Genomic DNA, 1,130,564 nt, shown 5'->3' with positions numbered 1-1,130,564 from the left:
CCCGGAACACACTTGACTTGTTTTTGCAAGTCTCAGTGAAATACTGTCCCAGCAGACCCAGTGCTTTTCCTGAGAAGGATTTTGAAGTATTGGTTTTGGCATGTTCCTACCACAACTATCTTACTATCATTTTATTTGTTGGAGGCAACACATTTGCAACAGAAATACTGTCTCAGCTGTTTTGTGACATGCTTAATTAGTTATATTGCGTGGAGCCCACAGCAAGGAGCCCTGCCAAATGCCCGCTGAATGCATGTGCCTGTCCTGGTCTCTGTGGGAAGCAGAGACCACAGCTGGATGCCAGGGCCAAGTATCTTCTATCCACCTTATTGCTTCCCTGTGAAATATCTTCCTGGGGAAAGAAAGGAGAACTGCAAGCAGGTTTCTGTCATTTTCCATCTGACCCTCATCATCTCCTCTCTCTTTTGCTGGAGGAACCGGCTTCCCATGCTGCAGGAGCTGGTTTTGCGTCTGGGGAGAAGGCCACGTGCTCCCTCTGCTGTCCCTAGAGCAGGAGTGTGGAGGATCACACAGGCACTGCTTCTCTGATGGAGGGGACCTAGGGACACTGTTTGTCCACCCTCCTGGGGTGGCAGTGGTTTGGCTCAGCAGAGCCCCCAGGATGGTGACAGCCCGCTTCCCATGACTGCTCCCCACTTTGGGGGACGAAGGGTTCCTCACCTCCACTCTGAACCCTCCCGGGCTGCAGTTTGAGGCCAGAACCCGCTCATCACATTGCCTGTTGCTCCTGACATCCCCCCTGTGCAGCGGGGTTCTCTTTCCCCAGGGGAAGGCAGTGGAGGGATCATTCCTGGGACGCTCCTGAGGAGCACGCGGGTCTCCGGGACACACAGACAGAGGTGGGAGGCACAGCAAGGAGAGCCGCCATGCACACTCAACACAGCCCTCCTGCAGCTGCCTGGCTCCAGACAGCCCTGGTCTTGTAACCTTTAAGACTAAGCCTTTCAGCAAAGCAGACACAGAAAGCATTTTTGTGGCATAACATCACGAGAACAGCATGCAAATTCAGGGGGAAGAGCCTTGCCTGGGATGGCCTTTTCCTCCCAATAGCCAACCTGCAAAAAATATTCCTTTTGTGAAGGGTCCCTCAGCTCAGCAGACCTTGAGAGCTCTCGGTGACCTCCGAAAGGTGCAGCAGGGCGAAACCTCTTCCACCAGCAGCACGGTCCTGATGCCTGAGTGCTCCCACTGCAGCTCCTGTGAGCAGAAACGACTTCTGTTCAGACCCAGGACTCCTGGGGAAACCCTGCCCTTCCATCCGCAGGGCTCTTCAACTACCTACAGCTTTCTCCTGCTGTCCCCTGGGATGGCCTCTGCTGGCAGCCTGTGCAAGGAGGAAGGATTACCCGTTGCGGTCCAGGGGGCTGCAGCAGAAGAGGCGTGGGTGCCTTTCTTCCCAAGGTACTCCACACAGGAGGTCCCCGCCGCCCGAGCACGCCACTCTCGCCCACCACGCGTCAGGCTATTATTCCCTCTGCTCCACGCATTTGGGAGTGTCACAGGTCGCCACTCCCTCTAATCCTTCTCCTGCAAACATGTAATTTACCTGAGGGCTGGAGCCTGCGCTGAAAGGAGACACCCTTTCTACCCTAGGCTTGCTTGGGAATATTTTTGTGTCTCCGTGGAAGAGTTGAGAGCTGTAACAAATTGGTTATTTACACTTGATGCAGCACAGCATCACCTGACGTCACCCGTGACCCCTGTGGACTGGAGGACGTGCAGACCACTCTCCACCTGCACTGGGGCGCAAGGGGCTGGTGTTGGTGCAAGGGGCTGGTGTTGGTTCATGGGGCTGGTCTTGGTGCATGGGGCTGGTGTTGATACAAGGGGTTGGTGTTGGTGCAAGGGGCTGGTGTTGGTTCATGGGGCTGGTCTTGGTGCATGGGGCTGGTGTTGATACAAGGGGCTGGTGTTGGTGCAAGGGGCTGGCACTGGTGCAAGGAGCTGCCGTTGGTACAGGGGCTGGTGTTGGTGCACGGGGCTGGTGTTGGTACAAGGGGCTGGTTTTGGTGCATGGGGCTGCTGTTGGTGCACGGGGTGTAGCACGATGTGTGGGGCTGGCTGTGTTGCATGGGGGCTGGTGCTGGTGCTCAGGGTGCTGCGGGGCTCATGGTGCACAGCAGGGTGCATGGGGCCAGCCTAGCTCATCCCAGCAAGCTCCTGTGGGAAACCCACCCAGCTCTGTTTGGCTCTCTGTGGCCTCCTGGTGTGTAACAATCCACTGCCTGGAAATGCAAAACCTCCCAGTCCCCCTAACGACTGCTGGGAGTGCTCTTTAAAAAATGAAAATGAAATCCATCCCCGGAGAGGGAAGAAGCTGGTGCTGAAGGTACCTTTTGCTCTCACCAGCCACGGGGTGCAGATTTGGTGGGAGGACATGTCTTTTCTTACTGAGCCAAAGGATGCTCATCTGGACCACAGCGAGAGGTGACTTTCTCTGCTGGGTGTCTGTGTCCACCCAATTTTCAGTTACCTCCAGCTGGTCGATTATCTCTGTGTGTGCTTATTAGGTGTTTTTTGCCCATCCTGCACTTCTCCCACAGACTTCATCTCTTCCCAGCCTTTGGCCAGCCACTGACCGATGGCTGATGAGCTCCCTGCGGGGACGACGAGGGGTGGCACGGGCCGTGGGTGTCATTTTTGGCAGCGCTGCCTTGAAGGCTGCCTCTCCGCTCCTTGCCAACGTGCCCACGCACTGGCACTCTGCAGCGACCCTGCACTGGCTTTGCACTGTGCGGGCTCCTGTCTCCTCTCCCGGTCTCAATACCTACCAGGTCTGGCCAAGCCGCACTTGCTGAAATGCATTCTTTGGAAAGAAATGCATTGAATGCATTTGAAATACATTCTTTGGAAAGCCTAAATAATTCCACCTTGATTTGAAGCTGTAATGACTGGCCTTTACCAAAGACTAGCTGGAGGCAGCGCCAGAAGCCCTCCCAGCCTGGCTCACCCTCACGTGAGCGGTGACTCACACCAGAGTCTGATTTTTCCCCTGCAAGGAAAGGAGGAAAGGTGGAAAAACAGGATCAAGTATGCTGAAACAAGAAATCACTCCCCCTTCCCCCCATCATATATTAACGCCAACGTAACTTGTGTTCCTTTTGGGGACAGGAGTGCAGAGAGGCTCCTGGTGGAACTCCTGGTCCTTGCATCAAATCTGGGGCCACGTTACTTCCCTTATTACTTGAGTCTGAGAGAGAAAGAGAGAGCAAAGCAGGAGCTGAGCCTTCAGCAAGGTGCTCCCAGAGATTTCCAGCATGCAGACCATGGCACGGGTCTTGCTGTGGGGCGGACACTCTCCAGACGGGTTTCCACACATCTGCTGAGGCTTTGTGCGCTGCTGGGAGGCAGACCTGCCTCTCTCCTCCTGTGTCCCCTCACCCCTCTCTGCACCAGTTGCAGATGGTATCTGACATTGCCAGTGCAAGCCAGGGATGCTACCCACCTCTCCCCCAGCACTGATAAAATCAGGCTGGGAAGCCCCGAGAATGACCTCATTTTGGGATGAATTACTACACAGACCATTAAGGCATGAGCGAGTCAGGAAAAAAAGCCACGATCAGGTCTTAAAGCGTCAGCATTTTCTTGCTGGCAGGCTTATCTGCCGTCTGCTGAAAGGCAGACCTGTGCGTGCTGCAGCCTGCAGCTTATGGGTCACCTGGACGTCATTGGCATCCCCAGCCAGGCGGAAGGTTGCAGAAGGAATTTATACCAGGCAGCCGCAAGCTCAGCCCAGCATCGGACCCTGAATGGGAAAGGGATGCAGCATGCAATGCATACCAAGGACCAGCTAACAAGAGAGACGGCATAGGGGGCTCATTGGGCTCAGCACCACAGCACAATCCATCTTCCCTAGTCTTCCTTTTATCACTGACATACCTACAGAAGCTTTTCTTGGTGCCCTTGATGTCCCTAGCCAGATTTAATTTTATCTAGGCTTTAGCTTGCCTAACCTGATCTCTGGCTGCTCGGACAATTTCTCTGTATTCCTCCCAGGCTACCTGTCCTTCCTTCCACCCTCTGTAGGTTTCCTTTTTCCATTGGAGTTTCTCCAGGAGCGCCTTGCTCATCCGTGCAGGCCTCCTGGTGTTTTTGCCTGACTTCCTCTCAGTAGGGATGCATTGCTCCTGAGCTTGGAGGCCTTGAATATTAACCAGCTTTCTTGGGCCCCTCTTCCCTCCAGTGCTTTATCTCACAGTACTCTATCAAGCGGATCCCTCAAGAGGCCCAGGTCTGGCCTCCTGAAGTCCAGGGTAGTGAGCTTGCTGTGCGCCCCCCTCGCTGCCTTCAGGATCTCGAACTCCACCATCTTGTGGTCACTGCAGGCAAGGCTGCCTTTGAGCTTCACATTCCCCACCAGCCCCTCCTTGCTGCTGAGAATAAGGTCCACAATAGCACCTCTCCTCACTGGCTCCTCTTTCACTCGGAGAAGGAAGTTCAGAGGGCTGGAGCACCTATGCTGAAGCACCTCTCTCACAGGCTGAGAGAGCAGGGGTTGTTCAGCCTGGAGAAGAAAAGGCTCCATGGAGACCTTATAGCCCCTTCCAGTACCTAAAGGGGCTTCAGGAAAGATGGGGAGGGACTCTGCATCAGGGAAGGGAGCCATGGGACGAGGGGGAACAGTTTTAAACTGAAAGAGGGGATATTTAGATTAGATATCAGAAGAAATTCTTTGCTGTGAGGGTGGTGAGCCCCTGGCCCAGGGTGCCCAGAGAAGCTGTGGCTGCCCCATCCCTGAGGGCTTCAAGGCCAGGTTGGATGGGGCTTGGAGCAACCTGGTCTGGTGGGAGGTGTCCCTGCCCAGGGCAGGGGGCTGGAACTAGATGATCTTTAATGTCCCTTCCAACCTGAACCGTGCTGTGATTTGATGATTCTATGATCATCAGCACTTTCCAGGAACCTCCCGGATTGCTTATGCCCTGCTGTGTTGTCCCTGCAACAGATATTGGTTGAAGTTGCTACGAGGACCAGGGCTTGTGAACGTGAGGGTTCTCCTATCTGTCTATAGAGGGCCTCATTGTCTCGGTCTTCCTGGTCAGGTGGCCTGTAGCAAGACCCCCCCACTGTAATGTCACCTGTCCCTGCCCTCCCTTTAATTCTGATCCATAATCTCTTGGTCGGCTCCTCGTCCATCCCCAGGCAGAGCTCCATGCAGTCCAGCTGGTCACTGACATAGAGGGCAACACCCCGTCCTCATCTCCCCTGCCCGTCCTTCCTAAAGAGCCTGTATCCTTCCATTGCAACACTCCAGCCATAGGAGCCATCCCACCATGTCTCTGTGATGCCAATAAGATTATAGCCCTGCACATGCCTCTAACTCCTCCTGTTTATTCCCCATGCTTCATGCATTTGCATAGAGGCATTTAAGTTGGGCCCCCGATGAAGCTGGCTTACTGGCTGGAGTAGATGGAATTCCTTTGCGCTGCACTCCAGTTTAGCTGGGACCCTTCTCCAGGCTGTGGGCACCTGTTGCTGGCACTGGCATCAAACTGATAGGCGTGGGATGGACTGCGGTTCCCCTCTGCCAGCAACTCTAGTTTAAAGCCCTCTTCAAGAGCTTGGCAAACCTCTGACCAAAGATGCTCTTCCCCTTTTCTGACAAGTGGACCCCATCCGGCCCCAGTAGACCAGGTTTCTCAAAGTGAGTCCCATGGTCTAAGTAGCCGAACCCTTGGCTGTGGCACCAGTCCTGTAGCCTTTTGTTGACTTGACAGGTTCAATTGTCCCTATCAACCCCCTTCCCTTTGTCTGGGAGGACCGATGAAAAAAGTATCTGTACCCCAGAGTCCCCGACTGCTGCTTCCAGGGCTCTATAATCCTTCTTGATAGTCTTCAGGCTGCTCTTGGCTGTATCACTGGTGCTCACTCGAAACAATAGAGGACTGTATGAGCTTTGGTATTTTTGTGGCTCTTGGAAGAGAATTGCCCACAGCTGTCACCCATCACCTTTTCTTAGTTGTGCTGGTTGTTACACAAGCAAATTGGGCTGCCTTATCCAGCTGCAGCGCCTCTCCTGATGCAGTGGGTCTGCCCTCTTCAGCCTGCAGAGCAGCGAAGCAGTTGTGCAAGGGCACCTCAGTCTTCGGGCAGTCTCTTCCTCCTGCTGGTCCTAACCGGCTGCATATCTCCTTCTCAGCCTCCCTGATGCTATGCAACCTCCTCGCTGCTTCCTTCATCTCAGCCATCTGCTGCAGGAGGTCCTCCACCTGGGCACACCTTTTGCAGAAACTTAAGGCTGCCCCAGGAGAAAGGTCCAGACACCTCCTGCAGTTGGACTAGATGATCATTGTAGCTGCCTTCCAACTGAAATAGTCTGCTCTGTTTACATAAATTTGACAGCAACGTTTACAAAGCCTCCTGCTCCTGGAGGGGCTTCCTGTGGAGATATCAGCACTTCTGGGAAGACCCTGAGGTGGGTCCACAGACTCGGGGTGGCTCATGGACACTGCATCCTGGTGACTCTGCCCTCCCCTCTCTGCAGTCTTCCATCCCCTCAGTGCCATGACTCTGTCTCTGAGGAGACCACCTGCCCAAAGCTGCTTTAATCTCATGTACTATTTCGTAAATTTCTCAGTGCTACCTGCTCTTCAGCTAGCTGCTGTGTAGTCACGTAAGCATTGATGTCTTGGATTGGTTGTCATCCATGGGATCGTGCTGTCTGAAGGAAAAAAGAAAGCCTGGGCAGCAGAGGGTGCTGTGAAAGCACTGGCGAGGGAGATGATCTCCTGCACAAACCCTCACAGGAAGTGTAGCATTTTGGTATGTTTAAAAAACCACCACAACAGTCATCCAACCTTCCTTGAGTATGAGGTGCCACCTCATGAGGTGGTTCTACAGCTGGCTATGGCCACCCAGGGCTCTGCGGGAATGGAGCCCTCTCTGCTGGAAGGATGGGAAGGGGCAGTCTGGCCGGGTCCAACCCTCTCACCATCTGTGTTATGAACTGTAACGCCACTGGCCATGCTTGTGCTGCCTCAGGTGGGTGAGAGGTGTGTTTTTGTTACATTCCTTATGATGCATTGATAAGTCATGCTGCTATTTCAGGACCTCAACAACCTGTTGTAGCTGTGAAGTTGACCCTGACGGGGGCTGAGGTTGGATCACAGACCCCCAGAGGCTGCTGCCAGCCAGCATCACCACGATGCCCTGGTTGGCTCTGCATTTCTTCACTCTGCAGCTGTGGAGGAGCAGAAGGGGGAGAAATTAGCTCCTCTGTAAGTTCTCTGTGTTTTTCAACTGCTTATAAAGCTTTTTGGTGTTCTTTCTGATGCAGAGCAGGTGAGATGTTTCTTCTAGTGTTTGCGCACCTGTGCTGTTGAGTTTAACTTAGCAAAAAAACCGAACTCGGGTTTTTCGGGTTTGTCAGCAGCAGAGTGTAAAGTCTGTTAATGCAAAAAAAACACCCAACCCCAAAGCCCCAGGGCATGTCTTCCACGGTTTGCTTTGCTCCTTTGTCACTAGGGGGAGAAGCAGGGTTTTGTGCAGTCTGTGCTGATCCCCATTGCTACCTCACCATTTTACTGCTCGCATGTCCAAGCCCTCCCTCCCCTCCCTCTGAAGCTATTTTTCAAACCACTGCAGGTCAGCAACAGGGTGGGAAGATGGCATTGACTTCAAGGAGAGGCAGTTGTCCCCTGGACGCTGGGCTGTGAGTGGTAGCGCAGCCCCCTTCCAGGGTCCTGCATGGGCAGTGGGGTGTGCGGACGTGGTTGTGCTGCTTGGCCAAGGGGCAGGTCCAGCCCTGGAGATGCATCTTCCCAGGCTCCGTCCCTTCCCACCAGAGTGTCCCCAGGCCCCTCATTATCTCTAAGCTTCTGCTTAGTTGGGGAAAGCTCATCCTGACTCCAGCTGTGATTTTGCTGCTTATTGGCCACGCACATGCCGGTTGTGCTGAAGGCACTGGGCACCATTTAAATTGTGCCAGTGGACACACAGTGGTGGCTGAGCAGATGCTGCCAAAGCAACCTCCTCAGATGCTCTTTGAGCCTCTTGATGAGGTGCACATTTTTGGGACCCCACCTTTGCATGGACAGACAAAGCCCCAGGGAGGTGTCATCCTTCGCACATGTGCTGGGTGTTCTCAAGGGAATGTGCAGTAGCTTTTCACCACAGATAACAAAGCAAAGGTTGCGAGGTGTTCACAAGTAGGAGGATGTGCCAAGAGGGACTTGTGCTGACATGTGGCTGCCCTGGCTGAGAGGAAAAGCCGAGAGCTTGATTCTGTGAGCGATCTTCAGGATCTGCCAGGCAACTCACTGAAATGCATCTGAGCCTGTTCAGCTGAGAGAACCCCCACCACTCGGGGCCCTGTCCCAGGGATGCCCCTCTTATTTTGGGGCTGTTTCCTTGGGGCTGGCTGGGGTTCCCCGTGCTGCAGCTTTTGCAGGTGCCTCTGGGGCTCTCGCTGTGCCCCTCTGAGCAGAGTACAGCCCCAGTGCCTCTGGGACCCCTTTGGGCAGGGGGAGATGCTGTTTGGTCCGCCTTCACCTCCTCGTCTCCAGCTGAGCAAGCGCAGCTCCCCCAGCCCCTCCTCGCACACCCTGGCCTCCACCCACTGTTGCCAGGGTGTCTCCAGGCTCACTCTGATTTGGGGGGTGTCTCACTAGCCCCTGGGAACCCCAAACTGGGTACAGCATCGTGATTTGGCCTCCCCAGTTCCAAGCAGAGGGAATAACCCCCCGCCAGGGCTTGCATCTATGCATGCATCTCCTCTGGCTTGAGGGGAGCGGGAGGGCCAGGCAAGGACTCATCCTTCCCATGGAGCAGCTGCGCCTGTCCGGGAGGGGAGGTTAAGGAGGTGGGGCAGGGGCTGGAGAAATAGAGGAGGTAGGTGTAGGGAGAGCCATGGGCTCACAGCTTGTGCAGAGAAGCACGGAGGGGAGCAGGCATTTCTGGAGAGGGTGTGAAAGGAAGGACTTCTGAAGGACCAAGGAAGACTCATCGGGCTTTGCTGCAAGCCACTGAGGTAGACGAAGGTGAGCCTGGAGGCCAGAAGCTGCCTGTGAGGACACAGGGAACACGGGCAGAGCTAAGCCTAACTCCTTTCTACCTGCTGCCCTTGGTGGGGAGTGTCCATACCCACATCCTTGTAGGAGCTGGTTTTGTTGCACCTATGGGCTTTCTGAAGAGCTCCTGCAAGGAGGTCTGTGCAGATCTGCCTGCAGAGCTCTGCGCATCTCAGGAGTCTCCTCTGTCTGAGCCTGCTCTGGTGCCAAGGGAGACAGCTCTCATGTCATATCTACTGCTGGAGACTGTCCCTGATGCTGCAGGTGGTGGGGGAAAGGCAGCTTTGGGCTGGGACAAGGCTGGGATACAGGTTTTACAGGGTGCCTTGGTCTTTGAACAATGACGAAATACAAGGGCTCTTTCCAGCCTATCTTTATGCAGTGGGGAAGGTAATTCCTAAACCTGGTCTCTTCTCCTCTCGTTGATTCTGCCATCTGCCTTAGAGGGAGCCATGTAACAGTTGGTCCTGATGGTCCTGAGATGGTCCTGACGGTCCTGATGGTCCTGAGGTGTAGTCTTCCCCCATACCCTGGCCACATCCCCACATCTCTGAGCGATGCACGGTGGTCTGAGTCCAGCCCGTGTGTGCTGGGGATGAGCTGGCGTCAGCCCAGCTCTGCAGCCTGTCTACCCTGTGACGTCTTTCCTCTATTTTCAGCTGAAAACAGCACACAGTGCAATCCTTCTCACAACCTGTTGTGTGGCACACAGGTGTTAACAAGCGTGTCCCTAAATGAAAGGACGCCGAACGCGCTTTAGCCTCAGGACTTAAGAGCAAGCCATGACCTGCTGGTTTGATAAGGAGCCAAGCTGCTGAGGTTGCATGCTGGAAGCCTGAAGGTCCCCAGGGAAGCAGCAGAGGGCTGTGAAGGACTCTGAGGGCAGGATGGAGAGACACAAGTCTCACGAGAGGGCCAGCCTCAGCATGTTCTTAGCTGTGCCATGACCATGGGCTGAGCTGCCCGGAGCAGCCCAGGAGCTGGGGACAGCTTTCCAGTGCTTGGAGGTGCCCGACCAGTTTGGGTACCCCAGGATCTGGGGTGCTGGGAAAGCTGGCACTGCCACCCCAGACTGAGCTGGCCCCGCTGTGGTTCCTGGAGTCTGTCTTACCCTTGCCCTCTTCCCTCCAAGGTGAATTTTATCACTTCTGCTCTGCCCACCAGAAAAGCGAGGGCTCTCCACCATGTCTGCACACAGGAGCCAGGGCAGTGGAAGAAACAGCTCCTTCAGGAAGGACGGAGGCATCACCTCTATTTGATCACAACTTCTGCTCTACAGGAAACAGGTCCAGGGTTCCCCAAGGCTTCTCCTTAGGTCCCTGAAGGTGGGAGTTGCCAGTTATGCCTCACCAGCATCTCACGCAGAGACTTAATTGTTGATCTGTTGTAGGTGGCAAGCCAACATGATCTGCTCTTTCTCGGGTGCCACTTTTTGTTCCTGGAACAAAAGAAGCACCAGCCTTTAAACCTTGTGGTCAACATCTTACTGAGACAGATGCCTTGTAATGGTCTGTCACTGGACCAGTGTTGCTGGACTGAAAGGAGCATCTCTGCCCTGCACAGGCTCCTGGAGTTACCTGAAGGTTGAGCTTTGGACCAAAGCATGGCCAGCATCGCTGTCTCTATCTGCAGGAAGGCTATGGCATCGGCAATGTACTGGAGGGGAGAATACCACAGAGGTCTCGGCATTGCTGCTGAGGCTCTGTGCTGAGATGAGCTCTTGCAAAACTTCCTCACAAGTCAGTATGGGAGCTGTGCCGTGGGCAGAAGGCATGGCATTCAGGAGTGATGCTGTCAATGATTCCAAACGTAGGTCTCAGCAGTCACAGCCACCTGAATGCAGCTACTGGGCAGATGTGGCTCCACTGTAGGTTTTGGAGAGCTGTAAGGAACAGTCACCACTCTTGTTCCACCTAAGACACCACCAGACACCTACCACTCATCAGAACGTTTGCAGAGCCCCATGCAGACATACTCAGCATTAGTCATGCTGCATATTTGATGGGAGAAACGCTTGCAACTTATGGAGCAAGTAGCTTGTAACCTCAGAAGGTGTCCAGAGAAGAGGCTGTCACGTGTGAGGATGATGTCTGGATAGGGAATGGCTGGTCTAGAGGACAGCTGGACACTCCCAAGCAGGAGGATCTTGGGGAGCTCGGGCACACTGATGCTTGCTTAACTCCTGGGATGGGTGCCTTCAGACACACGCACCCATGTGTCCTGTTTCGTAGTTTCAACAGCCTCTGTTGCACTTGAGCTGCCACAGGACCCTGCTTTATGGAGCTGGGTGGCTCAGCAGAGCAGTCCTGGCTATCCCCACTTTGCAAAGCTCCTGATCGACTCCTCTGTGGTGTTAGTCCCGCTGAAGCCTCTGCTCAGTAGACTTCCTCATCTGTCTAGCAGTCCTCTGGTCCAACAGTGTGTGTATGTGTCAATCAACAGTTGGAGCATCTCTCCTGCTGAGCTACTGCTCTTCCTTAGACAGCTTACTGTCTTCCTCAGACAGGCACATAGTTTAGGTCGGACAGAACCTTGGAGGTCTCCAGTCTAGCAAGTCTCAAAGCAGGGTGATTTTCCAAGTAGATTGGACTTTTTAAGGCTACATCCTTTTCAGTTTTGAGGGAGCTTTGGACCCTCTGCGCACCAACACTGCACACCTCTTCCAGTGCTTGATTACATCTGCTGAGAATTTTTTCCCCCTAAAATCTGGGTGTATTTCTGGACCTTTCACCAGCTGTTCATCTTGTTCTGCAGGGCACTGGACAAGAGATATTTTATTATATTGACCTTTCCTGGAACAACATTTTAGGAATGCTGGTACAGGAAATACCATTCCTGTAATGCTTGAGGGATTGGTAGAGCACAAAAGTATCTTGCCCCAAATGGGAGACTGTTGTGAAATCTTCCCCTTCTTGGCAGCCAGTAATATCTTGCATGTCTTCTGCTCTAGGTATTGCATGCTGGTGGCTTTCCCTGCCACTTCTTAACCATATACTTGTGCTTACGTTCTTCATGTTGTACCTGTGGTTAAGGCTTTCAGTGCAAGGTACAACATCTTGCATAAAAGGAGCCTTGGGTCTTTTCCTTGCTCAAGTTGATGATTAAAAGACTACTTTGTTCTATGACACTTCTCAGCATGGTTTTCACTCTCTTTTCTTGTAGGAATGCCCACCTTTGCCCCATTAGGTCCATGCCTCATGCTGCCTGAAATGTCACTTAGGGCAGGGCATTCTTAGCCTGGTATTTTGCCATCTCTAAGTAGCTGTTTTCAAGGCAGGAGAAGCTGCAAACTTGGCCATCCAGTCCAAGTAGGAGTGCAGTGAGCAGCAAGGTCACTGGCAGAGATGTTTTTAGGTGCTTGAGTCAGTGGAAGTGTTCCTGCAAGTCTTCTATACTTATGCTTCCTTTGGGTTTCATTGCATTGCAATATCCCGGGTGACTCAACACCACCACCACCACCACACTCCCCCCCCCAGACTGGTTTTGTACTGTGTCCTCTCACATTTTTCAAAACACTAAACCTCCTCTGCTGAACGTGCTATATCCACCAGAAGTTCTGGAGATACATGCTCTGGTTTGCACAAGCCACTGCAAAAGAGTCTAGAAAAAGGCTACAGGACAAGTTTGCAGGTAAATACAGGCTGCCTTTTGGATTGCTTGGACTGTGCTATCAGTACCCTGAGCCCTGTATTTGAGTCATGACATTTGTGCTCAAAGAAATGTCGTGCGAGCGGTTACAGCCTTGTACAGTTACCGAACCAGCCCACTTCCTCCAGGACCTTGGCTGGGTGTGGGAAACGGCACCCAAAGGCCCCATAATTAAACAAAGTTCTTGCAAAGTGCCACATCCTGCTCTTTCATGTGAGCATTTAAACTTAGGAAAACAAACAAACAATAATTCTGTTGGTGAAAACCACAGTAAGCGTGGGTCCATCCAAGCCAGAGATATTTTGCACTGACAGAGGAAATATTCTGCTCACTGATGATATCCCCCCAAAAAAGTCATGAGCACTTTGTGACCCATTCTGTCTTCTACTGGGCTGATTCTGCACCTGGACACTCATTCGTTGAGCTCCTTCAGCCAAGGTGACACTGTCCTTCCGGCGCTGTGGATAAGCTTGGTCCGTGGAAAACAGGGCAGGACATCTCCATGGCCTGCAGTCACCACCTCAGAGCAATCTAGTGCAAAAGCAAAACCTACTTGCTTTGGTAGCACTGAACAAACATATCAGTCAGTAAGATGGAGATCCTCCCACTGCATGGGAACAGGTTGCTCCTTTTCTCAGTGCAGATGGTGATATTTGTGCTGGTGGCCTGATTCAAGAAGAGCTAAGCACTCATGGAATAGATGCTGCCGCTGTGTATGAAACGGGTCTTCTCCAGTCAGGCTGGTTTGGCCCTGGAAATGATGCAGACTGACTTGAGTATTGAATGGTTGTGATGTGAAAGAAGTGGGTTCCAATTTGGTCCTGCTCTGAGCTTTCTTCTGACCCAGACGACCTGTTGTATCACAGGCTTTGGACTTGAAGCTGCCTGCAAAGAGCCTGAGAAGCTGGTTGTCCTGCAGAGACCTGCTGCTGGCAAAATACATTTGTTGCTTGTTCACATCAAGGAACCAACCGGGAGTCCCCTGTCAGACTTGTGGTTCCTGGGACGTGCATGACCCCCAGGCAGGAGGAACCTTTCTTACTTAGTGTCTTTGCTGCCGTGAAAATTGCAGCCAAAAGCATCTCAAAACCAAGGGCACAACAGCATGGCCAGGGCAGACACGTCTCCAGAGGTGGCTGGCAGTAAATGCCCAAGGAAGGTATGAGCAGAGCTGTGGCATGGGGAGAGGACTTTCAAAACAAAGTTTACAGCCAATTATTCAGATCTCGTTATCTTACATGCAGGGACCATCGTCAAAGGCAATACACTGGGGCGTGTGAACTGTGAGACTGCTGTCCCAGGGCTCCACTGGCCCTGGCTTGGCAACAGGTGCCACTGTGCTTTGGTGTGTGCATCAATACCCACATGCCACCAGGAGAAGAGGGGGTCACAGCTTCCCAGTAAGCTCTTGAGAGTCCACGGGGTGGTGCAAGGAAAGGAGGATCTGGGCTGTGACCTTGTGCAGCTCCCATGCTGACTGTCCTGTTCTCCCCAGCTGGCAGAAAGTAGAGAGGTCCAATGCCTCAACTGTGAGAGCTGTGGGAGAAGTGCACCCAGGTGGGACCCCAGCCTCTTGTTCTCAGTGAGCGCTGCATGGGGGCTGGGGAATACAGCATAGGCCAGAAACTGTTAATACATTAACTGCTGTCTCAGGGATGACTGTCCCATACGCCAGGCTGGTTAATTCGTGTTTTCCTCCTCCTGGCTTTTTCCTGGATGCTGCTTTGCAGTCATATGAGTCCACCTTGGCTAGACAGAGACACAGCTGCTGGTGATAGTTCTGCTGTGAGTGAGAGGCTGGGATACAGACCCCAGAGGTCCCTTCCCACCACCATTGCTCTCCTGGCAGGAGAGGTGATGGGGCTGGAAGACATGTGTTTGAAGGGGTCTATGGACACAGAGGAGGGCTGGTTGTTATACCTGCCCCAGTGAGGTTTACTTTGCACCCTCTGGACTTTGAGTCTTGGGATCTCCACGTGGATAAAAGTCAGACCGCCAGTGTCATGTGAACCTGGTATTTCTTTTTCCTTTCCTGGGTGAGCTTTGCCTCTTCCCTTTCAACCCAGGCATGGTTGTGCCACCTTCTCTAGGCAGCATGGTCGTGCCACCTTCTCTAGGCAGCATGGTCATCCCTGTTCCTGCTGCTGACATACAGAGTTGTCATGCATTGCCAATGGGTACCTACACTGGGAAAGCCAAGCGTGACCAGCCGGTGACCTGTCTGGCAACCCCAGAGCACGTTGCCCTTCATATTACAGATGAGGCGGCTGGAATCCCTCTGCAGAGATATGCCAAAAATGCAACTCCCAATTGCAGGATGCCACAAGGCCTGGGTGTTCCCACTGGTGGCGACGTTGCCCAACAGCTCATTATCTGCCTTCAAGATGTGGTGCTTTGCTGCTGCGCTCTCTGGGGTTTGGGATACCACATCTGAATCATCAGGCTGGAGAAGAAGAGCGGGTGGTGGGATTGGAGAGGGACTGGGCTTTCAGATGTTGACAGATGAGTCCCAACCTCTCCATGTGTCTTTATAAGCCAAGAGGACATGTTCACTCAGTGCCGCCGATGCTCCTGACTGCGTGGACGGGCCTGGAGCACAGGTCAGGTTGATGTGCAATGCGTGCCCTTCTTCTAGTCCAGGCTGTTGCTGGAAGAAAGGATCCCAACCGAGCCAAGGGGCTTTATTATCCCTTCAGTTGTTCATTTTATGCTTGGAGAACTTGGGCATTTTGATCACCATCGGAGTTAAACTGTCCTCTGAAGGGTCTGCTTTGCAGTTCTGCATCTGAGCTCCTTGTTTTTTGCAAGCGTGAGCTCTGGTGCTTCCCAGTGAGCTGAGGCAGTGCTGTGAGTCTTCCTGGCTGTGGTTAGACATTTTCCTGGGTCTCCATCCATTTTGGCTTTGTGGGGCATGGGGTGTCCCTGCACCTCTAGCTTTGGCTTGGTTGGATTACCCAGGGCTGATATGTGAGGAATGGCACCTCTGAGAAGGAGCAGAGACCATCTCTGCTCTCCTCCGTGCTACTTGCCTGTGCCCAGGGACTCACAGTTGAGCAGCAGTTTGCCAATTGCATTAATGGTTCTGAGTTTGGATGATGGGACACGTTGCATTCCCTCTTCTGAGGAAGGCACTGTTGGGCTCTTCTCAAGTTTGTTGATGTCTCTGCTTCATACTTTGTCTTGGTGCTGGAGTCAAGTGGTGGGAGGACCCACCGCTGAACTCAGTGATCCAAAGCACTCAGGGTCTGAGCCTTGGGGTGCCATCAAGCGGTGCTGGAGCTCTGAAGCATGGCAGCATGCAGCGGTGCCAGCTGGAGATGGGCAGTTGGGGGCTGGAGGAGACGGCCCTGCTGTGGCTGAGCTCTGTGGAGGCAAGCCTTGCTGGGCAATGCAGGTGGGTCCCTTGCGAAGCAGTGAGCTGGCATCTCCTCTGCCAAGTCCTCCCCTGCTGGGGCAGCAACAGGGGATGCACCACCACAGGCTGGCTCCATTCAGTGCTGGGTACCTGAGGAGGGACACAATTCTGATGACTTGTGTGACCCCAAGGCTTGGGTGCAGGAGGTGAGGACTGTAATTTTGGCTGGTCTTCGTGTGTTCCTACCATGTTTTTACATCTAAACTTGAGTCTATTAGTGCTTGCTGAATGCCGTAGGTATGTGCAGTGACTAATCCTTCCTCCTTTGCCACAAAGGCTTTAATCTCTTGGGATACCAGAAGCAGTTGCTTCTGTAAGTGGCTGAATGCTTGTCAGTGCTCTCACTAGCATCTGTGGGCTTTGTGGCACAGCTTGTCACAGGTCATGGCCACTGTGTTGTGCCACCATGACACTGCGACAACGCCCAAGACATATGGGAAACCTTAGTGCCACTGCTCAGGAGCTGGGTGAGGGGCGTTGGGTGGAGGAAATCCTCATCACAAAATGTGCAGGGTTGTGAGCCAGGCGTGAGTCACAGAAACCACGGACCTGTTGCCACTCATGGGGCAGTGGAAGGTTCTCTTGCATATGATGATGTGCAGGGCTGGATGCAGATGTAGGGGAGGTGGACTGTGGGGACCGAGCTCAGCAGGGATGGAAACCTCTCTGCCCAGGCAACGGGGAAAGGCCACTGCGTCTGCATCCAGTCCAGCTGTGGCTTTTGGAAGAGGACTCCTACAGACCTCTGGTTCAAACCCCTACTCAGAACAGGATCATCCCTGGTGCTAGCTCAGGCCAGCCCTGGTTTTGTCCAGCCAAGTCCTGAAAGCCAAGGTGCAGACCCAAGGGAAGGAAGCTGTTTCCTAAGTGACATACTCATCGAGAAAATACCATTGGTATGAAAACTCGGGGTGGGTTTTGCAACAGGAAAATGGCACTGGGAAGCATATTGTTACATCTGGCATGGGAAGGGCCCCTATGGCGTCTCCTAATTTCTACGCAGGCTTGGCTTCTTGATCCCTTGTAATCCACACTGCTTGCTGAAGTGGCTATTTCAGTAATTTGCTCTGTCTCTGATGTCCCCAGGCATGACCTGCAACCTCTTGCCTGTGTCTGTGTGCAACTGAGCCTGGCGAGAAGGTGGCTGCTGTAATTCCTTCCTTCCTGCTGTCCTTAGTGTCCTTCCACAAGCAGTTTGGAGGGGCTACAGACTAAAAGCCCCTTAAAATATATCTGGCCTGCAGTTGTGGCCACTGGTGTTTGGCATCTGGAAAGGACGAGTGCCAGTAGGGGAGAGGGGGTTTAGCAATGTTGTTTGTCTACAGAATCATAGGACAATCTGACCTCTCCTTCGTTCAACAACCACAGCAATTTAATCCCAAGACATCCTCACCTGCACGGGGAGACATAGGCACCAAGATGTTGCTGGTGGACTTGAACACAGAGCAAGACTTGAGTTGACACTTTTTTTTTAATGTGTGATAGTGAGGGTTTTTTTGTTGCCCCCATGATGGTGCGCGGTGGGTAGGTGTTCCCATTTTCCTGAGCAGCCCAGGAAGACTTTTCCATGCTGTAAGGATGCTGGGAAAATGCACCCAGACGCCTCCTCTGGGAGGCAGAGTCCTTTCTAGCTCTTGCAACAGGGTCACCAGGCAAATGGTCTTTCCTGGACCTGTCCTGAAGTCTGGATCCCAGGCCAGATGTGGTATCTTTTCAATTCAACCCCTGCATCCCCTGGGGCCCTAAGGACACCCACTATGTGCTCTTGATCAGCTGGCTGCAGCCAGAGCTGCAGGATGCTGCTGAGTGCCCAGTGCCAAACAGAGAGTCCCATGTGGTGCTGCAGCTGGCATGGTTGGGGTTCAAAACACCCAAAGCGTGTTGCAGGTATTGGCAGCACTGCCAGCAATGCTGGAACTTCACAGCATTTCCTCGTAACTCAGTGCAGTCACCATCATGCTCATGTCAATCCCTTTATCTCCCAGGCACTGCAGAGAGGCAAGATGTGGCTGCTGCTGGTGGCCCTGTGCCTGGCCCAGGGGCTGGGCAACGCCATCCCACGCACTGGAGCAAGCCATGACAACCCCGAGCAGTTCATGAACATCGTAAGTGCAAAGGGGTCAAACCCACCCCTCATGAGGCCTGGGCTTCCCCAGGTGGTGTGCCCAAAGTCCTCCCCGAGGGACCAGCTAGGCTCTCCCCATCCCTTCCCCTGGCATCTGCACCTGGGGTCAGCTGGGAGGCTTGGGGCACCAAGTTTCCTATTTTTGCATGGGTGCCATTCACTTCATGCCCTCAGCTTGAGGTTGCCCTCTCCCTAGACTTCCTCTAATGTAGATGGACCTTCAGGTCTCGTGTGTGCAGGCAGAGATGACACCAGAGAGGGTGGGTGGCAGGAGTGGCTATAATTGGGCCAGGTGTGGAGTGATGGACACCAGTGTGTCACTCTCTTCCTTGGACTGTTGTCCCTGCAGAGCCAGAAGATCCGTTTCCATGGGTATCCTAGTGAGGAGTACGATGTACTGACGGAGGATGGGTACTTCCTCAGCCTCAACCGGATTCCCCACGGCACAGGGGACGCTGGGAACTCAGGTGGGCTCGATTTCATCGAGGGTGAGGCAGCTGTGACCTTGGTTAGAGATGAGGCAGTGTGCAAGGGGAAGCCAGTGTGAACACCTGTGCCTTCAGACACAGTTTTGGCAGCTGGAAGGGGGATGAAAAGCTTTTGTCCAGCTGCCTTGAGCCCTGGGAATGCAGGAGCTCAGCATAGTTTTTCACTGCACCTGGGACAGGGTGGCACGAGCCAGCGAGCCCCAGCTCGTTCCCTGGAGCAAACCCCTTGCCCTGGTCCAAGGTTTCCTGATAACTCAGGGCCAGGTGTGGCAAAAGTCCTTCAAACAATAAAGCACCAGCAAAGCCAGGGAAATCATTGGAGAAAGGAACATTTAATGTGCAGCCTGCAGAAAATAATACTGATATACACAGGGCCATTTTATTTCTATATGGAAAGGGGCTTTCTTGTGTGAAGTACTCGATTTTTCGTCTTTTAGGATCCAGGTCACCCGTGTTGATAGTGCACGGTTTCAGTTTAGATGGTGGCAACTGGGTGGACAACATCCCCAACAGCAGCCTGGGCTTCATCCTCGCAGACGCGGGGTACGACGTCTGGATTGGAAACAGCCGGGGCAACAGCTGGTCCCGCCGCCATCTGAACCTTTCTGTTGACCAAGAGGAGTTTTGGGATTTCAGGTGAGAAGGCCACCAAGGATTGGGGGCTGCCAGCACCCACCACCCAATGCCCATGGGAGGCTGGGAAGTGGGCATCTCCTCTAGCTTCTCCCCTTGCTCTCCAGCTTCCATGAGATGGCTGTGTACGACCTCCCTGCCATGGTGGGCTTCATCCTAAGGCAAACTGGGCAGGACAAACTGTTCTATGTCGGCCACGCTCAGGGCAACTCTCTGGGTGAGTGAGGAGGAGGAGCAGGGTGATGGGAGATGTGATGGGAGACGGGCAGCAACATCTGTCCCAAACTGGAGACTGCTGGGGACAGGAATGTGTTGGCTCATGCAGCCACTTTTCCTACCTGCCTTCTCAGCCCTTCTGCATGGGAGAGGATTGCCACGTCTTGCCCAGCCACCCAGGATCGTTTCGTTTTGTTTAGACCCCGTGTCCCAGACAGGAGGCCTGACACGAGTGTTGTTGCTTTTGGGGTTACCGTTGTGATCTCTTGCTGCTTTTCAGGTTTCATAGCATTTTCGAGCATGCCGAAGCTGGCTGAGAAAATCAAACTCTTCTTTGCACTGGCTCCTCTCTACACCTTTCATCACGTCAAAGGCCCCGTGTTAAAGATAGCATTTTTACCAGATGTGGTGCTGAAGGTACGTGAAGTGTTTGTGTGTTGTCACTACTGAAACCCAGGAGCTTTCAGCAACTCACATCCCCTGTGTCTTGCCACTGTGCACTCAGGCCATGCCTGTAGCAGACGCTGGGGACATGTGTGGGTAGATGGGCCATCCCAAACAGCAGGGATGTCCCTCTCTGTCCAGTTGAGCACAAACAGATTTCACTGTTTAAAATATACATACCTCTCTATCATTGCTATTTATGCTTTTGCTTATTGACCTCACCACATCCCAGTTCCGTAGCCCGGGAGGTGCTCAGGGCAGCCCCACATCACCTCCCTTCCACCCGTTGCTCCAGCAGCTGGAGAAGGGCTGGAAGGGGAGCTGGCACTCTCCCTGGACACGCTGCTCCTGAGGAGCATCTGTCAACAGAGGTATGAGTCTGGCCATCCCGGGCTGAACTTTGGAAGCTGGTACCTTAGAGATGACGCATCAGGATGATGGGGGCAACACCATGGCACGGAAAGGATGGTGATGGTTTCATGTCGCTCCGAGAGTTGGGTGTGGCCATGGGTCAACCTCCTCAGAAAGCAGGCTAGCCCAAATGTGTCAACAACCATACTGAGGAGTTGCCTGTCAGCGCTATCTGGAGGCAAGTGGTTCTCATGGAGAGGGGATGTGGATTGCAGGACCCACCATGACCTGTTTCCTTGCGCTCTTGCAGGCAATGTTTGGAATAAAAGAGCTGACTCTGGTGGGGAGGAAGGAGAGAGCCACCCTGGCCAAGACATGCAGCAACCTGCTAACAGCTGAAGTCTGTGAAAATGAGATCTTCCTTATCGGCGGGTACAACAAGAACAACTTGAACGTGGTAGGTGCATCAGCCTCTCTAGGTCACAGCCATCTCCAGTTTTCCTAGACACCCGGAGATAGCTAATGAGACACAAAAATGAGTATAAAAAAACCAAAATAAGTGCGAAAAGTGCTGTTCAAGGCAACGGTTATTTGGAGACTTCATTCAGTTGATGTTAAACCTAATGGAGACTTTGGTAGGAAAGAATCACCTGTGGTCTTGTCTGCAAAGGAAAGGTAACTCCTGCCTTATTTTCTGCTGATGGGAAAAAAAAAAAAAAAGACTGGGACAGTTGTATTCCCGTTTTAAAGTGGTGGTTAACTGGTTTGCCTTTAAAAGCTACTCCTAGCTCTAAACAGAATACGATACTGCTGGAGAATACAAAATCTACGTTACAGTTACAAGACAGAATGATTTTTTTTCCTAGACAGATTTTCATCATTCCCTGCTCACTCAGAAAATACTTTCTTTTTCCCGTAGAGCCGACTGGATGTATACCTAGCTCATTTTCCAGACTATACATCAGTAAAAACTCTTCTCCACTGGGGACAGGTAGAGATTCTGATTTTATAATGACTGTAACCAAAGCTTTTTCTTTTCATCTGTGAAAATGATATTTTACAATGCCGCTTCGTTTACCCTGGAGACAGGTAAGGAGGTGGCATCAGGCAAAGCCAATGGTGACGGTGCGCTCCCCCTCTCCAGGTGCCAACCTGACCTTTCTCTCCTGTAACTCTGCCCAAGCGACAACCACCTGTGGTGGCCACCATGGGCGCATCTAGTCGTGATGGCAGCACCGGGCTCAGTGTGGTTTCGGTGAGACAGATAAGAACACAATAGGCAAGGGCTAACTTGAGCAACCCTGGTACTGTGGTCAACATGCAAATATGACTATAGGTCAATCATCTTACCTCCGTAAATAGTGAACAGCCCAAGAGCCCTTTGAGCCCTCCTGCACGGCAGTGGGCTGCATGCCAGGAACTCCCTTTAAGCAGGGATGCCCGCTCAAGGTTACGTTTATTTCTTGAGATTGAGAGATTCCTTGCCGCAACAGATCCTCGGTAAGTGACTAGCAGCACGCTAAACTTTGAAATCTTAGCGAAGTGATATAAAAGATTGATTGTGCACATATAATCCTTTAGGTATAAACCGTTGACCAAGTCTGGGACTAGGATTAGATCCAGCTGCACCCAGACTCCTCTCTGAGAAGGAGTTTAGAAAGCAAGGGTGTCCTTTCTGAGCCTCGTGACTCAATGGGAGGGTTTCCATGACAGCTCTGTCTGACCCTGACCTCTGTGCAGTAAATAACCAAGTGTGCCTTGCCATCTCGAATCTTGTCGCATTTACCATCAAACCTTGTTAAACCCCTGTTTTATATCAATAAAGGTATTGCTGCTTCTCTCTGTAAGTGAAGTGCATCGCTTCCATCTGTCACACCAATAAAAGTTATTTTGAAGTGCCTAGACCAAAGTGTCTCAAATGCCACAGCTGCTACCTAGCGCTTCTGGCTGGCCAAGGCAGAGCCACCCAGATGCCTGCCGCCATCCCAGGTAGGGACACCACGTAGGTGTTTTTTGGACTCTCTCTCCGCTCTGGCCCACAGGACAGGCACCAGCAAGTGCCAGCCTAGACACCAGGGCTGTGCTGGGCAGAGAGCACACACCTGGACCGTGCTGCTGCCCTGTACTCGTGGTAGGGCTGATCCAGGGCATTACTCACACGGGGTTAACATTTTGTTTCCGCCTTTCAGACTGCCAAAACCGGGGAGTTCAAGCAGTTTGACTATGGGGAGAAGAACCAAGAGAAGTACAACCAGGTAAATAGGCACTTGTGGAAGGAGGAGCAGAGGATGAGGCTGGCTAGAGCCAGGTTGGGGGTAGCCCCTCCAGTGGTCAGCATGAAGCGAGTCCTCTGGGATGCCAGGAGCATGACACCCCACCTATTAGTGTCAGAACCCACGAATAACTGAAGTGTTTCTCCCCTCCCAGACCACTCCCCCCTTGTACAGGATAGAAGACATGATGGTGCCGACCGCCCTGTGGAGCGGTGGGAAGGACTGGGTGAATCCCCCTCTGGAGACCCAGCGCTTGCTCCCCCGCATCACCAACCTTGTTCATCACGAGCACTTTCCTGACTGGAACCATTTCGACCACCATTGGGGTCAGGACGCCCCTCAGCGGATGTACAGGCAGATTATCACTCTGATGGAGCAAAATCTATGAATGGTCCATGTGCTGTCCCAGGATGGAGGAGCCACCCATTCCCACATGCCTGGGGGCACGGGTTTTATGTGAGGGCTGCCACTCTGCTCTTCCCATCTTAAAAATGTCTCCTATCACCCTAACCCACACCGATTTAATGCCTTAAACATAACAGTGTAATTTCTGCCTGACCTCTGTGACTAGAGATTGCAATAAACTCTTGTTATCACAGCCAAAGTCCAACCCTTTGTTTGGTGGGCATCACCGGGGTTGTGTTTGGACCCCATTGCTGGGGCGCGGTGTGCAGGAGATCCTGTTTTGGTTGGTTTTATTTTTTTTCGTAGCTCTTCCTGGCTCAGGGCATTGCAAACACATTTTACTCCAGAAATTGAGCGTGTGCTTTGGGTCATGGGTTTAGGTGAAGGAAAGGTGGAAAGCGACCTTGTCTGTGGCCCTGGAAAGGCTGGAGAGGGTGAGCACTGACTGCAGGAGAGAAATGTTCCTCCCAGTAGAATGAGTCTGGAGATGCTGATGCGCACCACACATCTGAGGGGTGGTGAAAGGGAAACATCTGGGCCTTGGAGTTAGGCTAGGTCTATCTGTCTGTCTGTCTGTCTGTCTATCTATCTGTCTGCCCATCCATCTATTTGTCTTACCATCTATTTCTCTCTCTCTTTCTCTCACCCTCTCTCTCTCTCTCCCTCCCTCTCTCCCTCCCTCCCTCCCTCCCTCCCTCCATCCATCCATCCATCCATCCATCCATCCATCCATCCATCCATCCATCCTAACTTCCAAAAGATGTGTTGATGCTCACCTGTGAGGTTTATCTAAGTTTAAGATGCATGGAAAGAGCACTGTGAACAAAAGGCAGGGGTTGAAAAGAGAATTTCACGGGGTTCAGGGCAAGGGATCACACCCAAAGCACTGATGATTTTGGTGGGACATTCCCAAACTGCCTGCCCAACCCTCCAACACTGCACAATAGGTGCCCACACAGAGATGGGACAAGAGGTGTAAAGATGTGGTCTGAGTTCATGCTTTAGGTAAATAGCCCAGAATTGTCCTGCATGACCCCTGCCCCATGTACGCATGAGGACAAAGTGGCTTTGCTGACGTAGCAATCAGCACAGAGGCACTGGGTTTCATGGGGAATTGATGAGACGGGTGTTGACAGCCTCACCCTGCCCTCTTGCTCCACTGTCCCATCTCCTTGGGACCGTTCAGCCCCAGGAGCAGGATGCATTGTGGAAGGAACAGCTGTGGGATCAGATCAAAGGTCCATCAGTTTGGAGCCTCTGCTGGAGCCTCCTGCATTAAGGCCACAGGAGCCAAGCTGGTGATAGTGGGAGACACTCTCGGCTCCCATCCCAGCAGACCTCCTTCTTTCCACCCAAAAACTACCTTCTATGGGGCATGGACACCGCGGGTCCCTGCTGGAGTAGCCAGCCTGGCACCTCAAGAGGATCGGTGGGTTTTCCTGTCCCCTTGAGTGGGGAGAGCCAGGCATATTAAACCCCCCCACATGCACTGGATGCCTCCCCATTTCCCTGTGGATCCTGGCAGCACGGGTACAGCAGTGGGGTCAGAGCTCAGGGGGAGCTTTGCTGCAGCGGCACATGTAACTCTGCTTCCTGATTTTGGCTGGCAATTATTAACCTCATGATTAATTAGGATGAGAAAACCAGAACCCAACACTTACCTTAATTACTGCATCAGGAAGGTAGAAAAGACTTAATACTGGACCTTTACCTTTACGTAAAGTGTAGGCAGCAGCCACCACAAAGAACATTCTCTCAGCCAGCTGCAGCATGTTCAAAAATTGGAAAGAAAAGGCCACAGGAGACTGCAGAGATCCTGCACGCAACTGCCGTGTGGACCCAACTGCATGAATCCCCTCCTTGCATCCAAGATTTCCTATTTGAGACACAGGGTCTGAAAAAAATGAAGATGCAGTGCTCCTGCACGTGAGCACAGCCCAGATTGGCTGGGCAAGACGTGGCAATCGTCTCCCATGCAGAAGGGCTGAGAAGGCAGGTAGGAAAAGTGGCTGCATGAGCCAACACATTCCCGTCCCCAGCAGTCTCCAGTTTGGGACAGATGTTGCTGCCCATCTCCCATCACATCTCCCATCACCCTGCTCCTCCTCCTCACTCACCCAGAGAGTTGCCCTGAGCGTGGCCGACATAGAACAGTTTGTCCTGCCCAGTTTGCCTTAGGATGAAGCCCACCATGGCGGGGAGGCATGAGCAAACGCCGTGTAGGTCCAGCACTGCTGGCAGCGCTGCCAATGACACGATGTGGCATGGGCATTTCCATCCCAAACCACGTCAGCTGCAGCCCCGTACAGGACGCTCTACCCAGCATCGAGTGCTTGACATCATCCTGCAGCCCTGGCCAAAGCCAGCTGAAGAGGAGCGCCCAGCAGCACGTGAGCGGTGAGAGCCAGGGGTCCCTGGGGGATGCAGGGGATGAGCAATGGCAAGCGGCAGGGAATGAAATGGAAAGATGGCTTTGAGCTGGGCACAGCTGGCAAAGGTCAAAGTCACAGGAGACAGTACTCACCAGAGCCTCCTCCCTGCGCCTAATAAATTTAAAAGCTTTTGTGATTTTCTGCTGATAAAATGTGCAAGAGGAGCTTGGAGGGGTTGAGCCCTTCCTCACCTCACAAATCCACCTATCTATCCCTCTCCGATCACACAATATCTTGCCAAGCTTTTCTTGCTCGTCCCGTTTAGCTTCTTAGTGTTTAAGCGAAAAAAACCCAACCAAACAAACTATATTTGTGCAGCATTATACAGGGCAGGAATTTGTAGCCTCACAACTTTGTTTCAGAATTTCAGCCCATACTCATCCAGCGTGGCTAACGTGGAACAGAGCTGCCTGGCTGCTGAGCCTCACAGCATCTGCAGAGGACTACCTGCAGAAGGCGTTTCTCCTTCTTTGAGTATGTGTGTGGGTGCATGCACAGAAATAGGTCCAAGAGCACGTGCAAATTTGCCACAAATTCTGCAATAAGAAAAGGAGAAAGAAGCTTCAGAAACAGAAGAACCAGCTAGATGGTGTTTAATAATTAGGTGGAAACAAGGGATCTTGAACAACGTCACTAGCCAAAAGCAGTGCTGAGACATCTTTCCAGAGCCCACCAAAAACCAGTAGAATAGCATCTCATTTTCTCGGTTCTACTTTACCCACAGGGCTATTCGGAGCTAAATCCTGCACTGTGCCAAAGGTGTGAGAGCTCCACCTTTTATGCCGGGATTGGGAATGGCAGAGTACGGCAATTTGAATAGGTGAAGCTAACACCAAGGAGAAGACGACCTGGGTCAACAGGAAGTCCCTCTTGGTGTTGCCCAGTGACCAGAACGGAGTTGTTTCTATCCTGTCAGCAACTCCAGGACTCAGGAGAAAAATCTCGCCTTGAAAACCTGACTGAGGAGGTGGACAATCAGAAACAGCAACTCAGGGCGATCGAAGTTTTCCAAGGAACAGACACCAGCACCTCCCCACCTCATTGATAATTGCCCGGCCAGCAGAGCCACTCATTAGTGCCTCCATTGGGTGTGATGAGCATATTCGTGCTTAGCCTAACAGCGTGCTAGCCCCATCTATTTATTACATGTGCTCGCCAGTAGGTAAAATAGTTGTTTGCCTGTAGAGTTGTGCACGATTCTGCCTGCAAGTCTCTGCACACAAGATGATCGCAGTGATCCAAAGAGCAGAAGGTTTTAGGACCTCCAATCCAAAGAAAATAAAAATGCCGACAATCTGGGTGGATTAAGACTCAGTGAGATTAATTTGCAACCTCTGCATCCCTCGCCTTTTAGCAGAGAGAAAAATATGTTTAAAGGATAAAGCATTGCTCTCTAGCCCAAACTGACGTCAGCTGAGCAGCTTGTGGGACCGGAAAGCTGGTCTCAAAGCACTGATTGCTGTGACGCATCTGGTGGTACTGCCACCACCACCGCCACCACCACCAGCATCGTAGAACTCTGCAAGGCACAGTGCTTAATTTAGAGCGTGCAGCTCAGTGTTTGCAAAGCTATACCAACCCCTGACCTGTATCTGAATAGTAAAAGGAGAAGAAGCCACTTCAGGGAGCATCAATTTGTCATTAGACTGCCTAATAAAAGGTTGATAAGAGTAAGAAATTGATATGCAGGATTGGAGGCTGTTCGCAACATAATGCTGAGGCTAATGAGGACAAATCACATATATACTTAAGACTGCACCTTCAAACAGCACACTTCAGGTTCCTCTTTCAAATGAAACAAAGTCAGGCTCGGGTTATTTCACCCACAAAATGATGAGAACTCAGAGAAAGTGCTAACCACCATTTTACGTTGCTTCCCAAATTGGGATCTTTCACAAAGAATGAATTTGCTGCACCAAACTAGAGAAGCTCAGGTGTCAGGGACCAGCAGGTCTGGCTGTTGCCAGTGCCATGTCAAACCCAGCCATAAACTTGCTAAGTCCCACCCAAAAAAACACAGCCAGGAGATTTTTGCCCCACTGCTCCTATAGAGCCTGCAGCAGGACCTGCCTTTTCAGATGGGAGATGGGATTTCCAGCCCAAACCTGAAAATGGACAATTTCTACTCACATGCTTATGGGCCCATTTGGGGCTTCCACCTCTATTGTGGTTTGACCTCTTTAGTTATTTAAAATTTTAAAAAATAGGGCAAGGGTATATTTCTTCCAAAGCGGATCCTGATCACGGAATGTATGGACAGATGTCAAAAACAGTGGGCAGTTCATAGTCCAGGTGAGCAGGTAAAAATATCAGGTAAAAATGTATTGGCCTTATAATAGATCAATACAGATTTATGATTTAAGTTACTAGTTAGGAGGAAGAGGGGAAAACGAGGGGATTAAGGAGTTCTTAACCTGTGCACCAGCAGACCTGCTCAACAGACCCTCCAGGCTGATTAATTAACTGCTTAAATGAGCAAAACCCAATCCATCATTAATACGTAGGAGACAGAAAACGATCTACAACCAGTATCGATTGCTATTTCCCTCTCGCCCTCTTGATGACAAGAACATTTTTGCTTTAGGAAAATGTCTCCACAGCAGTTGTGGGTTTGCAGGACATGAAGGGTTGAGTACAGATCCCTCAGATGCTGCTGAAGTTACCTCCACCTCAAGAGGAAGCTCTTCACCATCACTTGACATGTATCGTGAAGGACATCTCATTTGCCTGAACAAAGATTTCACTCACCTTTTAACTGGTATGATTTTAAAGGGATTTACATCCAGGATCTCGTCTTCAGACAGATCTGTCTTCAGACCATCACCTGTTTTGCCCAGTTTCGCCCAGTTTCGCCAAAGCCCAGCTGTTCTTTTATGGGAGAACAATTCTATGGCACGAGACACGTCTGATTATTTCAGAGCGCTGAATGCTCATGAAAAGAGCAATACCTTCCTCAATTTCTCCGTTAGTCTGCTTTGATCAAGTACAAATAGTGAAGCTTCTGATTGCTCCTCGGGTGAACGCTCCAAAGCACGGTTCATTTCTTTTTCTTGCCCAGTATGTTTCCAGGGAAAGTTTATTGCATCTATATGCAACAAAATACAGCAAGGAAAGGCTGCTTCAATCAATATGCTTTAACTGACAACCAGGACTTGTCCTGGTGGCTGTATCTGAGACGAGGTGATTTGCCTGTGCACCCGTATCTCTAAAGTATTTGCTGTTAAGGGAAGTAAGGAAAAAAACCCCACACCATTGTCCATAAAGTCAGAGATTTCCAGGCCATCCCAAAAAGGCTGTTTTTTTCCAGGCCATGAGAAATCTGGGGAGATACAGAAATGACAACAGCAATGGGATGAAATACCAATTTCCCTCCTCATTTCTCCCCTGCCTCCAGCTGTTGTCTGGTTCTTTCCAACATATCTTTTGAATACTGGGACATTGTTTTCGAGACACAATTTTGTTTCCCCAACTTCTTTGGTGTTTCTGAATAAAAAAAGTAAGTGGAAATACAAATGTATTTCACACCTACAAATATCTGCTTTCTCAAGTGCACGTTCTGTCTACGGTAAAAAAATGAATAAATGAAAAACCAGCCAGCCATTGCTTCTGTTCATAGCTGAGGTTTCACCTCTCATAACACGATTTTCTCTCTCCCCTTCAGAATTCAGACTTCAACCCTGCCTTTTGTCTTCTGGCTGTTTCATTCCTGATACTGATATAATTTCAGTGCGTAAAGGGTGGAGTGGGCACAGGAGCATCTTTGCTCCTCTTTAATTTCTGGTTTGGGTATGCCATGGCTAAAACCACGTTCAGCACAAGGAATTTTGCATATGAGAATACATGCCTCTATGTCGCCTTTTGCATGAAACCGCTGAATTACCTGCTGCATGCCCTCAAAGAGGGTGTCCCAGCCCTGCGCTGCCTGGCCCTGGGGCTCCTTCTCCATCAGTCACACTGTCCTCGTCCCAGGGATGGGAGCACCCTGCCCTGCAGCCCATGACTGTGCCCCCGCAGGCGCTGCACACACTGGTCCCGGCGCCAACTGTCACGGCAACAGTTGATTGTAAGAGGGTGTTGGCTGGTGAACACGACAGCGGTTGAACAAGATCAACTGGTTTGTGTAAGATTTCACAGCCTGTCTTAACCCCCAGCGTGTGTCTCAGGTTGGAGCTGGCGGCTCCTAGGAGGAGAAGGACAGCAAGAGGTGGCACTGCTTCTTCTCCCTGAGGAGATGCCAAGAGGACATCCTGGGCAGGGTCTGGAGACGTGACATGGTGTTTGACATGGAAACAGACCACTGCTTTCCCGAACCTTTGTGTGAGGCATCACAGGGTGGAACAAGTGGCAGCCCTTGAGGGTTAAGACCATGATGGGTATCCTTCAGTGATTGGGTTAGTGTGACCTGTCCTCCAGGACGAATGATGGGGAAGCAAACGACAAAGAGCAACGCAAGGACCCAAACTCACTGGGTGCCTCCAGGCACTGGAAAGCTGCCCCTGGCACCCATCCAACTTCTCTGTGCTGGGAGAGAGACCCAACGCTGTGGGTCCAGCAGGGTTGGGCCAGGACCACCCCGACCACCCCACCAGCTGGTGTCAACAAGAGACTGGTGCTGAGACTATCCCTCTCGTGACACCTGTGGCTCTCTCCCCCTACCTTCAGAGCGCTTCACAACCCTTCGCTGCTGCCCTGGGGACCTCACGATTTCAGCTGGTGCAGCAGCAGCTTGGCTCCTCCCCAGGCTGGCCAGCCGAGTCTTGCCTTTCAATGGCCTGTGACCCCTGTGGCAGAAGCCTGTTTGACATCTCTTTATTCTGGGATGTGTTCATTGGTCAGCTGAGAGACAATCTGCTGACTCGGCAGGTGATGGAGTCTGGCATGCAGCCTTGTCTGCTTCAATTACGCTTTCCCACCAAAACAGCATGGATTAAAAGAGGTTTTCTCCTCCCACAGAGTGGTGGTGGCCTCATGGCAGTGCTGATGCGCGTTGAGGACCTGGGTTCCATCCCAGTGGTTCCAGCAAGGGGGACCGTGTTTCCCAGCTCCCTGGGTGTCCACCAGGAGCACCCCACTGGGAGGAGATGTGGGGGACGGCACAGCAGCAGGTCGCTGGGGGCTGTGTCCGGGTGAGTTGGGGCATCCCCGACTCCTGGCCAAGGGGCCGTGCCCGGGGTCTCCAGTCCCCTCTGTAGAGCTGCTGCCCCTGGGGAAGGATTTGGGGTTTGTTTGTTTATTTATTTATAAAGAACCCCCCCTAGCATATTTATTTATAAATAAAACCCCACAGCCGTGTCCCACGTGTCTCATCTGCAAACATCGCCTGCTGCTGGGAGCTGATTTATTTTTGTTTCAGCAAGAATTTGGGTCACGGCTTTGTTTCAGGGTTTTAAAAGAGAAAGAAAATGTTGAGACACAACAAAGGAGACATAGCAATCAGGGAAAAGCCCTTTTGCACCTAGGGCAAAGTACCAAGTCAAAGTTCCTTTTTTTTTTATTTGGGCAAATTGTTTCTGCAGAACTGAAAGAGAATTAAAAAAAATAAATATGTGTTTAAACAGGGTTAACTTAAGCAAGAATTTGTACTACAGAAAGATGCTTACAGAATTTCTTAAAGATAGAAAAGTAAACAATTGTCTAATCTGATAACCTGATCATCCGATAAAGTTTACAAGCCATTTTTTTAGAAGGGACAAAAGTATTTGCTGTAAACAGACTGTCTTGAACAAACTGAAAAACCTGATTAGGTAAAGAGCATTACCTCAAAAGACAATTTTACAGAAAGCTTCCTGGAATGAGGCAGAAGGAGAGGCAACATATTTAGGGAGAAAACAGCGGGGGAAACAGAATTAAGCCATGAATTATTTACTGCAACCAACATGGCTTTGTGATACACCAGGAAACTGTAAGGAATGCAAGCTTCTCTTCATAAATAACTCTAATTAAATTTTCATTTCCGCTTGCTGACTTTGTTCTTCAGAGAAGAAAGGCTTAGGATAGGACCTGTAAAGAAACCAGCAGAGGATAAAGCACAGGGCATCACCCCTGGGCCATGGCCATGGTGTGCTCTTGTGCCTTTCACTAGGACTCACTCCACGAAGCTTCTCGCCAAAGGATGCTGCCGATGCCAAAAGTTTACATGGACTGATAGAGCAAGCAATATCCACCACAAAGCATTCAGTAGCATCACGGCTGGCTTGGGAGGACAGGAGGTTGTTTGCAGGAAGGCTCCCAACCGACTTGCTCTGCTCTGCTGGAGGCACGCTACAGGGTAAGATGAGTGTTTCAGCTGGCACAAGAGTAGCACCCTGCAGTGTTCAGCAAGGCCAGCACAGGGACATCCAGCATCAGAGAGGAATCTCTGTCTTTCACTTCTACCAAGCAAATTCTAGTAACGAATGCCGTTATCAAAAATAACCCACAACAGCATTTGGAAAGACTGTTCTCCATCCACCCAAAATTATTTTCTGTGTTCCCCCCACCCCGCACCTCTCATCAATCTGCTTTGTCTTTCATGGCTACTTTTAGGTGATGCTGAAAATTTGGCAGTACCCCAGTGCACCACTTTGAGTAATTTGTCCTTGAAATGTTGCTTCTCCTCACAACTAGATTCTTCCTCCCTGAAACACGCCGAGTCTTCTGATGGTCACATCACTAACATGTTTATCGAGTTTTTCTGATAAGCCTCCGAATTTTGGCTGAGAGAAACAAGGATGTTGTTATAAAATAACTGTTCTTCCTTCAGGCTAAAGAAAAAGGCATCAACACATCATGGCATTTCTGAGATCAACACGTTCTCTGTAAATGCCATGGCACAAGGGAGGCAGCACAATGCCGCATGTGGGTCTTCTCACTTGGATTCCCACCCATTTGGTTGGTCTACAGATGCACGTTGAATTGAAGAAAGAAGCGAGACCTCCTGACCACTGCGGGTAAATGAAATGGCCAGATCTGCAAGTGCAACCAAAAGTAATACAGCTCACATCCATTCCAAAAGGGACTGGCTGGAACAAAAGTCAGAGAGAAATTTTCAAGTCTTCCTAAAAGGGAACTATAACCTTCCTCAAGGAGCTTTCCACACCACAACAGACCCTCTTCTCTCTCTTCTTCAAGGGAAAGTCAAGCCAAGACCTGCAACGCATCGTAAGAGGTGCTGTATTGGGGCGATCAGCTAGGTTAAAGGATGACGTCTTTCGGCATTGGAGGTTTAAAAACATTTCCTATACTACAGCACAGGAAAAACAGCTATTTTTAAACAACAGCTAGTCAATGTGATACCAGCCCACATGCCTTGAATAATCTAAAGTATTGTTAAAAATGGTAAAAATGGTCATCACCATGTTTAACACTGAAATTCAAGCTAACTCTTCTTCAATTTCTAACTAAAGGTCAATGTACTGAGTTGGGTTTTGGAGAGGATCTGCAAATTTTGTTTCATGTGAACTCCAGTGTAACAGTTCATCCTCTATTTTCCATGTACGTAGGGAGTCTGGTATGAAGAAACGTCTTCTTACATGCTTGCCCATGCAAAGAAATGCTGCTGTGGTTTTGTTCAGAGCAAATGCTTAGAACCTGGCCATCTTTAACACACTTTGTCCCTAATGTGTAAAGACATGAATGTGTAGAAGTCTTATTTCTCAAAGTAGCCAGACTTCATCTTATTTCTTTGTGAAGTGCTGATATTGATAGTAACATTCAGCCGAGAGTAGACTGAACCCTCCGTGGTTAGCAGCTACCTGCATGTCTGGTCTGCTGCATAAACGACGCATGGCCAGGGATGATTTTTGCAGCGCTCCTTGGTCACGTGTATACGCACGGAACTGGAAGAAAGCACTTTAGTCAGGAAATCCGCAACACAAAATGAATGACTCAGTCTTATCATCAAAACATCTCAGATCAGTCCTGAGACCCAGGCGCTTCGTACATTCCCTAAGCCTCTTCTTTATTTGGATTTTTATTTGGCTTGCATATCAGAATCACGTGCTGGACTGCCTCTCTTGCAATTACTTTTCAGGATTTACTTCTTTCTTGAGTCTCCCTTTTTGGCTTCTCAGTTGTCGAAAGAAAAATCCCCCACCCACATTAAAAATACGATTAATTACAATTTTTAATGAATTTCAACAACACTAGCGCTCGATTTCCTCTAAGGAGATGTATTTCTGCTGTGGTTTTTCACCACAGGCCTGTAAAATCCCTTTCTCAGCCACCTGGGGAGTTGTAAAGATCCAGGGGTAACAGTGACAGCTCCGAGGGAACAACAGTGATTTTTGTGTCTCTGATGAAGCCAGGAATCAACTGAGTTACAAGGGGGTCCAGAGCCCCAGCTGTCAGGGAAATTGCAGGCACTGTAGAGCTAACTACGTGGGAAAGGCTACATGGGATCCATTGTGTCTCAGAGAACAGATCACTGTGATATCAGTCTTAACGAAACATCCAAAAACCCAGTTTCCTCATCTATGTTTCCTGTACTTTGTAAATAAACATGGCTGATGAAGGGAAAAAAAAAAGAGGGGGGAAAACAGAGAAAGAAAAAGAAAAAAGGGAGGAAAAAAGGAGAAGGAAAGGAAATGAAGGGCCAGTCAGGAAGTGTCCCACCCTGTCATTGCTCTAGTTAAAAGCAGAACATTTTGGTCAGCTACGTTCAGGTGGTCCAAATAGTGACAAATTTCAAAATCCTTTAAGGACAGCATTACTATTACAAGACATATCAGCAAAACACGTAAGAAATCAGAACAGCAGCTTCACGGACGCCTCTTCATCATGTTAATGATTTCCTGGTACAAAACCTCGGTTGCATCAAGCCCCAGTAGGAAATCCAGGTGGTTCCACTGGGGAATCACCTTGTGGTAGACCAGGTTCCTGGCCTGGGGGAGCAGGGAGGCAACCTCCCGGGGATCAGACGGGCAGTCTACTCCACCGCTCCAAATGGCCGTCAGCACTTTCACGTCTTTCAGGTCATAGTGTGGTGGACACATCGGAAGGGACAGAAAATGAGGGTTTCACAATGGAAAGACATCGCTGCAACACAATAAAACATGTGCGGTGCAGGAGTAATGGCTGTTCTTTGGGAATTAAGGAAAACGAACGACTAGAAAGGTTTTCTTCTAGAAAGAAGAGAAATTTTATTAAAAGTCATGGTGTAATATTATGTGCTACAATTTAATGAGCAAATTAAATTAGTAAATTTAATTTAAAGTAATTACCAAATTAGTTCTGCCTTGTTAGAAATTCTGGTTCTGATACTGCAGACAATTCGACCAACTTTGATAAGGAAAATTTTAGCTGCCTTGACCTAATGCTGGTGGATCGTCCTGCTTCAAGCAGGAGGTTGGACTGAAGACCTCAGAGGTCCCTTCCAGCCAGCTCTAGTGTGGTTTGCGCTTACACTTTGTGCAAGCAACTATCCTTTCCTTTAGCTTCGTAATAGCTGGAAAGTGGAAGCAAGTTCTTGAAAATAAGACGCATCTGGAGAGTTGATTTGGCTCAACACCACCAGGACTTGCCTTCAGGTGATTTGTCAGCATCATATCTCCTTACCTGCAGTGTCATTATTCCAGTTAAAGCACATGCCACTTTCTGAATTTGACTTTTCTTGCTGAAGGAAGGAAGAAACTTTTTTCTAAGCCATGCTATGACTCTGGTACTCTTCTTGCCATGGAACAGAATTGTTCTAAGCTCCCCAGGGATGCAGAGTTAACTGCTCATCATTCACCTTGTGGCTTCAGGTCTGGGTGGCAGAAGGGCTTCGCAACTTGCTTTCCATCGTGGCTAGACAATTAACAACCAGCACGGAGACTTCAGTTTTATAGGTTTCAGACAGTAACTGGTCCCACAGTCATTACTGTTGCTTTTCTATGGCAGCTTATGGACTCTAACAAAAACACTGGTTAAGTGGAAAGCTTATACTTTATTCCACTTCGAAGGTATTTGTAAAATACAGTTCAGAATAGAAAATACTGTTGTTGCAAGCGGAGGTCCTGCTGACTTGCTATTTGCAGGCCCAATTTGTGAAGGGAGGACAATAAATTCAAAGGAATTGCACCAGACTAATGCAAGCAAGCACAAATGGGAACATTTTGTGTCTAAATGAAAAGGAAGACCACAACTTTGGCCATTTGAAACATCTTACCTGTCTATAGCTAAGACTGTTATACATGCCTCCCCCATCATAAGCTCTCAGTGCACCGCTTTGAACTCCCTGCAGCAAATTCAGAAATGAAATGGTCTAAATTAAATCATAGTTCTGGGGGTGTGCCATCAGTTTAAAAGACGAACCTCAGAAGCTGGTTTTCATCCATTGAACTGGCAAGATTTTTAAAGTGTATCTCACATGTCTGCCATAGGCCCAGTACAACTAATTATTGTCATTAATTTGGGTAAATTAACAGAGATTATGTTTTATATGGTTTGTAGATGGGAGGAAACCAGAATGGGAGGAATTTAAAATGTTGTAGAAGATGGGATTAGAATTCAAAGTATTCCTTGTAGACTGAAGAATTGGCCTCAAATGTTATGATCAAAGATGTGTTGGTTGGAAGGAGCCTCTGAACATCTCTAGTCTTAACTGGAGCAGGACCATCAGCAATACAATGGTCAGGGTGGTCATGGCATGGCCCTGCCAGGACCTGAACCCCCCCACAATGGAGACCCCCTGCCTTGCAGGGGACTTCTCCTAGGGTTGCTCCCTGCTCCAGCGGAAGAAGGATTCCCCACCTCAAACCTGATTACAGAATCACAAAATCGTAGGGGTTGGAAGGGACCTCTGGAGATACCTAGTCCAACCCCCCTGCCAAAGCAGGGTCACCCAGAGCAGTTGGACAGAAACACATCCAGGCGGCTTTGAATATTTCTAGAGAAGGAGACTCCACAGCCTCTCTGGGCCACCTGTTCCAGTGCTCTGCCACCTTCAAAAGAAAAAAGTTTTTGCTCATGATGAGGTGGAATTTCCTGTATTCCTTTGTGCCTGTTGCCCCTTGTCCTGTCACTGGGCACCACTGAAAAGAGTCTGGCCCCATCCTCTTGACACCCACCCTTTAGATATTGATAAGCATTGATGAGATCTCCTTTCAGTCTTCTCTTCTCCAGGCTAAACAGACCCGGGTCTCTCAGCCTTTCCTCATCAGAGAGCTGCTCCAGTCCCTTGATCATCTCGTAGCCCTTCACTGGACTCTCTCCTGTCCTTCTTGAACCAGGGAGCCCAGAACTGGACACAGCACTGCAGATGTGGCCTCACCAGGGCAGAGCAGAGGGGGAGGGTGACCTCCCTCCACCTGCTGGCCACGCTCTTTTTAATGCCCCCCAGGAGACCACTGGCCTTCTTGGCCACAAGGGCACATTACATATGCTAACTATGATGTAGTCACCATCATGGAAATTCATGGGATGACTTGCACGACTGGAGTGCTGCATTAGATGGCTAGAAACTCTTCAGAAGGGACAGGCAAGGAAGGAGAGGAGGTGGGGTAGCTCTGCATGTTAGGGAATGTTATGAATGTCAAGAGCTCAATGATGGTGACAATAGGGCTGAGTATTTATGGGTAAGAATCGTGGGGAGGGCCAACAAAGCAGATATCATGGTGGGAGTCTGTTATAGACTGCCCAACCAGGATGTAGAGGTAGATAAAATATTCTACAAGCAGATGGGAGAAATCTCAAGATCACTGGCCCTTGTGCTGGTGGCAGACTTCAACCTACCAGATATCAGCTGGGAACACCATGCAGCTGAGAGGGAACAGTCCAGGAGACTCCTGGAGTGTGTTGGGGACAACTGCCTGACACAGCTGGTGAGGGAACCAACTAGGGAAGGAGCCCTGCTGGACCTGCTGTTTGTAAATAGAGAAGAACTTGTGCGGGATGTGACAGTTGGAGGCCGTCTTGGGCATAGTGATCACGAAATGGTAGTTTTTGATTCTCAGAGAAGCAAGGAGGGGGGTCAGCAGAACTGGACTTCTGGAGGGCAGATTTTGGTCTTCTCAGGAGCCTGCTTGACAGGGGCAAAGTCCTGAAGGGCAAAGGAGTCCAGGAAGGCTAGACATTTTCCAAGAAGGAAGTCTTAAAGGTGAAGGAGCAGGCTGTCCCCATGTGCCGTAAAATGAGCCGTTGTGAGAAAAGACCAGCCTGGCTGAACAGAGAGATATGGATACAACTCAGGGAAAAAAAGGAGAGTTTATGGCCTTTGGAAAAAGGGGCAGGCCACTCAGTTATTTCGGGGTCTCTGAGGAGGAGTGCCACACTAGGAAGAAGCTGTGCTCTGCATCCAGCCTGTGGCACACAGAGAAGATGCATGAACTGGTGAGGGTCCAGGAGAGGTCAATAAGAGGTTTGCATCCATGATCTACAAAGAAACATGCAAACAGCCAGGTACATTCAGCCTAGGGAAGGGAGAATGAGGGCAGCATAGCGCAATTTCTGTGTCAGAGGGGCTCTGGTAGTGACTGTTCTCCATGCCCACAATGGGAAGAATTAATTGGTAATATGCTTAATTGGATGCTGTCCGGGAGAATTTCTGCCACGGTCCGACCGCTAACAGCACTCAGGCTGCAGGGAAAGACTGGAGCTCTGAAATAAGACTCCTGAAATGTCCTTGCTGTGGATGCAGGGTCCCCAGCTCCAAGTGTTTCTCTTTGCAGGCCCACTCCTTTGAGGCCGTTCTACTTGAAAACATACAGGCAGCTCAAGAAGCTGCAGAGCATTTTATGAAGGAGTAAAAAAAAAAACAAACCACCACAAAGATACCATTGATGTGCTGCAGCAACCAACACAAGAGACGGACCGTAAAGGACCATTAAAATAATCCACACTCTGTTTTGCATAGAAAAGTAGCTGGGAAGGTTTATCTGCAACCCGTGGATTACGTTTTGCACTGAAGTCCCCGCTGGGGAGTGTGCCGCGTACACATCGACTCGGCTCCGAAAGAAAATGAGGGCATTTCACAACAGGTTTCACTGGGCTCCAGGAAATGGGGCAGTCAAGGCTTTGTCCTTCAGAAGGACACTGAGGGCCCTCTGCAGGTTTACTCCTACATACCATGTTTATGTTCTTCCAGTTAAATCCAAAGAGCATAGAACAAGAAGCTTTTGCAGGTCTTTGAGCAGGCACAGAACTTCGAAAGGACCAGCTCACCCAAGGCAGTGTGTGGCAGGAACTCTTTGGTGCCAAACATCTCCTGCAAAATTGCAAATGTACTCATAAAATACGAAGACTGATCATGCTTTTCCTCAAAGTGCCACCACTTCACAGCTTCTGTTTTAGCCCCATATTGACATTGCCCACAAGTGGACCCCTCCTTGCACCCTGTTAAATGTTTCTGTTCCATGTTTTTTACACACGCGACCTCTTACATTCATTGCACGCTTGCATTAAATGGCAGGGCTCAATTCACAGACTCCGCATCAGTTTTATTCACCAACGTTTTGCCACCTTCTGTGTGCACGTCTGCCCACACCACTCTTGGCTCTAATTCTGCCAGAATATTCTGGGGAGTGAATTCAGGACAGGACAGAAAGACTCTGGACTGAGATGTGTGATTCCCTTTGTTATGAAAACAGATGGAACACGGAGTTCCTCTCTCTGTAAATGATTTTCAATACGTTAGGTGAGTAATTTCACAATCTCTATAGAAAACTGTATTAATTTTGACTATGTGTAATATAGTCCCGACCAACGTACCTTAAGCCCATAGTCAGAAAAGAATACAAGCTTTTTAAATGGACTTTGAACAAATATAACTGTGGCCACAGGTGCCAAATCAAAGTACATCTTGATTTTCTGAGCCAGCTGAGGCATAGTGGAAAATGCTATAAAAGCTGGGAAAAAAAAAAAAAAGAAAAAAACAGCTTACTCTTTCAAGACATTCACATATACATTTTAACTTTAGTAAGAGCTGTTTTACAAATCCCAAAGATAACAAAAACATCCTGTCACCAAGATCAGCCAAAAAGACCCACTTACCTATAGTGGTGCCTTGTGAATGACCAACGTAATATAACTGTATCTCTCCTGTTTTCTGTTCAGTAAAGTTTATAATTGCTGGGAGGTCATATTTAGCCATTTCATCAAAGCTGCAGAAGGAAGAGTAGCCTCTTACCAAGAGGTGTAGCATCTACATCTGAACAACCATCACCAACAAGCCACAAAACCAGTGGAGAGGGCAGGACAACACCACAGGCTGCTTCATCATACTGACTGTGTCCTTGGGTAAGCACATGGGGGTTTCACCTAAACTTGGATGTGCTTCAGTTCAGCCTGTTCTGTTCCTTGCCATCACCTTTTGAAGATGAAAGAAGTCAGTTTTTTCTGAAATCCTCCAGCTACCCCCGTTTACCTGAAAGCCCGGAATTCCTCCCATCTGGGAGAGAGGACCAGATGTCACTTGGACCAAGTGTTCCCTCTGCTGTTGCCTATCCAAACATTGTAGCCAGCATCTGCGAAAATGAAGCCCAGGCTGTTGTTGGCCAAACTGGTAGCCCATATGCTGCCTTCTCCAAATAAACCGTGCTGCAGAAACGCGACAGGCCTTGGACCTGGAACACAGGCATCATGATGACTTCTTTTTTTTTTTTTTGTTCCAATGCTGTCTGTCATAATTTGAGACACCTTAGGGACTCTTTTCTTCCTTAGTTATGGCAGCTGCAGTGTATGGACGTTTGTGTCAGGTAGGTCTGTTCCCCTTGATTTCAGTAAAACACGGTTGCTACGTAGCAGCTGCACCATATCTCAGTGCACCATGGTGCGGGTGCACCATATCTCAGAGCCTTTTATCCCCAACACCCCTTCTCACCTTCTTTGCAGGTGACTATGTATCATTAAAAAAGTGAATATCTACAGTTCAGGGACAGTATAAAAACCCACCAAATCTTCCCATGCTCCTTATTTTCTCAAACCCCTGAACAATGTGGGAAGTTCTTCCCCACCACTGGCCGTGTCCCACCAAGATGTGCTTGCACTTCTTTGCTGGAGTGACAGATTTCCCCAAGAGGCAGAATAAATTTTTCCACATGGTCTAGTATTACTTTGGACACAGTCTCAGGGTTGGGAGGGAAAAGGCTTGAACATGCAGAGGTGGGGAAGAGGATTGAAGCCCCTGTCTCCCACACCCTGCAGCAGGTCCTTCATTACTGTCGTAAATATGTATAATATGTAATGTGATATTACTACTTCAGAGACATCTCAAGGCATCTGCTTTTGTCTTCAGGGACACTGCCTGCCTGGGTATTTTCAGAGACACAAGCACAGCAGTACCTATGTTCTGCATCTCAGCAGGCTTTTGTTGGAGAGGCTTCGCTGAGAGCATTAGCAGAACTTGGGCTTCCCAGCCAGCTCTGTAGGCAAACATGGAGGTGTCTGGAGAGGTGAGAGGATGCACCTTTTTACGGATCTAGAGCCTCACAGTTGTCACTCCTCACAGGACCTGGAAGCTTCTCAAGGAGTAGCAAACCAGTCTGCTGATCTGCCACATGGCTGTGGGACCACGTACTACAGGCGAGGCTCCCAGGGGAAATCCAAGGTGTGCATGGGGCACCCATGGGTAGGACGGATGGGCTGCTTCTCATTGATGCAGCCTGCTGTGCGCATGGGGCACCACCCACACTCAGGTTTCCACGCAGGGCGAGAAAACATCACAAGGGATCGGCCTTCTCCACAAATTCTGATTGATCAAAACAGATGCTACAGATACCAAAGCCATGGGGGACTTTTAAAAGCCTCCTTCACAAGCCCTGTTATTGCAATCAGAAGATAGCATAAGGCATGGGTTTCCTATATAGCACAGATACCACTTTTACCTTGGCTTCCAACATTTCCTCTCCCGTAAGGAATTCTGTTTAGCTGAAGGATATAGCCATCTTCTGTTACCACATCATACTCCTCGCTGGGGTATCCTGAGAAGGACACCATTTCACTCTGCAAGAAATAAAAAGCAAATAATAATATTTTCAAGGCTCTATGATGCTTGCCTTCAGGGTAATCCATAAACATAGTATTTAATTATCAGTATTTTATACTGACTGTTTCCCAGACCTCTGCTCCAATGCCATCATACTTACGATGTTCATCTGCACTTCTGGATTCTTGGAATAATGAAAATTAAAGAGACACTGCCCGGATACCATCCCATGGACCACGGACATCAGAGCTAGCACCAGCCACATCCTCGCTTTGCCTAGAACACCACCTCCATGGTGTCAGTGCCATTGGAAGCAAGGGAGCCTCAAACCGTATCTGCCCTTACCAGGGTTTGATTTCACATCACTTAGATGCTCACTTGATACCCAGAGAGAAACACTGCTCACTGATCAAAGCTCAGGGGACACAGCAGCACATGGGGAAGAACAACTTGTGCTTTCACTGTAGGCTAACCCGGGGTGACTTGCAGCAGCAAAAGGAGAGACATGGGCAGGAAAACACACAAATAGCGCTCAGACTTAGTCTGGTGGCCTAGATGACCACTCAATACATGTTTAGCAGCTCAGGAAACACATCTCAACTTGGGTATTTTCAGGGACGTGGAAGAGACTTTCAGGAATTCCAGTAAGGGGCAAGGCGGCAATCCTCGCAATGCTCTACAGACCACTGGAAATTGCAAGTGTGTTAAAATATAGCATCACATGCATGATCTGGGGTTTTTTTGTTATTTTTGTCTAATATATCTGCTTCTGTCCAAAAGAAAACACCTTTGTCCCCTAGTCTGTAGTGCAAGTAGCTGCTGGAGCTCAAGGGCAACTTGACGCTTTCTACAGGAATTGCAGGACTGCAAGGCAAGGCACGTCAAACAGAAAATCACTGAGCATTTAATTACGGCCTTAAAAAAAAATCCATTACACTACTGCGGGCTCCCATTTTAAATGATAATTTCCAGTGTTCACCACGTGGTCCCCCTGCAGACTGACAGCTGTGCAAACACTCTCTCCCACATCACCTTTGGTAAATAGCTACAGGTTTCAAGTCTCAGCAAGACATACAAGGCAGAGAACCGTCTAGGTTAGAAGGGACCTTTCAGATCACCGAGTCCAACCATCAACCTGACACTGCCAAAACCACCACTAAACCATGTCCCCAAGCATCATGTCTACCCGCCTTTTAAATACCTCCAGGGATGGCGACTCCACCACTTCCCTGGGCAGCCTGTTCCAATGCTTGATAATGCTTTCATTGAAGGCATTTTTCTTAATATCCATCCTAAACCTCCCCTGGTGCAACTTGAGGCCGTTTTCTCTTGTCCCATTGCCTCTTACTTAGGAGAAGAGACCGACCCCGACCTCTCTACGCCCTCATTTCAGGTAGTTGTAGGGAGCGATAAGGTTCCCTTTTCTCCCGGCTGAGCACCCCCAGCTCCCTCAGCCGCTCCTCACAGGACTTGTGCTCCAGACCCCTCACCAGCTCCGTTGCCCTTCTCTGGACTCGCTCCAGCCCCTCAGTGTCTTTTTTGTGGTGAGGGGCCCAAAACTGGACACAGCCCTCGAGGTGGGGCCTCGCCAGTGCCCAGCACAGGGGGACAATCGCTGCCCCAGTCCTGCTGGCCACACTGTTCCTGATACAGGCCAGAATGCTGTTGGCCTTCTTGGCCACCTGGGCACGCTGCTGGCTCATATTCAGCTGGCAGTCAACCAATACCCAGAGAAATGTGAAGTCCTCCACATGAGAGGAAAAAAAAAAACCCATGCTACAGAACCAGGTGGGTAGACTGGGTAAAAAGAAACATGCCAGACAAAAATCAGCTTGAGGAGAAGGAGGTGGGAACTGCAGGGGACGGTAAGATTACCAAGACTGCAACCTGGCAGTGATGAAGGCTGTGCTGGCCAGAGTGCAGGCAGCAGGTCTAGGGAGGAGGCCATTGCCTCTGTTGGGCCACTGGAGAGGCCACAGCTGCATACTGGGACTTTTAGGGGCCGCTCAACACAAGACCTCTGTCACAAACTGGATCGAGTTGCATGCAGGGCCACTGCATCGGTGGGGTGGAGACCAGGAGAGACTGGGGGAGCCGGGCTTGCTCCGCTGGAGCCCAGGAGGTGAAGGGGATACAATTGCATCTCCACCTGCCCAAAGGGGTCCCGGAGGCTCTGGGACCGGACTCTGCTCAGACAGGCGCAGCAGGAGCCCCCGAGGCACCAGCACAAGCTGCAGGTCCCAAGCCAGACTTTCTCTTACCGATACACAAAGGACATAGGGTGTTACTTGTCATATCAGTTATGACAGAGTGCAAGCCACTTCTCCCGTAGCTCTTCCCAGCTGCATCACAGGATGCAGGGACCTATGACCAAGAGGGAGAGCTTTGTAACATTGCTATGCTATTTGCATCACCCATTAAGAGAACTGTACAAGTCTACCCAGGAGGCAGAGGGAGGATAAGAGGTTGATTTTGATCAGTCGAGTACGAGGAAACACTGCATTCACTCCCTAAATAGAAATAAAATAATGAAAAGAAAATCTCTAATGGCTTGATCATAGTAAAAAAGACAAGAATTGATTACATTTCGTTCAGAGAAAGACATTTATAAGTGCAAATCTATGTGTGAATTGTATCACCTTACTTGGGAGCAATGTATCTCCCAGCAGATCTAGACGTCACTTAATGATACTGAGTTTAACGCAGTTTAAAAACCTACTTTGTGCACTGACAAGTGCACCTGCCACAAGAGGTGGTGAAGGCAAATGGGAACAGCAGGAGGTTTTACACAAAGTTATGGCAATAGGTCCATAAACAGGTGGACCTAGGAAAGGACTAGGCGGTGTTGGTCCCTCCAACATCAGCTGCAGATGTTTGTGACTACAAGGTGATGGACCACCGGGCACAAAAAACTGGGCTGGACCAACCTCTAGTTCTGACCCAGCAGATCAGATTTTGGTCCCCTGTTCTCAGAGAAACACGGGCAGTTGGTTTGGTGTTATTCTCCTTTAGTTGGAGCCATAAACACCATCCACATCCACACTCAGAAACTGACACCCAGCTGTACTGATGTTTTTCCCACACTCACCTTTATAAAAGCAGAGGCTACCAGCCCAGCCGAGGGATGGCACAGCTCCTGCAGAAGGAGATGGGGAGACGTCAGCCCCTTGGATGGATAAACAATATGGGGAAGTGATGCCCGGTGTGCGAGGAGATAGAGATGGGGCACATGGCAGCGGCAGAGGACTGATCATCACCTCTCCCTGGTGCGTGGCGCAGAACTCTTCATCTCTCTTAAGACAACCCTATTTGAACTGTCTGGAGCGTGGGGTAGCAAGAACAGAGAAGTCTAAAAGTAAACATGCTGAGATATTAAACATATAAATCATTAGGCAATGCCACAGTTTAGAAAGTACGGTTGCCCAGAATTTGTTTGTGCTGGCCAGTTAAATACCGTTTACGCAGAGTGAAATAACTATGGACATTTAAAGGTGATTTCAATCAATAAAGTGATTTAATTGATAACTGAAGAAAGTTTCCAGCTTCATGTTTCAATGTCATTTTTTTTTATTTATTACAAGAGAAATAATTAAGTTATTGCAAGGGAAAATTGAAGTCTAAAAAGGATTTCCAATGGCAGATCTTGTGTCTTAGAAATGGGGATGTGCTAGACAGAGCTCTACAATCCCTTTTTACACGATATTATAAACAGAGCTATCAAATGTGAGCTGGAGATTAAATCCCAGGCAACAGTCTAAAAGCATCCGTACCAGGTCTGGCTGGGATGAAATTAACTTTCTTCACAGCATGGGGACGGGGCACAGTCAACTGGCCAAAGCAATACTCCATACCATACAATGTCACGGTCAGCAATAAAAACTGGGGAGGGGGATGTTGTCTTCCAAGGTAGCCGTTGCTCGGACACTGGCTGGGCATCGGTTTGCTTGTGGGAGGTGGCAAGTGATTGTCTTTGCGTCACTTGTTTTTATTCTCTTTCCTTCACTTAGTAAACTCTCCTTCTCTTGACACAGTTTTCTCACTTTTGCTCTTCCTATTCCCTCCACCTGTCCCACTTGGGGATGGGTGGTGGAGTGAGTGAGCAGCTGTGTGGGTGCTTAGCTGTTGGCTGGGGTCAACCGACCACAACATCCCTGATCTTCACACCCTTACGGGAGAGTATGAAGAGTGCCTAAGCACTCTATTCTACATACAAACTGCGAGCAGGGATAGTTATCAGTCTCCATCAGCCATGTCAGGGCCGTGGCCGTTTTCTGTCTTGCCTTCCTGGATTGTTTTGCTTTGGAAATCACAGCGCAGGCTCTGGATTGCACTTGTCTTCTGGCTGTCAACCTGGGGTGGACCTGAGATCTGTCCAAGGCAGGCACCTAGATTTGGCAATTGGTCCCATTCTTTAAACATAACTGTAGTAGAACATTGGTTCATCATTTAGAGATTTGGAGGTTAAGAGAGTCTTGCTTTTAGGGTACAGAAGCCACACTTCACTGGGTAAGACACCTTTGACTTTCACCTTCTGAGGAAACACATAATAGAAGTCTGTATTCCAGGGAAAACGCAGGGCAACTCTGGTCACACTAATCTGGAGGCACCGTCCTCCCTGAAAGATGCACGACTAAGTTGCACTCATAGTCATAAGAGTCCCACAGCACTTGAAGAGTGGGACATCATCACAGGTCTTAAAACATGTTCAGGCCTCTCAAAGGTCATACTGAAGCATCATCACAGAGGCCAAATGGGATCAAGGAGAAGCCCTTGAGCTTCATTACATAGCCATGGCATCAAAGACATGTTGGTGGAAAAGGTTCTCCAGAGATTCTTATCCACTCTTCCACTAGAAGCTAGACTATTACCAGTACTGGATCAGATTGGCGCTGGCTTTCAGTTGTCAAAGTTTTGGAAATCACCCAGGATGGAGATCCCCCACCTCTGCAGTCAGAGAGGCATTTTGCTCTATCACCTTTTGCCCTCCAAGGAGTCACAGGCCGCTCTCAGACCACTCTCAGCCTCCCCATGGCCAGACCAAATAAAATGAGCTCCATCCACCTCCTGCTGTAGGGTTGCTGTCGATTTGTCAGTCTCTACAAGGCTTCATTGGTGTCTCCACATCCCTTGCACCAGGCAGACCAAAACTGGGCCTAGCATCCAGATGTGGCCTCCCTTACGCCTAACAGCGGGGGTGATAACTAATGGAGACCAGGCAGCCACCTGTCTGCTCTTGTAGCCCACACTGCAGTTCTCCATCTTCGTAGTGAGAGAACATCGTTGGCTTGTGTTGTGCTTGGCATGTGCCACCCCTCCTGGGTCCCTTCCAGTAAGGCTGCTACGCCACAGCTCCTAATCAGAGCGTTATCATGCCCTGGCCTCATCCAGGGCTGCCTGCCACTGGCACACACTTCAAGTAGGTGTGTGGCCCCAAAGCAGAAACACGTCATACATCCAGGAGTTCTCGCGCAATTCCCGCAGCCCTTTCTTGCAGCACTCTTGCTTTCTTTGCTAGCGGTCCACACACCGTGTTCACCAGTGAGCACAGAGCTTTTTCCACGGCAATGTATTGTTCTTCTTTAGGTGCTTTCACTACCCATTGTGCTCGAGTTTAATAATCATGTTTTCTATAAAATTACTGCCAAAGAGTCTGTCTTAATTCTTGATATTTCTCTTTTGGCCTCAATTCTTTGACTGTCTTAATACTCTTCTATGACTGGCATCCTACCTGCTTTTACCGGGCCACAGTTTGGCAAGAAAATGCACATTTAAGAAACTCTACTGAACTCTCTTGCAAATTAAGCTGGCAGTGAGAATCCAGATAACCATCCAGTACAATAAACCATTCCCAAGCACATTTAGCAGCCAGACCATTTTGTCATAGGCCAAACATTTATGAGGTTTGAGAAAGCCCCTTTTCATGAATAAACAAGTAAATTGTAGTGACAAACCACTGCCCAGCCCACTGGCAGATGTACAACTGTGCAGTCCGGCGGGTCTTTTAGAAGACAGCAGCTACAGCTGAATTCCATTCAGGACCTCCCATGTCCCTGAGCAAGGCTGAATGCAAAGCCAGAGATGCCCCGAGCCCTAGGACCACAGTGGACTTCAGCTTTGACACATCTGTGTCCTACTGCCTGAGCCATCATCACGGTGCACGGAGAGAGGGGGCATCAGAGGGGGTCCACAGCAAACAGGGTGCAGAGCAGAGGGCCAACTGTTACTCTCCGTAGGAGGTGCTGAGGAGGGGGTCGTAACCTCCTGACACTTCTTCCCAGGGCAGTGGGGCCAAGAAGAGAAAACCTCCCACCAAATCTGAATTCACAGCTCTTAAACTCTTACATGTTGGAGAGTCAGTTACACGGTCAATCTTTAAAAAAAAATAAATAAATGAGGAAGCCCCAGAACACCTCTTCTCCTTCATGACTGCCCCACAACACACATCTCTTCAACGCAGCTTCTCTATGGGGATCTTATAGGACACAGTGCCAAAGGCCTTAGTGTTGTCCAGGTAGACAATATCCACTGCTCTCCCTTCATCTACCAGGTCAGTCACGTCATCACAGAAGTTTACTAGAATCATAGAATGTGTTGGGTTGGAAGGGACCTTTAAAGGCCATCTAGTCCAACCCCCCTGCAGTCAGCAGGGACATCTTCAACTAGATCAGGTTGTTCAGAGCCTCATCAAGCCTGGCCTTGAATGTCTCCAGGGATGGGGCCTCCACCACCTCTCTGGGCAACCTTGGCCAGTGTCTCACTACTTGAGTTGGTCAAGCATTGTTACTCAACACCCCATGCCACTCAAAACTCAACACATGCCAGGTAAATGCACACCACTTAAGACTTGCTGGGGGCAGAGGTCTTTTGGCAAGACATCAATTCTTCAGGTACATGTTTCACTGCCCACAACTGATCATCCTGAGAGATGAGCAACAGACCAAGAACACAATAGTGTGCTTAGTCCCCATGGCTCCTACCACGTGGAGATAATAACTATAATCGATCACTCCTGACACCATACGAATCGTGGCCAGAGGTGGGAATACTAGGACCCCACGATCTAGCAAGCTCTGGGGTTGCCTAGCTATCGTCTGAGCTGGACCAGAGTGGAAAAGTACCTCGTGAAAGTCAATTGTCTTGTATCCTCTAAGTAGTGATTCTAGTAAGGACCCTTTGAGCTCTCCTGGATTGCAGCGGGCTGTGGCCAGTAACCCCCAGGTTGAGATACCTCTCAGGCTGACACCTCAAGGCCAGGGCGGGAGAAGACCCTTCTCAATCCTCAACTATCACCCACTGAGGAACACCGATGAATCGTGAGTATTTACCCTAAATCTGAGAACGGGAAATTTTAACTATAGGCTAGTCTCTCTCTGCCTCTCATCCACCTGTATGTTCTGAGATACACCTTATTTTTACGGATGTGGATGCTCTTCTGTCCATCCGTTAACGTGTAGGACCTAAAAGCAGCACCTTTTGGCTCGCTAGCCAAAAGCCAATTCAACCTTTCAATCTGCCTTACAGCATTAATAAATTTTGAATAGCTGTTAAATCATAACAATGTCAAATATTTTCATCTGTGACAATTATCAGTTGGGTTTTCACAATTAACAGTGTCTGATCTGTCATTTTAACAGCTCTATTTACTCCTTGCAGCTCCTCGCTTGTCCCCTCTCTTGGAAAGGGGGAGCACCATCTATCACAGGCTTCTTTATCTCTGGTGGCTTTGGCTCTTGGCATCTGACAGTCCTTGAGAAGAGGAGCACAGAAGGGATTGGCCTCTCCACAAAGCTGGTTGCTGCGCCATAAAGCCTGGAGGTGTCCCTTAGATGACTCCATAGATGGCACCAGTCGCTTCTTTGGTGTCATTCCAAGCAGCTGCTGACACTGTGGCTGGGCTGGACTTTTCTCTCTGCAGGGGGTCCCAGTGCTACCGTGCCCACCTCCACCTCAGCCCTCTGGAACTTGCGTCCCTCACTGGGAGGACGAGGTTGGGGCTGGGACTGAGTGGAGCGAGGGGCATTTCGGAGACAGGAGGAGGAGTGCCAAGGCCGCAGCAGTGTGAGACCAGCAGAGGCCATCAAAGTGGCAGGGGCGGCAGCAGCCCCTGCTCCAGGGAGCGCCTCGGGGTGTACAGAAGGGTGTGAGCACAGCTGTGCATGCAGAGGTGCGTGTGAGCACGGCTGTGCGTGCAGGGGTGTGTCTGTGAGCACGGCTGTGAACACAGAGGTGTGTGTGTGTGTGTGTGAGCACGGCTGTGCGTGCAGCTGGGTGTGTGTGTGTAACTCCAGCTGTGCATGCAGAGGCACGTGTAACCCCAGCTGTGCATGCAGGGGTGTGTGTGATCACGGCTGTGCATGCAGGGGTGTAACTCCAGCTGTGCATGCAGGGGTGTGTGTGTAACCCCAGCTGTACATGCAGGGGTGTAACCCCAGCTGTGCATGCAGGGGTGCGTGTGTAACCCCAGCTGTGCATGCAGGGGTGTGTGTGTAACCCCAGCTGTGCATGCAGGGGTGTAACCCCAGCTGTGCATGCAGGGGTGCGTGTGTAACCCCAGCTGTGCATGCAGGGGTGTAACTCCAGCTGTGCATGCAGGGGTGTGTGTGTAACCCCAGCTGTGCACGCAGGGGTGTAACTCCAGCTGTGCATGCAGAGGTGTGTGTGTAACCCCAGCTGTGCACGCAGGGGTGCGTGTGTGACCACGGCTGTGCATGCGGGGGGAGTGTGTGATCACGGCTGCCCATGCACAGGGGTGTCCCCGCACACGCGGGCGGGTTCGGGCGCGCCCTCCCGCCTCCCTCTCGCGTCCCCCGCGCTCCTGGGCGTGGCGTGTCGCGGCCCGCCTCCGTGGGGCCGTGCGTCGCCGCGCCGTGCCGTGTCGCGGCCATGTCGCGGGTGCTGGTGGTGGGCGCGGGGCTGTCGGGCGGTGCCTGCGCGTGGCTGCTGCGTGGGGCGGCCCCGGGCCGCGTCACCGTCTGGGACAAGGCTCGCGGCGCAGGTATGGGGGGCGCGGCATGGGGGGGGGGGGGGTAAGGGGGGAGCGTGGCGTGGCGGTCTCTGATTGGCTGGCTGGTTGTCGCGCAGGGGGCCGCATGAGCACGAGCCGCGCCGCCTGGGACGCCGCCTGCACCGCCGACCTGGGCGCGCAGTACGTCACGCGCGAGACGAAGCGCGCGGGGCGGTGCTGCAGGTGAGCCCCGCCCCCTCGCCGTGCCCCGCTCCCCCCCCCCCCCCCCCCTTTGCCGCTAGCCCCGCCCCCCGCCCCGCCAGCCCGAGGGGAGTCGCCGTGGGCTCGTCGGGGGGCGGGGTTGGTCGCCGCGCTGCGGTGCCGGCCCGCCCTCGGTCCGCCTCCCACTGCCTTCCCCCCCCCCCCCATCCCCACGCTTCTTCCCGCCCATCGCCTGCGCCTCAGGTGGGAGGCGAGGGGGTGGGCTGGGGCAGGTGGTGGCGCGGGGCCGAGGGGGTTTGGCGACTCAGCGGCCGGGCGAGCCGAGCCTCCGGCTCTCGACGCTGGATGGTTTTCAGTCGTGGCGCAAGTCTGCCCATCGTAGGGAATCGTAGATGGGTGTTTAAATCCGCGGAGGTCTCTGCTGTCCAGAGTTGAGTCGCCCCAGAGTCGCCCAAACGCCAGGAAGGTTGATGGGGATGGGGGAGGGTGTCCGTGGTGGGCCTGCTTGGGCTCGCTGGGTACGCAGGGCGGTTTGCCATACGCTGGGGATGATGAGGTAAGCGATGTAAAACCGCAAAATTTGTGTGGCAATCGGGGAAAAGGCAGGTTTGTTCCAGGCCCTCGCTCGTGTCCAGCTGCGGGAATGCTCCTGCGCTCCACGGCGGCGATGCGGTTTGTACTGATATTCAGAGTTTGAAGTACCTGTCGTATATGCCCCTGACACAGTTAGTCCTGAAACCTTCAGGTCAAACCGCCGGCGGCACAGCCTTGGTCTCGTAAAAAAGGCCAGCGCCTGATAAAATAGCAACGTAGTTTGTTGTTTGGTACCTATGATTCTTGTTCATGCATAGCCTGGCTTGAAACAGCGGTTGAATCTCATGCAGTTGTTAAAAACCGTTCTCTAAGTTTGAAAGTTAGGCTAGTCTTAACTTTGCGAAAGATAACAACAGTTGCTGTTGGTTTTCATGCAGTGTATTTTCATCTCTGTGTTTCTTGCTGCCTTTAAGCTTCTATGAGGAGCTCTTGTGTCATGGCATCTTGAAACCGCTGATGGCACCTGTTGAAGGAATGGTAGCGAAAGAAGGCTCGTGCAATTACATGGCACCCCAGGGCATCTCCTCCGTTGTCAAGTATTATTTAAACCAGTCAGGTAATTTTTTAGATGCCTTTGTATGAAATGAAAGGTTTTAATGATTGTGTTTTTGATCGTGTTCTTGAAGTGTCTTTCAACTTTAAATCTCCAGTGAGAATGTTCAAGTTCCTTGTTTGTTTATGTATGTCTTGAAGTTGCTTAGGTGGATAAACATGTCCAGGAGCTCTATAAATTTCCAAGTCCTGCAAGCGCTTCACTGACTTTATCTGCACTGCTGGCATATGAAAATCTCTATACAAATATAATGTCTGTAGGATCAGGGGCTAAGCTTGTATTTACACCGTTGGCTTTAGCATATGGAAGTGAGACATAACACAATTAGGACAAAAATAACTTGGTGGGAGTGGGATCACGGTTGAGAAGAGACTTGAGCTGCAGCTTGAATGAAGTGAGTGTTCAGGTGTTTTTTCATGCATGCGTACTTAACAGTGCTGTTTAACTGAGCAACTGGGAACGTAGTGGTGAGCTATATCCTGTATTTTGTAGAAAGGAGTGCTTATGCGGTATGTGAGCCTACCATGTTGAAAGTCCTTTAGAAAAGGCTGAAAGAGAACATCATTTGCTAGTTTAAACTGTGTAACTTGCATTAGGTGTAATGTGGCAGAACCACTTGTACAGTTTGGTGGCTAATTTAACTCGGGTTTGAAAAATGTTAGCTTTATGAGCAGTCAAGCTTTGCTCCTTTCATGTGATTGTTTTTGTCTTTTTTTTTTTTTAATTAGCTGGTTTTTAGACTCTAATCTTGCAAATAATTAACTACCTTCCTGTCTTGTGATCTATGAGAGCAGGAGCAACGCTCTCTTTTTCAGCTCCTGGGGGTGTGCTTTGATTGCTTACCCTGTGCTACCTCCTGCACTCATCAGATTTCAGTCTGAATTGGTTCAACTCACTAAAGCCACAGTAAACTAACCTGACAAAGAGAGCAGCTGGTAGTTTTACATCTGTTCACTGAGTTGAATCATGTCAGAGAGGAATCAGATGTGTACCAGCCCTAGCACAGGGGAGTGATGGGATCTTTTCAGCTGATGAGGATCCACTCTTTTCATGTCATATGCTGGCTGTTAAATTAATTTGTGAAACTTTTCCCTGAGACTGTCTGTGTGCTTCACTGTTTGCAAGTCATCCAGTTACTAAGGGAAGCTACTCTGCATTTTCTCTGTGGAATTCTCTGTTACATGTATTTAACTTCTTTTTCCAAGCAGGTGCAGATGTCTTCTATGAGCAGCATGTGACTTGCATCTCTCTCCGAGATGGGAAATGGGAAGTCTCTAGAAAAACGGGACCGCCAGAACAGTTTGATATAGTTATTCTCACAATGCCTGTTCCACAAATTCTTCAGCTGCAAGGTGACATTGTAAACAGTAAGTTCATACCTTGAAGTCTCAGGTATCTAGCCTAAAATGGCAATTGAGCATCTTCTATAGCAAAAGAACCACTCGACAGTCTGAGCTGTCTGTTAATTTCCGCCAGAATACGGTGAATCTGAAAATGATATGAGGTGGGTAATTTCAAGGCCGTATGTGTGGCGCATGAGCGGTAATACCTTGATAGCAAAAATATCTAAATAGATGAGTCAATTTTGAATCTGATCTTTAATTTTTTTCCCAACTTCTAAACCAGGATTTGTCTTTCCGTAACTTGAAAATAGTTATTGTATCGGAAAAAAAGCCTCAGCTGGTCCCCACGTGGTGGTTTCCTCGTTGCTATCTCTTTGTCGACGTGTCGTGCTGATTTTTCAGTGATGCCCTTGGTATGTCTGCAGCAGGGATGACCCAGAGATTAAGACTTGGATAGCAGCTGTGCTACGGGGAAAATCCCTCAGGCATTTCAGTGAGCCTAAAATCAGATGAAATGCAGGGAGGAGAAAGTCCAGATCAGAACTCTTTGGTCTCTAGTTTATAAACTAGATGAAGGCCTCTCAGACCCTCCAGCTTGTTTGCTGTTTCTGGCTGCCCCCTGGGGGTTGTATTCCCCAAACATGAGTAAATCTCATTTATGCTTTGGTGAGTTGTTGGGGTGAGTGTGTTAACAGTGCCGTGGAGGCTTAGAAAGAGCAGCTCAGTGCTAAGAGTGCCCCACCTCGAGTACTGCGTTCAGTTTTGGGCCCCTCGCTACAAGAGGGACATTGAGGTGTTGGAGCGTGTCCAGAGAAGGGCTACAAAGCTGGTGAGGGGCCTGGAGGACAAACCTTATGAAGAACGACTGAGGGAGCTGGGGTTGTTTAGCCTGGAGAAGAGGAGGCTGAGGGGAGACCTCATCACCCTCTACAACTACCTGAAAGGAGGTTGTAGAGAGATGGGGGCTGACCTCTTCTCCCTGGTGACAAGTGATAGGACGAGGGGAAACGGGTTCAAGTTACGTCAGGGGAGGTTTAGATTGGATATTAGGAAACATTTTTTTCACTGAAAGGGTTATTAAACTTTGGAATAGGCTGCCCAGGGAGGTGGTGAATTCACCATCCCTGGAGGTGTTTAAAAAAGGGTAGATGGGGCACTTAGGGACATGGTTTAGAAGTGGCTTTTGTCAGGGTAGGTTAAAGGTTGGACTTGATGATCTTAAAGGTCCCTTCTAACCTCAGCAATTCTATGATTCTAAGAAAGAAGTGCAAGTCCAGGTTTGGGCAAGTTTACTCATTTAGGTAATTTGTCTCAGGTGTGAGGCTTCCAGGGCCAGCTTTTCTCTGAAGTCAGGCTGGTGAATCCTGCTCACCCATGCTAGCTCTGCACGCAGTCAGCGTCTGTCTACAGTGGGCTCCTGGCAGCATGGTTTCTGGGGGATCTTGTTAGCTGAGGTGCTGCTGAGCCTTTGAGCAGACTTGATGTATTTGCCGGGAGCCTTGATCCTTGCGGAACAGCCACCGTGAGGATTTACAGGGCAGAGATCTTGATGCAGCTCTATGGGAGATGGCTCTGAGGGCTGATGCTGAGCAGAAGCCAGGAAGCCTGGGCAGGCCTGTGCTGACCCTGGCAGAGCCATTTCGAAGTGCACTGGGCTGTGGATTTATCACCCCAGCTGCAGTGTTGTACCAAAGACATGCCACGTCTGGCTGACAACCTCTCTTTGAACCTAGCATGCTGGCAGCAGTGCAGGGGCATCCATGTGGCTCAAGTCGGGTCTGGTCAGACAGGGCTTGTTGCCTCTCTGCTGCCAGCTCCTGAAGTAGGCCCTTTAGAATTTGTGGGGTTTCTGCTTGCTGGTTTGTAGAAAAACCACCAGTGCTTGAAAGATGAAGAGCTGACTTCAATGCTTGGCTCCTTGTGCTCTGCTGTATCTTGGATTTCAACGTGCTTAAATACGTGAGTGTGATTTGGAAGCTGTTAAAAGATACTGGAGCAATAGATGGAGGTGGTTGGAGCTGCCAGGGTCTAACTGAAGTTGCTTCACAGTAACCAGGATGTGTAGGAGGAAAAAGAAGAGGATGGTGGGGGGGGGGAGAGAAGGATAGATGGCAGCAGGATGTTGAACTGCAGCTTAGTGTCTTACGGTAGCAAAAGGAAAATTAATGTCTGATCACGGTAAAGAAGAGAAGTATTTTCATTACAACTTCTTATTTTAAGCTTCGTGCCTACAGAGATAAATATTCTGTGAGAACAGGACTTCTCTGCTATTCGTTGTTTTATGAGCACTCACGTTTCCCCGTCCCTTTACCATGCAAAGTAATGGTATCCCCACTAAATTTTCTTGGTCACTGAGTGTGCTTTTTCACTTCATACTGTGAATCATATGAGCAGGGTAAATGTATAGACAGTCTTTTGATGATTATATATTTTCCTTTTAATAGCCACATGTGTACTGTTCTGCTATATAAAGATACAATAAACTGTTAAAAACATTGACTGGTCACTAACTGAAGCATGACGCCGCAAGCATTAGAAAGTAAGGGGAGAGCAATGTATAACAACTACAGTGGATTGGGACGTTCCCCTGCAAGGAGAAACATCATCTTGTTTATTTTTTGTTTTGTTTTGGTTTGGGGTTTTTTTGTTAGGCTTATTATGACAATGTAATATGGAATATTGCTCGGAGATGTTTGTAGCTGTGGCTGACTCTCAAGCTACTTCAGTTTCCTTAGCTTAGCTCACAGCAGATGGGAAACCTCAACAGCCCGAGCTGTACAAGCATGTGGGGACAGGCATAGCGAGGTGGCTTTTTGATTGCTCAATGGTGTCATTACTGGGGTAAATGACTGGGGGTGAGGTCTGGCCCATCTTGTCCTTTCTAGCAGTCATCGATAGTGAGTATCCTGGGAACAGAAGAAAAGTAGAGGTAGTGTGTAGTACTGTGTTCTCAGAGTCTTCTTGAGGTTCCTCTAGTCTGCATCTCAAGGCCTTCCTCAGTCTGAGTTGATGTCTTTGCAAATTGTTTTTCTTGGGGTAATTAAATCCTTTCATGTCCAAAAAGTGAGCAGGTCCCCTTCAGAAGATGTAGTTAAGGCCAACAGATCGCTTCACCTGCTTTTAGAGTGAGGGAACTGTCAGATGCTTTCCGCAACATTCTTTACTTAATCTTCTGTATAACTTCTGTATAACTGTAGGACCAACTTTTATCTGAGGGAACCCAGCAAGTTTTGTCTTCTCCTCCCTTTACCCACATTTCTCTTCCTCTCTCTGCCTGTGCCCTGTGTGAGACTGGCTTTCAGGTTTCCAACCAATTATTAATTCTTCATCTTCAGCAGCAGGACTGACTCACCATATCCTGGAGTTCCTTAGCATCGGAGCTACTGTCATCTTTACTACTGTTTCTTGGGGCTAAGAGGTGAGAAGAATATAGGTGAGGGGAATATAAGAAAGGTGTTTCAGAGCCTGAACAGCTGTAGATTTCGGATCCTTTTTGACTTACGGAGGGTCAGGGCACATTACTGTATCTCTAAATCTCAGTCTCATTGATTGCATGTAAAAGAACTGAGTTTTGCTGGACAGAGAAGGGGTGTTTCCTGGATCCACCTCTCTTGGGATTTTAAGGTGCAATTTCGTGTTAAGCTTAACTGTGGACAGCTGCTGAAAAGAATAGTTGTCCTCTCCCCTCCACGCCGACACTGTCCCACTTTTCCCTCCTCTGTCAGCACTAGCGAGCAGGTACCACACGGCAAGTTGGATCCGCTCCCTGTTTTGACCCAAAACAGACTCTGATGGTGCAAATGAATACATGAGTTTTCACTTGTCTGTGCAGGCTGATCTGACTTGTTGAGCAACTGCCTGGTCACTGGCGTTAGCTTGCACATATACCAAGGCTGCTTCCTTACCCGTAAAGCAGTTTAGTCATCTGTATGTTCTGGTCTTCCAAATCCAGAGACAAAATTTGGTCATTCTAATGGAAAACATATTTGTGCATTCCCAGTATACAAACTAGCGGTTCTAGCTGCTCCTGGGAGGGGAATTTCCTGCTCCTTGTTGCACACTTCCACCTTGCTGTCACTTAGGGTGGGAGGAATCATTTTGCGGCCATGCTCACGCTGCAGCCAAAATGAGGGATGTGCAGAGATGGAGGAAGGGGAGGGCTTTCTACTTCCAGCAGCAGCAGCCTGTGCAGCCAGCTCAAAGCTCACGTGTGACTACTCTGAGACTGCAGGCAAGGGGCTTAAAGCAAAGCGGGGCAGAATTTAGGAGTACGGCTACCTTAATTGCTGGTCTTGAAGGCCTTTATTGTATAGAAGACAAACACTGAAGCTAAACGAAAGATGTGGCTTGAGGCCTTGTGGTAATATTAATCTCGGTCACTGTTGTCATTTGTGGTGAGCAGCGTCAAGGGAGTGAGATTTGGCCATTTCCCCAACAGCCCTGTTTTTGATTGTAACTAGTCTTTACTGCACACCCTCCTTTCCTTCAGTGTATCATCCCTCTTAATTAGAGGCAGCTAGTTTAAAGATCTTCGGTATCCTTCATAATTTTCCTCTGTTTTTCCTGTCTGGGGTTGCTCTCTGACATGCCTTTTCATGTCAGTTTTACTGCACGCTGGAGATTGAACTGCTAACTGTGGAACTGTGCCATGTTCCATTTTAGCCTTTTAGGTATAAGTGGATCTATCAGTTCAAAGCTAAATGAAGTTTTAATTGGAACTTGATGAGGGATTGTTAACATTCATGTATAGATAAAGGCTGTAAAATAAGTGAAATGCAAAGAACAACTGCGTGGAGTAGGTGACACTTTGATCCATTAGTAAACATTGGAATTAGCCTTTGATATTTGTGCTTAGAAGAATGTGAGTTGGAGAGTTCAAATGACTAGCCAGAACTGGTAATTCACCCCTTGCAGGAATTCACCGTTTTCCTGTTTGAGCCTTGAGACTGACTCTGTCACATCAGTATTTTCCCCTTGCTTGAGAATATTTAACTGTCTGAATATCGTATTTTTAAGCAGTGGTCCCATAGATGATTGCCATAAACATGCAGTATGTTTCTTTAATAACAAAACAGTTTTGACACCTATGCCTGCGTTTTCAGAGACGCGTCCTGAAATTAGGCTCCTGCATTTGTAGTTATGTGCTGCAACAAAAGCATCCCACACGGGGGTGTGTTGTGAGTTCCTCTTCATTGCAGAGCTGGTGTGTGTAGCCTACACTGGACTGACTACACGAATGGCCAGTACCTGGCAATCGCATTACCTTATCAGGACATCTTTATTTAGACACCTTTAATATCCTGTTGCAGAAAGCAAATGAGATGAAGCTTATCGATTTGAAGCAGACCAAAATTTTACCTTCAGTGAGATGACTTGCTAGTTCTTGGCTTTGTTTGAGAATGAAGACTACTGACAGGGGAAATCACAACCTACTCGAGGGAGGTCGTCTTTCGCCTCACAGGTTTTCTGAAAATCATTTTAATTTATTTACAGGGCATTCAGAGAATTAAGATTTTTGAAATAATGACCCTCCCAAACTTTATGTTCCATGGCAAAGTTTCCATTTAATACTCAAAGCTCTGCAGACTAAAGTTTCTGTTAGGCTCTGTTATGAGTTTGTGTCTTTTTCCTGTTCTTTAACCTTTTAGATGAGCCTGAACATGATGTCATGGTGAAGGTGTATACATCTAGGAGGGCACAGAATTAAGTGGCCTCTGGCAACCTAGAATTATCATTTTAAATGGGCTGTGTGAGAAATCGCTGTTCCAGAATTACTTCTCTTCTGAGTGTAAAGCCAAAACTTAGATTAATGGAGAATTTAGTGTGTATACTAATTTATTTATTTATATATTTTTATTTTTTTTATTTATACATTTTTATTTATTATTATATTGTTATATTAATATAATATTATTTTTATATATATATAAAGTGAATCTTTTGTTCGGTTTGTTTGTATTACCAGCCTTTTCTTTTTTTTTTTTTTTTTTTTTTTTTTTTTTAACCAGCCCTTAACTGAAAGGGGGCAGGAGAGGAAGTGACTTGCCTAGATTTATTCATCTTTATTTTCAACCTTTATTCAGTCCTTCTACAGCTATCATGCTCAAATAGATTTATCATTTTAACATTTAGCCGTTAGCAGAGACAGAAGCAGTAATAATGCTGCTGGAAGTCATAAGTTGTGAAATCTCTTAAACTAGCGAAGTTGTTGAATCGGTAGCCTGTGAAACAGGCATTCTTAAGGCTCTTTGATACTGGTGTCTGATGAAATTACTCTGACGTGATTTGGTTGGTTTCAGAAATTCTGTGTCCTGTGTTTACTTGAGGTTACAGTAGAATTACCAAACAAAATTAATCAAAAGGGGGGAAAAAAAAATATCTTTTTGAAATGTCTTCACTTTTCCCTTGCTTTCCTTTCTTTACATAGCATGCGGCACGTGAAGAGTTGGTAACTTTCTAAGCTTTTAAAATAGCTGAGTACTAGTATGGGGTTGGGGCAGAAGGGGAAAAGGGTTATAGCTCCTTGCAACATGTTTGGAACAACAATAGGTGGCAGCAACCAAATGGTGTTTAGGACATTCAGCTTGAATAACTAAATTTAGTGCGCTTACTTGTGTTTGGGCTTTACATATTTTGGTAGTAAATACTGTGGTTATGCAGAAGGTAAAAGGAAAATGAATAAATGTTTCTGAGTTTTGTACTGTAAATTCAGTTTCAGAAAAGGAATAAATTTGCTTAAAAGCAGGATCTTTGCAAATGACAGGGATAGATTTTTGCAAATGTCCATCATCTAATAGTATTTCAGAAATGCTGAACTGTTATATTGGCTGCTGATGTTAGAAAAATCCTGGATTTATATACTAGATTTGATACGATCACCAAACAATATAGTCCTTTTCTGTGCGTTTTCAAATCAGATTGACAGACTTTTTCATCAGTTCTGTTTTTAGTAAGACATTTGGCACCATGGCCATTAAAGATTGCAACAATTTGCAGTAGTTTTTATTTGTGTGTTCAGAATGTTTTCATTAAGTTGCTTTACTTGGAATTTAAAATCATGGTTCCGCCTGTTTAATCTGCTAATAAAATGGAATGGCTTGGCTTTTGTTTCAAGCCTGACCTATTTTTTTTGCATCTGTGTGAATGTCCCACATGTTTTAAATAATACAAGCTGATGCGAAGATGGAAGTAAAATAGGACTGTATTTACGCAGGGAGGCTTTATAATGTGAACTAGGAAAGCACAACTCTGAAAATTTTTCATGACTCCCAAGTTCTTACTGAGTGAACGTGTTTATTTTTGGATAGCACAATGATAAATTCTGAATTTTGTAATTCCAGTTCCAAGCAATCTTAGCAGGGCTTATCCAGGCTTTGAGTTTGCTCTCATTACCTAACGTATCTAAAATGTCTAGTGTAAACATGTATGCTGATTTGTTAGTTACTTATCAGACCTTAGGAGCTGAGGTCACACCGTGCAAATATTTGTGCTTTCTGGAAATACAAGTAGCATGAGACTAGCTGTTGATACTGATGTGGTCCTTTAAAAACCTGTCGCTCGTTTGACATGGAAGCATCCCGGTACTGACAGAGGTTCTGATAGTGGGGGGATCCGTGTTAGTAAAATTAGGCAAGACACTCTGATAGAAGTGCGAGAGGCTGCTGTCTGGGTTATCGGTGCTGCAGCAGAAACACAGGGTATCCTACTCTGTAGTGGAACCCTCTGTCCTTGCCCGTGGGAGATCTGTTTGCATGATGCAGCTGGACAGAATACAGCTCTTCGTAGCTGTAACCTAACCGTTACGATGAGCTGTTCTCTGTTTCGCTTCTGGCTGTGAATCTCACCTGTGATTCAGTGTACGGCATCCCGTCCCTACCTCCCACTGCTGGTGCCAGCTCCACCTCTTGCCTTCCACTGCAGCATTTTGTACCCTCCTGTGAGTTGATCTGACTCCCCGGTCCAGTGAGGAGAGAGATACGTAAGCATGGGGTTGTCTTTGCTTGGTCAAGGAGTTGGAATGGTGGAATGGCCTGACGAGCATGAGAAAGCAGGCAGAAAGGAAAGGGTGGGACTACACATCTGGGAGCAGGGAAGGGTCTAAGGAGGAGCGGCACACACTTCTCAGTTCAGCCGCCACCGAAACCACGACGTCAGCCTTTAAAGCGAGCAAAGCTGTTAGGTGTTCTCTGCCTTCTGCAGCTCAGGTATAGCCTCCCTTCTCACAGAGTACTTTTTAAAAAGGCTACTGCAGCTGGAATTGCGCATCAGGGGAGTAAAAAAAATTGAAGTAGGCCATGTGTGTTCTTAAGTGTGTGTTTGACTTAGCCTGTTTATAGGTGTTTCTTTGAATCTAGAGTGCTTATAATGGACTTGTTCTGCAGTTACTAGTTGAACACCTTGAAAGCCTATCGAAAGTCAAATACGCTGGGACACTGGTTGCAGTGACCCTCTTTGTCTGAGAAGTGTGAGGATTAAACCCTACGTGTTGTGAGCATGAGAGGTTCGAAAAGGAAAATGAAATAGAAAATATATTAGATAAAGGGTTACTTTGCATTTTATTGCTGTCAGTCAGCACTGCCTGCCTTTGTTAGAAAGCTGAAACTCTGATTTAACAGATTTCAGAATAAAATGAAGGGAAAAAAGCAAGATACAATGCTGGAAGAGGAAAGTATGCTGCCTGTTGTCCTCAGACTTGGAGGTAGGGGGGCAGCTGCTTCCCACTCCAGGGGAACCAGTATTAGATGCTTTGGCCAGACCAGTATGACAGCTCTTAAACAGAAACCCTGCAGAGGGAGGATCCCGCTCCGTCACAGCGTCTCTTTTCAGTGCCTGGTAACATTGCACATTTCTTCCATCAGTCCCTATTACTTGTTCTACCCTACCTCCAGCAAGTCAGCTGTATCAGCTCAACTGTCTGTGGGACCACAATAATGCAGTCCCGTCCCCCCCCCCGGCTGTCTCCTCCCCATCCCCAAAAGGCGGGGGAGTTATTTTTAGCAGGATCAGTGGTGTGATCTTTGGTGTACCATGTGGCCCACAGACTTACTGGCACATTCTGTGCTTTCAGCAAGGGTAGGAGAGCAGCACAGGGGCTGTGCAAGTGATTGAGTGGTACGAGCAAAGAAATGCTCATGAATCTGTGGTTTGAATTCTAAGCTTAGGTTTCCTCTGTAGTCCCAGGAGAGATTCAGAGCACCTGCAGATTGAACTGGCAACAGATTGTGCTGATTTGGCTCGACTGTTTTTAGAAAAACATTACTTCTGACATAGAAGGCACTGCTGCTTTTGTATGTTGACGCATTTAATTCACCCTGATCTGGCTATCTGTAACTACTGTAACCTGGACGTGCTTCTCTTCCTGTCCCTACTGCCTGCACTGGTTGGCAGAGTGCTTCAATACCAGGGCCTTGATCGCAGAACTTTATTTAATGCTTGTTTCACCTTTTTATGTCATTCTAGTAATGTATCCCAAATTAGAGAATGGGACCCCAGGAATGTGCTTATGCACACGTTAGGTTTTTTTCTAAATAATAAAGGTGATGGTATTTGAACACAGGACATACTTGGAACAGAACAAATAAATGCTCTAAAACTTGTTTATCTCAACAATAAACACGAATACCTCTCAGATTTTCCCAACAGCAGGCAGTCTTTGGTACTGTCCAGGGGTTGTGTTTAGATAGAGAAATCTTTCCAAAGCTGCTCTTTGCCATAAGCCTAAAGGAAAAAAAAAATCCCTGCCAAAAAATGTGACCAAACTGAGCAATTCTGAAACTTCTTTATTTGTGTCTCGTGGGACGTGTGTTTAATGAGCTGATGGTTTCTGTGTTGTAAGAAGCTTGGATGTGCTACTAAGAACTTATTCTTCACTAAGTCTAGTTGAGGCGTTTATATCGGACTTGCATTTTTAGATCCTGAGCCTAAAACGGTTTGATTTTGGGAAACAGTGATAACGCACATCTCGCCTCTCCCTTTGAGTAAAGTCACTTTTTGTTTGAAGTATTTTGGTGAGGAATGGGGGAAACATGTTTAGAAAAGCTCTCCCTCCTTTCCTGTGACTGCACTTGCTCAGCGTACTTGGGAGAGAAATGTGCGAAGGTGACCATCGGCTGACTTTGATGACTTTATAGCCTTCATTTTGATGTGAAACCTACAACTCAAACTGTTGCTTTTATAGAGTTGAAAACCTTTGAAAAGTCTGGTGGAGGTTTGCAAGCAGTCTTGACATTTAATTGCTTGCTTTGGGATATTATTATTTTTTTTAATTAGTCCTGCAATCAAATAGGCAGACAGAAGTCTTCACTGGAACATGTTTTTTTTTAAATGCTATATGCATTTTAATATATTCTCATAGCTTAGGCAGTGCCTCTAGACTGCATGGGTTTTTGTGGATTTCTAGGGTTTTTTTTAAATAGTTGCTGGCCGCTCAGACCACTGTAATTGAGACTGTTCTTTATAAAGATTATCTTTACCTCCCACGGATATGTCTGCAAACTTTTAAGTTATTTTTGCAATCCACATCTGGATTAGAGCAGGAAAAAACTAATACTAATTTTAAACTTAATGAGATTTTGGCTCCATTGAGTCAAACATAAAATTTGCATGGAGCTTGCAGTCAGCTTTTCACATTTGGCATCATGATACAGGAGCATACCGTGCATTTTTGGAACGTAAACCCTCAGGGATAACTTACCCTCAGATGCTTTTTGTAGAAACTAAGTTCCGTTCCTTTTCCTGTGCCATCAGGTGAGATGATGTCGATGGTCGAGATTTTTATTTTGTATAAGCACTGCAGTGCTCACCGTCAGCCTTAACGGTGTCAGATGGGTCAGGTCAGCTCACTGATGTGGCTGAAAACTAACACTAGAGGGGAAAAAAATCCCACAACCGAAAAGGTTTGCGTTAGTGTCAGCAGGTTGTTCTGGTTGAGTCTGTGGTTGTGGGGGCTCTAGAGCTAAGCAAACCTGAGAGAGGTGAACCTCCCAGATTAAAACCTGGGTCAGCAGGCAGCCGTGTCAACCCAACTGAACTTAGGTTGGGGGGGAGAATAGCAGGGAAGACCAGACGGCGCTGTCAGTGGCTTATATTGTCAGAGAAGCTGAGAACGGTGGCCTTTTTCTTCTATAATTTCCATCCGGAGTACTATTGTATCCTGTTAGTATTTTAGCTGTATTGGATTTACCTGCATTGCCCTAGAAGCCTGCATTTACTGTTGGCTGCCTTGCTTTTCCTTAGGATTTGAATTCGCTGCTGAATCCACCTTCCCAGAGATACTCAAAGCACTCTATGGGTCTCCTGTGACATTATTCTTTTTTTTTTTTTTTTTTTTTAAAAAAAAAAAAGCCCTGATGAACTTTGTTCAGTGACTAGTATAGTTCTCGCCTCACTTCAAGACAGAATCTGTCTCTGTAACCCAGTATTTCAGAAGTTACTGATAATACGGCTTTCTCGAGGTCTACTGTTATTTCCAGTATTTCGTAACATGAGTTGTCTTTGAGAGTTGATAGGCATTGGTGGTATGTTTGACAGAATTAACTCCGTGCCAAGACTCGCTCTGTCAAATAGCATGCCTGGAGGTAAGGTCTTGCATTTGCCGTGTACCTTAATAGTTTGTTTGAAAACTGTAAATATTGCCTGAGCTTTGTAATAAAACTCAGATGTGAGGCTTTCCCAGAGCTCTTTGGGTCTTGAGTTCATTCATCTGAATTTCTGCTTTCTTTAGCAGCTGTTTTAATATCTAACATCAGGTCTTCTTCTAGTGATGTTTTGAGGGGTTGAGAACTTTTTCACTTGTGGTTTGCAGACAACTTTAAGAACTGCTTCACTACTTTGTTACTTTTTTAAAATTATTTTTTATTTTTTTATTCTTTTATTACTAATTTTGTCTCATTTGTAACAGATGGACTGACGTAGTAAACTTCAAAGATCTCCTTTTTGTCCCAGAGGTGTTTTGGGCTTTGCTCTTGCACCTTATTTTATTGGCTGAGTACTGAAATTTTAATCTTTGAAATGATGAATTATCTCACTCTGGATGAGAATCCCTCACATACGTAAGTAAAACTTGATGGAAAGATGATTTAAAACACTAGTTCTTAGCGGTTGTCAGGTGGGTGTAAGTTTTTGGATCTCGCTGATCAGGATTTGCTGTTAGGGTGATCAGGGTGGGCCTGAACGTTGGTTATGGTTCAGGAAGCACTACATGTATAGTTATTTTCCTATTCCACTGCTGGCCAACAGGGTAGGCAGGCAGCCTCACACTCCTAAAGCTTATTTAATTTAGGAAATGAAATAGGCTAGGTGAGAAATGAAGGTGTGGTTGGTCGACTTTATTGATTTAGTTGATGAAGTACCCTATGTTATAGCAATGGACTTGGTTGCTACAAGTTACTGAAAATGTAAAGAACGTATTGCCTTATTTAAAGGGATTAAAGCTATCCTTCCACTTGACCTATTCAAAAGAACAAGGGACATGCAAATAAGGCTTTCCAGAGTCAGTCCCGTTGAACCAGTAGCCTCCGAGTCTATTCCCAGAAGTAATGCTTTAACAATACAACTGTACGGAAACGTGGCTGATCGGTGCTCCTCTGTAAAGACAGGCATGAGAGTGTTAGTGCGTACCTGTACATAAAGAAGGATTTATTAATCCCTTCTCGTTGGATTTATACTTTAAGGAGAAAGGGGTAGCTGCCTATGGAAATTTCGGAAAGTAGATTTTATTAAACGAACTATGTGCAGACAGCAAGTCATTTAAGTGTCTTGCAAACTATTAAGTGATTGCAGAACAAGAAAGTGATGTACGACTTTGTAAAGCACAAAATAAATAGATTTGCTGGGTGTTTGCATATCCTTTTTCTCACCGGCACAGTAGGAACTATATTTTGGAATGTTGATCAAAACCCCTTTCCTCTATTCTGAATTAAGCACTTTTGCTTGTTGCAAAAGTAAGCTTGAAACTAACATTCACATTTTATAATGTATATTATGCTCAAAGGCAGCTTAGAAGCGGGCAAAAAAAATAACTTTGAAATGATCACTTTTTTCAAATAACTGAATTGCTTTTAGAATTTATGCCCAACTGTATTGAAAAGGTTAGTTATTTCTGTAAGATAGAATTGTCTAAGTACTAGTTTAACTTTCTACTCTGAAGAAAATGCTGTGTAATTCTTACTGAAACAAGTAAAGTTGCCTTGAATTTAGGTTTTGAATATTTTTAATTTATCTGCAAAGGATCATTGGAAGAATTAAATACTGACTGAACTGAAATTCCTAGGGCCTCAGTGTCTTTTCCCATGCTTGCATTTCAGCTGGCATAATTTACCAAGTAAATCCTTGCTTACATTTCAGAAATACAAATCTATTGTAACATCTCATATTTCACATGTCAATATTCTTTTGCATTTACAGGAGCTTATCATCTCTTTGTGGTGCAGTGTGGAATCTTAAACTTTTAAAAGTTTATCTCGTGTTTGAGAGAGAGTGAGAATTTGTCTCCTGGGTATAAGAATTAACGTTTCTTCATCTCTGTATTGTTAGCACTTCGTTCTTTAGAAGTATGTGTGGTTTTTCTAGCGCTCTCCTCTCTGGTGATAAGCCACAATGCCATGTTTTCCGCTTCGGATACTTTGGAAGAAGTAACACCTCACCATCAGATCTGTTTACCATCAGATGGTAAACACCATCAGATATCTGGAAAATAAGTTTAACACATCAGTTCAGTGTGTTTGTTTTGGTTTTGTTTGGTGTTTTGTTTTTTTTTTTTTTTTTTTTTTTAAGCCCTTAGGAGGAGGTAAAATGCTGTAGTAATCCCATGGGGAAGAGCTCCGATGGTTCCTTGTGAACAGCTTCAGTTGAGGATTCGTTGTGGAGAATGGTTAGCTTTCAGGTCTCGTAGGAGCTCAAAAACGTTGTGGTAGCCTGGGGATTTGGAACCAATCTAAGCAGGATTTTTGGGTGGCTTGCTTGCCTGAACTGGGGTTTATATCCATACCAGTCTTAAGGCTTTTGGCTTTGCGTTTTTTTGTTGTTTTTTTTTTTTAAAGCAGTGAAACTGTGCTGCTAGTATGTGTGTGTTTGTAGGCAATGAGATACATACTTACTTTGTTTCTTTTAAAGTAGCCTTTGTCCTTTTCTGTCATGTTGCCTTTAGCCATAAACATTGTCTCCTTACTTTTTTTTTTTTTTTTTTTTGGTGTCACCCTGGTAGTACTTGCATTTTGCTGTAAAGTCAAATGTCAAGGTACTAGGTATTATAACAGTTTGTGGGGTTTAAGGTTCAATTTTCAGTGAGTACCTGCATTTTCTTTTTTAATGGGATTTGCAAGGCAGATAAATGTGGGTATTGTTTTATGAGATCAGTATTTCTGCCTTTTTTTTTTTTTTTTTTTTGCTATGTCAGATTTAGCTATTAGAATCAATAGTCACCATCAATTGTTGAAAAAGTTTTCCAAGAAACGGTTTGTTGTGTCAGGAGGAGGGGAGAGTTTGGCTTTGGAATACAGCATTTGGTATGATGTACTAATGGCAGTATTTTTTCTTTCCCCATCTGTTTTGTTTTTGTTTTGGTTTGGTGTTTTTTTTTTTTTTCCCCTGTCATCCTCTGGTAGGTTACAACTGATCTGTCGATGACTTTCAAGGAACCAATTATTTTTTTTTTTTTTCCCCACTGTGTTACAGTTTGAGCACTAATATTTTGTGGCAGTGGCTTATTTTGTTGCAAGTAAAAATGGAGACTGGGGAACCAGGTTCTTAAGTTGTATGCTTGATTGTGTGTCTAAAATTGCGTACATGATATGCACATTCTAATTTATGAAAGTTGGATAAATTAAGACAGAGAGAGAGGCTGTTTGCAATCAGGCACAGCTTCCTAAATTTATCTGTGCTTTCAGAACGCGTGCTATGCGTACTTGGTTGCGTATCTAAGTCCTTTGGAAAGTCTGAGATGAGAGGCAGGATACAAAATGAAAGAATGCGTGATAAAACAAAAGAAATAAAACAGGTAAGACATCTAAAACATGTGATGCAGTTGAAGCCACATGAAACAACGTACCGACTGTGGGTGAAGCGTTACAAATGCACGCAGCTTTAATTTATTTTTTTTTTAAGGCATGCTGTTTTCTGTTAGTGAGTATATTTTAGGCATATCTGAATACCAGGCAAGGAAGTTGCTCAAAAAACAAGCAAAAAACCCCTTTTATTAATGGAACAGTCGTCTAACAACAAACGTTGTTGGAACATGGGACCTGTGAACTCCGTAGTGTAAATGTGGTTTTTATGCCAGTGCCGTTTTCGGCTTTGAGGAAAGCTTAACTTCTCTTTATCAGTATCTCAACCTGTGCAAATGGAGGTTAGTGCTTACCACACAGATAAATGCTGAGGGTGGAAGGTTCGATTAGGACTCCATTTTTGAGACAAGGAAGCGTGTCTGGTGCTTTTCCGCTCTCTGGCTCTGCAAACAAGCTCGGTTATAGATAGTAAAGAACACGGAGATGTAGCATAATGTTTAGTAAAATATACAGCGTTTGCTAAATATATTTGTATTAATCTACAGAAGCACTTTTCCCTATATAATGCTATGACTGTTGTCAGACTCTGAGGTGTTTTCTACCACCCTTCTCACACATTTGAATAACCTGACTTTTTAGGCTTGCTGATTTGCTTTCCCAATATTTTTTTCCATCGTTAGAGAACTTCAGCATTTAGAAAGCATTGCTTTAGTTGTTGCCCCTTTTATTGAGGGCAACCTTAGTAGCAGGTGACGTACAAAAAGGTGGGAGAAACATACCGCGATGGTGACACGCAGTCAGCTTTGTATGTCTGCACATTACCCAATACTAGCCAAAGAAAGAAAACTGCTCACTGGAGAGATCGTTGCGTAACTCAGAACTGAAAATTAAATAGTTTTGTGTTACACTGAGAGCAGTTATGGCACTTCCCTTTGGTATGTTTTAGATCACTAAAAGAAGTCATGACACAAGAGAGAAATGAGGTAGTTTATCTTTGTTCACCACATTCTGCATCCAACAAAGCACATATTTTAAAAGAAAATACGGAAGGAAAAAGAAGAACATGGTTTCAGTAAAAGAAACTATTACCGTGGCATATGAGAGACATATTTTACAAAATGTTACAATGAATTAATAAAATGGCTTGTTTGGTTTCCTCGCTTTTCTGAGGAGTACTGCACAGTACACCATCAATGTTTTTACTGGTGGATCAATCTACAGAACGTTCTAAACAACTCTAGATTAAATCTGTTATTAATTCAGTTATTTTTTACCAGAACAGTGTATTGATGCTTTTTTTTCTCCCCATCATCATGAGGTATGTGCTCTGAAAATCATTGAAGTATTAGACGGACGCTAAAATGTCAGACGTCTGTCACAGCTACCAGCGAACACCGTTTCACAACTGTTTCGAGGGAGAAAATACCAGAGGAAATGAAATCTTATCATTCTTGTTAAAATGAAGTGTCTTTTGCATTCACTCAGCAGAAGAAGTAAAGAAATTAATCTGTTATGTATTGGTTTCTCTACAAACCTTAACGTGCAAGTGTTTGTAGGCTCTCACTCCTGCACCAAGGTCTACCCCAGCACCTCCTTCAGCGTGCGGCAAAAGGGGAGAGATGACAATTTCTTCTACGAGCATACGGTTTTATTTATAATGTGTTTCACAACTGTGACATTCATAGACAGAGCTCACTTGTGTACTACACTCCCACTCACTCCCTCGGCAAGCAAGCAAAAGCTTCTGATACGTGTGCTCACGTTTGTAAGAAAAACAAACAAAAAAAAAACCCCATGCATGGAAGTCAGTGGACCTTTATTTTATCAAACTAAGAATAAATATTGCTTCACTAAGATAAAGAAAATTAACTTGTATATAGCAGAAAAAACACAAACGTCTTAACTGAAAGTATGCTTCTTTGCATGATAGCAGGTAATTGTGTGACGTACAATAACGCTGTATTTGCATCAGATCATTCACTGATGATGTTGGAATGCTGGGAGAAGAAGGGAGAGTGACAGAAACGAGTCCAAACACAGATGTTGTGGTGTGTGCATGAACAGAAAAATCTGGCCTTAAATGAACACGTTGCTTGCTTGTTTTTTCTACTACATGATGTTTAACTTAAATGCTAATAAACTACAGCCTCTTGGTCTGGTCACATCCAAGTGATTAATAGCATCTCTTGGTACTGTTAAAACAAGATTTATTTTTTTAAAAAAAATCGATGATTTAAAAACTGTTTAATGTTCATCTTCCCCTGTTAGCCTTCTTGTAACATTTATGTCTGTGACAGGTATGATATAAAAAGGGAAGTACAAATATTTCAAATGTAGATGTTAGTCTTAAACCTGCTGGCATATCTTTATGGTGACTGTTACACAGTGTTGGATTGTAGTGGTAGTACAGACTTTGTCATGTCCTTCTCAGGAGTGTTCTTTCTATTTTAATATATAAATACAGGTATTTTGCAGATTCATTAAATGCAAGTAAAAAATTGAATGCTCTTAGCTATGGCCATCTCCCTCATCTTTTTCCGACAAATTTCTATTTTTCCATTGACTGCTTCTCCATGCTTACAGGAAAACTGGAGTCTTATCCTGGTCTCATCTGCTCCTGTGGAACAGGGTCATGATTTACTGTCTCTATAAAGCTAGGGACTTTTCTGTGGTACGTCCCCATGAAAACAAATGGAACTACGGTCACATTCCAGACAGCGGATTTTTGCCACTTCCTGTGCAATATGGACTCTATTTCTAAATGAAGACAAAAGCCTTTGTTCTGCTGAGTCACAGTCCAGAACAATAGACAGCTACAGAAAAGTCGGTACGCTTTGTTTCTAGTTCCAGTTTTGACTTTGAAGTTCTCCCCTGTACTCGCTTCTCCCTTTTTTGTCCTTTTTTTTTTTTTTTTTTTTTTTTAAAAATGCTAGAGTTGCAGTATGATTTAGCATGCATGTTCCTGCGCGTATTTTCTCTGAGCTCTGGTATTACAGTTCTCCCTTTCGGTTGCAGCAATCCCCTTGACTGTCACCAGTCTGCAGGTTCGGTCTTCTTTGCATAAAGCTGCTTTATGGAAGAGGGAAGTGGAAGACAATGATCAGCATTCATGAGTCCAAAGTATATAATCTCCCAAGGTGATGAGTAATAATAAATTGTTATTTCGGAGGTGCCTAAATTCACTGTTTGATTGCTCTGAAGTGCAACCAACAACTCATTGAAACATATTTGAGGGATGCAGATTTGCAGCCAGTAGGGTGTTATGGTAATAACAGGATATGATCCATGAAAAAGGCAGTATAACATAGATGTTATAATATGCCTGGAGCCATCATGAGCAAATACCGTTAGAATCTTTTGCAACACCGCTAAAAATTGCGATATAGCCTAGCGTTATGGACAGTGAAAATTACCGTGGATTAGAAAAGTGTGTAAATGTGGTATTGTGAAAAGGAGTGGAAAGGAAAGAAGGGGAAAAAGAAGGGGCCTGTGGCTGTCATCTCGCTTTTGCACCAAATACCAGTGGGATAGGAGAACCTGCCGTCTGTTAAAAGCTGCAGAGTCCAAACTTTGGGTTTAGAGAGCATAGTGCTGACTGATGCTAGCAACAGGATTGCAGGCTTACGTGAAACTTGCGTGATGCTGTGATCAGGTAAATCCTCCCTTATGGGGCTGCTGGTAGCGTGGAGAAAGCGCGCCTGCTGAATGACTTGAAATGGGGGGAGGGGAGGGAAGGCAACCCATAGTGAAATAAAACCCTAGATTAAGTTTTGCACTCGGATACTTAATCCAATGTCTGCCTGAAGTAAAGCAGATTGCAAATTAGTCCCAGGGGAGATTTTAATGGGGTCTTGAAGGCTTTATCAGCTTCTTCTTGAAACTTCTGGCACCTCACCTTTTGTTACAATCGCTGCTTGCAGCTTTCTAATATTATATGTTTAGCTCTAGGCACCATTAACATTATTAGTGCATTTTAATATGAATTATTGCTAGCTTTCCACGATACTGATGGGCTAAGCTGACTGAAGCTCTTTGAATCGAAAGACAAAGGGTATTTTGGACTGCAATAAAGAATTCAGATTTGTGTTCCTGTGGGGAAGGTATTTTGAGTCTCTGCCTTTTTATCACTTCTTCACACTTAATGGCACGCCCTTCACTGAAAAAGTGCACTGCAAGGTTTGGTATGTGTTTAGCTGCAATTCAGGTATGTGTACGTATTTATGTTTTTTTACTCCGTTTTAAATTGAGTTGCCTTAACTTCACAGGGAACGCTTGAGAAAAAGTTGGTAGGTGACAATACTGACTGAGTAACTATGAATTCCTAGTTTTAGGTAATTATCTTGGGAGAACTTTGGTAAATTAAAAAAATAATAGAGAATTCAGGAACTGTCCACACACGCAAAAAAGTCTCCACAGCAAGAAAAAGAGGAAATAAAATGTGGCATCCCTGAAATCAGGAATAGAAGGAAGAAGTGAGAAGCGGTCAGCAGAAGAAATGCGGGTTATTAAAACTGATGGAAAATCTGAGCATGTGAAAAAACCCAGAAGGATTTACCAGCACATGCTGGATATTTACATGAATATGCAGTAACGTGTGCCTTCTCAGAACCATGTTAAAGCAGGGGTAAAAGAGTCTTGGAAAAATATATAGGAAAAACTAAATTTGCTTTTAAAATAGTACTGTCACAAATTAATCGCCAGCAAAGAAACAGGATACTGGATCCAACAGTTTGTTCAACTCGCCCTGCTCAAAGTTGGTAGCAGAATTTCTGTTGACTCTTCATAGAGTATTATATACCAGATTTTACCTTGGTTGCATTCTTCAACCATATTGACTACTGAAGGATGCAATTGCCTCTTTATCTAAGAAAACCAAAAAAAAATGAAGGAAATGAGTTTTGCAGAGTTACTGCGACCAGAAAGGGGATAAAGAAAGCTGGCTGAAGGTGGGGATGAAAAAAGGTGTTGATTTTTCCTAGGAAACAAGTGGCTAAATTACAGTCCAGAGGCTGTGTCCTCCCATTCAGATTCAGATGTGGGTGAGGCTCTCGGTGCTGTTTACAGCATTAATGCGCCTCTGGCTGTGGTAAGTATGTCTGAAATCCCCAGCCTGCCCTGAAGAACTCGGTTGTGTTTGTTACGGGCAGAACACTAGCAAAATTAAAAGCAAACCTGAATGTCTCCCGTGGAACATCCTGCCTGTGGAGGCACAGCCGTATTTCAGTCAAACAATTTGAAAGGAAAGGTAGCGTAAGCCTGTGGAGTAAAAGGATGTTAGCGGAGAGGAAGACAATGCATGCATTAGTCTTGCAGAAGAGAAAGATAATGACTATCAACCACCATCTTTTTTTTTTTTTTCTTTTATTTCTTTTTTCCCCAAACTGTTGCTTGATTAACATAATCAAGTTACAGTCAGAGCAATTGCTCTCAATTAGTTTGACAATTACTGCTTCTATTTCAGGCTTGATAAAGGCAGACAAGATTAGTGAGTCCGAAAGTGTCTGGTTTTTCTATGCTGTTATCTGCTGAACTTACAGAGGGAATGACTCCTCTCAGTAGCATCTGCCAAACTTATGCCCTTAAATGATCAAAGGCACAGTGACACAGTTATTCAAGATACCTTCATGTCTAAGAAGATTTAGCACCCTTATTTCTTGGCACAGTTTTAAATCTTCCCTAAAAAGACACTCCAGAGTAAATAAAAAAGCTAATTTAGTAGCCCTGACAAAACTGGTACAAAAGATGACACAGCTGTGAACTGATTTTGAAAAATCCCTTAAAGAAAGAAAAGGTACACACCACGATTCTGAATATTTACTAGAACGAGCAAGTCCCTTCTGTCTTTCCACATATGAAAACTCCTAGCGTGTCAGCTGCTGCTGATTTGGCTTTTTCATTTTTCACATTGGTGAGGGAAGAACTCCCCGTCCACTTCATAATCTCAGCTTCTGTCCTCGTTCCCTCCTTAGATTTCCAGTGCAGCCTACCCTGGGGAAGACTGACTAAAACATCTCCAGCGGGATGGCTGTCTTCTTGCCTTTATGGAGTGTCGTAGTTGACGGAGAATTCCCAGGCTTGTGAAGCTACCCTGGGGACTCCTCTGGTCAGTCTGGCTTTCTCGGGCACTGCTCTGGTCAGGTCTAAAGTAGAGCCCTGCAAGATTGAGACATCTGCCTTTCTTCCGGGAGTCATCTGCTGCTGGGTGGTTGTCGTTGTTAAAGCACCCTCCTTTCCAGGGTTATTTTGATGCTGTCAGTGCTGAGCAACCATGACTTTCTGTTTGCAAAATGGTCTGAGATTTTCACCTCCTCTTCTGCCTGCTCCTGGCAATGTTGGAAGCGCAGCGTGGCACTTGACAGGTCTTGCCACCACAGCACAATGCTTGTTCTGCTGATCTTCATCTTTGCCACCGTTGCCTTGGCACCAAGAGATGGGGTTGCTGTGTGCTCTGAGTTGTCTCTTGCAAAGCCAAGGAATGAGAAGATGCATCTCGTGCACTTAGGTTTCCGTAAAGATAGAGAGAGATGGCGCTTTTTTTCCTTCAACCTTGCCTTAGCGTTTTCAGTCACAGGCCTTGTTTTTCTCTCCATGCAGAAACCCCTTCAGCTTACTTTCAGTAAAGCTTTTTGTGTCCTCTGGTAGCTTTTACACCACCACCAAAGGAAGACAAATAATAATTCCATGACTAGAAAGTTTAATCAACTTTTGCTGCTAATGCTTTGTTGCTCAGTGTCAAAATCATGGTTCATTTTTCTGTCTCTGTGCTGAATGTGTTTCTCCTAAATGCTAGCTTTTAGCAAAACTGCTTTCTCTTTCCAGTCATTGAGCAGTCTCCAGCACCAGTCTTTCAACTTGACCATGGTGCTTTTGTCTCTGTGCCTCCTCATGTGCCTCGCTTACCCAGCTGTACTTCTGATTGTACATACCCTGTGACTTCAGAAGCGGTATTCTTTGTCTCAGTTATTATTTGCCTTCATAGTAATGTGATTGGCAGAAGCTTACGAGATTTAATCAGAAGTTTAGAATACCTCATTTGCCTGGCTTGGCACTACAGAGGAAATGTTTGTTGTTCTGTAAACAGTTGTCTTTGCAACATGAACCTGGAACTGAGATCTTTTAGTCAAATGGGCCTGAAGTAAAAATTCTGCAAAATCTGAGGGACTGAGATTTTTTTTTTTTTTTTTCAATTACAATACCTACTGTTTAGTGAAATGCCTGTGCCAAGATACTGCCAGTAGCACTTATCTGTCCTCAACAGCAAACAAAAAGGGGAGGCGGAAGAGTGAAATAAAAAAAAAAAAATATATTGTTCAGTCAAGATAGATTAATAGCGTTACACACAAGCCACACTTCCTTGATGGTTATATCAGTTCTTTGTATTTTTGTATGATCTAAAAATGTCTTTCCTTGCTTTTTTTTTCCGTTTGGGGAAATCGGAGTGAGTGTTCCTTTTCTGTGGGAACAGTTGGTACCAAAAATGCTTCATTTTGCTATGTAAAAATGTTGATTTTGGGGTGGTGCAAATACTGCTTTCTGTGGCTTTACTATGTTTTAGCCCTTTGTGAGAATTTTTTTCAAATTTTTATTTTATGCTGTAGAGAACAGTGGTCTTTAAGGAAACGTTGAATCAAATGACTCTATGAGGTTTGGAGTACCTGAAAAACTTTGCGAGTTTTGCACAGTGGCTGCTGTAACAAGTACATTTAGGAAAGGAAAGATTTTGCTGTTCCCTTATTGTGTCCACTGTCTGCATATAAAACAAAGCTGTGCATACAGGTGTCTGCAGGATGAGCGCCAGGCGGTTTATCAGACGTTTCTTCTTAAATAGGAGCTGCATTTCTGAAAGGGGCAGTGCTCTCGAAGGCTGTCATGCTGACTAACAGCTTTTACTCCTCTCAGCTTCATAATTTTCATAGTTTGTTGGGGAAATGAACTGCATAGCTTCCAGACCGCTTCCTTAGACTCTCACTTGCTGTTGTATGTGGACGTTCTGTTTCCATCAACATGTGAAACAAAATCTGAACATCACATGAGTCAGTGATGGATTTATGTATGGACATGAGCATTACCAGAATTTAGGAAAGGAAGTTGCAGGTAGATTGGTGAGTAGGACACGCTGAATATACTTTGGCTTTGTTACATCAGTTTCATCAACCTTGCAGTAAAATATCGTGTTCGGTTTTGGGCCCCTCATGACGAGAAAGACATTGAGGTGCTGGAGCAAGTCCAGAGAAGTGCTGGTGAAGGGTCTGGAGCACAAGTCTTGTGAGGAGCGGCTGAGGGAGCTGGGGGTGTTCAGCCTGGAGAAAAGGGGGCTGAGGGGAGACCTTAGCGCTCTCTACAACTCCCTGAAAGGAGGGAGTAGCAAGGGGGGGTCGGGCTCTTCTCCCAAATATCAAGTGATACAGCAAGAATAAACGGTCTCAAGTTCTGCCGGGGGAGGTTTAGGATGGATATTAGGAAAAATGTCTTCACCAAAAGCATTATCAAACATTGGAAGAAGCTGCCCAGGGAAGTGGTGGAGTCGCCATCCCTGGAGGTATTTAAAAGATGGGTAGACATGGTGCTGAGGGACATGGTTTAGTGGTGGTTTTGGCAGTGTTAGGTTGATGGTTGGACTTGATGATCTGAAAGGTCCCTTCCAACCTAGGCGATTCTATGAAAATGAAGTGTGGCCATGGTATTACTCTTTAGGAGAAATCTGGGATCCTTTCTCATCTTAAAATGTTGTGCGGTGTGGACCCATCTATCACTTCTTGCATGTAAATGTACAGCAGGGGCTGGGGGGAGGGAGAACCTCCAGTAAATGTAAACAGCATTGATTCTCCTGTATGAAGCCAGACTTTATTCTGTATCCCAGGTACTTGCCAGGCTTTCATGCCTCTCTTATCCCCAGTGCCGTGCCTTGCTTCTGGGTGATGTCTCAAAGTCCTTTCACTGTATCCTGCTTCATGGGAAGTATGGTGGGAGAATTGACAGGAAGGTGGGAGAAGTTCAGAGAAATAAGCATGATGGGAATATGGGATACGGAGCATGGGGGTAGCATCAGCAGTGTGGGACTATGGACGTAGAACAAGGAGACCACAGGAGACCACAAAGAGATGGACCAAAGCTCTGAGTCAGGCGGCCATTGTCCTGCTTGGACGGCAACATCTCATCTAGAGCACAAAGTTGAAGCTGGTCTCCTTAATGCTGTATCCCAGCCTGCGACTCATCCTCAAGCATCCTGAGATGCTACAATAAGCACTGAAAATGACAGGTTATGTTCAGTTCATTGTGAGCCCATGTTAATTATTTGCCCAAATCAGAAAGGCAATAGCAGAAGGGACGTGGACTTTCGGCGACAGGAGCCCTAGGGATGTAGGAAAATTAGGGACATTAAATTCAGCATCTTTAATGTGGAACACTCCAAAGCAGAGGTGCCAGACGGGGTCCTTGCTGAAGGAGTTAGCTTGGACTTGTGTTGACGTCCAGGATTCATCAAGGTATGGGCTCTGATTTCGCATACAACTGTGCACTTTCTCAGGGTGCTTTCTAATAATGTAGGAAGTGAACCAGTACTGCACAGAATGTGGATGGTTATATGTAATCTGACCAGCCCTAAATTTTAAATGTTTTTACTAGTGCACACTAATTAATTGTTCATTTCCAGTTGAGGCTTACACTGGGTTGTATGTCAAAAACTCTCAATGCAGTTTACAGCACGGATCTTCTCTTTACACGTGTCTGTCGGTTGTGATCCTTTGTGAGATGTGCTTTAGTTGCAGTGCGCCTAAAACATCTTTTCATAAAAACTAAGGAGCGAGCTGTGAATCGTCTATTCTGAACAAAGGACAAAACCGCCAGGTAGGAAGTTTCTCATGGGCCAGTCATTTAATTGGAGTTTTAATACTCTGAATACCGCAGAGAGAATATTTTACTAGAATGCTTGTAATAGAATGGAAGCCTTCTGCTGAGTTCTCATCAATAAGGTATTTTTCAATATAGGAAGCCTGGTAATTCAGACGCCCCTAATTAGACCTCTTATCTCTGGTGCTATTTTTGGGAGGCAGTTGGCTAGCTGACAGTAAGTGGGCACGATTACCCTGACAGCTCACCGTTGGCAATGATTTTGGTGTCAGCAGTTTCACTTGCTGAGGCTACAAATTGTGAATCATCAGTTGTGTTAGGATTAGAAATCTTGTGCAAGATTTTAAGAGGTTCGCTAGACGATTTGTAACTCCCTTTAAGTGTTTTCAGAATGATGGAGTGAGCGTTGCATGTTCTTTGTGTGCACAACCATAACAGGAGATGACACGCTCTGGAAGCTAGAGCAAAACCCAAATTTCTGGTTCTTTTTTTTTTTTTTTTCTGGCTTTTTTTTTTTTCATGGATCGTTTGCATGTACTTAATTCCAGGCAGCAGTGCGTTGGGACTTAACATCTGGATTGGATGGCTGATGGGACAGCTCACGTCCAGCGCAGGAACGGAGAAAATGCTCTGGCAGGCTTTATTTGTCAGCATGGGAGCAGACACCTCCAGTGTCTCTCGACCTCCTCAGACATTCCTTGAGCCTTGGTAAGAGTTGTGCAGTTCCGCAATCTAGTGGGAAAGCTGCCCGCCGAGGTTTGCTGTTTAGGCTGTTGGAAACCGCAGACGGAGCATTAGGAATGACGCCTGCAAAATGGAGCGTACCGGGCATTTCAGAGAGAACCTCAGTTGCACTGATCAGTCTGCGTCTACACCAAGTGATCTGATCTAGCTCAGCAGGCTCCTTCTGTAAACCCTTTCTCTGACAGCACCTAAGCCACGATGACTGTACGTGGAAAGACTTGAAGCCAGCTGTTACGCCTGGTTGATTTGCGCTGGTTTCAGGGATGCTTTAGGTTTGCACAGCTTTAGAAGAGCGTATGCGTTGAAGGTGTGTGTGTGCAGGTGTATGTATGTGTATGTATATACAGATATTGTGTGTGTGTATATATACACACACAAATGCACATTGTGCTTTATGTATGATATTCTTTAAAAAGGTAAAAGTTCACTGGTTTTTGGTGATTTTTTGAGAATTGCATGTTATCACAGTTTTACACTTTTGAATGGAAAAAGCTGGAATGTCGGTAGTTTCTCCTAGGACAGCTGTCCCTGATGTGATTCCTCACTAATGGTATATACGTAGCATCCTTCCTCCTTTGTCTCGTTTGTTTCAATCTCTTCTTTGCATGAATTCCAAGGAGAACAGAAGCGATTGAACCCTGTCTAGGAGGGGATTTAAGGTTGCCAGTGGGACATATTTTCAGGATATAAGCTAGAGGGTAACAAGGAGAAGTTCAGGTTCATGGCAGCCAAATTAAAGCAAGTCAGGACTCTGCCCTGCAAACCAAAATCTCTTCTGTAAAGTTTTCTGTTGTTTTAATTTGCATGGTGTTATTTTTCATAATTGATGGGGAATAGCAAGGGGAAATCCTGTATACTCTTGGATAAATTGTGTTCTGCCCATCCCAAAACATGGAGCATGCTAGAAGTGATTTTTGTTTTTGTTTTTCGTGGTTTGATATGAGAACTAATACTACCTTCTTGCAGCTGGGGCTTGGAATGTCTTTAACCTTCAAATGAGATAGCTGTTTTGTCTATGGCGCTTTGATTTTTTTTCTGTTCAGCAGATCAGATAGATACTAATTGGCTATCGCTTATCACTTGCAGACCATTTTAAAAGAAGTCCTGCCTTAAGGTCCACCCTTATTACAATGATCAACGTTAGTGACTTTTCCTGGGTAGCGCAAGAATGATGAGAGGGGAGAAGCTGGCTCAGTATTTTAAAGATGAGGTCTACCTGTGGCTTCAGTTTTCACTGGGGCTTTGTTTTCATTCTTTTAATTGAGTCGGTAAAATACAGCTGTAGGCTAAACCAGATGTGATTGTAGAGCAAGCTTTAACTTGGGTAATTTTGAACAGACTGCCTGAAATTTTGGAATGAACCCAGCATGACTGGATAAAACAATAGAGCAATCAGGTCACATTGGGATGGAGGTTTCATTTTAGAAGCAGCTAACTGCAGTTCATAGATCCGCATCAGATTTATTCGTGTACCCTTTAAATACGGGCCTGTTTGGGCAAGTAAGGAGAACCTTGAGCTGTCTTACTGTTCCCTCCATTATGTATATGCAACTTGGTATTAACTTGAAAATTGTCTGCGATGTGCATGGTCTTTCAGATGAGATGTTGCCAGCCTGCACGCTCGGTGTCAAAGTGATGGTGCCAAAGCTGCGGCGCAGCAATGTTACCTGTGAGTGCAGGCCTTAAACTTAATTTTCAGATGATGATAGCACCATTGGTTGCATGCAAAGAACTGTTTGGGGAAGCCCGTGGTGTTTCAGGTAGTCTGAATCACCTTCCTACTTGTCAGCTTTCGTGCTTTTGTAGTCTTGTTCATGGTCAGTCATGAATATTAGTCATGATACAGTCATGAAAACTGTATCTTAAATTCCTCCCCTTTAAAGTAAATGGAATTCTGTAAGTGTTCATATTTGTGTTATGGGTTGATATGAACGCATATTTGTGACTTTCTCCCCCTGTTTTCCTCTATGTGAAAGTACAATTTACAAATCAGGAGGCAGATTGACTCTTTTTCTCAAATTTAAGCCCAGTGGAAGTTTTACTAAAAACCTTAAAATCAGGTTTTTAACGTAATTTGCAGCTCTTTAAATGCTTTTTATATACCTTTTGTGTTTCATAGCAACTAGGAAAAGGTAGCCTGCTTTAGTTTGGAGGCTTGTTGAATTAAAACCTTAGGCAGGTGTTCTGTACAGCGTGGAAAATCAGGGGGCATGCGAAAATACTCGATTGCTGGGTCCATTTGAACCAGTTAATCAGAAAACGCATGCACCCACCACGTTTTAAGCGAGCAGTGAAGTCGTGGCCTCCAGGTGACAGGGAGGTTTGCAGTTCGGCTTGACAGACAGCTTCTCTGTCTGGCAAACATCCTGGAGCTGCTGGAGGCTTGTTCAGACAGGCCTTTGCACGCCCACGGGGCTGAAATGGCTGACGGAGGGGACTCGAGACATCGCCGACCATCTGCACAGGAGCCTAGTGGTGGCGGGAACGCGCCAGAATAAGTAGACACACTGGTTTTATGACTGACGCTGTCCTGCTCTGAGGGGTGTCACCAGCTAAAAGTTACGCAATGAAGCAGACAGGGGACAGCACATTTAGGTTTAGTTACAGATGAGGTCCCTTGGAAATTATATTCCCTGTGATTCCAACTGGTGAAGTGAAGGATGCAACACAGGGTTTTAAGAGGTTCCTCTGCTGCCACAGCTTAACTGTGTCTCTTACAGAGGCATCACTGGGTGTTTCTCGGAATGGTTTTATAAAATTCAGCAGTTATTTTGTTTTCTTTGGCGATCTAATAACTTTGATTTGGATGCTGGTAACTATATCAGTTTAAAACCAGTGAGCTGTCTTTGTAACCTTGTTCATTAGAGGTACTTAGTTCAATTGGGAGCACTTTCCCCTTGTTGTGGAGCTGGTACCAGGGACTTTTTTGGGCCTTTTCCATCTCGACGACTCTGATCATCCAGAGAAGGTACTGCTGTAGCTGCCTTTGTGCCCAAGTCTGTAGAGCTGTGAGTGTGCTCCCAGAGATGGCACAAAAGGAATTATCTTCCACTTTTCCCCATTTGCTTCCATCGTGAAGTCCCGGATGAAGTGATGTACGGTGTTTTGATGGTCTTTCGCTTTGCAAATGTAGGGAAAAGAGGTTTTTTTGGTTTTTTTTTAGGCTTCCTCCTCCACTGAAAAAATCCAGGCACCTACCCATCGGGAGGGCTTTAGTGGGTCAGCTTCTGGGGTCTGTACAAGAGATGTGGCTGCACATGGCAGGGTGAGGCCACTAGCAAGATTGTGCTGGGAGGCTTTTCTCAGATATCCCAGAAAGGTGAAGCCTGTGAGACGGAGGGACAAAATAATGCCTGGCCCAGTGACCAGCTGGGTTTCCCCTGGGAGGCCGTTCAATGCTTTAGTGTAGCCTGGCAGTGAAATCCTCCTCCAGGGCCTTTCCCAAATCCTACAATCCAACAACAACAACAACAAAAATTCCTTTGCCAGTCAGGCTTCTAGGAAGCTGGGGACAGGAGGACCCACCCCTGTGTGGTGCACAGGGCCAGGCCCTCCCCAGCTGAGCCAGGTCCTGGGTTTCAGGGGCGCAAATAACCAGAGTTCTCTCCAGGGGCTGCCAACACCGCGTGGTTTTCGTGTTGACGTGCTCCCCACACGCAGCACTCTGGAGGAAGTGTGGTAGGGGTGATGCTGACATTTTTACTTCCTTTCCTTACTTAACGAACTGGATTTATTTTAAACAGGGTTTTAGGGTGGTTAAACAGCTACATTTGCCCTTCTCTGTTTTAAGGAGTTGTTAATTTTTTTTTTTTTTGAAAACTGTGGAATTTCTAATTTAATACAAACAGAGCTCATGAGCCTTAAGTCTACTGTAGGGACCATGGAAATTTGCTAAATGCATTGCGACTTAACCACAAAGCAGTCAGACTGTTTCTGTTTCTCTTGTGCTAACTGAAGTGAGAAAATAATAATGCAGAATTTAAACTACAGTAGTCTAATTATTTTCATTTTCCTTTTCTGAGACAGACAGATATATGTTTGGGGGAGAGATTTGCATAATTTTTGTTTTTAATTTCTCTTCGTTCTGGTGGAGGAAGTGTGTAGTGCACGGGAATCCCAGGTTGAATGAGTAAAGGGTTGGAATTGCTGTCTGGTTACAGAGCTGCATGGGCCTTAAATCTAACATGCAGAAAAAGACATGGGACATCATAAACTTCAACTTGGGTTATTATTCCAGTCTGCTAAGCTATTGCTCTGAAGACTCAACAGTGATAAACTCATAATGTGTTTTTGGTTTGTTAAAAATGTATGTGACTTTTTGAACTTTTAAATAACACGCAGACATGCTATACAAGTCCTTGCTGTAATATCACAATCTGATCTCATTGAGCTATGTATTGCTCGTCTGGCTGTGAATATGCTCTTTATGTCTGTATAGTTCTTTCATGTTAATTTTAAAGGACCTCCCACTCCTAAGCTCATGAAGTACAAACATCAACGGATTAAAAGAATGACTGTCTGTCCAGAACACTGCAGTGCTGCCTTCCAGAAAAACTTAAAGTAATTGTACATACAGCTCTTGTGGAATGAAAATTGTCCACTTGATATTTCATAAACAGAGCTCTGCTTATCATAGAAGAAGTAGAAGACTGCTCATTTCAGAGCAGTGCTGAGTGTTTTCATTTATATTCAAACGATGAGTTGCTCAAGATTTGGACTTAATTTTTTTTACATACGGTTTTTATCTAGGCTGTGAACTGTACTATTAAAATGTTCTTTAATGTTTCTTTTCTGGAGCACCATTAGATAAACGTGAGCATTTTTTGTCTGTTGATCATGTGGAGAACTGGAGAGAGACTAGGGCATCCCTGAAAAAAAAAAAATGCATTCCCAGGCCAGCTAGATTTATTATTATTTGTTATAAAAATCTACCCAAGACTTTGGCAGACCTGGCCCCTGCTCTGCCAAGTGTCAAGTGTGTTGAAATCACGAGCAGCACAGCAGTGTTAGGCAGGTAGAAGAGCCGCTTGGCCACCTCCACTCTGGCAAATCCACAGAGAATTAAAAGTGATCAGAAGCAAGCTGGAGCTGGTTAAACGCTGAACGAAGAGGCCGTGCTCAGACATGTTTATTTTTCAGTTCTGTCCCCATTTTACACACCAGAATTTGTCAGCGGGACAGAGAGACCCAGTATGTTCTTAGAATCATAGACAATTCTGTGGTTCTATTCTAGGTTGGAAGGGACCTTTCAGATCACCGAGTCCAACCATCAACCTGACACTGCCAAAACCACCACTAAACCATGTCCCCAAGCATCATGTCTACCCGCCTTTTAAATACCTCCAGGGATGGCGACTCCACCACTTCCCTGGGCAGCCTGTTCCAATGCTTGATAATGCTTTCATTGAAGGCATTTTTCTTAATATCCATCCTAAACCTCCCCTGGTGCAACTTGAGGCCGTTTTCTCTTGTCCCATTGCCTCTTACTTAGGAGAAGAGACCGACCCCGACCTCTCTATGCCCTCATTTCAGGTAGTTGTAGGGAGCGATAAGGTTCCCTTTTCTCCCGGCTGAGCACCCCCAGCTCCCTCAGCCGCTCCTCACAGGACTTGTGCTCCAGACCCCTCACCAGCTCCGTTGCCCTTCTCTGGACTCGCTCCAGCCCCTCAGTGTCTTTTTTGTGGTGAGGGGCCCAAAACTGGACACAGCCCTCGAGGTGGGGCCTCGCCAGTGCCCAGCACAGGGGGACGATCGCTGCCCCAGTCCTGCTGGCCACACTGCTCCTGATACAGGCCAGAATGCTGTTGGCCTTCTTGGCCACCTGGGCACACTGCTGGCTCATATTCAGCCACTGTCGACCAACACCCCCAGGTCCTTTTCTGCTGGGCAGCTCTCCAGCCGCTCTGCCCCAGGCCTGTAGCGTTCATGGGGTTGTTGTGACCCAAGTGCAGGACCCAGCACTTGGCCTTGTTGAACCTCACGCCATTGGCCTCGGCCCATCAATCCAGCCTGTCCATCGTAAATATGATGTCACTAAATCCAGTGCAAGTGGGTGTGTATTTCACTTCCAGGCTTTGAGGGGAAACTGATGAATGGAAAAGGAAAATCTAGTAGCTGGCAGAGGACCAGGCCGTCTTTACTGCCTCCAAACAAGTAGAATTACTGCATTTTCTCGGTAGATCTTAATTGTTTGATCCTTGCTATGCACCTCTTGCTGTGTCATCTGTTGAATGCCATGAATTAAATATAGTATGTTCATTTCAACCACCCACAAATAGTTTTTCCTCCCTATCTCGTCCCAGCCAGCTTTAAAAATAAGTGCTATGTGCTTTTATTTACCACATCCTGCACTGCATGACGCTTCCATGGATGGAACCAAGGAGAGTACATAGCAGTGCCAGTCTGTGATTGAAAATTAGATTACAGATTAGAAATCCCAGAGGGACCACTATGACCAGATAAAACAGTCCCCTGCCAGCCGTAAGACTGTTTTAATTGGGGCCAATCTAGAAAGAAACATCCAATTTTGGCATAAACACTTTCAGTGATGGATGATCCAAATGATGCTTGGTATGTTTTAGTGGGGTTTGCTGTGGCTTGTGATTTTTCGGCTTTTGGGAAGAGCAAGAAGTCTTTCATTCCTTTCCTTTTGATTACTTTATTTCTCCCTTTATGTCATGCCTTGAAATGAATCTAGATTTAGCTATCCATTAGGTCTTATTAGCCTGCCAAAGTGAAAAGTCCCCTATCAAATGTTTGTTTCCTGTACTTACGCAATCGCAGTGAGATTAAGTTATTCCTTGGCCTTCCCTTTGTGGGCTGGATGGAGCACAATCTGCGAGCATTTCCTTAGCAGACATCTTTTTCAATCCTGTGTCTTCATGCATTCCCAAACAAAGCTCCTTGCATGTGCTAGCGCTGCGTTTCTTTCGCTGAATGAACCTGCATGTCAAGGCACACTTTTCATGGCTTGTTTTCGTGTTGCAAAATATCTGGCGTCCGATATGTTCCGAACATTTTTTTTAGGGAACATGGTATGCAAAGGGAAGTTGGCAGTGAGGATGTTTGCTGATGCCCAGGTGGCATTGGCGAAAATTGAGGGGAGGCCGCGCCTACATTGTGCCCTGAAAAAAGCCCACAAAAAACCCACCTTAAAACTGTCTGTGTCCGGGAACGCTGTCTGTTTAGACAACCTTCAGCATCCTGCTCAAAGCAGTCTGCGTGCACAGCTGACAGCCTGCGTTAAACCTGGAGGCAAAAGCCCCTTTTTCTCAGTCCTCCCCTGCAGTTTTTGCAGTGGCATTGAGGATGTGGCCAGAATCCCTGGCGTGGTGATGCAGTGATCTTCCCACAGTTTCCCTAGGGACAGACAAGTTCTTTTGCAATTAACATAATTGACTGGGAAAGAATCCTGTTTGCCTGAGGATAAGGAACTGTGGGATTAAACCTAGACACATGGCGCGCATGCCGAAATGAAGGCTGTAGGGAGATGGGAGTCGCTGTGCTCTGGGAACATTCCTGCTTGGGATGGGCACGCCGAGTGCATTTTACATGCAGACTCTGATTATTTTTTTTTTGATAGAAGGATACTAAGGTTATTTTTGCGTTTACCAGACTCTCCGTCTTGATCTGTTTCAGTAGCGTATCATGAATTCCTGTCATAAAGCATCATTTTTCTAAAAGCCTTGATTTTTCTAACGAGCAGGTGATTCTCTGATTCACTTTGGGTGAAACTTGGGCTCTGGAGCCATTGGCAGAATTTCCTGTGACTTCACTGAGGGCAGGATTTCGCCCTTTATGAAGATTTAATAAGAGAGAAATATTGTTGGCGTGGGAGCATTGTGATCTATGCAGCAGGTTTGAGCCCAAGTTGAATTAATTCTCAGCCCTGAAAGTCTGGTTTAAAGGTGCTTTTTCATTTCCCGGGTGGCAGCTATTCCTTGGTCTGGTGTAAGAGACGTATGCGCGCTCGTGATTTCAAACTTGCTGCTGGTGACGTTAGCTGCTGTTTCATCTCTCTCGCGTCCGCCCGGCGCTCGGCAGGCTGTGCCGCGGGATGTAGGAGTGATCTCGTTCAGATGACTTGTCGACCGTGCCATTTGAAAGGGCGGGCTGAAATAAAAGCACTCACTGCAGAGGTTAGCGAGTGCCTGGTGTTCTTTGCGGAATCCATTTGTTGTGTAAGCAGCCGTACTGTTGTGGCGCCTACTTTAATTAAGGCTCTGACAGTATTTCCATAATAAACCATATTTTAAAAGGGTTTATTACTCAACTGCAAAATCTGCTGCAGGCTGAGACTTGGACAAGGAAAGCTTCAACCTTAAAAGTGTTTTCTTAATGTAAAAAGCTATTTTTTTTAAAGCATGGCTGCAGGGAAATCTTTCTCCAATCCTATAGGTAAAATCTTTATGAAGACAGTTTTCAGTCTTGCAGACAACACATATTTAAGTGGCTAGTATTGGTTATGCTGCTTAGGATATTTTTAACCATGAAATATCCATTATGGTCATTCCGTAATTCGATGTAATTTGAACACTGAAGGATCTTTTATTGTTTGTGTGACAATATAAAAAGCCTCATTTAGGACAGGGACCTTGTGTGCTAGATTGATTTCAAACACAAGAAGAGAGAGTTCCTGCACTTCAATACCCTTCCCATAAATCAGAGCAGAACAAGGGTAGGAAGGGGCATGTGTTAATGTCAAGCAAATGGAGGTAAAATTGCAATTTTTACACGTGTTTAGAATGCGCTTGCTCCACTTTGGTTTTAGCCAAAGGTGTAAGTAGGAGAATTAAAATAACACGTTTCAATGAGGTAGGTCCATTATGTATGAACTAACAGAGCAGACCATCTGTTAAGGTCCAGGACATGATTTTTGAAAATAATTGTTTCCAGATAACTGGATGGGTCTTCTTTGTTTTGTTGTGCTGGTTGGTTTTTGTTTGGTGTTTGGTTGTTTTCTTTTTCTGACTTCTTGTTAGCCAGGTGAGAAAATATCAAATCAGTTTCCCGCAGAAGGGACTGAGTTGTAATTGATTTTCCCTTCAGCACCTGGTTGTTCCGAAATTCTTGTAGGACGAGAACCTGTGCCAGTAGGTTTTCAGCAGAATGCCCTGAAATAGAACAAGGTTTTCCTGGTGTTTTTATTCCTCCAAAAGAAGATTCCTATTTTGGGTTGCCCGTTTAAGTTGAAAAGCACTGCTGTTATTTACTATTAATGTGATAACATTTAGCTGCTTATTCTGGATTATATTTAAATATACACGAGTTGATCCAGGCAAGAGACATAATACTCTGCAAAGCCTGGACCACTCACTTAATGGGTTTCTGTTGCCTTTGCGACAAGTCCGAGTTCCACAGAATGAAGGGATTTGTCGAAAATAAGTCATTTCCAATCCTAGTGAGTGAGAGTGAACCTTCTGAACGGTAGCCTGAAGATGTAGTGGCGGTTTTCTTCAGCTTAAAGTGTGTTAATTGAAGACCTTTTGAATCTTTGTTGCTTACTAGATATGAATTAGCAATGATGCAACACATAATAAAAGGGCAGAGTTAAAACGCTGCCCAGGAAATGATGAGGATTCTCTCTTCCAAGCAAGTAGCGTTTATTGCCACGGTTACGTTGCAACCTAGATGTTTTTTCAGTAATCAGTTCAGCCCATGGGCGTCGATGGGATTTATGCTGTGAATCAAGATATTTGGTCCCAAATTTGTAGTGCTTGCTCAAGAACTTGGTCTTTTTTTAAATGTGATTCTGTTCCACAGGAGGGTTTTTTATCTGCCAACATAATTCTATTAGTCTGTACTTCCCCCCACCCCGTCATGAGTTTGTTATGGGGGGGGATGGAGGGGCTGCAGGAGGTTTTTTCCTCTCGTAGTTTTTGGCAGAGAGCTTTGATTATATCATACAGCTGTTCAGAAATAGAAATACTGTTTTTGCAGCTATCATGATAGTTTTTTTCATGTGGTTACAGCGGTATCAGTTTTATTCTGCAGCACACAGTGGGTTTGGGTTTAGTTTGTTTTTTTAAATCCAGAGATAGAGTCACCTTAAATTCTAAGCTTCTTTGACCACGTCTGAAAAATTCATTTTATACTTTGTATAACTAGGGAGAGAAGTTTTAAATAGGAAAAGAAAAATAATCAGTAACTCGGAAGGCAAACAGACGGGAGACCGACCTATGCTTGCTTTCGAAGCTGGAAATGCTGAGGTTTGGTGTTTGTATAGCAACGTAATGCTTCACGCAGCAAAGGCAGTTGTCTTGAATACCTTTATACGAGACCATCCATGCCCAAGACCTGAGGTGGTCTGTCCCGCTGCATTCCAGCAGTGCCCTCGGCTGCCGTTCGGCTCTTTTGCAGCAGGTGGCAATGCTCCCAGCGCCTTGGGCGCTGCTGGAGGGACAGATCCTGCCTTCTGCTTCCTGAGCTCAAACGCTGGGTTCCTTGGGGGCTCCTGTCTTTCCCGTAGCTGCTCATCCAAGTCGCAGGTGGTGAGGCAGAAGGGCTGTGGGAAATCGGAGGAGAAACGTGCTGTCGGGGTTTCACGGCTGCAGTAGTGCCAGAGGGGCCGTGTTGAAGCAAGTGGCAGCGCCACGACGGGTTGAGGCCAACAACCATTCGCCTCCTCTTTTCACAGCCTGAGGCTTGTTCCTGACACGTTTTCTTACCAAGCAGGCAACCTGGGATACACTTGAGCGGTTTGGTTTGGTTTTGGTTCGTTTGGCTTTTTAAATTAAAGGTATTTCTCCCGTGCCTTCTTAGGAAGTTTGCATAAAATCTGAGATTTCTTTTTAACTAAGGCTTCACTGCCAAAATGGGAAGTTTCCTTGGCCTGCCCATTCCTTAAGAATTATTCACTAATGCCAGACGGTTACTCTCTTGAAACGAGAGGCTGTTTGATAGCTGTTCTTGACGGCTGTTTTGTTAAATAATAGCAGCTTTTATCTGTGTGGCCTCGTGTCTAGTCAGTAATTGAGGGACTGTGTTTCCTCTGTCAGACTGCAGAGACTATGAAGAACCGGAATAATTGATAGCCATATAATAGAGTATCACTTTTCTGTCTTAGATACAAGGTCACTTGTTATACGTGGGGAAGTCGCGTTTTGATCTTGACTTAAATGAGTCATATGGGCTGATGCAGTAGGGCAAGGGAGAGAGGGAGCATCACTCGTTCCTTCAGAACTCCTGTCTAAAGGTGCGGTTGAAAAGTCTCTGTGTGAGTTCCCTTTCCTTAGGAGAGCGCAGTCCGTATGCTCACCGTGCATGAATCCACCAAGCCTTTGGAAGGAAAGCCAAGCCTTGAATGTTTGCCCCTCCCATAACTCATTCCCTGCTTTGATGAGGGGCAGGTTAAGCCTTGGCAGGTAAGCATGAGATTGTCTCAAACTCATCGAAATCTGTGGATTGATTGCAAAGGTCAGAGTTTGCATGGGTCCTCACAAATTGCGTGAAGTTTGAAAGGATCGAGCAGATCATTCGGTCGGTGTCTATTTGCTGGTGTATCACCTCTCATCCAGCTACGCTCCGTATTAAGCCCAGTAACCTAGATGACAGTAAAGCTTTCTTAGGTTTCCCTCTGGCACTTCAGTAGAGAAATTTATTCTGGGTTTGCAGAAACCATCAAAGATGAAGCACCTGCTAGTTAACCCACTGTGCTTTTGAAAACTTTTCTTTCTAGTTGTTGCCTCTTGAAGTGTTTTTCTGGGGCTGGCTGCAAGATCCTCCTGGTGACAGGAGTCCTCTGCCTAGAGAAGTGCTGAGCTGCTTTAATTATCCCAACTCTCAGACATCTTTTTTCTTCCAGCTCCTTTTTAAGATCAAAACTGGACAGAGCATGTCAGTATGCGTCTGATAAGTGTTGTACACAAATCTGAGTTCTCCTCCTGCTTGCTGCTCTAGCTTCCTGCCCGGTGATAGAGATCATGACCGCCCGCCCAGACAGACTTTGTGCTATTAGTAAATTTCATTAATTTTTCAGCACTTAAATTGTTTGCATACTTTTAAGCTTCTTACCAGTCTCTGCTAGAAATACCCACTGACAGCTGCTCCTCGAGGCCGGTTAGCCCACCGGTTCCTAACCCATTTAGCGTGTGCTTTATTGTCATAGTGTGAAGCTCTCTTTCAAGCATTATGCTGTCCAGGGCCGCGTTGTACACCGGACAAAGATTCGTGTGTGGCCCGTATATATTTACTTTAATCAACCAAATGGGCAGTCCCTCTGAAGAGAGATTATATTTGTTCAGGAAGGACCTATTTTGGAGTCACATTGCCATTAATTCTGTCATTTTTATTAAGGGAGCTCCTCATCATATTCCACTCACTGTGCTTGGGGACCGATGTCAGCTTTTTTCCCCATACCTGAGTCGCTTCTGTTTGTCCTTTTGGCACAATATTCAAACCCTTCGACATCTCTGTGATTTCCCTAGAATTCCAGAATATGTTAAAAATCTGCATCAAAGAGGCCACAGGGAGATCAGCCAGCTGTTTTTGTACTTTTGAGAGGAAACTATCTATTATTTGTTACTAGTCAAGTCTTTATAAATAGTAACAGCTTTCTCAGTACTGTATTTCAGTATTTGAAGATGCTTTCTCACCCATACTTGTGTGATGTAAGTCCTCTTTTGTTCTGTATTTGGACAATAGTACGTAGGAACATTTCTGTATTCGTTGTATTGTTAGTGTATTTTACCATTACATCTACTGGTGGGCCTGAGTCATTATTCAGGTTTATTTGTTTATTGTCCTAGCATTTTGGTTTGTTTTCTGAAAATGTAAAGTGAACTCGCAACTTGTTTGGGACTGGTAGTGGTGCTGCGCATTCAATTGTAAAATATAATCATTTCTTAAGGTACTCTATGAAAGAGAGGTCTGTTCTGGCATGGTTCTACAGTTCAGAAAAGTAAATCACAACTCGCATAGCATATTTGGGAGTAGAAAAGCAGCTCCTTAGATTATTCTTTTGAGCAGTTACAGTGGAAATCTTTAAAGAGATTTTTAAGTTCTGACAACGTCTCCTAGAGCCTGTGGTATTCCCTGTTGGGGGTGGGTGGGTGGAAACATTAATTTATATTTTCTAACCAAATGCTAAAGTTATGGAAAGTAATTACAAAAAATCTTAAATTTCAAAATATTTTTAAAAAACTTAAACTGGTAACTGTTTTAGCTTCAGTAAAGTTGGTAACAGCAGACTGCAGGTTTCCTATGAAGTTTACATCAGTAAGCAGAGACGTTTAATTTGTTAAGGTGGTCACCGGTTTTAACCCTGAACTGTAAAGATGACGACGACAACTGCTCCACTAACCTCTGGTTGGTAGGAGGCATCCACTACCGAGCCCCGTGAACTTATTTCCCTTTTGAGCTCTAAAATGTGGAGCAACACATGCAAAGGCTGTCTGTAGAACAAGCCTGTATCTTGAGTTAAATCTTGAGTCCGTTGTGGTCAACTGAACTTGCTTGAGGTATGTGAGACATTTTAAAAGCAAAGATGATGGGTTTTTTAGACTAACTTCACTGCGGAAGCAAAATAAATTCCAATCATCTTTTTTTTTTTTTTTAAGGAGCCAGTGACATCTGTGAACCTCACTTAAATGTCTCCACTTGGAGGGACTCTGGTCGGTAACAATCTCAGCAGTGTTCAACAAAATAGATTTATTCCACCAGTGCATCTTTTGGGTCTCTTATTTCAACATTAAACATTTGTTTAAATTTTAGTATGAAAACATCAGGACCTGAAGAGCCTGCCTGTTTACGTGGCTAAGGTCTGGACCTGAAGAAAGAGGACAGACCCTCAAACTGGCATGTGCTCCAAAACACTGGGAGGAAGGAGAAGGAGAAAATAGAAAAGGAGAAAGGAGTTGAAGGCGAAAATAGAAAAATGATTTTAGCATAAGCAATATCTACAAAACCCACATTGCCCGTAGTGAAGGTACCGGAATATGGTCAAGGCTTTCAGACATTTAGCGCTGGCCAAGGCAACTTTAATTCGTAAACCACATAATTGAAAATAAAGTACCCTGCCAATTCAGTAAAAGGATTCATCCCATTGTCTCTTCTAAATTCAGGGAGACAGAACATCTGCCGTGGAGATGCACACGAGTGTCTGTTAATCTCGGTTGTGAACCTTCACTCGGGTCTGCCTCTCTCTTAGCTTCAGTTCTATGTTTTCCTCACTTAGTTCACATTTCTCTTCGTTCATCCCTCACTTTCTTTTTAAAAAGTGATTTTCCTTAAACTTTTTTTGTTTGTAAATCTGTTACCTCCGCTGTGTTTTCCGTTGTCTTTTCCTCCTGCCCTATTACCTTGTATTTCATGTTGTCTTTCTTCCGTACATACCGCCTCGTACCTTAATTCTCACCTGCCCTTCTGCTTATCCCCTTGCATTTCTTTTTTCAGTCCTGGTTTCTTCCCTTTTCTCTCCTTCCTATCCCTTTCTATCCACTGCATCAGATTCTTCTATTTGCAATGCTGGAATACGTCAGAAATGATGTTTTCCCTTCTCGTCTGCCCTTTTAGTTACTGAAATATGCACATTAAGAATTCAAATACGCTTCTAAAAATAGCGAAAGGATAAAATTGTTTGTTTCAGCTTTTCGGTCTTTGCTTTATTGTAACCTCTGGGAGGAAAGCCCCATGAAGTCTATAACTAATTCAGCTGCAGGGAAAAAAATGAAAGCAAAATAAAACCCAGAAAGAAATATAGCCACAACCTATTTGATTAAAAAAAAAAAGGCAGCAAACCTCATATGTGCTCAACCTATGGACAGTGTCAGTGTGGCGTGTGTAGTTCTAAGTGGCATTTTATATCCTGGGTCTTTTTGCTTTCTGCGAGGGAGATTATTGTGCATTTCACAATTCTGGTGATCAGTATTAAAACTACCATAACTTGGTGTGAGATGAAAAGACAGTGGCTTATTTGAGCATTTTTAGAGAAGATGAGAGTCACGTAAGTTCTAAAAGATATGGTGGATGAAAATTTCTTCCTGCAGGAAGCGTCTGTCCAGGCAGGTAGTTGTGAAGTCCTGGCATTTCCCGTTGTCCATTAGACTCTTCTTCCCCAGCAAGTGGGGATTTGCTTCGTCTTTCAAGACAGCTTAGATAGTTCTCAAATGGAAATAAATGGATTTGATTGGGTTGTTTGTTTGTTTTTTTTTTTACATTTTGTACACAACATTGCGAAAATTAAACTTTAAATTCTGTCCAAATTTGGATCTGTGGATGCTCGTGACACATTTATAAAGATCATCAGCCCTGTGATGCTCCAGTGTGGTGCAGCTTTGTCTCAGGATATGGATCCCTGAAACTGCGTGTCCCAAATTCTGGTTGAACTAATTACTACAGTGCAGACAGCTTCTAAAAATAAACTTTCCCATTAGATAGTATATTCCATAATAAATTTTCTTTTCAGAAAAGTTTCATTTTCTTGAACGAATCAAGTTGATGGGTTTACTTCCTTCCCCACAGCCCCCTAAAATACTGATAAGGCAGGCAGGTGCATTTACTGGCTGCTTTTAAAAAAGTGTTATTTGGGATGAATTAAAGGCTTTATAAAAATCCTCTGAGGCAGGGAGCAGTTAGATGTGATTAGGCAAAACACTGATAATCAAAAAGCGACTTGGTGCTCAGTAGTGTAGGCCCTGGCATGGGCATTGTGTTGTTTACACGTGCCTGTTTGCAGTGGGTTGCATTTAGCAAGTATTTGTTTTCTGTGACAACGAGGTGAGAAACAAGTGTCTTTGCCGTGTGTCATCTCTCTGGATGTCTCTCGCTTTCTACCTTACATCTTCTTCGCTTCCCTTGAAACCTATTGCACCTTCCTGCTGCTTGTCTTATAGCTGAGTGTATCGACAAACCAGGCACCGTTCTCTCCGTCGAGATGGAATACAAGCCCATCCTCTGAAATAATTTGTATGCCTTTGAAAAACATCGACTTGAAAGCCTCCTTGGGAGTTTAAATTTCATTTAAATGAATTCAGTGTTTAAGCTTGTGATGAGGAGATTTCTCACAACAGTAGAAAATCACAGACTTCCTCTGAATATTACTTAGTCCTTTTTTCTGCAAATATTTGTGTGTGATTTGCCATGAATTTTCTAGCACCTCGGTACTGGCATGTCTCTGTGCCAGTGCTGTTCCTCCACTTCTCACTGGTGGTTTCTGATCGTGATCCTTTTGCCTTTTAATTAGTGGATGCTTTCCTCAGCATATGGTAACACGAACAGTAGGATTCGATATTTCTTGGGTTTTCAGCTCACCAGTCCAAGGGAGAGGACAGAGCTTTATCAAACGGGGAAAACCATCTCCTTGCAGCAGCTCTACCTCCGGAGTGGTTTCAGGACTTGTCGTACTAGGCTGACTTCGCTTTGACTCACTGACTTTTGGCTCACTTCACCCTTTTCACTTGTTTGTGTGATTGTTCTATGCTACTTATCGTTTGTTTCTTCGCTTTAATACCGGTCCCAGCTTTGCTATGCTGGAAGCAGAATAGAGTAGACAGCTGTGATTCCCCTCCCCTCCGTAAGGGCGTCATTCTTTGCGGATTTTAAAAAAAACCCAAGATACTAAATGACATTCTTATCCGTGTACGTGTTTGACTGTACCATCATGGCTTATATCTCTTAGAGAAGTCAGGTGTCCAACTTAATTCAAGATATTGCAAAATCAGTAAATACAGTGCAGTTTACGTTTCTTCAGTGGTGTGACCACACAAGGCCAGTGTGATTGGAGATGTGCCTAGCCGTGCATCAGGAGAGTAATCTTGGGAGAACACCATTCTTGCTAGGTCCAAGAGATGTATCAGTAGTCAGCGAGGTCCTGGACAATAGGTCCAGGTTTACTCCAGTAGAAGAAGGTGGAAATTAGCAGATCTGTTAGATGACCCATCTGAGGATGAAAAAAACTTCAGACCAAGCTAATGAACTGAAGAGAAGCGGCTTGGAAACTTTTAAGCTAAATTATGTGTCAGATGGAAATTCATGGTGTTTAATAATATCAAAGCAAGGAGACTGTTTGTGATGAATTGAGAAAACAAAACTTAATATTGAGAATTAACACTAGAATAGGTGTCCAAAAATTCCCTACAGATGTGTAAGGTCATTTAATTCCCCAGTAACCATTTTTTCTTAAATAGTTAAAGCAGCAGACAGCTCCTCCAGTGTTTAACACAATCTTTCCTTACCAGTAAAAAAACATATGGAAACTATAGCTGTACTATCACAGGAGGAGGGGATGTCAGTAAACCACGTTTTGGCTCCATCTTCTACTACATCTACTGCTTAGGAAGGAATTTGATTGATTAATTCCCATCCAACATTATGAGAAAAATCATTATAATTTCTTTTGTGTTAGCGCTAGAAAACCTGTGTATAGGAAGGTTACATGACTCGCCCAAGGCCGTGTTGCAGGTCAGTGACAAAGGTGAAGAGGTAGACCAGAAGTGGCCACTCAGGCTCCTGTTCAGGATTTCATTAGGCCGAGCTCCTCCTGTTTGTGTGCTCCTTACCTGGAAAACATGTGGAAATACAAAGTCTTGCTAAATTTGCAGTACAAGAGTAATGGCTGGCAAAAGTGCTAACGGCGTGCTGTGACAGGCTCAGAGCTAACACCGGGTCTTCCTTGTGACAGAAAGCCAGGTAAGCATTAGCAGAAGGTTTGGGGACGGGGACGCCTCTCTTTCTCTAGTGTTGTTCTCTCGATTGTGCGGTTGTGTAGTTGGCCTACTCGAGTAAGATGCTGTATGTATTCTTCCACTCGGTTCCAAAATTTATGTCAGCCCCATGCTTCCAACACAGCCGCCTCTCACCATGATTCACCAGTTCCATTCAGATAACGTTTTAAATGAGTACAGACATGTTCTGTTTCTCTTCACAAAGGGCAATGGTTTCTTCTGTCCCCCTTTCATTTTGTGATTGGAAATGTAAATATGTAAAGCATTTGAAAAAAACAGCCCTAGGTTTATATATCAGATGCAGAGACCTGATCTGACCAACTTCATTGAGAGCTGGAGGCTGATAAAAATATAAGCTCATCTCTTCCTAGGACTGTGAAAGAGAATTGAGTGTTAAACATGAATTAAATAGAGAACAGTACAGGGGATATCACGATCCTGCTAGATGCATCCTTTCTGCGCCTGCAACTTCGATATTGCATGTGGTTGTGTTTCCATCGTGCAAAAAGCTTCAGGGGTGCCCACAGGGATGGATGGCCAGAGGCATGGAGTGGCTTCTCGGCAAGGGATGACTAACTAGCCTAGGATTCTTCAGCCTGGAAGAGACAGCTGCGTTGTATTATCAGCCTCTGGAAGTATAAACCTCTCTCCCAGCACAAGAACTGGAAAGCCCAATAAAGCTGTTCTGACTGATTCAGAAAATGAAAAGAGAAGAAGTCCACATAGAGGTAATACTGAAACTTGCTAACAAGTGTGACCTCAATGGGGGAAAAATTCCCCTAAAAATCACCCCAAGGGGGTTCTTGTAATAGTTGAGTCCAGTTCTTGTATCTTTTTGGTGTGCGGAGCTCTACCCTGTATTCTTTCCTTTTGCATCCTCCTGGTAGTGAACGCGACGTGCGTCTACTATAAAAAGAGAGGAAAGGATGTTATTTTTTTTGTGTAGATTTCCAGCAGCCAGCTGAATCCTTCCTCAATAATTGATGCTTGAAAGCATTTTCTCCAGTACTTACTTAAATTGAAATAACTTCGTTGGCCATTATTGTAAAGCTGCATTTTGATTCTGTGAGCGTGCATGACCGCTCTCCGGTATTGCGTTACAGGTATTGACTTGAGTTCCGTAATAGGGAAGCATTGCAAGGAGCCCGCCTGTACTGAGACCTTCCAGATGAGCCTCCAGTTGCCGCGCTTCGGCTTTGCGCGCCGTGAGGGTCTCCCACCGTAGTCAGTGGGGAGCTGCAGCCCAGAAGCCAGAAACACCAGGCAGATCTAATTCGATTTATTTATGTGTTTATTCTGCTCAAGTCAAAACACAGAGCGGTAAGCCAACATCTTTCTCTGTTGCCTTGAAAAGCTTTTAATGCTATTTCGGCAACTGGTGTCATACTTCAAGAAAATAAATCCTCTCAGCTTTATTATTCAGCTCAATGCTGTGTGCCATAGGTGCATAACTTATTTGCTAAATGTTTAATGATGAAGATTATGTAAATAATGAGCTTTTACATTTTGGCACCAGCGAGTAACCGAACTGTGTGTGGTACTTTGTAACTTGGTGGAGGAAGGAAGCTCTTCTAAGTCCTCTGTAATGACACGGCACAGCAGGAAGATGAATCTGGATTAATTTGCAAATTAATCCAGAGAAAACGTGATGATGAGCTTTATTTACTTTTTAGCTAAACTTTTCCAAGTCTCTTAGCTCAAAGATAAGATCTTAAATGTATAGAGAGGTCTCTGAATAAAATCAGATTTGCTCAAAGATGTCTTCAGCTTCTGTCGACTTTAATGACAGTCACAAAAACTAGTGGGCTTTGCCAGAATAACACACAATAAATGCTGCTCTGCCTATAGCATGGAAACCATATTTGCAGTTGCACTAATAAGAGTTACATGATGCCATGTGTATATTCTATGTCGTTACCTAAAATGATTACAAAGTAGAACTGGAGTGCATATATATATTATATTTTTTATTTGGACTTTATTGACTGATTTCCTGGGGTTCTTCCTAAGTGACTCTTGATTTCCAAGCATGTCCAAAACCTCCTGGAAAATCCTAGCTATCTTTTGTTCCTTGCCGGAAGGAGTCAGTCTGTCCTGCCGGTTCCACAGAGGTATTTATCACGGCTCCCTCCCAGGCAAAACGGGCAGAAACGCCCCAGCTAAAATATGGGCACTTTGAACCATTACAAGACTAGCTTTCTTTCCCCAGGCAGGTGATGACGTAGCTGTAGGAAGAGTCTGGATTGTAAAAAATCAGTTATTGTCTTCCCCTTTATTTTTACTTGCTTATAAATGTCATAACCTGTTCTTCCCAGGGTGGAAGCTTAGCAGGGGTTCGTATTTTAAATGAAGATGTCATTAATCTTGAAGCAAAACCGTAGACACAATAAACTGCAGTGAGCGGCATTCCCGTGGTGTGTTGTGTGTGGGCATCCCATATGCTGCAGGTCCAGGAGACTAAAATGCCGTGTGCTGTCATTGTACACATCTTCAGGGGCTGCCTTGCTTCCAGCGGCATCACTGAGGAAATGACTCGATTTTTGGTTAGAGTCAGCTTCTGCTCTCACAACACAGTCATCCACGTAACGAGGGTGAAAAGTTATTATCCCCGTTAATACAGATGCAAAAACTGTGAATCTGATGTAAAGATCCACATTAAATCCACCTGCAAATTAGGCGCTGAGCCTACAGGCTGAAGAGAACAGCGTGGAGCTCCTCAGCTCTGCGTAGTACAGCGTACAGGTCACAAATCGGCTATGGAAGTGGAGAAGGAGGCTAGGGGGTTGTTACATTTAAAAATGGAATTATATAATAAAAGCAACAAAAAAGATCATTGCTTTGGGTCAGGGATTTTTTTTGGTAAAAAGTATGACCCGAGTGTATAAGTAGGTATACCAGGGATCAATTGAAAGGGAGAGAAAGCAAAGATAGTTTTGCAGCGTGCTCCCATACCAGTCTCCTGCAGCAAAAACACAAGATCTCTGCCAGTTTGGGCTGGAGGAGGCAGGCACCGGGCTTGGCCTTTGGGACGGCGCCAGGGTGCACGGACCCGAATGCATCAGCGCTCTGAGTCCAGCCCTTGCCGTAGCATGAAATGAATGTTCGCGCAGCAGCTCCAGCATGGTCTGCATGTTTGGCAACGATCCCGTGGAGCATCTCCCCTGGTTCCTCATTCCTCCTCTCTTCTCACCTGCCCTTCCTACCGGAGACAGCAGCTGGTGGTACTCTGCCCTTGGGCCGGCTTTGTCCTAGGAACAGCACAGTTCTCGTTTCTCTGCTGATAGCAAGAGTTGCCTTGAACACAGTGTGTGGCGCTGTAGGAGATTAACGTAAATGTTTCTGGTGAAAATTGATGGAGGTTTTAGTTTAATAGTGAGTGGATTGCTGATCATCTTGTCAAGAGCAGCTGGTAGACAGGTGCTCAAGCTTAGTTCTCAAAATCATTAGGAGCTTCATAAAAACTTACTTGTGCTGTCTTTTTTTCCCCCAGCATCTTTTTTTTTCCACTCTAATCGTCTGCATTTCTAAATATGCCTTTCCTTCACGTGCCACAGACTCTATCTAAAGAAGCTTTCTGCCAAGTCAGCCAGGACCGCAGGGATTTGAAGTAGTTATTTAAGTTGTTGTGGACGTTGCATACACACAGGAGTGAGCATTGCGCGGGACCCAAACAGCATTATTCAAACAAAAGCCGAGCATAATAAGAAAATGAAATATAGGCGTGGTTGCATTTCAGTGCTGCCTTTTTGAAAAAAAACCTCGAGCTGTTTGATAAGGGAGCTGAACTTAAAAACGAAGCCTTTCTCATAACCTCTGCTCCCTCCTACGCAAAGGCAGAAAAGCAGGAACAGCCTGCATCTTGAAACGGTCAGCGCGGTGGCAGAGGGCCAGCGTCATGGCATGGTGTCAGCGTTGAAGACTCTGCAGGGTCAGGTTGCCTGAAACGTCTGTCCTTTGTCACCGCTCAACTAGAGAGCTCGGGGCAGCAGCTTCTTGCTCCGGAGTGCAGTAGGAAAGGTTTCTGCAAGCTTGCCGAGGAAGAAGCAGTTGCTATGCAAGGAGGCTTCGTTGTGTGAAGGTTCTGATAATTTGCCGTCCTGACAATTCATCTCCCGAACAAACCTATGGCAGCACTCTGTTAGCTGTGACAATAAACTGTACTTCCAGGTACTTAGCTGAGCTGCTTATTCTGATGGGTGAGCATCTTATTAAAATCTCTTAACTTGATACCCGGGCTAAAAATACCTTTGTTGCCGTTTGACCACAGAGTTTCCTTTTTAACTTTTAAAACGGTGGTGATCGCGAACGTCTTAAAATTACTGTGTCACTGACAACCTCTGATTGACGCCATTTAGATTTGCTGCCAGTGTATCAGTAAGTCAGATGCTGCAAGTAAAATCGTAAGCAAAGCAATTCAAAGGAAATAACAAAACCTTTTGGGGGATAGTGTCAGTGTCAGGGTTATTGAGGGCACAGCTGTGGAAGAAGCACATGGACACAGAAATAAAGTATGGAAAAAATGAAGAGAGTGGAGAGAGACCTTCCTAGTCAAAGGCTGAGTTGAGTGCAAGGGAATTATGGTGGGGCTTGTGCACCGGCTTATCCATCTGCTGGAAAATAAGCCACACCTGCCAAGATCCTCTGTAAATTCGTCAGGTTTTCTTAAATCCATACGTCTGACAAAATTTTCTGGAAGGTGGGAGAGAGAACAACAGGAAACGGGCAGGACATTTTATTTCTCTTTGTGCCACCCCGTGGCAGGTGGGGACTAGGAGCTGGTCAGGACTGGTTTTGTTTCCAGGAGAGGAGGCTAAGGTCCTGAAAACTGGGGGTGGCTGGGCAGTGGCAAACGATAGCCGTTTTCCTCCTGGGCTGCGGGAGCATCTCGCTGTTCAACCTTGCTGCTGAGCCTTTCAAGAGATGAAGGGGATATTTTCTTTGCAAACACGTCAGAGCAGGAGCTGGTACTCAGGCACTGCATGAGACACGGTCGCTGGCAAAGCTTCAGCTGCAGTTTTTGCTTGCTAAAACTCGGGCAGAGGGTACCTGTAGAAGCACCTTTTCCTTCCTGTAGTCCTTGTGGATGGATACAGGGGGCTGTTTCATCCCTTGATACAAATCACAGCATCCTTCAGAGTATTTTCCTTTTTCCCGGTTTCTTACAGCCCCAGCAGGACTGTTGCGCTGAGCAGAAACCACTAGTCCCATCAGACACACCTGGGTCTGACCTGCTGACTGCGAATGGCTTAAGAAAGTGCTGAAAGCAGGCCCACACTGAGCAGGGGTTAACGCTGAATCGGGAGGATACTCTGGAAAACTCACAAAGCTCAAGCCAGACTATTCCCACCAAAACTCAAGCTGTTGGATTATTAGGAGAATAAGGAGTTTCGAGTAAAAGAAGTGAAGACTAAAGAGAGCGATCTTTTCCTAAAAGGAAAAAACTAGAAGTCCAGCATCCTTGTATTTTGCTGCTTTAGTTGCACTGTCATTCCTTAAAAGTACTGCTGTAGTTTTTTTCTTAGTGCTGGTAATGTCTCTAGATTTGATTTCTAGATTTTTCGATGGCTGGTAATGTCTCTAGATTTACAATTACCTTGGCCATACCTAGTAAGCGATTTCGAACGTACCCGGCAATAGCTGTGTGTGATATCACAAACTGTATCTGTTTGTTATCTTCTTCGGAGCTTCTCATTGTCAGAACGCAACATCCTCTGTGCCACCCAGCAAGGCTGGGTGGTGAAACAAAATAAGAGTGTTTTCCCTCTCATCCCTGAAGGTCTTCCAAACTAGGATCTCACTTCGTTTACCCAAGTTTGCCCACACATCCTTGTGTGCATGCAAGAGCTGGATACAAGCATCCCAGCCGAGCTTTGAAATCATGTGTTGACTTGATAGGGAGGTAAGTATCCACAAGCTTTTAGAAGTACTGAATTAGGAATAGCAAAACTTTCCAAAAGAGGTATTATTTTAAATGCATCTCACGTTGTAGCGTCTGCTTTTCCCTGCAGTTCTGAATGTGGTTTCTCCCTGCCCCAGCAGCTGCGACCTGGGACTTTGTGTGAAGTTACGGGTAACCTATCTGCTTCAGTTACCACAGAATCGTAGGAAGGGTTCGGGTTGGAAGGGACCTTAAAGCTCATCCAGTGCCACCCCCTGCCCTGGGCAGGGACACCTCCCACCAGACCAGGCTGCTCCAAGCCCCATCCAACCTGGCCTTGAACACCTCCAGGGACGGGGCAGCCACAGCTTCTCTGGGCACCCTGGGCCAGGGGCTCACCACTTGCACAGTGAAAAATTTCTGCCTAATATCTCATCTGCCAAACTGACCTGTGTCTCTCTGTCATCTCGGCTTGCTCAAAATTGCAGTTGCAAGTCCAGTCCTCACCAGAGCCTCTGACAACTGCCACAAGCTGGTGGTGAATGATCCGGGTCTTCCTGCCGTGCCGTTCTGCAGACTGGCAAATGACTAAACAGCCAGGGTTAAACCTCGATTGTCCTCGTCGGTTCTTGGCCGTCAGAGCAGCTGGGTTTATTTTTGCCTCCCTGGCCTCTGCGATGGTAGGCTGGGCTCGGTCCTGGACTCCTGCATGGCGTGGTGCCTGTGCTCCTAGCCTGCCAGCCGAAGCCTTGGCTCTCCTCTCTCTTGCTGGCCCTAATGGTATCTCTGGGTCCTCTCCTTCCCACAGCGTGAGTGAGGCAGCGAGGTGACATTAAAGTCCTGGAACAGTAGATAAAAGGCCCTTACTATATTTATTGAGTGTTGCAGATAAGTAATCCGCTCCGCTGTCAGTGTCTAGAGAAACAGCAAATAAAGTATACATGCCCCTTGCTTTGATGTGATGAAATCTCCAGAGGACGTTTACTTCAGCAGCGTTCACAGCGCAGCTGTAGCTGAGTTTTTGAGTGGAAAATGCAAGGTTTTCATGTCTTCGTGCGTCGCTTTAAAAATATCGCTATGGCTGCTTCTTGTACGCTGGACAATTCCATGGTCTGAAAGCTGGGGTTTTTTTTCCAAAATGTTATTAAAATCAGCTTAACCGTTTTTGTTGGAAGGGGAAAAATTAATAGTTATTTTGTGGTTTCATACACAACATTAAAACAACAGTCTGGTTTTCATTTAAACCAATAAGAGTATGGAAATTCAAAATGAAGGCTCTCTTCATGTCCTTAGATCAACTTGTTGGCCTCGCTAAAACACATAATGGATGGAGCAGGGGAAAAACCTCAGTCTTACAACTCCTAGCATTGTTTTTGCATACAGTTCAGCTTTTTTATTGCTGGAGTTCAAACTTGACATTGCTTTATTGCCTGTCTTCTCAAGCTATAAAAACCTCCTTGGTTTTGTAAATTTGCAGCAGTTTGGAATCCAGTGAACCCTAGACATTGTTTTTAAAAAACCTAAGCAGTAATTAAGCAAATTGGTTAGCAAACGTGTATCAGTAATTGAATTAATAGACTTTTAAATTTTGAGCTGTAGACCTGAGTGTTTGGGACAATGGGTATTAGTCATTTCTGGTTTATGTTATGGTCACAAAGAGACCAGAGGCACCGGTACAGCTGCAGTGCGGGGAAACTCCGGCCAGCCCCAAGGAAACAACATCCCTGGGAGGGGACCCCGAGTGGTGGGGGATGCTCTGACTCGCCCGGACGCGGCCCCCAGTGACCTGTTGCAGCTGCCTCAAGCCTTGAGGCCGGCCACCGGTCCGGTGCGTTTGCATGTGGGGTGGCTAGCGTGGCCGCGCTGCCCCTCTGCTTCCACCCTGCGGGTTCCCTTCCAGCCCTGGTTTTTCCCCAAGGGCAAATGAGTTGCCAAAGTAACCTGGACAGAGAGTAGCGGTTGGGATGGGATATTCCAGCTTCGTATTTATTTGCATGTTTACAGGCCTTTTATATTCTTTTGAAGCACAGCAGGAATGTATAATACATTGTGATGATTTATCATAGCTGTAAGAAGGGGGTCTGGTGGTGACGGGCATCTCACAAAACAGCTGTGCAGAGCCCTTACCTGAAAGAGCAGAGGGAGGTTTCTGGATGAGATCTGTCCCCTCTGCCGTGCGGCGTGCGTTTAGCAGCAGCTCTGTTCCCTGTCTGGGCTCTTGTGGTCTGCCAGGAGGAGGAACTGGGACAAGCACTGCTGACTGAAATCGCTAATGTCGCTGTTTCAACTTGGCAGTAAAGAACCCCCGAGGCAGTTCCTGAATGCTGGCACCGTGTGCCTGTGCTGTTAAATTCACGGCTTGAGCAGGGAGTTAGCACGGGCCAGGGAACATTTCCAGCAGGGTGGGATGCGCGAGGTCCTCTCATGCTGGCATCCTTTCCTCTGGAGCAGTCCTCCAGCCTGCCCCGTGGCCCTGCTTAATCCCCTCCCTCCCCCTCCTTGTTGTAGGCTTTGCCAAGCTGTCGTGCCACACCGCTGAAATCTGCCAGTCCTGGGGGCTGCAGAAGCTGGAGAGAAGCTGTGGAAGAGGGGAAGGATGGAGGAGGATGGAGATGACAGCCTGCGGGAGACTCACGGAGATGAGAGAGCGTTGCCAGTGCCCAGGTCAACGCAAAACCTTTCAACAGCACGAAAAGCTGGGATGAAAGCGAGCGCCCTGCCGCAGCCTGGGGCAGCCACCCTGCCAGGCTGTGATGGAGGTTTGGCACAGAGGCCTGTGCACCCAGGAGCCCCGGGCCCCAGGGGAGCAGCCTGGCCCGGAGGAAGGCAGAGTGACCCTAGGCAAGGTCTGTGCGCACTGTGGCTTTTGGAGTCAGCTGGCCAGGCGGCATACGCGCAGACAGGTGCTCTGCACCACGTCTGGAGTCCTGGGGCAAGATGGGAGCCACCGGTTCCTCAGCTGGTATGTGCTCAGCGTGAAGCAAGAAGAAATGACCTTGAAGAGCAGCTCTTGTAACCACTGCTGTCTGGTTTTCTTGGAGCACGTTGTATGGGTTGTTCTTCCATAGACATCTTCCATGTTCTTCCATGTATGTGTGCTGCAGAAGCCCATTCAAGGCAGTAGCATACCAACAGCCTTCTTCATTACAGGGTCTTGGTCACAGACCAGCTGTATAAGGAAGGGGAACCCTAAAGCGCCATAACTTACATGGAGGCAGCTTTGCCAAGGAAGGTGACAGCAGAGGGTCGAGGGGTCTTTTACCCATCACTTAGAGAAGTTGCTGAGGTCCATGGAGAGCGAGTGGATCCTCCTTGGAAAGATCTAGGTGGAGGGGCAAGGTGAGAGGCAGGTGGGCCCCCTCAACACGTTCTCAGAGGGAGCATTGGACTGCATAGGGAAAGGGACCTTCTTCAAACCTCATTGTGCTCAGCCAGACCTACCCTCCTGGGCAGCTCTGTCCTCTGGCTTCCTCTGTCAGGCAGCTCCCCCACTACCACCCAAGTGCCAGATGCCTTATTTCTCCTCCTTTCCTTTCCCCAGTTTTCGTGGGTTGATCAGTGTTTCTTTCTGCCCTCCATATTTCTCTGTTCCCCAGCATATTTGCGTTAAAATTTTTGAGGATTTTTCTCGGGGGCATTTCAAGGTTTATCTGATGTGATTTGAGATGGAATCTGACTTGTGATCCTCTGGTGTGCTGGTGGTTAGGGAAGGTTGGTGTGGGTGTGGAGGTCATGGTGGGGTGGTGGAGACCAGCCAGGAACTTCACTTAGGAGAGCACTGAATAGGAACATAAATTAAGGGGGCCTACAAGAAAGTTGGTGAGGGACTTTTTAGGATGTCGGGTAATGGTAGGACTAGAGGGAATGGATTAAAGCTAGAGATGGAACGATTCAGACTGGACGTTAGAAAGAAGTTCTTCATCATGAGGGTGGTGAGACAGTGGCACAGGTTGCCCAGAGAGGTGGTGGAAGCCCCATCCCTGGAAGTTTTTAAGGCCAGGCTGGATGGGGCTCTGAGCAACCTGAGCTAGTGGGAGGTGTCCCTGCCCAGGGCAGGGGGGTTGGAACTAGATGATCTTTAAGGTCCTTTCCAACCCGAACCGTTCTATGATTCTATGAAATTGTGTCCCTGCACATTTTGGGAGGCCACATGGAAATGTTGCCAGAATGGACAAGTCATGACAAGGAGTTTGAACTTGGCATCTGTAGACCTGCACAGACTTGCTGAAATAGTCGCCCACAGGTTGGTAAGAGCTGGGGTGACACCAGGATTGGCTCAAGAATGACATTCTTCCCTGCTCATTGTCCTCTGCATGTAAATAGACTCCGAACACAGGTAGTCTTGATGCCGTTTGAGAGGGGAGTATGTCAGTAGTGGTGGTGGGAATGGACCTTGATGCAGACCAGTGGTATGTAGGCTCTACAGGTTTAGTGGCAGCTGTTGCAAGGACTTCTCAGCATGGCTGGATATGCTCTCAAATGTGCATCCTGCTGGAAAACGCTCTGCCAGTGCTGCTGGACCCCTGCCCCTGGCCGGCTCTGTGTGACTCAGGAGTGCCTGCATCATGGCACCATGCACGGAGGTTTGATTTATAGCCCTGGTTCCTAGAGTCTTGCGTTGGCACAGTAGGAAATATTGGCTCCTGGGGAGGGAACATGTGCTGGTGGAGTGGGTGTGTGATGAAGCCGTCCTGCTTGCAAGTTCTGAGCATTAGTCATGACAGCGAGGTCAATCACACCAGCGTTTTTCTTTGAAGCATGTTACTTGTAGTTGCATGGAGTTGGCTGTGGCGTGGGTATGGCACGCAGAATTGCCCAGTCCCACCAACTCCATCTGGAGGCACCAGGGTGGGGGTCTGTAGCCTAACACTGCTCCCAGCAGGTCCAACACTGCAGCTGCAGCAAGTTCTTCGAGGCTGTGTCCGGGTCAGTCAGGGCAGTCACCGGGAATGGAGACCCCCCTTTAGTTGACCATGTTAGTGACACTGCACAGGACTTTATCCCGTTTGTTGTTGTCATCTCTCTTGCACTGGGGGGACACGATAAACTGCACAAAGTGTCCAGACATGGCCTCACTCAAGGGGAATAATACCTTCTTTTGACCTGCTGGATGCTCTCATGACGGGCTGGTTGGCTTTCATTGCTATGATGCCCGGCCTCTTACCTACATGGAGAGCTGTCCCCGCCTGCCCCATGCATAGGGCTGGTCTGTGTTGGGACAGGACTTCTACAGAAGTCCTGAAGATACCACTCGACACCTGGCCTGCTGCCTGTGGGAAGTGCCATGGTGGACATCAGCTGCTCCTTTCTTCATACAAGACGTTCATCGTGCTGGCTGAATCTTGCATAAGATGAAGCAACTCGATTGTCGTTCTGTGCCTTGCAATATCAGATCTCCAAACAAGCTCAACAGAGCGTGCGGTTTCACATACAGGCGGGAGACTGCTGTGATTTTGTCTTTGCACATCCTTCTCCAACTCACAGAAGTGTTGGCCATCCATTCGGTAGCAGAGTGATGTGGTGCCTAACTCCACGATGAGTCAAACTGTCGAAATTCTCTTGGGCATGAGATGAATTAGTATTTGAATGCATAGTGGGGCTAATGCTACTTTGTGCAGCTTTTCATGAAGATTATAGAATCGAGGCAAAAAGCAGATCTCACTGTAATGAGAAGATAGAAGAGTTAATCATAGGGCGGAATGGATTCATATTTGCTCTGAAATTTTCTAAACTGCTTTGGAATACCTTCAGCTGGAGGAGGTGAACTTCACTACAAACCCTTTGTGTGCCAGAGTGCAGAGTTTTCTTCACCCACTTGAATTGCAATACGAAAGCTGCAGGGCTATTTTCCCCAGAGAGTCTGGAGTCCCTACGTTCATTTTGTTGATACGTGAAGTCATTCGGGGTTTCATTTTGGAGTCGTACATTCATTTAATTGATGTATTAGAGGCAACCCAAGCCTCTTATTCCCGTTTATTCACCCTTTGAGAAAAGATTCGGAAAAAAGTCACCAGTCATCGAAGTTACAAGTCAGAGGCAACTAGCGGAGAACTGGGAGATAAACCAAGATGGGGGAGGGTTGCATGTGAAGGACGTACTCTACATAACGCACCATTAAAACTTCATGAAGAGGTGTCCCAGAAAAAAATATTACAAAGCACGAGGCTCAATATTAAATTTTTAGTTTTAGCAGTCCGGTCATTTTCTGGAAGGAATAATCAGCTTAACCATAACATTCACACATTTAATGTTCTGAGAGAAGAGGGATTGTCTGATTTTTCTTTTTCTTTTCTTTTCTTTTCTTTTTATTTTTTTTTCTGCAGTAATTAATGAAAGTCAAAAGCAGCAACTGGAATCTGTGAGCTACTCCTCCCGCTACGCTCTGGGACTTTTCTATGAAGCTGGTACACGGATTGATGTCCCCTGGGCTGCACAGTACATCACCGATAATCCCTGCATACGCTTCATCTCCATCGATAATAAGAAACGCAATATAGGTCAGTGCTCCCATTATTTCCCTTAAACACAGTGACAATAGAGGGTGTAGATCATGAAAAATGCTGTTTAATTGAGTGTTGCTATTCTGAACAGAGCAAGTATTTAACTCCAAGCCGCAGCGGATAGCATTTAATGTCACATTTGGCCTGTAATAAAATACACAATGAAAGCAGAACGGTCCTCAGAAAATCACCACCCAGCACATGGTTTATGTTACTGCATTTATGAAACCGGTGTCAGGGGATTTCAGACATCAAAATGTTGCTATTCCAAGAAAGAGCTGGAGTTCCTTTGTTTAAACATTGATTCATACACATGCCAATTTATCTCCCATCATCCATTACTTTACAACTCCTGTTCTTTCCACTAAGCATGCTTGGAAGTAGTAATGAGTTATATAATTGAGGCTGTTCGGTCTAATTCAAAGTTAGCCAATGTGCTTTTATAATCGTGGAAAATCCTTGAAATGGCTGCACATAGTACGGCTGCTCAGTAAAGATTGGAGAACATCCCGCAAGGCAGACACTTCTCATCTGTTTCTGGAAGATGGCAGTCGAGTAAGGAGATGTTTTATTTATTAAATGTATTTCATATACCAAGAGTGCGTTGGCATAGAAAAGCTCAAGAAAAACTGCTCACATTTGAGTTTAATCAAGTGCGTTAGGGGCTGAAAATGCTTCCTGATTCTGTTACTTGCTCACGTCGCAACGATGGCCAGGTTTAACCACATCCATGAAGCGGGGGTAAAAACCTACCCACCTTTGTGGTGACCTACAAAGCTCTATGACTCACTGTCACAAAAGAAGGAAGGATTTTCGTAATCAGCCACTGCCTAATACATAATTATAAAGCAATACCAAATTCACTGCGCTAAAGCACGTTCAGATTTAGACCTGGGAGACTTCTGTTTCTAGTCTTCCTTGTTCCGTTGGGGTTCATTGTGTCCTGCCTGCAGTCTGCAGAAACCAGTGATGTTAGTACCTGCCGGGCAGGGCATTGCAAACCTTGCCCTTATATCTACGTGCCATCACCATGCTAGAAAACAGCCGTAAGGTTGGGCGTGCCTTCCCTCCCTTACACCACGAACGTGCAGTTTAATCTAATAAGCTATCGTGAGGGACTGTCCCAGTGTAACAGTGGCACTGGTGGCCGGGACCTCTGAAGATCTCTGCTCCAGCTCCCGCTCACGGCAGGCTGTGCTAACACAAGTCGGGGGCAGCCGGGCCTTGTCTAGCTGAGCTTTTTAAAAAAACAGGATGGAGAACCCCCACATCGCTGGTGACCTGTCCGAGGGCTGCACCTCCACTGGGGGAAGCAGCGTTTCTTCATCTATGGTCTGAACTTCCCAAAGCTCAGCCTGTGGACGTTGCCTCCTGTTCCATTGTCTGCCTTCACCAATTAGGTTCACAGTCATTCCGGTTGGAAGGGACCACTGGAGGTCATCTGGTCCTACCCCCATGCAAGGTTTGACATTAGATCCAGCTGCAACATTAGATCATGTTCTCAAGACCCCGATGTGATGTGAGACACCTTTGCACTGCTGGCTTATATTCAATGGTGGATCCACCATAACCCAGCGGCATCTTTTCGGAAAGGTATGTTGCTCTGCCAGACTGAAGCATCGGGTCGTCCTGTGTCAGACACAGGACCTTGAGCTCTTCCTCGTTGTGGTGATAGTACAGTTCAAGTCAGCTCTTTCAAATATACCCTTCTTTGCTACAAAAGCCGGCTGGGTAGCAACGGTTCTTGAATTGCCTCCAGAAACAGCAGTTTATGCTGTGAGCAAAGGAGCAGAAGAGATGAATCAACTCACCACTGTGGAAGCCAAATTTTGTTATTCCTCCTAAGTATTTAGCCTGTTGGTCTGAAAAGAGGGAAAATAAAACAAAAGAATGACCGCACTGGCCAAAACAAAGATGCATCCACCCTGATATGCTTCCTCCAGCAGGGACCAATAGTGAACATGTAAAAAAAAGAGTGTAAGGAAAGCCAAATACAGAGTGATTTTTTTTTTTTTTTCTCTGGCATTGTCTCCTCATTACTGACAATATGCAGCTGGAGATTTTCTTGCATCTAAGATAGCACCGCTGTCATTGTGTTTAATGGTAAGTACTTGACAGTTAATAGCACCTACTGGTATTGTCCACCCCAGCTGCCTGATTCTAGCTGTGCAGAAGAGGACGTAGCCCGAGGGAGAAGTTCACCCATCCTTTCCTCGCCTGCTTGCGTGTGTGCTCTCAAAGCGCCAGCACTGAGAACCATGAATATGGACTTATCGTTGAATTATCAAATAACAAAGCATGGTGTCTTTGCTGTCTCCAAATGCAATTTAACCAAATGGAAGGCATATAATTTGGGGCATATTGTTAACAAATACATAGAAACTACCAGAGCATCAATGTTGACACATACCTTTCTCACTGTAATTCCCCTCATATTGTGAGAGAGATCTGTTTATATGAGCAGATTTTTCCAAGGAGAACAAATTGTATACCTTCCTAGGGCTGGAACAAGCAGCGGGCCAGGCGACTGAAGATGATTTCTCTCTGGTAGGGCCTTCCTTGTGACACATAAACGGTCAACCAGCCGCCTTGACTGCGCCGTCTTTCCTGGTGAACTTGCATTTTGTGGATTTGCGCTTTGTTCCAGGAAAAGCAGCGCTAGGGAGAAAGCAGTATGCGTTAGCTGGAGCAGTGTTTCTGGCTGCGAGTGCTCGAGCTGAGCACAGCAGGGTTGGAAAGCACGCCTGTGTCGTGTTCAGTAATGCTGGCGTGCAGAAGTATAAAAATCAAAAGTGGCCACCAAGTAATTCACCTTTCTTCAAGGACGTGGATGGCTCTGCTGATAACAGAGACACGTGCACAGAAATACTTCAAGACAACATAGGCAAGGGGGCTGGAGTGTGAAATTTATTTGTGCGTATACGGTACTGTGGCCAAAATACTCAAATGTAAAGTTCCTTTTTGTTTGTTTTAGCATGTATGTAAGTATTTTGCATTTGTATTTTCCTTTCTGTGCTTCTGACTGACCTCCAGAACATTTCAGTGGGAGGCACAGCAGCACACCTCGTTGTCCCTTGTTTGCTGTCTGCTTTTTTGGGGTGCCACTGCTGGTATTTTAACGCCATGCTCTGCTCACTCCTCATTCTTCCATTCTTCCACCTGGACTGATCCCGATTCCTCTGAAGAAAATGCTAAGCATCCAGAGAGAGAAAGCAGAAATGCTCAGGCTAAGGCTTATGTTGGGCCTCCTGAGTGAAGCAACTGACATCTTTCAGGACAGTCATCCTTCCCCAAAAGCCATCACCTTCTCCAGTTAATACCTGAACGGTCCTGCTACCACCGTTCCTCCTCTATGCCATTTATTTTTCTGGTGTTTCTACACCTACTTTTATATATCCACGATTAATGGAGGTTTATCTAACCCTTGTTACCACCTCAGATGGTAACGTTTTAGTAAACAGCACTGAACTATAGAGATCCAATGGAAATAACTCTGGCTTTCTGATAAGGGGCTGTTTGTCAAACACGTCATTATACAAAGAATAGCTACATCTATATAAAAAAAGGAAGTAGTCGAGCTCTCAAAGGCCAAAAGGTAAAGTCTTGAAAGTCCAAACTGTCCTTTCCTTCTGTATGAGAGGTAGTAATCCCTGCTTTGACTCATTTAAAACTCATGTAAAACTCTCTTTCTTATGCAATTTTCACATTTTACCAGTGAAATACCTGGAACGGCCTGGTTGTATTATTTGTTATTATTTATTGTTTGTTATAATAGTATATATACCTATATATAAAATACTGTATGAGTAATATCGTTATTATGTATTGTTTGTTAGCAGAGCCAGTGAGTTGCAGTCTGCAATTCCCAGAAATCCCAGCCTTTGCTTGCTCTCGGAGCCGCACGCTTCCCGAATGGCCGCTTGCGCTTCGCTGTGGCGGGACAAGCTTTGCAGCGCGCTTGCCACACGGCACGTGCGAACTCGTAAAGCCTCTTCTTGCTAGGAGGTATGGCAGCGTCCTCTCTCCTTTTGTTTTCCCTTTATGCAGACTGCTCAAGGGTCGCTGGTTCTTCAGACATTATAGTGTAATGATATTCTTTAGATCATAAGTTTGTATTCGACGTAACTCTCATCGGCATGTCCCGTGTGCTTCTGTAACGGGGAACAAGCCAGGTGACCGTGCCATCTTTCTGGTGGTCCAGGTGGGTGAGACAGCATGACTTCTCAGAGTTTTGTCTTTGTTTACGCTGCTAGAGAGGAATACGTTATTCTGCGATGGACTAACCCTCACTGTGGTGGCGAGGAGGTCGCAAGCCTGAGCCACGCACGGCTGAGCCTGCTGGGGAAGGCACCAGCACCCAGGGAGTCCCTGGCAGCTCTTCTCTGTGGCACAACGTGCCACCATTAGCTGGCTTCATCATGACACAGCCTAGTTCCTTACCAGTAACTATGGACGATGGCTGTTTCCCTGCTGCTTTGTGCAGAAGAATCAGTAATAAAGCTGTTTCTTTGATACTGCCGTTACCAATGTAATCTGGAGGATGGTGGGCCTCTGAGAAGGAAGGCTTTTTGCAGCAGCTGAGGATCTCAACTGCCGTTCATAAAGTTGCATCTCTGTCCGTGGAGGTAATGCGCTTGAACGTTACGTAAGGAAGAGCCCCCAAGAAGTGTATGTTGAATTCCCTGCACAGTATGTCTGAATATTAAATATTTGTGTGATTGGCTGCCTTAAACACCCCATCCATATTTATGACTGGTCGGGGGGATGGTGGGAATTCTTCAGTATAAATTATTTCAAGCCTCATTTCTGTAACGCTGCTTTCTTTGCCTCTCTTTGCATTCTGGAGGACTAAAGATAGATGACACGCAAAAATGGACGTGGTTCCCTTCTTTTGCTTCAGGATTGCAAGGTTACATAATTTAAAGAGAAGATTCGTTTTACAGGTTTTCAGGGTCAGTTTAATGCCTGAGGATCCTTTTTAATTTTAAAATATAGGTTCCTTTACCTGCTCGGTATCGAAATAAGAATTTTTAGGAAGATGAAAGTGTTAAAGAGTTATTTAGGTTTTCGCCTTATTACGTGGCCAGTTGCTTTGTGATACCCTACCTGCCCTGCCTGCCTTGTAGAAGACTGATCAGAAACTGTCTGTAAGACTAATGAAATGCTGAGTTTCTGAATATAAAAAAAGTTAGTGCTGTTCTTTACACAGACGCTTCCAAAATGTGCCTTTTGACGTAGAGCAGATTTTATTCCAGGGAGAATACGGGACCTTACGAACCATGGGAACTTCTGAGGATAACCGCTAAATAGCAGCGTGGCATTTTGAAAGCGAGCCTCCATCTCTCTTGCTCATTTGCTAGGTGTAGTAAAGTGAATCACTCTTCATTGTAGGTACAGTTTTATGAGACTTGCGTGTTGACTTCTCTTTCGGCAGCCTTTGTGGGCCCTTCGTGTACGTATCTATGGAGCCTGCAAACCGATCTGCGGGTCTTGGCGACTTACTTTGGTGTCTTTATCAAAGTAGATCTCATTCTCCCAAGGGCTGGTGGATTTACAGGCTTGGCAGAGCCTGTGATCTGCAGGGCACTTCCAGGGTGTGCAGATTGCAGCCGATGCTTCTCCACAAATGTGCCTCAGTCTTAGACCAGCGCAACCACTTCTAAGGCCGAGGCTGATCCGCCTCTCTGAACACCCTGTCCTTGGCGCCTCAGTGGGCACCGTGTCCCTCACAGTACAGAGTTTCTTGCTTCAAAGCCTTTCAACTGAGCAACTGGAAGGTGTGCTCCATGATGGCCCTCAGACATGTTTTTCTCTCCTAGAGTATTATTGTTTGGGCAAATCCGGTTGGCTTCTGCTTTCTCAAGGGTAGTAGGAGAAGCTATAGCTGCTTCTGACCACCTCTGCCAAGTCTCCGCTGCCAGCCGCATGGGCAGTGTTGAAGGGTGGATGGGTCCTTGTTAGGGTACCTTCTGTCATTAGTATAGTCCCAGGAGCACTGTACTCTGTCCCCTTCCTGGCACCTTGAAATCCACGTTACCTGCCAGTTCCTCCCACAGTTACTTTTCAACTTGTCACACTCCCGGAACGTGATAGATACCGTCCTGAACATTTGTCAAACGAATCCCATGACTTTTAGGCTCCGATGGTGTTCTCGCTCCTCAGGAAACTTCAGACCTCCGTGGATCCCAGGGTTTGCAGCTACTCTGTAAAATTTCTTTTGAGTTAGGGACTCTGAACCCCGACCTTGGCAGAGAATCACTAGAGAAAAATAGCATTTGCATTTTGCAAGGGAGAAGATTTTGGTGGACAGATAATCCGCTGTGGGCTTTCTCTGAGAAGTTATATTTTGTTTTATTGAGATGTTTATACTTTAGTAATCTCTCTGTCCCCTTCCTTCCCTGAGGCTGATGGTAAGGAGGACATGGCCACCACAGGATCTGGCTTTACAGCCTTAATATCAAATGAGAACTTCTCAGGGCAGAAGGAGGACTTGACGCCATGGGCTGTTCATGTTGTCACTGTCCTGCAGTACAGAGTGTGTCAAGGACTTTCCCCTCAAGTCTTCTTATCCGACCATAATAGTGACGGCTGCCTGAGCAGCTTTGCTGAGTAGCTTCACCCAGGACACCCTGCTCTTCCATCTTATCATTCCACACTCAATGTGTTAGTCAAAGCTAGGAGCCACCTTTCTGATGCCAGATGCTCTTGAGCCACAAGCCACTGTGCTGGGGAACAGGCCCTGGTCTCTGTTCTCCGTGTTCTTCTCTGGAGCATCTTTTATTAGCCCCATCCTTTTTCTGGAAGATAATACTCCTAAGAGGCTTAATCCCGCACAAATTCTCACTGACGGCAGTCTGTCCTTCTTTTTCTTTACACAGTCTGTGTGATTCCTCCAGCTGGGCATTAACGATGAGTGTTGAGACAGTCCTGAAACATTACGGAACTGATGGCTGCCTTCTCCTGCTCACAATCTAAACGCCTTTCCCCCCATTCCCAGATTGTAGGTCCAGATCCAGTTTCCCCAGAGAATTCAACATGAGGAGACTTTGCTAGTGCTTAATTTATGGTTACAACTGGCCAAAGTGCAGGGTATGGTGAGCTCTGATTGCTTTCATGCTTTCTGTCCTTGACGGCCCTTCCGGACAGCTGATGTGTCCTCTGCCTGTGACAGCTTGTACTTCACACTGCTCAGTGTTGGAGGTCTTCCTCGTCTGTTTTCATGGGTTTATACAAACCTACCAGGCTCCAGCTGGAGGCACTGGGGTGGGGGTCTCTGGCCTGACCCAGCTCCCAGCAGAGCAAATGTCGCAGCTACAGCAGGTGTCCAGGCGAGTCGGGGCAGTCCCCAAGAATGGAGAACCCCCACCACTCAGGGCCCCGTTCTAGGGACACCCCGCTGACATGGGAAGGGGCTGTATCCTCGTGTCCAACTGGAATTTTCTCTCATTGCAGTTGTACCCATTGGCTCTTGTCCTGTTGCTTTGAACTTCTAAGAAAGATTCTGGGTCTGTCATCTCTGTCGCCTTCCCTGTAGGATGTGGAAAATGCAGTTAGATCCTCACTTTTCAATTTCCCACTTACGTAATTCCGCAGTTATTTAATCGCCTGTGTTTTCAATTCATCCATTTTCTTTTTCCGCGTGTGGTTTCAGACTCGCTAAGAGGGGAAGACACTACTGATCAGACTGACAGCGCAGCCAGACTTTGGTCTGAAGCGCTTCAGCGTTTCCCATAATGTCTTTATGGAGTAGACTTGTCTCCGGGGAACTGGTGGAACTTTGTACTTTGTCTTTGAGGCAAAAAAACCTGGGATTTGTTCATCTTGCAGGCTGCTCAGAACAGCTGCGTGTAGATAGTGATGCTAGTCGAGACATCCCAAGGAGGGTGGTCTGCAGAGTCCGCGCGGCCCCAGCCGCTGCTGCCAAGCCAGGCAGGGATGTCGCGGCTCCTGCGACACCATCCCTGTCACGGACGGGACACTGGGCTGGATGGGGCGGTACACCAAAGATCACGCAGTTCTTTTCTGTTTACGTGGAAGCAAAACAAGTCTTGAAAGGAGTGTGTTTATCCTCATATTCATCACTTTGCATCAGCTATCTGCCTGTGTTGGCCCTGTGTGGGTCCTGTGGGATGCAGCAGAGCAAAAGAAATAAACAGTAAAGCAAGGAAAAACTTAACACAGGCGCAAAGGAAACCTGCAGTTACAGTATTGCATCTTCCCTGTGCCATGGGGAAGAGGAGAGCCTGAACCTCGCACACAAACCGCCTCCGCCAAACTGCCTTTGCTGCACAAGGTGATGCTGGCGCTTCCCTCCCTGGCTGCAGCCTCAAACGAGTCTCAGCACAAAAAGCTGCCCTTCCTCCTGGTGCGAATGAACGGAGGCAGACCGGAGGGGACGGGGGGCAAGCACCAAGCCCCTGCAGCCCACGTCGCTGCTCCAGCGCTGCGGCACGGGCTGGCCAGAGGAGTGAGAGCCAGGCACAAGCTCACTGCTCGTAGGTTTTCAGCGGGGTCCCTCAGCGACTGTGGATGCCGAGGACGCTGCCAACCCTGGCAGGGCGGCCCCTTGCTCATTAAGTAGGTATAAGCTACAGCCAACTCTGCCTTCCCATTCCAGCTCTGATCTACCCAGCATCTTATGCCTTCCACCACATCAACTGATCGGATTAATTGCCGTGCAGCTGGGATTAGAGGTGGGGGAGGGGGGGGAACTGGGAGCGGATGAAAGCTTTTATGCTGCTTCCATTCACCCTCAGATCGTTACCCCTTTGCATTGCTGAGCATTCCCGGGCTCGCCACATCTCCCGTGCTACTTCGTCATCTGCTAGCACAGCCGTGGATGGCTTGCGTCCTTGCCACAAATAAAGGAAATTAAAATCTCAGGAGAAGCCCTGCCAGAAGCCCTCATTTTTAAGATAGCTGTTGCAGCCTGATCTAAACGTGTTGGGAGGAAAATGACGGTTTTACTCCTGTCGTTCATCCACTGCACGTCAAGGCTGAGATACCCCCATTGCTTTCAGGGAAAAATCTATTTTAAGCTCCTCTCTTAGCCAGTATTTTTGCAGAAGAAAGAAAAGGGCTTGAGGCTAAACTTGATCCTTGCAGGCTGCATATTTCAGTACTGGAAGGCTGTGACTCAGTGGCCTCTGGAAGCTCTCCAAGCTATCAGTAGGTCAAAGGAGGAATTAAAAACTCAACAAACTGCCTGTTCTCCTGAAACTTGTTTTGTACATGCTATGGAAGAGATGAGAGATTTGAAAGAAGGCGCCCCTGTCTAAGAATCATTCGCTATAACAAGTCAGAGCAAGCAATGAATATTTATTTTATTAAAATGCTTAGATGTGTTTTAATGAGCCTTTTTGCTGAGTTTAGGTGGAAGAATTTGCCAAAATACCACATAAACTGTAGTAAATCCCAAGGTACCTAATAGGCTTCCCCACTTGGTCTTCTGTCCCTAGCGGTCTTTAAGTAGAGATGTCAGAATACCTGGTTTCTCCCCCAAAATGGGAAGGAGAGACTGAGTAGCGTTTCTGACATTTTTCCAGACGGTTGGGAAAGCTGATGTGAACAGAGATACGTCCTGCGCTAGCCTTTGAAACCAGGCTTGGGGGTGGCAGGAGGAATCTCAGGAAGATGGGGCTGAGGCTGGATGTTAGACTCAGGCAATGAGTTCATCAGAGCTCAGGGAAGAAGACAGCCCCTTTGGCTGAGCCTCTGCTTCTAGACAAGAGTGGTCGTTGTTTCACTCTACAGTCTTCATCCCCAGATCTGCCTTGCCCTAATCCCAGATCGACGTCAGATGGATATCTTGGACCTGTCCATCCCTGATGGCTAAGGTTTACTTTCAAGTCCAAGACACAAGAAAGCAAAATCAGCACCTCAGATGGAAATAGGAACTGAACTCAAGGTTTCTGGACCCTTCAGGAAATCACCCGGGAAAAGCGCTGAAAACAGAGCTTGCGAGCCCAGCCCAGGGACTGAAGTGAGCGATCTTCTGCTCTTAGGAATGCCTTACTTAGAAAAGGAGAACTTGAAGAAAAGGCAGCAGCCTTCAGATGTGGCCTGTCAGGGTGTGTTCCTTATCACAAGCAGGAAACATCTTCCCACCCTTTTTGCCACATTTTCCCAGTTCTCGAGAGCAAGGGTTGACTGAGCTGGCCTACCCAAGAAAGAGACTCAGTGAAGGCATCCTTCCTACTAAAGTTAAAGCCATTGCTTTCATGCTTGCTGTGGGTGTGAGGACTTGGTATTGCTGTACCTCAGTAGCGTATTCTGAAGTGATCATCCCAGGACAGAAAGCTTATCAAAGAAAGGCATTTTGGTGGTCTTTGGAAAGCTGGAATTTGTCATCTTCTCAAAGGGTATCTCCATCTGGAGGAGCTGGAGCTAGAGATCTCTTCACCAGCACAGCAGAGAGAAAGATTTCTATCAAGCTTGGTACCTAACAGCCAGAACTGGTCACAAAGTGTTCAGCTCCCTCTTTCTTTTTGGATTCCTTGGTCGTAAACTGCTCATTTGCTAAAACAAAAATATTTTTCTAGAAATGTGCTAATTCAAACAAGAGTTTACCCAGAAAGGGCTTTCTTCCTCCAAAAGAGGGAATTTCTAGTTAATGGAGAGAGAGGGAATAGCTTAATTTAACGACCAGCTTGGTGAGTTTGAGCGCTCAGCTGAAATATAGCAGTACCCAGGTTGCGTTCTTGCATCTTGCATCCTGCTCGTTCTGGAACAGCCCTAGCAGGACCAACTCACACAAGGATCTGCTGGGTCCTCATTGCGCCTTGGCACAGGGCAGTCACTGAGCCTGAAAATTCTCTATTCTAGGCTAATTCTCTGGCTGCTGGTTGTTGGCTGTCCAGACCAAGTCTGTAAGGTGACAAGCCAACATGCCATCGGGGACAGAAGTCCCTTGCTGTAGAGTACCTCCAACCAGCCCTAGCTGTAACGAAGCTTGGCCATTTCCAAATCTGCTGGCATGAACATCAGCACTTGAGCTGCCTTCAGTTCTTCCCCTGGCACTGCAGCCTAGTTGATTTTTAAGGGACAAACTCTTTTTTTGAGTTTTGCTCACTCACACATGTTTGCCTGAGGACAGAAGTTGTACTGAAGGTTCACGCTCCCCAAAACATGCATGTAGGCAACTGCACATCGATTTCCTGGAAGTTGCTAGAGCAGCAAAATTTAAGTTGAGTTCACTTGTGCAGACCAAAAGGAAGTGGTGATTTCTCAAGCTAACCTGCCCTGGCTTCTGTTCCCCTTCTTCCCCTCCAGAAATGTAAAGTATTAGTTTTGTTCTAGCCTTTCAACTATGTAAACGCTGTTGCATGGCCAATATGCAACCAATTATAGAGGGAGCAGATGTTTTTCACAGTAATGCAACAAGCACTCTTCTTTTTTTGTCCTTCGCCTTAAAGATGATTTTTATCTCCTGATGATTTCATGTCCCAAGTCTTTCATATTTCTGTGTTGCAGAGATGGTCCCCTTAAGGGGCCACATATTTCGAATGCGCAGGGGAGAAAGAATATAAATTAGTGTGATGTAGGTGGGTGAGCAAATTGGCTGTGGTGACCCGGCTGCCCGTGCTCCTCTGGCTGCTCAGACAGAGGAGGTGGCTTGCTGGCAAAGCCGTGCCATTGTCGGTGTGGTGGCTTGCATGCATCAGGCTTGTGGTGTCTGTGACTGCAATTTCTTTGTTTTACATCTGGCGTCTGCCCTCAGAAGGACTTCACATGCCTTCGTCTGTGAGTGGAGCACCGAGCCCCTGGGGATCAGTCCCTGCCAGCAGGGACAGAGCCGTTCCATTGCCAAGAATAGTCTTCCATCCCAAAAAAATAAATGTGCATCATCCAATACCTTAATCTTACCACGGGGCTGGGTGAACTTCAGCCTTTGGTAAAGGGTTTCCCCTTCACCAATGTCGGTGGTAATAACATGAGTCCCAGCTGCAAGCATAGCCCTTTTGGAATCCTCACTTCCACAACCACCACCCAAGCAAGACCTTGCAGGTGGGTGGCTGTGACCACATGCCTCCGAGTGCCCTGTGGTTGTAGGGACACCAATTGTTACTACTTGTAGACCTGTCTGGAAAAATGCCTACAAAGCAGTTTGACGTGTTTCTTCTTGTTCTCTTTTGCCAGTTGGCCGCAATTGCCAGGTGGTTGCCTGTCAAAATTTATGGGAGGAAAAAGGGGAAGAGTTTGCTTCCAGTATATTCCCTGGTCCTTCCAGCTGCTTCTTATGGGGTGTGGGAATGCCTTGAGGTTCCTTTAGGAGACATGTGTGGAGCTAGGATTATTGCAATGGGAAAACTGTCACGAATTTTGCAAAAAGCCTGGATTTCTTCACTGTGCCTCTTGTGAACAACTTGTGTTGTTACTCCTTGTGTTTTTTCCAGCTGGAAGAACAGGGTGGTGCCACAGATATTTTCGTTCTTAGTGACTCCTAGGCTAGAGGCACAATTGTCAGTATGCAGGGAAGGCAAGTAATAATGAGTAATCTTTCAGAAGCATCTCTCTTCTTTATTTCAGAGTCTCCTGAAATTGGGCCCTCAGTTGTAGTTCACACGACAGTGGCGTTTGGAAGCGAGTACCTGGATTCAGACCCCGCAGAGGTGCAGCAGTTAATTCTCAGTCACCTGGAGAGGATTGTGCCATCCCTACCTACACCAGCCAGCATCAAGTGTCAGAAATGGAGATACTCTCAGGTAGGTAGTCTGCGGTGGGAGGGTGCTGCTGGGGCAATGCCGTAGTACAGGCTTGCGATGTATCACAAGAAACAAGGCATCATATGGCCCAGTGGTTTTCATCCTCAGGCAGCAAGAGGAAAGAGGATAGTTGCTCAATATCCCTAATACGTTCCTCCACGTAGCCGTGAGCAGCATCCAAGGCTGGTCAACCGCAGCCAGATTATTTCTAGTCATCTTTTTACATAGCGGACCTGTCTCAGTGGTGAGTTATGCAGCACTCTTGGTAAGTAGGGACAGGAGCAGCGCACAGGAAGGAAGTAAATCCCACATTCAGTGAGATTTGCACTGGTATTTAAAAATGTGACTCAATCTGTCTCTTCTGTGTCCAAAACTCTGTGATATTATTAGCAAAATTCCCACCCTACCACAGAGTAGCAGAAGTCCTTGCACTCAGACGTATTAATTGTTATTATTTGATTTGCCCCAGTTCTATTTAACGGTATATTATGCGAAAAATATTTTGAAGTAAACTGCCTAAGGGTAATAATAGCACAATGTGTATATTTTACAGACTTCTTTTAAAAACCCAAGGAAATTGTTGGCAATTTCCTAAAGTATTGGAGTGTATCTACATGTTTACCCAAAGCCTCTTAAGTGAAATCACATTGGTGAAATTGAATGTGGAAGTTGATGCAAAATATTTACTTGAACCAGTCCCCTAAAAATTTTTCCTTCTATGAAGTCTGGAAAAGTTACTGGCGATGACTGTTGTGAAGTCTGCTTCTACCCCTTGATCTGCATCCAGTTGAGGAACCTGGTCTCATTAGCAGGAAGTTTATTTGTCTGCGAGTTAGGTATTGGTAGTTTGCAAATCACTTCCCGGGGCACAGTCTTTGTTCTCAGTTGTTGTATATAAAATGACTTTGACATAGGTTTTAATGTTTCTGATGACTTGTACAAAAATCGTGGTATGTTTTATATGTTCCTCTTTATCAGTTCAGGGTTTTTTTTTCGCTGGTAACGCTGTCTCTGTACGGTTATCACTGTTAAGGCATCCTTTTCTGGTTGTGACTTCTGGTCTTTGCATTATCTGGTCGTCTGCATTATCTGTTACCTTTCTGCTTCAAACTGCTTGCGAGCAGAAGAGCTGCAGGTTGTAGGGAGGAGAAGAACTGGATCTGTCTCCAACAGACAGTCACCTGGTTGGCCAGCTCTGGAAAGGGCTCCCAAAACAAAGGAAGAAGTGTTTTTAAACAGAATTAATACACCCTAGATACTGCTGCTATCACAGAGCTTTATCATCAAATTTGTCAAATTCAGCTGCTTTGTTTATGTGTGCAAGAAAAGGGCTTAGTATGCCTTTTCCTTGCACTACTCACACTTTTAGCATAGTGCCGAAGGTGACGTTTAACTATGTGCATCGTATATGGCCCATTCTGATTTATTTCACCAAGAAAACGTGAATAAAGGAAAAGACAAGAACAGCAGTTAATTTCTTACTACTGAAAAAAAAAAAGTCTCAATTGCATTCAACCGAACAACTATGCTTTTTGAATCCTGGCAAAATTATGGCCATACAGGATTTCATATAACCTTGTACTTATTGCTTCCTCTTTCAGAGGTAGCCGGAACAGTGACTGCAGGAATGAACTCTTATTTTCCACAATTGCTTCGAAATGGTTGTCTTCCTAAATCACTAGGTGTGCCTCCTGTTTCCCCCTATTTAAAAATTACATTCAGACATCATACTGCTGGATGATGCTCTGTTATTTTCTTAAACCACTGTACGATTTACAGCTCTCCCTGCTTTCTTCTCCTGCCTCCGTTGCCTGCTATCAACCGTGCTGCTACTAACCAAAACTGCTGACTTCAGCAGCCGCTTGTGCTTCATGGCTGTGTCACAGGAGGAATTATCACCAGTCTTTAATTTGGCGGATGAATGTCAATATGCCTTAGATTACAAATAAGTCAGTGTAGGTCAGATCCGTTATCTCAATAGAGAGATCTCTATTGCCACCCTATAAAATAATCACTACCTAAATTAAATATCTGGGACAGAGCTCCCTCTTTCTCTTAAAGCTATCTTTACTTTCAATTCTAACAAGCTGTTGCGGCAGAAGCAAAGGGAACTGATAAGATGGGCGCATCCTTTCCCTGACTCTTTTAGACGGGGTTTATCCTACTTGTTAATTAAATCTGCCTGTAACATCCTTCACATGGCCAAACACAATCCTGGGATTAAAATGCAGACATTACAATTATCCATGGCGGATGAGGGATTAGGACTTCCAAACTTCTACTGATACTACTTAGCAGCAGGGCTGCAATTCTGGATCCTCTGCTTTAATTACGATAAGACACTATTAGCATTCGGGGCCAACAGCTTCACAACCCATCACGTCTCTCTCTCAGAGTCACTCCATATGTATAAGGGATACGGGGAAAAGACAGGATGATAGAAATTGGACCTCTTCAGAGGGGACCTCAGAGAGGACCCCTTCAGGTCTCTAGTCCAACCTGTTGCTCAAAGCAGAATTGTTGCCAGCATTAGGTGACCTCAGCCACGGCTTTGTCTAGCTGAGTCTTGAAGCCTTCATGGATGGAGATCCAACAGGCAGCGCCATATAGCCAAGGGTAATTTGGAATTTATGGTGGGCGGCCCCTTCAGAAGAACTTTGAAGAAGGGGCAGGATCATTCCTTTCCTCAGTCACTATGTCTAGAGCGAGGGCCTTTACTACGCTGAGCACGCAGTCTTGACACAGGCGAAAAGATGCAGGCTGAGGTGTGAGATTACTGATCCCGCCATCAGTAGGACAAACCAGAAGCCGTTTGGTACAGCCAGCATCAAATAAACATGGGGTGGTCAAGAAGGAGGGACACTCAAAAAGCCTCGTTCTGCTAAACATTTCTTCATTGTTTTATGCTCAGTGACCTTGATCTGTAAGAAAAAATTAGGAATAAATTAAGTACTGACCTAAAATTAGTCTGAGAAAGATGATCTCTGTCTGGACTTACCATACTTGGCTAGACTGCTCTTAAGTTGAATAACAGAGAATGGGTGGCAACTGGCTTCAAATTAATTTCAGATAATTACCTCCTTTAAAGAGATGCTAACGTGCCAGTAACACAAAATGCAGCCAGAAACATAAATGTGGGTGTTTTGCAGCTGATCCATACTTAAAAATGGCAGATAATGGCATAGCGGTGGCTAGCTGAATGTGCATTTGAGTCCATGGAAAAATCCCCTGGACTGAACAAGGTGCCTTGAACTTCAGGTCTCGTTCTCTGAAGCTGACAGTCGCACAGTGGGATGCAGTAACCGTTTACTGCACAGGAATCCGAAACATATCTTTGGACCAAAGGCAGAAAGTCAAGAAATGATCGAAAGAAAATTGTCCTCTCGGTATCCTGCTTTATGATCTTTTTGGTGTGATCTCGATTACTGCTCTACTGCTGTGCTTCTGCTTTTCTTTTCTCTTCTCTCTCTCTCTCTCTCTCTGGCTTCCTAGATATTTTTTTCCTCGTTTTCAACATTTCATCCTTACGGGTCTTGTTTTATCATTCCTTTTCTCAGACTATTTCTTCCCACCTTCCCCCTCCGATCACTTCATCATTGAGCTGTCCTGCATCTTCTTGTCTTTTTGATGCCTTCTGCCTGAGTCTGCCTTGCCCTCGTGTTTACCTTTAGGCCAGGGCTGCTGCTGCTGCCTTATCTCTGTTCTGAGATTCACCGGCGCTGCTCTGGGATGCACTGATTTAGTACCACATGGACACTCAGCCTTTGTACGTAGGGTTTAAACCGGCTAGAAGAACACGTGACCCAGCCAAGCGTGTTGAAAACACAAACGCTGTGTGCTTTTACTCTGCTGTTTGTCTTGTCTTGTTTGCCTTTGTCAAGCTAACCAGGTAGCTTCAGGTTAACAGGCACTGTCCAAAGCAAAGTCCATTCACTCTTAAAAATGTTACACACAACTGCTCAAGAGCTGCCACTCCACAGATACAAGTTTAATTGAGGGTATAGTGCTAGGAAAACTGCATTTAAAATTAGTACAATGCGTACATTGAGAATGACATTAAATATTTATCAAAGCAACCTTATTCAGAACTTGTCCCATGCTACTCTACAGAGAAAGTGTTGATTGTATCTCTAGCAGTGTCTAAAACCTGTTGTGCTATTCAGATGAAAAAGGAGAGCAGCATAGCAGAACTGGAGACAGGGTGGATTGTCCCAAGGCCTGCACAGCAGCATGAAGCATGGGCAGGTCATCATAGAATCATAGAATCACAGAATCTTCATGGTTGGAAAGGACCTTTGAGATCATCGAGTCCAACCAGACACACACAAAAAAAACAATGCCTACAATCTCTGCCACTAGAGCATGCCCTGAAGCGCCACATCTAGACGTTTCTTAAACACCTCTAGGGATGGTGACACAACCACCTCCCTGGGCAGGCTGTTCCAGTGCCTGACCACTCTTTCAGTAAAGTAATTCTTCCTAATGTCTAATCTAAACCTCCCCTGCCGCAACTTCAGACCATTTCCTCTGGTCCTGTCATTATTCATCTGGGAGAAGAGGCCAGTAGTTACTCTGAAGTCTACCTCCCTTCCCATCCAGGAAGGTCACCTGGTCAACTCAATCATGTCGCAGGTTCTTGGAAACGGCAAGCTCCCTTTCCTTTGTTGAACGGTTGCATATCTGGGGGGGTTTTTGCAAGCCCGCCTTTGCTGATGTGAGATCGTGTATCTTCATACCTTTTGGCTTAGAGATCTCCGTGCCTCATCTATCCAGGGTCAGCCCTGCTGAGGCGGGCTGAGAATGAGACAAGATGGGGCTGTAAAGTTTCTAAATTTCCACATATAGGAAAGGTTTATTCTAATTATTTTACTCCAGAAGACCTTTGATCATTAATGCTTGGACCTACAATTTGGGATGGGAGGGGTGCTTCGTATGAAGGCATGTTTGTCAGGAATGCGGACCTTTCTGGTGTGAGATTGAGGTAAATAAAACACGTTCTTTGCCATCTGCCCCTATGCTTTTTTTTTTTCAGGTTACAAAAGCTGTACCCAGTTCTCCAGGACAAATGATTCTTCATACTCAACCTCTCCTGATTTGTGGGGGCGATGGATTTACTTGTTCCAACTTTGATGGCTGCATAGATTCTGCTCTAAGTCTTGCAGAGGCTGTGAAGTCTCATTTATAGCAATTTCTAAGTCAGCTGCTAAACATAGTTGAGATTTATGATGAATTTTACTATGATGGATTGAATTCTAGTTTAGTGTTATCCTCACTGGCCTCTATCTTGCAAAAATAAATAAAGGAAGATCTACTGGTGTGCTGTAATAATTTTTGGGATGGGATTGAATTGAATTTTCCAGGATCTGTGCTGTGAGTGGTTACTTTGCTTGAAGTAAAGCTTTTTCTGGCTCTAGTCGGAGGCACTGAGCTCCAGCAGTCTTGCCAGGTCTCCTGATACTTTTACAGCCCATGAAAATTATGTCAACGAGAGGAGCCTGACTTGAAGCCACACAAAACCCCACGGAGCTGCAGAGTTTACCCCTTGGCTGAGCATTTGGAGCTCTGGAAGTGACAGAAGGGACATGCACAATTGATCCCAGCGCTTTCATGCATACATGTGGTCATTTCTTCTGGTGCAGATCCGCCCTGGTCATGGTTATTGTGTTGGCCATGGGGAATCAGTGATGGGGCATACCTTGCTATGCTTCTCAAGTTGATGGCCTATGCGAGGTCTAACCATATCGACTCAAGGCCTAACCGTGTCTCCAGTCACGGACAACTTTTAAGTGACAGATAGTAGTTGTCTGCCAATCAGCTTTCTTAGCCCACAGTTTTCTGGAGCCCTGGTTGCACATTGCTGGAAGAGCTCATTTAAGAGCTTGATATTACTGGCAGTAACGTGCCACTGAAACATGGTGCCTGTCCTGGGTGTGGTCTAAGCAGCATCATCCCAGCTGTGCTCATGAAAGAATGGAGAGAAGGTGAAAGAGAAGGCGTGTGTGTTTCTCATAGCTATAGGGCTGCTATCCCAAAGTCATCTTGGGAGTAGACATCGCCATCTGGGCCGTAACATGAGTTTAACACAGTAAAGTGGATTCGCAAGGAAAGTGGATGCACTTGAAATAGTTCATTATTTGCCAGGTTAGGGAGTCACCGGTGCATTATGGCTCTCTGCTCGTCCAGGGCCTCCTGAACAAGGAGCAGCCCTTTCCTCCTTCCAGGTGGTGGAGGAATTGGGGTAGGAGCAGCCAATACGGAAGGTGGTTTAGCTGCTTTGCCTGGCAAATGCCAAGATGAAGGAGGGAAAAGAATTTCTTGAAGTGTGGTCCATGGCAGTGTGTTAGTAAGAAAACTGTGCTGACATTTCAGGCTTAGGGTTACATCACCACCACCATAAAAACTCATTTAAAGTAAACAGCCAGTCTGAAAGTGAGGTGAGTTCTAGACAGCTGTATATTTTGGCAAAACAGGTTTAGCAATAGAGGGGCGGGTCCAGGGAAGGATATAAACACAAGTGTGAGTGAATCATAGAATCACAGAATGGTTCGGGTTGGAAGGGACCTTAAAGATCAGCCAGAGCCACCCCCTGCCCTGGGCAGGGACACCTCCCACCAGACCAGGTTGCTCCAAGCCCCGTCCAACCTGGCCTTGAACCCCTCCAGGGATGGGGCAGCCACAGCTTCTCTGGGCAACCTGGGCCAGGGGCTCACCACCTTCACAGCAAAGAATTTCTTCCTAATATCCAATCTAAATCTCCCCTCTTTCAGTTTAAAACCGTTCCCCCTCGTCCTATGGCTCCACTCCCTGATCCAGAGTCCCTCCTCAGCTTTTCTGTAGCCCTTTTAGGGACTGGAAGGGGCTCTAAGGTCTCCCCGGAGCCTTCTCTTCTCCAGGCTGAACAACCCCAACTCTCTCAGCCTGTCCTCGCAGCAGAGGGGCTCCAGCCCTCGGATCGTCTTTGTTGGCTTCCGCTGGTCCCGCTCCAACATGTCCATGTCCTTCTTGTGCTGAGGACTCCAGAGCTGGACGCAGGACTCCAGGTGGGGTCTCACCAGAGCGGAGTAGAGGGACAGAATCACCTCCCTCGACCTGCTGGCCACGCTTCTTTTGATGCAGCCCAGGATGTGGTTGGCTTTCTGGGCTGCAAGCGCACATTGCCTGCTCATGTTGACCTTCTCATCCACCAGCACCCCCAAGTCCTTCTCCTCAGGGCTGCTCTCAAGCCTTTCTCCACCCAACCTGTATTTGTGCCTGGGATTGCCATGACCTGGTTGAACTTCGTGAGGATCGCGCGGGCGCACCTCTCGAGCCTGTCCCGGTCCCTCTGGATGGCATCCCTTCCCTCCAGCGTGTCAACCGTTCCACGCAGCTTGGTGTCATCGGCAAACTTGCTGAGGGTGCACTCAATCCCACTGCCCATGAAAAAGGAATTTGATTTGAAATACTAAAAAAAATAAACAGCAAGTCTAATTGTGTTGAAAATACTACCTGTCACAGTTTCAAGTGTTTCTAACCTAGTAAACAGTATTTCTGTGAAGTCAATTTTGAAATTACTCAGAAATTAACTGGGAAATCATTTATTTATTCTAAATTTGATTTTAGCTTGCCCTTCCTCTTAAATCACATGTCACAAGTTTAGTACCTCTCTCTACTAGAGCACTAAAAATAAAAAAATTGCTGGTTTTAGCACACAGAATTTTAACCATTAGAGAAGTACAGTTCAGTCTCTTTTTCTTATACCCCTACATTTCACAAAAATCTGACACCTTGTATTCGCAGCAACTGAATGCTGTAATTTACTGTTGTGTTTCTAATGCAGTATTGTAAGCGAGACTAAGAACTTCAGAACTTAAGTTAATTTTAAAAAACATCTTTGAAGGATATTTCATGATACCATGGGACTTTGTTGGTTAATTTTTTCTTCTTTCCATGAGGTCCTTGAGTTTAATACGAGGTGTTGTTATTGTGTTTGAACCAACCATCTCCCAGCCCTCGGGTTTCAATCCCTCTGTGTTGTACAGAAACAGGGAAGATTGGTGGTCATGTACGTGCGCGCATCTTTTGCGAGGTCTTCCATGGATCAAGGTAGCCATGAAGAGCCGCACAGTCATGGAATAAATCAAGCAAATATTGGCTTGATTTAGCCCGAGCTCAAGAGCAAGCAAAGAGACAGCTGAAAGAAGGTTTTACGTCGCAGTGTTGGAAAACCTTGATCCAAGAGCTGTACCCCGTGGAGGATGGCATACAAAACCAAGCAAGCCTCATTTTGTCCTATGCACTCCTCAGCTTCCATCCAGGCTTGGCTGTCCTGTGGGGGTCAGTCCCCAAGGGACTGCTGAAGCGTACACAAGAGTTTCCTGCTGGGTTTTCGGTTCCCCTGGAAGATGTCACCATGGCAGGTGGGTCAACAGGTGCTGCACCTGTGGTGATGGTTTCCAGGGACCCATCCCTGCCTTCATCCAAGCTCGGCCTTAGCGCACAGAGAAGGATGTGGGTCCTTTTCCCGCAAGGGTGAAGGAGCAGGCTGTGACTTTAAGGGATCTTTCCAGATTCTTTGCTTGCGCTGTTTTCGTCATCTTTACTCTTTGCGCTCTGCTCCTTTCTTCAAAGAGGGATTTTGAATTAAAACATGCTAAAATTTGCATTTCCTCCCCTTCCTTCAATTTTGAATGGAAGCAAGCCAAACCACTAAACATCCAAATAAAGGTAAATCCTGAAACTGTGTGACAGACTGAAAATGAGGCATTTTTGACTTAATGCTGTGTCATTCCTCTCACCACCTTGGAAACAAGCGTGCTCCGAAGAGTCTTGATACTCTCACAGGGGCCTTAGATCAGCAGCAACCTTCAGTACCACAAGTGACAGATAAATGGAGATGTCTCTGACCCCGTCCTCTCAGCAATCTTACAGCTTTGGTCATTATGAGACCTCAAAATACTCAATCATAAGGAAATCACAGATTCAGAGATTTCTCGAATCCTGAGATTTTTGATTCAGAGGTTTTCAAACATACACCACAGTGAGCCTCCAGTTGCTCCTGTCCTTCCCCATTTTGTAGAATCACAGAATGGTTCCGGTTGGAAGGGACCTGAAAGTTCAGCCAGTGCCAACCCCCTGCCCTGGGCAGGGACACCTCCCACCGGACCAGGTTGCTCCAAGCCCCGTCCAACCCGGCCTTGAACACCTCCAGGGATGGGGCATCCGTGTATCATGAAAGTCTATCAAAATGCCTCTTTCCTATAGCTTCCTCCCAGATTAAGACAATACAAACAAAAAAGACTTCATTTTTTAAGGTGGAATAGAAAAGTTCGTGTTCCTCTGGACGTGCTCCAGACAGTGGGCACTTAAGGGTCTCTGTGGTGATATCTGATTTTCTGGACGTGAGCCTGGAGATGATGGTTTTAACTTTCCCACGCAAAGCGAGTAATGAGTGGTGATATTTCAGAGAGGCCACTATATCCAAGAGAATGGCAACAGAAGATATTTGTCTGGTTGATTTCCGATTTCCTGGGTTTTTCCCTGGGTGGACATAATTTTCAATTGAGTCGCAGATCCATCAGTTACAACCCATATCTCCTTGTTCCCAGACAGGGGTGACAGCTGCATTTGATCTCCTATATGTCACGAGCCACAGCTAATGCCCAAAGTTGAATTAAAGCATTTCAGCACTCCGATGGTGATAGTATTGTCTTCCTCATCGCACAGAAAGACAAAGCCATAAACGCACAAGGCCTTTTGACTCACGGTTGTGCTAACTTCCACCCAGTGGACATCACTCTGCAGGGCTGGCTGATGGCGTCTAGTAGAGTCACGGCTTTTACAATAGATGCAGCTGCATGAGATGCATTTCGCTGATCTCTGAGCATTTAACTGTACCTTCAAGTCTCTAACAGCAATTCTTCCTTGTTAGTTACTGTCCCACCAACAACTGGCATCAGCTGCCTGTTTCACCAGGAAGAATTTTATATTATCGACCAAATAGCAGGCCAGGTGTTGGCAGGAAGGAAGGCTTGGTGGTCACGACTGCACTTTGACATCTCCCGCTAACAGAAGTGTTGTGAGACCTGTGGCTCAGCCAGGTGTGATCCACCCAACATTTGCCTCAGTAGCACCATGCAAGGCCATTTTCATCTCACAGCTGTCATGTGATGCATTTGAGAAAGTCAAGCTTGCTGTACCGAGCTGTCGGACCCGTACTCTGCCACCCCTTCCCCTCGCAGACCGTCCTTGGTGATCTTTGCAGCCCTTTATTCCTTCTTCTAGGAGATGCCTGAACTGACCACCGTGTGCATCCACGTGCTGCTCTTGCCAGAGGTGTTTTTGAATGCAGTACCAACTGAAATCTTGGCATAAGCAAGGAGGTGTTTGGTGCTTTTCCACCCAGCAGGTGGGATGTGTCTGTGCTGTTGCCACCATGCCACGGGTTCTAAGACAGACCTATCATATCCTATCCCATTACAAATTTTGGAGGAGGCCCTGGCGGAGATGGGCTTGAAGTCATGGCGCACCCTCTCCTCCTGAGGGGCATCCCTTTGGCATGGGGTTAGAGCCCTGTGAGTGAGGATCCGATCCTGGCTGCTCTCTGTCCACTCCTGGCATCTGACCCTGTTTGCAGATCCCTGAGATGGAGTAAAAGTGCTGTAAAGTGGAGAAAAGCCTTTTAGAAACCAAGTGCCATAGGAAGCCACAGGACTCTGCTGGGAGCCCCTCAGAGCCGCAAAGCTTGGCTCCAAAAGGTGCTATTAATGACGTGCTAAAATAGCTCTCATCACCCCCAGTGTGACATCTGCAGCCCCAACAAGGACAGATCTGCTGGTCTTGTGTCCCAGGGGCTTCAGAGACTGCTCCCTTCCCAAGGCAAGGAAGGCGTTGGGAGCAGATGCTCACCGCACGAGTTGTGGTGCCATGTGGGAAAACGTTCAGCTCTAGGCTGAACTACCTCTAGGTGAGCTCCGGGGTGAGAAGCTGTGGCCGTCCTTTGTAGCTGAAGGCCAGGACTCTGCTGTGTCCAATGGATGTGTCCCCATGTCATACTTGCTGCAGGGGAGGCAACCCCTTCTGAACCTCTCCATCCACAGCAGGGCTGTGTCTGCCCCTGGGCCAGGCTGCAGAGAGGATGTCTTGTTATGGCCCAGCCTGCACACGACATATTGTGGCGGTTGGCTGGAATAACTCTGCCGGACCTATAAAATCACCTGCACACCTCTTGGTGAGTTTAGTGCCGTTTGGAGGAATTTCAGCCCATTTGCAGAAAGCGCTAGGGAGAGGAGACAGGTGTCCAGCTCCTCATCTGACATCGATTCACAAGCCACATGTCTCCCCAGGATCTGGGACATGTTTTTGTGCACGTGTATGAAGATAAATTAAGAGGTTATTTTAGTTTCGGGTTGTTTTTTTTTTTTAAAAACAAAACAAAACAAAACTGTAAAAGTCAGCTGCAGATGGGAGGTGCTGCCCAGCTGAAAATACATGGTGGGTTTCCATAGCACCAAGCTGTGAAACGTCCCTGCGGCCAAAGACATGGGAGCAAGATGTGGTTTCCCAGAGGGCAGGATTTGCTGGAGATCTTGCTGCCCTTGGGATGTGCTGGCATCGTTGTATTTTGCTCTTCTAGAAGGCACGAGTGACTGAGGAGGAGGGCGTGGAGGTCTCTGGTCCAACCTTGCTCCCAGCAGGGCCAATGCACAGCTACAGCCGGTTGCTCGAGGCTGTGTCTGGGCCAGTTGGGGCATCCCCATCCTCCACTGTGACTGCGCTTCTTGACAGAGGGACGACGTTATGCTGGTACAGCACCAGCTGAAACGCAGACTTTGGCTGAGCAGCAGCACCAGCGTGGCATGCGATACTGACCCTGAGATGCGTTCCTCTCTGAAATAGCGCAAAGAAGAGGAACCTGACCACGCACTACTCAAATTGCGCAGTCGTGTCTGGGCCATCGCTGACGACCTCGCCTGCAGACCGAGCCCTGGCACCGAAGGGCTCTGCAAGTACCTGGGCAAATGCAGCATTTGCTCGGCCGCTCCACGCTGCAAAATTCAACATCACAAACTCCAAATGGCTGGTGACGTGCCATTGGGAGGCTGGTCCTGGGATCAGAAGCCGGAGTGCTTTCGTGGGGGGGGGCGAGGGCACTCCCTGAGCTGCCCAGCGAGCGCCTTGAGCTGCTGTGTGGAGATTTCCCTGGGGCCAGAGCCCATTTTGCCTCTAGTCCAGGCTCTGGCTTGGACGTGCCGTCTGTAAACCACTTTGTGTGGCAGAGCTGAAGCCCTGAAATCCCAGAGCCTTCTGCTGCCGCCCTGCCTGTCTCACTGCGCTGCCTCACTATTAGCCTCCTTAGGGTTTTTGCTTCATTCTCACATTCAGGTGGCACCTTCAGGATCAGCCGGCGGTGACACCGCTGTGGTGCTGCAAAGCATGGCCGACGCTTGCAGATGCTGTAGGAGAAGCAGCCCCCACACGGCGGTGAAACAGCCTTCACCAAGGAGAGAGTGAGAGGGACTGGCTTTCTTTTCGGGAAGAGCCGCGCAAAGTGTCATAGAATCATAAACCATAGGGTTGGAAGGGACCTCTGGAGATCATCCAGTCCAGCCCCCTGCCAGAGCAGGGTCACCCAGAGCAGGTGGCACAGGAACGCGTCCAGGTGGGTTTGGAATATCTCCAGAGACGGAGACTCCACCACCTCTCTGGGCAGCCTGTGCCAGGGCTCTGCCACCCTCAAGGTAAAGAAGTTCCTCCTCATGATTAGGTGGAACTTCCTATGCTCAAGTTTGTGCCCGTTACCTCTTGTCCTGTCCCTGGGCACCACTGAAAAGAGCCTGGCCCCATCCTCCTGACACCCACCCTTTCAGTATTTATAAGTGTTGATAAGGTCCCCCCTCAGCCGTCTTTTTTTCTAGACTGAAAAGACCCAAATCCCTCAGCCTTTCTTCATAAGAGAGGTGTTCCAGTCCCCTAGTCATCTTGGTAGCCCTTTGCTGCACCCTCTCCAGCAGTTCCCTGTCCTTGAACCGGGGAGCCCAGAACTGGATGCAGTACTCCAGGTACGGCCTCACCAGGGCAGAGCAGAGGGGGAGGATGACCTCCCTCCACCTGCTGGCCACACTCTTGATGCACACCAGGATGCCATTGGCCTTCTTGGCCGCAAGGGCACATTGCTGGCTCATGGTCATCCTGTTGTCCACCACGACTCCCAGGTCTCTTTCCACAGAGCTGCTCTCCAGCAGGTCAGCACCCAACCTGTACTGGTGCAGGGGGTTATTCCTCCCCAGGTGCAGCACCCTACACTTGTCCTTGTTGAATTTCATAAGGTTCCTCTCCGCCCAACTCTCCAGCCTGTCCAGGCCTCTCTGTATGGTGGCACAGCCTTCCGGTGTGTCAGCCACCCCTCCCAGCTTTGTGTCACCAGCAAACGTGCTGAGGGGGCACTCTGTGCCCTCACCCAGGTCACTGATGAATATATTGAAGTTTCTCCTCTGGAAGTAAATGAATGGGAAACTGTGAGAAACAATCCTGGCAGAGCTATTGGCAAATCGCAAGTGGAGAGATTTAGCGCTGAGCAAAGAGGGTGTGCGGCAGATCGCTGGTGTCTCGGAGGTCATGGCGTTGAAACCTGCAGAGAAGGACAGGCCTTGTGATTCTTCCCGTTCCACAGTTTTCATCCCATAACAGCTGAGAAGGGCTATAACCAGGTGCTTCAGGCATCGTCCCAGCGGGGGGGGGGGGGGGGGGGGGGAAACAGGTCTTTGTGCAGCCCTGCGAGCGCAGGCTGTCACCCTTCTCCCTGATTGCTCTGAAAATCTGGGGAAGGGTTTTAATGCAAGGGAGTTTAGTGCAGGGGGGTTTAATGCCAGCCAGGGCCACGGGGGTGAGCAGAAAGCCGCTGCTTTGCCCCAGCCGAGCCCTGGCACGCCTGCGCAGGCCCTGGCTGTGGGAAAAGGAGCCCGTTCCCTGTCGCCCCACCACTCAGCCAGTCACGAGGACGCTGCGGTAAACCACAGCTCAGCTTGAAATTATCTTTTCGGCACAGGGTTCCTGTCAAGCCGAATGGCACCTCCTCCCTCACCTGTGCCGGTGCCGAAACATCCTTCCTTTCTCAGCACTATCGCCCGTTCAGATCTCTCCTCCAGGATGATCACGCACATCAAGATCTTTAAAGCGAAGCACGCCCTGCAGCAAGGACTGAGGTCTCGTTTCCCCCTGCAGGTTTTGGGGCATGGAAGTGATGCTGGCACCATGCACAGATTTGGCCGTCCTCTGCCGTTTATCAGCCCAGATTGAGGTGAAAAAAAGAAGAAAAAAAAGTAGTGGTCAGTAAGGCACTGCTCAGCGCTGGAATATAGGTCGGCCTCTGTCCTGGCAGCTGCTTTCCTCACCCAGAGCAGAGGAAAAGGGGACAAGCTGGCAAGGGAGGAGTGGCTCAGCCACTCTCCTTGGCCACCTTTGCGGTGCACAGAAAATCCCAGCTCAGCGCCTTAAAGCTTCGTGCAAAACAGCCGGCATTTTATTAGCAGCCACCGAGTGGTGAGCACCGCACGTGGCCGTTCCCCGTCACGGCAGAAATGGAGTCTCGGAAACACTCCCAGTATGAAGACATTTTTGCTCTCAAGCTGCTCACAAATGTGTTGTAGCAATAGCCGTTGGCTCTGCAGGATTATTGCTCTTGATAGGGAGATGCCGGAGCAATTCCCATCCAAAACCCGGACTATCAGCAGCCTGCACCCCCGTCATTTTGGATTTGCTGCCTCTCTCAGTGCACCTGCGCAGTGCAAATCCCACTCTCCTTTTATTTAAAAGGCAGTTTTGGAAATTTTGCTTGGAAGTGTGAACCACAAACAGGGCGGGATTGGAGCAAGTATAAGTAAAGCACTTAACGTACCACAGTCCAGCATTTAAGCCAGTCCCCTGGTCCTTGCCAAAGGACTTGCCAAAGGATTTCTGAGCAGGACACAACAGCTCTGGGTTAGGGAGAAAACTGAGTTTTCCACCCCAAATGTGGATGGAGACTGTTTCTGGCTGTTTTGCCAGGGAAAAGAGCTTGTCACATTTGCATCCCCAGGACCTCGTGCTGGAAACAGGGAGCGAAACAGCAAATGAAAGGGACCCATCTGTTCCTTTGCTGCTCTGCAAGGGGGGGCTGACCCCCTTTGTGTGGCAGATGCTCACGAGGAGGCTACAAGGGATGGTTTACAGGTCAGCTCCCACCCCTGAGAACCACGTGTTCTGCTTCCCGTGTGTCCCCACTATGGCGATGGACACAGGTGCCATCCGCTGACTCCCTCATGGAGTATCCACCATCCCGGTTCAAGGCAGACAAGCCTGACACCCTCCTGGCAGAGCCACACCAATGCGACTAGCATCCCAGGCCTTTTCTGGCATCAGTGACAGCATCTCGAGGCGGCTGTCCCCCCTGCTCCGTCCACACCACCCAGAGCCATGCCAGGACCAGGAATGGTCCCTCCCAGGGACAGGGGAGCAAGGCAGGTCCCCACAGGGAAGGAAATGCCCCCATAAGAGGATCCAGTTCTGCATTTGCAGCGCTGTGGGATGATTTTCCCCACTGCTGGTTGCAGCTGGCACATCCAATGTGCCCTGGAGGACTCCGATGGTTGGGGCAGGCTCAGAGAGTGATCTGCCCCGTGGAGAGGCCCAGCAGCAGTGCTCACCTTGCAGACCTGCTCGGAGAGAGCCGACTGGCACCGCTGCACGCGGGGAGCACTGTGGGGCTTGCAAAAGGGGTCGTGGAAAAGGCATGCTGCTCCGTGCGCACATTTGGGACGCGACGCCTTCCTCCAACATACCTAAGGGCTGTTGAAATACCACCATGGAGACCAAAAGGCTGGGGCACAAGCCCTCAGCCCCCTCTGATGAGGAGACTAGAGGTCATTCTGCTCCAGACTCAGTGCTGCTGGGGAGGCGAAGGCTGCTAACCACTAACTAGCTCAAAGCAAGGTGGCATTCATTCCCATCTGCTCACCAGGGGGTGACCTGTGCCTTGCCAGCCAGGCTCCACTTGCAAACACGGACGTTGCGTACCAGCAGCCTGCTGAAGCTGTTGGCAAGTGGGGCAACGAACCACGAGCATGAACAAGCAGCCAGACTGATGTCTCCTGTGGCAAGTCAGCAAGGAGAGGGTCTAGAAGCTCATCGTGTCTGAGATCATTTCAGCATGGGAATGGGAAACAAGGAGCTTAGAGGTGGTGTATACGGTGGAATCTTACAGGGCCCCAGTGATGGTGGGTGGGGGCCAGGGCATATGAAGAGAGTCTGGAGGAGCTGGGCTTGCTCAGATGGAGACCAGGAGGTGAAGGGGCATCCAACTGCATCTCCCCCTGCTCAAAGGGGTCTTGGAGGCTCCGGGGCCAGACTGTGATCTGTGGGGCACAGCGAGAGCCCCAGAGGCACTATTACAAGCTGCAGCACGGAAAACCGTGGCCAGCCCCAAGGAAACGGCCTGTCCCTGTGCAAGCGGGGGCGTCTGTGGGGTGCCTGAGTTGACTTCACCCAGAGAAGAAGATGTTTGTCAGGGTTGGGGGTTAACTCTCTTTCCGTAGAGGATCACTGCGGGGAGTACGTTTGTGAGAATAAAGGAAACCTCTAGTAGACGATGTACCCCCTTGTCCTCTTCATTGAGAAATTTGGACCGGGCAGCAGATTTCCACCAAACCCCTCCACGCACGTGCATCTTTGCAGATCCGTGGGATAAAAGCTACAGCTGGTCTTTGACACACCCCCATTATTACCTGTCTGACCTGGGATGGCTGTTTCTTCAGGTGTGAAATGCTCCTGAGGTTTTCCATCAGGGCTAAAATCGCAGAAAGGGCTCATGCTGAGCGAGCAGTTTCACTCCAGAGAGAGGAACTTGGTTGGGAGGGAGAATTTCAGGAAAAATTCATGCACCAGCCAAGCGGCCAAGCAATGAATGGTGGTGTACAGGGGAGGACACGATTTGCCCTTGTTGTTGCTGGCGGTGCATTACCACGGCTAGAGAGTAAGGTGAAACCAGATGAACCTCGTCCTGCAAAGCCTATGGAGATGGAGAAACACCAGGAGCTGAACCTCCCTCTTCCCAGTCATTGGCATGTTGCTGGAGCATGGCTGCAGGAAAAGCTGAGACACAGGGTTCATTATTGCATTTATTACAAATTACAAGGGCCGGGGTCAGCTTTTGGTCAGAATCTGGTCATGCTGAACTAGAGGGAACCATACCAGGCTAAAATCAACGTGGCAGTGAGGGATTGCATTCACCTCTTCCTCTGAACAAATAAATAGCATAGGCAAAGGTCCACCAGTTAAAGTGGTTTTATCATAGAATCCTAGAACCATAGAATGGTTCGGGTTGGAAGGGACCTTAAACATCATCCAGTTCCAACCCCCCTGCCATGGGCAGGGACACCTCCCACCAGACCGGGTTGCTCAGAGCCCCATCCAGCCTGGCCTTGAACACCTCCAGGGATGGGGCTTCCACCACCTCTCTGGGCAACCTGTTCCAGTGTCTCACCACCCTCATGGTGAAGAACTTCTTCCTAACGTCCAGTCTGAATCATCCCATCTCTAGTTTTAATCCGTTCCCTCTAGTCCTACCATTACCCAATATCCTAAAAAGTCCCTCACCAGCTTTCTTGTAGGCCCCCTTAAGATACTGGTACTCCAGGTGGGGTATCATGAGAGTGGAGTAGAGGGGGAGAATCACCTCCCTCGACCTGCTGGCCACACTTCTCCCGATGCAGCCAGGAGTGTACTTTTGTTTGCTCAAATCTACCTAAAATACCCAGGTGAAGTTTTCTTGCGGGACTTGTCTACTCCTTTTTCCCCTTCTGGCCTGCAAGTATTATTTTTTAATTTGGTCAGTAAGAAAACGATCTATTTCTGTATGGATAATTTTAAACAAAATGCATGAGTTGTTGCTTTTGATTTTCCCTGGAGGGGAGCCATATTCACTGATGCAATGTGCACACAGAGGACTTCATGTGGGGGTGCTCCACCTGGCCTTGGTCCAACTGGTAATTTTTGAAGGAATACGATATTCAACTCCTAAACTAGTGAGAAAAACAGACACACAGGACACTGTATGACAGATTTTTCTGCATGCATCTGTGAGCACAGGCGTTTAACTCACGCGTGTTAAAGAAATCCCTGCGTCCAGGGAGTGACCAGAGGGTTAATTTTGGCTCGCTCTTGCTCACTTACTTTATTCTTTGAATAATGAAATTAGTTGTTCCGTAGTCTTTTGAAGGGCTGAGCTTAGCCTTCTTGCAGAACAATACACGCTGTGCTCTCGATGTGAGTGCACTTATGGTGAACTTTGAGCTACACATCTGCTATAAAGAAGTAGCTCTTATTCCCAGTTGGCCGTTGCTAGCAAAAGATTCAGGCTCCATCTATGCCTCGGCATAGTTTTGCTTGCTGCATGTAAGCCTGACATGCACAGCGGACGGGTAGAAACTATTTACAAACCTCGTTAAAACACACCAGGAGGCTTAGCGCTTTCACTGGGTGAATGAGAGCTGGAGATGAGCCCTGCAGAGGGTGAGCACACGACTAACCTGCAGTCCGTTACCAGCAAAGCCCCTCAAATCTGTGCATTCACTGACTTCCCATGCAGCGTTGGGAGGCTGCATGAGGAATTTCCTTGGGATGTTTTCGGTTGGTGTTTTTGAACCGAAACATGCGCTCCGGGCTGATTCTATGCGATTTATGGCAAAGTCGGTCCGGCAGGCTTCCCTTGGGACACTGGAACTGCACGCTTTCTTAATACTGTACTGCCGGGGATGAAGAATGCCCAGGATGTGGCGGGGGGAGGTATTTTCACCTCCCTACACTGATATCTCTGAACACTGACAGAAAAGTGAGCACGCATAGGGCTGGCAAAGCCCGTAGGCGTTTCATTGCGTTGCAAAGAGCCGCAGAAGGGCAATTTGGGAAATTTGTGGTCTAATCCTTCTGTGTACGAATTGTTCCTAATCTCACTATTAGGCCCGGGATCACTGGATGAAACCCTTCGCAGGGAGCGGTGCAACGAAAATAACTTTCCCGACGCTCCCTGTGAGGGTGCAACTGTGGTAAGAGTTAGCCCGGCCCTACGCACTTGCTGACGTGGCGGACCTCTGATTGCATCCATCGCTTTGACTCCCCTGCTCTCCGGCTGCAGTGTGGAGGGACGCTCAGAGCGCCCTGGCCCAACCCACGGCACGGGTCCTGCCCCACTGCACGCTGGCAGGGCGGGCAGTGGAGCCCCTGCAAACTCACAGGGCCCACAGCCCATGGCCCAGATGGCCAGCCCAGACCCAGAGGTGACGGAGGAGAGGGGGGTCTCCCTTTTCATTTCTTTTATTGCAGCAGTTTGTCTCCTCCCTCCCCGGTAGCGGTCACGTTGACAGCTGGCTGCGCAGGCTGCTGAAATGAAACCATGGGAGCAGTGTCCACCTCTCGGGCATAGTTGAGGCTTCAGATGCTGTGTTTCTTTCCTCAATTGGTGGTTAAAAAAAAAAAAAAGGGGGAAAGACATTGACACCAGGGAAAGGCACGACACGGCCTCCAGATGCATTGGCCAATGTGTGTGGTGGGCAGGGTGGTTACAGGGGCAGTCCCATGCTTAATAAGGGCATCCGACCGGATGAGAGCCCATCTCCTAAGCAGTAGAAAGGAGCTGGGGTGGTGGTCGTGGTGGGTGAGTTGTGTTTCGTGTTTCCAGTAGTTTCCCTGAGCCCAAAGCCGCTTTCTCTTTATAGATCAGAAGAGGTAGGACAAAGTTGTAGGAAGGAGATTGAAACAGCAAAAGCAGAAGGTGATTTGGGTGGTGGCATCTCACTGGAGACCCTAGTTCCCAAATTGATGTAATTTGTTAATTATTGTAGGCAGCATTGGTGGCATAATTTAAAACCACCACCAATCTTTTACCCTTGGTGGCAAAGCCAGAGGAGTGACACGTTGTGGGTGTCACGGTGCCACAGGAGGGTATGCATGGCACAGCCGGTGCAGCTTGTCCTCACACCAATTGGTGTGGCATTTTTTGGCTTGTACATATATTCAGTACCTCCCTCCCCCTCCTTCTGGAGCATTAAAGTACCACCCAGTCTGGCAGTCTGGGGTAAGACCACGCTAAAATTTGTCATCAAGAAAGCAAATCCCACTTGTGTGCTTCTGCAGGACAATTCATGTACACCGTGTGTGTGTACCTGGAGAGAAGACCGTACAGCAAAAATCCTTCAACATGGTGGTACCGTACATGCCAGTTTAAATCCCTTTCTTCCAGACATCTTGGTTGCCGGTACATGCGGAGCTGAGATTTTCCTTTTGGAAGCCGGCTGTATTATACTCTTTACATTGTCCATTGTTGGGTAAAACCGATGCCCTTGCTCCAGCCCAGAGGTCTCTCAGGAGGTAAATGTGCAACAACCACAAAGGTGCTATTGCTAAATGCAGTGCGCTGTTATTATTACTAGCGCTATTATTGCTGCTGTTATCATGGAATCATAGAATCGCCTAGGTTGGAAGGGAACTTTAAGACCATCAAGTCCAACCATCAACCTAACACTGCCAAAACCACCACTAAACCATGTCCCTAAACACCACATCTCCCCATCTTTTAGATACCTCCAGTGATGGCGATTCCACCACTTCCCTGGGCAGTCTTTTCCAATGTTGTTGTTGTGGTTATTATTATTACTACTACTACTGGTAATAGGAGTGGAATAATTGCTATTAATAATAGCGTCATGGCCAGTGGGTCAGTGTGATTGACTCAACAGACGGATGGTCCACAGCCAACGAAGAGCTAACATCAGTGTGTCCTCTGACAGGTTTTCAGTGAGGACCTTATTGCACACCTTTAGCAGCATCATGGAGATTGGGATGGTTCGTCTCACCTGAAGTAGCCCAGCTCGTAGCCCTTGGCTATGTTGGCTTCTGTCATATGAAGCTTCACCAGAAGATGTGCCTGGTGCTGCCCCAGGGCAGCCCATGATCTGGGCAGACACTGGAAGGGCTGATGGTGGAGCCACATCCTGGGCTGTGCAAGAGGGTGGTGGGGACCTTGCCACGGCCCCATAGAGGCTGCCTACAGCACTCAACTGAGGAGGAGACAGGAGGGACCCGAGACGTGGTGAACCCCTCCCTGATAACTTTGTTGGTTTAGGCCCACTGCGGAGAAACAAGAAGGGTTGAAACCTTCCCTGCCCTGCTGAACCAGGCTCCTGCTGACCCATACGCCTCTCAGGTTACTTGTGTTGCTGGAGTAACAACAGAGGTTTGGAGCAGCACGGTTGCGCTTGGGTGGGATCTAGCTGTAGGTTTAACCAAAAAGCTTTCACACTGTAGCTGCGCTGCCAGGTGAAATGTTCACAACCAAAAGAAAAGGAGCATCTTCAATAGCTAGCATAACAGAAAGCCCTCCAGGGACTTCAGTAGCCTTGCGGTAGTTCTTCAAAAAGAGCCAGTGACTCCTCCTGTGCCAAATAGAGCTCAGAAGTGCTACCCATGTCCTCCAGCCACTAGAAGATCTGTGGCTTTTGCTTTGGTTTTAGACAAGATCAGATGTTTCTTTCAGTAAACTAATTCCTTGGAAGACTATGTTATTTGCCATCTTCTCCCTCTTGACTTGCAGTTCCCAAACCTATGTGCTGCTGCTGAGCTGATGACCAAACTGTTATACCTATGAAACCTGTCATTTTTCTGCACCCTGACCTCAAATCCACCACCTGATGTGTATGCAGAGGACATGTAGCCATGGTAACTTGGACATCTGGCGTGGTCCAGCTCTCAGAGTTTACCTAAATGTGAATTTTGCCTTGAACAGCATTTCTCTGACCCAAGCAAGTTACTGCCGGCATATTGAGTGCTATATAAATTAGCTGTTTCAGGAGCGTGTTGAAATTATAGTTAGCTATGCTAAGCCGCAGCCATACTAATTAGCTATGCTAAGCTAAGCTGAGGTGTTTCAAGCCAAGCAGGACCATTAGGTCATACAGTTTCTCACACCATCTCATGAAGTTTAACATGAAAACAGACAAATTCTGTTTCTTTTTCCTCCTTCTTTGCTTTTGGGGTTGCTGTTGGCCATGGATCAGGCAGGCATTGTGTCCAATGTAGAGTTTGTCTCATCAGAAACCTTTTTCTCCTCACAAGCCTCATTTTTGACCCTCATCCTCTCAATTTCTCTTCTTCATGTTGGTGGCACCTCCATCCACATCAACATCCGCCAATGCCTGTGGTGGTATGTGTGCACAAAATGAGGTCTTCTTTCCAAAACCAATCTGTGACCACATACTTCTTACCCAAGGACCTAAGTTTGACCTTGTTGAGTAGAAGTCACAGTGAAGAGAATAGAAAGACAGGGTTTGCAGCACAGTGCCAGAAGGAACCGTCAGTTCAGTCCTCCGAAGTCAAGATGAGCAGCTTGCGTTCGTCCCAGAGAGGCTGCCAGGCTTGACCTGAACATGTCGAGGACCTCATTCAGTTGCCTGCTTCAATGCTTGATTTGCTCCTGGGGCTTTTTTCCTAACGTGACTGTCTGCAGCTTGAAGCACCGGGAGTTGATAGGCCTTTTCTCATTGCCCTAAAGAGCCCATTGGTATGTAATAATTCCCTCTTTAACACATGGCAAGGAAACCTCTGCATGGTCTTCTTTTGAGAAGCAAAATAGGCCAACTGTCTTGATCCTTTCCTTTTTGGCCTGGATCATTACTGAGATGCTGGACATGGCAGCAGGGTCCTGTAATCCCCTGGGTGCGTGCACGCTCTGCTTTGTGGGACTTGGCTCCATGCACAAAGTCAGGAGCTGCAGCACATGCCCCCAGGGGGACAGACATTTGAGAGGAAGAGAGTTTGAAAGTCAGGATCTGAAGGGGGTCCAGGATCTGAGCTGCTCCAGTTAAAGCAGAGCTACTGAGTGGGTCTTTTTCTCTAGTGGAAAAACCACTGGAGGTTGATGCTATGGAAAAGCGGAGTTATCGCCAAACACGGAAATGTTTCCTGATGTGTTTACTAATATTTGGTGCTCCTTTCTGGACGGTGTTCAAACTGAAATCCAACTACACGCGTCAGCAACTTCCTGCCCTCCTCCCTACCCTCTGCTCCTGCACCCGGGGGAAAATCAGGGGTGGGAAGAGCTGGTGAGAGGCGAAGAGGGAATAGGATTGCTATTTTCTTCTCACAGAAGAGGTCCTAGAGATGTCAGGGCCAGACTCTGCTCAGAGGGGCATAGTGAGAGGACAATTTCTCGACGTGCAACAGTCGCTGGTGCTCTCACGGGTGCAAGGGCGAGCAGTGGCCGGGTCACGGCAGGAGGGCATGGATGGGCTTTGCTTGGCCAGCCCCTCAGGCCACCTAAGCCCTCGCCAGCCTGATTCTTAATGGAAAATAAACAAAATATTACAATTGTCTCATTATTACGGGGATGTTTACAGCTGTCCCAGTGTGTGGGGGAGGAATGGGAGAGCCAGCCAGTTCACAACTACTGAAAGGTCAGTGCAGCGCATGCGGCTACCGTAACCCTTCGACTATAGCAGGCATTGAATTGTCTACTTAACTACAGAATCACAGAATGGTGGGGTTGGAAGGGACCTCTGGAGATCATCTCGTCCAACCCCCTGCCAGAGCAGGGTCACCCAGAGCAGGTGGCATGGGAACGCGTCCAGGCAGGTTTGGAATGTCTCCAGAGGCAGCCCTCCCCAGTTCAGATTTAAGAACATTAAACTGAGACATGCATATAATTCTTTGCTGATAGCAGTGATTATACTAAAAACAGGGCTTTTTCCACAGTCTTCAAAGACATTCACTCTTGTTGCATGTTCTTTGGTGTTTGATGTTTCTTTGCATTAGTTGTGAATTATTAACATTACCCTATATGGCTATAAAGCAATGGGATTTGTGGCTTTACTTCACTGCTCTGCATGAAATCACAGAGCTGTGTTTTAAGGAGAGATGGGTTGGGTGGGAGTGCTCAAGGGGCATCAACTCAGAAAGAGGTGTATGTGCAGTGTGCAACAAATCAGCCTTAACAGTGACTCTTTAAAAACCAATATTGATTATTTCATCTCAAAAAAAAACAACAAAAAAAACCCAACCAACCAAAAAAAACAACAAAAAAAAAAAAGAGACCAGATAGGGCTTGCTCCAATGCCATGAGTGAAAATCAACGACTTTGTCTCAACCAAAACAAGGGCTGTTTTTCAGAGAGCTCACAGAGATCACAGGGCATCTCTGACCGTATCTGGGGCACACACTTGAGCGCTGCAGACCAAGTGTGTGGTCTACCAGATGCTAGGGCATCCCTCTTTTTAGCCGAGGGAGGAGTGGATCCCCCACAGGAATCAGAGAATGGTTTGGGGAAGGGAAGGAAGGGACCTTCAAACGTCACCTAATCCAACACCCCTGCAATGCAATCTTCAACTAGATCAGGTTGCTCAGAGTCCTGTCCAACCTGGTCTTGAATGTTTTCAGGGATGGGCCATCGACCACCTTTCTGGGCAACCTTCTCTGGTCTTTCATCACCCTCACCATAAAAAAAATTTCTTCTTTTTATCTAGTCTGAATGTACTTTATTTAAAACCATTACCTTTTGTCCTGACGTGACCATCAGGAGGAGCTTGCATCATTGCACATTGAAGGTCTCCCTACCAGGAAATCTGTGTAATGCCACTTGAACGAGGTGCTTTTGGAGAGGCCACTCTGAGGCTGGAGCAAGGATCCAACTTGCTCCTTGCTAATCCCACTTCAATTTGTTACTATTTGGACCACTTAGTCTAGAGGATGAGGGTTCACAGGGACTGGGATCTCCATGGGTGGTGTTGGCAGATGAGCTCTGGGCTTCCAAACTTCACCTCCCACAAACCTTTTTTCTCATTCCAGCGTTAGAGGCGTCTGTTTATTGTAGCAAAACTGTGAAGTATTGCAAACATTTTTGTCTTGGGATGGCAGAAAAATTAAACAAGTCCCACAGCAAAGACTCAAATTATAAACTGGGAAGTCCCGCCAAAGATCAAAAAGTGGACCGCCACAACTGGCCAGCAAAAGGACGGTGGCTTCCTCAGTGTTTTAACAAGCACTTTGCACTTATCTGCTGAAGGATCTGAACTTTAGAGCAGGGGTTTCTTCAACACAACCTCCAGAGGCAGCTCTCTCCCCGACAAGACTTCTCATACAAGCTGAAAGCTGGCTTTGCATAGGTGTGTGTATATATATATCTTTGCATAGATATAGGTTGCCACTCTTGTGTCGACACGAGTAATTTGGGCTGTCACCTTGCAAATTTACATACATGTGCAGTTCAGGTAAGTTTTTGGAGTATAGCAGACATGTAAGTCTCTCAAGAATGTAGACCTTGGGGTTTTCTGTTTTGTTTTTAAGATTTAAATTTAAAATAGTTATTTGATTATGTCAAGTGTTGACCTTCAGTCATGCCAAATGCTTTCTAGTTTGGAAGAACACTTTACAGGTATGAGCATGCTCTGATTTGCTCCTCCTAACAAGGCATTTATAGACTCACTTTTATATGTCAAGAAGGACATCCTTCTCTAAGACTTGGCTTGCACGGCTCTGTATTACAGTCATCATTCAGCTTCTATGACCAAAACACGCCGAGCTGGGCTTGGTGGGAGGGTCTGGTGGGTTGCAGAAATGCACAGCAAACACAGCCAGTTTGGATGGGAGGCCAAGGACCCACTCCAAGATCCCAGCTGAGCCCCTCCATGAATTTGAAATGGCCTAAGAGACACCAAAGTCCAACAGGGATCCTCCAGAAAGAAGCTATTGAGAAAGCTTTCCTTGCACTTTCTGTTTTCCAGTGTTAGAGGCCCTCTGGTCATTAGCTAGGATGTGTCCTCAGTGCATCTGCCAGTGTTACCTTGCCCTAAGAGCTTGTAGGTGACAGCCTCAGAAACATGGAGAGCTGCTGGGGCGGGGGCAAGTTTTCAGATGAAGATACCCAACTATGCAAATACCCACAAGGTACTTTCACCGGTTTCCCAGAAACTTCATTTCCCATTTATACTCCTAAAAGGAACTGCTGTCTCCAGGGCTCATCTGAAAACCTGACGTGAGTGATGGTCAGGAGGCAAGATGGCCTGTCTCAATTTAACTGTGTCTCGAGTCTATACCGCTGGGCAGATCCATGCTAATCAAACCCATCCCTGCCTGCAAGATGAGCAAAGAGTAGCATTTGGCAAGGGAGAATCATTGTTCCATTGGCATCAATATTTTTAGTGCAGCTGCCAGTTTTGATGGCTTTAGATCTCTGGTTTAATAACTTATAGCTCACTGTGTGCATCTCATGTTCTTGTTTATTCCTGGTTGAAATCAGCATCAAGTCACTACAGAAAATGTTTACTTTGCTGTTGTCAATAGAAACTAAAGGTCAAATAATCAGAACTGAGCCTGTGGATATGACTCGGTATCTGTTTATATTTTTGCTGACAAGTATTAATAAAAATATTTGTTTGTCCAAGGGGGGGTCCATGGAGGAAATAAAGGTGGACATGTAGTTGAAAAGCGGAGAAAAATAAGCCACGTCTCCCCCCAGCAAAAAACAGAGGAACTAGGGAGGCTGGCACTGGTGGTCCTAAACAGGACAAAGCCAGGGCTCTTGGAGAAACCCTCGATTCTTGCGGGAGTTGCTCTTCTTCCTCCAATACCCACCAAGGGACGGCTCCAATGCTGACAGGAGCAATCTGTAGTGAAGATGAGCCTCACGCTGCCGTGGCTTAGCCTGGAGAGCTGTGGCCGGATCTGCCCAGGAGGCACCATACATGAAGATGGCACGGAAAGCATCTGTAACATCCATGCTCTGACCTGGAAGCTGTGGCCCGCAGTATCTCAGAGATGGCAGGTTCAGGGGAGCAGCAGACTTGTTCAATCCACCCCTGAGCCTCACATTCACTGCTGGTGAAGCACGAAGCGTTTGGAGGAAACCTGCATGAGCCTCCTTTGCTGTCATCACGCCTCCCACATCAGGAGAGAAGCACCAGGCTGGTGCATTCCTGCAATACACCTTGGGGCTCAGCCTGCACCCCTAGAAGCAGAATTGTCTTGGCAGGGAAGGCTCATGTGGCTCTGTAGTCACAGTCACCTTGTAGACCCATCTACACTGAACTAGACGTCACAATTTTCTACTACAGCTCCCAGTCCTGCAAGGCTGAGGCATCTGTTGCAACAGAATCCCCACTACAGTGCAAGCAGTATCTCCTGTGGCCCCTCCAGCTTCTGGTGGAGCATTTGCTGGGCAAAGGCTTCACACCTTTAGAAAAATGTCTATGTGCATTGTAGCTTTTTAGTGACATAGCCATGAAAGGAAAAGGAATATATTTGGGGGCTTTAAAAATAACCGTATCTGGCACAACAACAAATAATTTTGTCTGGCTTCCAAACTTTCCCTTTACAAGTGTTTTGGATATATGGCTTGAGCGAGGGCTTGGGCTTTTTTCTTTTGTATTCTCATGTCATTTTTCAGGTTCGGCAAAGACACTGTGCTTTCGCACATGTAAATGCGACTCCAAAACCAAACGTGCACTGAGCTGCTGTTGGAAATGACAAAGATCACAGAAATCTAGCACTGATTAGGATGGCTCTAAGTGTTTCAGGATGGTAAAAGTCATAACTGGATAGGTACATAGGAAGAAGACAAACTGAAAACACACTGAGGAAAAAAAATTCTGTGCAATTAGAGCAATTTAAACTCAGTGGTTTTCACTATTTTACTCCACTGTAACCGTACTTCATCAACGAGGTTGCAACGCTGAGCTTTGACTGCTCAGGCACAGCAGGGAGCTGGGTGTCGGCTCTCTGGTTCAGGGTTTCCTAGCCTTGCAGCGCTGAACAGACACTCCCACGTATCCTCTTAGTGCAAGATCTCTTAGAAAGGTGTTTCTAATACTCTTGGGTTTGACCAGCAACCAATATTCATGGGTTTGACCTCTGCAGCAAGGCAGTGAGAAGTTTCTAGCTGCAAGTATTCACACCACTGGGGCAACAGCAGTTGAGCTCCTCCAGGACATGACTATCACTTTTTCCGATCTGCCACAAATAAATACATGTCCTTCTCATTTAGCACCACTCTTCCTTGGGGAAGAAGACAAGGTAGGGGAGGGAAAAGCATCTATGGATTCAAAAAAGATTCGCACCTGTTAGAAGTTTAAGCCCTCTCACTCCACCTTGTCCCATCTCTGCCAGACCATGCCCCATGGGCCAAACACTCTGCACCAAAGCCTCTTCCTTCCTTGTATGAGTTGGATTAGAAAAGAGAGGCTCTGGTATTATGGAAAAGTGTGATGCTGGAGTAATGACTAAGAACACTGTATCATCAATAATTAAAGCCCACTTGTCTCTTTGCAGTGAAGCACTGAGATTTGTCAAGTCTTCATTAGTATCAGCCATGAGCAAACCAGGTATGTCTAAAGGACTCACACAAAACCGGAATGAAACTTCCATCAAGCTGGGGAAAAAAAAGAGCGGCGAGGCCTCATTTTTGAAGTCAGCGCCTCTTGTGAGTTCAAAGGGGGCAAAGCTGCAAGGTACTTCAATAGCATTACACGACTTCCGATTCGTTAGCATGGGGCTGTGAGTAATTCTGAAACCTTCACCCCTGAAGGGGAACCAAATGGTAGCAAGTGAATCACCCAGAAGACTGAGACCCTTTTCTGCTGGCAAAATAAGCCGCGAATACATTGTAAATTGCATAGGTTTCTTTGCTTATTCAGCATTTTTGTGCAAGCAGCTTTTATCTTGTCAATAATGCTTGCCAGTTCAGTTCATGAATGATTGGATTGTGAGCTATCCTGTAGTTCTTTTACTCAGAAACCTAAGACAGGTTTTCTGAAACAGAATGCATTTTTACACTTCCACACAAGGTTGGGATTTTTATATTTCCATCCTTCAATCTCTGAGCACTGGGCTTCACCATTCAGTGTTTAGCTTGAATCAGGATGTAAAGCAGAAATCGCTCATGCATGATACCTTGCTCATTACATCCGTCTTCACAAGGGAACGTCTCTTTGATTTCCTGTGTCAGAAGAATATGAAAATGGCTCTATTGGCGCAAATCCACTAAGCCCAGGATCCTGTCTTAAACTCTGGCCAAAAACCTGGGGAAGGGCGGAAGAATAAGAAAAACACGGAGGGAAAGTTTACCTGGGTGCCCTTACAGCTTCTGGTACTTTTTGTGAAATAGGTCATTTTGGAAGCAATCAGTATCCTTGAACAAATTCCTTATTCATGAACTTGTTCATCACCCTTTTAAACTCACAAAAACTCCCCACATCTCCAAACCCATGTACCAGGGGACCAACCCTGCAGGGGAAACAAGTCTTGAAAGCAACACCCTCCGGGTCCAACCTGAACCTGCCTCTAGCTGAAGTTAGCGCCATCTGATACACTCTGATTTTTTTTGAGCGGGAGAGGTCGTGTACAAAGATACAGATCTGGCTTACGCAGTCCCTCCTATAGAAGCCATTCCAGATCTTCCATTCTCCCCAAAGCTTTCCCAGCTCTATTGTATCCCTCCTGAGATGGGAAAACTGAAACTGCACCCAGCATCCAAGACAGGGGAGCATGGTGGATTTGTGCTGCAGCATCGTGCTGCTCTCTTTCCTTTCCTGATAATGTCCTGTGGTCTTTTGTATTTTTTGATGCTCCTGAGGAATGGACTGATGCTTTCTTGGGGCCATCAAAATGCTGGGGTCTTATTCTGGAGTGCTCATCATCAAGCAGGGTCCATCATCTCATATGTGGCATTTGGGTTATTTTTCCTTTTTGCATCACTTTGCAACCAGTTATTTCTTTACCGTTGTCCCTCAGCTTTAACATTCTGAAAAAACTGAGCTGCATCAGCCAAATTTCTCTTTTCCAGGTTGTTAACGAATGTGTTGAAAAGCCTGGATCTCAATAATGGGAGGTTTCCCGTGCTGCAGCTTTTGTCAGTGCCTCTGGGGATCTCACTGTGTTCATCTGAGCAGAGTCCAGCCCCAAATACTAGATCTCTCTAGAAATACCTATGTCCTCACTGAGCTACATCCTCGCTGACACCAGGAGCTCCTGGTGTCCCTGGGCACGGCGTGGTCTTTCCACACCTAGGGGTGGAAATGGGGATGGGGGCACCTCCAGCTGTCTTTCAAACGCTGCCTAAGTCCTGAGGAATGAGTCTGGCGCTCCAAAAATCTGCAATGTCAAGAAAATAATTTGGTTTGCCTTTTCATGGGGGCAGCGAGCCAGGGTTTTGCCCTAGTTAATGAGCTAAAATGCAAATAAAGTAAATATCCTCATTTGTGTAGGATTCCTTCTATTTCACATCAGGGGCAATTTGGTCTCTGTCCCTCAGACAACTATAAACCTGATAAGACAAAAATAACCGAGGCAACATCAATCCAGGGAGAGTAAGCCAGCATTTTATAGCTAGCGTGCTAAAGCGGATATGTCCTCATATCCAATATTGGACAGTGAGACATTTGTGGTAGCGTCTCTGGGTTTAACCGCTCTATTATTGTGCTTTTCTGGAAGCGTGCCTGGGAAGATGCTGAAGTTCAGCAAATGGAAACTGAAATCCTAGTACTTTTTCATTTATTAGCCACCGCTCCATGCTCAAGGAAAGGCATTTTTGCAGAGATCCTTTCTGAAAACCCAAGAAAAAGCAAATGCAACACAGGGAAAACCTGTTCAGCTTGCGCTCTGCTGGAAATTTTTGAGGTCCCAGGGGGTCCTGACGTCTCCAGCAGCTTCATCATCGATTCACCTGCCTCCTCTGGCAGGACAACTGCCAGACATGGGTGCCAGCCCAGGAAACCCTGTCCCCTTTGGGGAGGCTCCCATCCATTTTGCAACATCCTGTTTCCTCAGCCATAAAGTCCTGCCTCCTGTCCCACCTGCCCTGCTGTGGGGGCTTGGACAGCTGGAGGAAGAGGAAGGATTCAGCTCGGCTGCCCCTACTTTAAAGACCTGTTACAGGGATTTCTTAATTAACCTTACACCCTACTTAAAAAATGTAGAACAATGCGAACGAGCCAAGGCTGTTCCCTGTTGAGGGACAGCTGGTTTGCATAAGATATTGTTTCTTTTTCACGTATGGACATATGGGTCGCATTAGCATTTTGGCACGTGGCAAGAAGTGGATGAACATTTCTTTCTACCGCCTCCTTCTACTGGCGCCGATGATGAGGCTCATTTCTATGGATCCGCTGGCTTGGATGGGAACTAGCCAAAGGTTTAATAGGGCAAGTTGGAGACCTTGGTCCAGTGACGTGAGTTTTGCAGTCCCTCACTGCCATGGGGGCACCCACCCAGGGACCGATGTCTTGCCTGAGACTTTAGCCCTGGGGATGTGCTGGGAGGCCACAACCCCCCAGGAGGGAGGGAGGGATGTACGTGGAAATGGGCACAAAGCTGCAGTAGGACCTGACTCTTCTTCAGCCTGTGGATTGAACCTCCTCCTCAGGACAGCTGAGTTACTTTTTTCCAAGTAATGTCACTTACACTATTGATTATGTTATTTATAAGTGAGCTCTAATTCAATGATAACCACAGATTCTTGGATTGAACACCGCTCTATGAAATTATTTAAAGAGAGCGCACTCTGAAACATTGGCCTAAATGGATCTGCAAATCTGCAAAGTTACATGTATTTATTGTTATTTTTTTAAGTTGCAGAAGCTGTTTCATCTGTCCAGAAATTCTGATCTTGTGGCAGATGTGGACTGAGTCTGAGAAGACAATTTACTATCACACATGCTTTCTCACCAGGTCTTCACTGGAAGATGCACAGTACCCTGCCCATCCTGCAGAGCGACTCCATCTTCTACATCTCATATCGGAACAATTCAAGCACAACCATACTGCAGCTCAAGGTTTAGAAGCTTCATACAGGGGACAATACTAGGTACAATAAATTTAGAAAATGCATACAAGAATACTTTTTAGAATTTTAAAAATGTAATTAAATTCACATTTAAAAAAAAAAAAGAAGAAGAAAGGTTGTCTTCTTATTTGCCTCTGGACTTTTTAGGCTCTGTGATTTGACCTGCCCCATCCCTGGAGGTGTTCAAGGCCAGGTTGGACGGGCTCTGAGCAGCCTGATCTGGTGGGAGGTGTCCGGGCCCAGGGCAGGGGGGATGAAACTAGATGGTCCTTAAGGTCCCTTCCAACCTAAACCTTTCTATGATTCTACGGTTCTATGACCTGGTCCAAGTCCTTTGCAGCCAGCAGGAAAAGATATTCCATAAGTAGGATCCAAAAGGCTTTTACATTTTACCAATTTTTGTCACCTTATCAAACAACAAAGGGTTTGTAAATTGCAATTAACAAGGAAGACGTTTCCAAGATGTCTGAAGGTGGGAAGGATCAAGGGGAATTTATTGCTCCTATATTTCCCAATACTTATTAATTGTCTTGTCTTCTCCGTTTCAAATACTGTTATTTTGTTAAGGAAAAACAAACAAACAAACAAACAAAAACCCAAAACAAAACACAGACACACAAACCCCCCAAAACCTTTCCATATATCCGTGATCCAACACCCCAGCTGGTCCCATGCCATTGTCCTTAAGCACTACCAGTACCACACACCCACCTGGATGGGTGGGTGGACGCTCCTGCCCAGGATGGAGGAGCTGACCCTTACCCACACGGAGCTCACCTTGCCTGCCTACCTGAAAAAAACAAACCAAACCAACCCAAACATGCAGTGCTATGCCTAAGGGCGAGTGAAGAACAATATAGGGGCTGCAAAACTCTTCCTGTGTGCTGGGGTAACTGTGTCCTAAGCCGTCTTTCACTTGGGCTGGTTTCCACCCAGGTCTCCATGGACAGAAGCTGCAGCAAAAGCCCTCACCGCAATATACCTTCCGCTAGCAGCAAGAAGTTGGTTTGTAGCCCCAGTCCGCGTATCCTTCTATTTGTCTCTTGAGGAAAGTTTCTAGGAGAATTGCAAAGGAGTGTAAATAAAGAGAAAGTTATCTTTGAAGGAAAGTGCAGAAGAAAGAATAGTCTTATTCTTTAATAGCCTGCTCACCCAAACATTTCATAGAGAGTACAATACAAGATCTGAATTACACAATCAAAGAAAAGAATAGAATTTGGTGAAGAAGCAACTGATTGAGGAACAGGAAGAACCTAAACTGATATTAGCTTACCTAAGACTAAACAGAAAACCTCCCCTTGTGTCAGTAATACATCTCCCAAAGCTTGTATAGAGGCCATAGAGGAATAAACAACTATTAAGTCAGTAACATAACAAGTTTTCTGTGTCAATCTACACCTAGGAAGATGATGAGTATGCATCCTGTATTTCCACTCCATCTCCCTGTGTCATGGGAATGGATGCATTCATACCTGCATGATGTTGTCACATGAGCACTACAGGTTTTGGGGAACTCACCCAGGAAAATTCTCACCATGTTGAGCTGTAATGGGAGCAGCAGGATTTGAGGACCTCTGAGAAACTGGTGTCTAGAGGATTTTGAAGACAAGTGGACTTGGCCTCAATTTTAAGACAGCAGCACCATTCTCTCTCAGACCAAGAGCCATCCTTTCGTAGAAACCGGTGATTCCTCCTGAGACCTCTGTCAGTCTCGCAAGAATGAGATGAAGAAGACAGTGAGCATTGTCCAGTTGCCCAAAATTCCTCAGTCTTGCATGGTCCTGCCAACTCACCAGTCATCGAGATAAGGAAACAGCAAAATGCTGTATCCAAGACAGTTACAGCCTATTGCCATCATCTTCAGGACGCCCGTGAGCCTGCAGGCAAGTTAGATGGGAACATGAACAGTCAGCTGGGAAAAAGCCAGCGATGACACTGATGGCCATAGCTGGTGGCCAGGTGGATATCAGTCCTGCAGCCTCAGGGGCACAAAACAGTCTCTTGTGAACAAGCTGCACCCCAAGGACCACAGAGACAAAACGAACTTGGAATATTGAGTATGAGCTGCAGCACTGCCACCATGAAAGGAAGGCAGGAGATCTTTGGCAAACAGCCATAGAGGCTAACAAAGAGGGAAGGAAGGGTTAGAGACATTGCTTCCCTCTGCGGCATTAGGGGATGGCGGTGCTGAAGTAGTGCTGGAGGAGCTTGGCAGAGCTAAGTCCACCATAACCCACGCTCACACAGAAGCCAACAGGTGCAGAAGGTGCCATCTCCCAGGACTTTGCCGCAGGTTTGGACAGAGAGATAGGCACCAGAGAGAACTTCTTTGTACTTAAAAAAAACCCCAGCCTGTGGTGAGACTCTATGGCAGGTACTGGAGATACTGGCTTTAAAGAACCCTGCAAAGACAAATGCACCAATGCTCCAAGGTACAGCCGCACCAGAAGTTTCAAGAGGGGGACCAAGGCAACATGGTCATAATCTGCTCCAGGGTAAGAGGATAGCTTCACCAGCTGCTTGACCAAGAAAACCCGAAGCTCAGGTCTCACAATTCATCCAAAGTTTGGAGAAGAGGCAGCAGCATCAGGATCTCTCAAGTCCTCTGCAAGGCAGTAGCCAAGACTGGGTCAGAAGTTGACACATCATGCATAAGAACAGCACAAAGTCTTTGGGGAGCGCAAAAGAGTGAGCTCAGCAGAGAAAGGCACTACTTAGCACGGAGGACCATGTGGCAGATCATCCTGACTCAACAAGGGAAGAGAGGACCTGCAACTATGGAGATGGCTTTGTGGTCTTCACTCCACCCAGTAAGCAGGAGGAGAGGGGCTGACTGCAGCCGTTACCGATAGAGCAAGGGAAAAGACTCCAGCCTTTCCTGGTGAGATGGGCCACGAGGCATCTCTTTGGTAAGACTTCCTTGCTCTTTAAGTGTGACAGACAGGGGCTGCTATGAACTTTTGAAACTCAAAGCCTAAACAAAATTTCAATCTTTATGCTATTTACCATGGCCCTTTTGCATAATAAACTAGAGGCAGGCATAACGCATGGCCAACCTACGTCAATGAGGCAGGGAAATGTAGAAAAGTTTCTGGCACATATGCTCAGCTGCTACACGCTGACATAAAACTGTTGACTCCCATTGAGCCCCAGGGATTCACACAGGGTGGTGCTTTGGCCTCCTCCACGCAACTGCTTGGTTTTTATTTTTTCAACAAGATTTTTTTTTACACAAAATGAAAACAGAATCGGACCCATAACATTTGAATATCAATGACAGGAGTTCAGACGTTACCTCCATGGAAAGAAACATCCCTTAATGCTTGTTGTAATGTCAGGCATTCCCCTGGCCAGGTGGATGTTCCTCTCACTGCAGCCCAGAGGAAGACACTCATTTAGAAGTGAATAGTTTTGCTTCTAGTTGTGCAATTATCTCATGATTATATTCTTGCATTTCATTGGCTGAGGGCTCTGCATCACACCTCGGGTTGTCTGCAGTGCTTTGCAGGTTGTGGTTTGTTCTGTTCCTATGCTAACGGGGCTGAAAAGCAGAACCTCCCCATAGCTGCTTCTTTCTCTCTGTGAAAACTATTTCTTTAATCAGACTGATATTATCAAAATTGAGGTCATGACGCAGATATGTTTGAGAAACTATTTTGTGTGATTGGGGGTAGGGAAAAGAAAAATCAGGGCTTGCTAAGATCAGCAAGCTGTGACCTTGCCTACAAGGTGAGCGGGCCACAGAAAGAAATTAGGTCTATCGCACAACGTTAAACAGAAGACTGCTCCCTTTAGGCAAGAAAAATGACCATGTAAACCTAAAACAATGGGTAATGGAAACTAAACTTAAGCTTTTTGTGTTCCCACACTTCATAAAATACATATGCGGGGGTAACAGTTTGTGAGAATGAAGAAACACTTTCCATCACCTGCTACTTATCGTGGACAATTTTCAATATCAGTTATTAATACACACCTTGAAGTCAGCAGGCTCAGGTCCAGTTCCTCCAGAAGCCTGCAGAGAATGATGGAGGTCTCCAGCTGGCCGATGGCTGCCTCCCGGCTGCCCTGCTGGCACTGCAGAAGCTGATGCCATTTTGCAGCCTGGCGCCATAAGCAGTGGGGTTTTTTTTTATCATTTAGAGATGGATCTCACAGACTGGACCTCTCACCGGTTTACTCTGCAGTAAGTACCTCCGGTCTCAGAACATGTTTTCTTCCCCTGGGTTTTCCTCAGATGATGCTAAACAGGGTTCTGCCTCATTAAAACAAGAACCCCCTGGGCTTACGGCCATGTAGTCTTCCTGACAGGGATTTTTGTCTTCCCCATATTCCCTTTACACGTGGTATCTGCATTGAGACATGCAAAGGATCGGATAGGCACCATTGTGTTGGTGGGGATGTTGTCCACACTCAGTTTCTATTAGGCCATTTTTAATAAAAAAAAAAAAAAATCCTTCTGGATGTTTCCAGAGTAGAAAGCAGACCTACTGAAAACAGGATAATATTCAACACTTCACCAACTCAGATAAGCAACAGAAAAAAAAATGTTAGTGGGTATTTTGAAATGGACCCTTGAAACAGGCAAATGGACCACTTCCGACGGTCAAGGGAATCGAATAGTCTCGTTTCTGTAGACAAAACCAGACCATCCACTTTACACCTAACAGCAGAAGAAATGCAACACATGTGAAACAGCAGTGGCATCTTACTGTTGATGTATGCACCAAGAAGAGGGCAAAAGGGACAGAAAAGATGGCAACTGGTTGTGGCTCTTGCTGGCTGGGCTGATGCACCTACAGAGAAGTATGGGACAGGAGGTTGATCATCTCATGACATAATTTATCTGTATCCATAGTGACCACACCAGTCAAAGTCACGCAGATACCTTGGACCTGACCTGTTAGTAGATTTGGTGAGAGATGGTGAAGGTTGGCAACCCCCAGGTCACAGGATTAAGACAACCCTGGTTTGTGCTGTAAACCTCTTTCCCTGGGTGCAACTGGGCCTTTCCTTTGGAAAACAAATCCTTTTAGCTGGTTGCAATAGCATCTCCAGTTGTAGCTTAAATCCAGTTTTGCAGGCAAAGCCTCAGTGCTCCCGGCAAGATAAATTACCCAGGCATGGACATCCGGGATCTTCTCCCACCCTAAGCTGGAAGGGACAGTTAATACAGATCCATCAGCAAGATTCATCCTTTCATCCCTGTGCTTTTGCTTCTCTCCTGTCACCAAAATGGCACATGTTTTTCTGTAATTTCTAAAGGAGGTGAAATGTGAGATCACGTACATGGACCTGGATACATGTCCACACGTCTGATGCATCGAGCTTCACTCCAGCCAGCAGAGCTGATGTTAACATTGATGACACATTTCCAGCTGTTGTTCTGTTTTTATTCTTGTATCAAACAGTCACTTTTAATAAAAAGCTGAGCCTTTTTTATCCCTTACAGAATCTGTGAATGCCTCATATGGTCAATAAACTGAGATTCTTCATAACCATAAACACTATGTTTAATTTTTGGTTGTTATAACTCTGTCCAGATGCTGGTACTCTGTGTGCCCATGGAAATTAGGCATTTTCCTTTTTCCAGCCTCTCCAAGAACCTCAGCACTCTGACTCACAATGAAGAAAAAAAAAAAAAAAGAATGGAAAGAATGCAAAGCAACTGCATACAGCTCATAGTATTTTGTTTGTCCTGGATCTAGCGAAAGGGAAATAGAGCTTTGATACTGAAAAAAATAGAGGTCTAATAGTGATGCTGAAGTGTTATTTTTCCTTGAACAACATTGAGACTTTTCTGCTCCTCCTTCTCCTTTCAGCGAGCAGTAGTTTCTGCATTTGGTCCAAGCAACACTTGTCTCGTGGGAGGAGCCCTGAAAGTCAAACAAGTAAAGGTGGAAATAAAGGGCAAAGATGAAGACTTATTTGGAAACAAAAGAGGTCTTTCTCTAGATATCAGTTCTCAATATTTTGCAAGAGCTAAAACCACAAGAGGCAGGTTGGTTTCAGCAAGGGTGTGTCCACAAATAGCCCTAACACACACATCTCTGAAAGTACAGATATTCCCATTGGCACCTCTCCGTTGCTGTCAGGAAGCAGTGAGCCTACCCTACACACACAAAAAGGTTCTCAGAGTTTAGCTTGTGTTCTCTTGGTAAAACTCTGGCATCCAGCCCTCTTCTGCCAGCTAGGGCCAACTTCAAAACCAACATCACACCTACAATGGGGAAGAGCTCCAGATGCAAACCGTCATCCCCAAGTTTGCACATACAGCTGGACTCCAAGCCTGATTTATCGTGGTTACCCAACCCGTATGATAAGTATCCACTGGATGAGGGACAGAAGAGTCTATCTGGCCTTCCCCTGAGTTGAGGGACGATTGCTCGTGGTGAGCTAGAGTCAAACTTACATCCATGCTCTGATTAAGTTTTAGGAAAGTAGAAAGGGCCAATTTTCATGCACTGAAGTCGAAGCACACAAGGAGAGGAGGAGGAGGAATCCTTATTGGGGGAAGACGGTTGGAGGAAGGAAAGGAGATGTTCTCATCTTTCCCTAAAAGTCATCTGTGTCTCTATGAAGTTGAGTACCATTCTTTCCACTACCCCTCCACTAAACCTTTCTACAAACTGGATGTTTGGCAGGATACACAAGCAGTAAATGCAGTTAATGGGGAAGAAGGCTGACTGATATTCGGAGAACCAAACCCCAGGTGGTTCGCTTCTGCCAGGGAAAGCAAGCAGAGGTTGCTGTGTTTGGGATGTGAATTTTTGCAGTAGTTGACATCTTTAGCTTTTACCTTTTTCAGAGCACCATGTGAAATGCTTCCACTGTAACTTAAGATCCAGTACTCATGATGGCACTGGCAATTTTTCCTCCCAGCCCAGTGTACTTAGTGTCAGGAGCCCATCCATGTTCACTTTGACTCAACACCACCTCCAATCCTTTCTCCTATACCTCAACATCTCTTACCCAGAAATCTGGAGGCGCTAGTGTGAAGGCCCCAAGAACATGACAGCACATGGAAATGTCTCACAGACATCCAAGTTACTTGGACGTCTGCCGGGAAGTGAAAAAGCAAGTTACAACAGCAGACCTCAAACCCGCAGTCTGTTCTTCTCTTTAATACCATCTCAGGCTTACTTATGCAGAGTAAATAGGAACTCTCTGGGGCTAAATGAAGAACTAGCCTGCCTGCACTGATAACATACCACACCAGGCTTCCAAATAAAGAGAAGTCAATGGACACTTGGCTGAAGTACAGGTCAGCATCTTCTCTGTTCGTCAAAAGACAGAAAAAAGCTTTGAGACCTCAATGTAAAGTACAAACCAGACACTGGGGATGCCACGGGGACAAAACTATGGGCCTGAAAAATCGTGTCAGTCTCACTGCCTCGGACACGTTCTTGGAAGTTAAGCCGTGGCTCCCAAGTTTGATGAGGCCCTAGGTTCATACTCAACTGTTTCTTGTGTATTTGGGGTGGTTTGGGTTTATTTTTAATCTCTTGGGCAGGAAAGGGGTAGTGCCTGGAGTCCAGTCAAACACACGTGTATAACTCCTTCAAACCAGTTTAGAACTAAAGAAGGAAAACAGATTAACATCAGTTCTTCATTCAGGGAGCCCCAGTGAAAGGAGAGGGGCCAGGGGCTTGTCAGAGGTAAGTGAAGCACCTGTAAGGATACACTTAAGTAGGATGCACTTAAAACAGAAAGAGAGAGAAGCAGACAAGTCCAGCAGTGATCATCAACTGCAACTCATGAAGCACAGCAGCTAACGTTGTGTCTGTTAGGCAGAGTGAAGGGCGCAATCAAAAGGGGGTTCCAAGAACCACAAATCAGAAGATGAGCAAGACTTGGCCAATTTCAAAATACGGTGTCTTTCTCCACAACACAATTGGCTGAAACACCACCTAGACAGGCAGAAACCACAATTATCTGGAAATGCTTGAAATCTCACTTGTGATAAACGGTAAATTAGAGAGACAACACTGTGTTTCTGTGCAACTAACCACATTTAACGTGGCTGGAAAACGCCAAAGCTCAAGCATGCACAAATGAGGTGCCAGCCTGAGAGCTCATCACAGCTGGTGCACGGGGCGTTGCTGAAACAATACAGAGAGATTTGCACGACTATAACCAGAAGCCTACCCTGCCCACAGGGTGACAAATATTTCAGTTCCCAAACTGCAGGGAGTACCTGGCGAGCATGGTCTCCATTACAAGGGGAGATTCTTCTTTGCACCCAAGAAAAATCAAGCAACCAAATGCACATGCATGTCATGGATGTCTTTGCTGGTAGGCCTGGAGCTAGTAAAGTGGTGGCATAATGAAATGTGTATCTTTGCATTAAGTGAGTCCTGTATCAATTCTTGTGGAGCAGAAACAGAGGTGGGAGAAAGATTGCTGAAGACAATCTTCTACCAAACTGCTTAGGGACTTGAAGCACCCAACCCACAAGCTGGTGAGAGGGAGCTTGGCTTGTTGGGTATGGCCATCGGGAGTCTCGGGAGAACTGAGAAAAGCCCCTGACCGTGGCACAGGCAGGAACAGAGAAGAGGCACCCAGGCAGGGGAGTAACGCCTCAGGGAGGTGAGGGGGATCCTCATTCCCCTTGGATGAACTTTGCTGCATGCACTGACAAGCTAAAAAGCTAAACTGAATTTTGATTTTTGTTTTACAGGACAATGCTTCGAAACAAAGCAGTATCAATGCCCTTACATTTCAGAAAAACAGTACTGTTGACCTGGAAATGTCTTTGCTAAGCTTTTCTCATCAGCAGAGGGTATTTTCCTAGATTCAGCTTTTCCACGGTTTCTATGGTCTTTTATACCCACATCATTCATATCAAGATTCTGCCCTGTTTTAGTCATGTCTTCCATATGTTCATTCTCGAGCATGCCTACAGTGAGAAACCTGATGTTACAAGTGAACTTGAAGCTCTCCGCCTGTGCATGCTCCCACTGGTTGATATTCAGCATCTACTGTAAAAGACAGCCTCCTCTCTAGGTTCTATGTACATGGAAGGACTGTGCACACTGGTGTGCTAAGGGACCAACGTGGGGCCTAGCATAAGTGCGTATGTTTTGTCTCTTGACAAAACGGTACCTAGAATAACTTCTTCCCAGCTACTTAAAAACTGAATGCACAGGTAATTCAGACAGCACAAACAAAACACGATATGATTTGCAAATGCCACTATTGTCTCCTTCCACCCGGTAGGGACCCAGATTGTCTAATTACGTGCCCTTTAGCTTCATGCAAATGTCACGATGGACTGTAAGTCATGTCTGTTGTATCACTAGGTTGTCACCTGTGAGTCACTGTGAGTCTAGACTAGAACTAATCTTAATGCCAGACACAGCCTCCATGGAAAAATATGTAGTAGAAAAGTAGGATGCCAGGTTGGGAAGCTGGAAGAAGTTCACAACCAAAATCTGAAGCCCGTATGATCTTCTCCAACAAATGATTGTGCTTCTTCTCTACTAATACTGCCTGAGTTCAAGGCAAGGGTGTGCTTTGATTTCCTGTAGAGAGTGACTCCCTTGGGAAAAAACAGATGTTGTGTGGTCTTTACTCCAGACATCCCAAACCACAAGCTGATCCTTCATCACAGGTGTAACTTATATTGGCACAAATCGCTAGTGCAGGTATGCTAATAACTCACCAGCTCCAGCAAACTTTGCAAGCATCAGCACTCTGCTGATAGGGAATTTTGGATCAGAGAGTCCAAATCTAGAAGTTAAAAGTTGAAAAAAAAATCTCTGTGAATAAAATACGGGTTAGCACACAAGGGGCATTTGGCACTGCCACAGAGTAACTCAGCATGTGTGTTCGTTCATCAGACTATGCCTGCTAATGGAAACTTGTGGCTCCATCTCTTACTTTCAGGCCCCAAACTTCCAAATATTTGATAACACAGACTTGTGGTTTGCTTTTTCCTCCCGTTCCTTTTTTTTTTTTTTTAAACAAGAATTCTCTAAATAAATAAGCTGTGTTTATCTTTGAGACCCACCACTCGCTACCAAAAGGGAAAAATAAAAGGTCGATGGGCAGGAAAGCACCCGATGCTTTTTCTCTGAGGCCTGCAGACGAGCCCCTCCTGCTGTTTGGTCCTCTCACCTCTGGTCACAAGATCAGATTGCAGAGTCAGTGCCAACATCTCCGAAGCAAATTCAGATGGGTGAAAGATCTGTACAGCGAGACTGCGGTAACAGAGACCTCCCAGTAAAGTCAACATTCATGTCTTGCTGATTTCAGTCACATTGAGATGTCTCCCAAAACCTTTTTCCTGAGCATGTTAATTTAAGGGGCATCGGTGGCAAGCCTCCAGCTCGGGTTAGGAAGAAAATTTTGTGAAAGAGCACTGGGTTTGTTTTGCAAAAGAAAAATGTTGTCCCTGTCACATTTATACCAGTGATAGTTGATGCCATTGCAGAAAAGAAACACAAGGTATTGGGAGGACAGGGTTGGGGGGGAGGGACAAGAAGAAGGAACCTGGCTCTGGAATCCAAAGAGAAAGAGCTTCCCCAGAGAAAGGGTGATGCTCCAGGAAGGCTGCTTGTGCATTTTGCACTCAGGCATCTTTGAGGGAAAAGCACAAAAGGCTGTAGGTTTGACCAAAACAGGGCCACAAGAGAACAGGCAATGACGCCAACTCAAGGATGCCTACAGACACAGGGCCATGCTGGTCTCTACTGAGGCAGGAGACCAGGAGGAAGAAAATCACATTCACACACACCAAATTAGAGTTTGACTTCCAAGGAGATCCAAGGGGGGAGAAATCTTGAAGGAAGTCCTTCAAAGCAGCTCTTCTCCCAGCCCTGACAAGTGTGATGTCTGGCCATGGGGCAAAAAATCCTCTATGGTAATTTTCCAGCACGATATCCCAAGCTCCACCTCCAACAGCTCCTCTGAGTTTTCTCCACACCTGGGCACATTTCTATCCATCTGCCAACCTTCTCACTGAAGAAGGACTTCCCAGGAAGATGCAGAAGAACAAAACAATTGCTGCAGCTCAAACCTGTATCCTTATCATGCCTTCAGCAGCAGTCACTGGCAGGTACTTATTGCTGAAGAACAGTGCAAGCATGTAGCTATACATCCCCAGAAAGCTCTATGAGCAATTTGGAGGTCAGATCCTTCACCAATTAGAGATGGTATCAATATAATTAGTGGTTTTTCATGCAGACTTTTCTTCCAATTAATGTATGCCAAGCAGATCTGTCTTCTATGATTGCATCCTCTCTCTTTTTGAGCCTATGGGAACCGTCATCACCCTCAACATCTTCTGGCAGAGAGCTCCGCAGATTTACTCCATACACCATCTCTGTGGGTGATGCCCAAGACTGGGCACAGTATCCAGACATGACCTCCCCAGCACTGAATAGAAGGGGTAACAACATCCTTTGATCTCCTGACCCTGCTGTGCCTAAGGTAGCCCAGGATGCAATTTACCTTCTTTGTGCAGTGAGAGCACACCTTGGGTCATATTCAACACAGCATCCGCTGTAACTGCTATGTCCTTTCCAGGAGAGCGGCTCAGCCAGTTGGTTTCCAGTCTGGATCTCTGCAATGGGGTTTTCCTGCCTCCAGTGCAGGACTTTGCACGTCTCGCTGCTGAGCTTCAGGAAGTTTCTGTTGGCCAAATCCCCAAGTTTCTCCAGGTCCCTCTGGACCGACTCTCTGCTCTTCAGCAGGTCAGCCACTCCCCCTAGCCCTGCATTGTCCGCAAAGTTGCTGAGGGTGCACTCTGTCCAAGGGCATGCGTGGGAGGTGGGGAGAAAAGGCACAGGGAACAAGGAAGGGCCAGGAAATATTCAACAGCGAAATTTTACAGTAGAAAAATGAGAAGTCTGGGTAATGTTCCCCAAGGTGGCTGAAAGGGAAGGAAGCAGCAACAGGCATTGCAAACTGAACAGATGAAAGCGGAGTCGTGCAAAGACAGGTCCAGAGCACCATGAAGGCTTGTAACGAGGGCTTGGAGATCCCACTGGGCACCCCCCGTCAGTGGTACACATGAGCAAAGCTACCAGCTCTGCACGAGCGGCAGGAGACAGGACACATGCACGAACACACTCACCCATGAGCAGGAGGCTGCGCATCTGAGACGTCCCTCCTGCCATTGCTTAAGGACTTCAAGGGGAGAAACTCTCACATCAGTCTCTGAATCTCAGTAGTTTTCACCCACAGCTCTGCCAGGTGGCATGCAACTGTGCTATACTGGAGTGGTGTCTGCCGTACGCTGTGTACAGGGCTGTCAGCAGCCATAATCAGACACAGTGTACTCAAGAAAAGCTTCTGAACAACAGCCAAGCAGGATTTATTCCAAGCTCCTCGCGCACCGCTTGTAACCCTTCAATATACGTTGCTGCTGGGAAAAGTAGCTTGCTTTCTCTGAACCAAAAATGGAAAGGATTAACACTTTTTTTTATCCCCCAAAGGAAACACGAGACCATTTTACCTTTGGAAAATGGGCCATAGTCACTGCCTGCTTCCTAGGGGATTACATGGCTTGCCTTGCCCAGTTTCAAGAAGTCCTTATAAGTTTTTTTTCGGTAAGGATCCCCATGCTAGCAGCAGCAGTTTTAATGGGAATCTAAGCACTCTATGAGTTTCCCAAATCCGGAGAGCTGGCATAGCAATCCTACCCCTAGCTTATTTGGAAAAGGTAATGCTTGGGATGCTTCTCATTTGGCTTGGGCACTCCACGGCTCCCAAAAGAGGGGCCTCTAGCAATGCAGCAGTGCAACGACTGCCGAGACCCCAGAGATGCAGCTGGCACAGGGTATCAGACCAATGTGGCCCCTGCTCCCAAGGGGGTTTCCAGGGCTCGTTTCCTTGCTTCTTCTTCACCCGTGCTTTTTATGCCACTGCAGGATGACAGCTCCCATGGTTAGGTTGGGAGCCGCATCAAAGTTCGATGGCAGAAGTAACCTTTGCAACCAGAAGTGAGGTTGCGAGTCCAACAGCAAAACCAGGAATGGGGCAGGCAATGAATATTTTTCCCTTTCCATAGCTTGCTCTCTGTCCCACAGCTTTTGTTGTTGTTTTTTTTATTATTGTTATTATTTATTTTAAAGATCAGCTGTTTCAAAGCATAACACAAAAGAACTTTTCCCCTGTTTAAAAGCCATCTATGCCCCACCTCAAGTGAGGAAAGCTGAAACTTGGCAGGGAAACCAAGAGAAGTTCCTTGGAGTAGCTTTCTGTGAAAGATTTGGGACCTTGAAGTTGCATACCAAGGTTTCCCAGCACGTTTTTGTACCTATTTTGTTTTAATATGCCTGTAAAGCAAAAGGCTCAGGAAGATTTCTCAGCACATATCGGGCCAAATTAACGACCTGTTGAGAGACCTAAGGCTTATGAATATGGGCACCATTCGGGCAGAGAAACCTGGGCTCGCCAAATCACTCTGGAAAGCATTGTGGCCATACATAAGTATCTGCACCAAGCAAGCTTGCACTGATATTTTACATCTCATGTCCATGGTCATACCGACAGAAGCAGATACAAACTGTAATTCCCGTAAGCAGAAAATACCCAAAAAAGAAGCTGTAACCAATAGTCCTCAGAGATCCTGAAGGCTTGAGTGTGCTTTCGACTGCAAAGAGAAGAGGGTCTGGGGTCTTTTCTGCTTTGTGTTGGGTTTGGGGGATTTTTACTGTTTTTATGCTTGCCTGTAGATCTTGCATAATCAAAAATAGAACTGTAAATTCATCAGCTGCTTTGTTCTGTGCAAGTAATTCACTCAGCTCTATTCACAGCTCAGCCTCATCCTGCAGTGAAACTCACATGCTTTGGTTTGTTACGCCAGCATAGTCTAATTCCAGAGATCACAAAAATAATATTCCAAGTTTAATCCCAAAGAAAGGATTACTGGGGATCAAATTCATTATTTCACAATAAATCGCTTTTATGTCTTTTTTTTTTTTTTTCCCATCAGCGATCAAAGCAAGTGGCTTTCATCTCTAAAATGCTGTTGCTGTACAGCAGAAGAGATCCTTGCTCAAGGCACAGGGCTCGACATTTACTTTCTTTTTTTTCACAGTATCAAAGGAGATTTATTTTTCCCCCTTGCCAAAAATAAAGTCTGGTCTAGATTCTCAGCTGCAGCCGAGAGCGCTGGGAGAGAAAGTAGCTGCAGCTCATTTTTGCAGCTTCCTAATCTTGCAGGACAGTTTGTAATGTTACCGGCTGTCCGCAGCCCACCGCCACTGTTTCTTCATTTGAGAGCTTGAAGCGAAGAGCGAAGCTCCGGCTTCAGCAAGGGGAGATTCAGAGAAAAAACCCCACCAAAGGGTGGGGGTTTTTTTCCTCTAAATACAAGGCCAGACTCAGCTCACCAGTTCCAGCTTTTTTCTTCATTGATATTCCCGTAATTTGCTGTACGAAGCTAGGCAGATGATACGAGAGCCTTTAGCATCCCGCTGTCGAGGGATGGGATATTGCGGCTCTAATCCCTTCCATAGTCACCCACCACAGAGTCCTAAACCTGCCAGCCTTGCTGGAGTGAACAACAATGTTAGTATGGACAGAGGCACCAACTTGCTCCCCCCGTATCACATCTTATGGAAGAAACAAAACTGGTGGCAGCCTTTGTCACGTACTACGTGTAAATAGCACAAACTGGACTGAGCAAAACAGATTATGCATCATCATTACTGTGAAGTCAGGCTCTTCATGGTTCTTCTCCTAACCAGACTATATTTTTAGTCCAAATCTCAATCTGTTTGAATTAGCTCTGCTAAAGTGAACAGAATGATACAGGTCAGATCAATTATTATGAAAAATTCAATTATGATAGTGCCATATGCGGCACTATAAAAAGAACGCAGCTGTACATATGGCTGATGAAAGCAACAGCAGTTAACGGCACAAATGTCCATGACATTGTGATGCCCTTTAGTCCTTCAACCCTTTCTGCATAGGCCACATTGAGAGGAATAAAAGTGCCTACACTTGTCCTTTTCAACAAACTGCAGCAGCTTTCAAATGCCCCTCTCTGCCACCATCCAAGAACCCAAGAATCATCTCCTCATGGAGGTTAGATGGAGCATTGAGTGCTTCTTTTAGGAGGTGGAGTTGGTCTTGCTTGTGTCATGAAAATTTCCACCAAAAAAACCCAAAAGAGCTACCTTTTTTCCCTACAGATGCTTGTGACTAAAAGCCTCTAAATCCTTATGCCTGAGCAGTCCTTTAATCGTGAGCGACAGAGCACCTCGCATGGGCTAAGTCAAATGTGCGGGCTAAGTCAAATACGCGTCACCATGTACAGGGCTGGGACTGGAACATCGGAGCACAAAACCTAAGAAGAGGGGTGCTGCACGATGCAACCCTTTTCCCAGGAACGGTGGCGAATCTCTGCTCATCTCAGAAGCAGCATTGAAACAAAGCCTGCTGAGTAATGCGTTAAGTCCTGAAAAATCCAACAAAATGGAAAAATCGCCAGTCACAGGAGCCAGGCCTCTCAAAAAAAAAAAAAAAGGGAAGAGGAGGAAGACCTTACTGTGCCCTGGTAAGAGCAGATCTGGCCAAGCTTGTGCCACCAGCCTCCTGGCTCTCCTTGTGCTTTCATTGCCTAGAGCACTGATCTCCAAAGTGGGATGCGCAAGATGATTCATGGGATTGCAGGAAGAAATGTTAGAATTTCAGCATCACGTGTATGTAGTTTATAAATAACTATATACACATACATGGGAGGTAGGGGTGCATGATAATAAAAGCTTGGAGACCACTGACCCAGCAGTCAATACCCACTTCTGGCAGCAGTTTCAGCCCAAAAGCTCAGGAAAAGCAGACGCTACGGCAGTGCCCACCACCACCCCTGCAAAGCTGAGGGAAGGGAAGTCAAGGGCAAGACTGTCCATCACCCCTGTATGGGAGAAGATACGCAACTGGTGCTCATCACAACAGTGAAACCAGCTACGCAAAGCGCTGTCCTGGTTACGGAGGAAACCAGACAGGGACACAACACCAAAATAAAACCCCCAAACCCAAGAGAAAATGCATTTTCTTCACCCTTCATTCTCCACAGAGATTTTTTTTGTGGAAGTCACATCAGGAGGAGGTAAGCTGCTTCGAGGGAGAAATACCATGTCCCAGCTTTCCCTTTCAGCCTGTTGTGAAATAGGAAGGAAGCGACCAGGACTAGAACACGAAGCAAATGCCTCTGAGAAGTTGCCATCAACTCAACACAATAAATAATTTAAAAAAAAAATAATAAAAAAGCGCTCTCAGTGGATCGACCAGATTCAAAAATACATCCAAAGGACAGCCCTCCATGTCAAACTGCACAGGCATGCTCCTTCTACACAGGCTTCCAGATGGTCCACCTTTTTAGCCCTTCCTTTATTTTAAGTGGACAGCCTGAGGCACAGCAGGACTATATCATTGCTTTGTTATAGAGCAGAGAAAATAAAAGTTCTCCTAGCAAAAACAAATTATTTTTCTAAAAATAAACCCCCCCGAAATTTCTCAGATTTCCTTTTATTCTTCTTATTCCTCCGCACACAAACACACAGTTTTTAGAGTGCACAGCTCAGCAGAGATTGAAAGGAGGGTCTTGATGGTTGATAGCCCCTGTATTGCAATCACTGATTCACAGATTAATTTTTTTTTCAAGTCTAAGTCGTTCACTCCACGCTGGACAAAGTCAAGTGTAACAGAACAGAGCCTATGTATTATAAACCTATTTCTTAAGCAGTTTTGAGGGTTTTCAAAAAGAAACCCATTAAAATGATTTCACACTCTGTTTCAGTAAAAAAAAATATTAATTTGTCAGGGTCTGCTATGGAACCAATTGACTTCAGGAGGAAAACCTTAAGTCTTGATAATTACGTACTGCTCAAGTGCGATACTAGAGCAGATCTTAACACTAAGGGAAAACCCCGGCCTTGCGTCTCCAGGGGTTTCAGGGCTGTGAATTGAACAAGTTGCTTTTCCCGACACCATGTTCTGAAAAAGGAAGGGCGACAAACAGGAGGAGTTGGAAGCTACCGTGCTGCTGGAACGCTACGACATAGTGGCCATTACTGAAACCCGGTGGGACGAATCCTGTGACTGAAGTGTGGCTGTCGATGGCTACAGGCTGGTCAGAAGGGACAGGGAAGGAAGGAGGGGCAGAGGCATTGCCCTCTATGTTAAGGAATGGATAGAGTGTGAAGAGGTGTCCCTAAACAATAGCCAAGAATGTGTCTACTCCAGGCCGCCTGATCAAGGGCAGCCTGCTGACGAAGCATTCTTACTGCAGCTACGGGAGGCATCACACTCAAGGGCTCTCTACCTGATGGGGGATTCTTCTACATCTGCTGGAAAAGTAACATGGCGAGCTGTAGACAATCCAGGAGGTTCCTGGAGTGCCTCGACCATAATTTCCTGAGAAAGTAAACAGACAGCCCTACCCGAGGGGATGTGATACTGGACGAGATAGTCACCAATGCAAGTGAGCTCATCAGGGATGTCAAGATTGGAAGCAACCTGGGCTGCAGTGATGACGCAGTGGTGGAGTTCACAGTCCTAAGGGATATGTGTCAGACAAGGAGTGTAGTCAGGACCCTGAATTTTAGGAAAGTAAACCTCCAGCTCTTCAAGGAGTTAGTCAATAGAACCCCCTGGGAAATGGTCCTCAGGGACAAGGGGGCAGAACAGAGCTGGCAGATCTTCAAGGACGCTTTCCATAGAGCACAAGAGCTCTCGATCCCCAGGTGTAAGATTTCAAGCAAGAAAGGGAAGAGACCAGCATGGCTGAGTTGGGACCTGCTGGTCAAACTAAAAGGCAAGAAGGAAGTGCACAGGCAGTTCAAGCAGGATCAGGTATCCTGGGAAGAGTACAGGGACGCTGACTGGTTATGTAGGGATGAGGTCAGGAAGGCCAAGGCATGGCTGGAGCTGAACTTGTCAAGGGACGCTAAGAATAACAAGAAGGGCTTCTACAGGTACATCAACCAGAAAAGGAAGGTTAAAGAAAGCGTGGCCTCCCTGATGAGCAAGAATGGCAAACTGGTAACTACAGATGAGGAGAAGGCTGAGGTTCTCAACAACATTTTTGTCTCAGTCTCCACTGCCAACCTCTCTCCTCACACCTCTCGAGTTGAAGGATCGCAAGACAGGAACCTGGGGGACAAAGTTGTGACCACCTGAGGAATCTAAACATATACAAGTCTATGGGACCTGATGAGATGCACCGGAGTCCTGAGGGAATTGGCTGATGTAGTTGCCAAGCCACTCTCCATGATATTTGAAAAGTCATGGCAGTCAGGTGAAGTCCCCAGTGACTGGAAAAACAGAAACATTACATCCATTTTTAAAAAGGGTAGAAAGGAGGACCCTAGGAACTACCGACCTATCAGCCTCACCTCTGTGCCTGGGAAGATAGGCACCTAGAGGCGAGGATCTCCTAGATCCTCCTAGAAGCTATGCTAAGGCACATGGAGGACAGGGAGGTGATTTGAGACAGCCAGCATGGCTTCACCAAGGGCAAGTCCTGTCTGACCAACCTGGTGGCTTTCTACAGCAGAGTGACTGCAGCAGTGGACAAGGGGAGAGCTAAGGATATCATCTATCTGGACTTCTGCAAGGCCTTTGACACAGTCCCCCACAACATCCTTCTAAGTTGGAGAGATACGAATTTGATGGGTGGACTGTTTGGTGGATAAGGAACTGGCTGGGTGGTCACAGCCAGAGGGTAGAGGTCAATGGCTCTATGTCCAGATGGAGAGGTGTGACAAGTGGTGTCCCTCAGGGATCCGTACTGGGACAGGTGTTTTTTAATATCTTCATCAAAGACACAGACAGTGGGATCAAGTGCACCCTCAGCAAGTTTGGAGACGACACCAAGCTGAGTGGTGTGGTCAACATGCCAGAGGAATGGGATGTCACCCAGAGGGACCTGGACGAGCTAGAGAAGTGGACCTATGCAAACCTCATGAAGTTCAACACGGCCAAGTGCAAGGTCCTACACTTGGTTCGGGACAATCCTCGTTACCAATACAGGTGGTGAGATGATGAGATAGAGAGCAGCCCTGCGGAAAAGGACGTGGGGGTACTGGTGGATCAAAAGCTGGACATGAGCCAACAATGTGTGCCTGCATCCCAGAAGGCCAATCGCATCCCGGGCTGCATCAAAAGAAGCCCGGACAGCAGGGCAAGGGAGGTGATTCTCCTTCCTCTACTCTGCTCTGGTGAGACCCCACCTGGAGTCCTGTGTCCAGCTCTGGAGTCCTCAGCACAAGGAGAACACGGACCTGTTGAAGCAGGTCCAGAGGAGGCCACGAGGATGATCAGAGGGCTGGAGCACCTTTCCTACGAAGACAGGCTGAGAGAGTTTGGGGTGTTCAGCCTGAAGAAGAGAAGGCTCCAGGAGACCTTAGAGCCCCTTCCAGTACCTGAAGGGGGCCTACAGGAAAGGTGGGGAGGGTCTGTTTGCAAGGGCATGTAGCGATAGGACGAGGGGCAATGGTTTAAACTAGAGCAGGGCAGGTTTAGATCAGACATTAGGAAGAAATTCTTCACAATGAGGGTGGTGAGACACTGGAACAGGTTGCCCAGAGAGAGGGTGGAGGCCCCATCCCTGGAGACATTCAAGGCCAGGCTTGATGAGGCTCTGAGCAACCTGATCTAGTTGAAGATGTCCCTGCTTACTGCAGGGGGGTTGGACTAGATGACCTTTAAAAGTCCCTTCACATCCAACACATTCTATGGTTCTATGAGTCATTCCATGAAAATAGTCAAGAAGAGCATGCACATGCAGTAGGATTCAAAATGCTTTTTACCATTTCTCTTTTCCTCTTTCAAAAAGTTCCTTGACAGGACATCTGCAGAAGGGAGGGAAGGATCTACCAAAGATGCCACACTCCAGATCCTGGCCATGACCACGGTGTGGCTCTCTCACATGCTAGGTCTCCAAGGCTCATCTCCCACCAAAAATATTCAGCTTAAGCAGACACGCAAGATGTTCTTATGCTCACACCATTAAAGAAGCTGTTGATTTAGAAACCTGGCAGCAGGCTTGTTCACATCTGATCCTCCCTTGCGCTTGTACCTTCATTGAGAGCTCACCCCTGGAAGATGCTAAGGGGAGCAATTTGAGTCATTCAGAAACACAAAGCCACTCAGTCTCAAAAAACCACTTGGATGCGAGTCAAACAATACAAGTTTTGAAAATTATTTTAGGCTAAATTCATTCTCAGGACATGATCTCCAAGGGTGAAAGCCTGGCCCCACCGAGGCCAAGAGCAAAACTCCTGCAGACCTCAGCAGGACCTGGCTCACACCCAAAGCAAACTTTTCAAGTCTCAGTCAAGCTCTTCAGCTGCAGATGTTCATTTCTATTATTTTTGTAGCCTTTTTGTCTCACCAAAGGGATCCTTCTGCAGTGGCCATCCAAGAGCCGTTGACAAGATGGAAGAATTTTAATTTGCAATTGAAAAAGAAGTCTATAAATTTTTTTTTTCATTTAAAAACAATACATCTGTGACGTGGTCTCCAAGCACGTCAGTGTCAATCTGGCCAGTGGAGGAGTCCCACATAGCTCAAACCCTTTGGGGACTGGGATTATGCTCTGTTCTATTTCTGCATAGCACCTAACCCTACAGGACCCTGCATCTGCAACGGGAGCCTTCCAGGGACCATGGTAAAAGCAATTATAAATACAAGCATTTTGATTTTAGCCTTGTTGACTTTCCTTTTGCCAGCATTGTTTGTCATTCCCAGCAGACCGAAGGCATTTTTTCCTCATGGGGAAGAGCACTGTGACAATGATGTTGAAGCACTCTCCGTTTTCACATGTGGAACAACAGTAACAAGTAAAACATGAACTCTCAGTTTTACAACAAGTTTTGTAACTTCTGATGATTTGTTCTAAAGCCTTTGCTCCTGAAAACCAGTAGTTACAGCAGTCTCAATTCTTGCCGTCAGAAGGAAACATCTAGTTTACATGGCCACAGGGTACGGCTCAAAAACACGACCCTAAGTGTGTCAAAAAGCTGGAAAACAAAGAACAGTCCATGCTGGGCTAGTTTTGTTCTTTGAGATCACCATGGGCCGGTCAGGTCATCATGCGGCTGGCAGTGATGAACACCCATTGCATACCAGCTCCATGGCTCCCAACCACAAAAGCCGAAGTGACCAACTGTGTCTGCCAGTGGAAAGGTTGGGACAAATTCACTCAAGAAATCAGCAACACCAATAACCATAACCAACATCTATTCACGTTGCTCCTTGTGTTAAAATGTCACGAAATGTTGCCACAAGAAGGCTTTCTCCCCTGAACGCCACAGGTTCAGACCTCAACTCTCTACCGATACCCAGAAATTTTCAGCATATGCTTGCAATTAAGAAATCATTCTCGGCAACAAGAAATACAATACACTTTGAAGGAAAGAAAATAAACGAGGTCTTCCTTCTACCTTCATCTACTGTCCACACATTGACATTTTTATGCAACTGGAGCAGGGACGCACCCTTCTCGTTTCTATACGCCAGGTTGGTTTGCTGCCCACAAATCTCTGGCTCCATCCAAGGAAGGAAGTCAGGCTCCAGCAAACGCAAGCCACATTGAACTTGCTCAAACATGCACATTTCAAGCGCTGTCTTCTCCCACAACCCAAAGGACGTTGCAACACCGTCCAGATAGAGCCTTAGTGTAACAAGCCAAAGCGGTTGCTTACTTTAAAATTAGGTGCAAGCCACTAAAGGCAGATGTGAATTTTAAACCTCAAGAAACGGCAGGGCTACTTGAACCTTTGGCATATCCAAAGCTTTTGCCCCAGGACACAGGGGAATCTCGAGCTTTTGTGTCATTTTCTTTGCTTGCATTTTTCGAATGTACACATATTGCTCATTGACAGCTTAGCATTGCTGACACCAGGTTAAAGTAATTCCACCAATGTCATCTTAAGCCTTTGTCTTGTCTGTTGTAGCACCCATGTGATTACAACCATGCTTATGTGTCTGGACTGGTGACGAGCATTAAGGGCTGAAAATTATGTTTGATATCATCATTTTGGAATTTCTTGAATCCATCCACCCTTTCTGATGGCACCAAGGCAGGAGAATGGGCAAGCTGCACTTCTGAAACAAGATGGAAATAACACTAACAACTACAGGAAGCACAGACAGCTCTTCTGAAGCTCTTCTCTTCTCTTCCTCCAAAATAGATATGGGCGACAGAGGACAGGGCAAGCTTGAAGGCAGGGGTGCCATAGACCTAAATAAGTTCCTGTAGTAGTAGCTGTAGGGTGGCCTGGATGCACAAGCTTAATTCTAGTTTTGGAGGAGTTGTCACAGCAGTTTGGCACATTAAATAAAGTCTTTGGTTGCATTCAAACACACATCAGGAAATGCCCAGTTTGCTGCATGTGTTGATCATCTTGGCTTTAGAAGTTTAGAAGAAGTCCTGAGAATATTTTGCTGTAAGGCTAAGCTTTGCTAGAGGGAGAGCTTTACAGGCAAATGACTTCTACCGTGACCCTCAAAGAACCAGTCCACAGAGTCACGTAAGATCTCTCCTTCCTCTCTTTCCCTTCACCTTACCCCTTGTAAGAAATCTTAAGTATTGCAGTCATCTGTGAGTCATTCGTGTCACCTGTGCCATGCATGTAGGCACCTGAATTGAGCACCACCAGAGCCAAGCTTTATGCCGCAGGAAAGACGCAGTGTTCCCTCAGCTGCACGTCTCGCTCCTTTGGCAGCTGCCATAAAGGCTGTTCTTTCTGCTATGAACACCAAAGGAAGTTGAAAAAAACCCAAAAAAACTCTATCAAACAAAAAGAAAAAGATGGGGGGGGGGATGTTAAAAATCAATAAGTGTACCAAATAAATATGGAAGTTTTGTAGAGCTGATTACCTCAAAGCTGATTTACCCTGGGACCAAAACTCAGTTTCTAACACCACCCAACCCCATGCAGACCAAATTCTGAAAATCCCTATTCTTCACGCACAAGGAAAACGGGCAGCTCCCTCTAATTTCTAAGTAACGTGCTTTCCTTTCTAGCTATTTAGGTCCTTTGCATTTTAAACTCCTGCCCCAAGTTGGTGGCAGTTCAGAAGGAGGTGATGTCTGTGGTGTACCAAAACCCAGATGCCTTGATGCACACTTGCACAGGACCACAAAATGAGCTTGAGATATGACAACAACATCAAAACGCTAGATAGCATCACCAAGAGTCAGGATTTCTTTGGAGGCAACAGTCATTCCCACCCAACACCGCCCCCCCCCCCGCAAAAAAAAAAAGTTGAAAGTATGAGCACTGGGAGAACACATGGGTCATTTATTAAATCCTCATGGTGAGGAGGACAAGAGCATCTCATAAATCTCCACGCTACCCAGAAGACCAGCCTATCTGCAGGAATAAGGGCCCAGAAGACCTGTGTGGTTAGAGCACGGCGACAGGCTAACAAACTCCCACACCAAAACAACCCACTCAATTCTTGTAGGAATCCCATCACGCTGGAAATAATACAGGCCCTTTCTTAGCAAGCCAATGTTTCAGGTTCTTTTGAGGATTTTTTTCACAATAAAATTATGTTCTTGGAAAAGTTTAGATGTACTAAAACTGAAGCTTTTCATAGAAGCCTGTAGGAATAAGCGACAGCCTGGTGCTTAGAAGCCTTCTGGGAGGACACACAGACTTTAATTCCCATTATAATTCAGCTCATGGACTTAAACCTACATTTTCCACCTTTTGTTCCCTACCTGATATGGGATATAACTCTCTCCTCTTCTTCCCAGCCTGAGATCCCACTTCTCACGCCTTGTGGTTACATCTAAGTTATTGAGCTTAGCAAGGGAAACGTGACCTGGCGGTTGAGACATCCCCTTTGAGAGATTTGCACATTGTGAGGGCTCCAACCACCGCCGCCAATCGCAGAGCAGAAACTCCCAAACCCTTTTCGCTGGTGATTCTACTTCCAGTTTCACTTCCAAGCTTGCGACCCCGCTTCCACAATCCCTTAGGCTCCGCTATCATCTGCAGAGCACCACCGATACCACCAGGCTCTAAATCTTCTGCTCGGGAAACCACTTAACACCAAATTGTTTTCTCACTGGTCATCTCACTGGTTTGGGGCACATTTTTCCCCAGTGACGGAGAAGCTTTGCCCACCACCAGTAACTAATTCTCACCCAGCATTGGTTATAAACTGTGTTTCTGATTCTGCTGCTGAACCTTTTTGTTGCTTCACATTGTGGCATTTATGCAGCAAACATAGCGTGGCACCCTGAACATCCTAAGCGAAGATCTGAAGAGCTCTTATTTCCACATTTTTGGCCAGGGCACAATTTTTTTTTTTTCAGAGCTGCTCTGTTCTGTGGTTTCAGATAAGGTTTTGAGCATGCTGCAGGCGCAGGCAACACTCGCACTGTTCTCTAAGCTCTCAGTGTCTCCTGATATTGACCTATCTAGGATGTATTATTGCAAATTTAGAACCATGATTCATCACAATTCAGTGTTCAGGGGTCATTCCAGAGCATCACACCGTTTTCTAAAGCTGAGGCAGTGAGAGTGTGTGTGATCGTGTAGTAGATGCAGCACTGCAGGATTTTGTTAGAGCAGCTTTGCCTGTCGAAAAGGAGGGCTCTTGCAAGTCAGTGTTTCTCTTTGGGGAAAGATGTATCGGTACAACTCCTAAATACAGAAGCCAGTAAAGTCCGTGTAACGCTCTCATCACTGCACGTGTTTCAACACCTCGCTAGATCGCAATCTTAACACGTCTCACCTCATATCTTTATATGCATCTATTCTTTTGAGATTGCAATCCACCAAAAAAGCAATGAACTGCGTGCTCTAAATAATGCCTCGGATATTTATGCTTAATCTGGAAATAATTTTGCTCTTACAGTGTCCAAGAACTGTAACTGTCTCAAAATGAGTTAGGCCCACAGTGGAGCATCTGCTATGCTCCGTGGATTAGAGAGGATTCAGTAGGAAAACACACTGTCAGTCTTGTAGCAGATGGTGACAGCAGCGTTCAAACAGCCTCTCCCTCCCCATACACTGCCCAAGACAATGCAGCATCAGATCTCCATAAGACGAACAAGTGATGCTCCCCATGCTGACTCTGGAGCAGAGGTTGTCCTGCCTGGTGGCTCTCTGTAGCTCCCACCGTGTGTTCATACTGGCCTAGACAATGGGGTATTTCTTCTTTCCCGAAATTCACAGGCAAATGACACCTTCCCCTACAACTTGTTAATCCTACTTGGACAGGCAACAGCAAACTCCAGCCTGGGAGCCCCAAGGTGGACTGGGGCAACCTCCCCATCAGCACGAGTCTACTCCTGCCAAAGGACTAGGACAGCCATTGCACTTTCTAGCCCAGCAGCAAATGGGGACAAAGATCCCCCTTGGTCAGAACTCTGAGGTCTGTGCCCACCTTTTCCCCTTCTCCGTGGGCAGCCCGAGGTCTCCAGGTGAGCATATGCTCGACTGGGTGCTCTGGCTCCGTGGCTGTTCTCCCTCTTCACCAAGAGGTGGAAGCAGAGCCCCCTTACCCTCGGGCATACAGGGTTAGCACAAAACCCCTACATTTATTAGCTCAAAATTAGGGTCTCCTCACTTACATATAATTATAAGTAATGTTTGTCTTGAGTCAAAATGCTCAGAGAAGACCCTTCACGTCCCGATGTCTGCACAGGCAATGCTGAGGGTTTTCCCTCAGTGCTGGGGTAGGTGATACTCCAGCAAATCAAAAAATAAGTGGTGCAGCACCATCACCGCAGTCATCATCTCCCAAGACCCAGTATCTTGGCTGGTGGCACGGGGCAGGTCACTTGTGCGAACGTACCGTACATCTTGGCCCTGCTGCAGAGCCCACGCTTGAGATCTTGCAGCGTGAGGAGCTGGGAGAGCACGGAGCAAGGCTGGGAGCGGGGGGACTAGGTCCCTGCACGCAGGAGCAAGTCGTGCCCTGGGAAACGCTAGCTGCAAATTAAAAATCAAAACCAGCCATGCTTTGACAGGATGCGATGCATGTTCCTTCTATCCTTGCACCCTCCAACCAATGAAACCCTCATACTGAAGTTAGGGCAAGAGTATCAATAAAAATATAGAGCTAATCATTATTTTTTTTTCTAGTATGTTGTGCCATAAGTGATCTTGAAATGAGCATTTAGCTACCACAGGTATTTAGCTGTTGTACTTAGACAGTGCTGATCACCCAAATAAAACAAGCGAATTCAAGAACCAAAACGGGAGCAGACCTGGCTCTTACGTGTGCAGCCCGGCTTCCCGTTTTCACTCGAAGTGCTTTGTTTGCCCACCAACCCCTCAGAAACAAAAAAAAAATTTTAAAAAAAATCAGCCAATTCCCATGCTATACAGAGCTGTTTTTCAGTAGTTTTATGACCTGTCGGAGGAAGACAGTGGGTTTGTTTTACTCAGCCTAGGAATTAACAGTATGCTATTACTATAGATCTGCACGCACAGCCGAGGCTGCAAAGCACAATTTAAAAATAAAAAAAAAAACAAAACCAAAAAAAAACCCAGCTAGAAGCCGAAGTTACCACTGAACATTCAAGTTGCAAAAGTTTCAGTTATGCAAGCACACATTTCCTGGGTGTGAACATCTGACACACAGTAAATTAGGTGGAGAAGGAAGTCAATAAATGAGCACAGGCAGCACAGTTGGAAAGTAAGTGTATTTGAAACTTTTTAAATAAAATTGGTCATTCAAACCTCTGTGCTTTGAGTCAGCCCGCCTGCAGCATCTCAACTTTGCAGCTACGCACCGGTGCTCGCAATCACCTCCGGCAGACACAGACACACACGCAAAAAGCATTTACAGGTTCCCTGGATTTTGTGGAAGAGAAATGGGTATTGCAGGGAGGATTTCCTTCCACTCATTTCAAAATACTCCGCCTGTTACCTTAAAAAGAAAAAAGATTACAGTTTACTCTTCCCCTGAAAGAAAACCCTGGGCTACTTTCCCCACCCCAGTCTCCATGGGGCCCAATGCTGGACTCGCTCCAGTTTGCAGATGCCTCTCTGGTGCTGGGGGCACCAAACTGTTCCCGGTGTCCAGACGTGGATCCCCAGTGCCAAGCAGAGAGAACTATGCCTTCCGCAAGACCTGCTGCACGTGCTTTGGCCAGTGCCGCCCTGCAGAGGTCTGACTTTCACTGCTGCCTCTGGACCAGCCCACCACCCCTTGGGACCCCAGGTCCCCTCCAGCATCACACTCCTTCCACCAGCTGCCCATCCCTTTTTTCCCATCCAACACCTCCCATGTAGATCCCATGCCTCAAATTTGTCATATGAGCATATTCCGTCTTTGTCGTCTCTCCTCTGGGCTATCTGGATCATCACAATGTGTCTTTATGAAGTGGCATCGGCTTTTCCTGTTAAGGACAAACTCATTTAGAAGCATCTCGGTTGGGTTTAGACCTGCTAGCCTCCTGGAGACTGCGTCCAGTCTGCACCCGCGGTGCCAAAACCAAACAAGAGGGCTGAGTTGCTCTGGATTTTAGCAAGTAAGGAAATAATTCTGCAGCCAGCCCATGATTTAGTACAAATTTTCTGTATATTTGGGTTGGGTTTTTTCTGTGTTCTTGCTTCATTGCTTTTCATACCCTATCACAACTACATTTGAAAGGCAAGCCCTTACCTTCCCCCAAATTCCCTCTGTGAGAAAATTTTTCAGAAGTCTGTTGAATCAAGTAGCAAACCACAGTGATGTCTTAATTTGGTCCCTGTTATCAAATCCAGAAAAAAAAACCCCATAGATCTCCACGGCCAAACTCGCTCAAGAAAAACTGAAAACAAACCAAGTAGTAGGAACTCCCCGTCCAAAGATAGCCACATGTCCATCCTTAGTGGTTTGGTTGCTCCTAAGGAATCACAGTTCAACAAGGTCATACTCTGTTGGTCTATGAGCAGGATTTGATTTTTCAAAGGAAGACCAAGTTTAAGCAAGACTTTTAGACTCTCTATGCAATATAAACCACAAATTCAAGTGTTGACAATTGTGCTGCTAGGTTTATTACCTGGGTGCATTAAGCACCGCATAGGAAAGAGCGATCTTCCCTGTGTGAGTGGAGCACCCCTAGAATGGGTCCCCAGGAGGTGGGCGATCTCCATCCGCAGGGATGCCTCAACTCACCTGGACATGGCCCCCAGCAACCTGCTGTGGCGGCAGTGTTGGAACAAGGGTGCCTCCCTACCTAAGGTTTTCCACCATTAAACTTTATCCAGGTTGATGCCATGGCAGATCCTGCTTTTTTTTTTTCCTCAGAACAGTCATCAAGGTCTTGGTCTATCCAAAAATGCCCATTCAGTGTCCATTTAAAGTTGACATACGAGTGGGACTTTGGCGTAAACAACCACCATTTAGAAGTTCAGCTGAGGCCATCCATCCCGCTACGCAGGCTTTTTTCTTTTAATTCCCCGTCATCAGTACTGAGTTACAATCCCAGAAGGAATGACCCAGCACACTCCTGCCATCTACGACATCCCTCCCTCCGTAGGTGGCAGGAGGACACCAGGGTTTGCCACACAAGAGGTTTCTCAAGGGCTTTCTGGCAGCTGAGGTGGTACCTGCGGGCAGCGGAGAGCTGCGTCCACTGCTTTAGTTGCCACCATGCCTCAGCTTGTGACACCAAGGCCACTAGCAGATGTTGGATGCTGGCGTGCCTGCTTTTTTTTTTTTGCTTTTGACTTTAAGAATAGCATCTGGTTGGCTTGCTCCCAAGGCTGTTATTCAGCTCTGCAGACAGCCTCAGCAGCGTCAGCAGACAAACCAGCAACTGCAGCAAGATTTATCCAAATTCTGCATTACTTGGCTTTTTGAGTGCTATCTTCATGTTATTCGCATGCAACCTCTTATTTACGTGACCACTTCCATAAAGGTGTTGGTGGTTTTCTTTTTTCTAATTGGTCCTTCCGAAATAAGCCTTTGCCAGGGCAAGGTAAAAAAGAAGCAATAACAACAACCACCAGTGTGAGGACACGGGAAGAAGTTGTGCGTCGGGACGGGGAGCCCGAGCAGCAGTGGAGGACCTGGGTCCGTTGTGGAACGCAGGGCTGGATGCAGCCCGGCCAGCCCCAGTGCTGTGACCAAACAACACTTCTGCCATGGGACTGGGGCCAGTGCTGGAAAAAGCTCATCAGCATGAAAGTTCACAAAAACACGAAAATTATGCTGGCAGGCCTTCTTCCCCCACAGAGCAGTGGGGGAAATACAACCAAAAATTTTTAATTTTTTTTTTTAATGTAAAATAGCACATGCCCAAGAACCAAACCCATCCAGACCCTGGCTATGGGAATCACACCCTCCAATTATTTTCAATTAGAGGAATGTCCAGACCAGCCAGTTTTAATCCCATTAATGCATTTGATGTACATGTTTAGATGTCTCCCATTCGGCCTGTCTTGCAGGACAGACATAATGCCTTTATGGGAGCCAAAAGTATCTCATCTGCGTGAGATTCAATGTTTAAAACTTGCCAGTTGTGAGCAGAAAAGGCCAGACCAGGTGTTTTCCCATGATTGCCCACCAAGCAGTACTAATTACGTTATCCCCCACCTCGCTGCCACCAGGGCTTAGATCAACCTGCATCTTTGCAATGTCTTGAGTTGCCTTCCTGCAGCCTCTCTGGCAGCTGCCACCATCTCAATAGTGGGTTCTGGTAACTCTCAGAGCTCCTCAGACTTCTTCAAAGCTGTCAGGAGCTACTTATCTGAAAGCCAATAGCATTCTCATTGCTGTTTTTCATTCAAATAGTGACATGGAAGGGCATTAAGTGTTTGCCCACCATGCCTCTTCCCCACCAGCTTGGGGTCCCAAGGGAGACTGGAGATTTTTCTGACTTTAAGAACCTCTCACACCTTCCTGGTCGATTTATCCCAATGTAATTTATCTTCTAAGGTCTAACCCCAACCATTTAACATCATCAACCATGAACTAACTCTATCTACCTGAAGGTTCAGATGTCCTGATGGTGACATTGGCAGCAGGAAGAGGAAATGGTGGCATTTGTCTTCTCCTTTTAATCCCACTAGCCCAAAATTTCTTCTCATTTACTTTTACCTCCTTGTCAGTTTTGAACAACTCTTAACATTTCATTGATATCCATGGCGCTCTGTTTGCCATTTCAATCTCTTGCAGACTGTTTGGTTGGGTTTGCTTTCCACTTTGAATGGAAGTCAAGTTGCCTCGACTTCCCTTCTACGCCAACCTGTCTTTTTTGTCAGCGCAGCCTTCCTTACCAGGTTACAGGCTTTGGAGCATCTGGTAAAACGTCCTTGAGCAAGTCCCCATAAACTGGGACCAAACAGCAGCTAATTCCTACGCCGATGCCCAGTTTCATTTTGTGTTGAGACCGTGTTTAACAGATTTCATTTGCACTGGGAGACTTTCCGAGGTGGAATTACCATCTATAACATTTAGCAATTCCAAGAATATTTTATAATTCTGACAGCCTGCATCACCCTCAAGCCTGCCATGATAAACACGCTCTTCCCTTTCCCTCTATTACAGATGGCAATTCAGGCAGTCAGGGAGGTTTTGTATTTGTTCTCTAGTGTGAGCCAAATCCTATTATTCCCTCTTTTTTTTTTTTTCCTGGAAGGACACTGACCTGCAGGCATTCAAGAGAAATTTTCCCCCTCCCTCTCCACATTTTCAGTGGCTTGGTGACAGACACCCTTTGCAAGAGGAAGGATCTTGGAGGCCAAGTGCCTTTCTAAGCAGTCTTCGAAATCAGCGGTCTGATATCCCAGGAGAGCCATCCCACCCAATTTCAGTAACGCCATTTATAAGCCGAAGCCAGCAGCATTGGTACAAAGTAACTTAACAGCTGGCATGGCACTGGGTTGGACTAGAGACCGCCCAGACGGCTCTTCTGACCTCAATTATTCTCTGATCCTAAGCCCCATCCTCTCTCATTCACTAGACACTTCAACAGATTATTCTTTCGTGTACTCAGGTGCTTCAGTTTGCCTCCATGTCATGACGTTGTGCTACACGGAGGCATGGCTTCCCCTTAGTCTCCTCTTTTGGAGATAGTTTGATGCAGCCACATCCTGCATTAAACCAACTGACCACGTCCATTCAGTAGGAGAGCAGCTGTTGTGCCACAAACCCAGGCTCTCCCAGGTACATCACTTCCCTTCTTTGATGAGCTATGTCTTCCCCATGAGACCGTGTATCCCCACCTGCGTATTCGTTCTGTAGTGATGGACAATGTGCCAACATCTTCGCATTGTTGGCACTCGAGGACAGGGAACTACAAGATGCTGATGTGGCTGCTGCATCCCTCCCACCCCATCAGTCACACACAGGTTCTCAGCTGCAGATGACGAGAAATGCAGTGATGACCGACAGCGTGTCTGCTTTAGGGAGAGATGGGAGTTGACAGCCCCAGGCAGGAGAGAGGGGTAAATCTCAGAGAGGTGGGAAATGCCCATCCACCCGCACTCCAGCCCTCACGGGGAGCACGCCAGGACTCCTTGCTAAGCGAAAAAAACGTTTGAATAGAACTGATTTTCTAGAGATTTAAAGGGTCATACATCTGGGAAACAGGATGAAAAAATATCTGTAAAGGTGCAAGAGATCATTTATGTAAAAGAAACCCCCACAGTTACACTTTAACAACTTCCCTTTCTTTCCAGAAAGACAAGGAAGCATTTCATGGACCGTAACAGACATTAGTTTTCCATGTCAAGAGAAACCAGTGAAGAGTCCTGCAAAATACAAACGGCACAACAAGTATAATTAATAATTAATAGTATTAAATAGCAAGTTCAAAGATTGCAGAAGCAGTGGTGACTTTTACCAGGTGATCAGCTACCAGGCATTTAATCTTCTTGCCCTTTTCCCCCCATACCCTGTAGTCCATTAGCTGGAGCCCATCCAGCCAGAGTCGCTCGTAGCAGGCTCCACCGACTCTTGCAAGAAAAAGAAAAGCATCGATTTTCACCCCAAAAAGAAGCATCTGTTCCAAGAGTAGCCCTTCTATCAGACAGCATAGAAAGATACCACGTTCCTCCCAAAAACCTTGCCCAGTCATCCATTTGGTTACTGCATCTAACCAAATCATAGAATCATAGCGTTGGAAGGGACCTCTGGAGATCATCTAGTCCAACCCCAACTTCAGTCCAACTTCAGCACACTTTAAATCAGGTGCAAGTACTTATGGCTTCAGGAATAACTGCAGTCTGCATCCAGCGACCAGCTGGGGAGATCTTCCGGGGGGGGTTTGCACAGCGATGGGATAGCTCCAGGGAAGCGAAAGTCACCTGCTGAGCGACCTGTAGCGCTATGGCTGCTGAACCAAACCAGGGGAAAGCAAGGAGAGAACTGGATTTAGGAGTCAAAGACGGAGAGGCATGAAACGAGTTATATGCAAAAGGGAAGCGGCTGAAAGGCAATCCCAACTTCAGAGGGAGCAGATGGCCCAGATGCCCAGCAGGGCAACAAGTCCACGCTATTTACGAGTCCATGCTATTTGCACACCCGTGCGTGCCCAGCCCGATGCTTCGAGACGGCAGTCCCATTCAGCGTGTGCTTTCAGGTTGGGGAAGGAAATTGCTGTTAATCAATGGCAGCAAAGGCGTGGGCTGGAGGCCAGGAGAGGAGAGTCACTAATGGGCAAAGCAGATGTTGCTCAAGTCATTGCAGAAGGCAGGCGGGCCTGGGGCCAAGGGTTAGCAGGAGCAATGCTGATCCAGTTGGAGAGAGCAGAGACGCTCAGGAGGTGAAACCGGGCTTTGGTGCAACTTGTCCTCCAGCTTGCTTCACCTTGGGCCGCACCTCCAGAAGAAAGGTGCCGAGGCCGCTCGTCCTTCCCAGGGATGAACGCACGCTTCGGTCCTGTGCATCACTAATTCCTCAAAGGCCAATCCTCCCATTGCTGTTAATTGGACTAACTTCAGCAGAGCCCTGCAGATTCACAGCCTCCGCTGACCTCCCCCTGTGTTTACAGCTCAGCCCTGGCCGGACGTTTTCCTAAAAGCTCACACAAAGCCAAAAGAGGAGGAGCAAAGAGCAATGAAAAAGCCCGGATCTCTCTCCCCCCTCTGTCCCGATTAGGCTAGTCATTGCTTTCAGTCCTATTGTGTGACCAATATATGTGTTCCCACCACATTTTAGGTACACGCACATTAAGCTAAAAGAGGTAGTTCGCAGGTATGCAAGCTGGAAACCTTCCCTCCTTTTTCTTAGTTTTGTTTATTTTACTCTCCACAGTCACCAAAATTTTTTATTATTTTTTTTTTTAAAACTCTATATGCAGACTTTGACCTTGCTTAAGATCAACCCAATGCGGGCAGAAGGCAGAATATGACCAAGGGAACCATGGGTAAAAGCAGTGCCAGAGCTTCGCTTGGGCCGGAGCCACTCTTGCGAGCCTGAACTCCCACACCAGGGCAAAATGCTACCTCCGAGCAATTGCTGTTCTAGGAAAAGGTGCAGCCCTTTGCATTATGTTTACGACAAAGACTGTCACGCTGCCCAGAAGGATGGAGTCATAGCGAGAAGCCGCCTCGTCGGGCAGAAGGGCCAACCTGGGACTTTTTGCCTAAGGCTGCTTCTCCAGCCTTACCGCTGCATTCTCCTTTCACCTTAAAAACCACAGGACGGGAAGAAGCACAATGGAGAGGCGAAGCGAGAATTTGCACATGCACAACACGTAATACGTGTGGCTTCTCCAGTTCTTCCTTCTCACGTGACATGGAGACGGGCTTCAAGGAATAAGACTAAGAGTAGGACTTGATGTGCAGCATCCATCTCCAAAGCGCCACTCATTCAATCAAAATTGCAAAAAAATAACAACAAAATATCAAGTCATAAGATTAAAGGTCAGTCAAAAAGACAAGAAAGAAGGATAAAAGTTATAGCTGCAGTGAGGGAAAACTTCAGAAGAGTCAATTATTTTCCACGACAGAACACATTGCCCAAATCCAACCATTAATCACCATGGTAAAAGACTTCAATTCATGTTTGCCAGCAAAAAGAGGGGGTTTCCTCCAAGAGGGTGGACCAAGAGGGCCTTTGCTTTTGGGCTACATAGAGGTTCTTCACCAAGAAGAGACAGCTCAAACTTCTGCACCGCAATGATTTAATTTTAAAATATCCAGGGAAGTCATTTAAGTGCAAACAAGCCATGGAAAATGTTAGCATGCTGAAGAAGTTGGGAGAAAGACAACTGAAAACAGAAGTGAGAAACAGGGAAATTTTAGACCGTGGCTGCAACACCACAGCATCAAGGGATTTTTTTTTAATTCTTATTACTTAAAAAAAAAAATGACAAAAAGCAGCAGTCCAATGAGGTTTGGCGATTTTGTTTTCCCACGTCACTGTGCAAGCGAGTTTGAGCTCTTAGGAAAGAAAACAACTGGCCGCAGCCGTGACACGCAGAGGCATTTTGGTAGGGGCAACGCCGACTCTCAGGATCGTGCACTAAACCACGCTAGCTCTTACTGTTTGAGCGGCCTCCGAAGCAGCTGTTAAAACACGCTGTAAGATATCAAAGCAGCCATAATTAACTTCCTGCTTCGGTATGACTTCAAAGTATTTCGGAGAGATCTCAAACCAGAATTTTTGCAGGGCAGTTTGTGAAGGAAAGCAGTTTGGGGCTCATTCATTGCTGACTCCAAACACATTTGAGATTCTCCAGTTGCTGTTTTCGTCTAAAAAGGAGGTAAAAAAGGTTACATCCATAAAACACTTCTAACACACGGTATCGCCTCTGGCGGGAGAAGGAACGAGCAAAAAATCAAGTCAATCAAATCCTTTGCTAAGCCATCACCTAGAAGCAGATGAGCTTGTCCAGTCCTTCCTAGTAATGACACCTTTGGTGTCTAACTCCGTTTTACCTGCAAAGGTTAAAGCTGTGTAAGCGCAGGTGCAATTTGGGGTTTGCAATGAAAACGGGCTTGTTGGGTCTGGCCATGGGGACACTGGGGGCATCTGCCAGCAGCTCCCAGCTGCACCATGGGCAGGGATGGAGGGGACGGATGGGGGCAAACCCTTCCTGGAAGCAACAGGTGATACAAGGGGATGCAGCCCCAGGTCACCATCCACAGGTTCAGGTTGGACACGCGGAAACACTTCTTCACCAGAGAAAATCACACGTGGAGCTGCGCACGACCAACCTTTTGAGCAACAACCCACGATGAGAACAAACTGTTCGCCGTTTTGGAAGGACGCAACACCCCTCTGCCGCCTCAGAGCGGGTCACGTCTCCCAGTGAAACGCCACAGGCTGGGTGGGATGGCACCTGGAAGCCTACCACCAGCCACCACCACCACCACCAGGAACTGCACCGATGGCTGGAGCCTTCAGCCGCCACCCCAAAATGGCTTTTTTCAGTGATAGCCCCGTTGCTGGCTCTTTGCTCATCCGGGGCTTCCTCAAGGTGCCGAATGACGCCGGGTTATGACGCACCACGTACCTCGGGTTTTTTCAGTCTTGAGACATCTGCTTCTGTGTTTATTTACCCATTTGTTTTGCTATTTTTCTGGTCAGAGAGACATTTTCCCACATATCCAAGTCTGTCTCCACTCCAACACGCCAGGGCCTCCACCATCATCCACTTAACGACACATTTTCTTAGCCTTAAATTGCAAGTAGAGCATTAATAGCTTCCTCATGTATCTGCCTGAAGCTTATTTGCAAAGCCTCACTCCCTCCCCATTACACACTATTAAGACCTACACACACATGAACCCTTGCCATGCTTTGTTTAAAATCCTTTTTTTCCCAGGAAAACAAAAAAAAAAAAAAGCTGTCACAGCCAAAAATAGAACATTTTTCCGCTCTGAAGAACAAGCAGCATTCCTGGGAATTCATACACATAGCGTTGGTCAGGAGACGTCCAACAGACACCAGCAACAGTCTGCGACATCCCAAAGCTGCTCCGACGTCTTCTGATGCGGGAACGCGTTTGGTATCCCTCTTCCACCCACTGTGCAGAATAAAATCAGAAGCGACGAGCCTGTTTCCGCATCTTGCTCCATGAGAAAGTGTTGCTGCTCTCCAGAGGGACCTCTTTAACTTTTTTTTTTTTTAAAAGAGGAAATGTCTCCTGAATAAAATCTGATGCCATTTAGAGCACGAGCCTTATCCTGCCATCACTATGCACAATAATCAACACTGATATTTTTAGCAAGGTCTACATTTTTGACTTCCTATTAGAAAATAATGCAGTATTTCACATGACTGTACGCATAAAAGTGACATATAATAGTGATTATATATAAAACAGTGAATAAAACTATACATATATATTCACTATATAGTAGTGAATCCATGTTCAATTGAAGAAAAGTTTGCACAGAGGGGAAATTCAGGGACATTTTCAGGGAGCCTAATACCAAATTTGATCATTGTAGGTCCCTTCCAGCTGAAAATATTCTATTCTGTTCTAATTAGTCACAGATCACCAGATTTTCATTTCCCTGGGAGGTGGTCTCAGTTCAGTTGAATCTGTTTAGCATCACGGGTTTTGGTTACAGGAAGGCAAACGGGGAGCTCCGTTTTCAGAAGCATCTGGAGTATTTTGGGAGACTTCAGGCTCTTTTCTGAGAGCAAAAGGAAGGGCAACCCCGCGTTTCATCGACCTTCAGCTTAAATCCCCTACCAGAGGGGCTTAGATGCTTGGAAATTCCACTGGTGACTTCGTTAATCAAACACGGGTCAGAAAACCTGAGCCAGCAGCACGTAGCACACCGACAACTAAATGATTTGCACCCGAAGCTAAAACACTCAGGTCCTGCGACAGAGCAGCGTGAACACATAGCCCAAATAACGTGTCTTTGAGAAAGCAAAAGCTTTCTTGACAGCTGTGTGGGAAACGAGGATAACCCTCTAACCCAGACCAGGGCGCCTTTGAGAGGTCCCTGATGCCCAGTTTTGGTGGCCGTCACATCCCCAGAGAGCGAGCAGCTACGGCAAACCAGCAACCTTTAACGCGAGACCTCAGCGTTGGTCACGCAGATGTGCGTGGATAAGCCCCTGTGATTTCAAGCAGCCCCAGCTCCCTTCTGGCCACTCAATTTAATTCCTGGATAATCTCCTACCGCATCAGATTCCGGCTCTTTGGCCACGGAGATGTTGCTCTGCATGCCTGTGCATCCTGGCCCCTCCAGGGAGGGGGATGTGTTTTGGAATAAAACCAGTATTAGCAGCCCTCTGCCTAGGGTCTTTTGGAGGTGAAAATACCCTCTCGATCCATTTACGGGCTGGGTGGTGGAGGGAATTTCCTATTCTATTAAATAGGCTCGCGGGCAGATTTTACAGCACAGCCTGGAGGCTCGTTGCTATTAAATTGAACGGCTGAGAAATCTTTCCAGCCCGTGACGGGAGGTTTTTTTGGAAAAAAAAAGAAAAAAAATAATCACTGACTTGGCAACGCTTTTTCATGGGAAAACATCCATTCAAATGGGTGACGCGCTGCGCAAGCAGCAGGGCCCATGAGGAGGTGTCGTGGGTAGAGGAGGGCAGAAATGGAGGAGGAGCTCTGCGCCAGGCTATGGTGGGAAGACAGTCTTGATTACACCCAAGAGACAGCGAGAGACCACAGATTAAGATAAAAAATCAACTTTCGGCAGCAAATGGAACCAAAAAACCTGCAGTCCTGGCAAGACAGAAGCGCCCAACAAGACCGAGAGTTGAACCCAAGGCACCAGCATCCCCATGCAATTGCACGCAAGATGCTCCACCTGTGGCACCCACGAGAGGATGCCAAACCCTGAACAACATCACATGTTCTCTTTGATCGTCCCGGTATAGAAAAGGGCTGGGAATTTTTAATCCTCTAGTTTTTCATAGGAGTGAGAAACCGTCAGCCCCTCCAGCCCTTCGAGCAACTCTGACAGCCTGGAGGGGGAAGACACCACCTAGATAAGGTAGTAAACATCTGCTGTTTTGACCCATATCCCACCCCTCACGGAGCTGCAAGAAAGGTATTTCCATCTATGGGGCATACAAGGGTTAGGTTATCCCTCATTTAATTCGAAAAGCCAAAAGACCCCCGTGCAACAATGGGCAAAGCCCAAACACACACAAGTCCAGTGCAAAGCTGGTGGGTTCCAGACTTCGCTGTTCCCTGCGCTGCTGGCGAGTGTCAGGGATGCACCGGTGAAGACACTCACCTGTCAGATGAAAAAGAAAAAAAAAAATTCAGTTCAGGCTCCATATTGAGGAACCAACTCAATAATTATGCGTTACCAGGAATCCAGCTAAATCAGAAAAGAAGGAAAAGCTGCAAGGAGGAAGATGAGAAGGTCAAGAGGAAACCACCCCTTGGGAGGTTCCGCCCCGTGCCGGGAGATCAGCACCTCGTAACAGCAGGAGCTGGAAGCGGTTTCGTTATTTGGCCTCTGCTGTCACACCAAGAAGGACAAACTCTGTGCTGAAAGGCCACGTCCACGAAGGAGAGAGCCAGGCTGCTGGCGCTCACCATGGATTTACGATTCGCTATGGACTGGCACGCAGTTTACACCGGTTGAGGGCCACAGGTGCTGGACATGGCCTCAAGCTTTGGTAGAGGCTCCTGCGATAAAAGCGCTTAGATGGAGGCCAGGTATCTGCTGCCTCCAGGCTGAAATGGTCCAACATCGGCATATTTTGCATCAGGGGAAAAAAAAAAGTCTTTAAGAAGATGCCATTCCTCAACTTGAGGACGCGGCTCCAACTGAGGGAGTCTGAGGAGGTCAGATCACAGCATTACGGTTGCTTTTTCCAACCTTGAGGAGATAAATACCAACATAAGGAAATCAAGAGCAGCAGCTAGTGCATTCATCGCACAAAGAGCTTCTACTTCTAATTATTTCCGCAAGGAAGGAGGGAGAAAGGCTAAAGGAAAACAGACTTTCTGAGATCAGAGCTGTTCTGCAGCAGCCCTGCAACCCACGCCCAGCACGGTGGGTCCGAAGCACCAACACGGCGCAGCAGAAATCACAGCGGGGACCACATCAGCTCGCGGTGAGAGACCACAGATTAAGATAAAAAGTCAACTTTCGGCAGCAAATGGAACAAAAAAAAAACCCCTGCAGTCCTGGCGAGACAGAAGCGCCCAGAGGCCGCAGCCGGGTGATGCTCGTGCACGCCATGTCTGCACGGGCACCGGGCACCCGTACGGACACCGAGCAGCCGAGAGGCTGTAAAACTCCCTCTGGGGCTTCGACTGAGCCCTGACAGCTGGGAGTAGAGCACAACCACCACTCTTATTTCAGCGGGCATTGGGGAGACGGCCCTGCGGGGAGGATTAACCCTTTCCCAGCCGCCCGCACAGCGCTGAAGGGGGTAGGTAGGAGGGCAGCGGCGTCCCGTGGCCCTGAGCAAGCAAAGACTTACTGGGAATGAAAGCCTGGGTCATCGCACAAATGCAGCAAAGAAAGAGAAAACAGGTGAGGACCGACTCTCACGTGAGATAAAAAAAAGCGTTATTAGGCACGAGCAGGGCTAAACCAGCTTATTAATTCAAAACACTTATTCAAGAGCAACTGTCTCCCAATTAAACTACTTAACGGGCTTCAATTAAAAAAAACCAAACAAACAAACAAGAAAACACAAAACACACGCTTGCAATAGAAACTGCTGACTTTGATCTTACGAATTTAAATTCCACATGCAGACCAGACAGAAAAAGCGTTTTAGCAATAACGGCACGTCGCCGGCGTTGACAGGCAGCCAGGGCACATGCAACAGCCCATGGACCTACGGCAACTGCACAGGCAGGACTTCAGCCACACAAACCCCCTGGGGAAAACCATCCGCACCCGTCTCCCCGCCAAACTGCCACCGCGCTGCCCCTAACCATATCCCCCCGCTGCCGGGTCACAAAGGGGATGATGCAAAACCGCGTGATCTCTTGGGAAATGCAAACTCTGCACAAGTCCAGTAGTCACAGCTGCACCTTACGCGACAAGGCAGAATACAGTTGCCACGCAAATTGCTCTGAAAAGGCTGACTTTTGCCACGGCATAAAACTCTGGAGGTGTCTTTCTTCTGGAAGTGTTGTGTGAAGTTCAGACTAGAAGTCTTCAGCCTGGGGGTGTCTTTGCCAGAGATCTACAGATCGGCAAGTGGCACAAAATGGAGGAGGAAGGACTGACCTTCCACTCTCTCTTCCACCACGAGGACGAGGAGTGATCAAGTGAAGTTAAGGAGATGCTTCCTCGCTTCAACCAAAAGGTCATAGGACCTGTGAAACCCCTTGTCCGAAGATGCAGTGGATGCAAAGGCTTTATACATCAATTTGAGGGGGAACAGGACCTGGGCTTTGAAGGCGAATGTTATCGAAGGTTGCTAAATAGACAAACCACTTCAGGCTCAGGAAGTCCCTGGCCACCAACTGTCTTTGGTTACGGGCCGGTCTCGTATGTGCGTACCCTGTTCTTACTCATCCCTGAACAGTCAGCTCCAGCCACAGAGGCAGGACACCCATTTCAATAAGCCAGAAACCCAAACGGTTGTACGGTTACACAGATGTACCCTCAAAACTGTTATTCTTATATTTTAAGGCTTTACGGAAAGATGCTGAGCTAAAAAAAAAAAAAAAAAAAAAAAAAACCAAACCAACCCCAGCCATCCAAAGCAAGTAGTCAGCAATGGGCTATTCAATTCTTCTATTTCAGGTTTTCCTTCAAATATTAAGTTCTATGGGCATTCAGCATCGTTTATCTCCCTTCCACCTCCTTGGCCACACATCTCACCTTGCCTCTCCCTCTCCTCTTGCCTTCCCATTCTCCCTGCGGTTAAGCCAAGCTTGCTTTCGTCTGAAGGACTTCAACTTTTTGGGAAAGTCAGAAGGCATTCATCAAACGCGCTCTTGTGCAACTATTTCCACCATCAAGCTGCATCTGGTCCCTAAGGTCTTTTAATTCTTCATTAAGGGAGTGCTCCACGGGGAAAGAGGCAGGAGAGGAACTGGACAGCACTTCACAAGCTTTGCTGTACACGAATATGCACCATTTGAACTAAATCATTCCAGCCCGACAAACAGATGCGCAAATGAGCCAAATGCCAATGGTTTTGTCAAAAGGAAGCGACAAGTAGCGGCTGGCCCACTTCTGCCATGAGTCATCTTACTAGCAGCGTTATTGAGAGAAATCGCCCGAAGCTGCAGGTATCAAGCGAGAACGGAGCATCAAACTCAAGGCACAGGAGAAACAGCCGACCCGTTGACTACCGTTCTGGGTCTGAAACCGTGCGAGACCAAACCAGCTCCTACGCAACTGCTGCAGGAAGTGGGCTGGTTTATAAAAAGTTCAGTTATAGACATGCACCAGATCAACCGGGCACAACGTTTCATCCGGAAAAAAAAAAAAAAAAAAAAAAAGGTCATGAACTTCTTTAGAAAAACGCGCTCTTCCAAAGGCAAACAAGTATCAAAGCAAGAACACCAGGCTGCGGCCACCAATATGTCAAAACCACGCCTTGAACATCTTAACACTAACAGGTCATTTGGGTTTTGGAAAATACGACTTTGCCAGCTCATGCCACAGCATCTCGATGAAGGTGCAGTTACTGCTGCAGGGTCCCAGACTGCTCTCAGAAGACTGTCTTAAGCTTAATGGATCCCAAACCGATTTCCTTTCCCAGCTGTGTTGCTTTACACAGCCCCTCTCTGGCCAACGAAAAGTGGCTCCAGGGCACATCCACCTCCTCGTGCCGCATCCTCCCACCTCCTCAGCAAGACCCAGCTGCAAGTGCTGGAGGGCACACGCACAAAACAGCACCCACCCATCCGTCTCCTGGTGTTGCAAATCCTTAACAAACGAGTCTTACCTCCCCAGAGGAGCCTGAAGCTGTGCTCTTGCACTGCTCTGAACCAAAGTAATCAAAATTTCCTACTCTAAAGTTGGGTTTTTTTGCTATGAGGACAGGGAATAAGAGGGACGAGAGCAAGTGGGGAGGGAAAAATCTCTGCAAAGCACGCGACCCGAGCCAACAAGCCCAGCTAAGCTTATCATCACAGGTTGGGACCTTCACCGAAGACACAAATGCAGAGGTCCTGACTTCTTGCTGCGCTGCAATCTTGCTGTCCTCCAGAGGAACAGCAGAGCAGCCAGGCAAATTAACTGCAGAGAAGCCGATCATGTTGTCAACATCTGGCATCCCTGATTTCAGTCCTTTGCAGCAAAGCCGGGAGGATCTGCTTCTCCCTGCTTGGTTAATACAGCAACTGGGCACCCAGGGGCAACATTAACAACAGGCTGCCATACAGTAATTCATACTTCCACCAGCAGCAGCAAATCGCCTTCCAGATACTGGTCAAGACACGCTCTGCCAAAGCTAAGATTTTTATCAAACAGGTAGGGTAGCTATTTGAACATAGAAGTTTGACAGATCCTATCTTATTTCCCTACAATAAGATCTCCAGATCTTATTCTCCCGGACTCTTAAGTTTGCCAGATGGAGCTGCAGAGATGAAGGCAGCAAAGCTTGTTCCCTGCAGCATCTTCCTTCTTTGCTTCAACCTCCAGGGGAAGCGAGGGCATCCCCTGGAGTGCTGCAGCACAGACTCAGCCAGAAAAGGACACGTGGACTTCACCCTTGGGTGCCACCCCTTCACCTGCTTCGAGGGAGGTTGAGTCAAGAAGCCGGCAACCAGCAAACAGTCTCTGATGGGCAAAGAGACCAACGGACTCAAAGTGGGAGACTATTCACTGAACTTAGGAAGAAAGCAGGAGTCAGAGGAATGGTTCACAGCACCTTATCTCCCAGTCCCAAAGCTTGGTGCCTGCAGCGCGAGAAGGAGAAGTGAAGGCAATGTTGGAGGCAAAACCCCCATGAGAAAACCAGTACGGGGTGTGCCACGCTCAGGAGCAAGCTTTCATCAGAGGACTACAGAGCCACCTCAGGGGCCCAAGACCCTACATTGTGGTGGACGCATGCCAACTGTCCCACCAGAACAGCAGATACCTCCCAAGGAACGTGTTTGCCCAAGGTAAATCAGCACAAGGGATGCCCAGGGTTGACTCCGCAGCACCTGTCACAGAGTGTCTTCTCAGAGCGCTCAAGCAACAACATTCAGAGCTTAAGCTCTCATCGAAGGCTTGGGAAATGGCCATCCTTCTGGGGTATGGAGGAGCCTCCAGGGCATGAAGAAATGTCAGAGTGCCACTGGTGAGAGGATGAAACTCTCGCACATGGTTCAAAAGGAGGCCTTTTGAAGAAGACATCAGCAGCTAAACAGTGAGAGAAAACTAGCAGTACATCAAGAAATAACCAACACACAAAATACTTTCTACTCATATAAAGCAACCTGTATGGCACCAGGTGTCACCCCTCTGCACTCAACAGGAAGATGCAAGGGCACCATCCTGGAGACATGCTGCAAGCAGCAGCTCTGCAGGTTCACAAAGCAAGGCAAAAATAAACGAGCTGCAAGCTTGGGATCTTGTACAAAGCTTTTCCTTCCTTTCCATGCAAAAGAGCCAAGTTGAGAGCCAAGGGGATGGACAGCCCTCTGGGATAAAAATAATCCCAACCTGGCAGAAGGTCCTCCTTCCTCTTCTGCTTTTTATTATTACCCTGTATCTCTCAGTTCAGGGGTTCCCACCTGCTTCCAGCCCTTTCCTCTTCCAGTGGGGCTGCAGTTTATCCAGGATGCCATCGGGTCCTCGGCCCTCTCCAACGTGTCTCAGCCGCTAGTTGGTTTGGCCCAGTAGCCCATCTGTAAGTCAGATCCAAGCAACACGGAACCTTCAGACGGTCAAAAATCATATACTTTACTGTATATCCAGATTTTGAGAAGCCTTGTGAAAAAGCCACGTCCTTCCCAAGTGCTAATATTCAGAGAAGGAAATAACTCTCCTTTTCGCTTGTGAGTGGATGTCATCAGTCTGCTTTCACTGCTGCATGATCTTTACCATCTCTTCTATGATCTCTTCACCATCCTCCCACGTGAACGCCAACATTTTCCTAAGCTGTTTGCAGTCCTAGCTCAGCCTATAGCTGCCAGCCATCCCGTTTCCATAGTTTCAAACACTTTTAAAGCAAATGATCCCCAAGCCGACCTCTCAAATTCATCTCCCGCCTAAACTCAGCCCTCCAGATGCCTCTCAGACACCTCTCGTGAGCTGTTTTATACCATCTTTGCAAAACCTCAGCAAATCTGTCTAAACATGTGCCATCACCCCTTTTCTCGCAAGTTCCATGCCTCCACCCAGGAGGTTTCTCTCTCCCATTACCAAACCCTGCTTTACATCAAAGACTTCGCCTTCTTATCCTTGAAACTCCGTCATTTCCATTTAAAATGTTCATTCGTGCACACATTTCCATTACAGAATCCTTCCCGTTTTCTTCTGCCATTTGCCTTCCACTACACAAACATCGCGGAGGACAGGGGGGCACCCCTGATGTCTGTCCAGCCTGCTCAAATTTCCTGATCCACCACCTCCCGCCTGCTTTTAAGCCCCTTCATCTTCCGAACCCCACGTAATCAAAATACTATCGCCAAGTATAGGCCAAAAGGACAAAAAAGGCCAAAAAAGGCCAAAGGCCAAAAAAAAGCAGAGCCGAAAGCAGCGTCAGTTATACTTAAAGTACAAGCTTCAGCCTCTAAAACATTATCAACTCAAAACTCTCACATGGACAAGCTCTGAAGCAGGAAATGGATGCTTCATGAAGGCAAAGTGCCACCTATTTTCACCACCTGGAGTCAGCTATGGGACACAAGGTAAGTTATCAAGCGCAAGAGTCCTCCAAAAATAAAAATAACCCCCGCTAAGACCTTCTACTTTCCCATAGTCAATACAACCCACCCGTACAGAAATATTTGCAGCTGGAAAACACAGGCCAGCAGTTAATTAACGAGGGGTTTTTAATGCAGGTTGCTCATCGCAAGTCAAGTACATGTGCTCATCGTTCCCATTAGGCTGAATAAACACGCGCGGGTTCGTACAGTGCATCAGCAGCTCACCCAGGCAAACACATTTGCTGAACCTGCACAACCCTGACGTTTTTCAGAACTAATTCTTTTAAGAAAAGCAGCCTAAAAGCCTTTCCCCTTACTATGCCTTCAGACTAAAGCTTTGTATAAAAAAAAGAAAGATGAAATAAGAAACAGGCAGAAAAGAATTACCTGCCCTATATCGCAACAAAGACACCGGTGGCTAGAAAGTTTGAAGGCACAGAAGAAAAGCAGAAAATGAGAAGAAACACACAGGGAAATAATGAAACACCATAAAAAAGCCCAACCAGGAAAAGTCTCAAAAGCGCAGGGAGCAAGAGATACCAAAAAGGCAAAAAAACCCAAGTATGGATTTTTATTCTAGTAGACACATCAGTTCAGAATAAATGGATTTTCTCGTCTGCCGAGCACAAGGCGCTTTCAATTGTACAAAAAAAGGACCGTAACTACCAAGGGCAGATGTGGAAAGAGGGGGTTTAAGATACCAAAGAATACGGTTGAGAAGAAACCAAAGAAGTAGAAGTAGCAGGCAATCCGTACGTTTTTCAGAAGACGTCTTCCAAAAATTGAGCCAGCTCGTTAGACGACCTGGCCCCCGCCTTGTATCAATGGCCTCAGCCTGTGGAGCTGGTTTTTTTGAGCCCACCCCTCCCGGGGGTCCAACTGCACCTGGCCGTGCCTCCTGGCTCCCACTGCAGCCCAACGCGGACACCCGCCGGGGGATCGCGACAGCGCGGCATCTCAGGGAATGGGGTTAGACTAATATAGAAAACACCGGCACCAGCAGATGTCATCACTCGTTTCACAACCAAAACGCTAACCAACCGCGAAAAAAAAAAACCCAAAAAAGTGCTTTAAAAGAGCCTGCTACCAATACAATTCCTTCTTAAAATTTCCAAGTCTGGCTGCAGTTTTTAAAAAAAAAAAAAAGATGCAATTAATTATTAACGATCACTCCACGGCTGTCTAAAAAGAGACCCGCATAAACCATAAACCAAGTCGCTGTTTGCTGCCCACGCCGGAGACAGCAAAAGCTCACCAGGGCGCTCGCGCCGAAGCTTTCGGCAGGAGAGAGTCAGAGGACACGGAAAGCCCAGGTGCGGGGATGGAGCACGCGGGAGCATCCCCCGTACAGGCACCCAGCACCACCCTGGTCCTGGGAAGCGCAATCGTCAATGGCACTTGCCAGAGCACTCATACGCGTAGCCGTATACGTGAAAAACGAACTTCTTTTTTACAGAAGCGGCTTTTAGCTGCTAAGGAATGGAGCACGGGACTTTTAGTCAACAGGACAAGAGTGTAAGTCAAATAAGAAACACTCGATCCACATCCCAACAGAACTTTTCGCCTGTCTTCAGACTAGAATCCCTTTGTATATATAGATCTATATATTTATAGAAGCTCAACCTACTGAACACAGTCCAGACTACTTTCCTTAAAGCTTCCCATCCTTCCTTTCTACACCTTCCCCCTCTACTTGCATTTTCTGGATGAAAAACAAGCTTACCCAAAAAAAAAAAAGGAACACGCGTTAACAGACTGGGTAGTACCACCTGCTGTTTTACTAAAATGGTGTAAAGCCCTTAACTGTGCCATCCCCTAACGGTGTTGTTCACCTGGAAGGGCCAGACAGAGCTGGCAAACGCTCCACCCCCGCAAAGCACCCAAACTACTTCCCACTTCTCTCGCCACCGAAGGGCAGAACTGGCCACGCAGCACAAAACTTCTACTTGAGGGACACGTTTCTTTGGAGGCGCTCAGCCAGACGCAACACGGGGCTAGAGGCGTTAAGAGCAGCGCAAAGGAAGGAGGAAAAACCGAGAGTTACCTAAAGTAACCTAATTCAGCGTCCCCAGGACTCAACAGGGCGCGGAACAGTGCCCTGGCTCCTCGCCATCACCGGGAACGCGGAGGCTATGCACCAAGCCACCAGTCTTTCTTTCCCAGAGGCTTGAAGGGTAACCCTAACAGAAACGGAGAACACTACTACGTTTTAAGTAAAGTGCCGGTTTAAAGTCTAGTTTGAAAACGGATGAGCAACAAGACAGAAGGAACCCCAGGCTACGTGCTCAGTATACCTGTTGAGCATGCTTTTTCCACTGGGAAGAAAAAAAAACAAATGCATCTCATTGCCAGTTTAAAGCCACTTTAGGAAAAGACTTTTCAGGTTTGACTTGCAATTTTGACTTATTTTGCTGGAGACGCATCGGTCAGCGCTAAAAATAAGGTAACGCACATTTTGGAGAGAGTTCTCTTACTCGGGAGACTAAAAATGGCTTGGTTCCCCAAGAAAGCGGTGATGCATCTCACCGGGGCAGCACCACAGTAAAGGGTTTGATCTCCCTGGGCACAATCTGCACTACCAATGCCTACACTTGTTTACAGCTTCTGAACGTAAAAGGGTTTTAAGCTGCAGTTCCCTTAAAAATCCCCTGACGCACGAGGAGCATCCTTTGGCTCTACCATCATGCTCAAAATTTCAGGGCTTACAAGCAAAATGTTTTAGATGACCGTTTCCATACTCAAAATGCTTCAATGAAACACCCACACAGTGACAAGAATGAGACTTTAATCAGTTTTAAGTGGAGTTTTAACACTAAGAGATAAAGGGTTGTTAAACACAATAACAAACGGACATCTGATTTGTATGAGGCATTATCCTGTACATGTCATACTTGGGTTTTGTGTATTCTCAGTGCATAGCATTACACACAGAGCCACTGTTGCACAGCACAATAGTATTTGAAGAGGCTGAATCAGAATAAGGCTGCTTAACAGACTGATTTTTTTTTTTTTTTTCCTTTTAGTATCTCTATATATATATGCTATGTGAAAACAGACTGAAAATTTGAACCGGCAGAGAAAGGCAGCTCTGCCAAACACTGCAGTTGGAGCCCCTTTTAGTGCACAGTTCCACCCCATCCATCTGCATGCATGACACTTTCTAACAGTATTTAAAAGGTAAACGAGGCACTTTGTGGCAACCACAGGCATCGTTAAAGATATTGCACACGTTTGCTATGACTAAACATGGAACTTGCACACCAGCATCTTTTTTTTTTTTTTTTTGGAAAGCTGAAACATTTGATGCTGCATGTAAACTCCACTTCAGTTTACAATGTGTGCCGCAGGAACGAATGCGGCTGCTGTTTAGACAACCGCCCTTTAATAGCCGTGGCAAATAGTTTGAGTGGGGCTACCAATGACTAGGGGATGCTTCTTCAGGGCCTAACAGTAAGCTCTTACCGAAGTGATGCCTTCAAGTAGTTTCAGACATGTAAGCTGTTGCGCATCCGAAAAGGTTTAAGCATACAGTCCAGAAACTCAAGGAAAGATTACCTACAGAATGCAGTTCAAGCTAATTATGAATACTGTCATAAATAAAGTTTTAATAAGGACTCAAAAACCTTTCAGTCATAGTAATTCTTGTCAACTTCTATGGGGGTGGTAACTGAAATAAAGTATAGGAGAGTATGTATAATATATATTTATATATATAATATATATATATATAATGCCATTTTTCCATTTCCAATGACTACACCATAAAATGTAAGCAAGGCTTCTCAAAGACATCGAAACATTTTAAAAAAAAAAAAAAAAAAAAAGAGTAATCAAAACCCTCATTCCAACCTTCACATTCCAAAGGAAAAATAACAGTGCAAAAGCCCATCGCATCATGATTTCCAATCCAGCCCTCAGCGTTACATACCGGAACCGCGCCAATCCAATTTTTATTATCCAAAGTGGGACACGGAGCAGTGTCAATATCCAAATACTTTTAAAGCATGAACATTTTTGTTTATTAGCCAACACAACTTTCGACTGTTAAAAAACAGACAAGGTGAAACACGATTCGAAGGGTAAGAGTTAAACGTCACGTCCCAAGGTAACCACCTCCTGCTCGTCAATAACAGTGGGAATAATGAGCGCTGGAACCAGCAATCTTGATCCATTAAGCTATTAAAGTCTAATTAAACCTAGAAGTCAGAAAATATTTATCAGCTTTGTTAGAAGTTAAAATCATGAATCCGATGAGTAAAACTGACCAACAGATACCAAAAAAAAAAAAAAAAAAAAAAAAAAAGCATTTTATACCTTCGTTTACCAATAGTAATTACTGGAAATCCTGCCTTGTCTCATTCAAATTCTTACCATTAATGCTGTTGTACAGGGCCCTTACAGATTCCATACACAGTTGTTATCTAGGCGAGAACACAGCTACTGAACTTCAACGTCAGCACCAATAAGTTAATTAAAAGGTGGGGGGGTGTGGTGTGTGTATTACATCCTAAAAAAAAGTGTCAATTTGGGGACAGCTATTCATGGCGTACTTTAGAGAGAAGAATTTTGTCAGCGACTTCACATTTGTATGCAACAGTAATTGTACTCTTAAGTCATCTGCAGTCTGGGCAATTATATACCGAAAGTGAATCTCAATCCCTACTCCTGGCTATATCCCTACAAACAAATAATACAACACTGCCAGTTTAGAAATCCAATTCGTTGGGTGGTTTGTTGTTTTTCATTTGTTTGTTTTAATAGCAAACCATGTATTTAGGACACGCTTTGCTTTTTAAAAGTACACGTCTTCATACACACACAGTGTTCAGAATTTACTGCAACACTGGTTTCCTCTATAGCACAGAATGGTTTGGGTTGGAAGGGACCTTAAAGACCATCTAGTTCCTGCCCTGGGCAGGGACACCTCCCACCAGACCAGGCTGCTCCAAGCCCCGTCCAACCTGGCCTTGAACCCCTCCAGGGATGGGGCAGCCACAGCTTCTCTGGGCAACCTGGGCCAGGGGCTCACCACCCTCACAATTAAAAATTTTTTCCTGATATCTCATCTAAATCTCCCCTCTTCCAGTTTGAAGCTATTACCCCTTGTCCTATCACTACAGGCCCTTGTAAAAAGTCCCTCCCCATCTTTCCTGTAGCCCCTTTAGGGACTGGAAGGGGCTCCAGGGTCTCCCCCGAGCCTTCTCTTCTCCAGGCTGGACAACCCCAACTCTCTCAGCCTGTCCTCACAGCAGAGGGGCTCCAGCCCTCGGAGCATCATGTGTAATGTCTGTTTTCAAAACATTGTAGGTACTGAGTATTCAAGTAAAATTCCCTAACAGTTAATGACTTTTTTTTTCTTTTTTTTTTAAAAAGTGTGCAAAACTGCAAAACTCATTGTAATAGAATGTGTAAGGTCAAAGGGGTGGAACGACTGACAGAGGTTTGATTGAATAAATGCATCATAAATCTTCAAAACAAACACTAACCCGGAGAATCTCCAATTGAAATTGAATTTCCTGTGCACCATTACAAAATATTTTTATATTAATGAGGAAAAAAAAGCTTGCAAGGCAGCATATGAAGTATTCACAGCAGGAATATGATTGAAAAACTAATATAATAAATGTAAGATGCCGACTTGATGTATGCACTAATAGCATCTGACTTTTAGCACTGGCCTTGATTACACAGGAGATGGAGCAGCCATTACAATTCAGAAAAAAAAAATAATTAATAATTCATTGTCAAATTTGGTAACAATTTGTTTCAAGCCCACATTTGAGTTGATAGCCTCCACATTTGTATGGTTAAGTCATTGTTGCTGTGTTTCCTTTCTGTGACCCCAGTAATTTTTCTCCCTTCATTTGTGGGTCTTTAGGATGTTGTGAAGGTTCATTCCTGTACCCCTTTACAGAATCACTCCCTCTAGCTGCCTTTTCTAGCACCATTACACTTAAAAAAATAAAATGCACAAACAACAAGCAGTGACAGCGGCGACTCTTCACTTGTCCAGGATGAATTACGGTAGCATGCTAAAGAAAGGTGCATGTAAATAGCCGGATATGGTACACAGGCCAAGCTCCAGCAGACTATATTCCTTTCTGAGCATTACTTTCCATCCCCATCCAAAATACATGCATTAGAATGTAGTAAAACCTTCTGGAGACATCTCTTAGCCAACTGCAGACTTTTCTGTTGCCACACAAGTGCAAAAAAAGGGGCAGGATGTGAACCTGTATATTTCTGAAACTTCGTTTGGTGACAGAACACAAAAGGAAAAATTCCTACGTATACACATTAGGTCTGTCTCCACTTTTATAAAACTGGAATAAAATGGGAAAGTGCCATGTTTATAGTTCCTAATTGAAGTTTTAATGTCCTTTTGACACAAAAAGGTATATACATATCAGAGCTAAGTAACCTTTTTTTTCTCCTCCAACTGGACAAGTGTCAAACCCTGTAGATTTATAGGGCAAAACAAGATTGGTCAGGAAAGAATTGTTCTCCTATAATTGGTAATCTGACACTACGTCCTTTTGCCATTTAAAAAGGTCCTTTTTTCAGTTTATTCAAGTTTGTCACTCTTCGTGGTTGGTTTTTTTTTTGTGTGGTTTTTTTTTTTATCTCCGATAAAAAAAATATTCAGACTTTTGTAATCTGTGTATGCTGATCTTCATCAAAAGGTTCATTCTCTGGATCAGAGTCAGTGGTGTCAGAGTATCTATAATGATCAGGTTCATTGTCACTAACATCTGGTGTTACAGAAGTTGAACTGCTAGCCTCTGGATTTGATGGCTCTTCTACTGTTTTTGTGAAAAATAGCTTCACCTGGGAAAGGAAAAAACAACATTTAAAAAGGGAACCTGGACTTTTAACCGAGCACAGGTAACAATGCAATTTTTAACAGCGTGGCTTCTTTTGCTACACTGAATCACAGGAGCGCTCCTCTCTCTACTCTGGAAAGGAGGAAATAAAGAGCTCTTCTGAGGTTAGCCAGCCTCTCACTACCACCTCTGACAAAATAAAGAACGGACAAAGCAGCAGTTTGTCAAGTCCAGCTGAAGGAGTTCCGCATATCTGCGCCAACCCCTGGTACTCCTTCGTTACAGCAGCGGGCCGTGCCACTGCAGGGTGGTCAAAAAGCTTAGCGTGGCATGGCCGCTACCTTCTAGATGCCTGCAAGCACACAGAGAGATCGTAATAAGAGTGCACAGGATTGAACAAAACACTAACTGATGACACGCGTGCGTGTTTTAAAAGTCCGATCCAAGCAACGTTCCAACAATGCCCATTACCTTCAAACGAGCACTGCTGGGGTGTAACTGATATTTTATGAGCAAGTTAGAAAGCACTAAAATTCTTAAAAATGCCTTTTTCATTTTTAAAAACAGTGCTGGCAATGGCTTGCATTCCTCAAAGCTGAACTCGTAGGTCTGAGGTTATTCCCGGGAAACGGGCACCTCTGCAAATCAACTCAGGAATTAGTGTGTAAAGCTCAGTGCTCATGGCAATGCAGCTGGTACAGGAAAGATGCTACCTGGGTCTCCTACTACTCATCTCTCACAGCTCTGATAAATACCTGAAACAACCCAAAGCTTTTACTCCCAGTCTCTCAACATCTACCGACTTCCCAAAAAGCAGATATATTTCGCAAAGCTTCTAGCTTCGGAAGTGGTGGCAATACTAACACACGAATTCAATTCCCACAGACAGCAGTTTCAAATGGTTCCTCCATAAGGCAAGACAGACAAATCAGATAACGTCATGCAGCTTTTCAGTTTTGTTTACACATAATATATACTGACCTTGAAGTTTGGAGAGAAATATCTGTTGGCTTTGTCTTTATTTGCTTTGTCTAGATCGTTTTTTGTTAATGTAAGGATTAAATATTCCTTATCATTATCTGAGCGCTCTGTACTGAAAATACCATCAAGTTCCTGATCTGCAACTAGACTTCCATTTTCTACTTTGTCTGAATTTTCATCCAGTCCTATGAAGAATGTATTTACCCAAAAGTGAAACATTTTGTCCTGGGGAAGGAAGAACACAAAGAACAAGCTTGCTTTAATATTCACTAGTAGCACATTAGTTAGACTAATATCATCATCTGGTCAAAAACAAATCAGTAATATCAAACAAAACTTGTTTGCACAACGGTACATCATTGGTTACATTGCAAAGACATTTTCACCAGTTCTCCCACACAATACACAAAACTCTGTACTAATCAAACTCAGTTTTAAGTCACTCCTTATCGAAAGTTGGTTTTAAAACAATCATACCTACAAAAAAGCAGATGACACATAAATTAAACAAGTTTTAAACCTGTAATCACAAGGCATAAAGAGACCTTTTTTGCACATTGCCAAGCAGTAGCCAAACCTAACGGACATCCTGTGCAACGCAGCTTAGGTGAGTAATATTTATCAACTGAGGACATCTTCCCCCACAGCTTCCCGCGTAACAGAATGCTTTTCTTTATTTGCATACAGAAATAGCTGTAATTGAGCAAAACCACCCTACGAGTACAGGACTCCTATCGTAGTGGATTCATTACTGCTGTATAGAGATGGTTTCTACCAGTCAGATGCTTGCTGACCAGTACTAAGATAAAGTCAGACTCTGAAGGTCTCTGCTGTCCTTCCACGCAACAGGAAGCTTTTAGTGAGAAGATGAGGCGTTGACAGCTTAAGTATATTCAACTTAAGCAGATCTTGACAGATGATGATCCAACAGCTGGAAAGGTACAAGTTAGATTATTCACTACAACAGGTACACCTGTACAAAGAGGCAAAATATAAATCTATCGGTGATTTTTAAAAGTCATGGGAGAACTAGCTGCTATCAGCCACTACATTACGTGCTTATCACTATGACTAACAAGGTCGCTTTGAGTGTCTGTCTCCATATGTGCTACTAAACAAGCAGCGATGTTTTGCTCTTGGTTAGACAATCTCTGAAGATGACATGCCCAAGAACTTCGCCTTTAAGCTCTCAGCTACATAGCTCCATAGGATGCACTAAACACTCTTGTTTTAGTTCTCCATCGCTTGCCATACCTTTGTCACTCAAGAGTTGATGTTTCCAAGATCAGCTACCATTAGCAGGTTGGTCCTGACTAGCACATTTAGCACTTCTCCACCTGAAACCGAGATACATTTACTTCCTCTTTACAAATGATACTTTCTATTTGACTCCAGTTTGAGTTTTCGGGCAAAAGATCCAAAACACGAGTGGCCAGTCTTCCCACAATAGTCAGTACTTCTGCATTTCGGTTAAAGCGGCAGGGGTGACAAAGCTAGCACATACTAGAATCTAACGCTCCTTGATATTATAACAGACCAGAACATGAACCGACTCCTTCTGAGCTAATTTACGTATTTTGATTTACCAGAGAGACCTAATTCCAATTTCGTATTGGAAAACCTAGGTCTTGCCCCATCTTCCCAGCTACTCACCTCTGCTGGTAAGCATGGGTGGAAATGGTTCTAGTGTGTATCGTATGAGCATGTCTCCCCACTGAAAGCAATCTGGCACCAGCAAAATACAACATTTTCCTGGGCCATTGAGAATGGGGCAGGGAAGAGCTAGACTACTGCTTAACTTAAATTTTTCTTCCTCACAAATTAATAAAAACACATAAGCACACAAATACTGGGAATTGAGAAGTGTCCGATGAAGCAACTTCTACCTGCCTTCTCTACCAAAGCTCAGTAGTCCCATTTTCAGTGTTTTAGGTAAAGCACACAAACACCCATCCAGCTCATGTGCGTTTCTGTAAGCACCTATGAGACCCCCAACCTGTAAGAAAGTGCAACGGCAAAGGCAAAAGTTAAATAATTCAGTCAAAGACACTTCTGGTAGTTAAGCAGTTATTCACTTCAATGCACGCCTCTCCAGTACCTTTGGGAATCAAGTTAATCTACTAGATTAACATGCTGTGATTACAGTTATCTTGGGAGACTAACAGGTGTTTGCCACTGCCACCAAGTCCCTTTATGCTATCACATCTATGAAGAAGCCTTGTTGGAGCCCATCCATGCAAGGCAGCAGTCAGTAGCTTCTTCCCAGGCCCAACTGGCTCATACACCTAGCACCCTCTTCTTCTTCACTACCGCTACTTCAGGAACAGTCTTAAAAATGCCCACCCCGGGATCTGCAAGTAGAGGATGAACATCCTAGGCAAGAGGGTTTATTCTTCTGTAATGCTCCAGTAAGTCATCAGCCTGCCTGCTGATGTCTCATGAAGAAAGCAGGAGTAGGCAAAATCCCCATGAAGGCATCTTCAGAGCAACCTGGTCCAGGCTCCTCCTATTCCCAGATGATGAGTCCCTCAAAGTCCTCCAAGGAGATGAGATGGCTACTCCTGCTCAAACCAAAACATCAGTTCAGGTCAAAACAGAAACCACCAATGGTACCGGCTTTCAGACCACAAAACAAGAGGGATTTGGAGTCCAGGTGCTGTCTGCAATAAACAGTGGGTAAAAACAAGCCTGAGCTGATGTTTCCAGCACCCAACAGCTCTGTAGGCAGGTGGATACACCACCTGCAGTCTCACCAGTAGTGAAGAGGCCATCCTTCCAGTGAGGATTCACAGAAAAAAAGTGCATTTCCACACCATGACCACAGTTAAGAGAGATCCCAACTCTTGTACATGGGGTGATGGTACTACTACGTTTCATCCTTCTTCAGGACCACAAGGCAGAAACAGCAATGCACTTTGGTGCTGGTCCTCAGTGCCACTCGTGACACCTCCAAGGAGGTCAGCAGAGGAGAGGACAAAGCTGATGAACACGCTGTGGTAGATGGATGGAAAATGGCTTATACCAATAGTGCTGAAGCAGCTTTGGAGGAAAGCAGTGCCAAAGCAAATAAGGCCACTGGATGTAAACCAATGCCAGCAGAGGGCATGGTCTCATTATGCCTCACCTTAAACTTCATCAGGTGGAGCATAACCAGAAAGGATTTCCTTGGCACTTAAGGGCCTGCCTGAACAAGCAACTGCAGGGACTCAGCTTTACCAATAGAGCCTGGAGAAGACAAGACAGACGACAAACTTCTCACTAGACATCTTTTAATTTGTTTTCCTTGGGATAAATTTGCAGGTGTCTTCAGGGACTCAAACTAAACAATACAACTTGGCCAAGCTGGTCATTTATCCTTTTATCTCCCTCCAGCTTTTTACAGCATCACCTTATTTCCCTTCCTTTCCCACTACACTGACTTAATTAGCTTAATAAACTAAGTTCATGGGTACTGGAACATGGCATAGCCATTCAAACTGAGGAAAGACACGGTCATGTTTTCTGGAATTAGCTCTTAAGGCTGATAACTATGTCATCGCTTTCACTGAAAAAGAAAACTCATTATTCGAAGTGAGGATTCAGCCAGTTCCAGCTAAAGCATCAGGCTCCAAGATATTTCATGGGAGACAATGAAGCAAGTTGATGTAATATGGGCCAAAGATAGGAATTTTACAGATTAAGGCATGAACTGAACTTGGACTTTATACAGCAAATCAGAATACCAGATCAAGTGCTCACAGTAATGCAGTTTTTAATGAATAGGCTTCGGAAAATGAGTATTAGCTAGAGGCTTTTTTTAAAATGTGTTTTGCTTCACTTCCAGTTACATCACAGGCATCTGCCTTAAAAAAAAAAAAAAAAACAAACCACGCAGATGCATTTCTTCCCATAACCAAATCTGTATCACAAAATCTACAGTACAGTATCAGACACTTGAGACAGAAGCTGATTTAATCACACTATTTTGACACAGAATACTTATCTCTACCTTGTGCAGTTTTTCAGTTCTCAGACTGTCAGAAAAACACACTTCACTAGAGAGCCAATCTCCACATCTAACTGCGGACTGAGATCCAAATCCAAGATCATTTAAACCATCAGGCAGGAGTTCCCATATCCTCCTGAGAGTTTAATTTTGCAGAGATCTACAGGCTCTTACAATCACTTTGCAGCGCCAGCTAAGGGTTTTGGAGATGCTATCCCAGCAATCAGAATCTGGAGATCATGTTTCAACCTTTTCCACACTGGCCTCACAGTCTTCCCGTAGTCACGGCTAGTAGGAGCTTCTTGTACCATTTTCACAACACCTGTTGAAGTCTTCTGACATTTTCAGAGTTCATTCTTCAGTGTTTGCTAAACAGCAATCGCCCATCCTCTTGAACTGTGTAGCAGAACTTCTCATCTATACAGACTCAAGAGACGAAATGGCATACCCAACAGCACAAACAATGCCATCAGTCCTGCCTACGCCAAAGTCTGGGCATAAAACAGCAGTGACTCTTACCAAAAAAACCCACACCAATGCCTCCCTCTCATCTATACTGGGAGGACTCCTGAGAAAGGTCTCCTTTATCCCCAGGCTCTGCAGGCAGGAAGTTTACAAGATCTTCCCTATTATTTTAAAACAGACTCTCGCTGAACCAAATAATACAAGGATACTCTGAAATACCTTAAGATTATCATGTCAACATCAGTAACTGGAAGAAAAAAGGCTCCACAGATACATGGAAGCAAACGCAGACTACAGTGGCAGTCTAAGATGGAAGAATAGCCAAGCTACAACTCAGAAAAACAAAAAATCATGCTCAAAACCCACCCCCAAATTACTAACATCTATCCATCAGAAATTCATACATAATATCTGTACTCAAGCCTCAATCCATTTTGTTCTTGTATGAGCATGCACTTCATTCTTGAAAGGAAGTGGCTGCATCATACTGAAGAACTGGTCCCAGAATAAAGTAAACAACTTTATTAGACAAGAAAAGACCAAAAGTTGTGGACTTACTAACTGTTGCCAGGTGGCTCAGATTACAGAAGAGCTGAAACAGGATTACTTTTTCAAAGCAGTCATCCTCTTACCAACATCTTCTCACCAGCACCAATAATCCTTTGGCTGAGGCCAGCTCTCAACAGCCACTGGATTTGCTTAATTTAAGTTTTGCCACTAAAAAAACAGGACACTTGACCACTCTAAATTTCACATGGGCACTGCAACGCTAGGTGCTTAAAGCCACTTGATCTTGCAAGTTTGTTTTGTTTCATGCACAATAATTTTATCCAAGAAGAGCTTGATCAAAGTTGATGAGGACCCTCCATACTACAGAAGCTCTGCAGATAACGCTATTGTTCTTCAGAGGATTAAGAAATTTGAAAGCAAGCACAGGTGAGTGAATCTGGAGCGCTTCAGCTGAGATGAGTGGGTTTTTTAATTAGGTTTCTTATGGAAAGTTAAAATGCAGACTGGTACATGTGTGACACCTTTATGTGTGTGCAAGAAGACTTCTTTAGCAACTACCTATACATCTGCCAAAAGGAAACCTTGGAAGAGCAAGCACCAGTGACAAGCAACAGACCTGTAATTCCAGCCTTCATAAACATACGCGAATAAACCAGAATCTCTGAAACATAAAATCCTGTTACTCCTAATTATGCTGTTCCTCATTAATTAGGTGATCACTGTATAGAGGTGATCTTCAAAATGCAACACGTCTCCACAGCGGGAGACCCTCCTCTATGTGGTTTTGAGTGAAAACTGTGTAGAGTCAGTTTATCTGGAAAATGAACAGGCACAGATGGTAAACACTTGCAGAGAAACGTGTTCAACTTTGTGCCAAGGCAGGTTTTCTGCCACGAATATTCGCCTTTGCCCTATTCCCATCTTAGCCACTTTACGTAACAAGTTGTCAAAAGGACCATGTGGAAGGATCTCCTCTAGTGCCAAAGCATTCCACTAACTCTCAAGATGAAGACCTCAGCAGTGGCTTCCTAAAACAGGCTAACGTGCTTACATCCGAGGAGATCCACAGACCCAGTCCCAGCTGCCCTCAATTTGTGTCTGCGTTTACAGTAGGGCTAACAGAGGCAGTCTTACCAGAACTGTGTAACACCATATACCTACCTTCTTTTGACCTCCAGCCTTACACAAGGTTGAGGACAACTGGACACTAGATTCAACAGATCTTTGAGGCAGATTATCAAGGTGGTTTCTTTACAAGAGACTTCCACCTAGTGAAGGGACAGTTTTTAACTCTCAAAAAAGCTTGCAGATGTGGAAAGATGAGGTTTCACCACCTCAGCACTTCTGGGTTCTAGCCATCCAAAAAACACAGAGAAAAGGAGCACCTCTGCACTATCTGCACAAAGCCTGAATAGTCAGGGTACTTGATAAGAACAGGCAAAAAGAAAATGAAAAAAAAAAAATCAACCAGCTACTCAGAAACTACAAAGAGATTCTTAAGAAACGAAACCGTGGTTGATATGACACTCTGAAATGAAACTACAGCACAGTAACACGCTTGCTGCGTTTCTGAAGACAATTTTACACACTCTTGAAGACTGAATTTATACTACAGAAATTGTATGTGATAACGAGGCGCTCTAGTCTATATCATCACCGGACCTCAGTGCAAAAAACAAATACAGGAGTTCGTTCCTGGTGCTACAGAGCCAAGTTCCGACATCTGAGCTGTGCACCGGTATTTCAGGAGCTCACTCAGGGAGGGGCAGTGCAGCACAATGGCCCCTAAAAGTCCCTTCACAATCCATGCGTTACTGAAGATGGTAAAGGAACGACAAATTTCACGGTAAAGATAGGACAGAGACTGGACGAAACAGGCCCTTGTCTCTCTGCTTGGGTTTTGCTTCATCTCCCCCCTGCACCCCTCACGTCTAGCCCACATCTAGGTGCTCCATTAAAAGTCCCTTCTCAAAACTGGCTCCTATGCATTGCAGTTTTACACGTCAATAAATTTTAACCTTGACTTAAAGTAGAATTTCTACTTTTAAAATGCTTTGTTCTACAGTTCTCTGTGTTGCATATGGCCGCATTGATCACATAAAACGTCTCATTAAACCGGCAGAAGAAAATATTCCCATTAAGAACCTGTTTAAAAAACTTTTTCAGACATCAGCCCACAGCAAACAACAGAACATGGTATTTCCAGCTAGTGAAATTACACCATTAAACTAGTTAACAATACCTCGTAACTGAACAAGGCCACAAAGTAGCATGCGTGCGTATTTACACGCACATCTAGTAGGTACAATCTGCTACTGTAAGAGACTGTTTATCTCATCACTTACGTTTATCTCCCAATCCACTCCACTATTTTCTTATTTTTATGCTTTGCCTGTACACAGGATTCACTCAATGAATGCTCTTAAGGTTTTATAACGTCTGTTAAACGGTGAACAACTACTCATAAAGAATTTTAAGTAGTAAATACAAAGGTAGCCTTTAATCAACATGGTCTCATCCTCACCTTTCACTTTAGTAGCCGCAAACTAGCTCCACAAGCACCAGAATTAATGAAACCCAGTGATGATGCATTCATCTTTAAGAACTCGCTGACTTTGGTGTCAAAATAAATTCTAGATTAAGTTTTTTTCCCCACAACTGAAGACACTGAAAATTCTCAGTTCTGTGTGCATTCTCTAAATGGCTAATGTCAAGGCACTGCAGCCGGGAACCGAGAGATGGCTGAATACATTGCAGAGATACTTTTACAAAGTGTGTAGGAACTCAATTATCTTGGAAATTCAACCAAATTTGACAGACGGGTAGAAATCAGCAAACAGCAGACAGACAGGATCTTCTGTGGCTGCTCAAATCTTAGGAAAATTTAGTGAAGAAAACAGCTGGAGTTAACTCACTCAGTATGCGAGTCTATTTTTAGAATGAGAATGTTTCTTCCTCAATTAGATTACTCACTAATACCCAAACGACTGCAATACATATCCAGTATGATTTTTATCCAACCTTTGTACTTAATCTCACCAGCTCTCAAAATAGCCAGCTTTCATTTTGTAGTAGATCCTCTCCTTGGGAAAACCAGACATTGAAGAATTAAATACTGTGATTACGCATCACTGAAGAATAACCAACATGCCAGCCCTGCATCAGGATTAGCTCGACAACATTTTTCAGAAAAGTTCCAGAGAAAACCAACCTTTTTCAACATCTTGTTCTGTTTGTGGAAAAATTCCACTTTGATATCACCGCATACCGGCAAAGGTTGAGGAAATTCAAAGTACATATACTTGTCTTCACGTCTTGAGGGTCCTGAAGGGGAGGTGAATATCTTTACCTTTAGCTGGTACACCACAAACTGAGGATCTGCATGGCAAAACAGAGCATCACTTCGTAAGAAATGCCTTAAAGCATCAAAAAGTACAATATTAGTATCAGAATCACGATCATGAGCTATGGTATTTTGAAAGTTAAGTAACTGTCTATTAAAAGCAAAACCCTGCGGGGCATCAAACTTTGCTAGATGTTACAGGAAACAACCTAACAGATTTCTGTCCTTTGTAGCACTACTCTAAGGCAACCATAGGGTTCCTAGAAAGTTGCTGTTTCTTTTTAATACGATAAGAAATTACTATATGAAGTGCCAACTTCTTGGCTTTTCCTTGCATGTTGCCTCTCATCTCCACATTATATGGACATAACTATCATCTCTTCTTTGAATTGCAGAGCAGGTGGTTGTGTCAGCACAAACTGATTTCTGCTCTTACACAAACAGAACCGTTACACAAACAAAAACAAGGACAATTTAACATGTAATACACAAGCCAACCAGCACTGACAGACTATACAGATCATGTAAATTTGGCCTGTAAATCACCGTGACCAAAAAAGTGCCAGCCATGGTGCAACTTTACAAATTAAATCTGCAGGGGTAATAGCTGAAATTATGAGGGCTTTTTGGTGCAGCCTAAGCAGATTTTCTTTGGAAATTACCAGACACCAGCATGAAAGCCAGAAATATTAAATGAGACTTATTCAAAGAAGTCTTTCTGCATTTGCTCCCAACTTCTCCATTAGAATCGGATGCAGACTGCTCTCTAGACAATACACACTGAACCATATCCTGCTGTAGAGTGTGTGGCCACCCTGAAACCACCCCTGCAGAGCTGCAGAAGTCCCTGCTGAGCACACGCACATTATCTTGCTGAATGGTCTAGCTATAAAACTGCTACTTATCTCGCTCAAATCCTCAGAGCCGTGAAACCCTGTCATCTCTTCATTTTACCTGAGAGACAGGACTCTGCTCCGTCAGTGACTTTAAAACACAAGTAAGATAACAAGGAAGTCAGATTTAAAGTTATCGTCTGTTGGTAAAATTACTGCAGCCGCAGCTGATAACATAACCAAAGTAGTAACATAGATCATTGGTTTCACACTCTGAAAAATCCCTGAAAACTCCACAGAAATATAAAATATCGCAGTAGACAAAGATGCTGAAGTTGATAGTCACTCCTATCACCTTCTTTCGTTTATCCCAACATCCTACTGCAAAAATAGCATGCTAGTAGCCTGGTACGGACAAACAAGTTGATGTTCACGTGAGCAGTTCATACTTGCAGCTTGATTTCACAAGTATAGCGTAGTTTATTTGAGACGTTAAATAAATGGTAATGGCAGAAATCTGTAACTTCCACACCTCAACCCTACAGGCAGGGCTTCCTGTAAATACAGCTGGCCTGACAAGTTGCTTGATCGTTTCTTATGTGCATTCCATGTTCAGGTACTGCCTTATAACAATATTAATAGTGCAATTTTAATCAAAGTCACAGGAGGAACTGGAATTAATTACCCATTGCAGTAATCCCCACAGCAAAACCATTAGAAAAAACTTTTTCCACTAACAAAAAAAATGAACACGCAACACTAGGCAGTTACTGCCCTGTAATGCAGCCAACAGAAGGACAGAAGTGAATTCGTACTTATACTTCAAAATTTCAAGGAATCTGCTCTTCCTTACTAACACACTGTGTATCGGCAAGCCAGATTAATTGTTTACAGGTGTATTAATACTTTATAAGCCCCCATATAAAGAAAAGTTTACTCCAGAGTTAATCAGATATCTGCCCCGTTGAAGTCATTTATTTTTTTTTTAAACATCAGGGGAAGAGTAATGTTGCTACATTTGAAGCCACAACATGCCATTAAGCAAATGTTTTTCAGCAATTCATGTTTCCCAAGAGTTGCTACATTACAAAGAAAAAATATACATATATGGCATCACTTATCTTCAAACTGTTAAATACTTCCCAATTTAAAACTGTAGTAAAACAACCATATGAGTCCTTCACAGACCTAAACTTACTATACCTGGGAGGATGCTAGCGGATAGACCACACTAACCCAGCAGACTTTGGAACGCTAAGTGTTTGAGTATGATCTTCTCCATCAAGATGAGCAGCTCTTAGTGTCACATAACAGAATGGTAACAGTCACATAACCAAACCAAGTTCAAAGGCCAACGTGTTTCCTTACGAGAGGTAATGGAGGTTAACGGGGCGCTGGGTACTTACTGCAAGTTCCGCTGCTGAACATGGGAATTGTTTCAAACATCATCTTGTGAAACAGCAGTGCCACTGGTCTGTAATCCAGGTGATTCTTTAACAGGTAGCTATAGTAGTACACGTAGCGTCTCTGACTGGGAATTGTCACTCCCTAAAGAGAGGGAAAACAAATGTCAAAAACCATCAAGACCATTTATTACTAACAGAGCTCCTCCCATGACCTCTGAATGTAACTAAGGGCAAATAAATCACGAATGAAGAGGTAGCTAAAGCACCTGGAATAGACCATTGTGATTTATGCCGAGTACACCTCCGCAGCAGCTACACTGGAGACCGGCACACCAAGTAAAGCATCTAAGTCAGCGGTACCTAGGAAGCAGGGGAGTGCCGCATGACTTTCTACACCGCACCGAAACCCAGCCGTGCACGTTTAGCACAGTCATTCATGAGGACCCTCTGCGATTTCTTTAATGTGGACCATCCCGGGCACCTCAAGGACTAACAAAGACGTAATCCACCTCCAAACCATTCCCAAAGACAGCCTCTGTACATGTTCCTTTTTCCCCAGACACGCGTCCACATCTCTTGTACTCCTCCTGCAGAGCACTTAAGAGGAAGCTGTTTGCACGCATTATCTAATGCCAGGCAATTAATTACCAACCAGTCCCCATCACGGAACAAGCAGGACACTGGCCTTCCAGTTACTTTATCCCCAAACATCCATCTTGAGCAGTAAGGCAAAGAATGCAGACTTTTCAATATCTTAAAAACACACACCTCAGACACCCTGAGGTCACGTAAAAGACAGTTTCATGCTGCTGCTTTTTTTTGGGGTAGGGAAGTTAAGCAGGAGGCACCTTGAACATACACTAATTTTAAAGCACCAATACAGGAATTACATTTTGACAGCAGTTTAAGTCAAAAGATTCTGTTTGCTAATATCACTGTACTCAAGGCTGATGCTACCTTCTATTACAAAATGCCCTTCTGAAACGTTCTTCCCTACAGCACTTGTACAATGACTTTGTTACATAGCCTTCTACACTGACCATGGTTTTGGTTCAGATATCATCTCAGCAGTTATCAGACCCACGACTTCGCAGAGCTTTAAAGTCTGCTTTCCTAGGATCTGAGCTTCATGACTGACCAAATCCCAGCCTCAGAACAAACTGCCAGTAATTTGCCAGTGCTGCCAATCAGAATGAAACTATGCAGGTAAGGAAAACGCAGCCTTCTCTGCTCATGGCTTCTTCATGCCATAAAGGATGTGTCCCACAGAGAAACCCCAGCACACCTTACCAAGGCAACCAGGGCTCGGACCAGAAGGAAAGGAACACAGTCACTTTTGCAGCTATATAAAGTGACCCCTGGTCTCAAAGCAAAACCAGTTCTCAGCCAAGAGGGCAGTTTTATCCCTGCAGCCAGAGAATTTAACTCCCCAGAGACATAGCCTTTACCCTGAGATCCTAAGAACCAGCCACACTGAAGCGGAACGGAAAGTTCTCCATTTTCCAAAGGCCTGATTTCAAAGCAGAACACTTTCATAACAAGCTAATATTCCGAGAGGTGCAATCAACCCCCTGCTTACTTTTATAGTCAAGAAGAATAAAGAACTGGGAAGCAGCTGAAGTATTTTCTCCCCGAGAAGCTTACATTTCCCATTTATCATCATCATTTTTAAAATGGACATTAGATAAGCTCCTCTAGTCCTTACACCAGAGTTTCACAGGGCACTGCTGAGCTGTGTAGACATCACAAAGCTTGGCAGGTGCTACTCCTGCTTCTCCTCTCAATGTAGCACAGGCAGTATTATGAATAACAAACATTTTTAGAAGGCATATTCCCCCATATTCACTTTAATAACGTGCCCTACCATGAGCGTAAAGCTAAAGCTGCAGCCTCAGACCAGGCTCATGGCATCAGGTTTAGCAGAGGTTGTCACCTGAGTACTTCGAACAAACAAGCGTTACAACTCACCAGCTCCAATACATCATACATTGAACATCTACCCTGCTCAAAGAGTCATCCTCAGGCTTCCTCGCACAAAATAATTGGTTTCCATTTCCTGGAAAATGTTCTACTATTAGGAGCCATTCCTAAAAATACGGTAAAAGAATGCTCCTGAATGGATCATCTCCAGCTCAAGCACTTGAATAGCTGTTCCCAGTTGATACCTATCTGTTGCGTAATTATACCCTGCTTCTTTCTGAGTCTAGTCCCCACCATAAAGCCCCTCAAGAGTAGGCTGTAGGAAGGTAAGTTGTCAGTCTTTGTCATCACAGTAGTATTTCAGCATCCATCTTAAGGAAAAAACAGGCGATAAGCTAATCATTTCAAACAGTGGGCGCAGCAGCTCTCTCAGAAGATTTGAAGGCGGGGGTGATGGTGGTGGGTGTTTACTTCTCCTCCAGCTCTGAGAATAGGCTGGACAATTACAGTTCTTTATCTAATTTCAGAAAACAGTTTGTCTCCCTGGGTTCAAAGGGAAAAGAGAAATCAGTCCTGTTCTACTACAGTGGCGGTGACTGACAGACAACCATTTAGCCAATACTTTCTGATCTTCATCATTCCCTTCTTCTGAAAGAGTTCTCCCCACTATGAGGCATTAGAGAAGTCAAAAGAGGCAGCTTACAGAGAAGAAAAAAACCAAAACCCAAAACCCAGAAGTTTTTGGTCAGAGACAGACTTTTAGACTCAGTTCTGCAACATCTTATTCCCCGCTACCTTTCCCAGGACAACAGTACATTAACAGACTATCTAGCAACTGTCAGCCTTATTTACAGCAACTCTCACTTCATGTCGCAAAGGCCTCCGTGAAGCTGCTTCTCCCAGCACACACTTGGGAAAAGCTTGCTACAGAAGCACTTGAGGTTGTTCTCTTGACCAATTAGTCATACTTCCTCTTGCAATTAGACACATACTTCCTGCCGGCATGGACTAAACTCTCTTGAGAATCACTTCGCCAGGCACATTGATGGCAACAGCGATTTTAGCTAGGCTATTCTGAGCAGCCGTATACAAAATGCACACCCTGCGCTTGTTTAAACAAAGAAAATTCAGTACCTAATTAAAGCCATTTTGCCTTCATCATGCGTATGTTGGTCCAACCAAAAAAAAAATAAATGCACGTTCTCTTGTCCCTAGGTGCAAACAGCTCTTCCGATGCCTCATTTACTTTGAGTCCAGGAAGTCAGTTATATAAAGGTGTGATGAAGTGTCTGAGTCCAGGAAGTCAGTTATATAAAGGTGTGATGAAGTGTCAAATCAGAGAGCAGCACTTGACATATAACACTGAAATACGTGCCACAAGGGAAGAAGCAGCTCCCAGAACCTGCACTGGAATACCTGCTTATAAATTCTACTTTAATGACTACGTGAATCACACGCTGCCCACCGTCCGCATAAAGATAATCCTGCTGAAGTGGAGCTGGTGGGGGGGGCGGGAAATCAACTCTTCCAGTTGAGACACGAAAACCAAAACAAAGTTGCTGGTTACAGACAATATTTACAGCGAAGCTAAACAAGGCTCTCACTATTCCTGTTTGCTAAGTTCTCCATTACCCCAAACATGCCAGAGGTACCACCGGGGTACTGATGAACGCTTAACTGACCTTAACGCAGAAAACATGACCCTCTTTTTACAGCTGGGAAACTGAGATACAACATGCTTCACTGTGGATTTGTTAAGTTTTATACTTCTCACGATCCGGCTCTTTAGATAATCTTTGCCAGCAGCAGTGATCTACACTGTTTATTCATCACGCAGCTCACTCCTATTCACTATTGTGCAGTCTTACCAAAAGCCACAAAGTTTCGATGGGAAACCTTGACACCGTCTCTGCTCTAGTGTCACACCACCACTACCTTCTCAGCAGTACGTGGAATAACAGCTCCAGCTTGTAAAGAGAGCAAACTAAGAAGTTATTTGCTCCTTCCCGTGAATTAACAGGCAAATTCTAAAAATCCTTATGTGACACTTCAGCTCTCAAGAGCCTTCAAACATGAAGCTCTGCTTGTAAGAGGTCTACACACTGTGAAATTAATACTTTATGCAAATATTACAGGAACAGAGAGAACTCTGTACTTGAGCAGGGTGAAACTGGCCTGCTGGGATCATCCCCCTGGGCTGCTCCACCAACATACACAAGGAAACGATGGAAGATGAGCGGGGAAGCTCGCTAAAGTGACCTTGCAAGTCACACCTCATTACAGTTGGAGAAATTTCAAATAAGGAGGTTAAATTCCCATTCATGAGGTGCAACCATACCAGAAAGGTCCAACATACAGTTACTGCTGTCTGTACCACTGACAAGGTCTTAACAGAAAGCTCCTGCAGCTGTGAACATCGTTTCTCTGAAATGACATGCCCCTCATTTCTCCTCAGGAGAAGTACAAGAAACTAAATGGCAGCACCTCCTGAAGCAGGCTCTGAGGCTGCCTCAGCTCCGACGATTAACTACCCTTTTACTGAAAAGGGGCATCCAACAACAGACTCTTCCAGTCGGGATATTCAACTGTAACACGCACTGTAATGACTACGCATCTCCAACCACCACCACAGAAGCTAAGCGAACCTGAGGAGATGAACAACTCATCCATTCAGGCAAAACAAGCTAGAATAATCCTCTTATTTGGGTTAAAAACGCTGAACAAGAAAGTTCACTCATCAACTGCCTATTTGATGCAATACACAGCAGAATGCTATTTAAAAGGCTATTTAAAATAAACTGTGCAGATCGTCTTGAACAGGAGATGGAAGAAAACAGACTGTTTTAGTGTTGTGACTAATTGCTGCTGCTGTTTAGGAAAGCTTTTTCATTGGGAACAATTGCACTGATCCAATAAGTGTTAAAGCTGAATCAAACCAGATATCACACTGATGGCAAGTATTTCTTAAAAGGCTTGACTATTCAAATTGACCTCATGCAGGAAAAGCATAAAGATACAGGTTGGAGAACAGAAGAACAGAAAGTAACTCACCTTCTTGTCTCTGGTCCTTACTTCCCCATAGAAATCTAAGGCTTCTTGAGCCTTTAAAAACTTGCCTCGATGCAACAAATATGCACATATCATTACACCAGTTCGTCCCTTTCCAGCTTTACAGTGGATTGCTGCAACATGATTGTCATCTTCACTTAGCCATTGGTCAAGATCTTCACAAAAAGGTTTGATAAGCTCTAGCTGTGGTGGGTTATGGTCTTCAAAAGGGTACTGTGCAACTGCAATGAGAAGCAGTAGTTTATCAAAATCTCAAAAGGAAGTAACAGCAGGCTCAGTTAGACAGGTCAACTGTGCGATAAGCATGCAAAAAATTAACTTTCCAAACACCCCCCCATCTTATAGATAAGTACATTTTTTTATTCCAGTATTATTCAGTAATGTACTGCATACTATATGCACTGCAGACATTTCTCTGGTAATACATAAACAGGCATCCTGCTACATGAAGAGACTATTTCACACCACCACTGAAAAGTGGCACCGACTCTATATCTTATATCCTGAATTCTCTAGAATTTAAGAGTATGCTGACACAAAGAATAACCTTGTGAAAACCCATTACTCCAGCAATAATTAGACTACCTGCTGAGAGAAAACAGGGCCAGACCTCAGTCACTAATCACACAACAGGAATTTTGCTGAAAAATTCTGAGCACAGTTGGGTCTACATTGGGAAAAAAAACTCTCAGACCTTGCTCAAAGGGGTTGTGAAACAAAAAAATGGCAACTTCCATATTAGAAAGTGGTAATTGAAAAAGAAATCTCATGTAAGGCACTCGCGATACTTCTGGGTTTTAAAGTCAAACCACCAAAGTTGTCCTTTTTCTTACATGGATACACACAAGCACTTCTTCCATCTAGAGATGGAAAGAATTTCAAGTGAGAATACAAGAGATGAAAGAAAACTCAAGAGAAAAAAAAATAAGCAATAAGCAGAGAGAAGCACCCAAACCTCTAATGCCTCGGATAAGATCACAGACAATGCCATGCTGACTGGCAGATTACATAGGGCTGTCCTACTTTCATCAGGAGAACAGCACTTTATGAAGTGCACCCCAATTCTCAATTGACAGACTAGGGATCTTATAAATGCCAGTCTGGTTCACTTAAACGTTCTCAGCTAGAACCACCATATCCTTTGCTGGTCTAAAAAAAAAAAAAAAAAACAACTACATCTCATTTTTTGGCGAGTGTTTGTATTCATTCCATAAGCACTATTTCTCTTGTCATACATGCAAGAGTCCTTTTGATGAAGCCCCAAGGACTTGAAGAGCAGAAGTGAGGGATGAAGTAATGGACTGCACTGCAGCCCAAGTCCAAAGTCTTCTGGAGGGATCCACAAGGACAATTTACAGAATCACAGAATGGTAGGGGCTGGAAGGGACCTTTAGAGATCATCTACTCCAATCCCCCCGCCAAAGCAGGGTCACGCAGAGCAGGTTGCACAGGAACTCATCCAGGTGGGTTTTGATATCTCCAGATAAGGAGACTCCACAGCCTCTCCAGGCAGCCTGTGCCAGTGCTCCATCACCCTCAAAGGAAAGAAATTTTTCCTCAAGTTCAGATGGAATTCCCTGTGTTCCAGTTTGTGCCCCTTGTCCTGTCACCGGGCACCACTGAAAAGAGTCTGGCCCCATCCTCCTGACACTCGCCCTTTAGATATTGATAAGCATTGGTGAGGTCCCCTCTCAGTCTTCTCTTCTCCAAGCTAGACAGCCCCAGGTCTCTCAGCCTTTCCTCATCAGAGAGCTGCTCCAGTCCCTTGATCATCTTTGTAGCCTTCACTGGACTCTCTCCAGCAGTTCCCTGTCCTTCTTGAACTGGGGGGCCCAGAACTGGACACAGCACTGCAGATGCGGCCTCACCAAGGCAGAGCAGAGGGGGAGGATGACCTCCCTCCACCTGCTGGCCACGCTCTTTTTAATGCCCCCCAGGAGACCATTGGCCTTCTTGGCCAGAAGGGCACGTTGCTGGCTCAATATTCAGTCACAACACAGACCACCCCTTTGGTCTCCCAGGAGACCAAATAGGTAGGCTCAATAAAGTGAATAATCTTTGTTAAAGAAGCAGCAAAGGTTAACGAATGTAAACGTACACTAATAAGTTCTTCCACATGAAAGATCCAAAGACTGCCCAAATTACAGTTTTATGTGAACTTACAGAGATGCCGCTTTCTGAAGCAGATGTAAATGTAAGGAGGATTTTATTTAGAAATCCCCAAGAAAAGCAGCTGTTAGGAGATGCTGCAAATTTGTCCATACAGTTTTGAGTCTATCTTAACTACATCCAATAAGGTTGTACTACTATCCAAAGCAGTCCTGAAAGAACGGCCTGAAAAATCCCAAGTAGTAACAGCATCCCAAAGCTGCTCTCTGAGATTTGGGATCACAGGCAAACCTGGCAGTATTTTCTTCAAAGTTGGAATGAGAAGCAGATGAAATGCATGCCCTGCAATGGTTCAGAGGGATTAAGGAAACATTAGGGTGCACAACCTTGAGCTCAGAGGGTCCAGGGTCCTCTATGGATTTTTGGTTCCTAACACCGGAGCACACAGCATGGAGAACGGTTCCGATTACTCTCTCCAAGCCCCTAGACATTGCAAGAAAAAACCCATAGCAAAAAAAAAAATAATATCTCTATATATAAAGGAAAGCCCGGGGCAAAGCAGAAAGCAATTTTCAGTATAGAAGTACTTCAGAAACTCCAAAACCCTAGACAGAAAGCTAGCATCCAGATAAGAGCTTTCAACATTTGGTTTTGAATTTGATGCAAGAGCATCCAAGTTGAGTAATGAACCACTGAGTGTTTCACACTAAGCGTACAAATGAAAAGTTCCCCTTGAAATGAATTCACTTCAGAAGATTTTAAAGTAGAACTGCTGTTCCTCTGCTAAGGGAAGTTCCAAGTCACCAACCTGGTTATCTAAGGTAACTAATTTGGGGATGAAAAGAAAGGAAGGCAACGTGTAGCTCTCTACGACAGCAGTGTCTAATGCAGAGGAGCTGTGAAAGGTGGTGTCACAAAGAAAATTTTGGGCTGGGATTGACAGTGAAGGGAGCTGAGCACCCCTGTAACAGAAAGCATAAATTAAAGCAAGCATATGTTCCGGACATATTAGAAGCACATCCTTTTCGTTTACGCCTTTTCTCCTCTTACTCAAAGTACTGTTCAAGCAGATCTTAAAATACTTTCTTTTTGGTTTGGATGTATTCAGTAAGATTTTAGGACACTCGTTCAACATCGTAAGAGCAAATTAGGAGTGAAGATGACTTCAAAATGAAAATTTCAGTCCTCCTACATTCAGACATTAAAGCAGCCAGTGACATTTTGATCACATCCTAAACACCCTCTTTACAACTAGAGGGATGCTTTAAAATAATCATGAAAGAAGTTGAGCCCTTGCTATGATGTAATATTAGCCAGCAAGCCCAAAATTTATTCATCTACAATTACATACACACAAGTACTCCTTATCTATCCAACTACTCTGAAGCACTGCATGAAGAGGAACTACAAGCTCTAGTACTGTGCACAGAGATGTTCCTCTGCACAAAAAGCAAAGGTGAATCTGTATTTATTTATTACCTGGGGAGTTAATACTGACAAAACAGGTACATCCATTTCCACTCTCCAAGGGTCTGATCAAAATGAGCCCTTAAAAGTTTCCCCACTGGTTCTGGTAGCTCTGCAAAGTGTCTTAAGACCCAACTCATCTCAAAGAGGCATCACATGGGAATGAATTTTATTTTTTTTTAAAGCAACTGAAGGTTTGTTCCAAAAAGTTGTTTTACATGAACAGTGATTTAAGTGTTCTCCATTTTTATTCTAAGTGATGCTTCTGCATAACAGAGTTCTCTAAACTTCACATCTAAATTTTACACTGTTTGCACAATGAATTTAACAGAAACTTCTATATAACCCATTCTGCAAAAAATTTGTGCAACAGTAGGCTTCTGATTGTCTTATTAGACCTTGATCTAGTTAACCACTAAGAACACACTTTTTTGAAAGCATCAAGAACACAGCAAGCTCCTCCAGTGACTCAAAGCAATCTGACACCTTTCCTTGTGCCCAAATCCCATACATTACTATTCACCAGCTCCTCCTTTATACTTTCATCCAGAAACACTGAAGTTTAAAGAGAAGAACAAACACTGGACAGAAAAACATACCTCTGCAGTTAAATTTGGCGGTGTCATAATGTCTTTCAGCACATCTAAGAAAGAAAAATAGACAAGAGTTCAAGACAAGTCTAAGGCACTCCCAACAGCTGTCACACCTTGGAACATGCAGATCAACATATGGGAAAATCACATATATCCATCACCTTTATGATTTAAAATTATAGCTAGAGGTTACATAGAGAAAAACTGTTTTATTGCAGGTGTGTATAAAGTTGCTCACTAAAAAACCAGTTATTTTTCTGAAAAGCAATTACTTACTCTATGGTAATTGTGGTCCATCAGTATGGTCTAGTCAGTGCAACTCTCAATGGAGACATTCACACAAGTAACGCAATACACTATTACTGTTTAACACTGTAGTATCAGCAGCTCCAGCCACTCGAGCAGTTTTATGCTCCCACACAAATACATAAAGAGTAGATGCCTATGACCTTCATCCAATTGACTGTGAACTCAAAACACGTGTCAAGATCCCTGAACAATAACACGGGTGTTAGAGGTGACAGGGATCACAAGGACATTTCAAAGACCCTTGGCTAGTGCAACCTAAGCAAGCATTCTTCCTCCAATTACAGGACCACCACAAGGCCACCACAGGCAACAGAAAGCACCACTGAATATTATAACGGAGAGCACTTCTATCAAGCGATCAAGAGATTGTAATACTCCTCTCCACCTTGGTATTTGTTCTTGAAGTTAGGTGAACTCAAAAAAAAACCCAGAAGGCCAGTCAGTCAGTTTTCCCCTCACAGACCCTGGAAAATGGCACATTTCTGAAGACTTCGAAGTTGCATCAATGTCTATCCCACCACTCTGTAACAGTAGCTAGCTAGTAGCACAGCTACCCACACTGTATTTAGTCTTGCAGGATGACTTGCCTCAGGACAAACATCAGTAACCAGATGTAAGCAATACAATCAGCAGGGCTCTAATACAGCCGAAACGGCATGCTGTAAGGGAATAAGCCAGATCAGATGTTGGGGGTAAAGGGAAAGACAGCAAGAAGTGAATGCCCTCTGTAATTTTCCCTGGAGTTGCTCTTTGCAGGCAAAATGATGCACCCCTCTACGATGCAAGTGAAAATGCAGTTCAGAAGGAAAACGAGAACAATCCTGCCCCAAAACAGGCCTCCAGGTTGCCTAGGAGTCATTTCGGTAGACAACACACATCTAGATCTTCGGTTCTGATTATAACCTGTACTCTTCACAGGGTTCAGATACCCACACCAGTTTCAGCACCAGTATAAACTCATCTTTCCTTAATAGGGATGTTAAGACTGCAGCCTTTGGAGCCATATGGAGCTTACTTGACGCTTTCAGCACGCAAAGTCTTCGGCTCCTACTTGTATGACTGTTGCACGTAAGTGGAGCCCTGCATGTGCTACGTTGAGCTTTGGCCACAAGACTCATGGCCACGAGGTTCGCTGGGGTTGCGCATGCACTCAACACTTCCCTTTCTCTGAATTCCAGAGCCTTCTTGAGTCTAGCCTCTGCTAGGGAAAAGCCTGGCAGTTTTTACAGCTCTGAGCACATTGCTGACACTTTCTGTGGGTCGAAGTGATACGCAGCAGGTTAAGCTGGCAGGTGGGACTCAAAAAAAAAAAAAAAACAAAAAAAAAACCCAAAAAAAACATTATCTGCACTCAAACCTTTGAGAAGAAAGGTTAGGCACTGTATGCACACTCAAGACGGAGTCATCACACCTGAAGCAGCCATCGGCCACGCTAGGCAAAGCTGCTAGGAAACAAAGCGGTTAACACAAAGGATCTTATCGAAGAAAGTTTCCTCCTTCCTTTTAAATAAATACCCAATTCAAAGGGGTAGTAAGAGATTAAAGTCTTCAAAACAAACAAAAAATCCACATATGGGCAAAAAAAGCCTTCAAATTTTGAAGTTTGAGAGAGTATCCAGTAGAATACCGTAAGGGATAAAAAAAAAAAAAACAGTTGTGTTGACACCAAGGATAGAAACTGAGCACAGAACATAACCATGTCACTCTTTATGCCCTCTTACGGGAGCTGCACACAAATGCAGAGCTCCAGACATGGCTGTACAAAATATACTCCCATTTCATTACACGGAAAATGTGTATCTGCAGCAGAGACGCCACTGACACACACTTTGGGGGATGCTTCCGTTCCATTCGGGTTTTTTTTTTATACACTGTTAGGCCTGTAATACAGTCAGATCTCCCAATGAAGCTTGAACATTTTTGTGGATTTTGGGGGTGGGGAGCGGGCTGGCACAGTTCTCGTAATTAAAGGGAGTTTAAAGCAACCCAGATCCCAAGTGCTGCCAGCCAGGCACCTTCCTGATCAAAATCATGATCCCACTAATGACAGGACTATAGGCTACCGAAAAGATGGCAGCCTATGCCAAAGCCCAACTTCATGCACACAGAGGTACAGGAAGTACACACAAAATCCACATTGTTCATTACAGCTCCTTCCTTTAACTGTCTGCCTGTAGGACAGTTAAAAAAATGTACTGGAGAAGATGGGCATTTCTACAATAGGGGAGGTTAACAATTGGGCAGTGTGTGAAGTTAGGAGATGAAACTGGAAGAACATGTTAAAGAAGAACACTGATAGGAACACATGAGAAAACCAACAAAACAGACAAAATGAAACTGAATGCTCAAACATTCATTGGGAAGTTAAATGCCAAGATGCAAGGATGTGGCGTAACTGACATCATTTAAGCATCCTTTCAGAAAAAAATCACTCTAAATCCTTTATTTAAAACTGCTCAACATTATTATCAAATTCATATAACAGCTACCTTAAGGGAACTCAAACCCCATGACAGTGTTTGAAATAATTCTGAATATAATCACATAACTCCAGCTCTGAACTCCCACCTCTTTCAAAGACAGACAATAGGTTGATTATTTCCAAAAATTCAGCTTAATCTAAAGAGATGCTGTTCTCCAAAATACCTGAAGGCTGCAATTTCTTCCCATCTTGAAACCAAACGTTGCAACAATTCAGCTAATGGCATTTATGTACTTAACGTGCACAAATTTTGCCCACATAAAGATAAAGAGATAACCTGGCCTCTCTAGCCAGAGACACACAGTTTAAAAGCTATGCTTTCCAAGCAGTGCAGTCATCACTTGAATCTTCAGTTGCAACTGATCCACGTTTTGGGGAAGAAAACCCACACACTTTAAAAGGATGTTTCATCCTGCAAAAGTTTTCATTTGAGGGTGAATATAGTAATTTTAGGAGGTTTCACTTGCGATTGTTTTGAAGTTAGCAACAAGGAAAAAAATCAACGGGAGGTTCTTGCATCGAAAACTGAAAAGTTAAAATTTTTAAATGAAGAACTTGGAAGACAAAAACCTGGACAAGTTCTTTCCACAGTTGAAACCACACATATCAGCAACATAAATGTCAAAAGCATTTGCCTCATCACTTCTCACTTAAAAACTTTAAAGTTGTTCCTCTGTAGGGTTGGGGGATTGTTTTTTGCTTTTTTCTAAAGCAAAATGAGGTTGCTAGCATACAGCAAAATGGAAACTTTTCAAGCACCACCTCCCTGAGGAGCTACCTGCCAAGATGCACAAAAGGCTTACTAAACACTTACTTTCTGACCAAGCCTTGAAGTTCACACGCAGCGACCTATTGTTTTTACCTGTCACCTCTCGAAACAAGCAGCTCGGTATCAGGCAGCTCAGCAAACCCTGATCTTGTAAGTGATACCAGAGCCACGCTTCACAGAAGCTGACAGCTGAACTGAGCCCCAAGGAGCAGGAGGCAATTCAGCTGTGTCAGTCCTACTCTGCTTCACTCCTCAAACCAAGCTGAAACTGTTAGGAGGCTTCGGAGGGGAGGCGGGGGTCTAATAAAAACACAGTGGTTGGATTTTACATGATACAGATCTTAAGTGCTGAGCTCCAGAAGACTTCAAAGGAAGATATCCAGAAAGCTGCCTCGTTAGAGAGCTTGCAACTACATGCGGAAGGAGCTATCAGCTATTCTAGGAAGCACTGTCTTTTCCACCCATAAGTGCCACCAAAACAGCATTTATTAAAATGCTGGAGAGCTTCTAAGTTGGAGAAAGTCATTTTTTCACTGAACTCTATGAAAGTTGTTCAATGAGTTTATTTCAATGCATGTTTCGTTTACATTATCTTTTTCTGTCACATCCTACCCCAGGATTTATATAACTAGTATGCCATTTCTCAGCTTCTAGTATCACCTCGCTCCAGCATCAGGAAACAGAGTTGCCTGATAATAATTCAGAGTTGCATTCAACTAATTCAGAGGCATATTTAAATACTTATTTTTAATGACCAGCAGATTACAATGTAATGCATTGCCTGGGTTTCCATACTACAGTAATTTTTCCATTAATTGCAGATATTTAGAAACATATGCATTTAAAAAAAAAGCCTTAACAGCTGAGAGAATCAATAAATCTTCAACTTAGGTTTCTGGGAAAAAACGAGGGGTAGGAAAACCATGACCTACTTTTCAACACCAGCTGACAAATCATTTATACAAATGAAATTAGTCTAAGCTAACGTATAAAGATGATCAAGGAACAACAACAACAAAAAAATCCCTTCTGTAACAAGAACAGTTTTCTGAATAACCAAGTTTTCAGAGGAAAACACTACATTTACAGAAGTGAGTAACTATCACATGATAGTCAAGAGGAGCGAGGAAGTGAACAGAACCTGGGTACCAATATGGTTCAATTAAAAAAAAAAAAGGAAAAAAAACAGGAAAGTATTAATTTGGCAATTTCTTCACTGTGGACATTAATACACTAATAGAAAGCCTGCTGTGAATTACTTTTCACTTTTTAATCACATGGTACAAGCTCCAGATGGGCTAGATGCCAAGTCATTTAAAAGCGTTCAAGTAATATGAATACACACCAGCATTTCATTTAACCTCACTCAGCTCCACTAAATGAAGTAACAGTGCCCTCAATCAGGCTTAATTGTTTTTAAAAATGTGCAAAACATCTCTAGCTCTGCTTTAGTACAGCAACAAGCCACTTTCACTCATAAGCTATTTTTAGAACTCATTATTTTGGAAAATACATCTATAAGAGCATACTTACAGATTGTATATCTTGTAATGGTTTTTATGCTTTGAATCCAAAAACCTTAAATAGAAAGAAAAAAAAGGCATGCATTAATATACATTGCAATAACGTTGACCTTAATTTGCAGCGTCGTTAAAGCGGCATCCAGAATGTGCAGTCCTGCATTCCAAGCCCCAGCTGGCTCTGCAGTGCCTCAAAGTCAAGGAGGCAGCATGTTGCAAACCTCGCTCATACGAATAACCCAGCAGCAATAATAAGACCACTTACGCAACTGAGGAGACCAAGATCTGACCTGCAACTGAAATATTTATCCTACGGACCAACCTGCGCTGATTTCTAAGATAACTGCACATCAGTACGTTAAGCTGAGGAAGGGTTGTTCATTTTTAAAGCAGAAAGCGTGGATTACACGAGGTATCTGTAAACACTTGCAATTTAATCACCTATGCAAAATATTTTGCCACTGCAGTGTTTCCATTGGGGGGGGAAAAAAAAGGCAGTTAAACTAACTTTCATATTCCAGTCAGAATCATTTTGTTTAATACCAGGTTTTTAAAATGGCCATTATTTGCCACTGAGGACAGTGCCCAATGACATACTGGGTACAGACAGGAGGAGGAGGAAGACCACTATACGTTTTCCACACCCATTTCATTCTCATGCTCACTTTGTAACAAAAACTTCCCATACAAGCCTCAAAGAGCCAAACTGCAAACATGATTCATCAAAATTGCCATGATTATATATGATGTGTCACCTGGCAAGGTTCAAGAAGAAATAACATACAAATGTTTACACTTAACATCATCAACAGTGTGTATCTGCACATCAGCCAGAAGGAATTTAATTAGCCATGACAGAACATGCTGTTCAAATTGAAAAGAAACACTAGCTGCTAAAATCCTGGAAAGCTCAAGCAAAAACAAGCTCTGGTTATCAGTCATAATATTCCAGAAGAACCTAGAAGAACTCTGTGGTTAAACCCATGCGTTAAAATAAGAACAGATGTGAACGCTCCTTGAGCGGCATCCAGTACGAGACTCCAGTTTCATCGGCAAAAATGTTTCATGACTCCCACTGGCACCTCTGTTGGCAGACTTCGAGAGATTAAGGGAGATGGTGGATGTGGCGATTTGTTCAGGAGATGTCCTCGCTTGTTTAAAACACACTGGAGAGCAAGGAGAGCTGACCGTTTCTGCCAGTAATATCCACAAAGCTGAGTATAAATTTTCATGCAAGTACTTTTCTAAGGACAAAATTCCATCCAAAACCTCTAAAAGCCTCAGTCACTGGAGAGAGCCAGCAGTCCAGGTCATACTTCTCATACAGTATCAGCATTAAATTTGTCAGGATACCGGCTATTCAGAAAAAGCCCACTGGCATATCCTGGCTCGATACCAATTGCTCCGGAGCTCAAACACGTTGAATTTCAGCATAAAAAGCTCTTGGGGGGAAAAAAAAAAAATCCACAATAAAGAGACAACAGGAGCAGCTGAGGACCTGCTGACTGCAACATGCAGAATGCTACATGATCACTTTTTGAGCATTATTCTCATTTAAAAATAAGGGGCAAACAAACATCATGCTACTTTAGCATCCAGTTCCCTACAGCCACTAAATTTATATCTCTCCATATCTTAATTTGGTTAATTACACTTTTAGGTGATCACTACTCCTTTTGATCAGAGTGTTTATGGACAACTTAATAATTACATAGGCATTCCCTTTGAAGAGTCTAATTTACACATATCTACATACTTAAGCAATAAAAATATATTTTCCTTTACACAGAAGCAACCAAAATCAATGCTGTGAATAGAAGAAGGCCTCCAAAGACTACTGCCAATTATTATTTATTCAGATTATTCCCATGTCCTGTACTCCAAGTCCAGCCTTTGCCCCTATCCTACAATCTGTGAAGGCGGAGTCCATCAGGCACCACGTGTTTCACATGGCAGATGCAATGCCCACATCAGCTTCATGAAATGGTGGCTCCGACTGCTGGTAAAGAAAAGACAGCTAGATGGTTTGTTTGTGGGCCAGCAAAAGCTTCTTCTCGAGGGCAAGCTACATGCAACGATATGATTAGAAAACACAACTTCACACCTCTTAACAATTCTAGCAGAGACATACACACTCAGCAAGAATATTTACAGATCGCTATGCTGAACCTCACCGATGTGACCAGCTCTGGAAAAGAGGCTTCTCCTCACTACCGCATGACAGAACAAGGTCGCTTCTGCAAGCCTGGTCAAATCCAGCCTCTGACGCTTTCGGTACCATTCGTGGATAGTGAGACTCGTCGAGTCAGTTAGCTACGCAAAAACGAAACTCCCTCAAACTCATCTGCAGCTAACTGCAGCTGCGCGGGAAGTCGCTGCCTCCAGATGACTGATTCTCAGTTGAGGGTTACGATTCCTCCCAGTGTGTGAACCAAGGAACCATCTCAACTCATTTCTGTACAAACCTGGATGCAAACAGTTACCAGTGAAATTCAAGCAGCGCTAATTCTGCCTGCCAACGATGATGAGAAACTTTCTATGGCATCTCAAACCTGGGAACAGCACCTTCTTGCCCAGATCACAGAATGTTTGTCGTTGCAAGGGACCTTTGGAGATCATCTAAGTCCAATCCCCTGCCAAAGTGGGGTCACCCAGAGCAGGTTGCACAGGAACTCATCCAGGTGAGGCCTGAATACCTCCAGAGAAGGAGACTCCACAGCCTCTCTGGGCAGCCTGTGCCAGTGCTCCATCACCCTCAAAGGAAAGAAGGTTTTCCTCATGTTGAGATGGAATTCCCCGTGTTCCAGTTTGTTTCCGTTGTTCCTTGTCCTGTCGCTGGGCACGACTGAGAAGAGTCTGGCCCCATCCTCCTGACACCCACCCTTTAGATATTGATAAGCATTGGTGAGGTCCCCTCTCAGTCTTCTCTTCTCCAGGCTAAACAGCCCCAGGTCTCTCAGCCTTTCCTCATCAGAGAGCTGCTCCAGTCCCTTGATCATCTTTGTAGCCTCTGCTGGACTCTCTCCAGTAGTTCCTTGTCCTTCTTGAATTGGGGAGCCCAGAACTGGACACAGTACTCCAGATACACCCACTTCGAACTTCAGTGCATAACCATGCCCCTTACTGCACTATCCCCCCATCCCCAAACATCAAGTCTCTTGGAAAGCTACTGAACTTATGACCTCAAACGCCCAAGACCTCAAAAGCACCATACGTTAAAAAAAAATTAAAATCAGAATTTACAATCCTAAAACCACAAACATTTGGCAGCTTCTGCCAAGTATTTATTTGTTAATGCAACCTCTGTTCTCCAGGTAGGGTGTTGACTAAACAAATTACAATGATGCTCCTAAAACATTATGTAGATCTTCCACAGTTGTATCCAACAGTTCAGAGTAGATAACTATTTGATGTTAAAAATGACAACCTGCAGGTTGTTTGGGTTTTGGTTGGTTTTTTTTTCAGAACATGCTATAAAGCATCACCAGCAATAATGAATTTTAGCTGATTCTTCTCCTCGTCCATAACTACTGAACACAGCCAGATGTAAAAGCCTTTAGATAAAGTCACCTATATTTACTACTTTAAACCAAAATTCACTTATCAAGCACTTAGTTTATCAATTGAAGAAAGGATATGGGCAAATGTGTTCTGAAATGCCATCAGCTATCTCGGGAAACTCTCAACATCATGAACAAAAGCATGGACTGACATATTTCTAAAAGCAAAGAACCTCCTTTTCCTCCAACACAATTTAATGAAGTCAGTTTTCAAACTAAAAAGCAGATGACATGTATCTGAGATCAACTCAGAACAGCAGGCTGGCCTAAAGTTCTTGAAAATATCATTTTCGTTGTTTCCAACGTTTTTCAGGAAAGCTATTAAGGCAGCATCTACCAGATGCAAAAATCTTGCCATTGCTATAAGTCAGAATGCACATCCTTTCCTTAGGAGAAAATTAAATGTGCGCAGAAAAGGATACTTAAGATTTACAAGAATAAGTTAAGGAAAAGAAAAATAAAGCCTTACCTTACTACATCATCAATGTTGTTCCGGTATACTCCTTCAAGCCTCTCCGCAGGAAAACCCATAGCAATTATGTTTGGATAAATATCTGAATATGCAAGTTATGGAAACATCTGTCAAGCACGTGGAATTTCTACAATAGCAGCAAATGGACATTAACCAAACATTTAACCATATCAAAGTCAGGGCAACAACTCTGATCGACTCCCATACGTGAACAATTCAGCTTCATATATGCAGTAATAAGGGATCTTTTAAAAAAAAAAAAAGCTGAGAAAAAGACTGGCAGGGGGTGGGGGTGGTGTGGAACCAGGAGGGAAACTTTTGAAAACACAATACTTTAATACTTTGACCACAGCCCCTATAAAAGAAATCTCCTTAATCTCAAACAGTTAACTTAGTAGGAGTTCATGCTACTAAGCAGCTGATGGTTAACATCCATTAGGAAGGCAATCCACTAGAAAAGAAGAGCCAAGTAATCCACTTCTATCGTACAGCAGAATCACATGGATGCTACACGCTGGTCTTGCTCTACAGTTTCAGTGGCATATTAAATCCAATGGGGAACTATTAAAATAGTCTTATGCGACTGAACTGCAAGATGTTCCAAATTAAAACCCATGTTCAAGTGCCCAGTGATCCCAAAATAGGTATACCACACAAAGCAGCAAAACAAATAAAAAAAAAAAACATATTTCAGGCACGCAAGCCCTGGCATGGCTACATAAACAATAATGTTCTTATCACTTTCCACGATTTCTACATAACAGACCACTATAGCAGCTGCTAAGGTAGCTCTGAATGCCTAGATGTAAGTTATTGCAATAGATTGGAATGTACTGATTTGAAAAGGATTATACACCTTGTTTATTAAAAAAAAAAAACACAAAACAATTCCACACTTCTGGAAAAAATATTTTAGTTTCTTATTCTGAACTACCTGTAACTCACTTGCCAAAAGTAACCTGAGACAAAGAACTTAGTACCTTTTAGAAAAAACAAATTAGCACCAAGGAAAAAGGCCAAATAAGAAAATGGTAAGTTTACCTCTAGAGACGATGTACTAAAGAATTCACAACAAAGTGCTAGAAAATGACTGCTATTTATTTTCCTGGTGGTGTAATGCTATATGGATTTAATTATTCTTTTCTTTCTTTTAAGCAGAACTTGAGAAAAGAAAGTATTCCCAAGTTTCAAATGTTATTAGAAATGATAATGAAGAAGCCTCACTGAAAAGCAAAACAGAAATGAAACTAGCAGCTCAAAAACAGACCATACCCTACCACATTAACATACTCCTCCTCAAACTAATTTTAGACTGAGTAAGAACAAAGCACGATATGTTCGAAGCTGTCCCTGCTTTAAACAAGGGGGCTGAAACAGGTGATTTCCAGAGGTCCTGTTCGATCTAAATTATTCCACAACTCTAAGAATCATTTTTATTTTTATGGTTAAAATATAACAAAGCTCCAAAGAGTAACCGTCAGAATGGAAGACACTGCAGCAGCATCCAAGAGGTTAATAATCCATTTACTTGTACAAAAAGAAAGGCCTGAAGTCGGATGCAAACTACTTTACTCCATCCTTGCAGAATTCCCACAAGCTTAAGCACTCACGGGGAGGCAGCATGGACCAAGTTCTGCATTTACACAGTTAACCAGAAGACTTAAGAAAAACATTAAGAACTGAATACACGGAAATAATGTTTTCTACTCTCAAAAAAGGAATCAGCGTTTACTATGTTGTAATCCAAGTATTAATAGACATTGGTCTGCTTGGACTATTCAAAAGATGATTTATGCAGACGATGAGAAAAATATGAAAGGTTTTGAGAAATCAAAATAAATAGCTGTAGCTGCCTTAAATACAGACACTGAAGGGGGTTCACATGTGGTTTCCAAGCTATTCTGTACATGCCCAAACCCCAGAAAAAAGCTTATCTTGGGAAAAAAAAAAATGCAAAATATTAAGTTGCTTAACTTTCAGAGCTTGTGATAATTTCAGATACCATCAAATCACGTAAATCTTAAACTTTGAACTTCACTCTGAACATATTTTACTCCGCAAGCAGTCCACACCTCTGTGTTAAATTAACAAAAGGTGCCGTATAATTAGCAATGTATTTACTATTTTATCTGTTACTACTTGCCACACGCAGAAGAAACTGTCTACAAGTCACATGCGCCTGCTCTATGCCTATTAGCAGTGAGTTACTTGACTTTCAGCTAGCACAGCCCATCACTCCCTCCTGATTTCAGTCTGATTTCTACCTACTGCCAGTTCTAGGACTTGTACTCAAAAGCACCTCCTTTTGCATCCTGATCTCAGCAGCAAAGTCAAATAAATTCCCATAGCAAAATAATCCAGTATATTGGCCGGCTTTCCATGGCATTTCTCTGTAGAAGACAAGCACTCATGCTAGCCACAGGGGTAGGGTAAAATAAATTCATTTTGACACACCACATCAAAATAAAACTCAGTTTCAACTGCAGTATCACCCATGAGGCAGGTGCCCAAACTTCACCAAATTACCATGTAGCTTGCTCAAATTTCTATTTGCTATCATGAGCTTTACTACACATTTTTTTCCATGCGTTTCAGCCTGCAGTTTACGTTCAGATGCTTTTCTTCTGCTGTTGGCTTTTCCTCCCTGAGAGGCTAAGAAAGGAGACGCTTTCCAGGATTCCCAGCTGGTGCAGGATGGAAGCGAAGCAGACAGACACCCCAAGCGAACGGAACAGAACATCTGAACAGCAATATTTCCAGTTTGCAGGCTCACAGACGTGTTCAAACACCAAAGCCTCAAAACACGCAGGCAGAGAGAGATAAAAAGTTTTCAAAATAACCGGGGCGGTCTCACGCTTTTGGAAAGCTCCCACATTTCATGTGACCCCTTTCCCCTCCCTCGCTCCTCAAGGGCGATGCACAAGCCGTACATGCAAAACTCACATGCATTTCTTCTTTTAAATAAGAGCAAGCCAGCAGAAGTGAATGCTTGAGTTTAACCGTGCATCATTACAGGTGCGTTTTTAAACCCAGAGCTGGTATTGCAAAAGGTGTTCCACAATATGCCAGTAAAGAAAATGGAAAAAGACTTCAGATGGGCGAAGCAGAGGAGAGTATGAATCCATTTACTGATGCTGATTCAGTACAAGTGTTGTATGCTCTGGGGTACATTTTTTTTTTCAGTGTTGCTGAAAAACAAATATCCAACAGTGAGCCTGGCGGGGGGAGGGCTGCTTTTAGAAAAACATGGTATTTTTTTTTTAAACAGGCAAGCCAATTTCTCCCCCACTGAAATATCAGCGTCCTGAAGTACCTTACTGATTATCTCAAAGTATTAAACTGGAATGCAATTCACACGCCACTGCTGACTCACTCGTCTGTCTGCAACAGATCTGGCATTAAAGGACACGGGCCACAGCGAGCGAAGGACACCCCTCCACAGCAGACATGTGAGGCTGCTGGCTTTGCCTGCACCCAACGAAAGCAAGCAACAACTATGACAAATGTATTCATACTGCTGGTGAAGACTGTTTTACGTCTTTTTAGTATATGCTTCTGACAAGCACGTTGCTTTGAAACTCTTTTGTTGGTTCAAGCAACAGAACAATGCCTTTTGCTTTAAGGAGCAACATAAGATGGAAGAACAGAGTGGAAGTGCTGCTGCTGTTTGCACAGATGATCTAAATCTCTGAGCAGAAATAGCAGTTTCATCACTTAATTAACAAAGCTGTCGTAAAAATCAAGCTCTTCCACCCTTTCCTCTCCTGCGAAAAGATGCCCCGAGATCTGCAGCAAGGGAAGGGGATGGTTGGTACTGCATTTGTACTAGTTTGCCTGTCCTGTGATCACAGCACAGAAGGGCACGAAGACAAGCCAGTATTGAAGCAACCATCCACTGAACATCATCTTCAGGAAGTTCTTCTACCACCAGCCAGGCTCAACGCTGCAGAGACACCGCTTTTCACACCAGTTACTTTAACATTGATTTCCAAAGCTGAAATTAAGATATTTGCTACTGAGACAAGATTTCTTACAAAGGAGCTTGGAAGCTGGGCTTACATTCAAAGCAAGAATTCTGAGTCATCATGAAATTGGTAATGATACTGACAATTTTAGAAATCTGGAAGAACTGATGATTTAAAACATGCAACAAGTTCATTATCAATTCCAAGGTTTGGGGTTTTGTTTTTTTTAGACAGGCAAATGAAAATGGATAAAGCCTCAGCCATTTATTGAGGCAGTTCTACAACACACCCAAAACAGAGTTAACCAAACTGTCCTAACTACCAAAATTTAAAGTGGGCTTTAAAAAAAAAAAACAAACACCAAAAACCAAAAAAACCCCACACAACCACAAAATAAACCCTGCCACATTTTGCCAAAGTAGCTCTTTCCTAGGAAATCCATGCCCAGAAATGGTTTCAACGGTTTTTAAAGCACTCATTCCTTTCTCAGTCTTGTAAACATGGAGGCCAGGATTTTAGTCAGGAACCATAATAAAAAAATACATGAGAGACTCACGATACACAACAGCAAAACATTAAAATGCCATCCTCTACTCCAGTTCATATTTCTCACTACAAAACTTCAGCTTTCAAATGAATGAAGACAAAACTACACTATACCCAAAGAACCTGAAAATGAAAACACCCAATAATTTGCTAAGCTACCAAACGCCAACAAGGAAAAAGCGATGCTTTGTCAGTACTGGAGACATACCATCCATACACCACTTCAGAAACACCTTTGCTCCAATGCTGCTCATAGATTTAACAAAACACTGTTCTTAAAGCCCGAAATCATTCCCACATACTAAAGATGATAGCGTTTCCAGTTGCTATGAGAAAAATCCTGTATCATTATGCAAATCAGCAGTTATAATCGCTTTCAAAAATAGCTGTCTATACAGTCATATTATGCTAAGATCAAATTAAAGAATATGCAGTATACACTTGAAATTTTATATACATATATATAAAAGCAAATGACTCGTGTTGGTCCTATAACTGACTTTGCTCACAAATTCAGCTTTTTTTCCTAATAATGGAAGCTGTCCAAAAAAGCATATCGAAATATTTACCAATTCTTAAGTTCTTAAGCAGCCACAAGAAAGCTGCAAAAATCGACAGCCCTAGCCTTTCCTGCAATGATCAACATTCTCAATTAATAGCTACAACATGAGTCACTAGAATTTCTAAGTCATTTTATTAAGTCCTATTGCAAAGTATTTAATCTCTTATCCTCACTCCATTCATGAAGGCAGATACAAGAGAAAAATAGAAAGCAAATGACCTAATCTTCCTATTTCGTAAGCATGTTAGAGCACGCAGTGCATAAGAATTTACATATAGCTTTACTTTTTAAACCCACTGACGACAGATTTTAAATCAAAATGCAAATAAAAAACAACTTTAAAACTATTAGCCCTTTACCATCAAACGCTTCAGGAAGCCAAGCACCAGACTTCATCTTTCTTTAAAAAGGAAATTTAAAACAAGCTGAGTGTTCCTGAAGCAGTGAGTGACGGTCACTGTTCAAGTCATGCTTTGAAGCTAAAAACCTATGGCAAAACCTGAACGCTGACACCTGCAAATAAAAGGACAACAGTCCATTTTTCCCGACCCTCAGTTTCCAGCCTCTAAATATGAATTTTATTTAACAAAGAACAGATTTAAATTGGTAAATCTACGGCCTGAAAAAAAAAAAAAAGCTTTACAACTGCCAGGAATGCAAATTTTCACTTCCAGTTCAGGCAAGCAAGGCATGTACTTGCTTTAATCCGCTCCTAAACAGCCCACTCCTCATTCGCGTGCCAGCTGCCGTCGGTTTTGCTCGGCTATGCATCACCCATCACCCTCCCGGCTGCAGAGAGCCACGGCGCAAAGGAAACCAGCCTCTAGCACGGGGTGTCTGTGCTAAGTCCCATTTGATAGCGACACCAAAGAGCAGAGGAACAACGTGACTTTGAAGTCTCCGAAAGTTGCTTTGTTGTGTCTATTTGTTTGCAATTTTCAGGAACTCCGACTTCAGTAACCGGGCAACGTGGTCTAGCAGTACATCTGGCCCTACCAGCTACGAAATGTTAGCGTGCTAACCTCAAGCCCTTTAACTCCAGCTTAAACAAGTCCGTATAGCAATGGCAAGAAAAAAAAAAAAGGACTGTTCTTGCTGTTCAACAGCTTGACAGCCTGAAGCTACAGGGGGAGTGTTACGAGAAGTGTCCACACTCCATCCTCAAGCAGATTTAAGAGTCCTGACAAATGGCCAAGCTCTTCTTATTAGCGCCATTTTCTTGACAGCATCCCTACCAAAAAAAAAAAAAAACAAAACAGACAGACATAGGAAAATATACCCAGCCAAATCTAGAAAAGTTTCCTAGCATCTATACTGTTTGGCCTGCACACATGCATAATTTATTTATTTCTTTTAATAGGCCACATTTTCATTAGCCAGTGTGAAACGCAAAATAAGTTTACTATTTTTCTATGAGTCTGGATAATCAGGAAGTATAGAGGAAATGAACAGGAAGAAAGTTCTTCAGAGCAAAGGAGGATTCCTTGTAGCCAGCCAGCTGCACTTGCCAACTCTACCATCTGTGCCTTAAAGAACAAGAAAAGAGACCAACTCAGATGTGGCTGAGAGAAACATTTTATGATTTAGAAGAAATGCACATTAACTCCTTAATGCTCAATATTTCAACTACAACCCTTTTTCTTCCTTTTTTTTTAAAAAATCTTTCAGCTTGTAATTGAAATGCAGCAACCTAGACAAGGAACAACAGAACTGCAGCTCCTTTGTATCCAGGAGGCAAACCTGTCCAGATGAGGTCACGGGGCTGACAACAGATCTGAAGGGGAACTCAAATTCCCGCAGCGCGAAGTAGTAAATCAGAAGATGCTTAAAAATGATACCAGCAGTTGTCTCAGGAACCAGCTACGTCCTCAGCTCACTTCCATCCCTTAGCAGGGCTTTTGGACCTGCTTACTATATTGCATTTGGGAAGTATTCCCAGAGCAAGAGTCTCACCCCTCCTCTGTGAGGTGCATGAAATGTGGCCTGGAGCTTTCAGCCATGTGGAGGCTTTGCTGAACAGCTAATACGATCGAGAAGACTGGAAAAAAAACCCACACAAACTACATAATAAGCACTTTTTTCTTTTTTTTTTTTTCTGCAAAACATGGTATCAACCTCAAACCTCACAGCATAAATACAAAAAACGGTAACAGAGAAGCACGTAAGAAGATGATGTCTACTCTACAGAGGAGCTTGTTCTGACAAAGACTGATAAAAATGCCTTAAACTCATTTCAACATGGCCTGGAATCACAACTAAAGATAGGGAAGCATGCAGATACTAAAGGAAACATGAGCGTGTTGTCAAGAGCTGCAAACCTAAAATAGCTGACAATATTACAGGACATCAAAAAAAGCTACCCTTCCCATTCAGAAAAAGCCAAGAGCAAACAGAAGCATAAGAAGTGATGCAACAGCACACTATATTACTCATACAAAATTTGACAGAAAGAACTTTTCAGCTGAGGAGTCAAAGACTGAGCCTCAACTCCCTACCCCAACCTCAAGCCCAGGTCTACCACACTGAAGAAAACGTTACAAGCCCAACAAGTTTCTAGAGGTGAAAACATGCAGAGAGGTCCAGTTAAGAAGGCTTTTTGTTCCTGCTCACGCCCTGGAAGAAGATCCCATCTTCTCACACCTACCCTGGCCTCCCAACTAGCTGCAGCAGCACACAGCAGCCTTAAGGCCAAGAGCTGCATCAGTGGCAAAGGCCAACTGGCCATGCGAGGCTGAGCAGCTGCCCTCAAGGAAACACATTTGCCAAGTGGATCTTCTCAGCAGGAAGCGACGTATATGAGCAGCTTGAGCATCACACCTCGGTTTGAGATTTCCAAAGTGACAATTTTACCTATTTTAATCCACAAACCAAACTCAACATGAACTCTTTCAAGGCAGAGTACGGGACCTCCCTGGTACACGGTCTCAGCACACTACCACACTTTGCAGGATCCCCTTTAAAGAAGCACCGATGTGTACTTAAGCATATCCTAACCTCAAACACCCACAGAAAAAAATACAAGAATTTTATTCAGTAAAAAGAAGGCAGCACAGAGTCACTACTTTGATATTTACTGACAGGAAGCGAAAAATGGCTCAGTCTCAACTTTTTGCAAGTCTCAAACAACATCCAAAACTTTCAGAGACAAGGGAATTTAAAACAGCTATGGGGCAGGAGGACAAATATATCACACTAAAAAGCTTTACAGACCATAAACTACAAAACCCATGATTTGTATGAATTTAGGAAACCTTGATTTGTGAGTAAGGGGGTGGTGATCCAAGAGAAGATAAAGGCAAGCAGCAAAACAAGACATAATAAACTGTTTCTGAACCAACAAGCCCCGAGTAGGTAATATTAATTTCATTCTAATGAGATCTAGTGTTTTCCTCCTCCAAATGTTAGTACAAAAAAAAAAAGGGACATTACTTTCCTAATTCACCCACGCAAGAAATTAAAGAATAGAAAATACACAACTACTTCAATTTTAGACCAACATATACCCAGGCAATGCAATGAATTAAGCAGAGGCCTCTAAGAAAATTAATCATGCAATTAAAAGCTATTATACTACAGCTCCACAAAGGCAGAATTAAGTTTATAAAGACATTTCTTGAGCACTTCACTACAAAAAAAATGGATATTAAGCAGGTTTTATGCACTGCTGCACGTTGGGGCTGTGAAGCTGGGACTTCATCTTTAAAGGGAACAATGCCAGCTTTTGCAACAGTAATCATCCCAAACACAGAGCAGTTGAGTTTAATTTTTTAGCTACACAGTCAATTACCATTTGAATCACAGAGCTCACTACTTTAGCTACATTGCCTAAAAATCATTATTAAGATAACCTAGATTTATGCATCATGATACATGGCCTAATTGCACGATTATTTCCTTCCATTCTACAAAACTTCTTTTTTTCCAGGGCCTCATAGGCGAGACAGTAAACAAGGCAGACAACGATAGGAGCAAAAACGATGCTAGCTTGAATTAGAAACTGGAACAAGGATTTGTTTACATCTGAAATATGAATCTGGGACTAAGACACAGTCAAAAACTAACAGCAATCTCTGAACCCAAAGTAGAGTCAACCACCCACAAAGCATTTGTGTTCCAGAAAAGATCCTGTTCCGCAGGGCCACTTAAGAACGTTCCTGTATTTTCAAATAAATTCCTTTCCTACAGTCCGGAAAGCGCCATCCCAGTAACTCACATAAATGCACAAATATGCACAGCTTTAATCCCAAAAACCTTCACAAACGAAAGGAGCCCACAAGTACCCTATTATTTATGGTGAGGCATCAGACATATCCAGCAATCACTACTCACAACTCCAGGCTATATCCCACTTACCCCCTCAAAAAAAAGTTATGCAATAATTAACCTTCAATATCCACCCTACGTTAGGCACAGTAAATGACTACAAATCACGCGTAGCTCCGAGCTCCAGATTACTTGCTGGGTACTCGAACAAGAAAGGAGGTGGGCTTTTTAAAAGGGAGTTAGTTATGACTAACGACAGCACCTTTGGTCTGTAATGTAATTAAGGGATTTGACAGCTCAACTGCCTATTCCCTCCCTTTTCTTACAGTTTGTCAGAACATAACCATTGTCCCTTAAATCATTATATAAGAACCATTTTCTTGTTTAAACACGTTGTAAGGGAATACTCCAGGCTAAGGTACCGGGGTATAATTTGTCAGCTTATGCAGTATTAATGTGGCAACAACATTAATCCATTAAAAATATAATTTCATTTCAGAAACTACTCAAACATTCACAACTCATAAAAGCAACTTGGTAGACAAAAACTTTATATATATAAAATTTCAACTTTTAGTTATTACTTTCTGGAGTTTAGTTTTGTCATGGTTTTATGTTTTTTAGCGCAAGAGGGTTTAACATAATGTGTTAATAAAACACATTCTTTCATCATATTACTACTGAGCAAGTTATATCAATTGCTTCCACAACAAAGAGGATTTAGGTGTCCACATCATCCTACAAGGAATGAAATGGAAAATGCAGTCACCTGTCTCTGGAAGAAAATTAGAAAATTTTCTCCTCTACACAGTGTTTAACACATCATTTAGCAAACACTAGCCTTCTCTACAGCAGTCACTGTACTTCACAACCTTTTGGTAATTAAAAAAAGTTCTCAAATGAGACATATTACGTGTAGCACTGGATAGCATGGGGAAAAACACATTTTTGTCCCAGAGAAATCTGCTGATCACCACCCTAGCAGCCACCAAGAGCCAACTAATCTTTCCACATGTACTATACTGCAGCAATAACAGCCACTTCAAGCATTGCCTGAGCTCCACACTCAAGGCTATAGACTTTCCCTAAATATGCCATAACCATCTCAGGAAGTCAGTGAAAGTCACAGGTAATTATCTTGAGGACAAGAAAGGCCTTCCTGACTAGCACAAGTTCCTAGAAAGATGCACTTTCAAAATTCATCGACCTTCTTCAAGACTGAAGCTGAACCCAGTGTTGATGCACGGCCAGCAATTACACCAAGAGGTAAACCAAGAGCTTAACAGGATTTTCAGAAGTCCTCAACAGTGACCTAACCGCCCTCACCAAAGTCACTGACCAGCCTCAACAAAGAAAATGTCTCCAGGGCCTCAAGTGCCAACACCTCATCGGTCTTATTGTAAGAGATAATGAACTTGGAACTTTCCTTAAAAAAAAAAATAAATGCTCAAAAACAGTACCAGTCCTAGTAAAGCCTGCACTTTATTCAGCATTACCCCTCTACGCTTAACAGCAAAGCTTTGGATGTTCTGAAAATTACACACACTTAACTAAGCTCACAAACAGATTTCAGTGAAGATTAGCTTCAGTTGTTTTTTCTAAAAGGTCACCGTGTAAGAAAATTTCATGAAGCATCCACACTAGCTGTACTCATTTCTTTCTCCACCTTGAAAAGAACATACAGCCGTCACTTCGACAGCAGAGCTACGTGAAACCAACAATCACTTTGCAGATTTTGTCAATTTAAAAGTGTGCACAGGCAGTTATTTTTTAACTTCATGTTTAGCTTGTGCAAACAGTCTCCAGCAACGCTGCACATTGATTAAAAATTTCTGATGATGCAAGATCAAGTAGTTTATTAGGAAGCCTGCACTACATTGAAGCAAGCACGAAGAGATGGAGCTGTAATTTCTCAAGCATCTTTTAAGTCCCTTTCTGAGCAACTGCAGTCAAAAAGCAAGGCAGCAAGGGGCTGGGGTTACTTTGAATGGAAGCAGCGAGGGCTGCACGATGGAGCACTTGCTCAAACCGGTGGGGTTTTTGCGTGTCAGCTTCAGCTGTCAAACAAGGCTATCCACAAACATGCATGTACTATGGCAATATGTCAAAGGGGTTTTGGGTTTTTTTTAGGCTCTGAGGAAAAGAAAGTGATCCAGCATGTCTCTAATCCCAGAAGAGAAAATGTATGAGCACACTTCCATCTATCAGAACCTTGCTTTTTCTCCACCTGGACAACTCAAAAATCCTTATCCTTGCTAAGTGCTGAAAGACTGATTTTCCCAGAATCAAATACATCCTAAAGCAAGCAGCTAACTGAATCAAACTCGTAGAAGTCCCCAGCCAGTGCCGTTTTACCACCGTTTATTCAAACAGACTTCTTAGACAAATTCAGAGCAAAACTGGCACTAATCTTCTTGTCCAAAACCCAAGACCGTCCCAGGCTCCAGAAGCAAAACGAGTCTGTCAGGCTCTTAACACCGCTAAGTAACATGGTTTACTCCAGAACAAAGAAATACTTTTCCACCAATAAAATGCATTGCCAGTTGGTTTCTTCTAGTTTCTCCTAAACCCTTACCAGCCCTTACTGCGCTTGTGTGCAAGAGAAACTTGTTACAAGACATCTAACAAACTTCAAATTTAAAATGAAACCAAATATTTCAAACAAATGGCATTTCCAACTCAGGCTCTATTTTTAAACGCAGTATGTACCTCATGCCGCTAATTCGTTTTTTTTCCTGGAAGCTGAGCCATTTTGAGTGAAGTCACATAATTTAAAATTTCATTAAAAATGCAAAGAGCTTTAGGACTGCAAATAGCATAAAGCAGTATGATATGGCAGCTTCCACTCACAATTTTAGCATTCTCTGCCTTTCATTATGTGAGACAAACTACATGTGAGACTCCTAAATAAACGGCACCCAACATCTAATCTTTACTGAATATTCCTGCAGTTTATACTACTATGTAGGTCACGAGCTACATATGCTTCAATTAAGTATCAGGGTAGGCATGTCTCTACCCTATGCTCAGTCTAGATGGCCATTTTCATGCACAACAGAAGGCCTGGAAAAACAGGACAGAGTTTAACCAAAGCTATAATGGGCACAAGAAGCAGTTACGTGATTTTTTTTTTTTTTTTTTACTCTCAAATAGTTAAACCACTTGCTAAACTCGGTTACGCACAGACCGCTTAAGACACAGGCAACCAATGCAATGTGCAAGACTTGCATGCAAGCATTCTCTCTTTGCCATTCTCTGCAGTAAAATGGTCAACAACCAAGCTGCAGAATTTCAGAAATACCAAAGATCATAGTGCCTCAGAAAATACACTGGTCGTTGCAACATAAAGAAACACAGCCATCTTATAAGAAAGCCATTAATCCAAACTTTCCTTCTCACCCATTTGTACCAAAAGGTATCCAGTATTACAGAAATAAAACAGAAACTCAAATAAATACAGTATCTGAAATAAAGTATTAAAAAGCTGATTTAATGTCTCCACCTTTAAAACCCTTTCCTCTTCTAATTTCAAGATATTTGCATAAAAATATGTGCATAAAAAGACTGTTCAGAGAGAAAAAGAGCATCTTATTAGATGAAAACTAATGTCAATGTTTTTTAAAGACACCTGTTTCATAATTAGCACATAGGACTAGTCTGATATTGTGTAAAACTACTGATTTTTGAGAAGTCACCATTCCCCTTTCCTAAAATCCTACGTTACCCACAGAAGAATTCTTAACCAACTCAACAGGAACTGAGAGTCCCAAACATGATGTACTGTGCCATACATACATCAGCGCCAGTTTTAAAAGGATCTGACATAGGCCAACAGAGAAAACAAAGAGGTTGTCAAAGGGGACTTTGGCACTCCAGCACCTAACCCAGCCTGCCTTTGGGCACTCAAGTTTTCCCTCCAATGTCTTGGGAGAATCAGCCGAGACCAAAATATAAAGACTGCAAGTCTTTGTCCACCTGGGACAATGAAACATGAACCCTCCCTCAAAGACGGGTAGAAGAAGAGAGAGACTACAGTATATACGCTGGAGACCAGGCGCCTCACCTGGATTCACTGTACGGTCATTTTATTCTCCACCTCCTGAAGCCTAGGTAGTAATCACCAGCTACTGAGTATTCTGGAACCACCACCACTGGACTACTTGTACAAAAACATTTACTGCAGGAGGAATTCACACCTCAACTTCCCCTATCCCAGCAAAATGCCCAAAGCACCGGGCTATCCAACTCGTGTCAGTCTTTCTCTTTTAGCTTGACAGAAGCACCTACCCTGAAATAACCAGTAATCTGTAACAGAGGACACTCCTACAGATACGGGTGCCCAGGGAAGCAAAGCTAACCAACAGCAGAAATGCAGATGGTAGCTTGTTTCGGTCTCAAAACTTTAAGCTCCAGCACACGGTGAGAAGTAACTTTGAGAACTTAAACCCCGGTCCTCCTACTATGCACTACAGGCCTTCCCAAACAGCTCACTTAGGCTTCGAGTTTTCTCTTTCTTCATCTAACATCGCATGACTGGAGAGCTAACTCCCAGCTCGGTCCTCTGTCTACACATGTAAGGTTATTTCCCAGCTACCAGGTACCCATCTCCTGCAAAAAGAACATCTCCAAGAAGCCTGAACAAAGTGATAAAAAATTAAATCTTTTACTTCTGCAGCAGTGTCGATCTTCAAGCAAAGCCATTATACTGTACAGGCAGAAGTCTTCATTCATTAATCATCTGTTCAAAGTGTGCAGCTATGAAAAAAAAAAAAAAACAGACCAAGTATAAGCTTCTTCCAAAGACATTTTTGCAATCATGGAAAAAACCCACCTTTTCTATAAATTTCATTAGAGAATTGCAGCCAGGTACTCCTTTTAGAAAAACCAGCCTAAGCCTGGCGGGTTCAGTAGCCTACTTCTAATGCAAAATCCTAAGAATAAAATTAACAAGACAAAGTAAAAAATAAGCAATAAACTCCATTTGGCATATCATTAGCAATCTTGAGCAAGAAAATCCAGGCTCAGTATTCAACAATTTTCTTGCCAGGAGCAGATTACTAGTTAAAAAGATCTGTTCAGGTCAAAAAAAAATCTCTCCACCAATGGCACATCTGGGCAAAGATATCTGAAAACACCAAACTCTTCAACTGGGAAGCCAAAACCTCACCATTTTGCCACCACTTTTTTCATAACCCCAAAGTTCCCAGCAAACCCATCACTCGGAGAATCAAAAAGTCTAACTCAGACTTCTGCTGTTAAATCAGCAGTAAGTGGCGTGCTGGCCTACGTCAGCGTTACAGCTGCCTTAGTTGTAGGCCAACAAAATAACCAAGTGCAAACATATAAAATATAGTTTTAGGCTTGCGTTTTTAACAGTACCATGAACAGAATGCAGGAATCACGTGCTAGAGCTGCTGCTTTTTAACTAAAAGCTCTTGACCTATTAAAGTCAAGAACCTTTCAGGCCATTTTAAAGCCACCAAAATTTTAGGCCGAGGCTCAATGCAACAGCACAAGCTCTGTGCTAGTTACAGCTGTTACCGGTTTTGATCATGCCCAAGAATCAGATTAATCTGTAGCACTCGCTATGACCCAAGTGTAGTTACTCCAAAACCCAATAAATTTCACCCTGATCCTGCTGCAGAACAGAAAGCGCTCTCTCTATAGGGATAAGCCTAGCTCTGAATACTACTGTCAAAATTCATTTTTCCTAGGACAGTTCCAACTTTTAAGCGAGGCTCTTGCTCCAAACCCTCTCAAACACAAGAATGATCTTTCCCCACCACAGAGAACGACCGTGCCCACAGCACAGCCCATACATACAATTAACTCTGTAAGGCATTCAAAGCTAAACATCTGCCTGCTGCCGCTACAGCACATCTGTTCGAAAGGCCACCAAAACGATACACTAGCAATGGTTCTCTATGGTTTGACTCATTAGTCGTAACTCCATACTAATTACATATTCCAGCATTACAGTCCTCCTTGACAAGACCCAATGTACTCTCGTTTGTAACACATCTCCATGTTGACTGTATCTGACATTATGCCAAAGCGCAGCTCACGCATCACATTAGGAAAAGAGGTATTTCTTTTTTAATTTGGAAGAAGCGATTGCCACCTCTCATCATCGAGAACCTTGCTGCATCACACGGCAGCTGAGCACGAGTTCTGCCTTACTGAATGGATGAAAATCAGGGCAGAGGACACAGGCTTTGCCTCTCCTGCCGTGCAGAGAAGCAATGCCAGCAAGGCGAGAGGCCTGCCACCATTACATTTGCAATTCAAGACGAGTTATTATATTAAAAAAAATAATAATAAAAGGACGTGAGTCATGGCAGGACACGTATATTTGCCATGCGAGCCGAAAAATCAACACAGCCAGAGATAAGGGGCAGACCCTCGCTGCTCCGGAGCTCCCCGGGCTGGGGAAGGGGGGCTGGTGGCAGCAGGCAGGCCGGCTGCAATCGCCCAAGGAGGGCTCACGTTAATCCTCGCCATCACGGAGCTCCCGTTAATCCGGGCCCCGGGCTCAGCGGCCGGCCCGGACAAAAGGAGGCCGAAGCGGCGGGGGAGGGCGCGGCGGCGGCCCGGGCGAGCCCAGTCGCCAGCCGCCGGCCTCCCGGGCGGAGCGGCAGCGGGCAGGGCGTTAGGTAAGCGCCGGGCCGGTCTGATGCAATAGCTGTACGTGCGGCGCCCGGTGCCGGGCCCCGTCGCCGGCGGAGGATGGATACAGGTCAGGTCCAGGTCGAAGCCATCCTCCTGGTATCGCCTTTTGTTCCTGCTGACGATCTCTTTGATGATGGCGGTCATGTCTGGCAGCCGAGGGCCGCTCCGGGACAGCGCGCAGGGGCCAGGCGGCGGCGGGGCGCGGGGCCGGGAGGCGGCGGCGGGCCCTCGGCCGCCGGGCGGCCCCGGGAGCGGGGCCTGCTGCGCCGGCGGCTCAGCCCCAGGCGGGCCCGCCTCCCCCCGCGGCGGCGGCTCCCGGTGGTGGCGGCGGCGGCTGCCCCCTCCTCCTCCTCCGAGCGGGGCGGGAGCAGCGGCGGCGGCGGCCGAGCAGAGAGGGTCGGGAGCCGGGCCGAGTCCCTGAGGGTGCCGCCGCCGCCGCCGTCTTTGAGGCGAGCGAGGGGGAGGCGGAGAGAGCAGCTCTCCGGCGCTCCGGGCCCCAGCAATGGTGACAGCGGCGCGGGGCGCCCCCCCGGCCCGGCCCCGCTCCGCCCCGCTCCGCTCCCCGCCCGGGGCGGCGGCGGTAGCGGCGGCGGGCCCGGAGCCGCGCGGTGCGGGCGGGCGGGCCGGCTCCGCAGCGGGGCGGCGGCGGCTCCTCAGGGCGTGCGGGCCGGCGGCGCGGCCTGGCTCATCCCCCCCCGGCCTGCTCCGCGCCCGCCAGCGCTAGACTCCCATCATGGCTGCAGCTTCCGAGAGGGGAGGACGGCGGCGGCGGCGCCCCGCCCCCTCCGCCGCCGCCTCCGCCGCCCCGAGAAAGTAGTCCCCCACGAACGGCCCCGCCGCCCCCTCAGCCTCCCCGCCGCCCTCCCGCCCCTCGCCCCCGTCTTTCCCGCCTCCAACTACCACCCCCCCGCTCCCGCCTCCCCGCGGGGGATGGGGGCCGAGGAGGCTGTGGCGAAGGGCGGAGGGATACTTCCCGCCGCCGTGCCGAGCGGCGGTGGTTCGACTGGGATCACGTGGGCGGCCCGCTGCGCTCGCGGCGGCCCCTCCCCCCGCGGGCGGAAGTGGCCAGGCCGGGCCGTGAGGTGAGGAGCGGGGCCGGGTCGGGCTGGGCTAGGCCTGTCCTCCCCCCCCCCACATCGTCTCCCCCCCCCGCCGCCACTGCCATCGGCCATCGCCACCAGCGGGCTGCGGGAGCTCTCCCGAGCTCCGAGCGAAGCGGTAGCTTGGCCCCTTCCTACCCTTTGCGCTCCCGCGGCGGGAGAGAGGACGGGGCGCCCCCGCCACCCCTTCCCCAGTCAGAGCCCAACGCCAGGGGCTTCCCTCCCCCCGCCCCCCCCCCCCGCCTCCGGACCGCCGTTGTGCTGTTTAGCGCAAAGTCGAGGGACCCAGGCCGCTGCCCGCCCTCCCCTCCGCGGTACGTGAGCACCTACCGCCCCCTGCAGCCGCCCGGGCCCCGGCGGAGGGAGGGAGCGGGGGTGTTGCCCTCGGGGCCTGCCGGCAGCGGTGCACCGGGCGTAGGGACGTGAAAGTGTCCCCACCGGGTCATACCGGCTGGCTCAGCGGTCGTGGCCGTACTGTTTTCGTGGAGCTTTCTGCCCCCGCTCCTTCCCCCGTTGATCACAGTTACCCTGACAGGGGGGGAAAGCACTGTCTCTCAATCTCCAAATCAGCCTTTAAATTCCTTTGAAGATTCAGCAAATAAATCCCATCGCACAAGGTTCTTCACACTGTGTGCTGAAGACTCCTGTAAGTCTTTGGGAATTGCCAGTGTTAATGATTCACAGGAAAATGACCATCAGACAGCCTGTCAGCCTGAGCTGCTGAATCTGAACACTGGCTGCAGTTTCAGTTACCAGTTTCCATCTTTCTCATAGTTTGGTAGGGCATGTTTGGGGTGTGTGTGTGTGTGATTTTTTTCCTTTTTTTGTGCAGAAAGGTGAAATATTAGCCTATTGAGGTAATACAAAACAACATTTTAAGGCGGGTTGAAATGTATGACTTCTGTAAAGCATCAGAAGTGAAATCTGCTGGAGGTCATCTGCCCCAAATGCTAAGGGATCAGGAGAGAGCTTGCCAGATAATACATTTGAAGAAACAGGGCAAGTAAATTTGTAAATCTGCCTTCCTCAAACATACTGTCTTCACTTTATTCTCTTGTTGGACAGTAATGTGAGGGATATCCCACAGAGGTCAAAGATAACATACCTTCCAAGAACAAGAAGGGAGTTATTTAAAGGGAGCGAGAAGCCAGTTGTTTGTTTTATGAAGGGGTGATGGACATCTCCAACAATCCACAAGAAACAGGAGAAAAAGGAAAATGAAACCACTTCCTATACAACTAGAAAAGAGACACCATGGAAAGGCCCAGCCTGGTGGGAAGAGGAGAACCCATGCGTTCCTTTTTCCCTTCTCTTCATGAAAAGCAGATGACGTAAACCAGGCAGGTGTCTCCCTAAAGAACAGATCGTAGGCTTAATTCATAAGTCGACCTCAAATGTGTCTGAGGCTGGCAGGGAAAGACACCTTGCCAAAGAGACTTTGTATCTTGCTAGACCCATCAGACCACAGTGAAGATCTCCCTCGCAGGAATAGAAGTGGTAAATTTCTCCATGGTTTGCTTAGTAATTGCATTACCCAGGGAATAGCTATCAAGTACACTTGAGCAGAACAACTTGGAGTAAAATAGCACTCACTTGCATATTGGTTGGATGCTATGGGAAATTAGTTAATAGCCAAGTCTGGCAAGTAGAAAAAATTGGATAAAACAGTACTCTGTGTATGAGAAGATGTATTAAATAGCAATTTTTGCATATGTAAATTCGGCAATACTTTACAAAACTTTCCTTTTCCTTTCTGAGGAACAGCAAAAAGGAATTCAAAAGTGCAAGATAATTTCAGAGTCTTCTTTGATCTTTAAACAGCTTTTAAGAGAGGTGCTGAAGTCCGGCTGCGGATGGCTGGAGCAGAAAGAGGAATGGGAGGGTGAAATGCTATGCTTTGCCTTTAAGGGCTCAAAATAAACTGGAACATAAGGTGGAGGGATTTCCTGGGTTGCTGCAGCCTTCAGCCTTTGCAAATGCTACATTATATAATTCCTTTCATAAATGTATCAAGTTTCATCTTAAGATCTTTTGCCACCATTATTCCCACTGGGAAGCTGTTCCCAGAACCTTCTTCTGATTTTCATGCTAAATATATTTGTGACTGGTTTGTATCCATTTATTCTTGTGCCAGCCTTGGCCTTAAATAGCTCCTACTCCATAGCATTTACCCTTTTTACCCTTTGTGTGCTTGCAGGAAGAAACGTCCCTCTTGGCCATTGCCTGACTACGCTAAGCTAGCTGAGCTCCCCTCACTTTCTCCTCTCCCTCATCTCAGCAGCGACTTTCTCCTCTCTTTATTTATTTCTCTTCTATGTAGGTGACCAGAATGGCATGCAGCGTTCCCGAGGGTGTCTTGCCAGCACCAAGGACAATGGTATTAATCCCTTCCAAACCCTGCTGGGAACATTGCTCCCAAGACCTCTCAGGGCCTTGTTTCGTGATCACACACTGGCAGCTCACGGTTATTTTGGGATCAACTCGTGTGTGTGTGCAGCGAGATCATACTGTTCCTTTCCCAAACTTCAAATGTATGCAATGAAACCATGAAACCTACCTTTAGGTCCTGGACTCGGCGGTTGTCCATCGACAAATACAGATGTGGCTTTCTTTGAAAACATTTCCAAAAGTCCTACGACTGCCTCTCTCTTTCTAACATCTGACGATGTATATGTTGCTAGGAAGTTGGTATGGCTTAATTGAAAGTCCTTTTGCTAGATTCTTGATTCCAAGGCTAAAAAGCGGTCTGAGCAGTAGGTGTCTATCAGTGACCATTGTGCCAGCAAGGCCCCAGACAGATTTTCGTCACGCCATGCGGCGATGATCTTTGTAATGACGATCGCTGCTGAAATCTCATGATCCAACCTGCGGAACTATGTCGGCAGTTGGTAGGATAGGGAAAGAGAACATAATTATGCCACTGTTAATATTCATGCTGTGCCTCCATCTTCAACTGTGCGTACGGTTGAGGGCCCACTTTAAAAAGCTAGCTAGAGGTCTATAAAATCTTAAGCTACTGAAGAGGTTGGCCAGGGACTGCTTGCTTTGCCATCTCCTCAGTATAAAATGTAGACGTTCCAGATGCTGGTGACAGGTTCAAAACAATAAAGAGAGGTAGGCAGTGTCGTGGCATGAAGCCGAGTAAACTCAGCTACAGAATGCCACAGATGCCCAGAGTTTTTAAGGAGAGAGTAGACAAATCCATGAAAAGAACTGGCTATAAAATACAATGCATCCTCTGACTCGGGAAGTCTTTGACCTGCTACTTGGTGAAGCTCGGAAGAGTCTTTTTGAGAATAAACACTACATGCTATTCCTAGGCATTCCCCTTTCATCCAGCTTGTTCTTTTTTTTCCCATCACTCATTTTGTTCTTTCCATACGCTTTGCTTTGCTTTCTATTTATCTCATAAACCCCAAACCCCCAAAATGTTCTCTTTTTCCATAGCTGCAAAACCAAAATTAATGAAAAAGCATGATGAATGAGTTTCAACTTACGTTACCACTTTGTAGATCCATCCTTAAGTAGGAAGTGTACTCCATGGTCCGAAGCAGCCAAGGCACGCCAAGTGCCTGGGGACAGCAGCTGCCACAAAGACCTTTTTTTTTTTTTCCCAGTAGAAACCCATGATTTCCAGTACATTTCTCTTTCAGACAGGTGCTTTTACTAGAAGATACAAAATGAAAGCTACGGCCCAGTTCACACTAACACTGGAAAGGAACAGTCAGCCAGCAGCAGGCTGGTAATCTCTCCTGGCTCCTGCAGCTCCCGATCAACCTCGTGCAGAGATGGCACAAGCGACGGCAAAGCAACACCTTGCTGTGGCCAGGGCTGTGCAAACAGGGAAAGCTCCAGCAGTACCAGAGGGATGGAGACTTTGTGGAGACCTCCGTAGGATCAGCTTCTAGAGTGAGTGGCTGGTTTGGGCCACACAGGACTAATTTATCTTCTTGGGAAAACCGCACTTTTAGAAGACTTTAGTGTCTGAATTTGTGAAAATATTTACTTTATAGCCAGCTATGACATGTGGGTTTCAAGGTCTTGGGGTTTTTGAGCTAGCCAGGTGTGTGGATGAGGAGGAGCGACACACGGGCACTTGACCCAAGCTGACCAACAGGATTATTTCATACCACAAACGTCACATTCAATTAGTAAGCGTGCTGAGGAGTTCTCTCTCTCCCGTGATGGCTGCCATCCTGAGAACTCCTTGCCCTGGTGATGGAGCCCTGAGCCCTTCCCTTCCTCCCGCAGCCGCAGCGCTCGCAGGGTCCCACATTTGCTGTCCCCTGCTGGGAGTGCACAGCTTCGAGGACAGAATGGGCTGAGCATAGTCCCTGTGCATTTTATATTAGCATTGGGATCAATACTGATTCTTTAGTGTTATTGATGTTAATTATTTAGTTTTATTGGATTAAATCTGCTTGTATTTCAACCCTCGGGTTTCCTTTTTTCCCCGATGCCCCTTCCTGGGTAGGGAGGGGTCATTGGGTGATAGAATAATTGTCTACATGACAATAAATTGTGGGTTCCTCAGGCCCTAGCAGTACGTTGCATCCTACGTCAAGCCTTCAGCAATGTAGAGGTTTCGAGGCTGTGTATTTAGGAAAGCGGGATGAATTTGGTGTTTCTCACCATTCTTAAGAAATATTTGTTCAAGAAATTATAATCTCTCAATGTTTTGAGAAATTAGGACCCAATCCAATTTATGCATTCTGCACAACCTCACCTTCAACCTGACCTGGCTCGGCTTCTGGAAAGTTACATCTCTCAAAATTTTTTTAAGTATTTTTCAACAGACCGTTTCTTTCAAAGGTTACCACCACAGCTGTCAAATAGTGGTGACAAAACGTAGGTTTCGAGCTTTTATTACTTGTATGCGTATTCGCATTGCTCCTTAATTGCAGCAAAACAGGTGTCACTTTTTTAAGAGTGGGAGAAAAAACAGAAAGGTCCTAAATATTTTCCTACAGTAACAGTAATTTGAACACAACAGTGTTTTCCTGGTGCATGAAACGCAGACTGTGAAATGATTGATTATCCTTTTTCTATTCAAAAGGGGTGATTGCAAGAATAACTATAAGCCTCAAATTAATAGCAAAAGCTGTCAGCATCACTAATTACATCTAGTTCATTTTTAAACATCAAAGGGAAACTGTTCACATATAGTACATAGCTTGAAAAAAAATAATTCTCGAGATTATAATCTTATTTAACGTCAAAGACTGGAGAAGCAGCAGAAAAGGCAGGCCGCCTGGAAATCAACAGGTGCATTTAAACACTGGTACATTTATTTTACAATTAAATTTTTCTACACATGTATTTAATGATGGAAACACCACGCACGATCGGCACAATGACTGGTGGGGTGGGTGACATCCCACTCGGGTGAACAGAGAGCATGCCTGGGGTTCCTCACGAACGAGGTCAGCCGCGGGGAGGAAATTCAGCGTCACCTTCTCTCCTGTGGCGGTGCTGGCGGAGCAGGTACGGTGGAGGAGTCACAGGGCAGAAGGTCTGATCTGTGATTTAAGAGTGGGAGAAAAAAAAAAGAAGGGGTCCAAAATATTTTCCTGCGGTGATGGTAATTCAAACACAATAGTGTTTTCACGAAACTGGAAAAAGCTGGAAACGTGAAGCTGGAGCAGATCTGCTCCGCAGGTCCTTGTCCACGGGGGCCACCAGCAGCTTCGGCAGTCTCCTGGGTGGGTGCACCACCTGCCTTTGCGTACGAGGGATGACGTCTGAAAAGGACCCATAATAAAATTAGTGTTGTACGAAAAGCTAACTGCTCTTGACAAACAAATGATGATCCCGGTTAGCAAGCCCCTGGACAACGTGTGAATGCCAGGGAAGCGCAAACCAAAGCGATGAGGCTCTCTAGGTCCGAAAGGCCTTAAACCTTCAGCAGCACGGACACAAGCACAGAAGAGTTGAAGAAAAGTTGCCAAAACTTTGGATTGATTACACTAATTACAGAGGTCCCCTTATTTAAACCTTTTTCTGTACATTTTTCTCTTACTAGAGAGAGAGAGTAAAGTTACTGTTTTCATTACAAGTTGAAATTGGCAAGATATTACCTCAGTATCTCTTAGCAAACTACCAATGAATCCTTAAATTTCCACGATTTTCATTCTGGCAGATCCCCGTGGCATCCCAAATCTGCCAAACCCCTCGTTTTCCCAAACTTTCCCTTATTTCAACCTTTTTTCTGGCGGGCGGAACCTTCGGTGCGGGGCGGCGGGAGCCGGCCGGAGGGGGAAGCGCGGGACGCGCCGCCGAGCCCGAGCCCGAGCCCGCGCCCGAGCCCGCGTTCGCGTTCGCGTTGCTGCCGCCGCCGCCTTCCGCCTTCCTTCCTCCTTCCTCCCTTCTTCCCTCCGCGAGACCGGCCCGAGGGGTGAGTGACCCGGCGGGAGGGAGGGAGAGGGCCTGGCCGGCCGCCCGTCGCCTCGCCGACAACTACCGGGCGGCGGGAAGGTCACGGGCGGCGGGTCCGGCCCTTACCGGTGCCGCCTTCCCCTCACCGCGCCACCATGGCCGGGCGCCGGGGGCTCCCCGAGGCCTGCTCCTGCCCTCAGCTGGGCAGGGTGGCCATGCCCCTTCTCTCCCGTCACCTCCGGCCCCCGCCTGGTCTGGGCGGCCTGTCCGGGAAGCGGCCCCGGGGGGGTAGAAACCGAGCCCTTGAAGGGGAAACGGGGAGAGGCCGGGCTGTCCTCCCGGTGACCGAGCTGTCCCTCGGCCGCCCTGAGGGAACGGAACGGGAACCAGCCGTCGGGAGCTGAGGGTTGCTGAGCAATTAGCTGCCCTGCTCGTTATCTCGGCCATCTGCCCAGAAAATACATGCTAAAATTCGCGCGGGGCAAGGAGAGCTTCGTTTGGAAAGGTTATCCTTAAATTTCTCTCCGGCTAAAGTTTTGGGGTTTTTTTCTTACAATTGGTATTCAGGGCAAGGATTGCATAAAAAGTGGAGTTTTTTTCATAGGATTCTCGTCTTTTTTGGAAGCTTTTTTTCTTGTTTGCCCTTTTAGTTTAATATATCAGGCTTAAGAGAACATGCAGAACCTCCTAGCTCTGTATTACTTGCTTAGATGCCTAAGCATGCAAATTTTATTTGATTTCCAAGCAGGTATGCACAGCAACTGCCTTGATGCTTAAATTTCTAAACAGAGATTGAAGAGTTAAAAAGAAAACCGAAACTGTTTTAGCAGTCTGCGCACTGGAATATGGTAGTGAGCCGCTGGCGTCTTTTGGTAAACGGATCGCGGCGGTTCTCTTAATTCCAGCCTGCCAAATCCTTGTAAACAGGCTCTATGCCTTGAGTCGAAGACAGGGTCGACATCGTGCGACCACTAGCCAAGTGAGGGGGAGAATTCAAGAATATCTTGGCTCTAGGTAGCTTGGCTTTTTCCTGGCTGACAGCTCCGTTTGGAGACCAGCCAGAGAGCGTTGGAAGCCGCCAAAGGAATTGCCACTGGTTTTGCCCTTGGAGCGGGGAAATCAGGCAGCGAGCAAGGAGACCGCTGGGGATTCTCAAGTGGAAACCCCACCAGCTGAGGAGAAAGTGGACTGCAGAAAGAGGGCCCCGGTTTTGTAAGTCATTTTTCAATGTTTTCGGAAGAGATTTTTCGTCTCTGAGGCATGCTCACTGAACTTGAAGGTGCTATACTTTCTGGGTTTGGCTCATACAGTAGACAGCCTTTTCCCTTGATAGCTGTGTGCCATATCCAGCATTTTCAGTTTTCTGAGGATATTAATAACTCAAAATATATTCTGCTAGGTGCAGGCTCCAGCGTTTAACCTCATTTTGTTCAAATACAAGTCGTCGCTCGCTCCTTAGTGTGGCAATTGGGTGCCTTTCCTTTAAACTACTTCTTAGGAGAAAGAACTTCCTGTTTAAATAACGTAGTTATCTTTGTCTCCATGACTTGGCATTCTTGGGTCAATAACGGTCACAAAATGGCAGTCTTAATGCAAACTTGGCACTGAAATAAAGTAATCTTTGTTACTTTATTAGGATATTGTATAGCTGAAAGGAAGGCAGATTTCTTGAGGGAAGAGTGAAATCAAGACTTTTTTGCATGTAGTCAGTCAAGAAGTAAGGCCTCAAATTGTTGCTGCCATTTCTTCTCTGCTCAGTGAAAGTGGAAATGAAACCATTGTTATACTCGGTGCTGCACGTTTTAATCTTGCTCAGTTTTATATCTTGGGGTTGTGCTATTGTTGAGGTATTTCATTATAACTTCATGATAAGCTCTATGCCCACTGTGTATATGGGAAATGGGTTTTATAAAATGGTGTTTAAATATAAGGCAGCTTTAATTTTCTTTCTTTCTGTCCCTTCCTGTGCTTTTTTACATTTAGTGTTGAGAGGCAAAATGGTCCATGCTGAAGCATTTTCACGTCCCCTGAGCCGGAATGAAGTGGTTGGATTAATTTTTCGTTTAACCATATTTGGTGCTGTAACATATTTTACCATTAAATGGATGGTCGATGCCATTGATCCGACCAGAAAGCAAAAAGTAGAAGCTCAGAAACAGGTAGGATTTTATTCATAAATATTTCTGTGAAATGCTGTGTTGTTCATTACTGCTCATACAGAGAAATCTGCTCACTGAAAACTGGACTTGCAATAACCAACAAAATAATTTGCAAAAGTATGTGGAATAATAAAAAAAACTAGAATTATTTTTTAGTAAATCTCAGTGACTAGGCTGTTATAGCGTTTTCAGTGCTTACATTTTATAACAAGTTAAAATTTCTAGCTTGAAGTAGTGGAACAACTGTTGAACTGGAGCGTGATGTTGTCTCTAATTATCTGCAAGTGTGCGGTCCCAGTGCTGTTTCTGGTTCTGACAACTTTGCTAAGCAGCAGTCTCGTTAAATAATGCTCTCATCAGTCTCTTGGTTGCCTTTTCAAACCTAGAGCAGAAATAACTTAATTCTCTGCTGCTTTTTGGCAACTTAATGGCAGAGCCAGTAGTTATTCACGACAAAGAGGACCACTGCTGTCCAAATGCCTTTTAAAGAATAGCTTGCACTTTGTCCCTCTACCTCTGTTCTCCCCGCACCTTCAGTAGCAGCAAAAATGCCCTGGAAAAGGGAGGGGAAAAAAAAAAGTGAAACGCCTCATTTCTTATGCTGAACTAGAATGATTCATGGTGGTTAATGATCTGGGAAAAGATTTAGGTGCATTTCAAAACCAAAAGTTAAATGTTTCCTTTGGAAAGTATTGAAGGAAATGTTGCAACTTTTTTTTTCTCTTTGTTTTCTGGCTGACACAAATTTCGCAGATTCAGACAGCAGTTTTGAGCAACCTTATTCTGGTTTGGGTGGGTTTGCTTTTTTTTTTTTTTTAAACGAAATCTTTAGTTAAAAAATTGTTTCTGCTTTAAAAATCGGCTTTCACAATCTGTGCTAGAGCCAGCTATTATATAAGAAGTTGCAATATCCCAAGTGCGTGTCAGACTTAACCGCAAGTCTGAGTATAAAGAGAAACGGAATTCTGAAAGTGTGTTAACACAACAAATGACTTTTCCTTTTAAATTGGGAAAAAGACGACATTGAATACATAGGAAAAAAAAAAATGGCTGGCTTCTGTGAATTACCTTTTTTTTTTCTTTTTTTTTTTTTTTTTTTTAATGTACTAATCTCTCCTTGATACAGGGCTGTGGAGGTTTGGGGAGCCATGCTTTTTATAATAATACAATTATGTCTCCTATTAAAGTGTGTGTGTATTATTTGCAGGGTTGTGAAGGAAGATAATTAAGTATGTGAAAGAACTTATAGAGTTCTATTTAATAACCCATTTCTGGCTCTTTATCTGAATTCTGTACAAAGTTTGTTAGGACTTTATGAGCTTTTTTTTAAGTGTAACATACCTGTTTCAGCTTTGAAACTCCTGTAGAGATTATGGAAGTCATTTTGTACTGAGGTTACCTGTGTGTCTGCAAACCTGTTCTGAACAGAAAACTCCCATGTTTTAATGTTTATTTTGGTTGCTTTTCAGGTCATAATGTATGACTTGCGTTTTTGGGGGTGGGAGGGCTGGTGTGAGACTTATGTGATGGGAACTGAGACATGTGACTTAGTTTCACTCAAGTGACAAGAAGTCATTAGGAAATAGCGGAACCTTCTACTTCAGAAATACTTAACCTCTTCTCAGATATGAGTTATGGAGAAGCTTTTCAGATGCCAAATATCTGTTCTTTAAAAACTAATTTTTGAGTTAGGCATTCAGTTTCTTTCTCTGATTTTTCTTGGCATTTTATTCCCCCCAGGCTGAAAAACTAATGAAGCAAATTGGAGTGAAAAACGTCAAGCTTACTGAATACGAAATGAGTATTGCTGCACATCTCGTAGACCCACTTAGCATGCATGTAAGAAACTCTTTTCCATGCTGCTCCAATAGAAGTGCTTCAGATGTGGAAGATCTTGATTTTAACTTTGGGTTACATTATTTGTCATATGTATTTATGTATGGAAAAACATCGAAAATATTTCTGTAATTTAGAACTAAAATTGCATTGTTGAGAGCTGAGGGGTTTTTAATTACTTTTTTATTTTTGAGGCCTTGCACTACTTTTAAGCTTGTCAATATTTTTTGTTGGCAGGGACTGTGATGGTAATTTCTAATACTGTTTTTCCATATTAGGTAACCTGGAGTGATATTGCAGGCTTGGATGATGTTATTACAGATTTGAAAGACACTGTCATTTTGCCCATCAAGAAGAAATACTTGTTTGAGAATTCCAGGCTCTTACAGCCACCAAAAGGTAGGAAGGAAATATTAAGGATTTATATGTTGGTATTTAAAAAAAAAAAAAGGTTACAATTACCCAGAAAGGAAAGAGGAAGCGTGTTGCCAGTCCAAAGTGCAACCATTAGGACTGATGCCAGGGAAAACCCTCAGGTTTTTCCTCTTCTCTTGCCGTGAAATCAAGTTCTAGTGAATAAGTTTAATCTTAATAATGAAGCGATAATTGCATTTCAGTTATTGATAGTACATTTCGGTGCGGTAATCTATGTAGCCTGCATTTTTAACTGCCTCAATTGTCAGCTTTTTTTTCCTGTTATACCCCATCTTGTGCTTTGGCAGAGGTGAGCTATAACTCTGCTGTACAGCTTTGTACTCTTGGTTAATGTGTCTGTGGTGTCGTAGAAACATAAACATGAGACGTCAACGTAGGCTAATCTTGCAGACATCTCTCTGTTCTAGTCCTAGAAATTCCAGTCATTCAAAGAGACGGAGATTCCATTTGTATTCTGGAGATGCCTTGATTTTCTCTGGAGTTGAGTTGCACAGTATTGAGGCAGTAAGGAAACCGGCGGGTGACAAATTAACTTTCCAACAGTAAAACAGAAATTGCAGGCTCTCTGCTGGAATCCTTACAGCCATATTTGCTGTATGTTACTGCAAACGAGCAGAATTTGAACCTAAAATGTTGGAGAAGATGCCAAAGTTTATCTCTACTGCTCTGATCCCTGGAATATTGTCTTCTGAAAATGCTCTGAAAACTATTAATTACTGCCTGTGTCCATGACCATCTCGGTTTCGTGTCCTAAGTGATGGAAAATTAAGCACTTCTGTAGCTGTTTTAGTTTTTCCAGGCAACTTTCTGTTTAAGTCACAAATTGAAACTGTCTGGAAAATGACTTTAATGTCATGATCTAATAAGCTGAAGGAAAGAATTATGGTTTTATTTATCTTTTTAAAGCAGACTTTCCATATAGAGCAAGCTCCCCAGTTTTATTACTGTGTGTTAATAGGAAGTCATTGCTTCAGAGTAATTATGTTTGTGGTTGTCAGTCACATAAACAGAAAAAAAACCCTAGTAATTCTCTTCTGTTTCAGGCTTGTTTGACTTTTTTTTTTCTTTAAATTGTTTTCTTTACAGCTATGTTAGAAAAACACTACTGTGAAATCTTTGTGACAAGTTTAAAAATAATATGAGATGTCAAATTTAATTGTGGGTAATTTGTTTAAGATGTTTATGCGCTCTTTTTTTTTTTTTTTTCTTCTCCCCTCTCTGTGCTAAGTTTTATTAGCAAGACTGAAACTGGCTATAAACAAGGCCTGTCAAATGCTTAGAGGAAATAAAGAGGGTTTTAGTTTTGTGTAACGTTAGTGGTCTCAGTAATAAGAGTCATCTTTCAGACAAATGTCTCCTTTCAATTTCACCATACCTGTTTTTAGATATTCTTAGCTTTAATTTTATAATAAGGATATCTTAAATAACTCTGTATTTGATTTGGTGGAATGCTGTGTAACTTGGTTTCTTATCTTTTAAAAACTTGGATAAAATACAAGCCTGGACACTCTCAGGTCTGTCATACCAAAGCATGTTTTCTGTACAGTGACCAGAGAGCGTTAACACCGTTACTTTTTCAGGAGTACTTCTCTATGGCCCTCCTGGTTGTGGCAAAACGCTGATCGCCAAAGCTACGGCAAAGGAAGCAGGTTGTCGATTTATTAATCTCCAGCCATCAACACTGACGGACAAATGGTATGGAGAGTCTCAAAAATTGGCTGCTGCTGTCTTCTCCCTTGCTGTAAAGCTCCAACCGTCTATCATTTTTATTGACGAAATAGGTAAAAAAACTTTTTTTTTTTTTTTTTTAAGTAACTATAGCAGAGTGACATTAAACTGTAGGTTCAAATTGTTGGGTATATTGATCTACTGTCATCTTTTCCTTAAAAAGAGTGATAATAGAACAGGGTTTAGTATTATAAATAGTATTGTAAAGTAATAGTGGCAAATTAGGAAAAACAGTGTATTTCTTCCTCATGTTAGTGGAGGAAATTACAAGTAAAATAAGTTGCTGCTTATTTTTGGCTGGGCTAGCGTTGTTCATGAGGAAAGCTTTTCTTCTGTCAAGGGAACTACGTCTTCAGGAAACCCATCACTAAATACACTTCTAACACTTCTGCCGTGAGGGCACATAATGGAAAATAAAATGCAGGTTTAGGAGAGCTCAGAAATAATAGTTTAATAAGGCTGAAGAAGTAGGAGGGGAAGTTCAACAAGGAAGACATCAAAGGTCCAGTTGTATGGTGCATTTGGACTTGTCACATTAGTGTTTAAGTCCCTGTGAACTTGAGCCGTTCAGTTAAAATGGTTCATTGTAGCACTGGCACTTCTTAAGAGTGAGTTGTACGGCTTGCAGAAACAGAGCCTGGAGAAGCTTTTACCCTTTCCACAGATCAGGTTTATGAAGGGGCCATGTTCTTAGGATGTTTTTTATCCTTTTGTATAGGTGTGAAAAATGTAGTCTTTTTCTAGCTGTTGGGAATTCTTTAGGCAACCACTAGCAGAGTTAGAGCTCTGAATAACAAAGTGTGTAGCCTACTTTATATCAGTCTTGCAGCTTGCTGTTCTCCTGTGCCTTGGTGTTCTCTAGCTTGCCAGGATCTGAATGCTTCCATGAGAAATTGCATGAGAAATTAAGGTTACACTTTCCGTGAATTCCAGGAAGTGAAAATTTGGAGCACAAGATTTGGGACAACCTTACGCAATAAGTACATACTCATGTAATGTAATTTAAAAGATGTGCTTAAAAATATGGTGGGATTCCACTTTCCTGTTCTTCATCCTGAGAAATATTTGTCATTTTTTTGACAATGTTTATTAAAAAATATATGTATAAGATGAAGAATAGCACAGGTCTGCACGTGAGAAATCAAACAGCATAGTGTATAGCAGGATTGAAAGTAAAATGCTTTACCGAATCCTTTAATACAGATTCCTTCTTACGAAGTCGGTCGAGTTCCGACCATGAAGCTACAGCTATGATGAAAGCTCAGTTCATGAGTCTGTGGGATGGACTGGACACCGATTATAACTGCCAAGTGAGTACAAAGGATGACGGGAAAAGTGACATGATTCTTCCCTCTCAGTTATTGTGCATTGGGCCATTTGGGAAGAGATGCTGATTGCATGTAGTAGTAATTGCCAAAAGATTCGTTACCTGTCAGTATTACTGCTTACCAGTCTATTACGGGAATGAGATGAGTTATATTAATAGATCATTTTTCTTCTTGAGAAGTCTGTTTTTGTAGGTATTTTGGTTTTAATTAAGAGGTGTTATTTTCAGAAGTGTCCTAAGTCTCAGTAATATAGCTGTATAGTTCGAGCTGTCAAAATTGGGACTTTGTAAACCGTATGTAGTGTTTTGAAAAACATTTTGTCAACAGTATTTTCTTGAGGAGAAGTGAATCCCTGATTTCAGGAAAGGTATTGAAAGATCTGAGTATTCATCCCAATTGCAGGTTGCTTGGTTTGTTTCCAGAAAAGATTGGACTAGCATTAGACAAGCACTAGACTCTGGAGTTAATCTCTCCAGAGTAAGTTGATGTTATCCAAAGGCAAATTCTGTTAAATGGAACCATGCTTCCATCCCGTTATTTCTGTACACTTCCGTCCCCCTCCCATAATCTCAATAGAATTATTGTATTTTGGAGAGAGAAAAAAATGCAAAAGCTGCTGGTGCTGTAAAAACAAAGGTAAGCATATACAATGTAAATGACTTGGATGTAGCGTGGATGAAAGCCTGCTTGGTATGTTTCTAAACTGTCACCCGGAGCAATCTTTTTAAGGCCTTTAAAAATTATTTTTATTCTCCAATTTTAAAATCTTCAGCCTTTTTAATCTCTATTTTTCTGTGAATGGGTTCTGACGCTCTGACCTCCATTAGTTCTTTCTTTGTAAAATCTGCTTTTCCTCCTCTCTCAAGCTTGTGCTAAAGATTTTTTTTCAGTTGTTTTTTTAAAAACTGATTAGAACACAGTGAATATATATATATACTGAGGGGCTTTAAAGCAGGGTGTTTGCTTACCATTAATAAGAGGCTAATGGTATGAACACTTAACTGGAAGCTAATATTCCCGTGTTTGAATGTATTATCTTTTTTTCCCCAATACACTGACAGCCTCTTGGAGCAAGTCAAATTGTCCGTTCCCTGCAGTAAGACAATATGTCATCTGACCCATCTCTCCAGTTCAGCATGCAGAGCCTCAACAAGTCCCTCTTGCCCCTTACAAGAGTGGTGGCAGGGGTCCACCAAGTCAAATGCAATGCAAACGATTGGCCAGAGGCACCGCAGGGGTTGATTCAGGTTTCTGGGGAGTTTTTCAGCAGGAGTGTTTCGTTTCAATACGTATTTCAGGCTCCTCCCTGAGATGGCGTTGCAATTCAGGAAGTGTTCTTTACGTGATGGTTTTGACATTTGCATTGTCTCAGCTTTTGACAGCCAGCTCGCTGGGCTCTTTTTGTTATTTACAGGTGTTTACTTGGGAGCTTTTGGTTGCTTGTCTGATTCTTGCCAAACAAATTTCCGTTGAATAAGAATTAAATTTGGCTTTTGTTATGGTAACAAAAATTTCAAATGCTAGCAGGAAATTGTAAATAAGCATTGGGATGTGTGTTATTTGTTCCTGTGTTGATTACACCTGAAAAGCATGTTCAGCTTTGGGCCGCACCTGCCAAGGATGTAGTCTTGAGTCTGGCAGGAACTTGAGGCGCAGTGCCTGGAAAACGGAGCTGTGCTACTTGAAGGGACAGTTCAAGTCTGGAAGCCCCGTACAGCCGCATTTGTGCCCTGGGGGATTCCCACATTCGCAGAACCTGCACACGTAGCCAGTTTTGGGAAGACTCCTCAGCTCCGGTAGCACAGAGGGGGCGAAATGGGGTCCAACGTCGGACCGTGGTGCAGACCCCGGGGATGCACAGAGATGCACCTTTGCAAGAGGCAGCTCAGCCAAACATCAGCGTGTGTTTGGCGCGCAGGCGAAGGCAAAGCGCTGGCACGCCTAATGCTTTGTAGAAGGTGAAAGCTGCCGGAGGAGCCCTGGTGAAAAATGTGCCTTTTGGCTTTTTCTGTGTGTAGCAATTTGCCACCGTATAATTAAGCCTCTAGGTGGCAGGGTGACTCTGCTGCGGGACACAGCCCAGCCCGGCCAGGGGCTGCTGGAGCTGCCAGGGCTCGCTGTGGAACAGTGACCCCAGACAAAAAAGCAGCATGTCAGGAAGCTGTATTGATAGGAGATTAATTTCCCTGACATTTTTCACTTTCGTGTCTGGGTATTTACAATGTACATAACTTACAATAACAAATGAGAAAACAAGGCTGATGTGAATGGGAAGTAAATTTGTTCTTAAACTAATAACTGGAATGCGGTTAAATGAGGTAAATACTCTCCTTGTATTGAACTTGGCTTGTGCACATCTACTGCTGTTACAGTATACCTGTGCAGATAGGCTCTTATTGACTTTCAATGCTTTTTTTAATGCTTAAAAAAAAGAAACAACACTTTTGTGCATGTGAAAGCTGCCAGTTTGGTTGGTGAACTGACTGCCTTTTTTTCACGCAGCACAAAAATGCCACATTTTTTTAATACCTTATCAAATCGTCTCCTTTCAAGCTCCTTCCAGACCACCAGGAACTAAGGAGACATCGCCAAGACTTATAAGCAGAAGTTTTGGGTTACCGCTTGGAATTTGGACTTTCAAATTGGGCTCAAAAGGCTTCAGACTGGCATAAAAATCTGGTACTCTGAGGTACCGGTGCTCTCCTAAGCTGCCTGTTTAAATCCACTTGCTGAAATCAGTACCAAGAAACCTTATGTAACTTCTTTAAATGTCGATGTTCCTGATAAAGTGCGGAAGAGTCACATGTTTGGTTTTGAAACTCCAGTACGGCAATGTTTTCGAAAGCTGGTTTCAGGCTGACTATTTTTTTCTGTTGGTGTATGCAGGTAATAGTGATGGGAGCCACCAACCGTCCTCAGGATCTTGACTCCGCAATCATGAGAAGAATGCCAACCCGGTTTCACATCAACCAACCTGTAAGTTGTACCAGGTTTGCCTGAACAGTGTGCCCGGTGCTGAGCTACAGGCAGGTGCCTTATCAGCCAGGGAATGCACGTCTCTGTCTTTTTTTCCAATAAAGACTGTATTATTTTGACCTGGTTTTAGTTTTTTAGAAGCATGTATATAACTTGGCTTTTTAAGGTGAAGTTTCTCCCAGAAATCTGGATTCCTTGGATCTTTTGTCTGAAATAATGCCATGTGCTCTGAGAGCTTCCCACCCATTTTCTTCATTTTAAGAACAGAGTGGCTTAGACACTGCACTCTGGGAAGAGCTTAGTTTTAACTTGAAAACAACCACAAAAAGCACAAAAGCAACTGCACGCACTTGCCTACAGGGGAGAGCAACAGCCAGGTCATACAGTGTCAAGAAGCAGGTACATATTGACTACCTTTTTTACCTTCTGGGATATGCAGTATTTAATTTTCAAGGAGAGGAGAGATCAAAGCCTGTGTTCTGCTGAAGCCTTTCCACAGTCAGGCGCAGCAAGCGATCTGGAAAACTGTTTCTATTCTGCATATGATTTATGCCAAACAGGCGATAATTAAGGTCTTTATCAATTAGGTCAGTCCTCACAAGTTACCCTTAATATAAATTTTGCTATTGCTATCCTTTTGAAGGTATTTTAGTCGCCTTCACACACTTAGCGATACCACAAGCCATCTTTATATCAACGTTACAAAGAGTTCAGTCGTGGTTGTCGGTATTCCCTCCTGGCAACAGAAATACCCTTCATTATTCTTTTTTTTTTTTTTTTTTTTTTTTTCACAAACTTAGAGACAAAACTGGAGGAGTAAAACTCTTCCTGATTGTGCAAAAGAGTAGTCATGTTCCCAGACCTATCTTGTTTGAACCGCCTTTCACTCTTTGTGGGTGGATACTTTTCGAAACAAAGCATTTATAACCTAGAAACCGCTTTTCTGCAAGGCCTGCTCATAGGGCTTCATACACCTTGCTCATCTTCAAGTTTTCCTTGAATTAGTAAGGTGCAAGGATGTGTATTTTAGTACTTTATCGTGTCTTTCTATCAAGAGCCATCGTTATAAGAGTGAATTACACGCAGGTAATAGTGCCTCAGGATATTACAGGGGTTGGTGATTTCTGTGCTGTGGACTGGAAGTGTGCACAGGTAGCTGAAGAGTAGCTAAAGCCATGCGGATTTTATAACTACGCATGAGATGAGAATGCCCACAGTTCCTCATAAGAAATTATCTGCACAGCAGAGGGAAATGGAAGGAGTATTTTTTGAGACAGGGGCTCTATGGGGCAGTTTTCTCCCTTTTTAGCAGTGAAAGTGAATTTGAAACAAGTTTGGTTTTGTGAGTCAGAAAACGCGGTGTCTTTGCCATGTGTTTTACCTCGCTATTAAGGATATGCTCAGGACTGAACTGTTTCTTTCAGTAACCTCATCACAGTATGTGATTTATATTGCTTAAAATTTACCAAGCATCATCTGTAGAATTTAAAATTTTATTTTATTTTTTTTTTAAGCATCCTCTTCATCTGATTTAGCAGATTATTGAAAGCATCCCCTAGATCTAGAGAGTCTGCCCTCCGTTAAAGATGATGGGAAGTCTTTGGAGACAGCTGCTTTCAGAAACTTAGGGCAAAGTAAGGCTAAATGTCAGTGCATTTTCCCCTTCCCTGTAGTCAGTGTAAATGTGTATGGTCAGATGTTTAGTTTCATGTGCTCCTGGAGTCAGAGTACCCTAGATCTCGTTTTTCGGAGTGATTTGCCATCAGATCGGTCACCTTAGCGTGTATCGCATCTCCCGTTTGAGGGACCAGCTTGTGTCACTGAATTGTGACTGAAAGCCCACGCAGTACAAAATTGAGATAGATGTTACGTATATTTATTTTTGTACTCTGGTAACTTTAATCTCTTTTGTTTAAGGCTCTGAAACAGAGAGAAGCAATCTTGAAGCTGATTTTGAAAAATGAAAACGTAAGTAGACCTCTTTAATGGTTAATTTGTTGTATTACTGTTTTCATCAGTGTAAGCTCTGGAGTTAACGTGTTTTATGATTGACTGTCTTGGAGTAAGGTAGAGATTATCTATGTGGGTATTTCTGGTTATAGCTTAGGCATCTTTTGTGGTTTTAGGTGTGGTGTTAAATTCAAGCAGTAGAGTTGCCTACTGGTTTAAGCCTGAGCCTCAGCCAGTGCGCAGCAGTCTCGGATTTTGTGGGGAATCACCATCTCCGAGGAAAATTACTTAATTTCTCTGTCTCCATTTTCTTGTTATGTAACAAGATAATATATTTCTCTCTCTAAAGATGCTGAAGGTGAATCATGTTTGGAAATCACTTTGGGCAGCGAAAGAAATCACGACACAGGGAGAAGAGATACTGATTTTTATTTTTTTTTTAACTCTGTACAGTCTATTGGCTCAAGTCAAGAAAGGAGGAATGACAATTTCTGACAGTGCTGCTTTTTGCGCTTTGATCCATAGCTCATATTTCCTTCAGAGGAAGACTGCTCTGGATGGTGTTACTAATATTGTATGGTGTTCATGTCACCATCTGCAGCCCAAGATGAGGGGAAGGAGTAGCCGTGAGCACGTCTGGTAGCATCTGTTGGCAGGATACGGGACCAACGTTGTTGGAGGCTCCTGACAAATTTAGTCTGCAGCACTAATTGTCTTGAAGTTGATGTTGCAAAGTGTGTCTTGATTGAGGTCTATTCTAAAAAATATCACTCATTAGTAAAACCAACTTATATTTTCTAAGAATCACAGCTCATCGTTGCGAATGGCTGAGATACTGGGGAGATTGCTTTGCAAAGGGTCATTTTGGATTGTTTGTATAGGATTAGAATACAGGTTGGCTTTTTTTGCAGAGTACTAGGCAGAGATGTGGAAACGGAACGGATGAGAAATGCCAAAGGAGTTGTGGAGGAAGAGCTGACCTACTTGCAGAAAATCTCAAACAAACTAAACCGTCCCTTGCAAGTGGTGATTTTAGACTCAAATTTCTTTTCAAGAGCTGTTAGGGAGTTATGCCAAATAACAGACTTTTATAGAGGCTCCCTGAATAGCTGCAGCCACCCAGCCGTCGCACGCAGGTGGGCTCTGTGGCTCCTTTGCCTCAGCAGCTGGGCCTGGGAGTTGCAGCACCTTGCGGCAGAAACCTAAATCGGCTCCTGAAAGAACACACGGTATATCAAGCATCCGGTAGCGGATCACAGCCACACAAACAACATTTTTCAGAGGGGAAATAAAATACCAGCCTGTATTGGTTATCCCATAGGAGGAGGCGGAATTGGATCTCTCAAGACCAGCTTATTTTCAGCCAGGGTGACAAACTTCCTGGCAGTCCTTCGCGTGGCAGGTGTAGTCATGCCCTCTGTTTTCCCTGCCTATCTTGAAATCTTGTTCCTTCTTCATCACGCAAAGGGAAATCCTTGTTAATGCCCGCTAACATGCCCGTTTTCTATGTGTTCTTAGCCAGCTGCACCGCTCCACTGAATGCGTGATGGCCTTTGGCCCCAGAGGGAGCAAATGTTGCGGATCCACAGCTGGCTGTTACCGGCTTTGGTATCTGTGTGGGGGATCACTCTTTGAAGCAAAGCGCTTCAAGATGGCTGGGCTGTAGTGTCTGTAGGAGGCACTCCGGTGTAAGCCAGCTGCCCCTTTTGCCTTCACTTCCCCGCCTGGGGAGCCAGACGGCTCGCTCCAGACCCAAACCAGACGTGGCGCGTGCCGAGTCGGAGGTCATGGCGCCGGGGCTTAAGTCCAAGCTCGAGATCTGAGCTGACAGGACAGGATCGCCGTAACCCTTGTCCTTCAAGAAAAGCGAGAGGGACGGTGGGGAATTGGAAGGGTGCTCGGTGGATGTCGGTGCCGCCTTGGGTTATCCTGGGGAGTGCACGGGTTGAAGGGGTAGCTGGAAGCAGCAAATAATATACTTGGGGCTTTGCCTTCGTTACCACGGAATAGTTTCCCACTTAAAAGAAGTCACCCCTGAAGTTTAGCCTTTTATTAGACTGTTTTGGCTTTAACTTTTTTGAAAATAAAATCCTGATGCGTTGCAAAGTGGGCTGGCAGGGGCTGTTATCAGAGGTTCTGTAAACGGACTGAATAAATGTGGGGTCTTGGCTGGAAAGCGTTTACTCTCCGATCCAGTGCACGGAGCTAGACACATTATTTTGCCTCACAGTTCCCCATTTCATGGCCGTATAAAGTAGGAGCAGTTGTACAGTAACTCAGCAGACAACCCAGTTGCTGAGATCGTGAACAACTGCTTTTGAAGTTCTTATTCCGCTCTGAAAGGCGGCAACGACACAACGTAGTTGTGAGAGGAACTTTCTCCAGCCTTGCCGCGTTACAGGTCAAAAGAAGCATTTACGAAAACAAAATGCTCCCTTTCAAATAATGCACAAAAAAAGGGCTGGGGCTGTGGAAGGAGACCCGTTGGGTAGTGTGCGTTGTCTAGGAATAAAAAGATGCATGTAGGGTCTAATCAAGCCCTTTACCAAAAAAAGCAGTGCTGTTGCAGGAAACTCGTGTGGGCATTTGGGAAACTGGGTCATTTTTCCTGTGATCCAGTTTCTGCCACCCAGTAGGCTTCCAAAACCGCACGGGAGCTTCGGCAGTGGCAGAATGTACCAATACAGTGGTTCGCTTCTGGTTGCCCATTGGGTTTTTTGTTTTTATCAGCTACAGAGTTTTAAGAGATGAAGCATCAGTTTCATTTAATGAAATGAGCTACTTGGAGGGTTCAAAGCGTAAGTTAATAAAATAAATTTCTTTTAGCTCTCCAAAAAAAAAAAAAACCAAAAAAACGCCTAGACTGAAAAAGATCTTCTTAGGGCAGGTAACAATACTTGCAGGTGGCTGTTTCTTGTCCTTGGTGAAGAACGTTAAATGACTTCAGAGTCCTCATGCTCTGGCCTTTTGTGTTTGGACAGGTGGACAGGCGTGTCGATCTCCTCGAAGTCGCTAAAGAGACTGACGGCTTCTCGGGCAGTGATCTGAAAGAAATGTGCCGGGATGCAGCACTCCTGTGCGTCAGGGAATACGTTAATTCCGCCTGCGAAGAAGAGACGTACGTGTCTTTATTCTGTCTGTTATGATAGCTGAACAGCAATTGTGAATGCTCCCAGTGCTACACGCTGCCCAATTATTAGTTTTTACTCTTTTGATTTGAATTGCAAGTTTACAGAGGGTTAGAAAACCTCGCTATGACTCACAGAAAGCAGGAGTTCTCTTTTTCTTGACAAATCGCCACTCTACAATGAAAAAACCCAACAAATAAGTTCCCTTTATTCATTTTGACTATGAAAGTAAGACTTTGTTCCAAGGTGTCAAGCTTGAGGTGGCATGAACCAACAAGAGAGTGATATTACTGCCCTGTATTACCCGTCTTCCGTGCTGGTAACGCTCTTGCACGCACGTAAATCCCTTTGCTGTGATGTTCCTCTTGTTATCTCCCATACTCGCAGGTAATATGGATGGGGACATGTTTCCAGTGTCATGCTGGATCCGTGCCAGAGCTGCTGTGTTCAGCGTTTACTTCTCTTTGTTTGAATAGCTCTTACGCAGCACCTGAATCATGACCTCGCCTTTTTTTTTTTTTCTTTCTTTCTTCCTTTTAAAGCCATGACGAAGATGAAATTCGACCCGTGCAGCAGCAGGATCTCCACAGGGCCATCGAGAAGATGAGAAAATCGAAGGATGCCACGCTGCAGAATGTTTTGATGCACGTTAGTTTAGATTAAGACGAGAGCGTGCGTTTGCCGTTTCTGATGTGATTTAGTTTGACTTCTGTAATCAATTAGCAAAAACAATGTCGGGGGGGAGGGGGGGGGAGCAGGGACATTCCTCAAATAAGGGAGTTCTGTTTCTGGAATTGTTTTTATACAACAAATTCTAAGTTATTGAAATCTCGTCACGCGCAACTAGAAGTGTAAACAATAGATCACGACGTGGAACAATTATAGCCCAGACCAAGAGCGACTGCCTGTGTCTTGTCCCGTAATCGATACACTCTGTAGCCTTAAAGCAGGTTCTGACGTGGCGCACGGGTTCGGTGGGTCACCGCTGCGGAGGGAGGACGATCCATTACCAGTCTGTGTATATATGTACGAGTGTGTGTGCGTGTGTGTGTATGAAATGTATATATCCACGCATTTTTTTTTATATATAGACATAATCTGTAGATAACTTGGGTATGGAAAAATCTTTTCTACTCACTGAATCAAACCAAATCAGAAGATGTATAGATTAAAGATTCGTCGATACTCGGTTCACATTTATTTCTTCCTTTTAGCAGCAAATACGAAGAGAGAAATTCTGCTTCTAGAATAACAGGCAAAATGTGAGATGTTTCTGATTTTTCTTTCACATAACCACTTGAGATCTGGTGCCATTTAGGAAAGGTAGCGAACTACTGTTCAAATGTTTGAATACTCTTCATTTTGTATGAATTCCGCTTTTTGAGGCTTTTTAAATGAACGCTGTTTTTATTTTTTATTTTTTTTTCCTTGACGCGAGTAATTAGAATAGAATCTTAACTGGTCTTTCGTAAAGCCCCACATCTTATAAGCTCTCTGAAATTGCGGCTTTCTGATCTATTAAGCGTTGTAAGGAGGGCTTGCTGCTATTTCATCTCCTCCGGCAGACCCGCTGCCGTGCTGTGGCGTTGTCCCATGAAGTGTCATACGCATCGCGGGGGGATGGTTTGTGATGTTTTGCTCTGTCACGTGCTCTGATCTGCAAAATTGAAGAAAAGGAAATAGGTTTTAGGCTTATAAATGTGATTTTTAGCAATGTTCTGCTGTACTTGCTGGTAACAGTTCTAGTAAATTCATGTAACGTTACGTAGTGATAAAGGCAAAGGGTTGAAAATGTAAGTGGTAAAAGTGTTTCAGTGAAGTTATTGTCAGCAGGTTTTCAATAACTTGATTTTTTTTCTTCTTATAATTTTACAAATTGTGCACTAGTTCCACACCACTATGTAACGGGAATTGTTCGAACCCCCGGGGTGCCACGCTGTGTCCCAGCTCTGCTCGCTCTTGGGGGGAGGTGAGTGTTGAAAGCAGGTAACAATGTAAAACGGAATGTGATGCGAAATAAAATAAAGACAGCTGGAGCCAGCCCTCGCAGGGGATCAGGTGCTGATGACCATTCCCGTTGAGTCCGGCTTTCTCCCTGGCGTCCGTTCCTCTGGCACACTGGCTGCAGTAGGTCTTTGTTTGACCCAGTTTCATCTCCTTGGGTACCAAACATGGGTCGTCTTTTTTAATAATTCCTTTGCTTTTTGATGGGGGGAGGGGGGAAGTCTATGGTAAAGGCATATTGTTTGAACACAAGGACGCAGTAAATTAGGCGCAGTGGGAAGTACTGGGCTCTGGAATGCTAATCACGCACCCCACGTTGCTGGTGGCAGGGCAGGACGCGGTGACGTAAGCTCTGGGAGAGCCCGAGTTCAAGGACTAGCCTTCAACTTGAACGTGCAAATAGTGCTACTTACTGAAGCTGGCTTCTGGGGAGGGCTGAAATTGCCCGGGTGGCAGACGAAGTTCTCCAGCTATTCGTTTCCTGGCCCGTGCCTCTTCGGACTGAAGTTCTCCCAGCCCCTCGTGGTCATTGTTACGCCCGAGAAGTGCCAGGGGGGTGCCGTGATGTCCCGTGCCTCCGTCCTTAGGGCAGGGTCCTTCGGCTGACGAATGCCTGCTCAGTTGGTTCTAATAGCGTGAGTGTGAAGCGTGTCCTCAAATGCGTTTGTTTAAATGTCAAAGTGAGCGCACAGGAATAGGAACAAACCCGTGACGGTTTACAGGTGCCGGGGGCGTCCTGCAGGCGCCAGCTGAGCCCTGGTCTCCTTTTTTGTGTGTTTCCAAAAAAAAAAACCGTCTCGCCTTTACCTCGTGAGTGAAAGCGTACGTGTAATGCACCGCTGCAGGGACTGATTTGAAGAGGTGCAAGGGGTTGTATCTCATCAGCCCCGGGGACGGTTCCCGCAGCTGGAGTGTCATTTCCACTTTTCCAAGGACTTTTCCATCCTCGCCCGCTGCTGCTGTGGCTTTGGGAGCCCTTGTCGAAGCGCAGCCCCTCCTGGCAGCTCGGGCAGGGCCATGGTTCATCCATGAGGGGAGGTGGCTGCTTTAATTCCGCATCTCCAGCTGTCCTGGCTCCTCACCGTCTGATCCCACCTTGGATCCCACCGTACCCCTCTCCAGCGGCTCAAACCCAGCGTAGTTTCACAGGCACGGCCTGTGCTGAATCCCCCCGAGGTGTAAAATGAAGTTTTGTACAAGGGAACGGGTCTTTCTGGGGAGTTTAAAGGTCGAACCTCTGGCCGGAAGAGGCACAGACATTCCCAGCAGGCAAATTAGGTGTTTGGGACCCTTTCAGCCATAGCAGTCACCCGTGTGTACGGTACAGACCGTACCCAAATTGTCCCCGAGCTGTAAAGCAGCCGGTTTTGCCAGGCCAATGCTGCAGCACAAACAGAAACCTTTGGCGTAGGTCTTAAGGACCAGGTAAATAAATGTGGTGTTTGTTCGGTCCGTGTTTTTTGTTGTTCTGTTTTCTGTAACATTCACCAGGGTTTGAATTCTGTAAATAACAGCTTTTGGGGGGTTTGGGTGGTTTCCCCCCCCCCCCCCCCTTACTTTTTTTGAGACTGGTTTGGGCAAGGGCGTCTTCTCCCTGGCTGGTGCTTGGGTGCCCCGGGGTTGGGGTGGTGGAGGGTGAAGCCCAGGGTGCTGCAGGGTTGGGGGGGGGGGGACATGGCGCTGGATGAGCGGGGTGCCCGTTTACAGCGGGTCCCTTGGGAAGGTGGGATGCATCAAGGGCTGCAGCGTCATCCCTTATTTCTGCAGGGTTTTAGCAGCGAGAAGGTGCTTAAGTGCCGGTTAAACGGGGCGGGAATGCAGGGCAGGAGGAACGGCGCTGTCAAGCGCGACTTGTTCCGCACAAGGCTACGTGGACAGCAAAAAGGGGAATTAGTTGAGGTTTCTGAGCCCAGCGCTGCGGGATGGTCCAGCATCGCCCTGCCCGACGCACCGGGGACACACACCTGGAGTGAGGAGCCCGGGGGAGAGTCCGACCACTACAGCCCTGCCGCGGCCCCAGCTGAACCACCTGGTTGTAATTTCCCCCCGCAAAAAAATTGCAAAGTGAGAATCAGTTGCACATATAAATATTTATTTGTACTAAAAGTGAGTGTTTCGTAGCAGAGTATCAAGTTCAGAATATATTCAATCATGAGATGCATCAGTTGAGGTACAAATTCCAGTCTCATGTCTTTAATAAATACACTATAAAAACCAAACCTAGTTCACATACTCTATTTTAATCAGAGGTAATCAGTACACTACGCTATTTTAAAAGGATAATACAACATTTGTGTTTTGCTGTAACCATTTGGATTTACTGCGGGGGGGGAAGGGCGGGGGTTAACCATTCGATTATGCTAAGAAAGATGAGTGGCAACAGCACTATTTCCCTACTTAAAAAATGACAAATATTGCAATCAGAAATGGCAGTATTGCTCTTCTCTTCCAGGTCCCTGCCAGAGGGCCCCAGGGTAAAAGGCACGGGTGCGAGTCTGCTTTCTGCTTCTGCCATGGGCATTGCAGCATTTTTCTGGAGGTATAACACAGCTTTGGGCTTTTTTTTTCTCCAAATACTTAAAAAGAAATTACAAAAAAAAAAAAACCAACCAAAAAAAAACCAGTTGACAAATGAAAGAAAAAAAACTTTTCCCAAGAGTATTCCCAATGGCATCCGTAGCCTCGGACCCTACACCACGGCCACAGCAGACGCGGTTGTAGCGTGTGATGTAGCTCTACAAGTTACAAGCCGAAGCGCGATTGTTTTTACTGAGCGCAGATCCGTTTGTAATTAAAACTGAAGCAGAAGAAGAGTAGAACGCGATTTCCATTTCATTTGAAACACATTCTGACTGGTCCTGGGGCGTCTACTAAAAAGGACGAGTACAAACACCATCAAGTCTGGCCGCTGCAATAACTGACAAGTGCAGAGTTGTTTCTCCCCCCCCCCCCCCCAAAAAAAACCCTCACGCCTGAGTGTGGCTCCTGGCTGCCGGCACAGCGGGGCTGCGGGATCAGCCCCTTTCCCTGGGAAAGCCTCCGCTGGCTGCAGGCAGGATGCCGAGGGGGCCCCCGCCGCGCAGGGCGTCGTGCTCAAACCTCAGCCACCACCGAGACACGCACCGGTGCCAGCAGGACGCGCTCGGGGCGAGACGCAGACGGGCCAGGTAAAGCGCCGGCATCGAGTCACGCTGCTCAGCCCCAGCCGAGGTCACCGCAGGAGCTGCCAGTCAGCGGAAAAGCCTCACGCACAGCGGCAAAGTCCATGTTGGGGGGTTGGAAAAAAGAAGATAAGGTCTGCGGTAACTTTCCACCAGCCAGAGGCAGGAGCAGCAGCAGCCACCGGCCCTCGGCTCGGCCCCATCACCCCTCGCACAATGGCACCCCCAACATGGCTGGGGGCACCCAAGGGCTTCTCTGCCATCCGCCAGCCAGGTCCAGCATCGCCATCCCGCAGCTACAGAGTAAAATCAGATGCAAAGACACCAGATACAACGGAAAATCAGGTCCCCTGTAGCTACGCAGGGCTACGGGTACAGATGAGGGCACGTGCTTGAGCCACCTCTCGCCTGATTTCCCGGGTACAGCTGCTCAGACCCACCTCACGCTGCGATTTTGCTGGTTTGTCTTTAATTCGCCTTTTGGCTGGGAAGAGCGTGGGCAGAGGAAAAGGGGGATCTGATCCTGCCAGGTGGGAGGATACCCATGAAAGCACGGAAGCAGCATGCCCAGTTTTTGCTTGCTGCCCCGAGCTTTCTCGGAGAAAAAGCCTTTCCCGGGCTTTGCAGTGTCTCCCAGGACAGCTTCCTGCCCTGCCATGGGCCCACCCGGCTGTGAGCGCAGGGATCGTGGCAGCAGAGTCCCCATGGAAAGCTGAACTGGGAGCACCGGTGACGCTCAGCCCAGGTTTTGTTTTGACCGGAGGGATCGAGCAGGAGGAAGCAAGCAAGAACAGTGAGCAGTCGCCTCAGCCGCAAGGAACTGGTGATGGGCAAGGTTGATTAGAAAAAAAAAAAAAAAATCCTTTTTAAAAAAGGGCATTAAAAAAATCCTGCTGTTTGTTAGCAAAAAATCGTCTAAGGCACAACCTGGAAGGCAGCGACTGGATCGGATAGGGTGCCCGGTATTCCTCTCCCACCCCAGCAGCAGCAACCCCTCCTGGCTTCAGCGGCTGCTCCTGCCTCTCCGGGCAGTGCTGGGCGAGGGGCAGCGGAAAGGCACTTCTTCATTTTTACCCCATTTTTATCCCGGTGCCGAGGTCCCAGCCCTGGCAGCACCAAAATGATCCATCTGGCCCATCCAGAGGCTGCGCTGGGCCAGGAGCGAAGGGGCTGCTGCCTTCCCAGCTCCACGGGGACGCTCCCGGCAGCTTCAAGGGGAGAAGGACCAGGCTCAAAGTATTTCTGATTAGTAAAAAACACCCTGACCGAGGCGGTCCTACAGTCAAAGCACTGGAAATGCCAAGTAACTGATCTGTGTCATAGGGAATCAATTAATCATTGCTCACTCTTAATACAACTATTTCTAGGGAGGAGGAGTAGCGTTAATTCTTTTTTTCCAGGGACTGGTAGTAGTCGGTTAGGACTTTCCAGGCTTTGGGGGCCATGAAGCCGTCTGGTGGGTTTTCACCTTCACGAGCAAGCTTCCTCATACGCGTTCCTGAGATGAAGTCGAAATCATCGTGCCTGCGGCAAAACAGAGATGGGTGAAATCAGCACAACTGGCCCCCCGAGTCGTCCCCAGCGCAGCTCTTCTGCCGTGACAAGTGCGCAGTCGGAAACCACCTGGCACCGTCAGCACCCGTCTGTGCGCTGCCGATCCCAAAGCCGAGAGTGAAGCCGCAACAGGGTTGCTCTTTTGAGGAGCTGGAGTTGTATGTAACGCACTTCTCCAGCTGCGAGAGGCTGTATTCCTACTGCCACTAAGTCCCCAAACCATGTTTCTTATCCTCCCTGGTGGCTTACAAAGGTGCATCTTTAGTTTCACACGACCCATCCTTGACCTGGTGTCAGCTCTTGGAGGGGAAAGCCGGTGGCTTTCACGGGTTCTTCCCCCGTTCCTCTCCTTAAGAGGAATGACGACTGCTTTTCCCTCTCCCCTGGCGAGCTGCGAGCCAGACGCCATCGCAAACCGCACGCGCTGTGTAGGCTGAAGAAACGGCAACGCTGCTGTGTTACCTTTTAGGGTCATAAAAATCCATGGCCTTTTTCAGTTTATTGTAAGCAGCCACCCGGAAGGGGATGATCTCCACCGAGGTCAGGCCCGGTGCCATGCTGAGGACCTTCCCTCCCTGTGTGGGCTCGTAGAGGTCCTTCTTGGTCTCAGGGTGCGGCATGCCCGCAGGGTCGCGCCCCACGATGTAGAAATTGGCCCCGGCAATCATGCGAGCTCGGCAGTGCCACTGCACCTGCACAGGAGAGATGCAAGGAGTGCTGGCTGAGGGCTGAGCAGCAACTGAGCTGCCCCCCCTGGGCCGCAAAAGAGATCCTGGCGATCCACACGCAGGAAGGACGGAAGGACGGAAGGAAGGACGGAAGGAAGGACGGAGATGCGTCAGTAGCCTTGCTGCAGTTTCTCATAGCGATCAGGCCACACAGACTCGTCTTCCACTGCTTGGACCTGATGCAACACCACAGTTCTCCTCTGGATGTGTATTTCAAGGGAAACACCGGGGGATGGGAACTGGCCTTGCTCCAATTCGGCAGCAAATGGAGGTTTGCCTTTTGAACGTGCGAAGACGGTGCCCACCAGCCCTCGAGTCCCGCACAGGCAAAGGCTGCCTGTGCATCCCTCTCCTTCCTCCTTCAGGGTAGGTTTAGTGTCTACTTGTTTCATCCCACCGGTTTAGGGACAGAAGGGAAACCACTAAGGGAAAACAAATCAGCATCCCTGCCCAACAGAGAAAAAGGTCACAGCGGTAAAGTCTGTTTCTAGCCCCCTTCTCCCCCAGCCCTCCACACAGCTTGTGAAAGCACAGGAGCCCACGGAGCCGGGCTCTGCTGGGAGACAGCTGCCGCAGCCAGCTGCAAGAGAACCATGGAGGGCTGGTAGTGAGGCTACTGACTCCCTTCCCCATGGCTTTCTGGAGCTGCGGGGGCAGCCTGGCAGCTGGCACCCCACGGACAGGCTTCGCGCCTTGTCGTGGTGAGCAGCCGACGGCTACGTTACCTCTGTGGGCCCAGCGTAGAGCATGGGAGAGGGGAAAATGGCAACGATGGTTGACTTGGGGTCCAGGACTTGCTCCTCCAGCACCGCTGCATGCTGTTTCATCCGCCACTCCAGTGGGACATCGTCATCTTTGGTCCATCCTCCCAGAGGGTGCAGGAGAAGCACAGGGTTTTTGTAACCTCTCTCTAAAAGCTGGCGCCGCGTGTCCTGCATGAGCAGGGCGTGCCCGTTGTGCACGGGGTTGCGCAGCTGAAATGCAAAGACAGCATCTAAAATGGAAAGATTCAGAGGGTCACAGGCTTGCGCTGGCCATCAGACTTCATTTGCACGCTATACGTTTCAGCACAGTCATAAGACACGTACATCATAAGATACGTGTCCTGTCTTCACCTGAGCAAGGCCTTGAATGATGAGTGTTTCACGCACGTACAGTGCCTCTTCATCGCTCTGGTAAGTTTATTTTCATTGCACATCCTTCCTTTGGGGCTGATTTCAGTCCCATCGGCTCTACTACAACGTTTTTAGATGCCACTGGATACCTGCACTGAGTTCCCTGACTTCATAAGTGACCTGTCACCTCTCTAAGCTCGATGGCACCTTTGGGAAGGCCAACGCTCTCTCCTCGAAGTGAGGGTAGGTGTCCGATGCCTGCCAGCCTGCTGGGACAGGCACCTGGGGGAAGACGCCTGACCTGTCCACCATGAGGGAAGGCCAAGCACATCAGCACAGGGCTTTAAATGCCCAGGGTGCAGAAAGGGAGGCTCTGATCTGCTAAGGAGGACACCAGCAGGATGCTCCATACTTTCCAGTCCGGTGCTCAGAGATGCCCATTGAGGACGCAGCCCACCACGAGCACCGTCCTTAAGCAAGGAGACTCCGTGCTGCTTTTTGTGCCATGCCCCGCATCCCTCTTACTGCTTGCCCCACCTGAACAACGGGGCTTTGGAATGCTTTTGGAAGCATACGGAAGCAATCTGGCAAGTGCTGTGAACTTGTGGGCAAGTAATCACAGATCCCAGAAATCTCCTGGTGCCACGTAGGGCAAGGAGAGCCACGTCACCGGTGCCAACCCAGGCCACTCACCAGCGTTCATTTCTCTGAACTTCTGCTTGAGAGCAAGTGGTGTCAGGCGGTACTGGTCCAGCCCGTCGTTCCATTTGATCCTCTCCAGCACGAGGAGGTCTCCGCCAACCAGCCAGTCTCCGCTCTCCATCACCATCTGTGAATTACGCACATCTGCGTTACGGAGGGGACAGCAAAATATCTCCTTTTCCCTTCCACAGTCTCCTTTGAAAAGCGTTAGGCTTGACTCTGCCTGTAGGGTGGTCTCCCCTCCCCGTTCAGCACACTGCAGGGGGAATACGTTCCTACCGTGACCCCATAAACTGAACGTCACGAGCAGCACAACCCCATGGAGCGAGGCATCAGCCACCGAGCCCCTACCCCTGCGCCCAGCTGGGTGCTGGACTCCTCTCTGGCAGCCGGGGGGGTCTACCAATCGTAGCACAAGACCTTCCTCCACTTCACTCTTTGCCCCTTCCTCCTGGGAGTATGCAGGAGGAATAAGCCCGTTGCAACGTGAATAATTAAATGATTTATTTAATGGTAGGGGAAGAGAATTAACGTGGCTTTAGCCTTTTTAAGCGGGCCGCTCAAGTCACGGGGTGTAACTTGGAGCTCTCCCTTTCCGAGGGATGATGTTCTTTGTACTGCCAGAGAGTAAGCGGGAAGAGATAAGCTGTAAAAATATAACACCCTTGTTGGCTGCCTGTACGAAACAGCCAAACTGAGAAGGGAAACGTAGCTAAAAGGAGCAGCACGAGTCTGCGATCTGCAGCATTAGCATTTGGTAGCACCACTGAGATCGTCACCCTCCAAGCACGGGAAAACTCTGGGGGCTAAGCTGGTGGTTGTGCTAAAAAGGGTTGGATGTAGGCACACCAGCGACCATGAGTGAAAGAACGGAGCAGCTCCTCAGCAGCATGCTCATTTTCCCTGTCACCTTGTGCTTGTCATCTGACGCTCTTGCTAAGCGCAGCATTAACTCACGAGCCTAAAAATTCAGTCCCGCCTGCTCGGGATGCGACGGTTCCCAGCGAGGAGCTGGGCTTGGAGAGCAGACAGGACACCCACAGCCCTCAAAACCTTGGGAAGGGTCAGTTCTCCAGCGCCCGCCTGCATTTCCCATCCTGAGCAGCAAAGGGACAAACCTACTTTGACGTGGGGGTGCTTCGCGCAGGTGGTGCCCCAGGTGCGGGCGCAGCGCTCCTCCTTCCTGTGCTCGAAGTACTCGGGGCTCTTCAGGATGGCCACCCGCCGCCCGCCGTAGCTGAGCGCCAGTGCCTGGCAGCCCTCCAGCCGCTCCTTGTCCTCCGTGGAGATGGGCAGCACGATGGGGATGCTCAGGTTGACAAAGCCGTCTGGCAAGAGGAGGGGGAGGATTTTAATGTACTCCAGCCTCAGACACTGGTCTTGGGCACCGAGCAAACAGAGGTTTTCAGAGGCACACACTCCCCCTTTGAAGAGCCAGATTTTCTGGGACTAGATCGGGGACTCACCATCAACGATGTAACTCTATTCACTGCCCCATTTTTTTCTGCACTGCTAATAAATAATGATGTTAGTGGAACACAAAAGCTCCTTATCTTTGGACCAGAGATGTCTCAAAAACACCTGGAGCATTTCATTACTTTCTGGACTCTATCTCCCTGGAAAGGTTTTGGTTCTTCTCCAGTCGCCTGTTGTAAAGTCTCCTTGAAAAATCTAAACGTACTCGGAAAATGCAACCCTGGATTATAACCCCTACCTCCTCCGCCAGGACAACAACCTCTATTAAGAGAGCTCCAGCTTGGTGTTCCCCGGGGCATCTCACTCTCCGCACACCTCCTGACCTGCCTCTTCCAACAGGGAAAACACCATCACGCTTTGCTTTGTTTCTTGTCTCTATACTGCCGCTCCTCTTCCTTTCTGTCTCTGCAGAATCCATTTTTAATCTACTTCTGTGTGCATACAGCAAGTCTACGTTTGCATGGGTAGTTTCTAATTCCAGTGTTGTCTATAAACACCTTGAAGTCACGTTGGTTTCATCCCCAACTCCACTAAGGTCCTCCCATTTCTCCTTCGATATCCCAGTGCTAACACAGATGAATTTGTCTCTCCCATGGGTTTCCATTCACAAACAAGAAGGAGCAAATCACTGATTCAATTTGTTCTGATCTGACTGAAATAATTTCGGACCCTTGAGAGTCTTAATTTGAGGATTTTGACTACGATGTAGATTTTTTTAAAAAAATCTTTATGAAAAATGTTTGCATTTCCTTTTAATTTACGACTAGGTATCATCCGTCTGCCAGACAGCAATTTTCAAGCACGTTCATGAATAATCATAACTGTAGTCACATGGAATCCAATCAACATCAACTTCATACATTTAAATTATATTCAATGGTGATCAGTCAATAAAGTCATCGTGGAAAAAGCTGGATTATGAAACCAACAAATGATGCTGAAGCTGAGGATCTCCACAGTCTATTTGCAAACCCAAGACGCAGAGGTTTTTTTTTTAAAAAAAAAAAAAAAGAAAAAAAAAAAAGAAAAAAAATCACTCCAGTGAAGGTAATTACAAAATTACACGACAGGGATTTTTGTGCAGACCGGTTGGTAGGACACAGGGTGCTTCACGCCACTTTATAACTGGCTGAATCATAAACAGGCCGCAGTCGTGTCTGGTCTTAATAATTTATTTTTTAATTTTTTTTTTTAAATCTTAAAAATTATAAGACAAAAAGTCTAATTGCAGTAATTTCCGTACAACCTAGGGAACAGTTATATACATACCGGCTACAGAGGGATTCCTTCCTGGGAGAATACAAACACAATTAAGATAATTAACACTCACAGGCATCAGTTACAGTAGCCACTTCAAGAAACAAAGCCGCTCATTTAAAACCTCTGGCAAGCACCGCCTAAGGGCAGGCCGGGCGCCTGCTGCCGTGGTGGCTGCAGTCCTCCACGGCACTGCCCCAGCATCTCCAGTGCTCACCAGTGGGTGGGTGAGGGTCGCGCTGGCTGGGACCCAGCCCCGGCAGAGGCACGCGTGGGTGGTGCAGAGGGCAGAGCGCTGGAGATCCTGCGGCACTCCTGCTGCCCTTACCGCGGGTAGATCAACCTTTTTTCCCGGTGGCCATTGTGCCCCTACACAAAGCACATCAACCACCCAACCGCTGGTAGTATTAAGGTGGGACGTACTGCTCGAAGTCCGAGCTGGCAGAGCGCTAACTTGCGCAAGTCCACCAAAATGGATCGCCGCCCTTCCAGGCACAGCTAGAGCTGCCAAAAACATCACCTGCACCGCAGAGCAAAAGGGCTGGACCGATGACTCTGGAAAGACCAGCCTCAAACCTCTCTTTGACAACACGCACTCTGGCCTCGGCACCACGAGATGGAAACCCTCCACTATTTCCTAAAGCTCATCCGAGCAAACCGGGGATGTTCTCCTTCCTGCCGAGATGTCACCCTGTGGGCCTGAACACTCAAGACGTTGAGTCTGGAGACCTCTGTGGAGACAAGGTAGACTGGGGACTGACGTTGATGCCCTCTACTGCAAAGACCTTGGCTCTGGAGAGTTCATCCCCCGCTAAAAGCAAGTGTCCTGGGCTTTGTCCTTGACCCTGCGGAGCTCTAAAAATCCTGACCATATGCCTGTGGACGCCAGAGGAGCTGTGCTCAGTGATGCCCCAAAACCAGATGCTCTATGAGACGAGCCTCCAGTGCTAAGTGCAGAGCTCTGGAGCAACGCGGTCAGTACGGAGCACCTCTGCAACCTCCTCAGGCACAACAGGCAGCTCAAACACCGCAGATCAGGGTCTGATAACGAGGACATGTGCTTTTGAACACTGTTTACACACTAGGTGGGATGTAAAAGGCTATGATGTGTCTGAAAGCAGAAGGCCCCACACAGACACTCCTCCAGCCCAAAGAGAGCAGTCCTCAGCTTTGCAGCTGCTGCACAGTGCCCAAACCCTAATAACAGCAGTCCCTGCCCTGTGCAGGAGGGCAAGGCTCAAAGGGACTCGCTCACCAAGACCCCAAATCCCCAAGGCCAGAAATCGCTAGCGGGTCTACAAAACCCAAAGTGAGAGCCCTGTGTGCCTGTAAAGTCACAGCGACGGTATCTACAGCTGAGAAACCGGACATAAATACCTACCGCCCCGGCCTCAGCTGTAGACAATCACTGCCTGAACGCTCTTTGACTCTTCCAGGGGTGAAGCACCTCTAACATGTTGCTAATGAATACGTAAATCTGATTTATTTCAAGTTACAGTAATGGATAAGCAGGAAAAGAAAAAGTGAAAATGGTTTCTACTCCTGTTTCCGAGGAACAGCTGCCTTCTCCTCCCACCTCGAGCTCAGCCTGGCAGCCTCCCTGCTTACTTGGCTTTGAGTTCGCATCTTTATTTACCCTGGTATAACCGAGCATGAAAAGAGCTACACAATGGCTGCTGGAATGTTTGATAGGCAAGACGCGAAAGCTGCGAGCCAGGGCCCCAGCCACAGCACAGTGAACTTTGTCACCTTCCGTACCCCCGGGTGCATTTCGGAGCACAGCTTCCAGGCCCCCCGCGGCCCTTCACGAGCCCTCGCATTTCACGCGCGAGAGGAAAGAAGGACAACACGGCCCAGCGTTGAGCTTTTCCGTGCGGCTGCCTGCCGAGACACCGCGGGGTAAGCATCAGGTCCCGCAGCGGCTTTGCCAGCCAGCGTTAACGCAAAGCGTGGGGATTCGTACCATTCAGCAGGGTGCCAAAATGGATCACGTGCAAGTACTCCGCCTCGCGCATGAAGCCGGTCAGCGGAGTGGCCCAGCCTTCGCTCAGCACCTGCACCCACTGCAGATCCAGCTGCAAAACAAACCCAAACGGCACTCCTGTCACCAGGTCACGCTCAGAGGTTGCTTTTCCTTCCCTCTGCTGCAACAGCGCTCTCGCTGGTTTTGCTCCAAGTACAGGACATGGATAAAGGGGAAGAAAGCCATGGCAGGGTTGGTTTGGTTATTTTTTTTTAAGCCAGACTCATGTACTTTGATAGCACAACAGCTTGCGGGGCTGTACCTACAAACGGAGGAGACTGACGGCCCTGGCTCGCTACAGCACAGGGCGGAGACACGGCAGAAAATGGCTGAGGATCAGGCCCACACTTCAGCTTGCCATAAACCACAGCCCCAAAAGGACACAGCCATCAGAGGAACAGAGCCCCCCCTAGCAACATCCCCGTCAAAGCTTCTACCCTCCGAACAGCTAAAAAAGGAGTGAAGGACAGCGCAGCATCCACGCGTGGCAATACCTTAGTGATCTCTATGGATGGCAGCGTCTCTGCTTCAGCTCGGGCACTCTGGAGTTTATTTTCAGGTACAAACAGCTCAAGAACGTCCTTAACTGAGCCACGAGGCACAATGTTCTGAAAGAGAGAGACAGACAGCGATTTTAAGTAACGTGCTGGTTTTTAAATGCACACCAAAACCTCAGTATCCAACAGCAGGTTTACAAGCTGGCATGAAAATGACCTACTTGTGCTTGGAGGAGCTCCACAACCTGCTGGATACATTCAGACACCGACGCAATGTTCGTTTTCAACACTAGTTCAGGAGATTTGGGCTTCTCATACTCTGAGTCAATCCCCGTGAATCCTACGGACAATTAAACCCAAAATAAATTTATTGAATATAATACTTGGTGCCCTAGAGCCAACAAAGCTGTACAAACAACCAGGCAGCGTTCAACCATACTGGGTACTGCAAGTGACACTCGTGACAGCAGAATTAGGAAAACAGGATACTCTTGTGCACTACAAAGAGCCTTTAGTAACCCACCTCTCCGTGCAGAGCTGCAACGACAGGCTGTCCAAAGCTTTGGAAAGCAAAAGGCAAAATAAGAGCTCGCTCTTCCATACCTTTGATCTCTCCAGCTCTTGCCTTTTTGTACAGGCCCTTCACATCTCTGCTTTCACAAATATTTAGAGGAGCATCTACAAAGATTTCAAAGAAAGGAAGTCCAGCTGCCTCATGAATTTTCCGTGCATTTTGACGATCCTGTTAGAAGAAAGACAGGAAAATCGTATGTGTCCAAATTGCAGCAAGTGCCTTCCTACTACATGGCATGCCCTGGAATTCCACACGGGTAAATTCATCTCTGGCGTACATTTATTAAATTTACACTAATTCTAATAAGGATTTTTCATCTCCCTTCCCCCCTTTTCTTTAAAGATGCTTAAAAAAAAAAAAAATCTACAACTTTGATCTGTTTTCAGCTCTTTCCATCTGAAACATCAAGAAGATCTCCTCTTGATGGACAAGGACAGCTTCAGGACTTCTTCAGGACAGCAGAACTTCAGAATGTGAAAAATTATCTGCCCTACATCAAAAAAAGGCACTGCTTGCACTGGCTTGATAATGGCAGCTACCTGGTATTCTCAGGAAGCATAAAAACACACTCAATACTTCTTCAAAGAGAGTAGCGATAGCACAGACAGGCTACTGTTTCTATGCCTCTTTTCTGCCTCCTAATGAGTTAATAATTGGTCATGCTTGACCAACCTGATAGCCTTCTATGACGGCATGACTGGCTGGGTGGACGAGGGGAGAACAGTGGATGTCGTCTACCCCGACTTCAGCAAGGCTTCTGACACTGTCTCCCAAAACATCCTCATAGGTAAGCTTAGGAAGTGTGGGTTAGAGGAGGGGACAGTGGGGTGGGTGGAGAACTGGGTGAATGGCAGAGCTCAGAGGGTTCTGATCAGCAGCGCAGAGTCCAGTTGGAGGCCTGTAACTAGCGGTGTTCCCCAGGGGTCAGTACTGGGTCCGGTCTTGTTCAACATATTCATCAGTGACCTGGGTGAGGGCACAGAGTGCCCCCTCAGCACGTTTGCTGGTGACACAAAGCTGGGAGGGGTGGCTGACACACCGGAAGGCTGTGCCGCCATACAGAGAGACCTGGACAGGCTGGAGAGTTGGGCGGAGAGAAACCTTATGAAATTCAACAAGGGCAAGTGTAGGGTGCTGCACCTGGGGAGGAATAACCCCCTGCACCAGGACAGGTTGGGGGTGACCTGCTGGAAAGCAGCTCGGTGGAAAGAGACCTGGGAGTCCTGGTGGACACCATGAGGCAGCAATGTGCCCTTGTGGCCAAGAAGGCCAATGGTCTCCTGGGGGACATTGAAAAAAGCGTGGCCAGCAGGTTGAGGGAGGTCACCCTCCCCCTCTGCTCTGCCCTGGTGAGGCCACATCTGCAGTGCTGCGTCCAGTTCTGGGCTCCCCGGTTCAAGAAGGACAAGGAACTACTGGAGAGAGTCCAGTGAAGGCTACAAAGATGATCAAGGGACTGGAGCATCTCTCTGATGAGGAAAGGCTGAGAGACCTGGGGCTGCAGAAGAGAAGACTGAGAGAGGATCTTATCCATATCTAAAGGGTGGGCGTCAGGAGGATGGGGCCAGACTCTTTTCAGTAGTAGTCAGTGACAGGACAGGGGGCACAAACTGGAACACAGGGAATTCCATCAGAACATGAGGAAAAACTTCTTTCCTTTGAGGGTGGCAGAGCACTGGCACAGGCTGCCTGGAGAGGCTGTGGAGTCTCCTTCTCTAGAGATAATCAAAACCCGCCTGGATGCGTTCCTGTCCATCCTGCTCTAGGTGAACCATCTTTGACAGGCAGTTGGACTAGATGATCTCCGAAAGTCCCTCCCAACCCCTGCCGTTCTAGGATTCTGTAATAGTAGGAGCCTCTGTAAGGAGATTTTAAACTCCTCTTAGCTTTTAATCAATTTGTAGTATTGAATATATTCAAAGAGATCACATCAAAGTGCCCTCCAGAAACTTGTACTGATTGCATGTAGCTCTGTATCAGTAGTGAAAAAAAGAATAGAGAAGTTAAAAAGAGTGTCTGATGGCATATAGAGAGTGCTCTATATAAATCTCTCTTCCCTAAGAACAATCATGAGATCAAGGCTGCCCAGAAAAGAGCAGAATATGATGCAGCGAGTTTACCTTTGTGAAAGGAGAAATGAAACTAGTGATGCAGACAAGCCCAGCATCAGCAAACAGCCTGGCCACCTCTGCGATGCGGCGGATGTTCTCCTCACGGTCCCCAGCAGAGAAACCCAGGTTTTTATTCAAGCCATGCCGAACATTATCACCATCCAGGGAATAGCAAGGGATGCCATGAGAGACCAAGTACTCTTCCAGAGCAAAACCAATGGTTGTCTTGCCAGCTCCAGAAAGGCCTATTGGAGACAGAAAAGTGAGGTTCAGGTCTGAGGTCAAAAGAGTGAAAATGGTAACAATACCTTCTGGAACACTAGCAACGGAACTCCTTCCATCTGAAGTTGCTTTAAGGAAGGAATGAAGTAGGGAAGCTGGATTAATCTTTTTAGCACACAGTTACCACCACAGAGCCCTGGCCAGCTCTCCTCTTATTGACGGGGTGGCATTAATGCCATGAGAAAAGCTGCTGTACCCCAACATCTGGAGGGGTTCAACCCAGAAGTGTTGCAAAAGTACTTCTTGCTGGGCCATGGTGGGACAAATAGGTACCAGTAAGTAAGCGAAGCTTGAAAAAATGCTGTTGCCTGTAAGTCTTTCAGCATCTTCCTCTTCCTCCTCCCGTTCCCCCTCTGAACAGCCATCTGCTCTCCCAGGCTGAACCCACAGAGAGGTCCTTGCCACAGCTGTGTAGGGTGGGACAGGCTCCACCAGTAATTGCCCCTCTGCATCCACGGACACCACCTTTGGCAGGAGCAGCACCCACAGATCCGTGCAAACAGGAGCAGGATTATTGTGTAGACAAGCAGCACATCTTCAGCTGCCCGCGTATCCTTGGAGTCATCAGTCAGAAAGACAACAATCCAAAATGAGATGGCTGCTTCCTATCCCAGCTCCATCCACTTGCGCAAAAACCACTTGTTACTGGCTGTGTCAGAAAGTGGCCAGTGTACCTGGAGCACCAAACTCCTCCTTCCCTTCGGGCGGGGATCCGTGTGTTGAAAACTCCTTAAGATGGAGGAAGACCTTGACTAAGGAGAGGTAACACCTCCAAACACCACACCTGTCTCAGGAAACACTTAGCCTTGGAGAATTTCCTATGGAGATACGCCTTCCATATTATAGTCTTTTAAAATTAAATTGATAGAAAGTTAGGAGATCACTGTCTCTTTCAAACAACAATCATCAGCCAGAGAAGCTCAAACCTTTCAGACACAGGATCTTTTGAGTGATACTCGAAAAAGAAGGAAATTGCCTTGGAGAGTTTTTTTGGCTTCAGAAATGATATTAAAGCAGACTAGGCATTGGCCTTCTTTCGGAAATTAAAGAGAACAAAACAGAAATGTGATTTAATCCAACATCTAGCACATAAGCTGATATGAAGGCAAACCAAAACGCCTTTACAAACCGTTCCAAGGTACGTCTTTCAACGTCTTCCAGCAGTCAAAGAAAATACCAGTATTTAACCAGCAAAGAAACAACTGTACAAGCGGCAAAAGGTAGAGTTGTGTAAATATTAGTGGAGCAAAATAAATGCAATTGTAATTCCTAGCAGCCCCTAATCCCCAAACAATGAGTTTATCTTGCAAGGCAGAAGAGAGGGGCAATGCATTGGAAGGTGTACAAAATGAGAAATAATGTAAGCAACCTGCAATGGCTGTGCAAGGAATTGCTTCCAGTGCAACTCACTGTCTGGGAGTATTTATTCTTCAGACAAGATGACTGCCTTGTTGTGCTGCTCACGGGGTCGCTTTAAACGCGGTAAACTTAGGTGTCCCAATAAACTCCCCACCAACCCAGAATGAAAACATCCGCATGCTGTTTTGGACAACTCCGGGCACATTTCGCTGCCAAGGACTGGCTGGATTTAAGCCAAGGCTTCCTCAGCCACGCACTTGGGAACAACAAGTGTGATCCTTAGGGCTTCTGACGTGTTCAAAGGAGCCTGATAACAGCTGTGAAATTCATAAAAACATTAGTTATGGGCAGCTGCTGCCAGGGAGAATATCATGCTGTGCCAGCACCGCGTGTCGGTGTTTCCCACGTGTAAATGTTTTGCAATTCCCAGTTCACAAGGAATGCTGATGTTTCCTGCGGCTCCCAAATCCCCACCTCCGAGCCATGCTCGGGTATGCAAGTGGGTTACACATGTGAAGCCATGCTTTCACGCCCAGATGAAAATACCTGTTAGCCAAACCGTGCAGCCTCGAAATCCACCCCTGGTACCGACAACTTGTCCTCGCTTACTCCTGCTGACATGGTGGGCTTGGTAAACCACATTGGTCGATCCCTGATGAAAACGAAGCAAAGCAAAACACTTTAGTCACCTCGTTCCTCTCTGTACAAAAGAAAACCTCGGCTGGCATTAATATAAGGGAGAGAAACACCAATTCGTTAAAAATCTGCATGAGCCATTGCAGCAAACTTTGGCAATTTGGTACAAAACGGTGAGGAAAATTGTCGCCTTTGGCACAAGCTGGATTTCTGTCTGCACAGCGCAGGCTCATTTTTTAAAGACAGTATTTGCCTCTGCTCAGAGCCCTCCTGGTGGCAATGCCTTCGTGTGCGTCGCTGCCGGCAGCGGCAGAAGGTGACTTGCTTTGCCGGAGGAGTGCTGCCAGGTGACGGATACACCCGCAGGCAGGCAGGGGAGGACACGGAGTCCACACAGGCAGCACACTCCCTGCCTCTTCGGCTTTTTAAAATACAGGCAGACTTGCCTATTATTTTAATTGCGCTTGCAAAACAAAAGCAACTTAAAAGTGCTAATTTACGTGCCATGTTTAACATAACATGGCTTCTAATAATTGCAGTTGGGGCAAGAAACAGCGACGTCACAGGGCTGGGCTGAGCTGAGCGAGACCAGGACCCAGCTGGGAAAGACGATGGGATGGGAGGCAGAGAAAACGACACCTAACACGTGCACATGCGCTTGCCGGTGCAAACAAGGGGATGCCACGATGCTGAGCCAGACGCCCACATTTCGGTGGTCCCTAACATCGACCTGCTCCCCGCTGGGATGCAGACTAAAACAACCTGTCTGTGCCCTGCAGCTCCAGCAACGGTGCTTCGACAAAGACTTTTTGCACATAAAATATCTACAAGGCCTTATTAATTGCAAGGATTACGTTTCCAACCGAGGCAGCCAAAGGAAAAGTCTCCAGAGGGAGAGAAGATATAAATATTTCCTCCCCAGCTGGATTCTTCACCACCGCAGGTTTATCCATTTGATATCATCACTACAAGAGTGGGTTTGGGCTTTCCCATGATTTACATCTTGTTCTATAAATATTTCTACATCTGCAGTCATAGCAGGGAAGTGATCATCTTTCATTTGTCCAAGAAAAAAATTTTGACAAGGCAAAAAAAAAAAAAAAAAAGAGGAATGGGAGAAACAATAAATTAAAATGTCACTTTTAAACGTGTTAGCAAAATAGCCTGATTTTTTTTTTTCCTCTGCTTGCTGGGCCGTTAACACTTTAACATGATTCAGCAAAGCCTTGGTATTTTGTATGCAACAGAGGGCTCTGTCTGCACAGAAAACTGGGTGAAAATTATTCTGTATCAGAAGAGAAAAAATACCCTCCTCTCCTCACCTGTTTTTATTGCAATCTTTCCGAGAGACCAGCATCCCAGCAGAGACCAGTCTCCCACCACAGCAATTTATAACTATATGCAGAATTTCATGCCCATTTTCAAATCAATTTTAGTGAAAGGCTCCAAAATTAGCCTCTTTACGCCTGCAAATTTGCCATCTGCAATTGCTTGTGGACACGCTGAACAGCTACCCCGCTCCAGAACATTTTAACATACCAGTAAGAGTATCTGTGTCCAAAATAATCACAACAGCGGTCATAAATCTCTCCTGCAAGGTTAACTCTCTGCAAGCTTCAACGTCGGTGCCACGACTGTGAGACTGCCCGGGAAGAAGGTCCGGGAGGGAGAAGCAATGCCTCTGGAGCTGGCCCAAGGTGACCAGTTCCCACCCTGTGCCACCACCATACAACCTGACGGGAAGTCCTGGGCTAAAAAGGTTTTCAGAGCTTGTCCCAACCACCTCCAGCAACGCATCTTCTCGCTACAAGGAATCTCACTTCCCATTTTCATTGCCGCAGCCACCAGAGCTGGTCCCTGACATCACTTCTCCCTTACACAGTTGTTTCAAATGATAAAATCAATTCTTTGGGGGTTGGAACATAGGGGATGGACGAGATGCTGCCTGAAACCCAGAGCACAGGTACCACAGCAAAACAGAAACAAAGCCTCAAAACCTCTCTACATTTGACCCTGAAAAAATGACTGAGCCTAATACATCCTGATGACTCAGAAAATGAAAGATAAGTAGCTCAAGATTTGGGTTTCGTGTTTTGGGGTTTTTTTTGCAGGGGTTGTCAAAAGTCTGTTTGAACATTTTTGAGGTTGCAAAGGTGAGACAGCACCACTGTGGTTTAATTTTCACTTGTCCTCAGGGGTTCAGGCTTTGGCAGCAAGCACATGCAGAAGAGCCAGCAGCCAAAAATAATCCCTTCTCCCAGGGGTGTGTTTCTGCTGTGTTTACTCCCGGTTGAGCTCTGGCACGGCTCTGAAGTTGTGCCTCACCTGGCCAAGGACCCTCAGCAAAGCGCAAGTGCCCAAACTCACCTTCCCAACAGGTTCCCAACAGGTTGCCCTGCTGCGAAACTTCCCCTGCTGCCATGCCGGCGCAGCGATTACACGCTCCTCAAGCGCAGCACTCCAAAAACCACAAAGCAGGTATTTTGCAATTTGTTTGCAAACCACAGCAGGCAAGACCGATAGTTCTGCGGCGAGAAATAAACCTGCACGCTCCGAATCTCTCTTCCATGCCCTCTGCATCAGTAGGGATTCCAGCCGCACGCTTGCTTTTGCACAATGTTGATCTGCTGGATCTGTCCCGCAGGAGATGAACTATGATAACATCCATGCCTCAGGAAGACGCGGGAACTAACACATTCCTACAGGGCTAACGTAATGAGATTGTTACGTTAAAAGTACATGTTGCCGTGCCGTAAATCTGCACTGTGCGTGCATCTCAGAGCTTTTATTTTGCATGCTGGCATCTTTTGGAGCCTGGGAAAGAATCACTGAGGGCATTTTTGCAATTCAGCAATGCTGTCAGACCTCTCCTACCTGCCAGGAGCTCTGGAGGGTACCAAATCCCTCCGATTTTTCTGCTCTGTCGATGATCTTACCAGTAAACTCTTCCTGACCCTGCGCAATCGCCCGCCACACGCTGACTCAAATTCTTGTCGCCAGCTATGCCGAAAGTAGAGAAAAAAAAAAAAAGGCAGAGAGAAACACGAGCACATGGCGGATGGCTGGGCTGGCAGCTTGCTCGGCCAGGAACAGGCAGTTCAGCAGAAAACACCGACTTCCCACATAATCATCCACCGGCTGGGACACGGTTTGGGAAGCCAGAACTGAAGCACATACAAACGGAGCAAAGACACCGCCAAAAATAAGCATAAATGGCCCGAGAGCAAACCCTGGAGAGATTTCATCCAGGAAGAGCGTATACTTCAAGACCGTTGGGAGGCAGAGATAAGCAGTGGACAGGGTTTAATCAGATGCAGGGCTCTGCTGCTGATTTTATTGTCATGGTTTTAACCTTGTCATCAAAAACCAAGCACATTTAAAAGATTATAATCCAGTCATCGTTGCAACACACTGACGCCTGAACGTTGGGCCCCATGGCGGGAACAATTTAGGGACACTGGTAAGCATTTCTTGCAACAGTCTAGATCAAAGAAGCGAGGACTGGGAGAGGAACTTCCTACCTATAATTTAGCCCCAAACAAAGCTCCAAGCAAGCCAACAAGTGACCCGGCAGCATTTCCAAAGAAAAGCCATGCAGTCTCTGCCAGCCAGATGGTTAAGCAGGACATTGCCACACTCTCTCCTCTTCCTGGATATCTGCTGTTTGGCCACGTCTGCGTGATCTCATTCCTCAGCCCACCCTGGCTTACCTCATCCAGGAAATGAGAAAAAAAAAATAAAGACACGGCTCCAAACCTTGCGCTGAGGCTCCAGCAGACTGAGAAGCCAAGTCCTAGCTCTGCTTTTGGCCTTCACTTCTACTGAATCTTTCCATGAGGTTGACAAATTGGGAGACAATGAGATCTCAGGTGTCTTTAAGATGAGGCTCGACTGAGCCACCTGCCAAGTGTCTCCTGGCCCAGCTTCCACAAGGAACAAGCTTTTTTGGTCACCACCCTGGCGGGACAAGATGCCCCCCTGCTTTGTGAAACCAGGTTGCAGGCAGAGGCAGGAGGCTTCTCCTAAGTCCTCCTCCTGAATAAAGAGATGGGTCCTCTGAGACAAGAGAGTCCACCAAAGCACGGACCCGTTGGAAATCAGGAACAATCAGTGTCCTCTTCTCTGAGGGATACTGCTGCTCAACTCACAGCATCTAAAAACATAATCTCAGCTGTTCCTTAAGTATTTGGCCCTGAAAAAGAGCAGTGGTGCTTGCTCACCGAGGTGTTATCAGAGAGCATCTTCTCTCACCTGAGAGCTAAACGCAGGGGGACCTGCATTGTTGGGGAACCTCTCCCAACAGCGGCTGACATTTGTTAGGAGCAGAACCACTGCACAATTAACAGAAAATGCACTACACGAACAACATTCAGGGTTATCCCAATGAGTTACAACAGATGATTTGCCATCTTTCACCAGAAATTCAAGTATGTACAAACTCTGGATCTTAGGACACAAGGCAGCATCTCCTCCTGTCCCCACATACCCACTTCTTTAGCCAGCACCTGCACGGCTGCATAACGAACAGGACCTGGGCAAGAACCAAGTGCGAGTGCCACGTGCCACAGCCAAGGGGCGGACATGAGGGAGGTGAGATGGGAGCTGAGCAGGACATTCAAGGGATCCCCTAAGCGCATACAACACCCTCAGGCCAACCCTTGTTGAGCCATCCACAGAAGACAGAGCTCTCCAGTGTGGCGGGAGGAAAGACTTGTCATTATAAAGTGGCGCTGGTCATTGCGAAGGCTGATGAGGTCTAAACCGATGCCCTTATCATGCCCTTAGTTCCTCTCCACTGCTGCAAGAGTACGTCTGCCCGCTGCAGCTGGCACAGGCAGGGTGCTGGAAACGGTCCCAGAGCCGCAGCTCGTGGCGGTCTGCAGCAACATCCCGCCCCGGAGAGGGACTCCCTCCTGAAAACACGGCACAGATCAGCCCAAGAACGGTGCCAGTGGAGAAACGCTCTCGTAGCGCAGTGCTATTAAGGGCATGTTAGTCACACGGCCGGCTCACTTAGCAGAAAGGTCAGCCTCGAACAAACACAGTCAGCAGCCAACTGGTGGCTGGCAGCACTCGCGGCCCCGGGGAAACCCTGACCCAACAGCGAGGGTAGGGTCGGGACTCCCCCAGCTGCATTTTTATTTATAGGGCTATCTCACATCATTAGGAATAGGATTTTTTTTTTTTTTTCCAGTCAAGCATTCAATACACACCCTATTTTGGTACTGCAGCCTGGACATCTCTCCTAGGAGAAAAACAAAAAAAAAGGAAAAAGAAAAAAAAAATAGGGGCTTTCAAAATGTTTTCAGCTGATCAGATTTGCAAACGGTAAAACAGGCTTATAAAATGATAAAATGATCAAGCAAGCTTTCAAGTTTGAAGTCAAACACTTGCTTAAGCCTCCGTAGACTGATCTAACTTATTGTTTAAAATTGCCTCGCAAATCCTGCCATCTTAGGGGGGAACAAAAAAAAGTAATTTTTCATCCTATCAGTTGAATTTGACACGCAAAAATTAAGTTTGTGGGACTTTTCCTTAAGAAATAATTTTCTTCTACCAGGGCAATTCCCATGGCTGCTCTTGCAAACGGGCAAGCTGACAGGGAGAAGATAAAGTGTCCATCACCAACAAGGGGGAAAAACCTGTAAACGAGTCATTTGCTGCAGAAAAGCAGAACTATCATACTCGAAAGAAAAGGAGGAAGAGAGGGAAGAGGGGGGTTTTGCTTGTGGAAGCAAAGGTTTGATTACGATCATATTGAAGAACGATGGAGAAACCTCAGTGTCTCTGAAGTCCCGATTTAGCTCTTGTAACCCTAAAACTATAGACTTTTTCCAAACTTGAGTTTGAGTCATTGAATGGACTAAGGCAGTAAATGCTTCAAAATCAGTTCCACTCTTTCCCAGGGAAAAACCCCACCAAGGTGGAGTTACCCTGGAAGTTTTGCCTGTTTCATCTCCCAGGATCCCACCATCATGACACAGAGCCTGCCTCGCAGGTTCGGACGGGGAAGTGGGACTTCTCAAGCACCCGATGTGTTACCCTACCACCCACCTTCCTCCTTCCCTTGCCATCGTCCCCCCTCTTTCCTGCATGCAGGTCTCGTCTCCTGTCCCACCACTTGTACATGAGGAGAAATGACATTGTGGGGGTTTTGTTTGAGACTTAGCTGAGTAAGACAGTGACGTGTTACCAAATACCCTGCAGAGGCTGCGGGGCTGGGGCCGCCGGCGTTCCCTCGCACCAGGCGGGATGCTGAACTGGGCTCCCTTTCTTCATCCAGCGCTCTGAATAAAGCACAGCAGACCTGACTTGCTCATTGGCACCCTCCGCCTTTGAGGCTTGTTACTTTTGGCATCCCTTCCTCGGCCCCAGTCCCCTGCCAGGAACGTAACACAGAAGACGTTAAGGAGACCAGCAGAGACATCCCAGTTACCCGAAACAAGCAGTCTTTCAGCTTGGAGACAGACAGTTGGAGATGCCAAACATCGCTAACACACAAGTTTTTCAAGGTGGTGTTAGCTAAAGTGTTTCTTCTTAACCCACAGGAATTTTGGAGCTCTTAGCAAGACCTTATTTTTGATCGCAGCAAAAATATTTTTCTCTTGGTATAAATTTGCGTGGCTTGGGTTGCCACAATCAGGTTTTATACAACCCTGGCAAAAAAAAAAAACCCAGATCAACAAAGCCAGGCTCACTTTCCAGTCAGCCTCCAAAGCAGATGGTGATTTCTAGACTGTGTGACTTCAAACCAGCACATTGGGCATTAAAATCTGCCGCTCTGAAGGCACCCAGATCAGGCATTTCGTTATCTCTGAATTAGATGATATCACTACTCTAATTTCCTCCACACAGGAAAACTAGTGACTCATCCCGTGCTCCTACGTTTTTGGGACAAACTTGCAAGGCTGGGACAGATGTTATTAAAAAAAAAAAAAATCTTCCCATCTTCATTCCAGAAATCACAAGGGAAAGCTGCACAGGCAACAAATATTTGACAAATAAAGCATCTTGTCAGCCGCTGACAAAAATAACAATTTAAACAAGAAATCATCCCATGGTTGCCCTATTTTTTATATTTAGAGCAGTTCTGCTAAATTACCTCCCCTAAATGAAGCCGTTTCAGCAGTTTGGTTCATGCTCATTTTGCAAACAATAAGTTTGACAGCGCAAAAAGAGAACTGCTTTGCTTTGATGCCTGGGGTCTGCCACAAGGCTGCTCTGCATCACATCAAGACTGCGGGACCACCGACCACATAAAAACCACTTATCTTGCAAAACGAGGGAACATAAATGACGTTCTCGCTGCAGTACAGACAAGTTTTGGGATTGAACACCCCTAGAAAGTGATCAAGTACAGCTATTTAACCTCCGAGTAAACCAAAAATAAGGGAAATACGTGACCAAAGGACCTCCGAGAGCAAATCCAGCGGCTGGCGATGCACGGAGCCATGACCGACAGCAGCTGAGCCGCTCCACACAGTGCAACCGCATCTGCGTGAGAAACACTGCGCCGAAAGAGAGCAGCACACCACCGCTCCCCGACCAGGAAAAACTACCCAGTACCCACGGCTGTGCTTCTGTGCCTTCTTTTGGAGAAAAATACCAGGTTACGGAAATGGCAAGCTGAGTATCAGTCCCTCAGATTTCAGGGACAAGAGGAAAGAAGGAGAAGGCTACGTATTTTGACTACTCGTTAACTTCAGTATCAAAAAAAATTCCAGGGAGGAGTTGTATTTATGTGTAATCATTATTTTCTTTTTTCTTGAATTTGATTTAGGAATTTGATTGATTTGATAGGAATTCCTAAATCTTGATTTAGGAATTTAACTGATGGGTTGTGGCTCTCTATGGTAAATAAGCCACTGTACATGTCCCCTCTCTTACCGTGGCAAGGCAGGCATCCTACCCCCTAAAACACGCAAAGCAGACAGCCAGGACTCCTGCACCAAATGGCATGCAAAGAAAAACTCACACTACAGCGTCAGGAGACTGTCAGCTGAGCTAAATTTTGTTCAGTTGTAAGCTACCATCAAAACCACAAGCTCTGCTGTTCAGAGATGCCACATGGGATGAGCTTACCCAGAGGGTCCTCCAGCGAATGCCAGGAGAGTGACATCCCGTTTCATCAAAACCATTCCCTTTGAGAGCTCCAGAAATCAGTTCAACAAACCAGGACTGTCGTTAACTTACCTCTAAAAGCTGAACCGGCCTGGTGGCACTGCTCTACCATGAAACCCAGCCAGCCATATTCAGCAGTTCTGTGTCTCTATTAACTCAGTTTGCAACAGGTTTTCAAACTTGGAGGCCAACATCTAACCATGGCTATCAGCAGGCAGGTGGGGACCCCAGCTCCACCTTCTGCTAAGTAAGAAAGAAGAATCTTCCACCCTCCAAGATAGCACAGGTTGAACTGAGCCCATCTTGGCTCTAAACGATATGGGGATGAGACACCTGCCTTTAACATGCCCACCATATCCCTCTCAGGAAAGAAATCCTGTACCTTTTGTGAAGCTCTAGCGGTTTCATTAGCAGTGGGAACTACAGAGGATCTGCATTTCAAGCAGCTTGATCAGGTTTTAAAGTGTGTATATATATATATATGTTTCTGTAGAAGTACTAATCCTCTTGCGTCTCTTCTCCTCTACAGGACATCGTGGCAGCCTGCTGAAAGAATAAAGCTGGACACAAGCCCAGGCTGGTGGGGGCTCAGCGTCACAGCCCCGTGGTGCTTCCCCCTGCCTCATTCAGTAGCCAGGATGGATGCACAGTCTTGAACCCGGCATCCTGAACCCCACGCACCTGATTTTGCAATGGTCAACGGTCACCGGCAGGCAACAGGTAACCTCTCTCCACCGCAGTGATTTTTTATTTTTTTTTTAAGGTTTGCAAAGTGCAAAAGCAGCAGCAGGAAGGACTGTGGGGAAACTCGGCCAGAACTCCCCCCCACACACAGGACACGGTTAAACAGGGGCAGGCCAAAAGTTCACTCGTCTGGAAAAAAACATTAAGATGAATTCATGGAAGGAAAGTTCATCAAGGACTATCAGGAAGAAAGGCACGGCCTCTGGTATCTCAAGTCAATCAATGGAAGCTGGGACAATGCACTGTGGTGTCCCAGACATAAACTCTTCCCTGACCCCCACTCTCGGCTGCTGCTGGAAACTACAGACGGGGCCACATGGACCTTCCCCTCAACTCAGTACCTCCTCAGTCCCCTCAATATTTCTGTTGGCTAAAGGTGGGCTTGTCTTCACCATAACGCCATGGAATGTGCCACCCTACACAACAAGCTGCAGGAGCCAAGTCCCAAGTTGAGGACGCAAGTTCGGAGACACCAGGATGAAGGTTTCCTGCCCCGTCTACCTGTGTATCTGACACATACAAGCTACAAGACAGGCTTTTAATTACGTGAGCACACGTGGAGTTACCTAGACCCTTGCCTAAGTCAGGACCAAGAACATTGTACTCTTCTTGGATGAGCAACTATTCAGCATTTCCCTCTCCCCTCCCTAAACCAAGTGTAGGCACAGGTCTCAGTCGTTACATGTTACTCCAAGGCTAGTTGAAGGACAGTTACACATTTTCCTTGGGGATTATTCTTACTTGGTCCCTCAAAAGTCCATACAAACTCCCCGTACCTCTCTGAGGGTGGCATCATCCCCAATTTTGCAGCCACAGAAGAGTAGCAAACAGCAGACAAAGACTTGAGCACCTGCAATATTTAAGCCCTACAAAAATGACACATGTTTGAAGAGCAGCTCCCCTGGACTTCAGGCTGCACCTCCAAGAGCTCGACGGTCCTCACATCCATCCCCACAGTTTCACACCAGCTTTGCAAAAGATGGGGGAGATGCAATGAGCTGCCCTAGCCATGGCTGAGGTGACTTGTCTGGCATCATGCCCAGGGTCCCTGGCAGAGGCAAGCATGCCACTCGGTCCCCTGCAGCAGCAGTCAACTCCTCTAAAATTAGGGGGTTTTCCCCTGTTCCCACACCCACTGGCAACACAAACAAATGATCTTCCCATCAGAAGGGCTGGGCAGGCCTGAAAAATGAGCTCCCGCCCGACACACTTTTTTGCACCACAATGGAAAGCTGAAAAATGGTTTGATATCAAAGAAAACATTTTGTTCTGCCAGAGAGGCCACAAAGACCTCAAGGTCAGAAAGTCTTGAAAATGCAGGTACACATGGTTATTTCCCAAAGATGCACAAAAAAGCTCATCCTCAACAAATGCGAAGGGCTGCATTTAAAGAGAGGCCACGTTAAAAAAAAAAAAAAAAAAAAATCCATGCAAACTGGCTCCTTTCTCAAGCCCTGCTCTCCAAACAGGCCAGCACATTTTGGCATCCACTCAGTAGATAAAACTTTCAACACACACAGTTGTAACCGAGCCCAGCTGTAAGTAAGCAAAAAAGGACCGCTCTGCGAGGGATGGGGAGGCAGCACTAGCAATGAGCTCCCAGCCCTACAGGCAAAAATCCTAACTTCCCAGCATCCAATTTCGTGACGCGCATCTGCGCCGAATGCTTTGACCTGGCTTTTTTTGCATCCCTCCTTTGTTAATGATACACTCTAAGTAAATTTTCACTCAGAAATTATTAAGCTGTGAGACCATTAAGGAACTATTTCTCACATCCTACAGCTGTGACTCAGAGCTAAATCAGAGATAATCATTAGTCACCTTGCTCACGCTAATAGCAAATTAATAAACAGTAACCTGAATTACATGACGTTTCTCTTAATGGACTTTTAAGATACCAAAGTGTACGAGTGTTGTGACCAAAGCACAAGTTCAAGGCATGGCATGTCATTAGGAGCATTAGCACAGGCCCTGCATGCCACTTATCTTTTGTGGGTGCGTACAGCTGCAAGTTTATCTAAAACACTTGGTTTCAGATAGGCAAGCTCTTTTCATTTTTAAAGGCTATTTAAAGAAACCCTCCAGGATCAACATCAGCCCAGTAAAAAAAAAAAAAAGAAAGAAAAAAATGCACGTATGCCAGTACTTCTCTTGAAAACCCTCCAGAAAAAACAAAATCCCCGTGGCCTAAATCTAGGCTGCAGCTGCAGTACACATGTCTGGGTGGCGTGGGGTCTTCAAAATCATTCCCTGTCTTGCCTAAAACCACTTGTACGGGCTGCCCAAGGACAGCATGGATGGAAACCTACGCCTGAGTTACAGCTTTTGGTAGAGATTTGTAACTGTCCATGACTTAATCGGTGCAACCTGAAAACCAGACGGGGCTAGAGTCTATTTATCCAGGAGTCCAGCAGCAGGACAGGAAACAACACGCTGACTCAAGCACTTCAACTCGGAGCTGCAGAAATTAGTCGGGTTTAAGTGCCCCGGCCACCACCCCAGATGGCACCTACCATGCCGACCACCACCACCAGCGTCAGCGCTCAGCTGTGCTCCTCCAAAAACGCCCCTGTGAGATGAAGAGAAACCCCAAAAAGCCACTAGTTCTGCTGGGAAAGCAAGAGACTAATCTCTGAGTGCACCCACAGGGATCAGGCCTGACCTACCTGCCTCTCCCCTTGGAGGGAAGGGGTGTCCAGGCAGGAACCACCTACCCCAGCAGAAAAACCCTTCCACTTTTCCACGTGCGTTTCTACGGCCCTGGGAGATGCTCTGTCCACACATCCTGCTAGAAAACATACCCTGCTTCTCCTGCTGCCAGGGGACACCAGACAAGCCTTCCCGCACTTGGGGAAGGTCCACCAAGGTCCCCAGCTTGCAGCTTCTGAGGCTGGACTGCACCAAGCTGATTATTTCATATTCTCCATCCTCTGGACGGCTCAGCCTCCCGAACCATGGAAAGAAAGAGGCGTTCATGTTTAGGAGCCTGCAACTATTTCTGGCTTTTCTTCCCTGAAATTCCCCAAATTGAACATCCCTGCTCTTACAGAGCTGCGTATGGTTAATAAACACGGGTTTGGCACACTGGCAGTGCCACAGAACAGTGCAAGTTAATGAAACATCGAGGTGAGGTAACTGACTGGAAAGTAACCTTCTAATAGCAAAGGACTTCAAAAGAAATAAGGAGAAAAGGGGAGCGCGCTATAAGGAACAAGAGAAGCTGAAATAACAGCATATCAAGATAGTTAATCTGCTGACCTTTCTGTGATCTGCGAAGAGACACAAAGCAAAAAAAGTGACAGAAAATAAAACAAGAAATACTAAGCACGTGATGAGCAAGTAGAAAACAATCTCCTTTTACCGTCACGGTGCAATGAGTTGGGCACTGCGTTTCACAAAATAAATCACAGCTGTAAACCCAAGACTTTTGAATTGCTGGATGAAACATCAGAAACACTGTCTTGAGTAATTCAACCCAGACCAAGCCACGCCGGTTCCCTGAAATCAGGGCTCTGCTGCCTGCCGCACTGTCGCCTCTGCAAGTGTCACTGTGACGAGCTACCCAGAACCGCTTCGAACACAAACATCCTTTCGGATGTTTCAGTCTGTATGGTCAAGGCGGTAGAAACAGAATAAGCGTGCAAGGAGATGAACACATGGCTTGGGGTTTTTTTTAATAAACTCTGACTTTGCTTTGCAATTAAACTGATGAGGTGGCACATACGTTACTGCACAGCCTGTGATATCACTCAGTCCATCTGAACTCCCTCTGTGGCTGCAGTTTTTTCAGCATGAGAATATGTATGTTTTAGGCAAAGAAACTAAGCCTCTTCATATTTCCTCAGGGCTGTCATCTGATCTTGTGGGTTTTTTTTTCCTTCTCTTTAAGTAAGTTGAAAGAAAAAAAATCTAAATTATTTGTACACGATAATTTATCTTTAAATAAGACCACATAATTTGCAACTGTGCACTTAAGCCCTACACGAGCAAAACCAAACTATCAGAAGTTACAGCTTTGTGACCCACTGGGCTACAGAAACTGCATCCCGGTGAAAGCAAGGGATGCCACATGCCACGCTCTCCAGCTTCCTGGAGACACTGTTAGGAGACCAGGCAGTTGACAAAGCTGTAACACTTACCCTGAAAGAGGCGGTTTCGCTACTGGGCTTTCGTTCTCCCCCTAAGCACCTGTAAGGACATCCAAAGAGCAACTCACTGAAAGCAGCCAGCAAGGACGACGTCCGCCCGCTGCCAGGGCAGGGCTCTGGCAGCCGGCTCCAAACACCTCGCTCTCATGAGATACGTTGAGGTGCATTTTCCACGCACCCGTGGGGACACGCAAGCCAGGCAGCCAGTCACCCCGGCCAGGGGCCAGCCCTTCCCAGGCAGGGCCGTGCCTGTGGGTTTGGGCTCCCTGGCACGCTGCTTCCCCAGAGCACACTGCACCATCTGTATCCTCCTGCTCGTTATGAAAACGCTGCTCGGCGGGGAGAGGTAACGAGCTGCGGAAATACCAGTGGCGCCGCAGGTGTAGGGAGAACAAGCTGCTATTTCGACAGGGCAAAAAGAACCGCTCAGCCCTGAATGCCGTGCTGTGCGAGAGCCCACACAATAAACAAGGGCAGTCCCACAGCTCCACGCTCCTCACTGCAATTACTTGACGGTGTACTTACTCCAGAGAGCAGGATTTTGCCACTGGGGCACACAGGAGGCCTGTGTAAGGAACATTAAGTCTTTAAGGTCATCATTAAAGGCTGCTGTTCTCCCCAAAAAGTCGGTCCTGAAACTGGTCAGAAATAAATGCTTTTTGTCAATGAGGTCTGTGAACAGAAGGGCGCTGCCCAGCACGTAGAGGACTTCATGCCTCTTGCAGCGTCATGAGCAGAAATGAAGAGAGCGTGCCCGTACTAACCAGCCAAAGAGAGATTCCTGCACATCAAGTCTTGGGTCTTCAGCAGAATTAAAAGAATTAAGAGAATGTTCATTTTTAAGGACAACACATGCAGAAATAATAAAAAAAAAAGTTTTCTTCTTTGTACCTTACCATAAGCTTCTGTCGATAAATGGGTGTGTAATTAAAACATCCTCAAACTACCCTCAAACTCCAGAGAGTGTTCAGGCTGAATTTAGGCTTTAAATCCTAGGCTTATAATTATTCCATTTCCCAATCAAGACGAATAACACAGCCAGTCCATCTCACAACAGCTAGCACTGCTGCGCCTTTCAAAAGCTGACAGCTAAGCAACATCACCTGCGAAACCCATTTTGACAGAGTCTCAGACAGTGAATAACACTGGAAACATCCAGCCTCACAAAACCTTGTCTCCGGGAGAAAGATTAACACATCACCCACACTATGAAGAAGGGGTAAAAACTGAGATTTTATTAGTGATAAGGATTTTTATGAGTAAAGTAGAGTAAAGATTTTTATGAGTTCATACTGGGAGAATGAAAAGCTGGGATCAAGTAAGGGGCAACAGAAAGACAAGCTAATAGGGAGCTCAGTAGCGCAAATTACTTTGTCCACCCTGTCTTCGTTTTCCATTGGACCCATCTTGGTTGTTGCAGCTACGAAAGGTGTCATGGAAAATTCACCACCACATTAAAACTCCTGTGAGCTACAGCATTTAGGCTGCTGGTTGCAGAAGCACTTTTTGCCATCATCTGCTCCTTCATTAGGCAAAGTCTCTGATGGGCTGTCGATGCCTCAAACCCTCCTGAACCAACCACACCATGTCATTGTGCTGAGATGGAACCCAATTGCCCGTGTATGTATGCAAATAATTGTGCTGATCAAGGGAGCCCTATCAAAGTGAAATGTCTTACCCCATACCTTTGATAGCAACTTGAGATGGTTGAAACCCATGAGCCACTGAGACCACGTTAGGAGTGAGAACTTCACCTACACTGTGTGCAACACACCTCCCTGGCGACAGAGCAGGAGGATCACTAATGGGATATCACCACTGTTTCATCATAATTAACGAAACCTCTCGTAATTAGTGAAATCATGCCTTTTCTCATTCTATCACACACCTAGCAGGTAAGTAGATGAAAATACGCCTACAACTGTCAACCTGATAGCATCTGTTTTGACAGTCACAGTACGAAGGTCAGCCACAATCTTGCTTATAAAGGTCATTTTCCAGCCCAGGGTAGAAGCAAAGGAGAAGGATTATTCTGGAAATTCAGTAATGCCTCCCTCCTGTCCCAGCAATAAACAAAACTCCCATACACAGCTCACGTCTTGCACCTCCCCTCCCTGAAATAATCCTTAAACCACAGCTTTTCACATTTCCAAGAACACCCTGCCACATAGGCATGCTTTGTTACGTGTGGTTTTGGTTGCATTCCTATCCGGACAGATTACCAGTGTGTTCAAAATGCATTTAATCTATCTGACAAATTTACGATGAGGAAGAAAAAAAAAATAAAAAAAATATCAACCGGCAAAAGCAGCCTGAGAGACGTCAAGATTTCTTATGGTTCTGATTTAAAACCTGGAAAACATCTGTGCAGACAGAGGGACCCAGACTTCACATCCCCAATCCAAGAAGTAAGGGAGAGCAGCTGGCAAGCGGAAAACTATTTCTCGCCACGGCTGTGATTTGCAATTTTAATTTCTAACTGAATTATGCTCCAGCTATTATCATTTTTCTTTGCTGCCTGCTTTATTCTTTTAAAGAACTGGCTCTGTGGCAATGCTGAGAGCCGACCGGTGGCGGTGGTGGTGATGGCTGTCTCACCAGCTTCTCCCCACGGGTGGGACCCGGGGCGAGGAAACTCGGAAAGCCGTCAGGGAGGCAGTTGCTGGCTCAACCTTTGGCCTCGCCTGGGAGGCTGCCGGGGCAGCCGCTCTCCGTGGGGATCGGCAGCTTTTGGCACCGGGCGTTTGCCAAACGCCGGCGGAGGGATGCGGGACCCACCTGGGGGACAGCCAGGGTGCTCACAGGACAACGTGCCTCGCCCACCGCTTCGCACCGAGGTGGACCTACTCATGGCAAGAGCCTTCATCCTCAGCGCCCAGCACCGCAACGCGGTGGTTTCCACGTCCTTCTGCCAGACCACGAGGAAAACCCTGGGTCCGGTGCTGGCGTTGAGCAGAAGGCACTCACCAACGCGACCCACTCCATCCCTGAGCCAAGGGAGCCCCCCCACACCCCGGGGTTTGCGGGGGAGAAGCGGATTTAGGGAGAGGGTTTCCTCAGGGAGCCGGACGCGCCCCACAGCCCCCCTCAGCCCCCGCGGCGCGGCCCTACCGTCTGCTGCTGGCTCGACATGGTGACGGGCGGCGGCGCCGGGCCGGGCCGCGACGCGGCTATAAGGGCGCCCGCCACACGTAGCGCGGCCCTGGGCCGGCCCCTCTCGCCCTGCGCCCGCCCCCGCCGCCTTCTCCTCCTCCTCCTCCTCCGCCCCGGCCCGTGGCGAGGCGAGCCCGGCAACCTCCGGACGGGGAAGCGTCGTGGCGGCTCCCCCGAAGGACACAGGGGATAACACACAACGACAACCCCGCCCCCGGCCCCAGCTCAACAACAGGAATCTAAAATTCCCTTAAAGATGAGTTTGGACTCAGTTATCATCGGATCACAGAATGGTTTGGGTTGGAAGGGACCTCAAAGCCCACCCAGTGCCACCCCCTGCCCTGGGCAGGGACACCTCCCACCAGACCAGGCCGCTCCAAGCCCCGTCCAACCTGGCCTTGAACACCTCCAGGGATGGGGCAGCCACAGCTTCTCTGGGCAACCTGGGCCAGGGGCTCACCACCCTCACAGCAAAGAATTTCTTCCTAACATCTAATCGAAATCTCCCCTCTTTCAGTTTAAAACCGTTACCCCCCATCCTATCGCTACAGGCCCTTTGTAAAAAGTCCCTCCCCACCTTTCCTGTAGGCCCCCTTTAGGTACTGGAAGGGGCTCTAAGGTCTCCCCGGAGCCTTCTCTTCTCCAGGCTGAACAACCCCAACTCTCTCAGCCTGTCCTCACAGCAGCACCAGAGCAGCATGCCCTCAGAGCATCTTCATGGCCTCCTCTGGCCCCACTCCAACAGGTCCATGTCCTTGTACTGAGGGCTCCAGAGCTGGATGCAGGACTCCAGGTGGGGTCTCAACAGAGCAGAGTAGATGGGGAGAATCACCTCCCTCGGCCTGCTGGCCACGCTGAGGGGGATGCAGCTCAGGATGCGGTTGGCTTTCTGGGCTGCAAGCGCACATTGCCGGCTCATGTTGAGCTTCTCATCCACCAGCACCCCCACATCCTTCTCCTCAGGGCTGCTCTCAAGCCATTCTCCACCCAGCCTGTATCTGTGCCAGAGCGCCTGCGGACACAGAGCCAAGAGGCAAGCTGGCTCCCTGCCATCAAGGCAGGGAGCGGGGGAAAGGCGCATTTGGCTGCTGAAACAGGGGCATTTGGCCCAGCTGCATGCCTCTAGGGTAAAAGCCATCATCATCTAGGTGACAATGGGTCCTGATTCCAGCCAGGAACCACCCATATGTTCAAGATCCCACACAGAACAATTTAAAAAAAAAAAAAAAAAAAAATCACCTGTGGAGGATAATGATAATGCTGAAAAACAAGCAGCACTGTAGGCTGACCCCTGACCATTTGGCCAAAATGCCAAGGTTAGAAAGAAACATACAGGGGCCCAGTGGCACAGAAAGCTCAGCAGGTGATGGGAACAGAAGCTCATGCCTGACAGCTTTGCCAAAAATCCTCAATTTACCACCCTTGGAAAAGCTCAAATCCCAGAATGTTGCTGAATTGGAGGACAGGCAACCTCCTGGTGGAAGGAAACCACACTACATTCTTGGGACGGCCTGTGAGCCAGCAATGAAGGAAGATATGTTCCCAGTGGGTGTGTAATTCTGCACGTTGTGTTATTTGTGTGCACCTGGGGAGGCACAGCCCAATCCAGCATGGCACTTGTTCTCTGACCACGTCCTCCTGATCCCTACCCATCAGGCCACGAATCCAGCCCAGGGCTATGAGGACAGCTATGCAAACAGTGCTGCCTCTCCTCTAGGAGGAGATAACTCACTTTTAACTATGCCCAGAAGAGCAAGAGCTCTCCCTAGGTCCAACACACAGCGCCTGCTTCGGGCATGGGAGTTGTGGGCATCTCCTGGTACCTTCTTCAACACAAAATCACAGCAGCCATGCATGTTGTTCAGTGTAAAAAAACACTCCTGTTTCATCTCTGTCCTTCATTCTGGCAGAGTTTAAAATGTTGGTGCCCCAAATGATGCCCCTCGATGGAAAAGGAAAAAGATGGTGGGATTTTGCAAAGCTCCCTGAGATAAGTGGGAGAAGGACCCTTAAAGCAGAATACGGGAAACCCCAAGGGAGAGATGAAAGGAAAGAGTGCGGAATAAGTGGGGTTCCTCAAACGAGTCTTGCTGGAGGAGGAACAGGGCCCAGCCCAGCATGAGAAAGGAGAAGCAGGGACAACATGGAGGTGAGGGAATGGGGCGGGAAGGAGGCAAGCAGCACCTGTTGAACCAACTCCTGAAGCCAGGCGGCTATTACAGTGCGATCAGCTATCAGCTGAACTAATCCCCAGTGTAATTCCAGTTAAACCCGGGTATTACATTTGGGATTAACTCGGCTAAGTAATACCAGGGTCACTTTTTAGCATCTCTCATTTCGTGCCTTTCCTTAGATTGGTTTTTCGATTGTCCAGCCGCAGATTAAGTTCCTGCCGTAAAAACAATATAGCATGGTTGGAAGAACAAGCAAACAAGCCCGAACACATTATCCATTGGAAAAAACACACCCTGGTACAAGGAACCCTCCCGCAACCATTGCCTAGCCAGGACACAGGCTACACCTCATCGCCTGGAGGACATCAGGCAAAGGACACGTTAAATGACTGAAAGCCCGGGGGTACACAGCAAAATGGCATGAGCTGCTCGGCTTTCCAGCCAGTGTGGTGGCACCCAAGCGTTATCCAAGGCTGCTTAGTCTATTTTGCTGCTCCTCAGAAGTGACTTTATGCCGTGCCCAAATCAGAGCACCCAGAGTCAACATCTTATCTTTTATTTGTACATGGATTTGAGTAAATTTGTTAACGTGAGAGCTTCGGAACTGATCAAATCCATGTTGACCTGGCAGGAAAAGTATGTAAAATCTCAGGAAAAATACAGGTGATTACAGATTAACCTTAGTTGTCATTGTATTTGTGGCTCTGCTCTAAAGGAGCATAGAAGAGCCTGTTATTATCTCTGATGAGTTAATTATGCATCTTCACTTCTATAAGTACTATTATTAGGTGGGTTTTTTTTCGTTTAGTTGGATAAGAACATTTAATATTCTCCTTCTATGTGATGAATTTTAAATTCACGTCTTTACACACTTACCACATTACCATTCCTCTGTGTGTATCTTCAGTAAAGAAAAAGGTTTGAAAACGTGCCTGACAGACCAAAGCAAGTGGAGAAATAAGTTTATTATTAATAAATTAATAAATAATAAATTTTATTTTTTAAATTTATTATATTTATTTATAATTTATAAATATTATTATTTAATATTTATTATTTATTATTTAAAAATTATAAATATAACATTATAAAAATTATAAAAATATTATTATAAATTATATATTATATATAATTTATTATTTATAAAGAGGAACAGCAAGAAAGGGTCTGTGTAAAAGAAAAGGCAGAAACAAGGGCTTCTGTAACCATAGACCACTGCAAACCATTCTGGCCTGATACACAACCAGTTCCAGTGAGGACATTTTTGAAGGAAAAACTGTTCTTTCTCATGAAAAATGAACAGCAGAAAGGTCAGTGGAACAACAGAAAACTTTTGTTACTAAATAACAGAAAAAAAATAGCATTGAGAGCATGTAACACCTCCATGTTTCGCCTAGATATCTATCAGCGAGACAGAAAACGAGTCAACGTTATCTCCATTTGTTGCATCATTCTTCATTTCTAACTTCATTAAAGTTACCTCCCTTCTAGGAATTAAATTGACTGCTCATAATCCGCCTGAGAAATTGAGCAAATAAGAAACATTTTGTGTATAAAAGATCAAGGATTTTTTTCTCCTCTATTTTCCCAAGCACAATGCAGAAGACAGTATGAACTTCTGTAACACTAACTTCTAATTATTCAAATATATATGGCTACTGCCTCAAGCTTTTAATTCGCCTGTGCTTTTTCAAGGAAGTAATTGATGAAACAGAATCCAAAATGAAGCAAAAAGGAAAAAAAAAAAATCTAGTTGCTTACCTCAAGAGACATCCAAATTAGTGACACTCAATTAGTTTTCATTAAAGACCTTCTTGGGCTATTTAACAAGCTCTAAGAGCTTCAGCCTACTGCAGCTGAGGAAAGCGGCAGCACCACAGCAAAGCAGGCAGGGGGTCAAAATCTCTCCAGATGATGGGGAAAAAAAAGGGGGGGAACAGGGCGGAACGGGACCAGAGCAGTCTCTCTGCTTCGTAAAAAGCAGCTTCAGGAACGATTTGGCAACTTTGGGACCCTATTACATACAATAAAGCAATTACAGGGAATATTTTTATTTGTGGGTATTCTCACTCTGCTCACGGGATTGGAGACTTTTGTTCCTCGTCTTCCTGGGAGGGACAAAAGAAAGTTATGCCTCAGGTACCTGCCCTCGTGCACGCAGAACGGGGAAAAGCCTGTATCGCCCTGATACGGAGAACTCAAAGAGGCAGTAAATCTCCAGACAAAAAGCTTTCTTAAGAGCCCATTGTGCAACCTACTGTTCCACTAACAGGGCCCACAGAGAGAAAAATCTATATATAACTCCACCAAACAGGCCCAGTGAGCAGCTGCTTGGGAGGGGTTTCCTAGTGTCATCTTCCCAGTTCAAAATCAACTGCAGCACCTTCCTAATCAAAAATCCCACCCCAGCACAACCCAAGAAATTACCACAAAGTGCCAAGACTCATGTGAAAGCTTGCAAGCCAGGCACAGCCGCTGGCTTCCTCAACGCCCACCTCGACAAGTAACAAGTTCACTGACAACAAAATGTCACTTCCCACCTGGCAAGGTGGCCGAGGTGGAAACTAAAACAGGCCGCATCCTTTTTGCTCACAGGATAGCATCAACCCCAGAAGTACCGCAGCCTTCGGGCCAGCATCATGGAAGGAGAGGGGTGTCCCTTTGCAGTGTTCTCCCACATGAGAGATATAAAGGGGGAGGTCATCATCCCTGATTTTGCACTACGACATACTCTTAAATCCTTGCATGAATTCTCTTACTTTCCTGACATGGAGCTGGAAAAGCATCGCCCAAATTAACATCAGAGCCTGAGGCGAAGGGGCGCCAAGATCAGCTGCAATGTTGTGAGTGACACCATTCCCTCCGTGGCTCCTGCCTGCTCTGCGTTGTACATTTGTCAAAGCTGGAGCAAAGGGTGGAGGAAGCAGGAAGAAGGATGGCTGAGCTTGAATTTGTGCGCCATGAAAGCCAAGCTCTCCTGCGTGCCAGAGCTATGCTAGCCAGATGTGCGATCCTCCCTGCACTCAAACTACTCCACAACTAGACTATCTCTGCTCTGTTTTATTTGCTTTCCTCGCATCCAGGAACCTGCGGATGAAGGCTTCAGCTTCAGTGCCTTGCATAGTTGTTCAAGTGATGAAGACAAAGTCGTCATCTTCCACACCATTTCTTCTCAGCCTCTCCAGCTTTGTTCAGGTGACGTTTTCCTACGTGATCAGCAAAGCACCTGCACTTCCATGCTCCCCCAGTCCACAGCCGCCACAGCGTTAGTCTCCGAGTTCTCTCACCACCTGCAAGCAGTGAGGAAGAGATCCTACAGAGCACAAACAGCCTAAAGACAGCTCTCAGGAAGGAGCCCACAGGGTAAATCAGTGGAGAAACACCTAAGAAAGGCGGACCCAGGCTCAACAGCTTTTGGTGAGGCTTTCACCCCAGTTAATGGGCCATCCTTCAGTCACCAGGAGTCTAATAAGTTCTGCTCATCAAATACTGAATGCATTAAGATTGGCACCTTTGAAAATTAAATATTTCACAAATCAACACACGTAATACCTTTGGCATGAGCCTGCAAAGATACCAGCTCCGATACTGGACTGCCCCAACAAGCAGTTCCAGCTTATCTAACTCACCTTTCACCCAGGGCTTTTCACAAATAGCTTTGAATCCCAGGTATATAAGTCAAGTATGGATCTGCAGCACTACAACCTCACTCAGGAAACATCAAATCAGAAAGTTTTATAAACTACAAACGCAAAGCAAAGCACAGTATGTTGGAAGCACCAGAGATACAGGCTGGTAGGGCACTCTGCTGGCATAAACAATTTGGCCTTTTAATGAGACCAGGAAACACTATTTTTTTCCTCTCCTTGTTCTACAATTCAAACACATGAGATCATCCCCAACTTTTGGAAAGCTGTTGGAGACAAACAAAAGCTCCAGAAGTGACAACAAATCAGCCACGGAAACCTCCAGCTTTGGCAACACCCACTGCTGTTGGGGACTGTTATGGCCAGCCAAAAACACTAAGTATAAAACCAGTTTGCCAAGATTTCACAATGGGAGAAACAGAGCCCAAGACAGGAACAAGCTTTGCACTGACCTGGGTCTTTGCATCTCTAAAGCACCATCCAGAAGTCAGGAAAACAAAACAGGGAGGGAGAGGAGCAGAAGGAATGGCCACACTCAAAGGGTTCCAGTGACGAGTGGCGTTCCTCAGGGGTCAGTACTGGGACCGATGCTGTTTAACATCTTTGTCAGAAACATGGACAGTGGGATTGAGTGCACCCTCAGCAAGTTTGACAATGACACCAAGCTGCATGGTGCAGTCGACACACTGGAGGGAAGGGATGCCATCCAGAGAGACCTTGACAGGCTGGAGAGGTGGGCCTGTGCGAACCTCATGAAGTTCAACCAGGCCAAGTGCAAGGTCCTGTACCTGGGTCACAGCAATCCCAGGCACAAATACAGGCTGGGCAGAGAATGGCTTGAAAGCAGCCCTGAGGAGAAGGACTTGGGGGTGCTGGTGGATGAGAAGGTCAATATGAGCAGGCAATGTGCAACTCGCAGCCCAGAAAGCCAACTGCATCCTGGGCTGCATCCCCATCAGCGTGGCCAGCAGGCCGAGGGAGGTGATTCTCCCCATCTACTCTGCTCTGTTGAGACCCCACCTGGAGTCCTGCATCCAGCTCTGGAACCCTCAGCACAAGAAAGGACATGGACCTGTTGGAGCGGGTCCAGTGGAGGACCACAATGATGCTCTGAGGGCTGGAGCCCCTCTGCTGTGAGGACAGGCTGAGAGAGTTGGGGTTGTTCAACCTGGAGAAGAGAAGGCTCCGGGGAGACCTTAGAGCCCCTTCCAGTACCTAAAGGGGCTCCAGGAAAGATGGGGAGGAACACGACATGTTCCTCAGGGCACGTAATGATAGAACAAGGGGTAATGGTTTTAAACTGAAAGAGGGGAGATATAGATTAGGTATCAGGAAGAAATTCTTTACTGTGAGGGTGGTGAAGCACTGGAGCATGTTGCCCAGGGAAGCTGTGGCTGCCCCATCCCTGGAGGGGTTCAAGGCCAGGTTGGATGGGGCTCTGAGCAACCTGATCTAGTGGGAGGTGTCCCTGCCCAGGGCAGGGGCGTTGGAACTAGATGATCTTTAAGGTCCCTTCCAACCCGAATCATTCTATGATTCTATGATATCATAGTAATTAATGTCTTCCAGTCATTGAGGCAGGATATTAAACTTCAGCTTAAGCTCTCAAACATCTTTGCATTCCTCTGTAGCTGACCACCAGATAGCAAGACAAGGGTGAAGAGAGAGCTTTTAACAAGCTGCTACCTTCACAGCTATCTCCACCTCTAATGACAATCTAACAGCCACCTTTGTGCTCCACACAATTCCCACTGATGGGCACATGTGCTGCCCCTATCCACCTACCCACTTCTCATATAACTTCAGAGCTCACTGATGCCCAGATCTGGGATTTCATGGGTTGTTTGTTTGGGGTTTGTTTTGGTTTTTTGTTTGTTTGTTTTGGGTTTTTTTTAAGTCTCTGTGCCTTAGTGACACAACCACTAATACTCACCATCAGGCTCTTACCTTCCTCCACACCCTCCAGTCTGTATCTGGCAGCTCTGAAGGTTCCCAGTGCAACTGGTCCAGCCATTGAGATGGCATCCCCCCACAGCAAGCCCATAGGTAGCAAATTCCCAAAATCATTACAGAAATGGTAATAAGGAAAAAACATACAATCACACAGCTGCTTCTTTCACTGTCCATTTTAGAGCGAGTATAAACATTTGCCCTATCCTTCAAGCATCACTCAGCACCTAGATCCCTAACTTCTGACAGGGGTCCTTGATTTTTCTCACCCACCTCTTCATTCTTATTTCTCTTTTTTTTCTTTATTTGTATTTCTCTTTTTTTCCTTTGCCTGTCTTTTAAAACCTACAGTGCCTTAGAGGCTTCTCCGCCAGCCCTGCACAGGGGCCAGAGCAATCTCAGCTCCATTTTGCAGACAGATCGCACGCTCTCCTTGCATTTGTAGGCCACACAGCTACAGGAGTAACAATGGGTGATGCAATCAGGACAGCAAAGGATTTCACTCAAAGCAGCAGGCAATTCCGAGTGCGCTACAATCCCAAGCCATCACCCAGTCAGGGCAGAGGTGAGGCTCCAAACCACCATCCAAATGGCTCGATGTCCCCATGCGGACGCTGGGCTGTACATGCAGCTTCACCTAGTGAGCTAGCATGGAGATGATCCAGCAATGGCTGCTTTCACGGCACAGGAGCTAGCGTTCATCTCAGGACACAGACACGCAGGTTGAGGTTTTGGAGACGCCATGCAGGTGATGGAGCAAAAGAGCCACCGGCCAAACACAGAATGAGAACTGAAAGGGCTTTTATTTGCCTGAAGGCTGCTGGCACTGCCACATCTTTAGGTTGGATCTTAGCAAGACAAGTATAAAATATATCCCTACCAGGGCTTGGATGACATTCTACAAGGAAAGGAATATTTGTCAGGAAAACAGCAACAGAAATAGCCAGCGATTTGTCTGACTGACTTTCCACAGCTGGTCAGGGCAGCTTGTAGATCCAAACATGACGGAGCTCAGCCAAAGCAAGCTATGACGCTGCAGTTTGCTCTACTCATAAAAGCGCACTGCTTTCTTTGTACTCACCTTGAATGATGAATCAGTAACAATCAACTTTACCAACCCCTTTGGAAACACGGGAAGGTTTCATATCTTTTTGCGGTGCGTCATATTGCTGTAAAGATATTTATTTATTGTGCGTAATTTTCTGCTCTAGATCCATTGCCTTTGCCCTACGTGATTTCTTGTCCCTATCACAGACTTTGGCCCATATCCCTATCCTGTCCCCTTTACAATACCGGAATAAAGATTTCAGTTCCTGAAATTAACTCAAAAGCTCATTTTCACAGACTCACATTCCCTACATACTGCTGCAATCTGGGAATTCAGATGAGGAGATTAAAAGCCACATACGTCTTCTTCCAAAAGCAGGTTAGCACAGGAAAAGGCATAAGATAGCTAGCCTGGTATCTTTGTAGATAAAACTGCCACCAAAGCAGTCATAATTGAAGAAAAGTCAACAGAGGCTAAGGAAGGGCCAAGGAAACCCAACCTTTCTAGGGCCAGGTTGTGTTACAGCCGGAGAAGCACGGGCAGGTAGCAAAGCCAGCTCCTATCACAACATTTTGAAGTCTTCAGTTCATCCTGACCCTCTTACAAAGTAAACCAGCACTGCAGGAGGACAGCTCTACCCGCCACTCCCTCTGTCTCCAGGCTCCGGGCAGTTATGACCACAAGCTCTCTCTAGCACCAAGCTCTTCTTCAGCCAGCACAGTGGGTGAACAACCCCACGGTACTCACTGACTTTGTTCACCTGTTTTCATTCTGTCCGTACACCTGTGCAAGGACAGATGATTTAGGATCTGCAATACACTACTGAATTTTAGCACTTCTTCCCTGTATGCTGTTTCCTAGTATAATTAGTTAGCCCGCCTGGTAACCTGTGTAACTAACCCAGACAGACATACACTGCCATCAACTAAGATAAATGACCATTCCTACAGTAAACCACGTGAAGGAAAACTGTGAGACTTCAGGTTTGGTGAACTTTATCACAAGGTTGTCATTTTTAGAATAATGTAGAGAAGTCCTTTTACCGTTCTCCTAGAAAAGCCATCCTTAATCACAGGCAATAAGCTTTAAGAAATCAGGGTGTCATTATTTACTGGTCATGTTGCATGCTTTACCCAAACACACCAATTTTCTACATGAGAAATAGCGTCCTTGAAAACGCATGTTGCATAAAAGGAAATACAAGAAAATAACATTTCTTTTCTTTTTAGCTCCTTCCTTCAAGTCACTAAGAAAATGCGCAAGCCCACGCTGCCATCTGAGTGATATCTCCTCCCATGAACCTCAAACATCAGCCGAATCACTGGAGCAAAGGAGGAACAGGCAAAGAGCAATGAGAACAAGCACATCTTCAGCGCTTGCAACCCAATGGAGTCGACCAAACAACTGTGTTGCTCCTGGCAGCTGTCACAAGGGAGAAGGGACATACTGAAGGTCTCATTCCATACTGGCTGGGCCCAGCAGAACCAATGTTCTACCAGGAGATTTCACAAAGGGTCGTGGGTATGTCTTGACACACGATTGTCTGTTAGCTCACCCCACGTCCAGCCAGAAGGCTAGATGAGACTAGCGGTTTGGTGGTTCACATCAGGCCAATCCTTCAACACAGCATACTGGGTGGTGGAGAGTCCTGCTTTTCTAAGTCTTGGATGGCATTAGATTGAGCATGTACCTTCCTCAAGGTGTGCTTCAACGATCTGCTCTCCCTCCCTCACAGCCCACCTTTAAAAAGCCATTAAAAGTTAAAAGAATACTGTGCACTGAACCAAAGCAACAACTATAAGGCATGTTCTGCTTGCTGAACAGAAACCAAGAGACTTGACTGAAGAACAGCAGCTTTCCTGTGCAGAGTTCAGTCCTATTCAGGCTTCAGCAGAGCACGTCACCTGGAGTTACACTGCTGCCCCAGCCACTCAACCCCTGTTGTCAGTGTAAGAAAGGAGATGAAGAAAGAAGAGAATTTTGCTTATTTGTTCACCCTGCTTTGTTTTGTGCTGCCTTTGAGCTACTGTTTTATGTCATTGTCAGAGAAAACTGAGTTTGGGGCACCGGGGGGAGCTGGCAGCAAGCAGGTAACCTGGTCAGTCAGATTGAACTGCTTGAGAAGAACCTTAGGACGTAAAGAAAAGGCTCTTTCTCAAAATGGGTTAACAGCCCTCTAACTTTCAGCAGCATCAAATGCCAGTTGACATTCACGCTACAGCAAGCTAAGTGGCCCCAATAACCATGATACAGTTAAAAACAACCTGAAAGCTCTCCATTGTCATAGGGGATGGAAACAATTTCTCATTTACCATGAAAGCTGTCTCCTCCTGTTTAGTTTTCTGATCTGAAGGCTGCACGTGAGAGCTTAAGTAGGTCGCATGAGCCTCTGCAGTTAATTTTGTCTTGCCTCATTCAGCTGGAAGCCTGCGGCTCAAAGCACCACCTCCAGATTTGGCTTTTACACTCATCTCGAGTCCCATGTTGAAAGTTGGTTTGAGTCAGCAGATGCAGCACCTTCTGGAAAAAAACTAAAAAGGACTTTAACTTATCAAGAACCCATTTGATATTTGTTATCAAGAACCTCCTTTCTGTCTGACCAAGAACATAGGGCACTTGGGCACAGGACAGTCAGGCCATGTCACGCTGGGAGTGGCATTTACTACCAGTTTTGCACAGTGAGGTTTTACAATCAGGAAGCACGGAGACGGTGAAAGGGGAGACCTGCTGCAGGAGCATCCATCTCGCCTGACTTAAGCCCCCAGAAGACGACAGACGAAGGGGGAACCTTCTGATATTAGCTGTGGAGGCTCTGGATAATCAATCCCTGGGGAGCTTAGCTGTAAACCCAAACATCCAGGCTGCTGCATCTGGGGCAGAGCCTGCATTCCCTACAGAGGAAAGACACAAAGCCTTGTAATTCTGGGTTATGTGAAGCAAAATCTGAACCCCAAAGGCTCTCCTGCAAAGCCAAGCCACAGCAGGACTTTGCATATGCTTCATGCTTGAGAGGGCTGGGAGCACAAGGCCCCAGGCACCGGGTTTTATACAGCAGTACTGGATCATAAGAGCAGCAGACATGCAGGCAAATAGAGAAATGCAGAATATAATTAGTAAAGAAATTTGTTATACGCAAATCCATGCATAAGAAATGACCTGGGACATCTGGTGAAAGTGTTCTGTAGCAGTAGATGGAAAGCAGAGCACAAAACCTCCACAGTGCAACCGAAAACAGCTCTCAACCAACCAACCCTCACTTGCATAATGATTAACCTTCCCAAGAGGAAAGGTAGGGGAAATCTCACTGCCAGCAAGTGAGCCATTTGTAAGACCTCATCTGGAAAACCAAGTACAATTGTGGTCACTTGTGTTCAAAAGAACTGAAGTGAAACAAGAGCCGGTACACAGAAGAAATAAGTCAGGTGAGGAGGAGAGTCAGGAAGAGAGATTAAGAGGGATCAACTTATCAGATCTGGCAAAGTAAAGACTAAAATGAGATGCAAGTGGCAGCTCCAAGGGTACCACGCAGGTCGATGAGCATGTGCTGGAAGACAGAACTGGGACACAAAGGCCAAGTATAAGGTTAAAGGCTGGAAATCGAAAGACAAAGGCTTTCAAATCTCTTTTGGCAGATACACCAGGAACTAGCAGCTTAGGGTTTTGGTTGTTTGTTTTGGTTTTTTTTTAAAATCAATAGGTGGATACGGTTGTGAAAGACATTCTGTAAAACAGTGGCTGTGGAGGACATGTAACAGCCTACAGTATCTCCTCCCCTGCAATGTCAGGACAATTGTGGGGTGTCCCTTAGAACAGCACATTGTCCCTCTGACTAGGAGTCATCATTCATTTCTGCAAGCTGAGCAGTTATGCTTCACATGCACTAAATAAAATACACCTAATGAAAAGCAGTAAAATAAATAAGCACAACAGAGCGGTCAGAGAGGATTAAGAGCCATTTCCCTGTGTTTTGTCCAGAACTACCTGGCTAAACTCTCTCCTCTGTAAGAGGAGACATCGATTACAGATATGCTGCTTGACTTTAATTTCCATAAAAATACCAGAACAATGATCAAACTCTTGTAGGCACAAAGAAGCCAGCACCAAGATGAGTAACAGCTTGCCTTGGCTGCCCAATGCCAACCACGCTGCAAACAAGCCAGTTTTGCTCTGCAGCAGAAATGAAACCTGTGGATGCCAGGCTACGACAAGGGTTTAGAAAATCCTTGGGCTGCTGTTTTGGATGACAGTGCTGGCGGTGCCCACACCCATAAAAGGGAAAGAAAGCACAGATCCAGAACTCGGAAAACCCAGACATAGAGGATAGTTCACCCTCCAGCTGGAAAAAGGTATCCCGCAGAGTCCTGCCAGGGTCAGTTCTGAGTCCAGCACTCTTCAACACCTGTTCAATATATGGGGAATGAGGGAAAAATCAGTGCTTAGCAGCTGGCACCACATAACAGATGCACTGAACAACAGATGAGAACAACAAATGCCCTCGACAAACCATCAGCAGATAGAGGATGCCATAGAGGGCAGGGGGATGGAGTAGAGGACCTCTCAAAAACTCCTTTCTAACTTATTTTCCTATAATGCCATGCTTCGAAGCTGTGCAACTGAGTGTTTAAAAATATTCCTTCTATCATTCACCTCTCATATATTTATTCTAATGAAGCAATTATTCATGAATAATTACCATAATTAAAAATACAGGATATTGTAAATTCATAAACATTAGAATACAAAATTGTTCCAATTTTTACAGATATTTTTACATAACGAAAACACTCAGAGACCAGTAAATAGCCTCTAATAGCAAGAAGGAATACATTATGCAGGGAGGACAGGGTCTTCTTTGAGAAACAACCATAGAACTTTGGTGGCTAATAACTTTTAAATAGTGTCAGGAGTGAGATGGAGGTACCAAGTGAAGAGCTCCAGACACATTGGCCCGAAGCTCACCACCCATCAAGGAAAGAAACGGGATGCTATCTGGTGGCGGTGGCAGCGTGCGTGTAAAATAAAAGTCTACAAAACTTAACAAGAATCATCATTTCATCCCTTTTCAAGTCAACAGTGCACCCTCACCTTGAATGCCATGTGCAAGTCTGGTCCAGTAAATACATTTATAAGCACAGGGTGAAACCAAGCCAAAAACAGAAGTAGCAATGATAACAATTAGAAGAACAGAATGATTTCAGCACAAGGAACAAACAGGCAGGATGGGCCTCTCCTATCTGGGGAAAAGAAGATGCAAGCCATAAGTAGCACAGGCAGGATGAAGAGAGATCAAGCGTTTAACTCCTCTCCCAATAAAAATGCTCCAAGGAAATCAGACGGACTGCTGGTGTTCAGGAAAACACAACACTGAAACAAGATCTGTATCACACAAAATGACTGAACTGCTCCAGAACACATGCCAAGCTTTAGCATTTGCATATGGTAACTAACTCTGCTAATCGAGTATGTCGGAAAGCTATTACTGTTTTCAAAACCACAGCTCCTAGAAACGTGACTGAATTTCCCGTCTAGCAAGCAGCAGGCTGAAGCGAAACGCAAGGAGCTGGACCTTCACAAAGCCTACAGCCGAGCTCTAGCATCGCAAGGCAAACCTCAGGCTTTGGGTTCACAAAGCAAGAGGAGAGCCGTGCCGAAGAAAAATTGATTAAGAGCTTTATATAAAGCTAAACGCAAACCTGCTTTCCCTAACCCAAGAAAACCCTGTGGCCACAAATGGCCAGTAATTGGGAGTGTATGGGGAAATATTTGCTCTACCCCTACATGTTTGCTTACGCACCACATCTTACCGAAAGACAGAGGTCACCAGGCTAAAGGACCTCCAGCCTGACCCAATCCGGTTCCCCTTTCTGGGGTGCATACTTTGCTTCCTGGGATCAGCCGGGCACCTCCCGTTTCTCTAAGAGGTTCAGGATTTGTTATCACATCCAGTGAAACGCGTGAGCTACAGGTGACTAGCGTGGAAAAGCCTGCAGACTTTTCTGACCCCTAAATAGTAGTAATAATCAGTGATTCAGCTAGTTCCTTCCATCCTAGCCCTTCAAGAGTAATCCCTTCCCTGAACATCAATCATTTGTTTTTGTTAATTAAACACAGTAAGATGTGTGCTCAAACCTTTCAACAGAATGTCAGCAAAACAATGCTTGCTGTGAATTTTTTTTTTAAAGGAATTGTTTAAAAATATAAACCACCACCGTAAAGACCACATGCTATCAGCCTGAACCTGTCCGCCTCCTCTGTCTTGATTTTAAGTAAAAATGTCTCTTTAAAGTAGCAAACTAAGTTGGAAAAAAAAGCTGTAAATGCAGCTTAATCTAGATATAATAATCTTCATTTTCCACTTCTGGACGCAAACAAGGGAGGGAAAAAAAAGCTGCGTGGCCTTTACAAACATCTACCTGTATCAGATCTTCAAGCAGAATCTAGCACTGGCCTGACATATATTTCACAGTCAATGAAAACCCTCTTCAAAGACTTTGTCAACAGCAGAAAGAAAGCAATTTAGAAATAGTTTCTCAGGATTCTACAAATCCCGAGAAATCAGGCAGAAAAACAGCACTCGAGCTGAACTGGACACACAGGAGTTGCTGAGTCTTTATGATGAATTTGAAGGTGGCAGCATATCAAAGACAAAACGCACGTGCACACCCATCAGCCAAATCAACAACAAAAAAAAAAAACAGATGGGACTTTTAAAACGAAGAAACCACCATCACACGACAATATGGGTGATGAAAGTGCGGCTGGCCTCAAGACAACGAATTCATAGGAGCAGGAAGGGTGGTGGGGAAAAAAAAAAAAAAAAAAGACTCCCCAGAAATCTTAGTTATGAGCTCTCCCTGGCTCACCTGCTCCTGGTGCCACGCTTTGGTGGGTTTACCAATGTATAGTTTGTATCTGTATATAATTCTTCTGATGGTCCATAACTGACTACCTTTCAAAGGCTGTGGAGGACACGAGAGACCTTCACTCCAGTCCAGTAAGGTCAGGCCTCAGGATGGCCAGGTTTGAAATGACTCTGACAATCAGGAGAAACAGCCTACAACAAAGCCCAAGAAAGCAAGAATTTAACAATTCAAAGATAAACCATTATACCAGCAACGGCAACCTAACATCTGATAATACTAGCTTCCTTTTCAAAAGTTAGACAACTAACAAAATGAACGTTTAATATATTATATATCTAAAAAAAAAAAAAAAAAAAAAAGGGTGTGTGATGGGATGGTAGTGATTGTGTTCTTTCCCCCCCAGGAAGTTATACATGGCTTTAGTATTTTAATTTTAAAGACATTTCACTCCTTTTCCTATGACTATACTGTTTGGGGGGCTTTGATTGTTTGTTTTAGAAAACAATCAATGCCATTTTGTTTATTTCAAACTGTCTTACAGACTAATACTTCTGAAAACAAAGAAAGAGCCGTGATCAAAGACAATGCTGTTCCAGTAACAGCACACTTACAAAAGCGCTGCAGACTCAGCACATGAGCACGCTGGAGGCAAAGCTTAATTTTTACGTACAGGTAATCAGAGAATTAACAACCTAAGTAGCTAATGGATGCTCAATAACAAGGATCTATTGCTAAACACCTACAAGAAATGACAGGTTAGAAAGTATTGCATGAGGTATGTTTCTAATTCTTTATCAAATAATCAGCGTCAATCTCTTATGGAGAGAATGATAGTGTTTAGAAAAATAAAAGTGCAGCAGATTCTGGACTGCACGAAAATGTGTAACTCTCACCCTACTTCAAAATGCGGGACATTTTCAGACATTTTGCATGGTATAGTAATATCTGCCAAAGCCTTGTCAGGAAAATATCACTGTTTTTAAAACCAGGGCTCCTGGAAACAAGAGTAAATTTTCACTCACTTCAAAACATGAAGTAAAAAACCCAATTAAGGCATTTTATATTAATCACCAAGCAATCTGACGACTTAAAATAATTAGAGACACCAATGCAAGTAACAGCAACTTACCCAATGTACTTTGAAGCAGAACAGAGCCATGATACTAAAGATCGTGTCATGACTGCTCATACAAGAGAGATGAGGAAAGTGTGTAGTTTTATTTCACAGCACTAAAAATCCAAAACAAGTTCTCAAAATTCATCCAGTTAGTACCATATAATTACAAATTCACATTGCGTCCAGTGATTTGACAGCACGATGCTAACCAGAATTACAGCAGCAGTACTTACTGGGAGGAAAAAACTAATTTGCCAGAAAGATCCGTTAAGCTTTAGACATTTAACAAAATAAAAGACATTTCAAAGGTATTTAAAGGCAGCATCCAAGAACACTGTTGGTATTTTTCAATCAATGAAAGCTTCCAGTTTGAGAAAGGTTGCAAATGAAGTCCTCAATGGATGACGGAGATGAGGTGTTTTGTCCAGAGCCACGTGATGGAAGAGAAAGCATTATTGTTCTTGCAGGACTTTTTCAGGATGTGGTAAATCTACAATGCCATGAGATACAGCAGCCTGTTCAAACACCGCTCACTGAGCTAGCACCCAGCTTTAAGGAAATATTTTGATCCACTTTAGTTTTCCTTTTTAGTAGATAAACAAATTTATATACTTACTAAATAAAAGGGTCAGACTGAAATCACCTTCCTAATGGTAAGAATCAGTCACGTGAGCGAGTGCACAGAACATTTACATGTCCAGGCACTTCTATTGCTACAATTGTGCAAAGTTTCCACCTGCAGCCTCCAATTCTGCCAAAGGAGTGAGTCAGCGCATCCTTTAAACACAGATCAGAAACCAAACAGCACATTTTCCTTTTCTGTTAATTGCTGAGAGCCACTCAAGATCTGTTATGCTGCAGGTACTCCAAGGCAAAATATGAAGACTCATTCTTCAAGCCCTTTGCACAGGATTTAAGCATACAACCAACTTGGTAACACAGAAGCAAATGATGCTTCACTGTAGAAGAAACTTTTTGGTTCCCCCACCTCATCTGGCGCACGACCAAAAAAAGCAAAGTGCAACGTGTTCCTCCTCCATAAGGAAGAAGGATTTATCTCTTAACAAACATGATGTCTTTAAATGTCTCACCGACCTGACAAACAGAAATCCTCCATTCATCTCCAATAGTCGGGCTCTCATCCCTTCTGTTCAAACCGTGAATCATCACAGGATGACTGACTCACAGAAAAATATATTTGTTCAAAGGTGAATTTTCTCACCCTCGCATCTGCTATTTACCAAATTCAACTGCCCTTAAACAAAGGCTCATTTCTTTGCAGCTTGCCTCAAAATGTTGCAATAAAGTTTGTAAGAGGCATCTGTCACAGTAATTACAATCAGTTGACTTACTCTCAAGGTAGGATCATGTGAAAAAGGAGACATGCAAAGCTGATAGAGCAGTGAGTGTCATATGCTGGGGCTGACAATTATCCTGACCTACACACCTACATTTGTCTCAGCATCAGTACTCCTCTCCAACCATTTCGCCAGTTTCACAAGAGCAGCTGCAGAGCTAACACAGGCGAGTGTTTCTCTGGGATGTTAATGCTGAAATATCCCCCAGTTCTAGTCGCTATCTTCAGCTATCAGAACCTCTGTCTCCACAGGAATCAGTGCACCAATGAAGCAGGGCTCTACGTCCCAACCCTTAACTCGGAGTACAACAGTAAAAAACAGGTTTTTGATTGCTCCTCAACTTACAGATACGTAAACTTTAAGTGCTTTTATACAAGCCATATTAAAAAAAAAAGTTGCAGAAGCCTAAGTCCTCAAGAAAAACAAAAAAAAAATATATACGCTAAGTTGAACTCCTCAGCTTTGCGCCTTTCTCTTACCCATTTTTGCAGCAGTTAAGTTCCCAGTTCTGGAGGTGAGCCTACAAAAAGAAGTTACCCTGCAGCAAATGAGGGTATAAATGTTTATAGTGCACGTGATACCCTGTGGTAATCACTTACACCAACCTTTCACCCCCTCCCCAGCAAAGACAGCAACTACGCCTCACTTTACACAGTGAGCACCAGCACACTCATTACAGGGTGTGAGTATGCCCTTCAAGAGCTACCTGCACCAGAAATCCACACCCTCACTTGCTTTGGAGCATCTTATTCACACAGCTGTTCCCTTCTGGGCGATGTAGGAATTTTTATCTGACTTACTGCTTTTGAGACATTTCTGGACAATTATCTTATTTTTTTCCTTTTCTGCCACACTGTAGAGCTCTAAAATACTTTCCAACTTCCAGTAGCAACTGAACCTACTTTAAGTGCAGTTGCTTTAAAAGATCACCAGTACTTGTATGCAAGGAATTTCTTTAAAAACAGCTTCATTTCAAGAACAAGGAGGCACATCAAATGCATAAGGCCTATGTAAGCGACACTACATTCGGTGCATTAAAGCTAGCAGAAATTAAGTCTCAGCCAGGTACTTTTTACAGTCCAAAACCTGCATGGATTTAGGGTTAACAACAATCCCATTTCAAGCAGGAGGCTGGAATGGAGACCACCTTCCAACCAGAGCTGCTAGGAAAACTGTCAGCCCCCAGACAAGACTAAGATGTTCACCGCCATAGCAGAGCCTAACCTGAATGCCCCAGCCCAAACCTTTAACACAAGAAATTGATGGTGTCAAGTGAAAGGACACACCAGATTACTTAGAGAACAACTGCTGCATGTCCCAGAGCACCTTAAAAAGAGTGACTACTTCCTACTCCTTTGTTTTTGTTTTTTTTTTTTTTTTTTTTTTTTTTTTTTTTTTTTTTTTTAAACACTTTCTTTTCTTCTTAAAAAGATAATTTACTTACCCTGTAAGCTAACGTGCTATGCGGGATGGGTCAGCGATGACTTTAAGATTTTTAACTCCTGGACCCTTTTCAGGCAGATAATGTCTGCAGGAACAGTGCAACTCCTCCTGCTTTAAACGCCCAAGAGAGAGATGTTTGCGTGATGCTTTCCAGGCAGAAGTTGGGCATCTGTGGAGAAGGATTATGTACCCTCTCCCTTCTAGAGGCTCAGGAAAAGGAGCAAAAAGGCTCACAGGTTTGAATTCATGCCTGCCACAGGAAAACAGCAGCTAGCAAAACAGGCAGCACAAAGCAATACTGAATCGGTCCAACCACCTCCAACTCTGACAAAATAGAAGTCACCCCAGCTCCAAAATCCATCCACGGCACATTCCTAAAAGGAATGACCAATGAAATTACTTATTCACACATATTAACATACAGGTACCCTTCATCTGACATCACTTATTTGTTAAAAATGCTCATCAACACCCCTGTTACAGCATTTGGTTTTGTAATTCTGCTTATGTAATAAATAAACAGTGCACTGAGCTAACTGAGACAACCCATCAAATCTGCCAGTTCAGAAAGTCAACACAGCAGCAGCAAATCGTCAAAAGTGCTTGTTCACAACGTCTGCCGAACAGAACCGAGATCAATTTGCACGACACCCACTCCGTTTCATTCCATCAAAGTTCATCAATAGCAGTAATATTAATTTTTGATAATTCGCACTCTTCTTTGAAGTGGCAGTTTTCCAGGATGTCCTTGTAATAGTCCTTGAGGTCCTCGTAAGTAGAGATGGTTTCATTTGAGTGATGAAACAGCATCGGTTTTTCATTCAACAGCATCTGCACTTGATATTCCTCTTTAGAGGTTTTCACTTGATCACAGTGGTAAAGCACAAATACCAGGTTGGCAGCATAAGGCACAATCCGGCCACTGCGAAACTTCCGATGCGTTTGCCTGACATAATTGTTTGCCTTGAGAGGCTCATCATCTTTGAAGAAACCCATAAGGGCAAGTAGTGGCTGAAGCGTCTCTGCGTGCCCAACTTGTACAATCAAAGGTGAAGAAATGGGTTTTGAACTAAAAAAGAAAAAAGTGCAAAGGATGAGCAAAAGCCTGTGCTTTAAAACAAACATACCAACATATTGCACAGCTGCCAGCAACGAAGGCTTAAGGAAGTAGACTTTGAGCCTGTTTTACTCCAAGGCCCGATAAAAACCTGCTTGGGAGTTTCAGTATATTACAGGCTTTTTTTTAAAGCATCCAAGCTTCCTAAATTTTGTCCCAATTAACGGTATTGGTTCTTACATAAAGTGTTGGAAATTGTAATAAACGTAGCTAGGCTACAGCTAGAGCCTAATATAAATATGATAAACAAAGCAAGAAACACAGTGTGTGTCCATAGGCTCAGTACATCTCTTCGACTCCCTGTGTGAGCCTAGACACTTTTGCTCTGCCCAGGTATGGGAAGATCCAGTGACCATGCTACAGTTAATAAACTGGTTTTGGAATAAATATAAGATTTTTAAATAGCATTGCCTCCTCCCATCAGGAATTTGAGAGAAGGGCAGCAAATCACCAAGCCAGCTGCAAGGCTTTGTTAACATTCAAACTAGGTCAAGCCCCTCATCGGATGTGACAGAGTCCCCTTCCACTGCCAGCATGTGGGACGGCTCCAGGATATCGCAGTAACTCATTATTTCTGTTAACACAGATCCATTGCAAATACATACAGCCATTCCCCGATCATGGGCTGTTTGGAAAAACTCCCTGAGACTTTTTTTTTTCTAAACCAAATAAAATTTTTAATTCAAATTTCACAGATTTGCTTTAGTACAAATTTATGGCTAAAATATAACAGCTTGTCCCAGAATGCTGAGCTATGCTTAATAGGATTGATTAGAGGCAGTCAGGTTTTTGTTTGTTTTTCCCTGGCAGATGCAAAAACTACCTGAGTAACAAAGCATAATGAACTATTAAGTAAGATCACCCAGGGGACAATCCATTTCACATTTTCTTTAGCTATTCTAAATACTCCAAATGACCCAGAATTTTTAAAAATCTTTTATACAAGTTTCTGCCTAAATTAATCCAAGGTGCAGCAAAGAGAAGCCCCCACACTATCATAATTTTAGACCCGGATTATAAAGTTTTCAGCATTAATTTTACTAGATTTGAGGATCAAAAACCTTTTCCAACTGCTGTAATAAAGGGTAAGTGACAATTCAGTTTCAATATGAAAACTGAGTCTAAGTACAAACTTATTGGCACATTAAGAAACTACAGTAAGCCTCTACTACCCCCTGACCTAACTACAACCACATGATTGCCTGCACAAGCAAACAAATTACTTATTTAACACACAAACTGCTTCCCTTCCCGGCACACCACGACCAACGCAGGATTTTAAGGAGCGTTTCTTGCCTGCCTCTATGACCACCAATGCTTTCAACTGTGTATCATGCCAGAACAAGAATCAAACCGGATAGCAAAATACTGCCAATTTTTTTTCCCCCCCAATAATACGGTTCAGCTGTTTGGAAGGTATATCAGCATTCACCAAAGTTTAGTCTGAAGACAGCAATCCATTTGTTGGAGGAAAACAGCTGTCCCTCCGCAATTTATTAGTCCGAATTATAAGCACAACTACTGCTATTCCTAATTTTTGAGAATACCAACTAGTCAAGAAGCTTATACTCCCTCAGCACACAAGCCAGCAAATTAAGCCACAGATTCATACCACAAACACAGCCCAAAACAAAGACAGTTTGTGCAACAAGAGGTTACGCATTGTTCAACCTAAGGAAAGAGAAGAACTGGCTTTACTGCACGAGGAAGCATCAGCCAAGACGAACATCTGCCCCTTGCTCCAGAGGAGGATGATGGCTTTTTGGGACCATCTCCAAGTGACAGTCAGAAGCCCAGGGTCACTTGTTCTAGCACATGTAAACACACATTTTGCTCTCGTGAGACAAGAGGTAATGTTTGGCACGCTCCAGCTGACAGTGAAGTCCACCCACAGATAAGAACGTCTTGATTGGCCTGAAAAGGAGGCGTTTCCTCTGCTCCAACCCAAAGCAACTGAAAAAATGGTTAACTGGGGGACTTGCCTGTAGATTCAAACTTTGATCAGGAATTCAGTACTGGCACAGGATGGGCTCTGGATTACAGCTTGATATAGCCATGCTGTTTGTGCAGTCTGAAATACGCCTTGCACCGTTCTGCTTCCTGGTGAGCCTGCAGCTCCTCTGACTGTACTCCTTAGACGTGTGCACGTACGTGCACATACTCTCCCCTTAGGCAAAAATCATCACTTGAAAAAACATATCAGAAACCGGCCTCTGTTTCCTGTTCAAAAGCAGCATTAAGACCACAGAAAGGTTCTGTATGGAGGGTGTTACATTTTTTTCCACCTGTGCCTTTGCTGCACCAAGAGGTGTACATTCACTACAGCCCCTCTTCCAGCTCCTCCAAAATCAGTGGTTCTGCCTACATTTCTTCCCTTGTTATTCATGACCCCTTCCCTCATTTTAAAATTGTAAAGCTTTTGGATCCTTCAACCCCTTTTCTCTTCCCTTCCCCTCTATTCTTTGTTCCCTCCTCTTACTCATTTGACTTGTTCATTTATATCGCCCCCCTCCACACAAACCTTCAGGGAAGTATTTTTAGGTTTTAGGACACATTCACATCCCTCCTGTCAGACAACAAATAGGAACGGCAGCAAAACCCCACATGCCTAAAGACGATGACAGAAGGCTATTCCTTTGACGTGCAATTTCCAACTCAGAGATCTCCTGGGCCATATGTGGCTTCTTTGTAATGTAGGACCTCTCAATTGATCTTTCCTTTGTCAAATCTCTCCTTAAATCCATGTACATCTCTAGCATGCACAACATCCTGTGGCAAGGAATTGCACAGCTTCACGTACTGCTCTTATTTTTTTCTATTCGTTGATGCTATGTACCATTTATTCTATCTACATACAACTTCGCAATAATATTCATTCCAAGCTGAGAAATCCTACCGTAGTCATTCCACAATGTTCCCAAAGTGAGCTACATCCTTTTAGATCAGAGAATTAGAAATGCACAATACTCAAGACTGTAAGCTACATCGTAAATCCATGCTGCATCCACGATGCTCTCCGTTTCCTTAATTCACGACATCTAACACCTTTTCTAGTTAGGTTACAGAAGTCCAAGATAATTCCAGACAGTTAAAACGGCCTCAAAACTCAACTCCTAAGCAGTAAGTTATCCCAGATTCTACCCAACAGATGGTAAGATGAGCATTTTTACCATGGGGATTACTTCACTGACCTGCAGTTTTCAAGCCCGGTTAGTCTCACAAGGTCCTTTTTACAATCCTCCTAGTAGAACAACTTATCTTGGATAGAAGTGCTGCATTTGCAACGCCACTTAACTTCTCACCTCGTTTTCCCAGTCACTTACAACATGCTGAGCAGCCCAGATTCTTGCAGATCTATCTCCACTACTGACCCACCTCTGCTAGGAAAACCAGCCAGCTATCCCTACTCTCCATTTCTTGTATTTTTATTAACTTTTTACCCACGCAAGGGCCTTCCCCCTTAACCCCAGTTGCTTGATTTCTTTTGACAAGGAAACCTGTTGAAAGATGTTTGGTATCATGACTCTGGTTTCACAGTCACCCTATTTGTATACCTGCTCATCCTTTCCAAGAGCTCCAAGAGGTATGTTTTCCTTTCAAAGAGCCATACTGACACTACTCTGGTATATCGTATTCATTGAGGTGCTTATCAACGCTAGATTGGCCTGTAATTCTTGATTCTCCCCTGGAGCTGCTTTTTTAATTTTTCCTTTATTTAATTATTTGTTTGAAAATTATCACATCTGCTGCCCCCCGCCCACCCAAGCTTCTTGGCTGAAACCAACACACGCTGAATGTTAATTCAGCTATTTCATTCAAGATCTTTTAGCACCCTTGAAGGAATATCACCCAGCTCTAGCAACTCGGCATATTTTCATTTCATCCCAGCTGCACACCTTTATACACATGCCTGCTTCCGAATGTGTTGGTCTCTTTTTTAAGCTTACCAAGCAAGGAAGCTAGTAATGTAAATATGCTGCTGAAGTCCCTAAAACAAGGGTTACATAGGCATTATTCGCTCCACGGGGAGTGGATTTCACACACTGCCCCCACCCCCACAAAAAGGTTTCAAAGCTGCTAAGGAAAAAAAAGATCTGGCTGTCAGCTCTGGCTTTAAGCAAGGTTTGGCTTTACTTTCCAGCTGATGCTAGCAGGAATTTTGAAATGGAAAAAAAATCACAAAAAATATGTTTGACTTCTCAGTTAAAAAAAAAAAAAACAAACCACAAAGAAACCAGCAAGACATACATTTCCAGAACAGAAAACAAATTATAGCATATACACATACACACACAGAGAAGTTTTAAAGAACAAGGAAAGAAAGTCTCATGAAGACAAAAGAAGCAATAAACAAGGCGCCCATTCTCACTGTAACTTAAGTTTATTTCACCTGCTTCAGGCTCCAGAAATACTCATGCTGACAGGCCAAACCACCTTGGGACATAAAACAAACCTCTCCCTCACTCACAGCTATCCCACTGTATTATTTTAAGGAGGATCAAAACTATTTCCTTATACGATACAATCCTGACTTTTCAATAGCCTCTTTAACACAGTACACTTGGTTTCTGACCAGCGCCAGGTATCTGATTTCTAAGACTACTCAAGCACTCCCTGTTCAGTCTCCGGGGTCACAACTCCAGTTCAGATGGGGATTCATATCATCTAATAACAACAATAAAAATCACCATCAAGGTTAAAACAGCAACAGTGATATTTTTAATTATGGGGAAATCACTAAGATTGCCTCTTCAGAGCATGTACACAGGCAAAGGTTACTACTGCCCCTACATTTCTGATAAATAAAAGACAGAAGCACAAAGCACAAATGACAAAACACTGATAAATTCACAACAGTAGCACAGGCTAATAAAATATTAAACGGAAGGCCTGCGTCTTCCACACTCAGTCTTCTTTACTATCAATTAATGACTCAGCATCACATGGAAGCATCAGCCAAAGTTCTCAACATCATGCTCTGGCAACTGCTAATGATATTTCAATTAACTTTTTTCCCCTCCCTTTTATTTAGTAGTAAATGACTTGGGAAAGCACACTGAGCAGTAAAAAAAAAAAAAAAAAAAAATCCCATTTCCAATTTTAAAGGGAGATGACAAGACTGCAATAAAATGTTAAGAGCTTGTCTGAAAGTGTTTGCAACAACTGGTTTCTTACTCGTTTTATGGAGCACTTCCAAACAAGCAGAAGTGGGTGTCACTACACAGAACATCAGCAGGGTTCACTGAAGAGATGCGTTGACTTCAGCCGCTGAACTGCCTACACTGTAACCCTTTAAGTAAATCCGACCACAGCTGAAAATGAAGACGTTACTGAACAATTCATCAGCACAATCCCAAAAGCTAAGTCTCACCATGGAAGAAAAGGCACTGTGAAGAAGCATGGACATGGGATTTATCATTCAGGCAAATTATAGCTCTCCTTAATCTCGGCAGACTCGCATTCAGCCCTGAATCTTCTGCATCAGCCCACCCATCTTCAACAGTAGATCACTCCTACTCTTCTAGGACTACGGATATATCACTTTAGATATGGTAGAAGTAAACTTTCTTTTCAACAAAGTTTAATTCCTAAGCACCAGTGTGACTTCCAGCTAGAGGTAACCCAAACCCAAGGACATAGTGGGGGGTAAGAAGAAACATTTCCTACAGCAGAGCTTAACCAGCCAACCTTCAAACTTCATGTAAAAATCCCTCCAACAAGTTCAAAGAAGGTAAGTTTTAACAACCGTTAAAACTTAACTGTCTAAGCAAGCTTAGAGCGCATTCTGTCCTTTTTCTCCCCAGCAGGAAAGCTGGCACAAAGTACTCAAAAACCTCTGCTTTCAGCTACGGGATGAATTCTCCATCCCTTCCACCTCCCCTTGTGATTTATTTGTGGGGAAAAAAAAAAAAAAAAAAAAAAAATGTTGGAGGAACCCTAAATCTACATAAGGAAACAGCAGAGATCAGGGAATGCAGTGGCGGGACTCAGAAGGCAGTGGAAATGCCTAACAGCAGCGTTGCTCAGACTGTCATCACCAGTGGGAAGGAGGGGGGAAAAAAAAAGTAAAAATCTGTCAAGCAGTATTAAGTCCTCATGCATCAAAGCTTCCACCTTAAATAGTAGAACAGAAGACTGCTGTGCTCATTCCTTTCCAGAATCAGTACCAACACAACAAAATGCCACCACAAATACTAACAAGATAAAAATTTTCTTCTTTTCCAACAAGGCCATACATGAGCTCACTCATGGCAAAGGCAAACTTGAAAAGGTGACACATTTAAAACCCCGATTAAAAGGCAACAGCTCCATCTAGTCCCACAAGAGTCAGTCATCCAAAGCTAACCAGGCTTCACTGCATTTCACTTCAGAGCTTCTACAGTTTCAAAGGCTCATTTCGAATGATCCCACATCTCACGTTCTTACGGACCTCAGAGATTAAATGCATTACTGCAGCAGCATCGTGCTGATGCTAAATGTTAAACCATCATAATAAGCCAAAGCCAAATCAACAGGGTAATGCCACTTGTCAAACCCTTCCTGGCCAAGGTGAATACTGGTTAGACCAGTTCATTTGTGTGTTCGTTGCCTAGGTATTGTTGTGCTTGGTTTTCTATTTCCTTAGATAGAAGGATACAACTCCGTAAAAGCTGCTGAGGCATCTTTTCAGAGCAATCCTGAGCAAGCAAGTATTAGGCAAAATGTGAGATTAAGTTCGTTCTGGGAGGTTTGAACGAGCAAGCAATACTTAAAATATCTAGTTCTAACCAGATGGATAAAAAGACACATTCCCAGGGGAGGTCCCTTGGACTGCCCAGGTATCTGAGAGAAGTCAGCAAACACACACACACACACTTCAGAAATGCAGAAATAGGGATACTGCTGAATGTGCTACAAGGACTTATGGAAAATGTCACGTCTCTACCTGGTTTCCCTCAAAGCATCCCTAATCCTGTCAGAAGCCACATCTTTGAAAGATGGAGCTATCAAAACCACACATACAGCATGATACAAAGCTGCTGTTTGAGACATTTACAGCTTATTAGCAAAAGTCATCCTATTTCTCTGATTTACTGGAAATGAAGTCAAGACCTGCGTACCTTTCAGGTGCACTAATGTAAACTGTGTGATCTATTGAACCGTCCAGGTGGCACACTGTTCTGTGAACCCATTAACATCTTATTACAGGGAGCAGTCTACCCATCACACACACACCACCTGTTCTCCTCTCTGAAGAGAGATACTGAAGTCAAATGAACTTTTTTTGGTAAGTTATATATCACTATGTAATTAACAGCTAAGGTGACAAGCACCTAGTCCAGAAGCTTTCATCACATGCTCTCCCAGTACCCCAAAGAGCCAGGGGACATGGTGGGGATACCCCTGAAGCCACATGGAGCCACCCACACCTCCATGCCCTCTGAGAAAGGGACTCTCTGGGGACCACTGCACCAACATCTCTAACCTGGCTCTGCAAGAGCCGTTTCATATCTTGAAGTAAGCCCATGTAGTACACATCTGGCTGCAAAGTGCCCTACACTTCAAATAATGTAAATTACATGTCTACGTGTCATAGCGCCCGTTCCCCTTTGGAACTGCACTGCTACCGGGTGGGTGATCAAACACATTGGTTTACAATTCCCACCAAGGGACGCAGGGCATCCTAAGCCTGCTGACGCACCCAGAGAGTCAAGAACCTGCACAGCACAAGTGTGGGATCCCAGCTGCAACCAACAAGTTTTGTTAGAAGAAACAACTGAACAATTTGGATCTGAGCAAAAGGGGTTTTTTTAAATCCAGTTATATCATTTCTGCTGCATACGTGGAAACTTTTTGCTCTGTTCCTTTTGTACATACTATAAAAAGATAGTTGTGAACAGTTAATTGTTTCTAGATCATATACTGAATTCTTTTGTACTGAGTCATAGTTTTGAAGGGAGCAATTAGGGCACAGTAGTAAATGACTACAGAAACGTTATCAATTGTGTTGTGAACTGACCTGCAAAGAAGAAGGCAAATTACATGAAATAATAAAAGCTATCAATAAATTGGCAAATTAAGCTGTTAAGCATATGGCTTAGCCTGGTATAACTACAAAGATCACCTTCACTTGATCTTGAACTAGGTTCAAATTCAAATAAGTCTTTTTTTTTTTTTTTAAATACCTTGAACCTGCTTACTCTCAGACGAAGCCACCAAATATTTTGCAATGTGTATGTACCGCTAGGTTAGTATTTTCAATCATTAGCCACATACTTTAAATACTGAGGTGGCTGCACAAAGCATACCTCCCAACTTCCAGAGCCTTATGGCAATCCATTTAGACTTGCTCAATATTTGAAGCTAGAAGAAAGAAAAGTATAAAACAGCTTTAATGAATAGCTGATTTCCTTAGAAGTGTGCCACAACCAGTTTTCAAATCCACCCCTGCCCAAGTGTGTAGCTGTTAAGGTTGTGGGTTTTTTTCACAGGATTAGCAGCTTTGTACTGCATTAACTACCCAAATATATGGATTCCTCATCAACACGCACCGTTCCTGTTGGCGGAACAGCACTCCCACATCACAGACATAAGGCCCACCTAGGCATCTCACAGAAATCTGAAAAGCAATGCACATCTTTATCCCTTCTACATATGGTCTTCCTACAGATCCATACCCTACTCTGCAGCAACAGGGGCTTCCTCCTGCAACCGTAGCGTCTCCCCTTTCTCCTCCCAAGTTCAGTGTGCCAAGTCTCCCAAGAAGGCAAGAAGCCAGTGAGCAGCGGGGCTGAGCTGGCAGTCCCAGCAGTCCTAGGCAACACACAGACCAGATATGCCTCTTGAGGAAGTATGGGGCCCATCAAGCCTGAGGTTATACCTACCATCGGCACCGTGTTAGGTGGGGGCAGGGAGGGAAGAAATCACAGTAGGTTTTGGTCACTAGCTGCAGCTCACATACAAGCCACAAAGAACTCAACGCAGCTTCTGAGGTAAGGTGATACTCATCAATTGCTCCTCTACATCCTCGAAGCACCTCTGAATACCACAGCTCTGGGACACTGGACACTTTCTAACTGTTTAAACAAATGCTGAGTGGTTAAGAGCAACCTTTCAAAGATTATTCCATAGTAGCACAACTGCAAGCAAACGTGCATGCAGGTATCACTACCTGGCATTTTTACCAATATAATGAAAAGCAGGGACACTTTCAGTAACGCCTAGGCTTCAGTGCGGGGAAAACACAACCGTTTAGTGAAGAGTATTTCCCCATTAGCTTCTTCGCCACATAATTGCGTAGCAGGAAGACCTGGGAAAAATGCAATTCTTATGTCTTCACAAAAATAAAGTGCTTTATGGACTAAGACAACTGCCCAAGTACGCCATTTCAGTACAACAAATCACCTCGTTTAATTTTATATTCAACTCTTGTGATACAATTTTATTTTTTTTTTGTAATTAAGAAAATTTGTATGAATGAGAGAGTCCTGGCCCCCAGCCTCTCCCTAGAAAGGTGACCATGACATTTTCTTACAGACTGTTAAGGAGGTTTGGAGAATTGTGGTCCTGAAAGGCCCGCTGAGACTTATGGTAAGGTCTCAAGGAGTAGATGCTTTCTACTAAAGAATTAATCTTCATTGGACATTTACACTTTGTTGCTACTGAGGGTGCAGAAGAATAGGGCCCATGCACGGGTGTGCTAACAGAAGATGGTCACTAATACAGCTATTGATAAATTCAACATCAGACTCAAGTTCCTGAATAGATACTCCAAGACCTTCCCACCAGCTGTCTGGATGGGGGCAGTTGACAAGAGCAATCATATACTTTAAATCCCTTTCACAGCCTTCAAAACCATTTTGCTGTACAGCAAGACCTACACAGAAGAGACTATTACTAGTTTAAACCAAGAATTCTGTTGGAATTCATACGATGAAAGATCCTAAAAACATCTGAAACTTTTGCACTGCAAATTGAAGGTGGGTCTAATTAGCAATAGGTATTTATTACCACTTACATAATTTTCTTAATAGACTAATCAGCGGAAGATATTTTCCCCAGAAGAAAGAAAAGTGACCTTTAACAAGGCAACTAAGGTTTGGTGATTAGTGAGCAGTCAGATTGCAAGGTCAAGAATCACTTCACAGAAGAAACAGGGTTTCAGTAAAAGCCAGGTTTCTCTCCTTAGTTCAGCTGTAACTGGAAATGAAAACAGGAATAAGCTATTGAATATAAATACTTTAAGTATGCTACAAAAATGCAGCGTTGCCAGCACCGTTCTCCACTGTCAAGCCTGGAGCAGAACAGCTAATGCAGATCCCTCAGCTTCTTGCTGGAACAGAAATGCTCCCCTTTCTGCTTTTGGATAGCCCAATCTAAGCTTTCCAGGAAGAACGGAGAGCTTGGAGCAAAGATAATGCCCTGGAAGTAAATTTGTTGTTCTTAAATTTTTAAAGCAGATGGCCAGTTACAAATCAACATTAAACAACTAAATTGAAGCTAAATTGAAACAACATTCCACTAAAAGACATTTCATCATCCCAAAGGTTGATTTTCTGAGCAATGAACTGCTGCAAAAATATTTAACCTGTTGCCTTGAAGTTGCACAATACCATTAAAAAAAAAAAAGGAAAAAGCATGCAAAACCAATCATTTTCTGTTGTTATAGATACAGGCTTTTTTTAATTATTATTTGTATGGTTTCTTGCTTTCACTTGTACTCTCATATTGCCATGGGATCCAGGATAAGTCTCTCTCCCTAGAAGAAAAAGCATTAGTTGCACCTTTGCTCTCTGGATCACAAGAGACACAAGCTGTTCCCATACATCGGTGGTGGCTGATTTCCACATACTCTTCAGTGCACTGGGTGATCCGATTCAGATCACGCTCAAGCCTTCAGTGCTTTGAGACTGCCACCTTACGTTGTGGGACGGAGCGACACGCTCCTTTTGTGCGAGGCAACGCACTTCGGAAGCTTTCCGTTCCCATTTAGGATAACACAGACTAAATGGACTGCCCACTCAGCTTTGAATTTTGCAAGATTTTTAGGCTCCCGATCATTTTCAGACACACGCATAATCTCACTACCTGCTTCCCTCTGTGGTGGCAACACAACAGCAGAGCCCCAGAGATTGCAACCGGATTTCTGTAGCCAAAGCTGAAAGACGGGATGAAGTCTTCTTGGTCCTTTAGCGCTCTGCCCCAGACACCTGCTGTTTCCCAGGAAGCCTGCTCCCCCTTGTAATGTAGTGAATGCTGATCTAGTTCTCAATAAATCAGAAGTATAGATAAAAAAAAAAGCCATCGTTGACAAAATTTTTATTATTATTAAACATACAGGGACATCTTATACACTGTTGAGACACGCAGCTGCAACTACTGCATATAATGTAAGGAATGAAAGGCTGTCACTGTTCAAAGAGTAAATTACACTAAAAGGAAACAAAATCGATCACCCTCCTTACACGAGTCTGCATTTAGGTTATTTTTCAGATTTCAGAAGGACAGAGGAGTGTTAAGGGTCTGGCTTTTCTGTTCTTCTTTCAACCTGCGCTTCCTGATCTCATTCCCAGTTCTTACTTTCTCTATTTGTAGAGACAAGGACAGCACATGACAGAGGCAATCACTGCAGCACGCTTGTCAATCTGTTCACAGTTGGGTGTTAATGATCTGTGCCCTAGTGTATTTTTCATTTAGCTCTCTAGTAGGCTGAAGAAAGGATGCAGTGAAGAAGTTTATTTAAAGGACGGTTGAACATAACCACTGCTTTGACTCCACCACTACCAAAATGAGAGGTATCCCTGACTCCCACACAAGCCTTAAATTTCTGGACACCAGAGCGATCATTTGACAGCACAATTTCTTAAGCCATCTTGGCTGGAGCAGGGTCACTATCGCCAGCTGCCCACCTTTCATTCCCAGCAACTCCTCCCCAAAGTCAAACTTATTTCGTGTTTGCAACTGCCAAGTTTTAACCCATTCATGGCAAAATGAACAAAGGTGTCTCCTTCATGCTGGCTGCTCCACAGCACAGGTAAGGTTCAGAAAGGCCCCTGACGGCAGCTGTCGCGATGCAGCAGAGTCCTGTACGCTCCCATCCTCAGCTCTCATTCCCAACCCCTTATGACCCCCTTCCCTGGGCTCACATCATCATCAGAGCAGGACCAAGGCACCAATCTGGATGCAAGTGTTGGAAAATCCTGTGTGTACACCCTAAGGGGAAATTTTCAACACGTTTACGTTCTTGCATACTAAGCCAACACTGTTTTAAAAATCAGTCTGGTTTTCCAGGTGAATCCCAAAAGTAATTAAGATAAACAGTACGTGTACTGTTTAACTAGTGGTAACTCCACTTTAGATGGAAGAAACCATGTCACGTATTAAACACGATCACAACATTGCTGTGTTACTCAGAGCTCCAGCAATGAACACAGGGTATCTCTCTGCATCCGACACTAAAGGACAGCAAAAAAGATAAATGACTGACTGAAAACTGTGCTTCAGCTGACTTACTACACAGTTCTGCCACTGTTCGTGTCCAGCTTGGATGCTCCAACAAACTTTTCAAGGAGCAAAACCTCTTTGCTGTCTTTTCTGCTATAATCAACTTTATGGATCATTCCTCCAATACAAAATGTGAATGCTACTTCTAATTTCAGCCTGACAACTAAAAGGAAAAACGATGTTTTCCAGCAAGTTATCAAATAAAAACAGTACATACATACAGCCTCAAACATCCGTGACTCGTGCTTTTCTTTCTGAAACTTAAAAGCCATTAATACAATTCTGCTGGGTGCCAGCTACATCTACTTTAATATACTGAATACAGAAATAAAGTCCCAAGGATGTTAGGAATGCAAGAACATCCACCACATGTAACTAATGTTTACATGTCAACACTAAAGCTGAATTTGCTGGTTATAAGTTAGTTACTTACAAATTGGTTTCTATCAAGTGTTTAATAACGCAATATTTGTACAATCTTATGATCGTATCCTTGATATTGTGTACTATTATAAACATTTCCACACTTACGTGCTAAGGTATTAATTCATGTGATTGATCACTCAACTATGAATTTCTGATTCCTCATTTTGCGTGGGGAGCATGGACACAAGTTGTAAATTAATTCTCGTATGAATGCACTGCATTTAAACCTGAAGCAGCTCTCTCTCAAAAAGAAAAAAAAAATAATATTATGAGCTCATGAAAGCAGGTAATTCTGTGACACAAACATCCCAACCTGTAACCGGAGCCTTTGTTTTCTCCATGCTACAACAGATCCCAGTGTCGTCCCTATTTTGCTTCTCTTCACCACACCAATTCACACGAGACAAGATCAAAACCAAACAGATACCACATCACAACTGCCGACTGATACCAGCTCAAAGGAGTAAACAACACACAAAAATAGCACAGGCATCTCGCCTCTAATTTTTAAGGAAGCACAGGGATGGTTATACCCATGACACTACAAAGGCAGTTTGGAGCACTGCAACTCAGCAGATGGAGTACTGCTACTATTGTTCTTCCACTGACACAAAGTGACTGTTGTCAAGTCATGGCAACAGATGAAGACAAACCACTTTATCTGACCACCACCCTTTGAAGACACCTGGTTATTGTATCTTCAAATGCCCTAACAGTTACTTGTAGTTTGGGAACAACACCGCAACTGTAGGAAGATATCAGCCCATACAGCTCTGCTGTAAATGAACAAGGATGGGAAGCTAAATATCCTAGACAAAGTTCTCGGACTGGCCAGCTGTACTACTGACTTCAGATTCATGGAACAAATAACATGCATTTACAACAACTTCAGGACAGAAGTGCCTTTTTCTTGTTCTTACAAGGCACAGAGTATATCGCCTAAAGTCTGCTTTGTTACAGGACTGGTTTTCTGTTACAGCACCAGCCTCTTGGATCCTGCAATAGGCCGTTCTGGTCTAGAGTCACAAAGTGTTTGGATTGAGCTGTAATCATTATTTTTCCATAATTACATTTCAACACCTTTAATATTAAGTGCTTCAATAACCCAAGAGACTCAAATCAAACACATTGAGAAAGAAAGATTGCCACGCTGAAGTGCTTAAGTAACTAGATAACGGAATGTATCATGGGGATGCTTTCAATGCACAGTCTTCCGTTCTCACCACAAATGATTTTTAACAAGGACATTTTAAACAAGCAGCTCATTGTTTTAACTCAATGGCCTCTTCTCAGACCATGCAGGAAGAGGAGACCATTATCAGACACCGCAGCTGGCTGTCCCTTGAAGGCCCATGTGGATCAGTAAGTTAAAAGATGGAAATATATTAGCTGGGCACACGAGCATCAATGGAAGAAAAAAAATATATATTCTTTACAGTAATACCGCTCTATTAAAAATTTTACACTCTCCATTAAAACTCTCCTAGTTCAAACCCTCCTAACATTGGTACATTTGGAAGTAAAGTACTTAACTTTTATTTGACCCTAGAAAGCTTATAGCCCAAGCACAAAAGCCTTTTCATTTACCTTTTGCTCTCTTCCACTGCTTTGTCCAAATGTTGGAAGATATCTTGGAATAAAATGCAGCTGGAGCGACTATTGATGTCATAGCCATATCCTCTCTTCCAGTATTGCTTCAGGTCATTCAGGTATTCCAGTACCTAAAGTTAGAGAGTTCACAAGTTTTTATTATGGCACAGAGGGAAAATAAAAAATCCAGAACCCAGAGCAACGATGCTACCCCACACTGCAGGAATTCAACAATTTTTTGACACACAAGAAAAACCAAAACATCAAGGTCTTAGAGGACCTAAATGACCTCATTTGCTGTTTTCTGAAATCAAGGCATTTTATCATATAGGGAAAACAAAGCTGTCCAGAGCATTTCAGACATTACAGAAGTAAAAGTACTATATGAATTAAGCACAATAGCAGAAAAAACACGTTTTAATCAGGACAAACCAAGACTGCACCAGTATTTAAGTCTGAATGAAGAAGGTTATTGCAGTTCTGATGCTTGATTAATCCAGAGCTCTTTGGAGACCAAAGAAGTGCTTCATTAGGTTGAAGAATAAGCGGCACAGAATTTACAGCTTTTGACTGTGCAAGGAATTGTATCTGAACGCTAAATCATCTTTGGAAGGCTTCTCAAATATCTCTCCCAATTAGCACCTACCTTGGCATCTTCTTCGCTGAAGAGTGAACACCATGGGGAGGTCACATTTTTTATTGCCAACTCATATGAGCAGGTGAGAAAAGCCACTTGAACAAGATCTGCAATAAATACAACCAACAAACAAAAGATAAACCACTGCTACACAAGTAGCAACTTTCCCACAACTTGCCAATACAACTACAATTTAGCAATGCAAACAATGTAATCCAATAAATAACGGACAGTCCAAAGGCCAACCACCAAAACCAAGCAGCTTTCAACGACATTATCACACAGAATCCACATTTCAGACTACCAGCTTTTCACATTACATTGCTACGAGGGGAAAAGAGGTCATTTCACAAAGGCTGCATGTCTGCTGACGTACATGCTATACATGTCAACTGCTAGCATGTCCTCATCACCACAAAGGACAGAAAAGTAACACAAGTAAGGTGTGTCCGTTCAACTCATCCTCCTTGTTAGTGGCTGAGTTTGAACAGCAGCGTGTTGCAAGTTTGAGATTGTGGCTTTAGAGACATGCTGGAAAGGACAGCAACACCTATTTGGCGGCCTCCCCCACTGCTTGACCAGACAGGGAAACCTGGCACTTCTCTTCTGGACAAGTGAAGTTACAAGATGGACATGTCAGTCCACCTGAGGTTATTTGTGCGCTGGAATTATAACAGGTTTTACAAATGCTGCATCTGCTCAACAAAGCAGAATTAAAAGAGTAACACACTCATATCCCTCAAAACAAAGGTAAAGTTGATTTCACCTACGGGAATGATATTTTCAAATGTCTTTTCCTTCTGACCACTGACTAACAACCATTCATTACTGCAACATCAATACATTATTTGCAGCCTTATGCATTTAATTAGAGGCTGCATCTCCAATTTACACCATGTTTTAAATTACCCATTCTGCATAACTACTCAGAAGTTGTTCTCATACAGACTCAGAGCTGAATGTAACAGGCATTTGTTACCTGCATTCAGCTCCTCCACCGGCAAACACAAGGCACTTGCGACCTTCTCCAAGACTTTCCTCATCTCTGGCCCCTCTTTGAAGGCATCCACCTGGCACATCGCCACGTCGTTGTCTTCCACCAAGGTGACAAACTTGGCGCAGTGATCGAAAAACCGCATCAAGGAATCGTTAACTTCAACCTCCACCTCTGAAAGCAAACGTGGGCCTCAGGGATGCAGCCAGGGGGAAGCACCACTGTCCCCAGGAGTACAGGGGGCCTGGCCACCCAGACACCCTCCCGGGGACAGTCCCCCCGCCATAGTGGTGTCCCCATGGGGGGGACGTGGAGTGCAGGGTCCCCCTCAGTCTGGGGATGGGTGACATGGCACTGGCCTCACGCTTCCCTCAGCCCCTCGGGGAGGGCATGGAGGTCCCTCAGCCTGGGGATGGGGGACATCCTACTGGCCTCATGGCTTCCCTCAACCCCTCGGGGAGGGCACAGAGGTCCCTCAGACCCTCGAGAAGAGCACGGGGCTCTCTCAGCCTGGGGACAGGTGACATGGCACTGGCCTCACGCTTCCCTCAGCCCCTCGGGGAGGGCACGGAGGTCCCTCAGTCTGGGAATGGGTGACATGGCATTCACCTCATGCTTCCCTCAGCCCCTCGGGGAGGGCATGGAGGTCCCTCAGCCCGGGGATGGGGGACATGGCACTGGCCTCACGGCTTCCCTCATCCCCTAGGGGAGGCCGCGGGGCTCCCTCATCCCCTCGGGGAGGCGTGTGCGTGGGGATTCCGGGCTTACCGTCGCTGCCGAGGCTGAGGGAAGGCCCGAGTCCGTCTCGGAAGGCGGCGCCGCTCTGCAAGCAGCGGTGCTTGGAGCTGCTGGCCAGCACCAGGCGGCGGCGGGCGGCGAAGAGGGCGGGGAAGCGGGCGGCCAAGCGGCGGGCCAGGTGCTCCATGTCGCGCCGGCCCTGCGGCGCCAGCCGCCCGTCGAGGCTCTCCTCGTACCACATCTGCCAGGCGGCCAGGTCGGCGGCGGCGGGGCAGGCTGCGGCGGCGGGGCGGCGGAGGAGGCGAGTGTGCAGCTGGCCCAGGCGGCGGATCTGCCCGGCCGTGGGGTAGCGGGTGCCGTGGCGGAGCAAGGCGCGGAGCTGCAGCGGCGCGCAGGCGGCGGGCAGACGCGACCCGGCGGCGGGGCCCAGCGAAAGCGGGTCCCGCAGCAGGTGCGGGTTCACCTCCTCATAGCGGGACTTAGTGCCGAAGTAGCCGCTCAGCCCCGCGCTCGCCAGCGGCAGGAGGAGGAGGAGGATGGCCGCGGAGGGGAGCGCAGGGGCTGCCCGGTGCGGCGCCATGGCGGCAACTGCGCGGCTCCCGCAGGAAGAGGCGGAGCGGGGCCGCCTCCTCTCGCTTTCCCCTCGCCTCAGGGGCCGCGCCTCAACCCGGGAGGCTTGTAGCCAGGCGAGGGGGCCGCCCCGGCCGAGGCGGAGGCCCCTGGGGGCCCTCCCCCGCTCCGGGGCCCTCCTCCCCTCGGCGCCTCTGTCTGGCCCCCCGCCTTTACGCTGTGTGGTGGCTCCGCTCAGGAAGGGCTGTCTCCCGTCAGGACTGGACTCGTGTGTTAAAAACCCGCCTTTTTGACTCGTTTATTGCTCCTCCACAGACATTAAAGCCCCCGATTCTCGTCCCCGCCTTGTGCCTGCTCTCGGGTGGCAGCCGTGGGTGAGGTGGGGGACGGCTCCCCTCAGCTCAGGGTGGCTCCCCTCAGGACTTCGCCCGTGTGGAAAAAGAAAATAAATGCCTTTATGAGGCATTTATGGCCCCTCACGATGCTGAAGACCGCAATCCTCACACCCCTTTTGCCCACGTTGGCAGGGGTTGGCCTCCAACATGGGGCTGCATTATTGTTTTCCACACCCGCCAATGCGTTGGGTGAGTGAAGTTAAGATGCATCTTCCAAGGGCGTTTTTTGGCTCTTTTTTGCCCCAAAGTTGTTGAATTCCACTCACAGCGTTGGCCTGAGAGGGGGGTGTGGATCACTGATTGCCAGGGATGGCACTGGGGTCAAGGGCGCTGTGTGGGGTTTTTAACATGGCTGATGCGTTCCCTGCAGGAGTGGGTTCAGGTGGAAATACATGTCTGTGGAAAAGTCGAAGGAGTGGGAGCGCCAAGTTTGCAACCTGGGACGCTTCCAGCCAGGGGCCGTGTCTGGAGAGCCACCGGTGCCAGTTATAATCCTCAAATCCCACTGGCACTGCTGGTGGCACGGCATGGCGGCATTGTAATGACCTCTCCAGAAAAGCTTAGAAAGGCTTAGAAAAGCAAAGAATAGAGGCATCCTGTGGAAAAGCCTGAGCACGCCAGTGACGCGTTGGGTTATAAAACAGCTTGGGCAAGAGTGTAAGCAAAACATCCCCCAGTGCAATAAGCACAACACCCCAGTGCTGATGATACCCATTTTCAAGAAAACTCTCGCTACTAAATACGTATCGGCTTGTAGCTAAGGAAACTGAGTTATCTGTAGCAGAAACAAGGCTTGAAGTTAAAAAAAACATTTCACGTCTCAGGACTTTTGGACTGCAGCGTGTCCTGGGGAGACCTACGTTTTATACACAAAAAGATCAGGTACTTTACTCCCTACCTACACAGTCAGGCTATTGCTTATACAGTTGAAAATTTTCACTGAATAAATATATTTTCATGATATATTTAATCAACTACTGAAATGCTGTTGGGAATTACGTATCTCACCTGTCTCCCACCTCATCAATACCCAAAACAAAGTGTTAAGGCAATGATATGCAAAGGCTCAAACAGGCAAAGCCTTTAAAGCTGAGAGAGAAAGAGGAAAGGAAAACATAGGAATAATTGTTTTAAAGCTTCTGGGCGAAGTTGTGGGCTCTCCGTGTTAAACCAGAGTGGTGTGACATGTATGTCTCATAGTGATAACGTGCAGGGCTACTTGCCATGTTTCCTGGTGGCTTTGGGAAAGGAAATAGTAAAGTATGCAAAGCAAACAGTCTTGTTGAAGGCTTTGGCTCAACCCTCTGTAGTATGAAAGGTTACTTCTTACCAAGCATAATGGAGACTTTTAGGATAGATAGCAAAAATTGGTGACAGGATTTTGTTTTGTGTGTTTCAGAGAGATGCAACTAATAAGGGGTTGGATTTGTGATCTCTCAATACCTAGCAGCAAGTATGCCAGCTATCAACAAATTAATCTCACTTGAGAGGTGATGCACTCAGTTGTTCTGTTGGGACTTCTCTTTCAGCTGCATCTTGGTTGCAGCACAAAATACTTTGCTGTTTCTGTCGCCGATCATGGCCTGTTCATCTGAGCCTTGCACAGCATGTTGCTTTTCCTGCGTTGGGATCTCGAAGCAGTTGTACGTAAGTACCAAACAAGTACAGTGCTGAGAGACAGACGGGTTTAGCACGCGTAAACCTAAGTTACATTTTTATATCTCCCCTCTAGAGATCAGAAGTATTTGAAATGGTAACTTCAGGAAAGAGGAGCAAAGTCTGATTCTCTGTGAGGACACGAAAGATCATTTTGAACAAACATAGTATGTTTCCTAACAGTATGTTTCCAGTTCTGCACAGGATAGGGCCAGTTCCTAGACTTTTATTTCCTATTTAAAATATTCCAAGGAGTGTTTTCATGCACAAGGTGACTTTACACCAGTATTCTTCATACCAGTTTCAATCATTGTGTGTATCACAATGTAAAGACGCTACTGCTGTCTTTAAGCTACAGTAAGGGTCTGAAAGAAGGAGAACAATCCCATCGTGATTCAGAAGATGATCTCCCCAGTGGAGAGGTGGAGCACCCACTGCGCATCATTTTAATTGCTAGCACATTAAGCAGATAAACAAACTTAATGATTGCATATGCATTTCACTGGTCGTGGAACTGTGCTGGAAAAGGCTCAGCTTAAACCCGGAAAATCAAGTTTGTGCGAGAAGGTGTGGCTAATAACTAGTTACTATTTAAAAAAAGGATACTGTCTACTATAAAACAGTGGTAATTCAAAATCAGTGAGACAAACAAAATTGTTTTGAGCATTTGTCTAGTACAGCTCTTTTAGATGTAAATGGTTCCTCAAAAATGATTCCTGGGAACTTTCCAATTTTACAAAGCTGGACTAAATTTGTAAGTAAGCATTTCAAGATCAGTGCAGAGAAGTAATTAGGATTTCAGTTTGAAAAGAGGTCCAGAGGGGAAAAAATCCAAATGCTCCATCATCATTTCATATGATCTTCTTTAGTTTACATTAGGCATATCTAACAACAAGTCATTTCTGGCATATCATCTTTTATAACAAAATCAGCATGAAACTACCTACAGTGCAGTTTTCAGAAAACACTCTCTAGGTTGTTTTGAAACCTATTGAGGGTATTTTATAAACTACCAGGACAAATATAAATTACATCTTCTATGTAATTATGCCAATCGCATCCTGGGTTGCATCAAAAGAAGCGCGGCCAGCAGATCCAGAGAGGGGATTCTCCCCCTCTACTCTGCTCTGGTGAGACCCCACCTGGAGTGCTGTGTCCAGCTCTGGAGCCCTCAGCACAAGAAGGACATGGACCTGTTGGAGCGGGTCCAGAGGAGGCCACGAGGATGATCAGAGGGCTGGAGCCCCTCTGCTGTGAGGACAGGCTGAGAGAGTTGGGGTTGTTCAGCCTGGAGAAGAGAAGGCTCCAGGGAGACCTTAGAGCCCCTTCCAGTACCTGAAGGGGGCCTACAGGAAAGCTGGGGAGGGTCTGTTTGCAAGGGCATGTAGCGATAGGACGAGGGGCAATGGTTTAAACTAGAGCAGGGCAGGCTTAGATGAGACATTAGGAAGAAGTTCTTTACACTGAGGGTGGTGAGACACTGGCCCGGGCTGCCCAGGGAGGTGGTGGAGGCCCCATCCCTGCAGACATTCAAGGCCAGGCTGGATGAGGCTCTGAGCAACCTGATCTAGTTGAAGATGTCCCTGCTGACTGCAGGGGGGTTGGACTAGATGGCCTTTAAATGTCCCTTCCAACCCAACACATCCTATGATTCTATTCTATTCCCTGTAACAAATCTGTAATTGGTTTTAGTAGGAAAATGACTTTGTATATTACAGCCGTGTGCGCATGACCCTATGTGTGTGAGAGAGAAAAAGAGAACTCATAGAGTTTTTCATTAGAGATTGTAAATCTTCAGATTTTAAAAATGTCAATTTAAAAGGTAATTAAATAAAAATTGATTTGTGATCAGTTTCTGTTCCAGAAAGGGAATTCTATGTCCTGAATTGTCAAGTGAAGATATTTACCCCTCACTGTGATCCCTCACTTGCTCCTGTCACATCACATTAAATTGTCACATCCTATCATATCACATTAAATTGTTCAGTTATGTCTTTTGGGTGGCTTTAACAGGATTTTTTCTATGTATCTGTTAAGATTAGGAAAAATCTTGTCAATTACATATTGTTCTGTGATGAGCCTCCTCTGATTGTTTCCCCTTCTTAGTATGTTTCTGAAAACATGAAGAGAAAGACCCGCTTTTAAAACACGTTTTGTATTTGATGGCATCTGAGTCCACAAGAGGTCTTTGTGGCCTCTGGTCATGTGGGAAATTTTTGAGTGCTGCTCTCTGCTGAAAGTGTTGCATTATTTGAATGGTTGCACATGAAGCTGGGCTCTTTTCAGAACTTTTGTGCAGGGTGTTCTTCGCCTTCAGAAATCAAGAAAGACCAGATGACTCGGCCGCCCAGTGCCTACACAGCGTAGGTCGAGGTATGTGAACATCATTGCTCAGATAGCTCCATGATGTGTCAAACAGCCAAGTGAGTGAGAAACTGGGTAGATATCAACCTGCCTGATGCCACTTAGTCGAGCACAGCCTCTGGGTGCTGAAAATACTGCTTTTCCTCCTTCAGAGCTTGTCCTCACATAGAGCATATCTTCTCTCTGATACTTCATACCCCAAAACTCTGGACAAAGCATTTACATAGCAGCCAAGTGGCCATTTTCACCCTCCACAAGTATTGCAATATCCATTTTTGGTCCTTGTTGTGTCCTCTTTATGTTTAAATTAGAAGCCAAAAAAACCCCACCAAACATGCCTGCTCCAAGTGCAACCATATCAAGTTGTTCTCTCTTTTGTTCTCCTTTATCTTTTTCCATCTTCAAGTATGGTGATGCCGAGGGTGGTTAATTCATATCACATTTCCATTTACTAGCATTTTTTTGTTCTCTTACAGTGCAGTCAAATAATTTTCAAAGAACTGTCCTGAATAATTTCCTTATTTCTGCTTCGTCTATGGATTTTCCTTAGAGGTGCATCAATTTCCAAGCTATATTCGAAATGCAGCTGAGCATGTTAATGCACTAACCTCCTCTGAAAACACCTTTTTTCTTAGTAAGCCTTCCTGTTCCTCAGTGCTTTGATGGTCTGTAATTACCACTAATGGCAATATATTTCTTTGGCAGTCAAAGGGCAGTGAAAACATATTTGGATATGTCCCCAGCTGAGCCTATGTTATTAGCTGGTCTTTTCAGGAGCAAAGAAACTGCTCCCGTTGCCAGTCTGAGCATTCAGATAATACAAATAATACAGAATTCACTGCCTGCAGCTATAGAAGTGAAGAATAGTTCTAAGTTTTGGCTCTCTGTATAATGTTTTTAAAACCAATGATATTAATTACACAGTCCAGGGAGGAAAAAGTGTTGGCCTCTAATTTTGTGTTCTGCTTTCTTTCTCATGCAACCCGTCCTTACTTTCAAGGAACAGATCTCCAAGCAAGGATCTCTTCCTGCTGGCTGCCAGCCATTCCTTATTATCTGACAGCCAGCCATGGTTTTAGGAGAAGAAATAAGAGAAGTTGTTAGCCTTTGAGCTTCACGGTCCCAAAGTAACAGGGAAGTAAGAAACACGGGCGTGGTGCTATTCAGACACCCTGGCCTCACTATTGGGTGTCATCTTCAGAATGAGGTCTGCATAGCTTCAGCAGAGGTTGCTCAGAGCAGAAAGCTGTCCTCTATTCATTTGATGTTTAGTTATTTCTTCCCCATAAGAAGGGGGCTGGCAGGCTAAGTGTAGCCAAGGCGCAGGCGGCAGCTGCTCTTGGCCTGGGCAGGAGGCGTCGGGCAGGGTAGAGATGAGCTGATGGCAAGTTTGATCTGGCGAGGTGGTGTGGTGAGGAGGCGGAGGGTGTAGTCTTGGAGCAACTCAGCCTGCTTTTGGATCATGCCTTCGCACTTGGAGATGACGCACCAGCACATTAGCTTTGGGAGTTTCTTGTGCACTCTGTAACATCAGTGGTAAATGAGCTGCTTTTATTTCTCCTATGAGGAAGGTGACTCTCTTCCTTGTGAACTTCACTGGCTCACATGGAGCTGCTAATGTTTGTGTTCAGCAAGCAAAGTTGAGGTTCTGCTGCTGCTGGGCGAGGTGGTGGCATCCAGTGATCCTCTGTCAGTTGGCATCACACCTCTGCTCTCCAGTGCAAAGCCATGTTAGCAGAGTGGTGCTCAATTTGGATGCCTGTTTTTGTACCCAAGGTGCAAAATCGCTTTAGTCTGGGGGCACTGCCAGATCCTCGCTGCTGCCTTTTGAAGTGTAGGCTCTTCAGAAGCACTTTCTTGTTCTTTTGAGGGGTCCTTTGTCTTCTGGGCATGTGAGCAGGGAGAAGAAACACATTCATAGCTCATATGGAAAGCGATGGCGTTTTCCTTAGCTGATGCCATATTCTGGTTAGCAATCAGAGAACTGGAAAAGGAATGACACATGCGCTGATAATTATTGCTTTCCACAGAAAGGATTGAGTTCAGGTCTCATCCATTCTATTGTAATGGAGAGAGAGAGACACCATCTCCTAAAACTTTTGGTTGCTACCTGACTTGCGCATCATTCCTGTTTGGGACTTGCAGCACTGTGACTTGTCAACAGTTGTCAGTGGGAGGCCTATGACTGGGCTGCTTGGTCTGAAAATCACCTTTCCAGTCCCTCCCTCCCATTGCAAAGGGTGGCTTCTTTGGAGCTGCTCAACATGATCTCCTTGAGGTTGGGGTCAAAGTCTTTCCCAAGCTCCCCTCAGGCCTGCTTTTCCATCTGGCTAATTCGTTTAAATAGCTTATAATTAGGGCGGAGCCACTGCCTGCTTGTTGACAGGTCCTTCACCTTGATTAACCCCGAGTACGACTACATCTCCATAACTGTGCTTACATCTCTCTTTTTGCGGCATTTTGCCAATCTGCTTTTTCAGTTAGCCACCCAGCGCTTAGGATATCGGTCCTGTCCGCTCACGCGTGGGAAACACAGTGCTCTCAGAAACCCTGAGTGCTGTAACATACCTGGGATCACAGCTCAGGTCTCTCCCTTCTGGCATTACATTGTTTAAATGACCTCATCAGCATGGCTATGTCATAATGAGGCATGATATTGTTTAAATGACCTCATCAGCGTGGCTATGTCCTAACGAGGCTGTGTGTCACCTGGCTTGTTCTCCCAGAAAATATAGAAACCTTTGGGGATCGTAATGGTTTGAGCTCTTTGCAAGCAGGGTTTCTGGTCTTGCAGTGTGGCTTCACCCTGTGTGGGCAAGTCCATCAGCACGACAACCCCATAATTATGTGGCTTGTCTTTCTGGAGCTTGTCAAGCCCTTCCAGTTCTTGAGCAGTGTGATCCCATACAGCAAACACAGTCATGTCATGGAATGGCTTGGAGTTTGAAAAACATGGAGATAAATTCAGAAACCCTCAAAATCCAGCCAATCTGGGTTTTCCAAGAGTAAAAATAAATAATGACAGCTTCTTTTTCCACATAAGTAAGAGAAGGAGAGAAACTACACAATGTGGATGTGTGCTTTATATATAGAAAAGGTAAATTTCTGGGTTGTATTTTCACCAAATATAAGGCAGGAAAAAAGCTCAAAGATTGTAACATGCCCAAGGCAAGGGATTAGTTAGAATAGTGAATCGTGAAAGAACTGGCAAGTGTAATAGTTAATCCTGTGGCAACCTTTTTTTTTATGGTTCTGTCAGATGGGGTTTGGGCTTGAATGGCCAAAAGAAAGCCATAATAAATGAAGTTTGCTGACAGCACAAAGCTTGGCAGTGACCAAGTGCGGAGAATGACCAGGCAGAGACGGGCTGAAATTTAACAGTGAAAAATTCTGCGCTTGTAGCAAATGACAGGGATTTCTACTGCAAACTCATCAGCTCAAAATAACAAAGGAAGAGAAAGGCTTGAACAGACTGGCTGATCTCCAGGCAACTGTGAGCCATCCCTATGGCATGGCCATGTAACGGCAAATATGAGTTTAAGACAGGTCAGAAGAGACATTATCAGTAGCAACAGGGAAAGATTAATGCTACCCAACGTGGGTGTTGCTGCGATCGCATCTGAAAAGCTGTGCATGCAGTGCCGGCCATCCACAGTCGCATTTGCCCAAGCACGGAATTGCACAGAAGCTCTGCTGGGGTGGTGCACGTCTTATGAGAGGACACACAGATGGGGGCAAACTGGACAGGAGTAAACGTGGGCTGGATGTTAGAAGGTTTTTAATCTAGAAAGGGCAGCTTTGGAAACAGCCTTCCACCAGTAAGAGTAAATGACCTAGCGGACCTCAAGATAATTTACCAAGCTCAGTGAGAGGAACAAGGTGGTTTGCCTGCCTCTAATGGCAGATACTGAGCTCGGTGAGGCAGTGTGCTTTGGTCCTGCGCCCTGTTCTACTCTGCTTCAAACCAGAGCTTCGTGCCCACAGCACACTTTTACAGCCAAGCTTCCCACGCAGCGGTACAAGTTAGGGGTTGAGCTGCTGGAAAGCAGCTCCGCAGAGAGGGACCTGGGAGTCCTGGTGGACAACAAGTTGACCACGAGGCAGCAATGTGCCCTTGTGGCCAAGAAGGCCAATGGTCTCCTAGAGTGCATTAAAAAGAGCGTGGCCAGCAGGTGGAGGGGGGTCATCCTCCCGCTCTACTCTGCCCTGGTGAGGCCACATCTGCAGTGCTGTGTCCAGTTCTGGGCTCCCTGGTTCAAGAAGGACAAGGAACTACTGGAGAGAGTCCAGCAGAGGCTACAAAGATGACCAAGGGACTGGAGCATCTCTCTGATGAGGAAAGGCTGAGAGACCTGGGGCTGTTTAGCCTGGAGAAGAGAAGACTGAGAGGGGATCTCATCAGTGCTTGTCAATATCTAAAGGATGTGTGTCAGGAGGATGGGGCCAGACTCTTTTCAGTGGTTCCTGGTGACTGGACAAGGGGCAACGGGCACAAACTGGAACACAGGAAATTCCATCTCAACATGAGGAAAACCTTCTTTCCTTTGAGGGTGATGGAGCACCGGAACAGGTTGCCCAGAGAGGCTGTGGAGTCTCCTTCTCTGGAGATACTCAAATACAGCCTGGATGCGTTCCTGTCCGTCCTGCTCTGGGTGAACCTGCTTTGGGAGGGGGGCTGGACTAGATGATCTCCAAAAGTCCCTTCCAATCCCTACTGTTCTGTGATTCTTGCAGGGAAACACAGAGAACAAGAGGGAAGTTACAGTGACAATGCTGACAGGATGACCTCCCCTGAGCAGTGCCATCCATCCCCTCATGAAAAGAGGGATGGAAAAGCTCTGAAAGAGCTTCCGAAAAATTCAGCGTCAGGAGTTGGCGTGAAATGAATCCAATTGTACCATGCTGCATTCAAAGCCACATCTTATTAAATCATTCAGGATGAAGAACTGGTAACAGGGTCAGTTTGCCAATTTATTCAGCAGATGTATAGTCACGGCTGGTCAGCAGCTTTCTAAAATTACAACAGTCATCTAAGACAGATTTTGTTCATGACCAAGCCACCTTTTTAATACAGTCAGTAAATAAAATGTTGTCTGGTAACATTTCTCCCAATCCTAAGGCAGTAAATTATCCTTATGATACTGCTTTTAAATTCCTTCTACGTTTTCTATTTTCTTTTCTTTAAAAGAGTGTTGATCACCCACATCATCATTAGAAAAACCTAGGCCACGTTAACTCTTATCTGCCAGTGGATGTAAGAGGCTGTTTTACAGCTATTTCTCAGCACCTCCAAGAAGTTTAGTGGCGATTTAAGTTCCATTCAAAATTTCTTTCTTATTTATTAACTCTCACTTTTTTTGTTCTCTTTTTTTTTTCCCCATGGGAGATAACAACTGGCTGCTGGCTCGCTTTTCTTCTCTGTGTGCTCTTCACTGCTGAGCTTTCTTCTCATCTAGAGTTGACATGGTGAGGTGTTAAGAAACCAGGGAGATTGTTGTACTTGCCAATACCCTCGCACAAGAGGAGAAACGAATATCAAACATTAACTCCTGGATCCCTTCAGAGCTAAAATGAAGACAGATGCTTGTTCTGTCCTCCCCAAACTCTGCAGCCATGTCCAAAGTACATCACAGTTATGGTAGCAAGGGCAGCCCATACCCATTGTTGATAGATCTCGCGCTCAAACTGACTGCAGATCTGTTTTCTGCATTCACAGTTGGTTTAGTTTTAGCTCTTGGGTATTCAGCTGTTTTCAGGTTTTCCAGGCAGCCTGGGTTGCGAACAAACCACATAATCTGTGTATGCTTTAGGAAACATTTTGCTCCGCCCAAAACCAGGCTGAGACTGATGGCAGACAGGGTTTTGCAGAGGAAAGGTGTTGATTTGCTTTGCAGCTTTGCCCAGAGCTCAGCTGATCCTGCCTGCATTTCAGAGTGCAGATTTCAATAACGGGAATAAACTGGCACGTCGGTCATCGGGTTCTTTCTTTTAGCACCATTAGCAGTTGCAACACAAAAGGAAAACGAAGAGAAAGAGGCATTCAGCTGGAGTTAGCTGAGTCTTAGTCTTTTGTCTAGAAAATCCTTAACTTCGCCATTGAAGTCTGTGGTAACAAATTAAAACTTTTGTCTGCTTGCCCCTCAAAATCAATTCATGTCAGTAATGCTTTTAGCTTGGATAAAGGGAAAGGGAGTTGTAGGTTGGATTTACCATTCATTAAGGTAAACTCATTTACTCTTCTTTATACACGGTTGAAAAGTGCTGCAGAGTACAATAACAGTGCCCACGGCACAGGCCTAGAGAGAGGGAGGGTGGAGAAATGGTGCTAAAATGTCCTGTTTCGGGAATGCCTTTAGAGCCTTGTGCTGAAAGCAGAGAGCTATGAAAATCATCTTATTTTCTTTATTTGTGTATGAAGAATCCATGCAAACTCAAATAATAAAAAAAAAAAAAGAATAATTAATCTAGAAAATGCTTGGGACTTTTACCCCCCTTCAGGTTCCTGGGTGTTTGCAGAGTCTGTTGGGTTGCAGAGAGGTCAGAGCCAAACCTTTCTTGTCAGCGACAGGCGATGCAACAAGGGGCCCTGGCTCCAGATTACAGCCCGGGGGGTTCAGGTTGGACGTGGGGCAGCACATCTTCCCCTGTAGTGGGGAGCAGCCTTGGGACTGGTCCCCAGGAAGGCAAGGGGTCTCCATCCTGGGGGGGTTCAGGGAAACTCCTCAAATAGCCTGTGAAAGAGGGACCAGTGTAACCCCACATGTAAGAGAAGGGAAAGCTTCTGTTGAAGCAAAACAGGAGAGCATATTACTCAAATTCCTCTAACTGCATACCAGGCAAAAATAGTGGTCCAGGCAAGTTTTTCTGTCGTTATTGACATGGTTGAGGAAACAAATCCTTGTGCACGGTCTTGTACAGAAACAAGCTGTATGTGGGGAAGTGCAGCTTGATAACATGGTCAAACTCAAGCATTTTTCTTCTTGCTTTTTCGGGGGGATTATGTGATTTGTGATTTTGGGAGTCTGTTGTGATTTTGCTGAAAACAGTGAGCTGGTCCAGTCAGGGGGCTTGAAGTCAGGCTTGAGTTTCAAAAGTAGTAGGGTCTCATTTTTAAGTCACTGCTTTTATGACTGGGGAAATAGTGCTGTGCAGAACAGGAGTTCTCATTTCTTTTGGCTTTCTTAACGTTTGATTGAATGCCTGTTCTTCCTTCACTCACATCAGGATAAAATCTTTTCTTTGTGGCAGATTTCCCTTGTTGGAATTCACTTTTGCATTTGATATGTCAACGGCGCGTGGCTGCATATTGATTTTGTAAAGCCTTTCACTTAAAATGCCAAGATAATAATTTACTTTGCTTCCGTGTTTGTCATTGGATCCCCTTTTTTGTGGATGTGAAATGAACCTTACTGCAATCTGGCTAGATCTGATCTGTAGCACTGGTTGTACACGGTGTTAGTACCCAAAGCCATCATTTGGGAAGTTTCAGTACCTTTACTCCATAATACGATGTCACACGCATTCACTACATTAACGCCTTTGAGGGGTGGAAAATGTTGTTCAATAGACCCACGACCTGTGACTGTCAAATAAATTCACTTGTGAACTGATTTAGTATAAAAGGGAGTCTTATAACCATTTATCATATTGTCGTGGTTTTGGCCAAATGGGCCAAGGACGGGCGACAGATGCTCTCCCCCCACCTCTCGCACACGGAGAGGAGGAGGAGAGATAAAAGAGATTTTCGAGTTTAGAAGGAACTAAACTACTTTAATGGAATACTAGTAATAAAATAAAAAGCAAATAATGAAATAGATACGGTATATACAAAACCATATTAAGCTCCCAGGATGACGTCACCGGCAGGCACTGGGGAAATCTCAGACTGGACTCAGTGACGGGTGGGAACTGGATTCCAAAGCTGGAGTCGGGAACACACGGATCGGGATCAAAGGCAGACGAACAGACAGGGTCCTCCTCGGACGTCAGCCGTTGAAGGAAGAATGTTGACCCTTTGATCCCTCAGCTTTTATACTGAGCATGGGGCAGATGGGATGGAATACCCCCATTGGTCAGTTTTGGGTCCCCTGTCCTGTCCGTTCCTCCCCGCAGGTGGGACCCCTCTGCGCTTTTCCGCTTCCGACCCTCCAATGGGGCAAATAACGAAATTAGCTGACCTTGGTTGTTACAGCAATAAGTATAAGCAAGAGCCTCTCTGTGGACCATTCCTTGGCACAAACTGTAAACATTGGTCTTAGCACTCTGAGAAAGAACTGTTTTGGGCACAATATGCTGTTAATTTCAGAGAGTTAGAAGAGCCCTAGCTAAGAAATAAAATGACTGAACTGAAAGTTGGTTCTGTTTTACCTCAAACCTATACTGAAAGGAATTCCTTAATCTTTATGAAAAACAGCCACCTACAATTATCATTCAGTAATTTAACATGCCAGTTGCTTTCCTTTCTGACACAGAGAAATATATGTCTGTGCGTGTGGTAAAGATATTTAATAATCACGTGCTGCATTAACAGGATAGGAAAATTAATCCCATCCAATGTAGAAGTATAAATATCATTAGCTGAATCAAGATGAATGTGACATTCCTGGTGAGTGGATCTATTTTTGGGAAATCATGGGGTTGGAATAAGATTAAAATAAAAAAAGGTGACACTTGGATCTTGTTGCTAACTGTAAAATAGTCTCTCTTCCACGAAAAGGTTGCAGCTTGTTCCTTTCATAAAACCTCTGGTTTAGCTCCCCCTCTAATCCTGGCCTGAGAAATTCCAGCTAAACTTTGAGGTTGAAGCATTTTACTACAAACAGAGGTTGCCTATTTTTGCAGAGCAAGTTTACAAAACAGTCTCATTTGAAATGGTGGCTTCTGCCATCCTTACATCACCCCTGAACTCTGGAACTATCTTTAAACTTTTCATAAGGTCAAATTCAGTCAGTTGTGCTTAGCCAAAGCTGCTGTTTATCTCGTGGAAAATTTTAAAAGTCAACCTGCTCCCTCTGTTACTCTGATTTAAGCAGACACAGAACAGAATACTTGTGGTCTGTGTGTTTAAAGATCCCGCCTGGGCTTTTCTGGTCGTACCAAAGCTGCTGATGGCAGCCTGAATATCCTCTTTTGTAGTCATTATAAATCTTCCTGCTAATTAATAAGTATTTTCTTATGCGTTGTTTTATTTAATAAGGAGAAATGATAGTTGCATTTGAAACTATTATGCTATTACGATTTTAAGCCCCGTACGTATCTTGCACAATAAAAACATGCTTCTCAAAAGCTTTGATTATGCCAGCCAGGTTTGGAGATCTCCTCTTGGATAATTTGGCAACGTTGTTAGGTTTTCTTTTCCCAGATGAAAGCACTCTGCACATAACTCCCGAGCATATATTGGCACTTGGCTCCTAAAGCAGCCATGAGCAAGGCAGGCAGAGCCAAGGAGCCCGTTAAAGTACGTGTGGTCTGAACAAGGGCTAATTCATTACCGAGAATAACTTTGAGCTGACACAGAAAGTCAGCGCTTCTTCTTGGCATTGGAAAGCCGCCTAATTCTTCCAGGACCTTACAGCATGTTATTTTTAGCTGAAAATAATCACAGGCTGTTAAACACAAAGAGAACTTGTGAGAAGCCCTGCAGCATGGACCACGGCACCGGAAAAGTCTCGCTGCAGCAGTTTTGTGCTCCGTATGCGCTGGCAGAGATGTATGGAACTTCACGTCTGACCCCATATGGCCAGTCCTATATGAACTAGACGCGCTTGCATCACCCAGGGAAGATAAATAGTCCTTTCTAATTACCCCCTTTCAAATGATTTAGAAACAAACAAATAAAAAGAGTTATTTCTTGAGATAGAAAGGAGACATTAGGAGGCAGCAAAATTGCTTTGGTTTGTTCTCTGCTCTCCATGGAGATGGCCATCGTGCCTGTGTGCAGCTCTGGTCTCTGAAGGGAGAAGGGTGGGATCTATTCTGAGCTGTTTTCTAAAGGCTATATGGGAGGTTTGGGGGGGAGCCCAGAAATAGCTGAGGGCAAGGGCAGCTAGACCCATGATGACAGAGCCGGTACTGAAGTCCTTGTACTTGAACTGAAGGCAAAGCAGACCAACCCTGAAAAATATGTGGTCATCACCAGAAGAAAGATTACAGCTATGGGCCACTTCTTGCCCAGGTGGCCAAGAAGGCCAACAGCATTCTGGCTTGTATCGGGAATAGCGTGGCCAGCAGGAGCAGGGAAGTGATGGTGCCTCTGTGCTCGGCACTGGTGAGGCCTCACCTCGAGTACTGTGTTCAGTTCTGGGCCCCTCCATACAAGAGGGACACTGAAGTGCTGGAGCGTGTCCAGAGGAGAGCTGCCAGGCTGGTGGGGGGTCTGGAGACCAGGTCATATGAGGAGAGGCTGAGGGAGCTGGGCATGTTTAGCTTGGAGAAGAGGAGGCTAAGGGGAGACCTCATTGCCCTCTGCAGCTACCTGAAAGGAGGCTGTAGAGAGGTGGGTGTTGGCCTCTTCTCCCAAGTACATAATGACAGGACCAGAGGAAATGAGCTGAAGTTGTGGCAGGGGAGGTTTAGATTAGAGATTAGGAAGAATTCCTTTACTGAAAGAGTGGTCAGGCACTGGAATGGCCTGCCAAGGGGTGTGGTTGAGTCACCATCCCTAGAGATATTTAAGAAACATCTAGATGTGTCCCTTCATGGCACGCTCTGAAGGGCAGAAATTGTAGGTTGTTGGGTTTTGGTTTTTTGGGTTTTTTTTGTGTGTGTGTCTGGTTGGACTCGATGATCTCAAAGGTCCTTTCCAACCATGAAGATTCTATGTTTCTATGATTCTATGATTCCAAGGACATGAGCTAAGACTGAACTGGGTGAGTCGGCTGAGAGGGAGCATCGTGACTAGGAGACCTCGCAGGAATGTCCGGCCAGATGCAAACCCAATGATCTTCCCAAATCAACAACTTCAAGAAAAATTACAGTTAAAGAAAGAGATTTATCTTGAGGTATCTTTTATCGCTCCAGTGGTAAAGACCGGCTCTGGGGCACAGAGGAGGGCAACCAGGGTGATGGGAGCTGCACCCTTTGAGCACGGCTGTGGTCTGAGCATCAGGCAGAGGAGGATACAGGGACCATCTCAGACAACATCCAATAAAGTCTTCAAGTGGCAGCAAAAGGAAAGAAAAGGCACACTGAGCTCCCAGCGAGGTTCCTATCCAGGGCAGGAAGAGATGCAGTTTTAATTGTACCTGTTTTGGAAGGAAATTTTTGCAGCACTTTGCTGCTCTCAGCCACGCTTCTTGCAGAACAGCCCCAGAGCACAGAGATAACAAAGCTGTTGACACCTCAGGATCAGCGGGTTTTAAAATAAGCCAGAGAAGTGCCTTTATAAGGGAACAATACTTATACAGAACAATATTGTGCCCCAATGCATCGTACATAAGGGGAAAGACGCAATGTTTTCCAACAGAAGGGCATGTGTCCTTGGCTTTGTTTGCTGATGCCAAACAGGTCAGGGCCTGGAGCACCCAACCCACAATGAGATGGGAGGTGACTCCTGCTGCAAGTGGGAGGTAGAGACCTCAAGAGGTGGTGTGGTGACACTGTGATCCTATGCAAGAGACAGCGTCATGCGTGATCCTCATCCAAGTCATGAATAATCTAGGATGACCTGTTTGGTCCTTGGATATTTTGCAGGGATATAGGCAATACTGCCCTGACTGCAGCATGCGGCCTGAAGCAATGTATCTTTGCAGGGGATAAACACTAATGACGTGTTTGCAAATGCCGTATCAAGAATACTCTGTGGTAACAGCTGCTCAAGCAGAACTTGCTGCAAATTAAAATCAGTGACATTGTGGATTTGGAGGGGAGAAGCTTAGCAGGGACAGTGTCCCTGGTCCCAGGTACAGGCCCGGGGCTGTCGCCTTCCTTGCCCTTGCAGCTGGTTGCTGTTGCCCTACAAAATGTTGCTATTTTGACAGCCCGGTAAAAGAAGACGCGCAGGTGTTAATCTAGGCTGTCCCTGGGATTGGGCACATCCCTGTAACAGCAGGGCCAAGCCCTCCTATTTCCTCCAGCTGGGGTTTCATCACATTAGCCAGAAGAGCGTGCATTTTCCCCGGGGGCTTTACCCTCTGGTCTCGGTGCAGGGATGCTTGCACTTCATCAAGCTCCATAGACAAGAGCAGGAAGCCCAGCAAACACAAAGGGCAGCCTGTGTTCCTCCCACTGCGAGATGGAGGCAAAGATATGCATCTTTGGGCCAGCCTTACAGGAGGCAAAACCACCTTTTCTTTCCTTGACTTAGAGAGAAGGAGAAAGGTTCAGCAAATCAGAGGCAGGATTTGGCCAGCTGGTGATTTTGCATACAGTAGGTTGCAGGTCTTACGTGGAGAAAAATGTTATTTAATCAGCATCTTTTTACTTTATTGCAATTAACTCTGTTATGCTAATACAGTCTTACTGATTAAAGACCCTAAGCTTCCCTCTAATAGTCCTGAATTACTGCTAGGGTAATGAGATTTCCATTTCTAAATGTCCTGTGCGTGCCATCCAAATCACATCTGTATTCATGTACATTCCGAATATGAATTCTTCTCCCAACATTTATATCAAGTATCCTTCCTACATCAAAAGTACCATGCCACGTTCAGTTAAAAACAGCTTTCTCACGTTTTATCACTCAGTTTAATACTATATTATTAGCCCTGTGTTATTACTGCTGTCTTATGTAAGCAGGTGCAACACTTGGTGTACAAGGCTGAGCTCTGAGGGACATGGGACAGTGGGTGACACCGGATGAGCTATTTGTTGGTGCTTATTCATCGTGCCTAATATATCCTTGTTGCACCAAGGGTGCGCGTACAGTAGTGATATCACGCCCTGTGACAGTGAACCACTGAAAACAAATTACTGCTGTGGAGATAATTTCTCCTAGCCCATGACGGAGGCGCGATTGCAGTGTGCCATGACACCATATGACCAGCAATGTCACCGTAAAAGTGAGTGCAGCAAAGAAAACAATTGCCAGGAGGTCTGACAACAAAGCCAGTGCACTGGTGGTGGCATTTGGTACAGCTGTGTGACGGTCCCCGGCTCCAAATCTGTCCCCCAGTGAGCAGTGCGGCATTGATGCACGCAGCCCACCTAATGAGAGGTGCTTAAGCCACTCAGAGCTTGTTTTAGGACGGGGCTGATGTGTTGACCTGAGCTTCAGGTGACCTCTTGTGATGCCTTTTTATCCAAAAACTCAGCTCAGACTCTCACTTTGCTGGCTGCCAGGTTACCAGGTGTCACAGCACCTTTCAGGAGCAAGCCCATGCCTTGGCTGACTCGAGGGGCTTCAAATTTAATTTTGTTTTTTTTTTAATTTGCCTCATTCCAAATCAAGAGCACAATTTTTTTTGCTATGATTTATGATTTATTAAATGTTAAAAAGATGGTGACCATTATTAATGAAGCTGAAGTCTCTCCTAGCCATAAGTGACCATAAAATTGTATCTGAGCTAATGCCATTTCAACAAAACATAGTAGGCTGCGATCTTAGATACCAGCAGGAGACAAAACATGTTACATATCCTTTTTTGTGGTCTTCACAATATTAGTCCAATTTGCAGAACAAACACACTCAACCCTCAGCCATTGTGCCATGACCCATGAATAATACTGCTAATAGGATTGACACATCTGACCGGTGCTCCGGGACAAAACTCCTGTTGAATTTGGTGGGAGCCACTCCACTTCCCACATTCTTCCTGCAAAACTTCTGCCATCGTCCCCTCAGAAAGGCACTCGCAGCCCAAGCAAGCTGCAATAATATCTGAACCACCTGTAGGACAAATGTGCTTTGCGGTTGCCTTTTCTTCCTCTAGCAGAGGCATAAACAACATTTTTTTACACTGATAAATTTTGTAGCCAGCCCAAAGGGGTTAGGCTATCTTCCACACTTGGCAGTACTGAGGAAGTTATATGATTTTGAGTTTTATATGGTTTATACTATTTTCCAGTCCTACTGAAGTAATGTATGCTATCTCCACTTGGATTTTGGGTTTAAATCTTCAAGTTACCAAAATTTGCCATAAAAATAACATTATCAGCTTGCTTCCTTGTTTCTCCCTTGCCTAAGGGCAGCATCAGGTTATTGTATCCGGAGGCTGTTAGAATGAAAACTGTATTAAGACCAAGGCTGGAATAATGTTTGATGCTCATCTTCACAGGGAGAACCTGGTGCCCTATAGATCTCTCTGATTTTATATATTTAACAATTTGGTAAGAAGACCTCAGTCTGTTTTATGAAAGGAGCTGGTGTCTCCCTGGAAGGTATGAGGGGATCCGGACAGAGACTTATTCTCTTTTAATTCTGTCCTTAATTTCCCTGGCCCATGGCATGACAGCAGTGGTGCTGGGAAGGGAGCTCTGGAGGTATCCAGAGTGGAGCAAGATTATTGCCCACACTCCATCAGGACAATCATAATATCTTTTTTTTTTTTTTAATTAAGGGAGGCTTGACTTATAGACCTTATTCTAATTTGAGGAGTAGAGCTTGCATGGTGACTCAGGACGCTAATCACTAAGCAGCTTTAGGCAGTGAGTTGAATATTAAAATAATTGATAACTACTAAACCCGTTTAATACAGGCTCACACCGACGTTAGGCCTGTTATCAGAGCTGCATTCACTAGGAATAGGAATTAGTTTTTAAAATACCAGATCTTTTTCTTCCTTTAGACTGGCTTGAAAGGCGAGTGCTGCCCCTATAGGGAAAACTGAGAAAATCCAGTGTGATGAAGAAACTTGTGCCAGCACCACAGGACGACAAAATCCCCAAACCATTTGGAAACAGCAATCCCCAAAATCGTGTGAGGTGAAGGATAAATACAGGGTGCGACCAGAAAAAGCCTCAGGGACTGGATCCTGGGCCTGAGCAGGAAGGAGAGATGGTGCTATGTGACCACATCATCTCTGGGCTCAACAGAAAACCACACAAGAGCTTGACTAGGAGCCTCCAGATATCATTTTGCTCCTGCTCCTCAGATGCCATGGAGGTGACACAGTCCAGAGCTCAGTGGCCCACCACAGGTGGACAGCCCTGTACCTGTGCAGAGTTTCACTCCAGACAGGTTTTTTCGGATCTCCAACTGAGGTGACTTGAAGACAATCTGGAGGCACCATCCTGTTTTTCAACTTGACACAGGGTGGACAGCAGGTTCAGGGGGGGAGCATGTCCTTCTGCTCCACGCTGGAGGCCGCATCTGGGTACGGGAACCGGTTTGGGGCTCCAAGGGATCTCCAAAGCAGAGCAAGTCTTAGTAGTAGTGGGTGGGGACCAGGGCATGTGATGAAAGTCTGGAGGAGCTGGGCTCACTCAGCTGGAGACCAGGAGGTAAAGATCCAACAGCATCTCCCCCTGCCCAAAGGGGTCCTGGAGGCTCCGGGGCCAGACTCTGCTCAGAGCGAGAGCCCCAGAGGCACCAGCACGAGCTGCAGCAAGGGAAACCCTGGCTGTCCCCAAGGAAACAGCCTGTCCCTGTGCAAGTGGTGTGTCCCTGGGAAGGGGTCTCCAGTGGTGGGGAATCCCCATCCCCAGGGATGCCCTGACTTGCCCAGACATAGCCCCCAGTGACCTGCTGCAGCTGCAGCATTGGCCCTGCTGGGAGGGGGGTTGGGCCGGAGACCCTCACCCCAGGGAACCTCCAGCCTGTGATGGCACATCTGACCCCATGGTGGGACATTACTTTTGAGTTGACTACCTCCAGGACCTGTTGGAGAGTGCAGAGCTCCGTGCTGGCTGGGACCTACTCCTAGCAGATGGATCCAGGGAATTACTGACTGACTATGGTAGGATGGAGCAGAGACTTCACCTCTTCTGCATCTGTGAAGCACTCAGTCCCCATTCCTCTTACTTCAGTGTAACGGTTACACCACCTTGCCCCAAGGAATCTCCCTCTTCCCAGCCTCTGCCACATTGCAAATTCAGCCTTGAGCACTTGCAAAGCCATTTCCTGTCATTCGCGTGCCGCTCTGAGAATAAACCTGCTGGCAAAGTGAATACAAGGAGCATCCGCAAGGTAACTCTTCAGAAAGGTAGGAACTAATCGGGGCTCCCCAAGTCACTGCAAAAACACAGCTGTGTGACTGCCCCTGTGAAATCCCACCTCTGTGCTGCTGATTACGCAGAGCAAGGTTTTCTTCTTCTTCTAAGTCTTGCCCACAGGAAAAAACCTGAATTTTAACCATTCTGTAATGAATGCCTCTTAGGCTGCTAGAGACCTGTGCTGCCAGACCTGCCCGAGCAGGGTCTACAGGGAGGAGGATGCGGCAGTGCCGGCTCAGAGTGGGTCAGCTCCAGTCAGGCTCAGCAAATTCACTTTTACATTTATTTATTTACAGTTAATGTTAGGGGTCCCCGGAAAAAAAAAAAAAAAGCTTTTTGAATGAGCAGCACTAGCATTGTGGGAAAAATTGAGGGCTGCAGCATGTGAGGTGCAGTTTTGATGAGAGTTTCAAAGCAAATCAGATCAAAACTCCTACCACTGCCTGCAAGAGCACAGAGATAACAGCCCTGCTGAGCTGCTGTCGTAACGCGGCTGTACCTGTCTCCTTGTATTGCTTGCTGCCCTCCAACACGGAGAGGATAGCACAGGGCCCTCCATCAGCCGCGCTCGGTCCTTTTCAACTCAGCAAGAGAGGTGAAAAGCGCATGCCATGCCAGTGCTGGCATTAAAATCCTGCCACCAAAAATAAACTGGTGCTGGGGACTGTTCTGGTGAGGAGCGATGCACAATGTGGGAAAGCCGTGCGGGTTTCAACAAGCCTCGTCAGGAGCAGGCGCTCGCTCCTTGGAAGAGGAGGCAGCACAGAGCGTCGGAGCCAAAGATGATAGAAAAGAGGGGGTGAGTGATATGAAAAGCTGCCATTCTCTGGAAACACATCACTGCCTGAAAAGAAAACGCCTTTTTTACCTACTAAGATCAGCAAACCCCGTTAGCAGCGATGGAAATAGGGAGGAGAATAACTTTCTGTTTGTCATGTGCTGTGTGTGGCACAGGGGTCCCCTTGGGGTGCTGGCGAGAAGTGTGTCGCTGGCTGAAGGGGCTGGGAGCAGTGATATCTGCGGTGGGAGACATGGTGCCATCAGCTCCATCCCACTCCCAGCCCCACGGCTACTCATTGTCTCCCACCCGCGACTGTGCGGTGGCAAGTCTGAGCTGCAGCATTTATTCCCCTGACACTTTTATGGGATCCCCTGACACCCCTTTCATTATCCAATGGGAAATGCCTATCACGGTGCTAAAGGAAATGTTGTACGGAGCCACTGCAGGGATGAAATGGTGGTGCTGTGGGCTCTCCTATTTGTGGTCCCGAAGCCCACGGACACGGCCAGTCCCCAGAAGCAGTGGCCCAGTCCAGGCAGGACACTCCATTTGCACGTGGGATGCTCTGGGCAAGTCAATGACAGCCCTGTGCCGAGCACAGCCGGCCTCTGGAAAACCCCGCGGGTCCTCCCCTGGTAACAGTTGGCTTGGCTTGTTGTCTCCTTTGAATTGTCTTGTCTTCCTTCTTTTACTGTCTTTCATGCCTCTTTTTCATTTTTCTTTCTTTTTCTATTTAAATAGGGAAATGGTTGCTATTGCCCTGCCTCTGTTAAGTGTTTCTCCTTTTATTTCAAATTTTGACGCATTTTCCCCCAAAGACACATGCTGTTTTAATCAGGAGCAATCAGCCATTAAAACCAGATTAATTAAAGAAATGAGTTTACGTATTTTTCTAATTATCCGAAACAAACAGGAGGAAAACTCTACAATCTTGCATTTCTAATGCTGTTTGCCTGCAACAGATCACTGGATAATACCACTGCTGATCTGAGAAGATGACGCCATGTCACCATTAATCACTTGCTTGAATAATAAAATAGCTGAATTAGAATCTACTGCATCTTTTGGAAGTAGATATTTTAATCTCTTTTACCATTTATGCCGCAGTTAAGAACCCTGCTCTGTAGTTTCTTAAAACCATGCAATGTGAATGCAACGTGCCCTTTGCTTGACTCCATTTACAACATATTTAATTCTTATTTTTTGCTCTTCTGCAGCTACTGTTGTCCTTATTACCACCAGGGGACAGGGACAAAGCCCCGTGGGACTGCGATGCGCTGTAGAAATTTGGAGCAATGACCACTCCTGCCATGTCTATTTCTAAAGCTTTTAAAAACATCACGGTCAGTGCAACTTCATCTAACTTCTGGGTTAGCGTAAAGTCACTGAATAAATGATGTCATATGGTGTCAAAATGATAGCAAAATGGTATCACAAAGGCACTGAGCTGATGATGCCATTTAACGTTAAATGATATCATGACTAAAGCCACTAAATGATGCGGCCTACATAAATGACGCCACCTGATGTGATGTCATAAATACCATCAGTGAATAAATGACATCATGTGGTATCCAGTGATGTCGTAAATGAAGTGACTGGGTAAACGGTCATTACTGTACTGGAAGATGTACCTACAGTGAGTGTGGTAAGATGAAGAAGGTTATTGAAATTTTATTTAAGTTAGTTTAATATTAGCTCATTAATAAAGTATTAGTGTGCTAATAGTAAATGTATTACATCTAAATAAAAATATGCCTTCAAGTTGAATGTCATTAATTTATTAATTACTGATCAATACCTAATGATTATTAATGACCATGATCTATTAGCATTTTCCTGTTGGTTCATTCCTGTGTGCATTGATTTTGATTAATTGATTTAATCAAAGCTCCAGCAGGAGAAACCCCTGGCTGAGCGGAGCCATGGGTTGTCCCCCCCTTCTCCTGCAAGGGCACCTCCATCTGGCAGGGAGCCCCCCGAAATGATGTTATCCGGTGCTGGTGCGCTCTCTCAACATCTTCCCCACCCTCAGCGCTTGGGGACTGGTTGTAGCCTGGCAGGAAAGGTTGTTTTCAGGAACACAAGAGGCTCAGCAGGATTAAGCCCAGGCAGCAGCCCGGGACAGCTATTTCTAAGCCTCAGGGATGGCCCTTTGTCATTCCCAACAGGGAGGTCAGGCTCCCTGGGAATCAATTTGCACAGCCTTCAGGTTCATATTATTTGCCGGAAAATGCCCAACCTAAGGGAACAACCCCAGAAAGTGGTAATTTATTATACAGTTACCCTGCGGGAAGTGTCAGCGACATTAATCCTATTATAGCATTAGCAGGACAGGGTTGCAAGAAATGATAGTCAGGGAGAACGCAGCGCCCTGCCGGAAAGCAGGAGCCCCTGTTAGGAACGTCCCTGTCTTGATAGCGTGGCATAAGAGGAGCAAATAGAAAGATATAAAGTGATGTGGATTGTCAAGTCCCCCACAGGCTCCACTGCCCCAAGGAGCATGCACTGGCACTCCCAACAAGGCTTTTCGTCCCTAGCATGACTGGATGGGTGTTTGGCACTTGCCTGGCATTGCTTCCAGCAGATACCCTTTGCTTTTGCCATCAGCTTTCCTGTTTTCCAAGGAGAAATGAGGCAGGGTGCAGAGAGCTGGCCCAGTTCCCTATTCCTAACCCCCTCCTGGCACAACCATGCTCATGCAAGCCAGCCTTGCAAAGCTTTGGTAAGAATCAGATTTTAAGCCTGGTCAACTTGGGGAAAAAACAGAACCGGGCAGCTGGTACTAAATCTACTCACAAATAAATCCCTCCTCAGGGATGAGAGAATTGAAGCCGTTGATGCCTGGGTTGTCTTCAGTGACTAACCCAAAAAAAGATGGAAGTGACTGAATTAAAAACAAGGTCGTGTCAACAAGAACGAGGGGGAGGACAGGAGTTGCCTGGAAGGGTGCAGGAGGGCAGAGGCATTGGTGGTACATGGGGGGTCTGGTCTCCCTGTAAACTCCTTGTTTAAGGCAGTATTTTGTTAGCTCGGAGGGTTTACAAGGTGCTTTCTTGCTCTGTGGGAGAAAACCAAGGAGTTCTGGCTCAGCTCTGGAGGTCTCTGGTCCTGTCCATTCACGTGGAGAAAACTTCCTCTGCCTCTATGGACTGGCTCAGCACTGCCAAGAAGTTGGGTGACCCAACATGGCACCTGCATTTCTCACTCATTTCTGTGATAACATCCAGGAGATGTCAAGCAAAGGGTGGTAAAATATTGGCCAATACAACACTCTGGCTCTGTTTTCCTATTCAGATGAAAAAAACACATTTATATTTAGCCCATGAGTGCTGGGCATTGACAACCAGGTAAAAACTGGATTGTAAATGATTTGCCTGGGAGAAAAGTCAAGTGAAATCTCGTGCTGGATTTCCCCAGCACGCTTCTTCCAAGCCATCTTCTGCCACCTGCATTTCCCCTCCCAAGCAGTTTGCACAGGTCAAAAGCTGTTGCCTGGATCCTGAGGTCAAACAAAACTTGTTCCCTCTTCATCAGGACTGATGAAAAAGTGTAAAGAGCTGCGGGTCCTGGCAGATCTTGAAATGTAACTTTCACACTGGCTTTAAATTTGAGTTTTATTACACAGACAATTTTCCCTCTGAATGGCTAAACTTAATTTTAAGAAACTGCAGTATTTGGGAATTCTTTACAGAGGAGCAGGACACCATTGTGTTTCACCCATTCCCAGTGCATAAATTATTATTTATCCAAGCTTAATTTTGATTTTGCTTGGGTAATGTCTGCAATCACTCACTGATTAGGATAAGTCATTAGGTGGGTTTTTTTGGATTTCTGTATGTTTGCATGCCAAGATCAGCAACAACTGCCTCTTGCTCGATGTTATTGTGACATACCGGCACATCCAGTCACTCCCATGTGTGTTTTCAACCTCCTGCTGCCTGGGAGAGGGGTAGATGGATGTGGCGTGGCTCTGCTATCTCCACAATCTGCTGGCTAGCAACCACCTTGGAGAGATAACAAACGCCTGAAATACAGGAAAATTTTTAATCAGACCTTGCAGATCTTCCCACGCTGGGGAACAGACCCACAGGAAAGCGGGCTCCATGCAGGCAGGTATCCCCATTGCCTCTGTGGGCACTGCAAAATGCTTTTTACTTTTTTGGATAGAAAAAAAACCCTCAACTTTTTTTGCATTAACAAGGCACAATTTGTGAAGTGTGAGGTTTGAAGTAGGACGTGAGGTATTAGTGTTCATGGAACTAAATTCTACCCTCTTTCTACCTAGAGATGATGATGTCCAGAGGTCATTCCCAAGCTAAGTTCCCCTGTGATTTTGTTTTAACTAAGATTTCGTTAATGACAGATGACATTTCACATCTCCGGAGCTCCTGATGTAATGACGGAGGTGAGCATTAGCCCAACGGCCAGGAGCAGCCCCTGGAAAGTGAAATAAAAGCAGACGTCAGAGTTTGCTCATTGCTCTCAGGCCAGGACCCGCTCGCCCCATCTCTGCATCACACCTTCCCTGTGGAAAGGGAACGGCTCCCCACACCAGCGTGGCCTCACCTCCGGCAGGACCCCTGGCCCAGCTCCATCAGGATGCCAGCCAGGTTTAGCTAGAACCCCTCGCACTCTGCTACACCTCATCTGCTTGTTTTATGGAAAAAGCAGTGGGTTTCACGGCGGGGACCGACCTGCCCTGCCGTCCCGGGCTTTAAATCCCGCTGGATAAGCGGCTTTTGGCAGCGTCGCTTCCTGACTGACAGGACAGCGGCCTCCCCTGACAGGACAGCGGCCCCGCCGCACACAAGATGGCGGCGCGGGATGACACGGCGGTCACGTGACGCGCGGTGCCGCCCGCCCCGCCCGCCGCCGTACGGGACACGGGGCCGCCGCCGCCCGAGGGGATCCGCCCGCCCGCCCGGCGGCCGCGCCGACCCGACCCGAGGCGCCGCGGGGCTTCCGTGCTGCACGGTGAGCAGCGAGCCGCCGCCTCAGCGCGGGGCCGAGCGGTGGGGCCGGGCGCAGGCCCGGGGGTGGCGGCGGTGGGACGGGGAGGCGGGTGACAAGCGGAGACGGGGCCGTGTAGCGTCATGGCTGGGCCGCGGCTCGGGGGTCCCGGCTCCTCAGGCCGGCGGCGGACCCGTGGGGGGTGTCTAGGCCCCCTTAGCCCCCGGGGGTTCTGGGGGGGGGCTCGAGTCCTCTCAGCCCGGGGGGCCTGAGGAAGCTTGGGTCCCCTCAGCTCGGGAGTATCTGGGCTCCTCAGCGCTGGGGGGACTGGGGAAGCTGCGGTCCTCTCAGCCCGGGGGAGCTCAGCTGGTGCCCTCGGCTCCAGGGGCCACAGTCCCCTCGGCCCTGGAGCAGCTCTGGTCCCCTCAGCAGCTCTGGTCCCCTCAGCTCAGGGGGCCGCAGTCCTCTTGGCCCCGGGATCCAGGAAGGGCTCTGGCCCCCTCGGCCCTGGTGTCTGGTGAGATCTGTTTCCCTTCTCCCCAGGGTGTCTGAGTGGGGGGCCCAGTCCCCCCTGCCCCATAGCGTCTGGGGGGCATGTGGTCCCCTCAGCTGGGGTGGGACTATAGGGGTGAGCCCAGTCCCCTCAGCCCAGGTGGGGCCTTGGCCTGGGCCCCCACTCAGCCCCCGGGTTGCCTGGTCCCCTCATCTCTCTGGGATGCGGAGGCAGGCCACTTCCTGCTCCAAAAGAAGCCGGAGGTGTCCACTGCAAGTGTGAAGGAGATCTGTCCCATCCGCACGACTTTGAGGGCCATAGCGGTGGCATTGGGGCTGCACCGCCTCCCTGGGCCTGAGGTTTGCTGGGTGACAGTGGCCTGAGGTTCTCGGGGACTAAGAGGGCTGGAAGGCAGAAGGGGAGTGAAGAAGCAGAGGCCTCGCCATCAGGCAGGCAGGTGTGCTCCCCGTTTACTTGTGAAATTGCTTGCTGATTGACAGGCTGCATTATGCGGATTTTTTGGGGTGTATAACGCGTGTGGCTGTCTTTTTACTGTGTTCCTGCTGGAGGCCCTATTTTGATCAGGGTTTCTAATTTATTCTGTCTTATGTGAAAACCTCATTAAAGAAGGCCTCAGTGCCTTCAGGCACTGTAAATACACGAGGCAAGGATGGAAAGAGAGAGAAAGGAGTATTACTTGTAAAAAATGGGAGCTCTGCAATATTGACATGGTGCTGGTGAAGCTTGCTGATGCAGACAGCGTGTCTAAGCAGAGCTGGAAATGGGATGTCAATGAACATCCTCGTGTCGTTTTGGCCGATGGCAGCATTGGTGCATCATGGTGTGATGACAGGTTTTGCAGCGATTCCTTCAGACTGTGTTGTGCCACTTCAGGTCTGCATGGGTGAAAATGATTTCTGTTGGCTTTCATGCCTGTTTGCAAACCAGTGTAAAATACAGACCTGGTGCCTGACAACTGAAGTCAGTGGATGCTCTGCTGTTGGTCTTGGTGTGTTTGGCCTTGGCTATGTTTGTTTGTTTGGGGAGTGGATGTTGCATTGGAGTAATACACACTTCTGTTTTAATAAATATAGTATTTTGCTGGGCAGTGGAATTGCTTCAGCTTTGTGAACTTGTTTAGAGTTTGTAAAGAGAACGCAATCAACCCTGGTCGGCAGACAAAAGACAAAGGCTACTTTTACAATAAAGGTAACAAACTCCCTTTAAATCCAGAGAGATTGCCTTAATTTTTCCAGGTTTGTGCATGTGGAGCAGAATTAAGTTTAGTTCAGATGCCTTTAAACTGTGTTTGTGGTCTGTGCAACAAACGGTGATTCCCAAAGCATTCATCATGCTTGTCTTTCACATATCAACCTAGAGATAAGGTGTCTCTGCATGGTTAATTAGCTTTTAATGAAAGCTTGCAACACTTCTAAATGTAATAAATTGAAGTATGTGGATCACTTTCAGGACTTGGAGGTATTCACAAATACCATTTGACTACTCAGAGTTAACGGTATCGTCAAAAGGCAGTGGCTTGTTAATAGCACCTTCTATATACCTGTTCTTCATGTTCTTCATTGCTTCTCTCAACACTTGTCAAGCATGAATAGGTGGTGCTTTTAATTAAATAATTATTGAATTCTTTTGAAGTGAGCATGTGGAGGAAGAATACATGCACTATGGGTGACGAGAGCTTAAAAATTCCTCCTGTCTTCTGGTGGCTGCTGCTCTGCCTTGTTCAATGTTGGTTAATTGGTGCGCTAAATATGGGTGGCCTGGGACTAACTCAGATTTAATAGCAATTTCAGTTTGGCCGTAAGGAATGGTTGCCGAATTAAAGGCTCTTTAACTGGGGCAACAGGACATCCAGTAAAAAAATGCTCAGACAAAAATAATCCAGACCCTTGTTCTCTAGCATGTCAGGAAGGGCCTGCTTGGAGTAAAAAGAATACATCTGTATAGCACCATCAAAAAAAGAACTAGGAGACTTGCACGTGGCCATGACCGCTGGTTTTGTTGAATGTGGTGTGAGATCTTTCTCTAATGGTGTGGTTCACACAGACATGTGCAGGAAGGATTTTTAAGGCTTCACAGCGAGGTGGGTCCAAACTGTTCTTTGCTGAAATAGAGCAGAGCACCTGAATGCTATTTCAGTCATAATTCAAGCGAAACACATCAAAAACAACTATACGTGGAAAAAATGCTCTGAAGTAGAGGTGAGCTTAAAATGAGCTCAAAAACCTGAGTTTTGAGGTTTTTTAGAATCTGAGAGTCATGAACTGAGTTCCCCTGTACTGTCAGTGTCTTCCAAAGGATTTTGGTGTCATCGGAGGCTTGTTTGTACCCAGGACACCAGTGTGCAGATAGGGGCAGGCAGCCCTCCAAAGGCTGATGTTCTGCATGACACCTGTGCTGTGGATTCAACACTCCAGCTTTTAATACAGCTTGAATTCCCACAGTGTGTGGCGTCATTCAAGTTAATAATTAAGTCCTCCCCCTCACCTCACCCCGCAAGGGCTGGGGGAAATGCAGGTCTGAAGAAAGCATGAAACCTGCTGGCTTTTTGTGATTCTTTCACCCCAAATATATTTTATGCTTTTAAAAAATCTATTTAGCAGAGGCAGTGTTTGGTGCAGGTTACTTGGGCTTGTTTTTTGTTGATAAGAAGAACATCCCTCCTTATAAGCTACTAAGTGTAACTGGTTTCCCTGTGCCGCGTATAGTTCGTTAATGGTTCATTAATGTGAATATTTAAACATATTTAAAATGTGTGTCGGTATTGCTTCTGCTCTTACCAAATGCGTTAACGTAGTTGAGGGGGCAAAAAAAATCTTGAAAGTACCACCTGAGCTTTGTTCTAATAGCTCTTGACTAAGTCCAATTTAGGAGACTATAACATGTATCTTAAAGAAAAGCAGCTTTTAAAATGTAGTTACTGCTGTTGCTGGTCTTCACAGTTCACTCATCTAAATCAGAGGAGCAAGGCTCGTGTGGAGCAGAACATGTCCTGTTGATGCTTCCTTCATCAGCTTGTGCGGTTCTGCTCTGGTATCCAATTACACATCTGTATTCAAAGAAAAACACTAATACATCTTTATTGGGAAAGCATCTTCACTAACTGTAGTTTTTGCTTGTGCTAATTTGCTTAGATGTAAACAAACAAACAAAAAAAATCTCCCTCTGCTTTACCATGACTTTAAAGCTTTTTTCTCTCTCAGGCTTCCCAGCATGGTCTGCCTCCTGGTTTTGAAGCTTTTTGGAGGTAGCTTACTTTGTTTAAGTGGAGATAAGGCAAAACATATTGTCACTTGGGGGGAAAAAAAACCCCTAAAGGAATCCATGAAGTCCAGTAGCTTTGTGCTCTTCTAATGCAGGAAGCATAGTCATGTGAAAACTGGCAGCTCTCTTACCAAGCTGGGTGAGTCGCAGTTGTGTGGTGGGGAGGTAGGGTGGCAGAATTCCTTGGGTGTTGTGCTCCCTGGGCTGGCTTCTTGGGGTGCAGCGTTGCGTCCTTATTAGCCAGCTGGGACAGGGCTTGGAAAATTTAGCTCTCCTGTGAGCATCAGTTGGTGTGAGTCTGGGGAACGGTGGCAAGTGGAGCTGTGTTTCCTAAGTCTTCATCAGAAAAAGAGGTAGGAGGAAACAAGTAAAAACAGTAGAAGACATTTCAGTTCCTAAAACAGGAATTACAACAGCCTTACATTAGGTGTATTGCCCCCCAAATCCAGCAGTTTGGAAGAAGATCTTCTTGAATAGAGCATCTGCTTTTCTTCTTTGCTCTTAGATGATGTGCAGCTGTAGCTGTGCACTGCATCTGAAAAGAAGAGCTTTTGCAGCCTTGGTTTAAGAAGGATTTTTAATAGCTGTCATCTCTTCCTGTCCAGTGCAGCCTACACCTTTAATTTCCTTGACTAAAAAAGAGCATCGCATTTTGGAGTGTCTTACAATTTTCCTTGCTGGTCCATTAGTGTATTAGCTTAGCTTTGTGTGTGTTGAATGCCATTGAATGTCACTTGCAAATTTAATGTTGGGAGCACTGAGATTTGTGCTAATTGAATTCAAAGTCTTATGCTTGAATTTGTTAAAATGGCAGATTCAGACCATTGAAATGCTTTAATGGGAGAGTGTATAAGCATTTGCAAATTTGCTCTTGTAAGTGAATCTAACAGTGCATTGGTATAGATGCAAGGGGATACCCTGAGCGGACAGATCAGGTTTCGATGGGGTTTTACTGTCTCTCTTTTTTATTATGATGTGGTGACAGCTGGCAAAATCCAGTATGTTGAAAGTTTTCATGCTTGACCTCTGTTCAGGGTCATTGTTGACACTAACTTAGCCTTAAATTCTTCTATAAAAATGGTAGAGAATATAAAGCCTTTCTCTCAGTTCAAATTAAATTTCTCCTTCTCCTGCAGCCATAGTTTTAGGTACTAATGGAGAAAGGGTAATTGTTTGGGCTGTTGGTCTTTAAACTCTATTGTGCTTTCTTCAATTGGCTGTGGGTCTGACTTCTGGATTTTTTTTATGCATGAAATAACACCTTTTGCATCTGAAGGTGTTTTTTTTTTTTTTGTTTGGGTGGGGTTTCTTTCTTTGTGTTTTTTTTGTTTGTTTGGTTTTGATTTTTTTTTTTTTGTGTAGAGGACAGTCTGCACAAAAGCTCTGGCATTTAACATTTCTTCTTTATACTTCAGCAAAATAACCAAGGATTAAATAGACACAGAAAATGCTCTTGCCACCTACAGGAGACCCTACTGCCGTGCTTTTTGCAAGGTAGAGTATTAAAGATACTACCCTTGATTGGAAAGGAGTCATAAAGATTGTTACTAGGCTTTCCTAGCAGTATAAATCTGTGCTTCTCTAGATAGCACAATCCTTTTAAGAAGTTTGTCTTGAAAAGCTTCCATAAAATCTCTTGATACCATGCTTTGACCTTCTGCCACTGAGCTGGCATTTCATATGAGCTTCTGGCATGAGCTCTCCTGCCACTTTCAAGTAAAAATTTACCAGGCATTGAAAAGTTTGACTCCACAGTCGAGCACTGTGCCAAGCTATAAAAGCCCCATTTGTACACAGAATGGATTTTTGCTTGCTAGGAAGGCTTGGTTAGCACTTCAATAACTGCATAGGAATGACTTTGAATCTACATACTAATGAAACCGCTCTATCTAAATCAAGCTGTAGTGTCTCTTTGGCTCTGAAGTCTGTACTTTGTCTTCCTTGTGGCCCTGCTTTTCTCCATAGTTTTATGTAGTCAGATTATATTGCTCTGGAAAACTTTGTCAGGGAAGTTAATTTAAAACTATTTGAAAGGCTTAAAAATTACTCCTGCTGTTACGATGATGAAAAAGACCTTGAAAGCGCCTTGAGAGCAATTCCTGCAAAAATACCTGCTTGGCTATGTGAATGGCATACAGTTCCCAGAGCCTGCTCACTATTCACTGATGAAGTAACTCCAAGGTGGCCACCTTCAGTGCAAATACCGTTAGCCAGCTTGGCTAGTGATGGCACATGAGGGCTCAAGGTCCACTTGCTTTAAATGGAGTGAAAATCCAGTGCCAGCAGGTGAGTCAGACAGTGGGGAGCTCGGGGAAAGCTTTGCTGCTTACAGAGGGTACGTGAAGAATATAAAGTGTCAATGGCCTCTGGATTTTGAGTGTCTGGAGAATACATTTTAGTTAAGTGAACAAGACTTAGAGGGAGGAAGAGAATCATCCATGTTCTTCTCAAAATGCTGAAGGTGAGCATTTGGGGGGCAGGGTGCTGAGCAGAGACATTGTGGGGGTAAGTGATATTCAAAGCAGCACAGTGAACAAAGCAGGAGTGGACAGAAAAGGGTGAATGCAAGCCTGTGAAGGTCCCTACTAAATGACTTGACAGAACACATTGTTCTGTTTCCACCAGTACTTCTGGGATGCCAGGGTATGTGTTTAATGGAAACATGATTTTATGGAGACTCACCGTGCTAAAGCAGCTCGCATTTGCCAAAAGCAATACTTAGTAATGGGCTTGGGTTTCTTATCTACTGTTCATGAAACAGTGCAAAAGCCTTATTTCGCAGTAATGAGCAATTATCTGCAAATTAACAAAATTACTTGTCAGATATTGCCTTTGTTTTTGTGCATGTGCAATTTCCTATTTCAGTTTTCCTCCCTTTCGAAATGTAAATAGATGGTTTATTAAAGGACACTTTTAAAAACAAAAACAGGGCCTAAAGCGCATTTATCAGAAGTGGATTATTTATATTCTGCTACTTAGTTCAAAATTTCTTTGGGAATGCTTGCAAGAAAACGAGTGTCTGGGCTGAGAAGACACAGCCCCATATAGGCACATGTCTCAAAGTGTCTATAATGTTTTTTTGAGAGGGAATGCTCATTCATACTTAATTCAACTGCTAGTTCAATAAGTATAAGTGGCTATGAGAATATATGTATCTGACAATCACAGACCAATTTATGTTACCTTGCTCAGAGCAAGGCTAACCTCAAAGGTATGTCAGATTTCTAAGGGTCCAGTTGGGTTTTCAAAATCTCTGTGGAAGGAGATCTGTCCTTTTAAGAACCTAATGTAGGCTCTGGGGAGACAGGTTCCCACCTTGTGCGTAGAAGACAGTCCATCCTGCAAGCTCTATTCAGTGTTTCTCAGTGCCACGGTGGGATGGGAGAGGGAAGAACTTGAAATACAGATGATATTTAAGATACAGGTGCACCAGAAGAGGCTGTTGGCTGTTCTCTGTGCCTGTCCAGCTGAGCTGATGGTCTCAATGAGCTACCAGTTACTCCTCAGAGATCTTCACTTCTGAATGACGCTGCTTAACTCACAGTTCATCACGGCACAAGTGAATTGACCATCATCGTTTTATAGCTGCCTACAGGGAATTCTCCTTGGCCATTTTATTGAGTGTCTGCCAATCTTTAAAATCCTTTTATGATTCTTCCCATTAGACTTCTTCTTTGCTAATATCACACAAAGTACTTAAGAGGTTAAAAGTAGGTTGTTTGCATTAGTTTTGTAATCCCTCTCACACTGGTAATCGTGCTTTAATACTGTCCGTATGTAGTTGGTTATGAGCAAATATTTAAAAAAAATTGTCCACTCTAAAAAATGTTTGCTGGCTTCATACATTGTTTTGTATTTTCTTTGTTAACGATCTGGGAATCTTGTTTCCATGTTCAGGACTTCCTTTTTGATCTTTTTGTGATTGCAGCCTATATACTAGAAATCATAGGGAATTGTTCTGTTCCTTTAAGTGGTTCCACTGTAATAGCTATGTGTTGACATTCAGCCTGCAGGATGCGATGCCATGCTACTAAATTAATTACTTGCATTTATTTGCAGATTGGATAATAACCCAGTCAGTGTTTGGCCCTTCTTCTGTAAGCTTAGCAAAAATTGTGAAGTGGATAATGCTTTCCCTGCCTCCATCCAGCTGTGCGTTCTGGCACATGTGTTACAGTATGTGATCTTTGTATTGGTGCAAAGACAGCCTGACATCACTGGGAATGGGGTTATACATGTGTTCCTGTTACATGCAGCTGCGGGGACACCGAAGCTCCAACTCTTGCAAGGTGAAAGTTCCGAAGTCTGGTCTTGCTGCCTGTGCGAAGCTCATCATAGCAAATTAAAAAGCTGAAACATCTTGAAAATCCAAGTCATATTTGAGTTTGTTCACCTGATTTCAAGAAAAAATAATCTATAGTTTGTCTAGACTGCTTACTAAATATAATTGATAAACTACATCTGAACACTTCAAAGCACGAATATATTTAGAAAGACAATTTTTACATTGTGTGAGAAGGATTCGTTTTTCTTGTGACCTGCATTGAGGTGAAGCCTTTATGTCTTTCATAGGTAAGGTGCTACTGCTTGGAATTGCCTTGTGTTTCCAGCTGTATTGTGCATAGTTCGACCTTACAGGGTATAGTAATTTCAAAGTAGCTGGATGTATAAATGTGCGATCCAATAAATACACCTTACCCCTTTTTGAACATCAGAAAAAGTAGCTGTACCTCATAGTCTTGGTTACTTGTACGTAGTTGGGATGCACAGTTCAGTCCCATCTCTTGTGTAAGTTCATGCATAAATGTTATCATTAAGACTTTGACTAATTGCATGGTGTTTAATATGCATGCAAATGCTAATAAGGGTGGCATGCTATTTTCTAAAGGATCCTAGTTGATTTATTACAAATTTTCATTTAAGTAGCAATGAAAATCTTTTTGATGTGTTCAGCACATGGACCATCTCCAGATGTTCACTGGAGATGAACTGCTTGAATTTCCTAGAGTGAGGGAGACTGGTTTTCACTGGTGCAGTACTCTCTGAGCTGGCGGTTGAGGTAGCATGGTGGCTTGTGGCAGGAGGCTTGCCACCCTGGGACTCAGGTGAGGTGTGAATGCCTTGGAGCTGTGAGCTCTAATCCCTATCACTAAATCCCTGCTCTTAGGTTGTGAGGCTGAAGATTCAATTCCCAGAATTGAACCAAAAGTTCAGGTTCATCTGTTCGAAGTGAGCTTTCTGGGATGAATTCATTCATGGCTCTCATAGAGCTGATTTCACCCCCGACTTCTTCTCTTCGTCTCCCCAGTTTCCAGTGTTAAAGGGTGTCCCAGGAGGTTTTGGAGAAATGCATTGTGGTTTACCTAGCAGAGCAGGACCTTATCAAGAGGGAAACAGCAACATGGTGAATGTCAGCAGGTGGGATTGTGCCCGTGTTTTCTGCCCTCGCTAGCACTGTGGTAACTGTGCTGTTACCAGGTCTGTGTCATGCAAAACACTGACGCCAATCTCTGTGCCGCTGAAGTGAAAAAAATTTCTGCAGTAACTGTGTCGTCAAACTTTTTTTTTGACTGATGTGTTGTTGATTTTATTTTACATTTTTTTAAAAGCACACCATGAGAGGCAGTTGTGGGTCTGTAGTAGACTAAACTGAAGTGGGTGTTGCTTATGTAAGAAAGAGGTGACAACTAAAGCTCTTCCTGGAGGTCAATACCCAATGCAGTGACAGGACCTGTTAAGACAGCTGGAAATGCTCAAACTTGCTTGTTTCCCAGTACTTTCCTGAGCAAGGATAGTTGGGATAGAACCCAATGCAGCCGTAAACGCTTGCGGGACATATTTTAATGTAAATCTGGTATAGTAGACTATGCCATGTTAACTTAGTGCAATTTGCTGCTATCAGAAAGAATCGCTCACGTGCCATTGAGTCTCTTTCCCTGGGCTTGGTGGGTTTTGGGGTGCTGCAGCAATCCTTTAGTGCACCATGGTGTGGGACTTTTCCCTCTGCCCAGTGCAGTCCTGTCCCTTGCTCCCCCAGCAGATGCCCAGTGCTTTCTCTGAGCTGGGGCACAGCTGTGGTGCTCCGGCACTGGAGATAGTGAGGGGCTGGTGGAAACACCATGTTCTCCCCCCAGCAGAAGGGGGTGAAGTGAGCAGTGATGCTGTGAATGGGAAATCCCTGGGAAAGGATCTGGTGGCACGAGAGAAAGCAGAGGAGCAGTGGCAGAGGGCACAGGCAAGAAGCCACTGGGGTATTTGTGGTGCCTGACCTTAGACGCGATTAAGATACTGATGCTACTACACTGGTGCTGTAGCGGCCTTGACTAGTCCATCCTTTAGGAAGGGATTTCAGCATTTATAAAGCCAGTTCTTAGTATTCTAGGTAAAGTGTGTGTGAATGTGTGCTTGCCTTTGGGGTGTATCCTAGGCACAAAGAAGTATGAAATCAGAAGTGTGATTTAGGGTGAGAGCTCGCAGGCACAGGGGGTTCAGATGTGCAGTTGTGTATAGTTCTTGCATCCTTTTGTCTTTGTTCTTAATGTTGGTAGTCACTAAAAAGGCAACACAAACTTCAGCTAGAAGGAAGAAAAAGTCCATTTCTTTCCACAGACACTGCAAAGTGAAGCATTTGAAGAGCTGAACATGCTGATCTTTCTGTGTTTATAACCTTAAAAATGAGGTAGTAGCATCAGTATCTTAACGAGAACGGTCTCTATATTGGCTTCTCTGGAGGCATTATTGTCCTCTTCTGAATTTGAGGATTTGTTCCTTTCAAGGACTGCTTTAAAAACATTTTCATAAAACAGAGGTGAAATACTCTGTGGTCATTTATGTGAAGTGACTTGCTGTATGCTTAATAATAACCCACATATTTTATTTGTGCTGTACTTTTTTGTTTGTTTGATTAAATGAAGATCTCAAGTCAGCCCCTTAGAAGACAGATTGTCTTGTACAGGGCATGTTAGATTGTCTTGAACGAAGTACCTTTCTTTTTCTAATTGGTATTTTTATTGCTATGATTTACATTCACAGGGTGAGGGCAGCACTGGTCCTCCACTGGCTTCGACAAGCGTTAAAGTTAACTCGGCAGGGAGGAGAGCTATTCCCTTATCTGGAGACTTTCCTAGGTACTTACAAAGCTGCATACTTAACTTATTCCTCATGTGTAAGTGTTGGGATGCAGTATACGTGCAGTAAAGTGACTCTGTATTAAGCACAGCATTTAATAGAAGTATTCTCAGCATGACTTTGCAAGTATTCCCAAATTAAACCTACCAGTTGTCATCGAAGTGAGTGGAGGTTTGTACAAGGCTCAGAAATGCAGCTAAAATTATATACTTTCAAATCACCTCTTAGAGCTGGTCATCTTGCCGTTCCTCCATGTCTTCCACCTCCTCGCATCCATTCCCACCCTTGTCATGTCCTGTGAGACCTCTACTGCCACCATCTTCCCCGGGCTCATAGATGTCCTTGAGAAGGTGGCTGTTACCTGAAGGGTGAGGGAAGGAAACAGAAACCAGATCTCTCCAGCTACTTGTTATTAGAAAGAGCCAGGGCAGCAGTGGGACGCAAGGGGCCCCCAGCTGAGTGCAGGGCGGGGAGGGAAATTGAACCCCAGCACCGAGTCACGGGGGAGCATCTGCTGTGGAAGGAGAGTAACTTGGGTCCTGCTTAGAAGGGGCGTGTTTTGACCTCACCTGGAGCACATGGCGTTGATACCACTGAGTCCTGCTGTGCTGCCGGTGACCTTGTGCGGTATTTGGGGCTTCTGATAAGGTGAGAAGGGGAAGGAAGCTTGATATTTAAACAGTTGCCTTTGCTAGATCAGTCACCAGGTTTGTGTGTGGTGTTTATATACTGAAAATGTAGGAAAATTGTTCTGGCAAGTGTTGTCAAGCTCAGATTCTCTTTTCATGCTCACATGCAATTAATTTCCTAGAAATTTCAGGGAGGGGATGAAAATGTTGTTGTAGATTGTTTGTAACAACCAGTAATAGGCGCAGCTGATCAAGCGTAAACCGAGGGCTGGTTTTTGAATGTGCTAAAGCAGGAAACAAAGCCTGGCTTGGTAAAGGTCAGCATCAGAAATTTAGGGTCTGTGTTGATTTTTTTTTTTTTTTCCTTAATGGAACTGCTTTTGCAACGTGTGTCAATCCATCTTTAATCCTACATAGAAAGCCCCATGGCTATATCTGATGAGCGCAGAACCTGCTGGTGCTTTTGGGACTTCAGCTATCCCTTTTGCAGCTCCCAGCTCAGCAGTTAAGCCTATTACAGTAAACCCTTTAGTTGTGCTATCCAGGTTGTTTCTCACCCTTCCCCCCCCGTCAGACTGTTCAGCAAACACCCCTTCGAGCGCAGGGTTGTGGGGCCGGGGGGCACGGGAGGATGCTTTGCCACAGTTACTGCCCCTTTAACAACTGAAAAACAACATGCAGAGCTGCAAGGGAAAGGAAGGAGGATCCTCGTCCTGCTTGTTGCAAGTGTGCACGTTTGGATTTTCACCAAGCTGTCTGCGATGAGCCAAAATAAAACTCGCAAGTGAAGGCATCCCAGTTATGCTCCCACCCAGGTCATACGTGTCACCGTGTTATGCTTGCTCTGCAAGAGATCATCCAGAAGTACAACCAGCATCACAATGTATGGGTTTCGAGGAGATCTGCTTTTCCCAGCGTGGATGAGGCTGGAGCCAGGGATAAGCGTCCCCTGAGGGCAGGGTAGGGAAGGGAGAGCTAGCTGTAATTCCTGGCTGCCTCCCCTCCCTCCTTGCGGAGGGAACGGTCCCATTCCAGCAATTACGGGGAATTAGCAGTTACTTGGCTAGCCCCAAGACTTTGCAAATGGCTTTTAGAGGGGTGGAACAGATTCCTGATCCTGAGGTGTGTCTAGTTTTTGGGGCCTGTGGTTACGGGGGAGGTGGATCCAAACACCAGGCTTTTGCTAGATCCGAGGCCAACTGGCTTGTCAAGTCTGCAGAATAAAGTTTGGGGTTTTTTTTGCTGAAAAGTGGAGTATGTTGTACTACTGATATTTCTAAGGACCTGGGTGCTGCAGGCACATAAATTTCTTGCTTATGTTGGGAACTGAAAGCGGGCAACTCCAAAAACAAGTCCTCTAAAGCAAGGCTTCAGGGCTGCTGAACAGAAATGGGCAGAAACAGCTGTTTTCAAATGGGTTTGTTTAATGTCACGGTTTCGATGTTTTTATGGCACCAGTACTCTTTTTGGTGTTATGTTACTGTTATCCCTTCTGAATAAGGCATCGTGGGGGTCTTCTGTCCATGTGGGGCAAGGTCCTTTCTACTGATAGCGACTCCTTGCTCCCAAGGACAAGATTTCTCTTGCAGCCCCAGCAGCACTTCTCCCTTTTGAGGAAGATGTAGCTCAAGTTTCCTCCTTCTTTTCCATTATTTTTTAGAGAAAGTACGTTGTTTTGTTCAGGTCAAATTTGCAAATACATTGCTGGAGCTCAGTTTTTCCTGCCAATTTAGTGGGTTTGCACCTTCCATAAATCATTTGATTAACTGTTAAAACTGGAAGAGGCTGTTTGGCGTTTATAAAGCTAACGGAAAACTTGAGTAACAGATGCAGTGTAGGAGATGGCCTCTCAAAAAGGGAAGTAGTGCAAAAGCCAGTAACGTTGTCCTCGTTGACAAAATTATTTGGAAGAGGCTATTAATCCCCCATGTCTGTGCAGACAGAGCTTTCAGACTCCCAGTTATTAGTACTTTTAGCAGGAGCAGACCACAGCAGGGAATTCCCCCCTCCCTCACCAATCCAGTACTTTGGTTTCTTCAGGGAACTTGCTTGTCTTTCAGAAACCACGATTTGGTAACTGGATGCAATATCAGAGTTTACCACAGAAACTGTCAGAAGGAGAAATGAACGCTTGTGCTGAAATACGAAACCCGCAGTAAAACTCTTCAAAACGAATTGTAAAAGCATTGGGGTTGCATAGTGAAAATGAGCTGCTGAGGACTAACAGATGAGACACCGGGAAGAGTGAGTTGCTCATGCAGGCTAAAACTGGGCTGGTCACACTTCAGGTTTTGGGGCGTGAGGCTTTTAAAATAGCGTTGGTGATGGTGAGACTGTGACATGGCAGTTCCTCCATCCAGAAGAGCTGGCTGTGCCTTCCCCAGCCTAGTTTGTGCAGCGGGAGGACTGTCGGAGCTTTTCTCATGTGGCTCCTCTTTAGAAGTGGTCGAAGTTAAATCAGAATCTGCGTATATTTAAACTTGAAGTGTGCGTTCGGTACTTGCATTGGTCGCAATTCGCTGTATTGAACTGTTGCTTCTGGGAAAGGTGGCCTGCTGCGGGGTAGCTGAGGCTTTGCCAGGTGCCAAATAGCTACAGGAGGCTTAAAGTGCTTCTCAGTTGCTTTTGTGGTGCTCGCCCAGATTTGCTTATCCTTAAGGGCTTTGCTCTGCCTTCAAGGCAGAGGTATACCAAACAGAGCCTTCTCAAAATCAAACTGCAAGTATATCTTTCTTTTTTTTTTTTTTTTTTTAGAAGGAATGAATGAGTACCAATCATCGTCTCCTTCGGGTAACCGTCTCTTACCATTTATTTAACTGCATAGGAGGGATATTGCAGCAATGCACAAATGCTTTTCAATGCCCAGAAGAAACCAGATTAAAAGTAATTACTGTAGCCTGGAAGGGGTGTGGTCCAGAAAATTCCTTTTCCACGTTGATTGGTTTAGGTCAAGACAGAGGGTAGAAAACTTTGTGAAACACATTTCTGCTGCGAACTGTGTGAACCTTTGAAAGTCACAATAACTTTTGTGGCTAGAAGTTGCAAACTTTTTTTTTTCCTTTTTCTTCCTTAGGGCTCACCTGTACTTACTTTGTTGCAAGCCAACTTGAGTTACTTTACTCATGGACACGTTGTGCTGCCTTTTAACAGAGATGACCCCTCAACTCCCCCCCGGCCCCTAGCAAGTCATCTGCCACTTGTTAATGTGTGTGCTAAGCCCACTTAAAGAGCACTCTTACTGAGATTTAAGTATCATTTGCATCAGACTAGGGGTGTATTGGTTTTTAACACACAGTAATTGTTGCCCATCAGCCACTCTTACACACTGCTTTGTAGACTGATTAAAGCACCCATATCATCTTTAACTTTGCTTTTTACTTGCAGTGAATTAGTGAAGTGCAAATCCAGCTTGAATTCCATGCCCTCAGTGCATATGTGCAGGTCTGTTGCCACTGCAATAAAAGAATAAATGAATCCCTCCTTCCAGGAGGCTCAAGGCAGTGTCTCAGGAGAAAAAAGAGTTTCTGATGAATTTGGTGTGTGTGTGTGGCAGATGAAGCCTCGCTGGGAGTTTGAGGTCCGGTTGCTGCTGAACTGCTGTGTTTTACCGCCACGAGGGAATAAACCACTTCCAGCACGCTGATAGCAGAGCCTCTGCTTGCTTGGCCTCCGGAGACCCAAGAAACAGGCAAGGTTTGTTAAACCTAGGAGCAGGCCGCACCTCTGTCGCATCACCAAGCTCCTCTGCAGACCCAGCCGTGGAATTTAATATTCCCAGAGGGCAAGTATGTATTGAATTACTGTGCCATTACCTGTATCATGCTGCTCTGATGATCAGATCTGCCTTCCAGCTTCCTCCTACTTCTCACTGATAACTATGGCACCAACAGAATTAGCAAAAAGGAACATGTAAGACAATTTTAGTGTAATAGCAGATACGCTGTCTCACTTCAGCTCCACTTAATGCCTGATTTAAGTGGGTATTGAGAGGTTTCTGAGGTGTGCTTGGTAAGTTTGAAAAAGTCTCACTGTGGAAGAGGAGAGGAAGCAACTACATCAGAGCTTCAGGCTGTCAAAGGCTCTGATTCTACTTCTGAGTGTGCATCCCTTCGTCCCTGGCTGTCCAAGGTGAAAATTATCTCTCTATCAAGAGAAGTTCCTTCAGGAAAAGGTGTGCTTGATATTGGCCAATTTTCTTCTTTTTCCTTAGCTTTGCTTTTTGCCCTTATGCAGAACTTGCTGCCCAAGTCTTGCTATGTAGCTTTGTTACTCTTATGAATATTTGCAGTGCTCTGAGAAGAAAGTCCCTTAAGCATAGGGAAGCATTGTGTGTGAGAAGGGAGCAGGTCACTGCTGGAGGATCACTTTGTCCGTGTACATAAATGTCGTGTGAGCTTAAAACGGAGATCTGTTCTGTGTTGCCTGCTTCTGTACCTTTCTCATTCTGACCTTTGGATTCTCCCCAGAGCTACATTTTGTTACTGCCTTTGGCTCTAATAAAGTGTAGATATAAAAGAGCTTCACTAACTTCTGAATTCTCAAACCTGAGATTTTCTTACAGAACCACCACTGAGGAGTCACCTGCTCAATCTCCCATGTCATCTTCTTCCATCCCTGACCCAGCTTGTTCAATCATATTCTTTCCCTATTAAGCAAGAGGCAAAAAAGCATTGGATCTCGTTCACAAGGATGGTGACAAGCTCTTTGTAAGCAGCTTGTGACTGCGGGGAAACTGCATGTGAAGGTGACATCAGCGTGATAGTATAAATCTTGCTATTGTGACTCCAGAAATGCTGAATGTGAGTTGAAGGTGTAGCTAATGTAACTAAATGTGAAATGGAAATGTCTCGTTCTTGGTGTTTCAGAGGTTGTTTTCAGCTGTTGTGCCCGTCACCATCCTTTCTTTCCCTCCTGCGTCAGATATTATAGCCTAAAAATAAAATGTATTATGCAGAGGAATGGGGAACGAGATAGCACGACAGGTTTCAGCTTTCATTACTGTTGCACTGGTGTTCGCACAGTGCTGAGAGGCTTTCTTCTGGTCAGTGAAGTCCGTCTAGGTCAGAGTGGTGCAGACAGTTCATTGGGGGACTGAGACTGAGCTAATGGTCATCTGCTCTCTGGGCTGTAATTAATTCAGACCCCAAATGGGAAAAAAAAAAAAAGCCGGGGGCGGGGTTGAAGAAGGCAAAAGGCTGTTATAATTTCTCTGATGTGAGCATAACCCTTGTAAATCTCTGAAAATGAAGGGAATAGATTTATTTTCTATGCCGCCGCCTTCTGCAGTGATTTGGAAAGGTCTCTCGGTGAGGCAGTGATGAACTGTTATGCCACTAATTTAAATCACTGATAGGGTACGAGGAATGCTTGATTGGCCTGTCAAGTAGGCCGGTGACTTAATCGGACTAACCGGGATAGCTGTGTCATTTTACAAGTGTTTGGAGAAGAATCTGAGTGGACAGGAAGACTGAAGGTTCCTTTTATATTCCAACCTCTTTGTCTACTTTAGTATTGACATGTAAATTCAACGGTGCAAGGCAACTTTGCCTACTGCTCTTTGTACTGACTGGCAGCAAAGAATAAAATCTCTATGGCTTGTAGTTTGACACCCTTGAAACTCGGTACAGTACAGGTGCTGTTTGCACGCCTACTTACATGTGGATCAGAATTAGGCTTTCTCTCCCAGCGGGCTTGTAAAGCTGTGTGTCTTTGGAGAAAGAAAAAGAGATCTCATTTTTAAAGATTACAGGGGTCTTGTGAAACCTGGAGGTGCTGTTTGATCCTTTTGGTATATGAGAAGCCTACCTTTCTGCCTCTCCTGTGCTTTCAAAGGTGGAGTACGGTTGTTCTTTTACTTTTTTTTTTTCTTAAGACTTGACAATCTTGTGTGACTTGCTGCTTTTGTTGTTTGTACCTCAGCAACTACTGTTGTCCGTAAATAAGGGTTCTTCACTCGATATGCAAAAACCAATCAAGACACAGAGTTGAGATATTTGTTTTTATATTTGTCTTTATTTCAGTTCTGCAGAATCAGGTGCTGGCTGTTGTTAAATACCCAGCAAACCACATATTTCTGACAGTCCCAGATTTATAGTGATAAGATACAGCTTATTGGCGAGCTACAGTTCCTTTAGCATCCCTCATCATACATATGCATTCAAGGTAGTGTTTTAAACATTTTGGGAGATCCCTTTAATTAGCGTGCTCATTATTTACAAGAGGATGTACATTTTAGTATTATAATCTCCTAAGGCTCTTCTTGGACACACTGTTATCTCGACTCCATTCCACAGATGATACATCTTGTTATCCTATACTTAGATCAGAGACTGGGAGTGCACTCCCTCCATGGGCCTTGTTCGCCTTCAGTAAGCTCTCGATATGGTAATCCTTCAACAATTCAATTTCTTTGATCTAAGTTTCGGTTAATTGTTTCTACATCTAGTCCAGGTGCAGAAGGCCCAATTAAGTTTTGGTTTCAGGAGTTCAGCTAAAGTTCAATCAAAGTTCTATTACAATTTTATACAGAGTGCTTATGTAACTTTAACCATGGTCTTTAGACGTCAGTAAGGCAGATTATTTTCTTTGTTGCATTTAAGCAAACCAGCTAATTTTGGCACTTAATATGCCTGGTGTTAACTACTTTTATCCCTGGTGTAAGGAGGGGAAAAAAAAAACCCTGGAAAATGAAGTCTGTTTGGTTTTACTGTCACGTGGTGTCTGTGATGTGCTCTTGGTCTTACAGCTTTAGAGCAAGACTGAAATTATCTGTGTTTTCACATAAAAGCTGTGTGTTTATTTTTGCAGGGTGCTGCCAGGGGTCTCATCAGGGACCCAGAATAAACTTGCAAGCTTTTGGTTAAACTCTTGGGCCTCGTCTGGTATTCTTATATTTCAGTGTTGCACAAGATTAGTCTTGAAAAATGGTTTCGTAGGTCTGAAGTTAACCTCATGAAGGGTAAGCACCAAGTTGACCAAAGTTTATTCCGACTTAATTTCTTTGGTGTTTTTTTGGTATATTGGATTGTCTGAGTTTTGCTTGGAGTTCCTGTTTGTCTGAGGTCTCTGACCACACCAGGCACATTCCAGCTTGCAAGGCAGTGTGAGTAAGACCTATGTGAAGGTCCATGCGTTTTTGAGTACCGATGGCTTATCAAGCAGTAGGGCTTATTTTTCTGCACATACATTTTTGGTAATGTTAAAACTTGATGTTTTCATTGTTCCAGTGCTGTATTGGATCTCCTAATGTTTTTTAACATAAAAATATGGAAATATGTAGTATTATATTACCTTGGTGTAAACCTGCATATAGTGCAGTTAACAGAGCAGGAATTTCCTTATCTGCCAGATCACTGTTTTAAAAACTTAATTTTTTTTTCTTTCTGTTTATATTTGGTTAATTCTACATTTTTTAGTGTGGTTTAGAATGAGTCCATTGATTAATTAGGCAGCTTATGGAAGTGAGGAGCTGGTGCAGAACCAGCTTGTGGTTGGGAATTCCCTGGCAGGGGCAAACAATGAAACCACAAGCCAAGAAAAGCATGCACCTGGACATACAGGATGGGGAGCCTGCAGAGCTAAATAAAGAGACAGTACAGAAAAATGCCCTAATCAATAACTACTACAGAATTAGTGTAGTGGGGCTGGAGATAACTGTTCCCTGAGCCCTCTTTTTTTTTTTTTTTTTTTTTTTTTTTTCCCTTCCTAGCTAGCTATTCTGGCCTTAGCAAGAGAGTACAACACATCTGATTTAGCCTTTGCTGCTCTAGTAAAACAGGGATCAGTAATCAAATATGAGCATGTCTAGAACATGTCTTTAAATGAGAAGAGCTTTGATCTGGAAAAGGAGATGCTTCTTTGCTGCTTTTGAATGGTGACATTCTTAATACTCGTGTCTTCCAGTTCTCTACCCCTGGGATAATTGAGTTGTGCTGAATAGTGAGTGTTGTTTGAAAATCTCCCCTGTCAACTGTTACGCTTTTGCCTCTGGTGACTGATGTGATTAATTCTTCTTGTCTTAAACAACAGCCTAACTAATGTGCTTTGGGCAGTTTTATTTTTAAGGTGGGTATGATTATTGTAAGACTTAAGTGAAGTAGATGATCTGCTGGCTAGCTGGATTTCACTACGTCAGGTTAAATTGCGGACCAGGCTGCAGGGAAAGTCCCTTCTCTTTTATAGTGCTTTTCCAGAGCCCGCTTACTGGGGAAGACCCCATAAGTTTTGGTTTACCCTGCTGCAATGTGAAGTTTTTCCTACTGATTAACCAGCTCTGAACAAAGTGAGCAAGAGCGAAATGGCACCCCCTGCTTTGTCCTCTGCTTGTTATCACCCTTGCTATAACAACCCTTTTTAGCATATTATTAAGAGCATTACACTTTGCTTTTTGTTTGTAGTTTTGCTTTAGCAAAATAGTCTTTTTATAGCTGTAAAGCCTTAAGGAAGAAAGTTTCTGGCAGTATCTGTGCAAATGCTGAAATCTATGCCTTGCTTTAATGTTTCTTGGAGCTAAAATATTTTTGGATAAACAAAGCGTTTCACATACTGCATAAACTGCTTACAGGCAACCTTTTTACCCTCAGACTGGAATGCAGCCATCGTGAATGTTGCAGTGTGAACAAGGACCTCTAACATAGTTGAGGGCCAGGAGTGGGATGTAGTGGACAACACGTCATATCCAAATGTTAATTTTGATCGGCGTATCACACTCCCAGCCATTTACTGTATGGAAAAACACTGGCATCCATAATCAGATTAATTTTTGTCTATGGAACTGTTTACTGTAGTCTTTGTCCCCAAAATTGTCACTGAATATTGCTGTGTAGTAAGTAGGAGCAGCTAGAAGTGTTTTTTGAGGAGTGCTGGCTTAACACCAGCCTGATCAGGCTCCACTGTAGAAACACAGACCACAAGCGATGGCAGAAATGCATTTGGTGAGCGGATCTGGTAGGTATGGTTTGGCACTGACACTAGCAGATGTGCATTCTGCTGCTGCTAGCCAGTGGTATTGTCATTTGTCATCTGTTGAGATGGTTGCTGCCCTGTCCTTTTATTCTATAGGCTGTTTAAATCCTGAAGAAAGTACGAAGTGTGTTGTTGGTATTTATCGATTGTTGCCAGCAGCATTAGAAGCCAAAGTGATCAGCTTTTGGGGATATTTGGATACTTTGTCTTTGGCAGAGATGATGCCTCATATGAAGGAATGTAAAAATCAGTAGTTCTGTCACTTTAATGCTTGAAAATCTTAGTATGGCATCTTGGATATCATGGAGGAACCTATTGAGATAAAGTCTATTGCTGTATAATTTTTCTTGCAGAGGAAAGACACATTTTTGGCGTTTGTTATTTTATGGTTAAGGTTTTCTAAAACATCTCCCACGTGTTATTACAGAGGGGAAGAGTGTTCTCAACCTGTGGATTGTAACCTGGCTTCTGTTTACAAGAAAGAGCTGAGGGAGGAAACCTGACAGCTTGTGACAACTTAAATTAGGTAGTAGTGTAAACATACCTGCTTGAATCTGTAGGTAGCCTGGAAGCCAGAAGCAAGGATTTCTTTCCACCCCATCTGTGTGGGAGATGCAATGTGGCAGTAACTGGAATCCCAAGGAGTGGGCAGCGGCTCGTAGACTCCCCTCTCCGCGCAGCGATGGACGGACATGTCCGACTCCTTGCCAGATAATGTTGTGGACACAAAGAGTTTAAATGGGCTCATGTTTTGGGGGTGTGCGTGTATGTGTGTGGTGCTGAGCAAGTATTTGGATGAGCGTTTCCCGGAGGGTTACTAAAGATAGGCTCCGGAAACTCCTGGAGCCAAAAGTAGTCAAAGCCTCAGACAGAGCCTTTTCTGATGCAAGGCATGCTGTTTAGCTGCTCTTTACACCTTGACTCAACTAAAGTAGCAGAACAGCTACGAGGTTATTTTTGTTGCATGGGGATATCATGAAAGTAAAAGCCCTGAAGCTTGGGGTATCTGAATTTAAGCGTTGTAATAGTGGAAGCAAATGCTAAACTTTTTGTTGTGTAACAGCAGCACCAAAGGGAATCTCTGAGAAAAGTAGTCACTCATCTTGGGTGTGCTGGCTTCAGCCCAGAGGTGCTGCGGGAATGATACCTTCCACTTTTCCATTTTACAGCCTTTCTTTGAATAAGTTTTCATGGGCAGTAAGGTGAACGGAAAAGGAGGCTAAAATGGTATAGCAGCCCAAGCATTGCATATGTGGCAGTGTCTGCTGTTCTGATATCAGTATAATTATCTTTCAGATCTTCTGTTTAGAAGAGACCCACGTACAAAGTATCCAATGATGTTTTAAAAGCTTAAAGATGCTTGAATAAGCCTCCTTTATAACTTTCAGTGGTGCTAACAGCACATTTTTGTATACTTAAAAGATCTTTAACTGCTGCAGTAATGAAGGGAAAGCTGCTTGGGCACATTTTCAGTGTATTTGCCAGATGAGCGGAGAATGCATTTAGGGTTTTTCTTTTTTTGTTTTTTCCGCTTCAGTGGAGGTCTTGGTGTACTTCATGAAGTAGGTTACTTTTAGCTTACTCACAAAGCTTGAGCAATGAACACAAAACCTGTCAGCACGTCTCTCCAGCTGTTCTGCTAAGTATCCCCCGACCTCCCTGCCCAGGAGAACCGTGGGCATCCACTGGTACTTCTGGAATTTGGTGTGCTCCACGCAATGCACCATGTGTCCTCGGAGAAGCAGTGAGGCCGGAGTGAGCCCCTGTGTGCCTGTGACTCAGGGCAACTGACAAAGGAGACATTCAGTCACCAGCGGAGGATCGTGTTCCAGAAGTGAATGTGTTCCAGACTCACGCACTTAACCCTGCTAAAGCTGAAAAAACCCGCACAACAGTTCTGGTTTTGTTGCTCTGCTTATTTGCCTTAATCGCTCCAGACCACCCAGTCTGTAAATGACTGTCTGCCCGTTCTGCCTTTGAGATCAGTGCTTAAGCATACCAGCATCCATTCTGGCCTCCCTTCTTCCCATGCTATTGTCACAGTTACTCTGCAGGTACCATATTGTCCAACTAGTGAAGTCTCAAACTCATAGTATTGTTCTCATGTTAAAAGCTGAAAATCAAAGTATGAGAAATTTTATTTCTCAACTGTCTGGTTAATGAAGGGTGCACCTCCTTTTGCCAAACCAGTTATTCTGATTTCTCTCCTTATAATATAGCTTCATATCAGCTATTACTTTTTAAAGACACTTGCAAAGGTGGAATATGTCTAAGGGCCTGTGATTTCAAAGCACTTGCAAAATGGGAAGAGCTAAGTTTAAACTGCTGTGGTTTGTTTCCGAGTTAGTAGATAACTTGACGGGAAGGCCTTTGGGTGTGAAGTCATGTATTTAAATATAGTGTGAATTCTGATGCGTGATCTTGCTTGCAGGTCGAGGTGAACCATTTCTGTCTCCATCCCCTTAGCAGAAGCATGTAGACCGTGCTTGTTGTGGAGACCTTGGCTTTCATCCTATTCTCCAGCTCCTGTAAAGCCGGAATAGGTACCAGTCAATGGAAAATGACCCATGAGATGCCAAACGCCAATTTGATTGGTAAAAATAAGTGGTATAATAAGCAATTTGAAATAGTTGCTGTTGGTGGCAGAAGATTGGAGACTTCACTGGTGTTATTGTCTGTTCCAAGAGCAGCAGTGAGGTCCCTAACTCTGGTTGTTCCCTGCATTCCTTATCTCTAGTGTGTTTGCATAATGAACTCACAAGGTACGCTGTACAAAAGGTCACAGGCAGAAGGGAAGGTTTGTCATTTTCTAGTCTTTTTTGGGAAGAGGCATGTGACCTTTTATGAGTAGGTTTACCAATCGCAAGTTGAGGGAGCCCATGGTGGGTTTGCCAGTAATGAAGGAGCGTGTTTCAGAAGCAAATGTTACAGCATACGGCATTGCATTCAAAAAGATGTTATAACGGTATACCTAGAGATGATTATCAAAGCTGAGGCTTTCAAGAAAGTCCTTCTAATAGATATATGTGTTTGTCTGTATATGCGCTAAGTGGACTGCTAGTGGGAGCAGTATGTAGTGGAAACTTCCTTACAAATGTTGATCCAGGTCTGAATAATCAGAGCTTGGGCTTTTATAACCTGGGGGAGTTCTCTAGATAGGTTCGACTGCAAATAGCCTGGAGATGATCTAATTATGAGTTAGTTGCAGTGTGTTTCATTTTATTAATGTTTTCCAACCTAGTACTAACTTGCTTTTTTTAGAATTAACTAATCTTAGTTTTTTATCTTCAAAATATTTTCAGGTGGATCTGGGAAATTTTGAGCATCTCGCCCTGTAGGGACAGCTGAAAATATCAGAGTGTACAGAGTCACTTGTCGGTGTCCTGGCATCTAGTGTAGAGATTTCCAAGCGTCCGTGGGGCAGTTGGCACCCTGAGTGATAAGGAGACTCAGTAATGTTGAGGCTAAATTTGTGGAGAGGAGTGTGTCCTGCCTGTAAGGTGTTTTTTGGAAGGCTGAACAACACGAAAGTGGGGAGGAGGCCTGAGAGAGGAATGATTATTTTGGAAACCGGGAAAGAGACTGTCTCCTGATAATGGGTTTGCTGTTTGTCACATGCTTTTGTGTTAGAACTCTTGTGATGTGACGTAAAAATAAATCCAAGCAACAAGAAAAGGGTGTTTTGGATCTGGTTATTTCTTAATGGAAGCTAATTCCCCCTTTGTTATATCTCCTCTGCTCTCTGCCATAGTTATTAAATAAGAGACCGCAAAAGTTTGTTGTCTTAAACGGTGCTCATGCAGTCCTTTTTTTTCCTCACACTTCTAAAAAGTTGTACTTCACCTGATTTACAGCATAAAATAAAAATCAAGACTTGGTGGTGTATTGCTGGCTTTGTACAAGCTAGTGCAGAAAATACACAGATGTCTTAGATGTTAGACTGTGCACAATTGTATACTTCCCTGATAAAAGTGCAAATTTTAATAGTGAAGAAAGCGTGCTTGCTGCAAACATTATCTTTCACTTGTCACTGAAGTCTTTTGAGTTTCTTCCCCTGGATTTTTTTTCCAGTCCCCCGTTCAGGTCACTGGGATGCTGGAAGAACTAAACAAAGGTAATCCCCTAAATAAATCTTGCTAACGGTCGTGATAACAAGAGTTTTCTCAGGGCTTTGGGACGTTGGGAATGAGTTTGCAGCATGGTAGTTGTTCTGCTACCGTCTTTCCGTACAAGAAAGATGAAGGGGATGTTTCTGGGCTCCTTCCCTTAGTGCTTCAGCAAGCACTGATTAAAAATGCAGTGTGTCTGGCAGGGGGAAATTGTCTCTAAATCTTCCTAAAATGGAAACAGCAGCTAAAAATAGTCTGCTTTTTTACAATTAAAGACAAAAATGTAGAATGGAAGTTACCCTAAAATATAATAGCAAAAGCTCGGGGGGTGTGTGTGGGGGGGAAGTAGTATTTAGATAATGGTTCCCTACTGCAGATCTGTCTACATAAAACAAATGAGGATCATTCTTTTCTTACATACTCTTTTCGTTGGGAGCAAGCACTACATTACGATGAGCTGTATGATTTTATTGTCTCCGCAGGAAGAGCGCAGAGGCAAACAACTGGAGATTAGGAGCAATTTGCAAAATAGTTCAGTGATTAGCATGCCTTTGGAGATGTTTTCTGTGTAAGAACCGCATCACAAATTTTACTGGCTTCCTACCTTCAAAGAATTAACTGTGAGGAGGATTAAAGTGTCATCTTAGACATTGGCTAAACATTCTCTCAAAATCCCCTACGTTGTCTTTAAATCAATTAATTTGACTTCTTTTGTCCACAAGTGTGCTGGTTGGTGGACTTGTGCAACTGATCTATTTAGGCTGAATTTCTTCAGTGTATTTTAAGGAGTACTTTAGTGTGTCTGGCAAACATGCCAGTGAAACGTGGAAATACGTCTGCCTTTCTGTATAGAACGAAGATGCTGCTCTAATCATTGAGGCAGCAGTCAGTAGCTGGTTAATCCAGTTTTTGCAGACGTTCCCGATCCTTGCTGTTTATGTTGGATTAGAAAGTAAGACAACAGCCTACTCTCACTCCTTTTGCAACACTGCTGCCTGCGTATACATGTTAAGTGGGAAGGAAACGAGGAAGAGGAATCCTCAACTCCAAAGGTTCATGTCTGTGCTTTGCAGGCACAGCTGATAGACAGCACAAGGAGATATTTTTACTTCTGTGAAGTCTCAGAAAGTGACCCTTGGTCCTTAGATGTGGATACTCACTGTCCTAAATCACGTGGATGGTTGATTCACTCACAGTTCTGCATGGATAATAAAGATGGTAGCATTGACCTAAAAAAATATTTGAATATTAATAAAGGAAACTGTTTGCTCTTTCTGGAAATCCTGCAGGTTTCCGCAAGATGTAATCTGTTTAAATGCATTAGTCAGAGATGCAGTGTGAACTCTAAGCCCGTCCTAAGCTCGAGTCTGCCTGTTATGCTGTATTAGATCAGGTGTTGTAAAATGGTGCATATATTCTAAATAAGCTAGCGATGCTCTAGAGGGTGTTTGGGTGCTATTGAGAAGGACTGGTAGTTCTTAGACATCTTGTGATAAGGAGAACAAGACTGGCAAGTAACTTCAGAAATTAATCCTTAACAGCATCAAAACCATCAGAATTGCTTCTCAGCCGGTGCCTCTGCATTAGAGAAATGCTGTGGATGTTAGAGCAAGTGATCACAGACAGAACTGAACGTTGTCGTGTTATATGCTAAAATAGAAGTGGGCTTCTCTCGTGCCGTTATGGCTCGCTATCGCTTAGCAACTCCAGAAACTGAACTACTTCCTTAAAGATATTAACATGCAGTTTAAAGAAACCGGTCTGTGAACTTGGCGGCCTGTACCCCAGCAGAGCAGAAGCCGCTGCTGGGCAAACAGAAGGGTCTTCATCTGGGGGAAGAAGCGGAGGATGGAGGAGTTTGGCATACAGGCTAATCAATTTACGTAAGACAGACCTTTTATTCTGAAAAGCGTATAACATGTTAGATTATTTTTTTTGTAAATACAATAAACTGCTGCACATTCCACAAGATAGGAACGAGCTCTAATCAAACCTTGTCATACAGTTCTACTATCAGTGTAATTTTGGTAGTAAAAGAAGCTAACTGTTGGTGAGAATAGCTTCTACTTTCTTCCAACAGAAATAATTCTGTATGTGGCAGAAAACGTGTCCTTACAGGGTCAGTCTGGCTCTATACCAGACTGCAGCTGGTATCGAGCATCTCAGGAGCACATGCGGTGCTTGGCAGCACATGCTGATTCATGCTTTGCTCATCAGAAATTTGTGTTTACGTTTGAGCTACAGTTTATGCTCCATCATCTCTTGGACTAGGGGGACCCGCGCTTCCTAGAAGAGCGGGATTCCTCTTCCTAGAAGAGTGGGTACACAGAGTTTGGAGCTTTCCCTCCAGAGGTGGGGAGGGGTACGGCAGGCTGGCTTTCTCGCGGTTCACGCTGATGCTGCTCTCAGCAGATGGGTGGCTTTTTGGGCTTCATAAAACTTGGCAGATGAGTGAGTGCCTGCGAGCAGAGAGAGTATGATGTGTTTGGGAGGGTGACTGTTGTTATGAGATAAGAGTGCAGTTACTTATGGAAACAGGGCCTTCCTCCTTACTGAAGGCTGCTGGTGGGTGTTCATGGAATGGATAACTTCTCTTACGTTTTGTAAACATTAGCTCTTATTACTACAATCCTGCAGCAAACAGGGCAGGATAGCAAGGCTTTTACTGAGCAGTTCCGACGCCGGCAGTGCGCCATGGCTCTATCCTGTTGGACAAAACCGTCTTAACTTCCAGCCTGTTACAGAGAGGAGTCTTCTGGCTGGTGGGTTCTTAGGATGGGCGTTTGAGTGGGGGGTGCCTGATCGCACCCTCTCCAAGGCACTTTAATGGACTAATCTTGAAAATGAGGCAAGAATGCAGTGTAAAATCCAAAAGCAGATTTCCAAGTAATCCTAAATGTAGCTAAAAAGAAGTCTAAGAAAGCAGAATTGCCATGCTGCAAACTGCTTGCTTCCTGACAGTCAGTTATTTTGGTTTGGTTCTGCTTTAACAAGCAGAATTTGATCCTCCCCCCCCAACTAGTCTTTGAATAGAAATGTATGAATCGCAGTTTTTTAACTAATGTTAATGGAGCAGGGAAACCATCTGGTTTTACCTTACCCGAAAGCTTAATTTAAATAGCCCCACAGAGCCCCATGTGAAAGGGTGCTGTTTCTCTTCTGAATATCCTCCCCTGGTTTTGTCTCCCTTTAAAGCTGTGGGGGTTGGGTGAGGAGAATATTTGCTTCCCAGCTGTGGGTCTCAATGGTTTGGCTAGAGTGCTGCTGGCCACAAGGTTTGGCTAGGCTTAGATTAAGGTTAGATAACAGGGATGGAGAGAAGCCTGTTACCTGGGTGCTGCCACTTGAGGATTTTGGTCATGTGCATTTTTATATTTTTTTTTTTACATTTTTTTTTGCTTCAGTGCAAGTGCTTCCTCTCTCTTGTAAATGATCTTGGTTATCTTGAAGACTAGCAGAAAAGGCTTTCAGCCTTCCTCCTTCATTCCCCCTGCACCAGCTTGCCTGCCAGCAAAACCTGTTATCTGTGTGGTTCAGAGCCTGGGTGACTTTACCAGCTCCCTTCAAAGAAAATGTCAAGATTTATTTCTTTAGTTTGTGCCCTCAGTGGCAATGTATATCCCAGGGGTTGTTCTGCCTGACTACTCTCTTAGTTAAAGTGCTCTGGGTATTGCTGGAACTGGGTATGGCTTTCAAGAGCAAGACACTGAGATTCCCATGACGTTGGGAGTAGACAGCTTCTGGTCTATGGTGCCCCTGGACTGAATCAGGTGGCCAGTGGGCCATTTCTGGCAGCTCAGTTTCCCATGTTGTTCTGGGGGTGGTGGTCTCATCCGAACCGCTCTTGCCTGGTGCAGGCTGGGAGGATAATGAGTGTATGCCCAGGATACGCCCCCGCAGGAATAGCAGATCTGCTCTCCGTAGGATGCCACAAAGTGAATGAAGAAGCACTGTAGGCCTCCTTCAGATCCAATGAAAACTGCTTATAGGCCTTATTTGGACATGGGGATCTTCTCTCTTTCTGTGTCCTTTAGGAAATACTATTTTTAAAATGCAGCTGTCCATGTTGTTAGCACAGTCTTTACTGTATATCCCAGCTATTGGTAGACCTCAAGGTCATCTTCACATTGTAATAACTCCTAATGTTTTAATAGAAGGCTTGCTGTTAGCTCTGCTTCTTAAGATGTAATTTTTTTTTTATTTTTTTTTAAATAGTGACTCTTATGACTACGTGAGAAGCAGCTGGCAGCAGGTCTTCTGTGCTTTGACCCTCATAGTTGTAGTGAACTTCTAACCTGATGAATCAAGTGCTCTGGGTAGAAAAGCAATTTCAGGTAAGTAAATGAACTTTGCATTTTCAAGCACATGTGTTTTGGAGTGGTGTGTTTTTTCAGTACTTTGTTTACTGTAAAGTGATATTAAATGTGTCCTGAATTTGGATGAGTTCTTGTTTTGGATTTGCACAGGCAGATACCCATTTTGGTTTGGATTAATCATTTTTTGCATGTGTGCAAGTGGCAGTGTACACTGGCAGCAGTCAGTGGCCCTCACTTGGGTATTTGTATCGTCTGTCTTAATGTCCTGCAGCTGCGGGGCACTGTTTCTTTTGGCACCTTTACTGGCTGGTTTCTTTAAGTGAGGCTTTCATTTAAAAGCCTGGCTTAGTAGAGAATATGATGATTCCCTCCATTTTCTCTTAGCTTAGATGTTGCTTGTGCCAGCCTGGTACACTCTTAATTCAAGAAAAAAAATTTACACAAAGAGTTGATAACTCCAGTACTAAATTCTATAATCTTAGGAAGAGTCAACTGAAAGAGGACTTAAATAGGTTATTCTTTCCTGCTTCCAGGTAAGGATAACTAAGAGCAAAACTTGAGAAGATGTAGGTTGTGTATAAATGCTCCAAAACCCCTACTTATAAGGAAATCCTTGTCCTTCTGTCTGTTGAAACTGGAGTGATATATTGGGTAGACAACCAGACTGGTGTCTGGAATACCTGGTTTCTGTTCCCAGTTCTGGCTTTGACATAGATGAATGACCTGCAAAGAGAAAATAAATGGGGCGTATGCCCTTTCTTGCTGCTTGTATTTATGTTTTTGTCTTTTAATAACCCTTTGAAGCTGCACGAAGATTGGCTGAAAGGCGTCTTTTAAAATTTTCGTGGTTTTGTTGGGTTTGATCTGTGCTGGAAAGCTCCGTGACTAATTTAAGAGCTAGAGGGGGAGGTGTCGTAAGAATCAGAAAATAAGTGGAGCTATTGGACACAGATTTTGAGAGAGAATGTGTTTTTTAAAACTGTTATTTGTTTGTGTGTAACCTGAGTGACTAGCACATTGAATGAACCGAGTCTTTCATGCCTTCAGTTCTCAGTCAGGAAAGCTGCTGCCTTTTCCTCAAAATGTTCTGAAATATTAGTGAGATTGAACTGGCTGATTCTGAGAGGCTGTGGTGAGGGACAGAACAGAAAAGCGCCTTTCAGTTGGGGTTCTTCCTAATGCAGTTGTAATTCTTCCTGCAGGTGCCCCAAGCAAATTTGGTTTTGTGAAAGTTGGTTTTAGCCCATCTCTTACAGATGTCATAGTACTGCATGCGTCTAACTCTGTGTTGTACACTTAAGATGTTTAGGAGTGCTTCCGCAGATAGTGTAAGAAATCGGAAATAATGAGAGAAATGCTGAAACTGGGATAAATGACTTTTTTGTGTGTGGCATGTAAGGCGAATCATTATGAGCAGGTTTTAATTTTGCAGTTGCTGCTTTCTGAAACCCGGCATTTATGTGATAATTGTTCTGAACAAACCGTAATACCTACAGAAAAATACCTACTTTCCCGACCCTCTTTCAACTAGGTAAATATTAAGGGTGGAAGACACTTCTAGCAGAGACAAAAAGCTCATGTCACTGTATTGATTCAACTTTTGTTTCCCCTGGGTCCAATACACAGATGTTATAAATAATGTAATAATCTATTATTTAAAGTTTAATGCAGATTTAATAGGGGTTGAATGTCAACAGGTACCTTGCAGGAGGTGCAAGGCTGCTTTGTTCCGTGCTAAATGAAAAAGATTCAAACCAAATACTGTTGGACATGTGGCATACCTTGTAATTTATGTGAAGATATTCCTTGCGGATGCCTTGGTATCTGGGACCTCTGTATTTTTTGTGTATTTGTCTCAGTATATGGCAACATACGTTCCAAACTCATAGGGTCACAACGCACATGGATGACTTGTTGCTGAAATCTAGGGATCTAATATAGTGGAATATCAAGATACAGCTGTCTCTTCAACGGCTCCCCCCCCCCCCCTTGGTACGAGTTTTATTTTTTTAAACAAAGGGAAAACATCCCTTTCCTCAATTGTTAGCTTTGCAGAACTTGAGCCTTAAAATAATCCAGGAAGCCTTTTGTTATATAAATATACTCATCCTCCAGCTTGGCGCTGTATGTGCTTGATATAGCTGCTTGCTGAATTCTCTTTAAATTTAAACTTCAGTGGCTTTGAAAGAGATAAAACCTGATGTTACTTTTATATAGCACTTAATGGTTCTGACCATGGCAGCTCTCTAGACTCAAAGCAAAAGTGCTGCTTGTTGTATAATGACAGTGTAACAGTGACTATTTAAAGTAGGGAACGTAAAGCAGTGGTTTATGGCTGGAACTCAATTTCTGTATCTCTTAATGATTTTTATTTAAGTCTGTTACTGAGAGGTATGTGTATACCCACCAAATTTAACTCCATGGGAGTAGAGCCTCAGTTTATGTGATATCTTTTGAAAATATTTTTGACTAAGTTGCTTGTTCAGGAATACAACAAGGGCTTGGAATGGTTAAAATTAAATTCCAGTGCAGACTGCTTGGTAGTTTTAACAGGCACCGAGATTTTCAGTCATCAGATTTCCCAATTAAATGGGCAAGAGTTAGCTAGAGCAGATGTTTAAAAAAAAAAAAAAAACCAAACCAAAAAAACCACCACAACTAAAACAACAACAACAAAAAAATAAAAAAATGCACAAAGGAAAAACTTCACTAAAACCCAACAACCACCCCACAACAAAACCCCACCACCCTGTGAAATGTCAAACACATAGGAGATAATCTTGATTAAAAGCGGTAACTGATCTATGGGTGTCGTCCTGTACATGTAAAAGCACCTTTGGGGAAACTTATTAATCATGTGTGTAGGTGAAAGAATTTAGAGTTTTTCTGTATCCTGTGTAGGACGTGAGTTCATTGTGACGTTGACTTTTTAAGTAATACCTTTGCTGCCAGGAATTAAAGCTTGAAGTTGCTGATGACTGAGGAGGTGACACGGCAGGCTAAAGCCCAGGGTCTGCTGCGTAAGCACTGCCCTTATTCACCTCCTGCATGCAATCGACAACACTTTTTACAACACCACCTGGCTGATCTGCTGCTGGTTTTACCCTCACACTCTGGGAAAGCATGGACATCCTTCTCAGCTCCTGTTTGACTCCCCACCCCCCACCCCCAACTTCCTCCCCAACTTTTTCCAGATGCACATGAGCTGCATGCATCAAAACTGTCCTGTAGAAGTGGGAATGTCCTGTAGAAGTGTCTGTCGCGGGATCCGCCTAGGTAGTTTTGGTACAAACACAACGTCCGCAGGTTGTGTTTTAAAAGTGAGGAGGATGAAGAGTGAATCTATGTTATCCCCTGGGAGTACCTGAATCCAGTCTATGGTCTGGTGTGCTGCTGCTGCCTCCTCCCGTGATAATGGAGCAATCGTGTCCTGCGTGAGGAGTCAGGGAGAGAAGCGATGGCGTAATATCTTGGGCACTTATCCAAAACTGAAGATTTAATTGAATTTTGGAGCAGATTCCCTGTGTTTAGTTTGTTCAGATCAATCAGAGTCGACTTTGGTAGATTTTCTAGCCATTGCTGCTTATTAAATAGCTTGGCTGGTTCTTGCTAAGTGGGTAGCATAGAGCAGGTTGCTGTCGATAGTTTCACTCTTGTCTCCTAATGCATTTTCCCTCAGACGTATAGCTGCTCCCCTGTTTCTTGGAAAAGGCGAAGGACGTGCTAGCAGGAAATGTCTGCAGTTAATGATAATAGGCCATACCTGCTGCTGATTAATCCTTAATCCAAAGAGGGAATTTTCCTTCTCCGGATTTGTTTGTGAACTGAATTAGAAAATGACTGTTCCTTTCTCCTGGGGCTGGCTCTGACTTACTTGGAGATTGACTCATAGCTTACAGGCCCAGGTAATAGCATTTCCCATAAGGGTGTACTCACCAATTCCCACACGTGTTCAAAGATAAAATGGGTTTTCTGTCTTGCTTTGCATCCTCTTTGCTTGTGCTCTTTTTTTGCTTCAGCTTAATTTTTACTACTTGGCTCTTGCGTACATGAGGTTTCAAGTTGGAGTTTGATGGCTAATACCATTCCAGCATCTTTTCAAGTGTCATATCATCTACCTGAGATGTCTGGGGATGGGACAGGGCACCTAGCAAATACCAAAACATTTGTGCTCTGCTTGGGTTCAGGTGCTTGAAGAGGGCACGTAAATACTTTAGCCTTTATCCGAAAGGCAGTTACTGCTTTGAAGTACAGCATGGCTCTTTTGCAACTCTCTCTGCTTCCTTTGAAGGCTGAGCAGGTGATATGAAATTCAGGGCTCCTCTGCTGACTGTTCCTGTAGCTCCTCGCATGCAGTTAAATCATCAACTATTACGTTGAAGTGCAAATGTTATTTTGTGCTGAAGTCATGCTGGACATAGTTCAAAATGTCTTGGTTTTTTGGATTTCCAAGGGGAACGTCATCTTGCTGATCTCTAATCTTGTTTTGCTCTCTGGTTTATATCTGGTCTCTTTGCATTCAGTAAACCTGAATTCAAACAGTGCTGAAGCATTTAATGAATCGGGGCATCCTCTTAGTCCTCAACCCAGGAGGCAGAGACTCTGATGGGGGATACTTCTGGGTTTTGTGCCTTTTGGGAAGCTGCGTTGTTAATTGGTTGTTTTTGCCCAACTTCAGTTGTTAGGTGGATCCACAGGCTATGTTCCCTTGTTGAATTAGACCCTATTAAATAGTGCTTTCTTACTGGATAAGTATTGACTGGTTCTTTCATTATTTTAATGACAAACGTAACTGTTTAAAATTACTCCATGGTTTTGCAGTTTTATTATTCCACAGATTATATGGTTACTGGGATTCTTGCACAAGATGCTTTATTTCAGTTCATTTGTTAACGTTGTTCTCTGTTCTCATGGATTTGTTTTCAAGATGCATTAAAACAAAAAGGGTTTGTTGTTTTGTTTTTTTCTTTTTCCTGGCCTGTGTTCTCCCTTCTTCTGCTGTCCCCATTTCCATTGAATAGTTGAAAGGCTGTCAGCAACTGTTTTGACAGATTTCCATGCACTACTTAGGAAGACAAAATGTTGTATCTAGTATATTTTGCTCCGTGGTGATAAATATGTAGCAAAGGATGGGTAGAATATCTGGTGTTAAAATGCTGAGGGATGTTATAGTCCCAATGGAGGGTGTCTGTTTTGTCACTAGAGCCCTCTGTGACTGTTGCAACTGTTCATGTTCATGTTCAACATGTTCAAATCATGTGTGCGTCCAAAATACATCTAGGCAGACTTAAATATCATCTTGTCTAGAGCATGCTCCTACCTTTAGGTTCCTCCCTGCCATTTTCTGCATTGTGGAGCTTCATTGCAGCTGTCTCCAGACATTGACGCATCGCTAAATTCCCCAAGCTTTGCTAATAGTTTCTTGGAAAGCTCGTGTAAATATAGCCTTGGGAGCTCCCTGAGCTATACAGCACATCTTGAAAGGCGAGTGGCAGAAAAGGTAAGGAACACGCTTTGCAAAAATGCTGTTTTTATTACAAGGATATGTTAACTGTGCTTACAAGGTTGCTTCAGATGTTTCCTGAATGTTGTCGCTGATCCAAATAAGACTGATGCTCTTCTCAGCTCGATGCAGCTACTTGTCTGCCCCCTGCCAAAGACTGGGATGGTCTGTGTCTGACAGCATAACCGCCCTGCCATAGTACTGGTTTGTCAAACTCTGACTGCTCCAAAAATAATAATCTTGCATGAAAAGCATTTAAATGAAGCCAGCAGGAGATGTGAAATCGAGCACTGTAGACAAAGCAGAGGTAGACTAATAGGTCTGGGCATAGCACTCAATATGGACAGTGTGTGTGTCTCCTGAAATCAGTTGTAGCACTTGACTTGCTCTTCCTCTTGATGCTTTTTGTTCTCCCCCCCACCCCGTCTTTTAGTCTTTTGTGAAGTTTCAAGGCACTAACTCCAGTTATGCAATGCTCTACAGTTTTTGCTGATCCAGTTTAAAGTTTCCAGACAGTTGATCTGGCAAACTTGCTGCTAAATGGATGATCTAATTCCTAGTGAATGCTGTGATCATAAACATTACCCTACATCGCAGAAATTATTTGAAAACTGGTGTGTATTTATTCCTCAAGCTGTCAGTTGTCTTTCAGCGTCCTTGTTGTGCTCTTTCATCCTTAAATGCTTATGCCAAAGCTCAAAAAAACCTAACCTGTCAGCAGTTATGAGGATGTCTCTTCTCGTCTCTAGCTGCTCCTTAATCATAGCCATAGCTGGCAGTTTAAAAGCTGTTTACAAAGAAGATAAGGCAAATATCTATGTTGTAGCTGTTGTTTCTATAAATGATTTTTCTCATACTTCAGTAATATTCAGCATGACGTTGTGTTTGTGCTTTGTGGGGAAGTCAGCTTGCTCAAAGCCAACACGTGGCTCATAAAAGCCAACACGTCTGCTCATAACCCCTAAGGACTATTGCTATGGGCAAGTCTATCGAAGCAGGAGGACACCTCCGTTCTTAAATCACTGCCAGCTCTGAAGCATCACCTGCCAGTTGGGTTTCAGATTTGTTAGCAAGGTGGTAAGTTCATTGAGCAGAAGCTGGATCCTTTAAGTGCATTGACTTGCTCTGATTCTAGAGCAATGGTTGCACAGGTAGATTGCACACAGATGGTTAATCACAAATACTATAATTGCAAAATTGCTAGTGGTGCGTTAAAAGACACTGATCTTATACCCACCCCCCTGAAGATTTTCCCACAGCACTCTTTCGAGAAAGACTTTATAATGAATAGGCATCTCCCTCATCAAACTTTAATAATGTTATCTACAGTGAATGCTATGTTAAAATTGTGAAATAAAGGAGTATACCGCAAGGATAAAGAGCTTAAAAATTTTGTGACTCTTACTTGGCTACGTTCTGTAGGATTTCTTTTTACAGATCATATATAAGGGCAGTATTCTAACTCATTTACACAGCTGAAGCAGGCAGTATGAATGTGAGCTAATTTCTGTGTGTAGGGGAAATAGGTTGTGTACTCAGCTTCACAACTCAAATGCACCACTGTCTGCACACAGAATTGCCTAGCCAAAAGTCAAGGGCATAATAGCAGATATTAATTTTTTGTATTTCTCCACTGTAAAGCAGTGCCTTAATTAGGAAACTTAATTCTGAGACGCTTTCCCCTGTGCAATGAGTACTGCTAACTACTAGTCCAGACCCAAATCAAAACTTCGGCTCTTAAATTAATGATTTCTGGGGCTGTCATCTTAAACTTCCAGGGGAACCAAATGACGATCATATGGGTTGCTGTTGCAACTTGTTAATTCAAGAGCTCTGGTGCTGATTGTCTTGTGACAATGTCGTGCCTGCAGTGCTGTGAACTGGGCCGTCTTAAATTGGCGTAGTTTGGGTGCAGTATAATATGGCATGGTCTACGCTTATCCTATAAAGGGTGTTTCATGAGAAGTGCCTCCCGCTGAGCACGGTGTGAAATATCACTGCTGGTCTGGGACTGAGCTGTCAGCCTGTTGCTCCTGTAGCATCATGAGTTGCGTGTGCTGGGGTTAAGGTAAGGAAAGCATGCTCCTTTCTGCACAATGGTCAGTTCTCTGCAAATTTGTCTTCCTCTGGAATGGAAAGACAAACATGGTGTAGTTTTACTGGATTTTCAGTTGTTGTTGTGAATCTCTGCAATGGCAGCAGGGAGGCCCAGGGGAAATGTGTGTCGAGCAGAACTTGGAACAGAAAGAACGCACAGGGAGGAGTTCAGGGTAAGGAGAGTTTCAAGGGGGACAGGAGGGTGAGTGACAATGCAGTAACGCCCTGCCATCCACGGCTTTTCTGTTTGTCACTTTGGAGAAGCATTGCATGTCATTTAATCCACACCTTGGCAAACTGTCTCTTTTCCTGTCCCTTACCCTCATTTGGCTTGATTTGACCTGGATGAGAAGCGGGCATTGGAGGAAGATGATGCTGACAGCCGAAATCTTACTGTTCAGAAAGAGGCAGCGTGAAAGCTTGCACAAAAAGATATATGTTAGGTATCGGTAAAACAGCCAAAACCTTTCAGGATGGTAATCCACTTGGTGATCAGTTGGACAAGGTTGCTCAGGTACTGCAAGATTTGATAACCTTGTTGTAAGGAGTTCTGCGTGTCAGATTCTCATGCTGTCTCTGTTCAGGAGTACATACTGGGTGGACAGAAGGGTGTCCCTATACAGTGTGAAAACTGGATGGAGAAATGATCTAGAAAGGAGTGCCTCGCTGGAAAAAAGAAGGCGACAGAGCATCCAACAACCTGAATGCCTGAGGAGTAGCCTCCAGCAGAAGAGTGCTGTTTCACAGACCTCATTCATATAACTTAATTTTTACTAGCAAGAAGTCTTTTGAAACCTGAAATTCCAGGCGGAGTACCCAAGAAAGTCCGAAAGTCTGTTCCTGGACCTGTTGATTCTCTTTTGTCTCAAGGTGGGGGGTGCTGGATTCTCACTTGTGAGTGAAAGCTCTGCTATTATCACAACCAGAATTAATCCATCCTTCCTGTATATTCCAACCAGCATCCAAAATTGTATAGTAGGAGTACCTGGCAGGTTGTCCCAAGGAAGAGCGTTATTTATACCCCACAGCCTTGCAAGGAGTAACTCTAAAGACTTAGAAGATTGTTTCTTTAAGTGAATTTACATAAACAGCAAATTTTCATCTATGTCCTGCTGGTTCTTTCTTGTGCAAGAGGCAGCATCCCTGCAAAAGTCGTGCTAAATCTGAAGTTCTTTTTCTGTGTATTTGTAATCCCATTGTTTGTTGGTAAAATGCCCACCTAAGGATTTTTTTTTTTTTTTTTTTAGTGTTCTGCACTGATTCTTTAGTTTAATTGGAAAATTCTTCTATTCAGCCAGTATCTGCTTCTCTCTGGTAATTTGGGGTGGAGTGAAAATGGACACTTTAAAGCAAATAGGTGTTGTCGTCCTGTGTTGGGAGGAGTTTGAGGTGCTGAAAAATAGGGGGGAAAAAAAATAATCTGTGTGGCAGACAGGAGTTTCAGGATACAGCTCTGCCCCTTGGTGTGCTGTGATTATTAGTGACGCAGAAAGTGTTGGGTACTCTGTTTCCACATGAAAAGAGGAAATGAGCATAAGTGAGTTAACGAATCTGGTATGTGGAACAAGGTCAATGAAGCTGTAAAATAGCAATTGGTTACTAATAAAAGGCAGGTTTTCTTTCTATGAGCCTAATAGAGGTCGTTTTGCTGGTACTGCATCAGGAAATAATAAATACAGGTGAGCAAAGTGTTTTGTTTTTTTTTTTTTTTTAATCACAAGCAGCTTGAGATGCATGTTCTACTTATTTTATATTGAGCCCATGGGCTCTGAATTCAGGCTTGCTAGCTCTGAATGCGCGATCCGTGCTCCCGTCCTCCTCCCTGCCACCTTCCTCCCTGCTCTTTTGGCTTTGGCACCTGCAGGGCGCTGGTGCTTTTGCTTCTTCTCCAGGACTTGCTGTGATGAGGTGCCAGCAGATGTGTTGCGTGCTGAGCAGCTCTTAGAGCAAGCCCGAGCAGCAGTGCAGAGTAGGGGTCAACAATACTATGAATTTGATTATATGACGTGCAAAGGGAGGGGGGACGATGCTGATCGGACTCTGAGCAGAAAACAGGGGGTGGGGGTGCTTTCCAAAAGCATGGAGAGCCCTGGGTTGTGATAAATAAGAGAAACAGGTGGTTCCCGAATGGTGCCTGAGTGGCAGAGGGTGAGTGCTTTATCAGAAGGAAGTGAGAGGATGGAGGAAGGCTTCTTAGTGCGCAGACAGGGATGTGATTAATGCTCAGCTCTGCTGCTCTGGTTGAAATGAAGTTTTGGAAACAACCCGTGTGAGAGATTAAGAGATTACTGCACTTCCCAGGCCCTTTCCTGTCTCTAAACTAAAACCTAATGCTTGTTCATGCAACACTGGTGTGATGCAAAAACATTTAGTTTTGGGTTTTGTTCTGCCCTTGGGAGACTTTTGTTTTCTGAATTTGGAGATCCATACACTGAAAATAGCTGTAAAGTCCAAGTAGTAAATAAGTGAATGTTATTAGTGAAGAGGTAGAGAAACAACAAGGTAAAAAAAAACCAAACAGCCAACCAAACAAAAAACCCCTTCTTTCTCCATGATTCCCTGTGTCTGGAATGCCAGATGGTCCTCCATCTCCAAAAAGAAAAAGGTTCAGCAAAGGATGATGAAGGTAATGAGAGGCACGGAGCAGCTGTTGTATAAAAGGAGGTAAATAAACTTTGACTCTTCAGTGTGGAGAAGAAACGATTGTGAGCGGAGGAAGTGAGAAGAGGAATGTTATGCAAAGTGTGAGCAGAGGATGACTGTACCCAGGCCCTCCCCATTCAAAAAAAAAAAAAAAAAAGTGTAAAATAAAACAAGGAAGCAACAAGCTTAAAACAAGGGAAAGTTTTTCTTCTGGTAATGTTTTTCTCTCGGTAATGTTTTTCTTTCAGTGGTGTGCAGTTATGCTGCGGTATTCCCTGCTGCAGGATGTTGCTGGAAGGTTAGAGGTTCAAAGGAGGCTGGATAAAACCTAGCCATGGCTGTTAAATTCAGTATCTCCTGGCTCAGGGAACAGTTATTAAAGCAGTTTTGAAGAAGGTAACGCCATCTGTGTTAAACTTGTTGCAGAAATGTGAAATTTCATTTTGTAAGTGGGTAATAAATAATGCTCAGCTATTTTCAAACGCCCTGTTGTATAGTTGTGTGCTAACGCAGGGGCTACAAGTTGGAGTAGCAGATTAAATGTGGGATTTCTTGGCTTCTGTATTATTTGATCTTTTTGGTAGCTAATGGGAAACAGGCGCATAGTAGCAAATGATTCAGGTGATAAAAAGTTGGTGTTTAAGAGCAGATTATAGCAGCAGTTGTCTTGGCTAATTTGCTGTGTTACTTTACCAAAGTTTTGCAATCTGGAGCTAATAGGAGAGCGCTAATAGCAGGGTAGGTTGGAGTGGCAGCGTGCCAGCCAGAGCCTGGGGTAATGATCTGGTTACCGTGATGCATTGGAGACAGACAGTCTTCAGTATTTTCCTGCAAGCTTGATTTTCAACATGAGGCAATGTTTGGGTAGCACTGAAACTCTGGGATCGCACCATGGCAGTCACCGTGGCGGCTTGGGGGGTGGAGGTTTCTTGCACTGTACGTCGCTTTCTATTACGGAGAGGTGGTTTGCTTGGCTGGTGTATGAAAGGACCAAATTTCTCTGGAGATTTTGGTGCTCCGCAGCGTGTGGGTGTTAGGAGGCTTTGGGAGGTGGAGGAGGATGGAGGTGGAATAATGTCCTTTGAATCAGAGCTGTTTTGACATGCTAGAAAGAAATTGGCAGCTGTTTTTAAAAAAAAAAAAAAAAAAAAAAAAAGCGTGTGTGATATCAAACACTGAACCACTCTATGATTTTGTGTAGAGAAGAAAGACTCGGAAGAGGAGATGCTTACAAACTTATACTGGACCGATTGGAGTGAAAATCAAAGTCTAAGTGAGCATGTGGTAGGGCCAGCCAACAGGCTGCCCACACACGTGGCAGCTTTGCGGTGGTGTGCCGCTCAACAGCGATACCTTGAAAATTAAAAGAAGAGTCTTGGTTCAGTGGCCTTTATCCCAAGGTGTGGATTTGGTGACCTGCATGATAACTTTGAGAGTAAATTCAAAGTGATTTATCCCTCTTCTGATCTCTCTTGAACTCTGTCTATTGCTGTGAAGTGGCTGCTTCTGTATTTATGAGCAGGGTGGAAAATACTGACCTGCTTTGCTGCCTCTGTAAGGCAAGTAATAGTTCTTACTGAAGATAGTGAGGGCAGTATTTCTGAACGTGCTTGGACTAAATTTACTGTAAAAAAAGTGTACATGATGACTGTTGGAAGGGAAGGCATATATTTATTGCACAGTGGCAATAGATTTATAGGCGGATAGTTTGGTTTATAGATAAATATTGTTTGCCTATATTTCTGTAGCCATAAGCAGTTAACAAATTGGATTTAAAAGCCGAAACTTTGCTATAATCTAGAGACCTTTTTACATATTTTTTTTTTCCTATCCCATCTGCTGGGTTCTTCACTCACGTCTGAGATGTCACGTGGCACCAAGAGAGCCAAGAGAAGTGACGCATCTTGGTATCCCATGGTAACTCTCCCTTTCCTTCGATTTTAGCTCATTTGCTTTGCTACTAGATAGAATAATCTAACTGTGGGATTAGATTTGCTTTGCTCACAAATAGGGGAAGGTTAGAGTGTAGTGTTTTCGCTGTCTAAAATGATTTACCCATGGTAACCCAAACTGTCCTTTAAAAAAAACTAACAGCAAACAACACAAGAAAACATACACAAACACCCTGCAAAACACAAAACCAACACCCCTACCAAAGCCAGAAAACTAGAAGCTCCCCACCCTAGCTTCTCAACATGCAGGGAGCATCATTTGGGGCTTTTACTCTTTGCTTGCCATTCAGAACATTGAAGCTTGTCTGAGAAGTTTTTGCAAACCACAAGTAGATATCCTGCAAGCGTCTGTTGGGCTCAGATGGAAAATTCTCACCAAAGCTAAATTTGTAATTCAGGTCTTGCAGTTCACACGGGCTTTGCTGCTGGGAACTTGTTAGGTGATGCTTTCTTTTTTTCTTCCTTTCTCCCCCTCTTCCCCCCCCCCCCCCCCCCCCCCCCCCGTATTTTTTTTAACCTTTGGTTGTTATATGCGGTTACCGGCTGCATCTTAATTAGAATATCTGACATATCTCCTGAGAAGAGCTCTTGGTAGACCATATCTTTGTATTGAGATATGCTGATATTCCTTAGAAACCTGATTATTTTTAAAAGACTTGTCACTTACTTAAACCCATTTTCTCTTCTATGCCTAAATATCCACTGCTAACTTGATTGTATTAAAGCCGTAGTGGTATGATTCAGTCAGCCTGAAGCTCAAGGCTGCAAACACAGCAGCTCCTCACCTAATTTAAGGAGTGGGTATAGTCTTTGCAGATGTACATAAAGAGACCTTGAACCTCTTCTTGCATGCCGTTTCTAAACTCTTCTGGGCCCTTTTTCTAAGTGCCTTCAAGCACAGCTAGTATAAATCCTGCTAAAGCAATTTAAGACTGGCTAAACTTTGCCCTGACAATTTGATTTTCGCTTTAGGGGAGGGAACAGCTTTCAGAAACCCAGTTTATTCTTGGAGGGTGTGTATGTGTGTGGTTTTGTTTGCACGTAGCTCGCATGTGCCAGAGGAGACCGTGGTGAAGTTTTGCAGTGTGGCAGGATTTGCATTTGCTGTTGCCACAGCTACGAGTGAGCTTACGGCATTTCAGTTCCCTTAGAGGAGGAACGGAGCAGGAGTTTTCAGAGTTAAGGTACCGGTGCAGAGATGACTCATTTTGGTGTGTCCAACTGATTTTTTGAATCAGTTTTTGAATGAGAGGATGCAACTGTGGTGTTTCTGTGTGGGGAGGCATTGAGATGAGCAATTTTTTTCTTCCTGGATTTAGGGCAGTTGATCCGTGTGATGTTTGCTTGTACCAGGCTGCTATGCTGTCATCTGATATACAACATACATCCAGGCACCTGGATATTTGGAAGTATTGCAAGATTTCTCTGGTATGCGCGGGTGCTGTCATCTTTGTAGCTGTGCCAAATCAGGGTATGTCTCTCTGTTTGCTCCGAACAGGTATTTAGTACAAAGCACTGTTTGTATTGTAATGGGACTGAACTGCCTTGTGTTCAGTTTTTAGTTACGTGCGGTCCAGCGTGCTAACACGAGCTGTGTGTTTGCATCGAGAGTGCTGCATGGTTAAAAGCAAGCAATAGGTTGCTTGTGGCAACTGAAAGTGCTGGGGGAAAAAAATCCCTCTTCTGTAACTGCAGGGAAAAAGCAAGCCTATTTACAGCAGGAATCAGCAAGGGTTTATTAAGTCACACTTTTCCCCCTGAATTTTCTGCATAGATTATGATGATTTCAGTATAGATTGCTTAGGCAGAAAAGGCACTTGGCCTGTCTTTTAGTTACTGATTGTAGTAGCTTTGACTTAGTGGTATAAAGAAATGCTGTACCTTTCTGAGGATGACAGTGTGTGCAAGAAATATTTTATTCTGAGAGTGCATTTGTGCATGTCTGTGAGCATATCTCCTGAGCAAACTCCTGCGTTTACAAAAGACTTCTAACGAAAAAGGTAAAATTAAGGATTTGTTCAGTTACAACCTTCTGGTGGTAGATTTTTAGCCCAGTCAGTACCAAAATATAGCCTGTGTGCTTTTTGGTGTGTTTCTTTTTCTTTTCTTTGGATATAGTGTTGACCTTGCAAAGTGGAGAGGGTTCAGGAGCCCTTCCCAAACAGACCGGGCTTTCGTGGCAGTAGGGGAGAAGGAATCATGCTAAAGAAAAAGATCTGAGCTTGCAGTGTGCTGAAGAAATAAAGAGCAGCGTAATCCAAGTATGATGTGGCAGGCTGCTGTGCTGTAAATAATAGAACTGTATGCAGCCGGTGCCTGTGGTGGAAACAAAAACAAGCGTCAAAAGAAAGGTTAGGTGTTTAAAGTCCACAACTAAATATTATGAAAACAAATAATAGCGAGTTTGCCTTTGAGGACAGAAAATTGTGCCTATGTTCAGAGGCAGGCGGGTTAACATGCTTTGAAGATGGGAATATTTGTGTGGACATGGGTTTGATGTCAGGGGACAGCTACCCTGTGACCACGTTTGCCATTTTGATCATTTTAAATAAGTGTGGAATATTTAATAGGTAGGTAAAATGATTGGATTATACCTTCATCTAGATAAGAACAAAAGCTATCAGCTACCTTGCAAGTCAAGCTGGCTGCTTCTTTTTCCCAACAAAAGCCTGACTCTGTGCCTTTCACCTCCAGTATTGCCTGCTGCTCACACTTCTCAGACGTGTCTCCTAAGAGACCTGGCACTGCTTTTACGTGCTAAACTGCTGACTCTTAGTCTGTCTTGAAATGATCAATGGTTGAAATGATCTTGAAATGGTTAACAATGAGCTATTTCCTCTATATTATTTTATGCAAAGTAGTACTACACCACTGCTAAAAAAAATCTTAGACCTGTTGTACAGAAACAAGGTGCTTGCTTAAGGAAACCAGAGATTGCGGTGACAGTTGGAAAAGTTGGAGCTGGGGAAAGGAGGACTTTGATATGTGGCAAATGGAATTAATACAGGGATCTTAAACTTAAATGAGGGACTGAATCTGAAATGTTGTGAGCAGGTGGCACACTTTTTCCCCAACAAAAAGTGGTAACCTGTCACGTAGGTAACTTTTAACTGGCATTGTGTCTAATGGCCTGGGCTTATTTACAGATTTTATTATTGCGCTTTGTTGGTACTGTTGAGGTTTTGAATTACTATGTGAGAAAGTGCTTTTGTATTGAAGATATATTTAAGTTTTTGCTGTGTTGTGAAGGTCTTTGTCTAACATAGCTTTTTATTTTTGGAGCTATGGGTATGTAGGCTTATGGTTTAAAAAAAAAAAAAACACAACAAAACCCAAGGTGGGAGGGAACCCTCAAAACAAACCAAACTGTGTCCTCAGTAACCAAACTACAGCTCTGACAGAGAGAAGACAAGGTCTTATGCCAGCACAGACAGGAAATGAGGTCTCTCTGTGCTGTGCTCGGCATGTGCTAACATCCTCTCTCCAGGGAGAATTGCCGTGGTCTCTTCCCTTGTTTAGGAAATATTGTGTCAGAGGGAAACTCCCAGAGCAGAGGGGTCAGCGCTGTCAGCCCCAGCATTAGCATCTTGTGAGACAGTTTCCTATGGTAGTTCCACCATGGGTGCTGGGAGCAGCTGTGAAATTGGGAATAGTGTGTGGTGCCTTTGGGTTTCGAGATGCCCAAGTCATGATCCTATTGCCTGGTCCTGTAGATCTGCCTCAGTATGTCTGTGGTTTCGCTGTAGTTGAGTCTTGCTGCAAAATGTCTGTGTAGAGATCCCATAAGGATCTGTAGGCTCCTATAATTCCTACACTGTCTCTGTGCACTGTTCAAAGCCTTGAAGGTAGCCAGGGAAGAGATCATAGAATCATTGAATCATCTAGGTTGGAAAGGACCTTTCAGATCATCAAGTCCAACCATCAAACCTAACACTGCCAAAACCACCACTAAACCATGTCCCTCAGCACCACGTCTACCCGTCTTTTAAATACCGCCAGGGATGGCAATTCCACCACTTCCCCAGGCAGCCTGTTCCAATGTTTGATAACCCTTTCAGTGAAGACATTTTCCCTAATATCCATCCTAAACCTCTCCTGGCACAATGTGAGATGGTGCAGGACACCTGGATTAGAAAGCCTAAGGGCTGCCGGTCACCTTTTGGAGTAGTGAGATAAGGAGAGGACCCATACAGGCAGGGATGATCTCCCCAGAGAACAGTCCCTTTTCTGAGCTGTAGGTCAAGAGGAAAGGCAAGCTCTTGCACAGGGATCATCTGCTGTAGCTTTGCCTTCATGTGCACCCTGTGGACTTGCAATAAGGGAATTAATCTCTTATTTTACAGGGAAATGCGTGTTCGCATAGCAGGTAGAACAAAAGCAGTAGCAGCTAGTATAACAGGCAGAATATTTGGCTTAAATTGAAGAGTGATGACTTCAGAAAGCATAGAAAGATGCTTCATTCATCTTGGAGGACTCCATCAGTCTGTGGTGAGCTTGTAGGGTGGAGAGGGAATCTAAATTAAGGATGTGTTACTTGGACTAATGATAATTTGGACGAAGAGAAGACTGTAGGCTATAGTACAACCAAGAGTGCCAGGGTTGTGAGACCCAGGAATACTCCTTCTTGCTGCTTTTTTTTGAACATAGTTGACCAAGGCATAAAGGTAGGTGCTGACCCAGTCAGAATGACTGGGGAAAGCCTTTTGGCAACAGCAGGGTACTATCTGCAAGTGAAATTTATCCTTGCAGGCAGCTGCTTGCCCCAGGGACTGACCACCTTTGTTTTGTTTTGTTTTGTTTTTCTTTCTGTTGGCCTCCTAACTATCCAAAACACACCCCTGGGGTGTCTGGGTTGCACCTAAGGTATTGCCTTTATGGGAAGGAAAATAAAAGAACACCATGTCTGCTGTCCAGTAGATCTGCATCTGTGCTTCTGCCTGAAAATCTTGGACTAGTTCTAGTCCCCACAGTATGACCTTGTGTGTCACCGTGATGAGCAGCTGCAGGTAATACCAGCTGCACAAAGAGTCTGTCCTGAAGCTGCTGCTATGAACATTGGGCGGTCTGGTCTCCGCGGGGGGCTTGAGCAGTTGTCTCTGTTAAGGTTTCTATGGTCTGTTCTGCTGGTAGAAGTGGAAGGAGTGGGCCTGGGCAGGAGAATTATTGTTGAATCATCATGGTGTATCTGGTTTTGATGCATGAAGATGCAGTTAAGGCTTGAGCAGAAGTTTTTTGAACACTTCTGGAGAGTTTAGATGGATGAAGCAGTTCTTCAGGGACTAACTGAGCCCATATGAGCCTGGAGATATGTCCCAGGCACAATAAAAGGCTGGGTAGAGAATGGCTTGAGAGCAGCCCTGAGGAGAAGGACTTGGGGGTGCTGGTGGGTGAGAAGCTCAACATGACCCGGCAACGTGCGCTTGCAGCCCAGAAAGCCAACTGCATCCTGGGCTGCATCAAAAGAAGCGTGGCCAGCAGGCCGAGGGAGGTGATTTGCCCCTCTACTCTCGTGAGACCCCACCTGGAGTCCTGCGTGCAGCTCTGGAGCCGTCAGCACAAGAAGGACATGGACCTGTTGGAGCAGGTCCAGCAGAGGGCCATGAAGATGCTCCGAGGGCTGGAGCCCCTCTGCTATGAGGACAGGCTGAGAGAGTTGGGGTTGTTCAACCTGGAGAAGAGAAGGCTCTGGGGAGACCTTAGAGCCCCTTCCAGTCCCTCAAGGGGCCTACAGGAAAGCTGTGGAGGGACTCTTCATCAGGGAGTGTAATGACAGGACGAGGGGTAATGGTTTTAAACTGAAAGAGGGGAGATATAGATTAGATATTAGGAAGAAATAATAGGGCAGTGAGCCCCTGGCCCAGGTTGCCCAGAGAAGCTGTGGCTGCCCCATCCCTGGAGGTGTTCAAGGCCAGGTTGGACGGGGCTTGGAGCAACCTGGTCTGGTGGGAGGTGTCCCTGCCCAGGGCAGGGAGGTGGAACTGGATGATCTTCTAACCCAAACCATTCTGTGATTCTATAATTCCTGTGGAGTATTTGTATTGGAAACTGTGATTTCCCATGGGAATCCACGTCTCCTTCCTTTCTAAGATGCTTTACTTTCTTGCACGGTCCAATTTCACATTGTGGTGTAATTTAGTCCTTCCCATAGAAGAAGTTAAACAGTGACTTAAAAAATAAAATTAAAAAAAAAAAATAATCCCTGAATCTCAGAGTGACTTTTGAAATAGCACAAGCAGGAGAGAATCCCTATGTGGATTATTTGATCTCTTGGGCTTTGGTCTTTTTTTTTTTTTTTTATTGGCCCTAAAAATGTCCAGAGGTTAAAATTAGAATGGCAGACGCTAATAAACATTTACCAGTGAATTTTCTGCAGTCAGCTTTCATTTAGCACTGAAAGCCGTGGTCCATTTTTGGATGCTGGAGACAAACTGAGTAAACACAGCTCCTCAGTATGGCACTGGGGAGTGCAGCAGATCTTGTTAGGTTTTTGCTTTTTTTTTTTTTACTGTTTTATTTTAGAGATGCCTGATGGCTGTGGAAACTTGAGTTTTCCTTTACTTAGTGGTGTAGCAAATACCGTCTTCCTCTGTATTAACAAACAGTCACGCTCTTAACAGCAAGAGCAGCTAAGCAGCACAGTGACTTACAGAGGCTTATAGTGAACGTCTTGATATTGCAAGCAATTCATAAATAATGTATGTCTTTTCTGCTGAAATCTTCTCAAGTGTATAACACCATTGATCACAGAAAGTCCTGTAGCCTTTGATCACAGAAAAGTCCTGTAGCCAGGAGAAAAAGCTACTGTGTCCGTCTTAGTCATGCTGTCCGGTTGCATAGTGTATTTAGGGAAGTAACGCGGCTATTTTTGTCACTAGATGAATGATCCTAAAATGTAAAGAGGTTCCTGTTGGGTGAGTCTGTAGTAAAAAGGCTGACTCTGCTGTGTTGATTTCATGTTCATCCTTCATGTGCTCAGTGTTGGTGTAAAGATGTTCCCTGAGCATAAGTTGATGCTTTTCTGACTTGGGACCACAAAGAAAACACATGTGGGGGGACAGGTTGCAGCTGCCTCAGCTGGAGCCTGGGTATCACATATCTGCTGCTTTGGGGAAGAATGGTGTCGTGGCTCCCTCTTGACTGCTGTACTGTTTCCATATATACCTCTCTGTGCGTGTGCCTGTGTTTTGGGTTTAGGTTGTTTGGTTTTTTTTCTCCAGTACCCATGATACCTGTGGACCTTCAGCAAAAGGGTGATTATTCTGCTAGCAGCAACAGCACAGACCTCTTCGATGGGCAGATCTAACAAACCAGTAATGTGCTGGACATCCCAGTATCCCGGTTTGTTTTGTGGAGCAGCTGCTGCGTCTGAATGCCAGATGCAGTTGGCTGGCATCGGTGTGGCTTGAATGTGACTCTTGTAGAGGAGCCGCCCTATCACCATGGAAGGCAGCTGGCTTTGCAAGCAGGTTAGCACGTACCAAACCTTTCTGGCTGGACCCAAGGGTCTGCTTTAATCAGTAAATAGCCCTGAAACCTGATGCACAGTACTCCTTAGAAATAATCTGAGCCACTCTTTACCTAGAGTGCCAAAAGTATCAAAAAGGTGAACCACAAATGTGGAGGCTCGGCGTTACCAGCCTTCAGGCGGGAAGATATGTTTCTGTTCATGAAAGCGTGTCATGGCAGTATTATATATAAATAGCAGTCCCTCTCTGCGGCTTCTCCCATTGCCTATGGCCTTAAATTGGGTGGCTTCTTAGTGGCGGTGGCCGCTAATGGTGAGATGAAGTGGCAGATTAATTGACTGGGAATAACCAAGAGCGGTTTGATTGCGGAACACAACCTGTGTTCATTCTTTCGAAGGGGAGACGGAGTTTGGGGGTGCTGCCACTCCAGCTCCTTTTATGAGGAACAAAATCCCTGATTTAACGAAATGCTAGTGCTGATGCACATTATAAAGACAGAGTTGCTAAGGCTTTTATGGCAGTGAGGAGATGAGTTAGGCTGTAATTAGCAGCCTCTCTTTTCCCTTGCAAGTCCAGAGAGGATTCTGTAGTTATTTCTGTGTTTAGTTGGTTCTGCTTTATCGGTTTTAATTCAGTATGAAACATTAGCTTATACTGCCTAAGAGAAAAGTACCATATAAATGGGGTTTCTTGTATTCTAAGAGTGCTGCAAGTGTAAAGAAACTAACTCCTTAGCCTCACTAGGATGAGTTAGTTGCTTTGATGTTTTGAGATGCTGGTCTAGTTTTCATGTTCACAGCTGTGAGACTTTTAAAGCCCAAACTGTAGCTGAGCTGAGAATCTGAGCCCCTGTTAAGACCAGGAGATCAGTGCAGCGAATTTATATGGATTGTTTCAGGGCTGTCTCTTTGTGCGTCTATGGCATTATACTAAAACCTAGCTTGGCAGCCACAAATGGAATAGGCCCTAAAAACCTTCCCTAGCTCTAGTATTGCTTAGAGCAATAGAATCTACCAGTAAATGTTCCTTGGAGCTAGCTTCAGATCTAGCTCAGCTGGAGTAGGGGCTGGACTACCCGACTCCAAGAAGTCCCATGCAGCCACAGGGCTCTCTGTGGGTCTCAGTGCTGCACTTGATGACACACAGCTAATGTTGAAAAACACCCATGGCAAGAAGCCACAGTTGTGGACGGCCTTTAAATCCATCTGAACAAACACATGCAACGAGTCAGTTTAAAAATTGAAGCGTTGTCTTTTTTGTTGGGTGAAAAGGCCGCAAGTGCTCTGGCCGCAAATGTGACAGCTGTCATGGTAGATCTCAGTTGTGCTGTCCTTCTCCCTGCTCAGCCCCCGGCACGCTTGCTCTATTTGCAAAGAGAGGAAAAGGAGGAGGAGGTGTGCTAAACTGAGAACCAGGCAAGACAAGTGCGCTAACGGTTGGATAGAAACATGTTTTATCTTGAGCTTTTGTACAAAAACCTGAATTCTGCATGGAGACTTCCCTGTTCCTGAATTTTTTTAGGGTGAAATCTTAGTAGATAAGATCAGTTCTGTACTTCCCTCCGTTACTGATGACCCCCACTGGCCTCTTTTTGCCAGACCACCTCCAGCTGTGGGAACAGGGAATGTAGGAGATTTAAAGAAATTACAACTTTAATTTATCTGTTGGCCTTAAAATGAAAATCTTTAGGATTTAGGTTCCCTTACACGAGCAAGAAGTAGATATCTGCAAAGTTAATGAAGGTTTTAGCTAATAAACCTAGAGGGTATCCGGGTCTGACTCTTCGTGCTATTTTTATGAAAGAGGAGAATCATCCCCTGGTTTTTAGGAGTGACACAGAGCATTTGTGGAGCTGGGGGGTTTGTAAAGCATTCATCAAAAAGTTGATGTAAAAAAATAAAGAGGGAGGGGTGGGGAAGGGCAAAACTTGAGGGAGACTGTAAGAGAGATTTAAGATACCAGGCAGCCTGATGAAACACCTCCTGACTGGTTTGTTAATGTTCCCAGTCTCTGACCCCTGTGTCACAATGAGAAAGCAACATTTGAGCCAAACCATAGCAAAGGTGAGCTAGCAAGTACTGGGAACTGAATTTCAGCCTCCTGAGTGAGATAGGGCATGTGTTAGTTGTCTCCTGCTAAGCTGGTTATTGTCCGTCGACACAGTGATATTGTGGGTTTCTGCCATGGGTGCTTGTCCTTAGACAGGATTGAGGTGCTTCTTCCAAATACTTGTGTGGTTTTCTTTATCATAAATGATATATTGAGTAGACAGGTGAACTGGCAAAATGATCACAGGCTGGTTGAGGTTGGCAGGGACCTCTGGACGTCATCTTGTGCAACATGCCCTGGTGAAGCAGGGTCACCTAGAGCTGGTTGCCCAGGACCATGTCCAGTCAGGTTTTGAGTATCTCCAAGGATGGTTGCTCCAACCTCTCTGGGCAACCTGGTGCATTGTTAACCGCCCTCACAGTAAAACAGTCTTTTCTTATGTTCCCTATGTGTTTCAGTTTGTGCCATCTTGTCCTGGCACTTGGCACCACTGAGAAGAGCCTGGCCCCTTCCTCTTTGTACCCTCCCTTCAGGCATTTGTATACATTGAATAAAATGCCCCCTGAGCCTTCTCTTCTCCCAGTTGAATAGTCCCAGCTCTCAGCCTTTCCTCATAGGAGAGATGCTCCAGTCCCTTGGTCATCTTTGTGGCCTTCTGTTGGAGTCTCTCCAGTACGTCCGTGTCTCTTTTGCACTGAGAAACCCAGAACTGAACACAGCGCTCCAGGTGTGGTCTCACCAGTGCTGAGCAACCTCCTGCTGGCAACACTCCTCCTAATGCAGCCCAGGATGCTGGCGGCCTTATTTGCTAAGGGTGCATTGCTGACTCATGATAGATTGTTGACATCCAGAACCGCAGCTCCTTCTTTGCAAAGCTGCTTTCCAGTCTGTCAGCCTGCACGCAGCCTGTACTAGTACTTGGGGTCATTCTTCCCCAGGTGTAGGGCTTTGCCTTTCTGTTGTTTGAACACCATGAGGTTCCTGTCTGCCCTTTGCTCCAGCCTGTCAAAGTTCATCTGGGTGGCCATGTGACCATCTGGCATATTGGCCATTTCTCCCAGTTCTGTGTCATCACAAACTTGCTGAGGGTACACTCTGCACATCATCTAGGTCATTAATAAAGAGGTTAAACTATACTGGCTCTCGTATCAACCCATGGGTAGACCACTGGCGTCTGGCCTCCCGCTGGACTTTGTGCCACCGATCACAACCCTCTGAGCCTGACTATTCAGCCAGTTTTCAGTCCACCTCCCTGCCCACTTGTCTAGTCCATACTTTGCCAGCTTGTCTGAGGATGTTATAAGAGACAGTGTTGAAAGTCTTACTAAATTCAAGACAGACAGCATCCTCTACGCTCCCCTCATCCACTAAGCCAGTTGTTTCATCACAGGAGGAGGTCAGGCTGGTGAAGCATGATTTTCTTCCTTCATAAATCCATGCTGACTACTCCTGATCACCCTCTTGTCCTTCATGTGACTGGAAATGGTTTCCAGAATTAGCTGCTCTTTCCCACGGATGAAGTGAGGCTGACTGACCTCTAGTTGCCCAGATCTATTTCCTTGCCCTTCTTGAAGTGATGTTTGCTTTCCTCCAGTCTTCAGGAACCTCTCCCACTTGCCACGACTATTCAAAGAAAACCAGGTCTGGCCTCGCAGTGACATCAGCCAGCTCCCTCAGCACTCATGGGTCCATCCTGTCTGGTCCCATGTATGTCCATCTGGTCTGTATGTCCAGTCTACTGTTCCCTAACCTGATCCTCTCCTACCAAGAGGGTCTTCCTTGTTCTGGACTTGCCCTGTGGTCTCAAGGGCCCACAATTCCTGAAGGTTGGTCTTACAGTTGCTCTTCGCATCCCTTGCCAGATTGAACTCCAGATGGTCTTTGGCCCTCTTAACCTCGTCCCTCTGTGATCAGTGTTCCCAGATTCCTCCTGGGTCTCCTGCCCCTGCTGCTGCACTTTGCACTTGGGTTTGGTCAGGAGCAACTTGCTCCTCCATGTGGGCCTCCTGCCACCTCAGGTTGATTACCTGCTTGTTGGGATGGACCGTTCTTCAGCTTGGAGGAGGTGATTCTTTAATATCAACCAGGTCTACTGGACTCCTCTTCTCTCCAAGACTGTGTCCCATGAGATTCTTCAAGCACACCCCTGAAGATGCTAAAGTGTGTTCTCCTGAAGTCCAGGGCTGTGATGCAGCTTTTTTACTGAGCTCCTTTCTCTCAGGGTCCTGAACTCCAGCAGGTCATGCTCACTGCAGCCAGGTCTGCCCCGACCTTTGCATCCCTGACCAGTTCTTTCTTGTTTTGTAAGTATGAGGTCTATCAGAACACCTGTCTTTGTTGGCTCCTTCATCACCTGTATTAGGAAAGTGCACTCCAGAAATCTCCTTGGTTGCTTCTGCTGTGCTGTGTTGTCCCTCCAGCAGATATCAGGGTGGTGAAAGGCCCCTGTGAGCACCTGTCCTGTCCTTCGTTAAAGAGCTAGTGTGCATCCGGATGCTCACGCAGTTGTGTGAGTTACCCCACCACATCTCTGTGACCACAGAGACTGTAGCCCTGCAAGTGCAGGCAGACCTCCTGCCCGTTCCCTGTGCTGCGTTCAGTGATGTAGAGGCACTACAGAGAGGCACCCAAGGGTGCCGAGTTCCCAGGGCAGGAGAGCTTTCCTCATAACACCCTGCAGCCACTTCCATATCTGCATACGCACCTTCAGGTGTGTGAGCGAAGGTGGCTTTCCTGAAGTCTTGTCTTGTTGGAGATGCAAAAACATGTGTGAGCTGCCAGGTTGGCAGTCTTTGCTAAGCAGAAATAGCACACCTTCTGGCAAAAGCCAGGAATACGTGACAAACTCCATATTATTGGATGGATGCAATATTTATCTTAAAGCATTCAACCTGGCTTTAGTGTCTGAGTCAACGTTGTGAAAAATAAAGGCTTTATTTCTGTCTCATATTCTCCCCTATTTACGTCTTTCCTAATGTAACTGAATATCTACAGAAGGGCTGTATTTCTTTTTCCTTCTCTGGCGTGTGTCTCTATATATACAGTGTTTGCTTTGGAAGAAATCTCTCTGTCTGAGCCCAACCGAAACCAAAGGTGCAAGATAAAAGTTCCTTTCTTCTCTTCTTAGCGGGAAGGGGGGGCAGAAGAGTGACAGGAAATTATCACCTGGGAAGGACAGGAAGCCCATGAAGGTAAATAGCCTTTTTCTGTTCAACTAATCCAGTAACAAACACACCCCCATGCAACCAAGAACTTTAATTACGGGGTTGTAGATGGGGGAGGAGATGTTAAACACTGGGGCAGTATTTTAGAAAGGACCTGTGAAACAAGTTGATGAAAGCCTTTAGGCTTGAAGACAATGGTGCTTTAATAACCCAGCAAGACTTTCTCATCAGCTGCTTGCATGCAGAGCACCAGCGCTCAGGGATTGCTTGTCCCCCCTCACACCCATTTGAGAGGTGCTGCAGTAAACTTAAAATCGCAGCAATTTGCATAAGTGATGCAGAGAGACTTTTTCTCCCCCTCCCTCCCGTTATTGCATTATGGAAGTGATTTCATTACAGTAAAACAGAATTTCAACTCGTTTTTGGCTTTCTAAGCAGATCAGAGCTCTGGCTTCTCAAAAAAAACTTTCCAAGACTTACAATTTTTTTTTTTTGTGCTCAGTCTAAATCGAAAATAATAAATTTGGTTGAAAATGCTAAAAAGGTACAGACTGAAAACTCTATATTGTGCTGGTAGGATAGCTTGCAAAATAAGGTCCTTGCTTTTGGTTTAAGTACGGTTTTTCTGAGGTCTGAAGCTGCATTTGCTACTTCTTGTGAGCTGTAGAAGACACAGAAAGTAACACTTCAAGGCCTGAGGTTCTCTAAAGGCACAGTGTGAAGCTGAGCATGTTTGAGCCCTGTATTTTTGTAGAAATGCCAGTCACCAATGAAATTTAACAGTACTGAATAAATGAACAGGGCAAGAAAAAGCAAGTTCGCCTCTTTAGAAAGCTCAAGTATTTACCTTTACCCTTTTGTACTCCCTATTATATATTTTAAACTCCTTACAGAATTGTATTGTTGTGAGCTGTAATTGCAGGGGTAAAACCTCTGATGGTGATTTTTACAAAACGCAGTGTTTAACAGTCAGCGGAAGGTCTAAGGAAATATTGTTCTGGATTAGTCCTCTTTGGTGTGGGTGGGGAAGAAACTGATCTTACTCAAGGAAATCGTAGCGTGCAGCACAATGATATCCAAGTAATGTCATTCTTGGGGAGCAGTTAAGAAAGATCTTTACAAAAGAAATGGGCAGTTCCTTTGAATCAAGTTTCCGAGAGCACAGGAAGGATGTCCAGTTTGATACGCACATCTACCCCATCCAGCTCGTGCAAAATCAGCTCCAGTCGTTTCTGGCTTTGTATAATCCACCAGGAATAACTGAGAGCAGGGATATCGAGCAGAAGGGTTCCCCTCATCTGTGCTTCAATCATATGGGGACTTGCAGGATCAAATGCTGAGTTAAGAATGGTGTCACGGTCTTCTATGTGGGTTTTGAAAAGATGTACATAGTCTTTTTGTTGTGACTGGTGTCAAGACAAGAAATGCAAGTGTAAACACGGTAAATGCCATCCAAAATATATTTGATGAATGGCGAGGGAAACGCATTTGGCCGTGGCTTGATTTAGCAGTTGCTGCGCTGTGTATGCTACAGTGTAGTATATTTGCCACGTAAATATCCTTTAGGCTTTTTTAGTATTGAGAAAACTCCTCGTAGTTTCTCTAGTAAGGCTATATATAGGCTGTGGACATGTACTTGGTCATTAACCATATCGATAGGAAGTGAGTTGAAATGAAATCTGCTACCTACTTGCAAATCAAATCTATGCGGTTTGATCCTTCTAAAGTACGTAACTTCCAAAGCGATTTAGAAATTGATACTCATCGAGCCTCATCCAGTGTGGATGGATGCTGCACTTAAGCAGAACTCAAAATGTGCCGGAAAATACAGGCCTCTGCTTCTGCCTGGGGTGCACAATAGCTTTTGTGGTCAAAGCTGATGAGACTTGGCTTTGGTGGGAGCAGAATGAAGTTTCTTTGAGTCCCTGTTCAGGTTAGTGCTCATCATTGTAGTCAGAGAGACAAATTTGGGTGCTTGTGGCAAAGCTTACATATGAGAGATATAATGAATTGGGTTCTCAGTAAATCTGAATTTTGGGGGGTGTTGGGGTAAAGATATCTGTGCTAGTAAGCAGAGTTTTAATAGTCCTGGTGGAAGGACCAGGTGGTCATTTTTAATGCTCACACAGAACTGATGGTTGTATTTCCTGTAGTACAAGCTATACTAGTGCTATTGGACTAGAGAAAATGACTGCCCAGTCTATAAAAGGGAAAACCCATAAATTAATCAAAGGTTCCATCTTTAAACATGCAGCTTGAAGTAGAAGGTAGGGCTTGTGTTTTGCAATTTTTGATGTAACAGAATCTCGAATATTGTCTGTGTTTGTACCTTGCCATGTTTTGCATCCTGTGATTGTACCCTTTGCTTCTGCAGCTCAAGTGATACTTCCCGCAGGAAGCGTTATACGCTTGCCTTGTGGGACAGCCAACCCTCCTGGGCCCGGAGCACAAAGTGAGCACTTTGGTCTTCATCCTTTTATGTCTTTTATATGCATCACAGCGGTCAGGGCTATAAAAACAAGGTCTAATAGGCCAGCGCCTGAAAAAAGGGACTGGGAACATTTTTATCACACTTTGATCATTGGTAGAGATATAAGTACAGTTAGATTTTTGAGCTATACCAAAACCAGCCCGTGCCTGTGGTGGCATTGCTGTATCCTCCCCCTTTTTTGGGAGGAGCACAAGGGGGCATAGAAACACACATCCCAGATAAGTCCTGTGAGCCTTCAGTGATTAATGGCTCAGGCTTCCTGAGCGTCATTTCTTCTTTACTGGTCTGAATTCATCTGGTCACCCTTTGAACCCAGGTAAATTCGTGGCACTTGCTGCGTGGAAGAATTTGCGAGCAGAGGATGTGTGTTGTGACAATGGGTTCACACGGCTCACCGCTGTGTAAAGCAGCGATAACGCTGGCTGCGGCGACACAGGATAGTGGGAATACAACACTCCGTGGTCCTCACACATAGCTCCTTATCACTTCTGTTGTGTTGTTCCCTTTGCCCTTGGGATGGAGGAATTACATATTTAAAGCCCTAATTTGCAGCATTAATTTACATCATGCTTATTAATGAGTAAGGCATTTGATAGGTGGTTATGTCTGAGTCAGTGCCATTTAACCTGTGAATATTTACTTTCAGTTACATAGGAAAAAAAGGGAGCCAGAGGCAGCGATTAATCAATAACTGACTTGTGTTTCATCTTCAGAGTCTTTTGAGTGGGGTAAATGTCATTCTGGGGCTGCTACCTGGGTATGACAGGGCAGATACTCATTGCGTGAACAGCAGGTGTAGGTTATGCGTTTGGGATAATTAACTCTCCTGCTGAGGTGCTGTAAAAATATATTGTGAATTAAGGAGTTGGGTTTCTCTCTGGTTTATATTCTATGTGACTCTTGTGGCGTGCAAACAAACACTCAGGATGTGGAGACTGGGTTAGTTTATCTTTAACAGGAAAAAGCCCCCTCCACACCCAGGAGCCCTGTTGTTGATGTTTAGCAAAACACGATCACGTATTAACTCTAGCTTTGGGGAGTTTTGGTTGGGTTTGGTTTGTTGGGTTTTTTTATTTTTTTTTTTTTAGATGCTAATTTTGCTTGTAGTGGAAAACGTTGGCTCCTTTTAACCACTCCTTTGAAGAGCAAGAGATAGCATCAGCAGAGCCTGAAGTTGGTATTTGCAGAAGGGTGAGGTGCTGCTGCTGAGGAATAAAGGAAATTGGAGAAAATAGCAGTCTCTCATGTCTCTGCCCCTCCATGGCATAGAGATGAGCACTAGTACAATTTCAAACCTCGCTGTTTTAACATAGGGATTGCTGAGCAGGCCTACAAGCAGGTGGTACCCCATGTTAATGAAATGTGTATTTGGTATAAACCCTTCAGAAGCATTTGCCTTGCAGTGCTCTGCACAAGCCCAAGTATGGATGTTTTGGCTCAGTTTATGCATAATAAATTAGTGACTTGCTATATCTAGCCAGCCATACTTAAACCAAGCGAGGGTATTTTCCTGAAAGGTTCTTGATTGCTCCTTGGATGATGGCAGCCTCTGGCATCCATCCCTACATGCCATGTTTCTGGGTAAAGCCGACTTGATCCGTTGGGGGCTTTAAAGAAGCCAGGGCACCTGATACATGCCAAACCACAGCAGCGTAATAGCAAGATGTGGGGCAAATAACAAAGGAATTAACTCATTGATGGAAAAAATCAGTGATGCTACCAGTCTGCGTCCCACTACAGTGTCTGGTGAGGAAACAATCTGTTGCCTGCCTGTAAACAGAGTCCTTTGGGTTGAAATTTTGGGTTTGGAAGCAATACAACCAAATTGACATTCTTAGGCAGTGACTTCTTTAGCCAGAAGATTTTGACACACCTGGGTAATGAGACGTCTTGGAGGAAAAAATAAGTGGATAAGAGAATAGGAGTGGCACTTCCCAAGCTGAGAGTGCTATAGCTGGATACGGGATGCAGTCACGTGTGAATAACACCCTGCCATGTGAAAAAAAGTCCTTCTAGTTGAGATAATGAGTTTGAAAAGGGTGTCTTGTTTCTATTTTTCTCTTTTATGGAAAGCTTCCCTCTTTTGGGTTAAAATGTGACTGGAGCGGTATTAAACACTTGCTTTGAACTGAGTATCTGATTGCACATCTCCTGTATGAAAGTGAATTGCGGTAACAGAGTGTGCCACCTTCTTGTTTTCTACTTCTGGCTCTGGAGAGGTCCTGGGTGTTAGACTGCAGAGCAACCCCAGCTTCTAATAGCAGAGCTGCTGCTGAGAAAATCCAGGTCTGTCTTCGATGATCTAAGGGGCAGCCGTGGCGCTTAACCAGGAACACACCTTGCAGCCCAGGGAAGCCCACATGATGAGCAAGAGGACTGATTTTATCCATTTACAAAGGTAATACCAGTTAGATGAGAACTCCGGAGATTTAAGCTGCCTGCATGGCTGGGATAACATGGTTGGCATGGAGGCTCGATTCATTGGCAGCAAAAGGTCCTGTGTCCTGGGGGACCTCCAGGCCATGTGGTGAACCCCGCTGGTGTTTCTGCCATCCATTTTACAGGTTTCAATCACAGTGAGCACACAGGGATGCACACGTGTGTGTGCATGATCCCCCAGGGCTGTCGCAATGTGGTGGAGTCCCGTGACCACGTGCCCGTGTCAGATGCAGAAAGGGAGTGAACTGGGAGCTGCCCAGGAACAGGTCAGCCAGCCAAGGCAGCGGGAGGTTGCAAAACCGATGCGAGGTCAAAGTACGAACACGTGTTCAAATACAACACCACAACATATTTCTTAATTCGCTGCTGGAGGAGGAGCAAGGGATGTTTTCAGCTGAGTTTCCAGAAGACGCTGGTTTGCTGGCAGGTTTCATGATCATGCTCTTTGCAAGTGATTTAAAATACACCTTTGTTCTTGCACACATGCTCAAGCAAGCGATGCTGAAATTAGCTTCTTTGTGGAGGAAAGATTTTTCTTTGGGTAACTTGGTTAAACTTGAGAGCAGGTTGAGCTTTTTATAGGAAAGGAAAGAGAAGTGTGGTTTCCTCCGGACATTAGTCCATGAGTCACACGTTATATGACACAGCATTCCTCTCTGGAAACTTAATTGCTGGAGCTAATGAGTACATCAGTCCTCCAGAACCACCTTTTGCGTTTGATACTCCTAAACACTTCACCTGGCGCTTCTGGAAGTTATGTTAATAAATACTTCTTAGATTTTTAAAGTCAACCTTTTAACATTTCTAGTCTATATCAGAACCCCATTCAGGTAAATTTAATGACATTTTTTTCAGTTTCAAAAGCAACTGCCTGTTCTTAACAGCCTTGCATGTAAGAAGTTGCAATGGCTGTTAATGCCGTAATGCATATGTAGTAATAATAATAAATATTATGTATGTAATAATAAGTTTCAGGTTATTTCTCAACAGGAAGGATGACAGATTGGCGGGGTCCACTGTGCTTTTTTTTTTTTTTTTTCCCTTCTGTTTTCCTTAGCTACTGGCTGAAAACCCACGGAAGACAGGGTGGAGCAGTGATGGCCAGAACAGGTTTGTTTTAATGATGAGCATTTTTAATAAAAAGTGCTTCATTTCTGGATCATAAAGCACATGTGCTGAAAGGTCTCTGCCAAAGCTGTTCAAAACTTAGCAATGTCCTCAATTTTGTGTTTTCTTCAAAAAGACGTATCAGCTTAAGAAAAATGGCTAAGAAACCCAGCTTGGAGCTGGAAGAAATAATAAGCTTGATATAAATCATAAGCAACGGGATTTGTCGCATTCGCGGCATCCCTTGAGAGATCTGCGTTACAGATCGCACAGTGGGTTTCTTGTAAACTAGGTCACTTGTTTTGGGGAGTGAAAGTGCTGAAAGACTAATAAGCGGCAATTTTTGAGTGGCATGGGTTGTTCAGCGTATTGTGATACTAAATGCTAAGTAGAGGGTTTGATGCTCACAGCAATAGTTATTGCTTCCTTTCAAATGAGCGGGTAGTTACATTGTAGTTAAGACCAAATAGCTTCGCTCTGAAGAGAATGGGCTATATATTTTGAATAATTTTCAAAAACTTGCCCTCGAGCGTGGTGTTTTAAAGTATTTTGAAGCAAACGGACATCACAGCAGCTTTTTAACACTCTTGTAGCACAATTTTCCTGATATATCGGTGACCAGAGTTGGGGTACTTCAAGGAAAAAAAAAAAACCACCAAAAAATACTTAAAAAGGTTTCAGGATATGTGTGGTGGATGTATGGATTTCTATTGCTCAAGTGAAACTCTGTGAACATCTTCTCTCTGGTAGGTGTTGATGTTAGAAAACAGTAATTAGCCTTTGAACCCACTTTTGTGCTGGTAGTGGTCCTTGGTAGCCAGCAAGCCCTGTGCCTCCTGCTGGGTCCTGTAAAAACGCTTCCTGAAAAGGCAAGCATGTAGTTCCTTCGGAAAAGCCTTGAATTGGAAGGAGCGCTGCTTACTAACTCAAGGAGAGAGAAATGCATCGCTTTAAAAATTTCTGCCTATTTTATGACGTCTCTAGAGGTGGGAGAAGGTAAGCTACTCTGTGTGTATCAGTTGCTTTTAAACTTTATTTTTACTTATTGCTTTTTATCTCTGATGCAGGCTTGCAGGTTTCCTTCCTCTTTTTACACCAAAACATTTTGACATCATCTTATTTCTCAGCCATGCCCACAGCTCAGTTGGAGGTAGCGTTTTTCTTCGCCTGGGTTGGGGCCTTGGAGTTGAGTTTGCCTGGTGGTGTCAATTAGTAGGTTTTTTTTTTTTTTCACTTGTGCTAGACTTGACTTCCCACCTTCAGTGATGGATTTCATGTGTTAATATATGGTTTCTTTACTGATGGGCAAGAGAAAAATGTATGGTTTCTTTACTGATGGGCAAGGGCAAAGGCAACTCAATATGATCTGCTTACTCTGACTTTTTTTGATGTTTAGGCAGATTTAAGCTGTCAAGGCAAGGAATACCTTTCCCCAGCAGGGCTTTTGGAAGGATGCTCTCTTGCCAGCGGTTCTTGAATTACCAAGAAACATTAGTGCTGAAGCTTGGTGGTACCTATTTCTCTTAAGTGCCAGCAGTCAACCTCAAATCTAGTGTTGTATCATATAGCTCATGTCTTAATCAGGAAAGAAGCAAACAGGTCAACACTTGGTGGCCGTCTCTCTTCTTTGGGCATTTTTATGGGAAGGTGGAGATGAAGCAGAGCAACAGCCAGTTATCTGAGAGCAGTACTCCCAGATGTTCAATCCTATAGAAAGAAAATGATGTAATCGGTTCAGGCTGTCCTCAGTTTTAGCCCTTAAGCTAAACACATCCTGGCTGTAGTGTGTAAGGAAAAAAAAACCCCAAACCACCATTTGCAAGTACTTTCAAAAAGTTCATTATGTTTCTTTTTATTTGTTTAAGGCTTTACAGGGTATTAAGTTGTATCTGTCTGGACACATGCAATATTTGAATGCATAATGATTAAATATGCTGAAAAGGTGTTCCCAAAGCTTGTTTTTAATTACCTGTAATACTCGTCAAACTGTCGTCTCTTCTCCCTTCTGGCCCCACCTCACTCGTGGGAAAACAGGGCTGGCTTCATTACGTGCCTTGAGGTCACTGAACCCATACACTCATGGATCATTGGGGAAAAAAAGATCTGCTGGAGTAATAAAAGAGCATTTTTGTTAAATATGGACGCATTTATTGTCAGAAGTGAGTTATTAAGTTGGCCTCTGTTTTCACCAGGTGACTTCTGCAGTCTCATGAGGTGTGTATTGGCTCAAAGTAGACGTGAGTGGCATCTATGTAACAAGGAATTCATGGCCTGTAGTGTGTCTTATAATTAATCCTTTGATTTGTCATATATATGCTCAATGGGAAGAAATTACAGAATTGGTACCGATTGAATTACATCTAAGAAATCTTTAGGTAATAAGTAATCACCAGTTCTACTCCAGAATCCCTCCTGGAAAGTGGGAGGAGGTTGGGCAGATGCATCTGTTGAGTGTTATGGAGCTCAGCTAAAAGACTGCTGAGAAAAAAAAAAGGGGCTCACTAGTGGCTCACTTTAATCCGCGCTTCCCATCTCTCCTCAGATTTTAAATAAAATGGACTGACTTGGATTTTGTTTTGTCTCTGGCCTGCTGGAGGTACAGCTTAACTGTTAAAATCATTCCTAAAAGAGCTATGAAAAAGGAAATTTGATGGTTGGTTCACTTGAGCTGAGGTCTGCCAGCTCCTATGTTAGTGATGATCTGCAGGAAAAGGAGAATGAGCCTATGTGTCTTTTAATTCTTAAATTAGGGGAAGAAACTATTTGAGAAAGGGACAAGTTGGACCATTTAAGCAAAGTGCCTTTTTTGTTGATCTTTAAAACAAAAGACTTTTTAAAATTAACTGAAGGCAGGGGAATTGGCTGGGCTTGCTGACACAGCAAGGCGTTCTGTCTTCTCCTTGTATTGGTGCTTGCAGACATACAACATGATGTTCAGTGTCCATCAAAACTTTCCCAGCCATCTCCTCACCAGTATTTGAAGGTCAGTGACAAACCCATGGACTTTGTTGGCTTCTGGACTTTTGTGGAGGAGCTGGTCGTGAACATGTTGTTGCATTTGATACTTGGCTGTCTATACGTGTTAGGAGCAAGGATTGGTGGGCCATGCCCAGGGACATGCATCTATTAAAAAAAATCCAACTACTACTTAAAAATACTCATCTTCCATATGACAAGATTAGTATGGAGGGATTTCTGTGTGCGGCTTCTGAAAATATTTTTTCCACACTGTATTTGTTCTTTGGGGCTCTGCAGATTCCTTCATGTTACTGGCAACAGGCTCCCTCTCCCAGGGTTGAGTTCAGAAGACCACTGCTACTTGTTAATGCTGGTGTCTGTCTTACACACACACACACCCCCCATGTTATTTCATCCGAGGGGTGGAAGCAGACCACTTCGTATGCATTTGTTCTTTGGCAGACCACTTCATATGCTGCAGACTTCACAGCAGCTCTTTTGCTTACAGTGGACTGCAGAGAGTCCTTGCTGTCACGTAAGCTGCAGGAAAACACTCTGCCAGTGCTGCTTATCCCATGTCTTTCCAACACATGGCTCAAGTCTGCCTTGTATTGTGGTTTTGTACGTAATTACATGGACCTCCCCGTTGTCCCGCAGTGAGCAGTCAGTCCTCCACTCCCCCTCGTGCTGACCAGGGATGCTTCACGCCTTCCTTTCCTGCTCATCTTTGCCACCCCCTATATTTCTGTGCAGGAGGTGCTAGCTTCCTTGGTCCTGTGTGTTTCCAGTCCTTGGTGTGTCCTTTGGGATAAAGGCTTGGATGCGGGCCCTCGAGGACTGGTGAAGCTGCCTACCCTGGGACTCTGCCGCTGGTGGCAGTGGTGTGACATAGCCAAAAACTTCATTGAACAGTTGGGGATTTTGTTGTTTCCCTTTTATTTTTAGCGTGGTGAAATACGACTTTTTCTGTTGTGGTTTGTTTTGGGTTTTTTGTTTCTTGGGTTTTTTGTTTAGGGTAGGACTTAACATCTAGTATTTTTATTTATATATATATATATATATATATATATACACACACTGGAAAAACAAATCCTTCCTCCCAGCAGTGCAGCCCTCTGGCCGAGCTGGCGCGCCCATGCCTCCTCCTCCTCCGTCTCCTCCTCTCGCCCGCTGCTGACGCACTCAGCGGGGTGAGACAGCGTGGCCAGGGAGGGTGCAGCAACGGCAGCAGCGGGCGAGCGTTCGCGTCGTCGCCTCCAGTGCACTGCTCACCTCGCGTTTTTCCTTGCCAGGCACTTCCCGCACAGGGCTGGCGAACTGGGGGAGAGGAGTGTTGGCAAAGCCCTGCACGAAGCTGCTGGCGCGGGGAAGTTGAAAGGCAACTTTTAATTTGAAGGAAGTTCGGCTCGCAAGGGGACGCCGGCGAGATCCTCGGGACCAGGAATTGCTCTGCTGAAGTGGCGGAGGGATCGTAAAACGCTTCAGCTTGCAGAGGCCTTGCTGCTGCCTCCCTCTCTGTAAGTGTCGCGTCTGGCTGGCAGCTGGGAAGAGGAAAAGTTGGCTGCTGTTATCTGCTGCCTGATTTCCATGAGTGAGTATCTCTCTGGCTCTGCATGATCCCGTTTTAGTTAAAAGGCGTGTTTGGCTGCTGGTGAAGGGCCAGGGGCTGTGTTTTGGAAACGAGCAGGAGGACTTGGATACAGTAAGATCTAAAATACAGCTTTTGGGGTTTGTTCTTTTTTTTTTTTTTTTTTTTAAAAGGTGGCACTCAAGCTTGTAGTTAAGTCTCTTTTGGGTTTTTGTTGGGGTTTTTTTGGTTTGATTTTTTTTTTTTTTTTACCCCCTCCCAAAGAAAAGCCAGCCAGGCTGCCAGCAACCAGGGCAGCAGTTTTCCAGCTGGTGTCTTGTGTCCCCCTGAATTGTGTCCAGGGTCCTGTGCGTTTCTCTCAAACGGGTTCGTCTCTTGCCACGGCCGGGCACTGAGGCATGGTGGAGTCTCTCTGTGGTTTCTAGGTTTGGAGGTATTGTTTGCAGCACACCACTACAAGGTAATCAGAATTACGCAGTGTGGCATCGGTGCACAAACTGAAAGTCAGGGACATGCTGGTGTCCCTTTTGCCATCCTGGGCACTCCTCCCTATCGCTAATCCCCTCCTTAATTGCTGGTAGCTATCCCCAGGGCAATTGCAGTGAGTGTTTGTATGAAACAATAAGAGCAAGAATGTATTTTAGACTTTATGTGAGGTTTTTTTTTTTAGCAGCTGTACATAGGAAGAGGCAGTGCCGTGCGACTGTGCTGCTCCGCATGTGTCATGGTGTCACCCGACGCCCAAAAATGTGAATGCTTCGGTTGTAGAGGAGGGTGGCCCTGGGCGTGTAGAGGAACACAGTGACTCACAGGGAAACCCCAGAAATCCTCTCAGTGAGCTGAACGTTGCTTCAGAAAGAGGTGTATAACTTTATCCATAAGTTGTGTCTTAGATATGCAGCTGAGTCTTTCCACAGTATGTGATCCTATTTGTGCGTTTCTGACGTAGCTGCCTTTTCGTCTCGTCTTAAACCTCTTTCGAGCTGAATACTTTAATCTGGAAGCTCTCTAATAGATTTATAGCAAAGAGTTGAACAATTGGGTTTTTTTACTTTGCTTTTGGGGAAGAATCTAGAAAACCTGTGCCTGCAGTGGCTCAGCTCTGTGTGTGTGTGTGTATTTATATATCTGCATATAAAAATACATGTATTTGTGTATATACACACACATGTGTATACATGCAGAAGAGCTTCTCCAGGCATTGGTTTTTAGTCGGTGGGTGTATATATGTGGAGGGGGGTGTGTGTGTATATATATATCTATGTGAAAAAACCTTTTTTTCTTTTTTTTTTTTAAAGCAGGATGGGGTAAGCAAGCTATGAGGAGCATTAATTTCTTCCTGACCTGTCAAGTTATACCATGCCTACTTCATTTGTGAGTTGATTTGGTTATGTAGGCAAAGGCAGGAAGGCAGACCATAACAAAACATGCTCTGATCAAATATCTGCTTACAGCGCTGTCAGGTAAATCATTAACACGTGGTCCCAGGGCTCGTAAAAGCTGTTAAAGAGATTTCTCACCCCAAACTCCCTTTTTCCAGGAGGCAAGAAGTGAAGTTACAACGGAGCTCTTGGTTTTGTGCGTGGGTGTTTGCGGCTGTCATGATTTCTGTGCTAGTTAATGAAGTGATGTAGTCCAGTGGGTTAAGGATGGGAGAGGACCTCCTCCCCATGCACAAAGAATAAAGTGGTTTCCTAAGAGGGCAGCTTAAACTAAGGCAGAGGGAGTAAAAACAGCATGCCAGGCTGCTTGCTGGGATCAGCTCGTGCATCGCTGTTGTGCTGGAAGAACCACAGGTAGATAATGCTTTTATTTCACATGAGCAAGCAACCTGTGCTCTTCAGAGCGCGTTTGGGGGAGGGGGAGAATTGGTGTGTTAACTCTTCATTGGAGTAACTCAAGGCTAGGAAGAGTTCTGCAGAAAACGGTGGCCAGGACTCATGGTTATCCACGAACGGACAAGAGCAGTGTGCTTCTTTGGGCTGTCACTGGCACCCATAATGGAGAACAGGTTTGCAATTGCTGAATCACATCAGTTTCTGCTGCTTACCTACCTGTAAGTACTGTAACTCATAAATGAAACTTAATTTTAAATGGGTTTATGGCTGATGGGCTGTTTTGCTCGGCAACTTTGTTTCCTGGGATCCTGTGATTCGAATCTGCTTGAGTTGGGAAGATTTGGTGTGGGTCTTGCTGTGCTTAAATCCGCACCAGGTTCTGTTTTGCCTGACTTTTGTTGCTGTAGGGATGTAAGAAACTGATTTCTCCGAGGCATTTGATACTTACAACCTGTAGAGTCCTGTCTGCATTTGCTTTAACTTTTGATCGATTGTATTTGCAATAAGCCTGTGTTGTGCAAGTAGCTTGAAGTATAGAAAATATGAAACAATATACAGAGAACAGCAAAAGCAGTCGCATTTGCAACGTTTGCAGACGTTGCTTGAACAAAAGAGAAAGGGCTTAGCTCAAGAAGGGCTTAAGCTATTCTAGTTGCCCACATCCAAGAGCATGACTCAAAACTTCCAGTTAAGCTCTTAAGCTCACTGAATCGGGGTTGGAGTTGTGCCTTGCCTTCCCTAAACTGTGTCCGTTTTAGGTGCCAAGCTCTCAGCCTGGCTGTCTTATGCCAAAGGCCTGCCTGGTCCTGCAGGGAGATTTTCAGTTTTCTCTCCGGCCTGGTCCTAATAAGGCCTCTGAGACCTGGACCTTGCTTTAAAAAAAAACAACCCCAAACCCTGCTTCATGCCATTCCACATGGCTCAATGCCTTGCACAGCCTGTGCTCCGCATCCCCTGGTTTACGTCTGCCTGCGAAAGCTCAAAACAGCTCTTGCTGCTCAGGAAAGTGCCCTTTTTGCTTGGCTAACTTTACAGGGCTGCTGCACATTATCTTTTTAAAGCTGCTCTACCACGTGAGGAGAGAATTCAAGGTTCACTGTGTGTCCATGTTACACCCAATACGAAGTGCCTGGAGGAGGAGATATCCAAATCTGGAGGAGAAGATGAATCCAAACCTTTCCCTCTGAGTAGTGTTTGTCGTAGGAGGTCTCTGTACTGGGGACATCCTAGCAAGTGCTCTCAAGTGCTGTATCAGATGGTAACGCCTGCCTGGGCAGCTAAGCACAGCAGCGGGTCCGTGCTCTCAATCTTTGCTTAAGCCTCTCACCTCTTGAGTTTTTAGGGACAAGAGGTGCCGACTGGGATCTCAGCCGGTTTACGTGAGCCAGGAGGTCAGGAGAGCAGCAGTCCTTTGGACAAACCAGGTTGCCATGATCCATGTTCATTAAGGCCAGGGAAAAGGAAGACAGCCCTGTTCCCTCTTGGCTGCCTTGAGCCATGGGTTCAGGGTAGCCTTTGAGAGTGTCTCTGCTGCCCCTGTGCACTTGCTGCCGGCCTGTGGACTATTTTTTGCCAGGAAAATTGGCCTGATGGAGCACTTGCTTGCCTCCAGCTGCTTTCTGCAGCTGTCAGCATGGCAAAGAAGGTGGGGAAATCACTTCAGTTAAAAATAGAAAGGCAGATTAGGAAACTCGAGGTATGGTTTCAACATACAGCCGAGCTGCTCTGACAACTCGCTGCTGCCACCGAAAGGGGAAGGACTTGCTTATGCTTGTGTGACTGCTCAGCCAGCTGGTTCGTACGCCCAGTCCAGCAGAAAAAACAGGAAAAGAGCAGTTTTTCTGCCATGCAATTACCCAAGCGCAAGAGAGGAGGGTGGGGATTACAAGGCAGGAGGGAGGTGATGCCTCTTGAGATAAGGCTTGTTGAACTCTGCTGGCACAGGTAACCCAAGCTCAGGTGCACAGGGACTGGAGCTGAATTCAGGTGAGCAGCTCGAATGTTTCGTGTCGATAATGCCAGCTCTTCTGCGTGCTCAGCTCAGGTTTAAAATCACAGCTACAGCACGCGTGCTGCCGCTTCTGGCTGGGGCTGAGCTGATTCAGGTTAGTCTATCCAAGTTCAGAGCAAAGCCTTAAGGAGTTTTACTGTGCTTTTTTAATCGTTCATATTCTGATAGTTTACGGGGAGAGTTTCAGTAGTTGGAAAAAAAAAAACCAAACACATAAAAAGTACCAGGGCCTTAATTTCACTTACTGACTGCAGCTGTCTTGCTTGCTTATAATATTACACTCCCTTGTAAGAGACTTTATTTTGCAGTAAGTATATGAAGTGTCAGGAGAAAGGTAGTCAACAAGGCAAGCCAAAGGTAAATATATAGCGTGTGTTTTGTAAGCGGCAAGATTTTTAAGCATTGCTTTTAGGAAGTGGCTGTTAAATGGTGTTTTGTCAGCACCTCTTCATTGGTGCTTATCGCTATTCCTTGTGGTTATCACTGGTCCTTGTAACTTCCTCTGTATATATTTTCTGTTGCCTTGCCTAAAATAAGGGGAAAAGCCAGTTAAGGAAACCATTATTTTCTTTGCTGAAAAGTTTCTTTCCCGATGCTTTTTTTTTTTTTTTTTTGGGTTTGGGGCTTTTGGCTTTATTTTTGTTTGCTTTCTTTTTTTAACTCTTTGTCAGTCTTGAGAACAGTGTGATTTCTCAAGCGTCTCCTTGGTTCGGATGAGCTTTTGTAGCACTGCCAGCCACATGTCAATAACCAGTGAACCATCCTGTTCAGTGCCAAATGATGAAGGAAATATCCAGGAGCATTCCAGATAACTTGGGTATCCATCCTAGATACGCGGCAAGTGCACCATACCAAGTACTCCCAGTGCAGGACATGGTGGAGGGAAAACAGCACATAGTCAATACAGTTAAATAATGTTTAACTGTATAATATTTAGTTCAGAAAACCTGTAATGTTAACACTTTCCCTGAGCAAACAACTTGAAGACAAACATCATTTATTCTTTTCAGGATATCCAGAGCTTGGTGGAATTCAGCATCAAGTCAAATTTTACCTCTCAGTTTGCGAAACTGGAATTATTCTGTGTTTTAAAAGTGAATTTAAGAATTGTGGTTATTCTTTCAGCCTCTTGACGAGAGTCCTGAAGACAAACAGCTAGTTTCACTCAATTATGTTTCAAAATGCTTCAGCATCATGCTTTCTCCCTTGTTACTGGCTGCTTTTCATAACCAGAAGTAAAAATTAATTGGTCCCAGCGATGTGTATATAACACTGTTTTCTTGTAAATTTAAGAGATCACTTTAGCAGTCCAGCTGATTTTTTTCACCGGTAAGAGTGCTGGCACTGTTATACTTTATTCTTTTTTAAAAGCCATAAAGTTGGACCCAGTTAAATCCAATTTATACTGGGGAAGCTGATGCTTTGGGATTGGTGAGTATGAAACATCAAGGAGGAGGAGGATTTAGTAGTAAGACCACCAGCTAGTTACTTTTGGTGCAACTTTGACTTCAGGTTCTTAGTCTTCCCAGCTCTCTGGGGTTTTCCCTTATTAATTGACTCCTTTTTGTGTTTTGAAATTTTCTCTTTTAATCTCAGCCATGTGCTTTTCTTTGGGGATGTAAGTTTGTCTGTTCTGAGCTGGTCACACCCTACCTAAAGCTGCAGCGAAATCCTGGCATTGTTCAGTCTCTGCAGCGTGTTTGCATGTCGTACTTAAGTTAGAACAGCAAAGATGTGACCTGGGCAAGCCTCGAGAAACTTTATTTTGTCTTAATACAGTTGCAGAAAGAGAGTGGAGAGACGCTTCAGGCGGCGAGGGTATCTCTAGTCCTGTTAAACTGGAAGCTATTGGAAAGCAGATAATATATTGCAAAAGCAAAATGAGAAACAAAAGCAACTTTCTACTGCGTTAGAGTTTCTTTGTCTTCGTGGTTCTCCTCACAGCTTCAGAAAACATAACCTGTGGAACTGTTTGCTAGGGACTGAATTTTGGAGAAATGAAGAAGCTTTGCTAGGGAGGCTGGAGTAAAACCCTCATAACCCAGGAGAACAGTTTGCCCCCGTTTTCATTTCTGAGCTACTAAATTTACAGAAACAACCTTCTCCTGAGCCATATATATTTTTAAATCATACAAATATCTTCCCCGTATAATAAAAATTAAACTGTCTGGCAAAGGGACTATTTGCAAACATTTCCCCTGTATGTGGTGGCCTGGCTTTTGCAACTTGTGAGGGAAAGGTGGGAAAAGAATCGATCCAGGAATTCAGGGTTACTTAAGCTAAAAGTACTCAGTTACTGAATTAGATTTATCTGGGAGAAAAGTAACGAAGGCTCAGACTTTTGTTAATGTTTAATGTTCTGTAACGGTCTTCCCAGGCATAATTGAGCCATCCGCACAGGAGCGATCCTGTCAGAGGATTTTATTTTGAGTGATTACAGAACCCGCTGTGGCTTTCATTTCGGTGCAGCCTGAGCTAATTGATGAACAGGGCCATAATTTATTTACAGTCCTCGGGATCCTTTCAGACTGATTCTCCTACTTTTAAAAACCCTTGGGAGGGGAGGAGGAAGAGGAGGCTGCTGGGGCTCGTTGGGCCACCAGCGCTGCTGCCTGTCTGTCACAAAGTTATCTAAAATATTCTGCCCTCTGTTTCGGGGGGTGGTTTCACACTGTCCTGGTTTCAGCAGCCTCTCGTTTTCTCCTAAGCCTGTTGACCTTTAATCCGGAGCATGTACCGCTCGCCTGGGGAGGGTCCGACATGCAGGGCTGAAACAAGCTGCAGAGGGTGAGGGAAAGGAGAGAGGAAAGAGCAGACGCTACTGCTGACAGAAAGAGAAATAAGGAAGAACACCCACGCTGTTTTTTTTTTTTTTTTTTTTTTACTAGGTCTCAGTTTGGGATGAGTACTCCTGGGTTTTCCTCTTGATTCCCCCCTTCCCCCCCCCGCCAACCCCCTTCCTGATTTTCCTAAATTGCGGCATAATACAGCAAGACTCCTACGTCTTGCTCTCCTGGTGAATCAAGGGTCTGCATCAATAAATCCAGCTTTATGCAGAGCTTAGGAATAGGGAGGAACTCGCGTCTTATAAGTACCTTTCAAAACAGGTAAACAGAAGTTATTTTATACTCAGAAATTACTTTGGGTATGAAGATGACTTTCAGTTCTCTTGAACCTCTGAATAATCTGGGGAGGGGGCCGCCACAAGCTGATGCGTGGCTTGGGGTTTTCCCCTTGCTTGGGACAGACCTGCTATTGCTGTAGTGTTAGCAGGGACCTGTTGAGCTTTAGAGTCCTGTATGGTAGGAAAGAGTAGTGTGGAGTCCCTTAAAGACGTGAGCACTGCTGTCTTGGAGTTTCACGTGTCCTGTCCTGTCCTAGAGAAGTCGCTTGTGCAGCCAAGCACAGTCTTCATGCTGAACTCATCCATCTGGCTGCAAGTTAAAGGCCACCTCAAGCCCACTTTGCAAATAATGGAGTAGTAAAAAGGTGGGTTGACAGTATTTTAGACCACATCCTAATTTTCAAGGTGAAAAGTGGTTTTCAACTAGGCACACGGTTAGTTTTCACAACTGAACTTGGAGGTGCCAGCAGCCAGTTGTTTGAAAGCTGCCGTGCCTTTTGAGTCAATTTTTCACAAATACGAGAGAAGTTGTGCATTGTAAACGTGAGCACTGCAGCGGTGTTATTTGTCAGTCAACTGCCTGAAATAAAAAATATTAAGAAAAAAGAGATAGCAGTGATTAGGGGCAAGTCTTCCATAGGTAGCTATTACTCTTCCCCAGGGAAGTTTGCCAAAGCAATAATTCTGATTGCTAACACTTGAAACTGTAAAGACATTGTGTTTGCTCTCACGTGCGTGGCAAAGTGCTGGAAAACAGGTACAGCAATGAGTTTCAATAGGGCAATTCATAACTACTGTCACATCTTCTGGCAGCTTTGCAGCGAAATCTGGCGGAAGGATCTTTTCAGCCATTCTGGCTTAATTACCAAACCGGTGAGTGTCCTGCCATCCCATTGGCAAGTTTTATATTTGGTGGAGAACCACGCCAAAATCACGTGGTGTCTGTCTTGTGGTTTGATTCTGCTTTTCACCCGTTTGGCCTGACTGAATAATACATGAACCAAAGCCATTTCTGCTATTTTTAGGCAGCGTGATTACGAAGGCAAATATAAATGCCACGCTTGTTAATATAAAACTTCCTTGCCTGCTAACCGACCCTGAAGTCTGTGCCTTCCATTAGGGGACATAAGTCCTGGTGTCCTCACTGATTTATGCAGCATCTACAATTGCTGCTTATGGAAGTGTATGCATTTATATTTCATGTCTCCGCCTGCCCTTCATATTTTATTTAATGAAGAGTGTAAGGAAATTGGCTACTTGGCAAAAACTGGCTTTTAGTGAACTAAGGAAATGCAAGTTTCCTGATTTTTGGGCTGACGCCGTGTGTGGTGCTCCCCTCCCCGGTGGCTTTACCACTCTTTCTCAGGATCTTTCTAAATATTGATCCTTTCTCATTACTCCTCCAGAAAGTGAGAGCATCCAGCCCTGCTGTTGACAGCCTGTCTCCTGCTGATTGCATTTTGCCCTCCGGGGAGGGTATGAAATCCCTGTAACAGATGGGAATGTGATATCCTTATACTCTCCTATAGCTGCTGGTTTTTTTGGTCTGAGATAAGCCTTTTTTTTCCCCTTAAATTTTAATTTGTGTGGTGCCATGCGTGTGGTGCGTCTTGTGTTTCGGTTGGGATGAGACAGGCTGTGCTCCCCGTGTGGACGCACCGTGGCCAGGCTGGGCTGGTTCACGTTCCAGCCGTTGCGTTTGCTGTTTGCCTGTACTTGATGGGAGATGCTGTTTTTACTCCCGGGCTGTTGCTGGGAGGTCAGGCTTTTGTAATTTGGCTGTCAAAGACCGATTCAGACCAGCTCAAGTTTGTTTTTTTTTTTTTTCTCAGGATCAAATTAAATCAAGTCCCTGCATTGTTTTGCTATTGATGTGAAATAGAACCATGTGAAATAAAGACACTTTTTTTTCAGTGCTGTTGTGGTGCCACATAGGACGAGCTGCATATTTCATCAGGATTTCTGCCACGGTACTCTTATCCCCTCAACCACATTAAATATTTGTGATTGTAGGTATTTTCAGACCCAATGAAAAGGTTTTGGAGTGCCTAAGGACAGATAATAAAATACTTGCTTTTAAAAGCAAATTTCATGTGTATTTATGTTCTCTGCGATCTCTGGTAATGCCGCTCCACCCTCACCCCCACAAAAACCACCCGAACCAAAAAAAAAAACCAAAACCAAAAAAAACAACCAAAAAAACCCAAGCCCAACAAACCACAAATGCAAATTACTGTGACTGTTTAATATCTTCTGGTATGAACACTCTACAGTATTTGATCTTATTGTTTCCAAAATAGTACTTTTTTTTTTTCCATCAGTAGTAATCTCAGCAGCTCTGTATTGCTTGCAGGAGAGGCACTGGCATTACCAGAGAACTGGTGATGAATTTTCCTGATCTTTCTAGGTGAAAGATCTTTTTTTTTTTTTTTTTATGGCCTCTTATTAAAATGCTCTATTTTATCAGGTTTAGAAGATCTTGGAGAAGTTCTTAGGACTTACCTAAAAGATGCATGTCAGAGCACGGTTCAAGGATAGTCCTGTAGAGCCAGTCTGACCATGGGAGGTGTAGGTAAAGCAACAGCTATGTCAGGTTGGTCCCTATTTGTTTTGTACTCTTAAAATATTCTGTTTACTTATGTGTTTAGGAGTCGTATATGCATTTCCCAGGCTTGAGGGAGTGCTGCATAGTCATGGAGCCTGTCACGAGGTGGCTCAACAGGGTTTTACTGGTGTCCCGCTTTCACGGGCTCCTCACCAGATGAGTTTCTGCAGTACCGTAACATCCTGGCTGCTCCACTGCTTGGGTGAGCCTTTGTACATTAGAAACAACAGTGTAACTGTAACTCCTTGTTTTGTTTGCTTACTTAGTTACACAGTAGGGATATTGCATCCTGCTGGACATCTCTAGAGAGTGCATCTTCTGAGTATTTACCTACGGAAGGGGCTTATTCCCAGTGAGCCTTTTGCATCTTGCTGCTGAAGGTTCATTTAAAGGAGTATTGTGCTCTCCTGCCTGGCTGCCACTTCGTTATCTACTTTGCCATTCATCTTTTAGCTTCAGCCTCATCAGCTTTTTCCAACAATGCACCGCTTCTCTTGAGATCTCCCATCTCTTCCCGCCAGTCAGCAGAGCCGTGGCTTCACGGCCGACACTGATCCATCCGGGAGAGGGGACCATTGGTCCGTTTGGCAAAGCAGGTCAGAGTTCGGCTATTTTCGAGCTGCACCTCCTCGGCGTCACTCCCTTGCTTTTGTTAATACCTTGCTAATCTGGGCTTCACCCATCTGCTTGCAGAAAGCTACAGCGGCCACGTGACAGCAGATGTAAATCCTTTCTCCTCTCCCTCCCTCTCATCTCCTTCCCTGCGATTTATTTGGGTTCCTCTTTCTGCGGCTGGAAGGAGGATAGTGCCACTGGGTTTCTGCGGTTCTCTTGCTGCTATGAACGAGCAGGGCTTGTCCTCCTTATTGAATGTTACCTGTTTGTGTAACAGGAGTTGTGAAGCTCAGTCTTGTTTTTGCGGGCAAGCAGATCAGTGATCCTTTCGGAGCAACAGGCATCCCTTAATTGATAACATGGTTAATTCACGTGTCTGCTTTCTGGGAAGGAATGCTGATTTTTATTTTTTATTTTATTTTTTTTTTCCAAGGGTGGACGTGCCTTTTCAGTTTCTAAAGCAGCTGAAATTATCTGAGCAATTTGATTTCTTTGTTGCGAGCAGTGTGCGGGAGGTTCACCGCAGGGAGCTACAGTTGTTACGTGCTTGATAAAGCGTACACGCTGTGACATGGTCCATGGATGCTTATGTTGGGGTGGATCGTGGAAATGACATTACGTCTAGCACTGTGCTACAAGCCGTTAACTTCTCCCGCCTAATGTACAATTTAATGAAAGGAAACAGATATTTTGAGGAGTGCATCTTACAGTTCATAGTGTACAGCTTGGTTTGCCTTCTTTTAGTTGAAAGAAAATGTTTTGACTAGTAAGCAAAGTTTTCCAGAGGCTGCGCGCTCGTGCTAGCAGATGGACAGTCGTGCTGATGATAGCAGGCTGGGTCTGATCCCTCCATCCCTTCTGTGGCAGGAGAGACGTGTATCACGTCAACAACCATCTCAACAGGCATCTGATTTAGGTACTTTTAATTATTTCTGGTTGTGAAGGGTGAGCAAACTGGTGACTGAGCTTTGCACTCTATTTTGAGTCGCTTTGCAGCAGTTTTATGGGCTATGGGTAGGTAGTGGATGATAGCGTTCTCCAAGGGGGGAGTTTGTGAGCTGAAATATTGTTTTCATTAAATACTGTGTTTAAATGTAGCTTAATTTCCATGACGTGAATGCAAGCTAGTTGTACTTACCCAGTACCTCCAGCTGAGATTCTCTTGTTTGGCTGGAGTTGCAGGTTACTTTTAGAACTGATTTAATTAACATGTTCAAAACCTCCCGGTGCAGCATGTGAATCTGTTCTGCCATCATCCAGTCTTTCGTGTTTGGTGTGCCAAGTAGTGGAGTCACCACCTGCAGAAGAAAAGATGGCCAAGAGCTGCCCTGCCTGAGATACTCCCTGGGATTGTCGCTGGGTTGGGTGGGTGGCTAATGGACATCTCCATAAAGATATTAGGACAACATGACGCAGGTGCATCTCCTATGCCTCAGGTGCGTCACTAGAAAAGAAAATTAGAGGTAATTGTATGTCTGCAGGAGGAACGTATTTCTGAGGATTTCAGTTGATTATTGAAATATTCATCATTTCCAGAACAGTTAGATATCAAGATACACATTTCTTGTCTCTCCTTATATCTCTCTTTTTCTAAACATAGTTGACTGTAACTTTGAGCTGAGAGGAATATTTAAAACATGAAGTATTTTGCAGACTTCAGGATTTTTCAAGTGATTCTGCTTGTGGTCTTGGAAATTGGTTGACTGATACCTGGTAGTATGCACAGTCACCGTCACTGTCAGTGTGGAAGCAAGCATGTTTTCAGTGTTGGTTTGTGCTCTTAAAATATCTGGCAATTAAATATGTTTAGGAACACTTAATGTTTTTGTGCATACCTGTTCTTTGGGTTCAATGCTGAATTGTTGTCAGAGCAAAGTAGGGTGCCAGTGTCACAGGATAATCAACGGCAGGGATGGCATTTCTGACATAGGTCGGGAGCAGTTGAGTGTGCTTAATCAATGGTGTTAAGATCTGGAGTCTGGTACGGAGATAAAGGTACTTTACAGTGTTGGGGGAGGAATGTCTTGGGTTTTCTGAAGTCCAGATTCTGAAATTTGGAGCTTGTTGCAGCATTGAAGTGTCGCATTTGGTAGCGGCGGCAGCAGCAGCCCTGAAACACCAAGCAACAATCATGGATTTATTTGTAAAAGGCCAAAAAACATAAGGAATAGAATCATAGAACCATGAGGTTGGAAGGGCCCTCTAGAGATCATCTAGTCCAGCCCCCTGCCAGAGCAGGGTCACCCAGAGCACGTGGCACAGGAACGCATCCAGGCGGGTTTGGAATGTCTCCAGAGACGGAGACTCCACCACCTCTCTGGGCAGCCTGTGCCAGGGCTCTGCCACGCTCACAGGCAAGAAGTTCCTCCTCATGTTTAGATGGAACTTCCTATGCTCAAGTTTGTGCCCGTTACCTCTTGTCCTGTCCCTGGGCACCACTGAAAAGAGCCTGGCCCCATCCTCCTGACACCCACCCTTTCAGTATTTATAAGTGTTGATAAGGTCCCCCCTCAGCTGTCTTTTTTCCAGACTGAAGAGACCCAAATCCCTTAACCTTTCTTCATAAGAGAGGTGTTCCAGTCCCCTCATCATCTTGGTAGCCCTTTGCTGCACCTTCTCCAGCAGTTCCCTGTCCTTCTTGAACCGGAGAGCCCAGACCTGGACACAGCACTCCAGATGCGGCCTCCCCAGGGCAGAGCAGAGAGGGAGGATGACCTCCCTCCACCTGGTGGCCACACTCTTCTTGATGCACACCAGGATGCCATTGGCCTTCTTGGCCGCAAGGGCACATTGCTGGCTCATGGTCATCCTGTTGTCCACCAGGACTCCCAGGTCTCTTTCCACAGAGCTGCTCTCCAGCAGGTCACCCCCAACCTGTCCTGGTGCAGGGGGTTTATTCCTCCCCAGGTGCAGCACCCTACACTTGTCCTTGTTGAATTTCATAAGGTTTCTCTCCGCCCAACTCTCCAGCCTGTCCAGGTCTCTCTGTATGGTGGCACAGCCTTCCGGTGTGTCAGCCACCCCTCCCAGCTTTGTGTCATCGGCAAACTTGCTGAGGGGGCACTCTGTCCCCTCATCCAGGTCATTGATGAATATATTGAAGAGGACTGGACCCGGTACTGACCTCTGGGGAACACCACTCGTCACTGACCTCCAACTAGACTCTGTGCCCCTAATCACCACCCTGAGCTCTGTCTTTCAGCCAGTTATCTATCCACCTTACTGCCCATTCATCTAACCCACTCTTCCTAAGCTTCCCTATGAGAATGCTGTGGGAGACGGTGTCGAACACCTTGCTTAAGTCAAGGTAGACCACATCTACCGCCCTCCCCTCACCTATCCATCCAGTCGTGCCATTGTAGAAGGCTATCAGATTAGTCAGACATGATTTCCCCATGGTGAATCCATGTTGAGTACTTCTGATAGCTTTCTTTTCCTCCACATGCCTTGAAATGACGCCCAGAACGAGCTGTTCCATCATCTTTCCAGGGATGGAGGTGAGGCTGACTGGCGTGTGGTTCCCCGGCTCCTCGTTCTTGCCTTTTTTGAAGGCTGGAGTGACTTGGCTTTCCTCCCGTCCTCAGGCACCTCGCCTCTTCTCCAGGACCTTTCAAAGATGATGGAGAACTGGTCTGAATTGTCATTCCTTTCTGTCACTCTGGCTTTTGAAGGAGATTCCTCTCTCCAGCTGCGCTGGATTTTGCTGAATGAACGTGAGCGTGTTTTTGCCATAAAGCTGAACGCTGCCAGTGGCAGATCTCCACCTCAAACAGTGAGATTTGGCATCCACGCGCCTGGTGGCAAAGAGAGTAAGGGAAGCGGCTGAAGTTTGGCAAGCAAGATGAGAGACATTTCTCTTGCTTGTAGCATTAACTGCAAAAGGAAGATGCCAGGGCAGCTCATCTGGATTTTCAACAGACCTGGCTCTAGTAAGACAAGTTCCCATCATTAAGATTGTACTCATTGGCAGTCAAAAATGCCTTTCTTTCTTTTTTTTTTTTTTCTTCCTCTAGCCTTTCCTGGGTTTCTGATTGTTCTAGACCAAATGTGCAATAAGAGCTTTCATCTCCTTCATACAGTTACACGTTTTCCAGATCTAAATATTTGATTTATGGTACAACTCTGAACACGTATTGCTGGAAAGAGGAGGAATATGTGTTCAAAAATTGGATTAGGGCTATTTGTACCCAAAATATTCTTTGATATTTGTGGTGTTCTGTGTTTCAGACCAGGGATCAGCATGCGTTAGATGAAACTAAATTAATAAAGATTAAACCCAGGAATTGTTTTGTTTTACAAGGATAGTAGCATTGAAAACTAATAATGTTGATGGTGTGCCTTTTGGGTGGGTTTATGAATAGTAACATCTTGCATGAAGATACATAGATATTTATATTTCAACTCTTGAGGCTTGGAGTCTTTTTGATCTGGGTCTGATTTGCTGGACTTCAGAAGTAGTGTATGTGAAATAAAATATTTATATTTCTAATGAAATATGGAAACATTATTCTAGGCTGGGATTCTGAGCGTGTAAACTAGGTTTTCTTTTGCTTTAGTCATAACTCAGGGAAAGGCAGTTTGGAGGGAACAACTGTTGTGGTCTGGATGCTGTCTAATACATGTCCAGTAACAAACCCAAATATTAAAAAAATATGTCAATTAATTGATTTAAGCCTTCAGTCAGGCTCGGTTTTTCACTGTAGTTTCATCTGGCTTTCTTTTTCCCAATCTGCACGTCTGGTTTGGCAAAATACCCTGGCATATGCATTTTAGAGCCATGTTACCATCAGTCACAAGACTGTCCTCAGTTTCCTTAGGCAAAACTTCCTGTTCTGTTTTGATTTTTTTTTTTTTTTAAGAGTTCTTGCTACTAGTTGGATTCCCAGAGGCTCACCACAAATCTCTCTTTCGAATAATAAATGACTTTCAGGTATTCAATGTAGGTAAAACTCCCCAAAAGTCCAAAACACCCGAACTTGGTTAACAGAGTTAAAATACGGAGCACGTCACAGACGTTTAGTCTCTCCTTAGTTTCTTGTTTCCATCCTTCTGCCCTACCCCATCCTCTCCCCATTTCTATGCCTTGTCGGGGGGGGTAAACCCACTTTTCCTGCTTTTTTCAGTGTTGCATCTGTTTTCGTTCGGTTCGTCTGTTTTCCTTCAGAGGTATTCTGTTGTGTGTGTATAAATACAAGGAGAATTGGATAGTTTCAAGAGGAAGGCAGGGATGGTTTCGTGCTCTTCAGTAACAGAGTTAGCTCAGAGGTTGCACGAGGACACGGGGCTCTATTTCCAGCTCTGCCCTATCTCTGTCTGACCCAGATCCCGAGGCGTAACACGGACGTGTGTTTCGCTGTGCTGGAGACGATGGCCGGAGCTTGCTGCCACCCAAGCGCAGAGCCCAGAAACACTCAGGGTTGCTTCGGTCCAGAAACCACGTGTGCAAGGTTTGAGCGCAGCGCGTGTCGTGGTGTCCGTGGGGTTTGGGTTTTTTTTTTTTTTGTTGGTACATAGCAAAGAAGCGACTGATGTGGTGGATGGGTTGAGTTCTGGCTGTAGAAGTCTCTGCTGAAGAATCAAAGATCCTGGTGTCAAAGTAGATTACCCGTGCGTAAAGATTTGTGATGGTCCGTTAATATTTTCACGCACTCTTCCGCGTCTGGAGGGCTGAAATAGTATAAACCCACTTTTTCTCAATGATAATATTTTGAGGAGTTTAATATAGTTGTGAGGTGTGTCACACCGCCCCCCCCCAGTGCAAATTAACTTTGTGGTGTTATTTGCATCTTTCTTGCGCAGAACTAAAAGCATTTGGGACACAAGGAGTTGGAAGGTGGGTTTCCTGTTGCAGCCGTTTAAAAACAAGCTAATGTTCATCTGATTTCAGTTGCAGGTGTTATGTTACTTTTGGATTTATACCGTAGGATTGTGGTACGCGGTAGAAAATGAGATGTGTGCTTGGGTTATCCCTGCCGTAGGCAGAAAGCCCGTGGCTGTTCCTGCAGGTGCCGGCTGGGGCTGTGGTCCTGGCTTTCCCTCTTGCGTTTGAGGAGACTTTTCAGTCTGAAATAACTGTTTGTAACTTAAACCACAGGCAGGACCTGCCCTCCCCACCCCATCCTTTCCACCCCCAGATCACTCAAAGCAGGATTTCCGTAGTGTCAAAACAAAAGCCCTTCTTAGCAACTGCTCCCGTGATGAGGTCAGCTGAAGCCTTCTTGTGAGGGTTTGCTGGTTTCCATAATTACTTCCAAGCCGGAGGAAGAAGAAGAGGGAGGAAGAATGTGGAGCAAAGAGATACAGGGCTGAGAAGAAGCAAAGGGACGAGGCTTGATCGGGTTAGGTGTCTCCGTCACCTAGCATGGAACCTGTGCGTGTATATACCTATACACGTACACCCGTGCAATATGGACGATGCATTTTTGTAGCAGGGAGATTCGCTAGCAGTGTTTCCCATCTGAAGATGAGCTGTTGGTTATTCAGATTTGATGCAAGTACTTTCATTTTGAAAACCTTGCCACTGAACTCCAGGCTTGAGTTCAGACCTGTTATACTGAGGTCCCTGCCTGTGAGTGGATTTTAATTTCTTTTTTTTGTGTGTTTTTTTTGGTGGTGTTTTGAGTTTTTTTTGTTAAATTAGGATAGGAAATATACAGTGGGTTGTCTTTCGTTTTTTTTCTTCTTCATATAGAATAATTTAGAGAAAACGGGCTGTTCAGGGATTTATGTAGTGTACAGGCAGTTTTTTTTCTCTCTCTGAAGCTGCGTAAGTAGCTATTCAGGGTACGTGGGTGTTGCTTCACATATTGATCCCAGCTTCTCTTTTCGTAGTAGTAATTCTGCTTGCTCTGACTTCGTGTCTGCGGGACAATGTTTTCCATCTGGGTCTAACCTTGGAAACCTATCTTGGAGCTCTGTGGAACTCGTGAGCCCATCTGTGCCTCAATTTTATACTTACAGATATTTTGTATTTGCATATATTTGCATTTACAGCACAAAACCAGCTTTATTGTACTGTTTAAAATGCCAGCAGCCGCTTGTGTGCTAGCGGTGCAGCCTCTCCCAAGGGGCGATCTCTGGTTTGAAGGCAAAGCCATCCTGGAGGGGGGGAAGCAATTTGGTACGTTGCTTGAGAGCTCGTTGGTGATATCCAGCACATCATTTGTGGCAGGCATCACCCTTTCATGGCAAATTGGTGTGCAGAGGTGCTTTGCAAGTACAGAATGTCCAGTTATTGAGGTGTCTGAGCGTTATTGTTAGTGATGATAAAATGCTCGTAGAGGAGGTGACTGTAGCAGTGACTCAGACCCTGCTGTTACAAACAGTTTGTTTTGTGCTGTCAAAACACAGGACAAGAGCTCCTGGCTCTCATCCGAAGTATTCAGGCTCCATGTAACTTCTGTTCGCTGGGGGGCGTGGGGAATTCACCTGTGGGTTGTTTTCTAAAGCATTAAAACTTCAATCCCTACAGCAGTTTGATTTTTTCTCCTGCTTATGTGTGTGCACACGTAATCAGTGTGCATCTCAGCGTTTGGTTTTCCCAGGGAGAAAATGTCACTATTTTATCTTCAAACTGCGCTTATCCCTGGACCTCGCTTGTTTTAACGCTGTTTTTTTACTAATGGTTTTATTGTCTCAGCTTTTCTGGGGTGTTTGGGAAGGATGCTCAGTGTTGCAACTAAAACACACCCACTGCCTCTGAAAGGATTTGAAAATCGCCTTGGAGCTCGTTGCGGTTTCTGAAATGGCTGGTTATTTTACTGATTTCTATAGTGACTGTTGCCTTGGCAGCAAAGGTCCTCGCTCAGAGAATAAAAGCACTGTACAAACATTGAGGAAGGCATGATTTGATTAGGGAATACTTAGGTTTTCTTTGTCCGGGTTTCAAAGCACTTTAGGAGGAGATTGGAGATGACCAAACTGGTTTTGGGTTCTCTTTTTTGCTGTTTTAGGTGGATGTGGTTTTGTCTCACCGGTGTTAATTGCGAGACATAATGCTTTCTCCTTGCAAATTTAGAGGTAATAGGGAACAGCGTGTGTAAGCCTGTTAACCCCTCCAGGGTTATGGAGGGAGGTGACTGCTCTGTGGACCCTGCAGCCATCCCAGACAAAGTCTCGTGCTGCCTGCCCAGGGAGTGCCCGTTGTTCGCTCAGCAGTGAGCCCATGGACTTTGAAACGTAATGTGAAACAGTGACGTCCGGTGTGAGTGCTTAGCTATCCTCCAAGCAGACCCAGAGACAGAAAACTGCAGAGTTTTCTGCACTCTGGCCATCAAGTCAAGTGTAGACATGTAGCCAGCTGATGATTTTATTGCTGATTATCTTGTCCTTTAACCAAAGAGGTGGATGCTCCCGCGTTTGGTCCTTATGCCCAACCACATCTCTGCCAAGCAATGCAAAAGAGAATGGGTCTTGATATGCAAGGTTATGTAGTGTGTTCTGAAATACTCACTTAACCCACTGAGGTGGCTGTGGTTATGGTATTACAACCCCCATATGGGCAAATTGAAGTGGTGGTGGGAAATATTCCCTGTCGAGGAGAGTGGAAAAGCATCTGAAAATTTTGAGTTAGTGCTAACACCAAGTTAATGTTTGCTGGGAACAGGAGAAAAAAATGTCATGTAAATGCGAGGAGGTGCATTGAAGCACCTTGCTGAAGCACTGGAGCCCTTGCTGAAGTTACTTCGTCCTGCTCAGTCTAGTGGTGTGGGTATTTTGAGATACCAGTTTTACGTGGCGTCATTATCATAGTGCAGTTGGTATTATTATGATAATCACATTGTTATTTATAATTCGTTATCAGATACAGGCTCTGCAATGAAGCAAATCTGCTGTGGATGGAGGGAGCGTTTCAGTTGCCTGGCCCAGGCGAACAGCCCGTGTCAGAGCTGGGGGTGCTCGGACATGTGCCCGGCACCCTGCCCTCCCTGTGCCTTGCTGGGGCAGTGGGACAAAGCTAAGTTGGTGGATGTGGCCAGGCAGCAGCTGATGCCCACCCCCACTTTGTCTTCAGCTGTTGTGAACAGTAGAAGACCTTTTGTGGAAGTAAGGGGGCCGGTGAGGGCTATTAGTCTCCCATATCATTTCTGCAGACCTCACCCAATCAAGCTTTCACGAAGACACGATAGAAAACGAGGTATTTTTAATGTGACAAGCTGAAAGGTGTTAGTAAAGAATCTTTTTTGCCTGTTCCTCCCCCATTAGACAGGCTGCGAAATGGAGGTTTGAATGATAGGTATTCGCTAGAAACTTTAGTTGGTTTTCCTCGTTTTAATTGTCAAGGAAAACAACTGCACAGCCTGCATCCTTGGCAGGGTATTATCTTTCCTCTAAGCCTTCCTTCCATTGAGTATCGGTTACTCTGCTTTTACAAAAGGTGCTTGATAGTGATTTACACGCTGGTGGTGTGATAGTGGGCTGGGATTGCACCGGGCGAGCCCTCGTGCTCCCAGAAACGTCATCAGTGAGGACGGAAGCTTTCTGCTCAGTAGCCCTTTGCTCCTTGGTGAACCCCGTGCTGTCATTGTCCGTCCATCCATCCATCCACAGAGGATGAGGTGGGGTTAAAGTGTGTGTGCCTCTGTGCGCGAGTCGGGCTTTCTCATTTTTAAAACCAATGACGACTCTTAGGATGTATATTTATGTTTTATATTCTATAAAGACACCAAAATGGAAGTTGAACAGTCTTCATTCTTGTGTGTGGTACCTTTAATAGCATTACTGATGGTGAGATTAAAGAATAAGCAAGTTTCTGAATTGACCGTAGTTTTTAACAATATCGCCAAACCCTGCAGCTTTACTGCAAAACACGTACATTTGCTATTTCTCATAACACTTCCAGACTCAGATATCGTGGGGTTACACCAGCATATTATGACTCTTGTGCTAGTATCAGAGCAGTATTTGCAGCTGGCGAGAGATTTTTGTTCTTAGATTCCACACAGAGCTCATCTTAAAATCTAGTAGCTCCGCCACAGCAGGAGGAGATGTATGTGCATGGTAAGTAAGGAGATCTAATTTGAAGGTCGGCTACTGCAGGCTCCTGAACAGTGATGAATGCAGCCCTTTGCACTGTCTTTTGGGATCCCGGATCCTTAAGCACACAGGACGTTTGCGGTGTGTTGTCAGGGGCTGGACAAGAAAAGCTGGTATGTTGGGAAGATGACTGTTTAAGGTCCTTTCCTGCTTTCTGAGTGGTTTAGGAAACTGTGCTTCAGTTGCTCCAGCGTTTAAAATTGAAAAGGTTTAATATTGCCCCACCTCGTGGTGTACACAGAGTGCTCTGACAACCCCAAATCCATGCTGAATTTGGAAAGTAAAACTTGGAGAGGCAGCCAATGTAGCTGTTAAATGGCACGGGAGAATGAGGTCCTGATGCAGACTAAGAGCCCAGGTGCTGTAACAGGATTAAAAAATAAATAACTCGTGGCTTTATCAAGGTTGTAAGGCGCTACCCTCAGAAACAGCAAGCCCATAGAGGATTCTGTTAGTTGTGCATCTCATGGATTTCAACCTGAGTTTTGACCCTAGGATGAGTGTGAAAGTGCGTGTTGTGTTTTCCTTCACATAGACACCAATTCCTTGAGTTGTGAATTGCTGGTGCATCATTTGAGACAGAAATGGCTGTCAAAAAGGCAATGGTGTTTCCATCTCCTTGGTCTGCAGAGAGCGAGTCGAGCCACAGGCGTTAGTAAACAGGGTTAGCTCAAGGCTGACATGGCCCTTAAATGCACAGACTGAGGCCAAATGGGGAGCTGGAGGCAAAACCCCTTCCCATAACTGCTGACGACACCCGGCATGGAGTAAGGATGCTTGAGCTTTGTGCTCTGGCTGGTGCCAGACCCAGGATTTCAGGAGCCCTGAAAAACCGAGACCAGCATGGTGGAGAGCTGAGCTGCTCTCCTTCAGTCAAAGTCTTGTAGGAGTTTCTAATGTGGGTTAACATGCATAATTCACTCCTTCCTTTTTTTCCATGTTCAGAGCTGTGTAACTGAATACCAATTTGCTAAACACAACTTGAATAATGAAGTGATCCATGGCTAAAAGCCTTCCTCAGTACATATAATCCCACTGAAAAAAAAAAAGAAAGAAAATGGAGCTGTATCCTCTCTTGTGTTGTTTTAAAACAGGAAAGATATTTACAAGGGAGAATACTCATCTTCATCCCTGTTTGCTCCACAGATTTTAAATACGTGTGTGTCCGTGGCGTGCCCAGCAAGTGGGAGTTGGTGTGCGCAAAGTACTGCCAGTCTTTTGTTCAAAGCTTTTTCTTTTCTTGATCACCAGACCTGGTTCATTCCACAGAGGAACAGATTATAAACTGCACCTTGTGTTTCTTGCTCAGTTTAGAGGTAACGCGTCAAAAAATATATTTATGTGCAGCATGGTCACGTTTTGCATAGGAGTATAGCTCTGTATCTCTTTTGCACTAATTCCCAAACCGTGCCAGTAGCGTAGATTATTTTGGTTTTCCTCAGTGGCAGCTTTGCTCCCTGCGACGAAACGCAACTGTCTGGTAGCTTGCAAGAAGCTAGAAATATTCTTCAAGCTGATAAAGGCATGATAATGACTTTTGAAAATATGAAGTGTTTTTTCCCTGTGCTGTTACTTTCTGTATGGCACTTTGTGTTTCTGATCCCGCAACCTCCTGGTAGGAGAGACTTGGTCTATGGGATGGCAGGCTGGCGACGGGGGTTCTCACTCTTCCTCTCTTTGCTCTGAGGGAAGACCATTTTTTGTTTATTCATTGAATAAATGTCTCAAACCTGGTGTTTTCTGGTGGCATTCACTGCCTTGTGCTGAGGAGGTTGTTAAGTCTCAAAAATGCAGGAAGAGGTTCCAGCAAGTAACATCAGTTTTCCTGTAATTTTTGGTTGGAAGTGATCAGCTTTTCTAAGATTTCTGAGCTATTTTTGTAATTAATTTGATGTAGAAGTTTGTTACCTAGTTCCTTTTTTTTTTTCCCCCTCTTACTGAAGTTTCATTTTTCTACTGGTTCCTTTTTTAGCTGATGACAAACATTTATTTGAATTATAGCAGTATACCATGGAAACCGTAACACTTACCTTGAAGAACTGCTAAATATCTGCTAGAGTCCTGCAAACCTATATGCTTCGGTTTATTTTCAAGCGAACCTGTTTGGGTATTGATTTTCCTGCTGGTGCTTTGGCCAAGAGAGTGTAACCTTGCTTATCTGCGTCACTTTTTATTTTTTTTTTTTGGTGTTGCTGACCTGTAGAAAAGTGGGGTTTGTGGTACACTAGATATTTTTGCCTTGCAGAACAAAAGCCAGCCTTCCTATTCGATAACTCGGTGCAACACATGGCATGAAGATACCAGCCTGCAGGGGGGAGAGAAGGTTTGTGACACGAATAACACTAAACGTTGGCTCTGTATGATTTTTAAGAGGGGTTTGGGTACTGGTTATGAACCAGAGCTGTGTAGTAGTAGGAGATTTAACAACTAAAGAGCAGGAAGGAGTCCTTCCCTCAGCCGCAAGACGGTGTTTAGAATACAAGACTGCTAAAGCTCTTGAGAAATCGGTAGCAAGCTCAGAAAGGACAGTGCTGCGTGTACTAGAGCTCAAATCAGTTAGTCTTTTCCATGCCAGAGTCTACCTATTCTTTGCCAGTGATTTTTATCTTTAAACATGAATTGCAAACTAATGCTAAATGCTGTCCTAATGACTGGTTTGGGGTTTTTCTCCTCCCCAGGAAGAAGAATGCCAACACGAATATGAAGTGAACAGTTTCCTATGTTTGCCACAGCGCCTGGATGCTCGCATCGGATGGTTAGAGACGGGGACTTGTCTCTCGCTGAACTACTTCCTCGGACAAGATGAAGCCAAGGAGGAGCTTTCCAACACGCTGGAGTCGCAGTGACTGCTGCCCAATTTAAAATTGATGTCAGACTGTGCCCTGGCTGCCTGGCGAGATGAAAGAAGTGGTGCTGTGGTCACCCGAGGAGGTGACAAATTGGCTAACGGAAAATGCTGTGCCAGAGTATTGTGAGCCATTGAAGAGCTTCACCGGGCAGGATTTGATCAACCTGACGGAGGAGGATTTTAAGAAGACGCCTCTCTCCCGGGTGTCTTCCGACAGCGGACAGCGGCTATTGCACATGATTGAAACTTTGAAAATGGCTCACCACATTGAGGCTCACAAAAACGGGCATGTCAATGGGCACATCCGTGTCAGCGTGAGCAACACCACGCACGAGAATGGTTTTAGCAGTAAAACGAAGCTGAACGGGATGCCAAATGGGTATAAGAAGGAGATGATAAAGATCCCCATGCCAGAGCCGGAGCGCTCACAGTACCCTATGGAATGGGGCAAGACTTTCCTGGCTTTTATTTATGCACTTTCTTGTTTCATCTTTACCACAGTGACTATCTCAGTCGTTCATGAACGAGTGCCTCCCAAGGAGGTGCAGCCTCCCCTACCAGATGCATTTTTTGATCGCTTTGATCGGGTGCAATGGGCTTTTTCTATTTGTGAAATCAACGGCATGATCCTTGTAGGACTGTGGTTTGTTCAGTGGCTGCTCTTAAAATACAAGTAAGTAAAAAAACCTTTTGAAAACCAAGTCCTAGGGTATGCCTCTGACAGCTTTTGGAGCTCAGATACTGGTTTGCATCCAAATAAAATGAAGCTTCTTGTGATCTTTCTGATTTTGGTTTCCCAAACTGCAATAGATATTGTGCCACGGGGAAACTGCTGTTTCTGCAAAAGGGAGACGTTCAGTCCAACTGTTACCTCAGAAACTAAGAAATTGCCCTGATCTTGTTTGCCCGCACAATGAAGTGGAGCCCTTTTCATGTGTGAAAAGCCTTGAGTTGGGTGTAATTCTTGACTCAGTTAATTGTCCTGTCTGTTCAGAGGGAGCACAGCTCACAAGGTTGTGAACACAGCTGCGAACCAACTTGGGATCGGTTTACTGTCACTGTAGTTTGCTTGATGTAAAGACCTACCCTAAGATTATGATACCCTTGGACAAAACCAACAGGCAATGGTTTCGCACCTAAACAGTGCTGGCTGAAAAAGCATTGAAGTGTATTTTCTGCTTGACGTTAGATGGGGCAGGTAACGTCAAACACAAAGTATGTCAAAAGCTAATCGTAAAATATGCAACAGCATAGATATGCAACGAATTTGCAAGGTCTTAGTGGTTGTCTGGCTCTTTGCTCATACTGGTCAGAACTGCAAGGGTGAATTTGCCTGCCAATGGAAGTAACCTACCGCTTACCCTCTACAGAGTGTGTGCGGATGCTGAATCTTAGGGTGTTTGTGCTGCTGTAAATCCACACCTGGGGCTGCCTTACCATAAGTGTCTGAGACGTAAACCCTCGTGCTGCCATGGCTGTGAATGAAGTGTTCAAAGTCAAGTGGCTTTAAGCAGTATGAGGTGGCTTATCACCTTTCCATTCAAAAACCAGACACAAGCATGTTCCCTGCAGCTGCCCAGCCCAAATCTCAGTCTTCATCTGTTCACTGACTTTTTTGTGACCCCTATGTAGGAAAATGAGGACGGAAAGTAATTTGGGCCCCACTGTGTGAAATACAAGATTCTTCAGTTCACACAACTTTGTAATGACCTTAGAATTATGGATTTTCCTTTTTAAAGGAAATAAAGAGAGGCCAGTGGATCTCTCACTCTTATAAAGGAGAAAAATATTAAAACTTAAAACATGGGCTTCACCAGCTTCAGAAGTTATAGGCGGCTTGAAAAGAGAATTGCAAAGCTGGGGCAGGATACCCTTGTGCACCACAGCCATGGATTTCCACAGGATTGTGACATATCTTTTAAGTAATCCACAAGACTGACATGATGGTTTATTCATCTTTTCTGCTACTTTATACTGCTTAATATGTTTTATCAGGTGAAACTTTAAAACCATTGCACACTTCTACAGAGGTGGTGTTCCTTAAAGGAAAGTTTTTAGAACGGTTAATTTATTTTTATAGACCATAAAATAAAAAAAAAACCAAACTGGAATTGCTTTTTTTTTTTAAAAATTTATTTTATGTGCACATATGTACAGCAGGAAGGATTTACCCCAGCTCAGCCTCTCGTTTTGTGTATGGCTGTAAGCTTCGGTATCGCTCTTATGTTGGTAGCTGCAGTGCACTCCAGCTCCTCTCCCCACTGCCTCAGCTGCTGACAGTGAACATGTGGGACCATTAACTTTCTTGGCATCTCTGAGCATAAATGTTGTTCAAAACCAAGGCGAGCACCGAGAGAACGTGACATGGAACTGCTCTCAAGAATGGGGTGTCAGGTTAATAAGGCAATATGAGGGATCAGACACCCTGTGATGGAGCTGAGCAGAGCATTTAGATTAAGAACAGCAGGATCTGTAAGGTGCTTTGGAGATTTGAAGCAGTGAGACGTGGGTTAACTTGGTGATAAAGTACGTTGGTATCATTGAGAGATGCGAAGATGAAGATTTCCCCTGGTCCGTCTGTCCCACTGTCCCCATTTGCTTTGATGTGTTTATTTTCACTTGCTTTAGAAGGGCTCTTTCTGGTGTTAGTGGAAGATATCAGGGAGTCGCAGAGCTTTCCATTCCCAGTGTCAGCCTTGGAATAGCTGGTCAGTGCTGGTTCAGTGTGTGTACTGGTCAAGTAATGCTTTGGAGACCAAAAGTCATCTTTTATGTCGATAAGCAGACGTATTGAAGTCTGAGAGGCCTAAGCTGTTGGTAAGGAGCAGAAAGGGAAGAATGGGAGAGGTGCTCAGGGGAACAGGAGCCCAGTAAGGTGGCTTTATCTGGAGGACCTCATTCTCGTGGCTTTGGATGATGAGCCACTAAGTGCTATAAAAAGAGCTGAGTCACTTCTGTGGCATGGGGTTATCACCTCCCTTTGAAACTTGATTCAAGAATAAAGAGAGGGAATTAAACCAGCTAGACTTCCCTGCTTCTCTGACCTCTGATGGTGTCAGGGATAGCCATTGCCACACTCCATTTGAGATCCGAAGATAAGACGTGAAGCTGGGTGATTGCTGGGCAGGATGAGACCTGATTCCTCACCTACTCAGATGATAGAGATACCATTCATGGATGTCTCCAAGTGGAAGATCAGGGTCACTGGTGAACCAGCAGCGTTGTTACCTGTGAGCTGTATTGCAGCCAGTGGCAGAGTTGAACCTTTGACCGAAGGAGGCAACTTCATAGTTTCAGACTTTCTGAAACACTTTTCTTTGACAAGCAGTGAAATTCCTATTGCTTATCCTACCAGATCCATTATTTGCTGATAACCTGATCTAATCCAAGCTGAGCCTACTGTTCTCCCAAACAATGAAGGATTATAGAGATGTGCCATTCATGATTCTAATGGCTCAGGTCTTCCTTGTTTAGTCCAGGGATTGCGTGATGATGTTGAATAGGACGTATGTGTCTCCTTTTTTTGGATTGCAAAGTCGAGGCCAAAATGGAAGAGGGCGTTGGGTGTGTCTGTCCAGCTAACCACAATGCAGGGTTTCCCTTCACCCCTGGCACTGCTTTCTTGCCTGAAAATTAATTTTACCTTCAAGCAGAGACTGGAGTTTCTGGCTGGCTTCGGCGCAAGGCGCTAGAACTGGTGCAAGGAAATCAGTGGCAGCTTTCGTTGAACATCCCTATAGAAATACCGTCCACGGTGTCGGGTTGGTTTCTCACCAGAAAGCAGGAGCGGGGTGGGCGTGCAGGTCTTGGCTGGGGACTGTGGGTTGCTCAAGCCTTTTTCCGCAGATACTGTGGGGAGCTCGAGGAGTCCAGGCGAACTGCCGAGGCAGAGTTAACTTCTCTGGGAAGCATTCCCAGATGTTTTGGGAGAAGTACAATGCTGGGTTTTGGCCATGCTTGGCATCTGATTCAGCCCGCACGCTCATGGAATGGAAAAAGCAGCGTGTTCTCTACCCACCTTAGGTGAGGTCTGGATAGCTGTAATAAAAGCTGTCTTGGCCAGTAATAAGCTCAGAGGTTGTACTTGCTAGCTGGCTCGTAATCACGCACGCACACACAAATTCTTTTGAGAAGGGAAAATATGAGGCTTTTAACATTATTATTTTTTTTTTAATATTACAGTACAGAGTACGCAGACTTTCCTAAGCTAAAACATGCTAAATCCAGCTAAACCAATTAGATTCATGGGTAATTCTAATTAAAAAAAAAAAAAAAGAAAAAGTTCGGTGCTCGATAAAACACTGCTGCATCTTCGCTCTCTCAAACTACAGTGCCGCTCAGTCTTTAATCTCCAGCCCCCGTGTTCGTCTTGATACCAGGTTGTAAAGCGAAGCAAGTTCATGCCTGGTTATAAAAGCCAGGCACAAGTGTGAGATCTTTATTGGATCATCCTTCGGAGAGAAAAATTCACCATACAAAGCGTAGAGGAAAACCATCGCCCCAGTGGCGTGGTGCCTTCCACTCTTAAATTTCAGCCCATAGAGCTACATTAATAAAGTATGAGTTTTAACTCCCAGCTTTGTTCATGTTTAGACAGGGAGGAGGAAGAAAAAATATGAAATACCGTGTTTCAATAGCAGCGAGCACTTGAGTGCAAAATGCATTACACTGTAATAGTTCAAGCTTTTTTGATAAATTAAGACACTCGAGTTGTTATTGATCTGGCACTGCAAAGGCATACTCCTTCGAGAGTGGAGCACTACAGTTTAATAACTCGGCCAAAAGCTATTAAAAATAAAAAAGATGGCCAGTCTTGAGCTTCAAAAGAGCTCGGCTTGAGAGAAATATTTTTTTTAAGAAGCGAGTGCTTCAAAATAGCAATAAATGAATGCCAGAACTTGCAGCTTGCGTTGTTACCCTTGTATTCCCCAGATGATCATCACTGTGAATAACGATTTAAAATCAACCAACACCAACAGGGCCTGTAACCAGAAGGACACAAAGGGTTGAAGTGGTTAAAGTTACGAACTTCGGTAACTGGATTTGCCCTTGATTTTTGTAATGCTGGCAGTGATTTCTCTTGCTGAACTCTGTGAGCTCTGATAGAGGTTGCTCCCATCCTGATGGATGTGCTAGAAGGGGTTTAATTGCTGTAGCTCTTTCCTTGTGATGTTAGTAGCTGGGAAATAGCGGCAAAACTCAATGGGCTGGTTTTGGGGCTGGCTCCCACTCCTGAGTCGAAGCTGCAGCTCTTTACCCCATGTACTCTTGCTGGTTTTGCCTTAGGGTACCCCCAAAATGCATCTGCCCTCTCTGCGTACATCAGCGACTTGCAGGCAGCCCTCAATGAATAAATTCTTTGAAGGTATGGCTGCTTGCCTCAAGACTGACTTCCCGTGAAAACACTCCGTCCTGTAGCCAACGCGGCTCTAAATTTGTATTTTGGAGATTATCTAAATTGTTTCCTCTTTAATGCAGTTCAGGAAAGATGTGTTCTTACTCGTTTGAGTCATACAAGCGATTTCTTCTCGAGCAGCCCTTTGTAATTACTAAATGTGTGTGTCAGCTGAAACAAACGTACTCCTTTTCATCTTACAATGAAAATATTGTAACTTTATCCCTTGCCTTGAACGGAAGATTAGTGGCCGCTCAAAGCTAATGGAGGAGTGTGGGGCATGAAATCCCTTTTAACATCTTCAACACGAAATCTGCACAGGCTTTTGTATTCTAATCCTTCTATTTACTGTAATCACCTTCATGGGCAATGTTAGTTGACTTACTCTTGTGTTTCTGACCTGGAAAGCGTGGGAATATTTGTAAAGTAATTCAGTATTCTCAGGTGTAAGCTGATACTGTCATGAGTTTCAAAAGCATGGGGAAGAGAACAGTTGGTAGTTTATTTTAATTACCTTAGCATGTAATGTTGGTATTGAGTGACCTCCTTATTTTTTTTTCTGTTTGTTTTTTTTTTTTTTCTTCTAGGTCTATAATTAGCAGAAGATTTTTCTGTATAGTTGGCACACTATACCTGTATCGGTGTATTACAATGTATGTGACAACACTCCCAGTACCTGGCATGCATTTCAAGTGCTCTCCAAAGGTAAACTTCTTCTGACTGCCTTTCCATATTTTAATCTGTATGTTTTCCCCTTGTCCTGCTGTTACCAAAACTGTGAGCAACACTTTCTCAATAACTGTTTCTAATTTGAAAATACCAGTTTGGCGTGATGGGGGCGTCCTCCTGCAGATCATCGACTTCCTGCTCGGTGAAGGTGCTGATGGTTACTCTGGGGCAGTGCAGGCGTTCCCACCCTTTTTGAAGTGCTAATATGTGCAATTTCTCTAGCGTTTTCAACTAATTTGCACAATCAGCATTTTTTGATCTCCACTGAAACGGTTGAAGGTGTGCAACCTGCGGAGGTGGCATGTGTGACTCATTCCTAAACACTTCAGTATGTCAAACCCAAGTATGATTTGTATTTGAAAATGGCCCAGAGAGGCTTTTCTAAGGCTGGTGAAACTCTTGTCTCCTTTGCAGCTGTTTGTCCCTGCATATATTTTTGCGATTGTGTTAGCACGAGGACTTGCCACCTCCTCCCCAATCTAGCAATGACTCCTGTTTGTTGTGCCAAGGAATAAAATGGGCTTGCGAAAGCCGTGGTTGAAATCAAGCTGCTGAGACAGAGGTGCTTAGGCAAGACCCTTGAAGGGTAATTCACGTGCTCGGGGTGGTGATGGGGCAGGGATGGTGGTGTTGCATCCGTCTCATATCACACAAGCATTGGTGTAAACCTGGTCCTTACTGCAATGCTTGTGATGGGGAAATGCAAATCAGATACAACTGGACTTCTACACTAGGGAACAAGGTGCATATATTAGACATAAGTGCTCTTTCTCCACAGCAGTTTATCCCCGTGCCCCTCCTGCCATTGTTTGTGGTATAGTTTGATTTAAGTGGGAGAAAGGAGGGGGGGAAAAAAAAAAGTAATTTCTGTGAAATAGCTACTGCACGCACAGTTCAACAACGACTTTGTGTGCACAGTCATATGTTAGATGAGAGGTAGTAAAATCACGGATTTACAGGTAGTAAAATCCTGATTTGACTCAGTACGCGTGCTGTTGCTGTTTCGGTGAGGATTGCCGGTACGTACAAAGCAAGCCGCAATACTTTGATTCCTTGGGGGAAATAAAGCCAACAAAGGTACCACACAAGTTGTTTGACAAGGCAGAGCATTTGCCAAGCCACGTGTGGCTTTCTGAGGGACCGAGGTCTTTTGTAAAGAGAAGCAAGTGGGAGAGGAGTCAACATTGTACTTGATCAATCAGTCATGAAATTAAAAAAGAAAAACCACAGTTATTTATGGGCTGAAGTGCGTAAATCTGCCACTTTCGGAAATTTACAGCGCTGGCCAGTCTGTCTCGTTACTCAAGTAAAGACAAGCCTATGTTGTGCTCTTCTATTGCACCGATAAGACTAAGGATTAGCTGGGCTTTCTTGAAAGCTATAAATATAACCTCTCAACACCTTGTTGAGTTATATATGATTGTGAAGAGTGGGCCTTGGGGAGCATTTTAGTGTTTTATAAGGAACAGTTAGCAGGAAATGTTTAATTGCTGCAAAGACCCTGCTTAAATCTGTCGGAAATTAATAATTTCCACTTCTTAAAGCAAGACCAAGCTTTAAAATAAAACAAAAACATGCCTATAATGGCCAGCCCAGGGGAATCTGTGTTTCCTTCTGACTGTTAAATGGTTACCATGGATTTTAAAACCTCATAAAATGAGGTAAGGATGCAGCACACGTGTAGTTGCTTGCATTGATCCGTTAGTCCCACTCCTTTGAGCGCAGGTGGGTCCCGCTTCCCGTTGGGTCCCAGAGGTGCTCGGTACATCCTGGTTGTGCTTGTCCACGGCATACATTTTCTTTGTGGATTTATTTAACACTTGGGCTTATTTTAGAGCTGGGATCAGCAAAAGCAAAGTCCTGGGCCAGTGCCAGCTGCCCTTTGATCACCTGAGAGGAGGGAGAGGGGCGTCTTCGCCAGGACTTGATTTACTTAGAATCATAGAATCGCCTAGGTTGGAAGGGACCTTTGAGATCATTAGGTCCAACCATCAACGTAACACTGCCAAAACCGCCACTAAACCATGTCCCTCAGCACCACATCTACCTCTCTTTTAATTTTTAAATGAGATTTGGCTTTCCTAAGGCAAATTGAAGTTTTTGTGGAAATACCGTTTGAGACAGCATCATGGGTTGGAGGTGGGTCAGCGCAAATCTATCAGATGTAGAGGAACATCTCTGTTGCTCGGGTGGATTGTGTGAGTTAAAGCCAGCGCAGAAGTTTGGCACCATGCTCTGACAAACAGAATTTCTTTTGAAATGTGAAGTGGAAAGAAACGATTTTGAAGATTTTTCCAAGGTGGGGTGCTGGGAGGCTTTAGAGTTTGGAGTGACATACTCTCTTCTGCACGTTGAATCTACATTTCGACACCTGAACATACAGCTTGGGCAGTTCATCCTGGTTTCTGTTGGATTATCATCTATAGGGCTTGTGCTTTTACAAACAAGATGAATTAAATTAAGCTTGACTTATTTTAGAGTGCCTTGCCTCTTGAACAGAAGGAAAAACAGATGTTTAGAGAACATGACAAAATTCTAGCTATAGCTGGAAATATTTTTAATTCCTTTTTATTGGTGAAGTTGGATTTTTTTGAGACTGTATTACAGAAGTCCTAGGTTTTCCAAGAGTCATCATTCTGAACCTCACTGTATATATGTGAGGTTCATATATATATATATATATATATATATGAACTCATATGAATTCATATATATATATATATATATATACACACACATGCCTCCCAGTGTAAGAATATAATGAGTAAAAAGAGATCTGAACCCTTTACCTCTGCTTGAAGATTCCCGCTAAAAATCATTTTCTTGCGCAGCCGCAAGCATTAGCAAAGGCTGACAACAAGACCTGGGAGAAAGATTACACCTTTACGTGGTAGCAGCAATAAATACTTATAAATAACACGGAAAACAATTTTTGCTCACCTCCCTTTTTCACCGTAAGTGTAACCACTGACAGGAGTTTAACAGCTTCTGGAGCACCTCTTTTTCGCTTAATGCGTTGTGTAATACGACAGTATTATACTGAAAAGATGCCGTGTTTGTCATTGCAACTGGAAGTGACCTGGTGTTAAGGGTGTCTACACACTTATATACATACACAAATATGTGTGCAAACACAATTGCCTTTTTTCTGTGCCTTTTCAATCTTATTGTGAGCGTAAAAAAAACCAACAAAACAAAACAAACAGTAGTCCTTTGGGATATTGTATTTATAGGGAAATTGTAATAATTTCCTTGATTCTTCATACGTTGAATACTTCAAATAAAATATATTTTAGAAAAATGGATGGAGCCCATGCTTGCATGAACACTAGCTATAATAGATGCAAAGCATCAATTAAAAAAAAAAAAAAAAATTAGTGTCTCGTTTCCAGGCTTTTTCCCTGTAGAAATGTGCTGCTAGATTTTGGAAAAGTCTGTGGACTTACTGATTGATCTTGTGTATCAAAGCAAAGAGAGAGAATAACTGAAAGGCAAAGTTGCTGGCTAACACCATTGCTTTAAACTCTGAAAAGTTAGTGCTGGTATTTTACTCTGCTTTCGTGTTTTATTTTTCCACCAGCTTTTTGGAGACTGGGAATCTCATCTGCGAAGGATAATGAAATTGATTGCTGGCGGAGGATTGTCCATCACAGGATCCCACAACATGTGCGGCGACTATCTGTACAGCGGTCACACTGTCATATTAACTCTTACATACTTATTTATCAAAGAGTGTAAGTTCATTACTGTTCAGGTGGAATTTCCCGTTGTATAATTTCTTGCTGATTGAAGAATTATTGTTGTGCTGATCCGTAAATACAGTTAAAGTAAAAATGCACACTTTTTCAATTAAATACAAGCAATAGAACTTCAAAGACAGAGGGCTTACTGAAAAAGAAAACTTTGGAGACAAAATAAAACACTTTACCATGTAGATGTCTGAATTAAATTTCTTTTTTAAAAATAAAGTGCTTTGTTTAGAATATAATTGAAACCTTCATTGCACTGTGCCTGGTGAATCGTATTTCAACGCTGTCTCCTAGGCTAGAGAGAGATGAGTGCCACGCTAAATGCAAGGCTGCACATTTCGCAAGAGTCAGGCCTTAATGTATGCATTTATCTTTCATGAAAGGCAAGAGGAATGGATTGCCATCTATGTAGAATCAATATTGAAATACAAATCGGTTGATTTTACTGACGAGGGTATCATGTGTTGGGCCTGTTTCTCAAAGATTTCATAACCTTTCTGTTTCCCCAGGATCTGATTGCCCCTGAGTACAATTTTACGTTACCCCTTAAGAGAATGATGCTTATTCTGTGATCTCAGCATTCCTGCTCTTCATCTTAATGCAAGCATCGCACTGCCCACCCAGGATTGCAGTCTGCATCCTCTGCTAATTATGACCATGGTCTTGTGCGCCGGTAATGTTTCACTTTGAAATAATCACTGCTTGTCCTTCTTTCCAGATTCCCCGCGGCGACTCTGGTGGTATCACTGGCTTTGCTGGGCGCTCAGCATAGTTGGGATGTTCTGCATCCTCCTTGCTCATGACCACTACACTGTGGACGTGGTGGTGGCTTACTACATCACTACAAGACTTTTCTGGTGGTATCACACAATGGCCAACCAGCAAGTGAGTTTCTCCCAGTCTTTGGATCTGCGTGGCTCTGTTTGACGTCGCGTGGTGGTGGGCAAACATCCAAACTTTGCCTTGAGCCTTTCTGCAGGAGTAGGAGTGGGCTCACCCATGTCTTGTGGAGCATCCCTCTCTTCCCCCCCCTCACACTGGGTTTGCAGGAAAGAAAGGGGCATCATCGGTTGGGGTCATCTTCTGTCCTGACTGCAAAAATATCTGTAGGTCTACCCGCAGGCAGGCAGGCCTCTCAGCTTCCACTGTGTAACCTCAGTTCTTGAAGTGCTTCTGAAATTGGGTCAATTGGCCAGTTTTGTGACAGAGCAAACCATTTAGATGTGGTGGGGTTTTTTTGCCTTGGATTTGGGTTTGTTTTTTGTTTGTTTGTTTGTTTTGTTAAAGGCAACGGGGTTTTCCTTGTAGTCTGTGGCTTGTGCCCTTTAGTTAAATGACAGGTGCCTTGAAGGCCTCACTAAAAACGCACCAGTTTTTCAAAGCATTTCCAAGTGGCAGTAAGTTCCCCTGACCAAGGGAAATGTTTTCCTTTTGGAGGGAGGATCGTGCAGCAGAGAATAGGCTGCTTCTGTCCTAAAGCCTGGGGAAGGCATGAAAAACAGGGCGATGAGGGAAACACTGAGAACAAGGAGCTGCTCAGGAGGAGACACGGCATTTGATGGGAGAGAGTGTGGTTTGTAATACTCAACCAGAGAGCAACGGTAAATGATTCAAAAGTCAAATGAAGAAGGGTAAATGAGGTCTCATGTCGTTCTTGTTCTTGCTTTCCTGTCAGTGAACTACATCAGTAAGAGATGAGTCTACAGTGCTGAGGAATGCGAGACAAAATGTGCACGTCTGTTATCCATGGCAGGGACCTAGTGAGTTAAGAGACGCTTACTCTTAGGGTCTGTAACAGCAAATTGTTGTCCAAATATTTTGTGTGCAGTGTCGAGAAAGATATTTTTCTTCTCTGTTGCATATGACTCCAGCTAATTATGTTTAAGAAGGACCTAGTATGATTATAGGGCATTAGTTAATATTGTGGTAGTACAGAATTTCAGATCATATCAGGGTCTTCTAGCTACCATGTCATATTATTCCAGTGGTTTCGGTGCTACTTGAAGCAGTGTACCACAGTCAAGCGCTGTGGTACATTTTTACCACAAAATGCCTAATTACAAAGAATGCACTTTGACGTTCAGTCAGTTTGGGAACCACTGTGTTCGATAGCAATCTGTGCCCGGACTTGGTAACTCCTGTCATACAGCACCAGACTGACTGACTTCCACGCTTTGAATTTGCTCCTGGACTCTGTCAGAGCAATAGTGCCGAGTGGCCATTCTTCCAAGCTGGAAGCTATCGAAGTCGGGATTGCCTTGAGCGCTAATGAGACTTGCTTCAGAAATGCCGTTTGCCTTACTGTATGGAAATGTACCTGTTCTGCTGCGTGATGTGAGTCAGAAGATGGCTCAGCACTGCTTCCCTAAGCTGCTGAGATGTTTGGAAATGCCGATCTCTGTATCCTTACCTGAGCACATGTTTGTGTGCTGGTCTCTCTTTCCCGGTGCCTGCTCCACGTGCAGAGGGCTGTAGATTGTGTCTGACCTAAAATTTAAAGTAAGAGCCCACTAGGGCTAAAGTGGATTTATTTTACATGTGAGTTTATGACACAGAAAGAAAGCTTAGCATACAAGCCCCATGCCTGCGCTTCCTGGTGGACTGATACAATGCTTCCCTGCTCTGGTGTTGAAAATGTGTGGCAAGGTAGTTGGATAACTCCCTCGGTGCCTGCCCACTCCTTGTGTCCCAGCTGTGGCTTGCCCGTGGCTAGCAGAAGCAAAAGGGTGGGTTTGAGCGCACGTGGAAGAGGACAGGACAGGGTTCGTTTCCTCCTCTGGATGGGTTGAGATATGCCTCGCTCATTGTGGGCATACAGATGGGCTCTGAAGCAATTCTCAAGCTACATGTAATTTCAGAGATACGTATGGAAAAAGCTGTGCTTTGGGTTGGTTGTTTTTGATTCCCGAAGGAGAGGAGAGACTGATCTTTTGGGACATTCATTCTCTTCCTATGGGACCGTTGAACAGCTGGGGTCTTGGAGACAAGGGTGAGCCTCATTGGGGAGCAACACTTGGTGTGTGCAGGGAGGCTGTGGAAAAGTAGCTTGTCTCCTCTTGATCTTTGTCTGCGCGGATCTGTTGGGGACGTGTTTATAGATACCGAGAGATTTTTGGAAGCAGCTGTAAGCAAGATGCCAACGAATGGTAGCAAGCAACGTGCAGTGAAGTCATGTGAGTAAGTGACGTGCTCTTTTGTAATTCTCTTTTTGTTTTTTTCTGATTATCTTTGTGCAGGTGCTAAAAGAAGCTTCCCAAACCAACCTCCTTGCAAGGGTCTGGTGGTACAAGCCCTTCCAGTACTTCGAAAAGAATGTCCAAGGAATTGTACCTCGCTCCTACCACTGGCCCTTCCCCTGGCCGGTGCTGCACCGGGGCAGGCAGGTGAAATACAGCCGTCTGGTGAATGACACGTAACGGCGTGTCAACAGACGGAATGGGGGGAAAGGACCTGTCCCAAGTGCTAAGAACTCCGTACGAGAAGATGCCATAAAAAAAAAAAAAATCAACCGCTCCCTAACCCGTTCTTTTAACAGTTCCCTTGACTTAACCTATTCAGTTACCTGGTAAGCACTGTGATCTTTTTTTCTCTCCAAAGGATCTGCGTTGGACAACAATAAAGAAAATTTAACTTATCATGCACTGTTATACATTTCTTGTTAATAGATTTGGGATTTACATTTGCCCATCACCATGTTCCTTTGTATATGATGCGACAGCATAAATGACAGCTTTTATATCATAAGTTCTGGTCTTTCCAGTCACGTCTGGGAATAAAGCATATTATTTTCTTGGGAAAACATACTTTTCATATCTCTTGCCCCAAAGATTGGGCTGTAAGCCATTTTCTAGCAAATGACTATATGAAGGTTTCTAAATACCTACCTTGGGTAAAATCGAGAAATCTTTCTACCTGTTGCACCGCGCTACGAATAAGGTGATAGACACAGGAAGGTTTGGTAATCTTGATTTTGTAGAATCTGCAGTGACTGTGTCAAAAAGTGCAAAAAAAAAAAAAAAAAAAAAAAAAAAAAGGAAGAAAAAAAAAAAGTTGTAAAGTGATTTTCTAAGTATTTCCTAACTTTATTTTTCAAAATGTGTATGAAAATTAAATTTAAAAAGATTTTTACATGTCAGAGAATAGAGAGTTAAAATTTAAAGAAGATGCTTCTTGGGAGAGAGAGATTTGTCTATGTTTCTAGTGCCTTTCTTGTCTTGATTGTATGGTCAGTAGGCAGTCTTAAATGTTTTTATTTAAAATAAAGTATTCCATGAAAGCAGAATTATATATACTGTATAATTACTAATTTTTGCATTTATAGCTAAATTAAACTGGAAATTTGCTTATAATGTTGAAATTGCCATGTGTAGGGAAAATAAAAACCAAATAAAAAGGGTCCGATCTTGCTCACACATTGTGGGCAGGTCAAACTAAAAGGTATCACTTTATTGTCTACTTGGTAGCTGTATTTTAAAAAGAAAAACAGCCATGAATTCCTGTTTTTTAAGAATTTTACAAATGATCACTGAGTGAACTACGAATGGTTTCTCCATCCCGTATTGAAATGTTGTTGGAAAACAACAAAGATAATCTATTTCTTTAAAATATTTGTGCAGAAACTGCATGTAATTATAAGTTCCACTCCTACCATACATACTGTATGTTTGGGGAAGTATTCTATCCTAAACTTGCCAATGTGCAGAACAAAATAGTTTTTTTTAAAGAATGAAGAAGAGAAAATATATATATAAATATATATATATATCCATTCTGTATTTTACGTGAAGCAGAGTTATCTTCTGTAGGGTTTTTGTGTATTCACAAGGTGATATTTGTATTGTAAAACAACAATGGTGAAGGAAAATAAAAAGGCTTTTGAAAAATGTAGTTTCCTTTATCTTTTTAATATTAAGTTTAAATTTAAAGCTGGGTTTATTCTTCCAAACCTTGCCTTTAATTTTTATGTGTTATTGCACTGTAGGCCATCAAATTTGGACTGTATGGAAACTGCATTGATTTCGAATTGCTGTTCGCATTGGGCAAAACAGTGCCTTATCTGAAATAAATGCTATGCAATAGATTCTGATCCGTGCGGGAGCCGGGAGCGGATGGGAGAAGCCTTCCTGGGAGTCATCACCAGGGCTTGAAAAATCTACCCCAAAACTGCTGGGATGGATGGAGCACGTGGCAGAGCAAACATCCCTGAACCCAGGATCTATCAGTCCTGTCACTTAAATGACCAAAAAAAAAAAACCAACAAACCCCAAAATACAGTTCTGTGAGTACGTGGTAGTGAAAGTGTCATTTATTTCTTCTTTTCTTTTCTTTTCTTTTTTTTTTTTTTTTTGGGAGTGGGGGGTGGGGTATGGTTTATCTCTACCTCTCTGCCCTGTTCCTTAGCCTTGTCCAAGAACACCCCATCAGTTCTTCAAGGAAGTTACTTCTGCTTGGGATGCTAAAACAAGAGGAACCTGTTTCTTATTAGTTCTCTTTCTCCCTGGGAGGAAGGGGATTTCTTCCCGCCCCGTGCTTCTTGGCAAAACCCTTCGCAACAGCATTTGTGGAGCTGCCTGCGAATTTTAGGGATCAGCTCTGCATGCTTTACCTTCAATTTGCGGTATTATCTTTGCAACCCCGTGGTTTAATTTTTTTTCTATTTTTTTTTTTTTTTTAAAAAGCAAAGCCACCCCGAGATGATTGCTTGAGAGAATTAACGCTCCCAGACGTAAGTGAAAAGGTAGATTTTTCAAGACCTGGCATCACGCGCATCAAAACCATTGACATAAGTAAATGTATGGATATATGCACATGACATTAAATGGAATCTGCTGAATTCTGCATTGTAGTGTCTGACTTACTGCATGGATCTCGCTAAACATGGATTCATTTTTTATTATTTTTTTTTTCACAGCAGAGCTGTGCTTTGGTAAAGCGGGCTGGCTTGAGAGAGAAGTCTGGGCAAGCAGGGAGATGGAGCTTGGCAGCGTGGCGTTGCTCTGGGTGCTGCCTAGGCTGGAGGAGGGAATAGGTACAGGACAAAACGTTTCCCCCAAACCACAACACCACTGGGGTACGGTACGTCTACAGTGATTCTTCGGCCTTCGCTTTCTGGAGAAGCATAGCCAAGGGGTGACGGCGGTCTCCTGGAGACCCTGGACACCTGCGCTTGCTTTTTGAACTTTCTGTGGTGAGATCCTTGGGCAACTTCCAAGGGCAGTCCTGTTTCCAGTTGGAGACTGAAGCACCACCTACGTTGTCGCTCTGCCCTGGGCGCTGGTGCATCGTGTGCGTCTACCTTGGGTGCGTCTACCAAGCTTGTGCTGCTTGGGCGCACGTGGACCTTTGCCACTGGTGCTCAGCAGAGGTGAGCACAGCAAACTTGTGCCAGTGAGGAGCAAGAAGTCAGTAAAAGATCTAAAATCCAGTGGTGTGCTGCCTTGATGGAAGCAAATGGAGCTAATGGCTCTTCCCACATGGTGCCAGTAAAACCATCTTCTCTTGACTTGTAGTTGAACATTGAGTTGTTTAGTTTGAGGAGGACAGACGGACAGGAGCCTGGTGTGTGTGTGGTAGGATAAACCTTAACACGTTGTCCAGTGCAGATTCCAGGAGGCTGACATTTCAAGGAGGGATCTCCACTGGAAAAGGACAGCTTAAGATGGAGAAGGACCTGGCAAATTGCCTGAGTCATGAACAAACAGAAACTGAGACCTTTGCTAGGAGAGGGGACTTTGATGTCACTGAGATCCATTTTGATTTAGCTTTTAGTCCTTCCAAGCCAGGGAAGTTTGAAGACCCTTAAAATACAGGGACAGGAGGTTTTTGAGGAGCAGGAGACAAGCAAGGGCAACGATCCCTTTGCTTTTCTGTACTCTGAAAAGAGCAATTAACCCCCATCAACCTCCCCCCTCCTGCTTTTATTCAGGGGGCAGCTTGGTGTATGGCCCATTGTCTTATCCTTCTGGTGCCTCCACGAGCTCCGTTTTTGGCAGCTTTTCCCGTCCAATTCAGCAGATACTGGCAGCAAATGTTTGCTGGAAGGATTTATGGCTGCTTTTTGACCGTTTGATAAGGACTCCCTCCATAGCCAGGCGACTGGAATAGAGATGAACCCTTTGGGTCACGCAGCGTAGAAATTTTCTCCTCTGTAGAAAAATCTTCCTTGTAGAAAAATCAACGTCAGTTTTCCAGCACTGGTGCATCCTCTTTGTGGCATTTCTGCCACTGGTTATCCTCATGTGCTGCCGGCTTGGCAGGGAATGCTGGTGAGTGCCGGCATTTGGGCACCACCCCCTCCGCACGTCCGTCCCGCAGCCGCCTTTAGATAAGCAAGCGCAGCTCTAGCGAGGTTGTGGAGCAAGCAAGAATCCCCCAGCTTGGCTGCAGATGGTTTTCAGCAGCAGCATCTCTGCCCCGGTGGTGGCTCTTGCTGGCAGATGGTTGGCGCATAGGCACAGGTGGGCACGGAGCGGCCCACCTTGTTCGCTTTCTGCCCAAGTTTCACCCAGAAGAAAAGCCAGCAGGAGTTAGCTTGGGCAGGATCTGCCCAATTCTGCGTTGCTGTTTTTTAACCTCCAGGCCCAGAGGGGTAAGAAGGATTTCCCAGTCTTCTGCCAGAGCTCTTCTGCTTTGCGTGTGCTGCCTGGCTTGTCCTCGGAGCGATGCTTTCCCTTGTGCTCTCCCGTGTGCCAGGTAAGTGCTGGGCCTGTTTGAGCAAAACTCCATCCAGGGCCCGGGAACAACTCTGGTAAATGCTGGTTTGGGTACAAATGAAGATGATGTTGTCACCAAAGCACTTGCTTTCCAACAAATGCTTCTAAATGCATCCATCCACCTTTTGATCCTGTTGCAGGTTGGTGGAGGGGGGAAAGGGGGAATGGGCTAGCTTGGGGGAATGCGCTTCAGCCAGGAGATGATGGGCTGAAGTCAAAGTTGACTGCTGTAGCGTTTCTTCCGATGTCTCCTACGCTCCTAAGCACTGGAAGTGCTGCCAGCTTAGACTCGGAAATCTCTTAACCTATTCTGCTCTCGAAAGACTTCTGTCGAAACAAGGATGTCTCCCTTGAGCACCCCTCTCTGATGACAGGGACAATCCTCCAGGTAGTACCATGGGGTCCAGTCGCTTTGGAGTTGGTCCCATCCCCTTTAACACGATGGGGACGACTTGCTGCAAGAGCTTTCCCGTAGGGTACCTTCACCCCCAGGAAGGGTTGAAGCAATTCATCCAAGCCCTACTTTTGCGCAGGCTTTGCCAAGCAGCCGCAGAGTTGAAGGGTCTCTCCTTTGGACCTAGTTACGATGCTCTTTTGGTGACTTATGATGATTTTTGGTCAACGTTCTCCCTGACTCAAGAATGGCTTCTGCTCAGGCAACTGCTAATTGCCTGCAGCCTCAGCACATGCCAATCACAGCATGACGCTATCCTAACCACTGGTTTTCATTTTCCCGGGGAGAAAGACACATTGCCAGACAAGTTATTTGAGAAGCCTTTTGTTTTGTCTTAATTTTGGTTCCTCTCAGCTTCTTGCAGGTGGAGCAGGGCAGGCACAATGAGTCTGAGTGCAGAGCAGCCTTCACTGCCTTGGTGGGGCAGTTTTGGCTCCGGCAGCCCCCTGCCGGGTGAGCGAGCCTCAGCTCTCCCTCTGAGGTGATTTTTTTTGGTGTGTGTTTGTTTTCCACGCTATTTTATGGGCTTAATGGGAAGGGGAGTGAGTGAGGAGCTGTGGTGGGTTGACCTTGGCTGGGTGCCAGGTGGCCAAGGGGCCTCTGGGCTGGTCACAACGGGGTGCTTTTCCCACTTGTCCCCCTGTTAAGCTCACCTCAGCCTCCGACACAGACGGTTCTTGGCATTCCCCTGTCACTCCCGAGGCTCGGATGGGTTCTGTGCCCCTGTACCCTGATGGCACCCGCCTACGCTGTGCACCAGTGTCTACCAAAGCCTTATACTTCTGTGGATCTGATGTTCCAGACCATCAAAAATACCCAGCCATCCCTTTCCTCCTCCTGGCCAAAGGCAGGGACCCTCTATTCCTGAGTATTCACTGTCTGACCCTTGCAGTGCTACACCAGAAGTCCCCTCACCAGGATCAAGGGGGGTAATCTCAGTTCTTCAATGTCTGGGACATCGCTGATTGCCTTCTTTTGTCTCTACGGCCTTCTCGGGTGGCCCCTTCTTAACAGCTGTCTTCCCTCTCAGTTCATATATGCGGGCTTCCAGCTCAAAGGTGGGTTCACCAACCCACTCCCTCATGTCCTCCCCCTGGCCACACAGGAAGAACCAGAGTGCGCCACGCAGCGTGTGCCTGGGGGCTCCCCTTCCCTCCGACGGGTGCAGGAGAGGACTGATTTCTTGGGGTGCTCCTGACAGCCAAAGCCCTGGCCCGTAGGGATGGGGAGGAACAGAGATTTTCTTCAAAATTTTGAAACCGAGAAGCCACTCTCTCCGCAGTTGGTGTATCCGTATCCTCGGCAGCGATGCATTGCCTGCTATTAGAATACGATACCGGGGTGCTTTGAATCACCTTCCTCCACATGGCCCATTTGCACAGGACCTCCTCTGGATCTTTGGAGACCTCATCATTGGCTAGATCACTGTAGATGGCTTCCAGCACCACCAAGTCTCTCAGGTACTGGATGCCTTCATCTCTGGTAGTCCACTTTCCCGAGCGGTTCACAAGGTTCTCCTTGAATGGATATCTAGCCCTTACACTTGAAAAGAGCTGACTCCGGAGACTGCGAGTTGCTGCCTCTTTCCCAATTCCTCTCTCAATCCCCTGGTTTCTAGCAAGGGATTCCAGCTGCTGGGCCCATTATCCCAGCATCGGAGCAGCCAGGCAGCAATCCGCTCACCTGGCTGGCAGCTGTAATCTTTCCTCATGTCTCAAAGTTCTGATGAGGTCAGGGACGGGGTAGTTTCTGCTTCCTTCCTGTCTGATTGCTCTCACTCCTTCCAGTTTCTTTGTCAAAGGACTGTCTTCTCGATCGAACCTCTCTTCTTCTTCCTCCTCCCTTACAAATCAATGATAGGGACCTGTTGTTTTCCTCATCCGCTGATTCTTTTTCGCTACCGGGACAATTACTGTAGTTGTTGTTGTTGTTTGGGTCCCTGCCGCAACAATGGCCCTCTGACAGTCGTGAACTGTGGCTCGGTAGACATGGTCCGGGCCCCGGTACAGTGCGAGGAGCTGCTGGTGTTCGCTGGGGCAGGCAGGGCACCCTTCTATCAGGTGGCACGTCAGTTTGCCAGGGTTACTCGCCTGTTCAGGTGTAAAGTCCCACGTTACGGGAGGTGATAAATCCTTCCACACTGCCTAAATCCTTCCACACACCCTGCCATCCACGGACCAGCCACCTCCGGGCACGTTTCAATATCGCCTCACCCAAAAGTTGTCTTCTCTTGCACCAGGATGACATCAGATTCCACAAACCCCCTAACAGGTTCGCGGTGTTGATCAGTAGTGTTAAAACAGCTCATGTAAGGGTGAACAAGGACCTCAGGAAAACTGCGTAATAAACCCATCCGCAGCCATGCTGGGTGGGAAGAGGGAGATGCGCTTCCTTGCCCTCTCCACGAGGTAGCTCCCCCAGCACAACAAGCCCACCGACGCCAGGGCAAAGCACGGAGCCGTTGTTTGCACCGGCGTGTTCTCGAGCTCAGCAGAATACGGAGATAAGCAGAGCAGCCAACAAACTCCGTGACTCGCATGGGAGCTTGCCGCTTAACAGCTAGTCTGACTCTAGCACATTTCATACAGAACTGGTGTTGTCTTGAACACCCAGGTTGACCTTGGCTGGACGGCGGGCGCCCACCGAGTCACTCTATCACCCCCCTCCTCAGCAGGACAGGGCGGGGAGAAGACAGGACGGAAAAAACCTCATGGCTCAAGATAAAGGCAGTTTAATGAAAGCAAAAGCAAAGGCTGTGTGCAGAAGCAAAGGGAGACAAAAGATTTCTTTATTCTCTACTTCCCATCAGCAGGCGATATCCAGCCACTTCCCAGGAAGCGGGGCTTCAGTATGTGTAGCGGTTGCTGCAGAAGAAAAACATTGTAATAATGAATGCCCCCCCCACCACCACCACCACCTCTTCTTTTAGATTTTATTGCTGAGCGGACATCATATGGTCTGGAATATCCCTCTGGTGGGTTTGGGTCAGCTGTCCTGGCTGTGTCCCCTCCCAAGACCTTGTCGTCCTCCCCCCGCATCCCCGGCGAGGGGGGATGTTGTAGAGACAGCCCTGATGCTGTGCCAGCGCTGCTCAGCAGCAGCCAAAGTGCTGGAGGGTTAGCAACAACCTTCCTTGCTCCCGAAACAACAGCTGATTTGAGGGCCAATGTGGGGAAAACTAACTCCATCCCAGACAGAGCCCGGTACAGGAGCTCAGGAGGTTACCTGTTTCTCTGCACTGACGTCTCCCCCTTGGCTAGAAGATACTGCTCCGGACCTTCCAGCAGGGAGACATACTCTCGTTTAAATTTTTCAGCCCTTCAGTCCACTTCCACGCATTCATCGCCTGCATTTTGACAGAGCGATTGAAACACACCTTCCCATTAAATGTTACGTATCAGACAGGGAACGTGCATTTGGCCTTTTGCTGCTGCTTCAGATGACTCATGGCAAAATATTTCCCATTTGTGGTGAAGCTTTAACCCGTTTGCCTCTAATCCGTGGGCAGACTTAAGGCATGTGAGCTGGAGAATTTTGGGGTGTTGCCATGTCTGAACTCCCATCGAGTATTAGACAGTAACAAAAATTCGGCAGGACTTGGTTGACCAGAAGGGCGGGAGGGTTTTGCTCTTACCGCATCCCAGGACAACGTTTCAATAATGTTTGGTTGATATCCCTTCAGTTCAGCTATTACTCAGTGACCCGCACATGACTTTTGAGTTCAGAAGCCATAATCGTTCCAGTTTTGCCACCTTTGCAAAAACACTTCTCCCTGTTCCAACCCGCCCATCCTAAGCTTTCCGTGAGTGCTCCCAGCCATGTTGTCCCGCAGGAAAGTCACCGTTTACCACCACAAAGAGCTCTGATGCCGCTGCCAGGAGCAGCTTTCAGCTGTGCCGTGGACCCGTGATGTTTCTACAACACAGCGTGCTGTCTCCTGATAAGCTGTAAGTACCCAAATGCCGCTTCCCACAGATCTGTTGGTGTCTGTTCTGGAAAATATCTTCTCCCGCTCCCCACCAGCTATTTAGCACGTGTGCAAGGACAGGTGTTTGAGGCCCTCAAGGAACACCAGTAGCCCAGAGCTGGGACTGCGGCAGGTTTTTGTTGTGTGGCTCTTTATGGGCCTCCTCTTCTTGTTTTCTGTCCCTTTGGCATCACTTTTGTCCTCCTCTTGCTTCCCCATTGAAGTTTTAGGTTTCACCTGTACCCGCAGAAAGGGGTCCTGAGCTTAAGTGATGTATTTAGAGCTGGCTTTAGCCATGTTTCCTTGTGTCACTCAAGCCCAAGCTCAGACAGCTCCTGTGAGCAGGCAAGAGGCATGGCCACTTGGCACCTCCCAGCTCATCTGCCAGGCGTCAGATTTGTCTTTTCCAAAAGAACTAGAGGTTTCAGAAAGCAACTGAAGGCAGCTGCACTAATACCCGCCTGGACTGGCCACCTGCCCGCCACGCTCAAGTTTCCCAAGGAAATACTTGAGGAGCTTTAAGCCCAGCTTGGATCAGGTGAAACACCTGAACTGCTGCATTGGCCACTGGAGGAGAAGGATACTCCAGAAGGAAATCACTGCGTGTGGAAGGTCTCCCTGCCCAGGCAGGGGGCTTGGAACTAGATGGTCTTTAAGGTCCCTTCCAACCGGCACCATTCTGATTCTATGTCCCAGGTGTTGGGCAACCAACTAGAGATCTCGAGGGAGATCTTGTGCTACCACTTGGTGCTTCTGGGTCAGCCTGTGTGCCAGCCTGGTCACAGGGCAGTACTCAAGCGTGGCCATCATGTCCATGACTTCATCCCTTTACCCACTGGAGCTACCTGCTGTTGCTTGGAACAGGTGTGCGAGTGTTTTGACAGGGAAAGCCGGGGAGGAAAATCCACACGGTGCTGCCTGGATCATCCCCTGGTGTGTCCCTGCCAAAACCTGAGCAGCTTTTTGCTGACAGCTCTGTGCAGAAATCTTATCTCCTGCCATCAGGATCCTCCTGCGTCCAAGTAAGAAGGACTTTGGCCATTCTTTATTGAATAAACAGCATTATCTCAGAGGCTTCATAATTTCTTTCCCCTCCTCACATCCAGGATCCTAGGCTTTGGTGAACATCTTGGGACAAAAAAAGCAATATGTCCATGTTGAGACGGTGGTTGTTTCAATTTTCTGCGCAGGATCTGGCCATGGTTTAGCAATTAGGCTTGAATCAAGGTTTCCATCCTCCCAGTGACAAGGCCTGTGACACACCTGACCTTGCTGGAGAATTGTTCACAGCTACGGGGTATCTGCAGTGGATTCCTAGGAAAAAAAAAGGGAATCCACTGCAGATTTCCCCAGAAAAACACAGGGTTGATGCAGGCAGTTTCAGTGGCTGCAGAAATCCAGCCAGGTTTTCTGGTCTTGTAGATGGCAGCACAAAATATTCCTGTGTAATAAAGAAAAGCCTGGGCATAAAACTTTTTTTTTTTTTTTTAAGAAAAGGAAATGTCTCTTCATTATCCTTTTGATAATCCCCAGCAGAGGCAAACAAAAATTCAGCCAGATTATGCAGCAGATCTGTCCTCCTCCCAGCTCTGTGTATGCAGTGAGTTATACCAGCTGGTAGGTCTCTTCTGGACTGCTTTTTTGATGAGTTTAATTAACAGAAAGGCAGCAGGATTGGTGTGAATCTCTAGGAAGGCCTTTTGAAGATGTTCAAGAACCCCACACCTCGTCCAGCAAACAAGGAAGCTGCATTTTGCAAGCACAAAGCAGTGGGAGCTTCAGCCCAAAAACGGGGCCAGACTTGCTGGCAGAAAATTAGATTTTAATTGTAATGCAAAGGAGGACGTGTTTCGGCTTTGGGCCATTCATGCTGAGATGTCTATGGTCTGTCAACCAAAACTCAGTTGGGCATGGAAAAATGGGATGGCTGGGCTGCTGTCCCGATGACAACGAGCCACGTCAAAAAAGCAGAGATCCTTTAGAGAAGGGTTTTACCCTCCTGCCTCGGCGAAGGTGGTCGTTCCTTTAATCCTCACCACTTAAAGCATTACTTTTATTGACCATTTTTAACAGATTAATTTTTTTCTGCTTGTTTGGCTTAGGTCGGACATGGCGAACACCGCCCTGTTCCTGGTGGGGACAAATCACCTCCTGTTGTGTTCCTGCCATCCAACGTTCCTGGCTGGCCCCTGGAAACCTACCACACCTCTGTAGGTTAGCCAAAAATGGTTGCCAGGAGGAGCGTTGCAACTCTGGATGAACATCTACCGCGTGCTGAATTCAGGTGAAGCCACTCTGAGCCTGCGTTTGGAAGGAGCTCAGGCAAGATCGGGTATTAAAGCTGGAAGAAACGGCGCTGTGAGACCACGTGGAGGACCCCATGAGAGGCGAGGAAGGGAAATCCAGCCAGGCTTGAGGCTAGTTTTCTTGAGTGGAGTGGGCAACAGTGAAGGACTGCTGATGGAGTGGTATGTCCTTCCCCTCCGCCGTCTGTGGGAAAGCCAGAGCTACGATAAATTCAGGGTGAAAATGAGGATTGAGAGAAAAGAAAGGAAAGCAAAGGGACAGAACAGACGAGTAAGTACTCTATTTAGTCTCTTCTCTGACCTGCTTAAATTTGGGTTTTCCATGGGAAGAGCACCTGGAAGGCCAAGGGCAGATGGGAAGTCCTCGGTGTTCTACGCGTACCTTTCCTCTGTGTCCCTTTGGTGATTTTTCCCCATCACTTTTCCTGCACGCTGATGTTGGAAGACCAGGATGGAGGGATTCAGTTTCAGAAGGTTCACGAAGAAGATTGTTGTCTCCTATGCGCTTAGAAGGGAAGAGCTTTGTTTTACGTGGTCCCAGCTTTGATGGCTTGCACAAAGCAAGCTCTCCGAGAGACCAGAAAATGCTGGTTTTGTGCAGGCTGGTTTTAAAGTGAAATGTAGATGTTGGAGGAAAGGATTAGTTCTCTGAAATGATGTGGTCTTGCTCTGGAGATGTGAGGAAACCAAAAAAATGAGGATCAGAAAGGGAAGCAAATGCTTCATTGGTTTACATTTTAAAGCAAATTTGCCTAATTTAGTTAGGGTTTATTTTTTTCTAAAAGGAAGGGTACATTAAAAATATTTTTAGCTTTCCAAATGTATGAAATGTTTTTAAGAAAGGAAAAATAGTGTCGTTTTATCCTCTGAGATCTCCGTTTACTGGCAAAGTTTTTCCAAACCCGTGTTGTTTAATCCCACTGAATGAGAGGATCCACAAGACCCTGAATGCTCCTTGTCAAATATTTTCAAGTAATAAAAACCTGGTGTCATATGAGAAATCAAGAGGATCCGTCAGGAGAAGTCAAGACCAGCTGAGCGTTTCCATGGGTCGGTTGGGTGGTGGCATCAAACCAAGTAGGTCCGCAGGGGCTTTGCTGGCTTGTCCCAAAGCGCTCTGCAGCATTTGTGCTACGTTGAGAATGAAAACCCTGTGCTGCTTTGCAGCTACCCAATGTGTCTGGGAAGGGTTAAAATTGGTATCATGTGATAGCAGTGAGGGGTAGAAGCCATTTTTCAGTAGGATAAATATTATAAATAAAATGTAACGTTCTTTTGCCTCATTTAGCACAAAATGAGAAGAGGAAGAAGTTGGAGGACCCTTGGTTTTGGGAAAGAGGATGATCTGTGGGAAACCTTTCGTCTTATGGGAAGGTAACTTGGCATGTTATGACGTGATACCAGCCCAGACTGATGTGTCTGGCCAGGCTGTCCAGGCATTGCTGAACAAGGATCTCACAAAGGAAATAATTTTCCTGGGTCTGCATGCATTTGACATGTGCGCCCTCTCTCAAATCCTGCGTTTTCTCCCTCCCCCAAAACAGAGCGTAATTTCAGGGATGTCCTGACCCTTCCAACTATGACTGCTGTTGCTTCCCAGGCTCTGGTTTCCTTCCAGCCTGGGTCTGCAGAGTTACTGATCTCGACCATCAGTGGTTAATAAGCATGTTCGTGAGTGTCCTGCCCCTAACGGGGCAGCTTTTGCATGGGGGTTTTGTTTTTAAGGCTAGCTGCTCCGGTGTGGCTGCTCTGGGGTAAGCATTGTGCCCCCAGTGGGACCACAGTCCTTCCTCGTGGTGGTCGTGCTGACAACCTGTCTGATGAGGTGCAGAAACCAGTGGGGAGAGTTTCTTCTGAGAAGTGCTGGACGCATTGCCAGGACTTCTCTTTTGAGCCAATTTGTTGTTGTTTCTTGCTAGATTGAGTCAGAGGTGGCTAGTGGCTCTGAGGTGCTCCAGGGGTACCTGTTGCACTGCCATATGATGACCTCTGTGTGCTCAATAAACACTTTCTTGGACACCATCTTGGTAATCCACCTTCTCTAGAGGCACTGGGTTGCATTTCCACAGGCAGGAAGGAGTTCAGAGGGATTTACCAAGCCCTTAGCACTTCAGCTGAGGTCTTCGCAGTCCAGAAAGTCCCTTTTCTGTACCAAAAACCTTGCTGCTTTTGCAGTCCTGAGCCAGGGTGGGTGGACATGGTCATGCCACCTGGGGGAGATGGGGAGCTGTGGGTCCCCATAACCTCATTGAGCAGTCTTTGTAAAAGGAAAACATTTAAGACATTCCCCAAAACATGTTTTGAGCTCCTATGAAACTTCCTTTTCTTCCTCCACCTCCAGCAACAGCTGGGTTGTCCTTTCTGGAGTTATAAGAACCTCAGTGAGGTCCTCAGTTCTTTGCATTTCATGGGCTGAGACCGGCAGGACACACCATCGCTATACCAGCTACTTAAAACTCAATTTCTTAAGTTTTCATGATGATGTAGCAAAGATACCACCTTCAGGGACTGCTCTTGCTCTTCCTGCTAATGCACAACCTACTTCTGCCTCAGCTCTGTCCCAGCACCATTCCCCTGACAACAGAGTGATTGACTGCTCATGGTTTTGTCAAACGAGGCTCTTTAGTTACCTCCAAGGCCAGTGCACAATGTGGGGCAACCTTGCGACCCGAAGCAGGGTATTCCCAGCAGCGCAGAGGTGGCCAGGGATATGGGAGTCCTGGTAGACAACTGGATGACCATGAGTCAGCAATGTGCCCTCGTGGCCAAGAAGGCCAATGGTCTCCTGGGGATCATCAAGAAGAGTGTGGCCACCAGGTGGAGGGAGGTCATCCTCCCCCTCTGCTCTGCCCTGGTGAGGCCACATCTGGAGTGCTGTGTCCAGGTCTGGGCTCTCCGGTTCAAGAAGGACAGGGAACTGCTGCAGAGGGTGCAGCAAAGGGCTACCAAGATGATGAGGGGACTGGAACACCTCCCTTATGAAGAAAGGTTGAGGGATTTGGGTCTCTTCAGTCTGGAAAAAAGACGGCTGAGGGGGAGACCTTATCAACACTTATAAATACTGAAAGGGTGGGTGTCAGGAGGATGGGGCCAGGCTCTTTTCAGTGGTGCCCAGGGACAGGACAAGAGGTAATGGGCACAAACTTGAGCATAGGAAGTTCCACCTAAACATGAGGAGGAACTTCTTTCCTGTGAGGGTGGCAGAGCCCTGGCACAGGCTGCCCAGAGAGGTGGTGGAGTCTCCGTCTCTGGAGACATTCCAAACCCGCCTGGACGCGTTCCTGTGCCACCTGCTCTGGGTGACCCTGCTCTGGCAGGGGGTTGGACGGGATGATCTCCAGAGGTCCCTTCCAACCCTATGGTTCTATGATTCTATAATTCTATAATCTGTTAGCCCACATGGCAAAGCAGGTTATTTCTCCGCTGATGTCAAGGGCAAGCACGTTCCTTGGGTATTGCAGTGAGGAGATAACGTATCAGTCAATCCTGCTTATCCCCACCAGCCGGTCCAAAAATCACAGAGTTAAAGGTGATACCGAACGTGACCTTGAAGCAATGACTCACGCTGCACGTACTTGATGCTAGCTGGAATGTTAACCTTTGGATTAGGGTGGGGGGGAAATGTCAGAGGTGGTCCCAGCCTTAAATCGCTGCCAAAATGCATGTGGGGTCTTTCACCACCCCGGTACACCCGCTGGGGTATTGCTCGTGGGGTCTTTCATCGCCCCTGCCAGTCAGGGCAAGCAGCTGCTCCCTGAGGGATGTGATGAGTCCCATTACGTTTGAGAAGAGCAAACTGTCAAAATCCTTCAGATAGAGCATGTGTTCGCAGCTGGTGCTGTGCACTTCGCAACCTGTCTGGGACTCAAAGGGAAAACAGATGGCGAAAGCTGTTTTTTTAATAGGTACGATTTTTAACAAATAAAAATACATTAATGAAATGTATTTTGCACTTAAAATACAATCCCATATTCAAATCCTTCTTCTAGTAGAGGTTGGAAACCCTGTGGACTAGTCTTTCATGAGGAATAGGAGCCGTGGCCAGGTAGGAAGCAGCACCCATGCCACAGGCTAGTCAAGCTGTGATGAGGCAAAGAGAAGGGGAAAAGTCCCGTTCCCAAATTCCTCGTGCACCAGAGCTGATCAGGGCAATCCCAGAAAGGTTATTTTAGAGAGGTGGGCACTGTTCGTAATTAAAATAAACATGCTGGGAAAAAAACCAACCAAACAAACAAATAACCCCTATCATCTCCTTTTGCGGTAAAAACTATTGATTGGTTTCTTCTTATCTTGTGCAGTGCTTGACTCAGAGGGCTATAACAGCAATAATTTTCAAGCTGAGCTTCTCAGCTTGAAACAGGTTTCGAGCCAGGAGACGTTCCCCGCAGGCGCTGGGACACCCGAGGGATCTCAGGTAAGTTTGCATGAGATTTCAGTGGGATTTCGTAGGACTAATGTTTGCTTCTTTTAGTATTCCGTCAGCAGTAAACTTCTTCCCCCGGCTGGAAGAAGAAAACTGTGATTGCTTATCGCGCAGACGGGTTTACGGCTGGTGCTGTGATATTGATTACCTGGGTGGGTTGCAGTGGCTGCCAATGCCACGCTTGGAGACTAAAAAGGGGAGTAAGGAAGCCCGTAATATTATATTTGTTGCCACTAGAAAAATTTGCTAGGTGAAATTCAGTAATGATCATGACTGCTGCAGCTTACGATGGCAAAAGAAGCTGATAAGAAAGGTCACCTATAGTAAGTCTACTTGGGTCTCTGGTGATGTTGGTTCTCATCACAACATTTCCAACACCGTAAATGCTACTTTCAGCAGTTATTTTCTGCAGGTTCATTGTTTCCAGGGCATGTCACCCCCAGGGAACAGCCTGTGGGCATGAGCTTTACCGAGCCCCATGCCAGACCCACCTTGAGGCGAATGTTACCTCCAGTAATATCAGAGGCTCTGCCTCACTCTTCCCTTATTAATTGCGCGCCCATCCTTCCCCATCTCCAGTCCTGCGACAGTTGGGCCCCAGCAGGGCCAACAGGGCAGCTGCAGCGGCTGCTTGAGACCGTGTCCAGGTGAGCTGGGTGCATCCACAAGGATGGAGACCTCCCGCCACTGTAGACAAAGAACCAGTCCTTTGGCCAAATACATGGGGCGGTCACAGGCAGAGAAATGTGATCTGCAGTAATTTTTATCTGCTAACACATCTAAGGACACATGGAAACCTCCAAAGCTATTTAAAAGGCTTATTTCTACCTTGTACAGATGCTTACAGGAAGGGCAAAAGGCATGTCTTTGCCACTTCCCCCCGGGAAAGACTTAAGCCCTTGACACAAATCTGAGGTGCCAGAGCAGGACAAATCAGGGGTCACCAGAGCTTTTGTCAGAGGAGGAAATAGCATATTTTCCCATAGCTGTATTTTGAATGTATTTTTTTTGTTAATCTTTAACCCAAAATAAACCTCCGTCCAAGGAGGAAGAGCAACATGCAAAAAGCAAACGCAAAGAGCTCTGCAGATGATCAAGAAAGCCGAAGTCTAAACAGAGGGTCTTGTCTTGGAAAGCTGTCACAACCACTACTTTTTCTAGCCAGGAGAGAACTGCACCTGGACATGCAATGTGATGTGCTTTTCTCACGCTGAGTTTCCTAATTTGACTTTTATTACGGTGACAATATTGTTTTCTGATGTGCTCTGAAAAGCGTGAGCCGCGTAAAGGATGAGAGGCTTCAGGCCGCAGCATCTCCCTCGGCCTCTCAGTGAACGTAGGATCTGGTGGAAGATTGTGGGGTTTATTTAAAAAAATCTCTTCAAAAGAGTGAGCGAAGCGTCACTGGAAAATGCCGGATTGGTAACTCGGCCACTCACCCTGCCCTATCAGACCTCGTGATGGGGACTGGTCGCTGCTCACAGGAGATACGTTTTTGCTGTCTTATTTTATTTTATTGAAAAATAAATCTCCACTTCCCACCCCCTATCACTGCTGCTGCCTGCTCTGACACTGGGATGGGGAACATAAACCATCACCAGGTCTCTGAGGGTGTGGAGTGCTTCTCTGGGTGGGATGTGCCCAACACTGGAGCCGTCCCATCTGCTTTCCCCATGGGCTCCTTTCTGCTTTCACAGTGCCCCCACCATGTGTGGGAAGAGGTCCAAGTGCTCCTTCTCCCGCCTGGAGGTGATCCTCATCGTTTGCCTGGTGCTGATGATAGCGGTGACCGCGGTGCTCCTCATCCTCCACTTTCTCGTCAAAGAGAACGGCAAGTTGATGTATTTCAGTCCTGCCGTCACACCCCGCATAAGTGTGTGTCCAGCGCAGTAATTTAAATTAAAGGGAGACATACAGAGGGTCACTGGGCCACTGCTGAACCTTCATGATGTTCTCTGCGTGTGGTCCTCTTGCACAGGTGGGGCACTGTGCTGTTGCTGCCCTCTGGGTCAGGAGCATGGTGGTCAAACCCAACACGAGCATCTCTTGGGGAGCAGATACACGGCCTCGGGGCTGGTGGGTGAGACTGGTTGTGGGGATTCAGACATCCTCCCTTCCCTCTCTCTGCCTGGTGGAGAGGGTCCTGAGAGCCCCTCACTCCCAGCACTGCACCAAGGGGCTTCACAACTGTTGCAATCCCATCACAGCCTATTTACGCCTCCAACCCCATCACCAGACATGGGGAGGTGGGTGTTGGGAGCTGCCCAAAGTTAATTCTCAATTCACTTCTAACGTACCCCATGCTTGTCCTCTGGAGAGATAAAATCTTGTGGGGAAAGAAAACATTTTGAAACTTCAGATGTTTCCACATGACAGGAGCCGTTTCCTAGAGCCAGGCTTCTCCCCTGCCCTGGATGGGGCATCACCCGACATGTCAGCAATGGGATGTTCCAGTTTCTAGATTTTGATCTCAAATTGGATGTAGTTCAGGCTTTCCTCATGTTTTTAGGTTTTAACACACCGGAGTTTTGCACAAGCAATTCCTCTCTGTTGTAGCTGTTGGAGGAGGAGGTGGAAGAACGGTAGTTTTGATGGGTAGCCCTGTTCACTCATGCCATTTTAAATGAGATTTACCCTGTGGTCAGTCTGTGGCCAGGATGAGTGTTTCACTTCTCTGTTTTAAGCGACAACCTGGGAAAGGCTGGGAAGACCAAGTGTCCCTTTATCCCGATGCCCTTCCTTGAGCAGCAGTGGCTGGCTGGGGAAGACCGTGAGGACAGATCAAGCACATAGAAATATTTTCCCACAGTGTTATCTCAGCCTCCAGTGATTTGTGGCTCCGGCATTTCCTGAGATGCAGATTTTTATTTTTTTTTTTTTTTTATTGAATAACCCTCAATGCCTTTTCTTCCATGAGTTTGTCCAGGCTTTTCCTCACCGCTTGCCTGGAGATCATTGCCCAGAGCTGCTTTTCCCTTCTTTGAGCTTCTGCTGGCTCTGCTGTGATTTTTTTGGGACTGGGCACCAGTGCTGGACACAGGACATGTTGGAGGCACCAGGGCGAAATATGGATGTGCCCGTCTTTCTTCTCTAGTCCTTTCCCGGTATCTCCTGACATGCCACCCCATTTTTCTCACTGCTGCTGAGCTGAATTTTTATGTAAAAACAGCTCTTAACACCCTTGGATCTGTTTCCTGCACGGCAGTGGTGGGTTTGGAGAGCTTAATGGGTGAAACTAGGTTTGTTTCCCCCTTCCTGTGAATCACGACACATTTTACACAGTCCAGTGGCCCTATCCTGTGAGCCCCCTCTGTAGTTCTTCATGCCTGGTCCACCCTTTACCACCCCCAATGCCTTAACAGCCCCAGCACACTTTGTCCACATTGTCACCCGGCTGGAAAACTAAGCAGACATTATCAGCTGGATCCCCTCGCCCACGGGCCTGCTGGGTCCTCTGGGGATGTCAAGCAGGTTTCAGGCATGCCATTTCTTTAAAAAGGCTGGGTTGCCTCTTCTGTCCCTGATTCTGCTTGCTCGTGTGTCCAATAATCTACTATTTATTCCTATAGATTCCAGCGAAGTAATAGCAAACTACTTACTGGGCGTAGGTCGAGCTGACTGCACAGGACCTGTGGCAGAAATTCCTCTAGTAAGTTGGGGGAATTGAACACAGGGTTTGGCGAAATACTGGTTTTCATCACCTCTGGGTATTTTTTGCATGACTCCCGGTTTAGAGGCTCTGCCTTGCCAAATGGTTGTCATCTTCAAACAGTAGGTGGAATTTCTTTGGGGCTTTGAGCAGCCTGGTCTAGCGGGAGGTGTCCCTGGCGGGGGCGGTTGGAACTAGATGATCTCTAAGGTCCCTTCCAACCCAAACCATTCTGTGATTCTCGCAATCACAGGGCAAGATAGTCGCAGCTCTGGGTGTTCGTATGTTGAATGAGCCCTCTCACCCGCTGGCAAAACTACTTAAAAAAATACGTGCAAAAGAATACATCGCTCAATATTTTGGCTGTGTGGCCTTGATGGAGTTCTTCACTTCCAGATGGGATATGCCAACCCAGACCAGGTGGGTGGTGGGCTTCTCACGCGCCTCTACAGCCGAGCCTTCATTGTGGCAGACCTTGTTGACTCCAGGCGAGTAGTGTTCGTCAGCGCCGACATAGGAATGGTGTCTCAGAGAGTGAGGCTGGAGGTATGTGGCTGGAAATGAACGATTGGCACAGTTTGGGTTGTTGCAGGTATTAGCATTAAGGTTGTAGTTATTTCTAAATAATATCAAGCGTGGCAGCACACTGGCTGTTTGCTTTGTAATCTCCCTGCAGCACAGTCTTGGAGAGACGTGTCTCTCCCGAAGAAGAGCTTTTGATTCCTCAGCAAATGAGGCTGGACTTTGAACATGCTTTTCTTAGCAGAAAAATTATCATGAATACATTTGAATCACTAATAGATTATTGTGATGCCTGTGTAATTCTGGATCTCCAGCACCACAGAGGAGGAAAAGAGGTGCCAGAGAACTAGAGACTCCTTGGATGATCTGGGCTTCACTGCAAGTTGGGCATAGAAGTCTTTACTTACCAGATTTTATTATTTTAAGGCTCCTGCCAAGTCAGTAGCTATAACCTACTTCTTGTGACACCAATATGGGACTATCAGGCAGAAAGAGAAGAGAGAGAAGATGAATGGTTGGGTTTTTTTGCAAGGGCTGATACAGATCTCCATAGCCTTTGGGCATGAAAAAGGTTTTTTTTTAGGACCACCTCCTTCCTCTTAGGTGCTCAAGAAACTGAAGAGCAAGTACGGCAATCTGTACCGACAGGACAACGTCATCCTCAGCGGCACCCACACGCACTCGGGGCCTGGTGGCTACTTCCAGTACACGCTCTTCTGGATCACTAGCAAAGGGCTGATCAGACCGTCCCTCAATGCTATCGTGAATGGCATCGTAAAGGTCGGTGTCATCCAGTCCATTGGCATGAGAGCCCATAAACGCAGAAAAGGTGGGGGGAGATACATTTGTGACTAACAGAGCTCTTGCTGTGATGTTTGTGGTAGCACCTCCGAATGTCTAAGACTTAAAACACACTTGGAGGTGGGTTCATGCTTACCACTGAAATCGTTCAAAAACAGAAGCCTTGAACTCTTTCTTTAGAAAGAGAAACTGTGAGTGTTTTCAAAATATTGTCATAATTTTCTAGCATTTTAAAGTAGTTAAGAAAAAATAGAAAGCCTTCAGATTCCAAGAAAGGGTTGGGGACAGCATGGAGGAAACAGAGAGAGTTTATCCAGATAATCTCACGTATGCCTTACATGCACGGACTAATATTCCCTGCCTTTCTGCTTTTCAGAGTATTGATATAGCGCATCAGAACATGAAGAGAGGAAGGCTTTTTATAAACAGAGGCACTGTAGAAAAACAGTCAGATCAACCGAAGCCCTTTCTCTTATCTTGAGAATCCAGCATCTGAGCGAAGCAGGTAAAAGCTCCTCAGGCAGGGGAGGAACAGAGCCCTGAAGAAAACCCTTCGATTGGGAACATCACCCAGCCGTCTTGCAGCTAGTGTTTCTGGTCATTCATGGGACAGTTGAAAATACGGAGCCAAAGACCATGGCAGAATGACACTGTTGCCTTCCTGGGTGCTTGGGTGCATGCATCCCCAAAATGAGTTGCAAGAGTGGGCTTGAAAGTTGAGGTTGCCCCCTCCAAGCACATGAGGCATTGGTCAAGGATGTGACCTTATGCTTTGTTTAAAAATTCAAAGACAGAAAGTAAAAGAAATCTTTAGTAGATGTTAGCATTTGAGTTAGATGGCGTTAGAGTGCCATCCTTGGTGCATGAATTTGTATCGAGAGAGAGCTCCTGTCTGCATCCTGTGGAGAAGCAGTGCCTGAGGTCAGCGACAACCATAACTCTTTCCTTACTTTCCCAGCTATTTTCAGGTTCTCTTCTGAGGTCTCACGGTGCGCTGGTAGTATCTGCGATAACCTCTTAATTTCCTTGCTCATGGCTCTCCCCTGCATAATCTAGTAGCGAGTTAAGGTGTCTGAGCAATGCAGAGTGTGACCATGGTTCTAGTGCTAATGGGATTTCCCCGCTTCATTTTCATCCAGGTATTCATCCAACACAGATAAAGAAATGGTGATACTGAAGATGGTAGACAGGAACGGAGAGGAGCTAGGACTTATCAGGTACTGACCACCAAAGTGACATGTTTTCCTCCAAATCCTCACAAACCACTGCTCTGTAGCAACTCTGTCTTTCCACACAAGCTCTCCTTCCCAACACTGACCGTTGCCCGTAGAGCATTGCTCCCAGCTACCCACCAAGAGGGTCTCTGAGGGCATAAACCAGGCCAGCGTCCCTCCTCTACTCTGGGACATACAACAGCACCTGGCCCACCTACAGGTGGGCACATCTCCTTGCACAACCCAAAGGCATCTGGGAAAGATGACCATAGCCAGTCTTCCCTTGTAGGGGTGCAGAAAAATCCCCTCTTGGGCTCTCACTGTGTCCCTCCAAGCAGATACTAGCCCCAGCATCTCCAGGACCCTATGGCCTCCTCTCCTCTTGGTTATTTTAACACCCCACATTTCATGGAAAACATGCCATTCCCACAGGCAGCATTTATGATTCCCATCCTATCAAGAGATCTGTGGGGCAGTGTTCAGCCGCATGAAGTTCAGAGCTGAAGGCCAGGCAAATGAAGTAACATGCAGTGACAAAGCCATAATTGTATTTTCCTCATTTAGAAGTCACAAGCAAAAGTCTGATCGCATTAAGAGGAAGAGGTTTTTTTTTTCTTTTTTATAAGAAAGAAAGCGTTCCTTTTTTTTCTTTTTTATGTCGTTGTCTCCTCCTTATTCTTTGAAACAAGAAAATAAAAATTCCTCCAAACCAGAATTTTTTAGACTCAGAAAAAAGTCAGTTCAGGTCTGAAATAGCTCTTGGTGGCCCTGATAATTACAGTGCCAAATTCTTGTGGCCTCAAGACCTGGACTATCACAGCCATGAGCCCTCCTGGTCAGGAAGGGAGAGGATGTGAATAATTCTGCCTTTATTAATCCATCCGTAGGCACAAGCAGTCTACCTTTGTATTCTCCCGGAGAAAATTCCCATAAGTCGATGGCAAATATATAGATTGAACAAGTCAATTGCCAATATCTAGATTGAACAATGCATTTCCTATGCGTGTCTTCTGATTCCTCCTCAGCTGGTTTGCCGTGCACCCGGTCAGCATGAACAACACAAACCACCTTGTGAACAGCGACAACATGGGCTACGCGTCTTACTTGTTCGAACAGGAGAAGAACAAGGGGATGCTTCCTGGAGAGGTGGGAGTCTTTTCAGACTGCTGAAAATAACGGGGAAAAAAGAGCTGCAACAGGGAGGGGATGGTTGGTGCTTTCTATGGGCCGAAGTGGGTTCTTTCAAACAGTGAAATGGGACAGCCGGATAAAAGATGAATGCTTTGATTTAGTTACTTTCTTCGTCTAGAGAAGAGGCGTTGCAAGGTGTACTCTTTACTTTCCAATCTAGTAATCAGTGGTATTTATTTAGACTTTAGGAATAAACCAAATTTATCCTGATTTGACTATTGGAAATACTAGCAAGACCCGTGTGGGACGCTTGATCCAAAGGGATCAATATATTGTGTCTGTGGTGTGGCATATGGTCTGTGGTCGGCCCCACTTCCTTCTTATGGCTTCCAGCTGGTTCTGCCTTCTCATTTTCATTTATCCAGAAGATTTACCATCCTCAGAGTACAAACACAGCTCCTTCAAAAAGCATTATTTCCCCTGAAATGTAAATATGGACGTGAACCCATCTCACAGACACTTTGAGTCATGAGTTGATTAAGAGGCTGTCCTGCATGTATCTCCGGCACGGACCTCAAAACGGTTGCCCAATTCCTATTTAAATACTCCAGGCAGAGGAACATGTGCAGGTCATACCAAACATGGAAACTAGAGGAAGTCTACCCAATTCCTGCTTGCAAATGTTTCTTTTTATAGTGGATTATCTAAAAGCTTTAAACAAGACTAGTGCATACTTATGGGTGCAGCAAGTTGACATGCACGCGAAGCTATGAAGTGTTTGCAGGATTCGACATGTAGGTGTATGGCCTGCCAGGCACAATGTGTCTAACAGTCTTAGAAGAAAATGGCTTAAGAGCTGATAATACGGCAAAATATCTGGTGTTGACACATCCCATCTCTAAAAGAAGGGGAAAAAATGAGAGTATCTACGAGAGCTGAATTCAGCTGACACTCAGCGTGTAACCAGCCTTGGTTCTAACAAGTACTGCTTGATATTAACTCCTACAGTCAGATCCAGCAGCTCTCACCCTGTAAATCAGTCATGGTGAAAGCCTGGCAGAAAAGAAAAAAAAAAAATCCTGTGCAAGGTGCTGCAATGATCCATGAGCATCTGATCAGTAACAGGAGAAACTGGGGACATGGAGGGAAGAGCTGCCACTAAGGTGGGAGACGTAGATGAGGAAATGCTGTCTGGATACCAAAGAGTTGTGAAGGTCCCCCTGAAATGGCAGTTTGCATCCCGTGCGTCCTGTTCTCCCTTGCTCTTCCTGTTCCTAACCCTTGGGACACTCCTAAATCCCCATTCCAGTCCTCCCAGTCACTTCAGATATGTTTACCGGCATCGCGTGCTCATCAATGGGCCGTAACGCCAGCCTGGACTGCAGGGAAAGCTGCGGGTGATGTTTGCAATCACCGCAGGGCACTGAAATCCATCTGACCGCGTCTGGTTTTGGCAGGGCTCTTTCGTTGCTGCCTTTGCCTCCTCCAACTTGGGAGATGTGTCACCCAACACCAAAGGCCCGATCTGCGTAAACACGGGGGAGTCGTGCAACAACCCACAGAGCACCTGTCCCGTGGGGGGGGTAAGTATTTTGTACTTGGCCTACATTAACTTCTGACGAGGAGAAAACCTGGGGTGGAGCAGCAACCTGGACACCTCTTTCAGGAACTTACCGCATCTTGGCCTCACGCACCCTGTTTTCTGATCATTCAGCACAAACTTAAATTTATCTTACTGCAAAGGGAAGGCGGCGCCCAAATTCGAAACGGCTGGCAAGAAGCAATTAGTTCCCACAGTATGGCGATCCCTTGTGAACTCGTCCCCTTTGCAGTGCCACATGTTCTCCTTAATTAACTGATCACCATCACTATAAACAAATTTCTTAACAGGCGACGATGTGCATGGCCATGGGTCCTGGCAGTGACATGTTTGACAGTACAAGAATTATAGGGCAAAATATCTACTTGAAAGCAAAGGTAAGTGATATTTTGCTTTATGACTGTGTGTGAATGCTGTTATTATATGCTTAAGAAGAAGTTTCCTGCTAATTCAGAAAGCACACACTTCTATTCAGATACATCATTGCAGGCACTGCAATTTGAAAATGTTGGTTTGGGCTTTTAACCTCAATATTCCTTATCGGTATATAATGTGGATGTTGCCCCTTATAATCTCCCCCTCCCTCCCACGCACACATCTCAGAGGTGTCACGATGGGAAAAATCGCTGGTGTTGAAGACTCTCAGAAGAGCTCAGAGGCACCACCGCTTGTTGGCCAACTTTGGCATCAGACTCCCAAACAAACGCAAATGTGAGTTAAAACGTGTCAGCTTAAACACCCATGTAAAATTCTCCTTTCACCCTGCTTGACTTCGCATTTACTCTGCTGGTGTCCTCCACCCAATGGACTCCCTTACGTCGCCTGTGCCCTTGGGCTCAAAAGTCACCTGAATTTACCGGTTCCCCTTCTGTGGCTTCATGTAAAGTGAGAGCAGTCAGTAAGAGGACATTTCTTGGCGCTGTTTCAGGGATGGCAGCCTGTAGGAACTGGAACGGGGCCAGCAGAAGGCTTGATGGTGGCGGTTTCCTTTTAATCGCCATTTCACATGCTCGCCCTGAAGTCACTCCAGGCTGATCGTGACTTGCAAGTGACAGATTGCCCCACTCAGAGTGGCCTGGCATGTGCATCAGATGGCGAGGGAAAACACCGCTTTGTTTTTAACTCTGCAGGCTCAGGTGTCAACAGAATGAAGAAATAATTAACGTAGCTGAAATTCAGAAGAGCTGGCTTCCCGATTTCTTCTTCCTCAAGGATTTCCACTTTCTGTGCCCCTTAGGAGCTGTACGAAAAAGCTTCCCAGGAGGTCAAAGGACCCCTCAGCTCAGCTCACCAGTGGGTGAACATGAGTGATGTCTCGGTGGAGCTCAATGCCACACACACGGTAAGAGCGAGAGCTCTCGGGATGCAGGTATAAGGAAGGAACAAAGGTTATATTCTCACAGCACGACTTGGCACGCTGAGGGGAACTGGTATTAAAATATCTCTTTTTCGTTTTTTGGTTTGTTTTTTTTTTTTTTTGCCTTCCAATTAAGGTTAAAACTTGTAAACCAGCCTTAGGATACAGCTTTGCCGCCGGGACTATTGATGGAGTGGGAGCTTTCAACTTCACACAAGGTAATTTAGGCAGCAGATGCCAATATGGCTTCGTACAAATGGAGGGGACATGGGGCATCCCCCAAATAGATTCAGAACCTCAGAGTCATTTAAGAACATCAACGGCTGGTTGAACCACAGTCTCCAAAGGGCCATTGTTTAGGAAGGTGCGATCTTACAGCCCTCTCGCAAGTTTCTCTGTGTTCATCAGAAAGCTTCTGGAGAAAGCTAAGACCGCGCTCTGAAGGAAGGATAGCACTGGATGGGGAGTGGGGAGAAGAAAGAGCTGGATCTGGGGCAATCTTTCTCATTCGTTCTCGTTACTCGAAGGCTGCCAAGATGGAGCTCAGCTGGGCTAAAGCTTGGCTTTTCAAACCACCCCAGAAAAGGGAGATAGTCAGAATCCACTGAGAAATATCCTATCCCACTCCACATAAGCAGGGAGGGGCAAATAAATGGGTTTGCCGTCCCATAGCTGCTGGGGCAGCTGAAGGAACAACATTTAAAAGATGTCTCTCCCTCAAGGCTCAGTAGAAGGGGACCCATTTTGGGATGGAATCCGGGACCAGCTGCTGGGAGAGCCATCCAATGAAACGAAGGCCTGCCACAAACCCAAGCCAATCCTCTTTAGCACTGGAGAGGTAAGGATACACCTGTGTGTGCCCTGGGAAGTGCAGAGATTGCTCATCTGGAATAGGTTTTGGTAGGGTGCTACAGACAATGTCTGTGCCGGCCCATATGTTGAAGACCAAGGAGAGAGAGAGAGTTGCATGGGCTTTGAAGGCCTGAAAATAGAAATCAAGAATAAGTGTTGTCATTAGTTTGCATCAGAATGAGAGAGGTGTAAGTTTTCTTCTTGGAGAGCAACCTTTCCATACATCCCAGGAGGAGGGACCAGACCTGCTGCTCTCATTAGGGTCAAAAAACCCAACTGAATATCCATCCTGGCCTAACTCTCTGCCTGTGAAACAGCCCTGAGCAGGATGCGCAGGCAAAATGCATGAGGTCAGGGAAAACTAACAGTGCGTGGAAGTCAGCATCGACTCCTGGCAGTCTCTGGCTTCAGGACATCCTCTGCTGGTGCTCAGATCTTAATAGCTCTGTATGGATTTTTCTTCCATCCTACCACTGGTTTCCTACCTTAATCCATAAGAGGACCTTTCTTTTTGTCATGTGATGGACTGGTCCATGCAAAATGAACTAACTCATCACGGTACATTTTGGAAACTCTGGGGACTGTATCAACTTACCCACCTTCTCAGTGCTGTCTTCAAAGGTTTCTGCTGGGCTTTGACTTCCTCTGGAAATGTCCCATTGACATCTCTGCTTTTCTGTCATGTTTACGCAAGCATCTGGTAGTTCTGTGAGCTGTAACACTGACTGATGCCAGACTTAGTAATCCAGAGGTAGAATCAAACCAGGCTCAGGCTGGAGGTTCCCTGGGGTGGGGATCTCCTGCACCACCCCCCTCTCAGCAGGACCAAAACTTGCAGCTACAGCAGGTTGCTCAGGGCCATGTCCAGAAGAATCGGGGCAGTCAGCAAGAATGGAGATCCCCCGCTGCTTGGGTCCCCATCCCAGGGATGTCCCACTCACACAGGGAAGGGATATTTCTTAGGGCCAGCCTCTGCAGAGCTGCTGTCCCACGCTAGGGGCTGCTCTGTCCTGGGCAGGACTTGGTGTTTGTTCTTATTAAACTTTCCAAAAATCCTACTTAGAACTTTAAAAGAAAATTGATGCCCTGTTTTTCACCTGCTGTTCCCTTGGCGTTAAGGCCAACACACTGTATTGGAGCAGAATCATGCGCAAGGTCCTTCAGAGCACTTAGAGGGATGCCATCTGGAGGAGGCAACTCATTGTTATTCCTTTTATCAGTCTCTTTAAAAGCTTTCCTGGTGTCACTTTGTGTTCAATCAGCTCCTTACCTCATCTCTCATAAAAAGAGGTCCCAACACAGAGCGTCGTCCTACCCCACCTCCTCCGTCCAGGATGGTGCTACTGACAGTAAATTACAATTTATTCTTACCACTTTGTCACCTTCTGAGCATCCTTTTATGGATGCTCTGGCAGAACTCCTGCTTCTGACGTGCTTTACAAGGTTTTGTCATTCATGTTTTCCCCCCAGCAAATTGCTCCTTAAAAATCTTTTTGACTTGGAGTGGGATTTTGCATCTCATTTGGTGGAGCCATGCCACCCTCGAGTTCTTGTTGATCTTAATTTCCTTTTAACAGGCTTCTTGATTTTTACCTATATTTTTTTTTTTTTTGGAGATGAAGTGCTGCTGTAGTGTGCGTTTTGGCTGCTGCAATGCTGCTGAGTCTGAGTACGGTGTGGTCCCTGCTAAGGGGCAGTTTGAAGTCAGGGCTATGGTCAAGGGCTCCCTGAGCATCACCCTCAGGGTGACTTAGAAACTCTCCCTCTGCATCACAACTGACGGTGCACGTGCTCAGCTAACGAAGGGCTAACTCGCATTTCCCATCGCCGCGGGGCTCTCTGATCTCATGCATTCACTTTTGCTCTCCTGGTCAGATGATCAACCCTATTGATCCTAACACTATCCTTTCCCCATGCAGGTGAGGGGTTTCTAGGTGCTACCCTGACCTTATTTACCCACTTTGATTTAAGCTACCCCTCTGGGAACACCTTTTTTGTTGCCTTACCTGTCTGTTATGGTCAGACAACTTGCTGCACATGAGGAGGAAAAACACTTTCCCATGTGCCTGTCTACAAAGTAAATTTATTTGCCTGATTTATGACTGTAGGAAGGAAAACACTTCAGCTACCTTTTTTTTGATACTGTCCTGAAATAGTCATATCAGCTTTCTTTTCACCCCAGATGACTCGGCCTCACCCATGGCACCCTGACATCGTGGATGTTCAGATTGCTGCCATCGGATCACTGGCAATTGTTGCTGTGCCTGGAGAATTCACGTGTGTATTTCTTTGCTCTTGTTCTATGTATTTCAGCTTGCAGCATTCAAACTACCTGTGACGCTTCTGCATACAGGTAGAAAGGGGATGTAGGCTAAAAAATTGTCCCCGGTATATGATAGGTGTGTGGGCACTACACATATCTCCACTACATGTACTTTCTTGTATACTGTCTCTGCTGCTTACCTGGGGTCTCCCATTTTCTTCTCCCTTCTGTAAACTAGCCGTGCGAATGAGATGCAAACAAGCTTCCTGAATAATTTTAACCCTTCATTGCAAAATGCAGTTTCAATGAAATGAAAGGAACTTGTTAACTTTGATTTATTTTTTTTTCATTCCACAAACACCATAATGATGAGTTGCACTGACTCTCAATGGTATGATGGTGAAAATCTGAATAGGATGATTTATTGACAGCACTTTTTTTTTTTTTTTTTCTATGCCACCCCGCCCAGGGGTGCCTCCAGGCTCACCCTGGCTGTGATGCCGTATGTGAAATGCTTAGAGGTGTTTTGATTGAGCCCATCGCAGGGGAGCCTTAAAGGATGCTGAGCAGCGCTGCAAGTGCTACGTGAATTTCTGGTGGGGTGCTGCATGTTCAACCAGAGATTCATAGAATCACAGAATGGTAGGGGTTGGAAGGGTCCTCTGGAGATCATCCCGTCCAACCCCCTGCCAGAGCAGGGTCACCCAGAGCAGGTGGCACAGGAACGCATTCAGGCAGGTTTGGAATGTCTCCAGAGACGGAGACTCCACCACCTCTCTGGGCAGCCTGTGCCAGGGCTCTGCCACCCTCACAGGAAAGAAGTTCCTCCTCCTGTTTAGGCAGAACTTCCTGTGCTCGAGTTTGTGCCCATTACCTCTTGTCCTGTCCCCGGGCACCACTGAAAAGAGCCTGGCCCCATAGCTGCCTGCATTTCTGGAGACTGACCTTGCTCCCTTAATTCCCCTAGGACCATGTCTGGACGCAGGCTACGGGAAGCTGTTAAAAGAGTAAGTTCCTGAGGAAGAGGTTTCTCCAGAGCGCAGGGTATCTGGAATTTCACTTTTCTTGATTATTCTGGTTTTCCCTTTGTCTCCTCCCAGCTGGGATCATGGGTCTCATGCACCACAGATGTTTCCTTCTTACAATTGTTTCAGACACATTTTGCATGCCCTTACTGACATGCAGGAGAAATGAAGACCCTCCCCAAATCGATTGAGTTTCAATCCATTAAGCCAACACGAGCTAATTCAACTGGGATCCAGGCATAACTGATGCTAGCAGGAGTTTTGTCTGTAGGATGGAGGGTTTTAGCTCCTTAATCCCTACCGGCATTTTGCAACATGAGAAAAACTGGAAAAAAAACCCTGGCAAATGTATTTTTTCCTTTTTCCTGATTGATACATCCTATTCTCAGCTGCAGCCTAAATACCATCTTAATCTCAGATGCTGTCTCCACAACTCACTGAGCCTGTCTCGCATAGCTCTATCACCAATTTTTGGGGGAGTATACAGCCATCATCTTCAAAAAAAAAACCCTAAATTTATTAAATCTACTGGAGTATGAAGTCATTTCTCCTCTTGTTTTTGGAAAGTGAATATGAGACATTAATAAAAGCAAATTACACTTGTAGGGTTGCATTCCTGAACAACAAGCCCCCTCCCCACCATAATTTTGTATTCTGTCCTGGTTAATAATAATAATTACAACAACAACAGCAGCAGTAACCACCACCACCACCAATAATAACAACAACAATATAATTGTGCATTAAGCAACTGTTACAAGACTAGTGATTTATTTCCTTTCTTAGGAATTTGATTCTCACGGTGCAGCACGAATGGATGTCGTAATTGCAGGTCTGTGCAATGTCTACACCCATTACATTACCACCTATGAAGAATACCAGGTAAGTGTTAAAACTGCAGATTGAAGATGGCTAACTGAGCTCAGCTTTTGGTGATATAGGATGATAATTCATGTGAAATTATGTATGTTTAGAGCACTTTTCCTTTGCCACAAAAAAAAAAAAGCTGAAGAATATGTGGCACAAATCATGAGACCTCCTTGTTTATTCTGGCACCGGTGGCATGGTCAATGTGGTTTCCTGACCATAGCTCCACCATACTCCTCATCCATAGAATACATATGGATGCTTTAATGTGGAAATGGTCAGATGTACTGAAGGGGGAGCTCCTGTGAGTTCAGGTTGTTTTAACAATCTCCTGATGACTTGGATGAATTAGAAATTATCTTTATAAGGTGGCAAAATTGCCAGAAGGAAAATTTGGAGATGTAGTGTCGTAAAGTTGCTGTGGAAAAATCACAATATATCATGCAAGACCCAGTTTTAAGAGTCCCCACAAGGCATTGTAGATGCTGTGCTTTGAGGAAGATGTGGACCATTGGATGGACTCCTTGATTTTGGAAACCCTAAACTTGAGAGGGAAGGTTGGAAGAACTGGGGTTGTCCAACCCAATGCGTTGGAGAGGAGACATCCTATATCATTAGCCCCTAAAAGAGTAAAAGAGCTATGGTAATCGGAAGTGACAACTGGACCTCCCTGTTTGCGATGGATTGAAGAATGAAGAGTAACCTGAGATTGCAGCAGAAATACTTAGGCAAGCTGTTGGGCTGCCTCCCTAGTAGTAAGGGAGTAAATAAACCCCCGCAGGAATAGTGCTTATCTTGGAGCAGTAGGATGAGCTGTATAAGCTGCTCCAGAGTCATTCAGCCCCTTCTTTTCCAAATTTGTCCTTTTCTAGGCTCAACGATATGAGGCTGCATCGACTATTTATGGACCGCACACCCTTTCTGCTTATATTCAACTGTACAGAGGACTTGCAAAGGCTATTGCTACGGTAATCAAAATTTTCTATATGCCACGTGCTGCTAGAGATATTTAAGTCCTGTAAATGGTGATGGCTATATTTGTTCTTCAGTGACGCTGCATGATTGCTGCTCTCTCTTTTCTCATAAGACACCTTTTTGAGAAATTCTCATGTGGTATGAAAATAATTCCTGTAATGGGGGTCTCATACCACTTGAGAAATTCTGGGGGGTTTTGTGGTTCAAAGTTTAGGAAATAGGTACCTCCAACCTTCCAGCATGGCCTGAAGTTGCTGCTTTTCTACCAAGAGGAATAAAAGTCCGCTACATTTCTGCCGTACATGGCAATGTTCGTTACCATTGTATCTGTGGGCCACATGAATGGGCAGGACCAGTGGGCGGACGCTGCCTCCTGAAGTCATGGGATGTTCTAGCAGTTGGGTTGGGGGGACCTCGACAACAGCGGGTGTCCTGCAGGGATTGCTTCTGCATGCAGAGCCCAGATGAAGATCCTCTTGTTTGTTTTTACGCTCGCTTTATTGCCCTAGTTCTTAAAAATTTATCTAAACAATGGACTTTATGGATAAAGAGCCACGGCAGTGATACGATTCATCAGGGAGATACTGGTCATCTATATGTACGTATGATGAGCACACCTTCCCTCTCCCAGGATACAGTTCAGGATTTGCCACATGGTCCAGAGCCCCCACTTTTCAACGTGGGTAACTTGACTTTGGTGCCTGCTCTCACTGCCGATCGCACACCAGCGAACAAGACGTTTGGGGACGTGCTACAAGAAGTGAGACAACAGTATCAAGCGGTGAGAGCTTCAAGTATTTGCCAAAACCTGTTTAGGAAATCGTCTTTAAATTCTTATCCCCCATCCGAAAAAGCCTGTGTTTTTTAAAGGGTCGTGATGCTCTCAGACCAAAAAGGTCTCGTTGCTCTTAGTGGGCATGGTTGAAAAGGCAGAGATAGAGCGTTTTCACGTCAGTGTCATTGTACTGAAAGTGATTAAAATGGGTGAATGAAGGGGAAAACAAAAGCCTTTTATTCAACATGAAGAAGATTTCTCCTTCTGCTTCGACATAAAATAACAGTTGATGATTAAATAGGCAAATTTTGTACAGTGATTTCTTTGCAAGCAGAAATCAGGCCACCTTTGATGCCTCTGGCATGGAATATGAATGAAATAAAAATGTCAGAAAGGGTTCCGTTTTCAGTGCTCAAAATTTAGATAAGGTGTTCAGATCAAGGACTTTAATCTCATTGCTGTCTCCAGCAGTAAGGTAGGAAGGAAGCAGGGAGGCATTCTTAAAAATCTCACCTGTTTCCCTCCCTCTTTTACACAGAAATCTTACGCGCTATGCTGGAGTTTATCCAGCAAGCAGGGCAAGTGGAATGGCAAAGCACAGAATACCAGTTCACAGTATAAATTGTCCACTGCTGTTGCAACAAACAATTTAAAACAAAACCAAAAAACCAACCAAGCTACTAAAAAACTCCTATGGCATCTTCAAAAGATGTTCTTAATGTGCAATATGCTGCTCAGTCTTTAATATAAATCTCAATTTCCCTGCAGAGAGAAGTTGCTGAAGTAACTTTTGTGGGCGCAAACCCCAGGAGCTCCGCAGAGAATGCGGTAAATATAACGCAGCGATGCTGCAATTGGGGACATTCAGGATTAGTGAATATTTAGTTACTGCCTCTGCTGGATGCATTTTAATCTTTGACATTCGGGTTTCGGGAGTAAGACGGCGTGCTTCCAGTGCTCTTTTTTCTTTGCTGGGAGTTCAGAAGAAGATCATTTCCCCCTTCAGCGCGCGCTTTGGGAATTCACACTACCAGAAAGCTTTTGGGGCAAAATCCTTAATCTGGTCAGACATAGCCCATTCCTGATCTCTTCATACTATTGAAGTCAGAGGCACCCATGTCATGCATTAGGCCAGACACTCTTTCTCGGTCGGTATCCTGTGCCATCCAGTCCTAGCAAGCATGGTCTCTAGTCTCCATCCTGTCAGCCCGGTGCATTATTTTAATAGAACAAAGAAAATTAGGAAAGTACTTAATTTGTCCCATCACTCATCTTGCATAGACGTTGACAGCAAATACCTCACTTATCCATTCTCTTTTTAATGATCAAGTTCTTTACTCATTCTCTGCGTCATTTATTATCTTAAATTTGTGCTTTGTCAGTTAAATATATAAGCATTTTTGCTGGTAATTACCGCATTTGCCAGTAAAGCATGCAGAACCATAATCCCTTCTCCAGTTTAAAGTGACACAGAAAAGTAGGGATGTGGCTGACCCTTCAGCCTCTGGCTCACTCTGTTATTTTTATTCCAGACTGAACACAACTTCCTGACGGTGGAGAGATACACCAGAACTTCAGACAGCTGGCACGTGGTACGGAACGATGCCTCCTGGGACACCAGGTGGGTGTCGTGACCAGATTTCACTGTTCCACAGAATCCATGGAGTGATTTGAGTTTAGCCTGCAGGGCTTCATTTCAGAGCACCCAGACATAGGTCTTGTCCCTGCTGATGATGCTCTCTGGGGATGGGTCAGTTCATATTTGGGTGGTTAAATTGTCAAGACCACAATGATTGTTCTTCCCCTTGGGTCTAACTTCTGCAATGAAGGTTTGGGAAAGGTAGAAGGAACAGCTGAAAGTTCATGGTCTAAGTTGTTCACAGCGTACATCCATCCCTCTGCCATACCGTGCTGGTGATAGGATACCAAATAGAAAACACAGGAATTTCACCACAGTAGGGTTTTCATAGGGAAAAACTGGCCAGTTTTGCTGTGCATCACAAAGTAGAAACAGTCAACGATTTTAAAAAGGTTTGTAAGAATGCAAATTTAAGATGAGAGATGTCAGTCTTAAGGAAAAATATCCACCAAGCAGCAAAGCTGGTGTCACCTTTCAGAGCTACACTGGAAGTCAGAACATGAAATAGGAATACCAAAGGCATCTTTTGTCACACCATTTGATTTCAAGTTACTCCCCTGTTTGAATAAAACCAGACATTTTCCCACTTGACTTTGCAACCTACCTGTCACAAAGCAGACGCCAAAAAATGTCCCTCTTGGGATCTTCTGACCTTGCAACATCCCAGTGCAAAAACAAGGTCATGGAGGCAACGTTCTTGACAGCTTGGCTTCATGAGGAAAGTCCTCCTCTGGATTTAGGATGAGCATTTGATAGGGCACCATTCTCTTTGCCCAAGTGTGACCAGCTGCTCTCTAAACCTAACCGGGCAGCCAGGACTCCGGCTGTCCCAGTGCAGGAGATGCTGGGGACCTCCACTTGGAGATCTGCATTTCTAAGTGCTTGCCCTCTGTTTAACACTTGCACTGTGTTACCATGTCACTCTCATTGATGTCACCCTCTCCAGTCAAGTTCCCTGCTGGAGTAAGGGAAATGATAGCCTTTTATCACCCATATATGTAGCCTTGCCTTCTTCCCTCCTATTCCAAAAACCCAACAGATTTCCCAAAATCTTAGAACAGAACACTGAAAATGTTTAATAACACATCACTTCAGAAGATTAAAAAAAATATGAAAGTGCAAAACTGGAAGAATATGCTGCCATGATGTTGGAAAGATGGGAATCTAGACACCTTATTTTCCTTCCTGAGAAAGGACAGACTCTGGACATCTGAAGGATGCTTAGGTACTTCTGCTGATAAGGAAGAGGAGCTGTTTGGCCTTTTCCTGCCTGAAGGGGCTGCCCAGAAGGCAAACCAGTGCAGACAGTAATGTCTCCCTTCCTGTTGCCCCAGGAAAATACCAAACACCGCAAGAAAGGGGAAATGGCTCTGTTAAGATGACAATGAGTCACTTTTTACAATGTCAGTGTGTTAACCTTGAAATGTCAGTAATTAAGGCGATGAGGACAAGGAGAATCAAAAATTGTTACTGGGTGTTAGTGGAGTCAGACTGTGTTCTTTTAGGAGACGAGAAACTAACGTTCGATGCCATTGAATGTGCTGACATTGCAATAGGAGAGTAGCACAAGAGAACGCAATTATTTGTTAGCTTAGTGTTGCAAAGTGTTAAATAGATTATAGCTGCATTTGTAAAAATGCTTGTTTTCAGCGATCAAAAGATACGGAGGTTTACTTAAAGGAGGGGCAGATTTCAGGGAAAAAGATAGCTGTTATCTGCCCTTTGTCCTGCGCTTGCTGCTGCAGCAGGGACAAGCCCAGTGCAGACTTGCCCTTGCGCTGCATGCTGTCCTGGTGTTTGCAGTGCAGAAGTGTTTGGCCCCACCCTGCATCTGCCATGGGGGCAATAACTGCTTTCTTGGGGCTTTTTAGGAGGAGGGGGCTGAGTTAGAGACGGGAATTTGCCTGGCTCTGCCTTTAGCAAATAGCCAGCAGAGGTAAGACATGGTTAAATCCTTATGAGCTCAACTGTGAGAAGCCCCTTCCCAGGCGGGATCTGAGTTATGTTCCAGTTCCCGAGTCTCAGAGCAGCGGTCCTGTTCCACCGAGCCTGGAGGGCAGGATGGGGAGGAGGCCAGATGGTGGGATAGATCCGTCACAGCAGCGTTTTTAGGTCACTGCATTACAGCAAGGCTCAGGCTGCAGGTCTCCGGTCCAACCCAGCTCCCAACAGGGCCAACATCACAGCTACAGCAGGTGGCTTGGGGCCATGTCGAGGGGAGTCAGGGTGGTCCCCAAGGATGGAGATCCCCCACCACTTCAGGCCCTGTCTTTTCACCTCACTGTCTTCTCCCAAGACATTATTATCTTTGTCCCAAGACAAACCAGCACAATCCACAGCCAAAACCTTGGAACAAGAGCAACCAGGTGGATACATGGGCCCTGGGCCAGCCTGTTTACCAAACCAAATTTCCCACATCATTCACCTTTTTCACCCAGTCATGTCTGTAAATATTTATTTCAATCTTCTCAGTAAGACTGGTATGGGCGAAACCTTTTATTACCATTGCCAATGAATCAACATATTTTGTTCATCTGCTTCCTTTAGTTAAAGCCCTGAAATGGGGGTGCTATCTCAGTAGGACTTGGTAACTCTCGTGTCTAGCCCGGATACAATTAGGAGGTTATCCAGTAGTGCTCTTCATTGGCAGCATCAAAAGAAGAGCAGGTTATCCTTCTTCAGCTCCCCGAGAAGTTGTCCATCACAACCGGCTGAAAAATCCCTCGCCTCCAGACGATGCGTGGCTTCCTGTAGAGTTTTGAGGTTGAGCAGAAGTGGTTTTGCACAGGGAGACTGCAGGTGAAAACGGGAGTGTGATGTGGAAATGGGTGCAAGGAGCCCTGAGCTCGACTGGGATAAGTTTTGCTTGCGACCTTCAATAAATACTCATCCTCTTGGTTCAGACTTCCCCCTGAGCAGGAAAGTCTAAGCCGATGGATATTGCTCACGGAGGTCATGTTGTATAGGGTTATGATATGGAGTTGGGAACTTAAGAACACATTGTAGAAATATTCTTCACCTGCAAAAAGGACCACTGACTTGTTTTTCCACACTTCCAGATATTTTTCAGCCCTGAACGGTTTTGCTTGTCTTGTTGGTTGCTGCTCTGATAGCCTAAATATATGAGGAAAGGTTAAAAGAAGCTCTTAAAATATAGTTAACTGGAGTGGGTTTGTCTTATTCCACTAAGTGAGTTCTTGGGATAGTATAACAAATGAAAAGTGGATTTTCTTGCTGACTGCCCTTTCTGGTTTGTCTACTAGGTTTTATTGGACCAAAGGGTTATTTGGTCGGAGCAATGTGACTATTGAATGGCACATCCCTCCCGGCACAGAGCCAGGCATCTACAGGATACGGTACCTTGGGCACTACAAGAAAAAACTGTCCATCACTCACTCGGTCTCTATTCCATTTGAAGGCACATCTTCAGCATTTGAAATCACAACTCTGTAGGTGATCTCGTTCATTAATGGAATTGTTTCCTAGGAGCAGTAGGTTTGTTATCTGCGATGTTCACAAAGCATGCCTAGGAGTTTTTTTTGCCATCCCTCGAGCGCCGCTGGTCATCCTTTGCTGTGCAAAGCTTGACTTCCTGCGAAGTTTTGACTATTACCAGCAATTCGGTCTCACTAGTCCAATATATTCTCATTCAAGCGGTTCCCGTCCTGGCCAGATTTTGCTGCAGATGATTTTTATTGTAATAAAAGATGTAACTGTTTTTATTTAGTCATTAAACAAGTGCTTATAGATTATGAAGAGGCTCTCTTGGAGAGAATTAGTGCATATTGGGAGATAATCCAGACCATAAAATAGTCCATAAAATTGAGTCCAGTCCATAAAACTGGAAAGAGCTGCTGAGTTCACAACGCATCACAAGAGAAGACTCATCAATCATGCTTGAAGTGCAAAGCTGACCTCTTAGGTAAAGGGAGAAATAGGATAGATACCCATCAGAAAGGTTTGAATGATATTTCATTTAATCATTCTGATTTAGGACATTTGGAGGATTCATTCTCTGAGTTAAAAGCTACCATAGACTACGGGTCGTGGGTGGGCAGCGGTGTCAGATGAAGTGAATTGCACATAACTCTCTTTAAATCGGTGGTCTCGGTTTCACAAGTACCTGATAAAAATGGCTGTATAGGGTCCTACCTCAGAGGTCTCAAGTAAAGAAAGGAAAGCCAATCACTCGCAAAATAAAATATTGAAGCGGTTGGCAGTTTTTGCTTTCTAGACCGTGTTATTCTCTTTCACAATTGTCACTTCTGAACTGACCAGTGTGCCACGTGGGCTCAGTGCTGCCCACCACGTGTGGGTTTGTGTTATTCCAAGAGGATGCCGGGCAAGTTTTTGGAAGAGAAAGCTCTGAAAGCTCTCAAATAATTACAAGTGGCCCAAGAAACTACAGATGGACTGTAGACCACTGAGTCCCTGGAAGGACTACACGTTTGCTCTGATTTTATGACCTGAAGACATGACGCATCTGTGGCGTGCTTCCAGAGGCAGGATGCTGCGAGAGAGAGACCTTGGGGCTGACTTTGTCCACTCTTGTCCTTGTGTTAAGCTCCTGCTCAGCCCTCCGACCACAATAAAGGGCAGCAGATGGCATTTTAACTTCTAAATATCACTTTAGGTCACATCAAAAAGGTAAAAAGTAAGGATGCTTACATGTGCCACAGGTTGTTTCAATACGAGGGTGTCATTGGGAGCGCTGGGGTTACACCAGGGGCCTTATGCAAGATGGGGACTTCAGGAGGGACCTGTTGGTGAGGGAGAACCCGCAGCTCCTAGCAAAAGGTGAGTGATGTCCAACCAGAGCAGGGTTGGATTTCATCACAAAAAGTTTGTACTTCAGGTACTGCAGGTGGAAATCAGTAAGAATTGAACTTAAGAATTGAACTTAAGAATTGAAGCTGTGGGTGAGGCAGCTCTGAAGAGACCTCAGGCTGTTCTGTTTTAACATCAAGAAGGACACAAGGTGAGCAGGTTCTGGCTGGATGAAGGGCTGCCCAGAGCTGATGGCCAAAGCCTGAATGACCTATGGGTAGGTGACCAGAAGGGCTCGTAGTCCCTTTCCAACCCACGTGAAAGATCAATGGAGGGTTTCATCAAAGGACAGTCCCAAAACCTGTTGGCTGAAAGGATTTCAACACCAAAGGGTCCGCAAGAAGGTAGAGGATCTTCTCCTGGCGGTTTCAGGAGCTAGCTGGACGAAGCCATGACCATCTTGACCCAGTGCTGGTGGCAGGTCCCTCCTGAGGTGCCTCCCACCAGGGCTGCCATGGGGTGCAGTAAGCAGGGATGGCTCCGCAGCCCCCAAGTCTCTTCCAGCCTCTGTCAGTGGTAGATCTGGGGGCCACAGGGAGAACAAAATATGCCTTTCAGATCTGGATTTAGGATTCTTGTAGTGTCTCACAGCTAAACAATTGTAAATGTTTAATAAGCTCCAATAATGTGTACCAATTTTGTATGCAATCTCTTTAATTCTTCAGAGAATCGTCAGTCGGATAATTTTACCTCTCTTTAAAATCAGTAGGAGAGAATGAATTATTCATTTTAAACCAGCTGCAATCAGTCTCAGAGATCCCCATCCGGAGGAGCTCAAAGCAATCGCAATATTGAGTCAGGAAAGAGCGAGCTTTGGAAGAACAACGCTGTGAATCAAATCCCTGAAGAAGATGTTCTTAATGTCCTTTCCTCATAACTCACCCAGACGGCCCATCCGCCCTGTTCTTGTCAGCAAAATCGCTCTGATGGCAGCAGTGGTGTCAGCGGGATATGGGCAGCAGCAGAGGATGCTGCTCCAGCATCCCACTGTGCCGTGGGACAGGCTTGGTCAGCGCAGCAAGGCTCAAGCTGCGAAATGAGCCAGAAAGTTTCTTGCAAAAGCTTTTCCCACTTTGCTCGTGTTTTCAGGCGGGACCATGCACGGTGACGAAAAACAACGCAGCCCCTTAAAACAAGGTTAGATCATCTTTATGGAACACGGGAGCTGCTTTCTGGTCTGGAAATGGTGCTGCCTAATGAATCCCAGTCTGACAATCACTCTCTCTCTACTTGCCATCACACTTAGGCTGTGTAAACTAGAATAAATTACATGGGAGCGGTCCTGTTTTCCTAAAAAGAAACACATTGGGGAAAAAGGAAACAGTGATTAATTTTTTCTCAGGTTAACACTGAGGTGTTTTATTTCACCAGTTTGGATAATTTTGTTTGTATTATTGCATTACGCTAACCGTGGGCTTTATTTTTAGTAGTGCTCAGACTGAACGCGTGTATGCAAGCAAAATTGAATCGCACAGTTAAAATGCTCCTGGGTAAGATTTGTCCTGTAAAACATGAGCATCTGACCCCCAAAAGAGAGTTTTTAGGAAGCTGGTGTTTCTTGTGGGAGCAGAGGTGTTCAGAGACAGAATTAGGGTATCTGGGGAGCCCCACCAGGGCCCCAGAGCAGGTTCCCTTGCGAAACACGTCATACAAGGCTTATTTATTGATTTGTCACCAGTGGGCACAGGCTTTTTGATGCTTGGGGGAGGTTTGTTTGGGTTTTTTGGGGTTTTTTTTAGAAATTTTCATAATTTTTCTGCTCCTAGAAAACCCAGCAGCTCCGAGAGCCGCGGTTGGGAGGAAGGCTGTTGAGAGAAGTCCCCTGTTCCGTTTGCTCTATTTATGACGCTGTGGCTGTCACCTGCTGTTGGCACACGGTGGCGACCAGCCCTTCCCTCCTCCCCGCCAGACGTTTCGGGATGCCGTGGTTGAATCCGGCAGCCGCTAGGTGCCAGTGCCGTTTTACAGGAGGACGAGCTCGCCGCTAAGCAGAGCCACAGCCCAGGCAAATTTTGCAGGAATTTGGGCAACTTGCCAGACGTTAAATATAGCGTTGCTCATCACAGTTGCTCTTCCCTTGCTCGGGCTGCTCTTCTTCGATGTATAGCCATTTGTGCCCTGCGTACGTGCTTGGGGAGGAGAGCAAAACTCCACCTTTTTTTTTTTTTTTTTTTTTTTTTTTAATTGAGGGGCATAAAGTAGTATGAACTTGAGAAACTCATTTGCGTCTGCAGGCTGAGCCGCCTTGCAGAGCTCCTCTGCAAAACTTGGCCGTGCCGTGACTTTCCTCTTGCACGACATCTTACCCTGCCTGAATTTACCGACAGTATTTTGGAGCTGCAGAAGAGATGCTAAATTAGGATCTGACCCAAGGCACTGGGGTGGGGCGGGGGAGGGAAGAATCCCTCTTCTCTCTCCGGGCTTTGATGCAGGCTTTTAGGATCTGTCTGATCCTCTCATTGTCCGGTGCTGTTTGCATGCGTTCCCGCAGAGGATATTTGGGTGTAACCTATCTACGGGTCCACCGGCAGCGATCTGCATGGGTCTGGGGACCAAGGAACGTCACTCTTTCAGTGTTTCGCTTAACGAGCCCCAAATCTGGAAGTGCTCAGTCCCCATCTCCTGCAGGTAGCTGGAGCCGGGCTGGGACAAGTCTCTGGGCATAGAGAGGAGTTTGAGGTGGCAGAGGATCTCCAGGGATAGAGCAGGCCACCCCCCTGAAGGAGGGGGGTTGATGGGTAGGGGATGTCTAAGCCCCCCACTGGCACTTAACAAAGGTCAGCTGAGAATTGCAGTTTTGGCCAAGACCGAGGGTCTGGGGGGACATGATAATTTCCAGCCCTTGGAAGAAAGGAGCATCCCATGAACGTAACATGAGTAGCTCCAGGGCCAGGCTGACCCCCAAGCAGCTAGTGAACAGCAGTGATTTGTGGTCCCTGTCTGGAATGTCACCCTCCAAAGGTTTGGGGGTTTTTTTTGCCCTAAAAAGGGAAATCCAGGTAGGTATGTGATGGGGAGATGAGGCGGTCTGTGAGAGATGTAGCTGGGCTACTGGGAAAAGGGAGCCATGCAAGGTCAAAGATAAAGCGACTCCCCTTGAAAGTCACTGGAGACCTTGTGCCATGGAATTAAAGAGGGGGTTTCAGTGGGACATGGGAAATAGTTTCTGTGTGGGATGTCTATCCAGATCCAAAGGCGGAGTTGTTGTGTAATCCGCAGACGTGTTTTATTCTCACTTTGCACCTCGTATGCGAGGCCCCACGCTATAGAGACCTTCAGAACAGGGCTGGATGGAAGAAGGGAGTAGGAAAACGCAGTTTTTGTACCTCCTGCCCTGCAAGCAGCCAAATGTGTGTCTATCTGCTGATTTTTCTGGGCCATTGATCTTCTCATCACTTAGGGCCGAAACATGTTTTAGGCTTGTTCATGGAGGATGGATATGTTTTTTGGCTTTGTCTTGCTACTGCTGGGAGCCCACATCTTTACAAATGGGAAGTAATGTTTTTTACGTTGGGTTGTGGGTTTGAGCTTTCCTGAAAAATCATTCTTTCTCTCCAAAATTCAGCATCCAGCTGCTGCTGAGTAAAGAGGGAATCTCAGTTCTCCGAGAGGGGAAACAAAAATGAATTCTGCCATTGCCCTGGTTTCAAAGAAAACGAAAGCAGGACATCAGAAAAAGCTAATGAGGTAAAATAATCGAGCTGGCAGAGCTTCTGTTCTTGCTAAAGCCCAGAATACAGCTGACCTCTTTGTAAGTCTGGAAGAACAATGTCAAGCTATTTTGGCGAAATCTCTTTTGGCTTGGTAGGGAGGCCTTTGGTTGGGTGCTGACTGCTATCGTTAGCAAGGTACCAGATCTTCCCCCGCTTACTGGGCTCAGGATCGCTCTGAAAAGGTGCAAAACCAGAACCCTTTGTACTGGGCGTGAAAGCAGGAATTGCTATTGCTCAGTCATTTAACTGTGAGGGTCTTCCAAGTGGCAGGTCCTCCTCTTCTTAGAACAACCTGGGCTGTCCTTGCTCTACCCGTCAGCGACCTCGCAACAGGCCCTTCCCAAGGTGAGACCAATCCATCACAGCCCTAAGTCACGTGTCGCCCTGTCTACCCCCTTATTTTTGCACGGTGCTGTCTTGCTATCAATATCACCCCCCCAAGACACCTCCATTGGGACCAGGTAAGGAACAAAGGTGTTACCACTGTAATAAATTTATAGCAAAAGGGATTCCTGCAGCATTCACAGACAGATAAATCTTGGCCAAAGAGGCTGTGGAAAAAAACCCTTAACCCCTGTGATTTTTTTACTTACAACTGCAGAAGCGTAACTGCTGATTTTTCTGCTGCGTATGCATGCCAAGTGTCACCAAAGTGCATGCTGAAAACACGCCAGGCATTGCCGAGCAGCTTGTGACTTTGCCTGTCTGACCTCGAATCGATCCCTACAGAGCAAAGTGTGCTCTTATTTACCATGCACAGGATGACCCTTTCAGATGAAACGCCGGGTATAAAAGGACGGAGGCAGGTATGTTGGTTTAAAAAGTTTTAATGATATTTCAAAGTCCAGTTAATGTCCCTGGATTACTCTAGAATTACAGACTTGCTTCACAGAATTTAATCCCAGTCATAATTTCCTCGTAATGGATAATTGAGCTGCCATTTTCACTTTATTCTGTTTAGACGTACATGATTGTCCTCCAGTAAATGGACGGTGTGATTTTTCGCTACACTTCATAGTGTTAAAACTCTATACAAATATTGTACTAAGTGTACAAAAATAAGTGCTTCATGCACACACTTTTTAATACTGCTTCTTGCCCTTTTCTTTGACATCTTTCTGAACTTATATAAATAGCTGAAAAAGCAGACTAAAGTTACTGAATGTGGAAAGTGAGAAACACTTTCTGCCAACAGTAGTCTTCGAGAGAGAGACATGCAGGGATATGTGACTCGTTGGCAGCCAAACACGACTTAAAAGACACAGACAGAAGAGAAAAATAAAGCCACGATACCTACAACACTCTCGGTTATTTCACCCTCTGTGAACAGGTTTGTCGTTTTCTGCGAAGCCAAGCATGCCGAAAGGCAACCACAGAGGGCTTGTAATACCTTTAGGATCACCCTAAGGAGCTACTTTATAAATAGAAAGGGTCTAATAGGACCGCAAACTATACAGCTTGTGTGTTTTTGTTCCATTCCTAGCGAAATCGAGTCAGATGCAGCATAAGAAGAGAAAACACTTATCTCCTGGTAGCCAACACCTTGTCACAGACCGTTGTGCTTTGTACAGCTTTGGGGATGCATCGGAAAAGCTCCACTTAAAATGGCTGGTAAAGTGCCACATTACCTCGTTTAGACCAGATGAAAAATTTGGGGCCAGACCTATTGGAATTAATGGGCATCATCACCTCAGTTGTGAAATCTCCCCCCTAAATAGGGTTTTTTTGGTCCTAGACTGAGCAGATTCAAGTTTTCTTAGTGTGCATTACTGTATAGGATATATTATATAGGATTAACATGTCTGCTGTAGTTATCTAACACTGGGTTTCTCCTATATCTCTAGAGCATTGTTATTCCTGCCTCAATCCAATGGCAAAAACAAATGGATAATGCCCTCCTGCTGTAAACCAAAGGATGCTCTCAGCATCCCCAAAGCATTCAAACGCAACACCAATGCCAGTGCTCTCCAAAACAAGAGGCGCCTTTACTGTTGGCGTGAACCCTCTTCCACTAAATTGATTTTTGCAAGAATCGCAGCAGCCAGCAGCCGTGCTTTAATGTGTAAAGCGGCATTGACAGCCAGGCAGGGCTCTTTCCATCCTGTCGAAAATGTTCCCTGTGTAAAATTTTACTCCTGTAGAGGTCCCTGTTATCTGTTATTACCAGGCCACAGCTGCGAGCTCTTGTGCTCTAATTAAGTAGAGCATTGTCCCTAATGAATAGCACTTTTTTTGGTCCTCGAACTTCATAGTCCTAAAAGTTTTCCTGTCTTTCACTGCACGTGCCATTTGGTTGGAGGTGGAGAAAATACACCGTTATTTGCTGGTTTGCGACTTGCAGGTGTGGCTGGGAAGTAGCAAAGTAAGAGAGAAAACTCTGCTGAATGCTTGCCTCCTGCTTTAAAAATCAAATCAGCGTTCAAGACCGTGCAAACTAGCCTGTTAGTCTGGGCAGACACGCTTATGATAGATGTCTTTTTTCCTTGGCTGTGCCAGAATGGATTTAAAAGACGGTTGAGATGCCTGAACCACATCCCCACGGCGCTGGTGGCACGGGATGCTGGGAGGTAGTAAGAGGCAAACCGGAGACCAAAGGGCGACCTTTCATTTTACCCGCTGCTCTGCCTGGCTCGAGAGATTTTGGGGTGAACGGAGGAGAACTCCTGACACACAGGACACTCCATCCCTCCCCGGTCCCGTGTCACAGGGTCCACGGGACCAACTGCTTTCAGCACAGGTTGGTGCTTGTAAACACACACACAATGGTGTGTATGTATATATACATATATATATGTATGTATGTATGTATATACACACACCTGAGAACAACTTATTTTCTGGTCTGAGATTTTGCTTTCTAGCGTGAAAGTCTGATTTTGAGTAATTTTTTTTTTTTTATTTCTCCTTTCTCCCCCTAGTATCCTCTTACGAAACTAAAGAACTACAAGACTGAAACTCCGACTAAAATCTAACCTTTGGCGACAGATTCAGTTAAAATCACGAGGGTGTAAGAATTACCAGACAGATTTTTTTTTTTCCTTCCTGCCTGTGCTCCATTTAAGGGAACCTGATTAAAGACAGGATTAAAACGCTCCGTAGCCATCGCTGCGTGCAGCGACGGCGAAGGCGGGGTAGGCTTCGTAGGCTGCGTACGTCGCTAGATCTTGTCCCATAGTCACGGCTTGTTTGAGCTGGGTGGCTGCAACCGTCGCAGCTGCGTTAGCAATGGTATATCCTGCAGCGGAAAGGAGGGGAAAAAATGCAGATTAATGGAAAACCTGTTCAAAATTCACCATCGCCTGGGAGCTTTTGATGGCAGGACTTTGCTGCCGATGGGAATGACGTAGGGAGCAATGGGTTTATTAATGGGAATAATCTAATTAAATAGGTCATTTCTGGCATGTTTTTCTCCACGTTAAAGGTAATAAAAAGAAGCTGGAAAAGTACTGCATTTTCTCACCTGTTATTTGTTAAACACCCTACTTGAAAAACGTCCTTCTCTGTGGCATATTTTTTCCTTGGGCTGCGATTATTTCTGAGCTAAGAGGGTGTTAATGGTGCCCTGTACCCGTGCCCCAGTGCATGACGTGAGGAGGGCAAGAAAATGAGGGAATATAGAGGAAATCTGGGCAGGTTTTGTAGGGAAAATATGGCTCCGATACCTTTCACAGTCAAAATGCATAAAATTCAGGACAGCCACATTAGAGAGGAGGGAAAGTCCCTCTATGCAACATCGAGGAGAAAATATTTAGTAAACTGGATTTTTTTTTTTCTTCCCATCAGTTTCTAATGGAAAATGTGGTTTCAACACTTGAAAATTTTCCATGGGAAAATGTTGGCTTTGCTGGTTTAAAATGAATCACTGGGAAAACAAACGTCGTTTGGGGCTGGTTTGTCTGAAAGCAGGGGATAGCAGCTTTTTGACCAGACCACAATACTTTGTTGTGAAAGAATCGGATTAAGACAAAGCCCAAATTGGGGAAGAGCAGCTGGGGAATGATTGGCTCTCTGCTGGACCAGGCTCAGGCTCTGCTGACAAACTACATCTCCCAGGGTCCAAAATCTCTGACTGACCAGCTGGGCAATGGGAACAACTCAATGTCAGTCAGAGCCGAGGTCCTCTTGGTGCAGGGAATGGAGATATTGGGCAACACTGAGAGCACGTTGTCTCGTCGGAGGAGTCACCTTTGGGGAAAACACGAGAAATTTGCTGTAATTTGAGTATTGTGTCTGCTCAAAGTATCTTCTTTGCACCAGCAAAGCAAGGTGCGACCTTTCAACTAGGAATGGAGAAATACGTCATTTAAAGAGTATCTGCCACCATCATAAGAAAAATGAGCTGCCACCTGGGCATGGCCTGAGCTGAGCTGGACTTCAGCAAGCCCTGATCAAGGACTGGTGTGTGTTGCAAGCAGAAAGTTTAATGTATGTCAATTTGTTGAGTTTCCAAGACAAATAAATAAGGGCGGATGAAAGAAAAAGGAGAGATTATAATTAAGCAGTAAGTGGAAACTGAATTCAATAAAGAGCCCATTTGGTTTCCACGCTGCGGAAGCTTGCACAAACCCAGACAAATTGATTTTTCTGTGGCTTTTGCGGACTCTTGTGGCAGGAAGCCGGATAGATTTTTTTTTTTTTTTTTTTAAAATCCATCCTTGAGACACTCCAAACAACTCAATAGTACTGACTAATGCATTCCTCATGTGCAGTTTGGCATGAGTTGCTCCCACTACATCAGAATCACGGTCATGCTGGAGAGCACGGTCAATGTAATGCCTGCGAGCTGGATTCCTGCTCCCAGCCTGTGTTTTCCATGACTTCCCAAGATGTTTTGGGCAGTTTCAAAAGCTGTTGAGTATGAATTCCCAAACTGGGAAAAAAAAACCTTCCGGGGGTGGTGAGAGCTGGGATCAGATCCTAACTTTCACGGTTGCATCGCAACAACCCTGTGCAGCGTTACAGGCCTGGGGCAGAGCAGCTGGAGAGCTGCCCAGCAGAAAAGGACCTGGGGGTGTTGGTCGACAGCGGCTGAATATGAGCCAGCAGTGTGCCCAGGTGGCCAAGAAGGCCAACAGCATCCTGGCCTGTATTAGGAACAGTGTGGCCAGCAGGACTGGGGCAGCGATTGTCCCCCTGTACTGGGCACTGGCGAGGCCCCACCTCAAGGGCTGTGTCCAGTTTTGGGTCCCTCACCACGAAAAAGACATCGAGGGGCTGGAGCATCTCCAGAGCAATGGAGCTGGTGAGGGGTCTGGAGCACAAGTCTTGTGAGAAGCGGCTGAGGGAGCAGGGGGTGTTCAGCCTGGAGAAAAGGAGGCTGAGGAGAGACCTTAGCGTACTCTACAACTCCCTGAAAGGAGGGGGTAAAGAGGTGGGGGTCGGTCTCTTCTCCTAAGTAAGAGGCAATGGGACAAGAGGAAACGGCCTCAAGTTGCTCCAGGGGAGGTTTAGATTAGATATTAGGAAAAAATTTTACACTGAAAGGGTTATTAAGCATTGGCACAGGCTGCCCAGAGAAGTGGCTGAGGCACCATCCCTGGAGGTACTTAAAAGATGGGTAGACGTAGAGTTTAGAGATATGGTTTAGTGATGTTTTCTGTCAGAATTAGGTTGACGGTTGGGCTAGATGATCTGAAAGATCCCTTCCAACCTAGGCAATTCTATGATTCTATGATTTCTTTGGCAGATGAAATCAAAAGTGTTGGTTCAAAAAGAGCTGGGGGTGCTGGGGGAGGATGAATGGACCGTGAATCAATCAACCATTCATCTTTGCAGTGAGGAAGATCCACGCTATCCTGGGTGGCATCAGCCAGACTGCAGCCAGGAAGGATCATCGGGTATGCCAATTCTGGATCCTGCATCCTATCAGGGGCTCCCAGTTGAAGGGAGGCATCCACAAACTGGAAGGAGGCGCATACCTGGGATGGGGTCCAAGCAGTGGTGGATTCCCATCCTTGGACCAACTTGCCCGGACACGGCCCCAGGCAACCTGCTGTATGTGTGGCATTGACCCTGCTGGGAGCAGGGTCGGACCAGAGAACCACCCCCCACCCTGGTGCCTCCAGCCTGAGATGCTCTGTGGTAAGCACACCGTAATTTGGGTAGTCCCGATATAGAGAAAAATTACCATATAGGCAATAAAGATGCCATACACATAAGTAACACAAGTCAAGGTAGAGGGGTGTGGGGGAGCACAGCCAGGCTGTCCTCAGTGGCCAAAAATGGCTTCGTTCTTGACATCCTCAAGGAAGCAGCAGGCAAAATAAGATTCCCGGAGACCTTTGCTGTACAGACCTTCCCATACCTGGAAAAGCTGGGGCTGCAGGAGGCACCTCTGCTCCTTCCGTGGGAATCCCGAGCGTCTGAAGGGTGTATTCTGCTGCGTAGGTTTTGGCTTCATCGATATAGGCACTGAGCTTAGGTGGCGTGAAGGGATGTCTGTGAGTACAGCAAAATGTCAGCTTGTTTCTGGTTTTTGGTTTTTTTTGCTCTAGGACTTTCCTGCAAGATGTTTTGATCCACTCATTGGTGGCATCATCCCGCGTATCAAATGGAAACATTATTTTACTGTGCTGATGCATTAACAAAAAAGACTCTCCTCATAGTAGTCCAGCTACTTTGCTGAGTTTATCAGCCCTAGCATTTTGGACACAACGTCCTGTCAGAGCACGCTGGGCATTTTCAGTCCAAGAGAAAGCCTGCTGAAGTCTGGATTTTTCTTTAAAATACACAGCAAACAATGTTTTAGGTCAGAAATGCTTAGAATCGTATTTGGAACTGAATTGTCAGCAAGTTCCTTCGAGCTGCTTTCTTTTTCCCCACAAGAGCTAGCATATGCTTTATTTTTGTACTAAAAAGCGCCCTTTTGCCTGATCATTTCTGGCTTTCTCTAATCTTTGCGCCACCAGAGAGAGAGCACTGAGCGTGGTAGACATCACTATCGGTCCGGTTTAGTTTGTGGATGTTTTTCTCCTAATACATAAATACATATATATATAGAGAGAGAGACCTGTGAAATTGTATTTTGAGGAGAGATGCTAGATAAAATGGAATTTAAAAAAAAAAATCCTAAACCCCAGAAAACCTCAAATAGTTACATACATGGTGGGATTCTGGCTGGCAAGGGCAGGGATGGTGATTTTGTACAGGAAGAGCTGTCTTTGGTCTTGGCCAATTGCAGAGTGGAGCTGGTAAACAGGTTGTCCCCAGTTGTTTTTCTGGCAGATTTCTTCTAAGATCTAGAAGGGAGAAAAAGGATTTTTTGCTCGGGTTAATTGCCGCTCAATAGCCTTCTCGCCCAGCTCCAGCCCCTGCACCGGTCAGCTTCCTTCCCTCCAAAGGGTTTTCAGGGGTGCCGTGGCAGCTTCCCCAAGGCTTAGCGAAAGAAACATAAAATAAATGGTTGACAGGATACTACGTTCACCTTGAAGTATAAGATTCATCCATTTTTTTTATATTTTAAAGACCTGTGTAATTCCTGAAGTTAATTACTACCCCGTTAAATTGGACAGCTTTGTCCTTTTGCTGATTAGCTGTTTTATTCTGTTATTGGTGTGGTTTTCTTTGAATTCTCCCCAAAAACTCTATTTGTGCACGTCTGTTTAACAGTGCTAAAACACTAGGGTTGCATTCATCTTCACTGCTCTGTTACCTCCCCGGCTTAGTGGTTTACAGTGCATGAAAACTCCAAATAGTCTCCTTTTTTTTTTTAAAAAAAAAAAAGAAAAAGAAAAAAGGCAGTGTTTCCATCCAATTAATTATACAGGCTTCAATAGGCGATTTCTGCTTCTAGTTGGAAAGAGAAACGCTGAACCGCGTTGCCCCCAGCCTTAGCACAGCTTATTCCATGGTAATTGGGAATCACTGTCCAGAAATTCTCTTGCTTTGGCTTTGGGGTTTTTTTTTGTGGGTTTTTGTGGTTTTTTTTGTTTTTGTTTTTGTTTTTGTTTTTTTAACCCACTGCGTGTGTACTGTCCCAAACGGGTTTGAAAAGAGCGTGGTGTTCCCGTGCCTCCCTGTGAGCAGTGTTTGGACCAGTTTGGTTTTTTTTCAAGTAGCTCCACCAGACCTGACACTCAGCTGGGAAGATGTTGGGTCTTGGGGCTTTACGGCACTGGCTGTGGGTCGGATCCCAGACCCTCGGGCGCCTCCAACCTGTGTCTTTCTGTGGTCTACCCTATTTAAAAATTACACTTGATTTTATTTAGAATGAAAGTGTAACATTTAAATGTCAGTGCTGCTTTTGATTTTGTAACCCTAGCTCCAACTGCAGTTTAGCACTTCATAGTGTAAATTAGAGTAGTCCATTACACTTTTTGCTATAGCAACACCTGTCCCCTGCTGTCCCAACACCTTTATATGGATGTCAGTTTTATAATGTTACACCAACATTTAAATCCTCAAGAAGGCAGATCTACTTATTAACACCGGGCATCCCAGCTAGGCAATGGCAACGAAATCCATCATTTTAAAGATGCTGTTGAAACGGTCTCAGTGCAACGGATGGGGAAGCCGACCAAGTTGCCAGGTATTAATGAGGCTGTCCTATTAATAAGGATGTCATGAAGCAAGCTGTAGCTGTTTAGGACCTGCTGTTTTAAAACAGTAACAGTGGGGGGATTAGGGAGCTCAGCTGCTGGGAAAAATGTGCCCCAAAAAAACAGCGTTGCAAGGGCCCGGCGCTGTTACTGCGCTGTTTGACATACAGGCAGCGATGGTTTGGCATAGCTGGGAAGATGAAAAAATGCATTTCACTTGCCCTAAGGTGGTGCAGCACTGCTTAGGCTATTTCACCCCTCTTATATGCTGATAAAATAGAGTAAGGGGACTGTGAAATTTTGCAGGGAGGGGGCGAAAAAACCCACTTTCCAGTTTTCCGGGGGAGAAAAGGATGTTTTCATACACTTCAGCGAGCCAGATGCTGTGGCAATTGAAGTATCAATAGGCAAAGATGTGCTTCAAAATTCAGGGTGAAGTTAGTTTCTCATGTTGCTTTGGATGATGTAAGGGGAAAGGAGCTGCCGCCAGAGCCAGACCCTCTGAAACTCGGGGAATTTATTCTGGGTTTGTTGTCCTCAGCCCTCATCCATCCAGCTGGATCCCAGTCCCACACGCACAACCACATCAAAAGCCTCCTTGAGCAACCAGAGTTTCTGTGCTGGGCTGGGATGTGCAGGCAGTCAACACCTCTTTCCCCATAAATGATTTTAAAATGTACATTGTTTTCCTATATATGCACATTTATTTCTTGGTAAAGCCCCGAGCGAGGCATCCTGTTTATCAAACCCATTTTGGGTGAGAGTTTCTTCACCCTCAGTGCTTTTATGGGGCGACAGCCATAGCTGGATTTCATCTTACACCCATGGGCATTTATGAAAGCTCCCCTCCGAGGGAGAGCAGACACCGTAATACCACAATACCGTAGGTATTGCAAGATGGAACTAGTAATATTTTATTTTTTTAATGCCTTTTTGAGATGCAAAAATGGTTTTAATTATCAGTCCCCAGTGCAGATTCAAGCAGGGGGCCGTTTCCCCAAAAGCATTTTGGGCAAAGACAACCTCTGGCCGGGATATTGACTCTCATTTTCGCGCACGCACCTGAGGAGCGAGTTTGATCCCTTGGGGCTTTAGCGTGACGTGGTTCATCGGCGTGAGCTCCATTCCTGGCAAGAGGTCGTAGAGTTTATCCTCTCCCCTCTTTTCTCCTTTGAGCTGGTATCCGCGCCCCAGGCCCGTGTACGCCAGGTAGCCACGACCTCCCAGTCCTCTAACTCCCGCAGCCCCTACAGGTACATTCATGTAAATTTCTAGGAATGTAAGAAGGCATTAAACTGAATCAAATCACCGGAAAAATTACCCTGATTCTCGCTGAAATGGAAAAGTTAGACCCACTCACTGGGTTTGGGAAGAAGATGGGCAGGAACCTACCACAGCCTGCTGCTGGGAAAACCCAGGGTCAACATTGACACCCTTTCTCTTCGGGCTCATATGCTTGGACAGGTGAGGTTTTCTGGGGGGAAGCCCTGCTTCTTTATGACCCAGTTTCTATCTTCTCTGATCATTTTGGTTTTGTGGCATCTTTCTACCTAGATTTGTTGTTGCAAGGCAGAAAGGGGACATCTGATATCACTTGCTACCCACCAGTGTAATTTCACTGTCTTGAGGAATTCAGAGTTTATACATGGCTTATATGAACTAAAAGACTTTTCCCCCCACCGCGTTGTGATTCCGTTTTTCCTCAGGGAGCCCTACTTGGGAGTCTGGGGAGACTGTAAGGCAAGAGAAGGCTGGTGGGTTGTCACATCTGCACCTTTCCCAATGCAACCTTCGTAGAAGCTTCTTTCACCTGTGCAGGCAAAAACATGGGGGGCAGCAAGGGGATATTCCCGCTCCCCTGTCCCCTTCCTTGGGAAGGGGGAAAAATTCGCCAGCACAGTCCTTGCCAGCCCTACCAGGGTGCCACACAGGGTGCCAGCCTGCCATGGGACCTGGCCATGGGCTTGGGGACACAAGCTGACTGCCACAGGCATCGTCTTTGGAAGGAAGATCAAATGGGCAGATTTATTTGTTTTTTTTGCTAACCCCCCAAGCTTCTGCACTTACCAAATGATGACTGCAACAATATTTAATTTGGGGGTACCTGAGCCTGGGAATTTTATTTGGTTCCAGGTGTGGTCACCCAAGATCAAAGGCAGCTTTCAGAAATACTCTGTTTTCATAGACTGCTTATTATTAGGTTAATGATCCCTCCCCGAAAGGAGTCCATCTCCCAAGGCTCACAATTAATGGCTTCCTTGATTTCAGTGCTGGTTCCCTACCCTGCAACAGGGCAATGCGAGACCTCCTTGGGAAACTCCATGGCTTTGGGTCAGAAAACACCAGGACTGGAAATACTTTCCCTGTGACCTTCAAAGTGAAGCGGAAACACAGTGGAGAGCTGTGCCGGTGCCTGGTTGAGGAAGTTGGCTCTGAAGGGGGGAAAGGAAAGCTGTTTTATTTGGTCTTCCCCGCTGGGGCAAAACCAGGAGGATTTGTGTTTATTTATGCTGGATCGAGGGCAATCTGGACGCTCTTTCAGGCTCGCTCTGGGAAAATGGTTATTTTTTTTATGCCCTGCTTGGTCTGCTGGAAGATCGCTGCACCTTTAGGAAGGACAGAGTCTAAAAACTGTTTTCCATCCCTCTCTGAAAGAGGTCCAGAATCCAGGGCAAAGCCAATGCCCTCAACACGAGTCTAGGGAGCAGCCACCCAAGCCCCGGCAGAGATATTTTGCTAGAGCTGAGTATTGGCATGACAGGAGTTACCTCGGATGGACGGGGGCCGGATGATGCTCCTGTTGCTGAGCCCCTTGGTGGCAGGGAAGTGGAGGTTGGGAATAGCTGCGTAGGCTTGGGGTGCGTAGAAAACTGGGGCACCCAGGTAGGCAGTGGCGGGGTCGTACACATGTCCGAAGGCGTAGGTGTATTCTCCTTGCAGCATGGTACCTCTGCCGCCTGTGCCCCGGGTGTATCTGACGTAGCTGTCCTTGTCAACGGGTTTGGCTAATGTCACCTCAATCGGGGACCCATCCAGCACCTTCATGCCAGAGTGGTGTGGAGAGAGCACGGGAGAAGCACAGGTGTAAGTCTCCAAAATGCATGGGGATTATCCTGCCTAGGGAGGCATTTTCCCCACATGGTTTGCTAATGGGATGGGAAGATGCAGAAAACCATCCCAAAAGAGCCAAAGTCTCCCTCCCACAGGTGGAAGAAGGCACTGGCTGGGTGAAGGCCTAACGTGTTGAGAGCACCCAGCCCTGACCCTAGCCAGGAGAGGCTCCATAACCAAAGCAGCCTAGTTGTGAAGCCTTCAAAAGGCTTCGCTTCCCTGCAAAGCAGCACATAAATCAGTGAGATTATATGTGCTCCTATGGAGAATAGCAATAGCACTAAAAATAGGAGCGGCGTTAACACCTCTTTGGGAACAGCTCTTGCATTACAGTGCCGTGAATTACATGTAGTGCAAGAAGTACTAAATACAGCAACCTTCTTGCAAATCCGCATCTGAATTTGGAGCAGATGTTTTGGGTTGACCTTGTTTGTCCCCATTTGCCATTCGCATGCTGTCCTGTGAGTGTTTTTGTTGGTAGACGTGGAAAAAAGATGTGAATGTGAGCCAAGGGAGCTCATAACCCCTTGTTTGCGAGTCCTTGTTTCGGCTTTGCTCTGCTTTCTGTTTTTTTCTTGAGCAGCGAACTACACTCTGAGCTGGGCAAACATTTAGCACAAATGCAAGGAGCAAGAAGCCAAAATGAACAGTTTGTGTGCATCAGAGCTGCTGAAAGGCGAATTCAGAGGTATAAAAGCAGCCTGCAAAGAGAAAATAGGGCTAACACCTTCAGGATGTTTCTGTAGCTAATAAACCAGACGGCTTTGTTTCAGTTGTGTATAATACACTGCACATAAGCCCCGTGAATTAGCATTTACAGCAGCTTTACCTTCCCATTCAAGGCTTTCATAGCTTCCACCGCATATTCTCTTTTATTGAAGTGCACAAAGGCGTAGTCTCTAATTTTCTTTACTCTCTCTACCGCACCTGCAGAAAACGTTGAAATATTCGTTGGAAATGGGTATTAGTTGGAAAATACAGATCTGAAAGAGCAACTGAGTTGGGTTATGAGCCCTTGGAGAACGAATGCTGATCAAAGGTAAAAGAACAAGCGGGCAGTGTCTTCTTACCTCTTAGGATGTATATGCCATGAGAAAGTAAATATATAATGGTTGTAGAATTTCAAGGCAAACTGGAAGTATTTGGAGTCAGGCACCAGTAAGTTTCCCCTTAAACTGCAGTGTTTTTTTCCCGTCCAAAATGCTCTGTTGGACACTACCTTGGGTCTTTTGTCTCCCTTTTGTGACAGACCACCAAGACCAGATGGCCGAGCAGGGCATGCAACAGCCCAAGGTTTGGTGAGCTACAGGTAATGTCACCATGTGATCGCCATCTCCGTGGTTTTGTACTTCCATCAGACATGTTACTCAGGGGCAGCTTGAGCAAAGCTGATAACTCTGCCATAACACATGGAGGATTTTATCTTAACCATCGACTCAGGATGTTCAGCAAGAACAAGCACCCAGTCGTGGGGATGGGTTGGGACCGATGGGGCAGCATGTTTGGCCCTAAGAAACAGCTTTTCCTGCACGAGTGGGGCATCCCTGGGATGCGGCACCAGGTGGTGAGGGATCCCCATCCCCAGGGATGCCCTGACTTGCCTGGACACAGCCCAAATCAGTCTGCTGCAGCTGCGATGTTGGCAATGTTGGGAGCAGGGTTGGGCTGGAGACATCCAAACTGCTGCCTCCAGCCCAAGTCTTTCTTACACCTCTGTGATTACCCAAAACAATTCAAATGTAAACGGCTTCTTGTTCTTCTCTTCTATATCCACCCTCTACACCTTTCCCTTTCCCTAGTCAGCTGCTCTGCCACCGGGAACTTCCCAGCACTGAGATACTCAGCACTAGTAAGTTTGTCTCCAAAATAACCACACTGATCCCATTCCCTGTGGTCACAAGCTTTAGACATCTGCCTTTCCTTCTCTAATTGTTCATCTTCCCCGCTCCTGTGAGTTGGGAAGCACATTGTCAGCCACCGAAACAGTAATACCCCCAAACACATCCTTTAGAAATATATGCTGAACGACTCTTCTGTTGGCTTCTTACCCTTTAAAGCTGAACAGGTGCACAGGGAAATGTCATATTGCCACAAAAAGCACTTAACTTAAATAACGGCAGGAGAAAATATATTTCTTTGGAGTTCAGGGGGAGTCATTAGGAGCTCCAGTGGGCTAAATGAAGCCTGTCCCAGCCTATAACCTGAGCAGCCTGCACGTCTTCAAAATGACACCAGAACGGTAAGTAGCACTTTGTGTCCTTCTGGGGTTGGAGAGTGATTTTCTAAGCCCAAAGTTATGGGAGTTATATGCTGATGCCTTGTTTACAAGTCAAGGCTTTAATGAACTCTCTGTGTGTTGAAAATCCCCCTTCTGCCTCCTTGAGAGCGCGCTTTGTTACTGATCCTTGCCTGAGCCAAAAATCCTGCTCTTCCCTGCCTCTGCTGGGGCAAAGCGATGTGACACCCACCCTCAGGTCACCTCCACGTAGAGACTGTCCGTGTGACATTACAGGGGGAATATTGTCCCCTTCGGTACATTTGGAGAGCATGACCTTCCTGCTGGAAACTTTGCCAGGGATGAGGATTTTTGCCAAAATCTCTGGGGAGCAAGAGCAGGGCTTTTCAGTGACACAAGTGATGCGTATCTCTACAGAAGTCATCGGGCACTGAATTTGGCACAGGATTAAGGGGTGATACTCGTACTATATTACAACTTGAGAGGCAAAAGCAGCATTCCTGGTAGTGTCTGTAGAGCCTGTAGCGATGTGGTAATTGCTCTGCCATGGGGACTTCTGGATTGTAACTCCTCCCGTTAGGATCGTTTTTTATTGGGTGGCTTGTTGTTGTCAAAACAGGTTCTTAATGCCCTGGATCAAATGTACGCTTCAGGCAAATAGCACTGAAATGCGGCGCAATGAATAAGGCAGATAACCAAGGAGAAGTGAATCATTTCAGACCCTTGCTGGCTTTTTTGGTTGTAATCTCACTGTGACTTAGACTGCATTTGCTCCCTTCAAAGCTCAGGTTTTGCTGCTCTGATGCACATTTTTTTTGAAAGCACGGCACACAGAACGGTATGCCTAATTTTATCCACAACAAATAAAGCTGTCCATTTAAAAAAATAAAAAGAATTTCCAGCATAAGTAAAATGCTAAAGCGACAAAAGGAAAATTAAAGATGATACAGATCTTCTGTTGTTGTACTAGAAAACTTGTTTTAGGAGCAAAGCGGATGACTGTTACTAAAGTGTCAAAGGGGCATAAATGTGTTTCTGGGAAGTGCAAGGAGTTCAATGTTCAGGAGCAAATAAAAGGAGGAAAGAGTTAAAAGTGTGGGACGATACATATTTAACTCAGGTAAAACGGGATCTCTAGCAGCTTGATGGTGACTGTATTAGTATTAGTATTTATTAGTATTGGTATTTTAGTATTAGTATTAATTAGTATTAGTATTAGCCAGAAACACGAGAAGGACAGAAAAGGCACCTCATAAAGACCTTTGCATCACAACCTAGTACAAAAAAAAGAAATGCATAGAACAGAAATGAAAAGTTAGTGAAGGAAAAATGGAACTCTGTAGTGTATTTTAAAAAATTAATAGAAGGAAGTGAATAGGAACAGGATGATAGGGGATTTCACATAGCCAAGCATAAGTTACTAATGCCTGATGGACTGTGTGGCTTGGAGAGCTGCAGAAATGGGTTATTTTTACTTTGTTGGTTTTGGGTGGAATTTCCTAAAGCTGGAGCAACTCAGAAGTAAAATCTTTGAAAGCCAGCAGGATTCTTATTCCCAACAAACTTACTGGCTTTTTGAAAAATCTCACCCTAAGGACATGCAATATTCACCACAAAGGAATACTGTCATATTCTGTGTTAAACGGTAAGCACTGATTATTCACAAATTTACAAAAGAATGCGGGGTATTTTTGTATGAAAATGATAGAATTCAGAATCTAGTCAGATTAGATAAAAAGTGTTTGTGTTAAACCACTCTATTTCTATCATCAGCCCTTGCCATGGAAGAAGAATGCTGAAATCACCCAGCTGTTTCACCAACTCTCTCTTTTTAAGGAAGACCAAAATGACTCAAAATCATTTTTACGACTCAGGCATTCCCATGCAGTATTTTGGATCTCTTCCAGTTGCCAATCATCCTAAAAAGGTTAGTAGTGTCATTAGCTGGAAATTAAGAAGCCCTCAATGGGATGACATGATGTGCATGTTGGGTGGGAGCCTTCAGCCTAATGAGAATTTTTGTGGTGTTACACATGAACATTTTACAGTGGAAAAACCAGTTATTTTTATCTCTTCCTTTGGTATTTTATGAATGGAGAAATGTTTCCGTTTGCAGTAGCAGTGCTTATTTAGGAGCTACCGCGTCAATGGGTTCCTACCTGGTTTGATGTTGTTGAACTCCTTTTCTATGGTCTCTTCAGTGGTCGAGAGCATGAGGTTCCTCACGTAAAGAATTTTTACCGACGACATGGTGTCTTCATCCACCTCCACTTCTGGTTCTGCCCAGTCAACAGCGATAGGGTGTCCCCACAACTGGATCCTTCCTTTAAAGGGATTGGCATAGTCAGTGTCAAAGAGGCTTTGGTTCCTCCCAGTTCTGCTCAGAGACTATTTCATGAGCCGTATGAACAGGAGAATAGGCCAATTCTACAAATAGGGCTGAGATAAGCCTTTCTAGCTCCAGGCACGGCTGCTTCGTTAGCTCATTTCCAAAAGCAGATGGTCACACTTTCAGCGTGCTCCCCCTAATACCTTAGATGCTTGCAGAAATGCAGCGTCCAGAATTAAAGAAATGAAAATATGGCATGATTCACGAACGTCTGCGTTCCCTGGAGTGCTCTCTAAAGGGAAATATTTTAACAAACTTATAAAGATCCCTCTTGGCTGCAAAAGTTTCATTCCCTAGGTAATAGGAGAGGGATCCAGAAGTTCTAGCTGGATGAAATGAAATAGTAAAAGCAAGAATGTCTCTGTGTGCAAGTATTTGAAATCATGTGGTCCCTGCAGGGTGAAGGTGCAGCAGGAGTAGTAGAAAGGAGGGACGCAAAAAGTAATGAGGCATAAAACAGGGTGTGGAGGAGAAGCCCATTGGCTCTGTAGACACTGGAACAAGCTGTCAAGGGGCAGAGAATAAAAAGAGCAAATAAAGAGGTAGATAAAGGCGATGGTGTCGCCAAGTTATCACGCTGAGGTCCGTAATCATTTGCTTTGAGTAACCTAATTTGTTAAGTAATTGATTAGTCAATTAGTGATATTTAATATGTAATGAAAACCGACTACCACAGCCTTGTCTCAAAGCTGTGGGAATGGCCGTGATGAGCGGCAGGACACTGGGTAAGGCAGAGGGACCTCTACATAGTGGTGGTTTCTTCCCCTCCTGTCTTCAGACGGCAACGATGCTTCCTTCCTCCTCTTTTTTTTCCTTGTCCCTTCTGCACGTCTTGCAGGGAGGTCTTCCTCCCTTTTCAGGAGTGGTTGAAATCTGGTTACCCACAAATATCTAGAGCCCCAAGTTTCATGTGCCCTATCTGTGGCCCACTTTTTCTCCAGCAATTTTAATCAGCCCAGCAGCTAGTTCTTTGGATGTACAGTAGGGACCATTTTCTGTCGTAGCAGCATGATAACTGCTAGATATTCCTTCTAAATAGTGAAATAAAATGTCTGCCTCTTCTGCAAATGTCCCCCAAAGAGTAAATGGATCTTTCTGTGGTTTTTCTTTCTTTCTCTCTGATCCTTATGATATAAAGATTGGGTCCTCCCAGGCCTTAATTATGCACTAAAACATGGAAGAAACCCAGGGCTGCCTATGCCAGTAGAGGGGAAATGAGAATCCTGCAAAACATTTTTTGGAGAAATCTGAAACAAGGCATCCTATCTTGCATCTCCACTTGGATAACCCATCTCAGATGGGATAGAAGCTCCAAAACACATAAAATTAGAGCGTGAGTGTAGAATTTGGTGACCTGTTTTTCTACACTGGAAGTGAAAATCAACAAACTAAATGGAAAGAGGCTGCTTCCTGCTATGAAGGTTCATGAACGAGCCGGGATTTGTGGAGCAAGGTTGAGCTGATATTCAGCTTTCAGCACTGCCCAGTCTGACTTGGGCTGTTGGTGACCAGAAAGAGAGAGATGGCTGCTAACGGCAGCCAGCTGAAATGAAAGACCGTGTACCTCTTTCTGAATTATCATTTTCTGTTCAATAGTGGAAATAATGACCTGGCTGACTTGCAGCAAGGAGCTAAGCTTGGTGCCTGCACTATCCTCTTGCTAAAACCCAGTCTTCCTCCACCTTGTTTAACCAGGAGACAGGACAAAGTTTTCATATAAAGCATCTTTCCTTTTGAGCATTTCTATCTCTTCTACAAAGCTCCCTCAAAAGAGCAGCGAGGTTCAGAGTAAAGGAAGCATCTTGATAATGATATTCAGTCTCACATTCATCCAATGCATCAGCTGGAGACACATTCAGTTCTGGCTTGAAACTTTTTTCAAGTTCCTCCCGTATGTTTGCAACATCAGAAGACTCTGGCTCCTGCTCAGGCCTTTGAAATTCCCCAAATTGTTTACCAAGAGGTCCCTAAATTGGAAATCACTGGCGCTTCGCACATGTCTGTTCAGGGCTACGTGCTCGTTCCCATCTGTCTCGCTGTCTTTGCTCAGGATTTCAAGTGCTCTGCTCCCTGAAGGCTGCCGTTGGCAGTGGCGGCTGCGCCTGCTCCGTCCTTCACTCTTGATATAGAAACCAAGAAAAAGTTGTGCTGAAGCACAGACCCCCTGAATGTACTCCCCCAACTAGAGAGATGCTAAACTGATGCGGAAAATGCAGAATAAAAGGAAAAATAGTGAGAGATATCCCACAATAGCTAAGTGTACTCAGTGCTCAAAATCACGCTCCTTTTTTTACCATAGGAAAAAAGAATTAAAATGACTCGTGATGTTTTACGGACTGTCCTATAGAAACAGCGAAAGAAGGCTGGTGGGTTATGACCAAGTCTCAAAACAGAAGGTTTATTGGATTCTTTCACCAGCAAGTGAGCTGGGTTGAATAAAGCAGTGCGGGAGATGTTGAGCATAAGATAGCATGAGAAAATTGGTGAAATCACTGCAAATGCGCTTAATGTTAAGTGACTCCTTCATCTAACACCTGCCAGACTTCTCTCTGCTTCGCGCTGGTCTTTGAATGTCCCCCAGTGCTCAATTGCATAGACTTATTGTTTATATTGTTTAACTCCTAAAGCAGTTCCTCATTTGAAATTTTCTTCCCACACAGAAAATATCCATTTTCAGGAACATCCTCAGTATGTTGTCAAGGCTGAATATGTTCTTGGAAGCTTTTCTGAGTGATGGTTTCTGAGAGGCCATAAATGAGGCTACATTTTATATATAACCCAAGGTAACCACAGGATAATATATATCCAATAACATAGCTATATGGATACACACAGCTAAATCCAGCTCTATTTTTAATAAATTCAAGCTCCTAAATAAAGAGTATGGATAATGAGCATGGTGTTAAATAGAACCTGTAGTGAATCCTCCACCCTGCACTGCAGAGCTGGGGGCACTCCATTGGACAGCCGTGGCGTATTGGGGTCCCTCCTTGTTCTGGGTGTCTCTAGCAGCCAAGAGGAGAAAACCCAGCAGCATTCACTTCCTTGGGGACTGGGCCCTCTGGAGACTTCGGTCTCACTGCAGCGCAACATGCATATGGGTGACCCCAGAGATGAAGCCATGCCTACCACCCTCACCATCTATACCAACCTGGGAGCAATTTTCTCCTGGCCATGGCTGCTGCCCGATGGCTTTCATATTCAACAAAAGCAAAACCCCGGTTTTTGGTTTTATCAGCTGCGCTAGGGTAGACAATGACGTCCACAACTCCGTCCGTGACTTTCTTCATCTCTGCTAAGATTTCCTCCCTCTTCTTCGTTTTGGGGATCCCCCCCACAAACAGGCGGCAGTTGTCCACACTGGCACAGACTCCAAGGAGGCGCCCATTCCTGCGTATGAACAATATTGCTGGTTTGTCAGGAGTCAGGATCAGTTCTCAAAGAGAGGAAAAAATTAAAATAAAGCCCCCCTTTTGTCCCAAAACACAAGGTCAAACACAAGGTGAAACACAAGGCCTCCTGCTCCTGCAGCGTACGTTGCTTGGGACATTCAGATGGTCTTGCTCAATACAAGATCTAAAGTAGAGGCTGCCGCTGTTAAATTTGACATCTAAGTAAAGCATCACAGCTGAAATGAAGGACTTAAGATCAGAGGGAAAACAAAGCCAAATTTTGCTTTTGCTTCCCAGGATTCTCCCTTTTGCTCTTTGCAAAAATGGCTGCTACTAGGCAACTGTACCTGCCACCCATGGTCACAGTAGCGACTCTTGTGTTGCCACCAGTATAAGCCAGGATTTGTTGTGTCCACTGGTGACTTGTAGCTTCCGAGTCACCATTGGGCATCATACGGAGGTTTTGGGGAACGAAAATCCCTTGTCATGGGAAAGACAACATCTAGGGGCTTACCGATGCTAGCAGTTGTGCAGACCCCAAAGTAAAAATTTCCTTACGCGCACTTTGCTCACCTCTTTGTGGTCCAAGCACCTCTTGCAGGTCTTGAGAAGTTAAAAACTTCTTTAGTGGGGTCTTTGGAACAAGGGAAGTAAGCAGAGGAGGTGGAGATGGATGAAGTCTGATCTTTAAGACCCTCCAGCCTCTGATACAAATCATGTTTCCAAGCCCTCCCTGTGTGCCTTGTGACCTGCTCATCCTTAGGGTTGCTACTAAAGCAAGTCACAACTCATCCTTTCTTTTTTTTCTTTTTTTTTTTTTTTAAATGAATGTCATAAAATCACCAGAATGGTTTATCTCTAAATGCTTCTAAGCAAAGGCATCTACTCATCCCACTTTGAACTGGAAAAAAACATGAAACGCAGTTGAAATCAAAACAAAACATCTTGATGGGCCCATATGTTGTTGATTTCTGGGTGTTTTGTTCCCAATTTTTAGTCACAAACATGAGGGCTTTTTCTGTTCCTATCTATTAGGAAATGTAACTGTTTTGCCCGTTGGTTTCCATCCTATTTCATCATTTTTTGCAGCCGCTCTGTCTCCCAGAACGTATCTGCAGTATAGGTCACAAGAGAGACTGTGGATAGGGATAAATCAACAAAAAACAGCCCAGAGGGGAACATGAAATAAACAGCAATGATTAGGCAAAAGTTAATTTGGTCCAAAGCAAAATATTTTTTCCAATGTTCTGGTAGATCATTTTTTTTGTAAGGAGGAAATTTCCTCCAAAAGATTTTGGCTCTGAAGTGTCCTACATATTGCCTTTGTACTATGGCAAAAAGCAATGACTGCACAGGGAGACAGGTGATTTCCTCTTAAAGCTTAGGTATCTAAATAACCTAAATAAATAAAATATGCTTTACATAACAAAATAGATTAAAATATATGATTTAAAGTTGATGTGAAGGCATTCGCCACTCTTACCTAATTTCATAATTATTCAGTTGTTTTATTGCATTCTTTGCCTCCTGTTTATTTGAGAAGGTCACAAAGGCATAGCCCCTGTTGTTGCCATTAAAGTCCATCATCATTCTCATTTCGTAGATTTTCCCAATCTGCGAATAGAAAGAAAAGTAATTCTGAACGAGAAGCTCGGCAGCAAGGTGGGAGCTGTTTAAACAAGACCGGGTGCCTCCTTGAATATATCACATCAGAGCTCCACCAAGTCAAGGGTAGTCGGGGCCAAATCATCTCCAGTTCAGCCTTGAAATGCAGCTTTGTTCATCAATAACCTCTGCAATACAACTACCCACCATCAAGTCTTACTTTTTCACACAGTGGTATAAGTTCATCTTCAAAGAGGTCTCGGGGAAGTTTTCCAATAAAGATCTCACACCCCCTTTCCGGCGGAGGGCCATCCCAGCCAGGTGGTGGGCCCCCATATTTCCTCTGCCCATTTTCCTGCCATGGAGAAAAATAAAAGGATGGGTTAGCCGTAGATTTAAAAAGCATATGTAACCAACCCCTTCCCAGGGAATGACACTTTGGACACAGTCCGTTAGCAGTGGTAATGCCCTCCTTCCCTGCAAGGAGCGACTCTTTACAGACTCATCAGAGATAACGTAGTGTGCTCCGCTGCCATATCTACTGAAAGGCTTTGATATCCCAGTTAGTATGCTGATGATGTGTTGGAGAAAGGTCTGATTCATACCTAGTTGAGTTTTGCTAAGGAACATGCATAAGTGTATGCTCTGCAACTCAATTGCCACTTCAGATGTCCAAGACAGACACAGTGAAAGACCTCCTTGGAAAATGTAGGTCTTCCTGGCTATGGGAGCTGAATGTCTGTGGAGTGTGTGTTAGTTGCAGACTGTTTAATGTAACACTTGCAAAATTTATAACTTGTCATGATTCTTCATCCAATCATAAACATTTATTAGCGATGATATCGCCTCTTATTTTAGTAACTGATAGAGAGCTTCCAATACAGACCAAAGAAAAGATACCAGAAGAATCACGTTTGAAAGCAGAAGGACTTTCCAAAAGCAGAAGTCATCTGGACCTCAGAAAGTGCTAGCATAGGGGGAAAACTGGGGATGAAGGCAGAAATTTGGAGAGAGACGTGGACAGAGTGAAAAGGGCCAACCATGGAGCCCAAGGCATCATTGGCAGTAGGTGACGCTGGAGCTGCTCAACGCCCTTGAACAAAGATGTCTGTGCCAGCAGTTGGGCTTAGTGAAGAGGTAGTAATGCTTGGCACAAGACGTGATGAGGACCTGGGCCTAGAGATGGTCATGGAAAAATGGTGCACCCCAAAACCTGCGCCCAGGAGCGGTGAAGCCCTTTCTGTAACTGTGCCGGGCATTTCAGAGGGAGCCCAGCAGGAGAGGAGGTCTGGCCAGAGGAGATGACAGAAGAAGGCCCACAGGGGGCACAGAGGAGGGCCGTTGATGGTGGCAGGCCATATGACAGACCAGAGATGATGCCTGCCTACCCAGGAGTTTCTTTAGGCAAGAACCAAGTCTTGGCCCCGAATGATACTCAAAGATTTGAAGACCAGACAATATTTCACCTTTTTGCTATGCTTTAGCCAGGTGAGTGTGTCTCTGTTCTCCTCTCCTATTTTTAATCATCTTTCATGTATTTCTTTCTTTCTTTCTTTCTTTCTTTCTTTCTTTCTTTCTTTCTTTCTTTCTTTCTTTCTTTCTTTCTTAGCTCATCAAGAATGGTCTGAAAATGGCCAGAGGAGTCTTACTGTCCCACTTTAAGACAAGTGAGAGAGAATCAATCAAACAGTTCTTTTTTTTTTTTTCATTTTGTCAACGTATGCGGGAGGTGGTGTGTGAGGAGGCACAGCAAGACATAAAACCTTCTCTTAGTCTGCATTAGCTTTGTTTGTGGCTTGAAGGCTGCATCTCAGCAAACTCATCTTGGCAAAGCACCTAGGGGGAAGGAGGACTTCATTGTCGCCTTCACAAAGAAGAGAGACCTTGGCGTGCATTGAGGAGGAAGGTGTTTGGCTGCACCAATAGATAGGTTAGAAGAAAAGCCCAAGGAGATGTGGAAAAGGAAATTAGGAGAGAAAGAAAAATAAAAACAAAACGGTAAGCTTTGTATGGAAATGGTAAGGAGAAAAAAAGATGCTGGGGGGTGTGTGGGTGCTGGGGCTTGAAATCTGTGGTTTAGGAATGAGCTATAGCCAGATGTGACAGTATGAAAAACCAAAGACCAGGATAAAGCAAGCCTTAGTAAATATAAGACATAGAGAAGTTATTTGTCTTCTGGGTCAGGTACAGCAGAAAGCCTCCTCAAGGGCAACAAACCCAGCTGCTGGCCTGGTTCTGGGGCGTACACAGGATTAAGGGCTATAGGAAAATGCTTTTTCCCAGGAGTCTTAGTTTTTGCTTTGGGCTGTTGTGCCCTCTAGTGCTACACAAAGCAAGGCCAAGTTCAAGGCAGCCACATGCCGAAACTTCACGGTTTTCAGTCACTTCTTCCAGGATGCAAGGTTGGTCATAACAGTGCCCAATGCTTTTGAAAAATCGGCTTGTTTTGGTCATGCTGACTGAGAAAGACTTTTTCTGATGGCTTTTGAAGGACATGCCCAGTCTCCATCTGCCCTAACCAGAGGAGGCTTTGCAGTTGGAGACCTTGAAGACTAAACTGGGAACAAACCTTTGGTGTTTGGGCAGGTGAGGTGCCACGCACTTGTACGTATCCAAGGATCTGTACAAAAGACAGATCTGGTGGTGACGTGTTGGAGTGCCTATGGCCAACTCTGGACCTACGCTCCTCTGAAGCTTTGTTTAGTGGATTTTCTTTGCTATGCTACTGCTGCAGCCATGGCTTTGAGACAGCAATCCCAACCTTTCCCAACGTTTAGCAATGCTCAGGGTTTTTTTTTCCACCCTTATCATAATTTGGGCAAAGAATTCCCAGAGAAATAAGATCCCGCTTCATAACAGGCAGCATCCACCACACATAGCTATGTGCAGCACGTATGTTAGAGAAAAACAGAGAGAAGAATGAGCAAGGAGCGCTTCACGTGTACAGATTTTCTGCAGAAGCCCCCACTATAACGCATTGCTTCAGGATGAAGCCAGACACGGCGCAGAAAAGGACGTGACTGTGAGTTCCTACCTGGATCAAATTATATCCCGTTCGCTGAATTAATGCACGGAGGGCGGCTTCTTTCTGTGTGCCGGTCAATCCATCCCCGGATTTGTGATTTGATTCCATTGTGAGTGATTATCAGCAAAAAATCAGGTTAATTAGGGGTGCTCACTGCAATCAAATTTAAGATAAATTAAATAAATTAACATGGCTAGGAGGAGAAAGTCCACCCTCCTGAGAAAGTTAACAGGATCATTCTTCCTAAATCAGTCATTTTGAGATAAAAACAAAACAAAACACCACAGATGGTGGGAAAAGCAAAAATATCCCCCTCTTGCATGAAAATAAACAACATTTAAACCCACAGCCAGAATTTTGGAGAGCAGTCCACTGAGATGCAGAGGGATATTGTAATATATCAGTGAGTGTGTCTTGGGAGGGAAGCACAGGTAAGATGCCTAACCCTGTGCCGGGTACACAACAGCGAGTGCTTCGTGCCATTGCATCCTGCTGATGCTGGGAAAGGAACCTCGTACCAGCCGTGTCTGGTACTTTATGAAAAACAAGACTTAGGTCCAGATTTTGCCTATCGAGAACATTGGAAAACTTTGGGTCTGTATCTAGGTCCAGGACTGGGACAACCTTGGGTTCGGATGTTTTGATTCAGAGTTGTAGTTTTAGGTCATATCTAATTAAAGATGATTTTTTTTTAAGTTTTGGCATTGGGTTGAAAACACCAAAGAGCTGAAATCTGAATCTGAATTGGGTTACGCACTGGCAAAGGGGCATTTATAAGGTGGACTTGCTGCCTATAATTTCAGGCCGCCCCATTTTTCCTGCAGGCTGAGCTTTGAGCTTGTGCAAAAAACAGTTGTATGAGCCAGGCATAGAAACAGGGTCTGTAGGTGCAACGTTGAGCTTGAGGACTCGTGATGGTGGGCTGATGCTGAACGCCAGCAAGAGTAAAACCAGTTGCCTCCTTGGGCTGTCACAGCCGGGGCATGTGCAGTGGGCTGGTAGGACCAAATCCCGTCATCCAAAGTGATAGTTATTGCTTTAAATTGCTTTCAATTTTACAAAGGTTGAGGCAACAGAAGGCGATAATAACTCCCAGGCTTGCTCGGAGAGCAAACAGGACAAAAAGGGGCCAGGGTGGGTGTACTGGGGATGAGTGGGACTGGGCACCCCAGGATGGGGAAGGGCACGGGTTGGTGGTGGAGACTCTGGGTGGGGGAGAAGGGAAATCTGGAGGATCCAAAGGATGGAACAGACAGGTGGAAGGAGGATGGATTGCTGTGGCTGCGCCCTGAGACGATGCCAAATTTTCGGGAGGGAACCCTAAACTATCTCACTGTACAGCAGGTCTCCTGGCACATGTAACATGAGCATTGCACGTAAAGAAATGCAGATAAAGAAGTGCAACATATCTGACTATGGCAGATTTTCTGTGTGCGCCAAGATGCTGTGGAAATAACAGAAAAAGCCTTTTTCAATAACCGTCTGTTTAACACAAAAATATTTTATTAGCACATGCCTCCTTTGGGACTCCTTGGGGGAAGAGCTAAGGTTTGAGGCTGGCCACTTCGCCTTTGGACATTACTTGCTCTGTGCTCCTGTATATTTGTATCTTGGAAGACTTAAAACAGGTGCTTTAAATTTAAATATATGGATTATTCTTAGTGCCAAAATGGGGCATGAGCCCAAGTGTTTGGAGAATCTCAGCCTTGTGCCACTTGGGCTTTGCCACACTGAGCTACGGAGACCGCGACTTAAATACTTGGAAATAGACGCGTCTCTGTAATGCCAGATTTTGGAACTATTTATTGCTGAGGTTTGAGACCCTTCTGATTATTTTTTTTTTTTTCCATGCTCCCAGGTTCTCTGGTGTTTAATTACTACCAAGATGCAGCAGCTGAGAGATGGACTGTCCCGTGCGATAGCTCTCTCCTGTCTCTAATTCCAAACCGAGGGTTTTCTGCAGCAACTGGAGCCCAATTATTGTTTTGTTTTGTTTTGCCCTTGCTGAGGGTGGCAGCAAAAACCCATCAATGCTCATGCTTTCTGTGCCCTCCAACTCCCCCGAAGCTGGGGTTCAGCACAGCATGGGGCAGGATCCGCACGCTACTGGGCAAAAGCAAGTCGGACGCTTAAGAAGGAAAACGCGGTTGATCAAAAAAACCCAGTTAAAACCCAAATGGGTTTTGCATCCTCCCCTGCCTGGCCGGAGACGCCCTATAGAGAAAAGCTGCCCCTTGCATTTTGCTTTTGCTTCATCCTGGTTTCATCAGGGGTTCGAGCAGTCACATTGCAGCACTGGGGTCAGTGCAAATTTGCACGGTACGCGGCGAGTCTCTGTTAGCCCTCGTAGCTGGATCATCCTAATGTACCCAAAGGCCAGCGCAGAGGCAAGGACAAAAAGGGACGGACGCACTCTGCGGATGTCTCTAATATTGACCACTTCGGGTTTCATAATTTTTTTTTTCTCTATCAGGCACATCAGTGCTTCCCGACAGGGAGGCTGCCATGGGTGCCGGAGCACAGAGGCAGGCACATTGCCCCGTGCCGGCAGCATCTCCTCTCCCTGCCGGGAAAGCGGCTGGACTGCAGCCAGGCAAACCTCGGCGGCTTTCCATAGCGGCTGAGTTTTCCAGTCTGTCCCCAGCCACGACCTAGATAGATGAGTAGTGTAAGAGCCTTTTTTTCTCCCCCCTCTTCCCCCGCAAATTGCGCTGTTTCATGTTGCACTTCCCTTACAGGCTGGGTGTCTCAGCGGCTGCTGCTTTGGATGCATTTGCATGCGGAGCCTTAAATGCCATACATCTCTGTACCTCTCCTCCAGGGAAGAGCAATTTCCAGTAACATCTCACTCCAGGTGACGGTTTCACACTGAGCAGCAAGCACCAGCCGCGGGGCTGGGGGATGGATGGGAATAGAGCATCTCCCTGGCTGATGCATTTATAGCAGGAGCAATATCCCTCTTTGGCTTCTGCCTTATTAGATAAGACCAGGCGAGCTCGTCTGGGCTCTTCTCGTAAGACATCCTGCAAATTGTTTAGGCTCTACACCAGCATGTCTAGACATTGATGTACTCCAGGAGATACTCAAGCAATCCGCTAGGAATAAGGGAGCAAGAGTGTTCAAGGTTGCGCAAGGTATTAATCACAGCCACTACGAAATCTGGTGTTGGAGATTTCCACGAATTTTTGGGAAGTGCCAGAAAAATTGGTTGCCGTGCTCTCGGGGTATGTGTTAATGATGATCTGGCCTTAATCTGCGCCCCGTGCTTCCGCACACCTCTGCCTTCGAAGAAAGCCCAGCCGGCCCCAAGGAAACAGCCCTTCCCTGTGCGAGCAGTGGTGGATGCCCGTCCCTGGGGATGCCCCGACTTCCCTGGACTGCAGCATCCTGCAGCCGCTCCAGCATTGGTCCTGCTGGAAGCAGGTGCGAATGGAGACCCCCACCCCAGGGTGCCTCCGGCCTGAGTTACTCTGAGGGTCTCCACTGCTGGTTCAGGAGGAGCATCGGAGGCAAGGGATGGACAACGCTGCACACTCAGGGCTTGGACATGCACGTGGATGACCCAAAGTACCACCTGGGTCCGATTTCGTAGCACCACTATTAGAAATTAAGTCCCTCCTACTAATTATCAGCCCAAAGTCATTCACAGCTAATTTATAAGCCTCGTTGCTACAGAGCTTTCCTCCATCGGTTGGGTTTCCCTGGGGTGTAAACAGAAATCACACTCCTCTTTTTAAAGAGGTATAAATCCCAACACAACAAATCCCAAGCACAGTAAAACCGAATTTCCAGCCCTTATCATTTCCAAGAACCTCTGCTCTCCCTGCTTCTCTCCCACCTCTCTTGACCTGAGGATGTCTAAGCACCTTGTTGGACAGGGGACTACCCCACCTCCACCACCCAAGGGTCCATATTCATCAGTGCATCCAGACTATTTCCAGGATACAAGTCACAGTGGGATGTTTTATTTCTGAAACTGGTGAGATTTCAGTACTTTCCCCTCGTTCCAGGCATCAGCCCCAGTCCTTGCAATGGTGCCGGTGTGCTGGGCCGGTTTTTTTTAATCATTAAGGGTAAGGGAGGAGAACTGCTGTCATGGGACCCGGGGAAACATGATTACTTTCTCTTCTTCTTTGTTCCCTGGGCCATTAATCAATTAGCAAATCCACCTTCACAGGGGGAAAACTGCCCTTCCATGGCTGCTGTTGGAAAGTGTGAATGACTGCATCAAATTAACGCAGTATTTTTAGCTGTATTTAAAAAAAAACAACAAACAAACCAACAACCATACTTAATAGAAATAATTGTTCTGGAATCCAATCATTTTCAAGGGTTTGGCCCTTAGATGGCTGCTCTTAACAATGACCATTATGCTAAAAAGAAAACAAAAAGGGGGGGAGAGGACTGCATTTTATTCAGATGTTTATGTTGAAATTAGGACCTTCAGAGGTGCAGACTGCGCAGGTGGGTTTCCTATTTCATCCTCATTTTTGACCAAATTCTTAACAATACTACCAAGTTATCATGGTCACAGAATATCAAGCAGCCCGCACCGTTAGAAAAGGAAGGTATGGCTTTTACCTTAAATCAGAGCATCGCTTCATTTGATTTTCCCATCTCCATTGAATGCCCTCATTTATTTTAGGTCTCTATAAAAGCTCTAAAACAACAAGGCAAGAAAATGTACTTTTAGGCCTAGCAAACCCCATGTTGACAAGAAACAAAGTTAAAATACTGCTTCACCTCTCCGTGACTGCTTCTACACGTGGTTTCCTTGCCAGCTACTGCAGGCAGTTCCTATGGCTTTGCTCCGGCCAGCCAGGAGCAAGATAAATCCAGAAGCTTTTACACAAAAAAAAAAAATGTGGATTTTACTTGGTTTTTGAGTTATTTGCTTGGAAAAGGGGGAGATGGTTTCCCCATTCAAGGCACATCTCCCATGCTGGGATTTTTGTCGAGAGGAGGAAAGGTGGTATTTTCGGCCAGACCCTGCTCTCTTCGCCCGCGGCCTGAGCCTGCCCCTTCGTAGCCCTTTCGGGGAAACCTGGTTACTGTTTCCATGAATGAGATAACGAAACCGTGTTTATCCTGTGCGGATCAATACCCCTTCGTGTTTGAATGTGTTGAGCCACTTGGACTCATTTAATGGAGGCCGTTTTGCACTGGAACACCCCCCCCGCCCCCCGCCTCGCCCCAGTGCAGCCTCTTGCAAAGAGCCTTTGAAAAGACTGGATCAGTATATTCACTCTTAACTCTTAATAACCCAAATAGGTATTTACTAAAGAAACTATTTTCGTTTTCCTTATCAGCTTGTTTGTCAAGATTTTGAGGGTTTTTTCGTTCCTCCAGCCTCCAAACAATATATATTCATATATACATATACATATGTACATATACATATACAAACCATGAAGCATTCTTCCTGTTCTTCCTAAAACCAGACACTTGAAGCCTCACGAGCTGCCACCAGCTCTTTGCGGGGGTGAAACATGCTGCGGGACGGAGTCCAATTGAGCAACGCAGCATGAGGCTGTAGTCCCTTGGCTTTCCAGGGAGTAGGGTTTTTTTTCCAGCTCGGGTGATCCCCCCGGAAGTAGGATACTTGTAGGTATTTGCAGGAAAAGTGGGATAAATTCGAAGCGCTGCAAAAGTGCTGCATGCTTTGCAGCACCTGAGCCTCGGGAAAATATTTCATGTGTGACAGGGCAGGTTTTTTGCAGGTTTTTTGCTCAGCCTCTTTTGCTTGGGAAGCGGCTTCTCTCTTTGAAACACCTTTCCCTTCCCGCGCAGCTTTTGCAGCTCTGTTACCGAACGCACACAACGTGCCCCAAAAATCCCTTTCTGAGGATGAAGGGCGCCTAACGCTGAGCCCAGCCTCTGTCCCCTCTGTTTTCTTTGTAGCATCACGTGCCGGATGCTTTGAAGCCAACCTCCCTCCCGCGCCTGCTCCCACCCGAACCCCCTATTTCACCAAGGGAAAATAGCTGAAGAGAAGCATTATGTATTGGGCAGAAAGCCTGCTAGTTTGAACAGATTAGGGAAAACGGAGATTTTTTAGGAGCAGCGATTGCCTTTGATATGGAGACCAACCTTTTGCAAAGAGAAGGAGGAATAAGGAGTCGGCTGGAAAGGTCTCTAATGATTAGCCCTAGAAAGTTGCGCTTTAACAAATCAAGACCGAATTATCGCATGGAAAAAACCCTCCTCCCCCCTTCACCTTGTCTGGCTTCGCTTTTCTGGCAACTGCCAGCGATCGGCAGGGGAAAAAGCCGTAAAAAAAAGCTCCTTGTTGCCGCTGCTGGGCAGAAATTACGCCAAGGCCCCGAGGAGCCCGACTCTCCCCACCTTGCTCATCAAAACACCAAGGTGAGCCGTGCGGGGCTGGGCCAGTGCCTGGGTCCAGCTGCAGGGGGCAGGGGGGTCCCAGCCCCACCGGTGTCGGGCAGCACCCCAGGCATAAATTTGATGATGGGGCACTGTCGGGGTGCGGGAAAAGGCGTGCGATGGAGCTGCTCCTTCCCTGTCCCAGCCAAAAGCCCTTTTTGGCAAGGGCCCCCGTCTCCGCGCCCCGAACCTCAGGGTAGGATGAGCAGTCGCATACCTGAGAAATTTTGGAGATCACCGCTGGGGAATAAGGTCTCCTTGATTATGGAGAGTTTGCGACGTGTCACTCCGGTTATTCCCTAATCATCATATCAAACTCCAAAGGTTCAGCAGCCCCAGGGCTGGTTTACAGTCCCCACGGGTTAAACGTTAACCTGCTCTATCTCCCGACTCCCTGCAGGCCTTTGACCAGATAGCTGGGTCACCGCAACTCTGACGGCACCTACCCAGGCACATTTTTTTGTAAATAAATGCGAAGGGCTTGAAGTCAGATGGTGGTCTAAGGGCCGGCCCCGTGCTACCATCTTGACGCCGGTTCGTTTGCTCTGCACCGAAGGCTTTCCCAGCTGATCCGTCCACATTGCCACTGCTGCCCCCAGCAGAGATGCTGGGAGAAGGATCACAGCCTTGTGCCAGTCCTGGCCTCAACAGGAGGTTTTGGCTTGCTGTAGGAAGACGGCAGGAGCTAAAAATCCCTCTCGCTGGTGGTCTAAGTGTACATAGCCTGCAAACTGTGGGTTTGCAGGAATCGCTATGAAAACATTGTCCAAGCAAAGACTAAATATACTTGCAGCGACGAAAGCCAATGCAAGTTTTGGGAAGGGTTTGCTGCACCTAGAAATGGATGCAAATAAATTCAGCAGCCACGAATGTCTGAGATGGGTGGCTTCCAGGTGTGGCAACCTCAGAGCATCCAGTTACTGTGGTCCTCGGGATATCCTGCCACATCTAGTTGATGCAATAGCTGAATCACAGAATGGCAGGGGTTGGAAGGGACCTTCAGAGATCATCTAGTCCAAGCCCCCTCCCAAAGCAGGGTCACCCAGAGCAGGTTGCACAGGAACTCATCCAGGCTGTGTTTGAGTATCTCCAGAGAAGGAGACTCCACAGCCTCTCTGGGCAACCTGTTCCAGTGCTCCATCACCCTCAAAGGAAAGACGGTTTTCTTCATGTTGAGATGGAATTCCCTGTGTTCCAGTTTGTGCCCATTGCTCCTTGTCCTGTCACCGGGCACCACTGAAAAGAGTCTGGCCCTATCCTCTTGACACCCACCCTTTCAGTATTTGTAAGCGTTGATGAGATCCCCTCTCAGTCTTCTCTTCTCCAGGCTAAACAGCCCCAGGTCTCTCAACCTTTCCTCATCAGAGAGATGCTCCAGTCCCTTGGTCATCTTTGTAGCCTCCGCTGGAGTCTCTCCAGCAGTTCCTTGTCCTTCTTGAACCAGGGAGCCCAGAACTGGACACAGCACTGCAGATGTGGCCTCACCAGGGCATAGCAGAGGGGGAAGATGACCTCCCTCCACCTGCTGGCCACACTCTTTTTAATGCCCCCCAGGAGACCATTGGCCTTCTTGGCCACAAGGGCACATTGCTGGCTCATGGTCATCCTGTTGTCCACCAGGACTCCCAGGTCTCTTTCCACAGAGCTGCTCTCCAGCAGGTCACCCCCAACCTGTCCTGGTGCAGGGGGTTATTCCTCCCCAGGTGCAGCACCCTACACTTGCCCTTGTTGAATTTCATAAGGTTCCTCTCCGCCCAACTCTCCAGCCTGTCCAGGTCTCTCTGTATGGCGGCACAGCCTTCCGGTGTGTCAGCCACCCCTCCCAGCTTTGTGTCACCAGCAAACGTGCTGAGGGGGCACTCTGTGCCCTCACCCAGGTCACTGATGAATATGTTGAACAAGACCGGACCCAGTACTGACCCCTGGGGAACACCGCTAGTTACAGGCCTCCAACTGGACTCTGCGCTGCTGATCAGAACCCTCTGAGCTCTGCCATTCGCCCAGTTCTCCACCCACCCCACTGTCCCCTCCTCTAACCCACACTTCCTAAGCTTACCTATGAGGAATTGAATGTTTGCCTCTGCTAAAATCCTTCTGGACCCTAACAATAAAGAAATGGGTATGGTAGCGGTTTGGCAAAGTAATTTCTCATATGACGTGTGAGTTTAGTACCCCACCATAAGGATCTGTCCCTGAAATTGCATCCTGCTGTGGCTGTCTCTCACCTCAATGCTGGACCATGACCATACTACAGCCTGTAATTTTGTTAGTCCTAAAGCTGACCCCCACAAGCAGCCTTTGCCTACGCTGATGCTGAACTATATTTAAGGCGGTCTCGGGCTTCGTTTCAAGGCGTGTTAAATGAAGCATTTACGATTAAGTGTTGCTGACGCTTCAGGTTTGGAAAAGTGCCCTACCAGTGTTTGCTCAGCTTTAAAAGCATTAGGTATTCCTGAGCGGTGGGTAGATAACGAGGGCCTTGCTCCCTCAACGCGAGCATCATCTCTCTCCTCACTCAGCACAACCACTGTTTCACCAAGGCACTGCTGCCTTCACCCACTTCTTGGCCCAAAAATGTGATTACTCCCAAGGAAATGTCTGCCCTCCAGTATCCACCTTTCTGCTGAATTCAGGGGTTCAAATGCAGATTTTGAAGCGTATTTAAAAAAAAAAACCAAACACAAAAAACCCCCACAAACAAAAAAAAACCCAGTTATAACCGCCTACCACTGAGCACAGTACCCACGAAAGGTTTGGGGTCTGCTGCTTCTCCTGACCTCCTGGACAGAAGTTGGAAGTGATGGGCAGATATAACACTAGATTTTTTCCCTATTAAAGGGGTTTTTCTGACTTCCGTGTACCGTCCTATCCCATCTGTCATAAGGAATTGGTAAGATTTGATCTTCAGTGACATTAGACCTCAGACTCAACATCAGTGTGCCACCGAGCATCTCGGACTCCACGGGAAAATCATTTGAAATAATTCAGCCACCGAACAAATGCCGCTGCCCTGAAATTATGACAGTGGGGGGAGCGAATCAGCTCCAAAAAATCAAGTGTCATGCACCTTCACGTGACCATCACTAAAAAGGAGTCATGAAAAAAGTCTCCGAGGGAAAGAGAGCAGCACGAGATGTTGCCTGAGTGTGGGTAACAGAGGCATCTGATGACACGTGAGCAAGATGGGAAAGTCTCATTGGGAAGGAGAAGTCATCTGCTCGTTAGATGAAATGCAAGTGGTCACTGGGGTTAGATGTGTGAATAGATGGCTTTGGGATGGAAAGCCAGTTGCCAAGCCCCATTTTGGGGTAGAAACTGTCTGTGCTTCCACTGGATTGACCCACAGGCATGGGGGAAGCATGACAACACGTATGGGCATGGAGGACCCATGGAAAGCCATTCAGATGCCAAAGGAATTGGGATTTTAGCATAGTTTTTTGAAGGCCCTCAGGTTAAGCAGGAATGGCAGCTGTGGTGATCTTCTTCTCTGTTTTCCTCTCTCTGGGGTAGATTTTGCTCAGAAGAGGAAAAATGATCAAAAGAGGAGACGTGATCCGCGTTTGTTTTTCCTTGAAAGCCTCTCAAGAGGCATAGTTGAGAACCCCAAGAGCAGTAAGACATAATTGTTTCCTTTTCCACAATCATGCCAGCAGTGGGTTGCCTGTTTGAGGGTTTCCCTCAGCTTGCCAGGTGGGATCAGGGAAAAGCACTTCCAACTCAAGAAAAATGATACTTGAGCAGATGTCACCCTTGCGTATTAATTATTTACTGCCACAAAAACCCTAAGGTGGGCCCAATCCTCCAGCTTCCCCTGGAAGTGCTGCAAGAAATTTCCCAGGATGTCTAGTGAGGGGTTAACGGCAAATCTCCATCTCAGCTGTTCACATTGGGCTTTCCTTGAGCTTTGCTGGCAAGGCTCAGGGGAGAAGGGGGTGGGAACTCAGGAGGACATGGTTTTGGAAACAACCAATGGTTTCCAATGGACATTGTCCACGTCTGTTAGAAACGGCTTGTCATGCCACAGTGGGCAGATGTTCCTAGGCTCCATGTTGCCCCAAAGTCACATGAGTTTCAGTGGGTTGCTTGACTTGGGCAGCTTACATAGTGCACAAAGAGACCTTGCAAGACAGATAGACACAGCTTAAAAAGTACAAAGCAGGTATTTACTGGTTAATACATGTGCCGATTAGATGAGACTTGGGAGCTTCTAGGCCAGGCAGTAAGGTGTGCACCACCCCCAATTGGACAGCTGAGGAGAGTTTGCTGGCTGGTCATCAGCCAGGTGGGGAAGGCTCACCTCATGGCCTGTCATCAGCCAGGCAGGAAGGGTTCACCTCCATCATGCCTGGGAAGGGGACCTCGGTGATGTTTTGGGGACCCCAATGATGTTTCTAGTACCCCAATTGTCCCCTTAGCTTTCTGTATTAGAGCTTTTTCCTCTGAATCCTTGAGCTGGGAATGGGACCATCTCAACCACACCCCCTCTTTTACCTTCCTTAGCTCATGTGACTCTCTCCCAACAGTTTTCTCAGGTGTTTTAACCAAGGCTACGCAGCTAAGCTGGATCTGCAAGAGGCCCTGGAGCTCACAGAGCTGGGCCCATAGGAGCCGAGCTACAGGTGAGACCAAGCAAGTCCTCACTGGAGAACCAGATGCAGCAGATTTGGGAGAACTTGGCTGCTAAGTGGTGATAAGATAATGGGCTGGACCCAGCCCAAGGACACGCCTTCTTTAATATGGAGAGAGAAACTTGTATGGGGATGTCAGCCGTGCAGGGGGAAGGAAAGCAGAGGCTCTACCAGACTGAGAGGTAATGGGGAGGGTTTTTTCTGGGGGGGCTGAGAGGACAGAGAACTGTGGGATACCAATGTGCTCTCCAAAAGACTGACCTGGCTTTGGGTGCTGGGGCGGTGAAGGAGGCTGGGGCAGAAGCCTCCTTCTGGAGGAGATGTGGGATGAGGCTGGAGCCTGCTCTGTAAGTCCTTGGCTCCCAGAGGCTATGTGTGTTTTTCGCACAACCTTGTAAGTCATATATAGACCTTTGCTGGGGGCTGGGCTTTAAGAAACATGAGACCTCATATTAGCTCTTGTTGTGTGGAGCTATGTCAAATGATATAAGAATATTTGCCTTCTCAAGCCTTGAAAAACCGTAAAAATGGTGATGGGCTTGAGACATAATAATTCAGCTGTAATGTAGATGTGTCTGTGATGCTAGCGCTCTCCCCTTGCTTGGTAGTGTTGAAAACATCCCCCAAGTCCTCAGTTTGCTTTGCTTGATGGGGATACCTGGGTTGGCCTGACCATGCTGTGCTCCAGGTGCGTGGACAGCTGGGTGCGGTGGCCCCTCTGGTTAGTGGCGTGCCCACTGTAGGGGGGATGGTCTGCTGGAAATGGAGGAAGAAAAGGGCTATTGCTAAAAGGACTTTAAACTTTCCCAAGTGGGCCATAGATTCAATAGGGCATGCACGTGTTAATAGGGAGGATTGCGTATGTGTTTGCGTACTAAAAGCCAGGAGTTACAGATTGTGTTAAATGCTATGACAACTTACTATAGCTGTATGAACATCATTATGCTCCCTTTCTCCAGAATAAATCTGCATGCCATAGTGCTGCTGTGGTCTACGATTATAAACAATTTAGTTTAAGTCTTAACGGTTTCCAAAAACAATCCTGTTTCAGCAGCCTGCAGTTTACCCTGTTAGAGAATTGCTTCTAGGATGCAAAGGAATTTATATTGGAGTAAGCAGCCTGTGTATATGTATATTTATATACATATATATATGGGTGTTGGACTAGATGATGATATAGTCGGGGTTGGTCTACGTGACCTTTAAAGGTCCCTTCCAACCCAACACATTCTACGATTCTGTGCTATAAACTGCTCAGTCCCAATTCCAAAAATGACATCAGGTGAAAAACAAACTCTTTTTAAAAATTGACATGATCAGGGGTTTATGCATCCCCACTCCTCAGGCTGGGGAGTCTTTACCTCTTGCGTTGCTGCTTTTCCCTTGTTGTGGCTGAGACATCTCGGGTTTGATCGTGCCACAGAGAAGCGGCAGTGATTTGCCACCGGCACATGTTGTGCCCAGAGGGCACTGGGTCGTGCTGCTGCCAAAGAAAACAGAGTAAGTTATAGAAGTTTTCTGTGTCTGTGGCTTCAAGATAAACCTGTGGTCATAAGTACTCCTTTGATTTATGATAGTTTGATATGAGCTGTGTTTGTGTAAGGCTAATGTTTGGATATTCATCAAATATTGACACTACACTGGTCCATAAATGTTCTCCTATTCCCCTGCTTGCAAGTCCAATGTCTTTTGTAACACGGTGCATGAGCCTGCAGTGATTAAGTCTTGTGGGCTTTCTGCAAGTGCTTCTGATGGGGATCACAAGGGGGAATAGTTTTGTAATTCCATTCTTGTTCCCTGGTGTAACGCCAGCCTGAACAATCAAAACGTGGAGGCCGAGCCCTGAGTGTGAGAGCAGGTAACTGTGTACCATCAAGCACATGAAACACGCTCATTCCTAATCTGTCCCCCCCCATAGCCGTTTCTAAAATCCGTGTCAAAAAGTAATTGCAAAAAAAAAGTGCTTTAAAACAGGAGGTGGTGGCACAACACGGGCTATGAAAATGCGTTTGTCTCCTTGCTATGAGAAGTGTGTCTTAATTCGGTACCTGCTGGCGTGTCTTTCCCTTTGGCAAATAATTCTTCAAAAGATGTCACCAGACCCAAACGCTTGGGAAGTTAATTGAAAGTTATGCTCAGGTATCTTTAGTTATACTGAAAATTTCCCAACCTGCTTCCTGACTTCCCTCCACCCTGGTTTATGCAGTTTCTTGATACTAATAATATGACCGCTACTCGGTCTTAGAAAAATACAGGTTTGTCACGGGCCTGATAATACCTTGTACTTTAGAAGTAAGAAATAAAAAGTAATTTTTTTTTTCATAAAACAAAGTCCTCCTATTTAAGTAGGAGGATATGAAGGCAAACCTTGAACTCGTAAGTTTTAAGGCTTATTTAATGCACGTTTAAAAAAAATAAATTCCCTTCTGTGAAATGCTATGGGTAATTTGTTCTTCATATGAAAATAAAAGTGGCCAGTTCATCGTTCTCAACGGTCACGGCTCTCACGATATGGAAGGAAACAATATTTATTTGAAAAGAAAACTTCTGAATACGTGCTTCACAGGCAAAATAGAAGAGCCGTGACAATGAAAAGGAAGATTGGGAAATGAGGTGAATATTCCCATACTGTGGGAGCATAAGTACAGTTAAAATCTGGGGTTTATTTCTTGGTTATTTTTCCCCTGTTCCTTCCGCATTAAGCTGATGTTCAAATTATTTGATGTGGAAATGGCTTTCTCGAAGCTTTGACTTCCCGACCAGGTCTTATTCCACCTTTAAGTACATTCTAAAGTAATAGGATGTTCTAATAGTACTGGCTTATGTTAAACGCCAATGAATAGTAATAATTGGATTTATTGTATAAATCACTGACAGTAACTAATGTAATATTGTTAGGACTTGTCAAAATAATAGACTTAAAACTCTCTCCCGGCCGAAACCGAAGCTCGTAAAACAAATGGTTAATCTCAAAGGCCAGATGCAGTTATTCTGCAGCACCTTTTTGTGTCGTGCGTGTGTGTAGGAGAAAAGTTTCCTTTCTCTCTTCCCCCTGCACCGCCCCCCCCCTCCATTTCAGGACAAATAAGTGGCATGAAAAAGACAGGACTTGCAGTTATTTGCCTGTTTGTTTTGGAAGGACACCCTGCACAAGGTTGCATGAACTCAACGTGCTGCAGCCTGCATGGGTACCTACAACATATAATGGATTTTTAATAAAGGGGAGAGGGTGTTTTTTTTCTTGAAGCTCTGGAGAGATCCTGAAACGTTGGTTAAAATAAAGCTGTTCCAATAGCACATGAACCTCGGTGCCTGGGATCTAATACAGGATCTTCAGGATCCTGGTAGCATCGTCAGGAGCTTGTCTTAGGACAAAGGTTCAAAGGAGGGGAAGCCACCCAAGCGGCACCACATAGCTTGAAATGGCCAATGCCAGATGTTACAAGCCAAAGTGAAAAAATGTGGTTTGTTGGTGTGTCCAAGGGAGGAGAATGGAAAGTACAAATTTATCTATGTGGCTATAAACCCTCCTAAGGAAAAAGACATTTCTAGGGACAAATAAATGCCATTGAATGAGTTTTTTGTTGTGTTGGGAGCAAAAGATTTCTCATTAAGTGTTGCGGCTATCTCCTGGTCCTCCTGTGAGCCCGTGGGATGGAGTACATCCCCTTCAGGCCCAAGCCAGCAGGAGTTAGCTGGGACATGAGGAGTTAGCAATATTAACAGCAATCCCAAATCCTACTTGATAAGGGAAAGCAGGTGGTGAAAGGGAAATCTTCCGGTGGTTGGGTGCAGGTGTAAAGAAGACAGGGTCAATGCCGCTTTTCTAGTTTTTTGGAGGAGGCAAATAGTGAACTATGCATGTAGAATAAAGGAGGTAGGAAAAGTGGTATTGACCTTGGGATATAAGGGTGCTGATAAGAGATAAGATAAAGGTAACACTTTGTATGAAGTACTAGGCAAGTCTAGGTAGGAGAGAGCGGGGAGTGAGGCTCGGTGATGTCTTATATTTATTTTTATATATAAGTATAACTTTAAAAAGAAAAAAAAAAAACAAAAATACTTTGATGGACCTTGGAGACATTTCTTCTGCTGGGAGACCAGGGAGGAAAATTAATTTTTTTTTTTCTTTATTTAAGTAGGAGGTTGGCACTTGTAAGCCAGACCTAACCACTAAGCTGAGTCTTTAGCTTCTTCTGAGCTTTGGCCACCTGGGGAGGCAAGAGCAAATAGTTTGGGATGCTGTTTTCTTCCATGTGGCTTTTGCTTCTTTCCACTTGTGTTTTTCTTCAAAGACCACTTCGTAACTCCTGTGTCAGTCTAGCGAATGCAGGCATGCGGAACATTTCCCAGTTCAGTCTGGTAGTCCTGTTTCCGCGACTCATCATATGTAACAACTTTCTTCTGAAAAGAGTTTCCGCAGCACATTGAATTAAGGCACGCTTTATTATGTCGTGGTATTGCAGAAAAGCACTTGGGACGTTCTGATATCATTAAAGCGTCAAGTACAAAAGCTTGTAAAACAGAAACGGAACCGTCACCAGCAATTTGGAATGAAATCACGGCTGTGACAGGCTTTGGTGTCCTGACTTGGGCTTTGTAAGTCCCTGGTTTATCAACTCATTGAGAAATAGAAGGGAAGAAAAATGCCCTGTTGTGGAGTGAGGGGAAGAACAGGCAGTGGGAAGCATCATTGAACTTCACGGCATGTTGCGCTAGGAGGGGTGAATGTGGCCCAGCTATTTTTCTGCAGAAGGGGCAAAATCGTTTGCTTGGGGGTATGTATTTGATAATGCCCATCAAACTAGGGGTGAGCCGAATACAAACACCAAGGTAAACATGAGTCCCTTAATTAGCCAGCAAGATAGAGAAGCGAGTAAGAGATGGGGAAACTGCGTTTTCTTTGCACTGATGCTGCTATTGTGCTGCTGGTTTGCATTTTTGCAAGTGCCCACGACCATTCTTTTAGTTTTGTTTTCCCTCCCTGAGACTGCCTGAAAAGTTGCATCTGGCGCACAAGGGTGGGGGGGGGAAACCCAGCAGGTGAAACTGCACATCTGTTCTTATCTGGGAAATTCCTCGGGGAGTTCCTGCGGTGTAATTGTGTCCAGCCTTGTGTAGGACAGATAGGACGCTCTTCCTTGCATGAACAGCCTGTTGCCACCTTTGCCTTTTCTGTCACTGATTTTCCTTGTGGCAGGAAAAAACGAATCAAGGTTAACTTTTGGCTGCTCTTGCTCAGGCAGAAGTTCTGTGGAGTAGATCAGGACTGTGTGGTCTGTCCCTTGCTGTGGGTCAATAACCTGTACCCAATCCCCTTAAGGATGAAAGCCTGGAGGAGCGGGGAGGGAGGAAGGAAGGGTATGAGAAGAATTGCAAAGTGAAGTAAAAATAGTTCCTGTGACCTGGAGGATATGAGAAATAACAAGCGGATGCTATCATAGGACTTTCAAAGGAAAGCATGGAGCTGTGAATGGGTGATCAGTTCCTCAAGCCCTGTAGGTACAGGAAAAATTACTCACCTATAGAAATTGGAGAGATGCCAAACTGTGTTAAGTGCTACCCTGACCCCGTGCCCCGCAAAATATGGACATCTCAGTGGTGGAGTCTTAGATACCTATCTCTGGTCCAGCAGCCTTAAAGCGCAGTGAATCAGAATTAACTGCTGGCCAAAAAATTCTTAAAATATTTCTGTGTCTTGTTCTCCTCTTTTTCCTCTTTCTTTCCTTACCCTCAGTGGTTTGTCAGGTGGTCTGTATTCTGGTGTGTTGGTTTTGATCGTGGGTGGCCTTGAGCCTGAAGGCGTAGCGTAGGGTCCTCCTGGCAGAAGCTGGGGTAGGGTTCGCTTGTTGGGTAGGAGACGCGGTTGGAGCCTGGGTCAGGAGCGGGAAGGCTTGTTTCTTCTTCGGGAGGTTACAAAAAGTCGTTCAGGTCCAAACCACGAGGCTTGGCCCCTCCGTCTGGTCTAAATGTGAACTTCCCCGAGGGCTTGGGTTTGGATCCAGCCAGTAAAATCATGGCGTTGTTGCTCGGCGGGGGCTGCCAAGCTGTCCCCGAGTTCAGGTGGGTGGCTGGGCTGGTCCTCTGCGTCAGGCCAAATCCGAACAGAACAGGGTCTGTGATGCAAGGCAGTAGTGTTTATTTTTGGATGTGTGACTACTGACCACTAACAGAGTAAATATTTAATATAATAGAATGGAAAAATAGACTAATCTGAGTAGTTTAAGCAGGCCTGTGTCACTTCAACATTAGGCGTAAGGGGTATTTTTTTTTGTCCTTTGAAGCACTTATTTTACTTTCTTTTAAATGAATCTGGGGGCCTGTTAGCTTTTGGGGTGTTGCAGTTTGCTTTGCTCTTTAAAATGAGCTCTATCAGCTGCCAGCACCCTCCCCGAAGCTGCCCTGCATAGGGGTGTATGGGAAATATATTCGCTTTGAAGTGGTGTTTTTTAAACAAACCCTTTACAGCTGCGGCCAATGCTTAAACCTTCAAATGTTTCCAGGCCTAGAGAAATGGTGTTTCTTTAAAATAAATAAAAACTGATGGCGCTGCTCCAGAGTCTTTTCCTCGCGTTTTGTCTAAGCTGTGACCAAGAAACAGGGATCGAGGTTAGCTCTGCTTCAAGTTCACCGTAAATGTAAAACAACGGCTTGCTGTTCTGAGCTGCGATTGGCAAGCGGGACAAAGCTGTGGGGATTTAAGGGTTTTGGGGTTTGTGGGGTTTTTCTGAGGCCGGTGAATTTGATAAGGTCTAATGTGTAGGTCTGAATCCATACGCCCCAAATGTACTTGTTAATTGAAAGCCTGGCTTCTCCCTAGCAGGGTGAGAAGTGCCTTCTCAGCTCTCTTTTTTCATATAACACCTTTGTCCCTGACAACTCTTTATCCCCTGGAGATAAATGCTGGATGGTCCTATGGGCAGGAGCATCCAGCTGGAGTAAGAGGGTGGAGTGATGCAGAGAGAAGCTCTGGCGTAGGCAGCGTCGGAGACCCCTTCCCTTTTTTTTTTTTTTTTCAATGGTGATGCAGGCTCCTCGCTCCACCACAGCATCGTTTCAGATTTCTGCGGTGGAGGGGATGGTGCAGGAGCCCAGGGTAGGTATGGTGTTGCTGGAAAAACTGAAATATATAAAAATGACATCGACCTTACAAGCTTTCCTGGCCACTTCACTTCTGGCCACTCTGGTTGTGAGCAGAGACATCATCCTGCACTCAAGAAGTGGCCTCCCCTCAAGTTTTGACGTTTTGAGAAAGTTTTAGCTTTGGCAACTTAAGCCACTTTTTCCATTGGAAAAAGTGGCTTATCAGGCAGCTCCAGACTTGCTTTCTGCTGGAGCTGTCATAAGAGATGTCCACCCTTCCTGGCAAACCTCGCTAGCAACGTTTATGTAATGTACTGTGCTTTTTTCCCCCCCTCTGAAAGCCGCCAAACTCGTCACAAAACTTTTCGCAGCTGGAAATTGCTGGAGTCTTTCTAGTGCTCAGTAACAAATTTACAATTTTGAGATAATACATAGCCCTGGGTATTCGTTAGAAATGGCGTGTCCCGGATATTTTAATTACTGATTTGTGTGTCTGGGGGAGGAAAAAAAATGTTCAGATACCATGCCACTAAGCAATGTATGTATCAATTCTGAATTGTAAATAAATATTCTCCCTGGAACCATAAATTTTTGGCAGTTTACAAAAAAAAAAGTGAGGTTTAAAAGGGAATATGTTCAGCTGCTCTAGAAAGCAATCATCAAAATATCTCCCTGGTATTTTGGGATGGGGTGAGGCATCGCCGTCATCCCCCACTTCCCTGCCCCCCCTCCCCCGCCAAAGTGGTCAGACCTCTCCTTACATCGGAGTCCAACAAGGTTTCAGAGTTGAGCAGCAACAGCATCCAAAGGGAGCTCTGGAGGTGAGAGGAGCCAACTGCTGCTCGGAGCAGACTCAAGGTTTTGTCCCATTCACGTGTGGACTGCCTGAGGCAATTCCATTGTGAAAAGGTCACAAATGGATCAAAGCAGCGTGTCTGTAGGCTGTTTGGTTTCTTTTCTAACCTCGCCAGAGATTTCCTCCTGCCGAAGCACTGGGTCTCTGAACAGGGGTGCCATGTTTCCTGGTGAGGATGGTTGGTACGACATTACCTAAGGGATGCCTCGAGTGACTCCTGAAACAGATTGTGGGTGGAAATATAAAATGTGTGTGGTGATGCTCTGTTCAACAGCACATTTTTTTTATATCTGAATCTGTAACTGATGCACAGTCATACAAATGAGTATGAGCTTGAAGTTTAGGAGTACATCTTTGCAAGAGATATTTTAGAGAGGAAACCTTATTCTATGAAACAAAATAAAAAAGGCTGGGAGAATAAGAACATCTCTTTCTAGAAAAAGAGGAGGGGCAGGCCAAGACTTCAAATCCCCCAAATATTCTAATACATAGGGAGTAGAGAAATGTCCTGTCCCTGGTAGATGGGGGGAAAATAAGACTTTGGTTGTCTTATCTCAGTCTCTGCTCTAGATTACACAATTTCTCCTGCATAGATAATTCAGTGCTGGGGTGGGTTGCTGAAAGCAGCTGTGGAGTCTCGGTCACTGCCGTGTCCTTTGTATACCAACTGATATCAGACAGGGTGGTCCAGGGATAAACGGTTCCCAGTTTCCATTGAGGTGGTGAGTGCGGCTGTGGGTCTCAACCTCTGAGCCCCTGCAAGAAGGTAGGTACCTGGGCCACCTCTGTGAATGTCTGGGCTCTACTGAGGCTCTTCATGAATGGATGGAGTCCTTCACAAGGGCCCTTCAAAGGTTGGGAAGCCCTGAAGACCACTTCTGGAGGTGCTTTCTGGACCCACACTTCGATTTCCAATGGAGCTAACAAAGTGGGTTAATCTAAATAAACCTGGACTAGCCCACAAATTGTTAGACCCTTTCTGGATCAGCAAGCAGAAAAGTTTGCTTTAACTCTAAATAATTTCCAGTGTATGTCTGCTTCAAAGCAGTCACCACCAAACAGGGTCTTGAGCATTCATGCGCTAAGGCCAATTGCTGCAATAAGTAGAATAACTTTACCTTCAAAGTATGGCTGGGGCCAACTCCACTGATTTCATCCCAATGTGCTAGGATTTGCTGCCGCTCCGGGTGATGCGTGTAGGTTTTTATAGGGTGTCAGCACAGAGCCAAGGCAGCCGGCAGCATGCTAGCCGCTCTTCTGCTTTACTCATCATCACAAGTATTCAGCTCACTTCCACTTGCAAACCTTGCCCTCGAGGACAGAGCTGGATGGAAAACTTTGCTTTCTGGTTCAGCCAGCAAACAAAAAAATGTGTACTTTGGGTCAACTGGAATAATTGTGTATGTGGTAGTTTGGGTTTTTTTTTTTCCCTCCCCTCCCCTTGTGGAATGAAGAAACCTGAAATTCCTTTTGGGTTGACTCGACTGTTGGGATGATTTCAAGATAAAACTTTGCATTTTTTTAAAATATCTTTTTGAAAAAGGTTTAATCAATTTTAATCAATACTGGATGATTATATTTTTCTCTTTTTTCCTTTTTTTTTCTCTTTGTCAAGAAGGTCTTCAGGGCATGTTGTGGTGGCCTCAATCTTCTTAAATGGAATGTTTCTGTATGTCAAGCTGGAAACCTAATTGAGGTTTTTTGAAAGGGTGGGGGGGGGGACCTGATTTCTGAAAAACAAATTTGATCTCGAAAGATTTTACTGCTGCGTAACTGTACCGTCACCAGCCCAGGAAGAACCACAGACTGACTTGTGGATATGGAAGGAGACCATCCACTCCGAGCTGAAAATGGCTCTGAAGTCAAAGCTCAAGTGCCATGGTTTCATTTTTTTGTCATATTCTTAGAGTCGGTTAGGTTTGATTTTTGTTGATTTTTGTCTTTTCTTGTTAACAACACCGTCAGCTCTTGCAGGTGAGAAATGTCACAGAAGTCACTGTAAAGGAGTAAATATCTTCTGCTTGTGCTCCTCCTGATGGACAGGTGGCCTGACTGGAATTTCTGCCTTGTGGTTAGTCACTTGCCTCTTCCTATGGAATAGGCTCTTAGGGGTATGAATTAGCTCTTCTAGGTGTTTTCGCTGTCAGTAGTAGGCAGGGGTGGGCAGCACACTTTCTATCCACGAGAGAACTGAAGACTTTCTATCTGTCGCTTACCGTTAACTTTTCTACAGGCCATAACGCACCATCCTCGTAACTACCCCACAGTTACTGAAACCTTCCAGAGAAAGATGCTGCTACAAAAACCCCACCGGAATATTCAAAATCAATGCTATTATAAAACTATATTTAACACAGTTGAGGGAACAAATTTCAATTGTTTTATTCATCTAGTGAGTGTAAGAATCACGGGGAAGGGCAGGACCTTGCCTTTTCATAGCACGTCTGACAACTTTGGAAGACCTTTTCAGTGCAAATGGAAGTACAGCATGTTCATTTATTGTGACCTTAGGGCAGTCTAATGTGTCTAAAAGTTGAATTTTTTAAGGAGTGCCAATATTGTAAGAATTCAGTGGGGTCCCTGGGATGTGGCTCCTTGCAAGACCTCAGAAACTGTTGGTTATCTGGGGTGCAGCACTGTCGCAGGTTAAACCTCTGTTTCCCCCCGTCCTCCCCACTATCTCTTTTTTTCCCCCTCCGGGCACTTTGAGTTTTGCAGTGCTAACCCACTTTGCAAAGGAAGCATATTTCCCTTTGGGGTCTGGCTCTCCGTTTCTCTTGCTCAACAGACCCTTTCTCTCTTTTTTTATTACCTTTTCTGGAATCAACAAGTAGCTATATTCCAGAAATAGCACAGATTATTATTTTTTTTAATATGCAAGCAGGCTCGTTCAGTTTATATCGGATGAAACTTTTATGCTCTTGAATGTGAAGTGTATACATAAGACAGAGCACAGAAAATAAAAGTGTTTATCTTGAAATTGCAGAATGTTTCTAAAAGTGGTCTTGCGGGAATGTCCCAAGTAATAAAACAGGAAAAATATTCAAGGTATTCAGTAACGCTACCTGTTATTTATCAGTATCAAAACTGTTTCACTTCTCATCCCTGACTGAATAGTCGGGCCGTGCCGCATTTGCCATGAGGCTGCTCCTCTCAGGTCTTACAGAGGTGCAACCAGACTAAAATCCAGGGAAGGAAAAGTCGTCCTATTAATTATGGAAATAGGAAATGCACGGCAAAGCATCACCAGTTCCCAGGCTGCAGTGGGCTGTGCTAGGTGAAGCCACTGCCCGCTCTTCCGAAACGACCCACTTTCAGATGCCTATAAACTTGCCGGGCTTAGGCTGGATGTTTTCCACTTAGCCTTAGATGGAGTTGTTCTCTGGAAGGATTTGATTTGAGAGAGGTCGGAGGAAAAAGAAAAGATGACTAGAGAGGAGCAATCTTGTCCGTTCTCAGCCGTGCTTATTGCACTTCCATCCAGGAGCTGTGCAGCACCTCTGGGCTTTGTAACAAGCTGGATATAGAGGCGGTGCCTGATTCTTTAAAGCTTACCGGCTGCACTGCCAAATCTCCCAGGATGCTGTGATTTGATTGCCTTTTTTTTGTTTGATGTATTCAGAAATTTGCGTATCTCTCTCTCTCTTGTTCCCTAAGCCCCTCTCTCAAGTTTTTAAAGTTTTTTGCTGGGGCGGAGAGATGGAAGATGTGCTCAATGTCCTACTGCTGGATGGGGATGAGCTTTTAAGCTGCTGCTGTAGATAGCAGGAGAATATGAACCTGTCTGGGAAGAGTGAAGCTTTGATGTTTCTTGTTTGCAGGGAATCCAAGAAGGAAGGAAACCTCCTGAGCAGGACACATGGACTTTGAGACTTTTTTTTGAGTTAGATGGTTTGGAGGTGTCTTCTGGTTACATATTCCAAACTAAAGCTGAAAAGAGACAGTAAGAAGGTTGTTCCTTAAACACGGAAGCAGCTGCAAAAATTTGCCAAATTGAAGGACGAGGTGAGAACAACTTGGCCTGTTTTTTTCCACCAACGTGTGCAATTCCCTTCCCAGAGTGAATCGGGGAGAAACGGGCCACCAGTAACTTGCAGGGACAGAGCAAAAGTAAAAAAAGAAAAAAAGTAGAGGGGTCTGTCTGCAAGGCAGAGGTGTGTTTGCAGGAGGCAGCACCAGGGGTGCATGAGCAGGAGCAAGCCCAGATCGAAGCAGTGTTGGACTTTAGCTGGAGTTGCCATATTTTCAAGGAGCTAAAGCCAAAGCTCACATACAGAACAGTGTATCCCTGTAAAGAAGCAAACTCTATATATTCTGCATAGACTAGGAAAAAAATTAGTAGGCTGCCATTGAGAGAATACGTAGTGATAGTTGTTTCTCTGGAGACCTGCTCCAGGGCAAGGACACACTTGGACAGTGCACGGGACCCTTGTGGTCTGGACATGGGATGCTGATGGGCATGTTCTTCTCAAATCAGAAGTTATACAGCAGGGTTTAGAGTGGGAGTGCAGGAGTTGAACGCAGTGTATGCATCATACAGTGCAAGTCAGCTGTAACACATAATCCTGGAAAGATCATGTTTTTGGTTTTGTTTTTGTCTTCAGAGATACAGCAGACAGCACGTTGGACACTAAATCTCCTTAAAATGTGAGTGCAGAGGTGCTGGCAGACTGTGATCACATTAACTGTTTGGCACTATGCCAATGCACTTTGATTTTCAGCTGAAATCAGGGTATTTCAGACCTTGGAAGAATTTCATGTGTGTGCAAATGACCTCTGGAAAAAAAATGTGGCTTTACCAGACATCTAAGATGCGGCACTTCAGGTGACTTAGATCTGGAAATTCTTCTGCAGAAAGGTATTACAAGCATCAACCCAAAAAATCCCAACTAGGCTGAGGGCTTCTCAGACTTCTTTAATGCAGGTACCACTTTAGAATAACACATCCCCTCCTTGTGTGACCACAGTGTAAGTAGAACTTATGCAGTGGGGATCTCACTTGTGGGCAATGAGTCCCTTCTGCCTAACGCTTTCTTTTTTTATAGCTAGTGGGAATTTTCAGGGGGAAAAGGAATTTCATAGTGTCTTTTAAAGGCAGATGGAGAATATAGCTCAGCATGTGCACCTTCAAGTGTAGGTTCACTCAGAGTGTTGTTGCCCATGCTTCAAACTGAAGGAGGGGAAAATATACATATATATATTTTTTTTTTAAAGTGTCAAGAGTCCAGTTACAATAGGAAAAAGTGTCAGCCGAAGACCTGAAGTCGGTTTGAAGTCTGCTTTGTGGATGGCAGAAATCTGGTTTTAACAGGCCCTGACTTCGGTGGAGAAGGGGTATGAAGAGGTTTTGTACCCAGCCTTGGGCGGTCATTGAAGGCTGGATGAAAAAACTGCTGCCCGGGTGAGTTGCCACAAGCTTTTCTGGTGCCCGCAGGGCCCGGTTCAGCTGGGTGCGCCAGGCTTTTGTACTGGTGAGAGGTTGTTTTGCCCCTGGGACCAAGCCTGGAAAGAGGGGGGGGTGGTGGGAAATAAGATTTCTAAAATAATACAGCCGGTTCCATCACCTTGGTATTATTATTTTTCTTAATATATGCATAAGCTTAACTTTATCTGGGTGGTAAAGAGTGACTCTGAATAGCAATTGTCCCCTGTCCTTTTACTTTGAAAAACAGACAGCATCCCTTGGCTGATGAATCAGGTGGTTCATGGGAGCGAAGCGTGCTTATCTAGCTGTTTTCAGACTCTAATATGGGAAGCAGGTGACGCATAAAATGCTCAAATGAAGAACAAATTGACCAGAGGAAAAATAACTAATTTGTACTTTAAAAAAGGCATCTGGTTTTGTTGGTTTTGCTCCCGTTACTGAGCTGGTCTATACCACACATGCTCCCTTGATGTGTTAGGTACCACTTGCTGAACTTGTGTTTTCACATCTTTAACAGAAAGTATAAAGAAGGTCAGAAATACAGCTTTGAACTTCAGGTAAAAAAACAGAAAATGTTATTTCTGAAGACAGCTTGTGACAACTATGTACTCTTACTATGTGCAAGATGGTTCAGTAGTAATTTCAGTAGCATTGGTAACTCTTCTCACTTTTCACTGCAAATATTTGCTAGATTTAAAAAAAAAAATAAAAAATTCCCCAACTGTAACGTACCCGTGATCCCTTTGTACCTAATGAGATGAACCTTCATTAATTTATTTGACCTGCTCTACCCAAAATACAGAAGATTTTGCTGCTAAAACCAGTGTTGACTGAACTTCTAGGTTGTACTTTTTGTAATGCCTTTGCAAATCCGTGGGGTTCTTAATTTTCTCCCTCGAAGACAGTATGAACATTTGTGGTCAGCAGTGTGTGGTGGCATTACTCAAAGTATTTAATCATTAAAAAAAAACAACCCGTTTCTAAGGAAGATTTGATGGAAACTTGTGTTGGGCGAGTTTGCAGGCAGCTAAGGATCTTACCTCTTTGACTGGTTTCTCTGGTCAGTTGCTTCCAAAAGCAAAAGGCACAGAAGCTGAACGTTGCTTGGGATTTTAAAATGAAAACGTATTTGGAAAGCACAGAGCCCTTAAGGCGAAACAAGGTAAAAATAGCTGCAAATCAAGGCAAAACTGAAGTGGAAAGGAACATTGACGTTCAGTATATTAATTTCTCAGTCAGAGATTGAAATTAACGACTCTGCTGGGAAATAAAATTATTATTGTTAAAACGCTGTGGAAATCCAAATAAAGGCTAGGAGGCTACAGGATGGTCTCTGAGAATGCAAGCTTTAAAGAAAGAAACCAAATAAGCAGTTAATCTAGAACACCTAAGTATTGACATAAAGATGTAAAAATTAAAAAGCGTCACAAAACAGCACATGACAGGGATGTCCCAGGGTGCTAGCCGGTCTCGTAAAGTCAAATATTCTCAGTGTGTTTGTGAAGTGGATGAAGCTCATATGGTGTCCTAGGAAAGCAGGTTGCGAGCTGAGTAATGGAAGAACAATAACAATAATAAATAACGGAGTTAATGGCTACACTGTCCAGGAGCTGGGCTGCAGTAGCAAAGTGAGGAACAGGGGCTGTTTCTGTGGTCTAAAACCAGCCTCACGGATGGGTGAGGAGTCCCCCGGAAGAGCATCCCTGGGACGGGAAGGGGAATCCCCATCCTCAGGGACTGCCTTGATGCTCCCAGACGCTGCCCTGAGGAACCTGCTGTAGCTGGGAGCAAGCTCGGGCTGGAGACCCCCAACCTAGTGCCTCCGGCTGGAGCTTGGTGGGATTGCTTGGTGACATGGGCAATGCCGAGCCAGAGCGGCTGCGCGTGTTGCTGCCTCGCGAAAGCAACTCTTGACGGGTTTTTTAAGTCATAATAGCACAACGCAAGAGCCATGTGGACGTGCTGGAATGTGTCCAGAGAAGGGCCATGAGGATGATCAGAGGGCTGGACCACCTCCCCTATGGGGACAGGCTGAGAGAGTTGGGGTTGTTCAGTCTGGAGAAAAGAAGGCTCTGGGGAGACCTTAGAGTGGCCTACTGGTATCTTAAGGGGACCTACAAGAAAGCTGGGGAGGGACTTTTTGGGATGTTGGGTAATGGTAGGACTAGAGGGAATGGATTAAAACTAGAGATGGGTCGATTCAGACTGGACGTTAGGAAGTTCTTCACCATGAGGGTGGTGAGACACTGGAACAGGTTGCCCAGAGAGGTGGTGGAGGCCCCTTCCCTGGAGACATTCAAGGCCAGGCTGGACGGGGCTCTGAGCAACCTGATTTAGTGGGAGGTGTCCCTGCCCAGGGCAAGGGGGTTGGAACTAGATGATCTTTAAGGTCCCTTCCAACCCTAACGATTCTATTTGTGGGAAAATAAGCATGGGGTTTGAGGCTGCACTCGGAGGTCACTGCTTCCCCTGCAATCATTGCCTGAAATTTATACACAGATCCCATAGACCCACTTGTGGCACGGGACCAGCTGCCGTTTGGTGTTACTGCTGCTGGATGTTCCCTTTATAACCAAACAGGCAATGGTCATTTTCCAACTGCTTTATGACTTTCCTAATTTTAAAGAGCCATTTTTGATGTCTCAAGCAAGTTTCTTCTCGCTGTTTACATGTGAGTTGTCATCTCTCTGCTATGTTCAAAGGCAAGAGATTAGTAGACCTCAGGAAGGAAAAGATGGATTAGCCATCCATCTATGGCTATGGATCTCAGCCATAGCACAGCCTGGTTTTGGAGCTGATCAAATATAAACATGGGGGGTGCTCAGGAAGATCAGCCTTTTGTGGTCAGGCCTGGTATCATCTTCCCAGGATAACTGTCGGTGGTCACGCTAAGCACACTGGTTTTATTTTGGCAGTTGAACACAATTGTAAGGAGCAGAAAGCTTTTTAGATTTGTCGCAGATGAGATGCTGAGCATTTTACAGAAACATTTCTGTCTCCAAATAGACTGGCGGTGGCTTAATGTATTTGTGGCTGGCCAGGTGGCTGCCAGCAGCTGTGTTGTGTTGCTGGACCTTGCCCTCTGACACCAATGTTATTAGGCATGATACAGCGTGCAGGGCAGAAAGGATGAAACCTCTTTGTTCCATGACTGGGCTTAGTGTTTTGGAAAATCAAGCTGTGGATGCGAGGGCTGTGATGCACCTCATTGACCCCCAGAGAGAAGAGGTGACTTGGGAGAGAGAGCTTTGCTCTGTGTCCTGCCGACTTGGGTTTGGAAACCTCTTCTGCACCTCTTGTGTTGCAGCCCGTGGCATCCTCACCTCATGTTATAGGGTACTGAAAAGTCTTTATTTTCTCCATTGAGCTGTTTCTCTTGCTGCTTGTTAAATGTAGGCAATGTTAGAAGTATCAGCCCTGCCATTAGGTAGTGACAAATTTGGCTGTGTAAGGGAACATCCTCTTCCAGACCTCTAGTCCCTGAAGTGGCTTGTTGTTACATCCTGATCACCTGATTTCTCCCAATCTGATGTGGAAATAAATATGATAATTTTTTCACAAAAAAAGAAAAGTGATAACATGTACCCATTCTTGAGGCAGAGATGCCCTGACTTGCCAGGACACAGCCATGAGCAACCCGCAGCGTTGAGCCTGCTGGGAGCGGGGTTGGGCCAGGGCCAGCAACCTTGGTGCCTCCAGCCTGAGCCTGCTGTGGTGGTAAAACTGGGTTCCTGTACCAATTTCCCTGAAAAGACCCTAAAACCTTCAGGGGCATCCATGTCTCTTGGGAGACGTACTAGTGGAAGTAACAAAATGTTTTAGCAGTGATAGGTGGACCCTCAGGCGATCTCCAGTCATCTACATGGTGGCAATCAAAGAAGCTTTTTGGCTGCTGTAACTTATGACCTATTGTTTTCTTGACTTCAGAGGTTTTGCCTTTAAGAGTCCCAAGCAATACTGAACTCAAATATATTTCTAGTCTGTCTCAATAGTACTTCAGAGAGGAGACAAAATAAAAATTAGTGAATCTTCCCATGGTGATGGTTGGGCAACGAAGGGCTCTTACCTAGAAGCAAACAGGAATATTTTGCTTATCTTGAGAGCGCCGCCGTGCAACAAAAAAGAGATGGAAATATTTAAGATCTGGAACAGTGTGTGTGTTGTTGTGTTGGTTTTTTTCTGCAAAAGCATGGAAAGTGGCTCACAGTGCTCATCAGGGAACCACCTGGTTGGTTCAAAAGACATGAAGGACATAGTCATTGCTTGACACGGTAACGTGTTGCGGGAAACCAGGAGACTTTTGATCAATTGTGTCGTTTCCCATCAGGAATCTCAGAGCAGCCATTTCATCAAGAACTTGACTTTGTGTCCGTGTGTCTCTTCCTGTCTGTCTTGGAAGAATGAGGCATTGGGATTTAATATTTGGCATTAAGTATTTTCCACGTGTCAGAACCCCATTTCACAGCAATAATGCCATTCGCAGGCCACGCTGCTCGTGCTGGGGAAATGTAACTACCAAGTATGGCAGCTCACTTTTGCAGAGGATTACTTTTTTTTATTATTATTATTATTTTTTGGACAGAGAAGCAAGTGGTCATGAAGGCTCTTTGATTCCTGTGGTTTTGCAAGAATGAGAAAGTGCTGTGATGGGTTTCATCGTAGACAAATGTATATTCTCGGGCTTGAATTCCTACAACTCCTGATGTTGTTCTCCATCGCTCCCCACGGGGTAACCCCCCAGTGTCTGTGCTGGCTCTGGCTTTGCCAAGTTTTGGGTTATAAATGTGCTGGTTTGCACATGTGTTGGACAATGTTCCTCAACAGGCTTTGCTCCTCCTCCTGTGCGTAGCTTCTTAGTGCTTTCCTGAGACATACTGATCCAATTTCTTCCTTCTGCCTTGGAAGAAATTGGGGGATATTTCAGATGCTGCCATTCCAGGTGAGGGTTGGGGAAAAGCTGAAATGCTCTGGAGGATGAGCTTTCTTGAAAGGTAAAGGGATTTTTATTATCAATTTACAATTTTTTTTAATTTTATATTTTTAAAAAGCTTTACAGAAAAGATGCTTAGTTCAGAAAAGCCTGCACTTAAATGTGTAATAAGATCAAGTGATGGAAGAAGATAAAAAAAGGAAGTTATTACGTGGCAATCTTCTGTTTAAAAGGTGAGGGAGGGATGCAAGTCTGGCAGAAAGTAACTACTTTTTATCAAGTTGTGACAAAGCTTTTAATTTTTTGTCTGCACGTTCAACGTTTTTTGTGAAAGTTACCACGTGCGGAACGGCAGTGAGGATACAGCCTTAAAAACCACAAACGCAGAGAGGGGAAACTCCTCTGGGACAGCATAGAGGGGAAAAAAATATAAATAAATAATCCCACAGCAGGAATTTGGGCGTAGACGTTCAGAGCATCTAAATTTGGATGCTGGGTTTTTGTAGCCCCGAGAGGTCTTGCTTGTGCAGTTTAACTTTTGGGTTGGGTTTTTTTTGGGCTTTTTTTGTTTTGTATTTTACCCTCTCAATATTAAAAAGAAAAGCGCTCCTTGCAGTCTATATGCTGGCAGAAATGCTGCAGCGGGACGGCGAAGGAGGGGGAAACGAGCCGGCCGTACATCACGGCTGCCTGCAGAAGGAAAGGGAGCGTGGCTGAGAGCCCGTGCAGACGCGCAAATGCCTACGGAGGGGAAGAGTTAATATCATTTTTATAACAACATGCCAAAAGCCATGCGGGGCCTGGGGGATCGGACTGGATAAAACTAGAATGAAATCCCTGCTATCCTTGGAGTTGCTGGAGGCTTTTTCTTTTTTTTTTTTTTTTTTTTTTTTCCTCCCCCCCACTATCCTCTGATGCTGTTGAGCAGTTGTGGTGAGAGCGCGGCCATTAAAGCACGTATGTGGTGATACCAATGTATCCAAATAAATACTTTCGACTCCCTGTTTTTCCTTAAATTAAGGAAAATGACATCCTGCTCGTGGTGTCCTGGTGGTGATTTTAATTTCTATTCATACGAGAAGAAACTAAGCCGATGGGACTCCATGCAAAGCAATAAGTCATTAGCAACAGTGGGGAAAATGTGACAAAAAGCAAGAGGAGAAGAATACAAAGAAATATTTCCAGCTTATCACTGCAAGAAAAATATTTTATGTGGGACACCACTATACTTCTGTGAGCTAATGGAATTTTGTAAGCCCAAATCCTACATATCGGTGATCAGGATAGTGTTCTTCAACTCAGGGTGTCTGTAACGTCCTTTTGCCGGAAGTTTTGATGGGTTGTAATTAATGGTGGGGGGGAGGACAAATTCAATCCTGTTCTATGGAAATGCCTGAGCGGCATCACCAGGCACTTCCTGTGATCCAAAGGAGCAATGTATTTCTTGCACGCTTTAGTAGCTGCAGGGCTTATGGCTGTAAGCCACGCGGCATTTACATCCTCACGCGCTGCTCGCTGCCCAAAGCCAACTCGAAGGCGCTTTTTGAAGGTGTCAGGCAGCAAGGAACACTGTAAGAAGCTCTGCAAGGAGCTTAGCATGCAGGCTGCTCTGTACCATTCAGCTGCCAGGGGACTGGGGAGGCTGAATTTTAAACATAAATATCTCTTTTTTTTTTTTTTTTTTTCTTCCATTTCCCCATGCAAAGAAAAATGTGTTTGGATGCTTTCTACTTCCCGTTTGGGGGTGGTACCCAAATGGGTCTTATAGCTGTTAGTAATTTAGACACTGAGGAGGTGACTTAGTTTATCTTTAATTTTATTTTAATTACCCAGTGAAACAGAGACTGAAATGACGCTCACTGAAGATGGAAGCTGCACAAAATTAATCCTTCCTTTTTGTAATCTTAAAATGCCCTCCCATAACAAGTTATCTTGTGTATGATAAGGAAAACGATTAAAAAGGAAAAACCTGGAAGAAGGCAGAGAGTGCCTGGGCTCCATCCAAATTCAATTAGCACTCGATCTGGTACCACCCTGCTTTTGGCACCGCACCTATTCCCAAGGGATGATTTGCTAAATAAAGCTGAAAGGTGAAGGGAGAACATGAACAAGGCAGGGCTGGGAGATGCTGCGATGATGTGATTAATGGCTGGTGAGGACCACTGGTGTCACACCTGATACCTGGCGTACCGTGTCCCATGGGACATGTGGCTGCATCTTCTCTTGCACCGCAGCCACGCGTCTGAAGAGGGACCCTCTAATATCTGCTGCACTTTAAAAAAAAAAAAAAAATGCCTTTGGCTTTTTTTTTTTAATCACTGCCTTTATTAATGCTGTCCTTCTATAAACGTAAGTGTAAGCCCCTCTAAATGTCGGAAAGTCCTACCTAGTGCTCCACCTGTGTTATCTGGTCCCTAAGACAGCTGCATCCCTCAGGAAGCTGCCACAAAACTTTAGCTGATGTTAAGGGGCGGGAGGACCTGTTAACTACGTTTAGACTTTTGTCACTATTTAAACAGATCACAAATACCGATTTAGTTTTTTTTTTAATTCTTTTAATCTACTTTTTTAACACGGAGGGGATTACTGACATCCTGTGGCTCCTCCAAAGCACACAGCGCTGTGACCTCAAGTCCACTCTGTTGCTGCAGAGCCTCTTCACTTGCAAAAGCAAGTTTAAAAGAGGAAGGGGGGTGGGGGCTGTACAGGCAGAATAAAAGCCAGGGTATTGATTTTATAAAAATCCAGCATCACCTTTGATACTCTGTTAAAGTTACACTAAGGGATAGCTGGCACAGCTTCCAGTGGGATAATTACGGCCCCACTCTGAGTAATGTCTGCGTGCTTTGGGCTTGCAAAGCGATCTGCCTTTGTTAGAAGGAGCTTGAATGAGAAATGAAGGCGCTGATTCTTCCTGAGTTCGATAGCTGGCACATTTTGCATATCTACTGTCTGTAAACGGTTTTCTATAGTGCTTCATAACAGCAATGCCACTGGGAGCCAAGAAAACAAGCTCTGGCAGGGCTGGCCGAAGCCGACAGGATTACTTCCAGCAGCATATTGCATTTTGCCTCCTTTGTAGGTGGAAAAGTTGTGGCTGTGGATGTTCACCCACAGCCGGGAGTTAGTCATGGGAATGGAGGGACTCGCTCCTTCAGGATGCTCTGGGACCGTTGTATCTGGCAAAACGTTGCCCTTTCTCTTGTCGGTGGTATCATGTCCTTTCCTTGGGTAAACTATAATCCCTCGGGGGGTACCACCGCTCAGACTCAAAAGTTGCATTTTAAAAAAAGTGCTAATAAAAGGTGCGAATAATTAGGTGGCTGTAAAACTCTTCGCCAGCTCTTACAGGAGCTACCTGGGCTACAACCAGTTTCTGCCCCAGCCGGCAATAGCTGCAACTGTCCCCATCTTAAAAGCAAAATAGTAACGCCGGGGGGCTATCCAGGATGAATGGGACAACCCAGGATAAATGGGACTGGCTGCGTTGTCATTTTCTGCAGCTGCCTGGTGAATTTGCAGGAGAGGTGGGGCAGGCCTTTCTCCCCTTCCCACCTCCCAGGAAGAAGATGGGATAACATTGAATCCTCTCGTTGCTGCAAGGTCGCTGGCTGCGCTGCTCCAAACCCGCTGCCCTGAAGGGTTCCCAGTTAGGAGCTGCCTTGCTCCCTGCCTGTTTTTTCATATGTATATGGGATGTCTGGAGGACTTAAGAGGGTCGAAGCCAATTAAGATGTCTGGCCCTACTCAGCACCTCAATTCTTCTTGCTGTTGCTTCGTTGCAGGCTGTGTTTTTATCTCTGTGCTTTTCGAAAGACGTTTGGATCTTTGGATAAAGATGTATCGCCTTTGGATAAAATCACAGTTGCTTTAGGCTGAATCCAGATACCGCACCAGGCGTGCTCCTGGAAGGGTCGATGGATGCCGAGGGTGATTCGGCTTGGTGCAGGGACCGAGGGTGGGCTGCGATTTCACCGGCTTCGCGAACCACTTGCTCTGTGGGTAGCTCTTATTTGGGCTGCCCGGGGAGCTGACCTTGAAGCTGCAGCAGTTGCTGGTTGTAAAATTGGTAACGCTCCTCGGTGACTTGCTGTGGCTGTCAGTAAGCTCTCGGATTCACTTCAGTGTCTGTTCTTAGTGGTGCATACGTATTTTTATATATATATATATATATATATATATATGTATATCCCTTAATCTAGATCCAAAGTAGATGACTGAATGTGTTTTCCCTTCTGCGACTCCCAAGCAACCAAAGCCAGATGGGTTATTAATAATAATCACATGCTGGACTACTCATATAGTTAAAACCGAGGTTGCATGGGCAAGAAGGCAGGTTGGGATCTGCTTCCGCTGTCCTCCGCTCCAGAGATTTTATTTCTTTTAAGTTAAAACTCCATCTACCAAAAGAGAACAATGTCAGTGTCTGTATTTGGGGTCCAGTAAACATAGCGGTGAAGACGGGAGAGCCTGTCAGTGCAGGGTGGCGATGACAAGGTCTGAGCTGTTGTTTTAATTCACAGTAAATATATAATTATACTTAACTGACAGTATGCTTGGAGTTTTCTCTTTGCGCTGCTAGCCCTTAGGGCTGCGAAATGGCTCAAACCCAAAAGTGCTGTTACTGGGAAACACGGAATTGCACAGTTCCGATTTAAAAAAAAAAAAAAAAAAAAGAGTGCTTAGCTGGCTTTTAAAAATCTCTTTGGGGAAAGTTGCATCCTTCTTCTGATGCACATGTGATCGTTGTAGGACAAAAAAATGCAAACATTACATTTGGGAGTAGTCTTGTGGCTTCTGCTTGTTGGAAGTCCCATGCTGGTGTGTTGCCCTCCTCCTGCTTTCCTCGGTCAGGGAAGAAAGAGGGTTGTGGAATGGCAGCAGCATGGCCAATACGAATGCTAAACCCCTCTCCTTGCTCTCCAAATATACTCGAGACAAGTACATTTGGGGTTTGGTTTATTTACAGGTATTGTACTGGTTTTCTGGCCATGCCTCCACGTTGGTCTTGGCAATTATTGAAGTGTGTCTTGGCGTTTATGGAAGTGAGAAGTTACTTCTGAAGTTGTTAGGTGCAGAAATTCTCCGGGAGTCCTGTACTTTGGGGATCGGGGCTTTTAGCACCACCAGGGAGCACGGGAGGGTCCTTCCCCACCACGTGCACCCAACACCCTGCGTCCCGCTGTCCCATGCAGGTCATCTTGATGTTCCTGGGGACTGAGGACTACATCCACCTCAAATTAAACCCGTGTTATGACTGTACACTAATCTGGTATGAAGCACTGGTGAGTTCCTTGGTTAGCATCTCTCTTTAAATTGTTGTTATTTCAGTATTTATCCCGCTTCCTTTTTTCCCTGTGTGGAGGCCAAAGCTTACAGGCAGTCTTTGAATATGAATAATGAGCAGTTAAAATATAACTCTGAAAAGCCTGGTTTGACACTGGTGAAATCTTGACTGCTTATGTGTTTTATAAGTAAATTATATATTTTCTGGTGTATTTCTTTCTCTAGTTCCCCAGCAACAATTATTTTCACAGGAGGATTGCAGGGACGGTGCTCCTGTTTTCCTAAATGAAGTGGCTTTTTAAGAAATAAGATTTTTTTTTAAACAGGGAAATATATCATGAAGGTGCTGAGCATCAGCATCTGGCCGAGCTTCCACTGTCCCTCCCCAGCATCACACCTTCTCTTCCCAAGCAGCGTGTGGATGGTCCGTCTGTCTGCCTGTGCATCTCTGCCCCGAGCTACACGATCATTTCCTACACGAGATGGCGCTCTTCGCCTTTCAATAAAGCAAAACGCAATTATTATTAATATTTTTTAATTTTTTCCCCCACCCCAGTGCTTTCCCCCCTCAGCCCTGCCTGAGCCCTTGGGAACCAGGAGCAGCCCCGACCCCGGAGGCTTCCAACCACACGTGAAAGGCTGGAGGGACAGATACAAGTGTGCAAAAACACCCCACCACCTCCAACTCATTAAAAGAGAGGCTGCTAATTGACTTTTCCACCTTAATTAAAGACTCCTTTGATACAGCCTTGTCCTCTAAGCCCAGCTCAGATGCTTTGCCCTGTGCTAGCCTGCGAGCCCCAAAGCCAGGGGACAAGGCCCCATGGCTGCTCCAGGTTGGAATGTGGACCCTGAGGGGTTCGTGGGCTCCTTTTGGGACCAAGGCCTGGCTGTGGGGCTGGGACAGCCCCCTCTTTTTGCTTGCAGTAAGGGGCTCCTGCCCTCCTTCCTGGAAGCAAGGGTAGTTGGGGAGAGGAATGTGATAGGGGAATGGATGGTGCCCTTTGCCAGCCGGCATTAAAAATTCATGTGCGTGATGGGCTCTTCCAAATAAGTCCAGGAAGGGTGAGTTCCTGCCTCCTCAGAGCTGCTGGCCAGCACTCAGGCTGCCTGCCCTCTACAGCCTGCATGTGTCCCCCCCATGGGACCAGGTGCCACCAGGTCTGTGCCTGGTGAGGGGCGCAGGCTGGGATGAGGGGTACCTGGTGGGTGGGAAGCTGGGTGCCCCACAGGGTGATGGGGATGGGTGGGGTGACCGGGAGGGCAGGGATGTGGGGCACCTGGAGGAGGGCGGGGAACCCTGGGGGGAAGGGATGTGGAGTCCTTGATGGGGAGGGGAGCAGGTGCCCAAGAGGGGTGGGAAGTGGGGTGCCCCAGCAGGGAGGTACACGGGTTGTCCTGGCCGGGAGGGATGCGGGGAGGCACGTAGGGTGCTCCGGGGATAGGGGTACCCGGAGGGGGGCGGGGGTGCCGAGGAGGGGGGCGATGCGGGGGAGGGCAGCGGCGGGGTGTGGGATGCTGAGCTCCCGGGAGGGAGGGGAGGGCCGGGGCGGGGCGGGGGGCGGCTCCACGTGGCTCATTAGCAGAAGGCAATTTAATATTTATGAAGTGCTCTTGTTTGAATCCCAAGTCTTCGGCTCCAGTTACAAGGAGCTGCGTCACCCTCCGATCACATGGTAATTGTTGCTATTTCCAGGATCCCAGCCTCGCAGAGTGGCACAAAAGCTCTTTCCCCTTTTCTTGTCTTTTTTTTTCCCCCTCCCCTTTTCCCTTCTTTCTTTCTGTTTGTTTTGCGGTTTTTTCGCTTTTTCTTTTTTTTTTTTTTTTTTTTTTTTTTTTTTTTGGCTGGGGGGCTATTTCTCCCTTTTCCCCCCGGTTTCCCGCACGCCGGCGGAGCGCAGGGCAGCGTTCGGGGATGCCGGGGCCGCTGCCCTGACCCGGGGCGGGCAGGAGCCGCCCCCCCGCCCCTCTCCCTTCTCCTGAGGAGCGGATTCAGCCGCTTCCAGCGGTTCCTCGATGAGAGCTGCCCGTCCCGGCCCGGGACAGGCTCGGCATTAGCGCCGGGGGAGGGAGGGGGGTGGGGTGTGAGACCACCCCCAAAAATGACCGAGCTGGAAGGGGACTTCACCAAGCTGCTGCTGCTGAAGGAAGAGCGGATCAAGGAGCTGGAGCGGCGCTTGGGAGAGAAGGACGAGGAGATCCAGGAGCTGCGCCGGCGGCTGCACAAATGCCAGTCGGTGCTGCCGGCCCCCAGCCCGCACATCGGGCCCCGCACCACCCGGGCGCAGGGCATCTCGGCCGAGCCGCAGACCTACCGCTCCTTCCACGACCTCCGCCAGGCTTTCCGCAAGTTCACCAAGGCCGAGAGGTAGGGACGGGCACCCGCCACCCCCCCGCACGCCACACACACAACCCCCCTTCCCGAGTGGGGTGGCCGGAGGGAGGGAGGCGGCGGGACACCGCATCCCCCCCCCCGTCTCGCGTCCCCGGAGAAGCGGCATCGATCGTGCCCGGGGGGGGGTGGGAGGAAGCGCCGAGCGCATTAGGGGCTTTCAGCCGCCGGGAGGGAGCCCTGCGGGGGATCGGATAACCCATTACCGGCCCCCCCCTCCCCCGCCTTCCCCTCCTTCCCCGCCGTGGCTCCGCTCCGGTTCCCCGGGGGATGCTCGGCCAGGAGGGAGGCGGGGGGCCGGGCTGGGAGGACCCGGCGGGGCGGGAGGCGGCGGTGCCTCCCCGGCGCTGGGAAAAGTTTGCGGCGGGGCCGGGAAGTTGTTTGGCCGCTGCCCGAGAGGCGGCCCTGGGCGGGCAGCGTCCCCCTCGCCCGCCCCCTTACCCCCCATATCCCTGGGGCAGGTGCTGCCCCCCTTTCCCCGGCTCCCCTTTCCCGACCCCATCCTCCCAACGCGTTCCCCAAAAACTACAGCCCACGCTCCGCTACCCGTGGGCTTTGTCTCCGGTTACCCCTCTGCGCCGGTGTCGGGTACCCACGGGAAGGGTTGTTTCTTGTTGAGGCGGGGGGGCTTTGGGTCTTCATCCCTCACCCTGGGGGCTCTGGGAGTTTCAGTTGCGTGGCTCTCTTGGTTTAATACAGCGTGTGAAAAGGGGGGAGCGCGGCGCTGCTCCGGCTCCCCGGGGGATTTGGAGTGGGATGGGGAAGACGCTTGTGGGAGCGCGCGAGTTCTGTGCGACTATGGCACGCGGGACCCAGTGTCACCCACCGCTCGGCAGAAGCTCTCACCGGGGCTCGCCGAGCGACAGACGGTCTAATTTTTTCTGTCCATGGCAATTTATTCCAGCAAAATCATTCCCGACGGTATTTCTTGTAGCTGAGTGTATTTGAGCGCGGATCCACAGCGCTCTTCTCTGTCTCCTCACAAAATGTACCTTGCCATCACCTAGACCAAACTCCTGCCCTTTCCTCTGCAGCTATTCACTTGACCTTCTTTAACAAGACTATTACTCATTTAAAGATAAACGAGGAGCACTTGGCTTTAGTTGTTTTTTTTTTAATTATTCTTTTTTGCTGACTGTATGGGGTGGTTTAATAAAACAAACCGCTACGCTCAGGGGGGTGTGTGACCACCGGTCACACAAGCGGAATGTGTCAGTTTGTCCTTCCCCAGGTTAACACATCCCTTCGCGCCCCCTGCCTGAAGCGGAGGCCGTGTCCAACTTTTTTCCTGGGCTGTTGCTTTTTTTTGAAGGCTGGGATCATTCCGAGCCTCAACAGCCACAGGGGAAGGTGACAGTGACCCAGCACCTGTGGTATTGGCAGACACCTCAATGCCCACCTGTATTTAATAACTCATTTAGGAGGTATTAAACCCGCACAGGGCTCCAGAGAGGTTTAATCCTCCCCTGAGACTCTCCTCTGCTGTTCCCAGTTTGGGCTGGCGGGCCAGTGCCAGAAAACTCTGCATCTGTGTGATGTTGTGAAGGGCGTTTGCCCCGTCCTAAGTTGTTCCCGTCACCCAGAAATGTTGTTTCAGTGTGCAGGAAAAACTCTCAGTGAGGCCTGCAGGCATTTCCCATCACCTTCCAGGCTGGCACTTCATCCCCCCTGGCATCTTCCCATGCCTTGGCCTGGCTCATGGTAGCCATGACGATGGTAGCCAAGCCAGTTTGGGATTGCTCTGGGTTTTTAATTAGGGTCTGCTTAATTCTTCTCCCATCTCATTGCTGGAAGAGTGATGGGCAGCTGCACAGTGCACCGAACATGCTGCAACCTGCCCTTTTTTCTTTTATTGCCCCCAAATTAATACCCACCAGTGGGTTCAATAAATGCGTGTTTTCGCGGGTGGTGTCTGGCCCGTTGATGTGGTTCCAGGTTGCTGCTATGGCTCCTGGGTGCCGGGGGTAAAGGGCTTCACTGCAGTTGGTCTCTGCCAAGAGGATGACGATGTTTCCCAGTTTTCGATGCCGACCGGAGGTATAAGTGGGTCTGGCTGGTGCCAGCTCCCTTTAATGTCTCTGTGGGTTTCTCTGGCTTTCTCCTCTAAAAACTGCTGACAGCATTTTGGCTAATTTATTTATGGGGCTAACTTACAGACCTATAACAGTCTCCTGCCTGTGTTTTAGCGACAACAGCTGATAGCATCATCTAAACTGGGTGTCCCACGAGCCTTCAGGTCCCTGAGAGGTTGGAGATGGGTAATACCTCTTTTCTAAAACCCAGAGACAACTTCCACGCCATAAAGCCCCCAATATGATGTTTAGACCCATCTGTTTTGTGCATTGATTTCAAATTAATGCCGGTAGAAATGTTTTTATCGGGGTCTGGGATCGACCTTCAGATGCTTTTTCATCTCTGAAGACAGACGAAGATGTATCTATCAACAGTGTAAATTTTATGTATTGTCTGTACTGTACACCGACATTTAAAACTCTGAAGAAGTTGAAATGAGTAAACGGGACGATAGAAACTCAAAAAGTAGTTAAATCCCATCTGAAAGCAGTAAATAGAGTTTGTCTCCCGCAATATGTTGTGCCTCTTGTAACCCATCCCTGTAAGTGTAGCAGGGTCAGAGTTGTAAAGACTTGCAAAGATCCAAATAAAGGGCTGTGAAAACTGAAAGTTATTGAAGACCCGTTATCTTTTGTCTGGAAATACGTTTTTATGCTGTTATTCCTTCCAATGATTTAAGTTGCAGGGGTTTTAATGGAAGAAAGCATTTCTGCGTAGATGATCAGGTGTATGGAGCTAATTCTGATATAAATCAAACTTTCTTTCCAAATAGCGAAGACACCACCGCTTTCTATGTCTGTTTTTCAAAATATGATTCTTCCCTGTCATTTTCTTGATCAGTTCCTGCTTCGTGTTGAGGAAAGAGACGCGCTTCTCGTAAATGATTCATTAATTTATGTTTGCTCAGTGAGTTTTTTATTCACTCGTACCTAAACCTGGTAAGTGTTTTGGATCATGGACGGATTCGATGCCGTCTGATACAGCAGCTGGCAGTTGCTTAGTGCGATATAATGAAGGAAAACCCATTTGTAGGTGTTTTTTTCCTAGCACATTAAAAGCCATCCGCGGCGTGGCTGGATGATACAGCAATCGAGGCACTTTGCTGATGCCTCGGAAAGCGGTTCCAAGGAAGTGATCCCCAGTTGCTAAGCAAAGGCTTTGCCACGGGGCGAGCGCTGGAAATGATAAACGATGCAAAAAGTAAATGCCGAGGTGCACTCGGAGCACTTGGCTAGGACTAACAGCCGGATAAGGACTGGGGGGATTTTCGAAACGGCCTCGTTCCTGCCGTGAGGTGCTTTTTGAAAACCCAAGGGGTGCTAATCTGTGGGTTTTCAGCATCTGAAGATGCTTCATGCTACGTGAATGATCGACGTGAGCCATAATCCCCATCTTTTAAATCATCTTCTCGGCAAATTCCAGCAGCTGCGCTCTTTCATTCAGAGGTGCAGCATCTAATTCCAGCTTAATCCTCCTTATTGGGGTCGACAAGCCTTATTCGAACCAAAGCGATGCTAAATTACTTTGAAAACTGTTAAACTTTTTGAAACAGCAACTAAATCTTTGCCGGTATTGATGTACCAGAGCCACGACCAAAAGGTAGTCATGGCTGTACAGGGAACTATACTTTATGCGTGCGATCATATCCTCAACTTTGCAAATTTGGTTTGGGTCATCCCGTCTCTGTTTTTTCCGCATTAATTTGGCTCTGGCACGGTGCTATAGATTCTGTCTCAGCATCATTTTTCAAGCGAAGCAACGAGTTTCATAACCCTGCTCCCAATTCCTTGCCCATCCTTGCTTGCTATACCAGCTAACTTTGTCTGCAACTTTTTAAAGGGTTTTCCCCTCTTTTACTTTCTTTTTGGGAAGCATTTGCCACAAGATGGCAGTGGGTTCTAACGTTTAAGGTGCAGTATTGGGGTATATGGTGGTTTCAGCTTCGGGTACGGCTCAGGCCAGGACTGACCACGCAGAGGGTAAAAAATTGGGCAATGTGGGAGGTCTCTAGTCCAAAACGCAAGGCAAGGTCATCTTCAAAGCTGGACTAGGCTGCTTGGGTTGCTCCAGCCTAAAGCAAAAGCACCTCCTGCACAACCCTGTGTTTCTCCATTGCTTCTCCCTCCCCCTTAACACAGTTTTGGCTTACAGTTTGTCCGCTGTAGCTGTCTCCACCGCCCCTGGATCTGGTCTGTTGACGGCTTCACCCATCCTCCAACCACCCCGAGCTCGGCAAGAGAGAGTTCCTCCCTCCCTAGGGCGGCTGGGGCTGTGCCCTTCCTCCCCTAGCCCTCTTTCTGGGAACTCGGCTCCCCGCCGGGCGGCTGAGTTGCGTTAATTTAGACATGATCTCATCATCTGCCAGCCGCTAAAGCAATATCGATCCTGCATTCGGCCTCCATGTGAAAAACAACCCAACTGCTTCCCCGGTACCTGTAACCACCGTCCCTCGAGGCCTCGGGAGGCTGGAAAATGAGCGTTTGTCTTATTTTTTGACTATCGGGGACAAACGCGTAACCTGCTGCAAAGGGGTAACGCTTCAGTTGCGTTAAGGACAGCCTTTAAGCTAAAGAAAGGGACCATTTGGGACCAAAGATCGTCTAATATTTTATGCTGCTAAGCAGCTATGCTTAAATAGTTTAAACAGGTGGTTTTTGCTATCTATGAGTTCTCTCTGTGTCTGCTATTTCTCTTTGGCAATAACTCTGTAAGAATCGGCATCACTTCCCAAAGGGTACAGGGGACAGCAGTAATTTTGACATTAATTACTACCCTAAAAACGCCTCTCTTCCCTCATTTACCCATCACCGATCTGCTCCCAGTGTGCTGTGACAGCACATTCCTTGGATGCTTCATCCCTGGGTGATTGACGGTGAAGATCGTAAGGATTTTATCAGATTAAATAATACCAGCATAGGAAGAATTAGGGCTGCTTTCGTTGCTTGTAGTGTCAGTGCGCATCCCTGGCCCAAAGAGAGAGGAAAATACAAAGGAGGGAAGTTTGACCAGGTGTTATTTAACTTGAGGATAGCCGGAAAACATTGCAAAGGGAGGGAGTGAAATGGGAGCCGGACTCTTTGTTTGGTCAATCTCCTCTCTAATTATTTGGACGGAGCAACTTAGTCCGTGGCACGAAGCGGTGAAGGATATCGAGTGAAGTTTGGAGACAAGCGGGTTGCTGCATGCCGTAAGAAGAGGTACAGCACGGGTCATCAGATCCCTCGAGAGATGCAAGGTCAGTAAAATAAGCGGAAGGGTTTTACAGAGAGAGAGAGAAGCAAACGTTTATGGTTAATCAATCGAAACCATTTCCCTTCTTTTCATTTTTAATGGGCTGAAGTTACCGCTCCCCCTCCCCCTGGGCATTGCTTCCCTTCTGCTCACGGGAGACCTGAAAAGCGAGCCACAGAGTGGGGAAATCGCGCTCCCCAAGGGCATCGGATGGCACCTCTCTGCCGGGTGCGGGCTTGGCGTCTGTCTGGCTGTCTGTCACCAGCAGCCCTGGTGACTGACGCTGCCTTTTCCATCCTATCAGTTTGGCGCTTTGTCACGAGCAGAATGGCGTCACCTCTACGACAGCGCATCAAAAGCAGCTAAATTGTGCATTGCCTTCCACCTCCTGCAAAAATAATATCAAATGTATATTGAGCTATATATAAAATAAAAAAAAAAGAGTAGATTATTTTATATGATCTCTCGTGAAAAAGGACAACCAAGATGGCAGAAAAATTTTCCAGGTGTTTTTTAATGAAAACTTGAGATGGTGTCACTATTTATTGCTCGGTTTTGCACCGAGGGAAGCCTATGACACGGTGACGCGACGTCCCAAGCCTGACGGCATCATGGCTAAGGGTCGGTGCGTCACCCGCTGGGTCTCAGCACCCTCGTACCGACACCGTGCTGTGCAGGGGGGGGTGATGGCGTGGTCCCCACGGGGAGGATCGGGCCCTGGCTGACTCAGAGCCATTCCCAGCGGCGTCATCGCAAATTCTTCCTTCTGCCTATTTTTAAATGCCTCAAGTCATGAGGCTTTTGGTGCCTCCCTTGGGGGGACTGAACCATCGGCAGAGAGATTTTCAGGCAGCTGCCAGATTACCATGTAACCCACCTTCCGCCCGCCCGGAGCTTGCCTGCTTCGGTTATGAATCCCTGAAAATGTGATTACATATATAAGTTATAAACCTATAGCTGCGCTCCCAGGCCGAGGTCACGATAAACTGCTTTCCTCTCTCGGATTCTTTGATGCGAGTTCGTTTTGCAAAAATATAAAAGGGAGACGAGATCTAGCAAACACGTTATTTTTCCACAGCAGCTTGTGGACATTGCTTGGTTTGGAGAAGGAAAAGGGTCGTGTGTCTCTGTTGCCGCTGCATTTTTAAAAGCAGCATGTCGACGTGGGCATATATGGTATTGTAAACTGCTTGGCCACAGTCGCTCTCTATTTGGCTGCTTTTTAGTCACAGCAAGTGTCATTTTTTTTTGTCAGAACTGTACCATGGAAAAGGTAATTCTCGAGCAAAAATCCCCCAGGCGGTGAAGTGTATTGAAGTAAAATAAGATAGAAAGGACTAAAATAAGACTGTGAGTCCCTCTTTGCAGCTTTACTAATGAGAAACTTCAGGGGGAAAAAAACCCTTCCCAAGATATCCACTTGGTTGCCTGCAGAGTTGATGCAGATCCTGGAAAATATCTAACAGAGCTTGGCAAGGGGCTTCTTAGAGAGCTTTACCCTCCGCTGTGACCTCCTGGCTGGAAAAGATGAGGACTGCTTTTCTGGGTTTTTTTATAGGGCTTTTCTACATTTTGCTCATGGATGTTCTTTGAGTGTATTTGTTCCATTAGTAATAAAACCCTGTAGTCGCACGTGAGGCATGTGCACACGAAGGAGATGCTAAAAAAGCCAGACGGAGGGAAGCTGAGCTCCAGACCGCGTGTGCGGTTGCAGGAGCTGGGATGCTCTGGACCCAACCGGCGGGATCGGCAGGCACAAATGGCGATGCTTGTATTTTCGGATCAAATTCACATGTGGGGCAAAGCCCAAGCTTTGTGGAAAATACTATGAGAGAGGGGGAACAACCTCTCCAGTAGTGCCACCAAATCTCTTGGCTGTGTCCTCTTGAGAGGTGGAAAGCGCAGGTGGTGGTCACGTACCCGAGTAAGAAAAGGACTTCGTGAGTTGGTGCCTAAATCTGTCCCGCTGATGCTTGTGGGCTCTCCATCCTTGGGGACTGCCCCGACTCGCCTGGACGTGGCCCTGAGCAACCCGCTGCAGCTGTGGTGCTGGCCATGCTGGGAGCGGACCAGCGAAGCTCCAAAAGAAATCTTTCTGGGGTTTCTGAGATGCTGGTGGCTTTGTGCTCCTGAGTGATGAGCTCTTTGAGATCAGATCTGCCAGGAAGGTGGCAGTGGCTGTACCCAGACCTCGTGGCAAGAGGGTCAACCAGGGAGGGACAATCCTGGATTCAGCACAGGCTCGAGTGACACGTAGGTCTGCTGCCTCCACCACCTTCAGCTTCTTGGTGGACGGTTAGATTAATGAGGTCTGCTTCATTATCAAATGGCTTCCTCTCTTCTCAGGCAGAAGTTTGAATTAATCCCTGAAAACTTGTGTCAAGGGAAAAACGTTTTGCTGTAGCACAAATGAATGGATTTGAACCGCGTCAGGCTAAATAAGACCGCTCGTTTGAATCCCTCTCTGCTGTTGAACGTAGCTGATACAGACACCCGTTGGTTTTGGGGGGGTGTTTTGCACTGCACTCCAACGCATTTGATGCCAGTGCAACAGAGCAGGTATAACTTTTCATTTCGTTAAATGTCAATTAGAACAGGAAATCACATCTAGTCCTAAAATACGGCCGATGGCGTTCCTGAAAGACGATGAGCCGTGAAGGACGTGGTGAAGCAGCTTCGTGTTGCATTTCCCCTCCCGAGAGAGGCAGCTGTATCTCTGACAGAGCGAGGGTCCATTAAAATCATCCGTTAAAGATGTAAGGAGCATCGCGTCCTGTTATACACACTGGAGCAGGACTGCCTGCTCTCTCTAGGGCTTGGGAACCTTTCTGCATTTTATGGGGAGAATATATCAAGTGAAGCTTTAATAGAGGCGTGTTACGGATGGCACACCCTGGTACAGCAACAGGCAAAAGTGACATTAAAGTCTTCCTGACCTGCGGTGATGTACGATTTGGGTTAGAGAAGGTAGAAAAATACAAGCTGAAGATACAACTAAGAGTAAAAAAAAGTTTTGCCTCCCGTTTGACTCAAATCGGTTTTATTTTGTGCTCCTTTGGCATTGGTTTTACTTGGTGCATTTGTAGTTTGGAGACTTATTGGTACGTAGAATGGGGTAAAACCATACCTCTGCGACATCCTTGTGGCAGTGAATTAACTACAGGCTGACAGCGTGACTGTAACATTCAACCAACATATAGGGGCATTGGTAGAAAACAAAGTATTAATTAACATAAAAGGCCCAGAAGGTAACTGTGCAAGTGGGAAACAGGTTCAGGACATCAGTATCTTAATATTTGGGTTTTCTGGCGCATGGTTTGCAGTAACGGAGTACAGTGTGGGGCTGTGATTGATCCCAGTGAGCGCAACCGGATGGGAATTTTGAGTTATTGCCATTTGCATTTTGCTCTTTGCTGGCAGTTTCTGTAAAATCCTCCAAGATAAAAACCACCACCAGGATTTTAAATGACCAATCGGTGCATGAATTCCATTTGAAACGAAAATAAATTCTGTTGAGTTGTTTGTAATAAGGGATCAGGTCCTAAATCTTGTAATTCCACGTTCTGTTTGTGTGTCTGTGTGCAACATTGTTGGTATTTAATTTCTTTAAACTCTTTAATGCTTTGTATGCTGAGGATTGGCCATGCTCCCCATTATTTACCCCGCTGTGCGTGAAAGGGGGGAGGATAACTGGGGATAATTTCTCAAGCAACTGATGTGCTGAGATCCCAAACAAATGTGCCCAAATCCTCGGCGTGGCTTGACGCACGTGCCAAAATTTGGGTGTACGGTAGATGTCTTTGGCATAACTGTTAAGCCAAAACGCAACTTTAATAACTGGAAGCAGCGGGTGTAGCGGGAAGGGCTCCCTTAAGAAATGGATCCTGAAGGGTGGCTTCCAGCTGGGCTGTTCTTAATGGTTCGAAGGCATGTCAGAAGCCACTATGGCGCAGAGAAAGATGCGAGGAGAGATATTAGGCTTAGGATGAGGCCGGTGAGGCCACGGACTTGCTCGAGTCCGTGGTTTTCTTGAAAGCTGAAAGGAAAGAAATCTGTGCACTGGGAAGACTCTTGTGGAAATACAGCAAGCACGGAAAAGTTAGATCCAAAGTAATTTGGAACAGCGGCCCTGTGAAAAGCTGCGAAGGAGCAAACAGCTCTCGAGAGGCTTGGCCGGGTAACTCCGCTTTACAAATTTCCACTGCAGTCATTAGAAGGCAGTTTTGTCCCCTGTCTATAGGAACGTGCCCGGCACTTGGGGGGCTGTGACGGCCTTTTAATACGGCTCGGTGGCAAGAAAGCCTTTAATTTTTGCAGCCGGAGGGAAGCGGCTCCCAGCGGGGTTGGGATCGTTACTGCAGTCACGGGCAGAAGGAAACGCAGGCTGCAGCGTGGCAGAGGGTATTTTTGGTAAAATAACTGGGAAGTTGCGTTAGTCTGGCAGACACAGGGGAAAATGTTGGCAACAACAATTCCGTGTCTCCAAGGGTACTCCGAGGCATTTTTGCTTTTCATCTCCCAGCACTTATCACTGGAGGGCAGTGGTGTCTGAGAAGATGACTGTGAGAAGAAAACCGCAGATAAAGAACATGGCAGAGCTCCTGGGCGACTAATACAATGCGTGGTCAAGGCATCAAGCATGTCATTGAAGATTAGAGTGAGGATTTTATTATTTAAGGGGATTTCCTTGTCTTGCCTTACCTCAAAGTCAGGTCTCACACCTGGGTGGTGTTGGGTATGTTGTTCCTCTCCCCATCACAACAGCACCACGTGAGGCTGTGCTGACCACATCAAGGATGCCGTGGAAGGTGGGTTGCAGCACCCCCCTCTGCCTCAGTTTCCCTGCCCGGACACCCCGAGTGCTCATATGGCCTGGCCACATGAAAATTAAGAAAAATGAGGTGATTCGTTAAATGTGTGTAAGACGGGTGGAAGGTGATAAGCATGGGCAAGTGGGATGAGCTCTCCTTGATGAACCGTACCTTGGCATCCAGAAATGTGGGATGTCTCCAACCCATCCACATTCATTTAATGAAAGCGTCCCCTGGTGCAGCCCTGAAGTTGTCCATACCGGGGACCACCCAAGTATGAAGAAAGCAGAAGCAACCTGGGCATTTCAGTCCAACAGCTTCATCTCTGTGTGCAAAATCTGGGCTGCTTTACTGCAACGAAGGGAGAAGATGCTGGTTTGGGGTAACCTGGAGTGCTTTCAGCATGGGCTGTATCTACAGGCTTCCTGTCTCCAGTGTGGAGTGGGCACTGGGATGCTTCACCTTGCTGTGGGCTCTTTTAAACCTTGCAGTGCAGGAGCCTCTGCCACTGGGAGCTCCACCAGTGTCATAGAGAAGGACCAAGGAGGTGGATGAAGAGCAGTATTTACACATTGTTGCAGATGACAGCTTGGCCGTTTTTAGATGATCATCAGAGGGCAACGAGAAGTGGGTTTTTTGTTTTGTTTTGATTTTTTTTTTTTTTTTAAATAGGAAATGGAATTAGAGCCGAGGGAAGCATGGCAGTTTGGCTTTTTCAGTAAGAGGCTCAGTACTCAGCAAACTCAGTACACCTGTATTGTGGGGGTGCTGCTCGCTTGGTGTGGCTCAGCCTCCGGTTAGAAAAATAATGAGCTATCTCAGTGAGTCAGAGCTGAAATCAGTCTCATTTTTGGCTAGAGACAAAGCTTGAAAGCCTTGCTCTGCTGACCCAAGTGGAAGCCATGGGCAGCCAGGCATTGTGACACCCAAAGGAGAACTTCTGTGAAGATGGCTGGCCAGAAAATGGGCATTTGAAAGCAAGCAAATGGCCATGTATTTTCCTTTTTCTTTGCCTTTTGTTATTGTCCCATTGTCTTTTATTAAGAAAGTAGCAGTCATCCTGTAATTATCCAAAGACAATTTTAAATTTTCCTAAAAAAGATATTTATTTCCCATTCTTCAAATGCCAAATTACTTTGGAAGGCTGGGGAAAAAATCTTAGGACTGGGGGGGGGGGGAGAAGAAAAAGTTAATTTTATTTTTGTTTCTGTAAAAATAATACTGGGCAAGATTTATCTAGAGAAACGCATTCCGTAGACACAAGCAGTTTTCTAACACGCTCATCTCAATTCTTGTTCCTTTCAAGACCAGAACTGGGTGTTAAGTAATAACATGAGATTTTTCCTTTGTTGTTTTGCAATCACTGATAGAATAAAGTTGTTTAGAAGAGGATAATGGGGTAGTTATCTTCTCAAAATAAGTATCTCCTGGTTTAAGTGTCTCACCTGGGACTCAATATTTACCTGGCAGAACTGTGTTTTCCTTTGCCGTGGCACTCACCTACTAGCAAGGAGCAGGAGGAGATCAGGAGAGCCCTTCTTTGCAACCTGGTATTCAATCCCAGATACTGTAACGTGCAATTAAGGAGTTTTATTCACAAGCCCATGTTGAAGCCCCTGAAAAAGCTCGCAGGAATAACCAGCTTTCTGCTGGATTTGACTTGCCTGCTTGCTCGGCCCGTGCAGCTTGAATGGCTCTTAGGTTATGAAATTCGGTTTTCCAGCAAGGGGGTTTCTCCCCGTAGGCTGTGTATTTACTGTGTAGTTGGGGGCAAATAGTGGAAAAATGCCCTGTTTTTAATGCAGCACAACAGTATTAACATTTTGATGCCAAATGCAGGGAATCTTGGTGGTAATGCACATTTTGTCCCTCTGGAGATATGGGACAAACAACGAGCGCTTGAAGAAATGAGAAGTCTGAGTGTGGCCGATGGCAACTAACCATCACTCAATTTGGTGTAGAAAAGAAGGAAGAAGGAACAATTAAGCTCAGTGAAAATGGGGAAAAAACATGTTTTATGATGCTGGGGTACATCGTGTTTGCTTAACCAGGTATGATTTATGTGAACGTTGCCACCACAACGAGGAGCAGGATGGAAGATGCTACCGTCTTGGAGGAATTGCTCATTCCTTTTTGCTGCATCTGCTTTTAGACCATTGAATTTATCTTTGCAACCAGCAAAAACTCAGAGAAGTGCAATAGCACCAGGTTACGGAGGATCACCAGACCCCTAAAAGGAGCCTCCAGGAGGATGGGTGTGAAGAGAGAGCCGTAGAGCTTGTGCAAAGGGAAAGCAGCGGCAGCGATGGGGCACAGCAGCCACGCGTGCGGCTAATGGAAGAGGATGGGGGAATAAATATGAGTACAATGATTGGATTCAGTATGGTGAGGGTCAATAATCGTATATACACAGGGCAGTGGCTTAACGACTTGGTAAACAGGCAAGACGACTTGTTTCTTTTAGTAAATGGGAAAGCATCAGCTTATTAAAAAATAACGTGTTAGTGTCACAAAGGAACTGAAACAAGGATGAGGCTCAGACTGTAAATAAGGACAAAAAAGGCTGTTTGTTGATGCAGCACAGCTAGACATTTCCATTTCAGATTAAATCTTTCATTTTACTAGGTGATATGATGGATGGGGATGCGGCACTCAGCTGGAGGCCGGTATTTGACTGGGGGTACGGTGGGGATTAGGTTCACCCTTTTCACAAAGTCTTCCTGGGCGGTTCTGATGCTGCTTCAGTCTGAATGGAGGGGGGAAAAAAGTCCCAAGATCAGCTTCTATAGGGAAAATTTTCATAGAACAGCACCACAAGCGTTAGAGTGTTTTTTACCAGTAGGTTTAAAAGTGCTTTCCTTTGGAAGTGAGTTTCCTTGTCCCCATTTTGCAGATGGGCAATGTGAACAACTTACCCAGGGTGGGTGTACTGGCTAGTAGCAGGGTCAGGAGGAGACCTGAGGTACCATCCGCATTTCTGGCCATTGCTCGAAAACAGAGCATTCCCCCCAGCTGGGAAAGCTGCGTTTGCCCCATTTTGCATCCTTTTTGTGTTTCCTTCTGCTAGCAACAGCGCATAGAGTGGGGTTTCACAGTAACCTTAAAATCACCATCTGCTTCAAATCTTTCCAAGTCATTTCTGATGCCCTGTTCTCCTTGGGTTTGGACATCCGGGAGGCAACATCTGTTCCCTTATAAGCCCAGAAGAAAGGCTCCGGCTTGCTGTTCGGGCTCCGCGGAGGTGAGATGTGTACCCTGACACAGCTCACGCCCCAGCACAGCGAGGAGTCGCTTCTTCGGGGAGCAGGTTGTGTGAACGGCTGGGTAGACGATACACCGTCCATTCTCTCAGCAACTTTATTTCTGGCTTAAGCTGCCTCTGTAGCTCAGAAAAGGACTATTGAATATTTTTTAACAAAATTTAGAAGTATCAAAGCAGCATAAAAGGTTGTTTGTTCCCACCCCTGCTTTACGAAATTTGTGTCAAGATACAGGGTGAAATCTGTATGTTCCCTTTCATCGCATAATATATGGCTGGGGCTTTAACATGGTGTTTTGGCAGTCAGGCTGCCCCTACCAGGGCCACGTTTCTTGCTTTGATCTGCAGTTTTATTATCAGATGCCTGATTCTGGGAAAGGACTGGATTGCCTTTTTGGAAACACAGACCAGAGCAATTGGTCTCCCTCACAGAAACCCTGATGTTTTGCATCTTCCCTTCCCTGCATAACACAACCCCGCTAGAGCAGAGAGAGTTGAAGCAAAATTGAAATTTGTCCCTCGTCTCTATGGCATTAAAATAATCGGTTAAAAACAAAAAATAATTTCCAAGTGAATGTTTTATCTTTTGATGGGAGATCGCTTGTGGCGGCTTCAACCAGAAGCTCATTCTGCTGGGGCAAGATGCTGGGGAAAAAATGGGTTGAGTTGGTGCAGGGATTACAGATATGAAATTTCTTACTCCATAAAACCATATGTTTGTGAGCAGAAGAACAAAAATGCGTGGGAAAGGGAAGTGGAAATGGTGTCACGGGTCAACTGGAGGCCACTTTCATGGAAATTTTGGTGCTTGATTAATGTCTGTGCAGTAAAATCAATCCGAAAGGATCAGGGAAGATAACCAGCTCATTGCAGAGACTCTTTGCATCCGGAAGATGTTGAATGGGTCTCTCTCACCCAGCTCCTTCTGCTGCAGCTCATTATCAACTCTGGCACCTTTTTGACTGGGCTGACCTATAACTTGTAGTTGCTACTCCGATACCAGAGAGCAGGTCCGACTGATTTCCATCTTTCACATTGTGTTGGTTGACTTCTGTATTGGGAAGGTTTCTTCTCTTTCGCTCTGTTGCTAAATGTTAAGTAGCTAAAAATCAACTGGCTTTAAATAAAACGTGGGAATACAGGGGAAAAAATTCACGTGAATATATCAGTTAGTTGCCTGCTGAAATTATGTCATTAATCTCCCCAGCTAGTGTTTCTTTGATAGCTCTTGCCCAAGCAAGCATGTGAAACCGTCCATTTGAGGGGTGGTTTTGGTTTTGTTTTTTTTCCCCACGACTATTCTTCTGACCCCGTTCTGGCTCTGTGATTCATTAGGAACTGGAAGCAGCAGTTATTTGCGTGGGTGTTGGATTTACTCATCATGCAATCATTTTCACATTGTGAGGCATAATACGGAGCTGATAAAGTCCGTACATCTGTATTCTGCCCGCGTTTCCGGCCTGAAAAGTCTGCAGGATGTTGTGCTGACAGCGTTTGTAAATTCAGTGCGTAACCTTGATTTAGAGAAAGAGGCTTTATGATTACATTTTTATCCACTTTTCAGCCCTTCTAGCATGCCCGAAAGATGTTGGATGGCAAAAGGATGAATGAAGATTGCTTTAGTTTTCATAAGTGGGTATCTTATAAGGTCAGTGAGGCCAGCTGTGCTCATCTAGCCTGATTTGCAGGAGATGGGCCATTAGCCTTTTCGGAGGTTTTGTTTTCACTAGCGTATTTCTGTCCTTAAAAAAAAAAAAAAAATATATATTTAATTGTGGCTTAAAAATTTGCCGGTGACTGAGGAAACACCACGGTCCCTTGCAAACTGTTGAAAAGATTAATTGCCCTAATTGGTCTGCCTTAAATATTTGTTCCACATTTCAAGCCTGAACTCGTCTAACTTCACGGTCCTGCTGTTAAATCCTGCCCTCGCTGCTCGCCGGATTAGCCGTCCGTTCTCACGCTTCTCCGGAGCCCTTTTCTGATGGCAGCTCATTGCTTTTACCCTCCCCTCTGCTGAGATAAAAAACCCTGGAGCTGGAGACATGCTCAACGAGCTCAAGTTTGTAAGCCAGCCAGTTTACAGCAGCCTAATTACGTTACATCGCTGCGAATGCTTTTTCAACCCAATTTGCAGGCGGTTTAATAAAACTTGCTAAGTTCATTTCATGACGTCTGTTTTCCACAGAGCCACATAGATTGGTATGCGTTATATTGCCTTAATTTCTTCAGCAATTAAATTGAGAATCGCACATCCCAAAGGATGGCCAGGATCGATGTCAAGCTGACACAATTATCTGTGCGATTCCATTTACCTGCTAAGAATTTTTGTGGAGCGCTTGCTTTCCTCTGGCCCTCCGAGATGGTTTTTCTCAGTATTTCAAAAGTTGATGAAGATCATCAGAGGAGATGATGATCTTTGGCCTGCTTTTTTTTGGAAAATTTGAAAAATCAGCGTGTAAAGACCTGCTCCACTCGGTTTTCCAATATTTTGTCTGCCCGTAGCACATGTCCCACTCTCTGTTTTATCTGTGAAGGTGTTGACCCATAAGATCATTTTTTATCTAGGGACTTGCCCAATAATGAGATAATGCCTTCCTTAGGAAGCCATGACCATTGAGTTTACCATCCCAATTTTGCAACTTGCCCTGCCCCTTCAATAAACGTGAATTAAGTGGAATTTGAGCAGTTCCAGTCTTTATAGCGAGGCTGGGCTGTTGATGGGCAGGAGACTTTTCTCTCCAGCCTGTGGTAGCTCGGCAAAGCCCTGCTAACACTCCCATTTTATTCTACAGAAGCCCTCCTTTCTCTGTCCTTTTATTTTAGCACTTTTCTTCTTAGGCTAAGGTGCGTGGAGCACCTGGAGACCATCAGAACCCACAGCTCTCTTGCAACAGGTGGACTCAGGGTGGATGAAGATGTCTTCATTGCTCTAGAGATGGGGCTACTGCTGGTGTATCCTGTATAGCTCCCCTACATGCTAACCCATTATATAAAATATATAGCTCCTGCATATACTAGCACATGCTCTATAGGTCTTGAGGTGTTTGTATTTGCAGCTGCCACGCTGAGAACATGAGGATGGCTTTGAGCCCACGTGATTTCTTCTGCTCGTCTTCTCTCTCTTGGTCCCATCACAAGCATTTCTCTCCCCAGCCTGTGCCGTGAGAGGCGGTTTTCAGTAACAGGCTTTGAGGGAACAGCTGAGACGCTGTTTCAGGCTGTTTCTGTTGTCCGAGTGCCTGTTCGCAGGAGAAGCTGCTTGAGCTTAATACTCCGCTAATGAAACTATTGAGGTAATGATTTCCTGGTGTGGAGGAAACATTTTCCGCTGACATTACCTTGGTCTAGCCTTCAGACCCACGCAATGATAATGGGATAATTATGACCCAATTTCATGTGCTTAGACGTTGCTTTCATTACGGACAAATGTTCCCGAAGAAGTGAAATGTCATCCTATTACTGGCTGATCTTTAAGGCCTTTAGGTGGTCTTTCATTTTTGCCTTTACAAATAGAGTTTTTGCTCATACACATTCAAAGATGTATTCAGCATAAAGTAATTACTGTGTTTATCAGCGTGATAAAGCAGGCCTGGTACACTAAAATGAGTGACAGTTTACTGATCTTTATCTGATAAAAGTGTCCAGGAGGTTAAACACAGGTTTTTCTTTTTAAGTGCGCTTCTCATTTAAGAGCACCCAAGTAAAATTCTTGAAATGAGAAATGATGCAGATTCGTCTGGGACTTGCATCGTTGGCATCTCCGAAATAAGATCAAGTGCTGTGTGGAGGAAGTACCACTGATTCCAGCTGGGAGGCTCTGGTGGATTTGCCTTTGGAGAAGCAGTAGGACAAGAAGAAGAAATTCAGGACAGCTTATGTGACATGTTGTTTGGTGGAGGTGAACACCGGCCATGTTTCCCATGGACTCACGTTGCCTTCCCCAGCAGAGAGGAGGTGAAGGTACTGGTTTGGCTGGAGAACGATGGTGTACGGCACCGCAGGAAAGGACCCAGTGTCCCATCACTGACGGGAGATGCTAAGTGAAAGGGAGGGTGTTTGCAGACCGCGAAGCATACGTGCTATTTTAGCAGGTAATTAAATGGCATGTGTTCACGTGGATGTTATTTGTGGGCTTGGAGATTTGCAGCTACTGGCCTCATGAATTTGTAACACCCCTTCCCGCTTATTGCGTGGCCCCAACTGACAAACTGGAAGGGGAGAGCAAAAAGCCTAGATTAAAAAATCCCCGTGACCAGAAGTATGTGTGGAAAAGGGACAGTAAGTATTTCAGATTGCGAAGAGCTTCGGAAGCATATCTCTGGTTGTAAAAATACCAAGTCTGAGCTGCAAATAGTGGCTAAAGCAGGAGCCTTTCGCATTTGAACTGCAATATGCCCCAGTGTAACAAGGATCGGGCTTTGCAAGCAAATGAGAAAACTGAAGTTGTGTTTGACTTGTGGCACCGCTTAGTGCCAGGAGATGGACAGAAAGCCTCAAATGACCGGGAGGAGGGAAAAAAATGGTTACTGTGTGTTTCTCCGTATCGATAGCTTTCCTGGATGCACCTTAAAATCGAGTCTGAGCTTGAAAACCCAAATGACTCCTGGCCCAATAGTAAACGGTCTATTAAAACCAGGTTATTTGTTCTGCCTTTTCACACAGCTAATCTCTCCTAATTTTTTTCGTTGCTTTTTAGCTCAGCTGAGCTTGGCAGAATAGGTGGTAGTACAAGGAGAAAACGGTTTGGTACCGCTGTGCGGGAGAAGCAGGGATGGATTGGGTCTGGACGGAGCATTAATTTAAATCAGATGAAAGGCTGGGGTTGAATAGAGGGCTGCTATGCCACCTCCTTCCTGGCCACAAACTCATAGGGAGACATGGGAGAAAAGAGCATGTATAAATTGTATTATATGCAGCAATATTCATAAGCATGAGGTGTAGCGGTGTTACCCACGCTCTTTGGTCGCTGCAGAGGCTGGGTTGTATTCTCAGCACTGGCTTAACAGCTCCAATAAGGCATGTAACACCGCTGAACAGTGTTACCCGAGACTGATCCTGAATATTAAAACCATAGCGTGTTATTTCCCTTTAGTCATAAATCACATCGCAGAGTTGATCTCAGTCCCGAAATGCCTGGTTTTCCAGCACGTCCCTTGCTGCCGTGGTTATTTAATCCAGTGGGGAGGGGGTGACGCTTCCTTGCGGAGGGGGAGAGGGGCTGGGTGACGTGGGTGCTGTGACTGACCCCATGTGTGTGCAGAGGGGTGACTGACGGGGAGAGGCTGCACAAGGCTCTGGGCGCCCACCAGGCAGTGGTAGAGGACAGGGACATTTTGAAACACCGGCTGAGGTTACCAGGCGGTCCTTTGTTGCTGGAGATTAAACACATGCAGATTATTTCAGCGTTAACTTCCACATGATGGGAAACGTTTGATGATCAAGGCAATGACAGACCTGCGCCTCGTAGACTTTGACTTTGGGTTACCCATCCCTCGAGACCCTGGTGAAGGAGGCGAAATGCAGCAAACAACCCTTAGCTTGATGCTGGGAAGTGGTTAAAAACGATCAAAAATCGTGATGCTTCAGCTGCCGGGGAATGGAGGGAGGGTCGCTGCAGAGGGAGAAGCCGGAGGGCTGCACAGACCCCAAGCATTCCCGGGAATGAAAAAAATGCTTTCAGGTCCACGTCCCCACCCTCTGCTCTCGTAAAAGGACTCATAGACCAGAAATCTTTAAACAGATGGTTTGAATAAGGTAAAGTACATAGCCAGCGGTGCCCTCGGGTACATCTGGGTAACCACACCGCCCTCCGAGGAGCTCCGCAGATGCGACCAGAGGTTGCGCTGGCCCAGCGAGACCAGGGGAGGTTGAAAGGCTGCACTGTTCGGACACTGGTATTTTTATCAGTTAAACTCTGGGGAAGGATTGCTGGGGGAAAGCTGGCAAACCCCCAGAAGCAACTGTTAGGTGGGGAGAAGCATCTCCTGTGTGTTGGCACACGTGGTTTGGACGTGAAAAATATTTTCCCATCGGCACAGCTCTTTTTGCAGTGGCTGTAAATGGAGGGGACGTCGGATGGCTGCAACGTCCTCCATAGCAGCAACGCTGGAGAGCAAGCGGGAAGATTTGGGAATAAATGTGGTCGTGCAGGAAAAAAGCTGGCTGGTAGGGGGCTTTTATAGAATAAATCTGCTTGGCTGGGATTGTGATAGGCACCTCGCAGCTCACCAAAGGAGCGGAGGAGAAGGTGGCCGAGGTGGCACTGCTAACCTCAAGGTGCGGGTGGAGATGTATGTGATCTACCACTTGGCCGGGGAGTTTTTTCTCGTGGTTATTTGCCCTTCATGTTCAAAATAGGTGCCTCATTTTTCACTTTAATTTACCTGTCTTCCAGTTCTTGTGATGCCTTTCCCCGCTACTCCAAAAATGCCATTTAATACCGAACACTTCATCTACATTATGGTGTCTGTATAACACAATTAAATTTTCTCTTAGTCTTTCCCCGCCCCCCCGTAAGCTAAACAAATCAAGCCCTTTCCGTCCTTGATAAAGACCTTTTTTTTCAGCTCGCTGGTATTTGCTGGCCTTCTTCAACACCATCTCCAGCTGCTCAGTATCCTCTCCCGCAGTGGGGATATTAATGCTCTGAAAAGCAGTTCAACCTCAGCCACCACGTTGTCATTGGTCGCTAGTCATTATTTCTCCATTTAGTTAGTTGTTTTCTACTTACACACGGGTCATAACTTCACCCTCCGGGTTGACACGGAGTCACTTCTTCACCGAGGCTCCCACCGAAGCAGAGGAGGAAGGTGGAGAGGTTCTTCCTAGCAGGAGGAGATCCTCTGGTTTTTTTGGCAGCTTGCAGAGGGCAGCAGGTGAGATGGGCACACATACAGCTGTGGGTGGGTGTTGTTCAACAGACTCACCCCTTTTATTTGATGTTCTGATGACCATTTTGTGGCTGTATGGTCTTTCCCTAGCTAGAAACCAGCACTTTGATTACTGGAAGAGAAAATTGTTGCAAAGATTCTGGGGGGAAGGATGTCTGCTGACTTGCAGTCTTACCCCTTAAAATGTATTATATTGACTAGCCAAAAGAAAAAGGTGCTTAGCGGAGAGATGCATTTTTTTCCAGTTTCCTTTGAACTCGCTGGCATCATCTGTAAATCCAGCGCTGGACACAGGGAGATTTAATGCATGATGCTTTTTGGTGGCTAAATGCAGCCCTTCCCGTTTCCCCTCCCTAACTCCTGGGATAAAGCAGGCACGATGATGGAGCTGGCCCTCGTGGGGCAGCGCTTGGCTTTGTCTGCCGAGTCTAATAACTGACATTGACTCCAAACAACTCCTTTGAAAGAGCTATAGGGTATAAATAATTAATACCTGTTAAATTATTCAAGCTGGAAATATAGTACATGAATTCAGCAGGCTGACCAGGATACGAATAAGTAATTACGTTAATTAACCCTTGCAGCTAGCAGGAGTTGCAATTAGTTCATGTTTTAGGCTGCTTTGTGTTTTTGAGGAACAGAGATGAGCTAAAAATAAATAGAAATAAACTGAAGCTGTGGTTAAAAGATATGGGTTAGTGATGTGGTTTGAATGATCAAATGGCCCTTTTTTCCTTCAGGGGGGAAGCAGGTGCATTTTTTGAAAGCTTTAATCAACGTTCCCTGCAAGAATTTGAAGATGTTTCTGGAAACTGTTAGTTTTCAATGCAAGAAGTTATCCTCTAGACGCTCTGCTCCAGTCTCTGCACATTTCTACCATTTCTTTCCTATGTGCTGCTGAAGAGGTAGAGACATAGGGAAGAAAATACCAAGTGTCTATTTTTTAAACCCATTAGCATCATGGAAGAAGTCCTGATAACGACGTTTTGCAAACATGTAACTTGCCATTCAGCGGGCAGTAAAACCTGAATGGATGGTAAAAGGCTTTTCCGGTAAAAGGCTTTTCCAGTAAAAAGAAAAAAAGTATTTAGTAGTTACAAAGCAAAAATATTGCATTAGCTTGAAGCTTTGAGTTCAACTAATTAGGGTCAACTGAGATTTTAGGACGGGAAATGGTCATTGTCCAAATGCTCTGTCTGCATTACTCGGATGGATGAATAACGCCTAGCCTCGGGAAAAAAGGTCTTTTTTTTCCAGAAAGTTGGAACTGGTGTTGTAGACAGATAATTGATTTACACTGTAGGCCTTCATATGGAAATTCAGCCTCTCTGACTCTTCCCACTTATCAATATAAGTGGATATATTCAGATTTGGTTCTCTCTTTGGGTGGTTTTTATTTTCCCTAAAGACATCATGCTGAAAACGTGTCTAAGACTCCTTATTTACATGAGGAGGCATCTGCCATCCTGATTCCTCGAAGGACATTTCAGTAAGTCTGACTGGGTCTAAAGGAAAATCTCTCAGAGGTTTTCTGGTTTTGTCCTGCTCCTGTTTTGTTAACAAGCATTGCTTTTCGCTGTGAAGGTAATTCTTAGTTAGCACGGAATTAAATGGATACATTTTGATATGGAATTGGAAGAATCCTTCTAGAATGGGTCAATGAGAGAGCAATTTAAGAAATCTTTCCCGTTTCCCAAGATGAAATGGAAAGGCTTGGCATTTACCTCTGCTCTGAGCTTTCCCTCTCATCAAGGAATTACCCAGGTGAAGCAAATTTTTCATGGGGAGTCTCAAAACCTGCTTCGGTTCTAATGGCTTTCGTGAAACTTTTTACTGGGATGCATCAATATGAAGATTTTATTTGCCTATTTGGGGTAACTGCAAAGAACGCCTCTTAATTAAAGGAAAAGAAGAAGCAACAGGTGAGAAATGGACTCCATTCCATCAATGTATGTGTGAGAATACTATTTGAGCAGAGGGTTGTGTTGTAAAGTGGAGATGATGGGTGTAGCTCCCACTGCCCTTGGGCACGAAGGTCCATGGAGATGCTTTAATACTCCCTGAGATTTCAAATCCAGCTCAGGCTGTAGGAATCTGCGAACAAGAAATGATTATGGTGTATCCGTTGTTGTTTATGCCTTCAAAAGAGCACAGATTGCAGAGTTTTGCTCTGCTGCATATCAGACGTAGGGTGCGCATCTCCGGCTTCATCTCCTGGTAGATATTTTGTGGGTTGTTTCATATAGGTATCACACATATATTTGGTGGCTTAGCCTCAAAATCATGCCTCTTTCTTCTGTCATCATTAGCTGGGCTAATAAAAAGTTTTACCTTTCTCTACAACGTAAGCTGGGACATGCTTTAACGTATTCTCAGCTAGGCTCTGGTCTAACCTTGCTTTGCCACCAAAGCATTGGGTACTCTACCGTTTCAGCCTGAGGATAAATGTATTTCCCTGAATCTCCTAATCTGTTTGGGTTTGATTTGCCATTTAAAAACATTATTTACCCCATCTCCTGAGTGTCCCCTACAAAAATATATGGAAGCTTGAGGGGAAAAAAACCATCTATTTAAATATTCTATTCCAGTGGGGTTCCTGTATCGATTCTTTCCCCATAATTTAGACCTCCGTGCTCAGCATTTGCTGGTCTGCTGCCCAATCAATACCAATTCCATCTGGAAATTACATTAATGTTTTTTAAATAAGAGTTTGCTTGCAGAGTTTAACTTTATTTGTACATCTGAGGAGCTTAGGAAGTTTTTGGGGTTTTTTGGTTTTTTTTGAGGTGATGGATTAATTGCAATTTCAGTGATATACGTCTATGTGTATGGTGGCATTAGTATCAGAAATTTTTTATGAGCTATTTTAATTTAATAGACTTTTCTGAGAGTTTACAAGGGACTATAAATGGAAAGCAAAAAGATTCAGACTCCTGAAAATGCAATAATTTAAAATGTAAAGAAATGAGACTAAATACGGAATTGGGGTATATATTGAAAATGAAATGTCTCCCTTACTCAGATTGGTCATTCAATTGGTCATTAATACTAAAAGGTAGAGATTTTTAGGTTCACATGTCCTGACTTCTGCATGCGTGCGTGCTTGGAGCTGTTGTATGTTCTCGTAGTGGCAGCATGTACCAGGTGTTGAGCCAAGGGCCAGGAACTGGTGCAAATCAAGGATCTAAAGGCTCCCTTATTATGTTTATTACTGAATCAAATCATTGATTCAAACTTTCTGACTGACTGACAAATCAATCTATCATTTGTGTCTCTTTAGGGGGAACACACACAGGTGTGGTAAAGAAAACCACCTAAAATGTGATGTCTGGTCTGCTGGGACTTGCTGGTGGAGTTGTTATATCTCTGAAATAATTTGCCTATCAAGTAAACCGAATGTTAAGAAGGAAGAAGGCTGTGAGTTTGGCTACTCTAAGGGACATATAGAGAGACAGTACCATGGTTTTATAAATGCTCGCTTTTATAGAAATATGCCCCTTAAAATGCCACATATTCACTTCTTTAGAGTTGTAGTAGCTGACTTGAAAAAAAAATAAATTACAGTATTAATCCTATCTCTCTTGCTGAGAAACAGAACATATGAATATTGATGGGAACTTAAAGCTGAGTTGGAGCAACACTCTTGGCCCCCAAGGTCTCCTTTTTTTTTCCTAGTGCATGCATATTTTCGTTTCTACATTGCCTTTTTATTGAGTGTTTTGGGGGTTTTTTTTGATGTTTCGTTGGGGTTTTTTTGTGGTGCGTGGTGATTCAACAAGTATTTGGTGTGAAGGCTTGCAACCGTGCACCTCAAGCTGGGAGAGCAGGGCAGTAGAGGGCGGCATTACTCCTTGTGTTTTGTGTTTTCTTCTCCTAGAAGAAAGGAGAATTTAAAAAAGCAGGGGAAAAAAAAGAAGAATGTGGAGAATGCTGTGCCTGCCAGAGCTGCAGGCCATGTAAGGGAACAGAGTGGGGCCAAACACCCACCACGCAGGGAGGTGGCACATGGCGCTTCACGCTACGTCATGCCCAAACCATGAGCTGGAAACAGTTGCTTTGCTGATAGCCACAGCTTTTAAGCAAGAAAAGAAAAAGAAGAAGAGCAGGTTTTTTTTAAAAAAGCGAATTGACGTTTGTGCATATGAAAAAGAGCAGGGCGATTTTTGAGGCAGGTTGCGAATTTGCGCTCTTGTTCCAGGGAACAGAAGTATAAAATACATTGCCTCCCTCTCTGCCACAATGCAGGTTTTTATGCCGCGTACCAATATCGATCCTTTCTATTCTGACAACACGAGACCGCTTCACAGCATGTCAGATGCTTTGAAGATGAGTTTGTACACTGATTGCATATGTATATGTATACAGATGGCATAAATAAGGGCATGAAGAAATTGCCCTGTTGTTTGGGCCAAGCCGCTCAAGTAAGAGCATAGACGATAAAGCTTCGATAGAAATAGTTCTTGCAGAGAAGTAGCCTAATAAAAGGTTGATACCAACCTAGACATCTTTCTTTCTAGAGCACAGAGAAGCAGACACAAAGTGCATGTTGCCTTTGCAGCATCATCACTTCCAAAAGATTTTTCCTTCTCAGTTTGAGGAAGCTCCCATGAGTCGGTATCGTCGTTCTCCAGCAGTGAAAACTGTCCTGTTTCCCACCAGGATCAAAGATTAGGAGGTGGGGGGGAAAGATGTGCAGGGTGAACCTTCGCAGTGTGTTTTATGGTGGGGAAGAGTTGCATAGGTGACCCTTCCCAGTATGTTTTATGGTGGGGAAGTGTTGCATAGGTGAACTTCCCCAGCAGGTTTCAATGCACGTTTTAATACTACGCAACAGAGAGTGGTCAGGGTCAGAGGAAAACCAGCTGGAGCTGGAGTCAGAAAAGGCACCGCAGCCCTGGGCTCCTCAGCTGCGGTTGCACGTCCTCCTCCAAGATGGGGTAGCGGCCGTGCAGTGAGAGCCAGGAGGGAGCCCAGCACCTTACCCAGGGGTTTAGCTGCTGATTTGAAGCAGAAATTGTGCGAAGGTGAGAATAAAAGTGCTGCCCATCCCCTGATTCACCCAACGCAAAAAGGGAGTCAGTCAAAAGATGTTGGCGATGCTTAGGAAATCAGGCAGACACTAGCCTCTAATGCTTTGATGAGTAGAGCAATCAGTTCGAGCAAACACTGACAAAGAGAGAACTGTGAGCATAAACATTTTTACACACTCAGAGAGCCCAACCTGATGAAGTTTCCCCAAGCATAAATAAGAAATAGCTGTAGAAGTCAGTGGAGTGCTGTAAAACCTTCGTGAAACCCGCTGTGAGCCTCTGTTTGCAGATTGTACCTGGATGATTCATGGATATCTCCTTGGTGCCCGAACAAGCTGGGTCCTCTGTGGGACGCAGCCATTTATTCTGAGCCTTAAATGATCACAGGGATCAACTTTGAGTACAAACCTTTTCTGGAAATGGTTTCTGCAAGAGAGGGTTTAGCATTGCTAGAATTGTGGACAGAAGCATTTCTAGATACTTAAATAAAATACTGGTGCTTCAGTAGAATTTTTCTGGTTGCTCAGGACATGCAGATGTCAGAAAAAGACTTAAGAATAAATTCGAGCGTGATTCTGTTTCTAAAAAGGAAGACAACTTTCAATGCAACTCAGATTTATCTTTAAGAAACACCAGTCTGTTGTCCAGTCATGTAAAACAAAGGCTGGAAGTCTATGCTTTGTGCTTATTGTTACAAATACCTGAAACATTCAAATAATAAATTTTAAAAAGCAGAAGAATTAATTTGATTACATAAAGAGATGGTGCACTTGTTCGCGATGCATTCATCATAAAATAATGGTAACGCACTGGTTATTTTCATATCGGTGGTAGCGGGATATGTGTTTATTTCTAATCCAATATCAAATACAAATGAATTGTTTTGAAGGTTGGATAAATCAGCCCAACAGACTAAGGCAATTATGGTAGGTGAGTGGTGTATTACTGGCAAGGAGAGATAAGAAACACTGCAGGGTCCAGAAGGGCGATGAGAGGGAGCGCCCGGAATTGCAAATGCTTGGGGCTGGCAAATGGTTTGCTACTGTTAAATCTGAGCAGTTGAGAAATGGCATCAAGCAGCTTCAAAATCAGGATCTAGAAACAAGCTGCTATCAATTAAAATAATTGGGGGGGGGGCAGGGAAACAAGTCTCTTACTGTTCATGCCTTCCTGAATAATTTGCTTCCCACCTCTTGCAACCAGAGAACTGTGATTAAAAAAATCAGCAAGTTGCGGAAAGCAACGGAGGTTGGAGAGAGCAAAAGATGTAACTGCATGGTAACAGCTGATGAGTTTAGCTGTTATAACGTATAGCATTTTAAAAGTATACCATGAAGAATTGCAGGCTGACTCACAAGACAAACCTCGCTTTTGGTCAACACAACTTCTTACCAGCCTACTGCTGAATACTGATGCCAGAATACTCCAAAACGTGCCCCTAGAAGCTGTTGTTGCTAGTTAGGGTCCCACATAAAGACAATTGAAGAGATGATCTCACGCGCAGAAGGTTAGTAGGAGCAGATGAAGTCAGAAACAAAGACAGAAAGCTGGGATTTGGCCCCAGATGTCCTGACATCCCGTTGAGTTCCTGATTGCCTGGACCGTGTAACATGGTAAGGTCAGATCTATATTCTGCCCAAGTGCCTTTCCTAAGCAATCCAATACAAAGGTGACGCACGGCATGTGCCAGGCAGCTGTAGGATTTCTGGCTGTGTCAATGGCTTTGTAAGGGTCTTGCCTCTGAAAAGTGAGGTTTGGGAAACTTTTGGTAGCCTGTGTATGCTGATCATTCAGTGATCGAATGACATTGCAGAGTTCTGTCAGCGTTAGGATGTTGTCCCTGTTGTGTGATCAGGCTGGGTTGTTTTTGTCCTCAGGCAGTAACCCCACGCCGTTTGGTGCGTGGGATGGGTGACGGATGAATCGCCGAGCTCTCCCGCCCCTTCACCATGACCCTGAGATAACACAGCGGGAGGAGGAACGTATGTTGAATAGTGAAGACAGAAGGGGCACTGAGCATGGGGTGTCCTGAGCGGTTAAACTCTGGCTGACGAGAAGTGCAAGGAAGCTGGCCTGGCTATCTCGTCTGTGTCTCCATGAAAATAAGTGGCCTTAGATCCCACACGTGGCTCCCACCTTCCTTCAAACACTTCTGCTTCTCCCAGTCTCACCATTATGTGCGTGAGAGCCAGAATGAATCTGTTTTTCCAGCTACATCAACTAAGTTGATGTTTTCTACAAACTTCACCTCCATTATATCCTGTACCTCATGGCTCCAAGGCTAGATCTGCATCTTCACATTTACTTTAATTAGTCCCTGGGTTCATTTGCCAGTAGCTTAAGGCTGAAAGCAAAAGAAAACTACATTTCCAGGGCTCTCCTTGTCTAAATGCTGCTTTTGCTCTACATAGTCAGTGCCCTGGGACTGCTGAGAAAAGCAGGAGCATAGTCGGTGTCTAATTGTAGTAACTGCAAAACAGCACTAAGTATTTATGTTGGCAGTTTTCAGAACAAGTTGCTGCTTAACATGAGCCTAAAGAGACTTCTTAAGGCAGCTGAATCATTTTGAAACCACTTCTGGCTTAATCCAGCCCACGGGAAGACATGTCTAAGCTCTGCTCGTGTCTGACCTTGCCGGGCACTCCAGCTCTTCTTCTTCTTCTCCAGCAGGTCAGGGTGTGGGGGGGAAATCAACCAGTCACTTGAGGTGTGTATGGACAGGAGGTATGGGGATCAGAGATGGTGGTTCCCACACCTGACCTGCCTGGAGACCTGCTGCTATTTGCAGCTGCTATCTAGGGGCACGTGGAAAATGTGTTCACTCTTTCCCAGAGAAAGCCCAGCCCCAAAGATATAATTTAGGCTGAGGACATGAGAAGGTGCTACCAGGAAGCCTGTAGCATCCCCTCCTACCCTGTAGGGACTCACGAGCAGCTGAACCAGCACTGAAGTGAAGGGATGTGGAGACCCACTGCCACCACATGCAACCATCTGATGGGGATGAGCTGTTGAAAATACAACTTTCTACGGGATCATGGGAGAAAAAGCCTGGCTTAGAAAGACAACTTTCAACTGAAGCGTGTCGGATGCTTTTGGAGGTGGTTTCTGTAGACACATAGGCAGGGCTGGTGTGAATAGGGTCTTGTTAGTGGGGAAAAGAAATCAGAGGGACCGTTTTCGTTGCTCTAGTGGAAGGACAAAGCTTTGAAGGGCTTGTTGAATGTGTATTCAACTTCCGGATACTGAGAATAATTTATTGTGCCATTTTTATGTAAAACTCGTGTTCCTCCCCTAAAGATGACCGATACTGTTCCACTGTTTCAGCTCTGCAGCCCACCCAGCAGGAACCACAGGTACAGGCTCTCCTCCAGCCTGGAAAAACAATGAGGGGACGATTACTTCTTACCTTGCCAGTGATGTTAGGTCTTCGGTGCCATCTATTTTTCTGGGCAAATGACCCATGAAGGAGAACAGGAAATTTCAGTTCTTAAATCTGATTCTGGCATGCAAGGGGAGGGGGGCATGAAAAACCACCATGTTACATGGATAATTCTTGCTGTTATACACTCATAATGTCTCATCCTCTTGCCTTGCATGACACAAACATTCATTTTTTTGTGTTATGATGTATGCCCCTAATGTGATATAAACAGCTAAGCATATTACCAATTGCAGTACAGCACACTATTATTTTTTTCTTGTCTCTGCAGTGAGCATTCTTTTTGTACGATTAATAGGTCTTGGGGTATTTTTTTTTTCTCGTGCACTCTACTCCAAGTGATCCTCATCCTGGGAGGGTTTCTTAGGGCAGGCTGGAGCAGTTGCATGGTCTTCACAGGAGCTGCTTCTCAGTGTTTCTTAGTGATAATGGAAAGAATCTACATACTAAAGGAAAATCCTTGAGATAATCCAGTTGAGATGTTGATTTGACTTTCACCACACCCCCCCCCCCCCCCCCCCCCCCGGGAATCAATGGGATTTAAAAGGCAGCACTCGCTGCAAGAGTCCCTAACCCTGGATATCTCCATCCCTTTGATGGGGTGGAACAAACTGGTTTCAGCTTCATTTTTAGAGAAGAACCAAACTAAGAGTGAAAGCCCAATGTTGCGAGACAATAGGACTTATTTTCAGAGATAAATGGGGCTGAAGCACTCCCCAAATACTGCCAATTCCTGCTCCTTGGTCTTGGCGAGGCTGCTTTCACACAGTAGTTCCAGCCTCATCCCCATCCTTGGGGGCTGAATTATTTTTCAGCTGCCCCCTGCAAATCTGTAGGGCACCGTGGCCCCAGAAGGAGCTACCGGAGGCACTCTGTTTAGGGCAAAAGGTAAAAAGAGCAGCCAAATGTGCCCTAGGGAGGAGTGAGATGTGTTCATGTTTCAGTAGGTGGCACTCCTTCCTCTGCCTCAGAGACTGGCATGAATTTTGGGTGTAGGGTGGAATAGAGCGGGGGGGGGGGGCGGGTAGCATCCCACAGAGGAGACGTGGTGACCCTGCGGGGTGAACTGCAACTTGAGTTGGTTATAGCATGCTTTCTATAAGAGTTCATGTCATGTACGTGCTGCTTTCCTCTAGATCTTCATGTATTGTCAGTCTTTCCTTCTTCACATTGTTAAAGGTGTTGCTGTGAATATGCACGTAGGGAATGCATTCGGCTTCGCAACCGGCTGTGTGCCATCGGCAGGTAGAGTCCTGTGGGTCACACACCTTCCCAAATCTGCACAAAGACCTGACAATGAGAGAAATGCATTGCAAAACCCAAGCTGTTCAACTTTCTACCACAGGCTGATGTGGTCCCGTAGATATTTTGGGGAAAGACTAAGTATGGACATCAGAGTGGATTAAGCAGGGGAAAAAAAAATGCTTCCAGGAGGAGGAAAATGTTTCTGTATGTACTCAGTGATGCACCTCCAGCTTCTCTGTCCGCACTGTCCTGGACAGCTGTAGCAAGGTGACATTTGTCTGTCAGCGATCCTGCTTGCTACCTGAGCTTTGATTGGCAAGCCCAGGGAAACATTTGCAGAATAGAGAGCTTTCAAATATGTTTTTAGCTTGGAAGATGGCAGCTGAGTGGGTGCATTTGGTGACAGATGATCCTTGAAAGGTTTAGAAGCAAAAGCTATTAAAACCTAGGAGCTGTGCAGAGAGGAAATATTATGAGTATAACAGAGCCTGTTCGAAGAGAAGAAACATCCCTGTTTCGTGTGATTCCCAACAGCAAGCCCCAGCACGCAGCGTTTTGAGGCAGAGAGAAAGCTGTCTGCAGATGCGCTTTTCTTCGGCTTCCTGCTTACTTGACATCCAGGCACTGTATCACAATGGCCAGATCAGAAAAAGGCCTTGGGACGACTGTAGCCAAAGGCTCCCTGAACAAACCGCATGCAGCTTCGCCCTGTTCTCCCAAAAGCCAAGCCAGTTGGTGCATTCCTGCCATTCTTCTCCCTGAAGCCGTTTCTATCCATTCACTGGATCAAGAAGACAAAACAGCTGCTCTGAGAGTCTGAGATTTTTTTTTTTATTGGCAACTTTAAGTTGAAAGGAATGGGATCAGAGGATTTATTTTTATCAGAGTGGGGCAGTACCCTGGGATCCCTGAGATTACACAGCAGCTGGTACCAGGAAAGCCTGAAGTATGAACCGCAGGGAGGAGATCTGCACTCGCCCAACAGTTTCTTTGGGAGAGCAGTGCATAGTCAAAAATAGGCAACTGCCGACTGCCTTCCCGTGGCAGAACAGGTTTGAAGCCCTTTGGGCTGCTTTGGCCTCATTCTTAAATTGGGGAAGACCAGCCTTAGACTTGACAGCTGCTGATTATAGTCCCGAATCTAAAACAGAGCCATAAAATCTCTCTTTAGACCTCGTAGGTCTTATGAAAAAGTGCTTCCCGCCTGTAAATAAATATTTTCTTCAGATATACTCAGCTAAATTCCTCTCCAGTTTTATTTCTTGTAATTTCTCACAGCTTTCTCCAGATCCTTTCTAGGTACCGTTGTCTCAGCCCCAGGCTGTGCACCTCTAATAGAAACCAAGCAATGTGGCTTTACTGCTTGTCATCGAGAAATTATGCACAAGTTTCCCCCCAGGGCTGTTATTCTTTTGAAGCCTGGTGGGCTTCAGTTGACCGTATTGCTGCCTCCCTCATCCAGAAGTTGGTATCGCTTCTGTAGGAAGGAAAACAATAAAACTTTAAGCATGTCGGCTGAATGCTATTAAAATATTTTATTTATCATTGATTTCTGGTTTGTAGGCAGCAGGAGTGCATCTATTTAATGCTGGTCTTCTTTAAAATGGAAATGTTCAGAAGATATTTGGTACTTCTGTTCCTAGTGAGTTATGCAAGATTGAAATGGAAGGAATATACAGTAAAAAATGCTGTCTGAACTTAAAGCGCTTCGGCACCCCGTGAAAACAACCAGGGGACTTTGCTTTTGTGCCTGGCACATATGCATCAAGGGGACTGAAAACTGAAGCGTTTTACATTAACCCTTTTTTTTTTCATGGACATCTCAAAAAAATGCAGGAGGCATCAAATACGTTGCAGAACCTGCAAGGCCTCATGCTTATGGACGGAGGCCAGGCTCTTTAAAACAACAGCATTGAGCAGGGAGCAGTTGTAGTTCCTCATCCATTCTTTTTTTTAAAATTTATTTTATAAAGACCATCTGCAGGTTGAAAGCTGGAACTTTGGACTCAGCCAAGCACCAGTATGTAACAGTAAAAAAAAAAACAAAACAAACCACCCAACCAAAAAAAACTCAATGCCATAAACATGGTGTCTGTCTGGATGTCTCTCATTTCCAGCTAATGCCCGAATGGGAGGTGTAGACACACTGCTACCAGCAGACACAGACACGTAGGTACCACCCACCTCCAAAAAAATGTATCCATGGCTGCATCCTCCCTCTCTCCTCCCCAAATCAAACTCCCAGAGAGGGAACGGAAGCAGCTGCTTCTGCTGCCCTGAAAACAGCCGAGCACGAAACTGTGCCAGTGCCCCAGCGCTGCTGAAGCTCTTGTGGGGTGCCTGTGTTTAGCTGGGCTGTGGGGATTTTTACCCCCGACTCCTCCAGACTGTGCAATCCTATTGGGAAACCCCCAAACCAGCTATTTTCTTGCCCACAGACCCCTCTTTCTGCCCTGGAGGGCCAAGCCCAGGAGCTGTGTCGTCTCGTTGTACATCCCTGTCCCTTCTGCGCCTGGCAAACGCAGACAAGACAAAAGAAAACAGAGCCATTTGGCACGGAGGGCTCAGCCGATGAGGCTCATTTATTTTATTTTGTTATTTTTGTGCTGCAGACCCGTGCATTGCATCGCATAGGTAGAACCGACGTGTAGCGGTTTGTCAGCACACAGAAAATCCTAGTGCACACAGCGTTGCGCTCACACGCTGGGAAAATCCTATCGCATTTGGTACGGCAGAAACTAGCTCACACTCTCATCTGGGTATTGGGCTACACAGAAAGTCTATTTCCCATATTTTAAGTTAGGGGCTTTTTTTAGTGCTCTAAGACCCATATGCCCTGCCTCCAGGCTTTTCCAGCGCAGACATACTTGACCGATATTCACACAAAAATCTGGGTTTTTGGAGCCTGAAGCTTGCCGAGACTCAGCAGGAGCTATGCCACGCACTGGCTTGTGCTTTCACTCAGAGAAGACAAGAAAAATTGGCTGTTTAAAAAAAAAAAAAAAAAAGAAAGTAAACGGGAGGTAAACCGGGCAAGTTCTGTAGGGAAAAAGTAGCACCCTTGATTGGAGCAGAGAGGATGGGAAGGGAGAGGTAGCAGGGGCCACCCCGACCGCGGGACGGGCGAGGGCAGGTTTGTGCAGCCATCTCCCAGGGTTTGGACCTTGTCTGATGGCCTCCTCCTGCAAAAAGAGGGGAGGGGAGGGCTCGGCAGAGGCTCCCGGCGGCGGAGCGCTCCCGCAGCGCCCGGGGGGGAGGCCGCCGGCCAGCCCCTTCCCCGCATCGCCCGCCCGGGCGACCCCGGCGGGGCTGTGGGCGGTGCGGGGAGCCGGCGAAGGAGGGAGCGGGGAGGGCATGTGCATCCCCGCCGCCTTCCCTCCCCCTCCGCCTGTGTGTGTGTGTGTGTCTCCCGCTGCCTTCTCCAGCCCAGCCTGACGCAGGCGGATCGAAATCGCCCCTAACAACCCGGCTCCGGAGCGCGGTGCCGGCGGCGGGGGTCCGGCGGCGGCGGGGGCCCCGGCGGGCAGCGGGGCCGCGCCGGGCCGGGCCGGGCCGGGGAGGGCGGAGGAGGGAAGGCGAAGTTGGCCCAAGTGCGGGGGAGGCGGCCCAGAGGGGGAAAGTTGCCGGGAGAGGCGAGGGGCGAGCGAGGCGGCAGGACCATGGGCACTTTGCGGGATTTACAGTACGCGCTGCAGGAGAAGATCGAGGAGCTGCGGCAGCGGGATGCGCTCATTGACGAGCTGGAGCTGGAGTTGGACCAGAAGGACGAACTGATCCAGAAGCTGCAGAACGAGCTGGACAAGTACCGCTCCGTGATCCGGCCGGCCACCCAGCAGGCGCAGCAGCAGAGCGCCGGCACCTTGCAGGGGGAGCAGAGGACCAAGCGACAGGCCATCTCGGCCGAGCCCACCGCCTTTGACATCCAGGATCTCAGCCACGTCACCCTCCCCTTCTACCCCAAGAGCCCACAGTAAGCTGGGGGGGTGTGTTTGTGTGGTGTCACCCCGGGTACCCACCTCTCCATCCGCCGCGCTCGGCTCCCCTCACCCCTTCTCCCCTCGCTGCCGGCGGGGCAGCTGGCGGATGCTTCTTCCCCTTCGTCCCCCGTCCTCCCTTGCCGCCGCCCGCCGTGGAGGGACCGCGGCAGCGGAGGGGGGGAGGGTGTGGGCGCGGAGCGGAGCCCCAAAGCGCGGCCGCCGCGGGTTCCTGCGGGGTTGGGAAAGTTGCGAGCTCCGGGCTTGGAGGGGGTGGATGTGCGACATGAGGGAAGCGCCGAGGTTGGGGCGGGGGGACACGTCGGACCCGGCCGATGGGGGGGTCCCGTCGGACCCGGCCCCCCCCCGCCCTCCCCCGTGGTCATCCCGCACGACGGCGAGCTCGGGCGGCCGCCGGCGGAGTTTCTGCTGCCAACGGTGTGAACCGGGGCGCATCCCGGTCTCGGGGGGCTTTAACGCTGTGGGGGGGGGGGGTACGGACACAGGAGAAACCCGGGGGTCTCTCCCCTCCGGAGGGGACCGGCGTCCTGCCGGGAGCAATTGGCAGCGGGCCGGGCAGGGAAACTTGTGAGCCCGGCGGGGTGCGGTGCCCGCGGCTCCGGCAGCCTCCTCGCCGCCCTGCCTGGCCTCCCTTGCCCGGGGGGTGCTGGCGTGTGTTTGTTTTGGGGGAGAAGGGGTGGGTAAGAAAGGCTCGTTGCAGTGTGCTAGTCCGGTGGAGGGTGTGCGGGGAAGGGGGGGGGGCGGCGGGAGGGGAAAGTTGTGGGGAACCTCGGCTGCCAGCACGGCCGGGAGATGCTCTGCCCTGGTCTAATGGAGAAAGCGGGGACCTTGCAGGAGAGGGATCACTCCCCCACCCACCTTAGTATCTTTTTCCTGGCCAATAAACCGCAATGCATTTGGTTCAGAACTCCTTAGGGGAAAAAAACCAAAACAACCCACCACACGGATTATCCGCCGGTGAAGCGCCATGTGGAAGGGCGGCGGGGCCGGCCCGGGGCTCCCCCGCACCTCGCTGCTCCGGCGGGCCGGGCGCCCCCCGCCTGGCGGCAACCGGGGCTCGACCTCCCCATCGCCGCTGCGGGTCGGTGGGCAAAGGGCCCGACATCTTCCTCGGGAGCGCTGGGGTTGCGGAGTATGGTTCGAGCCATGCTGGTAGTTGAGGTGGTTTTGGTTGATTTGGGGTTTCTCGTCCCCCCGGGGGCGGGGAGGGGGGATGCAGGGTCTGTCCCCGCCGCCCGTTTAGGGGAGATGGCGGGCGGGCCCTCGGCCTCTCCGCGGGTTTACCGAGGGGATGGCGGGTTTACCGGAGGCAGCTGTGAGGGACGATGCCCAGGTGCTCCCCGTTGCCCTGAGCGGGGATGTCGGGGCGGGACCTGCCTGCCCGCCGCCGGGACTCGCTCGCCTCCCGCGGTCGGCTAAGGGGCTGGGGGGGGGTGCGGGGGGTCCGAGGCCGGGCGGTGCCGGCGGCGCGGCCCGGCCCGGCCCGGCCCGGCCCTTCCCGCCGCCATGGCGGGGCCCCGCCGTCTCCTGGCAACCGCCGCGCCGGGGGCGGCTGCCATGGGCCGGCCCCGCCGCCGCCGCCGCCTCCTCCTCCTCGGGACCCTCGTCCGAGCCCGGCCCACCTTCCCCCCCCGCCCCCGCCTCCTTCCCGCCGCCGTTTTTCCACAGATATTTTGCCCTTTTAAGGCGAATGGCCGGGGATTCAAAAGGGCGGCGGGGAGAAACTGTGGTGGACCGAGAAAAAAAAACAACCCAAAACTGAAAACAACACCCCAAAAAGTGGAGACTGGGCCCTGTCAGGCGGCGGGGGCGGCTCCCCGTGAGTGGGTGGCGAACTGAGGCGCGGGTGGTTCTGGTGAACGTCTTGAGGAGGGGTAAGGTGGCCCGGAGGCATTGGTTTCCTCAGTTAAACTGTAGGTCAGAGCATCGCATCTGAAAAAATATTTATTTTTCTGTCAGGGAGGCGCGTGCGTTTGCCCCTCAGTGGCCTGGCAGTGCGAGTGGAGCCCCCCGGGACTGGGGGAAGCACTTCGGATTTCGGCAGGACGAGCCTGGAGCCGCTGCTGTGTCGAGTGAAATACATCGGGAGCCTGTTGAATTAACATTTTCCAGCTTGGATTTTAATTGCTTGTTGCACATGTGCCTTGCCGTAGTCTCGCGTGGGGGGTAACGCGCGCCACCCGCCTGAGGGAGTATTTCATATTGACCTTCCGTGGTCAGTACACTTAATACCATTTACAATATTTAAGTCAACTTGCAGCTCTGGGTCTTTATCGCTGAGGTGGGAAAGGTACTTGCTCACAGCTTTCGGGAGCGGACATCGCTCTAGGAAGCGTTGGCTCTGCTTATTTGAGCCGTCGTGTTATGGTGACGAGAAGCCTCAAAACCTGATGCCCGTGGGCAGACACCTGCTGAGGTGACGCAAAGTCTTCTGGTGGTGGACAGTCATCACGGGAGCTTGCCTAAATCCGTAACTGCGCCGATGAGCACTTTTAATTTGAGCGTCCCAATGGAAAGGAAGATGCGGCTACCTGAACAAAGGAAAACATGAGTGGTGTATTTTGCTTACCTGTAGTTCTCATGAGTAAAATACACTCTAGATGACCTGCTCTGCTAGTAGTGGATATACCTGGGGGGACTGAGCGAGGTGGCACAACTGGTTTAGTTTATTTGGCATCATTAATACCTAAAATTTTTATTTTTCTTACACTTTCCTGTGTGCGGCTGCAAACATGGCTTACACAGTGCTTGTGAGTGGTTGAGGGGAGGTCCTTGTCTTGCTTAAATGAATGTGACACAATCTCGATGACATTCTGATGTTCCAGTTAGCTGTTTGTGGTGGTACTGGAGGTTAAGGTGGAGATGACTTGAAAGCAGAACAGGAACTACCAAAATATACAAAGAAGGGTTGACTGTTTGGCTCTGTTCATGCTGAACTTCAGTGACTCTTGCGGTAATGGCATCCAACCTTTGGTTTTGACAAGCCACCGCAAAGTATCAGCCTGCTTTCCAGCATTATACAGGAGAAGGAGCACCGAGAGGACACACAGGAAATCTTCAGTTGTCTGGTGGCCTGAGGGGTTTTTTTTGCAGCTAAGTGGTGCTGGGTCTGTCCTCCTGATTTGATGGAGCACCTAAGGTGGCTGGAGATTGGTAGGATCAGTAGTAGTAGAAAGTCTGTTAGGAATGAGGAGGAGTTATCATGAGGGCCATGGCAGACTGCTGATACCGGTGGGGCTGACTCTGGTGAAGTGTCTGTGGAAGATGCTGTGATGCCAGGTGGAAGATTCTGGGATATAAACCGGTTAAGATTCTGGGATATAAACTGGTTAAACTCTGAATGGCTTTCAAGCATGAAAGTAAATTTAATTGTCTCCTATGGAAAAATACCACTTACTTTCTTGCACACAAAGCCTGCTGTTTAAGATGCATGTAGTTAAAAAAAAATCTGTTTCAGAGTGTTAAGAGTTTTAGTTGCAGGGTTGACCTTATTTTGCCTGTAATTTTTTGTTTAAAAATGGGACTTTGTGGGTTCACGTGAGGACTTTATAGCTAAAATACGTGGAAGGACACATCCATTTCCTTCTTTCTTCTTTCTTTCTTTCAGTGGCATCTTTATCAGTCTCCCTGTTCAAGTAAGTAGAAGCCATTTTTCTAAAATAAGTGGCTTTTTCTTTCTCCCCCCAAAGGAAATAACTTGCAAGAGGTGACTGGAGTCAGTGGGCACAGACTGTGGAGAAAGCTGGATGGTTTTCCGTGGTAGAAGAATGCCCTGACAAATCCTTATCGCCTCTTCATCTTCTAAAATTGCTGCTCTGTTTGTTTTTCCACACCTTTGACCTCTTGAAGGATATATCCTGGCTGCTAACAGCCTGTCAGCATGAAAAGAGTACTGTGAGACCGAGTTTGTACCAACCGTTATTCCAATTAAGATTTTAGAGAGCTGCAAACCAAAGAATAGCCGTTTTTTAACCAGGAAGCTGTAACCCTTGTCCCTTCGCTTTCATTATTTTGTACTTGCCATGGGAAAATACCCAAGACTTTTATTTTAAAAGGCTGTTTCTTTTGGTGATTGGCAACAGCTGTATGCTTTTTTGGAAGGCTGTGTAATCAGCATACTTTGTTTTCCAGAAGGGACAAAAAAATTGTAGAAGCAGAATGTAAAAGAAAGCAGAGAGCTTATGAGTGTGAAGAACGGTGTAGAGCCCGATCTTGTCTTCTCAGAGGCAGTGCGTGTCCTGTCGTTGCCTTAACCGAGGTAATGGCAAAATGCTGTGTCATTTATAGAAAATGTTGAGTAAGATGAAGAACAACTTGTTTTTGTGAGTTAACAGACTTAGGAATGCTTTGAATGTAAAGTTGGGAAATCTGCCAAAATCCCAGAGATTCATTTTTGGGGGGAGGAGCCGCCTGTGAGCTGTATTTAAGAGTTCTGTTTTAAAAAAAATAAAATACTTGGTTGTGTAGCCTTAGGGAACATACAGCATACATACAAGAGATTTAACAAAATCCCTTCAATGGCCAAATTGGTTCTTTGAAGGCAAATGTGCACATCTTCTGTGGACTAGAGGCACATTTTTAAGTGATCATAATAGTAATAAAACCCCCAGAAATAGTTGAAAAGCACTTCATACTTAGAGTGTTTGCATAAAATTATCTGCTGGTATTTATAAATGGTATGTATGCTGCAGTACTCGGGAGCCGTTCATGAATTAAAACTCTCAAACTATAGTTGTAAAAAAACCAAACCAACCGAAAAACCAGCCTCTTCTCTTAAACCCCATGCTGTCCCCTTTCTAAGATAATTTGGAGGAACATTTGCTATAATTTAACCATTGGAAACTGATGGTTGAGGGACCTGTGGTCAGGAACGGAGACAGCCCTCCCGCCGCGATTGCTTCCTGAAGTGTGGGACAGGAGCTGTGGAATTGGACGAGGGATGGTGGCGTTTTTAGTCCTGGTACATTCTGGTTTTGGTGTCACGCTGCAGAAAACATGATTATCAAAAGCAGTCAGCAGCAATGGATGTAGGAGCGCAACCTTAAATTTTTTTTTCGGTATCAAGATGTAATTCAGTATGATGTGTCCAGTGACCAACTGAAATGCATTTGTCATTTGTTCGAGCATAATTAACTTCTGTGGTTGCTTTTTGTGCTACGTGATAAAGCATTGAATCCATCTGAATGTAGTTTAACGTTGTTCTGAAGAAGAATTTCTGTGCCTGGAAAGGATCTTCTAATTCTTGATTAAACACTGACATCCACTAATGTCAGTGGGGTTTTTTCCGTATGCGGAATTTAGGGGGTTAGGACTTCACTGATAGGTGATGGGGCAGGTCTCTCCACCGGTAGGAGGTCTGTGAGAAAGGGTGACCTGCCAAGAGCATTGCCCTGGGGAGTGATGTCCCTTAGGCCCGTGCTGATTAGCTTTCAACTTGTCTTGGTGGCTATTGATAGGACAGATCGACTTTGCTCCTGCCATTCCAGCAGTGTGGTACCACTCAAACCCTATCGTGGTTTTTGCTTTTGGCTTCACCTGGCTGATTTGCCTGGAGGAGCTCTCGGAGGCTGTGAAGGACAGCCGTCTCCTGTAGCAAGTGCTGCTGAATCTGGGTACATCGGACTTGTTGCCTACCCAGCAGTCCAGTCCTAAACTTATCTCATCTCTACAGCTGGCCAAGGCAGCAGGGTTGCCTTGTGAGCCGTTTCCTCTCTTGACCCCCCAAACACCCACCTTGCCCAGCAACTGTTGGCGCAGCAGGGCTGGGAGCAGAGCCTCCTCGCGCTTCGCAGGGATGAGGTTTTATTGTGAAGGGTGATATGCTTCCTGACAGAAGTTTTAACATGCAGCATGTCAAGGGTAGCGGCAAATGCAAGTCAGTCAAATGTTATTTTACTCAGTTTTGACAGGTCTGGCTTGGCAATGGGGGTGGTGGATGGGGCTTTCCTCGATACAAGAGGCACACGTGTGACTCACGCCTCGGAGTCTGGGCTGCTTAATGCATTGTGAAGTGGCAAGCGTGAGATTGCTGGTAGTTTGGCTCCTTGTATAATTCAGCCTTCTGAGGCTTTGTTTACCTGTTGTGGTAAGGAATAACTATCTTGTATTCAGTTATTATGCAGAGGACAAAGATTTTTCTCTATTGGCAAGTGATATTCTGGGTCATCTCTGAAGTACGCTTGTTTAGTCAGGTAATGTTTATGTTGAATGTAAACTCAAAGAACCAGAGGTGTTTTATTCAAAGGAAGGTAAGAAACAATTCACCGGACAAAGCTATTGAAGCCACCTGTTTGTTTTGTCATTTTCTGTCTGATTCTTGCTTTGATGAGTGACGGCAAGATTAAGTGTCGCTGCAATTTCAATTATTTTTAGTTCTGCGTAGTAGCAATAAGCAACACATACCTCTCTGACTGTCTGCTGCTTTCGGATATTAATTTTAGCAGTGTAGTGTACATACACTACGCTTTAAAGCAGAGTAGTGCTGTTCAGAAACTGTACCGAAATCTTTATGGTGGATGTATGCAAAACAAAAGTATGCAGCAAGTACAGTGGTTTTAAGCAAGCTAATAGCACTTAAATGAAGGCGGTCATTAACATAGTATCTTTTAAATTGTAATATATCTGCATAAATTAATTTTCTACAGAATTAACTTTTTTCCTCTTATCTGTATTATTAGGTGAGTGCTGTAGGTGGATAGTTTTAAAGTACATCAACAGAAAATGCAGTCCCAGACCATGGACACGAATGCCTTCCCTCCAGACTCGCTGTGAAAGTAGTCCTGAGCTTTAGCATCCTGTGTTCTTAAACACAATATGCGTCTTACGTGTCTGAAATGAGTCAGCCCCTCTGCCCCCCAGATCAGTGTGCTGATATTGAGCAAAAATGTACATAATAGCCCAAAATTTAGACTAGCCAGCTGCTTGCAGCGACCTGTGTTGCAGGCTGTCTGGGAAGGTGAGTGGACTGCATGCCCACTGTCTTGCTGAGCACCAGATACAAAATATGAGTCAAGGGGAAAAAATTGCGCCTTTAGAGAGTTAAAAAGGACACGGTGATTTGATATATATGTTTCTTTGGTTATGCTGCTTGGGATAGATACTGTGGAATGCTAAGATTTCAGAAGTCATTGAATCCAAACCTTATCTTAAGGGAAGGGGTCCTGAAAGCTGTGCTTTTTGAACTGGAGGCGGTGGTGGTGGTTTAAATGGCACTTACCGTCATAAATGATAATCCTGCCTGTGCTGCTGGTGTTGCTGCTCTTTTAGCTTTTCATGGTGCCACAATACTTGCATTCGTAGCAGGCTAAAGGATAAATATTTGTATAAATGTTTTTCATCTGCTGTTTTGCCATTTCTAGGGGGTACATGCAAGCAGAGAAGTCCCCGACATTCACGTTTTGTGTAGCTTTGTTTTGAAGGGCCGATAGAACAGGAAAACCAAAAGCATTTGCTACATTGGAGCTTAAATCAACACAAATAATTCCTTTCTCCTTTTATAGAAAGTGGTTTGGTTGCAAGTGTGCGCGTTGCTTGGATATGTACCATGTATACTGACATCCTAAACATCTGAAATTGTATTATGGTCTTTTAGAAACAGTGGTAAAGCACCTACCTGGAGGGGTTTGTGTCACGGAGATAGCTACAGTGTACTTGTGAAACAGCGAGCACAGGACTTGCATTTTGCAATGTTCATGCAGTCACTGGTTTCCTTGGAAACTAGTGCCTGAGCACGTATAGCCAAACTTGAGCACTGGTGCCTGGTTTCAAAGTAGAAAATGGGCTCCCAGACTTTAAAATCGCAAAGTAGAGTTGGGATTGTTTGGACTGTACTTGGTGCTTGTTTGTTAGGAGCAATCCTGAAGTAGCATGTCACTGAAGAAAAGCCCCCTCATCATACTGCAACACTTTTCCTGCCCGGAGCTGTGTTTCTTTCTCCAAAATTCCATTTTTTAATTCAGTTTGAGAGCATATTTATTGGAGGTGTTTCCTGTGAAACACACAAACCGTGTCAGGAAAGCTGTGGACCGGCTCTGCAACGTGGGCTTGAAGTGGATTTGAAAACTACCCATCCAGGCCAGCTCATTTTGTTCACTTATTTAATATTCTGTGAGGTGGTGATCATGGGTGATCTGAAGAAATAGGAGAAATCATTATGTAGTTGTCTGGGTTGACCAAAAGTGAAACTGGGGTCTTGTAAATATACACATACTTAAATGTGTTAAATGTGATATCCTAGTTTCAAGAGAAATACATGTAATGACAGTTGTCTATGCGCATGTATTTACTTATTATTACTGCATTAACACAAATATAGTAGGATATTGGGATAGAAAGCAATCAGGCTTTAACATCAGTGGAGTAAATGGACTTTTTCCAGTGTCAGCTGGGCTCTGGGAATGTTGAAACGCTGTTGGCTTCTGCGGCTGAGCAGCCACAGAGTATCATTCAGATTCAGGAGCAAGAGTAAATAACTGGTGACTGGATGTGATGGAAATCTAAAGCCATTGCTCCCTGCCCCCAGTCTAAGTGGGTCCCTGGGATCTGTCACTGCTTGTTACTATTTAAACTGCCTATTTGATGTCAATTGCCTGCAAAGATCCATCGGGTGAGGGGAATTCATTAGTGCTCTTGTAGTCCACAGGCTAAATGAGGAAAATAACTTTCTTGGTGGGTAACATTTCTGATGAATAGAAGAAATCAATCGTAGTATGACTCAGGCAACAGCACATCAAGGCAATAGCCAAGTACTTAAAGAAGGTGTAGATAAACCAAATGTGATGTAAATAATGCTGTTCAGGTATACTTTTGTGCTTGTTGGAAACAATAGCTATCTGAGTAGCTATAGAGATGCTTTGAAAATCATGACTCTTAAAACCTGACAAATTCCTTTAGGTGAAATGGAAGATCAGGAATCTATGTAGTTTAGTAGTTTAGTTAGTGTCCACCTCTTTGCCTGGAAGTTTCAGTATTGCTTAAATTGGTGAAGGTCTATAAGGGGTTACATGTGAGGTTTAACAGTGGCTAAACTTGGTCACATAGAGGAGATACACATCTTTTGGCAGCTACTGTGCTTTGTAGTTTGATATGTATATATTTAATGAATGAAACAGATCAATAATTTTGGCACCCGATGAATGACATGCTGTCTTCATCAGGGCTTCTCTTCTCTCTCTTCCTGCTTGAAGAGCTGAGCATTAAGCGTTGTGGAAGAGGGGGCTGTGGAGAGGAAACAAAATGATATTTCCTTTACAGTTTTCTGCAGTGACCTGCAGCTGGATACGAATCAGCAGAGTGGGATGGTACAATGCGGGACTATCGCAATTTGCAGTTTCTCTGGGCTGAATTCGTTGCATCTGTTCCCTTCGTCTCTGCTGCCAGGTTCCCCCGGGGTTCCCCATGTGTTTTCTCTATCCCCTTTGTGGCACGTGCTCTGGTGTTGTGTTCCCGGAGCCCTCTACCTTCACACCACTGTCCTTTCTGCTCACATGGCAGGGCAGACTGCTCTTCCCAGGAAAGGCCTCGCCGTCCTCTTCTCCCTTCTCTCCTGAGCCCTTGGTTATTTCCCTGGCTCTCTTGTTCCTGCTTCTCCTTTGTATGCCCCACATTCTTCTCTTTTCCTATGGGTTTTTGCCCTTCTCTTCCCTCTCAACCCCAAAGCTCTTCCTTCTACAAAGCTGTCCCATCTGATAGGGTCTAGACTTTACATCTCCTGAAAAAATCTACCTTGTTTCCTCTATACATCAGGAGGCAGAGAGCTTCCAGTGGCTGTAGCACAAGATACCATGGGAGGCTTGATTTTCCTGACAATCCAGCTTTTCTAGCGTGCCAGTTTGTACAAAATCAGTCGACTTGTGACTGATCAGATGTGACGTCCTGTGGGCCTCATGTTACAGGCAGACAGCAATTCTATCACGTCACCTGCCTGCACCTTGCTCGCCTCAGCCAAAAGACAGATAACGCACATCCCCTGCCCTAAAGAACCGGCACCAAAAAGGACACAAAGCAAGAGAGCAGCCAGTTCGCTCTGCGTCGGGGCGTTTAGTGGTAATGGCTTTGAGCTGTATTGACAAAACATCACCGCACACACCGTGCGATGGCTGAATGTCATCCTGCAGTGGCTCGATACGTCTTTGTGCGCTGCTTGATGAAGTGCTGCTCCAGCTCTGGGAGACTGCATTTTTAGCGTTTATCTTTACTTGTCCTTATTACAGTCCTGCCTATGGACCCTGTAACAGCAAATTCTCACTGGTGGGTAGCGTACACACTGAAGAGTGGTCTAAATCTCAGTTAGAAATGGGGGTGTGTGCGTACCTTCATACATAACCAGTGTCTGAGTGCTCGAATGGTGCTATTTATCTAAACTTGCCAGGTGTTTAGAAACTAGTTGAATTAGAGTACGTGTGTGTGTATATGTACATATAGATGTATATAAAAGTTTTTTTTTCCTTACACATCTTTGCAGATTTAAATCCTGTTAACACAGCAATTCCACGAACGGGAGAACATATCTCCTGCTCATCAGATACTTGATTGCTTTCTGTTTTCCCAGTAGAAGCCTAAATCTGCAAGGCACACGGGAGAAATGAAGCGTGGTGAGGCGATGGGTTTTCTCTATTAGCAGTATACCCAAACACAGATGTACCCAGATACCATGATAATGAGTACGTTGGGAGAGCTTAAGTAAGGCAGATACTCCGGTTTTACTTGATGTTACCTTGGTTCAGGGCATTGCTGAAAGGAAGACACAGCCTCTGACTCGCCACTTGAAGTTAGACTTGTTGCTGTGGGAAGATAATTGAAGTTTCATGATGCTTCTGCTCAGAGAAGGGACACAGGTGGTGCAACTCTCTTATTTTGCTGCTTCTTAACTGACTCTGACAGGGTATGTCGGAGTCGCAGCTTGCCTTGGCAGGAAGAGCTCATGTGGCCTTTTTGGCAGCGGCGTAGTGATCTGTTGCAGGGTGGATATTCTATTGCGGCCTTCACAGTCTTTCATTAGAGGAGTCCCAAGGGAACGCTAACTATCCATCTTATTTCCCTCCATTCATTTGCTAGATTTATTAATGTGCCTGCAGGAGGGCGTGCAGCGTCAAGGAGTGTTTTCTGGAGGCATGGCAAGCCTGAATACCAGAGCACATTAGCCAGTAATTGCACACGCAGGTATGTTATGTGTGCCACTGCTGTTTGTTAGGGGTTAGGCACTGGGGAAAATGACATTTGGCTCTGTATGGCGGCAGACCTGACCTCTGCTCCTGTCATGCAGAAAGCAGCTGCTCTACCTTCTGCTTTGCAAGTGTTGTTATTTTCTCATCAACCATTGTGGCAGGTACTTCAAGAGCATGTGTTGTCCGTGATGAGGAGCAAATTATTACCTTCCTCTTAAATCTCAACTTCTTTTCTTCTGTCAGATCACTGTTGCCGTTACTTAGGTAGGCAAAGCAATTCCAAAAGGGACATCATCAAGCAAATCTCATCTTTTTGATTTTGTGCCATTACTCTTGCACAGACACAACAGGTGGGGTTTTTTTATTTTTTTATTTAAAAGCCAAAAAGAGCTCAAATAGGAAACCACTAGCCTGGTATTTGGAGCATGCCTTAGGATGTATAAACCTGGGGGAAAGCGTGGAGGTTTAGATTGGATATTAGGTAAAATTTCTTCACTGAAATGGTTATCAAGCATTGGAACAGGCTGCCCGGGGAAGTGGTGGAATCACCACCCCTGGAGCTATTTAAAAGCTGGGCAGACGTGGTGCTGAGGGACATGGTTTAGTGGTGGTTTTGGCAGTGTTAGGTTGATGTTTGGACTCAGTGATCTTAAAGGTCCCTTCCAACCTAGACAATTCTGTGAGTCCATGATTCTATGCCATTATTTGCAGGTACAAACGGACAAGCTTCCATAGAGAGTGAGGCTGCCCCATTAGCACAGTGAGGACACACGTGTGGGAGACCTGACTGAAATTGGGCAGAGCCAGGAACACGAGGCCATGTCACTCACTTTTCACCTCCAGAGCACAGTACCTCTTTTCTCTCTCCTAGTTTCGACCAGAAATTCTATCCGTGAGCTAGAGAGGACTCCTTCAATTGCTGGTTTAATCAAAATGAACCTGTTTCCACCTTTTTGTTCAGCTTCTTCCACCACAAAAGATTCTTGATGTGGTCTGTGATAGGCAAGTGTTATAAATTGGAACAACATTATTTGATTAAGCTCACTGGATTTAGTGGCCATGAAAATTCTCCCTGCAGGGCCAGTACTGAAGAGGGATGCTGTTTAAATACGGATGAATAATCTTCCAGAGCAATGTGGCAGAGTTGTTCAATTGATGCAAAATCTATGAATATGTAGCAAACAAAACTTAAAGCTTCGTGAACTTGCACCCTGTTAGCATGGTATAGAATCTGGAAGTGTAAGTTAGGACAGCCTGGCTTATGCACTGAAGTAAAGCAGATGCTTTAAGGATGGTCAAGACAACTATGTAAAATGTGGATGCTTGTGTAATCTACCAAGAAGGTAGGATCTTTACAGGCATTTGAAGCTTTAATGGCTGCTAGAGGAGCCTTATAATGCTTAGATGCTACTTCCTGAATACTGCCTGAAGTTTAAAAAAATTACGCTTGCATAGTTGGAAGCCTTCACCTCTGTTACCTACTCTAATTTGGTTATTCAGCAGTTGAAATATTTTTTGACTTTGTTCATACCAAAGAAATGATATATCATGGGGAGATAATATTCCACGCTTTTTCTGAGCCTCTTAATGGAATTTTTATCTGTTCAATTGAAGATGATGATGCACGAAAAAGCAAACTTGACGTCAGCTTTGTTTGCTCTATAGCTCCTTCAGAGTTGCCTCGGCTCTCGGTTTGACTTCCCAATGCAAAATGGGAGATACAAGATCAGTCATCACACCCTCAGTCACAAGTGTCTGCAGCCTGACAGCAAAGCCCTCAGGTCACCAAGAGACAAGCAAGGCAGAACTCAAGGCCGCCACGTCCTGAGCGTGGAGCCCAGACATCACCCATTGATGCTTCAGATCCATTGCTGGGAGACGAGCAGTGCTATGTCTGTCTCGCTTACACTGCCGTATGGGTTTTCTTCCTTCCACCAGCATCGTCTGCTTGTTTTAAACCTTTCTTGTGCTCTGCATGTTTTTGGAAGAGCTAAAAGTCTGTTTTTTTATCCATTCGTGTTGGCGATCCTGAGATTGCTCAGACATGGCCATTCAGTGCCTTGATACCATTTTCTCTGGATTGCTTTGTAGACTCAAGTGCACTTTCCTGCAGTACATACATTGAGAATAAAAGACAGCTACCTCAGCAAATTAGCGTGAAAGCATTGGAGAAAAATTGTAGAATATGTGTTTTTTTGGAGTAAAAAGCTATCCTTTTGTTGCCCGTGGCCTGTGTTTTTTAAAAAGTATGGGTTGTGCAGGAAGGGATTCTGAGAAGTTAAATCAATTGTCTATTTGTTCACTTATCGGAAGAGGTAAATCAGATGTCACATTGACAGAGATGTGTCTCTATAATAAAACTTCAGCAGGCAAGCTCTGATTTAAGTGATCATGGAAAAAACCCAAACCAAAATGTTCTATGAAGCCTTAAGCCTAATGTATGGTAATTTTCATCGCCAAAAAAGTTTTCCTCCACGTGCTACAGGTGTCTAGGTATGCAATCCTATTAAAAAAAAAAGAAAAAGAAAGAAAAAAAGGCAAAAATACTGTGGGGGGGTTATAATCTCAAAATGTCGAAACTTATTTTTATTTACTATCTGAAAAGGTTTTTCTTAGAAGTGGCCTCTGTTCTGAACGTAGCTGGTTGAAACCTTTTACCGGTAGCTGGGTCTTGCTGAATGAAATAACTAATCAACCTGCGGCCGATCTGGAATAGCAGCGTCACAACATGTCCTCTTTGATTATTAGAGGCTTGGTTCACAGCCAGGCATAGCTGAGCAGGGCTCCTTCGTGTGAGGCTGAGGTTAAGAGCTCCTCCTTACTGCTGGTGCTTCAGCTGAAAACTTAATTTTTATACCCAAGACTCAGGTGAGTGGTCATGGTCACTTGACGGCAGAGATATTTGTTCTGGGGAACAAAAGCAAATTCCCCATCAGAGAATGTAATAAAATGGAGATGCTACAGCTGGTTCCTTACAGCCTCTAAATATAGACAAAATAGCATGTAGTAGAGAAAAAATGTTTGCTGAGTTAACTGGGCTATATTTAGGTGCCAAATAAACAGATTTCTGCTTTTGACCCTCCCCCTCACACCCTCAAAACCGCTTTTCATACTGTCTGCAAATGTCTTGGCTGTTCAGGGCTTCTTTTTTTTTGCAAAAAGAGTAATTCTGAGTGGTAGGGAAAGGACATCTGTCACAGCTGAAAACAAAAAAAAAAAAAAAGGCAAGCTCTTAGGCACACAGTCAGCCCCTGTGTCCAGACTGGTTGTTTCTCCTCTGTCATTCGTTAGCACTACATCCATAACAAAACAGTGCTTTAAAATACCCAAAAAGCTAAAGCCCCCCACAGTGGTGTGACCTATGCCTTATTGATCTCTATATAAGTATGAGCCAAAAAATAAGCATCCTTACAAGATGCATTTTATCATATTTCTATCTCGCAGTAGTCTTTTTTCTTGGCATTACTGTTGGTACTGGTTGTATGGTTAGATCTTTATTCTTGTATGCATAATTTTTATTTTTTTAAGAAAGGAAGCAAATAGCATAGTTGTCTTGCCAGACCAGATTAGGAGAGGAAGCCTGCAGATCCACAAACAATCCTCTTCTGCGTTTGATGAGGAGGATTTCATCTGCCCACATGAAGTGCTTCTTGCAACCTCAAGGGTGGCCAGAGTGCAGGATCAAGTTAGTTTATTCCTTTTCAGACCTACTTGTGCTGTTCATATGTTTTTGCCTCCTCATTTACAAGAGGTTGGGCAGCTTGGGGCACCCGGTGTCGTACGTGAGAGGGAAGGAATCGTGGCCAGCACAAGCTTTGGTCTGCCCCCATCTTTGCAGGCTTTGATCTATCTGGCTTTCAATGCTGATTAGCCAGCATTTGTAAAGTCTTATTTCTTATATCCCAGAGAATATTTTAACAAGGATTCCTTCATAAGCACGAGCACTTGGTGATTAGAAATTAGGTTTCATTCCTAATTAAATAGCAAACTACAATGCATAGTCTTTAACAAAAACAGGACGCTTAAAATTCCAGTGCTCTCATTTAAGGGGCATTGATTTTCACGGGCAGAGAAGCTTTCCCCAAGGTTCCACCTAAATAACAAAACTTAATACAGATACCGGTTAATGACAGATTTATTTAAGGTTTTCTTTTCCTATTAATCTGAGAGTAAATCACACAAGAATCTTTAAAATTGGGTTTATGTCTAGTAGAGATACGCCAAAAGCGTGAAGAGCTGACAGTTTTGAATAGTTAAAATGCAGGCTAGAAACTTTCTGTGTGATTTTTTTTGTTTGTTTGTTTTGGGGTGTGGTTTTTTTATTGGGTTGGTTTTTTTTTTCCTAGTCTAAAACCTACATGAAGCCCAGCTTGATTCTTGGAAGGTATAGCTGGTCACTTGGGATTTATGCTGCTTAACTTCCAGCTGGGTGTGCTGAGCATATCTGTCCAAAAAAATGAAATTAGAGCATCTGCAAGTAGTAATTCTGCCTGGCATGTCTTTGTTCTCCTTGACCTCTCTGGCCTCTACAGCCTTCTCTGAACTGCTTGGGGGAGAGATATGACAGCTGTAAAACTGAAACGCGGGGAGATATCTTCCTCAGCTGCATTTTTTTCATTGCACTCCTGTTCTTTGATGACGGCTCGATGGCACAGGACAGCCCTCAGCTCTCAGGCATGGTGGTAGGCCGTGACAGGAGAACATAAAAGCTGAAATGTCGTCAGGAATTCAATTTCGTCACCAGGTTCAGTTGAGGAATTTCTGATGTATTGTGGTTTCAACGCAAGTCACAGCGTTTAATTGGAAATGCTGTCGTCGGGATTGATTTAGATGGGATTTCTATGTTTGCTCATTCATTTGCTGCCTTCCTCAGAGTCCTGGATGGGCGTTTTGCAGTGCTAGCATCTCACAGGTGCTATTAGCTGTGTCATTTAAGCGGTCTTACGCATGGGTGTCTCTGCATTTTACTGTGGTATAATCATCAGTGTGATCATAAAACCTGTTTATTTTGAAATTGTTGTTCACTGGATAAAGATTAAAAAATGTCTGGCTGGTTCCAGCAAAACTAAGAAAGATTTGAGCACTGGCAGCTTCCCGTGTTGCCAAATCCTTATCTGACCTCCTCGACTATTTGTGTGAAAGTATCGACCGTTGGGGCATCATTCCAATTTGGGAAGATGGCAGAGGTACGGCTGAAGGCAACGATATTGTCCCAGGGACCCAAATTAAATACGTTAAACCTCGTTTAACCCGCTTCTTGTCCCCAGCCCCCTTTGCTCTTTTTAGCAGTTTATTTCCTTGCCCACAAGATTGTGCAAAGCTTTCTCCTTGCTTGACAGCTGGGTAGGATTTATACCTGTGGCTTATCCAAACAACCTGTAAAAATGCTATAGAGTGTTTAAGAAATAATAGTTGTTATAACTGAAGAACAAATAAACACTTGTATTCCTGTTCTCCTCAGTGTACACAAAATTGTGTACATACCTTAACTCAGATTGGAGGGGGAACTACATTATTCTGAGATTTTCCTTCTCTCTCTGAAAGGGTCTGTCTAAATAAAATACCCTGTTTTAATAATACAGAGATGTTAAGGCTCCACAGACTGCATAAAATTTACTTGACCTTTATAGGTAGAACAGCATTGTATCTCTATTGCAAAAAATACCCTGAAAGTAGCACGCGGATAGGAGTTGTTAGCTATTACTCCTTGAGCAGAAAGGCAGATTGTCCAAGTAGGGTTTGGACAGAATAGCACCATATATATCAACTCTCTTGGATTGCTGCCAAAAAATTGTGGATACATATACATAAAACCGGCAGATGAGAAGTGGCTGTTGTATTCCAAGGTCTCTCGCCATGGATTTGAGCAAGACCACTCACCTGAGTTACGGTATGGCAGGAACGAAATGCTGTGGTTTGTTGAGCACTTTGTGAAGTTAATGCTGCCGACTACTGAAATCGTATGCTGTAGAAAAAAACAAAAACAGGGGAAGCCAAACCTTAATGCTGCTTTTAGCATCCGTTTAGAAACATTACACCTAATAATTTAGAGAGCTTTAGTCTTAAGAGACACCAGGGTTAAAGGTGAGTAAATGACTGGTAATTTTATTATTGTAATAGAGGGGGAAAATTGACACAAGCAAGCAAAGCTGAATAGTTAACTTTAGCTGGAAGAGATGGATTCTGTTCTCAGTGTTTCATAATTGAAAAGCTTCAGGAGTTTTCATTTCTAGAGTGAATTTGTCTCATAGGGACACAGGTAAAATTAAAGTGCATTTCCAAAGATCTGTCTGTGTATCATAGTTTTGTTAGACGAACAGAGGTGTTTCATTTAACGTAGGTGAATCTTGCGTGACCCAATGGGTGACTTACACAGTGTGTGTGTACATAAGGGTAAATACACTGAAGTCCATTGAGAATAAAGGATATCTCAAACTTGGTGTAAAGGCAGACATGGAAGTGCAGGTCCCCAGATGAGCAACGAAGTGCACAGAGATCGGCTGCTGCTTCTTGGTATTGTCACGGAGTTTTCTTTTAGCTCTGGCCGCTGTTGCTGTTTGCTAGCCGAGAGGAGATAATAGGCTGAATTTAGATTTAAAATAAATGATACTGAAAGTTCTGCTAGTTGCTCACTCACTTCAAAGGTTTGTATGGTTTTGTTCCATAAACTCACTAGAGAGAGGTGTTTTTTCAGGAGTTTCAGTGCCATTGCTCATTGGTTTAACACATAGTTGGTCTGATCTTTCTAATCATGTTCTGCTCACGAATATGCAGCATGTTAGCATATATGCAAAGAGCTTGTATCTGCTTTCGACTTTGAAGCAAAGAGCTGTCTGAGCATCTTTAAAATGCACTTAAATGTCTTTCAAGTAACACTCTTTAGGTCTGTTGGGGTTAAATGGGATCTGAAATTGTTTCAGCTCACTCCAGTAGTTCCTGTTTCCTATACCAAAATAACTCGGCTCCTTGGCACACGCATTTTCTCCATCTCTTGTTAGCTCTTTCTGTGTATTCTTTCGTGTAAATATTTCTAAATGCAGCCTGTGGAGCGTGGAACATACTCAAAACGTGGAAGAATTGTAGTCGTGCTTTTCAGAAAGTGAACAAAACTGCATTTCTAGTCCTGTAAAATATCTGGGACAGAAGAAACGAACTCTTTCTGCAGAGAGCCACATGTGCCGTATCGGAAGGACCACTGTTTCTGTCTTATTGTGATACACTGATTTACCGTCCTGCTTTTTTGTGTGTGTTTTTTTCCCCCCTTTCCACCAAATCTAATGCAAGTACCTCTGCTACTTCCTTTTTCCTTTCCTCTTCTTCCACGTTAAACTCTCAGGGTCCTTCTGCCTCCTTGGCAGCCCCATTTCCAAGCCAGCCATGTCTTCCTTCAGACCTTTGCCTCCTGGCCTGGGGCTTGGCTTTCTGCTCCTCTCCTGTTGCAGGCTGCGGTTTCTGGTTTGCTTTGGCCACTGTTTGCAGCAGGTCTCAATGGCCTGCCCGGAGGAAACGGGGAAATTGTTAAGGGGTGGGAACTTGCAGGGGGAGCAGGCGGGGAGAAACTTTGGGAAGATGCAGAAGCCTGATGAAGGATCTGAGGAGTGTAAGGAAAGAGAAAAGGAAACGATGGTGTGATGCACTAGGAATTTCAAGTAAGGTACTTGGATGAAAAAAGGAAGATGATCCAGAGTTGTTGTAATGGGAGCAAGCATTTGCGAGTTTGAAGATAGTGTGGGAAGGCGATGAGACATAAGGGTGGTGGGAAATTGGAGAGTGAGTACAGGATAGTAATGCAAGGAAAAGAAAATAATCATAGAAGGACATGAGGCCGGTGAGAAAACTTACTTTTCTCCTCATATGATGCAGATAAAGGTAACTTAATTCTGTGCCCTCTTCTGGCTTGCCTTTTCTGTCACCGTTCTCAGCCTCGAGACCTGCTTCTTCTCTCCAGCGCTCCCATTTTAGAGCCTTCCTGTGAACAAAAGGTTTTCTATTAAGGATCTGGGTAGCAAACTGGCACCACATTTTTTTGGTAAATTATGGGGAGCAGGGGCATTGATAACTGCCCATAGCTGTAGCATATGTTGTTGTAGAAGGTGCTCTTAAATCCCTACACAGCAAACAGTTTGATCTGCCGAAGTCACACATCAAAAATATTTTGGCATAAACGTATATGACTGAGTTCTTGTTAGCACTCTTGCAGCAGCAATAAAGTATGGGATAGTGATGGCCAAGTGGTGTCTTCATTTGGATTTCACCTGATGCCACAAATCCTAGATCCAGGGCATCATTTGTAATGGGGGGTTGGTTCTCCAGGCCCTGACACATGAGGTTGTGTAAGGTGACCATCCCAGAGGCTTACAGATGCAATCCTTCCTAAAGCTTTTGAAGCTGTCTTGTGTTCTTCTCAGTGGGATTTGAATAATCTTGATCTTTTCTCTAATGTGTGATTCCTTCTGCTTTCAAATCTTCATTGCTGTATGCATTCATGGATTTGCCTGCCTATAAATGCGTCTGTCTCCTTTCCTGTGAAGTTTGTATCATCCTATCCCATCCCATGGTCACCCGTACTCTTTGCATTTGCCATGCTTGAAAAGGAATTCCCCCTGTCCCCTGATGCAACAGCGACAAGCTACAAGTACATTTTACGCACCCTGTCTCTGAGAACAGAGTCTTGTTTGCTGTCTGCAGAGCCTGTCCTGTGATGGCAAATAAGTATGCTTCCCATCACTCAGGTCTCAGCAGAATGAATCCTGAGTACTCCTGGCTTATTAAAGGAATGGCTTTCTTGGCTTGCCGAAGGAGGTAGAATAGCAATCTGCTTAATGCATGTTGCTGTCTGTGCTCAAGAAACAAGCAGTGCTCATCCTATTTGTAAAGAGGAGAGCTTTCCCTTGGGAATCATAGAATCTTCATGGTTGGAAAGGACCTTTGAGATCATCGAGTCCAACCATACACACACAAAAAAACCCCCAAAAACCAAAAAACCACATCAACATCTCCCACACTGGGGTTATGGCTTGCTGGGCTGTAACACATATTGCAGAGCTCTGAGGGGCAGGTTGCCTTACTGCCTAATCTGCAAAACTTGCTCAGCAGGATCATTTTCCCGGTGAGCCTGCCGTTCCTGGGCAGGACACGTTTGTATTGCTGCCTCCTTCTTTTACCTTCATATGTCCATTCCCATTAGCTTTCCCTGAAGAACAAGTGATGCCATGAAATGGGAGGTTAGTAGTATGCTGCTTGTGCAAAAATACCTTCCTGTTTGCAAGAAATACGACATTTCCCCTTCAATATCCTTTCAGGATCAAATTCCTAGAAACATTCAAGTCCTCTGGAGGACAGTTATTTTGATCAAAGAAGGGCTGTTTCCTAAAGTCCTTAAAAGCTCTTCATCTCTTCCTTGCCTTCCATCTGAATTTGCTGCCCTTCTTCTGATGTCATATTTGTCACTATTATTCTTCAAAACAATTATTTTCAAGTTCTTTCTGACTTGTGTTTATACATGGGTGCATGGGGTGGAATAGGTTGCAGGTATCCCTAGTGTTTCTCCCATATAGTTCATGGGAATTAGGGAAATTTCTCTGAATCCCCAGCACGTCTCCTCTTGCCTCCTGTAGGTTGTTCTTTACTGGGTAGCCTGGGACTTCACAAACACTTTGCCCTGAAGCTGCGACTTTCCAGGCTTGGGTTGGTGTTGGCTTTTTTCATGAGACATCTGCTTCTCTGGAGGTGGTTTCCTCATGCTGCGCTCATGCCTGCTTTGTAGCTGGGCATCCTTGCTGTGGCCGTTGGACCGCATGCAGTCCCACCTTCAGTGCCCCCCCTCTGTGAGGACAACGCCGTAGCCTGTGTCCTTCTGCTTTGGAGTTTCTGTACCCTTTTTTGGTTACAGCCAAATGCAGCATCACAAGTCTGGGATTCTTAATAGACTTCCAAAAACAAGATTAGCAAGAGCATGTCTGAACAAAAAAGCACCTTATATGAGGCAGTCGCTGCTGGGATGTTCTTCAAAGCTCAGTGGGATAGTGACAGTCAATGATCACGCAGGGGAAATAGGAATTAGAAGATAATATGTTGGATGTGACAATCTCTCCCCGATCTGACTTTGAGGGGTACCAACTGTCAGTGGTACCACCCTGCTACGATCCCCAGCCTTCCCAACTTTTCCAAGACACCTTATGAGCTTCCTGCTGCTGTTCTTTCTCCGTTTAAGCATTATCAAGTTGTATGGTTGGTGAGAGTTCATATTGTCTGCCAAAAGGTGCTTGCCTGCCTGTAATCTGGTTTATTAGCAGACTAGACAGAGCCTGCGTGATGGTGCTCCCACAACTCTGCTCAGGATTGCTGTATCCTGAAGTAACCCTTCTGTAAGTAGGTACCTTGGCAGTGCCTGCCTTTAAATCCCCGCGGGCCGCTCCTTGGCTCTCGGCAGGGAGGGTGTATGTTATTTAAATAATCCCATACATCTTTCAAATCTTCCAAATATTTATTTCTCAAAGCATGGCTGCTAACATCAGTCCTTTTACTGGCTCGCAAAGCAGGAAAAGTATTTCTTCCTAAAATCCCTAAGAATATTTATTGAAAGACTAAGGCTCCAAGCGCTTGTCTGCATTCTGCTGTCGTACACCTGTGGCATTTAAGCTGAAGACTTCTCGGGGCGGCAGAAAAGCAAAAGAGCTGAAGCAACTTCCCTAGTGACAGTAACATCCATCAGAAGCGCTAGGTGAATCAGAGTAAGTGGCGTTAAATCTCTGTCGCTTTTTTTCCCCCTCACACATAACATTTTCTGTGAAACCCCATCCTAAACTTACACTGGAAGAAGGTTTATATTTATGCTGTCATGATGGTGTTCACTTTTGATGTTCTTATGCCAGGGAGGAGCAAAGGGCTTTTGCAGAGCACATTCATTTTGCCTGGACAACAGCACATTTAGAAAAGCTTGCAACGTGTTAGTATCCTCTAACCCAAGAGAAGAGAATGAGCTGTCTCTGCTCAGAGGATCCCTAATTGGATTTCTGCATCTATTTAAATTAGGTTACCATCCACTTGGCAGATTTCCTGCTTATTCCACCAGAGCGAAGGCCATCTTTGTAGTGGCTATCAGTAACTTTCTTCTCCAGGGCATCTTAATGCAGTTCTGTCCACATGTTTATTTATCACTATGAAGCCACGCAGACCTCAAAATATGCTAATAAACTTGGGGGAACTGTTTTAGTTGCCATTTAGCTAGACTCCGCATACCTGCCTCCAGTCAGAGCTCACTGAGTGGAGCTGCCAAGAGTGGAAGCTTTCACGGATAACTGATTGATGGTGAAATTCTTGCCTTTAAAGTAGGTGTCTCTTTTCAAGATGCATTGTCATGACCTTCAGGATGTGTCGTCTGGATCTCCGCGGCTCAGTCTTGCTAACTGAACTCCTCCTGGAGGAGCCTGGACTGTTTCTGGATCCCTTCTTGTTGCGGCATATGGGTACATATGTTTTCTCTGCTATTTTTGTTGGTGCAAAAAGTCTCCAGCTCAGTCGCGCTGGATGTGAGCACCAAAATGGTGAGATGCATTGGTATAACACCCTTCGAAAGACCATTTTTCTTTGGCCAGGCATCTCCGAGAGACACCCCATTCCTGCTTCACCACGGCCTTGCTACATGTTTTCACTTATAATTAGCTGCCCAAAGCTTCTACTGTTTGCTTCAGGTAATCAAATAGCTGCTTGATCCTGTTTGGAGGTACTGGTAGTGGTTTCTCAAAATGAAGCTCATGTGGGAGTTCCTCAGAGGTGTCAGATATTTCAGAAGCAGGCAAATTGTGTTGGCAAGAGCCAACTTTTTTTTTTCACTGAGCTTGCCAGTGTTTCCAGTATCTAAACCTGGGTTTTTGTAGGATGCAAAATACTAGCCTAGAAAAGGGTGGTAAATTAAGATCTGTGGGGTGAGACATGTTAAAATGCAAGAGTTAACCAACTCTTGCCTACAGTATTTTTATACTGACAACAATTTTCAGCGTAGGTGAAAGAAGAGTTTAACATTTCTTTCTTAAATTATTTTTCTTTTTAAATGTCGGATGCCAAAATATGATATAATGAACAGCAGTGTAAATGAACTGCATGTTTTAACGATATATTTAGAAATCCTAAGTGGAGCTGTCTCATCGACATACTTTTTACTGAGCTCCTTGATTCCACAACTGTAAGTCGTATTTAAGTATGAGGGCATGGTTACTTTCCCTGTTGCTTGTTTCTTTAATCAAAATGTCAGTTTAAAAATTTTTCATGTACCCTTCTGAAGAACACATTCTTCCATCCAGCTATGCAATAACAGTCTCGGCTGAAGATGCTTAAGATCCTACTCAGAAATTTCCTCTTGCAACTTGAAGACATGCTGTGGGTTGTATGTTGTGGGAAAGGCAAGCGCTGTAAAGAAAATCCACAAGTATATTTAAAGGCCTTCATGTTATTCAGTCCTGGACTTGAATCCTACTCTTATTTCCAGTTAATGAGACAAGAATAGCTCTCTGGAGTTATATTTAAAATTCCCTTTAAGAAACATTTAAAGCGGTCTTTATCCATAGCCAAAACAAACAGCTAATGTAGAGTTATCAACTGTTAATGGCGTTACAGTCCAAACAAGACCCAGATTTTACTGAAAGGTCTGGGCTTCTCTGTACCATTCTGCTCCTAGGAGTAAGTTGTAAAAGAAGATCCATTTGTTCGCTTGCAGGCTTTAGTATTGAAAGGCTTTATCTGGTATTACGCACTACAGAAGGCAACGGTTCCTATTGCATTGCTGTCATGCAAAAAGGATATACTGACCTGCGCCGCGGAGGTTTGGTGCTGCCTTTAATGTAAAACCTCCTGGAGTGGTTGGGGAGGACCCTCCACCTTTCCGCGATTGACTTGGCACAAATAATTTTTTCTAACAACGTAAACACTTTGGTTGCAAAACCACCTTTCCTGGGGGCTACGGACTTTAAGTTGGTGGTTGAGGGGTCAAATGATCACCTTGGAAATTTCTGGTTTCTGCCTCTATTTCTTATGTAGGAACCTGAGAGACGTACAGTACATAATGCAGCCCGTTGAGAAGGGATGAGTGCAAGGAAGAGATTTCAACTGCTGTCTCTTGTTGACGGTCATTTTGATATCACTGAAGGCTTTGTGATTTTTGGCTCTTATTTTTGAACCTCTGTACGTTTGGCCAGGCCACGTTATTCAGAAACAGTCAAGAAGATAAAGTATGCAGATAAATACATGTAGGATCTATGGGCCGCTTGGTGGATTGAATAATTTTATAGTAAGCAATAGCAATTTTTTAGTAAGGCTTCTTTAGCTATATATTTATTATTTTTTAGAAGTTCCTTTTTTTTTTTCTGTGCGGAAGAGAGCATCTCTATAGAGAACTTTTAAAACATCTTATTTAAATTACCTAACTTGTCCATTCTTGATGTTGCTGTCCTCCGTGATTAAACATACATCCCCTGTCAGAGATTTTCTTTAGTTTTGTTGGTTAAAGAGATAGAAAGGTTTATAATTAGTAACTCCAGTATTTTGGTGTTAACTAGACTGGGAACTGAAGTGCTGAGGTCCTATTGCAGAGCAGCGTGTGAGTATATGTTCTAGTCTTACTCTTTTAGGTACACAAGAGCTTAAAAACACAGTGAAAAGCTCTGTGCATGTGGGCTTTGAGCAAAGCGCTTCCCCAGACCTGCTAGAAACTGCTTTTTGTGTTATTTGGAATGGATACCCCTTTATGAAATGGAGCTATGTCTAGGTACAACTTAATAAAATCTGTTCAACGCTTTTTACGGTGTATTCGTATCCTACTGAATAGTTTCTGGAAATCTGGAGCAGGCATAATACTTGGCCATGTTTCCTCTTTTTAAAGAATTTTTTTTTTTTTCCATAGCCACATTTTGTAGAAGTAAACACTTTTAAACATTTCACGGTGTGGATTTTAAACAGACGGTTGTTGTAGGGATTGTCTGGACTCTTGTATCGCTTGTCATATGCTGGGTCAGAGGCCGCCGATTTTTTTCCATGTTCTTATCTACTGAAATCAGCTTTGTTCCTTGTGGAGGATATGCAAGTTCCCAAAAAAAGTAGTGCTTGGGCATGAGGTTCTACAAATAGGCTTGTCATGGTTTAGTTGGTGGATAGGTGTAAAGGATGTACATATATACGTATTTAATTTGGATTTTTACAGCCATGATGAAACAGCACAAAAAGGATGACACTGGTTGAAGTAGCTTTGAGCAAGGTTTGTCATACGAGTAAATAAGGAGTTCTCATCTTCCAGGGAGCTGTGCTTTTACTGCTTTAAACGTCAGCCCTGGCAAGGAGCTCTGTCTCTGCTTGGTCTAGATATTTCCCTCCTAAACACGGGGCTTCAGGTCGTTAGTAGTAGTTGGCAGACTCTTGATGGGGGAGGCTCTAGAAAAAGTACTTCCTTCCCCTCCATTAGTATTGGCATAAAAGTTCATATTGAAAAGTTTTATATAAAAATTGAAGAGAGGAACAGCTCAAGAAAAAGCCTTGTGGGGTTTTTTTTTTTCTTCTTTATGACTACTAATACTAAATGTACTTTTTCTTTCCCCTTTTTTGAGATGTCTTCCAGCCTGTCTGCCTAGTACGTTGCTTGTCATTTTTCTTGCTGGTAGTTTAAGATGGTTTTGGTACATAGCTGTGGTAGTACACCTGTGAACAGCGTAAAATTCGGATCTGCATCCAACTGCTCTGTGTCAGTGTTGTCTAAATTGAACTCTTGATTTCTTTTATTCTTCTTGATCCAATTCTGTTTAATCACCTCTTGCCAGCAGTAGATTACCTGGAGAACGATACCTGTGTAGCTACCGCGACTCCCTTTGAACCTGAGGTTCCTGCAAACTCCGTTGCAAACTGATGCTGTACCAGTGTGGTATGTATGAAGGAGTGCTTTGCATTTCTGTAAGCATCCCTAGGTATACAGGGCAGTAGTTTTTCCGTCTGCACTTAAATTCTTCCCTTCCTTAAACTCAGCAAGTGGCTTTTCTGATGTTGAAATAAGACCTTTTGAGAGGAAGATTAACTTTTTGTTTTAATATTTGCCTTACGTGCCGGAAGGTACAAATCTAGCATGGAGAACTCAATTTTTTTGCTGTGGGCGAAGAGCTTGAGATGACTATTCATTCTGCTCTTTGTAAAATGTAAATTACCGTCAGGATAACAACAGGCTGTAATATAGGGTTTAGTATTTTACTATGTACATTGCAAACCACTGTAGCATTAACTTTGGTTCTTATCTGGGCCTGCATAACATCTCAGGTTGTTTTTCACATCTGCTACAAACCCAAATTTTTATCTTCTGCCTTCATGCTTGCTTAAGTAGCCAGCAGATGTTAGCAGCAGGATTTTGAGCAAAATGCTCAGCCAAATTCTGCATTTTATGGCCGCTGCAATAAGGCAAACCTTTAAGACGAGCCTTTTCCAGCACAGCTGAAACAGGGCTTCTGTGCAAACCCCCGTCTGCTGAGAGAGAAAACCTGGCTGAATTTTTTTTCCAGGCATTTTGCTGCTCCCGAGCTGTCATGCTGGCTTGGCAGGGGCTTGGTGGCTGGCTCTGGTGGGGCTGGGGGACCGGAGCAGCCCCTAGTACAGGATTAGGAAGCGTGTGAATTAACACACTTTTATATGCTTTTCTTCTGATAGATATTTGCAACCAGGCATACAGGTTTTTAAGTGTATTTTTAGCAAAGTTCTTAAGGTGCTTTTTGCATGACTTCTGCAAATTAGAATGCAATTAGCTTGTTCCTACTGTTGCCTTATTAATTACCGTGATGGACTTAAACTGATTTGGGAAAGGATGTATCGCACAGGATTGTGCCCTTTTTTTTTCTCCAAACTGTTCATCAAGTCTCCATCGCATTCGATCATTAATCTTTCAGAAAAATTGTGATGGCTTAGTGCCAGGTTCCTACCTCTGGAAAGTAAAGATGACAACGATGACTTTCTACTCTGAATTAGGGGCTGTTCAGTTCAACTCTGGATAAATATTAATGAAAATGCCCCCTTCTTCAAACAGGGTCACTTGGAAATAGTCCTGTTCCCTCACAAATATTGTAGTTGGTTTTGTTTGCAGATTATTTCCATTAGCAACTTGAATCAGAAAATACAGAATAAATACTGTTTGACAATAAGAGGTAATGAAACAGCTGTATCTTGTTTCAACCACTTGCAATAGCAGGAGCGTGTTCCATTTTAAATACCTTTTTTGTATGGCTACGTAGATTTGTATATTCACACATCTGGGATGGATGCTCTTTTAAAATACTAATGATGATGATTAAGGAACGGTGTGGTTTAGAAAGCATTTGTTAGGGAATAATTGTGAACTATGAGTTAATTCATATGCCTTGAGTTTCATTTCATATAAAATAAATATAAAATAAAAAGCAATCTGATTACCTGAAATTGCGCCTGCGAATTATTGAAAGACAACTGCATAATAAAATAACGTAGGAGTTGCTGAGGGCCTGGCATGTGCAAGTATGTGGGAATGGTAACCTACATCGCATGAATAATTTTTTTGAATTATGAGAGTGACGAATATCCACTTGCAGGGAACAATAGAGTAACTTACTGTAGCTGTGACACAGTATTTTTAGTGTTGGCTAATTTTCAGGTGTTACAGACAAAGTTTTTTATTTTTAAAGATGGATGGGATATTTCCTGATGGAAGGGTGTGTAGCTTACAAACTACAGAGCGTGGTTTAGTCTGATGCGAATGCACTCATAAGTGGGCAGTTTGGGTTGCAAGGTGCTTGCTCCTGCAGCCAGCACTGCTTGTGGGCAGCCGAATGTGCTTTTCTCTCCTGCTGTGCTCTTTGTATTTGAAGTCCCATTTTAACTAATTATCCGTAACTAATAATATCTATTTTGGTTACATTCAAGCATGACTGAGTTGTTATCCAGCCTTTTCAATGGAGATACTTAGTTTTAAGATGCTTAGATGTGGCAGAGATGGGACTGTGTTATTGATGTCCCAGCCAGCGTGTTTTTCCTCGTAATGGAAGTATTTTGTATTGCTGTTAAAAGGGTTTGAATGACTTGGTGGGCCTCTGTGCTTTAATTTCTCTGATATTTCTGTGTTGAAGGGCAGGGGCTGTGAATCAGTTGGTTCAGATGTACTCTTAGACTGTAGTAATACTATTAAGCTCATAAACTCCCTGAGTTTGTTCATGTTGTGCATGTTTACTGCTTCTTTCCCAAATAGACTTCTAATGCATTTTCCTGGCCCCTGTACTGCTCCTTTGATGTCGTTTAGACCAAGCTTCCCAGATCCTTTTCAAATCTTTCACTGTGCTCGATTCCAACAAGAAGAGCATTGTTTTTTGCTGAGGGCCTTTAAATTACTAGGGGAGGTCTGACTTGAACCATGTCTGAATTCCTTCTGGTCTCTTGTGGGTATTCTTACAAACACTCCACTTGAAAAGCTGACTTTATTTTATCAAGAAGAAAGCCTCATTTTGCGCCTTGGAATGAAATAAATGGCTGAAATTGTAATGCTGTTTGATATGACTAACCTGAAAGCTTTTATTATGCTTTCTTTTTCAGCAGGCAGTTTGAGTAATGCTAATAATTAGCGCCTTTGTTGGGAGGATTTGGGGAACCGGTGGGGGTGGCTAAGACCAGAAGAGCAGTACTGAGTCGAGGCATAGCATAGAAAGCCTGGTCCCGCTCTAGCACAGAAGGAGGGCACATGGAAATCGGGTTATCCTTCCTCTGGTCAACCTTACAAATTAGCAGCTCCTTGCATTACTGAAAGCAAGCAGCAGCACAGATGTAGGGTTTTTCTGGTGGTTTTTCTTTGCATGCAGGAGGAGTTGGAGTGACACTATGTGAAGTCAAATTAAAGTTCTCAAGAGCAGAAGGGTTTTTTGTAGGAGTCCGACTCCCTGTCATAGACAGTACTTGAGAAGTCTGGTCTGCTTCCCGTCCTGCGCTTCAGCTGGGTCAGTACAGATGGACTCTGATGTAAAGTAGCATGTTTTGTTGAAATAACCTCAAAACTATCAAAAGCATAAAAAGCATCTTAAACATTAATGATTTGAACCTATGCTGCGTATAACCTTGAGGTATACTTTAAAAGGATTATAGCATAGTATCTCCAAGGCTGTCTGGCTGGTTTTGGACTTCTGAAGTCCCAATTTGGCTCTTTTTCAAGAAGACACGATCCATTAACGTATTTTTCTTTGAAAACCTTCTTTCATATTCATATTTCAAAAAGACAAAGCTCTTTTGAGTGCATAAGCTCTGCAGGTAGCTGTCGCCTGCCTGGGCAGCAGGCAGTCATTCAGCCCATGGAAGTGGAGCTGCAGAGTAAGAAATGAAGGGCCGAGGACCTGGTGTAAGCGCTTGAGGGGCTTTTGTTTTGGTCTACATACAGATTCAGCATTCTCAGTTGCTCATTTGCACAGGTTGCTTTAGGAGTTTTTTGCGAAATGTCATAATGTGGCTGTTAACGCTGCATTAGCAGATGGATGAAGTTGAACTTGACAGTCTGAAGGGAAGATTGGAGGGTTGACCCGAGCACGATTCACTGTGCGGTGCGCTTTTTAGTTGTAGGGATTGAAAGAATCTCAGGAAAATCAGGAAGAACACGTCAGTGGTTTTGTTGCACGTTTTCTGTCATAACATGACACTGGCAGAGGGACTTGTAGAGAGAGCAGGTTGTATCCCCATTTGGGTACCCTCCCAGAGAAGGCTTGAACTTTGAGTTCTGCAATCTGTATCTTCAGAAACAACTCATTCCTTTACTCAGCTTTGCAAAGCAACTAAGAACTCCAGACTTCCAACCCCATCACGTGCAAAACCAAAACTGCACGTGTCATTTTATGCACACTAATATAACTTTGGAATTTTCCATTTAGTCATCAAAGAAATGAATTAATGGTGGTGTTATTCCTGTAACGTTGGTGCCTCCTCTCGTGAATATAATGGCCTTTGGTATTTGATTAATACTCAAAGAATCAGTGCAGTATGGCACTTTTGCGTGCTCCAGTTTGTATAATTTAATAGAAAATATAATAAACTAAGTCATAAATCCTATCACTTCTTGTTTGTATTTCTTTTCAGTTTTGTGTATGGAAGATATTTCAAGTAGCTATGTGTGTAGCTTTGGTGTTATTAGAGATGTGACACTTGCAGCTAAAAGAGGATGTTGCAATCACATGAAATCTATTTTTATTTCAATACTGGCTGTATCTAAAACTTATTTACAAAAAATAATTACAAGTTAACATTTTTGTAATTTTTTTTACTTCTCTGCAGATGGACTTCATCAGATTTTTAGGGAATATTCTGGATTTTTTTTCCAAGGAAATACTCATCGGGGCACTGTGCAGTTGTGCTAAAGTTCACATGCTATTAATGAGCTCGGCTGATGGACATGTGGATAAATCTTGTCTTTTTTTGCCACAGGTCCAAGGAGCTAATAAAGGAAGCAATCCTTGACAATGACTTCATGAAGAATCTGGAACTGTCTCAGATCCAGGAGATTGTGGATTGTATGTATCCCGTGGAGTATGGCAAAGACAGCTGCATCATCAAGGAAGGAGATGTGGGTTCCCTGGTGTATGTCATGGAAGGTACAGTTTAAAAAGCTAATGTTTATGTCTTTTTTTTTTAAGATATATAGAGACGAAAACTTTATTTCATGGGAAAAATTGTTTCAAAGAAAGAAGTTAAAGACATTGTCTAAATATGGTTGTTGAAAAATTGTGTGGACTGCTTCTGCCTGGAAAATTTCCGACTAGATTTGTGTGCCTCCCTATATAAAGAAAGAGGGTGAAAGCTGTTAACCTTGCACTGAGATCCGTTGGAATAAACCTCCACTAAATATAGTTCTTTGCCTTTGAGGCAATACTAATGGTTTGCTCTATAAATTAGGGACTTAACAGAAAGAATGGTGTTACGGAAATGGGAAATGAATGTAAAACAAGGAGAATATGGTCATGGCTTGCTACCTTCTAGGGCGTTGTGAGGACAAGCTTATAAATGTTGATAAAGCACATGGGGCTCTCGGCAAAGCAATCCATTGTATAATAGAAAATGGTATTTTTCTGTCCTGTGCACAAAATAAGTGTAGCATCTGCAGTTTAGCACATCTGATTTGTCACAGTATGTGTTGTGGCAGGGTTCTGTTTTCTTGGTGGAACATGAGAGCAGTGGATATTCTGCTGTTCTTGGGAGCCGTCAGGTTTCTGGAAATCTTTTAACAGGATCAGTGTTGCCGGTGCTCTGCTTCGCCAAAATGTCAGCTATTTGCATATTGGATCTTATTCTTTCCAAGTTCTCTAACTCTTCACATGTCAAATCGAGCGTATTTTATAGATGTGTTTTCTTTTTAAAGGAAGTGCATGCTCCTCTATAGGAGTTGCTAAGCTTGATGAAACCTACTACAGCATCATCCTTCTGAGAGTGACTGATAGTGAGTTCTGAGGCAAACGTCACTGTTTTAATTCAACTAACGCAACAAGTGAATCCTCAGTTTGATTTGGTACAATGCAACCGGATAGATGCTTATAAAATCCTTCTTGCTGCTTACCAGAGCCATCTGGTAGACTTGCAAGCATTTTAGCTGGGTAACACCTAAGGGGGATGCAGGCTTCCCGCTTGGCTGTATATTTTGAGCAAACATGGCAAAACTACAGCTTACGTATAACTTGTGTGTTTATATGTATGTGTACATGCTCAAATTCATTTCTTAAATTGTTCTTTAAAAAAAAAATATTTTCAAGGCAGTAAGCCATCCTTTAAACATGGTTTCCTGCCAAACTCTTAACGCCTGTATAGTCGCAAGTGCTCTTCACTGGTTTCCCAAAACAGCCTGAATGTTCCGTCCTTTTAAGGTTAAGTCCTTTCTCAAGGTTTGTTTCCTTCGGCTTTTAATGTTTTTAAATTTTGCACGCTCAAATGTTATTTTGCGTTATGAAGTAGTTAGTGGGGGATGCCAAAGCAAATTATCTGTGTCCACCCCCAGCATTACATGGAAAGATTTAGGTTTTTCAGTCCCCTGTTTGAATACAGAGACTACTTGGATGAGGTGCAAGATCTCTTCTATTGCTAATAAACAAACTGCTTTAAAATAGTATTTTAATAATATTTTCTTTTTCATAGTAAAATCTGGACATTTTTCACTGCCCAGCTCTGTGCTTGCTTCCGATAACACCATGACATCAGAGGCGTGCTCACAGTATTTTTGCTGCACGGCTGGTTTTGGATGTTGCATTCAATGTTGTACCTTGATAAACCCCATAACTACAGGACACTCAAAATCAGTGCATATTTCTCTCCTGGTCAGCCTCTTCACATTCTTTGGTGAGGATTTAGGGGGATTTATGGGCAGACCTGTTCCGACCACAGTTTGGAGTATTGAACACAGCTTGTGTCCTGGCTTGAGCAACACAGGATAAAATTATCTTTCAGTAATTTTACTTTTCAGTAAGGTCTCTTCTAATGCAAGGGAAAACTGCATTTTTATAAGACTCTAGTGCCTGAATTTGTGAAAATATTTACTTTATAGCCAGCTCTGGTGTGTGGGTTTCAAGGTCTCAGTGTTTTTGAGCTAGCCAGGTGTGTGGATGAGGAGGAGTGGCACCCAGGCACTTGACCCAAGCTGGCCAAGAGGGTTAATTCATACCATGAGCACCACATTCAATATAAATTAGTAAGTGTGCTGAGGAGTTTCTCCTCTTCTATGATGGCTGCCGTCCTGAGAACTCAGGCCCCGGTGTTGGAGCCCTGAGCCCTTCCCTTCCTCCCGAAGCTGCAGCGCTCGCAATGTCCCACATTTGCCGTCCCCTGCTGGGAGTGCACAGCTTCCTGCTGAGAGAATGGGCTGAGCATAGTCCTTGTGTATTCTACATTGGTATTGGGATCAATACTGGTTCCTTAGTATTATTAATGTTAATTATTTAGTATTATTCTATTAAATCTGTTTATATTTCAACGCTCGTGTTTCCTTGTTTTTTCTTGATTCCCCTTCCTGGGTGGGGAGGGGTCATCGTGTGATAGAATAATTGTCTAAATGACAATAAATTGTTGTGGGTTCCCCAAACCTCAGCTTGGTACTGAGATGACCCTTTATTTGATACATCTGATGATGATGTACTATTACTGTCACTTCCTTGAATGTTTCTAATTGTTGGTTCAAACTCTGTCCCTGAATTCTTGATTCTTGTCTTCTAAAACAAATGTGTGTGAAAGACAACTGTTGCATCTTTTGGGCACTTTAGCTTATCCTTGCTCTTCTGGCAGCTCTCTATGTATGAGGGCATGACTTGGCTCTCCCCCAGTCTTTGGTTGGTCTTGTAACTTAATTTAAGATTATTTAGATAGCTCTGTAAATATGCATAATGCTTTACAAACAGAATTATGAAGAGTTTATAGTCTATGTTTAGACATAATGCAATGAGTGATGATGAAGTAATGGAAATGGAAGACGACATTATCAAATGGTTTGGATTATGGTTATGAGAACAGGCTTGCTAGCTCATTCGGGCTTATCATTCTGTGTCCTCTCAGTTATTAACACCCCCACTGTCCCCACAGTTATAAACTTTATTCTTTACAAAAATCTGCTGGAGAAACTGCGCATTACTGAGAGGTATTTTCTTTTCACAAAAATCAAATAAAAGCTGCAAGTGTTTCTTCCATTAATTCATCTTTCTTTCCTTACTTGGACTTATAGCTGTGATTAATATGAATAAAAAATACTCACGTAATTGATAACCAATACTCTTATGCTTGTTTATAATTTATGATTCAGTGTTTAGATAGAGCCTCTTACCAGAAGGCTGAGCTATATATTGGTGATGTTTCCTTAGACTAATTTTAAATAATAATTTAAGTAAGATGGATTTGAAAACATCCATCATTTTCACTGTTACTTTTCTGCATTCTCGTTTATCATGGTGAGCAGTAGTAGTGTCTGTTTTAATTTTCCCCTTTAGACACAAGGACTCTACTAGTCCTGGTGAGACCATGGATGTTGAAATTCATATGTGTGTGACACTTGCTGAACTCAGTGAATCTTAAAAGGCTGGACCTCCAAAATCTTTCTTCTTCGCTATGGCTTGACGATGCTTTCTGAATGTAATTTCAGGTTTACTACGTTCCTTGGGTGGGAATGGCTGTACCATTGTACCTCAGTAAAGAGTCAGGAAAAGGCCTGACTCCACTTTTCCATGTCCTCTTTGGCTCTTGCAGAAAGGTAGTTTCATGCTGTCCAATACTGGATTTACATGTGCAGTCATTTTTATTTGTGCATTTGCCCAATCCTACCCAAACCAGTAGGCTTGACTCTTTCCCCTCCAGTCACGTGCTCCCACACATGCGATGACTGAGTAAAACCTTTGTATTCTTTGTCCTATTATTCCACATCTTACATCAGATTTCCTGCCCTCCCTGTATTTCTTTTTGTCATCAGGAGCAAGAGCACCACTGGTACAAACAGGTTGGACTGTAGAGATGAAAAGTCAGTTAATACAGTGAAGGTTGAGAAAAGACTAAGGTTATTGAAAACACAAGAAGAAAATCTTTCATACATTCTGTTATTCAACCTATTATGTGTTAAACTGCAGATCTGGGCAGGGAGAAGTGAAACAGTACAGGAAAATAAGAGGAAACTGTAAATTGTGATTTAGGTGGGGAGAGGAGGAAAAGGAGAGAAATGTTCTTGGAGTAGAAATGGGAAGGTGCCATCAGAGGGAAATCAGAATGAGGTACTGAGTTCAGAAGGAAGATGTTCTCTCTACCTGCAGGGCGCTGGATAGAGGCAAGTGTGGAGTTCGAGAGGTAGGAGCATGCCTCTGGCACGTGCCGTGCTTCAGCTGGATTTGATTTCGTTCCATCGGTCCCAACAGGAGGGAAATACCCAACAGATTGAGGAGCTCTCAATCTAAACACCCCCTGGCCTGAACATGCACTGATCTGGGATCTCACTTTTAGGGGTGTTTGCACAGAGTAGCTCTTAAATTGTGCAAGGCTAAGGAAGACATGTGGTTAGTCTCATCCTCTAAACCCAGTAACTGGTAATATGCTCAATCTCCTCTAAAAGAGGAGGTTGTCCCAAGTCCTGGTAGACTTCCTTCTCCTGGATGTGCATCTGGACTTTTTGGACTGGCTCAAATCTGAAAAGTTTTGTGCAAAGACTTTGTTTAAAAAAAAAAAAGAAAATAAAAAGAAAAGGAAAAAAAAAGTAACTGATCTATAGGTAGGATTTAACTGCAAACTTGCCTGTTTTTCTGGTGGGCTTTCATGAGGTACAGCCCTGAGGAGCTACAGAATGAGAGTTGTGCTTGTTCGAGAGCCCTTCTGGGTCCCTCTCTCTGCCTTGCTGCACTGAAGGGTCCTAGCATGAATGCCCAAGGATCGCTGTTTCTACCAGGTCTGAAGCCTTGGAAGTACTGGTTTGGGCTGAACTTGGGCTCTGAGCCTGCAGTGAGAAAACAACGCTATCAGGCAGAAGCTGGGGCTGAAATGTCTCAGCAAGCAGAATCCCAAATTTAGCCCTGCTTTGCTTTTAGTTTTTTGCGTCTGGGCTGACTCTAGCAGTGGTCTATGTCTTCCTGGTCAGATTTCATTGAATCATAGAATGGTTCGGGTTGGAAGGGACCTTAAAGATTACCTAGTTCCAACCCCCTGCCATGGGTGGGGACATCAACCACTCGACCAGGTTGCTCAAAGTCTCATCCAGCCTGGCCTTGAACACTTCCACATCTTGGAAAATAAGGGCCCCCAACTTACTGTTTTCAGACCTTCAGGACTATTGCTGGCCCCACCACGTCCCAGTCCTTAAAACACTGTATTTCTCTAGCATCGTCCTGCTTGTTTACTTAGTTTAGTCATCTGAGGTAACTGGGTCTAATGGATTTGTGGCACAGACCACCTTAGAAATGCCTTATGTATTAAATGCAGATAGTCAAGAATACATTTGTTCAGTTAACAAAATTAATTAGATTGATGCTAATGTATTTCTTCCAGAGGTGAGGGAAACCCTAATAGGAGGTACCCACAGGGAGGCACGACAACCTGAAGGGCTCCATAAAAGCCACTATGAGATGTAGGAGAGAAGGTAGCTTCACCATCAGAGCCCAATGAGAAGAGATCTCCTTATGGCTTTGTACCTAACCTGACCTCGGGCAGGATTTTTGCTATTTACAGACTGTTCTTTGCATTTTAAATATTTGCCTGTTCCTTAGCAGCAGTGCCGTCATCAGGTATCTGTGATCACAAAAGTGGTAACACAGACTAAGTCCTATGCCTCTGAAAGACTTCTCGGGACAGAGGCCTTGATTAGGATCTGGAGAGCCATTGGATTTGGGCGGTCGTAACAACCCATGTTTTCTGAGTAGTGTTTTGTACAAGTTGAGTGTTTCTCTTCCCCTCCAAAGTTTACCCTTAAGCCCTACAGGAAGGAAGCTGGCTATAATGGGACTCTTGAGGCAAATGCCGTGCGTCCGTTTGTCTTGGGTGACTCTCATGAATTACAGAAGAAGGATTTATATGAAGCAGCAAGGTAGGAACTGGTATTTTCTCATTTCTGAAATGGTTTGGGGCAGGGAACACCCCTTTAATTCCCCTATGTTCATTCATCAGCAGAAAAACCCCACAACTTTTGCGTATTAATTGAATTGGTTAAAGACGTGCCCTTAATCTCTAGCAATACCAAAAAAAATTCCCTTTTAGCCATGCTTTGAAGGTGGAAATTAACTTATTTGTGATATAAGCAAGTATTCATTAGGGGCTGAAATTGCTGGAAGCATTAAACATACATGCTCAGACCACCTACAGCAACAGGATTCATCTGGGCTGATGAGACTGGTAGTGAAAAGGGGGACGAGTGATGCTGTGGCTAGTGAACTAGTGGTATGGCATCTGAACTAGTCTATACTGGCACTCTTGACTCTGCAAGTAAAACAATTTTGAGAATAAAGTAAACTTATCAGAAACATTACCTCTCTTATGAGAAAGTATATATATTTAAGACAAACAACAGATTGTTTGTCTTAAAATTGAAGTTTCTTTTAGAGCCAAAAAAGCTTCTTGCCAGTTAATCATATTCTGCCTCTAAAATTAGTCCACCACCCCCGGTTTTCTTTAAGGAAAAAAACCCAACATTTTCCAAGTTCTAGCTTTGCAGGTTTGCGTTCGTTGACTTCTTTGTCGTTATGCCTTCTTTGGGCATAACATTTCTAAAATTTTCTGAAAGCACTTAAAAATGTGAAAAGCCGGAAAGGTCTCTTTCAGAGAGATACATCTAGATCTGTACCATGTTGACAGGTTTGAGTTATGTGTGGGTGTTACCTCACACTAATGAGGATAAATGTGATATCCCACATCTGAAACCAAATGTTTCCTCTTGTTCTCCCTCTCTGTCTGAACCTGTCAACTGCAGTATGTCAAATTTGATGGTTGCATTATGAAAGGAAAATATATCAGCAGAGCTGTAGATAAATCGGGTGACAAGGTACAAGTTTTAGGCTCTCATGTGAATAATAGTCACGCCGTTATAAACAGATGTTCTAATGTTTTTAGAAACTATATTAATAGGTGTGAAGAGTCCTCCTTTTATGTTTGTTGCTATTCCCGTAAAGGATGGAAGAAATAATACAGTGAGCTGGGTGGGTGGGGTAGGGAAGGAAGGTTAAAATACTTGGATTAACTATTTTGTTGCTCACAATTTTGTTTTGGGAGTGGGTGCTGTAACATCCTCCCTGACTGTTTGTCCTTCTGCAAATTACTATTGAGGTTGCACCTTTGCACCACAGCTTGAGAACCTGAGTGAAGAAAAATAGCTCCACCAGTACCCTGTGGGCTCCTACTTCTGTAGACATGAAAAGGGAAGAAGCAGCTTTTTAAGAGCCCATGTTGAGAAACAGCCTACACTTCCCCCAGCTCTTGTTTTAGTAGTTTTCCTCTCTTCTTAAACTTTGTTTTATTTTTGCCTTCAGTCATGGAGATTCGCCTTTTATTTTTAAAGGGGACTTTGTTTCTTGCTTTGTTCTTGGTAGCTTCTCCAAAGCAATGAAGCATCTAATTGTGACTTCCCATGGGAACCAGTTTTTTTGGGAGTCAGAGGTGCCTTGGGAAGGAACGTATTCCTAGAAACTGCAAGATTTAACAGGATGTCCAACTTGGTGTTGATAAGGGAAGACAAACAAAGTCTCAATAGCCATTTGAACTACAGAGAGAAATGCAAGAAGCTGTAGAAGACCTCCCATCAGAGGCAGCAGAGCTTTCTGGTCTCAGAGGGATGAAAACCTCGGGGCAACTCCTCATTCTCTGGGGACTTTTGCTGTTAAATAAAAACCAAAGCAGGCATATTGATACTGTCTGTGATCCTCAAGACATCACTTTGCTGCCTCCTCTGGATTATCACAGCCTTTGCCCAAGTTTTGTGACGCCGTAAGATTTTTTCTATCATCAATCTGTTGGCCAATGCGCTTATCCTTGTTTTCACTTCTGAAGGTGTGCTGGAGCACGTCACCCTTTTCTCTCCTGTTTGATTTTTCCTAACTGTGGAGTTTTGTGGGGTTTTTTCCCCTGAATGGACAATGATCTCTGCAGAATCTTGGATGCTATGTGCAGTCATCCAAGAATACTGCATCCAATCTGTCTTCATGTCACCCTCCCTCTGACCCCTCTTTTGTCTCTTTTTATGGACTACTCTCATAAGGATCTGATTTAATAGGACGTAATTGCTCTTCTAGCCCTAGGGTCTTCTGAGTCAGTTCCTTCTCAGAGAAAGGATTTGGTAGGACTGATTCTTCTAAATGAAAGAGAAATGGAGAACAGAGACCCATTTTGGATTTAAGTAGGCTAAATTACTTTTGTTCCCAAGTGCAAGTCTAGAATAGCAAAACGGGGGCAGTAGTACCGCCACCTCAGTGGAGAGAGTGCATTGTGTCTCTTGACCTGTACCATGTTTATTTTTATATTCCTGTACACTGTACTTGGCAAGAGGTCCCGTGCTTCATTGCGGCCTGCTACTATTGTCATTGCAAAGTCCGAATGCATGAGCTTCTGGCCTCGTTGGTATTCACCAACACTTATGATGATTCATTCATCTCAAAGAAAACCATGTTGAGTGGTTTGGGTTTTTCCCCCCCCCAGCTTTGGTGAAAGGATGCTGGCTGGAACAAACTTTATAAACTCTTTAGTCTGTTTTTAATTTGTTTAGTCTCTGGGACTAAGAGTGAATATGCAGTTTCCGGTTCAGTCAATTAAATCCAGAGGCATTGGCTGAACTTGGTGTCTGCCGGGTCATTCCGGGTCACTGTCATGCTCTGAGATCATACCCAGAGAGAAGGAGTTGAGCCTGTGCAGGTAGGGATTTGCCTGGCTGCATACCGGGTTTTGTCATATATGCCCAAATAGTATCCTTGCTTGACATCCTCGAGATTGGTGGTCCTTCAGACCACCATGAAGTTCCTGCCTTTTTCGTGTAGGACCAGACAGATTTGAGTGCTCTTTCCAAATATATTCCTGATAATGTAGCTAGATCCTCTGATACGTGTTCCTACCTTTCCGCATCTCCCAAGGACAATGGGGAAGGTAATAACAACTACATCTGTCGCAATCAGGGCTTTTCTAACAGAATTGAGGCGGATCTGCTTTTAAGACTTGTTCTGACTTTTAGTATGAGTGTTTTGGGCCCTACCTGAGTCTCCAAGCCTCTTCTCAAGGGGTTTGGATCTGCCTTCCCAAGCAAACATCAAAAATAGCATCTCGTTGCACAGGTGTTAGATGGCTCTTGAGACCGGAGAGCATTTACTCGGTGTCCATAAGGAGCACCGTGTAGGAAGGAATTAATTAGGCATTTATGGCAAAGTGGGATTTTCTGCAAAGCATGCCGACAAATCACCAGCCTCTGAAGAACCTGCCTTTCACAGGACTTTCCATTAGTTTGTTAAAAATGTACTGTGGCAGCAGTTTCTTCTTTGTGCTCCTCTGTTTCATGTTTTCAGCTGTTTTTTGCCTTTTTTTTTTTTTTTCTTCTTCACCCTGCTGTTATAGAGTTGGGCAGTGTTTTCCTGTGGTCAGACATACTGCTCCTCCCTGGAATCCTGCAGCCTTCATAGGCTTCCCATTTGAGTTTTTGCTTTTCCATGGAGGTAAGTGGTTTAGTGGTTGCCACTCCTCTGGGAAATTTTCAATCGCTCATTAATAATCCCTCCTCATATCTCCCATGTCCAGTGTCGGGACTGTTACATATAAGGGCAAGACCATTTTCTAAGGCTCTCTGAACTTAAGAGATGCTCTAGGACTGATGTCTTCATTCTAAAGATCACCCTACTGCAGAGCAGACTTCATGAGGTTGTGTTTGAGAAGGCAAGGGCAGAAATACCAGGTGTCATTCCAGGTGTGCAAGACATTCCAATTGCTGCCCGTTGGAAACTGGCCTCTCATGGAGCCAATGTTTTTGTAGGGCTTGAAGACCATTCCCTGGGCAATGTAGTGGTATTAAAAGAGTATTCTTAGAGCTCATTGTGCTACGAATGTGCATATGGGCCAAAGGAGCAAGGGAGGACATCAACCAGGTTCCTTAAAATGCGCTGTCAGTATATGTTTTCACATCTGGCACTGCATCCCCTCTGTCTCACTAGTCCTGGGGAAGAGTCTGTAGGACAGAGGAAGGAAGCGTTGAGATCTCAAAACATTTCTGGTGGCTTCTCTTTCATTACACACTCACCTTTTGGTTGGTATATCTCTTGAGGGTTTCCTTGGAGTTTAGCCTACCTATTTTGGAGAAGATGAGGTTTGTTTCTAACCCATAGTTGACACTTTGAGACTGTTTTCTGTCTAGCCTCAATATTTGCAAGAATCTTGGTTATGTTACTTTGAGATCTGCTTGTCTTTAAGGTAACAATTTTATTATTTTGGGAATTGTTTAGTAATCATACTTTTTTATCACTTGCCCGTAATTCCAGTCATGCCCCTGACTAGGCATGTGATGAAAAAAGACAACTTAGTACATATGCTTATGGCAATTGTGTCCTACTCTGCTTGGAAATATTTAGAGCATCTCCCTGTAATTTCTTAAATGATATTAATACCCTGAGCGTGTTCCTAGGACCTGGCAGCATAAGAACAATAAAAAGACTTCCACGACTTGGCAGTTGCATGCTTTTTATGGATGCAGTGTGAAAACTTGGTGCGCTCGAAAAATCACGGTAACTTCTGCACTGGATCAAAGAAGTAGCTGTACATTTGCTGCAGCAATCTGGGTCTCCATCTAAATCTGCTTCAGTATTTAACCCAGGGCTTCGTGCATCTTCATGGGTTTTTGTGAGCTGTAAAAGTTACAGAATCTGTCAGTGTAAAGTTGGAGCAGAAACCTGTTTGATAGTCTTTGGGGATTTCTTAACTATTGCTTACAGAAATTGGGAGCTATTCCAACTGCTTCCTTTTTGGAGTTACTACAATTCATAGTAAAATTTGCTTTTTCTGTCCCCCACCCCACCCCCCCTTTTTTTTTTCGGGAAGTCAAAACTGTGGTTATTTATTGGTTATAAAAATCCACAAGTATTTCTCGCTAATTTCTCGCTATTTTTACATAAATAGGTAAAGTGTGGACTTTTGTGTGTGGCTGCAGTGTTGAGAAGGCTTGGGTTTGTGGTCTTGAGGCCCAGCCTGTGTGAGCACCATTCCAAGTGTTTGTTTCTATATTTTTCCAAATTTTTATCAACTTAAAACCTGCTCTAGCAGTCTTCTGGGTTATGATAAACTGGGTGTTCAGGTGCTGTGTCCATTTACTGTGACAGTGTTAAAGAGGCTTGCGTATGCCCTGTCTTTTAGAGAGATGGAGTTGCATGCTGTTGTTTTCATATACAGGACAATAAAATGCAAATCTTCCACTGTTATCATCTAGTTATTTCCATTTTACACTGTCTTAATAATTAACTCTTCTAGAAGTAGTTATTTACTCATACTGGTGACAGAGAAGTAAATATTTCTTGTACTTATTTCATGAAATGTTCATGAGATCGAGTAGGAAATGAAATTATGATTATCGCATTGGCAGTGTTTTATAGGCAGTGATTGTGCTCATGATTAGAATATAGTTTGATATTTGTTCTGTATAAAGTAATCCTTTTTAAAGCTGTAGAACCAACTCCTAAAATTTTAAGTGCAATAAGAAGACAGTACTGTAATACTGCTGCAACATCTTTATGTGAGATATTCTTACTTACCCTCTCTCCTAAAAATAACTCCAACCAAACTGCAAGTTGGTATGTATTTTTGTAATGACTCATATGAACCTAACAGATTTTATTTGCAAGATTGCTGAATCGGAGCAAAACAGGGTTTATAGAAGGAAAGATGATAGTGTTTTATAAGGGCACTGGGAACATTCATTGTTACCTGAGCCGGGATTTCAGAAAGCAAGCCTGTGTAAATCTCACAGGTATTAGAACATGAGCTTGTGAAGCAGAAATGCAGTCAGGCGGTGTCAGAGAGGAGTAACGCGATGCTGCCTGTGACCGCTGTCCTGCCGCCTGCGCCTCTGCTCGGCCCTGAGCAGGTGACCTGTAGCCCACCTGTGCTGTTCTTATATTCTGACCTCTTTTTAAAGATCAAACAAACAAACAAAACCCCAAACCCTATAAAATTTATCTTAAGGAATGGCAAGAGGATGTGCATATATTCTAAGGATATTATTTATTTAAATAATTCCTTTTCAATAATGAAAACCTACCCTCTGGTTATTCTAAGGCAACATTTGGGCTGGGGAGGGGGAGAGAAGAAAATGCAATCAAAGCTAGGAACTAATGACTTCGGACTATGAAATATAATTTCTTGTAGCTATAGGGCCACGAAGATGATCAGAGGGCTGGAGCACCTCTGCTCTGAGGACAGGCTGAGAGAGTTGGGGCTGTTCAGCCTGGAGAAGTTTCTAGGGAGACTGTAGAGCCCCTTCCAGTCCCTAAAGGGGCCTACAGGCAAGATGGGGAGGGACTCTGGATCAGGGAGTGGAGCCAAGGGGAGGAGAGGTAATGGTTTCAAACTGAAGGAAGGTAGATTTAGACTGTATATTAGGAAGAAATTCTTCACTGTGAGGGTGGTGAGCCCCTGGCCCAGGTTGCCCAGAGAAGCTGTGGCTGCCCCATCCCTGGAGGTGTTCAAGGCCAGGTTGGACGGGGCTTGGAGCAACCTGGTCTGGTGGGAGGTGTCCCTGCCCAGGGCAGGGGGTGGCACTGGATGGTCTTTAAGGTCCCTTCCAACCCAAACCATTCTATGATTCTATGATTTTATGATTTTATCTGAATAATAATAATCATCATCATCCTCAAACCAGCTTCAGGTTGCTCAAGGTATTGCCAGACTGATCAGTGGAGAGGAGGGACTGTACTGTATATAATGCCTTTATATGAATGCTGCCAAGCACCTGAATAGCCGAGTCTCATATCTCTGTCCTCATTTGGGCCCTGCTGTCAGCACAAGCTTCCCCGTTCAATTTGGATGAGCGAGGACTGCTGGCAGGTTCTTAAACAATGCTGTAAAAGTTTTAGTGTCAAGATGACCTGAAAATATTTCCATTTTCAAAATGAGTGCCCAGCTTTCTTTGGGATCTGCTCATGTTCACAGTGATTTACTACTCTTACCACTTCATTCGTTATTATCTTAACTTCTCTGGATCTAAAGCTCCTGGTCTCTTTGCAGCGTAGTGTGGTATTGAACAAGGCTGGAGCAGATTTACCAGAAGCTCTAGTCTTCATTGCTAGGGAGGAGTATTCAGAGTTTATCAAATAGACATATTGTTCTGTAAATGCATTCGTACAACCCAGCTCATCTGCAGGTAGCCAAATATTCGTCCTCCCCTCGTCAGGGAAGAAAATGAATAGGTGTAACCTCTTTAAAGAGATTCCCACTGTATAGGAAACATAATGAATATATATTTTTTTTCCCTTGCATAAGATCATAGCTGATGTGCTATTTATTTTTTGTATTTCTCAGCAGTTATGCAAAGACTGCTTTGTCGTTAAGGGGGTTTTATTTACAAAATAAATTGGTGAGATAAAGCCTCATTCATCTTATTAATAGCAGCTGAAAAGGGAGGCACAAATGTCTTTCTTGTCTCCCCCACTGCTCCATGAGTCCCTTTTATTGAAACTCCCACAACTGAAATGTAAAATAAAAGGACTTTTTATCATAATAGTATACATGAAAGCGCCTGGATTTTGACCTTTGTTTCTGCCCATTAAAATACATGCCTATATAATTTAGTCTGTGTATGCAGATAGAAAGCCTCTAGTGTTAGCAATTCAAACTATTATTAAAGAGACGTAAGAGCCATACTGTTCCCTTTTGTGAGGCTTCATTCGCTTTGGATTGGTTGTTTACTTTGAAAGCTGATGTGCAAAAAAAAATAATGGAACCATGCAAGCCCGGTGCCCTTTCTTACTGCTCTAGGTTGTACAAAGAGAGCTCAAAATAAACAGGTTGAGGAAGGAGAAGGAGAGAAGGGCTTCCTGCTTCTTGTTTAAGCTGCAAAGTCAGGTCACTTCTACCTTGTAAGATTTTTTTCGTTATTATTTGTAGTGGAAAATGAGAGGGTGAAACCAGGAAAATTGAGAAAGAAGAGAGACTTCTAGTCCATAGACATCCAAGGTCTTAGTACTCTAATTGGTAAGTGCACCATACAAATCAGTTGAAATGGAGACACAGAAGTTGTTTTAAGCCGTCGTCGTGACCCTCTGCTTGGTGGGGCGCCGGCTCAGCCTCTTGAACCCAATCTGCAGTTTATATTCAGCACGTACAACGTGAACACTGAGTGCTCAAGACCACTTCTCAGAAGGGTAAAGCATTGCAAACACAGCCGCTTTTAGCTCTCCAGTCATGCCAGTCGTTCTGGCTTGGAGTCGAGTGGTGACTTAGTCATCGCTATTTCATGCAGCAACGGGTGAAATGGGGAAATCCAACAGCAATCCCTCTTGGTAAGTCACAGAGGCAAAATTTCTGTCTATACCCATGTTCCTTAAACACTTCACCTTGGTTGAACATCTCTTTGCCTCTGGGGAAATTTAGGTGAGATTTCATCTCTCTCCTCTTATTGGTGGGGAAAAACTCCCACGGATTTGTATGGCCAAGGCTCTCTGCAGACCAGAAGTTTGACAGGGAGAAATCTGAGAATAAGTTAAAAAAAAAAACAGTGAAGAAAGACAGGGAGGTGGGGAGATTTTTTTGATGGCATTCTTCAGCAAAGTTTTCTTACTTTTTTTCAGTTTAATATGTTGTATCTCAAACTTCCGTGAAGCCCTGGCAGATGAGGTTTTGGGGAAAAATGAGAATTTTGCTCTTAGGAAATGAATATTTAAGATATCAAAATGCCAGATCAATTTTTTGCACTGTATTCTTCTAAAATAATGGAAATTACAATGTATCCTGGCAGCTGCTATTCCTAGCACATCTAGGCACAGATGATAATTAAATGCAATCTGAATATGTAGGGATTTAAGATTGAAAAATTAATAAAAAGATGATGTTTGCCATCCTTATGCTAAATATTTTTATAACCTCTCGGTTCTGGCTGGAAACAGCTATTTTGTGAAATGACTAGAACATGAAATAACGCTGGGGTAGCTTTCTCATATTATAAATAAAAGTGGCAGCTGAGGTTTGAGATGATGCAGATCTCAAAAAGCAATAATCCGGTTGTAGTTATGTAGTTGCATCCTTCCAGTAGAGATCCACCGAGGACTGTTTATCACTGCCGAAACGATACAAACTCTTATCTTGAAGTAGGAGGAAACTTGAAGTTATTTTCTGGCTGGATTGTGGGATTATTTTTTTTTTTTCTGGTAATGATGTATAACTTCACAGGTTTCTTAAAAGTTAATCCTATTTTGTGTTGCCTGTTGTTCTTCATCTTCTTCCTCCTCTTTTCTGTCGTTGCTCTTGGGGGAGGATGGAGAGGTCCAGGAGCTTGTGAAGGACTTTGTTCATAACTAGGTGAAGTCTTACTTATATTAGCTTTTACAGGATTTTCAGCCCCCAAAATTGTGTTGTTTTGCCGTGTCCTCTTGTGGCATTTGGAAAAATGAAGTCAAGTTATAATATTGATAAAAGATCTTCAGTAGGAAATAAAGCACTGTCTGTGGCAAAGCCCTGCTAACCTCACCAGTGCAAAATGGTGAATAACTTGCGAATTTTAGTGCAGACGTCCCTGGGAAAATATTCCTAAGGATCACGGGGTGATTTTTTGCCCCTAAACCTGGTAGTTTTCCAGTGATCCATTGTGGTTTGTAGTAATCCATGGGGAAGATGCTTCACAGTGGCTGAGAAACTGTTAGGTCCCAGTATAGACTTTTATTAGGGCCAAGTGGTCAACATTCCCTCAAATGACAACTATCTCTAGAGATCTGCTTTAAACACTGGTTTCCTGTGTTAAAATTTGGGCTGAACTAAATCCATGGAGTATTTTTTTAACCAAGGAATGTGTTTGTTCCCAGTTGGTACAAGATAAGAAGAGAAGGAGGTGTCCTTGGTGTAATGTTCGTCTGGAGGGAACAACTGGGCCTCATGCGTGATGAATAAAAAGAAAGGAAGTTTATTTTCTGCTTTTTATCAGCAGCTCCTGCTTGTTATCCTTTGTCAGCCATTTCCAGTACGTTGTTTTCCTTCTTGGAAAAAACAAGCCTTTTTCACAGACCCCACTTAGTTGAAAGTATTTAACACCGCAGAACTAACCTTGCTCGTAACTGCTGCTCGGAGGATAATTTATTTCCCAGTCTGGGGCTCTGTTGGCTGAACAGATCGTGATCGTCAGGGAACTGAAGCATTTGGGTTTCCTTAGATGGTTTTAGTGGTGGTAGGGAAGATCGAAATGCTGGGGAGTGCTGAGATGTCCCAGCAGCTTCCTGTGCTGCTTTGCTCCTTTAAATTTTAATGGTAATCTCAGTTTTCCATCTTACTTTTGCAAAATAAATGTGTCTTATTTAACTGTCAAAATAAACAGGGCTTGGTGGAAACATGCTGGGGAGGGGGGCTGGGGAATCAAAGATCCAAGCATGTATCCTCAGTCACTTCTGTTTGTTTCAGAAGTCTGGAGAATTTGAGACCTCAAAGTACATACTTGTCAGCGTCTGTTCCTGATATCCTGGAAACTGTAGCGTCTGTCTTTTGGTTTGTAATTGTGCGTGCCAGACCGGCAGGATCGGAAGGACAGATGATGGGTTGGAGCCCTTTGGCTCGGTGCAGGGTACCTAAGGCTTCTGCTGTGGTAGCACAAGGGTTTGGAGGGGATTCTCCCTAGGGCTTTCTCTCTGCGGGTGGTGATAGTTGTCACCAGCAGTTTTTTTGCTAGATCTTGCTGAAAGTTTGCCACCAATCTTTTTGGGGTCTGATTCTTAACAGTCTCTGTCACTGGATCATCTGCAAAAAAAAACCTAAAAAAACCTGTTTTACTAATCTTTTTGAAGGTAAGGTGAAGCTACTTATCACTCTCTACTTCTCGCTAGATTTGTTTCTCAGTACTGTAGTGGAGCGGTTATCATATGTTAGCATTCAGAGCCAGGTCCTTGGGTGACATAAACCAGCACAGTCCCATCTGTCAGTGAGCTGCCGTCTCCATGCTCTAGGAATCTGGTCCCATTCTTTTAATGTTATTATTTACCATAGTAAGATGATCAGTGAGTTTTGTCCTCAAATAATGCAGCTTAAAAAGAGAACGAAAGCTTATGCCAAAGCAAAACAAAAGAACGCATATAGTAAATGAAAGCTAATGGGAGTAAATGTACTGTAGATGTGTGGACTTTCACAGATGATATTTTGATGCTAATCAGGCCAAGTCAATAAGAAGCAGAAAGGGTTTATTAAGTTAAGCAACAAGATAAATGACATTCCTTAGGGTGACTAATGTCTAAACAGGTTAAGGGTTAAAAACTCTCACTGAGCTTTTGTTAACCCTAGTAAGGGACAAGAACGATATGTTTTCTAATATAGTTTTAATTTTCCAATACCTATGAGTTAGAATCGGCATGCAATAGGCATTTTCTATAAATCTTGCATTGTGTTGCAGCGCTCAGAAAAGAGATGTACTGAAGGCTTATTTCACTCGCTGTCTTGAGATTTGTTATACGCTGTATTCACAATGTTATGCAGATCAGCTGTCAAACTGTGGGATATCTGAGTTAAGCATCGCTCTGATCCAAGAATAGAAATCAGTAAGTATTCACTTCTTAATATTACAAATTAGAGATTTTTAAAAGCTCCATAAGGAGTAGAAAAAATCACCGTTTATAAAAGCTTACTCTAAACAACTTAATTCTGTTTCAGCACTGTGGTTGTCATGAACGTCAGTGTTCCATTTTCTTATAGTCCTGTCAGAGACTTATTTAGATTGTCCTGTGTTTATTCAGGACGTTATTTCCCATAAACTCATTTTACAGAGCTATTAGTGCGAGGGGAGCCCACTGCTGACTGGCAAGAAGCCTGGCAAATTTGATCCTCAGTCAGTGCGATGTGCTTTAGCCTTCAGGCTTTTCCATAAACCTTGCATAGTTTCCTAAACCTGGAGACATCCACCTTTAAAGTACATGGAAAACAAAGTCCCGCTTTCACCCTTAGGTGGGGGACTTTGCCCCGCGGGCCCGTTTGGATAGCTCATGGCGGGATAACCGGGATTTTCAAAATGCGTATCTGTGTGTATCCGTAGGGAAGGGCAGGGAATCTTCCCCAAGAATAAATTCCTGGGGTTGTTTATAAAGTATGTAGAGAGCAAAAAATCGTGAACGTAAATCCCTCAAAATAATCCCATTGGTACAAAGGGTATCTACGTAAGAAAAAAAAGTATATAGAATTTACATTTCTTGTATGAAGTCACCTCTAGGAAAATTTGCAAATAAATTTAATCTGTCAGTCTCAGAACAGAACTGTTCCAAGGTGCGCTGCAGAGAATTGAATTAAACCCACGCTATTATTCGATTAGCAAATGACTATTCCTAAATTACCCTCCTTTCCCTCTTGGAAGCAGCAGCATCTACAGCCGCAAATGTTGGTGGGTAGAGAGGTGTTGTCTCCTCTGAATGGCAGAGGAAGAATGAAGCCTCCTTGGCAGTGCTGGCTCTTTAGTTTGTAGTTTCTTCTCAAAAATCCCTGCCGGGGGGGATACTTGCAGTTGGGTTTCAGTAGTGGGTCATCATGCTTCTAACGCGCAGTCCCAAGCACAAATACAGGCTGGGAGGAGAGTGGATTGAGAGCAGCCCTGAGGAGAAGGGCTTGGGGGTGTAGGTGGATGAGAAGCTGAACAGAAGCTGGCAATGTGCGCTGGCAGCCCAGAAAGCCAACCGCATCCTGGGCTGCATCAAAAGAAGTGTGGCCAGGAGGTCAAGGGACGTGATTCTCCCCCTCTACTCTGCTCTGGTGAGACCCCACCTGGAGTCCTGCATCCAGCTCTGGGGCCCCCAAGATAAGAAGGACTTGGACTGTTGGAGTGAGTCCAGAGGAGGCCACAAAGACGGTCCAAGGGCTGGAGCCCCTCTGCTGTGAGGACAGGCTGAGAGAATTGGGGCTGTTCAGCCTGGAGAAGAGAAGGCTCTGGGGAGACCTTGGAGCCCCTTCCAGTCCCTGAAGGGGGGCTCCAGTAAAGCTGGGGAGGGACTCTGGGTCAGGGATTGTAGAGATAGGCCAAGGGGTATCGGTTTTAAACTGTAAGAGAGTAGGGTTATACTAGATACAAGGAGGAAATTCTTTGCTGTGAGGGTGGTGAGCCCCTGGCCCAGGTTGCCCAGAGAAGCTGTGGCTGCCCCATCCCTGGAGGTGTTCAAGGCCAGGTTGGACGGGGCTTGGAGCAGCCTGGTCTGGTGGGAGGTGTCCCTGCCCGGGGCAGGGGGGTTGGAACTAGATAGTTTATAAGGTTCCTTCCAATTCTAACCGTTCCGTGATTCTAATTTTGCTGTTACAAAATGGTAAATGGAGCATATTTCAGTTCTGCTATCAGTTGATGAAGAGCTTTGTAGATTAAGATTAATGATTTCTTACCAGAAACCCCTCACCTCTATAAAAAAAATCAAGATGGGAAAGAAAACAACTATGCAAAACTGTGGTAGTGACTTAAAAATGATCACAGAAGAGAAAATTTCATTACAGAAACCAGGGCAGGCTAAAATAGGCACAACCGTAGCTCACTTGTCACTTCTTCTAAAATTTATAACTAATACATGTGAGTGCTGAATGTGTTGACTTGGTACATCCCATGCTGGTGGAAGAATTTTGTGCTAGCTGGCTACTAGTACTGAGCGTTGGGGTAAGACAGCAGTTTTTACTTAAGTACGTTTTTTAGGTCATCTGTGTGCTTTACCAAAAAAAGAAAAGCTTTGTCTGTTTGCTCACCTAAGTTTTGTTGGGCAGAGAAGTGGCTCAGTTCCACCCTGACTTCTGCAGCCTCAGCAAAGCCATCAGCTGGCACCCACTTACAGCCGAGTATTACCAGTGGTGATCCCAAAGCTGGGGAAAATGCAGTGGGTTTTTACTTTTTATAATCCCAAATCAAGTTTCACATAATTTGGCATTGAGGAAAATAGTTGTGGGATGTGTAAACTGAGCACGTTGACGATACGGGAGCGCTCAAGAATAAATCTGGGAATGCTCGCGCTTCACGGTGTAACACTTCAAACAGCGCCCTGGGCAAAATGGGCTGTTTGTTTTCCTGAACGCCTGTTTGTATAAATTATGCTTTTATACGTACAAGGAATGTCAGACACAAAATACCTATATAGGAAGTGATTTTGGTGATCGAAAGGGTGAAGCTTAATGTCAGTAACCGCAAAGAAGCAGCTCTAGTGGATAACACGCAGTGATGGGATTTAAATTAGGCGCTGCACTCAGGAGATAAAGGTTGGGGTTGTCATTCCTGTGTGCTCTGGCTGTGCATCCTTGTGTCCAGCGGTAAGCAAAAAAACCCCAAACAAATAGGGCATTTGGTTTTACTGAGAAAGGAGTTGAAAGTAAGCAAAATAAACGTTGGCGCAGGGTGTTGGTTTGTCCCCACGTCAAGGGCTCTGTGCAAAGCTGGTCCCATATCACAAAGGTACAGTGAAAGTTCAAAACGTAGGGAAAAGGATGCTCAGAGATACAGAATAGTTTCAGAAAGTGCCAAGAAAGAGGCAGTGGAAGAGCAAGGAGATGATAAAGAGTAAAAATATTGTGGAGAAAATGAATAGGGACTGAAAAAACACCAGGGCTGGGGGGCAGTTTCCACCATCCAAGAATTAGGAGGCACCAACAGACCTGAACAAGCAACAAGCTTCAACAGCAAAAATGCTTTATTCTTTTTTTTTTTTTTCAGTAGTGGAAGTCACGCTAACAGGATATATGAAGCCAGAAACAAACGGGCTAAAAAGGCGATTAGTTATATCTAAACAGAACAGTTCCACTCTTGTGTTGCAGCCCCTCGTCTTTGTTTCATAGCGGAACAAAATCTCTCTGGGCGCTGGCTGAAGGGAGACAGTGCGGTAACGGAACGGCTGACGTGGGAACCAGGGATGCCCTTCAGGATGGAAGCGTTTGGACCAGGCATGCAATGGAAATATTTGCCCTACCTGCAGTTCAAACCTAGTAATATGAGAGAAATAGAAGTTTGCTATAGAAGTTGTAGCAATTCCGGGTGGTTTATGCTGAAGAAAACATCAGTCAAACTCCGTGCACAAATTTCACAGAAGCAGTTCTTTACCAAGTGTAGAAACACTTTTAAATTTCAAGTATGAATATATCCTTCAGGGAATATGCCTTCTGGAAGATTGTAGTTTTATTAATTTGACTTAGTTATTTCCTTCTATGGCATTTATTTTACTATCTTTGCTATATGCAGCGTATTTGGAATATGTCATTGATGACTTCTGAGGCTGTATCATTGCTTATCAATGGATGTCCTTTCTGGTCCCTTGAAAATTTTCAAGTGTAGCCTTCTGAATAAGGCAACGCTTTAAGAACCAGAAAGGCAATACATTTGTTCTGCTCTTGGTGTGCGTTAATAGCTACTACGTTTCTTTTTAATTAAGTGTTCTACCAACATTTACCCCCTATTTTTCCCCACTCTGGTTAAGCCTAATGATAAACTTGGTGATAAACGTGACCAGGATAGGTTGGGAGCAGGTGCAAACTTAACTGTTCAACATCATAGCTTCATATCAGGCTATAATGAGAAAAAAATTAGCTTTCCTGATGGCAGACGACTGCTAATGTGCTAAAATATTACTGCTGATCTCTCCAGACTGCTTTGATTTCTAACATCATTCTGTCATAGAGTCAGGACTGAAAGCTATGAAAATGCCCTGGTTTTCCTTGTGATGCTGAAGTTCTCCATGTCCTGAAAACTGAACAGACCAGAATGAAGAAAAGAGGACTGAGCTGATTTTTCTGAAATCGCTCATTGCTACCATGTGTCACAGCGTCAGTAATTTAATTGGCAGTTGTCTCACCCCGGTGAAGGGAGTGTTGCTGGCCGGATGACCGTGACTTTTATCTGCTTTACAGGTCAACCTAAATTAAATTCTTTGAGTGCTTAAAACGCATCAGCTCTGTGAATTGTGCCGTCCCTCGTCCAGATGGTGAGTTTTGCAGAAAGTTTTGCTGGGCTGCTGACTTCACCGGGCATGCTGCCCGGAGGAACGGACAACCCAGCTACTCTTCAAGGTTTTCCATCGCAAAAATAGGGTGAAAGCTATTCTTTGCTGGTAGGGAGAAAATAACTAAACTTACCACCTGTTGAAGAACTTACTTAAACTTTGGCTGCTGGGTTGTTAATGAAAGAGTGTGATGGTTTAAGCAACGCGCCTCAGCTTTCTTTTTACTTCTTCTGTGGGAAAGGATGTACAGATGGAGTATCTGCCAGTGAAAGCCTTAAGTCATCTAACAGAGAAGCCAAGTTTTCCTCCAACATGTACTGGAGAAGGCTAGAAGTCCCTGTAGCACGGAGTCTGGAGACCTGCTTCTGCTGTCTGAATTTTTGCTCTGTATCAAGAACATTTCTGCCCCTCAGGCCCCACACCTCCATGGGTGACTAATGACATAGGAAAAAAAAAAAGAAAAAGAAAACCAGGAAACAAGAGATATCCCTGGTATATCAAAATATAGACAGTGCACTTCTAACACCCTGTTGGGACAGAAACGGTTCATGGCATTCTTTTTTTGGAAGTTTCATCCATCTGTGCATGACTCAGGATTTGGGATTAAAACTTTGTTCTCTCTGAACTTAAAGGCCACTTACTGAAGAAGTGCTTGTGCCTTGTCTTCTACATTATTCCCAGGAAACAGGAATTATTCGTTGTGGTAAGTTGAGCTGGAGGGACTCTGCAAATTAAAAACTTTAATAATAGAGTCATTATCAAGGCCACATGCTAAGTAAATTTGGATTTTCATTTGACTGGCACAGTAGCTATGAAATGTGCCAACCTACTGGCCCGAAGGAAGTCAGTCCCTTCTGAATGGAGAGGCATGGTTGTCTGGACAGTGACACTTTGCTATCTTTTGTATGGTTAGAACAGAGCAGTTTAGAGCTTCAGTGCAGTTAATCGACTTTTTATCTTTAAAAAACAATAAAAAACCAACCTCCAGACCATTTCAACATACCCAGTATGTGGCTGGATGGGAGGAGTACTAACACTTTTTACTCCCTGGCTAACTGATTTCTGTCTTTGAGGATATCTACATCGTTCCTCTACAGCCTTCCTGAAAGATGTCCTATCTATAAGTTTGCCACATAGTCCTTAATGCATGATTTTTCTTGATCTTGTGTTATATTCCAAATTTCCTGGTGCGATGGAGATTTCCAGCAGGAGCCTGTAAAGGACTTTTCTCATACAGTAACCAAAGTATTGAATGTAGAAATGAACTTTTTTTTTTTTTAGCTGATAAAATTAGTTCTTTCATGAGAAATACTGATTTATACGCAAAGTATATCAGTGTTTGACTTGATGTCTGACTTGGTGCTTTATTATTGTCTTTCATATCAAAGAGCGCATTAGCGGTGCCGTAAGGTCCAGACCCTCCAGGCTCCTTCCCCGGGTGTCTGTGCTGCAGGTGTTAAACTCAGCAGGTATCTTAGGGAGCAGTTTGCAGCACCCACACATCCCCAGGCAGTTGCCTTTACGGTGCAATAAAAATTCTGCTCCGTAGCCTTGCTCTGCTGATGCTTTTCCTGCAAAAATTAAGCCAGGTTTTTAGGCAGGGTACCCTACCGATGAATTGGAGCCGCTGCATTTAATGCTGCTTTCTATGAGCGAATTTGTACTACTGATGCAGACAGAAGGTTTCTCTCACCTCAGAAGAGGTAGGTAGTCCGTAGGAATAATAATTTTTTAGTTTACTTTGTTGCAGACTTTGGGCTGCAGTTCCCAACCTGAATGCCTGAATTGAGGTGCTCGAATATCTGCATAAGTGTTGCAGGGTTCCCGATGCGTCTTTCCAGCCTTATTCCCCACCGCTAACCCTGCTACCCAGCTTACAGCACGGACTCCCTGCATCACCCCTTCTTGTAATCTTGGCAAGACGCATCTTCCTCTGTACCCAGAGCCTCAAAAACACAATGTGTCCTAAACTACTGTAATTCTGAAGCCAGCTGGAGAGAGAGGAAGGGGACTTCGGGATTCATGACACGGCACTAAAACAGCATCTTGCACTTCTGAGTCCTACCCACTTTTCCTGCCCTTGCCCAGTGGTATTTACCAAAGTAAAACCTAATTCTTACGGCATGAGAGCAGCCAGATAATGTTGTTGACAAGTTTTAACAAAGACCTCACAGGAGGTTTTTAAAATCCCTCCTATTTTCTTCCTTCTGTAATTGTAATAGTTCCCCCTTTAGCTGTTGTTGCTAAGCTGCCCTAACAATTTGCATTTCAAAGCAATCTGAAACTGTCTTAATTTAAAGAACAACCTCAGCAAAAGCAATTCCATAACCTAAAATGGGAACAGAGCCGAAACAATCGCCCGTACATTCAGTGTATTAATCATGCCAATGAACAACTATTTAGGCTGCTAGGTGAACCAGAGGAATACATTTTATAAGACGTGCAAAATTCTCCCATCAGCTACCCAGCGCAGGTTAATAACCTCAAAAATTATTTTGTTTCACAGCCAACACAGCTAAGGCTTGCAGGGAGGGGAGGGGAAGGTAATGCTGGCTTCAGAAAAAAAGGAGTTTAAGTTTGTCTTTCAAAAGATATTGATTCTTGCACTGTGGGAGCCTGGAGAGTGGTGTCATGCCATGTGGGACACGTCTTCTGAATGAATGGGGAAAACCAAGATCAGTAAACAGATAAAGCAGTTGAGGAAAAATGGCAAAGACGGACAGAAAGGGTCTTATTGAATACTGTAATTGAACGGCAGAATGGTGTTGGTAATAAAGTCATTTTACCTGCTTTAAGTCTAAAAGGAAGGCAAGGCTTGTAGGAGGAGAAATTCCTTGTTAGATTGGCTGATAGAGTTTGAAAGAGGAGCTTGGGGTAGGGAGTCTCTGGACCGTGTAGATGCCCAGTTTTAGCGTCAGCCTTGGGATGAACAAGAAATAGAATAAACATGCACAAAACCATGCAAGTGAGTAAACGGTAAGCAGGACGAAGGAGGGAGACTCAGTGGCGTGAGCAAGCCAACACTGCCTTGGCAAGGAAGTTGAAACCAAGTCTCCGACGCCGAGTCTGACGTGATTCAGCAGAATGACGAGGGTGCTGCAAATCTGAGGTTTTACGTGCTGTAAATGGAGGGTCTCGCCAGCACCCGCAGACCGTTGTGCCCGGAAAGCACGGCACTCTTAAAGAGCCAAGGGGATTATATTTAATCTTAAAAGGAACAAAACAAAACCTGATTGTCTTGGTTGGGAAGAGACGTTTATTTTTAGAAGCAAACAGGTTTCATGCAGACAGTTGAATTAATATGCTCAGGTTATAAGTATTCAAAGCATCTGTTCTGAGTGGTCTGCAGACCAAGAATTAGTCAATGGCACCCTTTTTGAATAATCCTGAGTGAATGTATTATAGGCCATTTCACAATCTTTTCATCAGTAATGCAGGTAAAGGTATGCATTATTGACCAAACCCTATCGAAGGACCGCGTGGCTGAAGATTTTATTGTACTTTCAAGTTTCTTTTGCCTGGAAAGAAGTCACATTTTCTCCTGCAGACTCGCAGTCCATTATCTTGGCTTCCTTTTATGCGTGACAGACCGTATGCCAAGTCTTGTTTATAGTACATTTGGGTGCTGGTACACCCATCTGACAGTGTAAATCAGCTCTTCTCTAGAACAGGCGTTGCAGGGAACGGCTGCCCTGAACCGGCGAGGTCTGCATCAGCATCCCTGCGCTCTGCGGGAGTCGCATAAAAGCCATATACAGAAATAAGCCTCAGGCATGTCATTCACCTCTGTTCACCTCTTTTTCTTACTTAGCCTAATCTGCTGTGGCTGTAGGGCTGCAGTAGCTCTCGGTGATCAATTTGCAGGTGAACGGGACCAAGGATAGTGTGGCTGCCAAGACCTCATGGGACTGCGAAGCCTTTCTCTATCCCATCCCTTCGCATAAAATCTCTTTTTTTCTGTTCTTCAGTTTAGCCTGAGATGTGGGTAGGTACTCCCACATCGGTGACCCCCTCATCCCTCCCGCCAGGCCTGCTGTGCAATGTGGTGGTGGTGGGCCACCTTGGGTTGCGCAGGTGCTGCTAAGGGGACCTCAAGGGCACCTCCTGTGCATCTGTAGCTTGGATGTTTGGCTGAAAGGTGGCCATGATCAGCATGCTCCTCTCCTCTTGTGTAAAGGACAGTGTGTGTGCTTGCGTGCAAGGAAACCAAAGCATCTTCCTTGTTTAATGCATTTCTCCTTCATCCTTCCTTCCTTACTGTCTCACTCCTGCCTCTGGAGCATGGGTTTCCACCTGCTGGGTCTCAACGGCGGAGTAAGCCCAGAGGAGGCATGCAGATTCCAGTTTTCTACAGCAAACAAGCAGATGACAACATCTGCTTCACTTTTTGGATACACTAATATATATCATAATTGCTGTTTCAAGAACTGGTGAGATCACTTAGCACCCCGTTTATTTCCAATCCGGTCTTCCTTCATCACATCAGATGACTTAGGTTTGTCCACGGGCGTCCTTTTTTTTCAGTCTGAAAACACTTTTGTTTCTGTCATTCGTTATCCACTTCACATTTTTCAGTGGGTCAGGAAACAACCATTTCATGTAGAGGTGCAGAAGGGCATTTTCTTTTCTTCTAGCTATTTGAAGGCGGCACAGGAGTCTGGCTTTGAAAATATTGGTAGGCTTAAAATGCCTCCATCTTTCATGTGTAAGAAAGAAAACCTGTCTCTGACCCTTTAAGTACCTTTGTTTACTTTTTGGAGGGTACTTTAAAGGAAAAGAAACCAAGATTTAAGAGGAGTTTGTTACTTAATGGGTAAAGTAGCTGATGAGGTAAGAATGTTGCTTTCTCAGCCAAAAATAAATCACACTACACACCAGCCTTACACCTGAAAAGCTCTCAAAAGCAGCTATCAAAAAATATGTATTGGAGGGTGATGGTTCTGGGACGTCTGATAATGACGTCAACTAATAATGACCGTGTCTTTTCAACCACAACAGCAACGTCACTGCTGTGATTCATCCCATATTCTCTAATGTTTCTGGCTAGCGTTGGGATGCTTTGTTTTCTTCAGGCATCAAGGTAATTTGTAGAGGTGTTTAATAGCTGATTCAGATTTGAGTTGGCAGCAATTTCAGTCTTTCAGAAGACATTCAGAATTTTCTCTGTTTGTGCCCTTTCAAAAAAAAAAAAAAAGCACCACCACAACATACAAAAACAAAGCCCCAAAACTTGTGGCAAGCTGTAACCCTATGTTTATGAGTTCAAGTTTTTAAGTGGATCTGTATACTGAATATAATCTATCAGAAAATCTGTGCTTTGCTTATGTGTGATGGAGGTAGAGTATGCAGGCATTATTAGGGTGTTTATTATGGTTTCATTTTTCCTGGAAGATGCTCATTTCCAGTTTTTCAGAAAACACAGGCTTCTGTCTTCCATATTAACTGAAATATGTAATTTTTTCCTGCAAGGAGAGAGGGTGGTGAGTTGTCTGCAGGTCTGGGGGTTAGTGATGGCAAACGGCTGCGCATCATCCTGGAGATCACTTTTGGTTGTAGGGACAGAGGATGTATTGGGTTCATCAGCAAGACTGATCAGCTGAAAACGTTTGCTTCGCCAGGAATGAAATTCAGGTCTTTGTACGAGAGTCAAGTGAGGAGCTCTGTTATCTTTTTGATTATGCCAAGTTAAATGTTAACCTCCCTCCTACTCCTCTGCATCATTAGAAGTCTTGATGGAGCCAGGCATTACTTTGTCACCTGAAATCATTCTGGGACGCTTGTGCCAAGTGGTTTTGATGAACTGAAGGACAAGTGTGGATTTTGGATCGTCTTCACACTACTGTGAATAACACCTCCTGTGTTAAGTCATCTTACATTTCACGCTATATTTATGAAACCTCAAAGTTTCCAAACTCAAAGTTTCCAAACAACTTTGAGGACGAGGCATATGAGGAGCTATCTACCCTTCCATCCTCCCATCCATGGTGGCTTTTTCAGATGCAAGCTAACACAGAGTCCCTAAACCAGCCAGCCACTGGCTGATGTTAGCATGCAAGTGCAGCAGTCGTGGCTGGAAATTGGTATGTTCTTCACTTCTCGGAGCACTCAAGACAATGACCTCATCAGGCTTTGGGAGGATGAACGAGGCATTGTGAAGAGAGACGGAGCTGTTAGTCCAAAATTGCATCTTCATTCCCGACAGAGGCTCAGGAACGGTACTGATAACCCCGAAGCAGGGGAGAGCAGAAAACCAACCAGATGGAGAACTCCTGCAATGCAGAGGCATTGTGCTGATGTAAATCTCACCAATTCAGACTTATTTGTTTGAGGAAAATGATAGCTTGCCTTGCTAAATGTCTAAAGTGTTCCCAACGAGAGAGGATTTGTGTAGAGGTGCACGGAAAATCTCCGTATAGGGGCACAGAAACAGTTTTCTAACTCGGATAAACCCCAAGTCTTGCTCAAGTCTTACATTTCACCGTCATGCCAGGTGTCTGATGAAGTTTTAGATTAAGTATTTAGTTCCTGATTATTTTGTAAAGTAGATTTACTGAAATCTCTGACATCATGTTTTGAACCAGGTTGCTCAGTTATTTGTCTGTTCTGACACCTCGTTTAATGAATTTTTTGTTGTAATTCAGTGTCCATGTGTTGAATACCATTGTTTTTGCACCAAGCTACTGGTATTTGCATTTGAATTGCTTTCCTGGGACTATCCAAACTTTAATTTTCAATTTCACAATTCTTTTGCAGTTAGAGATAGTCGAATGAATAAAAGATGAAAAATTTGCTGGCTTTGTTTTTTACCGTTACGAATACTGCAGTCCTGAAAACTTTCAGAAGAAAGGTTAGCCGTGTTGGTGCGCCTTTATTTATGATCTTCAAATAACTCGAGAGTCCGGCAATGGCAGTATAAGGCAGAAGGTAATGGCCGATACTGAGGACAGCTGGGAGTACATAAGATAGATTATGAATTTCGGGGCAAAGATCATTCTTCTGGCTGCATGTTTATCTATTGTGCTGAAGCTGGCATGTTGTGTTTGCATAAAGGTCCAAGTCAAACAGCTTTTGTTTCTCTAGGATGTTTTAGGAGGTTTGAATGACCTGACTTTTTTTTTTGTGTGTGTTTTTCGTTCAATAACGATGCCATCAAACTTGGAGGAAGAAAGCAAAGGGAAGATTTTGGTAGTGTCAAGTATGAGTATATGCTACAGTCTGCTCCGGCCCTTAGAGCTTCACTCAATAGCTGAATGCACAAAGTAGGTATTGGAGTAAACTACAGGAGACGTGTTTGTGTCATTAGAGAAAACAAGATGACTGGATATCGGGAAAGCAAGCCACGGTGGAAAAAAAAGAGGCTCTCTGCTGCCATCCGTATGGATTGCGTTTGTGCCCAGGCTTTGCCAGCTGTGTAGTGCTGGGAATTTACAGGAAGGCAAGTTCAATGCATCAGTGAAAATTCAGCACAACAGTCAGTTATTCAGGCTGGTTAAGTAATGGTAATGTGCTCTCAAATGACCAGAGAGGCTGTTTGGTGAGTTAGCTTTATTGATATGTCTCCCTAAATGCTTCCATTACTTCTTGTGTCGTTTTCCTTCATTCAAAATAACTTGCCATTTGACTTCCGTAAATAAATGTGTACATTGATTAAATAACCTCCTACATAAGTCCATCTTTTGCAGAAACTGAGGTTATCGGTGTACCTGTTACAGTCTTATTCTTTTAACTTAAGCTTTTTAGAGGCTGCATCTTCTCCCACCCCTTTGTTCTGCTGAGGCGATGTTTAGTAATTCACAGCAGCCCCTGCTCATTTAACAGGGGAGTGTGATTGTGAATATCGAACAGCAACAGCTTCCGAGAGAGTGACACTGGAGATAATACCGCCTCTGCTCTTTTCTCTTCTTTTTCTTCATTTCTGTTGACCAGAAGAAAGCACGGCAATGAACAGAGAGAGACTCTGTATCCTCAGGTTTTGGTTTTCCCATTGCTATTTGTTGTTGCTATTATTTTTTGTTTTTCTTTAAAATTGGTTTCATATCAGTAAAGGTTGTTTATTTCCCCAAAGGATTAGCTTTTTAGAGGCTCTGGACTTTTTGAAAGGTGCGTTTGCGTGCAGTATAGATGGAACATATTCTCTTCGTGTTGTATTTATGCACAGCGTGTGGTGCTGGCTCCTTTTGCTGGGCACCAGCATCGTCCTGGGACCCTTCCTGCAGGGTGGCTTCCCAGCCTGGGCAGAGGCACAGGGTTATTGCTTTGGTGGAGCATGTCACTTAAAAGCAACGATTTCCCCACTTTTTTGCCTCTCCATTTACCTTGTCCTCGAGAATTCGATCCACCTCGAATGGTGGTTGCATTTTTAGTTTTCATCTTTGGGATTTTTATTGCCCCCAGGAATAAAATGAATGCCCTTTGTGCTGTGAATCGTTTTCTGTCTGAAATGAAAGCCGGCTCGTTTTCCACAGGACCTAAAATAATTTCCCCACTAGTTCTAATTAAGCAGTGTTTGCACTTGAAATCAGGACTGTTTATACGAAATTAATGTTTTCACATGTGATTAAAAAGCAAATAGTTGAATATAATCTCTGCAAACTAATGAAAAAGAATAAAGTGGAATGGTTTAAACCAGCTTTGTTTACACTCCAGAGTTACTTTGTATGCATATTCACTGCCGGCTACACTTTTCCAAATCTAATTGCTCTTTTTCTGCTGAAGCAGCTGATAATCAGATTTACATGTCGGTTTAAAGCAACAAAATGTTTTATAAAACAAAATAAATGCTTACCTCACCCTTGATTTTTACTTTCTACTGTTCCAAGTTTGATCCTGGGGTCAAGCAGCAACAGGGCAAGGGTTGCGTTAGGATGAAGAGTTTGCGAAAACCTGCTTTCTCGTCGTGATCTGGTCTTGCTGGCTGTTTTAAGGACAGCTAAATGACTCCCACTTTTCCTGAAATGCAGCAGCTGCACGTGTCTGCAGCCCCAGAGATGCCGAAGCGCAGTAGTTGTCTTACTGGGGTTAATGGTACGAGACCCTGCCACAGAAAGAGCAAGTTTGGCCTCTCGCAGGGTAAAAACCAGAGACACGCTATCTCCGGCAGTTTATATTTTTGTTGGGCCGGGGAGCAGCAGCGAAGGGTTCACAGACCTCACGTGTTTCGCTGCATTCCTCTTCCCTCTCGTTTTGCAGCACAGAAGAGCCTGTTGGCAAAGCACCGCCAGCATCCCAAGCCCCAGATCTGCCAACGGGCTTTCGGTGCTTTGTCAGAGGCAGATGGAGGCAACAAGCTCAACGGCTCTGTCAGATTTAGGGTAGGATACTGAGGCACGTAATTACACTTAGCCTGGCTTTATTTATTAGTGTGTGCGGTGTGCTCTGTCCTTGGGAATGAGGGTCGTTGTTGGTGGAGGAGGCAACCACAATCAGCTTGCCAGTACTTGACCTACTTGAGCGATATTGGTTACACCAGGGTTTTCTTGCCGAGAGTTCATTTTCATGGTAATCTGCATGAAAGGGCCTGCTTAATTCCCTCTCATTGACATCAATCTGCACTTGATGCCTTTTATTGGAAGAAGGAGAGCAGTCAGTAGCGGGAAGAGGTACAGTTGCAGCGATAATATGAAGAGAATGAACTTTTTTGGGAATTGGCAGATATTCTATTTTCTTCTTTGACTGAATAAACAGAAGAGGCCCCTGCAAGATGCTGCAGGTTCCCCGGCAATTATTACAATAACAGTGACGATCCGGGAGCCGTAATGTTTCATAACAATAAATAATTAACTCCAGCAAATTAACTTAAATTCTCATTCATCAGAACAACGGGGAAGAAAAGTGTTATTGAATGACTCTGAAATCAAATTTTTCAGCATCCTCCGTGCAGGGGCACTTCCTGAATTTATTTGCTGCTTTATATTAAGCACAAAAAGGTCTTCATTTCCAAGCTGTAAAGGAAAAGTTGTTTTCTTCTCTTGTTCACCCACGGGTGTATGTGCCAGTGCCCGAGGTCATCAGTCGCTCCTCTTCTTGCCACCTCATTGAGACACGGCTTTAGAAAAGATCTTGCACTAAATTTTGGCTGGAGTGATTCGTTCCTCCTCAGGATGCCTCGTGCCATGCCTCCTGACTGCTGAGCAAAATAAATTGCATGCGAGTGAGTATAGTTGACTGTGATATTCAGGCAGCAACCAGAGACTGCAAAATCTGTCGACACATGCGGCATGTGCAGATGGAACAGGGAGGTGCCTGGTATTTGATGCCCTTGTGAAAGGTCTACCAACCTCCTACAGTCGGGTTCTGCTTCTTTATTCAAATAATCACTTCAGATTTACAAGTAGGATGGCTTTATTTATTCTAATACTACATTATGCATAGAAGTAATGTAGAAATAAGGAATCATTACTCTTGCAACAGTGGTGTTGCTGTCTGGAAAGTGCTGGCATCCCTGATCTGGAGAGGCACCCAAAGCGCAAGACAGAGTCAAATGTGACTTCATAGAACCATAGAATCACAGGATGTGTTGGGTTGGAAGGGACCTTTAAAGGCCATCCAAGTCCAACCCCCCTGCAGTGAGCAGGGACATCTTCAACGAGATCAGGTTGCTCAGAGCCTCATCAAGCCTGGCCTTGAATGTCTCCAGGGATGGGGCCTCCACCACCTCTCTGGGCAACCTGTTGCAGTGTCTCACCACCCTCAGTGTAAAGAACTTCTTCCTAATGTCTCATCTAAACCTGCCCTGCAATCCTAATGTCCCCTTCATCCTAATGTCTAATCTAAACCTACTTCAGCCCTATCCTTTTCAGAAGCAAAACTGGGGAGAAGAGGAAGAAAATACCATTAAACTTTGGGGTTATATGGGTTATATACATATATATTTTTATATATATATATATGTTATAATATATAACTTTATGGTTATACGCACCGGCATGAAAACTCTCAGGAGGCAAACAGTGACCACTGAAGAAAGATGACACAGCACCTGGGTTGCAAGTATCAGGTTGCCTTAGCTGACAGAAGAGCCCCTTTAGTCAAGCACATCTATAGACTTGCAGCCAGCAGCACTTCTGTAATTATTTGCTTTTTGCCTTTACGTTTTCTATGAACTTCCTATTTTTTTTCCCCTCTATTTTTGCGGTCTGCCCGTTTACCCTTTACGTTTTCCTCGCCTTGGCCTCTCTCAATTTCTCTGATAGGAAAGCCCCTTTTTTGTTAGCAGCTCTCTTGCAGAAGGCACTTGAGATGGGAGAAGAGCACACGTCGAACCCTAAATTTGCTATCAGCCCTATGGCACCAAGGGTAGCAGCTGAAATAATGTTTTTTTCACATTCTGTGGTGATTTTTTTTTCTTTTTTTAGTGCTCAGGACTGTTACTCATGCCTGTTCTTCATTCAGCGGTAACCTGGGAGTGCTGGGGTGTTGCCTCGGCCAAGGCGACATCCAAGTGAAGCCTGCATGGTTAGGAAGTCTCAAATTGCAGGTAAAAAAAAAAAAAAAGGAAAAAATAATCAAAAAGCAAATCTTTATAGAGCTGTTGTCTTCAAAAATTATGGCAGGGTTTGATGTGGACTGCAGAACAATGAACAACAGGCAGGATCGGGTTTGGAGGGGGGCAAAGAAAACATGAGAAAAGGGTGTGCGGGAAAGATTAATGCTGCCCGCAAAGGAGCGGGCAGCAATGGGGAGATGTCTTTAGGGGGGCAATTCCCAACTCGGGCAGCCACTCTGCAATTCCTCACGGACTGAGCAGCCCAAGCTCCTGCCTAAACAGATATTTCCCAGTGCCTCGAAACTTGTTTGAACAGGCAAGGGGTATTTATGCCGGGCTTGATCTGGCAGTGCCCAGGCAGGAAAGGGTCTGTGCTGGTTGCAGATTTGCAATCCAGCTCTCAGTTTATACGGGGAAGATGAGGGGGAGAAGCAGGCTGCTCCTGCGCTCCTTCTGCATCTCGCAACTCTGCTCCACAGCCTGGGCGTGATTTCTGCAGCACAGCTCTTTATTACCCTCCTATTAATCTGAATAATAAATTGCTAACAGGTACAATAATAATGGGAAAAATGAGTCAGCTCTTCCGTTAAAAAACTCACAGGTTTTGATCTACTTACTGCTTGAAGAACCGCTAGAGGAATTCAAAGTACACCAAATAATTGTGGCAGTTAAGCTTATGATTGTGGCTGGATTGCACCAAATGGAGGTTTTAATTTTATTTCATTTCTACTTACCTCTGAGTATTAAATTCCACAAGAATTACAAGTTTGCAAGCGGTGTTCTACTTTGGAATTTCCTTTCCTTTATGTTTTTTTCTGCCTTGGAGGTCTGTTAATCTTTTTTTCTTTTTTTTCTTTTTTTTATGATATGTGAGCAAAGCTTTGAGTGCAGGGCCTGGAAATTGGGTGTGCTTTCTACCCCGGGGAGCAAGGCAGTTGTGGAGAAAGGAGTCGGCATTGTACACTGCTTTCCCCCCGGCTCCTTCTGTGCGAGGAGCATTGTGTTGTGCTGTCAGACTAAAACGTCACCTTTTTAGTTGGTGGAATTGTTTACTTTTGGTTTGTGCAGCCCTGCTAGGAATAAATATTAAAATTTTCATTTCCCGCCCTGCCCCTACTGCTGCATAGTAGGAAATCCATGAAATGCACGTTTCTGAGTGTCATCTGCTGGAGTAAACCAGTCCCTAGTTATAAGATAATATAAGGCTGCTAAGATGTTACTTACCGGGGGAAAACGGATCCTGCCACGGGCTTTATGCTTATGTCTTTCTTGCATGACAGTGGTTTCTTGTTGTGGTTGCGTATGTTTGCAGCCTGTGTTAGCGTAAGACTGATTACAAAGTGCATTTAATGAGCCTCTGTCTGTTCGTAATGATCATGAAATAAAAACGAATTTTATATTACAAAAAAAGGGGAGAGGGTTACTGCTAATATTAATGAAGAAACCATCACAGTATTTTTATTTGCTCTAGATTGCATGGCAAGAATAACACTGATGGTTTGAGAGTTGATCATCTTTTTCAAATTAAGCCAAGGGACCTCTTTGCCGGCAGCGTATTTTGCAGTCGCAGAATCCACTTTACTGCGTCACCAGGACGTACCCTTCCCAAACCGGGGGTGGGGTGTGTGTGGATGTGACACCTCTAGACGAAAGATGCTCAGGCTGTGAGCACAGAGGTTAAAAAAGCAACAGTTAAAAAGACAGAGTATTTCTATTCCCTTCCTCTCCCTCCAGGTCCTGGATGGAGGGATTTGCAGTGACAAACCTGGCTAGTTCATTCAATAAGCGCGTATTGCTGTTATGATAAATTTTAGCCTTGATTACTGCTTGGCTCTGAGAACTTGCCTGTTTGTGGTGAGCTGAGGCGTCACACAAAACACTTGAGACAGGCTAGGAAATGTTTAATAGTCTCAAAAGCAGTAGAAGCTTTTGCTGTTCCTCACCCTCTTCCTCCATCCACAAAGCAACAAGGTTTGGTAATGTCAAGGTCTGCAAAATAGCAGCCACCAACAGATCGGTGAGTGCAAGTCATCTGGAGGTCTGTACACCTCGAGGAATGTGGGGATATGCAAGAGGCAGAGGACCATCAGCAAGATCTCTTACTGCTTCCAAGATAAGGTGGGATAGACTTGGTTGGTTGAGTTACCCATAGAGGGGAGACTTCAAAGTGTTTTGATTTTTATCCTGGAAGGGTGTTGCACATGCGCGGTAGTGGCTCCAGGGTACGTGTTGGACCTCACTTAAGCATATGGCACGTGTTTGTGCATCAGTGAGGGCAAGTTTGGGCTTTTCTAGGTACAAATAATTCGTCTCACATCCCTTGCATGAATTGGCGCAGCACCTTTGCTTCTCCGCTCATTTGAAATGAAAGTGGTAATGTTGTCTGGTTTGGGCTCGGCACAGGTACCCTACTTCGAGTTTTAGCCCCATTATTAACCTCGTCTTTCTAATAGTTTAAATTACTGAGTTATTACTAGACTTTGGGAGTTTGACTTCATTTTTATTGACCTGACTGAGTCTAAGCCGTGGCTGAATCCCCAGAGGATACATTAAATATCAAACTCGGGGTCGTTCAGGACTGAGCCTGTCTTTGTCTCCTGTTTGGATGGTCTGGCTCAGCCTGTCCTAAATCTGTTCCAGTTTGTATAAATATTTGTTAACGCTGTGGAGGAGGGAGACAAACCTCCCCTTCCACCCACTAAAATCCTCTGTCTCACTAGTATGTGTCACCTTCGACTCATTACTGTTGCTGTTGATCCCTGTTGGTTTCTCTGATACTTAAAAGCTAAGCCTGCGCAGAGTGACCTTCAGCCGTGGCCCAATCCTGCCCCTGCAGGCTCAGCATCGCTGCTGTATGTCTTTCCTCATACTTTGCTTTCTACTTGCCTTGAAAATAAGTCTATAATTTGAATTTTCTTTTTCAAGTCATGCCTTTCAGGAAGAATTCTGCAAGTTACAATTTTGGAAAGCAGATGATCAGGTTTTTTAACAGCTTTAAAAAACACCTTTAAATCTGAAAGCTGATAAAATATACAGCCTCTGCTCTGGCCCTCACTTTTGGTATGAACCTACCCCTCTGCGAGCGGTATATTCGCAATGCCTCTGCTTCGGGTTGTCCCAGGCTTGTTTCAAGGGTTGCAAAGAAAAGTTTTTAAGTTGTGTGGTGCTAAACGTCGTGCTTTCAGTGACAGACCTCTGGTTAAGAAAAAAAAACCCAAACCTTAATCATTATCGTGAAGTATTTTGCAAGCGGTGGAAAGAACTTAAGTCAAAATCAATGCGTGTATGTTTTTCTTTGCGCAGTGAACAGTTTTAGCACTAAGTGATGTTAAAAATGACTTTCGGAGACCGCTGAAATGAGGAGTAGGGTTTCCTATCAGGGCAGACAGCAGTGCTCATTAAACGCGATGAGCTCCGGTGCTGGGATGCCGTACTTCACGCGCTCAGTTATAAGAGGGTCAAAGAAAACTTTCAAGACCAAAATGCTCATTTTTATGCCTGATGTCCTCTTTTCTAAAGGAAAGAGACTGTAAGTACAGTATGCTGCAACACACAAGCAGGTTTTTTTTATATGTTGTTCTTGTTTAGGTCTCATTTCCAGCTAAAATATGTTTATTCCAAGACATTAAGTATTCCCCAAGTGACTCTCGTTCTTAAAATACACTCAAGCAAAGGTCAGTTTAGCCCCTCACAGCACCATTTTAAAGGATAACATGACCATGCATTTTTCAGCTTGTCTTCTAAAATAAATTTGGAAGCCTCTCCAAGCAGATCATCGGCTTAACATGTGAAAATATGTCCCAAGGTTCCCTGAAGATTTTGACTAATGCATTTTCACTGCAACAGAGAGAAATTTTTGGCTGGGGCCACAGCTGATATAAATCAGCATAACTTCATTGGCTCCCGCCGAGCCTCTCGAATTTATACTAGTTGAGGATCCAGGCGATATGGAGAAAATTATTTCACTGAATTGACTACTTTGTCAAAAAGATTAACCTGAACCGTTTCTGCCGTTTCAGAGCGAATATGTGTTCATGGCAATGAAAAGGGTTTCATTCATCAGGACCTGATTAATGAGGGTTGGCAGCTTTTGACAGGAATCAGTATTTTTTTGTTATGGATCTGATACAGTTTAAGTTTCGCTGAGATGTTTTATACACACATTTTGGTATCTGAAAACACTTAAAAGTAACTAATTCCTTCAATTGTAGATTTCCTCTTTGAATTTATGATTGGGGAGATTTAACTTGAGTGTTTTTATTTATAGCACTGCAGGATAAATAAAACCAAGGTAATATATTTAAAAAGCGCTGGACCTACAGAATTGGTGAGGGAGCACGGTGAAGAGGAAAAACCCAGTGATGCTGCGGCAGCGTGCACAGGTACATAGTGCAGATCTAGGTGCCCTTTTAAAACATGCAGTTTTAAATAAACACCACGCTGAACAACTTACCGGCGGCGCTGGTGTGCTAAGTCTTCCAGAAGATGCAGCGCCCTGAGTCTGAAATTCTTTGAACCAAATATGATGTCCATGTAAAAGAGTCTAGGGGAAGAGGATGTGAATATCATTGAAATCAAAAACATTTCAGTAAAATAAATATATAATTTGAGTTAAACAAGCAAATTCAGTTCTTCAATTTATTTTCCAGTTTTTAGGTCCAATTTTTTCCCTGTAATGTTTAATGTTTCTGGATGGTTTTCATTCAATAGTAAGTGGAGGGAGAATTGAGTTCGCCTTCATTTATGTACCAGTAGTTGTTTGTTCATATGATTATTTCATGTGCTTTCTGGCATACCATATGTGCTGATGGAAGTCAACAGCATGTGTACTTTTTTTAGTGGTATAAAAAAGCTTTGGAGAAATCTCAGCTGTATCTCAGCCCATATAAAGGAGTTGTTCAAACTTACCTTGAATGTACAGGTTAGAAATGTATTTTTTCTGTCTGTAATTGGACTCCTCTTGGTTTGTCTCCATTTACGAGCTGAACGAGAGCATTTTTATTCCTGTTAGCGTGCATCAATCCAGGCTTGATGCTGTCTTTGTCAAAGCAGTAAGTGGGAGGGTAATGGAGACACAGTTTGTGAAATGTCACCCGAGTGTAAACACATTGTTCTGATCCTTACGCAGAAGAACAGACGACGTATGTGTTTTCTTTAGGCAAGGAGAGACTGTTGTATATTTCTAATAGTCAAAATTATTCAAGGAGAACAGCGTTTTCAATCCAGAGGAGTCCAAAACATACAGAAGTATTTTCTCTGATTTGTAGGCAGGCCTGGATTGTCTTGACTAGTCGGCCACAAATTGACCTGCGTCTCCTTATGAACATGACGCTATTGACTTCTGACCCATCGCTAAGCATTTAATATTCAATTGTTTCTTTTCTTGTCTTCTTAAATCTTGGCCCCTTTTGCTTCTTTCCTTACTCTTATTTCAAGCTTTTGAAATCGCAGGGCCACAGTCTGGTGGCAAGCTCAGAGTATGCCAAAGTGTTAAATGAGGCTGCTCTGGTTGGTTTATGAAGGGAAGAGCTTCTGGGTATTTGTTTTACCTATAGGCAAACAAAACAGGTGAAACGCTGAGTGGTCTCAACCTCCGCTGTAAAACATTCAGCATTTTACAAGCAAAGACCTTAATTGAGAAGCTGAGCTGATCTCATTTCACTGCATAATAAAATTGGAAAACACAGAGGATGAAGCATCAATCAGAAGTTTGAAATTCACGTCCCAAAAAAGGCACCAAACAAATTTCAGATCTGGAGTTTTGATTTCTTAAAGACTGGGTGAGGCTCTGGGAATTGTCCCTGCTTTAGACATTTAATATTTCTCTCAATATCATGTTAATTAAACTGGTAAAGTGCCTGTTTCAAGGCTATTTTTCTTCAGAAGGTCTAACCAAAAGTCACCATCTGCTACTAAATCATTGCAGAACAACACGCCTCCCTCTAGTCTTGATTCCTCTCTGAGCCTTGAGGTCATTCTGGAAATTGCTGACATTGCCTGAGCTCATGTGTAAATTTTATATGACCATAATTTCAGCAAAATTTCTCCAAAATCCCTTGCCATTAGAAACTGGGAAGGTAGTTGAGGGGAAGCTGTTGGAGCTTCATCTTCCTGTGTGCTTAACAGCGGGGTCACAGAGTCCTTTCACGTAAGGAATTCAGTTTTAAAAAACATAAGTAGAGAAATAAACTGTTAATTTGGGAACAGGCCTTCTCGGGCAGTTGTACAGCTCAGGCACCGCCTGTATCCAAGCATTTGTGATGGACGTTATTACCATTTCCACGAAGCTCCTCTGCAGTGCCCGGACAAGGGCACTTAATGTAGATTTTTGGTGATGTTAATCAGCTTAGCCGCTGCTTGTTGTGCTTGTGAATCTGGGCCTTCTGGCACACCGAAGCCCATCTCGGCTTGGGTATTTACATTATATTTTAATATTTCTTTTTTCCTGCTGACCTTCTCAGGGCTGCTTTGAATGAAAAGTCAATCATCTCCCTCTCTGCAAGAAAATTAAATGATTGTTTGCCTTAACTGGCAGAGGTTCATAGCTGGCACTGAAAGCCTGCCCGACGCTGTCACCCGCTGCATGCATATTATTTTTGCTGCTTCTGTGCTGGAAAGCAACCGTGTAGCTGTCATCTAGTTACACTCCTACGTGCTTTTGTGAACTGCTGTGCCAGCTGCCAAACCCTGACTAGTAATTTTGATTGAATACTATTTACTTGGCATCCGAATTGATGCAGAAATAGGGCAGCGACTGAAGCCTCAAAAGCACAGGGACAATTTCCAAGGAGAGGTGTATATAGCAGCCAGATGCATGAAAGGAAAGCTGTGTCCAGTGCGCAGTCTTCAGAAGGTAAAATCAACAGGATCTACACGATTCAAAAAAAACCCCAAACATTTTGCATAAGCCTTTAAACTGTTTCACGAGCAAAACCCAGTGCACGCTTCCATAAGTCGTCCGAGTTGCATATTCATAGAAAACACAGCAGAGAAACTATTGTGAGAAGTCTCCCTGTTTAAGAGAGAAAAAGAAATAAGGGCGTAGGAGACAGCTGTATACTCTATGTCCAACATCGCTGTCAGAAATGCTGTAGGATGAATGTGGGAGGTGTGCTGGATGTGATGAACGGTTTCCTCTTTCCTAATGATGTTTATTAGTGCTGGGGAAAGGGTAGAGACAATCCATGGGAATCTTTGAGCCATCCCTCTCCTGGGTGTGAATGCCGCTGTACCGCAGGATATAGGAGAGGAAATAAGCAGTGGTTTAGGGTAATGATAAAGCGCCTGCTGAGCTCAGCTCACAGAAGAAAATCCACAGTAATGTAGAGGTTTTCCTTTCTGTAATTTTAGATTCTGCATACGTAATTCCTGTTCTGAGTTTTCTTTTTTAAAATGTCACTTGACAGAACTAAAAGTGATTCAGAGTAGCTGTTGAGTTTAGACTGAATTAAGCTTTAGATAGACAATAAACAATGATGGATTTTTTTCCCCCGCTCTGCTAGCTACGAGATGTCTGTTGTGCAAAACTACTGGGATAGCCTGAGAAAAGGCCATGGCTTCTAATACCTCCATTCTGGACAAGGGAAAAAGAAAAAATGTCTTCTCCTTTATTCCTCCATCCCTAGCACTTAGCCGGTGACCAGGAATGCACTAATTGGTTGAAAGCAAAATGAGGATTTAGGCAAGTGCAGAAGCAAGGTAAGCCGCTGCAATGCACTTCCAGCCTCCGCTCCCTGGGCTCTTGCTCCAGGCACAACCAAAGCATTGATGACTGCAGAGGCTGTGGACTCTCCATCCTAGGGGTCTTCCACGACATGGCTGCTCCAAGCCAACCACAGAGAAGTTGGACCACGCACCAGTGGAGGTCACGCACCAGTGGAGAAACACGCTGATGATACTGTGGCGATAGCGATTTCTGTAGTGCATCTGGTATCAGTGCCCCGTGGACAGGGTGACTCTAAAAAGCCTTCCAGTGAGACTTCATATTTTTTTTGTATGCATGGTCCATCTAGAAACCCATGTTTATAGCTTCTTTTTAGCTTTTCATCCTCAAAAACTTTAAAAACTATTCTGTGTTATTTTATATTTCTCCTTAGAGTGACGGGGACTATGAGCTGTCTTATTCGGATAGTTCTTAGGAACAGAAATGGTCTTGCAGAGAAATTTTTTTTACTAAATTATCCTGGGAGACACTCTAAGAGGCTTTTCCCAAGACACCCACCAACCAACCCTCTCCATTTTTCTGTTAATGTCAGTTCAGATTCGGAACATGGTTGGTGTTCCTCCTGCGCAGACTGACGTGTTTGTCATCAAGTTCCAGGCTATCTTGGTCTGAGAGGGGCAGGGAAACGTCTGGCTTCCAAATCCACTATTTTTATAGAATCGGCAGTATACTTTGCAAAGCCGTTCCCAAGAGAAGACGACACTCATCCTTGAGAAGAGCAAGCCCTTTTCAAGCATCACCTTGCGCAAAAAGGAGGAGAGTTCTGGAGAAGTGAACAATTTTTAGGGGTAGGCAAAAACCCTGGACTGCTGCCTTGGGGAACACGTGGCAGATGAAGGTCTGCATTTTCTGCTTCCTGCCCAAAATACTGCAGATAAGGTCTCCTTTACAAGCCAGGTCCAGTGATCCAGGCGAGGACTGGGATAAAGTTTGGTACCCATCGCTGGTAAGGTGTACCACACTGGGGAACACTGTGGATACTGGATAACGCTATGAAAAGTAAATATGGATGTATTGTATTTCAGGGTTTCTTGGGAATGTATTATGTGATACAGGAAAAAATTACGGCTGGAAGTTTTTTCCACGTCTCTCATCTGTTGACATTTCTTCCAAAGTTTGGGTACTGCTAATATCAGCTGTTTCCTATGGGAAAAAAATGAAACAAAACATGTGTATTACATAAGAAAGAAAAATAAAGCACCCTCCAGAACAACCTCCTTTATTTTTTACTTAACGTCTATGAAAATGATTGGAATACAAATCTCCGGAAAATAAGCATTTTGAAGACTCGAATACTTAACTTCCTGCAGAACGATTTACTAATTCAACATAGTAGTTTTCATGCCAGAAATCAAATATTTTACAGGAGTTTTGTCCCTGAACTGGATTTACTGAGCACAATGTATTAAAAAGCTCTAGTCCAAGCATTATCTCACCCTTGGTGAAAAAAGGCTTCTATTCTGACTCCATGCCTCCAAGGACCTCTTGCTTCAGTTCATTTTTAAGGTCACTGATATTATTTCATTTGCATTCACAGTCAGAAATGCCATAAATTGTTTGATCAAAACCTTGCGTCTTTTTCAGTCTTCCCACTCGTTTTATGTAATCTTCAATTTGGTATTTTTGGAAAGCATGCCTGGCCTGCTGTGGCTTGCGCTAAAATCGTCTCACTATGGAAGTCTACAGAGATTCAGGGTCTCAAAAACTTAAACAGATACATGCAGCGCCCCTGGAGAAACAAGTAGATTTTTGTGGATGGCATGTCCCTATTTACCCAAAGGTTATGAAATTCGATGCTAATTTTGTGTCGGTCTTGGAGAAAGGCATTCATTAATGTTTCTCGTTGACCTTCCTGTAAGCATTAATTTCACAGAAAAATGTGTGCTTTTGTGCAAACCTTGGAGACTAGGATTTAAAAATAATTACTTTAATAAATTGCTTTGATGAACACTGCCCAAAATATTTTTTTTAAAATTCGTTAGGAAAAAACTTCTCAGAGATGTGCAGTTAGAACATAATTGCTAATAGAAAAGATCCCTTTTCTTCCCCTTGTTTTGTAGCCAAAAAGCCCCATCCCGTGACAAATCAATCACCAGGCACTCCAGTCTAGGAAATAATAGAAATGCAATTTTAGAGAAAGAAAAAAGCAGAACAAAGTTGCATAGCATTGCTACCAGCCAACAGAAACACAGAAAAGAACAGAAATCACACAAAGAAAATCTAACCTCTCCTTTCTAGAAAGGTATCATTAGCAGAAACACGTAATGAATTGGAACTGAAGTTCTCAGGTTTCTTGCTTACACAAAAAAGCAATGGGTGTAGAGCTGGGTTACAAATTCCGATAAATTGAGGCACTTTCTGATGTTGCTTTTCTCCATGTATATCCGAAAAGTGTGTCTTTGACGTTGCAACGGGGAAGCAACGGTTCATTCTCACTTTTTCTGGTGCCTGAAGACTTTTCTCCAGTGGGAGCTGACTGAGAGCGGGCATTGCTTCTCCCCTCCATTCGCTACATTCTTTTATTACTTGTTATTCCTAGTAGAGAGAAAAACCACAGTGGCCTTTTCACTGATAATAAAGGCATGTCTGCATAGTCCAGAAGTGACAGCAGTGGAAAAGATCCACACCAAAAGCTTGCACCCAAATTTAGTATAATTATGAATCAAGGAGAATCTCCTGTTATGGGAGCAAGTGACTTTGAGCCAGTGATTTCTGGAAGCGCCTCTAATTTTGCATTCCAGATATTGGGCTTGTTTTACAACCTGTAAATGGAGCTTGGTAACCTTAAGCCGTCCCTTCATCATGCAGTGTCATAGGAAATATGACTGATCCGATTGCTAGAATTTAAATACCTCTTGTTTCTAGTTTAATAATAGTGTCATTAAAACAGGATTTCAAGATGGGTGTCTCAAGTATCCTTCTCTCCTCTGATTTTACACAGAATTTTTTTCTTGTCCAGGAGCAGAATAGTTTGTCTGCAGCGTGAATTGAGAGAAATTTTGGAAAACATTTCTCTGAAAAGGGCATTTTAAAATCTGATCCACTGGAAGTCTTTAAGTATGCAGCTATTTAAAGTGATAGAATAAGTTGAATAAAAACTTCTACTTGCAAATTTCTTGGCTTAAAAAAATATAGCTTTTGCTAACTGTTTTGTAGACAGTATTTTATTCTTGATTTCACTCTTTTTTTTTTTTTTTGGAAGAAAGGTTGAATTTATTGTACATGTGCCTTCACATTTATCTTGAATTATTTTGTGCTTAGTTCTTAAAGCTATTTGGTAGGCCATGTATTTCTAAATCTTGCCTTCCTTCTTACATTACATATGCAAGAATTCTCAATTTAGAAGGAGGACTATATATGGAATATACTTACCAAAAGGAAAATAAACCCAAACTGAAAATCCTTGTATACCATTTGGCTCGAAATCATACTTTTGAACTATGTTAGAAAATGTTAAGGTCTGGATCCAAGTTAAACACAGCAGTTACTCTATGAAGTCACTGCTATACTGTGAATAATATACACATCCTGGGGTCACCTGGAGGACTACCCTTTGGTTTGCTGTTGCGGAGGAAAATTAATGACAGGCAGATGTTTTACCCAAGGTACTTTTATATCTGGTTCAAAAGCTACATTTACATTGTCGCTTCTAGTTCCTTGAACCAACAGGAATGTGTTTGATATTGGTGCCAAAACTGGTTTCAAAGGCGCCACTCGGCTCAACTCGCAGAAATCAGATCGCATGTTGTTCATTGCCTTTGGCAGTGACCTATAGACGTGCCGTAATATTTTTGATTGCAGTGAAAGGATTTTCAATATTTTCTTATATAATCCACTCATAACCTCCCCTTTATGGGTGTATGAAACAGTATTTTTTAAATAAATGTGCTCTGTGGGGTTTTTTGTTCACCAGAGGTACAGATGATATCGTCAAGTTTTCCCGAACTTGAGCTAAGGGTATGAATAGAGAGAATCTGCTTGTTTGTAAAGTCCCTGTGTCTTGTGCTGTAGAAACAGAGAAAAAAAATGTACTGACTAATTAAAATCCCAATTCAGCACCTAAGCAGCACCATCAGTGGAAAGTCTTCCACCTGGGATTAACTTGCTGGGAGAAGATACAAGAGGTATAAACTAGCTGTTTTCATAGTGATGATTTTGAGGCTGCTAATGCAATCTCAAAACTTCACTGCAAAATCAATTATGAAGAAAAGAAACAGGCACCAAGCAAGCAAAACATTATTACTTTAAAGCTATTTCATTATGTATTGATTGCACAAAGTCTCTACTGTCATTTTCTTCCTGATACCCTGTTCAGATGAATATGGAGGAATCCAGGAAGATTCCTTCTGCCTAATCACTCTGTTCCTGTCGACAAGCTGAAATTTGCTAGATTAAATCAAGTATCATATTTAGTACTGCAATGTAATTAAAGTACCTGATTTTCAATTGAGTATTGTTGTACATTGTAGTATTTCCCCTCATTTGGTTCAATAACCAAAGCGCTGTTACACCTTTATGTAGCTCTTCTTATGTTGTCAGCTAAACAATTACCTCATTTGGAAACAATACCGAATTTTGGGCTGTGGATGAGCTGGGCACCGTTACTTTGTCCTCCCTCGGCACCGCCAGCAGCTCCTCTTCATGACCAGCAATGCAGAAAGTGCGACCACGTGTTTACACCGACAGTGATGGTGTGGCCACAGCCTCTGTGGCACAGATTTTAAGGAGAAGACCAAGGGCAGTTTTATGATGCTTCTTGAGCTACTAAGGAGCTTAAATTGCTGTTCCCCTAAAGCTGGGGGAAGGAGGGTTCAATAGAAGAGTTTTGTGTCCCACATTCAGATGTCTGATATGAATTTGCTTTAATTTTCCTAATGTCCCCATGACTCTAATGTTTTTTTGATAGCGAGAGAAAGATTTAAGCAAGTATAACTGTATTTCTATCGAAGCCTAGGGACAGGGGGAATTGATATCATTCAGGTAGAAGGTTGTAGACTTCATCCATCACCTGGAAGTCTTCAAGTAAAGGACAAGTGTTTTCGGCATGTTTTGTTCAGAGGTTACCTTTGAGACAGCCTGCTCACGTGTTTTGGATTTGGCTTTTATTTCATTGGGAATCTGTAATAAACAACGATTTTACTAAGAAACTTAAAGCTATGTAACACAGGCTCAGGTTTTCATAAATGTCTATTGATCTTTTAGATGTCTGAAAAGGGAATTGATTATCAAAGGTGCTGTAGCGATCCTTTGAATACTGGATGTTTTTAACAAGTCTCCTCTTGGGGATTTTCAGAAGGTGACGTATTGAAAGTCAGATGTTAATTTGGAAAGTCTTGACCAGATCCTGGCAGAAGTGGAGCATAGTTAACCCACTCCAGTGGGATAGCAGAGTACCTTGGGACTTGCATGTTTGTTTCTGATACTTGATGGTTTTGAAGGCTTTTGGTATTTTATTCTGAATTCTAATACAGTCACTATCTTCTAGCTTATTTTTTTTTCAATTTCATGCCATACTGAAATGTCTTGTTGGCTTAATAAATTGCCTAAGCACAAAAGAAAGCCCTGTTTGGATATTTATGTTATCATTGCTCTATGCTTGAGCAAACACTTGCTTCAGTCCAAAAATATGCGGTAATTGGCAAATATACTGAGAAATGTTATAGAAAAACAGTGTGTGTTTATTTGTGTGATAGATATGATTGTTTTCTACAGTTTGCTGGTTCTTCACCATGTGCTTGTGTTGGTAGGAAATCATATCCTCTCATCTTATTAAAATAATTAAATACAGTTTGCAAAAGGAACCGCTGATTAAGTCTATACTGTTTACCTGTTGATGTTTTTAATGTGCCTTGCTGGTCCTAAGAATGCTGTATTGAAAGTAAACAGGTAGAATTACCGTATCTTTAGGGACTTTTGCATTCCATGTAGTTAAAGAGTTTGAAAACTCTGTTTTTCAGTAGAAGGAAAAGAAAATCCAATTTATTGAGTCATTTTTGTTTGCAGGTTATGAAATAGCTTATTTGTTCAATCAAATACCAAGAGGCATCTGCAGTCCTGATAACCCAAGACGTTAACTCTGCTCAGACATTATTTTTGCTTACAGTCAGGAGAATAGAGGTTTGACAGGGAAATAATGTGCCTTAATGAAGTATTCATCACTTCTCCCCATTTTTCATCATTAAAACATCCATTTCAATTTAGAAATGGACCTGAAAAGTCATGAAATCTACCATGCAGAACAGATGGTTTTCACTGCAGATGGAAAAAATTCAAGCTGTTCCTGAACAGCAGTCTACATATTTTAAGCAATTAACTGCTTTTCTGGAAGTATAATAGGTCAATTTCTTATTTTTTCAGATGACAGAGGTTAGTTGCCCGTAGGGATTAAGTTCAAATTTTGTTTTTAAACCAGCTAAAAAAATTTCATATTTAAAATACTATGTTTGATTCAACACAAGGAATACCTTTTTGGTAGAGTTCGGCATAGGTAAGAAGGCTGCCTTGGTATTTTTGTGGTTTTATCCAGATACTTTCTGCGTTCTGAATGAAGAAAAGATACTTTTCTTTTTTAAATAAAAAAAAAAAAAAAAATCCTTTTCTTACAACCAGCACTGGAATTTCAGTATGGGATTTGTAGTCTCTAATGTTCCTGGCTGCCTGCAGCCATTTGTTTTGAGCCAACTGGGGTGTGAATGTGCATGATGCCTTCAACGTATAATGCGGATTTGTCTGGGACCAGTTCCTTCCTGATGCCAGACCTGTCAGTCCGAAAAGAGTTTTCTGTTTGGCAGCTCTGGCAACAGGAAGTTTGTCTGCTCTTTCCCACCTCCTTTTGGATATAATTTTGGTTGTTTGGTTACCTGAAGCTTTCTCCTAACTAGTGAGGACTTCTTGAGACTGCTGTTTTCTTGTTGGCCACAGTCATAGTTGAGTTTTCTGTCCAAGTCCTCCGTTTCTCAGGATGAGATTCTCCTGCTGGTTTCTTACTGCTTCTTCTGGAGGTGGGAGGACTGGCTGCGATTACTCAGTGTTTCTGTAAGACTAGCTTTAATTAGTACGTCGTTTATTTGTTGTGATGCTCATTGCGCTTGCATTTACCATATGGTTGTATTTATCAGGAGCATGACCTGTCGGAGATGATGTATATATTGCTTTCCTTTTTATCTGTTTCTTACGACAAAGCATTTGAGGGTCATTAATGAGATTTCATGAGATGAAATTCAGCTGGGCAGACTGTGTTAAGAGGGTGGGCTGGTCTGTCCGATCTGGACTGGTGAATGGGTCTGAGAGCTGGAGGCGTGACAGGATCCTGTCGCTCGTGCTTGGAGTCTGTCCCTCTGGTTAAGGCTTGTTCAGGGAGGTCCGATCCATGCTACAGGTTGTGGGAGGTCTTGAGTTTGCAGTGTCATAGCAAGGACTACTTACACAGAGTTTATTTTTCATTGAATTGTAGCCTTTTGTGAGAAGCGTAGCCGGTGTCAGCCGTTTGCTTTGCTGCAGACTGGAGCTTCTACAAGCAGAGATTCCCTTTTCTGTTTGCGTGCTTGCTGTGATATGATGTGTACCATGAGAAACACTTCGCTTTGCATTTTATTCTCCAAGATGCTCCTTTCAGCTTGCAAAGGAGAGTTTCCCAAACTTTTCTGTGAGGCTTCAGAGCTTCCTAATAACTTCCAATCAGCTCTTGCCACCTGATGGGTCAGTGTTAATTTTCCTGAGACTGCGTCACCGCAAGCAAGACGAGATTTGGCCCAAGATGGTTTTGCGCAAGACAAAATCCTTTCTGTTTTGTGAGAGCTACAGATCAGCTTCTAAGCTTAGAAAGATTCAAGCGGTGGATGCTGCGGCCAGAGCAATTTAAAAGGTTCCAACTCTGGTTATTTTCGAATTGAAAAATCTACAGAGGCACTTTATATTCCATGTTCATCAGCTCCCAGAAGATTAAATATGTTTTTGTAGTATTCCAGACAGTGTGACCCCACTGGATTGTAAAATCCAGCTAAGGAGCAATATTTAACACAGCGATGCCTTCATTGCGGGCCAAGCACATTTTTCGATTTATAAATACTGGTGTTTTGTTCTCCCATTGTTTCTGCACTATCAGCCGTGCTCCAGCCACGTTTGGGGAGCAGACACATAGCGGTAGCTAATAAAGAAAGTTGACTTGACATCTAACTCTTTAAATAGAGCCGAAGCCGCTCTCTGTGAAATCTGGAGACATGTTTCATTTGCATTTTTAGGCAAGGCTGGCATCTATTTAACCTATTAAAGCCAACTTTTCAAATGGTTTATTAGACTTCTGTTTTTTTTCCAGCAGTACTCCTGTCTGACAGGCTCCAAATCCAAGAGACTTCAAAGGATTTTCGAACAGCTCTGCCGCCTCCCCCTGCAGCAATGCCTCCCCGGCAGGGTTTCACTCCTGAAAGCCCACGGCAGGGTGAGGACCGGGGGCTTTGAAGGAGGCTGCTCCCCGTGCCACCCCTCTTGCTCCACATGACCTGAAACATTTCCATTGCTGCTTTTACCATGGAGGTTTTAGGGGCAGAAGGAGAGATTTGTTAACGCTGTTTGGAGAAGATGCGTGAAAGCTATTTGGGAGGAAAGGGCTGTTTTGTCTTTGGATTTTATACTTGGTGCTGATCTACCATTTGATTAATGAAACTACAGATGGAGAAAATGGAGATTTGGGCATCCACACCCTGAGTAGGATAAGCCAGTGCCGCCACCGTGGTCTTCTGCCCTCACCACATGCTTGCTGAGACAGGAAAAGTCAACCTGTAATGGAGAAGTGATTTTTGTCAAGCACAGAACTTCTCCATTCAAAACATGCCATTTAATACCAGTAGAAGTCCTACTTAAAATATAAGAATAAGCAGTTTAATAAGTCAATAACTCTAAAAGTGCAGATAAGATGAGGTTTTGGGTCTGGTCCAGAGCTGCTGTAGCTGCATTGAATTAAAGTTAAAAACAGTAAGGCGCTCTAACCACCATAGACGGTCTTACGGTGGTCTTGGGTATCCTGGAGAATAAAACTGCAACGCAAAGTTTTTTCCCATTGTACGCAGAGAAATGTGCGTATTGGTTAAGTGTCAGATCTGATATTCCCATTATGCTGGCAGCGGTAAGGAACCTCTGAGTTACTTCACTTCTGATACAAACAACAGATCAGTAGTCAGGAAAAACCGTGTGGAGAGTGCCGATAACTCTTAATGAAAATCAAATTCAGCTTCCCCTGGAATTTCCAACTAAATGAATGCTGGTGAGGCTTATGAGCAAGAAAATGATAGATCACCTCTCCACTTGTTGCTGGGATTCTTTTGGGTGATTTGTTGGGAAGGGGACATTTCTTTGTTTTGCTTTGAGCGTTTTGCTGCGTTCCTGGACTGCAAATCGCAGTCTGTGCAAGAAGAGCTGCAGTTGCAAGAAGAGTTGAAAATACATCTCTTTTATTGAGGGACAAAGAATACCCTGCTTGCCCAGTGCTGGTGAGCTTTAGGCTTTCCATGTTTTTCTCCTTCCCATTTTTGGCAGGCGTGAGTCAGTGCGAGGTGGATGCTGCTCCTGGGACATATCTCTACGGATAGTCCTGGAGAGGGATATCAGATAGCAGTGGGTAAATATATTACATTTGCGCAGGGAATTTCCATTCCTGCATTTTCCCACAGGCTCTTCTCTACTAATAAGTGTTATGTCCACAGACATTTGTTTGATTTTTGTTATTTATCATCATGAACAGTTAATTTCTCAGCTTCTGCAAGAAGATGCCTCGGAGTGACCAGGTATGTTGAGTTTTCCTCCTTGCTGTACACGCAGACTGGATGTGCTGGCATAACATCTTAGCAATTAGCCATGACTCAGAATGAAATAAATACCAGATCTAAAACACCCATAGAGAGGCGCCAGGTAAACGCTACATTCAGATTCAGTTTACATTTTTAAAATTGCTCCAAGAGGATTAACAAAATCCTGCAAACATTAGGTATAAGGGCCATAAAGAGGCAGGAATCTCACATCATTTCAGTATTTTTCTTCTTACGCTAATAAGCCAATAGCCTTCATAACTGAAATACCGGTATGTCAAATATCAATTTTCAGGCTATTGAAAGGCATCTGTACCTCTTGACTGCTGTAACCTTGCAAGCTTTTTTAAATAGATGCGGAACAAATACCACCAAAGAAAGCGCAAGCACTAAACCTCCTTCTCAACTTACTACACTCACCCAAAATTTCCTAATATATTTCAGTTATAAAAACAATATTTAAATAAATGAACCAGGTGGGCGTATTTGTTCCCCTAGTAGCTTCTTTGCAGTTGTTTTCAATATTTTCACCTGTAAACCTAAAGCGTTTCCACATTTTTTTCTTGCAAACTTACAAAAAATAACCAGGAATTTGGAAATCACTGGACTTGCAAAAAACCATTTACTTTCTGAAGTTTAAAGCTCATTAAAATTATTCCCACGAGTGCGTTTTTGTGAGCGTTGGACCCATATTTAATACAGAGGCCCTGAGCCTTGCTGGAGGCAGAGCAGCCCATCCATCTCCCCTTCTCCACAAGTTTGCGGGTTGTGCCTGAACAGGTCAGATGTTCCTCCGAGGACTGGATTTTTGCACTTTGCCTCCAGATCTCGATCCCAAAGAGCATTATTTGATTACTGGACCTGGGCTTTCAATCCCAAGGTGTTAAATACGGCCCTGAGACACCATCATTGTTTTGATGATGTTGTCTCATGAGTTGCAGTTGTCAGGTGGGAGAAAGGTCCATCCTGGTCAGTGTCACGGTTTTGTGGGCTCCTGGAGGTTACTGCTGGAGCTTTCTGCTCCTTCCTAATTAAACCTTCTGGCTGGCCAAAAATATTTCTAGACTTGCTGAAGTGCTTCAAGCCTAAGGGAGGTTGGGACAACAGATGCTTTCATCTGTGAATAAGGTTTGAAATGCAAGCTTGAAATTTAGGGAGGGAGACAGTGCTGTCCCTGAGCATCAATGCTAGTGAGCAGCCTCAGACACGCCAATAAAGTGAATTATGTTTTTTTTTTGACTCTTGCCAACCTGAACCAGAGTTCATTAAAGATGAGGTAAACTCCAGCCTTCTCAGTGGAGTGAAAAGCACATTTCAAAGCAAGGAGAAGGTTTATTAAATCACTGACCTTCCCCTACAAAATGGCTTTGTCTAAATAAAATTTTAAAAAGCCTTCAGACTTTTCCAGGAGACCTCTAAAAGGCTCGTTGGGGTGCTCAGTGCCGCCTGCCACACAAGATGGTGCCCGGGGCAGTAGGGCTGCCCTAGGCGCCACCTCGTGGGGCAGGCGGCCATTAGCGCCTGAGGAGCTCGTCACGTACCACTTCTCCTTTAAGGGAGGTCCGGGGATTGGCCGCCCGGGCCAATCACAATGCACATCAGTGACGCGTACGAGCACGTGACCGGTGCCTATAAAAGGCCGGGGCGGGGGGTGCCCCCTGGCACTTGGTGTGGCGCTGTTGAGGGATCGGTGGAGAGGGTTGCGTGTGCCCTGCTGCTTCCTCCGGGGGCCGAGCGACTCCTGTAAGTGTGCGCAGAGCTCAAGCTGTGGTTAGTGTGTTCAAGTGAGATGGCTCGCTTGATGAGAAACACCATAGAGGGCGTTTTGGGCTGTAGGACATCACTGCTAAGAATGTACTTTTTTTTGTTATGGCTGTTCATTGGTGCAGTGTTCCCCTGAACTCTGTGTTTCTACTGTTTAAACCAAGAGTGAACTTCTGTGAGTGGCACCACACTGTAAGGTTAAAAAGTCATTTATTTGAGAGGTATCTAAGCATCCTTACTATAAACACCTTCCTAATTAAACCATAGTCCTGGAAAACCTAAAAGAAGGGCGGTATGCTTTCAGTGTAGAAAAGCAGTGGAGATAAATACTTTCTCAATAAGCATAAGAGGTTTGAGTACCTAATGGCTATTTCTGTGAGGAAGCAGTGCCCCCCAGGCTGTCTCACCCTGGTGTGCCTTTTGTTGGAGGGCACTCGGAAACACCCACCAGCTGAGACCTCTGTTTCCCGTGCATTAACCCACAGTGAAAATATAATAAGAGAAAAGTAGAAAATGACAAAAGATATGCCTTATATATACCTGATATTAGCCATTTCCTCTGTGTTGTCATTTCATATTCCTCCAAGACAGCACTTAGCCTGAGAGAGTTGTTTTCTGGCAAGGTCAGGTTTGGGTTTCCTCATTCAGGACACACCTGATGATTATTGAGTCTTCTGTGTGCAAATGAAAGTCAAAAGTGGGGCCTGAGTCCTGTGCCCTCCCTCCCTTCATACTAATAGCTTACATTGTTTGAGCTGTATGGGGCATGCCCAGCATGTAAATGAAGCAGAGCCCAAGTTCGGCTAATGTCTGATGCACTCAGCCATCCAGATATGCTGATTGCTCACACAAAGCTCATCCTCCTGTCTGGGGAGATAATTGGATTGCCTTCTCTCTCCCTTCCCAGAGAACAGGACTTTGTGATATGGAATTCCTCTGTGCTTTGAAACGGCTTGCAGTTTTTCCATTGTTAAAAAAACTCCGCAGAAGTATCGGTGCAGTATTGCAGACGGTCCTGCAACTCAAAGCATGTTTCTGGCCTTCTGAGACCATGGGTGGTGTTAATAAAACATGTCTCGGTATTTGGGTCCCCGCTTTCCCCCTTCATTAGTTTCAAAGGGTTGGTTGCTGCTGCGTCTCACTGGAGAATCACTGGGTCCTTTTGCGCTGTTGCTCTTTACTGGGAGCCCTTCATTAAGTTAGCGCACGTTGGGAGGAGGTGATAAGAGCATGTCAGCAGAACTTGTGCTTCAAAGTGGACCTTTCCAGCAAGGTATAGGAGAGGAGATTGACGCAAACTCCTGGCTTAACCCATTGTGGCAGTGAAATGCAGCAGCAGGCTCTAGGTTAGCATCCAGGGCTGAAGGACCTTGGGGTTACTTTGGGCTCAATATCAAATATTTAGTTATCACTCCTGTTTACCCTGCAGATGTGGGGTTCTGTGAGGTCACAGTCATCTGTTTGGCATGAAAAGATCTCTGTGCTGTTGCACCCTTTGGCTTGGGAGGCTAAACCCTATTTTTTGCCAGTTTTTCTGTAAGATAGAGCAGTCCAATGCAAACAATGCTCACATTGCTCAATGCCCACCACCTCAAATTTTTAATGAGCAGATGGCTGTTTTTAACTCTGAGAAACCCTTGCAAGCCTCAGTCTTCCCAAGAGACTTCACAGCTTACTTGCATGTGTGCAAGCTGATCTCTTTGTTGGATTGCTTCCTTTAAATTGTTCGTGTCTCTCGTTTGTGGCTAAGCTGGAAGTAAAAACACCGAACTGCTGTGAAAAGGGAATAAGCTATTTCCACCTTGGCAAAAATTTAGGAATACAGGAAATCTTGCAAGAGAGCTTTTTCTCCTAGATTTCCATTCTGGTGTGTAGATCAAAGGAGCCTTGATACACACTTGAATTCTTGGATGCTTATCTGTACAAAACTGAACCTCTAAACCTGTTGAGATTTCCAAAACACTAGTTCACAGGAAATTGTTATTGTTGTAAGGGGGGGGGGAAATCCCTCAGAGTTTACTTTTAAGTGACTATTTTCCAAAAGAAATCTTCTGTAGCTGAAAAAGCGGGGCATGAAAACTAATGCATGACTTTCTTGGGTTTTCCCGTCTTCTTTCTAACCCCACAGAGACCTTCTAAGCCAATTACATGCACATTTTCCTGTCCTTTAAAAGCTTTTTTTTAAAAACCCAGAATAAAGTAGAGCTGGGTAAGAGAATTGCACACTGGAGTTGACTACTGATTGTGAAAATGTGGCCACTTTTGCTTGTTATCTTTGAAAAAGCGCTGAGAGCAGCAAATAGCAAGTTGACTCTTGTCCTGCTTTATTCCCCACAAGTACATGATGGTCATAGATATCACCATGCATTGGCTGACTTTCGGGTTAGAGGACACAATGTATTTTTGGGCTGTAGTTTGTGGATGGCTCTTAAAAGCATCGTGAATTCTAGATATTAACCTGCGAAGCAGAGTAGATGCAGTACTGCTTTCAGCTGATACGGATATCCTTTGCTCTGTAGCCCCAGGGTCATAGCACAAATTCTTGTGGACTTAGAGGACCTGCAGTACGGATCCCTTCACTCAGCCATGGTCTGAAACACTGATTAAATTATAAACTTGAGGGAGCAGGAAACTTCAAGGTGTTTAGATCTGATTAAATTTCCCCTCATGAATTCTCCGCCCTGTGGCAAACCTGGGAGGCTTTACGTGGCATCCTTCAGGAGAAGCGGCTCCCTCCGCATGCACATCTGCAGAGCAGAGCGCTGGCTCCCCAGCTAGCACCTTTGATCCAAGCTGCCAGCGGGAACCGCGCACGTGAAATTCTTAATTTCCCTTCTGCTCCCAAAACCACAAGAACCAGAAGCAGAGATCAGACCTCGGACTGCTTAGGGATTTGAAGATATTAAACAGGATATGAATTTCACGCAGGCAGTTTGCTGGAAGCTGGTGGAAAGTGAAACAGAAGTATTAAATGCTGTAGCTCAGCTCCTTCTCTGGCGAGCTCTGCTTTGCGTTTAAAATTAGTCCCTAGAAACATGTCTGTAGTTATGTATATTGAAGATGAAGAATTGAGGTCAATGTTTTAAAAAAGTGCAAATGGTTTGGGAGCATGGGGGCCTTTTAAAAAAGTGATTATGTGTGCCAGTCATCTTCAAGAGTGTTTAGGTTGGTAAGCGGCAGCCTGTCATGGTGTTTTGTCTTAGCTGCTAATGCCAAGACAACATACAAGTCCTTTCTTGTTAGAGGACAGTGGTTTGCTTTTGCTATTAGTGCTGGCTCACTGGGGTTTTTTTTTATGTCATGAAGGCTTCTGAATGGTCAGCAAAATGCAAGCTAATTTGTTCTGAAATGTTTGAAGCCTTGTGACCTTGCGAGATCATGGATTACAACCCTGGGATGACTCAAGTCTTGGGGGCTTTCAGTACCCTGACCTAATGTGTATGATAAGTTGGGTTTATCTTTCAAAATACTGCTAGCAGGACTAAATACTGTGAGTGAAGTTTGTTCAGGCTCAAACCACTTGTTGGAGGAGCCTCACTATTGATTCGAGCAGTAGGTCCATCCAACATTTTGTCCATGGAGCTTGATATGTTTTATTCTTACTGATCTTTCAGCTGTTTAAAAGCGGAGTGTGGTAACACCAAGCTGAGAACTACTTCGGGTTTTTTAGTAGAACAATAGGATTTATGTCGAGTTTAGTTGCATGAATATTTGTGCTGTTTCTTAAAGAAGGATACTTTAGGTTGATGTAGACAGATCTGTCCCTTATTTGCTCATAGAAGAATAACAGAGAGGTTCTCAAATAAGCATATAGGAGAAATATCGGGAAATGCTGCATGAAAGTGAGCAAGGAGTGTTGAAGCAATATTACTTTTGAATAAGCTTAACACAAAGCTAGTGGCAAATAGCTCAAACGTAAGCATGTTTAATTGAATAAATATTTGAAAGCTACATGGGGAGGGTCCCTTGGAACAGATCTGACTTTTCCTATGATAAACTTTTGAAGGCTTATTAGTACACACTGGGTAAGAGTGTCCCAGGAGGGGCCTGTTTGTGTGGATTCAGCTTTCTGTTGCCATGAATATGGATTGTCACGAAGTCAGCTCTGTCATGAGGTCCACCTGTAGGCAGCTCCCCAGATACCGCTGTCTGTCTGTCTGCTTGAATTATGCCTGTCTGTCTCCATGGAGTTGCTGAGTACAGGTGTACTCCCTTGCCCAGATCTTGGCGTAGGAAAGAAAATGAAGCAGGTAGCTGCTGAAAGGGTGAAGAATTTTTCTATGCCATTGTTCTTTCATTGTCCATTTTTGCCATGACTTGCCTCTGGCATTGCCAGTCTGCTAGTCTGTAGGGGTGCAATCTAGGCATAGTATTCCTTTCATATCAGGAGCTACACGACTGGTTCAAGCCAAGGTTTGCAGTGCTGTTACTGCCTGGATTCACTTCACTTGTCTAATATATATGTGAAGATGTACGCCACAAATTGCATCACAGCTTCCCAGTTTGACACGTAATTACTTCCCAAGTTCATTAAAGCGATTCTCTTAGCTTAGCTTGAAATCTACCCAGATATATTGTGCCAGAAGGCTTTTTTTCTACACATGGAAACCTTACCAGCAATGTAGGAGAAACCTGTGTTAGAGGACCGTGGAAGTGTTGGTGGCAACTGGTAGCTGCAGTAACAGCTTGTGCAGGTGCAGCTGGCTGCGGCACCTTGATGGCAGCTCCAGAGGTGCTCCAGCTCGCCACCGGACACACTCTCATCATTGCTAGGTTACAGGTTTCCTGGAAATGTGTACTGACACTGCCTACCATTCTGCAATTCTGTGACTTTTTTGGTTTATGTGCTTTTTTTATTACAAAAGGTAGAGCCTAATGTCTCTTAACATGTAAATGCTTGGAAAAACTGTAGCAAGGCAGAGCAGTTTTCTTTCTTTGATGTATCAGTGGCTGCTGAGACTGTGCCAGCTAATTGCACGTAGAAGAGAACAATCTATGTGGGTATAGTTTCCAGTTCTTTGCGTGTAGATGTGTTATTTCTCAATTCAGCAAAGTAGAATAATAATTATATCTGTAACTGTTGTGCGTCTCTGAAGAAGCCAGGTCCCCAGCAATGCTCTCTAAGCATCAGATTGGAGCATGATATCAAATGACTTGCGTTGCTGTTGATTAGAGCAAAATGCTCCTGCAATGCAACTCATGCTATGCGTAGGAGATGGCAACATGAATATTTAATCGTGCTTCCATTACCATCTATGTGGAAATGCATGTATATGCACATGTAGGCTCTGTAATAGTGATAACGGGGGATTGTGTTTTGTGTTTCTCAGAACTGTTCTCTTTCTCTGCAGGAAATAGTTTATTGCAATGCAAATTGCCTTTCAGTTGATTCTCACCAAATCAATTTCTGAAGGGAATTCTGAAGGGAACTTGAGAAAAACCTAGCAAAAATGAGACCAGAGCTCCATTACCAAGATATGCACCTTTGTAATTGTGGCACATTAAAAGCACAAGCCCTAATGTCTTTCATTAAGGAGCTGTTTATGTGCATTTGTGATTTCCAGTAGATCAGATTGTAATTAAATCAATTTTCTATTAATGTGTTTTAGTTGTTAAGAAAAGCTAATTAGTAAGCTTTTTATCCTGTGTCAGACAATGTAGTAGCATCTCTTTTGGTATCACTGAGGATTCAAGGTTTACAATATATGACATTGTTATAATTAACATGTAATCCAGCTTTAAGATGTATTAAAAGTACTCATTTGGAAGAAAAACCCAAAACATTTTCTAGCGATTAAAACAATGAATATTTTTTCCAGAGGGTGAGGCATCTGGGTGTGAAGACCCAGGAAAAGGATTTATTTAGAGAAAAACAAAACACAAAAAAAACCCCCGCAAAGCCTGCCTGAATATGAGGAATTACATGTTTTGCCTTTTATTTCCGACTCAGATAACCTATCAAGAGGCTTCACTTCCATTACAAGAAGTGTACGATGTATGAAAGCCCATTCTTATTTTTTTTTCTGCTGATGAGGGCAGGAATGAGCAAAGCCAAAACTGCCCTGTTCCATGGGACAGGGCATCTCTCTTCAGGCTAATAAAACCGGGGTAATTCAAGATATTATGGAATGTTTCCTTAGCATGCATTTTCCTTCCTGATGGAATTTGTGATGATGCCTTGATTTTGAGGCACTATATGGAAAGGTGCTGTCAGTTGTAAGCAGTATTGGATGTAATTGCTGAAACAGAGATAGTATTTAACTAAGTGAGCTCCCCAGGCATGTTCCTAGTGTCAGACCTGCCAAAGCTCATCTGCTTGAAGGAGGCTCACCAATATTTTTTGGCCAGTGGCAAGACCCAGTGTGACTCGCTCTACCAGCAAGGCACGAGCACAATGTGGGACTGTTGAACTGTGCACTGGGAGTGAAAACAGCCTTTTCTGAAGTGTTTACTTTCTTTAAAGTGCTGGTGTGTCGAAATTTTATGTGAAAATGTACTTGTGTTACAAAGCACAGTTGTACATATTTGGGTGCTGTTCTGCTTGCATTATGTATTGATTGAATTGGTGGATTTTCCACACATGGAACTGCAACATTTGGGTCAGATGCAGCATAGTGGCATTTAAGAAAGACCACAAGATGCATTTCCAGGGGTACATTGCCCTCCTTTTCTTCTTATCTTTTAGTTTGGATTTTTCTCTGTGTTCTTCAGTACAGCTCTGAATTCAGAGAGTTTTCTTGGTAATGGTCAATTTTAAAGTTTTACTTGGGATGGGACTAAAGCAGATTTTTATAAAGACGTTCTAAGAGTTAAGCATGCAGTTCCAAGGAAATTTAAGAGAGGAGATACATGCAAAGTTCATGTGAACCTAGAATTGTAAAAAGAAATACTTAAAGCTTGATTTTTGGGCCTAATCTGGTAGATTTTAGTAATGTTCAGATATAAATCCGCAGGTTCAAAATAGCCGGTGCCTGGCCTGAGGAGTGGGTTGAGCTGCAGTGGGAGCTTTGGGGCAGGAGGATGGGGAGAGTGGAGCTGTTTGTCTGGAAAAGCTGGGGGGGGACAAGCCGTACATGAAACGGGGAAGACAAATTAGATGGGGCTGCTGAAATGGTGACAAGGATGGAGCAGCTGCCTGGGAGGACCAGGGGTCTCTGCTGGCAAAGCTGTGATACGTTCAAGGTTTATGAAATGTAAATGAAAGCTGTGGAAAACGGTGGAGTGTGTCAGTGCAAGAAGACTACCAGCGACAGGAGAATGGGGATTTTAGGCAGAGTTTTGGTCATGCTGTGGAAGGAGGATGCTCAGTTGATTAAAATTAGAGGTAACAGGCCAAGAGATCATTTTGTCCTCTCTCCTTTCCTCACAAAGTGCTCCCAGCAGTTTGAATCTATAGGGGAGTTTCAAAGTAGAAAAGGAGCAGATGAACTGCTAGTACATATTCTTTAGAAATGAACTCACTAAGAACTCTTTATTCAGGAAAAAAAGGAGGAGATAGGGCAGAAGTCAATAAATTTCAAATAAGAAAATGCAAAGAGCAATTTCAACAAGTGCGATCTCATTTAAGCAGGGCAGCCGGTCAGCCAAGGGAGAATCAAAGTTATGTGTCCCTGCAGATGTGCTAGGAACCCAAAGAATAGGGCAGTTGAATGTTGTGCCTGGTTTTCACTGAGGATCTTGATATATAAAAGGCCTCTCCAAGCTTGGTGACAGGTTGTGGGCTAACAGGAGAGCTGGTGTTGCACAGGACTGATGGAGTTAATTGCATTGGGGGCAGAATGGCACAGTAAAGAAATACGTGAGTTATCTGCATCAGCAAGCCTCACTGATGCCTAGATTTTTAAAAAAATAGTAATTCAAAATATCAGGACTGTCTGGTGAACCATTCAAGCATTGCACATTACAGTGGCTGTGATAAGCTGAGCAAGATTGGAGCGGGTGTAAGGACAGAGAACAAAATAATAGCGGGAGGTTTCAGTTACCCAGTGTACTCTGGTTAAATGTCACATTAGGGACTATTCAGAGTATAATAGAATAATACAGGTTCGAAAGGGATCTCTGGAGCTGTCTAGGCTGGAGACTGCTATTCCAAGCAAGGATGATGTTCACTTGAGGTCACGTTATTCCCAGCTCTGTTGAATTTTTAATATCTCTAAGGAAAGAGATCGCCAGCAGGTTTCCTGAAGGATGGACCTTCCCTATTCTCCATGTGGTCACTGATGCCCTTAGATCTCTGCTCAACCTTGTGTTCTTACAGTGCGTTCACAAATGATCTGGAAAAAGGGCTGGGCAGGAGGCGAAGCTTGGTCAGATGGTGTAGTGAAAATGAAGGTCTGCAAGAGTCATGGTAGGATAGTTAGCAACTTGGCAACTGAAATTTGATGTCAATCAGCATAAAATAGTATACATGGAGCAAACAAACCTAACTGTAGATGGCTCTAAATTAGCTTTGCCACAAAGAGGGGGTTTGGCATCACTGTGGATAATTTTGCAGAAAACCATAAATTTTCTGTCCCCTTCCCTCAAAGCTGGATGCGTTTTGTGGCGAAGGGGATGCTGCAGGATGCCTGTCTTGCCTGTGTGTGGGATGTGCTGCTGCTGCAGCGTTTGGGCTTCACGTAGACCTTGAAAGGCCAAAGTGCCAAAGGGGGAGGAGATGGCACATTGCAAGCTGGAAGGCATTGGGTCAGGGCATGTGAGAGCTCAGTGGCGCAGCTGGAGCCACGTAAATGTGATTTATGACAGTGTTGCCGAAGCACCTGAGGCTTTGAATACCAAACCTGACTGCATGAATGTTTGCAACAGCCTAGCGATTGCGATCACAGGTCCCTGCGGGCATTAAGCATTCAGAGGGATGGCTTTTCTCAGGCACTGCGCTCTGTCTCGGACATTCGGTATTTACTAACAAGCAGCAAATTTTATACGTGCTTACTGAAGCTTTTCCAATGGATTTCCTTATTGTTTTCTATTTTACTGAAAACCACTATTTTGTAACAGTAGCTGTATGACCATTTTGTTAAACATCTGCTGAGGACTAATGCAAAACTAGTTGGGTTTTCTTCAAATGAGTGCATTGCTTGAGTTTTATGTGGTATGAAAGTGAAATAGCCTTTTGCAGCCTGAAAAGCTGTACTCTATCACACAAATTACCTGGTTTGGAGTTTCCTTTTTTAAACTTTGTGGGACCTAAGGCATTGATGGTGTGAGCTGATGCAGGCAGGACGCAGGAACAGCCACAAAACCATGGATGAAAGGCAAAGAACAAGTTTAATCTCGATACCTCATGGACTGGGGAATCTCCAAAGCAACATCTGGGTAGAGGCACACAAGCAGGGGATGCGGGCACCGCGGAGTGAGGGAGCCCTTGTTAGCAAGAGTCCTTGGCAGCGAGAGAGTCATTGTTAGCAAGAGCGCGTGTGGACTCCCTGTTCTCGCCGGTATTTAAAGGGTTCAAACCAGCATAGTTTTCCCACTGTGCTTTGATCAACAACATGCCAGGATTCTCAAGTGGCTAGATAAGGTGTCCGTGAGTCCATCGCAGACTTAGGTTATCTAAGTGCAAGTGTTTTTCTTGCAAGCACCCAAGACTGAACAACAACTAGTGTGATACCCATGTTTCCCAGCACCCCAGGTGCGAGTCACTTGAACGTATTTACGACCCTCCTCGCCGATCTTCTGTTGCTTTCCCATAATCGGTATGTCCTTTTATCTGCCCAGCTGTAGTTCTGTACGCTGTCTTTCATAGCCAACCTCTGAAATGTGTATAGGATGGATGGAAGTGCAATTTGGGTTTTTTTTGGACTTGAAAAGTGTTAAAGTTTTGGAGGGCTGGGCTTCATAACACAGGTTGTGCCTCCTGGTCTTCTGCCTATATGGGAATAGTTAGTGATATCTGAGAGCGCGTTTTTCTTCTTATGTAGGTACCTGAGCCTGGTTCCCAGGTTTGCCAGTCAAGGCAGTTGCAGCAGTGTTTTTGTTTATTAAATTAAATTCACTTTCCTGCTTCTGGCTCAAATTTTATATTTCCACAGACTACGCTGCAGGAATCCAGCTCTGCGAACACCAATTACTGGGGACAGTGGAAAGCACAATAATTGTATGAATACTCTAAAAACCATCTGGCTTGGCTCTTTGCAACTTCCAGGCTTGTTGCTGTCTCATATACCCTGCAGACAAATACTGCATGTGGCTATGCAGAAGTCCGCAAGCAGAAGTGCAACAGGTTCTGATGTTAACAGCTCATTAAAATGAAGAACAGTCTACCTGTTTCATATACGGCTGTTTTGCCATCTGTCTGCAGGCTCCATTTCCCTGTCACCTTCCCCAGCAGCAGCCTTAACCTCTCCATTATTCTGTGCTTTCCCATGAAGGCACACATTAAAAAACAAGCACACAAAAAAAACCTTCTAGCACAGGATTTTGCCCTGTAACATTTTTGCCCAGAAAGGCTAAGAGCTTCATTTTTACTTTACCCCCATGACTCGGTGTTTGCAGAGTCAAGATGTGTTTGACTGGGATTATTAGGGACAGGCTCAGTGCTCCAGCATCTCGACTTTATTTCCAGCACGGCAGAGTGGAGGAGCGAAGATCCCAAGGTTTTTGATTTATTTTTTCAGGAGGAGTAATGGGGATCTGTGGACATCCTTTGCTAGACCTTTCTTGTCATTAACAGCAGAAGCAGTAACGAGAGGGAAGTGGCTGAGGCACCATCCCTGGAGGTATTTAAAAGATGGGTGGACATAGTGCTTAGAGATATGGTTTAGTGATGGTTTTTGTCAGAGTTAGGTTGATGGTTGGACTAGGTGATCTGAAAGGTCCCTTCCAACCTAGGGGATTCTGTGGTTTGTATGTTAGGTATACAAGCATATTTGAAATGCTCCTGTGAGTATCCTCTGGAGAGCTGTTGAAAGAGATCTTAAAACATGGCTTTAGCTGCTGCTTGTCCTTTCGGCAAACATTTTGTGTGACTACATACAGTAAGAACAAAATAATATTAAAATAACAAGTTATATTAATCAAATAACAAAATTTAAAATCTTACAATTTCACAAAACTTACAAGTTGAGTTCCGATGTTAGTTAATGACTTTCATGGGTGTTCGTGGTCAAATACTCTCGACAGAAGGGAGCAACTTCTACTCTTTCAAATGGAAAACTTCATTCTGAAAAGCTGCTATTGTGGCTACAATAAAACACTGTCTGATTCTGCTTTGCTTGCATGGTATTAGCACTGATGCACAAATACTAAAGCAATAAAAAGTACTTGCTAGTATGTAATATGCTTATAAAAGAGATACAGTAGAAAAAGAGATACAGTAGAAAAGGCTACCACAATCTGTAGAGCTCTCATTCTTTTTATATATGGTTTCAAAGCATCATATTGTATCTTAAATAAGATGCAGGGTAGAACAATCACGAACATATTGTGGAAACACGTATAAGTCTTTTTTCATTCAGGTAGTTTAAAAGAAAGGATACTGTGAGGAAAATGTCAGGTTAATTGCCATACATAATTGTATTAGAGTAGAGAAAAGAATTGTAACAAGCCCATGAATTAAAGCTAACCATTTAGCTGGAGGAAGGTCTGATTTCTGTGATTTGTTGAATTAATTTAATTTAGTGTAAAATTTTATTCAGCTTGTAAGAGCTCTCATATTCAGAAAACTTTCTTTGGTAGGGAACGTAAGAAGGACCGAGATATTTCCAGCCTAAACAATGGAGATGGTGATTTGTGTGCTGTTCAAGGAGAACAGCTTGACAGCTTTTTAGTTGCAATAAAAGTAGATAAGATCCAGCTGGTACAGCTAATAATAGCAATTTTTTTTTTAAGGAAGCCAACCCTATCTCTTTGTTTCGCTAATGATCTATGCTGCTTAAATACAGTGAGGGGAATGAGGAAGAAGGGCACATGCTGCATATCTTTCCCATCTGCAGTTTCAGGCTGCGGTTCCCCAGCTGCTGGTCTGCTGGCTGCTGCACCATCACCCTCCTTGGTTGCCCCTGTGTGGTCGTTCCTGCTCTCTTTCTTATGCCCGCTCTTTCTCTCCTGAGATCCTTTTTAGGGTCCTAGGAAGTGTGTCTTCATAGGAGAGGTTCTCCAGCCCTCTGATCTTCGTGGCCTCCTCTGGACTTCCTCCAACATGTCCATGTTCTTATGTTGGGGGCTCCAGAGCTGGACACAGTACTCCAGGTGGGGTCTCACCAGAGCAGAGTAGAGGGGTAGAAACAGTCCCTTTCATGGTGTTATCAGAACCGTCATATCATCTGGGATTGTCAAATAGTTAGACAATTTTATTTTCCAGGATTATGGGTTTCAGAGGACAGTTGTCGCTTCCTTCTCCGTTGAAGTATTTTGCGGAGAGCTTTCCAAAAATCTCCTAATCGTGTTGCTTTATTTCTACCCCATGCTGCTGATGCTGCTCACAGAAGGCACTGCTGTTCCCTCCCTCCCTGTCATTTCCATGTGCCCTGCTGTGTTGAGACTGATGGCTCTTTACTCTGTAAGGTATTTCTGAAGGTTTCTGTTTGGTCTCCCCTGTTCCTAGTTGCCTGACAGGGTGGTGTGTGTGTGTGTTGACATGAAGGGTGTGTGCTCTGACGGCGTCCTGTGCTTCCTGCAGGTACCAATGATGACCAAATCCTTGAAAATCTCAGGTGGTGGTGAAGTCTTTCCACTTGACATCCCATATCGTTTGTAGATGTGCAGTCAAGGTACCTAAGGCCGTGGCAGAGCTCTCTTAGAGCCAAGTGGCTGGCGACAAAGTTGGATTTGTTTTGAAAATACTTTGCTTTTTCCACCTTAAATTTGGATACTCTTGTGTTAAGGAAGTGCAGAGGCTGTGCCTTCTCTCATTGCTGTGTGACTTTCTACCTTGCCACTGCTTCTTGGTTGCATGGTGTGGGGAAGGAGTCCCTCTGCTTTCATGATGGTCTTCTGCTTTGATGATACCATTTGACAGCCAGGTTTCAAAGGCAGTTGTTCATCTTCTCTCTCTGGGCATGGTATCATCAGCCCAAGCAAAGCTTTCGTGGCTTTGCCATCTGTTTATGCTAGGGCAAGATTTATGCTACTTGTGAACTTCTTCAGAAACTAAACAGCAGGGGAGAGAATCGGCATTGTTTTCCTGCCAGAAATCACTATGAAACACTGTTTTATTGTGAGGAGATCCCATAGTACCTACACTTGAAATTGTGGCCCTCTTGTGCCTTACACTTTTCCCCTCTCAAATAGCTTTGGTGTGTTTGCATTTTGTGTGTTCTTGAATATGTTAAGAGAAGCATCATTCACTTCCTGATCTGTTTCTCTCCTAGTCCCTGTGAAATGAAGAAGAAAATATTTTATATTCCCAGTAACATTTACTCCCTGTTGCTGAATTTGTGACATTATCCATCAAGGACTTGGTATTTTCACTTGATTACTATTTCTGTCTTCGTTTCAATTCTTCTTCCACTCTGTAATCTCTTTCTCCCTTTACTGATGTCCCACAGACCAGTCACCTCTTTCCTTTACTTAATCACTGTTTTGCATAAAAGCAACAACATCATCTCCTCTTTCAGCTTTGTTTTTCTTATTTTTTCCCCCTGTTTTTCCTTTGTTCTTAGCTAAACTACCCCTTTCCTTGGTTCTTTTCTGTTTGTCCTTGACGCTTGTTTTCTGTCCTCTTAGTAGTTCACTCATAAGTGCTTGTTGGTGGTCAGCAATTCTTGGACCATTTCTGGAATAGCAAACAGATTCTTGCACCATGACCATGAAAGTTACCCATTTTCTCTGTGTCCTGAGACTGTCAGAAACATAGTCCGTTTGTTTTCAACCCCACTGTCTCTAGGCATGTCATGAAACTGTAGTGCAATATGCACTTTTACCTAATGTATGTGGTCCCAGTTAATGTGTTGATATTTCAAGGAAAATGTGTGTAAGTGCATCTTGCGTTCCCATCCGGAGCTGCATCATCTTTTCTTCACTTGTCGTACTTAATTTGACCTGTGTGTAGATTGCAACATTTACTTTATTGAAGCAACATTTATAATTTCTCTGCTGTTGCATAGGAATTTACTGTATAATTTCACTTCCAAATGTCTTTGTTGCATGTGTCTTTGATATACTGGGTGCTTCAGTGTCCTTTACTATGTTTTATTTTTAATGTTGAACACTTTGCCTTTATGTGCTGTCTCAGTTGGTTAAAAGTCATCAGGCTGTGATGGCCTGCGCTTTTTATTTGAATGCATTATGAGGATACTTCGACATCTGAGTGAATTATATTGTTATGTCGGTTCTGCAGTGTAGTTAAAGCCCTTCGTGATCAGTATCTCTGTAGTCTGTTTTAATTTTTTTCATAACGTAATGGAGCAGTTCTGTTGTTCTGGGATTAGAGCACGGGGGGATAGGGGGGTGGGGTGGGGGACAGAAATTTGAGTCTATTGGTATTTTGGCCTTGACTACGCGAAAGTTTGACCAAAGAACATTGCACTGTTAAAAATTTCATCATGCTCATATGGACTTGAATGCTAATAAGGAAACAGTAAAATGGCAAGATGCTAAAAGATAATGTTACTGCCTAGTAACAGTAATTTGGTTTAGGGAAGAAAAACAGCAGCATAGGAAATTGCACACTGGCTTTCGGCAGTGAAGGTTACATGTGTTGAGAATTCTTCACACTGTGCTTAACACATGCTGAACACTTATTTTAGGGGTGTTACATGCCTTTACCTCAGTTTTGATGTAAATCCAAACCTTACTTTGGAACTAACCGTTAAAGAGCATTTCCCCCTGCTGTTTTGTTTTACAGAAGGACCTAACCATTTTTATAATGCTAAGGAATAGAATAATAATAATAATAATAATAGTAATTCTGGAAGGAGATCATGCAGGAAAGGGCAAACTGAAAACCACAGAGATGTAGGGGAGAGCTGATTTCCTTTTTTACAATGGCAATATCCAGGTTTCCCTGTTGGCTAGCAAGAGCAGTATACTTGGACAAGATTTTAGCGGTAGGACTACTTATGGCTTGGAGCACTTATTTCAAGTTTACTTAATTAGAGACTAAACAAGTGAGTTTGAATAAGATTTACCCATGCCAGTATGTCTGCAGCCCTTGGACTGTTATCCACTGCTGCTTTTCCATGTGGGTGGCCATGAAGTCGCAACACGTAGTCCAAGGGTGATTAAAAAAGACTTCAGGGCCTTGGGATGGTTAATAAGGGAACCTGGGTTGCAGGTTTTTTTTTCCTTTTTCCTTCCAGTTGCGGGTAGTGACATTGGAAGAAACAGATGCACTCATACTGTTAATACATGGCTCTGTGGCTGGTGTCACCACCAGAATTTTGGGTTTTTTGAGAATGGGGTGGCCTACACAGCACCAGGCCTGCTGACCAAGAGCTTATGAGCTGGGGCACTCAAGGATTATAGGGAATGCAGGGACAGGTGACATTACAGTGGGTGTCTGCTACAGGCCACCTGACGAGGATGACCGAGTGGATGAGGCCCTCTATAGACAGATAGGAGCGGCCTTGCATTCCCACGCCCTGGTCCTCATGGAGGACTTCAGCCACCCTGGTATCTGTTGGAGGGACAATACAGCGGGGCACAAGCAATCCAAGAAGTTTTTGGGGTGCATTGATGACAGCTTCCTTCTCCAAGTTTTAGAAGACCCAGTGGGGAGAGGAGCTATGCTGGACCTTGTCCTTACCAACAAGGAGGGGCGAGTGGGGAATGTGAAGCTCAAGGGCAGCCAGGAAATGGCAGAGTTCAAGATCCTTAGGGCAGCGAAGGGGATGCGCAGCAAGCTTGCCACCCTGAACTTCATGAGGGCAGACTTTGGTCTCTTGAGGGATCTGCTTGGTAGGGTTCCATGAAATAAAGCACTGGAGGGGAGAGGGGCCCAAGGAAGCTGGTTAATATTCAAGCATCACCTCCTCCAAGCTCAGGAGGGACACATGCCAACAATGAAGAAGTCAGGCAAAAAAGCCAGGAGGCCTGCATGGATGAACAAGGAGCTCCTGGACACACTCAAAAGCAAAAAAGAGGCCTATAGAGGGTGGAAGCAAGGACAGGTAGCCTGGGAGGAATATAGAGAAACTGTCCGAGCAGCCAGGGATCAGGTTAGGCAAGCTGAAGCCTAGATAGAATTAAATCTGGCTAGGGACATCAAGGGCAACAAGAAAAGCTTGTATGTCAGTGACAAAAGCAAGACTAGTGAAGATGTGGGCCCTCCCCAGAAGGAAACAGGAGACCTGGTCACCTAGGATATGTAGAAGGCTGAGACGCTCAAGGACTTCTTTTGCCTCAGTCTTTACCAGCAAGGGCTCTAACCACACTGCCTGAGTCGCAGAAGGCAAAGGCAGGGACTGGGAGAATGAAGAACCGCACACTGTAGGTGAAGATCAAGTATGAGACTTATTTAAGGAATCTGAAGGTATACAACGCCATGGGACCTAATGAAATCCATCCACGGGTCCTGAGGGAATCATAGAATCATAGAATCATAGGGTTGGAAGGGACCTCTGGAGATCATCTAGTCCAACCCCCCTGCCAGAGCAGGGTCACCTAGAGCAGGTTACACAGGAACTGGTGGATGAAGTTGTTAAGCTGCTTTGCATTATATTTGAAAAGTCATGGCAGTCTGGTGAAGTTCCCACTGACTGGAAAACGGGAAACATAACCCCTCCATTTTCAAAAAGGGAAAAAGGGAAGACCTGGGGAACTAAAGGCCGGTCAGTCTCACCTCTGTGCCCAGCAAGATCATGGAGTAGATCCTCCTGGAAACTATGCCTAAGGCACGTGGAAAATTAGGAGGCAATTGGTAGCAGCCAACATGGCTTCACCAAGGGCAAGTCATGGCTGAAAAATCTGGTGGCCTTCTAAGGGTTGCAGCGTTGGTGGATAAGGAGAGAGCAACTGATGTCATCTACCTGGACTTATGCAAAGTGTTTGACACTGTCCTGCATGACATCCTGGTCTCTAAATTGGAGAGACATGGATTTGACAGATGGACCACTTGGTGCATAAGGAACTGGCTGGGTGATTGCACTCGAAGAGTTGCGGTCAACGGCTTGAGGTCCAAGTGGTGAGCAGTGACGAGTGGTGTTGCTCAGAGAACAGTGCTGTTCAACATCTTTCTTGGCAACATGGACAGTGGGATTGAGTGCACCCTCAGCAAGTTTGCTGATGACACCAAGCTGTGTGGCGTGGTTGACACGCTGGTGCGGAGGGATGCCAGAAGGACCTGAACAGGCTTGCGAGGTGGGCCTGTGCCAACCTCATGAAGTTCAACCAGGCCAAGTGCAAGGTCCTGCACATGGGTAGGGGCAATCCCAAGCACAAATACAGGTTGGGCAGAGAATGGATTGAGAGCAGCTCTGAGGAGAAGGACTTAAGGGTGTTGGTGGATGAGAAGCTCGACAGAAGCTGTCAGTGTGCTCTTGCAGCCCAGAAAACCCACCACATCCTGGGCTGCATCAAAAGCAGCATGGCCAGCAGGGTTAGGGAGGAGATTCTGCCCCTCTACTCTGCTATGGGGAGACCCCGCTTGGAGTATTGTGTCCAGCTTTGGAGTTCTTGGCACAAGAGGGATGTGAACCTGTTGGAGCAGGTCCAGAGGAGGCCCACAAAAATGATCAGAGGGCTGGAGCCCCTCTCCTACGAAGACAGGCTGAGAGTGTTGGGGCTAGAGAAAAGAAGCCTCTGGGGAGACCTTATTGCAGCAGCCTTTCAGTATCTGAAGGGGGCCTACAGGAAAGCTGGAGGGGGACTTCTTGCAAGGGCATGTAGAGATAGGACGAGGGGTAGTGGCTTCAAACTGGAAGAAGGGAAATTTAGATTAGATATCAGGAAGAAATCTTTCACTATGAGGCAAGGTGAGCCCCTGGCCCAGGTTGCCCAGAGAAGCGGTGGCTGCCCCATCCCTGGAGGTGTTCAAGGCCAGGTTGGACAGGGCTTGGAGCAACCTCGTCTGGTGGGAGGTGTCCCTGCCCAGGGCAAGGGGGTTGGAACTAGATGGTCTTTGAGGTCCCTTCCAATCTAAACCATTCCATGATTCTATTTTTATCCCCTTCTTCATGTTTGTTTAACTCGTACGACAAAGTCCTCCCTCTAGCCTTGTTTTTGTCTTCTGCCCTTCCTCTGGTGAAGGAAGAGGTGCCCATCTTTTGCTCCTTACTTTCTCATTTCCCAAAGGCCAGGGGAGAACAGTGGTGACTTGACCCTACTAAAACTGGAGTGGTTGGGGCAAAAAAACTCTTTTTCCTCATCTTCCATCCATAGTAACATTTCTGCCCATACCCTTTTGCTGGGACAGAGCTGATGGGATGATTTTAAGTCCGGAGTGCAAAGCTTTTAGATGAGCTAAGACACAGCGCTTGCTGAGGGCAAAATACTGGTGTAATTTTAAATTTCAGCAGTGTTGTTTCAGGTGATGTGAATAAATGACATGTCAAGTGTTTTGCAACACCAAGCAGAGAGTCCCGAGCCGCACATGTGCTGTGTGGGAGCATCCAGGAGGGCTAATCTCCGTGGAAAGGGAGTGAAAGATGAGTTATACCCCTGCAGGGATATTCTTGTCTGGATTTAAAGTCTCCCGGGCTCAGTTTAGAGTGACTCACCTGCAATGCCAAGGAAGCAAACCACACGAAAGCCATGCTGTTCTGAACAAGAGCTTGTGCAGATGCTGGAGGGTAAATAACTATTCAGTATTAATCTGGATTAATTTTTCCGAGCGTTCCCCTGTAGGAAACATTAGCTGGGATGTGAGGGAAAGGGTTTAAATCCCTGAAGTCTGTGTACTTGTGCAGAGTGATTACTGTGATAAGAATATACTAGAAAAAAAACCTTAGCTGCATCACTGATAGGCTTTTTTTTTTTTTTTTTCCTTTTAACTTGTCTGTCTCATTCAGCCAGAACTTGCTTTAATTTATCGAGCAAAGTATTTCAAACTGTAATTGCTGTGTAGGGATCAGAGGCTGGGGAGATTTTTTTCTGGAGTCAGGGCGGTCGAGGTGAGTGGAGGAGCTTTTGTATTCTGAGGGAGGCTGTGGCTCCTGAGCTCATCTGACTTTAGGTGTGGACTAGTATCGGCAGGCTTTATCGTATACTACAGGCTGTATTTTCTGAATGGCTCTTTGTGCATCAAAGCTGATACGGTGGGATATGAGGGAGGTGTGTATTGACCATGGTCCTTCAAAAGCTGGTTTTGTCTGGCCTAGAGTTACTTTTCTTCATAGTGGCTGGTATGGGGCGATGTTTTGGATTTGTGCTGAAAACAACATTGAAACACAGGGGTGTTTTTATTATTGCCAAGCAGTGCTTACACAGTCAAGGCCTTTTCTGCTTCTCACACCACCCCAGCAGTGAGTAGGCTGGGGGGGGCACAAGAAGTTGGGAGGGACACAGCCAGGACAGCTAGTCAAAGGGTTATTCCATGCCATGTGACATCATGGTCAGTATATAAAACTGGGGGAAGAAGAAGGAAGGGGGGGAACTTTTGAAGTTATGGTGTCTGTCTTGCCAAGTAACCATTATGTGAGATGGAGCCCTGCTTTCCTGGAGATGACTGAACACCTGTCTGCAGATGGGAAGCAGTGAATGAATTCCTTGTTCTGTTTCGCTTTTGCTCCACCTATTAAAAGTCTCTTTATCTCAACTCGGATTCTCCCCCCACATCCTACCCGGGGGCAGCGAGCGAGTGGCCGTGTGGTGCTCAGTTGATGGCTGGGGTTAAACCTCAACAAGCAGGCAGATGTGTTTTTTGCTTCTTGGACATGCTGTTTTGTGTAAGTCCTCCATAGCAGCCTTCTGGTGCAGACGTTACATGAATTTTAGTGACATTGCATTGTATTTAATCTAGAGCTGTGCCAAAAAATGCTTTGTAGCAGTTAGGAATGAACCAGTGGAGAAGAAGTTTTGGCACCTTGGCCCTCAAACCTGAATGCTTAGTGTATATATGTGCACACACACAAATATATACATGTCCCCCAAGAAATTCTCCAGTGCTCTTATCTGAGCAGAAATGAGTTTGCTCTGTTTTTAGCTCCCTGCTCAGGGGGCATGCTTTGGCTGCTCCATCAGGAGGACGGGCTGATGGCATTGCTAAAAGCTCTGCCATTATTTTTGGGTGACACTTGCAGATGGGAGCATGCTTCTTTCACTGGAAATCATAACAGAATATTTTTCACTGTGCTGCTACTGTTGGTAACGTGGCATGTTTTTGATTCCAGTCTGGATCTAATTTGGATGCCTCTTGCTCCAACTGTTTAAGATCCCATCTGTTAATAGGCTCTTCAGCACCCTTTTCCCTGCGTGTTCTTGGCCCCTCTGTGGCAGGATGAAGATGTTGATATCATCTGTCATTGTGCCAGCTACTCTGTCACTCATTTGTATTGCTTTGCTGGGTGGAGGAGACAGCTTCCCTATATCATGGGAAGTCCACGTTCAGCAATGGGAAGAAGGAAAAGCTTATCTGAAGTGTTTTTCTGTTGTCTGAGAATCTTCTTTTTTTTTTTTTTTGCATGGGCTCACAAAATAAAATTTCATTGGGTAGTAATGATAATGACTGCTGTTATAAAACATTTATTTTCATCTTCTGCATCATGTGGCTTCATCTTCAAAGAGAAACGAGCTGGTGTTTTTCCTCTGTCCCCCTGCCATTACGTTGTGGCTTTCTCACTCTTTTGGACTGCTCTGCCGCCTACCCACTCTTCAAATACCGGATATCTAGTTCAGGCACTTAAATATTGGGAAGACTTGCAGGGAACCAAACTAGCTGTTGGTGTGAGGTACTTGCACAATAATTGCAAGCGGAAAAGAGGTTTAACTTCTACCCGTGAAGCATTAAGATTTTGTGGATGTACGGAGGGAACATAATGTGTCATCTTGTGTAACTTTGCACCCACCCACCTGCTTCAACACAGAGAAGATGGGTGATGTCAGGGCTCTTGCCTAGAGTCTTTCTCTCACTTTTTGCAAAAATACTCCCTTCTTGCTTTGGCCTCTGTGTGGTGCAGTGTTGCATCTTTGCCGGTGGCTGATTTACGGACATACACAAGCTATATACTACTGTGTTTGTGAGCATCCGTACACGAATGTAGCTTAAAATTTCCTTGTCTGTGCCTTTCTTGCAGAAATTTTATGTTGCTTATAGATCTTGTTCACTGATATAATTTGGCGTAACTCAGGGCGGTGTGTTGTATGGGAGGTGGGTGTTAGCCCCTGTCCAGTCCTTACATTACACTGAACCTAGGATTTCTACTGGAAGTCTCATCTTTCCTGGAGAACATTCGCTCTTTTCCGGTATGTATACAATGCTCCAGGTGACAAATACTGTATGACATTGCCATGCAAAATGTTCCAAAGAAAACACGCTTTATATGCCGTTTTAGTGCTGCAAATCCACAGACAGGCGGAATCATCTTTATTTTGCTGTGGGCTGCTTGTCCACCCTAAGGCAACGTTGCTGTGAATGTATCCTGGCACAGACCCTTGCTGGGAAAATCTATCGGTAAATTGGACTATATCAAGAAGTTTAATAGTGAGGATGGTCCCAGTGTGGTATTTGGCTGTAGTCTGTATGTATAAGTTTAGGTGCGTATGCGCATCAACATACATCCATTCCTGCAGAAACCCAGAGGAGGCTTCTGCAGCTCTTGCCCCCTCTCCTTGCTCCAGGAGGCCCTGGGAAGGACAAATAGCTTCTCCTGCCTGGGCTTTGCTCCAGTGAGGGGTAAATTCAATGCAGTTGTTACTATACAGGGGTTTCTTTGCTCCTTCTAGGACTAAGCCTCCTAGCAATGCCCACATGCAGTGACAGGTCAGGGCCCAATGCCAAGCTCCTCCTTATCTGTGCGACTGCCTCTCTTACAGCCCTCTCTGCTGGAAGCACCTGTTGGGTGGGCTCTGGCATGAAATATTAATATTGTAATGCATTTTGATAAGCTCTGCTGCTGTGGAGTCACTTGAAAACTGCTTTAGAGAAATGGAGAAGCTGAATAAAACGCATTCTGGATCCGGGATAGTGTTGTTCACACGAAATGTTCTCAGTTTTGGAGACTGCCTGCTTAATTTTTGAATAAGCAAACATGACTTTGAAAAATTTGTCTTTGCTGATGCTTTACCATTCGTTTTCCAGCAGAGATTTGTATAGTCCTTCCCCATCCCTTTCCCTGTTTCCCAAGGGAAGTCTGTGGGCAAGTACCCCTATGGATGAATATCTACATTGGGCAGATAACAGCAGGGCTCTACTTTTGGGATGTTTATTTCCACCTATATTAAATACATTTACTCACCAATGAAATTAAATAAGCCAATCCTTAGCCATAGAAAGGTATCTAAATATACAGTGCATCCCCTGGGAGAAAGTAATCAAATCTCTTGCCTGTACAGTAATCAAGTGTTTGCGCAGAATAGTTCACTTCAGCATGTCTGTTTGTCTGTTGTGCCAAGCAGTAGCACAGTAATGTACGTTTGAGGCAGATTAAAAAAGAAAAAAAATTAAGCTCTTTATGCACTAGGTAAAGTGTTTATTCCAGAGAAAGCCTTCAGAAATGTCGATCTTGCTTTGGCACCATATTTTCTGGTTTTGAATAGAAACAATAGCTTTTTTGTTACTTAAGAAAACAAAACCAAACCCTCCAGTAAAAAGTTGGGTTTTTTTTTTTTTTTAATAATAGAAACTAGTAATCATTTCTGCAGCTTTGCACACCCTGTCATGTGGTGCTTTTTTTTTAAGGAAAAAAAAAAAAAAAGAAAGGAAAATAAGACAATGTCTTCATGGCTTTGTTGGCCTCCCAGGCAAAGACCCTTCTGGCTCATTACCTGCGCTTGCGTTCACACGAGGTCTGGGTGGAAAGGCAAAGTTTGTGTTCCTTGTTATAACGCTCCTTTTGTTTGTTTAAATGACCGATTAAATGACATGATGTGAGAAGCAGGACTTTTTGAAAAGGATGTTGAAAAAGGAGCTAGCAAAACTAGTTTGCTTAAGCAATGGCTGAGGCAGGAGTTTAGGTGCAGTATTTGCCATTGGTGAGTCTGCAGAGTGAGCGCCATGCCTTCAGGCTTTCCTGACATGACATTTTCAGAAGTGTTAAGGATTTTATGGTTATAGATGGCTTCTAGTTGAATGTCTTGGGGGATCTAGGAGCCTTCTTCCCACCAGGGTTTTTATAAACCATGTGGATTTCTAGTTCAGGATCATTTTGTGGCTCAAGGCATCTCAGCTTCTACTAAACTTGAGGAAGGTGAGCGTACAAGGGCTTAGACACTAAGGTCAAAGACATATTAATTTTCTCAAGGTTCTGGAGAAAAAAAAACGTTTTGCTTCACTTTTCTCCCTGGAGGAGAGCTGGAAACAAGATCACATCATGCAGTTCCTTTTCTCTGTTGCTCAAAGGAGAGAAGGGTCCTGATGAAGGGAGAGTATTTTTCTTGTCTGTGGACAAGAGACAAGAGTTGAGGCTGTAGGGAGACTGTCATCTTCTCATATTGGGGCCATACGGTGTGCCTGCACTCTGTGCTCACTCACCCTTCACCTTCCTCCTCCAAAGGTGGTCCAGGGAGAGGGGAGCAGAGAAGCTAATGCTTCAGACAAAATAAAAAAAATGCTGTTTCCTGGTATTCCTCAAAACATCTACACATGACTCTGTCTTCTCCCTTCTGTTTTTTGCAGTATATACTGACTGCCCTCTGATTCCCTCCTGGACTTGCCATCCCCTTTCAGACCTGTCAACTTACTCCTTTAAATTCAAGGGAATCAAAGGCAGCAGGCTTTGCTCTCTCCTTGCTGTCAAAAAGAGAGGCTATTGCAGACGTTTCCTCCTGATGTTTAATCTGCAAAAATGTACTTACATTTAATTCATCGCTGTTTTGTTTTTAGTAATATCTTTATGCTGTTGTGCCTACACTCAAGGAAACTGCTGTCATCTCGGCGTGTCTGTCCTACCACTGTCAATAATGTTCCTCTCAATCTGCATGCAGGAGATGTTTGCAGTCATCCTGGGCCTTGAACATAAGGCAATGAGATAGCTAAAGCAACACGCTTCATTAGCAGCTGGTATTTGTTGATCCCTCTTAAACCGTTCTCTATAGAGTGTTTTTTCACTGTTTTGTTTCTGTCAGCAAAAAAAGCACAGGGAGTAAAATCTCTCACTTTGCTAGTTCCCACTGTTTTGCCTCTGTTCTGTTTAATTAGTTGGGCAAGTGTGTGGGTTTTGGAAGATCACCTTTAAAGCAGAACGTGGCTCATTTTTGGCCACTGTGAACCCCCTCAGAAGATGTACCATCAACCTGAGGCAGGGTTTGCCTTGGTTGTGTGAGAGTCCTCTGGAAGATTTGGGCATCACCTTTACATGATAGGATTTCACAATACCTTAACTCAGGACTAGGGATGTCCTCCTGGCTGTGAACTGCTCTGTGTGTGCCTACCTGTCATGACATCTCCCCCTTCCCTAAAAAGTTTGAGAGTCGTTGAAAGAAGGTGACCCAAAATGTCTGGTATTCTCCCCTCATGTCTCCCTCCATCCCCTGTGGTTACAGGGACATACTGAGAAAGTGCCTACTTTCACGTGTATGGATTCAGCATAAAACGAACTATAAAAAGGACAGATTTCTATCGTATAGTTCTATGAAGTTTCTGTAACAAAAATTAGCTTTTACTCTAACTAACTGCCCTCCTTTTGCAAGTAGTCTTGAGTATGTGGGTGGCAAGAGTTGCAGAAATCTGTTGTTACATCACTCTTTCTGAGCACCTAGATCCAGTAGAGAAAAATATTTTGCCGCTTTTGGTTTTAAATATTTTAGACAGGAGTATTACATCCTTACCTTCTGTCTAAAGGTAAGAAAAATAAACCTGAAGAGGAGTGTGAGAATATACTTTTTATGCTGCAAAATATTTTTGTAGCTCTGCTATTTCCTTTTTGAAAACAGAACAGGTGACATGTCTGGGGCTGATAATGACAATTCAGACAAAGCCTGTGGCTGAAGCAGGGGAAATCATTGCTTGGTCCAGGGGACGCAGGAGCCGAGTATCTGATGAAGGTGTGCGAGATTGTGGGCCAGTTTGTGAGAGCAGTCATTTGCCACAGATCCCCTGAAATCTAAGGAATTGTCCCCATTTGTATCAGGCGAAGACCATGCCGGCATTGCTGCAAGCTAGTGGAACGGCTTCCTGCTTTCTGAGTATTGCTTTTTCACATGCTTAAGATTGATGTTTTTCAAAGCAAACAAAATCAAGTGAAAAAATAGGAGAAGTTAAGGTTTTCATGGGGTTTTTTTTGTCACCTCCATTCATGTTTAGTTTGATGGATTATTTCTGTGCTTGATGTTCAGATTTCTTTATTTAAAACATACTCCTGTTTAAAACTTTAAATGTATGTGCCAGACAGGTGTCAGCATGGGTTTTTACAACAAGTGGGCTGTAGATGAATTCAGGTATGATATACATAAAAAGAAATGACAGGCTGGATTAAAAATGAATCAGGAATATATAATTTATTAATGAGCTGAATCAGCAGCATCTGTATGCAATACACTTTTTAGTATTTTGACTATAAATGTATGTAAACCCATATATGGTTCTGTAGTATACTGAGGAAAAGCACCTGCAATGTGAAATTATTGTAGTTATTTACAAATTAACTACTTAACGCACCCATATAGTTATTTGATCCTTTTGACAAAGGAAAATGTTCTTTGTGAAATCATCTGGAGATGGAAACGTGGCATTTTCTATTCATTTGAGATAAATGGATCATCTTCTTATTTCTACATGAGCTTTTGTCATAGGCGTTGTGTAGCCTGGAAAAAAACAAACCCAGTCGGCTCAGATTCCTTTATTTTACAGAGCTGATTTTCTGAAGAGTCAGTGCAAAGGTTTTTTTTTTTTTCCTTTTCATCTCTTCTCTTGAAATTCTGTGGTAGCGAAACCTTTGTCGTGTCTTCTGTTTGTCTGCAAATGAGAGTAACACTGTTTTTTTGAAACTGTCTGAATTTCTTTCCCTGCACTTGTAGACAAAGAACCAAGAAAAGGCCAGATCTTGGCAAGAATTCAATCTGAAAAATGGCTACAGTATATGAATTGTTCCAAGATCAAAACCTCCTCATATTTATAAATAATAAACAACCTGAAAAGAAAGAGATGTTTCTATAGGATCCTTAAGTACCTTAAGGAAAGTTCCTGGCAAGTTTTCTAACACAATACATCTTTTTTTTTTTTCTAGTTTTAAATAAAGAAGTATGTTTTACTTGTGTATTAGCAAAGTTAGTGCCAAAACTCTACAAAAAATATGAAAAGAAACATGACCACAGTTTTCAGTTTGTAGGTTCCTAATTCGTATGTGAACCCACAAATTCCATTGAACATATATTTCTGGTAGAGACTTTCAAGGTAACTCATGTTTTTGATTCAATTAATATACAATGAAGGCTGTTAAAGCTTTTCTAATAATTACATTGCAAAAAATACTCAAATACCCATCTCCCTTTTAACCGTATAGTTGTAACTTAACTAGGTGAAGCTGAGAAATTTGAGGTGTATCCAGAGGAAAGAAAACACCTAGAAAGGTTGTAGTTGGTTATTGACAGCTGGGGATGCTGCTCATGTGGCTGCTTTTGTCAGGCTTCCCAGATGTTCTCCAGGTGAACATTTTCACGGTATAATATTTTCATCCTAATAAATTATGAGTCCTTATTCCAAGGGGGCTCCGTGTTCTGCGGAGGAGTGGGTGTGCAGATAAATGCCTCTTGTACCCTGAAACTACATCTGGCTCGTATGGGTTCAAATAACTGGTGGCTGTGCGGTTTTTCTGCTGAAGCTTTCAAATCTTTATGGCCGTGGTGCAGGAGTTGGGTTGGTGTGCACCAAGGGTGCTCGAAGCAGGTCAGCGCGGGATTTTAAACCTTTCACTGTGTACGGGCTGTCCCAGAGATCGCTGGGATGATTGAGTTTTGTGCTTGCCTTGAAAACCATCAGCTCTACAGTATCACTTCACTGGTTTTGATGTGTTTGATTGGTATTTTATTTAGTACTCTACTAGAAAAATGTCCAATTAATGCAAGAAAAATAGCTTCTACTGAGTGTTCTGTGTAAGCCAGATGTGTCCTGATGTAGGTGTGTCCAGATCACCTACATCCCATTCACCCTTGGGTGATGCCAAAGAGAGAGTGAGTCACTGGAGTGAATTTGCTGCCCACAGAAACCAGCTTTCACTATTTTAGTTTCTGTCAGCTTAATTCAATTCATTGTCCTAGACTCAATGCTATTTACTAGATTTGTGTTAATTTGGTCTTAATGAAATACAATTTCTCAGTCAAGGCTCGAGGACGATTTGTGGCAGGTGCCTTCAGTGGCCTCAGGCCTGTTCTTCCCACATGTGGCTGTGGTGTCTCCAGGATTAAGTTTGTGTATCATGAGTCAAGCTCCCAAAATGCATTGGATTGTTTTAAAAGCACAGTAAATCAACTTTTACTGTGTTGTATGATTTTTTTATTCCTTTTTTCAATGCCTTGATATAAATATGTGCATACTTGTGTGGAACTCTTAGCATCTCTAGCATTTAAAGTTGCTGTTGAGGCATTTTTTTCTGTGATGCAAGAGACTGCTGGGTGCATCCAGTAAGGAGTTAAAGTGATCAGAAATGCAGCCTCTGTATGGCTTTGCTGAGTTTTTGTCTTTTTTTTTTTTATTGTTGTTTATTTGCTTTCTCCCCCCTCTGTTTTCACCCAGAATAATATGAAAACTTCAGTAGAAAGTGCATTGGCACTTTGGAGTGGAGTAGATGTTTATAGTGGGCCTTGGAAAATTCTCCAGTGATTTCTTCTTAAATCAGTGCTGCTTTATGAGTTAAAAAAGAAATAAAACGTGAGTTACAAAAGGAATAAAATCCAAACATGTCAACAAGGTCAATATACTTCTAACAGAGTGGATCAATTTTGGTGAAATCTCACTCTCCAAACCCTCTCTGAGAGGGTATGCAGTACGTACTCCCCAAAAGTTTCCTTCCTGCCACAGCAGGGAGTCTGGGAGCTTTCTTTTTGGCTGTGCTTGAAGTGTCTTTAGTCGGACAGCTTTTCTTTCCCTCTCTCTTAAAGGGTGCAGTAAATTAGTTGAAACTGCTCCTGCTGGAAAGAGCATCTCCTATCAGTATCTGATGAGTTCCACCGGCAGCCAGCAGATGAGGGAAATCACTGCGCTTAGCATCACAACAGCATCATTTCTTAATACAATGTAGCAGCAGAGCAAGAAGCACAAATAATAATATTTCTTTTTAAACAAAGCTGTTCTTTATCTCCGTGTTCTTCAAAGCTGGCATTTGACGGAGCATTACGGGAGAGTTGTCTGTTACCAGTATATCATTTGCCATCTGTGCAAACACAAAAAGAAAACCCAAATTTGCCTCTCTGCATGAGAGGTGAAATGCTTGTGCAAGCAGCAGGTTCTGCAGAGTTTCGCTTGTCTTTTTTTCTTTCCTTTTGCTCAAAGAGGACATTTAGGAATTAATTGGAAGTCAGAATTTTTGCTGAGAGCTAAAACACGATTGGGTTCTTAATTATGATTTTTCCCCTTCATTTTGCTATTTAACGGCCTTCACTGCTTTTAGCCATTACTGTTAAGTGGGTTTGAAAGACATCTTTTCCACCTTCATTTACAGAGACAGATCATTTTGCTCGACTTGTAAGGTGTCTGTGATTTATTTTTAACAGCCTATAATTTTGTGGGCACGAATTGGATTACCACTGTGTTTTTTTAACATCACTCTTGCTGGCTATTCTGTCACAGTAGTGGGATGCAAAACAGGGATAAAATACAAATATGCTCCTCTGTTCATTTTCTTGAATCATTTAAGGATTGTACAGAGAGCAGGGGGCAGATGTGCATTGGAAGTTTGATGTCCAGTGGAATACTTCTTTTAGCTGGCTGGTGTCATCAAGGTGGAAACTGGTCTCAACTTTTGTCTCTGCTTTTTTGTTTGTTTGTTGTAGCCCTGTAAAAGTCAAGGCTCTGACAGCTCGGACTTGTTCTCTTTGCACTGAGCGTATTAGCAGGGGTTGGGCTAATACAGCAAAGCAAGAATCACAGGTGAGCTGAGGTGGTACATTAGTGGGGGCGAAATAGCTCAAATATTGTGCTGCTTCGGTTCATTTTCACTATCCACTGAAAATGGATATCCAGCCTTTCCTGCCCTTGGCAGACACCAAGCCTGTAGCATGCACAACCCAAAATCTGGTTCTTAACCATCATTTTGGAGCATTTTGTGTTTCACTGGGCTTTCCAAATCCTTTCCCTTAATGCTTAGATGTTCTGTCTCCCCCCCCGCTATTCCTTCTGATTTTCTTCGGGAAGTCTTCAAGTTAGCACTTGACATAAGAGAAAGGATTACAGCTTTGTAGGTAGTAACACATAGCAACTGTTTCCAGATTGTTTGATACCATCAAAGCACTGCTGTTAATTTTAGTCCAAGTATGTTCCTCGTTGAACACCTCCTTTCTTCCACTGAGTAGCATAGAAATTGTTAGTTTATTGCTAAATAGGAATTTAAAATTACTTCTTGAAGGTAAAGCTACGGAGCAAAATCCCATGCTGGTTTTACATAATGGAATTATTCAGATTTACACTGCTGTGATTGAAATCAGGATCAAACAGTATTTTAAGTTCAGGGAGTGGAACTGAAAATTAGATGTCGGCTCCTACTGTGGCGTTTTTTTCAGTTGGTCAAATGCAGAGAGAAGTTTTTAATCCCACTGAGGCCTGAAAATAGGCTAAAATACCCACATGTTTCAGGGTTACCTTGTCACGAGAGCGCCTGAGCACATAAGAATTTATCTGATTTTTACCTTTAAAAGGTTGCTTACACATCAAATACTGTGACGTAAATAAAGCGGATGTAAAGGGTCTACATAAGACCTCAGAGCTTTGTGCTATGTGACAAGCTACTCTCGTTACAATTACATGTCAATCTAGACACCATGGTGAGCTTGAAAATTTGTTGCAGTTTGCATAAATTAAGCATAGATGAAGACACATTCTTTCTTTTAAAACCAGGTAAATTCAGCTCTCTAACTCGACCATTTCATTAATATCCAAGCCTCGAATCCTCTGACGAGGATTCTCTAGTGAGTACTGATGTGTTCAGTCCTGCTGGTTGGCCACAGCTTTGCCTTGTTTGTACAAGAACACGAAAGACTTTTGCTGCCAGTTCCTGCTCATGTATTTCTTTATCGACACACATAAGGAAAAGAAATCAGGTACTTTTCTCTTCCTGCATCATTGGCGACTGTCGATGCAAACCATGTATCCCTTCTGCAGTCAGGAATTGCTGGAGCAACTTTGTGCTTCCTTTGCCGTGGGAATGCTGCCTTTTCCCAAAGATGACTGGTGTGTTTTGGGCTTATGCCACGTGGACATCCAGCTGCAGGACGTCCTGCTCACTTTTGCTCTGTGCAATAGCTACAGCCTCTGGGGGTGTGAAAGGGGCTTTGGTTGCAAAGACCTACAGTAGCTGCAGTGTTAAAACACGTTTCTGGCTGCTGAACCAGCTGACCCCAACCCTTGCTCAGGAAAGGCTGCAGCAGCCTCCTTGAGAACCTGAATAAAAAACTCATTGATTTACTGTAAAATAAGCAAAGCAAATTTCAGAAATGCCATTTAGTCCTATTTGTTTTTATTATAAAGCTTATTTAGGTATATACATAGCAGAGCTTATACAATTCGTTTGCTAAAAAAATCCACATCACAAACCTCTCTTGGAAAGCTTTCATGGTTATGTGACTGTCTCAGTGTAGGTGGAAAAAAGTCTGGACTTAAATATGTAATTAATTAAAGACGAATAAATGAAGATAAAAATATTCATAAGGATATTCATAAAGATGAGTAAATTATTTCTGGCAAGAGGTATACAACGGGCATGTTATTTCAAGGTATCTTTCTTTTGAGAAAATAATGATGCTATACTTAGTTGGAGTAAATGCAATGATGATTTTTTCATTTTTTAAATGTTTGGGGTTTTTTTCCAGCTGCTTTTTTTCAAAGAGAGTGGACCTGGTCTGAGGCAGAGACATTTCAGTGTCAGCAGTGGGGTTGGTTTGTACCAGCCACTGCTGCATCTGAGCATTTTTCCTGGGTTTCTTAGAGCATGAATATCTTGTATAAAATGGGGATGTTCTGGAGATGCTTCTTTTCTTTATTTCCTCTTCTGTGAGAGGCTGCATGGTGCTTGAAAACACTTTGCACTTGCTGTGGAGAAAACTAACGGTGTGTGGGTCTCACCAAGAAAGGCTTGGAAGCTGCGCTGCTGGTAAAAGTGAGTGTTAGGCATCTATTTCCCAAAAGTGTGAACTTAATTTGCTTAAAGTGCTCTTTCTCTCCCCCCCCCTTTTTTTTCTGTCATAGTTGATACCAGAAATTATCTAATGCAATATAACTTCTCAGAAGTATTATAACACACAGTGCTGTTGCCCTTTTGTGTCTGTATATATTTTATGTCCATGAATACTCTTAAAGACTCGTGGCTGACAATTCCGCTGCGGATTGTTTGCAGACCACAGCTGATTGAAATACAAACAGTTTAGACTTAATAATCAGGATGATATGGTGAACAATTCCATGAGCAGGATATCCTTTGACTTCTTTTCTGAAGGCACTAGGTGGTTTATGTGCAGTACCCTGCTGTACTGCCTGCATTTCTCAGGTGTCCCCTGGGATCAAGCTACGTGGGTGTGATCAGTGCTCCTTGGAGCCATGGAGGTAAATCACACGCAGCACTTTGAAAGGAGGAAAGATAAAAATCTGTCCTGTCTTCTCAGCTGCACCAAGGCCTTTTTTTCTTTTCTGTTTCGGAACTAAAAAGGTGGTAACACTTACAATAGCGAGAAAAGAGTCTCGCTTTGATCTTCCTTTTCCCCCTCTCCCTGTTTATATTGGCAGAAAGCAGTTGTTGCAGAGTGATGCCACCTCCACAGCCTGTGCTCTACTTCTATTTCGCAGGTGCATTTCTAAACCGTGGGCTTCACAACTGTCATTTAAATTCATGTGAAGCTCACGGTGCTCCCTGCTTCTTGCAGACCTCCCTTATCTTCCAGAAGACTGTCCCCCAAAGCTTAAATTTAGGAATCTGCTCCCAAGCACTTGGGAGTGAGCCAGGTAGCAGTAATGGGGTAAATGCATTTGAGACACCTGAGCCAAATGGGGCTGGCTGTAAAGTGCATGAGAGATGCACAGATGGAAACCCAAGAATTGGCAGGTTTTGACCCCAGTTTGGGCTCTGGAGTCTATAGACACTGTAGAGCTGTGAGATGGTTAGTTTGGGTGTTTTGTAAGCTGTAGTAAGCACAGAGGAGAATAACAAAAGATCCATAATGACATCTCAAGGCAGTGTCTTTAAGTCACTTCACTGTCTGAAATACGATATCCTGGCAAGGCAAAATAGTATTTTGAGACAGTTTTCCAAATGTTCAGTATCAGAAAGATGCCAGTGTATTTTTATCTATGAGAAGAGCGATAATTGTAGCACGTGAAAAGTATTTGATGGGAAATTTCAGCAGAAAGTACAGCAGAATACTCCATTAAAAACAATAGCATAGACATTTTTAAGTATTTTGTCTTCTTTGTTCTAAAGCCCATTAGGCAGCGAAGCTTCCTTTTCTGAAAGATTGCCTTTTCCTTCTCTTTTAGGTCGTTACAAGAACAAACGCACATCACTTTTGCTAGTTCGAATGTAGGTGGCATGTTGACGGTTAAGCTGGCAACAAAACTGCCTGGCAGCAGCTGCAGTTTGCCCTGTGGTTGTGATGGTCGATGGTCAACTTCGTTGCAGTGTTGAAAGGCTTCTGATGTGGCGTGCGCTGGCAGGCCCATCATTAAGATGACTGATTAATTAGGTCTTTAAAAACAGGTTTAGCTTTTCTTTACAAGCCTGCGTTTTGGAGTAACTCAGTGGTTCCAGCCTTCCTGGCTATGGAGTAGCGTGTTATTCCTGTGTGGGGACGCCTAGGAGTCAAGGCAAATAGATGTCTGCAGTCTGCAGCTTCAATTACACAGGCTTTAATTAGCAGTGCTACTCCAGGAGGGCTGTTTTTTCATACGTAGATCTTCTAAAGGAAACTGAGGAAGTTTCCATTTTTGTGCCATACTTTCTCCCACTTTCTTGTACACCGGTGGCTGAGGAGGATATTTCCATGGATGATATCTGCCACTGGGGATGGTATTTAGTCCCTAACAGATGCTGGCGGAAATGGAGTAGGAAACGCTCAACAGCTTTAGCAATTACCAGTTCTGAATCGGCAAAGAAATGAGAGTTAACACCATCTATATTTCAAAAAATGCCAAGGGACCTTTAATGAGACATTAGACTCTTCTCTCATCCTGCCGAACAGCTCTTCCCAGCAGTGCTCCTGGTTCCCAGCTGCTGCTGGGACAAATTCAAAGGGACAAATCCAATTTGCTGATTTACAAATACCATGCCCTGCAAAACATAAGATGTTTGGAAGGTGCCATCTCCTTAGCTTGTGTGATGAATTGTAGTTGTTGAATCTTTGGTTTGCAGTGGCTAGTATGCACATTAGATAGATCAGCAGTGGGAAATGCCAGCAGTCCCTCAGCAAAAAGTGTAATATTGTGCTGTCTGGGTTATTTGTTGCCTTACCAAAACATGTTGTAGGTGACCCATTTCAGCACAAAGAGCTGTGCTGTTTGAACCTGATGGGTTTCGGATGCGGCTTTAAGTTACATCAAGCTTTACAGCAACATCAAGTTTCTATTTACTTCTCTGCCTCTCGTTCTTTCAAGCAGCGTTTGACGTGAAGATTAGGCAGGGTTGCTTGTTCTTGCAGGCATCGGTATTAGCTGAAGGTTTTTATGGTAATGTCCAGGCTACTTGCTGTCCATTTATCTAAAATCGGATCTAAAAGCACAGGGAGAGACAGCCCATTTCTTACTCACGAGAGTGGGTTCCGATATCTTCAGTTCCCAAGCCTCCAGCACGGCTGATTTAATGCCTTTCCAGCACTGCTATACGATGTCAGGAGAGATAGAAGGGAAAAATGAATTTTTAATGGTGCTTGTGCTCTGGGAGATATGTTGCAGATGCCATCATTCTTTTCTCCTTTTCTGTCACTCTTTGCTTTCATAATAATTTTATTCGGTGGATGGGGCAGAACAGATCAGGTGTTTTCCTTCCCTCTGAGCTGTACAGCTGAGGAGGAGTTAGTCACAGACCCAGCGCAATCTTTGGTGCGCTTGGCACACACTGCAGGATCAAAGTATCACGGAGGAACTCCAACATTTGATGACACAACTTCGAAAAGAACGAGAATATCAAAGATAATCTTCTGTTGTTTGTGTGATATCTATCAGTTGATGTCTTTGTTTCTTTGCTAAGGGATCTTGTCGCTGAGTGCAGGGCACATCAAAGCCTGGGACAGACACTTGATAACCGAAGCCAACAGTATTGTAGGCAAGTTTTTCCCCTCAATTGGATTTTTTTTCTTTTTCCTTTTTCAAAGAGCAAATGGATATACTCAGTCGTAATTAACTTCATTTTAGATCAGAATTAAAGTAGAATGGTATAAAGCCTTCTGATGAAGCCTGGAGTGTTTGCTTTTTCTGGATGGCTAAGAATTAGGCATTACAATAAAATAGTGGCTGAAAACAGGTAAAAACTCCCAGATGCAATAGGAAAAAAACATGATACGCAGGCTTTGATTCACCTTGTCTAGCATATGCGTGTTGCGAGTCAAAGTCCTTTGTGTGTGCAACCCAGCAGCGATATGTAAATTTTGGAAGAAACCTGGCAAATTGCAAGTATTTTAAAGGAAATGTGTATATTACTGCAGTATTCTCACAGGATTCATTTTGATGAAATCCTGAGCCTTCAAATTTAGTGGGCTGCCCAGGAGTATTATATGGTTTGCATGGACCAGTGTCCAGTTTGTTTCTTCATTGAATCAAAACCCACTGGTAGATGTTCTTGCAAAAAGCGAAGGATCAGGAAGTACAAGGGAAACATCAATTTGATCACGCAAATGAGACCTTCGGAATAGGCAGTGGGCTTTTGCGCGGTGTGAATGGTTGTGTCTAGGCTGTTGTGTTTTGGGGAGGGGGGGAACAGGAGGGCTTGTCCTACGTGAGGTGCGCGAAGGAGGAGAGACGGGGAGAGCTGCCTGAGGCGTGAGCACCCGAAGGCAAGGAGGACAGGTAAACACTCTGTCTAATGATCTGATGGAGTAAATGAAAAGGAAGACACTAGAAGAGATCTGAAAAGAGGAGAAGTGGCTTGAGTGATGCTGAGCTTCTGTGTGTGTATGTAGAGCACCGGAAAAGGAGATATCTAGCATTAAAACAATCACATGAAGAGTTGTTTTTTCAACATGCTTGGTGACAGTTTTAAACCATTATTAACATCCGCTGAAGAGAAACATCTCTTCGACATTAAAGTTGCCTTAAATTCCTGCTGCTAGACTGCTGGTTGATTGGTAGAGATGGGCTACTTCATGAACTCCAGACATGGTTTTGGTATGCTTTATAATGTGAAAATACACGTGCTTGTAATTTTGTTGTTTCCTGTTGGTTTTCTTGCATGTATAACATTAACATAGAGTGGATGTTTGGATTGCTCTGGTTTTAGTAGTCGAGCAATTTTTGCCATGACCTGCTGGGACACTACTTTTTGCTCAAATTTCAACCGCTACGTTTCCTTTTGAAAACAGTTTGTTACCAGCATGTGATAAATAAGATAAAGAAGAACCTGCGAGGTCTTAGTACCTTCTACCATTTTCTGCTCAGAGGTGACTGATGCACTTTTCTTTCTTTGGTTTTTCCACTTTTCTTGACTGTCCCTTGGTAAATTACTATAATCCAATTTTGGGCTTTATTGAATCATAGCCTTTTGAGGAACTAGGTACTCCAGATGTTGAGAACTATACTTTGGATTGTACTGTAAAGCCTCTAAATATCTGGGGGGAGAAATATCGCTGAGCTTCAGTGAATAATGTTTTTGTTTGCTGTAAAGAATCTTTTTGGAGTTCTTCCTCACCTGTTTCGATTTTAGTATATAACGGGATTCTTCAATCCTCACGAAACATCGCAAACTTGTCTACTCTCTGGGGTATAACGGCTCAAACAAATGAGTCTCATGAATTTCATTGCTAATGCACTGTTTTTCACCTCTGGGTTTTAATGTCTGCCTTCTGTCACTACATTTTGCTCTGATTTCTCTTAAAAAAGAAAAATGCAATAACCAAAAAGATCGATGGCTTTTATTGTTATTAATCACATATATTAAGTCAAAACCAATAGAGAAGATGCTCTGTTGTTTACCTGCAGGCAGCTTGATGCTGTATGTCTTGCAGCAAGACAGCAGTCAGGTGAGGGAGCGAATATAGGACTTGCTTGCTCTGTAAGTTTTACCATAAAATCCTATGTAAAGGCAACAGATTTTATCATTGTTGGCCAGAGCTACTCTGTCGGGGGGAGAATCGTGGCAACGGCGGCAATGTATGGAGTCAGCCCAACTCTTAACAGCAACAGGCGACGTAGCATGTGTAATCCCACACTGTCTTCATGCATACAGTGGTCTTTTAATATTCTGGCATATTAAATAGAGTGAGGAGGGGATTTTTTTTCTCCTTTGCGAACTCCAGCCAACGTAGCCAACGTAATTCCCCCCTCCAGCTGTTTCCCAGGCAACTGGCACATGGCATGGCTACAGCAATAAATAGCAAAATACCTGCACCCCGTCCCTCCTTGAAATGCTAAAAATATTACAAAATAAGACACAAACGTATGTGAGAAATGCTATAGCATAAATAGTTTATTAAGCAGATGGGATCCGCTGACTCATGTGTTGGGGAGGAGTTGCAGCGCTTGTGCAGCCGATGTCCGTTTGCGGTTTGTTCTAGGGGCAGGGTGTCAGCCGTGCGAGTGAGAGCGCACTGATCTCCTGTCATTGTGGGCATGTTTGTGTATTGCTGAGTTGTTTTCACTACATAAGAAGAGAGTGGTTTTCTGTGTCTATTCATATATATTTAAGGTAAAGTAAAAATAGTGTAGAAGTTGGAGGTACAACAGATGGTTAGTCGCTTTTTCAGGTCTTATTTCATGGCTCTTGCTAAGTGGCTAATATAAACCTTTGTCAGCAGCTTATGGTGAGGGCATTTTCATGTAGGAGTGTTGTTGCCATGCCCACAACTTGGAAGGGGATGTTTCTGCTTAACCTCCTTCCTCTGGCACTCATCACCAAGCCGGTGCATGAGATTGGAATGTCAAGTGTGGGCCCAATAGTGGCGTCTCTGGTTTGGTCCGTCAGGATCTTATTGTCTTACCCTTAGGGGTAAGAAAGACACAGCTCTTCTTTTCGTGCTTGCTTTTGGATTTTATTTCTGTGGTAGCACTGGGTGGTGGAAGTAGGTCCCTTGTTTTGAAGGTAACATTTCTTCCATGAGCAAATTAAGTCTCACCTCACAGGCTCTTTATCTTGGTCACAGGGCAAGGTCCTGTCTTGCCAACCTGCCTGCTAAGGCTGATGAATCATTTCAGTTCGAGCAGCATCTAATGGATGTTAGTGCATATCTACTGAAACCCTCCGCTTCTGCTGTAGTGAATATAACAGTCATTTATCCCTGGCCACTGACAGCCGGAAACCTGTGTGCCCCCTGCTCCTGCGTGGTTTTCGCAGGCCACCATGCAGCTAATGAAGTGACAAGGAGGGAGGGTGGCGTGGTGGTAGCAGAAAATGTACTGCAGGTCAGATTGATTACAGCACGGGGAATTTGTATGTACCAGACCTGCGAGTGCAGCAGAGACGAAAACCAGTGTTTCTCCTTGTGCTGTGACTCAGGAGAAGACACTGTCAGCAGAAGAGTTTGAGGTGATGGGCAGCTGGTGAACTCCAACTTGGCTTATCACTGTTGGCTTTTCTCGTTGCCAGTTTTGCTGTTTCCCTGGGGAAAAGGCTTGCTCAGATCCACCTGGGAAGAGAAATACTCTAGAAGAGGTCCCAGAGGAGGCGGATTGTGTGAGGGCTTGTACGAAGGAAGGTTTTCATCAGGACTTTCTCATTGAGAGATCCAACAAAATCTGCTGAGGATAATGCTTACCCAAAGCATTAATGAAGGCAATCAGTGAGACTTTGGGCTTTGTAACTGCTACTTTTGTGTGTCTGAGCTTTCTGCTTGACAGCAGGGGGTGGATTGCCTTTAAACAGATGATCAATCAACTTAAGTAGCCTCCTTGACAGGACCTTCATTATTTTTTGTCAGTCAAATCATATTCTGTTATTAAAAAGAAGAGTAGCAAGTGATTTTGGAAAACTTTTGCTCATATCTTTTCTTTCCGAGAATTTCTTTTACATTTTTTGCTTTAAACAGCAATAATAATGCTTTCTGTGTTTTGTTGGTTGATGAGGTTCTAATTACCTGTAGTGTCTCAGATACATATTAGCCTGCTCTCCTGTGTTAATGAATGTGTACCCTCTTTCCATTAGTTTTCCCCAAATGTCCTATTAGCCCACTTAAGAGAGGCATAAAGTTCTTGGCTATGGCTACGTGCTCAGCAGTTTGTCGGAGTGGGTATGAAGGTGGAGATGGAGACTCTGCCTACGAGATGCTGTGCCTCTGTGAAGAGGACACGGATGAATGCAGTGGAGGGCCTGTGGAAGCCAGAGCTGGCTTCCTTCAGATTGCGTCCTGTCGGGAACAGAAGAATTTGCTTTATTTTCAGACGCGGATGCAGATTGGAGGGCAAGACTCAATTTTGATTTTTTTTTTCCTCTTTCCAAGTAAGAACATGGAGTACTTATTTGCTGTAGATATTCATATAAAACTTCTGAGGCTGTCATTCTCCCCAGCTGTGAATGTCTGCATTAGGTCACATCTGTAATCTCATGTTTCTTGTCCCCAGCAGGGGGGATGCCATCTCAGAGTGATGATATTCTGAGGTTGAGCCCCCTGCTCTTCAGGTGTGACCATCCCTGTGGTTTCTCCAAATCCAGGAGGACCCTGCAGCGTTTTGCCAGTGGGAGGGCTGTGTTTGCATCCTCCTGGCAAACCAGAGGCTGGGGACATGGGGGAGGATTAGTCATGCAGGGACTCTTGTGTAGAGATTAGCCATTTCATTCAGCTTCACCTATTGGTAAATTAGCCTTAGTACAGGTTTAAGTAGCAGGTATGTAATTTGGGGGACGTTTTCAGGAGGAAAAATGACCGAAGGAATTCAAGAACCAAAATTAAAGCAGTCCTCCGGTGAAGCAAGCAGGGGAATGCAAGCACTGGCATTTTAGTTTCCTTAGCGTAACTTTTTCATTTCCAATTTCACTTTAAGCATTTGTTGGTGTTTTGCTTAGGCTTCCCCAGCCTTTGGATTCAGTTGCACAAATCTGTCTCTTGCCATCCTTTCCTGCACTGTCTGGCAGGCACTGGGATGGACCTTCCTTTGGAAGGCTGAAGTTAGTGTCCCTCCAAACCCAGTGCCTACCTTGGAGTGTGAGGTCTTTCCTTGCATACATCCTTGAAAAACTTGGCTTGGCTTAGTGCCTGGGATTGGCACGTTTATTTTGGTGAAGCTGAAGGGTACCTATTGTGTGTTAAGAATGCTTTTTATAAATGCAAAGGACCCTGGTGCCAGCTGAAGAACATGGAACATCAGTTTCTAGGTAAATTATTTCTGCTCCCTGAGTCTTCACAGTGGCCATTTGGCAGGCAATTAACCTTACAATAGAATATGCAAGATAACTGGCATAGGGGGTGAGAATTGAAAATTGTAAAGATTTTCAAATTGCTTTTCAAATCAACATTGTCTATGCCTTCCCTGTTACCCTCTTCTGCAGTGGCTCCTCAGCTGTTGTCATACAGTGCCCAGTAAAGGGGATGCTTGACACCCCCTCACCCCCCCAAAAGACTTTGAGGTGCATGTCTCCTTCTTTTAAATCCTGCATATTCAGGCCAAGAATGTGCCCTGTATCAAAGCATGTAATATGCCAGCTGTCACGGCTCGGCTGGAGAGACCTTCCTGCTGCAAGCAACACCAGGGATTTTGGATTTCTTCCAATTAAAGAGTGTGAAATGGTTGGTTTGAAACAGTGGGTAATTTTTCACGCAGTTACCTACTGTTATTACATGCTGCAGAATACTTTTGGAGCAATTAGCTCCATTATCATTTGTGGAGATGAGTCATTCATGTAAAACACTACTGGGAAAGAGCACGGGCTTTATCTGCTGAAACGTGCAGTGTTTGGTGCTGTACCAGGGATCACAGGACAGGAGTTGGGTAGTACTGTCTAGGTGTGATCTCTTCGTTTTTGTCCAGTCACTCCCAAGTTTTGAGTTTTCTCTTGGCTCTGTAGCATCTTTTAAAGGGGTGGGATTAGCAGAGAGGGCTTTGTGCACACCACGTGCCCACAGCATGTTCGGTTGCTGCTGCCTTCATTATGAGTTGTGATGGGGTGTTGTGTTACTTTGTGTTGTTGGTTTTGAGAAGCTGACAAGGTAGGCAGATCTGGGACTGGAAAACTTCTAATCTTGTTCTTGCATCCAGTCCAAAATTGCAGGGGCAACTTAACCTTAGGGATTTGGGCTTAAATCCAAATGCTCTCATTCTGAGCCTTACAAAGCATGAGAGAATCTGGTTCAAGCCCAATTTAAGTTCAAAGCAATGAGTGGGAGTTTGGCATACTATAAAATCCTGTGACTATGGGATGCATACATTTAATGAGTAGTCCTTTGACAACTTGTTCTATATGTCCTAAAGGAAATTCACCTATTTATTGATAACCTTTTTTTTGCCTAAGTTGTAAATCTATTGAATGTAACACCTGTAGTATATATGACACTAAATTAAAATGTTGCAATACCACATTAGACAGATAGTAAGTCATTTGTATCTTTAATATCTGATGTGGTGACTTGACAGCCCTTGTTAAAATGATGTGAAGCTTTCTAACGTGGTCTTGGGTGGAACTTGGGATATGGAAGAGAAGATGGTCAATAAGTTTTGTTTCTATTCCTCTTGCTGCTTTTTCTCTAGTTGAACCTGTCTGACACAGCTGGCCTGTGGCCCCCCCCGTGTAACTCCAAGTACGCTCTGTGTCCATTAAAAGCTGGCGTTAGGTCTAGCTGCAGAGTACATGAGTCATGCTGGAGTGCTGCAGGCTTGCTTTCCTTAGGGGTCCCTGCAGGACAGTGTTTTAGTCTTTGGTTCTTGTTGATCTAAATGTCAGATTTTCCCAAAGAGGTATTAAAGCAGATGATGGGTAAGTCATGACGGCAGTAATGGAAGAGCTGTGCGCTGAAATGAAAGGGTTTTTCCCAGCTATCTTGGAGGTTCAAAAGGCGTTGTCACCAAATCAATGAAATGATGAAGCCCAAGACAAGTGCAAAGCTGTGTATGTACTGCTTAGACTTAAGTTTGGATGAGACTTTGCTGAAGTTGGCAGCAGTAGCACCAAATGGCATTGGGATGGGCTGGGGCTTGTCTACAGGAAGACACCTGGAACAACAGAGTCCAGAAAAGCTCTGTTGGAAGTCATGGTTGAGGGGTTTTGCTGGAGACTGGTTCCATAGTAAATTAGAGCTAGGAACTGTGAAAGGCATGAAAGAAACAGGATGACCTGAAGATAAAAATGGAGAAACACCAAGGCTGCCCAAAGGAAGTGCGGCAAGAGCTTTTAGTTAAAATTGTGGTGGAAAGGGCTGTTAGAACTATGAATGAAGCAACCTCATAGTGCAATGGAACAGGCATCAGTCCTGTGTGGTTCTGCCTATATACTTGTAAACAGTGGTTTATTCTCTGTGAACAAACAGGGTAATCAGAAGAAGACCTGATTATTTTTTTTATCAATATTTAAATGCTATACAAGAACACAATGGTTCCTAAATACAGGCTAACAACTGATAGAGGTATTGCGTACTGGAAGAGGACTTTCGGACCAGAAGTGAAACTCTCAGTTGAACAGACAGCAACACTAACCAGCAGCCTGAGTCATAAATAGGCGGCTAATTTTTATACGGTGTTCTGCATTTTCAAAGCACTGAACCAATGAGCACATTCTGGGAAGGGAGCTAGCATCGGCTTTCTGTAAACTCGTTGGCGTGGCTGCTGGAAAGAGGACATATTCTGTCGTCTTAAATTGCAGAGTCATGTGGCAGCGGTACGTGGTGTAATAGCTGTTTTTACTGTGACAGTGATGGTAAAATTCAGTTTTGAAGTGAAGAGTTTATTTTCTGACTCCCATTTCCCTAGGCTGTAGTGCAGAAAACATTTTCTCTTTTCCTGAATTAGTGGTCTCTCTTTAGTCCATGACCTTGTTCTCTATGTGAAGCCCATCTGTATTTTGAGTAAAGCTAGTCTTTCTAATGTGGCCTGCTTGAAATGAAAAGGTTATTAAGACATACTGAACCTCACTTAAAACGTTTTGTTTGATGTAGTCAGGTTAAAATATTTGATCTATCACCAGCTTTAGTTGTATAGGGGGGAAAAAAGCTGAAAGATGTTGCTCCTCTCAGCTTTGTCTGAATCCGTTGGTTTTAAGACTTGTGGTTATAAGGACAGCTAGGTCATAAGTATTACTGTGTAACGGGAACATCTGAAGAAGCCAGTGTTTGCTCTGCAGTAACAAAAGAAGCTGGTGAGGAATGACTCCAGTCGGAGAGAGAATGAGCAACCTTCAGGTAACTTGAAGACTTCCTTAATTTTCTTTTCCCTTTATTACGTGTTTTGAGGTTGGAGTACCCATTCCTGTTTAGAGTGCTAGACATCACTGACACAGCTTTTATGTGAAGTATCAGGTGGCCACTGTCCGCTCTAAAACACAGTGGTGACATGGTGGTAGGCTTTTGCTTTGGGCTTATTGTGCCTCCCTGTTGCTTTCTAAGGCACGCATCTCTCCAGACACTGCATTGTTAGCACTAGTTTTAAGCATAACGTAGCACATTGGTACTTAAAAGTCTTTGAAGATTAATATTTTGAATCTAAAGACCTATCAAAGCATCATCTTGTCACTGGAATAGTATGTTACGGTGTCATAAAGCACAGAGCAGTTGTATGAGCTCGTTACTGTGGAATTCCCTTTTAGCCTTGTTTGAAGTGCATTGCGGTGGCAGCATCTTCGTAGCCTTGGTGGTCTGCAGAAATGCACAAGTGAAAGATTGTGTAAAGAAAGATGGAGCAGTGTGAGATCAGAGGATGTGTCTGCGAAAACCTAACGAGCTTCCATGTACGCAGTGCACGTAACTTCTCAGTGCAGAGAAGTTCATGCCATCTCCAGCAGGGAGCCACTGCACTTTGCATACCATATTTCAGATGTCTTTACTGGGGGCGTTATTGTCAGATACATTTATTCACCTGTTTAGATTGCTTTGGTTTTACTTTGAAAATTTTTTCCTTATGTCTTCCTTTTGAGTGCTTTGGAAAGATACCAATCATTGCCACTGCCAGCAGTAAGAATGTTTGTTGAAGAAAATAAATCGTTAATGATGTGCTGAGTTAAAGCAGCTTTTATTACAAAAAAACCTTACCCTGTTTGATCAAAACGTCAATATATCCATCAAGTAAAATCCATTTGAAAGTTTAGCATTCTTATATTCCAATTCTCTTCAGAGTACAAGCAAAGGAGGTAGGGTCGCCCTGAACGAAGCCCTTGCTGTATATCGGGTACCTCCCCGTTGGCTTTATTGCTCTTTTTTATAAAAAAAAAATATATGGCTGCCTAAAAAAATAGAATTGTAACAATGCAATTACGGTGCAAAAAGATAAGCTTGAGAAATGCATTAAAAAGGATATTCTTAGAAATAAACCCCTTTGTTAGTCTTTTCAGCATCTGGGTTAGCTTATGCCTCTTAATTTAAGCTGGGCTGTCCCTCTTTTGTGTCATTTACTCTAGGAGGAGGAGAGTGGCACTGACCAAAAATATTCCAGGCTCCTCCAGTCAGTGGTCACCTGCTCTTCCTTACTTTGTAAAAAAAGTCTGTGCCTTGTGTGACTGTTTTTTCAGACAGCAAGCCCAGGTAAGGCAGGGCTGCCCACGTTTCTTTCCTCTTCCCCTCTCTCTTTAAGGTCTGTGGCTTAGCATTTTATTCTGTGCTTTCATATGCGTGGTCTTGGCTTCAGCCCGTGCATCTCCTTTGTAGTGTTCTAAAAGTGCCTAGCTAGGACCTGGTGCCTTCCTGCTATGTTCATAACCAGTCTTATTTGTTGAGTTTTGGCCAAATATCAAGAAACTTACTGTGGCTGAAGTTGAGACCGAGCTATTGAATTTGACTGATAACTCCTCCACCCCCCCGGACAGAGCTGTGATTTTCCAGACTCCCTCCTCTAGGCTCCAGTTGCCCTTCCCTTTGCATGAATGTCTCGCAAGATATGAGCAAATAAGAGTTTCCTGACGCTAAATCTCACCGGTTTTGGCAGGCCCGTGCACAGCAGACCTGGAGCTAGGCTATCTACAGTGGTGGCTTTCAGCTTTTTTTGATTTGCAGACACCTAAGCGTTTTCTTTTAGGGACGCAGAGCTTTTATTCTGACCTTAGCCTACCGACATCAGGCTTGCTTTTCTTCATCACCTTCTGGTGAGTGATTCCCTGAGGAGCCGTGGACTGTGGAGCGACAAAATTGTATTCATTTCTGTACTGTTCCACCCTCAGAGTAAACTTTTATCTGTGCCTTTATTTATGGCGCCTGCCTCATATGCTGAGCTTTCTCTCTTTACAAGTCTCATCAATCTCTGGAAGTACAATCATCCATTTTATCTCAGAGGACATATTCTCTCTCTCTCTCTTTAAAATTTATTTTATTTCTTTTCCCCTGGAAGTGATAAAGGCCATCAGTATGTTTTTGACACAGATGACCACCTTCATTTCCCACCTGCTTCTGCGGGATCCTTCACCATGGCTGTTAAATCGGGGTATTCAGACCGTTGAAAAACTCTGTATGAGATGGTGTGGAAACAGCTCGCTCTAGAGAGCCTAGTGTGGCAAAACCAGTGGTGGTTTGTAGGAAAGAAAAGCCCTTTCAACAAGAAGAGCTTTTACCACTTGTGATCCATCATCTTCCCTGCCAGCTGGAGCCATAGGCTCTATCCCACCCGCTTCCCAGTCCTGCAAAACTGTAAATGAATAGCAGGATACACCAACCATGGACAAATTTCCCAGACTTTCTACGTGGTAAATTTGCCCTTTCTCATACGGTGCTTTTAGCGCCTGGCAGGGCAGCACGTGACAGGCTTGTGGGGAGCACTGGTCTTCAGCAAAAGCAGCTGTGCTCCACTGGCTCCTATCTGCTGAAACCATCAAAAGAATAAAGAGCTGCAGTTTAAAATACCTCCTCTTAAAAGGAAAACTCTCAGGTCTGTTTAAGAGGGGCAGAAGAAGAGAATTCTCAGGCTTTCGGGTTTGCATCTGCAAGTGCTGTATGCTCAGATGAACTGAATTAGCAATTTTTATCAAATAACTGGAGTTTAATAAATTTCTCGAATGCACTGAAGAGCGACAAATAACCTTATAAAAAGAAAAGCTGGCTAGATTTTCATGACAGATACTGCCGCTTCTTTTTGTGGGGCTGTTTGTCACCAGCCAGAAGAAGAAATGTCAGGACTTGATTTGTGAGCACATCCCTACCTGAATTCCCACTGGCTTCATTACTGCAGAAAAGGAAGAGAATGGGGGAGCATGTGAAAATACTGGTGTATGGTGCAGGGATCATCTAACTTAGCAAGCCTCAGGCAGTTACAGCGCTCAGAAATGTATTCAGGAAGATGAACGATGTTTTGTTTTGTTTTAATTAGAGCTCGTGCGCAGAGTCCTGGTTTTGGGTCTGAGAAACAACAACGTGGAAATTTTCTGCTACACTCAGCTGTGTGCTGCACAGATCGATGTTAAAATCCAGCAAACGCAATCCGTGCCCCATCCGGTTTCGTCACCTGAAGACAAAACCCAAATGATAAACTCAATGGGTCCAACTGGAGAAAGCCATAAGCACAGTGTTGCTGGGATCCTCCTTATCCTCTGAAATTCTGGTTCCTGGTGTGTCTGTTACTGAATATGGGCTTTCCCTTTAGCACGTGGCTGCCATACCAGTACCATCTGCCCTTTAGTAGGTAACCTTGCTTTCTTTCTTTTTTTGGCAGTATTTTTTAAAAAGATCGGCGAGAACTTCCCCATGAAGCCAAAGCAGTCACGAGGCTGATCCTGATGGTGCTTCTGAGAGAGCAGAAAAATTTAGAGACCTCAGATGATTTCTTTCTTGCACTGTGTTTCATCCTGAACAAGCTTTATTATTTTCACGGTGGCATCTCAAGAAGACTTGGAAGGTCTTTGGCATGATGTCAGTTGTGGACAGCAAGGTGCTTGGGAGCATTTTTGTGCTCTCTCTTTCTAATGGGATTAGAAGCAATGGAGAGGGGTTCAGTGGAGGTGTTCTCTGCTAGGACAGATAACAAAATAAGGGTTGTTTCAGTATCTTGATTTATGTTTTTTCTTTCCTTGAGAACATGCCCATCAGGATGCCAGAGTTTTGTTTGTATCTGTTGTTTTTTCTTGTTGTGCTGGCGGAGGAGTTGGCTTTTGAAGCACCGTAGAAGGGGGGCTCCAGTTGCTGCACCAATGGGAGCCATTGGTGGTCACGTAGAAATAAAGAAAAGGACTCAATGAAAAGAGAGAGAGAAAGTAAGGCTCAAATTCAAAGCAGGCTCAAAACAGATATTCTTCTGGTCTGTTTCTCACAAATGCCCGTCACAATTTTATTTAGAAGAAACTAAGGTAGGGACAACTTGCCTTGGCAAGGAATATTGTTAAACAAGTGAGTGCAAGAGTATAGATATGGCATTTCCTACTTTACAAGTGTGCAGTTTTTATGTGAGCTTTTTAAACATCACAGGTTCTTCCATCTGAGGCACTTCAGGAGGTCTGGCCAAGGTTTAGGTCTGCTGTTGTGTTTGATTCCTTTCTGCTCTTGGTAGGAGACCTGTGTGAGGGTTTTTAGAGTGTTCAACAGACAATTTTTAAAACTGCAGTTATATCCGTGAATTACAGAGAACAGTCAGTCTTGTCGTGTAGGCCGATTAATTGGGGAGCTGGCATGTGTAAAATACTTTCTCTAAAATACATAGTCTACTTGACAAAATTAAGCACAAATGTAACTACTAAGGTTTGTTTATCCAAACTTCTCTCTTGTAATCCTTTTTTTTGGTAAGAAACTTAGGCAAAATAGCCTTGCGTAGTTAGGAAATGGGCTGTGACGCTCTACATCAGTACCTATTGTACCCTTCTGTGCTCTAAGATGGCACAAAAAAACTTTCATCACTGGAGATGTGTCCAGAAGTCTTGACATTACAGTAAGTGAAATACCACTTCAGGTAGCAAAATAAATAACCAGCTATTGATGTCAGTTCTTTTTTAATGTATATTTTTGTTTGTAGCTATTATAACATATGCTCTGAACACAAAGGATTTACCTAACTGGCAGTTTCTCCAAATTGGTCTTTGGAAAATTCTCCAAATGAGAAAACAATGAGAATGAAAAAGTATCTTTTAGCTTTCGTGTTGACAAAAATACACTTGATTGACAAGTAGAAGTAGTATTTGCCTGGGAAAAACATCCCAATCTATAGAGTTTACTGCTTTCTGCCAGCATAAGTGCTTGTTTTGTAAAGCATGCAATTTTATTTTAGTAACAACGCAAAGTTCTCAGAAGGAAAATCTCTCCACTTCAAGAGTTTGAATTAATCTCAGCGAGCGATGGGAGACCTTGTTGCCTTGTCGCGCCTGATGCTGGTGTATACCCAGACTAATTCAATGTGTGTGTACCCACTGCAGCACCAGCTTGGGCTCTTAACAGACTCCTCCTCTTAATTCCTATTCCTCTCTGTGACTTGGTTTACTGTACCGTAAAGCATCGTGAGACTTGCACCCAAAAGATCTAGTGATGAACACGGAGTGTTACAGTGCTGGTGAAACCTCTAATTGGAGTGGGCTGCAAATTGGAGAGGTAAATAAGCTAACTCTGGGTTCTCATCCGTGCAGGCTCACTGCAAAGTGGTGAAGTAACTTGCCTCGGTTCAGTAATTAGTCTGCTTCACACTGACATACCCAACAGGAATTCTGGCAATGGAAAAATATAGTAAAATAACTAAAATGTGCAGGCTTAGAATTCGTGTTTCCCATATAAAGGTGCAAAACCAGCCGCCCTTACTTAAGGGCTGCATGAACAGTACTTCTTCATTTTGCTTCTGTGAAGGATGTTGCCATGCAGCTTGATTTTGAAGAATCTGTACTAGTAAATTGGAAGAGATGAACTATTAATTGTGATTGCTTAATCTGGCATTTAGATGTTGAGTGATGACACAATTTGCCTTTTTTTTTTTTTTTCTGTCAGCAAGAGCAATTACACAGAGTTAGTGATTGGTTAAAATGTAACTACCTGCTTCTCTATGAATCGCAGCGGCGAAACATTAAGGTTGAACCATCATCAGATGTAACAGGCAGAGCTCACAGTATTTGGGAATTGTTCAGCTTGAAGCAACTGCTTCTGTCTGGTATTGCTCCTTGTGTTGCCACAGGCTTTCTCTCTAGGCATAACTTCTGCTTTCCAGACCCATGTAAAGAAAACAATCGTATAAAATGTTCATTGTGGCTGATATTTCTGTCCATGGTCTGGATTCGGCAGAGCTGAAATGTGTAGCAGGTATTTCAGAAAACTCCATTCTCATCCTGATGCATCCTTCTCCTGTTTCTGTTTCATAGTCATAGAGGTTTCAAGTCTGTTACAGACACACTATTTCCATCTGTTCCTTTCAGTATGAGAGTTACTTATCCAGAAGACGTTCTTTCTCTCTAAAGCAGAGGTGAAGTTGTGCAGCTGTAATGCTTTATAGACCAGCAGCTCTTCATGCCTGTTCCTCTTGGAAAGTTAAGATCTGACATTTCCCACTGGCAGCTACATATGAGCAGCGGTGGAAGGTAATGGGAAAAAAGAGCTCAAAAGTAGTTATAGCACCATGTCAGCAGTTCCTGGGCAGGGTTCAGACATGGGAGAAGGGTCTGAATCTTTCTAATACCTCGGTGCTACAGCAAATGTAGCTGCCATATCGATGAATCGTGGTTCCCAGTTCTGCCGGTGTCAGCCGCGGTGGTGACACAGCCTCCTTCAACGTGTAATCTGCTTTCAAAAGTCTTACATGGTAAAGTATGAAGGTCCAAACTGATAAGGTTTCCCAGTGCTCAGCTGTCACCTGGAAGGATTATGGGCTGCTTGGGTTCCGAATCGTGGCTTCCCCGGATCCTAGTGTGGTGTGTCTTGGGTTGTGCTGTGGGGCCGTCACCCCCGGCTCTTCTCCTGATAGCTCAGCTCCTCCTGAACAAGCTAAACTTCATTTTTCTGGTGTTCCCTGAATAAGGAAGTGCAAAGCCTGCAGGGATCCTTTTCTTAAGAACAGCTTTTAACCAGAAAACCCCCAAACTACGTATGGATCTAACAATTACACTTCAGTTTTCCCACTGCCACTAACAACTGGCTAAAAGCAGTGTTTTCTTCCTGTCGTCTTGCTGGTCTGTAGTATAGCATTATCATCGGGGATCAATTACTTTGTAAGTGTTGGCTGAGTCAGGTCAAATTAGAGTATGTGCCCTAAGAACTACATTATATCAATGCTAATAAGGGGCTACCTTAGAGCAGGGGTTTATAAAGTGCTGCATTAACCTGCTGCCTTCTAAGTGATTTATAGTGGTCTCTGAAAGCAGGTATGTGTTGTAGCCACATGCTCTTTTCTGGTTTTCTCAATTTTCCTGTACCTCAGATTGGTTCTGGGAGTTGGGAATGAATCTCAGACTAACCAAGGAAATAGAGAGTCTGTCTTTGGATGGGGATTTAAGACTTTGTCAGTATTAACCTTAAAATATAAGAGTTGAGAGTTGATGTGGTTAGACCCATCATAGAATCGTCTAGTTTGGAAGGGACCTTTAAGATCATTGAGTCCAACCATCAACCTAACACTGCCAAAACCACCACTAAACCATGTCCCTCAACACCATGTCTACCTGTCTTTTAAATACCTCTAGGGATGGTGGTTCAGCCACTTCCCTGGGCAGCCTGTTCCATTGTTTGATAAACCTTTCAGTGAAGAAATTTTTCCTAATCTCCATCTTAAACCTCCCCTGGTGCAAATTGAGGCTGTTTCCTCTTGTCCTATTGCTTGTTCCTTGGGAGAAGAGACCAACCCCCCCTCACTACCCCCTCCTTTCAGGGAGCTGCAAAGAGCGAGAAGGTCTCCCCTCGGCCTCCTCTTCTCCAGGCTGAACATCCCCAGCTCCCTCAGCCGCTCCTCATGAGACTTGTGCTCCAGACCCCTCACCAGCTCTGTTGCCCTTCTCTGGGCTCCAGAATCTCAGTGTCTTGAGACATCATGTTAAGAGTAAGCTGCAATAAAAGCTAAATAAGCAAAAGGGTGATACTGGCTTAGGAATCACCTTCAGTTTGAAGTGGGTGTTTGAACAGATGTGTCATTACTGGAGCATGGCGGTTCAGGAAGAGATGCCAATAAGATGGAAAATAAAAAAAAAAAGTCAGTCTCAGGATGGTCAGGGCATATAAAGGATGAAATGCAGTGTTGTAGCAGAGCATGGTCTTGGTGCACCTGAGTGATTCCGTTCTGGGCCTGGAACAGAGAGCATCGCTTCTGACCCCAAAGCTGTAGAAGGGCTCTAGAGTTCCAAAATGCATGCTGATGGCTGTACTTCTCCCAGATTTTGTCTTCAGTAGATAGCTGGCATAGCTGCTCCTTGTGATTGGGCAGAATTGAAGAGGGGAGGGGGAGACAAGGAGATGGGAGCTGGTCTCAGTTTTTGCTGTTGCATGTTCTGGGCGTGCTACTGAAGATGCATATGGAGATGGCTTGACGTACAATGCTGCTTTGGGATGAGCCGAGGGGTTTGCTCACAATATTGCATTGTATGAGAAATTATAGCTGTGTCGCATGCTGTTGGGGGGTCTGTCCTGTGTTCTTTCCTATGCTTTCAAGCAAGGAAACTCCTTGTACTTTCTGGACAGTGGATTAGCAGTGTCTGATCTGTAGTTGTTCCCGTTAAACTGTGGTTGGCTGGTTGTACTTGTATCATCTGAGTTTGTGTGAATACAGGACTGAGTTTTCCCTTCTCAATTGCCTATGAAAAATAAATATTAAGTCCTTGTGCTCAATTTAATTAGAACAGCAAACTGTTAAAACAGCACTATTAGGTTGGGAAGTCAAACATATAAATATTAGTGTCTCTTAGTTCTGCCTGTCCTCACCTTCTGTGCAAATGTCCTCCGCCATGTCGCTGCCTCTGGCCAACGCTGAGCTCCAGGATCTCTGTGTCCAAGTTTGACCCAAGTTTGTCTGGGTTTCAGGCTGGATTATGGGTTAGGATGCAAGTCTCGTGGCTTCCTGCCAGGACCGTTCCCCACCACAACGCCAACCAGGTTGGGAGAGATGTGGGCTGACATGGATCTGCAAGTCTACCCACCTCCCAAACCTCCTTGCTGATCTCTGCCCACTCAGGCCGCTGGGGCTTGTTGCCTATACCTGCAGCTTTCCATCCTTTCCCAGGGCAGGAGGGATAACCCTCCGCAGCAGGGCTGAATAGGGCTTAACTCCTGCCTGTTGCTCAGCAGATCCAGCACCCACCTTTCCTTGTGGACCTGACCCTCCTGAACAAGGGACTCTGTTTCCAGTTGTTCCCCAGCTTCTGAATTCAGCTGAACTGAATTTTTCTCGTTCTTCCTAGGTCTTTTTTCTAAGAATTGTGCCCAAAAGCTACAATGTCCCCAAAACTCAGATAATGCAGGTATTTATGGATTATATGTATAATCTGTGGGTTGTATCTTTCAGGTGAACTGTAGAAACCCCTAGCTACTGAGAAGTGAACCAAAAAAAACATTCATAGTCTCAGGAGAAAAAGCAGATGTTTTCCTGCAAGACAACTATTCCAGTAAGAAATGGGCGATGGAAAAAGAATCAATTGTAGGTTAAAATTGTGTAGTATGTTGTTTCAACAAATTCAGATACGCCGAGTAGCTACTTCTAGAGAGGATATACAGAGACAAGCTGTTTGTAAATAGCATGCAAATATGGCTCCTCTGTTAATTTGCTACCCTGTCAGCAGCTTTGTGGCAATCCTCAGAAATTATTCTTGATAAATTGCTCATAATTGATTGCTAAGCGTAAGGAAATCATCAGCTCTCCCTTGCTGAATATTTTAAGTCATAAATTAGGAGTGCAATGGTGATACAGATCTTGATTCTGTAACCCGTACATGTCCGTGGAGTTACATGCTCAATACCAGTAAAAGGTAGAAAAATTAGTGGTGTGTAATTAAACTGAGCGCCATTAAATGTGTTGATTTTAAAAAAATATTGGCTGAGCAGCTCTGTCATCAAGAGCTAAGCTTTCAACAGATGTAAAACAAACTGTACGGCAAATCGTGCCTCCTAGTCTGAGAATATTTGCATTTTTTCACCATCAGTGGGGTACATGTTCTTGATGCTGATCATGAGTTTGTAGCTCTTGGTTTGTAATATAGTTTTAATTATCTTCTGAATTGCAGCGCAGCACGTTTAAGTGTGCGTGGGGAAGATAAGAGTTGGTGAAGTAAGAGCAGTAAATCTTCCCTGACTTCCTTTCACTACCAAACTGCTCTGAAAAAGAGCAAATAGGAGGACTTGTAACAAAATCTTCCAGTGTTTGGTACGCAATACTTTTAAAATTTTAATGCAAACTTAGCTTTATTATTTAACCTTTTGGACAACTTGCTTTGCCCTTTCCTCTCTTAGTTTTTGGCTATTCTTTGCTTGAATGGAATTGGATATAAAAGTGCGTGGCTATTAATGGATGTAATTGTAGAGTGAATAGCAATTGATTGTGAGAACAGTGGAGCCGGTACTGTGTAAATCCCTTTAGTGGTGCAGCAAGGGGAGGCCTTTCCTCCTCTCTCCTTTGTGATAAATAGGTATGAAACAGATGCATGAAATTAAGCACATACCACATGCCTCTTCTGTAACATTCCTATTTTCCAAATTGCTGATAAACACAATTATCCAAGTAAAGAAAATGTAAATCGTAATAGAAAAATTGAGTTTAGGTAAGCGTATAATGAATGCTTAAAGGTTTTGCCTTTCATTAACATGCTTTAAGCCTGTAAAGGAAAACCTGGAATTCAGTATGTGGAATAAGGAAATGATTTTTCAGGTCAAAAGAGGTGATCTTAGTGTGAAGTACCTGTAGTTGTTCCAAGTTACTTATCTGCAAACCAGGGACGTTTATCATGAGAGTACGCCTAAGACTGAGAGTCAGACTTCAATTTCCAGATTTCCTAAGAGCTGCTGTACTTCGCTGCGTATCCCTGCTTTTTTCCAGTTTTACCTGTCTGGTGCTTTAGGCACATCAAACACTTAAAATGCAAAATGGAGAACAGAGTAAATTAAATACAAAGCCTCAGGTCTCCGGCAGGGGGGAAGGATCCTTCAGCTCGTGGTGAAATTTCTCCCATCGCTTTGCTGCCTCCCGAATTGTGCCTCTAGAGAGAGGGAAGAGGATAGAGACAGAAAGACGCATTTCTTTGTGACCTGAAGGTAACCAAACGAGGAAGATACAAAGGTCTATCTGTACTTCTTTTCCCCCTCTGAACTGCAAGGATCCATTTATCATCTTATTTGTGTTAATTGGACATTTGAGCGGGTGTTTGCATCTTACTTCCTGTTAATCAACGTATCCAGCAGCGTTTGCCAGGAGCTGGGGTTCACTGGGCACCAGCTTGGGATCCGAGCATGAGCGCACACCGTCATTTGCCTTGAGAAAAGGAGCCAGGAATTAATGAATTAATTGATGGCAATGCTGTCTCACCACTGTCTGTGGTCCAAGGTTTGCTTTTCCAGCTGCAGGGTTGCATGGGCGAGAGAACCAAATGCATCCGGCCTTGGCTGGACGGGCTGTATGTACGACAGCAGGAATAAATGAACGTGTTCTCCACGTACACAGCTCTCACGAAATGCCTTCTGGACCCCTCAGGATTTAATGAGTCCCTTTCTCCCATCTTAAAGTTTCCGAAATAAACCGCTTTGAGGGAAGAGATGGAGGGATAGAGGTCACATCTTACCCCCTGTTTCTGAGCAGAGGGGTGCAGGGAAGCAAAGCCCTCTGTATTTCTCTGCAAGGAGCTTCCCTCCCACCTGAAAAGCAGCCAGCAGGAGCAGCAGTGTGAAGCTATGTGGGTGCTCCAGACCTTCCTCCTGTGGGAAGTGTGCGGCAACACCTGTCTGCTGCTTTGGGGAATCAGGCTCCTTTCTTTTCTTCTTGGAAGAGGTTATTTACTGGTTTGGGGGCTCTGGCTGCAGGGGGGACTTGCAGAAGCAATGGTATTGCCTGGTGTGACTCTTTGGCACATGCATTTGGTGCGCATCGTTTCAAAGGGTGCTCTGTGTGGTCCTGGAGCTCGGCTGGATATGGAGACAGCAGAAGGGTTGTGTTTGGTGTTAAAAATTAATAACTGCACTGGTCAGAGCTTGTGCGGTGAAATTCAGAAGTGTCACTTCGACTATTAATGTCTGATCTGTTTTCAGAAATATTCCGGAACAACATTTCTTCCACCATTGCTTCTCTATCTCCAGCCTGTTCCAGAAATTGCTCTGATGACAAAGCAGGGCTGTGCCATCCCCTCCCTGCTTTTCCTCTCCTCCTAAACTGGCACACAAGCTCAGTTCATAAAACACAGCTAACATGCCTCTGCCACTGAAAGAGGCAGCAGGCACTGAAAAAGTGCTTTTAAAGTTGTGTCCATGTAAATCGTTAAGTGGCATTTAACATGGCAGAATACTTGGACTGGCATTTCTGTGGGTATGTTTGAGGTTTGCATGCCTCCTTCTGAGACACGTGGTAGTTAGACCATTCATACATGTTTCTTTATTCTTTTTTTCCCGGTGGTGTTATTTCTTTTTTGAATTCTGCCATCTCAAGGTATCCAAAGTAGTGTTTCTTCTCATATTGGCCTGCTTCAGTATCATCCAGTGACAAGAGTGGAAAAGCACTCTTCTGAAAATGTTGATTTGCGATTTGAAGCGTGCTGGAAGTGGTGAACCCTACTCTAGTTAACTCTTTGCTTCTAGTCTGTTTGGAAAAATCTTTATTTCCTCATGCTTGCAGAGATTCATTAAAAAATGCATTAACAGCAACGCAGATAAATACAAAACCAAAAGGCAAGCCTGCAAGCGAAGTGCTGGCAGAAAGGAGAAGGTATCCTCCCTTTCTTAAACGTGTAGCCCTCAAATATATAAGGTTCTGCCTAACTTTTGAATTCCTAAAGATGCCTCAAAGTGCCTGCTGAATGAATGCTGTCTCCAGAACGTCAGCTCTCACTCCCCCAAGAGGCTGTCCGGCAGGCAAGGCAAGATCCTGAAGCTGCACCCTGTGTTACGGGGATGGGAGACATCCCAGACTTGATTCTGAGCTGGATATCTCCTGACGGTGATTTCCACTCCCCTCCCAGCCCTGATGAAAGCCAGGCAAATAACCTGTGCCCTGTGGAGGCCGGAATCAGGGCTGGCAGCAAAAACGCTTGCAAATCTCAAAGTTCCATCTGCTAAATCCATGTTCCGCAATAGCATTGCAAAAACTAAGTGTACTTGGGTATTTCCTGCTTTAAAACACCAGGAGGAAGGCTTGAGGAGTATGGAGGGGAAAAGAGGAGGAGAAGGGGATCATGAATGCAGAAAATGATTTGCCTTCTGGGTAGGCCAAGATTTGGACCTAAATCTTTGATGCTTAATCCCAGACCTTTGGTATGTTCATGGGGCATTACATATCTTATAGCCATCGCCATCATTAACTGTTCTCAGGCTTTCAGTAAGGGACAAGGGAAGAGAAACTATCGCTTTTAACTATTGACAGAAGTGGCCATCGAGCAACATAATTAACGCTGTTTCCTCGCCATACACCATGGGCGCTCGGATCGACAGGCTGTGGGATCTGCGTGTTGTTGAGGACATTCTCCAGGTGACCCTTTCATTAGTCCTAATCACTAAGATGGATTACATGCTGAGGAATAATTAACCAGCCTTCAGCCTAGGTGATATTACAGCTTCTTCAGCAGGAGGTAGGCAGCCAGCATCCTTCAAAGAGGTGTTTTAGGCTCAGAGAGTTGGTGGACCTTCGGGTAGTTCCTAGCACAGTTAGGTTATCTGAAAAGTGGCAGTCTTGCAGATGGGATGAAATAGCTTATTTAAAAGGTGTAAATCCCTCCTGAATCTGTGAACTGCTTGTGCCACGTATTATTTCTCGGTTGCGGCTGTGTTGCTGTTGGCAGTGGGGAAGACAGGAGGGAGGACAGAGAGGAGGGAGGTCTTTAAGAGTAGCTAAAAGTGGTTTTGCTTTTGTCAGCCAGCTCTCTCTCCTTATTAATGGCTCAGCATGACATCGCTTACTCGGTTTCAGACCTCATGTTTCAGCTGGCAGCACAATGAACTACCTCCCTGCAGTTCAGCTGGCGGCGATCCCGTCCTTATTGACAGCCAGAAAAGTGTGAGTAGGAGCCATTCACGCTTGTATCCTGCACTGGGTGCAGAATCATTGTAATTGTTTCCATGCGGAAACCATCAAAAATACATCTAATGGCACCCTTTCACCTCTCCTGCACAGAGCCAGCAGCAGGCTGTGGTCCTGGGCGATGGCTGTGGCAGCAGGAGGTGGCCGTGGCTTGCCCTACCTGCAGTCTCAGCCTGCTATTCCACCTCCGTGATTTTATTTAAAGTGTGATCTTGTAGAGGCAGAGGTGCATTTATTTTGGATTTGCTGTCCCCAAAGCTTGAGGCTTTGTGTAAGAACCATCTTCTTTGGATGCCTTTCTCTTTTACTAGTCAGTGGTCTGCACTGAAAGTGTCCCAGGTTTTTGATGTGCGTGACTTTTTTTCCATCTCATGCTGAACTTTGAGAGTGACAGTGTGCTCTGCTGCTGTGCAGTGTTGTGGTCATCAGTGAGCACCTTCTTCAGCTTGATGCTGTTTTGCTCTGCTTTTTGTACCCTGGGGTATGTCCTTGTCTGCAGATTTTTGGCAACAGGCTACCTTATCAGTTGGACGTAACTTTGTCTGCTCGCTGAAGATGTACGCCCACGTAGAGGGCTTCTCCTGTGGTTGGAGTACCACCTTCTGCAGCCGTGCGGTCTGAAGTATAAACCAGTGTGATTTGATCAGATCTTCTGGATGCCAGCTGTCATCCAGTATTTCCAAGCAAATGGCTTTGGTACTGCACTGCCTACATCAGTATCCTCTTCTCTCGTCCCTTTAGCCTGTCCTTTCTGGACTTCAGTAGCCTCCAGCGGTACAGTGCTGTGGATGCTCAATGTTCCTGTGTCAAGCAATAGCCCTTTTCATAGGATGTGGAGCAGGGAGGGCTCACTTGGCTTTAGGAGGCAGTGACATCTGCATTAGAGGTGAATCCTTTGCTAATTCATATTGCAGAAGGTAAGCAGGGTTTCTGGTTACTACTCGTCATAACCTGATTTAGCCAGCAGAAGTTCTCAGCTGTAGTTGCTTTGAGACAGTTTTACATGCTTTATTTTATACAATCAAATTTGCAAAGGCTGAAACTCAAAGATGGATCAACGACTTATCAACAAAGGTATTGTTTTCTATTTCCAAAGGGTAAATCATGCTGGCGGAGGCAGTGTGTAATCATGAGATCAGGTGGAATGAGCTTGCCCATCCAGAGCTTAATAAATTGATTTTTAGGGAGCACGGCTTCCCCCCATGGGTGAGGTTTCAAGTATCCTCACTGTGTTTCTCTGTGAGATAGTTTGCACCACTTTGATGACACATAAAATGCACTAGAGAAACCCGTAATCATCATCTGTATTTATGGCTCTGCAATGTTGTGCAAGGTACAGTTTTCTAGCTACTAATGTTCAATATAACATCATATACTTGTTATTAAAAATCTTGAGAAGTGTCAGGGCAATTATAGGTTGTAGGAGGAAGGCAGCCACTCAGAGAAGTACAAAAAAGCTTTATTCAAACTGCTCAATGGAAGAGGAATTAATATATCCTCTTGGGAAACAGAGAAAAGTTAGTTCTTGAAAATACAATGACTTTCCTATGAATAGGAGTAAATAACCTCCCTCAGAGAAAATCTACGTGAAAGTTCAGGGTTGGACCCTCTTTGGCTTCCTCTCCTCCCTCTCTCATCTTCCTCTGCACTTACAGAGAAATAACCCAAAGCAAATGAGACTTGTGGGTGGTTCTGTGTTTCGTGTGTTTTCAGAAGCTCTTGTCCATAACCTTTCCTTCTCTTTTGTGTATGTTCTTCCTTAACTAACGCTCCCTGCTTCAATTTTCATCTTCAGCTACAGACTTCAACTTTCTCTGATTCCTACAATTGTTTGCATTCACCCAGAGCTCTTGACACTGGTGTCTGCAATGGATTAATTAGGGCTCGATCCTTCTGAGTCTTCTGAATTTCTGAGCTCTGTTCGTTGTGTCCTTTCTCTTCCCCAGGAAGAGGTCTGGGGAACAAATGGCCCTTGCAGGCTGGGACAGAAACTCCTTGGCAAACTGATGCAGACACGCAAATGTGCTACCTCGTGGTGAAACGTGGGCTGATAAAAAGCTACCGCTTGGCTTGCAGCAGTTATGGAAGTAACCAGAAGGCATCCCATGCACTGCTGTCCGAGTACGGATGCTTTAAAGTGCCATTTCAAATGGCTACATGGGAAGATAACTCCGTTTTACATCACCTGACTTAGCTGAGATTTGTGAGAGATTTTCAGTGGGGAGGGGAACAAAAGCCTAGGTGTGAGTGTTTGCATCCGTGCTGAGGAGAAAAGCCTGCAGCCTTTTAGCCTGCACAAATGAGAACAAAAATATTTGGTGCTGGCAATTACCCGGCAGAGCCACTGGGTTTTTGCTCCAGGAATGACTCCAAGGGAAGGGGCTTTTTTTCACGCAAAAGGCCTCATGTGGAAATAACTGGGGCATCATTTTGCATTTTAGTGAAATACAGGATGACTCTCTGGGATGTCTTCTTACAGAAATGCTGCAGTATTCCACACAAGCAGACAGCGTCTCGGTGTGACAAGGGGAAGCATCGAATGTGGATACATAGGAGTTAGGAAGTTTCTAGGCAGGAAGAATTGTGAGGCCAAGCAGAGAAAAAGGATTCTATTTGCCATCCCTGTGGCAGTACTGAAAGAGAACAGAATTGCCAACATTTAGCATCAGGTGCTCACACTTTGGGCTTCTGCCTGTTGGAACGCCCATTAGCGTCTGCAGGCTGTTGCCCTGGAGTGTGCGCGTGAAAGCAAGTGTTTACTGTGTGAAAATAATTTCAGACATGCCTAGCCTGTTTCCCATCCAAAATCAAAACTCCTAGTCTGATTTTGTTGGCCTGCACGTTAGAGAAGTTTGGCTGTAATGTTTGGCCCTTATGCTTTTCATGTACTATTTATTTGCATAGAAATACTAAAACTTTCTTCTGGCTTGCTAAGGAAAACTCGCTACATCACCCCAAGTAGCACAAAGCTGCTGACTGGGAGCTGAAAAATTGTTTGTAGGCAAATCATCAGATCTGTCTCTTTTGTTTTCTGCAATTGCGTGCCCAAGAGAGCAGTATCAGATTTTTTTCCCTTTTTCCACAGTCAAGAGACTGGCGACATAACGCAGAAACAAAATGGGACTTGCCAGTCTGTACTACCTCCATCAGTTAATGTCAGTGCGCTGATTCTCGCTTCTCTCTGATGTCTACGGATAGTAATAAATCACACTTGACCGAGCTGAGTCAACGTGCTGATTTGCAAACATGAAGTAGCATCTAATAAAAGTATGCATTTCAGATTTTTAAAGAGTAGACATTGGATTAACCTGGAGTAGCGCAATTTGCAGCTGCAGTGAGTGAACTGCAGCTTTGCTACTCGGAAGTTCAGCACGTACTTTAGGTATGCAAAACTAGTTAAAACTGAGTTTGCTCTTGTTTTCAGAAGAGACTTCAAATACATTTGACTTAAAAATCACATCCTTCTATATTAAAAGGTGTTTCCAATCTTGTAATTCTCCTATTTATCAACTTTGACTTTAAAGAAGAGCTTGTACCACAAAACAATCTTTTTCTCTAGCAGTGATCCCTCAGCAAGCCTCACAAGAATAAATAATTGTTCTTACCTCGGTATTTCAAGTGAATGGTACCCAACATTGTATAAAATGTCTCCGAGCATCCTCACCAGCCCTTTTAGGTTGTCTTCTCTAGGAGGGAGGGGGAAGGTTCTGTTTGTACCACATGAGCAGCCCCAATTAGTCTGATCTCCAGCCTCTAAGATATCTATTCCCAGAAATGCTGCTGTCCTCTGCCCTGAGCTTTCTTTTCCGAAGTACGGTGCCGTTTTTATGTACGCACCCTTCCCATTTCCCGGTACAGTTCAGAAATCCTCACCCACCTCGTGAGCCGAGATACATCCCTGATAACTGCAGAGGTGCATCGTACAGGGCAAGCTCTTCTGGTGCATGTTTTTCATACTGTTCAACAATGTTGGATTTTCGAGAGGAAAAACAAAAGCGAAAAGCAAGTCTGCTAAAAACAAAATTGAAAGAAGGATTTCAAAGTACTTACGACTGGCCTGATGCGTCTGCTGAAAAAAGGGCTGCTCTGTTGGGCTTTCCCAAGAAACCCGACAAGCAGACTGCCCCTTCTTTTAAGAAAAGAGTAAATCTGAGCTACTTCTAGTCTTATTTTAGAAAGAAAAGGCTACATTTCACAAAAGCTAAGCCAGAGGTGCCTGTGCTCTAGTTTCTGTATATGGAAAGCGTCTTTTTGGACTCAAATGCTGCTCTCGCCTGAGTCTACCAAACACATAACTCTGCGATTTTACAACTTGCGTGGCACCCTTTAGCAGCGTGTCTGTCTTTGCTGTAGGAACACATGCTAGATAATGTAAATACGCAGGGCTGCAAGAGGAGGGGAAGAAGAATGAAACATTTAGTTTAGGTTAGGCCCTGGTTTCTTGCCTCGGACCTGCCATCTTGATTCTTAGGTGATGAGATTTGATCCTCTAAACAAATGGGTCCTGGATGATAAATTCACGTTTTCTCTGTCGTAGAATGACTCTATTTTACATATTTAGTTTCTCTCATTTTCTTCCCGCTTTTTATTCTTTGAACCAAATGACCTCCTAAAGTTCGTAGCTCATATATTTTTTTCCAAATCATTAACTCATTAATGTTCTCCAAAACATCTCCCCCTTTCCCTTTCTCAGGTGTCAGCTGCTGTCTGGAGCAAGGCATCCACACCTTCAGAGGCCTTCAGAGAAACTTCAGTTCTGTGTTTCAGCTGGTTTTTTTCAGCCTCATAATCCTTGTACTGGTGGTGAGACTGCCTGATCTGCAGCAAGGAAACAGAGGTGGTCTTTTCTGGCTGGCAGAGAATACGTTCAGCTCAGCCTTTGTTTTTCTCTAAGTTGTTTGCAAACCCTTTCTGCTCATTGCTCTCGTTCTCTCTCTCTCTCTCTCTCTTTTGATTCATCTGTAGTGATTTCATATCCACTCAGAGAAAGCAGGGACAGCTGAGAGGAAGGAAGAAAGTATAGCCTGAAACATCTCACTTTCCCAAAGCATCCCCGTGTTGCTTGTTATCTTGTCTTCTTAGGCACAGGCAAGGTGGAATGCTTAATCCAACCTTTATGTCTTGCATCCTTTTTCTGTTGCTCAGTGAACTCTGAATTTTTAGAGCTGTGCTTGTATGCTGCAGAAGGAAACGACCGATGTCGGCCGAAAAGCTCCGGATAGCCGTGGAGATTCGAGAGTTATGGCCATTTGCGTTATGTGAATTTGGGAAACGGTGCTGGGCAGTGCAAGAGCAAAATCTGTTAAACGAATGGAAGTCATTATTAGGTACATGTCCTCCGCGAGTTTATTTTGAAACCTGAATCCTCCAGGCACATGAGGGCCTCTGAGGAGTCAGTGGTTTGGTTGCTACTGACAGTTTTTTCGTATTCCTGTTCTCTTCTTGATTGTTGTGGATTGTTTTTGACACACTCGACATTTTTTATAACATCTGTGCTGAGGCAGCGATGCTATTTTCCCCCCTCTCCCTAGCAGAAAAAAAAGCTGAAAACTGTTCTTCCTTCACCCATAGGCTGCTTTTGAGGTCTTAAATCAGAGGTAGGAGTCTTTTCAGTGCAAAGTAGACTGTATAATAGTCTAAAATAACTAAATGACATGAATTCATCTCCCAGTGAGGCTGCAGTACGGATACTGGAAGGGGAGCAGTTCCCAACTCCCCTTGCTTCACGTTTCTTTCCCTGTTTACAGAGCTGAGAGGTGTTCAGGCGTGTAGCAAAAAAACCCTGCTGTCTCAATTTGCTCCAATAGCGTATTTCCCCGCGTTGTGTTACCGATGATAGCCCTTTTCTTGGATGCACGGCTGGCTGCAGCGCTTTCCTCCTGCTAACCCTGCTCTGTTCAGTGAATCACATGGGTTTGTTTTCAGCAGATGTTTCTGCCTCAGATCAATGGAGAGTCTCTAGATCGTTTCACCCCTTTCTGTAAAGTGATTGCATATGAGCCCGGAGGTGTAGCAAGGATATTCTCACCTGCCAAGGTTTAAAACAAACAGCTCCATTCATTACCATATTCACTCCTGCTCCTGGTAGAGAAGCTTTACGTGTAAAGCTGGAAGAGAACAACATTCCTGCTGTACGTGCCTCTCTCGGAGGTGGGCACTGATACGACGTAAGGAGAAGTCCCATTGCGATACCTGCCAGTGATCTTCTCTGTTTGACAGGAGTCCACTGTGTGCCCTGGCAGATCAGAACAGATGAGTCTGTGGCATTAACCACCCGATGTCTTAGACTGGACATTAGGAAAAAATTCTTCACAGAAAGAGCGGTCAGACACTGGAATAGGCTGCCCAGGGAAGTGGTGGAGTCACCATCGCTGAATGTGTTTACAAGTCATTTAGATGTGGTGTTGGGGGATGTGGTGTAAGGGAGAACTTTGTAGAGTGGGGTTGATGGTAGGACTCGATGATTCCAAGGGTCTTTTCGAACCTAAATGATTGTATCATTCTATGTTCTCGTCTCAGGGGTCGTGCTGCAGAGCATGACTTAGGGGGGAAGGCTGAGCATGTATGTGATGATCAGGCAGGGCTGGCAACCAGCTAAAAAGAAAAATGACCCAAGCATGCTGGTCAACTGGTTTCCCAGTTTAGAAGCTTAAAGAAACTAATGAAGGTTCTTCAGTTTGTTCTGATGGTGGTTGGGAATCTAGCAGTGCCCCTCTAGGTGCAGAATTATTTTTGTTAAGTGGAAAAGGATTTGTTTTCAGAAGAAATAGATCACTCTTTTTCCTTAGGGGAGGGGAAAAAAAAAGTAAAATTCTGAAGTGCCTATTTTATCAGTAATACTTTGCTGTCAAAAATGCTACTAAGTTTTATTGACCAGCTATTCAAAAACTCTTGTGTCTGGACAAGAAATGAAAACACCAAAATGCTGCTGGTTCTGTGTAACTCAGAAACCTGGGCTCAATGCAGAGATGTCAGCTGAAAACATTGATTTATTCGAGACCTTTTCCTGCTTCATCCAGGTGACTCGACTGAGAACTTTGCTTGTTGGCTCAGGCTGTGGTCTGAGCTTTCCTTCCAGCTGCCAGGCCCGTGAAGGGGGCCATACTTCCATCTCAGCCCGGCTATTGATTACCAGGAGAACATGGAAAATAGGGGAGAGAGGAGTTGCGCTTTGTGAGCATGAGATCTGTGGTTGTATAGATAGGCTTGGCACCTGGAGCACTGTGTGACAAGGTGCAACATTTCCAAAGATAGTTACAATGGAAATACCATTTTTTTCCCCTTTGAATGTGCATCTTTAATTAATAACGGTAATTGTACAGCCCTTTTAGCTCGTCTTCTTTCTACAGATCGAGGAAGAAGATAGCATTGTAGGATACTTCAGGTCAGAAGGGACTTCAGGAGGTCTCAAGTGCAGCTTCTTCCTCTGTGCAGCTCTGGGGTCAGACCAGGCTGCCTGGGGCTTTGTCCAGTTTGGTCCTAAAAACCTCCAGGGATGGGATGGAGCCTGCCCAAACATCGCATGCTCAGGCCACAGTCCTTCATGTTACTTGCCACCGGTGGCCATTAAGTAGGTAAAGAGCTGCAGAGGTGAAGGCAAATGGCTCAGGCTGGCTCCAGCTGGCTCCGGTCTCTCTCCTCGGCCAAGCAGTATGGGCTGGAAGGACCAAACAAGTCTTCCATCTCTGTGTCCCCCAGGTGTTTTATCCATACGGTGTTCTTCACATTATTTAACATCCATAGGAAGGACCTGGGGAGAGGTGGTGGAGCAGCACATGCTGCATCGCTAATGGTGCAATGCACTTTACATGCATTAAAGCATTGTAGCACTTGAATAAATCCAGCTAAAATTGAGCTTTTTTTTTTTTTACCCCCACGCTATTGTGGTATTGCTTGAAAGAGGTAAGGTTCTCCTGGTTATTGCAGGATCTCTATCTTGAAACTTGGTTCAGGTCTTGGGTATTTTTGCCTGGTTCACTCTCAGTCTTCTGCTAGCTGTGGGTGAAGAGTACAGCCCTCCTCTGTCTGGCACAGCCCTCTGTCCTCTGCTCTGCATCTTTCCATGGGGCTCAAGGGGTTTGGACACTTCCCATCCTTCGGCTACCTCTTTGTTAGGCCAGAAAACTTATAATTTGGGGACACTTTTTGTTTACCTAATTCTGAGATCAGGACTGACCAGGCCACATGTGTCATCTGGCTGATGTGAAGGTACATCTTGAGCCCAGTGGGCCTTTTCACTAGCTCCATGGGGCGTGTTTCAGCCCCACAAAGTGTCTTTCAAGGATGTGGCCAGTGTCAGAGACTGGAAGAGCTATTCAGGATTTCCCTTGAGCAGTTTTTTTCTTTGCGAAGTGTGATTTCCATTCAGAGTTATAAATGTTTGGCAGTCAACTGAGTTATATGTTCTAAACAGTATTCAGAGTATATTTAGGTGGGTGTACGCATGTATACGAGAGCATAAAATATCGGTGTGTAAATTTTTATTCATTTTTATTCATTTTAGTCTTTTATTTTTGTGGATTTGCAACTTCTGTATGAAGTAGTGGTCTCAATTTTTTAAAGTGTATCTGTTCTTTTCTCGTTGCCATTAAAGGCAGGTTGGAGATTTGGGCAGAGAGGAACCTTATGAAATTCAACAAGGGCAAGTGTAGGGTGCTGCACCTGGGGAGGAATAACCCCCTGCACCAGGACAGGTTGGAGGTGACCTGCTGGAGAGCAGCTCGGTGGAAAGAGACCTGGGAGTCCTGGTGGACAACAGGATGACCATGAGCCAGCAATGTGCTCTTGTGGCCAAGAGGGCCAGTGGCATCCTGGGGTGCATCAAGAAGAGTGTGTCCAGCAGGTCGAGGGAGGTCATCCTCCCCCTCTACTCTGCCTTGGTGAGGCCGTGTCTGGAGTGCTGTGTCTAGTTCTGGGCTCCCCGGTTCAAGAAGGACAGGGAACTGCTGGAGAGGGTGCAGCAAAGGGCTACCAAGATGATCAGGGGACTGGAACACCTCTCTTATGAGGAAAGGCTGAGAGGGACTTGGGTCTCTTCAGTCTGGAAAAAAGACGTCTGAGGAGGGACCTTATCAACGTTTATAAATACTGAAAGGGTGGGTGTCAGAAGGCTCTGTCAGGGCCAGGCTCTTTCCAGTGGTGCCCAGGGACAGGACAAGAGGTAATGGGCACAAACTTGAGCATAGGAAGTTCCACCTAAACACGAGGAGGAACTTCTTTCCTGTGAGGGTGGCAGAGCCCTGGCACAGGCAGCCCAGAGAGGTGGTGGAGTCTCCGTCTCTGGAGACATTCCAAACCCGCCTGGACGCGTTCCTGTGCCACCTGCTCTGGGTGACCCTGCTCTGGCAGGGGGCTGGACTAGATGATCTCCAGAGGTCCCTTACAACCCTATGGTTTATGATTCTATGAAAGTACATGATTATCATGGGTAAAAAGGGAGAGATGGGAATGATGTTCTTCCTGTTCAAAGGAATCTCAACCTCTGTGTTTGTTCTGTTGTGTTTAATAAGAGATTGCAGCGATTGCATGTCTCACTATCACCACATCACAAAACCAAGTCTGGCTTTAATTTTAATTAAAAGAATAAATTAAAATTGACTGGTCAATTCCAGCGTTTTATATGTTTATAGCTTCAACCTTTTTTTTGGGTAACATTTTGAAATACTTCCAAAACATTTTGAAAAGCCAGGAAACGAAAGCCAGAGCTCTGAAGAGCAAGGGAGGAGGATTGTAACTAGAAAATAAATTTGGATAGGATAATCTAACAGCTGTGTAGGGCAGGTGAACAAAATATGTCTTTTCTCAATGTATTCAACAGAAAACATCTCAGTGTTTTAAAAGGGATAAAGTTAAACTAAGTGTCTTAGAAGGCCTGAGGGGAAAAAAAAAAATCAGGGTTTTGCAGCATCTGAAATCTGTCAGTAACAAAAGTGTTGTTATGGAAACCCTGAAGATGAGTCTAAAGTTTTTCTTGTCTGTTGCTCTGTGTTTTGGAGAACTAAGCCTGTGCAGGTTGGAGACTGCCATAAACCAGAGGTGCTGGTACGGCTGGGAGCAGACTGGCCTCGGGGTCTGCGCTCTCCAGCCACCCCCTTCATCCAGCTCCCAGCCCAGCTGCCATCTTACAGAGCTGTCTTCTCCGTTCCTCCCCTCCTTATAAATCATAACAGCGGTTTCTTCCTGTTTTGAAAGGTGGTGTGTCATTTATCGGAGTTCCAAAATACAGCTGGAGCCCGTTCACACTTCCCACCCTAACTCCAGGTTGCCTGAGGGGCTGCTGTGGCCCATTTGCTAAAGACTGTGCGCACAGCTTGAAGAAACAAGATCTCGTCTAGAAATAGTGAAGTGTGGATTTATCCGAAGGGATCTCCGAATACCCTGCTGTGAAAGCACCCGTTCCCAAGGGCAAGCTGGCTCGCGGTGTGTTCTCACACCATACGGGTTTGCTGTGACTCAGGGTAGTAAATTACTCACGGGCTGAATTTATTTTTAAAGTGCAATCTGGTTCCTGCAAACCTTCCAGGGCAGCAGAGTCCTGTACGTTATATCCATCAGCATTTGGATGCACTGGGGGGGTTCGTGTTCACAAGAAGCTTTGAGTACCCAAAAGGGGCAGTTTGCACTTGTGGCATCGCCATCACGGTTCCAGGTTAAGAGCCGTTCAGCCAAAATGGCAATTTGAGACAAATATTGCAGCTTCGCAGGGTGGACTGTGTCCTTACACAGAATCACCTGCTCAGGGGAAAAGCAATTTGTATTTGAGGTTGTTGGGTTTGTTTGCTTTTGAGATTGAAACATATTATTTATCAAGGTAAGACTGAGTCGAATTAGAAAAGCAAACCCAACACTTCTCAAAGAGTATTTGAGCTTTTCAATATTTTATCTAGGATAAATGTGATACTCATCTATTCTCTTTGATCGCCTTTTTATATGTATTTATCTAGGTTTCAGAAGCAATGGGGTAACTGTGTATGAGGATGAACTGCCAACATGGCCCTTGTGCATCTCCCACTGGCTGCAGGAAAACATGTGCTCTTGAATTGCACCTTAACTGTTTGAGTTCCTCAAAAATGGGAAACTCAAGCTGAGCAATCCCCTAGCATGTAAATAAATCACAACTGAAGTTTTTCTTGGCACGCTCTGCTATCCACTAGAAAACTGAGAAAAGTGTTGAATTAGCAGCTACAAACCCTCTTACGCTGAAGTTGCTTCTGTATGGGTGCTGTGCAGCAGGAAGTGTTGGTGCGGTGGGTGGATGGTGAAGAATTCTTCAGTGTTTAAGAGAGGACCGTGGGATTTTTCAATATATATATACACACATGTGCATATATATGTATGTATACGTACCCTAAACATGCCTCTGTACACCCATCTCCTCTCCCTGCCTCCCTTGGCGCCGTTCAGCTGTGCCTCAGTGTGTTGCTCCACGTGGCTCTTACCCCTGACATCCAGCCAGCCGGGGCTGTGGAGCTGCTGCTCCACAACTGGAGCAATGGGACTCCTTGTGTCCCAGGCTGGATCCAGTCTGTCAGCCTAAGTGGTCGTGCGCTTTGAGAGCAGGGATAAACAGATTTGTGCAAACCAAGATTTACATTGCTTTCCGGAATTATCCCAAACTGGAACCGGAGGGTTTTTTTGTAATCCTTCAGCTGATCCTTTGGGTAATAAGGTTTCTGTAGCCATGCGATGAGCGTGGTCTGTTCTTGCTGTTGTTACATGAGTAACAGCATAGTCTGACACATGGAATGCCACTTGGGAGCCTGCGTATCTCTCCATCTGCACCCCAGTCCATTGTTTAATGAGCATCTTCCGTGATTCAGCCAGACTTGAGGGGGAGATACTAGAATCAGCGCAGCGTAGACAAGAAATTCACGCTGATCTTCAATGGTGCTGTCACAGACAAAAAGTGTCTGCTAATGAGTTACAGCCAAGAGATGAGCTTTATGGCCTGGCAAGGCACCTGTGTGACTCCATACTTCATTAGTACTCTCCGTGCTGCCTGTAACAAATCTGTCCCAGGCAAACATTCTCCTATCTGGCCTAACTGGCTTCTTGCTTCTTTTTAATTTTTTTTCTTTTAACACTTGAATAATCTTCAGGAACGTTGTACATAAGACAATTTGATTTGACTTTAATTGCATTTTTTTGTATTCTCTGCTCAGTAGCTAACTATCTCCTTGAGTCCTTGTTATCTTTGTTTGCCCACTCACACCCTATTTTAAGAGGATTTTCCAGCAGCTTTTTTCACCATCTTACAGATTTTAACGTGGTCTTACAGCCTCATGGCGAACAAACTCATAATACGGTGCTTGCTGGCGCAAGTCGCAAAATCCTACCTGCACACCTTTAGGCTGAAACAAACCTTGTATCAGAAGTAATTTATAGAGTCAAAGAATAACTGAGGTTGGAACGGACTTCTGGCAGTCACCTATCCATCCCACTGAACGTATGTATTACAGTTGTAAGGATCTTGGAATTTAAGCTTGGAATGAGAGGATATTTTTATATATGTGTATGTGTGTGTATATATATATATATGTATATATTTTTGAATGTGTTATATGGTGTTTGAAGATGTGCCTCTCCGCTTGGAACTGGATCCTCTAGCTTCCACCATTAACAGAATCCTTATAATAAAAATCATGCTAACAGCAAAAAACACCCAAGTTTTAGATCCTCCTAGATAGAACCCCCCACCTGTCTGAAGTGGGAGATAGCCGTTTAATTTGCTTCAGTTGCAGAGTTTACTTGTGAAGGTCACAAGAGAAAATAGTTGAGAATTAACATCTTTGCACAGGCGGAGTATTTCTTCTGGGATAATTCATTAGCAAGCCAGACAGTAACTGTTTGCTTCTGCTTTCAAGGGTAATGTCAGCAGTGTGCTTTGCAAGGGCTTTGTTTCACGCGGGGATGTTAAAGAAGGTTAACCTTAACCTGTAGAGACGCTTGAACTGAATCTGAAGTGTTAAAACAGCATCGGTCCATCCTGTTTACTTCTCTGAAGGTGAAATCTTGCTTTGAATTGCTCTGAGCAGATTGTTCATTCTCTTAGGCACTCTCCTGTATGACATTTCTGTCCAGCGGCCTTGTTTCCTGCTTTATTTGTGTGTGTCCACAGGCTGCATTGCTGTGTGGTGTTGTCCAGGATGAGCCAGCCTCTGGGACAGCTTTGGGACGAGTTCTCTTCCACCAGCCAGCCCGATTGGTCTCTACGTGGTTCATTTTCTCTCTGCCCTTGCCACACTTTCACGTCTCTCATTGCTCTGCACTCCTATTCCCTGCCTTGTGCTCTTCATGCTTTGCTTCACTTTCCTGTCTTCCTCTCATCCAGGTTGTAATTCCTACCTTAAAAGCCCAGAGGAATTTTCTGTACCCTGTTTTCACGTGCTCTCAGTCCCCCAGGCTCCTCTCTGCCCCTCAGCTGCTGTTACAGATTTTTGCAATCACCTCCTTTATTTCCATTCTCTGTTTTTCAAAACATTTCTGCAGACAGGGTAGAAACTCGGATGCAGATCTGCGCTTACCTCCAGTAATCCTTTCTCTAGAGTAAGTCATGGTTTAAATCCAAGAAGTGTTACTGTTCTTCACTGCTTTGGGCTGCTGAGATTGTACCTGTTGAGTCAGAGTTTCAAGCCGGGTTCAAAGACGTTTCTTAAAAGCAAAGGTTAAAAAATAGTCATTTTTGAAAAGGCACAACAAAACTCCCCCCGTGTTGCTAGCGAGTCTCAACCAGCGAGGCGAGGTGCGGCAGCATGGGTTGGTCGATACTTACTGGTTTTTGGACATCTCTTGTGGCCATCTCAGCATGCATTTCTGCTGATGTCAGAAAGGCTGGTATCTGTCCCGTCCGCTTAACTCCCCAAATAAATCTTGGCACTGGAAATCCCCCCCAAACAAGGTCATCTGGTCAGGGAGCCCAGTGGCTCCCTCTTCTCCACTCAGTGGTCCATCAGATTCCGACTGTGTCTCTGGGGGTGTCTTAGAGGAGTGGGGAGTAAGTTCATTCCATTCGAGTGTTCACTGGAGCATATGAAGAGACTTGTTGCAGTATCACCAGTTGCGCCAGAAGGTTTGGGAGTCATAACTCTTCGTATCTTGCTTCATTTACCTTCCTCTCATTAGATTTTATCTAACAAGCAAAAAGAGGTGAAAGCTTTCCTTGGGGCTTCTTTGTAAATATGTTACAGATGAGGCTTCACAGTGTTCTTAACCTCAAAACTGGCTAGGTACTGAACATCGTCGAGCCTTGCTTGCACTTCCCTGTCATTTGCAAAACTTTAAAAGGTTGAGCTGTAAACTGCTGCTGCCACTGCCAGCTTAAAAGGAAATTGTTCTGGAAAACGTCGTCAGAAGTTGTTTAGTCTTTTCCAGGGAGGCGTCTCAGGAAAACATGATATTTTTCTTCATATTCAAAACACTTGCAACAATTTGCAGTGTTGCCATGTTTTGGAACATGATGTAAAATTTGGCAAAACGTGCATTATTTATTTTTCTCTCCCCCTTATTACAGTTCTTCTGTCAAAACTTACCCAAATTTGGGTAAGGGATTATCGTATCAGGGCTTACAGCTCCTACACGTGCGTGGGCTGAGAAGCAGCACGGGCTCAGGGCGAGCTCTGGCGTGGCAAGGGCAGGCGAGGCTGGGGTGGGGGAGACATGGACCAAAGGGACTAAAACTGGTCTTTGCAGCTTGCTGGGAAAGAGAGGGAGACTGGGATGGGGAAGGAAGCAGCCTGCTGTTGCTTGGAGCCTCTGAGTTAGCTCGGCTGGCAAGGTTTGGTTATAAAAACTTGGCTCTTGCTGATGACTCGCTGTAAGGCTGCATCGCCTTTTTGTAACTTCATAACCATTGACCTTGCGGTATTAATGACATCCTGTTAAAACAGATTACAGGTGTGCACCTCCGGACTTTGAAACAGCAGGCTGGAAATCCCTCCTACTATACAGCTCCTGAGGGAGCAAGGAGTGCAAGAGCATCGCTTCAGCTTTAACCCCTACTTGCCTTATTTCTCCTCTTTTCCCCACCTGAAGGTATACTACTTTCGGTGTATGGCTTGTTAGTAATCTACGGAGCTGTGAATAATGAAGTAGGCCATCATCAGTACCTGAAGGGGGCCTACAGGAAAGCTGGGGAGGGGCTGTTTGCAAGGGCATGGAGTGATAGGATGAGGGGCAATGGTTTAAACTAGAGCAGGGCAGGTTTAGATGAGACATTAGGAAGAAGTTCTTTACACTGAGGGTGGTGAGACACTGGCCCAGGTTGCCCAGAGAGGTGGTGGAGGCCCCATCCCTGGAGACATTCAAGGCCAGGCTGGATGAGGCTCTGAGCAACCTGATCTAGTTGAAGATGTCCCTGCTGACTGCAGGGGGGTTGGACTAGATGGCCTTTAGAGGTCCCTTCACACCCAACACGTTCTGTGATTCTATGATGATCAGTAAAACCCTGGAGAAAATGAGTTTCCCAAAGAAGGAGACACTGGATAGCAGGGAAGGCCAAAGCAAGGCACTGCTTGAAGCTGCTGGCTGCTTTCAGGGACAACTTGTTTCCATTTTGCATCTGCCACAGGTGAATGCCAGGAAGGCTGGGGCCAGCTGGTGGTGAAAAGTTTGGATTTAATAATGGGCCCCATTTTCTGAACTGAAACAACGTGATGAATATTTAAAAGGTATATTTGAAGTCAGTGGAGTTGGATTTTCAGAATACAAAGTGTGTATGATAAGTCCTGTTAAAATAAATGAAAGGGGGCCTACAGGAAAGGTGGGGAGGGACTCTTCGTCAGGGAGTGTAGCAATAAGACAAGAGGTGATGGTTTTAGACTGAAAGAGGGGAGATTTAGATGAGATCTGAGGAATAAATTCTTTGCTGTGAGGGTGGTGAGCCCCTGGCCCAGGCTGCCCAGAGAAGCTGTGGCTGCCCCATCTCTTGAGGGGTTCAAGGCCAGGTTGGACGGGGCTTTGGGCAACCTGGTCTGGTGGGAGGTGTCCCTGCCCAGGGCAGGGGGTTGGAACTAGATGATCTTTAAGGTCCCTTCCAACCTAAACCATTCTATGAAATGAAACTTGAAATTGAATCTTTTCTGTTGGACACTCCAAAGTGGGTGTTTCTGATCTTAATGCTCTTGTTTCTTTGTGATGGGATAACTCCTGCGTCATCTCAGGCATATCTTTTGAAATACATTCAGTATTGTTCAGGAAAATCTACAGATCCATAGCGATATTTCCTGAAGAAAATTACAAATTATTATTATTCTGTCTTCAGAGCAGAGCTTGAATAGTGTCCAACAACTAAAGCTAGAGTCCAATTGTGAAACAGCATGGCTGAAATGAAAGGTTGAATAGTCATTGATGAATTCTTCACTGAATCGAGTGGGAATCTGCAGCCCAACCTTCCACAGTCCCCCAGTCATTGTAGAGTTGTGTGATTTTCCTGATTTCTGCAATATGAAGTGGTTTTTGTTTTTAAAGCTTGCATGGAAATGTAACAAACAATTACAGTACTCCTGGGAGAACCTGCCTTTTTTTTCTCTAAGGGTCTAGGATCTAAAAAGGGACCAATGATTTGAACAAAGATAAAACCAAATATACAATTGAAATACATGCATATAAAACTGGATATACGATTGAAAAAATAAAGAATTAGGCCTTACAGATGTCTCTTATTTATACCCAGGAGGAGAAATAAAGAAATATAAGCTAGAAATGTCTGCTACATTCCTGATGTTAAAGGCTTTCCTGGAAGACAGAAGAAAATGTGTGGTATTGAAACCTCATGCTGTGTAGGAATGCACTTTGGATTCTTAGGTATCCTCTTGGATATTCTTGTATCTTTAAGGAACTAAGAGGCTGGTTTGGGCTTGTGAGTCATGGAAGACTTCGACATGAAATAGCAAGTGGCTTTCCAGCCATGCTTCTAAGCCGGGAGGAGAAAGGGAGGGCTGGTAACGTACCGCAAGAATTTTACCCATTATATAAATTACACGCGGGCTGGCAAATTCCTGAAGTCAACTTAATCTGTTTTCTTCTCCACCCGGAAAGAGAAAATGACCATTTAATTATTGGGAGACAAAATTATCCTAGTAATTGAGAGAGTCACATTAGTGCAGTTTAGTTTATAGTTCGATTTATTTGAGGAACGTGGATGCAGTTGAGCCAAAGATGTTATTTAATGTTTAATTGGATGGACTTAGAGTGACAAAGCACCGAATGTCCTCATCAAAACAAAAACAGTCTCTGTGCTTTTCTGGTGTTGTTATACAGGATAAGTGCGTGCAATTTTTGCAAAACTGATCCTGCTTTGTTCGTACATCTTTCAATCATCAGTATTTTTACTTTTCTATGCTTACAATGACCCATATTTTACTTTGCATCCTGAGGGAATTATACAATAACTTGTGAGAGCAATAATGTGTCAGAGCAAATGCTTATAAGAACATTTTTCCCTGTATAGACTGTTTCCCAGGAACTATTTCCATCATTTCCTGAAAAGCAGCCTCTAGATTTGAACTGCGCTCACTGGTCCGTGTGTGCCTTTATTTCCAGTGCGTCACCTGAGCACAGGATAGCGATGCTGCGATCTGGGCAGACACCGCAAATGTGGGGCTGGGACAAAGAAGGAGCTGGAAGCAATTCAACGTTGGCCTCTTTTAAGTAGATCTTTAAGGAAAAAGAAATAATCGTGGATTTGCTTAATATTCATCATTAGGAGATGTAATACTCTACAGCCACTGCAGTTAAGACACAGAGTGGTTTGGGCACAACCTCATGAATAATGCAGAGCATTATCAGTCTGTGTATTGAAACAAACGAAAATATTGAGAAATCTTAACTGGACTGGCTTCGATGTCAGCTAGCAATTAAAGTTTTAATTGCTCCGCAATTAAATTTGCAACTACAATGTAATTAGCACGCAGAGTTTAATTTGCAAAAGCATGGCTCTGGCCAAGAGTCCCAAACTCAGGGAATGTGTGGCGGGGGCCGGGGCAGCGAGGGAAGCTGTTCCCGCTCAGATTCCATAGGAAAAGCTTCATTTCCCAAAGTCTTACTGCATCAACCTGAAATCTTGCAACCCAGCTCCAGTTTTCAAGCTGTCTTGAGTTACAACCGAAAGCCGTATGTACAAAACTGGCCGTTCCAGAGCTTCCACAGAGCTGCCTTCAGCAGCAGGGTGCAAGGTCATCCTGGTGATTTGAGGCAGCTATTTTTAAAACACACTCTCTTTTTTTCCAAAGTGATGCTTTACCGGTAGCAGCCTGGACTTATTGTAGCTGCCCAAGAGGACCATTGCGCTTACTACAGGGCAGTAGTAAGTTTGGAGGAGTTGCATCTATTGGAGTTGAACAGGTCATTTAAGCACAAGTAATAGCACAAACAGTGCATTCCACAAACATATTAGGAGGCAGCAAGAATGGATGAATTTAGAGGCACGCACCGCAAATAATCTTCCATTTATAAGCTGCTAAGAAAAGTTGCAAGATCTGGATGACAAGTGAAAAAATGGGTGGGAAAGAGGGGCGTGCATTTGGCAATGCAGAAATTTTATGCCTAGGTGAATAGCATTTACATAAAAATCTCTGGGAAGGAATGAGGTTAAGGCTTTTGCTCTTATCATCCAGGAGGATCACTGGGGAAAAATAAATGAGGATAAAAGAGGAGGTTTGCTGGTCTTTGAATCCAAGGAATGAGGGTAGAAAATTTCCAGCATGAAAACTTCTTTTGCCAAAGGTGGGATGTGATTCAAATACTAGAGCCTGGAAAGGAAAAAGAACTAGAGCGCCTCCCATATAACTGAGACTTCTGAGCATCTGCCAAACCCAAAATATTTTGAGTTATGCATGGTTAAAGTGATTTCTGGCAGCTGTTTGTGTTGGGAGCAGGCTGCGGGCTTTTGGAGGTATTGTTCTGTTCTGTATCCTCATGCTGGTCACCGTCATTGTGAGAGAGCCAAATGGACGTGGCTGCCTTTGAGGTAAAGAATTGATTCATAAAACTTGCCCTTGCTGAAAGCGTGCGTCGAAAACACCGATGTGATATGGCAAAGGCCCATTTCGTCGCTTGCAGGACCATTAATGAAGTGACTCATCTGTCAGATGATATTGGGGCATATTCTGTCTGTGTGGGAATGGAGAAGAATAGGACCTCAGGGGAATCCAAAGTGTAACCACCAAAGTAGAGCTGCCAGCCTTTACTCTTGGCAAGTCCTCCATGCTGGCTAACACACAGATTTTTATTTTATTTTATGCTCTGTCTATATGAAAAGTAAGTTACATTGGCCTCCGTTGATATGGAATAGTTTCTTACAGCTGACATAAAAATGCATAGCTTGGATGCAAGCTAAAGCTCCACAAAATCAGCTCAGCTGTAAATTAAATATCAATGTTGAGTTCAATAATGCTCAATATTTGGGCAGAAACGCAACATTTTCCAGTCTTTTCTTCTTGCCTCGAGTAAAGCATCACTTGCATTATTTAGTATTTGTCTTGTGGAGATGTCAAAAGTAGTTGCAAATTTATCTCCATTAATTGACCAGTATTGTATTGCATTTCTTTTGTTTTCTTTATCTGGTTGATACATCAAAGAAAGCAATTTATTTCCTACATGGAAAACTGCACTGCGTCGGCTGCCAGCTAGGAAAAGAAAATGAGTAAAATTCCTTCTGTTTCTAGCTGTGTTAGACCCTTTGTTTCCACAAGAGGTGAGTTTGGCTCACGGTCTGGGGAATTTATTGTTAGGTGTTTAGTGTTCCAGATTGCTTAATTACACAAGAGGAGAACGGGTGACTTTCTCCAGTACACTAAAATGTAATTAAACAGCCCATTTATATACTAACCCATACTGAAAGAGAAGCAGCCTACCCCTATCTCTTCTCTTGCGATAGCATCGAAGATCGAATACCTTCGCCTTTCAATTCTAGCCTTCCTCAGGCTACCATCCTGCTCAATTTTCTCTTATGTACTTTAACAATAATAGTTATATTTTCTCCTGCAGCAGCTGAGTTTGTCTGATGAAGTCTCTCGTGGTCTGTTTTGTGGCTCGGTAGAAGAATGCAGCTGGCTGAGGAGGACTGGGAAGCCGCTCGGCTCTGGCATCAGGAGCGTTGCTGAGCTTCAGAAGAGGGGAGAGGGAGCAGCAGAGGTGGCCTCGGGGCCATAAAACACCATCAGCCTTGGAGCTGGGGATGGTGGACCGAGGCAAAGGTTCCTCAGGTGGCTTCTTATGCTCTTGACCACATCTCAAACCAGTCTTTTTGTTCCTAAAGGTCTCTCAGGGACTCTCTTCAGCTGGGTGCGGAGGTCACGAAGCTTGAGAGCAAGGAGGGAACGCCATGAGAGCAACCCTACAGCACCCTGTTGAAAGCCAGGAAGGACAGGGGCAGCGTACTTGAACCTGGTTACTTTAACCCAGTGACTTTACTGGCATTACTTGTGGTGGAAGTTTCCACTTCCACCAGAGGTTTCTACTCACCTCTCGTGGAAACAAAGGGTCTAACACAGCTAGAAACAGAAGGAATTTTACTCAGTTTCTTTTCCTAGGTGGCAGCTGACGGAGTGCCGTTTTCCATGGAGGAAATAAAGTGGACCCAGCTGCAGTGGGCTCTTTGCCCCAGACTTAGTGTGGGGCAGACACGGTGTCATTGTGAGCTGCTCTTTGCAGTAGAGATGCCAAGGCACTGCCTTTTGGTAGCGAGAAGGTCACTTGAGACTAAGGGAGACCTGCCACTCTGTCGCAAGGTGGGGATGTAAAGTGCAGCCTCGCTCAGCCATTGCTCGTGTTCCTATGGGTGAAACCTCTCCTGTGCATCTAGAGGGAGGGATTCATTGATGCTTTGCAGGAACAGAGGTGGTTTTCATGCTCAAACTGATTTAGGGAGGGTTCTCTCAGAGAACGTGATTTCCATCCTTGTCACATTCTTGCATTCCTTCCGATTGTTTCAAGTAGAAACAGGAGGAATTTTATAATAGCTATTTCAGCTGCAGTGTAGTAACTTTATATTCAAATTTGCAAAATAAGAAAGAGGTGCTGGAATCAAAACATGTCTTCATTAGCAGAACCGATACAAAATGCTTTTAAATCACTGCATATGAAACTCATATATTTATCGGCTTTCAAAAAAGCAAGTTTTGTTTGGCCAAGCAAGGCCTGTGCATCATGTTGCATTATATACTTCTGGAAGAATCAGGTTTTGTAGCAAGGGGAGCACCCACAGTCCTCTGTGTCTGCACTGCAATCTACGCTTCAAACCATTTATCAGGAATAAAACTAGTTTGAATGCAAATGTTAAATGACTATTAAATAAACCTTGGAATCTTTTTTTATAAATAAAGCGCTTTCAAATTGCTAAGCAGTTTAAAGTAGTTATTGGTAACTGTCTCCAAATTTGAACAGTTCTCATACAGAAAATCATTATTGAATTCATCAAAACAAATGCTTGTTGTCGTCTTCTGACTAATATCCAAACCCTGCGCCGTCCTGGGTCATGAGGAACTTCAACTGTAATCTTTTGCTTAATGGCTTTTGGGGTTTGCCATGAAATAGAAGCTATATTGAATTTGAGCACTTTGTGCTTGCCCCAAGGGTTTCCTGAAGCTTATGGTTTTCTACTCAACTCTATGGCTGCTGCTTGAGACTCAAAGGTGATGGTGGGATAAATCTACGTACAAATCTAAACAACTTCAGCCTTTGGAAGTTGACCCCCTCTTCTGTAAATCTCTTCTTTAAATGAAATTAGGTTTTGCATTGGTTTTGTAGAACGTCGTCTTAGGTATGCTTGCTGTATTCACATATTTTGCTAGGAAGTCTTCTCTGTGCTTTTTAAATTAATGTTTTAATTTCATCACCAATATGTTTCTTATGTACCAGGGGAAATGGTTGATGCAGTAAAAGGGTCATGAAGACTGTAGTAAAAATAATCTGTTCAATATTGGGCTTTCCATCTCAAACCTCAAAGTCCTTTGCCACGATCAGTCAGGAATTTGTCATCAAGGTAGAGCAGCAAGAGCTCAATTTTCTACATGTGAAAAATAGTCTGTAAATTGATGGGAGCTGAGCAGATGATACTTCTGTGTGTTACTCCTGTGAGCTCTTTCCAGCCCCAAGGGGGGTCCTTTCCAGCATCATCACTCCCTTGTGGGGATTTTCATCTCCTCTTCTCTCAACCCTTGGAGAGCACCTGTGGATGATGAAGCATTGACTTCTAATCGTGCATGATCATGAGTGAACCACATGATTTTTTAACACAGTGAGAAATGCTTCCCCCCCCATAAAAAACCCAAACGCACTGAGTCATAAGAATCAGAACCCAGCTTCTTATTTTTAAGTCCTTATAAGCAAGTAAATGGGATATGGGAATGTAGCTTTCTTACAAAGGTGAATGATGAGCACGGGTTGCTTTGGGAAGCAAGAGGTGACATCTTGAGCAGTGGGAGAGATCTCCAAATGCTTTTAAATAATGGGATCTATTTGTGCATTACTGCTCAGATTTGGCTGTCTTTTCTCTGGAACCAGTTAACGACTCCATGAGCTAAAAGTGAGGCAAACTCATTCCCTTGGCAGATATTTGTTGTAGAGGTTTTTGCAGAAATATCCCCATTTCAGCTCTGCTGAAACTCAGTTTTATTAAAAAAAAAAAAAGAAAAAGGTATTCTTCAGAATCATTTAAGAGTCTCAGAAGTGTGTGAGGCACCATGAAAGGTTGATTTTGCTCATTCTTGAGATAAATATCTATTTTTGTGCTTAAGGTTGATACTTAATATGAACAAATAAATCAAGCATTCATTAAAAGAATGATAAAAATAAATTGACTTTTAAAGGGAAGTTAAGCTATGCAAAGAATGGAATTGGGATCTATTTGAAGCTAAGAATAAATCGGCAACCTTAGACTTTAATTCTCGGGGTTATTTATTAGTCCCAAAGTATTATATTGCTTATTTTGGTATTTCTGTGATTGCTTTACTGTGTGAATATAGGTGAGTGCATTCTTGGCAGACCTTTAATAGGTGCTGACAGTGCAGTATCAACGGCCAGTATTAATGCTCAACACGATGGATGCCATTTCCTTATCGTTCCTTTGCATTTACACATTCCCATCGTTTGCATTTCTCCCTGCCATGATGGGAGCTGCAGAACCCTGCCCACCGTCACTGGCCAGCGTCTCCAAAGGAAACGGCATTTTCTGCTCCTTAATATATAAATGTGTGTGTGTATATATATGTGTGTACTTATATAAGTAATAATCATAAGTATATTTGCTGCTTTGCTAGTGATAATTTGAGAGGCATGCTCTTAATACTGAAATACATACTTGCTGTCTGGTAATAATTCCATAGTAGCATTTTAGGACTTGGGGGTACGGGTGGATGAAAAGCTGGACATGAGCCAGCAATGTGCACCTGCAGCCCAGAAGGCCAGTCACATCCTGGGCTGCAGGCCAGCAGATCCAGAGAGGTGATTCTCCCCATCTACTCTGCTCTGGTGAGACCCCCCCCTGGAGTCCTGTGTCCAGCTCTGGAGCCCTCAGCATAAGAAGGACATGGACCTGTTGGAGCGGGTCCAGAGGAGGCCATGAGAATGATCAGAGGGCTGGAGCCCCTCTGCTGTGAGGACAGGCTGAGAGAGTTGGGGTTGTTCAGCCTGGAGAAGAGAAGACTCCGGGGACACCTTGGAGCCCCTTCCAGTACCTGAAGGGGGCCTACAGGAAAGCTGGGGAGGGGCTGTTTGCAAGGGCGTGTAGCGATAGGACGAGGAGCAATGGTTTAAACTAGAGCAGGGCAGGTTTAGATGAGACATTAGGAAGAAGTTCTTTACACTGAGGGTGGTGAGACAGTGGCCCAGGTTGCCCAGAGAGGTGGTGGAGGCCCCATCCCTGGAGACATTGATGAAGCTCTGAGCAACGTGATCTAGTTGAAGATGTCCCTGCTGACTGCAGGGGGTTGGATTTAGATGGCCTTTAAATGTCCCTTCCAACCCAACACATTCTGTGATTCTGTATATATTTATTGGTAATAACTTGTGATAAAGAAATTTTAATAACATACAAACACACCCTCTCCCAAACTATCTGTGCTTTGTGTTACAAGAATATGCTGCTGCAATCTCTACACTCCCACAGGCAAGGTAACCTTTTGGTCACGCTATTTATCTAACAGTAGCTTTTTGTTTCATAAATAACAAGGAGGTTTTTTTAATTTAATGTTTTTAATCAGCAATAGATCTTGGGATCTGTTGCACCAGACAGTGTAAGACCCCTCTCCCGCCAAAATACTTTGTGCCCTTTAAAGGCAGCCCTCAAAGTTTGCCCTGCCTTATGCCTTCTTCCATTCGCCTCTACATACCTTACCCTCTTTCTTTACTCTGCCAGGGAAATATTCAATGTTTTGTGCTCAACTTGGGTTATCTTGTTACGTGTCTGGTAGGGATACGGTGGCTAAACTTGTTTCAGAGTCCTCGAAGTTTGCTTTTTCTCGTTGGCGTGTTGTTTTGGTAGAGTAGCACAGCTAGGCTGGAGTCATTCTTGCTTTGAGGGGTGTCATGGGAATAGCAGTGTAGGTTTACACACAGATACGTGTGTAAATACAGGCAGATACAGGCTGACAAGGCTGTATTTTCGAGCATATGTATTACGTAGGAGAAGTTCTTTTTGTGATGGTGATCTTGCTTTGCACAAAGGACCTCTGTGATTCCCTCTGCAGGAGGTAGGGTTGTGTAATCTCTTAGTAAATTAATTGGTTCTCTGTTTTTGCAAGCATTTGAGGCACATTTTGATATCTAACGCGCAAATGCAGATAGCTGTAAGGCAGCTAAGAGCCAGTAAATGCTGACCTGCCCTCTTGCCATATATAGACCCACGGAGAGCAAGTCAGTGATGCTCTGCAGGCTGGTGTAGCGGGAGCCCTTAACAATCTGCTTCCCCATTTCGGGTGAGAGGAAGCTTTTTAGGGGCTGATAACATTTGAAATTCTCAGTTTTCTGTCTTGAGCTTTACTTGTTACAGCCTAAATGGTAGTTGTAGGCATGATAACCCCGTGTTCCCCGTATGTGTGTACTCTGCTTTTTGTCGTGGCCTTGCTTGTGGTGGTAGGGCCATCTTCAGTTCCTTCACTCCTCCTGGCTCTTGTTCCTCAGATGTCCTTTGAAACCCCCAGCTTGGCCCTGAGCTGCTTTCTTTCCATTCAGCCTTTGCTTTTAAATCCCCCTCACGTGTCTCCTCTCGGCACGGTATTGGTAAGCAGATAAAGCAGACTTGCTCCGGTAAGATGAGATGTTCAGAAAGGAAAGGTACGGTGAGATGAGAATTAAATAATGGCCACGGGTCAAAGTAATTTTCCTTTTGATAATAGCTGTGTTATTCATGGATGAGTGTTCTTGGGGATTAGTTTCTCAGTGAAAATGAGCAAAATTACTCCATGGTTTTCATGTGTGGTGTTAAAATACCTAAATTTTTTCCTTTTTTAACACAAAATTTGAGAAAATTTCACCTGAAAGTGTAATACATGAAACAAAGTTCACATTGAGCTTAGTGTACTAGTAAGTATTTCCTGACTGTGCAGACGCTCCATTTAAAACCTTCAAGTGTTGAAAACTTATGTATGCAACGGTTGTTCTTAGCCTTTTTCTGAGTTTGTGCTGTCCTTCATAATAGATTTAATTGGTTTTCAAGTGATAAAGCTCTGATGTTTTTATTCACAGCATAATCTAACACGTTTTAAAAATTAAGTCTAAAAGAACTTCATTTCGCTTTTAAAATTTTATTTCTTTTTTTTCTTTTTCTCCCAGATGGGAAGGTTGAAGTGACAAAAGAAGGCGTGAAGCTGTGCACCATGGGACCCGGCAAAGTATTTGGGGAGTTAGCCATCCTCTACAATTGCACCCGAACAGCAACTGTCAAAAGTAAGATCATTTTTGAGCTTTGACGTTGAATGACTTGGGGTTTCTTTGGGAAATAGAGTTCCTCTCATCTCTTCTTTGGAGTTGCAGCCGCTCTTAGATGTTCCACGTAATTAAACTCTTCAGGGCATGGGTTATAGTATTGAATTTAGCCACTGTGAGTGGGAAGAAGATGCAAAAGTGCTTCTCTGGATTCTTTCGCTCAGGTTTGTTCACGTAGAGAACCTCCTACATTAATACAGCACGGCTGATGCTACTTTATGCAGAGGAGCTAATAGCATATCTTCTCGTACGATTCCTGCCGAATCTCATGATAGATATGGCTGTTGCTTAGAAGAGCATATCTGACCCTTGTAAGTGTAAGTCTTCGAGGGAAACTCAAAAGTTTAGCTTCTGTGTTTTTTCCGGACAAGTCGTTGTTTTCCCCCTAAACTGACTAAACAAAATCAGGAAAAAAACATGGATGGCACTGATCCCCTGTTGTAAGTCTTCAGCGCTTCTCCTGTAATCTGGTTTCGTTTATGAATGTTCTGGGCAAAAAGCCCGTGTTGTACAATAAATAGAGGAAAAAATCCATTGCTATGTACAACATAAATACATTTTCATTTAAATTCAGATTAATAGTTGGGATTTGGGATATGTCATACCACAGTCTTCCTTGATCTTGAGGATAAGAGTTTATGGTGACATCTTAAGCAGAGAGGTTTTATAGGAGATGATAAATAGTTCTGTGGTTTAAAGACACTGTAGGGGAGAAGTTGGAAGGGTACAGATGGGATAGAATAATACAAAGGCAAACAAGTGGTAGCAAAATAATAATGTATGTGAGTCCCTGTTCAGAAGAAAGCCTTTTAGAAATACCTAATTTTGTTTCAAAAAGAGCGAGAAAGAAAGAGAAGAAATGGGCAGAAATGAGAAAACGGGAAAAGATAACTAGATTTTTTTGGTGAAGAAAACGCTGCTCTGAAGGAATTGACTGATGTACTCTTATCTTCACCTGCACAAACCTTGCCTCTTTACAAGTACTGTTTATTGCAGGTAAATTCTCGGCTACAAAATAGTCAGTTCATCAGTGGCACAGTTTATACTTTGGAATAATCCAAATGATTAGCAAATGCTTTGGAGTAATCCCACATGGTGTAGCAAATGTGCGTATTGCACAAGTCATGCCTGGCTCAACAGGACAGGCCTCCAGGCTACTTCAGACAGTGTGTTGGGCTACCCTTCTAGGAGGTGCTTTATCTCCTTCCCCCCAGTCAACCGAGGAACCAAGGGTAACACGCGTGCGAATGGAAAGCGGGTGTTCATCCACCGTCACTTTTCCTGGGTCCGTTTACAACCTGTTTGTACACGTGACTCAAACAGGAAATAACAGGTTTTTACTATTGGTTTTGCTATTTCTTGCTTTTTCATGTACTAAGTCTCCTCTTTTGAGCAAAATTCCAGATTGCCTGGTTAAACTGGGGACAGTAGTAAGGTCACTACTACAACTGTCCTCAGAGAGATCAGGTGTCTGCATTTGCTCTTAGTCTTTCCTTTCCCACCGGCATCGTAAAACTATGATAATTATGCACCTTCTTCTGCCGGCAGCTGTTGGGCATGTAATCTCATTTCCAATGCCAGCAAGTGACTTTTAGGTATTTTCTCTGTCGTTATTGCACAAATAAGTAGCAGTTGTGACTGTAATCGGCGTTATATCCTTTCAAGTGCGATGGCACGCAGGGTCACAGCTTGACTTTGGGGAGCTGTTTCAGCTAGGCCTAACCCAACAGAGGTCTTAGAAGTGTGCAGGTCAATTTAGGGCATGTTATTGACTTGAATTGTTACCGCTGCAAATAAACAACTTCAAATGTCCGTTTGTTCTTTTGGCTAAATGATAAATAAATGTCATAAAGCTCAAAAAAGGTGAACGCTAGTAAATATTCCATTAAGTCAGATGATAACTTTGATCATTGTGAGGTTTATTTCAGGAGAAATGAACAATTGATGATTGTAATGAGAATAGACACCCAGTCAACACTGATGCTGGAGATGGTGAACATGTGTCAAGGGGCATCATCCAGCTTTCATTTAGAGAAACACTTTAAGTCAGGGCTTCCCAATTTTCAGGAGATAGATTTCCGTTACCTTCAGAGTGTCAGAAGTGTTTTTTGATGTGCCTGCCAGTACTTCATTACAAGGACATTAAGTATTTCTTTTTGAAAAATGAAGTTGCAGCAAAGACCGAGTGAAGGATGCGTTATGGTCGTGTGCGTAAAGCTCTACAGTGCCTTTGGGCTGTAACGATGTGTCAGCTGTGGTGACATTTCTTGCTGTAACTCGTTTGTATGTGCACTCTTGCTTTGGCTTTGTAAATAATAAAGTTTTTAGTGTCATTACTCATGGCATTAGTCTACACGGGCTCTTCAGCTGGTTCTCGCTCTGCAGGAGACCGCAAACTTAAAGGGATAAATCGCTGTAGGAAGGACTTGGTCTTTGAAAAATATGTTAGAAGACTTAAAATTTTAATTTTTTCTGGTCTGACTCGTCCTGGTTCATTATGACCTCTTTAATAAGACAACCCAGGTCTTTTGAAATCTTGCCCCAAGAGAATTACTATAATATTTTTTGAATATTATTACAGTCTTAAGTAAAAGCGGGATCGGGTCTAACCAGGGCCTGGGAAGAAGGAGCAACCCAAACCATTGTATGTTCAGAAGCACTGGGGAGGGTAGGGCCACATCTCATGACATGTGGCCTCATCTTTAAGATAACTACTACACAAGTTTTTAACATTTGATGGTTTTTTTATTATTATTTTGGGGTGGGTGGTTACTCTGAAGCTTTTGCTTTACATTTCTAGATATTACAGAAAGAATAATTGTTGTTTTCTCTGGTGGAGACTGTTCAGTCTGATGCGCCAAGTATGTCACAGTCACGGCTTTCTAAAGCGCTGGTGTTTACAGATCGGTTTCCATTACGTATACAGCTAAATCCAAATCAGCAGCTAAATTTTTCCTCTGTCAGTATTCATTATCCAGAAGCTCGAGTGCCTAAATGCAAAACTTGACGCTACTTGCAATTTGAAGCAGAATCACAGACTTTCCTCCCCGATTCCAACAAATAATTAAATTCAGTGCATTAGAATAAGGAAGAGAAAACTCCCCTCCTTACGGATAAATTCTCTCACCAATAAATGATGACTCTAATTCCCTGGGAGAGTGGTATTCTCGAAATAACGCTTGCTTACCCATATATCTCAAATTGCTACTGTCGCTTCTTTGAAGGAAGCTGGTTGGGTGTCTTAAAATAGTAAAGGTGGTAAGCTGTGTTTTCAGATCACTCAGAAATAACATTGTTGACTGAGCATGTGATCCGAATATAAAAAAAAGATGCTGGGGTTTGCTGTAGTTTTTATGTACCTCTGCTCTGGCTGGCTACTTTCTCCCTCTAACTCACCACCACCTGTAGAGGTTAATGACAGGCTGAATGCCTGAAATCTCAGCCTCGGTCACCCGTTAGCACCAGGGCAAACACAGGCATGTGGGGGACTTGCTGCTGCCCTTCTCTGCCTGTCCATGGGTAGAGCATCAGTGCGAGGGTCCAGTGACGGAGGCTGGAGAAGAGATGTGCAGATGCACCTTGGCTCTACCCAAGCCACCCGGCTCAATATTGGACCCTGTTACTTAGGAATCTTTCTGTACCCCAAGAAAGGAGGTTGTCTTGCTCATTGCCAAGCAAACAAGGTTTTCTAGTGTGCAAGAGTCTGAAAAAAAGTAAAAATGTATTAAAATTCAAATGTGGTTTTGTTCATTAGTAATATGGGTGGTAGAAGGAACCATATGAAATGTCAGAATTTGGGTTGGATATAAGACTCTGTAATTCTTTGTTTGATAACACAAAAGATCTTCTTAGTAAGTGGAAATTTACCTGCTGCTCATACTGTGCAGTAGTTCTCATTCCTCTTAAAGAATAACCTCATGAGCAGAGTTAAGTAGTATTTTTTTAGGCAGCTTTTGGGAACATTGATTTTGTGAAAGGAGTGGATTCTTCATGCGCTAAGGATATCATATTTATTTGAGAGGTGGCCTTAGCACCTAAAACTATATTCTCTCAGGGGCAAAATTTGAATAAAAAAAACTTCCCACAGAAATGTCTCTGTGCAAGACTGCCAGTTTCAGTGGATTTACTTAAGGCCAGTCTATGTTTTTAGGAAAACAACATTAGTGAAAAAAAAGAAAGGACAAACTGAAGTTGTTAAACTGTAAATTATGTAAATCCTTTTTCCTCGTGAGTTTCTCAAGCTTCTCTGCTGATCAGCAGTGCTAATTGTACAAAACTCAGTGCCACGCAGGGTGATTAGGGGAGTAGTTTTATTAATTCGTTGCCAAGCTTGGATGAGTTTGAATTTTCCACCACAGTTTTTTGGTTGTTTTTTTTTTTTTTTTTTTTTTTTTTGTTACTGGAGTCCAATGGAATTACTTCCCTGGGTTGCTAGCTGCAGCCCTAGAAATTACCTAACTTGACAAGGAGCTTGGTGATGTGGATAATTTGCAAGGGAAAATAAGGCAACAGTCAGTTGCCAATTAAAACTGCAGAGACTCATTAAAAGCCTTTGAGAAGGGTGTTGCCTTCTTATATTCTCTTCTAACAATTACGGGAACTCGTGTAAAGTTTGCTCAGATCTTCTTAAAACAATCAGTTATGTCAGAAAAGTTGACTTTAGATACTTAGCCATTTGATTTAAAGCTTTCTGATATTACTTACAGGTATAAAACCCAGGTTGGCCAAGCCAGAGATGATCAGGTCACGGATCAGCCTGGTGTGCCTGGGTCTGCGTGTGTGCCTGGTGGGGGATAAATGGATGTAGCCTTGGAGAAAGTAATTTAAACACTCCCTTGCGCTGCCTATATTTTTCTCTGACCTTTATGGTTTTTGCCAGGTAATGTGACAAAGTGGAATTGGATTATTCCTCCAAGGGAAAGGCAACAAGAGAAAATGATGTTGAGGACAGCGGACAAGACGTAGCAGAACTTTTTTACCCCTCTTCTTGTTCGCACGGAGGAGCATGGCATCTCCGCGGCTCAGGAGACAGAAGCGTAGGGTGGTCCCAACTGCTGCAGCACAGGGTGGTGACATTCAACCAAGAGACAGTCTAATCAGGGAGAGAATAGTCTGAGATGGGAAGAGCAAAATGACAAATTCATACCACACCTGGGTTCTTTGTGTACCTGAAACGTCAACAGGGTTGTTGAACTCAGTGGCAAAAAAAAGAGCTGGTTAAGGAAGCAGGGCAAAAAAGAGGAAATACGGAATCATAGAATCATAGAATGGTTTGGGTTGGAAGGGACCTTAAAGATCATCTCGTTCCAACTCCCCTGCCCTGGGCAGGGACATGTCCCACCAGCCCAGGCTGCTTCAACCTGGCCTTGAACCCCTCCAGGGATGGGGCAGCCACAGCTTCTCTGGGCAACCTGTTCCAGGGGCTCACTGCCCTCACAGTAAAGAATTTCTTTCTAATATCCAATCTAAATCTACCCTCTTTCAGCTTGAAACTATTCCCCCTTGTCCTATCGCTCCACTCCCTGATGAAGAGTCCCTCCCCAGCTTTCCTGTAGGCCCCTTTAGGTACTGGAAGGGGCTCTACGGTCTCCCCAGAGCCTTCTGTTCTCCAGGCTGAACAACCCCAACTCTTTCAGCCTGTGAACGATTTGTCTTGGTGTATATTGATACTTACTGGATTATTAGTTAATTTTAAATAGTAAGGAGTACAGTGGCGTGGTGTAGACAGGAATAACCAACCATGTAAAGTTTCAGTCTGAGGTTGGGCATGCTGTTGTGTCTTGCCTGGTGGCATGCAGGTACCATCCACCTGGCAGAGCCCTGGGGTGAAATGGAATGTTGTCATTCTCCTCTATACATACACCTTTTCTGAGTGAAAATAAGAAAGTCCAGAAGCCAGGCTATATACTTGATGGATGTATTCTGGTACAGCTTGGGGCATTTCAGGTGCTGCAGCTTGCTGTTGACTGTAGAAACCAGCCAAAGTAGTTCATTCTCTTGAGTTGCACTTTTAATATGGGAAATGGAAATAAAATGTCCGAGTAAATGACAATCAACTTGGATTTGGGTTTGGTTGTGGTTAAGTATCAAGTCAGTGCTTAAACTGGTTTCCTTCCAATATGGTAATTTATTTTTATCTTGATGCAGTTCTGGTGCCTCAAGATTCAAGTTACCATGTCAGGCAGGGGGGTTGTAACTAGATGATCTTTAAGGTCCCTCTTCCAACCTAAACCATTCTATGAGTCTATGAATTAAGAGAGCTGGGGCAGGGCTAACATTTCCAAAGCGTAGCAGCTGACCGTCTGTACAAAAGCTTTAGGGTTATTGCCTATCCTGATCTTTGTTTTGACTTGTGATTTTCAATCATGTGAACTTCAGCGGGTCTCTAGCAGTGCAGCGAAGCTGAGCAAAATATTGCAGGCAAGGTACAATCAGAAATAATTGGCAGGGCACAGAGCTGTGTTTTCTAACGATGATGGAGTGTTACGGAGCAAGTGGGTGTGGGGAGCGATGGGGCTGTGGAGGAGCAGATGCAGGGCTGCTGGTTGATGGTCTGTTTGGGAGCAGTGCTTTGCTGCTTTGCATTTTGAAGAGGTGGTGAGCTTGCAGAACCGTTGCATGCGCTTTGTTGCTCCCACTTCTGCGTGTGACCCTTTTTACCCGCCCCAACTGTGTACATATTGGCTTTTGATTGTTATTTCAGGATTTTTTTGGAGAGGAGGGGTTGATCCTTACTGCTTCAGGAGTTCGAGGGAAACTACCCATTGAAATGTCTCTTTGACTCGGGCTTTCACCACTGAGAAGTCTTTAGTATAAAAAGCTAGCAATCCTATCTGGGAAATAGATGCTTTCTGCTGTGCATTACATTTTCTGTACCTGGTGACACAGAAGGAGAGGTAGTGTCTTATTCTGACTTGAACTCTATGACCCAAAATTTGGAAGTTTCATTCTTTGTTCTTCTTTCCCCCCTCTTTCAGTGTTTCTAACGTAAAAGGTTTGAAAGAAAAGAAAGTCCCATATATCCAGTTCCTAAGAATCATAAGACTGAAATAAAAAACTACTTATAAATAAGGAAGGTGTAAGCTCTGGCAACGTTTTATTTGATTCTCTGAAGAAATGCTTTATTGGCTCGGCAGGGTTACTGTGTTTTGGTGGCTGGGTGAGGAGCAACCGCAATTTGGGCTGAAAAAGAAGTGAGGGGTGGGTGACTCGGCCGAGTTATAAAGCACTGGCCCTGCCTCCAGGAATTGTCAGTGTGGATTTTTCTTTCTTTGATTTGAGCTGTTATTAAAACCAAGAAATCCGTAGCACGCACTTGCGCTTGCTTGCTGCTTCTTTAAATGCTCTCGTAGTTGGGGTGTTTGTGTTGCCTTTGCTCTGGAGAAAATCTGCTTTGTCTCTCGAAGTCTAATTAGTGCTTTTAATGAAAATAAATTTGTTTCTTTTTTCCTTTTCTTTTGGGTTTTGTTTGTTTGGTTTCTTATGAATTATGTGGACTGCTTAGTTTGCCTGCCTTGAACATCTTCAGTGTTTTGCTAGTTGTTTCAGGATGGAAAATGTTGCAGTTCAGGGGCTCAGTTTTCTGTGGCTCTCTTGACTGGAATTGTTCGGTTTTTTTCTTTTTTTTTGCTTCTTTTTTAAAAACTTTTTTTTTCTATAAAACTTTTTCTTGATTGTGCTTACCCAGTACCCAGAGTTTTCCCCTTGGTCTCCCTAGCTGGTTTAATATTGCTCTTATCTTTATTGGCTCACCTGCAGAAGCTCTGGAGGAGCTGGCATCAATGTGGGTTGTCTTTTCTAGCAGCACTCGTTAGATCAGAGAGACAGAAAGCAGTGACGACTTTCGGAGACAGTTGAGTGGTTTTGCTCCGTGAAGACTGAAAAAAAAAAAAAAAAAAAAAAAAGCCTTTGTCTTGGAGCCGGGCATGGAAGAAAGATGCTGAAGCACGGTTGATGGCTTGTATTGGGAGTCGACAGAACGTAACATTTCTATAAAACCAAAGAGAAACTTCTTCAGTACATTATTTTGGTGTGCATGCCAACGCATCGGGAAGAAGGCAGGAAACAAAGAGGGCACCTCTCCTTATTTAGATTATTTCTTAGTTAATTGTAGAATAGCTCGAAGGTTTTAGTCTTGGATTACTCATTTTATGTAAGATTTCCTTCAGCACCTACTTCAAGACTTTAGAAAAGGTATTGTGAAACAGAGCCTGGAAAACTTAGGCCTGGAAATCATTTTAAGTTAAAAGACACCCTTAGGAATGAGACTTGAAAACTTGTTGCAGCTCAATTTGCAAATGGAGCATGGAGAAATCTTGAATGCTAGTTTTATTTTATACTGAGGTTGAATACCTGGAGAAACAAAGATCCATAAAAACTACTCAGCCCAGTAAAATTAGTGGAAGAGCTTTCCTCAAACACACTGGGAAAAGCAGCACCCTTAACACCTGGAGGTTTAGGCATTGTGGGCAGTTTTAAGCCCATGGGAAAGCTGGAGCAGAGGAGTCCAAATGTAGGTGTGCATATTGCCAGGTACCCTGGCCACCCTCTGGAAAGCCGTGCAGATCCTGAGCTGTATCTGCTCGCCCCTGGATGACGTCTGCACTCGTGTTCCTGTTGCAGAGAAAAACTTTTCTTTCCTTCAGATATCTGGTGTTATTTAAAACTCAGTAGTATGAAATGATATTATTATAGCAGGAAGCTTTCAGTGTAAGTCCATGTTTAGAATCTCTATATACCTATTTGGCCAGAGCTCAGAATAAAATACTGCTTGTTGTGTCTGATGAGGTATGATCATCATGCAGGGGAAATGAAGCACTTGAATTGTTTTTAAATACTCCTGAAAATAATTTTGTTGATATTTTTCATGTTGCTTTAATTGCAGAGTTGGATAATCTGAGAAACCATCACAGTTAAACACGTTCATAAGATTATCACTTTCTCCGTGCAACCCTTGAAGTAGTAGTTAATACTAACAGCAGCTGTAAAGTAATTACTTTACAAGAGCTTCTTTTTCATCCCCTTTTATTCTTGCCTCTGAAAACGTTAGTGATGCATGAAATATGGGTAGAGCAGCTTTGATAAATGAGATGACTGAACTTTGCTAATAAGCAAAGCTTGGACTGAGTTGGACAAACAAGAGAATGCAATAATAGTATTTACCATGTATATTCATTTATGGGCTCAACAATACGTGGTCTTTTCTCAGATTTAAAACACACAGGGTCTGATTTTGACTTACCGGTATAGAACAGTTTCTTCTTCTAGACTATTTTGTGGTATTAATTGGGGAACAAAAAGCTGCTTGGTACCAAGAGAGACACAGAACTGTTCAATTTGTGTTTTGGAACCATCCCCTTTTGCTCTCTAAAGCCACTTTAGAAGGTGCTTGATGAAGTGAGATCACCTCACGCTGCCTTTCCTGTTATCCATAAAAGCATATTTTTAAAGATATTTTTACCCTTCATGACTCAAGGTTTCTTTCAGAGTTAAAATGGATTAATTTTAAGGATTTGATTAGACCTTTCTGCATTGGAGGAGTTGTGCTTCCCTGCATTTGAAGTCCATCACTTTCAATAAACTTCCATTAAGGTAATCTTAAAACAAAATCTCCCAACAATAAGCTCAAATATGTAACTAGTCAGTAAATTTTGCTGCAACTTTTATTGCTTTCAGCCAAGCTATAGCATCATCATCTCGACTGACTGATGTGTTTGGTCCCTTTGGACCATGCTGATCCTGTTGCCTCCACCGTCTCTGATAGCTCCAGATCTTCCCAACCAATAGGGAAGAGTAGTATTTTTTTCAGTGTTAAAACTATCTGCTACAAGTTTCATTGAATTTTTTTTTTTTAAATTATTTCTTCCCCCTCAATTTGTAATATTGCAGGTTTTGGTGAAAACAGTTCTTCGTTGGTTTTGTTTACTGCCTTGATGACACCAAGCCTTAGCCTTCTCCTCTCCAGATTGCAGATTGCCATCCTGTTCAGCCTCTCCTTGTAAGGCAGCTGCTCCATCCCAGGAAAATGGTGTTTACCTCCTTTGGACTTTTGGAAGCCTCACTGGGTCCTCACTGAGTCAAACTGGCTCATGGCATGGGGAATATAGGAGTGCCAAGCTTATATGGGCTTAGAGCCCGCTGGTCTGGTGGGAGGTGTCCCTGCCCAGGGCAGGGGGTTGGAACTAGATGAGCTTTAAGGTCCCTTCCAACCTAAACCATTTGATGTCTTTCAATATTCACATCAGATTTTGGTGTCTGGTCTTGTTTAAGACACCACAGAAGTTGTTTAAAAAACAAGCTGTGGAAATAAGCGGGGAGATTTTCCTTTCTAGACGATTGAAGGGAATGGGCTGAAAGCTGGACTGTGGGCTGCGTCGTGGGGGCTGCACAGCAGGGAGGGGACAGGGACAAACCCGGTGGTGGGGCATATGCTGGGGGCTGCGTTTGTGTGTGGATCCCCAGGCAAGGAGGCTCCAGCCCCTGGTTCTGGCAGAGGTTTGTGCCCCGAGTGCAGCTCATCTGTTCCCACCGGCGTGCTTTTGTGTTGGGAGGTTCTGATGGCCAAATCAGACTTCCAAATTCTAAGGAACATCTAATGTTGTCATTTATAACTTTAACCTTACAAATAGGGAATCAAAAATTTCTGAGCATATAACTTTTTAAAAATTTTACATTGTCGTTCTCTGAACTTGTGTTCAGGCTGCCAAGCTATTAGTTCCTCTAAAAAAAACATATTAATTGCACTATTTCCATTGTGCCTCCCACATATTAACAAGGAAAAGAGTGATCTGGAAGGATTTTTTTTTCTTTTATCAAAAGACTGTGTTGGTTTTTTCTTTCTTGGCAAGTAAGAGATCAACAAAGAGTAATTGTATCTGCTGTGTTTTGGTATCTTTTAAATTATGGACTCTTTCCCTTTATTTAGTCTTTAAAATTTACCCCCAAAATGTTTAGGGTAAATTCTTGAGCTTCTGTAGGATTTCTTACTCTCTAATTAAAGTAACTGTAGAAGCATACACAGTTTCCTATATTTTGTCCATGTTAAAAGCTAAGGAAATATTTTAGCATCAGGGTGGGCTGTCTGTTAGTGTAGTTTCCACAAGATAAACTTCAAATAAAAATAGGGAAGGTCCGAAGGCCGTTATAAAGGCGAGTGATACCCCCCAGTACAGCGTAATGATGCCCTCAGCTTCTGGATGTGAACAGCCCTATTTACCTGGGTGTTTGCGGGGAAGCAGGTTGTCTCCATAGGCAATTAGCTTGAAATTAACTTGAAAACCTACTTTCATGCTTCTCTGCAAAGCTCTTTAGCAGGAAGTTTTTCTTCTTCCTTCCCCTCTCTCATGGTGCTCTGTCGCTAGCTGTGCTTTTGAATCTGGAACTGCAGTGCTTTGTGCCTTTGCAAAGGATGTGCCGCTTCCCGGGCAGCGCAGAATTAGCATGCAGCACGAGGTGATCTGTAAGATTTATTCTCTGCATTGTTAAAGGTCATCGATAGATCTCCACAGAGGGTTAAAGGGTGCCCAGAGTGGTTTTGTTGACAGACCAGTACTGTTTATTGTCCTGTATTGTTTAACAGCGAGCAAAAGAGAGACCTGGAGCAGATCCAAATTCAGTCTGGAGATCCAGAGCAATACTTCTGGTTGGTGGTGCCTGTGCAGTGAAGAAATATAGAGCCATAGGACCATAGCATGCGTTGGGTGTGAAGGGACCTCTAAAGGCCATCTAGTCCAACCCCCCTGCAGTCAGCAGGGACATCTTCAACTAGATCAGGTTGCTCAGAGCCTCATCCAGCCTGGCCTTGAATGTCTCCAGGGATGGGGCCTCAACCACCTCTCTGGGCAACCTGTTCCAGTGTCTCACCACCTTTCAGTGTAAAGAACTTCTTCCTAATGTCTGATCTAAACCTGCCCTGCTCTAGTTTAAAACCATTGCCCCTCGTCCTATCGCTTCATGCCCTTGCAAACAGACCCTCCCCACCTTTCCTGTAGGCCCCCTTTAGGGACTGGAAGGCTGCTCTAAGGTCTCCCCGGAGCCTTCTCTTCTCCAGGCTGAACACCCCCAACTCTCTCAGCCTGTCCTTACAGCAGAGGGGCTCCAGCCCTTGGATCGTTCTCGTGGCCTCCTCTGGACCCGCTCCAACAGGTCCATGTCCTTCTTGTGCTGAGGGCTCCAGAGCTGGACACAGGACGCCAGGTGGGGTCTCACCAGAGCAGAGTAGATGGGGAGAATCACCTCTCTGGATCTGCTGGCCAGGCTTCTTTTGATGCAGCCCAGGATGTGACTGGCCTTCTGGGCAGCAGGTGCACATTGCTGGCTCATGTCCAGCTTTTCATCCACCAGTACCCCTAAGGCCTTTTCTGCAGGGCTGCTCTCTATCTCATCATCACATATGTGTGTGAACACCGAAGCTAAAAATATTTTTCTCTTAAATACTCCCTAAGTATAATGCTAATTATTGATTCCTTATTTTGCATGCTTTTTTAGCTATTGCATGGCTCAAAAGAAGGCAGGGCACCCCTGTAGCAGTGTTGGCTCAGTGGAGGGTATCTTCCCATTGTATTCAAGAAGATCCCTGGAGGAGCTGAGCTCTGGGTAGCAGGAGAGGGGAGAGTGGGGAAACAGGGGAGAAGAGCAGGCAGCACATATGGGATTCCACAAGAGGGGATGGAGAGTGGCTTTTGTGGGAAATCAGGAGGGACCATGGAGTTTGTTGTGTCTGACGAAGCTGCTGGAAGTTGCTGATGGGAAGTAGGTGGCTCTTTCTGAAAGCAGTTTCTGCTCTTGTTTTTGTGGCGTGGGTATTTTCAGAGTAAGAGATGTTGGTGGAGCAGATGGCTATGCCATGTGCTGTATTACATAGTGTTTGAGTTTGTATTTAATATATGGAAAAACAAAATAGAGACGGAAGAAAACACGTCTATCTACTACACCGCTGACTTCGCTAATAGTTTTTTTTTTCCCCGCTTTTCACCGTCTGTGATTGCTGATTTACCTTTAGGAATTGCGAATTCCTTCGAGCAGAGTCGGTGTCCTGCTATACGCGACCATGCTCGTTTTGGGGGCTGATGCCATAGCCCAACCTCTCAGCATTTCCCCAAAATAATTGGCTGAGCCAGCAGCATGCAAATTATTTGCCACCTCCTATTCAGTGAGTATAAACCCCTCAAAACTGACTGCTTTGAACCAGCGGGAATGAACAGGTAAGAGCAGCTGCAAATCTTTTTTTCTTTTCTTCTTCCTTTCAAGCTTTGCTAAATTGCTAGCCGTCTGATAGTAGTGGGGCGATGTAAGCGACCCACAGCAGATGTAAGATAGAAGGTGTTTACGGAGAAGGCACCTGGTGGTGCTCTGAACAAAGTGACAACCCCCGGTTATTTCTCCTGGGATCTCGTGATCAGCTCAATCAGGGGTCCGATACCAGGGGTCTCTGTGCATAAACACGCGGGTTTGCTTCATTTAAAAAGCTGTTCAATGTGAAGAGACGATACCGCTCTCTATCATCGTGGGGCCTCTTGCCAGAAAGCAGTCTCTGAAACAAATGGGAAGCCACCACAGAAGCTGGGGTTTGGAGTTTACATTGTGGGAAAACATTTAAAGTTAAGAAAGGACTGTTTAGGGGCAGCTAGAGCTGTATATTAGCAAGCCTTTATTTGCTGTAGCTTGTATTGCTGCCGTGATATGTCAATTCAAAATAGCAATTCATGCTACACATCAGTTATAGTTCCTAAAAGAAGAAAAATTCTCAATAGGAGCTGAAAAATGCTGCTGTATCTTTGGGGAGTGTATGCTGTCCCATCAAACTTACTGGCCTTTTTCATCTGCAGATACTCAGTGACAAAACAACTGAAATCTTCTCTGTTACGTCCATCTTCTAACCACAGATCCACTTGCTAGTGGCAACTCAGTTAAGTCAGGGAAGAAAATGTTAAGGTTCCAGTGTGTTGTGATACCTTAGATGGAGTCTATGATGACTGTTATTTACTCAAGTTTGTGATGCTGTAAAGGAGTCTGTAATTTACTTGCACTTAACCTGCTCTAAAGGTTTCTGGTGAAGATGGATTTCATATTATTTAAGTGCCAGTGTTTAAAAGCACTTGGATACCAAATAAATTGACAAAATCTCAGATAGGCTTTTTAATTAAAAAAAAAAAAAAAGGCAACCAAGCAAGTTCTTGGTATTGCAGGTCTGAAAAACTCATTACATTTCATGAATTGCGTCTTCTCTCTGAATGTAATCAGAACGAGAGAGCTTTTATTTGTCTTTAGACTGCAATAAAAACCATCCAGACAACAGACTCTTGACAACTGGATTCACTCCTCTGAAATTATTTGCAAAAACCTTTACTTCTGAATTTAAAAGTAATCAGTGTTTGAAATGGGTTTGGTGAAGGTCTGCTCTTTTCAGCCTCTGCCTGATGCCCAGGAGGAGGAAATGAGATTTAACTAACATATAGTTTTTAATTAACTGGAGGAAAAAGGAGTATGTGAGGCGGCTTGACTATATTTTGTTAGTTCTTTGGTTTTTCAGGCTAGTCTGCAGCCTCTCTAAACAATATAAAGTGCAGGTGCCACCATAAAGCTGACTTCTACCTCCCTATGACATGTCCTGGACAGCCTAAATTGTTGTTTTTATGGGAACTGTGTTGAACTGAAGACATTTGAAGCCAGCTGAGCAGCCCAGATAGCATTGAAAACTAAATGCAGAGATCTAAACAAGGAATAATCCCTGCTAGCTTTGAAGAAGTGGAACTGTCTTTATTTCTTGTGTTTGTTTTTCAGCTCTCGGGTTACTCTGCCTGCCTTACCCATAGTAGAGGGCAGGAGTAATGATTGATTAAATTAGAATAGAATCATAGAATATTCTAATTTCTGTGATTTCTAAATTCGCACAACGTGCCCAGCTCACAGCCTTTCTTTTGAAAAGTTTTCTTTCACGAGCAAGGCGAAGGGAAGGATTTCTTTGTGGCAGAGTATCAGTGTTGAAGAAGGCGGCATTTGGGAATTTACCAAAATATGAGGGCTTCTGGCATGCCAGGCCATCGAGCTGCAATGCTTCTAACACCGTCGGACATGGAGGCACTCAGAGCAAAAAGTTATTTCCTTAAAGAGACCTCCTAGGTGAAGCTCTCTAGAAATTACATCCCTGATGTGTAAGCATGAAAAAGAACACTTGTAAAACCAAGTGCTCTTACAGAAGTAATTTGAGCATCACCAAAAAAAGTCATGTAGAGTTACTCCAGCGATAGAGGGCTTTGTGTAATGTGTTTATGAAAGTCGTTGGGAGAGGACCACGTTCCGAACAGCTTGTGTCAGAAGACAAGAAGAAAATCCAATGAGCTAAGAGCAAATGGCAGGGAGTTCTCAAAGAACTTGTGCTGGGAGTTCAGTGGGATGCCCGAAGCTTGTGGTTGAGCTCACCCTTAGAGGAGACGGGAGCGAGCTGGAGCATTTGTGGGGTGAGGAGTCGGATGAGGGACAGGAGCTGCTGAGGAAGCAGGCTAAATTGGCTCTGCTCATCAACCTTAGATGGGAAAACACCTCATGGTGGGTGCATCAGTGTTACCAGCCCCATATCGGAAGGGCTGAGTGCTTGCCCAGCTATATCTCCTGAGTGTTGGCAGTGGAGATGGTGGTGGGATGTGGCTCTCCTGCCCTCCTGGCCCATTCCCTCCTTGATAAGACACATTCTCCACTTAAAAACTGGTTAGTGTCTGATTAGATCCCATATTCTCTGTTTGACAAGGCTCTTGAACCACTCCCGAGTCCTTTTTTGGCTTTGAATTTCTTCTCTGAGGTTTCCCCTGTGCTTTTATAGTCCTTCATCATTTTCGACACGCTTTTGCGATTCTTTTCACAGTCATCACAAGAGATCCCAAATACGGATTTACTGTTGTCAGATACACTCTGCGAAAGAGCAAATTTGCTTTGTTCTGTGTTTTTATAACATCCCTGCTCACAGATACCAGACATGAATTGATCTCAAAGCCTGTCACGTCTTTTCGGCCCTGGCAGAATTATAAACACTGGTAGTTTTATAGGTGTTGAGCAGGAGCCACGGCGGCTGCGGATCGGTTTAGTGTTGCTGGAGCTACCGGCGACTACGGCAGCCAAGGATGTGCAGCATCGCTCGCAGACCATGCACACTCCTTGTTATCCCAACAGAGTAATTAGAGCCTGATTGGAATTTCAGAAAGATGCTTTTTGCTGAAAGGGAATGATTAGGAGAAACCATGGTCCCGCTTTTGTCTCTGCTTTGCTTCAGAGTAGTTTGTTGGTCAGCGAGTGATGTATTTCTTCTTTCTGCAATGATGGTGGAGCTGTGTGATCTCTCTGCATCCCTCTGCCCGCAGCCACCGTCCAAGCATGCCTGTTTGTGTGTAGGTATCTAATACGTGTTCAGTCGTAGGCAGTGTTCAGCAGCCTGGACAAGAGACTCTCCTAGGTCATGAAGCCAAGGGGATATCAAACTACTGGGGCAGAAATTCAGGTCTGGAATGGAGTACGAACAGTGGGAAACTCCATGCCTTCAAGGGTTACCTGTTCTCAGATTTCGGTTCTAGTTACCTCTTCCCATGGCTGGCTGTGCTGACCTTTAGTTTGACTATTCAAGGGCGGTATCGTTTTGCCTTTTGCTGCCTCTCCAACCACCAATCCAAATTCAGAAAACATTGCCCTGCTCTCATTTATCCCTCTGGGCCCACTCAGGCACTCTAAAGCCTCCGTGTATTTGCTCAGCCCTTGAAGTGGGAAACAAATTTTGCCTTAAGTCTATTGTTTTTGTGTTGTATATAGGTATACACTCATAAATACATATATATATATGTATAATATATATTTTTATATATATAAAAAATAGATGTGAACAGATGGCCAACATTTTAGCCAGGAGCCTCAGATTACACCATAATGCAAAATAAGAAAATCCGACCTTGTTCTCACAAGAGGAGGGAGCTGATTATCCCCTTTTTTCTGAGGGAGGGGATAAGCGGGAGGGACATTTTACAGCCTCAACATCTACGTGACTTATTTGGTCCATAAGCTCATCAAACACTACTAACTGCTGAAAAACATCAGTTGAGCTGGCCACGTCCATAGCCAGGGTGACTCATGGACATCCAGAGAAGTGCATTGTGCTGAGAAAGTGGGTAATAAATCACAACTTAAAGGTGTTTTGAAAGGGTGAAGTTATTCATATGATTATCTAAAAAAAAGTTTATTCTAGTCCCTAGCTCTAAGCAGCTTGCACAGTAACAACTTAGTTCCCTGTTCTCATTGCACCTTAACTGCTGGTTTTGAGGAGGCCTCGTTTGACGCGCAGAGATCATCGCGCCGTTACAAACCATTAGCTCGGCTTTTATGTCATCCTCAAGGGAACTTTTATTTTTTCCCCTGTTTTTTGATCACAGGGGCGCTTTTTGATTTGCACTAGAGTCACTAACATTTCTGCCACTGCCTGTGGCACGCGCCGAGGTTGGTGCTCTCGTATTAAAAATTCCATTGGCTAAAATAGAAGGTATTCCTGTGGGGACGTTGCATGCTTTCTGCTTCGCCCTCGGTGATGGGCAGTCCTGACTTCCCGCTTTTAAAAATGCAATGCGGGAAGCTGATTATATTTGGTGGAAGGGATTATGTAGTGTTATCTATTCCTGGCAGTTTACTTGTATGCCAGGTACCGAAACCTACTGAAAATGATACATACTATTAAGGTGGAGACCAGTAGTATATGTAAGACCACTTTTTGTTTACACTGCAGTAATGACTCCCATTTCCCCTCCTGTGGGATAGTGCTATAGGGGGAATTTAGGAAAATTTAGCTGAATTAGGGAAGCAGTTGATGGATGCCATGCCGTGCTTTGGGTATAAAAACTCTTTTGGAGGAACTAAAGTGGTCTGTCTGTGATGAGTAGACACCTCTGTATTGATGCTAGGCTCATGCTGGTTGGAAAGGACTTCAGCAAGTCTTCTCCAGCCTCCTGCTCAAAGAGGGATGACCAGGGCAGCCATGGCTTTGTTTAGACACGTCTTGAAGCCCCAAAGGGTGGAGATCCCCCCACCTCTCTGGTGCCTTGTCCCAGTTTGGCACCACCTCAAGGGGAAGAAGTTTTCCTTCATGTCCAACCTGAAGTTCCCAAACTCTGCATCTTCCGAGCATTGGCTCTACTTTTGCAAGTTTGGTAACACCGTCTTTGTAACTGCCTTCCCAGGGAATGTAGGATCAGTCAGGTCTCGTAGCCTCCGCTCACGTTGTCCCCTTGGCAGGAGCAAGGCTTGAGGAGATGCAGCTATTTCTGCCCTGTCCACCTCCCGTTATTCAGGTGCGTCTCTGCGTCCAGTGAAATGGGAACTGGATTGGGAGGTAATCTGGGGTAAATATTAACTACCCCCAACGTGCAAAAAAACCCCAATAACCCTTTAGGTTATTTTTAACCTAAATGTGCACTTTTTGCTGCAGCTGGATAAACAGTTTTACTGGCAGGAGGGAGGGGGAGTGCGTGGGAATGGGAAGTGTGGGAGAGGAGGAGTGCGGTTGGGACTGCTCTGGGTAGCAGTGGAAAAAAGTTAGAAATGCATAAATCCTCTTTATTCTGCATGATAACATTTGGGTAAGATTTAACAGGCTTTAAAGTGTGCCCTTGTTTAAGACTATGAGCTGTTTGAACGTATCCTGAGCTGGCCCAGTTCATATAGGGAGAAAGTGGGGGCATCAGGGGACCTACAGAGCTTATACTCGGTTATACCATGTTTCACGTAGGATGGCGTTTTGTTTTATTTGAGAGAAAATAAATATGCCTGCAGCGAAGCACAGAGTTTAGGAATGACTTCTGTTTTGTCCTGGAAACGTGATGTGATTTCAGATAAGCACTTCTGCCCTTTAGTGTGGGTGCACGTAAAACTAGGGTAATAGGACTTTCGGGGTTCTACATCACTGCCTGAGACTGTAAGCTTGCTGGTGCAGGGCTGGTTTCTGCAATAGAGCCAGCGCTGGTCTTGTTTAGAGTTTCTAGGGCGTATTCTTACACAAGTAATAATTATTTGTATGTAATTGCTGATGGCAGCGTATTATTGAACTAAAATCTTATGTACCCTGGTGTGGTGCCATTGAATCTCATCACCATATGCTTTTTGTACACAGGACAATTCTAATTGCATCGTATCATTTAGTTACTGACAAATTTAGATCTTTCATTAGCTATTGTCATCTTTGTTTACTAAGAGAAGGGGTTTTTAACCTGCCATTAACTTCCTCTGGAAACTGTGGACATTAAAATGTTAACAAATTTTACTAGCATAATACGTAATCTGATTAGGTTGTAATTAGGTAGTTAGACCTGTCCAATAGTGTTTGCACTTCCATATATTCATTATAAGGAAATGTATACAGCCCATTAAATGAAGGTTTTTAAAGTACATTTTTAAAATGAAGTATTTAGAATCTTCGGAGGATCAAATAATACGACACTTCAAGTGTGATTTGGAATTTTTTATTGCTGCTGTTCTACACTGTGCAAATATTTGACTGCTTCAAATTAATTACAAAAGGTTTATGATATTTGCTTAAGCATTGTTGCATTTTTAATTGTTGCTTGGCAAACATTGTAATATCTAAAAAGACTTAGTAATACCCGAGTGCTACGAAGCAGCGGGAACAAGCTAACCTAGTTTGGGCTGCTGCTTCTGCAGACTTTTTTTTTGTTTTAAAAAAAATCCTTCTTTCTTCCCTTCTAAGTAGAGAAAGAGGATGACGGTTGCATTCAACAGGTGATATTCAACTCCTGCTTCATTGATCCAATAATCTCCCCTCAATTACAGGCAAATAAAAGGCTACATCAGTACGTCAGCTACAACGAGTGACGTTATCAAGAAACTGGGGGTCTCACAGGCTTTGCTGTGCCCTTGTTTCTTTCTGGCTCTTAACAGAAGCGTGGAAAGACATCACTGAAAGCATATTTTTCTCTAATTGACCCTATACGAATGTATTCACTCCCAGGATTCCCATAAATATGTGTCTGGAACTGAACCCCACACCCCTGTCCCATTCCCCTTTCCAAGTACCCCAAATACATTGATGTATCTATATCATTGTTGTGTATGTATCTCAGTGACATTGTGGTGTGGGTATATTACCCAATAATACGCTTCAACTGGTTTGGGGATGACTGTGGCTTTTTTTTCTTGTTTTGAAGCCTGTTAAATGGTTGAAAGGCTTTCAGATTGACTTGCTGTAGTGAGACACAGTGTGAAGGCAGTAAGGACAATCCTGAATTTAAGGGTAAAAATTACAGACCTGGTTCAGTGCTGGACCAGAGCTGAGTGTATAAATCGGTGAAAAGACTGCAAGGTTTTCTTTCAATTGGCAAGACTTAAGATTATACCCTAAGTAGTTTTTTCAGACATATTTGCTCATCTCTAGTCATAAATTTATAGGGATTTTATAATGAAAATTAATGTGCCAAGACTCTTTTTGAATTCTGCTGGGCTTGAAAGTAATTGGTTTTGTGGTGCTGGCAGCCCAGCTCATACCAACAACCACAGAATCATAGAACCATAGGATTGGAAGGGACCTCTGGAGATCATCTAGTCCAACTCCCTGCCAGAGCAGGTGGCACAGGAACGCGTCCAGGCGGGTTTGGAATGTCTCCAGAGACGGAGACTCCACCACCTCTCTGGGCAGCCTGAGCCAGTGCTCTGCCACCCTCAAAGGAAAGAAGCTCCTCCTCGTGTTTAGGTGGAACTTCCTATGCTCAAGTTTGTGCCCGTTACCTCTTGTCCTGTCCCTGGGCACCACTGGAAAGAGCCTGGCCCCATCCTCCTGACACCCACCCTTTCAGTATTTATAAGTGTTGATAAGGTCCCCCCTCAGCTGTCTTTTTTCCAGACTGAAGAGACCCAAATCCCTCAGCCTTTCTTCATACGAGAAGTGTTCAAGTCCCCTCATCATTGTAGCCCTTTGCTGCACCCTCTCCAGCAGTTCCCTGTCCTTCTTGAACCGGGGACCCCAGAACTAGACACAACACTCCAGGTGCGGCCTCACCAAGGCAGAGTAGAGGGGGAGGATGACCTCCCTCGACCTGCTGGACACACTCTTCTTGATGCACCCCAGGATGCCGTTGGCCTTCTTGGCCACAAGGGCACATACATTGCTGGCTCATGGTCATCCTGTTGTCCACCAGGACTCCCAGGTCTCTTTCCACCGAGCTGCTCTCCAGCAGGTCACCTCCAACCTGTCCTGGTGCAGGGGGTTATTCCTCCCCAGGTGCAGCACCCTACCCTTGCCCTTGTTGAATTTCATAAGGTTGCTCTTTGCCCAAATCTCCAGCCTGTCCAGGTCTCTCTGTATGGCGACACAGCCTTCTGGTGTGTCAGCCACCCCTCCCAGACAGGATTCATAAGATTATTCTCTCCGTAAGCATTCTTCCCTTTTATTAATCAAATAGAGTAAAAGCAGCTGAAAATGCTGCTTCCTTTTCAGTAAATCAGAACACAAAAAGCAACATATTTATACTTAACAATGCACAAACAAGTATTGCTGTTCGTGAGCGTGGCTCTTGATGTGACTGTTGCCCTGGGTTTACATGCTGCATTAGCATTAACCTCAGTTTCCAGGGGAACTGTAGCATTGCGAACGTCGGGCAAGATTTGCCTCCAATCTTGTGCCGTAGGTGTATGATGCTCATTGCAGATTTGACAAGCTGAGCGGATTTCCTGAACTACCCTAACAGCTAAAGCAGACCATTTCCATTTGTAGTAATTTGCAGCTTTGTGTAGAATGATCTTGTGAATGAAGTGGGTATGATTTCATTTTGAACTCCGCTCTGCGGTTTCTGTATGGTTGGAGAGAGTTAACAAATTCCTGGCATTTTGCAATTCTTTGTCATCGCATCTTATGTTATCCTACCCTGTTTCAGTAGAAGCAAGTAGGCTCAAATCTCTCCAATTTTGAGGCTGCATTTCAAAGTTGGTCAGGTTTTAAGGGGAGAAGATGTTTTCATAGAATGGTTCAGGTTGGAAGGGACCTTAAAGATCATCCCATTCTAACTCCACTGCCATGGGCAGGGACACCAGACCAGGTTGCACCAAGCTCCATCCAGCGTGGCCTTGAACACTTCCAGAGATGGGGCAGCCAGAGCTTCTCTGGGCAACCTGTTCCAGTGCCTCACCACCCTCACAGTAAAGAATTTCTTCCTAATATCCAATCTAAATCTACCCTCTTTTAGCTTGAAACCGTTCCCCCTTGTCCTATCGTTCCACTCCCTGATCAAGAGTCCCTCCCCACCTTTCCTGTAGATCTCCTCTAGGTACTGGAAGGGGCTCTAAGGTCTCCCCGGAGCCTTCTCTAGTTGTTGTATGACCCTGCATGAGAGTTGGATCTTCCCTTTGTAGAAAAAAGGGATTATATTTGAAAAAGTCTTCAGCAGGGAAAGGGCTGGCACCAGTTCTCCCCTGTCACAAGCCACCGTGTCCCTCCACATGCCGTGTGCCAGCGCTAGAAGCGACTGATCCTCCTGTTGCTGGGCAATTTGCCCAAAAATCCCTGCAATACCTCCCAGAATGAATCTCCCTTGGCTCCAGCTGCAGCTGACCTGGCAGTGTCACGGCTCGTTGGGAGGATGGTTGAGGGTGTACACCAGGGATGGGAAAGTCCTGCCCAAAAGTGTCTTCCTGGCCACAAACCAGAGAGGTGGTGGAGATGCAGGAAATGTGCACTTTTCATTCCCGCAGAGAAAAGTTATGGCTGAGATCGACCACCAAGACTGTGAACCGTTTCCCAGGAATTGAATTTTTTGTGGGGAGGAAACAAATTTACTTTTCCAACTTATTTTGGAAATTAAATCTTTTCTCAGTGCATTTGTTATACATGCTGTGTTCTGAAAAAGGAAAAATAATGTTACGAAACCATGTCTAAAAATAGTCCTTATTTGCTTTTAGTCTGATAAAGTGTTAAGAGCTTTGTCCTCTAATATCAGTTTATCCTTGAGCAGCATAGGAGCAGAACCTGGTAAAGAAATGATTCCTTGTGGAAAGAAATACTCATTTCCATATGGCTTCTTTTTTATGTTATAGTCTTAGTTAATTAACTGCGACGGATTTGTATGGGCAATTAACACACAGCTTCTGAATTCATTGTGTATCTGATCTCAGCCGTCACGTTAAAAGTGGAACAACGTAAATGTCTTTTAATTACTATTGTAATTCTTACTGCAACGGAGTATTACAGCTCTTCGGTGTGTTTGAAATGAAAATCTGACGCAGATTAGTGTGAATCTTTCCAAACCAAAATGTTCCAGGCTGTTTGAGGAGATGTGCCATTCCACAGACCGCCTTTTACAAACAGTGTTTCCTGGGTTTGATGAATGTGAGCCAAATAAAAACCAGTCAGTTATCTTTATTTAAAAAGGGAGGGATGCAGATGCTATAGATGGTGTACATATCCTTTACCTAGTGTCTGTCTTTAGTATGACTTCCAGCAGAGCAACCTGCAGGGTGGGGAGGGTCACTGCATTTTCATGAGGCTTTTTTTGAAGTTCACTGTTAGGCGCAAATAATGCCCTGCTAAAATTCCCTTCTCTTCCCAGTTCTTGAGTGCCCAGTGCTGTGGCACTAGGACATTAGTAGCTTAAGTAGCCTGTATTTCTATTGCCAGCCTGGGAGTGCTGTGAGGTCCTCCACTGGACGCACTTCTGAGCTGCATCTCCATCTAAAAAGACGGTGAGGGGGAAGGGCCCATCAGTGCATCTCTAAGAGATTCTGGGTCTGGTGATGAGGAGGACCCAATGATAGTCTTTCAGTCTTATCTCTGCTTTTGTGTCATCCATAGTTTGCTCTCTCTGGTCCTGACAGCCTCCTTTGGTGAAGGTCTGTCCTCTTGCAGGGAATAGCACCTAGTGGCTCGTGCACTGTTGGTGAGCTATGATGCACGTAGTCCTTCTTCCTCCTTCATCTCTTTTCCATGAGCGACCAACTCATTGCAAGCCCAGTGAGGAGGAGAGCTCCCCACGACTCGCTGTCAGTGTGCTATTTGTAGAAGCCCTTCATTACCCAAACACCATCAGTCCGCTTCCAAATTATACACTGGCTTTAAAGTGCATCTCCATCCAGTCAGAACATTGCTGTGGTCATAGGTAGTACTGAAGACGCTTGACGGAGAAGGGAATTTTTTTTTTTTTCTGTGTGTGTGTGTGTATGGTTGGACTTGATGATCTCAAAGGTCCCTTCCAACCATGAAGATTCTATGGTTCTATGAAATAAGTTCTTTCCCTGCACTATAAAATACAGATGTACTTGGGTACATCGATTTATATAGCAGAACAACGTAAAGGCTAATGGAACGGTTGCTTGGCTGTGCAGTAGTGGTAATGTTGGTGCAGCCAGGGCTGTCTAAGACCACAGGCATGTTCCTGTGTTCTAAGTCTTCCTTCAGGGTTGAAGTCAAGCTGCAAACCTTGAAACTAAGTCAAGGTTGAGAAAAAATTACCTGGAGTGTGATCAGTTATGTATGTTACACTGCTGAGTCCAATACAAGATACCATCAGTATGTACAAACCTGGTCCAGATGGAATTTAGTTCTTTATAAAACCCTAATTATTCGCTGCAAGCTGCTTAGGTTTGATACTGACGTCGTATCTGCAATAATGTGTCCAAGGAATGTTGGTATGTCATAGAAGGCAGTGCGGGACCAGCGTGAACTCATGTTTCCATGCTAGCAAGGGCAACGGGAGCTGGAAGAGCAGCCACTTTGTGCCAGCCATGAAAGCTCAGGAGGCGCTGCCCACCAGCTTCTTGGCCTGTGTCGTTAGGACCTCTGTCTTCACAAGGTTTGCTTAATGGTGTGTAAAGAGGGGGAAATACTCCTGATCCCAAAGGGTTCTGCTGTGGTTTTAAGAGTTGAAGGATGTGCATTGTACCCTAAATTCGCTTCAGCTGCCTAATGCTATTTAACAGTTCAGGCTTCTTACATGTTAGATATTCCCCCGTCTGTTGGTAACGCTGCAGAAATCCTGAAGGCTTGAGCTGGGGCTAAAGTTAGAACTTGCCTCACTCAACATTTTCTAAAGTTTTGAATTTTGCATCTAGGACGTAAAGGTTAACGACATGAAAAGTCAGGCTCTCTGAGCCAGCACAAGGAAAATGGCCTGTCTAGAAGACCTTTTGCTGGATGCATTTTGTTATAACGTGGAGATATTTCTCAGCTTCTCTAACTTACTTTCCACCAAATATTTGTCAAGTTACATATAATATTTCTGCAACAGTAGAGGCATTAACCTCTATTAACCACTGCAGAGACTGTAACTGCTTAAAGACTAACGTGATAATTAAGACCACATCTTGGGATAAGTTCACTCCTACTCAAAGTCCATTAATTTTTATGACAATGATGGATTTCAGTGAAGTAGTAATTAGGTTTCTTCCTTTGTTTGGAAAGACATTATGTGAAACACTGCCGCAAATTCGATCTTTCAGAGTCAGAAGGCATCCATACTCATGAATAATACTGCAGCTGGTTTACAAAAGTATCATAGTCTGACTGCACCTTTCTAACACTGCTATTATTTTCACGTTCTAAGACATGTATGTTTAATGGAGAAGCAAAGATACTACAAGCTGGGAAAAAGAGCGCAGCTGGATGTAGTAACTCCTCCTAATAGTTATACCGACACTGTAATTCTGAATTGCAGCGCCGAGTGAAATGGCTTGGGATAGAGCTGTCTGTTGCTTCTTGATCCTGGCCACTTCTTAAATGTTTGCGCCTTGAATAACAGGGCTGCGATTTCCAGGTGAAGTTGTAGGAGAAGGTCGATCGAGAAGGGCTTGTTCAGGTTCTGTTTGCTCTCTGTGAAACCCAGTCTACCACTGAGAGTTGATCATAATGTGTTCACAATTAATTATCTCAGAACCATGCATAATTGCTGAATACCTTTTGATTTTGCATCCAGTTTTAAGCAAGAACGTTTCTTCCCGTTTTCTTTTTACGACGGTTTCCAAGCCTGTGTAAAATTTCCATTGTAAACAGAAGGGATGGGCATTGGGGGAAAAAAGTATTTTAAAATATCTGGTAAGATTTACTGCGTGGGCAGGCAGTGGGAGAGTCTCAAAACTTGCCACAGGCTTCAGCTCGCCCCAGCAAGCGTTTGTGCCTGCAACACGTAGTGTTTAGCTGGTCATGTCCCCTTCTGATTTATGGATCCTGCTGGCAGGGGAATACTTCCTCCCTTCTGGTTTTGAAGTCGAATCATACGGGTGTGAGATGCTGGGGACGGCAGGCAGCTGTCACATCTTCTGCAGCTCACCAAAGAGATTTCTGGCCGGGACTCGCTAAGGGTGATATTTTTGTCCCCAGACTGCATTTTCTACAGCCGTGTCCTTGTGTAATGGCGGGGGTGGGCTCTGCAGGCTCTGGGGAACTTGGAAATCTAACTAGAGCATGTAGGTTGGAGAGTTACCTCATATTCTTTAATTGCGCTTCCCGATCACTGAGGCGTGGAGGGGCCTGTGTTTATCAGGTCACAGGGAGTGAGCTTTATGGACAAGAGAATATGTTTCAGCAAAGATTCTGTTCAGGCAAAGGTTAAACCAGGTCGATTTAGAATAACGAAATAAGACAGGCTGAGAGAGTTGGGGTTGTTCAGCCTGGAGAAGAGAAGGCTTCGGGGAGACCTTAGAGCCCCTTCCAGTCCCTGAAGGGGGCCTAAAGGAAGGATGGGATGGGACTCTGGATCAGGGAGTGTAATGATAGGATGAGGGCAACGGTTTCAAACTGAAGGAGGGTAGATTTAGATTGGATATTAGGAAGAAATTCTTTGCTGTGAGGGTGGCGAGCCCCTGGCCCAGGCTGCCCAGGGAGCTTATGGATGCCCCATTCCTGGAGGTGTTCAAGGCCAGGTTGGACGGGGCTTGGACCAGCCTGGTCTGGTGGGAGGTGTCCCTGCCCAGGGCAGGGGGTGGGAACTGGATGAGCTTTAAGGTCCCTTCCAACCCAAACCATTTTATGGTTCTGTAAGATCATAACACTTGAATGTGATGCAATGCAATTCCAGATGACATTTACCAGTGGAAATAACTTTTGTGGCACTTTGACAGTCTCAAGCATCTCCAGCCTTGGCTGGTGAGTCCTTTCCTGCTGCCACGGGGGGAGGCAGCCGTTGCCTTCCACATCTGCTTTGCAGGGAGGTAGAAATGCGAGGGGAGACAAGGCAGAGAGCTCTGTGCATCGCCATCGAGCTCCCCCCGGGCTGCATATCTTGGTTCTTGGTTTGCATAGAATTGTCCCACCGTTGACAGAGATGGAATCCCAAGCCACGGTGTGGTACTGTAGAAATCCTCCTCTCTGCCCAGAGGGAAGTCTGGGTTTATTTGTTCACTGTTGCCTTCTTAACCTGACATACTCTAGCACGGAAAAATGCGGATAAAATCTTAAGAGATTGTGTGTCTTGGCAAACAGTGAGCTGATGGTCCCATTTTAAAACTCGTGCATTTATTTTACTCTGCAGAGTCCAATTTCTATCAAGCGAAAGGCGAAGCTATATAAATAAGATGCTTAAACTGGTGTCTGCCCGTCGTGGTGGTGGTAGGTCCCTCCTGGAGACTCCATCACAGAGCATGTTCTCCCAGTGCCCGATCTGTGTTTCCCTGGTTATCTTGGCCTTATGCTGGGGCCAGAGCGTGCACAATTCTTGTCAATTTGACTTGCAAGAAAGAGAAACTAAATATTCACCCAGCTATTAGTGTTTTGGCTTGGGAAGTTTTTATTCTATGCAATTTTTAAATTTTTTGTTGATATGTACGTATGTACATGTATCTATATACGTAGATTTATGCAGACTGTAATGTAAGACCATTTTTCCCAGTGCACATCTGTTTTTTAATTTTTCTGTTCCCAAGTCAATTGCTCTGCCTATCCGTCTGGAAGTACTATGTTTATAAAGTAGATATTTCAATGGTCTTAAAATTATCTGATCACAAAGCCAACACACTCAATTCCCATGAAAATACTTTGTTCTGCTTTTTAAACTGTTACTTGCACGTGCTGGTCTAAGAACGTTTATATGTAATAGAAATGCGCTAAAATACTGGGAAGGGAACTGTAAATTAAGAGGCTTGCATAAAATAATGTGGTGGAGATTTTACAGTAGATTTGGTTAAAACCATTATTTCCATTCAGTTTGTTACTAAGCGCTGCTTTCACTAATTACTTTCTTTGTTTTTAATAGCTGCTTGAAAAAGCTCCACAAAAGCAGATTTGTTGTGTTCGTAATGCAAAATATGCCACGACCAATTGCACGGCCTAAGTGCCATATACTTAAAATATAATAAATCATCAGCATTTGTTTATATGACTGCACGTACTAATTAACCCACAGTTTTCATAAGATTATTTTATAGGTATGCCAGCTTCCTGTGCTATAGCTGCATTTACTGGGGATTACTACACAAATTTATGAGTGATATATAATAAATTAGAATTAATTTTAATTAGATTTTAGTATGTAATGATTTTTTAACAAGGAAATGTGCTCAAGTGTAGCCCTCATTGAAGTCTGATAATAAAACTTCCCAGTGACTTTGATGTAGGATCTAAATGCCCGGTGAAGAGAGTAATATAAAAAAATTGGAGCGAAGAGTTAGAAATGACAAATGGCACCATCAGACACCAAAGCTGGATCAGATAAGGTCAAGGAAGAATATTACAGAAACAGAAACTGTATAGAAAGCAAACGAAGTATCACCGAAGGAAGGTTTAATGTGTTCAGTGTTTTTGTGTGGTACCACACAAGAACTTTTTGCATGTCCCCTACAAGCGATTGAAGGAAGTGCTTTTCAGGGTTTGGGAGATGGTTTTGGCGATGGTTTTGTCCTACTTGCCTACACAAGCAGAGGTAAACCGCCAGGAAGACTGGATTTTGCACCTTCCAAAGTTTTCAAAGTCTTTCTAGATTTTGCCTGCTTTTTTGCTGACTCAAGAGGTGATAGGTTCGAGTTCACTGAAACCTTTTGGACTTCTGCAAACCAAACACGGTTTGGTTTTATGTGGCTATACCTTTTGTCTTTTCTTGCTAGTGACTATGTAACGTGTGTATACGTGTATGATAAAGAGCGGTGCTGTGCTTGCATGGGGCTCGGAGAGATGGTGGGATCTCCATCCTTGGAGATTCTGACCACTGGTTTGGCCAAAGCCCTGAGCAACGGGGACTTGATTTGTGGGGGGTGGTTGGCCAGGGACCTTCCAACCTAAATCGTTTTATGAATCTGATTCCATTCCATGAAATTCAATCAATGAAAAACATCTTCTAGTTTCATTTCAGCGTGCACATCTATTGACTAATTTGTTTTCTCATTTTAAAATGTATGTTCTCGATTTAAAAGAAAACATTAAAGTACAAGCACAATTTTACCGTTTCGTAAATGTGCTTGTCTCTTATATTTGCAGTAATGGAAATGATGCACTATGAGAAAACAGGCTAAGAGAATAAAGATGCGAGACTGAAAAAAAGAGACAGAGATGGCCATGCAAGTGATGCCATTAGTAGGATAATTAATTTTCTCCATGCTTTTAAGTATAATAAGGTTGGAAACATGCCTTGGTAACAGGTCAGCTCTCCCTGCATACATGCAAACACGTGTGCTTGCTTTCATGGCTTGCTTAAATTTGTAGTGTTTTCTTTAGTGTCTTTTAAAATTATTGAAGTGATTCATTTTGGGATGACGAACTAGATATTTTTAGCGGCTGCTGGAATAACTGCTGTGAGCAGAATAGACTGCAGATAGTGATGCATAATGGAGCAAGAACCCAGCCTGACTTTCAGACCCCAGAGTGATTTTGATGATTTTATGTTGCTAATAGAGAAGCTATAAAATGAGACCAGTGAGACGGGGCTAACTTGGGAGCTCATGATACTCCTACAGCAGATATTTTAGAATTTGAAAACTTTACCTGCCTTTATTTACTTATGTCTTTTACAGTTCGTTTTAGCAGATTCTTTATTTGCCAGAGCATCGGGAGGCCTGCAGCTGACTTTTTACATGGTGGAAAGTCCGGTTCGTTTAGCTGGCTGGTTATTTTCTCGACTCTTATTATAAGTTTTATCTGTCATTGTGTTAGAGGTATACGCGAAGGAAGGAGTGGTCACTGGGCTAGCTAGACCTGTAGTCACATAACACAGCTCCTTCCCAAGAGAGCAAGGAGTCAGGGAGAAAGCAGGGTAAGAGGACGTTACTTCTGAGGCAGACCTGAAGTACGTGCCTTTCTAGTGCATAGCAGACCACAAACTCAAATCCTGAATAGGAGCGTGGCTCTGAAACCCCTTTGGAGATCAGCATTCCCCCAGTGAATTCTTGCAGGGAGACGTGTGGTCTCAGCAGATCCACCGCCTCCTGTTGCTGTCCCCAGTGCGCTTACTGGCATGTATGGAAATACCATTTATCAGCCACAGACAAGTATCTCCAGTGGGACATTACACTAAAATTAGCATTAAAAAAAAGATGCGAAGGAGCACAATTCTCGTTTGGAGTTCATGTTGTCCTTGTGTCCCAGCTGAACGTGGCAGCTCTTTGCTCCCTGGCCACCCACGGGTTTCTCCACAGCAGCTGCCTTGTGTTCGGACCCTTGTGTGTGCGCAGCCGTTTCAGCTTCATCTCTCATGAAGTTTTCTTAGCCAAAGGCAGTGGTGGGTGCTTGGGTCTCACACTCGGCTCCAGTGACGATATGGCCAGGTTACGGTCCTGCGGACCAGGACTGAAGGTCCACTGTGGAGCACACTTGCCTTGCAGTGAAGAATCAGCCTCTTACTGAGTCATTGGACCAGATCCTGCTCATGCTTTGGTGAAACCTGTTCATGTCAACGATCCATGCCAAGGCAAGCCATGGTGGTCTTTGGAAGCCTTGATCTTCCCATCAAAAGCGTGTAGCAGATGAGTGAGATTTTTGGGAGACCAGCCAGTAGATCTGGCATCTCCCCTCTTGAAAAAGCCCAGCACGCTCTGTCCGCCTACACCTGATCGCTTCAGTCCATGAACGCAAAGCGACTGGGAAAATAAGCCAAATTTCATATTCCTGTTCAGTACATCTCCAGTGGCCTTAGTTCACCTGACTTTTTTTTCTTTTAAATGGATGCTGTCATTTTGTACCTCAGCGTTCTTAATCCTGCTCATTAAGTAGTTCATTAGTTGTACTGATCCCTTGGTTAATCTGTGCTACTCAAAAAAAGATAATTGAATTTAACTTAACTTCACAACCCACCTATAGATTGATAAAACTCCGTGTAATGTCTTGGTTTGCTTGTATTATTTTTTTAATAGCTTTTATAATTAGACTGAGAATATTCTTCCATTGACATGGGATTTAAACTATTGCTCACCCAAGGGAAATATCTTCAAATAGTGCAAATAAAGGCAGTGGTACAAAAGAGAATTCTTTTAAAATAGGATGTTTTTGTTTTGTTTTGGTGTCTGTAGGCAGCTTGGGAAGATAAAGCATATATGGAATGTTTTTGATGTGCCATCCTTTTTTTTTTGAGAAATGAGGTTGTATTTAGAGCTGTTAAAAAAATCGGGAGGTGTATATGGGGGCTGCTAAATGGAAGAAAACAAAGAAACAAAAGAAAAGTTTCATTTGGAAAAGATTTTCAAGTTTTCATCTTCTGAGGTTTTCTCACTCTTAAAAATCCGTATACCCTTTTTGATATGTATAACGAAAATAAGTTGCAGACAGATCCTTGCAGCAGCCATCACTGTAAGATGTTACCTTGTATAATCTACAGCCAAGGGAGATGGAAATTAAAGAAACATCTTTGTAACAAGAAGAGAATTCCCCAGAATATTGTTTCCAGCAATAACAGGCTTCGCAAATGCAATAAGCCTTTGGTCAGGAGACTTTCTGTTGCCCAAACTATTTCCATCGCAGATGAGTGACAACGGGTACGTGGATTTCTAATGCGTGACACTGTTTCAGAAGATGCATGAGCGGCTGCGCTGTGATTCATGAACAGCTTTAACCTCTTGTTTGTCTTCTGAGTGGGCAGTTGTCTTGTGTCAGGGGGAAGGCAGGAGAGGAGGAGAGCTTTCTGCCCGTGCCTGCTTCAGGACAGTACGGCTTCCGTTTCATTGTCTTCTGCAAAGTTGTGTCGCTGAGAACAGCTGTTAAAGTCACTCGTAAGCCGAGTATTTGCAAATAATTTCAGCTTTAATAGCAGCTGGCTATTCAAATCCCTTATGAAGCTTCAGAAATCCCATTTAGAATATTTGGCATGTTATCATGTAGAATCATAGTGGAGTTTCATGTAATAGAAAATGAAATGTTGTATAATCTCTTCTACTGTGATGAGTACCAAAGCCTAAAGCAGTGAAAATACAAATAGAGGTGCTCCATTTGCTGTCTTACATATCAAATAACTGAAGTAATTTGTGTTTTCTGTTGTAAAGAAGATGGATGAGAGGGTGGAAAGCCCCGTAAAGCTTTTGTTACTTGATACAAGTTTCAAAAACCTTTCCCTCTTCCACAGTCCTCCAGTTGCAGGGGGGTCCTCCTGGGATGGGCCTTCATTTCAAAGTGTTTATGTGCAACACGCCAGGGAACGGAAGGCACTGGCCAGCCTGAAGCTGGTGGTTCTGCTCCATCTGCATATAACGGGAACTGATTATTTTTACGGAACAACTACAACAACAACTTCCAGCTTTGACTCTGTAAATTCACTGTTCTGAAAGAAAAAAGTCTTGGGGAAGACTTTTGTAATCACGCTGCTTATTTTTAGGAAAAACTTCCTTGTATCCTCTTGGAAGGCAGGGATAGGGATGTGTCTTTGATTCCTTATTTCCCATGGAGCAGATGGGGAAGATATTTCCTATGTGTGAAAGATGAACATTTTTTAAAATTAAAAAAGTGCAATAGGAAAACCGATAGACGTATTTTTGGGCATATATCTCCTGGGTGCTGTACTCTCAAATGTGGTGGACAAGTCTGGATGAGTCAATCCCTTACGTCAAAGACGGGCTTTAAAATGGAAAGGCAACTTTGCTAGAGGAATGTTACCCTCAAAGGAAACGTCACTTTTTTCCTGTAACAAAATAATTCCAAAAGAAAAAATGCATAATGCACAGACCAAACTAAATGCACTGCTGGTTTGCTGCCTCTGTGCCGTTCTAGTAGTAATTTTGAAGAGCAATATTAATAAATCAAGATTTGCAGCGGGGAATTACAAGCTTAGAATATGCTTTTATTCGCAGTCCTACGTTTGTTCAAGGGAAATAGTACTTCCAAAGAAGTACTGAATTCTTGCCCATCCCATTTCGTCAGTGGTGCTGGCAGTGTTGGACTGCTCTGGCAGCAAGTGCTGCCTCCTCTCCCCTCCTTTGCCGCGTGAGCGGCAAGTGATGGTCCCCCGGCTCCATCCTCCAGCAGTCTGGGTACCATCTAACAGTGTAGCTTGAATAGATGCAAGCTGGAGCGGGGTTTTTACCTGCTGGTGTGCCAAGTGATATTATTATTAAATAAAGGAAATTATGGAAATCATGGGATGGAAGGAAGAATTAGCGTGAGAAAAGCCCATCTCCTCTTTTGGATGGCAAGGCTTTTTTTTTAATGCTGCTTGCATGGAGGCAGCTCCTCTCCCTGTCAGTCTCTTTCAGTCACCGCTTACGATAAATGTAATATTTGTGCTTTTCCACATGAAAATGGGCATAATTCACAGGGAGGTCTGGAGACTGTTTTATTAGGAGGCGTGTGAATAGGGTAATGGGGAATGGGAGGACATCTCTATTTATATTATTCGCTATTTTCTTTGGTCATTAAATGCTTTGTAACTCCATCTCCAAACTTCTCAACTGGCGTAATAAAATTAATTGGTTGCCTCTCTGAAAAAAGGCAGTGTTCATACATCAGGGGTTGACAGCTGCGATCAGAAATGCAAAGTGAATGCAAAAGTAATTCTGCTTTACATCACCGAGCTGGCTTTGCAAGCGTAAGCTAGATGATGGATGTCAGAAATACCAGCAGTACCTGACTGCTCTCAGGTTACATTTTTTTCTAACTATAACTGTCAGTCAACAACTTCTACAGTGACACATCCTGTATCTCTGCGTCAGCCTTTCCTGTTCCTACCTGGTGGCAGCTGTTGAGTAGAATCCATGGCTGGTGACATGCCATTTCCCTCTAGCCCACAAACCATTTCTACATCAGAAGAGAGTGTCGGGATCATGACATGACGTCCCTGTGGCTTCTCCCTCCCTTCTGCAGCAGGTGGTTGGCAATAAATATCATTGCTTTTCCCCTGTGTGTTTCTAAAATCCCTGCAAGTTTGCCTTTGTGTACAGATAGAGAGTAGTTGTCGCAGTGGATATTGTATTCCTTAATACAAAGTCTTCTTTCTCGTCAGCCTGGAGCCTGTAAACTGTAGCTGTTCTGCCTTTGACTTGATTTAATTAGCTCTTAGATTGTTTTCAATATGATTTTGTTGAGTAGTCAAAGCTGTAGTATAACGCATCTCAGAAATGCATTGCTGCTCGGAGAAGCGAGCCTGCTAATGCGTGTTTTCACACATTAGTGGAAAAACTGCTTGGTTGATAAGCCTGATCCACATCCCGGTGTTCTGTTGAGAGCGATCACTAGAGGAAAAAGAGATGAAGGTAATGTGTGCTAAGCAGCATTGCAAAACAACTGGTTGTTTTTTTTCCCCTTAGTGCTGAAATAGGGTGCGTTCTGGAAAATGTCCGGCCTGTCTGTGCAGAGAGGGAGGTTTGGAGTCGGGTACCACTTTTCCTGATGGCGGGTTGCTTCGATTAGGTGACCTACGCTGCAGTGAATGTGGCACCAGCCTTCTTGGTATTGAAGTCATATTACGTTTTAGGTAGGCTAAGATCCACTGGAGGAAAAAGGCATAGAGAAGCTTGTACCCAGCTTACTGCTTTTCATGTGTTTCTGATACGAAATACAAGGCAGAAGATGTGAGTGCTGAGAGAGGAGAGATTAATGGCAAATGGTACGTTTGGACTGTAAAACACAGAAATTAAAACCCACTGAGATTATTTCCACAAAGTTAATGTCAGTATACTGTTTACAGACAACACTTAGCAAAACTTATTGACCAATTGTACTGAATGCCATGGGACAAGGGAGATGATTCACGGTGAAGTTTCTTGGAAGAGGCCTTGCAGAACAAATCAGCGATGGACACAGACCATCACACACAAGCTAGAGACTAAAACAGTAATGGACCAGCTCATGAAGTCCTTAAAGATGGTACCTGTTTGCTTAAAGCACTCTGGAGTCATACAAACGGTTATTCGGTAATAATGAAAAATGTGCCAGTAACAGGACCTTCTCCCGGTAGGCTCAAAATAGATGTGGGGCCCTTCATCTCCAGTTAAGTTGCTTGCCAAGAGCTTTTGTGCCACGTGGTGAAATATCCAGCATTGGTTATGAAAAGCTTGTCCTCCAAGTAGCTTTTGCTGTAAACTGTGGCCCTTTTTACTGCTAGACAATTTCTTGGAGTTGTGTGGTGGCAGCTGTGGTGGCCTGTCCCTGGGGATATGCGACAGGCGTGTGTGGAGGTGACAGCTGCTGTCTCTTCTCATTGAGCACTGTCCCTGAATCACAGCTCTGCCTCCTCGTTGACTATGACCTATACCAAGATGTGAGGAACACACCAGAACACATTAGTTCCAACCCAACCAGGGATATGGGACCTTCACCCTCCAGACTCTCTTCTGCCTGGCTTTCAAAGCATATCCAGGAAAAACATGTGATTTCCAGTTTGTCGTAGCAGTCACATAATTTTTGGCAGTGCTGCGGAGGCGTCCAGCTTACCTTTCTCTAGCAAAGCTTGCTGAGAAGTCTAAGTTTGCTGCGGTTACACTCTGACCTATTCTGCAGGGGGATTAAAATCCTCCACCACCCTGGTCTTGTCTTCATGGGCAACAAGACCAAATGTCAGACCTTTAGATGGCCAAAAAATTGTCCTTTGTCTTCAGATTTTGAAGGTGCAAGCTCAGGGCTTGACAGCAAAGCTTGGGGGTCATTCAGCGAGGGAGGGATTCACAGCTCATCCTGGCCAAGGGTGCAAAATGCTACCACCAGGCAAGCGAAAGGGGCTTTAAGCAAGGAGTTAAACAAAAATAAGGGAAGTAAACCGGAGAAACGTGTCTGCAGACACTCTGCTCCGAATTGTCGACGCCTTTGCCTCCAGGTGATTCATAAGGATCTCACACTGAATTTATTAAAAGAATACAGCCTTGGTCTTAAAATGCAATTTCCAGAGGTTAACACCTTGGAAATTGTTTGCTGGATGGTTCTTAAGTTGAATGATTACGTTATTATTAAATCAAACCACTTAATTAACTGCTCGGATACAACGTGTTACTCTTTCCAGTAGTGTGACGGAAGTAGGTGGCAGGTCTGCTGCCAAAGAAAGAGGAAAAAACCCTCTTGTTGCTATAAAAAAAGATGTCAGTAAAATGTTCCTGGATGTTTTGTTTTGTTTTTCTAAAAAAAAACCCCAACGATCTCTCTTGTTACTTCTGGCGGTGCCTCTTTATTTTCTAGGGGTGATTCCTCTTGTGCTTATATTAACAAATTAATTAGAGAAGAGGACTGGAAGACCCAGTGATGCAGCTTGTCGTAATTATGCTGAGGAGCTTAAAACATGCAAACCTCCCCAAATTAATTGCAAAGCTATTTCATATGTGAGTAGCCAGAATTAATCATTAACCTAATAATTCCCTTTCCGACATTATTTCTTTGTTAAAAATGAGTAATTTTAATTGGATAATGAGGTGCCGGCGCGACTCATGAATTGTACATTACCCAAGCTAATGGAAAAAAAGGGAGCTTATGCAAGTAGCGTTACAGATGCCGTTACAAATGCCTCCACAGTGAACATTTTATTCTGATAAATTCTTAATTTATTTCCAAATGGCTTTTGAATTTCTGGAACATTTACTGCATGCTATCATTTTCCCATTTGATATTCTTGTTATCGAATTCTTGCGAGCTGTACGGGTGAGGCTCGAACCCTTGGGTGAGACCCAGCCTCTGGTTCCAGGTGTCTCAGCCCTCCTTTGGCCGCAAAAGAATACGAGCAATGGGTGCAGGAGAGATCGCTGGATGAGCAGATTAGCACCAAATACTGGGGTTGCGAGAAGATGGGAATAGCGGAATTTTTCCAGAAGAAAGGTGGGCTCTAGTCTCAGAAGCCTAGAAAATATTATTGGAGGGGTAGTCAGAAAAAACATAGGCGCTTATTCTTTAAATAGAGTTGTCAGATATTTCGTTTTTTAAGAACATTCTTTTCCTGTAAAACAAATTATTTTTTCAAAGAAAGGGTGGCGATGTGAAAAATACTGAGTATATTTCCTGCCCTGAAGGAGAACAATTCATCGAAATAAAGAAGCCTCCGTAACGTGTGGCTCGCCACTGAATATATATTTTATTTGCAAATGGGAACCGTAGCGTAATGCCTGCAATGGGAGCTTTCTGCCCTCTCTCTTTGCTAAGAGGTCACTGGATCCATACAACAAACCTACAGCGACGCAGCACCATCTGAGTTGCTTTCTCCGAGCTGTGATACAACGAGGGCACAATACCTGGGGAGGGAGGTGGAAGAGGAAAGAGGAGTGGAAACTCTTACGTATGAGCTGCCCCTGAAGCCCCTCTTCTGCTTTTCCCCAGCTTTCCGTGCCCAACAGAGCTGCCCTTTCCATCCAGCTTTCCTCATGCCGAATCTTTCCGTGTAGAGCTGGGATCACAGGAGTACAGGGCTGTTGCTCATGGTCTTACCCGGACCTGACCCAGAATCTTCCTGTTGCTCCGTTGCTGCCTTGGGCTGCAGCAGCTCTTCCTCCACCTTCCTGCTCCTGTACCAACCCTTTCCATGCCTCCGGTGTCATCCTGCCTCCCCTCCGAACTCCTGGCTACAGTAATTGCACTCTCTGAAGCTAATTAGAAACGAGTACGTTAAGTGGATAATTATTTCCTTGCATCAAGGTGCATGTAGGTTAAATGAGTGAGTGCGCTCTGCAAGGAAAATCCTTACATATCGGATAATTGAAGAAGGATATCAACTCTCTTAATGTGTTCCCAAATGGCTTTGTACGATTTTTTTTTTTTTTCATTATTAACTCCCTTTTATGAAAGAACAGGCAAAATCAGTAGGATATCAAAGCATTTTGTGAGATACAGGAGCAGGGATGTCATGGAGTTTATTAGGAGTTGAAGGGTTAAATGCATCCGTAGGGCTTTAAAAACAAACAGCGTGCCGTTATAGTTAATACGGTTTGCATACTCTCATTGAGCATATTGAATAGGTGCTTTTACGATGGCAGTCCTTAAACCACCCATACTTTTTTGGTTTTGAAGGAGGGAAAGGAATCTGGTAAGGAAACAACTGCCTCTTCGTCTGTTTAAACTTACAGAGCTAATGAAGTCAGGTTTTAATTGAAGTGGCTAAATCACTGACATGTTTGTAGGACTGGCTATCAAAACTTCAGCATGATTAATCTGAAAACTGGGGGGTTTTTTTAGCCAAAAGAGAGATTTTTCAGGCTGCTTTTGAGTTTTCTCGAAGTTCACGGCTACGGCAATCATTCGCACTCTTACCAACTGGAGCACAAATGCGATGTGCGTCTTTTTGGTGCGTTTTAAGAACCTCGTGCATGTTAGGCTTTATGGCCTGCGACGTTGGGGTTGGGATGTGTGGCACTGCGTCAGACATAGGTCATCAGCTAAATGTTGACCCCAGATTTCACGTGTGCAAAATAGAGACAACTAATGTGTCATGTGCTTTGTTATTTTATTTGCTTAATACGACGTCAAACCAGTTCTAAACCCAAGAATGGCTTGTGATCTGCTGGAACTGCATCAGGGCTCTCCCCCAGCACCAAGAGGATCAATTCACCGCTTCTGCGGCTGTAAGTTTGGTGGCTTTTCTCATGGACTGTTGACTGCCTTTGCATCATGTCCAGTCCTAATTAGAAACAGAGTCTGTTAATGAAATATTTCCCCGGTGTTTAATTAAATATTTGTCTGCTGCCCATGAGCAAACTGTGAACCTGCTATGAGATAACACGCTTTTTCTCACGCAGTAAGACAGCAGTCGTATCTCAACAGGAAACCTTTCAGTATTTGGAACCTCCTGGTTTGTATGGGCATGGGAAATACCTGTATTTTACACAAACACACAAATGAGGTTGGTACGTGGAGACCAATACTACCCGTCGACTGAGATAAATCAATTGTACTGGAAGGAAACCAGATGGGAGGGGAGCCTGTATCCTTTCTGTAGGTGTTAGGCACAGCGACTGTATCCACACGAGACCGCTAATTCCTAGAATAATATTACTCATTTTTGATTGGAAGATGAATAGATAAAGACAAGTGGGAATGGAGAAGCCTGCTGTTGACTTGGTGTCATCTCTCAGGTATCTTTGTCTCCATCTTCGGGAGATCCTGTAATTCACCGCTGTGCTACTGCATTGCAATTCTCAGAAGCTTTGCGGGGTTTGGGGGGATCAAGTCTCCCTGAAGAAACAGGGAATTATAAATCCAAGCGTTTTTTACCCCTAAGTGATAAGCTGAGTGCTGAATAGGCTGATGCTCCTCCAAACCCTACTCATTTACTACTTCAAATCCCTGCGTATTTACTGTTTATGTTGTGCCACTTGGCTTTCCGGTTTTGTCCTGTCTTAGTAAAATCATTGAATATAATACCAGATGGCTTATTTTTTGATTAATTTCAGTAATTTTGCTCTTGTTGCTCCTCACTGCTGTATTGCTACTGTATGATGCTCTTCTGTTATTATTAGTCTTGCAGGAAGAACAGTGGGGAGTAAATCCACAAAAAAAAATTAAGTCGCTAAAACTCTCTGATATAATCTCTTCTTTTTCATTAAAGGTCCATTCTTTAAATGTATTGCAGAAAACACAGGCTTCTCTGTTTCCACTCCGTCACTTCATGGGCCAAGCTCTGACATAAAATCTTTTGGAATTCCTCTAGCTCATTATTTATGGTACGCCTGATTTATGATTTGTGTGGCTTTATGAGGAGCATGAGAAATAATGGATTTATATAAATTCCAAAACATGGAAGGTAAATTAACTTAATTTGTACGATAATGCTGTGGGCTGAGGGGATGGTGTATGTCAGCATAAGCCCCAAGCTCAGCTGGTTTTATTTATGAACATGCTGTAGTTGAAGGAAAGGCTGTAGTTGAAGTTTCCATGTATTTTGCACCCATTTTATTACCTGCCACCTCAGCTGAGGGTTTAATTGAGAAGTCACAGAAGGTGCCAAAAAGCAGCGTGCGACTGGATGGAGAGGCTGCGCTGCGTGCCCAGATGGATTTCCAGGCTTACCTGGAATTTGAGCGGGTTATTTTGGAGCGTGGGAGGAATCCTTGACCTAAATTGCTCTTTTTTTTGGGTGTGTTTTGGGGGTGGCTCGCAGGACTCAGGAGTTTTTTCTGGGTTCGTTTCATGTTACATCAGGTTGAGGTTTCCAGGTGTTGAAGGGGAAGGTCCTTCAGCATGAAGGTGGCAATAACGTTTTTTCAGGTAGGAAAAACCTTGGGCTTCATAGCACAGTGTTTTGAAAGGGAATTTTGTATTTCACACGTACTGTTTCCCTTTCTAATTATAAGGGGTAAGAGATTACGTGGAGGCTGAGCCCTTGATAGCATTGCTGCTGATTGAAGTGTTTGAAAAAGAGTCAAAATGTGAGAACGAAGACGTCTCCAGTTGTTTGCCTGCAGTGGGCTCGGCAGCAAGTGCATGGCTCTGTGTACCTGCCCAGCATCACTCTGGACATCACTTTTGAAACCTTTAGACCACAGCACCGGAAAGGTGGAGAGATTGATCGATCTCAACAGGACAAAGTTCTTCCAAGCTTTGTAAAAACATGTTGGCAAAGGGAAGGCAGAAACCCTCAAAGCACCATGGCAGAGAGGGAAGAGGTGACGTGCATCACTGTGTCAGACACTTGAGAATCCACATGTAGAGGTGCTAGGAATCACCCAGAGGTGGGAGAAGCTTGGCAAGGATCATATACGTTGCTACATATCACAGATTTTTACTGAATTGAGCTTTCTGGTAGTTGGAAAGGACACCTCAGTGAAGGGCAGGCAAACACTAACGGGATACAAAGAGCTGGGCAGCCAACCTTCATTATTATGAAGCCGAGTGTATTTTTGCTTCTTAGATGCATGCTTTTAAGCCTTTTCAGTATCACTCCAAGCAAATGGAATAGAAATGCAACATTTCAGGTTTATTCTTCTGAAATACAACAGGAGAACCCCATTTCAACACAAAGTCCAGGAGCTACCCTTTAAGGCAAAAAAAAAAAAAAAAAAGAGAGCATTTCTTAAGCTGAAGATGTGCCAAGTGAGCAGCCTTTTCACTCTGTGTGACGGACTGAGCTGTCGCATGTTGTGGGAAGGATTTATGACAGGCGTGCTGCATGAACGAAAGGGCTTTTGCTTGTACAAGGTAAATTTTCTAGCAAGATACGGAGACCAACCCTTTTCTTCTGCATCCCTAAATGAATTCCTGAACCATTTCTGCTTTCTCTCTCAAATTTTAATTGGTCATAACTTTTGAAAAAAAAAAAAAAAAGCCCTATTTCTGAATGTTTCCATACAGCTCAAGGGTGTAGGGAAAACAAGGTGTTGCTTCCCATGTTGCTGGTGAGAAAATACGGAGCCAAATCAAGCCAAACACTTGCTGGAGGGAAGCTAGGTACCAAAAGTCTAAGGAATTTGATTTTTTGTCATTTCCCATTGCAGTTTTCTAAAGAAAGGCTAAAAATCCCAAAGCGGATAGATGTTCCCAGATTTTTCAGGCAAATTTGGGATGCGAAGTGCAGTCCTGAAAGGCGTGAAAAGGTGGGTAATTTTTGAAAGCCCACCTGCTGAACCTGTAACTGTTCAGCCCACCTGCTGAACCCCCTGTTGGAGAGCGGGGGAAAGGGCGATGATATCCTTACGAAAGTGTGGGCAGCATTTTCATTTCTCAGATCTAGTAAAAATTACTGGTAAAAGCCACAATACGCCCTGTCAATTAGAAAGGAACATTCATTTAATATTTGCCACTTGGAACAGCACACTGAAACCTCGTCCGTTTGCAAGGTAAGTTTGTCACACAAAACAAATGGCCTGGAATAGAAAGAGTGTTATCCTAAAAATAAAACTCCGTGTTAATCAGCTGCTGCTTTAATGTCTTTAGTGCTGTTCATTCTTCATAAATTGGCCTTCAGAGCACATGGAGGATTTCTCTTCTTGCTGAGAGTAAAGGCCAATTTTGTCTACCACAGTTTAAGAAAGATGTGAGCTGATTTTGAAGATTGACTCTCCATCCATACTTTCATATGATTTTTATGTAATTTTTTGGGTTTTTTCGTTTTCCTGACACATTCCCCAAGTGACAGAATTAAAGTTTGCAAATCAAAATTGCTTTGATGACCCCTGTAGGGCAGTAGTTGGCTTTGGGGCAATACGGAGCAGAACAGAATGATCTTGGAAGAGCCAGGCATTGCTCAGTGGCAGCGACTGACTCGCTTCTTCGGGTGTAAAATCACATTTTATACCTGGAATCCATGCAGCCCACAGTTTTCAGAGGTTAGTTTGCCATCTTTCTATTACCAAGCCAAGTGAGGTTGCCGGGTAGTTGGCCTCAGCTGCTGCTTCTGTAAATGCTGGCTGTTGTTAAAGTAAGGCGACGTTTTGTAGCATTAATTTTATTGGAGGAGTCAGGGGGTCGTGGCTTGGTGCCTTAGATTTACACAGGTCAAAAATCCTGATGAGCTTTGATGATTTCGGTATAATTCATCTCGACAGGAGCTGTTTCAAGAAGTGATTTATGATTTATCTAAGATGTGAAAATGATATTGGCAGCCTATTTATTACTTCTATGTGTATATGCTATAAGAGAAAAAGCTGCTAAATGTTATTGTTGCAGTAGCATGGCTGCCAGCCGTCATTTCTGCGGGCTCCCTGGTGTGGTCCGCCGATGAAATTTGCAGCGGTTTGTGTTTGTGTGCTGACCCAAACCCAATATCGTTGGCTTTATCTTGGTCTCTCTCCTTGTCTGTCTCTCTGTTGGAGTAGTGGGAGGTCATAAATAAGAGGGTAAGCGTCATGGAGAGCATTCCTATCCCTTGGAACCCTATTTTCCCCGAATCATTTCTGATTGCTGTTGATTTTTCCCAGCCCGATAGGCATGGCTGGAATTAAATCCCGGGTTTGGGCCTTCGGGCTCTGCAGCATTTTCAGTAGTGTGACTGGCTTTTTTCCATCACCAGCCATAGACCAAACTGATTATTTCCTTTGCACTGTGGTAAGAGCTATTTTTGATATCTCCAAACTTCTTTGCTCAGGGGATTCTTTTCCAGTAAAAGAAACAAACACAGTGTGTTATAGGCCCCACCACTAGCATAGCTTTCCGTATTACAGAAATGCTTTAGTCTCTGATAGCAATTAAGTGATGCAGCGTAACTGTAAACATGATAGGAGATGTAATTCAACTTCAGCCGCCTTGTACGGTCAGCGGAGAGGTGAAGATGGCTAAAAGAGATGCTGTAAATCACCTGATGGAGGAGCCGACCTCTCTCTTTCAGGAATACGTCATCCTAATGAGGCATCTTCAGTGCCTGTGGTCCAGCAGTGAACATGTGCCGAGCAGGCTTCGGAGATTGAGCTCAAACCGTACCTGGCTAAACTTGAAACCAATATGGTGTGGTGCAGACTCCTTGCTTCTAGCTCCGTGTCCAGCCTCCGCTACGATGGAGGCGAGTAACGCTCCAATCCATCATTGTGAAGAGGCCTCTGCGTAGCTGCCGTGGTTCCGTGCGCGAGTTCGTCTCCCATGAGTTTAGCTTTGAAAAACTCGCAATATCAGACTGTGACTAGATCACTACTGCTTTCTTCTCTGTGAATTTTGGGGCCGAACTACAGACCTGGATATGATTTTTTTCTTTTCAGAGCGCTGTGCAGGTTTTACCCAGAAATGTAGCAGCCTTTAGTGAATCTCTTCATTTATCTATTCGAGTTTGCAAAGGCATCTGTCTGCTGGCAGGCAGATTTTGCATGATTTTATTTTAGTCGGGAGCAGCTTTCGAAGCGATGATTCCTTACAAAGTGATAAAGGATGATCTTTTGGACTGAATATGGACTGAAGCCTCTTAAGCTCTTCTCCTGGCTCTGTGCTGCCTTTGGCAAACCCCCTCCTTTCTGTATTGTTTGGTTTTGATGAAGCTGAGTTAATTTGTTAGTATTTGTACAGTACTTTAGTGACTTTATTTTTCATGCTTCCTAACCTCAGTAAAAAGCAGGTTTATATTAATAGTATTAAACTAAATTGGTCTCATTAGTCCAGCCTTTCTCTTGTTTTCCAAAAACTTATGCTGGCAACTGCAGCTGTATCTAATCACTGGTAAAGGAGAATAATTGCTTCTGAAATTACACTTTTCCTCCTTTTAGTACCATTTTCTTCATGGTTTCTGGAAGAAATCATTCCACTTCTCCACGTATTACCCTTCTCTGTTGTTTTGTGGGTTTTTTTTGTGACTTGAAAGCGACTTTCCCCTGGGCACACACACAGGCAAATCCTTAATAGCCAGGATATAATGTTGTTAACAGTATTTCTGTGTTACAAATGAAAATACAGGGTACAAAAATGCAATTGAAATTGCAAAACCGGAGACCTTAGAAGGTAGAGAATAGCTGGTTTTTGTATCTTCGGCTGCTTGCTTTTTGACTCAGCATTCGATTAAATTATTATAGGTACGGTTTCTGTTGAGGCCTCTGAAAAAAGGCAGGAGACCTGTGAGAAAAGTCATGTGCAGTCCTGTAATGAAGTGCAGTACAACGATGTGTATTCACCAAGGAATTGAGGATGCGTTTACAATCCTCCTTCAGGTGTCCCTCTGGCTTTGCAATACTGTGTTTCTTCTCATTATCCGAGCTTCATAGAAAATCAAACCACAACCAAAGCAGACATGCCATCAAATGGCATCAAATGAGCTTCGTGAGCAGGTGGTCCATCAGATGGGCTTCCCAATGGGTAGTGACCGACGTACTGTGTTACCCAAGTAGCAGAAAGAGAAGATACGTTTACGGGGTCTTCTCGTACTTTCTGAGAGCAAAATGTGGGACTTGAGAACTTCTTGACTTGTTGAGTGTAGGCTCTAGCACATATGGATGATCCCATGGAGCAGCCACTTTTGGTCCAGTCCACAAACCTTTCCCAGCTGTTCTCATCATGGGGAATGCTCAGTTCTTCCAGCCAATGTGGATAAAATTGTATTTTTAAGACGTCAAACTTCTAAGCCTGTACAAGAGTGTCTCTCTGTTTTTCAAAGCTTACTACGGTAATTTGGGCAGACTTTCGGAGAGAAAGCTGTCTCAGAGAGGGAGCCTATGTCTTGAAGTACCAAAACATTTACAATAATTAGTCTCTAGAATATGGGATGACAAACGAATTTTTCACTAATAATGGGAGTCCCGTTGGCTCAAACCTTCCTAAAAAAGATGACAGTGACCTGGCATAAGGGAGAGCACAGCAATTTTAACACAGGGAACAGCTGAGAACTCCACAGCTCATGATTTTGATCATCTTGGCATATTTACTCTAATCAACCCCCAAAATGCTTAGAGAGGAAATACCAGCGTCTTTGGATAAAATGAATTCACGCAAATGCTGGCTGGCAAGGTCGGGAGTGGTGTTACAGGGGCTCTCGTGTTTCTAGGGTTGATGTAGACAGCACAGCGAGCGTTGGTTACGTCTCTGGCTGCCTCTTTGAAAAATGCAGTGTTAATAGTGACAGAATGATAGCTCCGGAGCACAGATTGCACGGGGAAGAAATGGGCCAAGTGCCTTTCTGGGAGATGGTTTTTATTAAATGCCCGTTAAAGTCAAAGGCGAAGTTTCCTATTGACTTTTATGAGTCCTGGATCAGTCACTGTAGTCACGATTGAGACACGCACTACCGGAAGAGCTCTGCCGTTAAGAGATGGCGTTGAGGTTGTGGAGGAGATAATAAAAGTATTTCTTGTGATTAGGGAGAGGCAGAGACAACTGAGTCTCCCAGCAAAGTCGTCATCTTTATGGAGTGGGAATTGTTCCTGCATTCCGTGTTTGCCCAGCTTCTGGGAAGTGGACAAGTGCTGCCGGACAAGTGACAGCAGCTCTGTGTTGCCACATTCCCCTTGTGCCGCGTCACCTGAGAAGCAATTTGTTTGCCGTGGACAAAGTTTGAAAAGGCATTTTTTACTTTTTGCAGCATTTTTTTTCCAGCGATGCCACTTTGCCTGTGCTGCGGCAGAAGGGCCTGGTGGCTGCGCTCCCCCAAAGCCGGTGGCTCTTCTGCTTTAGCGGAGGCACGGTCTCAGCCCCTGCCTTTCTATCAGAGATACAGCAGCCAACCAAAAAGGTGCTCGGGGCTGGCCAGCTGCAATAAAGCGATTCCCGAAATTGGCTCTTCTCATTCTTTGTGTTCCAGTAAACACAGAAAAGAGGCTGCAAAATCAGTCTGGTCCGATATGCTCCCGGTCTGGTTGTGTTTTTCACGGTCTGCTCCTGAAAATCACAAATTTTGTAGAGCTCTGGTGTCATATGTGCATCGGACAGTAACGTGTAGCTTTAGTGGGAAAATGGTGGTTTTCCATAAGTGGGGCAAAATGGACCTTTAAAGCATGTTTTTGGTTTTTGCATTTATTTTTTTTAAAATCCATTAGCTGTTTTTCAGAATCAGAGCCCAATAATCTACAAGAAATATTTTTAAAGCATGTGCCTTTATTTTCTTCCCAATTGCTACTACTTTGAGATGCTTGTGGCCATACATGAATGGCTTGTGAGGATAACAAAAGGGATTACCCGTAAAAAAAGTGGGTATTAATACTTATGCTATCATCACAGCCTTTTCACACTTGAGCAAACGTTTAGAGACGGTATGTGCACAAAGCTAGTTAGTTTTCCAGTCGTGTTCTGTGTTGGGGGTTAATGTTTCTCTTACAGCGCATATCTCAGCCCTCATATACGATTCCTCTGTTACCGCGGTCCGCAATAAAGTTATAATCTTGTGATTCTGCAATTAAAGCCTGCGGTTAAGGATAGGATGGTGGTGTTGGTAACTCTCCACTTGCTCTTCCTTGTGCGAGAATTCGAGGTCAAAAGGTATGGATTGATGGGGAGTTTAAATCACTCCCATCTGCGGTTGTGAGCAAAATGGATGACGCACGCGTTTCTGCGAGGTGAGGGGGAATATTAGACATCTGATTCGTTACTTTTGGTGTTTGGTGGCATAGTTAAAGGGTGTAGGGCTTTTCAGAAGGGTTTTGAGGGTTTTTTGGAAAGGCTCGGGCAGTATACCAAAACTTGAGTTACGTAGGTCTGATACCTGCTATGTCACAAATTAAATAAATAGTTCAGCTTTCCCGTTTCTTAGATCCTTCTCTATAAAACTGACCCAAAGATCTCCCATCTCAGTCTCTCCCATCTCAGTTCTGTCAGGCAGTAATGTGGACGATGTTGGTGCCTGGCCCGTGGCTCCAGGGATGTCATTCCAGGCTCCAGGGTTATTGTTCGGGGGGGGTGGGGGAGGGGTGGGGGGGGGAGCTGCGAAAGCCCCGGAGACACGAGCAGGCAAAGTCAGGAGCGATGGTTATTGAGGAGGTGTTGAGTTGCGCGAAGGTGCAATGGTTTCTCGTGGCAAGTGGCGAGGGTGTTTGTCTGCTCTGAGCGTCCGCCTTGATGAATTTTGAAGACTTGCAGAGAAGACGGAGAGCATTATGGCTCCTTCAAAGCATACTGCAGTAAGCTTTTTTTATTGGGTGAATGTGTATAGTTTGATCGCTGTTGCCCATATAATTGAAAAGAGAACCAGGTAGGTAAGAAATCCTTATTAGAGACACAGGGAAGAGGAGCGAGATGATTTTCAGCTCCCTGGTTTTCAGTTCCCAGGGATAATGCTAAGTGCCTTGATGCTTCATTCTACTATAAAAAATTTGTAGGTTTTGGCATTCAGCGTTGCGGTACAGGCTCTGTTGTAATGACAGCGTGATTTGTACTTCCTCCTAAATGAAAGCAGCAGTTTATTCTTCGTGATAAGAGGAAGAAACAAACTAACCCGAAACAAAATAACAGAGTAAAGGATGAAAAATAGTCTTTTTATGAGTAAAGGCCTTAAGTAGATGGGCTTATCATAACCGGGTGTAATGCTGCTCTGGCTGCTTTAGACGGTAACTTTAGCGGTATCAGTTGGGGCTGCCATTGATTCAGCATTGGAAAGCTTCTCGAAGGAAGGGAAAAGGGGGGGGGGGGAGAAAAAGAAAAAAAAAAGCTCAACACAATTACTTTTTGAATAGTTCACAAGATGAATCCTTCAAAACCCTGTTTTAATGTTCAGCCGTATGTTTAGATTTAAAAGGCAGAAGTAACATTACCATCCCTTGCAAGCAACAAGAAAATCCTCAATTTACCTTCACCCCGACGCCCTTCTATAAACATATATTTTTTGATGTCACCCGAAGAGATGGTTAATTACCAGCAGATGTAGGTTTTTGCTGCCTGCATTTGAAAGCTATGCTAAATATGAGGTTTGTGGAACATGTGATTGTGGTTGCCCACGTGAGTCTCCTCCAACAGCAGTAGCTGCTGTAGAACAGAGGTCAGAAATTCATGTCCTGGTGACACCCCGGTACCACGCTTCAGTGATTCACTGTGTTTCACAAACCTCGAGCTCAGGCACTTCAGAAAGTCCAGAATTTGTTTTTCGGTTGTTATTTTTAGACATTGATATTGATGGTCAAGATAGTGTGTGATGAAGTATTGTCATTCTGGTCATTGCTATTATATCCATCTTTAGAATCAAACCAGGATGTAAGATGTCAGGGCAGCTTCCAGCCACTGAATAAGGAAAAGGAGGTAAAATTCACAGTTTATTTGTACCTAGAACAAGGATTTCATTCATTTCTTACTCACATGGTGACCCTTGTTACAAGGTAAGTGATTTCTCTTGGGCATTGTCGCCGACCACAGCTGATTCCTTGCCGTTGGGTAGCTGAAAAATACCAAAGCAGCATCCTATGAGCACATTATTACCAGTTTGCAAAATCTGTAAATAATAGCATTTTGTTTAAGAAATTGTGTTTGTAAATATGCCGCATCTAAAGTAGTAAATTTCTAACCCACACTTTTGCTGTAAACCTTGAAAGCCACTGTTTTCTCTCTGGTGCAAGTAGATGGTTTTGTATCATTAGGAGAAAACTGCATTGGCATCACCGTCGGTCGCTGATGTGGTCCATGTAAGATGTCTTTCTGGTTTCCCCAGTGGAGAAACCTAATTATCCCTATTCTCTAATTATATCAAGACAATTTCACATATCCTTAGGAGGCAGCATTACAAATTCCCGTCTTCATAGCGTCGACAAGTCTGTCAGCTTATCTGAGCGTTTCACCCTCCTGATGGTGAAGTTAATTCCGGGAGATCTTTAGCCGTGGGGAACTCGAGGCGCGATACAACACTAAAACACACGCACATGAAAGATCACCTGCGGTTAAGCAGGTTGTGATGTCCGTATGCCAAATAGAGTGCTGTCTGGCCTCAAGAGCTCATAAATCTTTCTGCAAAGTGGACATGCCTAAAATGCCAGCGTACCAGCAAGCAATGGCCGTCTTTATCTTGGCTGAGAAATAATCTCCTCAAAGCCATACCTTCTAAAAAATAAATAATAACAGGAAAAGGTTTGGCAGGCAATTAGTGTATTGTGCTTTTTCTGCTGATGTTCATTTTGAATTTTTTAAACTTTCTAGCTGTTGTCCTTAAGGGTTGACTTCCTCCAAGTACCGAACCAGTAGTTTGATTTTATGAGATTGGAAAGTCTCTGATTCCTTTTCTTTGTGTGTTTTGGTTTTATTCTTTAAGTAAGTTTCAAAGTAAGTTTCAGAGTCAGTCCAGTATTCCTACTGTGGCAAAGGGTGGGGTGAGAAGGTGAGGTGTGTGGAGTTCTTATTTCAGACAGGGCCTCCTTGCAAAATCATAGAATCACAGAATGGTTTGGGTTGGAAGGGACCTTAAAGACCATCTAGTTCCAACCCCCCTGCCAGGGGCAGGGACACCTCCCACTCGACCAGGTTGCTCAAAGCCCCATCCAGCCTGGTTCTGAACACTTCCAGGGATGGGGCATCCACAACCTCCTTGGGCAACCTGTTCCAAGGCATAGTTGAAATCCCATGAACGTTTAGGTCTCCTAAAGTACCTTATCTGCTCTGGAGCTTGTCATTTTGCTGGGAAGATACCTATAAATTTCTCCTGTCGGCATATCCCACCACAGCACTCTGTTCAGCAGAAGATCCCCCACACCCTGCTCTGTGGGACAGTACGTAAGAGAAGATGTTGACACCACCAAGTGTGCATTCGGTTCTAGCACCAGTGATGATGGCGCACAACAGAAACAAGTTCAGGCAGACTTTTTTCCTCCTCCTTTCTCTCATCTCCTAAATTCCCACCTTTCATCCCTACCCTGCTCCATTAGCACCTCATGGAGGGACCAGGCTGGGGCCTCATCTCAAGCTGGGGGCATGTTACCTCTCTGAGGGGGATTTTTGTTTGGCGTTCATCTTAATGAGCCATGTCCTCACAACAGCTTGTACCAGATGAACACCATTTGGCCAGCTAGGGAGGTGTGTCCTTTGGAGTTCTCCAGCAAACGGGGATTTGCTGATGGCTCCTTTGGGGCTGTGGACAACCCTGGGGAAGGGAGCGAACGCAACAGCCTTTGCTTAACAGCTGCAGCAACCATGCATCTGGTCCTTTATCATTTCATGGTCAAAGCGACTTTGTGGTAGTAGATTAGTGATATTAAGTTATATTTAGGTAAAGCTTTAAAGAGGCATAATTCTGCACTGGGACATGTCCTTGTGCGTGCTTTGTCAGGGCAGCAGGGCTCTGAAACCGCTTGAGGAAGATTGTTTTCATGAGTTTTGTCTGCAATAAATCACCTATATTTAGATAACCACCTAGAACTGGCATTGATGTCAAACCTTTCATTTGTAAAAACCCCAACATTCATTAATTTGATGATTTTTCCAAGCTAACGAAGGATTTTGCTTTCTTTTGCTGTAAATTCAAAGCACCCATTGGTTGTTAAGTCTCTGCCGCTGGCTTAACCCTGTTTTAAAATCTCACCTAGCTTTGATGTAACATGTCGATATTTAGCAGAAGAACAGAGGCAACGAACTGGGCCTGAAAAGTAGTTTCTGGAATGGAGACGTGAAGGCGTCAGGTGAAGTCACCATGGTCGTCTGGTAGTATTACCCAGCACATAGTCAATGGTCTGTCAGCATTTTCCTAACGATTTCCTAATTTTAGTAAATGAACTGGTTTGCAAAATTAAGAATGGCTTGAGGTGAAAGTAGCTATTTGAAATGAAGACGAATATGGAATAAATATGCAAATACGTTACAACAGCTGGTGAGTCCTTTGTGGGGACAGTTTAATGATGCTCAGAAATTCATACGCATCTGGAAGAGGAGGCTTGGCAGGCCGTGTTGTTTAAGAACTTGCGAAGTATGCGTCTCTGAAATAGTGACTTTTTAATTTTATTTTTTCTTCCCCAGCTGAACCTAGCAGGAAACATAATGTCTGATTAACAGAACAGGGTAAATTAACAAAAGGATTTTGGAATAAAGAGTAAATACTGAATTCAGCTAGGCTGGGAAGTGAATATTGTGTCCATATAGGGACTGTAGGAAGAGTTTTAAATTTGAACGACAGTACTTGGTTGAATTCCTACACGCAAAGCAGGTCCTTGGCTTGGGGAGAGGCCGCCTTTGAAGTTTAACAATCAGATCTAGTTAGAAATTCATGTTTTCCTGATCTGTCATGATCCTGGTGATAAAACAGTGAGGAATTTAAGTACGTAGCCAAAGCGAAAAAGTTACCCGTTGAGTCGCCAAAACTTCTTGTATAACCTATGGTCCGAAAGACCTCCGTCTCCAAATTAATTCATCTCATTCTGGTAAACCGTCATCTCTGAGGGCATTATAGCGATGAGTATACAGGTGATGAACTATTTGAGTTTAAAAGTGAATACTCTGTGAAATCATTAACGTTATTTCAACATCTTCCTTCCTGGAAAATACCATTTCGGCGTTACCCTGCTTCTTAGCGCTGGTAACGATAAAATAACATTCACTCTGAAATACTAAAGATTACTTGATATTTATAGGGAAGGAAGTACATGCCAGTGGGACTTTTAATTTTCCTGTGGTATTACCAAAATTTAACTTTGTAGCACTCTCTTATATGGTAGACTAATGGGTATTAATTGTAAAAATAGGTAAAAGAATAATACCTTCTTCTTGTAAAAGAAGAGTTTCTTCACCTGATTTACTGGTAGCATTTATAACTTAACTAGTAGTGGAGTGTAATATAAAAATAACTTGAGATAAATGCTAAAATTGTAAATACATAGTTTTATGGTAATATTACTGTACATTTGAGGTTGTCCATCCTGTCTCCCTGTGGCACAGGTTTTCCCTGTTACTCTTCCCTTTCTCTTTTTGGAAAACAGAGTTTTTTAACCTTCTGGGGTTTGAATGTAAAACTTCTTCTTTGAGTGTGTTATCAGGCTTGTACCATCCCTGCTTTCCTGAGATGGGTCTGGCTGCTCTAAATCCTGTGTCATAGTCTGGGCTACGTTTCAGGTCACTACTTCTATTTTTCGGAGAAGAAAGCAAGGATTAAACGAAAGAGAAGTATGTGAATCCTTTTAACCGTGGGAAAATATGTCCTTTTTAGGGCAGGAGTGAAATAACCGAGGAACAAGTTTTTCTCGTTATCTCTGCAATACCCTGTAGCTAAACAGTAGGATGGATCCTTTCTCCCGCTATCGCCTCCTCACCACATCCGTGGACAGGCACAGAACATTGCAGCCAGACCTCCATCGGGGCACGGAGCTCATGTTTATGTCCTTAGGGTTCCTCTGCTTTGGTCCTGGAAAGTGTATTTTAATACCAACTTGGACGAAAGTGGAGGAAATAATAACTTCGGTACAATTTCTTCTCACCTGTGCAAGTTGGGAATGGGAGCTGGTGGAAATATTGCATCTTTTGGACAGCTGTAAATCAGTTTTCTCCCCTCCAGCCCCAATATATTAATAAAAACTAATGTCAGTCCTCTTCAAATACTGCTGTAAACTGGCAATTTTATGGCAGTCTCTGCACGTGAGCTGCCATGTGGGATTTTTTTGTGATGGTGGAGTATGAAAGGGCTAAAACTTCAGTTTTCAGCCTTGATGTGTCAGTGTGTGCGTCCCCATTGCTACCAGGCTGTCTTCTTGCCCTTCCACTCTCTGATTTCCGGTGCTGGAGCGCTCCTACTCTGGCTTCGCTTTTCCCTCACCCTCACCAGAAGTTCAAGCACCACTAGAGCTCTGCGTCGAAGCTCTCGCTCAGGAATGAAGTGGCCTTAATCCTGAAGAGGATTAAGTTACCGTGCACCTAAAGCAATTCAACTCCTGGGTAAGAGCCGCCGCAGACGGATGTGGCGGTGCTTTAATTTATGTCCCTTGGCTTAGCTCATGGATGGGTCTCCATGTACCTGACACTTGGGGCACCCCGCTCCTTGCAGGCTTTGCAGATGGATCCTTCTCGTCTGATTTTTGACGTCTTGGTTTGGTACAAGTTTCTCTGGCGAAGAGGCGTTCTCCCTCGGGCTCTCTGCATGGGGTTATTCCCTCTCCCGAATCCACGGATTAAGCCCTGAACTGCGAAGTGTGATTTTCAGGTGGCAGATGAAAGCAGCAGAAAGATGCGAGAGTGCTTGGGCTGCTTGGAGGAAGACCCTTAGAGTAAGCCTTAGGGACAATGGTGGCCTTTCAGGCGGTGGACTGTGCCATGGTTGTTTTGCTGTACCGGGAGCGTGAAATTTGAGATCAGGGGGTGCCATCCCAGATGGGATCACATCAGAGCTGGAACAGTTAGAGAAGAAAAATCCACCTCCTCTTTATAAATCAGCTAGAAATGGAGATATTTGATATGGTTTTTTTTGTCACCAAATGGTAACATTTTGTTTTCTTGAACAAAATTTGAAAGGGCAAAGAAGCCCACCCCAACCCACTACTTTGAGATAATTTTGGTGCAGAGGCAATGACCACTTACGCCAGCTTAGACTGAATAGAGACCTAAAGGAATTACAGGATTCATTTTTTTAATTTCATTTGGCAAAAGGTGAATTGATTCTAACATTGGAAATGGTCACCCTGCGTCCATACACCAAACCCCAGGGTATATTATTTACCGTCAGGAATTATAAGGCACGTTTGTCGTGTGCAGGTGTGATTTGATCACCTTCCATGGCTCATGCTTGGGCACCGTGCTCAAGCACTGTGCGCCAATCAAGCTGGCATTTTTCCTTTTTCCAATGTGAACTTTCTTAGCGAAAACAAATTACCAGCAGGAAATGTTTGTCACTGCAGGACGACGCAAAGATGAGACGATCCGTCAAGTCAGTTGACTTAATGCATGAGCGCCGCCAACCTGCTCTGAGTGACGGGGCACTTACAAACAAACGATGCTGCCGAGGGAACAGCATAACTATCTGGTTTTGCATTAGGACATCATTTACATTCAAAATGACACAGAATGCCGCTGTTGTCCGAGGGGCCGGGGAGAGCAAACGGGATGATGTGAATTCGTTAAAAAGTGGCTCTGGCCAGAGCCGCGAGTGATTGATGAACAATTAAGTGGCGGGGCTCCTGCGGTAGCCCGCAGCCTGCTGTGAATACTCAAGAGGACATCTGTTTTGGGGTTTCTCTGCTTATGGTGGTAGAAATGGGTTATTTACCCTTCTGATGGTGTTTATCCAGAAATAGCAATAAATAAGGATTACTTCTTTCAAGAAGCCAGTTAGGATGAGTTGGAGCAAGAAAATGTGTTGTTGCTGTTGAAGTTGCCACAGCAATTATTAATGCCTTTCAGTCTGGGTATTAGCATTATCCCTGTTTCTTCTCAGCGCTCTTTGGTGCTGCAAATAACTACTTTAAAGTGGCATTCCATAACTTCTGTGTCACTTGCCTCTGCTGCTTTTTATCTCTTCAAACAGCCGAGTGCGCTTGAACGCAATGGGAAGCCTGTGTCAGGGAGAGCGGGGCTCTGAGTTCCAGAGGGACAGGTACCAAAGTTGAGGGCTCTTTGTGGCTGTGCCAGCGGAGCTGGTGTGCCACTTCTTGGAGAAGATTGATAGCCACAAAGTGGCACTTGTGAATGTGCAAGAGAAGAATTTTGAGAGCTAAATCCTCTACCTGTCCGTCCTGATGACAGACCCACCTGTGCCCTTCCTCCTGCTGTGGTGCCAAAATAAATTTCGCTCTCGTCCTCCACATGATGAGTTCTCCCTGCACCTCTGTCTTTTGAGACTGCTGACAGTGATGAAGATAAGCGTGGTGCAGGAGGGTTGAGAGTAATCAGAGCTCCACAAGCTCGAACCAAGGAACCGACCAAATTTTCACAACCCACTAAACTGGTATCAATAGTGACAAGTAGCAAATTGGGCTGGCTGAGACTCCACATCCTAAAACTCGGGCTGGAACGATGGAAACATGCTGTCTTGTGTCGTTTCCTGTATTTTTCAACAGTTTAGAAATGCTTTGACAATATTTGCAGTAAACTGGAGCTTTGTATGATTTGGACCATGAGGAAAATGTAAGCTTGGGGTGATTGGTGACTTTTTTTTTTTTCCAAGTTGCTTTATTCTAGCAAGTTTTTTCTAGTAGTGCATTAATAATCCTTTTCATTTACGTGATGCTTTTCTGTTACATCAAGTGCGTAACCACCACTCTGATAAAGCCTGCAGCACTCCGCTGTGTTTAAGATGTCCTAATATTTCTGTTTTAATCGAAGTAGAGAAAAGCAGGGAAACAAAGTGACTTCTGTGGGACACAGAACAAGGCAGCTGCAAAGCTGTATGATACCGGTGCCCAAGGCTCAGACCATGGGCGTGCTGAAAGATTTGGCACCACCAGAATAATGCTATAGGTTCTTATACACGTGTGTTGGTTTTGAACCAGTATACCTGGAGGTCCATGGGCCTTTTTAGTTCACATCTGCCCCAAAATTATCCTCAGAAGTGATTATATAAATACCCTGCTCGACACAAGTTTGTTGTGATGCCAGTAATAAGCCAGAAGAATGATTTGATGCTTGGTACAGCGTTAAGGTTAAAGAGCCGATCCTTTGATGTGCACAAAAAACTCGGCATGCCGTTTCCCAGAAGAAAATTTGCCATTATAATAAATTCTGGAAAAATCCTTTCCCCCTGCCTAAAGTGTACCCCCCTGGCTTGGATGGGGGGTATTCCCCTGTAACTCAGAGGTGTATTTTCTGCAGGCATATACGTAAGCTCCCCTGCAAAACTCTCCCCCGAATATGCATATATTTTTTCAGTTTTGTAATATTTTCAGGGAAATAACAGGAAACCTTCATTTTGTACCTATTAAGTGTACTTCAGAATATCATCCGTGAAGGATGCTCTTTTGTGATGCTGAGGAAGAACCTTGAATTGAAGAGCAGCAATGACGGTTTAGCTCTCTGGATCCCCAAAATGATGTAGGGAGAGTGTTTTATGTTGATTTTAGACAGAGGGTGAGCAGGCAACCTGTGCTGGGCAGGCGTGCACCATTACACACTGCCTTAAGGACTGTGGGATGGGGAGGACAGGATGGGCTCAGGTGAGGAATATGGATTGTATGGGACATACAACTGCTCCTACTGCCGGTACAGCCTCCTCCCTTCTCTCCCATCTCTCTTCAGATCCAGCCAGCAAAACCCAAACCTCTTCCAGCCGCTTGTCAGGTAATCCATTAAAAATAACAAGTCGGGAAACGATGGTGTAGAAATAAAAGCCGTGGCTCCGTGGGAGAGGCAGGTGTGTAAAGCCCCAGCCTTCCTCTCCATTATGTCTTAAAAATAACGAGCCACCGAGGGCAGGTCAGCGGCAGGGAGAAGCGAGCAGCGTGCATTCAGAAATAGCACTCGCGCAGCTTTTCGAACATCAGCTCGCTTCAGCACGTCTTGGCAGCGCCAGTCCATCCGCTGGCTCGATGGGACATGACCAACACGGGGACTCAGCCCGCTCTTTTGGCTCCTACAGTCACTGCTTTGTGCAGCGGGTGCTATCTATAGCAAAAGCCTTTTGTGGAACGGAAAGTTCAGGGGAAAACAGATTTTGAAATAGAGATTGAAATGCAAAATTTACTTTTTTGGCTTGCGGAAAATGCCGTGGAAAGCATTTTGTTAAATAATCCCCAATCAGTTCTTACAGCATCCTAAATTTCAGGTTCAGCTGTGGTGAAATAAAACCAGAACATGGACTAAGAAGGGGTTGGGAATCCATAATCTCCACGGAACATTTTTCTTAAACACCAAAGAAATTTTTCTAAATAATTGAGATTTTCTTTACCTTTGAGTATAAAACACTGTAACAGAATGAACAAAAATTTTCTTGGACCCAAATCAGTTTTGTCTTTTCATTTTGTTTCTTTTCTAGTTATGTCTTGGCTGCCCTGTTGTACACGGGACTGCCTCCTTCCTTCCTTGGAGAATTTTTTTTTTGTAGTTTGTTTTTTTTTTTTTTTTTTTCAAACCCTTTTGTTCAACACAGTCTTTTACCAATTCCGCAGGAGCGTTGCCAACATTTGTATTCGGTGTTCTTGTTGCACCTTGGGCTCCTCGATGTTTAGTTCATTCACAAGTATTTCAGAAATGTTGGTCTTAGCACAAAAAAAGCAATTAAACCGCTCTCCCATCTTTCAGTATTTTCTGTAGTTCAAACCTAGCTGATTTCTGTTCTTTTTAAGAGAGTCACAAATCTGTCCCTTTGCTCTCAGGCTGGTAAAGCACCTCATTCGTCTCCCAGCTCCAGATCTTCTAGCGAGGTGCACGACAACTGGCTTTTGCTTCATCTCACCAGTCCCTTGGTGTTTCTTTTGACTTCATTTTACCCTATTTTTCAGTCTTTTGCTTGATTTGAACATCTGAAGCCACAAAACTCTTCTTCACTGCTACCTGCTAGCCTCTTAGTTTTATTTTGTATAGCTTAAGTACTCTTTATTGAACCATCAGCCGTTGGGTTTATTTATTTCTTTACTACAGCAGGTCTATTTCTTGTCCTTTCTTTCCAAAACAGTGATTTGCATCAGAAGCGGTTCCGTAAAATGTTCTGCTGTCCTGGTTTATTCCCTTTTTCTCCAGAATTGGTAAATACGTGATTCACTTGTTATCCGGCTCTAGTGTCCCTTTACATTTACAAGTCTTCTGATGATTTTTAATGCTATTCATGATCGTATTGTCAAATGCGGAAGAACTTCAATGGTTTAATCACTTGTTTGCTTTCCTTTGAGCAATTCTGAGATTTCATAGCTGAATAACTGGGCTTTTAAGGGGTTGTAGAAGCCAGCTATGGCAGGCCAGTAGATTGCTCCTTGCGCTCTCTTCCCCTCTCCTATGGACTTTCTGGCTACAAAGTTTTTGTTACTGGTAAAATTATTGCTGTAATAAGCTCTTGGCATCATGAGAGTACTACACGCAACTTTTCTCTATGTCAAGGGCATTCAACCCCTCTTGAGTGGGAGGCAACTGAGGTCTGCACAGAGCTGCTTCCTATATGATTACTGTTCTTAGAATATAGTGATCTTGGCAATAAGTAGTATTTATAGACATTTCTATAGGGTAGGTTGAAGCAGAATTTCTTTTTTTCAAGGAGTAACAAGCTTTCTTTTCAAGAACAGTGAAGAGGAAGGTTTTTTGATATGTATGACTTTTTTTCTACCATATATTTCCAGCATTTCTTTAATGTTGGGAAAGAAAGTTTATTTCTTTAGGTCGAGATCATCTCCATACCAACCTGATGGCTTAGATGCAGGACGTGACCTCTCGGACCCAAGTGGCTACTTGTGACTTTTTTTTAATTTTTAATTCTACAAGTTAACTTTAATTCTAGTAAGTTTCCACAAAACTCCTCAAGGTTTATCATGTACTAGAAGGATTTAGAATTTTCTTCCAATTTCTTTAATGGCACAATGTGTGTTTCTGCAGTTGCTCATTTTACTGTTCTCCAAGCCTGATGCCTGTGACAGCTTAATATCTATGATACCAAAACGCAGCGGAGGCGAAGGCAGCTTTTTAATGCCTCAGTATCATCAGAAGAATCGTTACTCTTCACTATTTTAAATCAACATTTAAGCATATTCCCTTACAGAGCAACAGCTTGCTAAGCACACTTTACGGTATAAATGGATGTCATCGTTGTTAATGATCGGCAGCGTTGGCTGCTTCCGTGTAATTAAAAATACCATTGACTATAATAATACATGCAGTTGCTTGAACGTTTGCATGGTTGTTGTTCAACCTTGAATGGCTGAGCAGCCAATTAGTCATCAAGGAGACGTGCAGCAAAACAGAAAATAATCACGACAACATCCTGACGTTGCATCGATTAACTTGTCAGTGCAACTCAAAGCAGCAATTCAAATATTGCAGAACAATGTCAAGACAATGATTGTTTTGCGTTCATCTGCAATAGCAGATGACACCCAGTTTTCTTTCCTTCTCCAAAAATGAACTTTCCATACCGTTCCCTGGGAAAACTGGAGGAGATGGAGAGCTCTGGTTGTTCTTCGTGGCATATTCTGGTTGCCCGTGCAGGTATTCTCTCTTAGAAATTCTGAGAGTGCACTTGAGCTGGATTTACAGTGTCTGATGAAAATTGTAGGTTCGTCACATTACGAGGCAGAGTCACAGAGGAGAGCGTGGGGCTTGGGCGGCTCTTGATCTCATTTACATTTCTTGAAATCACAGCAAATTAGGCTGGTCCCAATCATATTTTTTTCTCTTCTGATACATAAAAATTAAGATTGTTAAGGGCATAAGAGGAGAGCATCTGAAGGACAAGAAAGTCCAGTAAAGGAGTGTTTTTTGCCTTTGGACAAGGACAGAGTCCTCTTTCGAAGCATATTAGTAAATCAGTGTAACATGGACTATATTGAGATGCAGTATATCTTTATTTGAACAAAAAAAAATAGTGTCTTTAGTGTTTTATTTTGTTTTTTAAGAATAAGGTCACGTCCTTGATAAATGCTAAAGCCTGTGTCATTCACTCTGCTTCCTTGGAAACTGTGTGGCAGCAGCAATGAGAGGACCACAGAGAGGATTTTTTGTGTTTTGTTTTAACTCAATCGATTATTTTACTATCTACAAGATATTAGGCAGTACCAAATTGCTACAGAAAATATTTGGGGAGGAAGGTCTAAATTCTCTTCCTTCAATGCTGAGTCTAGTCTTAGTATCAGAGGTAAGAATGGAGGGAATTGTGTTTTGGTATGGAGTCACATCAGATTATTTCACCATTTCCTTCTCCATTGAGTCAGAAGTTATTTATCTTCTGTGTAAGGTAACGTTACTGACAGGGCATTGGCACTGTTTCCAAGGGTATCCTCCGTGCGTCCCTTCCATGTGCTTTTGATCTGGGGTTCCTTCAGGTAGAATCATAGAATGTGTTGGGCTGGAAGAGACCTCTAAAGGCCACCCAGTCCAACCCCCCTGCAGTCAGCAGGGACATCTTCAACTAGATCAGGTTGCTCAGAGCCTCATCCAGCCTGGCCTTGAATGTCTCCAGGGATGGGGCCTCCACCACCTCTCTGGACAACCTGGGCCACTGTCTCACCACCCTCAGTGTAAAGAACTTCTTCCTAATGTCTGATCTAAACCTGCCCTGCTCTAGTTTAAACCATTGCCCCTTGTCCTACCGCTTCATGCCCTTGCAAACAGTCCCTCCCCAGCTTTCCTGTAGGCCCCCTTCAGGTACTGGAAGGCTGCTCTAAGGTCTCCCTGGAGCCTTCTCTTCTCCAGGCTGAACACCCCCAACTCTCTCAGCCTGTCCTCACAGCAGAGGGGCTCCAGCCCTTGGATCATCTTCGTGGCCCTCCTCTGGCCCCACTCCAACATGTCCATGTCCTTCTTGTGCTGAGGGCTCCAGAGCTGGACACAGGACTCCAGGTGGGGTCTCACCAGAGCAGAGGGCCAGAATCACCTCTCTGGATCTGCTGGCCACACTTCTTTTGATGCAGCCCAGGATGCGATTGGCCTTCTGGGCTGCAGGCGCACATTGTTGGCTCACGTCCGGCTTTTCATCCACCAGTACCCCCAGGTAACCAGATAAAGTGGTGGTAGATGAGCTCAGGGACCTGGTGCTGCCCAGTTGATCCAAGACATATTGAGCAGCCCGGGGATGCATTACCTTGCTCTGTCGTTAAGCCAGTTGAGCTAATTCTGCTTATTGAGTCTACTAGGATCAGCTGAAAGCAATTTTGTACAAAATGCAATCATATATAATGTATCGGGTATATATTTCGATCTTTATCTGGAAGTAGGATCATGGAGCTATCTCTAAGTTTAGATTATGGAGTTTGCTTTTGAAATAAGTTTAAAAAACCAGTGTGCTATATCTTTCACCGATAGGTAATCTTTAATGTCATAGGGAATGACAGCAAGTCAGTTTCTTGTAGTGCTTCTTGTAGGCTCTGTTCCTGTAAGCATTTCAGCAAACCATTATGAGTTTATCCAATGTAAAGGGCCGTGTCTTCAGGTGCCCTCAAACAGCATCGAGTGCGGCTTGGACTTGGCTGTCGTGTTATAGTCTGCGATAAGGACCGATAGCCACATTTCCCCACTCCAGCACACTAAGCTCCTCGTTTTGCCTTTCCTACCCAGAAAGTTCCAACATTTTCTAATGTGCCTGAAGTGTTTGGATACCCTCTGTTCTTTACAGGAGCCTAGAGTCTTCCAGGAGGCGGCCCAGACCAAAATTGGATGCAGTAAACAGTAATTGAATCCAAATAAAATCTCTTATTATGTAGCTTTCAAGCTAAGCCTCAGGAAGGGCTTCCCTCCTGCCACATGGTGATCTTAATGCAGGAGTTCTCCATTGCTTTAAAATAATATGTATTAAGGGTTTTTAATGCAAATGGGCTCCTTTTTCTTACACGCTAAAATTTTTACTTTGGAGGAGTGAAGGAAAAATTAAATGCCCAGGTAATAAAATCAACACGTATTTGCCTCTGAGACTTTTAAATACAGGCAAAAAAGCACTTTGGATATTGCAAAATATAACCTTTAATTTAAAAAAAAAAAAGTCCCACATCAAGAAGTTCTTGAAATTTTGGGGTTTAAACTTGCGTGGAGTAGCCTTCGTGGCAGGATGCCTTAGCAGTAAGTCATCAGAAGGGCAGCCCTGCTCCTCCTGGGTTTTCGTTAAAATTAAAGGCCAGCAAATGCTGCCAGCGCTTGTAACCTGTAAAAGTAGATTTCTTAATGCTTTTTGAGGTGAGTGACAGTTGGGTTTGCTGGTCACGTTAGTTTTTAATGCAGTCTTATAAAGAAGAAGGAAATGTGTCAGTGTCTCATCAGCTGAACAGAAATCACGGGGTGGCCCTTGCAGAGCCTTCACAAGGCGCTTGGAGAGCTGCAATATGGAAGAGGGGATCCTCTGCCGCTACAAAAATCCTCCGTCTTAGCCTTGTGTCAGCGTCTTCAGTGCGCGTCGGATGGAGTTGGCGGGGAATGGGTAGAAAAGCAGGAGAGATGCACGTGGGTGGTTATCTCAAAATCCTAGAGAGAGGATCCTGTATCCTAGAGTATATAGTAAATACCTGTTAACGTGCCCCTGAGGCCAAGTAAGCCATCTCAAGCGCGCATAATTACAAGTAAGTTCATAATTGCCTGTTTAATGCTGCTTCCCAGCCCGTGCCCGCACACAGGAGCCTCCTGCCCTCCCGTTCAGCATCCCAGCGAGCGCGGGTGACCACGTGCAGCCACAAAACAGCTTTCTCCAAGGGATGTTACCCACTTAAAGCTGAGGTCCCCGTCCGCACCCCATCCAGGGACCAGACCCCTTCTCTGCAGGCTCAGGCTCTGCTTCGGCAGCAGCTTTGTGCTGGCGGAGGGCCCCTGCGCGAATGCCGGAGCTGCCTTCGTTAGGTGATACTGCATAATCCCCAGTTTATTCCTCGGAAGAGACAAGGCAGTTGCTAGGGAAACCAGCTAGGAAACCAAATCTTGTTTGCTTTGTGTTTAGGATGAAAGTTCTTGCCTGACTGTAAGGATTAATTCCTGTCCTGCGACTTTTCCCCAACGCGGGTGTTCTTGTTCCTCACTTAGGGGAAGCCAAGTCCCCGTGCCTTTTGTCCTTGCTGCCACCTAACAGAATGGCTTTTTGGTTAGACCATCACAAAAATTGATATTAGAATGATATTTTTGCGAGCCTGAAGTCACGCTGCCTGATTTTTCCCTGGTTGTACTAGGAAAATATGCATCTAGGAAAACATATATTCAGGGACACAGGGAGCCCATGTACCTGCGTGGCTGCGATTCCTTTGAAAAAGAGACCGAAAGTAGAATTTAAATTTCCTGCAGCCAGAGATAGTCATGCTAATTTTAAAATATCCATCAGTTCATCAAGTTGGATGGCCTTTTTTGCTTTTCACATACAAACAGGCACAGTGGCAGTTTTCTGGAGTGTGGCGGTGCTTAGATACAAATGAAGACATGAAAATGCATTAGGATAAATATATTTGGGAAAAAAGAAAAGAAGAAAAACCCCTTCTTTATTTCTGAACGGCCCGTAAAGGAAAACGCCGTACCACAAAGCAGGTGGCACAATGAGATCCATCCGTATGCTGGAAACTTTTCTAATTTAGACTAAACTTTTAAATATGGATTTGTATTCAACAGGTGAATTTTTGGGAAGGAGCAAAGATGCTGGAAGTGGCGGGGGCTGGTCCTCGGCAGGTGTCGTTAGCAGCATGCTTTCAGTCGGGGCAGTAGATGCTTCCTTCATAGGAGTTACCCATTTCCAGCAATAAGTTTTTGGCATTGCATTTCCTTACCCATCTGTAGCAGCTGGAGTGCCATGTTTATTCGTATTTCTGATTATTCTGTAATCCTGGATTACAAAGTAATTGTTATTTGACAGGATTATGCTGTCGAATAAGGAAAGATTATTTTCTGCACTTTTTAAAACGAGAAAGCATAGGACTTGGAGGCACTACTATATTCTTTACGATGCAATATTTCAGTGGTTTGGGAGATTTTCTTTTAGGGTTCTGTATTTTTACAAAATTACGAGATTTTTATATCTTCTGCAACACACACAGCTGAAGAAAATGTTTTCACTGCCCTAATTTTACCATAAAGATGGTATATTCTCCATCTATACAACACGTTACTGTGTGCTGACATAAAGTGTTCTGCAGCCAGTACTGAATTCTGTTTATGCAATGCACTGCGTTACGATTTTATTGGGATTGAGAAGTACTGTTGTCATCAGCAGTTAAAGCTCAACACATCTGTCAAATACCTAGAGAAGGTTTGTTCCTTGATCCATTACCTCTGGCTCTTAAAAGTGTTTCCTGTTTACTTCTTTCCTGCTTCTCAAAATCTGGCAATTCCTGCTGTTTCCAGACACTGCAGGAAAATTAATGGTATTGCAGAAATTGCACGGTGCTGCATCTTGGATTAAGGCTGCATTTAGTGAAGCAAGATACTTATTATAACTGATTGTTCTCCATCAAAAACGTTGCTCCCAGCATCAAACTTTTTAGTCACGCTTGGTTACGAGTCTTACAGCAGTGCTTTGGAGTTGGTGCAACAGGCGTCCCCTCTCCTTGTGATCCACGGGTAACGGCCCTGCCCACGAATGAGTACCGAAAGTAATTGCTTCATTAAATCACTACGACCATTGCAAAAAGGCACAATATTCCATCCTTTCAATAAGAGCGCATTATTATATTGGGGTGTTTATGAAAATGCGAAAGAAAAGAGAAAAATCTTTAAAGGGAATTACTTTGAACATCTTTGTTGCTATAACAACGAGATGCAGCTCTTGATGAGCTGTCATTTCCTTAATGTTGTTAAAAAGTTTAGTTGCCATAACAACAGAATGCATTTTTATCTTCAGGAACTGATACTTTTGCTTTTTACCCTCTGCTCGTAAAAGTAGCCTGTGTTGGGTATTTTTTTGTGTATGAAATATTTAACATAGAATAGAGCTGATGTACTAAAGCGAGCGGTTGTGGCGCTCGAGCGTTTAGTTGTTGGCGCTTCCCTGCTCCCACAAAAACAAGGACTGCTGGCACCGCGACATTGCGTCAGAGGTTGCTGAATAGTTGTCTTGGCCCTTTTTGAGCCTTTCTAGAAAATAAACCGCTTTTCAGCTTATTTTCCTGAGTGTGGATATATTATCCTTCAGATGATTTCCACCCTAATTTGGTCGCTATTCAAGAAGATGTAAAATTCTCGGAGTATTAATATATTCTTAAACCTACTTCTGTTATTAGGTGTATCACCGCTTTGTTTTATACACGGAAGAGACAACACATTTTGAAATGACTCTTTTTCCATCCCATATCGATTCTGGCTATAAGGCCTCCTATTTGCTGAGCTCTCCTATTTTGAAGTTATATCAGTCCATGCTATATTTTCGAGAAGTTATTTGCGAGGGGTAAAATGCTGGGTTGGAAAATACGGCATTTTGAAGACTCTTGTTTTCCTTTGAGGAGTTACTTGCATCTGGGCAAAGTGCCCGTACGGGTTGTCCATAGTTTAAAAAAAAGAGTTAAGACAATCACAGGTTAGCTCAGAATGAGAAAAGGGTAAAATCGGATCCTGAGGAAAAAATGCTTCGTGCTGTAGAAAAGCTGTGTTCGTGTCAGTGGTGGCACCTTTTTCCAGGCTACCCAGAGAAACCTGCAGCAAATAAGTAAGACCAAGTAAACGATCTTTCCCAATTGCTTTTGTTTAACTCCCCGATCTGATGCTGCTGCAGCATCCTTGCCTTGGATGGATTTTCTCGTAGCGTTGGCACCCCCTCCCCTCTGTCTGCCATCTCTCATTTTCAGGCCACCGGATCAACCCAGGCCCTGGGATTGCCGAGGCAGCAGGGAAGGATGCTCAGGCTTTTGGCATAACGGGCTGTCCTATTTCATCACTCTTAGAAAGAAAAGAAGGGTATGGGACGAGTGTTGGGGCTGAGTGTTTTTTCCCAGTCAGTGGTTAGCATTAGGTGTCTTTGCTCATTCTGGAATTTCAGCTGCTTCTTGAAACCTTCTCATTTTGAACGGAAAACCAGCTGGAATTTGAAATGAATTACTGAGAAAATGAGACTCACCCCAGAAATGTTTAAAGAAATACGTATGTATAAATTTATACGCGCGTATTTGAATAGTCCCGCTGTACAGGTTGAAGCTGGTGTAGAGCACAGATGTGTCACCTTGGTGTTGTCGGATTGAGCCTCGGACTCCCCGTGGGAGACCCTGGGAGGAAATTTGGACTGAACAGGGGGGAAATCCCCTCTGTGTTTTCCCATGGGCATAGTACCCTTTCTGCTGCATTCTTTTCTCACCAGAATAGCAGAGAAGGAGAATGATATAATCCCCAAAGAGCTTAACTTTATTCTTTCCCATTCCTCCTGACTGTTTTCCTCTTGGACAAGAAAGGAGGAGTTTGGTTGCATCTGTAAATGACTAAAGAAGAAAAAAAATGAAGGTCTAAACACATCCCCTCGGCACCCAGGACTTCCTGATTGCCAAAATGTTTCTGTAAATGCAATTTTGTTATGAATAAAACCCCTAACACGTCTTTCAGAAACTCCTCAGTTTTCAGTTAGAGATGCACGACAGTCCTACGCGCAATTTAAATATGTTACCCAGAGTTTCTCCTGGAGATTTAAGAGGTAAAGATTACTTAGGTCTGATCTGATAATATTGGTTAAAGACCAAAAAACCTTTAATCTAGATTTTCTCTCTTCTGTGGCAGAATGGGCCAAACCTCCATAACCTGCAGTTGTGTTTAACAAGTGCAAGTTTGGGAGAATTGCAGTTGTTTTATTAAATTTTCAGCTCAGAGGAGAGGCAGGTGCAGGATGGAGGAGGCAGATGCGTTAGCTTCACCACCCGGGCTCATTGGTGTAAAGTTTGATTTTTGGAAACGACAGCAAAGAAAATCCATCTTTATGCTCCGGTTTTAAAGAAGGTGTTTATATCAATAATCTAGTATTAGATTTCGGTCCTGATTTACCTGCCCAAAGTCAGCGTGTGTGTCTGCACAATGTTGGGCTTTTGGAGTGAAGGCACGTAATTAGCGGAGAGAGATTAAAATAAAGGCAATTGCCCTTTCCTCAGCCCCAATTATAGTTTGCCAGGCAGTGTCTGGATTAAAAAAACACAACCCTGAACTGTTGTTGCTGATGTTACTAATTTGCACTAATTTGCGGAGAGCCCCCGTCTCTGCTTGCCCTGTGCTTCCCCCAGCCAGGCTCCCATTCCCAGCAGGAGCAAAACTAAAATGGGCACAAATGGAGCAAAAAAGAGAATATTTTTCATCTGCGCGTATGACCGGGATGAAACCAGCTTTCTGCAGCACGGACGCAGGGGTCTTGCCAAGTCCAGCCCTATTTTTAGCCAGCAGGGAGCATTTTAAAGAGAGATTTCAAGGAAGACAAGGAGGTAGCATCATTATTCCGTACCAGCCTGGGTAGCCCCGAAGAGAGACCCTGCAGGGTTTAGATAGCGTGCTCTTTGCTATTTCTGTGCGTTTCCAGCGTGTGTATAAACATTGGCTATCGAGCATGAAGAATATCGCTCTCTTACTACAAGCGCATTTGGAGAGGGCGAGGTGTGTCGTACCCTCCAAGAGCACAGCAATCAATGCCAGTAGCCCATTCCCATCCTTGCCTGCAGCGCGGAAGCAGGAAAAGCTGGGGAACGAGACGTGATTAATTTTTAAATGAATATCTTTAATTACAAGGTGCAATTTAAAAAGGTTGCACTCGTTAGCTTAGTGTTTATGATCAGTACTTATTACCTAAATTCAATTGCCTCAGCCTCCTCCTATCTTTTTTCCTTTTTTTCTGTTTTATTTCCTGGTAATTTAGTATATCGTTATGTTTTATTCAAGCGGTGATGGGAACTGAGGGAGAGCTGAGACAGGGCGAACCCGTTTTGAGTTGTCCGAAACCAAACCAGAATTAACCCTGAAGCAAAATTTCCAAAGTCCCAGCCCTGCCCTTACCGAAAATTTCACACTACGTCTGCACAGCAAGGAGGAGGGAGGTGTACAAATAAGTGCTTTCAGTGTATCTGCTCTCCCTCTCAGGTGCTGGGTTTTAGTGTTTTCTGCTACAAATTATATATGGAGATAGCAGAGCTTTCTATATTTGCAGCTGGATGTATTATAGGCTCCGAAATTTTTTTTTTTGTCTCCGTGAAGTTATCTTTAGCTGTATCGCAGTTAGGTTGCAGAGTCTGTTTCGGAGATTTACTGCGTCGTACAAATTATTTTAGACTTTCCTTTTTTAGTATTTCCTCTCCAGCTAACCGTAGGAACTGTTTACGAGAAAACATTTTTTTTCCATGTAAATACTGCTATGTTTTCTTGACAGTAAAATATCTTGCCAATATATGTGGATTTTGTCGAATTGCAACTGAGCTGGTCCTCAGGTTGTTTAAAGAACTTTTCCAGGGGCAGAAATAATTTGTTTTAATTGATAAGTTTAAGAGTGATTATTTTCGTGGAGCTCCCAACCAGCAAACCCACTGTCCCTGCTGCGTTTTCTTTTTATCAGTCCGTAATACGGATGTAATCAAGGCATTCCATAGTAATAATTCCCATTTTCTCTCCCCTTCCTCATGCTCCTGATAGCTATTACATCCATTGCTAACATCTTTCACAGGGATAGAGCCACACTTGTTCCTGGGGGACTCTTTATAGCCTTTTTGATGGGCAAATGCTAAAAATCTGGAATAAATGGCATGGATATATAATTGAAGTCTTCAAGATACAGAGTTTCAGCCAGAAAAGCCATCGCAACACTGATTCCCCACAGTTGTCGCATCCTGGCCCGCAGGGAATCGCAGATGAGTAATGAGAAATGACCCATGTTGTGGGTTTGAATGAATTTAGCACAGGTGTTTCTGCCATTATGACATATCCATAAGATGTGCTGCTCAGCAGACCTGAAAGTTGCATTTCTGCTTGTTTGGAGCGATGTTGGTCTATGACACTGGGAGTCTTAATGCCATCCAGGACTGCAAAATCGAGCTTTGTAAGGGTGGTTCATCTTTAAGTCTGGATTAGTCCTGTACATTTTAAAGAAAATAGCACGTTTTCCCTGGAAATTTTACATGGGGCAACTGGCTGTATAGCCATCTCCAGCCTTTTGGTGCCAGCCCAGTTGGGAGCGTTGCCTCTGGAGAGCAGATTGGTTTTATTCCTGACCTCGAAAGTACGTTTGGCTGGGAAAACATTTAGATCTCCTTTACTAGCTGTCACAGGATTCTCTGCATGGGTGCAAATAAAATACTAATAAAGAGCATCTGGCTTTTTTTGAGTTAGAGTTTTGGGTATTTTATACGTTTTTCTAAGTACTTACATTGGATACATACTTGTTGGAACAAAAAATTCCCCTTAGCCCTCGTTACTCAGAAAGAGAATGTTTTCTCCTAAAAATATGCTTCCTGACTGAAATATTTATGCTCTGTCATGGATAACTGAACAAAAAAACCCAATTTAGATATCCAAGCCAGGAGAGTATATGATTTGCAAAGGAATTAGAGGAGGAGGAAGGTGTTACAGTGCAACACACTGTAAAAGCGCTGCTAGTGAGGACTTGGAACGTCTTCTGGAATCTGCTCTGATTTCTCAGGTAACATAGACGAGGATTTGGGTACCAAAGCTTTTGAGGCTGCCCAAGGAGAAGGGTTGATGGTTTTCGTCACCCAGCACATTTGTAACCCACTTCAGTCCCGCCAGCTGCTTTACTCTCTCCTTTCCCATCTGCTACGTTGACTTTTCCCTGCACATCCAGTGCAGTCTTCCCATGCTACAGATCAAACAGGCACTGATCTTGCAAGTTGTTTTGAATTAAAAAAAAAAAAAAAATCCATCCAAATGAAATGGCAAAGATGATCGTCCATAAGATAATCCAGCTCAGGAGGGATCTCAGGAGGTCTCTGGTCCAAGCTCCTCAAGGCAGGGCAGCTCTGGGGTCAGACCGGGCTGTTCAGGGCTTCATCCAGTTGGGTCCTGGGAACCTCTGAGGGTGGAACACGGCCTCTCTGGCAACCTGCTGCACTTTTTTCCCCACCCAAAAAGGCTTTATTTCCTCACCTAGACAGTCTGGCCATAGCTCTATAAATCTTTTGGGGTTCTTGGTAGAGCTGGGATGTTTTGGGAGTGACAGTGGGTTTGAGGGGATTGACCTGCAGCAGCTTTCTCATGAGGGCAGTGTGAAAAAGTGCCCTGGGAGTCTCTCAACAAGCTCTACCTGCTTTTATAATTGTCTTGCTGCACTTCAGCACTCATAAATTCAGATCTAAAAGCAAGCGCTGTGTCAGCACATCAGTATTTACGACCACTTAAAGAGATGGAGAATAGGGATGCAGAAAGGGGGGAGGAGGGGTGTGTGATGGACAGGGTTGGGTTTATGTTTTTCTTCTTGGTAGCGGGGGATTTGTCCTGGTATGTAGTTCATTCCTCCCGTAGTTGAGAAGATGCGCTTTTTGATAACTCCAGCGTCCTGTGCAAAGGTCAGTCCCCCAAGGAACGGTTTTCCATGATACAAGGTTGCTGACCTTTTGCTGCAGTTGCTTGTGGATGCGTACCAAAAATGAACCCAGGGCTGGTGTTGTGTATAAACCTCTTGACGTGCAGTTGCTGTTTAACGCAGGGAAGTTTGAACTTTCTAAACAAAAAGAGAAGGTCAGTCTGAACGAAACACCTTCTCTAGTTGGTGTATTTCATTAAGCTCGCGTGCTGTTTCCTTCTGAATGGGTGGAAGATAGTACCTTTTCTTTGCAGTATGGAAAATTTACAGACAAATTCACCAATGCATTGAGATGCTGAACAAATAGTTTTGTAATTAATATCACAGAAGCAATTTCTACTTCGTTTCATTCACTTTAGGCAAAGATGCTTAAAGCACGCTGCATGTTGAAGATGCTTTACAGCTCTTTTAAAGCTCCGGTTGGAGCTTAAGACACCTTTCTATTTCAAACCAAACAGCATTTAATATGAATGCGTCGACATGAATGTAAATAAGGGACAAGCAAAACATAAGCTGCTTCTCCCTTTCTGGCAGTACGGCTGTGTATTCCCCTTCCAAGCTCTTGAGCCCAAGACTGACGCTGAGCACGTTACCCTGGATCCTCCGTAGCTGGAGAAAGCAAAGGGATTCTCAGAAGCAAGTAATGTTCCCAGGCCACAAAGTAAAAAAAATAAAGGAATCCATGCAGAATTCATGGCAATTAAGATAAAATGCATATAAGCCAATTTGTTCCCTGCCAGAACGGATGAGATCATGTTGTTATTGACCAGAAATTACTGGGTTTAATGCAAATATTAGCAATGAAAGTAATATTAGCAATGAAGCTCAGGCTTCAGTGTTTCATTATATATCCTAGCTAGAAGTCATGAACAGCACGGTGAACATCTTCTGTAAGATGTTATTCGAAAGGTATCGTAAAGCAGTGCTTTGCTGGTAACCTGAAGGTAGTAAAGTCCAACGTGTGGAGGTGGTGAGGAGCTCACGCTGCTGGCTGGGCACAGCTGAGATTAGCTCCAGGGCTGATACACAAAGGTGATAGTTTATGGTGTTCCCAGGGGGTCTGAAATAGTTTTGGTCTTGCATCTTAGAGCAAACGGTATCCAGGCACTTGGAAACATCTTACCATATCAAGTTGGGTGGGTTGGTTTTTTTTTAATATTTGTGTCATTTAAAGAATTGTTGATCAGCCGTCTTCAGAAGTGACTTTGAATCATCTTAGGAAAATCCGGAGCCAGGAAAAAGAGTGTCGGTAATGTTGTACAGATAATACTTCTTCCTATCACAAGGACGCAGGCAAGCATAGGTCAGGCAGTGAACCAGCACCTGCTAATGGCATCATTACAGAGAATGCACTGAAATACTTAATTTCCAAGAAAAATACTTCCTCCTATGTCATAGGAGGCAACGAGCTGCAGAGAGGTGGGGCCAGGGGCACCAGCGCCTTCATTTGTTTTCCAGTTTAAGGAACAGTAATGCTAAACTGTGCTTCCATGGGAATATTTGCAGAAGTCCTACCCAGATATTGTCTTGGTTCCCCAAAATCATTATTGGGAAGGGGGAAAAAAAAATGGAGATTGAGGATGTATAACTCCAGGATACATAGATGAATATTCTGCCTAAGTGCTGCTTAGTGCAAGCCAGTCCAGAAGGAAAACTGAGTGTATGTGAGTCCCTGATGTATATATTCTGTTGCTGGGGTAATTGCAGGGAAATTACTGGTCAAGGGCCTCCTGGAGAATTGAACATCTCAAACCTGGGGTTTGTTCTTCACAGCAGCATAAACCAATGCAACAGGAATAGCAAGAGGAGGGTCAGTGGGAGTTTTCTGGTGTAGGGAGATGTGAACGATCAGATAATGGTTTTGACACCTTTGTATGAGAAGGGATGTCTCTGTGACAGGGGTTTTGGAGAATTGATATGTGAAATGTTAAACACATCTCTCTTGCATCAAAGATTGCACTCTGTAATCAAAGAGCAGCAAATATCGTACCTGGAATTAAGAAAGGTTCACCAAAAAAATGATGTAGTAGCTCATGCGAGTAGTCTATGAGATCAAAGGCATGCAAAGCTTTAGAAGAAATTTTAGTGGAAATACTCAATTGAAGACGTAGAGTTAAATACAGCTGAGTAACATGAAAGCTGGAGAGGGACTTTTTACAAGGGCAGGTCGAGGGAGGTGATTCTCCCCATCTACTCTGCTCTGGTGAGACCCCACCTGGAGTCCTGCGTCCAGCTCTGGAGTCCTCAGCACAAGAAGGACATGGACATGTTGGAGTGGGGCCAGAGGAGGGCCACGAAGATGATCCAAGGGCTGGAGCCCCTCTGCTGTGAGGACAGGCTGAGAGAGTTGGGGTCGTTCAGCCTGGAGAAGAGAAGGCTCCAGGGAGACCGTAGAGCCCCTTCCAGTACCTGAAGGGGCTACAGGAAAGAAGGGAGGGACTCTTCATCAGGGAGTGTAATGATAGGATGAGGGGTAACGGTTTCAAACTGAAGGAGGGGAGATTTAGATTGGATATTAAGAAGAAATTCTTTGCTGTGAGGGTGGTGAGCCCCTGGCCCAGGTTGCCCAGAGAAGCTGTGGCTGCCCCATCCCTGGAGGTGTTCAAGGCCAGGTTGGACGGGGCTTGGAGCAACCTGGTCTCATGGAAGGCGGGTTGGAACTGGATGATCTCTAAGGTCCCTTCCAGCCCAAACCATTCTGTGACTCTACGATTCTAACATGGCAGCTTCCTTTGCGAAGGGCGCCCATCCTGCCGTGAAGGGAGGTGGTAAATCTCACCTGCCCCATCTGGAAGGTGTGGATTATTTATTACTATGAATTTCTGATGGAAAACCAAAAGTGCTTCCCAGGCTGATGGAAACAGATGCTTGTCAACAGCTAACGCTTTCTGCTAGTGGGTTGTCAGCAGATGTTCATTTTTCCCCCACAATGATTAATTTTAATGTAAACAAGATAAAAACTCGAACGTAAAGCATTACTAGGAACCATTAATTATTTAAAATAATTTCAGGTATCAGATTTCCAGTTACAGTTACTTGCAACTCCCTGGTGATGCTGGAGTCATCATGCTTGAAAAATAACCCATATTACATTTAATAATTCAATACCTTCTACTTTGGTGCTTTTACATCAACAGTTAGAGTGACATTTAATGCTCATTAGAAGGTTGTTGGGTTTTTTTAAATACTATGCTGTGCCAAGACTGCTGTACAGGAACATGGTAGTTTTAATTGCATTTAGTTTTGGTTACAAAAAAAAGTAAACAAAGCACTAAGAAAGGGTCAGATTGTTCCATTTGACCTCAAGCTGTTTTTCTGTTAACAACAGATATTTTATTTGAAAATTTTGTCCTATGTATGATGTTAATTATAAAACAGAAATAATGCAAGTTAAAAGTAAAGGTCAATTTCAACAGTCTTCAAGGGATGCAAAATATTTCCAGAGCCCATTTTCAACACCTTTTGACTTGATTTTTTTAAATATTAGAATTTTACTGTGAAGAAATAAAAGCAAGGCTTACCCATCTCTAATGCACTGGTATTATGGTGATATTGTATATTCCTCAAGCAAATGAAACCCCAGTGAAGGAAGATTCTTTAAGTATTCCGGAAATAGTGAAAGCACCCCATATTTATGGTCTAATGTTAAAATAGCTGGGTTTATCTTTGACATAAGAATCTTGTAGAGCTCTGTTGTGATGCCAAAAAGGCAACAAATCCCATATTGTACACATAGAAAATAATTCCTGTTTTCTTCCACGGGAGTTTCTTCCCTTCCCGTTTTCCCTTTCTGTCTATTTGGAAGAGCTGGCTCTTCCAAGTAAATTGGATTTGGCCATGTCATTCCCCTGCTAATCAACCTCCTGGCCTCTAAAACGGGCTTGAAAGCCTGTAGACAACTTCTCCTAAATTATAAAAGAGAAACTGTAAAAGGGAAGTGCTTTGGCCGTAGCTTTTAGGTACGCCAGACCATTCCTTGAACACCAAAGACAGCTCTTCTTCAGCTGAGCACTCAGCCCTGGTAGGTTTTTTTTTCTGTATCAATCGATTAAACCAATTCTGTCAACTGTATCATTTCCAAAATGCAGAAATCTTTGGTGGGAGTGTAGCACTTGGTTTTCCCTTAATTTGAGCTAGAACCTCAAATAGTGTGTGTATTTGGTTGAAGAAGATGACCTGTAGAGGACCTAAATTACCCTGTCGTTAGCAAGCGGCATCAATCTCCCACCTTTGTGAAGTCCTTTTTTTGCCTGGCTGGCTTGTGGTGAAGGTCCAGACCACACTGAAGTCCACAGACTGTAAATTATGTGGTTTTAGACTGAATTAGTTCATTTTGCCAGGAGGAGCAGCCCAGGGCAGTTTATTGCAGCAGAAAGGATTTGGGGAGGCACAATAATGGGGTGCAAGAGGAAGGAGTGGGGATCTGCTTGCGTGTTTGTCGCAGAGGCCTCCTGTTTTCCTCAACGTCATGGCATTTCACCCAGCTCATTACCCAAAGACACCCTGAGAGCTCTGAGCACGTTAACGTCAAATGAAGTATCTTGACATTTTATATCCCAGTATATTAATGGTGTTAGGGTGCAGATGAGCGATGTAGGAATGTGCATGATTCTATAGTTTCTTTTATCTCCAGCAAAAGTGTTTCTGCTTCAGAATTTGTTGCATTAAATGTTTTCGTTTAGACTTTTCAACTTAAAAAATCACTGCTTGCAATTGGGCACGTGTCCAGGTGGCGAACACCAGCATCAGAGGAGGGTGGTGTAACTGGGAAACGCTCTTCAGGATTGGGAGCGCTGTCCCCCAGCAACCCCCTGCAAACTCCCTCCTTCTGCAGAGGGACATCCAGGAGGGGTCTGTGGTCTCGTAGCTGCCGGGAACCTCTCTAGCAAAGACAAAGGTGGTTAAACAGCAGCGAAGACTTGATTGATGGAGGTTTGCAGAGGAGAGATAAGGGGAGAATTGTGTTTTTGAAGGCAGAATGGATTCATGCTATCCAAAGGGAATAGAGGAAATAAGACTTTTTACCGCCTGCTGCAGTTTCCCACCGAGCTGGGTGCTCGTGGTGTGTTTCTGTGGTGCTGTGTAAAGGAGGGATCCCTTTGCACCCTTCTGTCAGCATCCCTGTGCCTGAGCAGGACCATGGCACGGGACACTGTCTGCTTTCTAACCCCAGCCACAGGGCTCTCCGAACCTCTTGAATCGGCCAAAAAGGCACCAAAGGTGAGGCTGCAGCTGCTGTAAATACACCCAAGCAAACAGTAGATACTCCAAGGCAGCGCTGCCGTCTCTGGGAACTCCCAATAAGTACAGCTCGGGTTGGGCAGCAGTCCTGCTTTTCATGTTTTTCTAGTTTCTATAAGGCAGGCAAAAGCGCTGCTGCAAAAATCAAGGCATCGGAATGATTTGTTTGTGGTTTTTTTTTTGCTTAGAAAAGATTGTGTGTACCTCTCTACATCAGTATATGTATGCTCTTTTGGGGGGTTAATAAATCATTTCAGCCCCTGTGGTCTAGAAATTCTGTATTAATTTAAATGCTTTTGGATAAGATCCTTATTTGACTGAAAATAAAGATGTGAGCAGAGTAACCATTTGAAATTGGTGTTTCTACAAAAACAGCCAAATGGTATGTACCTTTCGTCTTTTCAGGGCTTAATACAGTTTACAAGAAAGATTGTGACTAATCCTGAATCTTCAGAAATGTATTATTTTCAGTGCAGAATTTTAATGAATCAAGTTAGCTTAGTGCAGAAAGTTTCTAAAGCCTTAATAATAACGACAACCTTGCCAAATACTTAATACCTTTTTAATATCTTCCACTGCTTGCTTTAGCTCCAAAACCGTCGTGTCTCAGAGCCGGGGTGGGGGGGGTCCCTGCCACCTCCTGAACTGCCGGGGACTGTTGCGTCCGGAGGGATGTAGCTCTGCGGAGCCTGCGCATTGGAAGCCAATGCCACCGGAGGGATTTCCATACGAGGTGGAGATGGCACACATTACGTGCCTTTTGCATTACAGTTGCGTTAGTGTAATCGTTTCAATATCTTGTACCTCCCCATCCAACTGAGCGTTAGTAAGGCGACGTCCCTGCTTCGCTGCTTTCCCTGCAAGTTAAGCAGCAGTGTTGTCTTCTGGAGGAGGATGATGGAGCTCATTAGGTGGCAAACAGAAGTCATTTGTGCAGATACTCTCCCAGGCTTGCATATAAAAATGAGCAGAATAAAAATCTCTTTTGCCGATTCTCACTGTCGCGGATTTACTCTTCTCTAGCCCATGTATTCTCATTCATTTGACATTTGTTAAAATGATAGAATAAGCCTGGGCTGTATTTTCTTATCTATCTGTATAAATACATATTTTTGAAAATCCCAGCGTATAAACATTTTTACATCAGTAGCTGTGTCCAGGCTGTTTTCTCTCAGAAAAAAACCCCAAATAATTATGAATATGTGTTTTCTCATCCTCCCATGTTTTCAGATGTTGGCAGCAGGGAGTTCTCTTGTTTTCACAAAGCTGCCATCATCACATCAGAAAAGAAAACCTTCAGATACAGTTCTGTAGTCAAAGTTTATTAACACACTTTTGTCTTAAAACAATGTTGTAATGCAGAAAATGTGCTAGATGAAGCCTCAGCCTGGTAGTTACTTCTAAATTATGGATGTAAAATGGGATTTCAGTAAGATAACGCAGACCAAAATCGTAAACTTTGCACGTTTGAAAATAGAAGCTCTCAGGATTATTCCCAGGTGATTTCCCCTTTAACAAATCTTGCTTCCAGGCGTGTTGAGCCCATAGTGTGATTTTGTTTTTAGAAGATGGCAAATCCTTCAAGGCCCCTGTTGAATGTCGAAATACCACCATTTCCTCAAATAGTTTCTTACAAAATACACTACAGCAGTAACTTTCTTTCAGATATTCTCTCCATTAATCAGTTTCTTAGATTGACTTGGTATAAAATTTCTATTCAGACATTTTATAGATTTTTACTATTGATTTTTTGAAACCCAGTAACCCAGCTTCTGAGCATGCCATTGACTTTAGTCTTCTGGACCCCCAAATACTCTGAGACGGGGAGCAGAAATTCTGCATGGACTGGGAGATTTTTTTGTGTGTGCATGTATACATTTTGGAGAATTGCATGTTTTTATTAGTTATTCTTTTCTAAGGTCCTTAGAGATTTGCATAGTTTCCTGGAGAGCTGTGTTATTGCTCCTGAATATTAGGAGAATTCGATAAAGAAAAGCAGTATACACTGAAGTTGTCCTTTAGAAATGCTTATCTGAAAACCAGAGTAATAAAATGTATCTTGAGGAGCAGGAAGGGAAACTTAAGTTTCACTGACATGGTTCTCCACTCTGATTTTTCCCGTAAGAAGCTATCTAAAACTGCAGAGCAGATTATATCTGATGTTTGTTTAATAAGGTGGTGATCAGAGCTGCTCTGTTGAGAAAGATTGGACGGAGTCCTCGACTGCTGCCCCTTGCTGCTGGGACTAGTATCTTTATAATAAAAATTAAGCTATTGATGTTGTGGGGATAGGTGCCAAATACGCCGTACGCAACAGCATCGGGCTGTAGCCTGTAACAAATAACATTTCTTGCCAGCGCTCAGGATTTTTTTTTTCGGCTTTGTTAAGAAGACTTCTTATTTCAATCAGTGCTGTCTTTAGATTTAAAAAGAGAAGCAAACTTTTGACTAAACCTAAATTATAAAACTAAATTCTAAAATTCTGCTTCGAGAACGTGTTGACATTTTTCTCAAAAGACCCAAAGTCTGTGGATTCAACGACTGCGGTTGGGTTTGGGTTTTGGGTATGCCGTTGTTCTCACTGATTCCCCTACAAAATAGGCTGGGCTGATCTGCAAGTCCTGTGATGCGCTGCTGGGCTCCGCGGGAAGGGGTGCACAGTTTTATTCATCATCAACCTAGGAGGGTGAGGTCTATATTTTTTAAAAAGGGCATAAGATACAGCTGAGAAGCAGGAAATTCTTATGTAAAAATAACGTGCGTTGTCAAATCACAGATCATAAACCATCCCAGGTTGGAAGGGACCTCTGAAGACTACCTGGTCCAACCTTTCATGGGGAAGGGAGCCTAGGTGAGATTATCTTGCATCCTGTCCAGCTATCTATTGAAAACTTCTAGCAATGGGGACTCCAGCACGTCCTGGGGAGGTTGTTCCAGTGAATGATTGCTCTCATTGTAAAAATTTATTTCTTATCTTGAGATGAAACCTCTTCCAGTGCAACTTCTCCCTTGGCCCTTGTCTTATCCATGTGGCTCCTTGTGAAGAGAGAGCCTCTGTCCTCTTTGTGTCTGCTCTTTAAGTTCTGTAGTACTGAGATCCCCCTAAGCCTTCTCTTCTCCAGGGAGAAGAGACCTAACTCTGGCAGTCTTCCCTCAAAGGGCAGGTTCTTCATCCCTTTGATCACCTTTGTGGCCCTCCTCTGGACCATCTCCAGTCCGTTCATGTCTATCTTGAATTATGAGGACCAGAACTGGACACAGTGCTGCAGGGGCAGCGTGACAAGCTCTGAGTGGGGTGATCACATCTCTGTCTCCACTAGTAATGTCCTTGCGGATGAAGCCCAGGATCCCATCTGCCTTTGTTGCTGCAGCAGCGCACTGATGACTCTTGTTCAGCTGCTTGTCCATCAGGCCCCCCAGGTTCCTCTCAGCAGGGCTGTTCCCAGCCACACGGATCCCAGCCTGTACTGGGCTCTTGGGTTATGTCGTCCCAGGTGTAGGACTTTGCCCTTGTCTTTGTTAAGCTTCATACAGTTCTTGCTAGCCCACTCTTCCAGCCTCTCTGGGTCTCTCTGTAAGATGAGTTGCCCTTCTGACATGTCCACCTCACCCACACAGTTTGGTGTCATCCACAAACTTGTTGAGGGTGCTTTCAGTGCCATCATCGAGATCATTTATGAACGTGTTGAATGGTGTAGGGGCCAGTATTGATCCCTGGGGCACCCTGAAGATCACTAAAGTCCAATTACCACTCTAACGAGCTTCAAACAGCCCTGGATTGACTCTTGCTGCTGCATGTTTGGTGTTGGGCTGTCACGTTTGCATGGCTTGTTTGTGCCTTCTTTGGGAAAAGTCCACCAAAGGGGCAATGCAGAATTAGAACCTTTGTCGAGTTTTTCTCAAAGGCATTTTTTGGAAGAAAGACATGCCCTTAAAGACAAGGTTTTGGATTCCTTGGTGGTCACCAGAGGCAGGGGAACATGGGCACAGTATTAAATGAATGGCATAATCAAGCCATAAGTGGGACCGAGTCCTTTGCGTTGCCTCACAGTAGGGAAATGTCACTCTGATAACTTTTATGCCCTAAATATTATGCGTCTTTTGCTACCCGTGAGGCAGATCTGATGGCTCTCTATTTCACACCAGGAGGAGATACGGATTTGATGCGTCAAACTGCATTCAACTTCCGTCAGAGGATCCCTGTGAAAGTCTCAGTGCGACTCGGTGCACGCTGTTTGCACAGGGTTTTTTTTTAAAACGTTTTGGGAACCACAGACTCAAAAGGCTCGTGGGGAGACATCAGTGGGCAAGACGCTAATCTCGGACAACTAAGCCAAAGCTTTAAGAAATTGAATTGTTGACCTGGAAAACAGGCTCAGATTAAGAAATGTCAAGTTGGTATGATGTCCTAAAAGCAAAGGGATAAGAAAATGGAGATGTTTAGTGGTAGCACAAACAGAATGGAAGCGGATTAGTTGGGGCTCGTTTTGATGTGTGCTGTTGGTGCAGTATCACAAGGTGTGGGACAGACATTGCTTAGATGAGATGTGGGGTGAAGAGCAGATATTTTTTGCTTTCATAGATGGCCCAGGAATCGCATACAGAATTGAACTCAAAAATCTATGTATGATGTGTACAAGTCATGAGAAGGGGACAGCGATGGACAAAATCGTTGATTAATGACAAATATTATCTTGAGTCAGGAAAATGCGAGGCATGAACATTTTGCACGGTTGAATTTTTGAGCTACTCTTACAGGATTATGTGGCTCAGTGTGACCTGGTCTTTTGGGCTGTGGCGAATGAGGCATTCGGTATTAGGATAGTCAGGTCATCAGAAATGAGCGAGGGAGACAGTTTTGCATACTCCGTAGGCATTCATTAAAAAAATTCTTAAATAGAATTGAAATACCTATGCAGGATTAGGGAAAAGAGTGATACAGAATGAGAAACGTATTTAGCAAGGTGTAAAAACTCATTGAGATGGTTTTGGTCATATCTGCAAATGCATTATGGGGAAAACATAAAAAAATAATGACTTTGTATTTCCTGATTTAGTTGGCTATTAAACACAAATCTCCTCTTCAAAATGAAGACAAGAGTCCTATCTATCTTATTTTTAATTACTATCTTAGTATTATTATTTTATAATAAATTACTTTTATTGACATGATATAAGATGCAAATTTGAATTAAGCGCTGTGCATATTATATATTCAGAAATTATCCCTCACATGGTTTGAAGTCAATAACTTAGTACATTACGGACCAATTGCGGAAAAAAGACACGAAGTTTAATAGTCATGGCTCTTATTTTTTTTTTAGTTAGTGATAATGTAGCCTTGCTCAGTCCCAGAGATGGGAGGTTCTTTGGTTATGTCTAAAAAGTCATTTTCACCAGCAGGAGGTAATATCTTGGCTGGATTTCCTTTAAACTCTGAATGCAGAGTCTTTAAAACACTGCACTTAGTCTTTAAATATTTAAAAGCCACGAAACGGTGATTTGACAGAGCCTGTGTGTGTTTCAGTCTTTGCAATTGCCTTTTACTTGGAAAAAGGTTGGAAATTCTGAGATTTGAATGAGCTGCCTCGAATGAGTGGGTACAGCACGAGTTTATCACGGGGGTTTTAGGCTGTAGGCAGAGCGTGTGCTCTGATTGAAAGGAATTTGTGGTGCAATTGGATTACCCATCCCATTTAAGCTAATAAAATCAGGAAAATACAGAATTAAGGTGATGATTGAAATTGGAAGGTTTCCCTTACTGGGAAAAGCGCAATTCCTAGAGGAGGAGCTGAACCCGGAGCTGCATTGCTTAGGGGAGTTTGTCAAAATGTCAATATTGCAGCATATATATATATATATGCTGAATATATATTTATACATAAATATATACACACCGTATTTCTGTTAGAGTTATATAAATATATAAATGTATGGATATAGAAGTAAAATACATATTTTATATATCATATGTATTTCAGCATACATATATAAAGCATATATTTAGTTCTGTCGAGTGCTGTTTGCAGAAATCGGCTGGCTCTGCCAGTTTAATAGCTAAGCACGAGGTTGTTTAGCCCGGAGTACAGCTCTTTGTATTGCAAACGTTGGCAAAAATACTCGAGCGAAATGAATCCCAAAGGGTGACTAAAATCCTTAGCTGGGTTTAGTCCCTAAAGTGCTCTCAGCCTGTTGAGAAGTGTCCTTCTGGCATAATTGCAATCCCTCAGACATACCTTGGTTTATCTCACCTGTTGACAACAAAGGAAGTTTCTTTTTCTTCTTTTTTCCCCCCCGATAGACGTTTTAATAGAGTATCTACCCTCTCACTTAGCAGATGTTAATTGAGAATAACTGTGCTGCAAGAGAGTGTGAGCTGTAAGAAATGATAAACTCGTGGAATTAAGAAAAGTCGGCTGAACCGCTTCACAGGTGTCAAGTAATTTAATTCTGTTTCTGTACCTGTGAAATGAGAGTTTCTCTGGATACGAATGGAGAGAAAACACGGTGTGCCAGTTATTAGTAAAGCTCATGATATCATGCGTATTTGAAGACTGAAAAGCAATTAGTTATGTGGATACCAAAGGAGAACGTTGTTTGTGTTAGAGTAAGGAATTTGTGTTGTGATGTGAATCACCAGCTTAAGCTTCCAGTATGCCAATGATATGCCCGTAGCCATTCCCCAGTCTTTGCTCTTTAATGCCCCAATAAGGCACCTTTTGCCAGTCGATCCCTTTTTATATAAGTTGTAATATTCTCACTTTGGTCTTGTATCACGGAAGATGAAATCTAAGATGCTACATCTGGAAATCTAAACCAGTGAAATCTAAAGTACTGTTTGTGTAACCAGCCACCTCTCCTTCTCACCGAGTAATGATTTTCTCAATGCCTAAACCATGACCAAAACCAAAAAAACCTACCCAAATTCCAGTGAAATCGAGTACAATAACGATCATTTTTGGAATACTGTACGATTTTAACTCTGACACAAGAGCCGTGATTATGTTGACGCCATCCATTCAAGAACAGAAAAATCGCTCTGGTTTAAACGAAGGTAGACCTTGGTCCAGTATTTTGGGAATCCCTCACTCCATAGATGCAGGCGGGTGTATTTTCTTTTTGCCACTGTAAGATCCTGCTAGTACGTTGAATTTCCTAGATGTGCTACATCCTCCCAGCCTCTGTTGTTAACCCGATCTTGCTCTTCAGTGAAAAAACACTCAAGCAGGAAAAGAATAAGATCTGTAGGTCAAAAGTGTGAACATGAAATGCCTTTAAAACTTCATCAATCAAGTCCAAGGATACTTGAAGTCAGTATTTCTTAGCTGTGGAAGGCTACCAGATGAGGTTGGAAGTGTCAGATATTTATCCCCATGATTAAAGTTGATGCCCATTATGTATTAGACACCAGGAAATAAAGTAATTAAAAAACACACTTTATGTAAGACCAGAACAGGGCCTTCCATCCAGAAAGAAAGAAATATTTGCTTTGTTCAGTGCCACACAAACAAAGCTCTAGGTCCCTACAAAACAATTTAAATGGAAGCTAATTTAAGCCCTGTAAAATGAAGTGATGTAGTGTCTTGATGGGCAAACATGGCTAATTACTTTTCAATAAAGACGAGCTCGATCATCATCTCTGGCGCAGAGATAATTTTAGTCACAGTGTGTTGACGGCACCATTGAGACCCCATTAACATGGACAGTGAAGGCTCCAGCAGCGGCTGGGCAGGAGCAGCGGCGGGTCCTTTCCTACCTGGGGGACCTCCTGCCCGACCCTGGGGGACTTTTGGCAAAAGGGGGCAAAGAGAAAGCAGGACTGGATGTGAATTCATGATTATTACCTGACTGCAATTTAATGAAGGATGAATATATGGGTTTGGAAGGAGAATGAGCTCTCAGAAGTTGAACTATAGTGTAAATGATACGCTAAGCTCAGCAAATGTAGAATTTGTCTGAAGATATTAATAGGTTTGTTAATTATTACCTGATTCCAATCTGTTAAATATTTGCTTAAATTACTTGCCATTTTAAGTCTTGAGTCCTCTTGGGTTTCTTTATCTGAAATTATATAGAGCTGAAAATCAAGCATGGGTATCTAATGAGAAGTTTAGGGTTCCCTCTTGAGAACTATTACTTTTGCCTTTAGAAAAGAGCTGAGCACTTTCATTTTTAATCACAAAATGAGGCCTGTTCACCTGTCCAACACATAATATTTATAATATTAACCATTCATGGGTATGGTATATTAAAACCTTCCGTATTAGTATGAAAGTGTGTTTGGTTTTGCTCCGAGGAGCATTTCTGTCATGGAAAATTGTGCCAGCCTGTTGGACAGGCTGTAGATATTGCTAATCCAGGAAGGCTTGTGATTTTTAAGTGTCCCTCTCTCTCTCTATATATATGTGTGTGTGTATATGCACATATACCATCCATGGATACACACGTACACGCACTCCGTCATAGTAAGACTTCTAATAACTTGTCCTCACGTCAAGAAGTCCAGACTGACGGTGGCTGAGTTCATTAGTGTTGAGGCTGAGCATCCTCTACCTCAGCTGGCTTCAGAAACCATTAAGAGATGCTCAAAAATATCACATATCCTTGGTATGATCACGTTGAGAGTTATCTATTTGACTTACTCTTTCAGAGAAAGATTTGGGGAGAAATAAAACCTTTTTAAAATCCACTCTTTTTTTTTTTTTTTTTTCCCCTGACTCAAACATATTCTAGTAAGAGTTTTTACTTTTTTAGACTACCGTTGCAGAATTTCTTCAGCTGTGAGTAAGATGAGTACAGGATAAGTTTGTTTTGGATGAATAGTGAAGCGTGTATTGCGTTACAATACTCATCAGTGCTTTCTATCTCTGTGTGGACTGACATATTTCTTTTTCGATTTAAAACTATTTCAGATGCGCCTTTATTTTGCCGTGAAATAAGAATAGCCTTGAAAAGTTGCTAGGTGCCAGTGAGTGAATATCTTGGGTATTTGTATGCTAATAATGAAGAGTAAACAAGGTATTGGAAGGCTGAGTATGTAATCAATGTTACGACTTAATTACAGTACTGAGGCTTGCTGAGATAATTTACATTCCTGGCAGATTGATAGAGGAGGGTGCGGCTTGTTTGGGAGAGATGAGCTGAGGAAGGGGCTGCCTTCTCAGTTAAGGAGGTACAAACTTTGTGAATATGAGAGCAGGTGATATATGAATAATAATAAAAAGATGCTGTCTACTCTAGACTGCTTGGAAAAGCAAGAGAAGAGATTATTTTTTTTTTCCTAGTAGTCAGTAAGGTCAGGAATTCGGTGGAGGATGTCTCAGGAGAGCAAAGCAAAGCAGAGAAAATCCTCAGTTGGGCTTTCTCGAATTTACCTCGCTAGCATAGAGGAAGAGCACACTGAGGAAGAGCCCAAGAGGGTGAGATTATGGGATCTCCAGTATCCTGTACTGTAGTGAGAAGCCATACGAAAAGCAGAAACAATCTTAAAGTTTCACTGATGAGTATGAGCGTGAGCACCTTCGGATAAATCATAATATAACAGATGGCGTCCTGGAGTTTTTGGAGAATAAACCCATGTCAAAGACATGGTAATTGGTCTAGTTGTGGCTGAGTTGTCTCTAAAGAGCAGTATCACGTCCCGCCATTGTTCTTCTATGATTTCAGTCTTTTGCAACTTCTTTTCCTTTGTTGAGGAAGGGAAAAAGGAATGGTAATGCAATCGGCACTATGCATAAATCCTTAAAGATGTGGGGTCGGCTAAAGTGCTCGGCTCCCGTCTTCTGAAGCACCAGACATTTAGGAACCAAAGCACTATTTAAAAAAATCAATGGGACTCCTTCCTTTATAATGAGCACTGGAAAATGGGACTTTGGTGCCTAAGTCAATTAGAGGGATTGTAACATTTTCTTTAGGCTTTCCAAAATACTCCGCAAAGTTTTGAAAGCTGATTTAAATGCTTTAGGGAAAGTTTACTGGTTTGATGATGGTCTGCTCATAACCAACGTCATTCAGTAGGTAGCAGCCCTGTTTTGAATACAAAGCACTATTGATGCGTCGCATTTGGAGTGCGGGAGAAGGTGCTGTCACCTAAGCTGGGTGTCAAATTAGAAGAAAGTTAAAGAAGCTCCACAGCTCTGTCTTCTCCTTCCGTCCCACCACCCCCTTAGATACTGGCATGTCTAAAAGAAGTGTTATTAAATGCTTCCCAAAGAAAGGCAATGACAGAAAAATGCAAATCATATGGCTTTAAGCTAAAATTCAGGTTGCAATGACTTTCAAACGCTGGCATCTCCAGCAGTTCATAAATGCTACGTGAATATCGGTAGTATTTAACACATAGTTTTTACCTTGCTCTTTCGATGGAAGCATGAATTACGAAGCTTAACTTGGATCAGTGAGTAATGAAATTAAGTCTTATAAGTAGCAAACCAGTTCTACTCTGACGTTTTAGTCTTTGTTTTCATCTTAAAAGTCGTATTTGTTGTCAACGTTCATGAGAGACGGTTTAGCCTGTGCTGAGCCTTGGGCTTTTGGTACGAACCATGCAAATGAGGGATTTCTGTGGGAGAAGCTGTCAGGATATTTTTCTTGTTCTGGGGTTAAGTACTGTAGGCTTTTTGGATTTCAGGCTAGATTACAACTGACAGAGCTTGATGTCAATCCAAAAATAGGCTCCTTTCCTGGCGAGGAATAAGAAATTTAAGACCTTGCTGTAATTGAGTGATTTTTGATTGACTTCTAGACTAGGTCATCATATACTGCGCCAGCTAAAAGTAGTGGCATGGCCTCAGAGTCCACACCCTATGTACTTTTAATAAGATTTCCATATTTGGCTGAATTAAAATTACCCGAGGAAGAAATAGTTCAACTGCTGTCAACAGAGCCTACAAGTAAATTTGTGTAATCGGAGTTTTTTCTTTTAGATATTGTCCCACTTGTAGCATCTTCATCGCCCACAGCCTGCGTAACTATTTTTTTTTTTTTTTAAATCTTCTTTACACTGACAAAGGAAAGGGAGATGAGACATGCTCATGTTTGACAGCCCTTCAGTTTGAGGGTAGTTGTTATTCCTACGTGACTTTACGATGTTGACTATCAAAATCCCTTTCCTTACACATCCATCAATGCTGGGTCTTGCTTTGATTCGTTCATGGAAATTTTGACATCCTTGCTTAGCTGCGTGAATAATAAGCCAGAAAACAGAGCCTCTAGCTTTACAGACACGTTTCTTATATTTAAAAAAATACGTATACACACACATACGTTACATTCATAGATACCTAGTCTGTATGTAAATATGTATATCTGTATAGAACAGGTATTTGTGTCCATACGCAGTATGTCTATATCTCAGTTAAGATACAGCAGAAGTAACGCATGTACCTGTGTCGTTTCTGTTCACATTTACTTTAGGAGGAGTTAGTAGATCGAAATGTTTCTCTTCTCTGTGGGGAAATAATGCTTGGAAAACCATAAATGTTTCACTGTGATATTGTCTCAGGTTTTCCATGCGATATTTCAAGGAAATGAAATGAAGCCATCATTTACATGTTTTATGTCACTTAAATTGCAGAAAAGTATTAAATGTCAGCAGTAAAGTTTTTGGCTATTTTAGTATGCCACCAAAATACATAAAAAGCCTTAACCTTTTAAAAATTTTAAGTCCAAAGTTCTAGCTTATTTTTATCTAGATTAGTGTTGAGCACCAGCCAAATTCTACTTTGATTAACCTTTTATAAATTCAGATATGAAAAAGTGCAAAACATTTTGAGTAGCCCTCAAGAAAAAAAGCAAACCACACCAAACCACTGAATTTCCCCCGAGAAGTCGGTTGCCTTCTCAGAATATGGTGTCTGGTGTTGCTGGGCAAAGGCTCATTTTACATTTATGCTTGACAGCAACCATACGCCCCCAAAAAAATCAACCCTCAAAAAATAGCCCTGCACAACAAACTCACAAAAAAATCTTTACACACAAGAATAATTATGAATTAGTGCAGCAGCACTGAGGGTTGAAGTGGCTTTCTTCTAGAAAGAGTTTGGGTCCAGAGATGGTTTTTACATAGACCTTAATCAACTGGAGGAAGGGTTTGATGGCGCGTAACCACACGGGGCTGGTTTGGGACTGGAGGGGCTCCCTACGTCTGTGCTGATCCCTGCTCCGTGACGTTGTGAACCTGTGCTTGGTTAAATTTGAGCTTGACTCACAGAATCACAGAATGACAGAATGGTAGGGGTTGTCAGGGACCTCTGGAGATCATCTAGTCCAACCCCCTGCCAGAGCAGGGTCACCCACAGCAGGTGGCACAGGAACGCGTCCAGGCGGGTTTGGAATATCTCCAGAGACAGAGACTCCACCACCTCTCTGGGCAGCCTGTGCCAAGGCTCTGCCACCCTCAGGGTAAAGAAGTTCCTCCTCGTGTTTAGGTGGAACTTCCTATGCTCAAGTTTGTGCCCATTACCTCTTGTCCTGTCGCTGTGCACAACAACAGCCCATAAAGTTGTTTCCTTTGGTTGGTCAAGACGCTGTATTTTATCAGTAAGGTTGAGGTGGCTTTTCAGTTCCTCTCTGATGAGGTGGTTTCCCAAGGTTCAGAGTTAATGCCGATTTCTTTTTGTCGTGATAGAAACTGCAGTTTCTTTACGATTGCCCTGAACTTGTCATTAACATTCAAGGAGTAATTTGCAAACCCTCAAGGCATTCAGCTGGCTCAGACTTGGGAGGAGTCAGCTGAACAGCCTGGGCTTGCTAGCCATAGCTCATCTGCACAGCAATTACCATAGCAGAGAGAGAAAATAAAGGTATAGAAATACGTACCACCGTGGGTGCTGCTGTATTTTGGGTATCTGGCAGACCCTGGTGTGCTGCAGGCGGCTGCGGTTGGGAAAAACCACACAAAACCTGTCTTATGAAGGAGTTTGTACTACACCGGAGAAGGAGCAGGTCAATGAGCCGGGCAAGAAGATGCTGTTGAGTCTGGATGCCCTTCCATCAAACAAATCCAGTGTTCCCATCAGCTCTAGTGTTGGGTTTCACTGCAGTTTTCTTCCTGGGTAATAGCTGAAAAGAAATATTAAGGATTCAGCAGCTTTTATTTATTTATTTCTTGTCATCTTTTCCTATACATTTTTATTTTTTTAAAGTAGTTCCTTGATGTTAGAGGTAGCCCATAGGGAAGAAGAAATGCTTTAATTGGTAGTTGTGATGGTCTTGGTGTTCTTCCTGGCAAGAAGAAAGCTGCAGTTCCGTGTAGTTTAGGAGAAGAAATAGCGGAATGACTTTCTTCTGTTCTATATTCCAGTGAGTCGAGTTCTCTAGTGATGATAAATTCGTCTCAGTGTGTCTTGACAAAAATGGCTCCTTTTCGAGGAAGGACGCATTTCCTTCCATACAAGAATTAGGGGTTAAAAATCTGACTGCATTTAGCTGGCGCAGATGGATTTCTACAGTTGACAGTGTCGTGGCCATTCTGGCCTCAGCTGAATATGATTGAACTTAGGTAAAAATTATGTTCATTTACTGTGCTTGTAACTGGCTGGAATATGACAACCACTAAAAATGGCTTTTTAAAAATACTTTTGCTTGACATTCATAATGTCTTTGTGCTGTATCACAAGGTGGAGACACCTTGAAAGGTTGACTGGAGACGCTAAACTCCTATGCCAAGGGAGAGAAGCAGCCGAACATGCCAAATGCAACAGGACCCAGTTTCCCTCTGTTTGTTTTTTTTTTTCCAAAGCTGTTTAAACACTGATAAAAATGTGAAAATTTGAGGACTGCAGAAGAGCGAGACCAGTAACGCCAACAAGAACCAGCGTTTGAGCAATTTTGACCCTTATGTTGGATGGGACTGTTGGCGCATCCGGGGCACGACTTTGCCTAGTAATGGAGATTGTGGTGAAATGGTGGTGGGTGTTCTCTTTATCATCCGAAGGAGCTGCAGAGATTTTGATTGAGGCCATTGTGTTATATTCACTGCTGTCCTAAAACTGAATTTTGGGGAGTAGGGTCGGCATCGTGCAATATGAACACCTGTAGGAGCCCATCCACTGCCACATGTCACCCACATGCACAGGTTTGTTTTTTCCTGAATTTTATTCCGTTCAGCACCTCATCTTGGTGGGCATCTCCGGCAGGTCGTGTTTCTGAGCTGCTCTGAAATGTTGAGAAAACAGAAATACTTAACTGCCTGCAAATTTTGTTATTCTTTGCTTACATTTTCAACTTGGAGAGGTCCCAAGGAATATATGTACCTTACACAGTGTGTCTACACTTTGTTCCGTGGCTCCTGTTTGCATAGCCTGGTTAAAGAAATGTGAGGTAGGGAATAAATATGATAACTATCTAAGGCATGAATGACCTTGATGAATTTAATACTAAGGCTCTGTCCTACAGCCAGTGTACAGCCAAAAATGTTTCCAAAAGCAGGTTTGTCAGGGAAATAGGTGGTAAAAGCAAATCCCGGTTTGATTTTTTTTTCCTGGTTCTAATGTCGAATCCATCATTAAAAGTCTTGTCTTGTTTGGATTTGTATGAATGGCAGTTTATATCCATGTAAAAATTACCGAAAAGGGAAAATGAGAATAAAATATCCTTACGTTGAAGGAAAAATAGGTGGGTCATATCTCATTTCCTCATCTTCTGTAACATTTTCCAATTATGCAAATTAGTAATTTTTTCTAAAAAGTTCTTTCTATCCAGCTGAAAAATGACTGACAAGGAGCTGACATATTCAAAGGATAAATGCATTTATTACAGCTTGGCTCTAACAAAGCATCGATTCACAACTGAACGGTCCTCTGGAAGTCGCACAGGGGTTTTTTTGTTGTTTATTTAATGAGCTTAAGTGAAAAATGTTCCTGCAAAAATTTATTTTAAATAAATGCTTTCCTAAAGAAGGAAGCAATTTGCCTAATGTACAGTTTTATATGGCTGTTTTTAAACATTTAGGTCAAAAGACGGTATACGAAGAAGAAAATGGCTATCTTCTCAAGGTGTAATTCTCAAGAAGATTCCTATCCAATGCTAAACGTACACCCCTGGACAGTTTATTTTTGGTTATCAACTATATAAATATTAAGGTTTCCCTACAGGCTTTGTAAGCCTAAAAGGGATGATTAAAAATCTCACAGGATTTGCTGTGGTCAGACCTGGCGGACAAACTCTGGAGGTGATGCTGAGTTACCTCCTTGAGAGACTTGCTGTTTGGGCTGAACTTTCCCTACATTTTCTACGTTTCAGTCTTCTGGCCTTTAACCTTTCTCTACTCAAGTAATTATATTTTGGTTTTGGGGTTTGTTTTTTTTGCCAGGTCTTGAGAAACGCAACATTTGAAACACCGAAGTTTTCATGTGTATGCAGTTGCGGGAGAAGGGGCTGTTGATAGAGATACGGAATTTTAGTTTAAAAAATAGCATTGATTTCTTCTTTTTTGGAACTACATTTTCTAATCATCCATAGCTCAAACGTATTTCCCACGACATGTATCTTTAAACGGAGCATCCATGCAGTGATTATTAAAAAAAAAAAACCCACAAACCCAAACAACCCCCTTCCATTTCAGAGGGTAATTTTAGACATCAGGAAAAATCTTCATAAGTCCAGCAATCTTAATCTGCTTAACATGAGCTAATGCCCTGGATGCTGTTTGTATGCTCAAAATCCGTCATTTTCTCATCAGAAAAATGGCGTATCTTCTTTTTTTTTTTTTTTTTACTTTGTAAAAGCTGTTTTCCCTCTTTGGTAAATCTTTTGATGAGAGTCACGTGTCACCTACAACTTTACGTGTGTGGTGTGCGAGTTAGCTTCTTACACGGTCAGTGAGAAGTGAAATGGCATTTCAGATCAGACTCCACGCTGAGTTTCTTGCTGCTGAACTTAATAGCAGGAACTCCAGAGCGCTGCACTTCTACTTCAAACTTCTGCTGAAAAAAATAATGATGACAAACAACAACCAAAAAAAATCAAACCATAAGAAACGGGAATTGGTACTGCAGATCCTTGATGAGTTGTCTAAATGTGAGTATCCCCACTGTCCGTCTAAGCAAAGACAGTTGTCCCGGTGTGCCCTGCCGCAGTTGGTCTGTAGATGGATACGTCCTTCAGCAAATATCGTATGTTTGGAAGGCATTTATTTCTTTGATGGCAGGCAAGAGAAACTATTTCTGGTCAGCGATAAAAGAAGATTCATTAACTCCAGATGGGTCCAAGTACAATACAGAGTGCACTTTCAGGGCTAAAAGAGCCTGGAAAGAAGACTCAATATATTTTTTTCCTTGTATTGTGCGAACATCTTCCATCAGTAGAGGGTTCATAGGGTGTGAAAGTTCTTCATGTCCTGTCTGATGTGAGCTGGCAGATAGTGCAGTTCAAGGTGGTATGGTAAAAAGTGTGAAGGTTTTCTTCTCTTTTATTGCCACGTATTTATAAGAGGTTTCCTGGACGTTTTAAATACTTGAAAAGGGATGCTTTTTATAGCTTTCTTTAAATCTGAGCTAGGAGCAATGGGGCAGGCTTTACCTGGATCTGCTTATTACTCATGAGTACTAAGGGAAGCTTTTCTCAAGTACTTCGCATGTCTTTATTCACTCTCAGAGTCACATTCAGGTACATGTGAACTGAGGAATTTATCCAGTTTTGCTTCAAGCAAGCATTTTTCCGCCTTTTCAAAGAAAACCACTGACCCGCATCCTTCCATGCAGCAAAATAGTGGAGAATCATCATAGAATCGTAGAATGATTTGGGTGGGAAGGGACCTTAAAGACCATCTAGTTCCCATCCCCCTGCCCTGGGCAGGGACACCTCCCACCAGACCAGGTTGCTCTAAGCCCCGTCCAACCTGGCCTTGAACCCCTCCAGGGATGGGGCAGCCACAGCTTCTCTGGGCAACCTGTTCCAGAATGAGTGGTACCTTTGAAATCTTTGGCCACGATGGTGTTTAGAGTGCCACTCGCCTTGGGTTTTGCAACCAAAACCCAGTTTTTTAATGTGGGGATGCTGCTCGAGAGTCAGAGCATCCAGAAGCACTGTCTATTTTCGGGGGACCTCCATCGGCTCTTTCCGACCAATGCAATAGGATGCTCTTGGCTGTCTTTCACCGATTGCACTGCCTGATTCTTAACCTGGGAGAGCGCCGGAGTTTTCAGACAAACTCCGCATGGCTTTTCCATAAGAGGCATTTCTGGAATTGGTGATTTGATGCAAGGCCTGTGCTGATGGACTCCAACAAGCTCAAGTGGTTAGGATGCGAACGGGGACGGCCTGCTCCTGTTCCCCAGCGTCCGGAGTGAGTACACGATGCTTTGACAGTGGTTTCAAGCTCAATTAAGTCCTTTAAAAAATTTCAGAGGATGAAGTTAATGCCTCTTCAGAGTATATTTCAGCCTCTGAATTTTCTTTGGTCGTTGAAGTTTCCTTTGAAGGGACCAAGTCTCCATCCCTGGTGGTAATTGGAGTTTAACTGCTAAATCTTCCTTGCTTTGGGTGTCATTAATATAAGTATTTATTTAAACAGACGGTATGGGAATTCAGACTCTCATGTACACGTAGCAATGATCAGTGTGCAAGAATTAGGATTAAGGAGTATCAGCATTCATGATATTGATGAAAGCTTTGGCATCCCTGAAAGTCTCACATTTTTAATGTTAATTATATGCAGCATTTGAAAGTCTTTTTCTTCATAGGCTGAATTATATCATTGGGGTAGACTTTGCTCTCAGTCTGTGTACTCAGTCAGAAATAAAGTTTATCTTGTCCCAGGAATGCCAGCGTAGCTCTCTGTATTCATGACTTAGTGTTATTACCACCATTATTTTCTGCGGTAAAGACATAACTCTATGTAGTTAGGCCAATTTTTTAATACAAAAAATTGCCATTAATGATATTCAGAGCACCTTAGAACAATTTAAAAATTCTTCAGCTGAGGAGGGTATGTGTGTTCAGCTGAGTTAGGTGCTGTGATGGGTTGGGTGCCGTGATGAGTTAGGCAAAAGAACGCACAAGGCAGTAGAGAACACGATGCAAATACAAAATCTGTGAGGTCCCTCTAATTATGCTGCAGAATGAAGGTTCACCCAAATTAGTATATTCTTAGCAAACTGCGAATTACTGTGATTAGTGTGTTTCTGTCCAAGGAGGGAGTTAATTCCTAGACTGAAATCCAGGCAAATCTCCTCATTCTCCTTTGCTTTCCTTCTTCCCTCTCAGTCCAGGAGCTGACTTGGTTCATCACAGGTGTTACACACATGTATCGATCCATTAACAGTCAAAGACCTACATTTAAATTAGACATTCTTCACGTTGATATACAAACTAAAACCCACTCTGTCGATATGTCCTTGGCGTATGGGACAGGTTCTTTCTTTATTTTTCTAATTTATTTTTTTAAGTATTTTTCTACCACCATTAAGGAAAGGTGTTAGTTTTATGTTGAAAGACAATCGGTAGGTGATGTCTTGTGCCACGTTACCATCTCATGGCAGCTGCATAACCCCATGGAGGGCTGACAGCAAAGTTTGCCAAAATTGGAATATGAAGATTATTAAATTGGAAATACATTTTCATGCGCAGGCACCAGAAAAATACTCCACAAACGAATAGCACTTGTGTGTTTTAAAATTTCGACGTGTTCTTTTCTTAATAGCTGGTGTCCTGGTTTGAGGTAAAACAGAACCGACTTTTGGTTGAGTCATTTTATTTCTTAGCTAGGCCTCTTCTAACTCTCTGAAATTAACAGTGTGTTGTATCTAAAATGGTTCGTTCAGTGATAAGACAGTTTGTGCCAAGGAATGGTACGCGGAGAGGCTCTTGCTTATACTTATTGCTATAACAGCCAAGGTCAGCTAATCTCGTTATTTGCCCCATTGGAGGGTCAGAAGTGGAAAAGCGCAGAGGGGTCCCACCTGCGGGGAGGAACGGACAGGACAGGGGACCCAAAACTGACCAACGGGGGTATTCCATCCCGTCTGCCCCATGCTCAGTAAAAAAGCTGAGGGATCAAAGGGTCAGCGTTCTTCCTTCAACGGCTGACGTCCGAGGAGGACCCTGTCTGTTCATCTGCCTTTGATCCCGATCCGTGTGTTCCTGACTCCAACTCTGGAACCCGGTTCCCACCCATCCAGTCTGAGATTTCCCCAGTGCCTGCCGGTGACGTCATCCTGGGAGCTTAATATGGTTTTGTATATACCGTATCTATTTCATTACTTTCCTTTTTATCTTACCGTTAATATTTCATTAAAGTAGTTTAGTTTCTTCTAAACTCATAAATCTCTTTATCTCTCCTCCTCCTCTCCCTGCGTGAGAGGCTGGGGGGAGAGCATCTGTCACCGGCCATTGGCTGATTTGGCCAAAACCACGATGGCTTGTTTCTTTCTAAACTAGCCCAACCTAAGAAATCGAACAGCGTGTTAAAGATCCTTTAGGCTGTTTTGTTCTATTCCTTAGATAACTCGGTATCTTTTGCTAAAAATAGAGCCCAGAAACATGAGAGTTTTGGGTTTTCTGTTGTCTGGATGTGCTCTGGCTCCCAAGGGGACCAAAAACCAGGCTCGTACTCCATCACTATCCAAAAGGTTGCCGTGCCTATCTGATAGTTGTGGTTTTATGACTGGATCATAAAGTACTGCCAATTTAAGATACTAATTTCTTCAGTATGTGATTTCGAGTCTTTCCCTGTGGATTGAAAAGGAAAAGGGAATACATATTTAGTTTAGAAACTGTTAGAGCTTAGGCAAGCGCCTCACCAGTTTAGAGGTGTCAGCAATGCTGTTTATTTCAGCTGAAGGTAAAATGGTGTGAAACTCTCCTAGGAGGTGAGCATAATTGGGGTGGGGACAAATAACCTTCTGCCATGAATTACAGCTTGGAGGCTTTCCTAGGAAAAACCCAGTGTTGTGTTAGCAAGTCATTGAATCCATGACTCCACAACCCCAGGATCACATATGCAGTGGGGATGTAGCTGTGTTGGTGTTCGATCTCTCTACCGTAGACGCAGAAGACAGTCATGGTATTTCCAAGACTAACTTAATGTACAAAAAATAAATTAAAAAAGATAACAAAACCAACCCTGAGAGATAGGGGAGGGCTGTTCTTGGTTATTCAGGGTAGATAAAGTGGGCTGAGCTAACATAAAGTAAGGCAGTATTAAAGTTTTTTAGCCGTTATGTGTGTTGTCAGAGTAATCAGGGACATCTGTTTTTCTCACGCTCTGATTACGATCTTGTATTGTACAATTGGCAACTTCTGTTTTTACAGATACGCAAGAGTTTACTGGTTCCCTTAACAGATTTTTGGTTTTAATAATAGTATTTTATCTTGTTGACAAGCTGGAATAGTTACTGCGTGATGATACCCAAGACCAAAGTTACTTCTGAGTCTTAACGGGGCAGAAAGCCAATAGCAATATATAATATTGTATATAATAATGCTGTTGTCAGACATTGTATCTGTCTAGCACCTGAATTTCCAACATCAGAGAGAAGAATATGCCCAAATATTGGTTCTGCGCCGTTGGCACTGTGATGGCCTGAAAATGGTGAAAGTGTTGCTGAGATGGGTCACAGCGGGAGATGCCCATCTTCTTGCTTCATTCGGCATCATTCAGGGCGCTCGTTCTGTCGCCCAAGTCCTTCTGCGGCACATCCACAGATGTTAATTATTTCCGTAGAGATGGGATATAAAAATGGCTTTAAACGTAGGAGCTTCTTCCGTGAAAGGTTCAATCACACGGAATGCTATCAGCCAACGAAGGGGAATCTGGCCTTCACAGTCCAGATCCCATTTCTCTGTTAAACTTAAGTGTCTCCTCACCAGGGTCAGGATTTCACTGTGCAATTTTTGGCTTTGAAAAGTGGTAGGATTGTCATAAAATACAGTGAAAAACTAAATAGCAATTAGATTACCCGTGAAATGTAAAATCTATTATTAAGTAATATTGTAGGCTTTCTATAAAATAATCAGCAGGTATTTTACTTTTTGTCACTGAATGTCTGAGTAGTGACTACCCCATTGTAAAATGCACGGCAGGCTCACCAAATACTTGTTCTGCTGCATGTAACTTTGTGTTCTTCTTGTCTGTTCCCCGGATTTAATAATCTGAACATACTGATGGTGTGGATTATTTAAAATGGCATCTCATTAGTGAAATAACATTTGACGTTGCAGTAGCTACTTTTAAGCCTATGTTATGTAGTATGTACTTTCAGAAGTATCTCTATAGGATGACAAACCTCAGAGAGCAGGAGAAAGGAGCATTTCGCTCAACAGCCATCCATCATTCAAGTCTCATTTGCTTCTCTGCTCTTTGAAAGAAGAGGCTATTTTGAGACTAATATTTTGGCTCTGTGCTGCAAGCGGTGGCCTTGCTGGTAAATGCAAAGCAATTCTGTATCTCGTCATCTTTAAGCTATTGCAGTCCATCATTGGCACAACTGCTGAAAATTATTAGAGGGAAAAAAAAAACACCACAACAAAATCTACTGTCAGTAGTTTATTGTATACACTGGGCATTTTTACAATACAGCCATCCAAAACCCCCTGCTGGCAGCCCCCTGGAATAAGTACATTAACAGAAACAGGCTCCAGTGAAAATTTGGCAGGTCCAAATGGAAGTGCCCCATTCCAAACAGGTTGACGGTCTCCTTTAGGATTTTGGGGGATGCTGTAATACTCTGTTGGGTTTTTTTCTACCATTTGCACATTGGCTCATAATCTGTGTGACCACAGCATTCAGACGATCCCTTGCTAAAAGACCAGCAAGAAACGACAAGTAAAACAATAGCGACAGATTTTGTCTTTGACTCAGATTTGCCATGCCAGAAAACATCTTTGCAGTTGCGTGGAGCATCTGGGAAGGACGCCGAGAGGTTTCCTGCCTTCGTCGCCTCTGCAGAGCCGCCTTCTCTTATCGCCATGGTTAATCCAGGCTATTCATACTTTTTTTTTAATCAAAATCAAGTGCTTTTAGCTGTGAAGAGCATTGTGAGTATCTTATGGAGCTGTGTGACTGGGTGTTAAAAAGGAGAATGAAGGCAGAGAAACGGAAAGCTCCATAGAAAATATAGCATTTCTATTTTTCTGTATTAAGCTGATGGCCTCTGAGCTGAGGCTTATAATTTAGGAATGAGGTCTTGAGTTTGTGATATATTGTGCTGTGAAAATGTCAGCCTGGTGGTCTCTCAGAAGAAGCCAAATTGAGCACTAAGAGAGAAACAGTGATTTAAAAAGAAAAGAGAGAACAAAGATCTTGTAAATCCATGGCTTGCATGTATCCTGGATACTGTGTACGCCTCTGGTTCCCCATTTCAGAAAATCTCTAGTTGAACTGGACACGGTTGGAAGAAGAGTGAAAATGGCAATGAAGGCATTTAACAACTTCCATACAATAAAATACCAAATAAGCTTACCACTCTTTCATCTAGAGAATACAAGAGAGCATTTATGAGGGAGGTCTGATTCCAAGATCACGAGTAACATGAAGAGCCCTCCGTACCAGAGGGACATTGAAGTGCTGGAGCGTGTCCAGAGGAGAGCTACCAGGCTGGTGAGGGGTCTGGAGACCAGGTCGTATGAGGAGAGGCTGAGGGAGCTGGGCATGTTTAGTTTGGAGAAGAGGAGGCTGAGGGGAGACCTCATTGCCCTCTACAGCTACCTGAAAGGAGGTTGTAGAGAGGTGGGTGTTGGCCTCTCCTCCCAGGTGAATAATGACAGGACCAGAGGAAATGGCCTGAAGTTGCGGCAGGGGAGGTTTAGATTAGAGATTAGGAAGAATTCCTTTACTGAAAGAGTGGTCAGGCACTGGAATGGCCTGCCTGGGGAGGTGGTTGAGTCACCATCCCTAGAGGTGTTTAAGAAACATCTAGATGTGGCACTTCAGGGCATGCTCTAGTGGCAGAGATTGTAGGTTGGGTTTTTTGTGTGTGTGTCTGGTTGGACTCGATGATCTCCAAGGTCCTTTCCAACCATGAAGGTTCTATGATTCTGTGACCCAAGGACAGATGAGTTGTCCACTTCTTCTTCCAGTACAGGAGTTTGGGAGATGTTGATTGAAGCTACTAGCAGGTTGCAGGTTGAAAAAACCAACGGCGCGGGAGGAGATGGACCTTTGGTCTAACCCCGTGTGGCCATGACTGTGCTTGTGTGAGTGGTCCTCACCTGCCCAGCTCACCACGCATAACACTGGCTCAGCGTGCTGCCTCCGCATTGATTGGGGGCTGCAGGCTCTGCGGTACAACTTTCCTGGGGAAATAGAAAGATCGTTTTCTTTTCAGGTGTCAGAAAACAACCTAAACTACATGAACACTTGAGGCCTCCAAAATTCTTGAGCCTCACTCTGCAAAAAGTGATTGGACTTTCTGCACTGGTTAACTAGATAAAAACTGGATGTTCTTGGTTTTTAGACCTAGTGGCTGGTTTTGGCACTTTGCCTGATCTGTGGCATTGAAGAATATTGTCCTACAAGAGCCTGAAGGCTATTGTGGGTGTCCTCTCACTTGCTCCGTGCATACTGCGGTTATAAGGGCTGGCCAAACAGGAGTCCTTGTGTTTCCACCCCCGTATCAATGCCCTTTGGGAGGAACGGGCTGTGGTGTGGCAGCTGGGACAGGCTCCGTTCAGTTGGTGGCTTATGGGTGTCCGTACAGATGGGAATTGGGAAGTTCTCATGAGTTGGGATAACACCTCACAGCTGGCAGGTGTGCGTGCATATAAGCAGCAGGAAACATGTTTTAAAGCACCTACGTGAATCTTAAGGATTTGAAGAGTAATTGAAAAGTGCAAAGCTAATTACAGGGGTTACACTTGCCCAGTGTAGCATGCTCTCCTTCCTCTGTTTGGCCTTTTTGTTTGCCCTCAGTTTTCCAGGTCGTATGCGCGATGACCTGAAGATTGCCTTGCTCTCCTGAGCTGCGAGAGGCCAGGACCCTGCTTTGGGATAGAGATTTGTAACCTCCGCTTTGCTCTGGTTCTGTACCCACTTTAAAAAAAAAAAAAGTAGTTGTGGAGTTTAATACAACTCCGATATGTCTAACGAACCAGGTGTAGCTGGAAATAAAGTAAAATTAAAGAAATGGAGAAAAAGGAGCATGATGAAAGATACTGTAAGCCTTGAAATATGATTATTTCAGTCAAAACCCTTCGTGTGCTGGTGTGCACCAAAAATGGGGAGGCTTTTCCTCCAAGAGATCAGAGTCCCACGTTAATGCTTGTAGCTGTATAGGGGACTGCGCTTCCACTTCTTCCTGTTGCATATTCCTGCTGAGGCTTTATAGTGTAAATGCCTGGTATTCTGATAAAAATGCATTTTATAGACAAAGATACTTACCTTCTTTACTTCCCATTGACGAGTCTGATCTTGGGAGAAGATCAATCGAGATTAGATAAGAGCAACCATATAAGAATGGATTTTGAGTGTCCGAACGATCCACAGTCCCAGCAATTTTCTAAAAGGATTCCAATAAAAGTCTTGTTAAATAAAGTTACTCGCAGCTGTGGAATAGGGAGCTGCAAGCAGGTCGATGCTAAACTCAAGCAGAAGCGGGTGGGATTGCTTGGGAATGGCAGAACGGGTGGGGGCGGTCACCGAGGCTTGAGGCTGCCAGCGCTGGAAATGCGATGAACCGTCGTGGCACTGCCGCTTAAACGACAGCTGTCGAGTTACGACACTTTGCTCGAGCTTTAGAAGACTTCCGAAATGTTTACATGAAGCGTTGCGAGGGACCGGTTTCATGCTATGTGTATTTTATCAAAGGCTGCTACTAAAAAAACTTCTTTCCTCTCCCGTATCATGTCTATGCACTTCTTTGCAGCAGCTCTTTGCCTGTCTAAGAGCTTATTGACACTGCTACCAAAAAGGCAGTATTAGATGCAGAAAATAGTGGAAGAACAACATGATTGAGGAAGATAATTATGCCTTGCTCTACTCTCTGAAATAACCCGTCGTCTAAAGATTTTCTGAACAGGTCTCAGCAGAGCCAAGCACCTGACACTGTTTTAAAATCTCTCTGCTGAGCTTGTTCTGCCCCGACCTGGAGCAATTCCTGATAATAAAGAAGGATGTTAAAAATTGTCTCTTAAACGTAAGCATTTTTGAAGCAGCAGGGACAGCCGCGTGGCCGTCAGTCCAGGCATCTGGGAGATTTAACCTCCTGCTGCTTGTTTGGGATTACTCTTGGATTTCTGCACAATCGAGACCGAAAATGGGTTAAAACCTGTTCAAATACGTAATGTCGCTGATATTGATGCTGGGTGAAACAATGGGGAACATTTCTACGAGATCCAGCTGATGAAGGATTAAAGGCTAGACATATTTGCAATGCCAATCAGTATATATTTACGTCAACCAGAGTTGGGCAGACATGCCTGATTTCATCCGCAGGGAAGATTTACGATTGTTGCAGATCCGATGTGCTAAGGCTGGTGGAAGGTGTTGGGTTTGGTGCTGCTCATCATTTTGATTTCCAGCACTTAGCACAAGGCGGAACATGCGGCCCATGGAAACGAAATAAGTGTTTCCTGATGAGAGAGCATAATCAAGTTGCGTTTCTGGGCATGGGTCAGCTGCACGTATTTCTTTCTGATCTGCAAATAAACATCAAACATTCCCATGATAAGATTTCCAGGTGTCTGGAAGAGTATTGGGATTTAGAGTATCCAAGTAAGGACGAGGATAGAGTAGTGATGTTGCTGTCTCAAAGCTGGTCTCCAGTATACGTGATCTTGTGGTCCCTTAAAGCCTTCTGCTCTTTTAATTGCAACTCGCTTTATAGGAAAATTGGATTTTTGGTTATCTGGTAACACAAACGACATTTAAATGCGTGCTCTGGAATGAATGGTGAACGGCTGAAGTGTGAGGCTCATGGTCCCTCCTCTGCAAACCTAACTTCTGTTAGAGGAGTGTTGGAAAGCGTGAATATTCACATTTTTGAAGGTAAGGCATTAGCTACTTTTCTCAAAGAACTTTGGGTTAAGTCTATCCTGAAAGGGCAACATCTTCATGCTAAAAAAAAACCCAAACCACCTAAACCGTTCATCACTTTTTTATTGCTTGTCCACAAAGCAGGCAATGTTAATTAAATTTGACAGAATTACCTGTCCTACATGGCACAGGGTTGCGTATGGTTTCAATCGAGCACAGGGGAGGACTGCGTGAATACATCTCAAATGAAATAATTTCCCCCCAATAACGTCGTTTTTCCAAGCTTGTGTATTTTGTGGAACTGAAGCCACAATGACAGAGACACCAGTAACTCAACTTGGGAGCTGTAGCTGATCCTACCAAGGGAAAAAGGAGCATTTCCAAAGGGTATTTCCTGGTTACACCTACGAGGGAAGAGGGAAAAGGCATCAGCGTGCAGCGAGTGTCTGTAGAGCTTTGTACTGTAAAATACAAAAGACTCAAGTTGCATTTGAGTTTGTACGGGTTCTTATCTGATCCTTTATCTCATTTATGTACTAGGTTTTTCTCTTAGGTATTTAACCATGTAGAACCCTTTGAAACAGCCGCTTTCTAATCTCACGCTAGCGTGCGAGCTATTCGCATTGCTGTCACATAGTTATTTTCAGTGGTTTGCTTACATTTTAGCTTTCTTGCATTTTTAATTGCAGGATTTTAGTTGTCTAACAGTCATTTCACAAGAATCACATGGAAGAACCTCTTTGTAAGGACGGTAATTTAGCCTTTATTTTCGAAATAAGAACCAAAGGTCCTTTCCACGTTGATGTTTTTGGCACTGCTGCTGATGTACACTTCTCCAGCAGGCGTGCTCATCAACAAGAGGCCTCTTTGGATTAATGAATGTGATGTTAATCAGCACCACGCCGCCCAAGTCTGTGGATGCCAGGACCATGATGACACTTGGGGACAGGGAAGGACGAGAGCAGAGGAGATACACAGCCCTGCTGCTGCTGCTGCTGGCGGCGTCCATCAGCTTCTGGCTGTGGGCAGCTTGGTGATCATAGAATCATAGAAGGTGTTGGGTTGGAAGGGACCTTTAAAGGTCATCCAGTCCAACCTCCCTGCAGTGAGCAGGGACATCTTTAACGAGATCAGGTTGCTCAGAGGCTCATCCAGCCTGGCCTTGAATGTCTTCAGGGATGGGGCCTCCACCACCTCTCTGGGCAATCTGTTCCAGTGTCTCATCACCCTCAGTGTAAAGAACTTCTTTCTATTTGCTGGAAATCTTTTCTGATGATCCTTTAGTTTCTTTTTGCGTGTCTGCTGTTCATAGTAAGAGAGCCAGGGAGGTCCCATAGCTCCTTTCAGTCGAGCACAGGCTCTCCAGAAGGCTTCCTGCTTCTCATGTGCTTGGAAAAGGCTTTACTAGCAACCTTCTGCCAGATGCCTCTCAAAATCTCTGTTGGGTGGGTTTGTGTCTCCCTTGCTAGTCTGTTCTCTTCTCTGTTTTTTCCTCATCCAGTTGCACCACCATTTTTAACGGATATCTTTTTTACTTCTCATACCTTCCTGCACTCTGCTGTTCAACCATTACAGCTTTTTATTGCTTTATTTAAAGTCATTTTGGGGATAGGCGGTATATATATCCTCCAAAACTGTCATGGATACAACAAGGCAATTTTTATGCCACCGCTAATTTTTCTTTGCCCTTTTGGCTGCTCACTTTCATTTCCTTTTAACAAGTTCCCTCATTTCTGTGTTATTTTCTCTTTTAAGGCTAGCCAGGCAGTAGCAGTAGTTTTGATTTTTTCACTTCCATGGTGATGCTAAATATGAGTATCCAGTGATCTTTTATCAGAAAGCTTTGAAAGCAGACCTTTTACGGTGGTCCAGGAATTGTTTTTCAGCCAAGCCTGCTTTAAGGGGAGGACTTCAATGTTATTGAGACGGTTTTGGTATTCACTTGGTCAAAGAAGAATGACTGAGGTTGTCCAGTAATTCTGAATTTGCAGTTCCACAAGTATTTTGTACCGTGTTACAAAATCCTTTCCAACAAGTTTCTGAGATGCTGGGTATTTTCAGCTTAAAACGAAGACATTGCAATTCATGTATCTTAATTTACAGATTTTTGAGCACTTCTGTAGACTCTTTCTGCAGTTGGTCCTAGGTCTGCTGCCTGTTTTTGAAAAGTTTGTTGAAATGCATCTTTCTTTAGCTGCTGTTTCATACTTGGCTGTTACTATCTCTCTTAGGCTATTGAGTTTTTAAGCCCCTCATGCCTACAGAATGTGGAGGTCTGAAATGGCTGGTTTGCACTCCTGTAAGCTGTCCTTGTTCTTTGATGTAAAAAACTTTCCAATGAAATCCGAATTTTTTGGGTGTCAGTAATGGATGGTCACTGGGAGGGGACCTGATCTGCTGGTAGACACAGAGATGGCTGGAGTAGGAGCACAGAAGCAGTCTGTCTCCTCAGGGGTTACTTTTTATAGCGTTTGATCAGCGTAATTGCAGAAATTTGGCAAGCTGCGAGGCTTGGGGAGAAGAACATTTGGCTTTTTTCTTGGCATAGGAATGACTGAGGGTGTCTTGGGTGTACGTTGTGGTTATCTGCATTGCTTCCTGTCAGTCAAATAATGCCTTGAGGCATTTTTTCGGAAGGATCGTGGATGAGAAAGTGGGGGAAAAAGATTCAAGATCCAAACTAAAAGCAACTACTCAAAACTCCCAGACCTCAGTAAACAAACTGTAGCTTCCTTTACCTCTCTTTACCTCTTTTCTGTTAAATCTCTGTTAAAATAATCCCCGTTTGAATACATATTGAAGAACCACGTTCACTGAGCCTGCAAGCTGATCTCTGAAGAACACAGAAGTATGCACTTTGCAAAGATTCAAAGTGATAAAAAACAAACATTAAAGATTAAACTCTCCCTGGCCAAAATCACCAAGGCTAGTAAAGTACCCACTTTATTCTGCCAACAAAAACATGGTAAGGAATAACTATGGAGAAGCAAGGTGGCATTGCAGTTATTGCTGCGGATCTCGCTGTGTCTCATCTCAACCTGATTTCTTTTCTTCATTTCAGAGCTTACGGATTTGCAGAAAACAATTTCTTTCTCATTAAAGGCCTAATTCAGTCAATTCTTGGTGCTTTTGATGGTGGGATCGGGCCCACAGGCCAAATGAATTGAATACATGGAATTACGGGGAGCTGTAAGCGCATAAATAATGCTGAAGTCTAGTTACTTGCTCTCTTAATGTATTTATGCACGTATGTGCTGCTTTGGATCCTGTCCGCCATGGTCCACGTCTTGCAGAATTGAAATCTTAGGGCACAAATATGTTACAATTCCCTGAATCAGAAGAAGAAATAGGTGCTGCAAAGACATTTGAAACACAGCGGTTACAGGCGGTTAAATGTGTAACAGTAGGCATCATTTAATGTTAATATATAAAAAAAAAAAAAGGACGATAACAAATTTCAGGGTACAGACAGGAAGAAATTGCTGTTTCAATAAGGTATGGCAGCTTGTTGGATCTGGTTGTTGGAGTACTTAAAGGAGCTGTGATGCCCTCTCTCTGCTTAATAATAAGTTCAAGCTCCCGTTTATTACGGGAGAAATAGATACCTGGAACTGCTCCAGCTTACTTGGCTGTGTGGGCTGAACTGCTTGGATTGTTGGAAATGAGTTGTAAAATGCCTTCCCTATGGATTTAGGAGAGTGGATTCGTCTTTAGCGTCTACCTCCTCTCTCTTGCATCTCAAAATTTGGGGAGATGATGCCGCATGCTGAGGCTCATCTGCATCGTGTCTGCCATGGTCTCTCCTAACTCTACCTGTCCCAAGTTTAAGTCATCCTAAGGTTTATCCAAGTCTGGTTTTCCCTGTGGTGGCCACCTTCTCCTTTGCCCTTACTCCTTCGCACCCTCTCCTTGCCAAGTGCAACCAACCAAGTCCAGCTTTGCTTCATGTCTTATACCTCCGTGCTTGTTAGTTCACTCTCACTCTTTTATGTCTTTTTTTTTTTTTTTCTAACAGCTGAGCTCACTGCTGGCTTTCAAAAAAAAAAAAAAAATCCCGAACAGCAGCAATGACATTTAGTTAGCGCCAAAGGAGATGAGCAAACTTTGCGAGGCAGGCAGTCTTCAGTGTGTTTTAACCTCAATTACTGCTTGCCTTTGGGACACAACGTCAAGTGTTATGTGAATTATGAAAAATCACTGCTGGCTGGGGACTGGAGAAAATTTTAAAATAATTAATAAGTGTTATTCTAGTAAGAAAAAAGGCTCTTTAATATTCAGTTTTTAAACATGATTTCTGATCACTAAAGTGCTTCAGTACAGCCGAGATGCCTGCTACCACACTTGGGTTTAAGTTAGCAGCATTTTTCATCAAAGTTGGCATGATCTGTAATGATGGAATGATGCTTCTGGATATCAGCAAGGGATTTTATTTGATATATGTATTAATCAACAGCCATCGTAGCTGTGTGCCCCTTAATGCCTTCAGTAAACGCATCAGAAACTTTTTTTTTTTCCCAAACTGTCCCTTGCAGCAGGTATTGAAAACCCACAAGTCGATCTTATGAAATACACGGTATTATTTTCTTTCCCTATTATGTATTTAACGGCTTGGAAAATAACTTCTTGTGAATCATGTTAAATGAGCTGTCATCCAAAGAAAATGAACGTCTGCCTCCGCTCAGGCAAAATGTTGTTGCCACCTAGATCGGGTGGTTAGAGGAGCAAGATTTTGGAGGCTCAGGACAAGTGTGAATTAATTTTCCCATCTGTTGATGTGCTGTTACCTTTGTGTGAGGAATTGGGGTCCTCTTCTCCAGGCGGGCTGCTGGGTTTCCCAGGGTTCAGGGATGGAAGGGGAGCCATCAGCATGTTCAGGTGGCGCTGGTGCCTTTTGATGTGTTGCAGAAATAAAGCTGCAAAACCCCACATGCTGCTGCGAAAAAGGGAGTCCGCCTGCCCCATCATTTTGGGGGGGGATTAATCTCTCAAAGGAAAAAAATTAAAACGAAGAGAGAAATTTCAACTTACTTACATACACTCTGGGGATGGTCTTTTTTTCCTAGCCTTATGAGTAGAGCAAGGCAGAAAACCCACGGCAACAAATATTGCCGTAACTTTTTTATATCTCTCTTTCCTTCTGCAGAAAAATTCTTTATATTTAGCTTTTTTTATTTTGCTCTTTCTGCCAATAAGCAGCTGTACTTAAGCAGGCTTTATGCCCTTTGTGTTGCCAGGGGCTCTGTCTAGCTCCAGGTTTGATTTAGAGCAGTATTACGATGTTGAAAGGAGTCCCCTGCTCGTCCCCACTCGCCATGTGTTGCTTTGCTACGCAAAGCGGTTTTGGCACGTGCCAACTAGTTTTGTTTTGGTGGAGAGTAACCTCCCAGAGCTCCCACCCGCGTGCGATCCAAGTGCTGGTGGATCCAGACCTGCTTCTGCAAGCCTACAAGGTCTTCCTGCATCGTCTTACAAAGCAGACACCCCGAAAAGGTTCTCAAGTGGCAGATAGGGCCTGCAGCACCCCACAGTTGCTCTTGTGCTGTCCGAAAGGTGCCCTCCTCTTTGCTTTCTGCCACTCCTTCATGCACCATTCTCCTCGTGTGACATCCCTTCCTTCACTCGTCTTCTCCACCTCCCCAGCCCTTCCTGAAAACCTTCTTTCTTTTTACTGTTATCTTTTTTTCCTACCTATATCTCTTGCTGTGCCACCGTCTACCCTTCAACCCATGAGGGTTCAGCCTCTGAGGGTGGCAAGGAGGGACGCAGGTGACCTGGCTGTGGACCTTGGTTGGTTGGAGGAGGGACCATCATGTAGTTCTCTCCTGTCTCGCCATAAAGTTTTCAACTGTCTGGCCTGAGTGTTTGAACCACAGGCCTCAGAGCAGGAGGAGGGGTTCTCCCCAAAAAGGGAGGAGGGGACAGGATAAATGCTGTCCTGTCACTTGGGGAAGGTGGAGGAGAAGACTTCTCTCTGGTCCCATGTTAAATGCTACATGGAGGGGCCAGCCGTTGCTGTCTGTGCTTAGGAAAATATCAAGGCAGTAACGTTTTGGGAAGTTCTCAGGGTGCTTTAAGGCAATGTCGTATCTTCTACCTCCTGTTTTTTCGTCGGATGAATAACAAGACCTTGTTTTCAAAAGTTGTAACGCTCAGTCCTTCTGTTTCATCAGTGATATTTTGAAATTGCCCTTTTCCATTTCCCTGCCAATGCTCTTTGGTAACCGATGTTATTGCTGCTGCATGACTTTTGCTGTATTCAGTCTGTGGTTGTCCACTGGTTTCCAAATACAGAAGGAAGAGAAGTCCTTTCCCAGAGATTGGGTCATTTCAGGAAGACGTAGACACAGAGACTGGAAAAACAAAGCAAAAGGGCTAAATCACGACTGGACATCAAGTCTTACACAACGTTAAGGCTACATAGGAGCGGAAATATCGTTAAATGACATGATGCACGGCAAAGGGTGGGGAGGGAATGGTGGCAGGCAGGAGAAGCTTTTGACAGTCCCAGAGCTGGTTTACCCATGGCCTGGGTAGCAAAACCCCTTCCCCTTTCCCTGGAGGGCCCATCAGTTGTACAGGCTATTTTTAATGATTTAATCTGTGGGCTTTTTTGCTGTGATCAGTGTGCTGCGGAAAGGGAGAAAAGATTTGCTGGAGAGGAAGCTGTCTGCTAATTGCTTGCAGGGTTATCTTCATACAGCTGGGCTTGAAACTACCGTCTCTTTTTATTTGAGCCAGCAAACAACCAGCACATGGTGCTGATTTTTGATCCCCTTCGACCTATTTGGATTTCAAGCCACGCGCCAAAGGGAAAAAAAAAGCTTTGCGGTCTGTTTCTAATTCCTTCGCCAGCAGGTCACCCTCCCAGCGCTTTGCTTGGGAGGAGAGACGCTGGAGATGCCTCCCCACCATCCCCATGGTCTCAGAGGCAGCTGGGTGTGCTGGGAATCTGGGTGGGAATAAACAAATTTAAAACGGCAGTAGATGAAGGAGAATCAGCAGCAGGACCCGGTCGCAGTTATCTGCACACTGGCTGGGAAGTCTGGATACAGCGAGGAAATAATCCCCCCGGAAGGACATTTTAAATCTGATTAATAGGTGTCAGGTGCTATCGTCTTGTTTTAATAGGGGATGTATTGGATAATAAAAGTGTGGATACTCAGGGCTGGACTGTAAATTCTTCCCAAATTTATTTTTTTTTTTCGGAAGGAAGGGTGAGCCTGCAATCCCTGCTTTGGCTAGAATTCTGTGTTTATCAAGGAGGCACTGATTTGTTGAATAATCACAGCCCAAAATATCAACTCCGGTACTGAATGAAATATGGACTCCTGAATGGGATTGTTTGTTAAAACTTGTTACAGAAAACGTGCTGTCAAAACAGACAAATGGTGAAGCGGATCGAGCGAGGGAATTTTCTGACTCTTCCTGGAACCAACAGTGCATTTCAGGAGCCATACCCAGCTTGCTGCAGAAATGCCACTCTTAGAGTTTAGATTTTTATGAAGTGGCTGGTTTTATATTTTACTTTAACCAGCTATTCCATGCTGCAGAGCAAAAGCTGGTCAAGAACTGAGCAGAAACGTGCCTTTCTCTTTGCTGTGCCAGCAGAAGCGAAGCTGCACTGACACTTCTCCTTCTCACAGGCATTGCACCAGCAAATGCCAGCATTCACTGATGAATTAATGGAGCTATTAAAAGCCTACTAATATTTTAGGCTGTGCAATGATGTGTGAGCCAGAAGAACAAGCTTCAGCATCCCAGGATTTTCTCCCTATCGTCAGTGTTAGTTTCTCACACCTTCTATTGACCGCTTTGCCACCGGCACGAGCGAGGGTGACCATCCCGGGTGCCCTGTTATCCAGGTAGCACCAGCAGCAGATCCCTAAGGTAAAGACGGTGACCAGGGCAAGATATATGATCATTCCCTGTAATTATATAATAACTAAAATTTGGGGAAAAAAACCCCATAGAATCAGGCTGAATTACCTGGCTTTGCATATCACTCAAAGTGCAGTCCCTTCCCTGTGAAAGCCGAAAGGTCCTCACCCAGCCCTCCTTGAGTGTTTTATTGGGCTGTGGATATGGAGGTTATCAATAACTAGTCTGCATTAGCTCGTAATATTGCTATATTTCTTTTCCCCCAACCAAACACCGTGGCCAGCACACTCTTTCCATGGCTCAGCAATTAACAGCTCGAAGGTGTCAGAGTTAATGAGGGGGAAAAAGGAGTTGCAGCAACTGGAAGTACAGAAACGAAGACATAAAGAAAGAGGAGATGAGTCTTTGAGTCATAGCTTAGACCTCAGAGGGAGTGTTAGAACAGTATTATCTTGCCAGAATTTGGTTACTTCTATACAGCACAACTAGTGTTCCTCAGTACCCTTTTTTATCTGTATAATTTATATCACACCACGAGTGTCTGCCTTTGGGTCTTCTGCCCTTTTCCAGGCAGGTATCTCAGATACATCTTCCTACCTCAAATACCTCCATCTCCTGTGGATGGGTTCTCGCTTGGGTTTTCCATTTGTTCAATAGACAAAGTCCTCCAAAACGCAGCTTTTCCTGAGGGCAGAGACACATAACCCTGGGGGGGTGGATGTGGCACGCAGAGACGTTCATCCAGCCCGTGCTCTGCGCCCTACTCCGTGCTATTTAAGCACAGCTAAACCATTAGGACAGGTCTTTAATACCTGCTGCGTAATACCACGACACCACAGGGTTTATACAAGGCCTAGATTTCTCCAAAAGCAATATTGAGAGGCAGGAAAAAAAGGGGGTTTTCAGTGTCATAACAAAAATAGTCATTTTTCCAGGCAGGTCTGCAACTTGCCCCACGGGGCTGGAGGTGAAGCAGTTTGTAGGAGCAGGTATCTCCAAGCTGGGGAAGCTCCTGGGTCATGGGGAAGAGCGTGGAGAGGTGGACACCCTGTCTGCCAGCTCGGGCACTTACAGGGAAATGGAGGAATTATGGCTGGGATTGCTTTTATAGGCAGTGAGAGGCCATGGAACAGCAGGAAAGGAGAGGTCCAAGCCTGTTGTTGGTCCTCTCATGGCATCCGTAAGACACCTTTTGAAAAGCAAATGCAAAGTACCTAGGTAGAAGTGATAGTTGATGGGGCAAGTTTCTATAAAGTGTGCTTCCTGCAAGTAGATACAATATTCCACTGAGATGCAGTATAACTTTTCTGGATTTCTTGAAATGCTGTTGTTCAAGCTCATATCTGAAAGTTTAGCATTATTTGCAGATGGCAGCAATGGAGTGGTTGTGCACTATGTTAAATTTCAGAATTATATGCAGTATTCTGCTGAAAATACGTCGCTGAATATGGTGCAAGGTAACAAAATCTTCACTTCTGCTGCTGTACTTGGTTGAGTTTGTGCTGACAAGTTTATGTGACTAGTGGTTAGAAATTCAGCGGAATTTTCATTTAAATGGGGAAAAAACAGGGGTTTTTTTTACTAGCAACATCACAGAGAGTAATTAAAGGTCTGGTCTAAAATAACATTTCAGGCTTGTAGTAAAAAGAGAGAGAAGGTCAAGGAGAAGGTGGCAATAAGAATTTAAATCGTCAGGTTCAAAACATGTCATGGCTTTTTCACGAGAACGGTATTTGCCTTACAGCCTCTGAAAGGTGGATAACTTGTCCCTCCGTCCCTTTTCCTCGGTGTCTTTTTCACGACGAAACAAATATCCAGCTGGAGAAGGGGAGCACCAGCCCTGGAGCCTTGTGCCTCTCGGACAGGGGTTGTGCCTTGGCTCTGCCTTTTTGCTAGTTAGGAATGCACAAAGAACTCAGTGTTGTGATTATTTCCGTTTTATATTGTCTTACTGGGGCCGTTGCTGCACAGGGGATTATAGGGCTCAGCCGTCATAGATTTTACACTATTCACAGATTAATTTATTCCATCACTTTACTTTACACAGTCCAAAAATTCATCCTTCCTTTACGCGCGTGTCCTATTGCTTAGCAGAATAAGATTGCTACTAATTCTGCTAATATAACTTCTATATCTATATATATCATTGAGTAAAAAAGAAATTCTTTACATTACTTTGCTTTCATACAGACAGACGTGGGTTTGCTTTTCCTTTGTATTTCTATTTTTTTGTACCATCACTTCAGAGTACGTTTTAAGTCGCATATCAGAAGCCTCAGTGAGCAGCTATGAGCTTCAGTAGCAAAATAAATTCAATACATGGACTCGAACTGACTCGTATGTAAAAGAAGTAAAAGTATATGACAAAGCCCCTTCCATAAAAGCTACAAAGCAGGTCTAAAAACCAGTGGTGTCATCCTCCTTTTGGAAACCCCAGAGCCAAGCGTACGGAGACGCTGCTCTACAGACGGGGGGCGTGTGATGCATTCCAGGAGGCTGCATTAGAAGGGAAGATCCGGGAAACGTGAGCGGGACCCTGGGGATCCCATTAGCTCCTGCAGCAAACTCTGCCCGCTGGAGCTGTAACGAGTTTTTATGCATACCAGGGCTGAGAAAGTCAGCACAGAGATATTTTGGTACTTGTTACATAAAAAAAAACCAAACCCCAAAACCCACTCATCTATTCTATATGTACCGCTTTAATTAGGCTTTTCAATCAATAAAAAGCGTCTTACCGGAAAGGTGTCCCTGGTCAATTAGTTACACCTAGTGAAGGCATATATGGCGCTTTTCTCGTTCTTATTGTTGTTATTCATGAATTAAAGCGTCCCACGGTGCAGAATTATAAATGAGAGTGCCTGGCTGTGTAAATGGATTTCCACATGGCTTCACGCTGATCTGTCTGGTTGAATAAGCTTTATGGGAAGTTGGCCGTAGGAGCTACTTCTGCAGCTAAATAGTCAAGTAGCACCTAGAGCTAGGGGGGGGTGGGGGGGTGGGGAAGACAGTAAAATAGTGGTTTGTTACTTTTTAGAAAGTATCGTTGATTTTGCTAAACGCGAACAGCTCTTCAAAAAAACTGTCTTCCTTGCAAAACCATCCTTGATAACTCAGAGTGGAAAATAGATTTCTTGGATCTGTATGATGTTGTCCTTTGGGAAAAAAAATCAGTCGATGAAGCTGAAACGCCTGCTCATTTAAGGTCTTTTAGTATCAAGGTCTGTTGCAGAGCTCAGTGAGAGACCCTGAAGTAAGGATGGAGAAAGGGACCTCATCACTTTGTGGCTTGCTGGAAAGTTCATAGAAGCATAGAATTATAGAATGTGTTGGGCTGGAAGAGACCTCTAAAGGCCATCTAGTCCAACCCCCCTGCAGTCAGGAGGGACATCTTCAACTAGATCAGGTTGCTCAGAGCCTCATCCAGCCTGGCCTTGAATGTCTGCAGGGATGGGGCCTCCACCACCTCTCTGCGCAACCTGTTGCAGTGTCTCACCACCCTCAGTGTAAAGAACTTCTTCCTAATGTCTGATCTAAACCTGCCCTGCTCTAGTTTAAACCATTGCCCCTCGTCCTATCGCTACACACCCTTGCAAACAGCCCCTCCCCACCTTTCCTGTAGGCCCCCTTCAGGTGCTGGAAAGTTCTCTAAGGTGTTCCCGGAGCCTTCTCTTCTCCAGGCTGAACACCCCCAACTCCCTCAGCCCGTCTTCATAGGAGAGGTGCTCCAGCCCTCTGATCATCTTCAAGTTGAAACATTTAAACCATCTTTTTCCCCTTTTCCCATGACAGCTGGAGGTCTGTGGAAGGAAGAGGATAACTTCCGCCTGGCTTTAGGTGTTAGCACTACCTTGGGTGGTAATGGAGCAATGAAAGAGCCAATGCTTATTGCAGAGGTAGAGCTGGGCATGTCTGCTGGAGAATCAGTGAATTCAAGAGAGCTGAAGTCTTAGCAGAGCTTTCTACCAGCAGCGGCAGAGATGCTTTCCTCTCTTCTTTTCCAGGGATATCAATGTATAGTGCTTTATAGCTTTCACAAATGTTGTGAGGCATAATAATTGCTTATTGTCTGCTTCAGCTTTCTTTTTAGAAAAGGCATTATATGTGTGCTTCTTTTTATTATTTTAACAAGCAGACATTATCTGGCAGTCTTGTATCCTTAGAGCGATATTTTCTTTCAAATAGAGTGTGAAATCTCTTCTGTATTTTCCAATCATTCCTAAAATACTCAGCCCTGTTACAGTTTTCAAACGTGTGTCTCTTTAGGATACCAACTGCTGGCTTTAATAATTCATTTAAACCTTTCCCCCCTATGAATAATCAAACTAGTTCTAAGCTTGGGCAGATCATCTTGAAAATCAACCCCAAGTTCTGCCCTGTAGGTTTATGTTTTCGTGGCCACTCGTTGTATTTGTTTTTTTTACCGACTAGCCAAGCCACACTGCTTCCCAAGATCATTTTTCAGGGTGAACACCGGAACGTGTGTATTTTTCCAATGAGAAGCATGAAAGAGGGTCTTTCATCAGAAGGACCGTCAAAGGGATGCTTGTCCAGCCTTGACGGCTTCAAGAAACACAGCAACTTGCGGGACGTATTTACAGATTCTTCCACAAGGCTATTGGCAGTGTTCCTTGTCGGACCCCAGGAGGCACAGGTATTGCCGCCGGGGATTTAACTCTGTTCTTGGGACCTTTTCTCTTTTTGCCCTAATACCGCAAAGACACGTACAATTCTTCTGGCCGATTTTTTGTTCAGTAGCAGCAGAGCAATTCCTCCCTTCCCAAAATACAGGCCCCTGGTGCTGCCCTGCCTGTATCGCAGGAGACTGGTTTCCACATTGGGGAGTCTCTCGTAGATGCCTCATCTCTTTATTATTTTCTTTTTTCCCCATTGCTTTTTTAATGGTCGCCCAGGCTGGCTTCTTCATTTATCAGTGCCCTTCCAAACTAGGGCAGTATTAAGATACTTCCTTTAATTGGTATACTCAGTTTCCTTGTTCTTGGGGCTCCTTTAGGCAACAACTTAGAACTGATTTGTAGGTCTCTTTAAAATGGGAGTATCTTACTTTGCTCATTACTCTTAGACACGAGGTTTCTTGGTGATCTTGGCACACCAGTGAGGTGATGCGTCCCAGGCTGAATCTCACACCCCCATGAGAAGTTTGGGTTATTTTCTCCTTTTCCTTTCACAAATAATTGGAGACATTTTACTTCAACTCTTTTTGTGTTCCTTGCATTGAATTAGTTGTTTGAGCAACTAAATTTTAGGCTTCTGACCCGCGTTAGACCCTTCTTGGTTTTCCATTAATCTCACCTGACACACGTCACTCTCCATCAAACTCAAAATAGTACTTGAAAGTATTTTTTGTGGCTTTCAAATTGCTCTGAATAGATTCTTCCTAAACTACTTTGAGGAACTGTTTCAGCTTTCATCTTTTATATGGACGTTCAATACTATAATAAATACAATTTCTTAAGTAGTTTGTGAGCTCTTGCTCATACAAGGTGAGTTTAATTAAAAACCTAGAAAAACTTCTGTATCATAGGAATGTAAGAAGAGTAGAACTACGTTCATACAGAAGGGATGAATAAGAGATGACATAGTAAAGGTTATGTAAAATAGCGGTTCGCTTAAAAAGAGCATATTAGGACATCTAATTAGCAGGTTTTGTAGTACAGATGATGGGGATGTTTTGAAATTCCAGGGAAGAAGACTGGATACAATTAAAGTCTTTGATAATGCTTAATTAATCCTTGTCACAACTTCTCATTAAGGCCAAGAAGTTACGATCTTCAGAAGAGGACTGAGATATTTTTGTGAGGCAATAGGAAGATTGGGAATTGTGTTAGATAAAAACAAATGACAATACATATCCTCAGCCAAACGCTATGGGCCTTAAATTAATAAAAACACTCAGGCTGGAGTTATTCCTGAATAATTCATTAGAAGACACGTAGTTTTCTTTGAAGTGTTGGGTGAAGGTGGTTGTTGGGGCAGAAGGTTGGATTACTCAGTTCACTCTTCTGGCAAGAAAAGTCCTGGGCTCCTACGTAGTATCTAATACAGATTATCGTGCTTAGCACTGGCTGATAGATGTTGTCAGATCTGAAGTGTAAGGGTATTTTAGGTTGTAAGCCGTATGATGGAGGAATAAGGATGAAATCCTCTCCACTGAAGTCAACCATTGTTTGTCTTGAAGCTTTACAAGGGCCTTGGGGCTCACACGAGTCAGCTAAACTCCGGTTCCCATTTCTTCATACATATTCATTCCTCTCCTGCTGTGATTTGGGATTTTCACAGGGGGAATCGTCCACAGCAAAAGAATCAGAGAAGGGAGACCTCCCTGGGGTGGGCATGGAGGGACCTTGGGGTAGGACCAGCTCTTCGTCTGAATCACATGTATGAACAGCAGGGACAGCCAGCCCACAGCACAAAAGGGAAAGGTCCCCCCTCGACGTCCTTCAGACACCAGGTCCATCCCTGCCTTCAAAGAATAATAACAGCGTAACACGGGGAATGGGATGGATTGATCCTTTTTGATTTTTGGTTTAAATAGACCATTTTGTTGACTCCACAGAGCCCAGTCACTTCACTGGGAGAAGGAGTCACCCCACATTATCCAGCAAAACATACAGAAACCACAGTAAAGCCAATAGTGCATTCTGTTAATTGTCATTAAATATCAACGGTGTTATTCTATTTACTGGTTTCTTACTAAAGATGAAGAGAAAGTGTGGTAGTGATTTCCACTGAGTCATTTCTACAGTACACCTGCAGCGTTTCATGTTGTTTGCCCCAGTTTTTCCTGGATGTCTTCATCACGAATGTTACTACCCCTAAAATTTGGTTCGCTGACTTTTTTAACGCTAGAGGGGATTTTATTCTGGTGAAAAAGAGCAGGACTTGTTAATAACCATTTCCATGGGTTTCTTTTCTTAGTCGTATCTGATCTTATCCAGACACATTTCATTCTTATGCAAAGTGTATACGATTCCTTGAGATGTCCAGGGTCTTCATAGTTTATTGTAGTGAAAGCCGAGCTATTTGGAGAACTTTCATTGAGTCATGTCCTTCCTGCTTTGTTTCCTCCTCGCATAACCTGAATATATTATTAGTCCCCACTGAGACCAGGGCTTAAACAGCAGCCAAAACCAGTTCTTTAAAAAGCAATACAATTCTGAGACTTGCGCGTTAATCTGTTTTGGAATGTTTTATCCACTTAGTATGAAAAAATGCCTGTTTTTGTAAGTCTGCAGCAATCTTGATTCCAGACTGTGACACGGGACCAGCTTGTACTTTGAGTACTAGGAAAGTGCAAATGGTGTGGTGTTTTCAGAAGAAAAAGGGCTTCTTGTTTGTACAAAGAGGAGACTGTTCTACCTGTATCTGCACCCTGTGTAGGTGAGCATCCAGCCTCACCTGCCAGGAGGCTTGGGAGATGGGTTGGAGGTGGCATGCACGTATCAGCATCCTCCTACGAGGGGTTTCACGATTGCTAGCTCTCTTTAATGATGAATAATCCCAGATACATGTGCAAGGGCATCTCTTGCTCTAAACACTCCGGTGCAGTCGTGCCAAAGTGTTGAGAATTTCCTTACCTGACGTCCTCAGTGTAAGTCTCTGGGGTGAAGGGGGAAAGGCTGGGGTGGGTTGAGCATGGTGATAAGTGCGCCCTTTGCTGCAGCATCCATGGCAAAGCAGAGGGTCTTTGTGATTGAAAAGTCCTGCACATCCAAGTAAGAAATTAATTTTATCTGTGTCCTAAGAAGAGCTCGAGTGCTGAAGCAGTTGTTGCCTTTGAACAGCAGTTACCTTCATTCCACCACGTGAGTGATAGAGCCCAGGAGCTGCCGCGCAATGGGGGTTTGTAATGTAATACGGACATTTTTGACATCAAAATTCAAGTTGGTCAAGCTCAGAGAGGGCGACAGGGTAAAAATGTGAAAGGTGAAAGTCAAGTCAAAATCTGGCTCTACCTGCTTCAGGTCGTAGTGATACAGTGATAATTTCAGGTGCTCCCAGAAGTGTGTATCTGTCCTCTGCTTTAAAGACCATTATCACATGGGTGGTCCACAGAGAGGTACGTGGAATGATACAACCCCATCCTGCACTTACATCACAATGCAGAGTTGCCACCATGCAGGCAAAAAGAAGGACATGGACCTGTTGGAACAGGTCCAGCAGAGAGCCACGAAGATGATCCGAGGGCTGGAGCCCATCTGCTGTGAGGACAGGCTGAGAGAGTTGGGGTTGTTCAGCCTGGAGAGGAGAAGGCTCCGGGGAGACCTTAGAGCCCCTTCCAGTCCCTAAAGGAGCCTACAGGAAAGCTGGGGAGGGACTCTGGATCAGGGAGTGTAATTATAGGAGTAGGGGTAACGGTTTCAAGCTGAAAGAGGGGAGATTTAGATGAGGTCTGAGGCAGAAATTCTTCACTGTGAGGGTGGTGAGCCCCTGGCCCAGGTTGCCCAGAGAAGCTGTGGCTGCCCCATCCCTGGAGGCGTTCAAGGCCAGGTTGGAGGAGGCTTGGAGCAACCTGGTCTGGTGGGAGGTGTCCCTGCCCAGGGCAGGGGGGTGGAATGAGATGAGCTTTAAGATGCCTTCCAACCCGAATCATTCTATGATTCTATAAAAACCCCTGTTTGTAGCGCAGTTCCACAAGAAGGACCACACTGGTGTGTCCTGCTGCCATCCTGATGCTGCACCCCAAAAATTGACTGCACGGTTTGAAGCGCTGCCGTAATGCCAGCATTGAGCATAACGCCACCCCAAGAGCTGGGCATCCCAGAGCATCCTGCGCTCCATTGTTAGGATTAAGATTAGGCCAGCTGGAAATTTTTTGCCTTTTCTTTTTTTCTATTTAATTCTCCATAATTCCTGTCCCACTCTCAGTGTACCAGGAAAAGCCACAGCTCTGGCCCAAGATTGCAAAAAAAATAATAATATTTTCTGCTGTTTCCGTGGGTATGTTTTAATTTTTTATTGCTAAACATTATTTTTAACCAACTGTCACAGTTTAGGAGCACATGGTTATGAACTGTACTGGAAGGAAAAGCATATTTAGATGTCTATCTATCTCTGCGTGAATGTTGCATCTTTCCTTGTCCAAACATAAAATTATTCTTTTGCACGGTATGAGGTGCAAAATCTCCCTGGGGAGTTACGGGAAAGGACCTACTGAGAAAATGGATAGCATCGGGATGAAGTCGTCATTGTAGCGGTGCCATTGTTGTTAGAAACCTGAAACAGAAACGTCTTAGAATAGAGAAATACATTCTTGCTCCAGCTGTTAAATAAATCCCCTCTGTGTCGCTCCATGCCCTGTCCCCAGACGGGGTCTGCTGGGGTTCATGATTCACGGTATGTCTGGAGGGGTGAAACAATTCAGTCTGCTCCTTTTATTTAGTTAAATGTGCTTTTCATCATCATTTTACACGATACACATGACGAAACGCAAGTAACTGGAAATGACTGTGTTCTCACCGACGGTAATGTGCACAATAATCCCTCCAAAATCAAACCCAAGTGGGAGGATGGGTCAATTTGAGGGGAAATCTTACATCTCATTGCTGCAAGAAGAGCCCTAAGGACATGAAGGTGCCGCTGTTTCCTTGCCTAAGGCAAGATAAACAAACAGTGGGCAGATAAACAAACAGTTATTTGAATAAAATAGTCTAAAAGCAAAAGTGAGGTGATGAATTCTGGCTACAGTGCAAGGCAATAAAAAATTTCAGGTCCAATAACGCCGCCAGCAAGCGCCTGAGCTGAGGGTGATTCACTCGGCGATCCTTGAAAAACTTGGAAAGGCTTCACCAAGCACCTAAAAACTTGGAAAGGTGCTAAAGGATTGCAGGGCCGAATTAGTATTGCATTTCATTTTGGAATAATACACCTATCTGGGCGCCATTCTGGCGGGTTGCTCAGGTTTTAAGGATTTAAAGCATCTTTTAATGTTGTACTGATACAGCTTTGCTGCACTGGCTGTGGTTAAAAGAACATTTTGTGACGGACCTGGCTTTGCAGAAAAGCAACCCATGCTTAAAATCTGTGTTGGGAAGCTGCTTTTTCAACAATGCTATGCAAAATGATGCTTTATTTTCAGGTGCATCTTAGCAGCTGCACCTGAAGGACTTCCCCAGCTGTATTAACGTATAATAGATAATATATTACACACACGTATGTGTTACACGTGTAACACGCGTTCAATATCTTCATCAATGATTTAGACAGCGGCATCAAGTGCACCCTCAGCAAGTTTGTCGATGGCACCAAGCTGAGTGGTGCAGTTGACAGGCCAGAGGGACGGGATGTCATCCAGAGGGACCTGGATGAGCTAGAGGTGGGCCCAAGTAAACTTTATGAAGTTCAACACGGCCAAGTGCAAGGTCCTACACTTGGGTCGGGACAATCCTCGTTATCAATACGGGTTGGGGGATGACGTGATAGAGAGCAGCCCTGAGGAAAAGGACCTGGGGGTACTGGTGGATCAAAAGCTGGACACGAGCACAATGAACATGAGAGCATGAGAACAATGCGCACTCGCAGCCGAGAGGGCCAATCGCATCCTGGGCTGCATCAAAAGAACCAAAAGAAGTCTGCTCTGCTCTGGTGAGACCCCACCTGGAGTCCTGTGTCCAGCTCTGAAGCCCTCAGCACAAGAAGGATATGGACATGTTGGAGCGGGTCTAGAGGAGGCCACGAGGATGATCAGAGGGCTGGAGCCCCTCTGCTGTGAGGACAGGCTGAGAGAGTTGGGGTTGTTCAGCCTGGAGAAGAGAAGGCTCCGGGAACACCTTAGAGAACCTTCCAGCACCTGAAGGGGGCCTACAGGAAAGGTGGGGAGGGGCTGTTTGCAAGGGTGTGTAGCGACAGGACGAGGGGCAATGGTTTAAACTAGAGCAGGGCAGGTTTAGATCAGACATTAGGAAGAAGTTCTTTACACTGAGGGTGGTGAGACACTGGAACAGGTTGCCCAGAGAGGTGGTGGAGGCCCCATCCCTGGAGACATTCAAGGCCAGGCTGGATGAGGCTCTGAGCAACCTGATCTAGTTGAAGATGTCCCTGCTGACTGCAGGGGGGTTGGACTAGATGGCCTTTAGAGGTCTCTTCCAGCCCAACACATTCTATGATTCTGTGATATAACATAATTAATACCTATGTTGCTGTTTCGTACATCTTTTGTCACTTAAAACTTTGCAGTTTCCCCTCTGTTTCACTGCCTTTGCTGTAGGTTGGATCTGAGCCTGAAGTTCAGCATTTTCAGCTGCTGGGTCCACAAAGAAGAAAAGAATCCAAAAACCAAAAACTTTGTCCTTCAGCAGGCTGGGGACACAGCAACAAGAATAAAAAACTAAGAGAATTAAGCCTTGGAGAGGATCAATAATGCATAGTCCCTATTATTCAGTGCAATAAATGGAGAAAATCTGAATTCTTTCTCTAGTCTTTAAGGAAATATCTATTCTGCCCCTACTGACAACAAAGTAATACTGTGTAAGTGATAGCAGTGTGTACAGTAAAGACGAGATAAATAAAAATTGCAGTTTAAAACATGGTGCTATGGTTTCAGAAGGCGACATAGCGAAGCCAATCTGTTGCGAATGTCTTTAAGAGTGCAAAGCCGAGGGGGAGAAAGGCAATCTCCTGGCCTTCCTCATCATCAGACTGAAATTGTGCCCTGCCTTGGAGGGGGGGAGAACACCCAGAGAAGGTCTGAGCCATTGAATCCATCAGGTTTGTGCTGCATCATGAAGGATCTGCACGTATTATCCTTCACGTCCAGAGAAGACACCTTTATCTTGCCTTGCTTTATGTTCCGAGACTTCCCGGCCCATGAGTGAGCCAGCGGACGGGGATAAGCCAGCCGGGTCACAGCTGGTTTGGGGACTCTGTATCCCCAGAGATGTCTTTTCACCTGTTTCAAATGGGATATATTTTCATAGGGTAATGAATAGGAAGGAAATTTCTTTTTGGAAAAACTTCTTTTTGGAAAAGAAGATTGAAATTGTTTATTGAACTTGTTTATTTGCTTAAATGGGTGATTTTGGTGTAGAGAGGGGTCTGAGTCGTATACTGATATGATCGATTTAAAGAATTTCATTCTACTTGTTATCAGAAATTAAGTATTGACCATGGTGAACACTTCAAATTTAAACTTTTATGATAATATCTCCACCCACATCCAGTTATGACCCGTGAAATCTTGATTTTTTTTCGCTTTGGCTCTCGCTGCTCTTCCCTGTTTATCCAGGAGTGTTTTCCTTTGGTTTCATCCCTTGCACCGACTAACTTTCATCTTGAGTTTTGAACTTGGGTGAATCCATTTCTCAAAGGAAGCCTTGCCAGAAAGCGTAAGAAGCTGTGCCTTTGCTGAGGTTAATTTAACCACTTTGTCTTTTAACTGTGTTTTTGTCATCATCTAGTGCCTTTGTTAGGAGCTCACACCAAATCCTCATTTTGATGGGATTCCTCATCTCTAACACCCAATTAAAATATTCTGCAGTGGCTGTGGAATGCCCAGCATCGTCTGAGACCCTCACCTGGAGAGCTATATCATATACTCCATCATTTAAAGGTCTCAGTCCTGGGCATCCCTGTTTTTATCCATGTCTCAGAGTGAATGAGGTGTATATGCAAAAATATGTATTTTATAATATACCTTAGTGTGTGAGTATGCATATCGCTGCCTTGCTACTTTTTTTGCATGCCAGCCCAAAATCTCGTTGTCTTCTAGGACATCAGAGAATAAGATGTTCTCCTGAAATCATGCTTCACAGAAAATTTTACCCCCAGCCTCCAACACTCACTCTTTGCAGAGGGATGAACACCTCTCTCTCTATCTGATATGACTCAGTTATTCACGGCGGAGTTGACTTTGTGGTATACAACCCATCTACATATTTTTCATCTTGGGGCACTCATAAATTTATCTCTTTGAAGTTGTTAATATCATAAAATCTTACCGAGTTCATACTGTTCCTTCAGTAACCCTCTAATACCTTTACAGAGGATTTTAAGCATAACAGGAGATGATGCTCACACCTGATTATAAGGGTGTTATTGACATTTAAAGCTCCACTGTGATTAGCCATTATTAAAACATCTGTTTATCATTAGGCAGGGTAAATGTGAATATAAAGCATGAGCAGTGATTATAATTAGCCGGGCAGAAGTGCATTGTCTGCACTTCACTTTTCCTGAGCTGCGTCGCCCTTGTTAGTACAGTTAGTTAGTACACAGCTGTCTATGTATAATTGGGGGATATATATTAAACCCCCATATAATAAAGTATATATTATACATTATGTGACATATACGCTATATATAAAATTATAAATAATCTTTATGTATATGTATGTAATTATATTATATATATTCATATCTATAAATATAGTTATATATATATTCATATCTATATAGTGTTGTGTGTATATATATTCATATCTATAAATATAGTTGTGTGTGTGTGTGTGTATATATATATATGTGTATATATATATATAACCTGGCTTACTACAGGTACTTTCAGGGGAATGTGACTTGTTCTAGGCTGGTTAAGGAAACCTCTGGTCCCAGGTTCCCATGAAGATTGTCAGCTGTGGAGATTTGTTTTTAACAGAACCCTTTCTAGCAGCATTAAACGGATCTTCATTTTCCTTGAGAGGTACTAAATTACACTTGCCATTTACCTAAGTGCATCAAGAGACCGAGGGAGAGCCTGCCTAGCGCGGGCCGTGCAGGAGTGATTCTTTCTGGTCTTTGGGGACCGATATCAAATATGATGTAGTGCTTCGTAAAACATCTGGGCATCAGAGGAGAATAAGTAAGTGTTTGCTGCTTATCTGGCTCCGTGGTACCCACATGAACCTCAGAGATCGATAGTGTCTTCTCGGCTCTATCTGAACCCATTGTGGGAAGAAGAATCCACTGAGCACCGTCATAGTTCACTGAGTATGTGAAAAATAAAGAGTTAGCTGATTGCCGTCTGTCACTGATTTACGGCATAATGACGTAGAGCCTATCAATGCATCTGAGGGGCCAAGGATGGGGACTGTGCCATTGGGAGACTGTGCTCTTGAATGCTGTGACTCCAACAGGAGTTTGGTCCCAGTTGTCGATCAACCATGTCCGTTAAGGACCAGCTGGCCAGGATTGGTTCTGGGATGAAACCTTTTATTTTTCACAGCTACTTGTTTGCCTAAGATGATGAATCCATTAAAATACCTTGGGAAGCAGCAGCAGATAGAGTTATTTACAGGAAGGTTGTGCTGTCTTTCAGAATTGCATGAGACGATAGGACAGAAAGGTGAATTTAAGTATTTGCCATCTTCTGAGCTTACTCAACGAGTGGTGTCAGCTTAACAGTCGTGCCTTTGCTCCAAAGACTGTATGAAAGAAATATAGGTGACAATGTGAATTTTACTCTAAAGGATGGCTGTACTTTGGAAAAAATACTTTTGATGACCTAATAAGATGTGTTCATGACAGGACACTGGGTTGCTGTTGGATACTTTAGTCCAAACAAACAAAAAAAAAGACACCCAACCCGCATTTCATTCATTATTTTCCCATTCAATACATGTTTTTGCTAAAATATTCAATTATCGGTGTTCTTGCTGTTCATGACTAAGCAAGTCGCCTTTGTACCTTGTGTGACAATCACACATCCCACTGAATACAAACCATCCTCAAATGGCCGGGCTGGCTGAAATCACCTACGTTTGGTCACCTAGATAGAAAGCGTCTACTTTATGAGGTAGTATTTACCTGCTCTTGGTGAATTTACTGGGATTTTTCTGTGGTTTTATTGACTTGATGGCAACCTTCGTCAGCAGCAGCAGGAGACCATCCTTTTTATTGAGTTCCCCCCACCCCATTGAATAATATTCAGTTTTTCCTCTAGGATAGAGCTCATCTAAAAATCAATTAAAACTCCTATTTTGCAGAAGACAGTAAAAACCCAGCAAAATAGAGATCCCATTTGTATTTATTGTCTCTTCCGCTCTGAAGAAAGTGGAAGACTAATTTATTTTTTTTTACAGAAATCTCTCATACTAAAGCTATAGGTCATTCTTTCCCATCAGTTTGATTATAAAACTAAAAACGCTTCTCGAAAAGGAGTTTCTGTCTTGAAAATGAGAAGAGGCTCTAAATGATGGGATGCGTTCCCTTAGATCTGCAATGCAATTTGAGAAGAAAAATTTGAATTTGCACTTCGAAGGCTTTGCATCTTGCAAATGCAGTTAGGGATAAAAATTCATAAAGCGGGGTGTGTGTGAACTAAAGGACCAGCAAATTAAAGCAAAGTCATTTCTTGGTTTTTTTTTTATTCCTGAGAATATTTGTAAATATTTTGCTGAAAGTCTTTTTGCCCATTTCTGTTTCCTGCAGTGAAAGGGGATATGGGGATGAAATTTCTTGCAATTACTCTCTGAAAAAAACCCAACACTTTAATTCATGTACAGAGGTCTTCAGAGTAGTTTTGTTTAACTAAACTGTTTCTCTAAGGAGAAACTCTATTAGAAACCGTATGTAGGCAAACATGATCCTGTTTTCTTTGAGCGTCTGTACTTTATGCAATGGGAATCTGTTATGTTTGGGTTTACAACAGGATTTTGCTTCTGAAATGCCTGGTATAGTGTGTGATGCATGACATTGGCACCTTGGAATTTATCGGAGACCGGAAAACTAAAGTTGGAAAAAAAATGATTCAAAACATCCAGAATTGGTACACGTTCAATAATTAGGATGTGTAACAGGACTCGGTTCTGGAAAACCTGGTCAAGGAGAAATTTGTCATGTACTTTGGGAGTAGGATGAAACCTTAGTGAACTTTCCTGTCTCTGAAATAGGATAATGCGCTAAAAATTTCCCCGGGTCCCTTGGTGTCGTAGGCAATGACGTGTCCCAGGTTACGACGACCTGACCCCCTGTTTCTTGCTTGCTTTCAGCCTGCATTGATTTCTTCTCATCTCACAGTTGCTTTTAGGCAATCTTTCCAAAATCTCATGTACTACAGCTGAAATTTCGGATAATTTCGGATTGTTTCCGTGCATGCTTAGCCCATCGTCCAGTGGATGAGTTTTATGTTACTGTTTCGAAGTGTGTACCCATTTTCATGCTTTCTCATGAATGAATTCGTTTTCCTCTGCAGTCACAACAGGTTTTTCAAATTTTGACGTTTTGCTAATTACATTTTCCCCTTGTCTTGTTTTTTCCAGCTCTCGTAAATGTGAAACTTTGGGCTATTGATCGGCAATGTTTTCAAACAATAATGATGAGGACAGGCCTCATCAAGCATACTGAGTATATGGAATTTTTAAAAAGGTATGACACTTGTTTACTTTATCAAAAAATACAGTGAAACTGCCGTCCTCATCTTTTGCCTTTTTTTTTTTTGTGAGTGCAGTGTTTGTTTTGTTTCCTTCTTTTCTCTCCTTATTTCTTTGCTGTTTAACCATCTGTAAGCCATATCCTCCATCCCCAGGAGGGATCTTGCCTTGGTTTAGTTTTCTTGCCGTGGTTTAGTTTTGTTCCCGTTTTGAGTTATTCATTGGCAAAGAGTCACACAGCCAAGGTGTAAGAGAAAAAGCTTTAATATGAGTCATTCAAAGTGTCCCTTATTAAAGAAAATACCCATTAAAACAAAAAAAAACACTCTCCCTAGAGAAAAATCTGGCTTGTAAACTTTTACGGAAAGAAGCAAGTCCATTCAAAGTGTGTTCTTATGCTTCTAGAGGTAAAACATAAGTTTGTAGAGAAGCAAAAGCTGTAGGTTGCGGTAAATAAGGCTTAGAGAAGGAAGAAGAAAGACATAAAGCCAAATCTTTCACTCCTTAAATTTGACTCTCAAGCTTTCCTTGGGTTCGTGCTGCTATCTCAAACTGGAACAAATGCTCCTTGCCAAAGCGGTGTCTAATATCCCAGTAATTCAAATGCACCACAGCGGTGAAGAACAGGCTACATTTCATGTCAGCAAAATAATCCCAAAGGGAAGCATAATGTCACCGGATCCTAGAGAAAGAAATTGCCCAAGTCGATGTGATACCATCATTACTACGATGTTCCTACACCAGGCTTGTCCCAGATCAAACACTCCCAGCTGCATCATTTCCCCCAGAACTGACACCCCTCATGGTGCAGAAGTGGTGTGAGGGGTAAAATTATACCCAAGAGATGATTTCTCTTGATGGTGGATGTGGATGGGATCAAAATCCTTCAGGTTTGGGCTCCCGTTCACCTTTCTCCAGGGGGAAGCCGCACTTGATTGCTTTCTTTTTTCTTTTGGATGTGGCTAATTTTCAGCATAGGGAAATGTTTTAGCCGTTACCGCTTCATTTCCAGAGGTTGCTTCTTTTTTCCAAAGAGTTTTTTTGTGGAAATGCGCTGTTGTAAGATCTGGAAGATCTTACAGCTTGCAAAATAGCGGCCTGAGTAATGATACAGCCCCTTAAAAAGGATGTTTTGGATGAAAAATAAATCCCACACAGCCATATCAGATGACAGGTTACGGGTCTCCCTAGTGTAGGCATGCAAATTTTTATCCTGCCATGTCATGTGCTTGCTCTACTTTTGTTTCTGACCTGCTTTTTTTAATTTCTTTTCAAACATAAGCCTTCTAAAATTGGAAAAACGTGCACAGTACATTCACTTGGGCATTAAAGTCAAGGAGCAGCCTGTATTCCGTCAGCTTTAAATCAGTTTTTCTCCAGTTGGCATGGGAGGAAAAAGAGACTTAGAAAAATAATAATAATAATATATAAAAAAACCTTATATAATATAATAAAATATAGATAGAAAAAATAATAAACAGTATACTAACTAAATCTCTGTGATGATATTGTTGGGCAGTCACAAAACTGGGCTGCGCCCCAGGGTGACCACAGTCCTGTGGTCTGCTGGCAAGGCTTTAGGGATGGGGCAGGGCAAGTGGAGCCGGGAAGGGGATCCCATGGGACCGACAGCCTGGACACGAGCGCGGCTGTACCGCAGCTCAGCCAGGACCATGGGCGAGGAATTACTTGAAGCTCAGGCGCCATTAGTCGCTTCCGTGTGGGAGCAGAGACCTGTCCAGCTCACCACACTGGTTCTTGGCCGGGTTGACATCCCACCTCCTGGCCTCTCCTTGTGCCCAGGAGTTTCACCTGCAATTCTTTTCAGTCATGAGTAAAAGTGATAATAATAAAATAACGAAACTAAAATAATTGGCCAGGTAGCACGACCTCTGATGAGGACAAGGTGTTTCCCTGGAGAAGACCAGGAGCTCCATGGAGATGTTCTCCTGCTCAGAGGTGACATGAAAGTGTAGTCATCAAAGTCTGGCTTTTTCCAGGTGTCTCAGTTTATGAGTATTAACAAGCAACCTCAGGAGAGAAAACAAAAGCTGTTGCCATACCGAAAGGGTTGAAAAAATCATAAATTCAAATGTTAACAAGCGTTGGCCTTTCTTGTGCACCAGTGAATGAAACCGAAAAATGAATATAAGATCAGTTCTGGGGGTTAGAGCTTCTGGCTCTCTTTCAAGGCAGAAACTATGCACACTTTAAGCTCTTAAGCTTTGAGCTTTAATAGAGATTTTCTAGAAGATTGTCAAGATTAATTTGGATGCAGGTTCCACAGAGCCTGCCCAGCTTTAATTTTAAAGCAAATAGTGTGAGGAAGAAACTGAGAAGCATTTTCTCACACTGTCTGAGGTTCTTGGACACAGCCTATTACAGTGTGTTGAGATGCGTATTAATGCTCATTAGAAGGCCAAAGGCAAGCAAATATTTTTTTTTTCTTTAAATCTTGACAGTTTGAACTGAGGAAAAGATTTCTTCCTAAGCGACAGTTGTAGCATGGCACAGAGAGCTGTAGGAAGGTCATTGCAAAGTATCTGCCCATCGTGTCTTCCAGGTGGGCTCTGCGCATCAATAGCTATCTCAAGCTCAACTTGAATCCCGTTTATTACATTAAATGCTTATTTTTAAGGATGCTTTCCTTCTAAATCTCTTTAAAGAAAAAATAGGTTAAGTCTTCAAAACAAGGAGTATGTCAATTGTTGCCCTTATTCTTTGTTCTTTTTTTTTTTCTTGCCTCTATCTATAAACGAATGAAAATGCCCTCGTTAAGAAACCAGGTGAAATAGAAACAAAGGTTTAAATGGTACCTGTTCACAGAAAAGCCAGCAGGGTTGGAGAGCGTTATTTTCTGCTGACATTGGTCTAAAAAAATTTACCCTTTCTCATCTTGTCATTAGTCACAATAACGTAATGGTCATTGTCCTCAAGAACTTATTTTCACCTATGAACAAAATGCAAGAGAAATTAGGCTTTGGGGGGTGAAATAAGACTATTCATGTATTCTCACTTGCTGGAAATAAGTGCAGTCTGAGCGCGGGTATCACCGGGGCTCCTTGTAGTCATTGTACGAGTTATCACCCCACAACCAGTGTGGTGGTTTTGATGTGTTTTTCCGCAGAAGGAACGTATTGATGACACAGGTCAGCTACTGTTTGCTTAGTTTCAACCTTTTATGTCCGGAGGGTGTGTTGCCCAGTCCTTTCTTCTGAATGCCATAAGAAAACCATCAAAAGGACGCTTCCTGGTTCAGAAATCCAGGTCTACCTTCCTAATGGGTCCTAGGCCAGAAGGCTGTCTCCTGGTTTGCTCCAAGGAGTAGTAGTACACGGTTTTCATGGGCTTATAAAACTTGAGATAACTCTTCTGATTTATATAAATCAACTGCAATATACTGGAGCGATTAAAAGATGGCCTAATTCCCTAGCAGCACCTCCTTCAAGTAAGGAGTGGAAAAACCAGACTGTTTTTTGATCCCTGTGTATGTGCTGAATGACAAATCACAGTAACGATTCCCTTTGAAACGCAAATTTTCGGTATCAGTGTGTGGCCAAAACAATGCTACATCAAACTGGTTAGTAGTGCAGCTAGCAGGGAAAACGTAAAATAAAACATTGTTCTGTAGATTTAGTAAGTCCTTATGGCATAGGGTTTTTTGATTAACATTTTGTCTTTAGTTTTTGCCCAATATAGTGCTTTCTGTATATCATGGAATGTATTTGCTCTTACACCAGCAAGAAAAAGCATCATTCTGCAGGGGAGGTTGCAGCTGTGCTAAAATCAGCTGTACACCTTGCTGCAATGTTCATTGTTATAACATTATAGTTATTTTCTTCTCAAGCCTGTACTCCAAATAATTCCTCTCAGGCAAGATTAGAATATTTCAGTTAAGGAAACAGTTATTTATAAAATAAATTTGCCCAGGAAATAAAAGATGAGGAAAAGCCTTATGCTGGGGCAAGTGTAATAATTTCCTGCTAAATCATAGAACTTTTAAGGAGGGGTAAAAATATCCACTCTTTAAAAAGACCAGAATGCCTTGGAAAAGTAAATATTGAATTTTTTTTACAAAGAACTTCCTAAATGTTCCATAAAAAGAGGCCTTGTGTTCCGGTTCATGGTGTAAACTGTGATTCATCCAAGACCCTGGAACAGATCAGGAGAACAAAATGATGAATCTGTGTCACCTCGGAGGCAGGATCTACCTTCAGAAGTGGAAACTTAAAGAAAGTTCACACACGCACAGTTTTGGGTCTTGTAAATAAAAATTCAGTAGTGCTAATACAGAATTAAAGTAACTTGTTAGCCCGAGCTTTTAACTTAATTTCAAAAAGTCTAATACAGCTGAAAAAAATGCCCACTCTTCAGCCTTTAACATTTTGTCATAGCGCTCTGGCTTGATCCTGAGTCTCCTTGACAGTTTTATCTGACTCCAAATTGGCTTAAGTGGGAAGTTTTGGTCTGGACAGACACGGCAGAACTGATCTGGGTATGTCTAAGCAATGGGAGTTTGTGCACTCGCGGCTTATCTGCGTGGGGAATTATGCTGGTAAAGTTTTTTTTTGGTGTGTAGCCACGTATTTAATTGTGGCACCACGTACTGAAATAGGGCAGAGTGAGCAGCGGGATGATTTTAGAGTGAAGGGTTTGCATTTCATACGAGTCGTTTGTCAGTGAGAAGAAAGCAAATACAAAAATGTGTGAAGCTTTATTAAATGACTGTATCTTTGAAAGATTGCCGACGGTTTCACATGAAATGTTTCCCAAAGTGCATCTTAGGGTGAAATTATGCTGGATAGAAGTGGGAGATAAATTAAGAGAGTTGAGGCAAAGGCAGGAGAGACTTTGGAAAAAGGGAGTTGAGATCGATGCTAAGTTGGTGAAGTACGTACGTTAAGGTTGTTTCAGCTGACTAAATCTGCAAAACGAACTTTGGCTTAAAGAAAACAACTTTTGTGGGCCACTGGAATGTAGAGAAAGCCAACAGAGGGGACAGCAGAGAAAGAGGAAAAGGGAAATTATTTCCATAAGGAAAATAAATGCATCTCTTAATGCAAAGCTAAATATAAGACCAGATGAACTGGTTCAAACCAGGAGCCCATCTAGACTGGCGTCCTTTTCATCTGAAAATGTTGCTCAAGGCCAAAATGGAGAGGACCAGCCCTGCTAGGATGGGTGTACAGTCCAAGATGTTGAAGGTCAAGAGCATCGTCTCGAAGGGTGTTCACAACCCCAAGTGGGTGGGTGGCCATCACCCACCTTGAGGATGTCCGAATTTTCAAACACAGTCCAAGCAGTGTTTCTAGGGTGAGCGAGCAGGATTGTTACATCATGGTCAGGTTCCCTCTGACCTCAGAGGCAGCCAAGAATTCTGTGAAGTTACCTGGCTTTTACTTTTCACTGTGGCTGCCCAGGCTGACGAACACCAGATCAAACGGGCGATCCGTGAACTGTGCTATTGAAAGCTTATGTCTAGATTAGGATCTGCTGGATGGAGCCAGGTAGGCTGGAAACTTTCAAACAGCATCTCACAAGAGATGTAGATGAAATGACAAAACTTGAAAATCAGCTCACCTTCCCCTGCCCCTGCCGTGCCCGATACTGACCCTAATAAGAAGCCCAGGCAAGAGTAAAACCAGGGAGAGGGAATAGATATATAATTTGGCTTCTCTGCAGCTGAGCTGGCTTTCTGACTCCTGTCTGTGGAAAGCTCTGAATCGTTTCTTTCTTCTGAAGCATTCACACGTGACATTTTTCAGCCCTCTCTTTCCTGTTAGCATAACTCAAGCGAGGCGGATCGTATGCCACCCACCATTTTACTCCAATTTGCAGAGCTGTCAAGTCGTATCTTCCTTTCTGCCTCAAGATGCACTGTTCCTCGTATCGCCCTACGCTGCGTGAGCCCCACAGGTCTGCTAAGAGACGGAAGACTGAATGATCTGCATTAGAGCACATCTATTACGTGGCAATTTTAGCTGGAAAGTAGAAGTGGCCAGACTCTTTCCACATCACAAGAAGGATCCAGCTTTGAAGAGCGCACCTGGGAAGGATGGGGGCTCTTTCAGAGCAGACCTCCTCCTAGTTCATTCTTGGCTGAAGTCTACAGCCACCTTGAGTCCACAGTAAGGGCTGAAATCATCCTTTTTTTCATAATTGAGAGCAAAAGGATAGGCAAGAGTGACTATCAAGCATCAACTCATCAAAATCAACTCAGCTTTGAGCACAATTAGATAGATCATTTAGGGAAAATAGACATTTTAGAAAGCCACGCATACCACCATCATCTTTGTGTTTCTCAGCTTGGCATTCTCACTGTTAACGACAAATTGGAGTGCAGAAGAGTGCCACATCCCAGGCTGTAATTCATGCAAAGTGACAGGAATCCTCGTGTGTGTCAACAGGGTGCAGCTAATGAGCTGCCAAGGATCGCGGAGCCCCCCTACCCCTGGGTAAGAGCAAGAGGGAGCAACAGCGGGTTGGAGCTGGGTGGTCAGCCAAGATGGACACAGACACAGCGGGGAAGAGCGTTAATGAGTTACCACAGCAGGGGAGGACGGCAGCAGCCTCCAGGATGCAAACCGGAGAGTAAATAAGATGTCAGGGAGCAAGCTAGGGGTGGCCTAAAGGTAGAAAGAAGGAAAAGGCTCTTGTATTTCCTTGGGCAGGCATGGAAAGGGTTCAGGGATGGTTTTTTACGAGAAGCTGCCTGCAAGGATGCAGACGGTGCAGATACTCAGTGTGCCCACTGGAGCTCTCAGGAGGTCTGTGCACCTCCAGGGCTCATGCTTAAAGTATGAAGACAGTCTGTGATAAGGGTTTTGTGGTGTTTCGGAAGGCTTGCATGGAAAAAAAAGAGACGTGTTTCAGCTTCGGAAATGGCACAAAATCGTGTCTGTTTGGGTTTTACTGCATTGCTTTAAATTCACTTTGCGCTGGGGACTCTTGAGGATGCCTTGAAGGAAGTTTCTGTTCGCGGGCGGCTGAGTGTGAGGAGGTGGTTTCACCGCACCGCGCTGCACAGGCGGGCGCTGAAGCAGAACTGAAATGATGCGCCACGGTATCAAACTGTCAATTTTCTTCTGCCCTTTAAGAAGAAAAATAGTCTTTCTCATCTTCCGGTGGAGGGAAGGCCAGGTTAAGATTTTTTTTTAAATACTTTTTGTAATGGATTATTTTAGTAGCCACAATCTAGCCTCCATAATCCCTTGTGAATGCTATTAAAGCATATGAAGGGGCTGGGGCAGATAATTTTTTAAGCTTAATATTGACCAAATATGTTTTAATCTAAGGAAAAATCTTTATGGGAGGCAATGCACAACAAGGAGAAGGGAGAAGTGAAGAGAAGGCGAGAGTCTCGTGTTACTGTTGATTCAGGGCATGAGAAAGAGGGAGGAATAATTGCTGTTTTCCTTTACACGAGAGTGTTTCAATCAAGGCAGCTGCAATAGCCTGAATAAGGGCATTAAAATGGGGGATTGCAGACAGCAGCCTCTGGACCATCCTGAAGATGGCATTGGTCTTGGTGTCTGGTGTATTTGAAATGTGGATTAATACAAATGGGAATAAGTCTCTATCTCATTTTAATGTCATTGCATCTTAGACTCACTGAATGGTTTGGGTTGGAAGGGACCTTTGAAGATCATCTAGTTCCTGCCATAAGCAGGGACACCACCTACTAGATCAGGTTGCTCAGAGCCCTGTCCAACCTGGCCTTGAATATTTCCAGGGATGGGGCATCCGCCACCTCTCTGGGCAATCTGGGCCAGTGTCTCACCGCCCTCATCACAGAACGTTTCTTCTCCATGTCCAATCTAAACCTGTTCTCCTTGCACAGACTATTCCTTTGCAAAACGAAGCGAGTCTCGATGGGGCGTGCGGCGATTTCCTTTTTGCTACTTACTGCTGCCAGTCTGCAATTCGGCAGTAAGTCATTTACCCAAGGCAGGTGACAGGCAGTGACTGTGCTCCCAGCGTCCACCCGTGGGGCGATTTAGGGCCCTGCAGAAACCATGAATTGATATGTCTAGTGGGAAACAGCCAGTTGCGCGGACCTTGGGGTGCGTAACTGGAAACTGTGGGCTGTGCGAGGGAGGCCACTGGTGGTAATGGTAATAAGATGTCTGTGAATGGTGAAGATTTTGAAGCGTTTAACTTTCTTTGCCCATTTTTTTTTCATTCAACTTGGAGTCTTCTTTTTTCTTGGTGAGGTGAAACCTTAATTTGCTGGTAGGATTGCTGTGCTGTGTGAGATAACGTCTTTACATTTCAAAGGAGAACAAAGCCACATATGTCCTTCCCCTCTCCCAGTGACTCTTACCAGTAGGGAAAAACACCTTCAAAGGTGCACTCATGATCCCAATAGGCACAAGATCTTATTTTGGTTTAAATAACTGCCTTCTCCTTTTAGATTATTCTATTGTAGTGGGTCCAAGTCAACATCATCCGGGTAAAATGTATTCTACAGATCCACGGGTAGCCATTTGGGCTCTTCAGGTTTGCTTGCATAGAATGAAAAGAGAATGACAATTCCTTCATCATTAAATGTTAACATGTAATAGCAGTGAAGCTTTGTAAGCTTGCATAGAAAGAAGGAAGGAAAGATCCTGCATAAAGACTTGCTGTTGCAGTGGGGTTTTAAAGGCTATCCATGCTCTACCTCCGTACCTTCTTTTACTCTCCTGCTTCCCTTCATCTAACTCTGTGCACGTTCGTATGGCAGGCGCTGGCAGGCGCTGGCAGACGAAGATAAGCGCCATCGGCATACCCTCATTTCACCCCCATGCTGCCCTTCACCGAGTCCTCAGCCCCTGCACAGCCCCATCCCTTTGCTGGCAGCCCAGGGGCCAAAATACATCACGGCCTCAGTGAAGGGCACTGCCTGTGGTTTTATTTCAGTTGCACGAATATGGGTATATGGGGGGGTTTAGGATGGATATTGGGAAAAATTTCTTCACTGAAAGGGTTATCAAGCATTGGAACAGGCTGCCCAGGAAAGTGGTGGAATCGCCATTCCTGGAGGTATTTAAAAGACGGGTAGATGTGACGCTGAGGGACATGGGTTAGTGGTGGACTTGTGTTGCGTGAAAAGGGGCAAAGTGGTTTTGGCAGAAAATAAACCCCCTTGCGTTCTAACACTCCTCACCGAGGTGGGAGGCTAGGTGCGGCTAGGTTTAAATTCTGAGTGATGCCCAATTCAGCACTATCAGTCCAATCACATTTAATATGTATTAAACTATTACGATTTGGATTCACTAATAGTGGACTGCACCTTCAGTCTAGTTGTGCTCATGAACTAGCACGGCCACTCTTGAGTCTTTGGTTGCGTTCAGTGAGAAACCAAAACGACTAGCTACTTAAAAAAGTGCAGTTTATTTAAACAACAGATATATAGGTTCTTAGGATTGCCGGTGATAAATACACTGTCTGCAAAGCACGTGAAAATGAAAGTATTGTTACATATACAAAACGCGCGACAAAGTTATAAACGATACAGCGTGGCTCTAAATGTAGAAAAGAGAGTTTCTAGACAAATTTCTAAATTTTCCGAGGAAGCACTCGGTATAATCTAAGTCTTAACCAAAGGCGTCCCTATGGGGGGGGAAGAGAGGCTCAGCCCGTCGACTGATCCCAGAAGTCAGTGATGTAATTCTTTGTGATGGTGTCTTCCCTGGGTATCCCCCCTCTCTCGGGCTATTTTTATACTATTTGTTATCTTCAAGGTGGAGTTTGAGTGACTTTAGTCATACATGCTTTTATCATGATTGGTGTAAATTTTTCTCGCTTCACAATTAAAGGTATAGTTTACGAGAAATTCAGGGCGCAGACTCAAGAAGGAGTGGTCGCACCTTGGAGGTGGGTAACCTTTGGGATGGAGGTGTGTTTTGGTATTATAATGACATTATAATGAGCAAAGTTCACACAAAGGACAGCATTTCATCAAAATTTGACAAAATATTGGCTCTGAGCATCTAGCAGGCAGCTAATTGGCAGCTTATCTGTTTCATGGTATCATCCCATTCCCGTATCTACTATACATCATAAGGTAAAGCCACGGAATAATTGCATCCCGTCCCGTACCTCATGTAGCTTATCAGGGAACCACAGATGTTGTGTCCTTCATGCCAGCTGCGGCTATTTTCTACCTCAGAAGCCTCTTGATTTTATACTTTTCCTTAATGTGTGAACAATGCTGTACTTTTGTATTTTTTAGCCAATTTAGTATTTATTCCACAACTTGGCAGTGTTAGGTTGATGGTTGGGCTCGATGACCTTAAAGGTTAATGGTTGGGCTCAATGACCTTAAAGATCCCTTCCAACCTAGACAATTCTATGATTCAGGGGTAAAACACAACAGCAAAAAAAGAGTTCAGCTCAGTCAGCAATCCTTCCATCTAAGTTGGAAGACAGAAGTATTTTTTTCTTTTAAATGAGCAGAAAAAACCAAGAAGCAGTTGAGAACCAAAGAAATTCCATAATTCAGATCAGTCAAAATGCCCTTATTCGTTATATGGCAGGCCTCGCAAGGCAGATGCTCTCAGGAACACCGGTGGAGGGTCTTATTCTTCAGTTTAAGAAAAAAAAGTAATTTGAAACACTATCCAACAGCAGCTCCAAATGGTTTTCTTGCAGTTTTCTCGTAGGTAAATGCAAGGATTGGGCTGTGCTTCTCTTTTGTAAAACTTGCTGAAGATAACCAGCCAAGCAGCCCTGGGAAGCAAACTGGCACGGGGGTTGGGGTCTGTGGGGAAGGCAGAAAGACAGCAAAAAACTAAAGTCAAGCCAGAATAAAGCTGTGACTATCAATGAATGAATCTGTTCTGTACTATCAGTTAACAGTAGAGCTTTTCTTGATGTTCTGTACATTACTTTATTTTTACTCTTCATTTTTAATTTCTGAATACGTTTTTTTTAAAGGTAATTTTTATTTGTCACCAGTTATCATTTTTTCCCACGATGGGAATCCCATTTCACTTTTCAACACCTGTAGAATGTGATCTCAGGTACAGGTCAATGAACAGGATATAATTACTGGTAAACCAGGCAGTGGTGTGGTTTTATGGTGGTACAAACAGGAGCAGAATCTGGTCCTCTGTTGTGACAGTGGTGCTTCAGAGCCATCGGGGATGGTTATGCCTGACATCCTGCCTGTTTAGAGAAATGAAACAATTGTCGGTAATTTTGCGTCAGGTCAAAACCAATCCTGCCTCGCTGCCTAACTATTAGTTGGTGTCGTGATTCAGAGGACAGCGGCTTCCTGAGCCGCGGCGCAAACCGGGCTGAGAAATCACTTAGATGTTTGTGTTTTCTGCAGCACCGAAGAAATCAAGCTCTTCACAGCTCACTGCAGAACATTAGGCATAACTGGAGATTTATTAAGGTTTTAGGGTTTGTTTGAAGTAATTCATCCTTAGCAAATTAACATTTTGTATTGTAATATAATGTGGATGTCTGTGGCTGTATATACGAAGAAGATTGTTTTCCGTTGCTTGCTAAAACTTAGTGAAGGGTAGACTGATTAAGATTTGGAGTTTATACTGCAAATATTGAAGTAGATTAAATTATTGGATATTAAGGTTATTTTATTCTTATCATATTATAGTGTGACTTAAAATTTAAGACTCCGGAAAGGTACCGTAATGTCCGAGTCAAGATTAGCAGCACTTAGCTACTCGCTGGATAGCCTTGGATAGCTTTATTGAGGTTTCTTTTACAAGAGATGAGCTGAGGAGGCAGCCAAGAATAACCGTGAAAGGCTTCTTAGGTTGTTATTTTGCAGATGCTATATGGCGATAATCTCTGGACCTTTGATCTATCAACTATTTGAAATGCCCAGGTTAGTTGTTCACGCCCTAGCTGTGACAGAACAGAGCTGAACAGTGATGCTTGGTATTAAAGCATTAAAGATGGATGAACTGTGATGAATTGCAAAAGATGAGACATTTTGGAGGTTTTTCAGGGCATGGTTTATGCTTCACGTTCATGTTTTGTTTCAAGATGAGCAATGATGAGCAGCAGTTGTGACTTGTAGTGGATGGATTAAGTAGAGCGGAGCTGTAGAGAGATGGAAATAGGCAGTCTCTGATCTTGTAAAATAGATCTCCCTGATGTCGTTGTGGGAACTAGAAGATACCCCTGATACTTGACTAGTGTGGTGGCATGCAGGTGAAGCAGTGTAGGGCAGCAGTTCAGGCCAACATGAACCAAAACCACCTGTGGGCTCACAGAGATACTTAACTGTCCAAAGAAGCCAACTGGGGACAGTCCCAGTTTGGGATCCCCTGCCAAAAGAGTGGAAGAGATAGAAGACAAAACTGCATGGAGATGAAATGTAGTATTTAGGAGATACTTCAGTCAAAAGGCAGCAGCTGAAGCATACTGACGTTAATGACTCTGTCTTTCATAGAATCGTGGAATCATAGAATGGTTGGGGTTGGAAGGGACCTTAAAGATCATCCAGTTCCAACCCCCCTGCTCTGAGCAGGGACACCTCCCACCAGACCAGGTTGCTCCAAGCCCCGTCCAACCTGGCCTTGAACACCCTCAGGGATGGGGCAGCCACAGCTTCTCTGGGCAGCCTGGGCCAGGGGCTTACCACCTTCACAGCAAAGAATTTCTTCCTAATATCCAATCTAAATCTCCCCTCCTTCAGTTTAAAATGGTTACTCCTTGTCCTATCATTGAGTCTGATCAATGAGTCCCTCCCCATCCTTCCTTAAGTCGCCTTTAGGACTGGAAAGCTGCTATAAGGTCCCCCTGGAGCCTTCTCTTCTCCAGGCTGAACAACCCCAACTCTCTCAGCTTGTCCTCACAGCAGAGGGGCTCCAACCCTCTGATCATCTTCGTGGCCCTCTGCTGGACTCGTTCCAACAGGTCCATGTCCTTCTTGTGCTGAGGGCTCCAGAGCTGGATGCAGTAGTCCGGGGGGGTCTCACCAGAGGTCTTTCACTATATCTAAGGAAGGGTGGTGGTGATGAAGTAGAAACTAAATAAAAGTAAAGTGTAGATGTGATAAAACAAGCAAAATCATACGAGAAAAAATACAGAACTAATAGCGCTAAGGGCCACACAAGAGGAAAAAACTTAATACGTACCGTAAATTGGTGTCACTCTGTGTTGGAACGTGTGGAAACAGTAAAGCTCTCTAAGGAAAGAGAAATGAATTGGAAATGGTGGAAATATGCAGTAATCTAACTGTTTAGTAGGTTGATGAAGTTCAATAGCTGTTAGAATTAGTTATTTTATAATCAAGTCTAGGTAGCTTGCATCAAAGAATTATTCTAAGAGTTGTTGAGGGTGAGTTTTTGGTCATTAACACTGATTTTAATGAATCTTGCAAGAGCTCAGAGATTTCAGAAGTGGACGACGGAGTTTATGTCAGGCTGTGATTCTGAGCTGTTGACTAAATGGGCTGATATTGATCTTGGACAAAATATATAGCAACTGAAATGGGATTCAGGTCATCAAAGAAGATGATAGGATTGTGAGAAACATTGGCTTGTGACAAGTAAGCCTTGGGAAAATTTTTTCTGTTTTTTTATTGTGGAAACAAATCTGGATGGTAAGTGTGGAAGCATTGACATTCTGTGGTGAGACACCTGTGGGGAGGTTGGACTGGTAAGAAGCAGCTGAAAGCTAGCTCTAGCAAAGGGTTGGAGGGTCTGCATCAGTGGCTGGAAATGAAACCAGTGCAATGCTAGGCCAAAAAAGATCGAAGAAGTCCTTGGAGCGACAGTCAAAGACAAGACAGTTGCATGAGCTTGCATATGGTGCGCTCTCTGCAGCGGTAAGGCCTCGCCCAACTCAGGTGTCCTTAATTCAGGAGGGACATGGCCAGGCACATTGCCTAGAGCTGGGAGAAGAGCCAGGGGAGCAAGTATGAGGTTGGAAAAGATGCGTGATGTTGAGAGCGAGCAGGACCTTAGTACATCCAGCCTAACCTGGAGAAGATGATGGAGTGACACAGTCACAGTTCATAGGAGTCTTGGCAGGGAAAAGTCATTAATAAAAGGCTCTTAAAAAGGAAGGAACGTGGCCAGAAGCTGAGCTGGGATAGCAGTGAGCCTGGTGTTATGACAAAGGTAATTCTTAACTATTGAAACAATATGAAAAAGGTTATGACGGATTTTACCGTTCATTTCAAAATCAAGTTTTAATGTTTTTATAAAAATTGCATTCTGCTTTAAGCAACTAGTTCAAAAAGTACTAAGTGTAAGGACTAAGTCTTAGGACAGGAATCAGAGTACATGGGTTTTTATCTGACTTCTGTAATTTACTAATCTAGTATTTATAGTTGAACTGATACCCATTGAGAATGCTTCATGCATGTGTTGATACTAGTTTTAAAGTTTAGGAGGGATCACAGAAAACTTAGTCCTTTGGCCTTTTTGCAGGTGGAATACAATAGTCTTTACTCCTTCATTTATAAAACAGTACTGCTACGATTTACTGGCAATGTAGAAAATAGCAAGAGGTGTGATGCTTGTCCATGTATCTGTCTTTTATGGCCACACATGTTTCCCTTTTGCCATGCTGCCTGCGTGCCCCTGTGTAACATTGCTCATGGTTTGACTATGGTGGCTGAATTGGGCCAAGCGTCCAGAGCTGCCATCCGAAGAAGTCAAAGCCCTTCAGTTCCTTTGAAGTGATCAGTATCAGATTATAAATCCAGTAATCTATCATAAAGCATGATAGATTTGAAGATCCAGGCCTGTTTCTTAACCTTCTTTTTCAAGGATAAATTTCCCATGATCTATTTAACTCTCTTCCCTCATGGGCCCCAAAGCCGGTTTTGGAGCCCTTGGTTAGTGTGCAGCCATTTGACTGTCACAGACATTTCAGAGCTCACCCTTGTGTCTGACATTCCTCATAAAAAACCATTTATCTACCTATCCAACATGTTATCGCACCAGACAGTCCCTATTCCTGTGTCTGTTTTCATGCTCAAATTGCAAATAGATTCCTCCCAAAGCATCTGACAGTCTCCTGTCCTCAAAGGAATCATTCAATGATGCTCGGGAGAAGGGTTTCAGCAGTGCCAGGTGTTCGCTTGAAAATATTTTGCTTTTTGACCAACCAAAGTGAGACTGGCCTTCTCGGTGGCAGCCACTCTGGAACTTTATATATACTGTTAAAATTGCAGTTGGAGGCTTCCAAACTTCACTTCCTTTTGCTCAGCTGATATTCAGATATTAACATACATCAGCTCCTATGTGAAAGGAGGATTATCATCTTTATTAATTTTATTTTTCAAATGAGCGAGTAACCTGAGCGTTTCTTGACAGGTTACAGGCTGCAGTTTAGCTTCTCTGTTCCCCCCCCACACCTTCTAAGAAGAAATGCCTGATTTTCACGGCAGCGTATCTGATTGCATGTGGAAGTCCTCAGCTTGTTAGAAGACTTGGGAGGAAACAACATTTTTACATGCCTTAAATGATTTAACAGATTTTCAATTACAACTGATTAAGCACCTTCACCTACAAACAAAGCTGAGTACTTTGATGAGGCTGATAAATGTTTTGCTCTCATTTGCCCAAATGAGGCAGCTTTAGAGATGCTTGCAGGGGACTGAACTTGCACCCTAAACCAATAGAGATTGAAAACCCTAGATGTTCTTCATTAATTATTCTGTATGCAAAGTGGCTTCCAAAAATCGGTGTCAGTCCATTATTGCTTTTTCTCTTTTGGTCCAAAGCGATCTTCAAAATAGGCAGTGGACCAGTCATGTTAAATGAATCCTAGCGTCTTTCATCATCGTTGTTTTATTAACCATGAAAGTCCATGACAGAGAAACGCTCTTCGCAGTGCTCATATGCAAGCATTGCGTCTGGCTGGGGTCAGTTGTGTCTTTGGGTTATCCCGTGCAAAACTCTTCTGTACAAAACTCTTCATTGTCTTCAGCTGGTAATTGGAAAACCAGCTGAGGTCTCTGGCAAAACCAAAACTTTTAGAGAATTAGTAACAGGCTCCAAGGAAACCATGCTTATCCATGTGCAAATCAAACCACTTAAAATATGTGCAATGTTGGGGAGAGAAAGTAGTAGAAAAAGTGCCTTTTTTTTCCACAGCTGGTGGAAAAGTTTGAGTGCAAACTAATTACTAGAAGGATATCTTAGGCTTCGTGTTTGAAAACTGTTTATCTAAACTGTCTTTTGATCCTAATGAAAAATCAGAGTTTGCCTGCAAATACACAGTGCCAAGCAAAGCATTTTGGCAAACCATTTATTTGATGAAAAATGCAGCTTTAGGGCTGAATAATTTGTTGACGGAATATTTTGGAAATAATGAAAGAAATTTCTGCTCCCTTGGTGATGGATTCCTTACGCTATGAAACGACTACAAGGATGAAGGGGAGCAGCGGATGTCATTTGTTCTGGGTTTAGAAAGGCTTTGACACTGTTGCCTGCAGCGTTGTCATTTGGAAGCTGGGGACGAATGCGCTGGACACATGGATGGTTAGATGGGTTGAAAGTTGGCAGGATGTCGGGCTTGGAGAGAAGTAATTAACAGCTTTGATGTTTAGCTGGTGCCAGTGAAAAGCAGAGTATGTTAGGGGCTGATACTGGGGCAGATAATCCATGTCCTCATTGACAGCCTGGCTGATGGGGTAGAGTCATCTTCAGCAAATGTGTGTCCAAGGGTAAAGGGGCTCTTGGTGCCAAGCCAAAGGGTGGACCTTCATTTGAGAGAGACCTTCAGAAATGTGTCTGTTGGGTCAAAATCAACCTCGTGAAACTCGATATGGAGTAGAGGATAGAGGTTTTGTTCCTGGGGTGGAATAACCCCATGCGTCGGCAGAGGCTGGGGACTCACTGGCTGGACTGGAGGTCTTTAAAAAGGGACCTGAGCCATACAGTGGGGGCCAAGTTGAGTAAGATCCAACAGTGTACCGTCATCATGAATAGTCCATTAGGAAGAGCGCGGCTGCCAGGTCAAGGTAAGCATTTAGTCCCTCTACTTAGTGCTGGAGAGGCCACAGCTGGAGCAATGTGGTTTTGGCCCCACATGAGCCTGGTGACATTGACACAGCTAGGAGAGGGTTTAGGAGTGGTCTTCCATTACTGCAGGGGCAGTTGCAAAGGTATGGAGTCAAACTCTTCTTTGTACTGGCAAGTGATAAAACAAGGGACAACGGCCATGAGTTGAGGTTATGGAGGTTCAGTCTGGACATGAGAGCAAATACCTTTCCTAGAAAGATGGTGCAGGTCAGGACGGGTCACCAGAGAGGTGGAAGGGATCACTGTCCTCGAGAGTAGGACATGTGGAAGTATATGTTTGTTTGAGGATACCGTTGTGGGAAGATTTCAGGAGGAATCTCATGGGCCACTTTGAGATTTGTTGGTGTTTTGGCATTGCGGTTGCACAGCTGGCACTAGGCAGAGTGGAATTAAATGCGATCTGGCAGCAGGTGAGTAGCCCTGAACAAGCTTAGAGCAGTAGCTCTTTCAAGAAGAGAAGAAAGGCCTGCCCTACTGCCATGCCCAGCCACAGAAGATCGACGTGGGTATACTGACCACCAGTGCTGGGTAGCCCTCTCAAATAAAAAAATGATACTTTCTTAACAGGAATTGTACCCATTGCCTTCGTTTTGCTCTCTAGTAGACACATGGTGTATAGTGGTTTTGCATCACCTTGCTGTCTTTCTTTTTCAATCTCTTTTTTTTTTTTTCTTGCAATAATGAGCTCTTCTAAATACCTTTGGCTTCAGAGTAGTGGCACATTTTTCCTATGGCTTCACGTTTCAAATAAAGTCTAACAATGTAAACTGCACTTTAAAAATTGACCGTTAAATAAATATAGCTGAGACTTATGCAGTCAGTAGCTGCGATGGGGAAAAAAAACCAAAGGGGGGGTTGTATATGCCCAAGTAGTTAAAAACCTGAGCTTTTTATTTCAAGTTTAGATATTTATCAAGGCAGAATGCCACAAGAAGAATTAATACTTCACGTGATGACCACCACATATAGGAAAAATAGGTCAGGCAGGATCAGCTTCATTTCCATGGCAACTGCTTAATCGCTAGTGGCTAAAAGGCTAACTTGAGCCTAAGCGCAGTTTCTTTACATGAGTTTCATCGCTGGGTCTTAAACGGGCTTATTTTTACAATGCCCTCATGGGCATCGAAATCACAGTGAACAGCAGTTGCCTTCCTAATAGCCTGCATGTAGTTCAACATCCTATTTTAGGCTCTTTTATATATTTCTGGACGCTCAAGTTGTGGTTTGCCAACGCACGAGCCTTCGGCTGAAGGGTGCGTGGGGATATCCTCCTCTCGGCCATGGCGACACCACCACAGCTTGGTGGGAATCTTGAGCTGTGGCTGTAGCTATCCTTAGACTTAAGGACTGGGAGGTTTGTTGGGTGTTTTTTTTCCTATTCAGAAATCCAGGGAAGCATTTATGCACTCGAGAAGGTCACAGTGGCAACAGGGCTTATGTATACTTGAGTTTTATCCTTTTATTTATCACGTCTAGAACTGAACAGACATGATAAAATTCCTAAAACAACAGCAGTGTTTGCGAAAAAGTTGTCTGAGGCTTCAAAGTCTGCATTTAGGTGCTGTGAGGTGAAATTTTGCTTTACTCCCAGAACTTGCAGAGGGGTTTTGATGAAGCTACTGGGAAGACCTTGGTGTGCAACTTTACATGAGTGAAACACGGAGTAATTTTATTATCAGGCTTGTTACAGTACTTTGACAAATTCAAGTTGCCACTAATAGATTCTGCTACGGCGGTGAGTCCTACGCGTCAAGAAAATGCCGGGAAAGTTGAGATCTGGGAAGGAAATGAAACCATGAGTAAAATTTCAGACCTTAGAGGACAAATAGCACATATTTAATGTTCGATAACTGTGTCTCAGCTGGCTGCATCCCTTGTAGCTGTCCCACGGTCCCTGAATTCGTGACCATACTTAGACCATTCACAAACCCTCAAGGTTTAAGTGGCGATAGAAGACTTCTGATGACATTGGGATTTGGGTTGAAACAGTCAGACAGGACTTACAGTGTAAGTAAGTAGTAACTTGGAGGCCTCTTTTTTGATGAAGGATTCACTGAAGTTTGAATTCGTTGGGAAGCTGTTCAGTATTTACTGAGTGGTTTTGCCGTGCAAAGACAGAGCGTTTTGCACAAGGCTTCAGCCTTGAGGACAACAGCCTCTGTCGTTGCTGCCTTCTCCTGGCACCGGTTTTAGTAGCGCTCAGTAACATGGTGTTGGCTAAAAACGTGCTCTGGACTCCATTATAAAGGATGTTTTAGAAACGCAGGTCTAAAACGGATAGCCTGGTCTGAAAGATGTGCGGCCTTAATCAGAGCATCGGAAGGCAAATTGTCATGGCTGGGGAAGAGAGGAAAATGTTGGATAACTGGAGTTACACCCTATAGAGTGATGTGGTGGACAGGTGGTGCCAGTTCTTTTAAGAAATAAACGGTCGCAGGGTAGGAGAAGTATTAGCAACACCTTTGTCTTCCAGCCACAACCTTCCTCCAGTGGGCTCAGTAAAAAAGGCTGCGGCGAAAGTTGAAGAAAGGGGTTATTCCTTCACATTACCTAATTGGCATTTGTTTATTTTAAATCGGAAAGATCCAACAGAAATTCACAAGTGGAGGCATTTTGATAATGGTTACTTAAATATGTTTAGACAGATCATGAAGAAGTGGTTTTTCTCTCTGCTGGGAAAGGCTGGCTGGTACTTTTGAAGAGAACCACAGTGAAAAAACAAACCCCGACCCATATGGTTTTATAAGCAAACTTGCATATCAAAGGCTTTAGCCTTCATTTCATCTTTCCTTATGGATGGCTGACAATTATCACATTGCCCAGCTAACCCAGCTGTGGATGAGAAGCAGAGGGATGGAAAAATGGAAATTGATGTGCCACTTGTCCCTCAAATCTATTTTTTTTTTCTTTTTTTTTTCCTGGGCCATTTAGTAAACCTTTGAGAAAAATGTATTTCAACAAGAACAAAGATTTCTTTAAGAGTGTGATTAGCTGTCACTTCAGTTAACTCTTAATAAACACAAAACCCTTCAGATGTACGCGTTTGAATAAAGATCACGTAATCATGTTGTGCTGATTGGAAGTCCATTGGGGATTAATACGTGTCGAAGCCTATGTTTGTTCAAGCAAAAATGAAATCGCATGCACTGGCTCTTAGGAGCTTTGAAATAAAATGAATTATTACTTCCTCTGCAAATTGGAACCATGCATATGGGAGCATAAACGCATGAATCGCTCTAGATCCTTCTGAAGGGACGATTTTAATCGGCATTAGTAATCTGGACGAAACAGTTGCTGACTGCAAATAAACCATGTTGCTGAATACAAAACATCTGTATTGAGTTGAAGAATAGGGACGGGGTCTTTGAATTTGTCTTGTCGCCAACGCATAACCCGGGAGCACGTCTTGTTCTCTGAACTCTATTAGAGTTTAAAGGCCAAATTAAGTAAAGAACTGGGCACGCTTCCAAATGAAGAGCTCATTAAACTCCAGCCCTCCGTTGGGCTGTCTGCTAGGAAGCGTGCAGCGAGGCCAGCCTGTGATACTCTTTGGCAAGGAATAGCACAGCTAATTTTGGCCTTGACATTACAAAAAGATGCTGTGGCTTCTGCTGGAGACGTGAAAGCACGCCGCGTCGGAGATGAAGGCTCGGCGTAGCAAAGGTTGCTAGTTTGCTGTTTGGGTGCAATTAGAGGTGTGAGTGAAATATTGTGATAATACGGCGTTATATTCATGGGATAATAACAGTGATTCATAAGGAAAATTTGTATTTTTTTCTGTATTTGGATTGTATCTCTGCAAAATGTTCAGGATGAAGGATGCTTAAATGCGTTACACCAGCGCAATCCATTTGTGTTTATCCACTTTCGTATCCCAGATATTGCAATACTATACTTATTTGTCTTTCATGCCTGCAGCTTGGGGAGCTCATCAATAGCTAATTTGGCAGGTAAAAGAAGAAAATCGGCTTTAGCAAATATTTGAAATAAATCTTAAGAAGGTGGCTTAGGGAGCTGTTACTTTTTCTTTGCTCAGTGGCAGGTTCTGCTCCTCCTCTTGATACCCAAACAAACCCATGACTGTTGACGGGTCTAGGAGCAAAGGTAGTCAAGTCAGATATTTCCTGAATTAATTTTTTCTATCATTGAGTTTAACTTTCGCTGCTTTTAGTTGTTTAGTACCGCTTAATTTATTATCATTGTGCTGCAATAGAAGTGGATTTCTGAGTTTCACCCAACAGGCTGAGTGAGAGCAGTGTGAGATGACCATCATAGCTTGGACACAGGTTGTAGAGCACGATGGATGGTGGTGGCTCATAAAGCGTGTCCTGCTACCTGGCCAGCCACTGGGGGTATTTTCTGTATCTCTTTGTGATTTACATCGTTCCAAATGTTGCGTCTGTCTGTCCTCTGCATGCTTCTCTCTCTGTCCTGGGACTTGTAAAAAGATGAGAAATAGGAAGAAGGTGATTTTTTTTACTCTTCTTTTTAAATAACCCATGGAATGAAATCGGACATTGATCTTCAAAGGCAAGAAAAAATGTTTGCGGTGTCTTTTGGCATGAATCAATAGCCTTTACAAGGAAGAAACTCACTCCCAGGGAATACTTTGAAGGTGGTACTCATGCCTTTTCTATTATTTCAGCCCAAGTCCACGCTGTTTTGACTACTTGAAGTATTTTTAGCTTGCGATGGTCAAAAGCAGCTTGTTTGGATGGTCAGTGTAGCGTACAGGCAGTCTGCAGTCTTGGATGGAGACTACATCCACTGACGTACAAAAGCAGCTGAAGGAGGAGTATGGGGGGGTTGAGAAGTCAAGCAGATAAGACAGCGGCGGACTCTGAAGTGCCAGAAGTATTCGTAGTTGTTGGTGCTGGTTTGAACGCCGTGGTCCATTGTTAAGAGGGTGGTGTATTGTGATAATGTGAGAATAGCAAGGTTATTTGCACATTGGAATCTGAAGATGCCTTTCCAACAGGAAAACACACTGAGTAGGGTGAGTTCTTGGTTTTATTGCAGTGTGCTTGAAGGTTAGAAAAGGCCCCGTGTATGCCGTTCTCCAAGCACATCTTCATTTGTCTGTCTGAGAAGAGTGCGTATTTTGTACCTGGTAATTGTTGTGGGTTTTATAAGCAAAGTACAAGAAGGATTAAGTACAAAGCCTTTAATGTGATTAGAAATAGCTGTTTAGATGTGTATCTCATTTATTATTTGTAATTGTCTTGAGACTTGGCAATCTGCCTTATACATACAAATAGCAGTTTCCCTTCAGAATGGTTTAACAAGCTCTGAAGTATGAAGATATAGAAAGTATTGATCTTAAGATAGGCAAGTATAATTAGCAGAAAATAAATTGTTACAGAAAGTAGCCATTGGCATTTACGGCAGTAGATCCCATTCAGAAGCTTCCGTGATATCCTGCCGAGTAAAATTAACTTATTTGACCACTAAATTCCCACAGATTATAGGTTTGGTAAATCGATTATTTTGTCTTCCTTGCCCCTGATTCACGGGGCCTCTCTTCGTGTCGCAGTGTGTGTGACAATATTTTCTAAGTGATGTGAGCCAATTTCCTGACTAATTGTTCATATTACTTAGGTGTGCAAGGCTGGGAGTGCCTGGGGTAGGGGCATTTTGGTTAATGAGCTGACCAGAAAAAAGGAAAGGCTTTTAATGAACTATGTTTTCCTCTATTGAACTGATAGTGTTAAATTCATATTGATTTGAAGAAAACAAAGAATCTGGCTCCTGTTTGGGAGCTTCCAAGTGAAGTGAAACTGAGAGTGAGTGTAGAAGCTTTCACCAAAATGGAAAGAAAGAAAAGTCAGCTCTTTCTTCAATCTTTTTTGAGCCAAAAAATATAGACTCGTATCTGATAGCTCAAGATCAAGTTCTTTTCTCATTCTCGGGCTGACCTAAACCTGCTCCTCAAAATAATGTCCTAACCACGGTGGTGTCAGATATTTTGGTCTCTGCCGATGAAGAGACCCCAAGTGAAGACACTCTCCAAAAGTAGTGCAGGTGTTCACCAGTGCTTGACCTTGATCTCAGGAGACTCTCGCTTCCATTAGATGTTTTTTTGGCTGGCCAAGTAAGGCATTTTTCCATGCCAGACAGAGGAGTTTCCCCAGGAAAGGCGGAAAACAGCCTTCTGGCACACTCGGTGTTTCCGTGGTGTGAGTATTTTTGAGATCTTCCAAGGAAAATGTATGGCAAACTGTGGTAGCAGGTAAGAATAGTTTTGAGTGGCCAAAACTGCATGACTCCGTTTTAATAAATGTTGCATTTGGGGAGGCAAGATTTCTTGGCTTCCGTGAGTAATTGTTGATGAGTTTTAATTAAAATGATGGTTTGGTTTTGTTTTTGAAATTATGGTGTTTGTTTGTTGCATGTACTTTGAGGATTTGGGGAGCAGGTTCCTGCTCTGAGGGTTTTTCCCCCTCTTTAGAAGGTACCAGCTGCATCTTGATGCTGATACTTAAAAGATATCCTAGAGTGGTTTGGGTTGGAAGGGGCCTTAAAGATCACCTAGTTCCACCCCCCCTGCCCTGGGCAGGGACACCTCCCACCAGCCCAAGTTGCTTCAAGCCCCATCCAACCTGGCCTTGAACCCCTCCAGGGATGGGGCAGCCACAGCTTCTCTGGGCAACCTGGGCCAGGGGCTCACCACCCGCACAGTGAAAAATTCAGATTTTGGTCAGAAAATAATTACTTTGAGCGAGTAGATGAAGGTACAGAGGAAAATCAGGCCAGAGATACAAACCACCTCCAGCAACTCTGCCTGCCGCTAGAGCGTGAACTGAGACATTCTGCTAGGTTAAATCATTTCAAACTATTGTATTTAAATAACTCTACAAAGTGTCTTAGGAATAACAAGCTATCAGCAACCGCAACAACGCGGAGCGTAGAAAATTCTCTGTACTGAGTTGCTGGAGGCGTTTGCATTTGAATTAGGGCAGGCAGAGGAGGAAAACTCATCCGCCCATACACGCTTGGTGGTGCTGCCAATGCGGGGTTCTCAGCAAGGCTCCCAAACACGATGTTGGAGAACGACCGGGGCTTGGCCCCAGGGCTGCAAGTAACCAAAATCACTCAGTTCTGATGTGGGGAAAGGAGGTCGCACGCACTATTTCATGCTTATGAAAAATGATCCAAAGGAGCAAAAGATGGATTTAATTTTCTACTTGTAGACCCAATTTTCAGGAGTCTCCCGGGAATCTTGAGAGGAGTTAATGACTCACAATGTGCTTAATTACCTGTTAATTTTACTTTGTGCTGAGCAGGCAAAAGTAAGAGCTGAGTGGACTGCCCTGAAGGGCTTATTGCTGCCTTGGCTAGGACAGATGAAAATTAAAAAGGGAAGACAAAAGCCCTGTGATACAACAGCCAGTTGCTTGGGACTGGCTCAGGAAAAATAGTTGGGTTTTCTGAATATTACTTCCATGCCCTGCCCATAGAGGTTTGAATCTTTTGGTGATTTGAATATAAATTCAGATGTGGAAAAAAAAAGAATCTATTAAATAGAGTGATAGGAACCTGGAAGGTGCGTATGGGCAGCATTTTAGGGAGAAAAGACAAATGACAGCAGCTCCGTTGGCCCGGTTACACGGAGGCAGTTGTCCACAGCGAACTCGGGGATGAGTTTCTGAACCTGAAATAAGTGTTGAAGTTCGGTTCTGAGTGGGAGTAGATTTAAAATGTCTCCCCTTCGGCACTATATGTTCATCAGAAAAGTAGTCGCATAGATAATTTGGCCGTCTGGATAGGATCACCTAACGTGAAATGGTGTGTTTTGGGGGGGTGTTTATTTCAGGGAACTAATGCTAATTTCACACAGGGTCCACACTCTTGGTAATAATGGTTACAGATCACATTTTTGAAGCACACTGAAGTGGACTTGGTCAAGTTACTAATGGGAGCTGTTTTTTCTTTGATGACTTTAAGAAAGTTCAACAAATACTGCCGTTGGAGCATAGATCTATTAAATGTTTTTATGTCCAGTCAGAGACCGGTCTCGTTTTCCTGTATCTAGTACATTTGCACATCGTAATGATCGTTTTATGCGTTTGTCCTCTACTTGCATGGGATGAATTTTTAATGTGCAGGCAGAAGGTGACATTTTTATTGCTTTTATGAGCATCAGAAATGCGTTTTAAATTCAATTATATACTGTCTCTGGAACTATCACACAAGTGACTTGCCAATAAATACGACTCATAGATTCCCAAAAACTGAGGAGGACAGTGATCACCACAGTGACTTAAACTGTGGGAATTGAGTAGCGTAATACTTGGGACTTCAAAAAATACAAGGTAATGCATATTAGGAAGAATAATTTAAACTTCATATAGGCACCGATAAATCAACCTAATTATTTCTGGAAGAAGATAAAAAGAGTTTCTATGGCTCAATGAAAACAAACTCACTGTGTGCCCCGGCAGTTCACAATGCAATTAGAAATACGTGTTTTAAAGCGTAGAGAAAATAGAAAGGGCATTACAACGAAAACGATCTCCCAGAGCATGCTTGCAGGAATTATGCTGTGGAAATGAACTATAGATGAAGGCGAATCAGGCTTAGGCTGAAGTGTCCTCAGAGGGATAGTAAAAATCCTTAACTTCCTTATAATTCGGAAAATTACGGCTGACCTGCAGTGAATTAGTATTCTGTTAAGCAGCTAACAAGGAGGCTGAGGAGGACCAGCTGCCCAAAGTAACCTACAAATCAATAAGATACTGATTTTAACGAGAAAATCCAAACTGCTAGATACGCAAAACTTCGACGACAACTTTCAGAGCAAATTGGAAGATGCGTGTGCATGAACACGCACCTCCATATCCACGGCATTTTTAATGCTTTGCGCTAGGGGTTGGGAACATAAAGGGTGTTATTTAAACAAATCAATTTGGCTTGATAGTGAAAACAACTAAAGAAAGTGTAAGCCCTCATCCGGAGTAGGTAAATACGGAAGAAATCAGCATTTCCTTTCGGAGTGTAGAATAACAGAGTGGTTGATGTTTGAAGGGCCCCCATGGTCCAAACCTCCTTTCAAAACAAGAGGGGAGGTTGAGCTAATCAGACCAACATGCTGGAGGGAGGAGATGTTCAGTCCAACACGGCCTCTGCTCCAGTGCAGTCGTAGGGAAAGGAGATGCTCAGCATCTCCTGGATCCTCCCTTGGAGAAAACCAGGGTTCCAATCCATGACTGGATTTACAGGTCCAGGCTAATGGGATTTACCCTTCCAAATGGCACCAGAAATCCAGGAAGTTTTGTTCCTCTGTGTTCTCAGATGACAAGTTAAACAAGATGACGTGTTTCAATACGTTCCCATCCTTCATAAGCAAACCCTTCTCAGTGCTGTCTTCACGGGATCCTGGATGCCGAAGGGACAATGGAAAAGCGACAGTCTCCCTAAGCCACTGAGGTCCATTACAACCTCTATAGACACATGCCACTGAATTGTTATTAGAGAAAGGAAAAAGCACGTCTTTATAAGAAAACATCCAGCTTTCCCAGGTGAAGATGGTTCTGTCCCAGATACTGCTGTTCTAGTACTTCCTTTATTGCTAGAAACTGGGAAGTGAGATAAAAATCTCAGTTTATCTGATTTCTAATTCCACTGGAGCTTGCTTTCCTTCGCATGTAAGATGGTCTTCATTGTCTGATCTTTCTCCCATGTAGGTGAAAATTACACTGAATCCATATCAAATGATAAATTTGTTATTTCAATGAATGTTAATGGAACTTTTTTGAAGGAGGATCTTGGGGAGGACCTGGCTACCTTGTTTTAAGTCAATGCTTACGTGCTTGCTCTGATGCCATGGCTGTGATCTGCGTGCCTGTTCCAAAAATGAGTTATTGAATACTTAGACTATTAAAGGACATTTTGTTAGACGTTAATCACCTGAGAGGAGTAAATTGCCTCATCTGCAAACTTGAGGAATGATAATGAATAAAATAGAAATGACAGAGATGGATTTATAGGAAGTGCTTTCAGCAGCTGTTGCTCACTTCTTTTAACTGTATTTTCATATCTGTCAGTGAGTCAGATTTTAATCTGAAGTGTTTCCTTCTAAACATATATAATGACATTTTAATCAAGATGCCATGTGGCCTTGAATAAATCAACATACAGTAAATAATCACATTTGCCATTGTAAGCCAGAGCCATCATCTTATCATTACAACCTTCTTTCTATGAAAAGAAAGCTGACTGGCATAAATTATATTTTAAAAGTAATTTTTGATGGGGGGCTATATTCGCTGTTTGATGAGGACAGGCTCTGCTCATAGCCAGGCTCGCTGGGTGCTGCCACGGGCAAAAAGGGGCCGTGAGGCATATCCTGGGCTACAGGCCTCAGGGCAAAGATTCAGCACCAAAAATGATTCATACCTTTTAGATCCATCACCCCTGTCCTTTCTTCTTCACTGACATACCTGCGGGCTAATTTCGGGGTCAGGTTTGCGTTCTGCTTGCTTCTTGTCTGCAACAGAACTCCTGAAATTGTCCCCTGCCTTCTCCGTGTATAATTTTCTGCCTAAATATCAACCACGTTGGCTCATGGAGTACCCACTAACAGTTCCCAAACCTCAAGTTTTAATATTGTCTTTATCCCTCTTTGGAAACATGACCAGTGGAAAAGGTTTAGAGGTTCAACCACCGGCAAATGATCCTTGAGTATCAATGATCTCCGTCCTGGGTCAGCTCAGAAGGACTGACGTAGCAGCGTGCCCATGGAGGTTCGTTCTTGGGATACAGAGGCGTTTGTGTAATGTGCTGAACTTTTGTAATCTGTTGATTAGCAATTAATTAAACAAATTGATAGAAGTTAGTGAAGCTTTCCTGTTGCAGCGGAAAAATTAATGGAAAAATAGGACGTGCTGCGTAGAGGAAAGTTAAACATCTGTTGCCATTCAGGTGGGGACAGATCCAACATGCTTTGGATCCATCACAAAACTTCCTGAGAGTTTCCCCTCTGGCACAAGAGTGGCCATTACACGGACCAACCAACCCATGGCTGGTCGGTCTCGCTGCTTACTGCCTGCCAAAAAGTTTCCCCTGTTCTCCAAACCACTTTGTACCTGGGGTGCGCGGTGGATCACGGTATGTCCACGTGGCTGGGTCTGTGCTCGCACTGACACCCGTCCAAACCCGAGACGCTCCAGCTGGAGGGTTATGTGGGTTGGGCGCCGTGCTCCTGACGGGGACTTTGGGATGAGCCTGGGGGTAGGGTTGCACTTGGTCTTAACAGAGATATCTTCTAATCAAGAATCTGGGAGCTGGTTTTAGGGTTGCAGCCCCGAGACGGGCTGTTCTTTGAGCAAACGCAGAGGATGCGCTAAGCAAAGATTGTGTGACAGCAACTGAACAGTTGTATTGAATAATTGAAATTGTCTTCATGGCACATTTTTTTTTTGTTTGGGCTGGGGTTTTTGTTACCCATTATATTGGTTGCCTGTCTGTAATATTCCCAAGATTATGTTTTCCTAAACAATTGAATTTTCAAACCTTATTTCAAATCTGCCAAGCTTATTTGATTATTTCTCCAATACAATCTGAGCCACTTGAAAATCGTCAACATTTAATTCATTTTCAGCTGCGTTCTATTTTCAGCACACCAGAAAAATGCTACGGAGACTTACAGCGCATAGCAAATTCTGCATTCCCAAGATGGAAGGGTTTTACTAAGGGGAGAAGAAAATCAACAGCATTGTAAACTCTAAGGTTAAATTGTTTTTCTCTTTGCCAGGCTTATCCTGGAGAGGGGTGAGCTTTAGAGGCATTTTAACGGTGTTTGGCCTCCTAAAACATGTAGTATTACACATTTCAAGTAGATCCAAACTCAACTCAGGCAAAGATCCCTATAACATCTATAAAAAGGCATTCAGAGAAAACAGAGCTCTTCTGTGAAAAGGCAAAGAGCAACAGCAGTAGCATTCCCAAGAGTATGAATAAAAGCCATTAGAAATAAGGAATTAAGACGAGCTACCATCTGTTAGCCTTCAGAGCTTCGCAGAGGATAAATGTCCCGAATTACACCCCCAAATCAATAACGCGTGTGCTGTCCTTTCCGCTGCGACCAGCAAATGAGCACACTGCCAACAGAATGACTTCACTTAAAATAGGAAGGGTTTTGCTGGCTGTGTATTTTTGCCTCGGGCAATTCTCGAAGTCAGTGTTCCTCTTCTGTCTCCAGCTGAGTAGTAATTACTCAATGCTGCCCCGTGGCTGTGCAGGCTAGAAATTAGGAGGAAGGGTTTTTTACCCATCAGTGTGTTGGGTTAGAATTACTGGATTGGGCTCATTCAGATGTCCTAGATGTCTTGCAGTGCTTGCTCGTGTTACCTGGGGTTTGTACCAAAACTGCTTGTCTGTAGGAAGGTTTCAAATGCCTCTGTCAAGCACTTTGAGGTCAATTTACGTGGGGCCATTCTCATAATGCCATGCAACTGCAGTTGTCCTGGGTTTCCGCCATGAGGAGGATCAAACTGTTCTGAACTCTGGTGTCTTTTTCATAGCTGATTTCTTTTTGGAGGAGGTAACTAAGTCAATACCTGGAAGACTATTCTTGGTGATCACCTACTGATCAAAAGTGATTTTGTTTGGACTTGTCCCTCAGTAAATCATCTCAAGATATATTGATCCAGAGTAAGGAGCTCAAGATTGTCCCCGAAGCCAGTTCTGCTGCTTTTTACTGTGCCTGCCAACCACAGGGTCACCCCTGCCAACTCACTGCGTAGGAATGTCTCAGACAGGGTTTCCTTATATTTTTTATTCTATATTAATTTTTTTATAGTGCAAAAAGTTTTCTGACTCTTCTTTTAGTAATTAACAATAACAAAAAAAAAAAGATGATATTTAGATATTTTAATGCTTGCTTTGTGGATTGTATAGTTAATTGTGTAGTCAACGTCTGCGTAAGGGAGCCATTTTTCTTTGGAAGTTCACTGTTAGGGACCCAGTTCTCAGGTCCCTTTGGTTTGGTGGGTGTTGGAAGAAGTTGCCCAGGAGAACGTGCAACGCTTGTTATTCAGATGACCTTAAAAACATTGCCAGCGTATTTTTCTTTTCTGTATATGTAATTGTGAAGACAGAAAACTATGGTAATCTTTTTAATACGTTCATTTAATGGTGACGGTTAAAAGGAGGGAGGCGGGAAGCAGCCTTACACCAGCAGTGAACATTGCAAAACAAGGTCTGTGCTTTGGAAACAGTATTGTCAGTGTCTCCGTGAAAAAGATATTATTATGACAATTTGCTGTCAAGTGCAGTAGGCATCTGTTAGAGACAAAATGCCTGGCTCCAATCGGTTTTGAAGATGTTGTAAATACCCAGTTTGGAGGAATGGGACAAAACAGACCATGCATGCAAATGCGACTTGTCACTTCTTTAAAGTCTACATGTCTTCAAAATATTGATCGGTGTTTAAGGATCCCTTTTGAGACACAGCATGAGAGCCAGTCACAAAAGTCTTTCGTTTTCTAGGCACGGCATTAGCATCTTGTGTGAGATACTGGGTTTTATTTGACTTTATTCCAGTGCTGCAGTGATGCATTTGTAGTTTCAGTCAAGGCGCAGAAGCAGAACTGGGTCTTGGTGCGCCCGCTCCGGGATTGTCCACAGATGCTGAAGGGTGAAGGTTCATTTCCCATGAAATCTCCTAGAGAATGGGGAAAAAATGCTGGAGAGAAACTCCTTGACAGTAGACTGTTTTGAAGAGGTAATAATTACATTGCAAGCCAAGGACAAATTAATTTTGTCTGTATTGTGAATGCAGGATCATAGAAACAAGAAACACACAGGGTACAGGGGTGTGAGGCTTCTTGCGACAGCTATTATTTTTAATAACCTATATAATAATGTTGGAAAAGACGGGTGAGTTGGAAGCTACGGAAGATTTCCTTGAGGACTATAGGTATAATTTGATTTGCGAATGGGAAGAAATACCAACAGCTACGGCGGAAAAAATCCCATGACGTACTCAAAGGGTGATAGCAGGTATAGGTTTCCTCTGTAGGCTGGCAAAAGGTATGAATCCTCTGTTTTGAGATGAGTAACCAAAACTGTGCCTCTTAAAGGGTAATGATGTTTCCAAAGTAGTCATTGCTGTTGAGCATTTGTAGCTCTTTGGGAGCAGTTGTCCTGGTCAAGATGGATGCTCTTGAGTGAATGCATGTAAAATGGGTGAAGGGGTTTTACATACCTGCTAATTTCCCTCTTTCCCCTCTCATCATGACAGCAACAATTTAATTTCATTTAAAATTGTACAATCTCCCCGGTGACTGCAAAATGAGATGCAGTGGGAGGGTTGTCTCTGATGATGAACCCCTGTCAGGGAAAGGCAAGGAATGACAGAAGCAAGGGAAAATCATACTGCAGAGTACCTGAGCAGCTTATTGAGCATAAACGGAGTCTGGACCAAAACAGGGTGTGCAATCGCATCCTTTTCCGATGGTTTTACATGCCCTGTGTGCGTTCCCTGCAGTGAAATCAGCGTTCTGGCCAGTGATGTCAGCAGCCCGCTTAATCCATTAGCGTCGTTATTAGCCTTTCATCGCAAGAGGAAAAAAATGCATCCCTTCACACTTGCTTTACTTCAGTCTTTTGCTCATAAGGAAGAAGATCAGTTTGTTTGCTTTCTGCGTCTCTCCCATTTTCATATGTGTAGGAGTTCTTAGTGTATAGCCAGACGTCTGGGAGAGAAATTACTACAAACCCCTTTCCAGAGTTTATTTACCAGTTTATTGATCTGTGTTGTGAGTGGCAGAGCTTTAAACCTGTAGCTGCAACATTTTCACCCTCTCCGAGATTAACAATTGCAAATTATTTTAATGCTTTTTTTTAGCTTTACATAGCAGACAAGTCGCCTGCAGCACCTGCAGAGCAAATCTGTTCTCTCTTCCTAAGAGCTGCACTGTAGGAGCTGCTTTCCAGGCCAGACGTAAGTGTAATTAATGCGAGCAGGAGTGACTGGTGCTCTCTATCTCCCTTTCTTATTTTTCTCTAATATTGCTTAAGATGAGCTTAAATTGCTTCAGGAAAACTAGCCTTGTCTTGTCAATTACATTTCTAATAAGGTAAGGATTGAGTTTCTGGAAAACAAAATACACCTTTTCTGAACTTACTTACTACCACTTCTGTTGCGGTGGGTGCTACATATGAAAAAGCCCAACAGTTTATCCACCAAATAATACCTGTTAATCTGACGGAAAAGAGGAACTGTATTTTGATGCAAGACAAAATGAATATACCAGCCCCTCACTCCATCCACGCACTTGCCTCTTGCCCTGCTGGCTCTTGCCCAGAGGCATCCAGCAGCTGTGTTGGCCTCAAGCGCTACTTGCCAGTTGTTCTCCCTGTTCCGAAGAGATTCCCTGTCCTACCACCTCCTCCAAAATTTTTGCATTTTCTCCCCAGCAAGCTGATCCACAGTCCAGTCACTGGATGATCTCAGTGCTCTGGCAGTGCCGGGCATTTGCGACACAAGATAATCCAATAATTGGCATCTCCGAGCACCCTGGGAGATGGTTTTGCTGATGGTCTGAAACTCAGCATGCAGCTTGCTTACCAGGGTGGAAATGTATTTTTAAAGTACTGGAATGAAATCCCACATATGTGATGATGCAAAACATAGAGGCAGGTCTTGCGTTGCACTTCTGCTCTTTGCCTTCCTTGTTTGGGTTAGGGTTTATTCCATCATCAGCATTTTTTTTGCTCTGCGTGGCTTTATTAACTTAACGTGACTGGAGCTGTCCCCTAAGATATAAATGTAGTGTAGGAGAAATTGAGATTTTTTTATTTTTTCCTTCTGAAACTATCTGCAAGATCCCACTTTAACCAGTCCTGACCAGTTCTCAGGACACACGTCAACACGGGAAGGGTGGGACTATGTGGGATTCTCTGGTGCAACATGTCCCAGTTTAAGAAGGCAAAGAGAAGACAACATGAAAGATTGCACAGTAACATTTTGTAAACTTTCATGAATAAAGCTGCAAACACATTTCTTAGGTCTTTTTTTTCTAACACCACGATCCTCATGGGGCCAGCAGTCCCTACCTGACACAACTTGATGGCCAGTGGGCGGCTGCCTGTACGTAACATTTCCAGCTTGAGTTATTCAAAACAGGAGGTTTTGTGAGTATCCTGAATCATTCCTCAGCTTCTGCTAGGTAAGGTTTGGCCTCAGTTTCTTTGGAGCAGAGAGACGGCACTGTAGGGGCATGCTAAATGTAGTAAAGCAAGGATGCTAGCATTTTTCAACCTTCGTTCCAGTTGGGTGCAAAAAAAAAAAAAGAGTTTCAGGGAATGCAGACAGACTTCATTTCCTTTTACTGATCTGTTTTGATTTTTAAACTACGCTTACCCGTCTGGCCCAAGGCAGAGAACAGTGACAACAACTGCATTTGTTATGGTGCCAACCAATAATAAAAGATAAAGGGTTTGTTTCAGAGTTAACCCACCAGGACCGTCTGCCGACGACTGCAAAGCTGGATGAACACTTTCAATGAACAGCCTTCAAAAATTTGGGGAATGCATCTTGAAATGCATTTAGAAAGTGAATAGCTGCTTTTGTGTTGGGCTGAAGAAAGAAGACAGTCTGCAAAGTTTTCATGTGTGTCAGAGTCGGAGTGCCGGCATCTCTGCCACCAAGTGTTTTTTAGGGTAAAATCAACCCCTTGGGTTACAGCCAGGATTATTTGGAAGCCCTTGCTGGTTTAGTGCGAGAGCAATCCCATGGGTTGAATCAAAAGGATGAATCAAAGCGTTACTAATGGCAGATGTTGCTTCTACCTAAAAGTTGAGAGCAGCTCAGTGACTGCAGATCACCAGGGACGGAAACCTGACCTTTAACGCCTCCTCCCAACGCCTTCAGGCTGGGCACGTCTTTGCTTTTGTGTCAGGGCGGAGATTCAACGTGGACATTTTTGCACAGCTGGTTTCCCCTGTTTTGGCAGCCTCTGTTCAGCATGTCGAGCTCTCTGTGAAAATGTGGCACTTTGGGAAGCAACTGGCGTAGCTGCTCTGCTGTTCCTGCAGACAGCGAGCAATTCCCCACGGTGCCCTTGCTGGGTAGAGGGACTGTCATCCCCTACGAAATATTCCGTAGCTGAATCACCTGGAATATAGCCAGCAGAAAGTCACCTCTCCTTGCCAGTGGGAGCAGCCCCTCCACCAGTGCAGCTACTTCTCCTTTTGGAGCTCAAAGGAGAGTCTAACCAGGCTTGCAGCTGGGAGACTGGAGAAGGTCGGAGGTCGCTCCTCGTCCTGTTACCCGCGATGGTGGTCACACATCTTTTGTGATAAAGCATTGTGATGTTTGTGGATTGATTTTAAAAAAAAAAATCAGGCTTATTGGCATTTGCTGTTAAAACTCAATTTCCTTAAGTGAGGCATGCGGTTTGCCTTGTTGTATGCTACCTTGTAGGGTGGCCTGGATCTTCATGCGCATCTTGGACTGTACCTTTGCAGAAGGGGCCTATAAATAGGCGTAAATAGTTTGGTAGAAATACTTTTTAAGACCCATATCACCATAAATAACTTTGAGGAACAAGGGGGGCTGCCGGTGAGCAGAACGTCAGTTGTGAAAGCATGTCTATTCCATATCTAGCTTTATTCCATAACCTCATCACTTATAGTTGGGGGTGCTTTTTTGACTAATCAGTGCACTGATCACCGTTCAGAAGTTTGCTTCATGGGGGAAACTGTAGCAGAGCTGGAGCCTCTTCTGCAATTAAGTGCTTTACCAGTCCCTCTTAAAATACGTTTAAAGGATTAGGCAGCAGAAAAAGCCCTGGTCACCTTCTTAGGCCCAGGCGCGATCAAGGCATTCGCTTAGGATGAAAAAGATGGGGTTTTGATTCCCCCCTTAGCACGGGTGTGTTGGAGTCCAGATCTTCTCCATTCAGGGCAATTTCTCAATAGTATATTCAGTGTAGGTAGAGAAATTGCTCCTGGTTACCTGGAATAAGAAGCAGCTGGAGGAAGTCCTCAGGAGGACTGGGTAACCAGGCTTGTAGGAAATGCTGAGCAAGCCGCGAGTGCTTAGTCTACAAGAGACATAGTTCCTGCGCAAAGTCAGAGATGGTCGTGGAGAAAAGCGGAAAGAAGTTCCTCGTGTGTGCTGCAGGTAGGAAGGAGAGTCATGAGTTTTAAACTTTGTTGGGAGACCTCCACATTAGATACGTCTTTCTTTTCTAGCTGTAGTAGTTGTTACCATCTAGAGCAGATGGCACGCATGTTTTAAAATCTTCATTATTGATGGGTTTTAAGAAGCAGTTGGAGCAGAACTTGCCGGAGAAAGTCTGGGTTTACTTGATCCTGCTTTGTTAGGCACAGAGTGAGTCATTTCTTGGTGAGATGAAGCTGCGTTTGCGGTGATTTCTTCTACCATAAATAACGAATGCCTCCAAATCCAAGTGATGAATGTTCTCTTTTGTATATTTTGTCTATTTTCACAAAACCGTAGAAAACGGAATGTAATTTTTCTCTACCTCTTGCTGTGCTGCAGCGTTTTCAAAGACTTCCTTTGAGTCTTCTCCTCCTGTTTGTCTTCCTAGCGTGTGTTTTGCCGCTCGCAGCCATTTGCAGCTTAGCTGTTCTCCTCTAAGCTCTCCCGCTAGAGCTGAGGCTCTGTTTTTCCTTTGAGCGCAAATACCTCTGTGGCTATAATCTCCCAAACATTGCTTTTTCTATGCAAATCTTTAAATAATACAGGCAGATTTTTGGAGGAAAGCAAGAATCTGTTTTAAGAATGTGTTTAATGCTGTCATGGAGAGAGTGGGGGGTCTGTTTTTATTGGGCTGGAGAGTCAAGTCAAGCATTCGATACTGTCTTATACCCGTGAGCATGTTTTCAAATCTCGTTCTTCTCTCAGTCTTATCATCAGCTCTATTGGCCTGAATTTGTGACATCTTTTAACAGGTCAATAAATGCTTTCTCTCTGCTGTTTTATAAAGGCATTTGTTCAGTACAGGGTTTTTTTGGTACTAAAGTGATGGGCAGTCCTGGCAGACCTTTTCTTATGAGACTCAAATATAATTTGCCTGGGTTGTCACTTCTAGCTGGTTAGAAGGGCACTGGCCCATCATAAACCGCCACAAATCTGTGATATTAATTGGATGTGATGTGCTGTTGTTGGAGTTTGTGATGTAGATGGAGTTTGTTTTGTCAACGAGTTGATTTTCCCATCTCTTGCTGTGCTAAAGCAGTAAGCGTTTCTTTTAGGAAAATTCCCTTGTTTATTTAATATTCCAGTTTTTCAGTAGGAAGACTTATAACTTGTTCAGAGCTCATATGCTGTTTCCCTGTTTCTCACGTGTTTGGTTTATAATGGATGTCTTCTGCTACCCTCTCTTGGATTGCACAGACATAATTATCTGTAAAAAATATGCCGTGATGCATTCTCCCCCAATTTCGGAGTGTAATGGTGCAACCACAGTAAAATTTGTCCAGATGTCTGGGAGCATTATCTTCTTCTATCAGTTTATTCCTCATTTGGGAGTGCTAGGGTTGGGATAATGAACTTTCATTTTATACTTCGTGTAATTCCTTTTTAGTTGTTTCTGTTTGCACTTCTTACACTGTGGACCACGCGTTCCAGTGAAAAAGAGAGCTTCCCAAGGAAAAAACAAAGGATATTATTGAGAACATGAACAATCATATTTTTCTGCACTTAGTTGGCCAGTTCTGTCTTATTATTGTTTAATACATTCAGCTGAAGATATTTAGGGTTGTTTTTTGTTTAAACAAATAATGAAGGTTTCCAAACTTTCTTAATTCCACTGCAGCATAGCATGTGTTTAAGCTAATAAAAGCAAATCCTGCTTTAATTGTGCTCACAAATCAAGTTCACCGGGCACTTCATGCTTGGCCCCAGACAAAATACTGGGTTTTGCTCTCAAGCCTTCTGCAAGGTCTTTAGGCCTTGGGTGGGTTTGGGTTTGCTCTGGGTGCAGAAGAAGCCGCCAAATTGTGCATCCAGAAGGCGTTTAGTTTAGGGCTTATGATTACCCCAAAGGCATATGCCAGGACTTGCTCTCCAGAGTTCAGGTTTGCAAAAAATGTATGGGTTTGGATTTTTTAGCTCCCCACAATGTGGAGAATACCTTTTATGCAGTTATGTGATCCAAAGTAAAAAGCAAAACCCCCTGTGAAAGGAAAAACATGATTTATTTTGGGCTATATTCACCTCTCTGCAGGGAACTCCTCCCAACAGCCCTCTCCCTTCTCGCTTTCCACTTGATCATCAACGTTCCTGAAACTGGAGCAACGCGTTGGGGACCTCAGTTTAATATTAAGGGCGTAGAAATGTGTTTACACCATGTAACGGACTGTGATAAAGCAACTTGTGAACTAACTGTTCTTGTAAACAGCTTCTGTAGAGCTCTGTCATATCGGTGCCGGGCTTGCACTAACACTGCGTGTAGATGCATTGCTAATTAGTCTACGGATGACAGGTGTTTTTAATTAAAGCCGTTACAGCACTGCTTTCCTTCCTTTGGAACATACATGGTGCCTATGTGTTTCATTTAGCATTGCTTGGGAATATTGATGAACATCAAGTTTTTTATGGAAAATAGAGAATGAGAGACCAAGGTATTGCAGAATCCCAGACTGATTGAGGTTGGCAGGGACCTCTGGAGGTCATCTGGTGCAACCTCTCTGCTCAAGCAGGGCCAGCTAGAGCTGGTTGCCCAGCGCTGCATCCGGATGGCTTTTGAGTATCTTCAAGGAGGCGAAACTCCACAACCTCGCTGCCAGCCTGTAGAGTAGTGGAGATACAGCTTCAAGGTCAGAGTACTTGCAGGAGATTTGGAGACCCAACTGCATATCCCTCATCCTGCCCCAGACCGAATTCGATCTCAGTCCTGTGAACCCTGGGCTGGTGGGTTCTCTATTGCTGCATTGCCCCCTTACATTGACTGGCAGGTCCAGCCTGGCCTAGGAGACCTTTGCTGAGGTCTTTGCTACCAAACAAGAGCAGAAGTTTCCTTTTTGGCAAAAGAAAACAACCAAACTTGGATGTAAAACTCCTGATAAGGTCTTCAATAATTCTAACAGTCCTTAGTTTGTTGCTGACCCCGTGCCCTTCACAACTCTGTGCTTTGCATTTTTTATGTCTGTGTGTGGCTTCAGTCAATCTTTTATCTGTTGCTGGTTAGAGCTGATCTTTTCTGTTTTCTGCCCTTTTTATTTATTTATTTCTGGTGGGATGGAAGTAGACCAGGAAAAAATTTGCCCAGTCATACATGTGACTGAGTAGGTTTGCAGCAAAGATTAATTGCAGTAAATCCTTAACTGATTCTTAGTTGATTACCAGCTTTACGAGTGGTTCTCCAGATGTTTACCACAAGTGGTCTCCCGTCATCACAAAATACATCTTGGCTGCTAGAAGAAGATCAGATTTCCATTATATGCCGCTTTTCTGGGGAATGCTTGTTCAGCCCTAGACGATGAGGGCAAATTATCTCTGGAAGATAGATGAGAGAAATGCAGCTAGACTTATGACCTGCATAGAGGGATCTATTAATCGAGGTTTCTCTTGTATTGCAGTGTTCCCACATTCCAGAGCCTTCCTGAGGAGATACTTAGTAAGCTTGCAGATGTCCTTGAAGAGGTAAGTGCTTTTAATTTTGAGAGCTAATGAGTTCAGAGTCTGCGAGCCTTCTGTTGGCAATATCCAGGCTCTCTTTTTCCAAAAGAACAGCTTCACAGTTTTGCTCCCAGTTATGGTTGGCTGTTCCAGCACGTTGAGACGATGAGAGGAGCTGTGTGAAAAATGAATCCAGTTTTGAACAGGGCTTATGTATTTTTAATTGGATTTCTATCCAACTGGGGAGCGAAACAACCATTTCCAGCAGTGTGCAGAAGGGAAATCTTCTTCTCCAGCCCCTGGTTGAGTGATGGAGAAGGGGGAGTGTGAAAAGATCATCTCCTTTCAAATTTGGTGGGACGCTTATGTTGGAGGGCAGTATCATGCCTTAAAGGAGGTGTCATGGAAAAGCGGCCACTGTAAGAGTTACAGCAGAGAGGGGTGACATAAGATGTGTTGAGATATTTGATGGTCGGGGTGGAGTTGTGCCTTGCCTACCTGGCTGTAACTAGTATCTCATTAGCATCAGGCTTTTAATGAGTCTTAGAATCATAGAATGTGTTGGGTTGGAAGCGACCTTTAAAGACCCTCTAGTCCAACCCCCCTGCAGTCAGCAGGGACATCTTCAACTAGATCAGGTTGTTCAGAGGCTCATCCAGCCTGGCCTTGAATGTCTCCAGGATGGGGCCTCCACCACCTCTCTGGGCAACCTGGGCCAGTGTCTCACCACCCTCAGTGTAAAGAACTTCTTCCTAATATCCAATCTAAATCTCCCCGCCTTCAGTTTGAAACCGTTCCCCCTCGTCCTATGGCTCCCCTCCCTGATCCAGAGTCCCTCCCCATCCTTCCTGTAGGTCCCCTTTAGGTACTGGAAGGGGCCCTGAGGTCTCCCTGGAGCCTTCTCTTCTCTAGGCTGAACAACCCCAACTCTCTCAGCCTGTCTTCAATTTCTTGTATTTTTTAAAAAAACAAAAGACACCAAGAAAAAAAAACAAACAAAAATAATCAAAAAACCCCCACCCTACCACACACAAAAAAACCACCCCAGCCCCCAAAACGAATCAAAAACCCCCACCTTGCCCTGTTAAGTAAATGTGTAAAATGGATGTAAAATATTTGAATGGCATTGCAGGCAGTTTGTCCACAGGGTTTATTCACATAGCGCTCTGTTCTGGGCCTGCAGAATCGCATGTGATTAAACATTACAGAAACTGTTCAGAAACCATTTCAAAACATAGCCCTGTATGATTTAACTGCAGGAATTCTCTATGTACAACAGTATTTTATTTTCATTCCTTGTTGGTTTTTCTCATACGTGCCTTGCCATCTTGAGCAAGCCTAATAACTGTGCTTATAGAAAAATGTTCGTGTGTATCACCTCTGCCATTGATTTTTTTAAAAAACAGGGCTGCTGACATTTAAGTTGATTATGTTTTCTCCAGAGCATTGATAGGACATTGTTATTTCTTTGCCTTTTTATTTAGAATACAGATAAATTCTGTAATCCGAACAAATCAGCTGTTTGTCATACAGAATAATTGCATATTCATAGATAAGCTTTATTTCCTTTGCTGCTGGAGAAGTGTTCTGATTTAGGGAAAAGAGGTATATTAACTCGATATGCTAGGAATTAAATTTCCCTATCTCGTAACCACATGCCTAACCAGAAACAGATAGTTTATTTGCTTGCGTCGTGTAACCGGCATTAAGCTCCTTACCAAGAGGTAGGGAAAAGAATAAGTGTCCCCAGAGAAGTCTTACTGACTTCAAAGTTTCATGACGGGGGCGGGGGGGGGGCATCATAATGAATAGCAATGAAGAACTGAGGCACAGAAGCAGCATCTGTGGGGATAACTCCATACCCTTAGGGTGGATCTTATGGCAAGAGAGGCTGATCATCCCAGTCTGTACTGGGATATAGGTCCCAGTTTCCTACTTGGAATCACCCTTGTTATTCTCTGTGTTTGTCTTCCATGTTGTACATAAACTAAAAAAATCTGTTTACTGTGATATTACACCTTTTGTATTTAACAGTGTCTAACCTATTGGAACTAAGCAGCAATAACTTTATTTTACCTTCTCTGTTGCTGTAACAAGGATTGCATAAAAGTGGCTGATCTGGCACAGTTTGAGGCAGGGGGGAAAGAAAAAGCTCTTTCTTCATGTCAAGATTTCGTACAGTTTTTCTTTTGATACATTGCTGTGAATAATGTAACATTTCTCTCCTACATTCTTTGAATAATTTCTAAAAACTGTTAGTTAAAATCCAGAAAACAAGATAAAAAAAAAACTGGTTTAATTACCCATTATCCAAATCAGACTTGGAAATGGCGTTATGAAGACAGGAGGAAAAAAGGCCCGTGTTTGATAACATAATTTCATTTCTAGAATTGCTGGAAATTCTACAAGTTCCTTGGATAACTTGAGAATTAACAACACCTGGGAGTATTTCCTTTTCTCTTGCAGTGGCTTCTGACTTGTGCAAGATCACTCCCGTCAATGAAATTGCTCATAATTTCTATAGGTGAGAATAGACACGAGTCTGCTGAGTTCAGTTTTGGCACATTCAAACCCAAGCTACCGACATGCTCTGGTTTTGGCAAGAAACCTCCCAGGAATTAGCTTTCTAGGGCTATAATTTACCCTGGTTCCAAGACCTTATTCTGGGGGTGGAGGTTTCTCCAGCTGTAGATCATTGCAGTTGGTACCGATCTCAAAGCAGCTTTAGGTTGCTCCTGTAGCCCCAGTCCCAGGATTTAGGAATCGCATCCTGGCACAGCTTTACCCAAACCTGACCCTTCTGTCTCCTTCCATTACATTTTAAAAATGATATTAATATTTCTTAACGTCACGTATTAACAAGCATCAATGTAATTTATAGCTGACTTTATTAACATCTCTCCAACTGTTGCGTAACGACCGCAGTGATTTTTCACCACAGTGGGAAGCCCAGCGTCCCTTCCAGCACAGAGGTTGATTTTAGTTTGGTTATAACGCCGTCTCTGCGTTGTTCATCCTTGTGCTTGCCAAACAAAATGCATGACACAACAAATAATACGTTTCTGCAGCTCAAGACTTAATTCTTGTTTTCACTTAGATGTTGGCAGCGTGGTGCCTTGAGGAGATGAGGTTTGTCTGTAGGATGGTCTTTTCCAATCGCTTGCGATTGTTTGCCCTGAACCCATCTGATGCAAAGTTCCTGCGAGATTTGTCCAAAGTATGGGGTAGGATGAGAAGAAAGGGTTAAATTAGTGGATGCTGGATCAAAATGAATGCGTGCGTTTATAGTCAGCTCAGCCTCCACTTCCCATAAACTAAGCTATTGGCAGGGGGGAGCCGTTTGGGAGAGGTGGGGAAGCAAGGGTTAACGGTGCTCATGCTGTGCAAGGGGTGAAGGACCCAAATTCATCAGTTATTCTGTACGGAGAACAACTGTTCTCTATATTTTTTCATAGCTTGGTGCATATCATCCCACGCTTGCTGTGTGCCTGGGATGTGAGAGGCAACATGTAGCACTGGAGCCCAGGAGCTCAATAATGCCATTTTTAATATTGTCCTCAGGGTTTTCCTAACTTGTCTTCCTTGGTGCCTGCTTTTTTATATTTTTCTTTAGTTGCGAAAACCCTTCTTGACCCACCCCCAACTCTTCAAGCGTCATTCCCTGAGCTGCTCCTTCCTAAAAACCCTGTTGCCCAGTGCCCTGGTGTGTGTGTGCTTGCAGCTCTGCTGCTTAACAGCATTCAACCGGTGGCAAAACAGTTCCACTGTACCATGTTTTGGTAAAGAAAATCAACACGTTTATGTTTAATTATTGGAGATTTAACATAGTTGGGAAAGATAACAGCGCCGGGGTGCTGCTTAAACATAGCTGTGTGCCTTACCCCCATCCGAGCACTGCATATCTTGGATTTAATACCTGGATTGGTATTTATTGTATAAATAATCTTTGCTCTGGATGCACGCAAATCTCCTTTGGAAAACAGTAAAAGTGGCGTCTTGCGCATTCATGAAACGTCCGAATAATTTGAATTTCCTGGGGTGAAAGAGGGGAATTTGTTTGGAAATTGAACGACTCGCTGTAGAACATAAACAGTCAAGATTAAAAGTCCCTTTTTTTTTTTTTATAAACCTGAAAAACTTTGGAGAAAATGCAAAAGCCTTGACCTTTCTTTCCCCAAATTTGAAGGCTTTGAAACAATTTATGGTTGTCTTTTCTGATTTCAGACTTTCTGTTTTTCTTAGAGTTAAAAAAGTTGTTTTGGTTTGTTTTCGTTTTTCAATTGGGCACCCTTAATATGTATCAGCTATATATCACAAAAATAAATGGATTTTTGGTAGTAAACAGCTCTTTTCTAAGAATATGTAGCCGCAGCATTATGGCACTTCATTATAATGTGGGCGGTTTGTATCAGAAGGGAATGAAGTATTGGTTTATTTTTTTTTTTATTTTTTTTTAAGGAAACTAAAATGCATCGAAACACCTGTAGAATAACTTACAGCAACTGAGGTGCTGGCCTCATATGTGACACTACTGCCAACATTTAGGGTCCTGTCCCCTCTGCCAGCCCCCAAACTGGGAGGTGAGGCAGGGTTACAGCTGCTCTGATGGGAAATACGGGAGGAGAGGGAAGAACATCTTCCCCAGCTTCAGGTCTCAGAGTTTTTACCTCTCTTTCTCATGGAAATGGAGAAAATAGCGTCTGTAAGGACTCGGAGGTATCATAAAGAGCCCTCCGGGTCACAGCACTATTAATATTACATGGACAACATGTGTCTGGTTTCTTGCCCAGTGATCATCTGGAAGGTTCTAACACTGGCAGCATTTTTAGTCTTTATGGATTAACTCCATTTGTTAAATGAAATTAAACCCTTAAGGGAGGAGGATGGGGAGTCTGTAAGAAGTGGATCGAATTACCAGGAGCTACACCGCAGGTGAGAGAATAAAAAGGGATGTTTATGGTTATAGAGGAGAAAAATCAAACAAAAACCCCAAAGCGCCCAACCTCTAGCATAATTTCTCAAGATGTGACTCCTCATGGTAAACACAGAGGTGCCTTGTGTCCCTGTAGTAGAGTCCCTGTAGGACACGTGGTTGGCCACTGTTAAGCACCTTTGCTTTGTCTTGGTGATTGCCGGGGGGGGGGAATCAGAGAAGTGGCACTTTGCTGATGGAGCAAAGGGGGCGCTTTTCCCCGCTGTGCTCCCAGTTGAAGCCTGGTGCCTTTTTTTGGTGAGGTTGTGTGTACGAGAGCAAGTAGGAACCGCTGGACGTGCGCGTGGGTTGGCAGCGGGTGGACCTCCCATCGGTGGCCTTCAGCTCGGACCGTGCATTCTGAAGAGCTTTCCAAGAGCTCAGCAGGAGGAAATTAGTGCTTCTGGCAGGAGAGTAGACGCTGAGAAGAGGGAAACCAACGGTCAGGCAGGAGGAGAGTCAAGCTTGAGAAGGTGTTTGAAATGTCTGCAAGAAGAGGAAGGTTGGTCCGGGGTCTGCGTTCCTGGCGTGGTTGAGGGTGAGCAAGTAGCGGGCATGGGCAGCACTCGGAGACTCTTGGCTGGCATCTCCTCTCTTTCTCTTTTCCTTCTTTCTTTGGGGGGAAAAAAAATGGGGATTTCTTTTCCATCTTGAAGTTGGTTCCCTTTTAGGTAGTGTTTTTCCTCTTTCAAGGGTATCCTCTGTGTCATTTAAATGTAAAGCTTACATCCTTGACTGATTCATATCTCAAATCAGTAGTTCAAGTAACAATAAGTGTAATTAAGGTTGCTTGACCTTGTCTCTTTTGAAACCATTTACAGTTGCTTATGATTTTGATGACTTATCCGTTCAATCTAAAATTATTCATTGCGGCTGCTGGCCTACAGGTGATTTTTCTAATTTTTTTTTTTTTTTTCCCTCGACTCAAACTACTAATCCTTTTTCAAAGAAGGAGATTGCTTTGCCCAGCTGTCAGGGATGGGCTTGTTATCCACCTGAATATCTGTCCCAGCTCCGTGGAGTTATGTAGGGCTTTCAAGATGGGGGGAAGGGGCAGCTGGAGAAAATAATACGCGATTTAAAAGTTTTATAGTTACAAATACACAGGAGGGAGCTGAAATGAGGTTTCGTTGGCATTTTTGACTATCACTCTCTAAATCCTGTGTACTTGATGTTCCTTCGCTGTTTGGGATTTAGCGTACTAATCCATGTAAGATGTTATATGTATGAATCTGAGCAGTTGGAGCGACAGCAAGCAACAAATGCAATTTCAATTCGGTTACTAAAATATTAGAGATGGTTTTTGCGTAGATAATGTCAAACCTGAACTATGTCTAATGTCTTCTTGTGTGTCATGTATCCAGAACTCTAGATAGATTTGCCACTTACATTTTACCGCTATATATATAGTATTTTATGATATATTGCAAATATGTAGTATTTGTTATATATACAATACAAAATAGATCTTAAAATATAATATAAATGTAACTAATTACACTAAATCAAGTATGCAAACCACTTCATTAACTCATCCTAGGTTTTCCTTGCTAAAACTCCAGAGTTTGGCTTGGGAGTGCGTCAGGGCCCTGGATCTGCCATCCTCCATATCTCCCACTGTGCATTTGGGAAATTATTTCACTAGAAGCACTGAACCTTCCAAATTTTAATTTAATGCATTACGGAGGTCCAAGTGCCAGTGATGTGCTTCCTCCAGGCCCAGGCAGCTCTGACTTGGCTACCTTGTTAATCCCAACGCGTATATGGTCACGGGCAAATGGTGCTGCCAAACTATTTGAGCAGCGCGAGCGAAGAGAAATGTGTTAAATACCGCCGGCAGATGATGCCAAGCCTGAAATCTGTGTTCTTGCAGCTCCCTGGCTGCGTGTGGAGCGCATCTTGGGAGCGTGATCTCAAAAGTGCTGAAAGCACGGATCGCGGCGCCTGTCTGCAGCCATTTCATTAGTGCCGCTGGAAATTTATGTGATGAGGGTTGCTTGCGGCTCTTTTTTTTTTTTTCTTTTTTTTTTTTCCCCTCAGTTAATGAATTGAATAAGGTGCAAACGGTAAATGGAAAACAAAATTCGTGTCTGTTGCTAGTGGCCCGCCTTCAGTGGCAGCTCCTGATGAAGAGGAGCAATTTTGGAGAAAGTTTCACTGCATAGTTCAGCTTCAAAAGGGGGCTTGAGCAGCCCCGTCGTGGTTGGCCAGCCTCCGTGCAAAGAGGCCAACCGTCCTTTTTGCTCCGCGTTGTGAAATTCGTACGGATCAGAAATTCTTAGGATGCCTGCGTTTAACGCTGTCTGACTACAGTCCTCCTTTTGCACAGAATTGCACAGCAGCAGTGACTAGAACAGGAAAAAATAGGCAAAATGAATTAGCTTTCAATATACTTAGTATTTTTTTGCTGCCTAAATAAGACTGAGGATCGCTCTTAGGTAAAGGAAGCCAGGTCTAATGCAATCCTTTGCTGGTCCATCCTGCAGGTGACAACTGTCACTACGTAGAGCTTGACAGTAGGTTCTGCCTGGACTGAAGGTGATCGACAGCAGATAAATATTCATCTGACTTAGGGACACGCGTTAGATTTGAGGGGGAATTAGAAATAAACAGTAAACTGTTTATCTTAGGAAAGATTTTATTTGTCTTTTCCGATTACAGTGACGCTCTGAGGTAGCACGTTTACCAAAGGAGCTATGGAATATAGTGAGAGAAGTGCTGCTTGTGAGGGCAACTAAACACATTCAATCACGGTTGATTCAATCGCATATGGGCGAAATTTCAACTTGATTTGTGCTTAATTTTTCAAATGATGTTCATGAAAACTTAGCTTTGTTTTTGCAGGTGTTCCAGGAAAAAAGCATTTTGGGTCTGCTGGGGGAAAAGAAAAAAAAAAAAGGCAATAGAAAATAAAATGCAGTTGGGAAAAAATGACATGCAAGAGTCCAATGAAGTGCTCGGTTGCAGCATCCAGAGCAATGGAGTAGAATAGTATCCTCCTCTTATGTCACTGATGAACTTTTTCTTTAAACCTATGGAATATGTAGGTATAGTGCACGTATGCTGTATTTTCCACCACACGTCACAGCTGTTCAAAGAATTGAGAGCAATTTCTTCCAGCGTGAGAAACAAGGAGTGCTGATAGAAATGGAAAATAGCTCAATCTCTTTCAGTTTTTATGAGAGTAAAAAATGCAAATGAATTACCTAAATCTAATTTCAAAACGTCTTAGGGAGAAAAAGAGAAAAATGCGATTATTTCTCTGTAGCTGCTGACATGACTCTATAGCGATGCTTCCTTTAGAAGCTGCTCTAGCACTAGCATCAGAATAAAAGGTGTCACTTTGATATAAGTTTTCCTTTTGTTTTTCTTTCTTTTGGGCACTGACCATTTGAAGGCAATTACAAATAAGCTCATGCTTAATTTATCGCAGCAGAGGAAAGGAGTTAAATACTCCCTGGTCCCTGCAGATGCTTGTCAGGACCATCATCATGCATGTGCATATTATGATGACCAACTCGATTGCCCTGTTCTTCTGTAGTGGTAGAAATGAAGAGGGTGTTTCTTCACACGGCAGTTAATAGATCTGCAAAAACTATTGTTAGAGGGTGATGGAGATAGAGAAAAGCTTTGTGGGTTGGAGAGGACACTTGGAGCATCCCTTGAGGTTGAGGGTCTCAATTTAGCAATGCTTCAGCAGAGCTTATGGGCTCAGAACAAGACCGACAAGGATCTAGCAAGCTCTTCATACAAGTAACAAAGAAGTTATTAAAAAATTGTGGCCTGATGAAGTAGCTTGCAAGCAAACTCAAGATTGCATCAGGTGAATGGTTCAGTCTAACTAGACCGTAATCTCTTATTCGGATTTGAGGCTGTTATTTCATTTGAAAGCGAGTTGAAGGACAACAGGACAAGTTGTCTGTTAAAATCAAAATTTGCAGCCAAACTGAATAATCCATTTAACTCTCCCATCCTACTAAAAAATGCATGTGATTATTTTGATGGTTTCCACGGACACTCCATGCTAGCAGAAGTGAAACCCAGAAAAACTAAATGAGATGATGCTGATGCCCTTCTCCTTGTTTGGGATTTGGCACCCAAGGTGCATCCCACCACGCTGATTTTTGGTCCGGTGGGAGCGGGGCAGAAAGCTGCCTTTGGACCAGAAACGCTGGGTCTCTGCAAACAAAAAACAACCAAATAATATCTTCTGTGAATAATGCGGGAATGGGAAGTGGAAACTCATGAATACCCGAGATAAACGTGGCTAAATATTTCTCTGATTTAATATGACCATGGTTGAGGAAAACAGAGTGCCGCTGGTTAAAATAAAGGTGCTGGAAAGTCAAGGTCTAATCAAGGCCTTGAGTGATTGGCTCCTTTTTCTCAATATTCTTGCTTTTCTAGAAGGGTGTGTAATGCAGAAAATGCTGGAGCTAGCTATGCCAACAGAGCAGATGGACTTTTTTAGGAAAAACAGCATTAGAGGGTTTGTAAATAGGGAAAACTTTCTAAAAATATGGATATAGGCTTTACTATAAAGATGGGGTTATTAGGAATGTGTGAGGGGATGGCAGTATCTCTGCCAGCTCCAAAATGTAGATACCATAATGAACGTAGGGAAGAGGTTCAGCATCTGTATGGCTGGCCTTCGTGTTCTGCTCGTGACAGGAACGCTTGCTTTAGAAATAGCTTGGTATTTCTACCTTGACAAGCGTTGGCAAAACATGCTAAGGGTTAGTTTTTTCAATTCTTTAAGGCATGTTCGGTTCATCTCGGGATACCTTTTTGCTTCATATTCCATCCCCGAGCTGTGCAGGATCTATGAGGTCTTGTGGGCATCGGCATTGCGGGTTTGGCTGTGCCATGCCTCCAGTTTAGCAAGAAATACTCTCTCGTGCACCCCCTTCCCTACCAAGGTCTTGGCTAAGTCCATCCCTGGCTTTTAAAACCTTAGCTGCTGCCCTTGTGGTTTTTGCTGAGACTAGTCCTGTTTCCAGTTTCTTCCACTGGGCCAGCTGGGTCTTTCTCTTGCTCTTTCTCCACAAAACCTCTATTGCCTTTTCTTCCCCATCCCCTCCATCATTTGCCACCGAACCCCTCTTTCTCTGATGAAATCCCTGTACCGAGAGCCTGTGAAGACCTTTCCATGACTTCCACCCATTTGATTCGATGGCAGGATGAACAGCTTCAGGTCTTCTCATGGTGGGACCTGTTGGGTATTTGCAGTGGATGCAGCTGGTGAACAATGCTCTCTTTAAAAATGATTTTTACGAAACGAATTGTAAAATCTCTCCAGAACTAGCCTGCATTCACACTGAAAATCCCAGCAGCATCGGAGGGATCTTTTGTTCAGAGTATTGTCCACAGGGAGCCGGATTCCTCCGGAGACAGCAAGAGTTTATTATTATTTAATTTACTGTCAGAAGTGCTGCTGCTCTTTTCTCTGGGCTTATTTCCTAAACCACAAAATACAGGATCTGGGTGGTTGTTTTGTTTTTTTTTCTCCCCCAGTGCAAATTGTAAAATCCACTGAAGTGAGGTCAAATGCATCCCAGCTGGAGAATTACATCTTCTGCAGCCATCCAAAGCATGTGGATATATGTATTAATGTAAATCTCCACAAGAATCCCGCGGGACACTTGGAAGGGTGGGAGTTTGGGGTTGTAAAGAGAGATTTCCTCAGCTGCTAACGCAGAATGGTAGCTTGCCACATTCTTGTGGAGCCACATGGAGAAGCCATAACCGTCTCGTTAGCATCAAATATTAGCTGTCCTGTCTATGCAGCAGCACCCAGTGATGAAGATGCAAAAGCCGAGGCTGAATTTTCAAGTGTGGTGCTTGTATTGTGATTTTTAAGGGGTTTTTTTATTTATTTTTTTTTTAGTTTATCCTCCAAAAGGGTTTTACGGTTGCCTGTTTTTCAGCTGCCTCTCAAATAGCATCATCCTTTCCAGCTTATTAGGCTGTCCCCCTGCATTAGGCATCCCCCTCTCGTTAATTAAACACAGAAAAAGCCACTCCAGCAATGATGCAGTTGCTGTCAGGGCACGTGGCGAAGGCAGCACCATGGAATGGTATTCAGCAGAACAGAAGAAAAATTACGGAGATGCTGCTTCAAGCTCCAGTATTTCATTTTTATCATTTTCAGTAACAGTGGGTTGAGTGGATGTTAAAGCTTTCTATGGTAAGTTAGTGATAAGATGATAATTTATAAGGCTACTGCGCTTGCCATCACCACTCTCAGGTTATACAGGTTTTTGGGCGTAGGTGTTTTTGTCTTTGACAGGTTGGATTAAACCCAGCTGTGGCCTATTTTTATGCTCTCTGTAAGCGGATTCTTCGGACAGTCTGTCACAGCTATAAAAGAAAGGGAAGAAAAAAAAAAAAAGGCAAAAAACCCCCCAAAACCTGAAATTGATTTTTGTTGGTAATCTGAGATGTTTTCCAGGGTTTCATAGATATGAATAAAAAAAAAAATAAAAGGATTTAAGTAAATCTGTAATGTGTCATTTGCACTGGCAGATTTGCAGACTGTCTTTGAGAAACATGCAAGATGGATGTCAATTTCCTGTAGGAGGTAGGACAGCAGGGAGGTCCGGGGGTGCAACTCAGGAGTTCCAAGAAACGTCTCCTTGGTGATCCAGCCATGTGCTGAACCTTCCCACGTCCATTAATTTACTATTTCTAGTTTTAAGAGGCTTTGCACTATACGTTCGGGCAACGTGTACGTGGATTCTGTTTTTTCCGTCAATTTTATTTGCTGCTTTTGCCTGCAGACAAGTTGAGGCCGAAGGCTTGGTGGTTGCCCTTCAGCTCTTATGTTGAGCAAAGACAATATATTCAATTCAAACTGAAATACAATTAAAATTTGTGCATCTGGTGGTTTCAGCTGCAGCCAGCGTGGCTCAACTCGAGCCCAGAACTATTTTCCCAACTTTTTCTCAACTCAACTATTTTCCCAGCTGGGAAATACCCCAGCAGCGCCTGGAGCCAAAGGCTGCTGCTGCCGCCCTTGGGACATGGGCAATGCCTTGGGGCCGGAACCACTGCTGGGGTGTTTCCCCTTCTATCCGAGTAAGTTGAAAATTGAACTAGAAAATCAGACTTTAGGTAAGAAATACTCTTCTAAAAAAGTCCACTTGTTTCTAGTAACGTATCAGCAGCAAGGTATGGCACCTCCTTGCTCCAAAGTGATGGGCAGGGTACAGAATCGTATAGCAAATGATCCCTTTTTAAATAATAATAATAATAATAATAATAATAATTATGATGATGATGATACTTTGGCTACTGATTTTAAGATAATACAAAAGTTAAAGAACTGTATCTGTGAAAAAAAAAAACAACACATGAATGTTGGCAATAGTCCCTCTTCCTCCTGCATCACCCACCTAAGCTCAGGACTAGCAGCCTGGTTGGCATGGAGCGTCGCCGGGGGCCCGACGCCAGAATTAAAAAGAAACTTTTCTGACAGCCTGAGCTCTCTCAGCCACCTAATGATTTCCGGGATGGATCTCCCTGGTGATGCGCAGGCTTTGTGGAGGCACAGGGGCTTCATGGGCAGCCTGGAGGGAGAGCGTGCGTGTCTCTGATGCACTGAGCATCTCCTTCTGCGAGTTTATTTTAATAGCGGTTTCCAAAACTCCCCAATTTTAACCCACGTTATCACTAGTTAGATGAATACATACATACATACATATACAGACTGATTTTGGTGGCAATGAACCAAAGAACCAAAATCCAGCCTTGCGCTTACTTGAAAATATTCCGTGATTTGCAGTCTCTAACCCTGAATGGTCTGAAGCAGAAAAAGTGAATTGTTTCTAATGAAGCACCGTATATCTGTGAGGCACAGACAATGCACTTTTATCTGTAAAAGCAGAAAAATATAATTAGCAATTATATTAAAAAGCAAATATTAATTAACTTGATGGGTGTTTTGCCTTTGATTCAAACTTTATTCTGCTGGTTTCTCTTATACCATTGCCCACAGTGACACCTACTGGCACTTTGAACAAGGCTGGCTTGCAGGCTGTAGACTTGGGAGGAAGTCATGCCAGGGATTAATTAGGAATAATGAAGAGAATGGTAAATGCGGTCATGGAGACACCTGTGGCCACCCAAGGAATGGCCACCAAGCTTTGATTGCTCTACACCAGGACATCAAGCTTTGAGTCTTCCTTCCGTGTAGTGATAGGACGAGGGGCAATGGTTTTAAACTAGAGCAGGGCAGGTTTAGATCAGACATTAGGAAGAAGTTCTTTACACTGAAAGGTGGTGAGACACTGGCCCAGGTTGCCCAGAGAGGTGGTGGAGGCCCCATCCCTGGAGACATTCATGGCCAGGCTGGATGAGGCTCTGAGCAACCTGATCTAGTTGAAGATGTCCCTGCTGACTGCAGGGGGGTTGGACTAGATGGCCTTTAGAGGTCCCTTCACACCCAACACATTCTATGATGCCTGCACCAGGTGAAGAAGAGCCTCTAGCAGTGGAGCCAGTCATTAAGTCCCAGCTTTGTACTAGGCAAAAGATCAAGCATTAAAATGGGGAGCTCCTCTTCCCTTCTCCGGTCTTTGGTGGCTTCTCAAAATATACCCTGCCTGGCACATACTTCTTTTTTCCGGCAGTTTGTTTTCCCTGGGAAATAAACTTGCTCAAACTCACTTGAGTAGCTTTCGTTTTTCTGCCTGTATATTATTAAACATTCAATTAAGGTCTTGGGGATATATTTGAAGTAACTTCTTATTTCTCGCTATTGGTGCGGTATTTGCAGTATCTTGGAGTTGTAATAATAGTAATTGAAAAGCGTCTTTAGGATAGCAGAAAGCCAGTTCATCCTTAATCCATGAAATAGCGGGCGTTGGATATCTTAATAGATAACGACAAGACTAAGTGACTGGAGGAAGGGAGAAGGCATTAGAAACGGAGTTACTGATGTGGTAAAATTGAAATGGCCTTATTTCCATAGTGTGCAGAATGCAGCAAAACACCATTTGAGATAAGTTTTCTTATTTACATTTTTAATACCTTGTGGCTTTCTGTCCTTCTTAATGGGGAATTTCCCGTGGAGCTTCTCAGAGTAGGATTTCTTACCTCTGTCAGATGCTGTCTGCCAGATGGGGCTTGCGAGGGGACGCAAGGCCAGAAGCGGTGATGGGTGATGGCGGGGCTACCTGCTGATACAATAAATTTATCAGCCACGGAGACAGAGTCCTTGATAATGGCTAAATCCCCTTCCTGTGCTGCCTTCCGGTGGAAACGGGACATCTTTCTGGAGGAGAAGCTTTTTGGTTTGACTATATATGCATTGTCAGGTTAGATGAGGGGGGGTTGGGTTTTGGCTTTATGTGTTTCTGAGGATTAGCTGCTTCGAGTGGTTCCTTCTGACCCTGAAAAGGTAAGGCATTCAAAACCATGTTCCTGATCTTCAGCGCTTCCAGGGAGTTCCACAGCTTGGAACTTCTGACTCTCATTTGACGTCTTCAGGGATTATGTAAATAAGAGCATGGGACTGTATTTGGGGGTCATACATAAGTTTTTGGGTATATGGCTTCAGACCCTGTAGTAGTAGAACAGGAATGAAACTCATCATCTCAAAACGTTGTCACAAGAGGACACCGAAAGTTGTATAATTCAGCTTAGGGGTGAACCTTTTCGTACAGCATTCCTGTAACAGATCTGCCTTCAGTACCTTTTTTTGGAGCATCCCCATCTATTTTTACCTTGAAGGAAGGGTTAGACTGGGCTGGGCTGCATAACCTGCTGATCCTTGAGGTAGCACCGGTGCCGGGGCAGTTGGCATTGACAGCGGGTATCTAGAATGAAATCAAGGTGTGGGCTTTCATCAGAAAAGTCTTGTGATCAAAATGTATAGAAACTGAGCAAGAAAGCAGAGAAATTAGCCTCTAAAATGCACACTTGGATCTGAAAATGTATGTTTCTCTGAGGACTTAAAATACAAACGGAATAGAGACACCTATCATTTGGACTGCGTGTAATGCAATAGTGCTGTAGGATACGGCAAGGTGTCTTTTACCTGATCTTTCTGACCTTGGAGTGGAATCCAGATTCGTAAACTCTTTAGTACAATTTTAAGCAGCTGTTTAGGCAACCTGGATTGCCAGCGTAGCCCATAGCCTAAGAAAGATACAGCAGAAGGAACTGGGACTGACGTGGTTTAATCCTGCGGTGGCCTCTCCTTCATTGCTGTGTCTCCCTCGCTGGTGAGGGGTTTGGAAAGGTGAAGGCAAAGCCTGGTCCTTTGTACGTGCCCACCAAGAACTCCAGGGGGGATTTGCAGGTTTTCTTTGCACCATTGAAAGTCACCTCAGGTCAGTTCTTTCGATCAAGCGGAAATACTAAAAAATACCCAGACCTAACTTGCTGGCATGGCAAGAAAACTAATGCTGTTCTCATTGTAAAAAAGAGGAAGGTTTTGCAAACATGGGTGACGGTGAAGAAGTCTGCTGTTTTTTTCCAAAGACGCTTTTCTACATAAGATTATGTTGTGGTCAGACCTCAGAGATGCGCTGGGGGCAAGAAGCAAACCCAGCTTTGCAGGGGCGCAATGCTCGCCGCCGCTGGCGTTCCCCACCAGATGGGAGGTGAAAGGGTCAGAGCGCGCCGGGTCGGGCAGCATCTCCCCAAAGCCTCCTGCTAGACGCACTAAGAGCACTTTGATCCCCTCCTCCAGTCATTTGATGCTCTGTCAGCAGTGGGCAGCTTCGGTAACAGATGCCTAGCATCAGAAATGAAATATTAGCTGCTGTCACGCTGCCATATGCTCAGGGGCCATAGCACGGAGAGGCTGCTTCAGTGTTCATCCTTGGATTTGCCCCACTTGGGTCCCACAACGCACAGCTGGGGTGTCAGGGGGTTGCTTGACCTCAGCACCGTTTGCTGCGTCTTTGGGTATCCCCAGAAAGGGGGAAGAATTCCCCCAAAAGGCAGCTATAGGTTGGGAAGGGCTGGAACTCGGCTCCCCGCTTGGCCACGGGCTTCTTGGGATCAACCAAGTTTGTCTTTGGTTCTCAGCTGCAAGTCATTGGAAAACAGGCAAGAAGGGATCTCTTGCTGGAGATCCAGGTCCTTCAGATGCTCTTCCTCCTTTCAACATTACAACTTGTGCTAAAGTTAAAAAAAAAAAAGAAAAAGAAAAAGAAAAAGAAAAAGGGTTCTGAAGTATCTCAAAATTAATATAAAAGGAAAATAACTGACTATATCAGTAATCCGGAGAGAAGACAAGTGCAAAAATAGCTCATTGCTGGGAAAACTTGTGATACCGCTGCAGTGGAAAATGCTGATGTCCTAAATCGGGGCATCAGTGGAACAGATGTGCTCTCCTCCTCCCCTCCCTTCTGATTTCTATCCGCTGTAAGAGACTGGGAAATGTAAATACCAGGGCTGTTACCAGCACATAGGTTTATGCCAGTCTTTTACCAGGGAGAAGGTTTTCCTTGGCCATGCAGGAGTGGGGTTTGTTAGCTGTGGTGATGGGCGATCCCATCTCTGTTGCAGTCAGACTCGATCCCGTGCCTGTCGCTTTTAAATCCAAATTGTAATTTCCCAAATCCCTCACAGACAAAGCCATACCAGATAGAATTCTCTGTGCTTTGGAGTTCAAAAATAAATAAATCCTAGCGAAGTAAGCTCAGGATCGATGCACTGTCCTTGCCCGGTAAGGAAATAGTCAGCTGTCCGTTGGCAGCGCTGCGTCTTGTGCCAAAAATCTGACCTAGATTGCCTTTCCCAGTGTTGATCTGGTTTTCTTTTCAGGACTGATCTTAAGATAGACTCAGCAAAAGCTGCTTTTAAGCGCACGGTAGATGCAGGCAGTCAAATATTTACATGTCTAATCATTGCGTGAGAGGTCGGTGAATGTGTTACTGTTTCAGGGTTAATTCTTCCCAGGCTTTACCTTTTAGTAATCTAAACTTTTACCATGTTCTGAATTCGTTATTTGATTTTTTAATTTATTTTTTTCCTTATAGCTTCATGTTTTGTTACTAGTTGCACGAAAGTCTGGAATAAGTTGTAGGCAGCAGAAATGTCCGGTAAAATTTTCTTTGTAACAGCTTCATAGGAAAGTTTCCCATTTCAGTGCACACTTAAGAGTAAAATGAGTTATTAAAGCAAAACTTGTTGGCTTTAATAAATGTATTTCAGGCAAACGTTTTATCTGGGTTGCTCCAGCGTAGTTCACTTCCAAAATTCCTTGTAATCCAGAGTGCTTTTGGCAGACTGGGAGTGCTGTCTGAGTTTGCATGCGTGCTGCCTGATAAAACTCTGCTTTTTTGGGTTGGGTTTTTTTTTCCCCTCTTTGTGCAGTTAATGAGAGAAATAGAGGGAAAAGGAGAATATTTTCTAGCAACAGCCAAAATCCGTAGAGGTATAAAAGGGAGTATAAGCTGTGATAGCATTTAATTAATTTGGTGCTGCAAGAGTCGCGTGTTAGGTCAGAACTGGTTGTCACCGACACAAACCCCTAAAGAAGTTGCCAAACTGGAAGCAAGTGGTGAATTCAGGTGTTTGAATTGGGCAAATCTCCTGGTTCGGGGGAACTCTCTAGAGACTGAGTAAACCGAATGCTTTTCACAATTTTGCTGCCAGTAAAGTCTGTTTCTAGGAACAATTTAGAGAAGTGCATTTGCGTATGGTGGAAAGAGTCTCCTCTTTGATTCAGACCACAAAAAGAAAATACATTTCGTCGCAGTTTGCTTGAAGAGTGGCTGAATATATTCAATTAATATGCTTTTTTTTTATTCCTCATGATAGATTAGAAAATTGGTTTGGATCCTCATGGCAGTGCAAATAACTTGTCTGAATAAGCATACAAAATTTGGAGCAAATTAAGAAAAAATATCCGAGTTGATTTGCATTGTTTACTTCCAATTTCATTTTTGGAAGGGATTGATTGCCATTTTAATAGTTGTGGAACCGGTCTTTGGATTTATGGAGGAAAATTAGTGTTCCACGCACATTCTTCCATTATAAAGAGAAAACCAAATCAGAGCTATTCAGGAAAGAAGGAGAGAAGAGCAGCTACTTTTCTTGCATTTCAATGAAATTTAATTAAAACGCCACGTATTTAAGTTGCTTGCGATTGGAGAGAAATTTTGTGGTGCAGTGATGTAGTATGATACCGTTTCTGGTTGTATTTCCTCAAAACAAAGGTGTAAAAGTCGAGGTGCTGAGGGAGACTGATCTCTGTTTTTACAGAGCAAAGTCCCTTTCCCTGCCTGTTTCAACAATCCGTTGAAAGGAAGCGATCTGTGTCACAGCGAGGTGTTAATGTTCAAAGTTGGCTGGAAATGTCATGGGTTGGGGGTTGTTCAGGTAGAGATTTCAAGCTGATACTTGAAATTAGGTGTGTGTAACTGGTCATGGCCGTGCGCACTTTTTTCTCACATTAATACTTAAAATTTCCAATTGGCGGCAACTTTTTTTTTTTCCCCCCAGAGTCAGTATTGACTCTGTGCAACTTGCTATATAATGACTTATATATTTTTTTTACTGAATTTTACTGTTTGCTAATTTTTGATTGGGGTAACTGATTGATTAATTCCGTCCTGTTGCCCAGGTATCCTTTTTCTAATTGCTTATCGCTTAGCTAATTCTCCGCAATGCATGTTGATTATCTGTGAATCGGTGATTATTTTAGCTGGCAAGCAAAGCATTGAGTTTTCTACTCCAGTTCATTGACGGGTTGATCTGTGGCCTAATACTGCTATCAGCTTCACCCAACTGATTTGCTGTCTTTCGTTATCACCATCATCTCTCATGGGAATAAATCCCGGTTTTTCCATATTGGTTCCTCTCTCCTCTTCCTGAGCAACCTTCTTTGCTGAAGCTCTTCTCCCTTTTTTCCTTAGTCTGTCCCAGTGTGCTGCTCTCACCCACCTGTACCACCTCTCTGCTCTCTTAATCCTTGAGCTACCTCTGCTTGAGCTCTCCCTCTTTGTCTTTCAGGTTTGCCTTGGCCTTTTATCCTCTTCATCCCCGCCTGTATCCCATTGAACTTTCCAGCCTTTTCAGCATCTTCTCCTTCCTCCCTCTCTCATTCTTCTGAAATTCCTGTTTTCTCAGAAGATCGTCCTGCCCATTAAGCTACTTTTATTTCTCTTTTCCTGTTTCTTTGCACGTAAGGAAATGAAGTTCTCCCCCACTGGCAGCACTTCTGTAGTTGGTCTCTTCTGGTGGCTTCTTGTGATACCAAATAAAAGTGTGGTGGCTGGGCTGAGCTTCCTTCCCCAATCCCCTCATCCTTCCTTTTGCCCGTTTTGAGCATCTTTACATGTGGTCTTTCTCCAAGAGCATCAGGGTTTTCAGTCCTCCTTTTGGCCCAGTCACCTACTTTGTCACCTCTTTCTCCTCTTCTCGTGTCAGTCTTCGTTATGTAGCAGGTAGATAACCAGCTTTCAATGGCTATGCCTCCAAAAATTAACACTTCAGAGCTTCCACTGTATTCCTGCATGTTTCCTTTATAAAAGGATGTTGGGCCGCAGGCAAGAGCTTGGGCATCTCTTGGACCTCTGCCCTACGTGCTCCCACTCAAGGAGGTTGTCATTGACCTGGGAGGGCAGCAGGGAGTGTCAGGCTCAGGGGTCAGGACGGCAGTGGCCCCTGCCCCTGCTGGTGACAGTGTTTTGCGACTCGGTCTGTTTTCCAGGCAGAAACAGAGAAACAGATGTTTGTCGCGGCACCGCAGAGAAAGTGTAGCTGAGAGGTGGTCGCCTCCCAGGCTGTTTGCAGCTTAGGAAGCCTGATTGCTCTCCAAAAGCGGTTGTCAGACTGCATTACACTAACAGTGGGGATGGAGCCAGAGTTAAAATGTGGTTTCTAATGCTTTGTATCTACTTTCAGAGAAAATTAAGGCAGGAAATTTCTTTACCAACGATGCATTAAACTAAATAATGCATTTTTTAGATTCTCTTTCCTCCTCTTTCTCCCTTATAAGTGCATGGTGCATTTAGGAATCAAAATTGTATTTCAGGCCTTCATTGCAAACCTTAATGGACTCATCCAGTCCAAGTTGTCCTGGCTCACTTTCTGTAGACGTCTTATCATCTGCTTGATATTCTGCAAGATCGTCTAGTTTTAGAAGCGACTGTATATAAATCTTTGAAGCTCAACAAATCTTCCTCTGCTCAGGACAGCTCTACTATTCAGCCAGCCCCGTGGGCATTCAGGAGTCTCTGAACATGCTTGGGTTTGCTCAGAACTGTTGGTTTTGAGGGTGTGCTGGGAAAGCAACTTGAAGGTGACAGCAGGACTTGCCTCCTGCCCGAGGAATTTTTATAGTCACGTCAGATCAGAAGGTTCCAATAAGGGAAGAGTTGAGCAGACCTCATGATTATATGGGAGGGGACAGAGGAGCCTTCTTTCACCACAGGACTCTTTGCTGACTTTCAAGGAGTACAAAAGAGAGAAGAAGCCCCAGTAGAAGGTGAAAACGGCGTGGGGAGCACAGAAAAGGTGTTTCCTCCTGTAACGGTGCCGCCCACCGCCTTGGGTGGGGAGGAACATGCTCAGGAGTGGGAAAAGGAAAGGGCCAAAAGCTCCTTCCATCTGGTGCACGTGTCTTCCCTTTTGAGTGCAGAAACCTGGGCCAGCATTTGCCAGATATGGTCCCTTATGCTCTGTGTTGCCTTTTATGTATCCCTGAAAATTGCACTTGATGAGCACTGGGTTGAAATCCAGTGGAATCTAGAAGAAAGATGATAAAATCAGAGTGGAAAAGACAATGTTGTGATTTTCATGACTAGAAGACGATACCACTGAAGTTTATCACTACTTCATGCCCTTTTCCTTAGTATCGCTTGGTTTAGGGGACTGCTTTGATGAGACGTCTTTCTGTGGTGTCAAACCTAATAAATTTTGTTTAAGTACGTATCTCAGAAAAGTGACAAGTGGTCCTATTTATGCACTGTTTATTACCACGAGGAGAGTTGTGTTAAAGGTTGGATGTTGAGTCGGTCTCTTCTCCCAAGTACCAGGCGATAGGACAAGAGGAAATGGCGTCACGTTGTGCCAGGGGAGGTTTAGATTGGATATGAGGAAAAATTTTTATACTGAAAGGGTTATCAAGCATTGGAACAGGCTGCCCAGGGAAGTGGTGGAATGACCATCCCTGGAGGTATTTAAAAGATGGGTAGATGTGGTGCTTAGAGAGATAGTGTAGCGGTGGTTTTTGTCGGAGTTAGGTTGATGGTTGGACTTCATGATTTGAAAGGTCCCTTCCAACTGAGGCAATTCCGTGATTCTGGTGTTATGACCTTAACTTTTATGGCGTAAAAGAAACAGAACTGATCAGCTGTGCCCTCTGGGTCATGTAAATACCAGAGAGATGGTGCTGCCGCTGCTATCCACGTGAGAAGGTAGCCTTCGGGAAGCTCCTGAATGATCACAACTGTAATGTCATATTTACAGGTCAATGCAAAAGTCTGGAATTCATGGCCAAAATTCAGCCTGTGTTTCAGGACTCGCAGTTTCACCTAAGGAGTCGTCAGAGTTGGAAAAATCACAGTTTGGAGACTGTCTTTTGCTCTAAGCTGAGTATGTTGAGTCACTGGAGATACTCTCTCCCACAACTTCAGTTTTTATTATCGCTTCCGTCACCTATCTCACCTTGTCCCCAGCTGTGTTGGTGGGTACCACCCAGCAGCTCATCTGGGAGAGGACTGGTTCCAGCTCAATTCTTGGATATCTTGTATGTCTTTGGGACACTGAAATTGGAGGAGGTTTTGAGAAATCGGAGGAGGTTTTGGGAAAAAGGGAAGAGAAGGAGGGTACCAGCCCCAGCTCTATCCCTATCCGTGTCGCATGCTCCCCTCCCTGCTGGCTCTCTACACAAAACAGTGAAATTCAGATTAATGGAACAGTAGTGCCAAATCCCCAAAGTAACAAACAGGAAATTAAAGCAATCATTTAACCAAAGAACTTCATATTAGGAACGTTTAACGCAGCTTTACGTTTCAGAAATGACGAAGGACTGATGTAGGACTGCTGTTTTATTCATTGTGTTTTGCACCCAGTGGAGTCGGTGTAGGCTGTACTTGCGTTTGCAAGTTGTATTTGTTGTTGTATTCAACAACAGAGCGGTTGTTGAAAATACCTCTTTGGCTGCTCCCGTACATCCTGTTATATTCCTTTAATCTGGAGAAATCATTGTGACCGACTTCTCATAAGCACGTGTTATGTCTTGATGTTAGGAGGTGTGCCACCAGCTGGGTTTTTTCAGTCTAAGGAAAAGGCATTTTTTAGCATACTGCTTGCTCCTTCTTGTTGGATTTGTAGCTTGTTTTGTTACCAGATCCTCACCTCCTACCTCAGGAGGATGCGAAGACAACCTCCGTCGAGGACGGATAAACCCACCATTTGGAGTGATTTGTATTATTCCGTATGCTGGACTTGAACGTCCACGCGTAAATAGTCCCTTTAGGTGCATTAAGACTATTGCTGTTTAGGGGACGCTTGTGTGGGAATCAGAAGCAACCTGGAAACTGTGGAACACGCCACAATTGGAGAAGACACCCCGACTGTCCAAAACGTGCCCAGGAGGGTGTTGTTTTCTCATTGCTGTCGCAGTCCATTAAGAAGCCGCAGTGAATCAGTGCAGTACAAGTAAAATGTTTGCCACAAGGCTTTTCCAAGGCCACAGCTTTCATACAAAACAGCTTCGACTTCAAAATATATATTCAAATAGCTTGATTTTTAAGAAGGAAGAGTGGATTTGTAATCCATTAGTGAGAAAAAGAAAAATTCCCTGCAGAAGACTGCCGCTCAGTTAGAGCCAGCTGAATCTGAAATAGGGGTTTGGTGTCCCACGCTGCTGTAGGGTCATCCCCGGGTTTCCAGCTGAGGTTCACAACCATTTGGGATGGTGGAGGTGTACTAATTCCTGCTGGGATACCCCACCTTGGGCCAGTCTGCGCTTCTTTGTTGCCCAGTGTATGGTGGCAGGTGGACATGGGACAAGCCGCTCAGCAGCATCCCCGATCTGTTGGGTTTATCCTTCCTCATCCGCTTTCCCAACCCCGTGCTCCAGAATGACGTTGAATCAAAAGGCCTGAGTTAACCCTTGATTCCCATCAAGACTGCGTCCTTCTCGTATTTTAATTTCCCACTCAGTAAACTTTAGTTGAGGTGCTGTTTGGAGGGGTACTGAGACATCTTGAGTGTCAAAAATCAGCCCCACCCGCTGCGCTTTGATTCACGGGATACATAAGCAGGGGACCACAATGTGATAATTTTGCCCTTTGGCTATTTCAAGGAGCAGCATTTTTAGATAATTCACAGGAGTTATGTAGTAAAACCAGGGAAACAAAGTCTTATGATTCCTAAGGAAGTCGTTCCAGAAGACTGGTATTAACCTGCTTGGTTTTGCAGCATTTTTCAGCAGATAAACATTTTTATTTTTTTTTAATTCTGTTTTGTTAGCATTAACATTGTCATTTCAGACTTGAAAAAAACATTTAAGGCAGAAAGGCCAGAACAGAAACAAAAGTATTTTGAAAGCTGCTTATGTTTGGAGTTTTGCTGATGGTTCTGTGAATGTTTTTTTTTTAAACCGCCAGCAAAATAACATATTTAGATGTTTGGGTTTTTTTTTTTAAAAAGGAATACACCTTGGGGGAGATGGATTACACATTGAGCACTGTCATCAAACTCGTGTTACCCTCACTGGTTTATGTGGTGTGAACCTGGCTGCAGGGAGTGAAACTCCTCATTTCAAAGCTACCTTTGTGTTTCTTCTCCCCTGATGCGACCTTTGGCAGGGTTTTGGCCTCTCGGCGCCACAGCTGACGTGGGTTACGTAGCGCTCCACACACAAACATCTATTTTCCACCTTTTTCCAAACGTTCTCAGTATAAACACAGCAGTCAAAGGCATCCAGCTGGAGGGAAAATGATGTTTTCTCAAGTTTAACCATTGGGTTGGTCTCCAGCATCGAGGTTTCTCCATGAAGCCTGTGTCAACACTTGGTCGGGCATTAAAAGCTTCTCAGTTTTTGATGGCGGTTGGGAACAGAAGCTTCAATTGAAGTCGGTGACTGACAAAGTAAGGTTGGTGGACCGGAGCCTTCAGCCAAAGACGGGTGTCTGCACAGTTGCAAAGTTCATGTGTTCCCTGCGTGGTGGGTGAGGTGGTCCCCTCACATGCTGTGGAGGAGGACTTCATCGCAACGTGGTGGCCCACGAGGAGTGCTGTAAGCAGGGCAAGGCGTCTGAAGCTCATGTGGTTGGCACAGATGATGGTGGCCCAAGGCTAGATCCTGCACAGTGCCCAGATGTTGCATATGTGTCTGGCCACCCTTGGAGGGGTGCCCATCTAAGCTGCTCTGCTTTGACTGTTCCCACCAAAGTTTTGGCTCTTTGGGTGTAGTGTTGGGAAGGAAGAAAGGTGGTTTTTCCTCCAATTAGTGGAATACTGTGAGTTTATGAGCTGCAAATCGTTTCCGTGCATAATGGAGGGTTGTGATAGAAACCTCTCTGGGAAGAACGAGGTGCAGAAATTCACGTTTCAAACACCCACATCTCGTTCTAGCCACGATATCACCCTTGCAAACAAAGGAAAAAAAGAAGGAGAAAGCCAAACGCTGTGTGTGATGCTGCACTTGTGTAATGGTTAGTGGAAGAAATTAATTGTGCAAATAACTTTTCTGTGAGAGATGCTATCGAGTCCTTGCTGAGAGCACCCGATCTGGTTTGTACCAGATGGGGGTACAAGATGGGCTCAGACAAGCCCATTCATTTGGGTGTTGTATCAGTGGGAGGTTTTGGTTGGTGAGGACTTGTGGTTTTGGTCTCAGGGAGCGCAGTGACTTAAAAAAGCAGTTATTGTCAAAATTCGATGCTGTTTGTTGTTGGCAGTTAATGCCTCGCTGTTTCTAATTTTGTCAGGATTCAATGCAAGGTTGGTCTCATAAAAATCCAATTACTTCTCGAGAGCTTTAATTCCATGGGTGTTTCTTCACTTAAGGCTGGGGTGTCCCTTTGGCATTCTGCACAGGACAGAGGATTTCATAAAGCAGGATAATTACTTTTTTTAAAGCATCATCCGACTTGCTCATGGGATGCTCTGCACCTCTGTAGTTCTCCTGTGGGATACATCAGGGAGGCTTATCAGTGTCTTACCATGTCAGACCCACTGAGTAAACATTTTTTCCCCCTTGGCATTAGGATTTTTTCTTAGCTTTAAGTAAAATTGGCAACAGAAGGCGGTGGGGCAGAGCGGCGGGAAAGATTTTTATAGAAACTGCTGTTACTGGGCAAACTGGGGATCTCCAGGAGAGAGGCACACGTTGTGCTGATGGGGCAAGAGCTTCCAGGACTTGTGTTAATTTCGCTTGGAGAAGATATTTTGTGAAAGATTTCGGGCTTCTCTGTTTTAACTTAAAACATTTAGACGCAAAGTAGTACATGCATTGGATTAAAATCTGGCTTGGGTGCTGCAGAGAAGCTGGCCTTGTTTAGCGTTCAGTTTGGTTTTTTTAAATAACTTTATTTCAGTTTTATCTTCTTTTCCAAGGGGAAATTGTAGTTTGGAGTGACGGTAACAGTTAATACAGAGCTCTGACTGTTTGATACCCAGATTTCAGTATGTTCAATGTACGTTGGATATTCACTGTATCTACATCTAGCTTGGACCCGCCAAATAACTTTCATTTACGCTTGAGTAACGTTTTTCTAAGAAATCTAATTTCTGTTGTTTTATTCCAGTAGTGTAAGTTTAGTATGTTTTTCTACTTTCATCTATATTCCAGACACGCTTAGGCTTTCACGCTAAGTATTAAAACCTGAAGTAGTTGAAGAAGGTGGTAACGTTGATGGCAACGGATACCTTAAGGGTGGTAGCAACATACAGCATTCACTGCTCGAACCCACTTCAGACATTGAATTTCTTGCTTTTCATAAAATCAAGATAAATGCAAGCCTGCTATTCTGTCTGCATTGTCCGAACTGCTTTTAAATCAAGTTGTTGCATTATATGGGAGGGCGGAAGCATTTATCGATCCGTAGCAATCTAAATTGATATCATTTACTTCACACGTGACGGTGGCTAAAAGATCGTGTGGGTCTCCCACACTTTGGGAGAGATACTTTATTTTCTGCTGACCTACCTGGCCAGCCACGCAGGGAAGCAGAGCCAGCGAGCCGCTCTTTTCAGAGGACCGCGTGTCCTTTTGGGTCGTCATCATCAGATCATCACCAACAGCTCGTTTTGGAGATCTGGGGTTGGAGGTAGGTCAGAAACGAGCTCTGACAGCCTCTTCCCATTGCTGCTTCCTGAGACAGGCCTGTACCAGGAGCACAGAGCAGTCAATGGGATGGCTCTTGGCTTGTCGATGGCCAACAAGATGGACTAGCTACAAACCTTCATGCTAGTTTTACAGGTCTAGCCTAGAAAAGTTTTTAAGTTTCTGTTGAGTTCTGTTCAGTTCAAAAGTCATGTATTGAGCTCCTGCTCCATCAAAAATGCTATTTGCACCCATCCTCTCCAGCCTTCCTGATGTCACGTGATGTTACAAGATACAGAAGCAAGAAGGGAAAGAGTTGCCCAGATGGGCCGTAGCTCCCATAGGTGAGATCTAACCCTTTCCAACGCTGTTTAGTTGAACTGAAGGATCCCTTGAAGTTCTCAGTGAGAAAATGAGGATTATAAAGGAAAACAGATGATTACACAGGTCTCCTTGTTGCAAAGGTTTTCTAGTATGCTGTGTTAGTTTGTAATGAACCAATTAGATTTAAAAAAAAACAAACAAGAAAACACCAACCTATTAGTTCAGCGCCTTAATTTTCTGTTAATCACAAAAGACGTTTGGAAAAAATCCTAGGTATTGTTAAAAATAAGGGTGCGCCTGCTCCTGAAAATTGTTATTTAACGCTGTAAAGGAGACCAGAAGCTGGCAGTTGCCTGAGGCAGGGATCAGAGAGGTGACAAGTTGGCGTTACACAGAATTTGTAAGGTGCGGGGGGAAAGGAGCTATAGAGAAATAAAGGTTGGGAGCTCAGAGGATGGGCTGGTTGAGGTGCTGGGAAGGCTCCGCTGACGCTGGGCTGGCTTAAGGCAGCTGAGAAACGCTCCGGGGACTTTGAAATGCTGTTTGGGCTGGTTCTCTGATTTCATTTTTTTTATTTTCCCACCTCCTCTCGGTCCTCCGTGTTGATGAAGTCAATTTAAGGGAAATTTGAGCGTATGTAATACATAGATAACTTTCTCCTGCTTATACGTATTTCGGGTTTGTTTCCTATTAAACTATTTTGGTTGAGGACCTTTTCTTCTTTCCCTGAGAAAGATAATTAGAGCTTTCTCTGTTTTGGTTGTTTGGGTTTTTTTCCTGCCTGACACATTCTTTCTGTAAATATAATGCCGCGGCTCTGAGTTCGGAGGTGAGCTCCACAAGAAAGACTTGGAACCTTTATTTTAAAAGAATTTAAATGCTTAATAGGAGTTAAACCATGTCTAGGGCAGATACCGAAATCAAAGCCGTGAATATTAATGGCAGAATTAAAACTTTCTTTATAAGGAAACCTTCAACCTTTAATTTTGGATGTGTTGCATGTGCCAAAAGGAGAAAAAACAAGACTTTTCTTTTGTCACCTGTTTTTATTTTATTACTTATTTTCTTAGGAAGAAACCTATTATTGGAGCACTCAATTATCCTCTGATAAACACGCGAGTGTTTGGGTTGCAACCTTGGCTTCCACTCTGCTTCCCAGTGGATATCCCTGCATTGCTAAGGGTGCAACCCCCTTACTGGTTTAGACTGGGAAGATTCTTGATAAGGAGAAGATAGTCTTGCCTTACTCTTTTTAGACAGTGAAACATTTTTATTATATAGGAAAACGGGGTATTAGGAGGCCGGGGGTTCATTCAAGAGGTGATAAAGCAGCTCTTGCTCCATAGAGAAGTACCTTAAGGGCTCGGTGTTACTTTATAAAACAACAGTCTGGTTAGCATGACAAATGCTCTAAATTTTGTAGCATTTATAATTCATTGAAGCTGAGCCTTTATCCCTATTTGCCAAAGCTTATAAAATATACATTTGCGACTTGCTGGTGTATGCTGTATGAGCATTCCCAGCAGTAATTTCTCGGCTATATCATCGCTGTTTTCTCGAGCGCTGACTCGCTCAGACTTCGATGCCAAACTGGGACCTTGATGCCTTAGTTTATTAACACCCCACCCCTTTTTTTTTTTCTTCCCCCTGCACACACAAGCCCCTTGTAACTATTAGCTTTGCTGCCCAGTTATCTCGACCTTGACAGGTCGTACAGCTGTATTTTTGCAGCCTACATTTCTATTCGGGTTTTCTCCGTTCCGTTTTTGTGCTGGATTTCACACGCGGTTTTCTGCTGGAGAAAAGAAAATGTAAGAATAGTTAATACAGTCTGGTCAACTCTTCCGGCTAGGAATTAATTTTCTGTGTTTTGCTTCAATTTTGTTGTGGCCTGGAGGAGCTACGGCTTAAGAAGTACGCTCAAAAACCTATCTGACGCTTAGGTTTCAGTGAAATCTAGCTGAGATATTAAATGAGCTTTCATCACTGAACTTTGGTGTATTGCCTCTGAAAATACAGCATTCTCTCCAGAGTCCCTTTCTCTCGGGGGAGAAATGTAAAAACAAAAAAAATTGAAGTTCTAAGCCCAAGTATTACACTAGTTGCATATTTTTTTGTATTTATTTGCTGACTGCAAAGTGGCATAGAAATATTTATTGCCCATTTTACAGGCATTCTGGAAATTCTTTGAGCAGTTATATACAGGGCTTTGAAGCTAGAATTTAAGAACACGCCAACAAATTGTTGTTCTCTCCATCAAGAGGATGCCCTTCAACAGAGCCTGGCTTCCAACAGCTTGCTAGAGCTCAGCCATTGGATTTTAATCTTGCAAACGCAAGCCCAGAAGAAGCGCTGGGGTCAGTCTAAAGCTAGTAAAGACGCATTGAACCTGCTTGCTTTCCTGCGTTTCTTTTTTGTCATTTTAATTCAGACATTATCCCTTTGCGTGTGTCACTGCACTGTTGTAAAGCTGTAGGAATGGTTGATTTTCCTCATACAGTTCTTCTAGATGGTTTTCTCATCTAGTTTTCTCTAGATGAAATGGAGCTCGTGTTGCTAAAATCGGAATACTGTGCTATACCATGAATATGGGCAACGTTTGCCAAAGTGCTTCTTCAGATGACTTTGTATAATGGTACTGTATGTACCTGAGGACGTATTTCTACCTTACAAACGGCCAGCTAAAAGCAAGAGGCTTGTAATTATTTTTATTTGCATGTGTCATAAGAAAGCACTTAGGCACTTTGCCTGCTTTGCAGAGTGCTTTCAGTCTAAATGGACAGAAATAATTCAGTTAGAAAGGTGAACCACACAGATGAGTTGGTTTGCGTTAGGAGGATTTAAGAGGAAGAGCATTGTTAGATGATGGGGAAGGACAGGTTGATTCGAGCAAGGAGGATTGCGGTAAGACCAGCTGGAATTAGCTGTGAAAGAAATGGGCTGAAATATGTAAAGACGAAGATGTGGAGTACAGGAAGGGCATGGAGAGAAGCGTCGATGAGGAGGAGGTCAAGCAAAATGAAAGCTCGGCGTGATTGGGCACTCAAGGAAGGACTAGAGGAATCTGATTTGGAATGTTGGAAGAAAGACTTGCGGTATTTTGAACGATGCTAGTGCCCAGGGAAGAAAAAAAAATACACAGCAGAGAAGAGATGCTAAAGTAAGGGGAAGCTTCAGATCCTTCAAAACTCAAATTTGTTCTCCTTCCACTCCTTTGGTGGAAGCCTGTGGGTGGGAAGGTTGCGGAGACTCATGGGTGGGAATTGGATACGGCAGCAGGACTGTGAGTCTTAGTCCTAAGTGGCCCGTGCAGTTGTAACTGCTGACAAAGACCAAGAAGTGGTCTTCTAGGAAGGAGGTTTTGCCATGTTGAATGTGTTACTTGGCCAGAAGTTGAGAGTCAGCTGTAAGGCAGCATCAGCTGAAAATTGCCTAAAAGTCATACAAGCGGTAGCAGTTTAATGTGTCTAATGAATATGGGTTTCCCATACTAAAATTGGAAACTTTTTGACCAGTATTTTCAATCATTAGATTTTTGGGAGCCTACAAGATCCCACTCAAAGAAGGTATAATCCCAACACCTTACAAAATCAGGCCCTTTCAAGGAGTCTTAACCTGGATGCTCAAAAATATGCATCCTCTAAATCTGCTATCCAGAAACAGCCCATGTAAGAAGTAAAACTCTGCGAGTTTGTGTCCATGGTCTCCTTCAGGCTTTTTGTTCCGCTTTCCACGCTTGCACATGGAAATCAGGGAAAAAGCTGTGGTTTTTTGATTTGTCGGAAGCCCATTCAGAATGAGGGCACCCCCCAAGTTAAGTCTTACTGACCCACCTTCTTGATCCCTTTTCTGAAGACTGATGTGGTAATATTCGGTATTTGTGATTCTTATAGAGAACTTTCGTTTTTTAATTTATAAATCTTCTGGGCAGTCTTAAGACTTTAATTTTTTTTTAATAACTTTAATTACAAAGCTAATTACTAGCTTTGATGTTCTGATTTTGTTTACCCAGATATTTTTTTTTAGGATGGTGTAAGCACCTACAGCCTAACTACGTGTATTTTAAAGAACTAAGCTAATTAATTCTGTATTATAGTTCACTAAGAGACTTTTTCTTTTTCCTCAGACAATTGCTTTTCATTAATATCCCCATATACCCAATGCTCCCAAACCCAAGGATTTTTTCCTCAGATGTGGCAAGTTAACAGACTCCAATTTTCAAGTTGGAGTCTGTTATCAGTCTGTAAGTGCCACCAAAAAGGTTGAGTGTAAAGATAAATAAATAAATGCAGGACAATAAAATGCCCTTGGAAGAAAACATCTCGAGCTCATCCAAATTCTAGGATTCTGAGTAATTCCTCTGTCTTAGCTCAAATCCATCCTTGCTGTTGTTTATACATACTTTGGGATTAAAAGATCTGGCATTTTTTTCCAGGGCTTTGCTCTTTAGCGTAGCTTCCAATATCAAGAGAGTGCAGGGATGATTTTGGGGAGGTTTTGTCACAAATCGGTGCTGGGGCACGGCAGACCTGATGCCCGCAGGCATGGCCGTGCGCTCGGTAGGGGCTTGATTAAAAAAACCCAGCAGTCATTTCACCAGGAGGAGACGTAGATAAAGCTGTTGGGTGGGAAGGTCTTGGCCTCCCCCTGCCTCCGCTTGCTGTTGGACCAATATTTGTTGAGTTTGCAGGGGGTAGAGCATCTCTGAAGAAAATGCCGGGGTTTGGGGGGACTAAATAAGAATGCAGGGTCTTTATTTAGAACATGCCAGCTTTTATTTTTTTTTGCTGACGTATAAATGCACATTGATTTTGATGGGGTAATACAAGGGATGAAGCTATCCTATTAAGTGTAGATACAAGCACTGATAAGCTGTGACATAAATTTAGCAAGGGATATTCCACAAAGCATGGCAAAAAAGACAGATTAAACTACTATAACAGCAGAAGAGCAAAAATTATTTGTTGAATAAAGCCCTTGCTAGCAAAGCTGTAAAAATACCAAAAGCAAAAAAAAAAAAAAAACCAAAAAAAAGGAAAAGAATATTTTTACAGCAGACTTATTAACTTATTATTGCAGTTTACTTCGTGTACCAGATTCTCTGTTGAAAATTCCTCTGTCTGGTTTACTTAGTATAAATGGATTTAGGCCATGAGGATAATTCATCTGGGCAAAAGCTGGCACCAGCGCAGTAAGAAGAAAAATGGGCAAGCCATAAACGGTTTCATTTTAATTATTATATTTCTTGACACAGGACAATTTTTAAATCACGGCCAATGTCAGACTGGGATAAAATTGGTCCAGGGTTATGTCTCCATAAGCGTTATCTCGCGCAGCTGCCAGCCTGTCTGCTGACTAACGGTCTCTGGTTCTGTTTGTGCGTCTTAATTTTTTTTTTTTTTTTTTTTTTTTACAGACGCATTATGAAAGCGGAGAGTATATTATACGACAGGGTGCTCGAGGGGACACGTTCTTTATAATCAGCAAAGGAAAGGTAAGTTGACACCCTTCGCAGGCAAGTGGGATGATGGCGGCGGTGGTGATGTGCTCTGGAAATTCAGCGCCAGCCAGCGCTTTCTCTCTCCTTTCCCCGAGGCACAAATGTTGCAACACTTGACATTTAATTAAACTTCTTGGCACCGTTATCAGTAGGGAAGAGTGGCCTGAAGGGGAAAAAAAATAGATCTCGCGCTGGTTTACGCGTGTGCTCCCAGTGAACACTTTGGGGTTGAAAACAGTTGTTGAGTCTCTCGGTAACTGAGCAAAAAGCTCAATTATTTTTTTTTAACAGTGTACCCTACAATACTCAACGTTTTCTTTGCTAAGTATCCCTCTTACAAGGCTGACTTCCAGACTTCATTCCCATGGCTATCACTTCTCAGCTTCTCCAAATTAAATAAAGCAAGCCAGAGAAGTCTGAGCTTTCTCCTTAGGGAAGAAAAAAGGTCTAAGTTTTTGTTCCACTGCTCACAGGGAAAATATGCTTTTAGACCTCTTTTCCCATAAAATCCTGATGGGATTTTATAGATAGAGTTTTTTCCTTCCATTCAACTTTATTTTTTTAGCTGGCCTAATACTATTACACTTGAGAAACATTTGGCTTCTTTCCACATAGAGGAGGGAGATATTCAAGGGAATACGCAGTGATTTCCCACTGCGAATGAGACGTGATACATTGAAAGTAAATACAAATGGATAAATATTCTTGAAAGTAGGCCAACCCCAGCCTCCTGGTTCGCGGATCTGATGTCTGTAGCAAGGCACATAGTAACATTGGCCTTGCGTAAGTTAGGGGAGCAAAAACCCCATGGCATCTGTAGAGGAAGAGTGTGGGTGTTGTACACACCGTTGGGTTGTTTCCCAAGGCAGCTGCCAGCTCTTGGGTACTAAAACTAGATTTTTACCGTCGTCTTCCACTGTCTATCTCTGGGACCCAGTCTTCATCAGAAAGAAAAAAAATGGTCTTTTTCAGATGAGTTAGGTAATCACGGACCGCAGAAAGTGAAATCTGATGGTATTCCCTCACGCCCTTTCGTTTGCCTCTACTCAGAATTAATATTTCCTCTTCTCCCAGGAATAAGGACAACGAAGATGCACACTTCAAATCCCTTTTCTTTTTGCCCTTTTATAATGGGCAACAATAAAGGGATGGTGCGCCTCTCTTCCCTGTTGAGTGTTTGAAGCCCTCCTTGCCATGTTGGCCAGCCTGTTGGCTCGGTCAGGTGGATTCCATCCCTTCCTGCCAGTCCTCAATCTTCAAAAGAGATGCCCTTGGTTTTAAAAACCAAATCCCGGTTGTTGAGACCAGCTGGGCAACCGGTTGTTGACCTGCACCTCCTCAAGCCCTTACACCTCACCTGCAGGATGGAGGAGAAAACCACCCACTGCTCCAGGGCCCTGTGGTCCTGCTTGAGATGCTCCTTGGCTTTATCCCTGGCCTTTGCTACTTTATCTTACTGTAATAGCTGATGGCCAGAAAAAGGGAGCTAAAATAAAGCAATGCACATGGGCTTGGTGAGAAATTCCCAGACTCTCAGCTGGCTCCTGATGACTTGACAGAAATTCCCACAGGGACAGTTGAATTATGTCCAATTTTCCAAGCTTCCTGATTTGCAAAAAAGATAACGGTGGCTGATAGAAGGCGGATGGAGTTGGAGGGTGCTGAATTGTAGTGCCTGTATTGGGACGTAAGAGCTACACAGTGGATGTAAGAACTAACCCATGCTAAGGATACAGCCCAGGATCGAATAGAATCATAGAATCATAGAATCTTCATGGTTGGAAAGGACCTTTGAGATCATTGATAGAGCCTCAGCAGCGAAACATGGAATAAATAGCAATGCAATACAGAATTAACAAATCAACATATGCTGCCTGGGACTTGCTGAAGCAGGGGCACATGATGTCCCATGTCTGGTGTTAAAACCCAACCCCGGCAGCTTGATAAGCCAGAACTGCTGGCTGCAGCTCATGTAGCTGGGGCCTCGCGTGTGCTTTCTGCATTCAGCAGCATCACGCAAGTGTCAGAGTATTATCAGCGAGAGCTAGTTGTAAAAACTCTGCCTTGCCTTTTATGTCAGAGAGTCTGTGGTGACAGTCAAGTGAACAGGGAAGGGTTTTTATGTTTCTGAGCCCAGCACTTCTCTCGGAAGTGCTTAGAAAGACTTCTGCTCTGTTTTCTTTCAGCCATGCTCCATGGATTGTTCTTTTAGGAGCAAAATCCTTTTCACCTTTTTCTCCCTCAACTCCATCCACCACACTTGATCCCACTCCTGAGCTTGTTTAGTTTATTTATTTGAGTCTGTTTCCTCAAGTCCAAGTGAATAGAAATCAAAAGTAGGGTCAAAACACCACGCCTGCAGAGATCTGTTGACTCATACAGATGAATAATTTTGAATAATGTCAGATGAAAACAACTTGGTCCCTTCTGCTTGCTAAATGCTGCTGCTCCGTGCCTGCCCTGTACCTTCCCTTTACCCGGAGGTGGCACGTGCCATGCCGTGCCATTGTACACCATTTTCCCTTTAAAAGCCATGGTGTGGCACCAATTTAATGCCAGATTGTGCGAGCTCTTCGTTGGTGCCGTGGCTATTCAAGTAGCTCATCGCTTTGCACCACGTGGCAATCGCGCTCCCGTAATCCCTTCGCACTCATTGCTTAGGATCAGCAAAGCTCACGGAGAAAGAGCTTAAATCTGCATTAAATTTCCCTTTGTTTGGCCAAATTTTTTTTTTTTTTCATCCGCTACAAATCTTCCTGGCTCATCCGTTATGTGTTCCTTACCCTCATGTGATCTTTGATGAGTTGCTGGAGACGTTAAATGTAGTGTGATGTAGACGAAGTGCTCGTTAATGTCTCAAACCCACTGGTTCTACCATCCGTAAAAGAGATGGGAGAAAGCACGGGCCACAATTGCAAATTTAATAGTGAAATTAAAGTGGAATGTCCCTAAATCTGAAAGGATGTGTCTGACGTCCCAGATTTTGGCTTTGTGAATTTGCATGTGCAAAAGCTCTGATGAAAGCTAAACAACCTGTAAAGGAGAAGCAGATAAGAGGTTTTCCCGTGTATTCGAGGTACCTCCAGAGAGTTGCTCATCCCGTTTAAATTTTGGACAACCCAGGCTTTCGAAGTGCCTGTCCCTCTCCACTGATCGTTGACAGAGCCTGGACAACTAGATTTATAGATGGTTAACATTGGGAGAGGTGGTCCCCACCATGCACTGGTAGCAGGGGGTTGGATTTCACCTGCCTTCTCATACCGTAAGAGGAATGAGTTACCTTTGATAACAGCTGAAAGGGAAAGAAGTATTTCTTACAGAGGGTCATTACATCAAGAACGTTCATCTTTCATGGAGTCCTTTGCATCCTTGGTATGCCACACCATCCTCAGCACGCAGCGGCATGTCAGGCGCTTTGTCATTACATGGCAGCTGGGATTTATATCCCATGCTGGCACGGGAAACCAGAGCCAAGAGTGCTGAGATGATCAATTACTATTTTTCTTCTGAAATCATTTCAGAAAATAAAAAGGATCCCCCGGTGGTAGGAAATCATCAGTCACAGATGTGAAGTCATCTTCTCGTTGTTGCAGTGCCAGCTTCTTCAACTTCAGCTTGTGCCAGGTTATACTGCCCCTGGTGTTACAGTGGGGAGAAAGTCTGCTTTCCATCAGCAGTAACTGCTTTTCTCTTTCGCTGCGAAAATAAAAAATAAGATGGTATTTTCCTTTAAACCTCAATGAAAATACATCCTTTTTGACCCAGCTAGAGTTATCCCCTCCCTGAATTTGAGAGAGAGTAAAAGGGAGAGGAGGCATCTTTCATCCTGTAGTGCTCCAGACTGTTTCATTTCAATTATGACTAAATGTAGATTATTTTTGTTACTCCTTTCCCTGAAGTTGAAGGGAAGAAATCATGCGGAACAAAGCTAACAGAAGCCTATGCCATGTGTTTGTCTGATACACAAAAAATATTTGGAACCTATTTCTGCTGCTGACTCCATGCGGGCAATGACTGTGCTTGTGCAGCCAGCTCTGTGTTTAGAGTTAAAAACTTCAAAAAAACGTAATTAATGCATTTTTGCAAGAGTAGCAGGTACCTTAGTAGAAAATAACTGCTTGTTTTCTTGGATGGTTGGTTGGTGATGCTGAGGGAAGAGTACAGGACTCTGGAGAATTACGTGATTCCCAGAGGTGATAAGGACCGGAGCTTTTCCCGAGAGATAACAAATCCCTCTCTGAACAAACAGGTTTTATTTGTTAATTAGAAGTTTTCTAAACACTTGGGGGTTTTGCCTTTCCAACAGGTGAATGTTACTCGTGAAGACTCCCCCAGTGAAGATCCTGTCTTTCTCCGTACTCTAGGGAAGGGAGATTGGTTTGGAGAAAAAGCCCTTCAAGGGTAAGTGCTCTTTACGATGTAGCTCTTACGTTGAGATGGTTTTTTAAGGGCTTCTGCAGCCGTCGGAGAGGGCTCTTGCCGTTTGGAAGGAGATCAGGGGTAGGTTTATGCTTTTGGGGTCGGGCATTGTCACTTGGTGATGCGTGTTCTGCAGTTGAGCGGCCAAACGTAGATCTTCCCTTGCTTGTAGACATCAGAAAATAGTTTGTCTTTGCACTGTCTTCCCTGACCTTCCCTTTGAAGGTCAAGAAGTTGTGACATTTTACAACTGGAATATTTTTCATGTAAGGTAAGAGCATAATCGTGGTCGTCTTGATGGGGCTGAAGGCAGGGCAGCGGTGGTTGTTTTTAAATTGTCTTACTGTGTATATATGATTTTGGTGGAGGTGGGAGTTGCATGTGAGTGATCTGGTTTATATAAACATTTTCCTTTGGGGATAAACTAAAAGAATCCATATTCAACAGGTGATTATTATAAAAATTTATTTCCGTAGGGAGGAATAAGAATAGGAACAGTAAAACACGTGCTTTAGGCAGGAATTTGGGGCACCCATTCATCTTAACGGAGAAACGCTCATCCCGTCCTGGGTATTTATCTGTGCGGAAGAGCTACTGGGCTTCTCTTCAGTGCTGTGATAACACCTTCAGTCCCACCTCAATCAGCCTTCTTCCAAAAAAAAAGGAGGCAGAATATTTGAAGGCTGAATTTCATGTCACTTCTTGGCAGACAGGGAGACATATCCAGCACAAAACCCAAGTCTTGCCCCTGCAAATCTATCCCTTAATTCTAAAATAATATGGTTATTAAATAAATGTCGTTATTTCGGTTGCCTCTTTAATACTAAGGTGGAGATGAATTATAATTTTAAATTTCTCCCCACTAACACGTAAGATAGAAACACTTTTTTTCCTTTATTTGGTAAGAGCCTCGCAGAAACTTGACTCGTAGAGCTGGTATGTTTTTAAAATAGTACCAAATACATCGTGGCATCCACTTTAATAGTGAGAGCGGGCAATAGCATGCCAAACCAAACCATCTTTTGAAAATGACCCGGCATGGGAAATAAAAGGGATTTCCTACCTTGCGTCCCTAAACACTTTTAGTGACACACAGCACCACCATGACGAGAATTCCCCAGCGTTTCAAATACAGTCTTTTGGCTAACTGGCTCACACTGAGATTAGTTAATTTAGAATAAATACTTGTCCGCATGTATTTAAATATTCAATACATGGTAACTTTGATCTTCTGAAACTGAACGGAAGCTTAATAATTGGGTGTATTATGGAAAGCATAATATGTATTTTTTTGCTAGGGAGACGGCATAGCCGAAGTACCACACCTCCAATTTGCTCATAAGCTCAGTAGTTCTGTAGCTGGATTTAAATTAAATAGCGGGAAAATATCGTAACGTGAAGCATCCAGCCTCTCGATAAATTGCTAATAAATTAGTCTCTTTCAGGACTGTGTAAGATAACACTGTTCAGCAACTTGGGAAACCTTTAGGATGTTTCTATGACGTGTAAAATACAGTTAGGGCTGAGAGCTCAAGAGAAAATCACAGTTTTTCTTTACTTTTTCATCTTTGACTGGTTTTTCAAAGCTTTACCAGGACTTGCTTAGCAATACTTAATTACACACTATTAAATAATGGAGTGATTTCTTATGTGTAGGACGTAGTAACACCTAAAAGACGTTTCGTCCTGACAATATAAAAGAATAGCCGTGGCATTTATTCAGTGGAGCGCTGCCCAGCGGGAGGACAGATAACAGATATTTTCTGTTCCCTCACAGAAGTGCGTATAAGGACACAGACATCGGGTGACGCTATACATTATTCTGTTTTTTCGCGCTGGCAGCAGATGGCACGCGTTATTTCGCAGTATCCCGTTGCACACCGGCGGGAACAAAACAAGTCGTGAAATGATCCTCTGCCAGTAATACTCAAGGCTCCCAACTGTTACGCTCTTCTCTTACCTTCCTGGCTAATTGGCACCAAGGTAGCGGCTGTATGATTTACAGTACAACAATGCATAATTTAGAGTGTACTCACAATCATTTAATTTTTTGGTGGTGTTTTCTTAATTGGGAGGAAAACATTTTACAAGGCTATTTACAGTAATTATTTCAACCAACAGGGAAATAATAATTCATTCAAATAAGCAAAGGAAAAATAACTCAGTGCAACTTTGTGGCTCGCATACAAAAATTAGCTAATAATTACAGTGTGCTACCTTAATGGCCTCACACAGCTGAATCCTTGCGCCAGAGCATGCTCTTCCAGAGACAGAATCATAGAATGTGTTGGGTTGGAAGGGACCTTTAAAGGCCATCTAGTCCAACCCCCCTGCAGTGAGCAGGGCCATCTTCAACTAGATCAGGTTGCTCAGAGCCTCATCCAACCTGGCCTTGAATGTCTCCAGGGATGGGGCCTCCACCACCTCTCTGCGCAACCTGGGCCAGTGTCTCACCACTCTCAGTGTAAAGAACTTCTTCCTAATGTCTGATCTAAACCTGCCCTGCTCTAGTTTAAACCATTGCCCCTCGTCCTATCGCCACATGCCCTTGCAAACAGGTTTGGTGATGGTTTTGGAGCTGCCATCCATCCATCTCATCAGATGGAGAACATGATTTAGTCTGGAGTGGATGGTCTTAACAGAGAACAAGGGGGAGGAGAAGGGAGGACAGGAAAGCAAATCTTCAGGAATATAAGAGAAGGCTCTTCTTCAGAAATCTTGTTTCCCGTAGGCCAGCCCCAAAGATGAACAGTTTGAGCCATGGCCTCCTTATTGTTACGTTATGTATTACATCATATATTGCGTTTAAATAGAGCTGTCATTTTGAGGGTTTCACCTGGTTTTGGGGTCCAGGAGGAGCTCCAGACTGTGGGGCAAAAGAGCGGTGGCACATGGCAGAGGGCTGATGTTTGGAGAGGTGGCGATGGAGCCCACCTTGGGGAGCCAGAGGGGGATTTTGAAAGAATTATTCATAGTTTGGTTCATAACACCATGACCAAAAAGGCCAGCTCTTGAGGTCCAATAACTGGGATTTTCTGGCGAGTGCGTTGGCTTTTAAAAGAGGGGATCCCCAAACACTTGGCAGCCTCAGATCTCGAGGGTAGCAGCAAGACAGGAAGAATTTGGGAGAGCAGCCCCAGTTGAAGCTGAGACAGGGCTTGCTCTGGCCTCCACAATGGATGTATATCTATTTTATGTATAAATATAAATGTATTTATATTGTACGAGTGTATAGTACGGAGAAATGTAGTGGAAATATGGATGCCAGGCTTTGATTTAAATTTAAACAAATATATGAAATGGTTTTAGCAAAGATATTTTCCACATGGTAAGATGAAAACGGCAGCTTGTTTTAAGGCTGTTTTACTGTATTTCTAAGCTGTTGTCTTCGAGAGGAGCATTTTCAATGCATTTCCTAGAAGAGGTGACCACTTCAGTGTGGCCAGGGTGGACACTGGTGAGGCAAAACAGAGTTATGGAAACACAGTTTTATTTTGAAAGCAGCTTAGTTTGCTTGTTTGTTCGTGCGAGCTGTCTTTGAAAACCGTGAAATTACTTGTTTTTCACTTAGTTTATCATCTTCAGTTGTGTTGCTTTGTAAATCCACGTGGGCGTGTATTTGCCGTGGAATTAAGCCAAAGCGAAACACATGGTCACTTGATGGCAAGCAAAACCATAGCAGGGGGAGAACGTGTTGGTGACCAATGTGAATGGTTTTAGGGCACGGCATATGGAAAAGGTGTGGGAATTTGGGAAGCCTTCCTGCCTCCGGGGTCGTGGCAGGGTCGGTTCCTGGATGGGACCACTGGAGGAAGCTCCTGCTTGGCACAGAGACCCCCAGCCAAACGGTGTCCATCCTCCCTTCTTCCTTCTCATTTTTAAAGATAAAATACAGATTTTTATTATTATTATTATTATTTTTTTCAAAATGCATTTGTGGTGCCTAGGGTGAAGAAGAAATTGTGGTCTTTGGGTTGCACAGGAGGTGCTCCGCTGTGGTGACAATTATAGTGATATTTGAGCTACAGTAACAGATTTGAATATGAACTTTTTATTCCCTTCACGATGATTTGAAAATGAGTATGGTAGTACCTGTCTCTCATGGGACATAAGAGCATCTTCCTTTCAAGTGGATTTGTACTATTTCCCATTTATATCTCCCCCTCTGGAGGCTCCTGTGTAGTTATTTTCTCAGTGTTACAGAAACCATCTCTCCTCCAATTCCTGAAAATCCCTGGGGTGTGTTTTGTGCGCTGCTAATTTGTGGGAGCAGTAAAACAGTATATATATATATGTATGAGTAGGGGTGTCAAAAGACAATTTTCTTGCTGACCAGCCAAAAAACTTTCTACCATATTTCCCCCTTAAAATAGTGTGAATTACTGGGATTGAGGTTGTCCTCAGGCATCGGAAAGAAGTAGTGACGCATGGGGAAATGCTAGTGCCTCTTTAAATCAGAATAGCAGCTAGCAATGGCAGAGCTTTATTTATTTATAAATTCAGGTAGGAACTGAATATAATCCCGAAAACTTTTTAAAAGGTCCAGTATGGCTGAGACGAGAATGAGACATCAATAAATAGGTCATTAAAGTATTGGCAATGCTATAGGCTTGTTTCTTTGTCTTGCATATGGTTGTTTGCTCTTGCTGCAGCCAGGGTTATGAGTCAAACTCCGGAATTAATCATTTTTATTAGATCTCTGTAAATGCTGCAAGAGGTACTGGGGTCTCCCACTCGCACCTCTCATCCCCCTGCTCTGAGATTCTGAAATCTGAGATTCTTTCTGTCGAGTTGCAATGATGCCACTGCTAAACTGACACTCACATTAGCCCTTTGACCAAAGGAGAATCTAAAATTCAGTTTTTCATTAAAAACTTAATTGGGGAAAGGTGTTAAAGTGCCCCACCTTGCTGCCCTGCTATCTTCTCTCTTGCCCTTTCTATCTTACGTCTTAACCTGTTTCGTTTCTTTTTTCCCAGCAATTCTTTTCCCCGGCTACTACCTAATAACTTTGGGAGGGCTGCAGGGATTTATTTACTCACTTCAAATGCTGGGGGAATAAGACCGACTCTCAGCAGTTAGTAAATAGCTAACTTGGTAAATGGAGAAACGGATTTGCATGCTGGCGTCTTCAAATATTTTCAGTTTTGCAAGACTCAACGCACAGTGCCCTGTACACTTCACAGCTGGCTTGGCTGTCCTGGAAAGGAAAAGAGCAAGCTGGAATGGCTTTTTTTAAAAAAAAAATGTTATTACAATTTAATGTAAATTTTTGATTTTATTTTATCGTACTATTATTTTATTTTACTGGTTAGGCTGATCTTCATTCTTGCCATAAACCAGGGTATTTTTCACACTCCCTTGCTGTCAAGTACTGCCTGTTCTGCCCTTTCATTTGACACGCATCAGTTTCTGCTTATTCCAAATCACCTGTTGGGACTCATCTAACAAGTTTTAATTTACTAAATACCCTGTCCTTTCTCCTAGCCCTCGCTATGCCTGAACAGTTGTGGCTAGAAAAGCTTTTCCAATGTCCTTGACTGAACTTCTCAGTGAACGTAACAGTCGTGTTTCATCTTCATTGGACACCTTCCTCGCGGTACCGTTCTTCCACTAAAATCTTACCATCTGCTGACCTGTTAACCTAATTCTCTTGAATTTTCTCGGGAAGAGAGAACGGGGTGGAGGATTGGAAATGTTTATTGCTCTATGACACAGAGCAGCAAAGATTTCTAAGGCGGTTGCATGACTATATACCTGGCAAGCAGGAGTCTCATCTCAGGGTGGCATTATAAGATAGACATAAATGTATATTTAAAAAAAAGAATTTAAAAGTGTGTATATATGTCCTATAGGACAATGTAGTTTAATTTCTCTTTCTCCAGGGAGAAGTACTAGTCCTTCTGTTGCAATCGGTGTGCTCTTTCGTATCCAACTCTTTGGTACCAATATTCTTGGGTATCCAACCACCAGAGTGTTGCGGTGGGGGGGTCTGGGGAGCAGCCGAATTACAGTGTAAGAAGGCAAATGGGATCTGGGGTGGAAAAGGAATGGGGGAATGGGCTGTGCCATCCCGGCTGGGAGATTCATGGGAAGTTTCCACCTACAGCAATTTTTCTTGCTCATTGCCTTGGCACAAAGCTGTTCCTTGCTTGCCTGTCCTGCCAGGGGCCGCGATGCAAAGAGATTCATTATTCCCATTTCAATCCAGGTAGGAGCGGGGGAAAAAAGAAAGAAAAAAAAAAAACCAGCTATAGGGTGGAGATTCGATTCAGGAAAATGTAATTTTCCAGGCAGGAGCCCTGTGGGGATGAAGGTGTACCTGTACTGGTGGTGGTCATCATAAAATTGAAGCAGTGTTTCAAACGTTCATGCAGAGGAGAATGAGTTTAAAAACAAGCGAAAAAAGATCCTTTTAACTTTGGCTAATAGGAGGGAGCAGGTTGGGAAGCACTTTTTGTCACCCCTTTTGCTAAATAAGAGGGCCACCTTGAAGTCCTGGCTGTTTTGTAGCCCTCCTGCCTGGCACCCGCAGCACTGTGTGTGTAGCTCCTGGAGCGTGGATGAGACACACGGCCTCCAAGGACCGGCTGGAAGTTATTTCATCCATTACATCATCTGCTTTTTATTTACATTTATTGCAAGCATTGGGTGATCTTAAAAGGTATTTCAGACATTACAGCTGTATTTCCCATCCTCTTCCCCTGCTCGGGTAGATCCCTGCCTATAAAATCAGGTGAGGTGGGAGTGGGGGGTGACGGCTGATGGGTTTTGCCCCAGCGCCCCGAGACACAGGGAACACCAGAAGCTTTTAAAAGATTTGAAAAAGCTGTTGGCAAACCCCTGAAACAAAACCCTCCCAAGAGGCTTTGGAGGGTAAGAACTCAAAAGCCCGGACAGCTGGAAGCGAGGAGGCAAAGCGACACTGAGATGGTGTCACCGTATGGTTCCCTGCAGGGTTGGCTTTCTTCCTGTAGGCATCTGGCCCCTGCTGGGGTCAGGAGAGGTGGCCGGGTGGACCTTCCCTCTGATTAACTCCTAAGGGCACAACCGGACAGTAATTAAACACTACTAAAATGTCTCCCTGTCCTGTCCAGGCTGGCTTCTGGTGTTTGGGTGCCCTGGCGTCAAAGTCCTTAGATAGGGCATCACTCTAGCACAGATGAAGGTATTTTATGATACTGCCGTTGCAAAGTAAATGATGAAATCTTCATCGAGGCCTTTGCAATTTGTTTAATCACATTATTGCAAGCACATATTGATCACTGATGTAGTTGCTTCGCTTTCTCCAGCTATGCATTCTTTGCCTTTTATTTCTTCATAAAACACAAGCCAATATTGCGTTGGCTTGCGCAGGAGCTCGCAGTGAGCGTCTTCAGCTGGTTGCCAAAAGCTCTTGATGCTCTGGGAAGTTCCCTGGCAGGGAAGAGGCTCACAATTAAGGGACTCATCCAAAGCCTTTTAAAATGAGCTGGCAGGTTTGCCCTGGTGGTTGTTAGGCATGCTCTAACTCACAAAAACGTAGCTATGCCTTCATCACCTAGCAAAAATAAATCTGTGGTTTTTTTGGAGCTGTGTTGGCTTTGGCCACTCCTTATATGAAGAAACGAGGGGGAACGGACCCAGAGGGACAGAGCAAGATGTGTTGGCTCTAACAGCATCCTGCCCGTGAGCGCGGCATCGTCACTGCCGAGGTGAAGCTTACCTTACACTTTTCCATCAGGAATGAATTGATATTATTGAACCTTCTTGTTTTAAATAAGAATATAGAATGGATCACACCAGGTGAAACCAGAGGTCCATCTAGCCTGGTGTCCTATCTTTTACAGCAACCAGAATCAATTACTGAAGAGCCTCCTGAACCAGAGCTGGTGGCTTTATAATTTAGGATCCTTTGTGGGTTGTTATTTGCTTTTCGCGACCTTCGGTGTCCATTAGTTCCACAGTTTAAGTGTGCAGGATGAGAGGAAATGCCGGTTTTAATGTGGGTTGCTTTTTTTTCTTTTCGGATGTGCCATCTGTTCCTCTTACAAGATGCCTCCAAGTTCTCAGATGCGCAGTTGACTTCTTGATTCACAGAGAGCTCAAGAGTCTGTTGTCTGAGACTATAGACGTGGCAGCAAGCTGTTTAATGTTGAAAGATAATAGTTGCTCTTTACTATGTTTACAGTTTCTAGCATCTGAAATGCCTTGATAAGATCTCTGAAACTCGGTCCCACTTTTTCTTTAACCAGAACCACGCTTCCTATCGAAAGATATTTTGGAATGAGAGCTGACTGACTGCAGTATCATTCTGCATTTTGACGAACAGCTGCTCAGTCAATAATTCGAGGTTTTTTACTAATTTGTGTGCTGGTGATACAGACAGCTGGTAACATCTTAATCAAGCAGGTGTTGGTGAACCTTCTCAAAAAGGCCTGCGGCTTTTCAGATTTGCTCCGCGTGGCAAGTTACACAAAAACTGCTCTTCCAGGCTTGAATACGCAAAGGGTTTCTTCAGGACCGAAGTAATACAGCAAGGGGAGAAATTGCAAAAAATCCCAGACGCGAAGGCTCTTTCAATGCCTGTGTTTAGATGATCACTTAAAAAGCTGAAGTGGGGATGGAGTTAAGCGGTGAGATGACGAATCGGGGGTTTTCAGCTGCTTGATTTTCCCCATTGTTTAAATATCTTGCTTCCCAATTTCTTAAATTCCAGGGCAATTGACTTGGAAATGAGATGCAGCTTTATTTTATAATAACACCGAACAAAACCCGTTTCAGTCAAGCGACAGTAAACACAGCGTTAAGAAGGAAAAACAAATGATTATGTACTTAAGCGAGATCAGTGAACACCAGAATTGGAGTCTTTTGTGCCTTATGAATCGCCTGCCTCGTGCTGCATTTTGAGCAGCCGCTTTGCATCTCACAAGCCTGTCTACATAAAATATGTAATCAGGAAAATACATCAGTTACTGAAGGAATATGGACAATCGTATTGATAGAAGGCTTGTGCACAGAATATACCTTTTTATTATTTATTTATTGTCATAGAGAAAAAGAAAACAAATACCTGGCTTTTTATTTACTCAATCAACCGAAAAACTTCCTTGGGGAAAAATAGCCATTAGGAAACAATTATCAGTAAATTCAAAATTCTACTACTCTTCTTTGAAGAAAAAGGACATAAATAAAGTTGCTGCCATTTCTACAGGCAAGTTAATGCTCAGAGCCAACTTCATGACTCAAATGTAGTTAATAAATAATCAGGTTGTTTTGAGTCTTAAGGATAATAATCGTTAGTTTGTAAGAGCACAGCTTATTAATAGGTCTGGCTTTTTCACAAGTGAATCATAGCCTGGGAACTAAAACTGTGTATTTGCTTTCCTTTGAGGATGCAGCCCTACAAGAGCAAGCATAATATTCCTCCCGCTGAGTTTAAAGTGTACGTAACGTTGGGCAACAAGGTTGTGCCAGATGGAGGAAAGCAGAATTAGAAGGGCTTTATAGTTGCGAGTATTTTTTGCTTACACTTACGGCGGTGGATGTCTGCGAGAATTCTTCTGGTGTCTTTTTGCCTCAATGTTATTTCAGAGCTTGAGAGAAACCCTATTGCAGAAATAAGGAATGCATGGGAAGTACTACGGAGGTATGATATTGTTGCTTTCTATTAGATACCGAAGCTGCTAGAGCACTATTCATATGAAAGTATATGTTCTTATTATGCATTTTTTAATCTAACAGAGTTTGGGGGATGTATCCTCTTACATGAAGTGGGAAGAGTGAAACCAGTTAGCGACAGAAACGATTGCAGGGGTCAGATCTGGTAGTTCTTGTATGCTTAAAAGAGTATAAACCTGAGATTGCAGTTTGCGGGATGTGAAATAGCCTGGAAGGGCCGAAGGCTTCTTCTGGTGCTGCCTCAGTCCTCCAAAGTCCTCCCCTTTGCCTCTTCTACGGCACTGATGGTTTTTTGCGGACAATACCTGTACTGTGCAAAAGAAAAAAAGAAAACAAAAAACCCAAAACAAAACCAAAACCACCCTACCTAATTTCTGTCCTGCGGCAACTTATAGTGTTTTGGGTTTGTTATGTTCTTAAACAGTAGGATCGTTATGTCAGCATGTTGCTGTCAACAATAAATGTTGACGGTTGAATCAAAACATTTTATCCTAATAAAACTTTAACATTACGATGCTTTTGTCAAAATGCTGAAACGCTGGTTTATGACAAACATCTTGCGTTGGAAAAAAAGAAATCGTCCATAATCCAAAATAAACGTGCTAACAGGGAGAAGAGGAAAAAAAAAAATCCTTGGAGGAAACCTCCAGGGGAAATCACACGTTTTCTTGGGAAAAACGCTTCCATCAAAACCCTCCCACTAGCTTTGTTCAGTTTTGTAAGCATTAAGGGGAACTGAAAAATACAGCACTGCATTATAATTCTCTTGCCTGCCGGAAAAATAAATAAATAACTGAAGATGCCTACCGGGGACAGAGAGGCAGGAATAGGAATTTCTGCTGGGGCCGCTGCGTGCGAACTGCTCGCAGCCTGCCAGCTGCTCGGTGTAACTACCCGTGATGCAGACAAGATAATTCATGTTAGCCAGCCCTCAGAGCAAGTGTACAACAATATGTAATCGTAGTGGGGGAAAAAAGAGCAAAAAATGCTCTACGTTTGTTGGGTTTGTTTTGGGTTTTTTTTTGCCAAACTCCTATATCTTTTACGCAGCTACACATGCTGTTAGACATACGTCCTTGAGTGTTATCACGTTTCATGGCATTAAAAAAAACAACCAATGCCTCCCTATGGCATCTCCCGGGATGGCTGCTTTAATTTATAGACAAACTTACGTATGGCACAACATGATGTGTCTCCTCTTCAGATCTCCTCCTCTTTGTACACGAGGGATTGATTTGGGCTTGTGTGTCAGGCTTATAACGCCATATAAAATAACATTTATAAATTTTTCATGAGTAGAAAATTGGGGGGGGGGGGTGGTTCTGCAAGTATGCATAGTAACCTGATATCGGGATGCAGCGCCTAGTCGTTCTGTGATTGTTATAAGGCGTCGTCATAATATGAAATACTTAATGTTAAGCCTCGTGATTTAAAAATAGTAAAACGTTCCTTATACAAGCATATTAAAATAATTCCGCCTCTAAAAATATAGAATGTTATATTTTCGTGGCTTTCATTTTGCATGCTGAGTAATTTAATACAAAGGGTAGGCCATTTAAATTAGCTAGTGATTTTAGCACAATCATGATGTAGCCATAATACAGCAAATTGGGCCCCCATCCTTGGAAGAAGAGGTTGGTGCAAGTTTGCATTCAGTACACGTTTCTAATAACCTGGTATTTTCTTAATTGTGTTTTCATACTTGGTGTTGCAAACAACACATAATGACTTTTTGATTTAATTGATGTCGTTCAGGTTATTCAGCAGGGGAAAAGGGTCTTCGCTGTTACAGACTTGCTATTTTTAAGATGACTTTTCTGTAACGTGTCATTCTTCAATGACCGAATTCCCTTTTTGAGCTCTCCCATCCGTCAGGATCCCAACCCCGACGTTCTCCAGCATCGGCCACTGGCTACAGGTTATCTCCTACATGCAGCAAACCCAGAATCCTGATGACTTTGGTTTACTCGTAGTAACGCAGTAGGTTATGTGTTAAGAAGAGGAATATTGTATAGCCACACAAAGACTAGATAAATTAGCACTTAAGGAAAGTTGGATGGATTGTATAGTTGTTCAAGACCATGAAATAATCAATGTCGTAGAATCATAGAATGGTTTGCATGGGAAGGAACCTTAAAGATCATCCAGTTCCAGGCCCCCTGCCCTGGGCAGGGACACCTCCCACCAGACCAGGTTGCTCTAAGCCCCGTCCAACCTGGCTTTGAACCCCTCCAGGGATGGGGCAGCCACAGCTTCTCTGGGCAACCTGGGCCAGGGGCTCACCACCCTCACAGTAAAAAATTTCTTCCAAATATCGTATCTAAATCCCCCTTCTTTACAGTTTAAAACCATTACCCCTTGTCCTATTGCTCCACTCCCTGATCCAGAGTCCCTCCCCATCTTGCCTGTAGCTCCTTTAGGTACTGGAAGGGGCTCTGATATCTCCCTTCTCCTCTCCAGGCTGAACAGCCCCAACTCTCTCAGCCTGTCCTCACAGCAGAGGGGCTCCAGCCCTCTGAGCATCTTTGTGGCCTCCTCTGCCCCCGCTCCAACAGGTCCATGTCCTTCTTGTGCTGAGGACTCCAGAGCTGGATGCAGGACTCCAGGTGGGGTCTCACCAGAGGGGAGGAGTGGGGCAGAATCCCCCCCCTCACCCTGTTGGCCATGCTGCTTTTGATGCAGCCCAGGATGCGGTTGGCTTTCTGGGCTGTGAGTGCACATGGCTGGGTCATGTTGAGCTTTCTCATCCACCAATACCCCCAAGTCCTTCTCCTCCGGGCTGCTCTCAAGCCATTCTCCACCCAGCCTGTATTTGTGCTTGGGATTGCCCCGACCCATGTACGGCACCTTGCACTTGTCCCCCCAAGAGCTGCACATCCCACCCGATTTTGCGTAGGGGTCAGTAGTCTATATACAGTAGTCTATATACAGTAGTCTATATACAGTCTATACAGTTTATAGGAACACAGCGACCTGTCGAGGGGTGATTCATCTTGGGCTGAAACTCCTCTGCCGTCTGTCCCCTCCGGAGCTGCTTGGCATATGCAGACAGATGGCATGGATAGGATCCCAACCTCATGGAGGACAGCCGAATCCTACTCGGAGGCATCAACTTTATTTCCTTTGGGACTTAAAAAAAGGAAGAGCCTCTGAGTAGCTGTTTATAATAAGTATTATCAGTGGGAGGCCTAGTGATGAACATCTATTTTCCAGATTTTATGTTACAGCTGTCCGGCCATTAAGTAACATAGTTAACCGTCACGGACATGTTCAAAATTAAGGATTAAACATTTATAGCACTGGAGCTGGCTATTTGTCTATATGAATGCCTATTTAATTCTATTTTGTTAGGAACTCCTCAGTATTAAAAGACTGTTTTAAGATCACCCTTTTCAAGTAATGCTCATTTAAATTGACAAGAAAGCATCAAAAGAGCAATGTCCTCTTTTATGGCATGTAGTCTGAAGAACCTGTTTGAGCTCAGAGTGTCCGGTTCTGGGGGTTGTTTGGTTTCCTTGCTTGTTTTGTCTGAGGAAGGTGCTTAGTGATGGGCTAAAGTCTTTCTCTGTGGCATAACATCATTTGTACCCAAAAGACCTCATAGTTTCCAAAGTCTGGAGCAAAGAAGCTGTGACCCTTACACGAAGCTACAGCATGTCCCTGAGCAGTGGACCACCTCGAGGAGCACTTCTGCAAGTAATTGAGCTTTTGGCAGCCCAGAGTGTTTGCTTCCAGTGGCATCCCTTTGTTTTGGTTAAAGAAGTGGCTCCTTTTCCCGAAGCACGTCAGGCGTTAGCAGTTTTATGTGCTGGAGGTATTTTCTGTTGAAGAGCGAACCTAGAGCAGTTTGTTACAGGGGAGGATGGCGAGGAAGCAGACAAAGATGGCTGTGGAAAACCCAGTGTGTGATTATGTAGGTATTGCGTCCTGCAGTGTGAAAAAAAAAACGTTCAGAACGTGCGGACCAACCGGGCCAATAAACCAAAAGAAGAAATCATTTAATGATATCTGATGGGCTAATTACCTTCGTGGCTCACGGCATGTCACCCTGAAACATGGAGCAGCATTGTCACCTGCAAAGCGTTGCTCGATGTAATGTAATACCAGCCCGGCAGCAGCACGGAGGCAAGCCTGCATTTAGTACATCCACTTTTTTAGTTAAACGCTGGCTTTCCGCTTTTTCAACGGCTTTGCTATAGCGCGGGATGCTTTTCACTTTGAGTTGGGTCTGACTGTTGGGGATGGGAAACAAGTGCTGGCTGCGCTAGCAGCGGGAGATGCGCTTGTGTGTCCTGCGAACTGGTGATAACTAATTCCTAATTCAGAATCATAGAATCATCTAGGTTGGAAGGGACCTTTAAGATCATCAAGTCCAACCATCAACCAGGCGTGAACCCAGCACAAGGAACATTACCTAGGCTGGCAACTTGGTAATCTCTCCGGAGAGGTGAGATGTGGTGCCTGTTTTTCGTCAAAATGGCTTTGCTGTTGGAGCAGATGCACGTCGAGGTGGAGCAGTGGGTGCAGGACCTTGAGACCAGGTCTCTTAAAGTTTGCTTCTCTCCTTCTACTCTTCCCTCTGTAAGTACAAGGAGTTTCATAGGCTCTGTACTGTTCCTATAGTGCATGTATTTCTATTTCTTGACAGTCATCAGTTTACCAGACCCCTGCGTTGAATTGAATTATTATTGACTTCAATTTTAGGGCTTAAAAGCGCTCTTTTCCCCATTTCAAGGCTAGGCAGAGGGGCTGTTTATGCGGGCGATGGCAAATCAGGCTCCGATGGCTCTGTTTTTGGTTACAGCCTCTGAAGTAAGTTGCATTGACTGTTGATGCAAATGATACAGTTAAGCTTTTAAATACTTGGTGCATTAAAGCAGATACGTGTTGTCCCAGCCTGTCCCTGGCCCCGTGGGGTGTCACTGGGGCTCCGAAAGGGGAGCCAGCCTTGCCCCTGGGATCTGGGAGAGCAACTGGACCGGCTGGAAATACCACCCTGAGCATTTTAACATTTAAAAATAAATAGATTGTGTTATCGCTAAACAAAGTCGGGTCTTATTTTAAGCAAAGGCGAAATCGGAGCATAGCTTTTGAAAGACGCAGCCACGCTCCCGTTACAGCACCAGGCCTTCATGTGCAGACTTCGTGTTACCTTTGTGTTTGGCTCCCCTGACAAGTGTCTGAAAGCCGAGTTTTAGAGATGGTTTTCCTATTCAGTGAGTGTGCTATTTAGTTGTAACGTCAGTGTGGACGTTCACCTAGGGTATCTGTTCACTTAGCACAAAAGATTCAGGTTGTTAACATGCGGCGTTATTTAGGAGTGGTCCTTATAGGTGCTTAATGACCTAGTGACATTTTGTTAGGGTGAACCGTGTTCTCACTCGCCCTCAGAAACATCGGCTGGGGCTCGGGCTTTCCATTTTTAAGTGAAATTTAACTGGGGAATGAACTATAGCTGTGCCAATTGTGCGGGACAGCGTGTGAACTGGTCCGACCCCGTGGCTGGAATGGGAGCTGTGCTGCCAAGCTCCCCGCTGAGCGTTATAGCTGGGATGCTGCAAACCCTGCGAACGGGGCTTAAAAACGAAGCTTTTTAATTGGGGGTCCCTGCAGCGCCCCAGTAGACTATGGGTTTTTTTCCAAAGAGACATCTTTGATGGACATGGGAGCCTTGGGCAGCTTTCCTCAATGTATCAGGCTACCTGAATATGAAAGAGGAGCCCAGCCTCAGTGCTGGGATCAACCCTTTGTTTCTAGGTCTTTATGGGATAGACTGGACCATGCTGCCTTTTCCATGATGGAGTTATCTGCTCTATTAAAGCCCTCGCCGTTGCATTGGCACCATTGATAGGCATCTGGCTGGTTGAGAGCCATCCAGCCCCTCTTACAGTTGCCTGAACGTCTCCTTTCTGTCTCACGGCCCCATCTTCCTGCACCCCAGCCCTGCAGCGGCTGATTCTCTGCAGGTTTAAGGCTCCAAACTGCCTCCCTCTTTTTGTCCTTCTCTAAGCACAAGGTTCTTATCCCCAAATCCATTTGCTTTTGTGCTGCCAAACTATGCTGGCACAAATCCCGCAGCTGGGCTGATTTCCTTAATTATGATTATCACCTTCTCCGTTCTGCCGTCTCTCTAGCTAAACAGCAGTCCTCCATCTGTCTTTTCATTCCCTGATGGTCATTTGTCAAGCTTGTGTCTCCTCTCTCTGCACAATATCTCATTGCTTTTTTTCTTTTTGAAGAGAAAATGGAGAAGATCTTAAAGGTCCTTTCCAACCTAAGTGTTTTTATGGTTCTAAGATGCTGTTCTCCAAACTTGCTGTCCCATGTCCCACCACAATTCTCTCCTCCTCCTTTGCTACTGTGGATGCAAAATAAATTCTCACCTCATCTCTTCTAACCCATGGAGTCATCTTCATGGCCCCCATTAACACATACCTTGTCTATAATATGTATCTACCTTTGCTCATTCCCTTCGTTTCTTGCTCCCCCTTAGATCTTCTCCTTCACCAGATGAACATATCTTGATCTCCTCAGTTGCAGAGATATAGCACTTTCCCTGTCTGCTGTCCTGTTCTCCTCTCTTCTTGCCACTGATATATTTATTGTGTTGACAGCTGTTGGGATTTCTTGTCTTCCAGTATTACAGCATCACCAACTCATGATCTAAGCTGGAAGGGATTTACAGAGGGCATCAGATACAACTCCGTGCTCAAAACAGGTCTAACTAGAGCAGGTTACTCGGGGCCATGTTCAAATGCATGTCTGTATGTAAGCCTAAATGCATGGATTTTTAAATTATTTTTTTCTTTTTTTCTTTCTTTCTTCAGCTTCTGGTCCTGGTCTGTCAACTCAACTGTTAGTCTTTTAGCGAAGCCACTCTTAAGCATTCATTAAAAAAAAAAAAAAGACAAGACTAGAAATTCATTTTTGTCCTTTTAGAGTTGTCATTGAAATTCAGACCTGCCAGCTATGGCCTTCCCTTGGCATCTCCAACCTTCTTCTTGTTATATGTGATGGAGAAGCCATGGCTGTTCTTCAGCTTCTCTGTAGGGATTCGCAGGCGTTGCTTCCTCCTACGTGTCTTTTTCCTCTCTTCACTGTAACTTCAGCTCATCATATCTGTCCTGATGTCTCACAGTTCATTATCTCTCTCTTGCTCATTTCTGGACTTGTCTCCTTCCGAACAGGAATCTCAGCCGTTTCTTTGATACCTCCTAGAGTGCTTCCAACAAGTTATGCAGGCTTCCCGCTGGTTTCTCCTTGATGCGCAGCAGTGCCATCCTGTCTGTCCCTCATGTCTCCAAGGCATGTGTCATCCTCAGGCTTTTCTTTAGGTTGGATCTGGCAAGTCGTCTATATAGAAAGTCTCCAAGATGCTTTCATATAGCAAAATCTTTTGTTACCCCAAAGACATCATTAGACTGCTGCTGCAATTACCGTTACCCTTTAAAAAGTATCTTTATGCTTCTTCCTGATGCCCCCCAGCCTGGGAGTTCCCTGTAAAGACTCACAAAGCTGGCCAGGCTTCAGTCCTCCTTGGAGTTCATCTTTACTACCACGCCTGTGAAGTTGTTTCCCAGGAGTAGAGTCCTAACGATGTGCTGAGACCACCTCTTGTCCTTCTGAGCCATTGTGTACAGCTTTCTGCTATGTATTTTCTTCTATGCCTCACCAGCCAGACACTTTCTCTTGGCCTTGAACTGGAGTGTAGATTTTTGGCGCCAGTGTAATATGTTTTTCCTGCTGTAGTTAGGAAACATACTGGTCTTCACCATTAGGCCTTCTAAAAAATGCTAATTTGCTGACAATAAATGTATTTCCCGTATTTATTTCAGCAAATACGTATGTCCATTACCAAGGTCTCTGCAGGCTTTTGCTGTTTGAAGTCCAGAGGGATTGTGGCCGCTTTGCAGATGGAAAAGATGCTCTTGGGAGTTGCGCCATTTGTGCAACACGAGTCATCCTAAGCCCAACAGTATGAGAGGGGGAGATGTTGAGATGCATGTGCTGGGTTGAACGCAGCATTTTTCTCTGGCTTAATTGTGTTTATATTCAATAAAACGGGGAAAAGCTCATTTATAAGTACTAAGGCTGCGGCCAACCTTCATCTCAATTTAATCTTAGGTTTGTTCAGGCTGAAACAAGTGTTACAGGTTTATATGGCCGAACTTCCCTAATGAAGCAATTTCCCCCTGACTGCTAAAGGGGCTGGCAGAGATTTAAATTCATATAATTTTTATATTACTATCAAATTCAATTTTTTTCCCCCTGAGCCTTCGGGCTTTATAAAATCAAGTTCTTGATTCCTGAAGGTCAAAAGCTATAAAACGCACATCTTTAAGGCACTTGCTAAATTCCATTATTTCCACAATCATGTTATAATTAAATGAAAAAATGTTTTCAATTATAGAATTGAGAAGGAACTGGAACATTTTGGAAGAGTTTTTACCATGATCTTATAAAGATGATAATGGCTGTTACAGGAGGTTAATCATCATTTGTCCTAGTAGGTGCTATTTTATTTTCACGTTCCACAGTGTAATTTTAGATATAAGATGTTTGGCGACTTTACAAAGAAGTTGCCTTAAACTGTGCAATAATGTGAGTTGTGTACTTTTTTTCCTCTCAAACAGAGACCACAAACTAGTGAAAAGAAAATAAACTCGGCAAGAAGGGGCTAAGGAGAGGGACGATGGTTTTGTTGGCTTGCCTTTGCACTCTTTAGTCCAAATCCACTTTATATTTTCCTAGTGTTTAATTTTTTAAAAATATTACCTGTGCTGATGTCACAAAAAAATAAGTTTTTTTAAAATTTCTTCCAAATTAAGCCATCTGTTCTCTCAGGTAACTTCAATGTTGAGGTGACCAGACCAAGTCAACTCTGGGTGAAGAATCACTAACATCAGCAGGAGCCCAATGATAATCTAGCTAAAAATCAACATTATTTTTATTCTCACATATCTTCTGCAATGCCTAAGTGACTTTTGCACCATGCAGCGGTAGAGAAATATGTGGATGAGCTTCTTTCGGTCCTGGATTGTAATCTTCAAAAGTGTTTTTCATCTTCTGCAGTTGGGTCACATTTAACATAGAGGGGGAAAAAAAACAAAAAACAAAACACAAACTGAAATTAAGTCAGGAAGAGGGAAACTTCCTTGCCAAGGAGTTGCTTTTATAGTCTAAAGACCTACAGCTCCTTCATGCCAAGCTGGTGTGCAACTCCAGTCTAGAGCCAGCTCCTCTGCATGCTTCATTGCAGAAGTGGTCAGGAGTGTCTTCTCATCTCTGCGCTGAAAGGAGAGGAATTAAGCAAGGTAAAACCCGATGGAAATATTTCATAGAATCATAGAATTATCAGGGTTGGAAGGGACCTTAAAGATCATCTAGTTCCAACCCCCCTGCCCTGGGCAGCGACACCTCCCACTAGATCAGGTTGTTCAGAGCCCCATCCAGCCTGGCCTTGAATGTCTCCAGGGATGGGACTTCCACCACCTCTCTGGGCAACCAGTTCCAGTGTCTCACCACCCTCATGGTGAAGAACTTCTTCCTAACATCCAGTCTGAGTCGTCCCATCTCTAGTTTTAATCTGTTCCCCTTAGTCCTACCATTACCCGACATCCTAAAAAGCCCCTCACCAGCTTTCTTGTAGGCCCCCTTAAGATACTGGTAGGCCACTCTAAGGTCTTCTCGGAGCCTTCTTTTCTCCAGACTGAACAACCCCAACTCTCTCAGCCTGTCCTCATAGGAGGGGTGCTCCAGCCCTCTGATCATCCTCGTGTCCCTTCTCTGGACGCGTTCCAGCACATCCATATCTCTCTTGTAGTAGGGGCTCCAGAATTGGATGCAGTACTCCAGGTGGCGTCTCACGAGAGTGGAGTAGAGGGGGAGAATCACCTCCCTCGACCTGCTGGCCATGCTTCTCCTGATGCAGCCCAGGATACGATTGGCTTTCTGGGCTGCTAGTGCACGCTGACAGCTCATGTGGAGCCTCTCGTCTACCAGCACCCCCAAGTCCTTTTCTTCAGGGCTGCTCTCAAGCCAGTCACTGCCCAGCCTATATCGGTGCTTGGGACTGCCCCGACCCAGATGGAGGGCCTTGCACTTGGTCTTGTTGAACTTCATGAGGTTGGCACGGGCCCACCTCTCCAGCCTGTCAAGGTCCCTCTGGATGGCATCCCTTCCCTCCAGCATGTCAGCTGCCCCACACAGCTTGGTGTTGTTGGCAAACTTGCTGAGGGTGCACTCTATGCCTCTGTCCATGTTGCTCACGAAGATGTTAAACAAGACCAGTCCCAGTACTGATCCTTGGGGGACTCCACTTGTCACTGGCCTCCACTTGGACATGGACCCATTGGCAGCCACTCTTTAGGTGCAGCCATCAAGCCAGTTCTTTATCCACTGAATTGTCCATCCATCAAACCCATATTTTATCAGCTTGGAGACCATGATGTCATGCAGGACAGTGTCAAAGGCTTTGCTCAGGTCCAGGTAAATGATGTCAGTTAAAAGGAGTGGAGTGGATGTATCAGTCCATAAATACCCTGGAAAGACTTTGTAGAAATTGCACACAAGCTTTTATCCAAAAGCTATGGAGAAAATCTTTCTTCTGTCAAATTAGCGGGAGGTGATACGTGTTACCCACTGCGTCTGCTCGTGAAGGCTTCCCTGTGATTTGAATGTCTTGACCTTGGACGTTTTGAAATTTCCTCTGGTAATGGCTGCAGCTTTGCAAAAGGAGATGGAATGAATTTTAAAGTCAATGTTTTTCTGTTCTGAAGCCAGGTATTTCCAACATTTTATATTACCATAGGTTAATGTAGTGCTTTTAAAGTAAAGATGACTCTAGTTGCAATTTTCTCTCCTCTCTTGCATCTGAAATCCTCATCTAAAATTCTCTTAGTGCTCTCTCCAAGCTTTCTCTGAATATATCTGCCTTAAGGAAAACTGAGAGGCGGCATAAAAAAGCATTTCCTTCTTGTTATTCAGGTGACCTGGAGTTTGTACTGTGGTGTTTTACGTTCCTAGTGCCAGAGTGAGAGTGTGTTTTAGTCTAGAAAGTGACCCTTGTGTTACAGAATTCTTAAAAATTAGCTGAATTTGCTGGAGAGAGGGGGGAATCGTGTACAGGAGATAGACAGAACCTAGATGAACATTGGGCTGAAAGGGAGCTCTGAAGGTTTCTGCTCTGACCTCCTGCTTGAAGCTGGTACAGATGCTGGAGCAAATTTGTCATTGCCTTGTCCAGCCTAATCTTAAAAATCGGTCGGTCACCTATTGCACTGCTGTAAGTTTTTCTTAAGTTTTCTGTCGTGTCCAGCCCAAACTTCCTACATGACAACTGGTGACTGCTGCTTTAAAAAAATTCCTGGTGGGAGAAATACCAAGAGAAGTAATTTAAACCAAACGGTCTGGCATTTAACAGGGATTATTGCAGCTATTTGCGTCAAAAAGCTGTTGAGCCCAGTCCTCTGTTGTAATGAAAAAGTCTTTTATTGTAGTGAAAATGGGAATATATCTAAGCTGCGTGGGTTTGGGGGGGGAGGGGAGGAGCGTCCGCAAGAGCAAAGGAAGTTCATCCATATGCTTCACAGTATATTTTTTTAATTTTGCATCACGTGTTCTTTCTGGACAGGTTCCTAGAGACTAGGAGAAAGGCTTGTAAATAATTTGGCAGTTTGGGAGAGATCCCACTACCTAAGGGAGCGGAAGGTGTTTTGAAAACTGGGAAAGTTTGACCTTTTTGTGCTGTTAGTTTATTACCCCGATGCTACGAAGAATTTGGGAAAGATTTAGATTTTAAACTAACCCCAGCGTGCGTCCTTGAGCAAAGTCTGATGTTTTGCGGATAAAGATATCGCCTCTCTAGGCAGGGTATCTCAGAGGAATGCAAGCTCATTTAGAAAATGTTTTATCATTTTAAAACTGTTCATGATAGGCTTGTAATAAAGTATTTTAGTTAACCTTGTAGCCTTATTTTTCCTTTTTTTTTTTTTTTTTTCCCATTTATGGCTGTAGAAGATATTTTTCCCATGTGGAGATTCCAGATTAGGGATAGTGAGAGAGTGGAGGGGGAAGTCTTTTAATTGTCAGGAGCTTTGATTTAGTAACGAGACACTGACACTGTGACACGGGGTTCCTCCCAGCGCTCAGGAAGAAGCGTTGGACTGCTTCACAATTTGTGCGTCTTCATTTTCCATCCAGGCTCAAGACGTTACCAGTACCCAAGGCTTGAAGAGAGATGAGTCAACCACAGGAACAGGGAGCTTATTTCAGACCCCTAAGCCCAGCAATTGTCACAAATTTTATTGCTGATACTCCCCAGCAGCTGCTGAAGTCCTCAGTTTACTTGTGATTCTGGTGATGGTTTTGTTGGCAATATTTGCATACTCAAATGGATGCGGCGTTTCCAAATTGTTTTGCACTTTATTGCCATACTTTCCAGTATTAGTTCATCTTTTGCTTTTCTAACCGAGGAGAGTATTTGAATATATATGATTAAGTTTCCTCTTATTTCTACACACACAAGGGGAAAGCAGTCACATTTATTTGGAAAAGGCTGCTTGTGCAAAAAACCACAAGTTACCATGTTTAGGGAATTAAGTCGACATACGTGCCGGTAACCATCGGGGAATGCAGCTGGCTGGATTTGTGTCCTTAAGAGCCCTGTGCCTCCAGGACGAGACCCACCAGTCCCCAAACTCATTTGGGATGTTCAAAGCCAGCTGGGTTATCTCCGCGCGGAGCTGTTCTGCCGTGTAGGCAAACCTTCACATTTCGGATTTAGCTAGGATTAAAAAAAAAAAAAAACAACAACAAAAAAACCGCTTTTCTCAGAGGTTGTTTTGGATGAACAGCAGATCTAACTTAATGATGCGAGACGTTAAAACTGTACCAAAGGATAGTATTTATTCATCTTGGTAGGCATCGTTTAGTGCATAATGATCATATCAAATACACTATACTGGATTTCGTCACGGTCCTTGGCGTGTATTTTATCTCTTTCCTTTATTACAAGCGTGTGGTGAGATTTATGAGATGATGAGAATAATATGGTTTCTCGTGTTCCCAGAGAGGAGCAGGAGCACGGTCTCATCCAACGCTCTGACCACAAAATGAGCAGCTCAGGTGATAGGAAGCACGTTATCGATGTGCACACGGCTTATAATGAAGGTGACGTGTTTGATGGCAGGTTTCGATAAGGCTTTGCTGGAATTCATTTGCCAGGAGCATTGTAGAGTGTTGCGAGTTACTGCCCTGACTCTTTGCAAATGTTCCTTGCTGGCATAATCTGAGGTGGTTTATGGCTTTTATGTGGCACCGTCTGCAGTGAGTCAGAACCTGCTGGGGAAGGATGCGCTCCAGGAGGCATTGTTTAATTAGGGCATGCTTTCATTAATTTACTCATCTGCAATCAGGCAATACAGGTCATGTCATATTTTTTCAGTCCCCATTTCTAGTCCCAAGTGTCTCTTGCAGGAGCTGTAGGGATTAACGAGAGGCAGGTCTTGGCCATGGGTTTTGTAGCTTCTGAAATAGAGCGCGAGTGGGTTTCACTGAGACATATACAGGGTGTATATACGCTCAGCGAAGGCTGAAGGACCTAGGTTTTCTCCATGTCCTTCCTTGCCCAAGGAAATGGGCCTTCCTTGCCTGGTCTAGTGGGAGGCGTCCCTGCCCAGGGCAGGGAGGTTGGAACTAGATGACTTTCCAACCCGAACCATTCTGTGATTCTGAATGTGATTCTGTGAAATGCAGCTTCTCCAATTTAGTTACCTGTTTCCACCTCGCTGGTTTACGTTTTTTCTCCGTCCACTGGCAGGTTGTAAGCCTTCATGCCAGTTTTGTCCAATTTCGAAAGTTAAAAATTATGGTTTAAGTAGGTTTCTGCACTCATTCGTAGAACAAAATATACAAAATCACTGGAAATGAGCTTTTGTTGCTTTTGCAGACCATGAAGCATCATATTTGCTGCCCCAGGTCCAGAGGAGCATACAGAGATGGTCACTGATGCCTTCAGTTTTGAGTTAGAGAGGCATCATGTGGCTTGTCGGTAGGTTATTGCCTGTCCCAGTCATCGTTTGGTAATATAGAACTGGAGAAGCAGCTTTTGCATTGCTTTTCCAATTTTCATTTGAAAAATTCAAAGCTATTTTGTGCGTGTCTTTTTCATGTCGTAGCCAGAACGGGAGAGGTTCAAGAGTTTGGTTTCTTCTCGGCTTCTTCTCCGCAGGTCCTGTCTTTCTCAGCAACAGGTCTCTTGTGATGGCAGTTTGGTCTGAATAAGCTGTAAAGAATCAGATACATACCAAATTCCCGTGGTTTTGTTCAAATAGAATATTATACTAGTCTTTATGGATTTAAATAGCTTAACCAAGGAAAAACTAAACAGAAGGCCCGAGTTCTTAATCTGATTGTTTAATTCTGTACAAGTTGCTCAGAAGAGCATCTGTTTTCATTAGCTAGACTTTGATCTCAGATCTTATTCATGCTATTTAACTGGATGAAATTCTGCTTATTAATATGTTTTGAAAATTAATTGGTTTGCTAATAATAGGACTTTGTTTCCTCCAAACACTTTGATTCTTTAACGAGGTTAAAATATCAATATATCCCAAAGTGAAGTAATTATTTGAGAGGCTTTTTTTTTTTCTATTCCCTGTTTGTGTTTATCTCTAGTGACTTATTAAATAATATGCCAAAGTGCAGCTGTCGAGTCCTTCATGAAGAAAATGGGTCAGAGACTGTTTCATGTGGCTCTTTATGCCAAATGCTGTTGCTGCTGTTCTGCGAATTACTTGTCTGCAAGTAATCGTTGCAAAATTGTGGGGTTTGCTGCTTTTTATTTATTTTCAAAATACTCTCATAAGAGCCTTATTAGTGTTACTGATTTTTTTCAGAAAAGTAAAAAGCAACGATAACATGCACGCATAGATACATAAACACAGTCATTTTAGTACATAGGAAACAGTTTATGCTGTTCAGAACTTATTAAAATGTGACACCTGCTCCGTTCAACTGCAACGCTACTTATTTTGAGGCAATCTATATGCAAATAAATGGTTTCCTCTTCACCTGTGCAAGTTTCTTGGTCTTTTGGCTTTGTCTAGCTTTGTATTCTCTGATCAAGGCTGGTAGATACGTACTTAAAGCAGAGTAGGTCTGAAAGGCTCTGGTTTCTAGAACTCTTCTGATTTGCCCAGGATTTAATTGAATTGTCCTTGCATGTGATAATTAACATTTAATATGTCTTAAAGACACTCTTGTCACCCACTGGCCAATTAAAATAGTAATGTGCTGTGTGTGGTAGGATATTAGTGCACTTTTTTCTAACGAAAAGATCGGTCATTTCGTACCTCTGGGTTGTTTCACATAGGGAATATTATTAATTACTTGCAAGTGAGACCCTAGTTCATTACAATAATTCAGAATAAATTGCAGGAGTAATTGGTTTAAATCATTAATAGATTTGGCAGGCAAGGAGGTATTAACATTCTAGCATCAGCGTTACGTCACGCAGTTTCTGCTTTAGTCTTTCATTTCATCCATATGAAACTTAAGCCACATTTTACCTACAAAAATATCAATATTAATTCCTATAGACAACTGCGTTTGCTCTTCTCTGTCTTTCTGGTCTTCTAAAAACACTGTACTAAATCATATAAATGTTACTAAGTGATTTCTGTGAGAAGCACTGGGCATGTTCCTGATGGAGTGGGTCCGCTGGAGATGTTTTCCTGTCGGTAGAGGATGATTTCTAAGTGTTGTTGCCTTCCCAGTGATGGGAAACACGCTCCCGGAGGCCTGTCAACGGCTCTGACTGCTGTCAGTGGACCCCACTGCGTCATGTGGGGTGGAAGACGGTGAAATTCAGCATCTTTGCCTCATGCTCTACCAGCTGCAAGACTGACAAGCGTTGCGTGATGAATATGGGTCATTTAAGAATCATAGAATAATAGAGTTGTCTGGGTTGGAAAGGCCCTTTCAGATCATCGAGTCCATCCGTCAACCTAACCCTGACAAAGCCACCACTAAACCATGACCCTCAGCTCCACGTCTACCCGTCTTTTAAATACCTCCAGCGATGGCGATTGACCACTTCCCTGGGCAGCCTGTGTGGCCCCAAAATGCTAATAAATTTGGATTGGCTTATTCTTTGGGTTCCTCATGTTCCTTGTATTTTGCCTTGTAGTGCAAAATTTGCCCTTTTTTTTCCCCAGAATGGTTTTGTGCAATGGTGGAAGAGCAGAAAAAAAGTGGAATAAAGAGGAATGAAAACTGGTGGAGATTTGAAAGGTGATAAAAAAGACGGAGTGAGTGGAAAGAGGGTGGAAAAGAAGAGCCGTTAAAAGCACGCATAGAGGAAGTCTTTATAACTGTTGCTATACAAAAAGAGTAAGGGATGCTGCGGTCATGCCTACACACAGAGGACACCCAGCAGTGTCATTTGCAGGACTTTTAAGACTTCGTAGTTGTACGTTTGCAAGTAAATTCTGTTGCAGAAGCCGCTTTACAAGGCAGAGCACTCTGCTTTCACATCATTGACTCCTCTTGCCAAACTGGGACATCACTCCTGCAGTGACAGCGACCAAAAAAACCAAAAGCTCCTAAATGTATGTTTTTCTGATACTTTTATCAATTTCACCCATAAACGATTGGTATATAATTAGCTCTGGAAGGAATTTGGGTTTATTTTCCTTAATAGAGGTCTTTGGCTTTTGTCTGTCATGGTCAATACGTTGCACAAGGTCTTTGTGTTTGTGACAAGAATTAAATATTAAAGCAGGAGGCAGATTAATATTTCTGAAATCCTTAAGTAGATAGAGGAAATGTTAACTTTTGGTTGTAGAAATAAAACTGGAAATATGTATTCCGTATTTCCAGATGGGGAACATTTATATTTATTCTGAGGCGAGATGATGTAGTCTACCTTTCATCCTTGTCACATAAGCTGATAATACAAAGAGCCCATTTCTGGCATCAGTCCGTAGGATTGGAATCTTACCGTTGTGATGCGCATAGTCCGGTACTAAAAGTATATGCAAGAAAGTTGGAAATCCCCGGATCTAGCACAAACTCCTGTGGCCCTGATGGGACTCAGTATGTAGAAATTAAAACAGTCAATAAAAATCTTGAAGGCAGTGAATAGGAATGGAAAAAGCTTGGGAGGGAAGGAACCAACCGTGCAGGAACCACCATCAGCAAAGACCTGATGTCTTCATGAAAAGTCACCTCCTGAGATTGAATTACTGCCATTTCAATGTATTATTACAATTCAGTTTATAGCTGCAGATAGAACTGAGCTGGAAATGAAGTTTCGCTGTATATCTTCTCGTGGTCTTCAGCTAGGCTGTTGAGACTGCGGGGATCATTTGGTTGGACTGTCAGTACAAGACCCGCTGTGGCCCCTCTGCCGTCGCATCTCCTTACGCCTTGAGTTCGACTCGCCCTTCAGAGGGAATTATCGATGCGACAGTCCTTGGCACATACCAAGGGGTGCTCAGCGGGATGTCCGCAAATCCAGCCATGATGAGTTGGGTTCAATTACACTGTTTTAAACCAGATAAGGTTCCACGCACGACTCAGTAGGAAGATGAGCGAAGGATAAGGGAGGAGATATCCATCTCTTTTTCTTCTTCCCCCTTAAAAGACTGCAGCAAGAAGGATTTCAGCTGAATGTGTGACTATCGGCAGCATATCCCCTCGCTGCGTTCTCACAGCTGTCGTGTTGTGTTGGATTTCCCTTCCTAAGCAGATGGGTTCCCCAAGGGACAGCACAACTTGGAGTTTCTCTGCCTAGGAAAAAAGGCAGAGCAGACCCCGCGTCAGATGACAGCCTACAAGTACCTGCCTTGCAAGTGTTCGCACCCCAACGCTGCCAATAATCCCTCTGTTTTCCCTGAAGCAATGAGAAAAGCTGATTAAAATTAATAAAAGGGGCTTTTTTTTGCAAAACGTCTCATGCTGGCCGCAGGCGCCAATGCTGTAGTAAGCGATGTTCTACACGTTCAAGCGTTAATACCTGGGTGAACAGCTGAGGTGAGGGTACTGCTTCTCCCAGGGGTATAGGTGTGTATTCCCAAATTGATTTACCGCCGTCCCCCAGCGGTACCGGCTTCTGGCAACGCTAGGCTTTGGCTCGTAGCTCCTTCACCAGCAGAGATGGCTATCATCAAGGGCCAAAAATGGAGTTCACATGGGTTTTGTTAGCTGTGAATCTGGGTAAGTGCTATTTATCAGCGAATCATGTGATATTATTATCTTTATATATATATATATAAAAATATATATATAAAATATCAGAAAATAGTGCAGTAACACGCATCCTTAGCAAAATGCTACTAATATTTCACTTTCTTATGCAGTTAGTAAACCTGTGGCTTTAATATGCGTTCATAAAATGATCCTGAGGGACTCAGATGGAGTCTTTGAATAAGAGCGGTGGTACAGAGATAAGTTTGTTAAAATTCCCATTGCTTAGTTCGTCTGAATTTTTTGCATAAACCAGGAAAAATTCTTATTTACATTTTAGCACCGAGAAGTGAAGTGAAAATGTATTTTCTTACAGTTACTTACCTTTAGTCTTTTTCTGTGGGACCTAAGAATTCTTAGCAACTGGTTTTCTTCATCACGGTATGTTTCTGCCATGGGAGAAGTGAAATAGGGCTCAGCCTGTGATGCTGTTAGAGTATAATAAGCCCCGTCCCCAGTTCAAACACTTTTTGTCACGTGCAAGGAATGGTGAATGAAAGCCATGAACAAATATTTTAACTTATTTGCAAGCTCAAACAATATAATGTCGTTTCATGGATTTTTCTCCAAAAAAAAAAAAAAAATCTACATTTTTTAAAAAAATGTCTTCGAATCGAAAAGTTTGGTCAGTGTTGACGTAGGGATGCTTTTATTTTGCCGACATAAAGCTAATGGGAATTATTCCTTGAAATGTGCACGTGAAATTTTAATACTCTGGGAAGACAGTAACTTTTACGATGTCGTGAACGCACGAGCATTTCACATCTTTAGAAAATTAATGGAGCAGAAATCGCATTCCCATAGAGACATCCCGAGAACACCTAGCAGTACGATCGCTGACAAGCGAGAGCCGTATTGTGAACATTAATATAAGAACACTTAGAAAGAAATGTAATTCTTGGTTTCCAGATGACTTTCACAGACTACTTAGACTACTGTATTCAAAAGCCATCTATATAATTCAGCCGTAGACCTCATTTCTATAGGTAAAGATTTCTGGGCTTGCCTCTGCTGCAGGTAAGATGAAAGTTATAGGCTGATTTAAAAAAAAAAAAAGCAGTATCCCGTTCTTGATTGTTGATGCAGGGTTTGTATTTTGTGGTTATAGAAGATGACATAGGCCATAATACAGTAAAACGGTACGAAGTAATCCTTGTCAGAGTCGTTTTGTAAAACTGTATGGGAGTTATGAAAAATGACACCCATAAATCACGAGTCGAGCCTGTTTAAAATTCTGCTGCGGTTTGCTGGCATTTGAGTTAAATAATGATTGTAGGGAAGAAAGCGCAGGTTGTCTTTCTGTTACTGTTGAGTGATATAAAAAGGTGTCTTATTCTTGTTCTGTAGATGTTTTAAGCAACTTGATATGACAATGAACCATAAGCAAAACCCAAGTGCTTTCTTTTAGAGAAAGTTTTCTTTTTAATGGGATTTATGTCCAAATTCTATTCCTGCCTTAACCTTCTCCCTTTCCAGTTCTTCATAGATACAGCTTTGCTTTATATATATTGAGGTAAAACGCAGTTCAGTGCTAAATCAATTAAAAATGGTTGGAAGCCAACCCGCCTTAATGTTCTCGGTTGTTTTATTTAAGTGTTGATTCATGTTTCTTCTTCAGCCTGGCATTTTTTTTAAACCTTTTAATCCCTTACCAGATTTCAAGACGAGATTGCCCGTTTTACCACGTGAAGTGGTTCAGTGCGGACCCAGAGAGGTACTTCACACCCTCAGAGGAGGAGCTTGCACTCACTGTGGTTGCTTCTGTGGGGCAAGTCACTCAGCTCTCACAGAATCATAGAATCATAGGGTTGGAAGGGACCTCTGGAGATCATCCAGTCCAGCCCCCTGCCAGAGCAGGGTCACCCAGAGCAGGCCGCACAGAAACACCTCCAGGCGGGTTTGGAATGTCTCCAGGGACGGAGACTCCACCACCTCTCTGGGCAGCCTGTGCCAGGGGTCTGCCACCCTCAAAGGAAAGAAGTTCCTCCTCGTGTTGAGATGGAACTTCCTATGTTCCTTCAAGTCTGTGCCCGTTACCTCTTGTCCTGTCCCTGGGCACCACTGAAAAGACCAGTTTCATTTCAGGTCCATCTATCATTTAAATTCAGGTTAGAATTAGAAATACAATATGTAGCAGGGCATGTCTGCCTCACCAAAAGAGGTGCTCTTGAACTCAATTTAGGTGGAGCCTTTTTTAATGTGCTAGGGCTGTTGCGTGGGACCATTTTGCTCCAGATGAAGCTGATGGTGGTCTAATAAATTGCACATGGATCAGAGGAGGGCTGAGAAGCTGGAGGGGAGCTGCAATCCTGCCACGCAATACTGTCGCACACTGGATGTGTGAAGGAAGGGGAGAGTAAGTTTGCTCCTGCTCATACTTACTGACACGAGTCGTTCTGCTATTTCCCGCGTTAAATGGCCTCATATTCAAACACGATGGTGGGATGCATCACAATTTGTTCTTAAATATCTGCATGGTTGATATAAATTATAAAAGAAGGAGAAAGTTTCTTGAAGGGTTATAACGGTTTTAAATTTTGGCTATAATAATTGCTTAGGTTTTTACTATGCGTTCCGCAGTGCTGGCTGATGAATCTTCCACTTTGGTATCCAGGTATTCATCAGTGCTGTCATATGAAACTCCCATAAAATGATACAAAACTAGCCCTTGAATGCCTTGAAGCAGTAAAATCCATCGTGTCGGGGTGGTTTATGTCCACCCAGAAGAAGACTGGCTGCTCTGCAGTACAGAAGATCTGGTATAACATTGTGTTGTTGAGGCCAGCAAGTGTTGCCGTGATAAAATGCCTTTTGTTGTGGTTGTTCAAAGCAGTAGCAATATTCTTCAACACGTCACCATCAGGAGCGGACAAGGCCGGGAATGAGGATCCATCACTTTCCTCCTGGGAATCTGCTAGGTGACAACCCTAATTGCTCTCTTAACACTTCTATCATACTCCTAGCAGCATAATTTCCTGTAGGTCAGAGAAGTGTCACTCCCTCTGGTGCCAGAAACTAATTCATTTCTTTCCACGTCGTTTCGATTCCTTGCGTAGGATTCTCACAGCGACAGGGACGAGCTGGTCACAGGCCCTGTTTGTAATTCTCTTAGACGTGTCAGTTGTAAAACTTAATTTAAAGTTGCCTTTTTTCTTTTTTTAAAGAAAGTCATTTTTATCAGAATAATCTACCAGTTGCAATATTTTCAGATAATAAATACATGAGGGATTATTCCTCTTATAAGGCTGTGTTTATCAGAGTTCATTTTGATGCTTTTCCGCAGCTGGTGGATAGAGCAGAGTCCTGGAGAGGCAGACGTCGTATCTTGGGTGCTTGCTCTGTGGTTCCTGAGGTTGATTTGGCTTTACTAAAGAAATACATTCCGGAAAACAAGATCTGCAAAATCCCGGGGGAGGGACGTGTCACATCCTGCATGCGCGACGTATTGTTGAAGAGCAGTAATCTTTATTGGTTGAAGATTAGGCTCTTTTTCCAGTTTAAGCTGTAGTTCGCTCTGCTCCTTCCACAGAGCGAGCTGTTGTTGTCTTCATAAACTGTCTCGTGACTGAAGTGGGATCAGGCCTGGCAACTGTGAGATTTTGGGGGGGGATGGGCGGTTATCAAGTAAAACCTTGATTATTTTATTTTTTTACTAAATGAAGAGTAGGCAGTGGAGGGGAGGTGGTTGTTATAGCTGGCCACGCTGTGCCTCCAGGCCAAGATGAAGGTGAGGGCGTAGGAATTAGTACAAATAAAAGGTAATCAAAGCTTTAAAAACAAAAGTAGATTCAGATTTAGGGGACCTCATTATCTCCATCCTCAAGCTCGGATCGGTCTAGTTCCTGAAACTGGACGTGTGGATCTATCAAGTCATGAGTGCCATCATAAGGGGGAAGAACAAGAGGCGTCGGAAGCCATGGGGCCATTCAGGGAGCTACAAGCTGGAAAATAGCAAAGTTATACAATCTGTAATTATTCTTTCCTTCCGAATTTGTTGCAGTAGCTTGAAGGGGAAAATGGTGGACGTTGGGGCTGTGCAGAGGAACCCTATTTTTGGACAAGGGAACCACAGCAGGTGTCATCTGGCCTTGATGACAAGGTTGTATGTGACACCGCGTGCAGATGCAGAAATTAAACACCATGAGATGGAGTTCTGGGAGACTTTCAGAGGTGTAGTCAGTGCAACCAGAACAATGTTTGTACCCTTGTACAAAACCCCGGTGAGATCTGGTCTGGAGTATTCCAAACCACTCAGAACACTTATGTTTACGGAGGATGAATTCACAGCTGATCCAGGTACAGAGGAGCCAAGAGAGCTTAAGGCAAAAAGTTAGGAGACCTTAATCCGTTAACTTGGTGAAATAAAATTTGAGAAGGTTTTGGGGTTTTGTATATAAAGGGGAAGAAAATAACTGTTTTAACTTGAGGATGGTTTTGGTCCGTGGGTTTAGATTTAAGCTTGCCATAAGTAAATTTAGACTGGGAAACAGAAAAAGGTGACTGACCAATAAAGAAATAAGTTCTGGAAGCATCTTCGATGGCTATACTGACAAAGCTGATTTTCATTTGAATCTCTTAAATTTGTGAAAGACATTATATGGCATAACTGAAATAGCAGGAAAATGGACTTTGTCATCCATGAGATTCAGGAAATTCCCACCAGCTCCAGCTGGTGTCCAGAACCAGAAACAAGGAATCCCAGTAGGTGGTCCCGTTCTCCTCTAGCTGCAGAACTCAGGGGAAGTCCAGCCCTGGTAGGAATCTGCATTCAGCCCGAGCTCCACCCACCCAAAAATCAAAAGTGACTTAGAGTGGGAGTTTGAGGTCCAGTTCTGTGTACTAATGGGGATCCAAAAAAAACAGACATATGTGCTTTTCTTGGCAGTGCAGTCAGTATATTACCATCCCTTAATACAGCAAAGAGAGAGAAAGTGATCCCAAAATTAAATTAAAGGTTTTATCTTTAAAAATCATGGAAATTTTCCACCAGAAGGTTGAAAGATTAAAAAGGAAAATAAAAATCATGATACACCATACAAAACCTTTAGCATGAAGAGGAATGGTAAAAGGGAATATTTAAAAGCAGTGGGATGATGTCTCTCACCTCAACTAAGCGACTGTGAAAATTAGAATGTAAATTAATTTGTGGCATAAATCCGGTTGTGATACAGAAGTGTAAGACCCAAAAAAAACCACCCCAGGCCAGATGGAGTTCAAGATGTTTCCTCAAGGCAAAGGCAGCCACACCTGAGTTAATATAAGATGTAAGAAAGCCAAAACATCATTCTTTCTCTGCGTTGTTGAGTGCTTAGGTGTCGTGTCCTCTGCTTTTCTCGGATGCGAGCGTGAATTCACCTAGGACAAGTGGAGAGTCGGTAACCAGCCACAAAGCACCATACGTATTTCCAGTGCAATTCAGCTGTCAGACATGTCCAGTCCTTTCCTACTGGAATAGATTTAGGAAAATAAGCACATCCACCTCCGCAGTGATTAGCATTAACTACGTAAGTGTAAAATGCCATGCAAATGAAGGTGCGTGCTGCACAGCTGCTTTGCCAGTGGAAGAGCGATGGACTACTCCGCATTGCAGGCCAGGGCGATGGCACGTTTTCCCACAAACTCAGTTCGGGAGTGATTTTTAAATCTGCAGAGAAGCTACTGTTACAAGTTGAATAGGACTGCCTGGAATATCAGCAACTTTGGGGTTATGTTTGTTTTAAGTTTTGATTTATTTTGTGTTGTGGTTACCGAATGACGCCTGTAAATGCCGCCTTGAAAGGACTTTCTCTTGCTCATCTAGGCTCCGTGTAGGTGGAGCGTGAAATCTCTTTTGGCTTTTTCAATGCTCCTCTGAAATTTTTAGCTTCTCCTCAGGCTGCGGCAAATTGATTTTTTAAGATTTTTCACTTTATTTTCTAAGGCTGTGTTATGCTGCTCTCCAGACATTACGCAACTGGGTTTGGCGTATTTTTAGTAAATATGTTAGTGGTGATGGAGCGTAACCGGGGGGGGGTGCAGTTTAGCAATAGTTTTTAAATGTGCTGTATCCTTTTTTAACTAGTGAGATTGTTCATTAAGGTCTATGAATACTTTCTAATCAGTAAAAAATAGGTTTCTTGTGACGGTGTCCTTCACAGCTTTTGCTTTTTCACTTCAGTTTGATGCATTTTTAAGCAGTTATATTGTGCTGGTTTGTATTAGAAATGTGGCCTCCCCATAGCCTGGCAGGTTTTGTAATTAGTCGGTGGTTGCTTAAATGATGAAATCACAAGGGAGTGCAAACCGAGCATCTGAAGGACGGGGGAATTTCTAGTCCCACTTCACACCTTCGACAGACAAGATGGGGAGGAAGGACTGGCCACGCGTATCCTCTGGGCAAGCGCAGATCGCATAGGATGTGGTTGGAGAGTCATCTTAAGCGAGCGTATGGCTGTGTTTGTGCCAGAGACTGGTCCTGAACTTCCCCCTCCCCTCTTGGCCACGTGTTCCCACCAGGTCCCTTTCCCTAGCACTAGTGGTTACTGCCTGGGCAGTGAGTTGCACTGATGTACCAGAACACTAAGCCTGCAGAAGGTTTGATATATCTTAGATAAGTTTAAGGTGATCACAGAGCCAAAGTATAAAATCTGCTCCATCGCTCCGTGCACAGAAAGGAGAAAACGACTGAAGAAAATGAGCGGGTTTATTGATGATAAACTTTGCCCATGATTTTCCCTTCTGCACTCTTTCCACCATAAAATAATGCACGGAGTAAGAAATTGAGCGCTCAGACTGAAATAGGGCCCCATCAGCACGTCAGTGCTGCAGATCGGAATGTTGCAGAGGAATGCTCTAGCTGGCTTTGTGGGAATTAACCTGACTGTCAGAAGAATAGAGCATGGTGGTGTGGAGCCCAGCATGGGCTGATTTAGTCTCCGTAGCTCTTCTGAGTGCCGCTGGTACCCACTCCAGCTAGCTGAGAGTTGGGTCAAGTGTCTCCGTGGTATGCTTTAGAGCAGTGCTCAAATGAAAGCACAAGCTGGATGGGAAGCACAGGCTTGCAGAGCCTCAGAAGAGCTAATTGCATCAGTGGGAGGCTTTGAGAAGTTTGTGGAGGATGCTGATTTCTCGCAGGAGGCCCACTAGCTTGTTTGGAAGCTATCTGTGAAACCTCACTTAATGAGATGTGAGAAAGCTGCAGAAGAAAGAGCAGCAGCGAGCTTCTCCAGCTCTCTTGCTGCACTCAAATCAGCAGGTGCCGGTGTGATCCTTCACATTGTTAACTGTAGGTGTCCAACTGTTTGTTGTTCTAGCCCAAAATGAAGGGTTTGGGCACCTACTGCACTTGTTCATGGTGCTTTTGTTCCCATTATTGGCACGACCCTTCATGCAGCAAATACAAGAAAGGGTTCGCTGTAATTAGTCAAGTGAAACCCATTCTGAGTGAAACTGGGTCCTGAGCTGGGTGCTGGTAACAGGGTTCTTCTGCACTCCCAGACGCAAGGACAGGATGGCCTAGGTCTCACGTCCACCCAGGGAGTCCTGCCAGGAGCAGCAGGAGATGGGCAGAGACAGGGCTGGAGACAAGGCTTACAGCATCAGGCGTGGTGAATCCAAGAGATGGGACACAAGCTATCTACATTGTGGATCCAAGGTCCATCCAAGAAATAGGGCCAGAGAGAAGACAAGAGAGAAGTCCGTACCTACAAGTGAGGCTCCCAGGCTGAGCTTCTGGACCATGGGCAGAAGATGGGGGTGAAGGTCCCGGTGAGGCTGCTCAGGGCAATTAAAGCCTGTAGAAGCACTCAGGGCAATGACAAGCTCTTTATTTTATTAATATAAACTTAATTCCTTCTCATCAATGACAACAGTAGGGTAGTCTGGAAGAAAGTCAAAGGATCTGTGGGGTAAAGGAGGGATGCAGTGAATTTAGCCTGCAGAGTGAAGGAGAGATGGGTGGACCTGGAGGAGTCTGTAACGTGAGGAGGAAGGTAAGATGGGGACAGTCACCAGGATGGGGGCAACTCGGATCCACTCGCACGGGCCAAGCATTGGCCATGGGAAGAGGTAGATAAGGGTATGGTGCAAACCACATGCCTCATGTGGGACTCCATCAACCTGAAGTGTAGGGGAGTGGGAATTTGGTGGTGGAATCTGGTAGTGTCAGCCAAGGACAAGTGGTAGTGACAAAATATCTCCCGCGGCTTGTGGCCTAGATCCTACTGCTGGCATCCATACAAGAGAAGCCATAATCTCATTACAGCTCCCCTTCCCTTCTTCGCAGTGCTTAGGAATTTAACAAGAGCATTGTTTAAAATACAGTTCTTAAAAAAAAAAAGAAAAGTCATGCATTCAAAATGTTCTCAACTGAAAGAGCCTCTTATCGTTTGCAGATACGGCAGACGTCCTCGCGATGAGACGTGGTTTCAATAGGCAAATACATTGCTCATCACTTCAGCATGACAAAGGGTATTTGTCCCAGTGCTCTCATGCACAAAGAAGCCAAGCAAGAAAAAGAACATAAGTCATAGAAATACTTGAAGGGAGGGGAAAAAAACCCCAACTATGTAAGGACCTCAGCCTGTAAGAAGCTGCTTTGGATGCAGTTGTTTCCACTAATCTGACTGAAGACTCTCCTGTGTTCCTGTGGGGTTTGGGACATAAATGTTTGGGATATAAATATAGTGGAGCTATAGCTTACAGCTAGCAAGGCTGGCCCGGTATCCGAGTGGCACAGTTAAGGGATAACCTGATCCTTGCCTCCGCAGCCATGGTGTGTGTGAGGTTTTACGTGCACGCCGGCACAGTAAAGACGTTAGGCCAAATGGATGCGGTCTCATTAATTCTTGAAGAGAAGCCCGCTGCCAGTTCTGGTAGCACTGCGGCTAATTGCTGCCCGTATAATCTAAAGCACCTCGCTCGAGCTCCTCGTGCATTGGTTTACTCACCTATAAAATCATGTTTAAAAATATTATCGTATAGCTTAGCTGCTCCTAAGACTTAACTGAGACCGTGTGAACCTCTTGCGTGTGGTTTAAAATAACGTTGCGTCAGTGCAGTGTCGATATTGTTCACAAGTCAGAGATGAATCGTGTTTCTTCAACACTTGGATCACTCTTTGGTTTGATTTTAATATGGCTGTTTTCGTAAATAATGGCAGATCAGTAACTTGCTACTCAGGGAAAGTGCTTGTGGGTTAAATTAGTTGTGGCAGAGGTCATAGATTATTTCCTGAGTCGTTTGCAGTTATCCTTTATGGATTAAACATGGTGAGAATATACCGAAAGTATATAATAAAGTTAATGAAGAGTTATCTCTTTATTAATGCCATGACATCTGTGCTTCATAACACGTATTGTTGCAGCCATGATTACCTTGCAGCCAGGAGGTAGCAGAAGAGCCTGATTATGCCTCGCAGCAAGGGGAAAATCCTCGTGCTGACCGTCAAAAGAGGAGACACCGTCAGATTTATGCCAGCTTCATGGTAATCAAGTGGTAGCAAGACCTTTTTTCTCTGCTTTCCCATCACGAGGGGCGCGTACCCTTCTCTTCGCAGAATAGTTTTCAGCTGACACAACCCCCCTCTAGGTTTCCTGGGTCACTGGCAGCTTCTAATCGTGTATATAAATGTGAAGGTGGCTAGCAGGGGCTGATCTCACACCAACTTTTAAAAATTCAGCAGGAGGTCTCTGTGCTGCCAGTACTTTTTGCCCTCTGCATCTCGCCATTTGCTTCCAAGGGGTGGGACGGGGTTCAACATTATCATATTCTATATAATAGCGCCTGCCGTAACGCTTCTGCTTTATTAATACTATTTTCTGGCAGTATAGATCTACATTACATCAACTGATACCAGCATAGGCAGTCTGGTAATGGAACACTTGTTAATTCAGCAGCATCACTGTGTCAGATCTACGGTCGAATAAAAATAACAGCAGCCATCTCTTGCATGGTTTCTTCTGTCTGTAGAGCCAGGAGATCACATAGTAGATTGAAGCATTTTTCTCATCGTAATGTAGGAATCAGACAGTGACATTTAGCAATATAGTGAAATACAGGAAATATTGAGATATATCTTAATATATTCCTATATAGGAATATAGTGGAATATAGGAATCGGGGAGTGAAATGGCTTGTTCAAGGCTGGGCTGTAGGCAGTGGCAAGGCAGACAAGGGAGTAGTCACAGTCCATACAATGATTGCAAAAATTATATATATACACACATATATATTTTTATATATATATATAAATTATACATATAGATTTTTTGAATGAGGACTTTTGTATTAATACCAAAATAAATCATATTTTATGTAAACTGGACTTGATTTTCCATCATTTGTGAAGCTAGAAAGAAGGAGAAACCCTTCAGGCTTTTCCCTTTACGTGAAATAACATCCATCATGAATACAAAGCAGAAAATAATTGTCAGGCTTCACGCAGCATCCCGAAATGATCCCAGCACATTGTGACTTGTTGGGACACTTTTGAGTTAAAACTTGGTATAATCTTAGCAACGGTTGGGATTTTCATTTGCTTTTAATAGTATCAGTGTAGTAAGGACAGAGCAGATTTTTTTTTTTTGGCCAACAGAGTCTTGGAAGACTTGTTTACCATCTCCGAGACCTTAACTTCATAAATATTAAAGTGAGTTATCAGGAAGGGCTCTTTTTTGTAAATCTTATTGTATAATCCTTGCCAGGGCTTAAACATTTCAGCTGGAGCCACTGGGAGTATAAATATATTTTAGAAACAGTAAGTAAGTGCTAATGATATTCTCACAAGGCATAAAACAAATTATCAGAAGGCGTTGGTACATTTTCTAACCCATTTGGAGAGTTGCACAGTTTGCTTAGACTGAATAAAAACCCTGTAAAATAGTATTTTGAAACCGTTTCATCCGAACGAACTGAAATGTTGTTCTATAAGAGATGTTTCCTTTTCCCGGTAGCCATATAGCCTAAATTGCACAGGAGTGCAGGCGTCTGCGTTTTGGTACACACCTTCAAATTGGGGTACCTTGAAGCAAAATCTCTTTTCCTGACATATTTCATTCCCTTTGTAGACGGTGTGATTTTAATGCCTCTGGGGATTTGCATAGGTTTTATTAAACGGCGTAACTCTCTTCAAGTGAAACTTTTTCAAGTTGCACGTTTTATTAGGTTCACGTTAAAATTTTTTAGAAATGTAGTAGGCCATGTTGTATTTATTGATTCCAGTAACCAATGGCAAAGGGATGTCATGTTTGCAGAAAGCTGAGGGGTTGGGAAGCCAAGCATCAGTTTCTCCCCTATGGAAAGGAGAGCCTGAGGAAGATGGGAAGAAGAGGAGGCTGAGGGGAGACCTCATTGCCCTCTACCGCTACCTGAAAGGACGTTGTAGAGAGGTGGCTGTTGGCCTCTTCTCCCAATTGAATAATGACGGGACCAGAGGACATGGCCTGAAGTTGTGGCAGGGGAGGTTTAGATTAGAGATTAGGAAGAATTCCTTTACTGAAAGAGTGGTCAGGCACTGGAACAGCCTGCCCAGGGAGGTGGTTGAGTCACCATCACTAGAGGTATTTAAGAAACGTCTAGATGTGGCACTTCAGGGCATGCTCTAGTGACAGAGATTGTAGGGGTTTGGAGGGTTTTTTTTGTGTACGTATAGTTGGACTCGATGACCTCCAAGGTCCTTTCCAACCATGAAGATTCTATGATTCTATGAAATCAGTCAATAGATCCAGGTAACTGATCCAGAATGTGGCTTACACCATCAGCCGTGGTGGACCACACCACCATTTCTGTAGGTCTGTGTTGACTTGACTTCAGTGATGGCTACCGAGAAAAAGTAGGAGAGAGGGTGCAGAGCGGCACAAACTGTACTGATTGAGGGTACCATAAAATCAACCCACATTTTTGCTTCCGTGTGTGTTAGGTGATTGCATCATTTGCAAGGATAGCCCTAATGTTTGAGATCAACCTTCCTACAGGTGACACCCGTCTTGATCAGAATGTGCTACATGGGTGTTACATGGGAAGAGTGATGGCTATCCTATTTAAATGAGCTTGTAGACAATAGCCAAAGAGCTTTTGGCTACAAGCAGTATCCCAAAATGTATATTTAGGATTGTTGGGGGTTTTTTTATTTCTGTCTCTAAAAATGATGATGACAACCCATTTTATTTTGACCGAGTAACGGAAGAACCTTGACCAAGGTAGATTGGTCAGTGTCTGGTTCTTGGTGGTTCCTCTGCAGAAGCTGCTGCTGCCTGGGAGAGGTCTATGGTAGAAAGCTCAAGTCCCATGGCGCTTCTGCAAATGAGTGTTTAGGTCATTTAAACTTGAGAATGGTGTTAATGAGAGTTTTCAAAGGAAAGACGGAAAGAAAAAATTAGGTCTTCCCCGGTGGGTTTCAAAAATTTGCTGCAGGAAGACTGTCCAGAGGTTCATAATTTGCTGATATTCAAGTTCTTTAATGCATTTTAACCACTTTCCGGCACTGTATGCTTGACCTTGTTACAGTATTTTTAATAAGGTTGATTTAAACTATTTAGGACAAGGCATGTCAGAAATAAGTGAAGGAAAAAAAAAAAAAAGGGAAAGATCAGTTACTAACCTGGATAGCTCAGAACCCAGCATCTCTGTCTCCCCTTATTATTTCGTTTGGGATTTTCTGATTACACTGTGATTTTCACATGGGAGATAAAAATTAACTTTATTGGGCGTTCGGAGGAGCGGTACACAGATTTGGCGATCTTCTGAAAAAACAGCCTTAGCTCTATCCTTTAAAGAGAGGGTTTTGCCTACGTGGAGACTTAAAACGTCTCTACGATATTGTAGCTTGAAATCAATTTTGACTGACAAAATGCCAGTCAGGAGACGAGCAGAAGAGGCTCGGCTGGAAACATGATACTTCCTGCAGCAGGGTACTCGCACCCTATAGTAAATGGTTTTTTTTGTGCTGGAGGGCTACGTCTGGGGGGGAAACAATCCCAAAAGCTGGGCAGACCTCATGCCAAGGTTGCACCCGTTGTGTCCATCTTTCGGGAAGAACACAGAGCAATTTTTGCTGGTGGCATAAGAGCAAGTTTTAAGCAAATCTAATGGTATGTTGTTAAATTAAATCATCAAAATGTAGTTTCCGTTTATTTGAAGAATTGTATCAGAATTGTTAAGGGGTTAGATGTGTTAGGGGCGGTGGGAGCCGGTGTTGGAGCAGGACTCCAATGTGTTAGGGCATTGTAGGAAGGTAAAAAAGCAAAAAGATGGGAATCATCTCAAAGATTTTAAAATTTAAGTAAAATTTTTACACCCTAGGGTAAAATCAGGGAACAGAGGCTAACCTTATCTCTGGTTAAAACTGCCGATGTTTTTCATATTTGCCTTTTCCAACACAGCTTTGTAAATAGTGGGATCAATACACTTTTATAAGAACAGTTTCTGGAAACGGTTAAAAAAAAAGAGTCATCGTTCTTAAATTAAATTGTTGGCAGAAGCAAAACTGTTGAAGCTTCCCAAGTTATAGGTGGTGAAGTGGGCAACAGCTTATAACGAGAAAAAAATATATATGCATTTCACCTCTTGAATAACAGACTCATGTTTGTAGTGATGTGATAACACACTCTGGAAGAGCTTGAGGAATGTGGGTAACGTTGCCATCTCCGCTGCCTCTCCGTGGCTCCAAAATACCCCCTGCTTGTATTTCCCGATGATGCACCCTCGAAACCCCCCACAGCAGCTGTGACCTTTCGCCAGGTCCTGAAGTTTGAAGCTGGAGGAGCTGTAAAATAGCAGAGCTCACCCGCAGGACAAAATACAGTGACGGGCTGGAAGGAAGCAGGCGTTTTCCCCAGGGGGAAATGGTGGAGGCAAACAGTGGCCATGGAGTATTCGGAGAGTGAAGGCGATTCCTCCGACGAAGAGTGCTGTTTCTCGGGGAGCAGCGATGAGGAATCCTGCGCCCAAGTCCAGAAAGCGTCCGAGTCAGTGCTCGCAAGCAAGGCTTGCACGTAATTATTTGTGGCATTTGATGGTGTGCACTTCTAATAATCACTTGTTGCATTTGATGCCCTGCACTTAAAATAATTTACTTGTGCTGTGCCTTTTCAGCAATTACTTTTGCATTTAATGCCATGCACTTCTGGTAGTCACTTGTTGTATTTAATGCCATGCACTTCTAGTAATTCCTTGTTGCATCTAATGCCGTGCACTTCAAATAATTAGTTCTGGATTTAATACTCTGCGCTTCTAATAATAATTTGTTGCATTTAATGCCATGCGCTTCTCGTCGTTACTTATTGCATATAATGCTGTGCCCTTCCAATAATTACTTTTGAATTTAATACTCTGCACTTCTCCTAATTACTTGTTGCGTTTCGTGCCAGATGCTGTAGCTGGGGGCCGCCTGTCGAAATACTGCCTTTTAAAACATGGGCTGACAATTTGTTGTGCTGGAAGGTGACTGAGGTTAATTCGTAGATCGGTGGTGTGGCCCTAGGTGTGTTTGTCATTTTTAAGCCTACGTGAGGTGTTGGCAGCGTTCGGAGGTCTGAGCATGTCTTATGTTTCACAGATGATGCACATAAAGGTTTAACGTTTGTATAGAACTGAAAATAAGTTGTTTTTTTTTTTCTTTTCCTTCTGTTTTTAGAAATTTGACGAGATTTTTAATCCTGCTTGCAGCCTGATTGGTAAACACCCCCTAACACGAGAGCACGCGAGGTTTATAAACCCACTTGCAATCGATTTAGACTGTGGAACAGAAAGCTGCTTTTCCCCCGTCAATGTTTGCGGGACGAGGGTCGTGCAGGGGTGGCAGAGGGGGGTTTGTAGGGAAGGATGCGCAGGAGGGCTTTGGAGATATCCAAAGAGAGTGATTTCTTGACTTAGCGCTTCGTATGTGAGCCACTTTATCATTCATTTAAAAAAAAACTTGTTTTTTTCCCTGACTTACCAGTTATTTCTACTGGTGCAAAACATAAGGAAACCTCGGAATCGCGTGACTTTCTGCGTTAACAAAAACCCTGCCGTCCCTCTGGTTCGGGTGTTTGTGCCAAGTGGGGCGCCTTTTGGGAGAGCGCCTTCCTTCTACATTCATTTCATGCTGATTAAAAGGATGCATTCCACGATAGCGGAAAGCGTAACAGCTACTTGTGCGTTTTAACCTCTAATGTTAAGGTTTATTTAAAATGTTTGAACTGAAGCCACCAACAGCTGTATTTTACTTGTTTCTAATCATAGAATACAGTAACTATAATCGTATCTGTGATCTATAACTATAAAGGTATAAAATGTCTTTTCATGGCAGAAAGGCATCTGAGATAATGGGAGAGATAAGTTTTAACTGGACTTAATGAACAACAAAAAAGTTTGCATACTCATTTTAATGTATTAATATACCAGCAAAAGTTGGCTACAGCAACCTAATGGGCTATTAAATATGATCATTCCTTATCTGTGGTTCTATGATTCTTATCCTCTCTATATTTACCAGATTTTTAGAAGTTAATGGGGGTAAATGTCTACTGCTATTCAGCTACTTCTTTCTACTTGCTTTAAATTACCATAATTTTGTTTATCGGTATGGGTAAATTAGCACTAATATACACTTAATTTCATTGAAAATAGACTCAAAGACAGCGTTCACATGCAAGCTTGAATATGGACGTTTCTTTCATTTGTATTTCTGCTTGCTCTGTTTTAAAGCTATTAAAGATAGTTCAGAAGAAATTAAAGTTAATTAATGGTTACCTTAAAGGGAGAGTGTACATTTCTGTATAAGGGCACGTGCACCACCCTTTTTTAATATATTACCGCTTTAATACCTCCAGTCTTTAAGCAGGGGAGCTGCTATTTCTAACAGCATTTTTAAATCTCATTTTCTGCTTCAGTGGTGTGGTTTTCCAGTCTAAATGAATTAGGTGTGTTTAAAAGAGGTGGGTCTCTTTTGCCTGTAATCCACTTACCTTTCATACCTGGAAAGGTTTGGAGTGAATTTGAATAAAACAGCGCCTCTGCATCCTGTATGTTTGTTTGGCCAACACGGAAAATGCAACGGCATCTCTTGAACCCTGACAAAACACCAAATCGGTCTGTTTAAAATAAATTAACTTCATATTTTCTAGCTTGGGCTGGCCACGGCCAAATTCTCAATGGGTCAGGGAAAGGGAGAACACAAAACATCTGGTCAGGAAGATACAGAAAAAATGCTAGGTGCAATATTTTTAATTTCTGAAAAGCTGGGAAAAAATACCAGTACCATCCGTGTTTTAATGCCGAGACCTTTCCAAAGCTCCATCCTATTGAGACCCCCTTTTATAGGTGCAGTCTCAGCCTCCCCCGTGCCCAGACAATGAATGCACAGCGAGTCCTAAAGCCTACCATGTACGATGAACCTGCTCTGAGTCGCGGAGCTGACGTCCCACTTAACTAGATGCGTCATGTTCCAACACTGAGCTGTTATGTAGGTTTTGGGGGAGAAGGACATAAGCAGAAGTCTAAATGTTCATAAATAAATCTATGTAAATGGCTAGTATTTTTATAAAGCTGTTTCTATTCAGATGTGCACAGTAAGAAACAAAGGCTTTGCCTAAACCAGATGAAAAGCCTGGGCTGATGCGTGCCTGGGTGTCATATTTACAAGGGGAACCTCTTTCTTTTTCTCCGCTCACATGGGGGTTTTAGCTTTTGCGTGCTTGAAGCCTGTACGGATGATGAACATCCAATCAATACAGGGAAAAAGCTATGAAACCCAGAAATTTATTCTTGAAGTGCTTTAAGAACGCAGTATAGTTAGAAATAAAAAGATTGTCATGAAAATAATACAGCTTACTTAAAAAATGTATTTTTTCTTTCAGGGAGGATGTCAGAACAGCCAACGTCATCGCGGCTGAAGCAGTAACGTGTCTGGTCATAGACAGAGAGTAAGTACATTGTTTTCTGGTTTCGGGATGGGGTCTGTCTCTGGTTCGCACCTTTTACAGTTTTTAACTAGAGCCTTTGATCATGTTCTCCAGAGCGGTCATTTAATTTTGAGTAAAATGGTCACAGTGTGTCCTTGATGAAGTAGAGGGAAGGTCCCCCTAAGTCAATAAGACAAAACTCAGTAGTGACAAATGCAGGCAATTATGGAAGCGCAGAAAGACAAAATGGAAATAAATGGGGAGGTGGCATTGCTGCGGAAACGGATTCAGGCATTATGGTGGAACACAGATTGAGTTCGTGTCGGCAAAATGTCATGAAAAGCATCAAGCTTCTGGAAAATGTTAGAGCAAGATGTTGTTATTCTAGTCCGTGCGGGGGTGGAGAGCCCTCGTCCAAAGGATGTAGCCCTGCTTGGAGCTCTGCAGCTCAAAGGAGATAGAGGCGATCGTAAGAGTAAAATAGTGTCTTATGTAGGGATCCTGAAGGAATTAGGGGTTTTAGTCTAGAAGAGAAATGTCTGGGCTCTAGAAAACAGTGCTGCAAATTCAACTGCTCTCTACAATTGTTGGGAATGGCATTAAAAAAATGAGCATTACTTGAAAATTCAGTGTGACTCTTGGGGTGCTTTTCCAGTTGCAAGGGCAGTGAAGGACTGGTGGAGACCATCAAAAAGTACAGACAAATCTTCCATGGGAATCCTTCCAAGCCTAGCTCTGTGAAACCACGAGAGAAGCGGGGCGGATGAATGGGGATCAACTTTTCACTGCCTCCCCCAACGCAAGAGGTCAGATGCTGGGTTAGGAGTGACCTCTGAAGCCTTTGTATTCTGCTGAGATATATGAGAGATGCTCGAGGATCTTGTAGGGATGATCTACGTACACTCGATCCTGCTTTGACACAAGCGTTTTGTATTCAGTTGTCTTACAGTCCTTCATTTCTAGAAATCGAGTGTTCTGTAATGGCTGAACTGGGGAATAGTACTTCAAAAATCCTAGGTCTTTTGATATGTTAGTTTGTTTATGATAAATTAAAAAAAATTATGGTCTATCCGCTGAAAACAGATGGTGAACCTCAGGACTGTTAGCTGAGCGGCTTTCTTATACACAAACAAGGTAGCCTGGAGGATAAAAGACACGCTATCCCTTACCATTCTGTGGGACAAAGAGGAGAAGAATTGTCACAATTAGGTCATTTAGCAAGCATTAATTCAGAGAAATACAAAGCAATTCAAAATTATTCACGGAATTTTTCTGAACACTTCTGTAAGGGATATTTTTGTTTTGCACTGTAAGCATTAGAGAACACAAATAACTAGTAATTGCAGAGCCAGTCTGTCCTGATCATTTTACGGACTGTTTCTTTGCTTGTCTCTTGTGCTTGCTTCTCAGTGTGTAATGCCCTTGAAATAGTAAGGAAGCACAAGTTAAATTTAAACTGATGAAGCTGTAGTTAATCTATACCAGAGATTCTAGTAATGCTCTGCAATTAGTAGCAGAGTAACACTATTTACAAGAATCCTATTCATAGTGCAAGAGAAGTAATGCTATTTATAACACTATTTATCGTTGAAGGAAGACTGTCCTGTGTCATGACCAGTTCTGACTTTCTTGTTATACCTCTTCTGTTAGGTTATTATTTTATAGGCATGTGAATAACAGCAGAAGGTAATTTTAATATGGAGAAAATCTGCTAAGACTTCTGTAAATTTGGGAAATTGCACAGGCACCGTTCTGCTAATGAGGAAAAATAGCGTTTCTTTACATCCAGACACACAGAATATTACCACATTCGGTTTGTTATGGTGGTCATGGTAAATGTTCACATTGAGTTATACGCGAGGTAGCAATGGAAACGGGAAGTCAGTTTTACCTGCAGTCAGAAGCCGTTCTGTGACAAAGGTGGAGCGATGCGTGTCATTAAGGTTGCCTAATATTTTCTATTACAAGACAAGCTCTTTGCTTACTCAAATGTAACTATTGGAGCAGCAATTTTCATGCCCTGTCTGTGTCTTGATCTGAATTGTTTCAGCAAAATTTATGTTGCAATTTCCAAGAACGAGTTGTGGGAAAATACTGTTTTCTTACTGGGCAATGCTTTTCTCTGAGAAACTGGAGAATTTCAGTCTTACTGGCAGTGGGGGTTAATTTGACCCATTGGCATCATCTTGCCATCAGGGTAACTCTTCCAGTTTCCTTGTGAAAGTTTTCCCAAGACATCCAAAAAGTGTTACACACAACACCTGAGCGCCGCGCTGCTAATGCAGCTGCCATACTCCCACCCTGAGCTGTAGAGTCGCACCGTGGTATGACAGCAAGTTATTCCTAAGAGAGATGGAGAACTGGTCTCTGGATTGGGCAATGTTATGAGCAATTGCAGGGCTGTTTTAGTTGCTGGAGGATTTTGAGGGTAATAATACAGGAAACTTTCTTTCTAGGGATGATCCAGGCCACCAAGCAAGCTCTAAGAGGGTTGGGTTGGAGATGGGACGTTGCTTAAGCATGAGAAGTTTAAGTGATTTCCCTAAAATAATTTCTGAAATTAAAAGATATGTATTAAAATGCGACAGGGGTGAAGCAGTGGGCATTGAGAACACCACAAGGAAAGCCAAACGTGATGGGTCTTTAATTACCAAACTCGCACGATGTCAGTGCTGCCTTGCTTTTTAATTTCCTTGTGAAACAAGAAGGCCATTACAGTCACAAAAACGCCCCAAAGACGCCCAAATAGTAGCACAGCTATTTCTTGCTAATCTGTGTAGGCATGCTTTTGCAACAATGGATTTTCAGCATCCTTTTCTGATGTAAAAATCAGCAGAGTCGTGATCTTACAAAGCTAACGATCTGCGGTGCAGCAAGCATTTGATGTGTCTCACGGACTTTAAGCCATTTTGTTGACACTTTTCCTTGTCCTGAAAATACTTGGTGTGAAGGACAACATTGACATTCATTCTATCTTGCAATTATCTTTTTAAGTCTTTTCCTTTACCAGAATAAATAATTAATTTCAGTGGGATTTGGTCCTTAACGCTCTCTGGCTTCATCAGGAGTCTCTACCACGCAGGAGGTGAGATGAAGCTGATCATCCGGCTCCAACCAAGCTGTAGGAGAAAACTGAGCTGACTTTGCTAAGGCTTAATGTCAGATTATGCTGCATTTCACTCCAATGTGAATGAATAAATATTGCTCTTGAGCAACCTGCAAGTTGAGCATCTTTTTCACTAAATTGGAGAGATACGGATTTGATGGATGGACTGTTTGGTGGGTAAGGAATCGGCTGGATGATCTCATCCAGGGAGTAGGGGTCAACGGCTCAGTGTTCTCAATGTTTGGGTGGAGATCAGTGACAAGTGGTGTCCAGATCTCAGGGGTCCGTACTGGGACCAGTACTGTTTAATATCTTCATCAATGACATAGACAGTGGAATCGAGTGCACCCTCAGCAAGTTTGCAGATGACACCAGGCTGAGTGGTGTGGTTGACATGCCAGGGGGAAGGGATGCCATCCAGAGAGACGTGGACAGGCTTGAGAAGTGGGCCTGTGTGAGCCTCATGAGGTTCAACAAGGCCAAGTGCAAGGTTGGGACAACGTCTGCTATCAATACAGGCTGGGGGATGAAGGCATTGAGAGTGGCGTTGGGGGTACTGGTGCTTGAAAAGCTGGATATGAGCCGACAATGCACGCTCACCGCCCAGGCGGCCAACCATATCCTGGGCTGCATCAAAACCAGCGTGGCCAGCAGGTCGAGGGAGGGGATTCTGCCCCTCTACTCCGCTCTGGTGAGACCCCACCCGGAGTACTGAGTCTGGCTCTGGAGCCCCCAGCATAAGGACATAGACCTGTTGGAGCAGGTCCAGAGGAGGGCCACAAAAATGATCAGAGGGCTGGAGCACCTTTCTTACTAGAAAAGGCTGAGGGAGTTGGGGTTGTTCAGCCTGGAGAAGGGGTGTCTCTGGGGAGACCTTGTTGCGGCCTTTCAGTACCTAAAGGGGGCTTATAAGAAAGATGGGGACAGACTTTTTAGCAGGGCCTGTTGCAGTAGGACAAAGGGTCATGGTTTTAAACTAAAAGAGGGTAAATTCAGACTAGATATAAGAAAGAAGTTTTTTACGGTGATGGTGTTGAAACATTGGAACAGGTTGCCCAGAGAGGTGGTGGATACCCCATCCCTGGAGGTGTTCAAGGCCAGGTTGAACAGGGCTCTGAGCAACCTGGTCTAGTTGAAGATGTCACTGCTCATTGCAGGGGGGTTGGACCAGATGACCTTTAAAGGTCATAATTTGAACCCAACAGCGAAGACAATGCAGGCTCAGCACTGAACTTTTAATTTGACTGTTCTTTTAAACTAGGTGAACTATTTCACACAGGCTCTGCACTGTATTTTCTGATGCTAGCATGCATGGCACAGAAGAAAGGTGAAAGTGTTTAATGTGTTAAATAAGTGCTTTAGTTCAGTCTGTTGATACGGCCTAGATGTAAGAAGCCAGTAAGTGGTGGGAGTCAGTAAACTTGAGGCAGAAAACAGGGAAGGTGTGGTGTGTTCTTTTAAGGTAATAAGAAGCATGGTAAGGTAATAAGAAGGAAGAAAATGTAACAGGATGTAAGTTAATAGCAACAGGAGAAGTATGTTTATTTGGGAAATGGAAGTTACTGAACATTAGGGCATGTGGTCCTTGAGCTGGAAGCTGTGTATGGACAATGTCTCACATGCGATAGTTCATGAAGGAGAAAACATGAGAGTTGGGGTTGCAACTGGAAATTATTCTGAAGTTTAGATAGATTCTGAAACATGGAAAAGTGGATGCACATAGAACTGAAGCACTGCAGACACCACCTGTAGCAGTGCAGATACCAGCTGAGACATCAGTGGATGGCAGATGTCTTGATAAGGACCATGACTCTTCAAAGTTAATGACCGTGAAGAGGGGGGAAGCATGAGCCAGCAGAGGGAAAAAAGGCATAAAGCAATAGGCTTGTTGTGCTGAGGAATGAACATAAGCAGCAGGCCATTACTGGAGCTGAGAAAGCAAGGAGGAACACCAGGCTCCAGCCAAGAACTGGAACATGCAAAGAAATCCAGGCTATGACCATACACGGGAGATTTTGCAGCCGTTATGGGAAATTATGCAAGGAATCTGTTGCAAAACTGGGGTTTGTGCAAGCATACAGAGAGGGCAAATTGTTTCCCTCCCCGAGCAGAGCGAATCATGGGCTTATCCCAAAAACAGAAAGGCATGTTGAGTGGTGAGGAGTAAAGGTGCAAAATCTGTGCAGAGATAACGGGAATATGATGGAGGAGCAACCACACATAAAATGCAGCTGGAGAAAAAGGTAATAGGCAATAATTTTGTAGGGAATCATAGAATCTTCATGGTTGGAAAGGACCTTGGAGGTCATCGAGTACAACCATACACACACACAAAAAACCCCTACAATCTCTGCCACTAGAGCATGCCCTGAAGTGCCACATCTAGACGTTTCTTAAGTACCTCTAGGGATGGCGACTCAACCACCTCCCTGGGGCAGGCTGTTCCAGTGCCTGACCACTCTTTCAGTAAAGGAATTCTTCCTAATCTCTAATCTAAACCTCCCCTGCTGCAACTTCAGCTCATTTCCTCTGGTCCTGTCATTGTTCACCTGGGAGAAGAGGCCAACAGCCACCTCTCTACAACGTCCTTTCAGGTAGCTGTAGAGGGCAATGAGGTCTCCCCTCAGCCTCCTCTTCTCCAAACTAAACATGCCCAGCTCCCTCAGCCTCTCCTCATATGACCTGGTCTCCAGACCCCTCACCAGCCTGGTAGCTCTCCTCTGGAAACGCTCCAGCACTTCAATGTCCCTCTTGTACAGCGGGGCCCAGAACTGAACACAGTACTCGAGGTGAGGCCTCACCAGTGCCGAGCACAGAGGCACCATCACTTCCCTACTCCTGCTGGCCACACTATTCCTGATACAAGCCAGAATGCTGTTGGCCTTCTTGGCCACCTGGGCACACTGCTGGCTCATGTGAAGCTGGCCGTCCACCAGCACCTCCACGTCCTTTTCTGTTGGGCAGTTTTCCAGCCACTCTTCCCCAAGCCTGTGGCGTTGCTTGGGGTTGTTGTGACCGAAATGCAGGACGCGGCACTTGGCCTTATTAAGCCTCATACAGTTGGCCTTGGCCCATCGATCCAGCCTGTCCAGGTCCCTCTGTAGGGCCTTCCTACCCTCAAGCAGATCAACACTCCTACCTAGTATGGTGTTGTCTGCAAACTTACTGAGGGTGCACTCAATCCCCTCGTCCTGATTATTGATAAAGATATTAATCAAAACTGGCCCCAAAACTGAGCCCTGAGGGACACCACTGGTGACCGGCTGCCAAGAGGATTTCACCCCATTAATCACAACTCTCCGGGCACGGTCATCCAGACAGTTTTTAACCCAGCGAAGAGTACACTTGTCTATGCCATGATTCGCCAGCTTCTCCAGGAGAATGCTGTGGGGGACGGCGTCAAAGGCCTTACCGAAGTCCAGACAGACAACATTCACAGCCTTCCCCGCATCCAGAAGGTGGGTCACATGGTCATAGAAAGAGATCAGGTTGGTTAAGCAGGACCTCTCTTTCCTAAACCCATGCTGGCTGGCCCTGATGCCTTGGCTGCCCTGCACTTGCCGTGAGAGCTCGCTCAAGATGATCCTCTCCGTGATTTTTCCTGGTATCGAGGTCAGGCTGACAGGCCTGTAGTTCCCCAGATCCTCCTTCCGGCCCTTCTTGTAGATGGGTGTCACATTAGCCACCCTCCAGTCATCTGGCACCTGCCCTGTTGACCAGGATTGTTGATAAATGATGGAGAGAGGCTTGGTGAGCTCTCCCGCCAGCTCCCTGAGTACTCTTGGGTGAATCCCACCCGGCCCCATAGACGTATGTGCGTGTAGGTGCAGAAGCGGATCATTGACTACTTCCTCCTGGATTATGGGTGGGTTGTTCTGCTCTCCATCCTTATCTTCCAGCTCAGGAGGCTGAGCACGCTGGGGATAGCTGGTCTGACTATTGAAGACGGAGGCAAAGAAGGCATTAAGTATCTCAGCCTTCTCCTCGTCCTTGGTTGCAGCTTTCCCCCCTGCATCCAGTAGGGGATGGAGATTCTCCCTGATTCTCTTTTTGTTGATGTATTTATAAAAACTTTTTTTGTTGTCCTTTACGTTAGTGGCCAAGTTGAGCTCCAGATGGGCTTTTGCACTCCTAATTTTCTTTCTGTATAACCTAACGAGATCTCTGTACTCCTCCTGAGTTGCCTGTCCATTCTTCCAAACGTGGTAAACCCTCCTTTTATTCCTAAGTTCCATCAGAAGTTCCTTATTCATCCAGACTGGCCATTTTCCCCGCCCTTTAAACTTGCGACACTTGGGGACAGCCTGCTCCTGGGCCTTTAAGATTTCCTTCTTGAAGAGCGTCCAGCCTTCCTGGACCCCTTTGCCCTTCAGGACTATCTCCCAAGGGACTCTCTCAACCAGTGTTCTGAACAGGCCAAAGTCCACCCTCTGGAAGTCCATGGTGGAGGTTTTGCTAACCCCCCTCCATACATCACTATGAATTGAAAACTTGACCATTTCACGATCACTAAACCCAAGACGACCTCCGACCACCACATCTCCCACTAGTCCTTCTCTGTTTGTGAACAGTAGGTCTAGCGAGGCACCTCCCCTGGTAGGCTCACCTACCGGTTGTGTCAGGAAGTTATCTTCCACACACTCAAGAAACCTCCTAGCCTGCCTGCTCTGTGCTGTGTTATATTTCCAGCAGATACCCAGCAGGTTGAAGTCCCCAACCAGAATAAGGGCTGGTGATTGCGAGACTTCAGCCAGCCACTTACAGAATACTTCATCTGTGTCCTCGTCCTGGTTGGGTGGTCTGTAGCATGCTCCCAGCACATCATCTCCCTTATTTCCCTTCCCCTTCTTCCTTACCCATAAACAGTCGACTTTATCATCACTGGAATCTAGCTCTATACAATCAAAACATTCCCTAATGTACAGAGCCACACCCCCGCCTCTCCTTCCTTGTCTATCCCTTCTGAAGAGCTTATAGCCATTCATCGCAGGATTCCAGTCGTGGCAGTCATCCCACCACGTTTCCGTGACAGCAACTACATCATAGCTGTCCTGCTGCACAGTGGCTTCCAGCTCATCCCGTTTGTTGCCCATGCTACGTGCATTCGTGTAGATGCACTTGAGCTGGGCTACCGATTTCACCCCCATCCTTGGCCCTGTGGATAAAGTGGGCTTGGTTTTATCCCCTTCCCCCTTCATTTCTAGTTTAAAGCCCTGTCCATGAGCCTTGCTAACTCTTGGCCTCGTACCGTTTTCCCCTTTTGGGATAGGGTTTTCCCATTCTTAGCAAGCAGGCCCGGTGTCCTGCAGATCAAACTATGATCACAGAACCCAAAGCCCTGCTGGTAGCACCAGTTTTGGAGCCAGGTGTTGATCTGTCTGATTTTCTCGTTCACCCATTCGTCAGCCCCCAAAAGGGAGCAGGGCAGAGGAGAACACAATTTGTGCTCCCAAACCCTTGACAAGCCGTCCCAAGGCCCTGAAATCTTTCTTCATTGCCCTCAGGCTTCTGCTCTCCAGCTCCTCACTGTCTGCCTGTAAGATCAAAAGACAGTAATAGTCTGAGGGCCGTATCAGGCCAGGAAGCTTCCTGGCTATATCCTTAACACGGGCCCCAGGGAGGCAGCAGACCTCCCTGTGGGAAGGGTCCGGCCTGCATATGGGACCCTCAGTTCCCCTCAGAATGGACCCCCCTATGACTATTGCCCTCCTCCTGCTCTTCACAGAAGCAGTCTTAATGCATGGAGCTGGCTGCTTTGGCAACTCCCTGGATGGGGCTTTATCAGCATCCTTAATTCCCTCATCGTCTGTCTCCAGACGTATCTGTCCTGTACAGGCACCTGGGAGGGCATGGGAGGTCTGGAGGGGACTCTCCTGCTGCCCCAAGCAGGTACCTGCTTCCATTCCCCCCCATCCTCTCGCAGTTACTCTCCTTCTGCCTGGCGACAAGAGGGCAGGGGATCCTCTACCTCCCGTGGAGCCTCCACCTGCTGCTTTTTCCCTAAGGATGCAGGGTGTGGCTCCACCAATCAATCTCCCTTTCACACTCCCAAATGGTCCTCAGTCTTTCCACTTCCTCCTTAAGCTGAGGCACCAGGCTGAGCAGATCATTTACCCGGTCGCAGCGCACACAGGCGCTGTCTTTGCTGTCATCCTGCCAGAGTGACAGACATTCCGTGCAGCCCATCACCTGGACAGGTGCCTGTCTCTCCATCACGTCCGTTTGGGTTGCTTTATTCCTTTTGGCTTTGGCTACGGACCAAGTGGAGACCATGTTTTCTTGCAGTCGACCTAGCCTGCCTGCCTGCTTGCTCTCCCCTTGTTCCTCCCCTCGCAGTCACCCGTCGCGATTCCCTTCCCCAGTACAGATTTACCTGCACTGGAGCTGGTCTCCTCGATTCAGTAGACTGGAACCTAATGAGGAAGAGGTGTCCATCGTGGATATCTATTTTGGGGTCAAAATTGCTTTGAAGATAGTAACAGAGGTGGTAGTGAAGGGACTCCTGGATGTGTTTGGGTATGAAGGTGTTTAGGCATGAAAAGCGCAGATACAAAAAGTTTTTGTGGAAAGAGAGATTTCTGGACTCATGTCGTTATAAATGACTGTAAATTTCCAGAGAGGAGGGAAAAATAATTGCTACTAAAAATGGAAAATACCAGATATTCCTGAATATGATAATGTAACGCGTGGTCGCTGAAACAGCAGAGTTGGTTGGAGCAGGTTTTGGTACATAATTAAGACAAAGTCACAGGCTGTTTTTTGGTAAGCAGTGATGAGTGAAGCGTGGAAGATGACTTTGGATGAAATGATAATTTGTTGATTTAGCCTAAATTAAATAGTTTAAACAGTCTGTAACTCTGATTCTCAGTATTAAAAGTGGAAAATTGAGAAATTAAAGGGGCTCTTTGGGCAATCAGCTGGACAGGGGCACCTACAGTTCTTTCAGTTCAGTTCATAGGACTCTGCATTGTAGAAAGCTGACACACTTAGGAAATGATTTATAGGGATTTATAGAAGTTTGTGTTTGGGAACTGCTGAAGAGAATTGACTAGTTAGTTTGAGATGTCTACTGGTATTTAGAAAACCTATAGAACATGAAGCGAGTGTCAGAGGTGGGATTTCCAGGTGAGGTAGCTGCTGTGGTGCAGTCGTACAAGCTCTGCAGGGACCACATTGGAAGCGCCGTTAATTTTGGACACGGAAGGAAGAGGACTATGAGAGCAAATAGATTATTTGCTATATCATTAACTGTTGCCATCTTGCCAGGAAAAAAATAGTGTAGTCCTACCTGTTGAGGTGTATTTCAATGAAACAAGCTTAGTAATTGGTAGGAAAAATTTCCAGGGACGTTCCTAACATCTTGATCGTTGTTGGCACCCTGAGAGAAATTTGGCACAACTTTTTAAATTCTTTTTTTTCACACACATCTCTTGAAACTGAAAAAGTGTTTGAGAGTGTTCATAGATTCTCCTGAACTGTAAGAATCTTTACACCGAAGTTGACTCAGGTTCATCTTCTATTTATATGTGATTTTTTTTTCCTCCATATTAATTTATTTATGTTGATAACAATATTTTCCTGGAGCGCTGAGATCTACCGGGTGTAAATGTTGTGGGTGCTGGGAGTACGAAATTGCCTGATACGAATGTTAGAGAGAGGGGCTGAAGGATAAGAGACGCTAAAACTCGAGGCACGGCTGCTGCTGACGGAGGCCGGTAGTGCTACAAAACTACATGATATTTGCAGATATTGAGCACTAAATGCTGGGGTTTCTGCTTATTGCCTTCTTCGGTTATGCATATCAAGATGGTACAGGGTTTTTTAAGGAAACATTTTAAATATTTCAGGTGGTTTCAGATTTTTCACTGTGGATTTTCCATTTTTACCTTTATTTGAAAGCCTGATTTTTTTTAACGGGGATAGCTATGAGGTGTCAAGAAAGGTTACTGTGTCAACCCTCCTGGCAATGGAAATTGGAGAAAAATAAAATAAAAAAGTGTTGTCCTAGCATGACTGACCCCATACAATCTGAGCTGAACTCTTTCGTTGGAGATTTTGGGTTTTGCTACTTTACTGTTTTTCCCAGTTGGGGTGAAGTTTATCCATGGAGAAAATTGGTTATGAGGAGAGAATAGAAAAATTGAAGAGAGAAGGCCACACGGAGATAAAAAAAAAAACCCGAGCAGTTTTCTGATTAAATTCTTGTTGTTGTGACCGAGATGATACTTCAACAGTGTTGAGACAGGCAATAAAAAAGTGACTCAGGTGAACTTCAGTATCTTGCCCAGTCCTAAGTCTTGCTTAAGATATTAAGGATATTAGACAAATTGTTGTTGCTCCTTTCAAAGTGACTTTTTTTATTTGCCCGTGCAGTGCTTCGCTAGATAAAGATTTGTTTCCATTGCCAAAAAGCACTGGATGTTTAACCCTGCCACGTTTTCCTAACCACATGAAAGCAAACCAAGCCAAGCTACTTCAAATTACATTTTAAGCCTTAGGTCATGTCTTACAGCGTTCCAGGAGGATTATGGTATTACTGTGTCTGGCTTAATTGCCTAAATATCTTTTTGTGGTGCAAGTAAGCGTTAACATACACATCTTGCTTTGCTTTTGCTAGCATCTTTCAAGGGTTTGGCTTTCTCCTATGGCACATCTTCAGCACAAGAGAGATAAAACCTTGATGGGTTGAACGAGGTGAATTTTTCTTATTTTCACTGCTGAGTGAGGAATTTTGGTGTGAAAAGATATTTTTGTGATTAACACGTTCTTAATACTGAAAATTACAGCCTGCCTTGCTGAAAAACCCGAACCCAGTCTCAGTGCGGGAGGAACGGGGTCTTTGCCTTCTTCATGAATGAGTTCCTGTTGCTTTCCCCGCACTGCGTAAATGATTTCCTACGTTGTATCATTTATAGTGTTATGAATGAAACAAAGTGGAAAACTGGGGGGATTTTTGTGGGCAGAGGATATATCCAGAGCGGTGATGACCGTAATTATGCAAAAGGCCGCGCTGGAAAAGCCCGATACAGCAAGCAGCTCTAGACACAAACCAGTATAAATACCTCTCCCGACTGTGACTTCTTGCCTTGTACTTACTACAAGAATGGGTAAAATAGGTCTTTTTCCAGCTGCTTTTCGTAAAGCAAGATAATTAAGCCTCCTTTCGTTCTTCTGGAAGTCCAGAATGCACACGGGGTGCCTCGCGTAGGGTCAGGCATCTCCTGACGCAGCGGGACACTTAAGTACCCACTTAAGAGCGTACGGCATATTTAAGCTGCTTAGGCAAAGCGTGATCCAAACAGTTCCATCGTGCTTGAGGCCAAAGGGAGCGTGAAGTCGCCCTGGTTAACCTCAGACATCACAGGATATTGCATTTCCCACAGCTGCCCTCCGCTCAACCCAAAGACGTCAGGCTGGTGTATTCTGCTCCTCGCTGTGTTTTCACAAACAGCTGGGGTTTGGAGCTTTTTGGGCAGTAGGTTTTTCGTCCGTGGCTCTTTATCCTATGTAATGTCATATGATGAGAAATCAAGTGATTTAGGGGGGGCGGAAAATGCAAACGATCTGCAAACTGTTACCCTTATTAACATGCCCTGTGTTTTCCTCACCTGTTGAATAGCATTAATTCTCTTTCATCATAAAAGTCTTCACTGAGAGAGGGCCATATTAAATATTCTGTTCTTATGCCTAAATTTGTAAATATGGTCCTAAATGGTGGGGGTTTTTTTTTCAACTTTTCAATTAATTTTTTTCAACTTCTTAATAGCCATTTCCCTTCTTTGGCTCTACGTTTAGCGCCTCAGGAGCGTCACAAACATAGAGAAGCTGGAGGAACTGCAGGGCTTTCATTCCTGAAGCTGTGACCTTAAGGTGGAGAGGAGTCAAGAGGCTGTAGTTTCTAACATTTTGTCCTTTCAAATTAGCCTAGCTCTTTTCTCATTCCGCATTTCCTGAAAAACAGAAAACCTGTCTGTGACAAACACGCTGGGAATAATTTCTATTTCTTATTCCGTCCCTGACACTGTGTAATATCACTCCAAAGACGTAACAGTTCAATTTCTTTTTTTTTTTTTTTCTTCTGGAGTGTTGCGTGTTAGTTGATTAAATGGTCATTGAGTCCATTTGTTTGAGTCACTCACGATATAAAAAGATTTTCTAATTCTTTTTCCGATACGTCTATGCCCTTTGTATATCCCCTGGAACCGAGGATGGTGTTAGGGGACTGCTCGAGCTACTCACAGCTCAGCACCCAGTGTATCAGGCACTCCTAACATTTCACCCCGTCTTACTCCATTTTAACCAACTAAAGGCAAATTTCCTCTTAAAAGTCATTAAGCAATTTGGCTTAGGACAATTTGCTTGCCTCTCTGCCTTCACTTTTCTTTTTTTTGTCCTTCTCTTTTTTTCTTTTTATTTCTCTTTGCTGTGTTTTTGGCTGCTGTTTCTCTAACGACAAGAAAGCTAAGATACAAAAAGAAAAGATTATTCTTCACTTTGAAAGCAGAGGGATTTTCTCAGGTTTCTGGTTGGAGGACAGGGAGGTGGTGGTGGCACCTCACCAGCATGGGACTTACCAGCCACGTTGACAGATATACTCTGAAACTTATATTGGAGGGAGAAGAAACTTCAGCAGTAATTTCAGTGGGTTCAGACCCTAAAAGAGCTAGATCGAGGAGTTTGGATCTTCTTGGCGTTGGTTATTGCATTTCCATCCCTTCTCCACCATGTTGGAGGCCATGTTTCCCAGAAGGTGCTGGGCCCTGGCCAGTGATGGCCATCCTGGGCATCAAGGGATGGCACCTGCTTGCTGCCAAAAAGCCGCGTTGGCTTGCTTGGCTCCCAAATGGCAAGTCTTCCTCTAAAAATGTACCTTTATTTTTACAGCTCCTTCAAACATCTGATCGGCGGCCTAGATGACGTTTCCAATAAAGCCTATGAAGATGCAGAAGCAAAAGCAAAGTAAGTGTCTGCGTGTCTGCCCGTTGTGTTCAGCATAAAATCTTAACCTCGTTTTTATTGGTGGTACATAATTTTAATTTCAAGAAAACCTGCTTTTTCTCAACACAACTGTAATAGTTGTTGTCCCCGGCTCTCTCCATGGATATGGGAGGACCAGAGGGAGATGGGTGGTCCCAAGGTCCGTCTTAATCACAATGTGTGAGTCCACAGGACTGTTGGATCTTCAACATTTATTGCAAAATAATTCCTTTGAAATATTTTGAGGTGAGAAATTACAGATCTTGGAAAGCTCAAGTCGCGAAGGAAATTGTTGCGGAACATGATCTGTTTCTTTAGAGAGCTCTGATCTTTCTCAGACATTTTCACAAAAGTCAAAACGTGTTCTGAGCCAAAGAATGGGAAATCGAGTTTGTCATTTTTGAATGAATATGAGAGCTACTTTGATGTAAAGCAATATATTCTGAAGTCCTACTATAAATATTCATCCCTTTCAAAAGTGAGCTGTAGTGTATTTTAAAATATGTCCAGAAAAAAAACCCACTCTTCATTCATTCTAGAGCTCCAATTTGTTTTTAATAGGAAAACTTTGTTGTGTCGGTACTTTGATTCTATACCAACAATAAAGCTTTTGAAGAGGAACTTGTTCTGATTAGAGGGGTATTGAATATAAGCCAATATGATTCGAAAGGAAAAGTAGTTTAAAAGAAAACTGAAGTCGCTCTATATAAAATTATTCTACTTTTCCTCTTGCAAAATTATTTTGCTTCTGTTGGGTTTTTTTATTATTATTACCACATTAAAGAAGGGGATAGGTGTTTTCTTAAAGTCAAGTACTCGGTGCGACTGTTCATCAGTGGTCCACAGACATTTAAATTTAAGATTGCTCTGAAGCTATACATAGTAACTTCTCATTAAACCAGAGTGGTTTGAAATAGCACATAACAAAGGAATTTGGCACTTCTGTGGAGAGAAAATGAGAAACCATAATCAGGTAGTTGATTAAAAATAACTTTTTGTTTGTTTGTTTCAGAAAGTAAATATGCAACCCGAGAAACATAGTTTCTTGGACGAGGCTTGCTAATATTGCAAAGTACCCACAAATTAAGATGGTATTTTCTTTTTTATGATCTTTGAGTGATACTTGAAATATGTTTTTAATCACGTTTAATTTATTTTAAGGTACTAAAAGGCACCCCGGGGTTGCACTTTTGTTTAGAATAATATTTCCCAACCCCAATTCAAACATGTAAGCTTTCTTCTTCAAATACTGAAGTTCCCTAAAATTCTTGTCAACTTAATTAAAAAGGCAGGAGGCTATCAGCTTCTTTCACCATCCCAGAAAACAGGTATTTTGGGTGCAGAATGCAAAGCCAAATGGACACAGTGCAGTGGCAGCGGATAACTAGCTATTAGATATTAGAGATAAATATAATAATGTATATTAACTATCAGTACCAGCTGAAAACATTTTAATGCCAGTAGCAGCTTAGGCAAAGCATTTTACAAAGCGTTGGAAAATTAATTTCAGCAGCTTCAGAGAGATGGTCCCAAGTATCCCAGGCATGTGCTATTATTATTTTAGATTTTTTTAATTTTATTTTGAGTGTTACTCTTTGGCTTATATCGATTTCCACATGAACAAAAAAGGAAGAAAACACTGGTAATGAAACCAGGGATTTTGGGGTTTAGTAGCAAAATGGTGGTGTTGTCACAGAAGCTTTTGTGAGGTTACACCACGAGCCATTAGCACCGAGCAAAACTTGCACGAAGGACTTGCTGTTCCCCATTTCATAGTCCGTCTTCTCACATCTCTGATTTTAAACTGTATTATTAATAGAGTATAACGTAGTAATTTATTATCGTAGGCACTGCTTTTGTACGTAGATTGTATTGGAGGCTTTTTCAGGATAGTTTTGTGAACTTTAGGGAAAGGATTTCAGGAGCCTTTTTGTGCTTTATAATGTGTCTTTAGAGCGGAGCTGCAGTTTTGGATCTATTTTGGGTAAACTCTTTATTTTGGTAATGAACGGGCCAGTGTTGACCTTAACATGTTTGAGTTTTTATCTTCTTTATTCCTCTTCTTTTCTTCTAATGCCAAGTATTTCATCCCTGCGGAAGGGCAAAGTGAAGGATTCGTGGTGATGGAGGAATTGTTCCCCAAAAGGAGGAATTGATTAATTTTGATAGCAACTTTTCTATCTTAAAAGGCAGAGGCTTGTGCTGGAGTCCTGCCACTTGAGACTGTAGGTGACAGTGACATTATTGCCCTTTGCATAGTGACATTTTGACTTTGAAAAAGCAGAAGGGATCAGTGCTGTCCACCTGGAGTAACATTAAAAAAAAGGAATACTTTTTCAAAAGATATGGCATTTATTAGTCAAATACCATATTCACATTTGCTCAACTCCTTGAAAGTAAGCGCATGCCTGCAAAAAGATGAATAGAAGAGGGGAAAAATGGCAAAGTTACTTCGAGAGTGAAGCGAGACGCATTGGAAGCTGCTGCAGGAAGTTTTTGTCGCTCGAGAGTTATTGTTTCTATATCTCGCAAGATAAAACTCCTCTGGGAGAAAAGTCTACTTGGCAGAAATTTTAACCTGGGTTACTTTTCAAGCAGCTGTTAATTAGCTCCAGCTAATTGTCCTTCAAGGGCTTATCTTTTCCAAGGGGAGGTATGTGAAAGGGAAGAACTCGGCACATAAAGCGCAGTCGGGTTTGGTGAAGCTTTACGCAGCTCAGATCACATAACAAATTTTTTTTTCCTCTTTTTTTGCGTCCTTGTAGCTAGCGTCTCGTTTTCAGCGCTTGTGTGGCATGTGGCAAAAGGCCTTTGGATGGATAGAAGTTCGTCTGTACCGTGTATTGGGTGGATAAGGATGATTCGCGCAAATGCAGATGTACACACAGAGTAAATACAAAGGACGTCGTCATGAGACGTCCTTACGGCGTGTCAGAGCCTGCTTTTGGCTGCAGTGGCCATGTTCAGGGCCAAAATGTGAACAATTTAATATTTTCTTATCCCTTGCTGTCAGTTAAGAAATATGAACTGAAATGATACATATAAAAATATCTACAACATGGCAGCAAATGTATATTCATATAAATCTACCACCTTGAGGTGATTATTAAATTCCTGTTAATTTATAGGCTGCTGTTCAGCAAAAGCAGAGGTTTAGACTACATCCAAAGCAGGTTCACGTTCCTAAAGCAGCACTTGAGCCATAGGCAGCAGTTCATTGTAGAATTACCTACCAAATTGGTGGCTCTGGTGGGGTTTTTTTATCTCCATGCTTGAGCGTGACCCTGGGGTCGCGGAGCCGGTAGTCCCAGTGCAGGACATGGCTGTCAGGCAGAACTTAGAGGATCAGAAGATCTTTCCATGTATCCAGCAGTCCTCCAGGTCTGAGAGGGCTGAACAACTTGTTGTTGAGTTTATCTCTTGGCAGACTGATGTTTTCCCAGCTAAGCCTTGAGATATGGCTGGGGTGGCCCCAGGACCTGGGAAAACATCCTAGCAATCAAACTGCTGTAGGCAACTGAGCTACAACTTCCCACCTTTGGGCATGATTTGAAGGAAAGAGCAAAGTCTGCTCAGCTCTTGAAGGCAAAGAAAATACATACCACCATTGAAAAATATTTCAGCTGAGCAGATGAGTTTCCTGGACCACTAAATGAGGTGTCACAGGTGAACCATGGGTTTAGGTATCTGCGTACTGGTGGTGATGGTTGTAGGTATCTCTCTGTTCTGCATGGGCACATTTGGATTGTGTCCTAAATGCCTGGCTCTTGGCCTGCACGGGCAGCCGGGACGCCCAACACAAGGTTGTGTCAGTGCTCCAGTGGGAAGGTGCCCAGGAGTCCCTGCCAAGCAGACCTTGAAGAAAGTTGTGTTTTTCAAGGGCTTTGGCCTTCCTCAAGAAGACATGTCTCTCTGGGAAAGCGAGTGTGCACCAGGGCTACTAAAAGCAGGGGAATTTAAAGAAGTTGCTCATGTGCTTAAGCTGACTCATCTTTGATGTTGTTTTGTGATTTATTTTTTTTTAAATTCAGGTGAACATAAAAATTGTGTCTTTCATCTAAACAGAAGAACCCTTTTTTATCCTTATGATTACAGAGATTGTCTTTATAACATCAGCTTACTCCAGCACCGGAACAGATTTACTTCTTTACAACTAATACCTTAGTACCCAACTAATACATATTTTGGAGGCGCTTTTCCCTGGTTTTTGGAAGCTTGGGATTGGCAGTTCTCCTTGGCATCCATTCTTTGTGTTCGATCCCTTGAATCAGAAATCATCAACTTATCATCTGTAAGACTATGTAATTAATATTCTACTCCTCAGATGTATTCAGATAAGTTAAGAAATTCATTGACGTATGAATATTATAGTTGCATCCTTGCCACAGAAAAGGTGAAGGAGACAGCCAAACATCTAATTTGCTTCATGTTCTGAGAACACAGGGGTTTCAGAAGAGCAGCACTCGTGTCCCAGTGTCAGGCCCAGCTGCATTGGTATTTATGTCATGAAGGAGATAACCTACATAAGCAGGAGACCCATCTGAGTGTAGATCAGTTCCAGATGGAGCCACGACTGCAGCTCTCATAAATCCAAGAGGAAACAGGTGGTTTCTGCTGCAGTTGTTGGTGGCAAGTGAGGTGAGGGTTCGGCAAACACCATTAGCTCCAGGCACACAAACCCCTTGTGCTCGCATCTTCCCCATCCAGAAGTTAATCTTTGCATGCTGCTTCAACCACCAACAAGGTCATCAGATGAGGTCGGACCTTTGGCTTGCTCCAACCTTTCTGTGACATGGCTGTAGCAAGGGAGAGCCTCTTCCGTGTCACTGAGACAAGGACGGCAACAGGGTGGCCCTCACCACCAAGCTGGGAAAGCTGGCAGCTGCCTGGGCTTTGCCCAGCCAAGCAGAGCGTATCCGCTCCAATGACCAGGGCCCCTGCACTCCTTTTCTCCTGTCACATCCAGAATTATCTGCTGATGTTGATCTTCTGTGGCAGCGGGGCTTGAAATTAATACCCTGTTGAAGTCCAGATGCTGATGCCTTCATGCTGTTGCTCCGGGCTCTCTGCAGACGCAGGCTATTTTGATTGCACTTTTTGCTTTTTTTTTTTTTTTTTTTTTTTTTTTTTAATACCACCTGCGTTGCTGCCCTGGGGGAATAAGTCTTGGTACTCACAGCCAAAACTGTCTCCTTTTCATAGGGCTTGAGGGGGCAGGGACCTTTGAGTAGGTATGCAATGCCTTTTCCTTGCCTGGCAGCTCTGGCCCCAAATGCCCTTCATCTTCACTTGAGCTGTGTTTTAATAACGAGCTCCATCCAAACCTGTTGCTTTACTGACCAGAGGCAACCCTTTTTTCACTTTACACCTCCTTTCTCACTACATTTATTCATAACAAAACATCCTTAGCAGTTCATTGACTTAATTTTTGTGCAGAGGGTGGTTATTAATATTTTTCAGTTTTGTATGCATACTTCGTACATACTTTTCCCCTTCCACCCTGGCTTTAAAAGCAGAAATGACTGTGTTCTAATGAGGAAGATACAGATAGAGCTTTACAGTTTGATCAAGCAAGGCGGTATGGTGTCCCGTCTTTTTTCCTTTATTTTCTGCTTGCAAACTGGTACTACGTACCACAATACCTTTGAGCGCTAGCTTTTTTGGAGATGCCAGTTTAGGAAAAGTTTTCTTCTCCCAGCTGTGAGCAAGTGAGTGTAAGTGTGGTTGGACTGAATCCTGCTCCTGATGTCTCCCGGCAGCTGGTGCTCAGGTGCCATCTGCTGTTGAAGGCTTCCCCCAGGCTGTGTCCAAGTCTCGTGTTTTGCAAGAGTAAATCCTCGTATCCCCCAGTCCGTGTAGTTTCTCCCTTGCCAGCGTGTTTACAAGAGAAAGTATTTTCAAGTGTCCTGCGTGGCTTCTCGGTGGTGGTCCTCGGAGGGCCACTGCTGGCTCTACGCGTGTCTCCCTCCTGTACAGCCTTTTCTTCTGCTTCATGAGGTTGTCTTAGAGAGCTATTTTATATGATTGAAGTTGTCTGTGGGAGTTGAAAGCTTGTTGCACATGGATGGGGTCCATAAGCAGCACAGTTCCAGAGAAATCGATGTGTAGACAAAAACGTTTGTGACAAGCACCTCCTGTACAGGCTTATTTGCATTTTGGTGGGGTTTTTCTTGGGGCTCCTTCAAGCCTGGTTCCCTGGACTCAATGTTAAACAGTGCTCGGGGCACATAAATCAGCCCCTGATGCACGTCTTCCAGTTTAGCATCACCTGAGAGGAGCCCAGTTCTCACGCTCTTGTCCCACTCAGAGACAGGAGAGGGACTCCTCGGGGAAATTGCTTCAGAAACATGGTCCTCATCTGGGCTGAGAGATATTTTTATGCACCTTGCATATAAAGACTGCCCTTTGTTGGTGCCCTGCTTGCGGTGTTTGTCTGAAGGTGGTTGGCAGTGATCCAGTCACGCGTGTTGATGTGCCTGTAGTGTAGACATCTGCTCTTCGGTGGTCTGTAGGTGCAAGTTCTGGCCAACCTCTCCATAGATGTATGAAGGCTGGAGTTGGCACTTCAGCTCCAGAAGATGGGCTACGGCACGTAGCAGAACCAGCAAACTCCTGTTTCGCTAAGATGGGAAAGCTTTGCACGCGGATGCGGTGGTGCCAAGCACACTGGTATGTGATGGTTTTGAGGCAGTCCATCGGTTTGGGGTGAATAATAAGAAAACCCATCTGTGAGGAAAGGATGCTTTTTATTTCTTGTTTTCTTTTAGAAATATAGGTAAGCCAAGAAAGATTTTTAACCCCTTCCAAAAGGGAAATTTTCAGAGTTAAAAGTTCTAAAATGGGAGCTACCAATTAAAGAGAGTGATTTAATTAAGGCCTGACTTTCTCTTGGGCCACAGCTTTGGAAAACTTTGGCTGAAATAATTCACCAACACACGGAGCGCGATTAGATTAGTAATTTTTCTGCAAGACAAAATCCTTTCTGGCTTACAGCATTAGGAAGGTCTGGGCGGCCCTTGAGCTGTAATAATTGGCTCCGTCTCCCTCTGCGTCAGTTGTTTTCTGAATTAGGGACCGTACGGGAACTAGCTTTTGCTGTGGCTATCTGCAGTACCAGACTTGTCGAATGTGCGAAAGGCGGGGGGGAAATGCTTATTGATGCTATAAAAAGTAGAGAGTTACAATCATTTCTTTTAAGCTATGTAAATAATTAAAATCATTCTCCTACCTGGTGAGTGCTGGGGAGAAGTCAGAGCTGATCATTGATACCTCTTAAGTTTATATGAGTTTAAGTGTCTTGCTGTTTGGAAGAATCAAGATTTCAGGTAGCGTTACTTGGCCTCTGGTCTGCGAGAACTTTTTTTTCTTTCTGCCGGAGATTTTTGTGTATAACGGAGTTGAGCCTTAAATAATGTGTAATTTCATACTGAAGCCACTGGTGGTTTGCATCCAAGTCTGGCTATTGGATCTTCCCAACTGTTGTAACAAATAAGCGTTTACTTAGAAAATTGTTTCTCAGGAATCCTGTTAAAAGGAGAGAGCCCATCAAGGTAACGTGCAGGGTGATATCCCTAAACGAAGGTAGGGGAAACTGCTGAATTGTGACTTTCTTTTTTAAAGGTGAATTGCCCTTTGCTTGCAGACTCGCATTGCTCATGCAGAGATCTGCGCCAGGTAGACTTTATGGCTGCGTTCCTCTTGAGAAAATGCACCGTTGAATGCGCCGTGTCGCTCACGAGAGATATATTAAATTAGCTTTTGAAACGAGGTCATTTTTATTTAGGTAATAATCTATAGGCTTTCCTCTTGCTAGCTTGACCTTTCGATATGATAATGGGCTGTGTCAGATGTCAGATGGAAGCGCTAGTGAAAAAAAAAATCAGTGCCTTTGAAGCAGGCTGCTGTTATAATATTTCACTGCATTTGTTTTATAGAATTATGGTCTGTACTGATGAAACAAAAACGCAGCGGAAAGCTTTCTGATGATAATGAGTCTCATTCCAGAGGAAACAGAAGGATGTTGGGGCGAACACAGCCGTGTGCTTGGCAGTTCCCCTTGTACGTGGTAGCAGTTGACGGAGACGGAGATCTGTGCGTTAGAAATATTAAACATTCCTTTGGCATTTATCTAAATACTTTTTTCAGAAGCCACTAAGAATACTTTACTAATCCCAGTACGGTCACGTGGAGCTTCATGTAGCACAGTCTCGGTAGCTTTAAAGAGAAAGCTTGGCAGACTTTGGCATTCGGGAGGGACAGAGAGGCAAAGGTAGCATTAAAACAGTTTTGCACAGTTTCTGTGTCTCTGCATGTGGCATCCAGCACATTTTTGAGCTGTCCTGAAGATTTATCTAAACAGCTTTGTCAGGATTACGCCACTGGAAGATGGGCTGTTTCTGTCCTGCTTTCATCTTCTGACTTAAATAACAGAAGAGCACTTAAATGGAGTCAAATATATTATAAATAAAACTCAGTGAACCTTCTACTCTAGGGAGCTACTGATTTTTGGAACTGCTGGAAATAGTTGTGGGTTCATTTGTGGCTTTTCCAGCACTGGAGTTGCCTGCTAGACCAGTTGTCCTTGGTTGAACCTCACCAACACGTATGAGATCCACCAGGAGTTGAGTCAGACCTTACTTTTACGTCCAAGCCTTGGTCAGGGAAAGGAAAGAAGGAAACGTAGAGCCAGTGAGAGCTGAAGGGCAAGTTTGTGGATGGTGCTGGCACCCGGGGAAGGTTTGGGAGGAAGAGATTTGGGCTCTGGGAGGGCAGCACCAAGGGAGGACGTGGGGGAGCACCACCTCCCCGCTGATGGATTGTCTTGGCCAAGCTGGAAACGGTGTTGCCAGATAAAGAAATTTCTTCCCTTTTACCAAAAAATCTTCCCAGGCTGGGATGTGATGGGGATAGCTCCAAAGTTTGGAAATGTTGGTGCATGCAGTTCTTTAAACAGCAGGGAGAGGGGAAAGAGCAGAAGGTGGAGGTCCATATTTCAAAGATTAGTGAATATTGTTTTCCCTCTGAAATTTAGTAAGCGTGGTACCTGAAAACTGCATAGCAAGTTCAATTGACCCTGGGACAGTAGTTGTGTCCAATTCGAAGATGAAATTCAATCACCGAACTGTGAAATAGAAGAAATTTAATCCCACTGTAAGTGAAAAACTCAATGCAGCCTTAACTCCGAAGTTACTGCTGACACCTCCGTCCCACCAGCAGCTGATCCGCCAAAACAAACCTTTTTTTATTCTTTCCCTCCTTCCCTGTGAGGAATACTTAATCAGTTTTCCTGAAGGCTCAAATTCATTTCCATACATCGCTTGCAGTCTAAATGTAGTCCGTATGAAAGTCAGGATTTCTACGCGTGTCTTATCCTTAACCCTAGTGAGCATGAGTAATACTGGACCACTGCAAGACTGGCAGCGGGATGCCACCTGTGTTGTCAACACCCAACTGCAAGACTCTCTGATTTTGATTTCTCTTAATTTGGCCAAACGTTAGGCACTAAATCAAAGGCAGGCCAAGAGGTGGTGTAGAAGAAGAGCAAACCATACTGCCGAGACAGGTCTCTGCCCTCACTGCTGGTGGCTGCGGGACCCACACAACGCAATGCTCCCCAATTCGGGTGCAACAGGGAGGTGACGACCTGCTGTTGCAGTAACCTGCTCTGTACCGCTGAGTAAAGGAGGTTTATTTAAAACAACCTGATGCTTCCATAATTGTTGATGGATCCTGAGAAACTGCTGCCGTGTGATAATATTTTTTTTCCCATTTGCTTGTTTGTAGCACTTAGGGCATCCTAAACCCCACAGCTGGGCAGGGCACTTATTTATCCTGACTGTGCTGTGCTCCACTTACATTGATTTACATTGATTTGCCCTCGGTTTCGCTATATTTTCTCATTGCCTGACTGAATACGCCGTTAAATGATTTGAGAAGTGCTGAGCTCTAAATCTTTAAATCATCTGGAAAAAAAAAAAGAAAAGGAAAAGCCGTTCTCATGATTTAACTGATCCTACAGCTTTTACATAGGTATAGTAAGATAAAACATAAAAAATGTAGATAACATGAAATTTTGATGATTTGAGAAAGCTCGGTGTCTGTAAACGTTTAAAGAGAAGATCAAAGTGTGATCTTGCCTGTTATATTGGACATTAACGTAAAACTACCTGGAGGTTTATAATAGGGCTGTTGTAATTAAATTTGTGGTGTCAGTTAAACGGACCTCATTCATGGCCATATTTAAAATTCATTTTAGTAATGGGAATGAAGCATTTCCAGCTCTATCTGCTCAGCATACCATCACATGCAGACGTTTTTGCACGCTGTCTTTAACAGCTCTTAGGTTTTCTTACTTGATTTTCAGGTGCGGTTGTCGGGTGGCTCTACAGAAGACATCAAATAACATAATCGGCTGGTAGCAAAGCAAGGGATTAGTCTGACACAATGGGGCTCAAAAGCATTTGTGGAATTGCAAGTGCAGTTTGCTCGGCGGTTGATGATCTGCTGCGAATCGCGGCGCTGTGCCTCCACCCAAACCCGTCACAGCTACAGCTGCACGGTCGGATCCTTGTACCCGTCTTAGTCTCGGATTAAAGCACAAGCTTGGCCAGACTTTAGTGCATTCCCTAATCCTTTACGCCTTAAAACGATGCTTTCTAAGAAAGGTGTATTTCTCGCACGCTACAATTTTAATGGGTTATTCTCATAATTCCTTATTTCATTTGGAGGCTGTTTCTGTGTGGAAGTGATATCATTGATCTCAGATGCCAAAAACGTAATTCTTATTGCTTGAAATTCTTTTAGGAGACGGTAATCAGAAATGGGCTGGCAGCAGGCCAGTGAACGGCTGTGACTCTTTTAACGTGAAGGGAAATTGCCAGGGAGTCCCTACAGATGCTTTTTTGGAGAAAGGAAAAAAAAAAAACAATAAAAGCACGCTAACTACTTGGCTGCTTTGAAACATTAGCCATCTCCTTAAATTCCCCTGGCTTCCTAGCTTGCTTTCTGATTTCATAGACTTAGGGAAATGAATGCCTTAAGTTCAGCTTTGGAGGATGTTTTACGATCCCATTATCAACCCCACTGCTTCCAAATAAGCTATTTTAATAACGGGGCGGTAGTTGAATTGTTATATTTTGCATGTGGGTCAGATTAGGAGGTGAAGACGTTTGTTAGGAGTTGAGCACATGTTTAGCGAAGGCATGATCTCCTGCTTGTGAGAAATAGCGTATCGACGAGAAAATAACAGCTCCAAAGTTGGCATCTCGGGAAAGCAAGACCTGGATGGGCTTACTGCTGCTTCAAATGCGTCCTTGCTAAGTAGCGAAGCTGACATTTTAAAAAAAAAAAAAGGAAAATTTCATCTTTTATTGCTGCAGCCTTTGCAAAGGGTAAAGTCCTGAAAGACTGAGTGCTGGGAACAGCCTTCCCCTGGTCGTGGACCGCGCTCAGCACCTCACAAAGCCCCCTCTAAAATTAAATATAATCAAAGGCTTTTCTTCCAATCAACTAGAACAAAACTCCGGTAACCTAAATTTCCTTTAGGTGAGCTTGTTATAATGCAGAAGCAAATTAAGAGTGTTTTCCCTTGTTTCTATACACGTTTCAACCTCTCTGTGTTTTTTAAAGCCGGCAGATTTTTATCATTGCCTTGTTATCCAGGGCAGCTACCATCTGTGGCTTCTGGAAATGGAAAAAATATTCAGACCTCCCAGGAGAGAAATAGGAAGGTATAAAGGCTGGAAACAAGCAGTCCTGTACCTTCCCTTTCCTAATGTCATCCATGAGGGTTGGCGATGGTTTCAGATGAGGGCATATACAGAGGTAGGAGTCTCTGGAGTGAAGGGTCCCTTTATAGCAAGTCTCTTTGAATGGCCTCAAGCATTTTGCAATATTGTTTTGAACACCGATGGGGGAAAGAAATTCAGATTTTTGTTTGACCTGCAGCATCTCCTGTGCCATTTAATAGAGGATCCAAACATAAAATAGCTGAGCTCTAGGTGTGCCAGGGGCCATATCACTCAGGAAGTCAAGAGGAGCCACTGCTAATGAATTCCCCTTTCGAGTCAGTAAATGCTGGATGTCACAGTTTGACTTGGGAAAAAAATAAATCGTACTCACTTGAGCTGTTTTAAAGTTTTCCTCATTTTCCACAAGTTTTAGTGGATGGAAGTGCTTAGAAGATGAACATTTCTGGTAGAGGACATCACTCCTTCTACCGCTGGGGCTCAGAGATAAACACTGATGGGGTATTTCTGTAGAGGTGCTTGAAGGTGTCTTTAGGAAAAAAATTACTACACCCATGTATCCAACTCATATTTTATCACTGACTTTAAAAGCTATTCAGCGCTTGAAATAATTTATAGTCGCATTAGTATCTCTCTCCTGTTTTCAGTGATCTTGTTATGATGTGAGGAATCCTACTATCACATCGGCAGTTCGCCGGGGTAATCAAATTGATAATTTTCGTGAAGCCCTGCATCTTTAATAAACACCTTTCGCTAGATTTTTGAAGCCAGTTCTGGTAAAAAATAAATAAATAATTATCCAGGAATGGGTTCAAAATGCATCGACTTCTTTAAAGGCGTGAAGAAAGCGTCTGGACTGGTCTTTGCTCAGAAAACCATATTTATGATGGAAATGGTTTTTCAGAGAACTTCAATCTGTACTTCAGTCTTCATGTAAAATTCAATCTATACTTCAGTATTAATTTAAAATTATAAAGTCCACCTTACAAGGTCCTGACCCCCCATGAAATTACTGCTTGTTGCCATATTCCCGCAATGCAAAGCTCCGGTTTCAATAGACGAGAATCGATAGAGATTCGGGGCGGTTGGGAGGATTCAGGATCAGACCTGCAGATGAGGAGAAGGTATTTGGCTTGCTCCGAAAATGAATAATCTAGAAAACGATTTAATTGCAGAAAGCACTATGAGCCTGTTACTCCAGTCTTTAAAATTTATATGCCCTGTATTTATTTGATAAGGTGTAGCATTATCTGGCTTTTCCATTAGAAAGGAATCCGTACCCAGCGCCTGTTTGTCATATTTATACGTCTAATAAAACATAACACTGCCAGCTTAGACCTGTTCATTTGTATTTTACGCTTTCGCTCTTTATTCTCAGTTTCTATGGGAACCTGGGCTGTTACGGCAATAGAGAATAAAGAGATGAAGAGAGGTCTTCAAAAACATAACTCCATTTTTCTGCTGAATTGCCAGCGTGGTACACCAGGCACAAACACGCTTGGAGCCAAATAAACTGGGAAGGAAAAGATCAAGACAAGTTAGAAGCAAGAAAGTTGATGGGAATTGAGTTTCCTCCTTCCAGAAACATTTTGATTGGGTGCGTTTTTTTCCTTTGAATGCTTAAAAGTTAGGTTTACATTTTCTGAGGAGATAACCGTTTGCATTGCTTGCCTTTACGGCTATTTTAGTGCACAGTGCCCTGCTGCAAATAAAAAGAAAAAAACCCTCTCCTTATGGTATAATTAATTACAACTCATGAGCTAGAAACACGATGCTCATGTACGTTTTGCAGAGAAACATACTCAAGTTCATATATTACCGTATAGCACATTTAGTATCCACTGCTCAGTATCAGCGAATCAAGGTGAGTAATGGAGATGAACTGAAAAAATTAGTAGGAAATAATTAGAAAAACCTCCTGAAGGACATTTCTTGCAGTGCTGTGGTGTGTATATGAATTCCTTATGAGACGTTTGCATTTCAGTCTGACTTGGAAGAGTGAGAACGTAATGCTTTGAATACAGAGTGTCGAAGGCTACGCTAAAAATGTAAAGATGAATTTTACATCTTTCAACAGGTCTGGATTTGGCAAACTTTGCAAGGAGATACACAGAAAAAAAAGCTTAGAAACGGTGGGGTTTAGTAGGGCTAAGACTTGAAAGCAGCTTCTGGAACGTGTAATTTGTTTGGTTTAATGTTCATGTGCATCAAGGTGAGTGTTCGCAGCTAAATACCTAGAAATGTCTCTCAGCAGATAGTGAGATACTTCTCACTATATCAGCTGAAACAAGGGCACCCTTTGGGATGCTAGGTAGTATTACCTTTAGGCTAATTTTTTTCTCACAAATGCTTATTTTTAAGGCCTGTTCAAGACCGTCTGGTCTATGGACTCTCTCCAGAACCCACGTTTCTCTGCAGGTTGATGCGGCAATCGCCTTGAGACAACCCTGCTCTTGACAGATGGCATTTCTTCTTGCTTCTGCCTGCCTTGAAGCTGGTTTGAGTTGGTGTTGCTGGGTTAGGTTTAGTAAGCTGTAGCGTGAGGTGAACCTGTGTGACTTCCCCTACTCCCACTCTTCAGGTCTGGAAGGAATAGGGTACCTAAAAACCTTTCAGTGTTGAACAGTGCCATGAGGAACCCTGGGCAAGTTGCTTTTCTCTATCCTTTGTTTTCCTGATCTGAAAAACAGTATTTAAGATCTACTAATCCAAGGTACTACATCAGAAATTGATATTGTTATATTATCTCCACCATCCCACGTTACAACTTCAGGATATGCCTCAAAGTTTATGCTTCCTGGTCGCTTTGTTCTTGAAGTAAAGTGATTTTAAAATTATCTTTTCAAATAATGGTTGAAAGGGGAGAGGTGAGCACTTGACCTCTTAACACAGCATCTAGAAATAGTTTCTTACCCATGCCAGGAAGTTGGTTTCATGGGGCTTTATTTTCAGGCATCTCTTTACAGTCAGTTTCACCTCCATATCTGTACATATATCTTCCCTATCTGGTGGCCATGAAATTGTCTTTACAGTCTTTATCAAAGATGGAAATACATGTTCAAACTGATTTTTCCTTTTTTTTTTCTTCTTTTTGGCAATGAAAAAAACTTAATTCTTACCTTCTCCTGAGCAAATCTGTGTCACTTAATGCTGTTCGTTCTCCGGATTGTACAAGGATGACTTTCTGTCCTCGGTTTTGAGGTGCTCTGCAGCCTTACGAAATGTCCTTTTGTGCTTTGAAGAATCTTTTAATTGTTCCAAAAGAAGAGAATAAATAAAATAGCAACTAGATTGGCTTCCCTTCTGCTCCATAAGTAATATTAGGGCTTTACGTTTTGTAGATGTTTGTCAGGGTAAGCAACGATGCAGCAGCCCGGTCCTTCTGGTGCTGCACATCCCCATGGTGGGAGAGAACCCTGTGGTCTCCAGGAAGTGGTCTCTTCCCACCTCCACTGAAGGCTTTGGACCTCTCCAGTGACCTCTTCCAGTGGAGGAAGAGCTGGAGGAGGAAGGCTGCAATGATCTCAAACCTCTGCCCTTGAATTCTGAGAGATTGCCTGATCGTTTGATCTACTGGACATCCCACCTTTTGGTTTACAGAGGAAACATTATCCCTCCAGTTTATCGCTACTGACTCCCACGAACATCCGAGAGCGGGATGACAAAGCCTGGGACTCCCTCGCTCCTTCCCATGAGGCAGAGCAGAGCTGCATCTCTCCTGGTCTCCCCAGGCTTTTGGGTGTCCCATTGTCCTAAGTAGGCACCTAACATCAATTAGTGCTCATGGGGGAGTGTCCAAACCATACCAGAATACTTCCAAGCACGGACAAGCTGAAGGTGGCTACTCCAAGATTGCAGGTGTCTTTGGCAAGCCTCTCACCCCTTGGTTCAGCCATAATGGGGAACTGCTGGAAAAACTACGGATAAAAGGAAAAAATATCACAGAAAGGACAGGTTCATGCTGCTTCAGCCCAGGGGTGTCAACAGCAATAAAGCATGAAACTACACATGTAAAGACGATGGAGTAGGAAACACCAAGCTGCTGGGACAAAGGCACGAGATAAATTCGTGAATAATAGCTGTTCAAGAAGATGGAGCTACCAAAAAGGCCCCCATTTCCTTGACCTTGGAAACAAAAACAACAACAACAAAAAAAAAAAAAAGTGGTGCATAGACCCCATGTTTGAGAGATGATTTTTTTAGGTCCTAAGTGTCTGGGATCACAAAGGAGCATCTCCAGCCAACATGGGCTACCAAGATGATGAGAGGACTGGAACATGTCTCTTATGAAGAAAGGCTGAGGGATTTGAGTCTCTTCAGTCTGGAAAAAAGACGGCTGGGGGGGGATCTTATCAAAGCTTATAAATACTGAAAGGGTGGGTGTCAGGAGGATGGGGCCAGGCCTCCTCAACATGAGGAGGAACTTCTTTACCCTGAGGGTGGCAGAGCCCTGGCACAGGCTGCCCAGAGAGGTGGTGGAGTCTCCGTCTCTGGAAACACTCCAAACCCGCCTGGACGTGTTCCTGTGCAACCTGCTGTGGGTGACCCTGCTCTGGCAGGGGGTTGGACTAGATGATCTCCAGAGGTCCCTTCCAACCCCTACCATTCTGTGATTCTGTGATTTCACTGCTTTTTTGTGAGGGCAACCTGCACCATGCTAGAGATTAATAGAAAAGCTGCATGGAGAAATGGAGAGAAATATAGGAGTGATGTAGAATATTAGAGCAGCTAATCCAGAAGGCGAGTGCGCAGCGGGGACAGAGAGGGCAGCATATATCAACACAGCTCAACACCGGCGGCTGCTGCTGGGGTTGGAGGCTCCGTGTGAAAAGCCTTTTTTCACAGACTTTGAGCTGAAATAGGCTTGTCCTTCCCTCTGTGAACCCAGAGGAGGGATTTGGCCCCTTTGGAGCCCCAGCAGCTTTGGAAATACCACGGCCGCTGTCAAAAGGGCTGTTGCAGGTCTTGCATAGCCTTGCATAGGAAGCATTGAAACTAGAAAATAAACAAACAAACCACATATTTTTATGCTCTAATAAGATAAAACACTGCTACCTATTTAAAAAGCGATCTTTTATTTATCCCTGCTGGATGCAAACATTCCTAATCCCTGTGTATCGCTTACAGACGAGTTCTGCCCCTCCCTGCTCGCCTGGTGTTAATCAGGAGTCAACAGCATTCAACACTGAAGTGCTTGACAGTAGAATTTCACAAAATCATGCCTGCTTGGCAGGTAGCTGAGTTCAGGCCTTTTCTAGTTCATTTTCAGGCAAAGGGAAGCTAATTTGAAACCACCGCTGCTAATTCCAGGAAAAGAAGGCAGCATTAAGTCTCTCTGGGGAGTTTCAAGTGACAGCGTGGCCATTAGCGGAGGGGAACTGCAGGAAGACGATCTTTATCAGAAACCATGTGTTTGGCTTTATAGTTCTTCCCCAGAAATCACTGTTTACCTTTTGGCTAAGTATTATTTTATTACATTAAAAAATAAGTGTTAATGGGTCTCTCCATCTTCTTGGGGAGCAGCTGTTGGAATTTTGTTGTTTGCTAAAGATGCTGAAAGATGGAGGAGAAAAACCTACTTGTTAAAGGAAGTGTGCAATCCTCTTTGAGAACAGAAATGGACTTTTGGAAGGTTTTTGTGTGTAGACTGACCACCGAGTGATATTGGAGAAGTCTTTGAAATGCAAGAAATCCTTGCTGTGTTCTGGGCTTTGTATCGTATCACGGAGTAGAGGGGATCATCCCTTTGTGACTGCTTAGGTTTCTGTTAGAAAAAGCAGCTCTGGGCATCCTTGTGCCACAAAGACACTTAAGAGTTTAATGAAAAAAACTTGGATTTATTACAATAGTAGAAACTGGCCCAGACCTCCTCTTATGTGGGCCAAGGAGGATGCTAAGCAATGTTTCCTGGAGAAGCCCTTGTTATGGAGCATCTCATGAGGTTCATGACCACCAGGAGCGTTTTGGTGTGCAAAAATCTGCTCCTTCGTGTAACACCTTACAATAGCTCCTGCAAACCCATCGAGCCTAGAGAGACTGTCAGATGCTGTCACCACATGCTTGTCCTGCTTCTCCTTGTGCTTCCTTGCGGCTGTTCTCCAGAGGAGACACTGACCAAAATGGACCTTTGACCAGATCGCAGACATCCCACAGGTGATCTGTGCTTGTGTAAGTCTCCTAGTGTTTCTTCATTTTACAGATAAGGAAACAGATACGGATAGTTCAAGCGAATTAACCAGAAGTCAGACAAGCCAAGGCAGAACTGGAGCCAGCACCGTCCTACTCTCTCCCATCTTCAGTCCTCAGATGTGAATGTAACTGGCAGAGAAGGAGGCAGAGTGAAGAAGCTTCACCTGCAGAATTATTTCCCATTTAATGAGCTAACGTAGGGTCATTATAGCAAATAGCAAGAAAAAATGGACAGTTTTGGTTTCAGTTGTGAAAGAACTAGTATGTAAAACTTGGGTACTTAAATGAGGAAAGAGTTCCTTATCGTAGACCCCAGAAGGGCATAGAGGTACCGGGTGCTGTAGGTTTGTATAAAGGCAGACTGGTTTCTGCTCCTCTCCTAGTAATCCTTAACGTTCAGTCTGTCTCCTTGACCATGCCTGAGCACTGAGATGATGCTGTCGTGGGACTCGTACAAACTCTTGAGGTGGAATAACCATCTCGGAGCCTGTCTTTTGACATTAGAATTTTGGGTTATTTTTTTTTTGTGTTTATGTGACGCAGCTCATCTCTGTTTCATTTCATCTGACACTTTATTGTCAAGTCACCGAATCTCCTAAGGTCATTCTGCAGCTCTTCTTGGTTCACCCTGCTTTTTCTGCTACTCTGAATAGCTTAATGTCACCAGAAAACCTCGATGCTCCGCTATGGAACCTTTATGCACATGAATTTTAAATCCATCAAACAGCACAGGTCCCAGGATAGCACCGTGCAGGACTGCAGGTGACTGACCTCCACTCTCTGAAGCAGTTATTTCTCCACAAGACCTTTTCTTTTGTGTCCTGGCAGCTTCTTACCTTTAATTGCCTTTGCTGGCGAACCCTCTGAAATGCCTTTTGGAAACCAAATAAACTCTGTCAAGCAGATCAACCTTATGCCTGAACCCTAAGTAACTCCAATATGTCCCTTTATGGAAGACAGCACATCTAATTTGTTCCTGTGTCCGCTAATTCTACCCTTGATGATAGTTTTCACTAATAAAGATACAGCCAATACAAGCCGTAGCTCCCCTCATCAGCTCTGCAAACCTTTTAGAATATTTTTCCTGCCTCCTGGGGAAGCAGTGAGGATGTTAACCTGCCGGTCAGCACATGTATACGTACTTCCAATGTATTTGCGGTACCTATAGGAAAGGTAGGTTGGGGAACATTGGGGACCTTGGAGTGCTGCAGGTAACGCAGGGAGCAGAGGCAGAGAGGCACTGGAGGGGGTATTGATATGGGGGTAAACTGGGAATATTGGAGTTGTTTTGTGAAAATAATTATGTTGTTTTGAAAAAAAATGAAGCTGCTCATAAAAGCAGGATAGAAACCAAATTAAAGTCTGTGAGTGTATTAAAGTCTGTCTCTCCCAGGCCCAGCCTTGCTAAAGCCGTTTTAAGCATATGGATGTGTGGCAATGAGCTGAAGGGTCGCCTGTGGAAACGTGGGATATTCCTGCCCTCCAGTGGAAGTATGGGAAAGTGCCTTTCAGAAGTTGTGTCAGCTGGAAAATGGGTGGGAGCTTCCAGGAAACTCGCTGCTTTTGATCCCTTATCCCCTGAATTACCATCCGTGGTTTTCAGCAGAGCCCCTTGGTCCTTTCTAAGTTCACCTGCCCATACGTGCTGGTACACCCATCGTCACCTTTACTCCATCAAATTTTCCAAATCTGGGGCACTGCACCAAGTAGGTGATGTGTAGCCAGTGACATTTCACTGTTGTAGTATGGGAGCGTGGCTTGGAGGTGTGCTTGAGGGAGCACTCAACCATGTAGGTCATGTTCAGCTCCAAGGGATGCCATGGGCCTTTCTCCAAAATGAGCGGACTACATCCGAGGTGCATTAGGAAGTGTTTTCCTCCATGAGAAGAGTGGCAAATGAGTTGTTGAACTGCTGTGACATGAGGAGTTTTGAGATTTCCAGCTTCCTGGTATTCCCCAAATGAGACAACTTACATCACTTTTCAAGCCAAGAAGTCATCTGCGGTAGAAAAACTTGGGGGTTAGAGTGGTTTGGTTTGTTCCTTTTTTTTCCTCACTCTCTCTAATTAGCACATGATAATATTCAAATGTTGACAAAGCACTTGGTAGTTTTCTCATGTGGTGAATTTAGGATTTGCATCAGTGGATAAGTGAGAACTATGCTTTTTCCTCATGTTAGGCGCCATGTGTTAAATAAATGTCTGATTAAAACTTCCTTTTATCTAGTAAAGACAAGTTGTAAGATTGAACAGCTCATCTCTCCCCATGTAGAACACAAACAGGCTTCCAGATCAGGCACCAGGCACTGTGAAACACAACCCTCTGTTTTTTTTAAATGCTATTATACGTTACAAGTAGGAGCCTTGAGTTTCTCAATTTATTCCAGTTACATACAGATACACTGGAAGTGTCAATGTAGGAGGGGCCTCACCACATCGAGATGTAGCTAACTCTGTATCCTGTCCCTAGCCGTGCCCAACAGCAGGTATCTGGGAAGGAGAATAAGAACAAAGAGAAGTTTATTGATTTGCGATCCACCAGTCTCCCAACGATTTGGGACTCGGGGACTTCCTGCTGTGTGTATATTTAGTAGCCCTTAGTGGATTGGTTTTTTTGCCCTGAATCTGTTTAGCTGCTTTCCATGGCATAGCCAAGTTTTAGGCCTTTGTCATCTCCTACCCGAGTTGTCTTTTTCCCGGGAAGAAGCCCCTAACACAGTCATTCCTGCAACAGAAACCAATCCGCACCTGTGCTCTTTACCATCACACTTCTCTGTACCTTTTCCAGTTCCGCTCTGTAGGTTTTGAGATGGGAAGGGGAGGTAAAGGTGGATGAATCATCTCATTACTGCATGTGTAAGAGCAGGATATTTTTTTTCCCTGATGTCCATCACTGCATTTCTGCAGGATTTCAAGTGACTGTATTACCTTGTCCCTTGGTGTCTTTAAGCCCATGTGCAATTTTTCACCATGGGCTTTTGTTTGCTGTGTTTGGTGATTTAATATCCTTGAACAATGTTGTCATTTTACTTATTCCCCTCTTTACAGATCACCTATAAAGACGTTGAGCAGGAAAGATTTGAGCGCTGTTGGCCTCCATCCATTAGGAAAACCAGTCATTTATTACAAACTGCTGTTTCCTATTTTTAACCATTTTTTAATCAATGCAAAGACCTTTCGTCTTATCTCACGGCAGCTTAATTTCTCTAACAGCCTTTCAAACCTTGTCAAATGCCTTTTGGAAATCCAAGCCAACTATATCAACCAGATCTCTCCTGCCCATGTGTGTGTCAACTCCTTCAAAGAACTCCAGTAGACTTGGGAAGCATGTTGGCTCTTCCCCAAAGGAGTCAGATTTATCCATGTGTCAACTAATTCTGTTAGGACAGATGTTGGGCTTAGTCAAGTACAGCGCTCTGGATCACATCAAAAAGCCACTTCCATCCCTCGGCAAGCAGAGCTGGTTACAAACCACAGTTAGTAGTTCACCTTGAGTTCATGCAGAAGTGCTGGGTGAACACCATCTGGGCCTGGAGATGGGTTAACATTCCTTTGGTCGACTTGGGTCCCCTACTGACACTTCAATTGGAGGCGGTGACTCTGGTGATTCCCCTTGGAAGGAAAATTGCAGTGGGAGGATCTCCCCAAGGTCTTCCACGTTGAACCCAGGGGTAGAAAGTGCACTGAGCTTTTCTCGCATGGCTTTGTTCTTCTCAGTGTGTTCTTTCTAGAGCATGAGCCTCTGGAGACCCTACAGCCTACGGTCAGGCTCCTTGCTGCTGCTGTGATTGAGAAGGATTTATTATTTGGTTTTGAGCCTTTTGAAGTTGTTACTTGCATTATTATTTTTTTTGTCCTGCCTTATGGGTTTTTTCCTTTCAACCGGACAGGGTTTGGTTCTTTTTTTCATTTCTCTTTATTGATTTGTTTGAAACTGCTTCATATTTGAAGGATGCCTTTTTGCTTTTAATGTACTGTCTCATGCTGCTGTTCAGCCGCACCAACTTCCTTTTGACCTATCCTAGGTCCACATTTGACAGATGATATGTTTGCTGTGTGCTTCCAGATACCTACATGCTGCTGCTAAGATTTAATTCTCCTAATCAACTCTTGTAGCTACACTTTGAATTCCTTTCTTGATTTTTTTTACGTGCAGGAATAGTGCTTGTATTTTAAACCTCTTCTCAGACCTCCAGCAGTGTTAAACCTCAATACATCATGGTTCCTGTTACAGAGAGGTTCTTCAGCAGTAGTACTTTGAAATGAGCCTTGCATACCCATTTGACATCAAGTCCTAAGTTTTCTTTGTTCTTGGACCACCTGATTTGCCATCTCCTAACATAATCATTAAATGTGCCTAAAAATTTAGGCTTGGCAGATAGTATATCGAGAGTTTGTTGCGCATTCATGGTGGGCGTGTTGTCTTTGCTGAGGTCTTGTCAGAGCTCCTTCAGCAGATCACAGACAGTCTTGCCCATCTGATGGATGGTCAGTAATCTTATCCGAATACTCTCTTTCCCTGTTTATACTGGAATTTCCATCTACAGATGATCTGTGTGACTTGATAATTTGATTTGTTAACCTGATTTAACACAACAAATCGCTCTTTCCGTAGGACTTGATGTAGCCTTCATGTTTCCAGTGTCTTCTGTGGCTGCTATTATGTCATCCCAACGACAGTCATGTCATGCCTCCTGTACATTTGTCATGCCATAGCCTTTTTGAGAGCTGGACCTTCTAGTTCTACTCTTCTTTCTTGGACCTTTCTTAGATGTTTGTAGGATGGTGCATGCACAGTTGCTTTACTTTTTCATTTCTCCATATTTCCTTTAAATTGACCCTTCAGTTTGATGCATTTTCTTGACTTTAGCCAGATACTGGCCTGTGTTATTTGTGTAGAGTTGTTAAGCTCCAGGAGAAACTTCCCGCCCCTGCAGGGTCTCCCCCAACACGGAGCCAAAAGGACCTGCACGGCCCAAGACCGATTTTGCTCCCTAAAGCGATACTCACACAAGAAAGCAAAATCTTAGCAGATAAGTCAAATTAAAAGCGGGTTTGACACAGGGTGATACCAGGATGGGGTTGGTTGTGTGGAACCCAGTTTCACTGATCTTTTCCCACAGTTTCATCTGTCTGCCAGAATAAACAAGCAGAGCGAAAAACCTCGCTTTGTGTGCACACGTACTTGCTTTGTAAGGAAAAATCTGCTTCCTGCCTGCTTCCACTTTTTCGGTAGGATTTTATGCAGTATTCCCCTCCTCCTCGCCTTCCCCTTAAATGTCACCTTTTTTTTTTTTTTTCAAAGTAAATTAGGATGAAACATGCCAGATGCAAGAACTTCCACCAGCAGTGCCGGCATGGCTGGAGCACTCTGACATTGGCCAAAGGATTAAAAGCTTGAAGGTTTTGCAGTAACACTTTAGGAGGGTTAGGCCGGCGACCCCAGTGCAATTAATAGCTCTCACTGATGATCCGTGCGCATTTTGGGGGAGCCACTGGATTAAGAGATCACCCATCTGCTACAGCAACATCTCCAGGTCCTGTCACACACAGGTCTACATGAGAATTTGGAAGAGGCTGCAGGAAACAGTGCAGAAATATCCCTGGGCAGCCCTTGGAGAAGAGGCACGAGTTCACTCAAGGTAGAACTCTGCTTCTGAGCAGTCATCAAGCTGGAAACCATCTAGCAAGTGATTTTTTCCTAGAGGATTAGGGCCATTTGAAAAAAGAAAGAAGGGCAAAACATAGCGCGTGCAATCCCATGGGTCTTGAACAAATGTGCAATAAGTGGTGAACACGGTGAATTGGACAAATAAGTATGTCTAACATCAGCGATGTATCGATCTGTTCTCCACGTTCTTTAAAAGATCTAAGAGAAAGAAAACTGCATCCAAGTCTTTTTAATCTGAGCATCACTGTTGCCATGGTGAGCCTTTACTTATGCAAGCAACATAGCCCTACATTAAGGCTGGAGGCAAAAGGGCCACTTAGTGTTTACGTGCTTAGATGGGCAGGTTTGGGGTTCCTGGGATCTAATTAGCAGTTTGCAATTAGATCGTGAGATTTTGTAAAGTAGAAGAGCAACCAGCAGAACTAACTGTGATTTGAGCAATTTCAAGCTGTAATTAGACTGAATTTTCCTTGAGATCACATCTCACTTTCCGAGGTTGTAACATGGCCGTGGCTCTTCCCCAGTGACTCCCAACAAGATGCCTTAAAATACCTTTGGTGTTCTTCTCTGGTACATAGTGGCACCTTTGAACTGAGTTTGGTAGCTGGGATTTATTTGCCTTAAAGAGGTCGTTTGGAGTTTTAATATGAACTGCTCTTTTCCTGAGTACTTCTCATAAGCGTGGCTTTTCCTTGGTGTTTTCCAAAGGAAGAAATAAGGGATCTGTAGGTATTTCCTCTGAAGTCAATCAGAAAGGTGAAAGGAAAAACCCTTGGTGCCTTATCTTCCAAATACGTTTTCTTGTTTACAGATCCAAACTTTTAAATTCAGAGCTAATGAGAAGAATAGAGGGAAGTTAGTGAATTGTGTCCTTCCTTATCATAATACTTTTTTTTCCTTTTAAGTTATTCAGGGCTAGTTAGCACCGCCACGGGAGGTTTATTTTTCACTGACTTTGTATTACTTTAAAAATCAGGGTGCAAGCGCTACAATAGAATTCAGTATTGCCGAGTATACCCAAACTATAGCTGATTCAGCTGCTGAATCTGGGGATTTAAACCGAAGTTTATCTCAGTAGCAACCCGTGATTTAGGGAAAGTTACATAGGAATTAATATATGTAAAATTAATATAGGTAAAAAGTCCCTGGCAATCCTGCAGTGAACCACATTTGACTCCATCTGCGTCACCCTGCAGCGGGATGTTGGATGTTGTGCTGCAACCCAACAGCATAAATCTAATGTTTTATTCTGAAACGTTGCTTTTTCATATTAATATTAGCATGTGAAGAGAGAAGTGTGCCAAGAAGGCCATTAAGGCAGAATACTGCAGGGTGCTTGGCATAGCAAAGATAAAAAAGCCAGCTGAAGTGCATTGCGCTCTCGGTTTATTCCCATCAGCCAGGCAGAGGAGCTTTCTCTGTGATGCATGTGTCTGAGAGCACGATAAATGTTGCTTTGCAATTTGGTCCTTAACCCACACTGCTGTTGTAATGAGCACAGCTGTAGGAGGGGGAAAAAAAACAAACAAACAAACCAAAAAAAACAACCAAAAAAACCCACCAAAACCAAGAAAACCCCAACAGCTTTCTTGGAAGTAGGGATGGGGTGGCCAGGACAGGACATGAAACTCTCGTGGACGGTAGTGACCTAAAGCATGTAATAGCTAAATTTTATCTGTCAGGTGTAATATTTCAGCTGAGTATCCTTAAAAAGCTCACAGTTAAACTGAAAAAAAAAATCCAGTACCGCATACCTGCTGGCATCAAAACATGATGCTGTGGGGCATGTGTAGAGGGAGGATAGTAAATCAGTGCCTCTTCCACCTGGCAGCTGTGATGGCACTCCTTGCCCAAGGAAAGCTGGTAAGGGTTTTTCTCCTGAAAATGTGGAATTGTCAAGGAAGTGCTTTGTAGAAATATGTGATATGAACGTGAATTTATTTTTTTGAGGGGGGGGAAAGAGGTTGATAAGTAACGTTTTTAAACGATCTTTCATTTTATATGTGATGTTATTTTCACTGAAATGAAATTAAGGTGTCAAGGTCTGAGCGCAGTGTTTGAGGTGCTGGGAAAAATCATTGGCTTTTCCTTAGAATTTCGTTTAGCTTGGACTTTCAGGTGGTCCCATTGCTGCCTGTCTTGGGAGTCAGAAAAAGGTAGTCATGTTTCATTTTTCCGCTGTCACCAATGAGTTTCCCACCCAGGCTAACGCAGCATACCGTACGTGATACCGGCAACTATTCTGGGTTCGATCCCTCACTGCTGAGCCAAGATAGAGATGCAGTACAGTGGCAATGAGGGAGTTGATTGGTCTCCAGCTAGCAACATCCAGAGTTAAAAAAAAAAAAAGACCAAAAAGAAAGGGGGGAGAAGAAACAACCCCCCCTCTTTACGCAATATCTTTTAATACTGTACAGAACAGGAAACACCGCCAGAGGAAGGAATACTCCACATCCTCCCTCTGCCCCTTTTAATTAAAATTGATTAAAGTCTTGGTTTTGTAAGCCAGTCCATTCTGTAGAGTATCTTGTTTGAACTATTTCAGGCCGTTCCTGGCGTTAGACGTATTACAAAAGTGCAAATGTTATTTTAACCGAAGCCGAAACCAGGACTTCCCGAAGTAGGACCCTGAGAGAGAATCCTGGGGGAAGCATCAGGCTGTTTCGTTAGAAGTTGAGGGAGAAACACATGCGTCTAGAAAATAAAATACGCATTTCAGTGCCAACCTTCCTTTGACATTCAGTGAAAACCAGGGGCCCTATTCCCTAAAAACCATCCTAATAACCTTGTGCTCTACTGAAAGCACTCTGCTTCGTACCTGTGTGGCATTATCATCCCCTGGTCAGCTGGCATTTTATTTCCTGGTTTGTTTGGTTCTTCCACCAAAGTCTTGCCTTGTTTCTGGCACATGAGCATTGTGTGGGTGTGTAATAAAGGGGTGCAGGCAGGCAAAGTATACCGACAGGAAGAAATTTTTCACGCTGAGGGTGGTGAGCCCCTGGCCCAGGTTGTCCAGAGAAGCTGTGGCTGCCCCATCCCTGGAGGGGTTCAAGGCCAGGTTGGAGGAGGCTTGGAGCAGCCTGGTCTGGTGGGAGGTGTCCCTGCCCAGGGCAGGGGGTTGGAATGAGATCCCTTCCAACCTAAACCATTCTGTGATTTACACAAACCTCTTGTATCTGCTTGACTTGGAGAATGGAGGCTTGTTTTTTCTGAGCAGTTTGATTGCGAGCTTAGATACACGGGAGCAGTCGTGCATTTTAAGGGAGTGATGCATTTCCCTATGTTCCAAGGGGAGAGGATCCCACAGCGAACATCTGAAAAAAAAAAAAAAAGGTGGAATTTGGATTTTAGGGTTGGGTTTTTTTCCTAATAAAGTTGCGCCTTGCACATCCTGTGTTCAGATAAGGGCAGATAAGGGCTCATCCTGTTGCTAGCCTGGAGGTACTGAACCCAACAGGCATAAGTTGTTTAATAAGGTATTACCAATCTCTTGGCACGTTTAGGAGTTCAGCAATATTAGCTTCGAATTTAAGACTTTTTAAAGAGCCTGGGTGATGAGAAGGTCTTCCTGAGCTGTTTTAACTGACTGTATTTGAGTGCATTCGATTACATTTCTCGGTGAAACGGGTCTCTGTGCAACAGCAAGTCTTCAAAGCCCCATAATTCAAACAAATCTTCTATTTGCTTAACTACTGAAACAACTTATGGTGAGCACAGCTTATTATGACAGCATAATATCATGTTCACGTTGCCGAGTTCTAATTGAAAAGTAATGTGCTTTTAAAATAGGGGGGGGGAATAATTTCTCTGTTAGTTTTTTAACCTTATGTTTTTAATTTCAGATCTCCTTCCCCTTCCAGAGGAAGTTAGAGATGCCATAGCTTTAATGTCTGTTTTAGCTGCCACTCAAATGTTCACTTTCTGTAAGAAAATCTAAACCAGGAGGTAATGCTATTTCTCCTGATGTGAGAGTCATTAAAGGCAAGTACGCTGCGAGTTCAAGCGCTGGTGGGTCCAAGAGAAATTCCCAGGGTCCAAGAGAAATTCCCAGCCCCAACAACATGAACTTGAAAAGAAAGACAGCCTTTCTTTTCGATGCAATGGTCCGTGCGGCTGTAGCTTTCAATTGCATCGTCGCCGCTAGCGCATTGCTTTTAAAAATCCAAACGAAATCTCTCTTGATTTGGATTTTCAGTCGAAGGTGTGAGACGTAGATGGAAGTGGTAGCAGCTAAATCAGGAGTTAAAGCCACTGCACTGCTGACCTCAGAAGGATGGTCTGGAAGAAGGAGACCTGAACTAAGGAAAAGCTGGGTTGTTAGTTATCATACTTTCTCCCTATATCTATCTATCTACAGCTACATGTAGGTAGATCGATGTACACCTTTTACTTTTCAGTGTTGTTTGCAATGAGAAAAAATGGAAGAGTAGAAGATGAGTTTGATGTTCTCCTCCTTGGTCTTCCTTGGTGCAGGGCAGCAAATCCTCATCCGCAAGTAAATCCTGTCTCACAAGTCAAGATCTGTGGGTAACACGGTAGCACCCATCCCTCCCAGCAATGGGTTAGCACTAGGATAGCAAATACCAAGCAGAAATTATTTATGGGCATACTAACGTGCCATCAGTCCCTTGTCTCTGTCGAAGGCCAGAAAACCCTATTTGGTTTTAGGGCAATGGCATGTCTGTGCTCCCTGGTTAACACAACTCGAGGCAAGGTGGGCAACAGTGGCCTTACTGCTGATGGGAGTTACCACAGTCGTCTTGTGCCGGTACTTTTATCCAACAGCTCGCTGTCTTTGATCGACGTTTTCCTGCTTTCACTGCCAATGGACATGTCCTGGAACAATTTTGTGGTCCTGTATTTGTGAATGAGCTAATAAATTGCAATAATGTGACAGAGTTTGAAATGAATTCAGCTTTTCTGTAACATTATGCTATTGAAAGTAAAATAGGTAATGAGCTGGTCTTTTCCTGATATTTTTTTTTTCTTACCGATACGAGCATTTATCTGAAAGGGACATTTGGAAGTTAAAAGGTGCATTTGTGCATCACGAGAGAGACGGACATATGGTACCCAGAGGAAGAAATGCAAAACATAGGCAATTCCCGTACAGAGTGACAGTATTTAGGAAATAGTTATTCTCTGCTATCACTGCCTGTTCTGCCTGAATGTAATTTTGGGGCAAGCATCTCCCTTTCAGCTAATACAAGTGCATGGAGGCCTGAGAGTGCTCTTCATCTTGCAGGATCAGACTCTTAGAGAAGTCTGATGAGCATGTTATGATCTTCCCCAACAGGGTTTTGGGTTCATACCCTTGGTTATTTCTCTTCGCTGCAATGGTTTGTCAAGGGAGATACCCCCCGCCAAAATTTACTGACCCAAATGGATTGATGGCTGGAGGGAATGCTAGATAAGAAGGGTTTTGCACCTGGGGTGGGACCTCTGAGAGGATGAGTGGCAACGCACCATAAAGAAATACAGATTTGCTCTCAATGCCTCTCAAGAATTTGCTTTCAGGCATTCCCAGGCTCTGGATCTTGCTGCTTGTGTAAAATACACTGTCGCTGTGCCATGCTTCTGTCTGTTGCCTGAATGTGGCTAAATCTTCTGAGCCCCACTCAAACAGGGCATAGTTGAAGGTAAGGAACTCACATGGACCTGACACGAGGTGCTTTTTATTTCGCTTTCATCCATACGACCATTCATAGATTTCCCCTTGTCCTAAATCACTCGGAAATCCGCGAACCTGAGCTTTTTGGACTCATTCGAGCAGGTGGGGAAGAGGGCTGGCCGGCACAGAAGAGAAGGCATGGGAGCCCTGACACCATTTGCTGCATCTGCTCTTCCTTACATCGCTTTCAGATAACCAAGCCTCCCCGTTACATGAATTCAAGCCATGTCCTCTGCCACTTCTCATTCACATTTGGAGTTGCATCTCTCTTAATGGCATGAATCCGGTCTAGAAAACCTGCCGTGATTTCAGTGTACCAGGCAGGCAAACAGCCAAGGGTGCCATGAGTAGAGTAGACCAAGGTGGGTTATTTTGACAGGGCTAAAATATGTTTGGTTTGGGTGTATAGAAAAAAAGAGTCACAAAATGGAGGATTTGAGGCAATTTTTTATTTTGTTTATCACAACCCCCCTTTTTTTAAAGTGCTGCATCAGTTGAAGCAGCATCCTAAAAAGAAATCAGTTACATCTTAAGAACCATAAGGAGATAGATCGGGATAAATCTCTTATCTAGTGGACACAGAAATGTGGTTTCCTTTTGTGATGGATTTTTTTGCCCACCCCACCTGTGGCTCTTCGGCTCATTTCGCATGTGTCTTCTTGCAGGCTGGGTCTGATCATCACCATCCAACTATTGCAACTTAAGTTTTTGAAGTCTTTGCAGAGATTCAATGTTTCTATCCACAGAAGTGTGTGGCCTCTACGATGGGTGCTGTAGTGACGGGGCCAGCCGACAAAACTAATACAAGGCCAACAAAATAGCTGTTAAACAAGCAGGTGTCTGTCACTGAGGAAGGCTCCAAAATTCTGGTTTTATCCACCCAAAATGGTTATGTTTGCTGTTATCAGGGAGTTGGTGGTTGGTTCCCATTTGGTGGCAATTTACGTCTAGTTGGCAGCGCGCAGGTGGAACAAAGCCAAGTTTTCTATCACGATGACAGTTTGGTAACAGATGTCTAATGTTTCCCAACACATTTAGCTCATGCGATAGGAATCGTGAGCTAGTTTAGTAAAGCTGAGCAGTTGGGTAATTGCAAACCTTTGCTCCGCATATTTTCTCATTTATCCTTTTTAGCCGCCTAGGTAAGATGATGAATTATTATTTTTTTTTGTATTTGTAGTTTTGGGAGGAAAAGCTTGAAATGTGTTTCAGAGTAATCGTCATCCTAGGAGGTAATCATTCATTTAAATGGTTGGAAACCTCCAGCAGTGCAAGGAGCCACATGTTTTCCTCTCCCGTTCTGCATAACAGGCATTGCCCAAATGCTTGGGCTGTGGCTCCTGCGCTGCCGTTTCAAAGTAACGGGACATGTGGACGATGGTATTTACTCCTGATCCCCCTGATTACTCTGGTTTCTTGCATGTGATGCCTGTCCGTGCCGAAGAGGAGGCTGAATCAAGGCATTTTAATTAGCACCTCCTTAGAGACTATGTGTTTTATTTGGAAGGGGAGAAAGAAGTGGTCGTCCCAAATCCCAACTCTTCCGTAGGAGGGCACTGATACTCGTTAGGGTGAGATTGTTACGGGAAGCCAGTCGTTTCAGTGAGATTTCAGTAGGGACCCCTGTTGTTCAGATTTGCAAGAAACCTTGGAGAAAAGCATGGGAGGATCTGCAGGATGCTCATGTTTGACCTAGATCTGAACATCTCCTTCTCCATCACGTTTTCTGATGCCTCCTATGGAGAAGATACCTCTCCTTTTAGCTACAGGAGTGAAATAGAAGCTCTGGCAGGGGTGGGTTGGTAGAGTAGGTTACAAACCCCAGCTTCCATAAGCAAAAAAGTCCCATTAAGAGTACACAGGGAGTTGATATCTTGCCTCCTAGAAGCTCTTGTGAAGCGCTCAGCGTCAGTTGTAAAAGCTCTTAATTAAAGAACAGACGTTTTGTCATTTTGCCCCATTTGGGTCACACATTCTTCATATCTTTTCTTTTTATGTACTTCCAGCTATGATTTTCCAGGTGGTTTGGCCTGTGATAGCTGGGGCAAGAAGCACTATTACCAAAATATCCAGATAAGGGCTCTTTCTTAATTATGTCTAACTCAACTAGAGTCAGAAAAACCCAGAAATCTCAGCATAGAAAGTTTGAGCCTTGCATCTGCGTAGCTCCAGAACGTCACTGAATGCGGATGTGATGCTGATCAGAGTTCATGCCTCCGACCTTGCCTGTGATGTCTTCCCATTACACCTCTTATCTATTAATTTAGGAACTTGAATCACCAACTCTGCCAGAGGTCAAAAAAATCATTTTCTGGTTTGAGAAGTCTCAGAATGCCAGCATACAGATGCGTATTTAGAATTCTAAGTACCAAATGGGAAGAAGCTGTGGCATCTGCAGAGCGGTACCCAGAAAAATACGCCCTGACCTGGCGTACGTGTATTTTTCCCGCAGAGCGCTGAGTTATTTCCACATCATCTTGCACAACTGTGGTCAAACTGTCTTTACCATTCATCCCGTCTCTGTTATATTCCCAGGGAATATCCCAAGCATCCTCCCCAGTATCTGAGCATAGCAGGTTTCTTCAGCCCTGGTCCAGAACCGAACATTTTTCCTACAAAAACGTCAGTATTATTTTTTAAACGTTTTCCGTATTTCTTTGCACTGCCCTCCCAATGCCTCGAAAGGGTCCCTTTTCTTTTGGAGGTGATAAAATAAGACATCACGTATGTTTTTCACTGTAATTTTGTCGAGCGAGGAGCGTACGCTGCAAAACCTTGGGAGTTTCTATTTAGGGAGCGGCACGCTCAAATTAAGGAAGTTGGAGGACAGAAGTTGAATTCATATTCTAAATTCCAGGATGAGGATTATACCCTGATTGCTGATTTAGGGCATGGCTTGGGAGTATTTGCATTTTGATGTTTTTATTGAAGCAACTGAAGAGATTTATTCTTAAGCTTCGTAGGGCTGAAGTGTGTCACTTCTGTTAGTTTGTAGGAATTTGACTTGAAAGTGGACTTTGACCTCTGTAGCTGGGAATAAAACAGAATTCAAATGTGACTCTTGTTACTAAGCGTGTGAAGGGCTCGCTTGCTTGATTTTACACATGTTTTTGGTTTCACTATATATTTTTGGAATTTCTTTTGACTTTTTGGATGCCTGATGCACAGTATTAGCAAACTGCATCCAATTTGTTTTCTACGCGTCATTGCACTTGTACATACTCAATACACATAAGCAGTCTGTCAAAGAGAATTAGCCAAGAGATTTCGAAAAGCAATCACAATAACACTGCAAGTACATATTTTAAGCAAAATAATAAATGAACACTTTTTTTTTTTTTTTTCTTTTAAAGCCATCAGCAGAGCTTTTGGCTTCTGCAACTCAACACACAAAATGATGGAGAAGTTGAGACTGGAGCAGAAGATCCCATCTCCCATCAAACTGAGGGATTTTGGGGAGAATTGGTGGAATTTGCAGGGGCTGGGACTGGTGACCTCTTGCCTTGCCAGCACCATGCCATGTCTTACCTAGTTTTTGTCCTCTCACGTCGCATGATGTGAGCTACACATCATTTTTGTAGGACTTGTCCGTCTTTCAGGATAAAGAGGTATTATAGAGAAAAGCCATTTCTTCTTTCTGTCCCATATGTTTTGGGAGACCCTAACCCTTCTGACACGCTGCTGTTTGGCATCTCTCATCCCCTGCTTGAGGAATCCTCTCTGGTTGCCCAGGGGAGAAGACAGGGTAGCTGGTCCCCTGCCTCCCTGGGAGCACGAGGTGGCTTCTTTCCACATTTTCTTTCCTGCCTCCTTCCACCAAGAAAGGATGCTCCCAAGCCATGGGCAAAAGTAATGCAGAGCTTCTTGACCTCGAGTTTTGCATCCATTTTTCAACTATTGAAGGGAAATTTTCCATGCTGGGATTTCATCTTGCTGACAATTATAAATCATTACGGGTATTTAACCGGTCAGGAAAGTGAAAGATAACTCATACGCTGTCTATACATTTATCATGAAAAGCAGAGCCATCTTATTGCTCTGTCACCCCTACAATGATGTGTCTGCTGTGATTTAGAAGGGAATGTATAAATATGTCTTTCCTTTAGTGAAGGTTTTTTAGCGACGGGTTTAGTATGCACCTCATGAGGAGTATAAAGCGATCGATCAGCAGCTGTGTCACACAAGGTTATCCCAAGTTCAGAGCAGGCTTGGAACTGATTGGTTTCCAAAATCGGATGCATCAGGCTGCTGTGGCCACAGGAGCAAGGTCACTGAGAGGATCTGGTGACAGTATAAATAACAAAGCAGAGCTTAAGTAATTTGTCGACAGCACCCCCGAGATAAAATTGCGCTTTATTGCATTGGATTTGGGGCTTGCTGATGTGACCTTTCACATTTCTTGACACCTCTTTTTATTTTTCCCTTTTAACTTTAAATTTTATTTTTTTTTTGCTCTTTCTCTCCCAATGTCATTGCAGTTTTAAATAGAGTAAAGAAGGTGGTTTGAAGGGAATAAGTCAGTAAATCGATTCCATCCCATTATTGAATTAGAGACAGGTGTGACAGACAAGGTACATTAAAAAGATAGACAGGTGGATACATATATATGATCACGGATAACATGGTGTTTTATCTTTGTGCTAGTGTTATCATGCACAAATGAACCATCCAGGTGAAATAGCGTATTATGGTCTATCTGTTAATTGCAAGATATTATGGCTAAAATGAAGTACTAAAAACCAAGCCACCTCCCCCTTCCCACCCTCCATACCTTTCTCCATAATCCCGTCAACGCTCTCTTTTCCCATACAAGTCTGTGTCACCAGCGGCCAAAGGTTGTACATGCACGGGGACTTCTCTGGCAGCTGAATGTCAAACTTTATTGAGTGGGTGGATCCCGTTCATCCATTTCCCACCCCCCCCCCCCAGCTCCGAGCCTTTCTAAAAATAGCATAAACCTTGACAAGGAGCTATTTTAGAGGAATCATATTCATGAGGATAGTCATGGGAAGCTTATTTTGGCAGGCTTGCATATGTTCGATTTGCATGCTTCCTTAGTCAAGGGCTTGGTGAGCTTCTGTTGCGAGCCAGTTGGACATGGGCTAAAGAGAGAGCATCTGGATTTTCGGACCTCCTGGGCTGGGACATCTACTCCAAGTGAGTTTATAGGAGGAGAAGAAGTGAAGATATTCTTATAGGAATGTTGATATGTGACTGAAGTCATTCATTTCAGGCATTTGCACACCAGCCCACAGCTTATTGGATCTGATTTCATAAAACCTGGCTGTGATTTCTCTCCAGGGACCTTAATGATCTTGCCACTTTCAATAAACGTTTATAGAAACTACTGCCAGCCTGTGGATAAGAGAAACTCCTATGAGAGACTTTATCTTCCAAAAATACTTAAAGACACCAAAAAAAAAAACCACCCACGAGAAGATCAATAGAAAATGTCAAAATGTAGTGTTTGCTGGGTAGCTGGAGCTGAATTGCAGTACCAGACATTTGCATTGTAGGCATGCAGTGGGTACGTTTGCTTTTCTCACTTGGAAAACTGTGCGCGTTGGAGCAATGCTATAATTGGGACCAGCAAAACGATGAGTGTGAATAAAATCAAACTGTAAGAGATAAGATGGAAATTAAGCAGGTAAAGGCTGTTCCACGCTCATGCCATTCGGGTACGGTATTGCACAGTACTCATGTTTGCACCTCTAAGAAATTTCCATTTTTTCGCATAAAAAAATCCAGATACGAAGCCGAAGCTGCCTTCTTCGCCAACCTGAAACTGTCTGATTTCAACATCATTGACACCCTTGGAGTCGGAGGGTTTGGACGAGTTGAGCTGGTAGGTAAACTTTTCTTCTTTGAAGTTTGCGTGATGTCCTAAGCATAAGTACTGTGTTATGAGTCTTTTAATTTTTCTTTGTTGTTACACCCGAATAACTGGGAGAAAATTATGTGATGAGATTATGTAGTTTCTAATGGTTGAAGAAAGCTGAATTCTGTTTCCTGTTAAAAAAAAACGTACGAATAAACACTTTAGAACCATAGAATCATTTAGGTTGGAAAAGACCTTTAAGATCATTGAGTCCAGCCTTTGCAGTAATCAAGAAGAATTTATGTACTAGGTTGAGAGAGGAGCATGCGTCTTCTCTCTCCAGGTGGTCCTATTTTTATGGGATTGATTGCCTTTTCCAAACAACCTGAAGAGTCGTGTGGCCGTTGGGTGCTAAGATTGAAAGAGCAACCTGAAATCTTTCTTAACCAAAACAGGAGTAACAGCACGATGTCTCCTCTAAGCAGTTCCTAATTCAGGTCTAGAGATAGACCTACTTGGTTATATCACAAAAGCTGTAGATTCAGTGTTCGAACTATGGCAACACTTTACAGAAAACTCTTTTTGCAGAATTTTAGAGAAAGGACAAAACCTGAGCTTGCTTTTTGCTCTGCTTGGATTTAGAGCTCTGCAGTCTTTATTAAAACAAAGCCTGAGCAGGAGGAGACTGAGAGGGCAGCCGTTGCATGACCCGTCTGTAATATCATGTAAATACAAAAACTTATAATAGAAAAAGGGAGCTTAGTTTACATCACGGTGCTGACCACGGAGGAGTTTCTGATACCAGACACCAGTACAGTATGTTAGGAACTCCTGTAAGTTAGGGGCAGAAAAGGGAATGGAGTTACTGCTGCCATCATGAACCTTTGGGGAAATCCCCGCTCCGTAACCCTGTGGGAGCCAAACACGCCCACAGTGCTGGGAACTGGAAAACGGGCAAAATGAAGTGTTTCAGTAATTATTTGTGACATAGCAGGTAAATTCTGTGTTAAAAGCACGACTCGCTCTTCCACATGATTTATTTCTGAACTTTTCCTGTTTGGATGTATGTAAAATGGTGCGGAGGAGAGCACATCCATGAGAATGCTGCTCCCTTCCTGGGGTTTGGTTTTGGTTTTCTATTTATTTATTTATTTTATATTAGCAACTGTTGTTTTGGAAGAGAGTCATGAGAGCTCATGCGTAGCCTGGGAAGGCTGCCCTTACCGCACTCCTTCTATAGTCATCTGCTGTGGAGGATGCTTTAGAGCAGGAGTTTAATTTGGGTTGCGCTGAACTTACCTTTGAAGGCCCTTTCCCCTCTGTTGACAACAGCATAAAGTGCAGGAGATTTGTCTCCTAAATTAACATCACCGCTGGCTTCTGCGCCTGAGGTGATCTCTAGTGAAGGGCTCACCAGTTTGGGGCTTGTTTTGAATCTTGTGAAGGAGTTTGTGAGGTCTGTTTTCATTTTTAAGGCTTTTTTGACATGTGCTGTCAAGCTCTGAAAACATCAAGATGTTCCTGGGAAGGTGCATGGGTTTGTCTTCATGAGGGGTTGTTTATGAGACCCTCAAACCACAAATTATGAAAAGAAATTGGACTGTCATTGATGTCCGTGGGTCTGTCCACTAGTTCTGGCTGCTTACATAGTTAATTTGGAAGCTTTAAGATGTTGACATCTTGAAATAGCAAGGCGTGATGCTTGGCCAGGTGTGAGGAAGAGCAGGAATGGACATTCTCTGTCACTTCAACATATCAGATCATAGTCAGGTAGAGACAGTTAATTCTTAGGAGACGTCCAAATCTCAGAAGCTTCCAAGAAGCCCTGCTGCCCCTTCGGCAGCCTGCAGAAGGTTTCTGACAGGAGAAACATTTTCATCGCCTCGTAGGGGTTTCCTTCAGGGGTGGGTTTAACACACTGCCCCTGCTCTTCTAAGCTGGTTAAGGTCATTTTCTGTAGTTCTCAATTAATACTGAGAGCTCACAAAAGGATAAAAGATATTTAAAAGTTTAGCTCAACACTCCAGATTTTATTATTTTTCTTTATCACCGAGGGAAATTTTGTTATTAAAACAAGAAAATACTCTTTATGTCAAAACTGAGCCTAGGATTGCTGCCTCTTGCCTTCTATTGTCTCCATGAAAAAAATGTTTTAGAATTGAAGGCTAAAAAATGAGCTAATGCACAATGTATTGGAGGAATTGACTCTTTTATTGCCTGAGTGTGTTACAATAGCCTGCTAGTGCACAGCAGCATTGGAGTTTGTTCCTGGAAAACATTCGCATTTTTGCGCTTTCCAAGAGTAAAACAGATCACATAAATAAAATACATTGCAAGGAAGGGGTTTATTTTCATAGCTTGACCTCCGCCACTGTGGGTGAGCCCCCCCAGGGCATCTCCATACCCTTCAAGAGGGCAACTGGTTGGAAACTGGAGTGTCTCAGGCTCAGTTTGGGTCTTGCTGGCCAAGGAAGAATAACACTCCCGTTGGCCTGCGTTTTAATTTCCATTTGTGGTTTGTGTCAATATAGCCTGGTTTTCCAGATGCTGCTGTGAATGCCGGCTGTTTGGAGAGGTCACCCCTTCAATGCTTTTGTACACAAGTACATGGCTTTTAGGCAAGACAGCCTAAAATTTAAATTATTTTCAATCCTACAGCGATTACCTGTGGAAATATCTTTTTGCCTTGCTTTTCTAGGGGTTTTTTTTGTATGTCAAGAGACATTTCGGGTTTGCATTGGCATCGTACATTGTTTTCTCTGGTTTTTAATGGCTACTTGGTGTCTTTTGCAACGCGTCTTGTCCTTATGGATGCTGGTTGTCTTCTTCATCCCCAGCCGGACTGTGTAATTAGCTTTTATCCAGGCTTCTCTGGCGTGGAGAAACCAGCTGAGTAGGGGCTGTGCTCCTTTAGACGGGGACCAGCTCTGCCACTGGTACAAGAGCAAATAAAGGCTTTTGTTGGCGTAGAGCAGAACCTGTGTGATCCTTAATGTTTGAAAAGCAAACAGGCGGGTTGGAGAGACCACAGTCTGCCCAGAGCCGGCAGTGCCACATTCCGAGGACAACCTTCCCGCGTGTCAGGGTGCTGCCAAGTAGATGCAAGCAGCTCCAGGACTCGTCTCTCCCAGCTGGTGGACACCTCCCTTAGCAGGGCGGAAAGAAAACAGTCAGAGTGACTTCTTGGGTTTTAATAGCATGGATTAACAGATGGCATCCACTATTTTTTATAACTCAGCTTCTCAGTTGAGAACTATGTCGGTTCAACTCATAGCTCAACTCTGTCAGTTGAGCATCTTCTGTGTTGGGATCCAGGTGCCGCAGTAATACGTTGGAATAAGGAATGTCATCTCAGGTTCATGTCCCAGCAAGCACCGCTTTGCAGAGGATGGAGATGTGTAGGTCAGGTGTCCTCAGCCTTCATGAATCGTCTCTCCTGAACTTTGTTGACCTTGTCTTTGTTCTTTAATTTCCTTTTAGTTTAAGTAAGTCCTGTGTTTCTAATCATCTGCCACAGGTCAGCTATTTTGAATTTAAATCAAGATTATTTCAGACAGCTCTTAAATAAATGTATTGGAGTATCTGAAGAGATGGGATTAGAGTCATTCTTGCTGTGAAATCAGTTCATGTAGGTGATGGCTGAGCACAGGTAGACTGAAAATCAGGTCCACACCTGAACACATGCCCTTTTGTTGTGTTGATTTGCAAAGTTGTCGCTTCCAACAATCAATCAGCAATGGAGGAAAGAGAAGATTTTAAATAACTCTGGTTGTCATAAAATTGCAAAAATAATCTGTTTTCTCCACACCCCATCCCAAGCTTGATTGAGGCTTGGTTTCAGCTACATCTTTGTTCAGTTCTCAGGACAGATACACCAGTGAAATCCTATAGACTTACCCACCGTCGCTGCGCATTCGCAAGCTTGGAGGGAGCGGTGCCTTCTGCACTCCTACGGGCAGCATATGGCTCGGGACATCCTAAAGGCAGCAGGCAATAGGCGGGTTAAGGACAGTCTCGGTCTTTATCCCTGACTTGACAAAACATTTAATCATATGTTTTAACATTCAGCAGTTTTGCGGAAGTCGGTGGCACTTAGAGCACATATTTCAACCAGATGGTCATTAAACCTCAGGCTGGAAGGGACCTGAAGAGATCGTCACCAAGGCAGAGTCAAATAGACCTAACCAGTTCTGACCGGTTTTCCCTAATTTGTTGTTGAAGTCGTTAGGGAAGGAGGTTCCCAAGGCAATTTATTCCAGTGCTTACCTGTTCCTCGCTGCAGGAAGGGTTTTCCTAATATTTAACCTCTCCCTGCTGTAGCCTATAGTAGTCTTGAAGTACAAATACATAGAACCCTTGAGGTCGGGTTGTATTGATTTGAAGACCTTTGTCATGTGAACTTGAAGAACTCTTCTCTTTAAAAGCATAAATGGCCTTCGTTTGACCTTTACACTGATTTCATTAATTCCAGGCCCGTGGTCCATCTTCTTCCTCCCTCTTCAGCTGGCTCTCGCCTCTTTGGAGAGATGCCCAAACCAGACGTGTTAGTCCAACCTGGACCTTCCTCTGCTCAGGTGGAGCCAAACAACAAGGGGCACTTTGCCACTTCTAAATTGTGCCCCTTTTATTTCAAGTCATCGCTTCTGTTTGTAAAACTTAGTTTGAATTCCCTTGCTCTTCTCAAAAGTGCTCCCGGCCCTCCCTGGCTTGATTTTAACAGATGCAAAGTTAATAAAATTCTTCTTATTTCATAATCCAAGCCACTAATGAAGGTGTTTTATGGTGCCATATACTAGACAGACCCCCCTTAAAGTCCTTTTGGCTTGATGGTGGCCAATAAAAGCTAAACTCCTTTACAATATGGAGATTAATAAAGACACGCATAAAAACTAAGCCTTAGTTTCAGCCACATTTGACTGGGGCTGTACAAGACCATTTTTAAATGGACAGTATGGCATTTTTCATTTTTATTCATGTTTTAAGAGAAATATGGCCACAGATTATGAAGTGCAATCAAATTTATTATAGCCTCGAGCCCATTTTGTAAACAAAACCATTAGTGAATTAATTAGATGGCGAGGAAAAACTGCCGTAATTGTCTTTCAATAGACTTGACAGATGCATAATTCAGATATTTATTAGTGGAAATTTCCAATTGTGTAGCTATCATTTTGTTCCAGCTATTATGAAGCTTTTTATTAGAAAGCTCAATCTCCTCTTTGATACCTCTTAATTTTTATTTTTAATTGTCAGGGATCCTTTGGCCGCTTTCCTTTTGAAAGAATGGGTATTTTGGGTGCCATCAAGGTGAGGAAATTGAGATGTGAGGGGTTTGAAGATTGGGTACCTGAGTAAATCCGACTTGCATTTGACAAGGAAACAACTGCTACGGAGCTGAGCAAAATACTGGTTATAAACATTTGGTCCTTTTTTTTCCATCCCTTCTTAACTATATGCAGGATGCTTAATTTTAATGGTGCCATCAGATGTGGCTGGACCACTGCAGAGCTATTTTTTTTTTTTATTTTTCCTTTGATTTTTAATCCCTGGTGGAATTAAATCCATCCTTTGTAGATGGAAAAATATTCTTGGGGCTTGTCTGCTAATGGAAAGGATGTCGTCACAGTTTGGAAAGATGAGATGCCGTTTGTAGCCCATCAAATATTGTCAGAGGCCGGATCAGGATATGAGCTGTTGAGCCAGAGGCTCCAGCTCCGGTTGGAGGCAGGAATAAGGCATAAAAATAAGTGTTATATTGTGGATAAAGCCAAACTCAGGAGTGGGGCCGGCTCGTGTGTGGGGTTGGAGAGTTTAGGTCCATCTGATATTTTCAAGAAACCACACTAGTGAGTTTTTTCCATTTGGTTTAGCATATTTTAGCTATATAACCCTTCTTCTGCTGTTTACTTTTTATTGGAATGATTTTATGCATGAAACAGTTTACATTCCTCACTGCTTTTTTAGCCTTTCCCTTCTAGACATTTTTGAAAAATAATATTTACCTCTGGGCTTTATAGAAAGACACAAATTTTAATACATTTCCCAAAGCCCTCACTTACAAAAAACTTAGTTGTGCATGTTGTCAAGCATTGAATTTCAATTTTCAGTAGAGGGATTGAAACAGAATTAGAGGTTTTTAGCACAGTTGAGTATTTGATTAAGTAACTGTAATTGTTAAATAGCTGAGGTTTTCTAAGGCCCGTGCGTTTTTTAGTGTATACTTTGGTGTATTCAGAGTGTAATTGTGCAATTTATTTTCCTGTAGGGTCCCATAGCGCTCAGACTGTTTTACAATATTTAGTGCTTTCCCAACCAGTTGAACCCAGACTTTTTCAAAGAAAACAAGATCACTGTCATGGACAGTTTCTACCCTGCTGCCCACTTGTAATTAATTCTTGATCCATCCTTCAAAAATGATGTCCTAAAGACTTAATTTTTACTCCGTGATTTTTCTTTCCATCTCAGATCTTTTTTTTTTAAGTCTTGACTTATTTTCCAGTCCAACCCAGTCCGGTCGCCGTGCCTGTTCGCACACAGCGTGCAGCTAACCGAAAATTAACCCGATGTTGAGCATGAGGTGGAAAGGATGTAGTGAGAAGCACCATGGAGCCTCCTTATAATTTAGATACGCAAACTACGATTTCTCTCTAAGCCTTAGGTCAGGAGAGCCTTGAGGAGATGGGCAATGTACCTTCAAAACCCTAATGGAGAGGTCTGCAATACTGAGCACCACGGTAGGCTTCGAGGCAGAAATACGAGCAAGATTTTCCCTCGCTTCCCTAATGAAAAGAAATGCTGGGAAGAAAGTGAGTTGTAAGGCAAGGAATATTCTTACGGGGAAAACTGTTTCATACGGGAAGACCATGAATACATTTAGTACAAAAAGTGCGCTGGACTCGTTTGCGGAGCCGCCACTTTGTTCGTGCAGCAGGTCAGCTGTTGGGATTAGGAGAGCTCAGCTCGCAAGCGCTGCGCTCGGCAACAGCTGCTGCTATTTTTGTTGGTCTGAATGCATCTAGCTGGGAAACAGCAGAAAATAAAGGACCTTGGGCATGCCCAGCGAGCAAAAGCATTGGCCCTTCAGTTCCCAAGCACTGTGGTTGAGTCGGTTATTATTTAACGTGATGCAAAGATATTTAGGTTTCATGAGAGCGCAGATTTCTAGCTCCAAATAATGCACATATAGCAAAATGCACAGCTAACAAAAGTCCCTTGGAAAAATATCTTTACTGTTACAGAGGTATTGCTGTGCCCCGCATGGGGAGTTCAATAGGAGACATAAGCAACGAGAAACTTGTGTGTGGACACAGAAGTTCAGGAGGAGCTTCTATCCAGCTCCTAAAAGCTCACCGTTAACTGCATGTTTAGGAAAAAGCCACATCGCCAGAGTAAACGAAATATTTTTCACTTGCGCAATCTCTGCTCCCTGTGTGTTCCCATTTAGCTGGGAGCCCACCCAGCTCCCTTGAAGATCAGCAGAAAAGGCTCCTCAGCCAGGTTTTTGTGAGCGCGGTGTCTAGACGCTCTGGAAGTTCATGTTCAAATACCTCCATTGTATCAGTAAGAAGAAATCTGTAGATTTTTGAGTGGCAAACACTGTGCCAGTTGTAACCTCTACGTAGCTGCCAAGATGAAGGATAAACTATAAATATAAATATGTGTTCAGCTCTGCTTTCGTGCCCTTGGGTCTGTTGATCTTCCGTGGCTTCAGGGGTCTGCACAGGGTACCACAGTGGCAAATATTAGCTGTAGCAGCTCCTTGGAGAAAAAAAAAAACACAATCGTAGGGCTTCTTAGAATACCCACAGCCATGCAAGAGCTGTAACCCGCAGGCACAACATCTGCAGTAAATGGGAATTCAGAAAGTCAGTTGTTCTTTGCTGTCTTCTCCTAGAAGGAGATCGTGCATGAATAGGAGATGACTGGGCGTGAATGAGATAGATGCCTTCAAAATAGCATCTCCTCAGGCTAGGCATGGCAAGGTTCAGGCACCTCGCTAGTCGTCACTGAAAATAAATCCTTCTTTGGGGGATTGTTCTACATTCTGGTAAATATTTATTAACGTTTACAGTTTCTCAAGGTCAGCTTGCATTGTATCAGTTCAGCTCTCCCTGGAGCTGCAGGGGAATTGCTCACATTGCAGACTATCTATAAAACACATATATGATTTATTGTAAATAGAGGCAAAGAAAGAGGAAGGATAAGAAACATACAGATACACACACTTACTCTGCTTTCCATCGAGGTCTGGATTTTGTCTTGTCAATATCCATTTTCCCAGAAAGTCTGAAAAAGCACTAAGGTGTAAAACCATATTTATTTGTAGATGAGTTATAGCTGTGTTAAAAAAACAAAATCGGGCCTCCAGCACACTGTGTGTTTTGGAAGTTGTAGAAGTTTATACACCGTAAAGCAAAGCAAGGCTTTTGGAGCACTTCCAGCATTTTCATATAAGCACGGGGAGCCCAGGAGAAGCCAGCTGAGGTCCAACGAAACAAGGACTTGGAAAAGCAAGAAAGCTTGGATCTTTTCTTTTTCTCTTGTCCTTCTCCTCCTTCTCCTCTCCATCTCTCCTTTTCCTCTTATATTTTTTCTTCCTCTTCTCCCCTGCGTTTGCATCTTGTCTCAGTCTTGTAGCGTTCTTCTGCTCCGCTTTCTACCAAGACATCTTCATCCCCTTCCTGATGGACTTTTCAGAGTTTCTTTACTGAAGCAGCATTATTTTCTCAATGCTGAGAAGTTAAAGGTAGTCCTGTGAACTCAGTTTATTGGCATCAAAATGAAGCCTGTTCCTCATGTTGGGCCACGTCCTCATGTCCTCTTCAGGGGAACTTCTCCTTGAAGGTATTTTCAGATGGTGACCCATCTGTTTGGGTTCGCTCAGGGGTAGCTTTGTCACGATGACTCAGGCTGCCAAAAAAACCACCTGGTGACATGGGAATGGGGCATCACGCTGAAGCACAGCTAAAGGCCATGACCCCGGCTGGACAATGCTTCCTTCCCACACGACCACAAGGCACGCAGCGAGAGGATGGCTGACTGTGAGGCTAGCACATAAGAAAGCTGCTTGCCACAACTTTGGGCCCTTCACTACAGGAAAGATGTTGAGATTCTGGAGCAAGTCCGAGAAGGGCAATGAAGCTGGTGAGGGGTCTGGAGCACAAGTCTTGTGAGGAGCGGCTGAGGGAGCTGGGGGTGTTCAGTCTGGAGAAAAGGATGCTGAGGGGAGACCTTCTCGCTCTCTACAGCTCCCTGAAAGGAGGGGGTAGAGAGGTGGGGGTCGGTCTCTTCTCCCAAGTAACAGGTAACAGGACAAGAGGAAACGGCCTCAAGTTGCACCAGGGGAGGTTTAGATTGGATATTAGGAAAGATTTCTTCACCAAAAGGGTTATTAAACATGGGAGCAGGCTGCCCAGGGAAAAGGTGGAATCGTCATCCCTGAAGATATTTAAAAGACGGGTAGACGTGGTGCTGAGGGACATGGTTTAGTGGTGGTTTTTGTCAGAGTTAGGTTTGATGGTTGGACTTGATGACCTGAAAGGTCCCTTCCAAACTAGACAATTCTGCGATTCTAACTTCTGTCCACCCTGATGTTGTGGGCCTTCCTTGCTTCAGAGGTCTGGATGGGTGTCACCAGAGGAGGACAGGAGTAGCTGCTTCTTCATGAGGTTGGCAATCATGGTGAGCTCGTGCAGTAGGAAGGGGCTAAAAAGTGGAGGAGTCGGACTCCTCCCGCGTAGGCCTGTCCGGTTGGTACCTGCTGGTTGAAGATGCAGCCGCGGCTCCAAATGTGCGTGTGATATCACATCATCCCAGTGCTTGGACCAGAATATTTTGCAAAATAATGCATATATGTTTTATATTCTGTGTAGATTAGATATGTATATAAACATATAACCAATGTATATTTTATCTCCTTATGCAAATACGTATATATGCAAAATAAAAGCAACTATTTCTTATTCTATTTTGCTTCTACAGTTGGCTCGTTTAGTTATAAACATTTCTGCTGTTACTTTTGTCGCTGGAATGCAGTTTATTTCCTGAATCAGAATTCTGGAGAATGACCTTATCTAATTAATTTTACCTCGTCTCTCTGTGGCTTTGCACGTCACTGCTTTAAATTGGTGTTTGGACTTCATTTAACTACTCTCCCTATTGCATTTTGTTGTGTTCTGGAGAGAAAACACATTCCTGTCCCACAACTGAAAGGGCGTGTATCCTCCTCCAGAGGTTAATTTGTAACAGAGAGGGCGAGAGCTCAAGCAGATTCACTGTGAGGGAGTTCGACCAGGAGAGCATCAGCAGTAACTACAGCTTTACTGGGATTCACTGTTTTGGGAGTTACTGTACTGGAAAGGATGGTATGGGTCTGCTCTTGGCAGAGATTTGCTGTTCAGCCTGCTTTGCACTTCGCGGTTAAGTTTGTGGAAGCTGGAGGCAGAATTGCAGCCATGGACCATGGGCCAGAGCTCAATGATGAGACGGACATAAAACGGAAAGCTGAAACATGCGTACAAAGGTGGGGAGAAAGGGAAGGGCTATACTCAGTGCTATACATTTTCTTTCTAATTTTTTCCTGCCAGCAGGCCTTTCTGCAGATGCACAACTTTAATATTATCGTTGAATGTGGACGCTTACAGTGGCCTTGATGTTTGCTCCTACCATCACTGCACTGAATCTCCAGGAGAGATAATTTGGATGGGGCTTTGAGCAACCTGGTTTAGTGGGAGATGTCTCTGCCCATGGCAGGGGGGCTGGAACGGGATGAACCTTAAGGTCCCTTCCCACCCAAACCATTCAATGGTTCTGTGAATTTTGGAGATTTTGGCGCTGGTGAAGGGGCAATGACTGGGTGAGGTCAATGCAAGGAGAGGAGTGAAAAAAGGAGGAGGGAAGGGACCAGAAATTCTTTTAACTTGCAAAAAAACCAATAGAGACGGAGATTGGTTGTTACCCTGTGTCTATCCTCTTAGCGGCTCAGCTGCTCTCAGAGAAGAGCGATTGAAACTCAAGGCTCCGGCAGGTCTCCGCCAAATCAATAGTCCGGGGGCCTTTGAAATATAAGATGTTGCTTCCAAGTGAGTGAAAGCTGATCTGGTGAGCTTTGTAACAAGGATGTCTCCTTTGCAAAACTGCAGGCTTTTCCCTCTCTGAAGCATTTAGGAGATTTTTCTGGTGGGTTTCTTGGGGAGACTGAGCTTCCTGCCCAACATACCTCCCTCCTCCTGAGCAGAGAGGCAAGATCCTTGTGGCTTCTGTGGCTCCATGGGCTATTTATCTCATTATAATTGAGGGACAGGGTGTTCTCAGCAGCCCATTCACATCTTCTCAACGTTAATCGTTTTTTTCTTTTTTTTTTTAAATACAAAGTCCAGGTAACTCCTGGATATTTTTTTTCTACTTTCAAAATGAGATTGGGATTAGAGCTCGGGGTTTTTTTGATTAACTTTCATGAGCTCAATATTAAAAATTACTGTTTGTAAGAATAACAGAAATGACCTGGAGCTCCCCAGCTTTACATCACAAAAATGGTCCTCGCAGTTGCCACATTTGGCAGAAACACCAAAGCAAGGGGAGGGCTCAGGCGTGTTGAAGAAGGGGAGGATGAGTTTGGAGGATTCATTTTCCAGGTGGACAACCAGGTGATCCAAAATGTAAGCCTGAGATTTTGTACCTCAGCGGCTTGTTTTGGTACGTCAGCACGTTTAATGCAAATTAATCCCCTCCCCATGCTTTCAGACTCTCACAAATCCTCTGCTTTACGAAGCACGACAGGACTGGGAATGGAAAATAGATCTAAATTCTCCTGTGGCATTAGGTCAAAGTCTTGCATTAGCTAATTGTAGCCGCCTGATTGTTTTATATTTAAACATTTGTGGCAGCGATAACATCATCAAACATCAAATAAAACCACTGCCTTCTGCTTCCTTATAGTAATTTCCTTTCCTGTACTTATTTTGCAGCTGTGCAGGTACGTGTAAGAAAGCAGGTTACTTCCCAACACTCTCCATCATGTGCCCAGGCATCCCTGGAAAAAATAGTAATCAATAAAAGAAATGGCCTTCGTAATGAAAGACACAAAAATTAGGTCGTCAGAATCCATGGTGTTAAAATGATAATAACGTAAGGGGTCACATTGGGATTTATTCTTTATTATAAAATACTGGAATTTATTCATCTGAGCCTCCACCAGGTGGTTGTGTTTATTTTTAACACTGATGTATATTACAGATTAACATTAGGAAAATAGGAATTTATGTTTCAAGTATGTTTAGAGTGCTAGATAACCTTTTTTTTTTCTTTTTTAAATGTTTCATGTCCAAACTGACCAAGAAATGTTCAAATTTGCTACTGGAGCTGCTCTCTTGGTTCCGCTGTTCATTATTATCTGTCTGTGGACAACCTAACCTTAGAAAACACAGGCTGAAAGAAAACAAATCTGATCTAATAATATCTAATAGGGATTTGGACAGACTTTTGTTTGAAATAGTTTGTGTGGCAGCTGATTGCGCTCATCCATCACCCGGTGGACAGGTCTGATGGGAAACCACCAATGTGGATTACCATCAAAAGCAAGAGGGTTAAGTTCTCCGGGAGTATACGCTTGGTCATACTAAACCTTAATTAATTAGTTGGTTTTTTTGCAAGGTTTGGTAAATTGTGCTCAGCCCAGATTTTACTTTAACTTTCATCATGTCTTCCTTCCCTGTGTGTCACCTCACTCCTCTCCCTGCTCCCCCGAAACAGCCTGGTTTGATTTAGGTGGGATAATAGCAAATAACGTAGTTCAGACAGTTAAACTGAAGTCCATATGCCATTTATTCAAAATGAAATGTTTTTTGTGATTTTATGTGGATCGTTTAGGTCTTTGTACCCCGTCTCCCTGAAGATTAAACGACAAGCACAGGCTTCATGCAAAGATAATAATTACGAGTCTCAGTGTGAAATGCAGAATAGTGCCTTTGGAAAAGGAGATGTTCCGTGTGGACTTCAAGATGCTTGCAGCTGCAGGGAAAATAAGAAGCCACAAATCTGGGGACTGAAACCCCAAGTGGTTTTAAACTAGACACATAAATACATGCATACATATATATATATATATATGTACGTATTTATACATACACACCCACACAATTGAGCACGCCAATATTGCGCCAAGAGCAGGGAGTACAAACCTGCTCATGAGACCCTGGAGCAACAAGGTGTTTCTCTGAAAGCAGTAGCAAAAGGGTGGTAAAATTGAGAATTTTCCTCCACTGGTGTTTCGAGAAAGCTGAGAGTAATCTTAAGCAGTTCAACCCATCTTCGGATCTTTCCTGTCTTTATTAAAACCTTAAACCGTGTCAACGTGCCGTCAAGTTCTGCAGCTTCTTTTCTGGCAGGCAGTGAGCAGAGGTGGTTTGTGGTGGTGACATGGGCAATTATGTCTGTGTTTTGGGCCGTTGTAGATGAAACCACTGAAACAGCATTAATAAATCAAAGGAACTTGCAAGGAGAACTTCGGCCATAGATGGGTGGATTCTCGTTTATTAGGGTTTCTTCCTGAATCACTTGTAATGGCGTTGGGAGTATCTTTGCCAGCTGAGAATCAGCCTTGTGGGTTTGATTTCCTTAAGCTGTATGTGTCTTTGTGGACATCTGAGTAGCAGTTTGATTTGCAACAAAGAGGAGATGCTGGGGATACCATCCCTCCTTGCATTTTCCCTGTGACCTGAACTATCACATGAACAAAGCAAACACAGAGGAAACTGTTCAAGGTTATGGTATGCAGCTGGGGGAAAGTGTGGAAGGTGCCGTGTCTCCTATCAGCCTGCATTTCTGTTACCAAGAAAATCTAAAAATAGATATTACATTCAACAAATTGCGATGACATGAATGTTGTCTCCTAACCTAAAAGTCAAGCTGGATTTCTGATGGGGCTTGACGACAGACAAGCTGCTTGTTTCATGGCTGAAGCCAAATTCCTACAAGAAAACCAAAATAGAAGTCGCCAAATGGCACCTCTTACTATAAAGGGGGAAAAACATTTAACTGGCAATATTGTGAGCAGCTGCTGGGGGAATTTAGCAAACTAAGAGGCCTGGTAGGTCAGTGACAAGGTTCCTTTCTCATTTGGTGGGGACTAAGAGGGGATGGCCAAGATGCAAAGGACGGCCGCGGTCCAGCTGTCTTTGGGGTGGGTACCGGTCCCTCAGGGCAGGCTGGGGATGGCTCAGGGTTCAGAAGTTACCAGGGTAACACCAGCAAGCAAAGCAAACAACTCCCTTCAACCTCGTCTCGGGAAATCAGGCTAAAAATAGGTTGCTGAGGCTTAAGGTTAAAAGTAAAGACGTGACCAAGCAGTGCCGTGGAAAAGCCAGCTCTGCTCATCCTCTACAAACATCCAAAGACTGCATTTCCCTGCCAGAGCCGGTGCATTTGTTACTAGCTGTAGAAAAAGGCTTTGTGAAAGCTGTACATTTGCTAGCAACATCTTCCCATGGGAGAGTAACGCTGATGGTTGGGTTCTCCCTAAAAGACATGGAGTTTTAGAAATGGCTTTTCAACTTAGCCATGGGCCACGCATTTAGAAATGTGGTTCATACCCAAGTGAATCTGATGACTGAAGAGGTGAGAGGAGTTACTTGAAGGTAAAGTGGTGGGATTATTTGAAAGTAGGATGGTGGGATTAGTGGGTTCCCATGCAGCTGAACTGTCACAGCTTGGCGGGGGGATGTGCCCCGCTTCTAACCATCGCGTTTGTCTGCTTTACTCAAGGTCCAGCTGAAAAGCGAAGAATCAAAAACGTTTGCCATGAAAATACTGAAGAAACGTCACATCGTGGACACGAGGCAGCAGGAGCACATCCGCTCAGAGAAGCAGATCATGCAGAGTGCGCACTCGGACTTCATCGTGAGGTACCGTCACTCCGCCTTACACGCTGCTGTGGGGGACCAGCCCATCTCAGCGTTACATAAAACCACACAGAGATCATCCATCCATTGCTAGAAAACCCTTGTAACCAGAGGGCCATGAAGATGATCCGAGGGCTGGAGCACCTCTGCTGTGAGGACAGGCTGAGAGAGTTGGGGTTGTTCAGCCTGGAGAAGAGAAGGCTCCAGGGACACCTTATAGCGGCCTTCCAGTATCTGAAGGGGGCCTATGGGAAAGATGGGGAGGGACTTTTTACAAGGGCCTGTAGCAATAGGATGAGGGGAAATGGCTTCAAAGAGGCTGGAAGAGGGGAGACTTAGATTAGGTATCAGGAAGAAGTTTTTCACTCTGAGGGCGGTGAGCCCCTGGACCAGGTTGCCCAGAGAAGCTGTGGCTGCCCCATCCCTGGAGGGGTTCAAGGCCAGCTTGGAGCAGCCTGGTCTGGTGGGAGGTGTCGCTGCCCACAGTGTGGGGGGTTGGAACTAGATGAGCTTTAAGGTCCCTTCCAATGTAAACCATTCTGTGATTCTATGATAGCTTTGCTGCAGATACAATGCAAAGAAGAAGGTCTTCTCCAGGCCAATGTGAGATTACTCTGCCCATGGGGAACATCTGCCCAAGCCTAAACTGAACTCATGTCTTAACTGGTTTGCTTTGTCTCCATGCCACGTTCGCATGGCTTTGTGGCTTTGGGAGCAAGCACACCCCAAGCATGGGCAGAGCTTGCCGATGCTGGCGGGCCATGCTCCGTGTAGACATACACAGTGTGACTTGGCCTCACCCCTGCTCAAGGTTAATATTCCTCTTTTTTCTGATTTTCTGAATTTTTCTTCCCACAAAGGGAAACTGGAAGGCAGGGGTTTAATCTTTTGAGATCATGTGAATAAACAGTTGTATCCAGCGCTTCTCTTTAGAGCGAATTAGATAGACCCAGCTCAGTGTCGCTTGACTTCCACCGGTAAAAGCCTAAACCGTATCACTCCCCCAAACCTAAGCAGGTGCAATTCTCCAGTGCACAAAATCACGTCATAAAAGCATTTTTTTGTTTGTTTTAACCCTAATAGCAAAGTTCTCCGACTCTTCGAGGATTGTGAGTTAACTGTCTGGAGGAAGTGGAGATGGTTCTTTATATGGTTTAGGTCAGGATAAGAGCAGTGGGTGGTGAGGACTTGTGGCAGGGCAATATATTTCACTGAGCTGGAGGTGTCTAAAAAGGCAGCCTCTCGTCTAAGCCAAGGGCGCTGCGTCCCACCCTCAAAGAGATGCCTGAAGCACTTGCCTTTTGCCGGAGGAGATCAACCCCGCTCCCAAAAATTGCTCCAGAGAGACATACTAACCCGGGGGCGAAACCAAATCCCTGCGATAAAAATGCAAAGGCAAGCGCCTGGCCGGGAGGGCCACCCATCAGTCGCTAAGGGGGTGTTTCCTTCCCCGGCTGATCCCTGGGATTCCCCCGGTGCCCACGGCTTCGCCTCTGACTCATGGGTGACAACTGCAGCCCGACACCCTGCCCGGCTGCAGTTTCCTTCACACTCTAATGTTCGATTCACAGCCATGGCCCCGTTACCTAGGCTAGAGCCAAATATACCTTGCGGGCTATTTCAGCCTATAGATTTATTTTCTGAAGCCTGAGCTGTCTCAGGATGGGGATGTAAAGGGAGGGGAAGTGGGGGGGACAGCCAAGCAGAGAGACATTTTGACACTATTTCCAGAAATACCCCCTCCTAAATAAAAAGCCTGAGCCTGCAAACGCTTCTTAATGGAGCCACTGATACTCGTAGCTAATAAATAAATACTACTTCTTTCCCACGTTTTATTCTTTCAGTAGGCAGGTGAAAAAAGGACATGTTAGCCATAGGTCTTTTCCTTCCATATCATGCAGTAATTCCCATTTAGAGTAACAAGCCTCCCTTAACTATTTTTAATACGCCGTGGAAATCCTGCACTGGGAAGGGACTTTCTAAGTTATAAAGTCCAAACTTTTGCATGTGCCACAGCTAGAAAAATCCTCTCTGGTTTATCAAACTCCATGTCTGCATTTCCCACTCGTTGCTCCTTTTGCACATTCATGGGAATTTTAAGTTGTTATAATTTCCATCCTGTTCATAACCTTTTTACACCCTTTCTTGAGCCAGCTGGGATAATGATTTTCTGGGTGCTATGGGCAGAAGTCTTATCACCTCGGTAGATGAATTGTGTTTTGAGATGTCATGTGAAAGATGGGTTTAAAATGATGTTGGAAGAAGGACACAACCTCTGGGATATCAGAATGGGAAAGACAAAATTCCTGAAGAACTCGATTCCTTTCTTAATTTATCATGAAACTCTTTGTTAAAAATCATCGAAGAATAGTTCAGTTTGGTTATTAAAATGCATTAAACTAGTTAAAAGAAGCAGAAGAGGCCAAATACCACTAAATAATTTTTTTTTCGTAGATAAACCGAGAACCTCAGAGAATAAAATGCTCCGGGTTTCCTATAGGGCGAAACAAGTGTTGAGCAGTGGGTGTCTGCACTGAATCTGCAAATACTTAGATGAATAAGAAAGTAAATAAAAAATGAATTCAAATATTGTGACATTTCAAACTTAAAACTGCTTGATCTGTTAAAATAGTGCCGTTTCATCATGTATAAACTTTATGCTTCCATTAGAGGTGATAAGCAATATTTGATTTTATTTTTTTTCTGCGCATTTTAGGCCAGATTTGACACCCATAAAATTTTCTGGAAAGCAATTTTTCAGCAGGGCTGCCTTAACTGGAGAAAGGAATGCCTTCTTTCAGTAGTATTTAAATTACCAAGGAATTAAAAATACTTAAGTTACTCGGATTCTTGATCCATTTCTGTAAAACGTGATGTAGATGAAATGTTTATTAAGATCAATCATATTGTGTCCAACTGACAAGAGAGAGGATTTTTTTCTGTTAAACCAGTAAATTTTAGCCATATGAAAGGGTCAGTAAGTTTGTTCCAACTTTTCTGAGCAGCACGTCACAACTGAGGTTTTAAATGTGAACGTAGGTGATACTGGAGTAAATGGGTTCATTTTTTTTTCCTTTAAATTTTGTTGTGGCTGCAAATAGCTTTTAGCTACAGAGTATTTCTCAGGTAGATCAATTCCGAGCTTATTCAGTCCCCAAACTCCTGCCTATATCACGGCTGTGCCTGCTGGGATCTTTTTCTGTTAAACATGCCAAAAAAATAGTGGGTAACTGCTGCTGAGCTGCGTGCTGGATGCTGCGCAAACACAGACAGGGGACAAATGTTGTCTAGCATCGTGATGTGAAAGCATATCGGAGCCAAGCTGTAGCTGCTGAGATGTTTTGCCACGTACCTTGAGTTAATATTTAACTGAATGCTTTCAAAAGGAACCGAATCCTGCTGTGTTTTCCCCCTGGTCCATCACACAGCTCCATAAAAGGTATTAATAACTGGATTTATCACTAGCTGGGAAGAGCTAGAATCTGCAAAACCGCCTGGTTTAATTTATATCGTGTCGCGTCAGCCCTTTAATTTTTAACTCTTGGATATTCCTGGGAGTGGAGCAATTACACCATAACAGAATATCCCTCAGCATCCCCTTCTGCTGCAGAGCTCAGATTTTTAAAATTCATTTCTAAACATTGCAGCTGCTGCAAAGAAACATTTCCGGTATCCCCATACAGCGGGCTCGTTCCTGCAGGTATATCCTGAACCGATACACCCACACATGTAACGAGAAGTACAAAAGTAGTTCACCATTAAAATTAAATAAAGCAGCTAATACTGAAGTTCCTATATTTAATTCCATAGTTCCATAGCTGCATGTGTTTAATATATCATATTAACCAGAGCAGGGATTTTACTGCACAATTTAGATGGCACTTGAGAAGGAGGATAGGTTCCTAAAGCCTGGCCCATCTATCCCTTTAGTCAAACTCCACTTTCAGTCCCTGGGAGGAAGAGGAAGAGTGCTTTTAGATGCCTACAGATCTGCAGGTTGTCTTTAAACTCTCCAAATCAGTGAGTTTAAGTTCTGAAATGAAGCACTCATTGGGCAACGCTCCTTTGAGATGATTAAATGGAAGGAAGATCTGCAACCGGACTCTGTAGCGTGAAGAATAAGATGATATGGATGTTATAAAAAATGGAAGGAAAACTTCTCTTTCAAACACATCTGGAAAGCCAAGTTACACCCCTAGAAATGGCAGATTTTATATGTAGCACCTCTTGTGCTACGTGTAAAAGTGGTGACCTCTTCTTCTTCTGAGGTCCGTGATACACTTCACCACTCAGACGCCCATCCTTTTCCCACCCGAGAAGAGGCATTGAAATGATCTTCATAAATGTAGCGCTAGCTCTGAAGGATACCCTTAGTCTCATGGTGCTCCCTGGGCTGAAGCGCGTGGTCCACGAGAAGTGGAAACGCTTGGTGCCTTCCCTTGTATATGGTGGATTAATTTCTGATTTTCTTGTTTGCCAATGCCAGGCTCTACAGGACGTTCAAGGACAGCAAGTACCTGTACATGCTGATGGAAGCCTGTCTAGGTGGAGAGCTCTGGACAATTCTCAGGGACAGGTGAGTTTTAAGAAACTGTTATCTTCAGAAGTGGAATATTTTCTAATATGCCTCTGGATAACCAAAGGTCTTTATCTTTCACGGGCCAAACGTGGATCTTACCATGCTATGTTTAATTTAAGATCCCAGAAAGGTGGGGCTATATTTTTGTTCCTATGCAGATAACTAGGGACAAAGGGAATCCAGTCACACCTGAGAACAAAGACTGATGTAGGTTGCGTCCAACGTGTACAAGGCTTTGTGTAAGTGGAGGCTTACCCAGAGCTTCTCGTGACCTCTCTGAAAAAATACAGAAGGCGGTGATGGTAGCGCTGGTAGTCACATGATGCATCGCATCGACAACAAGTCGTTGACTGCCCTTTCCCTGTATCTTCACCTCTAAAAGGTATCCCTAAATAACCAGCAGCATATTTAATTTTTAATTTAATCAATTATATAATTTATTTTTTAATTATCTAGAACAATCACTTTTTACAGACACAGAAATTACAGCTGTGTCCTCACTGCCCCTGCTACCACTTGTCGGGTTTGAGACCCTGGCTGGAGGCTCAGGCACCTGTTAGAGAAATGTGGGACTGCCCTAAAGGTGACAAGGACTTTGGGCACCACGCCTGATGGAAGAGAATAACCCTACAGGGTGCGACCAGGCATTGCAGGAGGTGCAATGTCAAGGCCAGTCTCGCTGCCTTCTACAAGACTTGGTCTGGAGATGTGGTCCATCCAGTGTGGCACATTTATGCGTTGCTGTTGTGCCCATTTTAGACTCTGGACTTAAAAAACAAGGCCCAAAGGCAGCAGTGGCATTAGTGAGAGTTCACAGTTGCAAACGAAATCCATGGGAAAGTGCGTTTTCAAGGTAAAAAGTGCAGACTTCTTCCAAGTCTTCTGAAAAATTACAGTTTCCCATCCCAGAGAAAGACCTCCAGTTTTCAGCTCAGTGTTTGCTCCTCTGTTACTGTGAATAGCAGCATCCACCTCTGTCATGGAGAAAACGTGATAAACAATGTCTATTAATATTTCTTAACATTTGTGACACAGTCAGGTGTGATAGCAGGTGAGCAGGAGGGAGTCAATAGTTCTGCATGGACTTTTAGTCCAGATATCATGTATTAAACAAGGGCTGCTCATCAAACGAGGGAAACAGGATCATGCATCAAATCCACACCCTGCAAGGAGCACTACGCGGTCGGGACACAGAAGTGCCATGGGAAAAAATAGTTAGGAAAGCATGTAATTACATACGGCACCATAAAGCACAAGGAAACGTGGTATTTCCTGCCTTGGGAGGGTTTGACCTTTCAGTCTTTGGTTTTGGTGGCAGGTGGGTTGCGGGGGTGTACGTGCGACAAGCACGCAATACACCCGTGGGACAGGAAAAGATGTGGTGAATCACGTGTAACTATGTAATAGGCTCATAATTGGAATGTAATTTAATGAAATTTGGAAAGCGAAAGAAATGCATCGGGAAGATTGATCAGAAAGCAATTTCTTTTTAATTACCTAGAACGAATTCTTTTGTAATTCTTGCTTTTCCTCACAGCATGCCTTCTCTGGACCATTAAAACAAGAACTGTAGCAAAGTTACCAGGTGCCGGGTGGTATTTTTCCTCCCCTTTGTCAGAGCCTGATAATTTCATCTTTAATTCTCTCAGCTTGAAATTGTGGTTCTGCTGCCACCTAGCTTGGAGATGCTTCTGAGCGCAGCCAGCTCCCACCACGTGCTCTCAGCAGGCAGAGGAATATGGTTTGCTTCGGAAATCTGGTTGCAAACTGGTGCCGAAACGAGGATCCAAAAGTGCAGCTTCTGCTGAATTTGCAAGTGCCACTTGAAGTCCTGGCAACTGTAATTTTTCTGCCTTTTGTCTCCGTTACGAACAGTAGTAGGGGAGTTCTTGATCTCCACAGCTCAAAAGAGCTTTATCACCCAAAAGTCAAGGTTTATGATAAAAAATTGCCTTTTACTTAGAAGGTATTTGTAAATTTTACTTCTATGAGGTGTAATTATAAAAGAAAACTAATTTTATATTAAAAAAATAAAAGTATTTTAGATGTGAATGTTTGGTAGGAAGGTGGATTGAAGGCAAAGATGGTAACTTCAAAAATGGAAATGCAATTAAATTTATATATAAAGGTGAGTTCGGGAACAGGTAATTTCCAGGTATAGAGTGATTCTACTGAACTGTGTAGATTTTTTGACAGTAGGGTGAAGTCCAGTAAGGGAAGAGATCTACTAATCGCTTTATCCCTTTTTTCTCTCTCGTTTTACGTAGAGGTTCGTTTGAGGATTCGACGACCAGGTTTTACACGGCGTGCGTGGTCGAAGCTTTTGCCTATTTGCATTCCAAAGGGATCATTTATAGGGACCTCAAGCCAGAAAACCTCATTCTGGATCATCGAGGTTATGCCAAACTGGTGAGTGCCTCCAACATGGGGTTTGGCCCAAAAAAGTCACAGCTACTACCAGACAGCTGGCGCTAGGGGTAGAGGAGAACACAAGATTAACCACAGAGGGTCAGAAGGAAAGTCCACCAAGCCCAAGGTCCTGTCTGATGGTGGTCATCAGTAGATGCTGAGATGAAATCAGGGCAAGGGTGTTGTAACTCACCACCAGGATGTTTTCTCCAACCTCCAGCAAGACTGAGGAGGCTCAGGGTACAGCTAAGCTGGAAAACACTAATTCTGGCTTGAAATTCAGATTGGTGGTCCTGAAGTGGAAATGTTTAGAGAAGAGCGTCAAGAGAAATACACCCAGCTGGTTTGGAGTTACCAAAAGACTAAAAAATAACTGGCCAACACAGCTTCTTGCTTTATAAGGACCACTTGTGTTTTCGCACCAATAACACACCAGACTGATCTGTGCAAACTCCTCTGGGGGAGGAGAAGAGAAAGACTTCCCTTGGGGGGAGGTGCTGGAGGATGTGGGCACTTGGGAAGCCACCAGAGAAGGATGGGGCAATGCACTCCTAAAAAGAGTTGTGTCCGAGAGGGGCTGATGCCCTCCCTGAGAGTCACAGAGGGGCCAAGGTCTCTGCCAAGGTCTCTATTTCTCAGCCTGGGGACTTTTCCCTACCTTCGGGAAGGGAAACTCAGGAGCGGTGTCAACAGGTGGGAGCAGTAGCTCAGACCATCACCACCATGGACCTTTATGGCCTGGTGGAAGCCACCATGTGTCACCATGAATGACATCAGAGTTTATCCTCTACGGCATTTCGCTGAGGCTGGGGGTTCCAGCAAGGTGTCGGATGATTGAGGAGCATTAGGTGTAGGACTGTCCTTCTCCCCACCGCAGGAGGATCTGGACCAGGGTTTGTGCTGGTCCTGTCACCAGTCCACAGATCCTTAGACATTTTGATTTTTGTGGACGCATCCATGGTAACATAAGAAGTGTCCCAGATCCGTTGTGGGACTGTGACCATGTAGGAGGACGTTTTGCTCCTGACCAGCTCGAGGTGTAGGAGCATCTCGCAGCCATCGAGGGACAGCAGCGTGTGCTACAGACCACAGCTCTGGGCCAGCACAGAGGGCAGAACGGGTAGAGCTAAACATACAGTAAACCTATTCACCCGAGCTCTGTCTGGGGCCCAAAGGACAGCTTCATTTCCCAGTATAATCTGATTTTCTGTGCTTGCTGGTGCCACAGGGGCACTGCTGTAGGGGCACGCTAAGGTTTGTGAACCTGCCAGCGCGTTGTAACAGCCTCGGGTAAATTGGGAGAATTGGGAAGACACTTGCTCTCTATATTGGGAGAGAAATCTGAACTTTTCAGTAGATGCCAAAATGGTTAGTATTTAGCCTAAATAGTTCCTTGCTCAGGCAAAGCCTGGGAGTTAAAAAAAAAAAAAAATGAAAGCAAAACAAATCAACCTGAGCTGTGAATGATAGGAAGTTACATCTCCCTAGAAACCCTTGGTGTTAGCATTTGTTCTTCTTCCTTTTATATTGCGAAGGATAAATCGGCAAAAAGGTCACTGCAGTTGCCTGGTTGTGGAAGGACCCACGATGCTTTAGTTAGGAGAATATTCCCACGAGGAAAGCTCCTTTCTGCTTTGCTTCACTTCAAGAGGAGGGGAGCGCATGGCTGACATTCCCTCTCGGGCTCTGCCCTGATGGCACTCTGCTCCTTTCTGCAGGTCGATTTTGGCTTTGCAAAGAAAATAGGATTTGGAAAGAAAACATGGACTTTTTGTGGAACCCCGGAGTACGTAGCCCCCGAGATCATCCTGAACAAAGGTCACGACATTTCGGCAGACTACTGGTCACTGGGAATCTTAATGTATGAACTCCTGACTGGCAGGTATGGGCATCGGGGCTGGCTCCGCTGCTGAAAATAGATCCGAATATTTCTGCCGTTGTCACCCTGATTAGGCGAGGGGAAGGTTCAGAGCTGGTGTGCGCTGTTGCGGCACAGCACTGTGCTGCTGCACCTAGCAATTAGTTTTTCCAGTTTAAATCACAGCTTCTGTGCAGACCTCTCAAAGGGCAAGACATGAGCAGGCTTTTTAGGAAATGCTGTGAAATGACGCCAAAAATTCATTTTTTTGGCCCTGAGTGAGCTCAACATGGTGGGGAAAAGGTTTGCGGTTCCACTGGGGAGGTGCAGTGATGGGTTGCCGCACGTCTGAAGAGGAAGAGGTAGACCTGGCACTCTGGGGACTTGAGTCCCAATAGCCATCCTTTCCCCTGTTTAGTTTTTGGATGTATATTTTACTGCTGATGTTGGCAGTAGTGGCTTCCTGGCACTTCCTCACCTCATCCCCCATTGTTAACTCACAAGATACGGGAGCTGGAAGAGGATCCATCACCTCAACCTGCTTACCCTTTGGGGCCAGACCCAGGCCCCTACTCTCTTAAACCAATGGAAACCTAATTAATCGCCACTGAAAGCATGTCACAATATCAAACAAGAGAATAAGCTGGCAAGTGTTGCTTGGTCCCTTGTTCCTTGGGCTGCTGAGGCATGGGCCATCATGGAAATGAGAGGTTAAGCTGTTGCAGAAAACATCCCTTTACTCTTTGGTACTTCCCTCCCGCCAGCATCACTGAAATCCAGATGGTATCAGAGCTACTTGGCTGAGAAATGGTTAAGATCATAGAAAGCAAAGCATTGCTAGTTGTCATATACCTTTTCTCATTTCAGTAGGTTATTCTGTTTTGCTTTGTTCGGTTTTTTTTTAATCAATCTTTAGTGCTATTTTAAAGACAAGCTTTTAATCTTCTTTATTTTTCCTCTCCCCTCTGAAGTCCCCCTTTCTCAGGCCCAGACCCCATGAAGACCTATAACATCATATTAAGGGGAATAGACATGATTGAATTTCCAAAGAAGATTGCCAAAAATGCTGCTAATTTAATTAAAAAGCTATGCAGGTAAGCACGTGAGATTTATCTAATTCATGTGAGAAATAATCACTTTGATCTTATTTGCAAAGAAATTAGTTGTTCGGGAGGATTAAGAAAGTAACTGATTTTGTTATTTGTTTTATAGGGACAATCCATCAGAAAGATTAGGGAACTTGAAAAACGGAGTGAAAGATATCCAAAAGCACAAGTAAGTGTCTTCTCCACCGTCCATCAGATCCAACCCACAGAAAGATGCATTTCAAACACTCAATTTTCCACAAAAAAACACTCAAACTCCTTTGGCCTTTCCCTTCTAGTGTGCTTTAGACTCTAACTGAATTTCCATCGGGCCTTTTTTTTACCCCACGTTTTGGTATAGATGCCAGCCTTGCCTATGAGCAAAACACATTGCACATTGACCATTACCTTTTAGCTGTTCTCATTGCGGAAGAGCATTTGGAAGCAATCCGACTCGGCCACTGCCTGCTTGGATTTAGGGGGTTTGCGGAACCCCTTTCCAAGGTTTTCCTTGATTTCCTTTCCACCCCCGCCCAAGACACTTACTCTCTACCCGTAGTGTTAATTCATCATCTCTTTTGGACTGATGAGAGAGTGTTGTTAAATGATGTCTCATGAGTTTTCACACTGCTGGAGGGGAATAAGAACAAGTTAGAGGCCCATTACAGAAGCAGCTTATCTCATCCATCCATGCTGGTCTTTCTCTTCCCTCATCCCCAAAGCAACAGAAATGGGTTGGATGGGCATTTTGGGTGGATGGGTTGAAGGCTCAGCTCAGGACTCATCCACCCACGTGAGCTGCCATGGTCCGAGCAAACCCAAAGTGCCCAGACCAGGAGGAGGACATCCCTCTGCATGCCCTTAGCTCCCAATCTCATACAAAGAAAGGACATCGGGGGCCTCATGTGGGAGAGATCAATCCTATAGGAAGGAAAGAGCAGCTGCCAGGACACCTGCAGTGAGGAATGGTTTTCTTCTGAGCGTTAGGAATTTGTACATGCCAAGGTATCACCACACACTTCATTTTCAGTCCCAAAAAACATATGTAAAGATCACAGGAAAAATTATTAAGGCTGATTGAACAATTTGAAGATGACGACTGCGGGAGATGAAACTCGCTCAGCAATTTAAATTTCATTTTGTGCTACAAAGAGATTTTTGCCGTATGTCTAACTGTTTCATTATTCCCTCCCTTCTAGATGGTTCGAAGGCTTTAACTGGGAAGGGTTACGGAAAGGGACGCTGACACCTCCTATAATACCAAGTGTAAGTTTTCCTATGGATATTCTCCTTCCTGGCCAATGAGTTTCTCTTATGTGAATGTTGTGAGCTTCGGGCAGCACTACACTGAAGTTAAGCAGCGCCAGCGTGTGCTGTATTTCTTCTGAAGATGCTTGAAGAAGTCATGTTGGAGACATTTCCAGCTATACTTGGTCTCCTGTCAGTCTCTTCCAAGGGAAGGCGGTTTGGGGAGGGCATTACTGCGACGAAATGCTCTTTGCAGCAGAAGGTCAGGGCAGGATCACTCACTATGACACATTTTTCTCTTCCTCACCTGCTCCGCTTGTTTCTTTGTCTACTTTTCACATTTCAATGGAGAGCTGCCACTTTCACCCCTTCTCTCAGCTGTGTCCTCTTTCTTTCTCCTTTATTCTGATTTCTTTTGACGAGGTAAGTGGGATTTGTGTGCCATCTCCATTTTCTTCTGCATTAACCTTTCTCTGTGTCTTTTCTTTTGTGCTTTTCACCCTTTTTTTTCCCCTGTGTCCGTGTCCTACATGAAAAGCCCTGTTACCGCCTAGTTTATGTTTAACTGGGGGCAGACGCGGAGGGACAGCTCGACTCATTTTCCTTTGGAGCAAAGCTCTTCCTTTGATGTCTTTGTGAGCTCTTTACCCACAAAGCCTGCCGCAAAGGGAAACCAAACAGGATTAGCTGATAGAAATTACCTTGGCCCCTTCTGTTCTGCAGCCTCCGCTCCTTGTTTCAACTTAATCCCTTTCTCTCTGTGCCTCTCCCGCGGGATCACCGGGAGAATGACATAAGCAATCGTGTTTAATTGCACCCCGTTGCTCCGTCCGCCCGTGGTCCTGCACCTCCTGCAGCAGCGGCAGGCACAGCTCCGGCGCTAAATCTGCCATCCCGATGTTTTCTTAGCAGCTGTGAAAGAGCAAGGTGTTTTTTTGCATCCCCCCCTGGCCCCGACTTTTGCCCTGTGGGCTGCAGAAGTGAGTGGCAGTCGGTGGGAGAAAGCAGGACAGCAAATATCTGACTAAAGCAGGATGCCCAAAGAACATATAAATGTTTTGTAAGTCAAAACTGTGGTTTTTTCTGTTAAGCATCTTTTTAATAAGTAATAATTTTTCAGCGGTACTGATCACCGCATTTCAAGTTAGACAATAAAGTCCAGTTTGCTCCTTGACATCCAGTTTCAATTCCTGGTTTACCTCTGCAGGACGTCATTGTCGCCTGAAAATGCCCCAGTATGTTTCTGTAATTGGTTTTAGTGGATTTTTAGTTTAGGAAGAACATTTCCAATGCTGGTTTTACCCAATATACATGTGGGCTCTGCATGTCCAACCCTCAGACAGCATAACCAGCCCCGATGACTTCAGCAGTATGCCCTCTCTATGGGCATGAATTGCTCCCTGGTATCCCCAAGCTGGGATGCTGCTCCACCACCAGGAAGGGTCTCTGCTCCTTTGGCGTTGCCTAGAGATAAGCCGCTCTCCAGCTTCTTGTGCACGTTTTCTTTGCTTTTGCAGTGAGGTCCAACGCGGTAGGAGAAAGGGGTTGTGTAAGCACCCAGTTCACTTCATTGGCATTGTTTCTTGGCATCGTCAAGGCTGTATGTTCGTGGGTCTGATGACATCCTACCAGAGAACATGCCTGTGATTCCTCACAAGAGAGTGATCTGCTGTCACCCTCTTGGCCAGCACACCACCAGCAAGGCTGTCTGAAGTAGACAGAAGCATCCTTCCCTCTTCAGAGGAATCCTTCTTCAAGGACAACTCAATGCTGACAGCCATACATTGCCCTAATCCCAATTCAACACGGCTCATTCTTTCCTAGAGTCCTCTTGGGACTAATATCTTCGCTAAACATACTCTTGAGATCCTCTCCAAAACCTGCCTCCATTTACTCTTGAACCTCATCCACCCCAAAGCTCTCTGTCCAGCTCAGCCTTGTTTTTCACAACCAGTTCAGTTGCTTTGGCAAAAGTCCCAACTGCCAGTAAGGGCCACATCTGAAAAGTGACCTAAAGTACAGAGCTCTGGGAGAAGAAAACAGTTTTTACTTCTATCGGTGCACCTCTCCTTGTTGCCTGGAAAGGACCCAGCAGGGCTAAACATAGAGACTAGCTATTTTCTTAAGAAAAAAAAGCCTTCCCCGGCTCTTAAACCCTCCTCAGCAGTTCTGTGGTACTTCCAGAGAAGCAATCGAAAGCTGTGCCTTAGCTCTTATTCCACAGGATTTTAGGAGATCTCAGTTTACAGCCTGCTCCTAGGACATGGCTTCAGGGAGCAGCTGGGCCTCGATACCACCCCTTAAATCTGTGACTGAGCTATCCCAAAAAGCTTCTCCTACTTCTCGACTCTTCCAAAGATGTGCTGTCTTGCATCACAGCTCTTGCCTTTGAGAGAGACGTGCAGATCTCCGCACCATAATCCATCTCAAGCCCTAACATTGGTAAGCGGCCAGACAGCTGATACTGACGTTTGCACTTGTCTTCTTGGATGGACAGGAGATAAATCTAGAGTGTCGTTTCTTGGCTGGAGAGGGCACTGAGAGTCTCAATGTCATGTCTCTTGACAGTGAAAGACTGCAGGCTGTGTTGGTGACCTGGACCTCAGAGCTGTGGGGCATCACACACAACAGCACTAGCATCCCATAAAGTCGATCAGCAGAGTAACAATTCATCCAACCTTTCTTCCCCAAATCATATTTCTTCTAAGAAAAAGAAAACCCTGTACATTTGAGGTGTTGGATATACCCATCCTTTTTATTTTGTCAGATGAACACAAAAGGCAATCCATTTCCCAAATTTCCCTTAAAGCCTCGCCTAACCAGAGCTCAAATAAGTGTGCCTGCCCTGCTAGGTGCTCCCAGAGTGGACATCTGCAGAGGAGCTCCAGGGAGCTCCATAGATGCTTTCACCCAGTGCAGTCTACTTACACGCTGTCCATCACTGCTGAGAGGCTTTTGCAAGAAGCTCCAGCTCGTGTGCATCCTCTGTGAATGTCCACACCAACTGCATCTCTCATACTTTGGTAGCCGGTATCTTGTACATACATCCCCAACACTTCTGCTCCCTGAGGGAGACCTCACATGGGGTGGCCTGAGAGAAACAAAAGGAAACAGTACCTAAAGGGGACCTTACAGTACCTAAAGGGGGCCTACAGGAAAGCTGGGGAGGGACTCTTCATCAGGGAGTGGAGCGATAGGACAAGGGGGAACGGTTTTAAGCTGAAAGAGGGGAGATTTAGATGAGATATTAGGAAGAAATTCTTCACTGTGAGGGTGGTGAGCCCCTGGCCCAAGTTGCCCAGAGAAGCTGTGGCTGCCCCATCCCTGGAGGGGTTCAAGGCCAGGTTGGACGGGGCTTAGAGCAACCTGGTCTGGTGGGAGGTGTCCCTGCCCAGGGCAGGGGGTTGGAACTAGATGATCTTTAAGGTCCCTTCTAACCCGAACCATTCTATGATTCTATGATGTGGTCCAGCCCACGGCACCATGGAGGAGATGAAGATGCTCCAGTGTGGAGCACCCCAAGGGTGAGGACCCCGAGGGTGTGGACACAAAGGGTGAAGGCTGACCAACTCAACTGTGCCAGCACCAACAAAGCAAACAGTATTTGCTACACAGTGAAATATCTCATCACTCTGTAGTACTCCACTAAGCTTTTACAGGGTTTTTTTTTTTTAAAATGAATTGAGTGTTCAAGGATCTTCATTTTCCCCAAGATGTTTTCAGCAGCCCAGAAATGCTGATGCAGCCGGGCAGCAAATTAAGTGTAGACATGAAGTTGGAGCCCTTGTTGATCAAATAGTCCTTTCCCAAGGCTTATAGCAGCATCCAGCATCAAATCCATCTCCTGGACTGTAGGCTGGGCTCTGGCCGTGGCTTCTGCACCAGCTGCGCAAGTGAAATGGCTAAAAAATATAGGAAATATTTCCTGCACAGCACCGCTATGGCAAGTGCAGTCCCCTCCAGCCTGCTCTGGCTACTTGCAGTACGGCTTAAAGTTCCGATTTTCTCTAGTAGACACTGATTGTTTTGGTCTGGAGAGCTGCTGGTCTGGTTTTTATATTGTTTCATTTTTTTAAATTGCATTGAATGTATCAGAATCTCATTGTAAGAAAGTTTCAGTCATTGTAAAGCAAAAATAGGTAGAAATTACCTAGATACGGTAGATTTTGAATGACATTATTTCCAAAAAAGAAACGTACTTGACCTTCATCCTGGGAAGACGGGTTTCTCTGGTAGGCTCCTTAGGCTGAGCAATACTTGTCAGGAAACTCAGTGGTGGCCGGGGCCCAGCTCCTGGCCTCCAATTCAGGATCCTGGAGTCATAAATTGGAAATCCTGGTCTTTGGGGAGGCCCAAGGCTTTTCTGCCAACCTGGTGGGACAGTTGATCTTGAAGTAGAGACCCTAGAGGGCCTGGATCATTAGAGTAGGGGAGCTGTGGGAAGTCCTCATGGGATTCAACAGAAGTTGTTGCATGCAGAACTTTCCTTGCTTGCTGCAGTTAGCAGTGAATGCTCGTGAATGGTCAGGGTCATGAGATGGAGAGGAAATGTCTCAAAGGTCCACTTTGATGACCATCATCTTCTTATCACTCGCTTCTTTCCGCAGGTTGCATCTCCAACAGACACAAGCAATTTTGACAGCTTCCCAGAGGACAGTGATGAACCACCCCCTGACGACAACTCAGGATGGGACATAGATTTTTAATGTATTTCTCTTACCTGCTTCTGCCTTGCTGAAGACAGCTTCCTGGGACATATGGCTGCCAGCGAAACCGAAAGAATTGGGGAGGATTAGTGCTCGGGGTCACCATGATGCCTTGATTGATGCTGCTACAGTAACTACAGTGGCATTAGGACTTATTGCTTAGATGACAATAGTGCTCTTCATGTTTTATGTTTGAACTTAAAATAGCAGTTGACATGGTGGTCCTGACGCAAAGCCTTTCACCAGTAAAGAGATAACGTTTTCTATCACTGCGATGATCTTGCTACGCTCTTAATTATAAAAGTCGAGAGATACGTAGTGTAAGATGCACTTAATTCTAGCTGCAAGGTACTGGCTTTATTGGTAGGATCAATAGTAATTTATTAAGTGCTGGAGCTAAATACAGTGCAGGATTTGGGCTCTTCCCACCCTCCAAACTCTGTAGGTCTTCTGCTGTAGGCCAGTGTAGGAGCAAAGGAGGACCACAACCGTACTGGTCAAAGACTTCACGTCAAAGCAGTGGTAAAATTTGTCCTTTTTCCTAACCGAGCGGTATTCTTGACAAGACTGAATGTTACCTTTCCTCTTTCTTTTGGGGAATTTTTTATTTTAGCCTGGTAAAACAAAAGCACAACTGCTCTAGATCCTGTTAAGGCAGATATGGGTCGCTTCTCTCATCCAGCTGAGAACATACTGTAACACGACGTTTGGGGTTGGTTTTTTTTCCTTTCCCTTGGTACAAATACATAACTGCATGACAAAAAAAAAATCATAAAATTAATCCGTTTTACATATAAAATAGCGCTTAAATAATGGTCCTGTAATAAAGTGACAGCAGCCCACTGGTCTTACTGATTAGCTATTAGGCATAAAATTAAGCTTAACTTTTACCTTTTTAGAACCCAAAGGGAAAATGCAAGACCCATAATGTACTTTAGAGGTGCTACGTATATCCTTCATCTGTGAATACAAATGGAGTCAATGACCATTTCAGAAATATGTAGCAAGAGGCATCGTTCATCACGCCCTTAGATGACTTTACATCTCCGTGTCTGCATCTCTTCCGTGTTTAGTACAAAGCTAATTAAAATAAAAGGTGGTAGAGGGCCGGTTTGCTGGCTGTGTTTGTAATATTGCCCGTAAAAATGTAATCCTAATGCCTCACCAGACAAAGGAGCTCCACGGGAAAGTCCGTGGAATTAAATGGAAAGCCGATATGGGATGTGTTTGTGCGAGGTCTCCGTGTCCCTGGTGTACTGGGTCCCCAGTGACCGCATTTAAGGCACAGGAATGGCTAGAGCTAAGTCAGCTCGTGTGAAAAAAATTGCTGGGGAAAGCAATACTATTGTCTGTACGCTTTTCCCTCACTTCCACTGCTTTTCCTTTGCTTCAGTGCAGTCTGTTCGGGTTTGTAGGGCGTAACAGAGGCATCCTTGTCCTGGATGCCTGCTGGTTGCGTTATGCACGGGACTAAAAGTTCATCAGCTTTCAAGTCTCTGTGGCAGAGCCTGCCCCAAAAAATGAGCAGATGCTGCCCCGTTTCATCTCAGAGCTGCCAAGAGCTGTTGTATACGCGGGAAGTCAGAAGATCAACTTTTGCTGAAAAGTCGGTCATATGACTTTTGCCTACGTAAAATGTATCTTTTATATTTGCCTACGTAAAATGTGTCTTTTGACAGTAAAAAATTATATCCCCCATGCTAGGTCACAACTCCTGCCCGTTTCCTAATGAAAGCGACTTAGTAGAGCAGATCAGAAAGGTATTTTCTCCCCTCCTTTGACAGCATTGACGATGTCTGCTGATTGCCAGCCAGCTAAAGAGCTCGGTCGTGGCGACGCCTTTGAAACTGGTCCGTGTCGCTGAATTTCCTTCCTAATTCTCCGAAGGCTGAGGCAATGACATCGGCACAGTAACTTCAGGTTGTTTCCGCTATCCGTTAGTTATTAAGACTTTGTTTGCCTTCAGAAGTGTAGGGAAAAGACGGTAACTACGTCTCCCGGGAATTACTCGTAAAGGGCAAATACCCGCTTGCTTTTCAGCCTTTCTCTGAGGGATGGAAGACACTGAACGCCAATGCTGAGAACTAGGGCTAAAATAATCACTAGGCCTCTTAGCAAACAGGCTGCTGCCTAAAAGCCGAATTCTTTACTCGCATCCCCCTGGTTTTTCACTCAAGGATGCAGCGACATTGGAGGAGGAAACTTGTTGCGTTTGGTAACTTTCTATAGAAGAACAGAGAGAGGAGTTTGTCCCAAAAGGATGATATTTGGTAGCTGAGGTGCAATTGTCGGTCAAGGGGTTGCCGGGAGGAAAGAATATATCAACAATTCTGGGCGGCAACCCGAAAACGTTACGAGAAGAAGGTTTTAAAATGGGCTGATGAGTTCTTTTTCCTCTCCCTTTTCCCTTGTGCCGCGCACGGTAATGGATACCTGCAGTGTGCGGCATGCGCCGTACCGGATATGAGTTTGTTTTGATATCAAAAACCTCACTCGACTTCCATCACTGTTCCTAAGCGTACTTTTAAACACGATACTTAGCATATGTATATGACAAACGTCTTCATTTATAAGTAATATATTTGAGTTGCATTATATATATATATATCTCTCTCTCTCCACAACAAGGGATTGCCTCTGTGTTTCCACTTACTGTCCTCTCTTCTTTGTCTCCTTTTTTAATACATGGGATGACGGCGTATTAACGTAAGGGGAAATGAGCGCCCGTGTTTAAAACGAGTGGATGAAGGTGGGTGTCGCTAAGACACAGCCGATCCGTAGCTTCTCACAGTGCTGCATTTACCCATAGCAAATTCTTATTTAACAACAGGACCACAAGCGAATATTTCTGTAAATAGGTATTTTCGTGTTGATATTTTGTGGTACACATAGAACTTTTTCTTTTCGAGTTCCATGGCATTATTACTTCATTTCCTGATTTGTAATGTAATGTTTTTAGATCAAGATAGACTTGAATTAATGTCATAATTGTCAGTATTATTAAACTTTATGTCAACTGTACTGTTAACTCATCTGTCCCATAGTTTTAGAACACGACTAGCTATCTGGCATTGTTGCAAGTGCCTTAAATCCATGGCATCCTATTGAAAAAAAAAAAAAAAAAGGTTACAAATTTGGTGTTATGCTGCATGACAAAGACAAACACACCTCAAAATGTCGTCCTTTCTTAGCTTGCTGCGTTTTACAGTTCTTTCTGCTACCGATTTCTAAGCCTTTATTATATAATATTGATGAATTACAGAAATGATGAAGTCGTTCTCTTATTTCTGTTCAATGTACCAGAGCTGTGTATCTGTTAATGAGATACAGAGTCATTTCTGTGAAATGTATAAATGTTAACGTGCGGGTCAAATTAATATATGACATCCTATCAGTCCGTAGACAGGTATTCCTGTTTTGCTAAGCTGTGCAGATTCAACCCATCGTGCCGTCCAGCGCCAGCCCCCCCACTCCCGTCTTACGCAAATCCTGTTACAAATCTCCCACCTGGAAAACAAAACAAAACAAAACAACAAACAACGATGACAAAAAAGACAACGACGAGCGACTCGCTGCGCAAACCCCCACCTGCGGGGGCTTTTTTTTGGACCCGAACCACCACCACCACCACCACCACCCCCGCCACAATGTGAAGGCGGAGCTCGTTTGGCACCGCTCAACGAAACAGGATCTGTGCTTTTTTGCCCCTCTTCCCCTCCATCGCCCCGATTCCCCCCGTATGTGGCCCCCATTGGAGGCGTCCCGCCGAGCCCCGCTGGGAAGCTGGGAGCTCCTCATCCCCCCGCCTCAACCAGCCATAACCCCCGGATTTGGGCGGTTTTAGGGCTTTACCGGCAAAAGGGGAAATTTTCGTTCGGAGTTGCCTGTCGAGTCCCAATTTACGCTGTTTTTACACTAGCCCTTCGTTTTATATTCTTATTTTCTCCAGTTTTCTTCTTACATGAAAGAGGTTCTGTTTGTCGGACACATGCCGGTCATCCACCGGCCATTGGCCGGTTGCACTCTTTTGATGTAGATTTAAGAACTTTTTTTTCATAAACTTTAACCGCTTTTGTTTTGCTCTGTATTTTCCCTGCAGCTGTAATTGCCGAGTGCCTGTTGTATACTTTATAGAGTTGAAATAAAAATAATTACTTTTGAACGGCGTGTGGGCAGCTTTCTTCCCCAGCGGAAGCCGAGTTTGGGAGAGTTCTTCTGGTCAGCGATTAAATCGGGGGGGTTTATTCTCATTTGTGTGACGATACGCAGTAAGAGACAACCGAAGAAAACGTGTGGTATTTAAGAGATTACTACCGGGACTGGGATTTTCAGCAGGATGCAAAGGCAAATGGCCACAGTTAATGCAGTTTAGTGCTTATTTGAGCACCGGCATCTCCCTGAGCGGCCAGGCCAAAGGGGTCTGAGCAGGGTTGGCCCCAGGTGACACACCCCCACACACAATTATTCTGTGAACATACTAAGCAATAAGCATATTTGCAGCATCTTTACTCTTCAGGGATGAAGAATTCGCTTTGTATTTTGATTGCTGCCAATGTAAGCGGGGTCAGGGGCACGCAGCTGGAAAGGGACAGTGTTACCACCACAAGCTGCGTCACCCCTAGGTGGGATGTGAACACGAAACTGCATCAAACCCCTCCTGAGTGATGCTGTACTTGTCCCTGCTGTCCCTTAAGGTGAATGCCAAGAGGTGGTGGCACAGGGGCACAGCCGTTAATGGCAGCGCATCCTGAAGGCAGGATGACACCTACATTTCACAGCATCGGGGATGTGAATAGACAGATTTCGATCCCAATAGATTTAAATCCATCCCTGGGAAACCGCTCAGCCCCGCTGTGTGACACAACTGCCTTGCCATCTCGGCATGGTTGAGGTTGAGGGTGGGCTTCAGCCACTATGTGGACACAGAGAGACAGGTAAAAAATGGGGAAAAGGAGCAAGAAAACATCCTCCCAGGAGGGACGGAGGGAGGGAAATCAATTAGATAACTGCCGGGAAAAATCACAAATCAATTTCGCGGGATGCAGCAATCACAAGTTAATCATCCGATACAAAGCCCAGCGTGACGCCGCCCTCACCTGAAACTGCGGGGCAAAGGCGGGGATTTCGGGGCAAGGTGTGGCCCTCATTCCGGTGGCCTAAAGCCGCCCAGCTTCCACCTGCCTTCGGCGCTCGCCGAAACTTTCCCAGCCAATGATTAGCCCGGCTTGAGCCTTTTGGGCCCGAAACGCCTGATAGCAGGTCCCGGCAGAGCAGGGGGGGTGGGTGATGGGTGGGTGCTGCTGGGGTTTGCTGGTGGGACTAGGCTTTGGGCAGCCTGGTGTAGTGGGAGGTGTCCCTGGCCAGGGCGGGGAGGGGGGTGAAACGGGATGGTCTTTAAGGTTCCTTCCAACCCAAACCATTCTGGGATTCTATGATTCCATGACAGTGATGTCGGAAGTCGCCCACCCTGCTGGGAATAGCTCCTTACCATTTATGGGGTTTAGGCTTTTTTTTTTTTCGCCTGTAATTTCTTTCCAGCCCCCACTTGAGAAAAATGACCGAGAGGATTAGTCCCTTAGCGGGGGAAAAAAAAAAAAAAAATTAATTAATTGGGTTTTGCCCCTCGCAAAAACCCCGGGGCGGGAGGGGTGTAGGGGAGGAGGGCGGCGGTGCCCCGCGCGGCCGCCAGGGGGCGCCCTGGTGCCGGCGGCGCCGCGCTGCCCCGCGGGGACGGGACGGGACTTGGGGGGGGGGGGGTCGGGGCGCCCCGAGGGCGCCGGTGCGGGAACCCAGGGTGGGGGGAATGGGGCGGGGGGGCGACCCCTTTGATCTCCCCGCATCAAAGGGCCCTGGAGCCGCCCCACCAGAGCTGCAACCCCCCCGCCCCCCCCCCCCACCCCGCGCTGGGGTCAGGCGAGTGCGCGGGCAGCAGCCAGCACAGGGTGGGGGGGAAGATGGACGTCGACGGGGCGGGCCGGGGCTCAGAGCCCCCCTCCCCTGCTTCGTGTCCCGTCCCCCCCCCAAGCACACACACACTCCGGGCCCTTCCCCCCCGCCTTCCTGCAAAGCTGCGCTGGCGCCAGGAAGGGCGCGGGGGAAGGTTGAGGGGGGGGAGCGCAGACTTATAGGAGACCAAAGGACCAACTCTGCCACCGAGGGGGTTGGGGGGCGGGCTCTCTGCACCCCACTGCGGCTCCCAGCCACTGGGGGGCGGGTTGCATGGGGCGAGCCCCCCCGCCCCCCGCCGCTTTTCCCCGTCCCTCCCCGTCGGGCGAGGCGGCGCGCCCGGCTGGAGACAGCGGCGGCGTCGGGGCGTGCGGAGCATCTGGCCGGGGGACTGCGCGGGGGGGGGGATGCTGGAGGAGGGAAGGGGGGGGGGGGTCTGTCATCGTCGTTGCGAAACCCCCTCCCGGGCCGGCGGCCAATGACGGAGCCCTCGGGGCGGGGTGGAGGGGGTGGTTTTGGGGGCACAACCCCCCCCCCCCCCTCCCCGGGGGCCCCTTTGAAATCCCATCCGCCGTGCCCTCCTCCCCGAGGGGGCGGGCGCAGGAGGCAGCCCCCGGGGGTATAAAGGCGGCGGCGGGCAGCGCAGGTAGCTGCTGCTCGGGGGCCGCGGGAGCTGCTCCGCTGACGGGGACGCTACCGGGGACGAGGGGCCGGGCCGGGACGGGACGAGGATGCGGGGGCTGGTGGCGCTGCTGGCGGCGCTGAGCTGCGCGGCCCCGGCGGGGCGGGCGGCGGCGCCCGGCGGCGGCCTCAGCTCCAACGCCATCAAGGGACCCCCCCCGGGGGGAGCGGCCGAGGCCAGCGCCGCCCCCGCCGCCCCCTTCGACGGCAGCAACAAGCCGCCGCCGGCCGCCACCCGGCAGGTAGGAGCAGGGATGCGCCGGAGATGGAGGGACGCGGCGGGGATGGAGTTTGGGGGGGTGGTGGGGGACGCACCGGGATGATGTGGGGGTGCCGGCCCCGCTGACCTCCTCCGCTCTTCTCTTGCTCCCCCTCCCCACCAGCCTTTCCCCTGCGCCGAGGACGAGGATTGCGGCCCCGAGGAGTTTTGCGGGGGGGCGGCCCGCGGCGGGGGTGCCCCGCTCTGCCTCGCCTGCCGGAGACGCCGCAAGCGCTGCCTGCGCGACGCCATGTGCTGCCCTGGCACGACCTGCAGCAACGGTGAGGGGCGGCAGAGCCTGGGGAGGAAGGGGTTGGGGGGGGACGGACGGACACAGACACCCTGGGGGTGTCCGCGGGAGGGGGTGTCGGGGATCCCACGCGTGGCTGACAGCCATCCCGCTGGCTCCCGCAGGGCTCTGCACCCCCCCGGAGCCTCCCCACGGAGCCACCGAGCTGGATGAGATGGGCACTGAGGCTCTGCCCCGACGGACACCTGCTCCCGCCTGGCTCCCCACTGCCAAAGGTAAGGGGGGGGGGCCCAACATCGTGACCCCCCCACACTGTCCCCGGTGAGGGGGCTGAGCATCCTGCCCTGCTGTCCCCTGTGGGGCTGGTCCGGGATGCCCACCCTGCCCCACTCTCCCTGGGGTCAGTCCAGGATGTCCACCCTGCCTTGCTGTCCCCCGTGGGGTTGGTCCAGGATGCTCATCCTGCCCTGCTGTCAGTCTGGGATACCCACCCTGGCCCTCATGGGGTCAGTCCGGGATGCCCACCCTGCCTTCCCGTCTCCTGTGGGATCAGTCTGGGATGCTCACCTTGCCCCACTGCGCCCCTTGGGAGCATTCTGGGCTGCCCACCCTGCCTCACTGTCTCTGTGGGGGATACCCAACCTGCTCCATCATCCCCTGTGGGAGCATCCCAGGCTGAATACATGCCACCCTGTCCCCACGCAGGTGAGGAAGGGGACTTCTGCCTGCGCTCTTCGGACTGCTCAGCCGGGCTGTGCTGCGCCCGTCACTTCTGGTCCAAAATCTGCAAGCCGGTGCTGCGGGAAGGGCAGGTGTGTACCCGGCACCGGCGGAAAGGCACCCACGGCCTGGAGATCTTCCAGCGGTGCCAGTGCGCCGAGGGGCTGGCGTGTCGCCTCCAGCGAGAGCATGGCCCTGCCGATGCCTCCCGCCTGCACACCTGCCAGCGGCACTGAGCATCGCCGGACAGATGGATGGACGGGACGGACTCCGGCCCTGCCGGAGCGGAAGGTTGTTTCTCAAGGGAACTACTTTTTAAGCGACTAATTGCAGTACGTTACTGTGTTGTGAATACTCGAGCTGGCACTTAGCTGTACATAACGCCGGGACTTTTAATTACTTTTTTTGTTTTTCCGAGGGTGCTGCCTTGTGCTCTTCAAGCCGTGACTGTGACTTTGTACACACTGGGTTTTTAAATCGGGGTCAAAGGGATACGACCATCTTGTTTGTGAGCGAATAAACTGTTCTTTAAAACCGGCCCCAGCTGCCCACGCGTCCCTGACCACGGATCCCTGCCCGAGCGTGGCTGTCATGGTCCCTCCCTTCCCCTCAGGAGGGAATATGTGCCCCGGGGCGCGGGGGGGTGGTGCTCATCGCCAACACACCATGGGAAAGGCTGTTTGGTTATCACTTCCTTCAGCTGCTTTTTAGGAATTACCATCTGCCACGGTAGCCACCGATACCCTCTGGCCACCAGATGCGGGGCTGAGGATGGGCACCGGGGCTCTGGGAAGGGCGGGCAGCAGCCAAACACCCTCCTGCCTGATTTTTTCCATGGGGTGAGGAGGGAGCAAAGGGTTGCCGGAGGGGCTGCGCTGGACTGCAGCGCGTGGCCAACCGTGGGACGGGTGCCAAGGAGGAGCACAGTGATCTCAACCGCTACGTCGGTGCAATCTTTGCTCCGTGCACAATAAAAGACTTATTTTTCACTTCACTTCGCAGCCTGTTACTATGAGTTTGCTGCATTTCGGGATGACTTGGAGGGAGGGGAAGCTGCAAACACATTACCCCCCCCCGCTTTAGCTCCTAATACTTATTGCAAGGGGTTGTAAATGTGTGCGGGGCGAGAGCGGGGGGCCACGGTGGGCAGCACGGGCAGTGCTGGCGGCTCTGTCCTGTGGTCAGGGGGAGATGTTCGGGATGCAAAACCATGCTGGGGGGGCGTGGGTGGGGGGTGTCTTCCTTGTATGCCCCAAAGGTGCTTTGTACCCCAAGTCCGAATGTGTCTTGCAAAGCAGCGCATCCCTGGGTGGGCGCCGAGGGTGCCGCGTCCTGTTTGCAGGGATGCTCCAGCAGTGCCACATCTTGTTTTAAAAAAATGCAACGTGATCGCTCGCGTTTGGTGCCTCTAGCGCTAACGCTGCCTGTGTAGGGACCTCGGGGACAGCACTGGTGCGTGGGATTACTGAACATGAAGCCAAACGGCAGCTCTGGCAGGACTCCGTGAGTACCAGCTGGCGCTGAACCCAGCCCACAGCTACGGAAAATGCAAAAGAGGTAGAAAACACACTCCCCCCCCTCACTTGGGTAGATGGAAATGATTAAAAAACGAGCCTTTCTTTTGCACAGGGTGAGGGGTCAGCCGCGTCTTTCCTCCAGCCCCTTTCAAGCAGCACCAGGCAGGCTGAGAACAGCCAAAGCTGCCCCAAACGGGAGGTAAAACAAACACCGATGTTCCTTAAACCAACTAAAGGCACGGGGGGCGTTGGTGCCCACCGAGCTGTCTGCAGCAGCCGGGGGAGACCGCAGTAGCCACAGCGACCACGGATGGCATGAGCCGAGCGGCGATGGTGCAGGGACGACGCGCGGTGCCATTGTTGGATGGCGCGTCTTTAAGACTCACCGTCCAGGGGCTGTGCTCGGCAACAGCTTTTACCGGGGTCGCAGCACGAGCTGGGGTTTCAAGCAGCTCTCCCCCCGCCGCTCCCCCCCCCCAAAACCTTTAGGACTCAAAGTCTGGCGTTTAGGGCTTCAATTGTTGCGTAAGGCTTCAAAAATCTAATAATAAAAAAAAAAAAAATACTTTTTAAAAAATAGGTATTTTTTAAAAAAATTCCTACTTCATAACATACTTATTATTACTAATTATGATTATGCCCAGTAAAAGTCAATGGCACTGGAGCCATTGAAGGTACCTGGCTATGAATAAAAGCATCAGTAACTATTTAGATAAGTTCAGATATGACGTTAACGGCACCATTAACTGGTAAATATAAAATAGTGTAATTAGGTGTAGGGTTTTTTTTCTCTCCATACAGTTACAGCACTCTCTCCTTCACAGGTGAACCAATGCAGCTTTGACACCTTCAAAGGCAGTGAAAAATGCGCTCATGATGCATTAGATAGCAATTAAGCATCTTTTTGGTTCAGAATCATGTCATATCAAATCTTGCCCACTCGCAAGGGCACTCGGGTGGACCTGGGGCTCGGCGTCATCACACCCAGCTCCATCCTTGCGGACAAGTTTCAGCAGCAGGGTGGCCTTGCGGTGACACCCGGCGTGCTTTGGCACTTTGGGCAACTTAATAAAGTGACTATTTCGGTCCAAAAAGCCTTGGGTACCATTTCTTGGCATGATGAGTACCATGGTCTCCATCCTTTTTTGTTTCAGGCAATTTCGCCATCTCTGTACTTCTCTGTGTATTAAGGAAAAATGACTTGGTGGGTCTTACGCCTTGATATTCTTCACTTTCTGAAAAAAAAAAAAAGAAATAAAATGCATTTTTAGCAGTCCTTTTTAGGCAAGAAGAGCAGTCCAGGTCAGCACTCAGTGTCTGACACAAGGCATGAGGGACCTCCGCAGCACAGGTCGCATCTTTCTCCTGTAGCCCATGCCCGCTGCCGGCAGGATGGATGCTAGCACAGCAGATCTCCACAATAATTAGTTTCATGGCCAGATTTCACAAAAGCAATGGTTTTGTTCGTTGGTTTGGTTTTTTTTTTTCCTCCCCTTCCCCCCACCTCAGCGAGCCGTCGGGATCTCTTCCCATTTCTGCCCCATTTCAACTCCAAGTAGAGCACCAAGAAATTTGATTTAGTAACACTCCTTAGAAAAAGAAAAAAAAAAACACAACGATGTGACCCATTTCTTTAAGGGAGAGATTTTTTCAGTCCTCCCTGTCCCCATGCATCGTTCAGTCCCCAGGTCCAGAACCTGCATTAGGGCTTTGGCAGCCTGAGAAGTCAAAATATTAATTTCGTGCCAAGAGCAGCTCAGAAAAGCACAGAAAAATGGAAGATGGTGGGAACATCGGGATGCCCCAAGGAATAAATAGGCAGCATCACTGTGGTCCCTCCTGCATTCATCTCCGTATTTCAGAAATGCCCGAATTAACACTTGCAACCTCAAAAAAAAATCAGGGTATGGGAAGTTGAACATACATTGATCAGACTCGGCAAAGATGGGATGTGGCAAGCCCTTGGCTTTGAACTGGCTGGTGTGTCCGGACCTGGACCTCGTGCCCTGAGAGAAGATATGGAGAAACATGTTATTTCAGCACGTGATGCACAATCCAGTAACACCCGTAGGAAAAGGCATCTCAGGATGTGTTTCCTCAACCCATTAAATTATTCACACACACACACACACAAAAACAGAAAAAAAACCTTATTCTAGGCAAATTGTAGAGCTAATAGAAGCAGCAGGGTTTGGTGGATGAGGAGGGTCAGCACCTCTCATTTACTCTCTGTTCCTGGTTATAGGGCTGGAAGAGCTAACAATAAAGCTCTGCAAAGTTAAATAGTGTTATTTATAACAACAACAAAAAAAAATAATCAGGCATCATAAAGCAGCCTCCCCTAATGACTGGTTGCTGGCAGCACAGCTCTACAGCTTTCTGCAAACACAAGCCTGCCCCTCCGTATCTCCTTCTGATTAAATCCACAGCCGGTGGAAGGGTGGCTTCAGGCCTGGCAAAGCACAAAGAAGCACGAGCCCATCGTCGCTGCCATATGGGCAGTGAGAGGGTACAGCAACTGCCCTGCTCGTCCCTCAAACTGGGTGCCTTGCCCAGGGTGAGTGGAAAGGAGCCGGTGATATCCCCTCCCAAGTTTTACCTTTTGAGGGTCTGAAGGAGGGCAGAGTAAGAAAGCAGCATATACCTCGGTGGCGGTTGAGCCCCCGCGGTGATAGAAGACAGTATTTAAGGGGTGTCTGTGGTCCACTCCTTCACGTACTCCTCCTAACAGCTACAGTTGCAGTACTGTAGGTTTTAAAGGTCTTATTCCCTTCGCTGTCCGATTTGCTATTAATTTCTCTAACGGTTGATTATTTTTTTTAAGCCCTTTCCAGGCTCTTAGCCATGGGCTTGTTACATACCTTGCACCTCTGCAGCGCTCGGATAAAAATAATAAAGCAACACCCAAAAACCCCGTAGCCCTCCCCCAGCCCTGGCATCCCAGGGGCTGTACGAACGCGGATGCCTGCAATGACGGGCAGAGAAAAATTGAATCGCTCTTCCGACTACACTAAGGTTTTCCCGAGATGATTTTTCTGCTCCGCGGGTACGGATTTCAAGGAGGTGCTTTCACGGAAGCATCAGCAGAAAGGCCCTCTCTGCTGCAACCCGGGGACTACGTTGGCATGAAGGCATTAATCTTACACGGGGAGATGTGGGGAGGACAGAGCACGGCACAGTTTTTACTGGGAATTGTGGTGAAACGAGTTTTCAGGGAGGCAAATACTCTTTTCTTCCAATATGCTGCTTCAGTTCTTTCAGATACTAGCTTCCCCCCAAGCTGTAGCACAAGAAATAGCCCCCTTTTAAAAAAAAAAAAAAGCTTTAAAATAGATGCTCTTCTTGCTTCCACCAGTCTTCACATCGCATTTCACACTGAAGTCCCACTAAAAACGTTTGTCTGAGGAGCAAAACCCTGCTCTGTACTCATACAAGAAAGGGTTACGAAAGTCCTTAAATCCACCCACAGGCATTAGGATGAGGAAATTTTAAATTTTTTTTTTTTTTTTTTTTTCATATTCACTTCTGACACCGAGCAGAAAACGGCACATTTGAGCTCAGAAAGATGAAAGCCCTGAAGAGAGGGAGCAGGTGAAGACCTTTATGGATGTAACGCAATACAGAAAGCTTTGGGTTTGGGTTGGTGGTTTGTTTTGGGTGTTTTTTTTTCATTTGTTTTCCCTTCTATTCGGGGCTGGGTTTTTCCTGTGGGGAGTTAACCCACCTGCTTAAGCTGTTCTTTATCGTAAGTCTTTCAGCCGAGGGTTTGGTGAAGCAAACCTTGATCTCCCTTGGGGTGGGAAGCAGAGCATCCAGGTGGCCCAGCTCCTCAGCACCCCTTGCAGAGCATTAAAGGTATGGTTTCCTCCACGCCTTACCCTCCTTCAAACAAAAATAATACGTCCAAAGTGATGTTTAGTACTCTTTTTTTTTCCCTAAGTAGGTTGTTTTTTTTTTTTATTCCCTCTTTTTCTTTTTTTCCCCCTCTCCTAGTGCCTGACTTGTGTCCCTAATTAACACCGTAAGAGGGGGGTGAGGATAACTGAGATACTTAAGGAGGGCACTTCTGGGCAGAGCTTCTAATCTACTTCTCAGTGAGGGAGGGGACCCATTAGCAGGTGATTTAAGGGAGTAATAAGTCCATCAGCATGCAAATGGACAGAGCCCGATGAAAGGGTTGGCTGGGGAGGGTGAGAGGCGCAGCTGGGCCACAATGGGATGTTAAGCCTCCCCCCTGTGAGATCTAGCAGGGTTGTGTCCGTCCACCCCCATCCCCCCCACCTCTCCAAATCCCAGCCTGGATCGGTTGGGCGAGCGAAGGGAAGCAGCTGTGGGTGAACGGATAGATATCGTGGGGTGGGCGAAGAGCCAGCCTGAGTTTTGCATGAGGGAGTGGTGCTTCGCCAGCCTAGGAGAAGCGGTTGGAGGAACCCCCAAGGAGGTAGAGGAAGGTGCTCCAGCCGATTGCAAAGGCCTTGGAGAGGAGCCTCACCAAAGGGATGAAGCTGGGGAAAACAAAGGTTTTCCTCCTCCGAAATAACTGGGGAGCGACCTGTAGGAACGGAGAGCTGCTGCTTGTGGTGGAAGGAGGTGATGGTGCCCTAGAAGGATGGGTGCTGTGCTTTTCAGCTCTAATTACGTTGTATTTGTTTTTGTTAAGATTTCTTTAATAGTAAATCTGAAGGTCAACCTTAGAGTCAGGATAGGTAAATCTGAGGGAAAAAAAAAGAATTAAAATCCCAGTAGCGGTCTAGGAAAATATTGCAGGACAATATGACACCGCCATCTGTCTCCAGAAGTGACTCCAGAACATATCATACAGCAGAACTATGAAAAATAAAGAGCAAAGAGGTGAGGGCATGCTCCCATACAAGGAAAGGTCTGGCAGCTCTTCTCAGCTGGGAAAGAGATGACTAAGGGAGGGTGTAAGAGGTCTGTAAAGCTGTAAACAATGCTGAGGAGGTGACCAAGTGGTTATTTTTGTTTCTGACAATGCAAGAAGGCGATGGCCTATTCAGCCAGCGGGTTTAAAACAAACCCAGCGCACGGCCAAGTTGTGTAACTGGTGGCCACAAAAGGAAAGCTCATAAATTAAGTCACTTGGGGACAAGGCAAATTCATAGAAGACGGAGGTTTGGATGCAATTACTGGCTGAAGAAATCTCTAAATGCTGATTGTTGGCAGTGGGAAGGGTGATACTATAAGCGTCTGGGGGGGTGGGATTTGTTTAATTATTGCTTTTGTTTTGTTTGTCTTGAATACTGGCTCCTTAAGGTCCTGCTGTTGCCTCTTGGAGAACACGATCTTGGGCTGCAAGTACGTGGGTGTCAGAACCACAGGGAAGCGCTGGTCTATTTTTTTTTATTTATTTATTTTTAGTTTTGAACCAAACGTCCTCTAAAACATGTAATCGGTTCAAGACGCCGATTTTGAGAAGAATAAGTGATTGTGCAAGAGCTCCGTCACTGGCAGATGACCCCGGCAAGCCAGCAACGATGCTGAGCCCCGTCTCACCCTCTCCCCTGATGTCCTCGTTGTCCTCCAGGTTGACGTGAGCAGCGCATCCTCCAGCCGTATTTGTTGTGCCCAATGAAGGACTTCTTGCAGTGGGCCAGGTTGTCTAACCACTTTTGCCTTAAGGTGGATGCACTTTGGAAAAAAAAAAACCAAAACAGAAACAACACAGAATTAAATACTTCATTTTACTGTACGTTACTTAATATTCCCAGGGTTTATGAGGCTGACATAAAAATGCACCAATGCCATCATAAATCACGAATGAACACAAGGCCAAAGTGTGGAAGAACGTGTTCCAAAATTGGTTCACTTGCTCTTCTTTTTTTTTAATCCTGAGAACCAATTCACCACAGATGAAAGTATTTTTATATAGTTTTGATCTTGCACTTTATAATTTATTCTCTATTTTCTATTGGTCCGCAGGGGGGAGTTGTAGTTTTATAGCCAGCCTTTTGGTGTGCAGGTGGCACTTGAAAATGACAGCTTCACAACTTGGTAAGAAGTCGGATAATGCCGGTCAGGTAGGACCTGGACTTCACGCTTCTTTTTCCGAATAATTGGATTCACACAAGGAAGAGTAAAATCAAAACTACAATTAATTTTAATTTATTTTAGCTTGCACATTCGAGCAGCATCTTTCCATTGATGTGTAGCAGAATGAGAACGGAGGCTATAAAAGGTCCTGTCACGGTCCATTTTTCAGAATTGTGGAAAGCCTCCTTTGACTCCTCCTCTAATGAAAAGCAGGTTTTTTTGCACTCACTACCAAGCTGAGGTCACCTCGTCTCCAGGAGGGGCTTGGGAAGGTTCAGGAAAATGGCAGCTCAGCTGGTGAGAGCAGGTGGTGGTCCGTGGGATGTGGGTTGGGAAGTGGAGAAGTGAAATGGTAACGGAGCTGCTTTCCATCACAAATGTCTGCAGGGGTGCATGTGTGTATCTCTGCTCTGCTCTTCCCACTTTAACTTGTATATGAGGAGGTCTCTGCCAAAGAAGCTTGGCCAGCAGGTCAAGGGAGGTGATTCTGCCCCTCTACTCCACTCTGGTGAGACCCCACCTGGAGTGCTGTGTCCAGCTCTGAAGCCCTCAGCACAAGAAGGACATGGACCTGTTGGAGCTGGGCCAGCAGAAGGCCATGAAGATGATCCAAGGGCTGGAGTCCTCTGCTGTGAGGACAGGCTGAGAGAGTTGGGGTTGTTCAGCCTGGAGAAGAGAAGGCTCCGGGGAGACCTTAGAGCCCCTTCCAGTCCCTAAAGAAGCCTACAGGAAAGGTGGGGAGGGACTCTGGATCAGGCAGCATAATGATAGGACGAGGGGTGATGGTTTCAAACTGAAGGAGGGGAGATTTAGATTGGATATCAGGAAGAAGTTCTTTACTGTGAAGGTGGTGAGCCCCTGGCCCAGGTTGCCCAGAGAAGCTGTGGCTGCCCCATCCCTGGAAGTGTTCAAGGCCAGGTTGGACGGGGCTTGGAGCAGCCTGGTCTGGTGGGAGGTGTCCCTGCCCAGGGCAGGGGGGGTTGGAACTAGGTGATCTGTAAGGTCCCTTCCAACCTGAACCGTTCTACGATCCCAAACTGCCCATCCTCCCAAAAGACTGGCCTGCGCTGATCCTTCCCTATCACGGTAGCTTTGCTGTCCCAGACGTCTCGTCTCACGTTAGGGAGGCTTTAGCTGCCTTAGCCAGGAAGAATGCCTGACCATAAATGATCAGCCTAGAAATGTAATTTCTTTTGGCTGCAGTCCAGCCTGTACAGGGGGAATGAGTGATGGCCAGGATAGCAACGAGCCCAGATCTTTCCCCTATTTGGAGACTTGCTTCTTGCATACCACAACCCATGGGCTGCACTCAGAGAGGAGGTAAGGGAAGAGCCTGGAGCTGTTTTCAGGCGGTACTTTACTCCACTCCCATCCACAGGGACCACTTAATCTCATGGACTCTTGAGCTTTCAGCCTAAACCCCAAATCCTTTGTGCAGAAATCTGCTTCTACATGTAGCTTTTCAAATTTTTTTTAAGCCTGTCAGGGTTATGGGGTGTACACTTCCTTTGTTCAGGCATCTTTGCTGAGGAAACAGCCCAGCCTCTCCTTCCCCAAGCTGGTTGGCGCCAACACCTTAATTCATGGGCAATACTCCTGCTCAAACTCAAGGTTGCACCATAGTGTTAATGTGAATTTTAGAGAAGGCTTATTCGTGCAAGATGTTGTCCTGGCTTCCTCTTGTCAAGACAAGGCATCGTTAGGAACAATATTGAAGTATTTTGTCCCATCATGGGTTGGGGAGAGCTTCCAGCTCCTCCTTGGTGAAGAGTCACTTTGAAGGCATGGACTACTTTCTAGTCCATGAAACCTGGCCACGTGCCAGCGATCTACTCTACTTCCAGCAGAATGATAAAGGGCTAATCCCATTCCTGAGCTGGATGCCCTTTGCCCGAGCGGTCTAACATTATTTCCATCAGAAAACCATGAGTGCTTGTTGGTGGCAGCTGCTGTCAGCCTATTTGTCTGATCAACTAGAAAGCAGTAGGAAAGCAAAAGGGAAGCCCTTGTGATCCAAATTATTGATGTCTTTTAATCCTTGCTGTAGGAGTTCATATTCCCCCAGGAGCTGAGAAGCTGAGGATAGCACCGGTTCAATGTCATGGAAAGCTGGCAGTGGCCGCAATGGTCCTACCACTTCAAGTGGACACACTGTCAAGGAGAGGTGTGATGGGTTGCTGGAGAAACCAATTTAGTATTTCCCAGGTTATATTTGATGCCACTGCAAGGCAGAGTCATCAGCAGGGAGGGGAAAGCCCTTCCTTCAGTTTGTCACATGCATTGAAAATTTCTAAATATGGGGGTTTTACAGAGCTGTAAGTAACTTATAATTATTTTGGCTTAGATATCGCGTTCCTAAAAAATATCATTTAATTGTTGGCCAAAGCATTGTATTGGGAAAAGAGGCCTCCAGCTTCCATCTGACCTGGAAAGCACGCTTAGACCCCTTCTAAAGCCCACCAACTTGACAACCTGTTACAAGGAATCACAATTCTGGCAGGATCCTTATTATCCAGCAAAATATCCTGTCGTTGCCTTATGTGTGTCACACGGTTTGTAAATGCCCATTGCATTTCTAATGGAGTCTTCATGGTTCTGTAGCATTTTAAAATGCCACCACAGCAAGCAGATGGGCAGAAAAATGTTAATTTTTCTCTCTTGCGGACCTTCCAGTTTTCATTGCTCTTTAAAAGTTTACTGACATGTTGACTGTCGAGTTGCGTGCTACCCTATGGGCTGCTGTTTGACCTTCTGTTATATAGTTGTTATAGAGTTAGGCCATTTGTTATACAGTTCATACAGTAATCGTCAGCAAATTAGTGGTGAGTGCTTCTAATGCTTGGAAGCTGCTTAGTGCCTGGTTTTCGTGCTGTTGAGCAACCCCAGGTATTAGCCGCAGCCCTCATGTCTGCGTTTTTTCCCCATACTCGTCTGCTGCTTAACAGATCCTCTTGTCCCCGTTACTCAGCTCTGGTTCTGGGTTTGGGAAAAGGCCAGGTTCTGCCCCATGAGGTTCCTGATGTTGCGCAGGGTCCTGTTGGCATGTCCTCTGGGTGATGCCATGTCCGGCAAGCTCATGACATCCTGCCTACTGCATTGACGTGAACGTGGCTGCGCAACTCAAGCATCGCCCTTAGATGGGGGGGAACCAGCTTCAAGAAGTGTTTAAACAGGCCCTGGAGATGGGACCGGACCTGACGTCGTGTTCCTCATGGTGTTTTTCAGCTTTTGTTTTTAGGCAACTTTTCATCGTGTCAGGAATGCAATGACCGAGAAAACCAGACCCTTCTTATTTGAGCATCTTGATCTTAGACCTGACTCTGTCTTAGGCTGTGGATGTGATTAAATAAATAATTAGTAAAGCACAAGCCTTTCTAAGCTCGAGTTTTCTTTCTTGTCCTAACACCTTAGTCCTGAACAGCTCTTACTAGTAAGTATCCTTCACTGCCATTAGAATTTGAAGACCCTTGCCTGCATCTGCCTGTTACAAGGATAAATGTATTCTGTAGGAGTGTTTGGGTAACTCAACAACCTCAATTTCTTAGTTTATCCCTTCAATATTGTTGAGCCTCCGAACGCCAGTTTGCACGTATTTTGGTGTTTTTATTTCCTCCTTGTCAACATCATCGTAATAACTTTCAAATCGACTCCATCTGAGGATTTCACATCGTCTAACGCCGTGAAACAAGATAAGGAGCAAGGGCACGTGCTGCTCGATTTAGGATGAAGTTCTGGGGCTTGTCTTTCCAGGCTTGTATTTTAGGAAGGGCGCTGCTGGGTTTTGCTTAGTACTGGCTTTATATTTTGCAGAGCCACTGAGATGGGGTAAATCAGTGTGGGAATTTTTTGAATAAAATTTATGGCTTCTCACCGAAACCAGCTCAAACCCCTTTTGTGGTGAGAAAGAGGAATGTATGCAAAATTCCTGAAAAAAACCCACTATTTTCCTCCCAATGTGACTTGGCTTGCATGCAAGCTATTCAACAGGCATCTGTAAAGTAGAGATGAATAAGAAAAATCAGACGTTACTAAAAACACTGGATTCTGCTGGGCCTCTGTTTTTGTTTATTTCCTTGGGGTGTTTTAAGGAAACAAGCTGATTAGGTCACGACGAGCAGGCATGTTACAGACAGAGCGCTTTTTAAGGCGTGAATCAGCCTCCTTATCTCCCTTCTTATCATTACTAAGGCTAAGATGACTGATATTTTGGCAGAGCCAGAGCTTCTGTTGCTGAAACCTCTGGCTAAAAAAATGGCTTAAAGCTCTTTAATCTCTCCCTCCCTCATCGTTCAGGCTGTGCGTCACGTTACGAATCTCGTCATCTCTGCTCTGGTTCCCAACACGTGTGTCCTTATCCCCTGCTCTTCACCTCTTACAGCACTGACTTGATGGTCTCATTTGCAACCCAGCTGTCCACCTTCTGATTTCCTCCTGACTTTTCTTAACCCTCTTACGTCCACTTGAGAAGTTGTGGGAAAGGTCTTTTTCTTCTATTTTTAGTGGGATTTGGTTCCCTTGTCCTGCTTTCTCTTTCCACCCCTTCCTGGCCCTTTACTCATCCATCAATATCTTGAGTTTCAAGACATCCAAGAGGTTGTCCCATCCCAGTCTCACCGGTCCCTTGACCGTTTAGAACAAATAACTGTTTTCTACACCTCCCCTTCCTGGAAGTTACCCAGAAACTTCAACGTGATCACTTTGTTGTTGCCCTTCAAATCACTCCTTAAATACTCGAGACTGTACCCAAAATACCCCAAACTCCCCTGGGAAAGGGGAGGCTGCTCAGGATTGACTCATGGCACCTTCTTCAACACTTTACCCTCGAAGTTATAAGTGTGTGAGCCCATCTAGTTGCTCTGGCACAACCCAGGTCTCTTGTCGCTGCTCTGAGGATTGGGAAATGATGATAATGGATGACAATAAATGACAACAAAAGAAGGGGGAAAATGCATTTTGCATTAAACGCACGTGTGTGCACGTATTACAGGCAGAGGCTTGAAGCCAAAGGGATGCATGCCTGATGGGAGATAGCGTACACCAAGAGAGACAGAGCAGTCTAGACCTGAAGTGTACCACCCGCCCATATATATTTGGTAAAAAACAGCTCTGCCTGCTGGATTTTATTTTTCTCACTGAGGTACATGTTGCTCTTAAATAAACATGATTATACCCTACGTGGAGCTGCAGCTTGGTCCAAACACTAAAAATAGCAGGCAGAAAGTAGAGACTTCAATTAGATGCATACTGCTCAACAATTTAACTTCTAATTGGCTTGTGGTTATTCCCCAACTAGGAACCAACCCTGTTGTGTTTAAAGAATTGACAGTCTAGCAAAACAGGGACCCAAAATGAATTTTTTTTTAAAGTGAAATGACAAAAAAAAGAGACCAGTGTGTTGCATGTCGAGGAACTCACATGTTTGTGTGCCACTTACCTTTAGTTTATTCTGCAGCTAGCCTCACCATCATGGGTTTGACGGTCAGGTTCAGCTCCGCATCCTCTCCTCAACTCCATCTCTGTGGCCCCGCAAAGTTTTTCTAACCTAATTTGGGTTTAGATTTGGTTCCTGATTCAGCTCGTGGCGCAGTACTGCAGGACCAGCGGTTGGAGGCATCCCAAGAGCATCTTGATTTCTGCCCTCTGCCGCTGCAGTCCAAAATCTATGTTCCTTTCAGCTAGCAACAGCAGAGCCTCTATCAGCTTCATTGCCTTAATTTTTATCAGTACAGGTCTTCTTGTTGGCTCAGCCTGAGAGCAGTAGAGCTCAGCGTGTGGTTTGCCGTGGCATCAAGATTGATGCTTCTGCCTAGCAAAACTCATGCCGTGTTTCAGCTGGTCGCACACACAGACAGAGACGGAACACAAAGTGACCTTCAGCATCACAGGAGTCATTTGTCAGGTGCTGGCATGACCTGTTATTCCTCAAAGTCCATCAAGACAGGTACAGAATGGGAGGAGGATGGCAACAGGGCTCAATTTTTAGCGGAGTGGCAAAACCACGCCACTGCTCACACCCTGTTTTAGCCGAGGTTTAACTCGAATTCTGCCCTGGCTTCCGCAGACAAAGCTTTTCCGAGGCTGTAGTGGGATTGAGAGGTGTGTTTCAAGGATACATCAGCAAAAATTTTACAGAGCTACCTATATGCCCAGCAAGAATACAGGAGCCTTTGCATCTGCCTACAACCAGGGCATCACGCCTTTTTTCCCAGGACACAGGAGTAGTCCTTTCCTGCCCTTATTTCCAAGCCACCTTTTCCCCTCAACTCAACACCCACAGAAAATTTGTCTACTGTCCAAGGCATGATCTTGTCCACGTGACTATGATTTAACTGGAGGAAAGCATGACAATTTAGGTGGAAAAAAAAAAAAACACCCCATAATCTGTAAGTAAAAGTAGCACATGCATTACAACATAATCTACACATGGTTGGAAGGTAAAATCTGGGTGTCTTTCTCCAGTGCTGCACCCCAGGGGATGTCTAAGAAAGCATTTACACCATCGTACTGGGGAAGAGAGCACACAAATAGCACCATGTTTGGTCTGGTTAGGCCAAAATTAAATTCAGCCTTTTTGCCCAAAACCATGTTCCAGCATGTGACATGGTTTCCTCATGTGAGTAGGTTTCACTCCAGCAAGAAGCATCCCAGAAACCACCGTGGCCTGAATGGTTTCAATTCTGCATTATTCAGTGGAATTCAGTCCTATAATTATCTGACTCCTCGCCAGCGATGTCCACTTACCCAACACTCTCACACGGGGCGGGATAACGATGACAACGACGGGTTTTTTGGCCATATTCTTACACTGAAAGTGAAACTCTGCCCTATGTCACAGTGGTTGACAGAAGCAAAGGCAATTGTCTAGCTGCCCTTGAAGTGCTAATGAATTAAGTAGTAATGAAGGTATTGTAAGAAGAAGAGTACAGCTTTGGGAGAAAAATCATGTATAATACAGCTAACACCATGAGGCAGGTCTGCGTAAAGAGCGGAAGGGCAGTGAGTGAGTCAAACCAGCATTTGATCCCCATAAAAATCTACTTTTCTAACATAGGATGTAGCTCTTTTACTTGTAGAATTGATAGCTCTTAATTTACTGCATCAAAAGATTAATTGCATTTAATTAAAAAAAAAAAAGAAAAATATTCATACCCCAAGACTATAAGTTTTGGGGTTTTTTGGGGGGGAAATAGGGTTTATTATGCTCTACAAATAAACCGAATTAAAGAACAGAGTTGAAATAACGATTAGATTAACAGCAGCTTGATGATTAGCCAAGGGATGCTTCCAGTCCTAAAAGGCAAGGCCATAGCGTCACCGTGCTGTGGTGACACTCCTGTTGCGTGACCGACACCCGGGGAGGGTCCCATTTGACATTGCTTTCTTGCCAAAGGTTGCATGCCTGGGCTTGTTGGTTTTACTTTTAACTCCTGTAATTCCGAAAAAGAAAAATGAATGAGCTGCATAAGGGTCCGTTCTCTGTGTCTGCACGATCAGCTTTTAAGGACAGATGTTGCATTACCACATGCTCAGTCACAGTACAACTGTTAACAGTGGCTGTATTGCAGTGCTACGGCAGTACGAGGTCCAGAGGGCTCAACCACTACAGCCCTCTCATTGCACAAATCCATTCCTGCCTCATCGCGTTTGTTGGCAAGCGTGTCTAGGTAAGCTGGGAAAAAAAATGCAAATTATTTCATTGCACACAATGGAACGAAGATTAATGCCCCAAATTGTAGGTGAACACACATTAATATTATATTTTTTTTTAGGGCCAAAGTCTTGGAAAGCAAGTCTTTGGCTTCTTCTAATAGGGATTGTTTGCCAGAGTGCCTCCAGGTCTGGTATCCAGAGGTATGAACTGGGGAGCCCACATCCCGCTCCTGGCCACCACCACAAGCCCGTCGTCCTCCCAGGCTTTCAAGCAGCAGCAGGGCTGGTGGCCCCAGTTCACGGTCCGTCGTCCCGCTCCCTTACAGACTTTCCAGCCTAAAAAGAAGAGATGTCTGCTGCTAAAAGCCTACCACATTAACTCTGACAAATGTAAAAGTAGCTAAATAACAGGAACAGGAAATAACTACCCAAGGTTTGCCAGCTGCCCGCCAAACTCTAACCCGCTCGAATAATTTTCGAGCCCAATTTACTAAAAACTGTGATCTGGAGTTAAACATAGCAAGATGCAAATAACACAGGGCAAGAGCTGGCTTGGGTTGGATCCTTGCTTTGGTTTGCAGACCTTGGAATAACTCTCCCTGTCTATTTGGTGCTGGGAAGTGCGGAGGGACTTCTGGGGGTTGCGGATGCTCAGCACCTCCCAGGAATTGCTCCACATTTTGCAGTATCAGGCCCTTGATAGTAGGTTACCAGTTCTCCAGGGCGCACACAGTATACTTAGGGATGCGTTGAAATGAGAGACTGCAGATGAACAGATTTCACCCGGGATCCTTTCATTAAAGCCTGGATGGACACGCATGCAAACTGAATCCCATCGACCGTGAAGCACAAGGTAGCTGTTTCCAAATCCTGTTACTGGGGATCCCACAGTGCCATCACCGTTTCAGTCTTGTCCGGATGGTCTTTGGTCATGGTCGGTAGTGTGGAGGACCCAAAAACTCACCCTGTGTTAACTCCTTGCCCTTTACTAAGTGAGGTTGGAGGTGCAAGGAGGAGCTACCGGAGGCCTGGGCTTCCCATAATGAAATACTCGGGGTTTCAACCATTAAATGCTCTTGATTTAGGCTCATTGCCTCTTTTTTTCTTCCCAAATACAAAGTGTCCATGTTCCCTTCCAGCTGCACAACCACCTGGCACAGTTAATTTTTCTTCAAGAGACACCATGCAAGCTCATTTCAGTTTGGGACCCATGGAGGTGGGGAAAGGGGAGGCCATGCCCATGGACCTGTGGTGTTCATGCACTTTCCAAATTAGGGATAGGGAAGAAATATTTTAAAGAAGATTATATAGAAGAAGAGGGTGCCAGTAGGGCATGGGTATGCCAAGTGTCCTTGGGCAGTTAACCCCATGGCTTTTATCAAACTCCCATCTTGAAATGCTGGGTTCACTGGTGTTGAACAGTGAGGGTGGGATGTTGCCTCAGGTACAGAAGAATCCAAGATCTGCTGCCTCAGAAATACAAATTTCTGGGGCCAAGAAGGTGTTAAACCCTCTGATAGGTCCAAAGTTCCCATTATTTATAGTTAGGAACTTCAATGTTGCACCACAAGCTCAGAAAGCCTCGTTGTCCACAAGACTCTCAGTTTCATTGGACCATGGTGGTCCACCAGTCTGGTTTCCTCTGTACAAGACAAACCTAACCAGGCAGGTCAGACTGTCACAAACTCGTGAGGCTTCCAAAATTGAAAGGGTTTGGACCAAATAATTTTCTCTCAGCTGGACCAGGGGAAGCCAGCAACATGCTGGTTGAGCAATGTATTTATAAACGCTGGGGATGATTCACCAGGAGGAACGCAACTGTGCAGCTGCTGGGATGCAGCGCTCAGGGCCCCACAGCATCTTGTGAAAGGCAAACAGTTGGTTCATTAGCCCATTTTATTTACTTGTTTATTTATTACAAAAGAGTCTTCTCAGTGTGTTTAACTTGGCCTGAAACATCACTGCCCTCTTATATTTCAGGTGGTGGCTTTTCTTCAGACCACTCCATGATTTTTACAGTGACCTGACAGCCGGAAAAATACATTTGGTTGTTTTTATTTTTTGTTCTTAGCCATAAATATCCCCTGTAGATGGCTGGTGATATATTGGAGCTGCACATCCAGGTACTGTTTGTTGAACTAGTCTATGAATTTTTCCCCGGTTTCTAAAACGGTGACAGAATTAAACCAGCAGAAAACATTTGGAGGTGGTGGGCCACGGCGGAGTGGGTGGTGTGGCTGCCCGAAGGGTGCTGGAAGATGCTGTGGGTGCTGAGCGCTGCTGGAGGGGTCAGAAAGTGATGGACCACTTTGAGGAAGGCAACTAAAAAAGCCAATTCAATGCTATTAAATGCCCAAATTTTCATTACAGCTGCTGCAATTTATTTGTTCCCAGTGTGGTCAGTAATATAAAAGTTGTACGCACCTGGAAATAGGCTGTATGGAATACCTAAAGATGAAAAAAAGAACAATAAATGCATGCAATCTGATCACCGTAATGTGGGCATCCAGCATTGACCAGCAAAAATGAAAGTTCTATTACAGTAAATTAAATTGTAGCTTGGCAGTCAAGGAGTAATCTCTTCGAGTGTTGGATCAAGTGGATCAGAACGGTGCCGGGTGCTGTGTATATAAATAAAATGATGCTGTTAATAGTAAACAGCTCCGCTGCTCTTTTAAAAGACATATTTCTTCGACACATGCAGAAAGTTAAAGTTACAACTCTGTGAAATTTCGGTTTGCTCCCTCATCTGTTTATCATTTACTCCTTGGATGCTTGTGCTAAGAATTTAGGCTTTCGGGATAATGTTTATGGTAGGTGGTCCCTTCAAAGCTGGTTTCTTTCACTGAAATGTTTTGATTTGCTGCGCGAGGCTCGTGCAAACTTTTCCTTTAACTGTATCCAACACTGTGATGAACCAGTGCAAGAAAAAGTAGTGTTGCAGTATTTCCCCTTTCAATACACTTTGAAGTGCAATTTTTCATTGAATTTCAGGGCCAGAGAACTTGTTTGGGCCTTCCCCCCCCCCGCCATTCCTAAGTGAAAAGGAAAATGCATGATGGTACTCTTGATGTATCAAGATATGCCATTGCTTTTATACACGTACATGCACATGCATTAACATAAGAATAACCATCCTTTGCAGTTGCTCTGGCCGTGGCGCTCTTAGCCATAGAATAAATATACTTTCTGCTTCAGAAAATTCTTTTTTTCAAAAGACATTTGCAATTATTATGGCAAGGAGGTGGGACACCAACGCAAAAACTGAAATGCTTTCCCCGTTGTGTTCGCCTAAAGAAGGGGGCATCCCATTCTCCTTAATAAGCCACTTTCCCCCAGGACATGCATAAGAGAAAAAAAGGCTGCAAAATAAGAATTTAATCTTTTTCTATGAAGATTAATATCATAAATCAGCACAGCCATCGAGGCATGTAGCAGGACTCCCGTTCCTTGTGGGGCAGATGCTGTGCATGAGGTGCAGCTGAGTGTATATTTGCTGTGGAAGCGATGCCCAAAAATCAGCCAAAACAATTTTAAAAACCTGGTAAATCAGCATGAGGATCCTTTTTTCTAATAGTAAAATAAAATAAAATTAAAAAAAAAAGGTGGTTTGTTTGGATGAATG

The 1,130,564-nt window shown here is 44.7% G+C and overlaps 12 protein-coding genes and 2 long non-coding RNA genes across 45 annotated transcripts; 7 read left to right on the top strand and 7 right to left on the bottom strand.

The window, feature by feature from the left end:
- Nucleotides 1-18,092: 18,092 nt before the first annotated feature.
- On the top strand, nt 18,093-23,007 carry LOC134516932 (lipase member M-like). The gene is made up of 9 exons (XM_063337777.1): nt 18,093-18,194; nt 18,564-18,681; nt 19,140-19,338; nt 19,443-19,552; nt 19,832-19,968; nt 20,657-20,803; nt 21,266-21,337; nt 22,536-22,601; nt 22,774-23,007. Exons 1-9 carry the CDS (start codon nt 18,093-18,095, stop codon nt 23,005-23,007), a joined length of 1,185 nt encoding a protein of 394 aa, XP_063193847.1.
- Nucleotides 23,008-34,194: 11,187 nt separating this feature from the next.
- Nucleotides 34,195-46,022, bottom strand: LOC134517227 (lipase member K-like). Its single transcript, XM_063338516.1, is given in 11 exon segments — nt 34,195-34,424; nt 35,579-35,662; nt 38,301-38,354; nt 38,470-38,518; nt 38,520-38,618; nt 39,122-39,258; nt 39,404-39,513; nt 39,777-39,975; nt 41,236-41,353; nt 41,497-41,612; nt 46,004-46,022. Coding segments are annotated over 11 exon segments (1,215 nt in total).
- Nucleotides 46,023-50,170: 4,148 nt separating this feature from the next.
- RNLS (renalase, FAD dependent amine oxidase) lies at nt 50,171-126,779 on the top strand. 12 transcript variants are annotated; one of them, XR_010071505.1, is made up of 9 exons: nt 50,171-50,331; nt 50,418-50,523; nt 51,510-51,652; nt 52,855-53,016; nt 104,634-104,789; nt 108,449-108,622; nt 109,104-109,180; nt 110,026-110,218; nt 111,659-111,774. XR_010071505.1 is itself a non-coding variant. In XM_063337822.1 (9 exons), exons 1-9 carry the CDS (start codon nt 50,220-50,222, stop codon nt 126,512-126,514), a joined length of 1,314 nt encoding a protein of 437 aa, XP_063193892.1. In that variant the 5' UTR covers nt 50,171-50,219; the 3' UTR covers nt 126,515-126,768. The 12 variants fall into 12 exon arrangements, 11 of the variants coding, with proteins under 11 accessions (XP_063193892.1, XP_063193893.1, XP_063193894.1 ...); XM_063337822.1 differs by lacking the exons at nt 109,104-109,180; nt 110,026-110,218; nt 111,659-111,774 and adding exons at nt 112,462-112,593; nt 121,154-121,329; nt 126,362-126,768; XM_063337823.1 differs by lacking the exons at nt 109,104-109,180; nt 110,026-110,218; nt 111,659-111,774 and adding exons at nt 112,462-112,593; nt 121,154-121,329; nt 126,362-126,698 and having other exon boundaries at nt 52,858-53,016.
- A 73,785-nt stretch (nt 126,780-200,564) lies between these two features.
- On the bottom strand, nt 200,565-251,143 carry PTEN (phosphatase and tensin homolog; the record flags this gene model as incomplete). The annotated part of the gene is made up of 9 exons (XM_063338216.1): nt 200,565-204,629; nt 205,607-205,831; nt 213,778-213,944; nt 216,149-216,290; nt 221,120-221,358; nt 225,313-225,356; nt 230,400-230,444; nt 234,416-234,500; nt 250,489-251,143. Coding segments are annotated over 9 exons (1,788 nt in total), but the record flags the coding sequence as incomplete, so codon positions are not given.
- A 5,905-nt stretch (nt 251,144-257,048) lies between these two features.
- On the bottom strand, nt 257,049-257,869 carry LOC134518001 (uncharacterized). Its single transcript, XR_010071806.1, has 2 exons — nt 257,725-257,869; nt 257,049-257,264 (listed from the first exon to the last, which is right to left on the bottom strand). It is a non-coding gene; the product is annotated as an uncharacterized LOC134518001 (long non-coding RNA).
- ATAD1 (ATPase family AAA domain containing 1) lies at nt 257,770-275,581 on the top strand. 3 transcript variants are annotated; one of them, XM_063340150.1, is made up of 10 exons: nt 257,770-257,917; nt 259,882-260,057; nt 261,798-261,896; nt 262,172-262,292; nt 263,909-264,109; nt 265,260-265,366; nt 268,271-268,360; nt 270,278-270,328; nt 273,292-273,428; nt 273,981-275,581. In XM_063340150.1, exons 2-10 carry the CDS (start codon nt 259,896-259,898, stop codon nt 274,099-274,101), a joined length of 1,089 nt encoding a protein of 362 aa, XP_063196220.1. In that variant the 5' UTR covers nt 257,770-257,917; nt 259,882-259,895; the 3' UTR covers nt 274,102-275,581. The 3 variants fall into 3 exon arrangements, with proteins under 3 accessions (XP_063196220.1, XP_063196217.1, XP_063196219.1); XM_063340147.1 differs by lacking the exon at nt 257,770-257,917 and adding an exon at nt 258,158-258,403; XM_063340149.1 differs by lacking the exon at nt 257,770-257,917 and adding an exon at nt 258,737-259,110.
- Nucleotides 275,582-277,491: 1,910 nt separating this feature from the next.
- PAPSS2 (3'-phosphoadenosine 5'-phosphosulfate synthase 2) lies at nt 277,492-309,153 on the bottom strand. 2 transcript variants are annotated; one of them, XM_063340145.1, is made up of 12 exons: nt 295,285-295,517; nt 292,828-292,933; nt 290,650-290,885; nt 288,559-288,697; nt 288,177-288,295; nt 287,953-288,066; nt 287,399-287,510; nt 283,825-284,030; nt 282,694-282,829; nt 281,611-281,879; nt 280,620-280,849; nt 277,492-280,127 (listed from the first exon to the last, which is right to left on the bottom strand). In XM_063340145.1, exons 1-12 carry the CDS (start codon nt 295,495-295,497, stop codon nt 279,986-279,988), a joined length of 2,022 nt encoding a protein of 673 aa, XP_063196215.1. In that variant the 5' UTR covers nt 295,498-295,517; the 3' UTR covers nt 277,492-279,985. The 2 variants fall into 2 exon arrangements, with proteins under 2 accessions (XP_063196215.1, XP_063196216.1); XM_063340146.1 differs by lacking the exon at nt 295,285-295,517 and adding an exon at nt 309,042-309,153 and having other exon boundaries at nt 277,499-280,127.
- Nucleotides 309,154-325,962: 16,809 nt separating this feature from the next.
- On the bottom strand, nt 325,963-347,361 carry MINPP1 (multiple inositol-polyphosphate phosphatase 1). Its single transcript, XM_063339323.1, has 5 exons — nt 346,699-347,361; nt 345,916-346,104; nt 344,946-345,043; nt 344,297-344,430; nt 325,963-329,752 (listed from the first exon to the last, which is right to left on the bottom strand). The coding sequence occupies exons 1-5, from the start codon at nt 347,246-347,248 to the stop codon at nt 329,353-329,355; spliced, it is 1,371 nt and encodes a 456-aa protein (XP_063195393.1). The 5' UTR covers nt 347,249-347,361; the 3' UTR covers nt 325,963-329,352.
- Nucleotides 347,362-372,254: 24,893 nt separating this feature from the next.
- Nucleotides 372,255-373,320, bottom strand: LOC134517195 (uncharacterized). The gene is made up of 3 exons (XR_010071566.1): nt 373,093-373,320; nt 372,808-372,963; nt 372,255-372,550 (listed from the first exon to the last, which is right to left on the bottom strand). It is a non-coding gene; the product is annotated as an uncharacterized LOC134517195 (long non-coding RNA).
- A 65-nt stretch (nt 373,321-373,385) lies between these two features.
- Nucleotides 373,386-476,636, top strand: SGMS1 (sphingomyelin synthase 1). Of its 12 annotated transcripts, none has more exons than XM_063338449.1 (8): nt 373,386-373,500; nt 402,297-402,415; nt 437,559-437,857; nt 460,761-461,603; nt 466,913-467,030; nt 470,635-470,788; nt 471,522-471,688; nt 474,040-476,636. In XM_063338449.1, the coding sequence occupies exons 4-8, from the start codon at nt 460,981-460,983 to the stop codon at nt 474,217-474,219; spliced, it is 1,242 nt and encodes a 413-aa protein (XP_063194519.1). In that variant the 5' UTR covers nt 373,386-373,500; nt 402,297-402,415; nt 437,559-437,857; nt 460,761-460,980; the 3' UTR covers nt 474,220-476,636. The 12 variants fall into 12 exon arrangements, 11 of the variants coding, with proteins under 11 accessions (XP_063194519.1, XP_063194524.1, XP_063194527.1 ...); XM_063338452.1 differs by lacking the exon at nt 373,386-373,500 and adding an exon at nt 388,590-388,793; XM_063338451.1 differs by lacking the exon at nt 373,386-373,500 and adding an exon at nt 400,728-400,843.
- Nucleotides 476,637-482,350: 5,714 nt separating this feature from the next.
- LOC134517274 (putative neutral ceramidase C) lies at nt 482,351-511,992 on the top strand. The gene is given in 25 exon segments (XM_063338613.1): nt 482,351-482,916; nt 485,039-485,513; nt 486,531-486,616; nt 489,541-489,656; nt 491,363-491,496; nt 493,235-493,314; nt 493,711-493,860; nt 494,440-494,616; nt 495,014-495,079; nt 495,081-495,142; nt 495,777-495,854; nt 496,877-496,997; nt 498,440-498,565; nt 498,873-498,959; nt 499,820-499,924; nt 500,076-500,157; nt 500,662-500,777; nt 502,974-503,068; nt 504,022-504,061; nt 504,866-504,961; nt 505,819-505,914; nt 506,553-506,702; nt 507,465-507,524; nt 508,229-508,317; nt 511,599-511,992. Coding segments are annotated over 21 exon segments (2,190 nt in total). The 5' UTR covers nt 482,351-482,916; nt 485,039-485,513; nt 486,531-486,616; nt 489,541-489,656; nt 491,363-491,372; the 3' UTR covers nt 511,789-511,992.
- A 7,171-nt stretch (nt 511,993-519,163) lies between these two features.
- Nucleotides 519,164-547,928, bottom strand: A1CF (APOBEC1 complementation factor). 6 transcript variants are annotated; one of them, XM_063339102.1, is made up of 13 exons: nt 547,772-547,911; nt 545,752-545,830; nt 541,180-541,323; nt 538,366-538,500; nt 538,024-538,154; nt 536,300-536,538; nt 532,919-533,083; nt 529,353-529,450; nt 528,181-528,451; nt 526,475-526,683; nt 523,977-524,113; nt 523,180-523,313; nt 519,164-520,110 (listed from the first exon to the last, which is right to left on the bottom strand). In XM_063339102.1, the coding sequence occupies exons 3-13, from the start codon at nt 541,276-541,278 to the stop codon at nt 519,959-519,961; spliced, it is 1,770 nt and encodes a 589-aa protein (XP_063195172.1). In that variant the 5' UTR covers nt 541,279-541,323; nt 545,752-545,830; nt 547,772-547,911; the 3' UTR covers nt 519,164-519,958. The 6 variants fall into 6 exon arrangements, with proteins under 6 accessions (XP_063195172.1, XP_063195174.1, XP_063195171.1 ...); XM_063339104.1 differs by lacking the exon at nt 545,752-545,830 and having other exon boundaries at nt 523,170-523,313; nt 547,772-547,928; XM_063339101.1 differs by lacking the exon at nt 545,752-545,830 and having other exon boundaries at nt 547,772-547,928.
- A 29,686-nt stretch (nt 547,929-577,614) lies between these two features.
- PRKG1 (protein kinase cGMP-dependent 1) lies at nt 577,615-1,107,998 on the top strand. 2 transcript variants are annotated; one of them, XM_063338936.1, is made up of 18 exons: nt 577,615-578,130; nt 642,742-642,908; nt 777,953-778,066; nt 903,973-904,078; nt 942,639-942,702; nt 974,632-974,709; nt 979,022-979,116; nt 1,023,861-1,023,926; nt 1,037,896-1,037,970; nt 1,073,014-1,073,110; nt 1,087,844-1,087,983; nt 1,092,467-1,092,556; nt 1,094,827-1,094,968; nt 1,096,687-1,096,850; nt 1,097,798-1,097,920; nt 1,098,039-1,098,101; nt 1,099,111-1,099,177; nt 1,103,767-1,107,998. In XM_063338936.1, exons 1-18 carry the CDS (start codon nt 577,865-577,867, stop codon nt 1,103,863-1,103,865), a joined length of 2,016 nt encoding a protein of 671 aa, XP_063195006.1. In that variant the 5' UTR covers nt 577,615-577,864; the 3' UTR covers nt 1,103,866-1,107,998. The 2 variants fall into 2 exon arrangements, with proteins under 2 accessions (XP_063195006.1, XP_063195007.1); XM_063338937.1 differs by lacking the exon at nt 577,615-578,130 and adding an exon at nt 611,699-612,105.
- Nucleotides 1,107,999-1,110,473: 2,475 nt separating this feature from the next.
- Nucleotides 1,110,474-1,112,633, top strand: DKK1 (dickkopf WNT signaling pathway inhibitor 1). Its single transcript, XM_063339108.1, has 4 exons — nt 1,110,474-1,110,734; nt 1,110,876-1,111,032; nt 1,111,166-1,111,276; nt 1,111,707-1,112,633. The coding sequence occupies exons 1-4, from the start codon at nt 1,110,543-1,110,545 to the stop codon at nt 1,111,955-1,111,957; spliced, it is 711 nt and encodes a 236-aa protein (XP_063195178.1). The 5' UTR covers nt 1,110,474-1,110,542; the 3' UTR covers nt 1,111,958-1,112,633.
- The last annotated feature ends 17,931 nt before the right edge of the window (nt 1,112,634-1,130,564 follow it).

This window comes from Chroicocephalus ridibundus, chromosome 6 (genome assembly GCF_963924245.1).
Source record: "Chroicocephalus ridibundus chromosome 6, bChrRid1.1, whole genome shotgun sequence".
Lineage (NCBI taxonomy): Eukaryota > Metazoa > Chordata > Aves > Charadriiformes > Laridae > Chroicocephalus > Chroicocephalus ridibundus.
This window is presented reverse-complemented; position numbering and strand designations above follow the sequence as displayed.

Bases quoted from the DNA above. Each gene is read 5' to 3' on its own strand.
- LOC134516932 (XM_063337777.1), top strand. From the start codon at position 18,093: ATGTGGCTGCTGCTGGTGGCCCTGTGCCTGGCCCAGGGGCTGGGCAAC. The intron at 19,339-19,442 runs GTGAGAAGGCCA...CTTGCTCTCCAG, and splicing joins GAGGAGTTTTGGGATTTCAG to CTTCCATGAGATGGCTGTGT. The intron at 21,338-22,535 runs GTAGAGATTCTG...TCCGCCTTTCAG, and splicing joins CTCTTCTCCACTGGGGACAG to ACTGCCAAAACCGGGGAGTT.
- RNLS (XM_063337822.1), top strand. From the start codon at position 50,220: ATGTCGCGGGTGCTGGTGGTGGGCGCGGGGCTGTCGGGCGGTGCCTGC. The intron at 104,790-108,448 runs GTCAACGCAAAA...TTTTTTCTGCAG, and splicing joins AGAGCGTTGCCAGTGCCCAG to TAATTAATGAAAGTCAAAAG. The intron at 112,594-121,153 runs GCACGTGCGAAC...TCTTTATTTCAG, and splicing joins TGCAGCGCGCTTGCCACACG to AGTCTCCTGAAATTGGGCCC.
- ATAD1 (XM_063340147.1), top strand. From the start codon at position 258,361: ATGCTAAAATTCGCGCGGGGCAAGGAGAGCTTCGTTTGGAAAG. The intron at 261,897-262,171 runs GTAAGAAACTCT...TTTCCATATTAG, and splicing joins TAGACCCACTTAGCATGCAT to GTAACCTGGAGTGATATTGC. The intron at 268,361-270,277 runs GTAAGTTGTACC...CTTTTGTTTAAG, and splicing joins GGTTTCACATCAACCAACCT to GCTCTGAAACAGAGAGAAGC.
- PAPSS2 (XM_063340145.1), bottom strand. From the start codon at position 295,497: ATGCAGAGGGCATGGAAGAGAGATTCGGAGCGTGCAGGTTTATTTCTC. The intron at 292,934-295,284 runs GTGAGTTTGGGC...CGTTTTCATCAG, and splicing joins GTTGGGAACCTGTTGGGAAG to GGATCGACCAATGTGGTTTA. The intron at 290,886-292,827 runs GTATTTTCATCT...TGTCTCCAATAG, and splicing joins CTGCACGGTTTGGCTAACAG to GCCTTTCTGGAGCTGGCAAG.
- MINPP1 (XM_063339323.1), bottom strand. From the start codon at position 347,248: ATGGCGCCGCACCGGGCAGCCCCTGCGCTCCCCTCCGCGGCCATCCTC. The intron at 345,044-345,915 runs GTAACAAATGCC...TATTTATTGCAG, and splicing joins GGTGGAGGAGCTGAATGCAG to ATCTTGTTCAAGTGGCTTTT. The intron at 344,431-344,945 runs GTAGGTGCTAAT...CTCTAACTTTAG, and splicing joins TCAGCGAAGAAGATGCCAAG to GTACTGGAATACCTGAATGA.
- SGMS1 (XM_063338454.1), top strand. From the start codon at position 460,981: ATGAAAGAAGTGGTGCTGTGGTCACCCGAGGAGGTGACAAATTGGCTA. The intron at 467,031-470,634 runs GTAAACTTCTTC...TTTTTCCACCAG, and splicing joins ATTTCAAGTGCTCTCCAAAG to CTTTTTGGAGACTGGGAATC. The intron at 471,689-474,039 runs GTGAGTTTCTCC...ATCTTTGTGCAG, and splicing joins ACACAATGGCCAACCAGCAA to GTGCTAAAAGAAGCTTCCCA.
- A1CF (XM_063339101.1), bottom strand. From the start codon at position 541,278: ATGGAATCAAATCACAAATCCGGGGATGGATTGACCGGCACACAGAAA. The intron at 526,684-528,180 runs GTAACTCCTGTC...TTACATTCCTAG, and splicing joins CCGGCCCCCGTCCATCCGAG to AAATTTACATGAATGTACCT. The intron at 520,111-523,179 runs GTATGGGAAGGT...TTTCCGCTGCAG, and splicing joins TGCAGCCCCAGCTTTTCCAG to GATATACCATTGCTAACGCA.
- PRKG1 (XM_063338937.1), top strand. From the start codon at position 611,795: ATGGGCACTTTGCGGGATTTACAGTACGCGCTGCAGGAGAAGATCGAG. The intron at 1,037,971-1,073,013 runs GTAAGTGTCTGC...AAAAAAATCCAG, and splicing joins GATGCAGAAGCAAAAGCAAA to ATACGAAGCCGAAGCTGCCT. The intron at 1,094,969-1,096,686 runs GTGAGTGCCTCC...TCCTTTCTGCAG, and splicing joins ATCGAGGTTATGCCAAACTG to GTCGATTTTGGCTTTGCAAA.
- DKK1 (XM_063339108.1), top strand. From the start codon at position 1,110,543: ATGCGGGGGCTGGTGGCGCTGCTGGCGGCGCTGAGCTGCGCGGCCCCG. The intron at 1,110,735-1,110,875 runs GTAGGAGCAGGG...CCTCCCCACCAG, and splicing joins CGCCGGCCGCCACCCGGCAG to CCTTTCCCCTGCGCCGAGGA. The intron at 1,111,033-1,111,165 runs GTGAGGGGCGGC...TGGCTCCCGCAG, and splicing joins TGGCACGACCTGCAGCAACG to GGCTCTGCACCCCCCCGGAG.